Source organism: Macaca nemestrina, chromosome 4 (genome assembly GCF_043159975.1).
Source record: "Macaca nemestrina isolate mMacNem1 chromosome 4, mMacNem.hap1, whole genome shotgun sequence".
Classification (NCBI taxonomy): Eukaryota; Metazoa; Chordata; class Mammalia; order Primates; family Cercopithecidae; genus Macaca; species Macaca nemestrina.
In genome coordinates this window covers 51,243,778-52,354,823 of record NC_092128.1, presented here as the reverse complement: position 1 = coordinate 52,354,823, position 1,111,046 = coordinate 51,243,778, and the positions used below count along the sequence as shown (strand labels likewise).

The 1,111,046-nt window shown below is 39.1% G+C and overlaps 12 protein-coding genes, 5 long non-coding RNA genes, 1 other non-coding gene and 4 pseudogenes across 51 annotated transcripts; 14 read left to right on the top strand and 8 right to left on the bottom strand.

The window, feature by feature from the left end:
* Positions 1-139,885: 139,885 nt before the first annotated feature.
* On the top strand, positions 139,886-254,991 carry LOC105475318 (protein kinase cAMP-dependent type II regulatory subunit beta). The gene is made up of 11 exons (XM_011730461.3): positions 139,886-140,260; positions 163,433-163,468; positions 214,305-214,357; positions 221,029-221,112; positions 233,550-233,656; positions 239,275-239,428; positions 243,962-244,063; positions 246,203-246,277; positions 249,952-250,017; positions 250,154-250,292; positions 252,340-254,991. Exons 1-11 carry the CDS (start codon positions 139,945-139,947, stop codon positions 252,471-252,473), a joined length of 1,266 nt encoding a protein of 421 aa, XP_011728763.1. The 5' UTR covers positions 139,886-139,944; the 3' UTR covers positions 252,474-254,991.
* A 7,231-nt stretch (positions 254,992-262,222) lies between these two features.
* On the top strand, positions 262,223-295,741 carry LOC105475308 (HMG-box transcription factor 1). 9 transcript variants are annotated; one of them, XM_071094691.1, is made up of 13 exons: positions 263,345-263,478; positions 266,274-266,375; positions 267,438-267,735; positions 272,867-273,050; positions 275,396-275,624; positions 278,793-278,934; positions 279,341-279,452; positions 279,538-279,650; positions 282,264-282,420; positions 283,129-283,273; positions 288,758-289,075; positions 293,398-293,539; positions 294,645-294,809. In XM_071094691.1, exons 4-13 carry the CDS (start codon positions 272,882-272,884, stop codon positions 294,660-294,662), a joined length of 1,545 nt encoding a protein of 514 aa, XP_070950792.1. In that variant the 5' UTR covers positions 263,345-263,478; positions 266,274-266,375; positions 267,438-267,735; positions 272,867-272,881; the 3' UTR covers positions 294,663-294,809. The 9 variants fall into 9 exon arrangements, with proteins under 9 accessions (XP_011728737.3, XP_070950794.1, XP_070950789.1 ...); XM_071094690.1 differs by having other exon boundaries at positions 263,346-263,478; positions 266,221-266,375; XM_071094692.1 differs by lacking the exon at positions 266,274-266,375 and having other exon boundaries at positions 263,343-263,478.
* A 22-nt stretch (positions 295,742-295,763) lies between these two features.
* On the bottom strand, positions 295,764-667,788 carry LOC105475313 (component of oligomeric golgi complex 5). The gene is made up of 22 exons (XM_011730439.3): positions 667,544-667,788; positions 662,049-662,188; positions 658,706-658,763; positions 652,736-652,790; positions 652,564-652,633; positions 629,937-630,057; positions 511,925-512,055; positions 462,339-462,504; positions 452,195-452,307; positions 451,919-451,996; positions 413,046-413,127; positions 390,612-390,816; positions 376,269-376,430; positions 373,988-374,087; positions 351,797-351,907; positions 350,272-350,334; positions 341,218-341,321; positions 330,128-330,365; positions 323,525-323,601; positions 304,275-304,401; positions 303,712-303,791; positions 295,764-296,833 (listed from the first exon to the last, which is right to left on the bottom strand). The coding sequence occupies exons 1-22, from the start codon at positions 667,635-667,637 to the stop codon at positions 296,719-296,721; spliced, it is 2,490 nt and encodes an 829-aa protein (XP_011728741.2). The 5' UTR covers positions 667,638-667,788; the 3' UTR covers positions 295,764-296,718.
* Positions 325,710-328,282, top strand: LOC139362765 (uncharacterized). Its single transcript, XR_011622041.1, has 3 exons — positions 325,710-326,106; positions 326,967-327,022; positions 327,489-328,282. It is a non-coding gene; the product is annotated as an uncharacterized lncRNA (long non-coding RNA).
* LOC139362764 (uncharacterized) lies at positions 355,758-373,980 on the bottom strand. The gene is made up of 2 exons (XR_011622040.1): positions 373,768-373,980; positions 355,758-373,449 (listed from the first exon to the last, which is right to left on the bottom strand). It is a non-coding gene; the product is annotated as an uncharacterized lncRNA (long non-coding RNA).
* On the top strand, positions 400,331-401,592 carry LOC105475309 (L-lactate dehydrogenase B chain). The gene has a single exon (XM_071094696.1). The coding sequence runs from the start codon at positions 400,387-400,389 to the stop codon at positions 401,389-401,391; it is 1,005 nt and encodes a 334-aa protein (XP_070950797.1). The 5' UTR covers positions 400,331-400,386; the 3' UTR covers positions 401,392-401,592.
* On the top strand, positions 473,686-476,210 carry LOC139362766 (uncharacterized). The gene is made up of 3 exons (XR_011622042.1): positions 473,686-473,838; positions 475,782-475,860; positions 475,983-476,210. It is a non-coding gene; the product is annotated as an uncharacterized lncRNA (long non-coding RNA).
* Positions 569,784-581,738, top strand: LOC105475310 (G protein-coupled receptor 22). Of its 2 annotated transcripts, XM_011730436.3 has the most exons (3): positions 569,784-570,188; positions 571,114-572,052; positions 573,771-581,737. In XM_011730436.3, exon 3 carries the CDS (start codon positions 573,797-573,799, stop codon positions 575,096-575,098), a length of 1,302 nt encoding a protein of 433 aa, XP_011728738.1. In that variant the 5' UTR covers positions 569,784-570,188; positions 571,114-572,052; positions 573,771-573,796; the 3' UTR covers positions 575,099-581,737. The 2 variants fall into 2 exon arrangements, with proteins under 2 accessions (XP_011728738.1, XP_011728739.1); XM_011730437.3 differs by lacking the exon at positions 569,784-570,188 and having other exon boundaries at positions 571,878-572,149; positions 573,771-581,738.
* A 23-nt stretch (positions 667,789-667,811) lies between the features above and the next one.
* LOC105475314 (dihydrouridine synthase 4 like) lies at positions 667,812-683,281 on the top strand. Of its 10 annotated transcripts, none has more exons than XM_011730451.2 (8): positions 667,823-667,948; positions 668,590-668,659; positions 670,764-670,900; positions 674,906-675,027; positions 677,471-677,588; positions 678,949-679,071; positions 680,142-680,368; positions 681,086-683,281. In XM_011730451.2, the coding sequence occupies exons 3-8, from the start codon at positions 670,785-670,787 to the stop codon at positions 681,331-681,333; spliced, it is 954 nt and encodes a 317-aa protein (XP_011728753.2). In that variant the 5' UTR covers positions 667,823-667,948; positions 668,590-668,659; positions 670,764-670,784; the 3' UTR covers positions 681,334-683,281. The 10 variants fall into 10 exon arrangements, with proteins under 10 accessions (XP_011728747.2, XP_011728753.2, XP_070950802.1 ...); XM_071094701.1 differs by having other exon boundaries at positions 668,590-670,090; XM_011730446.2 differs by having other exon boundaries at positions 667,838-667,948; positions 668,587-668,659.
* A 711-nt stretch (positions 683,282-683,992) lies between these two features.
* On the top strand, positions 683,993-726,795 carry LOC105475317 (B cell receptor associated protein 29). 5 transcript variants are annotated; one of them, XR_011622039.1, is made up of 9 exons: positions 683,993-684,113; positions 684,553-684,659; positions 687,796-687,896; positions 697,884-698,034; positions 699,496-699,631; positions 703,645-703,753; positions 711,419-711,590; positions 716,887-716,987; positions 726,545-726,795. XR_011622039.1 is itself a non-coding variant. In XM_011730458.2 (8 exons), exons 2-8 carry the CDS (start codon positions 684,568-684,570, stop codon positions 726,557-726,559), a joined length of 705 nt encoding a protein of 234 aa, XP_011728760.1. In that variant the 5' UTR covers positions 683,995-684,113; positions 684,553-684,567; the 3' UTR covers positions 726,560-726,795. The 5 variants fall into 5 exon arrangements, 3 of the variants coding, with proteins under 3 accessions (XP_011728760.1, XP_011728756.1, XP_011728758.1); XR_011622038.1 differs by lacking the exon at positions 726,545-726,795 and adding an exon at positions 721,891-721,952; XM_011730458.2 differs by lacking the exon at positions 711,419-711,590 and having other exon boundaries at positions 683,995-684,113.
* LOC112425584 (small nucleolar RNA U109) lies at positions 706,608-706,748 on the top strand. Its single transcript, XR_003016700.2, has one exon. It is a non-coding gene; the product is annotated as a small nucleolar RNA U109 (small nucleolar RNA).
* A 5,137-nt stretch (positions 726,796-731,932) lies between the features above and the next one.
* LOC105475885 (WW domain binding protein 1-like pseudogene) lies at positions 731,933-733,012 on the top strand (annotated as a pseudogene).
* A 13,166-nt stretch (positions 733,013-746,178) lies between these two features.
* On the bottom strand, positions 746,179-746,447 carry LOC112425535 (barrier-to-autointegration factor pseudogene; annotated as a pseudogene).
* A 14,617-nt stretch (positions 746,448-761,064) lies between these two features.
* LOC105475305 (solute carrier family 26 member 4) lies at positions 761,065-816,406 on the top strand. Of its 5 annotated transcripts, XM_011730430.3 has the most exons (21): positions 761,065-761,151; positions 761,883-762,101; positions 763,590-763,729; positions 772,026-772,136; positions 774,046-774,230; positions 774,828-774,992; positions 781,692-781,844; positions 781,945-782,027; positions 787,374-787,521; positions 788,438-788,551; positions 792,657-792,734; positions 792,875-792,970; positions 794,203-794,309; positions 796,318-796,387; positions 798,449-798,541; positions 799,480-799,575; positions 800,204-800,434; positions 802,691-802,745; positions 808,439-808,584; positions 810,931-811,014; positions 813,805-816,405. In XM_011730430.3, exons 2-21 carry the CDS (start codon positions 761,938-761,940, stop codon positions 813,826-813,828), a joined length of 2,343 nt encoding a protein of 780 aa, XP_011728732.2. In that variant the 5' UTR covers positions 761,065-761,151; positions 761,883-761,937; the 3' UTR covers positions 813,829-816,405. The 5 variants fall into 5 exon arrangements, with proteins under 5 accessions (XP_011728732.2, XP_070950788.1, XP_070950786.1 ...); XM_071094687.1 differs by lacking the exons at positions 761,065-761,151; positions 761,883-762,101 and adding an exon at positions 761,562-761,844; XM_071094685.1 differs by lacking the exon at positions 761,065-761,151 and having other exon boundaries at positions 761,562-762,101.
* A 26,550-nt stretch (positions 816,407-842,956) lies between these two features.
* LOC105475302 (uncharacterized) lies at positions 842,957-844,013 on the bottom strand. Its single transcript, XR_983256.2, has 2 exons — positions 843,693-844,013; positions 842,957-843,603 (listed from the first exon to the last, which is right to left on the bottom strand). It is a non-coding gene; the product is annotated as an uncharacterized lncRNA (long non-coding RNA).
* A 32-nt stretch (positions 844,014-844,045) lies between these two features.
* On the top strand, positions 844,046-861,248 carry LOC105475303 (Cbl proto-oncogene like 1). 4 transcript variants are annotated; one of them, XM_011730425.3, is made up of 6 exons: positions 844,046-844,380; positions 849,062-849,229; positions 853,027-853,124; positions 853,509-853,592; positions 855,020-855,093; positions 857,737-861,248. In XM_011730425.3, exons 1-6 carry the CDS (start codon positions 844,368-844,370, stop codon positions 858,770-858,772), a joined length of 1,473 nt encoding a protein of 490 aa, XP_011728727.1. In that variant the 5' UTR covers positions 844,046-844,367; the 3' UTR covers positions 858,773-861,248. The 4 variants fall into 4 exon arrangements, with proteins under 4 accessions (XP_011728727.1, XP_011728726.1, XP_024646707.2 ...); XM_011730424.3 differs by having other exon boundaries at positions 844,049-844,380; positions 853,024-853,124; XM_024790939.2 differs by lacking the exon at positions 844,046-844,380 and adding an exon at positions 844,400-844,643.
* Positions 861,249-865,112: 3,864 nt separating this feature from the next.
* On the bottom strand, positions 865,113-903,091 carry LOC105475884 (solute carrier family 26 member 3). 3 transcript variants are annotated; one of them, XM_071094682.1, is made up of 21 exons: positions 902,978-903,091; positions 894,211-894,429; positions 893,570-893,709; positions 891,660-891,770; positions 890,910-891,079; positions 889,069-889,233; positions 887,153-887,305; positions 886,624-886,706; positions 882,688-882,835; positions 882,462-882,575; positions 882,280-882,357; positions 879,148-879,243; positions 877,652-877,758; positions 876,114-876,183; positions 875,929-876,021; positions 874,258-874,353; positions 873,400-873,633; positions 871,513-871,567; positions 867,433-867,575; positions 867,248-867,313; positions 865,113-865,524 (listed from the first exon to the last, which is right to left on the bottom strand). In XM_071094682.1, exons 2-21 carry the CDS (start codon positions 894,339-894,341, stop codon positions 865,501-865,503), a joined length of 2,277 nt encoding a protein of 758 aa, XP_070950783.1. In that variant the 5' UTR covers positions 894,342-894,429; positions 902,978-903,091; the 3' UTR covers positions 865,113-865,500. The 3 variants fall into 3 exon arrangements, with proteins under 3 accessions (XP_070950783.1, XP_070950784.1, XP_070950785.1); XM_071094683.1 differs by having other exon boundaries at positions 902,989-903,087; XM_071094684.1 differs by lacking the exon at positions 902,978-903,091 and adding an exon at positions 896,612-896,650.
* A 4,366-nt stretch (positions 903,092-907,457) lies between these two features.
* Positions 907,458-909,317, top strand: LOC105475883 (phosphatidylinositol N-acetylglucosaminyltransferase subunit C-like; annotated as a pseudogene).
* An 11,157-nt stretch (positions 909,318-920,474) lies between these two features.
* On the bottom strand, positions 920,475-931,683 carry LOC105475301 (uncharacterized). Its single transcript, XR_983255.3, has 3 exons — positions 931,376-931,683; positions 930,925-931,053; positions 920,475-921,257 (listed from the first exon to the last, which is right to left on the bottom strand). It is a non-coding gene; the product is annotated as an uncharacterized lncRNA (long non-coding RNA).
* Positions 931,684-978,849: 47,166 nt separating this feature from the next.
* Positions 978,850-1,040,219, top strand: LOC105475299 (dihydrolipoamide dehydrogenase). 3 transcript variants are annotated; one of them, XR_011622037.1, is made up of 16 exons: positions 978,850-978,987; positions 980,887-980,965; positions 989,443-989,522; positions 990,032-990,100; positions 991,182-991,251; positions 992,376-992,476; positions 992,773-992,916; positions 993,687-993,788; positions 1,004,570-1,004,760; positions 1,005,861-1,006,031; positions 1,006,343-1,006,532; positions 1,006,992-1,007,129; positions 1,008,077-1,008,166; positions 1,008,261-1,008,448; positions 1,029,384-1,036,975; positions 1,038,905-1,040,219. XR_011622037.1 is itself a non-coding variant. In XM_011730422.2 (14 exons), the coding sequence occupies exons 1-14, from the start codon at positions 978,949-978,951 to the stop codon at positions 1,008,324-1,008,326; spliced, it is 1,530 nt and encodes a 509-aa protein (XP_011728724.1). In that variant the 5' UTR covers positions 978,850-978,948; the 3' UTR covers positions 1,008,327-1,009,028. The 3 variants fall into 3 exon arrangements, 1 of the variants encoding a protein (XP_011728724.1); XR_983254.2 differs by having other exon boundaries at positions 1,029,384-1,040,219; XM_011730422.2 differs by lacking the exons at positions 1,029,384-1,036,975; positions 1,038,905-1,040,219 and having other exon boundaries at positions 1,008,261-1,009,028.
* LOC105475300 (laminin subunit beta 1) lies at positions 1,012,837-1,100,250 on the bottom strand. Its single transcript, XM_011730423.3, has 34 exons — positions 1,100,146-1,100,250; positions 1,099,884-1,100,006; positions 1,098,579-1,098,754; positions 1,095,343-1,095,478; positions 1,091,889-1,091,962; positions 1,083,333-1,083,521; positions 1,083,180-1,083,243; positions 1,077,124-1,077,326; positions 1,074,369-1,074,489; positions 1,072,033-1,072,221; positions 1,071,582-1,071,761; positions 1,071,334-1,071,446; positions 1,062,951-1,063,030; positions 1,054,561-1,054,696; positions 1,052,914-1,053,072; positions 1,051,560-1,051,687; positions 1,050,903-1,051,026; positions 1,050,143-1,050,347; positions 1,049,390-1,049,533; positions 1,048,948-1,049,179; positions 1,045,227-1,045,390; positions 1,043,625-1,043,849; positions 1,042,085-1,042,299; positions 1,041,287-1,041,383; positions 1,029,773-1,030,142; positions 1,026,588-1,026,772; positions 1,024,896-1,025,137; positions 1,021,427-1,021,630; positions 1,020,604-1,020,748; positions 1,018,371-1,018,578; positions 1,018,026-1,018,167; positions 1,015,525-1,015,701; positions 1,013,256-1,013,415; positions 1,012,837-1,013,128 (listed from the first exon to the last, which is right to left on the bottom strand). Exons 2-34 carry the CDS (start codon positions 1,099,918-1,099,920, stop codon positions 1,012,992-1,012,994), a joined length of 5,361 nt encoding a protein of 1,786 aa, XP_011728725.1. The 5' UTR covers positions 1,099,921-1,100,006; positions 1,100,146-1,100,250; the 3' UTR covers positions 1,012,837-1,012,991.
* LOC112425545 (small nucleolar RNA U3) lies at positions 1,096,799-1,096,984 on the bottom strand (annotated as a pseudogene).
* Positions 1,100,251-1,111,046: the final 10,796 nt, after the last annotated feature.

The following is a 1,111,046-nucleotide window of genomic DNA, read 5'->3' as shown; positions in this document are numbered from 1 at the left end:
TTATTGTGCAAGTGTGGGAAGACTTATGGTCAAAAATAGTTGTCAACATTCTTTATAATAACCGAATTTCAAAATAGCCTAGAAGTCCTTCAGTAGGAGACTGAAATTACATTGAAATTACATCCATACAGTGGACTCACAATGAAGACTTTGAAAAGATAAATTAGATCAAAATGTATTGAGATCTACGTAGATAGATCTATGACATACTGAGGAGTGAAAAAGGTGGTTACAGGACTGTATTATGCTATTATATTTGAGTTAAAATGTAGGCTTATATATGCATGAAAAGGCTGGGAGGATGTATTTACACCACACTGTTAATAGTAATTTTTTTTTTGAGATGGAGTCTCACTCTGTCGCCGAGGCTGGAATACAGTGGCACTGTGTAGGCTCACTGCAATCTCCATCTCCTGGGTTCAAGCAATTATCCTGCCTCAGCCTCCCGAGTAGCTGGGGTTACAGGTGCCCACCACCACACTCGGTTAGTTTCTATATTTTTAGTAGAGATGGGGTTTTACCACATCGGCCAGGCTGGTCTTGAACTCCTGACCTCAGGTGATCCACCCGCCTCAGCCTCCCAAAGTGCTGGGATTACAGGCATGAGCCACCGTGTCTGACCAATAGTGATTTTTTTTTTTTACCTCGCATTTTTTTTTAGGAAGTTTTAGGAAACTTGACTTTCTATTATTTGAATTTCTTTATAAGGAGAAAAGGTTACATCTTTTCGTTTTGAAAACAATACAGTCTGTATAATAATTCCATCCTTTAGCTTACATCATAACTCATTTAAAGCTCAGAAAAATTTGTTTCTCAAAGGAAAAAATTATGTGAAGTCAATAGTTATTAAGTAGTGGCATCAAAGCTATTGTCAGAACTTCTTGGTGTAAAAATGTCCATGTAAAAGTTTCCTGCTTTACCAGCCACACCTGGTTGTGATCTGTTGTACTGCTAAGGCCGAACTTGATTTCTCCCATAAAATAGCAACGCTTTTGGAGAAGAAGAGCCTCTAAGGATGTCGTCTATTAATCAGTGAGGGATGCCTTGGCTGGTGCAGCTCTTCTCAGCTCTGCAGACCTCGTGTAGCCAGTTGGCCATGCTGAGCTCTCTAGCTCACATCTGAGGTCCCCCTTGGAGGTGCAAACAGCTTCATTTTCACTTCTCATGAATGTCAGATTCTTTTCTAAGCATTTGCTCATTAGTATGAGTGAGTAAAGCTCATTGCCTGCTCTTTGGATAAGAATTTTCTCTCTGGGGCTGGACTCTGAGTCTGCATCCATAATGCACTTGGCATCTGTCTTGGGGGCTGCAATGGGGCACAGGGATATACCAAGGAACACAGAGTCCATTGCAGCACCTCAGTGGCAATTCTCTGCCTCTCACAGCAGATGGACAGCCATCTGAGAAGTTTTATACTCAGAGAATCAAACTCAGAATCTTTTGATTACACATAAGAGTTAAAATGGGTCCTTACTACCTGGCAGAGAGCCACCCATCATTACCACCACTGTGTGCAAGGTTTGTAGCTACACAGCACCTCCCATCACCAGATGTATATGGTGGCCAAAGCTATGCTGGTCCCAGAACCCTCTACTCTGTACCTCTCCTTTGCATCACTAAGCACCCTGTTCTACAACAACAACAATAACAGAAAGAAAGAGGAAAAAAAAATGCCCTGTTACTACTGAGGGCTTCCTCCGGTCAAATCCCATGGCCACACATCACTGCCAAATCCCTGACCTCTCCCAGCATCTGCTCTCCCCAGTCTATGGTTCAGAGAAGACAGTTCTTCATTTTTGAAGCAACTCCTTGCTCAGGCACTGTCTGCTCAAAGTGGCAGGGCACATTCTGCAGGCTTTCAGCACGTAGATGGATTTGATTACTTTAATCTGTGTAGAATTAAAGATGTATGAGACTCGTGAGATCCTGGAGAAAACGCTCTAGAGTGAGCATATGTGGCTGTGGACACAAGGTGACCTTAAGCCAGCAATTCGGGGATAATCTATTTTAGAGCCTGAGCAAGACACTGCAGAAGCAGTTAATAGGTAAGATAGAAGTAAAGAGTGGTTGAAGTGGCTTTAGCATTAGATCATTCCAAATTCAAGTACCAGTTGTCACTTGAACAAGTTGTCTAAGTTTCAGCCCTCTCCTCTGTAAACTGGGGAGGACAGTACATACCTGCTTTACAGAATTACTGTGCTGATTAATTGAAATAATGAAAGTAAAGCATTAAGTAGAATTCTGGCCAAGAGTTAATGCTCAATAAGTGATCGTTATCATTTCTATATTCTTTTTAAAGAAGGCTAAAAAAAACTCAAGAAATTAAAGCCAAAAGTTCAATGGCATCACCCTTGGAGTGTGACTTTTAGGAGTACTTTGAATGATGAAAATCTTAACAATTTTCTAAGTACAGTATCTTCTCAGTAGGACTTCAAAGGAGAAATAATTTCAATTCTCTGTCAACATCAGATACCAAGGAATCTTCTAAATAGCATCCTTCTCTGATGAGTTATTCTAATCAATGCAAATTAGTTCCTGGGTTCTGGGCTTAAAGAAAATGAGAGAAGCTAGAATCAACTGACAATGCTACCAGCTCCCATTTGCCTTTTGAATCAGCTTTATGGAAGATTGTATGAACAAATTTCACCAATTTTAAATGTAGAATTTGATGAGTTTTAATAAATACATAAACCCATACACTCACCACTATGTTTGAGATAAAGAACAATTCCATCACTCCAGAAAGTTCTCTCATACCTCTTTGCAGTCAATTCTAACCCCTAAGAACCACCGAATTGCTTTGCATTTTCTAGGATTTTATATAAATGGAATCCTACAATATGTAGTCTTTTGTGCCCAGCTTCTTTCACATAGCATAATGCTTTTGAGATTCATCTATGTTGCCTAAATAAAACATAATTTAGGAAGGCTCAGTTTCTGGACAGATTTGCTGCAGTTCATTCTAGAGCCAAATGCCAAGTTTCATTTTTAATTGTCTGCTGTGTATGATTATCCATGCCAGTTGCTCCTGCTCCATTTTAGAGTATTAAGAGACCCCATTATTATTATACTTACTTTGTTGCTATTTATACAAGATATTAATAGTAGATGATAAGAAGTTTTCATTTCAGAGGCTTTATTTTCTTGGGTTTGGTTTGGTATGGTTTGGTTTGAGACGGGGTCTTGCTCCAACCCAGGCTGGAGTGCAGTGGTGTGATCATGGCTCATGGCAGCCTCGACCTCCTGGGCTCAAGCAGTCCTCCCACCTCAGCCTCCCAAGTAGTTGGGAGCAGAAACATGCACCACCACACTCGGCTAATTTTTTTTCTTTTGTTGAGATGAGGTCTCACTATGTTGTCCAGGTTGGTCTCAAACCCCTGGGCTCAACTGATTCTTTCACCTTGGCCTCCCAAAGTGCCGGGATTACAGGCATGAGCCACCATGCCTAGCTCTGCTCTGGTTTTAAAATAGTGTAGGAATAGAACACATTCTTCACTACTGCTAAAAAAAATCCCCTCACGAGGCCAGCAGACAAAAGAGCACAGGAACACTTATAGTCAGCAGAGAACCTTAAAGAGACCTTGTGGAGCAGTTTCTCAAACTTCACCATGCACATGTATTACCTGGGGTTGCAGACTCTGATTCCACAGGTCTAGGGTGGGCCCTGAGATTCTGCATTTCCAACAAGCTCCCAGGTGAAGCCAATGCTGGCAGTCCCCAGGCCACACTTTGCATAGCAAAGCTCTGTAGGATACAGAAGCAGATTCAGTTAGTGAGGAAAATCAAATCAACAAGAGGGTTGAAAATACATACCAATCTGTGCTTGAGCAAAACCACTCAGAGACATGAATTGTCATCATACATGATGAACTACACACATACACGCATCATCAATCTCTTTTTTCAAATGGTGCCTCAATTTTCTCAGCCATAAAAGAGGCATGATAATACCTAGCTCTGTGGGAGGTAGACCTCTAACATGGTCCTCGTGATCTTAGCCTCCTGGTACTTATGCCTTTGTGTGATCCCCTTCCCTTGAGTATGAACTGGATCTGTCAACTTGCTTCTAACAAATAAAACATGGCAAAGGATGTACAATTTCACTTCCAAGATTAGGTTATAAAAAGCCTGTGACTTTCATCTTGCAGGCATTCTCTAGCTCCCTTTTGAATCTGCTCAGCTTGATGGAGGCCCTTGCCATGTAGTGAGATGCTCTGTGGAAAGGTCTATGTGGCAAGGAACCCAGGGAGGTCTCCAGCCAACAGCTTGTGAGGAATAGAATTCTGCCAGCACCCACATCAGTGAGTCAGGGTGGGTATCCTTTCAAGTCAAACCTTAGGAGAGACCCAGAGCTATATCACCCTGCTAAGCCATCCCTGGATTCCTGATCTATGGAAATTATGAGATAATAAATACTGTGGTTTTAGGCCACTAAGTTTGGGGATAATTTGTTATGTGGCAATAGATAACTAATACATTTCAGAGTTGTTATGAAGATTAAAGAAGACAAACAAATTAATATACGTGAAAGAACTTAGCATAGTGCCTAGCACAGGGTAATTACTTGATGATGTCAGTCAAATCTAAAAACAGCCGAGTCACAAACATCACCAGTACTTGTAAAAAGCACCTGCAGTCAGTAAACTAAGGATAATCCATGTATATAAAGTTTGCTAGTTTGCCCTTGTCAGGAAACTTTCAGACTCAAAAGTCTGACTAGTACAAATAAGTACAAAGAAAAAAACTAAATGTCCACACATGTGTTACATATATATAGACAAACCCACTTTTAAAATGTAAGATTGGGCCAGGTGTGGTGGCTCATGCCTGTAATCCCAGCACTTTGGGAGGCCAAGGTGGGTGGATCACCTGAGGTCAGGAGTTTGAGACCAGCCTAGCCAACATGGTGAAACCCCATCTCTACTAAAAAAAAGAAAGAAAGAAAGAAAGAAAGAAAAAATTAGCTGGGCGTGGTGGTGGGTGCCTGTAATCCCAGCTACTCAGGAGGCTGAGGCAGGAGAATTGACTGAACTCGGGAGGCTGAGGCAGGAGAATTGACTGAACCCGGAGGCAGAGGTTGCAGTGAGCCAAGATCATGCCATCACACTGCAGCCTGGGGGACAAGAGCAAGACTTCATCTCAAAAAAATAAATAAATAAAATAAAATGTAAGATTGTTTTATTTTTTTTCTCTAGATCTTAGAGTAGGATCAAGTACCCCAGCAGGTACTCAGGCAATGATGATGATGATGATGATGATGATGATGATGATGTTGGTGGTGGTGGTGGAAGGGGAGCTCCCACTCAGCTGTGTTTTGTAAAATGATGATCCCACTTTTTCTTCTCATTTCCTCTCTCCTAACTTCTAGTTTATTCAAAGAAGCAAGTTCAATCGCAAGCATCAAGCCAAATGGAAACTATCAAAAAACATTTAAGGGAAGTAAGTCCCAGACTTAAAGCTGCTACTCTCTTAACAGCGATAACAGCCATTCATCCTCAGTTAGAAAGAAAGAAAAGGATCAGCATTCAGACAGCTCTTGCAGAAGCCCTCAAAAGGCCTGAATAATTGTTAGCCATGCTTTGGCTTCTGCCTTCATTTAGATTTCAGCAAACACTGCCACAGATCACTCAGAGGTAGCTAAAACTGGCTAGGGTGGCTAATAAGGTGGTGCTGAGGGCTGGAGTGAAGTCACAGATGATAGCATTGAAACCAGTAGTTGAAACTGGCTCAGTACCAACAAAACCTCTATGAAAATGACTGTGAAAGCCTCTAAAACCAAATCCACATTCAGCAGACATTTATTGAGTGTCTATTATGCATGTGGCCCTCACCCATACTAGATCATCCTGTGGAAACAAAAGTAAGTCAGGCACTGTCTGGTGGAGGGAACGGGCTCATGCACACTTGACTATAATAGAAGAAAATTTGTGATAAATCATGATCTACTGATGCCCACTCTGTTCTAGGCTTGAGCAAGGGGGCAGGAATATAAACAAGACCTCTTGAGGAGGAACACAAGACAGATTGTGATGTGTTATATTGAAGGTACAAATAAAGAGCCAAAAAAATTACAAAGGTGGTAAAAGATCTTCCAACTAAGGGACCAGGAAAGGCTGTCTAGAGAAAGTAACATTTGAGGTAGGTCTTGAGGCATGAGTAGGATTTCAACATGGGGGTCAGAGCATTCCAAATGGGGTGAGAGTGAGAGCAGCAAGACAAAGGCAGCAAGGGGCGAACATGCAAGGTGAGTCAAGAAATACCAATAGAGCACTACGACAGGAATGCCAGCTTAGTGTTGAAAAGTGGAAGCAAAGGTTACAAGGGCCTTGCAACTGAGCAGAGGAGGCTGGATTTATTCTGCATGTAATAGAAAGGCATTAATAAACTGTTAAGAACAATAGTGATATGGCCATTCATTAGTAAGAACACTTTAGGTTGCCAGTAACTGAAACCTAATTCAAATTGGCTTAAGCAACAAAGAATGTATTGGTTCATTTAACTGGGAAGTTCAGAGATGCATCTGGCTTCAGGCTCAACTGATGCCAAGGAATAAATGATGTCATCTCTTGGCTCTACTTTCCTCTTCTTGATTTCTTTCTCAAGGGAGTTCTTGCCAAATATGTGGCAAAGATGGCAAATCAAATCAGCTTGAGGCTTATATCCTAACAGCTTAGGCTCCCTTGGGAGAAGAGATTGCTTCTTCCCCAATAGTTTCATCAAGATCCTGGGCTGAGTCTCATGTGACAACTTTGGTCACCCAGTACAAATATGAACACCATGGCCAGGGGGTTACATTGCCCTCCCTTGGAGACAGAGAGTAGGGTCAGCACCATCCAAGCCTCATTCACTCATTTACGGCAGGAGGGGGATGGTACTTAAAGGAAAATCTAAGGGCTATTTTCAAAAGAAGAAATGGTTGCAAATCTGGCAAACGAAACTGTTCATTAAAAAATAGAAAAAAAATAATTCCAGAGGCAATCTGTTGAAGAAAATTGAGAGAGAGGCCAGGTGTGGTGACTCATGCCTGTAATCCCAGCACTTTGGGAGGCCAAAGTGGATGGATCACCTGAGGTCAGGAGTTCGAGACCAGCCTGGCCAACATGGTGAAACCCTGTCGCTACTAAAAATACAGAAATTAGCAAGGCATAGTGGCACGTGCCTATAATCCCAGGTACTGGGGAGGCTGGGGCAGGAGAATCACTTGAACCCAGGAGGCGGAGGTTGCAGTGAGCAAAGATCACGCCACTGCACTCCAGCCTGGGTGATAGAGCAAGACTCTGTCTCAAAAAAAAAAAAAAGAAAAGAAAAGAAAATAGAACGGTATCCCAGAGGCAAGGAAAACTCTACAATAGAGTAGACAAGAGACAAAATGGTGTGAATCAGGACAGGATCATGGGCGTGGCATGGACCAAATAGTTGTTCAGGACCTCACACAGAGTGTCTAGGGATCAAGAGAGAAGTAGATTTGGGAATCGTCTTTGTAATAAATATGATCTCGGGGGGCATATGGTACAAAGTCAAAACTTGGATTTCTTTTATATAGCATGTTTCTACCCATGTTAACTAAGTTCAGGTGACCTTAATGGGTTATCATGGTTTACTGGATATCAGAACAAACACAGCCTAAGACAACTTGGGTTGAAGTCAGGCAAACACTATATACACAGGTCTACTGAAAGAAAAAAAAAAAAACAATTATTATTTCATATTACCTGTGGATTCACATTTCTCTTCAATTTGCTTTAAAAAGAAATGACTTAAATTTCAACATGAGGATTATAAAATCCATAGCCATATATGTGACATAAGAACTCTATTCTATATATTACTACCACAACCCAAAATGGAAGAATGCAGGATTCTCTCTTCATTAAGAAAATACTAGAAGCAGATGGGATGGAAAGAGAATCTGAGACATAGGGAGTCCTGGCTCCACCCTGGGGCAAAACATGCAAGCCTCCTGGGCTTCCTGATTCTTATCTGGACAAAGAAGAAGTAGAGCTGGACTTTGCAAAAGGTCCCTTTCTTGTCTACCCTTTTATGATCCTAAACCCAAAGGTTCCCCAAACCTGGGAGTCTCCCGCACAGGGAAAACTTTGACTCTCCCCAAATCTGTTTCCCTAGCTGACCTGCTCTGTGTCAGTTCTATAAAAAGCCCCATGGTCACTGCCATCAGAAAAATATAATACCACATGGTTGGGAAACAACATTCCTGGATAGGCCACCAGCCACCTCCAGTATGAAGAGCATGGCCACAGTCATGCCACCCACCCCTCAGAGAGCCAGTGCAGGAGGACATTGCCCTTGAAGTCCCATAACATAGAACATGGAGAACAGCACATGGCTTAGTTCAGAAATGGCAGGTCCAACAACCAGCAAGCCCTGCCCATTTGGATAGAAATGCAGTAAAGGACGGTTCTAGCAAAGCTCAGTGTTTTTCTAAGGGGTGTTTTGGTTGGAAATAATGGAAAATCACTCTCATCAAAAACAAAGTTGGGGCACTGGCTTCCAAGATGGCCAAATAGAAAGAGTTCTGGTCTGCAGCTCCCAGCACGATCAACAAAGAAGACAGATGATTTCTGCGTTTCCAGTAGAGGTACCTGTTTCATCTTACTGGGACTGGTTAGACAGTGGGTGCAGCCCACAGAGGGCAAGCTGAAGCAGGGCCAGGCATCGCCTCACCTGGGAAGTGCAAGGGGTCGGGACATTTCCCTCTCCTAGCCAAGGGAAGCTGTGACAAACTGTAACTGGAGAAAGGGTATACTCCTGACCAAATACTGCACTTTTCCCACAGTCTTAGCAACTGGCAGACCAGGAAATACCCTCCCATGCCTAGCTCAGTGGGTCCCACACCCATGGAGCCTTAATCACTGATAGTGCAACAGTCTGAGATCGACCTGGGACGCTGCAGATTGGCAGAGGGAGGGGCGTCCACCATTGCTGAGGCTTGAGTAGCTCACAGTGTAAACAAAGAGGCCAGGAAGCACAAAATGGGCAGAGCCCACCGCAGCTCAGTAAAGGCCTACTGCCTCTATAGAGTCCACCTCTGAAGGCAGGGCATAGTAGAACAAAAGGCAGCAGCTTCTGCAGACTTAAACGTCCCTGTCTGACAGCTCTGAAGAGTGCAGTGGTTCTCTCAGTATAGCGTTTGAGCTCCAAGAACAGACAGACTGCCTCCTCAAGTGGGTCCCTGACCCCATGTAGCCTGACTGGGAAATACCTCCCAGTAGGGGCTGACAGACACCTCAAACAGATGGGTACCCCTCTGGGACAAAACTTCTGGAGGAAGGATCAGGCCACAATATTTGCTGTTCTGCAGCCTCTGCTAGTGATGTCCAGGCAAACAGGGTCTAGAGTGGACCTCCAGCAAATTCCAACATACCTGCAGCTAAGGGTCTGACTGTTAGAAGGAAAACTAACAAACCGAAAAGAATAGCATCAACATCAACAAAAAGGACATCCATACGAAAACCCCATCTATAGGTCACCAACATCAAAGACCAAAGGTAGATAAAACCGCAAAGATGGGGAGAAACCAGAGCAGGAAAGCTGGAAATTCCAAAAAATAGAGCACCTCTTCTCCTCCAAAGGATCACAGCTTCTCACCAGCATGGGAACAAAACTGGACAGAGAATGAGTTTGATGAGTTGACAGAAGTAGGCTTCAGAAGGTTGGTAATAACAAACTTCTCTGAGATAAAGGAGCATGTTCTAACCCATCGCAAGGAAGCTAAAAACCTTGAGAAAAGGTTAGACAAATGGCTAACTAGAATAATAATGTAGAGAAGACCTTAAATGACCTGATGCAGCTAAAAACCATGGCACAAGAACTTCATGATGCACGTACAAGTTTCAATAGCCAATTGGATAAAGTGGAACAAAAGATATCAGTAATTGAAGATCAAATTAATGAAATAAAGTGAGAAGACAAGATTAGAGAAAAAAGAGTGAAAAGAAACGATCAAAGCCTGCAAGAAATATGAGACTATGTGAAAATACCAAATCTACGTTTGATTGGTATACTGGAAAGTGACAGGGAGAATGGAACCAAGTTAGAAAACACTCTTCAGGATATTATCCAGGAGAACTTCCCTAACCTAGCAAAGCAGGCCAACATTCAACTTCAGGAAATACAGAGAACACCACAAAGATACTCCTTGAGAAGAGCAACCACAAGACACATAATTGTTAGATTCACCAAGGTTGAAATGAAGGAAAAAATGTTAAGGGCACCCAGAGAGCAAGGTTGGGTTACCCACAAAGGGAAGCCCATCAGACTAACAGTGAATCTCTCAGCAGAAACCCTGCAAGCCAGAAGAGAGTGGAGGTCAACATTTAACATTCTTAAAGAAAAGAACTTTCATCCCAGAATTTCATATCCAGCCAAACTAAGCTTCATAAGTGAAGGAGAAATAAAATCCTTTACAGACAAGAAAATGCTGAGAGATTTTGTCACTATCAGGCCTGCCTTACAAGAGCTCCTGAAGAAAGCACTAAACATGGAAAGGAACAACCGGTACCAGCCACTGCAAAAACATGCCAAATGGTAAAGACCATTGACACTATGAAGAAACTGCATCAATTAACGGGAAAAATAACCAGCCAACATTGTAATGACAGGATCAAATTTGCAAATAAGAATATTAGCCTTAAATGTAAATGGGTTAAATCCTCCAATTAAAAGACACAGACTGGCAAATTGAATAAAGAGTCAAGACCCATTGGTGTGCTGTATTCAGGAGACCCATCTCACATGCAAAGACACACATAGGCTCAAAATAAAGGGATGGAGGAAGATCTACCAAGAAAATGGAAAGCAAAAAAAAAAAAAAAAAAAAAAAAAAAAAGCAGGGGTTGCAATCCTAGTCTCTGATAAAACAGACTTTAAACCAACAAAGATCAACAGAGACAAAGAAGGCCATTACATAATAGTAAAGGGATCAATTCACCAAGAAGAGCTAACTATCCTAAATATATATGCACCCAATACAGGAGCACCCAGATTCATAAAGCAAGTCCTCAGAGACCTACAAAGAGATTTAGACTCCCACACAATAATAATGGGAGACTTTAACAGCCCACTATCAATATTAGACATATCAATGAGAAAGAAGGTTAACAAGGATATCCAGGACTTGAACTCAGCTCTGGACCAAGTGGACCTAATAGACATCTACAGAACTCTACACCCCAAATCTACAGAATATACATTGTTCTCAGCACCACATTGCACTTATTCTAAAATTGACCACATAATTGGTAGTAAAACACTCCTCAGCAAATGTAAAAGAATAGAAATCACAACAAACTGTCTCTCAGACCACAGTGCAATCAAATTAGAACTCAGGATTAAGAAACTCACTCAAAATGGCACAACTACATGGAAACTGAACAACCTGTTTCTGAATAACTACTGGGTAAATAATGAAATGAAGGCAGAAATAAAGATGTTCTTTGAAACCAATGAGAACAAAGACATAACATACCAGAATCTCTGGGACATATTTAAAGCAGTGTGTAGAGGGAAATTTATAGCACTAAATGCCTACAAGAGAAAGCAGGAAAGATCTAAAATCAACACCCTAACATCACAATTAAAATAACTAGAGAAGCAAGAGAAAACAATTCAAAAGCTAGCAGAAGGCAAGAAATAACTAAGATCAGAGCAGAACTGAAGGAGATAGAGACAAAAAATACCCTTCAAAAAATCAATGAATCCAAGAGCTGATTGTTTGAAAAGATCAACAAAATAGATAGACTACTAGCAAGACTAATAAAGAAGAAAAAGAGAAGAATCAAATAGATGCAATAAAAAATGATAAAGGGGATATCACCGCCAATCCCACAGAAATACAAACTACCATCAGAGAATACTATAAACACCTCTATGCAAATAAACTAGAAAATCTAGAAGAAATGGATAAATTCCTGGACACATACACCCTCCCAAGACTAAACCAGGAAGAAGTTGAATCTCTGAATAGACCAATAACAGGTTGTGAAATTGAGGCAATAATTAATAGCCTACCAACCAAAAAAAGTCCAAGACCAGACGGATTCACAGCCCGAATTCTAGCAGAGGTACAAAGAGGAGCTGATACCATTCCTTCTGAAACTATTTCAATCAATAGAAAAAGAGGGAATCCTCCCTAACTCATTTTATGAGGCTAACATCATCCTGATACCAAAGCATGGTAGAGACACAACAAAAAAAGAGAATTTTAGGCCAATATCCCTGATGAACATTGATGCTAAAAACCCCAATAAAATACTGGCAACCCGAATTCGGGAGCACATCAAAAAGCTTATCCACCACGATCAAGTCAGCTTCATCCCTTGGATGCAAGGCTGGTTCAACATATGCAAATCAATAAATGTAATCCATCACATAAACAGAACCAATGACAAAAACCACATGATTATCTCAATAGATGCAGAAAAGGCCTTCAACAAAATTCAACAGCCCTTCATGCTAAAACTTCTCAATAAACTAGGTATTGATGGAATGTATCTCAAAATAAGAAGAGCTATTTATGACAAACCCACAGCCAGTATCATACTGAATGGGCAGAAATTGGAAGCATTCCCTTTGAAAACTGGCACAAGACAAGGGTGCCGTCTCTCACCACTCCAATTCATCATAGTGTTGGAAGTTCTGGCTAGGGCAATCAGGCAAGAGAAATAAATAAAGCGTATTCAGTTAGGAAAAGAGGAAGACAAATTGTCTCTGTTTGCAGATGACATGATTGTATATTTAGAAAACCCCATTGTCTCAGCCCAAAATCTCCTTAAGTTGATAAGCAACTTCAGCAGAGTTTCAGGACACAAAATCAATGTGCAAAAATCACAAGCATTCATATACACCAATAATAAACAGAGAGCCAAATCGTGAGTGAACTCCCATTCACAGTTGCTACAATGAGAAAGAAATACCTAGGAATCTAACTTACAAGGGATGTGAGGGACCTCTTCAAGGAGAACTACAAACCACTGCTCAGTGAAATAAAAGAGGACATAAACAAATGGAAGAACATTCCATGCTCGTGGATAAGAATAATCAATATCATGAAAATGGCCATACTGCCCAAGGTAATTTACAGATTCAATGCTATCCCCATCAAGCTACTAATGACTTTCTTCACAGAACTGGAAAAAACTACTTTAAAGTTCTTATGGAACCAAAAAAGAGCCTGCATAGCCAAGACAATCCTAAGCAAAAAGAACAAAGCTAGAGGCATCATGCTACCTGACTTCAAACTATACTACAAGGCTACAGTAACCAAAACAGCATGGTTCTGGTACCAAAACAGATATACAGACCAATGGAACAGAACAGAGGCCTCGGAAATAACACCACACATTTACAACCACCTGATCTTTGACAAACGTGACAAAAACAAGCAATGGGGAAAGGATTCCCTATTTAATAAATGGTGCTGGGAAAACTGGCTAGCCATACATACAAAGCTAAAACTGGATCCCTTCCTTACACTGTATACAAAAATTAACTCAAGATGGATTATATACTTAAATGTAAGACCTAACACCATAAAAACCCTAGAAGAAAACCTAGGCAATACCATTCAGGCCATAGGCATGGGCAAAGACTTCATGACTAAAACACAAAAAGCAATGGCAATAAAAGCCAAAATAGACAAATGGGAGCTAATTAAACTAAAGAGCTTCTGCACAGCAAAAGAAACTATCATCAGAGTGAACAGGCAACCTATAGAATATGAGAAAATCTTTGCAATCTACCCCTCTGACAAAGGGCTAATATCCAGAATCTACAAAGAACTTAAACAAATTTACAAGAAAAAAACAAACAACCCCATCAAAAAGTGGGCAAAGGATATGAACAGACACTTCTCAAAAGAAGACATTCATGCAGCCAACAGACATATGAAAAAATGCTCATCATCATTGGTCATCAGAGAAATGCAAATCAAAACCACAATGAGATACTATCTCATGCCAGTTAGAATGGCAATCATTAAAAAGTCAGGAAACAACAGATGCTGGAAAGAATGTGGAGAAATAGGAACGCTTTTACACTGTTGGGGGGGTGTGTAAATTAGTTCAACCATTGTGGAAGACAGTGTGGCGATTCCTCAAAGATCTAGAACTAGAATTACCATTTGACCCAGTGATCCCATTACTGGGTATATATCCAAAGGATTATAAATCATGCTACTATAAAGACACATGCACATGTATGTTTCTTGTGGCACTGTTCACAATAGCAAAGATTTGGAACCAACCCAAATGTCCATCAATGATAGACTGGATCAAGAAAATGTGGCCCATATATACCATGGAATACTATGCAGCCATAAAAAAGGATGAGTTAATGTCCTTTGCAGGGACATGGAGGAAGCTGGAAACATCATTCTAAGCAAACTATCACAAGGACAGAAAACCAAACACCACATGTTCTCACTCATAGGTGGGAGTTGAACAACAAGAACACATGGACACAGGACAGGGAGCATCACACACCGGGGACTGTCAGGGGGTGGGGACCTGGGGGGAGGGATAGCATTAGGAGAAATATCTAATGTAAATGACAAGTTGATGGGTATAGCAAACCAACATGGCACATGTATATCTATGTAAAAATCTGCATATTGTGCACATGTACCCTAGAGCTTAAAGTATAATAAAATAATAATAATAATAATAATAACACTTTAAAAATACCTAGTGAAATCATCAAAAAAAAAAGAATAAAGTTGGATTTATTTTGAGGACGTCAATCTGTCTCATAAATCTTGCAACAGAGTATACCCAGGCTTCCCAGGCAAAGATACAGGAACTAGAAAACCAACACAAGTTCTTCCAATCTCTCTTTTCTCTCTCTCCCTCCCTCTGCCATATCTTTCTCTGTGTGGACTCTAATCTCTTTCTCTCCCTGCATATCAGCTTTCCTTCTTTGAACGAGTAGGTAGTTAAGCATGGATCCCTCTCAGCTCTCCTCTGATTTGATTATCTAGTTTAAATTTCCAGAATCTTTTTGTTCAACTTCAAATGGCATTGGCTGAGCTTTGGTCAGGAGTCCACATCAGGGTCCAGCAGTTATGATCAGGGATGTGGGATCGCATGGTGGAGATGTGGCTGCTGGGATCTATCCCTATGACACTGAAAACATGGCAGATCAAGTATAGTTGACCCTTGAATAACATGGGTTTGAATTGCATGGAGCCACTTATATGCAGCTTTTATTTTCAACAAAACAGTATTCACAAATGCAAAAACCCATACACAGAAGGCTAACTCTTCACGTATCCTATCGGGGGAACCCACCCCCAATAATTCGACATGAGTCCCTTTCTATTTTCCATAAGTGTTGGCCGGTCTAAGAAATAAAGCGATAGAGTACAAAAGAGAGAAGTTTTAAAGCTGGGTGTCCAGGGGAGACATCACATGTTGGCAGGTTCCGTGATGCCACCCAAGCTGCAAAACCAGCAAGTTTTTATTAGTGATTTTTCAGAAAGGGAATCTGCGTATGAATAGGGTGTGGGTCACAGAGATCACATGCTTCACAAGGTAATAAAATATCACAAGGCAAATGGAGGCAGGGCAAGATCACAGGACCAGGGTGAAATTAAAATTGCTAATGAAGTTTTGGGCATGCACCGTCATTGATAACATCTTATCAGGAGACAGGGTTTGAAAGCAGACAACTGGTCTGACCAAAATTTATTAGGCAGGAATTTCCTTATCCTAATAAGTCTGGGAGTGCTACGGGAGGCTGGGGCTTATTTCATCCCTTATCTACAACCATAAAAGACAGACGTCCCCAGAGTGGCCATTTTAGTGGCCTACGTCTAGGCACACATTCTCTTTCTCAGGGCTGTTCCTTGCTGAGAAAAAGAATTCAGCGATATTTCTCCTATTTGCTTTTAAAAGAGAAATATGGCTCTGTTACGCCCGGCTCACAGGCAGCCAGACCTAATGGTTATCTCTCTTGTTTCCTGAACATTGCTGTTATCCTGTTCTTTTTTCAAGGTGCCCAGATTTCATATTGTTTAAACAAGTTGTGCAGTTAACGCAATCATCACAGGGTCCTGAGATGACATTCATCCTCAGCTTATGAAGATGACAGGATTAAGAGATTAAAGTAAAGACAGGCATAGGAAATCACAAGAGTACTGATTGGGGAAATGATCAATGTCACAATTTATGTTCAGAGATTGCAGTGAAGACAGGTGTAAGGAATTATAAAAGTATTAATTTGGGGAACTAATAAATGTCCATGAAATCTTCACAATTTATGTTCTTCTGCCACAGCTTCAGCCGGTCCCTCCATTCAGGGTCCCTGACTTCCTGCAACAGTACCCAGGTTCTGCAAGGTTGATTGTAGAACTTGAATATGTGGAAATTTTGGTTTATGCAGGGGGTCCTGGAACCAAACTCCTGCAGATACCAAGGGAAGACTATATCTCAAATTCTTTGGCCATAAATGCAGATATGTAGATACAGAAATATTTCAGCCTAATTTTCTGTAATTTTCTTATTCAAATATATATTTGCATATTAAAAAATATACATCAGATGGCTCATGCCAGTAATCCCAGTACTTTGGGAGGGAGAGGCAGGTGGATTGCTTGAGCCCAGGAGTTCGAGATCAAACTGGGCAACATAGTAAGACCCTGTCTCTACAAAAAAATTTCTAATAAGTAGCTGATTATGGTGGTGCACAACTGTGGTCCCAGCTACTTAGGAGGCTGAGGTAGGAGGATCACTCATGCCCAGGAGGTTGAGGGTGTCGTAAGCTGTGATCACCACTGTACTCCAGTTTGTGTGACAGAGCAAGGGCCATTAATAAAAAAAAAAAAAAAAAAAAAAAAAGTACATCAAGATATTCTCTGGGCTAGGGGCAGTGGTTCATGCCTATTCCTAGCACTTTGGGAGGTCAAGGCAGGAAGACAGTTTGAGGCCGGGAGTTGAGACCAGCCAGACCCCATCTTTACACACACACAAAAAATAGCATGGTAGCACACTCCTGTATTCCTAGCCACTCAGGTGACTGGGCTTGGAGGATCACTTGAACTCAGGTGTTTGAGGCTGCAGTGAGCTATGATATCACCACTGCACGCCAGCCTGCGTGGCAGAGTGAGATCTTGTCTCCGAATAAATAAACAAAAAGCCCAAAGCAATATACAGATTCAATGCTATTCCTATCAAGCTACCAAGATCATTTTTCACAGAACTGGAAAAAGCTACTCTAAAATTCATATGGAACCAAAAAAGAGCCTGAGTAGCCAAAGCAATTCTAAGCAAAAGAACAAAGCCAGAAGCATCACATCATCCAATTTCAAACTACACTATAAGGCTATGGTAACCAAAACAGCATAGTACTGTTACAAAAACAGACACACAGACCAATGGATCAGAATAGAGAAACCAGAAATAAAGCTGCACATCTACACCCATCTGCTCTTCAACAAAGTCGACAAAACTAAGCAATAGGGAAAAGACTCCCTGTTCAATAAATGGTGCTGGAATAGCTGGCTAGCTGTATGCAAAAGAATGAAGCTGGACTCCACCTTTCACCATATGCAAAAATTAAGTCAAGAAGGATTAAAGATTTAAATGTAAGACCTCAAACTTTAAGAATCCTAGGCCAGGCACAGTGATTCACACCTGTAATCCAGAACTTTGGGAGTCCTATGTGAAGGATTGCTTGAGGCCAGGAGTTAGACACCAGCCTGGCCAATATGGCAAAATCCTGTCTCTACTAAAAATACAAAAAAAAAATTAGCTGGGTGCACTGGCATACAACTGCAGTCCCTGCTACTCAGGAGACTGAGGAATAAGAATCACTTGATCCTGGGAGGCAGAGGTTGCAATGAGCAGAGATCACACCACTGCACTCCAGTCTGGTCAACAGAGGGAAACTCTGTCCCCCCCCCAAAAAAAAAGAATCCTAGAGGAAACACCATTCTAGACATCGGGCTTGGGAAAGAATTTATGACTAAGTCCTCAAAAGCAATTGCAACGGAAACAAAAATTAACAAGTAGGACCTACTAAACTAAAGAGCTTCTGCACAGCAAAAGAAACTATCGAGGCAGGCAGATCACCTGAGGTCAGGAGTTCAAGACCAGCCTGGCCAATGTGACGAAACCCCGTCTCCACTAAAAATACAAAAATTAGTCAGGCGTGGTGGCAGGTGCCTGTAATCCCAGCTACTCAGGAGGCTGAGGTGAGAAAATCATTCGAGCCCGGGAGGCAGAGGTTGAAGTGAGCTGAGATCACGCCATTGCACTCCAGCTTGGGTGACAGAGTGAGACTCCAACTCAAAAAGAAAAAGAAACTACCAACAGAGTAAATACACAACCTACAGAATGGGAGAAGATATTCACAAACTAGACATCTGACAAAGATCTAATATCCAGAATCTAGAAGGAATTTAAACAATTTAACAAGCAAAAAAGAAATAACGTCATTAAAAGGTGGGCAAAAGACATGAAGAGACGGTCTCCAAAGAAGACATATAAGCAACCAACAAACCTGAAAAACCGTTCCTCATCACTAATCATCAGAGAAATGCAAATCAAAACCACAATGAAATACCATCTCACACCAGTCAGAATGGCTGTTACTAAAGACTCAAAAACCAACAGATGCTGGTGAGGAAGAGAAAAGGAAACACTTATACAGTGTTGGTGAGAATGTAAATTAGTTCAGCCACTATGGAAAGCTGTTTGGAGATTTCTCAAAGAACTTAAGCTATAACTACCATTTGATCCAGCAATCCCACGACTAGGTATATATCCAAAAGAAAACAAATTGTTCTACCAAAAAGACTCATGCACTCACCTGGTCATCACAGCACTGTTCACAATTGCAAAGATATGGAATCAACCTAGGTACTTAATAACAATGGATTGGATTTTAAAAATACGGTATATTTACACCATGGAATACTATGCAGCCACAGAAAAGAATGAAATCATGTCCTTTGCAGCAACATGGATGCAGGTGGAGGTTATTATCCTAAGTAAATTACACACAGGTACAGAAAACCAAATACTGCATGTTCTTACTTATAAGTGAGAGCTAAACATTGGGTGCTCATGGACGTAAAGATGGCAACAGTAGAAACTAGGGACTACTAGAGAAGGGAATTGAGGGAGGGTTGAAAAAGTAATTATTGGGTAGTATGCTCAGTACCTGGGTGATGGAATAATTCATATCCCAAACCTTTGCAACATGCAATATACTCAGGGAACAAACCTGCACATGTACCCTCTGAATCTAAAATAAAAGTTGAACAAAAAAACACATTCTCTGGTATTTACGTTTTCTGCATAGCCTAGGTACGTAAGGGTCTCACTGGGAAGACACCACTGTTCAAACTGAACATCACTATCATTCATTAATAGCCATCACAATGGCATGAAAGAAAAGCAATTCATCTAACAGAAGTTAATCCTCCTTTCTTTCACCCCTTAAGTGAACTCAGGTCATTAGTTCTCCCCAGTGGAGTATGCAGCTGACATTTAGTGAAGGAAGCATAAAAATGATTTCTGGGCATGTGGGTGTGTTTCATGCAAACGCTTTTCTTCAGCAGCTTCTGACTTCAAATGAGAACTCCAGGCACTAGCAGGCACGTTTAGTGCTTAATAAATTTCAGAAAAGAAGAATAGAAGTTATATGGTTTCCCCGGAAACCTTTTCTAAAGAGCTTGCACATGCACCTTCTCAAGAAGCAGGTGCTGCAACTTGGGGACTCTTCCCTGCCCTAGGCTATCCACTAAAAGGTCAAGGCCAGGGTTCCTCAGTTGTAGCTCCAGGAACAGTGGTTGGGCTTATTTTGCTTAAGGTTATTTAATGTCAAGTCTCTCTTTAGCAGCTTGTTCAGTGAGAAAAACATGCTCAGGTAGCTTTTGACATCTTCTGAAGCATTTGCAAGTTCTGGCTTATCAAAGAGAAGCAGAGGAGGTCCTATAGTGTGTATCAGAATGGGTGATGAGGATTTCTCAGGGAACAAGAGGAGATAGCTTACTGATTATTAAAAATTATTTGAATCTGAATTATCAATGCAGTCCTATTCAGACCTCATTGCAGATTAGAATAAAAGTAACCTGGAAAAGGGCAGGTCTCTCAGGGCCTTTTCCAATAGCTGTGACCTTACAGAGTCTTGGGTAAGGTAAGAAAGAGAGAGAGACAGGAGGGAGTGAGGGAGGGAGGGAGAGAGAGAGAGAGTGGCAGGGGGGGCGGGGAGGAAGAGAGACAAAGAAAAGAGAAGAAAAGAAAGAAGGCTGGGTGTGGTGGCTCACGCCTGTAATCCCAGCACTTTGGGAGGTCGAGGAGGGCAGATCACTTGAGGTCAGGAGTTCGAGACCAGCCCGGCCAACATAGTGAAACCCTGTCTCTACCAAAAAATACAAAAATTAGCCGGGCTTGGTGGCACGTACCTGTAGTCCCAGCTACTTAGGAGACGGAGGTAGGAGAATTGCTTGAAACTGGGAGGCAGAGGTTGCAGTGAGCCAAGCTTGCACCACTCCACTCCAGCCTAGGTGACAGAGTGAGACCCTGTCTCAAAGAAGGAAGGAGGGAAGGAATGAATAAAGGAAGGAAGGAAAGAAGGAAGGAAGGAAGGAGAGAAGGGAAGAGAAGGGAAGGGAAGGGAAGGGAAGGGAAGGGAAGGGAAGGGAAGGAAAGGAAGAAAGACAGAGAGAGAAAGAGAAAAGAAGAGAAGAGAAAAGAAGAGAAGAGAAAAGAAAAGGAAAGAGAGACAGAGTGAGGGAGGGAGGGAGACAGGGAGGGAGGGGCAAAGAACTATCAGGTTTGCAGAATTTCAGAGATTATTGATTCCTTAATTCCCAAAGTGCCAAGGGAGCTAGGTTGAGAATGATTCTTATCTGGCATAAGGGGATATATTATAGACAACCAGGCTTATATAAGCATCTAAGTCCATTTGGGCTGATATAACAAAACACCATAGACTGTGTAGCTTATAAACAACAGAAATTTATTTCTTACTATTGAAAGGCTGGGAAGTCCAAAAACAAGACACCAGCAGATTCAGTGTCAGGTGAGGGCCTATTTCATAAATGATAAATTCTTGCTGTGTCCTCACATGGCAGAAGGGACAAGGGGTCTCTCTTGGGCCTCCTTTATAAGGGCATTAATTCCATTCATGCGGGCTCCACTCTTACAGCCTAATTATGTCCCAAGGCCTCACCTCCAAAATCATCACATGGGGATTAGGGTTTCAAAATATGAATTTTGGAAAGACATAAACATTTAGATCATAGCATTAAGGACCCCTCCTTCCACTGCAAAATTTTGGTCATCTTCCTGTTTCCTCCTCACTTCCATCTCCTTAACACCCTACGTTTTTATCAGGAAGAAATCAGCCTGCCTCTGTGATCTTAGCCTCTAATTTAAAGATGCGTATCTTGGAAGCTCCCTGTTATTTCTTCCTTGGAAACTCTTGATATTTTAAGACGTGAGTCCTATATCTTGGTATCAAGGTCTTCTCCTATGTCCAACATCAATATAGCAGATGAAAATCACATCGGACAAGAGAGTATCATTCTAAGGTATGGAAGAGACTGCATGACTCCATTTAGTAGATCAGAACAGGCACTACAACTATAACACTGACAACTCTTGAATAGGCAAGGGAAAGAAATAATAGTTCAAGCATTTCTTACTCCAGTTTCCCTTACTAATCAAAGCCTCCAAAACAGCATCCCTCTTTCCACTTGAAACCATCCTCAACACTTAGGATGCCAGGAGGTCAAAGCTGAAAGTACCCAATCTACTTTCAGGATAATGTTCCTTCTCTTTCAGTATGATTTTCAAACATTTCTATGCCAGACACCATGGAATCTCTGGAATTCAGAATTAATAACACACAATTTCTTCAGAGATAGGGTAATTTTATATCTTCTACCTGTATCTTTTCTTGGCTCACTTTTAGGAAAAATTTAATCATGTTCCCTAATTAGTCTAGATGAACTGTTATTTAGGAAAAACTTTCTCATATAAACTTGGCTTTCTAAATTTTTCTAAAACACAAGAGCTCAAGTTCTTCCAATGTTTATCACTGATGAATGATTCTTATCCTTCCTGGCCTTTGCTCTTCTTAGCCCTAAAGTGAAGCCAGCAATCCAAATGAACATAGGATTTGTGTGAGCAAGAACTGCCATCAATTCTCCTGCAAAGATCAGTGAGGGCTTAGCATTCCGTTAGTGGCTCTGCCCTCTAAATTCACTGTTCTATGTCTGCAAATCACAAATTTAAAAATTAAAAATGTGTTGGTTCTCCGTCTCAAAAAAAAAAAAATGTGTTGGTTCATAACTAAAAAAGCTGCATTCTCTTTTTCTTGAAATTTCCAGAATATTCCTAAAATGTTATATTTATGGCAAGACAAATACGTAAGAGATATTTTGAATACTTGGAATATTTTGCCTTTACTAAGTACTTTTTAAAAGGTTTTTTGTTTTGTGTTTTGTTTTTTGTTTGATTTTGAGACAGAGTCTCACTCTGTCACCCAGGCTGGAGTACAGTGGCATGATCTCGGCTCACTGCAAGCTCCGCCTGCCAGGTTCATGTCATTCTCCCGCCTCAGTAGCTGGGACTACAGGCGCCCGCCACCACGCCCCACTAATTTTGTTTTTGTATTTTTAGTAGAGATGGGGTTTTACCTTGTTATCCAGGACGGTCTCGATCTTCTGACCTCATGATCCACCCTCCTCGGCCTCCCAAAGTGCTGGGATTACAGGCGTGAGCCACCGCACCTAGCCAGGTTTATTATTATTATTATTTATTTATTTATTTATTTATGAGACAGATTTTGGCTCTGTTATCCAGGCTGGAGTGCAGTGGCATGATCTTGGCTCACTGCAACCTCTGCCTCTGGGGCTCAAACTATCCTCCCATCTCACCCTCCTGAGTAGCTGGGACACAGGTGTGCGCCACCAGACCTGGCTAATTTTTTTGTATTTTTTTGCAGAGATGGGGTCTCACTCTGTTGCCCAGGGTGGTCTCAAACTCCTGAGCATGAGGATTAGAGGCATGAGCCACCGCACCCAGCTTACTAAGTATTTCAATTGACTTGAGAGTATTTTGAAATTACACAGATTTAGATATAGAAACTATGAAATAGAATGAGAGATTTCTGGGTGTGTTATTAATTGAACTAATCAAATGACTAATATTATTATGGCAATTAGAATTACTAGAATCTAAATGTATGTAGATTTTTAAAAACCTTTCATTAACATCCCTGAGACAACCACAAAGTATAGCATAGACACTTGCAGATCTAACAACCAAGAATCCAACTAGTGAAGAGCAAATCTGAAGGTCTATGGTTAGTACTAACTGATCATTTTTTGTAGGAAACTAACTTTGAACCCAGGCTTTGAGGCTGATGTGAGGGTTGAAGCATTTAGCTAATGAGTGAGTTGGCCCATCATACTCATATCTCTACGACTCCTTTTTTTTTTTTTTTTGAGACGGAGTCTTGCTCTGTTGTCCAGGCTGGAGTGCAGTGGTGCGATCTCGGCTCACTGCAAGCTCCACCTCCCAGGTGTACGCCATTCTCCTGTCTCAGCCTCCTAGATAGCTGGGACTATAGGCACCCGCCACCACGCCTGGCTAATTTTTTGTATTTTTAGTAGAGACAGGGTTTCACCGTGTTAGCCAGGATGGTCTCGATCTCCTGACCTCGTGATCTGCCCACCTGGGCCTCCCAAAGTGCTGGGATTACAGGCATGAGCCACCGCGCCAGGCCCTCATATCGCTACAGTTCTTTAGAGTGTACATCAGTCCTCATGAAGTAATATCTTTTACTTGGGTTTTGTAAAGTTAAAAATTGCCACCTATAGAATATCAAACACTAGTGCTTGAGGTGGGGAGTAAAAAGTAAAGAGGACTTAGGTAGTGATGGTTCTCATCCAAAATTATAGATGTAGATATAAAATTAAATTTAGCATTGGATCAGATATGTGATATGAACGAGTCCATGGCTATATTCAATATTCCACTATTTAAACCTTAATGTGCCAAGGACCTAGCTCTCCCTTGTATTATAGAGGCAAGGTTTTTTTTAGAGGTTTCTAGTTGTAATTCTCAAATGTTTTCAGATTACTTAATGTGATGATGAATGAGTCAAGTAATATGTAAACTTAGGCTGTGATAAATTGATAGGCTCAGTTTAAAAAGAAAAACACAATTGGCTTTTCCAGAGATAATTGCAAAACATCTTTTGGGAAACTTGTAAACTTTGATGTAAGTTGTTACATCAAAAGCAGACACAAGTGTGATGTCAGTATTATTTGTTTATTGCTTTGCTATGTTTGGTAGTTTTCTTTTTATGTTTTTGTAGTTGGAAAATCAATTTATTCACTTGTATAACAAAAAATTTTGTAAGTAATCACTATGTGCCAGTCACTGGGGATTCTGAGGTCAACAAATATAAAAAAACTCCCTGTTCTCATAGAGTTATTTACACTCTGTTGGACAGAGAGAGAGCGACAATAAACAAACAAGATAATTATGCATTGTAATAAGTGTCATTAAAGAAGTAGATGATGTCTTACCAAGTAAATACAGGAAGGCAACCATACATAGGTGAGTCAGGAAAGACCTTCTGGGGAATTGACATCTGAGTTGAGACGTGAAAGGAGAGAATTAGACTGCCAGTAGTTAAATCATTAACTGCTGCTGGTGAAAATTAAGTAAATACAGAAACAGACGATGCTATTCACATATTCTGGGGTACTTGAACATTAAAAGCTATCTATGGGATTGCTATGATACATTTAAATGCCTTTGCATTATGTGTCTGCTTTTTAATTATATATTTTCATCCTTAGGACAAAACAAAGCTACTGTTTATACTATAATATTCTATTTCGTTAGCACAATCTATTTAGAACAAACAGTATTTCTTGCAGCCAGATATTTTCTGTTACCACCTTAATTATTACCTTAAAGCAAAAGTAAATCAAATAACAAAAATCAATTGCATTTCTTTTTTTTTTTTTTTTTCACATAATTAGGAGTTATTTTAATTGCAAGAACCACAGGCCACATTTCTTTGACAATGACAGATAATGGCCTTTAAAAATCTTGCATTGAAAAATCTATTGGTAGGCCGGGCGCGGTGGCTCAAGCCTGTAATCCCAGCACTTTGGGAGGCCGAGACGGGTGGATCACGAGGTCAGGAGATCGCGACCATCCTGGCTAATATGGTGAAACCCCGTCTCTACTAAAAATACAAAAAAACTAGCCGGGCGAGGTGGTGGGCGCCTGTAGTCCCAGCTACTCAGGAGGCTGAGGCAGGAGAATGGCGTGAACCCAGGAGGCAGAGCTTGCAGTGAGCTGAGATCCGGCCACTACACTCCAGCCTGGGCGACAGAGCGAGACTCCGTCTCAAAAAAAAAAAAAAAAAAAAAAAGAAAAATCTATTGGCAAATAACTTTTATTTTTTATTTATTTATTTTTTATTTTTTTTTTCAAATTTATTTATTATTATTATACTTTAAGTTGTAGGGTACATGTGCACAATGTGCAGGTTTGTTACATATGTATACTTGTGCCACAGTTGCATTTCTATAGACTTTGCAATATATAATCTGAAAATGAAATTTTTAAAAAGTGAAATTTTTTAAAAATTTTACTTACAATAACAACCAAAGAATAAAATACTTAATAATAAATTTAACAAAAGACATGCAAAACTTATACTCTGCAAAATACCAAACATTATTGAAATAAAGTAAAGACCTAAATAAATGAAAAGACATTCATTTACATGAATTAGAGACTCAATAAGATTCTACATAATTTACATTTTAAAAATCCCAGCTGAGGCAGAGCTCGCAGTGAGCCAAGATCGCGCCACTGCACTCCAGTCTGGGTGACAGAGTGAGACTCCGTCTCAAAAAAAAAAAAAAAAAAAAAAAATCCCAGCTGGTTTCATTGCAGAAATTGACACGCAGATCCTAATAAGGAAATGCAAGGGACCCAGAATAACTAAAACATATTCAAAAACAAAAAACAAAGTTGGAGGATTCAAACTTCCCAATTCCAAAACTTATTTTAAAAGGTATGGTAATCAAGACCACATGGTCCTGGCATAAGGACAGACACATAGATGAATGGACTAGAATTCAGAGTCCAGAAATAAATGATCACATTTATTTTATTTTATTTTATTTTATTTTTATTTTATTTTACTTTATTTATTTTATTTTATTGAGACTGAGTCTCATTCTGTCTCCCAGTCTGGAGTGCAGTGGCTGGAACTACAGGTGTGTTCCACCATGCCCAGTTAAGTTTTGTACTTCTAGTAGAGACAGGGCTTCACCCTGTTGGCCAGGCTGGTCTTGAACTCCTGGCCTCAGGTGATCCACCCACCTCAGCCTCCCAAAGTGCTGGGATTACAGGCATGAGCCACTGCACCTGGCCAATGCTCACATTTATGTTCAAGTGATTTTCAACAAGGGTCCAAAGACAATTCCATGAGGAAAGAACAGTCTTTTCAACTAATTGTGCTGGGACAACTGGATATCCACAAGCAAAACAGTAAAGCTGGACTCTATCTCATACCATATGTAAAAATTAACTCAAAATGAATCCAAGATCTAAATCTAAGAGCTAAAATCATAAAACTCTTAGAAGGAATCTTAGATATAATCTTCATGACACTGGATTAGGCAATGGGTTTTTGGATATGATACCAAAAGAACAAGCAACAGAAGAAAAAAAAATACATTAAATTTCATCAAAATTAAGAACTTTTGTGCTTCTGAGGATACCATCAAGAACATTTAAAAAACAACACACAGGGCCAGGCACGGTGGCTCACGCCTGTAATCCCAGCACTTTGGGAGGCCGAGACAGGCAGATCATGAGGTCAGGAGATCGAGACCATCCTGACTTACACGGTGAAACCCCGTCTCTACTAAAAATACAAAAAAATTAGCCGGGCTTGGTGGTGGACACCTGTAGTCTCAGCTATTCAGGAAGCTGAGGCAGGAGAATGGCGTGAACCTGGGAGGCAGAGCTTGCAGTGAGCCAAGATTGCGCCACTGCACTCCAGCCTGGGTGACAGAGCGAGATCCATCTCAAAAAAAAAAAAAGAAAAAAAACACAGAATGGAAAAAAATATTTTCAAATTATATATCTGATAAGACACTTGTATCTAGGATAAATAAAAAAGTCTTATAAAACTCAATAATAAAAAATAAAGAAAGAAATAAAGCCAGGCACAGTGGCTCACACCTGTAATCCCAGCACTTTGGGAGACCAAGGCAGGAGGATTGCTTGAGGCCAGGAGTTCAAGACCAGCTTGGGCAACATAGTGAGACCCTCATCTCTACAAAAAATAAATTTTTAAAAAAATTAGCCAGTCATGGTGGCACACACCTGTAGTCCCAGCTACTCAGGAGGCTGAGACGGAGGATTACTTCAGCCCAGGAAGTCAAGGCTGCAGTAAGCCATGATTACGCCACTGCACTCCAGCCTGGGCAACAGAGCAAGACACTATCTCTAAAATTAAAAAAAAAAAAAAAGAAAGAAAGAAAAATAATTCAATTTTTACAAGGGCAAAGGATTTAAATAGACATTTCTCCATAGAAAGTATTAAATACGCACATGAAAGTTTGTTCAACGTTAGCCATAAGGGAAATATAAATCAACCCCTCCATGACATACCACTTCATACCCACTGTGATGGCTATAATCAAACAGAAAACGATGAATGTTGGCAAAGATATATAGAAACTGGAATCCTCATACACTGCTGGTGGGAATGTAAAATGGCACAGCTGCTTTGGAAAACAGACTGGCAGTTTCTCAAAAGATTAAACATCAAGTTATTATGTGACCCAATTATTCCATTCTTAAATATATACCAAGAGAAATGAAAACCTATGTCCACACAAAAACTGGTACAGTAATAGCAGCATTATTCATAATAGACATAAGTTGGAAGCAACCCAAATGTCCAATTGGTAAATAAAATACAATGTAGTCATACAATGAAATATTCATTAATAAAAAGAACGAGGTACTAATACATGCTACAACATGGATGAACCTTGAAAATATATGCTCAGTACGGTCGGGTGCAGTGGCTCACGCCTGTAACCCCAGCACTTTGGGAGGCCGAGACAGGTGGATCACAAGGTCAGGAGATGGAGACCATTCTGGCTAACATGGTGAAACCCCATCTCTACTAAAAATACAAAAAATTAGCCAGGAGTGGTGGCGAGCACCTGTAGTCCCAGCCACTTGGGAGGCTGAGGTGGGAGAATGGTGTGAACCCGGGAGGCAGAGCTTGCAGTGAGCTGAGATCGCATCATTGCACTCCAGCCTGGGCAACAGAGCAAGACTCCGTCTCAAAAAAAAAAAAAAAAAAGAAAAGAAAATATATGCTAAGTAAAAGAAGCCAGTCACAGAAGGCCACATATTGTATGACTCAACTTACATTAAATGTCCAGAATTGGTAAATCTATAGAGACGGAAAGTATATTAGAGCTTGCCTAGGCCTGGGACTGGAGATGATTGAAAAGAAATGGGGAGTGACTGTTAATGGTTATGGGGTTTGTTTTAGGGGTGATACAAATGTTCTAAAATTGATTGTGATGGTTACACAACTCTGTGAATATACTAAAACTCTTCACTTTAAATGAAGAGTGGTATGTGAATTATATCTTAATAAAACTTTTCTACTGAAAGTAAATCAGAGACAATACCAGGAAATACCGATTCTTCTATCATTGAACCCTAAGATCAGAAGACTCACCAAGAATGTAAGTTGACTTATCTATGTTGCTTTTAGCTACAACCTCTGTGTAATAACAGCAGATGAAAATCTGCTCTGTTTGCAGGCCCTTAAGAAAAAGTGAATCCATCAGGTCTTCAATAAACCATTCCAATTCTAACAACTCCCTTAATCAGCCCAGTCTTTCCTAAGACCAACCTCATGTTAGATTTTAAGCTAAGATTAATTGCCCCTGAGGATAAAAGATTACTATAGTAATTACTGTTGCCTATTTTTCTGGGTATTTTTCTTTCTATTCTAAAACTAAGACTCTGGTATTACTATGCCTCCGTTCCCCTGGTCTTATCTTACTGCAAGTATTGATTCAGTCTCACATCTTAATTTAGGACAAAAGTGATGCTATACAAATGAATTAATTTCTTCCTGCTTTCATCTCTCCTTACTGTGATTTCTAAAAGAAATCACCTGATCCTATCAATTTCCTCGGCTACTGTGTGGTAACTACGTTCATATACAAAAAGAAAGGTATTGCTCAATACCAACAGCATGTTTTTCAAAAATGGTATGATAGGCCGGATGGGATGCAGTGGCTCACGCCTGTAATCCCAGCACTTTGAGGGGCCAAGGTGGGTGGATCAACTGACGTCAGGAGTTCAAGACCAGCCTGGCTAACATGGTTAAACCCTGCCTCTACTAAAAATACAAACACTAACCAGGTATGGTGGTACACAACTGTAGTCCCAGCTATTCAGGAGACTGAGATAGGAGAATTGCTTGAACCCAAGAAGTGGAGGTTGCAGTGAGCCAAGATGATGCCACTGCACTCCAGCCTGGATGACAGAGCAGGACTCTATCTCAAAAAAAAAAAAAAAAAAAAAAAAAAAAAAGTATGATATTGATTACTACTTTACAATATTGCCAGACCCAAAAGGTCCTTTTCTTCTGTCCATGGGTGCTTTTATGTGCCTTAATTTGAAGGTATTAATTTCTTTTTGACTGATGCCTTTAGCACTTTGGTACCAGCAGATTTTTAAGTACCATAGCCATTTGTGTGTGTGTGTGTGTGTGTGTGTGTGTGTGTGTGTGTGTGTGAGAGAGAGACAGAGTCTCACTCTGTCGCCAGGCTGGAGTACATTGGCGTGATCTCAGCTCACTGCAAGCTCTGCCTCAAGGGTTCAGGCAATTCTCCTGCCTCAGCCTCCCAAGTAGCTGGGACTACAGGCGCCCACCACCATGCCCAGCTAATTTTCGTATTTTTAGTAGAGATGGGGTTTCATCATGTTGGCCAGGATGGTCTCAATCTCTTGACCTCGTGATCCGTCCGCCTCAGCCTCCCAGAGTGCTGGGATTACAGGCGTGAGCGACTGCACCCAGACTTTAAAAACCACAGCCTTCTAAAAATCTGAAAGCAGTCACTGGAGGTTGTGAAGAAAAGGGCTACAAAGATAACTTTCCCTGGGTAAGAGAAGCTCTCCAAGAAGACAGAAAGAAGAGCAGACTGGAGGAGAAACACTAATATGTGGTTTTAAATTTTTGAATTTAAATTTAGATTGGGGTTCTGTCAGTTTTTCTCTTTTCTACCCAGCATATTTAGACGGTGGCCTGCTCTCAGGCCAAACTTTTTATTAGATTGTCTCAAAAGCTCTTCTAGAAAGTTCTGGCTAAGATATCCCTCAATCTAGAAAAGTTCAATAATGTATAATGGAATAATTGAATTATTTTAATGCAATAAGCTCATCACACTAAGATAGGCTTTCCCCAGCTTGTTATATTTAATTTGTGCTTTTTTTCATATTTCCATGCTGACGGGATTCTAGTTTCCTTAAGATGGTGAAATTTGTGTTTTTAAATGAAATTTCATTTTGGCACAATGATTATTGAATATTATAACTGTGGGGGTTAAGAAGTGAATCTGATACAACTCCCAAGGATCTTAGTCTAATGAGCAGATAAAGGGCACAAATAACTTTGTTTTTTGTTTTTTGGGGGTCTTTTTTGTTTGGTTGATGGGTTGGTTGATTGGGTTGGTTGGTTGTGAGTCTCACTCTGTCACCCAGCCTGGAGTGCCACAGTGCAGTGCTGCGATCATGGCTCACTGCAGCCTTGACCTCCTGGGCTCACGCAATCCTTCCACCTCAGCCTCCCAAGTAGCTGGGACTTCAGGTACACGTCACAGCTAATTTTTTGTACTTTTATAGAAATGGGGTTTCGCCATGTTCTCCAGGTTGGTCTTAAACTACTGGGCTCAAGCCACCTGCCCGCCTCAGTCTCCCAGAGTGCTGGGATTACAGGTGTGAGCTACCGCACCCAGCTACAAATAACTTGGCTATAACAGTCTGTGACAAATATCCATTAGCATCGGTATTTAGTTGATGATTTCCCAAAGCTTTCTTTCATGTTTAATATTCTCAGTAGCTCCTAAGAATTGGAACAAAATGCAATTATCAAGCAATCATCCCTATACAAGGTCTTCTACTCACTGTTACAGATCATTTCCTCCTGCTTGCTGACCCAGTTAAAACAATATTGAAGCCCTCTAATGATTTAGTACTTAAATATCTTTTCAGTGGGAGATTTGTGTCCTCCAAAAGAAAGAACAATGAGAAACCAGAAAAGCAGAGGAAGCTTGGAAAATAAACCAGAGAGTCTGTTGGAAAATTGTTTAATTCTTTATGATCTTAAAACATCCGGGTGTTTTTAGATTCCCTCAGCAGTTGGATTTTTCTTTAGATACCTCTCCCAAAAACACACGTAATACCAATGCCTTAAAATCCACCAATGTTATACATAAACAGTTGAGACACTCACAGATACATGCAAGATTCCAACTTCCTTTCTGCATCACAGAATTAATGAAGTGTTCCCTTAAGGCAAACAATGAGGTTTCTCTGTGACAGTTACAGAAAAACATTTTCTTGTAGAACACAACTGTAAATTATTCTAAATAAATGCCCTAATCCTCTGGCTGTGAATGCCATCTATTTTCAGCAATGTCAGATCCATTATATTTTCCCAGTTTCCTTTAAAGCTTCAGCTACTTACCCTAACATACCCATTTTACTTTTCGTGTGTGTGCGTGTGTGTGTGTGTGTGTGTGTGTGTGTGTGTGTGTGTGTGTGTGAGAGAGAGAGAGACAGAGTCCCGCTGTATTGCCCAGACTGGAATGCAGTGTGGCACAATCACAGTTCACTGCAACTTCAACCTCCTGGCTCAGGAGATCCTCTCACCTTGGCCTCCCAAGTAACTAGAACTACAGGTATGAGCCACTTACACCCAGTTAATTTTTTTTATTTTTTGTAGAGATAGGTTTCATCATGTTGCCCAGGCTGGTCTCAAACTCTTGAGCTCAAGTGATTTGCCCACCTCAGCCTCCCAAATTGCTGGCATTACAGACATGAGCTACTGCATCTGGCCCCTACTTTTTATTAACCCTGAAAGTTTAGTCTTTGATAGACCAACTAGATACAGCTCACTAATAAGTTTGACTGTCCAGAAAATCTAATGACCCTTTTAAATATTTTTTAGTTAGCAAATAGGGAGAAATATTTGCAACACAAATTAAAGTCTAGGAACTAATTTACATAAAATACAAAGAGCAATTAAAAATAGTAAGTGGCTGGCCAGGTGCGGTGGCTCATGCCTGTAATCTCAGCACTTGGGAGGCTGAGGCACATGGATCACAAGGTCAGGAGTTCGAGACCAGCCTGGCTAAGATGGTGAAACCCGTTTCCACCAAAAATACAAAAAATTAGCCGGGCATGGTGGCAGGCAGGTCTGTAATCCCAGCTACTCAGGAAGCTGAGGCATGAGAATCGCTTGAACCCAGGAGGCGGAGGTTGCAGTGAGCCAAGATGGCGCCACTGCACTCCAGCCTGGGCAACAGAGTGAAACTCTGTCTGAAAAAAAAAAAAGTAAGTGGCCAGGGGTGGTGGCTCACACCTCTAATCCCAGCAGTTTGGGAGACTGAGGTGGGTGGATCACCTGAGGTCAGGAGTTCGAGACCAGCCTCGCCAACATGGTAAAACCCTGTCTCTACTAAAAATACAAAAAATTAGCTGGGCATTGTGGTGGTGTGCGCCTGTAATCCCAGCTGCTCAGGAGGCTAAGGCAGGAGAATCTCATGAACCCAGGAGGCAGAGGTTACAGTGAGCCAAAATTGTGCTACTGCACTCCAGCCTGGGCAACAAGACAAGACTCTGTCTGAAAAAAAATACATCAGTAAGAAAAGATTTGACCCTTCAATGAGAAAAATGGACAAAGGTCATATAAATGACTAATAAATATGAGAAATATTCTATTTCTTTACGATTAAACAAATGTAAATTTTAAAGAACAATTGAATATCACTTTGTAACTACCAGATTAACTAAGACTTAAATCGCAACAATCAGTGTTGCTGAGGATATGGGATAAACAGTTTGATTTACTATATGTACTATATGTGGGAACATAGATTGATGCAGTGGTGGCAATTTCATTATATATACAAATCCATATAAATGTGTATGTGTATGTGTATACATGTATATGTGTGTGTGTGTGTATACTTTTTTTTTTTTTTTGAGACAGAGTCTCACTCTGTTGCCAGGCTGGAGTGCAGTGGTGGGATCTCGGTTCACCACAACCTCCGTCTCCTGGGTTCAAGCGATCTCCTGCCTCAGCTTCCCAAGTAGCTGGGACTACAGGTGCATGCGCCACTATGCCCAGCTAATCTTTGTATTTTTAGTAGAGATGGGGTTTCACCATGTTGACCAGGATGGTCTCAATCTCTTGACCTCATGATCCACCCACCTTGGCTTCTCAAAGTGCTAGGATTACAGGTGTGAGCCACCGTGCCCGGCCCACATTTTTTTTTCAGAGACAGGGTCCTACTGTGTCACCCAAGCTATAGGCAGTGATGCAATTATAGCTCATGGTAGGCCCAAACTCCTGGGCTCAAGTGATCCTCCACCTCAGCCAACCAAGTAGCTAGGACTACAGGCACGCACCACCATGCCCAACTAATTTCTAAAAAATTTTTCCTGTAGAGATGAGATCTTGCTGCATTGCTCAGGCTCAGGCTGGTCTAAATTCCTGGCCTCAAGCAATCCTCCTGCCTTGACCTCCCAAAGTGCTGGGATTACAGGTGTGAGCCACCATCATTGGTCTGATCATATATTTTCCATTAGGAAGGTACATTCCCTTTTACCTAACAATTTTATTTCTAGATACTTAGTCAAAAATGCATGACTATGTACAAAGTTGTTTTTTGTTGTTGTTTTGTTTTTCTTTTTTTGAGATGGAGTCTCGCTCTGTTGCCCAGGCTGGAGTGTAGTGACGCGATCTTGGCTCACTGCAGCCTCTGCCTCCTCGGTTCAAGCGATTCTCCTGCCTCAGCCTCCTGAGTAGCTGGGATTACAGGCACCCGTCACCATGCCCAGCTAATTTTTGTATTTTTTGTAGAGGCAGGGTTTCGTCATGTTGGCCAGCCTCAAACTCCTGACCTCAGGTGATCCACCCACTTTGGCCTCCTAAAGTGCTGGGATTACAGGCGTGAGCCACAGCGCCCGGCCTGTGTAAAGTTGTTAACTGGAACATTGTTCATCAAAACAAAATACTGGAAACAGTCTAAATGCCCCTTAATAAGGCACTAGTTAAATAAAATACATACCCTAAAATACTATATAGCCATTAATAAGATTAAGATAGATTCATATATTTACATGTATTGACATGGAAAATGTCCAAGATGTATTTTTAGTGGAAAAAAGAAAGTTACAGAAGAGAATGTTTAATATGAACCTATTTATGTATTTATTTATGTATATAAATATGCCTAATATGACCCTACTTGTATATCCGTATGTACTTTTATATATAAATACATAAATGGGGTCATAGTATACATATATAGATAATAAATTAGTCTTATTATACACAGCAGAGTGTGTGCATATGTGTTGTTTGTATACACTTGAAGAGGGTCAGTGGGGTACCAAACTGCTAACCTGTGGAGAGTGGGATGGGAGGAGAGGTAGTTAGTCTGGAAGGAAGTTGAGAACCTTGATTTTACTGTTGTCTTGAAATTTATGTACTGTTAGAATGTTTTTATGATGAATGTATATTATTTTTATAATTTTAAAAACTCATAAAAATTAGTATCGTCTTAAAAATCCTATTATGGCTCCCTGTGACCAAAAAATAAAGCCCAAACTCCTTAGCCACCAAAGACTGCCATGATTTGTTTCTGATCTACCCCTCCCTTGCAGCCTCACTTCCTGAGTCTCAACTGCCCTGCCCTCCTTCTTTTGCTCCCTTCGTCTACTTGGTGGTAATTTGCTTGTTTGCTCTCACATCCACTCCCTGCCCTTCTCCCTTTGCTCTGTACCCCAGAAACTACACTTCCCAGGCTCCCTTTCCCTCTCTCTAGCTTTGGAGTAGCGTTGGCCAGTGGGTTGGCAGCAGACTGGAAGGCAGGAGTCCAAAACAGGCCGGAATCCTGCCCCTCTCTCTGCTTCAGGTCAGCATCTTTAACACTGACCTCCTCCCCTCACTTGTTCTCAGTTCCCACGGAACATTCTCTTCCTTCATAGACCCCATTCCCTTAAGGAAGGTTTACTGTGATTCCCACTTCTACCAGATGGCCCCAGATCCTGGGCTGTGGTAGCACCACCCTTTTTCCCTCCAGTCCTAGAGGAAGCAGCAGCTCCCTAGTACGGCTGAACTCTGAGCTGCCTCAGTGCCTCTGTTTGACTTCTTACCCCTTCCATCACTTACATACTCTATTCTCTGCATTACATTTCCTCTTCTTGAAATACCTAAAGTGCTGTGAGTTTTCGGGCTAAACTAACAAAGATGCACCATTCCCTCTTCCCACAGTGACAAAAAACTTACACAATAAAAGCATACTTCAATACCTCGAGGTTTCTGTTCAAGTCATTCTCTCAGCTGGGAATGTTATTCTTTCCTTTGTCTATCAAAACCTTATTTGTTCCTATCTTCCCCAGGAATCTTTCTCTAATTCCTACACATATTCACCCCTAGTCTGCATTCCAACCACTTCTAGGGAGCAAATGGACTACCCCAATGCACTTTGTGTCAAGTGTTGAATAAAATACTCCAAGGACAAGCAACATCTTAAGCCAATCAACTAACATCCCGTTGGCCATAGGGTTATCTTTTTTTTTCTATTTTCAAAAGCTGACAATAGTCACCTTATCATAGAGCCTTCCCAGACTACCCTGTATCAAGTTCCCTCCTTTCCCCAACTACCTCACCTCTATCTCTTTCCATCCACATATCCAGCTTGCACATCAAGCATTATAAAAGACAGTAATCAAATCAACGTCCTGGGGTTTACTACAATGTAAGAGCCATATGAGCAGGAATTTGGTCTGTTTGGTTCTCTCTCCTATTCTGAGCAGCTGGAACAGTGCCTACATATTGACAGAATAAATGAATGATTGACAACACACTGTGCTTTGGGTCACAGAAGGTGGAGAGCGAGACTAAAATGATAGGTAAGAAGGTACCAATTCCAGCCTCACCCTACTTTTTCTCCTCTAGCTTACAAAACTCCAGTTAGGTTTTCTCAGATTCTTGGACCCACTGAGATCTTTCCCAACTCAAGCTCCTTTTCATCTTTAAAGCCCAGTTTAAATATTTCCCATTTTTTTCTTTCCCTTGTCTGTTTCCCAAATAATGGCCATCAAAATTTGTAGTCATTATTTTATTCTCTCATTAGAATATTCGTTTCGCTAGGATTAGGACCAGGTATCCCTAGTACCTATGCCTGACACATAATAAGTGCTTTATTTATCTATTTGTTGAGACAGGGTCCTACTCTGTCACCCAGGCTGGAGTGCAGTGGCACAATCCAGGCTCACTTCACCCTCCATCTCCTGGACTCAAGCAATCTTCCCACCTCAGCCTCCTGGGTGTCTGGGACTAAAGGCATGCACTACCACACCTGACTAATTTTTGTATTTTTTCTAGAGTCAGGGTTTCGCCCTGTTGTCCAGGCTGATCTCAAACTCCTAAGCTCAAGTGATCCTCCTGCCTCAGCCTCTCAAAGTGCTGGGATTACAGGCGTAAGCCATCATGCCTGGCCTACGTGCTCATTTAAAAAAAAAAGCTTGAAAGGGTGTTGATGAACGGACCAAGGACAAATTTTGCCTCACAGTTTTGATTAAGATTAACTGGTTTGCCCATCATTTAATTTCTGGGGTCAAACCATAAAGCAACCTTTTCTAGTAGGAATACTCAAAGCCTTCCACTTGGCCACAGTTGTATTAGGACTAGAAAGTTTCCCTACCTCTACCCTATTGCACAAATGAGACCCTACTCATCAAATGCCACTGCATAGAAACAGTTCTACGCTACAGCCAGTTCTTTCCATCAATAGCTGAATAGTTGAAGTAACGGGGAAAGTATTCTTTGAGGATTTTTAGAAGATGCTCTTGAGCAAAATCTCTCTCTCTCTTTCACATGATCTGTATTTTGTGGTGATATTAAAGACCTTCATAAATTTCAACTAACTAGTTTTTTATTTTATTTTGGGGACTTGGCATTAGCAGCAATTCAACTCTCAGTCTTACACAAACCTGAAGATTTAGCTCCCCGAGGGTCTATTCTCCACTATGACGTATTAGGACAAATGATAAAAATACTGAATTCCTTGCAGCCTTAGTCTCATATTCTGAATTTTTTTTATTCTCACACTTATCATGCCTTTTAAAAATAAAATGATAAGTTAAGATTCCTACCTTTACTAATTCCATCTATTACCAATATAAGCTTCTCCAGAGCTAAATGGCGCCATCCTACTCTCTCCGGTTACATGGGCCATGTAACAATACATTTGCATATACCTGGCACATATTTGATGCTTTAAGGAAAGAGGTACTGTAGGGCCGGGTGCAGTGGCTCACACCTGTAATCCCAGCACTTTGGGAGGCCAAGGCGGATGGATCACCTGAGGTCAGGAGTTCTAGACCAGCCTGGCTAACCTGGTGAAACCACATCTCTACTAAGAATACAAAAATTAGCTGGGCATGGTGGCAAGCACCTATAATCCCAGCTACTCAGGAGGCTGAGGCAGGAGAATCAATTGAACCTGGGAGGCAGAAGTTGCAGTGAGCTGAGATCATGCCTTTGCACTCCAGCCTGGGCAACATAGCGAGAATCCATCTCAAAAAAAAAAAAAAGAAAGAAAGAAAGAAAAGAAAAGAAAAGAAAAACAGAAAGAGGTACTGTGATTTACCAGTTTTTGTCTTTATGAAGAAAATTGACAAACAATGACATTTTATGATTTTGTAAATAATGCATCCTTTTCTGGGTAATTATAATTGCCAGTAAATTACGAAGTCCTTTGTTTTGTTTTATTTTTTAAATGAGTTCACTTTTGCATTTAAGTGCCTCTTAATACCACTTTTTCTCTTCAATTTGATAATAAATGGCTCCACATTCTTGCTTCAGTTCAGTGAAGGTTCTTTTTTAAAAGCGGTGCCAGCCAGTTTACAGTCATGCATGTCCTGCCTTAGTGTTGAAGTAGATGCGTTTGCAGAAACCAACCCCCAGGGGTCAGAATTAACCAACTAGAAGGGGCCTTGGGGGTTTTAGTCATTAGCTCAAGAACCCTCAGCTCTATTTCTCTGGAGAGTATCCTCCTACTGTTGTGAGAGAATTGAGATTTTCTCCAAAGAACTTTCTTACTTCTCTTTACCTGAAGATATCAGAGTAGGTCTGGATGACAAAAAGAAAAGGCAATGTCAAAAATCATTGTGAGTAGGCTAATGAACCCTTTGTATATTGCACAAAAATGTTCCTGACTTGACAATTTAGATAACTATTTTAAGTCTTTCCTAATCCTTTAGCAAGAAATAATGTTCTTTGCTGGTTTTCCAACTTAGACCAAATAGCTTCTATTTCACACTGATATAATTCTTCCTCCTTGCCTTGAAACCACTGTATGTGTCTTTTTAGAGAAAATACATTATGTATATATATAAAAATTATTGTTCAAAAAAACTTTTCAGAAAACCATTTTCATGGAAGCACATTTATATCTGACCTCAGTTGTAGAGTATGGCAAAGGCAAAAACTAAGAACTAATGTTTAAAATGTTTATCGTATTAAAATGTCAGGTTAACACTTAATTCAATACTTTTGGAGGATATTCCTATCAGAGTTGCTTCTTATGTTACAGTCAAAATTACTTTCTTGAGAGAAAACAAATATTCCAAAGTTTCTTGCAGCCCAGTTGTTTTCACTTCTGCCCTGTGGAAGGACAAAGAAAAGCAAAGGCCACCACTCATGGGTAATGACCAAGCTTGAGCACCAACATGAACTTAACTTTCTTTCTTTTTTTTTTTTTTTTTTTTTTTTTTGAAACGGAGTCTCGCTTTGTCACCCAGGCTGGAGTGCAGTGGCCGGATCTCAGCTCACTGCAAGCTCCGCCTCCCGGGTTTATGCCATTCTCCTGCCTCAGCCTCCCGAGTAGCTGGGACTGCAGGCGCCCGCCACCTCGCCCGGCTAGTTTTTTGTATTCTTTAGTAGAGACGGGGTTTCACAGGGTTAGCCAGGATGGTCTCGATCTCCTGACCTCGTGATCCGCCCGTCTCGGCCTCCCAAAGTGCTGGGATTACAGGCTTGAGCCACCGCGCCCGGCCTGAACTTAACTTTCATCAGAATTCCAGTAACACCTCCATCATCCTTGAACACAGTTATCATCTATCCCCTTCCCTATTCTGCTCCCAAAAATCCAACTTTCCACTATTTCCTCCTTCATCCTTATTATCATCTGGATTCCCCATTTGGTGGTAAACAAATGTCTTTATTATTCTCAACCTGTTCAAATAAATTCCCTGCTCTCTACTCTCCTGGCACAGAGGGAAGCTCCGCTGTCCCTGTGACAGCACTTTTCTGCAGTCGTCTGGGACTGGGGTAAGAGCTGTTCTGTATTTTCAAGCTCTGTTTGTGTGTATTGCAAGGAAGGTTGCAGAATTCTCCTGTTTCTGCTTCCAAATTATTAATACTTCCTTTAGTCGCTCATTGTCATTCTCATCTCTGACCTCACTGCACATTCAACACAAACTCAGTCAATTGGGTCACTACTTCCACCTGGAGGACTGTAAATCTCCATGCATAGGCCACCTTAGGCTCACAGTACCTTGACTCTCATGACCACAACTTGAGTTTAATTACTTCCCAGAATTGCTCCATCTGGGAAATCTTAGACTCCAATACCACTTCCACCTCCACCACCACATTCTATTCTTCTAGATCATCACAATACAGCCACCATTCAACCAGACTGCCCCCTCCAGTTCTGAATCCCACCCAGAACTGGAGGCAGCAGTTTCCTTTACTCTTTTCCACCCTAGACTCCATGCTCATTTCAATTCCTCGTACTCTACCATCTCCAGTTTCCCACTAGGTGGACTTCTTTTCTCCACCCAGCTCTTCCCTCTCCTGTTTTCATATTACATACTCTCCCTGAGTGACTTCATCTACTCCCACAGCTTCAACTGCTACTAATAAGCTGTTGCTTTCCAAATTTCCATCTCTAGCCAGATCTTTTTCCTAAATTCTGGAGCCACATAACTGAGTATCTATTGGACATTTCTATAAGCACTTCAAACCCAGCTTGTCAAAACTGAGTTACTCATCCCTCCCCCACAGTGGGAGTGGGAAATGTGATCCTCCTCCAATATCCTTCATCTCAGTGAATGGTGCATCATCTACCCAGTCTCATATCTAAAAATCAACAGTCATTTTTGACTCTTCTCTCCCTTGGCCACTTGGCCACATGCATTCTTTCTATCACCAAGTTCAGTCAGTTGTACTTATTCCTAAGTATCTGCGGGATGGACCTATCCCATATGGACTCTATTCATTTCTTCCTTGAATCTTGTATCAGGATTTTTTAGTTGCAAACAATAGAAACTAGTTCTGGAAAATAGATTATAAGAAAAAAAAATACACAAACACACATATACATATCAGAAAGATACTGGGTAGCTGCCCGAAATTGAAGAAAAACTGACTAACTAGACCTCTCCCTGAGTGACTTCATCCTCAGGGAGGATGGAGGAACCAATGGCTTACAGAGGTAAGAAACCTTCTAAGGTCTACCATTAGCTGACTCAGCTCCAATCATCTCATGTGCTTATTTATGTACCTCCTAGCTAATCTTGTCTTAACCACTCCCATACAACCTTAGCAATCCAGTCTACACACAGTAGCCAATAAACTTTCCCTCTTTTTTTTTTTTTTTTTGAGACGGAGTCTCGCTCTGTGGTCCAGGCTGGAGTGTAGTGGCACAATCTCGGCTGACTGCAAGCTCCACCTCCCAGGTTCATGCCATTCTCCTGCCTCAGCCTCATGAGTAGCTGGGACTACAGGCACCTGCCACCACACTCAGCTATTTTTTTTTATTTTTAGTGGAGACAGGGTTTCACCATGTTAGCCAGGATGGTCTCGATCTCCTGACCTCGTGATCTGCCCACCTGGGCCTCCCAAAGTGCTGGGATTACAGGCGTGAACCACGGTGCCCAACCAGCTTTCCTTCTAAAGTAGAAATCTAACCATGTCTCTCTCCTGCTTAAAATCCTTCAATAGCTAATCAGAGCTTTCAGAATAAAAATCTCCAGCCTTGGTGAGTTGGCGTCTTCCAGCCCCATTCCTAACCATTCATCTATCCTCCCTCTACCTCACACCCTATACTTGGGTCCTACTTACTACATTTAGTTCCCTGCATATGCAGAAATTCCTCTTGTTCTGGTGCCTGTATCAATAACAGCAGTCCTGGCAGAAACATAACTCACCTAATGTGGTTCAAATGAAGACACTTGAATGAAAGAGTCACTTTCAGAGGTGTGGGAAGAGTTAAGTGAATCAACAAAAGAAAATGGTGTGCTAATAGATTAGCAATGGTAGGAAACCATCACCACACCAGGAATGAAGAGGCAAGGGGAGGAAATAATATCAGAGCCCAGGGAGAGCTGGAGCCATGGCAAGAAAGAGGGTGTCAAGCATCTGAAAGTGTAATTGTTGGGAGATGCTGCTGCTGCCAGAGGATTAGAACGTCCACACATAAACCCAAGGATTCCCGTGCTATCTTGTATAATGCTCCATCATATAATTTTTTGCACATTTTCTGGCTTTTATATAAGCCTGCAAGCTTCCAGAGGACAAAGACTCCTTGCCTCAGCGTACCCAAAGCATACATAATACAGTGTCTGGCATGGAGAGAGTGCTCAACGAATGTTTGCTGAATTAATGGACAAATAATTGATCCAATTGTTTTCACATTTTTTCAATGTGAAATCTGAAATGAATAGGTTTAAGGTAGTCTAACAGCAGTGAAGTGAATATTTCAGGCAGGGTTTAGAGAAGTGTTTATTGAGGTAAGAGTGTTATCACTGTGTTAGATTCCTTCTGTATCCAAGATTAGTCTCCTCAAAAAAGTGTTATTAAATTAAAATGGAAATAACAGTTTCCTGGGTCTGACTTTTCATGGAAACAATGAGTAAGAACCATATATTAACACAATGCAGAAGGTGAGATATAGCATCTGTCTTCCCTGCCGCAAGAAATGAAGAATCTGTGAATATCAATGAAATTACCAAAATAGGATAATTGGAGCAAAAAGAGGAAAAGTCAACTTAACTGAGAGTAAACAGACCTCTCTTGGCCCTATAAGTGGTACATGGAAGTGACAGTGAGATGTTCCATAAGAAATGGAAGGAAGATGGCTCTCTGAGAGTAAATATAAATTAACACTTAATAGATGAGATTGGAGGTGTAGAAAGTTGCTAGCTCTTAGAACTGCAACATTTGACCATAATATGTTTAACTTATCTGAAAAAATGTGCAACCTTGGAGCTTGGATAGGATGTGTCAGCAACCAATATCTAATCACCTCTGGAACACAGACAGGGCTGAACTGAGCTTGTGAGACTTCAGGTCTGAGAACCAGCCAGCCCTTGGGCCAGAGTGAATTCACTAAGATGAAAATGTGTTAGAAGTCAAGCTGGTATCATAGACTCTGTATCTGAACTTGCATACTCTACTCCAAAACAGTAAGTTTTCTTATGCAAAATTTGGAATCATAATTGAAGGCCAATATTGAAGTTAGATGACCCTTGATGAGCCAGCCAACCCCTATAATCCTGTTTCCTCCTCTGTAAAATGGGGATGATAATTCCCATACTGCCAGCCTCACATCGTTGTCGTCGCTGTTGTGACCATCAAATGCATGAGAACACACTATGCAAACGTGCAACCATCCCACGATCGGGCCCCTGTCTGTCACTTTAACCAAGAAGAGAGCTGCCCATTAAAATATTGGCCCCTAATTTTTTGTTTATTTTCTTTTTAGCAAGAACAAAAAGTTAGTATAATTTTTGGTTGGAATAATTAAATGGGGAAGGGTTCAGAGCAGCAGGAAAATGTCAGGCTGACTTTGCAGGGAAGTCTCAAGTCAGTCCAGGAAAGAAACTTGGAAAATAACTGAGACAGGGAAAGGAAGAGTAAAACAAATGTGCAGCTTAAAGAAGAAGAGCCAAAAAGCCAAAAAAAAACCTTTGGCTTCTCTTCTAAAGGCAAGAGTCTATCCCAAAAGTAAATGCCCCTTCCCAGAGGAAGAGTGAGAGGTTCTTAAAGGATAGCATCTTCTGTGGCTGTGTGGGTGGTGAGAGGGAACCGTCTATTTGAAGTCCAAGGGAAGACAAATCACTTGCATGGAGTGTGGGTAAAAATGAAAGAGACAATAAGCGGAAAAAGGCTAACAGCCTGAACTTGGGCTAAAGTAAATTCCGTCAAACATGATTAAATATACACAATGCATAGAGCAAAAGCAGGAGCTCAAGTTCGCACATTAGCCAAAAACCCGGTCTCTCACCGTGGAGCCAAGACACAGACATGCTCACATTGTGAGCTTGCCCAGAGAGGGGAGGAGGGGATGTCAGATCCGAGGGCCCGGTGACCTGATCTGCCCACCTGCAGAATTGGTAGGGCGAAATCCAAGGCACTGGAGAGAGAAACAAAAACGAAGAATGAGCAAACACCAAACAAGTTAAAGTCAGCATGAGTCCAACTCACAGCACTACCACCTACAAGTCCAGACTCTTAGATGATTCATTTCACCTTTGCAAACCCCAGGTTTCTTCCCTATAAAATGGAATTGCTCATATTGGCTCGACTTCCCTTCCAGACTTCTTGTGAGAATCCAAAGAGTTAAAAGGTAAAGTATTTCTTAAAATGGGAAAGAGGCATACGAATAATTGGGAATTTATCTAGGTATTTTCACAAAGCCCATATCCCCTCGTCCTGAAGCAGTTTTGTGGGGTTCGATAAGAGCTTGTCTGGAGACCTCAGCTCTGGTCACATGAGCACACACACCACTTTCTTCCTGGTGAGCTTGAGCCATGACCCAGCTTTGGCCGTGGTGACAGTGACCAGAATGATGGCCAGGGCTGTGTTTTTCTCTCCTTTCTTCCCTTTTCTCAGAGCCCCGCCCAGCAACAGCAAAATACAAATCCTCTAGACTCCTGCACTCTCCACCCACTTCCTCATGCTCAGATTCCTCATCTCCCTGCTTCCCCATAAATGGCATTACTCGTGAAAAACGGGCCTGCTGCAGGATCTGCTGCACACTCCACCCGCCTCTACCTTTGAGTACAAGGAGAAGACGCCCCTCCTTCCTCCTGCCAGTGGGGAGAAATGTGCTGGCCTCAGCAAGGATGGTAAGGATGGCGGGGGGAGTGGTGATTTTTCTGTGATGGTATAGACAAGCACATCAGGTCCTTAGATAAATTTTGGGGGCCTTCAGGGAGCTCCCTCATGGGCGCAAAAGCAGCTGAGTTGTTGCATGGCATCTCAGAGGAAGCCTAGTCCTGTCTGCATTCTCCCTCCACCCACTCAAGTTGCAGCCCCTTGGCATCCCCATTTCACTTAGTCCCCCATCCTGGGAAGGCTGTCCCTTGTTCCTGGCTCCCATGGGCTCCAGTGCACTGACCTGTCCTTGCATTGACCTCAGCTTTCTCTCAGAGAGTTTCCAGGCTGGGCGCAGTGGCTCACACCTGTAATCCCATCCCTTTGGGAGGTCAAGGCAGGCAGATCACTTGAGGTCAGAAGTTCGAGACCAGCCTGGCCAACATGGTGAAACCCTGTCTCTACTTAAAAAAAAAAAAAGACGGCCAGGTGCAGTGGCTCACACCTATAATCCCAGTACTTTGGGAGGCTGAGGCGGGCAAATCACCTGAGGTGGGGAGTTTGAGACCAGCCTGACCAACACAGAGAAACCCCATCTCTATTAAAAATATAAAAAATTAGCCGGGCGTGGTGGCTCATGCCTGTAATCCCAGCTACTCAGGAGACTGAGGCAGGAGTATCACTTGAACCCCAGAGGCGGAGGTTGCAGTGAGCCGAGATCATACCATTGCACTCCAGCCTGGGCAACAAGAGTGAAACTCTGTCTCAAAAAAAAGACAAAAATCAGCCAGGCGTAGTGGCGGGTGCCTGTTATCCCAGCTACTCAGGAGGATGAGACAGGAAAATTGCTTGAACCTGGGGGGCAGAGGTTGCAGTGAGTGGAGATTGCACCACTGCACTCCAGCCCGGGTGACAAAGCAAGACTCTGTCTAAAAAAAAAAAGTAAGAGAGTTTCGAGCCCTCACAGGAGCTCAGGATTCCATTGAATTCAGTCATGCAGGGCTCACTTTGTTTTCTATCCTTTTATCCCCTTTGTTGGAAAAACAAATTTTCACTCTGTCCTCACCATCCAGTTTGGCAGCATCATATTTTGTAAATATGTTTACAAACAGATTTACTAATCTATAGCTTTGCTCCTGACCCTGCGTTGTTTGAGCCCCGAAACTCCTGGGACAGAGATAGATTCCAATCTACTGGGGAGATATCTAAGCACTCAAAAGAAAAGGAGGACTTGAGGACACTCCATAATAATATGATGAATATTTCTGTTGCACTTCACAATTTACAGTGCCCTTTCATGAATACATTGTTTTATTGGAACCTCATAACAATCATTTAGGAAGGTTGTTGAGATTAGAAATATGGAACTCACAGGCCAGGCGCAGTGGCTCATACCTGTAATTCCAGCATTTTTGGAGGCCAAGGCAGGTGGATCACTTGAGATCAGGAGTTCGAGATCAGCCTGGCCAACAAGTGAAACATCGTCTCTACTAAAAATATAAAAATTAGCCGGGCATGGTGACACATGCCTGTAGTCCAATCTACTTGGGAGGCTGAGGCAGAAGAATCGCTTGAACCTAAGAGGTGGAGGTTGCAGTGAGCCGAGTTCTCACCACTGAACTCCAGTTTGGGTGACAGAGTGAGATTCTGTCTCCAAAAAAAGAAGAAGAAATATGGACCTCACAAATAATCAAATACTGGAGCTGACAGGAGATAGTCCTGAAGCCTTAGCCCACTTTCTATGACTAGTTACCCTGCCCACATCACCTTGCTGTGGTTTCTGCTGCCTTCCCTCTCATGCCTTACAACCTAGACAAGTATTAGTACGGACTACTGCTCCGGAGGAACAGACTCAGCCGGCTCCAGAAGTGGCTGCCCATGGCCACAAAGCCAAACAAGCAATAATGGCAGTGATCAGATCAGTGTGAAGGCTGCTGAATGCCTCTGATGAACTCCTGCTGGATCAGGGATCCCCTCAGCTCTGAAAGCAGGCTACTATGGTCCAAAATTCAGATTTTGAGACCCAACCCCCAAGGTAATGGTATTAGGAGTTAGGGACTTTGGCAAGTGATTAGGTCATGGGATTAACGCCCTTACCAAAAAAAAAAAAAAAAAAGAAAGAAAAAAAAGAAAAAGGTTGAAGAGCGCTCCCTTGTGCCTTCTGCTATATGAGGACTCAGCAGCGAGAAAGTGCCATCTTGGAAGCAGAATGCAAGCCCTTACCAGACACTGAATTTGCTAGCACCTTGATTTTGGACTTCCTAGCCTCTAGAACTGTAAATGATAAATTTCTGCTGTTTATAGATTGCCCAGTCTAAGATTTTTTGCAACAGCAGCATGAATGGACCAAGACACAGTCTTTCTCCAAGACGTACAGAAGACGGCATCTTGCTGGCTCTTGTATGGCAGCCCTTAGAAAGTTTCCTTGGAGGTGAGTGAGAGGTGACTCCAACTCAGTGCTCCTTAACCCTGTGCACATTAGAGTAACCTGGACACCTTTTTTAAACTTTTATTTCAAATTCAGGGGTACATGTGCAGGTTTGTTATATAGTTGAACTTGTGTCATGCGGGTTTATTGTATAGATTATTTCATTACCCAGATACCCGGCTTACCGGGTACCCATTAGTTAGTTATTTTTCCTGATCCTCTTCTTCCTCCCACCCTCCACCGTCCGATATGTCCCAGTGTGTGTTGTTCCCCTCTTTATGTCCATGTGTTCTCATCATTAGCTTCCACTTATAAGTGAGAATATACAATATTTGGTTTTCTGTTCCTATATTAGTTTGCTAAGGCTAATGGCCTCCACCTCCATCCAAATCCCTGCAAACTACATGATCTTATTTCTTTTTATGGTTGCATAGTATTTCATGGTATATATGCACCACATTTTCTTTATCCAGTCTATTATTGATGGGCTAAATTTAGGTTGATTCCATGTCTTTGCTATTGTGAATAATGCTGTAATGAACATATGTGTTCACGTGTGTTTATAATAGAAAAATTTATATTCTTTGGGCATATACCCAGTAATGGGATTGCTGGGTTGAATGGTATTTCTGTTTTTAGGTGTTTGAGGAATCACCACACTGTCTTCCACAATGGTTGAACTAATTTACCCACCCACTAACAGTGTATAAGTGCTCCTTTTTCTCCCCAACCTCACCTGCATCTGTTATTTTTCAACTTTTTATTAATAGTCATTCTGACTGGTGTGAGATGGTATCTCATTGTGGTTTTGATTTGCATTTCTCCAATGATCAGTGACGTTGAGCTTCTTTTATATGATTGTTGACCACATGTATGTCTTCTTTTGAAAAGTTTCTGTTCATGTCCCTTGCCTACTTTTGCAATCACAACTCACTGCAGCCTCAACCTCCCAGGCCTAAGTGATCCCCCAACCTCAGCCTCCCAAGTAGCTGAGACCAAGGGCAGGTACCTCTATGCCAGCTTTTTTTTTTTTAATTTTTGTAGAGATGGGGTCTCCCTATGTTGACTAGGCATGATGGCTCATGCCTGTAATCCTAGCACTTTGAGAGGCCTAGATGGGTGGATCACTTAAACCCAAGAATTCGAGACCATCCTGGGCAACACAGGGAGACCTTCTCTCCACAAAGATTTTTTTTAAAAAGCTGGCATAGTGGCACCTGCCTATGGTCCCAGCTACTTGAGAGGCCGAGGCTGGGGGATCACTGGGGCTCACGAGGTTGAGGCTGCAGTGAGCTGTGTGACAGCACTGCCCTCCAGCCTGGGCAACAAGTGAGACCCTGAAAAGGAAAGAAAAGAAAAGAAAAGAGAGAGAGAAAGAGAGAAAGCAAGAGAGAGAGAGAAAGAGAAAAGGAAAGGAAAGGAAGGGAAGAAGGAAAGAGGGAGGGAGGGAGGAAAGGAAGGAAGGAGAGAAAGAGAGAAAGAGAAAAGGAAAGGAAAGGAAGGGAAGGGAAGGGAAGGGAAGAAGGAAAGAGGGAGGGAGGGAGGGAAGGAAGGAAGAAGAGAGAAAAAGAAAGAAAGAGAGAGGGAGAAAGAGGATTAGGAAGGGAAGGAAAAAAAGAAGGAATACTTATTGCCAGGACCCCACCCCAGTGGAATCAGAATTACTGAGAAAGGCCTAGGAATCTGTATATTTAAAGGTTCCCCAGGTGATTCTGTTACACAGGGATGATTTAGAACTACTGCTCCAAGGCCAGGCGCAGTGGCTTATGCCTGTAATCCCAGCACTTTGGGAGGCCGAGGTGGGCGGATCACGAGGTCAGGAGTTTGAGACCAGCCTTACCAACATGGTGAAACCCCATCTCTACTAAAAATACAAAAATTAGCCAGGCATGGTGGTGCATGTCTGTAATCCCAGCTACTCGGGAGGCTAAGACAGGAGAATCGCTTGAACCTAGGAGACGGAGGTTGCAGTGGGCCAAGATTGCACCACTGCACTCCAGCCTGGGTGACAGAGCAAGACTCCGTCTAAAAAACAAAAGAACTACTGCTCCAAGTGCTCAAATGAGAGAGGCAGACCTGGGATGATAAGAGGGGTGGATCACAGTACAGAGGTACCCCCAAAATCAAACCAGTGTGCTGTTACTTCTTTTCTCCAGTCTTTCCCAAACCATTCCCCTTTTGCCTGAATTTCTGGATCTTTCCAGGGTTCTTCCTAAATGTCCTAAGAAAGGTGTTTTCCTTCTGGTGTTTTCAAGGCCTCACCTTTCTACCATATCCCACTGCCCAGCCTGGATTCTCAGTGCAAGAAGCCTCCCTCTCTGCAGCTCAGGTTAGAGCTACAGAGCCTGCAAGTTGCTTGAGGCTACTTGAAAAACACTCCTCCTATTCCAGAGGGTCACTCACTGATGGTGAGTAGTGGCAAAGAGAAGTGGTGACTGGCTAGGCCAGAGAAGTGAGGCAATAAGATGAGGAACTGGCTGTGCTGGGACACCAGCTAAGACTTAACACTTTTGGCTGGAGACCAAGGGGTCTCATCATGTCAATTACAGTCACTTATCAGCTTTCCTTTCAGGCCTTTATCTAAAAACACTATCCAAGCTCCCCTCCGACGCCCATTGTGTATTGCTCACCCTGGGGCTCAGCAGGTGAAGTGGGTAGACACCTTACACAGAAACCCAGCCACAGGCACCCCCAGGAATTCAGTCAAAACTCATGCCACCCCAGAAAGCCCTGCCCCCAGCCATATCACAGGAACAAGGAGACTAGAACATTCTTCCTGAGTGACTGGAGAGCAAGGCATTTCATGAACTCATAGAGTCCTCTATGAAGCATATACAGTGCAAAGGGGGAGGGTAGATCCTTCTATAAGCTGTTTCATTTGCCCTTTACCATAACACGTAAGATAGCAATTAGTATTTCTCATTTACAGCTCGACAGCGGCCCAATGGGGATACATACCCAGGATCTAGAAGGCAATAAAAGCAAAAGCATTTGTATACTGGCATCGAGCTTAGGGGATGGAGGCATAGACTGCCAATGGATGGCAAATCTGTGTGGAAAGTAGGGTGAAGCCTCATCACAGAGGTCTTACAGAAATTCACTGATTCCTGCTGCTAACTAAATCCAGAGGGACCACCCAGTGCGGTGGTTCACATCTGTAATCCCACACTTCAGGAGGCCAAACTGGGAGGATCACTTGAGCCCAGGAGTTTAAGACCAGCCTGGGCAACATAGCGAGAGCTTGTCTGTACAAAAAATAAGTAAAATTAGCCAGGCGTGGTGGTGCGTGCCTGGAGTCCCAACTACTTGGGAGGCTGGGGCAGGAGGATTGCTTGGGCCTGGGCGGTCGAGGCTGCAATGAGCCATGATCATACCACTGCACTCCAGCCTGAGTGACAGAGAGAGACTGTCTCAAAAACTAAAAATAAAATAAAATAAGATAAATCCAAGGGGAATGTTATTCAGCCATAACAAAGGAAAGAAGTACTAATACATGCTACAATGTGAATGAACCTTGAAAACATTATGAAAAATGAAAGAAATCAGTCACAAAAGAACACATATTCTATGATTCCATTTATATGAAATGTCCAGAATAGGCAAATTCACAAAAAGCAGATTCATAGTTGCTGGTGCTGGGGGCAGGAGCAAATGTGGAGTGATTGCCAATGTATATGAGTTTCTTTCTGGGGTAAATGAAAATGTCCTGGAATTAGATATTAGTGATGGTTGCACAACCTTATGAATGGAAGAACCACTGAATTGTATACTTTAAAATGTTGAATTCTATGGTATGTGAATTATATCTTCAAATATATATATTTGTATATATATGTCCAAAGATGGGGGTTTCAAAATCCACAAGCTGCCCAGGGTTCCCCGAGGCTTCTAGAAGAGCCTGAGAATAACAGACTAACTTTTGCAAGGTCTCTCAGTTAAAAAGTGGCAAAGGTGAAATGTAAAGCAAAGGACCTTGAATATTCTGCTTTTCTACCATCTAAATGCCAAGTTCAGTCAGTCCCGTAACTTATCAGCTTACACAGCATCCCAGCCACGGGCACCTCCAGGAATTCAATCAAAACTCCTGCCACCCCAGAATGCCCTGGGTTGTTAGCTCAGGTTGGTTGCTTTCCTCCTCACCTCTCATTTGAGGTCCTCTGCATTGAGGAGTTGGGGTTGGGACTGAACAAGATAGGACTAGAAGAGGATACAGGCAATTTGGGTCCATGAAGCCTTTTAGGAGGTTGAGGAAGCCAGAGTGGTGCTACAGAGAAGGGTTTCGGGAATCTTGGAGGCAAAGAGAGAAGCAGGTCAGCATCTTTGTATGACCACAGTACCTGGCACAGTGTCCCACTCACAGCCCCCTGAGTCTCAGCTCATAAACCTGCAACACCAGCTCCAGCCTCTAGAATGGCAGCTGCTGTGAGTACCAGTGCAGTGTGCCTTAGGAGCTGCAGCCCCACTTCATCTCAGAGACCCTCAGGACTAGCTCACGGTGCCTTACATCCCTGGTTAGTCACCCCAGAGGTCCAGGTCCCCCAGATACTCATTACCAGAGTCTCATGTCCTACTTTCCGGCCTTTGTACTGGCTGTTCAGTCTGCTTGGACCCTTTTCCCCAGTAACCTGTAAGGCTAAACCCCTCATCTTCAATTTCACTGCTATTATTTGAACGTCCCCTCCAAAACTCATGTTGGAATTTAATTGCCATTGTGACGGTATTAAGAGGTAAAACTATTAAAAGATTATTAGACCATGAGGGCTCCATCCTCATGAGTGGATTAATGACATTATCATAAGAGTGGGTTCATCATCTCAAGATTGTGTTGTTATAAAGACAAGTTTAGCCCTCTCTGTCTCTCACTCTCACCCTCACCCTTCTGCCTTCCACCATGGGACAACATACCACAAATGTCCTTACCAGATGCCAAGACCATGTTCTTAAACTTCCCAGCTTTCTGAACTGTAAGCCAAATAAATTTTTGTTCATTATGTATCATCCAGTCTGTGGTATTCTGCAATAGCAACATAAGATGGACTAAGACACTCACCTTCTGACATGGCCTATGCTGACCACTCTATTTTAAATTACATACACACAAACAAACATACGCACACATTTGTGTGCAGATACCTTTACCCCTGGCACTCCCAATTCCTCCTTACCTTAATTTACCTTGTCTTTTTCTTTTTCATAGCACTTAACACCTTCCAACATTGGACATAATTTAATTTACTTGCATGTTACTTTTGTTAGTTATTTTCTATTTCCTCTAGCTAGAACACAAGCTCCAGAGTGGAAATCTTTGTTTTGTTTGCTAATGTGGTCCAAGCACCCAGAATAGTACATGACCTATTATAATACTCCATAAACTTGTGGAGTGAAAGAATGAATTAATGGATTAGCATTGTGTTCTGTACACACCTGATCTGCCAGGAACCCAAGGACCCACCCCATATACATATATCCCTGAGTCCTCTGGGGTACATGCTCTGAGCCCAGCACCAGCATCATAATCTCAGCCTTTTTCAAAGAACTTTTTACCTCCTCGTCTCAACCCAAGCCTGGCTCATTGTTAAAAACATCACCTTGCCCACAATCACCTCGCAAAGAGGCAGTCTTTTCTCAGCTTAAGGTCCCACTCATAGCAGCCCCTTCCCTGACCACCCAATCCATTGTAGCACCCCAACTCTCTGATCCACTGTTCTCTTCTTTCAGTCCCTTCCTTCTTTCTTTTTATTAAAGTACTTCTTACAAGATAAAATTGCTTCTTTGTCCATTTTCTTGTTTATAATCATTCTCCCTCTAGAATATGAGCTTCTTGAGGACAGGACCACGTTTATCTGCTTCACTGTGTGTCGTTAGCACTTAGCACACAGGTTAGGTAGTCAATGGACATATGAAGAAGGGATGAGGAGATTAAGATGTGAGGGGTTGGAGGCATCAAGCAGAGCTGGATTTTTCCTTGTTTATTCCAAATGCTTCTGCTTTATTCAACTGCACAGGAAGAAATTATTCCATTAAGACATAGAGTCCCCTGACTTCTTTTTAGACAATAAAAAGAGCTTGACAATAAATGGCTAAATGGCAGTTCTTTTTTTTTTTTTTTTTTTTTTTTGAGATGGAGTCTTGCTTTGTTGCCCATGCTGGAGTGCAGTGGCGCCATGTCGGCTCACTACAACCTCCACCTCCCAGGTTCAAGCAATTCTCTGGTGTCAGCCTTCTGAGTAGCTGGGATTACAGGCACGGGCCACCATGCGTGACTAATTTTTTTTTTTTTTTTTTTTTTTGTATTTTTAGTAGAGATGGGTTCTTACCATGTTGGCCAGGCTGGTCTGAACGCCTGGCCTCAAGTGATCCACCTGCCTCAGCCTCCCAAAGTGCTGGGACTACAGGCCTGAGTCACTGTACCTGGCCCTAAATGGCAGTTCTTAATATTGAAGAGGCAAGGCACGAGATCTGATAAAGAGAGCTGATCATGGAACCTGGGTGTGTAGGAAAGGGCATCTTGGTCAGAAGGAAACAGAAATGGCTAGCACCAAATTCAACTCTATTGGCATGCTTGCTCCCACTTGCTTGTTTAAGGGATTCACAGGGGCTGATTCGAGCATCCATCCCATGAATACAAGGTGGCAACCAGAGAGCTAACTCTTCTAGTCCAAATCAGTGATAGCATTGTCTCCCTGATCTTCCAAATAAATCTAGGCATGTCTACTGAGTTATCACTCCATCGAATGCATCAGTCTTTTCTCCATATCCAGAACAGCAAATGTGTACTGGGTCCTCGCTAAGTGCTGGCCCTCCACTAAAGGCACCTTGCATAATTCTCCCCAGCTCTCATTATTCCCATTTTACAGATGAGGGGCCTGTTGAGAATGCAGTACAGCATGGATTAGTACTCAGGCAGCCTGGTTCTCAAACTTGCAGGTTTCCCCATCACGTTTTACTGCTTCTTTTCTCTGCCACTTTAGGCAACTCCATGTTGTACTTCATCTGACGTGGATAATAACTCAGCACCTCTGCAGTCACCCCTAAACTGAGACTTGTTTACAAAGCTGGCCCTGTAGTTATTGATGCAAAGGAGGTTCTAGTTCACAACAATGAGTAGAGGTTAAAAAACAAAAAACAAAAGAAAACAAAGCTGTTGCTAACAATTGCCTACATATTGCAATGGAAACCAGTCATTTTGTTCTCGTTTTGTGAACATGGGAAAAGCCGCCAAGTTACCAGCAATACAAGCAGTCATGGTCAACAGGTACTTGCTGTGATTTGGAGCTCTTCCTGAGTCACCTGCTGTAAAGTTAAGTAATTGAGGATGCTTTCCTATAGAAGGGAGTTTTTACATTGCAAATATCTATCAGTGCATCACTTCTCTTTTCCAAAAATAGGACTTTTATTCCAATCTACTTTGTTCTCCCTCAAAGAGAAACTGCATTTGAATAAAAGCTCAAGTACCACCTGCAGTGCTTTGGCACATGCACGCTGAAGTTATTTCTGAAATGGGGGACTGTGGGGTTGGGGCAGGAGCAAAGTGTACTTAGGATGCTCTGAATTTAAACTTAAGCCACCATGTATGATTCCTGTGTACCTTAAATGCCAACTCTGTGGGAAGGTTTCCTAGATGTACCACAGTCTCTTCCAAGGCCATCCCCGGAGGCAAGTGCCTGCAGTATTCTGTATCTAACAAATACAGTATGATTAAAAGAGGCATCAACACAACCTAGACACTAAAAGAGTGGGGAGAGACTTTATCTTAGAACATCTAAAGCCTAGGAGGCTGAAAAATCGAAAGATGAAGGAAGAGAGATTACTACAGGAGGTCTTCTTCAAGGTGTGGGGCTCACAGCTTTTTCAAGCATTAGCAAGAAAAGGAATCAAAGAGATGCCTTCTTCTCCCTCCCACAGCTTTGAAGCTCCGGCCTTCCTGAAGCCGAAGCCCACGCTGACCTTTATGAGAAAGGTAGAGCATGGTTTAGTACTTGATCTTTGTTTCCCTTGGAAGTAACAGCCCCACCTGCCTGTTTTCTGAAGCTGGCCTGGTCCTGCAATGGGAGTAGTTCCTTGTCTTTTCTATAGAGGAGAAAGCAGATGTTAGATACTGCTCTGAGGGAGCCCTGAAAATGAGTTATAATGATGCGAGCCTCAAAAGCAAATCTAACACTCAGGCCTATCCTAAAGTGACTTTGCCACCTAACTAAAGCCATATGGCCTGAGTATATTGAAACTAGATTCTTTGCCAGAGAAATTCCATGAGATTCAACTGTTCTCTTTAAAATCATGATCTTCTTTAAAATTATGAAGGGGACAGTGTCCAATTCTCTCCTCTTCTGGATTATTTGGAGAGTTTCCAAAATAAGGTGTCCCTGATGTATTGCCTTGGGACCATCTGTAACTGAATAAACTATGGTACCTGTTAAAAATTCAGTCCTCGGCCGGGCGCGGTGGCTCACGCCTGTAATCCCAGCACTTAGGGAGGCCGAGGCGGGCGGATCACGAGGTCAGGAGATCAAGACCATCCTGCCTAACACGGTGAAACCCCGTCTCTACTAAAAATACAAAAAACTAGCTGGGTGGGGTGGCGGGTGCCTGTAGTCCCAGCCACTCGGGAGGCTGAGGCAGGAGAATGGTGTGAACCCGGGAGGCGGAGCTTGCAGTGAACCGAGATCACACCACCGTACTCCAACCTGGGTGAGAAAGTGAAACTCTGTCTCAAAAAAAAAAAAAATCAGTCCTTAACCCCACCTCAAACCTCTCCCCCATCTCAGACCTACTAAGTCAGATTCTCTGGAGGTGGGGCCTGGGAATTTTTGCAAATTTAGAGGATTCTGAGACATGCTAGTGTTTGGGAATTACTGGCTATGAGAATTAAGGACTACCACTTTCTCAGAAAAATTTTGGCCCAGGTGAGATCACAAACATTTTTTTCCAGCACCCTCATGCTATTATGTCAACAAGACACTAGGGAGTTGCAGATCCATTACAGAACAAAAGATCTGAACATAGAGTGGTGGGAACCAGTTTCCTTAAATGCCTCTGCCTTGCTAATAGTGCTGGTTGCTGCTTAATGGTTGTTTGCTATGAACAAAAGGAGCAGAGACTGGATGTGCAGGTGAATCTGCAATTGCCATGGAAACAGCAGCCATTATCACCAGAGAGGATCCCCTCTTAGGCAATCCTGCCATTCCGTTCAAAAACCCCAGCTTCTGCTTACTTTAGATTAGAAATCATGCTTTCTTGAGGCATGCTTCTGAGGGTTTATAAATGTGTATCCAAAAAAGAAGTAAATAGAGAATCATACTGTTTTCTTCTCTTACGTATCTTCCAAAAGCATTCCAGCATAATCCAAACAGGATGGGAATTCTCATCTCTTGGCACAAATCTCATATCATCCCTTACGTGTAGGAGAATAGGAGGGGTTGAGTTTGGGGTTGAAATAATTCATTTGCCTTCCTCCTTCCCCTATTTAATTAGTAGACCTAGTAATAAATGCATCTGCACTAGGATTTTAATTAAGTTAAAATTTTAAAACATTGTTTATACTGAGTTTAGAGGAATTTTTAAAAGTGTGACTGTGATGGAAACAATGCCACACTTTTGTTCTAGAAACCTAGATGTTAATATGGAGCATATCATGCACAGTAAACACTGGATCTTACATTATGCATTGAACATTTTATCTTTGCCTAAAATGGAAAAATAACAGCAACTCAAAGCATATGTGCTTATCACATAGGAAATAAAGTTCAGTAGGCTGTGTCCTCACCAAGAGAACGTTCCACGTTTTCTTCCTTCCAGGCTCAGAAACCCAAGTGCTCTCTGAGTATATGAACCCTCCTCAGGGGCAGACTCGTATTCACTAAGCCCCAAAACGGAATGCCAGATTATTCATTTATAATGAGAAGTACCTCTCCCAGGAACAGGAACACTCATGGATTGTATAACCAGCCTTCCTCCCCAGCTTGGTGGCCCTGCAGGGCAGGCCAAATAATATAGTGGTCAAAATGCCATTTTGTTCTTTTACAGTCAGAAAAAGAAAACTATTGTAAGAAATGGAATACTAAAAGCCCTTGTAACAGATCCATTTCCGTAGGCAAAATGACAGAGGAAGTCAGATAATAATCAAAGATTGCCTGGAGAGCAGGAAATCAGAACAAAGAGAGTTCTCCAGATAAATCCAATGCTAATGGCATCAGGCTGAGATGGCCTGAGGCTTCACCTACGTGATGGGATTGGTCCAGCCAATAGGAGGGGGATTATTTCATCTCCTCTGGACAATGGTTTGGAGGGTCCTGCCCACTGTTCCTTATGATTACATTTTCTATTCCTTATGATTCTAATCTCCAAGCTGACCACCATGCTCCTGATTTTCACATTATTTCTTTAGCTATGCTTAATATTAGTCAGTTTACTCTCTTGCAGGCTGAAGAACATTGTCTTTGTAATGGCTTTGCATATTCCACATTCCGTATTCTATTCTGTACCATTTTGTGTGGAGTTTATAGCTTAATTCTGTGCCACCTCCTTCATTTTAATTTTTTGAGAGCATCCTTTCTAAAGCTCCAGATAGGTGGGCAACATAGCCGCGTACAATGTTATATTCCTTCTGATTTGCAAGTGACCCCAGCAAGTATTTGAAAAGATAGTAATAAGTTCCCACTCTGTCTCTTTCTTAGCATGGATTTGGTTCAGACTGAGCTATGCTGAGCCACCTTCGAATGCCATTGCAAGGATGTCAGTAGTTCCTTGGGAGATGCTGTCTTCCTTATTGTTTGCCTTCTCCAGTTACCGTTCATTCATCATCAGTTACTCATTAGGTGAATGCTTGTATCTTAAACTGAGAGGGCTAGGGGTGAAACAGGAGAGTTCCCTTATCCCCCTCACAGGATGTGCAACAAGGGTGTGGCTCGCTCCTTCTGTAGCCCTGCCGCTCAGACTCCTCGGGGGGCAGGTACAGAGGCAGTAGGGAGCACTTTTGGGCTCCAGCCCCTCAGCAGTGTCTATGAGTGGGTGTCTGCGACTTCCGAAGCCCCAGCAGGTGTGTGTTACAGTGTCCTCTTTCAGCTTAGCCATCTGCAGATGGCTTATGCTAATCAGTTCAATAAACCCTCTGCCTTATCACGAGGGCAGGGGGCCAGTGTGACAGCCTTCTGTATCCCGAGTTCTTGTCCAGTGTATCAGAAGAATTAGATCACATGTGGGCTGGAAGGGTGAGTGCAAGGTTTTATGGAGTGGTAGAGGTGGCTCTCAGCACGATGGATAGAGAGCCAGAAGCAGGGGATGGAGTGGGGAGAGTGGTCTTCCGCTGGAGCTGGGCTGCCCAGTGGTTCACTCTTCTCTGACTGCTCCAGGCTGAACTCCCCTAGGCCTCCAGGCGTCCTTCCGCTTCTCTTTCTCTGCCACGTTGTTCCGTTGTCACTGGTCTGCTGGTTCCAACATTCAGCCACTTGTGTCTATGCCCGCTAAGGTCTCAGGTTTATATGGGCACAGGATGGGGGGGCATGGTGGGCCAAAGTGGTCTTGGAAAATGCAACATTTGGGCGTGAAAACAAGATTACCTGTTCTCACTTAGGTCTGCATGCACAGGCCCAAGTGTGGAGCCCTTCCAGGGATCCCGCCCTTCTCTACCCAGCACTTCCCTGCCTCCCTCCTGTATCCGGGCAGACGGGAATGGGGCAAAGCAGAGCCTGAGCAAGGGAGTGCGGATGGGGACATAGATCTCCAGGATCACAGAAAAGAGGCCGTTAGACAGTTTTTATTTCAATTTGTTTTATTAAAATTTTTTATTTGTTGGACTGAACATCTATTGCATGAATATACCTAATTTTGCACATAATTTATTCATTGTCAGATACATTCTAGTTGTAAAAACGAAAGTAGAGTTTCCTCTTCAAAGACTTTCCTCCCCATTTAATTAGGAATAAATAGTCACATCTCTTAGAAGCAAAATTTATTTGAAGACCTGTGCTAACATTCTTAAATATCTGCTAGCCGTGGTAAAGAAATCAATGTGCTTTATGTTCTTAGCTTCCACAATTTAGCCTAAATATTTGCCCTGGCATGCTTATACTGGTCCAAGCAAGCACTGGGTCATAGCCTGTTCTCTTCCTTATGTGAAGGTGTTTTTACCTTTCTTAGCATTCCACAAGTTACTTCCTCCTTCCTTTGTTCTCCTCTGCCTTTACCTCTTTTAAAAAGTTCTAAGTTACAGGCCGGGCGCGGTGGCTCAAGCCTGTAATCCCAGCACTTTGGGAGGCCGAGACGGGCGGATCACGAGGTCAGGAGATCGAGACCATCCTGGCTAATATGGTGAAACCCCGTCTCTACTAAAAATACAAAAAAAACTAGCCGGGCGAGGTGGTGGGCGCCTGTAGTCCCAACTACTCGGGAGGCTGAGGCAGGAGAATGGCGTGAACCCGGGAGGCGGAGCTTGCAGTGAGCTGAGATCCGGCCACTGCACTCCAGCCTGGGCGACAAAGCGAGACTCCGTCTCAAAAAAAAAAAAAAAAAAAAAAAGTTCTAAGTTACTAGCCAATCGGGACAAATACAGAATGTGAGGTCCCATTCCAGTCAACGGAAACCAGACATAGCAGTAGGGTGGACGCATCCGGTTATAAACGACCCTGTCTCCTTTGTTCAGTGCACTCTCATGGCAAAACTGCTGGCGAGTGTACCCTTTCTGCAGGAAGTAAAAATGGCCTTGCTGAGGAAATTAAATTTATGTTCAAATGCTATTTCTTTATGGCACCGGGGAACAGGCATTTTAAACATTGCAAAACAGAAGGAAGAATACTTCATATGATCCCTGGGGACTGAAGGCTTTTTTTATGTTACTGAGGGAAAGGAGCTTGGGACTTAAGTTCTGAAAGCTTCATCCTGGAATGAAGCTACCTCCCAGAAACGAAGACCAAAAAATAGAAATAAAATAGTAAACAAACAGGGTCGCTCATTCTCTAGATTCCAAAAGATATGTGGGAAATAAGGGGCTTGAAGAAGTAGGAACCTATTTGAGAAGTCCAGACCCCACTCCCCGCTGCCCTTTGACCCTTTCTCTACTTTTAGCATACAAATGAACTTCGCTTTGTGAAGCAGAGCCTGCTAGTTCTTGGCTGCCGGGCCTTCCTTAGGGTTTCTGCAAGGAAAATGTGAGCACAGCATTCAGCATTCACCCTGGGAGGCAGCAGACTTCTGGAGTGGCCATAGCTTTCTCTGTGTAGTATTTGTGGGCCTTGCAGCAATCTAAATGCACAGGAGAATTCCAGCCTGGGCTTCTGCTATCTCCAGAAAATTGGAGGTCCGACTTGAATGAGGATGACAAAGGAGTCTTGGGGTTTTGCTGAAAAAGTCTGGGGTTGTTTAACATTACTCACTGTCTGTCCTGAGAGCTGTTTTGGTCCAGTCTGAACAGGAAGGAAATAACCCCAGAGACTACTCATCAGGTTCCACAGTGACAAGGAAAGGAAAATATATCATGTGCTTCAGGATCTAGCCAGAGTTAAAGCCTACGAATTAAGTAGAGGCAACTCAGATAGGCTAAAAGACAAATCTACCAATTTTAGGTCAAAATATGAAGATCCTGCAGTCTTCGCAATCTAGAAACAAAATGATGCTGAATAGGCTTCAGGATTCACATAATGGATGATAAAAAAGTTGAACTGAGGGCCGGGCATGTGGCTCATGCCTGTAATCCCAGCACTTTGGGAGGCTGAGGCAGGTGGATCATGAGGTCAGGAGATTGAGATCATCCTGGCCAACATGGTAAAACCCCGTTTCTACTAAAATACAAAAAATTAGTCGGGCGTGGTGGTGCATGCCTATAGTCCCAGCTACTCAGGAGGCTGAGGCAGGGGACTCTCTTGAACCCCAGAGTCGGAGGTTGCAGCGAGCCGAGACTGCACCACTGCACTCCAGCCTGGCAACACAGTGAGACTCCGTCTCAAAAAAAAAAAAAAAAGTTCAACTGAATACATATTTTCTGAACAATTATTAAACTTCTATGTAGGAGGGAAGGAGAAAGTAAGAAAAAGTGGAAAGACTGGGGAATATTTTATCATTTGGATGTACCAGAGTACTTTCAATTCTTTTTAACTGAACCATAGAACCACTGGAACTACCAAATCTACACTGACTGATTGGTGGAGATAATATATATACACACACACACACATGCATGCACGCACACACACGTCTGCAAATTTAGAGAATTTATATATAAATATATGCATTCATATTAATAATGTAAATAAAAAATAAATGTATGTGTATATATATATTTAAGTTGAAGGATATAACAAGGCTAGTCTATTAGCATATACCATAAAACAACATCCTAATAAAGACGGAAGGTGGGCTGGGTGCAGTGGCTCACGCTGTAATCCTAGCACTTTGGGAGGCTGAGGCAGGTGGATCACCTGAGGTCAGAAGTTTGAGACCAGTTTGGCCAACATGGCAAAACCCTGTCTCTACTAAAAATACAAAAATTAGCTGGGCATGGTGGTGCACACCTGTAATCCCTGCTACTTGGGAAGCTGAGGCAGGAGAATCACTTGAACCTGGGAGGGAGAGGTTGCAGTGAGCCAAGATTGCACTATTGCACTCCAGCCTGGGTGACAGAGCAAGACTCCCTCTCAAAAAAAAAAAAAAAAAAAAAAAAGTTGGCAGGTGGAAACAACTCCATAATTTGAGTTCAATTGCTTATAAAATGTCTACCTCAATAACAGTAGAAGCCCAATATGTAGATAAATCCTTTCTTTAAATAAATCAGTTATAGTGCTGAATTCATCCCTACATCTACATACTCTACTTGTGAAATAGTTCCTATTGCAAGTAAATTCATATTCAAAATTTAGAGAATGGGCCAGGTGTGGTGGCTAACACCTATAATCCCAGCCTTTTGGGAGGCTGAGGAGGGCAGATCACTTGAGGTCAGGAGTTTGAGACCAGCCTGGGCAACATGATGAAACCCTGTCTCTACTAAAAATACAAAAATTAGCCAGGTGAGGTGGTGGGGGCCTGTAATCCCAGCTACTCAGGAGGCTGAGGCAGGAGAATCGCTTGAACCCAAGAAGCAGAGGTTGCAGTGAGCTGAGATTTCACCACTGCACTCCAGCCTGGATGACAGAGTGAGACTGTCACAAAAACAAAACAAAACAAAATTTAGAGAATGTTTTCAATTCCATTAAAAGAATACAAATAGTGTGTGACTCACTAACTTAAAACAAAGCATCAACACTGGAAAAATTCCAAAGGTATCTACTGTATTTTCAAACTTGATCTGCTTGAATCATCCATCCAACTCCACATGAACTAATTAGCAAAACTAAAGCTTCTAGGGTGGACAATGGTGTCCCTGAATAAAGTCCTTTTCATTCATCTGCTTGGAAGGATACCTAGCCTGATAGCCAACCCTTACCTTGCTCATCTGAGAGCAAAGCCTATCATCCCACAGCCCTGCCGGCTTACCCCTTGCAGAATCTCAATCTGAAGCGTTTACAACAAAAGGAAGACAAAAGAAAGCCACATTAGCTACTCAGGCTCTCCTTCTTACACATGAATAGATAAATTAAGACTGTTCTCTTCATTGGAAGAGACGAAGAGAACCAGCAACAAGAGAGACCAAGATAAATCATCAGAAACACTGAAATAATTTGGGAAACAAAGCAATTGTAATTAAAATACTCAAATGAAATTCATAACCAAGGATAAGTTTCTATTAAAAAGGAGCAATCAGAAAACAGAAGAAACCATTAGAAATTATTAGTTATTGGCATAAAAAACACACTAGAAGAATGGAAAAGTCAAGGAAATTTCTCAGACTTTAGAACAAAAAGACAAAGAGATATGGAGGCAGGGGGCGAGATGTAAGTGAAGAGACAATTTAATGTTTTGTGTATTTTACCACAATATTTAAAACCTAAAAGACCAATTCAGCATTAGTCTAACATTAGACAAATCAAATTTCAAGAAAGGACAGAGATAATGAAGAGGACAAATTTATCAAATAAATAATGAAAATATGTAAAGCTTCTTGTTCATAAATGTTCAGATTGAAAGGATCTACTAAATGCCCAGTTCACAAATTTAAAAACACCTACTGATAGACACATTACTCTGAAATTTCAAGGCACTAAACATATAGCGACTACCTCAAAATCATTCAGAAAGTAAAACCAAGTCAGACACAAAAGAACAAGCCAGACTGGCATCTGATTTCTCATTAGTAACAGTGGGTGCTGAAAAAAGTGGACTTATACTTTCAAAAGTCTAAGGAAAAATAATATTCCACCAGTTGTGGTAGGATTGTATCTCGAAATATTAATCATATGTTTCCTGTGTGTTTCTTTCCCTCTTTACACCCCTAGGTGTAAAATAGATTTACAGATTTAAAGCTAAATAGAGGTGGGAAGACTATTTTTTTTTTCCCCACTTGCACTCCTAGGGTCTTTTTTTTCTTCCATTAAGTTCTACTCAGATAGGAATAAGTCACCCACTTTGGAAGCAGTAACAGAGTCTATAAAATTAAAAGGGTGAGGTGTTCAGCCAAAGGATATGTCTGCATGCTTGCAGAGTTAGTTTTTCCACTCTAAGGACTACATAGGCTGGGCCGGGTGTGGTGGCTCAGACCTGTAATCCCAGCGCTTTGGTGAGGCTGAGGTAGGTGGATGATGAGGTCAGGAGATCGAGACCATCCTGGCTAACATGGTGAAACTCCGTCTCTACTAAAAATACAAAAAATTAGCCAGGCCTGGTGGAGGCCACCTGTAGTCCCAGCTTCTCAGGAGGCTGAGGCAGAAGAATGGCATGAACCTGGGAGGCAGAGCTTGCAATGAGCCGAAATCGCGCCACTGCACTCCAGCCTGGGCCAACAGAGCGAGACTCTGTCTCAAAAAAAAAAAAAAGACTACATAGGCTGGGGGCGGTGGCTCACGTCTGTAATCGCAGCACTTTGGGAGGCCAAGGGAGCAGATCACTTGAGGTCAGGGGTTTGAGACCAACCAGGCCAACATAGTGAAACCCTATCTCTACTAAAAATACAAAACTTAGCTGGGCGTGTTGGCATATGCCTATAACCCCAGCTCCTCAGGAGACAGAGGTGGGAAAATCACTTGAATCTGGGAGGCAGTTCAAGCCATGATGTTTTCTTTATTCCTGTCTCCAAGTAGTCTTGTTACTGGGGGTCTCTGTTCTTAGAGCTCCCAAGATGGTGGTGGGCGGCTCCCAAGATGGCGCAAGCCTCGTGTTCTCTGACCTGGGGTTCTTGGCCTCATGGATTCTAAGGAATGGAACCTTGGGCCATGTGGTGAGTGTTATAGCTCTATTAGAAGCCGTGAGTCACGGAAGATAACGGTGGAACCCAGCGACAAGCATTCAGCTTGATTAGGACGAACCCTGGCACTTAGCCGTGCAGGAACAATGGCGAGTCTTTAGCCTGATCTGGAGCGGCAATGGGCGCCTCGCTGGGTCAGGAGCGCGGCAGACACCCTGCCAGATCTGGAGTGGTGAAAGTCAACAGAGGGTCTGCAATGGCAGCAATCAGCAGTGATAGACGGCAAGCAAAAGCTCAGCCTGAGTCGCAACAAACATGGACCAGAAGGTGTGCAGTTGCAAGATTTAAGAGCGAAAACAGAGCTCCCATACAACGGGAGGGGATCCAAAGGGGGCTGCCCACTCCAGGCTCGAATGCCTGGGGTTTATATCTCAATCATTGTCCTTCCCCCTGTGCTCTCAGGCGATATATGATTTGACTATTTCTTTACCTCCTGCTTTTAGCCTAATTTGTATTTTAGTGAGCCCTCTTTACTACCTGATTGATCTGGTGTGAGCTGAGTTACAAGCCCCTTGTTTAAAGGTGGGCGCGGTCACCCTCCCCAGCTAGGCTTAGGAATTCTTAGTTGGCCTAGGAAATCCGGCTAGTCCTGTCTCTCAGTCTCTCTCCCTTTTTCTTCCCTCTGCAATCCAAATTTTATCTAGTGTTTGTTTGTTTGTTTTTTGAGAGAGGGTCTCACTCTGTCGCCCGGGTTGGAATGCAGTGGCATGATCTTGGCTCACTGCAGTCTCTGCCTCCTGGGTTCAAGCAGGTCTCATGCCTCAGCCTCCTGAAGAGCTGGGATTACAGGTGTGCACCACCATGCCCGGCTGATTTTTTGTGCTTTTAGTAGAAACAGGGTTTCACCATGCTGGCCCGGCTGGTCTCAAACTCCTGGCCTCAAGCGATCTGCCTGCCGTGGCCTCCCAAAGTGCTGAGATTACAGGCGTGAGCCACCCCGCCTGGCCTAAAAAGGTCATATTGATGGAAAAGATGAAATAATCTAATAGATGATATGATAGAAAGGATTTGTTGAAGCCAGGGCTTTAAGAAGAAAACAGAGGCCGGGCACGGTGGCTTATACCTGTAATCTCAGCACTTTGGGAGGCCAAGGTGGGCGGATCACAAGGTCAGGAGATCAAGACCATCCTGGCTAACACAGTGAAACCCCGGCTTTACTAAAAATATTAAAAAATTAGCCAGGTGTGGTGGCGGGTACCTGTAGTCCCAGCTACTTGGGAAGCTGAGGCAGGAGAATGGCGTGAACCTGGGAGGCGGAGCTTGCAGTGAGCCAAGATCGTGCCACTGCACTCCAGCCTGGGCAACAGAGCAAGACTCCGTCTCAAAAAAAGAAAGAAGAAAACAGAGAGGAGTACATTTAGAAACTTTAAAATAAAACTCTACAAGAAAAGGAAATCCAAATATGTAGCAAGCTCAAATGCATAATTATTTTAAGACTTTTTTAATTGTAAGAAAAGAAAATTCATTTGACCTTGAGGAAAAGAAATTGTCTTACTGATCCCGAGTGTATCATCTGGACCAGTAAAGAAGTAAAGTGTTTCTAGCATATAACTTGAGCCAGCATTTGCACAGGCCTAATAACACAAAAGCTGCTTTTTTGGCTTGCAAGGAAGACTAGACTGTGGTAGCAGAGCAGAATACAAATCGGTAATCTCAATCATGCAAAAAGGTAATTGACAAAAAAAAAAGGCCATTGAAGAAGGAGGAAAGCTTGAAAACAGAATGGGAGTACCAACATCTTCTTTTTAAGCTAAGACTCAATAGATAATGCTGAGAGTTGATGGCACAAGAAATAGAGGCATAAATAAATTATTCATACTCACAAAGGTAATCAGTGGAAAAGCTGAAAGGAAAATGTAGCACAAGACAGACATCCAGCATTGAAAGGAGTAAAGGAGAGCATCAAATATGAGAACAGTTACAACAGAAATATTGTTTGAATGTTGATTTAGGCAGTTCAGGCTGCTATAACCAGCTACCACAGACTGGGTGCCTTAAACAACATTTATCTCTCAACAGTTTTGGAGGCTGGGAAGTACAAGACCAAGGTGCTCGTAGATCCCATATCTGGTGACATCCTTCTTCTGGATTTGAAGAGGGCCATCTTCTCATGGCGGAGAGAGAGGGGAAGCAAGCTCTCTCATGTCTCTTCTTGTAAGAGCACAAATCCCATCATGAGAGCTCCACCCCCACAACTTAATCACCTCCCAAAAGCCCCATCTCCAAACAGCATCCCACTGGGGATTAGGGTTTCAACATGTGAATTTTAGAAGAATACAAATATTTGGTCCATACCATTGACTACGGAAAATAGATTTGAGGCTAGACAGAGGCGGGAAGATTTTTTTTTTTTTGAGACAGAGTCTCACTCTGTTGTCCAGGCTGGAGTGCAGTGGTACCATCTCAGCTCATTGCAACCTCCGCCTCATGGGCTCAGGTGATTCTCCTGCCTCAGCCTCCCGAGTAGCTGGGACTACAGACGCCCAGCATGGCACTTGGCTAATTTTTGTATTTTTAGTAGAGACGGGGTTTCACCATGTTGGCTAGGCTGGTCACGAACTCCTGACCTCAGGTGATCCGCCCACCTCGGCCTCCCAAAGTGCTGGGATTATAGGTGTGAGCCACCATGCCTGGCTGAGCAGGGCACTTTCATTTATGCCCTAGTTGTACTTATATCAGATACTATGGACTGAATTTTGTCCCACTCACCGCACCGCCAAATTCGTATGTTGAAGCTCTAATACTCACTTCCATGCGACTGTATTGGAGATGGGGCCTTCGGGGAGCGGGGGATGGATTAAGGTTAAATGAGGGCATAAGGGTAGAGCCCTGATCTGTTAGAACTGGTGTCCTTGTAAGAAGAGGAAGAGACCAGAACTGTCTCTCTACCATGTGAGGACACAGTGAGATGGTGGGTGTCTGCAGGCCAGAAAGAGAGACCTCATCAGAACCTGACAATGTTGGCACCGTGATCTCAGACTTCTCAAAACTCTGAGAAAATTAATTTATTCTATTTAAGAAATGCCCAGTCTATGATATTTTGTTATGGTGGCCTGAGCCAACCAATGCACCAGGTTCTACTGCCATGATTTAATATATCTATCTCACCTTCTAGATTCTAGACTCCTTGAGAACAAAGGCCCATATTAATATTAATAGAACTGCCATATAGTGAGGGCCTACTATGTCAGACACTGCACTAGGCACTCACAACTATCTTGGGTGACAGAGTGAGACTCTGTCACACACACAAAAAAATCCTTACAACTTCTTAATGTCAGAAGTATTATCCTCACTTTACAGGTAAGAAGCTAAGACCATAGAAGGAGGCCTTTTTTTCTTACAGGTAAGGAAAAAAAATAAGGGCCATGGAAGGAGAAGGAAAGCTTTAAAAAAATGGGGGCACCAACATCTTTTTATTAAGCTGAGACTTATAGGTAATGCTGAAAGTTGACGGCAGAAGAAAGAGGCGTAAGTAAGAGGACAAATTATGTGATTTGTCTAAGTTCATTAAAATCTATTTACACCTGGCTCCACACCACCATACTGCCCTCCTTATCATCTGTATTTTCTTGCCTCCTAGCAGTTCACACACAGCTGGTTTTCAGAATTTGTTTGTTAATTTTCTGAATAAGTGGAATCCCTATCTCAGGGAAAAGGAGGCTGTTTCTCTTTACAGTAATGAAATTCCTACACTAACATTTTTGAACACTCTTCACCTCCCACAATAATAAATTTTTAAATCCCTCTTTTAGACAGGCCCAGCTACATAATTTGTGGAGCTCAGTGCAAAATGAAATTGCAGGACTTACTGTTCAAAAATTGTGAAGAATTTCAAGATGGCAGCAACAGTGTTAAACCAAGCCCAGGACCCTCACAGGCACAGGCTGTGTGCCCAAGAAGCCAGCCCTCCCCACCATGACATTTTCCTCCATGTCTTTTGAGGTCAACTCTCAGTCTCTAATCATTACATATGACACTGTTATTTCAGGTGAGATGAGAGACAGTATGGCTGGGAGTGCATCACACACCCATTTTTCCTTTGTTTCTTCGTTTCCTAGAAATGATTCATTAGCCAGATCAAGAACTAACACTTGAGAGAGAATTCTCAACATACACACAGAGTTGTGTTCCTAAACAACAAAAAGCATTCGTAGAATGTGCAAAGGAGGCTGAGTGCCTATGATCCAAGTTTTGCTCCAGAAAGGGAAAACACATAAAATTCCACATAAATGTATCATAAAATGAGGAGATATCGTGATCATAGGAGATTAAAACACTTGGCCCATTGCCTTGCAAACAAAGTAATCTTTGAATACATTCAAGAGTTAGCACCAACATTGCCAACCCTAGTAGAATTGTTCCATAAGGAATGCTGCATTCTCAGCTACTGGCTGTGGAGCTTTAAACCAAGAATTACTAATCCAGTGCCCTTAGGAGGCAGACAGGTACTATGCATGAGTGAGGTCAGACACGTGGGGACGTGGGCAACTGGACAGCACATCTGGCTCTCTAGGTGCAGCTTTTCCTCTAGTCCAGTCCATCTGATTCTTTTTTATTTTTCTTTTTGAGACAGTTTCTCACTCTGTTGCCCAGGCCGGAGTACAGTGGGATGATCAAGTCATCCCCCGACCCCAGCCTCCCAAGTAGTTGGGACTACAGGCATGAACCACCAGGCCTGACTAATTTTATTTTTTGTAGAGATGAGCTTTCACTATGTTGCCCAGGCTGGTCTTGAACTCTTGGACTCAAGTGATCCACCCACCTTGGCCTCCCAAAGTGCTAGGGTTACATGCGTGAGCCACCATGCCCAGCACAGATTCATAGGCGTGTGGGCCCATGTGACTGGATCTTCTGAATTTTCAAGAAAATTTTTAAAATGAATATATCTCAAATTGCAAATGTTGGCAACTAATTTTAATAATGAACAAAATCTGTTCTGGTCAAATAAAAGTCATCTGGGGGTTTGGTAATGGTCATGTGCCCTTAGTTTGATGCAGTCATAAAAAAGGATGAGTTCATGTCCTTTGCAGGGACATGGATGAAGCTGGAAACCATCATTCTCAGCAAACTATCGCAAGGACAGAAAACCAAACACCGCATGTTCTCACTCACAGGTGGGAATTGAACAGTGAGAACACTTGGACACATGACACACCGGGGCCTGTCGTGGGGTGGGGGGAGGTGGGAGGGATAGCATTAGGAATATACATAATGTAGATGACAAGTTAATGGGTGTAGCACACCAACATGGCACATGTATATATATGTAACAAACCTGCACGTTGTGCACATACATGTACCCTAGAACTTAAAGTATAATAAAAAAAAATTTCTTACACCAGATACCCTAAATCATCTCTCTCAGATTTCAAGTTCCACATAACTCTAGGGCAGGGGCAAAAAAAAAAAAAAAAAAAAAATCCTCATTTTATCGTACAGCTTCCTAAGAAAACTAAGTTTGGAGGCCAGGTGCGGTGGCTGATGCCTGTAATCCCAGTACTTTGAGAAGCCGAGGCAGGTGGATCACAAGGTCAGGAGTTTAAGACCAGCATGGCCAACACAGTGAAACCCCGTCTGTACTAAAAGTACAAAAATTAGCCAGGCGCAGGGGCACGCACCTGTAGTCCCAGCTACTCAGGAGACTGAGGCAGGAGAATCATTTGAATCTGGGAAGTGGAGGTTGTGGTGAGCCGAGATCACACCGCTGCCCTCCAGCCTGGGCAACAGAGCGAGACTCTGTTTCAAAAAAAAAGAAAAATCAGTTTGGGACAAGAGCCCCACACATGAATTCATCACAAGAATGCTTGGGTGGCCAGGACATTTGAGTTGGGAAGGACAAAGATTCTAAGGCATTGGTTCTCACATCCACCACTCCAGGAGACATTTTTGGTTGACACAAGTGGGAGGAGGATGAAAATGTTAGTGGCATCTCGTGGGGAGAGGCTAGGGGTGCTGCTAAACATCCTACAATGCAGACAACAGTCCTCACAACAAATATCATCCAACCAAAATGGCAATAGTGCTGAGGTTGAGAAACCCATCTCTAAGGCAATGATTTGTCTTCAGAATATGGTCCTCAGGCCAAAGATTAATGCAGATCCTTGATACCCAACCCAGCCTACTGAATCATATACTCTGTAGGTAACACCAGATGTGTTGCATTTTAGAAAGCTTCCCAGGTGACGTAAATGCATGCTGAAATTTGAGAGCCATTGAACTGAAACACCAGAATCGAAGGAACTCATTTGTATCTAGAGAACGTCCATTGTGTGTTTAGCAAGGATGCATGTTCAATGATAACAGAGAGAACTTTTACTTTTAAGCTGCAAAATACTGCACAGCCAAAGCAATGGTATCAGAATAGTCCGCCCACAGCCACAGCCTGTTCCAAAAAGATAGGGGGAGTTAGAAAGAAGAAAAACTGTCATCACGTCTTTAGCCTCCGAGTACAGAAAGTCATGTCTTAGACTGCTGAAGGCATTTTAAAAAGTTTATCAACATGAAAAACAAAACAGCTATGAAAAAATCACAATTTTAAAGGCAACCTATATTCCTCAATGTTGGAAATCCAGGCATTTGTAATTAGCATATATAAAATTAAACAGAATAAATTATAGATATCCTTACTATGACCTTCAGTACACCTCATAGCAATTGAAATTAGTTTAAGCTATATAAAGCTACCTGTTGTGCCAGTTTGTTTTGTTATTTTTCATTAGCACAAAAATATACATTTTAAAGGGAACACGGCCTGGAGCCCTCCCTGTTTTGTGGAGTATATTAGAAGCTTCTCTTCTCCAGAACTGCTGTTACTCTTGTCTTTCCCTTTGCTGCGTGAAGTCACCACCAGAATGGGCAGACATTACTGACGGAAGTGTCTGACCCCTGGAAAGATCTGAATGCACAGTAGGCCATTGTCCCTAGTGGACATAAATGGAAAACTTACCGCAGAAGCATAAGCTTAGATAAGTGAGATTTTTTTCCCAGAGCTGATGCAATAAGAATTTCCAGGCTGTAAACCCAGACAGAAGGTCTGAGAGATGTAGCTTCCTGAGTAGTAAAATCATAGCCTTGTATGCATGCTAGCGTACGTTTTTTTTTCTGACTTGGAGCATAAAAGGGCTGGCAAGGTCATGGAACTCCAGAAAGGCCTCCCTAAGATAAAAGGGAGGAACGGGGAGCCTTTCCATGCTTCCGTGAACTTACCTTGTTTATAACCTTTTGACTGTTTTTTTGTTTTTGTTTTGTTTTGTTTTGTTTTTGTCACTACGTTAGGAGAAAGCCAAAGTAAAATCAGTTGCGTCTAGGACACATTGTCATGATTGCCTGTGGCCTGGCTCAGAGTGGGGAAAAGTTTGAGAAATATTGCTTAACCTGGGAACTGGGCTCATAGGGACCTCACTCTCGAAGCAGCTTTATTCCCACATGTCCACAGAGGAACTAGAGCGATCAAAGGCCCCAGGCCAGAAGCGACAAACTTCAGGGCCTCTCCCTCCCCTCCCCTCCCAGCATCACCCTTACCTTGTCCTTGGTAATCACAAAGGGTCAGCCAGCCCTGTGTTAGTCCTTGGGACTAGCATATCCCTCATCTCTTCCAAGGCTTTCTGCTTCCCTCCCTAAAGATAGAGATTAAGGGCTCGTTCTGCCCAGCTATTTCAAATAGAGGAGGCTGATAGGATAAAACTCACTAATGTGTAAAGAATGTAATGTGTTCCTTCCGTCCAGAAAGTATTTACATTTTAGAAGATATTAAGAGAGGCAATATTCAATCCAAAGCAATTAATCTCTAAAGGTTAATTTTTGGGGATTTTTTTCTTCCAAATGAAGCAGATCTTAAACCTCTCCAATCATCTTGTGTAGTCAGGATGGGAACCACTGAGAGAGGGGAGGGGAGGCTTATTAGACCTTGCAAATGCAGGTCAGCTGCTGAGTGGCAAGTTCTTCTTTCAGATCCATGAAGAAATGGGTATGCCCTTGCCCTAACTTCTGCTAGAAAACAGAAAAGTTGGATAGCATTCCACCTGGAGCCTGTAGCATAAATTCCATTATCTTCAAAAACAACAATGGCAAATTCCCAAAGAGAGTACACACTGAACTGAAAAAGCACTCATTTTCCATTGCCTTTGCAGGGAATGAGGGGAAGTAGGAGAGACTGTATCTCACTCAGCCTCTTGCTGAATCAACCGGCTCATCAGTAAAGCTGAACAGCCCCCACACAGATATCACAGATATCAGTGGTCTCATTAACTAATTGTACCTCTACTAATAATAACAATGGTTTTAAAGCAGGCTGTTACATAAGGAAGATGGGGTTTTTTTTGTTATAATATATATCAAGTCACAGGTCTGAGAAATGTAGCAAAGTCTTTTCAAAATCACAAAGAGAAGGGACATCAGTGAGAAAAAGCTGATGTCCCTGCAGAGTAGAAGCATGGCTGAAATGGTTCAGCCATGGTTCAGCCTCTCCTGTTCTACCTGGCATTTCCTGCCCTTTGGCTTGCGTAGTTCTAACCAAGATAGGGAAAGGTAGGTTGAACATCCTTAACAGTTGTAGGGGCTCAACAGAGAAGAATCTGGGGTGGCTGGGAGTAGTGAGTCAATGACAAATTTTAATCTTGAGACCGATGACTCAAAAGAAAATTTAGCCATGTGACATGGTTTGGATCTGTGTCCCCATCCAAATCTCATGTTCAATTGTAATCCCCAATGTTGGAAGTGGGACCTGGAGGGAGATGATTTGATCACGGAGGAAGATTTCTCATGAATGGTTTAGCACCTTCCCCTTTGGTACTGTCCTCTCTATAGTGAGCGAGTTCTCCTGATATCTGGTCATTTAAAAGTGGGTAGCACCTCCTCCCTAGCACTCTGTCTTGCTCCTGCTTTTGCCATGTGACACACCTGCTCCCCCTGCGCCTTCCGCCATGATTATAAGTTTCCTGAGGCCTCCCCAAAAGACAAGCAAAGGTTGGCACCATGCTTCCTATAAAGCCTGCAGAACCATGAGCCAATTAAACCTCTTTTCTTCCTCAATTACCCAGCCTCAGGTATTTCGTGTGTGTGTGTGTGTGTGTGTGTGTGTGTGTGTGTTGTTGTTGTTGTTTGAGACAGAGTCTTGCTCTGTCGCCCAGGCTGGAGTGCAGTGGCGTGATCTTGGCCCACTGCAACCTCTGCCTCCCAGGTTCAAATGATTCTCTTGCCTCAGCCTCCCAAGTAGCTGGAAATATAGGTGCATGCCACCATGCCTGGCTAATTTTTTGTATTTTTAGTAGAGACGAGGTTTCACCATGTTAGCCAAGATAGTCTCGATCTCCTAACCTCGTGATCACTGGCCTCAGCCTCCCAAAATGAGGTATTTCTTCAAGCAATGCAAGAACGACCTAGTACACCATGAGATATAGAATGAGTGCTATGTCTGCCATTAAGTAAACAGGTATAGAAAAAGGACTATTTTAGAAATAAAGAGATATAGAGCTGTGTCCCAGCTCTATCACTAATTTGCCACTCTCTGAAAGGTAAGCTCTATGTGAACAGGGATTTTTTTTGTCTCTTTTAACACTGCTATACACCCCGCACCGGAACAATGTGTGGCACATATTAGACACTCAATACATGTTTGCCAAATGAATATGTGAATGGTTGTAGTCTTGGACAAGTCAAATGGCCCTTAGGGACTATTTGTTCATTGATTATTTTCCCACCTGCGTCACAGCATGGCTGCTGTCTTGGAAAGAGTAAACCACTCATGAGTGGCAGGTGTGAAGAAGAGAGGCTGATGGAGTGAACGGTGATGAGGCACGGGAGGCAAGTTGCAAGGTATGAGGCATGGACGGGGAAGGTGGTAGCAGGTGGGCTGGGCAAAAGGTGAAAGATTGTGGAAGCTAACTATTAGCAGAGATATTCAGAAGCTGGAAGAAAAAAAAGAGGGTTGTAAGCACAACAGCAGCAGCAGCTGGCCAGTGGGAGTTTGTTTAAACAGAGCAGAAAAATTATTTAAGCCACACTATTTTCTTCTGGCTTCGGCCAAAGGGGTAATGAGGGTTAGCTGTCAGCTGCAAATGAAACCACTGAAGGAGAGAGTGCAAACGGAATTTGAAGAATTAAGACAGACCGGTAAAAAAAAAAAAAAAAAAAAAAAAAAAAAAGCAAGCTGATACTGGACTAGCCATTTTGCCTTCCATTTGAACGAAGAAAAGAGGGACAGATAGCTCAAATAACAGAAGACAATCTAATCCCCAAATTAGACATCCTGGATTTTCCATGATTATCCCAATTCTGTGTGATTTTATTGTTTTCACCAAAGACATCTTACCCTGGGTTCGCTCAGAAATAGAGCCTTTGGGCCAGGCTCGATGGTTCACACCTGTAATCTCAGCCCTTGCCAAGGCTGAGGCAGGCGGATCACCTGAGATCAGGAGTGTGAGACCAGCCTGGCCAACATGGTGAAACCATGACTCCACTAAAAATACAAAACATAGTTTGGTGGTGCATGCCTGTAATTCTCAGCTACTCGGGAGGCTGAGGCAGGAGAATCTCTTGAACCCAGGAGGCAGAGGTTGCAGTGAGCCGAGATTGTGCCACTGCACTCCAGCCTGGGCGATAGAGCGAGACTTCATCTCAAAAGATAAAAGAAAAAAAGGAGGCTTTGGAACTTGTGAGCAAGTCATTTATTCAGAAATGTGATTCCAGAGCAGTAGTACAGGATAGTGGGAGGAAAATAGAGGAGGGCAAAGCGACACAAGCATGTGTAACTGAGCTGGCCTTTGCCAAGGGCAACTCGTGCTCCATCCTGCCTGGACCTCTCGAAGAACTGATGAAATACACCTCTGAATTTTTTGTTTGTTTTGAGACAGACTCGCTCTGTTGCCCATACTGTTTAACACCATACTGTTTAATGACTACATCTCTATATTTTGAAATCAGAAAGTGTGATGCCTCTAGCTTTGTTCTTGCTCAGGATTGCTTTAGCTATTCATGATCTTCTGTGGTTCCATACAAATTTTAGGATTGTTTATTCTATTTCTGTGAAAAATGATATAGGAATTTTGATAGGGATATCATTGAACCTGTAGATTGCTTTGAGTAACAAATCATACACACAAAAATACAAAAGTTGTTCAGGAATTCTTCTTCACAGGAAAAACATTGGTTATTGACTGGTTACATGGTTGACCTACCAGGTAAGAGTTCTGTTTGGAACTCTATGTGCGAAGCGTGGACGTTGTAACCATATTGATTCTTTTAATCCATGAACACAGGATATATTTTCATTTATTTGTGTCTTCTATAATTTGATAAATCAACGTTTCATAGTTGTCCATGTATGGATCTTACCCCTCTTTGGTTAAATTTATTCATAAGTATATGTATAATATATCCAGGCTGGAATGCAATAGCATGATCTTGGCTCACTGCAACCTCTGCGTCCTGGGTGCAAGTGATTCTCATGCCTCAGCCTCCTGAATAGTTAGAGCATGGAGCACCATTCAGACCTGGCTGCTGTCTGATCTGCCATGTCTTGCCTCTAGGAAATACAGTCTATCACAGAGTTCCCTCAAGGCAATGACTGGCTGCAGTCTTTGCAAGGATTTAATACAAAAGAGTAGTAGGACAAGCCAAAGCTAGTGTCTAGACTATTATTAATATGTAATACTTCCTCCTTTTGCACATTAAAACCACCCATACAGCTTTTATTTTTTATTTTATTTTATTTTATTTTTTTTTTTTTTTTGAGACTGAGTCTGGCTCTGTCACCCAGGCTGGAGTGCAGTGGCCGGATCTCAGCTCACTGCAAGCTCCGCCTCCCGGGTTTACGCCATTCTCCTGCCTCAGCCTCCGGAGTAGCTGGGACCACAGGCGCCCGCCACCTCGCCCGGCTAGTTTTTTGTATTTTTTAGTAGAGACGGGGTTTCACCATGTTAGCCAGGATGGTCTCGATCTCCTGACCTTGTGATCCGCCCGTCTCGGCCTCCCAAAGTGCTGGGATTACAGGCTTGAGCCACCGCGCCCGGCCCATACAGCTTTTAAAAATCCTGATGCCGGCCAAGTGTGGTGGTACATGCCTGTAATCCCAGGGCTTTGGGAGGCCAAGGCAGGCAGATCATGAGATCAAGAGATAGAGACCATCCTGGCCAACATGGTGAAACCGTGTCTGTACTAAAAATACAGAAATTAGCCAGGCATGGTGGCAGGTGCCTGTAATCCCAGCTACTCAGGAGACTGAGGCAGGAGAATCACTTGAACCCGGCAGGCAGAGGTTGCAGTGAGCTGAGATCGCGCCATTGCACTCTAGCCTGGTGATAGAGCGAGACTCCATCTCAAAAAAAAAAAAAAAAAAAAAAAATCCTGATGCCTAGGCTATAACTCAGACAATAAATCAGGGCAGTGATCTAAATGAGAAAATTAACTTCGATAGAATACTACCACCTAATTTACAGACCTTACTCAAATTTCACCACGTGTCCTCTGTCCCTTTCCTGTCTGGGATCCCATTCTGGGTTATATGTATTTTGTTGTCCTGTCTCCCTCATCTCCTTCAGTCTGTAACTGTTGCTCAGTCTTTCTTCACCTTTCATGACCCTGACACTTCTGAAGAGTACTGGTCAATTATTTTTCAGACTGTTCTTCAATTTGGCTTTATCTGATGATTTCTCATGACTAGATTGAGGTTGTACATTTTTGTCAAGAACATCGCAGAAGAGATGTTGTTCACTTCTTCAGGACATCACAGCATGGTTATGTGACACTGATGGGTCTTTGTGGTGATGCTGACCTTGATCACTTCCAGGATTCGTCAGCATAGAGTTACAATTTTCCCTCTTCATAATGAATAAATATCTTGTGGAGAGATTCTTTGAAATTATGCAAATATCCTGTTTCTCATCGGACTTTGTCCACTAATTCTAGCATTCATTAGTGGTTCTTTCTTGCAACAGTTATTACTATGGTGTTTGCCTAATGTTGAATTTTTATATTATTTACTCCTTTTGCATTTATTAATTGGAAGTGCAATTTAAGGAAGAGCTGTGTGGCTTGCCTTTAAATAACAATGAAAATTTAACAGCCCTCCATAAAGGGCCTGGTTTGAGGCTTGAACTGGAGAATAAGTGAGAAATAGAAATGTTGGCATGAAAATTAACAAAATTAAATAATTGCTGTGGTTTTTCATTAGGGATTGATAATTTCACTTGAGATAGGGAGCAGCTGGAGATGAGGCAGCACTAAACCACCAGAGTGAAATGTGTAGCCAGGGCCGGGTGTGGTGGCTCATGCCTGTAATCCCAGCACTTTAGGAGGCTGAGGCGGGCGGATCACTTGTGGTCAAGAGTTCAAAACCAGGTGGCCAACATGGAGAAACCCTGTCTCTACTAAAACTATAAAACTTAGCTGGGTGTGATGGCAGGCACCTGTAACTCCACCAGCCTGGCCAAAATGGAGAAACCCTGTCTCTACTAAAACTACAAAAATTAGCTCGATGTGGTGGCAGGCACCTGTAATCCCAACTACTCAGGAGGCTGAGACCAGAAAATCATTTGAGCCCAGGCTGCAGTGAACTGAGATCACACCACTGTACTCCAGCCTGGGTGACAAGAGTGAGTCTCCATCTCAAAAAAAAAAAAAAAAGGGTAGTCAGGAAGTGTTTTGGATATGAAACATAGCAGAGAAGTGTCTTCTGTATTTAAAAAAAAAAAAGTTGGCAAGATATAAGGGGGCTGGTATGTAACATTCCTGTCAAAAAGAAACACATTTATGCAAATGACTCAAGATTAAGATCTGAAGAAAATAAAGACATAAGGGAACCAGCTGCAGAACAAAGTAAAAACTGAGCTGGATACATCTGCTCAGAGGAAAACATGGAAGTTGATTGAGGTGATTATAAGGGAGAGGGACACTGGAGAGCTGTTGAGGAGACACTTTGGAAGAAATGAGGAAATAAAGATTTTGGGTCACAGTTGGTCAATACAACCAAGGAAACCAGGAATATTAGCTAGAGATGGAAAACTCCTGAACCAAGACAAGAAGAGAGACAGGTCCTGCAGAGGAGTCTGGCAGTCCCAATTCAGACCAAGGCCCTTGTCACACAGGGGCCTGGAAAGAAAGGAGTCCAAGGAAAGGAAGAAAAGGGAAAAGAACAAATTTAGTATAAGGGGCATATTAGTCATGATTCTTCCAGTTACAATGACAATAACTCAACTCAAACTACCTTAAGCACCAAAAGAGACTCTTCCTGCTTCCAAACTGCGAAGTTCTTTGTAAGAGCTGGCTGAGGGTTGCCAGCCCCCAAAACTCAAGAGTCATAAGGCCTCTCCCTCTCCTTCCCACCCTATCCCACAACCTCTCCGTTCTTTCTTTTGTGTTTTGGCCTTACTGCTTCCCATCTCAGATGGGCTTCCTCTTTGCATACAGGGAAGATGACTGCCTTTACCACAAAACTTTCATTATCTCACGTTAGCAGCCCTGGCAGGAAGAACGACGATTTTAGGCCAGCATCTGCCCGTCACCTTCAAAGAATTCTGATTGGCCCTCCTTGGATTCTAGGCCCACACTTTGAAACAGTCACCGCTACTAAAGGAATGAAGAACCACAGGATTGTCCCTGCTTGGGTCAGATGCCCATCTCTATGCCCTGGGACCTGAGTGGGACCAGGACAAACGAAACCATGTAGAATGGTACTTCCCCAGAGTAAGGAAATGTGTTATTGTGTCCGGAATTGGTGGGTTCTTGGTCTCACTGACTTCAAGAATGAAGCTGCGGACGCTCGCGGTGAGTGTTACAGTTCTTAAAGATGGTGTGTCCGGAGTTTGTTCCTGCAGACGTTCAGATGTGTCTGGAGCTTCTTCCTTCTGGTGGGTTCGTGGTCTTGCTGTCAGGAGTGAAGCTGCAGACCTTTGTGGTGAGTGTTACAGCTCTTAAAGGCAGTAGGTCTGGAGTTGTTCGTTCTTCCCGGTGGGTTCGTGGTCTCGCTGGCTTCAGGAGTGAAGCTGCAGACCTTCGTGGTGAGTGTTATAGCTCATAACAGCAGGGTGGACCCAAAGAGTGAGTAGCAGCAAGATTTACTACAAAGAGCAAAAGAACGAAGCTCCCACAGCATGGAAGGGGACCCTAGCGGGTTGCCACTGCTGATTGGGGCAGCCTGCTTTTATTCCCTTATCTGGCACCACCCACATCCTGCTGATGGTCCATTTTACAGAGAGCTGATTGGTCCATTTTACAGAGAGCTGATTGGTCTGATTTGACAGAGTGCTGATGGGTACCTTTACAATCCTTGAGCTAGACACAGAGTCACAGAGTGCTAGTTAGCTAGATACAGAGTTAGCTAGATACAGAGTACCAACTGGTGCCTTTACAAACCTTGAGCTAGACACAGAGTACTGATTGGTGTATTTACAAACCTCGAGCTACACACTGAGTGCTGATTGGTGCATTTACAATCCTTGAGCTAGACACAGAGTCACAAAGTGCTGGTCCTCCAAGCCTCCACTAGGTTAACTAGATACAGAGTACCAACTGGTGTATTCAGAAACCCTGAGCTAGACACAGAGTGCTGATTGGTGTATTTACAAACCCTGAGCTAGACACAGAGTGGTGGTTGGTGCACATACGATCCTCTGGCTAGATATAAAAGTTCTCCAAGTCCCCATCCAGTTAAGGAGCCCAGCTGGCTTCACCCAGTGGATCCTGCACCAGGGCTGCAGGTGAAGCTGCCTGCCAGTCCTGAGCCGCGCCTGCACTCTTCAGCCTTTGGGCTGTCGATGGGACCGGGCGCCAGGCTCAGGCTGCATGGTAGCCCACCGCAGGGGGAGGAGCTCAGACACTGAGGGCTGCAGGTCCCGAGCCCTCCCCTGCCAAGAGACAGCCAAACCCGGCACTGCTGGGGAACCCGGCACAACCGCCGCAGCTGCAAGCCCCTCACTGCCCTGGGCCGGCGCTGCCGGCCGGCCACTCAGTGTGCAGGGCCCGCCGAGCCCGCGCCTGCTGGAACTCATACTGGCCCGCCAGCACAGCGCGCAGCCCCAGTTCCCGCCGGTGCCTCTCCCTCCACACCTCCCGGCAAGCAGAGGGCGGGGGCTCCGGCCTCAGCCAGCCCAGAGAGGGGCTCCTACGGTGCCGTGGCAGACTGAAGGGCACCTCAAGCGCCAGCCAGAGTGGACGCTGAGGCCAAGGAGGCGCTGAGAGTGAGGGCTGCTAGCACTTTGTCACCCATCATTATTACCAGAACAAGGGAGGGTAGGCATGCTATGCACACCAACAGATGCTCACTATTGAAGACTCCTATGAAGAATTTCTGGAAATAATAATAATCAATTTTTCTTTATTTCTTTTTATTTCTTTGGGATGGCGCCTCGTTCTGTTGCTCAGGCAGGAGTGCAGTAGCATGATCTCAGCTTACTGCAAGTTCTACCTCCTGGGTTCACGCCATTCTCCTGCCTCAGCCTCGCGAGTAGGTGGGACTACAGGCACCCGCCGCGACACCCAGCTAATTTTTTTGTATTTTTAGTAGAGACGGGGTTTCACCGTGTTAGCCAGGGTGGTCTCGATCTCCTGACCTCGTGATCCACCCGCCTCCCAAAGTGCTGGGATTACAGGCATGAGCCACTACGTCTGGCCATAGTAGTCAATTTTTCTGTGATAATAGCTAACACTCACTGAGTGCTTACTATGTCACAGGCACTGTCCTAAGCCCTTTACATGTATTAAATAATTTAAACCTCACAACAATCCTAGATACTATTATTATCATCATTGTATTACCAAAATGTCAAGGGTTCTCTCTGGGTCCTGTGGCTTGCCGCATAGAAAGCCAATCACTGAAACAATGAATATTGCCAGGGAAGAAGGCTTGAATCAGGTGCTATAGCTGAGGAGATTGGAGATCAGTTTCAAATCCATCTCCCTGGCCTACTAAAATTAGGGGAGTATATAGCAGGGAAGAAATGTAACCAAGTGTGGGAAAACAGGAATTAGGGAGGGGTAAGAAAGAGGAGTTGGTCAACAGGAGGCAGTTGATTAGCTAGGGCCTAACTGTTAGTCAATCATGACCGTGAAGGGTCTGGCCTGTCTCATTGTCTGGGTGTGGTGACCTAGTAAGTTTCAGTTCCTTGATACTATCTGGGAAGCCTGACTTGGTTTTCTGAGAAAGGAACTCAGGTAAGACAAATGTAACTTTCTCAAGTTTCAAAGCTGAGAGGGTCAACTTCTATGTTTATTCAGAAGAAACCATAAACATGCCTGTAATTCTAGAACTCTAGGAGGGTGAGGCAGGTGGATTGCTTGAGCCTGAGCAAGATGGTGAAACGCTGTCATTACAAAAAAATACAAAAAACTAACCAGGTGTGGTTGCGCAAGCCTGTAGTCCCAGCTACATGGGAGGCTGAGGTGGGAGGATCACCTGAACCCAGGTGGTTGAGGCTACAGTGAGCTGTGATCACATTACTGCATTCAAGCCTGGGCAACAGAGTGAGACCCTGTCAAAAAAAAAAAAAAAAAAAAAAAAAAAAAAAAAAAAAGGAAAGAAAAGAAGAAAGCAAGAGAAAGAAGAAGAGAAAAAGGAAAAAGGACCATAAACATTGGCTCTATGGAACAACTGGACCAGTTTCAGTCATATAGAGGAGAAGGCAGACACAGGTAGGTTAAGTCTTGTGCCCATAGGCCCCAGAAAATAAGCAGAAGAGGAAGAATTCAATCCAGGCAGTCTGAATGGAGAGCCTGTGCCCTCAACCCCTGACACCAGATCTGAGACAGGTAGACACGTGAGAAATAAAGTCAAATGGAAAAGAAGAGAGAGTTAAGGAAGCCACAAAGGAGAAACAGTTAAATGTCCACAAACGGGGTGTAAAATCTTCTCATCTTGGGATATCATAGCACTTACAGGCACTTAGAACTTACATAGCTAAAAACACTGCTTGGAGAAGTCTGAAGGTAAGTTACTAAAAAGGAAAGAAGAGTGGAAAACTTGAGACGGCCATTCTGTTGTGTCCATGGGGATGTCAAATGAAACTATTGAGCTGTTGTTCAGTGGTAGAATAGGGAAGAATTTACAAGATGTTATTGCACTAGAAATAACAATAAGTAGACCTTCAGCCATGTTTTTCCTTGGATTTACTTCACCTTAAATTAATTACAATAGGCCAAGAAAGGAAGGAAACAAAAACACACTAAACCAGAGCACCCTATGACACACGTAGGGGGCTTGGGTGACATGTGTATCTTTATAATCAACCTGAGAGCATGAGACAAGGGAATGATGTCTATCCAAAGCTTTTACAGACAGTTACAATGGTGAAGATGGGCCAAGCATTACCACGCTTCTAGGAAATCAGCTGCTTGAAGACTGCTTCAGAAAGTACAATTCAGGGCCAGGTGCAGTGGCTCATGCCTGTAATCCCAGCACTTTGGGAGGCTGAGGCAGACAGATCACCTGAGGTCAGGAGTTCGAGACCAGCCTGGCCAACATGGTGAAACCCTGTCTCTACTAAAAATACAAAAAAAAAAAAAAATTAGCCAGGCATGAGGGCGGGCGCCTGTAGTCCCAGCTACTCGGGAGGCTGAGGCAGGAGAAATGCTTGAACCTGGGAGGCAGAGGTTGCAGTGAGCTGAGATTGCACCACTGAACTCCGGCCTGGGGCACAGAGCGAGACTCCATTTCAAAAGTAAAAAAAAAAAGTACAATTCAGAAGAGTCAGCCCAGGAGCCTGTCAGCTGGGCAGCAGTGGCCCCAGGAGGTTCTGCCCCAGCTGTCATTCTCTGGACACTGCCCTCTGCCTTTACCACCAGTGGCTTAGAGCCCCATTACTCTTTGCCCCTAGTAGTATGTTGCAAGATAACTCAGACATACACATGCCCTCCATCTCTCCATGCTGTTTCCACAGTTTTGAACTTGCACCCAATTTGCCCTTGCATTTGTCATCTGTAATTTCCCTTGATATTTTCTCTGTCTCCTCTAGCCCCGAGGCCTCTTTGACCTCCTTATGGGCCATTACACTTTCTACAAAGGCCCAGAGGAATGTTTGGGTAGGCACACTACATTCTGCCAAGCATACAGCTCTTCACTTTAGCAATTTGCCCTGAGAAAGACCTTTAAACTTTCATTCAGTCCAGTCTTTTACCCTTTTCTTTTCCAAGTATAGACATTAAGGCTGAGACTGAGCATAACCTGTCCCTTTTCTCAACCTATTTCATTATAAATGAAGAATGTCCTATTTTATGACATCTGGAGGCATTTCTTATATTCAGCTATGTTCAGCAACCCTCAGAGAAAATTCCATTATATTCTCTTCTAATTCCGTATGTTAAAGTGTGTCTGTTATTTATTGAAGCAGAGATTTCTGGCTGCATTCCAGTATCTTTTCTCCCCCTCTTTTATAGTGATAGAACCTTTTTTTGGTAGACATTTGCATGGAGGTTTGGTATAAAGGCTGCATTGTTAGCCAGGTGCAGTGGTGTACACTTGTAGTCCCAGCTACTCAGGAGGCTGAGAAGGGAGGATTGCTTAAGCCCAGGAGTTCAAGCCCAGCCTGAGTAACATAGCAAGATCCCATGTCCAAAAAAAAAAAAAGAAAAAAAAAAAAGATTGCATTGTTCGGCCTCCCTTACAGTTAAGTGTGGCCACATCACTAAGAGCTGGTCAATTGCATGTGATGGGAAGTAAAATGTTTAACTTCTGGGATGTGTCATAATGAAAGGGGTATTCCCATCATGCCACCATTTTCTTTTTCTTTTTTTTTTTTTGAGACAGAGTCTCACTCTGTCACCAGGCTGGAGTGCAGTGGCATGATCTCGGCTCACTGCAACCTCCACCTCCTGGGTTCAAGCGATTCTCCTGCCTCAGCCTCCTAAGTAGCTGGGATTACAGGCATGTGCCACCACGCCTAATTTTTGTATTTTTAGTAGAGATGGGGTTTCACTATGTTGGTCAGGCTGGTCTCGAACTCCTGAGCTTGTGATCTGCCCACCTTGGCCTCCCAAAGTGCTGGGATTACAAGCATGAGCCACCATGCCCCGCCTCATGCCTCCATTTTCTATCCTGCTGCTTGGAACATGGAGATAGATATGATGGTGCACCATATTGGACCATGAAGGTAAGGGCAATATGTTAAGTATTATAGAATAAGAAGAAGACACTTGGATCCCTGAATGACCTCATGAAATAAAACCTCCACACCGTGTCTCTTATCATCTACTTCTTACTGTAACAAAAGAAAGAGTTAAATTTTCATCTTATTTAAAACAGTTATTTGGAGTATCTATTACATGTAGCAGAACCTATATAATACATACATATTTATTTCTGCACCTGAGTTTTATATTTTTTATTAATTATTGTTATTATTATTATTCTTGAGACAGACTCTCACTCTGTTGCCTATGCTGAAGTGCAGTGGCGCTGCTGCGGGATAATTAAGGAAGCAGAGAGACTGAAGGGTTGAGGAGGAATTATTTAATTATTTAGGTGCACCGACCCAGTTGCATTAACATCCAAAGGACTGAGCTCTGAACAAAGAGTCAAGCTACCTTTTAAGCATTTCGTGGGGTGGGGGGAGATCTGTGCAGGGGAAGCATATTACAGAAGCAAGAAACAAAGACAGTTATTCAATTGAGACATGCATTACATTATTTCTTACTTTTTAAGGAACAATATGTTTTATGACTTGAGATTATGTCTAGTGACCTTGCAGCTGCACAGCTAGAGAAACAGAGTCTTCACAATGCCTGGGAAATGGAGAGATAAGGCTCACTAGGCACAGAAAAACAGGCAGTTAATTTTAAAGGACCCCAACTCTTTCTCTTCATCAGGGGGAATTGGATTTTCTTACATACAACTGAGTTTTTGCTTACACATTCTTTAATTTCTTTTAATTCCTGTTTCAGTGCCATCTCAGCTTACTGCAACGTCTACCTCCCGGGTTCAAATGATTCTCGTGCCTCAACCTCCCGAGTAGCTGGGATTACAGGCATGCACCATCATGCCTGGCTAATTTTTGTATTTTTAATAGAGTCAGGGTTTCACCATTTGGCCAGGCTGGTCTTGAACTCCTGACCTCAAGTGATCTGCCCATCTTGGCCTCCCAAAGTGTTGGATTACAGGCGCGAGCCACTGCGCCCGACCCTGAATTTTCTAAGGCCAAATCACATCTATTATTTTGACTTTCTCAAAATAAATCTCTAATTTTCGTTGTCCTTGTGACTTTGCAGTAAACTATCCAGGTACCCTCTATTTTTCTTTTTGGGTGAACCCAACCCCTCAAAATTACAAATTATGATAAAACAATTAGCATCCAAACTACATGCTCTACCCTTTTTCTTTCATTCCTTCCTTCCTTCCTTTTCTTTACTTCTTTTCTTCCTGTCTGTGTGCAACAAATAGTTACCATGCTCCTACTGGATATCAGGCCCTAGGCTGGATATTTTGAGAGGATACTAAGGTATCAATCAGAGTTTTAGTTCACAGAGGCCTACTCTGGTTTACTTGAAAGAAATAGATCATTGGCCGGGCATAGTGGCTCACGCTTGTAACCCAGCACTTTGGGAGGCCGAGGTGGGCAGATCACGAGGTCAGGAGATGGAGACCATCCTGGCTAATGCCGTGAACCCCCGTCTGTACTAAAAATACAAAAAATTAGCCGGGCATGGTGGCAGGCACCTGTAGTCCCAGATACTTGAGAGGCTGAGGCAGGAGAATGGCATGAACCCGAGAGGCAGAGCTTGCAGTGAGCCAAGATCGCGCCACTGCACTCCAGCCTGGGCGATGAGTGACACTCCATCTCAAAAAAAAAAAAGAAAAGAAAAGAAAAGAAATAGATCTTTAAAAGAGAGCACTGGGTATCAGAATCACCAGAATGACTGGACAATTAAGATCAAGGTTATACAACAAGCAAAACCGTTTAAGATCATACTGCAGAACTGGCTTACAGAGGACACCTCTTGACCAGTACCAAACATTGGACACCTGTACTGCTAACACCACTGGCCCTCAGCACTTGGGGCAGCCACCAGTATTACCACCTCTACTGCCCCACTGCCAGAGAGCCTTCCTCACCATCCCCATTGGTGTCCCTAGCTCCCAATCCAAGGTCTGGGCAGGCACGTCTGGTTGTGGTGTCTATATCATGTACCCAAGACACAGCTGTAATGGAAGCTAAGAAGGAATGTATCTTGAATTTTCAGCTTGTCAAATATTAGCAACCTGTACATCACAGTAAAGCACACAGTGAAGATTTCTGTACAAAGTAAAGAATTCTTGTTTGCAGATATAAGAAGGAAGTTCAGAAGCTGGGCTACAAAAACTGAAACAAACATTCACTATTTCTATCCCGACAGACTTAATGTATTCTCCACATATCTAATGGACTATTAAATTTTTTTTTTTTTTTTTACTTTTTTTTTTTTTGAGACGGAGTCTCGCTCTGTCGCCCAGGCTGGAGTGCAGTGGCGCGATCTCGGCTCACTGCAAGCTCCACCTCCCGGGTTCACGCCATTCTCCTGCCTCAGCCTCCCGAGTAGCTGGGACTACAGGCGCCCACAACGGCGCCCGGCTAATTTTTTTTTGTATTTTTAGTAGAGACGGGGTTTCACCGTGGTCTCCATCTCCTGACCTTGTGATCCGCCCGCCTCGGCCTCCCAAAGTGCTGGGATTACAGGCGTGAGCCACCGCACCCGGCCGGACTATTAAATTTTAATGCATCAAGAAGCACATGTTTTTCAGTTCTGTGCCTTTTTAGGAGGTGAAACTCTAAATAAATAGAGATGTTTGCTTCTTCACTTGTAGAATCATATAATGACTTTTAGGAAAAGCTATCTCTTCTCTTCCCACCTCTGGACTGGTAGAGATGATCCTCGGTGTGCCAGATGTGGTAGAAATTTGTAGGGAATTTGAAGGGGCCTTTTCCTATGTTTAGGGGAGTTCCCTATTGTATAGGTCTTTGTGGAAGAGTCCAATCCTTAATTTCAACATCCCTGGAAATTTGGGCTTCGGTGCAAAATCAGCTACTCCTTCCCAGAACTTTAAATCTAGAAAAAAAATGAAGCAAAGAAGCTGCGATGCTCAAGAATTCATCTGTGCCTTATGAAGCCAACAGGGACATCCAGCATTTACTGACAATAACAGGCGTGTCCCATCTTCTGTTCTGTGGCATAATTTGGGCTCTTATTCTCACCTGAGTCTTGAGCCTGGCTTTCCTGGAAATTCTGTGACTTGTCCAAGTTCCTTTCAATAAATTGCTTTTTTGCTTAAATTAGAATTTTTCTTGTTTGCAACTAAGAATGCTGACCCACAGATAAGAGCTACCACTGAATTAAACTGTAGATGGTTTTTCATTTACAATCATTTCACCTTAATAACATATAAACCACTAAAAACTACTGAACGTTTTTCAGCCCTGACTATCATATTCATATGGTTTTTCTTCATCGTCATACTACTTAAAGACGAAGACTAGAAGGAACTCTGGGCTCTATCTAGGCCACTTCCCTCAATGTGGGAAATTGACACTCGAAGAGGTGATTTCTCATTCCAGCAAATGAATCTCATTTCTAAGGATGATTTCTGATAACTTCTCCTACTAAATCTAAACCATTCCAAATTGAGGGCCTTATCTCCTCTCATGCTGAAAATTTATTTTGGAAATGTTATAAGTTACCTTTCTATTCCACTGTGCAAACCACCAAAGGAAGTAAGAATACTGGGCCTAAAACCAATTCTATGCAAACATCACTAGTTTTGTTTGTTATTCCACCCAGGTTTGGCATCTGTTTATCCATTTACTTAATCAAAACCATATTTTCTGAATTTGTTAATGAGCATGTTGATGGGAAGGAAGAAATCAAAAGACTTAAGGAGGCATCTGGTATGAGAGAAGGAAGTAGCTCACACTTCCTTCACAAGCTGGTGCTAAAAATGTTTAAAAATCTCATGAACCAACATTCCTTAAAGCCCCTCCCCACTTCCCCAATATCACTAATGCACATGAATGGAGAATACCCTTCTGAGTGCAAACACATGCCCTGGTGTGTGGATTCAAACAAAAAATTCCTCCCCCCAACCTCAGCCCCCCACATAGCCTTTGGTTTCACTTATATGACAGTGACTGCTGGGAGGGATTGCATGCCAAGTGTACTGGAGATTTGTAGGATATCTGAAGGGGCTTTTTCCTATGTTTATGATATTCCCCCTCATATAGGTCTTAGTGGAAGAGCCTGATCCTTGATTTACCATCCCTGGAAGTTTTGGCTCATGTGTATAACTCAGTCTTGGCCAATCGGATGCTCCTGCCCAAGATTTTAAATCCGGAATGAGTGAAGCAAAAAAGCTGAAATGGTCAAGCAGCATGGGAGACCACAGCAATATAAGTGCCCCTCAGGGCATTCCTATTCGTATGTGTTAAAAACACACATGGTTTTTGAGTTCACCTAAAATTATCTCCAGTTCCTTGGCAAATATGTTAGTCACTCTGACATTTTTTTTTTTTTTTTTTTTGAGATGGAGTCTCGCTCTGTCGCCCAGGCTGGAGTGCAGTGGCACGATCTCAGCTCACTGCAAGCTCTGCTTCCCAGGCTCATGCCATTCTCTTGCCTCAGCCTCCCCAGTAGCTGGGACTACAGGTGCCCACCACCACGCCCAGCTAATTTTTTTTTTTTTGTATTTTTAATAGAGATGGGGTTTCACTGTGTTAGCCAGGATGTTTCTGACCTCTGTCTCCTGACCTCATGATCTGCCCGCCTCACCCTCCCAAAGTGCTGGGATTACAGGCATGAGCCACCATGCCCGGCCAACCTGAAATATTTTTAAGTGGACAAATACATTGAGTTTTCCTCTCTTTCTTTCTTTCTTTCTTTCTTTCTTTCTTTCTTTCTTTCTTTCTTTCTTTCTTTCTTTCTTTCTTTCTCTCTCTCTCTTTCTTTCTTTCTCTTTCTTTCTTTCTTTCTTTCTTTCTTTCTTTCTTTCTTTCTTTCTTTCTTTCTTCTCCTCTTCCTTCCTTCCTTCCTTCTTTCCTTCCTTCCTTCCTTCTCTTTCTCTTACTTTCTTGAGACAGGGTCTCACTTTGCCACCTAGGCTGGAGTGCAGTGGTATGATCGCAGCTCATTGCAACCTCAGCCTCCTGGGTTCAAACGATCCTCCCACCTCAGCCTCCAAGGTAGCTGGGACCACAGACATGCACCACTGTGCTCAGCTAACTTTTTAATTTTTTTTAGAGATGGGGGTCTCAGTATGTTGCCCAGGCTTCCTCTCTTTCTTGAGCTGCTCTAGGATACGTCTTCTCCATAAAGTTATTTCAATTTGTTAATGATTACCTGCTTCCTTGTACTTCTATATCACTGACATGAAGCTGTCATGACAAAGTTGATACTCATATCCCCAATGTATACAGCTCTTCTATGTTACTTAGGATTAGGTTCAACTGTAAGAAACAGAAATTCCCCAAATAACAGTGGTTTAGACCAAAGAGTAAATTTGTTTCCTTCTCACATTTTTAAATGGAGTCCAGAGGCAGCTGCCCAAGGCGGGTATGGCACCTCCATGATCATCAAGACTGAGGCTCCATCTGTATTACTACTCTTCCACCTTAGCATGCTCCCTCAGGTTTCAGAATGGCTGCTTGAGTGCCAGTGATCACATCTGCATGGCATTCAGCAGAAGAGATAAAGAGCTCTTTCTTTAAGAGTACTTCATTTTAAATTTTTTGACATCCTTGAGTCATAAGGGAGATCTTTAAAAGTTACACAGTACTCCTCCTTACATGTCATTGGACAAGGCATGGCCAAACCTCATCAGTAAAACGGAGACTGTGACACCTACTTCATAGTGTTATTATACAGATTAAATGAAATTTTAAAAAATGTATGGCAGATTAAAGTCAACTACAAATTCTTTGAAGTCCCTCCCATTGAGAGGTGAGGACTGTGTCCGTTCCTCCTTGACTCTGAATAAACTCGATGACTGCTTTGACTAGCAGACTACAGCAGAAGTGATGCTGTGGTCCCCACTCAACACTGCTAATGCTGGAGGATAACCCAGTCACCCTTTGTTGAGTGACGTTCTGAGGCTTAGTATTACAACACAAGTTTGAATGATTCTTCCTTTCTTGTAATTTCTTAGACTGAGTTAGAAAAATATCCATATTTATACTCGATTTCCACTCTTGGAACACTTGCTTTTGGAAGCCAGCTGCCATCTAAGAAGTATGACTACCCTGAAACCGCCATACTGTGAGGAACCCAAGCCATGTAGAGATTGTGGCCAAGAAGCACCGAGGTGCCAAACGTGTGAGTGAAGAAACCATCTTGGAACTCCATCATCTAGCAACTGTCTTAGTGGATACTATGCAGATCCTAGACAAATTGCCCAGCTAAGATCTTTCCAAATTCCTGACCCACCAAATTATGAGCAAAATAAAATGGTTGTTTGAAGTCACTGAGTTTGGGGCCAGTTTGTTCTGCAGTAATAGGTGATGGAACATTATACGAAGCGTGTGGTGGGCACCCAGCTGTGGCACTGGCCTGGACTCAGGGTTAGCAGGAGCACTCCCATGAATCTTGGGGAGCTCTGCAGCAGGCAGATGCCTCCTGTGAAAAACAATGGGCATTAATATGGAAACACATCTATTAGCTATCAAAATTTTACATTGTAATTATTTTCATAAAAGTAATTTGATTTAATCGGCTTCCTTTATAACATTGTGTATTTTACTTTATCCAGTTGAAAACCTCATACTGAGATAGCGTCCATAGACTTCACTAAACTTCCAAGAAAATTCATAACAAAAGAAAGGAATCGGAAAAAAAAAAAAAGAAAAAAAAAAAAAAGAAATTAGGAATCCCTGCTGGGAATGTCAGAGCCACTAGATGAAAGGAACCTGGATCCCTGGATAATTGCCTAAAGCAGGGTCCCCTCCCTACAATACTCCCCACCTACTTATAGTGGTCTGTGATAGGAGTTTCTAATACACTTTATTCTATTAAATCACTGAGATTTTGGAGTTATTTAGCCTACTCTTCCTAGTGCAGTGTGTCTAATTATAGAAGAATACATTTATACCCACCCAAAAAAGCCTACCAAAAAGCCGAATATGAGAACAGAAGTTTAGCTGTGTTCATATAAAAAGACAAGAGTGGCTCTGGAGGACAAACTGTAACCTGTCTCATAGACGACTACAGCCTGGGGCCGTGCTGCTCCAGAGTCCCTTCTGGCCCCGGCTGCTCTCTCTCCCCTGACGCAGTCTCTTGGGCTCCTGATCTGTTCCTTGCAGCTGACCCTTTGCCTCTTCTAGGCATCTTCCAGGTTCTCTGAAAGCTACTGCTGCTCAGTGTTGAGCCCTCACTGCCTTCAAGCGCTGGCATCTGCCCCTCTTTGGCTCTGGTTGGTCTCCTTGGCTTCACCCTGAGCCTCATTCTTGGCCATGGCCAAGCTTTCCTGGTCTGGCTCCCATCCAGCACCCAGTGCCTCCTGCCCAACATCACCTGATGCTCGAGCATAACCCAGTCACCTTTGGTTGAATGACCTTCTGAGGGTTAGTAAAATGCTAGTTTGAATTATTTTTCATTTCCCTTAATTTCTTTGAGCAGATTAAGTTAGAAAAATATTCATATGTAGGCCGGGCGTGGTGGCTCACGCCTGTAATCCCAGCACTTTGGGAGGCCGAGGCGGGCGGATCATGAGGTCAGGAGATGAGACCATCCTGGCTAACATGGTGAAACCCCGTCTCTACTAAAAATACCAAAAAAAAAATTAGCCAGGTGTGGTGTTGGGCACCTGTAGTCCCAGCTACTCTGGAGGCTGAGGCAGAAGAATGGCGTGAACCCGAGAGGCGGAGCTTGCAGTGAGCCAAGATCGCTCCACTGCACTCCAGCCTGGGCGACAGTGTGAGACTCCATCTCAAAAAAAAAGAAAAAAAGAAAAATATCCATATATATACTCTCACCTATGCATGTTATCTATCATATATCACATGAAAGGAAAAAATACTAATATTTATAGATACTATAAATATGTAAATATTATAAACGTAGTATCATATATAACTGATACTATAAATACAGTAAGATAGTCAATGTGTTAAACACTTTTTCATTTCATGTAATACCCTTTTGAGGGAGGATTTGTAGTTGCACATTTCCAAAGGAGAAAAAAGCATGAGACTCTGTAAGATTAAGTTATTGCCTAAGGTCACCTACCTACTGAGAAATAGAGCTGGAAGTCTGAAATAGGTTTATCTTACCCAAAGCCCGTTATATTTTTGCTCTGAAACATTGACTCTGACCACCCTAAACTGGGCTATGATTATTCAAATAGGCATATAGAGTTCTAGGTGAGCCTGGGAGAAATACAAAATTTGAACATACAGGATCTGTTCTGAGATCAGAATGTTTAAAATTTCTCTTGACAACTTGAATCATGGAACATACATGTGCTCATCATTTGCCAATGACATTAACTTGAGCAGTGGTCAAAAATAATGATGATAGCATTTAATGACAAAGCTTCTAAAGAAAAAATGCAAATACAAACTTTAGAGGGCTAATTCTAGCAAGCATGGCTAAAAATATTTTCACCTTCATGGTAGGCAGCGGGTTAATTGTGACTCAGTAGAACAGCCCTAATATTACATTCTGATGTGGGTGAGTGTTGAATATTGTGTTCTTGTTTTTTAAAAGTATGAATCCGAGAGTTAGTTGTTAGCAAAAGCATGATATGGGGAAACCATGACATCATCTTTTCATCTTTCCATTCTTTTCAGCCCTGGTCAGGACTTCATCGGATGATGTGGCCAGTTTGGATCCACTCATTGTAAGTAGTATATGAAGATCTCAGGCATAGTCCAGGGCAAAGCAATAAAAATCATTAGCTTGGGGGTGAAGAGCCACAAGAACAAAGCCCAGGGGAGCACATTTATGGAGAAGCAGAAAAGGTAAGTGATGAGGATGAAAAATCAGGAACTTCAGTCCGGTAGCAGTAGTCACATGTGGACCAGAGATCATCTGCATCAACATCACCTGAGATGCATGTGTGACTGTAGAACTGTGAGAAAATCCCACACGTACGAAACCAAATTTCTTTGGGATGGCGGACAGGTGGAGGCAAGCCCCCCAAGGATTATGCACACTGAAATTGAGAACCTTTGTGCCTCAGCTGCACTTTGAAATCACCTGGAAACCCACCTCAGGGACTCTGATTAATTGGTCTGGGATGACCCCAGGGAATCAGACTTTTAAAAGATCCCCCAAGTGATTCTAATCTTCAGCCAACGTTGAGATGCTCTGCTGTGTGCTATTAGCAAGCAGCTATCCAACTTCCATTGAATATTCGAGAAATGGTCTTATTCCATTTGTGAAACACTTTAATTAGATAATTCCCTAGCATTCATAGTAAGTCACCTTTCCAAGATAAATGTATTTTATTTTTGTAACAGTGATTTGTCTGCTCTGGCAATCAGGACCTGAGTCTCAGAGTCATTGTGAACAAAAGTGTTATTATTTTCTCTAGATTCTGGAGACCACACTGTCCCTTTCAGTCTGGCTTTTCTCACAAGGTGGCTGTCAGGGATGACAAAAATAATTATAGAGTGCTTGCAAACAATGGTGTATGTCAGACCTGACCTGTGAATGAATGACCTGAGCCCCTTGGTCATAACTAGGTTTTCATCTTCAGCATCTTCATTCCAGGTGCTAACCTGGTTGTTGGGATTGAAGGCTATGACTGCAAGTTTATTTGAGAAACGTTTGATTAGGCTTAAGAGAACAGATACTTTCCCTGATGGGGAAATGCCCTGGTAGGGCAACTATTCCACAGCACAAGAGGGGAGATTACTGCTGCAGATAGTAGTCATTTGTGCCTTAGGTTAAATTTAAATCCATTACTGGGGATCTTTGCATTCTGAGCCTTTTCTGATTGTGTAACAATATTAACTGGCCCCTGAAGGTATTTGACTGAGTTTCTGGTAGAAGTTCTTCCCCTACACTCTTGAAACTATACTTAAATAGTTGTCTTCTTTCTCTAGGGATGCATGATCTCATACATTAGTCTTTTGTAAATTGTGGTAAAACACACACAAAATTTACTATCTTTACCATTTTTAAGTGTGAAATTCAGTGGTGTTTCGTACATTCACATTGTTTTGCAACCAATCTCCAGGACTGTTTTCATCTTGCAAAACTGAAACCCTATACCCATTAAACAACTCCCCATTTCTCCTCCTCTCAGCTGCACGTCAGCTTTTGATCACAAGACCTATCAGTTTAATTTACTCTTTAGAAAGCTTCCTAAAATTTATTGGCCTACGTAGTTTTACTCTGGTGTTAGCCACCTTTGCCAATCCAATCTTAAAGTATTTTATTTTTTTCCCCACAGGTCCACAAATCACTGTGTTAAGACAACATATATTTCAAAAACAAGTATACTCTGGTTTACTTTAGTTAAAATGTCCATCCATTGGCTGGGCTCATGCCTGTAATCCCCATGTCAGGAGATCAAGATCAGCCTAACACAGTGAAACCCTGTCTCTACTAAAAATACAAAAAATTAGCCGGGTGTGGGGGCAGACGCCCATAGTCCCAGCTTCTTGGGAGGCTGAAGCAGGAGAATGGCGTGAACCTGGAAGGCAGAACTTGCAGTGAGCTGAGATGGGGCCACTGCACTATAGCCTGGCGATAAAGCAAGACTCCGTCTCAAAAAAAAAAAAAAAGTCCATTCATTTAAAAAAAGAATTAAATAAGAGTACTCTAAACTCAAGAGGATTTCTCTTGAGTAAAAATTTAAAATTTGATAATACCTCATCTAGAGAAACCATAACTCTCAAATACTGTTAGTGGGAGACAAAGCTCACTCAATACATTAGATAATATCTATAAAATTTTAAAATGTTGACATTATTTCACGGCTATTCAACTGCTAAGTCTTCACAGATATACTCACAAAAGTTAGAAAAAGCTTAAATGTTAGTCAATAGAGAACTGATTATATATTTATGGCACACTGTGTAATGAACTATTTTACAGCTGTTAAAAATAATCTGGTATAAAAATCGAGTCTTTAAAACTTATGTAATAGCTTTGTGTATGCTGATATAGGAAGATCTGTGAATATATTATTAAATATATAATATTAAATGAAAAAATGAATGTACAATGGAATAGCATATGCTTTGTGAAAAGAAAAATCTTAATTAAACACACACACACACACACACACACACACACACACACACACACCCCAGCATATATCTTAGGGTATGTGCTGGTATCCTGAGACATACTCCCTTTTATGCAAGGATACACAGCATTGTTAACACTTTCTCCTTTGGAGAAATAGGTTGGTCATTAAGGAGGGGTGAAGAGAAGGGAGGGAAGGAACGCATCTTTTTTCATTTACACCTCTCAGAACTTACTAATATTTGAATTTTTAAAATATGTGTTTGTATTACTTCTAATTTTTAAAATGTTGGCCAGGTGCGGTGGCTCACGCCTGTAATCCCAGCACTTTGGAAGGCCGAAGTGGGCAGATCATGAGGTCGGGAGATCGAGACCATCCTGGCTAACAGAGTGAAACCCCGTTTCTACTAAAAATACAAAAAATTAGCTGGGCATGGTGGTGGGCGCCTGTAGTTCCAGCTACTCCGGAGGCTGAGAAAGGAGGATGGTGTGAACCTGGGAGGTGGAGCTTGCAGTGAGACAAGGTGGTACCACTGCACTCCAGCCTGGGCGACAGAGCGAGACTTCGTCTCAAAAAGTAAAAATAAAAATATCAACAGAGTTATCTAGCCAATGGAATTGTGGATCATTTACATTTCACTCTTTATCATTTTCTCTACGTAAAAGGTACATTTTAAAAGAAAATCTCTGTCCATTTGAAAACTTAAACAAAACATAAAATTTTATTTCATGCCTTAGATGTTTGGGCGAATAACTATTCTCATGGCTAGTTTAGGTCACACAGTCTTCTGTGGTCTGTATCTCTACAATAGAAAACCAAACCAACCAAAGAAACTCCCTTTATTTTCTTTTTTGACAAAAGAATAAATGACATTTACTAAAAATCCCCTCCGTTTTCTCCCTGGTGTTCTTTTCTACAGTCTTTGTAGGAGCTTTGTAATTTTATTTCCATGTTTGCTTTAAGCTTTAGTGAAGGATTCATCATTTTCTGAAGATTTTGCTTCAACAGTTTTGCTCAAAGATTCTGTTGTTCCACTGAATAAAATATAACATCTATGAATCCCTCAGGGTCTGAGACACATGAAGGTTCTGTCTTGTAATAAGATTGCCTCTTTTTTTCTTCCAGTCCTGGAAGTTAAGCTTTGCTGCAAGTGAAAATATTCCGCTTTTCTCAGGTTATAGCGACACAGTCTTAATATTCCATATTCGGACACCCCATGCAGTAGAGCAAGAGGTCTTCCCACCTCTGGGAACAAGCTCAAGCTTTCCATATAAATCATGCTCCAAAAGTTAGCTAAGAAAATATTTCCTTTTTTGTGTTCAACAGAAGGACAAGTGATGTTAATTTTCTGGTTATTGTGGTTAATATAATGTTATCTGCTAGTTAGCTCTGTGTATGAACACACATTAAGCGGTTATACAATGCAAAGCTGTGGTATAGTCAACAGATAAGACACACTGCTGTAACAAAGCAGTTCTTAATGACTTTTTTAAAAGTTATTTTTGTCCGAGCGCAGTGGCTCACACCCATAACACCAGCATTTTGGGAGGCCGAGGCGGGCAGATCATTTGAGGTCAGGAGTTTGAGACCAGCCTGACCAGCATGGTGAAACCGCATCTCTACTAAAAATACAAAAAAATTAGCCAGGTGTGGTGGCACATGCCTCTAGTCCCAGCTACTCTGGAAGCTGAGGCAGGAGAATCGCTTGAACCCAGGAGGTGGAGGTTGCAGTGAGATACGATTTGCCACTGCACACCAGCCTGGGGGACAGAGCAAGACTTTGTCTAAAAAATAAATAAATAAAAGATTGTCTTTGTTTAAAATGTATTACTTTGAAAAACAATAAGCAAAACCCTAACTTACTTTTAGTTAGCAGCAGGTTAGACTTAGAAAAAAGTTCAAGCTACATCATATAATTTAAAAACGAATGTTCCTAATTGAACTCACCCCTACCATGTTCCAGTATGAAAATGCAGAATGCACTTATTTAGAACTGAGTAATATTCATTGGAAAATAAATTTCTGGCAAATGTACAAACTATGTGTGGTTCCCATAGAATTAAGCAAAAATAGATCTGGTTCAAAATAACAATAAAAATCCCCTGAGTCTGACTAATAAAAGATGGCTGGCACAATTTAAAATCCATTGCAAAGGCTAAAGTAAAATTTTAAAACCGGATAGAGGCTGAGCCAGGAGGTTCGCTTGAGGCAAGAAGTTTGAGACCAGCCTGGGCAACATGGTGAGACCCCCATTTCTAAAAATACTTTTTACAAAATTAGCTGGGCATGGTGGTGGTCACCTGCCCAATAGTCCTAGCTATTCAAGAGGCTGGGGCAGGAGGATTGCTTGACCCCAGGAGTTTGAGGCTGCAGTTAGTCATGACTGCACCACAGTGCTCCAGCCCTGGCAACAGAGCAAGATCTTGTCTCTCAAAGAAAAAAACAAGCAAACAAACAAAAAAACAAAAAGAAACCAAAAAATTATGGTAGCAAAGTAGAATCATTTCTTATTCTTTGTAGCTATGGCAGCCTTCTTGGAACTGCCCTGGTGACTATGGCTTTGAATAAGAATTTAGGACACTGACCACAATGCAGAAAACAAAGGTTCCTTCTCCTTCTCCTTCTCCTTCTCCTTCTCCTCCTTCTCCTTCTCCTTCTCCTTCTCCTTCTCCTTCTCCTTCCCCTTCCCCTTCCCCTTCCCCTTCCCCTTTTCCCCCTCCCCCTCCCCCTCCCCCTCTGCTCTTCCCTCTCCCTCTCTCCTCCTCCTTCTTCTTCTTCTTCATTTTAGGGTAAAAACCAGCAGTGGGCTGGTCAGATAACACAGTTGTTAGGCATTGTGCTGATCATAGCAGAATCATACTTTATATACAATTTCTTATTTAATTTGTGCTAATGTTTCTAAAATGCCATCACATTGATCAGAAGTTTTTTTCTTGCTATCAGATCCTAAAATAAGAATATAAGAATATATTGTTCTTTAAATTTGTTCACACAAGGATGAAAACGATCCCATTTTAAGGTTTTAAATTTATTTTGTATCCTAAAATACAGCATAGTCCCAAAGTACTTCCACTTTTCCATAATTTTTACTCTTTTTAGTATAAGAATTTGATTTAAAAACCATAGCTAAATGGTTATACAATTTTCATATCTTTGTAAGAATTTTCACATAAAAATCTCAGTAATAAGGAAAAAAATTATTTATTCAGAATGTGTGTCTTAGAAAATATAGTCATTTTAGGCCAGGCGTGGTGACTTACACCTGTAATCCTAGCACTTTGGGAGGCTGAGGCAGGAGGATGGCTTGAGGTCAGGAGTTCAAGACCAGCCTGGGCAATATGGTGAAACCCCATCTCTACTAAAAATACAAAAAATTAGCCAGGCATGGTGGTACATGCCTGTAGTCCCAGCTACTCGAGAGGCTGAGGCACAAGAATTGCTTGAACTCGGGAGGTGGAGGTTGCAGTGAGCCAAGATCATACCACTGCACTCCAGCCTGGATGACAGAGCTAAATTCTGTCTCAAAAAAATAAAAAAATACATATATATATATATATATATGTATAGTCATTTTAAATATAGTAAAGATTCCAATGTGCCTATTTATTCTCAGGGAAGAGTCTCCTAAGAGACATTCAAAGAAAATGGTTCTATTAAAGAAGGCATGAAATGTTAGTAGCTGCTGTGCTCATAAGAATGGTTGGATGGAGTTATTCTCCACTCCCCAACTCTTTCTAAAAGAGACAGAGGGGGAGAGAGAGAGAGAGAGAGAGAGAGAGAAGAGAGAGACAGAGAGAGAGAGAGAGAGAGAGAGAGAGAGAGAGAGAGAGAGAGAAAGCCCTGCTAGCTGCTGGTTCTAGGTCAAGATCCTTGCTTCTGTGGACTTTGAATGGCCACAGAGGTATCACAGAGTCATGGCTGGTGTCAGAGAAATTGTCTCATTAAAAGTATCACAATTGTTTTGATATCACTATAATATGTTTTTAGAACAGCATTGTTGGCTGGGTTTGGTGGCTCACACCTGTAATTTCAGCACTTTGGGAGGCTGAGGGGGGCAGACACGAAGTCAGAAGATCAAGACCAGCCTGGCTAACACAGTGAAACCCTGTCTCTACTAAAAATACAAAAAATTAGCCAGGCATGGTGGTGGGCACCTGTAGTCCTAGCTATTCAAGAGGCTGAGGCAGGAGAATGGCTTGAACCCGGGAGGCGGAGATTGCAGTGAGCTGAGATCACACCACTGCACTCCAGCCTGGGTAACAGAGCAAGACTCCGACTCAGAAACAAAACAAAACAAAATGAACAGCATTGTGCTGAGATACGATGTGGCAGGGTAGAAAGAACACAGCTTTTGATATTAGACAGATCTAAACTCAATACTTGGGGTCCACTTTTTTTTTCCAGCCATATCACCTTGTGCAAGTTATTTTCTCTGTCTAAGCCTCTATTTTTGCATCTGTTAAAAAAAAAAAGAGAGAGAGAGAGAATAATTATTTCATAGAATTTTGGAGGGAAGGGCTTTCCTCAGGCCGCTATAACAAATGCCATAGACTGGCAGTTTGAACAACAAACATTTATGTCTCAGAATTTTGCAGGCTTGGCTGGGTGTGGTGGCTCACGCCTCCGAGCACTTAGTGAGGCCGAGGCAGTTGGATCACCTGGGGTCAGGAGTTTGAGACCAGCCTGGCCAACATGGCAAAACCCCATCTCTACTAAAAGTACAAAAATTAGCCAGGCATGGTGGCAGGCACCTGTAATCCCAGCTACTTGGGAGGCTGAGGCAGGAGAATCACTTGAACCCAGGAGATGGAGATTGCAGTGAGCCAAGATCACACCACTGCACTCCAGCCTGGGCAACAGAGTGAGACTCCATCTCAAAAAAACAAGAATTCTGGAGGCTTGAAAGTCCACAGTCAAGGTGCCAGCAGATTCAACGTCTAGTGAGGGCCCTCTTCCTGGTTTTCTTATAACCACCTTCTGCTGTATCCTCACATGGTGGAGGGAGAGAGATTATCTCTTTTGTGTATTTTACTTATAGGGGCACTAATCCCATTCATGAGGGCTCCACCCTCATGACCTAATTATTTCCCAAAGCCCCTACCTTCAAATACCATCATCACATTGGGAATTAGGGATTCAACATGTACATTTGGAGGGGGAGGGCAATAAGGATTCAGTCCATAGCGGGGAGTACATGTGATAACATTTTTCGTGTATCCTGAATATAGCATACTCTTAAAAAACTGAAGCTGTTACTCTCACTGTTGTTGTTATTGCCGGTACAATTTCCTTCTTTAATCCTCACACCTAGAATTTATATTCTTTCCTTGCCAATTCAATATTTTATTTTTAGGTCTCTTATGACACTAGTATTTTGGTTAAACACCTATTCCTCCTACTAGGTTGGAAGGATCTTGAGGGCAGAGATCTGGCCAGCTTCAACCTTGTATCCCTCCTTCTAACCTGGTTTTCTGTGCTGAACTTGGCTGACTATATCAGAATCTAATAAAGTTATTTGAACCTTTTCAATTCTAAATTACTAAAAATGTGCCAGTATTTCAAAAAGCCAAAATTCACCTCCAAAAAACCTTACGTAACGTATTTCAACACCCATAACCAATGCCAAGACATATTGGCAATGTCAACACACAGAGCAATACCTTTACTGCTGCTCACTACTATTTATCAGGAAACAGATTAGTGCTTCTATGCATTGGTTTTTATTTGAAGTTTTCCTATAAACTTGTGATACACTGGTATCAGCACCCTCATTATACAGGTGAAGCAGGCGAGACAAAGAAGGTTAATAAATGTCTTCCTGAAAGTTCATTATGCAATCAACAGCAACATTGGCAGAGAATTGTCTCCTACCCTCCTCCCCCACTTGAAACGGAACATTTCTATCTCAAAATGAAGGACTAGTGTACATTTGAGGGCTAACTGAATAGCTGAATAGTAGCTACCATTATTATTGTTACTGTCAATATAATTTCCTTCCCCTTAGAGTTGATTATTTCCTTCTTTCCGTTCCAAAAACATTTTATTCAAATGTCTCTAATGCCATTTATTGTAAACCATATTCCCTCAAAAACAATGTGACTTCTAATTCTTCAACCTGAAGCATCCGAAGTGTCAGTTATGGGGTAGGATTAGAACATCAGAAAGAACAGGTGTTCTTGATTGTTAGATTTATCAGGGAAATAGAGAAATGGGTGTGCAGAGATTCTGACACAATGATTCCATGCAATCTGCACACTCCTTTTTGGGGGTTCCCTCTGATGTTAGTTGACAAGCTTCACAAGGATGCAAAGTAAGACAAATTAGTCCATGATATACAAGTAGCGGGGACATTACTATGAAGAAAGTCTTGCATTTTCTGAATAAACAGAAGGAGGGCAGTTTCATACTTAATGTTGCATTAGTATTCCTTACTATAATCTGCGTAATAAAATTTTTTATTTGCTTTCCTTTTTCTTTGAGATGGAGTCTCACTCTGTCCCCTAGGTTGGAGTAGAGTGGCGCTATCTTGGGTCACTGTAACCTCTGCCTCCCAGGTTCAAGCGATTCTCGTGCCTCAGCCTCCCAAGTAGCTGGGACTACAGGCGTGCACTACCACACCCAGCTAATTTTTGCATTTTTAGTAGAGATGGGGTTTTGCCATGTTGACCAGACTGGTCTCGAACTCCTGACCTCAAGTGATCCACCCACATCAGCCTCCCAAAGTGTTGGGATTACAGGCATAAGCCACCGCACCCAGCCCATTTGCTTTCTTTATAGCAATCATCCTGAGGAAAGGCAGAGACCCTCTTCAGCAAGGACCTCTCTCCCAGGTATGATGCCTCCACCCCCTCCAAAGGTAGGCTTCAGCTTGGAAACTGTTGTATAATTGCTGTAAAGTCACATTTGCCCCCAACTCTTAAGAGACAGAGAGGGCATTAGGAAATGCCTCCTCCACTCAGCCATTTATCCTGACACATAACGTAGACATCCAACTGTGATTTCTTTCTTTTTTTCTGAGACGGAGTCTTGCTGTCACCCAGGCTGGAGTGCAGTGGTATGATCTTGGCTCATTGCAACCTCTGCCTCACGGATTCAAGCAATTCTCCGCCTCAGCCTCCTGAGTGGCAGGATTACAGGTGCCTGCCACCAGGCCCAGCTAATTTTTTGTATTTTTAGTGGAGATGGGGTTTCACCATCTTGGCCAGACTGGTCTTGAACTCCTCACCTCGCAATCCACCCACCTCGGCCTCCCAAAGTTTTGGGATTACAGGTGTTAGTCACTGCACCTGGCTGTGATTTCTGAAGGGGCTGTAAGAGAGATGTCTACCATGTTAGCAGGAACCCTTCAGGTCTACCTTGTTAGGAGGGAGAGGGACAGCTGGGCGCGGTGGCTCACGCCTGTAATACCAGCACTTTGGTAAGGCTGAGGTGGGCGAATCACGAGGTCAGGAGATCGAGACCATCCTGGCTAAGGCAGTGAAACCCCATCACTACTAAAAATATTTTTAAAAAATTAGCCGGGCATGGTGGTGGGCGCCTGCAGTCCCAGCTACTCAGGAGGCTGAGGCAGGAGAATGGCGTGAACCTGGGAGGCAGAGCTTGCAGTGAGCCAAGATCGCACCACTGCACTCCAGCCTGGGTGATAGAGTGAGACTTTGTCTCAAAAAATAAAAATAAAAAATGAAAAGAAGGAGAGGGACAATTATGTAGAATGGGCGACGTTTGGCTTGCTGCCCAAATACCTCCCCACTGGGCTAGCTGATGCTTGCAATTCTATACACAGTTCCATTCCTTAGTCCCCTAATGAAAATACCCCTGAGAAAGAAAACATATGGAACCTTGTTCATTATTTGCTCTTTCTGCTTCTTTGGAGAAACGAGTTGATTAAATTATTTCCTGACAACAGTTTAAAAGAGAGTAAGGACTATTGAGTTAGGAGAAAACATAGGAGGGAAAAATCACTAGCTCGCTTCTCTTGAGCCATGTGTTGTAGCTAGGTCCCTCAGCCCTGAAAATGTCCTCATTGAACAGAAGAGCATTCTATAATGACTCCTTCAAAGGAATTCGTGTGTTAGCTACATGTGGAGATAAAAGGTCATTTTCTGCAAGTCCGCCATAACTGAAGGTTAGTAAATGCTTTCCTGAAAGTTCATTATTCAGTCAACTGTCTTTTCCTAAAAGTTCTGACAATGACTCACACCTTAGAGGCTTTGGGCAGATATCCCTATGAGATGTCTTAAATTCTTAGTGTGGTCATTCTACCTGAGATAAGAGTGGAAGCTGTTTTTGCTAGAAACACTGGAGATATGAGACCAGTTCATCTTCCATAACATTGTTCTTAAAAAAGTTTTCTGATAAATCCTTCAGAGCTGCTATTTTTCTCTCCTGCTGGTAGAGCCAGGGCTTTAAGGGCCAGAATCTCAGGCTGGCCTGCTTCCCCTTGTCTTTATCAGTGCGACTGCAGCAGCAGTTACAACAGTGGCAGCTTTGATAGCCTTCCCTATCTCAGTCCCACTTCCCCTACTTCTAAACTTGGATGTGATCACAGCTTTTACTTTCAGAGACAACTATGGGAACATGACAGCTCAGAGTGTTATTTTACTGTAATGCAAAACTCATTCAGTGATACTTCCAGCAGTAAGGAAAAACAGTATTGCAATTGTTCCATTATATTTAAAATTTCCATGCAGCTATGTGAGAAAGGCCACAAAAATGAAGGTGACACTTGCTTTAAAAAAAAAAAATACCTGGCTACTTATACTTTGTTGGGAGTCAAAAAAATAAAAATAAAAAGAGAATTCACTTTGTGTTAGAATCATGGTCCATGTGAGATGTTCTGGGTTATTATCTTTAGCTAAAATATTTTTCTCATTTTGCTCAATATCTGCATGTAAACTAAGTTGACATGGTTCACAGAACATCTGGAATCTTGTGTCTAGTTCTCAGCCATAATCTAGAACTGGCCTCCATTTTCCATGGGAACCAAGGAATGCTATGAATACTATGCAACCTGACAGCTTCATACTGTCATGGGAAGCATGGCAGCTCAGGAAGCCCATGCAACTCCAGTTCACATTTCTCAGGGCTCCTTTCAGGTTCCCCTGCCTTGACTCATTGAGCTCGCTCCTTGAGTCACCCATCTTATTCTACCTTGGCTCTCTAGAAACAGACACTTTCATGTATGACCCAGATATATCTAGATAATCTAAGAACTTTTTTTTTTTTTTTTTTAATTTTAGACAGAGTTTCCCTTTTGTCGCCCAGGCTGCAGTGCAATAGCACAATCTCGGCTCACTGCAAGCTCCGCCTCCCCAGTTCAAGCGATTCTCCTGCCTCATCCTCCCAAGTAGCTGGGATTACAGGAGTGCACCACTACGCCTGGCTAATTTTTTTTGTATTTTTAGTAGCGACGGGGTTTCACCATGTTGGCCAGGCTGGTCTCAAACTCCTGACCTCAGGTAATCTACCTGGCTTGGCCTCCCAAAGTGCTGGGATTACAGGCATGAGCCACAGTGCCTGGCTACTCTAAGAGCTTTATAGACATTTTCTTTCTTTTCTTTTTTTTTTTTTTTTTCTGAGCCACTGCTCCCGGCCCTTTGTAGACATTTTCTTATTCAATCTACAGCACCTCTAATAGACCCGTGGGAAACACAGTTCCATTATTACCACAAAGAAAACTAGGGGCACACAGCCTAAAACATTTGTACACAGCAAGTTTATAAAGCTGCTGAGACAAGGAATCAAAGCCTAATCCATTAAAATATAATTGCCTTTTTATTGAGGACTCAAGACTTTTCTTTGGTGTGCTGTGGCGAAAGTATGGGTAAATGCGGCCGGGTGCGGTGGCTCACACCTGTAATCCCAGCACTCTGGGAGGCCGAGGCCGGTGGTTCACGAGGTCAGGAGATCGAGACCATCCTGGCTAAAACACAGCGAAACCCCAGCTCTACTAAAAATACAAAAAATTAGCCAGGCGTGATGGTGGATGCCTATAGTCCCAGCTACTCAGGAGGCTGAGGCAGAAGAATGGCATGAACCCAGGAGGCGGAGCTTGCAGTGAGCCAAGGTTGTGCCACTGTATTTCGGCCTGGGTGACAAAGTGAGACTCCATTTCAAAAAAAAAAACAAAAACAAAAAAACAACCACCACCAAAAAGTATGGGTAAATGCTACCAAGTGAATGGAAAAAATGACTTTAACCTTTCTAAGAAAATTCAGCAAGGGTTAGATTGTCACAATAAAAATTGGTTGTCTTTTCCAAATTTAGGTGACCTTTTTTAAGTGGAGCAACTGAAATCTAATTAAACACAAAGAAGTTGAGGTTTCACTCAAGAACCAATTTCTAAGTTCAGAGATCATTTCAATGCCAAACTCCTGATTACTTTAAACTGAAAAAATAATTAACAGAGGATTTTTTAAATGTTGGATGTACGTGCTAAAGTGTTTGATACATTCTCATCAAGTGTATCTTCGGTGATTTTATTGGCTACTTTTAGATGTCAAAGAAGTATAAAAACTTGAAAAATAAAGTCATTGATAATGAATGCTGCAATCAATTCTTCCTGGCAGAGCAAGTCATCAGATTATACAGGGAGATAAAAATGTTCAGTGCCAGATTGTACCTTTCATTTATGACAAAAGGAGGGGTGCAGATCAACAACTGGCTTTATAGCCAATGTCAACTCCAAGAACTCCACAGAGAGGATTAGCATAAGAAGATCTGTGAAGGATCCAGCATGTTCTTTTCCCTAGCCTGATAGAAGCAAATGAAAAACACAAAACAAAGCAAAAAACCTCCAGGTCTGGTGTGTCCCTATTTGCCGCAATACCTCACAATAAGGAGGGTTTAGGCATAAAAATAAAAACAATTCTTTAACTTACATGAAGCTTAAAGTGTTTTCAAAGCACTTTCATATCCTTTCATATCCATTCTCATTTTGTCCTCATCCATTCCTATTGACCATTATCTCCATTTTCCAAATGCAAACACAACTCAGTCTCCCTGAAATTCAGACTGCAACTACTCTTCAACACCACGGGATGCCATGTTGAGATACAATCCAGATCTGGGGCAGATGGAAGAAAAACACCCTTGGCCCTAAAAGGACAAGAGTCACCAGCATGACGGGTTTTTTTTTGTTTTTTTGTTTTGTTTTGTTTTGTTTTTGAGACAGATTCTCACTCTGTCGCCTAGGCTGGAGTACAGTGGCGCAATATTGGCTCACTGCAACCTCTACCTCCTGGGTTCAAACGATTCTCCTGTCTCAACCTCCCAAGCAGCTGGGATGACAGGCGTGTGTCATGATGCCCAGCTAATTTTTGTATTTTTAGTAGAGACAAAGTTGCACCATGTTGGTCAGGCTGGTCTCAAGCTCCTGGCCTCAAGTGATCCGGCTGCCTCGGCCTCCCAAAGTGCTGGGATTACAAGCATGAGCACCACACCCAGTCCACCACGAGGCTTTTGTAAGGATGGACAGGCTACTGACTTCTGGGTGGGGATTAAAGACAGGATTCTGTGCCATCCTGCTCCCAAATCCCTCCTCTACAGACTGAGTCACTGTATCCAATTAAGCAGAATGTGCACTGTTGTGAAACAGGTCCCATGAAGGATGCGAACATTCCAGTTTTACACCTCAACTGCCCAAGTGCACACAATCAAAACCACTGTAGAGAATGTTATATGACAATCATCATATATCATAGTGGATCAGTTGCAGTACACAGAATCCATTATGAGGTCTATCATGAGAAACTTTATATTCTGACTTAAAAATGTTCCTTAGTGGGCCGGGTGTGGTTGTTCACACCTGTAATCCCAGCACTTTGGGAGGCCAAGGTGGGTGGATCACGAGGTCAGGAGATTGAGACCATCCTGGCTAACACAGTGAAACCCCATCTCTACTAAAAATACAAAAAAATTAGCTGGGCATGGTGGCGGGCGCCTGTAGTCCCAGCTACTCAGGAGGCTGAGGCAGGAGAATGGTGTGAACCCAGGAGGCGGAGCTTGCAGCGTGAGCGGAGATCGTGTCACTGTACTCCATCCTGGGCGACAGAGCAAGACTCCATCTCAAACAAACAAACAAACAAACAAGCAAACAAAATGTCTCTTAGTGATTAGTTCCTCCCTGACCTCATTAAGTTAAAACGAGACACATTCAACATTTTTCAAGAAATGAAACATGAGTCCATTTTACACAGCAAAGAATGCCAAGATAACTAGGCAGCGGGTTTCAGAGAAATATGCCTCCATTTTGCAATTGAGCCAGAATTCATACCTTATGCTCCTGAAAAAAATTATTTTTACCAAAACTACATGAAGAACTGTTTGCATTTTATTTGGGAAATTCCTAATTTTGTGTTGCAGTGGTTATGTGTGAAACCTAAATGTCTATTGCAAAGAGCAACTTGCTTTATAAACCACGTTGGTGAACCAATATAGTTTATTGTTTTTTCGTTTTGTTTTTGTTTTTGTTTTTTTTGAGACGGAGTCTCCTCTGTCGCCCAGGCTGGAGTGCACTGGCGCTATCTCAGCTCATTGCAACCTCTGCCTCCCGGGTTCAAGCGATTCTCCTGCCTCAGCCTCCCAAGTAGCTGGGACTACAGGCGCCCACCACCACAGCAGGCTAATTTTTGTATTTTTAGTGGAGATAGGGTTTCACCATATTAACCAGGCTGGTCTCAAACTCCTGACCTTGAGATCCTCCCACCTTGGCCTCCCAAAGTGCTGGGATTACAGGTGTGAGCCACTGTGCTTTTGTTTTTTGTTTTGAAGCAGGGTCTTGCTCTCTTGCCCAGGCTGGAGTGCAGTGGTGCTATCACAGCTCACTGCAGCCTTAACCTCCTGGGCTCAAGTGATTCTCCTGCCTCAGCCTCTTGAGTAGCTGGGTCCTGGCTAATTTTATTTTTTAGTTTTTAAAGAGACAACATCTCACCATGTTGTCCAGGCTGGTCTTGAACTCCTGAGCTCCAGTGATCCTCCCTCCTCAGCCTCCCAGAATGTTGGGATTACAGACATGAGCCACGGTGCCTGGCCACCAATTTGTTTAGTACTCATGTTGGGGGCAGCATCATGTCTCCAACATGCCCCAAAGGAAGTATTTTCCTGTTTTATGTACAGGTGTAGATTTCTGCCTATCACTGTAGCATTTTTAATGTTAAAGTTCCAGAACACTTTGATATACTATTTTACAATACATATTGTAAACAATATGTATTGTTTACAAAAAGAGAAACTGAAGCGTAAAAAGATCATACAGTAATTAGAGACAGTTTAGGGCAGCAGTTCTCAAAGTGTGGGCAAGTTATCCCTATGAGTTCCTGAGACTTTTCACGGGGTCTGCAGGTCGATCCTTCTTTTTCCGACCACATATCTATGTGAGGCAAGATTTTCTTCATATGCTCCAACCAGAACGACATATGGAAATAGTGTTGATGCTGAGCAGACAGGAGAATCCTTAAGGCAGGCATTAGGGAGATTTTAAAAGTGTAAAACAATGCCAGCATTCTCACTAAATTTATGTTCCCTTTGTAAAATATAGTTATCTTTCATAAAATGTTTATTTATGTTAAATGTAATAAGTTTCTTACTGTTACTTTTTTTTTGAGATGGGGTCTCACTGTGTTGACCAGGCTCAAGTACAGTGGTGCGATCGTGGCTCACTAAAGACTTGATCTTCTGACCTCAGCAATCCTTCCGCCTTGGCCTCCCAAAGTGCTGGAATTACAAGCATGAGTCGCCATGCCTGGCCTGGTTACTTAAAATATTAAATATTTTTGAAATTTCTCACTTTTAATTTCTAATATGGTAAACAGCAATAGATACAACTCACATAAACAAAAGCTCTTTGGGATCCTCAATAAATTTTTAAAGGGATCTTGGTACTAAACAAGTTTGAGATCTGCTGGGTTAGTTAGGGAATAAAACCCCTGTTAAAAGAGAAAGTCAAAAATAACATTATCAAAAGAGAACGAATTTAGACTTAAAGAGATCAATATTATAGTTAAAGGAAGTAAGAATTCAGGAACAACAAAAAAAATAGTTTTAATAAGATCAAGAAAGAAAACAAAAGGCTGGCCATGGCGGCTCACACCTGTAATCCCAGCACTTTGGGAGGACGAGGCAAATGTGTCACTTGAATCCAGGAGTTCAAGACCAGTCTGGCCAACATAGTGAAACCCCGTCTCTACTAAAAATACAAAAAATTAGCTGGGCGTGGTGACGCATGCCTGTAATCCCAGGTACTTGGGAGGCTGAGGCAGTAGAATCGCTTGAACACGGAGGTGGAGGTTCCAGTGAGCCAAGATCACGCCACTGCACTCCAGCCTGGGCAACAAAGCGAGACTCTGTCTGAAATAAAAATAAATAAATAAATGAAAGAAAAGAAAACAATGTTTTAGGCACAAGATAAAAATACAAGGACCAAAGACAATGGAAAAACAAAATTCAATTAAGAGCCTTTTCCTTTTGGGAATTTGTTTTTGAAGAAAACTTTGGGTGTATTTGACTGATAACAAGAGCCTGGGAAAGAAGAGAGTGCTGTTAGTAACTGAAGTATTATGGATGGATCATGGGTAGGTCTAAAATACATCAAAATACGTCAGCTAAATTAATATGAGGTCTCACACTGATACATGCATTGATTTTCATTAAAAGGCAATTCAGGACACAATCTAATGTTTAATAATTGCAAATTGCTTCAATAAATTGTGACATCCTCTTGATGCTATATTCAGCCAATTATGTTCTGGGAAAATTTTAATGACCTGGAAAACTGCTCACAAATCAAAAAGCAGGCTACAAAACAATATTTGAAAAAATTTAAGTATAGAAAAAAGATGAGAAGGCTATAAACCAAAATGTTGATATTGGTCATTTCTGGATGATGATAATTATTATATTTTTGTTTTTTTGTATATTTAAATTTTCTCCAAATAATAGTAACAATAATATTACAACAAATTCGTTTTTGGTAGCACTGCCTAACATTTCCTGTTTTCTTCAGATGGTTGAAAGTTGGAGCCATCTCTTCCTAGACAAGCCATACCCATTGACTCCTCCTTGGTTTTAAAACATAGTCCCAGGAAGCCATTCTCTTCCTTCCCCTTACACAGGTTATGGAAGCATTCTGTATTGCTTTTGAACTCAGCAGCTCGAGGGTGTGCTAATTGATTTTATTCTGCGAATTTAGAATAGGTGGTTTGGAGCAGAATGATGAACTCTCCTTGAAATAATGAATGCAAATTAATGTGAAAGTATATCCCCAGGATTTCCTGTAAGAATTTTTTATTAACGTGTCAGTTAGGAATTGTTACACGTACTTATAAATAATTTATTGCCTCCAGTGGCATGCTAGATACTTTACATGACTGTTACCATGGGAACATCAATGTTCCTATATGGTGTAATTCTATTCCCAGAAGCTGAAATGAAAGTTGGCATTATCTTAATGTTACAGACGTGAACATTTAGGCATTCAGAAGCTAAGTAGCTGGCCCAAATGCAACAACAAATCAGAGGAAGAGGCACTGGAATTAGTCTGCTGATACCCAAGCCAGGATACTCGTGGCTAGAGCTGCAAGACTCATCAAATCATGTGCAATGTGAGCTTAGTTTGGCACAAACTCCTCTATAATAGGGTGATACCAGGACAGCCTATCACAAGCTCAGGGTGGGCACTGAGAGTCGTGTTACCTGGAAGCAGTTTACAGGAGAAAGAAGAGGGTGCAACTCCTGGGCTCAGAATTACCCTTAGGAGCGAATGTCAACAAGCCAAGCCATTGAGTAAGTTCCTGCTAGCCAATGATCCTTACTGAAAGGAAAATCAGGAAATAATATGGGTGCATGAATGAGAGAAAGTCCTAAGAACCATTTAGACAAATAAAAGGAGGACTGTTGGCCGGTCACGGTGGCTCGCGCCTGTAATCCCAGCAGTTTGGGAGGCCGAGACGGGTGGATCACCTGAGGTCGGGAGTTCAAGACCAGCCTGACCAACATGAAGAAACCTCATCTCTACTAAAAATACAAAAAAGTAATAGGGTGTGGTGGTGTGTGCCTGTAATCCCAGCTACTCAGGAGGCTAAGGCGGGAGAATCACTTGAACCTGGGAGGCAGAGGTTGCATGAGCTGAAATCACACCATTGCCCTCCAGCCTGGGCAACAAGAGGGAAACTCTGTCTTAAAAAAAATAAAAATAATGAATAAAAGGAGGACTGTTTTATTTTAATAAATATGGCACAAAGAAGAACGTAGAGTACATTTAGGAATTTTTAAGTAGTAAAGGCCAAAGGGCATGAGTAATGGCAAATTAACTTCTCTTCTTCTTCCCCCTTATCATAGCTTTTCTGGGTCATCTTCTAATCCTCCATGGTAGGTACAGGAAAAAAGAAATAGAAAAACCCCAGGAAAGTTACATAGAGAAAGTCCATATTGTTTTCTTTTCCTTTTCTTTTTCTTTTTATGAGATGGAATCTCACTCCGTCACCTAGCCTGGAGTGCAGTGGAGTGATCTTGGCTCAGTGCAACCTCTGCCCCCTGGGTTCAAGTGATTCTCGTGCCTCAGCCTCCTGTGTAGCTGGGACTACAGGTGCGCACTGCCACACTTGGCTAATTTTTTGTATTTTAGTAGAGACGGGGTTTTGCTATATTGCCCAGGCTGGTCTCGAACACCTAAGCTTAGTCAATCCGCCCACTCGACTTCCCAAAGTGCCAGGATTACTGGCATGAGCCACTGTGCCGGGCCTGGAAGGTCCATTTTTTTTTTTTTTTTTGAGACGGAGTCTCGCTCCGTCGCCCAAGCTGGAGTGCAGTGGCCGGATCTCAGCTCACTGCAAGCTCCGCCGCCCGAGTTTACAACATTCTCCTGCCTCAGCCTCCCGAGTAGCTGGGACTACAGGCGCCTGCCACCTCGCCCGGCTAGTTTTTTGTATTTTTTTTTTTAGTAGAGACGGGGTTTCACCGTGTTAGCCAGGATGGTCTTGATCTCCTGACCTCGTGATCCGCCCGTCTCGGCCTCCCAAAGTGCTGGGATTACAGGCTTGAGCCACCGCGCCCGGCCGGAAGGTCCATATTTTATGTGGTGGTTATGGTCAAGGAAAACAAGTTATAGTTAAGTGACTTACAAAAGAAATTATTTTCTTACGAAATTGATATAAAAAGTCTACCCTCCCACTGTCAGTCACTTTTTATTCTTCAATATTGTTTAACAATCATAGTCAATAATAATAATGTTTTACATAAATAACAAATTATTAACAAAGGTATTCTAATAGGCATAGGATTAAACCTTTACTGTGGTCTTGATGAATGGCCCAGGTCACTCTAAACCAGGAGTCCACAAATATTTTCTGTAAAGGGCCAATAGTAACTATTTTAGGCTTTGCAGGCTACATAGGATCTCCTTAAAATATAAAATTATCCTTTGCTCAGCTGTACAACATAAGTTTCTACTCCCCACCCTAAACTACAGCACCAAGGATAAGGGCCAAAAAGGGCAGAAGGGTAGGAGGGTAGCATGGAGGAATCATTCATATTTTTCTGGTTCTTCCCACACACTTGGATTGTCTTGTTCACACTGTATCTCCAGCCCCGAGAACACTGTGTGGCATAGATTAGGCCTGAATATATAATTGTGGATTCAGTGAATGATAGCTAGATTCAGATGGCTGGAAAGAGGTCACAATTTACTGAAAGTCTGCGGGTCCTCCCCTCTTCATCCTTGTTGGATAAAAGTGCAAAATAATTTGGTGTTGATTTTTTTCTACGATGAGTCCTTGTGTTGAGAATCCACAGCCACTGGCCTTTGCTGTCTCCTCACCAAAGAGAGTCATATCAATAAAGAAATGACTAAGTATTAACAACTTGTAGCATAATACGTTCTGCATGTATGAGTATCTACATGTATAACAGTATTTAAAGGGAGTTAACATCTTAGTAGAGTCATTTTTAATGTGTAAATCATTATGGATAGAGGAACCTAGGTATTTCCCGGTGGAGTGGAAGGAAACTAACAGTTGCTGAGGAAACTTTGTGCTAATGTGTTCAGTATATTATTTAATATAACCCACATATGTCATTATGAAGTAGAGTATATTCATTTTATGGATAGAAAACTGAGACTCAAGGAGGCTGAATCATTTGCTCAAGTTCCAAAAATTAGTAAGTAACAAATCAAGATTTAAATCCAAGTCTATCCATTTGGGGTCTTCATGTACACCTGACTGTGGTCCAGGTTGTATTTCTAACTCCGTCAGCAATTTGCCTTGTGACCTTTGAGATGATCACTTCATCGCATTCACCAAACTTAAATATCAATAGCTACTTACCTCTCAGGGAGTTGAAAGAATTCATGAATGTTACAAAATATAGCACATCGTACTACCTTGCACAGCAAATAAGTATTTGCTGAATTTGAATTTTATTGTATATCTGAATTGGCTGACACCTATGAGAAAAGAGAGAGGAGTATGTGGAGGAGATGCCTGACTTATCACCCCCAAGTGACTTTTATTTTTTTCTCTCTTGAAGAAAAAAATAAAGTATGAAAGGCAATTAAATGATTGCGTAGTTGGGGATATAAATATGGCCAAAATAGGATGCAAAGCAGGATTTAGAAAGTAGAAGTTGGGTTTCTGGGAGAACTAACATGAGTGTTGTGTCAATGATTTCCAAAAAATTTTGTTTTTGCTTTTGTTAGCAACAGAGAGATCCTTTCTTCAGAAGCCTTATTTTGAAGCCCAGTATGGAAAATAAATTCAGAACTATTCTTAGCCCAGCTTTCTTATTTCCATCGTGGCTCCAAAGGAACTTTTATGGGGCCCCTCAGGCCAGCTCAGACCTTGGCTTGAAACTTCTTACTCTTACATCTGCCTCGTCCCATAACGCCCAGTCAAATATAGTGTTTACATTTTATGAAGGTGGATGTTCTGTTTCTCTTCATAACAGGGATCTGCTCTGTAGAATGCTTTCCTGTTGATGGCTTTCACGTTCAGAGGTTGAGAGTGACTTTAGGCATATTTGATCCATATTTGATTTTAATTTACAGGGTCAGGAGTATTTATTTCTCCATTTCTTGATACTGTGTCCTCCGTGAGAGCTCCATTCATTGTCAAGCAGGCTCTTTCCACATGTGGCAGAGATGACCACCAGCAGTTTCAGATTTACATCATCCTTGGTACCTGCAATTTCAGCAGTGACTTGCTTGGTAGTACAAGTTCCTTAAAGGATTTGATTGGTTCATCATCAGTCATGTGACCATCCTGATGCAATCACTATGGCTGAAGTAATTGCCATTGGCTAGGCCTGGTTATGTGTCCACCTCTAGAGCGGGGTTAAGGCCAGTTCCACCAGAACACATGGACTGAGAATGAAAACTGTGAAGGGTAATGCCCCAAAGTGATACTGATTACACAAAAATATGTCTACTCTAGCAGTCAGAGACATGAAGTAGTAAGTAAGCCCAAGATCGGAAGATTTGAAGACCAGGTTGACTGAAGTAATGGAACAAGAAAAAGGTAAAGAATTCAGGAACAAAAGAAAAAAGGTGTGGACTTGTGCCTCTACAAGGAGAAGGAAAAGACTTAGTCTCTGAAGGAAAGAATAGATTATGAAGCCTTCTGAAGGACTATTTGTCATCAAGATAAGATGAAAGGCAGTCAACAAGTGCTTGCATGAGGATATTGTGTGGGAACCCAGATTAGAAAGTCACTGGGGAAGACTTCAAGAGACATTTTTTGCAGCGATTCCGTTGCCAAGGGTGAAAGAGCAAAAAGAGCATGGCTTAAGCTTTAGGAGTAGTGTAATTTCTTATTTATTTTGGACAAAGTTTCTAGAGAGAAAATTTAGAGCTATTGACTGGACACAAATAGCACTAAGCCAACCAAAGATAAAGACTACTTCCATGGTAGTAAGCATAGTGGTTAGATGCTCTAGTTCGGGAATCAAATAGATCTAGGTTTAAATACGGACTCCTTTACTCTTTGGTGATATGATCTTGACAAGTTACTTATTCTCCCTGGATTTTGACTGACTGACTTTCTTTCTTTCTTTCCTTCTTTCTTTCTTTTTTTTTTTCTTTCAGAGTCTTGCTCTGTCGCCCAGGCTGGAGTGCAGTGGCACAATCTCGGCTCACTCCAACCTCCACGTCCCAGGTTCAAGTGATTCTCCTGCCTCAGCCTCCTGAGTAGCTGGGATTACAGGGGTGCACCATCACGCCTGGCTAATTTTTGTATTTTTAGTAGAAACAGGGTTTCACCATGTTGGTCAGGCTGGTCTCGAACTCCTGACCTCATGATCTGCCCGCCTCGGGCTCCCAAAGTTGACTTTCTTATCTGGAAAATGGAGATAATATAGTTTCCAGCTCATGGGGTTTTGTGATTTAGGATTAACAGAGATAACATCTGCAAAGGACTTTGGACAGTGCCTGGCACATAATAAGTGCTATACTGTTGGTGATTATATTATTTAGAGACCAAATGATTGCTATATAGAATGCAGATATTGATTCAATAATGTTATCAAATCATTATCACCAATGATGATAACCTATATCAACTGAGTGAGAAACTGCAGGGTTTTTTTGTTTTGTTTTGTTTTTGAGACAAAGTCTCACTCTGTCACCAGGCTGGAGTGCAGTGGCACGGTCTCGGCTCACTGCAACCTCCACCTCCCAGGTTCAAGCAATTCTCCTGCCTCAGCTTCCCAAGTAGCTGGGACTACAGGCGCCCACACCACGCCCGGCTAATTTTTGTGTTTTTAGTAGAGACGGGGTTTCACCATGTTGGCCAGGATAGTCTTGATCTCTTGATCTCGTGATCCACCTGCCTCGGCCTCCCAAAGTGCTGGGATTACAGTCATGAGCTACTGTGCCCAGCCAAGAAACTGCATTTCTTCAGAGAAAAAAGTTGGAAATTAGATAAGGGAGAGTAGACCATTGCAGATAAATGACCAGAATAGCTGAATTTTTAAACTTGAAATAGAGATAAGTCTTTGCAGCACATTTTTTTTATTCATTCATTCATTCAACAATGTCTTTGTGAACGGCCATTAAGTGTCAGGCACTGTGTGCAAGGTGCTAGGGATGAAGAAGATAAAACTGCTACCATTAAAGAGCTCATAGTCAAGAAGAAGAGAGAGAAGAAAATTTGTATCAGAACTCCATAGAGATTTGTTCAGAGTGTATGAAGGAAGCAGGCAGTCGAGTCTACCTGGACATTCCATGGTTCAGGAGGGCATCTGATTGTGATCTGCTTCCTACTTGTGGGTTGAAGGCATACAGAGTAGTAGCTTAGTAAGGCAAGAATCTTAGAAGATCACACCTCGAAACTGGCAAATGTTAATCATGGCTGAAACTGACAGAAGTTCTTTCTATTATTCTCCCCACTTGTATTTATCTTTGAAAATTTGCACTATAAAACCTCTTTTTTTAGTAGCATATCAAATTAATTTCTCAGATCCAGGAAAGAGCAGTGAGGCATGAAAGCACTGGCAGCAACCAAAACCAGGAATGTACAGGCTCTTCGACAAAAGGGAAGAATCAGGCCTCACTTGATATGGATGGAGGAGCAAGTCGAAGTAAAGAAGGGAGAAGGGCCTGAGAAACACAATTCAAGACAGCGAGAGCAAGGGGAAAAAGGAATAGAAATGGAAAGAAAATCAAGAGCCAAAAAGGGAAAACGAATAAAACCCAGAAATTCTGAGCACCTAGTTACTACAAAAAAAGGCAGAAAGAATGGAATAAAAAGAGAAAATATGACCAAAGCAGGCCTAGCTAAGAGCATTGTGGGGAAGCGAAATGAAAAAGGCTAAGGCACAAGCGAAAAGTATTGTCAGAGATGAAAACACATTAGGATTTAGCTCCAAATGAGAAATAGTGAAAGATAAAGCAGAAGGATGCTCTATGAGGAAGCCAAATTCAGGGGAGAATAAGAACTCCAAATAAGCCATATAGCAGGATGTTAATTTAAGGTGCTGGAGTTTAAATAAAATTTGCAGAATGATTGTTTCCTATCGGGGGTTAAAAAAATGCAGAATGAGGTTGGGTAACTTTTGGGAAGATATGCAAACATACCTTGACAAGCTCATGTGTTCTTTTATTCACTCATTTCAACAAATAGTTCTTAACATGGTCTTTGTCCTCACAGAGCTTAGAGCCTAGCAATGGAAACAGACACTAAACAAGCAATTATAATAAACCATGACAGGCCGGGCGTGGTGGCGGGCGCCTGTAGTCCCAGCTACTCAGGAGGCTGAGGCAGGAGAATTGCTTGAACCCGGGGGGGCGGGGGGCAGAGGTTGCAGTGAGCCAAGATTGCACCACTGCACTGCGAGAGTCTATCTAAACAAACAAACCATGACAGGTGCCAAGACAGGGAAAGTGTGGGGGTTGGGAAGCACATGGCAGGCACTCACAGGCTGACTTGGATTCCATGCTGGTTGTTCCCTCAATCCAGAGGCTGCCTCTGGGGCTCTGTAGGAGCAGAAATCTGATCTGTTCCCCCATCCATGTACACCTCCTAGGGATGGACACACCTTAGCCAAGCTCACAATGGCACAGCCACCAGAAGACCAATCTATTGACTTATACTGAAAAAAACAATTCTGAAAGATTTGGCTATTTGGATTCTCTGATCAGCACATTCTTACATAATAGACAGATCTAAGTGGGAGCCAGGTTGCCATCAAAGGCTTGTTCAAAGAGGATGGCTCATAAAGGTGGGGGTAAACTACATGATCTTAACGCAGTGTCACCAAGCAGCGATAGCCCAGTGAACCAATCTGCGCTGTGCAACCATTATCTGCCTCAGAGAAGATATCTGTGCTCGCAGCTCAAGGCACTGTCCCTCTGGGCACTGAGAGAGGGGCTATCACAGTTCCTCTTTCTCAATGATCCATTTTATAGACCCCCCTACTTACATTTACATATTTATTTCCAGACTGAGTACGACATAATTAATTAAATACAATTTTTCTTAGGTATAATTACAATTCATCAATCTTGTCCCCTCTAAGGTGTCACACAGACAGATCCTCCAGATTACCTTTGTGTACTCACAACCTATTGGGCCCTCCCTATGTAAGTCTGATTTTATTTATCATGTTTTAATTATTTCTATGTCTATGTTCAAAGTGTACTTTTAACCTTGTTTTGGAGGTGTGCTGCCTATTTTCCATGTACTAGATCTATTTTCTAGGCAGCCAAAGTTGAGTTTGGCCAATCAATGGGATGTCAGAGGTGAAAGGAAAGGAAGAAAATGTCAAGATATTGAATCCCTCAGTTCCCTCCTTATGTGATCACTACAAATAGGTTCCATCTCCAGACCAAAGATTACAGCTTTTGTCATTAGGGCCCTCTTTGTTTCTGAGTTTCAATAATAGTTGTCTTCCTTTTCCAGTTTGGGCCTCAGAGTGGTAATATTTCCTTGGTGTTACAACCTGAAGATATTGCAATGTCCCTTGTTGGTCTCCCTGAACCCTGTCCATATCATTATAAATAGTGTCTTTATTAAACTCTTCTCAATATATACTTTGCTTGGGCCATCTCTTTCCTGTTGGGACCCTGATATAGGTAGGATATTGATTTTAGACTCATATATCACCAATGGGAGGTAAAGCCAAATAAGACTGGAGCACACTATGTGATTAACTGGATTATATAGTGATTAAGAACCAAAGAATTAGAAATTTCATTTCTGGGATTCTGACAGAACAAATTTTAAGTAATACTTCCCTGCAAAGTAAATATAGGAAGTAAAATAGAATTCTGGATTTAAAAAGAATCTTAAAGAGTGTCTAGATCTTAACAATGAATACAATTGAGGCAGATAAGGTGAAGTGGTTTACCCAAAATCACAAAGTTCCTTAACTACAGAATTGAGTGTAAATTTGGCCTTCTGGTTCCTAATTCTCTGCTACTGTGTTTCCTCTGGGGACATTATCTTTATTTCTAGAAGAAGAAAGCAATATGGGTGTTGTCTTACCCCAGTTTTTTTTTTCATCAAACAAAACTCCCATAAAGGGAGGGAAAAGAAGGAAGGTGTGGTGATTTTTTAATGTGTAAACAATTTCTTCAATAATTATTTCTCCAGGCCGGGCACGGTGGCTCAGGCATGAGCCAGCATTTTGGGAGGTGAGCATTTTAGGAAGCCAAGGTGGGCAGATCACGAGGTCAGGAGATCGAGACCATCCTGGCTAACACAGTGAAACATTGTCTCTACTAAAAAATACAAAAAATTAGCCAGGCGTGGTGGCGGGCACCTGTAGTTCCAGCTACTGGGGAGGCTGAGGCTGGAGAATCACTCGAACCCAGGAGGCGGAGCTTGCAGTGAGCTGACATCGCACCACTGCACTCCAGCCTGGGTGACAGTGTGAGACTCCATCTCAAAAAAAAAAAAAAAATTATTTCTCCAGAGGTGGAGCTGGATTCCTCTTCTTTTGAATATAGGCTGGATTTAACAACTTGCTTCTCATAAGCAGTATATGGCAGAAGAGATGGTGTGTCACTTCTTAAATTAGGGGATAAAAGGAAATAAGATTTTCTCCTTGCTCTTTCTCTCTCTCAAACACTTGCTCTGGGGAAAGCCAGCATCCATGTTGTGAGAACACAAAAGTAAAACTCCAAGCAATGCTGTGGAGAGGAACTAAGTAAGGACTGCTACCCACAGCCTTTTGAGTAAGCCATCTTGGAAGCAGATCTTCCAGCCCCTGTCCAGCCTTCAGATGAACACAGCCATGGAAGACGGTTTGACTTTGATTCAGAGCCAGAACAATCTCTCTTATATGTTCCTGAATTCCTAACCCACAGAGACTGTGAGATAATAAATGTTTGTTGTTTTAAATAGCTAAGTTTGAGGGTAATCTGTTATGGAGCAAAAGTTAGTTAAGATGGCAAGGAAGGGAAAGACAGAAAAAAAAAAAAACAGAAAAAGTCATCAGAAAAAAAAATACTGCTTGTAGAACATTCTTGCACACCACTGCCAAAAACTGTTAAGAGAATAACTAGATAACACAAAAGGCTGATGAGTTGAGGAACTGCCAAATCAACATATTTGGAGCACATAATGTCATGGTTTTTGTAAGACTCCAAGAAAAAAATGTTTTACAATTTAAACACTTGCAAAATGCCACTCTGGTCAGATTATGGTCTATAGAAGCCCAATATTCTATTTATGAAGATGGAAAAAATTTTGTGAGAGAACATGGTTACTGTTTATGCCACTGAGCTTTGAAATCAAGAGCCTTCACCATTCCTAATTTCAAGTCACACACACACACACACACACACACACACACACACACAAATTTACAGACTTTAGAAAAAAATGCTGAGTTCTCTATTATCTTCTTTTTTATACTAAAACTGATTCCAAGCTCCAAGAGTTGATCCTTTCATCTAGAATTCTTGTGCCAGTCTTTGCAGGAAGTTCATGGAGCCTAGAGGCTAAAGGAAGCTCTGCTGGTTCAGTGGTAATATTTGGGGTGGAGATGGCTATCAGAGACCAGTAAAGCTCCATAAAATAACCAAAGTTACAGTCACTAACCACCACAACAAAAGTTTTCATTTCAATGAAGAGTAACTGTTCACTTTGTCAAACAATTATTCCTATGGTTTGAGCCTTCATGAAACACACACACACACACACACACACACGCACGCATACACATTGTCCTGCTTGCCAAGTATAGATGTCTCCCTATGAACCCCTCTTTTTGTGGCCTCATGTTATATTTAATACAGGATGAGGGGGTCCTCTGAAGTTTCTGCTGAAAGGCCCCTAGTTGTTCATGCTGCTATTTGGTGGCTATCATTCATTCTAAATGTAGACTTAAAAAAAAATGCTCTTTGATTCCTTTTCCTTTCAGCTTTCATCTTCTCAGTCTCAACAATGAACAAACATTAAAAGAGAAAAGTAAAACTAAAGAAGTATGAATATCATACAAAGTAAGGGATTTTGGGAACAACGTAGTGTGAAAGATAATAGTGAGAGTAGCTGTTCCTTGTGCTTGCAATCAGAAGAGTCATTGAGGAAAATGCCTTAGAGTATGTGAAATTGGTGAGGCATGTCAGATCATGGGATAGAGATGGCAAGGTGGGGGAAGGCAGTCTGGGGAGGGGGCGATCTATGTGCAACACCAAGGGGGCAGCCAAAAGAAGGGGAATGTGTCAGAGGGAAAAAAAATCGCTGAAATTAAAGAAGAAACGGGAAAACACGTTTATGAAAGGTGAAAAATGGCACTGACTCAAGTAAAAGCTTTCTTCAGAGATATACTAAAAGATGTAAATCAGATAAAGGAGAAAATATTTATTTATTTGCATAAATAAATATCAGTTTTTAAAAAAAAAAATATGAGGCTAGTGTGGTAGCTCACACCTGTAATCTCAGCACTTTGGGAGGCTAAAGCAGGAGGATCACTTGAGCTCAGGAGCTTGAGACTAGCCTGGGCAACAAAGTTAAACCCCAAATCTACAAAAAATAAAAAAATTAGCTGAGTATGGTGGTGCATGCCTGTAGTCCTAGCTACTCAGAAGGCTAAGATGGGAGAATCGCTTGAGCCCTGGAGTTGGAGGTTGTAGTGAGCTATGATCGTGCCACTGCACTCCAATCTAGGCTACAGAGAGAGACCCTGTCTCTAAAACAAACAAAAAAACAAAAGATGAGTCAGCAATTTCCATGAGTGACACCAAGACTTCTACAGAATGATGAATGTCCACACAGTCCAGCTCCGCAAGACAGCCTCTTATGATTATGCGAGTAATCTTAAAGCAGGATGAAATAAAATTCCTTCTAATGCTCTGGGATTGTACTGTTTATTTTCCTAATGGGAGACTGGATTTTAAGTGGCAGAGGCAAACAGTTGAGAGTTAGAAAGCATAATAAAGTTCATGAGGAAAAAGAGAGTTCCTGGAACAGATTGGCTTACCACTGCATTTGCAAATAATTTCCCTACTGTTAAAATAAGCCTTTGGCAGATACATCCGGTTTGATTTTGGGAAAAGGGAGATAATAAAATCCATGACTCTCGTGCTTTTTGCTATCTCATTTAAGGAAGCTAACAAAAGAATAGTAGAAATTAGAGGCATTGAACATTTTACAATTCAGACTAAAATTTTTTTCATCATTTAACTGCAAAGACTAGTGGTAGCCAGTGACAGGATAATATCTCAGGCCTAAATTATGTTACAAGAAGATGACAGACAAGAATTTCCAGTATTTTGAAACCAATAACAGAATGACTTAAAAGACCTTGAACTAGTGCTTTTGTCTCAGGAGATAGTAGTCAATACAATCAGGCATAAATCATTTAAAAACAGAGCCAGCATATGGGTTGCCTTCTAACTGTGTGAAATATACAAAAATGCTAGGCAAAATGTGATTAGCATTCCCATACATTATGGATAGAGCTTGAAATAAGGCAAGAATATTCATGCAATCCTCAGCGATATGCATAACAATAGAAACTGAAAATATACTGCATGAGAAAAATGCTAATGAAACATTAATAAGCAAAAATTTCTGTGCATAATCAGTGAAACTAAAGGTTTATTAGAGCTTAGGAATCTATTGTTTATGGAAAAGTGAAGGTATATAAATAAAAAGGGCACAAAATTAAAAATGGTAGAGGCAGTCTATTTTGTGTATCTAAGCATCAGGAGAAAAAAATATATAAAGTATTATTCCAAATTTATTTTTTAAAAATAACAGTTGTTGTCTCTGAATATTGGGACTATGCAAAATTTCTTGTTTTTCAAATAATTCTATGATAAACTTTATTATTTAAAATAATATTTTTAAAAATTGGACTTTGGGTTTAAGGCCAGTAATGTATATAACTAGAAGAAAGAGCACATGTAAGTTGTAGCCTGCAAAAATAATATTATTATAAGGATGACAGGAACAGATGGATTCTGTTTTCATTTTGGTGACAAATATGTAGGTCTAGATTCAATATAAACAACTATAGAGTGATGGAGGCAGGAAAGAGGAAAAAAAATTTTAAAAGAATGAGAAAAGAAACATTAATTTCATTAGAATCTTAATTCTCTAATTTTCTGAAAAGATAAAAATGGTACAAAACAAAAACTGTAAGGGATATTAAAGAGAATATTGAACAAAGTTGACTTCCTGCAGAGTTGAAAATTATGCGTATGTACATTGTATTGAATGTGAGGTATTTCTGTTGAGACATAAATAAAATCATAGAACTCTAAACCAAAAAGGAGTCTTAGATATTATCTGGTATCCAATTCCTTCATTTTACAGAAAAAAACTGAGACCCAGAGAGTCTCAAACCTTGCAAGAGTTTCAGATTTGAACACAAGACTTCAGTGCTCCTTCTGTCTGATTTCACTGTAATTTATGCTGTATGTGAGCATCACAGTCAACTACATATCACAACTTCCCCAAAGGAGAAGGAACATTCATTAGGGCTGTAAGAAGACATAATAAATGCAATATTTTAGGCCAGGCTTAGTGGCTCACACCTATAATCCCAGCACTTTTGGAGGCCAAGGCGGGTGGATCAACTGAGGTCAGGAGTTTGAGACAAGATTGGCCAACATGGTGAAACCCCATCCCTACTAAAAATACAAAAATTGGTGGTGGGCGCCTGTAGTCCCAGTTACTTAGGAGGCTGAGGCATGAGAATTGTTTGAACCCAGAAAGTTGAGGTTGCAGTGAGTGGAGATCATGCCACTGCACTACAGCCTGGGCAACAGAGCAAGACTTCATCCCCCCCCCCCCCCCCAAAAAAAAGCAGTATTTTAAAATGTTATGTTCAATCTTTCTAAAACTGAAAAATGTTGGTTAACTAAAGGGGAAGGAAGAAAACAGGTGAGTTAATTTAAGGTTGAATGGAGGAAATGGGACTTGTAGGGTGGGTACAAGGGCTGTCAACGAACCCAAACACAATTTGGAAGGTATGAGTAAAAGAGATTAGCCAATTGAGACTGATCTTGACTCAAGCGAGGGAAAAGATAGAATGGGATAGCTCTTTGTAGAAAATTCCCTATAGTGATGGTGAATGAAAATAATGAAACTTGAGGTGTTTAGGTCTAAGTTTGTAGAAAGACTACAGACTCAGAAGTGATTTTTTTTTTTAAAGGAAAGCCAAATAACAAAGATTTCTGGAAGTTATGAATAAAGAACAGAGGATTAATAGAGTTCTGTTCAGGAACTGTTACTTAAAAGAAAAAGCAAGAAGTAAGCTGGGTGTTGTGGTACACGCCTATAACCCCAGCTACTCAGGCCAACGAGGGAGGGTATCTGTAGCTCAGGAGTTTGAGACCAGCCTGAGCAACACAGCAAGACTCAGTCTCTGGAAAAAAAAAAGAAAAAGAAGAAGTAGAAAGTAGAGAGAGGGTAGATGCGGCTGGGCGCGGTGGCTCACGCCTGTAATCCCAGCACTTTGGCAGGCCGAGGCGGGAGGATCACGAGGTCAGGAGATTGAGACCATCCTGGCTAACACGGTGAAACCCCGTCTCTACTAAAAATACAAAAAAAAAAAAAAAAAAAAAAATTAGCTGGGCGTGGTGGCGGGCGCCTGTAGTCCCAGCTACTCGGGAGGCTGAGGCAGGAGAATGGCGTGAACCCGGGAGGCGGAGCTTGCAGTGAGCCCAGATCGCGCCACTGCATTCCAATGTGGGTGACAGTGAGACTCCGTCTCAAAAAAAAAAAAGGAGGGTAGATGCAATCAGGAGACAGGAGTGACAGAGAATGTAACACAAGAACACAGAAATATAATTGGATTGTTAAGGAATTATTTGACACAAAATAGTGCAACCAGATTTTAGGAAGAAAACTCTCTAAGGAGTAAAAATAAAAGTTCACAACAAAAAATACATAAAGAGTAGGTTGAGAATATTTATATTTAGATTCCTGTTATATTAACAATAAATGTGAACTATAAAAATGAGTAGAAGCCCATCAATAAATAATGAAAATAGAAGAGATTGGCTTTTAATAAATACTTTGCAAATGTTTCAAGTTTTCTCTTTCATTTATCACCCAGAAAAATTTGTTTTGAACATATTTATGAAGTTTTATGAACAAAGCATTGGCCGCTTAAGAGTAAAACAAAAAAAAAAAAAAAAAAAGAAGATTGTCAAGTACATTTTTCATGACTAATGCTGACCTGTCTGTCCCACTTCTGCTAGAATCAGAGGCTCCTGCAATTATGCAATAAAGCCAGCTGGGAGGATCAGACAGGGCCCTGCACACTGTGGGGAGATAGATGTGTTTTAGGCGAGGCAACCCTATGGAAAATGGCCACGTCTTGCCAACTGCTGTCTCAGGGGCTTTGGCTCTAAACCAAGGATCTGCATAATGGTTTCAGCTGCTCTCCCTGTTGCAGCCCTGCTGATAACATTCTCAGGCTCTATTTAATAGCAAATGATGATGCGCCTATGCCCAATACCAGCAAATCAGTAAAAAGGACGCATTTCCACTCACCTCTGAATTAAGTATCCCAGATTATACTCTCTGAGACCATCCTATATTTCTTCGTAATTACATACTTTGTTTTCTATTTTTGTTTAATGTCAGTTTCTCCAACCAGGATATAAGGTCAGGAACAGTTTGCCTCTATCCTAATTGTCCTTTGGTGTAACCATAACTTCTAGCATGGTGCCTTGCACAGAGTAAGTGCTATAAATAATGTTGAATTCATGGATGAATTCTCTCTCAGAGAGTCACTGGAGCTATTAAAGGACATGTTCCTTAATCTATGTCAAACAGGTAACTTTCCACATTTTTAAATCCTGGAGAATGGTTGCATCTCAAATATCTTCCAAGGCTGATTCTTATTCATTTGCTTACTGCAACTCTCAGTGTTAATGTTTTTGATTCACTGGGATGTGCTCCAAAAATAGAACATCTAATCTAAATACATAAATTGGCCCAGCACTACATCCTGGACATATTATTATTATTGATGATAAACTCAGGTTTCAACTCTCTTCCCAATAGCTTTCCATCCTCCCTGGATTATTTCATGCCAAAAAAGGCATGCTTTTTAGAGCTCTTAGTTCCTTAAGTGGCAGGTTCTATTTAAATACATAGATAAGCGTTGTCAGGCTGTGCTGCTAAGAGTGAACTACTACTGGAAATTAACATTGCAGTAAAAACAATACTGTTGGAAGCTTTTTATATTTTTTCCATCCTTCCTCGTTTTTGGAAAACTTGAGAAGGGCCTGGTTTAAAAGAAATTCCAAAGAAGAATAATTCAAAAAGTAGCAATAGCTAGAAATGTCATTATAACATTAACTTTATCATAAATGCAAGCATATGCAAGCAGTAGATACATTTGATATTATAACTATTGCATGATCTTACTTTAACATAGCCCCTGAGAAATTCTGGGGAATATGATATGCTCAAATCTTCCCTCAGTGCTTGTTTATATTTTAAAGGTTTATGTGACTTTTTTTTTTCTTTTTTCTGTTTTTTTTTTTTTTTTTTTTTTTTTTTGAGATAGAGTCTCTCTCTGTCACCCAGGCTGGAGGGCAGTGGCGCAATGTTGGCTCCCTGTAACCTCTGCCTCCTGGGTTCAAATGATTCTCCTGCCTCAGCCTTCTGAGTAGCGGGAATACAGGTGTGTGCCACCACACCAGGCTAATTTTTGTATTTTTAGTTGAGACAGGGTTTTGCCATGTTGGCCAGGCTCATCTCGAACTCCTGGCCTCAAGCCATCTACCAACCCTCAGCCTCCCGAAGTGTTGGGATAACAGGCATGAGCCACAGTGAAGGCCTGTGAGGTGTTTTTTAAAAAAATTTTTTATTTCTTTATTTTTTAGTTTATGTCCGATCTTTTAAGACAACACCCTTATTCTATTAGGATCCATGATGAATAACACATTTCTTGGGAAAATGAAATTTTTCATAGTTTTGAAGTACCAGCGGTGCCTACAAGAAATGATTTAACAAAATTTAACCTTAGGTGTCCTCACTGAGTTACGATGATTTCTTTCTTAATTTTCCCAGTGGCAGGGTAATGTCTTAGAAAAGAATGAGGTCTCTAAGCTGCTCTACAAACAGATCATTCTAGTTGATATGGTTTATATATATTCTGCTGACTCTGTTTCTGCTATTAAATGGTTGGGAAACCTTGGTGTTGTCATTTTTAAACTCCATCTGGCCTCACTTCTCTCAACTACAAATTGAAAGAATTGAATAAGATCAATGGTTTAGAATATTTAGCAACAAAACTCTTTCTTCAAATGAAATATTTTGTCAAAGCCCAAAGTATGTAATAGAATATGACTCCAATTAATGTAGCTTGAAAATCACTAATCTAAATACTATCTTATGTCATTTGATAATGAAATTTTATCATTCCCATTAATTGATTCATATCATATTCAGTGAGTATTAATAAATACTCACTGAATGCCTGCTAGGGACCTAAGGACTGCTAAGGATCCTGCTGTATTCTGTGTGGAAGCCAGGTATCTTCTAATGCATTATTTCCAAAGGGAGACCAAATGATTCCCCAAAGAAACAAAACAAAAAGTTATAATACAAGCACAAAAGAATGTACAACACAGAGAGCCGTTACTTCTGGCCAAGGGCTGAAGTAAGTCTTCATGAAGGGGTGGCACTTGACCAGAAGGTAGGATTTTTGACTGGGGAGGATGGGTATGGATTTCCAAGTGGGGCAAACATAGTAAGTGAAGGTACAGAGACAGGAAATTGAATGGTATGTTCAGAGAAAGGCAAGTGTTCCCATTTGGTTGTAGTATAAATGGTAAAGATGGAGACTTTGAGCTAAAGCTGGGAAATTAGGTTGGAATCAGATTATGGAAGTCCTCAAATTTCATGATAATGAGGTTTGCTTTTATTCTCCAGGAAATAGAAAGCCATTGGAGTTTTTTTTTGTTTGTTTGTTTGTTTTTTTTTTTTTTAGCAGAAAGTGACATAAACAGAAATGTACCCAGAAAATATTTCTCAAGTAATAATGTATAACTAGAAATGGGAAAGACTGAAGACAGGAGGGTTAATTGGGAGACAACAATCCTGATGAGAATTCATGAAGACCCAGCCTAGGATGGTGCTATGGACTGAATTGTGTCCCTTGCTCCAAATTCATATGTGGAAGTCTTAACCCCCAATGTGACTGCATTTGGAAACAGGGCTTTTAGGGGGTAATTAAGGTTAGATTAAGTCATAAGGGTGGACCTTGTAGGACTGGTGGCCTGGTAAGAAGAGGAAGAGACAACAGAGTCCTCTCTCCATGCACGCACACCAAGAAAAGTCCATGTGAACACACAGTGAGAAGGTAGCCATCTACAAGCTAGGAAGACAGCCGTCACCAGACCTCAACCACGCTGGTGCCCTGATCTTGGACTTCCATCCAAATAAATTTCTGTTGTTTAAGCCACCAACTCTATGGCACTTTGTTATGGCAGCCAGAGCAAACTAAGACAGACAGTGACATTAGAAACAGCAGGGAGAAGACAAACGTCAGCAAGATACCACAGAAGTAGAATTGACAGGACTTGACAACCAATCTACTCTGGGACATGAGAGATGTTGGGGCTCAGAAAACAATACCCTAAAATGAAGGCTTCAGAAACAAAAGTGTTCTCTGACCTCTCCTGTCCTGCTCTCAGTCCCATTGTCTCCCGAGGCTGAGGCTAGCCATAGAAACTAGAATCCCTCTTCTCCAAGGTAGGTCATAGAAACCAGAACCCCTTTTCCCCCAAGACAGGCGTAAAACCTAAAAATATTACTCTAACTTTGACTCTGCCTTTCTGTGTAAAAACTTGCTATAAAGAAAATTATCTGACCTTATTTGACTGTAGGTCCTAAGACCCCCATTCCAGGGAGGGTCCTACCCTCTACCCAGAAGGAAAGAATGCACACTTAGGGGCCAGGGAGAATCTAGACAGTAAGGCCTTGCTGAGGTTCCCCATTCTATCTATTTCCATCAGATCCTAATCTTTTTGTCCAGTCATATTCCAATATGGCTGTCCATACTTTGTTGAATTGAACCTAAGCAGAAAAATTGGCAGTTTCTCCTGTATCTGTGGGTCTTCCTTCTGAAAGCTTCCATGTATACATGTTAAGTAAATTTGTATGTCATTTCTCCTATTAATCTGCCTTTTGTGAGCTGAGTTTTTTCAGTGAACTTTGAGAGGGCCAAGGAGAACTTTCTCCTTTGGCCCCTGCAGAGGAAAAAGTCAACTGTGGCTCTGAGAGTCTAAGATGGTGACTAGAAGGTATTATGACACCATTTACAGAGAGAGAGAATGATAATAGGGAAGAACAATTCTGAGAGCACAGAGTTAGGTTTTTTTTTCCTGACAAGTTTGGTTATTGAATTTGAGGTGTTGGCAATGTACCCATATGCACAGTCTTCCAGGAGATAAATGAAATTGTGGCTTGGTGGTTAAGACGGAAGATTGAACAAAAAATTTCATTTATTTTGAAGTCATCTGTAGAGGGATAACACCAAAGACTTCTCATTGATTAACAAAATCATTAATTAATGCACAATATGCTGCAGATAGAAAAAGATCTATACATCCACTACAAATCATACCCCTCTCTATGTCTGCTAGGTACATAGAGATTTTACAAGTTCTAGAACTCATACAGTAAAAGAATTGGAAAATATAGAATGTCTACCTTTAAAATGGTGAATAAAACATACTTTAAACATCCGAAAGTATTCCCTTGTGCTTTGATACATGTGCGATTTGTTTCTGTTGGCAAGAGAAAGACTAAACAGAATTTAGTAGACCATACAGTTCAACAAACAAAAGATACTATGACCCTGAAGCAGGGTAAATGGTAAACTGTTCTTCAAATAAAGCACACATTTGCTCTAGGAGGACTGAAAGCAAAAATAGAACAGTCTATGCCATAGGGATGCTGATTAGCAAAAGAATTCTACACCTGGGAATCTTGCTTCTTTAATTTCACAAGTGACAATGGAGTAACTAAGTTGGAGAGAGAAAATGAGGATCAAAGAAAAAAATCACAGAAATAGAACAAAACATTATAAAACAAAAACAATAAATAAGAGTATTTAGAGAACACTCTGAAGACTTTTCCCTGTAAAAAGTGGCTCTTTGTCTTAAGAGCCTCTGATTTCTAAAACTCATAAAACTTGAAGATGCAGGTTTGGAATTTCCCACTAAATGTTTAACTCACTAAATAGAAATTGGAAAATATCAGCTATGTGGACCCTTATGCCCAGAAATAAAGGAAAGAGTCGTAAGAAATACTGAGGTGCCTGTAACCTAGTATCTGCTATAGAAATCCATACTCCTCAACTTAATGAAAGTGATGTGTGTGTATCATTCCCATTTCTCAAAGGCACCTTCACTTATGTAAGTGATTTCTCTTGCTATTTAACGACATATTTCTATTTTTTTTTTTTTTTTTGAGATGGAGTCTCGCGCTGTCACTCAGGCTGGAGTGCAGTGGCCGGATCTCAGCTCACTGCAAGCTCCGCCTCCCGGGTTCCCGCCATTCTCCTGCCTCCGCCTCCCGAGTAGCTGGGACTACAGGCGTCCGCCACCTCGGCCGGCTAGTTTTTTGTATTTTTTTAGTAGAGACGGGGTTTCACCGTGTTAACCAGGATGGTCTCGATCTCCTGACCTCGTGATCCGCCCGTCTCGGCCTCCCAAAGTGCTGGGATTACAGGCTTGAGCCACCGCGCCCGGCCTAATGACATATTTCTAAATAATACATATGTTTTTATTTCTTGATTCATTTAGAATTTCCATTGACTTCCTGTTATGGAATATCAGAATTAGTGCTCTTATTCCATGCCCCCACAACATATACACAGATACACACAGAAAAATGCACACAGTCACACAGACGTACGCAATCTTCCCCTTCTCTTTTCTGCTCCTAAGTCATACCACACTTCTTTGGTTGTATAGATATTTGTTTTCATTGTTTTGACTACATAAATATCGCTTATGGCTAAGCCACATAGTGTTCTATGACTTTATTTCCTTTTTTTTCAACTTTTGCTTTCCCTGAAGTAGACTACACTGTTTTCAATTGCCTACTTTTCTTTTTTTTTGAGTCGGAGTCTTGCTCTGTCTCCCAGGCTGGAGTCAGTGGTGCCATCTCAGCTCACCGCAACCTCCGCCTCCCTGGTTCAAGCCATTCTCCTGCCTCAGCCTCCAGAGTAGCTGGGACTACAGGCACCTGCCACCACGCCCGGCTAACTTTTTGTATTTTTAGTGGAGACAGGGTTTCACCGTGTTAGCCAGGATGGTCTCGATCTCCTGACCTCATGATCCACCCTCCTCGGCCTCCCGAAGTGCTAGAATTACAGGCGTGAGCCACCGCGCCCAGCCCTCAATTGCCTAGTTTTCTCTGAACTATCATTTATTTATTCCCCAAAGTCTCTGCCAGAGGTGTAGTTTTTCTCAATATAATCAAACACATGAGATAATTTATGAATTTCTTTCCTTTTTCTTGGGGACTTCCTTCTGCATGTCTTTGATTTCCTCTTCCAGTTGGACCTGGATGATCTCTAGACCTGCAGAACCACAGCTATCCCAGGTCCTTCATCAATTATCCTGAGAATTATCAGTATATAAATAGAATTTAAAGCCACTGGACTTGATGAGATCACCCAGGGAGTGAGTGCAGAGAAAGATGTCTGGAATGCTTCAACACTGAGAGGTCAGGAAGATGAGTCATATTCAGTAAAGAAGATGACAAGATGTGGCCAGGGAGATAGGAGGAGAACTAAGAAAAAGTGGAATAATGAAAGCTAAGTGAAGGAAGTATTTCACACGGGCTTTTTCAACATGGCTGCTTACTTAATCAAACCAGCAAGGAGAATCTCTCCCTTCCTTAAAGGGCTTTCCCCTGATTAAGTCAGGACCTGGATAATCTGTCTTTTGATTAACTAAAAGAAAAAAAACCTGCTTTGGTACTGCAATTCATTTAATTCAATTGCAAAATCCCTTCAACTTTGTCATTTTTTTATTGGCTAGAACAAAGTTACAGGTATCACTCATGCTCAAAAGAGGAGATTGGGGCCAGGCACAGTGGCTCATTCCTGTAATCTCAGCACTTTGGGAGGCCGAGGTGGGTGAATTGCTTGAGGCTAGGAGTTTGAGAACAGCCTGGCCAACATGGTGAAACCCCATCTCTATTAAAACACAAAAATTAGCTGGGCGTGTTGGCAGGCACATGTAATCCCAACTACTAGGGAGGCTGAGGCAGAATTGCTTGAATCCAGGAGGCAGAGGTTGCAGTGAACTGAGATCCCGCCACTGTACTCCAGCCTGGGCAACAGAGCAAGACTCTGTCTCAAAAAAAGAAAGAAAGGGGATTGCACAGGACCTGAATAGCAGGGAGAAAGCAGTCACCTAGGAGTTTGTTTGCCACAGAATGGCTCAATTGAAGAGAAATATTAATGACACAGAAGACAGAGGTGACAACTGCAGGAGCAATTTCCTTGAGTAGGTCAGAGGGAATGAATGGAGTACAGGTAGACAGAACATTAACAGACAGAAGGTGAAGTATGTGGGAACAGGTTCATGTAGGCTACTTGATGTGGTGGTGGGAGCATGTCTCAGTTCCCTTCTGCTTACTGGAGCCTATATATTCTTGTTCCTCAGTTTATCTCCTCGTTTTGGTAAAACTTAGATTCTTGAGAAAGGGAAATGGGAATTTATATTATGTAAAACTGACATGTCTCACAATATCTTCAGTCTACTTTGCTGAATATAGAATTTTGTGTTGAAAATAGTTTTCCCTCAGCATTTTGAGGATATTAGTTCTATTGTTTTCCAGCTTCCAGTGCCATGTTGAGGAGTCCAATGGAGTTCTGATTCCTGAGCTTTCAGATGCGATTTGTTCTGGTTTTGTCTCTTTTTGTCTTGTTTTGTTTTTCCTCTCTCTGAAAGCTTCTATACTCTTCTATTTATGTTAGTGTTCTGAAATTTCAGCATTCTGGACTTAGTGAGGATATTTTTATTTATTGTACCATAAGCCTGTCCATGGGCCCCTCCAATCTAGAAATTCATATCATTTAATTCTAGGAAAAGTAACTGTATGATTTCTTTAATAATTTTCTCCATTTCTCATTGTCTTCTTTCTTGAACTATTATTTCGATGTAAAAATGAAATCTTTTAATTTTCTTATTTTTCTCTGCTATTTTCTAGATTTTTTAAAATTTTGTTCTACTTTCTGGTAATTTCTTCATCTTTATCTTAGACCATTTTATAGATTATATATCTACTGTCATAGTTTTAATTTCTAAAATTCTTTCTTATTTCTTTAAAATATAGCACAGTGGCTCTAGAGCCAGACTGGGTCCCATCCCAGTACCATTTGCTAGCTATGTGATCTTGGGCAAATTATTTAACCTCTCTGTGCCTTGGTTTATCCATCTGTAGTGTAATAATATATCTATCTCTTAGAGTTCTTGTAAAAATTAAATAAGTCAATAGATATAAAGTATTTAGAACAGTGTCTAATAAATAAATGTTAGGAATTATCATTATTGTATGTTAGAGAAAAATGCCTTTTTGAGTTTTTCTTCTGTTCACACTTCAGTCTTTACTTCTTTGAATTTATGTATTTAATTCATTTATCTTGACCCTAGTCTTTCATATGAATAACTTTTCTTGGAAGTCATGATTCTTACATAATTTCATACTTGTAAAGTATGTGGAGGGGTGGTGGTTAATGACCAGTGGACTTCACAATGGAGCTTCACAATAGAAGCTTTCAGAGAGAGGAAAAACACAGAGACCTGAGTTTTTCACTGGGGACCCTCCAATGTCAGCAACTGTTGGTCTTGTCTCTTGGGCTGGTCAGTTCCTTAAAAAGGAACTCTCTAATTTCCTGCCTAAGAGGGTGTAAATCTGTCTGTCCAAAATTTGGGAAGTCCAGAGAGGAAGGAGGCCACCGATAAGCAGTTCACCAATCAGGATCAATCTTCCTCTTTTTAGTATAGAACCTCATCCCCACAATAAGCTGTGTAAACTTCTCTAGAAAATAAATTCCTCAACTTCCCACTGGGAATGAAGAAGAGCAGTGACTTGCCCACATAAGATAGAGAAGGGGCTGGAGGGTGGACAGTATTATTAGCTCTTTCTACAGCTGTTTAATCAATCCTCACCCCTTACCACCCCTCCAGAGACACCCAGTGTCTTCAGACTCCATGCTCTGTAATACAGATGTGATCTTGCTTCTTGTTGGCTTACTCTCACTGACCCTTCACCCAGGCTTAGGTTCCAGCATTCTTCAGCTTGCTGTTATTTCCAAAATTCTAGTAGACAACTCTCATCTGTTCTTGTCCCTTTTCCCGTTCTTTTTTTAAATTAAAAAATTAATTTTTTAAAAAAATTTGTGATAAAATACACATAACATGAAGTTTACTATCGTAATCATTTTAAGTGTACAGGTTAGTAGTGTTACTTATATTCACATTGTTGTGCAACCAATCCCAGAACTTTTTCATCTTGCAAAACCAAAGCTCTTTACCCATTAAACAGCTTCCCATTTTCCCCTCCCCAGTCAGCCACTGGCAACCACCATTCTACTTTCTCTTTCTATAAATTTTGACTTTTCTAGATACTTCATATAAGTGGAATCATACAGTGTATGTCTTTTTGTGACTGACATTTCACTTAGCATAATGTCTTCTAGCATGTGTCAGAAATTCCTTCCTTTTAAGGCTGAATAATAAAAAAAATTAAATTTATTTTTAATTTTTATTGTGATTCTCCTGTTCTTTTTGTCGTTTGAGTTTTCCTGTGTTCCTTAAGCCATTATTTTAGAGGAGTAGATATAAACTTCTGTGTCCAACCTGGTCTTCAACAGAAAACCCATATTCTACTTATGAAATGTGATGTTTAAGGACATATTCTTTGTTGCTTTTTTAGAATCTCTTTAACTTTGCAAGATTCCTTAAAGGAGAATAATAAGTATGCATTTCGTCCTGATTTAGCCAAAGAAAAACTTATGCTTTGATATTAAGCGAAAAAATTTGCTTTAAGCAGCTTCCTATTCAGCATGAATATAAGCTCTTCCTTAGTGAATCTAGCATAGTGGATCTCAAAGTGTGGTCCACAGACCTACAGCCTAAGTATCACCTGAGTATTTGATAGACGTGCAAATTCTTGGGCCCCACCTCAGACTTACTGAATCTGAAACTCTGGGGGTGGGGCCCAGCAACTGTGTTTTAAGTAGCCCTCCAGGTGATTCAGATGCTTGGTAAAATTTCAGAATCACTAGTCTTCTAGCGGCAACGCTTTTGCAAAGTTGCACATAGAGATTAAACATTTTACTTACTCTTAGTCCAAATGTCTGTAAGATTTTCAGGTGATGGGGTGACCATCTTTTAGCAGGCATGTTGTGAAGTATCTGTACCACGTCTACGACATTGGGACTAGTCCCAATATTCAGGATTTTCCGCTGCTGAAGAGGCAGTCCTTATCATGTATTTACACTACTTGACCACTTCCTTATCTGGCACCCTACTGGCTACACTTACTAGACCACCTCAGTCAAGGTCAGGCAATCTACTAGATGGTCAAGACCAACTAACTCGATTCTCTCTTGAGAATATGAATCAGAGACACCAAAACTGTAGTCAGTGTTGAAACGCTGAAGGTATGTAAAATTGAGGCTGATGATCAGTCAGCCTTGGGCAAGAACAGGCCCTGTATCCTCTCAATTGCCTCCTTTTTTTTCTCCTTGAGTCAGTATATATTTCTTGCACCCCAGAGACTTGATCAGGAAACACCTTAACTATTGACAAGAAGTGCTGCATGATTGATTGGTCATAGTTATTATTCTGTACTGCTTGCCCAAGCCATTGACTTTGTTTTTTGGCAGTTACGTATAAGCAAGTTGATGTATCTCTTTAATTTCCCGGTGTGAAAACAAATTTGGTAGCACTCTTTTCATTTCAATGCTGAGCTCTCAGAGTTCTTTTGCCATTGCTTCCAGTCTGATTCTCTGAGAAATTGGTGCAAATTGCTTTGTAAATCCACAACCAAAAAATCAATATCAGTGATGCTCTTTTAAAGAATATGAGATAGATAATTCCCATAAGCCACTGTTCAAAAGGCTCAAAATGAAATGTTCTGAAAATGAAAGCAAAAGAAATCATACAATATTACCAAAAAGGTTATGTGGTAGTGAATAAAAGCCAGAATATGATTTGAGAAGTGAACATTTGTTCTGAGAACAATGCTAATGTAACGGGAATATCAGGACCAAGCTTTACTTTTTCAGGTCATGGTTATTTATTTAAGAACTGATGCAAATGAAAATTACCAGAGAGCTGTTTGCAAGGATGTTCCAAGTCCAATAAGTCTTCTTTTAGTGTTATACTATTGTAAATCTCTCAGGATGAAAGAAACTATATGGGTCATCTAATCCAATTAGGCATTTCATGATTGAATCATTTCTGTATTCTTAAAGAAATGAGAACCACACAACCTTGGCGTTGTGGTTGATGACAGACAGCTGTCTACCATGCTTCATATAATAAATCTACAAAAAGAAATAATTTGGAAACACAAAATGGCATTAACAAGATATGGCTCTTATTAATGTCTGGAAAAGTAGTGCTTTTTTTATTTTGTCATTCCTGGGGAAAAGGTGTTAGACATCATGGCAGAGAGATTGATAATTATCTCCAGACTTTTTTTTTTTTTTTTGAGACAAGGTCTTATTCTATTACTCAGGCTGGAGTGCAGTGGCATGACCACAGCTCACTGCAGCCTTGAGCTCCCTGGGCTCAGGCGCTCATCCCACCTCAGCCTCCCGAACAGTTAGGACCACATGTGTACCACCAAGCCTGGCCAATTTTTGTATTTTTTTTTGTAGAGATGGAGTCTCCTTATGTTGCCCAGGCTGGTCTCGAACTCCTGGGCTCAAGCAATCCACCCTCTTTGGCCCCCCAAAGTGTTGGGATTACAGGAGTGAGCCACTGTGCCCAATCAGACTTGGTTCTTTTTAATCCCCAAATGTTTACTTGGCACATGACTGCTCAAAATAAAGATTACATTTCCAAACTTTCCTAATAGCCATGTGTTTCAGTTGCTATCGCTGTGTAACAGATTATCTCAAAACCTAGGGGCCTACCACAACCTTTTTATTCTGCTCACCGATTCTGTGGAATAAGACTTCAGCCAGGGCATCCAGCACAGGGCTGGCTTCTTCCCTCATGCTGAATTGACTTCAATAATGCTCTATTAGTCAGAGAAATCACCGGCACTTTCAAGGGGGAGGGGAAATAAGACTTCAATTCATTAGTGGGTAGTGGCCACGCCACACTCTAGCAGATATTGTTGTAGTCATCTTTGGAAAATGTAATCTGCCACACCACAGAAGTGGCCATGTTGACTAAGTTCTAGCCAAGAGGATGGAAGAGGAATTGTGTTTAACTTCCTCGAAGTGTCCTTAAAGGGTATGTGATTCAGGGAAAGGAGGGGAGCTTCCACTTCTCTTTTTCACTTTCCTGTTAGCTAAAATACGACTGGCCCTGGAGCAGCCATTTTGGACCACAAACAGGATCACAGAGCAACGAGCTGAGGGAGCCTGGGTCCCTGATGATCATGGAGCACCATACCGACCCTGAACTGCCCACATTTAGATTCCAGAGAAATAAAATTCTATCTTAAGCTATTGTGTTTTGCATTTTCTGCACATGTGAGCAGTGTTAATCATAATTAATACAAATATCACATATTTAGACAGGTGATACACATGCATCTTAGACTATCAGATCCATAAAAATAATAATGCTTACACGGTAAATAGTAGTACTAACATTGTGCTCCAACAAGTGACGTGTGAGGCTCTCACCATATTTTATAAAAGTTTAATTCTCTTTTTTTTTTTTTTTTTGAGACGAAGTCTCACTCTTGTCCCCCAGCCTGGAGTGCAATGGCACGATCTCGGTTCACTGCAACCTCCGCCTCCTGGGTTCAAGCGATTCTCCTGTTTCAGCCTCCCAAGTTGCTGGGATTACAGGCGCCTGCCACTACGCCCGGCTAATTTTTATATTTTTAGTAGAGATGGGGTTTCACCAATTTGGCCAGGCTGGTCTCAAACTCCTGACCTCAGGTGATCCACCCGCCTCGGCCTCCCAAAGTGTTGGGATTACAGGCGTGAGCCACCGCGCCTGGCCAAAAGTTTAATTCTTAAAATGCTTGACACAATCAGAAGCACTTAACTACTGTATATTTAAAAACAACGTAGCATTATTACCATAAAGTTCTTAAGAAATGAAAACAGAGAAATACATTGGCTCATGGAGTGAATACAGGATGCATCATTAACAAAGGGTTAACATCAAGATCCATTTTTACAAGAGACTAGTTTGTTACATCTCTGATTTCTAGTCTTGGAGTTTCCCCAGTCATGTGTTTACTCTTCCGTGGGTGGGAAGATAAATCAGAATAACCAAGTGAGCTTGCTCTTGAACTATTTTATTTACAATGATATGGTAATTGTAGAAAATGAAGTATGCGTATTTAAATAGCATTTAATTGACAAAAGACAATTTTCTCTACTTCAAAATTGTAAACATTTGCAAAGTAAGCCTCATATCAAAGTCAAAGTCATCTACTTTAAAAGCACACATTCGTAATTCTATTTTTCTTTATACTGAAGTATTTCCATTTTTGGAGATACAAGTCAAAATCACTCAAAGCATAAAGAAAAGTTTCAAAATAATAAGCGCCTCATCTTGCACTATCCTATTTGAAGGAGATCAACTAACTTTGATAGGTGCCTCACAATAAATGGCGCCTTTGTCTCAACAAATAGTAAATGCGTGGAGTGCACAACGGAATAGCATCAGTAAGATAAAACATAATAAACAGGATGGATGGGGAAAGGCTAGATAAAACGTGGTGGAAGAAAAAGAAAGACGTCATAAAGATGGGGTAGCATTTCTTTGTCCAAAAGAGAAACAGTACCACCATAAGACTTTAAACAAAGGACATTAACAACACTTATCATGCAAGTAGATTCCAGAAGGAAAATAAAATGCCACTACTAAGGTGGAGGCTGAAGTTTCAGGACAAATCGCTTGGCACCACCTCTGCGGTGGTTCACCATGGCGAATGACGCGTGGGAAGCTGGGCGAGTGGCCAGCCCGCTCCTGGACGCGCGGACAGGTGTACACCAAGACGGCCTCGCTGGGCCTCCCTCCGCCTCACCCAGCCCGGGCGCGCAGCCTGCCAACGAATTCCACCCTGCCGTGGTCTGAGCGGCTGGTGAGCGGCGCCAGCCGGCGGAGGTTGCCATGGTTTCCGAGGGTCACGTGGGCGCGCTCTCCTGCGCCCCCTCCCGCGCACCGCGGCGGGGCGGGGGCGGGGCGCCCGGGCGAGGGAGAGGCGCGGCCGCGGCGGGAGCGGGAGGAGCAGGAGATGCTGCCAGCCCTCCCGGGGCCGCGCTCGCTCAGCCGCCGCCGCCACACGGAGCAGACGCGCGCCAGGAGCCGCGGGCCGGGCCAGCCGGGCCGCCGGGGCCCAGTGCGCCGCGCTCGCAGCCGGTAGCGCCGCCAGCGCCGTCGGCGCTCGCTCGGCAGCCGCGGGGCCCTAGGCCGCGCCGGGGAGGGGGCGAGGGCGGCGCCCAGGCGCCTGCCGCCCCAGAGTCAGGATGAGCATCGAGATCCCGGCGGGACTGACGGAGCTGCTGCAGGGCTTCACCGTGGAGGTGCTGAGGCACCAGCCCGCGGACCTGCTGGAGTTCGCGCTGCAGCACTTCACGCGCCTGCAGCAGGAGAACGAGCGCAAAGGCACCGCGCGCTTCGGCCATGAGGGCAGGACCTGGGGGGACGCGGGCGCCTCTGCCGCCGCTGTCGGGGGTGGCACCCCCAGCAAGGGGGTCAACTTCGCCGAGGAACCCATGCACTCCGACTCCGAGGACGGAGAGGAGGAGGAGGCGGCGCCCGCAGACGCAGGGGCGTTCAATGGTGAGGACCAGACCCCCCGCCCTCGCGCCCCGGGATCCCCTTGCTGCCACGGCTGTCGGATCTTGCCGCTTTGCGCGCCCACCTCTCCCTGCATTCTCCACCTTTCCCTACCTTCCCATCTCGCCCACCCCCTCAGCATCCATTTCTGTCTCTCCCACTCGCCCACCTTCCTACTCCGCTCTCTGTCATACCCTCTTCCCTTCCTCTGGAGGTGGGAGAGCTGGGAGGTTACGCTTCCCTCTGCCCGTCTGCCCCCTCTGCCTGGGCTGGTTGGGGTGGGCATCTGCTAGAAAGACAACTTTCGCTGTGATTGGAGGTATTTCGCTTGGAGGATACCATTGTGCATAAAGAAACTGGCCCACTTGGCGTCTTCTTTCAGCCTTTGTATTTATTAAACGAATGTCAAAAGAGAAAAGGCGAACGATGTTTAATATGATTGTCTTTACTGTTGTTAGGATGGTAGACTCACTAAAAGAAGCATGAAATTGGACTCACTGGGGCAGAACAAAATTTATGGCCAATAGCTCTGACATTCTTGGAAATAAGAGTTATCTGTTATTTTCCAATTTACCAATGCCGTGTTGTGTTATTTTTGGACACGTAACAAAGGATTCTATTTAGTCTGAAACCCACGGGGGTCTTTGGAATGAGGAAACGGGTTAATGGTTTGCTTTTTGTATAAAAGACATATTGAATGATTTGCTGTTTTATTTTTTTTAAGTGTATGAGAAAAACACTGTAGGAAGTTCTGAAAGCTTGTTGGTTGTCTTTAGAATGAAAAGCCAGTGAGTAATTGTAAGGACTGTGCCAGACTGAGCTAGAATAGACTGAGCTAGAAGAATGAATGGGAAAGAAAACGGAATTTTCTCACATAGCTGCTCCTGGCAAGTCCCACCCCTTTTGCTTACAACCCTCTTTCCCTAACACACCCAGACACACACCCTCATTTACAGCCCCCTGTATTACACAACATACCCAAATCCCATTTTTATGGCAACCCAAGCTAAAATACCATGGAGTGCAATGTGCAAGTGTTTTCTCTTTGTGATATAAGGCAAACATGCATGCAGCATTGCACCAGCTTTTATTTATTTACACTGCTTGTGGTTTGTGTGTCCGCAGTGTATTTCATAAAATGAAAACATTTAGAAGTGTCATTTCATTTCCTTGTGTATGCTCCTAGGAAGATGTTTCTTTTCTTTGCACGATTATGTGTTGAAATGGATTATAAAATTAATGTATTTTTAGTTTGTCCAAAACAATCCCAGAAAGCCTGGAAATTAGTGCTTTATGAAGATAAAAGTGAAGCTTGTTACTTACAATTTTAATTTTGGACTTTTAAATGTTTCCTCAAGAGGATAATCATAGTCTTAGTAGTTCTTTTTGCACAAGAATCAAATCAAACGCTTTTCCTTCTAGAAACAAGAGAAAGAGAAAAGAATGCATGTTTTAAATAGGTAAGAAGCAGCAGCCAGTAACGGATGATAGAAAGGGCAGATATCTAATACTTCTTTTATGCTCCTGACGCATGCACACATGTTCATGCACACACACAAAGGGGGAAAAAAGGACTCTTTTCCCAGGTTGGAGAAAACTAGGAACTCAGGGGCTTGGTAAAGACCTTATATGTATTCTGTGTGCTATGTTGTTAGTATAATCAAAATCTTTTGTTTGTATAATGCATTTGTTGAAGTACTTTGCATTGATGATTCCATTTTCTCCTTATAACAATATATTGTGCACAGAAGAGATTCCATTTTCATTTTGTAGTGAAGAAACAAGCCGTTAACTTCAAAACAGCAGGGCTTTATATGACTTTATATTCTCCAAGGCACCTTTGCTGTAAAAATTGCTCAATGTGAGTTAAACAAGTTAAACTTGTAAACAATTGCACTATTTACTCCCCAGCCTCACCTCCAAGGCCTTTAAAACTTTTAGACTGCAACCAAATACAATTTGATCATTATCCAGGAGGCACATACATGTGTCTGATTGAAACTTTGGCAATAATACAGGTACTACCTTCTGTCAGATGCAGTGCTTTTTGATATTTACTATTTGAATTGATTATTTCTCCCTATTTTAAATTGTGTTGAGACCTGCAGTTGAAAAACATTTAATTATAGGCTACAAAGTGGTTGGCAAGCTTTTCTTGTAAAGGGCCAGATAGTAAACGTTTTAGGCTTTGGGCAACATGTGGTCTTGATTACTTTTTTTTTTTTTTTTTAAACACATATGGGATTGTCGAAAATTAGCCGCATATCAAGGCCAAAGCTTGCTGACCCCTGATCAGAAGAAAAAAAAAAAGTCAAAATAGTACCACTGGGGAAAAAAACAGGAGTGAGCCTAAAAAGTATGAGCCTATCGGTTTGACATCTATGTCCAGAAATGTCCCTCATTAGAAAAGAACCCCAGATACGGGGCAATTCCGGCATAGTAAAGAATAAGGATTGGAAAACAAGTCTTAATTTACTATGACACAGCACAAGACCTGCTGGGTCAATAATTCTGAAATTTTCATAGGCATCTCAAGGAAGTTTGATTCAGAAATGACCATTACCCTCTACCATTTTTGAATAGGTTGAGATGGGACATGGTATCCTTTTTTTCCCCCTCAGTAGACATCCCACCCAGGTCGTTATGATAGCAGTAGTTCCATGACTGTACTTTGGAAAACATTAACAGATAGTGATAATATTATCTTAAGAGTTAAAACATAATTGCCATTAGTTGACAATTGCTGTGTGCTGTCTAAATGCTTTAATTTTTTTATCTCAGCTTTATGAGAACGATAAGGCCATCACTTGCCCAGTGTTTCACGTGAGCTGCAGAATCAGGATTGGGACACAGGAATGGACCTGGCTTCATCCCTGTGCTCTTGACTGCCAGATTATATCTCCAGATGGGGCTGGGCTAGCATGACCCGAGTAACCCTTATATGTCAAGCTCTATTTGGGACCCTTAATGTGTTTGAATGTTAAAAGCTCCGAAAAATTAACTTGTCCAGGGTCGCACATAGAACAAGTAAGTAGTGAAGCCTGATTTCTTACCCTTATGTGTCTAACCTTGAAGCCCAGGATCATCAGGGAGTTCTTAAATGGAATTTGTTCTGTGGGCTGACTCACAAGTCAGGTTTTCTTGGTTATTTTTTCAGTGATGGTGATGGATTTGCATCATTGGTTCATATCCTCTCTTGTGAATGTCTTTAATGTAAGTGATGGTATTTATGAGGTTGGAGTTAAAAGGCAAGTTTTTGACCATGAAACTGTGCCCATTGACAAATGTAGGGATCAAGCATATGACCTTGATCTCATAATGTGGTGGTTTAATCAAATAAGCCAGGCACCTGCAGTTAGCTGGAAAAATGTTGTCTGGCCAGGGGTCAGTGATTTTTGAGGGTCAGGTGGTATGGCCGTACGTGGTGCTAGAGCAAACAGTCAGATAGGTGAAGGTGGTCTTCTTTCCTACCTTTCCAAAGGATCCCTTCCTCTTCTAATAGCTTTCCTTTCCCTCTCCTATTCTCTTCCAGTCTCATCAGTTCTAATTGTTACTTTCCATTTGCTAGCAATTTTGGTCAAAAGAGCAAGCTTTAGGTGTTAGAATGATAGTGGCTTATGGTGACCCTTTCTAGGAGAACTCTCAAAGGCCAGAAAGAAGCCATAATGGAAACTTCTTGACGTCTACTCTGTCTCCCTCTTTCCCGTCCTAGAGAAAGCAAATACAGTTTGACATGTCATGTCTGAAAGGGTAACGTCCCAAGGCCTCGAATTTCTTAGAAGGGTTTACAGTAGGCTATAGCATTGCATCAGTACTAGTTTGGACTAAAATCAGTGGTAATTCATGATTTTATATAGGCATCATCAAGAGATCTTGTGTTGCCCAATGATTTCTTCAGTGGAATTGCTGAAACTAAAAATGAAGTTAATACCATTCAGATTACTCTGATAAATGGACAAGTGGTCAGAAACAAATTAACTACACATGGGCACATGCAGAGCAGTCAGCCGAGGAGAAAAAATAACTGCTGTGATAGAAAATAAAGAGCTGATTTTCTATATTATAGAAGAAAAAGATCTAGAGTTCAAAGTAGATACACATACCAAAAATAGAGAATCATACCCCATAAGACAAGCATATCAAAGGTAATAAATTGAAATTTACCATGTAATAACTATGGCTTAATTCTCTTGACTCTGTCCTATGTCCAGTCTTATTGGAATCTTACCTACCTTTTGGTTTTTACAATTCAAAGGGAATTTGGAGAATTTACAAAACATCCTTAAGGTCAAGCAAAATATTGTAAAGTTTATATCATTGATATAAAATCTTACAGAGTAATATACTTTTTTTTTTTTTTTTGCAGAATAGCAATTTCATTGTGTTTTATGGAAATGAATCCAGTATTGCACTTCTTGGCGAGATGAAGTAGGGAATGAGCTTATGCGGCAGTTTTACTTAGGATTTAATGTTACACAGTAATAAAATCCATATCCTTTCAACTCGTAATTTGTAGTTAAGAGCCCCAGGATTTTGTAATTAATGAGACTTTATAGTTTTTGGCTATTAGAGATTTACATGGTGGTTTTAAATCCTCCTGAAATGGATTACATCATTCAAGACAATGGCTAAAATATTGAAGCCATTATTTTAGTTATGAGCATAAAACAATAGTGTCAGAAAAGATAATAAAAATTATTTTCAGTTAGAGATGGTGATTATGATTTTCAAAGCAGAAGTTAACATTCATTTTACTAGTAATAATAAGTGGATTGCTTTAGGGGTTGAAATTGGGAAACCAAAAAACTTGAAATAGTGTCCTTTCTTCTCTTACCCATCTATTGCTTTGGGCTTTGGAAGAAGGGTGGTAAAGGGAGAAAGATGATAAAGTCAGGAGGCAAAAGGGGAGGGAGAGAGCAAGAGAGAAGTAAAACCAGTTATGAAGGCTTGCTTGAGTAACTTATACTTTGTCTGAAGACATACGATGGAAACACCTAAACAGAAATTGAAGCATTAGTACTTTAATTTTTCTACCTATCAAAAACCAAACCATTTAGCTATTATTTTAGATAAGACAGTTACCAGCTTTTTTTTTAATGGTTGCACATAAATTGATGTGCTGTGTCTGGGTAGAACAGGAGTGAATATTGAATGGTTATTTTATTGTTGCAAAATCTCATTCCATGGATTCCAGTAAATTTCCAGCTGTCAAGATTTTGTTAACAGCTATGTTGAAAAACAATTGTATTTCTTTTTCTGTTGTGCAAATACAAGCAGGGGACCTATAAATCCATCAATTTGGTGTTTATTTTTGACCCATTAAGAAAATCGTTTGTCAGGAGTAGTAGTAGTAAAGCCCTACAGTGGAGGTTGGGGATTGATGGAATGTTGTAAGGTGAGAGATTCAGTGAAGAAGACTGAAGTGACTAACTGCAGGGTCTGCCTTAGAAGTGTGGAGAATCACAGAAAGTGCTGAGATCTGGGATGGCCTATTAGAAGGAATGTGTGAAAGTTGGAAGGTAGGATATTGCATTTATTCATTCACTGTACAAATATTTATTGAGAGCCAACTTTTTTCTTATTTTAAGAAAAAAGAAGTGATTAGTCTTACATTTACTCTCTTTAGACTTCATTTTTTCTGTTTTTGTTTGTTTTTTGGTAGAGATGGGTCTTGCTTTCTTGCTCAGGCTGGTCTTGAACTCCTGGCTTCAAGCAGTCCTTCTGCCTCAGCCTCCAAAAATGTTGGAATTAGAGGCGTGAGCCACCACGCTCTGCCTAGACTTAAGACACCATCCTTTTGTCAGAGATGGCCTCATAGATAGTATATGTGATCAATTTTGTTAATAGACGGGGCAGGTAAGATACAGAGAAGTTCCTTATCCAAATTTGGTAGGTTTTGGCCTTACAAATTTGATTTTGTTCATAGAACTGTTGCCAATGTTTTGTGCGCTATTTATATTAACTCACATCATATGAATTGTTTCTGTCTTCCATCAAGTTGATAGATAAGGTTTAAAAGGCTGGGCTAAAGAAAAGTACTTTTGTCTTCAGAATTTCCAGGTTTTTTTGTTCTTTGATTCTTTTTCAATGAAGTGAAATCTAATATTAGACTGTATTTTCATATCACTTGCTTAATAAGAGACAATGGAAAAGAAACAAGAATGCAGTGATTTTTCTGAGTAGAATGGATTGTCACTGTGTTCTTGATCCTGTTCTTGTCCTTCCAGTCTTACCTATGTCATCTAGTTGTGGTTGGGACAGTCACAAAATCCTATAAAAACCTCACTATGATGCTTATCACTATTTTTTGGGAGCGAATTTTGTGCTTTACAAATTCAAAATGACTCAGACTGTTTCATTATGTAATTATTTTATGGAAAGAATTTGAGATAAAATTTTCAGGTCATGGCTTACATGACAACAAAACAATCAAATAAGAAAATCAGAACTATAAACAGTTGGTGTAACATTTATAAATGTTTCAGCAATAGGCTCTGCCATGTGTAGCTTAATATGTTTGGAAACTGAAAAAAAAGTCTTTCCAGTTGCTGCTGTTTAAAATGTTTCTTAATTAAAAAAAAAAAAAAGACAAAAGGTCAAAATGTAAACACATGTTCCACATAAAAGTGAAGCCAAGAAGATATACTATATACAGTTATTTCTGTATCCGTTTGACTAAGGATGACATTGTTTAATTTACATTAGCTGTTCCAAGACAAAATAGTCCATGGGAGTGATATTGAGGGAAATTTGGGGGGTGAAAAAAGAAGGAAAAAAGCCATTTGTTCCATTTGTTCTAATATATTTCAGTTAGACCCAAAAAACATCTTTTTCAAAGGTCATGTTGAATTCAAATATGATTCGGTTGTTTCATTCTAATTATTGTAGAAAACTAATGTTTTTAAAATGGTGTCCTTTTGGGCTGGGCACGGTGGCTCACGCCTATAATTCCCAGCACTCTGGGAGGCCAAGTCGGGCGGATCACCCAAGGTCAGGAGTTTGAGACCAGCCTGGCCAACATGGTGATACCCCATCTCTACTAAAAAATACAAAAACTAGCCAGGCGTGGTGGCAGGCACCTTAATCCCAGCTATTCGTGCGGCTGAGGCAGGAGAATCCCTTGAATCCAGGAGGCGGAGGTTGCAGTGAGCCTAGATTGCGCGACTGCACTCCAGCCTGGGCTACAGAGGTATACTCTGTCTCAAAATAAATAAATAAATAAATAAATAAATAAATAAATAAATAAATAGTGTCCTTTTTATTTAATACTAGTTATTAACATTTTTGACTACTGATGTATCAGATGCAGAACAGTGCTTTACACATTGTCGTCTGAACAGATGCTTTACAAATACGTGATTTAGTCTTCCCCAGAGTAGTTGGTGAAATCAAGGTTTGAACCTGATAATCTGACTTCAGGGTCCTCCTCTTCAGCCACAGTTTATACACTTCATTTCAGTAACTGTTTTAGCAGTAATGTGGTTGAAAATAACCACGTATCAAAAAATTAGCTACCTACTTTTCCATCTAAAAGTTTGCAGGCTAGCCCTGCATCATTGATCTCTCCCTTTTACAATTTGCTTTCTCCGTCTATTCAACTCAAATTAGCATTTCGTGTACTTTAGAAACTCAGTACATTTGTTTATTTTATTTTGTGTTTGAGAGAGTCATGCTCTGTTGCCCAGGCTGGAGTGCAGTGGCGCCATCTTGGCTCACTGCAACCTCTGCCTCTGGATTCAAGTGATTCTCCTGCCTCAGCTTCCTGTGTAGCTGGGATTACAGGTGCGCGCCACCATGTCTGCCTAATTTTTGTATTTTTGGTAGAGACGAGATTTTTCCATGTTGGCAAGGCTGGTCTGGAACTCCTGGCCTCAGGTGATCCACCTGCTTCAGCCTCCCAAACTACTGGGATTATAGGCATGAGCCACCACACCCAGCCTTACATTTATTTATTTTAAAAATAATCACCTCATGTACTGAGCTGCGTAATTCTCTAAATTTGTTTTATTATATACCCTTATTAGCAAAATATATTTGAGTGTACACCCCCAATATATGTTGATAAATTTTATACATGTGGCAATATATTGACTTATATGTATGGTAAAGCTTCCTGCAATATAAATTTTGAAAGGACAAAGTAAAAAGCAATTCTAAGCAAGTTGTAATTTTCTCCTACATCCCAACATGTAGCCTTATACACTGTCTTGGCATACATGAACCCCATTTTGGAGACTACAGCTCTAAACAATACCACTTAAATTGATGCTCTAGTAATGTATAAAGTTGCCATGATCAATTTTGGTTCCCTGATTCAAGCTTCTAGATTATAAAGGGCCTGCAGAGTGTGTGTGTGTGTGTGTGTGTGTCTTTTTTAAAAGACAGTCACTCCATAAGTTAGTTGACTCAACAAGATTTGGCAGAGTACAGAGGAAAACTCTATGTTATAAAAAGGAAATAAAACTACATTACCTGAAGGGGAAAATCCAGGCTTTTTCTTTTAAAACCTGTTACCTTGAATTCCAATTGTAGAGTAGTAATGTTTTTGGTGCAATATTTGTGGATGGGACAAACAGAATCATATTATAGTTTTCTGGTTAGGAATCAGTAAATCATGGAAATAATGGTGAGAATTAGAAGAAAGTCTAAAGTTTAAAATAGTTGAAAAGAAATGCAATTTTGTAGAATATTTTAAGTTACTTGGTTAGGAGAGAGACCGTTCACTATTTGCTTTTTTGTAACTTTTGGAAAAATGTTTAGCATATACTTGGATTACCTGTTAAATAAGTGTAAAAATACATGAAAGAAAGGCAATTCTTTTGTAAATATCCATTAAGTAGTAAATAAAACACAGTAGGCCAGCTGTGGTGGCTCACGCCTGTAATCCCAGCACTTTGGGAGGCCAAGGCGGGCAGATCATGAGGTCAGGAGATCAAGACCATCCTGGCTAACTTGGTGAAACCCCATCTCTACTAAAAATACACACACAAAAATTAGCTGAGCATGGTGGCGAGTGCCTGTAGTCCCAGCTACTCGGGAGGCTGAGGCAGGAGAATGGTGTGAACCCGGAGGAGAATGGTGTGAAGCGCGATCTCAGCTTGCAGTGAGCTGAGATCGCGCCACTGCTTGACAGAGTGAGATTCCCATCTCAAAAAACAAAAAAATAAAAAAACAAAAACCACAGTATATAGCGTCACATGACTTGATTCTAAATTGATATAGCCAAGTATTCTTGTCTTAAGTCATTCTCTTGGTCCTGAATTCCCACTCCCCTCTCCATATCTTTCTGCCAAATCTCACTCTTTTCCCAAAGGTTTAGTTTACATTTCACCCTACCAAAAATCTTTGCAAGTTTCCCTCCTTGATGTTAATAGTATCAATATGGTAGGATGAATGTGGCCTCCATCAGTCAGCTTTGCAGATGTCAAGGGTCAGTATAAGCAGGCAAGAATGTGCGGGAATATACCCTATCTCTCTAAGTCTTTCGTGTTGTGCTTTGCCCACAGTAGGTGTGCAAATGTTTTTTAAAATATTGAGTACTAAGTTGAACACTGTCTAATGGTAAATGTGTATGAATATAAAATGATTGAAAACTTCTTAGGCATGTAAATATTTTAAATAGACTTAATAATAGTTTCTTAGTAATCTTTTGCATTAATGTATTTTAAGGTGTTTTCATAAAATATAAAAGCTTTAGCCTATCTTCAGTTCAGTCTCTTGGATTTGGACTTTGTTATATTAAAAATACAGTATGAGACTTGGACCTGACATGGAACACTATAAAATGCACAGAACGCACTTGCACAGGCTTCTTTTGCCTGTTGGATTTCATATTCTAATTGAGGTGACATTCTGGCCCCCCACAAACCACTAATGATGTATGTCATTGCATCTGCTTATGTGAACCCTGTGCTTAACCTAAAACTGATCTATTGCCCTGAACCTGCTTTGTCCATTTCCATCTCTTTGCCTTTCCTCTTCATTCCTGCCACTTTGCAAGGCAAGCTGCCTTACTCCCTCTATTGCTTGAATCCTGCTGACCCCTCAAGACTCACTCACTCTCTGGAGCCCTCCAGTTTTTCCTCTAGCTCCAGCACAGACCTGTCTCTTTAAAATTGAAATGGACATACCCACCTGCTTACCAAATACCTTTGTTTGCATGTTCTTCAGGCACCTGCAAACAATTTTATCCTAAACTGAATGTATTCTCTCTTTCCTCAGTTCTTCTCTCCTGTACTCTCATGTCATTTTTTTTTTCCCACTCCACTAATTTTCATAAACGTGGTCACTAGAGCTCCTTTTCTTTTGCCTCATACTTTTAAAACCTGGCAATTTGCTTTTATGGAAAAAAGCAAAAATAAACCAGATTGTTTTCAGTTGCCAAAAATTTTTATGTGAAACATATGAAATAGTGGAAGCTTTTTTAAAAGCATGATTTCATTTTTGTACAGACTCTAGATTTGAAGCCTGACTCTACCATTTATAACTTTTGGGACCTTGAATAAGTTATGTATTTTATGATCAGTGCCTCATTTTTCTCATCTATGAAATGGGAATAAAGATAGTACCTACCTCAGAGGGATGCTGTGAGAATTTAATGAATTAACAGTACCTGGTATACACTAAGCATTAATGTGTGTTTGTTAAAAAAACAAAACACAACAAAACCAAAAGGAAGGAAACAAATACAAGTTTTAGAATTCAATGAGAACATGACAGTTTAAAAAAAAATGAAATTTGATTAGAAGTATAAACTAGAGATTGCTCTCAAGACAGTACAGTAATAGTACTTTAAAGAAGTTATTAATGAAAAATATGAAAGTCTTTAAATCTTTTAGTTAAGAGTTTCAAATTTTTAAAAACCTGTACTCCTTTAAATCTCATGTCCTCCTTTAATTCCATTTGAAAATCGAGGTAAATAGTCTGACTTGGGAAAAAAAAGTAAAAAAAAAGATGGGATAAAGCTTTGCTTTGTTTTCATACCATCCTTTCCCCGAGAATCAGTGTTTAACTGATGGAGTAAATAGATGTGTGTTTACACAGTCTCCAAGTTTATGGTCTTAAATTTAAGGTTTAGAAAGTAATTTTTGAACAACTTAGGAATGTGTAGGTAGAAGTATTGAAAATTGTTACTTTATTTAAATGAGGCAGATCTTGTAGAAAAACATAACTATGTGCCTGAAGTACACATTAACTGGAAAACAATTAGTTGGCATTAAATTGACAGCTTGTTTCCTCATGTCATAATATTTATAAAAGTAAGCTCATGGTGGGACAAATTTATACCTCTCCAAGTCTTACATTAGTATGTGTTTTTATTCTGAAAACTTATGATTCTATACTTATTCAACTACAAATTGCTAGTAATTTATTTTTAGAAGAAAATAAAGACAATCTTTTGGGATCTTTGTTTTTACATGGAGTTGTTCATAGGTCTTTGATTTTTTTTTATTTGACTGGTAACAGCAGTTTACCAGCCAAGCAATATTAGGACTTTTGATGCATAATAATTCCTTGAAATACCTTTCTTGTAATTCCTTAAATGGAATCTAAAAGGTATTTTAGTATTTGAATTTTAGCAGAAACCCGTTTGTAAAAAGAATATTTTATGAAAAATATTTTAGGAGCACATTTAGCATTAAAGTACATTTTGAACTAATTTGGCTGGGCAGATAATATCAGAGCATAGTGAGAGCTTTTTATCTGCCAAAACTGAGTAAAGCAGAATTTTTTTTCTCTTTTACTTATTGTGACATCTTTTCAATATACAGAAAGACACAGATAAATAAGGAACACTCATATAAGCAGTCTTCTAGCTCTGACAGATTTTAACATTTTGGCACCCTTCACGGTTTTTTATTTTTATTTTTCTGGCCGGGCATGGTGGCTCACGCCTGTAATTGCAGCCCTTTGGGAGAGACCAAGGTGGGCAGATCACCTGAGGTCAGGAGTTTGAGACCACCCTGGTCAACATGATGAAACCCCATCTCTAGTAAAAATACAAAAATCAGCTGGGTGTAGTGGCACATGCCTGTAATCCCAGCTTCTTGGGAGGCTGAGGCAGGAGAATCACTTGAACCCAGGAGGCCAAGGTTGCAGTGAACTCCAGCCTGGGTGACAGCGTAAGACTCTGTCTCAAAAAAAGAATTAGTTGTTTGTTTGTTTTTTTTTTCTTTTAAAATATACCGCATGTGCAGTAGGAGGAGGCCCTTCGTGTGCTCTGTCCTGTCCCATTCCATCAACTTCTGTTTCCAGAGATAACCACCAATACGATGCATTTATTGTTTATGTTTCTGGTATGTGGTTTTGTACTATTACTGCATAGACATTAGGTTAGAAATTTGTATAAATTTTGCACTTATAAAAGTTTCTTTTATGTAAATTATTATCCATCAACTTGTTTTTGAGAACGGCATTTGAGATGTTACATTGATTCATGTAGTTCTAGTTCTCTAGTTCATTTATTTTAACCTGCTATGTAGTATACTCTTGTATAAATACACACTTTATCCATTCTTGGGTAAATATTTTGGTTGTTCCCAATTTGTTGTTATAGTGCTGTAGTGAGTGTGTGTGTGTGTTAGGCAAATGTAGTTTCTAAAGATAGTTTTCAGTGTGTGGTCTGGATACCTCTGGGGGACCATTTGCCTCCTCTTCCCAGACCTTGCAAGAGTCCATAGAATGAAAATTATAATAATACTTCTAAGATTTTCTTTGCCTTTTTTTCTCTCATGCTCTCAGCATGATAGCTTACGGTAGAGTTTTCCAGAGGGTACATGATGTATGATATTGCTACAGATTGAATGCAGGAGCAAGTAGGAGAACCCAACCATCTTCTATCATACCAGATTTGCAAAAATGTAAAGCAAAGTCATTCTAAATTTTACCAAGTTTTGTTTGTTTTGGAAAATATAGTATTATTTTATCAAAATATGTTATTAGTAACCTGCATGTTGTTCTTTTAAATTCATATTTTAAATATTTATCAGTTTTAATTTGTAATACAGCAAGTATCAATGGATATAACCATATACACACATAATTTTTGAGACTATATAGAGGTTTTGAGATCGAAAAGTTTGTGGACTGCTGCTGTAGGGGATGTACCTAAGTGTGGAAAGGTTGATTGTAGGGGTGCACAGCTTTGACTTCACCTCACATTGTCATATCTGCTTTGTAAAGGTGTTGCACCAGTTTGTACTCTCATCGGCTGTGTAAGAGTTCCTGGTTTTCACATTGAAGCTAACGTTCAATATTGTCAGATTTCAACAAGCTTTGACAGGATGGATGTCAGATAGAATCTTACTGTGAATTGAATTTGTTTTCCTCTTATTGCTAGTGACATTGAACATCTTTTCATGTTCATTGACCGTATTTGTAGTTTATTTTCTTTGAAAATTTGTTGCCATTTTTCCCATCTGGCTGATTGTGTTTTTCTTACTGATTTGTAGAAGGATTTTTCCCCTCCCTCCCTCCCTCCCTCCCTATCTTCCTCCCTCCCTCCTTCTCTTCCTCCCTCCCTTCCTCCGTCCCTTTCTCCCTTCCTTCCTCCCTTCCTCCCTTCCTTTAATGTTCTGGCTACCAACTCTATGTTGGCAATAGTCATTGAAAAAATCTTCCAATCTTAGGTTTGTCTTTTCATTTTGTTTACAATAACTTTGAACATTATTTTTAATTTTAATGTAGGCTAATGTTAATCATTCCTTTTGCTTGTGATTTTTTTGCCTTGTTTAAGGATTTCATCACTAATCCAAATTAAAAAGATAATCTCTTTATTTTCCTGTAAAAATTTGTAAGTCTTGAGTTTCATCTTTAAGACTTTAATTAATCTATAATGTATTTCTTATATACGGTATGAATTAGGGAATCTCATTTCATTATTATGTATTGACTCATTTTTTACCCCCACTGATTTTTAAATGTTAAATTTCCATTTATATGTGAGTATACAAATTTCCACATTCATGTGAATGTACTTCAAGCTTCTGTTCTGTTCTGTTGGGTTTGTCTGTCCTTTCATCAATGTCTCTTTCTCTTAATGTGACTTTAAAATGGTCTTGATATATGGTATGGTAACTCTCACTTTTTTTGTTTTAAAATGATTTAACTATTTGTAGTTATTCCATGAGACTTTTACGATATGCTTCTTCAGTTTTGTAGAAAATCTTTATTGGTAGTTTTATTGGAATTGCTTGAATTTATAAACAAAGTTGGAGATGACAGACATTTTAATGATACTGAGTCTTCCTATCCATGAACATAATATGTCTCCCTTTATTCAGTCTTCCTTTCATATTCATCAATAATGTTTTTAATTTTCTCCATAAGGATTTTCCTGTCTTAGTTTTATTCCTATGTAGTTTATCACAACTAGGATTTTAAAAATTTATGCATTTTAATTTGTTATTGCTGAGGATATATAGCAGGAACTGGTAAAGCTCACTCATAAAAAGACCCTAATCGAACTGAGCAAAGACTTGAACACGTCAATAAAGAAGACCTAACAGTGGCTGGGAGCGGTGGCTCATGCCTGTAATCCCAGCACTTTGGGAGGCCTAGGCAGGCAGATATTTGAGGTCAACAGTCTCAGAGTAGCCTGGCCAACATGATGAAACCCCGTCTCCACTAAAAACAAGAAATTGGTGGTGGCACGTGCCTTTAATCCCAGCTACATGGGAGGCTGAGGGAGAGAATCGCTTGAACTGGGATGGCAAATGTTGCAGTGAACCAAGACTGTGCCACCGCACTCCAGCATGGGCTACAGAGCGAGACTCTGTCTTGGAAAAAAAAACAAGACATAAGAATGGCCAATAAGCACATGGAATGTGCTCAGTATTTTTAGTTATCAGGATAGTGAAAATTAAAACCACTGTAAGACACCATTAAACACACACAAGAATGGCTAAAATAAGACATGCCTTATGTTGGCTGGAACTCATATATGGTCCTTGAGGTCATAAAGTAATATAAACACTTAGGAACACTGTGGGCATATTATAAATTTAAGCATTCACCCACCTATGACCAAGCAATCCTCCTCCTAGGTATTTAAGAGAAATAAATTAACATTTACAAAATGCTTGTAAACATATGCTTTTACTCAACCAAAGTTATTGTAAACAAAATGAAAAGACAGTCACAAAACTGGAAAATTTTTTCAATGAATATTACCAACAAAGAGTTGAATATTTAGAAGAATATTAAAGAATATTTATACAAGCTTTATTCAAAATAGCTCAAACTGGAAACTGAAATGTCCGTCAACAGGAGAATGGATATATACATATATATATATATATATATATATATGATGGTATAGTCATATAAGGGAATACTACTACTTGTTAAAAAAGAACAGCAGGAATTAATCTTATGTTTGCATGAGGTTCAAAGACAGGCAAAGCTAAACTACAGTGGTAGAAATCCTAACAAGTGGTTGCCTATGAGATTGTGGGAATTGTCTGTAAGAGGCCTCATGGAAACTATCCAAGGTGTTGAAAATGTTTTATATCTTGATTGAAGTGTTAGCTGTGGATGTATATGTTTATCAAAACTAATTGAATTGTACATTTTATTGTATGTGAATTTCACCTCTTTTTTTAAATTGGAAATATGGATGCTCTTGAAATCCTTTTTTTTTTTCACATTTTAATTGAGAAATGCCATTGCCTTCTGCTCTGGTTATCTTATGAAATCTTTCATTATTCTTGTTAGAGACTAAAACCAGGTTACATTTTCATAATTGTGGGGCGTAAGTGGTACTGCTTTTAATAATACTACTTGAAAAAAAGCCAAAGACTAGTCAAGCTCTAGTGTTTTGAAGTCTATTTTGTGTTTTTAGCCAATACTATATACTATATTTTAATTTATGGTTTTCGGAAACTTAATACTTGTATACATAACATTTGCTTTTTTTTTTTTTTTGAGACGGTGTCTTGCTCTGTCACCAAGGCTGGAGTGCAGTGGTACGATCTCAGCTCACTGCAACCTCTGCCTCCACATTTGAGCGATTCTCATGCCTCAACCTCCCAAGTAGCTGGGACTACAGGTGTGTACCAGCATGCCTGGCTAATTTTTGTATTTTTAGTAGAGATGGGTTTTACCATGTTGGCCAGGCTGGTCTTGAACTCCTGGTCTCATGTGATCCACCCACTTGGGCCTCCCAAAGTGCCGGGATTATAGGCATGAGCCACCGTGCTTGGCCAAATAATCTTTAGGTGTCAGGGAGCCACCCCTATTATATTATTTTTCATTAGCACTATTTCTTCAGCATTTTTGAACCTAATGTATATTGTAGCCAGCAGTGTTCTAAGCCTTGGGGATATAGTAATGAAGCAGACAAACAAGGAAAGACCCTGCCCTCATGAAGCTTATAATGTAGCAAGGGAGGAGACAGACAATAAACATGAAACGGTAGGCATCTTTAGCCAGCTCTAGAGAAAAGGAAACAGGATGGTACGATTGAAAGGAACAAGAGGGGGCAACTTTAAACTGGGTGTTCAGGGAAAAGCTTCCTGAGAGGGGGTCATTTGAGCTGAGACTGGAATGGCAAGAATATCTTCATTCTGGAAAGTGTATGGGGAAGGCTTCTAATACGGGTATTTTCTATAACTGTACTCTTATTAGTAGGCCAACCTTAGTCACATCCCTGATTGTTCTCTCAGTTGCTCTTCATTTCAAAGCCTCCCCTCCTGCCTTTCCCTTTTGTTTCTCCCAAATTACTGTTCTCTAGAGCTGTTTTGTTGTGACTTTATAGACCTGTAGCAATTTGAACTCTTTGCAGCTTCCAGCTTTTCTGGTATTCTTAGTCTAGCTTGGATTGTTTACTCTTACAAGCAGAACACTGGTCTCCATAGATCTGCTCTTTACGTGAATCTGACCATACAGACTTACAAGAGACAGTTTTGTGTATGGAGAAGCAGAGAGTGAGTTTACATCGTCTTGACAGTGGCTTTTCCCATCCCTTTCTACTTAACTCTGAGCCCACATTTAAAACCCTGAAAGTATTTGGGAAGCTTTTTCTTGACATTGTTACTGCCTCAACTCTGTGTAGCTTTATAAAAACTTAGTCATTTTTAGGACTCTTCTGACTGAACTGTATTTTTCTCTCTTTTCCTAAGGGGGCATTGTTGGTAAAATCCTGATGAATTAAGAAGTGGAGACTCATGTTCATTCACAAGCAAAAATATGTTTTTTTTTTTAATGTAATCATTTTATTTTGTTACCTTCATATTCTAAAATTTCAGTTTTGTTTTGAGGAATTTGGTTAATAAATACAAAGGAAGTCTTTGAAATGGGCACTTTGTAAAAGCATCTATATTTCGTCTTACTCTGCCCCACCTCCAGCCATAATCCATGTGTCTGAGTGGGTTGGACACCTGATCTCTGTATTTCTTGCTGTATAATCAAAAAGGAAGAAGAAAAGTGATCTCCCAAATGCTGGCTTCTCAGACAGCTCCCGTTATGTTTCATAAGAAGTGCCTTGAGGTACATGGTTCATAATCTGTGTCTCGTTGAGACCAAGACCATGAAGCCTTGGAGGGTACCTGCTAATTATTATTCTGTCCTTGTACCTTTGAGCCCCTCCACAGGCTGAATCTCAACAAATTCCTAGACACTATGTATCTAGAAATACATAGTATTTCAAGGGCTTACAAGACAGTGACGAGTAAAATATCTCTGAGTATTAGCAATTGTGGTCAAGGTTCAGCACCTTTTAACAAAAATATAGAAAATAAGTGGTCATTTTCAATACCAGAAATTATGTACGTATTAAAAGTTTGCAAGTTGTGTGTGTTAGGTTAATTAGAAAAATTTTCAAGTTTCGTTGTTTATTTGCCTGTTTGCTGTTGACCTTTTAAAAAAGTTAATTATTCCTCGGCTCAAGGGTGAGCCTTATTTTACTTTAATTTCTGAAGCACAGGCATAAGAGAAATTAATTTATTCTGCACTAAATATTTACTCACTCAAAAATAATTATCTTACATGGTTTTGATTTACACAGTTTCTAGAATATTTTATTTAGACAGTTAACAGATTCAGGAAGTGTTTATTGCTAGAAAAGGTGATTAATGGGAGGATAAGGATGCTAAAATTATTCAGCTGAATCCAAGATTATTGTGTATATTTCACTTAGGGTATATGAACACTTTTCTGCAAAAGGCTAATTTAACTTAACGCAGCTACAGTGTAGATAGAGTAGTTTATAGTTTGTTTTTTATTTTTGTTTGCTCGGTGTGTATATGTGTGTGTGTGTGTGTGTTTATGACTGCAGATCACAGCTCTCAGGGCTCTTGTTTCTTTAACTTGGAGTTTCTCTCCCAGCAGTATGCTCAGAGATGCAAACTGTGTGTACTGCTATAAACTTGACTTTTAGTTTCATAGATTATCTTAGGTTTTTTAGTCTTCTACTGGATTTCTCATTCGCCTACATTTTTCTAAATTAGGTATCTAGTTGCAGGGTATAAGTCTTTGAAGCCATTGTATTTGAAAATACAACTAGACTTAATAAGTTCTTCAAGGGCAGGGACTCTGTTACAATTCCAGTGCCTAGCATCCACACTCAATACAGCAACAAAATTAGTGGGGACAGGGAGACTTGCTCTGCTTCCTTGCAGAGTTTATTGATGCATTCTGCAGCTATTTACTCAGCACCTTTATCTACCAGGCACTGTGATAGGTTTTGGGCATGAAGAGGTGAGCAGATAAGCAGTTCCTGCTGGCCTGGTGCAGAACTCAGTCCAGCAGGTTTGGGAGGCTGTTTTCACTGCTGAGATAGAGAGACTCCTTCAGTTTATCCAAAGTAATGGAGGATTTTGCTTGTAAGGACACTGAAGGATTAAAGAAGACTTGAATCAGTTACACTTCTAGTTCTCTTGGGAGCGTAGGAACTAAACGAATCTAGTGGAATATAGTTTGGCAACTGAAGAGATCTCTGGTTATACAAGCACAAAGATATTCATAGGAACATAGGACTCAGTGTTCCACTGCAGTAGTGTTGGGGAGAAAGTCAAACCTTATATAAATATTTGTGTCTTTTTTCCTTGGGGATTCACTAAGATCTTAGGTTATATTCTCTTAGAAATGCTAGGATTTTACTCTGCTCTTAAATCATATTGTTTATTTCTCCAGGCATGTAATATATTTCCTATTTTTTTCCTTCTATCCTAGTCTCTAGTTTTCTCTCTTTCTGTGTGGGTGTGTGTGTGGGGGGGTGTGTGTGTGTGTCTGTGTGTGTGTGTGTATTCACCGAATATCCGCAGAATAAGAAAATCTAAAGGTAAAAACCAAAAATCCGAGAAAATTTAATTTGACTTGTCACATTTTAAAACACCTTCATCTGTTAACATTTTTTGGAAATTTGTATTGCTGTTTATTTTGTATATTTAAAAAGTGGTAATATTAGTTTACACTAAATAAGCATCAGTCTCTTACATTTGAATAGGAATTTATAATTGACAGGTACCTCCAAAGATGTTTATGTTTTTTTGTTTTTGAGACGGAGTCCTGCTCTGTTGCCCAGGCTGGAGTGCAGTGGTGCGATCTCTACTCACTGCAACTTCCGACTCCTGGGTTCAAGCAATTCTTTTGCCTCAGCCTCCTGAGCAGCTGGGATTACAGGTGCCCACCACTATGCCCGGCTAATTTTTTAAAAAAAGTTTTAGGATAGAGATGGAGTTTCTCCATGTTGGCCCGGCTGGTCTTGAACTCCTGACCTCAGGTGATCTGCCCACCTCGGCGTCCCTAAGTGCTGGGATTACAGGCGTGGGCCACCACGCCTGGCCAGGTTTTTTTCTTCAGAAAAACCCCCTGAAAGAAGGAGGGCAGATCTTGCTTCCATATATCACAAGTTGAAAATTTAAGTCAAGGTTACATGGTTCATCTATGCCATCAGAAGGTGGTGTGGCCAGTATTAGAGCCCAAGGCTCCTGTCTGCCAGTTGGGTGGTCTGTCCATACCCCACGCCTCACCCCCTCCCTGCCAGTGATGTGGAAGGTCGGAATGTTGGCGGTGCCCATGCTCACCTTCCTGCTCACCTTCCCTGACTTAGGTTCCTGAGAGAGAAGACCAGGCATAGCTTGGCCGGATGCACATTTCTTTTTTTCCAGCAAAGCCTCCACCCTGATTCCCAGCCTTCTCTATTTTGGTAATTAGACTAAAAAACTTGGAAAAATGGTGAAGGTGACCGTTAACTTGCTGAAAGTTTGTACAGGAAACATTTGTGTTTCATCCCTGCAAGTGGAAAGGAGGGCTATGGGTATGAGAGATTGGATTTTTGATGATTGTTCTCAAAACCCAGTGTTTACCTTAACTACTGCATACCACTTGCTTGGTGCACCCATTTTCTTAACTGTCCAATCCCATGCCCCATTAACTGTCGGGAAATGAAAATCATAGACCTGTATACCCGCAATTTAGAAATTGACAGAATGTCTAGCAAAAATATCAAGGAGAAATAAAGTAAGATAATTTATAGCAAGTAAAATGTATTTCAGTAGGTATGTGCTTCAACATGTACTCAAGAAGACAATGCAGTTAGATTGTCCCACCTAGATGTAGAGGCTCTATAAAAGCTGCAAACGGAGTCTGATGAAAAAGCATTGTACTAGCAATCCAAATACCATAAGGAGCACTGTAGTAGTCACATGGTTTTCTGAAATGGTGAACATCTATTAGTAAAATTCCAAACAAAGCAAGAAACAAAACACACAAAAAAACCCAAATTTGATTTATGTTGTCATTGTGTTGTAGAAAATTTGATGTATATTAAAGCTGCATAAATGAGTCATGTGTATATAAAGAGCTGTATTAGGATTTAGGCCCAGATGGTTATAAATGGACTTTTTTTTTTTTGCCAATGTGAATGCCCAGTGGGATGTTTTAAAAGTCATGCAGGACAAAAGTTGTAGGATGCAGGACAGTTCTTTGTTGTGCAGGATTGTTGTGGAGTTTGCCTGACAAAAGCCAAGGAAGGGTGTCCTCTGAATTACTGTGACAATCAAAATTGCCCCCACAAATTTAGAAAACATCTTCTAGATAGCGATGCCACCTTTGTGGAAAACCTCTGCCTTAAACACTTCAGAAAGACACAGAAACCTAAGGACACCAGGAAAACAAAGACTTCTCGACCTTTCAAACCAGGAGCCCATAGTCTTGTGGCTTCATCATCTAGAGAGGCTGGAGGGGGCAGGGGGGCAGAGAATGTCTACTGTATTTTTGCCCCAAGGCTAAGAGAAATTTTTAAACCTTTATCTTGCCTGTATCTGCTTGCACTCTCTGTTCTGCATTCCTGTGGTTGCATTTTTTTGCATTTTGTTTCCATTCACTGTCCTTGTAGCTTGCTGGGGAGGCACTCTTTAGACTAACTTTAATCGTTGCAAAAAAGGGGTTTGAAAACTGATGGGCCTTTGTGTATATGTGTAGTAAGATATACATAACACAATTTACCTGATGCAAGTTTTTAATGTATGTAATTTGTGACTGTGCAAATATATGACTAAAGTATTGTGGTATATAAATAGTAAATATTGTATGTCCTTCAGTCACTTTGGAGGATGTAATTTTGTTATAAATGATAATATCTTGATAATTGGGTTTATGAATTTCACAAAGTTAATCTTTAATTGTAATGAAGATCACAAAGGAAGATAGTATTCACCTCTTACTGTATGATTTCAGGAATCTGTATTTTCATTTTCTGTTCTCTCTGAGGCAGCGTTTTGATGCAAGATACTCATAAATTCAGATTCTCCAGCTCTGATGCAGAGTGACTGTGTGATCTAAAACAAATTAATAGATTTCTCTGAGACTTACTGTAAAATGTAGTCATCAGTTGTATGAAGATGCTGATTTTTTTTTTTTTTTTTTTTTGCAACTGAGTTTCATTGTGTCAGCCAGCCTGGAGTGTAGCGATCTCGGCTCACTGCAACCTCTGCCTCCCGGGTTCAAGTGATTCTCCTGCCCCAGCCTCCCAAGTAGCTGGGATTACAGGCACCTGCCACCATGCCGGGCTAATTTTTGTAGTTTTTAGTAGAAATGGAGTTTCCCCATGTTGGCCAGGCTGGTCTCAAACTCCTGACCTCAGGTGATCTGCTCACTTCGACCTCCCAAAGTGTTGGGATTACAGATGTGAGCCACCACACCTGGCCAAAGATGCTGATATTTGATAGCATGATTGTCAGGATTAATGCACTACACATCTGACATAGTTTTATTATAGTACTTGTTCCTGTGCATACATATTTTTCATGCAGTGCAATCATACTGCTGATAAAAATTTTGTCTTTTTTTACTTGACCTAATGTTTCCATAGTGTAAACAAATTTCATAATTACTCTTCTAAAAGTATTGAAGTAGACTTATGACATTCTGTTACCAAAATATACTGCATAGTACATTATGTCCTTCCTTTATATAAAATGAACCAGAAATGTACCTGCTTCTCTTGAGAAAGAAATGTTTTTAAAAACCTCGGTTCTTGAGATAACTATGTCATCAAAACCAAGAAGAAACAGAGCTGAGTTGAGTCGGAGGAGTGGGCAGTTGGTAGGCTTGCCAGCTAAGTGGTGCGCACACCAGCCTGAGACTGCAGCCTTCAGTGGACAGATTTGCGTGTTATGAACATTTGGATTGCACAAAAATCGTCAGAACTATAAATCTGAGACTTTCAAGGATATACTATCCTTCAGCTAAAGATGATTTCAACATACATGAGCAATTTCAGTTGTGTTTTGTAATTTTATCATTTAAAAAATGATGCTGCCGAATAGATTTATTCATACATTGCTCTTTCCTTCACTAGTAGTAGTACTTCAGGTTAAATCTCTAGTAGATTTACCCTATTAAGTGACACAAATCTTTTATAGTACTTGATGTAATTGCCAAATTGTTTTTTAAAGGTATTGTATCTCTTTATATGGTCCCCACGTAAGTAATTTTAGCTCTCTATAACTAGGGATTTTTCTTTTAAAGTGCTAATTTAATAGGTTAAATATTGATTTCAATTTATATTTATTTGATTATTAATGAATTTCAATATTTTTGTATATTTATGGTGTTTCCTCTTATTTATTCATCTTTTTCTTTAGTTAAATTATAAGATCATTTACCAATTTGAGCCTTTTCAGGGAAAATTAGACTTTTATTCTAATCATATTATTCTGCTTTTTCTTTCAGCTCCAGTAATAAACCGATTCACAAGGCGTGCCTCAGGTAAGTCTGATTATATTATAGATTTTGTTTACTAATGGTGACATTTTAAAAAGATAATATTGGACAAGAAGATACAAAGAATAATTGCTGTATAGTAAACCTTTATTTGTCAGTTATTTTCCCCAGAAAACACAACTATCTGGTATAATCACTATCTAGGAAGCAATTGAAAATGCCCTCTGAGTGGCTACACTGAAAGTCACACTGTGTACTAAACTGGTGGGCCTTTTTAAATGGAGACTGTCAGCCTAGGGTGTTATTCTTGCTCTTGATAGAATTACTACCTGCATAATTGTGTGATTTACCAGCCATAATCTAGAAGCAGTGATTTAGCAGATGAGTAAAGGACACCTTAGAAACAGTGATGAGTGTTTGTTTTTTTGTTTGTTGGTTTGTTTTTATAAGAGGGTTTTTAATAAGGGACAGAAGAACTCTTAAAATGCAGATATAAGAACGTGTCATTATGGGGCCATTTAGAATAGGAGCAAATTGCTTCATGTTTGTTTGTGCCCCTGAGGTTATTGCTGGTTTAAATATACCACAGTGCCCTAATGTAGTCAACTTGATAGGCCTTAGCCATTAACAAGGGCTTACATTAGGTTCAGTATACTGTGTACTATTTAAACTGCTGGGGAGGTATGAGACAGAATTAAGACCACTTCTATCCAAAATGGCTTAAGTAAAATGAGTTTGGGCATTGAGATAAACTGTTATTTAGAAAAATCACCATATGGAATATCTTCTCTGAATAAGAGGACAGATGAAGTGAGGGTAATATTTGATTTGAAAAAATTACTCTTTAAGTATACCTGGAAATTTTTTGTTAAACCTAAGATAAACATTTCACACAGATCATCTTTGGAGTTTATATAATACAAATGAGTCATTTATTTCACAATATTACCTTATTTATACCTGTGCTATAATATTAAAGACATTTTAATGTTGAATTTTATTTTTGATTTGTCGGCAGTTACTGGTATAATTTACTCTTGTTATATAGTGAACAGGTCTATAAGGATAATGTGCTACATTGGAATAACATCTGCTTTATCGTTCTGAGTTTTTTGTCATCTCAAGGCATATTTATTTTAAATGTTGAAAACAACTGTAGATTGTAATGCCTTTTGTGGAATGAGAGGTTATGTTTATGTCAGAAAGGCATCAAATTTTATCCCAAAGAAGAACTATCAAGTGTGATCATATTCTAGTGTAGTTGTTCTTTATGAGCAGTGGTGAGAACAAGGGAGGAAGAAGAGAGAGTCAGTATTCTGATGCCTTGTCTTCATGAGGTGAAATTCTTTCAATAGAAACACAGCTAAGAATCATAGAATAAATAATCACCCTTTCTACCTCAAAATAAATGTTTCAAACCTTATGACATGTGACATTTATTTCTGGGCATGTTCCATTAGTATTTGTTGTACAATATACGTATCATTGGCCAGGCGCTGCGACTGACGCCTATAATCCCAGCACTTTGGGAGGCTAAGGAGGGCGGATCACGAGGTCAGGAGATTGAGACCGTCTTGGCTAACATGGTGAAACTCCATGTCTACTAAAAATACAAAACCAAGATTAGCTGGGCGTGGTGGCAGGCTCCTGTACTCCCAGCTACTCAGGAGGCTGAGGCAGGAGAATGGCATGAACCTGGGAGGCAGAGCTTGCAGTGAGCCAAGATCGTGCCACTGCACCCCTACCTGGGCAACAGGGCGAGACTCCGTCTCAAAAAGAAATTAATTGATAGATCAGGGGCTCCAGGGTATAGGTTAGTTTTGAAATGCCATTATTTTATACCCCACCCCCATGTGTGTCCGTGCGTTTTAGCAAGACTTGGCCAGAAATGTAGAGATGATGTAATGCCACAAACAAATACACATTAAAATCAAATGTTGCATTTATTGCCAGAATGACAGGTAACAAGAAATGTCAGTGAAAACAACAGGAAACAATTTGGTATAAATAAGATGATACCAAGTTCCGGAGTCATGCTATATATAGCAGTAAGCCTTAAAAGGAGTAAAATTGTTATCCCAATAATATAATATGCTGGAAGCCATTAGGAGAATGAATCTTGACATTAATTATTAGAAAAGAGAACTAACTTATGGAGTACCAGTGATGGATCAGGCACTTTACTCAGCATTTTATATACAGTTTTAGTCTTTCAGGCAAGGAAAATAAAATTATTTAATACTTTGGATTAAAAAAGCAATGGTATAAGATAAAAGGGAAGAGGATTTATTTAATCATCTACTTGTCTGTATTTTATTTGAGACTTTATGTCTTGTAAAAGTTTGTCTAAAACTTTTTTGGCAAAGAATATAGAAACAGTCTTAAGACATCCTGAGGAGGAAATGCTACAGTTTTTTTGTTAATTTAGTGGCTAATATGAGGTTTAGTAGTAGAGATGCACTTTTTAAAAAAGTAACATTTCCTGAAAATGAAAAAGAAATGAGTATCTTCTCAAAATGCAGTCAATAGTATTTGATAATTCAAAAGATTTCTTATGATACCTTTTCTGACTGAGTTTTATTTCAGAGATACTTTTTCTTTTCATAACCCATAGAACTTTAATGTAAGAATGGTAATTTAGGGGAAGAAAGCAAGTCAGGTAAAATCAACCAGACGTCTGTACGACATAAGAGTTTGTTTCTTATTCATCTATTTTTAAATTAAAGTTACAACAGTAAATGCTATATATATATTACAACAAAAATACCAAATGTGTAGTGCTAGGTGTTCAGTCATTATTGATTCAAAAGAAAAAATTACTATGAATTATAATTAATAATTCATTAACTGACTTTCCTATATCTTTGAGTTTTTGGCTTTTGATATTCATACTGCATTTATCAAACATAAATATTTCAAACCTGAATAATTTAAACAAAACATTTCCCCTTTGTATACCTTTTTCTTTTGTTATGAAGATGAGAGGAATGTTTATGCTTAACAGATACATTCTTTAGGATTATTGTTACACTTTTAAGAACACTATTTGTGCTATAGTCTCTTGTCTTCTTCATGTGTTCAGTGCTGGCCCACAAACCTGTCAGTTTTTATTATTGTAAGTGAAAGGAATCAGTTTCACTCAGTATTTTCAAACAGAATTCCTAGTATCTTAAGAGTTTGTAGAGGCTTCAGGGTTGTATAGGCCAGCATCCTACTTGGTACAGGAGTGCAAGGCATGTAAAGACATGACTAATGGAGAGAAGCATAGATGGGCACTGGAAGAATAGGACCCGACTTTACTGATTAGATTGGGTAAGTTCCACAAAACATGATGAAAAACTGTCAGATTTCTTCTGAATTCCAGATATATCTCTGATATCATCCTGACAGCACCCCATAACCTTATTTTTAAACAGTACCTCATAGTCGCATTTTTAAACAAAAGAAAAAGAAATACTGCTTTTGGTCTCTTAAAATGCTCTTCAGCTCTTAATATCCCTTCTTATCAGTACATCCTTAATACAGAGAGGCCTGTTGTGGTGGCTCACACCTGTAATCCCAGCACTTTGGGAGGCCATGGTGGGCGGATCACTAGAGGTCAGGAGTTCGAGACCAGCCTGGCCAACTTGGTGAAACCCCTTTTTTACCAAAAAATACAAAAATTAGTCGGGTGTGGTGGTGGTTGCCTATAGTCCCAGTTACTTGGGAGGCTGAGGCAGGAGATTCACTTGAAGCCTGGAGGTGGAGGTTACACTGAGCTGAGATTGTGCCACTCCAACCTGGGTGACAGAGTGAGACCCTGTCTCAAAAAATAATATAAAATAACAGAGAAATCATTATCCATAATCCATTTTATTTTATTTGTTTTTGAGATGGAGTCTTGCTCTGTTGCCCAGGCTGGAGTGCAGTGGCATGATCTTGGTTCACTGCAACCTCCGCCCTCCCAAGTTCAAGTGATTCTCTCAAGTAGCTGGGACTACAGGCGTACGCCACCATGCCTGGCTAATTTTTGTATTTTTAATAGGGACAAGGTTTTACCGTGTTGGCCACGCTGGTCTTGAACTCCTGACCTCAGGTGATCCACCTGCCTTGGCCTCCCAAAGTGCTGGGATTGTAGGTGTGAGCCACTGCGCCTGGCCACATAATCCATTTTACAATATGGGCTCTTTGTTTTTTGGAAGATGATTATTTTTGGTGGAAAATTGAAATAATATATCATTTGTTGTTGTGAGTATTAAAAATTAGTGGCGGTGGCTGGGCACTGTGGTTCACACCTGTAATTTTGCCACTTTGGGAGGCTGAGGCAGGTGGATCACCTGAGATTGGGAGTTCCACACCAGCCTGGCCAACATGGTAAAACCCTGTCTCTACTAAAAATACAAAAATTAGCTGGGCTTGGTGGAGGGCGCCTGTAATCCAGCTACTTGCCAAGAATCGCGGTGCGAGATTCGCTTGAACCTGGGAGACAGAGGTTGCAGTGAGCTGAGATTGCGCCACTGTACTCCAGCCTGGATGACAAAGGGGGAGACTCCGTTTAAAGTAAATAAACAAATAAAAATTTAGTGGTGGTAGTAGAAGTAGTAACTCAGTAAATATTTTAAGAGTAAAGCTTTAATCAAGAAATAATCCTGTTGCTTCACTGATCACCTAATATATGGGAAAGATCCTAGGGTTTGAAGTTGTACTGACTAGAGTTTTCCCATTTTCTCTGTGAATTTGCATGTAAGTTGTTTACTTCTTTGAGTTTAATTTTATTTATTTTCATTTCTTTCAGCTTGGGGATCTTAACAGCTATATTCAAACTTGTGAGGGTTTAATTGGATGATTATTATTTTTTAATTTTTAATTTTTTTTTTTTTTTTTTGAAATGGAGTCTCACTCTGTCGCCAGGCTGGAGTGCAATGGCATGATCTTGGCTCACTGTAACCTCTGCCTCCCGTGTTCAAGTGATTCTTCTGCCTCAGTCTCCTGAGTAGCTGGGACTACAGGTGAACACCACCACTCCTGGCTAATGTTTTGTATTTTAGTACAGGCAGGGTTTCACCACGTTGGCCAGAATGATCTCAGCCTCCTGACCTTGTGATCCACCCACCTTGGCCTCCCAAAGTGCTGGGATTACAGGCGTGAGCCACCATACCTCGCAATTTTTTTTATTTTTATTTTTTTAAATTTTTTTTTGAGACGGAGTCTCGCTCTGCCGCCCAGGCTGGAGTGCAGTGGCCGGATCTCAGCTCACTGCAAGCTCCGCCTCCCGGGTTCACGCCATTCTCCTGCCTCAGCCTCTGGAGTAGCTGGGACTACAGGCGCCCGCCACCGCGCCCGGCTAGTTTTTTTTTTGTATTTTTTAGTAGAGACGGGGTTTCACCGTGTTAGCCAGGATGGTCTCGATCTCCTGACCTCGTGATCCACCCATCTCGGCCTCCCACAGTGCTGGGATTACAGGCTTGAGCCACCGCGCCCGGCCAATTTTTTTTTTTTTTTTAGACAGGATTTCACTCTGTCACCCAGGCTGTAGTGCAGTGGCATGATCTTGGCTCACTGCAGCCTCCACCTCCCAGGCTGAAGTGATCCTCCCACCTCAGACTCCCTAGTAACTGGGAGAACAGGTGCGTGCCACGATGCCTAGCTAATTTTTGTGTTTTATAGAGATAGGGTTTCGCCATTTTGCCCAGGCTGGTCTTGAACTCTTGAGCTCAAGTGATCCACCTGCCTCAGCCTCCCAAAGTGCTGTGACTATAGGTGTTGGATGATTTTAATAAAGCCCCCAACAGAGAGTCTAGGCTTTTCAAAAGGTTAGCTGTCAGCCCTCTTCTTATGAACATGGTTTAAAACAAAGCAATAAACCCCTCAGCTTTTTGCCTTAGCCTGTCAGAATAAAGCCTTAGAGAGTCATAACACTGTTTAATAGTAATCCTTTAATATGGGCATCTTTTTTATTGTTTACACATTATAGGTTTTTAAAAAAATTGTAATGGTTTTCCTCTGTGGTTTTTGTCTCTGAACTGGGGAGGGGCTAGAAATGGCCAGTTAATCTTGAGACAATGCCTTGCATCATGAGGTTGGAACTCTGAATTTTTTTTTAATCCTAAGATACTGTTTTGAAAAAGTTACCCTTCTAGAACAGTTTAAAGAGTTCAGTGAGCACCTTTATCTAGGCTCTCCAGTTGCTGATATTTTGCCTCATTTGCATGCTGTCTCCCCTCCATCTTTACATGGGCACGCAGTCTTTTATTTTTTATTGAAACTTTTAGGAATCCTAAATACTTCAGCCTGTATCTCCTAAGAAAAAGGACATTCTTCTAGTTAATATAACACTGAAGAAATTTAACCTTGGATACAATACTATTATCTCATACAGAGTTTAGAGTCAGATTTTCTCTGTTGTCCTATCATGGTTTTTTTTCTCTCTCTTTTAAATTCTAGCTAATTCAAGGATTTTTTTTATTACATTTAATTGTCATGACTCAGTTTTTCTTGCCTTTCATAAATTGACTCCCTGAAGTTTTTGAAATTTGCTTTTTCAGAGTTTTGAAGGTTATTCCTAACCATAAGACAGTACCCTATACCGCCTGTTATGCATTCATAGATGGCATTAGCACAGCTGTTGTTTGGTCTGTATGCCCCACCGACGTCCATGAAATCTTTGCATTGACATTTACTATGCTTTCAAGGACTACTGTTGAGCATTACTTGTTCTAATAAGTAATTATTTCTTATAATAGAAAGATTTTCTTTTCTTATATAATTAACTACTGTTTAATTTTTTGCCATAGTATGAACATTGAATTTTATAGTATATTTTTAACAGAGCTGAAATTTTATAGTTTTTTCTAAACTATGATGTAGAATAATTCACAGGTGAAATTAATCTTTAAATTTCAGTCTCGCCTACTGTATAAAATGTGATATTACAAATCTCAGTGAAATTACCCTGAACAGAAATGATTAGTTCCCAATAAATTAGTGAAATAGCAGAAGTTCAGATCTTGTCTTGAATCTGATTCAAGGAACATATGCTTCCTTGATTCATGGAACATATGCTTCCTTTTGTTTTGTTTGGGAAATATTTTGTAGCCTTGGTGTTCATTGTTTCTACTTTAAGGTTATTTGACGATAACAGCTTTTAACCCCCAAATTATTTTTTTCCAGAGGTCATTTCTATATTGTCAAACCAGTTTTCTGGTATAATTATAGTTACATTCATATTTTGTTTTTTGAAATTAGTTTCCTTTTTAGTAAGCCTGGTAATCACCAATACTTGGGAATGCATATTGGGAGAATACTACTTTAATTAATGTACTAGTTTATTCAGCAGACATTTACCAAGTCCCTCTTGTGTGTCAGGGACAGTGCTGGGGATGCCACAAAGAATAAGATACAGTCCTTACAAAGTGCACAGTCTAGCAGGGAAGCTGATGATGACTCATAGTGTAGTAAATGCCGTAATATCCTCAAAGTGAAAAGGAGAAAACATACAGTTCTTCCAGATCCTGCCTCACAGAAAGGGTACTGTTTGTGCTGTCTTTAAGATTTATAACGTTTTACCAGGACTATAAGGAGAGAGAATATTCTAGGTATTTCTATTCAGTATTACTGTAAAAAGTCCATTTTCACCGTATGTTGCTGTGCAGCTTGCCTCTGCCATCAAGCACCTATGGTATGGAGTGAGCATACCATATGTGCATGCCCATTGGCTATGGACAGCAGGGACTTAAGGCCTTTCATCCTTTAATTTACCATTGCTTCAAATTGTTAATGTCTGCCTTGCCAGGAGAGGCTGTACAGGCTCTGGAATCAGACCAGGGTTGGAATACTAGCTCTGCTACTCACCTATCTACGTATTAAAAGTGTGTGTGTGTGTGTGTGTGTGTGTGTGTGTGTGTGTATCCTTAGTAACCTTTCTAAGGCTTAGTTTCTCTGGGTATGAAATGGGGATAATACCTAACTCACAAGATGATTGTTGTAATGAAACAGTAGATAACCCATGAAAAACAGATTCTTGAGGCTGGGCTCAGGGGCTCATGCCGGTAATCCCAGCACTTTGGGAGGCCGAGGTGGGTGGATCACCTGAGGTCAGGAGTTCAAGACCAGCCTGGCCAACATGACAAAACCTTGTCGCTGTTAAAAATATAAAAATTAGCTGGGCATGGTGGCACTTGCCTGTAGTCTGAGCTACTTGAGAGGCCGAGGTGGAGGAATCGCTTGAACCAGGGAGGCAAAGGTTGCGGTGAGCCAAGATTGCACCACTGTACACTCCAAGCCTGGGCGACACAGTGGTACTCCATGTAAAAAAAAAAAAAAAAAAAAAAAAAAACAGGAAATGGCTTTAGGACTGCAGAGTTTGACATGAAGAGTTAGTCAGAAGGATAACATCCAAGGTGAGGCTGAAATCAAGGGTCAGAAAGACCATTTGACTGAGGCAACAGGATGAAACAATAGGTGTCAGCCCTGGGCAAGGGAGGTGGGAAGACAGGGTGGAGGGTGGGACTGGGACCTAAGGAGGTTCTCTGAGATGCCAGGGCACAGGCCTGGGGACTTTTGTCCAGGCTTGTTCCTTGGGTGGGATGGAAGCCATTTAGGGAGCCTTCAAGTCACTTCATGCATCTGTTATCTCTCAGTGCCCACACTAGTATTATAATAAAATGGGTTCTCCCCTGTGATTCATTATGAATAATCCAAGTGAACAGTGCAAGTGCTGTTCCTGGTTCATCTCCAGCCTCTCTCCCCTCCTGCTCCACACTCTAGCAGTGCTTGTTTGCTGATACTTGTTAAGCAACCTTGGGAATTGGAGCCCAGTGGAATCTGTGGCAGTGTTGAGTCTCAGGTTCTTTTTTGTTAGGCCCTGAAATGCTGATAAGCTACTTCAAGGCTAATGAGAAATTAGATTATCTCTTGAACTTAATTGCATTTTCTCAGAATTCTCTTAGAGCCCTCCAGAGAAAGGAGAAAGGAAGATAGTGAAAGCAGCTGTTCGGGTGGGGGCATGGTGGGAAGGGAGGATCCTTCTGCACCTGTAGTGTCCTCAGACTCTTCACACTGGTGGTTTTGCCAGTAGATGTGGAAGGGCTTGGGAGATAATACATGGGAATTGTGTAACCCACCAAACCCTGTGTGCCTTAATTACAGGAACACTGCCACTGCTGGGGAAAGGGGGTCAGGGAGTTAGATCTATAAAATAGGTATGAGTATCTAGAATAGACATTTAGACATAGTGCAACCATTCTTTAATTACAAGCAGAGTTTAGGTCACTGCTTCACCAACTCTGTGTGAAGGACCAGTTTTTCGTTTTTGTTTTCCCAATGCACTACAGACCAGTACTTTTGAGAAATATAAAACTGCCAGAGCAATATCAAATTGCTATAATTGTATCTAAACACTCTTTTACTCTCTGTACTTACCTTGTTGCAGATTGCCATGGCTTAGGTGATACAACCATGGTGTGCACTATGTGAGATATGAAAGTTCTCACAAAAAGCTTTTATAAAGGAAGATTGCACATTTATCTAAAAGAAGTGATTATTTTTTTAAAAAAAACTAACACACTTACCTTATTTTGCTAACTTGGCATTTTGTCAGGACAACCTGCATGAATGAATAGTGCCCTCAGAGTTGTCGAATGGTGGTGTGTGGCAACCCTGCTCCAGGCCCATGGCGTGCCTGCGTTCTCCCCCAATATATGCCTGCTCATATTTGGAGCATACCATGGGCTCTCTTGTCTAGCCTTGCTGTAGCTCACCACATTCCCTGCCATCCACTCCCTCCCTCCCTTCCTTCCTTCCTTCCTTCCTTCCTATACCGTTGCTATTACACATCGTTTGATGTTGTAGTTGCTTGTTCACATGTCTTTTTCCCTATGCTAAACAGTGAGGTTCATAATTAATGGACTGAGAAACAAGGGCACTCTGGATGAGGTCACAGAAAAAACAGAATGCAAAGTAAGGAAATGAGAATGCAAGGAGGATGGGAAGATTTCGCCAGGCATGTGTGTAGAGCGGTGTGAGATTCCTGAGGTAGCGTGTGCTGGGGTAAGGACCAGTGTGAATATAGTTACAGGGTGCGGCTGCTAAACGGCAGGTTGAATGACATTTTATTTGATTTAAGGAAGCCAAGGTAAGTTGAGGATGGGCTCTCAAATGGGTTGTCAACTTGGACATTGACTGTCTGTGATGATGGTGGCACGTTGGAATGAAATGAAAACTGTGAGCCAGGTACCAGGCAGGAAGTGGCATCTGTTTGCCGTGGCTCTCCAAGGAGCACAGAGGTTTCAGTGGGAGCACTATGGAGTGGTCCAGATGTCAGTGTGGGGAGCCACAGCGTGCCCTCACTATCTTTCAGATCCCACTGTGTGCGGGGAGTGGTGCCCTCTAAGAGAAGGAGTGTTCTTGGAGAAGAACCAAGTTTCAACCAAGGCATAGAAAAGTCAGTAATATTTTATAAAAGAATGTGAGGGTGTGGGGAATGTGTTGGGAAGGAGGGTAGTAGTGGACAGAAGGAAGCCACAGGGCAGCATTTCATTTGAGGAAATATTTACGAGCAGTTACCATTGCCAGGGATTACACCAGGCACAGCAGTACAGATGCTGTGCCCTTGAAGTACTTGCAGTCTAGGGAAGCTTAAGGCGTGGGGAGATGAAATTGGGGAAAAGATGGTGGTCCAGAGGGTCTTACTTCTTGTGGATGACCAAGGGTGACAGAGAAAAGAGGACATAGTTGGATTGATAGTTTTTAGGTTATAATTTATTCACTGTAAATATTTGTTTAACTAAACTTTCCTTAAGGCTAACTCTGACAGCTTCCCAGTGAGAGCACTGTAACCTGATATTTACCTTAGGTACAGAAGGCAATATGATGTAGAAGTAAAGAGGCTGGATTTGGAGCTGTTTTTAAATTTAACAGTCAAATATTCAATGAGGGCGTACAATATGTTGGGCACTGGGCTGGGCCCAGGGAAGGCAGATATAGTTTAGGATCTTAGGTCCATCATTTATGTGTGACCTTGGGCAATTTACCTAAATGACCTTCTGTAAATCCGGGTTGCGGTTGTTCTGGAAGAGAATACACACAAAGCTTTTAGCATAGTGTCTGACACATTTGAGTGCTAAATAAACTTTTATTTATTATTAGACTGGATTTTTCAAATTTTAACTTGATAAAAACACCATAATTTTAGTGTGTCTTCTTTCCTCCTGTAACTTATCACACCTAATGTTAACTGGCCAAAGTGCATAATTTTGTGTATGTCTTACAACTAACTCCCCTACCCCAAATTTGGATTAACTTAACATTGTGTTGTTATTTGTGGGGGAGAGCAAAGATTTCTCTGAAATGTAACATCCTTTAGCTTTTTAGATGAAAACAGAAAAGCAACTTCAGTCTCTCATCATAAACTGTATTTGTAGACTATAGTTTTGAAAACAAATTGATCCACCTTTAAAAAGTCTAAACTGGTATTTTAAACAGGTGTGTGCAAATGCAGTCTCCCCACCCCCACCTCATCAGCATCTTGAACCAGCTACTTCTTCGGAGCTGACTACTAGAGAATGTTACGATCATTGGGTTGTAAGTCTCATCTCTGAGAGCCCAGCAATATGTTTTATACTAGCTAATCATTTGATAATGTTTTATAATATTTTAAAAATTAATACTGTAACTAAAAACCAAAATATATATTCAGGTCTTATCTTCCCTTTACCGATAAGAATCAGGGTGTTCCCCTTCCCTGCCCCTCCCTGAATTACTTTTTCTATTTTATCATGAGTTACTAAAACCAGAGAACACTGATTTTAAGGTTGTTTTACAGAGACAGAACCATAAAATTGACAAAAAATTAAAATATACATTAATGGTACAGTATATGGTTTTCAGAATAGTGGAAAGAAAGGGACTTTCTTTTGAAAGACTGAACAGCTTAAATGATAGTGTTGTTAGACGTGTTTCAAGGAATTACAAAATGTTGTCTTTATTGACCATCAAAAAAGGTAGAGCTGACCTTCTCCTTAGATATTTTAAAACAGAATTCCAAGTTATAGCTCCCCTTTAAAAGCAGGTATAGATACTTTAATATGTGCATTGCCTAACAGAGTACATAGGCTGCAAACACAGCAAATATACATGGCTTTTATGTTGTGAGGGCAATTTTTGAACAACAACTTACCAGATGGGCTGAGTTTTAGCAGGTTGCTGAGTGGTAATCTGCAGTAGAAATGGAAAACTTAAGTTTGCCATAACTACTCTTGTGGCTTTCTAAAAATAAACTGCTACTTTCAAGTTACCTATTTGGTATTTTCACTTTATTTAGATTTTGTGGATCTGACAGTTTTCTTTTTATAAAGTTGATACATTACTGCCTACAATTTACCTCTGAATTCTGTACCATGAAAATAATGTCCTTTATTTTCATGTTACTTTAAAAATGATATTGCTTCTTACTTGCTTATATTTATCATTCTCCCCATTTGTGTCCTTAGAAACATTTGTTTCAATTGCTTTGCTTTTATTAAGTACATTTATATGAAGAGAGCTATTTAATGTATTTTAAATATGCTTCTTAGAATTGAAAGCTTTTCTTAGAATAATGAAGACATTTGTAATTCAGAATTATATTTTATTGACTAAAAAATAAGCATTCGTGTTATATTACATAGACAATTAATTAGAAGTTAAGTGAAATTAAAATTTTCCTTTAGTTAAATTATTTTTATTTTTATTTTTTAGATGGAGTCTTGCTCTGTTGCCCAGGCTGGAGTGCAGCGGTGCAGTTGGCTCACTGCAACCTCTACCTCCCAGGCTCGAGCGATCCTCCCTCTGCAGCCTCTTGAGTAGTTGGGACCACAGATGCATGCCACCAAGCTCAGCTAGTATTTCTTTGTATTTTTGGTAGAGACTGAGTTTGACCACGTTGTCGAGGTTGGTCTTGAACTCCTGAGTTCAAAGAATCCACCCGCCTTGGTCTCCCAAAGTGTTGGGATTACAGCTGTGAGCCACCGTGCCTGGCCTAATGATTCTTTTAGAAGGGATCTTGGTGTTAGACTTTATAGTTGGTGAGACTGAAGTGTCTTAGATGGAGGTTGTACCTGCAGGAGAGTCGCGATGCGTGTCTCATCTATGACAGTGATTCTGAGGCAGAGGTTGTTATAAGTTTTGAAGGTAACCTGCACGATTGACTGTGTGCCAAGTGCCGTTTCTCAACTTTGCTTTCCCCAAGATGACCTTTGAGAATCACTAGTGCAATATTTGAAGGGAGTTTTCTTCTTATCTCCATTTTACAGGTGTGGAAACTGAGGCCCAAATAGTTTACTTTTTATTTTTATTATTATTAATTTATTCCTTAATACTGAGTCAAACCTATTTTTTGTTGTTGTTGTTGTTGTTTTGAGATGGAGTCTCACTCTGTCACCCAGGCTGGAGTGCAGTGGTGTGATCTTGGCTCACTGCAACCTCTGCCTCCTGGGTTCAAGCCACTGTCCTGCCTCAGCGTCCCAAGTAGCTGGGACTACAGGTGCCTGCAACCATGCCTGGCTAATTTTTATATTTTCAGTAGAGATGAAGTTTCACCATATTGGCCAGGCTGGTCTCAAACTCCTGACCTTGTGATCCACTCGTCTCGGCCTCCCAAAGTGCTGGGATTACAGGCATGAGGCACCATGCCTGGCCAAACCTAGTTTTTAACTATTTTATTTAAATGACATTATAGACTAATAGGACTGTCACATTCTTGATTACTGAGACCAAATCATACAAGTGTTTTTGGCTGTTCTGCAGGAAATGAAATCAAACCACTTCTATTTTCTCCTGTTACTCTTTTTATCCTGAGTCTTGAAATTATGTTAAATTTTTTTTTCACTAAATTCCAATAAAGGAGAGAAAAGGCAATTGTTAGGTAATTTGTAGTACCAGCATTGTTTTTCTATACATACTGTTATAGGTGAAGCATTTAAATTATTTTTTTGGTAACAAGTTTTTTACATTTTAAAGTTGTTCTTTATATTTTAATCAATTCATCATTCAAAGTTCTGTGCTCCAAATTACAAAGTAGTTCACATTTTAATGCTTTTAGCAGTCAATTTGAGTGATTCAGATTAGTTTTGATCTAAATTTAAATGTTATCATATTATCTTTTCAGCTAGAAATCTGAAAATATCTTGTCGCCAACCAAATTAGTGGATATATATCTAGAAATATGTAAAGCATAGTATTCATTTATGCAAATAGGAAACTAGTACATTTTTAGGAGTGATTTGCTTACAGTTTAGTCCAGTTTATTATTGCTCTTTGTTTCTCCCTGGATCGGGGGAAAACGCTTAATAAAGGGGAAATCAATTTAAGTCCTATTACAATGACTACCGTCTATATACTTTTCAAATATTTGCCAATCAAACAGAAGATTAATAGTATAGTAAGGGAGATGCTAAGAACTGAGGAAGTCATGTTTGCTTGGTTCGCAGAATTGTGATTATTAAATACCATTCTCCTTTGTAATTATGGATCCTATGAAAAATAAAAGATCTGCTTGTCTCTGTGTAACTCAGAATGGATGAGACCTGCCTTCTCAGCCATCTAAAAGCAACAATGTTAGACACTCTATGATGATTTGGAAGAAGGTGAGGAGAGGGAGGAATGTACAAGGGAGGTGGGCATGGATGGAGCGGTGGGTGGGAGGTGATGATTGTACTAATTTTCTGTGTTTTAATTTGAAATCATCTGCAACTTCCATATATTCAGCAGGAGTAAGTCAAAATACTTTTTTGGCCTTTTTAATGATGAGGTCATGTTTCTCACTGTAAGGTTCAATTATCAAAATTTTTCCAAAATGTAATATTTATGAATCAATCTTTTTTATAGTTGTGATTAGTATATACATATATGTTACATCATTAAACACTTTTATTATAAAATTGATAAATGCTTATAGTAAAAAAGTCAAGTAGTACAGAAGAGTATAAAATGAAAACAAAGGGTTCTGTCTCTGCAATGTTCCCAGTCCCAGTCCTAAAAAATAGCCATATCTGTTAGTTTGTTGTGTATTTTCTTGGGTGTTTTTATGCACATACACATTTAGTTGAAATTAAACTTATGTCCAATGTTTTGAACATTGTCTTTTTCACTTAACAGTGTATTGTGTTCCATTTTCCATGACCTTACTTCTAAAGGTACCTCTTGCTTTTTAATGACTTACAGCCACCTCTTGCTTCTTAATACTTCTTAATGGTGTCCCATTATATGTATGTATTGAAATGTATATAACAAGGGTATTTAGGTTTTAGGTGCAAATAGCTACATAATTTTCTAAGTACATCTACAGGATATATTTTTTAGAAGTGGAATTGCTTAATCAAAGCAGCATGAAATTTGAGCATGTCGGCCGGACACGGTGGCTCACGCCTGTAATCCCAGCACTTTGGGAGGCTGAGGTGGGCGGGATCACGAGGTCAGGAGATTGAGACCATCCTGGCTAACACGGCGAAACCCCATCTTGACTAAAAATACAAAAAATTAGCTGGACGTGGTGGCGGTTGCCTGTAGTCCCAGCTATTCGGGAGGCTGAGGCAGGAGAATGGCGTGAACCCAGGAGGCGGAGCTTGCAGTGAGTCGAGATTGCACCACTGCACTCCAGCCTGGGCAACAGAGCAAGACTCCGTCTGAAAAAAAAAAAATTGAGCATGTGAAATTTGTATAGGCATTGTCAAATTGCCCTCTAAAACAGTATACTGATTCGTATTCCCATCTTAGGTTTAACACAGTGTAAAACACTTGATATTACAGAATTTTGAAATGTCTGTTAATTTGCTAGGTCTGTTATATTTCAGTTGACATTTCCTTATTTATGAGTGAAGCATAGCTCCTTTTAATTATTGTTGACCATTTATATTTTCTTGTGTGAATTTCCTGTTAATTTTTTTTTTCTCTGATTTGTAAGTGTACAGATCTGAGGTTCAATGGCTTTGAGTTCAGATTGGGGCTTTACTACTAACTAGTTGTTTGACCTTAAAAGGGTTATTTAGTCTGAACTTCAGTTCATTATCCATAAAACGTGGTAGTAAGAGTGCCTAGCTCATAAGGTATTGTTAATTAATAAGATAATGAATATAAAATACTTAACCCATTTCCTAAAGTATAGTGAGAATATATGTTTGCTAGTAGCATTACTAACATTTGTAGGGTTTTTTTTAAATAAAAAGTAGAATTTTTCAGAAATGTCTTTTTTTTTTTTTGAGACAAACTCTCATTCTGTTGCTGAGGCTGGAGTAAGTATAGTGGTGTGATCTTGGTTCACCCCTAAGCTCAAGTGATGCTCCCACCTCAGCCTCCCACAAGCTGGGACTACAGGTGTGCGCCACCACGCCTGGGTCATTTTTGCATTTTTTTGTAGATATGGGGCTTTGCCACATTACCCAGGCTGGTCTTGAACTCCTGGGGATCAAGTGATCTGCCAAGCTGGGCCTCCCAGAGTGCTGGGATTACAGGCATGCGCCACCTCACCTGGCCCGAAAATGTCTTTATAGCATCTATATGATCATTTGGTTTACTTTTTAAACATACTGGTAAGGTAAGTTATATTAATAGATTTTCTAATATCGAACTATCCTTATATTCCTGGAATGAACTCTGCTTGGTCATGGCATATTGATTATTAACTCTGTTCTTAAAATATAACTAACATGTAACAACTATTGTTTAGCACAAATTAAAACACGTTTTTAAGATTATATGTACTTCATGGCTTTAGTATAATTTACAGAATAGTTTTATAAAATTTCATTGAAACTTTTTCACACATAGGAAAGTGTTATATGTTCTGTTACGTGCCTTTTAAGAACATATGCCCCTCCTAAATAGTATATTATTTTGACAATCTAAGTCCTGTTACTTAACATTGATTTTAGATTGAGAATCTAGCAGAAAGTGAAATAAATACATAGAGAACATTTATGTAATTCACATTTAATGTTTTTTTTTCCCTAAAAGCATTTTCATCCATCAAATATGGACTTTTTTCTTATGTCCTCCTTTTAAACTTGAAAAGTACTATATTAAGGGCATTAGAAACATGGTTCTGCATAGGATAAAGACATTTCATTTTGAAAAAGAACTTGGGTTCCATTTTGCATACAAACTTTAATATAACTAGAACCTGGAATTCCAGTAAGAACCACTTTACATAATCATAATAGTTTTCATTTATTTAGAGCTTACCATGAGCCAGGAGCTTTTCTAAGTGCTTTATGTGTGTTAAATCGTTTTATTACTTAAGTGCAGCTCTATATGACAGGCACCATTATTGTTCTAATGTTACCAGTAAGGAAACTGATCCGGAGAGGTTAAGTCCTTGCCCAAGCTTACACAATGACTGATGGGCAGAGACAGGATTCAAATTCAGGCATTCTGCCTGTAATCCCAGTACTTTGGGAGGCTGAGGCAGGCAGATCGCATGAGCTCAGGAGTTTGAGAGCAGCCTGGGCAACCTGGTGAAACCCTGTCTCTTTTCCTTACTTTCTATTTATATTGCCACCACTACGGTTATCACACACTTAGATTACTTATAGTGCTGCTAGGTGATCTCTCTTGGATTAATTTTCCTCTTCTTTTCTCACTCACCTGGTACCTCTCTGCCCTAACATCCCACATATGATAAAGTTAATACATTTTAATTTGATATTCAACTCAGAGGCCTCAAGAACCTACAGTCTCAATCACTCTGTTAACCCCATTTTCTATTACACCTGCCACCAACCCTCATATAACCAAGCTGTGGCTGCCTACTGTATACCAAACATTCACTGATTTACAGTATGTCATGTAATTCTCTCATCAGCTTTTAGATACTATTATTATTCCCATTTTAAAGAAATGGAAACTGAGGCTCAGAGAAATTAAGTAACTGGTCGAAGGGACCCACAGTTTATCAGGAGAACAGTCAGAGTTTGATTCCAGTGAGTCACTCGTCAGACGTGGGTTCTTCAGCATGGTCTTTCATAGGGGCAGAAACCTCGTTCAGGTATCCTATACAGTTATTTTGAATCAGAATCTGTGGGGTGATTTATTTCTCTAGTGAGTGACGCCTAGCACCTATTTACATGGTCAGTCAGAGAATGCCTCTCTCAGGAGCTGACATTTCAGCCAAAGCCTGGGAAGCACAGAGTGGAGGGTGAGGGGAGAGGAGAGCATTCCAGGGAAAGGAGATGGTGTGTGCAAAGGTCTGGAGCTTATTCTAACCTCATTCGTCAGCAGTGTGAATGTTTATCTTTTTGACATCATTCTTACGTCTTTTGGCAGCTTAAGCCAAATATATCAATCTATTTTTTGAGGTTTACTCTTCATGTGATTCTCATACAGTTGGCATCTATTTATTTATTTGTGTTATGTTATGTTATGTTACGTTATGTTATGTTATGTTATGTTACTTTAGTTCGAGACAGTCTTGCTCTGTTGCCCAGACTGGAGTGCAGTGGTGCGATCTTGGCTCATTGCAGTCTCCTCTTCTTGGGTTCAGATGATCCTCCTGCCTCAGCCTCCTGAGGAGCTGGGACTACAGGCATGTGTTACCATGCCCAGCTTATTTTTGTAATTTTAGTAGACATGGGTTTTGTCATGTTTGCCAGGTTGGTCTCGAACTCCTGTCCTCAAGTGATCTGCCTGCCTTCGCCTCCCAAAATGCTGGGATTACAGGCATGAGCCACGGCACCCAGCCGGATATAGGTTTTAATAATCATGTTTTGGGAGGCCGAGGTGGATGGATCGCCTAAGGTCAGGAGTGTGAGACTAGCCCGACCAACATGATGAAACCCCGTCTCTACTAAAAATAGAAAAATTTCCTGGGCACGGTGGCCTGTGCTTGTAATCCCAGCTACTCGGGAGGCTGAGGCAGGAGAACTGGTTGAACTTGGGAGGTGGAGGTTTCAGTGAGCTGAGACTGTGCCACCGCACTCCAGCCTGGGCGATGGAGCAAGACTCCATCTCAAAAACAAACAAAAAAATAGTCACATTTTTACACATGAGGAAAATTGAGATGCATAATATTTAGCAGTGTATAGAGGTCATATAATAAGTGGCAGGAAAAAAATGGCAGAGATGGGATTATGCTTCAGTCTCTCTGAATTCTGTGCTCTTTCCTCATACTGTTGATCAGTCATTCTAGATATAACCAAGGATAATAATTTATACTCCTCCCATAACAGATGGATTTATCTCCCTAACAAGGTTCTACATTAGTAGAGTTTAGGGACCCTGTTTAGTACTTGCCTCCCTCATAAACACCAACTACTGCCTTATATATAAATGGTCAGTAAATAAAAGTTGTTTCCATGTACCAGTTTTGCTAAAGCCAGAGGCATTTCAGCATTTCAGACCGTTTTTCATATGATAAAATAAAATTTCGATAGTTAAAAAGTTATTTTCAGGGTACATGCATCATTTTTCTAAAAATGATAAAGCTATTTATAAAGAAATACCAGGCAGTGGTTCTGAAACTCATGGAACATAAAAACTAAATTAAAGATCTAAGGCCAACTTTACTTGTTTTGCAGATTTATTCATTTGCTCAGCAAAATTTGTTGAAAGAGTAATTTCAGTTTTGCAGACTATCATTTACATTCTCTACTAGCACAGATAAGCAGATAAAACAGTCATGGACGCTCCTTTCAGAACCACACATGATTCCCGAGTTATGTATCATCCATTCTGTGGTTATAGTTCTATTGACTAGTCACTAGCATTTGAATCTGTCATCTTGCAAATACTACTTTCTAATCAATGACTGAGCTTTGATTTTATTCTCAGTTACTTTTGGTAACTGGTTTGTCTTGTTTTCTTGTCATGATTTTTTGGAACACATATTCTTCTTAACATCTGAATTCTCTTTGGTTGTAAGTGACTGCGGTGTGCAAACACCTGGAATTCGATCAAGTGAAAAGGGGGTTTATTGAGATGGCAGGGGTGTGGTTCACAGAATCACCAAGTCACAGCAATGGTAGGAGTGCAGTTGGACTTCAGAAGCAACTGGAACCTGGTTTTGAGCCCTGTTAGGAATCTCTCCATCTCTTGCCTCTGATTCTCTCTTGCCATCAGCTACTTTCTCCATATGGTGAGGAGCATTGCCACTGCAGTTCCACATTTTACAGCTGCAGCAAGAAAGAGATGGACCTGACATCCCCTCTCATTCAAGGCTTCCCCAGAATCCCAGGAAAGCATTCTAATTAGCCCAGCCATCCTGGATTGACCTGGAAGTTGTCTCATTTGCCCATATGGGGTCTGCTATGGCACAGGGCTCAGAAACCCTGACCTCACCTGGAGCTAATTTTGACTGACCCATGTCGGCTTATGAGAACCATATCTGCCAGCTGATTTTTAGTTTAGACTGGCTGCCCTGAAGAAGCCCTCTGTCTTTCTTTGCCGAAGGCAGTATCTCTGTTGGCTCACTGAGCTTCCTTTTCAGCCTAAGGGGACATCTGCAGTTTACTCAGCACGTTTGCAAATCTGAGAAAACTGACAATCCCTGAGCTGCTTGTGTGAGGGAAGCTTAAGTCACCTGTTTCACCACCTGCTGTGCAACTGCAGGTGACCCATTTGGATGTGTCTTTTTCTGTTGAGAAACATTGCTGTTTATAAAAGAATAATACTTAACATAGAATGACAAGAAATAACAATACTAGACAAACGTCATTTCTCTTTAGAAAGTGGGACCATTATCTTGCGTATCAGTTCTTCTAGCTACTAAAGGAAAAGGTCCCAAAAAAGAAATAACACTTTACATTTATACCACAAGTTTTTCAGAGATAAACTGGGAGGCTAAAGGTCACTGTCATCTTTCATCTTATGAACTGTGTTTTGATGTTATTTTCTTCAGAACATTAAGAGCAGACAACCACCTGGTTCCCTCATTATGCAAAATTATTGCATTTTAAGATCAGATTGGATGTTATTTCTAGAACTGTAAGCGTTTCTAATTTGTAAGAGCACTTTTTTTTTGGTGCAAAAAGATCGTTTCTGGAATAATTATACTGTAATAACTGTAGAAGAGATAGTTTTATATGTGGTTGGTTGTGCTGTCACTTTAGTTAAATTCAAAGCATTTATAATTATTCACTCTTTGCATGACATTCTTTTGTGCATTCTATGAGATTGCTAAAGGTAAGTAAGGTATAGCTTGTACCCAAGTCCTAAAGGAGCTAAATGGGTATGATGAATCTCCTCCCAGAGGAAAGTGCATCATGACAAATGTCACCTACCCTGATTCTACTAAACATATCCCACAGAGAGCACAAGCACAAAGGAGCTGCATGCACATTCCGCTCAGTGAGTCTGTGCCCTGCAGTAGGTGGACAGTGAGAGCCTGTGAATGTGAATCTGCCGTTCCTGCAGGCTCACTTGGTTCCTGCATGCCTCCCAGAGTGTGAACATTTCTAGGACTTAAGGGTACCCATTTTCCATGTGACATGGCATCTAAATGTGTCAGAAGTAACTTCTAGCGCTTAGAAGGAAAAGGCAATCAGTTTTAATGGTGGAAACACCACTGTTTTGGACATCTTGTGAGACTATGTGACAGTCTCCAGCAGTGGCTTCCTATGGAATTTTCAAGAATAACCTGGACGATAGAAGATTTTTGCCTCATATGTTGTTTAGGCACCCATGTAAGATGAGAGTCTACTGAAACAGAAACATAAATAAGGTGCATTTTGTGTTTCTACGTAGAAGAGAGTATTTAATCCTAACTGGTGTATTTATTTTGGGGAAAAGTGTCAGGGAGGATGTGGCATTTGAGCAGAGATTTGAAGGAAGAGAAGGATTTTTATAGGTGGTAATGGGTAGTGGAAGGAGTAAATTTCCAGCTGAGCAAACCATGCAAGTTAATATGATATTCAGGGAATAGTGAATAGTCTAATAAGGTTTGGAATATGTGGGCTTTGTTATAGGAAGAAGAGAGGCCCTAAATATAGGTTTGGATCAGATTGTGGGGGAGGGTAGCCTTGAAAGCCACTGTCACTGTAAGAGTTTGGATTTTATTTTGTGTGTGGTGGGGAACCATTAAATATGTGTGTGTGTGTGTGTGTGTGTGTGTGTGTGTGTGTGTCAGAGAGTGAAATTAGCAGATATATCATTACTAGAAATGGTCAGGATAGAATCCTGAAGTTTCAAAATAGGTCGTTATAGTCCTCCTTGTTCCTTTCATCGTGATCGTTATCCAGGAAGCAGCTGAAAGGAGATGATTTCTTTCAGGAGATAGCTGCATTTAAAGATTAAACACTCTTATTAAAGTGTGTATGGAGGAAATGAGGGACATAGACTATCAGCCCATTGTGCTGCTATTACCTATATGTTATATATGTTGTAAACCTAACAATTCAGTGATACAGTTGGTGCTTTATGAAATTTGATGTCTTAAGGAAATTAAGAGAAGAGCAAAAATTTATATTTAGTCTTTTCTGTTTACTCACATATTTAAATTTTAAAAAAGTTGTCTATGTATTTTTATTATAATTTTAAACATAACGTAAAATTTACCGTTTTTACCATTCTCAGGTGCATGGTTCTGTGGTATTAAGTACATTCACATTCATAATGCACCCATTATCACCTTCCATCCACAGAACTGTTTAATCTTCACAAGCTGAAACTCTGTACCTGTTAAATACTTAACTCCTCATTCCCTTCTGTTCCCAGCCCTGGCAGCCAACATTCTTTCTGTCTCTTTGAATTTGAGTACTCTAGGTACCTCATAGAAGACGACTCAAACAATATTTATCCTTTGGTGACTGGCTCCTTTCACTTTGTGTAATGTTTTCAAGGTTCATTCATGTTGTAGCATGGGTCAGAATTTCCTTCCTTTTTAAGATGAAATAATTTTCGTTATATGTAGATATCACATTTGTTTATTCATTCATCTGTTGATGGGCACTTGGGTTGCTTCTACCTTTGGCTCTTGTGAATAATGCTGATGTGAATATGGATGTACAAATGTCTATTTGAGTCTCTGCTTTCAGTTCTTTTAGGTATATACCCAGAAGTGAACTTGCTAAGTTATGTGGTGATTCTGTTTATTTTTTTGAGGAACTGCTGTACTGTTTTCCATGGTGGCTGCACCATTTTACAGTCCCACTAACAATGCACAAGGATTCCAGTTTTTCTACATCTTTACCAATACTTGTTATTTTGGTTTTTTGATAATAGCTAACCTAATGGATCTGAAGTATCTTACTGTGATTTTTTACTTGTCTTTTTCTAATGACTTTGTGATGTTGGAGAAATGTCTACTTAAGTCCTGTGCCCACTTTTTTTTTTTTTTTTTTTTTTTTTTTTTTTGAGATGGAGTCTTACTCTGTCAAGCAGGCTGGAGTGCAGTAGGCGCAGTCTCGGCTCACTGCAAGCTCCTCCTCCCAGGTTCACGCCATTCTGCCTCAGCCTCCCGAGTAGCTGGGAGGCGCCCACTACTACACCCGGCTAATTTTTTTGTATTTTTAGTAGAGATGGGGTTTCACAGTGTTAGGCAGGATGGTCTTGATATCCTGACCTCGTGATCCGCCCGCCTCAGCCTCCCAAAGTGCTGGGATTACAGGCGTGAGCCACAGCCCCTGGCCAGTCCTGTGCCCACTTTTAAATTGGGTTACTTTTATTGTTGTTGAGTTGTAGGAGTTCTTTATATAGTCTAGATATTAATCCCTTATCAGATACGTGGTTTATAAATATTTTATATCATTCTGTGGGTCAGATATTTACTTCTTCTGGTGCTCTTTATTTCTTCCTGTTGATTTGAGTTACTATCTAGTACCATTTCCTTTTAGCCTGAAAGAGTTCCTTTAATTTCTTGTTAGGCACATTTGCTGGCTGCAAATACTCCTAGTCAGTGTTGTCTATCTGGACATGAGTTCATTTCACTGTCCTTGTTAAAAGATAGTTTTGCTAGTTAGAGAATTCTTTGGCAATAGTTTTTTTCTGTTAGCACTTTGCATTATCTATCTGGGCATGAGTTTATTTCACTGTCCTTGTTAAAAGATAGTTTGGCTAGATAGAGAATTCTTGGGCAATAGTTTTTTTCAATTAGCACTTAAAAAAATACGCCGTCTCACTACCTTCTGACTTCTATTGTTTCTGACGAGAAGTAAGTAATTGTTTTATTGTTCCCCTGTATGAAATAAATCATTTTTCTCTTACTGCTTTGACAGTTTTCTCTGGTTTTTGACTTTTACAGTTTGACTAAAATGTGTGTAGGTGTGGATTTCATTGTGTTTATTCTATGCTGAGGTTCATTGAACTTCTAGAATCTATACATAAATGTTTTGTAACATTTGGAAAGTTGTTGGCCGTTTTATTCTAACATTTTTCTCTGCTTCTTTCTCTGTTTCCATTTTTTATGGAACTTCTACTATACTTAGGCTAGTATACTTGATGTCTCACAGGTATCTAAGACTGTCCATTTTTATTCATTCTTTTTTTTCTGTTTATCAAATTGAATAATTTATCTTAATCTGTCATCAGCTTCCTGACTCTTTCTTTTGCCAATTCAAATCTCTTGAGCTGACCTAATGAGTTTTTCATCTCAGTTATTGTGCTTTTCAACTCCAGAATTTCCTTTCTTTTTTTTTTTTTAGAATTTCTCTCTTTATTGAGATTCTGTATTTGTTGAGTCATTGTCATTACTCTTTGATTGATTAAACCTGATTTCTTTTAGCGCTTTGAACATGTTTATAATAGCTGCCTTGAAATTGAAATCTTTGCTAAGTCTAACAGTTGGGCCCAATTGTAGACCATTTCTGTTGACTGCTTTTTTCCAGAGTATGTATCACACTTCTGTTTCTCTGGGTGTCTTACAAGTTTGCTGAGGACTGGACATTTTAGATTATATAATGTAGCAGTTCTGGATTCTGATTTCCTCTCTCTCCAGGTTGTTGCTTTTTTTGTTGTTGTTGTTGGTAACTTGTCTGTACTAAATCCGTATGCTCTGTCTTTGCCATGGTATGTGGCTGCTAATGTTTCTGCTTTTTGTTTGTTTTTATTTTTAACCCTGGCCTCTCAGGGTTAGGCCCTGTGTCTTCGTAATGCAGTGACCAGTAATTGGTCAGGTTGTAAGGGTAATGGGACTTGTGCGACTTTGGGGGCATATTCAAATTTTAGACAGTTTTCAAGTATAGTAGCTTTTACTTTCTGCCAGGCTAACTCATATCTTCTCTAAGTGTGCTGTAGCCACCTGGACAGCCTAGAGATATGTAGAGAGCTAGGGCACTGCCCAGTTTCTCCTGCCTACCCACACAGCCTTCCAGGCAGCCATCGATGCTTGGAGAGTTTATCAAGTGCCTCCATCTCTGCCTCATTTTCTGTTAAATTTCTCGTTAGTCTGCTGGTCTGTTCACTGCAGCCAGGACCGAGCGTCAGGCTATCAGAGCTCCTAGCCTTACTGCTTGTCTGTCGGTTTTTTGGTTTTGTTTCGTTTCTGCTTTTCTTGTGTTCTCTCAATCAAGTTAGCCTCTTCCTGCAAAGCTGGTAGAACCACCATGCTGACCAACCTGGCGGGTGAAGGATTTGCAGCCCTAGACAGGAATGCTATGGGTTACCACTGTCCTAACTCAAAATCAGTGGTTATTATTATGAATAAATGTTGAATTTATTGTATGCCTTTGGTTGATTTCCAGAGCCCTGGTTTTTTTTTTTTTTTTAAGTTTTGTTTAGTTTCCTCATTCCCTTTTGAACTGAGGACCGACCATACTCCTCATTCTGCTATATTGTACCACCAAAGATAGTTTTCAAGTAACCAGGGTGAAGCAGGAGATCAACAAGACTTATTTTCACCACTTTCCTGATCAGAACACCATATAGTAAAAAAACAAAAAACAAATAACAAAAAAAAAACCCGGCTAGAACTAGGAATTATAATATATTTGCATAAGACACTGTAACCAGCACCAAGACAGTTTACAAATGATGCCATGGCAATGACCTGGAAGTTACCTTATATGGTTCTGGGAACTCCCCACCCCTTTTCTGGAAAGTTTGTGAATAACCCACCCTTTATTTAGCATATAATTAAGAGTGGGTATAAATACAGCTATCCTTGCAGGCTGCTCTGGGCCACTCTGCCTATGGGATAGCCCTGCTCTGTCTATGGAGCAGCCATTTGGCTGTACATTGTTGTGCTAACGAATTTGGTTTCTTTTGCCGTCAGCTCGCTCTTGAATTGTTTCTTGAGCAAAGCCAAGAGCCCTCCCAGAGTGAGCCCCAATTTTAGGGTTCACCAGCATTACTAGGTTTTCCTTATTTTCATCAAGAATGTATTTATAATCAGGAAGAAAAGTTTTTTTGTTTGTTTGAGACGGAGCCTTGCTCTGTCATCCAGACTGGAGTGCAGTGGCGCCATCTCAGCTCAGTGCATCCTCTGCCTCCGGGGTTCAGGTGATTCTCTGGCCTCAGCCTCCTGACTAGCTGGGATTACAGGCGCCTGCCACCATGCTTAGCTAATTTTTGTATTTTTAGTGGAGACAGGGTTTCACCATGTTGCCCAGGCAGGTCTTGAATTTCTGACCTCAGGTGGATCTGCCCACCTCGGCCTCCCACAAGTGCTGGGATTACAGGCGTGAGCCACCACGGTTGGCTGCAAATAAATATTTTTCAAAATATATTACTACAGAACTCCCTTAAATACTCATATCTCAAAAAAAGAGATAATTATAAAATTCTGTGAAACGTTCACATCTCAAACATAAGGGATTAAAACAAAAATGTTTTCTTGCTAGTAATCAGTCTTTCTTTTAAATGTATCTAATTGCTTTTCAAAATTTTAAAATTTAATACTTTCTGAAAATATACAACTTCTGTAATCAGAATCAAGGCAATAAAATTTCTTGGAAAATAGTTATGAAAAAATCTCTAACAATTTATAGTAAAACTGAGAACTTTATTTCTAATAAAAATTAAAACATTCACTTAAAAAGGAATATTGAGCCAACGTCTACCTCACTCTTGTAATAATATAGTTTCCTCTCTACACCTTTGATGCGGGCAAACCCTTGGGTTCTGCCAGTTTTGCTGCAAGAGGAAGCTGACTTGATTAAGAGAACACAAGAAAAGCACACACATACACACAAATACAACCCCTGCCCAGCAGCACTGTTGGTTACAGTGACCTGGATGACAGACATTCAGGAAGTCTAGAAGCTTATATAGCCTGAGGCTGCGTCCTGGCTACAGCAAACAGACCAGCAAACTAACCAGAAATTTTACAGAAAATGAGACAGTAATGGAGGCACTTGATAAACTCTACAAGCATCCATGACGTCTAATTGTTTTTGCCATGTAATTGTCCCAAGGTAGACTTATTGGCTTTTTCTATCAGTAGAGCTGTGGTGGCCATAGGTTGCAAGCATCCTGGCCACTCAGCTGCCACCTGGTCTAGCTGTTTAAAGAAATAAACCAGTGGTCTAGGATTATTCCTGAATCTTTCAGTTAGAATACCCAAAAGTGTTCCTTGTTTGTCAGCCACATAAAGAGTGCTGGATCAATCCATTAGGAATGGCTGTTGGCAGGTTCTGTCTCAATTTAAAGGCTCCTGATTATTCCCTTTTAGGGCTTCGTAGAGTGGTTTTGCTATGAGCCCAAACTTGAGAATCCACATCTGGCAGAATCCAGCCATTCTCCCAACTTTTTTTTTTTTTTTTTTGAGATGGAGTGTTGCTCTGTTGTCCAGGCTGGAGTGCAGTGGTGCGATCTTGGCTCACTGCAATCTCCGCCTCCTGGGCTCAAGCAATTCTCCTGCCTCAGCCTCCCAAGTAGCTGGCACTACAGGCACGTGCCGCCATGCCTGGCTAATTTTTTTGTATTTTAGTAGAAATGGGGTTTCACCATGTTGCCCAGGCTGGTCTCGAACTCCTGAGCTCAGGCAATTTGCCTGCCTCGGCCCCCCAAAGTGCTGGGATTACAGGCATGAGCCAACATGTGCACCCCACCCCCCCAAAAAAAATTCTTTGTTGTTTCTTAGTCTCATGGGGCTGGAGTGCCAGAATAGTCCTTTTCATTCCTGGGCTGAGTCCTTGTCCCAAGAGTGAGAACGTATGCCATGTATTTAACTTTTTGGACAGAAATTTGGGACTTGTTGAGGGAGTATACTCAATACCCTCATTTCCCTATGAAATTAAGGACTTGTATTTTTATCAGAGTCTTCCCTAGTAAGGCTGAATATATTAATAAGGTCATTCACATGTTGTAGGAGGGATCCATTCATTAGCTGTAGTTACCTTATTTCTTTTGCCAATGCATTTTCAAAGAAATAGGGATTATCCCTAAAACCTTGAGGGAGGACAGTCCAGGTAAACAAATGTAACATGAGTGTCTGCATTAGTGCATTCAAAAGCAAAAATTTAGCATTTTCAGGGGTCAATACTGTGTAAGGATTAGGAGCTATCAGAGCTATTAGGAGCTAGTAGGAGCTCCATTTTCAGGGGTCAATACTGTGTAAGGATTAGGAGCTATCAGAGCTATTAGGAGCTAGTAGGAGTCCTTGTGTAAGGACTGGGAGTACTGCTTCATTAACTGCCCTCAGATCCTAAATTAATCTCTGTTCCCCATTTGATTTACTTATGGGCAAAATGGGGATGTTACATGGGGGCTGACAAGACCAGTCAATACTTTAAAGTCTATACTTTAAAAGCTTTACTGTCAGGGGTTGTGTGCCCCGTTGTGTTTCTGATCTCAAAAATTACTGGTTTTTTTCCATGGTAACCAACATTGAGTTTTAAAGAAACCTGGACTGGGGGTACATTAGCAGCTCTACTGGGAACTTACATGTCTGAAGCGGAGATCTGTTTGAGAAGTGATATGCCGTGGAAGAGAGGTATGTATGAAGGCAAGCACTTAGAGCTAGAAGTAGTGTTCCTGCCTGGCCTATTGCATTTTTATGAGGCTCTCCTAATTGAACTGTGGCCTGTAAGTGGGAACGTTTAAGTCTTTTCCCAGTAAAGGAATAGGACACTTAGGCATAAGCTAGAACCTGTGGAAAAATGTGTGGTCCTGCATGGTACAACCAAAGGAGTGTGTGAATCTCCTAATTTTTGGCTGGTCGTCAATCCCACTTATGGTACAAGATTGGAAAGACAGTATCCCTGAGAAATGGGTCAGTACTGAGAAGACTGCTCCCCTGTCTAGTAAGAACTCAGTATCCTTGCTTGCTACATCAAGGGCTATCTGAGGCTCCTCTGTGGAGATGGTAAGGTGTCGTTGGGAGCTGTGGGAAACCTTGGGGCCTGTCAGTACTCTATTCTCTTGGCTATTACGGGTTTGGGTGGCCTTTGGAGCCTGGGGTAGTCCCTTTTTCAGTGGCCCCCTTGGTGACAGTAGGCACACTGATTCTGGCTGTAGGACCAGCAAGTCAGGGGCTCTTGTCTGGGCATTCCAGACACTAATCTTGCAACACTTCCTTGAGATAGATAACCCTGAGGCAGAAAAGTGCTTAAGGCAGTTGTGAACTATTGTACTTTTTGGCCATTTCTTTTGTTTTTTTTCTGCCTGCTTTGCTTGTCCCTATTTTTGTAAACTCCAAAGTTTTAAGAGTTAACTCATGGGAGGCTGAGGTCCCATTTCTGCCTGTTGTAGCTTCCTCCTAATGTCAGGAGCAGATTGAGTGATAAAATGCATACCAAGGATCGCTCACCCTTTTGGAGAATCTAGGTTTACATTAGTGTATTTCCTGAGTGCCTCAGCCAAACAGCCCTGGAACAGAGAGGGATTTTATTCTTCTCCTGAGTTACTTCTCTAAACCACACACTTTTCCATACCTTCTGTTAAACAAGTTGCTGTGTGATTTCTGCATTTAAGGTCTTGGGAATCCCTCTGATAATCCCACTGAAGGTCCGGATCTGGAACCGCATCTCACCCCACAAGAAAAATGGCATGGCCTTGGTTATGAGTGGCCACTCCATCTGCATATTCATGGACAGTACCCAGAATCCTTTGTTTATCCTCTACCGTACCAATGGACAATAAATTTGCAACCCACGTCAAGTTCAGTCAAAAGACTTGGCCAACTTAATAAACTCCTCTATAAACTTTGGATCCTCCAAAAACTGACCAAATTTCTCCTTGCGTAAAGCCAAATCACACATAGAAAAAGCTACATGTTTGTGAACTGTCCCTCCATCTCCGTCAGCTACCTCCTGCAAGGGATGCAGGTTTGATTTTGGGGGCTGATGTGAGGCCCCACTCCTGGTGGCACTGGTTGGATTCACTTCCTTGGGCAGTGGGGGGTATAGGCTGGGGCTAGCTGTAAAAGCCGGAGGGGCGTCTGGTGACTTTGGGGGTAGAATCTTACACTGGAGAACTGGTAGGACCCCTCTCAGAACCAAGGGACCGAGGGGGCTCCCAGGGGGGAGAATGTGGCCCTTCTAGGTGGAGTGGCCAGAAGGAGATAATCTAGGATATCTGGTGTGGCTTCTTGGTGCCTGGAAGTAACATGAGCTAGACACATCCTACAGTTGTCTGTTAAGTCAGGATCCTGATAAAATACCATAAAAGCCTGTACATAAGGGACTTCTCCACATTTTCCCTCCTTTTTACAGAGTAAGTCCTATTGTAAAATAGTGTCGTAATGTAAAGAACCATTTTTAGGCTGGGTGCGGTGGCTTACGCCTGTAATCCCAGCATTTTGGGAGGCCGAGAGGTGGGTGGGAGGTCAGGAGTTTGAGACCAGCCTGGCCAAAATGGTGAAACCCGGTCTCTACTAAAAATACAAAAATTAGCTGGGCGTGGTAGTGAGCGCCCTGTAGTCCCAGCTACTCAGGAGGCTGAGGGAGGAGAATCGCTTGAACCTGGGAGACGGAGGTTGCAGTGAGCTGAGATGGCGCCATTGCACTTCAGCCTGGGCGACAGAGTGAGACTCCATCTCAAAAAAAAAAAAAGCCACTTGTAGGCCAGATTTCTTGGTTTCCCAGTTTGTACTGGACCCAAGTGGTAGTGCGGTAGAAAATCAGTTCCTTTTTAAGCCATTTAGTTTGAATTTGCTTCAGTTGCCTAAAAAGCACCTTAGCAATGAATCCTGTGGGATGCTTGCCGTTGTCCCCCTAACAGGGATCTCTACTAGACAGTAGTACAAGGGCCATCAATTCCTGAGAGCCTAAGTACAGTTAGGGTGTGATGGAAGTGAATTATGAGGTACAATTGGGTAGTGAAGTGATCACTGCATCCACCAGCAAACAGAATATGACAAAAGCGGTGTTGTTTTGTTATGTTTTGTTTTGTTTTTAGACAGAGTCTCGCTCTGTCACCAGGCTGAGGTGCAGTGGCGCGATCTTGGCTCACTGCAGCCTCTGCCTCCTGGGTTCAAGCAATTCCCTGCCTTAGCCTCCCGAGTACCGCAACTAAGGTGCGCGCCACCACTCCCAGCTAATTTTTGTATTCTTAGTAGAGACGAGGTTTTACCGTGTTGGCCAGGATGGTCTCCATCTCTTGACCTCAGGATCCGCCTGCCTTGGCCTCCCAAAGTGCTGGGATTACAGGTGTGAGCCACTGCACCCGGCAGGAGGTGTTTTAATAAGCAAGGTGTAGAAGGATAGGTAAAATAGGGTGACAGATTCTCATAGTCTGAATTCCGGAAAAAACACAGAAAGAGGAGGCTGAAAATGATCAGTATGACAAAGACCAACAGCCCTAACAGGGTGCCAAATGCTGAAAAACCTGGAACATGAAATGCCAAAAAACCCGGAGCATCCAGGAGTTGGCCAGTCATGAACATGAACCCCAAAGGCATGAGACCTAACACAGTTGGGGCCACTGGACAATGTGACTCTGGCATCGCAAAGTTAGCACAACAGGGGACTTCTGAAAATTACCAAAAGAGGATTCAAAACAGACAAGGAAAGTGTCTCGACTTAAGAAACAATTGCTCACGTAGCCAAAGCAAAGACTACAGATGTGAAAGAAAACAAAATAAACATTAAAGTAAAACACCCATTTATTAGAGACTAAAGAGACAAAAAGACTTGAGAGAAAGGTGACAAGGACATGTCGCAGTGCTCCTATCTGGGGCACCCAAATGATAGGGGATAATGAACTACCAAGCCAGAGGCCTTGTTCCCTCTTCTTAGTTCACCCAAAAAGATCAATGTCAAGGGGGAACGGAGGAGAGACTCACCTGTCCTTGGGAGCCAAATGGTGTTGATTGATCTTAATTTGGCATCTGGGTAAAGGTTTCCCTCAGGTTCCCTTGGCTTATTAGTCACCAGGAATGATGATTGACTGTAAAAAGAGCCTTTCGCTCATGTACAGCTCTACAGCCTTACAGAGTTACAGCTCCATAGTGTTATAGCTCCAGAGTCCCAGTTTTTGCTGAGCCCCTTTGTCATGTTCATCTTGTTCAGTGTTGTTTATTCCTTCGTGGTTGCCAGGCTGATGCAGGCAAACCCCAGAATTGGGGCTCACCCTGGGAGAGTTCTTGGCTTTGCTCAGGAAACAATTCAAGAAAAGCAAGTTTCTTACGGCAACAGTGTCCAGCTGAATGACTGCTCCATAGACAGAGCAGGGCTATCCCAGAGCAGAGTGGGCAGAGTGGCTCAGAGCAGCCCTTGTGGATTGCTGGCTAGCTATATTTATACCCACTTTTAATTGCATGCTAAATAAGGGGTGAGTTATTCATGAACTTTCTAGAAAAAGGGTGAGGAGTTCCCAGAACCGTATAAGGTAACCTCCGGGTCACTGCGTGGCACCATTTGTAAAGTGTTGTGGTGCTGGTGGGAATGTCTTATGCAAATGAATTAGAATTCCTAGTCCTAGCTGGTTTGGACTGGTCTCTTTACTACATCTTAGTTCTTGTTTTCATTTTGTTTTTTTGAGGGACAGGTTTTCACTTTGTTGCCCAGGCTGGTGTGCAGTGACATGATCTTGGCTCACTGCAGCCTTGACCTCCTGGGCTCTAACAATCCTCCTACCTCAGGCTCCCAAGTAGCCGGGACTACAGGCAGGCACCACCACACTCGGCTAATATTTTTTTTATTTTTTTAAGAGGTGAGGTCTCACTATGTTGCCTAGACTGGTCTCAAATACCTGGACTCAAGCAATCCTTCTACCTCAGCTTCCTAAAGTGTGGAACTACAGACTAGAGCCACTGTGCTTGGCCTACATTCTGTTTTGATCAGCAGGGTCGTGAAAACAAGTCCTGTTAATCTCTTGTCTTACTAGGAAGGCGAAGAAATAGAAAAATAAGAATTATCATAATCATACTACCGAGGAGTAGCTACCATACAAACTTTGGTGTCTATACTACCAGAATTTTTTCATGGATATTTTCTGTAGGTTCAAACTATGCCTGTATATTCAAACTCTGTTAAAAAAAATAGTGAAAGTTGGTGAACAATTTCCAATGTCATTAGATAGTCCTGTAAAACATAATTTTTAGGAGGAGCAGAGCAAGATGACTGAATAGAAGCCTCAACCAATTGTTCCTCCCCCACCCCACGCAAGGACATTAATTAAACAACTCTCCAAAAGAAGCACCTTTATAAGAACCAAAATCAGGTGAGCACTCACAATACTTGTTTTAACTCCATAGAACTGCAGTGGGCACTGAGGAGGAGACAGTCTTGGGTTACCACCACCACCCCTCCACCATCCGCCAGCGGTGGCCACATGGTGCAGAGAGATAATCCATGTGCTTGGGGGAGAGAGAGTGTGTAGCAGTGTGAGACATTGTATTGTACTCAGTAATGCCCTGTCACAGCAAAAAGCAAAAGCAAGCTAACTCAGCTGATGCCTGCCCACAGAAGGAGTATTTAAGCCAGCCCTAGCCAGAGGAGAATCACCCATCCCAACAGTTGGAAAGTTCTGGCAAGCCTCACCACCTTGGGCTAAAGTGCTCTGGGGCTGTAAATAAACTTGAAAAGCAGTCTAGGCCACAAAGATTTGAACTCCTAGGCAAATCCTAGTGCTGAACTGGGCTCAGAGCCGCTGAACTGGGCTCAGAGCCATTGAACTGAGACACTGGGGTGGCTAAGGGATGCTGGCATCACCCTTCCCACAACCCCAGGCTGCATAGCTTGCAGCTCCAATTGAGACCCTTTCCTTCTGCTTGAAGAGAGGAGAGGGAAAAGTAAAGAGGACTTTGTCTTGCATCTTTGATACCAGCTCAGCCACAGTAGGATAGGGTACCCATCAGAGCCACGAGGCCCTCTTCCCAGGCCTTCATTGCTGGATGATATTTCTAGACATGCCCAGGGCCAGAAGGGAACCTACTACCTTGGAGGGAAGGACCCAGTCCTGGCAGGACCCATCACCTGCTGACTGAAGAGCCTTGGGCCCTGAATAACCAGCAGTAATATCCAGGTAGTACGCTGTGGGCCTGGGGTGAGTCTTTGAGACTTGCTGGCTTCAGGTGAGACTCTGCACATTACCAGCTGTGATGGCTACAGGAAGAGACCTCCTTTTGCTTGCGAAAAGCAGAGGGAAAAGTAAAGGGGACTTGATCTTGTACCTTAGGTACTAGCTCAGCCACAGAGGGGTAGAGGACTAAGTGGGCTTTTGGGGGTCCCCAGTTCTAGGACTTGACTCATTGATGACATTTCTGGACCTGCCCTAGGCCAGAGGGGAGCCCACTGCCCAAAGGGAGAGTCACAGGCTAGGCACCCTTCATTATAAGCAACTGAAGAGCCCTCCCTAAGGGAACATCAGCAGTAGCCTGGAGTACGCCCCATAGGTCTATAGTGGTGGCCACGGGATGAGGTTCCTCTGCTTATGGAAAGGGGAGGGAAGAATGGGAAGGACTGTCTCATGGGTTAAGTGCCAGCTCAGCCACAGTACAGGAGAACACCAAGTAGACTTCTAAGATTTTTGACTGTAGTCCCTGGCTTGCTGATGGCACCTCTGGATCTTCCCAGGGCTTGGGAGCTCGCCACCATGAAGGGCAGGACACAAGCCTGGCTGGCTTCACTTCCTGCTGATTGTAGAGCCCCCGGGCCTTGAGTGAACATAGGCCATAGCCAGGTGGCAGTCACAGCAGGCCTTGGATGAGATCCCAGTGCCAGCTTCAGGTCTGACCAAGTGCAGTCCCAGTGGTAGTGATCACATCTCCAGGCAGCTCAAAACACAGAGAGAGACTCTGTGTTTGTTTGGGAGAAAATAAAGGAAGATAACAAGAGTCCCTGCCTGGTAATCCAGATAATTCTTCCAGATCTTATCTAAGACATAATTTTTAAATGACTACATAGATATCAGTAGTATGCATGAATATTTATTTTAATTTCTTGTTTGTTTTTGGGAATTTAGATTTCTCTTTTTTGACTGTCATTTATTCAGATCCAATTACTTGATGAGCACTTACGGAATTGGGCATGAAGAATTTCAAGACTTTTAATAATATTTCTAAACTCACCCCTCCGTTCCCACTTCCACCCCCAATTGAGAATTTCACTAGCGGTATGTGAAAAAGTCTATTCTAAACTCTGCATCCTGGCCAGGTGAGGTGGCTTATGCCAGTAATCCTAGCATGTTTGGAGATCAAGGCAGGAGGATTGCTTGAGCCGAGGAATTCATGACCAGTCTAAGCAATATAGCAAAAGCCACCTCTACCCCCCCTCGCCAAAAAAAAAAGCCAGGAACAGTGGTGTGCCCCTGTAGTCCTAGCTACTTGGTAGGCTAAGGCAGGAGGACAGCCTGAGCACAGGAGTTTGAGGCTGCAGTGAGCTGTGATTGCACCATTGCACTCTACCCTGGGTGATAGAGCAAGACTGTGTCTCAAAAAAAAAAAAAAAAACCAAAAACCAAACTAGGCATCCTCTCTAATACTGACTTTTATCAAAAAACAAGTTTGCTAATTTAATAGAGTTAAAATGCTGATTTATTAGTTTCTATTTCTTGTCTGTTATTGTCTTTATATCATATCGTTTTTCTTTTTAAAAGTTCATTTAAATTTATCATTTGTCATCCCACAAATCTTGATTTAAGTCTTGATATGAAGAAATGAAAGTTAAAAAAGAAGAAATCTAAATTTCCAACAAAAAAACCACAATAAATTAAAATAAATATCTATATGTATTACTGATTCCTATGTAGCCACTTAAAAATTGTTTTAGTGGCGTACCTAATAATATAGGAAAATGTTTATCAAATCTTATTTTTATTTTTTTAAAGCAGACTTTATAAGACAAATGTGTACTTTGAACTCACAGAAAATAGTGCATGAAAAAAAGTCTGGTGAGTTCCCCTTTACAAAATGGAAATGGAACTTTTCAAGAAGAAATGCTTATTACATTATTTACATGGGTTTATTTCTTTTGCCTTTAAATAATGAAAAAAACAGTCTGAATTGTATTGTTTTGTAAATATACGTTCTATATTTTGAATATTTGGATATTGATTTGCATTGCTCTATTAAAATTTGCTTATATTTAATAGCATCAAGAATGTTTTTAGATTTCTGATAATCAGTAGAGAGGCTTGATTGAATATGTTCCCCTAAAGCCCATATTTGATAGTTTTATTACTAAATTTAAAAGCCAGTAATTGACTGAACTATTTTCTTATAATTATGGCTATATTTTAGTTTAAATTTCTCATCCTAAAGCCATCAGGTCAAATGATACTTGTTCTGAAAATATATTAATTAATTGGGAGGGATTCTGTAATGTGTCTGTTCCTATAATTCTCTGATACGTGTGTGCTAGGCAGCATTCATCTGAAAAACAGTTAATAAAACTACTCAGAAATTTTAAGTAACTGTAGCTTTACTATATCCGAAAGGTAAAGTTGTATTCTGATAATGTAGCTAGATCATTATCAATTAGTATTTATATTTAGATTAATGTGATTCAGGGTCTCAGGCCAAAATAAATGCCAAGAGATGATCGTATTATCTAAGCAATTAGAGCATTGGCACAAATTCTTGGGAAGCTATTTGTTGACTTTTTAACCAAAGAGTTAGGATTCTCTTTTTATTTCACCTTGGCATTTTAATTTCTTGAAATTCATAATATCAACTGCAATGCTCAGAAATCCTTATCAGACCATTTTCAGCAAAGTACAAATATAGTTTCTATTATAGTTGTGTCCTCTAGTACTAGTTGATCCAGTTACTCTCTGCTGCTTAATAGTTCTAGAGAACAGCATTGAGGAATTCTGATGATTAGTAACAAACAACATTGACTTTAAAAAATGGATAGTTTCCCAAACATATTCTCCTCCGAATTATTTTTCTCTCCCCTTTTTTTTTCTCGCCCTTTTAATTATATCTGTTTATTTTATTCTTGGTCATTTGTGAGGTTCTATTTTTTGTCTTAAAGAAAATTTAAATAGAGAATTTGTAAAATACCATGGATTACATGCATCTGTCTTTTCTTGGGTTAATCTTGTATCCTTATCTAAGGAACACTGGGAGCTAGAGGGGACCACTGTTCCATTGTGAAAGAGAGTGAAGGTTTGTATGGTTTCCTCTATTCTCAGAATCCCACAGGCTACTCATGATGTATGAACAGTATACTTAAGTAGAATATTTGAACCTATCCTCTTCTGGACTCATCCTCTTAGAAACGTTCCATGTTGATAGGATTCCTTTTATAAACCGATTGAATGCTGTGTCCTCTTAATTGTGCCATGCTATAGATAAGTCAGTTATTAAAAAAAAATGGTTGATGTTTTATAGACTGAATGCATACTTGTAGAGCGTGTGGTAGAAATACATTTTATTGAGGATAGTTCCAGCGATTGAGTACACATATTAAAGTTTTTAACACTTTGAAACCCAAGAGTAGAATAAAAAATTATTTACAAAACGTATGTGGGTTCTGACATAGGGTATTGTTTTTCCTTTGGAGGCATTTTTGAAGAAAAAAATTTACACATTAAAAAAACCAGATTAAATATTTTGGCATGTACAGTTGTGTGTTTTTTTTTTTTTTTTTGGAGACGACGTCTCACTCTGTTGCCCAGGCTGGAGTGCAGTGGCGCCATCTTGGCTTACTGCAACCTCCGCTTCCTGAGTTCAAGTGATTCTCATGCCTTATCTTCCTAAGTAGCTGGGATTACAGGCGTGCACCACCATGCCCGGTTAATTTTTGTTTTTGTTTTTTTAGTAGAGATGGGATTTTGCCATATTGGCCAGGCTGGTCTTGAACTCCTGACTTTAGGTGATACACCTGCCTTGGCCTCCTAAAGTGCTGGGATTACAGACATGAGCCACCGTGCCTGGCCAGCATATACAGTTTTAATAAGAGGAAAATAGCAAATGATGAACAAATTTTTATTTGTTTGAAGCTCTCCATTGTTGCTTATTTATGTATTTCAGCAATATCCTTCCCAATAGTGTCCTGAACTTGATGTTTATTTGTGGGGTGTGAATGTTTCTTAATTATACAGTCCCTTAACGAGTAGTGGTATACATGTAAAGGAAAATCGTTTTTAGAAACGTAAAAACATAAAAAGGAATTAGTAAATGTGGAGTTTTATTCTAAATACTACTGTTAAAGGGCTACAAAAAGAATGGGCTTATAATGAATCATGGCAATTTAGTCAAACATTTAAAATATCTAAAATGTTTGTGAGACAGCAGAATATTTTATAGTAGAATTAATAGGAAAAAGTTTTATAGAAATTTTTTTAGGAATAGTAATTACATGTCTGAGATGGTTTAGAACCTACCTAAATAAAGGTCAAAAATACAGTTTTGTAGAGAACTAGAAAGTGGTTTGTGAATGGCTGATTCTTAAAGCTCCATTGATAACCTTGGGGAGAGGCAGAACATCCTAGATTAAATAGAAATTGTATTTCTATTATTTCACCAAGACAGGGTTATACAGTTAAGTATCTTGGCTAAAATCTTTATAGTAAAATTTTGCTGACATGAACATAACTGGTCTGGGAATTAAATATTCACTTAAGTACTATTTCATGCATGGTGCCAAAATTTCTGCCAGAAAGGTAAAAGATATATTGCGTTTTTTGTAGCTGGAATGTAGCTTGTAACCGAGTGGATTATAATAACTTTTAATATTTTGATGCAAGAAGTAGGAAAATATTAAAAATTGAAAGATGGTTTTAAGGAAATTGTAATGGTTCTGTTCAGAGTTTATGAGACAGCCTTATTCTGTGGATTTTTAAATTATGAACTTCCCTGCTATTTTTATGTAAATGGTGATGTCAGTTTCAGCCCTTCCTCCATTTGCCTTAAGCCAGAGAAAGAGAGAGGGAGAGAGAAATAAGAGAGAGACATACCTTGTTTGTGTTGGGGCCATCAAATGGTTTCTTTGATAGTCATCAGTGGTATTCATAAAATTCTGGTTTTCTCACCTTCTGAGGTTGTAGTAACACTTGCACTTCCCCATCTTGTTGAAGTTAGGACTGACCATATAACTTGTCTAATGCAATGTGATATATATTCCTTATTGGCAGAAGAGACATCTGTCACTTCCAGGCAGAAGCTTTAGGGACTGGTGGCCTTCCAATTTGCAGAGTCTCCATTAGCCTGCAGCCTTCAGTAAGGAAGTGGAACCAAGTACCCACTCTCCTGAGATGGGCATACTGTGTGACCAAGAAATACACTTATGTTGTTTTGAGTCACTGAGATTATGGCAGTGTTTGTTACTGTTGTGTAAACCAGTCTAATCTGACATATGCAGTATGCTGTTTCTTTATGCCTGAGGATAAGGAAGAAGATAATAACGTTTCTCATCAACTAAAATCACCATTTATTTATTCAGTCATTTTTGTTAACGTTTACTATGTGCCCACTGTTCTAGGTTCTAAGAAAACAGCAGGGAGCAAAACAAAGCAACCTCTTTTTCCCACTGTTTATTAATTCTTTAGGGAACCTCCTTTGCTGTGAAACCTCCTGCCCTCTGAGCTGCTGGTTGCTCCTTTCTCGTCTCTGTTCCTCCAGCACTTTGTAGATATCGTCATTGTGGCACTGGTGTTATCATGATCATTCTATTTCTGTCTTGATTTCTAGACTGTTTCTATAAACGTTTTAAATATAGTACATATATAATATTGAAAGTAATATAAAATGTATAGGCAAAACAAGTTACACATTATATAAAATGTATAACAAAAGAATATATATACATACACATAGATGCTTTGCATTATCCCTTTATTCCGTTTATGTCATCCCCCACATATTTTTTGAATGAATAAATAAGGCTTCCCTGTGGGCCTTTTGCCTGAATGTGATTTGGGAACAAAATGTAAGCTTCTATATTTTGGACATGTTATTCCAATGCCTTTGCTCTGTGAATTCAAATTTAAGAGCATTACTAATGGATGAGAACAGGTTTGTACCAATTACCTGGGCAGAAATGTGAATGAACAGGGGAGGGGGAAGCCTATTAACTTGTCATTGTGCTTATTCCCTTTACTTAGCTATATATATATATTACTGTTAATAGCCTTTTACCAGTGTTTCTCAATCTTTTTTCTATTATCGTCCCCTACCCCCTAGTCTTTTTAGGCTGTTTCCCCCTAAATGCCCCCAATGAGATTTTACTGCCACAGAAATGCCGTATATTTGTTTATGTATTGAATGTATATCTGTGCTTTATAAAAAAAAAAAATACAGTAAGTCTTTTTGCCCCCTAAGAACCAGTTTTCTTGGTTGATGCATGCCTTCAACTAATACTTGAAAAAGGTAATTTTTTTTCCTTTGTAGGAGGGTGTTTCCACTTCAATAAGCTAAGTTTAACTCAATATTGAGTCACAACTCTGTTAATTAATACACCTGTGCTTTTATAACAGCTTTATTTTAAGCTAATTATTATTTAAATGAGTATGCTAAAATCTTAGTTTATTGAGAACATTGGCAAATTAACTTTTATATATTTTATAGAAGTCAATTTTTCTAGATTAAAGGTCTCTAAACCTCACAGTCATTCTGTGCAAGCTGTATTTGCCTTTTATTCCTTCAGCACATACTTATTGTCTAGTGTGTGCAAGACTCTGCCAGAGCTGAGGACCCAGTGAATCATGGAGTTCAGTCTGCTTCCTTTAACTCCTTGCTAGCCAGGATGAGAATATAGGTCATGTATACTTGTCCAGTGCAGAGTCGTTTTGACTTTACTGATTTTTAAAACATCAATGACAAAATGTTGTGAGCTTTTAGTGAAAAACCCTGGGAGTTGAATAATCCCTCATCTATCATTCTGTATGCATAGCAAATGAAAAGGTTGAGGGCCAGGTCCCACAATATGCGAAGTCAGTATAGTTTGTATTTTCCTGTTCTGTCCTGCAAGTTGTGACCATTGTCTGGCTACACCATTGCACATTACTCTGTCTGCAGTGTGGGAATCTGCTTAAATTCTTGGGCCATTCTGTATGACCAGTGTAATATATACATACACATATGGACAACAAAACAGGGAAACCTCAATATAAGATTCCTTAAAGAATAAGGTTTTGATTCTTACCACTGTTTAATTGCCAAACAAAAAGGATGAAGTATATAGTTTCAAGCTAAATTTCAGATTGCATAGGAGGTATGGGGCAAATATGTTTCAGAAAGAATATGAGGCAGTACAAGTTATCTGGAGGCTTTGGTTTGAGTGCCCATCCAGAGATAGAGCCATTCATTCATTTATTTTTTATTTTTTATTATACTTTAAGTTCTAGGGTCCATGTGAACAACGTGCAGGTTTGTTACATATGTATACATGTGCCATGTTGGTGTGCTGCACCCATTAACTCATCATTTACATTAGGTCTATCTCCTAATGCTATCCCTCCCCTCTCCCCCCCACCACACGACAGGCCCCAATGTGTGATGTGAACACAGTGTCCAAGTGTTCTCATTGTTCAGTTCCCACCTATGAGTGAGAACATGCGGTGTTTGGTTTTCTGTCCTTGAGATAGTTTGCTGAGAATGATGGTTTCCAGCTTCATCCATGTCCCTACAAAGGACATGAACTCATCCTTTTTTATGGCTTTACAGTATTCCATGGTGTATATGGCCACATTTTCTTAATCCATTCTATCATCGATGGGCCTTTGGCTTGGCTCCAAGTCTTTGCTGTTGTGAATAGTGCCGCAGTAAACATACGTGTGCATGTGTCTTTGTAGCAGCACGATTTATAATCCTTTGGGTATATACCCAGTAATGGGATGGCTGGGTCAAATGGTATTTCTAGTTCTAGATCCTTGAGGAATTGCCACACTGTCTTCCACAATGGTTGAACTAGTTTATAGTCCCACCAACAGTGTAAAAGTGTTCCTGTTTCTCCACATCCTCTCCAGCACCTGTTTTAATGATCGCCATTCTAACTGGTGTGAGATGGTATCTCACTGTGGTTTTGATTTGCATTTCTCTGATGGCCAGTGATGATGAGCCTTTTTTCATGTGTCCGTTGGCTGCATAAATGTCTTTTTTTGAGAAGTGTCTGTTCATATCCTTTGCCTACTTTTTGTTGGGGTTGTTTGATTTTTCTTGTAAATTTGATTAAGTTCTTTGTAGATTCTGGATATTACCCTTTGTCAGATGGGCAGAATGCAAAAATTTTCTCTCATTCTGTAGGTTGCCTGTTCACTCTTATGGTAGTTTCTTTTGATGTACAGAAGCTCTTTTGTTTAATTAGATCCCATTTGTCGATTTTGGCTATTGTTGCCATTGTGTTTGGTGTTTTAGACATGAAGTCGTTGCCCGTGCCTATATCCTGAGTGGTATTGCCTAGGTTTTCTTCTAGGGTTTTTATGGTTTTAGATCTAATATTTAAGTCTTTAATCCATCTTGAATTCATTTTTGTATAAGATGTAAGGAAGGGATCCAGTTCCAGCTTTCTACATATATGGCTAGCCAGTTTTCCCAGCACCATTTATTAAATAGGGAATCCTTTCTCCATTTCTTGTTTTTGTCAGGTTTGTCAAATATCAGATGGTTGTAGATGTGTGGTATTATTTCTGAGGGCTCTGTTCTGTTCCATTGGTCTATATTTGTGTTTTGGTACCAGTACCATGCTGTTTTGGTTACTGTATCCTTGTAGTATAGTTTGAAGTCAGGTAGCGTGATGCCTCCAGCTTTGTTCTTTTGACTTATGTCTTGGCAATGCGGGCTCTTTTTCGTTCCATATGAACTTTAAAACAGTTTTTTCCAATTCTGTGAAGAAAGTCATTGGTACCTTAATGGGGATGGCATTGAATCTATAAATTACCTTGGGCAGTATGGCCATTTTCACGATATTGATTCTTCCTATCCATGAGCATGGTATGTTCTTCCATTTGTTTGTGTCCTCTTTTATTTCACTGAGCAGTGGTTTGTAGTTCTCCTTGAAGAGGTCCTTTACACCCCTTGTAAGTTGGATTCCTAGGTATTTTATTCTCTTTGAAGCAATTGTGAACGTAAGTTCATTCATGATTGGGCTCTCTGTTTGTCTGTTACTGGTGTATAAGAATGCTTGTGATTTTTGCACATTAATTTTGTATCCTGAGACTTTGCTGAAGTTGCTTATCAGCTTAAGGAGATTTTGGGCTAAGACGATGGATTTTTCTAAATATACCATCATGTCATCTGCAAACAGGGACAATTTGACTTCTTCTTTTCCTAACTGAATACTGTTCATTTCTTTCTCTTGCCCGATTGCCCTAGCCAGAACTTCCAACACTATGTTGAATAGGAGTGGTGAGAGAGGGCATCCATGTCTTGTGCCAGTTTTCAAAGGGAATGCTTCCAGTTTTTGCCCATTCAGTATGATATTGGCTGTGAGTTTGCCATAAATAGCTCTTATTATTTTGAGATACGTTCCATCAATACCAAATTTATTGAGAGTTTTTAGCATGAAGGGCTGTTGAATTTTGTCAAAGGCCTTTTCTGCATCTATTGAGATAATCATGTGGTTTTTGTCTTTGGTTCTGTTATATATATGGATTACATTTATTGATTTGTGTATATTGATCAATATATACAGCCTTGCATCCCAGGGATGAAGCCAACTTGATCATGGTGGATAAACTTTTTGATATGCTGCTGGATTCGGTTTGCCAGTATTTTATTGAGGATTTTTGCATCAATGTTCATCAGGGATATTGGTCTAAAATTCTCTTTTTTTGTTGTGTCTCTGCCAGGCTTTGGTATCAGGATGATGCTGGCTTCATAAAATGAGGATTCCCTCTTTTTCTATTGATTGAAATAGTTTCAGAAGGAATGGTACCAGCTCCTCTACCTCTGGTAGAATTCGACTGTGAATTCGTCTGGTCCTGGACTTTTTTTGGTTGGTAGGCTATTAATTATTGCCTCAATTTCAGAGCCTGTTACTGGTCTATTCAGGGATTCAGCTTCTTCCTGGTTTAGTCATGGGAGGGTGTATGAGTCCAGGAATTTATTCATTTCTTCCAGATTTTCTAGTTTCTTTGCGTAGAGGTGTTTATAATATTCTCTGATGATAGTTTGTATTTCTGTGGGATCGGTGGTGATAACCCCTTTATCATTTTTTATTGCATCTGTTTGCTTCTTCTCTCTTTTCTTCTGTATTAGTCTTGCTAGCGGTCTATCAATTTTGTTGATCTTTTCAAAAAACCAGCTCCTGGATTCATTGATTTTTTTTTGAAGGGTTTTTTGTGTCTCTATCTCCTTCAGTTCTTCTCTGATCTTAGTTATTTCTTGCCTTCTGCTAGCTTTTGAATGTGTTTCCTCTTGCTTCTCTAGTTCTTTTAATTGTGATGTTAGGGTATTAAGTTTAGATCTTACCTGCTTTCGCTTGTGGGCATTTAGTGCTATCAGTTTCCCTCTACACACTGCTTTAAATGTGTCCCAGAGATTCTGGCATGTTGTGTCTCCGTTCTCATTGGTTTCTAAGAACATCTTTATTTCTGCCTTCATTTCGTTATGTACCCAGTAGTCATTCAGGAGCAGGTTGTTCAGTTCCCATGTAGTTGAGTGCTTTTGAGTGAGTTTCTTGATCCTGAGTTCTAGTTTGATTGAACTGTGGTCTGAGAGACAGTTTGTTATAATTTCTGTTCTTTTACATTTGCTCAGGAGTGATTTACTTCCAACTATGCGGTCGATTTTGGAGTAAGTGTGATGTGGTGCTGACAACAATGTATATTCTATTAATTTGGGATGGAGAGTTCTGTAGATGTCTATTAGGTCCAGTTGGTGCAGAGCTGAGTTCAATTCTTGGACATCCTTGTTAACTTTCTGTCTGGTTGATATGTCTAATATTGACAGTGGGGTGTTGAAGTCTCCCATTATTGTAGGCCTCTAAGGACTTGCTTTATGAATCTGGGTGCTCCTGTATTGGGTGCATATATATTTAGGATAGTTAGCTCTTCTTGTGGAATTGATCCCTTTACCATTATGTAATGGTCTTCTTTGTCTCTTTTGATCTTTGTTGGTTTAAAGTCTCTTTTATCAGAGACTAGGATTGCAACCCCTGGTTTTTTGTTTTGTTTTGTTTTGTTTTCCATTTGCTTGGTAGATCTTCCTCCATCCCTTTATTTTGAGCCTATGTGTGTCTCTGCACGTGAGATGGATCTGTTGAATACAGCACACTGATGGGTCTTGACTCTTTATCCAATTTGCCTGTCTGTGTCTTTTAATTGGGGCATTTAGCCCATTTACATTTAAGGTTAATATTGTTATGTGTGAATTTGATCCTGTCATTGTGATGTTACCCTGTTATTTTGCCTGTTAATTAATTCAGTTTCTTCATAGTGTCGATGGTCTTTACCATTTGGCATGTTTTTGCAGTGGCTGGTACTGGTTTTTCCTTTCCATGTTTACTGCTTCCTTCAGGAGCTCTTCTTGTAAGGGAGGCCTGGTGGTGACAGAATCCCTCAGTATTTGCTTGTCTGTAAAGGATTTTATTTCCCCTTCACTAATGAAGCTTAGTTTGGCTGGATATGAAATTCTGGGTTGAAAACTCTTTTCTTTAAGAATGTTGAATATTGGCCCCCACTCTCTTCTGGCTTGTAGAGTTTTTGCTGAGAGATCTGCTGTTAGTCTGATGGGGTTCCCTTTGTGGGTAACCCGGCCTTTGTCTCTGGCTGCCCTTAACATTTTTTCCTTCCTTTCAACTTTGGTGAATCTGACAATTAGGTGTCTTGGAGTTGCTCTTCTCGAGGAGTATCTTTGTGGCATTCTCTGTATTTCCTGAATTTGAATGCTGACCTGCCTTACTAGGTTGGGGAAGTTCTCCTGGATGATATCCTGAAGAGTGTTTTCCAACTTGGTTCCATTCTCCCCGTCACTTTCAGGTACACCAGTCAGATGTAGATTTGGTCTTTTCACGTAATCCCATATTTCTTGGAGGCTTTGTTCATTTCTTTTTACTCTTTTTTTCTCTAAACTTCTCACTTCATTTAATTCATTTGATCTTCAATCACTGATACCCTTTCCTTCAGTTGATCGAATTGGCTACTGAAGCTTGTGCATGTGTCACGTAGTTCTTGTGCCATGGTTTTCAGCTCTATCAGGTCATTTAAGGACTTTTCTGCATTGGTTATTCTAGTTAGCCATTCGTCTAATCTTTTTTCAAGGTTTTTAGCTTCTTTGCGATGGGTTCAAATATCCTCCTTTATTTAGCTCGGAGAAGTTTGAGTATCTGAAGCCTTCTTCTCTCAACTCGTCAAAGTCATCCTCTGTCCAGCTTTGTTCCATTGCTGGTGAGGAGCTGCGTTCCTTTGGACGAGACGAGGTGCTCTGATTTTTAGGAGTTTCAGCTTTTCTGCTCTGGTTTTTCTCCATCCTTGTGGTTTTGTCTTCCTTTGGTCTTTGATGATGGTGACGTACAGATGGGGTTTTGGTGTAGATGTCCTTTCTGTTTGTTAGTTTTCCTTCTAACAGTCAGGACCCTCAGCTGCAGGTCTGTTGGAGTTTGCTGGAGGTCCACTCCAGACCCTGTTTGCCTGGGTATCACCAGCGGAGGCTGCAGAGCAGTGAATATTGCAGAACAGCAAATGTTGTTGCCTGATTGTTCCTCTGGAAGCTTTGTCTCAGAGGGGCACCTGGCCATATGAGGTGTAATTTGGCCCCTACCGGGAGGTACCTCCCAGTTATGCTACTTGGGTGTCAGGGACCCACTTGAGGAGGCATCTGTCTGTTCTCAGATCTCAAACTCCGTGGTGGGAGAGCTACTACTCTTTTCAAAGCTCAGTTGGAAATGCAGAAATCACCTGTCTTCTGCATTGCTCATGCTGGGAGCTGTAGACTGGAGCTGTTCCTATTTGGCCATCTTGGAACCTCCCTCTTCATTTATTTGTTACAGAAATATTTACTGACCTCCTAATCTTCGTGCCAGGACTTTTGGTGAGTAAGACAAAAGGCTCTCATTTTCACTCAACCTCTCTGTCCCCATTTCTTGGACAAATTGTGTAGGACATTTTAACATTGAGCAAGTATTCATTCATTCATTCATTGTGTAGGACATTTTAACATTGAGCAAGTATTCATTCATTCATTCATTCATTCATTCATCCATCCATCCATCCATCCATTCAATATGTGTTTGAGTGTGTATAATACAAATACATTATTGTGAGATACTTAAAAAAGGACATCTCTGCTCTCAAGGACCTTGCAAGCTTGTTTGTTCACCAACCATTTATTTAAAAAAAAAAAAAAAAAAAAAAAAGTGCCTTGAGCTAGTAGGCAATGTGCCAGGTCAGTGCTAGGGAAATACAGAGATGAACAAGAGCATACAGTCGGTCCCTGGAGGGCTACGCCTCAGCCTGGAGAGGCAAGCAGCTTGTAACATCTTTGGAAGCATGCAGTGTGGTAAATGACAATAATGAGCTCTTCCCACTGTATTGCGAGAGTGCAAAGGATGAGCACAGAAGTGGAGTTTCCAGAATTAGTTCTGTGTGGGTGAAAGGTCAAGATGTGACTCTCCATTTGACCTTTTAGTTGAGTCTGGAGAGAAGGGTTGGCTTGGAAAGGAGATTGGAGGGAGTTCCAATCAGAAGAAACAGTTTAAGTGATGATAAAGAGCTATAAGGCACGATGACAGCTTTACAAAACTGCAGATACTTTATTTTGATTTGGCCATGGAAGGTGGGGATAGATGAATTCTAATGTAGTGAAACAATTGCAACAGGAATGTCAGTAACTAAGTCCTTGTAGTATTGGCACAATATGTAGTTCAATGAAACAGATAGCCCAGATATGGACAAACATACTATGTGATAAAGTGGATATCACAAATCAACAGGGTGGTAAGTAATAATATTGAGACGATTGATAAAGTATTTGGAAAAAAAATAGATTCTTACTCCAGATGATTTTTAGTTAGGGCTTAGGGGCTAGGCATTTAGAAATTTGAGAATTAGGATTGCTTTCTGTGAATTAAAATTTAAGATCAACAATTTAAGATCAACAGTAATTAAAAAATAAGATCAACAGAGGGTGGGTGGGTGTGTATATGTAAAACAAGTTATCTTAACCAAATATCTTGCCTACTGCCTACTGCCACCTCGTTGAATGTGTCAATCCTATGAACACGGCCAGCTTCATGGGCCCTGCACTCACGAGGGCTGTGCATTTGGTTTAATGCTCTGCTCTTGTTGTCCTTTGGAAAGTCTTAATTCCATATATGATTTTTTTGTTTGTTTGTTTTGTTTTGTTTTGCACTAGGCCATACAAATTATGTAGCAGTCCTGCCTGTGAAGTTGGCCATCTCTGGGGACAGAAAGTTAGAGAGCTAAGCTTTAGAAGTAGATGTCCTTGTGCTCTCTAGAGAGTTGCAGCCAACCCAGTTAAAGTATCCTGGACACATTGGCAGGGCCATCCCTATAGAGTGCCTCAGGCTGTCCAGCTTGATGCCATGAAACATTCAATTTATTTAACAAAGTTTCCTGTTTCCCATTTCTTGCTCACCAAGCAATCTTTCAGTAGTGACTTGGCTGCTGCTTTGGTTTTCCAGCAGGGAGAGATCTAGCTAGTTGTGCTGGTCCGATCCTTCATTCAGGAAGGTAGTTAGTAAATTGGCATTCTGATTTCATATGTCAGTGAGATTCTTTAATGTGAGCCTGCTTCTGCATGACTGGTCCATTTCTGTTACATTTCTGAGACTGAAGGCTGATGTCCAGGAATTATGCTGGTAAATTCACCAAAGCAGTCATGTGTAGAATAGTGGTTAAGAGCAAGAGCTTTGGAGTCAAGACAGACAATCCTGGATAAAATATGGGTCCTGTCACTTACTAGGATGTATGATCTTGGCTTTCCTGTGCCCTACTCTTTCATCTGTCAAGTGATGACATTAACATCTACCTTAAGGTTGTTGTGAGGTTGAATGAGATGATGTACTTTCGATCAGGGTTTCTCAGCCTCGGTACTGTTGACATTTTGGGCCAGGTAATTCTTTCTGTTCAGGGCGGAGCGTTTGGTGCATCGTAGGATGTTTCCAGCATCCTTAGCCTGTACCCAGTAGATGCTAGTGGCGTCCCTCTAACCCCCTATAGTTATGACAATTAAAATGTCACAGAGGCGGAATCCCACCTGTGGAGGGCACAATAGGACTTGGTTAAGAGTCACTGGTCCAGGTGTATAGAGTGGTGCCTGGGGGAAAGAAAGTGTTTTATGGTATAATAATGGGAATAGTGGTACCAAAGATGATACTACTTTCGATGCCACCCTGAGGGCCCTAGGAAGACATTTGTCAGCCTTTCATTTATTCTTTGTACTTAAATTTTTTATCTATGCCAGAATAAACTCCATGTAGATTAAATAGTACATGTAAAAAGCTCTACCTTTAAACAACTGAATGAAAAAAGAAGTAAATCTTTAGATTTGCAAATAAGGAAAGGGTTTTCGAGGTCAAAAGAAGTGATACTTCTGTGATGTTTAATGTTGGGTTTAAAGCACATTGGGAAATTTTCTTTCCTCATAGATGTCATGACATTAAAAATAAACATGCATAATCTATAAAAACCTTGTAGTTATAATTGAAAAGCAAATTGGATAAAATGATTGAGTAATATGACAGATAAAGTGGTATGAAAATACTAATTTAAGTCAAAAAGAAAACCAGGTATTTCCTATAGATAAGGACAAAGGAGGAAATACAGTCATCCTATAAACATTTGAAAATAGTTCAAATTTAGTAATTTAAAAAAAATTTTAAATTATTTAAATTGGCAAAGATTTTAAACAATAGCATCCAATTCTGTTGTACAGTTAGGGAAGTGTTATTACATATTTTTTATAGGACAATGGATAGGTACAGCCCTTCTAGAAAGAAACATGGTGATAAATGTGCCCTAAAAATTCTCATACCATTTAGCCCCCCAAAATAAGTTTGGGAATAACGCCTACAGCATAATCTGAAATGTAGACAAATATCGATGCATGAAAGTGTTTATTTCAAAGTTGTTTTAATATAAGCCAGCTAAATGTTCAGTATTGGAGAAGTAGTTATTTACAGCATATGGTAATCTGCAATCCTTAAATGCAGTATTTACACAGTGTTTCCAACGACATGCAAAATTCTTATAGTGTTAAATGAAAAAAGCAGGTTTTTAAGTTGCATATGCAATATAAACTCAAGCCAGAAAAAGACTGGAAGGAAATATCCAAAATGTTAATATTTGTCCCTGAAATACACAAAACGTTAATATTTGTTCTGTAATATTTAGATTATGTATAATTTGTGAAAGTTAGTCACAACTATATGATTAAATTGATCATTTCATGGCAGACAGCCTTTTCTTTTGTTTCTGTTCTTTTAGGTAATGTTTAGATACTATGCCTTGGAAATGAAAATGAAAGGGTTTAGGCTATGTTTCTCTAAATGGGAAAAATCAGAAAGTGTCAATGCCCAAAAATACAGCTTCATTTTTAAGTAAATTATAAATTGCAATATGAAACCAGTTTTGGAGGGTAGACTGCTTCCCCTGGTTGAGGTGAATTAATGGTTTTTTATACCGTGGTACTCTTTTTGTTCATTAGGTGTTAACGATGTACTCATTGCAGTATGGTTTTTGATGAAACAATCTAAGATGTTCATTTCTGTTTTTATAGTATGTGCAGAAGCTTATAATCCTGATGAAGAAGAAGATGATGCAGAGTCCAGGGTATGTAATTTACTGAATGAATGAATTTTAAATTGATGCCCTTGTCATAGCTAAGGAAAATGATCATAGAAAAGATGTTAACAGGCATTCAGGTTAACAGGAGACATAATGGAATTATTTTGACTATTTCTTTTCCTAGTCTCATCTCCAATAGCCTACTCCTGCTGAGTCTTGCAGAATTATTTTTATCCGAAGAGTATAAAGAGATATATTTTATCTCTTTACAAAATATATCCTGGTGAGGAAAAATGTTTTCAGCTGTCTTTCTCATAGTGATAATATTATTTTTCTTAGACAGTGTTTCTAGTAAACAAAAATACTGGGAAAGACCTTCTACTACTCTTAATTTATAACAACAGAAAGTTACTCTGAAACAAACAAATCACAGTAAAATCACATCCAGTGTGTCAGTACAGCAGTTAGGATTATTTTTTAAATCTGTGAGTCTTCATCGTTTGCTCAGCAGCTGACTTCTTGCAGGCCCTAATGTTTTTGTAAGAATTTGTCCCCTGTGATTTCAGCAGTTTTTAAGCTATGTCTTTCAGCTCAGTTCTATTGTTTATTTAGTAAAAAGTAAACTAAGAGATAACTATGCCTGGAAATGGAAAGTAATTAAATTTCTGCACCACCCTCCTCCCCTTTTTTTGAGTACGTATGTTGCAAAAGTGCCTCTTGTTTCTTTGGCCTTAAACAGTATAAACAAAAACTTATTTTTGTAGCTCTGAATAGTACTTAAGTAAGATTGAGGTTTCTTGTGGAGAAGCAGATACTACGTCCCTAAGTCATTACATCATTAAGCTCCTTGAAACATATGTAAAATCCAGTGGTATCAGGAGGCTTACAACATGGAAGATCTTGAAATCCCATTTTATTCCTGGACCCATGGGGATTCCCACTACCAGGGTTGTGGAAGCTCATTTCTCACTATTAGAACTTCAGTTATTTTCATGAAGTTTATAAATCCTAGCCTGGAAATGATGTTTAGGATTAAGGTATTTTTACTAATCTGTGATGTACTGTTACCCCTCTGTATAGTCTGAAAAACTAGACCTTGCCTACCATATACTTTACTATACCCGTATACTGTATCTAGCAGAAACAGTACTGGGTGGCATTGAAGATAACATGCATTCTTTATATGTGTGTATAAATGGATATGATAAAATTTAGTAATTGGGATAAGAGCAATCGAGATGAGCTGGTTTAAATTAATAAAAATCTAAATTAATGAACATTTGCAATACAGTTTAAAAACAATATGCAGTATCTCATTGATTCAAAAGCTGTTAGGCCTTGAATTTTAGCTGCCATTTAACTCATGAGGTAAATAAAGTGTTTTGGCAGGTTCACTCCAGCTAATTTCTAACAGTTTTGTTGGGGAGGCTATACCAGTTAAGATTCATTTGGCTGTGTAAAACCTAACCCTATCAAGACAAAGGTGAAAAAGAAAACACTGGGGAGAGATTATCAGACAAATGCTTGGAGATCATATTGAACTGCAGAAAGCATTCAAAGGCCAAGCTGTAGGCCTGGCAGGCAGGAGCCAGCTCGCCTCTGGGGTCCATCAAGAGCCAGAGTGTAAGACTTAGCATAGTGTCTTTGAAAGGGGCTCAGCTACTCATCTCTGTTACTGTGTCTTTCAGTTCAAAATTCCAACTTCCCAAGAGTTTCTGATGCACCCAGCTTTGGCCCAGGGTAGGGCCAGGGTCAAAAAGTCCAACCTACTTGGGAACCACTTCTATAAATAAGGACAGTTACTAGAGGAGGAGGAATCTTTGTGGTTGGGCCTTTACCGTAAGAGCTGTCCCCTGTAACACTTTTTAAAGTTATTTTTGATAGTTTTTTTTGGTATTTAATGTATTAATTATATGTTTGATTGTAGCAAAGTACCTTAGGTTATCAATTAGGTTGAATATTCTCTCCTCTAAATGTGTTACTAAAAATTGTACTTATTTTGGTCTCAAAAACTATGAGGCATACCACACCACATGCTTGGGAATGATTATTACAGATTTCAAAATTATTTAGATCCAGAAGCATATTGGGAAATATCTATAAGGAAAATGTATACTGTGTTGTGATAAAATTACATTTCATTTGGACATTTTATATTACTTCTGAGACTCACCAAATCCTTAAGTCTGTAGTATAAACAGAAATTTATCCTCTGATACGAATTCAAAGAAAATGTAAATACTTAAGACTCATTTTGGAAAATAACAGATTTTAGTTGGAATGCCTTTAATAAATGAAAATTTAAGGGTTTTCTAAATCTAGCATGTAGAAACTGGTAGAGAACAATTGATAAACTTAAGGGTAGAGTATTTCTATGTTTCTCCATAAAAATTTTTTGGAGTTCCATCTGCATATCTGGTCTGGTGCTAGATGTAAAGTGGTGAGCAAATGGACAAATCTCTGCCCTCTTGGAGCTTACAGTCTAGAGAGAGAAGCAGACAAGTGAATACATTAATGAAAAGTTAAAAAACATGAAATGCTAAGGAAACAGCGAAACACTGTACGGATCCAAACACAAGCCCCAAGCCAGCAGGGGCTCTGATACTCTGGAATGGTTGAAACAAGCATCCTTGAGGTGAGGCTGGAAGGATGGGCAGGCAGAGAGTCTTGCCAGAAGCCCCTTAGGGCATTTTAGATGGAGCTGAGCCTGGCATCGGGGAAGGCAGGTGGAGCTGGGCCAGATGGCTGCAGTGAGGGTAGAGAAGGAAGGAATGGGGATTTAATTCTCACCAAACGTGATGGAGTCCATTGAGGTTTTAAGCTGGAGAAGGGAGTATCCTGATTTAAATTTTTGAAAGATTATTTTCAGCTCCGTGTGGAGAATGGATGGGACAAATACGAAAATATCTTGTATAGATTTCTCTTGCCTAACAACATAGATACAGTGTTTTTGTTTGTTTGTTTGTTTTGTTTTTGTTTTTGTTTTCTGTTTTTTGATTTTTTTTTTTTTTTTTGTTTTGGAGACAGTCTTGCTCTGTCACTCAGGCTGGAGTGCAGTGGTACAATATCAGCTCCCTGCAGCCTCTGCCTCCTGGGTTCAAGCGATTCTCATGCCTCAGCCTCCTGAGTAGCTGGGACTGCAGGTGTGCACCACCACATATCTGTCTAATTTTTGTATTTTTAGTAGAGATGGTGTTTCGCCCTGTTGGCCAGGCTGGTCTTGAACTCCTGGCCTCAGGTGATCCACCCACCTTTGCCTCCCAAAGTTAGGATTACTGGCGTAAGCCACTGTACCCAGTCGATATACAGTGTTCTTTAAAGAAAATGTCTAAGTTTAAACCTTACTTATTAACTGGTTTTCTTTTCTTTTTTTTTTTAATGGAAAGGCAGCAAAAATTTAGAGCAGAAGTTGGCAAACTTTTTTTGGTAAAGTTTTTTTTTTTTTTTAACTGAAAAATGCACTGTTTTCCGAGAGTAAATATTTTAGGTTTTGAGGAGTCAACTACTTTGCAACTACTCAGTTCTGCTGTAGTAGCTTGAAAGCAGCTGTAGGTAATACATCAATGAAAGGCACGTCTGTTGTGTTATATTAAAACTATGACATTTGAATTTGAATTTAATATAGATTTTATATGTCAGGAAATATTATCATTTGTTTGATTTTTTTTTCCCCCAGTCATTAAAAAAATGTAAAATTATTCTTAGCGTAGAAGCCATACATACAAAAACAGCTTTGCTTGCAGGTGTAGTTTGCTGGTCCCTAGTTTAGAGTATAGAATCTGTAGCTGGCCTGGCTGGCATGAATCCTGCTCTGTACCTTATGGACTGGATGACACTGGACAAGTGATTTAGGCAAGTTGATTTCCTTAACTCTAAATTTCTTAACTTGCTTCATGGGATCTATCACTAGGATAAAATGAGTTAATATTAGTAAAGCCTTAAAATAGTACCTGGCATGTATTTATGCTACGTTTGTTTAACAAATAACATTTTTATCTGAAGTCAGGAATGAATTTTAATGAAAACCAAAGTGGCCTCTGGTACACTAAAATCACAGTTTGGGTATATTGCTGAGGCCTCAGTGACCCAGAGACAGATCCCTGAGGTGGGATCACGCCAAGCCCCAGAGGAAAAATGGGGGAGAGCATCTTCAGAGCACGTGGCTACAGTGCAGAGGAGCCGCAGTGTCAGAGACTGCACCTGCTTTCTGACTGTTTACTTTCCCCAGCGAAGAGGGATTTTACTGACGAGGTTAATTACAGAGAGTGGACTCTGGGTGCTGAGGAGTAATGGCAGGGTAAGGGAAAAGGGAAACAGGAGGAGAGCAGTAGACCATAGTGATGGAGGTGGGGCAGAGAAACAAAGACTACTTAGAAATGGTCATTGGTTCGGGCACGGCGGCTCGTGCCTGTAATCTTAGCACTTTGGGAGGCCGAGGTGGGTGGATCACGAGGTCTTTACTAAAAATACAAAAATTAGCTGGGCGCAGTGGCGGGCACCTGTAATCCCAGCTTGGGATTACTTGGGAGACTGAGGCAGGAGAATCGCTTGAACCCAGGAGGCGGAGGTTGCAAGGAGCCGAGATCGCACCACTGCACTTTAGCCTGGGTGACAGAGCAAGACTCTGTCTTAAAAAAAAAAAAAAAAAAAAAAAGAGGCCGGGCGTGGTGGCTCACACCTATAATCCCAGTACTTTGGGAGGCCGAGCCGGACAAATCATGAGGTCAGGAGATTGAGACCATCATGGCTAACACGGTGAAACCCCGTCTCTACTAAAAATACAAAAAAAAATTAGGTGTGGTGGCGGGCACCTGTAGTCCCAGCTACTCGGGAGGCTGAGGCAGGAGAATGACATCAACCCGGGAGGCGGAGGTTGCAGTGAGTCGAGATCGCACCATTGTACTCCAGCGCCTGGGCGACAGAGTGAGACTCTGTCTCAAAAAAAAAAAAAAAAAAAAGGTACAAGTGGTCATTGGTAAGAGAGGTAGCAGGAAGAAGAGAGAAGAGGAAAAAGCTGGATTTCTGTGTGAAGGCGTATAGGAATTGAAAGGGGTGGGGAGAACGACCTGAAATTGATCAGAGCGAAGCGGGCACGTGATACTGATGCACTCTCCCCCCTATCCTTTCTGAGAACAGAGCTTCTCAGCAGGCAGACATCTCAGTTGCTTCGGTTTGAAGTTCTGGATGGATTTTGTGAAGTAAGAAATGATTTTCTGTTTTGTTTTAGTGTGTTAGCCTTCCTTATTTGAAGTAGGAGGAAGTGAAGTTTGGTTGGTGTGATTTGGTTAATACCTAAATTGTAAAGGTTACTTGTGCAGCAGTGGATGAGGAGGCCCCGGGATCTGCTTTGTCTGTGTTTGTGTGTCATCTTAGACTCTAGTTTGAGATGAATATTGGGCAGATAGTAAACAAAGGTTTACATCTACCTTACCTTAGAGGGGAAAGTGCAGTGACCCTTTCTCTCACTAGCTCATAGTTCTTTCACGTAGTCTATACATAATGCAGATAAATGGTCTACATATCAATAGTTTACATATAGATAATGTATCGATACTATAAATTTCCTCAATTCTTTTCAGGCTTATAATTTTCATTATTTTTTAGCCATCTGATATGGTTTGAAATGCGGATTTAAATTCCCCATTGTGACTTTTGATGTTTGTGGCTGTAAACTCCACTGCTGCCTGATTCTGTGAGCTCTGATGGTGGGGCCGGCTGCCTGAAGAGGCAGGGCACCTGCCCATCAGCTCTCGTCGTCACTCTTTGAGTGAGCATTGGAACAGGAAAGGGTGGTGTATAGGTCTTCAGGAAACCAACTCCCTGTCTGCTGCTTTTAGGACTACCCTTGCCCCTCTAACTCATTTCATAGTTACAAACTGCTCATGTTCACAAAAGAGTGGACCTTTTGGTCCAAGTCAGTTGAGCCTCCTGCTCGTGAAAAGAGACTCGAGAGATGGCAAGCCACACTTACACACAAGGCATTCTGCCACTCTTCACCCTCTAGAATACAAGTTTAGTGAGAATATAGCACACTAGTTTCCTTGAGTTCCTTGTAAAATCAGTGCACCAGCCAGCCTCCTTGGACTCTTTTTTTCTCTGGAACACATACTGTCTTGGAGTGGCAGTGCATGATTGCTTACTCCCTTCTAAAAATCACTTGCTTGCTGTGGGGCAGGTACATACCACATGTGTAAAAATATATTTAAATGTATAGTGCCTTATACATTTAAACGTTTTACTTGCTTTCAGGGACCTTATCAAGATTCGAAAGAAAGAACTACATCCTGAAAGAGTGTTAAGCTCAGTAGAAACAGAATGACAGCAGTCCAGATTTTCATTGTAGCTGCTGACACCTGTTGTCCTTTTGTACGGGTCCCCACTGGCTGGGAGCTTTGGGGTCTTCCTAGTCAGTCACAGTTCTGTACATAATGAACTAGCTAACCTAGGGGAAAATATGCTTTTGAAAAACATTTCGGTGCTATATTGATGAATAGATACCAACCTCCCCCCTCCACAAGGTGAATTATGTTCCTCTACTTAGTAGGCTCATAATTACCAGTCACCAAAAGTGAATCTCAGCACCAATCTGAAGTGAACTTGAACACTAACAGTTCTTCTTTCTAACATTGGTTCTGATTTTTGTTAGTTTTTTAAGTCTCTTTGAGTGAGATGGTATTGGCTAATGTCTTTGTTTTTTAAATCTGGTGTCCTTTTAGATTATACATCCAAAAACTGATGATCAAAGAAATAGATTGCAAGAGGCTTGCAAAGACATCCTGCTGTTTAAGAATCTGGATCCGGTAAGATAAATCTTAATAATATAAATGGATATTTTTTCCCGCAGTGACAGTGTCAAGAACTGTGCAGGGTCTTGAGTTTTGCCCTTTTTGTAAGCTGACATCACCCTGGGGTGATGGTAAAGGCCCCCTTGCAGATGCTTGCATGCACAGTAGGTTGAACTGCAGGAGAGGAATATTGAGTTTGGGGGAATATACTGCTGTTGGAGCAAGAAGTAAACAAGCCTGAGGTGTGTGTCCTATGGAAGATGTTATCTCATCTCTCAAGATACTATGGCCCAGGTAAAAAGAGGTTAGGACCTTGCACTCTTTGCACCCAGCAGGGATATGCAGGGATGCTCAGGGCCCACGCAGGATTGTTTCTCTTTACAGCCAGTAATAGTAATTATATTTGAATGTGTATAAACTCTATATTAGATAGATTAAAAGTAACATTAAACTTGACTTTAAGGTGAGGGTTTTTTGTTTGTTTGTTTGTTTGTTCGTTCTTTATAAGGATTTGGAAATCTCTAATCTTTGGGTTTGGTATTTCTAGAATACCCACTCTTGGTATGAGTGTGTGTGCTGTTCAAACTTTGCCTTGCACTGTGATGTACATGTTCTGCTTCCTTCATCTCAGATTATGCTTAGTCATTGCTATATAGTCATGTAGGAGCAAACCTCTGCTGCCATATTCCAAGTGTGAAAATAGAGTCAACTTTTGTGACTTACCTCTGCTTTTTCTTTGGTCAAACTCAGCATCTTTGAGTTTTTGGTGATGTCCTAGAGGAGAAGCATTAACTCAAGACCTGCTCTTTTTAAAATGAGGTCTTCTTAAAAAGGACATTTTTGTAAAGATTCAGGTACGGCATCATACCAGTTCTATACTGTGTCATATTTACACTCAAATATTTTTAAAATCTCCTTTGTTTCTAGTATAATTTATGTTTATATTGTGTCTTCCAGGAACACAGTACATTGTGTGACTTTGGAGATTTATGTTAGGTCCACACATTACAAGTTTGTCTGTCCGTCTCTGAGGCTCCATTACTGGCTTTGACAGACCTGAATTTGACCAGACCCAGGATCCATCAGTCACTTCATCTGTCCATTGTCTGAGGGCAGGAACTGTGTCTTTTGTACCTTTGCTTCACTCTTTACGTAGCAGATGGCTCGCGGCTCTCTACATGCACTAGGCTCTCAAAAGAAAACATGGGACTGAGACAAGAATGCTTTATCCTTTTGTTACTGGAAAGAGGTCCTGATCCAGACCCCAAGAGAGGGTTCTTGGATCTCGCGCAAAAATGAATTCAGGGTGAGTCTGTAAAGTGATTGTTAAAAACAAGCTTATTAAGAAAGTGAAGGAATAAAACAATGGCTGCTCCATAGAGACAGCAGCCCCCAGGGCTGCTGGTTGCCCATTTTTATGGTTCTTTCTTGATGATATGCTAAACAAGGGGTGGATTATTCATGCCTCCCCTTTTTAGATCATATAGGGTAACTTCCTGATGTTACCATGGCGTTTGTAAACTGTCATGGTGCTGGTGGGAGTGTTAACAGTGAGGATGACGAGAGGTCACTCTCGTGGCCATCTTGGTTTTGGTGGGTTTTGGCCGACTTCTTGACTGCAACCTGTTTTATCAGCAAGATCTTTATGACCTGTATCTTGTGCTGACCTTCAGTCTCATCCTGTGACTTAGAATGCCTTAACCATCTGGGAATGTAGCCCAGTTGGTTTCAGCCTTATTTTACCCAGCTCCTATTCAAGATGGAGTTGCTCTGGTTCATGCACCTCTGACACTTTTCTAGTTATCTAAGTATACATATTTAATCCTAAATAATAGTTTCGGATAGATTTGTTATTTGTAATAAAATGATGGTGTTTAAATAATATCTAACTCAAGTCTTGTTAAAAGTTATGCCAGGCCGGGTACGGTGGCTCATGCCTGTAATCCCAGCACTTTGGGAGGCCGAGGTGGGCATATCACGAGGTCAGGAGATCGAGCGCATCCTGGCTAGCACAGTGAAACCCTATCTCTACTAAAAAAATACAAAAAAATTAGGCAGGCATTGGGGCGGGCGCCTGTAATCCTAACTACTTGAGAGGCTGAGGCAGGAGAATGACATGAACCCGGGAGGAGGTGGAGTTTGCAGTGAGCCGAGATCTTGCCACTGTGCTCCAGCCTGGGTGACAGAGCGAGACTCCGTCTCAAAAAAAAAAAAAGAGAAGAAAAAAAAAGTTAAGCCAAACCCTTGAACATAGTTACAGTCTCATGGTATGAATTCATTAGTTCAGAGTGGCCCTCATATATCCTTGTCCATTCAAGTTTCTTTGCTCAGTTCATTCAAGGCATATTTACCGAGTACCATCACTTAGCAGCAGTGGGAGTTAGTGCTGAGGAAGCAAAGACCTGGTTCAGTACCCTGAGCTGGTATCAAAGCTAGCCTGTGGATTACATGATCACATCGCAAATGAAGGACCAATGTAGTATTTAACTCTTTTGCTCCAGAGTCACACAGAAGGCAGTGGTAAAATCAATCCTTAGTTTTACACTTAGAGGTAGGCTTTATTCAAGAATTCTTTATTTTTTGATTAGAACTTTACATGGGAGAATTTCAGAGGTCACCAAGAACAGTGCTCTCAAGCTTTAATATGCTGATGTATCATCAGGGGATCTTGTGAAAATGCAGATTTGGATTCTCATGGTCTGGAGTGGAGCCTGAAAAGTCTGCATTTCTCACAAGTTCCCAGGTAATGTTGATGTTCTTGACCCACAGCATACTTTGAATACCAAGGACTAGAGCTAAATGTGAAAATGTTCAAGTTCAGTATTTGGTTGCTGTTACGTATGTTATGTTTGCATGCTTTCCTATTCAGTGAACCAGTATTTTAATGCTTCAGCGGGGACTAAGTCGTGAACTTCTGATGTCTGTAGGGTTAAGTGATACACAGGCATAAATGAAATCATTGCTAGTTATGCTTTCTTGGGATGTCATTTTTTCTGTTCTGTTTTTTAAATTAAATTGATCTTCCTTGCTATTTCAACTTTAGCTCTTTAAAAGCATTGTGAAAATTTTGGTTGCATTTAAAAGTACTAATATTTAAGAAAGCTTTTGCTAATATAGTCTGGCAAGGAGCATCTTTGCTTAGTGTGATTATTTTGTAAACATAGGAGTGTTCTAGACTTTTTTCACTGCTTTGCTGAAAGTCTTCAATATGTATTTTAAAAACCAGCTCACAGAGGGAAAAAAATTCAGTTTCTGAATTGTCACGATCGAATGTTTTATAGAGAAGAAGCAAATGTATTTACATAGTAGTTTTCAAAAGACCCTTTTTTGAATTTGAGCTCAGACCACCTTGAATTACTCCCTTACTATTTAAATCCTTCCAGAGATGATATAGGATGTAAGTAAGTAAAATTTATTTTTCTCAACAAATTACCACCTGGAATAAGACTTTTAGCCCAAAACATGGCAGATTGGTGGTTTTAGTTTAAGCTCATACTATAAAACAGCTTTCTAGTTTTTTATAATACACATTATTTACAGTAACCCAAAAGTGTTTTAATTGAATTACATATTCAGCTCAGATAATCTGCTTATCATGCAGCTCCTTTCATTTTAATTTCTTGACTACTCACTGTTTCAAGACCTGTTTAAGGTATTGGAGGCCACAGAGATATTTAGAGATGGTTGTTGTCCTTTTGGAATTTATAATTTAATGAGGGTACAAACACATCTGCAAAGCATGTTGGGAAAACATGATACATGCTGTAATATGGTCAGGGCACGGTGAGAAGATGTCTGTCTCTTAGCTTACCTTAATGGTTCAAAAAGCTGGAGAGGTCACTGAGCTGTGCCCCCGAAAATGAGGAGGGAATCACCAGGTGAGGAAAAGTACAGAGTATTATCACTAGAGCCTAAAGTGGCAACCGTCCGGTGATGGATGGCCTCCATCTTGTGATGGGAGTGATGGAGCCAAGATATGGGTGCTGTATCAGGAAGGCCCATTCTTTCTTGAATGCTGTGCTGTGGCACTGGACTACCTTGTAGGCAATGGGCACAGCTGAAGAATTTTAGTCAGAGAAAGTAACTATCAGATTTTTCTAAGGTCACTTTGGTGGTAATGTCGAGGAGGAGTTAAAGAGGGGAGAAAAATGGGGGAAGCAGACAAGAACAAAAGAGTGGAGCCCAGTAGAAAACCAGGTCATGATCTAGGGAAAAGAAATGGGTCTGAACTCCAGGGAAGGGGGAAAGGGACAGACAGAAAAGAATGGTTTCACAAAAAAGGATTAGCAGAATTTGGTACTTGGTGATCGATTTAGTTGGGGACTGAAGGAAAGTGTCTAGCTGGAGTGACTGTGAAGTTGCTACCTTTTCCTGAAATGGGAAAACTTGAAGGAGGAAGGGGAAACTACTAATTAGCAAGAAGAATGATCTTGGCTTTGTGTCTACTATCTCATTTGAATTTCCTGAAGTCATTATTTGTCTTGAAAATCTTGCACTTCCTAGACTTCAGAAAATTTTTCCTTGGAGAGCTGTATATTCATATGTTGAGCACAGCATTTATAATTATTAATCTCTTTGAAGATATTCTTTTCATGAATATTTTAATGCTCCACTCAGTAGGCCATTTTCCTTCTGAAATATTTCTAATTTGAGGCTAACTGAAACAATTTTCTTAGGCTATATGATAGGCTCTTTCATTAATGAAGAGTAAATTGTTATTTCTTAAGTGAGTCAGAGCCCTTTACTGAGCTCAGTCTTGAATTGGCATTCTGTAGGAGAATTAAATGTGGATTTCCTACAGTAGTTGTCAGTCATCATGATAAGCCTCTGCATATTAAATATTTCCTAAGTTCTTTTCACTCTGTGCATAATTATGGGGAAATTACATTTTGATTGACTAGAACAGACACCTGTCTGTATTTTATCAGGAATTGCTTTTTCATATATCCATGTATGAATTCTTCAGTTCTATAATGTTTTCAAATGCAGCTAATTCCAACATCACAAAATAGTTAATGTAGCAATTTATTTCATCTTTTTTCCCCATTTGACATTTAGAGTCAGAACCAATCAATAAAGCTGATGTTCACCCTCTACCTGCCTTAAAAAAGTCAACATATAAATAGCAAGCAAAACAAAATATTAGTAAATCATTTAATCAGCTTTTATAATTTTGATAGGTGACCATATGTTGCCTGAGTTGATGAACTCATTTGGGTAGAGTGGTCGCTGTGGGGCCAATTAGCACTACATCAAGAAAGGTCTGTTTCACTGCTACCTTGGCTTCATCTTCAACCTTGGCTGCTGTTCCGCAAAAAGATGCCAGAACTCACACAGGGACCCGAGAAGGCGATGAAAATCACTTCCTGCAAACCCATCATCATCATTCTTCCGAAAGTTTTTCTTAGCCCGTATGAAGATGTAAAATTATGTTCTCAGTTTAATTAGAGTTTTTTTAGTTAATTGAAAAATATAAATCAGTATACATGTAAAATTGACAAACATTCAAAAAGAACAAAAGAGTAGTCAGTGAAAGGAAATCTCCTTTCCACCTCTGCCTCTCAGAAACCCAGTTTTTTAGGAGCACGTTCTTTTAGTACTATCTTGTATATTTTTCCAGGGTCATGCAATACACATACAAGTATATTCTTTTTCAAATTTTGGTGGCAACAAAATTAACACACTGTTATGCCCTGTTCTCTTTCTCTCTTTCTCTCTTTCTCTCTTTCTCTCTTTCTTTCTCTTTCTCTCTTTCTCTCTTTCTCTCTTTCTTTCTTTTCTTTCTTCCTTTCTTCCTTTCTTCCTTTCTTTCTTCCTTTCCTTTCTTTCCTTTCTTTTCTTTCTTCTTTTTTTTTTTTTTTTGGAGAGTCTTACTCTGTTGCCCAGGCTGGAGTGTAGTGGCATGATCGTGGCTCACTGCAACCTCTGCCTCCTGGGTTCAAGTGATTCTCGTGCCTCAGCCTTCCGAGTAGTTGGACTACAGGTGTGCACCACCATGGCCAGCTAATTTTTGTTTTTTGAGTAGACATGGAGTTTCGCTGTGTTGGCCAGGCTGGTCTGGAACTCCTGACCTCAAGTGATTTGCCCGCCTCAGCCTCCCAAAGTGCTGGGATTGTAGGCGTGAGCCACCGTACCTGGCCTGCCCTGTTCTTTTCAAATTTAACAATATATCAGTATTTATAGAGGTTCTATATTCTTTTTTAAAAATATGTTCATCAGTATTGTTTATACAAGTTTAAACCAGTAGCTTTTATGTATTATAAAGCTAAATCATGATAACACATTAATGTTTTGCTGTTGCCACTATGTTATAATTGTACATATAACAGCAGATTCCAAGTAACCAAAACAATATTTAAAAAGAAGAACAAAGTTGCAGGATTCACATTTCCTAATTTTAAACTTATTGAAAAGCTACAGTAATCAAAACAATATACTGGGCTGGGGTAGACATATAGAACAATTGAATGGAATTGAGAATCTAGAAATAAACATATATACTTATAGCCAATTGATTTTCCCACAAGAGTGTTAAGACCATTCAATAGAAAAAGAATAGTTTATTCTACAAATGGTGCTGAATCACTGGATATCACAGGATATCCACACACAAAAGAAGAAAGCTGGACTCCTTTGCATATACCAGAGTTAATTCAGAAGGGATCAAAGGCCAAAGATATAGGAGCTTAAACTATAAAATTCTTAGAAGAAAACATAGGAGTAAGTCTTTATGGTCTTATATTTAGCATTGGACTCTTAGACACCAAAAGCATAAGAAGAAAAGAAAAAAGAGATAAATAGGACTTCACACAGATGTAACATTTTTGTACCTCAAAGGGCATTATTTTAAAAAGTGAAGACAGTCTGCAGAAGAGAAAATTATTTGCCAATCATATATCTGATAAAGATCTGGTATCCAAAATACATAAGTAACACAACTCAACAGTAAAAAGACAAAATTTCCAATTTAGAAATGGGAAAATACCATTTCATCCCCACCAGGATAGTTACAATTTTAAAAAAGGAAGATAAAGTGATTAATTTTATGTTATGTGAAGTTCACCTCAACAAATTTGTAGTTCCCTCTCACCACTCCTTTTCAACATAGTGCTAAAAGTCTTGGCTAATGCAATAAGACAAGAAAATGTAGTGAAATGTATTGAGAAGGAAGAAATGTACCTGTCTTTTTTCACATATGACATGATTAAGTAGAAAATGGGAAAGGCTTCCAGAGCTAGTAAGTGATTATAACAAGGTTGCAGGATACAAGGTTAATATACAAAAGTTAATCACTTTCCTTTATATCAGCAGTGAACAAGTGGAATTTGAAATTAAAAATACCATACCATACTATCCCCCCAAAATTAAATATTTAGATGTAAATCTAACAAAAATATGTATAAGATCTATGTGAGGAAAACTATAAAATTATGAAGGAAATCAAGGAAGAACTTAATACATGGAGAGATTTCCATGTTCGTGGATAGGAAGACCTAGTATTGTCAAGACGTCAGTTTTTCCCAAGTTGATCTGTAGATTCACTGCAATCCCAATAAACTGATCCTGAAGTTTGGAGAGGCAGAAGACCTAGCAGAGCTAACACAATATTGAAGGAAAAGAACAAAGTTAAAGTACTAATACTAACTGACTTCAAGACTTAGTATAAAGTGACAGTAATCACGACAGTATAGTATTGGCAAAAGAATGTACAAATTGATCAGTGGAACAGGACAGAGAACCCAGTAACAGCCCCACTTAAATGAAGTTAACTGATCTTTGACAAAGAAGCAAAGGCAACACAATGAAGTAAAGATAGTCTTTCTTTTCAACAAATGGTGCTGGAAAAACTCGACTTCTGAAAAATGAATCTAGAAATGGACCTTATATTCTTCACAAAAATTAACTCAAAATAGACCACAGATCTAAATGTAAAATACAAAACTATAAAATTCCTAGGTGATAACATGGGAGAAAATCTAGATGACCTTGGATTTTGTGATAACTTTTTAGATGTAACACCAAAGGCACATCCATGAAAGAAAGAATTGATAAGCTGGACTTCATTAAAATTAAAAATTTCTTTGCTGCAAAAGACACGTCAGCAGAATGAAAAGACGGTCTCAGACTGGGAGGAAATATTTGCAAAAGACACAGCTTGATAAAGGACTGTTATCCAAAATATACAAAGAACTCAACAGTAGTAAACCATCAGATTAAAAAATGGACCAAAGATGTTAACAGATACCTCGCTGAAAAAGATACACAAATGGCGTATGAAAAGATGCTCCACATCACATGTCACCAGGGAAATGCAACTTAAAACAACAATGAGATACTATTGCACATCTATTAGAATGGCCAAAATTCGGAACACTGACAGCACCAAATGCTGGTGAACATAGGTGGTTTAAGAACTCATTGTTGGTGAGAATGCAAAATGGTACAGTCACTTTAGAAGATTGTTTAGTGGTGTCTCTTACAACTAAACATACTCTTACCATCCTCTCCAGCAGTAATGCTCCTTGGTATTTACTCAAAGGAGTTGAAAACTTAGGTCCACACAGAAACCTGTACACAGCTATTTGTAGCAGCTTTATTCAAAATTGCCAGAACTTGGAAGCAACCAAGATGTTGTTCAGTATGTGAATGGATAAATAAACTGTGGTACATCTAGACAGTGGACAAAATGAGTGATCTTGTTATGAAAAGACATGGAAGACATGGAAGAACCTTAAATGCATAATATTAAGTGAAAGAAGCCAATGTGGAAAGGCTGTGTGCTGCATGATTCCAACTATTTAACATTCTGGAAAAGGCAAAATTATTTGCAAGGCAGCCCTTGTCACTGCTAGACAGCTCTCATTCCTGGGCAGGTCTTTACATTGTGCCAAAACCTTCATGAAACTTCCACCCAACAGTCCCAGTTATGGCCTCTAGAACTACTGATGTCATGGTTTGAACAGAAGATAGCTGATGTATTCTCATATAGGTCTTTTTTTCTGTCACCTAAATGCCTTGTTTCCTGAAATTCCCCCATTGCAGGTTTTCACATTTCTTGATTACCCTTCTTTTAGTGTTCTCTCGCTGCCAGTGACTCCTTTGAAAGAAAGGTGTCTGAAAATCCCTATATGCCTACAGCAGCAGGGCTTTTTGGTGAATGAATCTATGACAGTTTATTTATCCAGTGCCCTGTTGATAAACTAGTAGTTTGTTTCCAGTCTTCTGCTATTGTGATGCAAAGAAAAATGGTGATGCATTTTATAAATAGCTATGTAATAACTTCCTAGAAAAGGAACAGTGAGGTAGAAGATTATGCATATCTGAAATTTTATTAAATTTTGACAAATTGCTTTTTTAGAGTTTGTTCCATTTTACCTTCTCACCAGAAGTCTGTGTGAGAATGCCTCTTTTCCCACACGGTCTCCAACACAGTGTGATATTTTAACATTTGTATCTTTTTGAATCTGGCGAGTGAAAAGTGGCGTCTCATTTCGATTTGAATTTGGATTTCTCTTCATTTTGAGAGAAGTTGAGTAACTTTTCATGTTTCTAAGAATCCCCCTTTCTCTTTTCTGGAAGCTTTGCGGATCTTTTATCTTTAGTGTTCTAAAAACACATTCTTTCATCCTAGTGTGGGGATTTATGGTCATTGATTGTGCTGGGTACTTGAGTGTGCCATTTTGGTCTGAAAACCTGTGTCCTTTGGGTCTACAAAATTCATCCTGTATTGTTTATATTTCCTCCTTTTTGTTTTCTCTGTTACTGTCTCTGACACTCCTTTCTTTTCATCTCTTTATTGACTTTTTTTTTGAGGTGTTTGGTGATTTATCTTCTTTCTCTTTTATTTACCTTTAAAGAAATTGTAATGGTGGATACATGTCTTTATACATTTGTCAAACGCATAGAATGTACAACACCAAGAGCAAACCCTAATATAAACTATGGACTTCGAATGATAATGATGTCAGTGTAGATTCATCACTTGTAACAAATTTGCCACTCTGGTGGAGGATGTTTATCATGGGGTAGTCTGTGCCATGTGTGGGGGGCAGAGGATATGTGGAGTATGTCTGTATTTTCTGCTTAGTGTTCCTATGAGCTTAAAACTGCTTTAAAAAAGTCTATTTTATTTTTTACTTTTGAGACAGAGTCTCACTCTGTTGCCCAGGCTGGAGTGCAGTGGAGCAATCACAGCTCACTTGAGCCTCAACCTCCCAGGCTCAAGCAGTCCTCCAATCTCGGCCTCTCCTGAGTGGCTGAGACTGCTCATTTTTTTGAGACAGAGTCTCACTCTGTTGCCCAGGCTGGAACTCAGTGGTGTGATCACAGCTCACTGAAGCCTCAACTTCCCAGACTCAAGCAGTCCTCCGACCTCGGCCTCCCGAGTAGCTGAGACTACAGGTGTGCACCACCGTGCCCAGCTGTTTGTTTTGGTAGAGACAGGGTTTTGCCGTGTCGTCCAGGCTGGTCTCAAACTCCTGGGCTGAAGCAATCTGCCTGCCTTGGCCTCCAAAGTGCTGGGATTGTAGCCATGAGCCACTGCACCCTGCCAAAAAAAAATCTGTTTTAAAGGAAAAAAAAAAAAAAAAAAAAAAAAAAAAGACCATCATATTTTTGATTTCCAAGCTACACATTTTTCTCTGATTTGCTCTTTTCCTAACTATCCTATTTTGTTTTTTGGTCTCATGGGTATATCATCTTAAATGTCTCTGCAAAAGCTCTCTCTGATTCCTGAAATATCTATTTCATGTATTGTCATTTTGCTGTTTATCTTAGTCTTGTGGGCTACCAGGGGAGCAACATAAAGCTGATTTAGAGCTCTGGGTAAGTAGGGCAGGTCTGTCAACCAGTGCACTGTTTAGCTTGAGCTGACAGGGAGCCAGCTGTTACATTGGGGAACCCCTAAGTCCTACCAAGTGAAGGTTTTTGTTCTAGGGCACCAGTGTTCACCGTATCTGTTCTAGTTCTAATTTGTTTAGTTTCTCTCTGATCTTTTGTCTGGGAAGAGTTGAGAGTCCACATTTGGCTGCTAGGCATTCTGTATTAGGGTAGAGGGATTTTGAAGGAAGGTGTCAACTAATCTCTGCAGGACTTTAAATCAGTCCGCTTGTTTTTAGCTTTTTGTCTCAGTCCCACGCCGGCAGAGCCAGGTGTTACCCACTTTTGGGAGCCTCCTGGTGCTCCACAAGGCATATTGGCCCCTCCACACTGCAGTCTCACCTGTGCTACTTGGGGCAGCTCTCTCTGCCACATGTTACTTACCTTCGCCCTGAAACTCTCTCATCCATCGGTTTTCCCTTCCTGTACTCTATACAATTGTAGATTCATATCTTCATATGCCTTGTAACATTTTCATGTGGTCTCAAAAGGAAGAGAATCACATGTGATCTGTTATCCTCTCTATCCAGAATATCTTGTTTCTTCAACCTGTGTTTTCCACTTGCATCTTTTTTCCTCTTTGAATCTATCTTCAACTCCTTAATTTATGTATAATAGTAATTGATTTTGGCATGGGCAGTTAGCATTACACCTTTTGTATACCCATAAGGAGTGACCTGACCAAGGGCTCAGAGCTAATAAGTAGCAGAACAAATAACCTTCTACGTCTTTAGATTTCCATTATATTGTATTATTTCCTCATATCCATTTATTCTGTCTTTTCAAAGTTCTTTGAATTATTCTGGTATTTGTTCTGATTAAAGATTTCTTTCACCTCCTAGTTTATTCTTATTAGTTTGAAGTTTATCCTTGAGCCTTGTCAATCACACTTTGGCAGAATAAACATTTTACATAGTTTAATTAGTTGTTGAATAATATTTTTGATGTTTCTGACAAATCTGCCCTAGTGAGCCCAGTGGTTGCAGCTTGAAGCCAACCTTAGTGACAGTGAATAGTGACATATTATTTGCCACAGTCATTTTTGGTTCGCTTTGTTGTTTTTCTATTTTGTTCTGTTTTTATTTTGGTGCTAAACCAAAAAGAAGATTGGAATCAGGATCTAAATTCACCAAGTATTTAGGTTATCTGTACACAGATTTTAGTGATGACTAAGGAAGTTTTTAAAAATGGGTATCTTTAAAAGAAATTTGAAATAATTCCTTACTAACCTGATCCTTTTAGTTGCTAAGATTATATTTCACAAGGTATGTGGTGGTTTGGTGGTTAAATTTTCATTTTAAAGTGGTGATAGTTGCAAATATTCTGAAACAGACTAATTATAATTACTTTCATTCAAATACTGAATATGAAAGTATATAATCATTTTTATATATTTGTAATATAATTATTTGTATGTGGTAAGAAAGACTACTGTGTGTTTTTCTGACAACATTTAATGGTAGTTATGATATTTCCATTTCTTTGGACTTGTTCACAGAAATATAATTATGGTTACTTAAGAAAACATGTCCTAGATAAACGTAAAGATTATATCCCATCTTTTTTAAAAATAGGAGCAGATGTCTCAAGTATTAGATGCCATGTTTGAAAAATTGGTCAAAGATGGGGAGCATGTAATTGATCAAGGTGACGATGGTGACAACTTTTATGTAATTGATAGGTAAGTTTTGTCCAGCCTTACTATTGAAATTTAAAGAACCTTTTGTGTAAAATCTCAACCATTATTATGGCAACTGACAGGTTAATACAGTATAGTTGTTATTGCCACTACTCTAATTACTACATAGTAGGCACTGTAAACCTGTTGTGAGTACATGCAGTGAAGCCACAGTGGATCATGAAAAGAGGCATAGGTTATAGAGGAACTGATGACTGACTTTTGGTTAGTCTAATCTGTAAATGTCAGTCATTTAACGTGAGCATCTTCATTTGCCAAATTCTAATTGAGAGATGTGTGATGGCATTAGTATGTACTAGATGCCTATTACAGTAAGAACGGCAGTATAATATGGCATCTAAGATGTTAATTCACAGTAGACTTCAATTGGTATTTCTTAAAAGTTTTTTTTTTTAAACTATGTAAAACATGCTCATGGTTTAAAAAGTTCAGAATTGGCTGGGTGCAGTGGCTCACGCCTGTAATCTCAGAACTTTGGGAGGATGAGGCCGGTGGATCACTTGAGGTCAGGAGTTCAAGACTAGCCTGATCAACATGGTGAAACCCCGTCTCTACTAAATATAAGAAAAATTAGCCCGATATGGTGGTACACACCTATAATCCCAGCTACTTGGGAGGCTGAGTGAGGCAGGAGAATTGCTTGAACCCGGGAGGTGGAGGTTGCAGTGAGCCGAGATTGCGCCATTTGCACCTCAGTCTGGGCAACAAGAGTGAAACTCCGTCTCAAATAATAAATAAATAGATAAATAAATAAAAATAGAAAATGCAAATACTTCACAGGGGCATAAGGTGAAAAGTAAGTCTGTCTTCCTGCTGCTTCAACAGCATCCAGTCTGTATAGTAAGTAGTTTGTGCATCCTTCCAAGAATTGTATATTATTATATTTGTCTTAAAAACTCTATAATTATTTAAAGAAATCTTACGTTTATGTTGAAAATCTGTTTTCAAGAAATTTAAGTTGTGCTTTACCTCATCATAGAACAATGTGCCTTATGCAATAGATGAATCCTAAAATCTGACAGCAGAGCAGCCTGAGCTGACTCCTTATTTCTTCACTTTTGTAAAACAGTGATGAGTGTTCGCATCCCTGACCCCTCCCCTTCTGTGTGGAACACAGGTCCTCTCCCAGCCTGACTCACTGGATTATGTTTTCTCTCTGGGTTGAGTTGTGTACACCTCAGAGGTCTTGGTGAAAATGACCTCTTTAGTCTCCTGAAGCCTCATTTCATTATTTTGGCTCTATGGGTGGTATCTTTCATGCATCAGTCGCTCATGCTCTTTAAATCAAGAGTTTTCACTGATTGTCCCATTCCCTCATCCCTAATGCCTGGTGACCTATGACTGAAGCATTAGCCAAGATTTTAGAGTAGAATAAACCAGTTATCTATATGTGAATCAAAATAATGATTTTTATATCATTAATAGCTTTCATCGGTGCAACACCTCAGAAATGCACCTAAGTGTGTTTAATTGTAGAAGTGTATGAGAAACCCTAACCCTCTACAATCTTAATCATTTAGTGGGGATTTTTGACTTTCAAAACTGCCTTACACTTGTATATAGTCTATTCCCTTTTCAGTTAGATCCTAGTCACCCATTTGATAGATGAAAACATGCAGGCGCACAGAAGTAACAGCACTTGGTTCAGATCACCCAAATGACTGGCGTAGAGCCAACTCCACAGCCAGGTCTCTTGCCCTGTTCATTCTCTTTCTGGGGCTCTGCCCTGCCTGAGGCCTCACATTATCAGAGAAGAAATCTGTGTGAAAAAAACAGCCCAAGGTTTTTTTTTTTCTTTTTTGCACAGTCCTGCTCTGTCGCCCAGGCTAGAGTGCAGTGGTGTGACCTCGGCCCACTGCAACCTCTGCTTCCCAGTTTCAAGCGATTCTCATGCCTCAGCCTGCGGAGTAGCTGGGACTACAGGTGCCTGCCACCACACCCAGCTAATTTTTGTATTTTCAGTAGAGACGAGGTATCACCACGTTGGCCGGGCTGGTCTCGAACTCCTGACCTCAGGTGATCTGCCTGTCTTGGCCTCCCAAAGTGGTGGGATTACAGGTGTAAGTCAGTGTGCCCGGCCTAGCCTGCAGTATTTTAACAGACTTTAGACTGATGTGATTTCAACTGTACTGGTAGCTCATTTTACTTTTCCTCAGCACATTTTGCTGTGTTTTACCCTATTCAAAGTAGTGAGTGTAGAGAACAGTTTCAGTGCAAAAGTGTAAATAGTTTAGTAAATTGAGGAGTTTAATCTATAGCATTGCTAGTCTGAAAATCTGAAATGCTCCAAACTCCAAAGCATTTTGAGCGCCAACATGATGGCACAAGTGGAAATTCCACATCTGACCTCATGTGATGGTTCACAGTCAAAATGCAGGCACACAACAGCTTATTCAGCATCCCCGAAGGGGTTAGTGTATGACGTACAGTAACTTTAATCAGAACACAGCATTGTAGGTGGAAGACTGCAGGCCTGCCATTGTTTGTGGTTGCTCTTGTTTGGCAGCCGGTGCAGGTACTCTGGGGATGCTGCTGTGCTGCTTAGTTACCCCAAACACATTATTTTTTATTGTATTAATGGTATGTCATATTTTTTACTGTTGAGTACTTATGTGTGAATACAAGTAAAAAATGATGGCTTATTGGTAGCATATGAATTGGGAGTCAGGAATGGTGGTAATGCTGAACAACCACAGATTGTTCACATGGGTGGCTGAGATAATGACACCTTTGCTTTCTGATGGTTCAGTGTACACAAATTTGGTTTCATGCACAAAATTACTTAAAATATTAAATAAAATTATCCTCAGACTGTATGTACAATATATGAAACATAAATTAATTTTGTATTTAGACTTAGGTCTCATTCCCAAGATAACCTCATTCTGTATATGCAAATATTCTAAAATCTGAAAATGTCTAAAATCTATAACACTTCTGATTCTGAAAATTTTGGATGAGGGAAACTCAACCTGTACTTGAAAAATGATTATCCATGGGACAAATTCTAGTAGTTTCCCTCGAAACAGTCATTCTATCCATGAATTACATTGAAAACCAATTCTTTTCCTTTTTTTTTGAAATGGAATCTGCTCTGTTGCCCAGGCTGAAGTGCAGTGGCGTGGTCTTGGCTCACTGCAACCTCCGCCCTCCTGGGTTCAAGCGATTCTCCTGCCTCAGCCTCCCAGGTAGCTGGGATTACAGGTGGCTGCCACCACGCCCGGCTAGTTTTTTTTGTATTTTTAGTAGAGGTGGGGTTTTACCATGTTGGCCAGGCTGGTCTCAAACTCCAGACCTTGTGATCTGCCCACCTCAGCCTCCCAAAGTGCTGAGATTACAGGCATGAGCCACTGTGGTCTGGCCGTGAAACCAATTATTTTCTTCCTTAGTAATAATATCTATTGTCTATCATGTTTCTGCTCTTACTGCTTCTTTATTATTAATAATCCTTTTCTTTCTTTTTTGGAGGGACAGGGAGAGTGTCTCACTTTCTTGCCTAGGCTGGAGTGTAGTGGTGCAGTCGCAGCTCACTGCAGCCTTGAACTCCTGGGCCTAAGCAATCCTCTTGCCTCAGCCTTCCAAGTAGCTAGGAGTACAGGCATGTGCCACCATGCTTGACTAATTTTTCAGTTTTTTGTAGAGACAGAGTCTTGCTATGTTGCCCAGTCTGGTCTTGAACTCCTGGCTTCAAATGATCCTCCCATCTTGGCCTCCCAAAGCATTGGAATTAGAGGCATGAGGTACCAGGCCTGGGCATAATAATTTTCTAATGTTAAAAGCCACTTTTTTTTTTTTTTTAGCAGCACAGCCCCACCCTTTGTCTTTGTTAGGGTTTAATCAACAGAATATAAGCCAAAGAATTTTTCCTGTCTGGCCTCATAGGTGCAAGCCTTGAAAGCATGTTCTCTCAAAATACAGTATGTGGAAAGTCAGTCATCCACACGAAGAATGCAGTTTACATGAATATAGGGTCTGGGTAATATGAAGTGCAGTGACATGCAAACTGAACCTTATTTGCCTAGAAAAAGAACCCCAGTTAAAAGATAAGCACCAAAAAACTGTGAAAAGACCAGAGTTAGATATCTAGTCTGAATTTCTACTTTTTAACTTTAGAATGGGGGTTGATCTAAAGTAAAGGGCCAGAGAGTAAATACTTTGGCGTTGCAGGCCGCTATGTTCTCTGTTGCAACAACTCAGCTCTGCAGTTGTAGCATAAAACCAGCCATAGATAACACATAAACAAACAAGAGTGTTTATAATTGCAGTGAAACTTTATTTACAAAAGCAGATAGCCAGTTTGTGGGCTATAGTTTGCCAACCTCTGCCATAGATTATAAAGGACACTAGTAAGTTTTGTAGAGTAGTGACTAACCAAATTGCTATAGCTAGATTCTTCTTAAAAAGTTACTTTCGGCCGGGCGCGGTGGCTCAAGCCTGTAATCCCAGCACTTTGGGAGGCCGAGACGGGCGGATCACTAGGTCAGGAGATCGAGACTTTCCTGGCGAACACGGTGAAACCCCGTCTCTACTAAAAAATACAAAAAACTAGCCGGGCGAGGCGGCGGGCGCCTGTAGTCCCAGCTACTCGGGAGGCTGAGGCAGGAGAATGGCGTAAACCCGGGGGGCGGAGCTTGCAGTGAGCTGAGATCCGGCTACTGCACTCCAGCCCGGGCCAGACTCCGTCTCAAAAAAAAAAAAAAAAAAAAAGTTACTTTCTTCTGATCACAAAAATAATAATATGTTCATGTTACAAACAGAAACTCTTAAATAGCCAATGTGCCTAGAATCCTTCACTATTCTTGTGCTCTTAGATAACTATAGTCAGTGGTTTGATAAATGTTTCTTCAGATGATTTTCTTTCATTTTTTAAGGCTAATTTTTTTGTAGAGATCGAATCTTGCGATGTTGCCCAGGCTAGTCTTGAACTCCTGGGCTAAAGTGATCCTCCCACCTTGGAATTCCAAATTGCTGGAATTACAGGTGTAAGTAAGCCATCACACCCAGCCTCTTCAGATGATTTTTTTTTTTTTTTTTTTTTTTTTTTTGAAATGGAGTTTCGCTCTTGACGCCCAGGCTGAAGTGCAGTGGCACAATCTCGGCTCACTGCAACCTCCACCTCCCGGGTTCAAGCGATTCTCCTGCGTCAGCCTCCCGAGTAGCTGGGATTATGGGATCCCACCATCACACCTGGCTAATATTTTGTGTTTTCAGTAGAGACAGGGTTTCACCATGTTGGCCAGGCTGGTCTCAAACTCCTAACCTCAGGTGATCCGCCCGCCTCGGCCTCCCAAAGTGCTGTGATTACAGGCGTGAGGCCTGGCCTCTCCAGGTGGTTTTTTATGCATATACTATTTGGTTATAGTCTTTAGTTATAGTTTTATCATTTGTTATTCCAAATTTTTATTGGTTAGTTCCATTTTTCCCAGCAGGCACATGGTCTGGAACAGATGGCACAGATGGATTCCCCTTTATTACTTGTCATCGGAGGGGATAAACAGGCTGGAAATACGATTTTATTTCACAGGGCTCTTTTCTGAAATAATGTTTTATTTTAATGAGATTTTATTTGAATTAACCTCCAATCTACATATGTCCAACAGAGGCACATATGATATTTATGTGAAATGTGATGGTGTTGGAAGATGTGTTGGTAACTATGATAATCGTGGGAGTTTCGGCGAACTGGCCTTAATGTACAATACACCCAGAGCAGCTACAATCACTGCTACCTCTCCTGGTGCTCTGTGGGGTTTGGTGAGTAAAATATTTATTTGACCTGAATGTTATGATTTGTAGCAATTGCTATGACAGTGTTACACATTGCCGCATGTAGTATTTTAATTTAAAGATCATCGGTCATCAGGTAATTTATTAAGCAGCCACTGAATGCTGAACTGTAGGGCACTAAGACCGCACTCAGATCCTCATGTCATTGCCCCCACTCCTCCAGTCCAGTCAGGATCTTGGGACCTGGTGTCCCAGGAAAGACACTCAGATTCAGAATGCTCCTGTCTTACCCACTCTTAGAAAATAACGAGCCATACAAACACAACCTTCAGTACTTTTTCTCAGATAGCTTTCTGAAGTAAGTATTATAATCTGATAAATTGGTGGCTCCCAGAGTGTGGTCCCGTGAACACTGGCAGCTATATCACTTGGAAACTTTTTAGAAATGCCCATTCTGGGCCGGGCGCGGTGGCTCAAGCCTGTAATCCCAGCACTTTGGGAGGCCGAGACGGGCGGATCACGAGGTCAGGAGATCGAGACCATCCTGGCTAACACAATGAAACCCCGTCTCCACTAAAAATACAAAAAAATTAGCTGGGCGTGGTGGCGGCGCCTGTAGTCCCAGCTACTCGGGAGGCTGAGGCAGGAGAATGGCGGGAACCCGGGAGGCGGAGCTTGCAGTGAGCCAAGATCGCGCCACTGCACTCCAGCCTGGGCGACAGAGCGAGACTCCGCCTCAACAAAAAAAAAAAAAAAAAAAAAAAAATGCCCATTCTGGAGCCCTACCCATTGATTCTGACCTACTGCATCAGAAATTTGGAGTTTGAGAAACCAGTATAAAAGGATGCTCTTGGTGCTATAAATTGATTGGTAACTGCTCTGCATTTAAAAGCGGATGTGTAGGGAAAAAATGCTTGGTCGCTGTGCTGATGTGCCCCACATCAGAATTACCTGGAGTATTTTTTAAAAATCCTTTTACCTAGATCCCACCACAGGCAAATTTATCAGAATCTTCAGCACTGGGACCTGGGCATTAGTACTTTTAAATATATTTCTTAATGTGGTATTCCTGCAAGACTTAAAAGCTGTTTTAAAGATATATTCGGGCAGTATTTTCACATATGATAGGATGCAAATTATTAGGCACTACTAAAGCTGCTTCTGGAAGATTGTATTTAAGGTAGTGATTCTCCAACTTTAATGTGCTTCCAAATCACCTGGGAATCCAGTTAAAATGTGGATTCTGATTCAGTGGTTCTGGGGTGAGGCCTGTGATTTTTGCATTTCTCATCAGCTCCCAGGAGGTGGCAGTACTGCCTGATGTCAGGCCAAACTTTAAACAGCATCGATTTAGGGAAATGTTTACAATATATGTATTTTCTTTTAAAATTGTTGAAAATAGCTCACCCACTAGTTTTGACATGCATTTATTGGGTTATTTCTCTCAAATCCTTTTGTGGAAAGAGAAGAGGTTGAAGTAAATGTGAAGTTTGTTAACAGTCTCATTTCCAAGGATGACTGTATATAGCATTACAGAAGTCACACATTATTTAGTCACAGTTCAGCATTTGACTCTGAAGTCGATTCAGCTGATAAAAATATCTCTTGATCAAAGAGACAAGACATTTTACATTTCTTTTAATTAGAACCAGTTATTATATACTTATTTAAAAATGTGATGAGTCACTTTTTTAAGGTTTAGAAGAAAAGCTGAGTTGTCTCAGGGAGAAGGAAACTCATCATCTGAAGTGTTTTAAGAACTGTCAGCGATTTGAATACCCAGAACCAGCAAAGAAAAAACTCCAAACCAGAACAGTCCTTCACCCACAGAAGTGTTTGTTTGCCTGTCATTAAAGCGGTGGGATAAATCTAGCATCTGCCATGACCTGTTTTATTGAGGAAGGTTTACTTTTCAAATGTAGTCATTCCAGTGGGGTTGCCATTCAGATTCAGATTGTCACACAGTGAGGAAATTGCCTCCTTGCACATCTTCAGAATAAGATCAACAATTTTATAGGTTGGCCTTTTTGAATACTGATAGTTTTTACCCCTTGTAGAAACCTTAATTGGGTATAAAAGACCCAGAATTTCCTAGTCCATGTACTACTTAAGTTCCTAAGAAGGATTAAGCATTTTCAGAGATTTTTAGTTGTCTATACATGTTACTAAATTTTATAAAAGTGGGCAGTTTGTCATGATCCTCCTGATGTATAATAGCTTTCTAAAAATGTTAGGATAATTAACATAATTACTTAGTATTTCAAGCCTGCTTTTTAAGGGCGACTTGACTATAATAACTCCTTCTCAGGGAGAGTCGAGTAGAAAAGAAATTTTTCTTTTAAGGTCAACAGACTGGAGGTCTGCCTTATAAATATAAGTGTAAAGATAAGCAAAAAAAGCCCAAGAGAAAAGTCCATTGCAGTATAGCCTCACTCTGTAAATAATATTTGGTCACTGTTAGCCTTAGGGGTAACATGATCTATGTGACTGTACTGATGATTTGGAAGGGGGATTGTTGAAATGGCTTCAGGATGAAAGTATTTGAAATTCTGGACTTTATATGTCACACTGGGTGTGAAGAGATACGTTACTAATGGTAAATTCTTTCTGAGAGAGATAACTGATTATGATTAGTTTCTAAACCATTAGGCTATTTTGAGTCTTCTCTGTTTTGCAATAAACTCTGTCCATAAAAATGGTGTTATACCTGATTTCCAAACCTGATTATATATCAGAATCACTTTGGGAGCATTTATGAAATACACATTTTTGAGCCCTACATGCAGAGATCTTGAGTCATTCAAGTCTGGTGTCTCAGAAATCTTTTTTAGTACTCTAGCTTATTCTGATGCAGAGCTAGGCTTGGAAATAATTTCAATATTTGTGCTAATTATCGTAAAATTTTCTTTTAAAAGAAGTATTAGGAGTAAAACAAGTCCAAATTACAGCCAATACCAAATTGGGAAACAAGATGTTTAATTTACTAGTGTCCTAGTCCTTTTGGGCCGCTGTGACAAACTGTTACAGAATGGGAGGCTTAAGCAACAAACATTTATTTCTCATCGTCTGGACACTGGGAAGTCCAAGATCAAGGCACCAGAAGATTCGGGTCTGGGGAGGGCTTGTTTTCCTGTTTAACAGACAACGTCCTCTACTTGTGTTCTCACGTGGTGGAAGGGGCAAGGGAGCTCATTAGAATCTCTTTTATAAGGACATTAATCCGATTCATGAATGCTCCACCCTCATGACCTAACCATCTCCCAAAGACTCCACCACCTAATACTATCCTGGGTGATCAGGATTTCAACAGAGGGATTTTAGAATGATAGAAACATTGAGTTGCAGCCCATCGCACCTAGAGACTTTCATCTATACTGGCCTTTTTCTCTATTGCACTAGTTCGTTTAAATTCAGCCTTACTATGGTGGCATAAGAAAGAATGAATAAGACCTAGTATTTGGTAGCACATAATAAAATTGTATATTTTTAAAATAAGTGTAATTGGATTGTTTGTAACTCAAAGGATAAATGCTTGAGGGGTCGGATACCCCATTCTCTATGATGTGCGTATTTCACGTTGCATGCCTGTATCAAAATATCTCATGTACCCCATAAATATACACCTACTATATACCCACAAAAATTAAAAATAAAAGTAAAAAATATTAAATTGTTTGCATAGTAATTTATTAAATAATATATCCCAATTTTTACTTTATTAAAATGGTATAATTGTTTATTAATGAATGCCAAGCTAACATAATTATTGAGGCTTTTATTAAAGAATTAAAATATGAGAGATTATTTAAAATAAAATTTTTAGGAAAATAATTTTTTGAGCTGTATCCTTAAAATTTTTACTAGTTCTTCAACTGAGTTCTGCATTTTTGAGGGCATGTAGTATAAACATAAACAGGAACATTTTAGACTGTGAACATGGTAAACACTGGAATTAGATCTTACTCAAAAACATAGTTGTAATTTCTCTGTGCCTCCACATTAAAAAAATTTTTTTATGGGTACATAGTATGTGTATATATGTACAGGGTACATAAGCTATTTTGATAACAGCATACAATGCATAATGATGACATCAGGGTAAATGGAGTAGCCATCACTTTAAGCATTTATCATTTCTTTGGGCATATCTCCACATTTTTAAAAAGAAAATTTTGACATAATGTGGATATGAAAAAACATAGAGTACATAACACAGAGTAAAAGAACACAGTGCTACTATATATTTTAAAAAATGCTGTGATAGCGCCTCCTTGTGGGCAGAGCCCAACATGTTGGTCAGATTTCTGTTATGTATGAAAGTAAACATACTTCCTTAAAAAAAAAAAAGAAAACAGTATTTTATGGGGTTCTGTATTATATTTTGTGCTTGATGAAATAAAAATATGAAATGAGTTGCATTAAAAATATACTGATGTTAATCTTTTATTTCAGAATCTTCAATCATTGCTTCTTGTAGGGAATAAAATAAAACTATTTGTATAGCTTTTCCCCCATAAAATTTACCTTTTAACTGTCTTTTATTTGATATTCTGCCTTTAGGACAGGGTAACCTTCAGGAGAATAATTGTGAAAAACAATGCCAAAAAGAGAAAAATGTATGAAAGCTTTATTGAGTCACTGCCATTCCTTAAATCTTTGGAGGTAAGTGCATGTTTATACTTTTATTTTATTTTGCTTTAAAAGTTTCTGTTTTGCTAGGAATATTTAGTTCTATAGAAAAATTTCCTTGAATAAAAAAAATTTATCCATGTTTTTATTTGAAGAGATTAAGTGGTAATGCTAGTTTTTATAACTCATTGTTTCTTCTGCTATCTATAATTGCATTTGTTTTGTTATTTGAAAGTTGTTTTGTATAATTGCATTCCTACCCCGCATCTATAGCACATGTATATGTGGTCTTTATCTAATAGCAGACGTCATACAATCACATAGATGTAGGCAAGAGCCACTAGTTGTAACTTTACAGGGAGGCGTTCTCTAGATAGAAGATGTCCTCTCTGGCCTCTTCCTCTCAGTCATCTTTGCTGTTTATTCCTCTTTTCTTCTCCTCTTAAAACTGGCATTCCAGGCCTCTGTCCTTGGCCTCTTCTCTTTTCAGGATACACTTACTCACTTGGTGAACATGTCAGATCCCATGGCCTTAAATACAGATGTCCCTTGACTTACGCTGGGGTTATCTTATGAATAAACCTATTGTGAGTTGAAAATATCATAAATAGAAAATGTATTTAATACACGTAAACTATGGAACATTCTAGCTCAGCCTATGCTTAGGACACTCACATCAGCCTATAGTTGGGAACAGTCACCTGGCAGCACAGTGCACTGGAGAGCATGGGTTCATCTCATTGTGGTGAGGCTGGCTGGGTGTTGTGGCTGTCTGCCTGGCATTGTACTGCATATCACCTGGGAGAAGATTGAAACTCAAAATTAGAAGTATAGTTTCTATCGCTTTCAAACAACTGTAAGGTTGAAAAATAATTAATTGAGCCATTGTAAGTCAGGGACCATCTGTACTGTCCATATATTGATGCTTCTTAAAATTGGTGTCACTGGGCAAGGCCCTTCCCTTGAAGGTCAGACTTACTTATCCAACTGCAAATACAAGATCTCCTCTCAGATGTCTAATAGACCTCTCAGACCTAGTATGTCCCAAATCTACTCCTTTTCTCTCTCCCTGCAGATGGTAACATATCCTTCCAGTGTCTCAGGCCAGAAACCTTCGAGTTAGCACTGACTTATCTGAACCACCATCACCTCTTGCCTGGTTAATTGCAGAATAATCTTCTAAAATCCCTGGTTGTGGCCCTGTTCTGTTTAAGCTCCTCCTCACATGGCCTCTAAGGCTCTGCACAGTCTGTCCCATTCCCCTGCCCATTTTCCCCAACCTCATTTCCTACTGCTCCACATTCATCATCTCTCTGTAGACACATCAGCTTCTTGCCACTTCTCAAACACACCTGTCCCACACCCACTTCAGGGTCTTCATACTTGCTCTCTGTGTGGAAAGCCTTCCTCCACGGCCGCAGGGCTCCTTCATTTCTTAGCCCAGATGTCGTCTCAATGAGACCAGCTCTTAGGTTTTTATCTTTGAAGGTAACGACTTAACGAGAGAGAATAGGTTGTTGTTACTCTAAAAATTCAGCTTCATTTTCCATACTTTATCATTAAATTAAATGCTTTTCTATTTCACTGTCATATTTGAAATATTTTGAGAGTAATTAAAGACAGGCATATATATGTACCCACAACGTCTTGTAAAATGGCAAGTGTCAAAACAGCTGTGCTTCTCCTTTTGAATGTCTCTGTTGGATTATCAGCTTACGCCTGGTAGAAGTTTTGTCCATATCACGTAGTGCGTGGTAGACAGCTGATCTTTTCCAGCAGCATATTTCTTTAAATAAAAGTAGGTCAGGGATTGGAAATCCAGTGCCTTCAAAGCTAGGCAGGTAACACAGAGAAGAAAACCAAGCCAGGAAGGGACTTTGGCAGATTGGAGAACATGTATTTCATTAAAGAAACAGCTGCTATCCCACCATAGTGTTATTGTTGCCATGTGGAAATATGGGTTATGTGATGCTGATTTTTCAAGAGAAGCTGGAGATCCAATTTTTATGAAAAATTTATTTTAAAATGCTGACTGATAATACAACAAACACATAACAACCTACACACTGCTCAATTTATTTGTCCTGTAGGCTACCAGTTTTTTACTTCTTAAATAGATCAGCTTACCCAGTTAATTTGTTTCTATTTAATATTGTCTTTCTTTCTTTGTAGTTTTCTGAACGCCTGAAAGTAGTAGATGTGATAGGCACCAAAGTATACAACGATGGAGAACAAATCATTGCTCAGGTATGATATTTTGAAATCTAATTCAGTTTAGGGTTATTTTCCAAAAGGTTTGTGTAGTTGTAGATCTTGATAAACTTTTCATGTTTCTAAAACTAGTATGCAGTGATGGGTTAAATAAATATTACTTCTACCAAATAACCTGTTAAAAATGGTTTCATTTATAGTTACTATGCTATTGAATATTTTTATGTAATTAACTCTTAATGAATATGTATTAAACCATCAAATGATTTTCTGCATCATTGTAGTCATTTATAAGAGGAAAAAACAGGTGAATCTTCCATGAGGACCCAGAAAGTACACTGGAAAATTCTGTAGAGTTTTGCGTGATCATTTCATGATGAAACTTCCTGAGGCTGCTCCTTGATAAAAGTCACCAAGAAGGGAACACACTGCAACATATAATGTTTTGGCTTCCAAGCACTACATGTGGGTCAACATGCTATATAATCCCTTATACTTTTCTCAGATCCCAACTGGAACCAATAATATTAGATACCTGGGTTGGAGTAGGGCTACTAAAAGTAGAATTTGTGAAGACTGTTCATAGGTGAAGCATGCAGATGATAGTACCTTGTTTCCTAGTTATATTTGTGAAGCACTGAGCAAATGATTAAAATGGATTTTTAATAGATACTGTAATTTTTGTATCACAACCTTATACTATTTTGTGCTCTTTATCTGAAATGCAGTCTCTTCCTTTATATGGGAAACAAGATTCAAGGTCTTTGAGATTGAGAAAAAGATAATTATTTTAGAAGACAAATGCATAAGTAAATCTTTCAATCAGCACCCCTCTCCCATTGCTGCGTGTGTGTGTGTGTTACAGCAGTCAGGGATTGGGAAGAAATGGAGTCAAATAAAGTTAAAGTTCTACTATATAAATTGGTAAATAACAAAGCACAGAGCATATTTTAAATGATTTTTAAAGGTTTTTATTTTAAAATAATTATAGATTCACAGGAAGTCGCAAAAATAGTTTTGAGAGGTCCCGTGTACCAGTTTCACCCAGTTTCTCCTAATACATCTTGCATCACTATTAATAACAATATCAAAACTAGGAAAATGACATTGGCATAATTCACAGACCGTATTCAGTTTTCATCAGTTCTTAGGGCATGCTTTAAAAATAGTTAAAAATTACTCAGCAGTTAATAGACTTATTATGATTCAGAACACTCAAAAACTTAATATGAAGCTTTTATGAAAACCTGATATAAAAATAAGGGAAAGGACATATGCTATACTTAGGGTTTATTAAGGATATTTTTACATATTTGTTGTCTTTTAAGCATTTATAAATATACATATATACACACTATATTCTAAAAATCTAAATTCAACATTTATTTTTGTGATAGAATCAGATGCTAAACTTCTTGAATTTGTATTAAAGAATTTTGAAATATTTTAAATTTCTCCAGAATCACTTTGAGAGTCTTAGAAAAGTCAGTGTCTGTATTATTATCTTCCATATTGTATTGTTTAATTCAGACTGCATCACTGGAGGTCAAGGCAGAGTTCGTTAAGAAACAGAAACAAGAAAGAACAGATATATGGGCAGAAATAGCAACACTTCTCTTTTAGAAGTCCTTCCAGTGCCTTGAAATGGAATGTCAGTAGGCTAGCATGTCAGAGTTTGGTCCTCAGTTGACTGTAGTGAAAATGTCAAGGCCCACATCTGCTGCTTCCGGCTCCATCTGGGTGCTTTCTGCTCTTTGCAAGTTGACGGGTTATCTTGGGTCACCACGCCAATGCTTGCAATGTTAGGATGACGCAGGGTGCACGTCTTGGCACTTCCTAAGGAGCTCAGGATCTGCAGATATGTTTCTGCCAACTAAGGGGATGCTGCTGGCATACACAGCAGTGTTGCCATTTCCAACTATGTATGCTGTTATCTAGGCTGAAATTTGGGTGAAATTCTTACCCCAGTGTTATTTGTCACATTTTCTTGGTTTTTAGCAGAAATACGGTGGTAGAGAATATATTATTTCAGGGCCAAGCACAGTGGCTCATGCCTGTAATCCCGGCACTTTGGGAGGCTGAGGCAGGTGGATCACATTGAGGTCAGGAGTTCGAGACCAACCTGACCAACATGGTGAAACCCCATCTCTAATAAAAATACAAAATAAATAAATAAATACGGGTTCTAGATCCCTGAGGAATTGTCACACTGTCCTGCAAAATGGTTGAACCAATCTGCATTCCCACCAACAGTGCAAAAGCATTCCTATTTCTCCACAGCCTCACCAGCATCTATTGTTGCTTGACTTTTTAATAATTGCCATTCTGACTGGTGTGAGATGGTATCTCATTATGGTTTTGATTTGCATTTCTCTAATGATCAGTGATGTTGAGCTTTTTTTCATATGTTTTTTGGCCACATAAATGTCTTCATTTGAGAAGTGTCTGTTCATATCTTTTGCCCACTTTTTGATGGCAGAAATACCATTTGACCCACAAATCCCATTACTGGGTATATACCCAAAGGAATATAAATCATTGTGCTATAAAGACACATGCGCACGTATGTTTATTGCAGCACTATTTACAATAGCAAAGATACGGAACCAACCCAAATGCCCATCAGTGATAGGCTGGATAAAGAAAATGTGGTACATATACACCATGGAATACTGTGCAGCCATAAAAAGGAATGTGATCCTTTGCAGGGACATGCATGAAAATGGAAGCCATCATTCTCAGGAAACTAACACAGGAATAGAAAACCAAACACTGAATGTTCTCACTCATAGGTGGCAGCTGAGCAATGAGAACACATGGAAACAGGGAGGGGAACATCACACACTGTGGTCTGTCATGGGGTGGGGAGTGAAGGTAGGGAGAGTATTAGGACAGATACCTAATTCATGTGGGGCTGGCCTTAAAACCAAATGACAGGTTGATAGGTACAGCAAACCGCCATGGCACATGTATACCTGTGTAACAGACCTGCATGTTCTGCACATGTATCCTGGAATTTAAAGTCAAATTTTTAAAAAAGGGGAAAAAAATTAGCTGGGTGTGGTAGCACACGCTTGTCATCCCAGCTACTTGGGAGGGTGAGGCAGGAGAGTCACCCGAATCCAGGAGGTGGAGGCTGCAGTGAGCTGAGATTACACCACTGCACTCCAGCCTGGGTGACAGAGCAAGACTCCATCTCGAGGGGAAAAGAGTATTATTTCAAATAATTTTACAAATGAAATCATTACTACATAATTGTCCATCAAAACCTCTTGATTCAGGGCCGGGCGCGGTAGCTCACGCTTGTAATCTCAGCACTTTGGGAGTCCGAGGTGGGCAGATCACGAGGTCAAGAGATTGAGACTATCCTGGCTAACACAGTGAAACCCCGTCTCTACTAAAAATACAAATAAAGTAGCCGAGTGTGGTGGCGGGTGCCTGTAGTCCCAGCTACTCGGGAGGCTGAGGCAGGAGAATGGTGTGAACCCGAGAGATGGAGCTTGCTTCAGCCTGGGCGACAGAGCGAGACTCTGTCTCAAAAAAAAAAAAACCTCTTGATTTAGAAACTGAGATAGCCTGTTCCCATGGGAGTTCACTTTTCAGGTCAATATCTGTACTTTGAGGTTGGATCAATTTTAGGGATATGAAAGGTAACAAGATTGTTGTCAGTTAATTTGCATTTTCACCGTCTATTTTTGTTATTCTGATAGGGAGATTCGGCTGATTCTTTTTTCATTGTAGAATCTGGAGAAGTGAAAATTACTATGAAAAGAAAGGTAAGCATTGTAAGTCCTCAAAGCCTACATACTATTAGCAAGGAACACAACAGATTTACTTTTTGATGTTTAGACTGAGGTTAATTTTATTTTTCATAAGCTGAGGAAAAGCTCATCTTTTTAATTGCCTTGTCAGGGTAAATCAGAAGTGGAAGAGAATGGTGCAGTAGAAATCGCTCGATGTTCGCGGGGACAGTACTTTGGAGAGCTTGCCCTGGTAACTAACAAACCTCGAGCAGCTTCTGCGCACGCCATCGGGACTGTCAAATGTTTAGGTAGGGATTGCAACAGTGGGCGTGCTTCTCCTGGTTGAACTTATGTCTGCATTTTATGTATTCATGTTGAATGAATCATTTTATTGGGTTCACAGGTTTTGTGGTCCCCACAAAAGGTAACAAGATTAGGACTTGTTGCCTTACAAAATTAATTTGTGGAAGCCATTTTTTCTTTGAAATTTTTACATCCAGGTACATTTTGCTCGTTTGTGTATATATGAAATAACATCTCATATTTGTCATTAAAATAAGAATTCCAAGTACCACGTTTTATATGGAATCTCTCAAATAAGCAACATGTGCTATGTTCCTCAAAAGAGAAGGCTAAGGTACTATTTTTATAAAGTCCGTTATTAAGATCTGCGGGGAATGTTGAGATGCTGGGAGAATCCTTACTCATTAGAGTACTGGGAAACAAAGGTTCACGTTTGTCAAAGCACAGTCAAATGTTCTTTGCTGTTCAGTCGTTATTACTATTTTACCAGAGTAGCTTGGCAGAAATGCCGTCTTCAGGTGCAGACATCTCTGTATATCTGAGATTGTATATCTGAGAAATCACTTACTTTGATAAGAAAATATAGTTCAGGAGGTGGCAATATGGTGAATATTTTAAGAAAATTGATCCCACAGTAATTACCCTCTCTGTGCTTTTCATCCATAATTCAATAGAATAAACTTAGTTTTAATGTTTTCAAGATTTGCAAGGATCCTTAGAATTAACTTCTTAGAGAAGTCATTCTTTAAAAGGTTTTAAATAAGTATAATATTAATCAAGTGTTAAATTTGGACGGAAGAGAAGACAATTAGAAACTGACAGGTAATTTCCCTAAGTAGAGCTATTAGAAAGAGTAAAGGTGAGGTGAGTGAAATTCTGTTAATTTTTTTCAATAATAGATTATTACATTCACATCAAAGAAAACCTGAGATACAGAAAATGTAGGAAAAAACATACCACTGCCACTCAGTGATTTCTGCTATTATAATTTCTTCTTGTCCTTTTTATTTGTGTGGGCTTCCAGTTGTTAAACAGTTTTCCAAATAACTTTTAAAGTTCACTATGCTTAGGAATGTTCTTATTCTGTTACACCAAATTTTAAAATTCTTTTAGGTAAATATATACATGATAAATTAATCATTCCTCACTGGTAAATACTTTGAAGGTTTTGGCTCCAACGTTTTGGTGGGGACCAATTTTTTTGTGCATAGAAGGCTTTTCTGTATTATAGGAGTTTTCCTTAGAAATGGTTTTCAGGAGTGGGCTTTTAAAAAATTAACTTTTGACACATATTTGCCAGATTACTTTTATTTGTACTAATTTACATGCTACTAGCAGTGCCATAATGCCCATTCACCCTATTCTTGTCAACATTGCCTTTTTTTATCTTTGCTAATTTAAAAGGCGAAGAAGATATATTTTAATTTGTACTTTTATATGTAGAGTATGTCATATTTTCTATCTATATATTATGAATCCAGTTTTAAGATCCAGGAGACAGGCAAGCAAAGTGATATCTAGGATGTACTTATAGAAGTAAACAGAAGCATTATGTCAGCTGCCATTTTTGGATTGCATAGGGATCCAAATTTGTATGGGGAGCAAAAATTACAAAAGGTAACACCTGGCCTTCACAACATGGCATTTTAAACCCTGAGAAGGGAACACAGGATAGAAAACACTCCTGTGCCATCTTTGAGGAGTACACATTGCTAAGGTGGAGACAGCACATTTATTTTTTAAAATTCTAAGGTCTTTCCATGATAGTCCCTCATTCTTTTCTCAGCTTGGACCAGGAACCTCCCACCAACTGAGCATTGCTCATCATATTGCCAAGGGACTGCAGAGTGTGGCCCTGGCTGCTTCCTTTTTCAAGTGGAACATTTTTATCATTATGCTTTTTCTTGTATTTTATAGTATTTACCTAAAATATCATTGCATTATTGATATATATGGAATGTATTGTATATGACTTAGAAATAATTGTAATGACTTAGAAATTCTGCAGATTTGCAAAGAATGTTATTAAAAAAAAATCTTCTCTTTTCTTAGCAATGGATGTGCAAGCATTTGAAAGGCTTCTGGGACCTTGCATGGAAATTATGAAAAGGAACATCGCTACCTATGAAGAACAATTAGTTGCCCTGTTTGGAACAAACATGGATATTGTTGAACCCACTGCATGAAGCAAAAGTATGGAGCAAGACCTATAGTGACAAAATTACACAGTAGTGGTTAGTCCACTGAGAATGTGTTTGTGTAGATGCCAAGCATTTTCTGTGATTTCAGGTTTTTTCCTTTTTTTACATTTACAACGTATCAATAAACAGTAGTGATTTAATAGTCAATAGGCTTTAACATCACTTCCTAAAGAGTAGTTCAGAAAAAAATCAACATACTGATAAAATGACTTTGTACTCCACAAAATTATGACCGAAAGGTTTATTAAAATGATTGTAATATATAGAAAGTATCTGTGTTTAAGAAGATAATTAAAGGATGTTATCATAGGCTATATGTGTTTTACTTACTCAGACTGAGGTATTAGTGACTATCCCCATGTAAGAGGGCACTTGGCAATTAAACATGCTACACAGCATGGCATCACATTTTTTTTTTTTTATAACTCGTTATACACAGTAACATTTTAATCATTTTTGTTTTAAAGTTTTCTAGCTTGATAAGTTATGTGCTGGCCTTGGCCTATTGGTGAAATGGTATAAAATATCATATGCAATTTTAAAACTTTTATATTTTTGCAATAAAGTACATTTTGATTTCATTGGCATAATGTCAGTAACCTACATATTCCAGTGGGTTTATGGACAGGCAATTTAGTCATTATGATAATAAGGAAAAGAGTCTTTTAGATGAGAGATCATTAACGCATTTTTCCCTCATCAAGCATATATCTGCTTCCTCTTTTTATTTTGCAATTCTCCATATTCTATATCTTTAAAAATTTGGGCCGGGTGCAGTGGCTCACGCCTGTAATCCCAGCACTTTGGGAGGCCGAGGCAGGCGGCTCATGAGGTCAGGAGATCGAGACCATCCTGGCTAACACAGTGAAACCCCGTCTCTACTAAAAATACAAAATAATTAGCCGGGCATGGTGGTGGGCGCTTGTAGTCCCAGCTACTCTGGAGGCTGAGGCAGGAGAATGGCGTGAACCTGGGAGGCGGAGCTTGCAGTGAGCTGAGATCGCGCCACTGTACTCCAGCCTGGGCGACAGAGTGAGACTCCATCTCAAAAAAAAAAAATTTGATCTTGACATTTAATGTCACAAAGTTTTTTTAAAAAAAGTGATTTAAACTTAAGATCCGACATGTTTTATATTCTTTAAGATCTTACACCTAAAAAATCTCTCCTGTCCTAAAAATAATTTGGGATCCTTATCAGCATGCTCACAGTTTCTTTGTTCTTCACTAGGCCTACACATTACAGTCCTTTGTAGACATCTGTTCCCTTGGGTTTCTGTTCTTCCTTAGGATGGTTGCCAACCTACAGTCTCATTGATCAGCAGCCAATATGGTTTGTTTTTTTGTTTTTAATTCTTAGAAACATCCTCTAGAGTAATAGAAACAAATTTTTATGAGCATAACCCTATATAAAGACAAAATGAATATCTGCCCTTACCATATATACCATTAGGCCTTGCCATTGCTTTAATGTACACTCATAGTTGAAATTAGTGCAGGATTAACTCAGATGTACTAGATTTTCATTGTTCATTGATATGCTCAGTATGCTGCCAGATAAGATGAATTTAATTATATTCAACCAAAGCAATATACTCTTACATGATTTCTAGGCCCCATGACCCAGTATCTAGAGACATTAATTCTAACCAGTTGTTTGCTTTTAAATGAGCGATTTCATTTTGGGAAACAGGTTTCAAATGAATATATATACATGGGTAAAATTACTCTGTGCTAGTGTAGTCTTATTAGAGAATGTTTATGGTCCCACTTGTATATGAAAATGTGGTTAGAATGTTAATTGGATAATGTATATATAAGAAGTTAAAGTATGTAAAGTATAACTTCAGCCACATTTTTAGAACACTGTTTAACATTTTTGCAAAACCTTCTTGTAGGAAAAGAGAGCTCTCTACATGAAGACAACTTGTTTTATATTTCAGATTTTATTTTAAAAGCCGTGTCTGTTAAACAAGAAAAAACACAAAAGAACTCCAGATTCCTGGTTCATCATTCTGTATTCTTACTCACTTTTTCAAGTTATCTATTTTGTTGCATAAACTAATTGTTAACTATTCATGGAACAGCAAATGCCTGTTTAATAAAGAACTTTGACCAAGGCTATAAATGCCACTTACATTATTTTCAGTATTGTTGGTTATATTTAAATTTTCCTTATAATAAAGCACACTTTTATAATAAAATACATGAATTATTGTTTTTCATACTTTTTTGCTTCTTTAAACTTTTCTGACTTGCATAATGCATAATTCATTGAAAAGCATGATAGAAATGTGGCATGTGGAAGCTAACCCCCAGGGCATAACGTAGTAAGAAAGTATGGTTCTGTATGGCAATAGGTTTTTAAAATTATTAGCTATTCGTCATGTGTGGGAGAAATAATTGTGGTGTGTTGCAGATTTATTTGGCCACTTAGAATAACCAAATAAATCTGGCTAACTAGGAATTTGTGTAAAATTATCTAATTAAAACAGCTCAAGTTTGACTTGTGGATGTCATTATTTAATTACTAATCAACACTCCTTACTATGTGAGAATTCTCTGTTGACCGTTCAAGGACAGAGCCTCCTGTGTATCATGTGGGGCTAAGGAAAGGGTTGAGGACTTTTTCCCCAAGAGTGACGGTGCTTTCCCTTGTTTTAAATAAAGATGTGTGTGTATGTGTGTGTTGTTTTCTGCATATCCATATGAACTAGGGATTAGTGCAGATATTTTAACATATACATTACCTGTGACACAACTTAGGTGAATGTATATGTGTTACCATTAGGATTAGTATTATAAACTCTGGCTAAATGCCATTTAAAATGCTTAAAGAGGCCGGGCACGGTAGCTCATGCCTGTAATCCCAGCACTTTGGGGAGGCTGAGGCGCGAGGATCATGAGGTCAAGAGATCGAGACCATGCTGGCCAATATAGTGAAACCCCATCTTTACTAAAAATAAAAAAATTAGCTGGGCGTGGTGGCATGTCCCAGCTACTTGGGAGGCTGAGGCAGGAGAATCGCTTGAACCCGGGAGGCGGAAGTTGGAGTGAGCCGAGATTGTGCCGCTGCACTCCAGCCTGGCGACAGAGCGAGACTCCATCTATAAAGCAAACAAACAAACAAGCTTAAAAATTATTCAAGTGAAATGGCATGAAGCAAGGGACTTTGGATTTTATTTTATTGAAACGCAAGATTTAAAAACATGCTGTGTTCTTTCCCTTTCCAAAGCACCTTTAAAGATATTGATAGAATTTTTCCTTTCTCAAAAAATGTAACAAGGATGAGATGACCTTTGGCATTCTCAAGGAAAATTAATACTGTGTAGGCCTCGAGAGGTGAGTCATACATCTGGATTAAGGCAGAGCTTTGTTAAATTGCTGAACAGGGGATTCTATTAAAAAAAATTACTACCTAAGAGAAATAGAGTTTATAAGGAATGCTATCTTCTAAAATTTAGTGTTTGGTACAGCCTGATGCCAGGTATCAGAAAGAATTTTGACAAAAAGGAAAAATTGGAATGAGTTGAGACAATCTTACCTGTTCTAGAATACTTTTAAAGGCAGCAAAACTGGATAGACTGAATAGACTATAGAGTTGTTCAATGTGTATACCTAGGGACAATCAGTGACTTCACTAAAGTCATTTACTTTGTGAGTTGATGGCAGAACTCGTGGAAAATTGAGATCTATTGATTCCTCATCCAATTCATGGCCTCATATATTTTCCCAAATAATGTTAATGAGCCTGGCATATAAATTGGTATATAGTTTCCAATGCAGAGAATAAGATTATTTTGAGAGGAAAACTTTTGATTTGACCGACAGATCTGGGTCTTTCTTTACTTTTTTATGCTCCAAATTTATAAATCTAAAATTGCCTAGAAAATCCTGAAGAAGTATGTATCATATATAGGAAGATGTGGTGATATCTGATAGGGAGGTAATGTCTACATCACAAAAATGAATGCTACCTACCAAAGAGGTGGTTTTCCCAGCTTTTGATTTAACCATAGCCTGAGTCTCATCATTTTTCCAAATATAAAAAATGCTAATACAAAATGTATATACATTAAATCATGTCAATCATTATAATTGATTACAATGAATCAGTTATAATTAATTATAACTGATTCATTATAGCATATAAATGCATTTTTTACTGTCACTGGAAAACAGAAAATGACCTTTTTTTCAGGCACAAGGGAGAGTTTTCTGTGGCTCTTGACTGTAACAACTCAGACAAGAAACCCTAAATATTTTCTATTTAACTTGAAAAAAAAGGTTACAAAGTAGACCCTTGAATGAGTTTATGAACAGGAAATATGACCAGTTAAAATCTTAAGTTGCTATTGATGACTGGTTTTCCATCTTGGTCCTAACTGGAAACCTTCCTAGATCTTGCTGAGGAACAAGAGAATAAACTCTGCATCCCTGAAACTTCATCACCTCTCTTAGGCCAAGGGCTGACATTTAATACAAGTGTACTTCCTTTACATAATGACTACATTCTTGAAGTATATACAAATGACATTTTTTAAAAGCCAAGTAATAGTTTTAAGAAAGGTGCACACTATAAAGGCATCTTTGGCAAATCTATTTTCTCCTAATTGCTCTTTAAAGCTGAACTTAAATATCCTCAACATTTTTATTACTTATATACTGTATAACTTGAAGGAGTTGAAGTGTTAATTAGGTTGGTGCAAAAGTAATTGTGGTTTTTGCCTTTTTTAAAATGGTAAAAATGGCAAATATCACTATTACTTTTGCACCAACCCAATACTTTGTTTGCCTTTCAGTGACTGACACTGTGAGGGAAACAAAAATGAATAATAGTGCTTATCATATAAACATAGCTGGAAGATGGCTCAAATAATAACAATGACTACATTGAGGAAGTGACAGTTAAAGTGCACGCAAGTTATTCAACAAAGTCGAATATTCAGACCAGCATCCTATATATAGTGCTACACTATGCTGTATATGAGAAAATTCATGCTGCTTGTCTCCCCTTTTTTTTTTTTTTTTTTGAGACGGAGTCTCGCTCTGTCGCCCAGGCTGGAGTGCAGTGGCCGGATCTCAGCTCACCACAAGCTCCACCTCCCGGGTTTACGCCATTCTCCTGCCTCAGCCTCCCGAGTAGCTGGGACTACAGGCGCCCGCCACCTCGCCCGGCTAGTTTTTTTTGTGTGTGTGTTTTTTAGTAGAGACGGGGTTTCACCGTGCTAGCCAGGATTGTCTCGATCTCCTGACCTTGTGATCTGCCCGTCTCGGCCTCCCAAAATGCTGGGATTACAGGCGTGAGCCACCGCGCCCGGCCTCCCCTAACTTTTCATGTTTCACAAGTATGTATTTTTTTGATTGCTTATTATGGACCAGACAAAAGCACATGAGATGGGGACTGATAAGGAAAGAGAATGTAAATGTGGAGGGGAGACAAATGTAAGCAATAATATTCAGTTTAGCCCAGTGTGATAAAAAGCGATGTGTGTACTATTCCTACAATTTTTTTTTTTGAGACGGAGTCTGGCTCTGTCAGCCAGGCTGGAGTGCAATGGTGAGATCTCGGTTCACTGAAATCTCCGCCTCCCGGGTTCAAGCGTTTCTCCTACCTCAGCCTCCCGAGTAGCTGGGACTACAGGCGCGTGCCACCACGCCCAGCTAATTTTTGTATTTTTAGTAGAGATGGGGTTTCACCATTTTGGCCAGGATGGTTTCGATCTCTTGACCTTGTGATCTGCCCGCCTCGGCCTCCCAAAGTGCTGGGATTACAGGCGTGAGCCACCGTGCCCGGCCCTATTCCTACAATTTTAGTTGCTCTTTATCCGACTTAATTGTACTTAAAATGAGGTACTTTTTGCTAGCAACTAAACATAGAGAAGGGCCTAGGATACCAAATAAGGAGTAGAAAATATTATGTGAGAATTTGTGTTAAATAGTTCAGATAACAGTAATGATCTCTAGAAAACTTGCAAGACATGAGAATAGTCATTTGAGCTTGATTTTATACATTGAGAGTGAGATGAAATAGAATTGTTGCCTTCTCTAAATACATTTTCATTTATACCAAATTAGACTTGATAAAAACTTTTTGAGAAAAATTAGGATAAAAAAATGAGTAGTCCTCTCTATGTCCTGAGGATACTCAGGTTTATTTCTCTAGACTTGGCCTTCCTAAATGCCAGATGAATATATTCAGCTGCCTAAGGACCTCTAGACTCAGATTTCTTGCCTGCACAGATGCTCATCACCTGAGGCTGAACCTATCCTTTTCCTTCCTCCCAGTCCCCAAATCTGCTATCCTCTCCAGCATTCCCTTAGTCAATAACATCAGCATAACCACCCTTCCCCAACATACTGCAATTACCCAAGCCAGAGACACAATCATTTTGATTCTTCCATCTTATGTTGATTTTTCTTCCTAATGTGGTTATAGTGTTAAGACAGTAGCTTATCAGCCACTGAAGAAAGGTCTTGCTTTCTGGTCATCGGAGCAAAATCTAAACTTGAGTTGTATCAAGAACTACAGGAACAGGAGATGACTCAGTTCTAAAATGGCCATCATCAGCTCCCATGGATTTCATTATAACTTGCCTGAATTACCTGAGTACTTTGAACTAATTAGAAAATTAACTCATTTTAAAGGATAGTAAGGTATATGGAAGGATATTTGTTTGAGTTTAAATTTGCAAGATGCTATCTGAAAACTCTGAGAAGTACTTACTTAGACCATACATGTGTTTCTCTATTAGTACTTGTTCATGTGATTTCATTTGTTTACCTTTTGACAATTCAAAGTGATTATTTTCAATATCAGGCAATGCATGTACTTGAACTTCTATTTAGTTCAACAAAGCAGCCATTGGTGTGTCAAATATGGTGGAATCAGGGAAATACATTATTTCACTCCTAAATAGGATTTATCGGTTTTTTTTCTTCTGTTTGTTTTTTACTATCTCTAACAAATTAGAACTTGATATTTAAGATAACAGAAGTAACTTCACAAACTGCTGGAAAGACATTTTGATTTCACAGTTTCTTGACATATTTTTGCATACATTTTATGTGTGTACATGTGTGTATAGATAATTGTGACTGTACCAATCAAGAAGAGGTGTTATTTAAAGAAACTGATTTTTTAATGTCAATTTTATCATGGAAACATCTGAAGGATAGTTAAAAACTGTGATTATATCTGTTTTAGTCTGAGAGTATAATTTGAACATGTAAAAATTTCCAAGGAGATCTTACTAGTTTTGTACTTTGATCTTTCTTCTGGCTTATAAGTTGGCTAGTTTTATTGGTCACTCAATTAATGATGAGGTCCTTGTTAAATACACATAAGGTACTAATGTGGTCATTTAGCCCCCCAGGGAAGTCAGAAGATTGGACTAATTGTCCACTTAAAGGTGTAGCGAATTCTAATACTAGTATTTAATCAGTTGTGACTAAACTATCTAAATTTAACTCATATTAAAGACTTGGACAAAAATGAGAAAAAGTATGCAAAAAATGTTTTCTGTCTTTTTATTCTCAATAATTGGCACCATGGTAAAAAAATGGAACTAAATGTTTCTGAATGAATGGAAAAGGCTTTATAGAGCTATTAAAGGATAAATTATTATTTGTAATATATTGTACAATATCTGGATCTAAAGTTGAATTTTTTTTTCCCATTTCCAGTGTTCCCCAATAAAAGAATATCACCACTAAGGCTTTTGGTAAAAACTTTAAAATAGTTTAACTTTTAAAAATAAGGTTTAGCTGAAAGCAGATCTCACAGTCTGTGTACTAGAGAGGGTAAAGCAGTATCTCAATCTCTTGCCAGCTTTTTTTTTTTTTTTTTAAGAGAAAAGCTTTTTAGTTTTCTAGAAGGAGTTAGACAAAAATATCTCAAAACAATTTTAAATAATTAGGTGAACTTCACAGATTTTTCTTTTTTGTCAAGAAAAAAGAATTTATATTTTCAATTCTAGTACACGATGACCCTCCATTGTTTAAAAAAAAAAAAAAGGGAAGAAAAGCATACACAAAGTAGCTGAGACATTCATTTCTTTGAGTCACTAATTTCTGAAAGATGGTAAATTCAAATCCTGTCCTTTTTCCTCAGGGAAAGAATTAAGCATTCTGTTGGCTCTCCTCTGAATTATTTTAATAAAAAATAGAATGTTTTATTACTATTTGTGAACATAGAAAGCAAATATTTGATCACATGGGAGGACTACTTTATCCATAATTTCACTTCAGGGATTCAAATGGGGAATCCTCAAGAATTTTAAACTCGATTTCAACATATGGGGGGTTATTTTGGATTTCTTGATTTGTTATGCGGCTTTCAGGTATATTTGAAAATCCAAGAAATGCAGGAGGTTTTAAAGAAATAACTAGCTGTGATTTCTGGCTCTGTCCAAAAGTTTGCTTTTACAGATTTCTTACTACTGTAGGTTTTCCTCATCTTAATTCTAAGCATATATGTGATCTAAAGTTATAAAATCTAAAGCACAATTTAAATGATTAAACGCTAAAGGTTCAAAGGGGGGAAGAGCTTAATAATGTCTTTGTAATGTGAATGGTAAAGACACCAATTATTGACTAGATGCAGCCGACTGAATGGACAGCCATGTTTAAAGTGAAGGTAACTATAAAGCCGGGAAGCGTCTCTGGTGAGTCAGAGAATTCGTAACTTGAGGAACTCCTAGTGGAAATGAAGTGGAAAGACAGTTTCTTTCATCAATGAGAAAACGTCTAGGAGAAGAGGTTTAACAAAACTCACCAGAGAAACTCACTGATAATGATTCACAAATTAAATCAGTTTACGTCATACATTATGCCCCTCTGTATTACGTTAACCAACAAGCATACCAATCAACATGGAAAATACCGCTTTAACTTGCCTCAATTTCGTAAACGCCCGCCCCCGCTCCCACTGCCGCTTTGTAAATTCTCTAGACCCGGAGCTTCTCGCTTCCTCACAGTCCATTCCCCAGCCTCACTCTTCCTGGCTCTTAGCTGGCGCTCAACAAATCTTAGGTGAACTGAACAGAGCTGACAAGGCAATCTCAAGTTGCTGTCCTGGGAGTGGTGAGGCAAGGCACAGGAGAAAGGACTTCTAGTTCTTCCCACTGCCAGTGGAGCCCCCAGCATCACTTTCGGCCCCTTCGTGCCTGGGACCGTGATTTGTGGGTGACCAAGTCCCTCGCAAGCCTGCAGTACTTCCGCTGGTGCAGTCATCTCCTTCCCCTCGCACTAAAACAATACCCTGGCCTCCTGCCAAACTCGTGAGCAGAGAGCAACTCTGGCTGTTTATGGCCCGGATTGGGTACTGCAAGAGGCTTGGGCCGCTGTAAGTGTTAGCAGAGGCCCGGAGGAAGAGAAGAGGCCCAAGCTTTAAAACACTCCCTTCCTCCGCCCCCTCCCTTTTGTCCCAGACACCAAAACAAACGAGCTGATACACGTGTCCCTATGACTCTTGTTTACTATCAAGACTGCGCTGTGCGAGCGCCTCTGGGATATGTAGTTCAGCTCTTCCCCGGCTAGCAGCCTCCCCCAGCCAAGGACCAAGGCTTGAGACTACGAACCCACAATCCATTTCGGGGACAAAGTTTGGCTCGGGTCCCCGGACTCTCGGCAGTAGTCCAATCCAAAGCACTTACTCTTGTGATTGACACGCCATCTTCTCCAGTAAACACAACACAAAAGTCAATACATGCCCGCCCCCCGAGACGGACCACGGTACTACCCAATGGGAAAGGGGAACAACCGAATGGCAGTTCTGCAGTCCAATAAGAGGGCGAAAGAGCTGGGCGGGTGCTCAACCCCTAGGGGGTTGAGGGGAGGGGGAAGACGAAGCTTGAAAGACTTGGTAATGGCGACGGGTTTGGTAAGTAGGAAAGTTTCGGTTGAGGAGTAAGAGCGGCGGCGGGAGCAGTAACCCGCGCGGGGGAGGCCGACGTCGGTCGGAGAGGGGGTACGAGAGCTGCTGGTGGTGTTGTCGTGGCCGGGGCGGCCCGCGCCTGGGCTGCCGGCACTTCGCGGCAGGTTTGTTGTCTTTCAGTTCGGGAAGAGGTGGGGGTGGGGAAGGGAGGGGCAGGAGCGCGGGGGATCGGGCAGCCGGAAGGGCTCGGGTCCTCGTTCCTCCTCCTCGGAGGGTCGCCCTTGGAGTGGGGGCAGTTAACCGTTCGATTGGTGTCCGCGGCGAGCCCACCGGACCAGCGTCTCCCGCGAGCTCACCTCACCTGGGCTTCGGGACTGCGGCGCTAGGGGGTCTCGGGCGGGAGCGGGGAGGAGGCAGCGGGAGGGCGACGTTCGGGGTCGGGTCGCGCGGTGGGTGGCCGGGCCGGGTGTGGAGATGGGGCGGGCCAGGGCGGGGGAAGGGGCCGACGCGGCGCCCGGGCTGCCCAGGAAAGTTTGACTTCAACTCCCCGCTTGTGGGCGGAGGGTCGGAGCTTGGCCAGTGGTGGGGGGCCGGCCTGAGGTGGGGGACCCCAGTGAGGCGACGCCTCCTTCTGGACCGAAGGGGGCTCCTGCCGAGCCGGGGAGCTCGCGGAGCCGCTGGGCCCCGGGGCTCATTGTTACGCAGTTCGAATGAATGGGCTCCCAGGCGCCTGCGCGCTGGGGCAGAGCCGAGGGGAAAAACAAGCCCGGAGTCCGGGCTGCGGTCACATGATGGGGGGAAGGGAGGGGAACGCGATGAATGGCGAAAGAGGGTGGGGGATGGACTTGGCGTGAACCGAGAGGCGCTGCTCTGTGTGACCCAAAGAGGAGGCTTGGCAGGCGATTCCAGCCTCCGCCTTTCAACCTATGCTGCCGCCGCAGGCTGATTGAAACAAAACAAAACAAGCCAGGCGAAGTCAACAGCCAGGTTTTTGTAGCTTTAAATGCTGCGTGCTGTCTAGAGTATTTCACTCTCCGCTGTGCACTCTGCACTCCAGAGTTCATACTTAGGGAGTTACCAGCTGCTGTCGTTTTTAGAAGGAGCACTGACAGCGAGGTAATACTCAAGTTTTCTGTTTGTTCTGTTTCTGGCTCACGTTGCCAGTGATGCCAGGACGAGAGGAGGCTTAGAAAAGGAGTTATACATCCTGGGAAGCGATGGAGTCCTACTAACAGCTCGGATGGAGGCTTTAGATTTATCACTCTAAATAGCCATAACCACTCGTAATAGTGGTTTTGAAATTAAAGGTACTTTTTGAGAATTAGAATAATTTTAACATTTGCAAATACTTTTCTGGTCATTTAACAGTGATCTAAATCTGCAATGTATGTCTTGTAGTTTTTTTTGTTGTTATTTTATCTTGCAAATGAATGGTAGAGTCGGTCTTCTGTTCCGTTTCCTTGGTTAAACTCAGTTATTGCTAGGTAGACAGTAGTTGACAAAGTTTCAAGGAAATTTGAATTACACTGAGAATTAAATCTACTCCTTAAAGTTTTTGGGTTATGTTATACTTTTGAGGAACCATTTAACCACTTTAAAACAAAATATTGTTTGTGCTAACTCGACAGATAAATTATAGAGTGAAGTTTTGATTTCACTTTCTAGTTTCATCTTAGTTTCGTAAACCCACTTAGGTTTTCTGTCTCGAAAACCTTTCCTCTTTCTTCTGAAACTCCTAACTACATACCCTAGTTAAAAGGGTACATTCTTCCAGGATTGCCTACCTATATGTCTCTGCTATCCTGTGTGTTTCACAGGGCATACCTCTCAGACTTCAAATATGATACTGTCACTGTAAGAGTTGTTTCCTTCACACTATATATGTGTATATATAAGAAATATATAATATATACATATATTTTATATATATATATATATATTTTTTTTTTTTTTGAGAGGGAGTCTTTCTCTGTCGCCAGGCTGGAGTGCAGGGGTGCGATCTCAGCTCACTGCAACCTCTGCCTCCTGGGTTCAGGCGGTTCTCTTGCCTCAGCCTTGGGTCTACAGGTGCGCGCCACCACGCCCAACTAATTTTTTTGTATTTTTAATAGAGACGGGGTTTCACCACGTTGGGCAGGGTGGTCTCAGTCTCCTGACCTCGTGATCTGCCCGCCTCAGCCTCCCAAATTGCTCGGATTACAGGTGTGAGCCACCGCGCCTGGCCCATTATATTTTAACTTCCTTGGATTCTTTCCTCACTAATCGAAATGCCCAGTGAAGAAGGCATGCGGCATGATGGCATGGACTTACTAAACTGCTCTGCGCTGAAGGTTCTTCCTGGTGAATTGCAAGCTGGTGTTTTGTATATGTGTTTGAAATAAAAATACTGGTACTCCCCTCTCCACCCCCACGCATACATTATTCGTTAGAAGTTACTGTCCTGGCGCGGTGTCTCACGCCTTTCCCAGCGCTTTGAAAGGCTGAGACGGGTGGATCACCTGAGGTCAGGAGTTCGAGACCAGCCTTGCCAACATGGTGAAATTGTATTAAAAATACAATAGTTAGCTGGGCATGGTGGCGCGCACCTGTAGTCCCAGCTACTTGGGAGGCTGAGACAAGAGAATCGCTTGAACCCGGGAGTCAGAGGTTACAGTGAGACAAGATCAGGCCATTGTACTCCAGCCTGGGCATCAGAACAAGACTTACTCTCAAAAAAAAAAAAAAAAAAAAAAAAGTCAATGCCAGGAATTTTCTGTCTGTTAAGTATGAAACTGAGTATTTACTTGGAATAGAAAAATGAATCACAATGAATTAAAAAAAAAAGCTGTCAGATACCTGCTTACACAAAATTCAGGGAAAAATGGCATACTCTAATATTCTTATTAACTGCCTGATGTCAGTAACATTCACATTTTTCATATACTGATCAGCATTTACTTTGGTGCTTCATAATTTCTACTATCATTTTCTATAGAGAAACTAGAAAAATAATTTTCTCCGTAATGTGGTTCATTGAGTTTTTAAAAGTTATTAAACAGCTTAAAAAAGCCTTTTCCACAAGTTTTTATAGATAATGTAAAAATGTTTAGGAGTACAATCAAGTTTAGGAAAACAAGTTTCATAAGAACTTCTACATGATGTCAAGTTTTATTATATGACTCATCTTAAATACTTATTTGAATTGACAGTACTCCTAAAACAGTTCGTGGATGACTGCTTGTGCTATTAATGGGTTTTCTATTGTCTTGATCAATATAGCATTTCATGTTGAATGAGCATGAAATTACTAAGAATTTGTATAGATGTGGATTGGGCAGTGTCTGTGGGATGTAGTATCTTTTATACCTACAATTCTGATAGGTAGATAGGTACTAGTCCCATTTTTTTTGTTTTTACTTATTTTTAATAACTTTTTAGAGATGGGGTCTTGCTGTGTTGCCCAGGTTAGTCTTGAACTCCGGGCTCAAGTGATCTTCCTGTCTCAGCCTCCCAAAGTGCTGGCATTGCAGGCCTGAGCCATTGAGCCCGGCCATTAGTCTTATTTACGAATAAAAAAACGGGTCCAAAAAAGAAAACAGGCCTAGAGATTTAATTGTTGAGGGCCATGAAAGTGTTAAGTGACCAAAACTAATCCACTAAGGGTTTTTGTTGTTTTGTCTTTTTTCTTAGCCCAGTGGCAAACTAGAGTTGTAGACAAGTATCTGTGAAATCTTTGGTTTGAAGTTTTGTTGAAAATACTTTAAAAGAATAGCATTAAGGCCTCTGAGATGCTTTTGGTATAGAAAGTTGCATTTAATATACTTTGTTATGGAGGGTTGTTTTAGCGTGTAATTATGTAATCCATTTAAAATACCTCAGTTTCAGAGATAGAAATTAATTGCAAATTACCTTTTCTTCACCCACTGTTTGAGAACAGTTTGAGCATACAGTCTGGACTGGGTATGGAAATCCTTCAGGATTAGGGGAGAGCATATAGAAGATCCTGCTGTGAATTCCATAATGATGATGGAAAGGTAAGGATTCAGGGAATAATAGCCACTTGAAAGCAGGAAGTAACCCATGCTGGCCTATACCTTTTGTCTTTTTTTCCTTTCAGCTCTCTCCTTCAAAAAGAAAATGGTCCCATTTAGTCATCATAGTCCTGTTTTCTTCATCCATAATAACACTTTATTTACAGAGTTGTTGTGAGTTTAAAATAAAATTAGATGAAGTACATGGAAGTGCTGTGTAGGTAGGCATTTTGTAAAACCTAGTTTCCTTCTTCATTCATTGAGACTTAGCTTTTTCTAGTTCTCTCTTTCTCTCTTAAGATTTTGTGGATATTTGCTTCTGGAAGTTTGCATACCAAAAGCACTGGGGCCTTCCAAGAAAGTAAAATTTGTAATACTGAACATGACATTTCAGAGTACAACTTCTGGAAAATTTTACTGAGAATCACTGATGTAGTGAAGGGATGACATGTGCAGAGTTAACTAAACTACAAGGCAAGCTGTGTTGAATCTGATACCAAAGCAGTATACAAAAGCATGAATGAACAATAGGGTTAGCTCTACCAGGAGATATTTGAAAGAGGAGCTTGTTTATCAAAATGAGTATGTAATTGGTATAATGTATGTAGGGGAGTAAAAAATGTAAGGACTTTTCTGGTATTCCTTTACTGTATTGGAGACCTTGCTTTCTTTCTCCAAAATAGTTGAGAATAGACAGAAGAGACAGAAAACTTCCATTTGTATATGGTTTTGAATTTTGTTTTCATGTATTGAATTCTCAGAATAGCCCTGTGAGGTAAGTAGAGGGACTGTAAGTCTGAGATTGAGTGACCTGTCCCCGGTTACACAGCTAGTAAGAATGAAACCGAAGTCTGTTGTCTTGAAATGTAGCGTCTCTTACTGTGTGGTACTTTTACAGTAGCAGAACTTCAGTTTTCTCAGGACCAAACTTCTGACAGCCTTGAGCAATGAGAGGTGTGAACACGTAGAACTTATATTCAGTAAATATTTATTTGGTTCCTTTGGTTATTTATAGGTAGCTCTGTTTTGAAATTAAAATAATGTTTTTTTCCAACTTCATTTAAGGAGTTTTGGGATGGTGGTTGATAACTAAGACAAAGTGCTGAAGAAATGATAGAAGTTGCAAAGAGACATTAGTGTACTATACTTGGTGAATGTTGGAAACTGCAGGACCTGCTGTAGGGAAGAAAAATGTTCTAGTTGGGAAGAATGAGGAAACCAAAGAGCTCTGCAGAGGGAGGGGGAAGACAAGACAGACTGCAGCTGTGCTTCTGCGGACCCCAAGAACGGCACTGTTCGTGCACAAAGGATAGCTCTGAAGAGAGAGAAATGTGTAGTGCAACTTCTGAATTTCATAATAAAGGTAAAAGTAGGAAATGTTTTAAGTTCAGATAGGGTTGACTACGTAGCTCACATCTGTATGTGAAGCATCGTACAGATATTCATAAGGATTTTTAGTTATCAAAATAGGTTAAATTATATTCTGTATACTTAAGATGGCAGAAATATTTCTACGGAAAGAGTTAAAATCTCCTATCTAAACTGTTAAATATTAGCTGTTTAAAGAACTCATGTAGTGTGACTAGTTTCTTAAGAGTTACTAAATAAGGAATCTGCACTGATATTATCAATCACCTTTTTGGAGAAACATTGCAAAGGAAGCTGGAGACAGGTGGCTTACATAGACAGAGACTGGGAATGTGAATGCTCGCTCTCTCTCTTTTTTTTTTTTTTTAATACCCTCCTTAAAATGTTATAGGTGTTCCTGCATACTCATACAGTATTTCAGTATGATTTTGTCCATAGACTCAAAGAGACTGTTTTAAAGTATAGTTCTGATCATGTCAGACCTCTGTTAAAAAAAAATCCTCAGTGGTTCTTCATTGTCTGATAATTGCTAATCATAACACTAGCCACTGTACATTGAAGGCTTTGTGTTAGGCACTATTCTGAGCATTTCACATTATCTCACTGAGTTTTTATAACAGCCTGTGAGGTAAGTACTTTTATTTCCATTTTATAAACAAGGCATGAAGATTTTAAGTAAATTATTTAGAGTACATAGCTAATAAGTGGCCAATCTGGTATATAAACTCAGGCACCCTGATTTCAGACCCCTTATTCTTGTCTGTAAATAGTTTTCCTAAACTACAATTGAAGACTCTGATCCTAGACTACCTTGCCGTATAGTAGTAGTAGTATAGCCTCAGTATTCATGATCACATGACACACAAGGCCATCCTACTGTGTGGCAAAACTAGATTCTACATTACTCTGATCTCACTAGGACTTTGCCAGCTATATGAGTTTACTCATGTGAGTTTCTCTCATTGGGAGGCCTCTCTCTCTCCTTTTTTTTTTTTTTTTTGTTGAGATAGAGTCTTGCTCTGTCGCCCAGGCTGGAATGCAGTGGCACCATCTCTGCTCACTGCAAACTCCACCTCCCGGGTTCACGCCATTCTCCTGCCTCAGCCTCCCGAGTAGCTGGGACTACAGGTGTCTACCACCGTGCCCGGTTAATTTTTTGTATTTTTAGTAGAGACGGGGTTTCACTGTGTTAGCCAGGATGGTCTCGATCTCCTGACCTCATGATCCGCCCGCCTGGGCCTCCCAAAGTGCTGGGATTCTAGGCGTAAGCCACCATGCCTGGCTTTTTTTCTTTTTTGGAAACGGAGTCTCGCTCTGTCACCCACGCTCTAGTTCAGTGGCGCGATCTCGGCTCACTGCAACTTCTGCCTCCCGGTTCAAGCGATTCTCCTGCCTCAGCTTGCTAAGTAGGTGGGATTACAGGCACGTGCCACCATGCCTGGCTAATTCTTGTATTTTTAGTAGTGAGGGGATTTCACCATGTTGGTCAGGCTCGTCGGGAACTCCTGACCTCATGATCCACCCTCCTTGGCTTCCCAAAGTGCTGGGATTACAGAGAGTCCAGCCCCTTCTTTTCTTTTAACCCATTCATAGCCAAGTCCTGTTCTGTAGAACTGTGGTCATTTGCTTATATCTTTCCACTAAAGTGTAGATTGAGACTCATGATGAATTTTTGTTAGTGAGGTCCAACATTTCATCTAATACAATGCCCTGTGCGTAGTATTTATTAAATAAATGATTTTTTTAATAAGTAGGAATTTAGCAACCATTTTTAGCCCAATGTGTCTCAATATTCTGCACCTGGAAACAAAAACCAGTGCACAAAGCCATACCCCAGGCCAGATAGATCAGATCCTCTGGGGATGGGGCCTGGGAAACATTTTTTTTAAGCGTGTATATGATTCCGTGTGCCACAGGGTAGAGTTGAGAATCACTGATGAAACTAAATTTGCTCCATTTCCCCCCCGCCCAGGAGCAGGTGGAGGCTCAAAATCATGATTTCATACTTGAGAAATAGATTCGCGTTACACATTTTCTCTAGTTGCTAGTTATGTAAGTGAAATTGTTAAATCCCAGCATATTTGCTGTAACTATATGCTAAGACTGACTGTGATCAGTACATTGTACTAAACTGGAGAAGTGTTAATTTCTTCCAAATTTCATCTTTTAGGGGCCTAAAGTAATGGCATGATACATTATTTTTATTGAGATGTGCTGGATGACTTGTCATAATATCTCCCAGGGAGGAGACTGTTGAAACTGAATAGCTATCTGGTTTCCACCTATTAACTATGTATTTTCAGTAACTGTTCTATTTAGGACATTACAAACCCAAAGTATGTTTAATATTGCCCTATGTCTCGGGATAAAAAAATTTCAAAATGCATCATTTTACACTTTTTTCACTATTTCATTTCATCCTCACAACTACTCTCAGAGGAAAGTAGGGCAAGTATAATTAGCTCTATTTTACAGATGAAGAGAAACTCAGTCACTTAGGTCATATATTTGGTAAGTGATCAAGCTGGAATCACAACCCATTTCCTTACGTCTAACCCAGTGCCCTTTTTGCCACACCATAATACATTGTATAGTCAGTATTGAGCAAGGCTCTCAAGCAGTGCCCAGGATAAGGGTTATTTTTGAGGGGTATAGGCAGATAGCATCCAAAATAGAATATTAGACATATGGTAAGGCAATATGCATGCAATTGGGCTGTGTGTCAAGAACCCTGTATCTAGCCATCTAAAATAATCAGATGTAAGCAAATACTTTTAAAAATAAGAATATAAATTCAGTGTTTAGAAGAGTGAAGAAACTCAGAATAGCATATTTAGCAGTAGAGGGTATAAGTGAATTTCGGTACATCCTTAAGATGTATATGTAACCATTTAAAGCTTTGAAAAAAATGACATAGGAAAATGCTTATGAATTTACATTACACAAAAGTATCAAACTATAATATGAACTATGAAGAAAAACATGATTGAGTGTACATGTACATGAAGAATAAATTGGATTGTAATACATCAAAATGTTAAAAGTAAGTCTGGTTGGTGGGGTTAGAAGTAATCACTATATTCCGTTTTTTCCAAAAATTTTTTTTTCCCATTTTTTTGCACAGCGATTGTATTTTCTAGTCAGGAATACATTTCAAAACCAAAAAGATCATGAAAAAGCCTTTGTAGAAAGAAATTTATCAGTGCCATCAGTGTTTATTGGTAATTAACATCATGGCTTAGAAAGCTTATAAATATTAAGTGATTAACATTTTTTCAGTGCGGTTTTGATCAGCGTGCACTGGGGTAGTACCCCAGTGACTTTCAGTGACTTTTAACAGCAATATATTTTATTGCTTTATTTTGAGGAAAAATATGCTGTTGCAAAAGTCAGGATTTTTTTGTGTATTTCATATTCACTCATTAGAACTTTATTACTCATTAGAACTTTAAGAGATGGAGTCTTGCGACATTGCCCAGGCTGGATTCTAACGCATAGGCTGAAGTGTAGTCCTCCCCCTTCAGTCTACCCCAAGTAGCTGGAACTATAGGCACGAGCTACTGCATCAGGCTGGAACTTTTTTAAAAAATGGAATTTAGACTAGAGCCTGATAAATCAGAAAATCTTACCATTGTTGCTTATGTTAAATAAAGAACTAATTTGATCATTGTCCAAAGGGTGGAATAAAAGGTATAACCACATTTTCCTTTCATAATAATATTTAGTTGTTGGATTTTGCTGAGAAATTATTTAAATATGTTAACCCATATTCTCTTCCTTCTGATAATTTTGTAGGCTTGCAGGTAGATTTACTAGTTGTTTAAATTTCCCGTGATTATTATTCATCTTTCTAGACATAGTATCTTATTCAGAATGACAGGTATCTTTTATCATGGCTAGGTCCCAAATTTTCATTAAGAAAACCTAAGAACAGTTTTATTTTTATGAGAATTGTAATATATGACCATTTTAGGAAACTCTTAAATGTTATTTAGAAAATGTATTTTTTTTGGTTGGGCGCGGTGGTTCATGCCTGTAATCCCAGCACTTTGGGAGGCCGAGGCGGGTGGATCAGCTGAGGTCAGGAGTTCGAGACCAGCCTAGCCAACATGGCAAAACCGTGTCTCTACTGAAAATACAAAAAAGTAGCTGGGCGTGGTGGCATGCACCTGTAATCCCAGCTACTCGGGAGGCTTAGGCAGGAGAATCACTTGAACCCAGGAGGCGGAGGTTGCAGTGAGCCGAGATCATGCCTCTGCCCTCCAGCCTGGGTCACAGAGCGAGACTCCTCCGTCTCAAAAAAAAGAAAAATGTATTTTTTTTTAAGTGTGCTGAAGTAGTTCACTTTGAGAATGAGGAAACAAAATAAACACAGTAAATAGAGACATTAAAATAGAATATTCCTCCAGTCTTTTTAACTTTTATTGAGGAAAGTTTTTAAATTTCCTTTTGAATTTGAAGGTACAAGTGAAAAAAAGAGTCCTATTAGTCTCAGTTTTTGCATCTGAAAGGAAGGTTACTAGGTTAAAGAAATAAAAGTATATATAATGCCATTTTTCTTCAGCAGAAAATACTTTTTTTTTTTATAATTCAAGATATTAATCTTTTGGGATTGAGATGTAATTTAGTGCTGAGTATTCAGTTGTAGGCCAAGATATTAAGGAGTCATCAGAGTCTAAAGGATTTGAGGGAGCTATGAATGGCAGTGTATAATTAAGTTAAAATGTAACATTGTGGCGGGGCATGATGGCTCACGCAGGTAATCCCAGAACTTTGGGAGGCCCAGGATATCTTGAGGTCAGGAGTTTGAGACCAGCCTGGCCAACATGACGAAACCCCATCTCTTCTAAAAATACAAAAATTAGCTGGGCATGGTGGCGCATGCCTGTAATTGTCCTACTTCGGTGGCTGAGGCTGGAGAATTGCTTGAACCCGGGAGGTGGAGTTTGTAGTGAGCTGAGATCATGCCACTGCACTGCAGTCTGGGCGACAGAGTGTGACTATGTCTCAAAAAACCAACAATAACAACAAAAAAAACCAACATTGTCGTGTCTCTGATTTATTTTAGGTTTGTGTAATGCCCAAATTGCGTGGCTTGACATTATTTCTCATGTTTTTATTTTAAGTCAGAGCACCATAACATGGTGTGGGAAGTGAAGACAAATCAGATGCCTAATGCAGTACAGAAACTCCTGTTGGTGATGGACAAGAGAGCCTCAGGAATGAATGACTCATTGGAGTTGCTGCAGTGTAATGAGAATTTGCCATCTTCACCTGGATATAACTCTTGTGATGAGCACATGGAGCTTGGTAAGCAAAATTAAAAGTTACATAGGAATCTCACTAAGATTCAGATAACTTTTCATACTTAGCCCGCTTCTCCACCAACCTTGACTGGCTAGAAAAGGATATGAAGTATTTGTATATTAGAAATTTTCAACATTCTGTTATTGCTTTTAAAATAGTACTTAAAATCAACATGAGTTGGGCTATTTGTGGTTATTGTAGAGACTCGTTTACAGATTATTAAATTAAACTACTTTGTGTATAAAGACTGGACCCCACTTGTGGCTTTTCGAAAGATGCTACTTTTGAAACATACTCGAGAGAGCTCAGTAAAATATGCTGAGCCACTCTTCGTGGCAGATTTGCTGGTATGATGTGGAAATTGCAGTGGACCCTTGAAACTTGAGGATCTGACATTTATGGTTGTCACTATTGCTGAACTACTCCTTGAGATATGTGACCTGTAGAAATGTGTAAGTTTGTTGAGGTATGTTTTTGAATTGTATTGCTTCGAGGCTGGTGTTCAGGAGTACAGAGCTAATGAGTGACCTTGGCTTGCTGCCCAGCTTTTCAGCTTGGCGTTGCCCCTATTTAATATATGGGGGTTTCCCTTCATGTTTATAAAAACGCTGGGGAGAAGATACAGCTGTCTTATTTTTACAAATGATGAAATGGAGGAGATTATGTACTGTGGTAATGTTTGGAAATTTGGAGATTTAAGCTCTTGGGACACATAACCTGCTTGAATGCCAAGGATTTTCTGGGCCCTAGTATGAGTACTGGTTACTTTTGAGCAAGGAGTGCCATTTAAATCAGGTAGTTGATCTTCCTCCATCATGTTTTTGGTTTAAGGAGGAACTCAGAAACTTAGGGCCCAGGGGAGTAAAATAACATGCCCCTTCCACCTATGACTTCGTTTAAAAAGTAGTTAATTTCCTGAACTTCAGAACAAATGAACCCTTTGCAGTAAATGAACGTTGGTCAAAGGCAATGAGGGAAAGGAAATAGCTATACCAGCATGAAAATTGTAGGGTAGAATTATTTTAAATTGGTGTGATGTTCTAGAACTCCTTGGCTCCTTCATGACTCCATGAAAGAAGTCAGTTTTTACCAATGGATATCCTGAGTCAGTACTTCTAATTAAAACATTTTAGTTTGGCTTGGCATGATGGTTCACACTAGTAATCCCAGTACTTTGGGAGGACAAGGATCATTTTGAGACCAGGAGTTCAAGACCAGCCAGGTCAACGTAGCGAGATCTCATCTCTACAAATTTTTTTTTTTTTAATTAGCTGGGCATGGTGGGCACATGCCTGTAGTCCTAGCTACTTGAGAGGCAGAGGCGTGAGGATCACTTGAGCCCAGGGATCCAAGGCTTCAGGGAGCTATAATTGTACCACTGCACTCCAGCCTGGGCAACAGAGTGAGACCCTGTCTCAAAAAAAACAATTTTCTTCTTTTTTTAAAGATTAGGACATTTCAGTTTTAGTAGACTGTTCTGGAATATTTGCCTGAATAGAATTATGCATACATTTATAGTGACATTGAGGAGACTAGAAGTTTTCTTGACTTGTATATTTAAGGGACCCAGTAGGTTTGTGGAGTTTGTAGTATGTGTTTCATGGAGAGTTGTTTTTTTTTAAGCCTTAAAGATGCTTTTTCTTTCCTACTGCATACACACATACATACAAATATATATATATATATATTTTTTAAAAGAATATATATATATATATATTTTAAAAGAATATATATATAATTTTTTTTAAAGAATTCAGTATTTTGGAATTCAGTGTTCCTTATAGTGCTTGGTGTGTACATGAATGGTACTTGGGTAATATTTCTAGTCGTCTTATGGGGAACTGAAAGGGTATTGTGAACTACCTTTTAAGAATGCACTTATAGGAAAAAATAACCAGTAAATATTAACAAGATCAGAATTTATTAGTGAAAAGAAATACTTTAACACAGAGTTGTGTAAGTAGTAGCATAAATATTTATGTGATCTATATTATTATGGAAATTATTGTTTTCATTATAGTCTGTATAACAGGTTATTAAAGTATGTGATTAGTAAGTACATAATGCACACATAAAATGTGCTTTTCTTGATTAACTTGTTAATGTAAAAATGTCTCAATGGCATATGGGTCACTCCTAGGTGAGGTACAAAAACCTAGGGGGAATAAAAAGCAGAAAACACAAACCAGATCATGTTTTTCCAGTCTGTGAACAGAATGTTAAATTTATGCTTTTCCTCTCTCAAAATTAATTAGCTAAAATTGACTTCTCTTTTAACTGCAGTTATAATATTGTTCCTTGTATTAGTAATTTCCTTTTTATGATTTTGAGTGTGCTTATATTTGCAGATGACCTTCCTGAACTTCAGGCAGTACAAAGTGATCCTACCCAATCTGGCATGTACCAGTTGAGTTCAGATGTTTCACATCAAGAATACACAAGACCATCTTGGAACCAAAATACCTCAGACATACCAGAAACTACTTACCGTGAAAATGAGGTGGACTGGCTAACAGAATTGGCAAATATCGCGACCAGTCCACAAAGTCCACTGATGCAGTGCTCATTTTACAATAGGTAGGAGCATTGATTATATTTTTATTTTAAAATTCTATCATTACAAAAAGGTTTTGTTTAAAATTTTTTCTAGTTTAAAAGTAATAATGCTTTAAATTATTAGAATTTAAGTCATTAGAATTAAGCTCCTTATCTAATGATCAAAGACTTATTTCACTTACTACCATGATTTCATATTTTGAGAATTAAAGGTGATAATGAGAACCATAGAGTAAAAAATATTTGTAAATGTTTAAAATAAATTAGACCATGAAATAATTTTACTACATATAGAAATGAAAATTATATTTGTCTAAAGAAGCAGAGTTGTAATCAAGATTATATTTTAAACTTTTATCAAACTTGAGTTGGGTTCCATTTGGTCTAGGTTTATTTCTTCCATAGTTTATGTGGCCTTATGTTATTTGCCTGTTTGCTAATTCTAAAATTTGCTAATATTGAAATCTTAAACTTACAAAAGTGGATTAAAAGTGGGTAACACTGTTTCATATATCCAGACAGAGTTTAAGAAAATGAGTGTGCTATGAAATTATAGAAGCTTCCAGCTAATATGCCTAGGGAGACCTAAGTGGAAAATACTTTATTGTTTATCCCTAAAAAGAAATGGATAAATATGACAGTTTATAAGGGAGAGAAATGCCCATATTTGCACACCTGTGAGTAGGAAATGATAGACCAGAGTTTTATACTAGGTAATGTAGGAATAACTGTAAACTTTGTTAGTGCTCCTGAGTGTAATGCATTGCCAAAGAATAAACTTATTAGGTATGAAATCTCACTTTTCTTGTAATCTATTAAGTTGTGCTGCTTTTCTTGTATTTAGCAGGATATTGATCTTGACTAGAGCAAATTGAATTTAGTTAACTTCAGTTTAATTCCATGTTTGTTTCCATAGGAAAGAAAACTTCCTTTCAGAGTTCCTATTTCCTTTATAGTCCTAGTTTTCATTGTAATCTTAATAGTCAAAAAGCTAAAAATTATTATTTTTTAAAAAAACCCGATTTAACTATCGGATTTGTTTTCTTTCTCTAGAGATAATACTTTTTTTCAGTTTTTACAGCAGAGTCATAGGATTAATAATACAGTTTATGGAAAGTGTGTAAACCCTTCAGAAGAAAATCAGTGTAAATAAAAACATAAGACATAAAGAAAGGAGTATCTCCCTGAGGATGTATTATTCTGTCCAGCATTTTAAGTAATGCTCTGCTCTCTGGCCTGCCTCCTAACACTGTCTGCTCATGCAGCTTCTTGTTGGGTGTTAAACTGTGTTACTGAGCTTTGATATCTGAAGTCTTAACTGTATAGTTAAGGAGTTGAGGACAGGTAAAAATTTATATTACCCCTGCATAGATAGAGAAATGAAGAAATCAATGCTGTGGGTGTTGAGACATGTTTAGCATGTTAATTTTCACAGAGTATTCAGGCCATATGCATTTTAGAATATCACATTGTTCTTCATTTTGATTTATTTTTACTTTTTGTCACTTCCGTTTTAAGTGGTTAAACAGAAGAACTGATAAAACTCACTTTTTAAAATTAGGGAGTCAGGGATGAACAAAAGGAATATTTAGCAGTTTGGCCATTCTCTCATACTTCATTTATATCTAAATGTGTAATAACAGGATGGCCAGTTTTTGGGCAAAAGATGAAACATTTAGCATATAATTTGAAATCAAAACTTGGAGAGTATGCTAAAATGCATGGATATCTGAGGGCCTTTTGATTTAAGGAGTGATATGAACATGAAAGCAAAGTATAGATCCTTATGTAAAAGTAATTTCTGGAAAGGTAAAATGCAAAATGTTAATGAGGATAAAGTAGAAATTGAAGGGCTAATACAATTTCTCAGGAAATAAGGGAAAAATTGGAAAGATGTCCTTTCTCTCTCTCTTTTTTTTTTTTTTGTTTTTGAGACAGAGTCTTGCTCTGTTGCGCAGGCTGGAGTGCAGTGGCGCAATCTCGGCCCACTGCAAGCTCCACCTCCCAGGTTCACGCCATTCTCCTGCCTCAGGCTCCTGAGTAGCTGGGACTGCAGGCGCCCACGACCACGCCTGGCTAGTTTTTTGTATTTTTAGTAGAGATGGGGTTTCACCGTGTTAGCCAGGATGGTCTTGATCTCCTGACCTTGTGATCTGCCCGCCTCGGCCTCCCAAAGTGCTGGGTGGGATTACAGGAGTGAGCCACCACACCTGGCCCTTCCTCTCCTTTTTAAAAGAGTATTAGTATAGATATGCATAAACTTTTTCTATTAAGCACCACATCTCTATTTGGCATCTCAACAATTATCCTGATTTGGGACCTTACCTTCAGATGGTTTTCCCTCCTCCACCTGTCTTCCTCTCTGCTTCCTTTCCAGACTGCTGAGTCCGTACATGTCATTAATCATCCTTTATAAGCTTGTTTCTTTCTGTTACCCCACCCATGAATATCTGGTTTGTTTGTGAGGGAAGGATCTGGGTATGCTCCTGGGAGCTCCATATACTCTAAAGGGAGCATTGTCTGGTAAAAGAGACTTTTGAGGGGAAGAGAAGAGGGAAAGGGATAAAGTTTTTTTTTTAAGGTGATCCTTGGGGAGAAAAAAACAACTAGACCTTATATGTAGTTGCTTTTCAGCAAGTTTGTATTAGAAAACAAGAAATAGTGTCCAGTTACGAGGAGGGTGGATAGGCTGCTCTCTGCTATAAAAAGTTTAAGCATTTTTGCTTAAGGTAGTTGTTATATCTGTCCAGTGATATGTGGTTGGTAGATAAAGAGTTCAGAATTGGTTACGTTAAGCTTAAATGCTGTCTTCATACTGGGAGTTACTGAGTACATCAAAGTAGAAGAAAGAAATGGATAGGACGCCCTGCATAAGTGGATATTAACATTCACGAATGAAATACACACGTATATGTATTGATAGAAAAATGAATGGGATAAATGAAACCGTAGTCGTAATTTAAAATATATTGTCAAATCTGAAAAAATGGTATCTAAAATGTGAGGATAATTTGGATAAGGAGTTAAGGAATATGATTATAAAATGAAATCTTGCTGTCTTTATTCATGTTTACCATAGATGTGTTCAATGTAATAACATTGGCATTTTAAATACGAAGTTATTTCATCAACAGGAAAGATCTACTTTAAGGACCTATGCTTACGGTTAAAACTGTTGCTTTATTTTAGATCATCTCCTGTACACATCATAGCCACTAGCAAAAGTTTACATTCCTATGCACGCCCTCCACCAGTGTCCTCTTCTTCGAAGAGTGAGCCAGCCTTCCCTCATCACCATTGGAAGGAGGAAACACCAGTAAGACATGAAAGGGTAAGTTTATTTATGAGGTTAAACTTTTACAAAGTTTGCACAACAGTTGAAATACATTAACTTTCCCCATAGGAAATAGTCTCATTGTTCTGTTAGTGATCTGGATTTGATTTTATATACAGCTCTACTATGTGTTAGGAAAGTTTATTATTAATGGGAATGTGCATATAACTTAAGCTTGCAAAAACTTTGTTTTGTGTGTGTGTGTGTCTTTTTTTTTTTTTTTTAAGCAAATTCTCCCATAGCCTGACAATCTTCAGTTTTTGAAGGCATTATATTTTCCCTAAGTTTAGAATTATTAAGTTACCCGCCTACAAGCATGGGCCTAAAGACGTGAGATGAAAACAGATATTAAAAGGTATATTTTAAAAACAAATAAAAAAGTTGATAATATTTTTCTCCATAGGCAAATAGTGAGTCAGAATCTGGCATTTTCTGCATGTCCTCCCTGTCAGATGATGATGATTTGGGATGGTGCAATTCCTGGCCTTCAACTGTCTGGCACTGTTTTTTGAAAGGTAAAAAAAAAAACCTTGAATTTTCTACAGCTTACTTGTCTAGTACAGTCACATGTCTAATACTTGTTTTCTACCTAAACCTTAGGCACACGACTGTGCTTTCATAAGGGAAGCAATAAGGAATGGCAAGATGTTGAAGATTTTGCTAGAGCTGAAGGCTGTGATAATGAGGAAGATCTTCAAATGGGCATTCACAAGGTTAATTTAAAAGTCTTAAAAAATTTTTCAAAATCTTTCAAAATGAAACAAGATATGTTGTTAATCTACAGAAATATCCTCCATTCACTTTCATATTTAAATGACATCTTACATTTTAGGTAGAGAACTTTTATGACCACTCATTGCTTAGTCTGATGGGGAGGAGCATTGATTTTAGGTTTGCCTTTCTATCATGCTTTCTTGGATGGGAAATAGTATATTTCTTGGTGCTTCTTTGTGTTTTATACACTTTACATTGGGGAAAACTGATATTACAAATATGTAATGAGGCCGGGCGCGGTGGCTCATGCCTGTAATCCCAGCACTTTGGGCGGCCGAGATGGGCAGATCACGAGGTCAGGAAATGGAGACCATCCTGGCTAACACGGTGAAACCCCGTCTCTACTAAAAATACAAAAATATTAGCCGGGCGAGGTGGTGGGCGCCTGTAGTCCCAGCTATTCAGGAGGCTGAGGCAGGAGAATGGCGTGAACCCGGGAGGTGGAGCTTGCAATGAGCCGAGATTGCGCCACTGCACTCCAGCCTGGGCGACACAGCGGGACTCTGTCTCAAAAAAAAAAAAAAAAAAAAAAAAAGTATGTAATGAATAAATTAACTAACCAAAGCCTTGCCTTAGGTAATCTACAAAGTGATTAATTCCCCTATAGATTATTGACAGTCAATTATTGTAAGGTACTTTATATAAGCTGTTTTATATTAAGTTACTAAAACTAGCATTTTCTAAGTTGATGAGCAAAAGCAGTAGCAAGCAATATTAGGATAAAGTTGACACCTTTCACTTTGAAATTTTTAATTTCTCCATCTCTCCTGTAGGCAAGAAAATGGGCATGTGAGATGTGCTTGTACAAATTCTTTTTTTGATCCTGCTGTGTCTCACTATTAAGTCTCTTGAGAAAAATTGTCCTGTCTTGGCTGCCTTCAGTTTCCTCCCCTTGCTTTACTCTTCACTTTAGTAAAGTTCACAATAGTCTTAACTTTCGCCTCTACTGCTCTACAAAAATTGTCTCAAAGGTTACTAGCTTTATTCTGATTTCTAGGATGAGAGACCTTATTTGTTCTGTTTGACATCTGTACAATATTTGACACATTGGGTTAGTTCCTGACATTGTCTTCCCTTGATTTGTGTAGCATGGCAGCATCCTGATTCTTAGTCTTTTAGGTCTGGTACTTGACTGTCCACAATGCTGAATATTAGACAAGATTCTGCCCCCTTCACTTTCTTCACCAGTTCCTCTCTCCTGATAATGTCAGCAGCGCCTCCATCGTGTCCTGTGGAAAGCACTCTGGACTTGGAGTCAGGAAACCTGGACTCTCTTTATAGCTTCTCCAGCAATTATCTGTGTTACTGATCTTAGGCAGATTGTTAACCCCTCTGAGTATTGGCTGCCTGATCTGAAAAATGGGATTGGATTACTTTTAAGGTCTCCTGCAGCCCTGAGAATTAGAAGATTTTGTAATTTCATTATTTGCCAGTCTGTGTCTATAACCTTCACCTGCACATTTCCAGCTGCATGTTAGACATCTCTACATGAATATCAGTCAATTATTTGAGCTAAGCTTAGTATGACCAAAATTGCCCTCACCTTTTTCTTCATCTTCTTGGCTTACTTTTCTCCTATTCTGTTAAAGTTATTATTATCCTCCTTCTTGATTACCAGATTCAAAACCATGAAGTTAGTCTTTTACTATTCTATTTCTTCCATTTATATTCATTTCATTCTAATTCTGTAAAAATTTTTAAGTCATTCTCTCTTATTCATTACCTTGTTCATGTGTTAGCATAATTATGCTTGGATACTATAGCAAGCTTTTGGCATGTTTGTCTCCTTTGTTTTTCGGTGAATGTAAGGGTAAGGATCATGTTTGTTAGTGTTTGTATTTTCAGATCCTACCATGTGGCATGTGTTAAATGCTCAGTATTCATTGAATTTAAATTTGTCTGCTTCTATTACCATTGCACTTGTCAATTCAGGTCTATAATAGGTGTCTCTCATTATATCCTCAAGTAATTGAATATGAGATCTTTCCTTCTGTAGAGTTTCTTCTTATTTACCATCATCTTAAAAATTGACAGTCATGCTGATGAAAACACTTTGATTGATTTCCCAATACCTTCTAAGCAAAAAGTGTAAGTACTTTGCTTGTCTTTAAGAGGCCTTTACTAACTGGCCTCTCTTTATTAACTTTATTTGCCCCAGATCTGAACTCACCTTGTATTTTTAGCAAATACTCAGCACTCCCCAAAGAAGTTGTTAATTACAGATTTCTTGGTGCAAGGCATGTCCTTCCATCTTTCTAAGTTGCATTCTCAGTTCCAATTGGAATTGAAAATCCTCCTTAATCTCTCTTTTGGAATTAATAACTCTTTATTAAACTGCGTCACCATTATTTATACTTGAGTGCAATTGCTTATTCCAGTCTAGTTACTTACATATGTGTCTTTCTTCACTACTGGGTTTGAAAGCTCTTTAATGGCAGGGATCCTGTCTTGGTTATTTTTACCTTTTCCACAAAGTCTTACATGTAATGGGAACTTCACAGTGTTTTGAATTGAATATTTCCAATTCATTCACGCTATGCATATATTTTCAGGGCTATGGTTCTGATGGTCTAAAGTTGTTATCACATGAAGAAAGTGTATCATTTGGCGAGTCTGTACTGAAGTTGACTTTTGATCCTGGTACAGTAGAAGATGGTTTACTTACCGTAGAGTGTAAGCTGGACCACCCTTTCTATGTTAAAAATAAAGGTAGGGCTTGAATTGCATTTGTAGTAACGTTTTTTAAACAAAGCTTCTTAAATCTGTAATTATGTCTGTAGCTTTGATGATTAAGAAAAAATAATTTGAGGGGAAAACATCTTTCAAACTAAATAAAAAACTACCATAGGGAATGCTTATAATAATACCTAATGGTGCTTAAGTATCTTAGCAGTAGTCAGGTGGAACTCTATTTCCTGTGAGTGTAAGAAATTTTTAGATTCATGTAGCATACTATAATAAACTTTCTGTTATCTTGGTATAGTTTGGGGAATGTAGTGATCTGGTTATCACATTTTCATTAAGAGTTACCAAATATGATATAAACCTGAATCACTCTTCAGAGCCTTATTATAGTAACACCATGTTAAACATAATTTTGTAATTCAGAAACTATTTCATGGTCTCAGTCATCATTTATCACTTATTGTCATTGTAGACTGATGGAAGTGCTGATTGATAGAGGAGCCCTATATATAATAAAATGCTGAATGATAAGCTAGTTTTAGAGGGCTCTTACATTGCTGAAAGGAAATACTTATCTAGTACTTTATTGTAAAGATACATGACTTGTGTTAGAGAATCTCTTGAGATTTAGCAATAACTTTTTATTTTTAAGATATAGAAATGATATGTCTGTTCTGAAGTAGGGTGCTTTCTGTGAGTCCTCATCCTTTATGCAACATTGTTTAACTTTAGGTTGGTCATCATTTTATCCAAGCTTGACTGTGGTACAGCATGGCATTCCATGTTGTGAAGTTCATGTTGGCGATGTATGTCTACCTCCTGGACACCCCGATGCCATTAATTTTGATGATTCAGGTGTTTTTGATACATTTAAAAGGTAATATTGGATTAATTCTTTGTTTTATTTTCCTCTTAAAGTTTGCCCTTCATTTCCCTAATGGTTGTTAAGTAGGATATTTAGGAATTTCAGTCTTTAAAGATTTGAGAATGATGAAATGAAAACTTACTAGGTAATTAAAGTATAATAGTTAACAGAGTTTTGCATATAGTTGTCATATAGGAAAATTGAGTTTATAAAACATTTAGGATTAGATAAGGAAGAATATCACACGTTACATGACCAAGAGTTTAATGGTTCAGCTTTGATAGTTACATTTAAAAAGTTGTGGTATCTGGCCAGTTGTTTTTAAACAGCTTATACATCTCTTGTGTTTTTTGTAGTTAACTGTATTTTTCTTGATATATTAGTTAACTGTATCTTTGTTTAATACTTATTTTGACCAAGGGCATTAGTTGCATGGTTTAACAAACAGTAGAAAATAGGCCAAACTTGACATCTAAAGGCTTAGAGAGGGGAAGTAGTTATTCCTGAGATCACGTTGCTGGTAAGCGGCAGAGTAGGACAAGAACCAACGTGTCCTGACTCCAGAAGGTTGGTCAGCTATCTTCATTTATATGGGCTTTTCCTGGTTTTTGTGCTGAAAGTCCAGCTTTCAGGAAACCCCTCAGTCCTAGACAAACTGGAACAATTGGTCACCTTGCTCCTAGAAGGAACCCAGAGAAAGTCTGCTTGTAGATATCTGGGATTTAAAGATACATTCTTTCTTTAAGATGATTATCAAATCCATAGGCATGTACGGGCACTAATTAGAGAATTCCCAAGAGTCCCTGCTGGCCTGTAGATTTTATTTCATTCAGTTTAATTAATATATTTTATATATCATGAGGATGAAACTATTATTAAAAAAGCAAATCGCATAGGGCCTGACACAAGCCACATGCTCAATAAATGTCTACAAGCTTATACTCTTAATGCTGTTTGATTATATCCCTCATACACACTCTTTTTTGAAAAACTAGAAAAATGAGTCAAAATTTTAATGACTGATACTTAGGATATATAGATTAGTGATAACTCCTATGTTTTGGTGAGACTGTAACCTGATAGAAAAATTTTGGAAGATAATTTGGCTTTATCTTGTAAAGGTATTAGCAATTTCATTCCTCTTTTATATATATCCTAGAGAAGTAAATTCTTGTAATCATGCTCAAGGAGATGTGCAAATAAGTTTGTAGCTGTATTGCTCATGATAGCAAAAATGTGGAAACTGTCAATACTTATTAACTGGAGAGTGACTCCATGAATTCTGTTATAATCATAGTGGAATTAGTGGAAAATGAATGAACCTTAGGTATACACTTTAAGACATGGATCAATTTTTAAGACAATGTTTAGTAAAAATAAGTCTTGGAAATATACAGTATGAGTCTATTTTATGGAATCATGTTCCTTAGAAATAAATAAAATAACCATTATATATGGTATGTAGCACACATTATATAATTATGTCAGGGGTCCCTGAAGACTAGCCCCCAGGTTTGATGATTTGCTCAGAGAATTCACAAGACTCAGCACATAGTTGTGCTCATGGCTGTGACTTATTATGGCAAAAAGATATTAATACAAAGCAAAACTGGGAAAGGGAAAAGATGTGGGGTGAAGTCTGGGGGAAGCAAGGCTTCCAGGGATCCTCTCCCAGTGGGATTAAGGGCATGTTTTATTCCCCCAGCAGTGGGCTGTGACAACATATATGAAATATCTCCTAGGGAAGCTCGTTAGACTCACTCGGGCACCTAGGGGTTTTATTGAGAGCAGTCACGTAGGTTTCTTCTGCCTGGCACATACCAAAATCCAGACTTCCAAAAGGAAAGCAGGCATTCAGAGCAAACTGTTGTTTGTACATCCAGTTTAGGCATAGTAAGCCACTCAGTTGTGGGAATGATGGGACCCCTCAAAATCCAAGTTCTAGAAATTAGTCAAGGGTCAACCTTGTAAGTAGACTTTTGAAAGGATAGCAGTCATTTCTGCATAATGAAACACTGTGTCTTACATATTAAGAAAGATAGTAATATAACTAATGCTACTATAGTATTTATATATTGTATTTATGAGTAATATTTTCATAATAAAATTGAAAAAATAAAGGAATGATAAACATTCAGGAGAGTGGTTATTTCTGGGAGTGGCAAATATGGAACTTTAAGTGATACTAGAAATATTCTTAATTTGAATTGTGGGTTCACTGATTTATTTGTATGCTTCATAACTTACATATATATGTAAATTTTACATATTATTACATAGCACAAAACTTTTTTAAAGCAAAAGGGAAAACTTGCCTGCCTAATTCCTGTTTTTCTGAGATAGCAAATTCTTAACCATTTGATCTCACTGAATAATAATCACTCCCAAGATGACGTTAGTCATTGGTCTCATTTTATTGTTGAGTGACTTCAGTATAACAGCAGGAGCACCCACCTTGCAAAGGAGTGGAAATGGGTAGTATCATCATGGAGAAACCAGGACAAAATTGAAATGCTGAAAGTGACTATATTTTCATTGTGGATTGGATTGGTTAAGGGAGATGATGCCTGGCCTAGGGAGGGCAAGAAGATAAAGAGGTAAGAAGAGGAAAAAGTCCAAGTGGAATTGCTCCAAGCAAACTCTCGGGTCATGATTTACAGAGGACATGTGAGTAGTGTCTAGCTCAGGAAGAATCAGAAGTCAGCAATCAGTTGATGAGTTCTCATACGTAATTCAAGGTTCTGTTGTAAGCAGTCCATTCTGAGACACTTGAGAATTGAGGCCAACCTTCTAGGCCTCGGGCATTTAAAACAGTTTTTTTGACTTTTTGAAGTTGACATTTCTGTTCAAGTAATATGATTTAACAAACTTATTGAGTGCCTACTATGTATATAATGTTAATTTATTTCATATTAATTACCCTATTTGTAGATTATATCCTCATTTTACAGAGAGAAGTAAAGTTGAGAGGGTAAGGAATAAAGCCCAAAATAAAGGCAGTTAGTGTCAGAATTAGGATTCAAGCCCATATCTTGTAAAGATTCCAAATTTTTAGTACTCTAGCTACTCACCTAAGATAATTCTAAGATAATTCTACAATAATAGATACCCCTAATGGCATAATACACTGTGCCAGCTTCTGCCCTGTTTCTTACGTTTATTGTTCTTTTTGGCACCACTGCATAGCATAATTTCACAGATAAGTAAACTGAGGCTATAGGGTTTATTTAACTTGGCCAAGGTCTTATTACTAGCTGGAATTTGAACTCAATTGAAATTTTCCATTATTATTTTCAGAATTGGTTAAAAAATGAGTTAAGAATGGGCATGCCTCTTTGCTTCCAGTCTAGAAAAGGAAATGGATTAGTAAATGTATACAGTAAATGTACATGCTGATTGAGAGGCAGTGTAGCCTGTTAGGAACGTGAGCTCGATCTGGACTGCTTGGATTCAAATCCTGGCTTTGCAATTGATTTGCTATGGAAGCTTGAGTAAATTAATATTTCTATGGCTCCTTTAAAAAAAATCTGTAAAATGGGGATAATATTGGAAGGATTAAATAAGTTAATATCTGTGACATGGTTAATAGGCAGTACATTATTGTGGAGTTTGCCATTAAGACTAGTGATCAGACAGTGAAGTGGGAATGGGCATTCTAAGCTTAGGGAATGGCATGTACACAAAGTAGAGCTGTGAAAGGCACATTTGGGTACGGGTGCTTTAGTGAAGAGAGTGAATGCTTACCTAAGGTAGTATAGCAAAAGATGAAGCTATTTTTAAAGATACTCTATGTCATTACTGCTACAGTAATAGTCATTGAATTTTGTGACTGAATATTTAAAACTGATTTAAGTTGTATCTGTAATGGAAGTAGATGATAGTTATATTTGTGCCACTAGATGGTGGAATTTTCAAATTTTAGTAATTAGCTTACCCAGTATCTTTTGGTATTTTAAGTTGTAATCATTTTCCATCAGTAGAGATGGGTAATTTTGTGTCAGTGCTAAAGTTTGCTATTTTTCTAAATTATGTATGGGAGGGGCTGAAGATACCTTACAAAAACTGCAAACCTAGAAAGCAGACATTGCTTTCCTGACATAATACTGATTGCTAAGCATTCATTAGGTAATTTTGGAGTCATAGTTTAAGTACATTTATTTCATGCAATACTTTCAGAAAAAAGACATCATGTACTTGATAATTGGTAAAAGTCATTTACTGTGTGTAGTCAGTGGCATGGACCACCCTCATTCCTTTGGCTGTTTCCATCTATCTTTAGAATTTTGTAATCTCATGTTTTACCTTTAGGCAGATGGTATTCCTGTAGCTAATGTTAACCTATTTTGATGTATTACCGGAATTTCTGTTTCAGAGAAGCAAGTAGGAGCTAAGTTGAGATTAGAAGCTGAATAAAAGGTTTCCTGCCAAGAAGACAGAAAAGTACTATAGGCAGAAAGAGTTAATGCTGGAACAAGAGAATTCTTTAGCTTATTTCCATGTCTATGTAAACTGAACATACAGAACAAAATGTGGCCTTTCCTGAGAAAGGCGGGTTTTTACAATGAACTTTTTTATGTTATTAGGCTATGTTATAGTTCATGGATGCCCTTTCAGGAGAGTGATGTATGTATGGCTCTCTACCTAAACAAATGACCCAGATTACTGGGCATTTTAAGTTCCTTTAATTATTTATTTGTTTTTGATTTTTTTTTAGACAGAGTCTCACTCTGTTGACCAGGCTGGAGTGCAGTGGCATGATCTGCCTCCCGGGTTCAAGCGATTCTCCTGCCTCGGCCACCTGAATAGCTGGGATTACAGGCATGTGCTGCCGTGCCCAGCTGATTTTTGTATTTTTAGTAGAGATGGGGTTTCACCATGTTGCCCAGGCTGGTCTTAAACTCCTGACCTCAGGTGATCCACCCACCCTAGCCTCCCAAACTGTTGGGATTACAGATGTGAGCCACCAGGCCTGGCCTTAAGTTCTTTTAGCCACATTTAACAGCTTTTCATTGCCCTTTCCCAACCTTTTGTTTTCTGTAGTATTTAGTCCTTAGGCCTGATATGTTGCCTGCCACTCCATTTTAATTTTCTAGGTCTGGGTGCCTATAGGCCAAGAAATTGTATTGTCACATTTATCCAGAAATGAATTTAAAATAAAAATAAGTGGGTTGTGTAGGATTTGGAGGAGTTACTTGCTATGAATAAAGTATGCTGATTATAACATTCCTTTGGGAGGTTCAAAGTCTTTTTTAAGCTTTTGTATTATCTACAGAGGTTTTTTTAAAGAAATTAATTTTAGTTGGCACATACACAGATTTCATTTTATAAGCAACTATCAGTGGCAAAAGTTGTTAGTGTTGGTAACATGATACAGGGGGATATGCACTGAAATTTCCAATCATGTTAAGGGTTTTTTTTTTTTTTTTTAAAACCTGCTTTTTAGAAATCAGAATTCTAAATTGAATTAAAATCTTACTTTTTTTTTTAATTTTATAGCTATGACTTCACACCTATGGATTCTTCCGCAGTTTATGTGTTAAGTAGTATGGCTCGCCAGCGTCGTGCATCTTTGTCTTGTGGAGGACCTGGTGGTCAAGACTTTGCAAGATCTGGATTCAGTAAAAACTGTGGCTCACCTGGATCATCACAGCTCTCTTCCAATTCTTTGTATGCTAAAGCTGTTAAAAACCACAGCTCAGGGACTGTGAGTGCCACTTCTCCTAATAAGTGCAAAAGACCAATGAATGCCTTCATGCTTTTTGCCAAAAAATACAGAGTTGAATATACTCAGATGTATCCAGGGAAAGATAACAGGTAAAAATAGTGATAATTCTGATTATAATAAATGAGTAATACTTCAATATGGTTCATAGTAACTGGAATAGTTAAGTAAACTTATTCTTTAATAGCTTTTATTCAACTCATAGGTTGACTGTTTTTTTTTTTCTTTTTTTTTTGAGATGGAGTCTTGCTCTGTCACCCAGGCCAGAGTGCAGTGGTACAATCTCGGCTCACTGCAGCCTCAGCCTTCCAGGTTCAAGCAATTCTCCTGCCTCAGCCTCCCAAGTAGCTGGGACTACAGGTGCCCACCACCACACCTGGCTAATTTTTTGTATTTTTAGTAGAGACAGGGTTTCACCATGTTGGCCAGGCTGATCTCGAACTCCTGACCTCAGGTGAACCACCCGCCTTGGCCTCCCAAAGTGCTGTGATTACAGGCGTGAGCCACCGTGCCTGGCCAGGTTGACTTTAAGAAGTTACTAAGTGGAATTTTTAGGGTTATATGTAATTATTTTATAATACCTAGACAATTAGGTTACCTACCTTAGTAATAAGGATCTACCTTTTATTATTTGTGCTGTAGCCCAGGCTGGAGTACAGCGGTGTGACTCACTGTAGCCTCTATCTCCCAGGCTCCATTAATCCTCCTACCTCAGCTTCCTGAATGGCTGGGATTACAGGCACATGCCACCACACCCAGCTAATTTTTGTATTTTTTGTAGAGATGGGGTTGTGCCATGTTGCCCAGGCTGTTCTCAAACTCCTGGGTACAAGCGATCTGCCTGCCGCCCAAAGTGCAAGATCTACCTTTTAAAATCATCTTATTTACCTGTTACAGGACACAGTTCTAACAATTGATAGTTGTATCTTTATAGAACAGCGAAACTAAGTCAACTATGGATTGTACGGGGAACTGGCAATTTGTAGCAAGTTGCCAGAGTTGTCAAAAGGCTGAACTTAAGAGCTGTCCTCAGTGGAAGCTGGGAATACAAATCAACTCAAGTCCTTCCTACTCTGTTGCCTGTACCCTTACTCATCTCCAATTCCTGTACTACTGAATCCCTCTCATACCAGTCAGGTTCTCCATATATTAATAAAGCTGTCTTCTTCCAGTCTTTGTATCCTGAGGATCAAAACTACTGTTTCCTTTATCTTGATATCATGAGAAAAGTCAGATGTAACACAGTAATGAATAGCTTTGTCCTAGTTCCTTATTCCTTAAGATACCTAAGTGTGGAATTACGAGTCAAGAATTCTAAGAGCCTTTGTTTGTTTGTTTTGAGGCAGAGTCTCACTGTCATCCAGGCTAGAGTGTAGTGGCAGGATCTTGGTTCACTGCAACCTCTGCCTCGTGGGTTCAAGTGATTCTCCTGCCTCAGGCACCCGAGTAGCTGGGATTATGGGCATGTGCCACTACGCCCAGCTAATTTTTCGCATTTTTAGTAGATACGAGGTTTCACTATGTTGGCCAGGCTGGTCTCGAACTCTTGAGCAAGTGATCCACTCACCTTGGCCTCCTAAAATGCTGGGATTACAGGCATGAGCCACTGGGCCCAGCCCTAAGAGACTTTTTAATACTATTGAAATTTTTTAACTCTTGGATCTGTCATTTGTGTGACTTTTGGCAATTAATCTAAGTTGTAATCCATTTCTTCAGTAAAAAGGGGGGGTTTAACTGTGTTTTCTTAAAAAAATTAGTTTGGAAGTCTACTTCTCTGTGACTTTTAGGCTTTAAGGACATTTTAAGAATAATTTGTACCTTTCCCCTTGTTCAATTTTTGAGAAAATGGCCTCGGATTTAGTGACAGGTACATGCTGCATTTCTCTTTTTGTACATTTCTGGTATTATTAAACATATCCTTTGACTTCTAGAAACGGGATTCACGTCCCTATAAGTCTCTTCCCTGCCAGTAGTTGAGAATGTCAGCTGGGATGCATTCTGTATTTATTTACAATCCTGGGGGACTGGACTATCCTGATGATAAGAAGTGTAAATCTCATTTTATCTTTAGGTGTTTTGTTTTCTGATCTTTTTATAGAATCTCTAAATCAGGTTATATCCTTTATTGCTCATAAATCTTTTTTTTTTTTTTTTTTTTTTTTTTTTTTTTTTTTTTTTTTTTTTTGAGAGGGAATCTTGCTCTGTCACCCAGGCTGTAGTGCAGTGGTGTGATCTCAGCTTATTGCAAACACTGCCTCCCAGGTTCAAATGATTCTCCTGCCTCAGCCTCCCAAGTAGCTTGGACTACAGGCATGCACCACCACACCTGACTAATTTTTTGTAGTTTAGTAGAGATGGGGTTTCATCTTGTTGGCTAGGCTGGTCTCGAACTCCTGACCTCAGGTGATCTGCCCACCTCTGCCTCCCAAAGTGCTGGGATTAAAGATGTGAGCCATCGTGCCCAGCCAAATGTAATATTTTCTTTGCATTTTAGCATTGCTGCCATGTGGTATACTGGTAATCATCTAACACCGAGGGCCATCAGATGTCACCTCTCTCTAAACGGAATAAGTCATACATAATTTTGAAAATGGATTTTTCCCTGTCTCTAATAAAGCTGCCTTAATTCAGTGAATAAATTCTCATTTGGAGGCAAATTCTGAGGGAATGGAGACTAGAATAGGTCAGAGACATGTAGCTCATTTTAAGTTGCTATAAATGTCCATCTGGATGTAACATTCACTGCAGAAATAATCTTTAGATGTGTGTATTTTATAGTTGTTAGGGAATACAGCGTATAGTCTATAGCATTGTGTACATTTCATTACCTGTCATCTTTTAACTTAAAAGAATAAATTTGTTTCCCAGTGCCGGCCCCTTGAAAAACATCTCATATTCTTTCTTACTGTGGATGACTGAGATGGTGTGAATATGTATTGCTTTGTTTAAATGTGTCAACCATTATACGGTACCTTTAACCCAAGACTAAAAGTTTTTTTTAAATGGGTTCTGCAAGTGGAATATACAAATTGATTTTCATTTTATTATTTATTTTTGAGAGAGTCTCGTTCTGTTCCCCAGGCTGGAGTGCAATGGTGGGATCTCGGCTCACTGCAACCTCTGCCTCCTGGGTTCAAGCGATTCTAGTGCCTCAGCCTCCCCAGTAGCTGTGATTACAGGCGTGTGCCATCACACCTGGCAAATAGTAGAGAGGGGTGATGGGGTTTTACCATGTCGGCCAGGCTGGTCTTGAACTCGTGGCCTCAAGTGATCTGCCTGCCTTGGCCTCCAGAAGTGCTGGGATTACAGGCATGAGTCACAACATCCAGCCCAACAATTGGTTTATAATAAAGGAAAATGCAGCACAATGTTTAACTGCATTAACTTATTGGATAAAAAGACAAATACACTTGTAGGAGAGCTTCTGTGGTTTATTACTGTTCGAAGGCACAAATGCCTGTTGCTTTGGCTTCCATATTAGTTAGTATAAAAATCACTTGACGCCTGTAATCCCAGCACTTTGGGAGGCTGAGATGGGCGGATCACGAGGTCATGAGATCGAGACCATCCTGGCTGACATGGTGAAACCTCGTCTCTACTAAAAATACAAAAAAAATTCGCTGGGCGTGGTGGCGGGCGCCTGTAGTCCCAGCTACTGGGGAGGCTGAGGCAGGAGAATGGCAGGAACCTGGGAGGCGGAGCTTGCAGTGAGCCGAGATGGCGCCATTGCACTCCAGCCGGGGCGACAGAGCAAGACTCCGTCTCAAAAAAAAAAAAAAAAATCACTTGATGTGCTTTGTGCAAAATTTCCAGGACCTTATGTCCGTCTTATATGGGTGTCATGAAGTGAATGGTTAAAAGGTCTTTGTAGAAGGAAGGTGGTTTACATCTGTATGCCCTAGTTGAGACTGTTTTAGGTTTCATAGCAGAGTAACAAACAGGAGAAAATAGCTTCTAATTTTAGTCATGATGTATTCTATCAGTTCAACTTCTTACCATTTTGAGTTTATCCAGTTTTCTCAAGTAATAAAATATATTGCCTAAAGGTTTATTTATTTGGTTTTCTCTTGAGAGAAATAGTAAGGCATGCATAGTTAATTCTACACTTACACTATGGTTGTGTGAATGAAAAAAGACCTGTATCAAAACTATTTGATAGGTTACGGGCACAAATAGAGAGTGAGATTAGCTTTTAGTACAAGTTGAGTACTTTATGCTGCTGATACGGCACAATGGACTATTTGACTCGAGATTTTACTGGAAATGAGTATTACGGCCTTGACCTTTTCCCATCTCTATGATAGACAAGATTTTCATTTTTTAACTTCACATTTTTCTCCTGAAGTAGCAGCACTTGACATGAGATTTATGAAAAATGTGTACCTTCAGCATTGTGTAAATATTTATTTTACAGAGCCATAAGTGTGATCCTTGGTGACAGGTGGAAGAAAATGAAGAATGAAGAGAGAAGAATGTACACATTAGAAGCAAAGGCTTTGGCTGAAGAACAGAAACGTTTAAATCCTGACTGTTGGAAGAGGAAAAGAACCAATTCAGTATGTTTCAATAAATAGTGTTTAAAATTATCTTGCCTCGTCCCTGCAGGTGTACTGGCATGTTGGAGCAGTTGTTACAACCTTTAAGAGGTTGTGTTGATGTTATCTCTAGCATTTTTATACTTCAAAACCTAATAATGTTTTCGCATCATCATATAAAGACTGCCTTTCCTCAAGTGTCATTTACTGTCTTAGCATGGAAAGTCGAAATCTCAGGCAAACTTTAAAAAGAATGTTTGTTCTAAACATTGGTTGGAAAAATAATTTTGGAATACAGTATTTCTAGTTGAGTTGAAAGATAAGCATTATTAATCCATTAATATCACAGTAGAAAATTTCTCTAATTTTTGGTATGTCGCAACAGCTTTTCCTTAATTGGTGAGGGACCAATGAGGCTGGAGGCGTTGGGGGAATGTTAGCTACCATTCATGGGGACTTGTGCCATTGGCACAGAATTTCTAGATTGAAAAATTTCGAGGGGGAGAAGAAATAGAAAGGCCCAGGAAGGGTGGCCAATAAGTCTGTATGATAAGCTATCTTGGATAGACTTGTTTCTTACTACTTTTCCATTACTAAACTAGCATCTTTTAGGTTCAGTGTTTTTATATTAATTGCAAGAAAATTGCGTGTGATACAGTGGGGTCAATTTGAAATATCATTAAAAAATGAAGTGAAGATATCAGTAGTTTATAGTAGGAGAGCTGGCCAAAGATACTTTAAATTCACTCTGTGTACTTGTGCCTGTTTCTTAGTAACATGCAGGTCACATCTGTTTAAATTTTTCAAGAATTTCTTTAAAAATAGTGGTCAGTAGTCAGACGAGAGAGGTGACTGAACTGAGTTTTGGAAGTTCTTGGTTAATTTAGAATTTCTTGTGTTAGGACTTCGCCTGTATCCTTTTCTGTTCATCCTAGTCAATGTCTTAAGATTGCATACATTTTCTGGATGCTTGAGCCATCAGATATCAGCTAGCTTTTTAAAATCACCTTTAAGAAGCAGTATTTTCTAATAGTAAATTTATAAACATCTTATACATCTTAGCTTTCATATATAGGGTTACTATGTATTGATTTGTAAACATTCACTGAGTTTTTTATTTCCACAGGGCTCACAACAACATTAAACCAGGATGCTTATGTTCTTAAGTCTATATTTGCATATACATTGACTCTTGATGGAAAGACTTAAGAAGATCAAGGTCTCACCATTTGTCCTCAATTCGTGTGACCATAAGATACTGATAGCATTGAGTCTTGAAATGATTTAATAATATGAGTGAGGATTTGCTTTCTCCATTAGAGCATTAAGCTAAAACTATCAACATTTTAAACCAAATTGCCTTATTTTTCTTCCAAACTTCATATATGTCTATCAGGTAATATAGGCTTGAAAATTGATATCCTGTGGTGCTAAAGTACAGTAGAAAGAGAGGAAAAGTGTATACATGTTTTATTTTAAATTGTACGAAAGGGGAATTTAAAAAATATGTAACTGCTGTTTATACATTGGCTCCTTACTGCTTATTAATCTGTATTGTACACATGATGGAATGAAGCAGAAGCTGGGAGTCGGCCTTTCTTTGAGTAACCACCACATGGCTCAGCATCTGTGCCAAACATAGGCGCTCCTAGTCTGGTCAGTGCCAAGAGGCTACCAGAACATGTGGCAGGTGGCTGGTGTTGGTGTCCCAGCTTCTAAGAGCCACCTGCTGCAGTTACCATGGCATGCTGAGTTGATGCACCAGGTGGCAGCAGCCATCCATTATTTCCAATGGAGACCTAGCCCAGGCCAAGGTAAAGTTAGTTAATAGCATTGGGATATAGTCACTGTAATGGTGCTATTAACAGTCAACACCATTGTATTTTTTAACTTCGTGTTCTATATCTCCTCAGCCATGTATCTTAAATATATTTTGTCATCATAATCTTTATGGTGGGGGCAGACTTTGCACTTATTGCAGTGCAACACTTGCACTTTAATTTCCTCCAACTGTCTAAAATTAGAGCAAATACATTGGCAATACAGCTGCTTTTGCTCTGAGCTACAATCATGGCTTTTCATGTTACTTACCAAGTGGTGTTTCTGGTTAGGAATCACAGCTGTAAAATTGATTTCAGTTCATTACACTTCTTCATGATGTTGCCCCTAAATTTTGCACACTATATTCTTGTATATTATTTCAAATAAATGGAAAAAAAAGTTGCTTATCTCTGACATTTACTGATTAATCTTGGCTGAATTTTATTTATGAGTTCTCAGAATAACAGGTTCAGGAGATGGAAAACATAAGGCAGATTCCTAACACTGCTAATTAGGAGGCTGCTGATGGGATTTTAAAAATTAAAAACAAAAATGTTAATAGCGGAACAAGAGCCATCAGAAAATAAGGACTTAGATTATCTACCAGTTATAGAGAATCTCTATAGAATAAAAATTTTTATTTTTCACATGGTATCTTTGTTACAAGGTTAAACAGCCCAAAGGTCTGCTTTTAATGATGGTATGACAAAGTGTAACAAAAGCCTTGCTTTATTTAAAGATAGAGTATGACATACTTAAACAAGGCCATTTAACCCTGTATCTTAGCTTTGGGATGTGCCAGTGGTTCCTCAACTTTGTTGTCTATTGGAATCATTTTGGGGATTTTTTTTGTTTGTTTTTTTAAATACTGGTGTCAGGCTCCCACTCCCAGACATGTTAATTAGAGTGCAAGTTGGGCATCAGGATTTTTAAAAACTCCTCTGGTGATACGAATGTGCAGCCAAATTTGGAAACCACTGAGCCTACATGCTTATTTAGTGAAGAAGGCAGGGTTGGGGGAAGCAGGGTACGTATTATATAACGTGTTCATATCCTTTTAAAAGAAGTGGGGACTTTGGGTTTATGTACCCATAGGAGGACTCGGTTATGGATGGAAAAGAAATTTTAGCCTTGTACAAAAATCTGAAAGAGGAAAACATCTTTCTGAACAAATCAGGTCCATGGAATTAAAAGGTGATGACTCGACATTTTTATGCTAAAGTATAAGTGCTAAAGAGGTAAATAAAGGTCGACAGGAAGTACAGAACAATCAATTACATTCTTAAAATAGTGGATAGTAGCTGTCTTTTGGAGTATGTGTTAACTGCCAACTATGAATGGGTTAGCACAAAGTGGAGATCAACAAAGCTTTCATATTGTTACTGAAGAGCAGACATAGCCTTCTGAAGCAGCTGAACCATTATGGGATAAACTGGTGCAAATTCTTTGCCTTCTCTACTTCTCACTGATTGAACGTAAGCTTCCAGGGCTCCCCTGAAAACCAAAATGAAAACAATGTCAAAATATGACATAAATCACATAAAACAGATTAGGGGATACCAATATATAAAAATTATTAATAAGCTCATTTCTGGAACTGTTAATGCTCAGTTTCTCAAGCCAAGTGACCAACAGCCTTCACTCATTTACTGGTACTGTTACTACGGTGACTATGTTTAGAGTGAAAAACTATAACCATGTTTTCAGTCTGCATTGTTCTTAGTGGTCTAGTCATGTACTCAGAGCCCTCTGGCTGTGTAAGTATGTTCTCAATTTCCCTCTTCCCTGCTTCCCTACTGAAGACGCCTGCAACGGAATAGGCACTTGTGCCTACTCCCAGAGCTCACAAGGGGCATCCTGTGCCTCTGAAAGGCATGCTCAAGAGTACAGGGGGATGGGGCCCTTTGACACATTCGGTAACACCAGTAGATGCATTATATTCCTGTTATTTGATGAACTATGAACAACCAACAACTAGAATAAATGCTCTTGGACTGTAATTATTGGCAAAATATATGATTGGGAGGCAGTCTGAATTTAATCAAGGGAATGTGGTACCATTCCATTATTTATGATTATGGTGTTCTCATGGATTAGGTTGGGGGTTAGCAAACTGCCTGCAGGCTGAATCTAGCCTGATGCTTATTCATTTATGTATTGTCTGTGGCTGCTTTCACACAATGGCAGAGTTGAATAGTTGAGGCAGAGACCATGTGGCCTGCAAAGTCTGAAATATATCTGACCCTTCTTTTACAGAAAAAGTTCATTAGTCCCTGAACCAGATCATCTGTTTAAGTGGAGCTAAAAAGAATGGCTACAAGATTAATTTTTAATTTTTGGTCTGTTTAAGTACCAGATACACAAACACATTTTTGTCATAATTATATTTTCTTCAAAATTTCACTTTGAGATTGGAGCATTTATGTAAAGATATAAGTTAATACCATTACTCAGTTCACACACAATAGCACTTAATTCTTAAGTGGTTTTCTTTTTGCTCTAATACTGAAAATACTAATCTAATTGGGTTTGTTCAAGATTTTTCATTGAATTATGGGGAATACCCTTCCCCAGAGTCTGGCTATCACTCATCAGTTTGTAGTGCCCTTCCATCCCACCAGCCACTGTCCACGTAAAGGGATTTCAAATCTCTTAAGTTCCAGCCCTGACCTCCCCCTCCTGATCTTTGCTTCTTCCTGTCCTCTGGACAGTTTTATCTGACTTGCTTCCAGGTAGCCCTCAAACTCACTTGTCAAAAAACGGGCAGCATTCAGCCTGCCTTACCTTATTTCAACAAAGGGCACCATCAACTTAAGGTCTCTAAGTTCTTTTCCCCTCCTACACCTAAACAGTTACCAAATCCTATTAATTTGCTACACCCATTTCCACATCCAGTCCCTCCTCTCCCCTTTCCTTCACTTTGAACCCTTGCTATCTTGTGCCCTAATGATTGCTGTAGCCTCTTAGGTGGTGATCATCCTGGTGCTATTTCTCCCTTGTTCTGGTCAGTCTTCCATGTTGTAGCAAGAGGTCTCTCCCTGAAGTATTACAGCACTTGCCATGCCCTATTCTTTATAGGAAATGTGGAAAGGTCTGACTTCTGTATCAACAGTCTTGACTTAGCAGGGTCCAGCATTTTGGAATCCCTGAAGGCTGGCTGCATGCTCTGGTCAGTTCCTAGACTCAACCCAACTGAATACCAGCTTCATCATCAAGCTGCTCCCAGCCCTTTCTATGCTACTGCTGGGTTTTAGATAGCTTGATGTGGCCTAAAATCCCCAAATCATTAATTTCCATTTTTGTGTTACCAAGTAATGTGCAAAGCATGTTTGCCCCATTTGTATAGCCCAACCTGACTGCCCACCTAGGGAAAGATCAAGGGTGTCTGTTCATATATTACACTGAAATAAAGCTGTCTCTGCCTAACAAAGTAGGGTGTGCCAAAGGGCCTGTTTATCTTTGGCCATACTGAATGTTTCAGTTAAAGAGCCACATTCTCTTAGCCCTTTGCACATTATCTTCCTGTCCTTAGAATACCCTTCCTTGCTTGCTTTCTTGTGCAGCTCTTTATCTCTTAGGACTCAGCTTCAAATGCTCCCTTTTAAGAAAAGCCTTTTTTAACTCCAGGGAGCAGTAAAGAATGCAAACCACCTTGGAGTCACAAGGTTTGTGAAACTATCTAACTTCTGTATCAACAGCCTTGACTTAGTAGGATCCGGCATTTTGGAATCCCTGAAGGCTGGCTCCATGCTCTGGTCAGGGCAGGAGTACTTTAAATCAGGTATGTGGAGGGCTGGGCAAGCCCTTACTGAAGAAGTGTAGCTGTTTTAAATAAGATGTAAGTTCATACCATTACTCAGCTCACATTCCCAGTTTTCAAGTCCTAGCTAACATACCACTCTCAACTGGCATGCAAGATGGAATTTAGTGCTCTTAGAGAACAATGTTTTGTGAGATGCCTTAGTTCAACTCAGAGCTGACCCTTAATGGAGATACTTGTCTATGAAAAAAACTTGCTTCTTTTAGTAATATGCTTCTAGTTGGTATGCCATCCTGGAAATTGTCTCCACTCCCTAAATGTAGTCCCTACAGAATCATATACAGTAAAGAAATCCGCAAGAGCTCATCCGTCCCTTTTTTTTTTTTTTTTTTTTTTGAGACGGAGTCTGGCTCTGTCACCCAGGCTGGAGTGCAGTGGCCAGATCTCAGCTCACTGCAAGCTCCGCCTCCCGGGTTCACGCCATTCTCCTGCCTCAGCCTCCTGAGTAGCTGGGACTACAGGCACCCGCCACCTCGCCCGGCTAGTTTTTTGTATTTTTCAGTAGAGACGGGGTTTCACCGGGTTAGCCAGGATGGTCTTGATCTGACCTCGTGATCCGCCCGTCTCGGCCTCCCAAAGTGCTGGGATTACAGGCAAGCTCATCCGTCTTTAAGACAGTGAGATGTATGTATCAGTGTCTAAGAAGTGTTTATATTCACAGGAACTATAATCATTTCACAGTGAATGGGTTAGATATATTTGATGTACAAAAATCAACGTAGTTTCATTGGCATTTAAAAGGATAAGAAATCACATAAATTACACAATATGTAGAAGAAAGATCAGAAATGAGTGGTTAGATTTTTGGGTAGTCATCAAGAACACCATCAGAAGTATGGGGGAAAAAAGATGAAGCTGCCCTCCCACATGAAATTAGAGCAAGATTTTCGAGTACTTATTAAATTACTTCATTTGCTTAAGCAAAACATTAGCTTTCTTGGAAGTCAGGCCAAGCATTATGTAACAGTCTTAACTCTGGTTTGTAACCAAAATAAGTAGATTATTGAGGCTATCCTTATTGGGAAAAAACGAAACACGATTAGTAGAGGAATGGTTTGTGGTAACATGGCAACACTGCTCAATGTGACACAAACTAGCCAAGTGGAGGTTTTCATGGAGAACAACACTGATTTTTGTCAGGCATTTAAATATTCAGTGTGATTAGTAAGTACTGAAATGCGTAAGTGATGTAAAGATACACTACATGCCTCAATAAGCAGTTAAGCTCAGGATTTTCCCTGCTTCTGTCCTCCCTCTTGGTCCTATCTCAGACACTCTGTTCACAGAACTGATAGGTAGCTAGTGACATAGGGGTACCCGGAGGAGAAACATTACCCTCCATCAATGGAGATCTTGGGAGTTCTGCAGAAATACAGAAGAGCTGAGGGAATGGCTTCCAGACTGTGGACCCTGGACCACGGTGAGAAGGCAAGGGATCCAAGGATGCACATGGCACCAAGCATTCTCTGATGGTGTAGATAAAAGTACCACTAGGCTAATAAGGTCTGTGAACATTTTTGCCATCATAAAAGTGTACTTCTACTCAAAGAGGGCCATAAGAAGAAGAGTTGTTCTCCATGGCAAATATCCAGAGTAAATGGATTTGAGGCCAACCCCACCACTGTTACAGAGCTTAAGAAATCTTTGCATCAGAAACTCTATCTTTATTGAAAACACATTCAACAGTTACAGACCCACAGGCGTAAGTCAGGTGGCTGCCTCTGCATCTGAGGGAGCACATGTGTCTGGGGCACCTGCCTGATGCGGGCTGAACACATACAACTGCCCCCACTTATACCACTTGGTCCCATGAGTAAGTCATTACTCTGATTTTCAAATGAACTTGACTAGTATTCATTTAAGCTCCAGAAAGCATCTGGTGTCCGAAGAAAACAGGAAGGCAGGATAGTTGACTATTTGCCATTTGCTCAGCAGCAGTAGTTACACTATCCTCAATTTGCCCTATTTTATGACAACCTAACACATTACGCTGGGAGGAACAGAATGAATATACAACAAGGTTTGCCCCAGAAGCTAAAACAAATTTACTGACATTTAAAGAGCAATACTCACCCTCAGTTTGTCTACAAGGGAAAGAAATTCATCCAGTGGTGCTTCAGTATGCAAGAACAAAATTGTTTTGCAATAATACATAAGAAAGAACATTCTCTAGGACAAAAGTCCCCTCATTGCCAAGAGCTTGGGGTGCAGCAAGAGTATTTTTTTGAATCCCTGAAGGAGAGCTCAATTTTTTGCTAAGGGCATGAAGGTTCTGGAATCAGCCATGTGTGGAGGGATGGGTATGCCTTTTTAAAAAAGCATGACAGTATTTCTGAGCATGATTTTCAGTTGCTAAATATAGGCTTAGCAACAGCACTGCTGATGAAATCACTCAGGAGACATTTTTAAAGAGAAGCAAAAGAAAACAGATTTGTGATGCACCCACAGCAGGACAACTGTTTTGGATGAACTCATTCCAACTTGTTAAGACGACAAAAATGACCAACTTGTTAAGATGAGAAAAATGAACCATGTTCAATTAACTGAATCCTCTTTTTAAGATTACCAAGTGTGCTGCAGCTAAGTGAATCTTTGGGACTCAGGAAAAATAATCCACACAGACATTGCAAATCCGTGTTAGCCCCAGGCCCAAACTCCTCACCCAAATCCAAAGCCTTTCCTGAGGGCAGATTTTACCAGGAGCATTCACGGGGGGCTGGTAACCTCTCCCATTTCTGTGTCAGATGTTCATAGCTGAATAACAGATAAGCAAGGAAAAAGAGCAGAGTCCGAGCTAGTCTTTATCCACATATATGCCCCGAGGGCTAGTGGCTTATGTAGGATGTGGGCACCAAGCTTGAGGGCTCAGGGTCACTTCTGGAAACAAAGCTGACAGGCTGATTTTCCAACTGACCTGTCGCAGCTTCCTCAGCAGTCTTTCATCCTAACTGAAATATGACCTACGCCACTGGCTGCACCCTGGACCTTCTTGAGGAGCTATAAAGAAATCCTGATACCAGGCCTACCCCAGAGATTTTGAGGTAGGCGTGGGTGAGAGGCCTGGGCACTGGGAATTTTGCAAGCTGAGGAAATTACTCTTGTGCACACACGCGGCTTAGAACCGCCTCCTCATGTCAGCCCCACTCTGGCTTTAGGGAACCCAACTCATCACCCGGCACTGAGGCCAACAGAGGGCCACTGGGTGTCCTGGGCCCAGACCGACACCCAGGATCCCCTGGGAGAGTTGAGAATGACTTCAAGAGCATTTAGAGGCACAACAGGAGTGAGTTTGAGGAATAAGGATGACAGAGGAGTTGAATGATGGCGTTAAGGTTTTCCAGCTTGGCTAGTCAGGTGATTGTGACCTCCCAACCAAGACAGGGAGTATAAGAGAACGAGAAGGTTTGAGAGAATAGAATTATTTTGACCATTTTGGGGTTGAGATTTCTGTGGGTGGTTACAGATGAGAGCAAGTTTACTGGGCCAAGGGCCCATCAATAGGCAGCCACAGACCTGGAGGCTCTTAAGTATAGAAGGGGCACTAGAGGCACGGGTCTAGATAAGCTCGCCTGGGAACCAAGGCAGAGGGAGGATGAGAAGAACAAAATATGGGAAATGATAGCATTTTAGGAATGGCTGGAAGAAGATAATTCAGCAAATGATGCAGAAAAAAAAAATGGCTAGAGAAGTTCGAACAGAAACAGATGGCTGTGGTGTAATGCAAGCTCTGAGAGGACAGGGCCATATCTCGGCTTACTTCGTATCCTCAGTTCCTGGCCCAGGGCCTACCATGCTGATAAAATGTGAGCTCAGCATCAGTAAAAATGTGTTGAGTCCCAGCTTATGAGTTTACAGAAGGACATGGTGGTCAACTCTAGCTAAAGCTACAGAGTGGTAAGAATGGGAATGTTTGGTGGCAGAGAGATCTCTGGTGACGGTGAGAGCAATTGCAGGGAAGAGTATTGCTTAATAAGCCATGTATGACAGTTAAAGCACCCCACCCTGGGCATGGTTGGGGTACATGGGGGTGTGTGCACATCTGTTTGAGGGCACATGCATATGTATGTAAATGCACTCATGGGGCACTACTAGAGGGCCATGGTATCCAAGTGGCTGCTGGGTTGTTCTTGTTTCCTCCTCAGAACTCTTTCGCGCTTGGGTATTTTTAAAAGTTCACTCACATCTGTGTTCCACCAATTCAGTAACTGCAGCACATGAAAATGAAGTAAAAGATGTGGAGCTAGGGCAAAACTTTTCCTAGCAGATGATGATTTTCAAAGGTAGAAATGCATGGTCCTTAGGGTTGCATGGGACACAGGATTGCACATCAGGGATATGAAGGTATGGAATGAAAGAAAGCAAAAGATGTTGTGGCCAACATTTCCAACTGCTGGCTGCTCCAGCACCTGTGCCTAGGCAGTGAAGTGGCCTGCCACCGGAAGGTGCAGTCACATGTGCACAACCCCAGGCACTGCTCCTTCATCCTCTCCTGCATCCCCACCCTCCTTGGGCTTCCAGCCCAGATGGGTGCCCCTGGAGCACCTGGCTTTACCTGATGAGGAGGAGCCTGTCCTTTTCAGATGGATGGTCATCCAGCCATTGAGAGAAGCGTGCGTGGGACCACTCTGCCCTCTGCAGGGTTGAAACACAATTAGAGAGTGCATACACATTCTTTAGTAAATGGCAGCAAGTGCTGGTTCAGAAAGCATTCTTAAGGATTCCCAAGGTGAAACTGCCTCGAAACCTGCCCAAGGGAAGTGGGAAGGGGCACAGGCCTTGGTGCACCTTTCTGACTGCCAAGGAGCCTTCTAGATTTGCCAGTTGATGGTGGGTCGGCAAAGAAAAGGGGCTGCCATCAAAAATTCTTTATGAACACAAATGCCTTGTGTCATTATTAAAGGTAAATTCTGGATGCATCAGGTAATTTTTTTGCACTGCTGAGAAAGAAGATGCTGAGCAGTGGGAGTTTTCCTTTACTAATATCTGTTCACTGTCAAAGACAGACAACAACTAAACAAAGCAGCAGAGGGCCAGGAATCATTCAGTGAGTAGGGGCTCAGGATTCACACAGGTAATGGGAAGAGTCACAAAATGGTTCTAGCTTGACTTTATTACCTGGAAAGGAGATTTCAGCTCAGCGGGTGCTCTCGTGAACAAAAACTGAATAATGATGCTGAACGGAATCACATCCCCCAGTGCAGGACTATTGGCTACATGTTCACTTGCCTGGAAGAGCAGAGGTCTAGAGGAGAAAAACATGTTATTTCATACTGTTCAATATTGAAATAGGTGATCTGGTGGGACAATCATTCTCCCTGTAGAATAGTATTTTTCCTGGACTGGCTACTGAAGGAGCCCTCCACTGCTCAACCACCCTATTCAGCATTGAGACACACACGCGCCTCTGCCTCCACACGCCCACATGCTCACAGGCTCATCTATCCTTCAGCTCCTATTCGACCCCCAGCTCATTGGTTTGTGAGTCTGACATCCACTGGACTCAGCAAATGCTCCTCATAAAGTTTATCTAATTACTAGGCTAAAAGCAAATAAAGAACAAAAGTAAAGCCTTCAAGTAGTTGTTATTAACAGATTCTTATCTTCGTCAATCGTTTTAGCTTTCATTTAAAATAGAATCCTTCTTTGAACCATAATCAAATGTGGGCACACTCAAACATTTTCTATACAACTTTTCAAAAAGGCAAATATGTCTTTGTATATACAAAGTTATTACTTTGCTGAACATTCCATCAAAAATTTGTGCTGGCTCCCTTATACTATATACATGTCTGGGTTTCACTGTCCACATTTTAGAGAAGGAGCAGGCAGGCAAATCCATTCCGCTACCAATTACATACCACCTTGTGCAAAAGGCTGGCGGGAATTATTTGAACTGTTACTGGCTTTGAGCTCTTATGGATGAGAGCTGATTAGAAGCGGAGCTGTGGACATTGAATCCCAAGTGGTAAGATGGCAGCAACATCTCTTGACAGATCAGATAATGATTTTGAACCATGTAAAAGAGCACTGTATTCTGGGGTCTTTCTTCACCCCAACTAAATTACTCTAATTATGAATGAAGGCCTGTACAAAATAGAGAAGCGAACTTCTTCCCTACACTAATGATAAGGTCTTATGTCAAGAGTCAGGAGTGTTCTCAATAGAGAGCTGGTTCTCATTAGATACAGAATTATTATTAGTAAAGATGGCTTTAAATTAACTATTCTACAAGTAAAAATCTATCTCTATCAAATAACATTATGTTGTATTTTCTTTAGCTACTGGGGAAGGATTTCAGTCATGTATGTTGTCTATCACCAGAAAGCCATAAAGCTCCAAACCAGACATTCCATGAGAAGATGACTAAGGTCTTCTTATGGCCACACTGAAAATGTGATGTACCTGCCTTGAAAATCTGCAAGGCCCAAATAATTTCACAGTGTTCAGTGCTGCAGAGAAAAACAAAATATGGGAAATGATAGCATTTAAGGAATGGCTAGAAGAAGATAATTCAGCAAATGATGCAGAAAAAAAAATGGCCGGAGAAGTTAGAACAGAAACAGATGGCTGTGGTGTAACGCAAGCTCTGGGAGGACAGGGCCGTATCTCGGCTTACTTCGTATCCTCAGTTCCTGGCCCAGGGCCTACCATGCTGATAAAATGTGAGCTCAGCATCAGTAAAAATGTGTTGAGTCCCAGCTTATGAGTTTACAGAAGGACATGGTGGTCAACTCTAGCTAAAGCTACAGAGTGGTAAGGTAAGAATAGGAATGTTTGGTGGTGGAGAGGTCTCTGGCGGTCAAGGTCACCTTGACCGTATCACTCCTCCCACTCCTCCAAGTCAGCACAAGAGTCACAGGGGGGATTCTCCTAAGCCCATGTTTTCTACAGAGGAAAAGAGAACTGAAAGTAGAGATCTAGCTTCCCCAGCATTTTGAGGTGCTTTGAAGGAAGCCCACTACTGTCTTGCTGCAAAAGGAATACCGGAGTAACTGTAGGGCAAGATCCCCTGGTGTCAAACAAATCAAGAAGGTGGAGTTTGCAGTGACTAGTGTGCAGATCTGGGTGGTAGCTCTGTGTTCCTGCCAGCAGTGGCACCTGATCAGAGAGATCAGTTAATGATCTACCCTATCTGCAAAGCTGAGTCGGCTGCTCCCAGAAGCTGAACAAGAAGTTCAACCTGGCTTGAGTCCCTAGAAAACTAGCCTCTATGCGCAGCCTCAGAGACCACCCCAAGGCCCTACCCAGGAAAAGAGATGCCCACCACAGTGTATTTTTTGCAGAGAACAGGGGCTAGACTTGCCCAAACCCTGAAGTCCAAACAGCAGCTCCAAACAGTTGCTCCACCCAGTGTCAGAGCCCATCCCATGGTCCAGCCTAGGCAAGGACTATGGAGCATAACCTCTGGACCTGTCTGTCTAGAACAGTGATCCATCTAAACCTAGAGCCCAGCCTGCAGACCTGCCCAACTGCATAACCCAAATAGCAATACTCCCCAACAGGGAAATATACTTTGTGACCCTGCCGGATACCAGAAGCAATCACAGTTCCCAGCCAGCAGCTCCACCTGATTGCAGAGGCCAGCCAGTAGTCTTGCTGGAAGGTGAAGTTCAGCCAGCAGCCCCATCCAAACTCAGAACAAAGGCAGAGACCCAGCCAACTAGAGAAACTGACAGCAAGCTCTGCCTCCCTGGGGTTGATATCAGTTGGCTCATCCAGAATCACAGGCTGAAGTAAATAATGAAATTCAATCTATGCTGAAGAACACCTCTAAAGGATGGAAGAGGTGGCTGCCTCCTCAAATGCACAGACATCAATTCAAGGACATGAGGATTATGAAGAATTAGGGGAATAATGATGCCACCAAAAGAAATTAATAAAGCTCTAATAATGGACCCTAAAGAAATGGACATCTATGGAATGACTGACAAAAAATACACAACAATCCTCTTAAGGAAGTTCAGCAAACTACAAGAATATATAAATAAAAAGTTAAATGAGATCTGGAACACAATATATGAACAAAATGAGAAATAGAAACTATAACAAAAACCAAATAGAAATCCTGGAGATGGAGAAAACAACTGAACTGAAAAATTAAATAGCAAGTTTTAACTGTAGACTTGTACAAAAAATTCAACCCAAAGAGAAGTTCACCAAGACACATAATAAACTGGCAAAAATCAAAGACAAAAAAAATTAAGAAAGCAAGAAATAAGAAACTTATCACATACAAGGAACTTGCAATATGGCTAGAGGATTCTCAGCAAAAACCCTGTAGGGCAGGATAAAATTAGATGATATATTTAAAGTGCTCAACCAAAAAAGCTATCCTTCAGAAATGAGAAAAACGTTCCCAAGCAAACGCTAATAAGGTTCATTAGCAGTAGGCCTGCCTATTGAAATTCCTAAATGGAGTTCTCTTAGCTGATATAAAAGGCTGCTAATTAATAAAATATATGAAAACACAAAAATCAATGCTATAAATAATATAGTCATACTCAGAAAAACCTAGAACTGTAATAGTGGTCTATAAAATAATTTTATCTCTAATATGATCTTAAAACTATTAAAATTATAGCTCAAGGCCAGATGCAGTAGCTCATGCCTGTAATCCCAGTACTTTGGGAGGCTGAGGTGGGTGGATCACTTGGGGCCAGAAGTTCCAGACCAGCCTGGCCAACATGGCAAAACCCGGTCTTTACCAAAAATACAAAAATTAGCCAGGCATGGTGGTATACACCTGTGGTCCCAGCTACTCAGGAGGCTGAATCACGAGAATCGCTTGAACTGGGAGGTGGTGGTTGTAGTGAGCCAAGATGGCGCCACTGCACCCCAGCCTGGGTGACGGAACGAGACTCTGTCTCAAAAAAAAAAAAAAAAGAAAGAAAAAAAATTATAGCCCAAATTAGGGATACAAATTGCAAAATGATGTATATTTTGAAAACAAAATATTAAAATGTGTGGGGAAGGGGAACAAAACTGTAGAGTTACTACTGTATGTTATCAAAATTCGGTGTTATCAGCTTGAAATACCCTGTTACTAGTATACGGTTTTTGGAAGCCTCATGGTAAGTACAAAACAACAATCTAGAGTAGAGGCACAAAACATACATAGAAAGAATTCAAAGCATACCACTACAGAAAACAATCAGACCACAAAGGAGGACAGCAAGAGAGGAACAAGGAAACAAAGCATCCACAAAACAATCAGAGAACAAACTACAAACTAGTATTATTGAGTCCTTACCTATTGATAATTATTTCTATTTTAAGAGCAATAAAATCTCCAGTAAAAGACAAAATGGCTGAATGTATTAAAAAGAAGACCCAGCTCTGTGCTGCCTACAAGAGATTCAACTCCTTTTTTTTTTTTTTTTTTTTTTTGAGATGGAGTCTTGCTCTGTCACCCAGGCTAGAGTGCAGTGGCGCGATCTCGGCTCGCTGCAAGCTCTGCCTCCTGGGTTCACGCCATTCTCCTGCCCCAGCCTCCCGAGTAGTTGGGACTACAGGCGCCTGCTACCATGTCCAGCTAATTTTTTGTATTTTTAGTAGAGATGGGGTTTCACCATGTTAGCCAGGATGGTCTCGATCTCCTGACCTCATGATCCACCTGCCTTGGCCTCCCAAAGTGCGGGGATTACAGGCGTGAGCCACCGCACCTGGCCTGAGACTCAACTCACTTCTAAGGACACAAAGAATAAAAATGAAAGTATGAAGAAAGACATTCCATGCAAATGGAAACTGAGAGAGGCAGGGCTAGCTATACCTATCAGACAAAATAGACTTAAGCTCAAAACAATAAAAAAAGGCAAAGAAAGTCATCATGATACAGGTGTCAATTCATCAAGAGGATATAACAACTGTAAATATATCTGTACCCAACATCAGAACACCTAAATAAGTAAAGCAAATATTAAAGAATTTAAAGAGAGAAATAACTTACAATGCAGTAATAGTAGGGGACTTCAATATCTCACTTTCGACAATGGCAGATCATCCAGATAGACAGTTAATAAGGAAACACTAAACTTGAACTACATTTTAGACCAAATGGACCCAACAGACATATACAGCATATTTTATCCAATAGCAAGGGAATACATGTCTTCTCAAGTGCACACATATCTTGCTTCAGGATATGTCATATGTTAGGTCGCAAACCCAAGGCTGAACAAATTTAGGAGAAATGAAATCATATCAAGTATCTTTTCTAATCATAATGGTATGAAACTAGACATCAATAATAGCAGAAATCTTGGAAATGCCACAAATATGTGGAAATTAAACAACATGCCCCTCAACAACCAATGGGTCAAAAGAGAAAACCAAAGATAAATCAAAAAACATCTTGGAACAAATAAAAATGGAAATGTAATATACTGAAACGTATGGGATATAGCAAAAGCAGTTCTAAGAAGGAAATTTATAGCAACAAATACTTAAATAAAAATAAACATCTCAAATAACCTAATAGTACACCTCAAGAAACTACAAGAGAAGAACAAATTTAAGCCCAAAGTTAGCAGAAGAAAAACAATTCAAAGATCAGAGCAGAAATAAATACAGACTAAAAAAACAGGGGGAAAAAAGATCAATAAAGAGTTTTTTGAAAAGTTAAACAAAACTGACAAACCCTTAACTAGACTAAAAAAGAAAAAGAGAAGACTTAAAATTGGAAATGAAAGAGAAGATAATAGAACTGGTACCACTGAAATACAAAGGATAATGAGCGATTACTATGAAAAATTATATGGCCACAAATACAGTAACCTAGAAAAAAATGGATAAAATTGCAAGACACATATAATCTGCTAACACTGAATCAAGAAGAAATAGAAAACAGAAATAGAAGGAACAGAAAATCTGAGCAGACCAATAATGAGTAAAGAGATTGGATCCATAATAAAAAGTCTCTAATCAAAGAAAAGCCCAGGACCTGATGGCTTCACAGGTGAGTTCTATAAAAGATTTAAAGAAGAGCTAATACCAATCCTTCTCAAACTCTTCCAAAAAAATCAAAAGGGAAGGAATACTTCCAAGCTAGTTTTAGGAGGCCCTGATACTAAAGCCACAAAATGACATAAAAGAAGAAAGTTATAGGACAATATCCTTGATGAATATAGATACGAAGATACAAAATCCTCAATAAACTACTAACAAACCCAATTCTACGGGACATTAAAAGGATTATTCACAATGATCAAATGAGATTTCTCCCTGGGAGAAATGCAAGGATGGGTCAACACTGATACATCAATAAATGTGATGCATCATATCAGCAGAACAAAACACAAAAACCATATGATCATTTTATGAGATGCAGAAAAAGCATTTGACAAAATTCAACACCCTTTTATAGAAAAAACTCTCAACAAATTAACGGTCACATACAGTAAGCCTACAGCTAACATTATACTTAATGGTGAAAAGTTGAAAGCTTTTCCTCTAAGATCAGGAACGAGACAAAGATGTCCACTGTCAGCAAGCACTTTTATTCATTATCCTACTGGAGGCCTTTATCAGAGCAATTAGGCAAGAGAAAGAAAGAAAAGGCATTCAAATAGAAAAGAAAGACATGAAGTATTACCTGTTTGCATATGACATTATCTTATACATCCAAAACCAGAAAGATACCACCAAAAGACAGAACTAATAAAAGAATAAGGTCCCAGGATACAAAATTAAGACAAATCTAATCAATAACAATGAATGATCTGAAAAAGAAATCAAGAAAACACCCACATATAATAGCTACAAGAATATAAAATACTTAGGAATAAATGTACTTAGAAATAAATTTAACCAAGGAAGTGAAAGATTTGTACTGTAATGTTTTACAATGTTTTAAAAACTGTAAAACACTGATGAAATAAATTGACAAAGACATAAATAAATGGAAAGCTATTCTGTGTTCATGGACTGAAATAATTAATATTGTTAAATGTCCATACCATCCAAACCAATCTGCAGATTCAATGCAATCCCTATGAAAATTCCAACGTCATTTTTCCCAGAAATAGAAAAAATAATCCAAAAATTCATATGGAACCATAAAAATCCCTGATTAGCGAAGGCAATCAGAAGTAAAAATAACAAAGCTGGAGGTATCACTACCTAATATTAAACTATACTACAGAGCTGTATAGTAATTAGAACAGCATGCTACTGGCATATAAATAGAAACACTAAGGAATAGAACAGAACATAGAGCCCATAAATGAACTCACACATTTACAGTCAATTGATTTTCAACAAAGGTGCCAAGAAAAGACAATGGGAAAAGGACAGCCTCTCCAATAAAGGGTGTTGGGACAACTGGATGTCTACCTAAAGAAGAATAATTTGGACCCTTATGTCATACCATATAAAAAATCAATCGATTTTCAACAAAGGTGCTAAGAAAACACAATGGGAAAAGGACAGCCTCTCCAATAAAGGGTGTTGAGACAACTGGATATCCACCTAAAGAAGATTAATTTGGAGCCTTATGTCATACCATATAAAAAGTCAATTCAAAACAGATAAAAGTCAAGATGCGGTCTTGAAAGGACTTGAAACTAAAAAAACTAGAAGAAAGAAAACATAGGGGGAAACTTCCATGACACTGGTCTGGAAGGTAACTTTTTGGATTTGACCCCAAAAACTGAGACAATAAAATAAAAAATAGACAAATGGGATTAAAGTAAAAAGCTTCTGCAGAGCAAAAGAAATAATAAGAGTAAAAAGACAACTGATAGATTAGAAGAAAGCCATATATCTGATAAGTAGTTAACATTCAAAATCTATAAGGAACACAAAAGTGGCAAGAAAACCACCCAATTTAAAAATGTGCAAAAAACCTGAATAGATGTTTCTCAAAAAAGTCATATAAATGACCAATAGATATATGAAAAAATGCTTAACATCACTAATCATAAGGAAAACCCAAGTTAAAACCACAATGAGATGTCGCCTCATGCCTGTCAGAATGGCTATTATTTAAAAAAATGGAAGACAGTGAAGAGAGTGTGGGGGAAAGGGAACCCTTGTACACTGTTGGTGGGAATGTAAATTAATACAACCATTTTGGAAAACTGTATGGCAGTTCCTCAAAAAACTAAAAATAGAATTACAATATGACTCAGCAATCCCACTTGGGTACATATTCTAAAGACTTGAAATTGGCATGTTGAACAGATAGCACACTTCCATGCTCACTGCAGCATTATTTACGATAGCGAAGCTATGGATCAATCTAAGTGTCTGTCAATGGATGAGTGGATAAAGAAAATATGGCATATATACAAAATAGAATACTATTCAGCCTTCAAAAAGAAGGAAATCCTGTCATTCGACAACATGGATGAGACTGGAGGACATTATGTTAAGTTAAATAAACCAGACACAGAAAGACAAATACCACATGGTCTCACTTATTTGTGGGATCTTAAACAACAGAACTCATAGAGGCAGAGAGCAGAATGGTAGTTACCAGAGGCTAAGCAAGGAGGAAATGGGGAGGTTTTAGTCAAAGGGTACAAAGTTACAGTTAGACAGGAGGAAGATGGTTTTTGAAATCTATTGCACAACGTGATGACTCTAGTTAGTAGGAATGCATAATACATTTCAACATTGCTAACAGAATAAATTTCAAATGTTCTTACCACTAAAAATGCTAAGTGTTTGAGGTGATGTTTTAGTTTGAATTAATCATCCCACACTGTACACATATAATATCACTTTGTACCCCATAAGTGTATACAATAAAGTTAATTCATTTATTCTTCCAAAAATCCTATGAGTTAGGTACTATTACATCCCCATTTTACAGATGGGTAAACACAGGCATAAAGAAATCCAGTAAAAGCTAGAAATGGCAAAGCAAGGATTCAAACCCAGACAGCCTGGCTCTTAATTCTGCAATGCAGCGTCTTTTAGAATACCAACTATAGCAAGTACTCATCCTGTTTCTAGAACAGCTGTACTGATTCACAGCCAGAAACAAAGACCCCTAGAGAAAGTATAATTTTGAACTGTTAACAACTTGTATAGAAAAACCTATCCGAGAAAACTAATGTGCACAGGATCATAATTTGAAGGTCACATAATTATCACCTCTCTGGGTACTCCAAATTCTATCTTTGGGTCAAAATGGACCTCTAGTGACTTACCTACTTGAAGCATATAATCACAGTCTCTTTCGGAATTATTTTCACCAGGTGTGACCTTAAGTTCCTTTGGGGTAATGGGTGGTGTTGTCTTAAAGGCCTCTAGAAGCTGACTCTGGGTTGGAATGGTGATGAGGCTATGCCTCAGCTCTGTTCTCCATAAACTGGTCACTATTTGTCCCCAACAGAAAAAGCTGAAATATCTTGCAGCCCTATGGTCCCTGGATGCTGAGCAGCTGACATTCCCACACAGCTCCCTGAACTCCAAATCCAGCCCATGACTCTAACCTGCTCATTGTGACGAGGCTGCTCTCCTGTTTAAGCTATTGCAGGGAAAAGTGGCATGAGAAGTCCCTCCCCTGGGTCACAAGTTCATATTATAGGTCTGGTATGCCCAGGCCCTGAAAAGGGACTTTGAGGGATGTGAAGGATAGTGGGACTCATGCCTTCACTTCTTTTTTTTTTTTGAGACAGAGTCTAGCTTTGTCACCCAGGCTGGAATGTAGTGGTGCAATCTTGGCTCACTGCAACCTCTGCCTCCCAGGTTCAAGTGATTCTCCTGCCTTAGCTTCCCAAGTAGCTGATGACAGGCACCCGCCATCACGCCCAGCTAATTTTTGTAGTTTTAGTAAAGATGGGGTTTCACTATGTTGGTCAGGCTGGTCTCAAATTCCTGACCTCAAGTGATCCTCCCACCTTGGCCTCCCAAAGTGCTGGGATTACAGGCATGAGCCACTGCGCCTGGCCTCATGCCTTCACTTCTGTCCTGCCGTCCCTGGTTGTCGTGTTCAGCAGTACATTGGACCTGTGAGTTTTCCCTTTCTCCATTAGAGCCCATTCTTTGCTCATGCCATGTGATAGAGCAGGATTCATCTTGAACCCCAGTTTACAATGTGAGAAGACCCGGGGGTGGGGGTGGGGTTCAGTCCTATATGACAGTCCTTGATTGTTAATGAAGAGCAGCCATATGGAATCCTATACTACCTCCACAACAGGAAGGTGATCAAGAATTTTGGTCCTCCCATCTCTCAGTACTTCCTATATGAAGCTCTCTCTATAAAAGTCCTTATAAGTACTTTAGAATTAAGTGCTAAGAAATGCTTAACTTTCTTGGCCAGGTGCGGTGGCTCACACCTGTAATCCCAGCACTTTGGGAGGCCGAGGCAGGCAGATCCTGAGGTCAGGAGATTGAGACCATCCTGGCTAACACAGTGAAACCTTGTCTTTACTAAAAATACAAAAAATTAGCCGGGTGTGGTGGTGGGTGCCTGTAGTCCCAGCTACTCGGGAGGCTCAGGCAGGAGAATGGCATGAACCATGAACCTGGGAGGCGGAGCTTGCAGTGAGCCAAGATCGTGCCACTGCACTCCAGCCTGGGTCACAGAGCGAGACTCTATCTCAAAAAAAAAAAAAGAAAAAAAAGAAATGCTTAACTTTCTCATAGGAATTGATACATTTTCTGCCTTCTGATAATGAGAATCAGATAGCTGATTCTGTTTCTCTCTTATCTTTGGCTTCATGAAGTTTAAAGCCAAGTTTGAAACTTATCTATGGCAATTTAAGTTAGTTTTGTGGTTTGAATATTTATGTTTTTCTTTGTTTTCCTCCAATATATTCTTGATGCAAACTGTAAATGATACAAGAAAGGAAAGAAGGACAGAGGGGGAAGGACAAGGAGGGAGACAGACAAGGAGAGGGAAACAATCTGAACAGTACGTGCGCATAACAGCATGTCTAGCAGCCAGGCCTGGTAAGAACCAGCTCATTTTAAAATGGAATCTTCTGGGTAATCACCTGTCCCTCCCCTCACTTTTTTGTTTTGTTTTGTTTTGTTTTTTTAGATAGGGTCTCGCTCTGTCGCCCAGGCTGGAGTGCAATGGCAGGATCTTGGCTCACTGCAACCTCTGCCTCCTGGGTTCAAGTGATTCTTCTGCCTCAGCCTCCTGAGTAGTTGGGATTACAGGGGCACGCACCACTATGCCCAGCTAATTTTTGTATTTTTAGTAGAGACGGGATTTCACTATGCTGGCCAGGCTGGTCTCAAACTCCTGACCTCGTGATCTGCCCGCCTCGGCCTCCCAAAGTGCTGGGATTACAGGCGTGAGCCACCACGCCCGGCCTCAACTGTCCCTTTTAACAGGACTGTCAAAAAAATCCATGAAAAGCAAAACTAGATTTGATTCTGTATTGTGCATCAGTGTCATAATTACCTGTAAACATCAAACACAGACATTTTGTTTTGGGTGGTTGTTTTAAGAGGCTGAAAGAACACAGCTTGAGCACTCCCTTCTCCCTGACTCCAGGTGGAATTTTAAACACTAGCAAGTTAAAAAATAAATAACCATCTAAAGTGCTTTATGAAACAAAAAGAAATAAGGTGTTATAAAATGCAGATACACCAAATGCCACAATATCATTCTTAGAGGATAATATTCTAAATATAGCAGCACTTTCAAGGTAAACTTTACAGGCAGAAGGTAGTGTTAATTTGTCAACTATTAGGTCTCAAAAAAAAAAAAGCATTTCTACTCAGCAAGATTCACATTTAAACGACTCATAGCTGTGCAGCTGACAGTCTTCTGACAGCTTGTTAAGGCCAATCATGAAGTAAAGTAAGATAAAAATCCTGTTGCTCCTGTGTCCACATCCAACATCAGTGGTATCCTGAGACAGACATAGGTATCATTCTCTTCCATGCCACTTGCCACCACCCTATCTTGACCTCTTGCAGAAGGGCCTGGGAAGGCAGCAAGACCACTAGGTATGTGTACGGAGGTCTGGAACGAGCACAGAAATGAAAGACTGGGAGAAGGAACATGATTCCCTTCGAGGGGCAGGGCACAGGTGGCCATGCTCCCTACACCAGACACAATGAGGGCCTTTGAGAGAGAAGAGAAAGTGTTGGAGGCCTGCAGAAGGCGAGCATTTCTATGGAGATTCTTTAGGGAGGCCTAGTTTGTGGCACAAGGGGCCATGTGGGTCCCAGGAGATAATGAAGCAGGAGGCTGATTTGGGTTCAAAGTAGAGAGGTTAGAAAGGTCCCTAACAGTTTAGATTGTCTATACCAGCATATCAGGTAGGAAAGGAGGCAGGGATTTGGGCAGACATTCTCCAAAAATAAAAGCGTACATTTGGCTGAGTGTTCCATGTGTACTGTCTGGGAGCATGAATGCAGCAGAAGACAGTGAGATGAGGCATTTCAGCAGCAGGAGGTGGCCACTAAAGTGGGGAGTTTAGATTCTCTTTAAAATTTTCTGATTTTCCTATTTTCCTGGATGATACACATAAGCATTGAAATCCTGTTCCAGGACCATTCAGATTGAAAACAAACAGAAACTTCTGGAATAAAATGTGGGGTATGGTGGTTACAAGCACAGGCTTTGGAATCAGACAGCCTGGGTCTAAAATGTGGCTCCCAGATTCTCCCACTTTGCTGCTGTGGGTTTCAATTGCCTCATGGGGATCATACCTAACTTTTAAGTGCTGTGAGGGCCAAATGAGAAAGTATCAGTAAAACACTCAGCACAGGCTTGGTATAAAATAAATAACCAAATAATAGTTGTCAGAAATAATAAAAATGATGATAAACTAAATAGTCAACTCTTCATGTTTACCTGGGTGCTCCTAGCACTGCCAAAGTTGTAGCAAAGAGCAACAAAACAACTAAGTCCACGATGGTGGTTGCCTTCTGGCTGTAACCTGAAATCTGAAACTTAGAATTAAGAATCCAGAAACTTCAGAGAGACAGTTATTTCAAGGGATGGGTTAGGGCCCCAGATTCACAAGCAGAAAGAAAAGACAGAATGCATCTGGAGGGTCTAGTGTTAAAGGTGCTAAAAACGGGAGCTGCAGAGACGGCCTTCTTTCAGTTCTATAAACATTCAGGCACAGAGGTTTGGAATTTCAATCAACAGAGGACCATCAATACAATCTGTACACCCAGAAAACCCTCATCACTCCTACAATTAAAAACAATGGACAGGAACACTACATTCTAGTTATTGACAGTTTTCTTCTTCCGCCGCTCCTCATACTAAAAGATCCATCAGAAAACAGCCCCTATCTCCTGACAGCTTTCATTGCCCTTTCAGTAAGCCTAGATGGAAATGAGCTTCCAGCAGAGCAGACTGTGGACATCATCAGGGACAAGCTGTCCCTTCAGGAGCAAAGGTGGTGAGGCCTGCCTGAAGGCAGGGTCTGTGCCCCTGAGCTGGTGAAGAGCATTTGGTCCCTTTTCTGCCCTTCACCTCACAAAGATCTATACTGACAATGTCAAGGGTCACAGCTTCGTGGCCTCTGGCCAGGAGGAGCTGACGTAACAACCTCACAAACACTACTTAGGGAATAATGCCATGCTGCAGAGAGGCAGACAAAGATGGGGTCTCTACGGCTCTGACATGTGTGTCTTGTGTAGAAATACAAATCACCCAGGGGCAAATCACTAATGTCAACAGCTTTCAGAGGCAGCATTCTCTACTGAGTATGAAAAGATTCCAGCTGCCCGAGAAACTATAATGTAGACAGTAAAATGTAAATACATGCAAGAAGCTTGCCGGCTTACATAAATAGTCCACTAATATCACCATCAAGAAGGAAGTGCCCTGTGGCAGATGGCTGCATGATGGGGGAAGGGAGCACCTACTAAGGCCTGTGTGTGTATGTGTGAGGGTGTGTGCATGTGTGCACACGCTGGGTGGGGTCTGGACTTGAAACTTTCTGGCTGGCACTGTCATCCTCCATTACGAAGGGGCCCCTGAACTGAGCCCGTTACCCTCCCCTGCAGCCACTGCCCCTAATTCGAACTGAGGCCCTCTGTGGCTATTGCAACCTACTGGTTTTTGGCTGTTTGGTTGCCAGTTTTTCTTGTCAACTCACACCTGCTCTTTATTGGGTAATGTTTTAGTACATTTTCTTTTATTACTTTTTAGCTCCATAGTTATTTTTAAGTAGGAAAAACAATGCAAGAGAGATTTAAAAATAGTATTTGACTTTTCCGACTACAAAAATAAAATAAGGCAGAAAATTTAAAAAAATATAAAAACCCTAAAAGAAAAACCGCAAAGTGACAATCTTACTCAAAGATATTTTCATGTTTTTCCTTTTTGTCTTTTATTCTCCACTCAAATACTTTTATTCTTTTATTTTATATTTTGGGACAGGGTCTAACTCTGTCACTCAGGCTGGAGTGTAATGACCAATCACAGCTCACTGCAGCCTTGATCTCCCTGAGCTCAGATCCTCCCAACTTAGCCTACTGTGTAGCTGGGACCACAGGTGTGCACCACCACACCTGGCTAATTTTTCTATCTTTTGTAAAGACAGAGTTTCACCATGTTGCTGAGGCTAGTAAATGTTATTATTTTAAACATAGTAGAGGTCAGCCAGGTGCGGTGGCTCATGCCTGTAATCCCAGCACATTGGGAGGCCGAGGCAGGCAGATCACCTGAGGTCAGGAGTTCGAGACCAGCCTGGTCAACATGGAGAAACCCCATCTCTACTAAAAATACAAAAATTAGCTGGGCGTGGTGGTGGGTGCCTGTAATCCCAGCTACTCAGGAGGCTGAGGCGGGAGAATCACTTGAATCCAGGAAGTGGAGGTTGTAGTGAGCCAAGATCACGCCATTGTACTCCAACCTGGGGGACGAGAGGGAGACACCGTCTCAAAAAAAATAAAAACAAAAAAAGTAGAGATCATACTATATACTGCTTAGTCGCCTGTTTTATTTAGTGATGCACTAGGGAGTAGTTTTCATTTTACCAGATATTAACTAATAACATTACTGTTAATATCTGCATATATTTGATCCTATGAACTTAGCATATTTTATTCAGGCAATCTCCTACTGACTACCATTCAACTGGTTTTGGTTTGATTCAGAGTCTTTGGTGAGGAGACCCATGAACAAGTGCCAAGGTCTAATGTGTGCGTGGTCACTGGATGATGCCTATTCTTTGTCACAGCCCAGAGCACAGATGGAAGAAGTGCACATATTAATAAGAGTAAGCTCTTCACTGCAACTGCTCAGGACTCATTTTGAAGAAGAGACAGATCTCTAACAAGATTTTGTAGGTAGGCAAAACAGAGGGCCTATAATTAGGTTATTAGAATAAAGATGGCTTTGTACTGATTTACTCCTCTCTAGGAAGGAATATGGTAGGACCCGCCACATGGGTAAGCTTTCTCAAGTCAGTTCTCTTCACATGACAACTGCAAAGAAGCTGGCAGGGCCAGGGCTTTCCCAACAATGGTGCGGGGCAGAGGCCGCGGCACATGCTCACGTCTCTCTTCTTCTCAACTGATAGGACTGAAAACATTCTTTGTAGACCAGGGCTGGATTTGAACCCCTTAATATACTTTCATTTGATTTATTGATCCAGTTAATCCTACACTTTTTATAAAATAGTTGTATCAGTTCCATCAAACAACTGAGAAATTAATTAGGATTAATTCAGTAGATTTCTGTAGATTCAATATAACTATAGAAATATATTGGTATATATAAAAATATCTGTTGGAAGTTTTCAATTAACTCAAGTTATGAAGGATACTCCATAGGCAAGAAACAATTATTCTTATGTGCCTGAGGCCTTGGGAGCTAAGGGGTCATCTGCAGGAGGAAGCTCAGAGATGCCAGAATCACAAGAGAAAAGGGCATAAATCTTCAGTTTGTGGAAAGGAAAAACCCTGTCTCCCTGTCACTAGAGCAACTAAAGTTCAAGAGTTAAGGGCCCTGTGAGAAAGTTGAGAAATTGCTGGATGCAAGCCATGAGTGGGTCATTACACTAATTTAGTGAGTTAAAACAATCAAATGAAATAGAAATGTTAGAGGTTATCACATGAAGTAACGGTAATTACTGTTTTATGAACCATATGTATGGGTATCCATGTATATGTATGTAGATTTGAGTGTGTTCACATGTTTGCATGCAAGTATATGCCAAATTACAATAGAAAGTATCTTTTACTGTGGGCCATGGTCAAAAATTTGAAACCTGTTACTCCATGAGAAGCTAGATATAAATAAAAGTAGAACTATTAAAATTATACATTGATCAATCGATTCTTGATTCTATAAATAGGTACTAGAAGATGTCGCTCAAACTTTAAAGTTCCTTTAGAGATTCTTTTTTCTCATGTGAGAATTGGAAAGGGTTGGCAGAAAATTCCCATCTTAAATGGTTTAAAATAGATGTCTTAAGTGAAACTTATCCTCAGACCTTTTACCTCCATACTGTGACACAACTTTAAGAGTACTTACATGAAGGCCATCCTGCCTCAGCAAACAGGACACTTAGCACTACTTTTTTTTGGCAGGGGCAGTGGGTGGTACAGGATCTCACTCTGTCGCCCAGGCTGGAGTGCAGTGGCACAATCTCGGCTCACTGCAACCTCTGCCTCCTGGGTTAAAACGATTCTCCCACCTCAGCCTCCCAAGTAGCGGGACTACAGGCGTGTGCTGCCATGCCTGGCAAATTTTTGTACGTTTTGGTAGAGATGGTGTTTCACCATGTTGGCCAGGCTGAATTAGCATTATTTTATACATGCACATGCAATAAACAACTAAACATGGGAATGGGGCTATAAAAAATAATAGCCTAGGCCAGGTGTGGTGGCTTATACCTGTCACACTTGTAATCCCAGCAGTTTGGGGGGCTGAGGCGGGCAGATAGATTGAGCTCAGAAATTCAAGACCAGGCTGGGCAACTCCTAGTTTTGTAGAAACCCCATTTCTACAAAAAATATAAAAATTAGCTGGGCATGGTGGTGCACACCTGTAGTCCCAGTTACTCAGGAGGCTGAGGTGGGATGATCACTTGGGCATGGAAGGTGGAGGTTGCAGTAAGCTGAGATGGAGATCGCACCACTGCACTCTAGCCTGGGTGACAGAGTGGCACCCTGTCTCAAAAAAAAAAAAAAAAAAAAAAAAAGCCAAATCTTCATACAGCAATGCCAAATCACAGCTTTTCTCATACCTTTTTCAATAACTAGATGGTTAATATCCTCCAGTATGTTAACTGACTCAGCCAGCCAGGGCAACATTTTATTACCCAGCTAGGACTGCTGTGTCACCATCTTACTCAGAGTAAATGACTGTACGGGGGTTTTAGTAAAGTTATGGTACAGACAGATGACCAATGGATTGGCAACCTCAGTACCTCATCATCCTTCAACTCGCCCATGTTTGGTAGTGCAGAACTCCATAGCTTCAACAAAATACTTAAACAGTTTTAAAAAGATCTGAGTTGATTCAAAGAAGGTATCTGAAAGCATTTGCGAACTCACTTTAAGTTTTCCTAAAACCCATATCTGTACAGATGGGCAGTGATCTTTCATTTGAGAAAAAATAAAATCCTGACTCTTGTGTTGCCATTTAAAAAAAAAAAAAAAAAAAAAAAAGGCCTGTGCTAATTACAAACTGTTGAGGTAAAATATAAAGCTCCCCTCTCAATCAACAATATTGGATTCTTATATTTCTTATACTCCACCAGAAGTTTCTACTACCAAAGTTAGATGACATAAGAGAGCAAAGTGATCATTTAAAGGACATACTGTTTATTGATCCTCGAGTTTCCAGTACTGAGTTGGTTTTTAGAAAGCTGCATACCTGTACTCTGTTATCTTATTCTTATAGAGAAATCTTCAACCATTATGCTCTTGGATATTATGGACAGTTTATATAAAGGTCTCCCATCTGGTATGCTATGGTCACAAAATATTATGTTGATCCCCTCAGCTATCAGGGTTGGCCACCTTTTTAAATGAAAATATCTTCTTCGGCCAGACGCAGTGGCTCACGCCTGTAATCCCAGCACTTTAGGAGGCAGAGGCAGATGGATCACGAGGTCAGGAGATCGAGACCATCCTGATGGCCAACATGATGAAACTCCGTCTATACTAAAAATACAAAAATTAGCTGGGTGTGGCGGTGTGTTCCTGTAATCCCTGCTACTCAGGAGGCAGAGACAGGAGAATTGCTTGAACCCGGGAGGTGGAGGTTGCAGTGAGCCGAGATCGTGCCACTGCACTCCAGCCTGGTGACAGAGCAAGACTCCATCTCAAAAAACAAAACAAAAGAAAATATCTTCCTCTGTGTGTGCTATGATGTAAAAAACTTACAAAGTTCTGGTTTATTGAATAAACAGCCATATGAATAACATCTCCTTATCTTTTAAAAATCAGCTAGTAAAGACCCCAGTCATTATTCAATGTTATTAAATGTTTCTTAAAATCTGAGTTGAAAAAAATCTAAGTGTTCAGCACTGACAAGGACTTTTCTTTCTATTATACTGGTATTCTGTTAGATCATGAATATGAATCAACTCTTGTGTATCTTTGTAAAGTGATTTCTCCACCTAATACGAAATTTTGTGCTCTACTGCATTAGGCTAAGTTACCTATTACATTTATAGTTGTTCTCTGCACTTCATCATTGAACTAGATTCTTCTTTTTGTTTTTTTTGGAGACAGAGTCTCGCTCTGTTGCCAGGCTGGGGTGCACTGGCGTGATCTCGGCTCACTGCAACCTCCGACTCCCGGGTTCAAGCGATTCTCCTGCCTCAGTCTCCCCAGTAGCTGGAACTACAGTCGCGCACCACCACATCCAGCTAATTTTTGTATTTTTAGTGGAGACAGAGTTTCACCATGTTGGCCAGGATGGTCTCGATCTCCTGACCTTTGGTGATCCGCCCGCCTCAGCCTCCCAAAGTGCTGGGATTACAGGCATGAGCCACTGTGCTCGGCCATGAACTTGATTCTTTTAATACTTCATTGAAAAGTTTTTATCATATCCATATACTGGAATGTAACTTATGACCTGCTAGAAGTAGACTGGGTTAAAAATGATAAATGAACAAATGAACATTTCAGAAAAAGATGTCTATATAATTATGAATTGCCTAGTATTACCCTTCTGTAAGAATGAGAAGCTAAAAATAAAAAAAAAAAATCCTCTTTTCTTAAAAGCATAATTTACCAGCTTAATCTTGTGAACTGTGACTAAGAAAATACACATACCCTCTAATTTATTAGTCATTGCATAAATTTCTATGTGGGTTTCCGATTTGAATACTTTCTAAGATGAAATCATGAAACTGCCATTGTTGTAGATCAAAAATGGTTGAATACTGGCAATTTTATGACGTTCGACCCGCACAGAAAGAAAGGATTTACTTGCCTGGAGGATATGAATGTATGAACAAAGAATTCGGTCTTACCTGAATGATCTCAGCATTCGATAGGACTTTCCTAAATCAGATACTCGTCTACAGAATGGACCCACAGCCAACTCCATCTGAAATATTAAAAGATACTCCATTGTTTTAATGTTGGAATCATTAGGGGAATATGGGACAGACCTGGATCACAGAAAGTTGTAGCTTGCAGTAAACCTAATTTTATCTGGACTGTAAGGCAAGTTGTGAAAGCCAACTAAATTTATTAAAAGGCAAGCACTTACATAATTTTTGCATTTATTTACTAAGAGAGGGCCCAAGATGAGGCAATTCCTTCATGAAAAAAAAACAAAAAAAACATTTTTGTTATATGAAAAGAAAAAGTTTAGATCATTTATCCATTGAAAAATAAGGAAAAGGAAAATTTTCAAGACTGCACGCCTATACTTCAGGCATTACAAGTCTTTTTACATTCAATATAAACGATGACAATTTTTATCAGTTAGTGTGGCTCAAGTAATTAAAAGGACTAACTCTGGAGCTTTTAGTAGCACATCTATATCAGCATTCCAAATGCTGATACTAGTTACTAGTTTGTGACCCTGGACAAGTTATTTAACCTCTTTAAGTCTCAGGTCTCTCATCTATAAAATGGAGATAATAGTATCTACTTAACAGAATAATGCAAATTAAAAGATAATTCCACAAAGCTTTATGTGCAGAGCATATAAAAAGTGCTGTTAATTGTCAGCAATTATTATCACTGTTTAAAAATTTTTCTCTTTTCAATTATTAATAAATTAATATGCTACCTAACTGGAGAATTTAGCAAATCTTGGTTTCACTTCTCTTTATTTTCCTCCTTTGACTGGAAATTCTGCGTGTCATTAATTAGGCTACCTGTTCTTTTCTACCAAGTGCATATGCAAACTTTTCACATACATGCTACTCAGGTGATAGACTGCTTCTCCACTCTTGCTATAAATAGCACTCTGGTAAAGAATGATTTAGAAAATGGTTGAGAATAGGCTGCTCCCTGGTAGTACAGCACCTTTCTTCAAGAAGCACATATGATGTAAGGCTTCTGTCCTGCTGGCCACCCTTACAAAAAATTGCTTAAATTCTCCTTGCCATGGGTACACTATAGAGACCCAATCGATCATTCATTTGAGAGACACTTTGACTGCCTTAGTGCTAGGTACAAGCTAGGTATGGGGATAAGATGATTAGATGATTAGACTGTCTTGCTATCACTAAATTCTCAAATTTAATGAAGAAGGAGATATTTATTTATTCAAACAATATGATTATCAACAAAATCAAAAGTATTTGTGTATATGTCTACATATACATATATAAACATGTATACATACACACATGATGATTGTTATTAAGCAAAATGATAAATGCTACGTCAAACTTATGACCTTAGTGTCAAGAGAGAGTTGGAGGCAGCTTCCTTGGGATGGTCTTGAGGATGAATAGTAACCAGGTTAATTTCTCTTATAACATACTAAAGACATGGATTGCTTACTGTATGTCCTAGAAGGAAACCTTACATGGTTGGGAAACTCTATAAAATGAAGAATCATAAATAAATATAAAAATAAAAATTTAAGGAAGAAAAAGGATTCTTGCCAACAATGCAAAACAGAACAGTTGTAAGCCAGTGTGCCCAACTCAAAAGATAGTAGGTGATAGGCTGTTCTTTGGAACCTGTTTCATTTCTTCACTGGGTAGGAATTTCTGGTTTCTTTCCATATGTGTCACTTACTTTACACTGAGCACAAAGGAAAAATGTGATTATCACTGTATCTTTGATATAATTCTATTCAAATACCTAACTTTATATATATAATGGTTTCTTACATACTGAAACTATATTTTTCATGAACTGTTTTTGTCAATTTCTCAACTACTCTAGTGGAATCACTGTCTTCAAAGACAACCTTTGCCTTAGCACTTGAGCAGGACCAAATGTTAAAACAAATAAATTGCTAGGAAAAAGTTATGATATGAGAAAATATGACCTCGAATTGCTGTAAAATGTATGATTATGTAAAAGATTTCTATGCCATAGGACAATTTCAAAATGTTAAATGTTTAAAATAAATTTTTTATCCATAAAGGACCTCTAGGATATTGTAAATCGTTTTCTTCTTCCAGAATTCCATTAAACAATAAAGGCCACGTTTTAAAGGGCAAGAGTGTTCAGTTAAGAGGAGGTGACTCTGCCATTAGCAGTGGATACAAAAGTGGCATGTGCAACTGCTTCTCTCCAGCCCCCGTTTGGAGAGAATGAGCGGTCAGCTGCAGGCACGGTGAACTAATTACATAGCTGTTCCTTCCCTACCACAGACATTTGGTTAACCACAGGGCTTCTTTGGATACTCCTAGGGCACTCCTGCCCTGACACTGCTCAGGAGAAGAAAAGACAATAGGAATTAGAACAAAAATTAGAATTTTGATTGTCTTGTTTTCTTTTCTAAATTAATATTTTTAGGCACAAAGTGAAATAGATATAAACATATACTTAAAGGGCACCAGAAGACCTATAAATAGAGACTGCTAGAAGTACCACTAAATAATTTAATACCAACTTCAACAGCCACTCTTTCCTTCAGGTAAGAAAATAAACTGAGGGGTGGAGGGGGAGTATGTGCTTCAGAGGACACTGTGGACAAGACCCCAAGAGATTCAGAATCAGCAGAACCCCAGTGTTGTGGACAGGCTTAGTGATTTTAAAACTGCTGTGTGATCAGCGTGGGCACTGAGACCATGTGGGCACAGCAGGGAATTAATTACCTGTAGGAAACCACCTCATGCCCATGACCTGGATTCCTAAGGGGGCTGGATGTCAGGTACTTCCCTCACCATGATCCCTCCAGATGGCACCCTGCAACTACTTTCTCTTTCCTGCACTGGTGCCAGTGAGGAGAAGTTAGGATTCTTAAAGAAATCCTTAAAATACGTCATTATCTGTCTTTGCAATTGGACTTTATGGCAAATAACCAGTATTCCCAAACCTGGTCTACAGGTCCCTTCTTGAGCTTTCTCTTTTTGTTATTTACACTAGAATTGCAGGCACTTTTATCATAAGAACAGTTTTTAAACCCATGGAATATTTGTGTATTTTTTATTTCAGTGACCTCAATGGCTTTAATTTTGAATATGAATTGATAGAACTTTCAATAATAAGGCAGTTGAAAAGCCCTCTAGTCCCCAGTTGATGCCTGTCATGAATATAAATGTTAGGGTAATGCTATTTAAACGTTTTGACTGACCCCGAAAAACACTTCCAACCAAATGTGATACTGAAAGCTGAGGTACAACACATAATTGCAACTGTGGCAAGAAACCAAACCAAATGAAGTAAAACCTTGAAATTCAAGTTTTAATTTAAAAAGTGGGTGGGGGAGATCATGACATAACAGTAGAACAGTATTTGCCAGATACTGATCACAGATCTGATTAATTATGATAGTGCCTCCGCCTGTCTTTGCTGTACCCATGATCCACAGGACTGGAGCCATCCCCAAGGTGAGTGCCAGGATGTTTTGAAACTGGGACACACTGTACAGGGGTGACCAAAGGAATCTGCTTTTCAATACCACACTGCCTGCCGCAACCTAATGTCACTGCAGGGCTTAACACTGAGTAAATGCTGTGTGTTTTAATGCTTCTTCTATATTTAAAGAACAGAAAACAGAGGCTTTTGAGCATACGTTAGTAATAATGACTGATGGGTTTAATTTACCTTAAGGGAAGGGACCCAGAAAAGTTTGGCTTATTGAACAACATGTCTTAAGAAAAAACGATGCCAAATAACATTTTGAATAATGCAGTTTTTTGGAAGGTGGAAGCTCACCCCTGCCACTGGATGCTATGCATTTTGAGTAGCTGTTAGCCGCAGCAGCAAGGGTTAAAGGACAATACTTTCCATCTTTCAGGACCCATAAGGGAACATATTAAAATAAAAAAACAAAAACAAGCCTCTCTCCTACAGCACTCTCGTTTTGGCCATCTCCTGCTCGGCTGCCACTCTAATTGGACTTGAAGTGCTGCCTCCAGGAAAGTGACTCAAGAACCAGCTGGAGCAGAATGCAAATAAGCTGGTAGGGGAGAGAGTCCAGGGAAAGAAGATGAAACAAAAAGAAAAACAAAATTAAGGAGGAAAGCGGAAGAGGAGAACAGAGACCATCTGAGTATAGTTTACACTTTTTTTTTTAAACAAATAAGAGGAGGTTCTAGTACGTCACCAGATTTTTAACAAATAATCTGAAACTCCAGTAAGGGACAAATAAGACACTATTGACAAATAATTTTCTTTAAGCTAAGTGTATCTGTAAAACAAAGTAAAATGTACGGGTGCCTAAGAATGAAGTTCATAAAATGTAAAAGGTAAAAAGAGCCATATTAATGGTAACATTTAATTTCTGTTTTTATGCTGTGGCTACTACAAGCATATTTTCCAAATGAAGGCTCATTTCTATGGTCTAATGGCCCCAGGAATGTTATCTGGAAATGAAAATGACTAACTGCTGCATCAGTTAATTTGCAATGAACCAGGCTCTTGAAAGTTTAGGTTTGTGTTACCTGTTCCTTTTTTGAAAGTGTATCTGGGTGCTCTTGTATTGGGTGCATATATATTTAGGATAGTTAGCTCTTCCTGTTGAATTGATCCCTTTACCATTATGTAATGGCCTTCTTTGTCTCTTTTGATCTTTGATGGTTTAAAGTCTGTTTTGTCAGAGACTAGTATTGCAACCCCTGCTTTTTTTTTGTTCGTATGTTTATTGCAGCACTATTCACAATAGCAAAGACTTGGAATCAACCCAAATGTCCATCAGTGACAGATTGGATTAAGAAAATGTGGCACATATACACCATGGAATACTATGCAGCCATCAAAAAGGATGAGTTTGTGTCCTTTGTAGGGACATGGATGCAGCTGGAAACCATCATTCTTAGCAATCTATCACAAGAACAGAAAACCAAACACCGCATGTTCTCACTCATAGGTGGGAACTGAACAATGAGATCACTTGGACTCAGGAAGGGGAACATCTCACACAGGGGCCTGTCATGGGGAGGAGGGAGGGGGGAGGGATTGCATTGGGAGTTATACCTGATGTAAATGACAAGTTGATGGGTGCAGCACACCAACATGGCACAAGTATACATATGTAACAAACCTGCACGTTATGCACATGTACCCTACAACTTAAAGTATAATAATAATAAATAAATTAAAAAAAAAAAAAAAAAAAGAAAGTGTATCAAGTCTGCGTGAGCACCTGACAACCACTGACCTGATGCAAGCAGTCTGTCCAAGTCCTTTCCTCCATGCAGAAATAATGAAGCAAGACACACTCCCAGATACACACAAGAATAAATATTGACATTAACATTTATCTTTATAAGCAGGGAGGATCTGGCAAACTGCTATGAAGAATTCATTTCAGTAACTATTTAGACTAGTGAAGCTAATAGCTTTGAAAGGCTTAAAAATGATTTTACCCGGCTGGGCGTGGTGGCTCACATCTGTAATCCCAACACTTGGGAGGCCGAGGCGGGTGGATCACGAGGTCAGGGGTTTGAGACCAGCTTGGCCAATATGGTTAAACCCTGTCGGTACTAAAAATACAAAAATTACCCAGGCGTGGTGGCGCATGCCTGTAGTTCCAGCTACTGAGGAGGCTGAGGCACAGTAATCACTCGAACCCAGGAGGTGGAGGTTGCAGTGAGCCGAGATCGTGCCACTGCACTCCAACCTGGGTGACAGAGCAAGACTCCGTCTCAAAAAATAAATAAATAAAATAAAATAAAAGATTTTACCCTTGGTATGCTATACAAAAATAACAATCATCTTTGTTTCTGAATCTTTTAATGAAAGCGTATTTGGGGTTTTTCTTCATTGCCTCTGATACTACTGAAAGGCTTTAAAAAATCTATCTAAAGGACAAAGAAAATGCTTTCTATAAGTGCTGATAATGTTTTGCTATTTTAATGTCATTCTATCTCTCACACACATCAGATAGCTTGAAATGATTTCAAGGCTAGCCACAGAGAAGAACTGTACTCTACCTGATAGAGAGAGAACAAATAATCAGACTCTGTCTACCTGGCCTACTGTGCATTTAAATGAATGGGAAAACTGCCTTGGAACAGTGACAGGGCAACAAGCGGTCTCTTTTCACCGTTTGAAATATGATTTCATTGCCTACATTATTGGCCAGCAAGATTTGACCTATTGTGACAGTAAAATAGTGAGAAAATCCCATATTAAGTAAAAATGGGAAGTGCTGCTTTCCTGTGGAATGAGTTATTTCACCTTAACCTTGAAACACCAAAGAGAGGGATAATTATTTTGTTAAATACAAAGAAAAATATACCTGGTATAAAAGTATCTTTAAACTTCTCCTTTTTTTTTTTTTAACCATTTATGCTTAAGTGGGCTTACTTTTCTTTGTGCTGCAACTCTTTAAAAACACTGATGAAAACAGTTTTTCATTTAATAGGTATTAAATTTCATTTAATTCATTCATTAAATGAAATGTTAATATTTCATTTAATAGATAATTAATTCATTTAACGGATAATAGGCCAAAATATTTTTTCTTTTGTAGTAATTCATCAATGTACCTGTGCAAAATCAGCAGCAAGTCGCATTTTCCCACCTTCACCAAGAGGTCTTATGAGACTGGCATGGCGGATAAAAAGTTCAATTGCTCTTTGGGCAATAGCCTCGGTGTTGTCAAAGACAAAATCCAAGCATTCGAAGTGTTTAAAATAGTCACTCATAACTCTGGCAATGAAGCCTTGTAGCTCCTTCATGTACAGAGAACAAGGAACATCAGGTTTTCCTGAGCTGGATAATGACCTGTAAAAGAAAAAGCAGCCCTTTTCAACACCGATGCACTAAATTACACTCTTTGATTTTGTACCCCTCTCCCCACCAATGCTGCTATTTCAATCCTTTGTAATTTTTCCCTTTAATGGTATAAAAGACATTATTTTTTGATAAGTGTTAGCAGAAAACAATGTTTAAAAATTACATTTTAAAAAGTGATTTAGATGCCAGGAGGATTACTGAAGGAATTTTAGAATCCATTTACCTAAAGATTATTGAGAATGAAATAGACAACCATCTGTCTTAGATGAATCATACAAGTTCTACTCTCTGGCCTCTCAAGGTCCCTCCCAGTCTCTCAACTCTCCATCCACTCACATGTTTTGCCTGGTAAATGAATGCATCAATAATGGATCCTGAAATAGCATTTTATACTTTGCAATGGCAGAAAATGCTGCTTTTCCTATACAAATTCTTGGCAAAGATCTCTCTGCTCTTGTGCTATTTAATCAGATCAGTCCAACAGAATTCTGACTGTGGAAATGGTTATGTAACAGTACACATGGTATGCAATTTTTCCTCCAGATGATGAGGTTTGGAAAGACTTTAATTTGGATCAACAAATGATACCAGCTGATGCTCCACGAAATACTATTTATAATTTATAAATGTTTATAATTGCTCTTTAAAGAATATATTAAAGGAATGTGAAATATTTATAGGAAAGAGATATGCCAAAACTAGCTAACACCTGATATTTTCTAATAAATGAGATCACTGGCTACATCATGCTGAATCTTTTTCAAAAAGCAAGTTAAGTGTTTCCATATTCTGAGAATGACGTAGAGATATTGGTGATAGTGTATAGAAGAACAACAGATATGACTAAAATGCTTAGAGCAAGAGAATGAGTTGAACTTAATTATCTTCAAATACAGCAGTGGTTGCTATAAATAGGATGCTAACCAGAGGTCCGTCACTTCCAGAAGCAGATAGAGATAGAAAAAGCAGGCCTGTGTTCCAGCAGGAAGGGATTGCATACAGGTATAAGACTGTGCCAACAACAGAAAGGCTGCCAAAGGGTGCATGGTGGAACATTTTTGTTTGCAGTATCATCACATGGTGGAGTGGCGCTTGGGTACAGGGGAGCCTTAGTAAATGATGGCCATCTTCGTGTGGAGTTTGGTTTTGCCAGATTCAGACAACTGCATAGCTAGCTTTACTCTAGGTTTGTCACTCCACAAGGCCAGGCTGCAAAAACAAACAAATAAAAGGAACTCTCCCTCCCCGAAAATGGTGCCAATCTGTTTCATTTTTTAATGTTTACTTTTGATGAATTACAACAATATGTAATAAGGGGATACACAGTAATGTTTTATGTAAAGTGTGGAATGACTGAATCAAGGTAATCAGCAGACCCATCACCTTAAATACTCATCATTTATTTCTCCTAACTGCAACTTTGTACCCTTTGACCAACATCTCTCTATTCCCTCCACCCCGTAGCTGCTGCTAACTACCATTCTACTCTGTTTCTATGTGTTCGATTGTTTTAGACAACAGATATGTGAGGTCATGTGGTATTTGTCTTTCTGTGTCTGGCTTACTTCACTTAGCATAATGTTCTCTAGGTTCATCTATGTTGTTGCAATTAACAGAATTCCTGTCTTTCTGAAGGCTGGATGGTATTCCATTGTGTATGTGTACCATCTTTTCCTTATCCATCTGCCAGTCTAAATGTTGGTGGACATTTAGATTGATTCCATAACTTGGCTATTTTTGTAAGTAATGCTGCAACGAACATGGAAGTGCATATATCTTTTTGACATACTGATTTCAAGTTCTTAGGTTATGTACCCAGAAGTGGGACTGCTGGATCATGTGGTAGTTCTATTTTTAGGTTTTTGAGAAACATCCATACAGTTTTCCATAATGGCTGTCTAATTTACATTCCAACCACAGTATACAAGGGTTCCCTTTTCTGTACATCGTCTTTCACACTCGGTATATTTCATCTTTTTGATAAGTCATTCTGACAGGTGTGAGGTGAAATCTCATTGTGGTTTTAATTTGCATTCCCCTGACGTATAGTGATGTTGAATATTTTTTCACATATCTGTTGGTCATTTGTATGTCTTCTTTTGAGAAATGTCTATTCAGGTCCTTTGCCTATGTTTAAATCAGGTTGTTTTCTTGTTATTGATTTGAGTTCCTTATATATTTTGGATGTTAATCCCCGTATCAGACGTATGGCTTGTAAATATTTTCCCCAATCCAGAGGTTGTCACTCCACTCTTGTTTTCTTTGCTGTTCAGAAGCTTTTTAGATAAATGTAATCACATTTGTCTATTTTTGCTTTGTAGTCTGAGCTCTTGGGATGAAATCCAAAAAAGTTATTCCTCAGATTTTCCTGTTTTCTTTAATTTGTTTTAGTTTCAGGTGTTACATTTAAGTTTTAAATCTATTTTAATTTGATTTTCACATATGGTGTGAGATAAAGGTCCAATTTCATTCTCTGCATGTGGATATCCAGTTTTACTAATACATATTTATTGAAGGAACTGTCCTTATTCCACTATGTGTTCCTGGCATCTCTGTCGAAAATCAACTGACTGTAAATGTGTGAGCTCATTTCTGGGCTCTCTGTTCTGTTTCATTGGTCAATGCCAGTGCACCATGCCATTTTAATCATCATGTAGCTCTGTAATATAGTTTAAAATTAGGTAGTGTGATACCTCTAGCTTTATTTTTGCTCAAGATTGCCTTGGCTATTCAGAGATTTTGGTAGTTCCATATGAATTTTAGGATTTTTTTTTCTATTTCTGTGAAAAATGACATTGGAATTTTGGTAGAGATTGCATTAAATCTGAAGGCTGGTTTGGGTAGTGTGGACCTTTTAATGATATTCTTTCAATTCATGAACACGGAATATCTTTCCATTTATTTGTGTCTTTGTTTCTTTCATTAATGTTTTATTAATGTTTTATAGTTTTCATTGTATAGATCTTTTACTTCCTTGTTTAAACAAAATGCATTTTGTTTCCATTTTCATTTGTCCCAAGATATTTTTGATTTCTCCTTTGATCCATTGGTTGTTCAGGACCATGTTGGTTAAGTTTCACATATTTGCGAAATTTCCAAGATTTCTCCTATTAATGATGTCTAGTTTCAAACCATTGTGATTAGAAAAGATATTTAATTTCAGCTCTCTTTAATTTGTTCAGACTTGGTTTGTGGCCAAATATATATAAATAGAATAATTAAACATATGCATAACTGAGAAGTGAATGGTAATCTTCATGCCATTAATCTTTTGTGTGAGTGCTCTCCCTTCCACAAAGGGGCTCATCTATCACTTCAATGATGTAGAGTTCTTCTTTCACTGCCTTCTCTTCCCTACTCAAAACTGAAATCAGATATGAGTCACTTTACATTGACTGCAACAATTTTAATCAATGTTCTATGTCAATCAGACATTTACATTTTAAACTTTAATCTGGAAAGAAACACATCAGTCTTTTTAAATGAATTTCAAATACCAAGAAACCATGTTGATGATTACCCTTTACTTACTTAATTATTTATTTAATTTATTTGAGACAGGATCTCACTTTGTCGCTCAGGCTAGATGGAATGCAGCGGCTCGATCTCAGCTCACTGCAACCTCCGCCTCCAGGGTTCAAGCGATTCTCCTGGCTCAGTCTCCTGAGTAGCTTGGATTACAGCTGCCTGCCACCACACCGGGCTAATTTTTGTATTTTTAGTAGAGATGGGGTTTCATCATGTTGGCCAGGCTGGTCTCGAACTCCTGACTTCAAGTGATCTGCCTGCCTCCGCCTCTGAAAGTGCTGGGATTATAGTCGTGAGCCACCATGCCCAGCCCATAATTACTCTTTAAATAGCAGGGGAGTCTGTAACCCTACTACATATAAGTTGGACTTGAAGGTAAACTTTATTTATTGCTTTTACATAGGAATAGGTATGGAGGGCTTGAAGGGTCAGGTTTTCACTATTGTTTTTTATCCCTGGGAGCTGGCCCTAAAATAAAGGCAATTCCTGCTTCTTGACTAATCCAACTCCACCGCATATTTCACATAAGCCATTTACATATGAAACAACATGACATTACAGAATTACTAATCACAAGATTCTACAAAGTAGGAAAATTATTGCCATGGGGGCAATAATTTAAATAAAAGCAGCAGTGCTCCATACGCCTGTACTGCTATAGATGGAGAATAATTTTCACTGGAATCTCAACTGACTGCTGTATACATGAATCTCAATTGACTGTTGTATACACTGAGCCAAAATGAAGTCACCAAAGCAACTGGGAAAAAAAAACAAGGACAATGTTAGGCACCTTAAAATAATGCTTCATACTCATGGCAACCTATCAGTTGAAGAAACAGTTTGGCTCACTAGTATTTAAGCAAGTTAGTAAAAACATACCTATCTGGGAACTAACTTTCAGCTATTAATGTCTAATGTGTTATCTATAGGCACTAGTTGCAGCTCACCAATTACATTAAAAGTATGTGACCACTGTTATTATAGAATAAGCCTTCAAAAATCAGCTTGTTTTGGTTCCCTTCTGAGAGGCATTCATGATTGATCTAACTGGGACAGTTCAGATCACTTTTGAACAAAAACCATTTCCTCTTAAATATTGGTAATCAGAAGTTATATAGTCCTATGTCATAGTGAGTTCCAAATACAGTATTTTTTTGGTAGAATTCACTTTACTGTTCTGTGCTTCACATATTTTTAAAAATAGAGACTGGTCTTTCCTTTTCTGAGAAAGGGTCTCACATTGTCATTTAGGCTGGAGTGCAATAGCACGATCACAGCTCACTGCAGCCTCAATTCCTTCAGGCTGAAACCATCCCCTTGCCTTAGCTCCCCAAATAGCTGGAACTACGGATGCACACCACCACATCCAGCTCATTTTTGTATTTTTTGTAGAGACAGGGTTTCACCATGTTGCCTAGGCTGGTCCCCAACTCCTGAGCTCAAGCAGTCTGCCCACCTCAGCCTCCCAAAGGGCTGGAATTACAGGCATAAGCCACTGTGCCCAGCCTAGATTGATCTTTTGACATTTCCCGTATTTCCCATGTGGGAGAAGCCAATATGGCCGATTAGAAGCAGCTAGTGTACGTGGCTCTCATGGAGGGGAACAGAAGAGGTGAGTAAATACAACACCTTCAACTGAAACATCCAGAAACCTAGTCGGATAGGGACCAATCAAGGAAACAACCTGACCGACAGAGAATGAAGAAAAGCAAAACAGGACAACAGCCCACCTGGGAGCAATACAGAGCCAGGGGAAACCCCACTGCCTAGAGAAGTGCTTTCACCGGTGATAACTCCAAACACTGGAAAATGCGAGTCTACTAGGGACTGGAGTGGGCCCCAAGCATACTGCAGCAGCCCTACGGAAAAGTGGCCAGACTGTTACATGGGTACCTGTTCCAATATCTCTTCACCAGGCAGGCCTGGGCCTCTAGCCATCCCCAGCCACAGCTATCAAGCCAGAGGCAACTCGGCAACTCCAAGCACAGAGCCTCCAGCGGCAGCTGAGAGCCTCTTTGCCACTGCCCCTGCAGTGGAACTGCCCTTGTCACCCTTGGATTAATGAAAGAGCAAAGATCCTAAGCACCTTATCCACACCTCCAACAAGCTGCAGTCAACCCAAGAAGAGGAAGCCAGTCTGTCTCCCACAGGTCTCCCTGCCCCTCACCCCACTGCTTGTCACCAAGGGAACCCCTGGCTTGGGCCCACAGCACAGACCCTCCCTGCTAGGCCCACAGCTTAGACCCTCCCCACCTCCGCTGATTGCTCTGAGTGATTGCTAACATGCATCTGTCTGGGGTGGAGCCCCCAGGAGACAAGCAAACGACCTTTGGCCACAACCACTAATATTGACCTCATAACTGGACATAAAACAATCTTCAACAAATGTAAAAGAACCACAATCATACCAAACACACTCTCAGACCACAGTACCATAAAAACAGAAGACCGAAAATCGCTCAAAACCATGCAATTACATGGAAATTAAACAATTTGCTCCTGAATGACTTTTGGGTACATACATGAAATTTAGGCAGAAGTCAAGAAGTTCTTTGGGCTGGGCGTGATGGCTCATGCCTGTAATCCCAGCACTTAGGGAGGCTGAGGCACGTAGATCACTTGAGGTTAGGAGTTGGAGACCAGCCTGGCCAACATGGTGAAACCCTGTCTCTACTAAAAAAAATACAAAGATTAGCTGGGCGTAGGGGTAGTGTGAGCCTGTAATCCCAGCTACTCAGGAGGCTGAGGCAGGAGAATCGCTTGAACCCAGGAGGTGGAGGCAGCAGTCAGCCAAGATCACGCCACTGCACTCCAGCCTGGGTGACACAGCAAGACTCCACCTCAAAAAAAAAAAAAAAAAAAACAGTTCTTTGAAAATAACGAGAACAATGATACAACATATCACAATCTCTGTGACACAGCTAAGGCAGTGTTAAGAGGGAAATTCATAGCACTAAATGCTGACATCAAAAAGCCAAAAAATCTCAAATTAACAACCTAACTTTACAACTTAAAGAATTAGAAAAGCATGAACAAATCAACCACAAAGTTAGCAGAAGATGAGACGTAACAGAAATCAGAGCTGAACTGAGGAAAACAGAGACATGAAAACCATTCAGAAGATCAATGAATCCAGGAGTGGATTTTTTGTAAAAAAATTAATAAAATAGGCCACTAGCTAGACTAATAAAGAAGAAAAGGGAGAAGATCAAATAAACACAACTAGAAACGAAGAAGAAAATGTTACTACTGACTCTACAGGAAAAAAAAAAAATAGAAAAAAAAAATAGAAACTACTATGAACACCTCTATACACAAAAAGTTGAAAACCTAGAAGAGATGGATACATTCCTGGACGCATACACCCTCCCAAGACTGAGCTAGGAAGAAACTGATTCCCTGAACAGACTAGTAATGAGTTCCGAGATTGAATCAGTAATGAATCGCTGACTAACTAAAAAAAGTCTGAGGTCTGATGGATTCACAGTCGAATTTTACCATATGTACAAAGAGCTGGTACCATTCCTACAGAAACTATTCCACAAAATTGAGGAAGAGGGACTCCTCCCCAACCCTCATTCTATGAGGCCAGCATCATCTTGATACCCAAACTTGGCAGAGACACAACAAAAAAAGAAAACTTCAGGCCAATCAAGTAGGCTGCATCCCCGGGACACAAGACTGGTTCAACATATGCAAATCAATAAATGTGATTCATCACAAAAACAGAGCTAAAGGCAGAAACCACATGATTATCTCAAAAGACCCAGAAAAGGCTTCTGATAAAATTTAACACTTTCTCATGTTAAAAATTCTCAATAAATTAGGTATCAAAGGAACATACCTCAAAATAGTAAGAGCCATCCATGACAAATCCACAGCCAACTGTGGGCCAAAACTGGACGCATTCCTTGAAAACCGGCACAAAACAAGTGTGCCCTCTCTCACCACTTCTATTCAACACAGTATTGGAGGTCCTAGCCACAGCAACTAGGCAAGAGGAAGAAATAAAGAACATCTAAATAGGAAGAGAAGAAGTTAAGCTATCTCTGTTTGCAGATGACATGATTCTATATCTAGAAAACCCCATAGTCTTGGCCCAAAAGCTCCTTCAGCTGATACACTTCAGCAAAGTTTCAGGATACAAAATCAATGTACGAAAATCACTAGCATTCCTATGCACCACCAACAGCCAAACTGAAAGCCAAATCAGAAAGGCAATCCCATTCATAATTGCCAATAAAGGAATAAAACATCTAGGAATACATGTAACCAGGGAGGTGAAAGATCTCTACGATAAGAACTACAAAACACTGCTCAAAGAAATCAGAGAAGACACAAACAAAGGGAAGAACATCCCATGCTCATGGATAGGAAGAATCAGTATCATTATAATGGCTATACTGCCCGAAGCAATCTTCAGATTCAGTGCTATTCCTATCAAACTACCAATGACATTCTTCACAGAACTAAAACCAAGCTATTTTAAAATTCATATGGGACCAAAAAAGAGCCTGAATAGCCAAGGCAATCCTAAGCAAAAGGAACAAAGCTGGAGACATCACGTTACCTGACTTCAAACTATACTACAAGGCTACCATAACCAAAACAGCATGGTAATGGTACAAAAACAGGCACACAGACCAATGGAACAGAATAGAAAGCCCAGAAATAAGGTTGCACATCTGTGATCATCTGCTCTTCAATAATGCTGACAAAAGCAAACAGTGGGGAAAAGTTTCCCTATTCAAGAAATGGTGCTGGGCTAACTGGCTAGTCATACACAGAAGATTGAAACTGGACCCCTTCCTTACACCGTACACAAAAATCAACTCAAGATGGATTAAAGACTTACATGTAAAACCCCAAACTAGAAAAACCCTGGAAGACAACGTAGGCAATACTATCCTGGACAAAGGAATAGGCAAAGATTTCATGACAAAGACTCCAGAAGCAATTGCAATAAAAGCCAAAATTGCTAAGTGGGATCTAATTAAACCTAAGAGCTTCTGCACAGCAAAAGAAATTATCAACAGAGTAAACAGACAACCTAGAGAATGGAAGAAAATATTTGCAAACTATGCATCTGACAAAGGTCTAAGATCCAGAATCCATAAGGAACTTAAACAAATTCACAAAACAACCCCATTAAAAAGTGTGCAAAAGACATGAACAGACACTTCTCAAAAGAAGACATACATGCAGCCAGCAATCACATGAAAAAATACTCAACACCACTGATCATTAGAGAAATGCAAATCAAGGCCAGGCATGGTGGCTCACGCCTGTAATCCCAGCACTTTGGGAGGCCGAGGCGGGTGGATCACGAGGTCAGGAGATCGAGATCATCCTGGCTAACAAGGTGAAACTCTGTCTCTACTAAAAACACAAAAATTAGCCGGGTGTGGTGGCGGGCGCCTGTAGTCCCAGCTACTGGGGAGGCTGAGTCGGGAGAATGGTGTGAACCCGGGAGGCGGAGCTTGCAGTGAGTAGAGATCCCACCACTGCACTCCAGCCTGGGTGACAGAGCGAGACTCCGACTCAAAAAAAAAAAAAGAAAAAAATCAAAACCGCAATGAGATACCATTTCACACCAGTCAGAATGGTTATCATTAAAAAGGCAAAAAAATAACAGATGCTGGCGAGGTTGCAGAGAAAAGGGAACACTTATACACTGTTGGTGGGAGTGTAAATTAGTTCAACCATTGTGGAAAGCAGTATGGTGATTCCACAAAGGGCTAAAAGCAGAACTATCATTTGACCCAGCAATCCCATTACTGGGTATATATCCAGAGGAATATAAATCATTCTACCATAAAAACCTATGCATGCGAATGTTCACTGCAGCACTATTCACAATAGCAAAGACACGGAATCAACCTAAATGCCCATCAATGACATAATGGATAAAGAAAATGTGGAACATATACATCATAGAATACTATGCAGCCATAAAAATAACAAGATCATGTTTTTTGCGGGAACATGGGTGGAGCTATAGGCTATTATTCTCAGCAACCTATTGCAGGAACAGAAAACCAAATACCACATGTTCTCACTTATAAGTGGGAGCTAAATAATGAGAACTTATGAATACAAAGAAGGAAACAACAGACACTGGGGTCTACCTGATGGGGGAGGGTGGGAGGGAGAGGAGCAGAAACAATAATGACAGGGTACTGGGCTTAACACCTGGGTGATGAAATAATATGTACAACAAATACCCATGACATGCGTTTACCTGTATAACAAACCTTCACATGTGCCCCCAAACCTAATATAAAAGTTAAAAAAAAAAAAAGAAACTTTGTAAATGAAATAATGAATAATTTGAAAAAGTAGAAGACAGTGAAATAATATTTTTCTATAAATAGCTAAACTAGTAGATGGAAATTTCATAAAACAGATATTCTTTAAAACAACAAGAATGTAAAGAGAAATAGGACTGTTCAAAAATAGTCACTATGGACTTGGGACTATAAAATATATATCTACATATTAATATTTGAGTGTTTAGCTGTAGTGTGATTAAGGTTTTTAAAAATCACAGCAAACATTTGCAAATAACTATCCTAAATGCTCCACAGTTTTCTAATACACTGAACCAAAACCATTTTACTCCATTTTAAAAGATTTCTGTAAACACTGGGTTAGGAACTATGATTATTATTCTCAGGATACCTATGACATGCATGAGCAAGACACATATGAAACAAGTTTGGAATAACACTGTAGTATTTGTGGCTAGGTGTGATGTGATCAGATTAGATTGCCACATAACCTCCGAGGAAGAAAAATTAATCTTGGAAGAGGCTGAGTCAGAGCTTGCCCAGAGCCAAAGCAGGATTTGGATAAGCACAGTGGCAGAGGCAGGGCATTTTATACAAGGAATACCATGCCTATGCCAAGGGGTAACAAAAGGACTGAAGTAGAGGGTATTTGTGAGAAGTAAGGAAAAGGACAAGCTTGGAAAGGGAAGAGGGTACAAACTACCAAAAGTCCTGAAGTACCAGGCTGAGTCCCACAGACTCATTTTATGTTTCAATAAGACAGAAATGTATGTACATGTAATGTGATACTATTCATAAAGAAAAAATTTTTAAAAAGAGAAGTGATGAAAATGAGAACAGAAAAATTTTAATCTGTGAATGGCGCTCACAATGGGTAATGAAGAGGGCTGAAAGCTAATGCCATCACAAAAGGAACAAGGCCTTGGATGGCAGGGCCGCAGCTTAGGGAGTAAGCATAGAGGTGGGAATACAAAACAAAGGCAGTAAAAGTTAGTAAAAATTTGGTTAAAAGTAATTACCCAGAAAAGTCTTCTTGATGCATGGTGATGATTATGGCCTCTATAGCATCTCCCACAGAAGTGAGTAAGGGTTGCACAGCATTTTCCATAAGAGTATGAATAGCCTGAAGAACATAAAAAAGAAAAAGAAAAAGAAAAAGAAGAGGCAAAATTAAAGAAAACAACCCAAAGAAATTTGAGATGTGAGTAACACCGTGACTAACAGTTTTCATATTATATCAAATGCAGACTAAGTTAACAGAAGTCTGTTCCTCTCCCTAACCACTGTCAGTAATGATTTTTAAAGCTTAAAATATGTGGAACACGGCACTAAAAAATTTCATCATCCCCACTCTTCTTATTTTTTTTTTTTTTGAGACGGAGTCTCGCTCTGTCACCCAGGCTGGAGTGCAGTGGCCGGATCTCAGCTCACTGCAAGCTCCGCCTCCCGGGTTCACGCCATTCTCCTGCCTCAGCCTCCAGAGTAGCTGGGACTACAGGCGTCCGCCACCACGCCCGGCTAGTTTTTTGTATTTTTTTTTTTAGTAGAGACGGCGTTTCACCGTGTTAGCCAGGATGGTCTCGATCTCCTGACCTCGTGATCCGCCCGTCTCGGCCTCCCAAAGTGCTGGGATTACAGGCTTGAGCCACCGTGCCCAGCCCACTCTTCTTATTTTTTCCAGAAGGTTCAGTAGTTAAATAAGCCCAGGGAGAAAGGAACGCAGACGCAAGTAGTAGTACCACTAATGAGGTAAAGGTTAAACAAACACATTTAAGTTTCGCAAAAGAGTTACGCAAGACCAAAAGTAATTATTTAAGAATTGGAACAACATCATACGCTTTTAACCAGAGAGAATATAATAAATAGACATTGATTCTTTTTTTTAAACTATTAGGTTCAAGGGTACATGTGCAGATTTATTATATAGGGGTTTGCTGTGTCATGGGGATTTGTTGTACAGATTATTTCATCACCCAGGCACTAAGCCTGGTACCCAATAGTTATTTTCTTCTGCTCCTTCCCCTGTTCCCACCTTCTACCCTTTAAGTAGGTTCCAGTACAATGTTTCTAATAGGCACAACAGTTGGGCATTTCATGAATTAGGTTTCTGTTGAGAGTTCTACAGCAGTGACTCTCAACTGTGGGCAATTTTGCTCCCCAGGAAATATTTGGTATTGCTTAAAGACATTTTTTATTGTCACAGTTGGGGATGGGGGTACAAATTTGTTACTAGCATCTGGTAGGTAAAGAACAAAGATACTGCTAAACATCTTACGGAATACAGAACAGCCCCTATAACAAAGATTTACCCAGCTCAAAATGTTGATAGTGCCATGGTTGGGAAACTGTTCAACAGGGAGGTATAAATCATCAGTTACTTGAAGTAAAATCCTAGGTCTTAGTTATGGCTTTTTAGTGTGAAAATAATGACCGAGGCTCAAAACACATAAAATCAAAAATGTAAATATATTATATACACTTCAAAGATAATTAAATATAATGAAGATAGACAGTTCTGGCTCATACAAATGATCAAAATCAATGAGGAAAGGTAAAATATAGGACCCTTAATCATTAAATTCCTAATCTATAACCCTTAATCTCTGGTAAAAATAAATATACAATGTACAGGATTGTATATGTGTGTGTGTGTGTGTGTGTGTGTGTGTGTACATATAGTTTGCCCTCCATACAGGAGCTCAGAGTCTAGTGAGAATAGTTAAAAAGTTATGCAGGTCGAGTAACCCAAAATCCAAAATCTGAAAAGGTCCAGTGAGCACCTTCCTTTGAGCGTCATGTTGACACTCAAAAAGTTTTGGATTCCCAGGCATAGGAGTTTGGGAAAACTGAGGCACTTGGGAAACCACAAGACATTCAGCGCATATGGAGCATAAATGCCTGGAAGAGACAGAGGCAGCAAGAGGTGTACTTTGTATAGGCTACTAAGAAGTTAGGAATTTATCCTAAAGGAACCAGGAAACCAATGATGGGTGTTAAGCAATACACAAAATGTGGTTAATGATTTGGATTTAGGAAAAAACCATGTTGGAAAGTAAACTGGATAAATTAGACTACAAAAAGGAGTACAACTATAAGGCCACAGCAGTGGTACAGAGCTGCTGCAGAGTGAGAGAGGGAGCTTAAAAAGGACAGAGCCAGAGAAGACTGCCTAATTTTAAGTTTAAACTTGGCACGAGTCTTCAGCTAACTCATTAACAATGCATGTGCAGAGCAAACTAAATGTGGCTTGCAATTGAGGCTTAAAGAAGTGAACTGATTGAGGTGTGGCCAACTGAAGGTATGACAGTACACAGTTTGAGTATAACCAAGTTAATTGCCTGCTAAAGCAAAATTACCAACATGCTTATAAGAAATGTAAAAAAAAAGAAAAAAAAATCCTGTTTCTACACAACATAACATTCACAGTGTTCAGGATTTATTCAAAATTACTAGACATATAAAATTTTATCAATTCTCAAGGGAAAAGACAATCAAGAGATGCTAACCCTGAGATGAACCGGACTCTAGAATTATCAGGCAAGAACCTCAATGAGGCAAGGAAAAATATGCTCACAATAAATAAAATAATAGGAAATCTCAGTAGAGTGAATGAAGATATACATTTTAAAAAGGTAATTTTAAACTAAAATAATATAGTATCTGAAATTGTAAAATTCACTGGATAGGCTTAGTAGAAGAATTATGCATACAGATGACAGAGGAAAGAGTCAATGAACCTTAAGATAGAATTAACAGAAATCTCTCTGGAGGAGAAGAAAAAAAAACACTAAAAAAATAATTAAACCTATGAAACAACTGCAAAATATCTAATATACTGGTCACTGGAGTCCTGTAAGAAGAAAAAATAATGGGGCAGAGAGAGAATGAGGCAGCAAAACTACTTGGGAGGGAAAAAGGCCTCATACTTCCCAAAATAATGAAAAGCACGAATTTACAGATTCAGGAAAATCAGCAGATCACAAACAGGATAATTTTGTGAGAACTATGCACATCATAAACTGCTGAAAAGCAAAGGTAAACAGAAAATCTTGAAACTAGCCAAAAAAAAAAAAAAAAAGATTACATACAAGGGAATTAATTTTAATAAGTAATAACTTCTTATCAGAAAGCATGGAGGCCAGAAAACAGTGGAACATATTTTAAGTGCTGAGAGAAAAATAACTCTCAAACCCGTATTTCTATTTTCTGTATAAATATCTTTCAAAGATGAAGTGAAATACATTTCTGGCAAAAGAAAATTAGCAGTGTTCTTTGCCATCACACTCACATGATAAAATTTAATTTAAACTCATCAGATTTTAAATGATGATTTAAAATAATCATTAAAGATCATCATTTGGCTGCTCTGCCTATGAAGTATCCATTCTTTTGTTTATTTTCTTAATAGACTTGCTTTTGCTTAAAAAAAGGTAAAATCATCAACATTTAATTCTGTTATCAGAATTAAATTAGAAATCAGTAACAAGATATATGCAGAACCCAAAAGTAATTAGAAATTTTAAAAACACATTTCTAAATAATCCATGACTCAAATAAGAAATCACAAAGGAAATTAGAAAAATATTTCAACCTGAATGAAGATACAAGTATTCATAGAAAAATTGCAGTGCTAGTGGAAAATTTACAATGTTAAATGTTTATTTGTGGGGAAAGTGGTCTAAAATTACTGATGTAAAGTCTCAAATAATCTTAAAAAATAGCAAAGAAAACTCATAAATCCAAAGATAAACAGAAAATATTGAAACTAACAAAAAGAAGAAAATAAAAAAAGATAAAAGCAGAAATCTATGAAATAGAAAACAGAGAAAACTAATAAAGCTAAAAGCTGTTTCACTGAAAAGATTAACACAGTTGCTAAACTCCTAGCTAGATTGATCGAGAAAAAAACAGAAGAGAACACAAATCAACAATATCAAAAATGAAAAAGAGGTTATTCTTATACGTCCCAAAGACATCAAAAAGACAGTTAAGTGAGCTCAGCACGCTGGTTTATGACTGTAGTCCCAGCCACTTCAAAGGCTCAGGCAGAAGGATCCCTTGAGCACAGGAGTTCAAGGCTGTAGCACGCCATAATCGTGCCAGTGAATAGCCACTGCACTCCAGCCTGGGCAGCATAGTGGAATCCTGTCTTTAAACAAACCACAAAAGGATAGTAAGTATTACATAGATTTTTCTGACAAATTAGATAACTAAGATGAGTAGATAAATACCTTCAACGTCACAAAATATCAAAGCTCATTCAAAAAGAATAGATACCACAAATAGCCCTTTCTCTATTAAATGAATTAATGTGTAGTTATAAGCCTTTCTACAGAGAAAACTACAGGCCCAGATGGCTTCACTGGTGACTTCTACTAAACACTTGAGGAAAAAATGAAAACAAAAACAAAAACAAATTCTACACAAACTCTTCTAGGAAACAGAAGAGGAGGAAACACTTTCAAACTCATTTAGTGAAGCCAGTACTAACTTGCTACCAAAACCAAATAAAGACAGAAAATTTTATGACAATATTCCTTATGAATATAGATGTAAGTATCCTTAATAAAAATTAAGTAAACCAGTATCCAGGAATACATAAAAAGATACATTAAATATCCAGCCATACATAAAAAGGGTAATACATCATGACTAAGGTTGGTTTGATATTTGAAAATAAATTACTATAATATACTTCATTAGCAGAATAAAAGAGTAGACCTATATGATTATTTCAATAGATGTGGAAAAAGCTATTTAATGAAACTCAACACCATTTATAATAAAAAATAGAAAACTAAGAATAGAAGGGAACTTGTTTAGTCTGACAAAGGTCATCTATCAAAAACCTACAGCTAACATTATTATATCATTAACCGACAGCTAATACTATACTTAAAACAGTAAAATACTGAATGCTTTACCCCCAGGTCAGAAACAAGTAAATGAGGTCCATTCTCACCAGTTCTATTCAACACTGTACTGCAGATCCTGGACAGTGAAACAAGGCATGGAAAAACAGGCATAAAGATCAGAAAGTAAGAAATAAAAATCTCTATTTGCATAAGAAATGGTGGTTTACAGAGAAAACTGTACTGCTGGGTGAGGTTTCCCACTTAGGGAAAATATGAAATAGGAAGAGAAGAGAGCATCTTGGGGAATGCCTTCATTTTAAGGATGGATAGAAACTAACAACTAACAAGGAAACTGAGAAAGGAGATTAGATTATATTTCATATGCTCTTTACAACGCAGGGAAATATGTTATACATTTTAAAAAGATTTACCTAAAATAGTTAAAATTACAAAAATATTGGAGCCTCAGCAATCTGGAATATTCCTTTATATAGAACATCAAACCCACACAAAAAGGGAGAAAGAAGCATTGCCATATATAAATTTGGCAACGTAATCACTATCTGCACAAGACAAATCTCAAAAAAAAATGGATCAGAATTACTGGGCCAAGGGGTTTAAATGGTACTTATATAGCTATGGTGGTTATAATGAAATAACTCTAAATGTATACTCAATATTAATTATGCCATTCATGACATATTAGACAATTTTTAGAATATGTGATGATGGAGACTGCATGTTCTGCTCGCCACCCCAACCCTGCTCTGCTCCCTCTCCAACTTCACTCCTGCTCCTCTGCTCTCACTCACTCTGTTCCAGCCACTCTGGCCTCCTGGCTGTTCCGTGACTATTACAAGCCTGTCCAATTCAGGTCTCTATTCCTGGAACACTTGCCCCAGATGGCTGCTTGGCTCACTCCTTCAGTTCCTTCAGATTTTTGCTAAAATGTCTCTTGATTGGAGAAGCCTATATAAAATAGCACTTTCCTTCCATCCCCATTCTCTATCCTTTACTGTGCTCTATTTTTTATCATAGCACTTGTCACCACTGGGCTCCTCACGACAATAAAAGCTCTACACGGGAAAGGACTTTATTTGCTACTTTCACTGTGTATCACTAATACCTGGCATATGATAGACAATAAATATTTCTGAATAAATGAAAAAAAAGAATATGTAATGATGAACCTCAAGCCTAAAATAACATTTAATTTTGGATAAAATCTCAAGGTAGAGAAGAAAAGACTGTTATAAGTCTATATATTTTTCAGTAAGTTAAAAAGTACGTTTCATATCTTGTCTATCAAATAAAATCAAACAGATTTCTGGTTTGGGCTGCAGGCATTTATACATCATAACTTTCTACCTTGAATTCAAAGTGATTTATTAAATTTCCAACAATTGTATGAAATTTCAACATTCCTTTTTATTCTAAGTCAGGGGTTTTGTTTTTCACTTAATAAGTCATAACAGTTTTTTTATAAGACTTAAAGAGCAAAGTTAAAACTTTCAGTGAGTGTATTAACATGAGCAGTGAAGTCTCCAACTGATGAGGTCACTGCAGGAGGGCCTTGTACTTATTGCTAGTCTTCTGTTATCCAGTTCATAAAGGCAAAATTGGTATATCTTAGTGAAGTACAGACCCAGCTACACACAGCACTGGTCCTGGCAAGCAAACCTTAGAGTGACAGCTACAGCCCAAGATTAGGGCAGTTTTCCCTGCACTGACTCCAGCTCCCTGCCTAAAGTGACTAATATTAAAAGAATAATCTTTGTTGTCTGTTAAAAATAAAGATTCAGAGAAACTACCCTATACTGAAATACAGTCCATGAGTAATTTCTATTTTTAACTCTCCAAGTGATTTTTATCATCAAAGTGAAGGCACTCTGTCTTAATCCAGAGAATGGACTTTCTGAAACTATGGGTTGTGTCGGACCATTAGAGGTCAAAAAAATCAATTCAGTGGTCACTATCGTGATGTTTTAAAGAGTAATACACTAGCATAGAAAATATTAGAATGCACACACAAAATAAGGATAAGTATTATTTTGTGAAACTTCTGTATCAATCATAAATGTGTAGAGAAGTACACTTTATGCAATTACATACGTGTATATATATTTATAAATGCTTATGTATTATGTATGAGGGCACAAAGTAAAATGTACTTATTTTGGGTAGTTATCAAAAAGTGTTTGATAGTTACTGCTAGAAGAAAAAAATATGCAATTATAGAAGAGTATCCATTCCCTGTCTGGAACCAAGAATAAGACTTTAAGGCTTGTTGTATTGACCTGATGTTAAGATCAACGATACGTATGCCAACCTTACTAAAAACAATTATTTTATTATGGAAAAATATTTAAAGCACATTGGGGGAAAAAGGGATATAGAGAAAGCATACAAGTGTACTTTTAATACATTGGGGGAAAATAGACTGTCTCCGTCTCTTACCCTCAATGAATCAATCCATTCATACATGAATTTAATTATATTTTGGTGCCTGTTAAATCCTCATTCCCTGTAAATTCTAAAGCATTTGACTTTAGAAGCTCCCCTCCCCTCTAGGATTTGTGACACAGTATTCTCCTAATTTTCTTCCTTCTTCTGATTGTTCTTTCCTTGTTTCCTCTTTTCTCTAAATATGTGTTTCTCCTTAGGGTTTACTTGTAGACTTTCATCTCAATTTTAAAACTCTCCCTTAGAGATGTAAGTCCAATATAATAGTTGAAATCTATTACCTTTGTGTAGGTTTATTGTACCATTTTATAGATGCAGAAACTAAGGCAATAGAGAGCTTATTTACTTGTTTGAGGTCATTTGAGCTTATTTAACCATATAGCTGGTTAAATAGCTGAGATGGGATTCATATACAGGTAGTTTGGCTCCAGAGTCTATGCTATATGGCCTTAGTTACTTACTTACCAAGTACTGAATAAATATTAGCAAATAAAGGAATGATGGTGGCAAAGTGTAGTAGACATAACTCTTTAGAGTTAATGAGGTCTGCATTTACCAGCGATATGACCTTGAGCAAGATATTATTTCTAAGATGTATAAAGTGGGAATACAAATACATAACTTGAAGGGTTGTAGTAATATTTCAAAATGTACCTCTCTAGTACTGTTGTAAGAATGAATAATTTGCCTGCTTTTAAAAGAGATACTGTCAACTACATATGGCTCTGAATCTCATACCATTATTTTCTATGAAATTTCCTAAATAATAGAAAGGGGGTATACTTATGTTTGTATATAAAAAATGAGAATACATTCTGGTTTTATGCCTCAGTTTAAAGTGGAGTTTCTCAACCTTGGCATTACTGACATTTTGGACTGGAAAATTCTCTTATGAGAGAGGGGTGGGCATTGTCCTATGCATCGCAAAATGTTCAGCAAAATCCTTGGCCTCTACTCACTAGATGTCAGTAGCATCTCCACCTTGTCATGACAATCCAGAATGTCTCCAGATGCTGTCAAATGCCACCTAGGGGATAAAATGATTCTGGTGGAGAACCATTGCTTTACTGGAATAATACTGGGTTGTACTGCCATTAGATAAATACATGTAAGACTCTTGCTTCTAACAACAGGCCCCAGTGTGTGATGTTCCCCTTCCTGTGTCCAAGTGTTCTCATTGTTCAATTCCCACCTATAAGTGAGAACATGCGCTGTTTGGTTTTCTGTTCTTGCAATAGTTTGCTGAGAATGATGGTTTCCATCTGCAACCATGTCCCTACAAAGGACATAAACTCATCCTTTTTTATGGCTGCATAGTATTCCACGGTGTAGGAGGGGGTAGGGATAGCATTAGGAGATATACCTAATGTAAATGACGAGTTAATGGGTGCAGCACACCAACATGGTACATGTATACATATGTAACAAACCTGCATGCTGTGCACATGTACCCTAGAACTTAAAAGTATAATAAAAAATAAAAAAGAAAATATAAACAACAACAAAAAAGACTCTTGCTTCTATATATATAACTGTCATAAGTAGAACACAATCTGTAGACACCAAAAGGGTCTATTTTTAAATTCTAGAAAACATAAACACTCTCGTTATCTACTCTCTTTAGGATAATTATAAACATGCTACTTTTGTATATATACAGGATTCTGAATTATAAAATGTAACATTTCCCACTCAGCAAAACAAATAATCCTAAAACCACTTTGATCTATAGAGTCAAAGATTAAATTCTTTTACCTTTAGAGCTGAAATTATAGTTTGCTCAGCTGCCGGTGGGAATGAGCTCTGACTGGAAACAACCTAGAACAAGGTTTTGATCCAGTTATAGTTTTGCTTAAGTCTATTTCTGTAAATACTAATTTTCATCATAGCATAATAAAGCTGTTTCCACAAACTATATATACAATATTATCATTGCTTTATAGTAATATCTTATACATGATTTTAAAAATCAGTATTTATTAAGATAGGTTGAAAAATAATTTTGTCTATAAAGAAAATATATACTTCAAATAACAATAATAAATACTGAGAGCTAGGTTTCCTTTATTCATGTTACATAGGTTTTAATTATAAAGTTTAAACTGGAAAAGGTCAGAATAAAGCCATATTCACTCATTTCTTTCACTCATGTCTTTAGGCTGACTCTAATTTCCAACAAGTCTTTAAAATAAAAATGTCAGCATTTCAATTTTTACAAATCAATACAAACATCATGAAAATTTTGAAAATATCAATAAAGACATTTAAAGTAGGCTAGATAGAACACAATCTTTCCTTGCTTATGGTGCTTTGGAGTAATGATTAAAGAAAATGGAAAATACATCATTTCTGAGATTTACCTGTTAATAACTCTTTAACATGCCTTTTGTTTAGTGTGTAAAATACACATTTTTAGAAACCCCTAATTGATAAAAGGACTTGTTAAAATCTTTAAATAAGTGAGTAACAGTCACTTAGAATTATTCTAAAACACAATCTAGTATATTAAAGCTTATACTATAAGTCAAGTTTTCAAGAACATCATTTAACCATTAGCTTTCTTCAGGTCTTCTAAATTGTTATCTTCCTATTTATAACATATTTCAAAAATGACCTATAGAGAATAATTAAGCACAAGCTACTCCAAAGTCACAGATGGACTTGGAAGTGTTGCTTTTTTAGTAATTAACAATACAGTTCACCTTAGACATAATATATGGAGGCAAACAAGTTAAGGTTCAGCCATTTCTTTTAAATGCCTAGTAGAAAAACAGCAAAATGAATACACATTATCTATTTGTAAGCATTCATCAGTGATTATATCATAAAAATTCAGTTTTTAATACAGTTCCTCCCTGACTTTTTAACGCAAAGATATTAATAGAACATTTTTGACATGTTGGAGGGCTTCAGCATTCTTATTCTGTCATCAGCTTTGCTATAATTTACTATCATCCACACTATATCAAATTACACATTTCAATAAGTATGAAATATGTATGATTTGTCCTCCAATAATTTGCTCAATAAACTTCATTAACTTGAGGATCTACAGTTCATGTGTTTTAAACTGAATGTACAAACAAAAAGTCATACAAACAATGAAGGCCAGAATCAAAGACTGTTTAAAAGAGTTAACTCCTTAGTTTATGTTATAATCAACATATTTTCATTGTATTCTTTTCCAAAGTATTAAAGAACAATTTGTAAACTGTCCAAATTTGAGGCAAGAAGAAGAATTTAAAACTAAGTAAAAAAAACTTAATAAAATAAAAGTTACCTTTGTTACTGATTGGTGCAACTTATACAATGAATTCACTACTGCCACATTTCTTCTCTGTCCTTCAGTAAGAGGCCCAATCACCTGACTTGCATCTCCTTGTGTGGAGAGCTGTAAGAATTCAACATCGAAAGAATGTGTCAAAATGATAATTCACACACACACACACATACACACACACACACACACACACACATTCTTTAAGGGGGGAGAAGTTCATGCCCCTCTGACAAAGAGAATGTTAACTGGAAATATTCAGGTCAAGTTAAAGCTTTGGACTTGAGGTAAAGCCAGCAATCTGTGTAGAGAAAACAACATGGATGTGGAAGTACAATTGGTCCTGCATGGACGGCTCCGTTAGTACTTCACAGCTGATGAACTCTTGAGGCAGGTGTGACCCAAATGCCCCATGTGTGCTATTATTTTGATATAATAACATAGTAATCCTAAGGAATACCTTCTGGCAACTGCCAACTGGGCTTCTTTCTATTCAAATACTCAGAAATAAGCCCGCAAATAAAGAAGGAGGAAAGGAGAGAAGAGAGAGAGGGGAAAGAGGGAAAAAGGGGATGGTTAGAGAAATAAATAAAAATAAACCTAACTCCCATGTATAATTGACAGCCATCCTAATACACTAATGAAATGAATGGTGCAAAGAGGGTATAACTTTGATTTTTTATAGATTAAAAAAAGCCCCAAATTATACTGTGTATAGATTATCAGTAGACATGGTATTAAAACCTTTCTACACTTGACCTTTAATTTACTTCTAAATTCATGAGTTTTAGGGAAAGGGACATGGAATGCTTTATTATCTCTAACTGTCATGGTTCAAATTTAAGAAAAAATATATCAACCATTCTCATATTGATCAGATTTTAATCCAATCCTCTATAACAATTATTATTTAAAGATAAATTAAACTTGATCAGGACATAGGAAGCATAACCAAGTTAAACAACTCCAATTTATTTTGACTTTCCTCATGGACACAGATAATGACAAACTTGCAAACAAGCTGTGTTCTAAGGTGGTGACCTGAAAATATATTTATTTTCCTGTAGAACTATGTTAAAAAGATAATGCTTAAGCACTTACAAGAGTCCACAAAATCCAACTTAATCAATAATATGGTGAACTAATACTAATAGAAACTGAGCTCCCAAGAGAAAGCAAATGATGGGGTCTGTGCCAAGGTAAGGATGGGGAAAGGCTCCTGAATAAGGCACTCTGAAAGTGTAAGTGGCCATGGTGAGTGGCATCAGTGGGTATGGCAGACTTGGGGTGGGGGGGTCAGATGCTAAATATACATCTGACTATAATGGGCATTTAAATGTTATAAGCTCTAGCTGTACAATTTTAAAAATCCAATCTCTCTTACTTCTCTTGAGAGTCTCTCCAATCAATTTTGAAGAACAAAGATATGGGAAAGGGAAAGAATTTTTATGTTATTTTATTTCAATTTGTTTTGTGTGCTCAGTATTTAATGAGGAGATATGCCTGCTGCTAGATATGTAAGAATTTTTATGTTATTTTATTTCAATTTGCTTTGTGTGTTCAGTATTTAATGAGGAGATATGCTTGCTGCTAGAAAAGGGTAGAGATCTTTTATTATTGAGGACTGATCATATTTTGGGGGTTTAAAAGTATAGACAGGTCCACGTCACACCCTCTTGGATGCTATTATCAGGAAGACAGGTAATAACAAATGCTGGCCAGGATGTAGAAAAACTGAACCCTCATACATTGCTGGTGGGAATGTAAAATTGGAGGAGCTGCTTGGAAACAATCTGGTCTTTCCTCAAAGGTAGATACAGAGTGACTATGTGACACAGCAGCTCAACTCCTAGTGATATATGTAAGAGAAATAAAAACATATGTTCACACAAAAATCTGTACACAAATATTCATAGCAGCATTTATTCATAATAACAAAATAGAAACCCAAATGTCAACCAACTGACAAATAAAATGTAGAATAACCACACAATGGAACATTACTTAGCAACACAAAGGAATAAAGCTCTGATACATACTACAACATAGGTGAATTCTGAAAACATTATTCTATGTGAAAAAAACAACCACAAAAGCCATATATTAAATGGTTACATTTATATGAAATATCCAGATTAGGCAAATCTATATGTGCAAAAGTCGATTGGAAATTGCAGTGGGGCAGTGGTGTATATGAGGAGTGAGTGCTAACTGGTATGAGGTTGCTTATTGGGGTGATGAAATGTTTTAAAATTGACTGTGAATATACTAAAAACCACTGACTTGTACACTTTAATGGGTGAGTTATATGATATGTGAATTATATCTTAATAAAACTGTTTTTTAAAAAAGCATAGAAAGAATCCCAGACTTCCAAGGTTATTGACTGATGCTCTGAGAACCTTGTGAAAATGAAGGTTAAGAGATGACTTAAGTTCAAAAGACCTATAAAGTTATATAAAAAGAATATTATAGTTTTGGGTATAAAACGTTATTGACATAAAACAACTAAAAATGAAACGTCATTATGCCAAAAACAAAGAACAAAATAAAAATATCAAAGTGAAAATGTAAGTTTCCAAAAGACTGGAGATGTAGTAAATAATCTGCTGCTTATCCTGATTTTACTGCACAGAATATAATCAGTCCAAGTCCAACACTTAGCTAAGTGGATGACCGTGTATCTCTCTCCAATACCACTCTTGTCGTAGTTTTTGTTTTTTTGGAAATATAGTCTCCCCTCAGTATACAAGGAGGATTGATTTCAGGACCATAACACCCACCCCCCCACCTAAATCCACACATATTCAAGTCCCACGGTGGGTCCTGAGGAACCTGTGTACAGCAAAAGTTGGCTCTCTATATATACAGGTTTTATATCCCATGAATACGGTACTTTTCATCTGCCTTTGGTTGAAAAAAATCTGTGTATAAGTGGACCCATGCCACTGTAATCTCAAATTTACAGAAAGTTGCAAAAATAAAAACAGTACGAGGAATACTGTATGTTCTCTATCTGGATTTACCGATTGTTACATTTTATCCCGTTTGCTTTATCATTTGTATTCTCTCTCTCTCTCTGTCACATACAGGAATGTGCATAATTTGTTTTCTGAATTATACATACATTATGGCCTTTTATATTTACCCTTAAATATTTCAATGTGTGTATTTCCTAATAAGGATATTTTCTTTTTTTTTTTTTTTTTTTTTTTTTTGAGACGGAGTCTTGCTGTGTCACCCAGGCTGGAGTGCAATGGCCAGATCTCGGCTCACTGCAAGCTCCGCCTCCCGGGTTCACGCCATTCTCCTGCCTCAGCCTCCTGAGTAGCTGGGACTACAGGCACCCGCCACCTCGCCCGGCTAGTTTTTTTTTGTATTTTTTATTAGAGACGGGGTTTCACCGTGTTAGCCAGGATGGTCTCGATCTCCTGACCTCGTGATCCGCCCGTCTCGGCCTCCCAAAGTGCTGGGATTACAGGCTTGAGCCACCGCGCCCGGCCAATAAGGATATTTTCTTACAAAACCAAAGTTGTTATCAATTTCACAGATTTACATTGATGAAATACTTTTATCTGGCATCAGCCATATCTCCAAAGAGTTCTGGTTCCTTTTAGTGGAAAATGGAATTAGAGACCAAGATCTGGGCACTAGGTTTGCTCACTGCTGTTGACCCCTGCTTCTTGATTAAATCAATCTTCAAATAGATGATCCTTCCAATACAATGGGCTCTCAGTTCCTTGTCCTCTTCTCCTTCAACAATCTTACTATTCACTCCAACTCATTTATCTTCTTCCATGGTCACACTCTATAATCTTGCCATTATAATGACTGAACTCTTTCGAATCTGAGTTTAAGTATGCTACTCTCAGGCTGCCATTTCAAATCTTTCCCTTTGATTTTACTTATTTTTAATTTTAATTTCTGTGAGTACACAATAGGTAGATATATATTTACATTTCTCTTTGTTTTTTCTTTTTTTTTTTTTTTAAGACAGGCTCTCTCTCTGTCACCCAAACTGGAGGATAGTGGCATGTTCTTGGCTCACTGCAACCTTCGCCTACTGGGTTCAAGTGATTCTTGTGCCTCAGCCTCCTGAGTAGCTGGGATTACAGGCATATGTCACCATACCTGGCTAATTTTTGTATTTTTAGTAGAGATGGGATTTTGCCATGTTGGCTAGGCTGGTCTTGAACTCCTGGCCTCAAGTGATCCACCTGCCTCAGACTCCCAACATGCTGGGATTACAGGCATGAGCCACTGTACTGGCCATCCCTTTGATTCTAATTCCAATAATTCAGTAACCCCTTTAGACCTCCCAAATGTACCACCTTCTTATTCTATCTCGCAGGAGTCCCTGATACCCATGTCTTTGCTTCCTTCCTTTCTGGATTAGATTATGTTATGTTATTCATTATCATCAATTTCAGCAGTGAGCGACATCTTTTCAGCAGTGAGTGGTATCTTGAGAGGAAATGGGATCCAGTGTACCTGTGGAGATACTGGCTTTAAACTGGGGCCTGGAGAGTTCATTAGTTTTCAGAGAGCAGGCGGGGCAGGGTATTAAGAATACATATATTCATGGTCACTTAGGAAAATTCTAGTCCTGGGCGAAACCAAGTCAATGCCTGAATGTGAGAAGCTGAATGAGCTTCTCACTGGTTGGACTTTAAATCTATGATCACTTAACCAAGGTGGGTTCTTGATGTTGCCTGTCAATACTGTTAAATATCCCATTCATGCTCCTAAGCCCCTAGGAGATTGTTCCTCGCCTTCTCCTCATTTCTCTGATCTCCGACACCTCCTTCCCTCCTCCTTATTCTCAGTTGATGACTCTGCTGTATACTTCCCTGAAAGAACAGAAGCAATCAGAAAACTCATGTTCCCAGAATGTCTGCTGTCCCTACCACTTGCTAGCTGAGTGACGTGTAGCTTCAATTTCTTAATCTGTAACATGGAACTAATAATACAATTTATACCAAAGTATGTTATGTAAACTGTAAAATGCCTTAAAAATGGTAATACCATATATTTCTATCTCCAGACAATTCTATGTCTTATTCGTATTTTCTTTTCACTTTTCCTTTGCTTGGTTCCTTCCCCCAACCTCTAGTCTATCTCAGTACTGGCTAGGGACCAACTGAACAGATTAGCATTTAGGAATGAGAACCAAATGCCAGTGAAGCTGCCTGGAGTTACAGAGTAGGTTTTGCTCCATTTGGGTTGTGGTAACAAAGCATCTTGTACAAAGTAGGCACCTCAACTACTTCATAATCCTCCACTCATCTTCAGCCACTTTAACCTTTACTATCTCAAGCCATTTCCTGCAAGCTCCTTAAAATTGACATCACTAATTCATGTACATGTTCAGCAAGGTGTCTCAAAGTAGAAGATGCTTATTATATATGCTTGTTTTTTCAAAGCCTATCTTATTTGAGATGAATAAAATTGTACCAAGGTGCAAAAATACAGCTTGGCTGTAAAGCACTGAGAATGAGGGAACTAGAAAAGTGGGAGCAATAAGAGATTCAACATTGTAAAATAGGACAAATGTACATACTGATTAATCATGTTACACTATTTCAATACAATCTGGAAAGATGTTAGAAACCAAAAGAGTTGCATTTGAGTTTATTTGTAAAACACACACACACACAGACACACACGCACGTGCACACACAAGCAAGGAATGAGAGGGAATCCAAATGCTAAACAAATCCTTAAATAAAAATTAAAATAATTCTTATATGCAAATGACAAGATACACTTTTTTAAAATTTAATTATCTGAACAAAATATTCTTCAGAAATTCTAATTCTGTACATCTGCTCATTAGGAACAGCATGTGAATTCAATGTGTGAGAAATAACTGATGAGACTAGATAACTGAAACAATAAATTACATAATTATAATAACATGAAGAATGTTTTTATATAACGGTTAATCTGCAGATGAAATGACCAAAATCTCCCTAAACATCATGCCTGAGGACTAAAAGTAAAAGAAATAAAACTGACAATTCAAGGGATGAGTTGGATGACAACTTTAAGTTTCTATTAAGAAAATCCAAGAATTATTTGTGGGGAGTTATAAAGTTGATGACTCCAAAAAATGTCTAAAAAGAACAAAATAATATGTTATAGATTACTTATAAACTACAAAAGGGTAAGTAAGTTACTTTCCAGATATTAAGGAAACACTTCTAGTGGTCTATTTATGCCCACTCCCATGCATACAGAAGACATCAATAATCAACTGTGGCCCTTTTATGGTCTCTCAACATTGCACTCCAGGCAGTGACTACAAATCTCTAAGACTTGACCCAGGGCATAAAATCTATTGGCAATTCCTGATCTATATCATATCAGGTTTTTAGATATACAGTTCAATGATCCTCTAGGTCAAGAGATACTAAGGAGCAATATATTCCAAGAGCCTCAAAATTGCCACACCCTTACATATGTAAGAAAATATTGTAAGAAATATATTGTAAAAAAATTCCAGACAATGGAGCCAGGCATGGTGGCTCACATCTGTAATCCCAGCACTTTGGGACGCTGAGGCAGGAGAATCGCTTGAGCCCAGGAGTTTGAGACCAGCCCAGGCAACATGGCAAAACCCCATCTCTACAAAAAATACAAAAATCAGTTCGGTGTGGTGGTGCGCACCTGTAGGTCCCAGTTACTTGTGAGGTGTGAGGATGGTGTGAGCCCAGGAGGCTGAGGTTGCAGTGAGTCAAAATTGTGCCACTGCACTCCAGTCTGAGTGACAGAGCCAGATCCTGTCTCAAAACAACAACAGAAACCAAAAACGAACCCCAGAAAATGTATCATAAGAAAATAATACAGAAAAGTTTATACACAAAGATTATATTTATAAAACGGAGAAATTGGAAAACCCGACATATCTAAGAACAAGGGAAAGGTTGGGTCTATTAGGCAATTTTGAAAATGTATAGGAAAGGACAAATCTGTAGGTTCACACAGCAATTTGTCACTTTCCCAGCACATCAATCTAACTAAACTTTGAAAATAAAAGAAACTAATTTTCTTGAGTGCTAAAACTATCAGAAAATATTTTCAAGAAAATATTCCCACAGTGTATGTCACACTTTCCTGGTTTCATAAATAAGATACACAGAACATGGACCTGAAGAAGGCAAATTCTACTTAGGTTAACCATTATAAATGTTCACTAGTGTTTGAGCAGTGTGTTTATGCTGTTACATCTCTTCTCTGCTTTTAGTGACTTTATCCGAGCTTAGTAGGGTATATAGAGCTGCATTCCCCTTCATTCATTAAACAAACTTAGATTACTACCTCTTTTGATATTTGGTGTTTCCTATTCTTCTTTAAATTTTAGTGATTTGACGAGTCCTCCCCTTATTCCTAAGGTGTAAACTTTCTCTTTTTTGATCTTTTTTTGATATTCTTCCCTCATCTTGGTCTAATTTGCTTTGAAGTGGGAAACCAGAGGACTAACGATGTTAAAGCCGGGAGACTTTCCTATGAGTTACATGTGTGTACTTTAGTATATGGACACTGTAACATCAATTCTAGCAGTTCAGAGAATGAGTTCATTGCCTTCTTGGTTCTTAGTTATACCCTAGACTGTTAAATTTATCAAATATTTGACAATTTAAAAAAGAGGTTTTTTACTAGCTATTTACAAAATAAAGACAGGTATAATTGAACCATAGAACAGATTCAATGGTAAAGTTGTATCTTAACATCAGACTAAATCTTCACACAAAATCTGTTATTAAAGAGATGATAGCTAGAGATGGGATCCAGTTTGAACAGTTAATATATAACTGAAAAGTGAGAAACAAAATCATGTCTTGTTTATGCATGAGAGATGAACATGAACAACACACAGGAATAAAATACAGCTTTGTAATTCAAAGCTCTGTTGCTCAAACACCACCAATTCCCATTACACAAAGCCCCTTTCTCAACCTAACTTTCTCATTAACCTTCTCTAGATTTTCCATGTTCCTGTCAAAACCTCCACCTGGCAATACAGGGGGTAAGAAATGCAAACACAATTTGCTAAGAATGAATCATTTAATCAAATCTATTATCCTCCCTAAGAGCTTTTATTTTTCTTGAAAGGGTCTTAAGCTTTTGAACAGCAGATAGAATTTCTACCTACTAATGACCTAAACACTGGCCTTGTTAATTAAATTTAGAGTCATAAGTCTGCATATTTCTAATTATTTGAAAAAGAAAGAACTGTTCACTTTCAGGTATGCTGAGATTTTCCCACTTTCCAATAATGAATACTGTAAGTAATTTATTAACAACTTAAAAAATCCTTCATATCTACATGAAATGTAGAGAATAAGGCCTCTTTGATTTACAGTAATTTGATTATAGTACAAACTAAACTTCAAACTACAGAATTTCAAAAAAGAATGACAGTTTATTACTCTGAGGGATACAGAATAACTAAAATCCTAGCTTCCTAGTATTAATGCCTAATTAATCAATACAATTAAAAAAAAAATAACGGGGGTAAGGGCCAGACATGGTGGCTTACACCTGTAATCCCAGCGCTTTGGGAGCTTGAGGTGGGAAGATCGCTTGAGGCCAGGAGTTGGAGACCAGCCTGCACAACATAGTGAGATCCCCACCTCTATTTAAAAAAAATTTTTTTAAAATGTAATTAAATCTGTAATCTTACATGCATTATTACTTTTCGTAGTAAGAAATTCTTTTTTGTTGTTTTTTTGAGATGGAGTCTCACTCTTGTTGCCCAGGCTGAAGTGCAATGGCACGATCTCGGCTCACTGCAACCTCTGCCTCCTGGGTTCAAGCAATTCTCCTACCTCAGTCTTCTTAGTAGCTGAGATTACAGGCATGCACCATCACGCCTGGCTAATTTTGTATTTTTAGTACAGATGGTGTTTCTTCATGTTGGTCAGGCTGGTCTTGAACTCCTGAACTGAGGTGATCCGCCCACCTCAGCCTCCCAAAGTGCAGGGATTACAGGCATGAGTCACCGCGCCCGGCCTAAGAAATTCTTTATATATAGTCCAACAATAATCTTCAGTTCAACTAAAGTCCTAATAATAAAAAAGTGTATTACTGAACTCCAAGTTAATTAGGTTCTTTCTGTATATTGGTTTTAATATTAATGTTTACAATGTAAAACCAGGAAAAAAGGTTCATTACCTGATTGAAAGTAGGAATTCATTTTGTAAAACATGGCACTATTATATTTGTCATTCTATAATTGTGTTTGCCATAAATGGCTATAACAGTTTGAGAAAGTATCTCAAGAGAAGTAGTTTTAAAGGATATAATTCCAATGTGGCTTGACTGACCCTCTTCCCCACCACAGTCTCTCGTTTTGATAGTGGATTTGTCCATTTCCCTCTATAATTCTATCCACTTATGCTTTATTAGTCTGAGGCCGTGTTGTAACGTATATCATAATTCTTTGCCTTCCTAGTAAATTGTTCCTTTTCTCAATATGTGACCTTCACAATCCCTAATAATGCTTTCTGACTTAAAGTCTATTCTGTCTGATGTTAATATCGTTGTCAGCATTCTTCTGATTAGTATTTGCCTGAAATATTTTTTCTCCATTCCTTTACTTTCATCCTTTATCTGTCCTTATATTTTAGGTATGTCACACGAAGCTGAATTCAGCCATTGATTCTATGCAAATCGAAAAATGTCAGTGGCCAGTTTAGTATATTTATATTTATTATGACCAGTGATGCATTTGTTGGAATTATTTTACTACCTTTTTATAAACTTTCTCTTATTTGTCATGATTCAATTTTTGCCTCTTTTGTTTCTGTATATTTTTCAGCCTTTTACTCAGCTGATAGTTTCCTTTTTTACCCTTTTCCATTAACTTAATTCTAAGTTACATATTCTATTTCTATTCTTTCAGTAGTCAATTGTTAATATTATATTCAATTTAAGCCAGGCGCGGTGGCTCATGCCTGTAATCCCAGCACTTTGGGAGGCCGAGGCGGGGGGATCACGAGGTCACAAGAACGAGACCATCCTGGTTAACTTGGTGATACCCTGTCTCTACTAAAAATACAAAAAATTATCTGGGCGTGATGGCGGGTGCCTGTAGTCCCAGCTACTCGGGAGGCTGAGACAGAAGAATGGCGTGAACCCAGGAGGCGGAGCTTGCAGTGAGCCAAGATCATGCCACTGTATTCCAGCCTGGGTGACAGCAAGACTCCATGTCAAAAAAAAAAAAAAATTATATTCAACTTAATCCTGAACAATGACATGCATTTTAAAATGCTTTAATATCCATCACTCTTTCCTCATTTTATACCTTAATGTGGACTTGTATTTTAGTTCCATCTTACTTCTATGTTCCATATTAGTCACTATTCTAATTTTATGCAATTAAAGATTAGATTTACCTACATGTTTATCAATGTTTTGTGCTTATTATTACTTCTTGCATTCTAACCCTTCCTTTTTGCATTAGATTTCCTCCTTCTGCATTCAACCATTAAATAGCTTCCCTCTCATTCTGAGTGAAGGACAAAGCCCTTACTATAGCCTGCTAGAGCTGGCAGGATCTAGGGTTAAGGTTACACAGTTTCAAGGATGTCAGACTGGGTCACAAGGAATTCTGGAAAAGCAAGAGCATTTAATCAGTTTTAAGTCTGTCAGTATTCAAGAGTCCAGGATTATAAGCAAGAGGATCTGGGGTTGAAGGTATCATTTTATGGTGGTATAACCAAAGTCCAGAACACACATTGCTTCAATAATTGCCAGGCTGCTACTGCCTTTTTAGGCACTTGGACTTGCCTCTTCAGTTCCATTCATTGTGATCAGTCCCTCTGAATACTAATCAAATTATTCCTTCTTGTAAAATCTTACATATGGTAAAAATTGAAACAGAACTGAAAGGCATAAACTTTTTCAAAAAGTTTTCTCTCTTGGGTTCTTAGCAAAGATAGTACTCACATATGCTTTTTTTTTTTTTTTTTGAGACGGGACCTCCCTCTATTACTCTTACTGGAGTGCAGTGGCCATGATCTTGGTTCACTACAGCCTCCGCCTTCTGGGCTCGAGTGATCCTCCTGCCTCAGCTTTCCAAGTATCTGGGACATCAGATATGTGACACCACATCCCGCTAATTTTGGTATTTTCAGTAGAGATGGGGTTTCGCATGTCGCCCAAGTTCGTCTTGAACTCCATGGCTCAAGCGATCCACCTGCCTTGGCCTCTCACAGTGCTGGGATTACAGGTGTGAGCCATGTCGCCCAGCCTCACATATGTTTTGAATTACCAAAAGTGAACATAAAAAATCTAGACCCAAGAAAAGAAAGATGTTACACACACACACATACACACACACACACACACACACCTCTTTACTCCTTCATTTTCTCCAAACTTCCAAAATATATACTACATTTAGTTTTGGTAATGTTATTTTAGGCAGTTGATGTTTAAACTGGAGAAAAGTGGCTGTTTGGTAAAATTAATTGTTTAGTGTGAATTTTAATATACTGTGACTGTCTATATGTGGGATTGTTTCTCTCTCAATGTTCCATTTTTCTATACCTGTGATAATACTTTATACTTCATTATCTTAACTAGAACTTTTTTTTTTTTTTTGGTAGAGATGAAATCTCACTCAATTGCCCAGGATGGTCTCAAACTCCTGATCTCAAGTAATTCTCCCTCCTCAGCCTCCCAAAGTGCTGGGATTTACAGGCGTGAGACACCACACCTGGCCTTTACTATAACTTTATGAGTCTTCTTATCTAGTAGAGCAAATCGCTCTGCATTGTTCCTCTTCTTAAAAAAGTGTCTTGATTGCCAAGTGTGGTAACTCATGCCTGAAATCTCAACTACTGGGGAGGCTGAGGCAGAGGATCCCTTAAGCTACAGTGAGCAAGGATCATGACATTGCATCTAGCCTGGGCAACAGAGCAAGACTCCATCTCTTAAAACAAGTGTCTTGGTTATTCTTGACATTTCTGTATTTCTGTAAAAATTTAACAATCAACTGATCAACTTTTTTTAAAGTTAGAATTTTTATTGGAATTACATCAAATCTATAGATCAATTTCAGAAGAATCAACCTCCATATAATACTGAGTCATCTAATACATGAATAGCACATACACCATCATTTAAAAAATTCTTCTTCAATTTCTCTCAATACAACTTATAGTTTTCAGTGTAAAGTCTTGCCCATATTTTGTCAAATTATTCCTAGAATTTGAAAATATCAAATTCTGGAATTTGATATTTTCTGCTGCCATTGTAAATAGCCTTTTATACAGTGAATTCTATTTTCTGTTTGTAGCTGGTAGATAGAAATAGGTGGTTTTCAGTGATACCTTGTATACAATGATTTTACTAAAATCATAATTCTAGAATATGCTTTTGGCTTTAATCATGTTCTCTATTTTTTTTTAACTTGATTGTTTTCTGCTCTCATCTTTATTATTTCCTTCTTATGTGTTATGGTTTAATTTGCTCTTTTTTTCCTCTCTCTCTTTTTAGTTTGTTAACGTAGAAGATTAGATCCTTGATTGAGATCTTTTTTCCTCCCCAATAAAAGTATTTAATGATTTGAACTTTGCTGAGTTAGCTGCATCCTACAAATGCTAATACATTTGTTCTATTTGCATTTTTATTTAGCTCGAAATATTTTTTTAAAATATCCCTCTTTGGCCTATAGATCATTTAAATGTTTGCTGTTTAACTTTCAAATACCTGGGGGATTTTCCAGATAACTTTCAGTTACTTGAGGAGGAAGAATCACAGGCCTCTTTAAAATCTGTTAGAGCATTTTCCCAGGAAAATTCTGTGAAAGGAAAATAAATCTTGGGGCCCCCAAAATCACTAAGCTAAAGGGAAGTCACCCCTCTGCTCACTGAGATAAATGTATATCTGATTGCATCCTTTGGAGAGGCTATTCAGAAACTCAAAAGAATGCAACCATTTATTTCTTATCTACCTACGACCTGGAAGCTCCCTCCCTACTTTGAATTGTCCCGCCTTTCCGGACAGAACCAATGTTCATCTTACATATGTTGATTGATGTCTCATGACTCCCTAAAATGTACAAAATCAAACTGTGTTCTGACCACCTTGGGCACATGTCATCAGGACCTCCGGAGGCTGTGTCTCTGCAAGTCCTCAACCTTGGCAAAATAAACTTTCTAAATTGACTGAGACCTGTCTCAGATATATGGGGTTCACAATTTCAAAAATATTTTGAAAAATACTTCTGTTTTCATAAAACTTGCAAATGGAACTAAGTTTTGTAAGTTTTATAATTTCCTAGGATCCACAAATCCCCTAAACCCATTGCCATTGCTAGATTATCAATTCCTGCCCTACGATACTGAATATGCTAAAAAGATTTTCTAAGAGATAGAGAAAGAGACAGAGGATTTTTCTTAATTCCCATTACAGAGAGAATCTTTCCATGTCACCATTTTTGCTTTTAGATATGTCTCAGAAAATACTCTAAACGGGCACAACCTAATACTAGTGAGTTGAATAAAAGCTGCTCAAAAGTGTGCTACATGTCTGATATAGCAAAGGATAATCAAAGACAATCCATAGCTTCTAAGATTCAAACAAGCTTGCTTATATTCAAATGAAGAGTTTTAGTTTGCATCCTAATTTTTAAAAGGAAGTCTTCCTCATTCTGGGTTTGTGCCTAATACATGTGTTGGGGGAGGGGTAGTTATAGTTGCCCCATTAATCATGCCTCCCTCCATATAATTACTGCAGGTCTCCAATTCAGAACTGTATCTAATGCTGGTAGCTGGTGTCACACTGGGATACTGCAGATGTAGTTCCTAAGCATGTTTTGTCCTTAGTTCCATTTGCAAGGCAATCTTGCTGTCTGTCGCACTAGGTTGATGCCTATAGCGGCCCTGGGCAGTAAACGCAGGTTTTCTTTAAATCTTATTATGAGTACAGCTATAACTTTAATGTGATATGCATTTGTATGTGGGTGTATGCTAGGAAGGAGGGTGCTCTAAGTAAACCACAGCCTAACTTTGACTAAATGTTGACAATTTTATCTCCCAGAAATATACTTTCAAATAGCGTAATTTTTAAGCATACACGAAGGCATTAAATTATAGTTCATACCTTGGAAAAGGGTAGGATTAAAAGCTCTACTTGATCACTAATATGCTTCAACAGATATAAAAGCTCAATAGTGTTAGGACTTCCAATCCCAGTAAAAAATTGACTATGTAATTGACCAATTCTCTCAATGAGAACATCTGGGAAAACTAAACAACATATTTCAAAAATCTTCTTGATGGTATTGAAGTGATAACATGGCAGTAAAAAATTATGGTGCAAGATTCAATTACTCAATTTCTTTTCAAACTTCTAATACTAATATTTTCTAGGGTGGGTATGGAGGATTCCATTTACTCAGATACTAAAAAACTTCATATTCTGGAATGAAGAAAAAAAATTTTAAATGAGAAAGATAAAAAAAAAAGAAAAGGAAAAATGTTTGAATATTATATGCCTGTGGCAATGAAAAGAGGTTTAGGACAATAAAGATTAGAAAATGTGATAAGAGGTCAACATATATAATTTAAAAGTCATATAGAAAAAAGGCTTATGATTTTTATAGTAATATTAACATTAACTGAAATCATTAAGTAAATTACCATAGCAATGAATTTCTCTCTTCTTTGGCAGTGAAGGTGGTATCAAATGACATAAAAATTTAGCAAACACCATTAGGATTCAAGTAGGGAGCGTACATCTTTGGGAATAAAAATAAAAGCTCAGCCAGGTGTGGTGGAGTTGCCTGTGGTCCCAGCTACTTGAGAGGCTGAGGCAGAAGGATTGCTTGAGCCGAGGAGTTTGGGGCTTTAGAGAACACTGGTTGCACCTGCGAATACTCCCTGCATAACAGTCGGGCAATGTAGCGATACCCTGTCTCTAAATATTAAAAATTAAAATTAAAAAGGTTCATGAGCTCTCTTTTTTCATTGTTACATGCTCTCAATTTGGCTTTGTGATAGATGGCATAATTCGTCCCAATTCTTCACCTACTTTGTATGTACATTCTTTGCTACTTAATTTTGTACTGTGGAGGGGTTGTTTTGGTGAGTGAGACTTATGGGAATATTTTCCCTCCTGCACCCTGTCTTCATCATGAGATCAGGCCCAGGATAGCCTGCTGCAGGATTAGAGATACATATAACAGAGCAGAGTTTTAATATGGTTAAGGCCAGCCTAGAACAGCAGCCAGCCAGTCTTGTGAGTAAACCCAGCCAACCTCAGTAAAGCCACCTAGCTAGTCCCCATATGACCTGAGAAGCATGAGCAAAAATGCTTACTGCGTGTCACCCATGTCAACAGCGGTTGTCAGTTACACAGCATTCTTATGACAACAGATAACTAACACAGACTTTGACTTGCTTTAACTAACAATTTCAAATTTTTTACTTTCTCTTGAAAATATTATTTGTCATTGCTCTCTGTCTTCAATATGATCTACTGACTCTTAGTCCTGACAGTTCGTCTAGTATTGATTTGCCACAGCCCCCGGAAAATGAAGCTCTTACAGGTCTGAGAAGCAAGTCAGAAAGCTATCTTTTTTTCTTCTGCTTTTGTAGACACAGGGTCTCACTATGTTGCCCCAGCTAGTCTTGGACTACTGGGCTCAAGCAATCCTTCTGTCTCGAACTCTCAAAGTGCTAGGATTATAGGTATAGCCAGTGTATCAGGCCAGAAAGCTATCTTGAAGAAAGGATGAAGTAATCCCAAAACAGTCCAACATGAGAGGTAACAAAGAGTGGAAGGCTATCTAAAGGATCAAGAGGGCCAGGCGTGGTGGCTCACTTTGGGAGGCTGAGGTGGGAGGTTGCTTGAGGCCAAGAGTTCAAGACCAAGCTGGCCAACACAGTGAGATCCCCTTCTCTTAAAAAAAAAAAAAAAAAAGGATCAAGAGGCTACCCAGGTAACCTAAAGGGATTGGTGTGTTGTGTTTGTATTACAGTGAAAGTGCATTTGGTCAAAAAGACAAAACTGATTTGTTTCACCTGTTTGCACATAATATAAAAACTCTTCCAAGTGATTTCATATTTCCTTTGTGTTTTTTTTTTTTGTATTAACAACATAAGCTATTACCATATAATAATATACGGGGTGACAGCCCATGTAGATGACATTAAAATCTCCATTAAATAATACTTGTATTTATTTATTTATTTTGAGATGCAGTCTCAGTCTGTTGCCCAGGCTTGACTGCAGTGGTGCAAGCTAAGCTCACTGCAACCTCCGCCTCCTGGGTTCATGTGATTCTCCTGGTGCGCACTCACACCTGGCTAATTTTTGTATTTTTAGTAGAGATGAGGTTTCACCATTTTGGTCAGGCTGGTCTTGAACTTCTGACCTCAGGTGATCCGCCCACCTCAGTCTCCCAAAGTGCTGGGATTATAGGCATGAGCCACCAGACCTGGCCAATACTTTTAAAACTAAAAACAAACAAACAAGCAAAAAAAAAAAAAAATTGAACTCATATTTGAGCTCATGTCTCTATATCATTTAAATATCACACATGTATGCTTTTTTCCATCATAGGAATGTCAAGTCTCCAACTTATGAAATTATATGAAGAATAAAGTGCATATTTACAAAGTCTTAAAATAAAACCTTAGTGTCTAGAACTAATGACCTCATACACAGCTACTGATCTGCATTGAAGTTGAGACCTCCCCTTAAATGTCATTCCTATTATTGTTTCAAATGGTCTGCAACCTAATTAAATGCCAATCTCCTTTCTCACAGTTCATAACATTTGCCATTTACACTAAGATTCTAGATGCCATTCCCTGGAACCATCAAATAATGGTTAGTGTCGGAAAATACCCTTCAGTTTTTAAAAGGAATACTTATTAATATATTTGCCTCCAAAATTGGTATCAAAAAACTTTACAAGCCTATATAAATTTTAAAGGTGCCAATAAAATATATACTAATATTTTAGTTTCCTTTTAACACACAGAGGATGAGGAAAATACCAATTAAAACTTGCCATTGTGGCTAGGTACATTGGCTCACACCTGTAACCCCAGTACTTCAGAAGGCCAAGGCTATGGATCATTTGAACCCAGGAGTTCGAGACCAGCCTGAGCAATGTGGCGAGACCCCCATCTCTACAAAAATTAAGAAAATTAGCTAGGCATGCTGGCGTGCCCAGAGGCTGAAGCAGGAGGATACTTTGAGCCTGAGAGGTGGAGGTTGCAATGAGCCATGATCATGCCACTGTACTTCAGCCTGGGTGACAGAGTGAGACCATCTCAAAAACAAACAAAACCCCCCAAACTTTCCACTGTAAGGTCTAGGGACCTTTTCTTCTAAAGGTCACATTTCAGACTATACAAACAAATCCCCAATATATCACCATTAAATAATTTGTTCAGTTCAGTCATAAAATATTGTAATATTACACCTATAGGGTATGTGGATTTGAAACACAAAATTCTACTTAGTTAATTATAAACTCACAATTGCTGTCAAGACAAATAAGAATTTTTAAATGAAAATCTAAAAAACTTTGATCTCACTTTTACAAAAGAGCATCTAGAAAGCTGATATTCACATGACCCATACTAAGTTAAATACATATTGGAGGAACTAAATCCTATTGCTTAGAACTCAGATGTGAAGCCTCAATGCTAAATCCCTACTATTTCAAAATTCAACTATGAAATCATCTAACTATACATTAAGAGCACGGAAGTAAAATAAACTATTCTATACATAAATAAAATATATTATGCATATATTAACATCTTGATATACTGTAAAATGAATGAACAATTCACAAAACAATATGTATAACACAATGTAACTTTTCTTAAATAAAAAAGATGTTATGTTTATATATAAGCTACAGATCAGAAATAAGAAAACATTAAAGGTTGGTGCAGAGGTGAACATGGGAGAGAATACAGTCATGGGTTCTTAGTTTCTGTTTCTGGTTGGGCCAGTAAAGTCCCTTACTCATACTTTTCCGCTTAGCACTAGAGACAGAAACTAAAAATCATGGCTTCAGGCTGCTAAAAGCCTAACAAAACACAAGAGAACAACAACAGTAAAAAATAAGGCGAGTTGAACAAGCTTGTTTTACAGTCTGGTCTGGATTTGAATGCTAGTGCCAACACCTGCTTCCAGGCATTCTAATTTTAGTAGTCGATATTACTCATGCTATTAACTGTTCTCAGCTTCAATTTCTACATTTTGTAGTGGTGGACAGTAATACTTCCATCTAATGGGACTGTTGTGAAATAAATAAAATAATATATATAAATGGCTTGGCACAATTCCCTGATTCACTATAAAGGTTAATGACGGTAGTTATTTTTGTGGCCCAACCTCACTTTAAAAATAAATTCTCTGGTACCGCTTTGGATTCAGAAGGACCGAAGGATTTCTCCTTACAGAGATATAGGTTTGTATAACACATACCTTTGGTGATTAGTAAGAGAAAAGCCCTAGGGAAAAAAATAGGTAATCATAAAAATAATTTCAGATGTATTAAGTATATAATGCACTCTACATATAATTTAATGTTGTAATCTACTATATCCCAGAATATTAAAAATCAGCTTGAAAAAACCTTTTATAAGTCTTTCTCCTGATACGAATTAAAGCTATAATTAAGTATACTAACATGTTTCAGTAGCCAAGAAACTTCTATAACTAATCTTTAGGGAAATAAATTTCAGATTCTGAAAAGCTGCTCAATGTACATTTCAGGCTGTATTTTCAAGTCACTCTTTCTGAAAGCATGCTTAAAATTCTAGCTTTCCTTTATCTCACTGCTTGAACATTCCATTAATTATCTGATTTCCCTCCCTCCCTCATTCCCTCCCTTCCTCCCTTCTCTTCCTTCTTTTCTTTTGTTTTCTTTCCTTTTTTTTAAAATTATACTTTAAGTTCTGAGATACATGTGCAGAACGTGCAGGTTTGTTACACATGTATACACGTGCCATGGTGGTTTGCTGCACCCATCAACCTGTCATCTACATTAGGTATTTCTCCTAATGCTATCCCTCCTCTAGCCTCCCACCCACTGACAGGCCCTGGTGTGTGATGTTCCCCTCTCTGTGTCCATGTGTTCTCATTGGTCAACTCCCACTTATGGGTGAGAATATGCAGTGTTTGGTTTTCTGTTCCTGTGTTAGTTTGCTGAGAATGACGGTTTCCAGCTTCATCCATGTCCCTGCAAAGGACATGAACTCATCCTTTTTAATGGCTGCAGAAATAACGTCACACATCTACAACCATCTGATCTTACACAAACCTGACAAAAACAAGCAATGGGGAAAGGATTCCCTATTTAATAAATGTGAAACTAGACCCCTTCCTTACCCCAATACAAAAATTAACTCAAGATGGATTAAAGACTTAAACATAAGACCTAAAACCATAAAAACTCTAGAAAACCTAGGCAATACCATTCAGGACATAGACATGGGCAAAGACTTCATGACTAAAACACCAAAAGCAATGGCAACAAACGCGAAAATTGACAAATCGGATCTAATTAAACTAAAGAGCTTCTGCACAGCAAAAGAAACTATCATCAGAGTGAACAGGTAACAGAATGGGACAAAATTTTTGCAATCTATCCATCTGACAAAGGGCTAATAGCCAGAATCTACAAAGAACTCAAATTTACAAAACAAACAAACAAACAACCCCATCAAAAAGTCGGCGAAGGATCTGAAGAGACACTTGTCAAAAGAAGACATATATGCAGCCAACGAACATATGAAAAAAAGCTCATCATCACTGGTCATTAGAGAAATGCAAATCAAAACCACAATCTCATGCCAGTCAGAATGGCGATCATTAGAAAGTCAGGAAACAACAGATTCTGTCACTTCTTAATCTTGTAGATTGGAAGCTTAAATTTTTCATCTTTGAAAAGAATCTCCCACTCATTGATTTAGTTTTTGTACCAAATCTCAAGTCAACATTTCCATTTATAGGCAGAGTAGTTATCCAATTCAAAAATCTGTTTCAAGTCTTTCTTCCACTAAAGACTATTTGGCTATTTTCCTCTAAATGTTTTCAGTCAAATTATTCTAAAAGAATAGGAATATTTGTAAAGATTAAAGAACAGGTATAATTTTAAAACATAGAGGAGTAGAAGAGTGTTATTAAATGCCAAGAAATGAACAATCACAGCAAGTTGTTACTTAAGACATTAGTCAATAATGTATTTTAAAAAATAGGGCATATGCTTTTTATAATCTTATTTAATGCTTAAGTTTCCCTTATACACTAAAATGAAAGTTGAAAAATAAAAGTATCTTTAATAAAAAAAGAAATAATCCAATTAAAAATCAAAAAATGTCAATGATTTTCTGTTAGCCTTCAACACTGCAGGTACGTTAGGTAGGCTTAAGTAATTTACAGCCACCAACAATTTGATCAACAGTATCAACTCAGTCAAACATTTGTAGATATATTTTTATTTCATCTAAGCCATTACTATGTTAACTGAAGCACATATTACCATTACCACTGTCCCTCCGTACTCTCAATGCAAGGTACTTTCTATATATATGCTGGATCTTTCTTATGGTGTTAACTTCAGGTCTTGGCATTGTCAGTAATTACACTAAACTCCAGTAGATATAATACTGAATTTTATTTATAGCAATAACCATGCTTTTGAAGCAATGAACATTATAATAAAGCATCTTTAAACACAGATTGAGAGAAAAATTACTAATCTAAATTCATAGTAATTTCCTACCAAGAGCCTCCATATCTCTGTATGGTTAGTTTTCAATAAAGTTCTTAAAAAGATGCTTGTAAGATGATTTTGTCAAGACTACAAGATCAACTGAATGGAAAATAGTTGTACCATATTTGCAAACAAAATCTGGCCATCCATGGGAACTAAAAGTAGGACGCCTCGTAACATGACTGTTACCTCCAAGGATCATTTTATGTAAGTCCTTCAGTATGTCATCAACTTACCCTAAAAATTATCACAGAACAAACTGAAACAACTTGGATATAGGTAAAAGTAGATTATTTTGTTTATTATGATATTTCAATTGGGAACAGTTAGAGAGGATAAACTGAAAATGTAGTTGGCTAACACTCTAAAGATAGTGGAGACAATCAGATTTTGATACACTGTCTAAAATTAGTATATCAATAACAATAAAAAAAATTGAAGTCTTATTTTGTTTGAATTTCAATTAGCATACATACATACTGGTGAAATATGTATGCTTAACTTTAAAACATTAATGTATAGAATTAAGATTATGATTCAGTTATGTACTTATTATTTTAAATGCATGCCTATAGCTATTTCAAATAGAATAATTTTAGGGTTAAACTCCCAGGCTCTGAGGTTGGAATCTTTAAAAAGTAAATAAACATTTTTCTACTAAAATTTTACGTACTTTACTTCCTACAACAGTTTTCTAACAGTTCAAGTCAATTTCACACTAGGTGACCATGCATGAATGACATATGGAATTAGTGGTCACACAAAAGGGAAAATTTGATTGATCATATATAATTATAATTTATGTAAATTATTTAAAATATTTAAATATTTAAAAATACATAATTAGCCCATTAATTGGCACATGCGTTAAAAAAAGAAACCTTATAAAACTTGCCTGTCTGGCCGGGCGCGGTGGCTCAAGCCTGTAATCCCAGCACTTTGGGAGGCCGAGACGGGTGGATCACGAGGTCAGGAGATCGAGACCATCCTGGCTAACACGGTGAAACCCCATCTCTACTAAAAAAAAATACAAAAAACTAGCCGGGCGAGGTGGCGGGCGCCTGTAGTCCCAGCTACTCAGGAGGCTGAGGCAGGAGAATGGCGTAAACCCGGGAGGTGGAGCTTGCAGTGAGCTGAGATCCGGCCACTGCACCCCAGCCTGGGCGACAGAGCAAGACTCCGTCTCAAAAAAAAAAAAAAAAAAAAAACTTGCCTGTCTTCTGAAAGTGTACTGACAATGTGGAGGAGGGCCATTTTTTTGTTAACAGAAATTTTTTTTCTAGTTTAAATTCATCGGGAAGTTATAAACTTTCACTACAGTAAAAATGGAAGTAAATGAATAGTCAATTCAATATTTATGATTAGTCAAGTATTATATAGTTAGTAATTTTAAACAAAATCATTAAAGTTTACAGATAAAGGATATCACTTACAAGCTGCTCTGACTTTACACTGTATAACTGGATGGTCTTTGCCACATTTTTTGACACAGCTAATGTGAGGTTTGTATCAACAGCAGCAACATTTAGTTCACTGGAGAAAATAAAAACAGTTTTTAAATATTAGCACCATCGTTCATCAACAAAGTAAAGAGCAAGATAAAAACTCAAACCCAATAAGCAATATGGTTATTCTTTTTATAGATTTCACTGCTTCCAAGAACTGGTTGCATTGTTTCATTTTACCACCTAAATTCAGCATTAGGAAAATGTGCCTGGAGACAGCTTCCTTAATGACCAGTTTCTCATTAATAAAAGCATGTCATATGTGGGTTCAGTCTGTCATTAAAGGGGTAAATCGTGTACAGATTTTTAGAGTCGCACTCTTGGTAAGACTGACAAAGTGCAATTAGAGGCATTGCATATCACAGACATCTGCAAGGAAATGACAGCTCTTGAATGGAAATGATGACCTGGAACGGACACAGGCTAAAAATATAAATTACACATGATATATACTCAGTTTCTGTAGAAATTATGCCAATTCATGCTAGTTTGAATAGAGTAGCTTTTTAAATAATATAAAAGCATAGCAGGTCTATAATTACAAATTTTTAAAATTCGGATTCTTAAAGTATTTTTTTGTCATGCTTCTTTTCAACTTTAACATTGGATTAACTGGGGCATTTGATCTGACTGCCAAAAAAAAAAAAAAAAAAAAAAAAAAGGTATTTTATAAAGACCATGGAAAGAATACTAGAAATTAAAAATCATATAGAAACCCATATACAGATGAAAAGCAAGAAAAGTAATTATTGTCCCTGAAGTAGTAGAGTAAATCTTACCAGATTCTCTTTCTAAAGAAGTTGAAAGAGTTTGAAGCAATACTAGTGCATACTATGTATAACAAAAATGCACTTTCATATAGTATTGAGACATAATTTTGTTAATGTTCACTTTTAAATTTTATTAAACACTACCATAAGCATGATTCTTCCAGCTGTAGATTATATTTGATTATAGCATTGTCCAGTTGCATAGAGGAATGGGAGAGATTCCTCTTTAATATTTACATAAACAGGTCAAAGAGATCAAGTTACTAGGACCTAGTCAGAACTTTGGAAAATCAAGGCAATTGTGGAGAGATTTAAGACCAAGATGCTGGGCAATCTAGATAATTTGTAGGTACATCTGCAGCAAAAGATATGCTTATGTATATTATTATACATGTGGCTTTTTATTTTTATTTTTTGAGACTCACTCTTGTCAGCCAGACTGGAGTGCAGTGGCATGATCTCGGCTCACTGCGGCCTTCGCCTCTCGGATTCAAGCGATTCTGATGCCTCAGTCTCCTGAGTAGCTGGGGTTACAGGCATGTGCCACCAGGCCCAGCTAATTTTTGAATTTTTACTAGAGATGGGGTTTCACCAGGATAGTCTCGAACTCCTGATCTCAGGTGATCCACCCACCTTCACCTCCCAAAGTGCTGGGATTACAGGCGTGAGCCATCATGCCTGGCCACCTGTGGCTTTTTAGTCTTACTCTTCCATACCTCAGAATCACCATCTTCAAATCTTTAAAAGAATTTAGACCTCGGTCTCATACTATTTTTTATTCCTTAAAATATCCATCTCAAATGTACAGATCTATTATTATGACAACTTGTTAGTCATGACAGAAACAGATAATTTCAACTGCAAATTAGTCTGGACAACTTTTAAATAAGTGTCTAAAGCCAACAGTATATAATTACATTGTCTGCAGGCATTCAGGTGGCACCTCTGCTACGATATCCTCCCTTTTTAGAGTCCTAAAAGCTGTCACATTCACTTAAAAAGCTTAAAATAGCAAACGCAGGCTAATCAAACTTACATTCTTATTTCTGCCATGAAGCACTTTCTGGAGTTTAGGATAAAAAAAATTAACCTGTATGTTTTAGTTTCTCAATTTATAAAATCATTTGTTGTATTTGATTTCTTGTATAATGTAAGAAATTTACTATGGTATAAACAGCTAGGTTTACTTTGCATCCTTGGCAAGATACAGAATAATTATAATAGACTATTTTTAGACTATATTTAAGGTATTTAAATTATTTTATTAATTGGAATCTCAAGTACTTACTATGCGTGCACTCATTTACTGTAAAATTCTTAATTGTGGGCCTAATTACTTGAATAATTTGAAAATAAATTAAAAATGTACTGCTATCATATATCACTAACAAATATGGCAGTCATCTTATATGGCATGCCGCTATATAAAAAATACGTACCTTGCTATAGTTTTAATAATACCATCAAGTTCATCAGAGGAAGGAGGATTACGACCACCAGGGGGAAAAACCAAGTTGATAGGATCGAAGAGTCGAGATAAGGATTTTGATAGATAAGCAGCCTCATAGGGTTGTAGTGAGTCTTTCAAAGCCTTTTCTGGACTGTGGAAACAAAATTTTTTAAAAACTAACTTAAAACTGCACAGAACTAAATGCTATTGTATCAGGCTGTAAATATCTTTTTAAAAAACCTCCCATAAAAATGTAACTCTATATTAAGAAAAAGAAAACAATTTGTTTTACAATGTACATATTTACAAATATATTTCACAATTAAACATTCAGGACTATAGTAACTTTTTTGTTTGTTTGTTTGTTTTGAGACGGAGTCTCACTCTTGCCCCGGCTGAAGTGCAGTGGTGCAATCTTGGCTCACTGCAATCTCCACCTCCTGGGTTCAAGCGATTCTCCTGCCTCAGCCTCCCAAGTAGCTGGGATTACAGCTGTCCGCCACCATGCCCGGCTAATGGATGTATTTTTAGTAGAGACGGGGTTTTGCCATGTTTGTCAGGATGGTCTCAAACTCCTGACTCCAGTGATCCACCTGCTTCAGCCTCCCAAAGTGCTGGGATTACAGATGTGAGCAACTGTGTCTGGCCTATATTAACATTTTAATTTCTACATAAGTCCCCACTATCAATGCACAATAATATGCACCAAACCTACTGTATTATCTGTTTCCTTAAACTAAAGGAGTAACAGTAAAATCCTATTAATGCTAATGGGGGATATGCCTTTACTTGCAAATCCTACTTACGGAGTTATCAAAGCATAGGGAAGAGAGACCAGCCTGCAGAGACCTGCTCCATTAGCTTGGCCCTTTCCATCCACAGCTGCCTCCCTAATAAACCTCACTGTCTGAGAGGGAAGTGTACAGACTTAGGTTTTACGTTTTCCATTTTTGTGTTCCACTTTTGAGTTATTTTGTGAGACAAAATAAAAAGTATTTGTGAAAGTCCTAAAATCATGTAAATATTCCCAAGTAGAGTTCTTTGGTTTATAATATTCTTCACAATATCAAACTTAACCTGAGAAATATTTCTTTCCTGCTTGCACTTCCTGTATCTTTTATCTTCCTGTATCCTGAAATCATGCTGATTTTCATTTAGTAGTCAAACTATTTGATCTTACACTTTTCTTTCAACAATTACTATCAAATGTCTATAACCACTATTTTCATGTTTCCTTACTCCTATAATTAATTCAGTGTCTTCTCACATCATCCCTGTTTACAATCCTTCTACCAGCTTTTGCATTGTCTTTTTTCTTTTATAAAGAACAAATTTCCCTTCATCTAAAAAGTTAACCTTTAAAACATCTGACCTGCTTCTTCATGTATGTGAAACTTGGCTCTTTTTCTCACCCTTCTGGTGAACTGATAAGACCTAGAGATCAGACTGCTCTTGGCTCCAACATCATAATTCCATAGTTATCTCTTAATATTTTCTCATTCGATAAGTATTTCACTCAACACATATTTACTGAGAATACTATGCACCAGGCACTTTGTAAAGTGCTGGGAAGATAGAGATTAAGAGCGCTTTAGAGTTGTGAAGAAATTGGCAGGTAAAATGTTAATTATAATAATTTCTTTAATAGATGAAGATACCAAGACCACGATGGGAGCATGAAATAACTTAGTATCTAAATCTGTCTGAAGCAATCCTCTGTTGAAGTCTGAGCCATCTATTTAAATGTCACTATTTGTACTCATGTCATCTACTGACCTCAGAAGCCTCTTACCACTTCTGCAGAAATTTTGGCACTGAATTATAAGAACACTTTCCCATGCTCCAAATCTGCCATTAAAGATCTTTGGTGACTACAATGTCAAACATCTTTTCTAAAACATGTCCTATATTAAAAGTCTACATTTATAATAACCTTTATTTTGGCTTTACTAGGGGGCTTCCAAATTTGAGTCATCACTTTGAACTGCTCCACTTCTAAGATTTTCAAGCTTAAAGGAAACTTTCTACATGCCCCACCTTCTATCTCTACTTTCCCTTCCACAAATATTAAGTCACTACAGTATTTGCCAAGTATTTCCTAGGTGCAGAACTATAGTAGAGAACTTGGTTTAAAAAAAAATTCCCGGCCGGACCTGGTGACATGGTGGCACGTGCCTGTAATCCCAGCTACTCAGGAGACGGAGACAGGAGAATTGCTTGAACCCAGGAGGAAAGGGTGCAGTGAGCCAAGCCCATGCCACTGCACTCCAGCCTAGGCGACACAGCAAGACTCTGTCAAAAAAAAAAAAAAAAAAAAATTCCCTGTCCTCTTAAAGCTTACATAGTAACAGGAGAGATATACACAAAAATAAAAATTTAAAATAAGTTAAATATGGAATATGATAAGTGCTAAGAGAAAAAAAAAAGCAAGAAAGATAGAGAATAATGTTTAAGTCTTTTTTCCTTTTTCATCCAATTTTAGATAGGATGAGGCAAAGGAAGGCTTACCGAGGGACCCTGAAGGAAAAGAGGTAGCAAATTGTGTAGACTTTCAGGGAAATCGCTTTCTATGAGGAAAGAACAGCAAGTACAAAGGCTCTGAGGAGAGACCATACCTGAGTGTGTTGCCCAGAGGAGCAGATCAAGTAACAGGAGGGTAGTACAAGATAACATCAGAGAAAACAGATGGACTGAGTCATGTCGAGCTTTGTGTATCTATAAGGGTGGTATATTTCACTCTAAAAAACTTGTTATTTGACCTTATTGTAATTTATGCTACGTGACCCCTTCCTGCTTCCAGCCTCCATCAGTCCACCAGGTCTATATCATCCTTTTTCCATAGCCATCATTTCAAGGTGCTCTCATTAGCACCCTGATTTTTCCAATTCACCTTCCTTTCAAAGTTCTAAGAAAATATTACTGAGATGTTCTCTGTATCTGCTGCTAAGCTGGCCAAGTACTGCAGAGAAAAAAATGATTTCTACTGGACATTTATACAAACCTCTTTAATATCGAGAAACCTGAAGGTCAAAGTAATAACCTAAAATTCTACTTTTGCAACTCTTCAATCTTTATAGGTGACTTTTTTCTTGGTTTTACCCTAAGAGCAAAACCACTGGCCATGACCTTTCTCAACTTGGCACTTCTCTCATTTTTTCCCCTCTTACAACTTCATCTATTCTCTGTGACTTTCTTATTATTTCCATGAAAGAGGTAGCTTCATTCCTTTTTTAAAAATAAAAAATTCCCAGAATAATTTAATCTGTCTCTTCTTATCCCATTATCTTTTTACCCAGATCTGATGGCTATACATTACATGTATCATGGCATCACTCTGTACTCCATATGTATAAATATTATGTGTCATTTAAAGAAAAAAGATACGTCAGCATAAAAAAATTATATAAAGATGTATTCTAAGTAAAAAGGTTTTAATGGGAAATAACATACAAGAAGCAGGATTGCTATCTTGAACCTACACACAGAACAGGGTGGCCTCTGGTATGTTTGGAAAACAAAAGAAAGGCTGGGGTTTACTGGGGAAAGAGGAAGTTATACAAGTATACAAGTTGTTTTCTAAAAAAAGTTTATTGGCACTGGCAGCATCTTATATAAGAGCTGGTGAGTTCTGACTGGTGAGTGTCAGTAAATTGCAAGGTAGGACTTGTAATTTTAGTGTTATGGTTAGGCCCTTGCAGTTTGGATTGGGCTTGTGAGACAGTGTGTCAGGCAAATGTTCTTGTGTAAGTGGCTAGCTGTCGCTGTGTGACTTGTGTAGTAAGCTGCAGTTCAGAAAAATTTCTTGTGATAGTTCTTGTTATCAGGCAAATCATGTGTGACAGCTCTCCCTTCATGACCCTCCCCCAGCTCTATTTTGTCAGGATTTGACACAAGTGACTCCATGTTGAATCTGACAACTTTCATATATATAATTTACATAGCATACCACCACTTGAATTCAATCACTGAAAGTATACAGTTTGATGAATTTCGTATATTCAGAGATCTGTGCAATCATCACCATAGTCAATTTTAGAACATTTTATCACCTCAAAAAGAATTCTTGTATCTTTAACAATAACACTCCACCTTCCTCACTCCATCCCCAGCCCCAATCAATCACTAACCTACTTTATGTTTCTATAGATTTTGCTATTCTGGATTTGCATATGAATGGGATAACATACTGTGTGTGTCTGTGTATGTGTGTGTTTTACTGTCTTCTTTCACTTAGTATAATGTTTTCAAGGTTCATCCACATTGCAGGATGTACTTCATTTCTTTTTATGGGTAATATTGTATATGTTTTAATTGTAATATTTCATTGTATGAATATAGCACATGTTGTTTACCCATTTGTCTGTTGACAGACATTTGGTTGTTTCCATCTTTTAGCTATCAGGAATAATGCTGCAATAAACATTTGCATACAAATGTCTATGTGAACATATGTTTTTATTTCCCTTGGGTATACATCTGGAGTGAAATTGCTGGGTCATATGGTAACTATATTAATAGTTTGAAGAGGCCGCACATGGTGGCTCATGCCTGTAATCCCAACACTATGGGAGGTTGAGGCGGGAGGATGCCTTGAGCCCAGGAGTTCAAGACCAGCCTGTGCAACAAAGTGAAACCATGGCGCTACAAAAAAATAAAATAATTAGCCAGGCATGGTGGTGCATGCCTGTAATCCCAGCTAGTGGTGCTTACCTATAATCCCAGCTACTCAAAGGGTAAGGCAGAGGACTGCTTGGGCCTGAGAGTTAGAGGCTGCAGTGAGCTGTGATTGCACCACTGCACTCTAGCCTGGGCTATAGAGTAAGACCCAGTTTCAAGGAAAAAAAAAAAAGTTTGAAGAACTGCCAAACCCTTTTCCAAGGCCCTGCACCACTTTAGATTTCCACCAGCAACATATGAGGACAGTAATTTCTCAACATCCTTGCCAACGCTTGCTACTATTTGTCTTTTTGTTTACAGACATCCGAGGGGGTGTGATGTAGTAGCTCACTGTGGTTCTGATTTGTATTTTCCTGACCATCTTTTTCATGTGCTTATTGGTCATCTATGTTTTTTGGAGATATGTCTGCTCAGATCCCTTGTCCACTTTTTAATGGGGTAATTTGTCTTTTTATTGTTGATTTGAAAGAGTTCTTTATATATTCTGAAACAAGTCAATTGCCAGATATATGAGTCAGAAATACTTTCACTCATTCCTGATGATAATCCTTTGAAGCAGCAAAGTTTTTAATTTTCAGAAAGTCCAATATATCATTTTGCCTTTTGTTGATTGTGATTTTGGTGTCATGTCTAAGAATTATTTACCAAATCCTAATGCATAAAGATTTACCCATATGTTTTCTAACATATATATATATATATATATATATGTAAATTTTTGTATAGATTGATTGGTTGAGATGGGGTCTCCCTATATCCAGGCTGGGTTCAAACTCCTGGGCTCAATTGATTTTCTCACCTCGGCTTCCCAAAGTGCTGGGAATTATAGGCATGAGCCACGGTGCCCAGCCTTGTTTTATATTTTTAATCTAATATTTAGATCTTTGATCTATCTTGAGTTAATTTTTGTATATGGTGTGAAGGGCACCACTTCATTCTTTTGTATGTCACTATCAGCTGTCCCAGCACCATTTGTGTAAAAGATAATTCTTTCTCAATTGAAAGAATGGTCTTTACACTTTTTGAAGATAGCTCACCATAGATTTATGGGTTTCTTTCTGTACTCTCAATTTTATGTTTATCCTTGTGCCAGGCAGTACTATAGCATTGGGATTAAAATTTCTTGTGAGCCCTCCTACATTCTTCTTCTTCTTCAATATTGTTTTAACTATTCTGGGTCCCTTCAAATTCCATATGAATTTTAGAATCACTTGTTACTTTCTACAAAGAAGTCAGCTGAGATTCTGATAGTGATAGTTACGGTACTGAATTGACATATATCAGTTTGGGGCACATTACCATCTTAACAAGGTCAAGTCTTGCAATTCATGAATATGAGGTGTTTTTCTACTTATTTAGATATTTCTTTGAACAATATTTTACAGTTTTCTGAGTATAAATTTGCACTCCTTTTGTTAAAGTTATTCCTAAATATTTTATCTTTGTGGTGTTGTTATACATATTACATCCATTAATGTTAATAAACCCAACAATGAATTGTTATAATTATTACTTTACTATCTGTCACCATTTCCTAGCAAATTTCAGCTTTGTTCCTACCTACCTCCTGTGTGAGGTTATTTGCAAATGTATTAGGCACATATTACATTTCTAAATGTTATAGTCTCAACAATGCTTTTATGAAAGGAAAATTAAATCTTGGGACCCCAAACCTGCTATGCCAAAGATAAAAGTTAAGCTTGGAAATTCAGTTATGCAAAAAAACTTCCTTTCCTTTGTTCCCAAACAGCTGTACGATGGAAGGCCACATCTCTCTCCAGGTGGCCTCCTTCACCCTGATCCTGTAAATTAACAGCTTATCGTCACATATAGGGACAATGACAATATTAGAGATAATTCTACTGCCCACTATGAGACAAATGCAGATTTGCTGAACATGAGACAAATGCATAACTGACTGTTCCTGTACCCTCTCCTTTCACATGTAACATGTGGATTCAGTGAGTGCTAATCAAAGCCTCATAAGAACGTGACCACTTATCTCACTACCTACCCTCCCCACTTTTTTCTTTTCCCCTTCTCTTCCTGCCCACTCTTTCCCCTTTAAATCTTGAAGTCCTCAAAACCCTCTTTGGAAAAAATCTAGGTCACAGATCCTTCAGTGATTAGAGTCTCGTTTTCCCAGGCACATCCTCAACCTGTGCAAAATAAACCTCTAAATTAATAGAGACCTGTCTCAGACACTTTTTGTTTTACACATTCTATACATATTATTTCATATAATTGCTTTTTAGGTCAGTTAAGAGAAGAAAATGTGTGTTTATATTTTCTTTTATAATTTCATAGTTACCTTTACTCTGGGGGATTCAAATTATCTGGGGTCACTTGCTTCAACCTGAAGAACTTTCTTTAGTATTTCTTGTAAGCTGGAATGCTAGCAACACATTCTCTTTTTTAAATCAAGGAAAGTATTTTGCCTTCATTTTTGAAAGGACAGCTTTACTGGATACGGGATTCTTGGCTCATTTTTTTTCCTTTGAGCAATCTGAGCCCGCTACCTTTTGGCATCCTTTGTTTCTGCTGAGAAGTCAGCTGTTAATGTTATTGGGACTCCCTTATAAGTGAAGTGTAGTTGTATTTGGGAAGGGGGTGTGGGGAGTGGGTAAAGACAGGGTCTCACTATGTTGCCCAGGCTAGTCTTGAACTCCTGGCCTCAAGTGATCCTCCTGCCTTGGCCTCCTAAAGCGCTATGATTACAGGCATGAACCACTGCACCCAGCTGATGAACAGTTTTTCCCTTGCTGCCTTCAGGGTTTTGTCCTTGACTTCTGACATTTTTACTATGATGTATCTGTTTGTGGATCTTTTTGCATTAATATTACTTGAGCTTCCTGGATGGATAGGCTATTGTATTTCAATTAATTGGGAAGGTTTCATTCATTATTTCTTCAAGTTTTTTTTCTCCATTACCTCTCTCTTCTCCTTGTGGTATTCCTATAACATAGACGTTGGTATTCTTAACGGTATTCCACATTTCCTTGAGGCTCTGTTTATTTTCTTCATTCTTTTCTCTCTGTGTTTTGACCTGTGTAATCTCTATCAACCTAGCTTCAAGTTGCTGAATTCTTATTTCTGCCAGTTCAAAGCTATTCACAGAAGTAAAGGAAGGCGTGAGTCACCACAACCAGCCAAAACTGGGCATTTTAGATACACTGTTGTAACCCTGGGTACTGGTCCCCCCAGCTCTAGGGCTTGTTATTGTTGTTTGCTTTTTATCTGTTTAGTTATTGGCTGGAATATTTTAATGAAGTCTCTCTCTCCCCTCCAGTCTTAAATCTCTGATGTTCCTCAGCTAGACACAGCTTTGGGTATGCTAATAGTCACCTTGAGATGGCAGTACTAACGGCAGGATTATCTTTGTCATTTTTTTCTGACCACACCTAAACTCCACTAACTGACTGCTCTACATTTGCAACAATGCCTTGAGGCATAAACTCCTCTACAAACGCATCTACAAAGGAGCTAACCGTAGCTCCTTTGATAGAACAGTTTCTGAGGTCATGTTTGATATTTGTTCTGATTCCAGGAGGGGTCCTCCCAGCTGTTTTACTCTCCAGATCTCACCTCAGAGCTAGTTTACCTTCAGCTATCTTCACTAGATCTACAAGTCTCCTCCCATTGCCTTTCACCACACTTCCAGGGTTTTTTTGAGAATACCCTTAGGTTTAAACTTCTCTAGGCTCTGTTGCAAATGAAGTCATTTACTTTGGGAAGAGATTAGGGGCTGTTTTTCTCTTTCTTTCTTCCTTTCTTTTCCTTTCCTTTTTCCTTTCCTCCTCTCCTCTCCTTTCTTTGTTTTTCTTTTTCTATTTCTTTCTTTTAGAAAGGGTGTTGCTCTCTCACCTAAACTGGAGTATATTGGTATGATCACCACTCACTGCTGCCTTGACTTCCCAGGCCCAAGTGATCATCCCACCTCAGCCTCCCAAGTAGCTGGGACTACAGGTGTAGACTACCAAGCCCAGCTAACTTTTTAATTTTTTGTGGACGGAGTCTGTTTTGCCCAGGCTGGTCTCAAATTCCTGGGCTCAAGCCATCTGCCTACCTTGGTCTCCCAAAGTGCTGGGCGACCACCACGCCTGACCCAGGACCTGTCTTATTGCCTGCCTCTACCCAAGTAAAAATTTTTATGCCAGGGCTCTGGACCTGAGGGTGGAGGAAATGGCAAGCTTCTATCTGACTGACACCTTGTAGAAGGTCAGGTCTCACCAATGTAGGCCTCCATAACAACTTTTTGCACTGACTGAATGGTTAAGTTAAATATTCAAAGCTGAGAGAGTCAGTGTCTTTATACAAAGGCTGGGATATAACAAAAGTCCCCCAAGAGTTTTGCTTACATCTTTCCTGGGCCTTAAAGCATGACAAGATAACGAAGGATTTCTTAACAGGACCCATTAAGGATTAAAATAGTTTTATTGGGGATCTGAAGAAACTCTCCAGGCCTCCACAAACAAGTTTATAGGTGGTCTAAAGAACTCCCCAAACCTCCATGATTTTGGAGACAAGATAAGAGTAATCACCCCAGCACCTGGGACCCATTTAGATTAAGTAATTTACTGAGGCTCCAGAGGAAGGTCTTCAAGACTCAGAACTTAGTTATAGATTAAAAGAAGTTAATCATTTATGTCTTTAGATGAATGCACTTACATGTAGACATATAGCTTAGAAGGTATATAAGCTCTGGAAAACTTTGTAATTTTGAGTTGGTGTGGCGATATTTTCCGGGCCTTATCGCTGCAACTGGTTATAGAAATAAAAAACTCTCCTCCTCTCCAGCTAATCTGCATCTTGTTATTGGGCAGCAAGAAATAGCAGTCCAACCCTCAGTTTGGTCTGGGAATAACCTCATTCTAGGAAGTGAGCACTTGGTGGCAGGCAACTGCACGAGGTCCTTTCACTTTATATTTCCTGGCAAAGAATCACTATTTCAAAAGCCCAGGCAAAGGTAATTAGGGCCCCAGTACTTTGAGTCTGCCATGCTCAAGGACCCATTCATTACGTGGGAATTGGGCACAATATGGCAGCTCCCTACTCCTGACCTCACTTACCTGAAAGTCAGCCTCAGCAACTTTCTGCTGAGGGCATTATGAATAATGTTGAGGCCCTGCTCTTCCCAGGAAGAGAGCCTTCCAGCTTGGAGCTAGAAGAGAGGGAGCCCTATGTTCTTGGCTACTGCAATCTAGAGAATAATCTCCATTTCCCTAAGCTGAGGTGGGTAAGACAGGCACAATCTTGGCTCAAATACCATAGGCTCCAGTTTTTCTGACCAAATTTTCATAGACTTTCGTGAATAGATGCTGCTTCCTCTTGCTGTTTGCTCTTAGGACCATTTCCGGACTCCAACTTAAATGAACTCATTCTTTGGGGTTCCACACTGCTTTAAGTTGTCCTCCTATCTCACCATTTTTTCTGTCTTTGTCTCCTTTGTAAGCTGCCACTCCACTGACTAATCTATACACGCTGGTACCTTTCTTGGACCAAGGCTCTCTCTTCTCTCTCTGTATACATCTTCCCTATGTAATCTCTTCCAATTCCATGATTTTAAAAAATGTACATGATGATAGCAGGGTGAGGTGTCTCAGGCCTGTAATCCCACACTTTGGGAGGCTGAGGTGGATGGATCATCTGAGGTCAGGAGTTCAAGACTAGTCTGGCCAAAATGGCGAAACTCTGTCTCTACTAAAAATACAAAAATTAGCCGGGCATGGTGGTATGCGCCCTTAATCCCAGCTGCTCGGGAGGCTGAGGCAGGATAATCACTTGAACCCAGGAGGCAGAGGTTCCAGCCTGGGTGACAGAGCAAAATAAAAAAAAAAAAGAGAAAGAAAGAAAAGTGCATGATGATGACTTCCAAGTATGTATTTCTAGCCCTGACTCATATTTAATTACCTTTTCAACAACTCTATTTGCATTTTCAATTCACTAGTTTCAAAAGAATTAAATACAATGTATTAATTAAATACAATGCTTTGAAAAAATTCTTCCTATCTTAACCACTCAGTCTTCCACCAACTAGTTGTATCCTTGATTCCCCTGTCCTCTCAAATCAATGGCTTGCCCTCTATATATCCTGCTTCAAAAATACATCTTGAATCAATCTGACCAAATTGCCACCTTATCTGCTCATCCTAGTTCAAGTTATTATCATCTCTTATCTGGATAAACAAAATAGCTTCCATCTTCCACTTCCCTAACTCTGTGCTGGCCCCCCTTAGTTGTCTACATAGCAGTCAGAGTGCTAATTTTAAATGTTTATCAGTTCACATCATTCCTCTAAATCAATGGTTTCTCACTTTATTAGGATAAACTCCAAGCCCTTTACCATTGCCTATAAAGCTCTACATGATCTCACATTTCCTTTCCTCTCTGATCCAATCTTAAACACTTCCCTTTTTTGTTCACTATGTTCCAGCTGCACTGGCTTCTTTCTGTTCTTCTGTTCTTCAAACCTCCTCATCTTAATTTTCTTTTCTTTTTTTTGAAACGGAGTCTTGCTTTGTCGTCCAGGCTAGAGCGCAGTGGCGCGATTTCGACTCACTGCAACCTCCACCTCCTGGGTTCATGCAGTTCTCCTGCCTCAGCTTTCTGAGTAGTTGGGATTATAGGCATGTGCCACCATGCTCGGCTAATTTGTGTGTGTGTGTGTGTGTGTGTATATATATATTTTTTGTAGAGACAGGATTTCACCATGTTGGCCAGGCTAGTCTTGAACTCCTCAGCCTCCCAAAGTGCTTAGATTATAGGCGTGAGCCACCGCGCCCAGCCTTAATTTTCCTAAGGCCTCTAAATTTGTTCTTCTGACCGCAAAAACCTTACTCTAAATTTCCCCTGGTTGATTCTTTCACACTATTTAGATCTAAGGTCAAATGTTACCGCCTCATAGAAGCTTTCTCTGACATCCTATATAGTAAGCAACTCTATAGCATTATTTTATTTTCTTCACAGCAATTATCACTACTGAAAATTTGACACGAGTAATGAATCATGAAAAATGATACCCTGGCTATTCATGTTTTGATTCTGTGCTGATTCCTCTAGGGCCTGGTTCCATTTGTTCTCTTTTCTTTCTTACATCTCCCATCTCTTTTTCTCTCCACTGGCAACTTCCATCTATGAAAACTCAACTCTTCCTTGTTTGTGTCCTTGAACCCTCATGATTTTTTGACATCTTGGAATATGGCTCCTATATCTTGTTTTCCTCACCAATCACTTTACTGAATTCATCTCCAAAAAGTGACAATAATATCCTATTAGTGAAAACACAGTGGCTTTTTTCGCTCTAATTTGTTTTCCCTCCATTGAATTTACCGTTTTATTTTATTTTTTGAGTCTTGCATTGTCACCCAGGTTGGAGTGCAGTGGCACAATCTTGGCTCACTGCAACATCCGCCTCTCAGGTTCAAGCCATTCTCTTGCCTCAGCCTCCCAAGTAGCTGGGATTACAGGCGTGCACCATCACGCCTGGCTAATTTTTTTGTATTTTTAGTAGAGGCAGTGTTTCACTATTTTGGCCAGACTGGTCTCGAACTCCTGACCTCAGGTGATCCGACTACGCTGGCCTTCCAAAGTGCCCTTCCTTGTGCCCTTCCTCCCTTCCTCCCTCCCTCTCTTCCTTCCTTCCTTCCCTTCTTCCTTCCTTTCTTCCTTCCTTCCTTCCTTCCCTCCCTCCCTCCCTCCTCTCTTTCCTTTTTTCTCTTTTCCTTTCTTTTCTTTTCTTTCACACAAGTAACATGTACTCCTTTTACATAAAAGCAGAAAATACAAAATTAGGATTCCACCTCCTGGAAATAAACTACTGTTACTGTTTGCTTTGTGTATTTCTAGACCTTTTTTAGTGCATGCACATAGATTTAAAAATAAAACTAAGGCAGAAATAGAATGCTCTATTTGCTATTTTATATATACTTTTTAAAAAATGTGATATATAATTAAATCTTTGTAGGTCAACAGACATAGGTTCTGTTCTCTTTTGCCTTCTCTATTAGGCCTTACTGAATCTGCATATTATAAAAGAGTTATTGAGAAGATAATCTGGTCTCATTTTATGATTCTAACCTATAATGGCCATTTATTTTGCCAGTCAAAACTACTCCTTTTTTTCTTTTTTTTTTTTTTAAAGGGAGACAAGGTCTCACTATGTTGCCCAGGATGGCCTCTAACTCCTAGGCTCAAGAGATCCTCCCAGGTAGCTAGGATTACAAGCATGTGTCACACTGCCCAGCACTTGTCAGAACTTCTACATACTGTATTCTGCTAGTCAGAGCTTCTAACTATACGGGACACAAATTCAACTAGATTTAGGAATAAAATTAAAAGAGAAACAAACAACTGTTTAAACAGCACCCATGAGTCTACCCAACATTTTTCTTACATGGTAGGTGATAAGAAACTGCTACTGCTTTAGCCAGCGTTGACACAATAAATATGATTCTAGTGTTTAAAGAAAGGTGTGAAAGCCAATCACTTGATCTGATGCTCAAATTGAAAGTTTAAAATACTCTTTCAATTTTGGAGGAAAAGCTGGGCAGGCTAAACTTGCTGAGATTGTATATTGGTTTCCAATATGGCTCCTAAATATGGCTATACTACTATATTCATGGGTGACCTAAGAGATTTTCAGGGGTAATTTTGACTATACAGTTGGACCTCCGTTTTTGCAAATTCTATATCCAAGGATTAAACCAACCATGGATTGAAAACCTAGTTACGTCTACAATAGTTGTGGCTATAATGAAACATTTATTCACATTTTTTCTTATAATTCTCTAAGCAATATAGTGTAATAACTCTATGCATAGCATTTACATTGTATTAGGTATTATAGGTAACCTAGAGATGATGTGCATAGGTTACATGCAAATATTATGTCATTTTTACATAAGAAACTTGAACTTCCCAATGGGTCCTGGAACCAATCCCCTACAAATACCTAAGTGATAACTACCCTCTGCTGTTTTTTTTTTTTGAGACAGAGTCTCGTTCCATCACCCAGGCTGGAGTGCAGTGGCGTGATCTCGGCTCACTGCTGCCTCCGTCTCCCAGGTTCAAGGGATTTTCCTGCCTCAGCCTCCCGAATAGCTGGGATTACAGGCGAGCGCCACCATGCCTAGCTAATTTTTGTATTTTTAGTAGACACAGGGTTTTACCATGTTGATCAAGCTGGTCTCGAACTCCAGACCTAGTGATCCACTCCACTTTTTCTTAACACATTGAGAACCTATCCCAGCATAAGATTTATCTCCCCTGTCGTTTCTGAACACCCAAGTTCCTTTTATGACACATTTATGCAAGTGGTCCATCAATAAATGATACCGTCTGAGGTAATTATAGGTATATTATAACATCGATTAAAATACAGTGACCACAACATGATCATCTTCTAGCTTCTCATCATCCTACTTAGTGTTACACTTTAAAATTGACTCCGGCAGGAGCCAGAAGTGTTTAACTAAGGGTGAAAATTGACTTTTTCAGTCAAAAGTCTTGCAAAGTCTTTTAAGGTATACAAATACATTACAAATATTTAGAGACTTTGTGTATACTTAATTTATAATTTAAAATAAAAATAAAAGATAAAATTTAAAATAAATATAAAATTAAGATGCCAACTACAGGTCAAATTAAAGAAACATACTCATAATCTGGCATTTTTGGTATGAATATATCTTGTGCATCATCTTCCATGTGTTGTAGGTCAACATAGAGGTCTGTAGTTCCACTTGCATTAAAATTTCCTTGGATATTCTGACTGTATTGTTGAAGACGCTTCCATAAGTCGTTATAAAGACGTAATAATTTGGGGTATTCTCCTTCAAATGCCTGCTTCAAAAACATAGAAGCTGCCAAGCAAAACAAGAACATGAATTAGATAAATGAAAATAAAATGTGGTAAATAAATGTTTCTTCTGCATATGAAGATATTGTTCCAAATAACCCATACTATAAGGCAAACCAAAGATGTGTTCTAATGAGGTCTTTTATAGTAATGCTAATAATAATAATTTTCCACTTTGACTCACTGCACTTGATATGCAGGCCATATATTTTGAAACACAATCTATATAAAAATAGAAAAACCCACAATTGTAGTTGAAGATTTCAATTCCTTTTTCAAGAATCAAGGAAATAAGTACACAGAAAATCGGGACAGAAAACTCGACAGCGCTAAAACCTAATTGACTTAATTTACATTCATACAATACACGTCATGCAAAACAGCAAATACACATTCTTTTCAAGTGCACATGGAGTATGTACCAAGATCAACAATATTTGGTTCCATTAAACAGGTCTCAATACATCGAAAAGGCTTCAAACCATACAAAGCTTGTTCTCTAACCAAAATAGTTTTAGATTAGAAATTAGTAACAAAAAGATACCTGAAAAGAATCCTCAAATATTTGAAACTACAAAATGCTTCTAAATAACCCATGGATCAAAAAAGAAATCAAAAGGGAAATTAGAAGTATTTTGAACTGAATGAAAATTATAACACAACACATCAAAATTTGTGGGATATCAACAAGGGACTACTTGGGGGAAATTTATGCAAATACTTACATTTGAAAAGAAGAAAAGTTTCAAATCAATTACCTAAACTTCCATTTTAAGAACATGGAAAAAGAAGGGCAAATAAAAACCAAAGTAAACAGAAGAAATAAAATAATAAAGCTCTGAACAGATATAATGAACCAGAAAATGAAAACAAGAAACACTGAAACTAAAAACTGGTTCTCTGAAAAGATAAGTAAAATTGACAAACTTCTAGCCAGATGGATTAGGAAAAAAGAGTAGAAACAAATAATCCATACTAAGAATAACAGAGGTGATCTCATTATATATTACAAAATATTCTGCAGATACTAAAAGGGTAATAAAGGAATTATGAACAACTTTATGTGAATAAATTTGAAAACTTTCATGAAACACACAAATTCCTTGAAAGATACAAACTAACAAAGCTCACTCAAGAAGCAATAGATAGACTGAATAACACTATACTTGTTGATTCTTTTAGTTAAAAATCTTTCCACAAAGAAAAACTTCAGGCTTAGATGACTTTAGTGGTGAATTTTATCAAGCAGTTTAAGAAACAAATAAAAGCAATTCTATACCAATTCCCAATTCATTCTGAGGCAAGCACTGCCCTGACATAAAAACGAGATATTAAAAGAAAAATAAAAACTACACAATATTCCTTATGAAGATAGATGCAAGAATTATAACCAAAATTTCATCAAATCTAGTCAAACAATATATAAAAAGAATAATACATCATGACCAAGGAGATCTATATCAGAAATTCATAGTTGGCATACATATACATAGATATATATACACACACACCTGGAATTACATATATATAATAACATCTATCTATCTATCTATCTATCTATCTATCTATCTATCTATCTAATTATCTATCTATCTAATTATCTATCTATCTATCTATCTATCTATCTATCTATCTATCTATCTATCTAAATAAATGGGATCCCACTATATTGCCCAGGCTGTTCTTTAACTCCTAGGCTCAAACAGTCTTCCTGTCTTGGCCTCCCAAAGTGTTGGGATTACAGACATGACCCAACATACCTGGTCTGCTTAATGTTTTAAAATCAATCAATGTGATGATTCATCTTTTAACAAACTAAAAAGAAAAAGCGTATGCTCTTTTCAATAGATGAAGAAAAAGCATTTGAAAAAAAAATCTAACATTCACTCCTAATAAAACTCTCAGTCAACTAGGAACAGAAAGGAACACATCCTTAAACTAATAAAAGGCATCTATGAAAAACTACAGTTAATATAATACTTAAGAGAATAAGTAATACTTTTGCTCAGAAATCAGCAAGAAGACAACAACGTTAGCTTTCACCACTTCTAATCAACATATCCTAGAGGTTCTGGCCAGTGTACAGAGGCCTAAGTAAATAAGTAAATAAGACATTCAGATTGGAAAGGCACGCAGTCTTTTTAGACAGACAACATACAAGTATCTATATGGAAAATCTGACGGAATCTGTGAGAAAAGCTACTAGAGTTAACATAATAACTGAATTTAGCAAAGTTGCAGGATATAAGATTAATGTGCAAAATTCAGTTGTATGTCTATATACTAGCAATGAACAATCAGAAGTTGAAATTTTAAAAGAATACAATTTGGAATAGCACAAAAAATATGAAATACTTAGATATATCTGACAAAAGGGGAAATAGGTGCACACTGAAAACTGCAAAAACAATGCTGAGATAAAGAAGACCTACATAAATGGAAAGCGATAACATTCATAGTTCAAAGATTCAATATTGTTAAATGTAAATTATTCCTAAATTAATCTATATATTAAATGCAATCTAATTTAAAATCAATGCAGGCTTTCTTTTAGTAGAAATTGAAAAAATGATCCAAAAATCATATGAAAATGCAAAGAACCCACAATAGTCATGGCAACTTTGAAAAACAACAACGTTGGAGTACTAATATGATCTGATTTCAAGACATACAAAACTATAATAATCAATACACTGGTACTGGGGTAAAGACAGACACATAGATTAATGGTGCAGAATAGAGAGTACAAAAATAGACCCACACATATCTGGGAGACTGAATTTTGACGAAGGTGCAGACATAATTTAGTGGACACAGGGTAGAGTTCACCAAATGATACTGTAACAACTGAAGAGCTATATGCAAAAAAATCCTCTTTAACCCACACCCTATACCTTATACAAAAATTAACTTAAAAAAGATTAAATCTTCTAAAAGAAACATCTGAGGGAACTTTTCTGTCCTTGAGTTAGACATGATATGAAACCAAAAGTATGGTCCATAAAAGAAATTTGATAAACTGGACATCTAAATTAAAAGTGTCTGCTCTTCAAAAAAAATACTGCTAAGAAAATGAAAAGACACGCCCCAGAAAGGGAATATCAATTTCACATATATCTGATGAAGCACTTGTATCTGAAACACATAAAGAACTCTCAAGTCTCAATAAGAAAATAGCCTAACTTCAAAAATGGGAACTTTATCAAAGAAGGTATATGAATGGCAAATAAACACATGAAAAAAAATGCTCAACCTCTTTAGTCAATAGGGAAATGTAAATTAAAACCACAAGACACAACTATATAACTGTTCAAGTGACTAAAATTAAAGAGTGACCATATCATGGCCAAACACTGTGGCTTGTGCCTGTAATCCCAGCACTTTGGGAGGCTGAGGTGGATGGATCATCTGAGGTCGGGAATTTGAGACTAGCCTGGCCAGCATGGTGAGACTCCGTCTCCACTAAAAATACAAAAATTAGCCGGGTGTGGTGGTGCACACCTGTAATCCCAGCTATTCGGGAGGCTGAGGCACAAAAACCGCTTGAACCCAGGAGGCGGAGGTTGCAGTGAGCCGAGATTGTGCCACTGCACTCCAGCCTGGGCAACACAGTGAGACTCTGTTACAAAAAAAAAAAAAAAAAAAAAAAATGACCATATCAAATATTGGCAAGGATAAATGAACTAGAACTCTTATATAAATTATGGAGATTAAAAATTGCATACTCATTTTGCAAAAGAATTTAGCATTTCATTAAAATGTTAACTATATACCTAAATATTGTTAAATCATTCTGCTTCTAGATATTTATCAAAAAAAAAATAACAGTATATGTCTACATAAGGAACTGTACCTGAATATTCACAGTATCTTTATTTGTAGTAGCAAAAACTGGAAACAACTCAATGTCCATCAACAGGCCAATGCATAAGCAAACTAATATATCCATGCAATGGAATAATATGCAGCAACAAAAACAAATTACAATATAGTTGAATCTCAATAAAATCATGCTGTGTGAAAGAAGCCAAACAAATAAGAATATATAATATATGCTAAATCATTCAATTTGTACAAAATTCTGGGAGCTACAAACTACCATAGAGTAACAAAAAGCAGATCAGTGTTTGCCTGGGGATGCGGAAGGGAGATAGTGGAGAGAGTAATTACGAAGCTGTACAAGGAAACTTTTGGGAGTGATGAATATGCTCATTGATTGCTTGTTGTGATGATTTCAGGGGTGTACTCATACGTGAAAACATATCAAATTGTATACTTTCAAGATGTGTTGTTTATTGTATGCCAGCTATACCTCAGTAAAGCTGTTTAAGAGAAATTATCTCAGAGAAAACTTCTTTGGCCTCCCTCTTCCCTGATAAAGCAGCAATCCCCCATGGGCCTCAAGTAACCCTGTAAGTTCTTTCAGGGCATGCCAATAATGCGAGGCCCTGGGTTTGCTCTTGTATTTGGCAAGAAATCTTGAGAGACACAGTAACATCATCCTGCAGACAGAGAGCCGACTTGTTTACTATTCACTACAAAAGTGGTAGTTTCTTCAAGCTCAAAGTTCCTTACCTTCCATGCAATCTCTCTGTACACGTACCATCCACACGGGCCCATGTCATATCTCCCTGTAATATTTGGAGGCATGTGAAACTAAAACACAATATGCTAATGCTCATAATTCTTGCTGTGTTGTAATAAAGTTCTTTTTCTCTAACCCAGGAGTCTCATGTCTTCGGACAATATTCATAAAACTATGGCAGTTTAGCCTTTTTAAGAAAGATAAAATCTCAGATCCTTCAGTTTTTGAACTTCCCCAATCAAAATCAAAATATTTCTTCGGTAATTCTCTCACAACAATCTGTTCTTTACTTTTTTTTTTTTGTATTTATCACAATTTCTAAACATATTTGTTTGCAGTATATTTCTCCTACATGGCTGTTCACTCCACAAAGGCAAGGACAATGCCTCTTTTCTTCAAAGCACATTTGGTACCTAGCACAGTTCCTGGAATAGCAGAAGTAAATATTTCTTAAATAATAGAATGAAGTTTTTTTGGTTTATTTTTTCTCTTTTCTTCTTAGAGATGAGGTCTCACTTTGTTGCCCAGGGTGGTCTCAAACTCCTGGGCTCAAACGACCCTCCCACCTCGGCCACCAGAGTGTTGAGATTACAGGTGTGAGCCATCACACCCAAACATGGGTTTTTTTAGGGAACAGTATCACTTTCATAAAACTCTTATCTATACAAGAACACATTACTATTGAGGGTTTAAGCCAAACTTTGTCTATATTATCTCAGCTAATGTGATTGATTAATTGTAAGTTACTTAAGTCAATTATATTTAAAGCTTACAAACCAGTATTATATATTTAAATCTTGAAGCTAAGTTTTTGTTTGTTTGCTTGTTTTTCGTTTTTAGAGACAAGGTCTCGGTCTCTCACCCAGGCTGGAGTACAGTAGCGCAGTCACGGCTCACTGTAGCCTTGACCTCGTGGGCTCAAGCAATCTTCCGACCTCAGCCTCCCAAGTAGCTGTGACCATAAATATGTACCACTATACCCAGGTAATTTTATTTACTTTTTAATTTTTGTAGAGATGGGGTCTCCCTATGTTGCCAAGCTGGTCTCAAACTCCTAGGCTCAAAGAATCCTCCCACCTCAGTCTCCTAAAGCACTGGGATTACAGGCATGAGCTACCACAGCCAGCCAAAGGTAAGTTCTACTTTAGTTTCTTTGATATGTAAAGTGTTCATATTACCCATACAATTTTAATTATTTGAAGAAAATTTACAGTACACCTACTGTACATTCTGATAATCAAATCATTTATAGAAGGAAAATTACAGGTTAATTCCCAGTTACCTGGGAATGTATTATTCAGATTATTGCCTTGTGCAAACTTGGTTTTTTTTTTTTAATTAATCACTAGTGATTACAACACAGGCACAAATGTGGAAATTAAACTCATTAAACAACCTAATTACTATTAAAACAATATTTTATAATATGGAAGATAACTGTATGTATTGTACTCCTACCAAGTAATAATAGGTCTGGGGAAAAACCTCTGATTAAGAAAGTCCACCTTTGATTTTATTCTGCTATCTCTGTCTTCTTGAATTCACTGCAGTAAGAACCCCTACAGCTTCCAAAATGTGTAGGGTGAGACGCATCCCAAACCTTGAGCTAATTCACATGAAGATTCAAGGATATAAATAGTCTATGTGCTCAATTTCTCTCTTCCCATCTTCTCTATTCCACTACCTTCTTTTACTTTCTTCCCTAGCCCTGAACGCTGTAAGAAGTTACTAGTTTGTATTGACTGTCTGTCCTTCCCCTTTAAAATGTGAGTTAAATGAAAGCAGGGTTATTATTTGACTTATTTTCCTCTGTGTTTCTTTACCTAAATTTAACACTTAGCATTCGATTACTGAATGAACAAATGAACTGAAAGTAGAATGAAAAGGGGGTCTAGGTTTGGAGTTATATCATTTCCCCTTGGGAGTTATATCAGTCTTGTCTTAATTTTCTTACTACCCCTAGATTCCTGGTTTAAGGCTTCACAGGACAGCTCTAATATATGTTTCATCTCAGAATTGGAGCAGTCTTAGGTCTTGCCTTAGTCTTGACTAGCTGTGCCCAAACCTCAGCCTGTATGATGCTGCTTCTCCTGCATCTCCCTATAAAAGGACCAAACACCTCATGTCTAGGAAACCAACTGGGGCCAAGAAAAGGCAGTACTCCTTACAACTCTGCCAACCTTCAGATGCCCAAATACTGGACAGTGCCAAATATACCTGGAAGGATTTAAGCATTCATCCATTCAACAAGTATCTGCTGACCACTTACTACATGCCAAGTACTGTTGTAAAAGCTGGATATGCAATGGTAAACAAAATAAGCAAGTTCCTTTCCATATACAGATTATACTCTAGTGAAGAGGTACAATAAACAAGTCATTATGTAACATAATGTCAGGAAGTGCTAAGTGCCTTGAAGAAAAATAAAGCAAAGTTAGAGAAGAGACAGTGATAGGATGTGCTATTTTACATACTTACCTGGAAGGACCTCTCTGAATGAAGCAAGGATACACTCCATCGAGTACCTCTTTCTTAGGTAAACAAAAGTGCACTATACACATATTTATCCACTGATTTTTAACTTAACAATCTTGATGACCTCTCCATAGTCATCAAGGTACGTAAAGATATTCCTCATTCCTTTTTTTCCCCTCATTTCTTTTTATAGCTGCATGTGCCACTCTCCCAAGCTATAGTTATTATCATGTGATTAACTTCCCCACTGATACCAGCTAGACTTGGGATGTTTCCCCAGACAATCCAACTCGAACAAAGAAAAAGCTCATTGTAGAAGCATATCGATATACCAATCACACAATGCTGCTTCATAAACAGCAACAACCACGGCTCACCAGAAGTAGAATAAAAAGCTCATAAACTTTATAAAGATGTTTCACAGAATTTAAGCTGCCCACTTTGTCAGATAAATTAGAGAAGCAATGGCTTGCATTTAAAAAAAAATAGATCAGTTTTATTCTGCTAGTTCTGTAAAAACCATGTAAACACAAGTATTCTATACAACTTGTTGGTGAATTCACATAATGAAAAAAAAAAAATTAGTGCTGCAGTCGCTAATGGCAGATGCTATGGACACCCTTGAAGGAAGAAGAAATGATAAAGAACATATGGACAATGTTCTTGTTCATTCGTTGGAGAAACCAATTTGGACAAATTTCTAAACCAGTTAGAGGACAGTTTCTTAAAAACTGAAAACTCCTCAAAGACAAAAAACAAAAATGAAGCAGCTTCAAAATATACAGAAAAGCTCGACATTAGGGAGCAGGTGCTAACACTAAGACATCCCCAGAGAAGAGGCAAGGGCGTGCACCCAGGACACCCACCCAGGACTGAGACAGCTGGATAACAAAGGCCTGTCAGCAATGGAAAGAGGTGGTATTCCCCTCAGTTCATCTTCAACAAAGATGCTCTATATTTCATTAATCTCACCTGGCAACAATAAAAGTTCTCAGCAAATACGTAAAAAAAAAAAAAAAAAAAAATCCATTCCATTCTATACAATTCTATGGATTCAACATTCCATTCCATGAATTCAGCATAGTTTGTTTAACTAATGCCACAGTAATGAACATTTGGGTTGTTTGCAATTTTTGGTATTCCACATAATCATGCAACAAATAGCCCAGTGAATGTCTCTTTAAATTTTCGCCACTGCATCTAAGGGATCGATCCTTAAAAGTAGAATTTCTGGGTAAATGAGTAGCTGCTTATATAATTTTGTTAAGAACTCACAAACGCCCCTCCATAAGGTTTGTATGCTAATTAATAATGTGTGAGACTGACTTTTCCCCACGGGCTTGCCAATAGAGTATGTTATCAAACTTTTTGATTTTTTCTAATTTGATAGATGAGAAATAATGTCTCTCTGTACATTCTGCATTTCTCTATTTATAGGTGATGTAGAGCATCTTTTACATATACTTAAGAGTATTTACATTTTTTTTTCCTATAGAGTTTTTGGCTTTTTAATTCCCATTTTAGAAGCTTTTTATATAATACAGATACTAACGCCTTACCTTTAGTGTTAATTAAAATTTTTTTTCTATTTTGTTATTTTTTCCTTTCATTTTGCTCAAGGTTTTTTTTCCACGCAAAAAAATTTTTAACGTAATCAAATCACTGAGGTTTTCATCATTGCCTCTGGATATTGAATCAGAAAAATTTTCTCCCATTCCTAGCTTATTCTAGGCTTGAATGGTTTCATATTTCATATGTAATTGTTTGATCCACTTGGAATTTACCCTGATATACAGAGTAAACTGGGGCTTTCTTTTTTCTGTGAACCCATCCTAGCGTCCCATCCTATAATAATCACCACTAATGCTCTTGCAACCATCTTTTCATGTCCCTATTTATCATGTATACATACTGTTTGTTTTCTAAAAGTATTTCATATTAGGGTCTCCTTTAGCTTATAAGTCCGTTTTTAAAAATAAAGATTATTTTGATTTTTACAGTTTGTTTTCTCTTCAGAGTTCCTTCAAATTAATAAAGACTTTAAATATTTAACACTTTAGGGATCCATCTCAACAGAATGTCTGTTATTTATGAGCATTGTGTTCTCTGATAGGACTATAGCATGGAACAGAGGTAGGCAGAAGCTTTTTGCAGAGCCCAGTGGGAGACACAGATAAGCTAGTAGGTGAGACATTATAACGCAGTGGGCTAAGTGCTGAAATTGGGTACATTAAGAATTCTGTGGGAACTGACAGAGGAGGTCTTGCTCGTGTTTGGGTGTGCATGGGAAAAGAGGCATCAGGGAACACTTTATTTCTACCCTGAGACTGAAAAGACAAGTATGAGTTACAGAGATGATGGCGAGGATATAGACATGTGTTTCAGGTATTTGTAAATGCTGAGGAGAAAGAGGGTGATTCAAGAATTCAGGCTTAAGTACACAGATAAAGAAGTAGAGGTGTTCTCCGCACTGCTGTTACTGAGGTCTCCAGCGCCTTCTCCCTCCTGTGTAAAATGGCAACTCTTAAGGAAAAACTCATTGCACCAGTTGCGGAAGAAGAGGCAACAGTCCCAAACAATAAGATCACTGTAGTGGGTGTTGGACAAGTTGGTATGGCGTGTGCTATCAGCATTCTGGGAAAGTCTCTGGCTGATGAACTTGCTCTTGTGGATGTTTTGGAAGATAAGCTTAAAGGAGAAATGATGGATCTGCAGCATGGGAGCTTATTTCTTCAGACGCCTAAAATTGTGGCAGATAAAGATTATTCTGTGACTGCCAATTCCAAGATTGTAGTGGTAACTGCAGGAGTCCGTCAGCAAGAAGGGGAGAGTCGGCTCAATCTGGTGCAGAGAAATGTTAATGTCTTCAAATTCATTATTCCTCAGATCGTCAAGTACAGTCCTGATTGCATCATAATTGTGGTTTCCAACCCAGTGGACATTCTTACATATGTTACCTGGAAACTAAGTGGATTACCCAAACACCGCGTGATTGGAAGTGGATGTAATCTGGATTCTGCTAGATTTCGCTACCTTATGGCTGAAAAACTTGGCATTCATCCCAGCAGCTGCCATGGATGGATTTTGGGGGAACATGGCGACTCAAGTGTGGCTGTGTGGAGTGGCGTGAATGTGGCAGGTGTTTCTCTCCAAGAATTGAATCCAGAAATGGGAACGGACAATGATAGTGAAAATTGGAAGGAAGTGCATAAGATGGTGGTTGAAAGTGCCTATGAAGTCATCAAGCTAAAAGGATATACCAACTGGGCTATTGGATTAAGTGTGGCTGATCTTATTGAATCCATGTTGAAAAATCTATCCAGGATTCATCCCGTGTCAACAATGGTAAAGGGGATGTATGGCATCGAGAATGAAGTCTTCCTGAGCCTTCCATGTATCCTCAATGCCCGAGGATTAACCAGCGTTATCAACCAGAAGCTAAAGGATGATGAAGTTGCTCAGCTCAAGAAAAGTGCGGATACCCTGTGGGACATCCAGAAGGACCTAAAAGACCTGTGACTACTGGGCTCTAGGCTATAGAAATTTTAAAACTACAATGTTATTAACTCTGAGCCTTTAGTTTTCATCTGTGTACATGGATCGCAGTTTGCTTTGATCTTCTTCAATATGTGAATTTGGGCTCATAGAATCAAAGCCTATGCTTGGTTTAATGCTTGCAATATGAGCTCTTGAACAAATAAAATTAACTATTGTAGTGTTAAAAAAAAAAAAAAAAAGAAGTAGAAAGAAAATAATGAGTGCTGAGGAAATAGGAAGGGACCAGAAGAGTTATATTTGAATTGCATTTTGAGAGTAATGGAAGAAGAGTGGTGGCAGACCAGTTCCCTTCTTGTAACAATTAAAGAAGTCTTATATATTCTAAAAAATTCATGCTTGGCAGAAGCAGAGGACCTCAGCGGAAGAAAGGAAAAACTAACAAAGCTTTTAGGGGTTCACAGGACAGGAGTGAAAAATTAGCAACTTAAGGAATCTCAAACTGGATTTCCCATGGAACATTTGCTGAGTTCTGCGATTGTGAGGGAAGCCAGGGAATTAAGCATAAATCTTCAAAAAGTGGAGAAGTTTCTTCCTATTTGTGAGGCTTAAGAAACAAAAGACCAACTGTGGGGAAAGGACATGCCACAAACACAAGCAAGGTCTTATCTTGAAGACATTCAGTAGGTCTAAAGTTTCTTGAGGCAGGAAGTCTGTGAACCTTTGGACAGCAGAGCTAGATCAATTTCAGTATATCAGGACAAAGACTCTCCAACTTCTCAATTAAAAGCCTGGGAGAAGCATGTCAAAGTAAAAGAGGAGAATCAAAGGCAAACTGTTTATTAAAACTGCACGTGCCCCACACCAACCCAATCCTAGAGTGAACTGAAATAATCAGCATCTATATACACAACTGGAATGCCAGAGGAAGAGAATACCGAGCATTAACAAGAATGCGGAAAAATTAGAACTCTCATATACTGCCAAGGGGAGTTTAAATGAGTACAACCACGCTGGAAAACTCTCTGACAGTACCTACTAAAGCTGAGAAAACAACTAATATGTATTATCTTGTGGAGGTCAGAAGTCTGAGATTGGTCTCACTGAGCCAAAATCAAATGTGTCAGCAGTATAGTCATGTTCTTTCTGGAGGTTCTAGGGGGAATTTTGTCCCTGTCTTTTCTACTTGCCTGCATTCCTTGGTTTGTGGCCCTCTCTTCAAGCAATTATACTACTCCTACCTCTGTTTCCATTATCATATCTCCTCCTCTAACTCCTGCCTACCTCTTACTCTTAAAAAGACTATATGATTACATTGGATCCACTCAAATGATCAGAGATTATCTTGATAATCTCTCTACCTTAAGATCCTTAACTCACATCCACAAAATCCCTTTTGCTATGAACGTAACATAGTCATAGATTCTGGAGATTAGGCCATGGAACTCTTTGGAAGGACTATTATTCTGCCTATCAATTTTCAATTTTTGAGTTAATTCCCAAAATTGCACAGAATTGTCATGGTACCACTATTTAAAGTAGCACAAAATGAGAAATCACCCAAATGCTCTTCAATAATATGAGAGATAAATATATTATGGTATATTCACAGGATGGAATATTTTACCATTTTGAGAATGACTTACAAGTACATGCAACAATATGGGGGACTTTTAGAAACATTTTGAGAAGTCAGGAGACACAAGAGTACAAACTAGATGATTTTATCTGTATAAAAGAAAAATAACAATTTTTTTAAATTCCATTAGAAATTAGTGGTTACTCTTGTTGAGAGGGGCTGGTAGAAACTAGAAGGGGACATGAGGGGAACATCTGGACTATAGATAATAATACCGTTTCTTAATCTTGATGCTGTACTTAACCTTAGTTACACAGATATTTTAAAAATTGAAAAACTCATCTAGGTGTGAAATTATGATATGCACACTTTTTCTTAATGAGTATTATGGCTTAATACTTTTTAAAAAGATTAATGGAAGCCAATGCAGGATTTTAATCAGAAAATGACATGATCAAATTTGTTCTGCCAAATAGAATATCAAAACACTTACTTGATAGCTAGATTTACTTTCTTCCAAGGTATATAAACTTTTAGTACTTTCTTAAAAGATTCCTCTTGTCTCATGCCCTTAACACAAATTGCAAGTTTTCTTTTTGTGTTACATGGTGTTAGGATGGTGCTTTATAGGCTCATTAGAACTATGTAACAAAATGTTTCTATTGCAAGGATCAAATTCTAAAAAGTACTTTAAATGAGTATATTAGGTCTATCTCCCTAACTTATAAACATTAATAATAATTAACTTATAAATATTAAGGTAGCCAAGAAATATTCACAATATGATCTCCATTTTTTTGCATACCATTCAACCTTTTTTTTTTAAAGAACATGTAGTTTATCTCCCTAATTCTTGTTAAGATTCAACTCTTTATCACTATATGTTTTAAAAAGGTAAATATAATGAGCTTTAGTATAAAGTAATTCAAGACTTAAAACTTTTAAAATCTGCAAACACATATATCTCAATGTATCTCTTATTCATTCTTGGTTTGGGAAGCCAGGTATTACAGATATATAACTATGTTAGCTCTCTAAATTGTATGAACAACTTCTTTGAGTAGCTTAAGAGTTTTGAGAAACTAACATTGCACTAGGGGTTTTAGACATGTAAAAAGAGATGTACTTGCTAGATTTTTCAAGCATACTTCCAAAAAGAAGTAAATTTACTGTCAAACTCTTGGATTATACCTTCTAATAGAACTTTTTTTAAAACTAAGCATGAACATGTATAATCAGAAAGAACATGTTCCTAACTAGGAACATTTCCCTTTAGATATACTTTGCCAAAATATTACTTACTTTAACAATCTGTTACATTGTGTGTAATCTTCAACTCTGCAGATGGTTGCACTTCCTTAATATTGCCTGTCTATAATTCTAAGAAGTACTACAGTACACTTCAGGGACTGTACGTGCTATAAAAATCGAAGGTACTTTATAAACAACTTACTTTGGAGTTCTCCCAAAGGAAGCTATTAAAGTAATTATGGTATTAGAAGTAGCAGGCTATTCTGAAGGTGAAATATTAATGGGATTTTCTGTCTACATATTATATGTTTCCTCTCATTAGCTTCTTTCACTATACAAGACAGATAGGTCCCATAAGATAAGAACTGAAAACATATACTGGCAATTAAAAAGTAGGTCATTGCTTCCCTTAATGAGAACAATTTCAACAGAATGATGGAAGACAGCCAGATTACACCTAGTTGAGAAATCAACAGTATGAAAATGAAGATCAAAAACTGCAAACTACTCTTTGGAGACATTTACATAAAAAGAGAGTAAATAGCAACTAAAGAGGAACTTTCTAGTTTTGTTTTAGTTTTTATTACATGGGAGCAACTTGAATAGGCTTATAGCTGAGGAAAGGAAATTAAAAGAGAAGTAGAAATCCAACACAGAAAAAGAAGTATAAATGATGATGCTAGGAGAGAGAAACAAACAAAGTAGGTATGGGCACCAGTAAATGGGTGGCCTTGAAGAAGTAAGTTATCTTCTGAGGCTCAAAGGGAGGACATAAGGCTCTTATTTGGAAGCAAGGTACAGGAAAAATATTCTTAATGACATTAATTGTCCTAATGACCCAAGAGATACGGTTGGTTATGGAGGGTGAGCAGAATGGGAAAAAGGAAGATATGTGGAGAATACTGAAGGTTTGTAATGGTTAAGAAAAGAAAAGCAGGCTGGGCGTGGTGGCTCACACCTGTAATCCTGGCACTTTGGGAGGCCGAGGCGGGCAGATCACGAGGTCAGGAGATCGAGACCATCCTGGCTAACATGGTGAAACCCCGTCTCTACTAAAAATACAAAAAAAAAAATTAGCCGGGCATGGTGGCAGGAGTCTGTAGTCCCAGCTACTCAGGAGGTTGAGGCAGGAGAATGGCGTGAAACCCGGGAGACGGAGTTTGCAGTGAGTGGAGATCGCCCCACTGCACTCACTCCAACCTGGGTGACACAGTGAGACTCCGTCCCAGAAGGAAAAAAAAAAAAAGGCAGATGATCACTGACAAGTAAATGACAGCATCACTAAATAAACGTACACACACATTCCCATATAATATTCTGAAATATACTTTTAATAATTATTTAAATTTGAATCATTAAATATTTTAATCACTATTTAAATCATCATGACCATAAGCAAAAGTTTCTCACTGAAGTTTTAATGAAGAACTTTTGCTTATGGTCACCATGATACAATAGGGACCAGATTTATCACCCTGTCTGAAACAACAAAAAACAGACACAATACATGAAATGACAGCTTTCAAGACATTTAACACGCAACATAGGACAGTGATTCCTCAGAGTCAGGAAACAAATGAGATGAACCCTGTGAGTTTCCCAGCTCATTACCTTAAAGGACTTTCTAGGTCATGGCACGGAAAGGGGGAAAAATACCCTTCTTTCTATTCCCTCCCTTCCAGAACAGCCAAACAGAAGCAACTAGAGTTCACAGAACAGAATACCAGAGAGAACAGAGGTGCACAGACAGAGAATTCCAGAGATGTGCAAAGGGTTTATCTTGAGTATTCAGCAAAGCACTGATCAGCATTAAACTTCCAGAGTTTGGGGAAAAACTATGAAAAAGGTTTAGAGGGAACATCCTGTTACATTCACATAAGATTGAGAATAGTCCCTATTCTCTAAAGCCAGGCTGGAAAACCTCATAATTCACAGGGTATTAATTTGAGGGTATTAAGAAGAGTGCTGCCTTATAACTGGGAAATAAATAGCAGATTATTACTGCTTCGAATTCGCTAATAAACCTTAAAGCAAGACTCAAAAGGATCAAACTGTTTTTAAGTAATCTGATAGTATCAGTATTAGAGATGACAAAATTAATCAGCCCCAAACAAGGTTAAGTTCATAAGGTCTAATATCCAATAAAAATTATTAGACATGCAAATAAGTAGAAAAATATCACATCTGATGGAAAGAAAATTCAACCAAACAAGAACCCAGAATTGACATAGATGTTAGAATGAGCGGATGAGGGCATTTCCATCTCAGTCTTATTCTGTAGAGTTCAACTTACTTATTCTTTCTGTGATTTCCTTAGTTTACCTTCTACAATTTCTACTAAAAATGTACTAAAACAATAAATAATAAACAATATTGGAAGATACAATGGTTAAAGACTTGAAATTTTTCAAGTATGCTAATGGCTTTTTTCACTTTTTTTTGAGACAGAGTCTCGCTCTGTCGCTAGGCTGGAGTGCAGTGGGGCCATCTCGGCTCACTGCAACCTCTGCCTCCTAGGTTCAACTGATTCCCCTGTCTCAGCCTCCCAAGCAGCTGGGACTACAGGCGTGCGCCACCACACACAGCTAATTTTTTGTAATTTAGTAAAGACGGGGTTTCACCATGTTGGTCAGGATGGTCTCAATCTCCTGACCTTGTGATCTGCCCACCTTGGCCTCCCAAAGTGCTAGGATTACAGGCATGAGCCACAGCGCCTGTCCGCTAATGGCTTTTTTCTTTGTAGATTCCTGTCATATTGAAAGAAGAAATATTCAAAGTACAAATTAAATGTACTCATTTAAAGAAAGAAAACAAAATGATAGCCACCCCAAGGTTTTAAAAAACTTTTTAGAGTGATAAAGCACATTTTAAATTAATATGTTACAACAGATGCATTACAACTACAGCCATAAATGATTTTTTTGTTTTTGTTGTTTTGGCTTAAACAGCAAAAATTTATTTCTCACAGTTCTGGAGGCTACATACAAGTCTAAGATAAAGGTTCTGGTAGGGCTGAGTTTCTCTTCCTGGCTTGCTGATGGCCTCCCTCTTGCTAAGTGCTCTCATGACCTTTCCTTGTGCCTGTGTAAAGAGAGAGTGAGTAAGCTCTCTGGCATCACTTCTTATAAGGACAGTAATCCTATAAGATCAGGGCCCACCCTTGTGACCTCATTTAACCTTAATTACTTCCATAAAGGCCCTATCTCCATATACAGTTACGCTGGGGTTTAGGACTTCAGTGTATGAATCGGAAGAAGGGGCACATAAACATTTAGTCCATAACAAAAATGTTTTAGATATTTTCAACTATTTTTTTCTAACTTTTTTCTTTTTCCCTTCCTCTCTTGGCTCTGAAACTCCAATTACACATATGTTAGACTGCTTGATGTGTCCCATGGGTCCTAAGACTCTAATACTTTTTAAAGTTTGTTTGTAAATCTTGGTCCTTTATTTTGAATTATGTCTATGGCTATATCTCCTAGCCTCACTGATTTTTTTTTTTTCTCCTCAGGCTTAAATCTGCATGTAGTCCTATCTGGTGAAATAATTTCAGATACTGTATTTCTCATATGTGGAGGTTCCATTTGTTTCTTCTTTATATTGTCCATTTCTCTAATTATGTTTATGCTATGTTTAAAATATTTGAGCACATTTATAACAACTATAAGAAGTGTTTTAAAATTCCTACTCTGCTTATACTACTGATTCTTCAGCTTCTCTGTTTCTACTGGTTATGGTCATTTTCCTGCTTCTTCTCATGTCCACTCATTTTAATTGGAGGCTGAATATGTGATATTACACTGTTAAGTGACAGATTTTGTTGTAATCCTTTAAAGAGTTCTGGACTCAACTTAGTAAGAATGGTAAACTATATATTGATTCCCATTTTTTGCGTGTGTGCAGCTGTCTGGAAATTGCCAGGTAGAAAGTTGGGGTGATTTTAGCGTTCAATTTGTTTTGCTTTATCTGGGATCACAGTTCTATATTGTCTGTTGCCCAATGTCTGAAAACAGGTGTTTCGTAAATTTTACTTACTATTCTAGTTTATAATGGAAGGACATCTAAGGTAGCAGTTACCTTTTCACGTATGGAAGTAAAAGTCAATTAAATGACCTTTTTTCTTTCTTTTCAAAATTTACGTGATTTTGGATCCAACACAACTAATCCCTAATTTATTATGCTGAGTGATAAGAAACTGGTTTTCTCCATTTTCAAAAAACATCACCTGCTGGACATGGTAGTGCTTCCGTAGGCCCAGCTACTCAGGAGGCCATGTCAGGACGGTCACTTGAGGCCTGGAGTTCAAGGCTGCAGTGTGCAATGACTGTGCCTGTGAATAGTCACTGCACTTTGGCCTGGGCAACACAGTGAGACTCCATTTCAAAAACAAACAAACAAACAAACATACAAAAAACCGAAAAGCATAATTTTTCAGAAAAGAGTGAACACTCTGATGTTGTAGAGTGTGACATGTTGGAAAAGATCCACGCAGGCAAGCTTAGGGTTAGACAAATGAGATAAGGAGAATGAGGTGGTAGGATAGCATAGACAAGACAAAAAATTGTGTCAACACTGAAAAATTGGTGCCTCTGTGAAGTTTTGTGATATAAATAGAAGACAGATGTTGATTTTACCTACCTTATGCTGGAATAATTACTTATACTATTTTAAATATTTTTAAAGTATATAACTAAAGGTTAGATTATGTGAGCTATGGCTTAATAGCAACAACAGGGATTTATATATGTTTACATAAAACTTTGCAATAACAATTTTTCTTTAGGAATATCTTTTCTATGCAAAATGCCATAGATGATTCAAATATCCAAAGAAAACTAGCAATGCTCCTGGTTCCCCTCTTAGTGTGAATGGTAGGAAATATAATCTTGTTTTGTTCGACTGAATTTTTATCTAAACATTAGCAACACTAAGAGATCTCAAGATTAAGTAATCAGCACAAGGAAACCCCAACTAGCCTAGGTCATGATGCATATCAAGTGTGTCTTTCTGGTTGTCCAAGTCTAAAACTGGTTGTAGTTGCAGGTTAGGTTGGTCAGTAAAAGAAGATCTATTTCATTGTCTAGTATCTTAAAGGATAAGTATGGAAAGAGAGATCAGAGGGAGGTATAATTAAAGGTATAAATATGGGTCCCCTCTGTCACACTGTAAGATGAGACCCTCTCCATAATTACAGGACTCTTTGAGAGAAAGGAGATGAGAATGTTTAAGAAAAACTTCCCATTGATTTTTTTGGAAGCTCAGTGAACAGAAAACCGTGATTGTTTAAGTACAGTAAACTGAGTCCTTCCCAGTAAACTGAGTCCAAACGAAGTTAAAACAGGACTTCTTCTACACCCCCACTTCCCAGTAATGATTACCATCAGAAGGCACCTCTTTACCCAACTTAGACATCAGGGTTTCAAAGGGCTTCCATAAGTGAGTTTTACATTTGCTTTCTTTTATTCCAAAAACTGAGACTTTCATATTCGTAAGAAATCACCAATAACTACTAGAACTAATAAGTAAGATTGGCAAAGTCAAAGGACACAAAATCAAAATACAAGTATCAATTGCATTTCTCTGTTTTAAAAATCAACAATTATAAAGTAAAATGAAAAAATAACATATAGAATAGCATCAAAATATATAAAACAGTGATAAATTTAATAAAAGATTTGTTAGAACTGCATGCTAAAAACTATAAAGCATTTATAAGAGAAAATGTAAAAGTCCTAAATGAATAGAATGATATAGCATGTGGATCAGAAGACTCAATATTAAACTGTGAATTCATCACATATTGATCTGTAGTTTCAATGCAATCCTCATCAAAATCCCAGGAGTCAATTATTGTAGGAACGAAATTCTGAAATATATATGGAAATGCAAACGACCTATGGTAACCAAAATTACTTTGATAAAGAACAAAATAGGACTTTGAGTACTGTGACGAAAACCCTGTTGTACTGATGTAAACATAGACATTCAGAAAAATGGAACCAAACAGAGTCCAGAAATAGTGTTACTTATAGATAACGAAATGATTTTCAACAAAAGTTCCCAAGAAGTCAATAGGCGGAGAATAATTTTTTGGAGCCATGTGTTCTAAAAGAAATGAACGTTGAGATAACTCACAACATATATGAAAATTAACACAAACCTAGTAAAATTTCTAAAATAAAATGTGAGAGGAAATGCTTCTGACTTTGGGTTAGGCAATAATTTTTAGGTCAAAAAAAGTATAAATTATTTATAACTTTGATACATTGAATTTGATCAGGATTTAAAATTTTTTTCCTTTGGAAGGCGCTGTTAAGAAAACAAAAAGCCAAGCCACATTCTAGGGGAAAATATCTTCAAAACATGCAACTGAGGAAGTACTCAACCCAGAATATGCAAAGATTCCCTGGGACTCAGTAAGAGAACAAGAAATACAATAAAAACAGAGGGCAATCCTTTAGACAAACACAAAACCAAAAAAGTTATACGGATGGCATCTAAGCCTGGGAAAATGTGGTCAGCATCTGCTATGGTCTGAATGGTTTTATCTCCCCAAATACGTATGTTGAAACCTACTCACCAATGTGATGGGGTTAGGAAGTGGGTTCTCTCAGAGGGGTAAGGTCAGGGAAAGAAAGTCCTCATGAATGAGATTAGTGCACTTACAAAAGAGGCTCAGACAGCTTCCCTATCCTTTTCTAACATGTGAGGACACAGTCAGAAGGCACAGTCTATGAACCAGGAAACAGGCCCTCGCCAGATACTGAATCTTCCAGTACCTTGATGTTAGACTTGCCAGCATCCAAAACTGTGAGAAATAAATTTCTGTTGTGTATAAGTTGCCCAGTCTGTGGTATTTTGTAGCGGCCCAAATGAACTAAGAAAGCAACATTAGTCTAGTGGAAGCTAAAACCCCAGTAAAAAAACTAGTACACACCCAACGGAATGACTAAAATTAACCGACAATATCATGGATTGGCAAAAATGTAGAGCAACTGGAACTATCACACATTGTTGATGGAAATGCAAAATGGTATATTCATTTTGGAATATAGCACTGCAGTTTCTGTAAAGTTAAACAACACTTACCAAATAATTGAGCAATTCCACTCTTACATATTTGCACAAGAGAAGGAACACATATGTCTTCAAAAGAGATATATCTATGTAAATAACTGTAACTTTATTCATAATAATCCAACTTGTTTCCCAACTGCGGAATGGATAAAAAATCGTGGTATATATCTACACAATTGAATACAAATTAAGCAATTTAAAAGGAAATGGACTACCGATATATGCAACAACATGGAAGAATCTTAATTACGCTGACAATCAAATAATGCATACTATATAATTCTAGTTGTTGCCAGGACCCAGGGAGTGAAGGTAGCAGATAAACTGCAAAAGTACATATGGAAAAACGGGGATGATGGAAATATTCTATATCTTAATTGTAACGCTGGTCATATGAATGTAAACATTTGTCAAATGTCATAGAATTTTATGTTTAAAATTGGTGACTTTTACTGCATATAAGTTATAGCTCAATAAAGCTGACCAAAAACAAAAACCAAGGAAATATACAATATTTATTCCCTCCCAAAATGAGCAGTGTGATTCACAAGTAAATGGAATAGGCTGGGCGCAGTGGCTCATGCCTGTAATCCCAGCACTTTGGGAAGCTGAGGCGGGCCGATCATTTGAGGTCAGGAGTTCGAGACCAGCCTGACCAACATGGTGAAACCCCGTGTTTACCAAAAATACAAATAAATAAATAAATAAATAAATAAATAAATAAATAAATAAAATAGCCAGGTGTGGTGGCTACTAGTTCCAGCTATTAGGGAGGCTGAGGCAGAAGAATTGCTTGAACCCAGGAGGCGGAGGTGGCAGTGAGCCGAGATCACGCGACTGCGCTCCAGCCTGGGTGACAGAGCGAGACTCCGTCTCAAAAAAACAAAACAAAACACAACACAACAAGTAAATGGGATAAATGGATCCTAATACACCATTAGCTTAAGTTCTGTTTCACTACAAATAAATGAAGACCTCCTTCTGGTTACTGTCTTACTACATACTTCATTAGAAATACGTAGAGAGGCAAGCAGACTAGTTTATTTAACTCTGGGCTGGCGGGGGAGGGGCAGTGACTAAACAATATTTAGCATATAGTAAGCACTTCTAATAAATGCTTGTGAATAAAAATTTAAATAGAAATGAACTAAACACTTTTTTTAAAGGCCTAGGTACATTATATGCTCTTACCTAAAGTATTTAGAGAAACACACGCATAAGATATTAGCTGGTTCGCATATTTCATTGTGTAGACCTACCATGCCATTATTTCACGATATAAAGAAATTAAGAAAAAGTTTTGTGGAACATATTTGAATGACCAACTTTTAATTCATGATGTAGATATTTCATGTTTATTCATTAAATCTTCATTTTTAACAATAAACTATTTGCAAAGTCTCTGTGTTTTTATCTTTCAGTTATAATTCTAAAAGCATGAACTAAATTTTTCCACATTAACTGCTTTATACACTCTACATAGGAAAAATTCAGACAGAGTTCTTCTGATGTCTGAATAATAAGATATTGACATATTCTTCTGGAGAATTTTATTCTAAATATTAATTACAAAAATGTGTAAAAATTTTGTTTACTGATTATAGGTCTAAGAGATTCCAGATTAAACATCTAGACAGAATGACAATTAGCCAGGAATTTTAAAATAGCAATACAAATGTTTTGTAAACTAATACAGCAAAGCTTCTTGACATAAAATGATAAAATAACTAAAAACTTTGAAATTAATTTGCAAAATAAGTAATAAACTTACAGTTTGTCGCCATATGAAATTGAGAAGAAAGTGCCTGAGTAACTGAATTCCAAAATGTGTAGAAAATTTCAGGTTGTCCATCCTGTGAACAACAACAAACAAAAATTTTTAAAACAGAAAAAAACAAAAAACCCTATTTCATTTATTTTAAGAAATCATAATGGGTAACATGTAACCTTGAAAATTTATTTAAAATTTAAATAAAAAATTTAGACATCTAACCATCAAACAATATAATTATTAATTAAATGGAAATACAAAGATGATTCAAATTATGTCTCATGTTCAAGAAGTCAGTCATTATTCTTCTCTGCCATGTAATAGCTGGTATAACCTTGGGCATGTTGCTTAGCCATTCAGGGCCTTTGTTCTTCATATGAAAAATGGTGATAACATTGCAAGATAATTATGAGGATTAAACAAATTAATAAAAGTCTTGGGACAATGCCGCCTGACATATAATAAACTCTCAATGAATGCTATTATTATTACAATTATTACTGTCATCGTCATTTTTTTAAATACAGAGGGCAATTTGTGTGACTATAACAAAATGATAGACAAAAACATGCTTACATCAAGGATAACTTCACGCCTGTAATCCCAGCACTTTGGGAGGCCGAGGCGGGCGGATCACAAGGTCAGGAGATCGAGACCATCCTGGCTAACACTGTGAAACCCCGTCTCTACTAAAAATGCAAAAAATTAGCCGGGCGAGGCGGCGGGCGCCTATAGTCCCAGCTACTCGGGAGGCTGAGGCAGGAGAATGGCGTGAACCCGGGAGGCGGAGCTTGCAGTGAGCCGAGATCGCGCCACTGCACTCCAGCCTGGGCGACTAAGCGAGACTCTGTCTCAAAAAAAAAAAATAAGTAAAAGGATAACTAACAAGAAACAATTCACTATTACAAAGGAGAATGGCTGAAGCCTAGATATAGTTTTTAAAAAAACTCACAGGAATTACTACTACTCAGTTTAGCACGGTACTTTCATTCAACTTGGAATATATGTTTTAAAAAGCAAGCCCTATAAAGAAAAGGCAAATACTAATTAAAGTATCATTTGTTAAAGAAAGACAAAGAACTTTAACACTGTTAAAATAGAATTATACTCTTAGAAATTTTGCCAAATACTTTAAGATACATCTATATGTGTGGTATACAATATAACACTGCCAATATTCTACTATTTTTGCAGCCAAAAATGCCAACTTCATATAGTTCAAAGTAATATTTTAAGGCTGGGCACAGTGGCTCACGCCGGTAATCCCAGCACTTTGGGAGGCCGAGGTGGGTGGATCACCTGAGGTCAGGAGTTTGAGACCAGCCTGGTCAACATGGTGAAACCCTGTCTCTACGAAAAATACAAAAATTAGCCAGGTATGGTGGCTCATGCCTGTACTCCCAGCTACTAGGGAGACTGAGGCAGGAGAATCGCTTAAATCCAGGAGGCTGAGGTTGCAGTGAGCTGAGATTGCGCCACTGCACTTCAGCTTGGGCAATAGAGCAAGACTCGGTCTCAAAAACAAAAACAAAAACAAAGAGTATAAATAAAATAAGTCTAATGTTAAAATATTGCTATAGTCCCAAAAATAAAATTATAATTTTGGACAAGTGAACAAAATAACCAGTGAAAAATACTGATTTGTGACTTTTATTCCTGTGTACACATTCATTTTATTAATTGTTCCTTTTTAAAATGAGTCTTATGATTGTGAATTTACTCAAGAACTGTTTATCATAAACAAGGCAAATCAAATCACCATTGATTTCTTATGCAACGATCAGAAAACACATTCAGATTCCTAAGATTTTATGTATTATGTCTTGCGTATCTTAAAGTAGATGCTTTTCATCATGTTAAAGAAGTATAATATACTACATTAATAGAATGAAGGACTAAAACCACATGGTCGTCTCAATTAATGCAGAAAAAGCATTCAACAAAATTTAACACCATCTGATGATAAAAATACTTAACAAACTAGGACTGGAAGGAAATTACATCAACATAATTTGACCACATAAGAAAAATCTACAGCTAACATCCTACTCCATGGTGCAAAACAGAAAGCTTTCCCTCTAAGATCAGGAACAAGGCCAGGATACCCACTCTTACCACTTCTATACAATATAGTACTAGGAGTCCTGCCAGAAGGACCAAGCAAGAAAAAGAAATAAAAAGCATCCAAATTGGAATGGAAGAAGTAAAATTATATCTGTTTTTAGATGATATGATCTTGTATGTAGATAATCCTAGACTCCTCAAAAAGGCCTGTTAAAATAATAACTGAATTCAGCCAAGTTGTAGGCTACAAAATCAACACATAAAAATTAGTGTATTTCTACAAACTAACAATGAAGTATCCAGAAAAAAATGAAGAAAACTACCCTATTTTTATAAGAGTATCCAAAAGAATACTTAGGAATAAACTTATTCAAGAAGGTAAAAAACTTGTATACTGAAAACCACACAATATTGTTGAAAGAAATTAAAGAAGACACAAGTAAATGGAAAGCATCCTGTGTTATGGATTGCAAGACCTAATATTGTTAAAATGTCCATACTCCCCAAATGATCTGCAGATTCTCAAAATCTCAATGGCATTTTTGCAGAAATAAAAAAAAAAATACTAAAATTTATATAGAATCTCCAGGGATCCCAAATATCCAAATATCTTTCTTGAGGAAAAACAAACAAACAAAGCCAGAGGCCTCAGACTTCCTGACTTCCAAGACATATTACAGAGCCAGGTGCAGTGGAACATACCTGTAGTCTCAGCTACTTGGAGGATGAGGTGGGAGAACTGCTTGCACCTGGGCATTTGCAGCCAGCCTGGGCAACAAAGGCAGATCTTATCTCTAAAAACCAAAATAAAATCCATCCAAATAGAAAAAAAAAACCCATATTACCAAGCTTCAGTAATCAAAACAGTATGGTACCAGCATACAGACAGACATATGGATCAATGGAGTAGAGAGACAAAAAAATAAAATAAAATAAACCATCAAGTATACGGTCATACAATCTTCAACAAGGGTGCCAAGGCTACACAATAGGAAAAGGACAGTCTCTTCAATAAATGCTGCTGGGAAAACTGGATACACACATGCAAAAGAATAAACTTGAACCTTTACCTGATGCCATATATAAAAACTAACTGAAAATGGATTAAGTACCTAAATCTAAGACCTGAAATTATAACTCCTAGAAAAAAACATAGAAGGAAAGCTCTATGACACTGGATTTGGCAATACTTCTTGTATAGGATACCATAAACACAGGTAAAATAGACAAAGTGGAAAAAGCAGAAATAGACAAACTGGACTACAACGTAACTTGAAAATTTCTGTATAGCAAAGGAAACAACCAATAGAGTAAAAAGGCAACCTACAGAATGGGGGAAAACATTTGCTAACCATATATCTAATAAGGAGTTAATATTCAGAATATATAAATGGCTCTGACAATTCAACAATAAAAAAACAAGTATCATGATTAAAAAAGAGGCAAAGGACTTGAGTAGACACTTCTCCAAAGCAAATAAATAAATGGCAGGCCAACAAGCACATGAAAAGATGCTCAGTATCACTAATCATCATGGCAATGCATATCAAAACCATACTGAGATGTCATCTCACATCCATTAGGATGGCTACTATAAAAAACTGGTAAATAAAAAGTGTCAGCGAGGATGTGGAGAAACTGGAAACGTTGTACACCGTTGGTAGAAATGTAAAATAGTGTAGCCACTATGGAAAACATTAGGGAGGTTACTCAAAATTATCGTATGATCCAGCAATTCCACTTCTGGGTATTTAAGTAAAAGAGCTGAAAGCAGGATCTTGAAGATTTATTTGAATACTCATGTTCACTGCAGCATTACTCGTAAGAGCCAAGAGGTGGTAACAACTCAAATGTCTATTAAAGAATGAATGGATAAAGAAAATGTAGTATATTCAATCAGGCATTTCTGAATGATGGGAATGTGCCTGAGAAATGCCTCATTAGGCAATTCTGTCATTGTGCAAAAATCACAGAATGTACTTATACAAACCTAGATGGGATAACCTACTACACACATAGGTGTTATGTGATAGCCTATCACTCCTGGGCTACAAATTTGTACATGTTATTGTAATGAATACTGTAGGTAATTATAACACAATAGTACATTTGTGTATCTAAACATCAAAAAGACAGAGCAAATATACGGTATTACAGTCTTATGAGGCCACAGTTGTATGTGCAGCCTGTCATTGACTGAAATGTCATTACGTGGTGCATGACTGTACTTACAGTAGAACACCATTCAGCCTTAAAAAAAGGAAATCCTATCATATGCTACAACATGAATGAACCTTGAAGATGTTACACTAAGTGAAACAAGCCAGTCACAAAAAGATAAATACTGCAAGATTCTACTTATACGAAGCATCTAAAATGGTCAAACTCTTAGAAGCAGAAAGAATAATGGTAATTGCCAAGAGACTGGGGACAGGGGAAATGGATTAGTTACATCCCTTATTTTAAAAAGTTACTCTAACACATATTTTAGTACAATTATCATAGCCTGAGATTCTTTCCCCCATAAAACTCTTAAGAAATTTCACTAGTTAAAACAATAATAAAAACATTTTTAAGAAAACTTTTTGGAAACAGAAAAAAAAAATTTATTTTATTTTTATTATTTTATTATGTTTCTATTATTATTTTTTTTTATGATGGAGTCTCGCTCTGTCGCCCAGGCTGGAATGCAGTGGTATGATCTTGGTTCACTGCAACCTCCATCTCCCAGGCTCAAGCGATTCTCCTGCCTCAGCCTCCTGATTATCTGGGACTACAGGCATGTGCCACCACTGAAACGCCAGCTTTTTTTAGGTCTGAGCCTGCAGGCCTTTGGACTGGGACTACACCATTGGCTTTCCTGGCTTTCCAGCTTGCCGACTACAGAGCTACAGATCTATAGACTTGTCTCCATAATCCCATTGACCAATTCCTTATTTTCTATATACAAATATATAACATTTCCTGTTGGTTTTTTCTCTGAAGAACCCTGATACCCTAATACAGTTGTTGAATAAATCAATCAATCCCAAGGACTTGTCTAAATTAAGAGCTAGAGGCAGCTACTAAAGATATGTACTAAGAAGGACACGTAGCTGTTGGAACAAGAAAGGATGTGAAAAGTCCTTGGGAGAGATAAAGAGAGATAAAGTAGATTCAGAGGGAATGGGAAAGTATATAGGATAATAATAAAAAAGTGGATTTGGGGCTACGATAGTATGTTAAAGCAATGATTTTCTATATCTGTATACCCATCTGTTTATACAGATACGTATATGCTGTGTGTGTATAATGTATCCCTATATATACACATATAATAGTATATATACATATACTATACCATATAATAGTATATCCTTATCTCCTACAAAATATAAAAAGATAGAATGTTAATTTTAATTATCAAAGGATAGTCAGAAATGTTATTGCCATGTGCAGTGCCTCGTACCTGTAATTCCAACACTTTGGGAGGCCAAGGTGGGAGGATCGCTTGAGGCCAGGAGTTTAAGACCAGCCTGGGCAACATAGCAAGACCCCGTTTCTACACAAAATTTTTAAAAATTAGCTGAGTGTGGGGGCATGTGCCTGTGGTCAAAGCTACTTGGAAGGCTGAGGAAGGAGACTGCTTTAGCCCAGGAGTTCAAGGCTGCAGTGAGCCAGGATCGCACCACTGCACTCCAGTCTGGATTACAGAATAAGACCCTGTCTTTAAGAAAACAAAAACAAAATTTTATTGTCCAAACTGTATCACATAAATATAATTTCCTGCATAAAGAAAATATGAAGCTATATAAAAATCATTTTGCTTGTTTCAAGTAAGCTCAGCCTGTTACATATTTGCTTCTAAACATTTTGAAACAAAATTAATTGAACCACATTTTAAATAATTCAAGTAGATTTGAATTGGAAGGATATTTGACAATGATCTATTTATAACTGACTCCCAGTATGTCTTAAATGGAATCATGTTATCAGATCAATTCAGGGAAACATTTGCAATTTAAAGTATCTTTCTGGCCTTGTTTCTTGGTTATAAATACAAACAGCATAATTCTAACTTTAAGAAACAATGAAATTTGGACTTTTGCCTGAGACCAACATAAGCTGATTTAAAAAAAACCAGACACATATTATTACATATAAATAGAACAAAAGTAAAATATACTAAAATATCAGAACTTTTAAAGATAAATCTATTATTTAGAATTATGGCTTGGCCTTTATTTTAGTCATTGATTTCAACATAATTAAATGTATATAGAGAAACTTAGAATAATTAATACTTAAACAAAATAGCTTTCAAAGCATATAATCTTTAGTTTTTCTCTTTATAACACCAAATTGATCATGGATTTCCTGGCTCAAATATATCTGACAGCTTCTTGCTGCACATAGAATAAGGCCAAACTTTCATGCTAACCTTCTTGCGCTGGGTATAGTGAACAGAGTATGGGCTTTGAAGTCAAATAACCTTGACTTAAATGCAAGGTCTACCACTTCTGCTGTGACTTTGGAAAGGTGACTTCATCTTTCTGAGCTTTTGATTTCCTCATGTAAAGAGCAGGAATAATATTTTCATGGGATTTATTTTTTTATGAAGAATCAGGATCTCTTGAGCTAGATCTTTTTTTGTTCGTTTGTTTGTTTGAGATGGAGTCTTGCTCTGTTGCCCAGGCCAGAGTGCAGTGGCGCGATCTCGGCTCACTGCAACCTCCGCCTTCTGGGTTCCAGCGATTCTCCTGTCCAGGCCTCCCGAGTAGTTGGGACTATAGGTGCGTGCCACCACACCCAGCTAATAGTACACAGAAGTGTGAAAAAGTGTTTTCTATCCTCTGAACAAAATGTGAGCGTTCAGGAAAGAGGGAAGACATAAGAATGGAAAGGAGGACAAGGATCAGATCAAGGTATGTCTACATTCATCATACAGATATGATAGTGAACTGCTTGAGAGTTTTAATAATAGAATACCATGATAAAGCTGTGCTTTAAGAAAATCACTCTGTGCCGGGTGCAATGGCTCATGCCTGTAATCCCAGCACTTTGGGAGGCCGAGGTGGGCAGATCATGAGGTCAGGAGATCGAGACCATCCTGACTAACACGATGAAACCCCGTCTCTACTAAAAATACAAAAAAATTAGCTGGGCATAGTGGCAGGCGCCTGTAGTCCCAGCTACTCGGGAGGCTAAGGCAGGAGAATGGCGTGAACCCGTGAGTCGGAGATGGCAGTGAGCCAAGATCGCGCCACTGCACTCCAACCTGGGTAACAGAGTGAGACACCATCTCAAAAAAAAAAACAAAAAAAAAACAAACAAACAAAAAGAAAATCACTCTGATCACTCTGATAATAATGTGGAAGATGAATAGCGTGTGGGGTGGTATCAAGTCTGCAGGCAATAAAGATCAGTTAGGAATTTACTGAAAAAATCTAGGCAAAAGGGAACTTTCTATGGCCATAGTAGTAGGGTAAGAGTGGGCAGCAGGAAAACTGATACAACTTCATGGGTCAGAAGATGTACTTATGAATAACTAGGACTAAATATATTTATGAAGAACTAGGAGGATGAAGATTATGCAACCATAATAGAATTTAAGAAGGAGCAGCAGGTGGACAAAGAAAGATGTGCTCTTTTAGATTTATGCTTCTGGAACCTGTGGGGCATCCAAGTGGAGATGACCCTGCTTGCCTCTTTTTTTTTGAGATGGAGTCCCACTCCATTACCCAGGCTTGAGTACAGTGGCACGATCTCGGCTCCCTGAAGCTTCCGCCTCCAGGGTTCAAATGACAAATGATTCCCGTGCCTCAGCCTCCTGAGCAGCTAGTATTACAGGTGTCTGCCACCACACCCAGATAATTTTTGTACTTTTAGTAGAGATGGGGTTTCGCCATGTTGGCCAGGATGGTCTTGAACTCCTGACCTCACGTGATCTACCTGCCTAGGCCTCTGAAAGTGCTGAGATTACAGGCAGGAGCCAACGCACCTGGCCACTGACTGCTTTTCAGCAAGATTTATGTTAAAAAAAGAGATTTAACTGTTATCAGCATTTAGAGGTGGTAGAAACTATTAGCCTGTGTGAGCTTTTCCATATATTGCATGTGGCATGGGAAGAAAATAATGTTGAGGGTGGGTCGTAGGGAATAAATCATTTAAAAGTTGGTGGAATGATCATGTGGGCTTCATCCCTGGGAGGCAAGGCTGGTTCAACATACACAAATCAATAAACGTAATCCAGCATATAAACAGAACCAAAGACAAGAACCACATGATTATCTCATTAGATGCAGAAAAGGCCTTTGACAAAATTCAACAGCCCTTCATGCTAAAAACTCTCAATAAATTCGGTATTGATGGAACGTATCTCAAAATAGTAAGACCTATTTATGACAAACCCACAGACAATATCATACTGAATGGGCAAAAACTGGAAAAATTCCCTTTGAAAACTGGCACAAGACATGGATGCCCTCTCTCACCACTCCTATTCAACACAGTGTTGGAAGTTCTGGCTAGGGCAATCAGGCAAGAGAAAGAAATCAAGGGTATTCAGTTAGGAAAAGAAGAAGTCAAATTGTCCTTGTTTGCAGATGACATGATTATATATTTAGAAAACCCCATCATCTCAGCCCAAAATCTCCTTAAGCTGATAAGCAACTTCAGCAAAGTCTCAGGATACAAAATTAATGTGCAAAAATCACAAGCATTCTTATACACCAGTAACAGACAAACAGAGAGCCAAATCATGAATGAACTTCCATTTACAATTGCTTCAAAGAGAATAAAATACCTAGGAATCCAACTTACAAGGGATGTAAAGGATCTCTTCAAGGAGAACTACAAACCACTGCTCAGTGAAATAAAAGAGGACACAAACAAATGGAAGAACATACCATGCTCATGGATAGGAAGAATCAATATCGTGAAAATGGCCATACTGCCCAAGGTAATTTATAGATTCAATGCCATTCCCATTAAGCTACCAATGAGTTTCTTCACAGAATTGGAAAAAACTGCTTTAAAGTTCATATGGAACCAAAAAAGAGCCCACATTGCCAAGACAATCCTAAGTCAAAAGAACAAAGCTGGAGGCATCACGCTACCTGACTTCAACTATACTACAAGGCTACAGTAACCAAAACAGCATGGTACTGGTACCAAAACAGAGATATAGACCAATGAAACAGAGCCCTCAGAAATAATACCACACATCTACAGCCATCTGATCTTTGACAAACCTGACAAAAACAAGAAATGGGGAAAGGATTCCCTATTTAATAAATGGTGCTGGGAAAATTGGCGAGCCATAAGTAGAAAGCTGAAACTGGATCCTTTCCTTACTCCTTATACGAAAATTAATTCAAGATGGATTAGAGGCTTAAATGTTAGACCTAAAACCATAAAAACCCTAGAAGAAAACCTAGCTAATATCATTCAGGACATAGGCATGGGCAAGGACTTCATGACTAAAACACCAAAAGCAACAGCAACAAAAGCCAAAATTGACAAATGGGATCTAATTAAACTAAAGAGCTTCTGCACAGCAAAAGAAACTACCATCAGAGTGAACAGGCAACCTACAGAATGGGAGAAAATTTTTGCAATCTACTCATCTGACAAAGGGCTAATATCCAGAACCTACAAAGAACTCAAACAAATTTATGAGAAAAAAACAACCCCATCAAAAAGTGGGCAAAGGATATGAACAGACATTTCTCAAAAGAAGACATGCATACAGCCAACGGATACATGAAAAAATGCTCGTCATCACTGGCCATCAGAGAAATGCAAATCAAAACCACAATGAGATGCCATCTCACACCAGTTAGAATGGCAATCATTAAAAAGTCAGGAAACAACAGGTGCTGGAGAGGATGTGGAGAAATAGGAACACTTTTACACTATTGGTGGGATTGTAAACTAGTTCAACCATTGTGGAAAACAGTATGGCGATTCCTCAAGGATCTAGAACTAGAAGTACCATACGATCCAGCCATTCCATTACTGGGTATATACCCAAAGGATTATAAATCATGCTGCTATAAAGACACATGCACACGTATGTTTATTGCAGCACTATTCACAATAGTAAAGACTTGGAATCAACCCAAATGTCCATCAGTGACAGACTGGATTAAGAAAATGTGGCACATAAACACCATGGAACACTATGCACCCACAAAAAAAGATGAGTTTGTGTCCTTTGTAGGGACATGGATGCAGCTGGAAACCATCATTCTCAGCAAACTATCGCAAGAACAGAAAACCAAACACCGCATGTTCTCACTCACAGGTGGGAATTGATCAATGAGATCACTCGGACTCTGGAAGGGGAACATCACACACCGGGGCCTATTATGGGGGGGGGGGGAGCGGGGAGGCATGGCATTGGGAGTTATACCTGATGTAAATGATGAGTTGATGGGTGCTGACGAGTTGATGGGTGCAGCACACCAACATGGCGCAAGTATACATATGTAACAAACCTGCACCGTTGTGCACATGTACCCTAGAACTTAAAGTATAATAAAAAAACAAAAAACAAAAAACAAAACAAAAAAAAATAAAAGTTTGTGGAAGAAATGATTCAGAGTAGAGAGAGACGAGTGGGTGGAGATGATTATAAAATAAAGATTGAGCATAAGTTAATAGTCACTGAAACTGGATGGCAGGTACAGAGGGATTCACTGTCCTACACTGTCCTACACTGTTCTATAGTTTGGTATGTGTTTGAAATTTTATAAATATTTTAAAAGGGAGGGGAGGAACAGGAGGAGGAATCAATAAAGGAATTCTGAAGAGTGAGAATACCTGAGGGAGGAGAGATTTAAGAAGTGGTCAATCACCTCAGAGGAGTGAAGTAAACATGGTCTGAGAAGTGGGCAGAAGGATTTGGCAGCTGGGTCACTAAGGTGCACTGAGCAACAACTGTTTCAGTAGAGTGAAACCTTGACATCAAAGGTGTGGGGCAAAAGAGAAGCAGGGAAGTAGAGATACCCGGTAGTTTGCTGAAACCCAAGTATGAGGGAAAAAAAGTGTTTAGAAGAAAATAAAGGACTCAGGTTTTCGTCATTTAAAAAAAAAATTTTTAGATGGTAAAACACTGAAAAGAAGGAAGGAAGAAAGAAGTTGATACTGGAGAAAACCAAGATGGGATGATGTGGAATCAAAAAACAAAAGTTGAAAACTAAGCCTGAAAAAGAAGTAGATACCTTTGAGGCAGAATCGGGGAGGTGAGGATAAGCAATACAATTTTTTTTGGCCCTTGATACATTGTTTCTAAGTCACTGTGCTTATTGAGAGGAGGTCAGAGAGAAGCAGAGGGAGCTAAATTAAGATCAAAGAAAGGAGAGTGTGAAAGACTTAGCAAAAGGTCTGTGCCAGAGATCTCTGTGGATAAATCATGTTGTGAATAAGGAAGCCTGCCAATTTGATCAAAGAAACCAAGTATAAATGAATTTTAAATTAGTTCTTCATCATTTTCTGGATTCAAAGCAGAAGGATCCTGGCAAAGCAAATACAATAAGGCAAAGAAAAATTTCTCTTTGTTGAAAAATAGCCTTCGGGGGAAACATTTTCCTGTCTCATTACAAAGAAGAAAGCTATGGAAATTAAATAGGAACTTCAAGATGAACACCACAGAGCAAAATAAGAAACCCTATATATGTACAACCCTACACATACACTACAGAGCAAAATAAGAAACCCAAAGAATTTCCATTAAAATCAAAATATTAGCTTTTACATGTATATTGTTCATAGAGAAAAAAACCAATATTTACAATGCAATTAACTTTTTGTTTTATAAAATAAGAGCTTAGATTAATGAGGTAGTCAAAGATAGTGAAAAGTAGTCAGATTTTAAATACATTTTGAAGGTAGAACAGATAGCATTTATTAAAATATAACCAGATAAATACAAAGACTTTTACAAAATAGTAACAGATGTTGTCTCTGGATGAAAGGATTAAATATGATGTTTCCATTATTCTTTTCAATTTTTTGGAGGAGTAATACAGATAATCTAAATGTTAATGTTAACTACAACAGTAAATTTTGGATGTAAAAAATTCAATACTAAAATACACAGAGTAAAAAGTAAAAGTTTCTCTTTAAACTCAAATGCCTAATGCCTAATCTCATACTCTTATCTAGAGATCACTTTTAAATAATGGTGTTAAAGGGTTTAAAATCCCTTTCATGTAGTTTACTGTAGTGTGTCTCAACCTCTTTTTTTCACTATCACTCTCCCAAAATAAAAATTATACCATTAACTATACTTATACCTATATAATACAGTATATATATTTTATTTATATTTAATATATAATTATATACTATAATCAGATTAGATTAATAAGATTTAGTTTCTCCCTAATAAGAGACACTAAGAAAGAAAAATCAGAACTATTTTCTCTCTCTTGGGGTCAATATTGCCCCCAGTTGAGAATGCACGGTTTACTAGTATTTTGAAAATTCCTGCAATCCCAGTACTAGGTATATATCCAAAGGAAAGGAAATCAGTATGTCAAAGAGGTATCTTCACTCTCATGTTTACTGCAGCACTAGTCAAGATATGGAATCAACCTATGTATCTACAGAGAAATAGATTAAGAAAACATGGTATATATACACTATAGAATACTATTCAGCCATAAAAAGAATGAAATCCTGTCATTCAAGGTAACATGAATGAGGCTGGAGGACATTATGTTAAGTAAGATAAGCCAGGAACAGAAAGATAAATGCTGCATGTTTCCACTCATAAGCAGTAGCTAAAGAAGTTGATATTACAGAATTATTCCAAGCTTGAAGTTTATAATAAAACTTCCAAAATTTGAGAAAGCTATGAATATTCAGTTACAGGAAGGTCAAAAGAAATCAAACAGATTAGAACCAAATAAAACTACCCCAAGGCATATAATACTTAAAATCTCAAAGGCCAGGACAAAGAGAAGATCCTAAAGCAGCAAAAGAAACAAATACTATATAAAGGAGCACTACAATTGGTCTGGCAACAGACTTCTCAATGGTAACCACACAGGCCAGGAGAGAGTGGGATAACATTTTCAAAGCGAAAAAAAAAAAATGCTATCCAAAATACTGTATCCCTATGCTTCGAAAAGGAAGAAGAAAGAAGTTGAAAGGATTCACCACCATCAGACCTGTCTTACAAGGGATACTAAAGGGAGTTCTTAAAATTCTGAAAGAAAAAAAAAACCCAGTAATATTCACATAAACAAAAACATCTGAAGGTATAAAACTCACTGGTAAAATTAAGAACACTAACAAAACCAGAATACTCTTAATACTGTAACTGTGCTGTGTGATTCACTCGTAACTCTAGCATGACACATCTATGAAAAACAATAATAGCTATAGCAATCTGTAGATATATCATAGTGATATTTAAAGATTGACATGTTTTATATTTAGAGGCAATACAAAAATATGTAAATTGATTCACAGGTGTTTTCTCAGTGAAAAAACGTAAATTGAGAAAACAAAAAGTCAGAATATAGGAGAATGGAGTTAAAATGTAAAGTTTTTAAAGTTTTTCTTTCTTTGTATCTTTTGTCATCTAAGTTGTCATCTTTAAAATAACTTATGTTCAAGACCAACTTGGTCAACATGGTGAAACCCTGTCTCTACTAAAAATACAAAAAACAGCTGGGTGCAGTGGTGTGCACCTGTAATCCCAGCTACTTAGGAGGCTGAGGCAGGAGAATCGCTTGAACCTGGGAGGTGGAGGTTGCGGTGAGCCAATATCACACCACTTGCACTCCAGCCTGGGCTACAGAGCAAGACTTCGTCTGAAAAAGTAATAAAATAAAATAAAATAAAATAATATAAAACAAAACAAAACAAAACAACTTATGTTTTTCACAAGCCTCATAATAATCATGATTCAAAAGTCTATAAAATATTTACTAAAAATAAAACCAATAAATTAAAACATACTATCAGACAAAAATTACTTAAGTGCTAACAAAACACAGTAAGAAAGGGAAAAAGGAAGACAGGAATTACAAAACAACCAGAAACAAACAACAAAATGAGCAGTAGTAAGTTCTTACTTATTAGTAATAACAGTGAATGTAAATGGATTCAATTGTACAATTATAATAAGAGACACAGAGTAGTTGAATGGATCAAGAAACAAGACTCAACTATACACTGCCTGCAAGAAACCTACTTCACCTATAAAGACACACACGAACTGAATGTAAAGGGATGCAAAAACATATTCTATGCAACTAGGAACCAAAAAGAGCAGGAAAAACTATACTTATATCAGATAAAAGAGACTACAAGCCAAAGACTATAAAAAGGACAAAGATCACTATATAATGAGAAAGGGGTCAATTTGACAAGAAGATATATAACAATTATAAATATGTATGCATCCAATATTGAAACATCCAAGTATATAAAGCAAACATTAACATATCTAAAAGGAGAGATAGATGGCAACACAATAATAATAGAGAACTTTAACACCCCACTCTCAGTAATGGACAGATCATCCAAAAGAAAGAAATAAAATATATCAAAAAGATATCTGTACTCCCTTGTTTACTGAAGCACTATTCACAATAGCCAAAGTATGAAATCAACCTAATTGTCCATCAAGGGATAAATAAATAAAATGTGGCATATATACACAGCAGAATATTATTCAGCCATAAAAAGAGTGAAATCCTTTCATTTGCAGCAACATAGCTGAAACTGTATGTAAAGTGAAATACACCAAGCATAGGAACACAAATATTGCATAATCTCACACTATGTGTGAGCTAGAAATGTGGATCTCATGAAGATAGTGAGTAGACTGGTGGTTACCAGATGTTAGAAAAAATCGAGGGGAGAGGGACATGAAGAGAGGCTGATTGATGACTATAAACATACAGTTAGATAAGAAGAAATAAGACCCATAGTTCGATAGATCAGCAGGGTGATGACAGTTAACAATAATGTATTGTACATTTCAAAATGGCTAGAATAATTCAAATTCATAAATAAAATATATACTTAAGGTGACGGATATCCCAATTACCTTGATTTGATCTTTACACATTCCATGAATGTAACAAATTATCACATATACCTGAAAATATGTACATCTATTACAAAATAAAATTTTTTTAATCAATTAATGAGTTCACAACATTCCTCAATTAATGTCACTGAAAGGGTTTTGGAAATTGTAATTTTAAACAAAAGGATGTACAGCAGGTTCTCAAATAACCCAGCCTACCACTACTACTACAGCAATCACTCACTTGCATATGCCACCTGTGGGCTTAGGGAATGACCCAGCAGCTCACTGCAGCCATAGCCAAGACCAGTGCAGATTGCCTGGGAGCCAGTGGGACAAACATCCAGAACATAGAAAGAACTCAATCAATTCAACAGTAAGAAACAAATAATCCCATTAAAAAGTGGAAAAAGAACATGAATAGACATTTCTCAAGAGAAGACATACAAATGGACAACAGGTACATTAAAAAATTGTCAACATCACTAATCATCAGGGAAATACAAATCAAAACCACAATGAGATATAACCTTACCCTAGTTAGAATGACTACTATTAAAAAAACAAAAAATAACATATACTGGTGAGGATGCGAAGAAAAGGGAATACTTATGCATTGTTGGTGGAAAGGTAAATTAGTATAGCCACTATGGAAAATAGTACAGAGATTTCTCTAAAAACTAAAAAGAGAACTACCACACACTTCAGCAATCCCATTACTGGTTATTTATCTAAAGAAAAGGATATAGTGTATCAAAGGGGTTTATGTTTATTGTAGCACTATTTGCAAAAGCGAAGATATGAAATCAACCTAAGTGTACATTGAAGGATGAATGGATAAAGAAAATATGGCATATATACACAATGGACTACTACTTGGCCACAAAAAGAGAATGAAATCTGGTCATTTGCAGCAACACTGATGGAACTGCAAGTCATTCAGTGAAATAGGCCAAGCACAGAAAGACAACATATTGCACATTCTTATATATGGGAACTTAAAATTTTGATCTCATGGAGGGAGAGAGTAGAAGGATAGATATCAAAGAGGCTGGGAAGGGGTGTGTGTTTTGGGTGGGGGAGAAAGTGGTGGTTGGTAAATGGGTAAAAACATACAGTTAGAACAAACAAGTTCTAATGTTCAATAGCAGAGTAGGGTGGCTATAGTTAACAACAATGTATTTTTTATTACAAAATGGCTTGAAGACAGGACTTGAGATGTTCCCATGTGGAAATAGGTACCTGAGGAGATGAATACCCTAAATACCCTAACTTAATCATTATATTCTATGCATGAAAGAAAATATCACCAGTATCCCATGAAATATGTACAGAAATTATGTATCAATTTTTAAAAACAGGATCAAAACCAGTATCAAAATTGAGACGTATTCCACTTCAGCATTAAAGCTGCATGTTACCATGATGCACTGAACAATGGGCTGCCATCAACAAAAACCCTACGTTTTTGTCCAAAACTACATTTTTCTTCAATAAAAGGAAATCAATTTTCATACTGAAGAAATCTCAATGGCATTTTGAGTAGAAATAAGAAAAAAATTCCTAAAATTCATATGAAGTCTCAAGGACCTCAAATATCTTTTCTGAGAAGGGAAAACAAAACTAGTGGTCTCATACATTCTGACTTCAAAATATATTACAAAGCTTCCATAATCAAAACAGTATGGTACCAGTATGAAACACGACATATAGGCCAATAGCACAGAATAGATAGCCCAGAAATAAACCCTCAAGTATATGGCCATATGATCTTTGACAAGTGCACCAAGGCTATAAAATGGGGAAAGAACAGCCCCTTCAATAAATGCTGCTGGGAAAACTAGATATACATACACATGCAAAGGAAAGAAGCTGAATTCTTACCTTATACTATATATAAAAATTAATTTAAAAGATTAGACTTAAATATAAGACCTAAAGCTATAGCTGCTAGACCAAAATAAGGAAAAGCTCCATGACACTGGATTTGGCAATTACTTAGATATGATACCAAAAGCAAAAATAAACAAATTACACTACATCAAACTTGACGATTTCTATGCAGTAGAGGAAACAACAGAGAGTAAAAGCAACCTACAAAATGGGATAAAATATTTGCTAACCATATATTAGACAATAAGTTAATATCTAGAATATATAGTAACAGCCAAAAATAACCTGATTTAAAATAGACAAAGAACTTCAATAGATTTTTCTCTAAAGATGATATTAAAATGGCTAACAAGCATAAGAATAGATACTTAACAAGAGATCCTTAAGGGAGTTCTAACCATGGAAATGAAAGAATGATACCCGTTACCACAAAAACACACACACTGTACAGGGCCAACACACACTATAAATCAACCACACAATAGGAACTACAAAGCAACCAGCTAACAACTTCATAATAAGCTCAAAACCTCAGATATCAATATAAACCTTTAATGTAAATATCCTAAATGCTCCAGGTAAAAGGCACAGAATTGCAAAATGGGTAAAACAAACAAGATTCATTTATTTGCTATCTTCAAGAGACAGATCTCACATGCAGTAACACCCATCAGTTCAAAGTAAAGGGTTGGAGAAAGATGTATCACGCAAATGGAAAATAATAAAGAGCAGAGGTCACTGTTCTTATGTCAGACAAAACAGACTTCAATCCAGCAACAGTAAAAAATGACAAAGAAAGGCATTACATGATGATAAAGTGCTCAATTCAACAAAAAGACTTAACTATCCAAAATATACATGCACCCAACATTGGGGCACACAGATTCATAAAACAAGTTCTCAGAGACCTGCAAAACATATAGACAGCCACAAAATTATAGTGGGGGATTTCAACACCCCGTTGAGAGCATTAGATAGATCATAGAGGTAGAAAAGTAACAAAGAAATTCTGGACTTAAGTTCAACACTTAACCAACTGAACCTAATAGATATCTACAGGATACTCCACCCATCAACCAGAGTATATATGTTCCCATCTGCAACCAGAACAGACTCCAAGATTCACCACATGCTATGCCATAAAGCAAGTCTCAAGAAATTAAAAATAAATTGAAATACCAATCATAATCTTAGACCACAATGGAATAAAATAGAAATCAATACCAAGAATATCTCCCCAAACTCACACAATTGCATGGAAATTAAACAACTTGTCCCTGAATGACTTTTGGGCAAACAATGAAATTGTCAGAAATAAAACAATTATTTGAAAAAAATGAAAAGACATAACATACCAAAATCTCTGTGATGCAGCAAAAGCAGTGTTAAGAGGAAAGTTTTAAGTGCCAAATACCTACCTCAAAAAGTCAGAAAGATCTCTCATTAATCATCGAACATCACACATAGAGGAACTAGAAAAACCAAGAACAAAGAAACTAACAAACTAACCCCAAAGCTAGCAGAAGAAAAGAAATAACTAAAATCAGAGTGGAACTGAACAAAACTGAGGCCCAAAAATCCAGACAAAGAATCAATAAAACTGCCGGGTGCAGTGGCTCACGCCTGTAATCCCAGCACTTTGAGAGGCCAAGGCAGGCAGATCATGAGGTCCGGAGACCGAGACCATCCTGGCTAACATGGTGAAACCCTGTCTCTACTAAAAAATACAAAAAATTAGCTGGGCATGGCGGCGGGCACCTGTAGTCCCAGCTACTCGGGAGGGTTAGGCAGGAGAATGGCATGAACCTGGGAGGCGGAGCTTGCAGTGAGCCAAGATCACGCCACTGCACTCCAGCCTGGGCGACAGAATGAGACTCCACCTCAAAAAAAAAAAAAAAAAAAAAAAAAAAAATTCAATAAAACCAAAAATTGGTTCTTTGAAAGAGTAAACAAGATGAACAGACCACTAGCTAGATTAACAAAGAAAAAAAGAAGATCCAAATGAGCACAATCAGAAATGACAAAGGCAATATTACAACTGATTCCACAAAAATACAAAAGCTCCTCAGAGACTATTAGGAACATCTCTATGCATACTGTCAGGCCCCTGAGCCCAAGCCCAGGTGAAATAAACAGCTATGTTGCTCACACAGAGCCTGTTTGGGGGTCTCTTCACACGAACGCGTGAAACACATACAAACTAGAAAATCTAGAGGAAATGAATAAATTCTTGGAACACACAATCTCCTAAGATCAAATCAGAAAGAAACTAGAACCCTGAACAGACCAATATCAAGTTTCGTAACTGAATCAGTAATAAAATCTACCAAGCAAAAAAAAGTCCTGGGCCAGACTGTTTAACAGCAGAATTCTACCAGACATAAAAAAGAGCTGGCACAAATATTACTGAAACTATTCTCCCCCAACCCCCGCCAAAAAAATTGAGGACTCCTCCCTAACTCATAATATGATGCCAGCATCACCCTGATACCAAAATGTGGCAAAGACAAAATGATAAAAGAAAACCACCCGACAACATTCCTGATCAACATAGATGTAAAAATTCCCAACAAAATACTAGCAAATGGAATCCAGCAGCACATCAAAAAGTTAATTCACCATGATGGAGTTGGCTTCATTCTTGGGATGCAAGGTTGTTTCAACATATGTAAATCAATAAAGGTGATTAAACACATAAACAGAATTAAAAACAAAAACCATATGATCATCTCAATAGATGCAGATAAAAGCTTTCAATGAAACCCAATATCCCTTCATAAAAATCTTCAAGAAACTAGGCATCAAAGGAAAATACCTCGAAATAAGAGGCATCTATGACAAACCTTCAGCCAACATCATACTGAATGGAAAAATACTGGAAGCATTCCCCTTGAGAACGGGAACAGGACAAGGATGCCTACTCTCACAACTCCTATTCAATATAGTAGTTGAAGTGCTAGCCGGAACAATCAGGCAAGAGAAAGAAAAAATAGCACCCAATTTGGAAAAGAGGATGTCAAAATTATGTCTTCTGTGACAATATAATATTATAACTAAAAAATCCTAAAGATTCCACCAAAAGGTCCAGGAACTGACAAGTGACTGTAGCAAAGTTTCAGGAAACAAAACCAATGTACAAAAATCAGTAGCATTTCTATACAACAATAATGTCCAAGCTGAGAGCCAAATGAAGAATGTAATCCCATTTACAATAGCCACACACACAAAATGAAATACCTAGGCATACATCTAACCATGAAAGTGAAAGATCTCTGAAAGATCTCCGTAAGATCTACAAAATGCTGCTGAAAGAAATCACAGATGACACAAACAAATGGAAAATCTTTCCATGTTTATGGATTGAAAGAATCAATATCATTTAAATGGTCATACTGCCCAAAGTAATCTACAGATTCAACACTATTCCTATTAAACTACCAATTTCATTTTCCACAAAATTAGAAAAACTATTCTGAAATTCATATGGAACCAAAAAAAGAGCCTGAATAGCTAAAGCAATCCTAAGCAAAAGAACAAAGCTGAATACATCACATTATTCAACATCAAACTATAATACAAGGCTATGGTAAGCAGATCAGCATGGTACTGGTACAAAAACAAACAGACCAACGGAACAGAATGGAGAACTCAGATATAAAGCCTCACACCTACAGCCATCTGATCTTTGACAAAGTCTACAAAAATAAGCAATAGAGAAAGGACTCCTTATTCAATAAATGGTGCTAGAATAACTGGTTAGCCATAGGCAGAAGAATAAAACTGGATCCCTACCTTCTACTATATGCAAAACTTAACTAAGGTGGATTGAAGATTTAAATGTAGGACCACAAACTATAAAAATTCTAAAAGAAAACCTAGGATATACCATTCTGGACATTCACCTTGGGAAAAAGTTTATGACAAAGTGTTCAAAAGCGATTACAACAAAAACACTGAAAAAGTGAGGCCTAATTAGCCTTAAGAGCTGCTTTGCAAAAGAAGCTATCAAAAGAGTAAACCAACAACCTACACTATGGAAGGAAATATTCACAAACTATGCATCTGACAAAGGTCTAATGTCCAGAATCTGTAAGGAACTTAAACAATTCAAGTCAAAAAACAAATAATCTCATTAAAAAGTGGACAAAAGACATGAACAGATACTTCTCAAAAGAAGACATACAGGGAGCCAACAAACATATGGAAAGATACTCAACATCACTGATCATTAGAGAAATGCAAATCAAAACCACAATGAGATAACAGTCAGAATAGCTATTATAAGAGTCAAAAAAAAAAAAAAAATACCACAAGCTGGGTGTGGTGGCTCATACCTATAATCCCAGCACTTTGGGAGGCTGAGGAAGGCGGATCATCTGAGATCAGGAGTTCGACACAAGCGTGGCCAACCTGGTGAAACCCTGTCTCTACTAAAAATACAAAAATTAGCTGGGCATGGTGGTGGGCACCTGTGATCTCAGCTACTCGGGAGGCTGAGGCAAGAGAATCGCTTGAACCTGGGAGGCGGAGGTTGCAGTGAGCCAAGATCACCCCACTGCGTTCCAACCTGGGCAACTGAGCGAGACTCTGTCTCGAAAACAAAAACAAAAATAAAAAACAAAAAATACCCCCAAAAAACCCACAGATGCTGAAGAGGCTGCAGAAAAAAAGGAATGCTTATACATTGTTGCTGGCAACACAAATTAGTTCAGCCATTACAGAGAGCAATTTGAAGATTTCTCAAAGAACTTAGAACTACTATTCAACCCAGCAATCCCATTATTAGGTATATATTCAAAATAAAATAAATCATTCTACCAAAAAGGTACATGCACGTGTATGTTCATCATAGTGCTATTCACAATAGCAAAGACAGAGAATCAACCTAGGTGTCCATCAATAGTAGAGTAGATAACAAAAATGTGGCATGTAAACACCATAGAATACTACACAGCCAAAGAATGAAATCATGTTTTTTTACAGCAACATGGATGCAGCTGAAGGCCATTATCCTAAGCAAATTAACACAGGAACAGAAAACCCATTACCACATGTTCTCACTTATAAGTGAAAGCTAAATATTAGGTACTCATGGACATGAAGATGGCAACAAGAGACACTGGGGTCTACTAGAGGACAAAAGGAGGGAGGGGGCACAGGTTGAAAAACTATTGGGTTCTACGCTCACTACCTGGGGATGGGATCATTTATACCCCAAATCCCAGCATCATGCAATATGCCACGTAACAAACATGAACTTAAAATCTAAGTAAAAGTCAAAATTAAAGTAACAAAAATTAAAAAGAAATAATAAGGCCAGGCATGTTGGTTCATGCCTGCAATCCCAGAAATTTGGGATGCTGAGGCTGGCAGATTGCTTGAGCTCAGGAGTTTGAGAGCAGCCTGGGCAACAAGGCAAAACCCTATCTCTACAAAAAAATACAAAAATTAGTCGGGTGTGGTGGCTCACGCCTGTAGTCTTGGGAAGCTACTTGGGAAGCTCAGGCTGGAGGATCACTTAAGCCTGGGAGGCAGAGATTGCAGTGAGCTGAGATCGCACCACTGTACTCCCACCTAGGAGACAGAGGGAGACCCTGTCTCAAAACAAAAAAACCAAAAAACAAAAAAACCCCAAAATATATAATAAGACTTGAAAGTCAAAATTATTCCTTAATTATGGGCTGTAGAATGGATGTTATGTTAGCATGCATGAAAACAACATTAGTCTCCTTATACATCTCAATCAGAGTTCTTAGGTGAGTAGGTATATTATCAATGATGAGTAATATTTTGAAAGGATTTTTTTTTCTGAGCAGTAGGTCTTAACAGTAGGCTTAAAATGTTCAGCATACCACACTATAAACAGATGTGCTATCCTCTATGCTTTACTGTTCCATTTATAGAGCACAAGCAGAATAGATTTTGCATCATTCTTAAAGGCCCTAGGATTTGTGGAATGGTAAATTAGCACTGGTTTCTACTTAATGTTACCAGGGGCATTAGACCTAAAAAGAGAATCATACTGTCCTTTGAAGCTTTGAAGCCAGGTATTGACTTCTGCTCTCTAACTATGAAAGTCCTAGTTGGCATCTTCTTCTAAGGCTACTTCATCTACACTGAAAATCTCTGATTTAGTGTAGCTACCTTCATCGACGATTTTAGCCAGATATTCTCAATAACTTGCCATAGTTTCCACATTAGCACTTGCTGCTTCACATTGCACTTTTATGTTATAGGAGTAGATTTTTTTCCTTAAACCTCATGAACTAATCTCTACTATCTTCCAACAAGAAAAGGTGCAGCTTCGTCACCTACCCCAGCCTTCCCAGAACTGAAGAATTCGGATATTGCTCTTGATTGGGCTTTAGATTAAAGGAAGGTTGTGGCTGGCTTGATCTTCTATTCAGACCACTCAAACTTTTGTCATATCAGCAAATAAGATTGTTTTACTTTCTCTCTTTTTTTTTTAGATGGAGTTTCGCTCTTGTTGTCCAGGCTGGAGTGCAATGGTGCAATCTTGGCTCACCACAACCTCCGCCTCCCAGGATCAAGAGATTCTATTGCCTCAGCCTCCCGCATAGGTGGTATTACAGGCATGTGCCACCACGCCCGGCTAATTTTGTATTTTTAGTAGAGATGGGGTTTCTCCATGTTGGTCAGGCTGGTCTTGAACTCCCAACCTCAGCTGATCTGCCCACCTTGGCCTCCCAAAGTGCTGGGATTACAGGCGTGAGTCACCGTGCCCGGCCAATTGTTTTACTTTCTTACCATTCATACAGTCACTGGAATAGTTCTTTTAATTTTTTCAAGAACTTTTCCTTTGCATTTACAACTTGGCTAACTAGTATAAGAAACCTAGTTTTCAGCATTTCTCAGCTTTCAACAAGTCTTCTCCACAAAGCTTACTCATTTCTAGCTTTTGTTTTAAAATGAGAGACATGTGACCGTTTCTGTCACTTGAACACTTAGAGGTCACTGTAGGGTTATTAATTGGCCTAACTTCAATATTGTTGTGTCTCAGGAAATAGGGAAGCCTGAGGAGAGGGCCAGGGTTGGGAGAATGGCCAGTTGGTGGAGCAGTCAGAACACACATACTTAATGATTCAGTTTGCCATCTTATATGGGGGCTGTTCATGGTGCCCCAAGACAATATAATAGTAATATCAAAGATCACTGATCACCTTACCAGATAAAATAACAAAAAAAGTTTAAAATATTGCAACAATACTACCAAAAGTGACATGCAGACACAAATGAGCATATGTTGGAAAAACGGCACCAATAGGTTTGCTTGATGCAGAATTGTCACTAACCTTACATTTGTAAAAAAAAAAAAAAAAAAAAAAAAGAAAGAAAAAATGCAGTTATCTGTGTTGCACAATAGAGGTGAAGCACAATAAAACAAGGTATGCCTATACTGTATTATTCAATTTATATAAGGTATCTAAAGTAGTTGGGCACTTAGAAAGTAGAGTAGTGTTTGCCAGGGGAAAGTAAGGGGTAGGGAAATGGGAGGTGGTGTTCAGTGGATACAGAACTTCAGTTTTGTAAGACGAAAAAGATCCAGAGATATGTTGCACAGCAGAGAGCATCAGAGAGCATATATGTAATACTATTTTTGTACTGTGCACTTAGACTTAAGTTGATAAGTTTTAAGTAATGTAATTCTTAAACTAATTCTTTTATCACAATTAAAAAATAAACACAAAAAATCACATGAATTTAGGTTAGAGTGAAACTATATACCCACCTAAGAGTATGTCAAATTTATATTGGATTACTAAAAACAAACAAACAAACAAACCATATTTCATTTCAGCATTATTTTGCTATTTGAGCAAGCAGCCTAATCTGGCATTACTTTGTAATCATATACTTTGTATCAGATAATCAGAATATACATTATATACAATTTTGTGTAGCTTAAGTACAGTATTCATGCATTAATTATATAACAGAACCAATAATATTTTTCACTTTTACTTAAAAAAAGTAGTTTTAGTATCGGCAAATTCCTTATGTAAACTAACTGATGCTGTATAGAATTCTGAGGAAGTGAAAGAAAAATTCATAACTGATTGCCAGAAAAGCCTATTACTCTGACAGAATCTTCCATTTTTCTACAGTTTCTAAATATCATTTTTCCACACCAAGAACAAACGTATTATGGAAACATTTCTTTAGGCCTTCCCATTATAAGCTTTCTTTCTTCAGATAATTTAATGTTTTACCATTTAAAACTATTGAAGGATATTTTCTGTTAATATTTCCATGGAATATTAAAATAAGACTTGTGAAGGGTTCCCTGAGGGAAACAACTGTGACTGGAAAGGAAACAAGTAGAGAAAGCAGTTTTTGGAAGGCAAGGACTAGGTCACTCTGTTCAACTTTGTGTCCCAGTGCCTAGGCAAAACTTGTTCAAGGCAATTTTGTAAAACATTCACTTCATTATTAGATATTACTTTTCTCTATGAGTCATCCACTGATTTTTTTTTACGTCTATTTAAGCATTCCCTAGGAAATAAAGAGAAAACCCAAAAGGAGAAAATAATTGGAGCCAACTTTAAAGACAATGAACTGTTTACACTTTCATCTAACTTCTACCCATATGTATCTGCTCACTGCAGGTTTTCTACCACCACAAAAACAGGAGGATATTCAGGTTTTCTACCGCCACATAAACAGGAGGATATTAATCCATTTGCGTGAAAAGATAAAACCGTTTAAATATTCAGCAAGGTTCTAACTTTGATTGAGAAAGTGTTCAATTTTGATGAAAAATGATTAGTATATCATAATGTAATTGAATATTCCAGAAATTTTAACATATACTATATACCCAAACAATGATTGCATCAAAGACAGAGAGACAAACAGAAAGTGATTCTGACTATAAATAAGTTGATTCACTCAAGTAAGTAAAGAGTTTGGGGAGAACTTTCTTCCATCCCACCTGACATTCTTTCAAATGTTGTTAAAAAAGGTATTACATATGATCCTAATCAGGAAAAAACTGTTATACTTTGGGTTGTGTTCATGTCCAGGACTTTCTAACTCAAGTATGTGATATACAGGATAAAAAATTTATAGGTAAATAATTACCACTGGGGAGGAGGATGAGAGGGATAGAATGAATCAGTATAAAAGTTAGAAACAAAGCAAGAAGATATCACCCTTAAATAGAATTATAGGCATTCATAGATTATTTTGATTTTACATGTAGCTTTCTGTAGATTTTGATAGGTCTGCAATTTGTTCAAATGTGAAGATAAACAATATAAATGAATTCCTCTCAAATATTTGAACTCTATAACAATAAGTTTCAAATAGCTAGAAGGACAGTGAATGTCCCCAACACAAAGAAATGATAAATGTTTGAGATGGATATGCAAATTACCCTGATCTGATCACTATACATTATATGTATCACATCACTATGTACTCCATAAAATAGTACAATTGTTACGTGTCCATTAAAAAATTTTTAAACTAAAACAATTTTTAACATGTATATTATTTCTTCTTATTCTTTTACTATGCTTGGTCAGTCCTCCAGTACAATGCAGAAAGTAAGCAAGGATAAAGGGCATCCAAGGTCGGGTGCCATGGCTCATGCCTGCAATCCCAGGACTCTGGGAGGCTGAGGAGGGTGGATCACGAGGTCAGGAGATCGAGACCATCCTGGCCAACATGGTAAAACCCCCGTCTCTACTAAAATACAAAAAATTAGCTAGGGGTGGTGGCACATGCCTGTAATCCCAGCTACTCAGGAGGCTGAGGCAGAAGAATCTCTTGAACCTGGGAGGTGGAGGTTGCAGTGAGCCAAGACCACACCACTGAACTCCAGCCTGGGCGACAGAGTGAGACTCCACATCAAAAAAAAAAAAAAAAAAAAAAAAGAATTTTGTCAAATACTCTTTCTACATCTATTTTGATAGTTATATCATTTGTATATACTGCTGCACTTCTGTGGTAATATTGAAAATTTACTGTAATTTTCCTTTCTTGTAACCCTAAACTGGTCTTGTTATAGAGGTCATACTAGTTTCACAGAAAGAGTTGGGCAAGGGGTCTTCTCTAGAAAAACTTAATAATCTGTTCCCTGAAAGTTTGGTAGAATTTTCTTGAAAAACCATATGGGCCTACTAGTTTCTTGATCTGTAGACTAACTACTGATTGAATTTCTTTTAATGGCTACAGGACTGTGGATGGTTTCTAATCCTACTTTAGCAGTTTTGGAAAGTTGTATTTTTCTGGAAATCTGTCAATTTCTACTTGTATTTAAAAATTAGTTAGCATAAAGTTTTTCTTATCGTCTTCTTATTTTCTAATTTCTAATTTGATACAATTTTGAATTTACAGAAAAGATGCAGGAATAGCCCCCCCGAAAACCCATACATTATTTGCATACTCATATTTACCACTTGTTAACATGAGCCACATTTACTTTACCATTCTCATTTTCTCTATCTCTGAACCATCTGAAAGTAAGTTGCACACATCATGGCTCTGTACCACTAAATAATTAACAGATCTCCTAGAAATAAAGACATTTTCCTATGTAACCATAGTACAGTTATCAATATTAGAATTTTTTTTAAAGAGATAGTCTCGCTTTGTTGCCCAAGCTGGAGTGCTGTGATGCCATTATAGCTCGCTGCAGCCTCGAATTCCTGGGCTCAAGTGATCCTCCCGCTTCAGCCTGCTGAGTAGCTGGGATTACACACATGTACCAACATGCCTGGCTCTGGAATTTTTAACATTGTTCAATTCCTGAACAATGGATTGTATGTACATTGCTTATATATAAAAGTACAACTAACTTTTGTGTATTATACTGAATTGTACATATTTTTATACATATATCCTAACTGTACATTACCAATTTATAGAAGTACAGCTGACTTTTATATATTGACTTAGCCCTAATAGCTTTTGTAGGTTCCAATGGATTTTCCATATAGTCAATCATGTAATCTATAAATATAATTTTCTTCTCTTCTAAACTGGAATCCTTTTATTTTCCTTGCCTATTCCACTAGCTAGAACAATGTTAAACAGAAGTAGTGAAAACAAAAAGAAACCCTTTCCCTATTTTAGGGGAGAAGCATTAAGTTTCCACCATTAAATATTATTATTATTATATTATTTTTTGAGACAGAGTCTTGCTCTGTCACCCAGGCTGGAGTGCAGTGGTGCGATCTCTGCTCACTGCAACCCCTGCTTCCTAGGTTCAAGTGACTCTCTCCTGCCTCGGCCTCCCAAGTAGCTGGGACTACACGCACATGCCACCATGCTTGGCTAATTTTTTTTGTATTTTTAGTGGAGACAGGGTTTCACCATGTTGGCCAGGCTATTCTCAAACTCCTGACCTCAACTGACCCAACCCACCTCGGACTCACAAAGTGCTGGGATTACAGGCATGAACCAGTGCACCCAGTCTGATTTCACCTGTTCGTTTTTCTTAGATGCCTTTTATTAGGTTGAGAAAGCTTCCCTCTGTATTTCTAGTTTACTTAGAATTTTTTATCAGACATAGATGTTGGATTCTGTCAAATGCTGTTCCTGCATGTATTGAGAGGATCATACAAATTTTCTTTTATAGTTTCCTGGCTTTCTTTTTCCAATAAGTCTTATATTAAAACTCCATTGGATCCTCCATAATTTTTAAATTTCTCTTTCATATTCTTCATAACCTAGTCTTTATGAGGCATTCTGGATAATTTCAATGATTCTATCTGCCAGACCTCTAATTTGCTCTTTAGCTTTCTGTAATCTTGTGTTTAATGTATCTGCTCTTTTATTTCAACAACTTTATTTTTATTTCTAAATGTTCTATTGGTTCATTTTCAGATCTACCTAGTAATTTTAAAGTCACTTATTTCTCAATTTTTTATTCTATATTTTAAAGTATTTCATTTACAGATACTTTAGATTCTTTATCAGATAATTCTACTATCTGAAATCCATAGCATCCTTGAGAAGTTCTTCAGGAGTCTAAAAGACATTTTGCATTGTTTTTATTTTTTCTGCTTTCATTCACAGGTTCTAGTTTATGAGATTGGCAATTTCTTACTGTGAGCTTATATTTGTCTAACCTTAATATAAGAATTCTGATGGCTAAAACTAAACATGTGTTCCTCTGCAGAGGAACTGCATTTGTTTCTTATGGGAGTGACATGTTGTTACCAATTGAGGATCATGTTAGCCACTGCCCTGGGTCTTGGTGTAATGCAAGACTCTCAAGTTTCTTCTTTCATCTTGCTACATCCCCAAAGCACAGAGTATTGATCCCATCACTGAGGTGGATATTTGACCTCAAGACAACCCCATCTTGCACATTCACTTATTACTCACAAATCCTCACTACAGGTTCAACTATTTTATCTTTACGTGTATCTATATATGTATGAATGCCCCTCAAACATTCTCTTATTTTTTGCAAGCTTAAAAAATCATGTTTTTCTAATTTATGCAGAATTTGTTTGTACTGTAGTGACAGAGCCCTTAAGAATATCTGGTCCCCATATAAGTAAAACAAGAAATCCTCTAACCTGCACAGATAAGAGTATTTATTAATAATATCTGATTTAGAAATCTACCTGATTTATCCCTATTCAATATTTTAATCAAATTGAGATTCCATAGATAAATAAGTTGAACAATTATCTCATAATATTAAGAAGATTTCAAATTTGGATGTCTTAAATTTCAAAAGATTTCAAATTTGGATGTCCTAAATTCTTGAGTTAGAGTCTTTAATGCTATTTTCAAATCATTTGGTATGTCTAAAAGGGCAAAAAAACCCACATTATTTTTCATAGTTATAATTCTCATTAGTACCACAGCAACTGAAAATGTTGAAAGCCCTCCAAATTTAGCTTAATGCATCTTATACACATGATTACAAGATTCTGTTCAACGATAAAAATTGCTGGCTTAGAAAATGAAAGTATCATATCTGTAATCCCCCACACAGCTAAGCTGGCTTAATCCTGCAAATAAGAACATACAGCCTGTTTTCCAATGTGTAGATTCTTAATAATTTGTCAATAATTTGCTACACTCACTTTCAAGCAAAGTATTATATAGTATTGGTGATTAGACAGTGATAATAAAACTCTTAACTGGTTTTAAAGATACCATAATTGAATTTCTTAACGGCTAATAATCAACCTAAAATTCTAATTTAAAAATGAAATAATGCATCCATTCATATAAACCACAGAAAACACAATATAGTAAGAGAAAAAGAATATTAAATGTTAAAAGAATTTTGGCAATTTTGGCAATGTTAAAATGCCAAAATAATATGGATAGGTAATAATATAATAATAATATGGATAGGTATAAATGTATCTTTTCAAATTATCATATAAACTGAAAATAACAGGATAATTTTATAAGCTAGCCAGGGCAATTGTTAATGCAGAAGTAGAATTAGTTATCTCAATTAAAAAAATAGCTTTCAAAAGGCTCTACATTTAAACTAAAATACCACTTAGGTTATGAGCTGAGAGGAATGAAATAATAATAAACTAAAATGTCCCTAAGATTTGTTACACCAGATATAATTGGTCAAGTTTTATTTTATATTCAGACCATTTATGCCCTCTTTATAATCTCATATATCCTTTATACCATTATGGCCATCAACTGTAAAAGCTTCTGAACTAGTAAAGCATTACAGAAACCCACTATCATGTGGGATTTTTTTTCCCTTGAACATTCCTAAGATTACACTTTGAATACTAATACACACAGTTGTCTCTGTCATCTGAAATCAAAATCTTAGCAAAAACCAAGGCAGATTTGGAAGATTATGTTGAAAACTAAGTTTTAAAGTAAACCCAAATGTTTACTTTTTATCTGCTAAAAAAAAAGTATATACTTTAGAATTAATAATTCTCACAAGACTCTGTAGAATGCAACTAAGAAATATCATTTTCAAATTGTTATAGCAACAAAACTACCACACGTTAGGTCGTAACTCACTTTAGTAAAGTGAGACATATGAATTTGATACATTCAGAGGAAATCTTTGACATTGGTTTATTTAAGGAAGCATGATCAATAATTTAAACTTCTGATACTCTACATGAGTTAATGTACAAGCATATCATGTTATTAGAACTATTGAATAAAACTGACTTTCTCACATGGCAAGATTCTTTACTACCTATCATTTGTTCAGTTTATGAACCTACATAAAAGTTCCAGCATTAAAAAAAGACTGAAATAGGGCTGCGTGCGGTGGTTCATGCCTGCAATCCCAGCACTTTGGGAGGCCAAGGCGGGCAGATCACGAGGTCAGGAGTTCGAGACCAGCCCGACCCACATGGTGAAACCCCATCTCTACTAAAAATACAAAAATTAGCCAGCATGGTGGTAGGTGCATGTAATCCCAGCTATTCAGGAAGCTGAGGCAGGAGAATCGCTTGAACCCAGGAGGCAGAGGTTGCAGTGAGCCAAGACCATGCCATTGTACTCTAGGCTGGGCGACAAGAATGAGACTCCGTCTCAAAAAAAAAAAAAACAAAAAACAAAACTGAATTAATAATTATGATAGCAAATTGTCAAGTTAGTCTCTGAAATAAGTCTAAATTATTTCACTTTCTCTCATAATACCTCAGTTCTATGGGCACTATTACTAACCTCATCTGATATTTGAGATTACATGACCTACCCAAGGCTGCACAATCAGTGGTGGTAGCAAATCGTATCTGTCTGATAACAGGTCAAAATTCTTAATCACTACACTGTCCTGCCTTTGACACTACTTGAATTACTGTTAAGAAAGAAGACCTTTAAGATTTGGCTTTCCAAATGCTAAAAGCTATACTTACTCTTATGTAAACCATTTTAGACCACTTTTAACATATTTTAGGGATCTGGGCAGATTGACTATAAAATATAACACATAAAGATTGTTAAATAATGAGCGCAGCAGGACAGTTTCTTTCTTCTACAGACGACGTCTGAGAACGTTAACTAATGAAAATTTTTTTCACAAGCATAGGTTTAAAAAATCTACAGGAAAACACAAATTTAAAAAATGAGTTTCCATGACACACGTATTAGAATAGCTGATTTCCAAAACACTGACAAATCCAAATACTGGCAAGGATGGGGAACAAAAAGAACTCTCTTTCTTTATTAATGGGAATAGAAAATGATACAGCAACTTTCAAAAACAGTTTGGCAGTTTCTTACTAAGCTAAATATAGTCTAACAATACAGTCAGAAAGCGCAACTCTTATGTATTTACCCAAAAGAGATGAAAATGCAAAAGGTTGAGCAAGAGGTGAAAACCACACAATAATGTCTACGGTAGCTTTATTCATAATTGGCAAAAACTGGAAGCAACCAAAACATCTTTCAATAAATGAATAAACTGAGATGTATCTAAGCAATGGAATATTGTTCAGTGATTAGAAGAAATAAACTACTAAACTAAAAAAAGCCATAGAAGGAACCTTAAATGCATATTGCTAAGTGGAAGAAGGCATTCAGAAAAGGCAACTTACTGTATAATTCCAATTACATGACATTTTGAAAAAGGCAAAAACTATGAAGACAGTAAAAAGATCAGTGGTTGCAGAAGTCTAGAAGGGCAGCAGGTAGGAATGAATAGGTAGAACAGAATTTTTAGGGAAGTGAAACTAGTAAAACCATTCTGATACTGAAATGGTGGATGCATGACATACATTTGCATAAAGCATTGTGCATAGTGGTATATTTGTTACAACTGATAAGTCACTATTGTTACATTATCAACTGAAGTCCACAGCTTACACATTAGAGTTTGCTCTTAGCATGGTATAGCTCCATGGTTCTTGCATAATGCATAACATTGTACTTTCAGCTCAATATTTTGTAAATCTAAAGCTGCCCTAAAATAAAAATTAATTTTAAAACAACTCTATATATTAAACTATGACAAAAGGACAATAACTATGAAAATTATTTAACAAAGGAAAATGTAAAATAAAAGATTTTTGGGGTAGAAATAAAACAAGCTGGTAAGAAGAAATACAGAAATTTCATCATAGCTTACAGTGAATTACAAAAGCATTGAAACCAAATGGTTTGAAAACAAAGAAATCTGGAAAATACATTCTTAATTTTCCTACTTGATATGAAATTAATAATGTAACTGTTTATAATCCATTTTCTAAGCCAAAGAAACAATATCTATTAATTTAACTTTCAGTGAATTTCAAATACAGACTACTGCTTGTACAAATTTTAGCCAAGTGTGGTGGTGCAAACCTGTAGTCACAGCTATTTGGGAGGCTGAGGCAGGAGGATCACTTCAGCCCAGGAGTTTGAAACCAGCCTAGGCAATACAGTGAGACCCTGACTCATCATAAATAAAACAAAATAATAAAACAAGTAATTAAAAATTTTACTTTCTCAAAGGCAGCTTTTGAATAAAAAAAGAAAAAAAAATCAGTACTTTTTTTAAAAAATCTGTTATAGACAGATTCCAATGTAGAAAAGATACTTGCTAGTAATGACTGCCCTAAGGAGAAAAAGTATTAATTTCTGAACAAATACTATAAAAAGCATATGACGTAATTCTGATATTGTTTCATCCTGAACTATTTACACTGTTTTACTTCATTTTTAAAATAAATAAAATTTTATTCACAGGTATAAAATGCTAAGCCACTAAATTAGAAAGAAATTTCAATATCAGGATATATCCTTCCTAAATATCTTAAAACTGCAAAAACTTGTAGAGTAAGAACATTCTATTCATAACCTTTTCCTTGAAAAGAGGTTACAAAAAGAGATCTTGGTCCATATATCACTCTTCAGTGACTCAAAAGATATATCATTATCTACTCAAGTTTGAAATTTCCTGAAGAATATAAGGGTTGTTATTTAGGGTCCCCAAATCATTCTAAAAATCTTGAACTTTTTATAAAGGTTCTATTGCCAATGATAATTATCTTAACTAGAAAAATAATGTTCTTACTTGGTAGTTACATCCTTAGCAAAAATATTTGTATTTGTTTACAGCTTTATAATAAAGATATATTTGAAGAAAAAGACTATTCAAAGAAATTGTACTAAATATTGAGAACTTTATGTGCTGTCTTTGCAACATATGACAAATATTTTCTTGTGAGTTTACTTTTCTCTTGCTCTGGAATTCCCAAGTACAGAGGAGGAAACGTCATTTCGGACTTTTCACAAAAGACTGATCTTTTCTATAGACAGGTACACTGAATTCCAAGAGAGACTAAATTTTTTTCATAAATATTGCCCTCAAAAAAATTTCAACTAAACTGGTAATTTCCATTAAAATTTATATATAAATAGTTATGTGTGTGTGGCATATGAATATATCCTTAAATAGCATGCGAATAATCTCTGAAAGAGCAATCTTTAATGGTTTTATTTTAATAATAAGTTTTTTAAGTACATGAAATAGGTGAATAAAAAGCATACATCCCTATTCCTAACAATCCCTTTTAATCAGTAATGATTCATACGCATTTTCTTTCTCTCTTTCTCTCTCTCTCTCTTTCAGAAAGGGTCTCACTTTGTTACTCAGGCTAGAGTACAGTGGTGCAATCTTAACTGACTATAACCTTGAACTCCCAGGCTCAAGCAATCCTCCTGCTTCAGTCTCCTGAATATCTGGAACTACAGGTGTACACTACCATGCCTAGCGAATTGTTTTAGTTTTTGTGGAGATGCTGTCTCCCTATGCTGCCCAGGCTGGTTTTGAACTCATGGCTTCAAAAGATTCTCTCGCCTTGGGATTACAGGCATGAGCCACTGTGCCTAGACTCATATGCATTTAAAATCTGGCCTGCACAAGTTGCCAGTGTTCATTCACCTTAATAACTTATTGTTATCAAGAATTTATATGTGTTTTTATGTAGAAACTCTACCCAATGTAATAATAATACAAACCTAAGCCTCCTAAATAGCAGTATTATTTATTTTTGATATTTTCATTAGATTCTCCTGAGTACATTTGGTTCGTTATAACTGTGCTTATGTTGTTAGTAGAATATTAAATTGTTCAAAAGGAATAAAAATATGCAAAGTATTCGATAATAAAAGCTCGAAATGAGGCCACTGCACATAAACACTAAATAGATTCATTTTTGTAGGAAGACAGCCAAAATCAGAACAAACGAATGAAAACACGGCAAGTATAGGTGTTTGTCTGTAAATATGAAGGCCCAATATTAATTATTCCATCTAGTAATAAATGCAAAACATGAGTGACTATACACCTTGAAAAAAGCATCTCATTGTTTCTTTTACACAATTGAAAGCAAAGTAGAAAGCAGGGTAAAGTAAGCAGGTATGTACTGATATAAGTATATGTGCACAAAAGAGTTAATATAACAGGTCTGAGTAGCTATTGTCAGAAAATCCTGATTGCAAGGTTGGTATTTGGCTAGCATCTAGGAACTTAGATTTTGAGAAGGACCCCATGATTCTCTGTTAAGAGTTGTTCACTGTACCTAAACTGTTTGTGACAAACAATATGGTTTATACTGAACACTTGCTTTTCTACTGGGAGTCTAGAATTTCGGTATTTCTTTAGGCATTAACTAACCCCTGATAAAACTCTGGACTCACAAGCTCAAGCTGAGTTTTCCTGGTAGACAGCACTTTTTGCATGATCTCATAACTTGCTGCTGGAAGAATCAAGGGGCTCATGTCTAACTCCAGTGGGAGAGGACTCTTTGGAAGCTTGCATCTGGTCTCCTCTAGACCTTGCCCCATGCATCTTTTTTCCCTTTGCTGATTTTGCTTCACGTCCTTTAGCTGCCACAAATCATAGCCATGATGAGTACAACTATATGCTGGCGATGGCAGGGGTGATCTGCCTGGAGCAGCCACTGCCATGAGGCTGGCTGCAGTGGAGAGCCAGCAGGAGCCCCACCCACTTCTGAGTTGGAGGGGTGGGAGCCCTGTCCTCCTGGCTGTAGCTGCAGCCGCCCAGCCACAGCTGTGGACCCAGGCATCCCTGTGTTCTTGGGGACCTGGGAAGCTCCCTGCCTCCACAGGCTTGAAAGTGCCTGCTCCCACTGCCTGGCCTCTCCCTGCTCCCAGCATCTACTTTGATTTCACAGCACAATTGAGGCCAAGCCCAGGTGCAGCCACATCTTACCTGGGTGTGTGCATGCTTGGGGCAGCACGCCAGCCCTCTGCCACCTTGGCCCCCTCCAGACTTTGGACACCAACAAGCATGGCAGGAAGGCAGAGGGAGTGTTAAGGGCAGCTCAGTGAGGGCCTGCAGATGTCCCTTGACATGAACAGCCTGCGTGCTGTGGACAACGGGTTGTTGGTGGCAGGAGGCAGAAAGGCTCCTGGGCAGAAATGGGGGAGTCCATGGTGAGGACCTACATTTAAGCCAGCAACCTGAAGCCCAGGGGCTGGACTGCCAGTTCTGCAGACTGGAGTGAGAACTTATGGTGCTTTTTCCAGGCCTGCCCATGGCCAACCATGGACCAATCAGCACATACTTCCTCCCTTTTGAAGCCCATAAAAACCCCCGACTCAGCCAGACTCGGGCAGATGATAGGACTATCTGCCTGTGGATAGGAGCTACCCACTCTGGGTTTCCTCTCTACTGAGGGCTGCACAAATGATGGGATGACCTGCCAGCAGATACAAGCTAACCACTCTGGGTCTCCTCTCTGCTGAGGGCTATACAGATGTCAGGATGACCAGCTTGCAGATAGGTCCTACCCACTCCAGGTCTCCTCTCCACTAAGGACTGTACATACATCAAGATGACCTGCCTGTGGAAAGGACCTACCCATTCTGGGTCTCCTCTCCACTGAGGGCTGCACAGATGACAAGATGACCTACCAGCAGATACAAGCTAACCACTCTAGGTCTCCTCTGTGCTGAGGGCTGCACAGATGACAGGATGACCTGCCCACAGATATAAACTAACCACTCTGGTTCTCCTCTATGCTGAGGACTGTACGGATGTTGGGATGACCAGTCTGTGGATGGGACCTACCCACTTCAGATCTCTACACTGAGGGCTGCACAGACATCAGGATGGTCTGCATGTGGAAGGGAGCTACACACTGCAGGTCTCCTCTCCACTAAGAGCTGGACACTTGTGGAGATGACCTGCTTGCAGAAAGGAGCTGCCCACTTCGGGTCTCCTGACAACTGTTCTGCTACTCAGTGAAGTTCCTCTCTGCCTTGCTCACCTTCCAGTTGTCCACATACCTCATTCTTCTTGGATGTGGGACAAGAACTCAGGACCTGCCAAATGGCTGGACTAAAAAAGTTGTAACACAAACAGGGCTGAAACACGTCCCCACCACTCACCACGTTCTGGGCAACAGGAAGGAGAGAAGAGCTGTGGCCCTTTGGGGAGCCCACACCTAGGAGCTCTCCGAGCCAGGGTTGTGACACTTTCTTTGGGATTCTGCAGTTCCTGGCATCTCTTGAGCTTCCAGGTGTCACGACATTCCCTTCATCTAGATGCGGGTGCCTGCAGCATAAGCCATGTGCAGTACATCTGATCCAGCTGCAGCCTCACATGGAGCTAGCACCTGTGCTGACACCTGGAGCTGCCTGCCCTGCCACAGCAGCCAGTGTGCCTGGCTGTGCGGTGGCCGGACCCCAAGCTTGTCACTCACATACCACTCGCCGCTCTGTGCCTGGCTCGTGTTTGTCAGTTGTGGGGTCTGGGCCGGTAGTACGAGCCAAGTGCAGTCTGCTAGGCCAAGTGGGCAGAACGAGCCCAGCGGGCAAGAGCAATACTCAGGCAGAAGGCACCACTGGTCACAGGAGTTTCTGGCTGGCGAAGTGATACCCTAAGGATCCTGTGACACTGGGTTCTATCGATCCTCCTAATAAATCATCAAACTTGAAGGATAGTCCTGGAGGGTCTCCACACAGTATACAAAATATTTAATATTGTGGACTTACAAAGGAAATTACCTATACCATAACACTGGAAACTCAGGGAACATTTTTCTTTGGGCTATTGGAGGTTAGGATTTAACAATCGGTAGAATCATTATCCTATTAATCATTATCAAAAAAAACATCAATATAATGAATAAAATGTAGAATCAGGCATTCCTATGCATGGAAAGAATTCTTATGGCCCATGAGGCTAGCAGATTGGTGGATGACAGAAAGATCTCAGAATATGGAAAATGAATACAGCAAAGTACTTTATGGGAAAAATCAACAACCTTCAGTAAACACATTATAACGACTTCTATTTAAACGTCTTATTTACCAAAAATTTTCAACTTATTCTCCAGTGGAAATTTTAAAGCACTTATAAGCTGTCATTTATATAACAAAAAATGAGAAATTAGTATATATATTACAGAAATTAATCTATAAATAATACTAAAGATAGCAGCTACTCCATAAACAAACACGATTGCATTTATTTTCGTTTATTTATTTATTTTTGAGACGGAGTTTCACTCTGTCACCCAGGCTGGAGTGCAGGGGTGCGATCTCAGCTTACTGCAACCTCTGCCTCCTGGGTTGAAGCAATTCTCCTGCCTCAGCCTCCCAAGTAGCTGGGACTACAGGTGTACGCTACCACGCCCGGCTAATTTTTGTATTTTTATTAGAGACAGAGTTTCACCGTATTGGCCAGGCTGGTCTTGAACTTCTCACCTCGTGTTCCACCCGCCTTGGCCTCCCAAAGTGCTGGGATTACAGGTGTGAGCCACCGCGCCCAGCCTCACGATTACATTTATATTGCAAGGAACATTTATAGTTGTCAAGAAATACACTTATCTATTGCCATTTCATATGTAGCCACTCTGTAAGGTAGTAACACAAATGATGCTGACTCATATATTCATGTTTTGTACAAGAAAGATATAAAAATGTGTTCATTTAAACATACCTTAACTATTTCTTCAATGAAACAAATATGAGAAACAGGATCTCTCTTCTTGGCCAATACTTTTTGTAGATGTTGTACCTTAAATGAAACAAATGTAAAGCTTAGGCAATAGAAAAAGCAAGAAAAGGGAAATGGTGACCTTTAGGTACATTATAATCAGCTAGTGGAGGTATTTTGAATGCTCATCAATTTAAAAAACCTGCCCAAGGTCACAGAACTTGGAATAACCAGGAGTTAATCCATATTAATGTTCTTTCCACTCCTTCAAATATTTACCTGTCCACAAACAGCATAAATATGATCCATAAGTTTCTCCATATTCGTCCAGAGTGAAGCACGCAAAGCTGCAGTATTTCCTGGGGTTGGCATGGTAGATCGTCCAGGTCCCCCTGGTTACAAGTGAGAAAGTACTATGAAAAATAAAGTTTTCCAAAGGCAAATATATATATACACACACACACATATATATATATGTTATTATGAAAACCATACATAAGCTAAAAAATGAGAAGTTCCTTCTTTAGAAGGAACTAAAATTATTTCCTGTCTCATAGGAAATAATTTCTTATGAGTAAGAATCTTAACCTTTTATGCTTAAGAAAGGGAAGCGACACATATCCAGAAAGGATAAAATGGAAATTGATGAAAATGGTTTCCTACAAGAGGTGTGAGAATGGTGGGAAATGAAATAGGTGAAAGGTACAAGGATGGAGGTGAGTCTTCCTCTGTTTCCTACCGCTCTCATGCCCCTTGCAGAAAACCATCTTCACTAATTTCCCATTTATCCTGTGTATGTACATGTGTGTGTATGTGTGTGTTGTGTCCCCTTTCTTAAAAATAAAAAACTCTAAAACAATAAAAACAAATACAGGAACAAATAAAGTATGTGTGTGTTGTGCCCCCTCTTTCATAAAAAAACAAAAAAACAAAAAAACAAAAACTGAATATAAACAATACCGAAACAAATACAACTAACTATATATCAAATTGAAAACATAACCACGCAGGAGGAAAACAATTTTAATTCATGGAATTTTTACTTATAGAACCCTGACTTCAGTAAGATACATTTACGCACAAAAAATTACAACGAAATATTGAACTTTATTAAATAGATTTTTGCTGGATGTGGTATTGAAGTAGTAATCCTGAAACTAGTTTAGGTATATTTTGGAACAGAGCAAAATAAGGTTCTCAGTGTAAACAGAATAAAGACACAAATATGTAATGGGGATTAGACATATTTCCCAACTCTATCCACTGGAAAGTCAGAGAGACGATGGTTCCTCAAGAGTAGTAAGTATACCTAGTATCCAAATTTTGATTTCTAAGACCATTCTCCAATAAAAACAAAGCAGGATTCAGTGGAAAAAAGAGTGATTTCATATTTGGAGCAGTGAAAATACAAGGTGAATGTGACAGATATTGTGCCAGTGAGCAATAAAGTGTTTGAAGACAAATGAAATTTTTCAAAAGGATACATCAAGTTGACTGGAAGGGGCTTCCACAACACAAATTTCAGATAATTTGGCCATCCAAAATAATACTGATGGTAATAAATTATAAAACAATGATTAAAAAATAATTCATGAGTATATAGTGAAACTCAAATGTTTATAAAGGATGGAAATGCTCTTTATAAAAGAATATCAGCTAATAAACGCAGAAAGAATGACAGAATTAGAAAAAAAATCACCATTTTGCAACTACTAGTTGCAAAATTAATTAAGAGAAAGAGTATCAGTGGATACCAAAACACTAAGTGAAATGTTATTGGCCGGGCATGGTGACTCATGCCTGTAATCCCAGCACTTTGGGAGGCTGAGGTGGGCAGATCACTTGAAGTCAGGATTCGAAACCAGCCTGACCAACATGGAGAAACCCATCTCTACTAAAAATACAGAATTAGCCAGGCATGGTATCACATGCCTGTAATTCTAGCTACTCGGGAGGCTGAGGCAGGGAACTGCTTGAACCCAGGAGGCGGAGGTTGCAGTGAGCCGAGATCATATAATTGCACTCCAGCCTGGGCAACAAGAGCAAAACCCCATCTCAAAAAAAAAATGTTATCGAGAACAAGATACTCATCACATAGTCTCAAAGTATGCACCTATAAATTACTAATTACAAAGAAAAGAGCATAATATTACAAAGACCAATCTGGCATATGCCAATTTAATGGAGTGATCTAATTCAGCATCAGCAGCAATGAAACAAACTGAAATAATTGTGTTGTTTCCTGATATGATATAATAGGAAGTATACAACATCATCTTACCAATGGTATGTTTACCCTGAAGCTAATCATGAAGAAAATACCACATGAATCCAGACAAATTCAGATTACGAGGCTCTCCAAAAAATGTTAATACCATTAAAAAAAAAAAAAAAAAAAGGCAGTGGTGCTGCTTTTTATTAAAGAGACAAGACAGCCAACAGAAAAGCATGATCCCTGATTGGTTTCACTGGTTTCAGTCAGGTGAAACCAACTTACACAAACAACATTTTGGGGAACAATACAATTTTGAGTATGAACTGCACCTTAAATAATATTAATGTATTAATACTAACTTTTTAGAGAGTGAGACTGTCTAAGAATGTTCTTGTATATAACACATACAGGAATCTATATGTAAAGGTTTGAAATGTTTCAACAAAAAAATAGAAATTTTAATCCCAAATTGAAAGGCATACATTTCACTCCAAACTAACGTTAAATATCAGGCAGTAGAAGAGCTCATCATTGGTTAGTCAGTCTATATCTCTGCTTTTATGGAGGACAAGATCAAGAAAACCAGAGGCACTGTGTGTGTAAACTACCCAACTCTAGTTTTTCAACAATTCAGAAAAGAATTGCACGTACCTTTAGCAAACAAACGCAGTTATTTCTTTAGTCTGATAATAGTAGCAAGCAATAAAATAATCTATGAGAAAGATGTTGGCTTAAAAATATAGATAATACCTGTTTGAAATCTGCATCTAATGAAGCTTTAGAATATTTGCAGTGCTATGCAAAGACTATTAAGGGAAGGTATACAGGAAATGGATAATACTGTAACAATCTGCAGCTGTTCTCACATGTTATATAAAGAATGAACTCATAACAGTCAGAAAAGGGTATGTAGTGTCTTTATGAATACTAAAAAATACAGGTCAAATTCCTGGAATATGTATGACTTGGTTTTATGAAACCCTTCAACCTATTATTCTTTTAAATACAAGCAGAAATACAAGATATTGCCATTACCAGTTAGCTTTAATAGACTCAAGAAACAAAATAGTCCCTTAAGTTTTATTTAACTGATAAAAGAAACTAAGAGATCCTCATAGATACAATACTTGAAAAATGATTTCTAGTTAGTGATGATGGAATAAAATCATTTTCTTATTCTCTTCCCTTGAATGCCAATGAAAAGAAAATCAAACAAAAGATTGAAAATGTCAACCTCAAAGAAACAAAACTTCAAACCGGAGATTATGAAGCATGCATGCCAGTTGCTGTAGATAAGTCAAAATGAAGAAGGAACCAGAAAGATGACACCATAGATCATTAGGAAGAGTAAATTGCTCTTAAAATCAATTGTAAGAATTTGCACAAGCTATCTAAGGATTCTTTTGATTACAGCTGAGATCTACAGATATGGACGGGCCAGGGAATGTTCAACATTGCAAAATTTAAAAAAAAAAAAAAAAGCTGAAGGAAAATCACAAGGAATTGATATTTATGTTGTTTAAGAATTAGCCCCTGAGTGTGGGGAGACTACTGGAGGTAAAGTGAGATGAAGAAAAAAAATACTGCAAATGCTAGGATTCAACACAGAAATGGCTTAAACAGCTTTACTGGAAGCCATACTAAGCTTCTTCTGAATGATACAAATTTTGAGAACAGATGTGCTCCCAAGGTAAAAAGAAGTAACAAACTGGTCAATGGGTATTGTAGACAACAAACCTAAATTAAATTGCAGAGTGCTTCAGGTATCTCTCTTCAGCCATGCCTATACCATTCTTCAATGAATAGCTAGCAGTTTTCAATGATGAATAATCATCAGAAACAAAGCAAGAATGGACTTAACATAGACACTGGGGAGGGTGGCAGGAAGGAGGAAGAAAGGAATATAAGCTAAAAGCAATGATAAACATAGATCACCAAAGAAACAACAGAAAGGGGTACTCAGTTTTCCACTGCCTCAAAGTAATTACTGGAATATTCACTGGAAAAATATTATAGAAATTAGGACCATATTAGAAAAAACAAAAAGTTATAATAAATGAGAGTGAAAACACAGTAACACATGTAAAATAGGCAAGAGGAAATAATACAAAATGAAGTAAAATGCAAAGATACTGGAAGCAAAGTGAAAAAACTCCAAGCAAATATTAAGAGAATCAGACTTCCACATCCATGACACTCTCTCTCCCACATTATGCCCAGCACCAAGTGCAAGAAGATACTAGACATGGAAAACAAAGAATATCTGATATATGCATAAAGTTCCTGAAAAGAACAAATGGAACAGAAAAATATTCAATATACAGTGGAAGAAAACTTTTCTATAAAAGGGAACATACTTTAACTTCACACACACACACACACACACACACACACACACACACACACACACAGAAAACATGACACAGAGCATTCAACTCTGAGACACACGCTAAAGAAGTCACTCAACTTCAAAGATAAAGGAAAATCCATTTGGACAGTCAAGAAAAAGCAAGTCAACTAGTGGGCGATAAAAATCTGATTAGTCTCATAATTCTCTAATACAACACTAAAACCCAGCAGTTGGTAAAGCAATGTCTGATGGTAGATGGGACCCTTCATTTTCCTTTCATATGAAGGGACTTCAGCTAAAGCAACTTTCTTACCTTCCTTCCCTACCTCTTATCCAACTCTCTCCATGTGAAGAGGAGTGAGTGAAGAGTGAATCTGAATAAGAAACTGAGCATCATTGGCTCAGTCCCTTCCTTCCTCTGTTGTGGAAGCTTTGTATATATAAAAGGTGCATTCTGACCAACATTCTACCAGTGGTAAGTATAGTGGGAAAGGCTAAATTGGGAAATAAGTTTAATTTTGAGGTGATATATTAAAAAATCCATTTGGTTATAAATCAAAGCCATGCTTTTCGGTGCATTTTTTTCAACAGTAATAAAACTAGCATTGCAATTGTCATGTTTTTGTCTCCTACATTTGTGTCTCATTTTCCAGTTCAGTGGGGGAAGAAAAACATTATTTATTGGGACACAAACAGCTACAAAATTCCAAGGGAAAGTGTAAATAAAAATTTATACCTGGCCAAATCATTTAAGCATAAAAGCAAAACACACCACCAACTATGTAAGGACTCAAGAGAGCACAGTACCTGTGAAACATTTTTGAAAAATCAACTAGATTACGATATCCAGCCAAGGGAGAGATAAGTATAGAAATGGAGAGGTCTAGTACAACCTCTATGGAAAATAGTATGGAGATTTCTCAAAGACCTAAAGTACATCTACCATTCGATCCAGCAGTCCCACTACTGGGTATCTACCCAAGGGAAAATAAGTCATATATCAAAAAGACAACTACATGTGTATGTTTATCACAACGTAACTCACAATTGCAAAGATAGGGAACCAATCTAAGTGTTCATAAAACAATGAGTGGGTAAAGAAACTGTCATATATATATACACACACACTCACACACACATATATATACACACACACATACACACACACACACACACACATATATATACACACATACCATGGAATACTACGTAGCCATAAAAAAGGATGAAATAATATATTTTGCAGCAACTTGGATGGAACAAGTAGCCATTATTCTAAGTGAAGTAACTCAGGAGTGGAAAACTGAATACCATATGTTCTCACTTACAAGTGGGAGCTAAGCTATGGGTACAAAAAGGGTGCTATAAGGGACATTGGAGACTCAGAATGGGAGAGTGGGAGGGATGTGAGGGCTAAAAAACAACATATTGGTACAATGTACATGACTTGGGTGACCATGCACTAAAATCTTAGACTTCACCACTATACAATTCATCCATGTAACCAAAACCCACTTGTACTCCTAAAGCTATTGAAAAAAAGAGAAAAGAAATGCAGAGGTCATATTAAAACAACCAGAGATTAAAATCATTTAAAAATAGAAGAACATGTAAAAAACATTAATCATTCAAAAATAACATAACAAACAACAGGCAAATGAGGATGGGGGGGTAGGGAAAAGTTTAAGTATGCCTATCTCCCACATTTAGTAGTAAAGACTCAACAGACTTAGTAACAAATGATTTCAACTTCTTAATTTTTTTTGTAATCTTTCATTCATTACTTTTAAATTTAGAGGTATCAATTAGGATCTAGTATTTCCTATGAAGAAGCATTAATTGGAAATTCACTAAGTCCTTGATGCCACATAAATTTCTAATTATTTTGTTGAACGAAAATAAAATATTTTATTTTAAAAAGTATACTTCTAAAACTGGTAAGGCTAAACTATGGTGCTTAAGTTCACACACATGAATGATAAAACTATAAAGAGAAAAACACAGGAAGTTATCAATATAAAAGTGAGGATAATGGTTACATACGGGAGAGAGAGGGGTTGGTTGTGATTGGTAAAGAGGTTTCTGGATGGCTGGTTTAGCCTAGGAAGTGTTCACCTTATAATAATTCATTAAGCTACATGTTTCATTTACGGTTTTTTTTGTGTAAGTTTTACTTTATAATAAAAAGATATTTTTAAAAAGCATGTATCTTAAAATTCCATTTATGCCTCTCCATTTATCCTTCTATAACATAAAATGCACAGATAAATGTATGGACTACTGTTCACTGTATAGTAACAACCACAGTATCTATCTGGGTGATGAAATTTGGATATACTGTGTTGTCTACTTTGCTTCATTATCATCTTTTTTCATTGTTTGACTTTCTTAACATTTATGTTTTATTGTTAAATATTTCAGGCATACAAAAAAGCATATAGAATAATGTTATGAACACTAACCACCAAACTTTAAGAAATACAACATTAAATAAAGTGAAGTTTCCTTGTCCTCTCCTTTGCTAGTCTCATTTCCCTTGCTCTCTCATCAGATGTAATGGTATTGGGTTTTGTAGTTTGTTTTTAAGAGATAGAGTCTTGCTATGTTGCTCAGGCTGGATTCGAACTCCTGGGCTCAAGTGATCCTTCCGCCTCAGCATCCCAAGTAGCTGGGATTACAGACATGTGCCACCATGCCCAGCATTGGTATCTTAAAATTGTTGATCATTGTTCCAATGCACGTGTTTACACTGTTAGTACATATGTGCACATGCAAAAACAATTTAATATAGTCTGTCATGTTCTTAGGCTTTAAATCGGTATCATGCTGTATATATGTTTCTGTAACTTTTTCATGTACTGTTTTTGACCATTATCTATATCGGGAAATTTGTTAATTTAAACGCTGTGTATTAATCCCCTTAAAACTAGTTTATCCATTGCTTGTACTTTTTCACTATTTGTAAACAATGAGGTAACTAAAATTCTTTTTTTTTTTTTTTTTTTTTTTTAGATGGAGTCTTGCTCTGTTGCCCAGGCTTGAGTGCAGTGGCACTATCTCGGCTCACTGCAACCTCTGCCTCCTGGGTTCAAGCGATTCTCCTGCTTCAGCCTCCTGAGTAGCTGGGATTACAGGCATGTGCCACCATGCCCAGCTAATTTTTCTGTATTTTTAGTAGAGAGGGGGTTTTACCATGTTGGCCAGGCTGGTCTCAAACTCTTGACCTCAAGTTGATCCACCCACTTTGGCCTCCCAAAGTGCTGGGATTACAGGCATGAGCCACCATGCCAGCCAGGTAACAAAAATTCTTATATATACGTGCCAGAGTTTCTTGCAGTATATTCTTAGAAAGTATAATATAAGGTGAACACATTTTCCACCTTAGAGATAAAATTGAGTAAAGTGGATTTTATTCTCCTTGCATAGTTTACAACAGTTTCTGCTCTTGTCCAGAACTTAGTTCTTAGATTTTGCCAATCTGATGATTAATTTGTATTTCCTTAATAACTGTTTCATCCTGCAAAAAGAGGCTGAGCATCTTCTCACATGTTTATTGAATGTGTTCTTCTGTGACCTGCCTATTCATATTCTTGATCCATTTTTTTCTCTTGGGTTGTTTACCTTTTTCTTATTGAGTTACAGGCTTTTTATTTTTTATCCTTAAAATTGTATTATTTATATTCACGTGTGTGTGTGTGTGTATTTTTTTTCTCTTCTTAGGAAGTCTCAGATTGAAAATGAGATCATGCACCATCACACTCATGAATGCCACTGTCAATTTCCTGTGTAGTGGTTCTGTTAGATCCTCATCAGCTGTGAGCCATTCACTCTCAGAAACATACACTGACAGAATCCTATTATGTATTTTTAAAATTTTGAAATAATCTTACATTTATAAAAAATTTGTAAGTATTGTAAAAAAAATTTTCCGTGAACAACTTGTAAGTTACTGACACGATGCCCATCATTCTTGAATATTTTAATGTGTATTTCCAACAAACAAGGACATTCTCCTACATAACTTCAATATAAACAAGATCAGGAAACTAACATTAATACTGTCTATAAAACATTTTAAAATATAAAATAATTGATTACTCTTTTAAAGAAAATAATAAAGAATTGATGCTTAAGGTTTCTGTGTTAAACCATGGTATCCACTTGTCAAGGCATAGTAATAAGGCAGCTTTAAAACTCTTTATTCTTTCAACAAAAGAGGCATACATTAGGATTGACAGCATGTGAATAACTGCTTTCATTTTTTTCCCCATTCTTGACAACACAAGGGGGAATGAGATTAAACTGCTCCTGGAAATTTAAACATTATATCAAACTTTCTGAGAATAACTGCTGGGAAAAGCTAAGAGTAAAATCTCCTTTGGCAAGTTCTTTTCAAAGATATCCTTCCAGAATAGTTTCAATACAAACCGATTCAGAGGCTAGGGCTAACCTTTAAAAATCTCTTTAAGACCTAAGATTCTTTTATCTCTTTTTGTTTAGTACAACTTAAAAGTTATATATATTCAGTATTAAGGTCACATATATATAGCAAATATAAAAATAATAATAGGCCAGGCATGGTGGCTCATGCCTGTAATCCCAATACTTTGGGAGGCCAAGGAAAGGAGGACTGCTTGAGGCCAGGAGTTCAAGACCAACTGGGGCAACATAGCAAAACTCCATCTATATTTTTTTAATAAAAAATTAAAAATCTAAAAAAAAAAAATTAATAAATAGCCACTGTTTTTTACTATTAACTATGGATCCAGAACTCTTATTAATTCAATATGAGTTATTCCATCAACCCTGTGATAGATCAGAGTGCCTTCAACAGAAAAATGGAAGGAGAAAAACCAGAAACATTAACTACAGATAACATTTCGGGGAATTTTCCTGAAGACTGAAGAAATAAAATGCAGGTAGTAGAGCTGAAGAAATACATTAAGATATATTTAATTGATTTTAAGCAAAAGGAGATACAATAACACAACTGTATGTGAAGGGAAAGAGATGCAAAGAAAGAAATATTGTCAATCTGGTGGAAAGAAGGCATCTGCTAAAGCAATACCTTGCAGCGATGAGATCTAATACAACTGCAAGTGCTTGGTCTTTGCTGAGAGAAAGCATAGTTCATTCCTACCAACAGAAACGAAGAATGAATATAAGGGGAGAAATGGAGACACGGAGTAGCAGCAAGTAAGAGAGGGTGGATATAATCTGTGGTCTTTTCTATCTTCTTTTATGGAGAAGGGTATGTATATGTAAGTATCACCAGCTATGTCAGCTATGTGTTGGTAGGAAAAGGTTTACAGACTCCTAATGAAGCGCTACTCCTCTCTACCGTGAATTTACCATCCTTTAACAGTTTTCTTTAGACTTTAATATAGTTGTAATGTTCCCAAGGATTTTATCAGTTTCTATCTCCACAGTTAGTCATTATTTTTCCTGGGTACCAGAATTATCATAAAGAAAAGTCCAGAAAGCTAAAGTAGAGATGGCATTCCTTAAAAAACATTTTCTGTCTCAATAAGAAGCACATGGAAGGATAAGGATTTTAGAAGAAAAATGTGTTCCTTGCCCTTTTTTTTTTTTTTTTGCATCTGTTTCCTCTCAACTAAATGATGCTACAGTTTATAGATCTTTATCTAGAAGTTCTGAATATACCAATTGGCCAGTTCAAATCACTGATTAGACAAAAACGATATAAATAAATTCTGAAACATAATTTCTTCTCTCATTTTCTGTCTACTAAAAAATGAGTCATTAGATTGCTTTGAAACATGAGTGTTTCACATACTTTTCAAAGGACTTCTCAGTTATAAATAAATAAAGAAGCTAAATATAAACCACATCCATACCTCTCACAGCTGACTGGGAAGGCTGAGTCAAAACTTTTATGTCTAATGCACTGTTGATATTTTCTTCTAAAGTAGCACAATATCCATCCACAACGCTGGTAATAGTATCCTTCAAAGTTCCAAGATTATAGAAAACCTGAAGAGCTGTTCCGACTTGAGTTGGATTCTTAAAAAAGGTGGGGTGGGGTGGAAACAGATATAAATAGGAAAACAAACAAAACCAATACATATATACAATTTTAAGTGGTACTTGAGCAGTCCTATCATATTTAAATACTACCATATTTTAAAATTATCAAAGACAAGAAAAAACACAATTTGAAGTGCAGATTATTTTTAATCATTATTTATTTCATACAAAACAAAGCTAAATATGATGTATATTATTTTCCCCCTTACCATTTTTGTCCTCCTTTAAAAAATAACAAGAAGTTCGAAAGTCTGTTGTATAATATTCAAGCTTATTTAAAATCTACCACCAATCCCTATAAAAATCATACTAGAAATAACATTTGTTATTTCTACATGTGTTTAAACAATAAGTGAATTCTGTGGAGTTGATTGAGAGCTGAACCATGCAGACTTATTCATTATATTTCATTGATCCATTCAATCATTCTAACTACAAATATTTACACATGCCTACTGTGTATCTGAAATAGCTCTGAGTGCTGGAAAAACAGTAGTGAAACAAAACCAATTAAGTTCCTGTCTTCATGGAACTTATATTTATTGAAAAATGTACAAAACATAAATAAAACAGAACAACAGGTAGATTTGGCTTAAAGAAAATAACAGGAAACATGGCTGGCGAATAACAATACTCATTTGAGGTTTTTTTTTAATTAAACAAGAAAAAGAACCAAATGGATATTATTTCAAATTAAAATGTTCTAATAAAAAAGCTTAATTTAATATGGTCATAATAGTACTTAATTCTATGGTGTAAATTCTCTTTTAATGTATGCCAACAAAAAAAATAAGCTATTTCATAAAAAATTATTAACTGAAAACAAGGGGCATAGCATTTGCTTTTACTGTTATTTCCATTTTTTTCCCTTTCTCCCAAGACTGTTTTATCTTTAAACTTTTTAGTAGAGACCAAAAATCAAAATGAGGCAGCTGTAAAGAAATTTCCCATGTCATTATTTAAGTGTATGTATAACCAAGAAAGCACTGCTGGAGCAATATCAAAGAACACTTTCACCTCATAAAACTAGAATACAGATATACTTTAAAACTATATTTATTGCCTTTACTATTATCAGAGGATCTGAAAAGCATAGCTTCTCCACACACAGTACAGTTTCAGTGTTATCAGCTGAATGTACATTGTAAGATGCATACAACAACTAAAAAACACTTAAATTTTTCACTTAAAACACCCAGCTAAAATAAACCACTCTTCAAAATTCTCCACTCCAAAAATTACTAACTTCCAACTTCTGAAAATATGTGTGAAAAGGTTACTTCTAAAAACTATTGGTGTTATTTTAATGTAATAGTATATTATATTACATATATAGCTCATCATTAAAGAAGTATATATTATAGCACTATTTATAATACTTATAATTTACAATATTTATAATAATTCTAGAACTAATTTTAAAGTTGTCAATTAACATGATCACTTTTTCAATTAATGGTACTCATATTTATAGCTTAATACATAGATTATGCTAGTTACAAAACTGCAATTATCTGAACTAAAATTCTTTAAGTAACATACATACAGAGGAGTCTGCTAATTATGTAAGCACAGCTTTATTATCACAAAGTGAACACATTATCACCTAGATCATGAAACTAAATATTATCAGCACCTGTGGATCTTGTGTAGCTCCCCAAACTGCACTGTTCCAAATATTATCCCTATCATTACTTCTAACACCAAAAATTTATTTTGTTTTTGAATTTCAAATAAATGGAATTATACAGTATGTGTTATCTTGTGGCTTGTCCCTGTCTTGTGGCTTGTCCCTTTTACTCTATACATTTTTTGTGAAATTCGTCCATGTGGTTGGATGTAGCAGTAGTTGATTCATTTCTTACTGCTGTGCAGCATTCCACTGTAGTAATTTGCTTTAGTTTATCCATCCTACTGTTGATAAATAATTGGCTTACTTCTACTTTTAGGTATTTTAACATATGCTGCCATGAACATTCTGTACACCTCTATTAGTGAACATATATACATATGCATTTTTGCAGGCAAGAGTAGAATTGCTAAATCATATTAGTATACTTAGAGTTTGTAGATACTGCCAATTTTACAAAGCCATTGCAGCAATTTACACTCCCACCAGCGATATATGAAAATTGTGGATGCCCCACAAATTTGCCAAAAATTCAAATGATCATTCCTTTAATTTTGGCTATTATTTGGAGTGAGTACTATGATTTTAATTTGTATTTCTATGATGACTAAAAAACTTAATACTTCTTACATGGTAATTATCCATTTGGATATCTTCTTTTGTGAAGAGCTTATTCATATCTTTTACCCATTTTTTTAACTAGTTGTTTTTTGTCATTTACATATAAAGTTGTTGATATATTTTGGATACAACCACTTTGATAATTATATGTACTGCAAATATGTTCTCCCATTCTTAATGAAGTATTTTAAGGGAGACAAATTCCTAATTTGAATATAGCCCATTTTATCAATCTTGATCTCTATGGTTTAGCACTTTTGGTATTGAAAAGTGGTCCCCACCCCACATTCATAAAGATATCTTTCATTCATAAAGTTATTCTCCTGAAACTCTATTGGTTTATCTTTCATGCTCAGAAATACAATCCGCCTGGAATTAATTTCTATATAATGTGAAATAGGAGTCAAGATTAGTGTTTTTCCACATGAATACCCAATTGATCAAAAAAAGAGCAAATAAAAATAACCTGCACTCCCCAAAAGCCACCTTTGCAATAAACCAAGTTTCTAAATATGTGTGTGAGTTTCTGGACTTACAAATCTCTACCATTTCTCTACCCTTACAATTCACCTATCTAAATTATTGTAGCTTTAAATATCAGATTTGGCAATCCTCTGCCTCTGTTCTTCAATTTGATATAGGCTCTTCTTGATATATGACACTTCCATATAAATTTCAAAATTGGCTTAACAAATGTCCTTTTTTAAAAAAAGTTTGGAGGTATTGTCTGATATTGCATTAACTCTATAGATAGAAATAACGGATATCTTTGTAACACTGAGCTACTCTCAATACCATGAATATGGTATCTCTTTTTTTTTTTTTTTTTTTTTTTTTGAGACGGAGTCTTGCTCTGTAGCCCGGGCTGGAGTGCAGTGGCCGGATCTCAGCTCACTGCAAGCTCTGCCTCCCGGGTTTAGGCCATTCTCCTGCCTCAGCCTCCGGAGTAGCTGGGACTACAGGCGCCCGCCACCTCGCCCGGCTAGTTTTTTGTATTTTTAGTAGAGACGGGGTTTCACGGTGTTAGCCAGGATGGTCTCGATCTCCTGACCTCGTGATCCGTCCGTCTCGGCCTCCCAAAGTGCTGGGATTACAGGCTTGAGCCACCGCGCCCGGCCGAATATGGTATCTCTTTTCATTTACTTAGGTCTTTAACTTCTCTTAATGTTTTATAGATAGTGTTCTGTGAAAACGTCTTATATATCTTCAGTTTAAATTATTTACATTATTTTTTATATAACTGGTATGTTTTTAAATTTTTTGTAAACAATCTGTAAATTGTTTTGATTTTTCTATCTATATAACCAAGGTATTTCTGAATAACTTTTATTTCTCCCTTCCCATTCTCCTCTATCTCATCGCTTTTCTTATTACTTTGGCTAAGATATGCAGCATTGCACTGAGTAGTAAGACTGGTATTTTTGCATGATCCCCAATATCAAATGGAAAGCCTTGAATATTTCACCATCAAGATTTTTAGAAATGCCCTTTATCAGATTAAAGATACTGGCTTGCTAAGAGTATTTTTATTCATGAATTGATTTTGAATGTTATTAACTATGTATTGAGATAATAATTTTCCTCCTTTACTGGAGAAATTATATTTCTGGAATAAAGCCATCTTGGTCATAATACACTATCAGTTTTAGATCTCTGTGGCTTATATTTACTAACTCTTTGCTTAGTATTTTTGTAGAGATTTTAAAGGAAGACAGCTAGTAATTTTACTTCCTTACAATATTCTCATTTCGATATTAACGTTATCCTGGCCTCATAAAATGAGCAAGTAAATACGTTTGGTCCCTCTTTCTTAATTCTTGGATACAGTTGATGTAACACTGGTTTATTTATTCCTTAAATGTTTGGAAGAATCGCCCCAGTGAAGCTGTCTGGCTTTGGAGTTTTCTCCAAGGAAAGGTTTAATAATAAATTCAATTTTGTTAATAGACAAAGAACTAGATAGATTTTACAATTTTCCTGGTGTTATTTTTGATAAGTCGTTTTCCAGAAATTTGTCAATTTCATCTAAATTTTCAAATCAATTGGTGTAAACTCATACTTTTGTCTTAACATCTTTTTAGTTTTTGTTGGGTCTGTTATTAGATCACCTTTTTCATTCTTGATAGTGGTAATTTGTACCTCTTTTTCCCGTCTCCTCATCAGTCTTCTTGGTACTTATCAATTTAGTTTGTTAATCTTGTTAAGTAACTAAATTTTGGCTTCTATTGGATTCTGTATTGCATTACCAGTTTTTTGTTATTCTTATTTCACAGACTTTGGAGCCAGCCCTAAATCAGGATCCAAACTCTACCACTTAGCAGTCAAACACAACAAAAAAAGAAAATTTCAGGCCAATATCCCTGATGAACATTGATGTGAAAATCCTCAATAAAATACTGGCAAACCGAATCCAGCAGCACATGAAAAAGCTTATCCACCATGATCAAGTTGGCTTCATCCCTGGGATATAAGGCTGGTTCCACATACATAAATCAATAAACGTAATCCATCACATAAATAGAACCAATGACAAAAACCACGTTATCTCAATAGACGCAGAAAAGGCCTTCAACAAAATTAAATACCCCTTCATGCTAAAAATACTCAATAAATTAGGTACTTATGAAACATCTCAAAATAATAAGAGCTATTTATGACAAACCCACAGACAGCCAATTATCATGGCAAAAGCTGAAAACATTCCCCTTGAAAATCAGCACAAGATAAGGATGCCCTCTCTCATCACTCCTATTCAACATAGTATTGGAAGTTCTGGCCAGGGCAATCAGGCAAGAGAAAGAAATAACAGGTATTCAAATAGGAAGACAGGAAGTCAAATTGTCTCTGTTTGTAGATGACATGATTACGTATTTAGAAAACCCCATCGTCTCAGCCCAAAATCTCCTTAAGCTGATAAGCAACTTCAGCAAAGTCTCAGGATACAAAATCTACGTGCAAAAATCACAAGCATTCCTATACACCAATAATAGAGAGCCAAATCATGAATGAACTCCCATTCACAATTGCTACAAAGAAATACCTAGGAATCCAACTTACAAGGGAGGTGAAGGACTTCTTCAAGGGGAACTACAAACCAATGCTCAACGAAATAAGAGAGGACACAAACAAATGGAAGAACATTTCATGCTCATGGATAGGAAGAATCAATATCATGAAAATGGTCATACTGCCCAAAGTAATTTATATATTCAATGCTATCCCCATTAAGCTACCATTTACCTTCTTCACAGAATTAGAAAAAAACTACTTTAAATTTCATATGGAACCAAAACAGAGCCCATATAGCCAAGATAATCTTAAGCAAAAAGAATAAAGCTGGAGGCATCACACTACCTGACTTCAACCTATACTACAAGGCTACAGTAACCAAAACAGCATGGTACTGGTACCAAAACAGATATATAGACTAATGGAACAGAACAGAGGACTCAGAAATAATGCCACACATCTACAGCCATCTGCTCTTTGACAAACCTGACAAAAACAAGCAATGGGGAAAGGATTCCCTATTTAATAAATGGTGCTGGGAAAACTAGTTACCCATATGCAGAAAACTGAAACTGGACCCCTTACTTACACCTTATACAAAAGTTAACTCAAGATGGATTAAAGACTTAAATGTAAGACCTAACACCATAAAAACCCTAGAAGAAAACGTAGGCAATACCATTCAGGACCTAGGCATGGGCAAAGACTTCACAACTCAAACACCAAAAGCAATGGCCACAAAAGCCAAAATTGACAAATGGGATCTAATTAAACTATGGAGCTTCTGCACAGCAAAAGAAACTATCATCGGAGTGAACAGGCAACCAACAGAATAGGAGAACATTTTTGCCATCTATCCAGGGCTGACAAAGGGCTAATATCCAGAATCTACAAAGAACTTAAACAAATTTACAAGAAAAAAACGAATAACTCCATCAAAAAGTGGGCAAAGGACATGAACAGATACTTCTCAAAAGAAGACGTTTATGTGGCCAACAAACATATGAGAAAAAGTTCATCATCACTGATCATTAGAAAAATGCAAATCAAAACCACAGTGACATACCATCTCATGCTTGTTAGGACAGCGATCATTAAAAAGTCAGGAAACAACAGATGCTGGAGAAGATGTGGAGAAATAGGAACACTTTTACACTGTTGGTGGGAGTGTAAATCAGTTCAACTATTGTGGAAGACAATGTGGTGATTCCTCAAGGATCTAGAACCAGAAACATCATTTGACCCAGCAATCTCATTACTGGGTATATACCCAAAGGGTTATACATCATTCTACTATAAAGGCACATGCATACACATGTTTACTGTAACACTGTTCACAATAGCAAAGACTTGGAACCAACCCAAATGCCCATTAATGATAGACTGGATAAAGAAAATGGGGCACACATACACATGGAATACTATACAGCCACAAAAAGGATGAGTTCATGTCCTCCGCAGGAACACGGATGAAACTGGAAACCATCATTCTCAGCAAACTAACACAGGAACAGAAAACCAAACACCACATGTCCTCACTCATAAGTGGGAAGTGAACAATGAGAACACATGGACACAGAGAGAGGAATATCACACACCAGGGCCTGTCGAGGGTCAGGGGCTAGGGGAGGGATGCCATTAGGAGAAATACCTAATGTAGATGACAGGTTGATGGGTGCAGCAAACCACCATGGCAGGTGTATACCTATGTAACAAACCTGCACATTATGCATATGTATCCCAGAAATTAAAGTATAATAAAAAAAGAAATTAAAAGTAAAATTAAAGTTAAGATAAAACATTTGCATATAAAAACACCCATAATTGTAGCATCAATAACATATTAAGGTAAATATTTATAGCAAATATCAAAGAATGGTATGAACATATATGCATCTTTGATAAAGAGTTTACCAGAATGTATCAGTAAAAATTCTGACTCCAGTAGATTAAGAATTCAAGGATACAAGCAATTGACAAATCTTATGGAGTGGGTTCTATGTGCCAGACATTGTGCAAGGAACAGGGAGCACAAAGAGAAGTAACTTTCCCTGACTTCAGGGAACTTTCAGACCAATAAACATAAACAGAGAATTAACCAAGGTTTTTTTTATTTTCATCACTCAATAGAATCATACAAATTTGAAAATTAATTACACATCCAAAAATGCAGGACCTAGTTACATAAACTCTGGTATGACCAAATGCTTGATATTATTTAGAGAATAGTGCTATGTTTTGGAAAAGCTTGGACGATATAAGATATCTCCATGTAATAATAATAAGGATAAAAATAATACAAAGTGAACTCATAGTTTGATTTACTAGTGAAACTGACTTATTTTTTTCCCTAGCCTTAGTCCCTCATGAATACAGACTACAGAAGAGAAGCAGGAACAATGAGTTTCTTTGACTACATGTTTTCTTCCTGTAGTCAGGGGCAGATAAAATTTTATTTCAAGCCTGATTCCAAAGCATTTTTCACAAAGATTTTATGAAGTTTATTTTCAGTGAAACAATATGTTTTGCCCTTTTTATGACCTAATAATCTGTATTCTATCGACAAAGAATGGAAGCATAAAAAACAAAAATAATATAATCTTTAGCATTAGAAGATAGGAGAAGAGGCCCCAAACATTAGTTCTTTTACCTTGATCCATTAGCATCATGCTGTAGTGGAAAGAACATGGGCTTTAAAAATTATTCTTGGGATGAAAACCCAGCTCTCCTAAAGATAAGCTGTGTGACTCTGGGCAAATTACTTTATCATTCATTGAACTGTATTTATGTATATAATTAACGTTTGCCTCCTCATCAAATTTTACAATCTGTGTGGGAAGATTCCACATTTGTTTTGTTCACTGCTATACTCCTTGCATCCAGCGTACGTCCTAGATATGTGTTCAAGAAGTGTCAGTTGAGTAAGTGAACAGTGTGTAAATTTCTATGATTTGCTTTGCTAATAAATTGTGAGACAGTTGCAAAGACTATTGAGACAACACATTTACATTATCTGATATTCAGTATAGATATAATAAAAAATATTGGTTCTGACACCATTTATTAATATTTTAAAACTTTTAAGAATGTTAAGAATTCGCTTTGCTCCAATTCCAAAGGAATTCTTATCATGCTACTTTACTTATTAAAATAAAGTTACCCAATAGACACCATTTGGGTAGCCCTGAGGAAGTCAGCTCTTTCCTCTGTGTCTTAATTTCATAAGACATTAAAACGATGAGGCAAGATGAAAGGAGGGATTCCAAAAGCTGGCTGAAGATCTTTTTTAGAAAAAGACAGACAACAAAATTTTGATTCACTTGGATCAGATTGAGGCCTGGTTATTTATATTTTTCAAAGCTCTTCAGCTGATTCTGATACCATCAGCAGCTACCTGAGAACCAGCATTTGGGAACCAACAGACTAAATGATTTTGCTGGACTTTAAACGATGTCTGGTGAACAGACTACTGGCTGGAATACTGTGTACATGAAAAAAATGTTAATTATGTTGCATTTACATAGTTGTCAATTAATTATTTATATAAACATGGATGAGTCTAAGGTGCCCATGGGGCATTCTTTGCTGGAAATGTGAACACTTTTGAAATGGATCATCGCAGGAATCTAGTCTAGGAAGCAAACTAAATTGAAGTAATAAATAATGAAAATAGAAAACTGTTAGACACCTGTAATCCCAGCACTTTGGGAGGCTGAGGCAGGTGGATCACCTGAGGTCAGGAGTTGAAGACCACCCTGGCCAACATGGCGAAACCCTGTCTCTATTAAAAATACAAAAATTAGCTGGGTGTGGTGGCATGTGCTTGTAGCCCCAGCTACCTGGAACACTGAGGCAGGTGAATCACTTGAGCCTGGGAGGCAGAGGTTGCAGGGGGCGGAACCCACTGTGGAGGCGAGGGGAGGGGAGGGGAGGGGAGGGAGGGGAGGGGACGGGACGGGATTAGAATTGAGAAATTACAAAGGAGATATGAGAGAACACAAATGGAATGCTAGAATAATCTAGTCAGAGCCAGAACTGGAACATTACAAAAATTAGAAATGAAATAATTTTGTGTAGCTATGATTCAAGTGAAGAACATCTAGTGATACTGAACATTAGTGTTTTTTCCCCACTATTCTGCTTCATTACAAATACCATTGGTTTTGACCACTGGCTCTTATTGGACCCTTATTAATAATAAACTTCAGGCTTTTAGTTCACTCATCTGTAAAATAAGGGGACGGGACTAGATGAACTCTAATATCCTTTAAATACTAAAACATAATGATTTTAACATCATTCAATGTATATCATCCACTATGTGCTCACACTGTGTGAGGTACTGTAGATTAAAAAAATGAAGCAGACACTGCACTGTCTGACCTTTCAATATTTATGGTCTGATGGGAGATAAAGGCAAGTAAATCAACAATTAGTATGTACTATGACAAATGAGGGGGAAAATGGAGGGATTAATGAAAACACATAGGAGGGGCAATTACTTAGACTTGGGAGAAAAGAGGGATAGAGGAGTGAGGTGACATTCCTTAAAGGAAGTAGTTTCAGCTATGATCTGAACTGAAGTAGCTATAGGAAGTGGTCAGAAGTGGCAGTAAGAAGGTATGGACGATTTAGAGGAGTGGGAAAGCAAAAGGAAAAATGGTTCCAAGCAGAGATACAATATATACAAAAGCCTGTGAATGACAGCACATTGGTGGAACCCAAATCCATTAACAATAACACCTGACAGATAAGAGATCCACACTAATACCTACTACAAATCCAGCTACCTACATAAGTGGCTCTCAAACTCTGGTATAAGAATTACATGAGGGAAGCTTATTAAATGAGAATGAACATGCAGAACACTTTGGGAATGCTGGAAAGGTGCTTTTTTTTTTTTTTTTTTTTAAATCAGAGTGCTTGTTATACATGTTTGTTTACTTTGTGAAAAATTCATTAAGTGGCACCCTGATGGTGCATGCATTTTCCTATTAATTACATTTTAATTTAAAAATTCTAAAATAAATAATAGGAAGTGTTTAACCAACTAAAACAACACTAATGATTTATCATTTATTTTAGGGGAAAGAAATTAGATAAAGTAAAACAATACACGAATGCCTAAATTATTAAACATAAATCTTATGGCTTTTTTTCTTTTCTTGAGACGGGGTTTTGCTCTGTCACCCAGGCTGGAGTGCAGTGGCGCAATCTTGGCTCATTGCAAGCTCCGCCTCCCGGGTTCATGCCATTCTCCCGCCTCAGCCTCCTGAGTAGCTGGGACTACAGGCGCCCGCCGCCACGCCTGGCTTATTTTTTGTACTTTTAGTAGAGACGAGGTTTCACTGTGTTAGCCAGGATGGTCTGGATCCCCTGACCTCGTGATCCGCCCGCCTCGGCCTCCCAAAGTACTGGGATTATAGGCGTGAGCCACCATGCCCAGCCTATCTTATGTATTTGTTAAAAGCCAATATAAGCAAGATTTATGCTTGTGTGTATACATAATTAAAAGTGTATGTCATTGTTTTTAAAAATCATTGACTTCCAAAATATTGCCTAACCTGAAATTTGTGTCTTGCTTTTGAATGTTGTTATAGATCGAATGTCTGCGTCCCCTAAAACTCACATATTGAAGCCCTAACCTGCAATGTATTGGTATTTAGAGATGGGGCCTTCGGGAAACAGTTAAGGTTGAATGATGTTGAGACAGCCAGGTGGGAGCGGGTCCCTGGAGAATCTCCGACCCGCCTGCCCACTGAGGTGGAGCCTTGGGAAGCTCATAACCTTTGCAGCAGGGAGGAGCCTGGCCCCTCCTCTTCCTCTGTGGAACCTGGGATTCCAACTGCCTTGAGGGAAGCGCTCTAGCAGGGACTCTGGCCTATGAGAGTCCATTTTCCCGGTTTTTCCCTTTCACCCAGTAAACCCCTGCTTCACTCACCCTTCAAACTGCAAGCCTAAATTTTCATGGCCGTGGGACCCCATCTTGAGCTCAACTAAGGAAAAGTCCTCCAACAGTTTTTGCATGCAACGTGGAACCTCCAGAAGAGGTGAGTAAAATGGGGACTCAAAACCTCTCACTGTTGCTCCTGAGCCTATTCATCCTCGGACTTCTAAGGGTGAGGGAAACCATGACCCCCCACTCCCACCCTCCTGCAATCACTCCTGGTCCTTTTCATGGGCTTTTCCTTCCCTTTTTGGGATGCACCAGCGAGCAGCAGCTCCCCCAGGCACTTCCCTCTGTGCCAAGGGTGCCCGCACAGCAGGCTGGCTTGTTCCCAGCCAGGCACCACTGCAGCAGCTTTCCCCTTCCCTGGCCAAAGGGTTCAGCTCCAGCTCCATGGGACAGTAATTAAACTTTTCTCCCTGCTGGAGGAACAACTTGCATAAGAGTAAGACGTTCTTCCCAGGCATTTAAACTGTTTTTTTTTTTTCTTTACCCCTTCTCTACCTGATCAGCAAGTTAACTTCTAAATTTTTTTTTCTTCTAGAAGACGTTTTACCAGACCAGCCCCCCACTGCCCTCGCCCCGCCACTATCACTATTCATACGCTCTGGAAAGTTTTAATTGTGAAAAAGGATTTGTGTGGCTAGTCTTGGGTTGTGGCCAGTCTGGTGTGCTTTGCGCATCTGCGTAGTTTGTGCTGCAAGCCTTGTTTCACATCTTGGGGCATGGCAGGTAACTGCTTGGCAAGGCTTTGCTTAGCAATCCTGCCTTAGAGGATGAGTGCTCTCTAGTTCCACATCAGCATCTTTTCCTAGCCCTCTCTTAAAAGGCTCCACCCAGCAACTGGGTTTTATTCCGCCTGTGTGTATACTGTGTGTGATATCTGTAAAAGGGGCTCTAATTACTTTGACCTAAAGAAAAACAAGAGATTGGATCAACTATTTCTTTAAGGGAAGTTAAAAGCTGTGATACCTTTCAGTTCATGTGACTTTAATCTTTGAGAAATAAAAGCAGGCTTAAAGACTATTGGTAAAATGCAGGTGTCATAAAAATGTAACTAGGTGAACTAAACTATGCAAGTCAGTTGGAAGGTTTACTAAATGTTTTAAGGTTATAAATTGCTTTTTGGGCTTGGAAACTGCCGCCAGCTTCACAATTTGTAAGGCCTGGGGACATATGGAGCTAACCACGCCCTTAATTACGGTGAAGTAAAACCTTAGTGGCACTTAGCACACAAAGTTTTACCTTAAAGTTAAAAATTACTAGGAATTACCACTATAACATGTAATTGAGACTACTGGAAATAGATTTACATGCAAGGGGTGTAAGAACAGTAAAATGTGGTTTTTCGCTGTAATATGTTAAAAGAAGCATGGAGATACACATTTTTACCTAGGGTTAAAGGATTGTTTTAAATTAGGTAAGGGAAAGCTGAAGGTTCAAACAAGTGGTGGAAAATTGTGGAAATTAATCTTGTATAAGAGGTTCTCTGTGTGAACATATTAACTTAATTCAAAAGGTTTATAAAAGGTTTTTGCTTCTTTAAAATTTCTGAGTCATTTTGACAAAATAAAATTGTTTATGGTAATCTGGAATTCTATTTCATAAAATCAAGTACTTTAAAAACATTAAAAAGGCTTCCCAAAATCAAACTTCAATTTCAGAATTGTCTTTCCTGACACCTGGCTTTTCAGATAGTCCAGAGGGCCCCTGGAATGTCCAGAAAAGAGAGGTAAACAGGATTATTTGACATGCTTAGCTACATGGGATTGCCAAAATGATGTTCAGTCTTCTTTAGGTTATATTTTTGTAAATATTGCTAACATATATTCCAAATTGTATGGGATTTCTAAAATTGTAATGCCTAAGTATATGCTACTAATCATAATTAAGGTTAAGTTATTGGAAACCTTGGAGATAACCAAACTTCTTTGTCAATTGTATCTCCAACTGTAACTACCCTGGACATTTTGCAATTCACAGACAATTGTTGTCTTGTTTTTATCCTTTTCAAAAGATGGTTTATAATCTACAGAACTTTGACAGGTGCTCTCAAATACAGGCTTCTCGTAACTTTGGAGATTGTGACACTGGAATAAAGGAAATGTGCAAGACTCATGAAGAGGTAAAATGTTCACGCATATCAAACAAAACAATATTTAACTAAATAACTACTGAACTCAGAAAGCTGAAACAACCTTTTTGACTTTTGGTTGGAATATTGTTGATCCTTGTTTTGTTTTTCAGAGTCAAGGAAACTTATTTTAAACATTTATGGCCTTTAGTAGTTTGGCAAGGTATATCCCCTGTGATCAAGAGTTGGAGCATGTTTGTTTCTATCTAGTTCCTCTAAAATTTGGAAACTATCTGTGAGTATTCTTATGGCAATATAGTTGTTTGCATCAGCGCAGTAAGAATTCAATTTTCTTTTGCAACATAACACAATTGAGAAAACTGGTAATTTTACCAAGGCTTTGACTGGAAGGGTATGCTTCTCTTTAAGGAGTCAATCGTGACTTGCAGAGCCAATAAAAGTCCAGTGGCGAAACTGGCCTCAAACCCTCATCAGTTCAGTCCCTGTAAAGTGTTCCTGACCTATGGTCAGTAAAGAATGTCAGTTTCTAACAGGTCCAGGAGCTCCAAGTTTATCTTGGGACCTTAAGAGGAGAGGATCACCCAAATCACAGGTATTTGAGGATATAAACCCACGGTTGGGCTTGGCTTTAAAAGGTCTTATCTGAGATTCCTTGTAGAACAGAATTCCATCAAAGCCAATCAAAAAGGCCTATGTAGAAATAATTATTATTGCTGCACTTTATGCAAATAATCAGGCCAAGTATAAAACTAAAGTCTATTTTTCTTTTTTTGAGAGGTAGTTTCACTCTTGTTGCCTAGGCTGGAGTGCAATGGTGCGATCTCAACTCACTGCAATCTCCGCTTCCTGGGTTCAAGCGATTCTCCTCTGCCTCAGCCTCCTGAGTAGCTGGGAATACAGGTGCCCACCATCACGCCCAGCTAATTTTTTGTATTTTTAGTAGAGATGGGGTTTCACCATGTTGGCCAGGCTGGTCTTGAACTCCTGACCTCAAGTGATCCAACCGCCTCAGCCTCCCAAAGTGCTGAGATTACAGGCATGAGCCATTGCACCCAGCCTAAAGTCTATTTTTCAAAGAACTCAGTCCTGTGATGAATTTTTAACAAACATGAGGACTGGAGAGAGAGAGAAATTACGTTTCAAAACTCATCATATATTTGTCATTAAAGTCTAAATTCACTAGTTGTTTTTAAATTTTCACCTACATTTTAGACTAACCCTGCTTGTTCCTGTAAATCAAACAGCAATCTCCAGCTGCAACTCAGAAAGAACAAGAGGGATGGGTAACGTAAAAATCTGGATCAGTTTTCTAGTTCTGAGCTAAAAACCTGCAAATCCTGCCAGGTGATGGGAATAAATAAGATGCCCATCACTCAGAGGTTTCCTTTTGGGAAAGTAAGATCAAGGGAGCTAACCAAAGCCAAGCACCATGCACCCAAATCCTAGAAAGCATGACTATAGCTACTAGTTATCTGGGTGTGTCACAAGACATCATTTTCTCTCCCTTGTTGGAGGAGGACTCAATTATACAGTTTCACCTTAGCATTCAGCTTATGATAAGAAGTCCATGCAACCCCTCCAAGACACATTTTTGTCCCAGGCTCAATTCCAAGCTTTGGGTCAAAGCCCTAGGAAAGAAAACTGGATGTGAGGGATCCAGAGGCAAATGACAACAGAGGTTAAAAGGCACAGCACAGGTGAGCGTGGCTCATTCCTGACAATTCAGCCAACCCCAACCTTCCTGTTTCATGGATAAAGGCCAGGTTAATATCCATGGCATAAATGAGGTCTAGGGAACTCCAAGGTTACTGACAGTAGGTGCTAGAGAGACATAGGTAAGAGTGGATAATTCCTATTCTCTAGGCCCCCCACCTCAAGGTTGCAAGCTGCTTTGGCACTCATGGCGGTGCCTGTCAAGGTTGCCAGAACTTGGAGGTGCAAGGACAGAAGAGGGAAAGAGGATACTCTTCCCTCTCTCCCTCACGTACCCCAGGTATCTGGTAGGAAGAGAAGGGAACCAGGGATGCCTGTTCCCCTCTTTCTAAATGGGCAGCCATTCATCTTCAGTCTGTACCCGTTTCTAATGCATCCTGAACCCCTGGGATGCCATTAAAAGATGGCTTCTTTTATCCCTTCTTCTTATCTGTCCTCTCTTCACTGATAGGTAATTGTGTCTCCGTACTACGGGACACTCCTTTTAGGTGCATCCTCCAAACTGGAAAGAATTAATTATTCAAACTCGTTGGCTTAGGATTAGGCTCGGGGAAGAGAACCCAAAAGCCCAACATACCAGCAAAAGGGTAAAGTTTTTTTTTTTGCCAGTCAGGGTTTTGGCTTCCCTCTCCCTGTGCAAACTGGTAGAAGGCCTTGGAATTTTTGAGCTGTCCTTACCCCTCCCCTTGTTTCATTTTGATACATGTCTTCTAATAAGATGGTTTGTCTGTTCTTGCCTTCAAGCTATCAGGCTCCAAATGGTCACACAACCGGAGCCTCTGACGATGGCTCCTTCTGCTGGGAACCCTTAAATTGGCCTCTAGGGAGCTCTGACTGCCATTTCCCCCAAAATAGCGCCCCCTGTCAGCAGGAAGCAGTTAAGATCAGTCTTCATCTTTACCCTTCATCTAATGGCAGTTAGATGTACTTCTTTAGAGGGGGGAATGAGACAGCCAGGTGGGAGGGGGTCCCTGGAGAAACTCCAACCTGCCTGCCCACTGAGGTGGAGCCTTGGGAAGTTCTCTGCCTTTGCAGCAGGGAGGAGCCTGGCCCTTCCTCTTCCTGTGTGGAACCTGGGATTTGAACTGCCAGGCACGAAGCACTGTAGCAGGGACTCTGGCTTTGCGAAAGGCCCTGTTTTCCCCCTTTTTCCTTTTTCACCCAATAAAACCATGCTTCACTCACCCTTCAAACCATATGCAAGCCTAAATTTTCATGGCCATGGGATGAACAAGGACCCCATCATTAGCTGAACTAAGGAAAATCCTGCAACAATGTCATGACAAGGGGTTGGGAGGGTTGGTCTCATGGGATTAGTGCCCTAAGAAGAAGAGATACCAGAAAGCTTGCTTACTCTCTCTGCCATGGCAAGACCCACAAGAAGGTGGCTGTAAGCAAGAAGCAGAGCCTTCACCAGAAACTGAATCCTGCTAGACCTTTGTCTTGGACTTTCCAATCTCTAGAACTGTGAGGAAATAAATTTCTGCTGTTTAAACCATCCAGTCTATGATATTCTGTTATGGTAGTCAGAGTTAATATACATCTTTATATGCTTAGCAAATGAATTAAATTGTAGAAGGCATAGTGATTGAACAGTGTCCTTCCAAAAATCATGTCCAACCAAACCTCAGAATGTGACCTTATTTGAAGACAGCATCTTTGCAGATGTAATTAGTTGAGATAAAGTCATAACTGAATTATAGTAGGCCTTTAAGCCAATGACTGATGCCCTTTTAAAAGAAGAGCAGAGACACACAGCATAAAAGTGTATGTGACAACAGAGACAGAGACTGGAATGATACAATTACAAAGCGAGGAACACCCAGGATTGATGGGAGCCACTAGAACCTCACAAGAGGCTAAGAATTCTTCAAGAATTCAAGGTGTGCCGGGCGCGGTGGCTCAAGCCTGTAATCCCAGCACTTTGGGAGGCCGAGACAGGCGGATCACAAGGTCACGGGATCGAGACCATCCTGGCTAACCCGGGGAAAGCCCATCTCTACTAAAAAATACAAAAAACTAGCCGGGCAAGGTGGCAGGCACCTGTAGTCCCAGCTACTCGGGAGGCTGAGGCAGGAGAATGGCATGAACCCAAAAGGCGGAGCTTGCAGTGAGCTGAGATCCGGCTACTGCACTCCAGCCTGGGTGACAGAGTGAGACTCCGTCTCAAAAAAAAAAAAAAAAAAAAAAAAGAATTCAAGGTGTTTTGCCAACACCTTGATTTGACTTCCAGCTTCCAAAACTGTGAGAAAATACATTTCTATTGTTTTAAGTCACCCCAGTTGTGGCAATTTTTTCTCCTTAAATTCTTTTTTAGCCTTGTGTAAATTTTTAATGACAGCCCCAGGAAACCAATACATAAGGGTAACAGAAAACAATACATATGCTTGCAAATCAAGTGTCCACTGATGGATGAATGGATAAACAAAATATAGTATACATACACAATGAAATATTATTCAGCCTTTAAAAGGCAGGAAATTATGATGTACATTACAACACGGATAAACCTTGAGGACATTTTGCTAAGTGAAATAAGCCAGTCAAAAAAAGACAAATAATGTACGATTCCAGTTAACATGAGGTACCTGTAGTGGTCGAATTCATAAAGACACGAAGTAAAATGGAGGTTTCCAGAGGTTAGGAGAAGAGGGTAATGGGGAGTTATTTAGTTAGAGTATAGAGTTATCAACAACAGTGCAGAAAGATTCCAACTTCTCAACATCCTCACCAATACTTATTATTTTCTTCCTTTTTTTTTTTTTGATGGACATCTTAATGGGTGGAGGTAATATCCCATTGTGATTTTAATTTGCATTTCCCTTATGATTAATGATGGTAAGCATCTTTTCATATGATTGCTGGCCATTTGTATATCTTCTTTGGAGAAATGTCTAAGTAGTTTGCCCAGTTTTAAATCAGGTTGTGTGTGTGTGTGTGTGTGTGTGTGTGTGTGTGTGTGTGTATGTTTGAGTTCTGTTAGGGTTCAGTCAGGATGGTCAGAAAAACTGTAAAATAAACCTTCTTAGAAGGCCAGAAGGTTTTTGCAAAAGCCTCAGGATAGAGTTATGGTTGAAGGCAATCTAATCCTCTTTGAGCTATAGCAAGGGTAATTAACATAGGAATATAGAGGAGTCTGTCTAAATAGCTTCTTTAAAGACTAAACTTTGACCGTCCGTGGGTGCATGATTGCTCTCTACTGGGGATGGGGGATGGGGGTGGTTGGCAACGCATCAGGGCAGGGGTTGCAACTGTTTATGGCACTCTCCCAGGAGTCTATAGGCATCCTGGACTCTCAGCCGCACTGACAAGCATAATATCTGTGTCAGTGTACGTTATTTACCTGTCGTTGGGTCAGGGTCTGCCGGACAGACCCCCACAGCTGGTGCCCTGTGTGAGGAATGCTGCAAAGGAAGCATGACGGACCCCCAAAAACAAGTGAAAAAGACTGTGCAGTCAGTGAGTAATCAGTAAGTCATTGGTGCCCACTCAGGATCTCTAAGTTCAGGCTGAGGTTTCATGATGGGACAACAGTTATCAGCTCAACAGAAACAGTATATAAAAATATTTAAGCAGCTGCTTGAAGCTAGTGGAACCTCGGTTTCGCAGGCTTAATTAAGGGACATAATGCAAACTGTTGTAACCCAAAGCCCATGGTTCCTGGAAAAAGGCATAAAGCTCTGGGAACAAGTAGGGGGAAATCTTAAACAACATTATGCACAAGGGTAGCAGGTCCCAGCATCATCTTTAACGCTGTGGGCTTTAATTAAGGCAGCCCTGGCTTCGTTATACACAAAAGAGCCTAAAAAGGGGAAGGAGGAGGAAAGTCACCTGCCTTACTTCCTCCTTTTCCCTCAGCCCCACTATCACAGGGCCAAAATAACAAAGAGGAAACAGAGGTATTGCCTGAGCCCCCTACTCCAATAAACAGGAAAAAAGACAAGAGATAAGCTGCAGCTATGAGACCCTGTCTTAAGCAAGCAGCATTCTAGAAGGGGAGTTCTTAGCCTGCCCAGTAATGCAAGATCGACGAGGCAATCGGGTATTTCTTTTAACGCTTATAAAAAGATAAAGCATTAGAAGCCGGAGCCACGTGGTCAAGCAGAAGGTAAATTAAAAGAGAGGCTCTGCGGTGGGTAAGCTCGCAAACCCAAACCCAGAGCCAGCAAATGCTCCTGGGAACTCAGCCCGAGCAGCGGGAGGCAGCAACAGGAAGCCAGGCCCAGCACGCCAGAGCTGGCCTGCTCAGGAGGGGCAGGAGGCGCAAACGGGAAGGTCCTCCCAGCCGGCAACAGAAAAGCAGCAGTGCCTAAGCAAGCGCAAAGTGGCTGCCACCCTGGGGCCCACCTGCTCAGCTCCCCAGCTCCACAGGTAGCTCAGGGCAAAATTTCGTGTGTTCCTTGCATACAAGCAACATCTCAGATTATAATTCACTGCTAAAATTTAAGTAAAATTTAAGAATTTGATAGACCTATTTCTGATGATGGCCACTGTTACCTCTCTCTTACCCCTAAAGTGACTCTCTCCAAATACAATTTAAGTAAACAGTAACTTCTGAAGGGAAATTAACAAACAGCCCATAAGTTAGTTAAGGAGCAGTTAAAAGCCAGATGGTAAACATGGAAAAGCAGCAGTCTGGTGGAGACCACATAATTCAATCACTCAGTCTGGGTTTACTAGCACTCAGAGAGCTGAGATGGGGCTCTGATATTGGCCTTGGAAACTTTTTCCGCTTAGCCCATAAATATTGTAAGCGACTCAGCTTACTCTGTTTATTTGTTGCAGAACCTTGAAACAGCCTTAATTAGGTGCATTCTTGAACCCACCCTGTGTGCTCTTTTTCTTCGACTTCAGCAATTGCTAGATTAACATACACAACCTATTTTTATCACACACATTCAAGCCCATGGCTCTCTGCCTGGCCCATTGGCTTATGATAATAATCAAGCAGACCTTCAGGTTATGACATCACTGCTTGACCAAGCCACCCAATCACATCAATTTTTCCACCAAAATTGGAGAAACTTATCTAAACAATTTCAACTTACCCAGAAACTGGCTAAACAAATTATCCTACAATGCCCAGATTGCCAGCTCACAGGCAGTCCCCTCCTTCCACAGGTGTTAACCCTAGAGGATTAGAACCTGATCAGTTATGGCAAACAGATGTTACACACAACCCTGAATTTGGAAAACTTAGATAGGTACACGTATCCATTGACACCAATTCTCAATTAGTGCCCATGCTTTGCCTGGAGAATCAACCCAATATGTCATTAAACATCTTCTTTTAACTTTTGCGTTTATGAGGCGGCCCACAAAAATTAAAGCTGATAACGGTCCAGCTTATGCCAGCTCACAATTTCAACAATTTGTCACGCATGGAACATCCGACATTCCACAGGCATCCCATATAACCCCCAAGAACAAGCCATAGTAAAACGTGCCCACTCCACCCTTAAAAATATGCTCAGAAAACAGAAAACGGAGAGTATGGACACTATTGGCACAAGCCTTATTTACCCTTAAGTTTTTAAATTTAGATGACAAATTTCAATCAGCTGTAGAAAAGCACTTTGCTAAAACCTCTCAAGGTATAAAACCTGCAGTTTTATGGAAAGATGTGAACAGTAATGTATGGTGTGGTCCAAGTGAATTAGTAATGTGGGTAAGAGGACATGCTTGTGTTCACACCCCCTTAGGTCCTCTTTGTGTTCCAGCATGGCACATCAAACCATACCATGGCGTGCCTAGGACCCAACCTGGTACCAGAGATGAAGGAACTGACCCTACAGGACCCGCAGCCCCAGACAATGCGGCTTCCATGGACGACACAAGCCTCAGACATTACCTGATGCTGAAGAGGATAACTCAGAAGGCTGAACGAATTCTACTCCGGACACAGACACCATTTACTCCAAATAATTTGTTCCTTGCTATGCTTTCTGTTGCACATTGCAACTCATATAGGGTATTGATCCTTTATATGCTCTCGCTTTGTCTGCAACCTGTACCTGCTACACTCTGTTGGGCTCATATTTTAGATCCGCCTTTCTTTCGCCCTGTCACCTGGGCAGACACCCGCTTCCCAGCCTATAATAACGTGACTGCTTGGCTAGGAGGGATAGATTTACCCCCAGTGGGGTCCCTCAATAATGGCACACATTGGACTAAGGTGCCAGATAACTACATATCACTCCACTATTCTCCCACTGTGTGTAAGTTATAAAGGTTCTAACCCTTACCGTGTATCTGCCCAAACACAATAATGGCTAAATCATGGCAAAGAAAATGCCTTAACAGCCTTAGCTGCAAATACCTCAAACCAGGTAATACAATCAATGCCGCTTTCCCAAACATTCCTTCCTGTGCTAAAGGACAAAGCGGGGAAAGTAATGGATTTCACTTTAGCTGGGAGGTCTGTCACAGGGGACAAGCCCGTGGCCTCCAGTTAGGCAATTATAACATCTTAGACTGCAGCCCCCATGGCCATTTGCAGGGCAGCCTTACTAATCTCCTCACCTGTCATGGCTCAATCAGCATTTCATAGCCACGTCCCTTTCCCCTAGGATTTGGGCCGATGGGGGGATGGGATATCCCAGACCCCAAGTAAAGTCCATGCCACCCCAAGAAACTTTATGGCACCTGGGACATCTTGGCATCTCCCTAACACCTGGCATAGGACATATCATAATTCCAGTAATGACTATATTATAACCTTTATTCACAATCACACTCATCAGTGCCTAATTTGCACTATCCATCCATACATTTTCCTTAAGGGAACCAATATTTCTATTTCACCCCAAAACTCCACGTTTGTGACCCAGGCGCAAGATCAGGCTTGGTTCACCTCATGTATCACTAATTACAATATATCTTATCTAAATATTACTAGCGTCCTGGTATTAACGAGACAATCTGAGGCATTCCTACCAGTCAATTTGACACATGATTGGCAAGGTTCCTCTGCCCTTGCTACCTTAAAATGTGCCCTATCAGACACAAAAGATTCAGAGTTAAACTTGTGGCCTTTATAGTCTCAGCCATAATCATCCTGGCAACTGCTTGCGTTGCTGTGGCATCTATTACTGAATCAGTACAAAAAGCTGCTTTTGTAGATAATCTGGCCAAAAATGTGTCTAATGAACCTCTCCTACAGCAAGGTATAGATAAAAAAAATTCTTGCACATCTGCAAGCCCTCGAGACTGCTTTGGAATATGTGGGGGAGCAACAAGAGGCACTAACATTCTGACAGCAATTAAACGGAGACTAGTAGCATAAACATATCTGTGTCACTTCTCTACCAAGGAATCAATCAATCCATAGTTGGGACGAGGTGAAACACCACCTCTGGGGAACCTTTCATGACAATTTAACAGCAGATGTAAAGCAACTTAAAATTAAAATTTTAGAATCCCTTCACACTATAGATCTGCACACCCAACAAACAGCCATATGGAAAGGTATGCAAGATCATCTCCTGGTTAGACCCCCGCTCCTGGGGGTTCACTCTTTGATTGGAAAAGCATGTTGCTAATTATACTCATGATTGTCTTATGTTATTTACTAATTCTAGGATGCAAAGCTGAAATAAGAGCAACGGCTGCCACACCTGACAAATCTCTTGCTGCATATATCTGTGCTCTCCAATCAATAAGGCCTGATGCAGAAAACAGAAAAGGGGGAGAGGTAGGGGTTCAGTCAGGATGGTGGGAAAAATTGTTAAATAAACCTTTGTGGAGGGCCAGGTTTTTGCAGAAGCCTCAGGATAGAGTTATGGCTGAAGGCAGCCTAATCCTCTTTGAGCTAACGGGGAATTACCATGGGAATGTAGGAGTCTATCTAAATAGCTTGTCTACTCACGTGGTCCTAAGACTAACCTTTGACCATCCGTGGGTGCATGACTGCTGTCTACTTGGGTTGGGGGGCGGGGCGCGGTCGGCAACCATAATTACCTTCCGGTAGTGTTTACTTGAAACTTTTGTCATTTAATGTGTGCTGAATAAATGCCTGGAAGGCCAGCGAGGGGGACCCGGGTTGCAACTGTTTATGGCACTCTCCTGAGAGTCTGTAAGCTGACTGGACCCTCAGCCAGGCTGATAAGCATAATATCTGTATTGGTGTACGTTATTTATCTGTCACTGGGTCAGGGTCTGCAGGAGGGACCCCCACAGAGTTCTAAGCATCCTTTGTGTATTTTAGATATTAACCTCTTCTCAGATACATGGTTTGCAAATATTTCAACCTGTTCTATAGGTTGCCTTTTCACTCTGTTGAATATTTCCTCTGCTGTGCAAACGTTTGCAAGTTTGATGTAGTCCCATTTGTCTATTTTTGCTTTTGTTACCTGTGCTTTTGGTGTCATATCTAAGAAATCACTGCCAAATCCAATGTCATGACACTTCCCCCTATGTTTTCTTCTTAAAGTTGTATAGTTTCAAGTCTTCCACTTAGGTCTTTAATCCATTTGGAGTTAATATTTGTATATGGTGCAAGGTAAGGGTATAACTTCATTCCTTTGCATGTGGGAGGAATCTGCATTTTTTTAAAAGCAGTATCCCAAGTGACATTTACACACCAAAGTTTGAAAACCACTATTTACATCATCCCTGAAAGCCAAATTAATAAACATTATTAGTCAGGCACAGGTGGCTCACGCCTGTAATTTCAGCACTTTGGGAGACCGAGAAGGGCAGATCACAAGGTCAGGAGTTCGAGACCAGCCTGGCCAACATGTTGAAACCCCATCTCTACCAAAAATTCAAAAATTAGCTGGGCATGGTGGCAGGCACCTATAGTCCCAGCTACTTGGGAGGCTGAGACAGGATAAATGCTCGAACCTGGGAGGCAGAGGTTGCAGTGAGCTGAGATCGCACAACTGCACTCCAGCCTGGGCAACAGAGCGAGACTTAGTCCCCCCTTCAAAAAAAAACATTATTTTCCTCAGCAATACCACTTTGAACACTTTCCTCCAGAGGTTTACCTGGTTCTCTAACGCCCAGGTGTTCCTTGCACAGAGTATAAAAATATATGATCCTTATTCCAAGAACAGAAAACCCAGTTTACTAAAGATGAAAATTATGGTCTTATAACAATAGTTTATCTACTGCAATCATCTAGTGAGCTCCTATTACGAACCAGGCATTATTTTAGGTGTTTTACGTATATGATGTCTACTTTTCCCCCAAAAAAATGTTCAACGTAGTTGCTATCATTTCCTAAAGACAGGGAAACTGAAGTATAGAGAAGTTAAGAGACAAGGAATAGACGGCAGAGTAGGTTTCAAGTCTGATTTTAAAGTTGATGCTTTTTCCAAATAACAATGCTTATTTGCAAATAATCATTCATGCCAATTAAAGAAAGGCATATTTTTAGAAAAATTGGTAAAATAAAGCTTAAAAGGAGGTAGAATGACCAATTAATATTTCCATTTCACTAAGAATATTAAAAAACAACTCACTATCTACTGTCATTCATGAAGGAAAGAATATTTAAATATCAAAAAAATTAGGAGAAAAATCCTCAGAATCAGAGCTATTTTTATATAGCATTAACACTGCTTTATGAAAAAGTCACTACCATGTCCTTTTTTTAATTGTAGAGGGGACTGATGAAACCTTGGCATGATTGCCACCAATCTGCAGGTCACTGTTTGGAAACCATTACCTATGTTATTTTTCTGTACAAATACACAGGTTAGCTCAAACCTGCTAAAAGGCACCTGCATACCACATGTATTCATCAACTTTAAATTCTCTATAAAAACTGTACATGGAAAAAATTCTTCTTAGTATTCTAGGTCACTGTGTTCTCTGGGGAATTTGATGGTTTTAAGCAAGCAGAGAACAGTTAATCAACTTCTTGCTTTGCATACCAGACTCCCCATACTCTGCTACAAATTACAACTTTATTACAGTTTAGGTCAATAACATCATAAGTTGTCCCTAATGAATTCCTCTTTCTCACTGCATAAGAAATCTTGACAAATACTATGTGAGTACTTCAATTCACTGCTCATCTTGGAACTGCCTGCTTTTATGTACCTATTTTTTCAGTGTTCCAGGATCAGCTCTAGGAATTCTACTCTGTTTCCTTACATGCCCTACCAAACTCCCTCTTTACAAAACTACTCCCATTCTTGGTACCCTGTGCCCCTGGGTGGTGCACATTCACTGCAGTACCCAGTCATGACCTGTAGAAAACAGTACACTCCAAGGAGTCACTTTCTCCCCGTGATCAATAACAGCTTATGAGTAAATATTGCTTCTAGCTATTTAAAAGGCCTTTACACCTACTAATTTTATTTTGTCATCACAAGATAGGCATGATAAGTATTATAATGCTAATTTTATAGTTAAGGAAACTAAGCTACCCAACTGGGTGGGCCCACAGCTGCTCGGTGGCAGGCCAGGCTCAGGTCTTGGGTCTTTCACTCCCATTCTGTATTCTGTCCAACAGGTTATCCTATCAACCCTTGACTTTACAAGATCTCCAGTTGTACCCATTTTGCAGGTGAGATATATTCTCTGGCAATTGTAAGAGATCTCAAAACAGACCAAAACCATTTTTAAAATACTACACTAGAAAAAGATAAATTGTACCGCAAAAGTTGTGCTATATTCTAGCCAATGTCTTCTCTCTGGATAATCAATATTCTAAGAATAACTTTTCTATGAATTGTCACTGTAAGTTTCAACAAATCAATCTTCTATGAAATTTCCCAAGGTCATAGATTATAATATAAAATGTGATAAAAGACTATGTAACAGGGTAGAAAAGATATTTATTATTAATATTATTATTATTTTGAGATGGAGTCTTGCTCTGTTGCCCAGGCTGGAGTACAGTGGCACGATCTTGGCTAACTACAAGCTCCACCTCCTGGGTTCATGCCATTCTCCTGACTCAGCCTCCCGAGTAGCGGACTACAGGTGCCCACCACCATGCCCCGCTAATTTTTTTTGTATTTTTAGCAGAGATGGGGTTTCACTGTGTTAGCCAGGATGGTCTTGATCTCCTGACCTTGTGATCCACCTGCCTCGGCCTCCCAAGGTGCTGGGATTACAGGCGTGAACCACCACGCCTGGCCAGAACAGATATTTTTTAAGTGAAAAAGATACTTAAAAAGAAAAAGACAGACTTCCTCATCCTCAAACGCATTTCAGAATATGGCACAATCATTTTCTTTACAAAACCAAAATATTTTCCCTGCTTTAGAAATAAATATGATGTGATTTTTTTCTTTCTTTCTCAACATCTCTGTAGCATTACATGGGAGGAAAATAAAATTCCACAATAGTCAGAAAAGAAGCATAATTGTTTAAGATACCCAAGCTTGCCAAAACAGGAACACTGTAACCAAAGCAACTGCTGGCACAGCTAATAGAACAGAGATATAGCAAGACTGCTATAAAGATTGTTTCACGAAATAGCAAGCAATATTTTAGTTTACAAAGCCATGGGCTAATGTGAGATAACCTTTGTGAGCATAAATACAGCATTAAATCAAGTGTGACAGGATTTTTAAAGCTTTATATAATTGAAATTAGTAATAAAAGTGACAGAATTTGATGAGAAAATGCAAAAATGACATAAATATGCAAGTCCAGGAGCCCACAGTGGATAATACCATTAACACTGAAACTCTGAAAGGAAATCCTTGTATCATGAAGACTAACAATCACATTTTACTTTTTCCTCTAATAAAATATTCTTTAGAAGTTAAATTCTTTTTTTAAGTGTTTCGTCTATAAAAGAAGGGCAACAAACTGAGGGAAGGAAAAGGACAAATACAGAATACAAATTTAGCTCATATTACTCTGCTGTTATAGTCATGAAATTCTGCAAAGTGACTCAGTTCACAAAACTTTGACTTATGATAAAGTCTTAGTTGAGTCCAACTGATTTTAACTGGAAAACCACAAAGATTTAAAAATTTTACTTCCAAAATAATTTATTAGTAAGAATGTTTCAAAACTAAAATATTTCTTCAAAGTTTATTAAGTGCACCATTTCACACTCAAAATAAAATGAAAAATAAGAAACCCCAGAATCATATTAAAAAGACGGGGAAAGTGTGGGGTGGAAAGAAAAGTGGGGAGAAAGAGAGAGAGAGAATGAAGATAGGGAGGGAGAAGTAAAAGGTGGTGGGAAGTAGAAAGAAAGAAAGAAATGATCAACATGTTCCCAACTCACTGTGTTTCCCCAGCGACAGAGGTTATAGTCCGAAAGATGCCAAGTCAAGTCAAGCAAAAATTCAAAGTAGCTATCTTTCACTGTATAGACAATTCTTACTGCTAAAAAGCTATACAGCTTTTTAAAATAGCATGTAAAGGATACAAGTCAAATCATCTTCACCATGAGACAGATCTTTTTTTTTTTTTTTTTTTGAGAAGGAGTTTTGCTCTTGTTGTCCAGGCTGGAGTGCAGTGGCAAGATCTCGGCTTACCGCAACCTTCACCTCCTGGTTTCAAGCGATTCTCCTGCCTTAGCCTCCCAAGTAGCTGGGATTACAGGCATGTGCCACCACACCTGGCTAATTTTTGTATTTTTAATAGTATGGGTTTCTCCATGTTGGTCAGGCTGGTCTCGAACTCCCAACCTCAGGTGATCCACCCACCTTGGCCTCCCAAAGTGCTGGGATTACAGGCGTGAGCCACTGTGCATGGCCGAAGCAGATAATTCTTTAAACCACTTCCCCTGGGTAGAATATGTATTTAATAAAATTAGGCTGATTTTCAGGTAAATTTAAGACAATAAAAAGAACAGTACCTTAATCATGCACAATCACTGAGAAATTATAAAAGCCTAATATTTATGAAGAACACTTAAATCCACAACACTATACATGTGACAACTATATAAGAGGACAAAATATTTAAGGCAGCTTATAATATCTGTATGCATATGCTCTATTATGTTACACACACATTAACACTTTTTCTGGATATAACACAGGTCTAGAACACTAAAAACTTAATGGAGCTCCATGGGAAATTATAAGAATTAAAGGAAAAGAGAATCATATTAAATACCATAATTTAAAAGCAAGAATTATATTAGCTACCTTGGTTGTGATTCAGAGCTTAGCAGTAGCTTTGCTGATTCAGTAACATGCAACCCATTAATGCTTGATGTGTACTTCTCAGCTAACCTAATATAATTATTTCTGAACCTGTTAACAATCAACAGTCAACAGTACATAATGCAAATAAAATTAAGATACTAAAAAGGAAATTTAATAGTACAATATGATCTCATACACCAGAAACTTTATTCCAGCCTTTATTTTGAAGAGAGGCAGAAAAAGAAAGAGGATCTATACAGAAAGGCCGGAGGGGTGAGAGGTGGGGTGGGGGTGGGAAATGAGAGAAGAAAGACAAAGAAGAGGTAGAAAGAATGAAGATGAAAATGAATTAGAAGAGGAAAGTTCTACAGAAAGTGATACACCGAGTGCCTAAAAAAATGAGGAAGACAGTATAGAAATGATCAATGTGGAGAAGAAGGGCTATTTTAATTTCTCAATTTTTAACAAAATATCTGAAGAAGACATTCTAACAAGTCACAGTTTGGCATTAAAAGTTTTTAGGCCAGGCGCGGTGGCTCACGCCTGTAATCCCAGCACTTTGGGAGGCCGAGGCGGGCGGATCACAAGGTCAGGAGATCGAGACCACGGTGAAACCCCGTCTCTACTAAAAATACAAAAAAATTAGCCGGGCGCGGTTGTGGGCGCCTGTAGTCCCAGCTACTCGGGAGGCTGAGGCAGGAGAATGGCGTGAACCCGGGAGGCGGAGCTTGCAGTGAGCCGAGATCGCGCCACTGCACTCCAGCCTGGGCGACAGAGCGAGACTCCGTCACAAAAAAAAAAAATAAATAAAATAAATAAATAAATAAATAAATAAATAAATAAATAAATAAAAGTTTTTAAATGATGTCAATACACAGAATAACATATTCCAAGTCATATTAGATAATAGTAATTAATATTAAAAGGAAACTATTGAAAATGTTTATTCAACAATAAAATGAATTTTATAGGAAAATGGAAGTAATCATGACAAATTAGTGTGGCAAGCCATAAACACAAGGCTTATTTTTAAATATAATAAAATGTAAAGTCATTCTGTGCTTTACCAAAGATATTTACGGCAAGCATTATGTATTAGCTATTGCCCAAAACTCCTTTCTTCCTTCTTTTTTCTTGATAAAAACCTAATTTTCTCAGGCAATGGCTGATAAGAGTAGCCTGAGCCAATGTTGACAATTCTGTTCCTCTTTGCCAGATACTTGCTTTCACAATCTTCTTGACAGCTAGGCTGAGCAAGTGACTCAAATCTGGCCAGTGAGACATAAGGACATGTTGGCTTACGCAATTTGGGGAAGGATATTATAACACCACCTTTTGACTCACAACTGGCTCTGCCCCACCTCTGTACCTTGAACACAGACACAATGGCTAGCAGCATGACAGCTATCTTGTGACCATGATGGGACAAGCAAAAGCACACTAAGGATGATGGAATGGAAAAATAAAGGCCTGAATCCTTGTTGAACAGTTGAAACAATGTTAGCACCACCTACACCCAGTCAAATTTGTTGGTTTAAGCCATTATTAATCTAGCTTGCTGTTAATAGTTCATGCAGCCTCATCCAGCACCAAACTGACTGAAAGACATTATATTAAAAAAAAAAATGGGCCCATAATAATAATTTTTAACAGATGAAAAACAAAAGAATAAAATCACATCTCATCTGCTACCTTTGGTGGTGACTACTGTATCAACTCATTACTCTATAAAGTGGTAATGACAGTTAAATTTCTAAATATTTATATATAATTTTCAAAAGAAACTGCAATTCAGGGTAACCAAATATGCATAGTTGATGAGTTAAAGTTCTTTACAAAATAATCAGAGCTAGTAAACACAAGGAATAACAAAAATAGTAAATCATCCTTTCATAATCCCTGACTAAAAAAGTAATTTAAGAAAAAGATTTAGGCAGAAATCATTAATAGATATTAAAACCATTAGGGGAAAGATTGACAGAAAATTAAAATGCAAAGGTATCCATTAAATAAAAGAAAAAAAAGTTTTCAACAAAAGGTGCTCAAGAAACTAAATTCCTGGCCGGGCGCGGTGGCTCACGCCTGTAATCCCAGCACTTTGGGAGGCCGAGGCGGGCGGATCACAAGGTCAGGAGATCGAGACCACGGTGAAACCCCGTCTCTACTAAAAATACAAAAAAAAATTAGCCGGGCGCGGTTGTGGGCGCCTGTAGTCCCAGCTACTCGGGAGGCTGAGGCAGGAGAATGGCGTGAACCCGGGAGGCGGAGCTTGCAGTGAGCTGAGATCGCGCCACTGCACTCCAGCCTGGGCGACAGAGCAAGACTCCGTCTCAAAAAAAAAAAAAAAAAAAAAAAAAAAAAAAAAAAAAAAAAAAAAAAAAGAAACTAAATTCCTCTATGGAAAAAATTAATTTTCCACTGTACATAAAAATTAAATAAAATGTAAAATAGTAAAACCTCTAAAAGAAAACATAAGACAAAAACCTTGTAACCTTAGGGTAGGCAAAAATTTCTTTCATAATACACAAAAGAAAACATGGAAAAACTAGACTTTATCAAAACTAAAAAAAATTTGCTTTTCAAAAAGACAATATCAAGGGAGGAAAAGACAGCATTATTCATAATAGACAAAAGCAGTCTACCAACTTATCAAGACACAAGCAAAATGCATATATCCATAGAACTGAATATTACTCATCAATGAAAAAGAATGGACTACTTATACATACAACCAGGAGTTCCCAATGCCCCTGGGCTGCTGACCGGTATGGGTCCCTGGCCTGTTAGGAACTGGGCCACACAGCAGGAGGTGAGCGGCAGGGGAGCGAGCATTATCACCTCATCTCTGCCTCCTGTCAGATCAGCAGCAGCATTCGATTCTCATAGGAGTGCGAACCCTATTGTTAACTGCGCACGCTAGGGACATACGTTGTGTGCTCCTTATGAGAATCTAATGCTGATGATCTAAGGCGGAACAGTTCATCCTAAAACCACCACCTCTGCTCCTACATGTGTGAAAAAATTGTCTTCCATGAAACCAGTCCCTGGTGTCAAAAAGGTTGGGGAACACTGCATACAACAAAATGAATCATTCTAAATAAAACACTGTGCTAAGTCAAGAAGCTAGATATACAAGATTATCTGTCATATGACTGTATTTATATAAAAATTTTTAGAAAAAAAACTATGAAGACAGAAATTATAATCTATCAAGATTAGTAATTGCCTGGGTTTGGGGCTAGGAGGAGGAACTGACTACAAACAAGCATGAAGGAACTTTTGTATGATGATGGCAATATTCCAAAACTGGTTATGAGATGGTTGCACAGTTGTATAAATTTACTACAACTTGGCTGGGCGAGGTGGCTCACACCTGTAATCCCAGCACTTAGGGAGGCTGAGGCAGGCAGATCACCTGAGGTCAGGAGTTCAAGACCAGCCTGGCCAACATAGTAAAACCACGTCTCTACTAAAAATATAAAAATTAGCTAGTTGTGGTGGCATGTGCCTGTACCCCAGCTACTTGGAAGTCTGAGGCAGGAAAATTGCTTGATTCCAGGAGATGGAGATTGCAGTGAGCCAAGATCGCGCCACTGCACTCCAACCTGGGTGACAGAGTGAGACTCTGTCTGAAAAAATTAAAAAAATTAAAATAAATAAATAAGTGTACTAAAACTCATCAAACTACACACAAAAAGTGCATGATAACAGGAAAAAAGGAAAGACATAGAAGAAAATATTTATGATATGGTTTGGCAGTGTCCCTACCCAAATCTCATCTTGAATTGTAATCCTCATAATCCCCATGTGTAGAGGGAGGAACCTGGTGGGAGGTGACTGGATCATGGGGGTGGTTTTCCCACTTGCTGTTCTCAGGATAGTGAGTGAGTTCTCACAAGACTTAATGGTTTTATAATGGGCTCTTTCCCCTTAGCTCCACACACACTCCTCTCTCTTGCCTGCCACCATGTAAGATATGCCTCATCCCCTTCTGCCATGATTATACATTTCCTGAGGCCTTCCCAGTTTTGTGGAAATGTGAGTCAATTAAACCTCTTTTCTTTACAAATTACCCAGTCGTAGGTATGTCTTTATAGCAGTGTGAAAGCCAACTAATACAATTTACAGTACAAAATTTGATAAAAGGCTTACATCCAGAATGTAATAAAAATTCTTAAACTCAATAATGAGAAGACAACAAAGCCTTTAAAAATTGAACAAACACCTTCACTATTAAGTGGTTAAAATGTTTGTCACATCAGTAGTTATTAAGAAAATGCACATGAGAAGCACAATGAGAACCTCCTACATACCCACTAAAATGGCTAAAATTAAAAAGACTGCCAACATCAAATGTTTGCAACAATCTGGAGGAACCAGAACCCTAAACAACTGATGTGGAAATATAAACTAATAGAACCACTTTGGAAAAATGGTATTCTCTTTAAAAGGTAAACATAATAGTCTTTGCAAAAATCCAACCTTTTTTTTTGCCTCAGGTATTAACCTAATAGAAATGAAAATATACGCTGACACTAAGACTTGTACTTGAGTGTTCATGCAGCTTTATTTACAGTAGTCCTAAAGTAGAAATAACCTAAATGCTCATCAATAGGTGAATGGATAAAGATACTTCCATAAGTAATGACATAATAAAAGAGGAACAAATTATCAATGTACATAACATGCATGAATCTCAAAATGATTATGTTGAATGTATGAAGCCAGATACGAGAAAGAGTACACTGTGTAACTTCAATTATATAAAACCATGGAATTGCAAATTAATCTATAATGACAAAAAGTGGCTGCCTGTAATTTTTCTCAATTACAAAATAAAATTCTACTATTTACTACTATAATAACACTCCACCACAAGATTGTTTAAGTAAAATCATATAGATTTATACAAGTACAAACACAGTTTAGAGAAATTTTTGAGAAGCAGAAAGCAATTACATATAGACTAGAGTGAACACCAAATTTTAATCAAACAGCAGTGACAGAATTCTATATGAAATACAATAAAAATTTAGTCCGTTATTGAAAAATTATTCACATGGATAACTGAAATGAAATGCATTCAGTGAACTGGAAAACTATGGGAAGTAATAACACCAAAATACCCTAAGTCTAAAAGCAGTTAATTAGATGTAAGTCCACACTGCAAGATGGCAATAAAATAATAAAGCAGCCAAAGTTATTGTGGATTGTTCATAACAAGAGAATTTGTCAAAGAATATGAAAATGACATGACTGCATAAGATAGAAACTAGAATAAAAGTAATACTTTACATTTGGTGTAAAACAAAAGCATACAGAAATACCATATGGTAATTGATACATTGTAAAAAAGAAAGGGTAGGCAGAGAGAAGAGTAGGAGAAAAGAAAAGTTGAAAGTATCTGCCAAGAAAATCAATTAATAAAAGCAGGGATCAGCATATTTTTTCTTTAAAGTGCAATATGTAAATAGTCTAGGCTCTGCACACTATATATGTTGCTTGTTTTTTGTTTTTTCCCAACCATTTTAAAATATGAAAATAATTCTTAGCACTGGGGGAATATAAAAAACAGGCCACGGGCTGTAGTTTACCAACCCATGATTTTGGGTGTTATGTAAGAGTTCAAATTAATTTCCATTCAAATTTAAGGATAAAATAAAAAGGACATGTTACACAACTAACATTAAGCTTTAGAGAAAAAAAATTAAATGATTAGTTTTAAAATACCCTTTTAAATTATAAAACACTATGACGTACATATTATATAACTATTATTAATAACAATATATAACGTTATCTTTAAAGAGAAATTGTCGAAGCGTAACTTTTAAATTTATTATTTATACATGTCATAAAGTTTATCTAACTGATACCAATGTACTCTCCATTAAATCTAATGAAAGCTACAGTGATGGGAACAAACAGGCAAATATTTGGGGAAACAACAGCAAATTACCATTTGAAGGTCATAAAGGAAATATGAGAGCTCTTACTACATTCATTCTTTCAAGTTGTTTACTGTGTGCCAAGGAACAAGTTTTGAACAAGAGGAGAAAAATTACTGAAATTCTAGTTAGTGGTAAAAACAATACAGGGACCAAATATACAAAGGAGTTTACACAGGCCCAAATGATGAGATCTGTTATATAATCCATGAGACAAGTCAGAAAAACTCCTAACAGCTAAATATATAAAAGCTGTACCTTTTAAAGCTAGGCAAATGGTGTTTGTTGGGTCATAAGGGAAGGAAAACATCCCAAAAGAAGTGCTTGCTGCCTGTAGAACTACTCTCGTTAACTACAAAAGGAATCAGTGTGTTCAACTTTACGAGGACCTTTTTGAAGCTTACGATAATGCCTAACTTCCATAGAGCCTACTGAACACAATGCATTTGAACTGGTATCCTTGCTATACCAGAAATAATTCAGAATTTTTAACTGCAAAAGTGAAAAGAGATCATAATATCATAATTTCTTACTACATACTATATAGATATTTATCTACTGAACTTCAATTCTACATTATTTTCTTAGAGAAGCTAGGTCTAGGTCTAGGTCTAGGTTCTCTAGAGCTAGCTCCTCTAAGGTTGTCATGGTACTTTTGGCTAACAGTTGATAAGCACCAAGACCCTAGGCTTGACCAAGAAGGTCTTCTGCCTTAGGGAAAAGGCAAGTTCATGAATACTTAGTTACTATCACTAGCAACAACTACCACAGGGTCGGGATTATAGACAGGTACTAAGCTCCAAAAGAAGTGAACACAGAAATCTTCTTTCCTGATGACCTCTAAAGATAAGTAAAAACATTATCTTGCTCCACCTTGAACCCCCAGAAAATCTCATATTTGTTTACTGGGAAAGCTTCTAATTCACAACATAAAGTCATCTTCCTAATTAAAATGTCATCATTTTACTGTGGGGGACTGGTATCTATGGTGATGCAGGAACTGATCCAGATCACAATTTCTACCACCTATTTTTGAAAGCTAGTTAAAGCCTGAGGTAATGGAGTCTGTTGTAATCCTGAAAAAATAAATAAATAAATAAGGTTCTCTCCCTTTCTTTGTGTGACTTCTGTCAGTGAAAGACTCTGTGGTGAGTAGAAAAGAGAGAAATGGGAATCAGGAAGAGCTGCAGGTGGATGGTACATCCAGTCGCATGCTGTGACAGACTGCTTATAGAGGTGAAAAATGTTTTTTCTAACATGATCATATTCTGTGCATCCCCAGAAGATGTGCCCTAAGTCACGAGTCCTTCCAAATTTTTCCAGTGGAAGTGATAGTGATATCACTATAAATCTTTCCCATCCAGAAATAATAAGGCTTTTGTAAGGTCAGAAGTTTATTTATGTATTTTTCGTGTAGAAAGAAACAATAGCTTCTCCATATCTAAACAGTCATTTAGTTTATAAATTTGAAAACAGACATTTTGCAATATGATAGTATTTTATAATACTACAAAGCTATTTAAAACATACAAATAAATACAAAACACTTAGGCAATTAACTGGAAAAAACAGTAGTGATGAAAAAGGTTATCCACATTTACTAAAACAATTTTGGTTTGGAAAGGAATGCTAAAAAAAGAAATTGCACTAACTTTCTTCAAACAAATAGTTGTTTCAGATAACAAAGGAATAGCTATTATATTAGTCTGTTCTGTCTGCTATAATAAAATACCATAGACTGGGCTTATAAACAAGAGAAATTTATTTCTTGCAGTTCTGGAGACTGGGAAATCCAAGTTCAAGGTGTCAGCAGTTTGGGTATCTGATAAGGGCTCATCTTCCTAGTTCACACAAAGACACCATTTTTTTTTAAAATTATACTTTAAGTTCTGGGATACATGTGTAGAATGTGCAGGTTTGTTACATAGGTATACACGTGCCATGGTGGTTTGCTGCACCCATCAACCCGTCATCTGCATTACGTATTTCTCCTAATGGTATCCCTCCCTTAGCCCTACAACCCCGACAGGCCCCAGTGTGTGATGTTCCCTTCCCTGACAAGGACACCTTTTTAATGTAATCTCACATGGCAAAAGGATAAGCAGCTCTCTCAGGCTCTGAGTAAAATGAGGGGTAGAAGGAGAGGGGAAGGTACATAGAAAATGCAAAAAGTCTTTTATAATGGCACTAATCCCATTCATGAGGGTCCCTCCTTCATGACCTGTTTACCTCCCAAAGGCCAACATCCAAATAACATAATCTTGGGGGTTAGGATTTCAACATAAGGAGAATTTGAGGAGGATGCATTCAGAACACAGCAGCCATAAAAATGAAGTGACAACTTATCTGCAAATTACAGTTAGGTGACTCTATTATTATTATTATTATTACTATTTTTATGATTTTAGTAAGGGCAGAATTCAATGAATAGAAATATCATCAATTTCTTTAACATGATTCAACAGAAAGTAATAATTTAGTTTTTAACAAAAGATCTCATTGAATTATCAGTCAATAACCAAAAATATAAAAATCACTGAAGACAATGAAGATGGAGAATTTTTAGTGTTATTAAATACTACAATTTCACAACTGGTAAAGATAGCACTAAAGACTCATGCTATATTAAGCTTTACAATGAACTGACATTGAAAATGATGGGCATCAACTACATACTCAGTAAGAGAGGATCATCAACACTTTTGAGGAATCAAATTAATATCAGAAATTATTAAATGTTACTGATAATATGATGTAACTTTTCAAAAGTTCCTTGTTTACTGTACATCTATTCAGGCTAAGAGCCTATAAACTAAGTGTGTAATCATTCATGAATGCAATAGTACTTCACAGTTAAAATACTGTAATTCTTTTAGTCCATATTTATAAGAAACATTGTACATTTAACTATTTTAATAATCTCTGATACATGCAAGAATATAATTTGAGGATAAAATACATATAAGCTGCAGCATCTGTTCTAACAGGGAGTGTGAAGCGTATTCCAGGCATAAAAAGAGTACCAAGGCCCTAAAGAAGAAAGGAAAATGGGATGTGAACGACTAATAGAAAGCTTATCAGACTGAAAAGCAGAGATACACATGGAGAGTAGCATAAAATGTGCATGTTTAAATGCTGATGAGGAAACAGTATAAGGGAAATGAGGGATGGAAATGTCAACAAGATAAGGTTCTAAGAAAATAGAAAATAGGATCTAGAGCAGAGGTGGTGTGAGAGGACTCTCAGTGAAGCAGGAATTAAGGACATCTGCTCACAGTAAAATGGGGGTATGGCAAGAGAAGATGGTTGATGGAAAGTAAAGACAGTGTAGAAGAATAATTTCAGAAGATGAAAAAAAAAAACAGTTGGCCAGAAAACAAAAATTCTGAGGAACACTGAAGGACCAGTTTAGATTAGTCATCAAATGGAGACTTCCTAAAAATACAAATACAATACAAATTGCTTCACAAATTGTCAAATAATTTTCAATATAATTATTTAATAAGATTAGAACAAACTGCTTGGTCTTACTAAAGAAGTGCGGAAGCAGGAGCTCCAGATCATGATTCTATTACTTGCCAGCTATGTAATCTTCAGTTAATTTCCTAACCTTTCCATCTCTTTGTTTCCTTAACCATACAGAAAGTGGATAATTGTATCTTCTTCACAGATCTGTTATTGCAATTGAGATAACAAATGTAAAGTGACTAACACAGAGCCTGACAAAGAACAGAGACTGAACAATGGTTCGTTTCATTCTTAATTCCTAAACTGCCTGCTGACACAGCTGGATGACACCTCCTGTCTTGTTGCTGTCTGAGAAGAAAAGGCACTAGCTCCAAAACACAGGCTCTTACAGCCTGCTTCCCAAGAAGCCTTATCTCAGTGACATGATTATTAAGAGTTTAATCCTCTCAGCTCCACAAAACTCGAAACCTAACTTTGTGAGAAACCCAGGTCTGAGGAAGACAGACACAAACAACTAAGCTCAGAAAGATGTTACAAACACAAATATCAATTTATACATAAGAAATACAGTAAATTTCATGCACTGAACCAGAATGTTAATATTGGCAGATAATACATTTTCTCCCTTTAGGAAAATTGTACAGCACGCTGCAATAGTCTGAATGTTTGTGTCTTTCCTCCTCAATTCATATGTTGAAATCCTAACTGCCAAGGTGATAGTATTAGAAGGTGTGGCCTTTGGGAGGTGATTATGTCATGAAGGCAGGGCACCCATGAATGGGATTCGTGCCCTTATAAAAGAGGCTTGAGAGCGCCTTTGCTCCTTCTACCACATAAGGACACATCGAGAGGGCATCATTTGTGAATCAGATCGTTGGCCCTCAGTAGATACCCAATCTGCTGGCACCTCCAGCCTTCAGACTTCCCCAGCCTCCAGAACTGTGAAAAATAAATTTCTGTTGTTTATAAGCCACCCAGTTTATGGTGTTTTGTGACAGCAGTCCAAATGGACTAACAGAGGAGCCAAATTATACTCAGAAGGTTACTTTATACATCTAAATAAGACAAATGAATTGGATAACATTAAAGGATAATGTCAATAAACTATGATAATATGATCCATATGGCCTTACAGGGAGAAAATATTCCCCCTCCACTGAGCAGAATCTATCCTCCTATGAAGCATGCTGAGACATACAACAAAATTATAGTTCCCTAACTCCTATTTTTCTAAGATCTATGCAGATCATTCTACCTCTACCCACGCAGACACACATTACTTTTATACTTTTGTCTTTTTAATCCGATTTATTAGAAATAGGCCACTGGTTAAATAACAACAGTCATCTACTTTGATAAATCTTTTGAATAAATTTATATAGTCTGAACAGATAACAAAACTATCAATATTTAAGGAAGACTTCCTAAAAGTTTGTCAGTCTCTTAATTTTTAATATGAATTTAAAAACCAAAGAAAAGTCAAACTTGACAACTGGTAAAAAAGTGCACAAGACAATAAAATATCTAATATATATTTACTAAGAAACTACTATGCTAAAAAATACTTTCTTACTTTAAATATAAGACAATTCAATTAAAAAACAAAAAGCCTTTAACAGTAACCATTCCGTTTTGACATGTTAAATTTATCCATCCCTATTGAAGATAATATTTTGGTTTTAAAAATGTTGGTACTGTTTCCTTTCTAGAATTACTTGGTTTGAGTCCCATGACTCTAAAATATAGTAAAATTTTAAGAACTGCATAAAGATATATAAAAATGTGTATATCAAAAACATTTCATAGATACAAAATTTTAAGTAGTATATATACATAAGGTTTCCCATTAGATTAATACAAAAGGCTTGTGACATTGCACTCCCTGAAATATAAATTGCCATCTTTCTCACAACTAAACAAACTATGCTAATATCAATTTTCTGTAGAAATATTCATATTTATTCAAGGTTGACTTGGAATTCCTTCAATATTTCTTTGAGAAGTAATTATCAAAGAATTTGATAATTTGAGCAATCATCCTTCAAAAGAAACATTAGGGCCAGGCACGCGATGGCTCATGCCTGTAATCCCAGCACTTTGGGAGGCACAGGCGGGTGGATCATCGGAGGTCAGGAGTTTGAGACCAGTCTGGCCAACATGGTGAAACCCTGTCTCTACTAAAAATACAAAAATTAGCTGGGTGTGGTGGCATGTGCCTGTAATCCCAGCTACTCGGGGGACTGAGGCGGGAGAATCACCTGAACCCGGGAGTCGGAGGTTGCAGTGAGCTGAGATCGCACCGCTGTACTCCAACCCAGGCAACAAGTGCAAAACTAAGTCTCAAAAAAAAGAAAAAGAAAAAGAAACATTAAGACCATCATCCAGTGTTTCATCCAATTATTTAATACTTAATAAATACTTATTGAGCAATACAAAGAATGGGAAAACAGAGATAAAAGATACAGTACTAGGTCTTAATGAATGTCAATCCAGTGAGTACATCAAAACATATATATAACACAGTGTGATAAATAAAATGCTCAAATATAATAAATAACATTATTAAGCATCTTCTTCTTCTTCTTTTCAAAGGTGTATTATAACCCTAAATAGAGGTTCTAAAACCACCCACGAGAATCAGGAAAGGATATTTGGGGAACTTAAGGAGGAAAAAGTTGGGTAAAGAATGAATACAAAACAAATAGCCACGTAAATTCAACCAGTAACTGTGTTCAAAGAATATTTAACATTAAATGCAAGCCACAGAGGCTGAACAAACCTGCTATATTCAGGGAAACAAGGGACAGCCATAAGTGTCACTTGGGGATGTAGCAAGATGGCAAGAAGCAAATGGGGTTACAGTTTGAGATTTACAAAGAACAAAGTGGTTGAAGAATTTTAAGTACTAAATGGATACGACTAGATATATCTAACATTAAGATCACTGTAGAAGCAGTATGAATATTAAATGGAAATCAGACACTAATAGAAGACTAATATAGTAATCAGGATGAGAAAGCTAAGGGTATGAAACAAGAATACAGAAACAATCAGATTAGAACAGGAGTCAACAAACTATGCTCATGGGACAAATCTGGTTCATGCTTGTTTTTGCTAATAAAGTGTTAATGGAATACAACCAAGCTCATTTATTTACATATTGTCTCTGGCTGTTTTCCTGCTACAACAGCAGAGTTCAGTAGTTATAACTGAAACTAAAGGGCCTACAAAATCTAAACTAATTTACTATCTGTCTCTTCACGAAAAGTTTGCTCGTCCTTAGATGAGCTGATTTCCAAGTTTCCCAGTTGAATAGTGGTGCTCCACAGCAGCTAACAAACACAGGAGAAGATATATTTGACAACTCTGTTTTTTAATATTCTGAGTTACAGAGTCATTAGGAGGGTCTCATGGAATAATGTGGATGATACTAAGAATGAGCTTGCTCAATATACATTCCAGCTTCCTTTTAGTATGTGTTTGCTGTAAAAGGGTCCAGATATGACTAATATTCCGTCAACTATAAGAACTTGTTTGACATTTAGATGGCAGAGGCTGTACTTTTCCTACTTCTGTTGTTTTCCCTGCCAAGCTTGGTCATAGAGGTGTTTGGATTTCTCCTATTGGCTCTAATGGGGCCTGGTGTATAGTCCCTAGCATTACGAGTACCAAAAGGCAGAACAGAGGACATCCATTTCGCTGATCTACATCCTGTCAGAGGAAATATGGCTCTGAAGCTATCAGATGCAATGAAGGTTATATAAAACACCAGTAGGCAGTTTCCTGACATGGAGGAAGCAATATCTACCCAACTTGTCCAATTCTGCACAGTTCAGTAGTTCTGAGAAGTTCAGATCTTCTTCTTGAGCCCTCCCAACCATATCCTATAATAAATCCCTATCTACTAAAACTTGCTAAAGTAAATTCTGTTTTCTATAAGCAAATTTTAACCAATACAACCATCCTGCAGGCAGGGCAGGCAGCTATAAAGATTTGGTGTTTACGAAAGAGATCTTGGATGCAGAGTGAGATTTTAAAGTTATCAGCAAATGGGAATGTACGAGATCATCAAGGAAAAGCACTTAAAATAAAAAGTGGTCACAAAGAAAGAGAGAATACAAAGATTAAGGAAGTAAGCAGAAATTATTACAACTATGAAGAAACCAAAAAGCAATGTCAAGAGAAGGAAAAAAAAAAAAAAAGAAAGAAAACAGGAGAGATTGAGATAAGGAAACTAAGAGAAGAAAGGCTGTCAAGAAGTTGAAATGGCTACCAATGTCAAAATTTGAGAAACAAAAAAAAAGTCCTTTGGGAAACTGGGAGGTCACCCCAGTAATCTACTGGGGTATAGACTTCAATAAATCTACTGAAAGTGTGTTAGAAGCCACAATAGTGTAGACTGGGGACTATATGAGAAGTCAAGAAAAGGAGACAGTAAGAGCAGCTTATTCTTCCAAACAGTTTGACTATGAAGTAAACAGACTAGGAAATAGTTACATAATAAGATATAACTAAGTAAACAGTTAAACTTGAAGAATCCTTTTTCCTTTTAAGTGGGAGAAATTTTAGTATCTTTGTTTACTGCTAAAAAAAAGGAAAAGGTTGAAGATTCAGACAAGCTAAGGAGCAAAGTAAAGAAGCAGGGCAGAAAGGATGGTGTGGAATTCGCCTTAAATAGGAAGGTTAGAGATCTGATGGAGTTGTATCCTTAAGAATGAACTAGGCATGAAGTCAAAACCATGCATGCCTTGTGATCTTGATTTTCTTTGTAAGGAGTGTGACAAGATCATCTCATGACAATGAGAAGACAAGACACTGGAGGTTTACAGTGAATAAAAAAAATTTGAAACAACCATCTGTGAAATGGAAGAGGGAATTGGACATAATAAAAAAGTAATTGAGGCCAGGTACAGGGGGGTGGTTCCAAGATGGCCAAATAGGAACAGCTCCAAGCTACAGCTCCCAGTGCGAGCGACACAGAAGACGGGTGACTTCTGCATTTCCAACTAAGGTACCGGGTTCATCTCAATGGGGCATGTCAGAAAGTGGGTGCAGGACAGTGGGTGCAGTCCACCGAGTAAGAGGCGAAGCAGGGCGAGGCATCACCTCACCTGGGAAGTGCAAGGAGTAAGGGAATTCCCTTTCGTAGCCAAGGGAAATCCTGACACACAGCACCTGGAAAATCGGGTCACTCCCACTGTAATACTGCACTTTTCCAAAGGTCTTAGCAAACAGCACACCAGAAGATTATATCCCGAGACTGGCTCAGAGGGTCCCACACCCACGGGGCCTCCCTCATTGCTAGCACAGCAATCTGAGATCTAACTGTAAGGTGGCAGTGAGGCTGGAGGAGGGGTGCCCGCCATTGCTGAGGCTTGAGTAGGTAAACAAAGCAGCCAGGAAGCTCGAACTGGGTGGAGCCCACCACAGCTCAAGGAGGCCTGCCTGCCTCTGTAGACTCCACCTCTAGGGACAGGGCATAGCTAAACAAAAAGCAGCAGAAACCTCTGCAGATGTAAACATCCCTGTCTGACAGCTTTGAAGAGACTAGTAGTTCTCCCAGCATGCAGTTTGAGATCTGAGAACAGACACACTGCCTCCTCAAGTGGGTTCCTGACCCCCAAGTGGCCTAAGTGGGAGGCACCCCCAAGTAGGGGCAGACTGACACTTCACACAGCTGGGAATGCCCCTGAGACCAAGCTTCCAAAGGAATGATCAGGCAGCAAAATTTACTGTTCTGCAATATTCACTCTTCTGCAGCCTCTGCTGCTGATACCCAGGCAAACAGGGTCTAGAGTGGACCTTGAGCAAACTCCAACAGACCTGCAGTTGAGGGTCCTGTTAGAAGGAAACTTAACAAACAGAAAGGACATCCACACCAAAACTCCATCTGTACGTCACCATCATCAAAGACCAAAGGCAGATAAAACCACAAAGATGGGGAAAAAACAGAGCAGAAAAGCTGAAAATTTTAAAAATCAGAGTGCCTCTCCCCCTCCAAAGGAACGCAGTTCCTCGCCAGCAATGGAACAAAGCTGGACGGAGAATGACTTTGATGAATTACGAGAAGAAGGCATCAGATGATCAAACTTCTCCAAGCTAAAGGAGGAAGTCTGAACCCATCGCAAAGAAGCTAAAAACCTTGAAAAAAGATTAGATGCATGACTAACTAGAATAACCAACGTAGAGAAGTCCTTAAATGACCTGATAGTGCTGAAAACCATGGCACAAGAACTACATGACAAATGCACAAGCTTTAGTAACTGATTTGATCAACTGGAAGAAAGGGTATCAGTGATTGAAGATCAAATGAATGAAATGAAGTGAGAAGAGAAGTTTAGAGAAAAAAGAGAAAAAAGAAATGAACAAAGCCTCCAAGAAATACAGGACTATGTGAAAAGACCAAATCTACGTCTGATTGGTGTACTTGAAAGCGACAGGGAGAATGGAATGAAGTTGGAAAACACTCTTCAGGATATTATCCAGGAGAACTTCCCCAACCTAGCAAGGCAGGCCAGCATTCAAATTCAGGAAATACAGACAACACCACAAAGATACTCCTCGAGAAAAGCAACTCCAAGACACATAATTGTCAGATTCGCCAAAGTTGAAATAAAGGAAAAATGTTGGGGCAGCCAGAGAGAAAGGTCGGGTTACTCACAAACGGAGGCCCATCAGACTAGCAGCGGATCTCTCGGCAGAAACTCTACAAGCCAGAAGACAGTGGGGACCATTATTCAACATTCTTAAAGAAAAGAATTTTCAACTCAGAATTTCATATCAAGTCAAACTAAGTTTCATAAGTGAAGAAGAAATAAAATCCTTTACAAACAAGCAAATGCTGAGAGATTTTGTCACCACCAGACCTGCCCAACAAGAGCTCCAGAAGGAAGCACTAAACATGGAAAGGAACAACCGGTACCAGCCACTTGCAAAAACAGGCCAAAATGTAAAGACCATTGATAGTAGGAAGAAACTGCATCAACTAACAAGCAAAATAACCAGCTAACATCATAATGACAGGATCACATTTACACATAACAATATTAACCTTAAATGTAAATGGGCTAAATGCTCCAATTAAAAGACACAGACTGGCAAATTGGATAAAGAGTCAAGACCCATCAGTGTGCTGTATTCAGGAGACCCATCTCATGAGCAGAGACACACATAGGCTCAAAATAAAGGAGTGGAGGAAGATCTACCAAGCAAATGGAAAATAAAAAAAGGAAGGGGTTCCAATCCTAGTCTCTGATAAAACAGACTTTAAACCATCAAAGATCAAAAGAGACAAAGAAGGCCATTACATAATGGTAAAGGGATCAATTCAACAAGAAGAGCTAACTATCCTAAATATATATGCACCCAATACAGGAGCACCCAGATTCATAAAGCAAGTCATTAGAGACTTACAAAGAGACTTAGACTCCCACACAACAATAATGGGAGACTTTAACACCCCACTATCAACATCAGAGAGATCAACGAGACAGAAAGTTAACAAGGATATCCAGGAATTGAACTCATCTCTGCAGCAAGCAGACCTAATAGACATCTATAGAACTCTCCACCCCAAATCAACAGAATATACATTCTTCTCAGCACCACATCGTACTTACTCCAAAATCGACCACGTAATTGGAAGTAAAGCACTCCTCAGCAAATGTACAAGAACAGAAATTATAACAAACTGTCTCTCAGACCACAGTGCAATCAAACTAGAACTCAGGACTAAGAAACTCAATCAAAACTGCTCAACTACATGGAAACTGAACAACCTGCTCCTGAATGACTACTGGGTACATAACGAAATGAAGGCAGAAATAAAGATGTTCTTTGAAACCAATGAGAACAAAGATACAACATACCAGAATCTCTGGGACACATTTAAAGCAGTGTGTAGAGGGAAATTTATAGCACTAAATGCCCACAGGAGAAAGCAGGAAAGATCTAAAATTGACACCCTAACATCACAATTAAAAGAACTAGAGAAGCAACAGGAAACATATTCAAAAGCTAGCAGAAGGAAACAAATAACTAAGATCAGAGCGGAACTGAAGGAGACAGAGACACAAAAAACCCTTCAAGAAAATCAATGAATCCAGGAGTTGGTTTTTTGAAAAGATCAACAAAATTGAAAGGCTGCTAGCAAGACTAATAAAGAAGAAAAGAGAGAAGAATCAAATAGATGCAATAAAAAACGATAAAGGGGTTATCATCACCGATCCCACAGAAATACAAACTACCATCAGAGAATACTATAAACACCTCTACGCAAATAAACTAGAAAACCTAGAAGAAATGGATAAATTCCTGGACATATACACTCTCCTAAGACTAAATCAGGAAGAAGTTGAATCCCTGAACAGACCAATAACAGGCTCTGAAATTGAGGCAATAATTAATAGTCTACCAACCAAAAAGAGTCCAGGACCAGGGATTCACAGCTAAATTCCACCAGAGGTACAAGGAGGAGCTAGTACCATTCCTTCTGAAACTATTCCAATCAATAGAAAAAGAGGGAATCCTCCCTAACTCACTTTATGAGGCCAGCTTCATCCTGATACCAAGCCTGGAAGAGATACAACAAAAAAAACAGAATTTTAGACCAATATCCCTGATGAACATCGATGCAAAAATCCTCAATAAAATACTGGCAAACTGAATCCAGCAGCACATCAAAAAGCTTATTCACCATGATCAAGTGGGCTTCATCCCTCAGATGCAACACTGGTTCAACATATGCAAATCAATAAATGTAATCCAGCATATAAACAGAACCAAAGACAAACACCACATGATCATCTCAATAGATGCAGAAAAGGCCTTTGACAAAATTCCACAGCCCTTCATGCTAAAAACTCTCAATAAATTCGGTATTGATGGAACATATCTCAAAATAGTAAGACCTATTTGTGACAAACCCACAGCCAATATCATACTGAATGGGCAAAAACTGGAAAAATTCCCTTTGAAAACTGGCACAAGACATGGATGAACATACCATGGATGCAGCTGGAAACTATCATTCTCAGCAAACTATCACAAGAACAGAAAACCAAACACCACATATTCTCACTCATAGGTGGGAACTGAACAATGAGAACACTTGGACACAGGAAGGGGAACATCACACACTGGGGCCTGTCGTGGGGTGGGGGGAGGGGCGATGGGGTAGCATTAGGAGATATACCTAATGTAAATGACCAGTTAATGGGCGCAGCACACCAACATGGCACATATATACATATGTAACAAACCTGCACGTTGTGCGCATGTACCCTAGAACTTAAAGTATAATAAAAAATTAAAGCAATAAAGATGTAATAACTTAAAAAAAAAAGTAATTGAAACCCAGCTGCATCTCAGAATCGTAAATTTTGGTTACATCAATCTTACAGTTGTCTGTGTTTTGTGTTGTTTTGTTTTTGTTTTTTAAGAGCAATGACAAGCCTAGGCATAGAAGTAAAATAGGGATAAATGTTGCATGGTCCACAGATGGCATTTTGCTGTGCAGGAGTAGTAGAAAGGCAAAGGTGAGAGAATTTGAGGGTATCATCAAGAGCAATGGCTCTTGGTACCAGATCTACTGAATCAGAAATTCTGGGTGTTGGGCTCAGCTGTCTGTGTTTAACCAGTCCTCCCATCAATTCTGATGCGTGGTGAAGTTTGAGAATTATTAGTTAGGTGAATAGTTGAAGAGACTCATCTTTGATCAATTTAATACAAAAAAATAAGTAGAGCCAGAGAAGGGGACAGATATGAGGTTGACAGAGTAGAAAACCATCGAGTAGTAAAGGCATTTATGCTATAGATGACTTAACAGACTGATGGTTTTGTTTTGTTTTGTTTTGTTTTTGAGATGGAGTTTTGCTCTTGTTGCGCAGGCTGGAGGGCAATGGCAAGATCTCGGCTCACCACAACCTCCGGCTTCCAGATTTAAGCAATTCTCCTGCCTCAGCCTCCCGAGTAGCTGGGATTACAGGAGTGCACCACAACGCCTGGCTAATTTTGTATTTTTAGTAGAGATGGGGCTTCTACATGTTGGTTAGGCTGGTCTCGAACTCCCAACCTTAGGTGATCTGCCTGCCTCGGCCTCCCAAAGTGCTGGGATTACAGATGTGAGCCACTGTGCCCGGCCAAGAGACTGAAGTTTTAGGTTAATAAAAGAATTATGAGTTATAACAGGAACAAGGGAGTGGGAGGGCAGAAAAAATAGGAATTTACAGTCAAAGGAAGAGACACTGAAGACTTAGACCAAATGCTAATGACAATATTCAACATTAATAAGGAGGGAAAGATACTGAAATAGGATGGAAGGGAAGGGCATTAGACTCAAGTTTGGGCTAGTAGATGTCAAACTACTGTGAGCCCAACATATAAGAATAACCACCTCCATAGGTATTGGTAACATCCACGATGATGGGATTTAGAATGGAGAGAAAACAGTACTGCTGAAGTCCTAGAGATGGCAGACACAAAAGGATTAGAAGATAAAAGCAACCATATGAGGAAGAGGACAATATGTTATAGAAAATAAATCCCCTGTATAAAATCCCAAAAAAAGGCATAATTCTTATAGGATGGAGGGCTACAAAGTCAAACCCAGACGCCACTTCTTTAGGAAGGCAACTGCCCTTTCTTGTTTTGAAATTCAGGGCAAAATGTTTGATTAATAGAGTTATCTTTTCCTTCTCTTTTGAGGATCTAAAAAAGGTATCTTCTCTTATTTAATGTAGAGAAATACTCTATTTTTTTTTTTTAAACAGTGTAAGAGTTCCATCCTTATACGGAGACCTAGAGTTAAAACATAATTGACCAAACAACTAAAAGTAATCTCTAATGTTAGAAGTTAGAATAATAATTATTTTTGGGGAAGACAGAAGAGAGTAAAAATTGCGAGAGAGGGCAAAGAAACTCTAGGAGTACTGGTAATGTCCCATTTCTGACCTGGGTTTTGATTTCACGGGTATGTTCACACTGTGGTATTCATTCTATATGAAAGTTTATGATTTGTCCACTTTTCATTTTGCATATAATATTCAATTTTAAAAGAATAACTACCTGATTCAGTTATATTTTAAAAATTACAACTATTTAGGAATCAGAAGTCAAGTACCTTCCTGATTTAGAGGCTACTTAAAGAACAGCACATTAATAACATTATTTCTGCCTAATATAAATGCACAAAATGAAATTCCTGGTTTAGAGGATATGAAAAAACTCTAAGGATTAATAATTATTTTGGAGCCCAATACGAATGGAGAAAATACCTGGGTATAATACAAGGGTAGATTTAAGATCTAATTCTAAGTTGTTGAATCTAATACATCAATACCTTTGAATTTCTTCTAATTCAGAAAATTAAGCATCAGGAAAATGATACCCTAGGAGAAATGTCAAGTCAAAAATTTTTAAAATTATGGCATAATGATTAAGATTGAAAAGTTCTGGGACTCGAGTGATTAAAATTTGAATCCAAACTAATTTACTAGCTATGTGATTTTCAACAACTTATTTAAGTTCTGTTTCTTCAACTGTAAAATACAATTAACAATAATACCAATCTTACTGGGTTGTTGAAAGGCTTAAATGAGGAACCACGCTTTAGACAAAGCATGCATGGTCAGCTATCTATCTATATATGCACATCATAAAAAATACATTTCATGTTATATACATTATACATTAGAAACATTAGGTCTATTTTTAAATTAAATATACTGAACATATATTAAAATTTCCCTTAACTATGACCTATTCTCTGATTTAAATTGTAGACATACTTTCTCAGTGATAAAATGAAGACATATATTACTTATTTGAACTCAAAGTCAAATGTTCACCTGTATTATGAGACATTTTTTCACATTAAAAAAGTCTTATTTTTATTACCTGAGTCTCCAAACCCTGCTCTAGTAGGCGCTTAGCTTGATTTTCCACTTCAAGTCGGGCTCTTGCAATAAAAAGTAGGTCATTTTCTATCACTTCTATTCCAGAAAGATCTATTCCTTGAGAAAGATAATCTGTTTAAAACAAAAACACACACATTCAAATATTTCAATACTGAATAAATATCAAGGTATTAAAAGACGTATAACTTCTCAAAAAAAAGGCTATTAAAGAGGATTGCCTTTCAAAATCCATATTTTAAAAAATACAGTTTCCCAAATATTTTCTATTTAATAAGTAATTTATGCTGGAGTTAAATGCTCCAAATAAGACAGATTTGGTAAGACAAGAATAGAAACGATGATTATTACAAGTTTAAGGAAATGTCAAGAGATCACATTTAAAAGTGTCAAATTTAGTATTTTTAAGTAAATAAATATTCTCATATTTTCAGAAAATTCTCAAGATGCAACTACAGTTTTTTTTGCTGCTGCTGTTGTTGTTTTTAAGAGATGGAGGAGTCTCAATATACTGCCCAGGCTGGAGTGTAGTGGACTCTCACACATGTGATTATATTTCACTATAGTCTCAAAGCTCCTGGGCTCTAGCAGTCCTCCCACCTTAGCCTCCCAAGTAGCTGGTACTACCAGTACCTGGCATCACGCCCAACTATTTTCTTTTTTTTTTTTTTTTTAAGAGACAGGGTCTCTCTATGTTGTTCAGGCTGGTCTCAAACTCCCGGCCTCAAGTGATCCTCCCATCTTGACCTCTTGAGTAGCTGGGCCCCAGTATTTTTAAAAGCAAAAAAGAGGCCTTCATCACATTGTAAAACCACCACCAGCTCCCACCTCCCCAGTTATCCAAACCACATTTACAATCACTCACCTTAAGAAGTAACCAAACAACATGCTAGATTTGCAGTGCAAAGGGCTCTAACAGCTCGGAGGGAGAAAGGTCTATATTATTTTAGTTACTAATTATTCCACAAACCTACTTTTCAGTAAGAGACATGTAGCAACAGAGGAAAAAAAAAAAGAAAAGAAATGTAGTAACAACCCCCAGCATCTGCCCCTCACCACAGAAGAACAGAGGGATTATGATACTAAATTTTCCCTTCCCACTTATCTGATGCATACAATCACTATCAGTGGTACAAGTTTTTATACGTCTGCTCTTTGTTAAGCACATCTAAAGACCGGAGCCAAGAACAAAATGATGATGATGATTCTAATAACAATGACTAGCATTTTTAAAGATGTAGCATGTATAATACATTAAGCTAGATACAAGGTATATATTACTTTAATGCCTCTGTTATTTGTAATTTTCTAAACAATCTTGCTAGAATTATCATCATACCTAGATGAAGATACTAAAACCCAAAGAATTTAAGTAATCTGAACAAATTCACTTGGCTAGTAACTGGTAAAGCAGAATTTAAATCCTGGTTTTTCTGACACAGTCTTTTCAGTAGATAATCCCAGGCCAATCTGAAGAGCCTTGAAAGAAAAGAGCTTATATTCAAAGAGTGAGTATTCCTCCAATATTCTTCCAATTTGCTCAGTGAAAGGGTAAAGATGTAAAAATCATAACAGATATAACTCTTCATAAAATTTGCCCAGGTTAGAACAACGAAAGTATTAAATAACTAGTTTAACTTCTAAAAATATGTGAATTTTAAAAAATATATATAATGCCAAACTTTGAAATATGGCAGCATTACTCACATCATGACAATTAAACCTTAATAAATGTGGAGTGCACAGCCAAAATTAACTTACTAGCCACTTAATACAAATACCTGTTGGATCCCTTCATATACCACAACAATGAAGCAGGAAATGAAATTGATCTATTTGAATTTAATGTATTTATCATCTCCTTAGGAGAAAACTATGAGACTACTGCTTTTAGTGGAAAATAAATGATATTAATTATCTCTTGGTGTACTTAACATGAGAAATATTTAATCTACTAGATTAGATAAAAGGCAGTTCAAGCACATCAGTCATTTCACTAGGCTTTCAATATTCTAGTCAATAGTACACATGGCTACCAGAATAAACATTCTGGTATATTCTAGTTTATTATAGTCGTCCTTCCATTCATGAACCTCTGGCTTCACGCTGACTAACATGTTCTCCTATTTTGCAATAGAAAATGTCTTTATTGATTCCAAAATCCTCACTGTCCCCTCTTTTTCTTTTTTTTTTCTTTTTTTTTTTTTTTTTTGAGACTCAGTCTTGCTCTGTTGCCAGGCTGGAATACAGTGGCACAATCTCAGCAAACTGCAACCTCTGCCCCCTGGGTTCAAAGTGATTCCCCTGCCTCAGCCTCCCGGGTAGCTGGGACTACAAGTGTGCGCCACCATGCCTGGCTAATTTTTTGTATTTTACTAGAGATGGGGTTTCACCATTTTGGCCAGGATGGTCTTGATCTCCTGACCTCGTGATCCACCCGCCTCGGCCTCCTAAAGTGCTGGGATTACAGGCGTGAGCCACCGCGCCTAGCCCGCTGTCCCTTCTTTTACTAGCCTCCTCCTTTGTTTAAAAGAAAACAAAAAGAAGTACAACTATAGTTTGCTAAAGAATTCAGCTATGCACTTATGTTTCACAACAATGTTAGCACTAAATTATTTATTTAGAAGAAACCAGATGAATGAGAAAAGCACGTTATGAAATGGGGTTGGTGCTGGAAGTTGAAAGAAATGAGGAGGGTAAATCTTCACGCTCCATAATGGGGAGTCAAAGAAGTTAAAAATTAAAAAGTATAAATATAAGCAGATTATTTACAGATATGGAGGCAAATACTAAAATAATTAGCTGAAAAAGACTGAAAAGTTTGCCTCTGAGAAAGAGTAAATGAGGCCAGGAAGAGGGCAGAGCATTGCCATTTTTAAAAAACCTTGTAGCTATTTGAGTATATTACACATGTATAACTTTCATAATAAATAAAACTAAATTTTAAAAAGTAAATAGAAGTTAAGAAAAATAATACCAAAAATTAAAATAAGGTGGCTAGCCTACTAGAAAAAAAAAAAATCACATCCTCTGAATCAATGATTCTGCTTCTGGGAATAAATAATAATTTTTAAAAAGAAGAAAAAGGTGAATATATTTGAGCAGGAAGGCACTTATTACAGTGTTCATTGCAACAGTAACACACACACATAGGGATATATGTACATGTGCACAAATGTATATATGTGCATGTATATATACACACACGTATGTATATATAAATAGCAACATTGTAAGTTAGTAAAAACCAGTTTGGAAAACAATATGGGACTATCTGATAAGGTTTCATATATGTATCCCCCATGACCAAAATATTCCATTCCTAGGCACATACCACAGAGATGTTTTTATATACGTGTATCAGAAGACATGTACAAGATGTTCATAGTAGCACTTTTAAAAACAAAGCTGAAAACCCAAATAACCATCAACAAAAGAAAAAAAAATGTGTAATATATTCATCCCAAGTACTACTATAGAGGAGTAAAAGTAAACAAATGACAGGTATATACATATGGTATAAATATCAATAACAATGAATCTCAGTAACACAATGTTAAGGAACAAGAACAAGTTTTAGAAAACACACACAGCAACAAGTAATTCATACTGAGAAATATAAGACTAAATGATATATTATTTGGGATACACAGAAACACTAACAACATTTGGAAAAATTAGCAGAAGTAGCAGATACTATGTTACTTTAATACACTAATTCTTAAATTTAATGGGCAGTATTATAACTTATATATGTTAAAAATGTGTTTTTGCATTTGTGTATTTTCCCATTAAATGCTAAGTATGAACCAATGGCACAGAGTATAACACTTTTAGACAAGGACTTCACAACATTTACTGTAAGTGTATTTGATATGTTCCCCCATCAAAATAGACTGACCATGTCAAATAGACATGGATAATAAAGTAAGACAAGTCAGTTAAAATGTATAATGTCTGGATGGGATTAACAGCAGATGGGACATTATAGGAAAAGCAGAACATATTACCTCAGGGTGAAGAGTTTAATGCAAAGATTATTAACTGGTAACTGGAAAAAAGCTTTTAAGATAAGACCATGTTCATTAAAGATATTTTAGAAGTCAGAGAAATGTTAGAAAGAGGGGAAATTATATAACCCTATAACACAGAGGCAACTACTGGCCAGCGGAGCATTGGAATTTGCACAGCAGTATCTCAGAAATTTATGAATCTCCAAATTCTCAAGTAACAGAACAACAGCATATATCCTCCTCCTGGATATTTATGTGAGAAAGTGCAGAGAAAGGAAAAACTGATGTACAGGGTCTGGGCAGCTGGCTACAGTCACCAACAAAAGTGGCTCCCTCCTACACACCAACTTTATAAAGAGCACCATACAAATATATGTCTCAGAAGCAACCTTCAGATGTTTCTAAAATACTTAAAACCTTGATTGAGCTTAAAAGTAAATGTCCACTATATTCTTTTTAAATCCATCCTTTTAAAATTTTACCCATGAATTGTTTTGCTCTTATTATTTGTAGTTATACTCATTTACAATGTCTCCTTTATTAACTTAATGTTACATACATTTACCTACCCTAAAACAGTCCTTATAAAAATATCAATTTTTGACAGCTCCCAATATTTATCAAACTAATGACCAAAATTTACTTAACCTTCAGTTTAAGACGGAATATTTGTTATCACAAATGACTACTTTAAATATCTTTATAAAGATTTTCAATATCCAGAATTATTTTCTTGGGAGAGAATCAAAGACAATTATTGGATCAAAGTAACACTTTAGCTTCTTGATACAAATTATCAAACTACTTTTCAAAATGGCTATACTACTTTATATGCTTTTTCCAATAATCTATGGGTATAATTGAACCACAGATAGCACTGGATATTACCACTGTTTTTGAATATTATATATGCTTCTATAAGAAATATGTTTTTATTGATAGTCTAATCTGATTTTTTAAGTTATGAAGCTGAATACTATTTACTAACTATATTTCCTCTTGAGAATTTCTACATAATTTTTGCTCCCTTTTTGTCTTAAATAACTTTGTATTGATTATATGATAATATTCCCTGTTTGCCTATAATATTTGCTATGAGTATTTTCCCAGTTTGTTGATTTTTATTCGTTTACATATTATTTGAGGCCATTCTCAGAACACAATCATAAAATTATCTAAAAAGCTCCACACACTTGATTCTTCATCACATCCCTGCCTGATTAAGAAATTCAGACTAAAGTCTGTCTTTTACAAAAGCAAATATCAAAATATAAAACTGTGGTTTATAGAGGGTTATCTAGAAGACTGATGAACAGTAATCTGGAAAGATGCTTTTTTCTGATCCGTTCAACAAATTTTGTATCTTTGAAATTAAAATACATTATATTGCAAAGATTAAGATTTATCACAACAACCACATTTGAACTGTTTCTGAAGCATCAATCTTCTTGGCTACAATCATTTCAGATATTCTACAAAGAACATAGCTACTAGAGAATACTGAGATAAATAACAAATTTAAATTAAGACAAAACAAAACAAACAACCATTAAATAACACCAAACAACGTGAATGTTGTAGGGTTATAATATTGACAGAAGTAATTTATCCAATCAAAAATGAGATTTGCGCTTTCCACATAATAATGTTCCAGAAGTCACTTAAATCTAAGGTAGTCCAGTTTTTAAAAATTGCTTTAAAGATACATCCACACACAGACACATAAACATACACAGAGTCATGGCTTTTTTTTTTTTTTTTTAAGTTTCATTAAAGAAACCTTAGAGAACACAGAAGTTAGAGAAAAAGTCATCCAAAATTCCAAGGACAACTACATATACATTTGATTTTCAGTTCATTACTCTAGAAGCAAATAGTGTTTTATTTTTATATTTGTATTTTTAGTTTTGCTTTGTTTTGTCTGAAATGGAGTCTTGCTCTGATCACTCCAGGATGGAGTACAGTGGCACAATCTCTGCTCACTGCAACCTCCGTCTCCAGGGTTCAAGCGAATCTGCTGCCTCAGCCTCCTGAGTAGCTGGGATTACAGATCATGCCACCATGTGCAGCTTACTGTATTTTTAGTAGAGACAGGGTTTCACCATGTTGGCCAGGGTGGTCTTAAACTCCTGAACTCAGGTGATCTGCCTGCCTATATTTGGAATACTTTAATCATATTTAGGTAGATATCTTAAATCTGATGATAAAACATGTCTTTGAAGAAAAATATTTTAAAGACAATTTTTCACATATAAATGCAGAGTATTGCTAATAATGTGTAATATAACTGAAAACACAATAAAATAAAATTATAAGACAAAAATTTTAAAGTCGTATTTGCACAAAAACACAAATGGCTTATAGAGAACAGAGAACATAATAATGTGGGCTTAAGATGTGTAAGATTTTAAAATGTGATAGCCTAAATTAGACGAACAGAAAAATTATAAATAAAAGCTTTTCACAATATATAAAACCAATAATTGAAAAAATTTAACGAATATAATGCTTATTCCAACTAAAAATAATTTCTTAACCTTTAAAAAATGAATTACAAAAAATATTTTGCCACCGATTTTTTTTTCTAATAGTAAAAATAAAATCAAAAGAAAAAGAGAATGGAGAAAGTATGCATATCAAATGAAATAGAGAAAGGCATATCATCAAAAACACATAAAGAATTTATTTATTTATTTATTTTTGTGAGATGGAGTTTCACTCTTGTCGCCCAGGCTGGAGTGCAAAGGCGTACTCACAGCTCACTGCAACCTCCACCTCCCAGGTTCAAGCGATTCTCCTGGCTCAGCCTCCCGAGGAGCTAGGATTACAGGCATCTACCACCATGACCAGCTAATTTTTGTATTTTTTGTAGAGACGGGGTTTCACCTTGTTGACCATGGCTAGTCTCGAACTCCTGACCTCATGTGATCCGCCCGCCTCGGACTCCCAAAGTGCTGGGATTACAGGTGTGAGCCACTGTGCCTGACCAAGAGTTTATAGTTTTAAATGGGAAGATAACCAAAGGCTATTAAATAACAAGTTCATATAACAGGATAACCGTAAGTCTGTATTTGAAAACCTATTAAACCTTTTTAATAATCTTTGAAATTAATCTTTCCATAAAATGAAATAGTAAATATTCACTGAAACATCTTCAAAATATGTAAAAATACATTTTAATTGAGTTATTTCTTACAAAAATTTTACAGAAAACAGGTACATCTTTTCAGAGACCAAGTATTATGTGATAGAAAGAATACAGAACTAGAAATGAGAACACCTGTGCTTTAATTATGTTCAATTCTATTACCTGAGAAAAATCACTAAACTTTTCTGAGACTCAAACAGTGAAGATTAAAAAACCTATGTTGCTAACCAAGTAGGGTTATGCGCATCAAGTAAGACAATATGCATGAAGCATGTTTTGTAAACCATAAACAACTACATGTAAGTTATTATTAGTTATTATTTTCATAATAGGATATTATTCTTTTGATGGGGATAGGGAGAAAGAAGACCCAGAAGAACATGTAGAGATAATCTTAAGGAGTTCAGGTATTACAGAAAACAAACACAGGTTAAAATTTGTTTGTTTTTTTTTGAGACGGAGTCTTGCTCCGTCGCTCAGGCTGGAGTGCAGTGGCGCGATCTCGGCTCACTGCAACCTCCACCTTCCGGGTTCAAGCGATTCTTCTGCCTCAGCCTCCCAAGTAGCTGGAACTACAGGTGTGTGCAACCACACCTGCCTAATTTTTTTGTATTTTTAGTAGAGATGGGGTTTCACCATGTTAGTCAGGATGGTCTCGATCTCCAGGATGATCTCGTGATCCGCCTGTCTCGGCATCCCAAAGTGCTGGGATTACAGACGTTAGCCACCGCGCCCAGCCTAAACTTTGTATTTTTCTAACTAGTATTAATTGATACCATCACATAAACTATGCACAGAATAGCCTCAGGCTTAAGTAAACCCCTTTAGCCTAATCTTTATATTTCAAGTCTAAAGCACTTCTCAGGGCATGTTCATCTTTCTTGCTCTTCAAAGTTTCATGGAAATTTAGAATCAAAAGTCTTACTTCTTTTTTGTGTCTCTCACAAAAGGGGGAAGGAAAATATCTTACTATTAAAAATGAGAATTAATTTTCCTTTCCTAAGTATCACTCTGTCTGTTTTTGCTACCACAAAAAAATTGCTCAGAGCCAATGGAAAGAAAATACATTGTCTATCTGTTCCTCTGGGCACCATTTTTCCTTTTTTCCTGACTTTCTAACTATGGTACTGTTGATATGACATTATAGCTTAGAAACATGAAACCTCGTCCCCGCATCGTCAACAGAAAGATATTTCAGGTCCTTTATTTAATGCCTACCTTCCAATCAGTACCTAGCTAGAAATAACTGCCAATATCTCTCCTTAGATGCCCTAGTTTACGTAAATTCAGCAGGGATATATAAACAATGACCACCACCATAAACTAAGGGTCTAATTGACATCTACAGAGCACTCCCCCAAGCAAAAACAGAATACAAATTCTGTTCAACTACACATGGAACATTATCCAATACAGACCACGTTCTGGGTCACAAAGCAAACTTTATAAATGTAAAAGAACTGAAATAATACAAAGTATGTTCTTTGGCCAGGCACAGTGGCTCATGCCTGTAATCCCAGCACCTTGGGAGGCCAAGGCAGGTCAATCACTTGAGGTCAGGAGTTCAAGACCAGACTGGCCAACGTGGTGAAACCCCATCTCTACAAAAATACAAAAAATAAGCCACACGTAGTGGCAGGTGAAGCGGAAGCAGGAGAATCGCTTGAACCAGAGGGCGGGGGATGGGAAGGTTGCAGTGAGCTGAGACTGTGCCACTGCACTCCAGACTAGGAGACAGAAGGAAACTCCGTCTCAAAAAAAAAAAAAAAAAAAAAAAAATTGTTCTTTGATCATAATGGAATCAAATTAGGAAATTTTCTAAATCTTGAAAATTAGTACATTTTTAAACAATCAAAGGATCACAAAGGATCTCTGAGAAATTTTAATTTTGAATTGAGTGAAAATGAAAATACAAAATCAAAATCTGTAAGATGCAACCAACGCAGCAGTTCAGAAGGAATTTAATAATATTGTGTGTTTTTAGAAGAAAAAAATTTGTTATTAGAAAAAGGTCTCAAATCAATAATACAAACTCCTGCCTCAAAAAACTAGAAAAAAGGTAAAATAAACCCAAAGTTAGAACAGAATAAAGAAGAAGAAATCAATGAAATTGAAAACAGGAAAAGAGAGAAAAATCAAACCAAAAGTTGACTCTTTGAGAACATCAATAAAATTTGTAATCTCCTAGTAACACCAACAAAGAGGAAAAGGAGGAAAACAAATTACTAATTATATAATAATATTCACTGTTTGCCTAACATATTTGCTATTTTTCCCAGTTGGTTGATTTTTAAGTTATTTGTTTACATATTATTTCTTGAGGCCAACATGGTGAAACCCTGTCTCTACTACTAAAACTACAAAAATTAGCCAGACATGGTGGCATGCACCTGTAATCCTAGCTACTCAGGAGGCTGAGGCAGCAGAATCGCTTGAACTCTGGAGCAGAGGTTGCAGTGGGCTGAGATTGTGCCACTGTACTTCAGCCTGGGGTGACCAGAGCAAGACTCCATTTCAGACAAAGTGAAACAAAACTAAAAATACAAATAAATAAAAATAAAACACTATTTGCATCTAGAATAATGAACTGAAAGTCAAATGTATATGTAGTTGTCCTTGGAGTTTTCGATGACCTTTTCTTCTCTAACTTCTGTGTTCTCTAAGGTTTCTTTAATGAAACTTAAAAAAAAAAATAAAAAAAAAAAAGCCATGACTCTGTGTATGTTTTTGTGTCTGTGTGTGGATGTATCTTTAAAGCAATTTTTTAAAAACTGGACTACCTTAGATTTAAGTGACTTCTGGAACATTGTTCTCTTTGACTTCCGGAACATTATTCAGTATGCGGAAAGCCCAAATCTCGTTTTTGATTGGATAAATTACTTCTGTCAATATTATAACTCTTATAACCCTACAACATTCATGTTGTTCGGTGTCATTTGATGGTTGTTTGTTTTGTTTTGTCTTAATTTAAATTTGTTATTTATCTCAGTATTCTCTAGTAGCTATGTTCTTTGTAGAATATCTGATATGATTGTAGCCAAGAAGATTGATGCTTCAGAAACAGTTCAAATGTGGTTGTTGTGATAAGTCTTAATCTCTGCAATACAATTTATTTTAATTTCAAAGATACAAAATTTGTTGAACGGACCAAAAAAAGGCATCTTTCCTCTCCAGATTACTGTTCATCAGTCTTCTAGATAACCCTCTATAAAACCACAGTTTTATATTTTGATATTTGCTTTTGTAAAAGACAGACTTTAGTCTGAATTTCTCAATCAGGCAGGGATGTGATGAAGAATCAAGTGTATGAGTAACAGGAATTAAAAAAAGGATATCACTATGGACCTCATAGGCATATCATAGTGGAAAACTATAAATAGTTGAACAACTTAGAGAAACGACCAGAGCTAATACAAGATTATCTGACTCGATCTATAACATTAAGGGAACTGAATTTGTAGTTTAAAACATGCTGAATAAGAAATCGACAGGCCCAGATGTTTTCATTATCACTGAAAAAAAGAAATCAATTCTATACAATAAGAGAGGGAACACTTCCCAAAACTAGGGAAAAAAAGAATGCAACAGAACATTATCTCTCAAGAGATATACACGAAAATCTTCAAAACACTAGAAAATCTGATTACCGTAATACAAAAACCAAAGACGTTACAAAAAATAAATTAAAAAAAATTAAAACCTACAAAATAATCTCCTCACAAGCAGAAATGCAAAAATACCAAGAAAATGTTAGCAAACAGAATCTTGCAACACATGAAAAGAATTATATGCCATGACCATGAGGAATTTCTTCTGGGAATGCAAGGAAGATATACACTGATAATTTAGAGATGTTTACTATGAACCCTATAACAACAAACTAAGAGTTTATAGCTAACAAGTCAACAAATGAGGTAAAATTTAAAAATAATGAAAAGAATGCGAGAAACAATGAACAGATGACACAGATAGCAAAATACTTCTAGAAAATGCAAGGTAGAATGTAGGTTAGTGAGACTGAGCGTGGTGGCTCACGCCCGTAATGCTGACACTTCTGGAGGCTGAGGCTGGCGGACTGCCTGAGCTCACGAGTTTGAGACTAGCCTGGGCAACATCATGAAACCCCGTCTCTACTTAAATACAAAAAATTAGCCGGGTGTGGTGGTGCGTGCCTGTAGTACCAGCTACTCGGGAGGCTGAGATGCGAGAATCACTTGAACCCAGGAGACAGAGGTTGCAGTGAGCTGAGATCATGTCACTGCACTCCAGCCTGGGCAACAGAGTGAGACTTTGTCTCCAAATAAAAAATAAATAAATAAAAAATGTAGGTTAGTGGTTCCCTGGGGAGTAGAAGGGTTTTCAGAGAAGGGTGGAAGGGAGGTTTCACATGGAAACTTTTGGGAGTGATAAATACGTTTATTATATTGATTATGTTGATGCTTTCTCAGGCCTATAAATAAATAAAAATGTATAAAGTTATATACTTTAAACAAGTGCAGGTTATCGATACCAATTATACCTGAACAAAGCCGTTTTTGTTTTTTTTTTTTGAAAAAAAGAAAAACTGCAAAAGAAATATATCAAACAGAGCTATGGGGTTTATCCAACCCCTGAAAAAAGCATTTTCCCTCTTCACTATACTTATGAAAGACATCAAAAAGGATTTTCTGTTTCAAACAGCCATTAAATGCCTATATGCTAAGCACTGTATAAAGATGGAAATAGGTATCAATCCTACATTTACATTATACCTTTTCTGACAGACCAGAAAACAGAATTATAAACTAGTCTGTCCCCTATCCCAAATCCTGAATAATACCCTTACATACATTAAAGTGTTTTGTTCCCAAAGAGCTAAAGATGATCACATAATTCTTAATTATGGATACTAGAGGGTCTGCTTCACTCAGGTCCAGGCACTCCAAAAAATTAAAAGCTTAGTGGACACTGACTTTGCAATGTATAGGGAATCCTAGGGTAAACACAAAATTAAGTAGGTACTTTACCATAGCACTCCTCAAAACCATTACTGTGCACAATGAACACCCGAAAGAAGAATATAATATATAACATTTCCCACATCTATTTATCCACAGGATACCATCCATCCCCCACTTTTTTCCCTTCAGATTTTTCAAAAGATCCAGTAAGACTAAAGCCCATGGAACACACTTAGAAAAACACAGTGACTACTTCATACTGGTTTAGATGCAATACTAAAAGAAATAAAATCCATATAAATCCAATGAAGCCCTTTGTTTACTCCTTTAAAAATCAGGTCAACAAGGGATCTTATTAAAATAGTATAAAGCACTTACAAGCAGTAATACAGGGGTGAGACTCTGTCTCAAAAAAAAATGAAGAAGAAGATACACATCTATTTATATCCAACTCTCCTATGAAGAGTTCCCATTATATAAAAATTAATGACCACAGAATCTTCACCTACATGATACCATAGTAACTTCTAGACAAATTTTTTATTCTATATCTGAATTTTACTTAAAAAAAAAACAAGAAATATTATATAGGTATTATGAGAGTCACATATCCACAGTCAGAAGTCCTTACTATGAAGAAATAACTTGAAGATTATTAATGGTAATTACTAAGGTGTGCAAATTTTTTAAAGTTAACTCAGAATATCTACTCTCTAATCCACACATTACAAACGCAACACACTGATGCAAAAGGTTAGAAGAACTACATGGGGTGATAACACAGTAAGTCATCAGAAGTAACAATAATAATAAACATTCATATAATGCTTACTATGTGTTATGTGTTGAACTGTGTCTCCCTAAAATTCATATGTTGAAGTCCTAATTCCCAGTACCTCAAAATGTGACTTTATTTAAACATAGGGTTGTTGCCCCTAATTCAGCATGACTAGCATCCTTATATTATAAAAGGAGGAAAGCTGGACAACAATACCCACACAGGCAGAATGCCATGTGAAGACAAGGGCAGAGACAGGGGTAAAGTTTCCACAAGCCAAAGAACTCCCAAGACTGTCAGCAAACCAGAAGCTAGGGAAGAGGCATGGAACAGCTTCTCCCTTATGCACCTCACAAGGAAGCAAACTTACTGACATCCTGATTTTGGACCTTAGTCTCCAGAATTGTAAGACAACACATTTCTGGTATTTAAGCCACCCAGTTTGTGGTACTTTGTTAGAGCAGCTCAAGCACTACAGACCCTATGTGTCCAGACATTGTTACAAGAGCCTGTATATTACTCATTTAATACAACTCATTTAATACATTTATCTGCTCCACTTTACAGATGATCAAACTGAGGCACACAGCAATTAATTAACTTGCCCAAGTTCGTAATTACTAAGGCAGCATTTGGAAAGTGACGCAAATGGTTTTTGTCTTAGTTCAGGCTGCTATAACAAGGTACCATAAACTGGGTGGCTTCTAAACAACTGAAACTTATTTCTCACAATTCTAGAAGCTGGAAGTTCAACATCAGGGTACCAACGTGGTCAGCTTCTGGTAAGGGCTCTCTTCTAGGCTGTAGGCTTGCATCCTCACATGGCAGAAGAGAGCAAGAGGGCTCTCTGGGATCCCTTTTTCAAGGATACTAATAGCATTCATAAGGGCTCTATCATCATGACCTAGTAACTTCTCAAAAGCCCTTCCTCCTAATATCATCACAATAGGGAGGTTAGGATTTCAACATATGAATTTGGGGGAGACATAAACATTCTGTCCATTGCAGTGTTGTTGCTAGAATAGCCCCATAGTGTAGCTGTGTGTTTCAACTGTCTGGGGCATTCAGATCAAAGTTTGATTCTCCGGACCTGTAAAACTTTGTTCTCTTTATACATTCTAAAATCTTATAATAAATCTTTTCTACTTAAATAAGGTATAGTAGATTCAGTTGATCTCAACTAGGAACCCTAACTCCAGTAAGGAATTGGAGTTCTGAGAAAGATGAAGTACTTAAAGAAACTGACAGTGGTTGCAGCCCCAGAAAAATATCCGAGTAATCTCTGACTACTATTCAATATACGGGTTTCAAGGTTTGTACGACAGCAGTGAAGGGCCAATCTGACAAACCTGGCCACAAAAATCAGTTCCTCTGGTCTTGTTCATCTATCTGATCATAAACACTTTATTGACCTCTCTCCAAAAGTAAGCCTATAGATAGACCACACTGGAGTCCAGCTGAGGATGGAGGTCATGAGGTAAGGAAAATAATGGAGGGTTCCAAACTACCATGGACTTCAAGAGAGGTGACTAGAGATTAGCAACTGAGATTTGGCTTTTCCTATACGTCAAAATTTACATGGCCCAAACTTGATAATTTCTTCTCTTATTCACTGTTCTTCACTAAATTCCCTTCATGTTAGCTCCCTGTGAAAACACTGCACACACAAATTATTTCACAACTTGAGAGTTAAATACATTTTAGGACAAAAATATACTACTCTTCTATTATGGATTGAATTGTACTACGCAAAAAAAGATGTACTGAAGTCTTAACCACCAGTACCTCTAAATGTGACTTTACTTGGAAACAGGGTTTTCCCAGGTGTAATACAGTTGACACTGGATTTTCCTCGGTGACTTTTGCCAGCTGGACCACCTCCAGCTGGTGACGCCTCCACTGAAGTCTCGCTCAGCCCCAGGCCTGCCGCAGGAGACACCCTGCCCACTCAGTCCACTAGGCTGTGCCTTGCTTGTGCACCAGCTCAGCCTGTGGCTGGGCTGGGACTGCCCCAGCCCACCCATGTTACAGCTCATACCCATGTTCAGCAGTTCCCAAGTTCTTGTCCTGCATCCAAGAATAATGAGATTACACTGACCATCAAGGGGTGAGAAGGGTAGAGAAAAGTGTTACTAAGCAACAGGACAGCTCTCAGCAGAGACGGGATGTGAGGGTGGTCCCCCACTCGAAGTCGGGTGTCTCTCCTTCAGTGTGGCTGGGTCCGAAGCTTTTATGGGCTCAGAATGGGAAGTGCGTGCTGACTGGTTTGTGAGTAAGCAAAAAAGACTAAAACAAAGGCACCACTCAAAGGTGGGCTCGACAGCATAAAAATCCAATTAGGAAAGTGTAAGTATATGTAAAACAGGTGAAGGGTAGGGATCAATCAGAGGAAAGCACACCAAACAGGAAGAGAGGTTCTCAATCCAGTATATGGATTTATCCAAGAATTGTAGCTTGGCTTTCAGGCTTTAAATTGTCTTTGGTTTGAAGATGGAGTTTTACCGGGGACCTGCCCCTGTCTGCTAAGGATTTGTCTGCCTCCTGCTACTATCCTAGTTAAAATAAAGGTAAACTGGATTAGGGTGGCCCCTAATCCAATGACTGGTGCCCTTATAAGACATCTTATAAGGAACATTTGGACACAGCCACAGAGAGGAGAATGCCATGTAAAGACACAGGGACCTAGGAGAAGGCCACGTGAAGATAGAGGCAGAGATTGGAATGACACATTTATAAGTCAAGGAACAACAAGAACTGCCACAATCACCAAAAGCTACAGGAGGCACAGAAGGATTCCTCCCCTAGAGCCTTCAGAGAGAGTATGAAGGCTCTGTTAACACCTTTACTTCAAACTTCTAGCCTCCAGAACTGTGTAAGAATAATTGTTGTTTTAAGGCACTCAGTTTGTAGTAATGTGCTGCAGTAGCCCTAGGAAACTAAAACATCTTCTCTCTGTTATATTCATTTTTTTCTATCTTCAGTGAACCCCCAATTTAGGCCTGAAGCTATAGACCAAATGAGTTAACTGAGAATTGAAGTCAATGAAGGTTCCACATGCAGAGCAGCTGCAGGATAAGCTCTTTAATCTTCTACACAACATTCACTGGCATATTACCAGAAAGTTCTCATATTTTCTTAGCTTAAGAGCTCTTGAGCTACTAAATACAATTTTCATAATGAATGAATATGCTTATAAAGAGGAGTTAGGACGGTAGAACAAAAACTATACGGGCTTGAAGCATGGGCATCAGATATTTTGCTAAATAAAATGGAGGTCACCATGTCAATTCCACATGAGCATTTCCTGTCAGTCTGCTGTTCAGAAAAGCCAAGAATGAGTGTGTGACAATCCTATTGTACAATGAAAGATACTAAGTAACAGAATATTACTAAGAGTACCACTTAAAACTTAATCTAAAATATTTTAGCTGCCCTGTACTACAGGGAATCTTTATGGAACAACCATATTTTACTTAATCCTTCAAAGGAACTAAATAAAATATCATCTTGGAAGAGTAGCATAACATGGATTTGACAGCTCAGAGGGAGTAGAATGTTACCATATGTCTTTTTAATTTTAGCCATTCTTGGGGGTGTAAAGTGGTATATCATTCTGGTTTGATTTGCATTTTCCTAATGACTAATGATAATGACCACCTTTTCATGTGCTCATTGGCCATTTGCACATCTTCTCTGGAGAAACGCCTATTCAAGTCCTTGCCCAGTATTTTTTTTTTTTTAAGAGATGGTGTCTTGCTGTGTTGCCCAGGCTGATCTGAAACTCCGGGAGCTCAAGCAATCCTACTGTTTCAACCTCCAGAGTAGCAGGGTCTACAGGACTGTGTCTGGCTTTTGCTCAGTTTTCAGTTGGTGATGTGGTTTGGCTGTGTCCCTACCCAAATCTTATCTTGAACTGTAGCTCCCAAAATTCCCACATGTTGTGAGAGGGATCTGGTGGGAGTTAATTGAATTACGGAGATGGGTTTTTCCTGTGATAGAAAATAAATCTCATGAGATCTCATGGTTTTATAAAGGGGAGTTTCCCTGCACAAGTTCTCTTCTCTCATCTGCTGCCATGTGAGACATGCCTTTCACCTTTCACCATGATTATGAGGCCTCCCTAGCCACATGGAACTGCGAGTCCATTAAACCTCTTACTTTTGTAGATTGCTTATTCTTGGGTATGTCTTTATCAACATCATGAAAATGGACTAATACAGTTGGGTTATTCATCTTTCTTGAGTTGTAAGGGTTCTTTATATATTTTGTATGCAAATACCTAGTGTCAGATACATGATTTACAAACACCTTTTCTGATTCTGTGGATTGTCTTTTCACTTTCTTGATAGTGCCCTTTAATGTGCAAAAGTTTTAAATTTTGATAAAGTGTAATTTATCTCACTTCCTTTTGTCACTTGTGCTTTTGTTGTTGTATCTCAGAAACCAAGGTCACAATAATTTCCTCATGTTTTTATTTAAGAAATTGTATGGTTTTAGATCTTTAGGTATGTGATACATTTTTAGTTGCTTTGTTGCATGGTATGAGGAAGTGATATATATTCATTCTTTTGCATGTAGATACCAGTTGTCCTAGGACAATTTTTTGAAAAGACTATTCATTACCAATTACATTGTCTTCACATTCTTGTTAAAAATTAATTAACTATAAATGTCAGAGTTTATTTCTGGACTCTCAATTCTATGCCACTGATCTACATATCTATCTTTATGCCATTACCAGACTGTATGAATTACTGTAGCTCTGTACTAAGTTTTAAAATCAGTACATGTAAGTCCTCCAGCTGTGTTCTTTCTCAAGTTGATTTTGGCTATTCTTTTTAGAATTTGTTTTAGCTCTTCTGGGTTGCTTGCATTCCAGTATGAATTTTAGGATCATTTTACAATTTCTGCAGCAAACACCAACTTGGATTCTGATAAGGACTGCACTGAATCTCTAGAAAAATTTGGGAAGTGCTGCCATCTGTGCTAGGCAGATTAATGTACTCTAAGGATATCCAACATCCTAATCCTCAGAATTTGTGAAATGCTACCTTACATGCTAAAAGGAACAGTGCGGATATGCTATGGTTCTTGAGATGGGGAGGTTATCCTGGATTACCTGGATAGGCCCTAACAAAATCACGAGTGATTTTATAAAATGAGGCATTGGGAGATCTGATGACAGAAGGCGGCACTGGAGAATGGAAACAGGAGGAGAAAAGGTGATATGATGCAGGGCCATGAACCAAGGGAAGTGGACAACCTCCAAAAAGCAAATCAAAACAAAACACAACAAAAACAAACAAAAAACTATCTTAGAGCCTTCAGAAGGAAGCAGCTCTGCTGACAATTTGATTTTAGTCCCTTAAAACTCATTTCACACTTCTAATCTCCAGACTTGTGAAAGAATAAATTTGTGTTGTTTTAGGCCACCAAATTTATGGTAATTTGTTACAGCATCCCTAATAAACTAATATACCCCATACATCCTCAGTGTGTCTGCACATAACAACAGAGCTTGATATAAATGTAGCAAAAATAAAAATGACTGAAATTTGAAAATCTACAATTATGTCCAATAGTTTTATATCCTTTAATAAATAATTGATAAAACAGGTAGACAAAAAATTAGTAAAGATATCTGCAGAGGGACATAACAGAAACATGGCAAAAGTTTTACACCTGGTAAATCTAGGTTATGGGTAAGGGGTGTTTATTTTACTATTCTTTTGACTTTCTCTAATTTAAAACATTTTAAAATAAAAAGATGGGGAAAAAATCACTGAAGTATAGAGAATATATGAAAGATAATCTATTTTTTATCTGGGGCATCATCAAACTCTATCATCTCACCATTCGATTTTATTATTTACTAGAAAAATCCTATTTGCCACATTGATTTTTTTAAAAAAATTTTAAGACAGGGTCTCGTTCTGTCACCCAGGCTGGAATGCAATGGCACAAACACAGCTCGTTGTAGTCTCAACTTCCCAGGCTCAAGCCTCAGGATACTGAGGCTCAACTTCCTCTCACATCAGCCTCCAATGTAGCTGGGACCACAGGCATGCACCACCACACCTAGCTAATTTTTTTTATTTGTTGTAGAGACAAGGTCTCACTTTGTTGCCTAGGCTGGTCTAGAACTCCTGGGTTCAAACAATCAGCCTGTCTCAGCCTCCCAAAGTGCTAAGATTAAAGGTACGAACCTGCCCAATAAACAGTGACTTTTAAATAAAGGTCGGCCTGCAAATATAGAGTCTAAAGAACTGCTATTTTAAACAGGAAGAGTGTGTGTGTGTGTGTATATGTGTGTGTGTGTGTGTGTGTGTGTAACATTTTATTGTAAAAATATTATGAAAGAAGAAAGAATGGTCCCTTGTACCCATTACTGAGTTTCAACAATTATCATCATTTTGCCATTCTTATTTTGTCCATATCTATCTCATGTGTTTCAATGCTTTGGCATAAGCATTAAGTCTTAAGTACAAAAAGAATAACTGAAAAGAATATGTCAAGTGAAAATCGAAAAGAACATTTCAAGTAAAAAGACCACAATGTTCTATAAAAATAACTGCTCTATAGTAAACTAAAGTTGAAAAATTAAACACAGAGAGGTCAGACTAAACATTGCTGGGTTAAAATAAAATTCAAACTGATAAAATAGGCTGCAAAATATTTTCGCAATTCAAGAGTAACTGATATACAAAAGAGAGGGGAGTGGAAGTTAACAAGATAGTACCACCTAATCCTCTAAGGACATGAAATTAGGATACTGAAATAAGAACGTGACATAAGTACAGACCAGAGGAAAATACAATAATGCTTAAAAACTCAAACGCAGTCATTTCCGTGTAAGAATATCAGTTAACCAAAAATTACCATTAATATCAAACTGGCCTTATAAAAAAGCTGCCTCTACATGAAAATAAAGTCTTTTCTACTTAAAAAATTCTAAGTAGGAAGAAAAATGGGGATTTCTGAAGTCATATTCTATTTATAGTACATACATTCTACCATGTACTATAAAAAGTCCAGGGATGTACCCATTTTCACACACAAAAAAAAAAATCTACAAAAAATTTTCTATTTTTTTCTATTCATCATAGTACTGGAAGTCCTATCCAGAACAATTAGGCAAGAAAAGAAATAAAAGGCATCCAAATTGGAAAGGAAGAAGTAAAATTATCTCTGTTCACAGATGACATAATCTTAGATATGACAAACCTTATAGATTCCACATCATAAAAAACTGTAAAAATAAATGAATTTAGCAAAGTTGTAGGATACTAAATCAACACACCACAATCAGTTGCATTTCAGTACACTAACAATGAACAATCCAAAAAGGAAATTAAGAAAATAATCCCATTTACAATTTTAGCATTAAAAAGAATAAGACAAGAATAAACTTAGAGAAAATAAAAAGGCAAAAGACATGTATTCTGAACACTACAAAGTATGGCTGAAAGAAATTAAAGACAACACAAAGAAATGGAAGATAGCCCATGAAAGGCTTAATACTGTTAAGATGTCAATACTACCCAAATTTATCTACAGATTTAATGCAATCCCTATTGAAATCTCAATGGCATTTTGTGTGCGTGTATGCAGAAATAGAAAAAGGCATCCTAAAATTCATATGGAATCTCAAGGGACCCCAAACAGCCAAAACAAAAGATGGAAGTTTCATAGCTGCTGGCTTCAAAATATATTACAAAGCTACAATAATAACACTTGTCTGGTACTGGCATAAAGACAGACATATAGACCAGTGGAACAGAGGGCCCAGAAATAAACCTTCACATGTAAGGTCAAATGATTTTTGACAATGGTGCCAACACAATTCAACAGGAAAAGGACAGTCTTATCAACAAATGGTGGTGGGAAAACTGTATATCCATATGCAAAACAATAAAATGGTACCATTACCTTAGCTATATACAAAATTTAACTCAAAATGGATCAAAGACCTAAACTAAGAGCTAAAGCTATAAAACTCTTAGAAGAGGCATAAAGGAAAAATTTCATGGCATTGAATCTGGCAATTTCTCGCATACTGACACCAAATCACAGGCAAAAAAAAAAGTAACTATAAATTGGACTACATCAAAACGTAAAACTTCCATGTAAATACCACAATTCACAGAGTGAAAAGGCAACCTACAGAATGGGAGAAAATATTTGCAAATAATATTTCTAATAAAGGGTTAGAATATATAAAGAAATCCTACAATTAAGAAACAAAAAAGCAAATAACCTGATTTTTAAATGGGCAAAGAATATAAACAGGCATTTCTCTAAAAATGAGAGCTAGGTGGGCGACAAGCACATGAAAAGATGTTCAACATCACTAATCATTAGAAAAAGGCAAATCAAAATCACAATGAGATATCACCTCACACCAGTTAGAACGGCCACTATTAAAAAAAATACACAAAACAGAAAATAACAACTGTTGCAAGGATGTAGAAAAATTGGAACCCTTGTGTATTGTGTCTAGAAATGTAAAATGGTGCAGCTGTTATGGAAAATGATATAGACCTTCCTGAAAAAACTTAAAATTAGAATCATCGTATGATACAATAATCCCATTTTGGGGCATACATCCAAAAAAATGGAAAACAAGATCTCAAGGGAATATCTGCATATCCATACTCACTGCAGCTATTATTCAAAATAGCCAAGAGGTAAAAGTAACCCAAAAGTCCACTGCCAAGATAAATGCATAAAGAAAATGTGGTATATACACTGAGTACAACGTGTACACTGCTCGGGTGATGGATGCACCAAAATCTCAGAAATCACCACTAAAGAACTTATTTGTGTAACCAAACATCACCTGTTCCCAAAAACCTATTGAAATAAAAAATAAATTGAGATAAATGTTTTAAAAAAGATAAAAAGAAAAAGAAAATGTGGCATATAAACCCAATGGAATATTAGCCTTAAAAATGAACAAAATCAGTCAGGTGCGGTGGCTCACGCCTGTAATTCCAGCACTTTGAGAGGCCAAGATGGGCAGATCATGAGGTCAGGAGATCAAGACCATCCTGGCTAACACAGTGAAACCCCGTCCTACTAAAAATACAAAAAATTAGTTGGATGTGGTGGCACACGCCTGTAGTCCCAGCTATGGTGGCACATGCCTGTAGTCACAGCTACTCAGGGGGCTGAGGAAGGAGAATCGCTTGAACCCAGGAAGTGGAGGTTGCATCGAGCCGAGATCACGCCAGTGCACTCCAGCCTGGATGACAGAGCGAGACTCCGTCTCAAAAAAAAAAAAAAAACAAAAACAAAATCTTGTCACACACTGCAACACAGATTATGAGCACATTATGTTAAATGAAATAAGTCAGTCACAAATAGACACTGTCTGATTCCACTTTTATGGGGTATCTAAAGTAGTCAAACTCATAGAAACAGAAAGTAGAATGGTGGTTGCCAGCAGGTGGGGGAGAGGAAAATTAAGACCTGTTCGATAGGTGTAGAATTTCCATTTTACAAGGCGAAAAAATTCTGGGCATCTGTTCAACAACAATATAAACATAGTACCAAACTGCACAGTTAAAAATGACTAAGATGGGAAATTACATGGTATTTGTTTTTTGCCACAATTAAAAAAGAAAAACAGAAAATAACAATTGTTGAGGAGAACACAGAAAAACTGAAATCCGGCCAGGTACGGTGGTTCACGCCTCTAATCCCAGCACTTTGGGAGGCCCAGGTAGGTGGATCACTTGAGGTCAGGAGTTTGAGACCAGCCTGACCAACATGGTGAAACCTAGTCTCTACTAAAAATACAAAAATTAGCTGGGCGTGGTGGTGGGCATCTGTAATCCTAGCTACTCGGGAGGCTAAGACACGAGAATTGCTTGAACCCAGGAGGTGGGGGTTGCAGTGAGCCGAGATCGTGCCACTGTACTCCAGCCTGGGCAATAGAGACTTTGTCCCAGAAAAAAAGAAAGAAAGAAAAGAAAAAAAGAAAAACTGAAATCCTCATATATCACTGGCAGACATGTAAAATGATGCAGTTTCTGTGGAAAATGGTATGGTTGTTTCTTAAAAGACTAAACATAGAATTACCATATGGTCCACCAATTCTATTTCTAGATATATCAAAAGATATTTAACAGGGATTTGAATAGGTATTTGTAAGCCCATATTCATAGCAGCAATATTCACAGTAGCCATGAGGTGGAAGCAACTCAAATGTACATCGATGAATGAAAGATAAAGAAAATGTGGTACACATACACAATGGAATACTATTCTGCCATAAAAAAGAATGAAATCACATCATTTGTGGCAACATGGATGAACCTGGAGGATATGATATTAAGTGAAATATGCACAGAAAGAGAAACACTACATGTTCTCGCTCATATGTAGGAGCTAATTAAGTTGATCTCATAGAGGTAGAGAATAGAATGGTGATAACCAGACAGAAGTTGAGAAGGATGGGGAGAGGGAAGGATGAAGACAGGTTGGTTATTCACAGTAGCCAAGACACTGAAGCAACTTAAATGTCCATGGACAGATGAATAAGCAAAATGTAGTATATACAATGAATTATTCAGCCTTTAAAAGGAAGGAAAATTTGACACATGCTATATAACATAGAGGAAACTTGAAGACATTATGCTAAATGAAATTAGCTAGTCAGCAAACAAACAAATACATAATCCCTCTGATGTGAGGTACCTGGAGTAGTTAAAATCATAGACACAAAAAGAATGGTGGTTGTCAAGGGCTGAGGGTGGGGGAGAATGGGCAGTTAGTGTTTAATGAGTACAGAGTTTCAGGTTGATACAGATTAAAAAGTTCTGGAGATAGGTGGTGGTGATGGTTGCACAACTATGTGGATGTACTTAATGCCATAAAACTACATACTTAAAATTCGTTAAAATAGCAAATTTTGTTATGCATATTTTATGACAAAAAAGTCCTCTTTTATATGCAGCATTCATTTTAAACTTTTATTGTAAATAAAAATTCATGAAATGTTAATTTTTGCTTTCAACTGACAGAAAGAAAACTAAAATTAACTTAAAAGGGGGAATAAAGGAATATAATACAAAATCTAAAGCAATAGATAATTAAAGCAGAGTTGGATCATGAGTGTTCAGCAACTGTCATCAAGACACAGTGTGCCCTGTTTAAATAAAAAGTGTAGTATTTAATAATAATTGCAAATAGTATGATGTATTTATAAAGCAAATATAACCCTGATTTGTCTTTTCAAAAAAGTCAATGTTCATTTACAGTAATACTTGAATTAAGTAAGACATTTCAATGACACTGTTTGTGGTCAAACAGCATGTATTGACCAAGTCAAAAATCAGAGATCTAATTTCAACTTCACCATTCGCAGGCCATGCAAACCTAGACAGGGAATTTAATGAGCCTCAGTTTATTCATTCATTAAACTGGGATCTCCTCTCTGAATCAGTATGAGTTTCAAATGAGATATTTACCAAATCATTTAAAAACTATGAATTTAGGATCTCCTCTCTGAATCAGTATAAGTTTCAAATGAGGTAAATACCAAATCATTTAAAAACCATGAATTTTTAAATCAATGTAAGGCATTATAACACATTGTCATATGATTTCTTTCTGACTACGTCACCAAGTGCCCTTTCCTCTGCCTACTCTACTCCAAAAATGGTGAGTATCTAGCCCCAGTGCATTCTGCTTGGTATTAATCTATTATGTTAGGATAGCATAGCCCTTTGGCATCATTTTAAAACAAGCCAAAACCTGAGGTTTAGGCATCTTAGGTTAAGAACCATAGTAACTTCTTTCTTGTTTCTGCTAAAAATATAGAATGCTGGTGCTTGGAAGAAAGTGAATGTGTCTTGCCTTTTACCAGACGACCATTATCGAATAGCCACTGTGTGACAGGTGCTCTTTCAGACACTTAAAGTCCTTCCACTGGACAACTATTGTTAAATAGCTACTCTGTGACAGTTGCTCTCTTAAGATACTTCAGAAAGGAAGTATATTATTTTAATATACACTTATGATTTTAATATACATTTCACATGCCTATTTTTAATTTATATACATTTAGATACACATATTAATGTGCATCTTAATATGCATTTTTAAACCATAATAAAATCAGACATTCTTCATAGAAACTGAAATTTTTGCTTTCCTACAACAGTAGTATGCTAAGTATTTTTTCATTACAGTACCTGAAAGTTTCTAAACCAATATCCACTTTCCCCTTGATCATAACTAACCAAACTATAATTGTGTTCATGGTAGTAAGGTGCCCGGCTAAACAAATTTCTGTTTCTAGCAAAATTTGTACATGAGAAACAGTTAACATGCAAGAAATGACCAATTAGATATATGTCCCAATCTGTCAAAGACTCATGGGAAAGTTTTACTTTCTCAGGTAGTCAATACGTCTTCATTCTTTTCCTACCTGGAAACTAGATTCAATGCCTGAAGATAAAGCAATCTTGCTGAGGCCCTATGGATGAAAATAAGCATGGTGCACCAGAAAAAGAGAAGAAACTTAGTTTCTATCATCCCAAAATATGACTCTTTGACATAAATATTTTTGAGCTAAAGGCAATTAAGAAGCAGCAAATGGAGTAAGGGCTCTTTCTATCCTCCACTCTTTTCTACCAAGACAGGATATAAATTCTCCTTTACTGGAGACAAGTCTTATCAGCTCAGAGGCAGCACCAGAGAAATCTGCAAACAAATCTTACTCCATTAGTTTATTCCCATAAATTTACTTTCCCACAGTTTCCCGCCTCTGGAAGCCTAAAACTGCTTTTCTTTGTCTTGTCACTTCTCTAAAAAGTATTGTACTTTGTTAAAGACATTATACAAGCCAGAGTTTTAAGCCACTGCTTTATCTTTCGTTGAGGTTTCTCCTGAGTGAAGTGCACTGCACACATTAGCAAACTTGCTTGTTTTTCTCTTCTTACTCTGTCTCTTGTTATAGGACTCTCTCCCAACTACAAACTTAGGAGGACTGAGAAGTTATATTTTCTGCCCTACAATACCCCTGGACAATCATATGAGAAAGATGCATCTGTTACTGTTAAGCTACTGTATGGGAGACTTCATACTATTTACAACAAAACAAATGGTACTTACAAAGAAGTAATTATAAACTAGAGGCAATTTAAGTGCTTGAAAAGACCATGAAAAGGAATATCATTTAGATCAGAGAGAAACAGGCTTTATGAAGAAAATAAATCCATACCTTCTTGTTCTAACAGAAACTTGGCTCTCCTTCTACAATCTTTTAAGCAGGCAATGTTTTCTCCTTTACCCCTTCTACCACATGGCCTGGAGGTTAGGTTGCTGTCCACTTTGCTTCTTACTGACACTTCCAGACTCTTCTCCCTCCATCCTCTTCAAGAACTCCAGCTTTGAATCTCGTATCATCAAACCATGCCATTCATCACCACTTCCTGACCTCTTCTCTTCTAATGATCCTATATTCAACCCAATTTCTGCTACCCAATCCCACGTTCATTACCAACCCCTCCATTATGTACACTAGGTTCTATGCCCTCCTGCCTCATCAAGGACATTCTTCCAGGAATGCTCCCCTCTCTCCTACATCATCAATTTTTCCCTTCTCTATGGAATCATTCCCATCGGACATAACTATGATGTAATTCCTACAGCTTATTAAAAAAAAAAAAAACCTTTGAAATTTATATCCTTTTCCAGTTACTACTAGTTTCTCTGCTGTACTTTACAGGAAAATTCCTCAGGTAAGTTATCTATATTCTATCTGGAATTGTTCTCCCCGTTTTCTTGAGCCCATTGCAAATAGGCTTTTGTTCCTACCACCACCAAACCTGCTCTTTTCTAGTGCTTAGAGTAATATTTAGGACATAGGAGAACTTCAATATGTACTTGTTTGAACGAATTAATTACCAGAAGATTATTCTGTTCTTAATTCTCAACTCTTCAGCAGAAATCAGTAAAATAACTAAAACTTTCAGCAGCTATAGGACAGTTTACTTTTGGTTGTTTTTCTTGGTTAAAAAAAAAAGCTGAGAGGGATGTTGTAATATAACAAAAAATAAATATTTCATCTTTGTCCCAAATACTGTACCAGGTTCCTGGCACAGTTCCTAAAACCCTTGGAATGTCTGGACTAACAAGACTGCCTTTTGTATGCTAATAGAATGACAGTGGCCACTAGTCACCAGAAAGATCAATGCATGATTAGAGGATTGGAATTTTCAATCCCACCCCACACCAACTTCTGGGGAGGGCAGAGAGGCTGAAAACTGAGTCAATCACCAATGACTAATTATTTAATCAATCATGGTTATGTAATAAAACCTCCAAAAAGCCCCTAACCACATGGTTCAGAGAAATTCTGAGTTGATGAACACATCAAGGTGCTGAGAGGTCAACCCATGGGAGAGGGAAGTGAAGCTTTGTGCCCCTTCCCCCATATTATGCTCTATATATCTTTTCTATTGTCTGTTCCTGAGTTGTATCCTTTATTTAAAAACAACAACAACAACGAACAGTAATAATAAGTTAAGTACTTTGCTGAGCTCTGTGAGTTGTTCTAAAGAATTACCAATCCTAGGCTGGGCACGGTGGCTCACACCTGTAATCCCGCCACTTTGGGAGGCTGAGGCGGGTGGATCATGAGGTCAGGAGATCGAGACCATCCTGTCTAACATGGTGAAACCCCGTCTCTACTAAAAATACAAAACAAATTAGCTGGGCATGAGCCTGTAATCCCAGCTACTCGGGAGGCTGAGGCAGGAGAATGGCTTGAACCACAGGGAGCGAGGGTTGCGGTGAGCCGAGATCGCACCACTGCACTCCAGCCTAGGAAACAGAGTGAGACTCTGTCTCAAAAAAAAAAAAAAAGAATTACCAATCCTGAGGCGGGAGTTGTGGGAAACCCCTTGATCTACAGCAGGTAAATGAGAAATACTACTGACAACCTGGGACTTATAACTGGCATCTGAAGTGGGAACAATCTTAGGGGACTGAGTCCTTGTCTCCATTCTTTGTCCTTGTTGTTTATGCCTTTTTAGCCCTTCACCGTCATTTTAGTGAACATAAAGGAAAAAGTAGAAATAAAGGTGTGCATTCAATCCAATGTTTGACCCGTAATCCAGAGCTTACGTTTTAGTCAAACTAGAAGATTATTCCCCTGACTCCAAGTGTGTACACCTTCCCAGTCTCCAAATAGCCCAATAAAATCTTATCTTTCAATACTCAGTTCAAGTGCCAACTCCACATAACATATTTTCTAACCTTCCAAACTGTAAATAATTTATCCATCTTCTGAATTTTCACAGCACATTACTTGTATCTCTTCTGGCATTTACTTAGACCATATGTGCTATATTTTAATGACTAATGCTCAAAAATCTCCTCCACTGCTCAAAGTTATTCACTTCACTAAAACAGTTTAAATTCTATCAATCAGGGATGTAGTTAATAAGACACATTTTAAAATATAAATATTCTTCAAAATAATAAACCTATTGGTATGCATTAGTTTAGCAATGCTCTTTTCCTTCTACCCAAACTATGATCTATGAACTGAGCAAATATGTTATCTAAAAGGTAAGGAAAGGTATCTTACACAATTTCAAGAATCAAGCATCTGGTGATATGGTTTGGCTCTGTGGTCCCACCCAAATCTCATATCGAATTGTCATCCTCAATGTTGGAGGAGGGGCCTGGTGGGAGGTAGCTGGATCATGGTGGCGGACTTCCCCCCTCTGTTCTTGTGATAGTGAGTGAGTTCTCAAGAGATGTGGCTGTTTTAAAAGTGTGCAGCACTTCCCCCTTGGGCTTGCTGTCTTCCTTTTGTCAGCCATGTAAGACGTGCTTGCTTCCCTTTTGCCTTCTGCCATGATTATAAGTCTCCTGAGGCTTCCCTAGAAGCAGAAGAATGTACAGCCTGCAGAACCATTAGATAATTAAACCTCTTTATCAATTACCCATTCTCAGGGAGTTCTTTATATTAATAATAATGTGAGAACAGACTAATACGTCTGGCCTTGACAAAAGAGAAAGCTGGATATGGCTGTATGTGTCATGAGTAACCCGCAGGGTTTTTTTGTTTTTGGTTTTTTTTAATACTTATGCGCTAAAGGTAAACATCAGCCCAACAGTATGTCAACCATCTTCCCTCCCTACTTTCACATATATGCCTCTGGCTACATTTTACCTTCTAGAAATACAGTCTCATCTGAGGTTTAAATCAATTTCACCTAAAAAAAAAAAAAAAGTCTATAACAAAAGAGAAACTTATAGAATGTAATCTGTCACTGAGAGAGATAATTTAGGGTTGCAGACTCTTTGGGTAGATGGCAGACCCAATAATATGCTATAACAGGTGTGTTTCAGAGAATACAAATACAAGATTTTAAAAGCTGGAAAAAGAAACATCAGTAAGAAAGAACAGAATGTAGAGATACAGTCTGAAATCCACTGTAATAAAACAGCTGACCTTGCAGTATAACTCTCCAGTTCCTTAATTTATACATCCTAATCTCTTTTCAAGCTTGAGAGGAGTCTATAATAATCTTTAAAAGATGCAACATCAAGGGCTTTCCCTTGCTGCAGGTCCATGAAAATAGGATGTTACATCTCTCAAACTGTATCACCTTTAAACTAAAATAAAATTACTTCAGAAAAGACAATCCACAGAAAAAGAGAAAACATTTGCAGAACCCAAATGTCTGTCAGCTGATGAACAGAAAAACAAAAGGTGGTATATCCATACATGGTATATTATCTGGCAGTTACAAAGAATGAAGTAGTGACACCTGCTACAATGTGACAGAACCTTGAAAATATATACTAAGTGAAAGAGCCAGGCATAAAAGATCATATATTATATTATTCCATTTATATGAAATATCCACAATAGTCAAACCTATGAAACAGAATATTGGTTCTAGAATATGAGTTGCCTAGGACTGCATGGTTTGGGGAGGAAAGGAGAGCGACTGTTAATAGGTATGAAGTGGTTTCAGGGAATAATAAAAATCTACTAAAATTAGTTTATGGCTCCAATTGCACAACTCTCTGGATATACTAAAAGCTACTGAATTGCACAAGTTATAATGGGTGAATTACATGGTATGTTAATTATATCTTAATAAAGCTGTTAAAAAAATACCTCAGGCCAAAAGAATATCTCTAATGTAATGAAGTGTTATGATCGAGGAGAGACTTTAAATTATGCTGCTAATAAAAACTAAAAATGTAAATGACTTAGCTGACAGCCCAGAAATATTTTTTTTGTTAAAATCCCAGTCTTAATCTGTGGTGGACTCGATCTCTTCCTCTATCAGCATAGTTAGAATTTCTCCTCATATTTGTGTGCCATGAAGAACTTATGCCAATTGGCATACTTATGTTGCTATCCATCCCACTCATAGTCTCTCCTACAGCCAAATTGATATTATATATTTCATATATTCTTTACCATCTTCTAGGTGAGCTATAAATGAGATCTCTAGTAAGAGGCACAGAAAGCAGGGAAAGTAATGGACTGATTTGTTTGTAGGAGTCTACAGATTCTGCACAAATTAAATATTTCAGATTCAGTTATCTTAACAAAAATGAATTAGACACCTACCTCAAATAGTCCTAACGGACTCACTGTTGCAAGACATAGACTTACACAGGAACAGTTCTATCAGAGTAAATCTGTGTAGAAAACTGGGCACTTACCTCTTTGTTGTTTCTTAATCTTCAAAATGGGGATGATGAATTAACTGATCTCTGCGTCCCTCTCAGTTCTGTAAGTCTGTATATTCTGTATCATCCTCTAGTCTAGCTAACACTACCACAATTCTCCTATCCTCAGTAAACTGGCTGGTTGCAGGATAGAGCAGCAAATTAATCATATAATTTATTTTTAAAATAGGGTCTAAATTATTCAGTATTATTTTTATAGAGTTTAAATTATTTGAGTCCATCTTATCATCACTCAGAGCAATAATTAAAAGTAAAAAGTTCGCCATGAAAAGTGGCACAGGCCAAATGGTTCAGAATTTTATAAGCTGAAAGATACCTGCAGTTTTCTTACACGGTTTTCGCCACTCCGACCCTGCTTTTCAGAATTATACCTGTTCTTTCACCCCCCTACCTTATTTAATGAACCTTGTTCTGATTCTTCAAACCACATGGTTTCTTTTGACTCTTCGTAGCACACTGTTAATATCTCTTTTTGAATACTGATCATATTAAAGTCATTTTTATGCTTCTCTTAGTTTTACACATCCTAAATCATCAAATACTATATCATAAACTCTAAAGAGCAAGGACTATGCCTCTCCTGTAATAAAAGAATCGCAATTTTCACATAAGAAACATATCAAAATTGAATTGAAGTTGAGTAACACAACTCTTTTGGATGACCAAAAATACAATTTTAAAAAGTACCAGTCTTAAAGAGTACTTCTTTTTAGATTGTGACACACATACGATGATAATTTCTTATAACTGAAACTAATAAGTAGAAAAGTAGGGCAATCGTAGTGGCTCATGCCTGTAATCCTAGCACTTTGGGAGGCCGAGGTGGGGGATTGTTTGAACTCAGGAGTTTGAGACCTCCCTGGGCAATACAGCAAAACCCTATCTCTACAAAAAACACAACTGGTGGTGGGCACTGGTAGTCCCAGCAACTCGGAAAGCTGAGGTAGGAGAATCTCAGGAGCCCAGGAGTTCGAAGCTGCAGTGAGCCGTGATTAGGCCACTGCACTCCAGCCTGGGCAACACAGCAAGACCCTGTCTCCCCCCAAAAAAAGTAGTGGAAATGTAGCTAATAAATATTAGTGGAGTTACAAAAACACAGTCTTCCTAGGTCTTTGTTAAACTCTTGCTTAAAAAATATACATTTCCAAAGGTTAACTAAGAGAGAATAGCATAATTCCTTAAGATACAATATCCTCAACTAAAATATTCCTGAAAAGATTCCTCAACTAAAATATCTTGCATACTACCCATAAAATACTTAAGATTATTAAACTTTTCTACACTTATGATGAGGATACACAAACTGAAAGCAATTCTTCAGCACACAAGAGACTGCTATTTACAAACAGGTTTACTGTTAATCCATTTTGGACTTATATAATGAAAGATGAATTGGAAAATTGCCTTAATCTATCAGAAACTAGCTAGCAAGTACTTATCCCCTCATTTATTCCACTATACAAACTGTTCTATTTCATTCTTTAGTGTAAATAGAACCTTCTTGGTATCACAATATAAAATGTAAATAAAAAATATTATGATGACTAAAAGAATGGTATATGATGAAAAGCATTTCAGTAGTTGAATAGTGATATTGCCCCATCACCCATTCACTCATGCACTCATCCATGCTTTTAACAAATATTTATTGGGTAATCATGCGCTAGTCACTATGCTACAAGACACACCAACAGACACTTATACCTATGGACATAAGTCCTAAAACTGCCAAAAGTACATAAATACAGGGTCACTGTGTACAGATACACAGACTGCCCACTGTACAACTTGATAAGTGCCACTCATAAAGACCTCATTGAGAACAGTGCCCCTTGCAATAATGGCACCACTCAGCAGTTCCTCTAGGAACAATCCATGTCTTTTTGTTTTTGTTTTTGTTTTGTTTGTTTTTTTTGGGAGGGGGGACGGAGTCTCGCTCTGTCACCCAGACTGGAGTGCAGAGGCGCAATCTCGGTTCACTGCAAGCTCCGCTTCCTGGGTTCACGCCATTCTCCTGCCACAGCCTCCCGAGTAGCTGGGACTACTGGCGCCCGCCAGCACACCCGGCTAATTTTTTGTATTTTTAGTAGAGACGGGGTTTCACCGTGTTAGCCAGGGTGGTCTCAATCTTCTGACCTCGTGATCCTCCCGCCTCGGCCTCCCAAAGTGCTGGGATTACAGGCTTGAGCCACTGCGCCCGGCCTACAATCCATGTCATTACAGAGGGAGCAGCCATGTTCATATGATACGACAAACTTGACCAGTTCAAGAATAATCTGAGCCAAGGTAAATCAGTGACAGTCTTCTATCTTCAACCATTCCTTTAGCTTATTAAAAATATCTCAAGATCCTTAATCTTCAAATCGCATATTCAAAAGTAAGTGCTGGGACCTTTAAGAAACACCTTATTTGCTTAAAGTAGCTAAGTTGACACATAAAACTAATTTCAACTAATTTCAATTTTGAATGAATAACTTGAACTTTAGAGAGGCTGAATAACTTGCTTAAATTTACACTGCAGGGGCCAGGTGCAGTGGCTCATGCCTGTAATCCCAGCACTTTGGGAGGCCAAGGCGGGTGGATCATGAGGTCAGGAGATCGAGACCATTCCAGCTAACGTGGTGAAATCCCCTCTTTACTAAAAATAAAAAAAAAAAATAGCCAGGCGTGGTGGTGGGTACCTGTAGTCCCAGCTACTCAGGAGGCTGAGGCAGGAGAATGGCGTGAACCTGGGAGGCGGAGCTTGCAGTGAGCTGGGATGAGGCCACTGCACTACAGCCTGGGCAACAGAGCAAGACTCTGTCTCAAAAAATAAAAATAAAAAAAATTACACTGCAGAGCTGGGATTATATATGGCTAATGATGTAATACAGAACTGACAGTTTGTCATCTTAGGCACACATACTTGCAGTAACCAGCCTTCAGCATGATCCCCCAATGATCCCTGCGTCCTGGTAATCACATTCCTCTGTAATGTAATTATTATCCCAGGGTTGGTCCTTGTGAACAACAGAATACAGCAAACATAATGATACGTCATATTAGAGACTTGACTACAAAAAACATTATGGATTCTATACTGTGTACCCACAAGCTCTCACTGTCTCTCTCTCTCCACTCACACTGGGAAGTCAGCTGCCACATCATGCACAGCCCTAGAAAGAGGCCCTCATGGTGAGGAATGGAGGCCTACCAACAACCATGTGAGTCAGCTTGAGAGTATATCCTTCCACCCCAGTCACGCCCTGGCTGACAACTTCACTACAACCTCGTGAGAGGCCCTAAGCCAGAACCACTCAGCTAAGCCACTTCTGGATTCCTATCTCTTTGCATTAGTTAACTATTGCTGCCATGACAAATTACAACAAAATTAGTGGCTCTACACAATACAATTTACTATCTCAGTTCTGTAGGTTAGAAGTCCAGTGGGCTCAGTCGGCTTTTTCTGCTCTGGGTGTCGCAAACCTGAAATCAAGGTATTGGCTGTCCATGTTACTTACTGGAGACTCTGGGAAAGAACTGCTGCCAGATTCAGTAAAGTTTTTGACAATGTTCAGTTCCATGTAGTTACAGGACTTTCTGGTTTCCTTGCTGCCTGTCAGCTGGGGGATATTCTCAGCTTCTGGAGGCCACCCACATTCCTTGGCTTATAGCTCCCTACTTCCATCTCACGCTTTGAATCTCTCTGAACACCCTTCTGCCTCACCTCTCTGACTCATCTCTTCCAACATCAGCTGGGGAAAGTTCTCTACTTTTAAGGTCTCATGTATTAGACTAAGCCCATATCTAGGTCCATAATTGTAATCGTATTTTCAAAGTCTCTTTCACCACATAATGTAAAGTATTTGCAGGTTTTAGGAAACAGGACATGGACATCTTTAGGCGGCTATTATTCTTCAGAAATGATGTAATTTCATAAATGTTTGTTGTTTTAAACTTTCACTTTGTCACACGATAATAAACATACGAAGAGGAAAACTGCCATGAAGTTATTAACCAGTATATATAGTTATAAATAAGGTGTTCAGTATATCACATATTTACATACAAACACACACACTTGACAGGTATTATATTAGAGGCTATAGGCATTATAGCATTTTTCATATAGTATCTCATAATATTCTGTCAATAACCATATATTATCTATAAGATGAAACTCCAAATCATTGGTAGTTTAGATTAAATCCCAGTTATTTCAAATTCAAGCTATATTATGACATCTTTTTTTCTTTTACAATCTAAAGTTTCAGGTTATACCATTTCATAAATCAGGCTTTTATTTTTATTCGGATTATAAAGTCTTCAAAAATAATTTCCCACAATTTTATTTTATTCTTACTGACAGTCGGGCACAGTGGCTCACGCCTGTAATCCCAGCACTTTGGGAGGCTGAGGTGGGTGGATAACCTGCTCACGAGTTCGAGACCAGCCTGGCCAACATGGTGAAACCCCATCTCTACTAAAAATACAAAAATTAGTTGGGCGTGGTGGCACACACTTGTAATCCCAGCTATGTGGGAGGCTGAGGCAGGAGAATCCCTTGAACTTGGGAGGTGGAGGTTGCAGTAAGCCAAGATCATGCCATGCACTCCAGCCTGGACGACAGTGAGACTCTGTCTCAAAAAAAAAAAAAAATAATAATAATAATAATAATATTATTCTTACTGACACCCTCCTTGCCCAAATATGGAATGTTATATTGTTGAACAGCTGAAATTACTTCTTCATTGAAAGAGGCATATGAAAAATGAGCTCACACTAATGTTCACCTTGATCTCAATACTTGTGTAATTACCATATTCCTGATGCTGTCTTGCAGAGGTCACCAATCATGTTTTTTTCTTTCTTTCTTTTTTTGGCTAAATCCTACGGCTACTCTTCAACTCTCATCTACAATGTTGATATTTCATCCTTAAAACACCGTGCTTTCTTAGATTCCATTATCTTATACCATCCCACCTCTCTAGCTAATGCCTGTTAGTCTCCTTTTGGTCTACTCTTCCTACACTCACCCCTTACGTATTAAAATTCCTCAGGATATCTGTACTATTTCTACTCCCTTTGGGGAATACAACTCCATACTTCTCACATATTCACTTACCCTCTCTTTGTGACAACTTTCAAATCTATGTCTTCTGCCCCTTTCTTTCTCCAGGACTTCAAATCCACATATACAGTTTCCTATTAGCTGTCTACACTTGGATGTCTAATAAGCACCTCAAATTCAACATGGCCCAGAGTACACTTGATTCTTGAATAGGTTTGAAATGTGTAGGTCCACATATACACAGATTTTTTTCCCAATAAATATATTGGAAATTTTTTTGGAGATGTGATGCAACAATTTGAAAAAACTTGCAGATGAACCATACAGCCTAGAAATATCAAAAAAATTAAGAAAAAGGTATGTCCTGAATATATAAAATATATGTAGATACTAGTCTATTTCATCACTACCATAAAATATACACAAATATATTATAAAAATTAAAATTTATCAAAACTTATGAAAACCCTTGCAGACCATACATGGCACCATTCACAGTTGACAAAAATGTAAACAAACATAAAGATGTGGTATTAAATCACAACTGTACAAAATTAACTATAGTACGAAAACCAAACGCCACATGTTCTCACTTATAAGTGGGAGTTGAACAATAAGAACACATGGACACAGGAAGGGGAGCATTACACACCAGGGCCTGCCAAGGGATGGAGAGCAAGGGGAGGGAGAGAATTAGGATGAGTACCTAATGCACGCAGGACTTAAAACCTAGATGATGGGTTGATAGATGCAGCAAACCACTACGGCACATGCACACCTGCACATTCTGCACATGTATCCAAACCTGCACGTTCTACACATGTATCCAAGAACTTAAAGTAAAAGAAAAAAGAAAAAGAAATTAACTATAGTACATACTGTACTACTGTAATAATTTGGTAGCCACATCCTACTGCTATTGCTGTGATCTCAAGTGTTACAATTATCCCCTTAAACGTTAAGTGATGCTAACATCTTTGCTTGAGCAGTTTGTCTCTCTCCAGTAAATTGTGTTATCACAATAGAAAGTGATCTCTTGCAGTTCTCACTTATTTTTCATAGTTTTTAATGCAATACCATAAACCTTGAATAACTTCAGAGGACCCATATGAAGTGTCTTTAGTGGTGTTGTTGGAAGTGTTTTCAAGAAGCAGAGAAAAGACAAGACATTACAAGAAAAAGAATTGCTTGATATGTGCTGAATTTTGAGACTTGCAGCTATGGTTGCCCACCATCTCAAGACAAACGAATCCGGCACAAGGACCACTGTAAAAAAAGAAAAGAAGAGAAAAATTGTGAAGCCACTGCTGCAACTACAGCAGCACTTTCTGCAAAATATCTTTTTATCTCGTATTGAAAATGTAGCTTTTATGTGGGTGCATGATTGCTATAAAAAAGGCACACCTATATGATTCAAGAAATAGTGAAGTCATATGACAACTTAAAGCAAAAGGAAGGCAAAGAATCTAAAGCTGGAGAATTTAATCCCAGCAAAGGATGGTTTAATAATTTTAGAAAGGGGTATGGCTTTAAAAATATCAAGATAGTCCTCTCTGGGCTTGTGCCTAGTTCACAGCTACACTGCTAAAACTCACCAAGTAGGTTGAAATCATTGGTAAATATGGGATTGCTATGGTACCTCCCTCTGGAAAACACTGAAGAAAACAGAAATCAGCCATCCTGCCAAGTACACTTGCTCCTTCTGTGGCTAAACCAAGATGAAGAAACAAGCAGTGGGGATCTTACACTGTGGTTCCTACATGAAAACAGTAGCTGATGGTGCCTGGATCTACAATTCCACTTTCACCAACATGGCAAAGTTGGCCATCAAAAGACTGAAGAAATTGAAAGGCCAGTAGAAGCTCTATCATTTGAGGCATCACTAGCCTAGAAGAAAGGGTTAATTTATGTAACAAGAACAAAAAAATCAAGGTAACAGGAGAAGCAGCTTCTGCTGCTCAAGAGGAAGCAGATGAGTTTCCAGGTGCTATTAAGAAAATCACTGAGGAGGCCGGGCGCGGTGGCTCAAGCCTGTAATCCCAGCACTTTGGGAGGCCGAGGCGGGCGGATCACGAGGTCAGGAGATCGAGACCATCTGGCTAACACGGTGAAACCCCGTCTCTACTAAAAATACAAAAAACTAGCCGGGCGCGGTGGCGGGCGCCTGTAGTCCCAGCTACTCGGGAGGCTGAGGCAGGAGAATGGCGTAAACCCGGGAGGCGGAGCTTGCAGTGAGCTGAGATCCGGCCACTGCACTCCAGCCTGGGTGACAGAGCAAGACTCCGTCTCAAAAAAAAAAAGAAAATCACTGAGGAGAAAGGATATCTGCCTGAACAGGTTTTTAATGTGGACAAAAGTACCCTATTCTGGAAAAACATGTCATAAAGGTCATTTGTTACTAAGGAAGAAAAGTAATCACCAGGATTTAAGGCAGTAAGAGATGGGCTAACTCCATTGTATTGTGCAAATGCAGCTAGGTTTATGATCAGGAGGATTGCCCTTATCTATTAAAGCTACTAACCCCAAGATTTAAAGGAAAAAGATAAACACCACTGCCCATCTTTTGGTTGTTCAACAGGAAGGCATGGACAATGAGAACACCTTTTCTTGATTGCTTCCATTGTTGGTTTGTCCCTGAAGTCAGTACCTTGCCTTAAAGTTATTCTGATATCAGACAATGCCCCTGGCCACCCAGAACTCCATGAGGTTCAACATCCAGGGCATCAAAGTAGACTACTTGCCCCAAACCACAACAACTCTAATTCAACACCTAGATTTGGTGTCATAAGGACTTTTGAGGCTCATTAGACATGGTGTTCTATGGAAAGGGCTGTCAAGGCTATGGAAGAGAACTCCAATAGAGAGAACATAATTTAAATCTGGAAGGATTACCCCATTGAACATGCCATCGCTGTTATAGAAAAAGCCATGAAAACCATCAAGCCTGAAACAATAAATTACTGCCAAAGAAATCTGGATCCAGACGTTGTGCATGACTTCACAGGATTTACCACAGAGCCGATCAAAGAAACCATGAAAGAGATCGTAGATATGAGAAAAAGATGGCAAGGGTGAAGGATTTCAGTAGAGTTTCCAAACCAGTGCCAGAAGATGAGGAAGAAGATGTAGAAGAAGCAGTGCCAGAAAACAAACTGACATTAGACAATCCAGCAGAAGGGTTCCAATTATTCAAGACTACTTTTGACTTCTTTTATAACATGGACCCTTCTACGTTACAGGCACTGAAACTAAAGCAAATGATGAAAGGATTGGTACCATACGGAAACATTTTTAGAGAAATGAAAAAGCAAAAAAGTCAGACAGAAATTGCCATGTATTTCTGTCAAGTTACACCGAGTGTGCCTGCCTTTCCTGCCTACTCTTCTACCTCCTCCATCTCTTCTGCCTCTGCCACCCTAAGACAAAACCAACCCTTCTTCTTCCTCCTACTCCTCAGCCGACTCAACATGACCACGATGTGAATGAAAATTTTTGATGATCCACTTCCAATTAATGAACATTAAATATATTTTCTCTTTCTTATGATTTTCTTAATAACATTTTCTTTTCTCTAGCTTATTTTACTGTAAGAATGCAGTATATAATACAAATAACATATAAAATATGTGTTAATCAACTATTTATGTTATTGGTAAGGCTTCCAGTCAACAATTGGCTATCAGCAGTTAAGTTTCTGGGCAGTCAAAAGTTATGATTGCATGGGGAGTCAGCACCCCAGCCCCCACATTGTTCAAGGGTTAACTATGTACATATAATCATTCCTCACAAAACCATTCCTCCTAAGAATGGTTCAGTGAGTAGACCTACTATCCATTTAATTTTGCAAGTCAGCCCTACTTCTTTAATCACACCTCACAGCTTCTGTATCTCCTTAAAATAGATCCCACTACTTTGTTCCATCCTCAATGCTACTCCCTTAATTCTTATCACCATGATACTCTTGCCTGGCATACTGGACTTCCCTATCTCTAATTATGCTCCCAATATTCCAATCCATTTGACATTGTTGTCAGAGTGATCTTTCTAAAATGCAAGTCTGTTACATTACTCCCTTGGAGTCATCAATGCTCTCCTGTAAAAGTTGAAATTCCCTAATATGGCTTGGATGGCCATATAATATTTGGCCCTATCTCTCAATGCTTCCCTGTCTAATATGGTTTGACTGCATCCCCACCCAAATCTCACCTTGAATTGTAACTCCCACAATTCCCACCTGTCATGAGAGGAACCCAGTGGGAGGTAATTGAATCGTGGCAGCAGGTCTTTCCCATGCTATTCTCTTGATAGTGAATAAGTCTCACAAGATCTGATGGTTTTGAAAATAGGAGTTTCTGATGGTTTTAAAAATGAGAGTTTCCTTGCACAAGCGCTCTCTTTGCCCCCTACCATCCATGTAAGACATGACTTTCTCTTCCTTGCCTTTCCCCACGATTGTGAGGCCTCCCCAGCCACGTGGAACTGTAAGTCCATTAAACCATTTTTAATTCCCAGTCTCAGGTATGTCTTTATCAACAGTGTGAAAATGGACTAATACACTGTCCTTTTCTTGTATTCCCCATCTTTAATTTCTTCTAGGAAAGGCTGTCTCTTTGTATGATATACCTTCACCAATCTGAACAAGCACCCATCGCCTTGATCTGGCAAATACTTGAGTATTCTTCATATCTAGTTTATCCACTTCCTCTAGAGAGCTTTCCATGACCATTTCCCTGCAGACTAGTGTCTGTCTTATGTGATTGCATAGCACCTTATACTTAATCTTTAGTACTGCACTTACTGTATACTATCATAGTGTATTCATCTGCATCTTTTACTAAACTACAAATGCATAGTCACTGTTCCCTTAGCACCTTATACCCTATTGGACACAAAGAATGTAATGAATATTTGTTAAATGTTTAACCAAGCAATCAGACCTTCCTACGGTGATTCTGAAAATAATCTGAACAATAGTCAGGTGTCTACAAAATAAAAGTGAGTAAGCATTACAGCTGAAAGTACAGAAGTTAAATCTCTCATATTAATATAGTACATTCCATACATATAAATAATAGGAATTTCAAGATTTTCCCAGTTTTTAAATGTGAGTCTTGAGAGTTGCTGCATATGGTATCAATAATGAGAATCTTAGGAATATACAGAGAATTAACAAGGACGAAATTGGGAAAGTAAGCAAGGCTAAGCTCATACATTAGCTAAATGACTCTCTTCCCGAACATCAACAAAACCAAATGTATTTTATACTCTTGTCTCAGCAAATAAACAAATTACTATAAATTAAGAATCTTCTATAACAAGGAAGAAACAGTCAAAATCTCAAATGTAAAATCACCTAATGTTTTCACCGAGCAATTTCCTCCAGATTACATCAGTCAAATAACACTTTTACTGGTCTCCTTTCTAAAGCTAGCAAAACAATTGTATTTTTAACTTATCTGAAATATCTTCATTACATCACATGTTCAAAAAGAGAGCACAATATGGCACAGATTTTGATTCTACTAGTATAAGAGTTCATCTGTGATTCAAAAAATTCAAATACTTAACACAGCTATTATAATACCGATAAATTGTCTTTATTCTAGGCTAAATGTTTCCAAATCCAAGTGCAATGTCAAACATGAATTTAAAAATATTAAATTATTGTATTACTGATCCTTCAGATCATTCATATCACATTTCTTCAATTTTGAATAATTCTGAGTTATGCTTGTATATGTGAAATATCCAAATCAAAACAAATAAGAAATTTACTCAAATAGATTAAAAAATTCATTAATGATACTATTTTAAGTTCATCAAAAAAGGAAATATTCAACAGTAAAAGAATATTTCAAAACTAATTCAATATGACAAAAGCAAGCAATTAAAATTTAAGACACAAGCAGCTGCATAGTGTATATAATTGAAAAATAATAAAATTATGCTTAATAAAATAAACACAAAATACAGTATGATGAAACCACTTAAAAGAACAACATGAATACAATCCTTGAAAGCTTAAAATGATTTTAAATTTCAATTTTGAGAAAATGACATGAAATCTGAAAAGTAAAATCTACAGATGGAAGTCTAGTACTGTGTGTTTTACCTCTGGGAGTTGCAGGCTGCACCATGATTCTATTCTTACATTACAAATCTGTTGTGTGGGGAGCGGGGGAGGAATAACTGTGTTACAGGGAAAAAAGAATAGAACAAATTGTTGTAAGAACATGTAGTTTTTAAATGTGTCTTTATTCTTTACAAGTAATTTTATTCTTTAAAGTATGTTTTATATGAAAACGGACTTATCTATATTTAAAACACCAATGCCCTTTGTGTTTCTTAGTATAAGGATGATCCTGAAGAAGCCACTGCTACTTAACTCACATTATAGTTTTTTAAAACCCATAGTATCACAAGAAAAATGAAAAAGAGATTCTTTTGTATTTTTCCTTCCCCAACATAAACCAAAACACCAATGCAAACCACTATCAAGGAGAGGAAAGGAGAGCTGCTGGTTAGGACAGCAGCTGTGTTGAAGCTCAGAAAAGACATGCGTTGGCAGATTTGTGAGGTGACGCCTGCAACACAATGTGCCTAGATCTAGTCTGATTCCTAAAATTAAAAAGAAAAAAAAATCTGTACTTGATACTTTGCCTTTTAGAGAGTATTTCCTTCCCCATCACAGAAGATTTTTGCTTGAGATGTTCTAATATGTTTTAATATGTTGTCACTGGAGGAAAAAAAAAGCTGTTAATTTATGAAATAAAGAAAATGTGGCCAAGATTGACTCAGAAATGAATATGTAAAACACCTTATACCTAAGTAGTTTATTACAGTTTAAAGACCATTATTTTTTCCATTTGCAATTTAAACTCAACTAAAAGTACATAATAAGATAAGCTGTAGTGGTGGATGGCATGAATACAAAATTTAAAGCAGCAGGAATAAAGTGAGAACAGAGCAAATTTGCACATGTTAACCGAGTACAGCTGGAAGAGTCAGGGAAGATAATACATAGGAGTGCAAACTGGAACAATGTGTGAATGAATTTGGAAGGGGAATCCACAAAGTGGGTTTAGGCTTAAACGAAAGGACATGCATCTATCTTCCCTCAACACAAGAATGAAAGATGGACAAATAATTGAAGGTCTAGATACGCTTTGAGATAAGATGCACAGGAAGCAAAAAGTTGATAAAATGTATTTGTTTTTGCAATAAAGTAAGAGGTAAGGTCTTCTGGTAAAAATGAAAGGGGAAGGTTATGTGAACAAAGTGGTGGTGGTCTCAGCCCTCAAGCTGAGAATGTTTTTACATTTTTAAAAGGTCAAAAAAGAAAACAAAGAATATGTGACACAGACTGATTATAGTGCAGAAAGCCTACAATATTTATTATCTGGCCTTTTGCAGAAAAAGTTTGCTAACTGCTGGTATGGATAATAACACATGTGAGGGAGAGAGAGGAAAATGACTAGAGATCATAAGGCATAAATTTGTATAGCTTATGATTTTTTTCTCCAGCACATAATCTTTTCCTCTAACAACAAAAAAAATATGGAAGCATTTATGAAAGAAAACTGTCCAGAGCAGATCTGTTGTTTGTTTCTTTTGTTTTTGAGACAGAGACTCACTCCATCACCTAGGCTGGAGTGCGGTGGTGCTCTCTCTGCTCACTGCAACCTCTGCCTCCCACGTTCAAGTGATTCTTGTGCCTCAGCCTCCCAAGCAGCTGGGACTACAGACACACACCACCACACCTGGCTAATTTTCTTTTTATTTTTAGTAGAGACACGGTTTCACCATGTTGGCCAGGCTGGTCTCAAACTCCTGACGCCAAGTGATCTGCCCGTCTTGGCCTCCCAAAGTGCTGAGATTACAGGCATGAGCCACTGTGCCTGGCCCAGAGCAGATATTTTAAGCACCAAGAATCAGACTTGCATGATTCAGAATATTACTAACCTATTGGCTCTAACATAAGAAACAAGGAGTAAAAAGTAAAACAACCACCAAAGATTTTCAATAACTTTAAGACATAACTGTAAGACAGCAGTAAAAGAGATGCCTCAAGGTAGTTCATAATTGCTAAAAGAAGTGCCATGACAATTAAGTTTTAAAAACAGATTTAAAACTTCTACTTCCAACCTAACAGAATAATTGGTATAGGATTTACCCTAGCAACTAGAATATGGGACAGAATTTATGCAACTACTGTTTTCAGATATTAGACAACAGGCAAAGCAGGACTGTGACCCCTAAAAAACACATGATTGAGCCCTGTGATTACTCTGGCTTTCTGCTAAATATACTTTCCCCTATAATGTAAGGGGAACATCTCAGTAAACACAATGAACTCAATGAGTTGAAGGGACAAATTTGAGTTAAGGAAGGCTGAGAAACCTGGAATTTTCAGGTCAGAATAACAGAAAAAAGGTAGGCTAAGCAGAGAAACAGTACCAGAAAATTCTATACAGGGACTCTTGAATCTTCAAAGAAATACTAAGTTATAAATGTATATAGTGAGACTCAAAAAGGCCAGGCAAAGAACCACTACCAGAAAATCTGCAAAACTGATCAAGTCTCAAACTCACAGGATACTGCAAAATATTCTAGGTTGGAATGCTAAAATGGGAGATACCATTAAATAACAGGAGCATTCAATATGGCTCTATGAAGGAGTATGCCTTAACAGTAGGGCTAAACTAGCCTTAGAATAAATGTTCCTCTAAAGCTGCCCTAATATAGCTTAAAAACAAGTGTGAAAGGATCAAGTTGACCCACAAGTAACTTAACTGCCTGATAGAACAAAGTACAACATTCACTATTGGATAACAAAATCCATTCATAGTATTCAAACACCATGACCAGCACCCAATAAAAAAATATTAGAAATACCAGGATGCAAAAAAGATGACAAAATTATAAGACAGATATTAAAATATCTATTAAAAACAGATTTAAAGAAATACATGAACACAACAGAGATAAATTGTAACTATAGAAATTAATCAAATAAAACTTTCCAGAGCTGAAAAACACAATATTTGAACTGAAAAGTTCGTTAGAGGGCCTTAACAACAAATCAGACACTACAAAAGATAAAAAGAGTGATGAAACAGGAACCAGAGCAATCAAAACTACCCAAACAAATTAAAGCTATGGGGGGGGGGGGGGAGGAAGAACAAAGCCTCAATGACATGTGGAAAAATACCAAGTCTAAATTATGAGTTTTTGTTTGTTACTTTGTTTTTTCATTTTGAGAAAGAGTCTTGCTCTGTTGCCCAGGCTGGAGAGTAGTTGCGCAATCAGCTCACTGCAAGTGCTGCCTCTCGGGTTCATGCCTTTCTCCTGCCTTAGCCGCCCAAGTAACTGGGACTACAGGTGCCCACCACCACACCCAGCTAATTTTTTTGTGTTTTTAGTAGAGACGGGGTTTCACCGTGTTAGCCAGGATGGTCTCAATCTCCTGACGTCGTGATCCCCCCAGCCTCGGCCTCCCAAAGTGCTGGGATTACAGGTGCGAGCCACCACGCCCGGCCTAAAACAGGAGTTTCTGAAGTCTAAGAAAGAGAATAATGTTCTAAGAAAAAAAGTATTTGAAGAAACAATGAAATAATTTTTTCAAATTTGATGAAAAAACAAAAACAACAAATAACAATAGCAGCAACAACCACAACAAAAACAGTGATCCACGAATATGAGTGAACCCCAAGCAAGGAAGGAGAGCACACACAAAAAATTACACCAAGGTACATCACAATGAAAATTATAAAAACAATGAAATAAAGAGGAACTCTTAAAGCTAGAGGAAAGAAGATACATCACAGAACTGAGGAACAAAGATAAGAATGATCACAGACTTCTCATCAGAAACCAAGCATGCCATAAAACAACAAAATATTTTTTGAATGATGGAAGAATAAAGTGTCTGTATAGAGCTATATATTGAGTGAAAGTCAAAAATGAAGACAAAAGGAACATATTTTGACAAGAAAAACAGAAATAATTTGTTGCAAACAACTCTGCACTACAAAAACTGTCACAGTAAGTTCTTTAGGCTGACGGAAAATATACCAGAAGGTTTCCCTGATGTACAAAAAGGAATGAACAATGCCACTGTAAATATGTGGATAAATATAAACTTTTTGAAAAACTGAAAGATAACTGGCTATTTAAAACAAAAATAGTGACACTGTATTATGAAGTAAAAAACAGCAGAAAAGATGGAAGGGGCCAACAGAAATTATATTGTATTAATAGTAAGGTTCTAACATTATACATGATGTGCTATTACTTGAAAGTAGACTGTAATAAGTTAAGCACGTGTATCATAAAACCTAAAACCACCATTAAAACAAGAAAGCTTAAAAGATATAGCTGAGCCAGGTGCGGTGGCTCACATCTGTAATCCCAACACATTGGAAAGCCAATACAGAAGGATGACATGAGGCCAGGAGTTCAAGACCCCAGCCTTAGGCAACATAGCAAGATTCCATCTATACAAAAATACACAAAAATTAGCCAGGTGGTCAACCTGGGTGAGTGCTTGTAGTTCCAGCTACTCAGCAGGCTGAGGCAGGAAGATCTCTTGAGCCTTGGAGGTCAAAGCTGCAGTGAGCAAAGATGGTTCCACGGCATTCCAGCCTGGGCAACAGAGTGAGACTTTGTCTAAAAAAAAAATACATATACACACACACACGCAAAATATATTTTTATATATACATATATAATAGATACATATATAACATGCATATATCATATGCATAATTTATGTATATAAATTATGTATTTATGTTATATATGTATTATATATACATATATACACACATTTATATTATTTTATATATACAGCTAATAAGTCAGCAGAGAAGGTAAAATGGAATTGTAAAAATCCAAAAAAGGGTAGGAAAGAGAATAAATGAACAAGGAACCATATGAAAATTAGATTAAATACAAATACTCTGTACTCCAATTAAAAGACAAAAATCAAATTGGATTTAAAAAGCAAAAACAAACCATTACTATCAACAGAAAATAAACCTCAAAAACACACAAGTTGAAAGTGAAGGTTAAAAAATAATCTATATATACGATGCAAACTATATAGAATGAACCTGGAATAGCTATACTGATAGGAGAAAAGGATTATCATTGAGCACAAAGCCATGTATTTCATAGCAATCCTAAATGTGCATGCACCCGATAAAAACACATGAAACAAAAACCAGATGAAGTCAAAAAACTAAAACTGACAAATCCGCAATTATAGATGGGGATTTCACAACTCTTTTTTTCAGTAAAAAAAAAATTAACTTATCTTTATTTTAAATGCTAATAGAACAGGGCCAGGTGTGGTGGCTCACGACTGTAATTCCAGCACCTATGGAGGCCAGGGCAGGAGGATCCTTGAGCCCAGCAGTTTAAGACCAGCCTGAGCAACATAAGGAGACTCCCATATCTACTGGAAAGAAAAAAAAAAAAAAAAAAGGCCAGGTACAGTGGAACACACCTGTGGTCCCAGCTACCTGGGAGGCAGAGGCAGGAGGACTGCCTGAGCCCAGGAGGTTGAGGCTGCAGTGAGCTGTGATAGCACCACTGTTCTCCTGCCTGGGTGATGCAGCAAGACTGGCTCAGGGAGAAAAAAAAAAAAAAAGTTAATAAAACAGTAAAAACATCAGTAAGGCTAGAGAAGATTTTACAATACTATCATTAACTTGACCTATTTGACATTTATAGAACACTACTCCGAACAATGAGAGAAAGCACATTATTTTCAAAAGTACACAGCACAATCACCAAGATAGATTACATACTGAGCCATTAAACTAACCTAAACAAATTTAAAAGAACAGAAATCATACAAATCAAGTTCTCTGACCATAATGAAATTGAATTAGCAACCAATAACAAAAAACTTTGAAAAATCACCAAGTATTTAAAAATTAGAAAATACACTTTTGTCCAAGCATGGTGGCTCATGCCTGTAATCCCAACACTGTTGGAGGATGAGGTGGGAGGATTGCTTGAGTCCAGGAGTTTAAGACCAGCCCAGGTAACACAGTAGACTCTGTCTCTACAAAAAATACAAAAATTAGCTGGGCGTGGTAGCACATGCCTGTAATGCCACCTACTTGGACCAGTGAGGTGGGAGAATCTCTTGAGTCCAGGAGGTCAAGGCTACAGTGAGCAGTAATCGTACCACCCTGGGTGAGAGAGCAAAACTCTGCCTCAAAAAGAAAAAAAAACACAACATACTTTGAAATAACCTATATAACAGCAAAGAGATACCTCAGGAAAATTAGAAAGCATACTGAAGTAAGTGATATAAAATAAGGCATCCAAAGTTGTGGAATGTTGGTAAAACAATACTGAACCACGTATCAGAAAAAAAATTAAAATTGATGAAAGAAACGTTTACCAAAGTAGAGAAGAAAGGAAACACTAAAGAGTAGAAATCAATAAAACAAAAAAAGAACATAACAACATTGTTCATTAAGAACAAAGAAATCAAAAGCTAGTTATTTCTGAAGATTGAAAAAACTGGTAAACTTGTAGGCAAACTCAAAAAGAAAAAAAAGATGACACAAATTGTCAAATATCAGTAATGAAAGGGAAGATATCTGTACAGATCCTACAGATAATTAAAATACAATGAGGAAATATTAAAAACAAGTTGATGATGTTAATAAATTTAGCAACTTTTAAATGTAAACTGATTATTCAAAAGATACATATATCATCAAAACAGACACAGAAGAAATAGAAAATATGAATCTATTATCTATTAAATAATTTGAATTTGTAATTTAAAACTTTAAACAACATAAAACCTCTTGGTTCAAATGTCTTCTCTAGGGAATTTTATTAAACATTTAAGAAAGGACTAACTCTGATCTTACAAAAACATTTTCAAAATTAGAGAAAAAGAACATCTTTCAACTCATTTGAGTCCAGCATTGCCCTGATTCCAAAACCAGATCAAAACATTACAATAAAAGAAAATGACAGACCAATAGGCCTTATGAATATATAGGCAAAAGATTTTTAAAAAATAATTGTCGATACAATCATGCAATATCTAAAAAGGTAGTACTATCAAATAGGTTTATGTCAAAAATGGAAGGTTGGCTTAACATTAAAAAAAATCCACGTAATTTATCATGTTACTAGATTAAATGAGAAAAACCATATGAGCTCTCATTAAATGGAAAAAATCTTAAATAATGTAATATGCATTCCTGATAAACATTCTCAACAAACTAAGAAGGAAACTTTATCAACCTGAAAAATGATATCCATAAAAACCCTACACCTGGCATCAAATCTAATAATGAAAGATTGAATACTTTCCCCCTGAAGACACGGAAAAAAGCAATTATGTCTGCTCTCACCATTTCTACTCAATATTACTTGTGGTCTTGGCTACGGCAATAAGGCAAGACCAAAACAGATTTAAGATTGAAAACTATGGCATAAACTTTTGTTTATTCAAGTATAATTCTCTAAGAAGGAAATCGTAAGGAATTAAGAAAAGAATAAATAAATGAGTTTGGCAAAATCATACGGCTTAAGTTCAACATTCAAAATTCAATAATATTTCTTTATATAAACAAAATCAAAATTTTAAAATATTATTTATAATAGTATCAAAAATGTTATGAGTCTAGCACTACCCAACTTGACAAAATATGTGAGACCTCTACACTTAAAATTACAAAATATTACTGAGAGAAATTAAAGACAACCTAAGTAAATTGAGAAATATACCATGTTTAAAGATCAGAGGACTCAATACAAAGACGTGAATGTTCCCTAACAGAATGGACAGGTTCACTGTGATATCAATTAAAATCCCAGAAGGTATTCTTCAGCTTCCATGAGATGAACAAAGCTGGATACAACATAGCTCACATTGTAACTACAAAAAAGAACAAGGGAAAAACAAATCATCTACAAACAGAAACTTCTTGAACTCATCAGAGTGCTGTGGTTACTGGGAAACCAACCAATCCAAATTTTAATGAAAGGCAGGACACATGGGACATGAGTACTTGAGTACCTGGGGAAGACAATATTGGACACCAGTAAGAATAATTCAGTCAAAACTGTGTATTAGCAAGAAAATATAGAAGCCAGGGAATCTACAGACACAAAAGGAATTCATACCCATTCACGGACTTTTGCAAAGATCTCACCAGATGTTCACAGGCATACGCAAAAAGACTTGAGTGTATGGTGAAAAGCCTGAGAAAGCATTTGTCGTGGTGCAGGCTTGGGGGAAGCATGAAGCCATTGAGGGAAAGCATGAAGTCCAGGCTGGATCCTTTCTACCATCTTTAACATGGTGAGTAAGGGGTTAGAGGGGAGCCTTAAACCCCAGAGGTAAGAGCAACAACCCCATTATGCTTTGAGCACTGTTGAAAACGCATTAGAACTAGGAGAAGAAAAATGCCTAAAAAAAAAAAAAAAAAAAAATTGTAGCCATGCAGGAGGAAAAGGAGTTCATCCTACAAATGGAAGCAGGGATGGGATACCAATTGAAGTCCCTATTCCCCAAAACCAGGACACAATGATTGCCCAGACTATTATGATGGATTTATTACCATATCTGATACAATAACGAATTCAGGCAGAAATGATGGCAATCTAGGAGGTACAGGTTTGAGTAAGCCAGACTGTCTGACTGGCAGCTATAATTTGTTTTCACAGTTCACAGTACCAAAGAAAAGTTGTTTTTAATCTGTCAGCCTTCTAACAGCTGACCTGAAGGTTAGGCGATCGCAACAGGCCAGGAGCCAGTAAAAATATAACAAGGTTAATCAAGGGGCATACTGGTCAAAGCTATAAGAATGGAGTGATGCAATCCACTCACTTCTCTGTACCTGGGACCGACCCTGAACAACTGCATCAGTTTTTAATTGGGCTGAACCATAAGTGAAACAGACTCAGTTTTTTACAAGAAATTCCTTAAATCCAGCGGCATAATAAGTCAACTGCTTTGCTTCAGGTGGCAAAGTGAGAAATAAGCTTTTCCCCAAAAGGGGTAGGTTCTACTTCATGGAAAGCCAAAATGATATGAAGGCCAGGCCAGCTGCATCCCTTTTCAAAGCTGCATCTGCCTTTTCAAAAGAGGTGCACTTGGTAGCTGGGTCAGGCAGGTGGCACTGCTGTACTGGGAAATGGTCTGAATTCTCCAGCAGTCATGGAGCCTTTAACCAAAGTTGTGATTTTCTTTTCTTCCCTCCTGGGATGATACACTATTTTTGCTGAATCACCTAGGGAGCGGACAGCGGAACACCTCTCTACATGCAGCAGCCCATGAATAGGAGAATCTCCCCTGAATCTGTAAGTATTCATAGTGTAAGAACACAAAATTATCAATACCAGTTATACATTTAGCAGAGGAACCCAAAACAATAGTACACTGAATAGGCCCAGAGGCTCCAGCTACATTTCAGCTTTTTAAAATTTGAGTATTTTACCCCCTGTAGGAACACAGACCAAGGAATTTAACATATGCACAAAAGGGACTACAGCCATAGCTGCCAGGAGACTACATTACTTCCTAACCAGGAGCATGGGGAAGACAAGGTAGCGGGGGAATCTACCCTGCAGAGGACTGTGGTGGTGGGAAGGCTTTTCTTCTGCTTTGGTTTCTCACTCCAGGGTGACGCTGTGCTCCCGGAAGTGCTTGGGCCTAGGGGTCTCTAATTTGCCCTGTGCATGCTGCTGGAACTCCACCCTGCAGTCCTCAGAGCCTTCAGCCTACCTTGACATCTACCGTGCTTTTTCCCCACGGGACCACGTAGGATGGCGAATTGAGCATCTCTATTCAACATAGCTAAAAAAAATCTGAGGCCGGGCGCGGTGGCTCAAGCCTGTAATCCCAGCACTTTGGGAGGCCGAGACGGGCGGATCACGAGGTCAGGAGATCGAGACCATCCTGGCTAACACGGTGAAACCCTGTCTCTACTAAAAATACAAAAAACTAGCCGGGCGAGGTGGCGGCGCCTGTAGTCCCAGGTACTCGGGAGGCTGAGACAGGAGAATGGCGTAAACCCGGGAGGCGGAGCTTGCAGTGAGCTAAGATCCGGCCACTACACTCCAGCGCGGGCAACAGAGCCAGACTCCGTCTCAAAAAAAAAAAAAAAAAAAAAAAATCTGAATTCCTCTCCCTCCCTGAGGTTCCCTACCGTATTTGGCTTTTATCTTAAGCAGGCGAGGTTAGAATAGAGTGGAGAGAGAAAAATGAGAGTCCACAAAGTGAAAGAGCAGCTACGTACCAGTCAGCAAGACTGCATTTACATTCAATTGCAAGTGGCTGCCCACTCAGACTCCACAAATGAACTTATAATATACTTAGTCTACCCAAAGCTCCACATCCTCGTTGCTGATATCTTTTATGTTAGCTCTCAGAAGCCCTTGATTCAGCAGCTACAGCCATACTGCCTTTTGCCTTAGGGCTCTGAGGCTTGTTGTTTTGTTGATATAATAATAGTTTTTCCTCCTCCAGGCCTAGAGAGTGAGCAATAACCAAGGCACTATTTGAGCAGTTTCATTTAATTCCACCCCTCACTGCTTAGCCTCAAAAAATTCATTAACAGGTAGGTCGTTAGGAGACTCTTACTCTGTACTACTACCCAACCACTTAAACAAAAGCATTTGCTACTGGTCTCATATCCTCTAAATCAGCCCACAAGAGCCCTGTCATTTCTCTTACAGGAAACCCTATCTCTGTCAACATCATATGCTTGTAGCCAAAAATGTCAAAAATTGTTTAGGGTCTAGGATTCTATCCTATTTATAAGCTGTGAATCTAGCCTGTTACTGTTTCATGGATGCTAACATAAGATGTAAGATGCCTGGGTCCAAATCAAAGAACTGTATTACCCATGATACAGTAAGCAGTATGAGCATGATACCAGTGACAATTCACCTTGCCCTCCAAGTCCCTGGTGAAGGGACTGTGGATCCTCTGTGTACTATGGGTTTTTTCACAGCTGAAGAGCACTGAGGTTGGGAAAGTTGCCATTTTTATCACAAAGAAAAGCAAGTCCGCTTGTATTCTATTTGTCTAGGGAGTCATTACTTCATTCCTCAAGGTTGCTAGCTACAACCCCTTCCTGAGAAATGGATGGGGTAAAGGGTAGTTCTGTTAGGGCTTTGCATTCTCAGCATATCCAGCAAGAAGGTTCAGGGATATTCAGGGGTTTCAACCTAATACCAGAGGTCCTAGGCAGTACAAGAAGGCAAGAATACAAGTAAGTCACACATGTTTCAGGAAAAAGTAAACTATCTCTATTTGCAGACAACATTAATTGTCTATATAGAAAATACCACAGAATTCACACAAAAAAACTCGCAAGACTAATACATGAATTTAGTAAAGTTGCAGGATATGAGTTCAATATGATCCTAATTACATACACTAGCAATAAACAATTGGATTTGTTTAAAATTAGGTGCTACTTCAATAGCACTAAAGAAATAATTAAATACAAATCTAACAAAATATGTGCAGGATCTGTAGGCCAAGAACTACAAAATATTGACAAAATAAATTTTAAAAGCCCTAAAAATAGCAGAGATACTGTGTTTATAAGTTAGAAGACTCAATACTGTTAAGATGTCAGTTCTTTCCAAAATGATCCACAGATTCTCTGCAATACCAATCAAAATAACAACAGGACTTTTTATAGATATTGCAGCCCTAAACAGAGATCAGAAGGTAGCAGTAACTGAAGATACACTGCTGAATATACCTGGCAGAAAGACACCAGTGATTACAGTCTTTAGGAATTATTAACTAAACTCTTAAAATGCATTCATTTTCCCAAATGGATGACTGAAGTAGTATAGTGGATGTTACTGAGTCTATAGTAGAACTATAGCCTACAGTAAAACTCTGCCATTCTCAGGCTCTATATATAAAGAATGGCAGTCTTTTTACAAAAATGATATGTATCTAACTAGTATCAATAACTAGTATCAAGCACTAGATTGTAGACAGTCAGCTGTGTTCCCTAGCAGAGCATAAGAGTCATAACAGCACAAAAGAGGGGACTTGACATAGCTTTGTTAAATATGTAATCTAGTTGATCAATGGACTTGGCCTCAGGACACAAAATTAACTTGATTCTGCATAACTCAGAGGAAGAGAATTATGCAAAGAAAAAAGGGAAGCAACAGAAAAGAGAAAACAATGGAGTGATGGGGCACAAACATGGCTATTTGTGTAGTTCTTCGATAAAAATATAAGAGAAAAACATCAATAAAATCCATAATATTTAGGAAGGCAAAGAAGAATAGTAAGCAGTCAAAACAGTAAACCAGAAAACTGGACATGAAGGTAATAATTCGGACAAAGCCCCAAAGTAGACATGCCAACGGTTGTACAACAGAGGGAGGATAAACTGTAGTAAAGTCACAGGATCCAAAGTGTAGGTATGGATGGAAAAATGGCAAGAAATGTCATGTGTTTATTTTTATAATGTAAGTGATACTGGCAAATGACTTACAAACACAGTGTGAAAAATAAAAATGAAAAAAAAATGTAAATGCCCAATTTAGGTGAAGTAGGGAAGGATGGGAAAGAATGGCTTGTGGATTTTCTATCTGTTAAGTGTACGCAATTCTGATGCATGTGCTTTATCAAATATAATCAGTTTTCAATTATTCTCATATAGAAAATGAATCACCAATGTTGTTGATTCTCTACGACTTCGGCTACTCCCCACTAGATGGAAGTTCAGCAGATGGTCCACTCCTATTTTTTTGATAAAATATTTGTTGTGAAAGAAATGCAAAGTTGAGAAGCCAAATGAAATTTCTGAATTGGTGTTAAAGCAAAATAACCCTTTTTTCTATGGGCTCCAGTATCAGAGAGAGTTCAAGGTTAACTACGCTAAGTATCCATTGAAAAAGGACCCTTGTCGCAATACAGCTTAAAACTGATTTTCAGCAATTAAAAATTATTTGTACATAGATACCTTAAGATTGTTTCAAAGTACTTTCAGTTATGGTGAATTCCAATATTTCACAAAGCTGAGTTGTTATTTACAAACTCAGAGAATCTTCAAAACTGTGCCATCAGAACTAGCCACAAGCTGGGTAAGAACGATTTAATATTAATGGTACAACATAAATATACAATAAATTACTCTGTCATAGTCACGGTTGTCCAAATTTAAGAAGACAAATACATAAAATTAAATATCAGAGACTCCCCATAGGAGGAATTTTTTAGGAATTAAAACAGATATGTAATTAAAATATTTATAACGAAAAAGAAAAGCACGACTTTTAAAAAAGGATTTTAATTAAGCTGTATTTTGGGGTTAGAATCGTATCTAGTGCTTAGCTATCATTAGGAAGTCAAACTGTTCTCCTAGGTTAGTATACAGAGGTTATATTCATTGCACAAAATATATTAAATGTACAATTTTGAGAGTTACTATGGAAACAAGGATCTTCATAAATTGACAATCTGATATATATATATATATATTTTTTGAGACCTACTCTCACCATGTTACCCAGGCTGGAGGGTAGCAGTGCAATCTCAGCTCACTGCAATCTCTGCCACCCAGGTTCAAGCGATTCTCATGCCTCAACCTCCCGAGGAGCTAGACTAGAAGCTTGTGCCACCACGCCTAATTTTTGTATTTTTTGAAGAGACAGGGTTTCACCATGTTGGCCAGATTGGTCTCGAACACCTGATCTCAAGTGATCCACCTGCCTCAGTCTCCCAAAATGCTAGGATTATAGGCGCGAGCCACTGCACCCGGTCTGTTATTAATTCTTTTCATGAAAATAATATAATGATTCTCAATCAGTGGTTGAGATATTTGCATATTTGTTAAAAACAGGGGAAGTTGGAATTACCTTGTTAAGATTTCAGCATACCTTATAATCACCAATTTGTGGTTTTTATAAAGGAAATAAAATTATACTAAGCATTGTACACAATTTTTTAAAAGTTTGTATTATCTTATTTATCCTTGGAGACAAGTTACTTGTACACTAAATAAAGAGCACTGTCCATGCTTGAGCTACCATTATGGCTCAGAAACCCCAGATTTTGTTTTTTAGAAATAATCTGAATATAATTTGAAAACACTGTCTCACAAATAGTTAAACAAAGCACAAAAATATACTTCAACAAAAAGAATCAAAGTTGACCCAAAGGAAGTTTCACTTGCCAAAAGTTATACAGGTAATAAATAGCAACTAAATTTAGATTATCCAATTCCAAGTCCCAAGACCTTCATAATTTTCCAAAGAGAGAAGGCCAACCGCCTAGTAGAGTATGGTTTGCAGTTTTAACATTGACTCTGCTGCTAACTTACCTAGACCCTTTCAAGTCAGTAAATTTCTCTGTACCTTGGTTTCTTCTACTTCGTGCGGATTATTCTGATGATAAATATAAGCAACTACTTGAACTCTGGCAGAAAAGCACTCCGCTGTGTTAATAATCTCCTCATCCCCATCACATATTTCCACTGATGCCATGTTTTCTCTGGTCTTAGTTTTAAGCTTAAATGAATGTGTGTGGTGTGGTGTGTGTGTGTGTGTGTGTGTGTGTGTGTGTGTCAGTTATCTTTATTAATGGCTGGCATTCTAGCAAGATACTTTTCCCCAACTTTCAAAATGCACGAACAGCAGCACAACATTTTCATTTTTAGTATTACCAAAGCCTTGCCACCCAAAGCTATGCAGAAGATTTTTGAAATTCACAACAAAATTTTCCCCACATTACTCTCAACTTCTATAGAAATGCAACTCACAACTCACATTGGTCAGCTATTCCCCTATAAAGCTTCAACACGACAAGCGGAAGATTATAAAAATGCATGTTGCTTTTCAAAATAATAAGAAAACAGTTCCAATTGCAAATAAAAAACAGTACACGTTTTGAAAAATGAAGGTCACTAAATATTCCTAAAATAATGGAAATAGGTGATAATTAACATTCTAACAGTTTAGCCACATGTAATGTCTTCTATTTTGTCAACAGAGTCCAGCTGTTTTATCTACTCAAATCTAAAAGAAATTTATCCTCACTATTAAAAACAGAAACTTATTTATAGGTAACTAAAATTAATAGAAATTTAATTTTAAATATTTTAATTTTATTTTTAATATTAAATTTAATCTAAATTTTAATATTTAAATATTTAATTTTAAATATTCAGTACTTGTACCATTATTTTCATTTTGAAAATGTATCTACCTTATAATGATTTGCCTTTATAACTTACAAAGACATGTAACTAACTTACTTTATCCTTTAAAATAATATTTTACTAACAACATTCGCATGTAGTTACATGTAATATTTAAGAAATAGCAACCTACTAAGAAATGTGCGCAGGTCAAAAATAGAATAAGCCAACTGAAATAAAACATTATAGCAAATGATCAGTATACACTTACCAAATAAAAGGGTTATCAAAGGTGAAGACCAAGTAGTAACCTCCAAAAGTAATACAATGATTACTGATTAAAGTTTTATACCCTGAGACTAAGCTACTACAATGAAATGTTTAAAAAATATTTTAGGGTATTATCACCTTAGGTCAATCTGATTATTATTTTGAATGAATGAATGAATGAATGAATGAATGAATGAAATGAATACCCAAATGAATGAATACTGAAGTGAAGTCATGACAATGTTTAACACCTTGAGATGCTCACAACAATTTGGAATACCCAGAGAAAATGACTTGAATACAAACAAACTAGTTGAAATTCAATGTGGTTCACAGTAAAGACACAGTGGGTTTCTATTTGTAGAACAAAGAATCTCAACCAAAAACATATATATGACTAAAATATTCTCAAATGCAATTATCAAGGCTTTAAAAAGAATATATACTTTTTACTATGTAAATCTTTCCTGTTCTCCCACCTCCCTGCATTTTTTTTAATGTTTGGCATAAGTGACCAACAAACCAGAATAGAATACACATTTTTAAAATACTAATTTACACATATTCTATTTAAGAACAACATACAACCACTCACAAATTTAGCCTTTTAAAAAAAATGTCCTTATATAAAACAGTGGGGAGCGGGGGAAATCCCTGCTATACATATGAAGCACAGTTTAAGCCCAATACAACTGACCAATCAAAATTAGTGAATGCACTGCATCTCTCTGCAGTGGAGAGAAGCGACAAGGTAGGCTGTCATTCTGCAAAAGCTGCCCAGAACAGGCTTTCTTCTGAAAAGCAGTGCCGTTCCTTTTTAGAAAGACTGAATCTAAATGTTGTCTCTGGAGACAAGAAGCCTTCAGTATGTTAAATTACTTTCATTATGTATTTTCAGATGCTTATTGATTCCACAGTAGGAAGAGTGAGAGACTGCAGCAGCCTCTAAGCAGCACTACATGTTCCATACATTAGCAGTACTGCTGAAACAATGGCACACTACAGACACATATTTTCATTAAGGTCATTTTCGAAGAGATGTTTATGACCCTCTTCCCCCAGTCCTCTACTAACAAGTGAACAAAATGAATCAATCCAAACTGGAAATGCTGCAACTACATCAAGAATGTATCAAATCTTTAGCAGAGGTAAGATGTGTTCCTTATTATAGTATACAGCTGCTTTTGAACCGGCATAGTGGGGTAAAAATTACTTTGAAAAATTTTAGTCTAAATTTTAAGAGTTTGTTTAATTCTACTTAATGCTAGACATGTATTTTAAGATCTATTTCTTTTAAGACATGCTACATTTTAAATGTAATTTTTTAGGATGCATTGTTAAATACAAATATTCTTTGTAAATTCACTATGAAGACAGCTTTTAAATCACTTCAGATATACTAAATATTCTTAACGTAATCAGTACAGTTTTTCTCCAGTGTTCCAAAAATGCTTATGTTTCTTAAAACAACTAGATTTACTATTTTGCTGTTACTTATTACTTAATTTTATGTTAAGTGTAATATTGGGCATGTTCATTGAAAATTAATTTGCAGTTACAATTTTTATTACCTTTTATATTTCAACCACATGAACAATTCATCAATGGAAATTTATAGTATCTTCTGAAATCTGTTTTAATGAGTTAAAATTCAAATCATGTGCTAATAATTAAGCAACTTACAATATTTTTACAGCAAAAAAGTTGTTAAATTTATTACAAAGAAGAAATAACAGTATGTTTAATGTATACTAATTGTTCATCATCTCTGAAAATACAGGTTAGCTTCTAAAATGAGAGCAGAAATTAATTTTTAAAAATATAGGTTTTCTCCCACAATTGTATTTGAAATGTGAACTCTACTATTAAATAACATAATATATACAATCTTTATTAGGAAAAAAGAATATTTTATTTAAAGAAACTCAATTTTAAGCATATACTGTGGCTCTACTAATACAGTTTGGTTATTTTGATAACAAATACCGGATAATTTTTAAACAAAACTAACTTTCAATTAATTGTAAATTATTAAAAACCCTATTTCTTAACCAATTTTCTTCTTTTCACAAGGGCCGATAGCAGCTAATTCAGTATTTACAACTGACAATATGAAGAATGCAATTGACTGAGCATCTCCCTAGCTGTCTGAACTACGAAATGCAAGATGTTCTTGTAACACGACTTTAAGACATTAAGGAGTTAAAACCAGAGAATAGGTCTACATTACTGATGGAATATAAAAAATCAACTGTATCCTAAGAAGATGCTACATAAAATAACCACAAAAAGAAAAACAATGTAACTGTAAAAGCCTGAAAAGAATCGGTGAGCATTTTAAAAGGGGAAGCTTATACTTTAATATACCAGAATTGTGGAAGCTACTGATTCTGGAAGACATAATGAAACATGAATTTCCAAAAAGAAAATAAAATACTTTACCAGCAAACAAAAGGAAGATTTAGCAAGTGTTTTCTGCACTAAATATTCAGATATTCATATCAATTGATATGACTAATGGATTTTTCTATCTGACTTTTATGACCAATTATGTATTCTCTTCTAATGAAAACAAACCAAATTAAATAGCAGATGGTTTTTATCAAATGGACACAGCCTGGATTTATAATATAAAGCAAGTTATGTGATCAAGAAATCATTTCAAAATAGTGAGCACTGCTATAAAAACAGATTTACAATGGTAACAAAAGGATGTCTAAATATATTTTAGAAGCTACAAACCTTATGTTTCCTTTTTTGTTTTCACATATTCTGGAAAATAAAGAAACACTATCATGTACTCCATCAAAGGGAAACATAATTCCTATCATCTGAGGAAATTTCTCTTGGCTGTGACTTTTTAAAGCAAAACAAATACAAATATTATGTACTGTTCTTTAGAAATCCATCAACCAACTAAATCTCATAATGCATGCAGTTGAAGTATTGGAGAGCAAACGAAAGAATTCCTACAAGACATGAAATAAAACACAGCTACTTCACTGTTGTCAGGTAAAAATTCATGTCAAAATCTGTCAATGATATCATGTATCAATTTGTCAAAAACTGCCATAGTGAACCAAAAGGCCCATAAGGCAACAGCAAACAGGTAGGTCAGAAGATGCATGCACCCCACCACACTGCTTAACATTTACAAAAGAACAGAATCTTGCTCTAGAGAAAATGTATTTTTCTTAATCATCATTTAAATTGACATTTCTGCTTTATTTAATTATAAATCTAACTGATGTGACAAAGACCTGATGTTTAACCTGTCAGTTCAGAAAATTTGGCACACTTAAAATTTTCCATTTTCATAGGATTTCAATGTTAGCTAAGACCTTAACTTACTGGAATAAATATGCCTCTAGTAATACTTTATACTAACTCAGAAGAAATAATATTACCATTTGTGTTTCTGCAATATTATTCCCCAAAAACACGCAAAAATAAAACTGTATTCTAAAACTTGTCAAATATAACATCAAGTGAAAGTTAACATGAATTTTGAAAATTATTAGCTTTTATAATTTATGTTTGAATATGATTTTGCAGTTGAAATGCTGTATTTGAAATGTGAAATACAGTTGGTTGTATGAGTTCATATTTTAAACTGAATATACTGATTGACATTTTAGCCCAGAACATTAGACATTATTTTTTACAAATTAATCTAAACCCCTATATATTAAAATATAGATTTGCATGAATTAGCAAAAGTTTGTTTTTTTTTTAAATTTTTCTTCAAAATTAGACAATGGGTGATATATACACAGGTATTGTGTAACTTTAAAAGCTTCCTCAAAAAACGGGCTTCACATACTCCTTTTCCCTAAAATTTCATCTTTTACTTTAAATACTCAGTTTAAATAATGTCAACTGATATATTCCTTTAAACTACTTCAAAAATGGCTACTTCTTAATGTGATATTAAATTTCAATTTTGTTTCCACAAGATACAAGAGGGTGTGGTCACAAAATAAATCATTCATAGGAGTGATTAATGCTCTTTTACCAAGCTTTGTAGCTTTTTACTTTAGCATGATGTCCCATTGCTTCCAATTTTTAAGTTTGCCAATTGCAAAGTTCAGTGAGCATTGTAACTGTGATATATAAAATATTTATCATTGGCCTATTTCTGTGGGAAATAATTCCAAATATCCCCAAGCACATTGCTGACTTCTGAATAAGAATTCAATCAACATGGATAAAGCATCTTAAAACAAACTAGTGCCCTGTACCATTTGTCATTTTAAATGAACACTTGTCCTGTTCATTTGAAATCTCACAGGAATAATTACACCTACACTCATTATGCTAGAGCACATTAAAATAGCATTTATTTGCTACCTACTCACAACATTTAAATGAAATTTTAAGACATTGGGCCAAAATTAATTTTGTATGCTAGATAGTTTTATCATACAAAAATACACTTTATCTCAAATAATAAGCTGGAAATACTCAAATGAGAAAAACCCTTTAGTATATTAAGTAACTTTGCACTACAGAGGAACAATTTCCACAGTTATTTCTTCAAAAGGAAAACACAATTTTCTATCAAAACAATGCAACCTTGATGTTTCTTAATTCTACATTTTCTATTAATAGTTTACAAACTTAAAAATTAAACTAAGTACACAATTAAAAGATTTTTTTCTTAAAAAGAACACGTTATACGTCATTTAAATTGCCAAATATCAAATAGTTTATTCTATTTCACTTTCTAGGGGAAAAAATCAACTGCTCCAAAAGAATGTGTTTTTCTCCCATTCTGGAAATCAACATGCAGTCTGAATCTAACATTACAGTGCGAGATGACATTGATGACATCAACACCAATATGTACCAACCACTATCATATCCGTTAAGCTTTCAAGTGTCTCTCACTGGATTTCTTATGTTAGAAATTGTATTGGGACTTGGCAGCAACCTCACCGTATTGGTACTTTACTGCATGAAATCCAACTTAATCAACTCTGTCAGTAACATTATTACAATGAACCTTCATGTACTTGATGTAATAATTTGTGTGGGATGTATTCCTCTAACTATAGTTATCCTTCTGCTTTCACTGGAGAGTAACACTGCTCTCATCTGCTGTTTCCATGAGGCTTGTGTATCTTTTGCAAGTGTCTCAACAGCAATCAACGTTTTTGCTATCACTTTGGACAGATATGACATCTCTGTGAAACCTGCAAACCGAATTCTGACAATGGGCAGAGCTGTAATGTTAATGATATCCATTTGGATTTTTTCTTTTTTCTCTTTCCTGATTCCTTTTATTGAGGTAAATTTTTTCAGTCTTCAAAGTGGAAATACATGGGAAAACAAGACACTTTTATGTGTCAGTACAAATGAATACTACACTGAACTGGGAATGTATTATCACTTGTTAGTACAGATCCCAATATTCTTTTTCACTGTTGTAGTAATGTTAATCACATACACCAAAATACTTCAGGCTCTTAATATTCGAATAGGCACAAGATTTTCAACAGGGCAGAAGAAGAAAGCAAGAAAGAAAAAGACAATTTCTCTAACCACACAACATGAGGCTACAGACATGTCACAAAGCAGTGGTGGGAGAAATGTAGTCTTTGGTGTAAGAACTTCAGTTTCTGTAATAATTGCCCTCCGGCGAGCTGTGAAACGACACCGTGAACGACGAGAAAGACAAAAGAGAGTCTTCAGGATGTCTTTATTGATTATTTCTACATTTCTTCTCTGCTGGACACCAATTTCTGTTTTAAATACCACTATTTTATGTTTAGGCCCAAGTGACCTTTTAGTAAAATTAAGATTGTGTTTTTTAGTCATGGCTTATGGAACAACTATATTTCACCCTCTATTATATGCATTCACTAGACAAAAATTTCAAAAGGTCTTGAAAAGTAAAATGAAAAAGCGAGTTGTTTCCATAGTGGAAGCTGATCCCCTGCCTAATAATGCTGTAATACACAACTCTTGGATAGATCCTAAAAGAAACAAAAAAATTACCTTTGAAGATAGTGAAATAAGAGAAAAATGTTTAGTACCTCAGGTTGTCACAGACTAGAGAAAAGTCTAAGTTTCACCAAATCCACATTCAAATGAGTTTTAAATTGTAAAAACTGATATTACTGCCAAATATAAGAAAAAATATTTTAAGTATTGGTTATGTTGTAAATTTTCAATGTGAATGTCAACTAGATAGGTCATATATATTCAATTTCTTCATTACTTAATGTATTTGTTGCATGGCAGTTTGTTAAAGTACTATCATGTGTATATTTTGTCAATATTATGTCCAACAGAAAATATTCATGTAAGTCATATTTTCTAAAGAATAAATACATAGCCTTAAAACAGCGTATAACTTTAAAATGTAACTGACATAGGTATCCTTGCTTTTTTTTTTAAGTTAAAATGCATTGTTTCTAAGCCACAAACTATAGATATATTTAGATTACAACTAGAGTAGCATTTTAATCTAAAAACCAAAATTATGGGCTCAAAACAATCCAGTATTTTCCATACCACTATGCTATGTTTCCTGGTATAGTGTATTTGCTATATTTGATGCATCAAAAATAATTAAGTACGTATGAAGTTTTATTGTTTTAAATGTAAAAAATCATAGAATTTATCAAAATTTTAAAATTAATGAACCAAAAAAACCTCTATATGCACACCAAGACAGAGAAACTTTAAAATTCATGTTTACTATGAAAAAAAGATTGATTTTCTAAGTTCAAGGATAGTATGCCTATAACATATAAATGAAATGAAAATAAAGGGAAGGAAGAATACTAAAGCACCAGCCTCTTTCTTCCCTCCTCACTTTGCTTAAATCTAAGCCAAATGCTCTGGATTAATATAGTATACTGATTTAAAAAAAAAAAAAAAGTACATTAAAATAAACTAACTTCCTAACTTTATTCAACTCAGCCCTTTCGTATAACAGAAAGTTAAATACCCAAATCTGAATACCAGGAATGAAAAAGAAAAGACTTTAAATCATTATAGAAAAGTCTAACAAAGCCTCTAATTTTAGATACATACAACTTTAGAGTAATACAGTTTATACAGTGTTCCTACCAAATCATAGCTCCCAAGTATTTAAAAATGTAGTTGTTTTATTTCCACACTGAAAATCACTAAGGTAACAATAAGTCTTGTCACTTTTCTACTGTACTATCACTTAATTTAACTTCAGGTATTTTTCTCTCTAACCCTCAATTCATGTGGGAAAATCATGAAATTACTAACCTTAACTATGGATTACAAGGATTGGGAATCTCATATCAAACAAACATTTTCCAGTTGTTATAACGTAATAATCTATCAATAAGTGCCAATATCACTATCAGAAAATTTGCCATAAGTTATTTAAAATAGGAAAATACTTACTGCATTGTAATTGGTTAGCTGAACTTTTATTCTATTTTCTGAAACTGTATCCACTAAACCAAGTAGCAATTCATTTTTAAAGAAAATATTAAATGTCTCAAAAATCAATAGTATATCACTTTTATACAAATAAATGAGATTTATCTAGTCTAGTTTACTGAATACCCTAATCCTTGGAGAAATGAATACCATGCAATAGCTTGAACTCACTAAGGTTACATGGCAAATTAAATAGTAATTTACTTCTGATAATAATGTTAACATAATGTCAAATCTTGGCAAAAGCCCAGTTTCCTTCTGCCTTATTTTCTACTGTTTCTTTGGAATTAAAAAAAAAAATGCTTCAATTTAACAAAATGTAGCATAAGCAAGTGAGACATTTTTTGAAACGCCAAAAAGAAATTAACACTTCAGGCACAAAAGGATTAAGAAAATTTTCATTTGGTAAATACATTTGGCACTGACTAGCTCCTAATCTTCTTTTATTTTATTTTTTACCCCAGGAAATAAAACAAACTCATTAATATCTTCATTTAAAAATTTTAAAAATGAATTTTATAATTGGACTCCCAAGCATAAATTTTTAATATCTAGTTTTATAATCTTAATAAAAATTAGACTATTTTTAGAACCTTCATATTAAGAAAAACTCCCTTGTTTTAAATATTTTTATTCTTCAGGTTTATAACTATGCCAAAGAACTCAGTATAAAAACAGAGATTTCTATTATATTTGTCTAAACTGCTTTCATGCCTTCTTGTCCTCTGTAATAAGAAATTAAATAAGAAATAAATGGTAAATATTACAACATTGCCCTTTAAACTGCTATCATTTCTATACTTGACACTGAAGCAGACATTTAACAAGCATTTCTGACCATCTGTAATGATCTTTCAGGTATATAAAAGTGCATCAACTGATTTACGACAATACCTATCAGAAAACTTCTAATAGCTTTTTAATGTGCTAAGTAGTACATAACATGTAAATCAAAATAATATTTATGTGTTAAAAATTTAGCTTCAAAAACAAGTCACAACTATGTTTCCAACTACTGACCTCAGCTTAAATGTGAGAATGAGAAACTTAGACAACTTTTTGTATTAAATATCTGTTCTATGAAAAGAAAATATTTCTACTTTCTTTACATTGGTCTTCATTACAATGTGTGAATTTTTCACTTTATTTCAAATAATTTTGCTCAAAAAAGCATTAAGGCTAATTCTTCCTGTTAGAATGAAAAATTTAAAATGCAAAAGCAATAGAGGCAACAATAAATTCAATATGGGATCCTTCTTAAAACTACATTTTTCTATCCATATATTATAAATCATAGGCATAGACATCAATTTCTACATAGTTAACTGGGCCAGTTCTTCCAAAGGATAAAAAGCCCTTAGTAGCCCTTAGTAGGGCTTATTCCACATAGTATTTTAAATACCAACCAAAGATAAGCTCAACAAGATATGGTAAATTTTATTTGCTTTGTTTTGTGTGTTAATTTAAGGGAGTTGTTACTCTACCAACTACTACTGAACAAATGTTCAAAGTTATTGTGAAGGTAGAATTATTTACAATTATACATCTTTAAAATGCTATTCATAATCATTCTGTACTTCTGACCCAAGTCAATTTTTAGGTGTATGTTCTATTCTTTCATCCTTTAACTAAAGTAACAGTAGTCTCCCCTTATCTGTGGTTTTACCTGCTGCAGCTTCAGTTACCCATGGTCAGTCAGCATGGTCAACTCTGTGGTCCAAAAATATTAAATGGAAAATTCCAGAAATAAACAATTTATAAGTTTTAAATTGTTATATTTAAACTTATTTATAAATTTATGTATAATTGTACTACTTTATTATTACTTGTTGTTAATATCCTACTGTGCCTAACATATGATTTAAACTTTATCATAGGTATGTATGTATAGGAAAAAAACATAGTACATGTTATACTATATATAGGGTTCGATACTATCCATGGTTTCAGGCATTCTCTGGCAGTCTTGGGATGTATCCCTGACGATAAGCGGGGACGAATGTGTAGCAAAATCTCAGTTCCCTGGGCATTAAAAACTAGATTCCTCATTGAACTGAAATTAGACTTAAGGGTTAAAAAAATATAACATTATTAGAAAACAGGAACTTAGTAGGGCTTATTTCACATAGTATTTCAAGGCTACTTCCCAAAGTCAATAAAACTTTTAATTTTATTGCATTTCATGATTATACAATTAAGTACTAGCTTTGTGATTCAATTAGCATTTAAAATCTTACAGAAAAGAGGCATTTTGGCAGATAGTTTGAATTATATGATAGTCATTACTCTCAAGAGCTTATAATCTAGGTATTAAAAAGTATGACAATACCTAAAAACAGAGGCAGATGTGGTAAATACTATAAAAGAAGAATAAAGTTCTTAATAGACTTAAGAAGAAAGGGATCATGTTGAATTTAAGAAGAAAGGCTTCTATCTTATGCTAGAAGAGATATCTGAGCAGGGGAATACAAGGTGAAAAAATGAGCTTCAAAAAAACAAATAAAACAGCAATACATAGACAGAATTGATGAGGTAAGACACAGAAAATAGGAAGCTGCTGCCATCACCTTCATAGCTAGTGAAAAGCCTGGCAAAAAGTGATGGCACTAGCTTGACAAGGGAGTATACAGATGTGACAGGTAATGTGAAGGCAGAATCAATATTTTCTAACTAGCTAGGCAAGAAAGCTGGCATAAGAGACTGAAGAATTAAAAATGATGACCATAAGGAAGACCATAAGAAACAGATTACCCGCAATAATCAAATAACTATTTAATTATGCTTTGTGTAAATTACACTGATAACACAGGCAAAAACAAAAAGAATATTTGGCAAGGCAGAACACTCAATGAAGTAAAATAACATTAAATAATGTTCTAGTTATTAGAAGCTATTCAGAATGAAAATTTCTAATTGATGTTTTAAATTATCTACCTTATATATATTTCAATTGGTTTATTCCATTTTTTCATTAAACACATATTTTCTAATAACTATTTTAACTATAAAACACACGGTGAGAAAATACCAACGTACATGAAGTAAAACACACAAATGTCATCCTTTGCTATTTTCCCTGAATCACAGGCATCCATCCAACTCCTTATATACGTATTGTCCTCATTCTTTGTTAATGGCTACATACAAATAGTTTTTAATTAAATTTTTTTAAAATAGCAAGATTTCTAAAGGATAATAGTAATGAAAGGGCAAATAAAGCTTTTTCTATTCCATTTAAGTGGCTTCAAACTGTATTTGAAAATCATGTTAGAAAATTTACATTTTCAGTTTCAATTAAAAATTAAAATGTTCAGTTGCCAAAGGTAACTTGGCCACTGAGAAGGTTATATTTCAGAATGAAGGCAAGAAGCAATGGGAAAACCATAAAATAATGTATTTCTTTTATCCTTTTCACCAAATAAGATGAGAAATAAGAATACTAAAGTAAACTTTTAGCAAATATTTTCTTTATATCTCAGATGAGCACCTGTATATACTCCTGAATGTAAGCCCCCGACTCAGGGACTGCAGTGAACTCTAAGAAAGTTAAAAATGAGTTGACCAATAATAAATGTTAGAAATTTTAAAAGTTCAGATCACATCATAAAAGAGAAAGTAAGGAGATAAAAGAACCCAGATGAGGCTGGAAAAAGACCTAAAATACTCAAAGATGTTAAGCTGTTAGAGAAATACGAATAGAATACAGAATCGTAGGTTAGAGTTCACAAAAGAAAACTAATTTGAAGATTGACTTTTTTCTAAAAAGCATTCAAAAAAGCAAAAGATACCCCTATTGACAGGCTGCACATACTAGAAATATAACAACAAACACTGCATCATAACAAGTGAAATAAATATTAAATATTACAATTTATAGATATTTAGAACAAAATGGCATTGAAATGTGGAAACAAATGGAAAAGTGGGCTTATCACTAATACAAAAGCCATCACCTTTTAAGAAATACTCATTTTTTCAGGACAAAAAGAGCCAAGCAAACGTAATCACAATAATCTTTCCTCCCTTGCTCATATTAAAACAACATGTGAAAATAATCCTAAGTGTCTCTCCCATTCTATTCACACATTTTCTACAGGCCTCCATAAGCTGTATCCATGGCTTTCAAATATGACAGCTTTGTACTTGCACCAGCAAGTGGTAAAATGTGCTGTCATTCCTGTCACTGACACCAATATCAACTCCCTGCCGCTATCAAACCCTGAGGCATCAAGTAAGATAAGGGAGGTGAGCTAAGTCTGTCTGGGATTGAGGTCATTTTCGTCACCCTGCTTCTGTGAGAGCAATATGTCATATTTTTCTGAGAGGTATTAAGCAAAGGCAGACTACCAAAGCACATCAACCAATTTCTCAGGATGAAGAGAGAAAGTGGCTAGCAAGGATGACAAGGTTATGGGGAAACTGCTTTTCCCTCAGACAGCTGTGGACACATAATACGAGATTTGAAAAATTAAATGTTTTAAACGTAATATAAAATTTTAAAATGTTAATGCTAACAAATGACAGCACTGGCCATATTAAACATAGGCTGCAGGAGTGGGAAATACATATGGGACTGTAGTGAGGTAATCATTATATATTAATAAATTTATATTTCAATCAGCCAGTAATATTATACACAATCCCATATGTCATATACTACAAACTGAGTACACTGATTGGGTATACTGCATACTGATTGAGTAAAGAAGAATCAAAGATATATATTTCAATCAAAATATTGCTAATGACTTAGGATAGGTTGAAATATAAAATATCAAATGTACATACTCTGTACTTTAAAAGTCTTACTCTCAATTCTTAAGAAACTTTGTCTTTTCTTTTGCTGTTAAATTTTTTCCAACTATCACTTCTTACAAACAACAAAATGCTAGCAAACTGTAGTTACCTAACAACTTTGTAAAAACTGTCTTAAATGCACACAATACAGTAACAGTTGGTAATACTAATGTACTTTCGCACTACTTTTATAACACCTTTATACTGCTTTTATAATGCCTCCCAAAAAAGTACCTGATACATACCAACTGATCAGTAAATATTAGTGGAATTGAAAACGAACAAATTTTAAACCTCAGACCCTACTGTTTTATCTTGTTTAGAAGGTTGTTTCTCAAAATGTAGTCCACCTATATCAGAGATTCTGCAGTACTTTTTAAAATGCCAATTCCTGGGCCCCATATCTGACACTCTGACTTACTGAATCAGAATCTCTGAGGTTGCAGTCCTGAAAAAAAAATTTTTTTTTTTTTTTTTTTTTTTAGAGACAGAGACTTGTTCTCTCACCCAGGTTGAGATGCAGTGGTACAATCATGGCTCACTGCAGCCTCAAACTCTGAGGTGCAAGTGATTCTCTCACCTCAGCCTCCCAAGTAGCCGAGACTACAGGCATGCACCACCATGACGAGCTAATTTTTAAAAATATGTCTGTAGAGACGGGGTCTCATTATGTCGCCCAGGCTGGTCTCAAACTCCTGGTCTCAAGCAATCCTCCCGCCTTGGCCTCCCAAAGTTCTGGGATTACAGGTGTGAGCCACCACACCCAACCAATATATGTTTTAGTAAGTACTCTCAGGTGCCTTGTGTGCTGACATTTAAGAATTACTACTTTAGATTTCAGAACACAGACTATGTATCAAGGCGACATTCAATAAATGAAAAGGTACAGAAGCAGCTCTTAATTCAGACTGTACTGCCGTCTTGAAAAAAATTCCTCCATTTACTTCATTTTAACTGATTAAATTTTAGTTGGATTATATATACTATAATCCAGTACTACATTAGCTTTCTAAGAAATAAAATGTTGTTTCTTTAAACAAGGTTATCTAGACAAAAGTTTCCTTTAAGAACCACATACTCTCAGAAGATAAAATGCTACCAAACACATTCACCATAAACTGTTACGTACTTCACTCAACCAAACTACTCAATTAATTATAAAATTGCATGGCTACTATTTTTCATAAAATTCATACTCAAACCAGAAGTACTATTCTTGCACATTTTTGCTCATTTCACTATAAAACTTCCACTAAAACATAATTGACATAAAAGAATTACTTCTAAAAGAAACTTGCAGTGAAAATACTTACAAATCATATTTTGTATATGTTTTGAACAAATGCCATTCAGGTTATGTAGAGGTCTGAATCAAATATTTTTCCTTTGCTATTATTATTTACTTTGTACCATTAATGCAACTTAGTAAACAGTAACCTAATCTTTGATAATTTTATGACATCCTTTAATTTAAATTCCTATGCTGTTTTATAATAGTTTAAGTAATACTGATACTTGATAAATGCCACAAATGGTATTACAGAAACACTACTCTAGGAACATTTCTTATTAACCCTTTCACTAGGAATTTTTTCCAACCACACTGATATTATCTTTTGTTGTTACTTTTGGTTTTTAGTATTTTCATTGATTTAATCATGAAACTAACCTATCACAACTTATTATTGAAAATGAGCATTATTGAAAATCAGCTGCTAGCAAATACAACTTAAAGATACAAAGACAAGGCCGGGAGTGGTGGCTCACACCTGTAATCCCAGCACTTTAGGAGGCTTAGGTGGGTGGATCACCTGAGGTCGGGAGTTTGAGACCAGCCTGACCAACATGGAGAAACCCATCTCTACTAAAAATACAAAATTAGCCAGGTGTGGTGGTGCATGCCTGTAATCCCAGCTACTTGGGAGGCTGAGGCAGGAGAATCGCTTGAACCTGGGAGGCAAAGGTTGTGGTGAGCCGAGATCGCACCATTGCACTCCAGACTGGGGGGGCAACGAGAACGAAACTCCGTCTCAAAAAAAAAAAAGAAAAAAAAAAAAGATACAAAGACAATAATTCAATAATTCAGGTGACTGGATATGGCCACATTATAGAAAAATATTTGCCAAATAATATACTCCAGATAAACAATGGCTTTAGTATAGGGTTTCCCAGGATCTCATAAAGTACCCTAAATCAGATGCAAAATGCCATGGGTGTGGTTATGCACTTTTTTTTTCCTAGAACAAAGATTCAAATTCAGGAAGATCCTCTAAAGAGTATGTAACCCAAAATTAAAATAAAAATCATCGTCAGTGTTAGGAAGAAAGCAGGGAAGCAAAATTGGTAAATGTTAGATATAATTTTATTTATGTATATCCTCCCTTATCCTAAAGATAATATAAAATAACGTTAGCATTTTCTTTTTCTGTTTTGAGACAGGGTCTCACTAGTTTGCCCAGGTTGGCCTCGTACTCCTGGGTTCAAGCAATCCTCCCTGCTCAGCATCTCAAGTGGCTGGGGAGACAGGCGCACATCATTGCACACAGCAAGATGACTTTAAAAGGCATAGAATTTTAGATACAACTGAACTAAACAAAAAAATAATAAAATCAGAGCAAAGAGCATGAAAAGGACGAAAAAATACTTGTATCATTAAGTCCTGTATTCTGGCAAGAGGTGAGCCACAAATTGTTCCTTATGATTTCTTTTTAATTTTTATTTTAGGCTCTTTCCTTGAATTCTATGTACTTTCTACTAGGTCATTTAAACAGGGAAAAGGAGCTGATTACATGTCTCAGCATTGGTAAGATTAAAAACTCCCTAGATGTACAAGTACAACTATTGATACTAAGACCAGAGAGCCGTGACTCTCATGGGCCTTCCCATGTCTCTCATGGGTCTTCTCAATGTTTTCCACAACTATAACGATATCTGAAGTCTCACGTGGTTTTTTCTTATATCCCTCAATGTATAACATTGGCCACAACAACCTTGTAGAAAAGGCGACAAGAAGTCTCACATAGCTAATGATTATAATTACCCTCAATGTACAATAATAACATCAAACTAAAGTGAAATTTAGTAAAAAGAATTAGATGGGAATGGTTGTCTAGGTATAAAACCCTCTGCAACTCTGGTTTAATCCAGGAATAGATTCTAGAACGTTAAAACAGTGGATTTGAATCATTTCATAACACAACTAAGAGGTCAATCAGACTGGGTAGAAAGGGAAGGGTAGTACCTCCAACTGAAAAGAAGACAAGTGTTCTTAAAAACAAAAATGGCCTCTAGGTTTTCTAATACAGTTACTTTCTCCTTCCCTTACCCCACAACCTTCAGAGATTCACTAAGAGAAATGGAGCATGGACTGATAATCTTCAGAAATACCTTCCACAAATATTCTCTCTCAACAAAATTATGGAAAATAATTGACAGGGAAATTATAAAGTACAGAACACAAACTTGAATAGCCACCAGAGCTGAAAAGACTAAAATCTCAAGAACGCCACTCTGTTTTGTACAGAGGTTGCTGTTACCAAATTCTGAAATAAGCTAAAGAACTGAATTTTCATTAACTAATTTTAAGAAAAGTCTACTTTGTCTGAAATTTCTGGTTCTCAAAACTGATGATTTGATTCAAAGATACAGTTAGAACAGATACAATAACAGCTAAAAGAACTGTGTTCTGAATTACATGACAAAGGATACCCTACAAATGCTTTATCACCATTGTCAAACACAAGAAATAAGATACTGTTAAATACAGTATTCTTCTATCGGTACTATTTATATTAACACATATGCTTACCGATTTTACAATGTAACTGGCTTCTCAAACTAAATAAATGTTTCTAAAAACTTGGTGAATAACATGTCACAGAATCTAGTGACACAAATACACCCAGACTAAATTGTCTGACAACAATAATCATAAATCCTAGTTACTATAGTATACAAGTCTGTTATATTTTAAGCACTGAAAAAAATTATAAAAGCACTTTTAAAGGGTCCATTATGATAGAACTTAGCCCTCACTTAATGCCAAATTTGAACATTTCATAAAACATTGGGGTTGTATTTGCTTACAGAAGCAGAGGAGATAAGATAAATATGCCAACATCAATGTCACAAGGCAAAATATAGTAAGACTATAAGTAAAGAGCAATTGGGCTCAAAGGAAAAGGAGGCACATGTACCTGGAAAAGGTGTAGAAAGCAAATGGCACTTGAAATGAACTCTGAATGAAGGATGAGACTGGCTGATGGCATCAGGGCAAGGACAGCACATTAGGCAGAGGCACAAACTTGGGCAATTGTACAGAAGCAAGAAAAGCAAGTCTCCAGGAAACAATTCACTTTGGTAGACTCCACACTCTATGAATGTAGAAGCAGACGGAGATAAAGCTGGAAAATAGGTTACATTCATGTTCGCCGGGCCAAAAAAAAATTATAATTTAATCCCAAAGCCTAGAGAAAGTCTTTCTAGACTTAACAGTATGGAAGCATATGTTGAAAAACATACATTTTTCACTTTCTATTTCCATCATCATAGTTTATGCCCTCAATACCCTATACCCCTGTAAGGTGAAGATATCAAGTCAGAGGCTAGCAATCTCTCACAATTTCCATTTCCATTTACCTAAAATACAATTCTGCTCATTTTCAATCCTAATCACAAATCTTCAACCAGATACTCATCACTGAGACTTAAAATACAACATAATATATAACAGAAAATAATTCAAATCCAAATATTGCAGTAATGTCTTCATATTTTTCAAATGTAGAATTAAGACGCCATACAAATTACTCAAAGACACAGTCTTGGAAAAAAAATGCCAGTGGAAAATGCATATGTCCAATTCTGTTTTCCTATTAAAAACTATAAAAAAGAAAACAGTAAAAAATCTAGCTGTAAATAGTAATAAGTGAAAAATAACTAAAATGCAACAAAAACCATAATCCTAAGATTTAAAAAGGAAAATAATACACAAACAACTGAACTGCAACAGAAAGTCCATACAAGACTTAAGCAAATATAAGAATTTATATGAAAAATAACATATTCCAAATCTGTGAAGTGATGGATTATTAATTAAGTTGTGTTGGAGAAGTAACTAAACAATGGAAAAACAGGGCTTAATGCTTAACCATTCCCAGAGTCAGTGAGTTGTACAACTCCAGAAAGCACAGTTTACATTATATTCTATGTGACAGTAAATAGTACTGCCTAGAGTTGTGAGATGTGGTTGCTATGTGCGTAAGTTACACCAAAATAAACAGCAGACAGGTAAAAGTAAAATCATAAAAAACATCCAATAATATGGAGGTGAATATTTTTGTAATATTGTGGTGAGGAACCAAATAAATCCATTACTAAGTAAAAGATTAACAAGTATAATTATAAAACTTCTAAAATTAAACCTAAAACATCAAAGAATAAACTGGGAAACATACTTACAACTTATGTAGTAAAGCAAATTTACCTCTATTCTATAAAGAATAGTTACAAACCAACATGGCAAAAGGAAAACAGGCACAGAATACAAACAGGTAACTCACCAATGAAAAAGAATGACAAACACAAAACTCTTCAACTACATACAGCAAAAACAAATCCAAATTAGAATAAATTTTAAAACAAATTAATATACCAATGTTTACATGTGCTTAGCAAACAATTTCAATTTTTTTTCTTTTTTTTTAGAGATGGGGGTCTCACTATGTTGCCCAGGCTGATCTCAAACAATCCTCTCACCTGGCCTCCCAAAGTATCAGGATTATAGGTGTGAGGCACCGTGCCTGGCTAGAAAATAATTTTTAAATGCTTATGACTAACAATTTTGATAAACCTATGAGTATTTTTCACGTTACTACACAAAATATATTTTGTTTTGAAATATTAAGCAAAAACCTCAAACGCGACCTTTGATCAAGAAATTCAACTTCTAAAACGTATCATAAGGAAACAATTGAACAACTGTGCAAAGATGTATGTTTAAGGATGATCAAAACAGTGTTTATACCAGTAAAAAAAAGTTTGACTAAAATAATTAACAATAGATTATTTACATAAAGTATTGGATAGTTTTTAAATATTATCCAGCCACTAAAATTATGACATGGATTTATGTTTCTTAACATGGTATTATGTCCATAATGTAATCTTAGGTACAAAATAGTATGTCTAATCAATACAGTAATGCATAGGCAAACAGTTGAGAGGTTAGTTTCTGAAAATGCTGATAATGAATCTCAAGATTATATCTGTAGTTTTTAGTTTTCAGCAATCAACATATGCCTCAATTTTCTAGTTTTCACAATGAACATATATTGTTAATATAACTTTACAAATTAAAAATATTTATAAGAAATATTGTTTTATTAAACCATTGAAAGTATGACAGTAGTATTTCATTTTAAAAATATACAAAATTGAGCTGATCATTCCAAGCCCATTTATTTAAAAAAATGTAAAAATATAGCACATGGCAGGCCTTTACAAAAATTCCTTCCTCTGCTACATTTTGGGTCCGTACTGATAGTTACCAAACATAAGTGTAAAATTATATTATTAAAAAATATATACATATGAAAAATTGAGCCTGTGAAAATCAAATAAATTGGTCATCTGGATATAATACTTAGAAAAGACATTTTCTCACAAAGTACTGTCCAGATTGAGACTAAGTTGTTGACTAAGACATCCAGATCTTGTTTCTCTTGTGTTTTGTTTTCTGCTATCTTTTATTCATGAGCATACGATACAATATGCTCATTCCCTTGTAATATTTTGAAGAAATTGAAAAAGATGAAAACATATCATTATTATCAATTATTTGGTTTAAGCCAAAATAATAATAGGCTGGGTGCGGTAGCTCACGCCTGTAATCCCAGCACTTTGGGAGGCCAAGGAAGGTAGATCACTTGAGGCCAGGAATTCAAGAGCAGCCTGGGCAACATAGTAAAACCCCATCCCTCCACAAAAAATACAAAAATTAGTTGGGCATGGTGGTGCACGCCTGCAATACCAGCTTCTCAAGAGCCTAGATCCTTCTCAAGAGAGGATCACCTGAGCCCAGGAGGCAGAGGTTGCAGTGAGCCAAGATTGTACCACTGCACTCGAACCTGGGCAACAGAATAAGACCCTGCCTCAAAATATTAATAAAAAAATTTTTTAAAGAATAACAGCATTTTTCTCATTTCTTCCTCCTGCTTTCAAACTATGCATTTCCCCAAAGTTATAATGTTACATATATGAAACCTGCCATTTTCCATTTTTAGAGACCTGAGCAACCAAACACAGTACATTGTGATTTTTCCAACCTTTGGAATGTTCCTTGAGTAAGTTTTCCTCTGTTTTCTTGTATCTGTAATTAGGCCAGGCTATGAAAACTATAGAGGCGAAAATTAATTAAGTTGTACATTTACAGTATATGCACTTTTTTCCATACTTCACTAAAATGTTAAAACTGTAGGGACCATTTAAATGATGCCTGTTTAATGTCCTTAAATGTTCTCTAAAACACATTTAAGTAAATAGAAGCAAAATATAAACTCTTCACTAAAATGTGTTCTTATTTTCTTGGAATATTAAAAATGAATACATTTAAATCTCAAACCAATTTCATATCTCAGCTGAGATAAATGATGGTTTAAAAGAAAATGCAGACTGCATCAATGGAAGAGGCACCATCTATCACATTAAATTTAAAAAGGAAAGCTGTATAGTTAATTCAGCTTCCGGTGACAAATAATATTGTTATAACCCTACCCAAATTTACTAAAGTTCTAAGTTCACATATACTTTTGTCTTACAGAAGTCTGGTCCCCATTACCACCTCTACCAGAGTATAACTTGAAGAAATAAAAGAGAAAGTCCAAGAAAACAAGTTCACCCAGTGTTAAAAAAGAAAAAAATCTATGTTTAGTGAGGAAGAAAACTCACACTGTAACCTCAAATTCTTACTTCACAATGACTATACATGTTAAGTATGTAACCTAATAACTACTTACAAAGGAATGACCCCCAAAGAAAGCCTCCCAGTCATATCAAAAACTTTAAGGGCACGTGTATTCAACACCTAATTTGCAACACAGCAAATAATTGCCCAGGAGATTTTTTTTAAAAAGAGAAAGAAATCCAACTCTTCTTCCTACTAGCCGTGTGATCCAGGAATGCTACTCATCTGATTCTCTTTGCCCATCTGTAAAATGATAGCATCTACCTCACAGAGTTGTGAAGCTTCAGTGAGATAAGCACAAACAATGTTCAGCATCGTACCTGCCATACAGCAATCAATGGAAACTTTTATCATTATTATTTTTAAATTTTATTTTAAAAACAACTAACAAATACATTTTTAATTCAATTATGTGATGTAGCTATTTTTTAAAGGAATAAATTATTTTTAAAAGGAATGATTATGATTTCTTACCTCAGTAGAAATTTCAGAGACTTGATTTTCACTTTTCTTAAATGTTTCTACTCTCTTCCAGTACTGTCCCCCATCCCACCTCTCTGAGATAGGGTCCTGTTATATTGCCCAGGATAACCTCAAACCCTTGAGCTCAAGAGATCCTCCCACCTTAGCCTCTCAAGTAGTTGGGATTACAGGCACATGCCACGGTGTCTTGCCAGTGTCCATCTTTAACACAGAAATCTTTACAGTAATACTCCAATATCTTGTTCCTAGAAAAATATGCATGAGAAATGTGTGTACAAAATACCATCTTTTTCTTTTTTTTTTTTTTTTTTCAAGAAAAGCATTACATGATGTAATGGGAGATGGGGAACAGTATTTTTGAGCACACAGAAGTAGAACACACAATCACAAATTATGATGTATGCTCCAAATGATCATCAAAATATCACATGAATTTGTTCTTTAGTTATATTTCTAAAGAAAGAAAACAGAAGGAAAGCAATATTTTGAAGACCTACTATATACTGGGCAGGGTCAAAGGAAATCTACTCTGGCTTGTTACTACTTCCTAACAGTCCTCCGAAACCTGAGTGAGAAGTTAACTTCTGGTAATTCACAGTTAGAAACAGGGATGGAAATGGGATTTAAACCAAGATCTAAATGGTTTCAAAGCCTATTCTTTCTTGTCTCTTAATCACAAATTATATAGCAGAAATGATTATAATAGTTTATGGTATCACTTTATGATGTTATAAAGCCTCTAAAGTATTAATAAAGTATTATTTTGATGGAAAAAAGTTTATGAATACAGTGTTGTTCTCATTATTATGTTAAAATAACTAGTCTCCATATGCCCATTCAACAAGATTTATTCAAAATCATTTATCCTCAGTAGAAGTCTTCCTAACTAATCCTTTGCAGTTTTTAATGTTGTTGCTACCATTTAACTCACTTTAAAATATCAATTTCGTACTTAGTTTTAGGTAGAAAGTCTCCAAATCAATTAATTAGGTGGTTATTCTTCAATATCCTCAAACTTCATCAAAAACAACAGCATACAAACAAAATACCTTCTCTCTATCCTCTACCTTCTGTCCTGCAATTATCACAACTTGGCATTAATGGAAAAGACCAAGCAGAGATTACTTTGCTTCTTTATCTTCCAAAGAGATCAATATCCTGGGTACTCTTCCATCCCTGAAGAGTAACTAGACAAAGCTGGAGGATGTGGGTTATCATACAGCACATCCCAATAAAACACCATTTTATCCCCCTCACTCTCTTACTCCACATAGACTGTTGATACATATGTTAACCATTCATGCTCTCCATTTTGTCCTAAGATGCCATTCTTCCTCAAGTCTTTTCCCAAGTGAAGGCTCATACCCTACAGCTGCCAATGAATGTTCTATTACTTCTCCCAGGAAAAAATATGGCTTCCATTTTCAAAGTCCTTTTAGCAAAAGAACTTTTTTCTTTTCCAAATAAAATAGTTTACAAAACTCATATTTATAAACAAGATAAGAGCAAACCACTCTCAATGAAGCAAAATTAGGAGACCAAAGTGAAACAGCTCAACATTCCTTTCATCCAAATCACAAGGATTCCTCACAACACAATGCAAAACAAACATGATTTTGAAGAACTAGCCTCAATAGAAAATTCCATGAGAAATCTCCTGCTCACTGTACTAAAATCTTGACTAAATATATTCTTCTGTTAGAAATTAAATAACTACGACTCATAAATAGACTCACCCTACACCTGTAGTCAGATCTGTGATAATATCCTGTAAGCATCCCAAAGACTAAGAATGAAATTCATTAATCTGCATAATTCTAAAACAGGCACATAAACAGATGGACACATATAAAAGATATTTTATAAGCAATATCCAATTATAGCTGTTTATTTTAAATCATCAGTTAATATTTTGTACCTGTGTATAAAAAAATATCTAGTTTCTCCCAAAACAAAGTCTTATAATTCTGACACTTTTCTGTCAGGACAGTCAGGACATAGTAAAAAAAAAAACAACAGTAATAGATAGTGTGTGTGTGCGCATGTGTGTGTGTGCGTGTGTGCGTGTGTGTGTGCGTGTGTGTGTGTAGTTTACTTCACTTTAACTCTAATGTCTTTCTAGAGAATAACTTCAAAGATCATTCTTCTTCCTCCAAAACAAACAGTCCTCTTTCCATGTAACTGACATAGTACAAACGCTGCATGTATTAGTTTCTTATTGCTACTGTAAAAAATTACCACAAACCCAGAGGCTTAAAAAGCACAAATTTATTATCTTATAGCTTTGAAGGTAAAGTTCAAAACAGGTCACAATAGGCTAAAACCAAGATGTTTGCATCGCTGTAATCCCTTCCGGAGGCCATTGGGGAGAATCTGTTTCCCTGGTCCTTTAGGTTGCTGGCAGAATTGAAGTCCTTATGGTTGTGGGACTGAGGACCCCGTTTCCTTGCAGGCTATCAACTAAGGACAGTTCCCAGCTTCTAGAAGACATCTACATACCTTGGCTTATGATCTCCTTCTTTCATCTTCAAAGCCAACGATGGCAAATCAAGTACTTCTCATGCTTCAAATCTTTCCTGTCTCTTCTTCCATCATCCCACCCACTCTTCTGCCTTCGTCTTCCAATCCAGAATAATCTCCCCCTCTCAAAGCCTATAATCTTAATCATATCTGCCAAGACCCTTTTGCAATGTAAGGTAACATATTCACAGGCTCCAAGGATTAAAACATGGACTCTTTGGAGGACCATTATTCTGCCTATAGTGCCATACTTGTTGAGCTGCACTGATTTGAAGTCAGAAAAAACACCACAGAACATGTCATGATCTGCTGTGGTCTGAATGTGTCCCCCAAAATTCATATGCTGGAAGTTTAATCCCCAATGCAACAGTGTTGGGAGGTGGGGCCTTTTGGGAGATGTTTAGCTCATATAGGCTCCACCTTATGTACACATATAGCAATGCTGCTATAAAAAGGGTTTGCAGGAGTGGGTTCTCTCACTTCTGCTCTTATCCCACATAGGAACACAGAGTTCATCTCTCTTGCCCTTGTACCTTCCGCCACATGAGGATGCAGCATGAAGGCCCACATCGAATGGCAACAACTTGATCTCGGACTTTCCTGCCTCCAGAACTGTGAGATACAACATTTTTGTTCTTTAAAAATTACTCAATCTGTAGTATTCTGTTACAGCAGTACAAAACAGAGTAAGATACTATCCTTTAGCCTCAAAAGCTGTTAGGATCAAAAGCATTAGAGTTCAAAATACTGAGCAATTGCATCATTAAATATTACCACTATGAGTAAATCCATCAATTAGAATAGCTATTATCACTAAGCCCTTACTTCTCTTGAAATCAAAGAATATCTAAATATGTGAACATAACCTATGGCTGAATAAATTAAATTTCTTATTGTAAAATAGAACTTATTTATAATTTTAGACTCCTCTCTCTTTGCTTACCTGCCTCTGTGTCCCACAAATCTCAATCCCTAAATAATGTTACCACAAGGCTAAAGTCACATTGGAAGACACAGGCTTAGATGGTATCTTCTAGAAAGCACAATATTGTTCTTGTCATAGAAGCAACACCAAACTTAAATCAGTGACAAGACCCATGAGTTCAACACATGCAACATCTAGAATCTCTTAGAATCCCTATATTAAATATATTCAAAGACTATGAAAAAGGTGTTGCTACTTCGAATTAGTTTTGGCAAAAAGAAAGAACAACTTCTATTGGCATAGTTTTTCTGCTGTTCTTCTAAATAAGGCAGAGATGTGCCTTAGAAAATAAACTGTTAAATAGCTAGAAAAACAATAACATGTAACTAATTTGAGTATTTATTAAAAATTTCCACAAGATGTATCATCTTTTCAAAAAACAAGTAATTTAATAGCAATAGACCCCAAAAACCAAAGTAAAGATACTTGACAACATTATTATATCCATTTGTTCTTTGGGAATACAGAAATTTTATATACATAAAATTTAAGTTTATATTTAATATTACCTCTTATTTCAAACTAAAAATAACGCATAAGCTCTCAACCTACATAGACTGTTATCAAAGTGATTTAAATTTACAATGCATATCCAATTTTACAGTCTTTGAGTGCCTATGAGAAACAGGAAAATACAAATTAGTTTCATCTAGCTTCCACTAATGGCAGAGTGAACTGGTCATGCATAGTTTCCAGCAGATAAGCTCTAAATCTACATAAAGCATTTTTAAAAACACACCATAGTCATGTGCCACATAATGATGCTTTAGTTAGTGGTCTCATAAGATTATAATGGAGCTGAAAATTTCCTATTGCCTATGATGTCACAGCCATAGTAACTAGCACAATATATTACCTTCTCTATGTTCAGATATGTTTAAGTACACAAGTACCACTGTGTTACAACTGCCTATAATATTCAATACATCAACATGCTGTCCAGGTTTGTAGCCTGGAAGCAATAGGATATACCATATAGCCTAGGTGTGTAGTAGGCTACATCATCTAGGTTTGTGTAAGTACACAAAGATGAATCGCCTAAAGACACATTTCTCAGAACATATCCCCATCATTAAACGATGAATACTGCACTTGAAGGTGACAGAAATAACTAAAGGCAGAAATATACCAAAGAAAGATTTACTTTTAATTATAGAAATTGCAATGGGTAAGAATTGCAAGTCTGGTCATTTTTGCCTAATGGCACTCACTACCACAACTCCCATTCCAAATCCCATAGATACAGACTTACATTCTGGAGACGGCAGAGAATAGGAATCAGGGCAGGCAGAGTAGTTATTTAATATAAAGCTGGGGACAAGAGGTTGAGGGGTGGAATCCTGAAAGCCACAGGAGCAAGATCAAATCCCTGCCTTACCATTAAATTACATATGCGTGGGAGAGATCCAATGGGGATTTGGAGAAAAAAGCAATCTAAAGTCAGAGAGGAATCTACCCTTAAAAGATGTGTGAGATGAGTGAGTTTGCTGCTTTTTCAGACTGATAGCATTCCCCAAACAGTGCACAGCTATAATGGCAGAAAGCTGGGGCCTTACTAACTTGCAATGTCAAAGGACTGAGCTCATGGCTAGCAGAGCAACTGAAAGGACAGGGAAGAAACACACAAAGGAAAAAGAGGTAAGGGCCATAATTTTAGTACGAACTTTGCCAGAATCCTTGGTGATGGCTAACTACAAAGGTACAGGGAAAACCATAGGGTACTACATTCTCAAAGTGGCAGCTGTAAGATTAAAGAACTGAGCGAAACCAGCAACTACACAATACAGGGAAAAATAATGTACAGTATAAGACCAGACAAGTTAAATTTGTTCTACAGGCTAGAACAAAAACATCATGAGCGATACTCAGAGAACATAACAGGATCTAGAATCAATAAAATGTACTATCCATAATGTCTCGTTTTCAACCAAAATTTATTTCACATGCAAATAAATGAGGTAAGATGATCCATAAGCATGAAAAGGAAAAAAAAAAGTCAATAGAAATTGACTCAGAGTGGGCTAATATGTGGGACTTAGCAAAGACTTCAAAGCAGCTACTATTTCACCTGAAGTAATTCAACACTAAGTAGACTGTAGTAATTAAAGATGCATGTTGCAATCCCCAGTGTAATTCTTAGAAAAATAGTACAAGTATATAGCTAAAAAGTACACAAACAAAATAAAATAGAAGACACAAAAGTATCTGATTAACATAAAAGAAAGCAGAAAATTCCAAGAAAGGAAATCCCAGACCAGATAACTTCACTGGTGAGTTTGGCCAAGTACTTTATTTCATTTTTAAATTTATTTTTGTTCTTTTTTTCATTCATTTATTCATTTTTTTTTTTAAGAGACAAGGTCTCGCTATTTTGCCCAGGCTGATCTCAAACTCCTGAGCTCAAATGATCCTCCCACCTTAGCCTCCTGAGTAGCTGAGATTATTACAGTCACATGTCACCACACCCAGCTGGACCAAATATTTAAAGAGTAAATATCAATACTTCTACAACTCTTTCCAAAATTTAAAGAGAAGGGAATGCTTCCTAACTCAGTCATGAGTTAGGGCCAGCATTTGCCTGACACCAAAGTCAAAGACACTACAAGAAAACAACAGTCCAATATCCTGTATAAATACAGATTAAAAAATCCTCAACAATATACTAGCAAACCAAATTCAGCTGCGTATTAAAGGGATCATACATCATGAACAACCAGGATCTATCTCTGGAATACAAGAGTAGTTCAACATACAAAAATTAATCAACAGACTGGGCACGGTGGCTCACGCCTGTAATCCCAGCACTTTCGGAGGCTAAGGCGGGTAGATCACTTGAGGTCAGGAGTTGGAGGCCAGCCCAGCCAACACGGAGAAACCCCATCTCTACTAAAAACACAAAAATTAGCTGGGTATGATGGCATGCACCTATAATCCCAGCTACTTGGGAGGCTGAGGCATGAGAACTCCTTGAACCCAGGAGGTGGAGGTTGCAGTAAGCTGAGATCATGTTACTGAATTCCAGCCTGGGCAATAGAGCCAGACTCTGTCTCAAAAAAAAAAAAAAAAATCAATCAATATAATACACCACATTAATAGGATGAAAGGAAAAAAACACATGACCATTTCAACCGATGCAGAAAAAGCATTTGACCAAACTCAATACCATTTCATGATAAAAACATTTAATAAATTAGAAATAAAAGAAAAACTTCCTCAACACAATAAAGGTCATATATGAAGAACACACAACTAACAAAATACTCAGTTGTGAAAGACTGAAAGCTTTTTCCCTAAGATCAAAAAGACAAGGCCAGACACAGTGGCTCACACTTATAATGCCAGCACTTCTGGAGGTAAATGCAGGAGAATCACTTGAGCCTAGGAGTTCAAGACCAGCCTGGACAACACAGCAAGACTACATCTCCACCAAATAAAAATTAAAAATTAGCCAGGCATGGTGGCATGCCTGTGTCCCAGCCATTCAAGAGGCTAAGGCAAGAGGCTCACTTGAGCCCAGGAGTTTGAGGTTATAATGAGATATGACTGCACCACTGCCACTGCACTCCAGCCTGAATGGCAAAGCAAGGCCCTGTCTCTACAAAACAAAAGACAAACAAGTATTAGCCTGCACCTGCTCCACCAACACTTCTATAGTGTTGGAAATCCTAGCCAGAGCAATTAACTAAGAAAAAGAAATAAAAGACATTCAAATCAAAAGGAAAGTAGTAAAACTGTCCCTGTTTGCAGATAACATGATCTAATATTTACAGAAATGCAGAAAGACCCCACCAAAAAACTATTAACATAAAAAAATTCAATGAAGTTGCAGAATACAAAATCAACATACAAAAATCAGTTTCATTCCTATGTACCAATAACAATCTATATGAAAAAGATATTAAGAAAACAATCTCATTTACAATTGCATCCAAAGAATAAAATACTAGGAATAGACTTAACTAAGAAAGTGAAAGACCTGCATATTCAAAACTACAAAACACTGATAAAAGAAACTAAAGAACTAAAGAAGACAAACAAATGGAAATACTTCTAATGTTCATAGATTAGACGACTGAATACCGTTAAAATTTCCCTACTAATCAAAGTGGGCTATAGATTCAATGCAATCCCTATCTAAAACCCAATGGCATTTTTTAGAGAAATAGGAAAAAAATCTAAAATTCATATGGAACCACAGAAGACCCTGAATAGTCAAAAGAATTCTGAGAAACAATAACATAACTAGAATCATCATACTTCTTTTTATATATATATATATAGATATAGATATAGATATACACACACACACACACACACACAGTTATAATAATTAAATAGTATGGTACTGGCAAAAAGAAAGACAAACTGATGCAACAGAGTCCAGAAATAAATTCATGCATGTATGATAAACCAATGTGTAACAAGGGTGCCATGAATACACAAGGAGGTAATGACAGTCTCTTCAACAAATACAAAGAAAACCAGATATACAAATGCAAGGGAATGAAACTGGACCCTTATCTTACACCATACACAAAAATCAACTCAGAATGCATTAACGACTTACCTGTTAGACCTGAAACTGTAAAACTCCTAGAACGACACGTGAGGAAAAACTCTGTACCACTGGTCTTGGCAATGATTTCACAGATGTGACCAAAAACACAGACACCAAATGCAAAAAACAGACAACTGGCACTACATGAAACTAAAGAGGTTCTGCACAGCAAAGGAAACAAGAAGATGGGAGAAAATATTCACAAACCATGTATCTGATAAAGGGTTAATTTCCAAAATGTATAAGGGACTTTACAACTCAATAGCAAAAATAAAAACCCAATTAAAAATGAGCTAAGGACTTGAATAGACGTTTCTCCAAAGAATACATACAAACAGCCAACAAGTATATAAAAAGATCATTAATATCACCAGTCATTAGAGTAATGCAAATCGAAACCACAGTGAGATACCACCCCACATCCATTAGAATGGTTATTATAAAAACAAACAAACAAACAAGCAAAAACAACAAAAAACAAGACACGTGCTGGTGAGGTTACGGAGAAATTGGAATCCTTTCATACTGTTAGTGGGAATGCAAAATTGTACAACCCCTATAGAAAACAGTATGGTGATTCCTCAAAGAAATTGAAAATAGAATTACTACATGATCCAGGAGTCTCACACTTCTGGGTTTTTATCCAAAATAACTGAAATAGGATCCTGAAGAGGTATCTGTGCTCTCATGTTCACAGCAGCACTATTTACAACAGCCAAAATACAGAAATAACCTAAATGTCCACCAGCTGATGACTGGATTTTTTAAATGTGATAGAACAGAATATTATTCTGACTTAAACAAGAAAGAAATCCTGCAATATGCAACAATGTGGATGAACCTTATGGCTATTATGCTTAGTAAAATAAGCCAGTCACAGAAGGACAAATACTGCATGATTCCACTGGCATAAGCTGTCTAAAATAGACAAATGCATAGAAGCAAATAATGGAATTGTGGCTGCCAGGGGCTGGGGGAGAGGAAGAAATGAGGAGTTGTTAATCAATGGGCATAAAATTTTAGTAAAGCAAGATAAGTAAGTTCTAGAGATCTGCTGTTCAACACCGTGCTATAGATAACAATACCATATTATACATTTAAAAATCTGTTAAGAGGGTAGATCTCACGTTAAGTGTTCTTACCATTCTAAAATTTAAAAAATAAAATACCACACTAACGTAAAGTATTCCTATTAACCTATCCAGAAAACTTTAAAAAACAAAGGGAAGAGGAGTAAAATTTCTTTTTTTTTGAAACGGAGTCTCGCTCTGTTGTCCAGGCTGGAGTGCAGTGGCGCAGTCTTGGCTCACTACAACCTCCGCCTCCCAGGGTCACTCCATTCTCCTGCCTCAGCCTCCTGAGAAGCTAGGATTACAGGTGTGTGTCACTATGTCCAGCTAATTTTTTTGTATTTTCAGTAGAGATGGGGTTTCATCATGTTGGCCAGGCTGGTCTCGAACTCCTGACCTCAAGTGATCAGGCTGCCTCGGGCCTCCCGAAGTGCTGGGTGGTGTGAGCTACCATGCCTAGCCTGAAATTTTTTAAATGAGATGACAGAATGGAATGTTAAAGAGGGAACTGGAGTCTGTTCATTCAGTGCAAATAGGCGAAGAGTGTATCTCTATTTCAAAGTTTAGAAGTAGGGATAGTATCTAATCTCCAGCTCTAATTCCTCCTTTGCATCTACTTTTTTTTGCAAAGAAAACCTTTCTAAAATATCCCGCAGCTCACTTCTTCTCAAGCCTCCTGAGCCCAGATGAGGTCTCATGTCCATGTTTAAACCATTACGTAAAGGAATGAAACTATCATGACCAATCAGGATTTAAACACTGGAGAAATTAAGTGGTCCCTTCCTTGAGCCCAAAGATATTATTAGGAAGAAGAGTACTCAACCAAACTGAGACCCTGCCAAAAAGAAAGAATGGAAAGAAAGGAACTGGGAAGTTAATCAGTAATGTATGCTACACTAAATATAGATCCACGTGCTTTGGAAACCAATTTAAGATGTAAGAGTTGGCATCCTGTTTTGAAAAATAAGATTCTATCCAATTGTTCTTTCCTGGAACATGTAAAGGAGGTCTTCAGGAACTTTTGCTGACAAATTCTGCATTCTCCTCAAGAAGCAACTCTGGATAAACTTGAGAAGTAAACAACTAAACTTCCAGAGACCCAGACCATATAAATTAGATACAGATTTTTTTTTTCAAAGCAGTTGTTACTAATCTCTGTAACTGCTATAGAAACAATTTCATAAATCTCTGTGTACTACCTCATTCTGAGGATCATGCCTTCTTGATGTGCCCACGAAAATAAATTCACCATAAGATATATCCCTAGATATCTAATTTTTTAGTTACATAGTATAAACTGATGGGATTTTAGAGAATGGTTTACCAGATATAATAATTTCAGGATTTTTTTCAACAGTGAAATAACTTTAGTTTTAATATAATTAATATGGAAACAATATAGATTATCACCACTGGCAACAGGATATATTCCTAGTTATAATAATAAAACTGTCAGCATTATCTTCCTTTTGGATACGATATTAAAAGAAGGGCACATTTCTGATTCATCAAAAGAGATTTCAAGTCTCTAACACAGAAGTTAAAACAAATGAATAGGCTGGGCGCAATGGTTCACGCCTGTAATCCCAGCACTTTGGGAGGCCGAGGCAGGCTGATCACGAGGTCAGGAGATCGAGACCATCCTGGCTAACACGGTGAAACCCCATCTCCACTAAAAATACAAAACATTAGCCGGGCATGGTGGCGGGTGCCTGTAGCCCCAGCTACTCGGGAGGCTGAGGCAGGAGAATGGCATGAACCCAGGAGGCAGAGCTTGCAGTGAGCCGAGATCGCACCACTGCACTCCAACCTAGGCGATAGAGTGAGACTCCATCTCAAAAAAAAAAAAAAAAAAAAAAAAAAAAAAAGAAAGAAAGAAAGAATAAAACCGCAAGCTATTTTACTGAATATGTTTCTCAGAAGATCATGCCTCCCTGCCCTATTGTTTATACAATATGAAAGTATAAAATTCTACAGGTACACCTACAATCATAAATTTACATTCAACCCTTCTAACAGCCTTTAGCAATCTTAATTTACCGTATTTACTAAAACAAAGACTGATAAAAACTGTTTCACATTGTTACTGGCTTTTCTATATATAAAGGAATACATTATCTTGGCAATGAAAAGTAGAACAACCCACCTAACTTTCCTGTACAATATTAAACTTAGAGACCCAAAGCTGTCATTCATTAAGAAGAAAGCAAGCATAATTTTAAAGGAACAGTCAACAACAGAATAAGCCTGTAGTTCTGAGGCACTTTGTTTAGATTAAGACACATTTTTTTTGAATTAACATTATTAGTAATATATACTAGAAGGGAAAAGAACTTGAGAACTCTGGGCGTAAGCATCCAAATGAAAAAGAAAATCCCTTAGAATCAAGAAATAAAAAACTTTGATACTTTACTAATTTGAAGTACCTTAAGCTAAATAAATTGTTCTCAAACTGTTAGAAGTGTTCCAGCAAGGGGTGATAGTAAGGTAAAATACAGAGCTTCCATGAACATTATTAAACAACCATATGAAACAGAACACATACCTAGAAATCCTTGCAACTTTGAAATGTATGAAAAACATACTAATGTTTACAGTAAAAGAGCTCCTTGTTTTTGTCTAGATGTTACCCTAAAGGATTTACACTGTATGATAAAAGAACTAATAGACTCATAAATATGGTATGGGTATTATCTGTTAAATATAAATTTTAGCAACATCAATTAGTTCAAAAAAAGGTTTGTATGCATGTGTGTATAATTTCTATATGCTTATCTCTACCACATACAAACCCGTATGTATAAGCATAAGCCTTTCTGGCCATTTGGATTTGAGCACAACATTACCCCCATCTGGTGGTGGCTGAACCCAGTCACATATGTAAGCAATTTAGAGACCATTTAAATCAAATGTACAAACTGAAAATGTTTATAATCTGTCATTACACTGTAGATATATACACATACATTACATTAACTATGAAGAAGTTGTCACAAAAAAAATTTCAATGCATTTAAGAAACAAGTCACTTCAGACTTACAATAAAGGGAAACCTAATCGAAAACTAGAAACAGTTTAATGGTATTTTTTTCTTTTGATTTTTATTTCAATAGCTTTTGGAGTACAAGGGGTTTTGATTACATAAATTATATAGTGATGAATTCTGAGATTTTAGTACACCTATCACCCAAGTAGTGTACTTTGTATCTAATATGCAGTTTTTTATCCCATACCCTCAATACCCTTCCTCTTCTGAATCTCCAAATTCCATTTTATCACTAACTCTTTGCGTATACTTAGATTAGCTCCCACTTCCAATGAGAACACTTGACATTTAGTTCTCCATTCCTGAGGTATCTCACTTAGAATAACGGCCTCCAGCTTAATCCATATTACTGCAAAACACATTACTTCATTCCTTTTTATGGCTGAGTAGTACTACATGGTGTGTGTGTGTGTGTGTATGTGTGGATATATATATATATACCATGTTATCTTTATTCACTCATTGGTCAATGGGCATTTAGGTGGGTTCCATATCTTTGCAATTGTGAACTGGTCTGCAATAAAGATACGTGGGCATGTGTCTTTTTCATATAATGACTTCTTTTCCTTTGGATAGATACCCAGTAGTGGGACTGCTGGATTGAATGGTAGATCTACTTTTAGTTCTTTAAGGAATCTCCATACTGTTTTCCATAGAGGTTGTATTAATTTATATTCCCACCAGCAGCATATAAGCATTCCCCTTTTACCACATCCACACCAGCAGCTATTGGTTTTTGACTTTCTAATAATGGCCATTCTAGCAGGAGTAGGCTGGTATCTCATTGTGATTTTAATTTGCATTGTCCTAACGATTAGGGATGTTGAACATTTTTTCACGTTTCTCGGTCATTTGTGCATCTTCTTTTGAGAAATGTCTATTCATGTCATTTGCCTACTTTTTAGTGGGATTATTTATTTTTCTTGCTGATTTGAGTTCCTTGTAGATTCTGTTAGTTCTTTGTCAGATGCACAGTTTACAAATATTTTCTCCCATTCTGTGGATTGTCTGTTTATTTTGATGATTATTTCTTTTGCTGTAGAGAAGTTATTTAACCAGGTCCCATTTATTTATTTTTGTTGCATTTGCTTTTGGGATTTTAGTCATGAATTTTTTGTCTAGGCCAACGTCTAGAAGAGTTTTTCCTAGATTTTCTTCTAGGATTTGTATGGCTTTGGGTCTTAGATTTAAGTCTTTGATCCATCTTGAGTTGATTTTTGTATAAAGTGAGAGGGATACAGTTTCATTCTTCTACATGTGGCTAGCCAGTTTTCTCAGCACCTTTTAATAGGGTGTCCTTTCCCCAATTTATTATTTTGTATGCTTTGTTGAAGATCACTTGCTTCTAAGTATTTGGCTTTATTTCTGAGTTCTCTATTCTGTTTCATTGGTTCTATGTACCTACTTTTATACCAGAACCATGCTGTTTCGGTAACTATAGCCTTGTGGTACAACTAAGAGTCCAGTAAGATGAAGCTTCCAGATGTGTTCTTTTTGCTAAGGATTGCTTTGGTTATTTGGGCTCTTTTTGGTTCCACATGAATTTTAGGATTTTTTTTTTTTCCCATTTGGTGAAAAACAATGTTGGTATTTTGATGGGGAATTGCACTAATTATGTATATTGCTTTGGGCAGTATGGTTATTTTCACAATATTGATTCTTCCAATCTATGAACATGGGATGTGTTTCCATTTGTTTGTAGTTCACCTTGTAGAGATCTTTCACCCCCTTGGTTAAGTATATTCCTAGTATTTTATCTTTTTTGCAGATGCAAAAGGGGCTAAGTTCTTGATTTGATTCTCAGCTTGGTCGTTGTTGGTGTGCAGCAGTGCTGCTGATTTGTGTACATTTTGTAACCTGAGACTTTACTTATCAAATCTAGGAGTCTTCTGGAGCAGTATTTAGGGTTTTTTACATATACAATGATATCATCAGTGAACAGTGATAGTTTCACTTCCTTTTCCAATTTGGATGCCCTTTACTTCTTTCTCTTGCCTGACTGCTCTGACTAGGACTAGCACTTCCAGTAGTATGTTGAATAGAAGTGATCAAAGTGGGCATCCTTGTCTTGTTCCAGTTCTCAGGGGGAAGGCTTTCAACTTTTCCCATTCAGTATGATGTCAGCTGTGGGTTTGTCATATATGGCTTTTATTAATTTGAGGGAAATCCCCTCTATGCCTAGTTTGTTGAGGGTTTTTATCATAAAAGGTTGCTGGATTTTACCAGATGCTTTTTCTGCATCTATTGAGATGATCATGTAGTTTTCATTTATAATTCTGTTTAAGTGATATATCACATTTATTGACTTGCATATGTTAAATCACCCCTGAATCCCTGGAATAAAACCCACTCGATCACCATGCATTATCTTTTTGATGTGATGTTGGATTTGGTTAGCTAGTATTTTGTTGAAATTTTTTGCATCTATGTTCATTAGGGATATTACTCTATACTTTTCCTTTTTTGTTATGTCCTTTCTGAGTTTTGGTATCAGGGTGATACTGGCTTCATAGAACGATTCCGGGAAGATTCCCTCTCTCTCAATCTTTTGGAATAGTTGCAGTAGGATTGGTACCAGTTCATCTTTGAATATCCGGTAGAATTCAGCTGTGAATCTATGTAGCCCTGGGCTTTTTCTTTGTTGGCAATTTTTTTTTTATTACTGATTCAATCTTGCTGCTTGTTATTGGTCTGCTCAGGGTTTCTATTTCTTCCTGATTTAATCTAGGAGGGTTGTATGTTTCCAGGAATTTATCCATTTCCTCAAGGTTTTCTAGTTGATACGCATAGAGGTGTTAACAGTAGCTTCAAATGATCTATTGCGTTCTGTGGCACTGGTTGTAATGTCTCCACTTTCATTTCTAATCTATCTTATTTGAATCTTCTTTTTTTTTTTTTTTTTTTTGGTTCATCTAGCTAATGCTCTATCCATTTTGTTTCTCTCTCAAAGAACCAGCTTTTTGTTTCATTTACCTTTTGCATGGTTTCTGTTTGTTTCAATCGCATTTAGTTCTGCTCTCATCTTTGTTCTTTCTTTTTATTGTGCTAGCTTTGGGTTCAGTTTGTTCTTGTTTCTCTACTTTTAGTTTCTCTGTTTGTTCTTGTTTCACTAGTTTCTAGTGACATTAGATTGTCAATATGTGATCTTTCAGACTTTTTGATGTAGGCAGTTAGTGCTATAAACTTACCTCATCGCACTGCTTTGGTTGTATCCCAAAGGTTTTGATAACTTGTGTCACTATTAGTTATGAGTTTTCAAATTTCTATCTTGATTTCATTGTTAACCCAAAATCTTTCAGGAGCAGATTGTTTAACTTCCATGTATTTTTATAGTTTGGGGGGGTTCCTTTTGTAGTTGATCTCTAGTTTAATTCCACTGTGGTCTGAAAGGATATCTGATATGATTCTGATATTTTTTTAATTTATTGAGACTTGTTTTGTGGCCTATCATATAGGCAGAATGTTCCTTATGCTGATGAGAAGAATGTATATTCTGCAGTTCTTGGGCACAATGCTCTGTAAATATCTATTAGGTCTATTAGTGTAGTTTAAGTTGTTTCTTTGTCGATTTTCTCTCTCAATGATCTGTCTAGTGCTGTCAGTGGAGTAATAAAGTCCCCCACTATTACTGTGTTGCTGTCTGTCTTATTTCTTAGATCAAGTAGTAATTGTTTTTATGAATCTGGGGAGCTGCAGTGTTAGTTGCATATAAACGTAGGATTGTAGTATCTTCTTGTTGGATTGATCCTTTTATCATTATAAAACAACACTGTCTTTTTTTTTTAATGTTGTTGCTTTAAAGTCTGTTTGATATAAGAATAGCTACTCCTGCTTACTTTTGGTTTCCATTTGTGTGCAATATTTTTTCCACCCCTTTGCCTTGAGTATTATGTTAGGCAGGTCTCTTGAAGACAGTAAATATTTGGTTTGTGATTTTTTTTTTTAATCCATTCTGCCAATCTGTATCTTTTAAGTGGAGCATTTAGGCCATTTACATTCAACGTTAATATTGAGATGTGAGGTACTGTTCCATTCATCATGTTAATTGTTACCCAGGTAATTTTTTATTTTTTATTTTTTTTTTATTTTTTGAGACAGAGTCTCACTCTGTCACCAGGCTGGAATGCAGCAGCACAATCTCAGCTCACTGCAACCTCCACCTCCTGGGTTCAAGCAATTCTACTGCCTCAGCCTCCCGAGTAACTGAAATTATAGGCACATACCAACATGCCCAGCTAATTTTTGTGTTTTTAGTAGAGACGGGGTTTCACCCTGTTGGCCAGGATGGTCTCGATCTCTTGAACTCGTGATCCACCTGCTTCGGCCTCCCAAAGTGCTGGGATTACAAGTGTGAGCCACCGTGCCCGGCTGATATTTTGGGGTTTTTTTGGCAGTGTTCATTTTAGGCCCTGCGAGGGCCTATATGCTTTCAAGGGGTTTTAATTGGGCGCATATCAAGCTCCTGTTTCAAGATTTAGAACTCATTTTAACATTTCTTGTATGGCTGGTCTGGCAGTAACAAATTCCCTCAATATTTACTTGTCTGAAAATATTTTATTTCTCCCTCATTTATGAAATTTAGTTTTGTTAGATACAAAACTCTTGGCTGACAGTTATTCTGTTTAAGGAGGCTAAAGATAGGACTCCCAATTCCTTTTGGCTTGTAAGGCTTCCGCCAAGGAGTCTGCTATTAGTCTGATAGGTTTTCCTTTATAGGTTACCTGATGCTTTTGTTTCATTGCTCTTAGAATTCTTTCCCTCATTTTGACTTTGGATGGGCTGATGACTATATGCCTTGGTGATGACCTTTTTACAATGACTTTGACAGGATTTCTCTGAGCTTCCCATATTTGGATATCTAAATCTCTAGCAAAATCAGGAAAGTTTTCCTCAATTATTCCCTCAAATAAATTTCCTAGACTTTTTGCTTTCTCTTCTCCCTCAGTAATACCAATTATTCTTAGGTTTGGCGGTTTTACATAATCCCATATTTCTTGGAGACTCTGCTCATTTCTTTTGACTCTTCTTTGTTTTTGACTGATTGGGCTAATTCAAAAACCTTATTATTCGAGCTCTGAAATTCTTTCTTCTACTTGTTCCAGTACATTGTTGAAACCTTCCACTGTATTTTGTAATGCCTTAAGAGAGCCTTTCATTTCCAGAAGTTCTGATAGCTTCTGACAGGTTTTTTGCTGCTGTTGTTATTTCAATTTCATTTAGTTCTGCTCTGATCGTTGTCATTTCCTTTTCTTCTGCTATCTTTGGGTTCAGTTTGTTCTTGTTTCTTTAGTTCCTTCAGGTGTGACACTAGGCTGTCAATTTGTGTTCTTTCAGACTTTTTGACGTAGGCATTTAGTGCTATACACTTTCCCCATAGCACTGCTTTAGTTGTATCTCAGAGGTTTTCATAACTTGTGTCACTATTAATTATGAATTTTTAAATTTTCATCTTGATTTCATTGTTAACTGTTATCATTGCTGACATCTATCTCTTTAGAAAATTCTACATTTACATCCTGAATTTTTTTTTAAACTTCTCTATGTTGGTTTTCACCTTTCTCTAGTATCTCTTGGAGTAGCTTAATAATCAATATTTTGAATTCATTATCCGGTATTTCAAAGAGTTCATCTTAGTTTGGATTCATTGTTGGAGGGCTAGTGTGATCTTCTGGGGGTGTTACAGAATCCTGTTTTATCATATTACCAGAATTACCTTTCTGGTTCCTTCTCATTTGGATAGACTATTTCTTCTGATTATTCTTGAATTTTATTTTTGATTTGACTATGCTTTTTAAATTTCTTTTTTCCCCCCATAAGGATGTGATTTTAATGTTTATAGCTTATTGTAGCCAAATTCAGTTCTTAGGGGGATAAACTCTTAGTTCCTTGGTTATAAAGAGTCTTTGTATGATAGCTTTCTCTGCTGCTGGTTGTAGTAGCAATATATTGGTCATGTGAGCAAGCTGACTGTCTCTTATAGGGTTGAAATGGTAGAAGTCTCTTGATGCTTAATCTCATTCCCCTGTGATGTGTGCTTTTTTATTTATTTTTTCCCCAGCATTTTACTTACTAGATTGAATATTTTAGGCTTCAGAACAAAACAGGAGATGTCCACAGGTAAAAACCACCTATGGCTAAAGCAGGTGGATAAATGCAGTACCCAATGGTGGGCAAAGGTCCCAGCCTTGACAGAAGTGGCTGAGGAAGCTCTCAGTGAAACACACTGAGGTCTTATCAGAGGGAAGGACTGGAGCCACCTTAGCTCCCTTATCAGGCCGGCAGAAAATTCATCTGCAGGAATGTTGATGTTCCAAGTGGAGAGGAATTGTGACTCTGCCTCTCATGCAGTCCTACACTTGGAGAGTGCTCCTCCTGTGGGGATGCAGTCACCCTGAAGTGTTTCAGAGAGGTTGTCTATAGGTACACCTATGGCAAGCTCCCATGGGAAAAGCTCCATCTGTGTCTGCAGTGGTGAATGAGGGGGAAAGGAAGTCCTCTTCTCTAAGACTATTCACAAGCACCAGGGCTGCCTGACTGTTGGGGCAGAGCTGCAGACTTTCCTTGCTGAGCCCAGCACGGCAACTATATCTCTTCTGAAAGAAACTTCCCACCAGTGGAAAGATCTGGGACTCAAGGCCTGCAGCCTGGGTTCTTTTGTGCCATGGGTGGTCCCCTGATGTCCCCTTCCCCTAGGAGCAGGTGTCCCTAAGGACCAGACCGCTGTGAATGCTGCTTTTCCTCTGGGTCTAGATGCGCAGTGTGGCTGCCATACTCCACGCTGGTGCTGGGAATGCCTGCAAGGAATCTAGAGATATGGCCTGTCCTCAAGTCTCCCAGCAGTGGATACCAGCACCAGCTCTGATGGGGGTGGCAGGAAAGTGACACAGACTGAGACTCCTTGATTATGGATAGTCTTAATGTGTTGGCTTTCTCAAATGATGGTTGTAGTCATAATGCAAAGGTTATGTGGACAGATTGAGGACCTCCTAGTTAGCCAGGGTAGTACGGGCAATGGTGATAGCTGAGGTCATGCACAAGTTTTCTCCTTCCTGGGTGCAGTGTTATTCTACCTGGAGATGATGTAATGGACTGTGTTAGTTGGCCTCCAGTCAGGAAATGACGTGTGCAAAAGAGCACCAGCTGCAGTAGTAGCAGTGGTATTGTGTTGGCCTTATGTTACCCAGGGGCGGTGCTCTGGTTTCTCAGGGATGGGCAGGGCCATAAAGCTCCCAAAAGTTTCTGTCCTTTGTGTTAAACTACCAGGGTGGCTGGAGGGGTAAAGCCTGGTGGGGGCTAGGTCAGCCAAGTCCCTGCTCTGACTCTCCACAAGTGGGGCAAGCAGCAGCCCCTGGGCAGGAGTTCCAGGGAGGTTTCTCTGGGAGTTCGAGGGAGGTTTCTCTGGGCACTGGGGTAATGTTCCAGAGAGGTGTATTAACTGCCTCTGCTGCACAGAGAATTTTATGTAGGGAGTGGGAAGTAACAGGTGATAGTAAACCCCACCCAGCTCCCTGCATACTTGGCAAGGCAGATCTCACACCCACAGTTCCCCAGTGGCAGCATCCAGCTAAGTTCCAGACCTTGTACACAAAACTGCCCCAAGCCATATGCCTTCCCTGTGGGGAAACAGGAACCACAGGTTTCAGATCACACCCCTCCCAGTTGGCTCACACAGCTGGGGCACCCAGCTCACGAGCTTGTGGCTACAGGATACTTGCCCTTTGCCCTCTGGTTCTGGTCAAGGACATTCTTCCTCATTTAAGGTTATCACGAAATTCAGTTGGGAGCTTCTTTCAACCTGTGACTGCCTCCTAAATTAGCTGGCGGACTTCCATGAAATACACTGTGAAATAAAACTTTTTTTTTTTTTTTGAGATGGAGTCTTGCTCTGTCACCCAGGCTGGAGGGCAGTGGCACAATCTCGGCTCACTGCAGGCTCTGCCTCCCCAGTTCACACCATTCTCCTGCCTCAGCCTCCTGAGTAGCTGGGACTACAGGCACCCGCCACCACGCCCGGCTAACTTTTTGCATTTTTTTTTTAGTAGAGATGGGGTTTCACCGTATTAGCCAGGATGGTCTTGAACTCCTGACCTCGTGATCCGCCCGCCTCGGCCTCCCAGAGTGCTGGGATTACAGGCATGAGCCACCACGCCGGCCGAAATAAAACTTTCTAAAATCTTCACCAACTACAACATATTATAGACATCTCAAAAAAATATTAATTACTTCAGTAATTAATGGGTCCCTATTATATGGAATGATTATATAAATCATACTTTCATCTATACATAAGCCAAAAATGTTTGCCTATAAGTATTGTTTTAACAGATTAGGAAATATCATAGCTACAATAAGAACAACAGTGGATGAAACAAGTTTAAACTACCTCTCCCTTCCACAATAAATATATCATAATGTTTCTATGACATGTTTGGTTTTAAGAATATTCTCTCATGACACATGGTGTTAATATATTGCAGCTTAGCAATAAAAAAGTAAAACTCAGAAAACAGACCAGAAGCAATTAAAATTAGTAAAGGAAATATTTTCTATCATATCCAATTGTTTGATTATACTTTTAAAAAATGATTAAAGCTTTAAAATAGAATATTAAGTTACTAGCAACACTCAACCCACAATTCCAACATAAAATACATTTTCTACATAAACATGGCCTATTTTATACACACACACACACACACACACACACACATTTTATATTTTGGTTTTATTATGAGGTAATAGCTCAATCAGAAGTCATTTTCTCATGTTCACTGAATTATGATATACATTTAAACCTATTTTTATATAAGGTATTCTTAGAAAGTACAATACAAATGTATTTTTTTTTTAAAAAAAAGGACACTGGGAGACCTACCAATAGCAGCAATCCCTTTTATGAAGCCATTAAATGCTGCTACAGAGTTTAAGAAAAGAGTACAGCATTGGTGGTTTAAGAGCTCAGGCTTTGGAATCAGATTTTTATAGATACACCAGATGTGTATCCTTAGGACCCACTGGAATATAAATTCTACAAAGGGTAGGAGGTTTCTGTTTTGTTCAGTGTATTATATTTTCAGTGTCTAGAATAGCATACAGCGTATTCTGTTTCTGTTTTCACAAGTATTCTGTTTTCACAAGTGGGATATCACATAGTAGATATTCAATAAACAATGGCTGAATAAGTAAATGAATTTTTGCAAGTTTTATGATAAAAGAATGATGAAAGTTTTTTTATTGTTACTTCATGGAAAGTGCAGATGAGCCCAAATAGGAAGACTAGGCAGAGACTGGTTTACCCCATGGATATCATCATCATCACCATCATCAGTATACTGTTGCTTTATGCTGAGTTTATAGATAAGGACAGATCTTCCATTTCTCAAACACAGAAACTGCATTTTACTCACTCTGTAGGAGATTCTAACAAGCTACAGGGCTTATGTATATTGAAACCTAATTGACTGATAAATAAATTAAATGAATTATAAACCATGATTTTCATAAACAGACTAAAGAGTACTCATGAAGGTATGGTCTGGTTACTTTTTACGGGAAATTTTTCCTCCTTCAATCTCTATTTGTAGGATAAGTCGAAAATAGATTAGATAATACTAAAAAGCTATTCAGAATTAATGTTATCATGAGACTCAATATGCAGGATATAAATATATTATTGATCAAAACTAAAAATCTTGCTAGATATATAAAACGAAGAGATTGATTCAGTAAAGCATCAATATTTTAAAAAGATACAACGTTTATCATAGTAACCTACACATTTGAACCATAAATATAATAACAATTCTGTTTTCACAAGTGGGATTAGTAGAGAATCATTCTAACATTTGAGAGACTAAATGCATTAATATATAGAACTGGGAAAATTTCAGAAGCATGAGTTGTCATTATGGTGTGTAAGAGATACAGTCATCCTCACCCTACTGTGAATCCCATATTCCATTTCCCCTCAAAAGTACAGTATCCATCAATGGGAGGTGGAGAGGAGAATGATGAATCCTTACTGCTTCAACTGAGGACTTTAATGTAAAAGCTGGGCTGTCAAAGAAACACCCTACTAATCATACTTCTCTTACTTTTGTTGCTAGTCTCTTTTTCATTATCTTTTGATTTACTGTTAGTCAAATTAAGGCCCTCTTTAGAACAAGTCAGGCAATAAAATATCCATAAAAATTATTAAATCAATTCTCAGCATAGCAAAATAAAGTTTCTAAGTCAGAAAAAGTAAAAAAGAGAACAGATCCTGGATTGTGACAAACTGACCCAGGTAAATACTGTCCCTTGGCAGCCATGAATGTGTAGTAAGTACATTACCTTACCCATGCTTAAATAACATCACCACTTTGTAGTAAAGCCCATCTAAATTTTCATCTAGTCCCAAGACTCTTCTTAAAGAAAAATCCTGAATCTATGTGATATAACTTAATCATTCAATCCATGCTGTGTAGTTTTATTTTTTAAACTATTACATAATAACCTGCATTAAAAAGTACAATAAGAGGGCGGGGCAAGATGGCCGAATAGGAACAGCTCCAGTCTCCAACTCCCAGCGCCAGCGACACAGAAGACCGGTGATTTCTGCATTTTCAACTGAGGTACTGGGTTCATCTCACTGGGGAGTGCCTGACGATCGGTGCTGGTCAGCTGCTGCAGCCCGACCAGCGAGAGCTGAAGCAGGGCGAGGCATTGCCTCACCTGGGAAGCGCAAGGGGGAAGGGAATCCCTTTTCCTAGCCGGGGGAACTGAGACACACAACACCTGGAAAATCGGGTAACTCCCACCCCAATACTGCCCTTTAAGCAAACAGGCACACCAGGAGATCATATCCCACACCTGGCCGGGAGGGTCCCACACCCACGGAGCCTCCCTCATTGCTAGCACAGCAGTCTGTGATCTACCGGCAAGGCAGCAGCGAGGCTGGGGGAGGGGCGCCCGCCATTGCTGAGGCTTAAGTAGGTAAACAAAGCTGCTGGGAAGCTCGAACTGGGTGGAGCTCATAGCAGCTCAAGGAAACCTGCCTGTCTCTGTAGACTCCACCTCTGGGGACAGGGCAATAACAAACACAGCCGAAACCTCTGCAGACGCAAACGACTCTGTCTGACAGCTTTGAAGAGAGCAGTGGATCTCCCAACACGGAGGTTGAGATCTGAGAAGGGACAGACTCCCTGCTCAAGTGGGTCCCTGACCCCTGAGTAGCCTAACTGGGAGACATCCCCCACTAGGGGCAGTCTGACACGCCACACCTCACAGGGTGGAGTACACCCCTGAGAGGAAGCTTCCAAAGCAAGAATCAGACAGGTACACTCACTGTTCAGAAATATTCTATCTTCTGCAGCCTCTGCTGTTGATACCCAGGCAAACAGGGTCTGGAGTGGACCTCAAGCAATCTCCAACAGACCTACAGCTGAGGGTCCTGACTGTTAGAAGGAAAACTATCAAACAGGAAGGACACCTATACCAAAACCCCATCAGTACATCACCATCATCAAAGACCAGAGGCAGATAAAACCACAAAGATGGGGAAAAAGCAGGGCAGAAAAGCTGGAAATTCCAAAAATAAGAGCGCATCTCCCCCGGCAAAGGAGCGCAGCTCATCGCCAGCAACGGATCAAAGCTGGACGGAGAATGACTTTGACGAGATGAGAGAAGAAGGCTTCAGTCCATCAAATTTCTCAGAGCTAAAGGAGGAATTACGTACCCAGCGCAAAGAAACTAAAAATCTTGAAAAAAAAGTGGAAGAATTGATGGCTAGAGTAATTAATGCAGAGAAGGTCATAAACGAAATGAAAGAGATGAAAACCATGACACGAGAAATACGTGACAAATGCACAAGCTTCAGTAACCGACTCGATCAACTGGAAGAAAGAGTATCTGCGATTGAGGATCAAATGAATGAAATGAAGCGAGAAGAGAAACCAAAAGAAAAAAGAAGAAAAAGAAATGAACAAAGCCTGCAAGAAGTATGGGATTATGTAAAAAGACCAAATCTACGTCTGATTGAGGTGCCTGAAAGTGAGGGGGAAAATGGAACCAAGTTGGAAAACACTCTTCAGGATATCATCCAGGAGAACTTCCCCAACCTAGTAGGGCAGGCCAACATTCACATCCAGGAAATACAGAGAACGCCACAAAGATACTCCTCGAGAAGAGCAACTCCAAGACACATAATTGCCAGATTCACCAAAGTTGAAATGAAGGAAAAAACGTTCAGGGCAGCCAGAGAGAAAGGTTGGGTTACCCACAAAGGGAAGCCCATCAGACTAACAGCAGATCTCTTGGCAGAAACTCTCCAAGCCAGAAGAGAGTGGGGGCCAATATTCAACATTCTTAAAGAAAAGAATTTTAAACCCAGAATTTCATATCCAGCCAAACTAAGTTTCATAAGTGAAGGAGAAATAAAATCCTTTACAGATAAGCAAATGCTTAGAGATTTTGTCACCACTAGGCCTGCCTTACAAGAGACCCTGAAGGAAGCACTAAACATGGAAAGGAACAACCGGTACCAGCCATTGCAAAAACATGCCAAAATGTAAAGACCATCGAGGCTAGGAAGAAACTGCATCAACTAACGAGCAAAATAACCAGTGAATATCATAATGGCAGGATCAAGTTCACACATAACAATCTTAACCTTAAATGTAAATGGACTAAATGCTCCAATTAAAAGACACAGACTGGCAAACTGGATAAAGAGTCAAGACCCATCAGTCTGCTGTATTCAGGAGACCCATCTCACACGCAGAGACATACATAGGCTCAAAATAAAGGGATGGAGGAAGATTTACCAAGCAAATGGAGAACAAAAAAAAGCGGGGGTTGCAATACTAGTCTCTGATAAAACAGACTTTAAACCATCAAAGATCAAAAGAGACAAAGAAGGCCATTACACAATGGTAAAGGGATCAATTCAACAGGAAGAGCTAACTATCCTAAATATATATGCACCCAATACAGGAGCACCCAGATTCATCAAGCAAGTCCTTAGAGACTTACAAAGAGACTTAGACTCCCATACAATAATAATGGGAGACTTCAACACTCCACTGTCAACATTAGACAGATCAACGAGACAGAAAGTTAACAAGGATATCCAGGAATTGAACTCATCTCTGCAGCAAGCAGACCTAATAGACATCTATAGAACTCTCCACCCCAAATCAACAGAATATACATTCTTCTCAGCACCACATCGTACTTACTCCAAAATCGACCACGTAATTGGAAGTAAAGCACTCCTCAGCAAATGTACAAGAACAGAAATTATAACAAACTGTCTCTCAGACCACAGTGCAATCAAACTAGAACTCAGGACTAAGAAACTCAATAAAAACCGCTCAACTACATGGAAACTGAACAACCTGCTCCTGAATGACTACTGGGTACATAACGAAATGAAGGCAGAAATAAAGATGTTCTTTGAAACCAATGAGAACAAAGATACAACATACCAGAATCTCTGGGACACATTTAAAGCAGTGTGTAGAGGGAAATTTATAGCACTAAATGCCCACAAGAGAAAGCAGGAAAGATCTAAAATTGACACTCTAACATCACAATTAAAAGAACTAGAGAAGCAAGAGCAAACACATTCGAAAGCTAGCAGAAGGCTAGAAATAACTAAGATCAGAGCAGAACTGAAGGAGATAGAGACACAAAAAACTCTCCAAAAAATCAATGAATCCAGGAGTTGGTTTTTTGAAAAGATCAACAAAATTGACAGACCACTAGCAAGACTAATAAAGAAGAAAAGAGAGAAGAATCAAATCGACGCAATTAAAAATGATAAAGGGGATATCACCACCGACCCCACAGAAATACAAACTACCATCAGAGAATACTATAAACACCTCTACGCAAATAAACTGGAAAATCTAGAAGAAATGGATAATTTCCTGGACACTTACACTCTTCCAAGACTAAACCAGGAAGAAGTTGAATCCCTGAATAGACCAATAGCAGGCTCTGAAATTGAGGCAATAATTAATAGCCTACCAACCAAAAAAAGTCCAGGACCAGATGGATTCACAGCCGAATTCTACCAGAGGTACAAGGAGGAGTTGGTACCATTCCTTCTGAAACTATTCCAATCAATAGAAAAAGAGGGAATCCTCCCTAACTCATTTTATGAGGCCAACATCATCCTGATACCAAAGCCTGGCAGAGACACAACAAAAAAAGAGAATTTTAGACCAATATCCCTAATGAACATCGATGCAAAAATCCTCAATAAAATACTGGCAAACCGGATTCAGCAACACATCAAAAAGCTTATCCACCATGATCAAGTGGGCTTCATCCCTGGGATGCAAGGCTGGTTCAACATTCGCAAATCAATAAACATAATCCAGCATATAAACAGAACCAAAGACAAGAACCACATGATTATCTCAATAGATGCAGAAAAGGCTTTTGACAAAATTCAACAGCCCTTCATGCTAAAAACGCTCAATAAATTCGGTATTGATGGAACGTACCTCAAAATAATAACAGCTATTTATGACAAACCCACAGCCAATATCATACTGAATGGGCAAAAACTGGAAAAATTCCCTTTGAAAACTGGCACAAGACAGGGATGCCCTCTCTCACCACTCCTATTCAACACAGTGTTGGAAGTTCTGGCTAGGGCAATTAGGCAAGAGAAAGAAATCAAGGGTATTCAGTTAGGAAAAGAAGAAGTCAAACTGTCCCTGTTTGCAGATGACATGATTGTATATTTAGAAAACCCCACTGTATCAGCCCAAAATCTCCTTAAGCTGATAAGCAACTTCAGCAAAGTCTCAGGATACAAAATTAATGTGCAAAAATCACAAGCATTCTTATACACCAGTAACAGACAAACAGAGAGCCAAATCAGGAATGAACTTCCATTCACAATTGCTTCAAAGAGAATAAAATACCTAGGAATCCAACTTACAAGGGATGTAAAGGACCTCTTCAAGGAGAACTACAAACCACTGCTCAGTGAAATCAAAGAGGACACAAACAAATGGAAGAACATACCATGCTCATGGATAGGAAGAATCAATATCGTGAAAATGGCCATACTGCCCAAGGTAATTTATAGATTCAATGCCATCCCCATCAAGCTACCAATGAGTTTCTTCATAGAACTGGAAAAAACTGCTTTAAAGTTCATATGGAACCAAAAAAGAGCCCGCATCTCCAAGACAATCCTAAGTCAAAAGAACAAAGCTGGAGGCATCACGCTACCTGACTTCAAACTATACTACAAGGCTACAGTAACCAAAACAGCATGGTACTGGTACCAAAACAGAGATATAGACCAATGGAACAGAACAGAGTCCTCAGAAATAATACCACACATCTACAGCCATCTGATCTTTGACAAACCTGAGAGAAACAAGAAATGGGGAAAGGATTCCCTATTTAATAAATGGTGCTGGGAAAATTGGCTAGCCATAAGTAGAAAGCTGAAACTGGATCCTTTCCTTACTCCTTATACGAAAATTAATTCAAGATGGATTAGAGACTTAAATGTTAGACCTAATACCATAAAAATCCTAGAGGAAAACCTAGGTAGTACCATTCAGGACATAGGCATGGGCAAAGACTTCATGTCTAAAACACCAAAAGCAACGGCAGCAAAAGCCAAAATTGACAAATGGGATCTCATTAAATTAACGAGCTTCTGCACAGCAAAAGAAACTACCATCAGAGTGAACAGGCAACCTACAGAATGGGAGAAAATTTTTGCAATCTACTCATCTGACAAAGGGCTAATATCCAGAACCTACAAAGAACTCCAACAAATTTACAAGAAAAAAACAAACAACCCCATCAAAAAGTGGGCAAAGGATATGAACAGACATTTCTCAAAAGAAGACATTCATACAGCCAACAGACACATGAAAAAATGCTCATCATCACTGGCCATCAGAGAAATGCAAATCAAAACCACAATGAGATACCATCTCACACCAGTTAGAATGGCGATCATTAAAAAGTCAGGAAACAACAGGTGCTGGAGAGGATGTGGAGAAATAGGAACACTTTTACACTGTTGGTGGGATTGTAAACTAGTTCAACCACTATGGAAAACAGTATGGCGATTCCTCAAGGATCTAGAACTAGATGTACCATATGACCCAGCCATCCCATTACTGGGTATATACCCAAAGGATTATAAATTATGCTGCTATAAAGACACATGCACACGTATGTTTATTGCAGCACTATTCATAATAGCAAAGACTTGGAATCAACCCAAATGTCCATCAGTGACAGATTGGATTAAGAAAATGTGGCACATATACACCATGGAATACTATGCAGCCATCAAAAAGGATGAGTTTGCGTCCTTTGTAGGGACATGGATGCAGCTGGAAACCATCATTCTTAGCAAACTATCACAAGAACAGAAAACCAAACACCCCATGTTCTCACTCATAGGTGGGAATTGAACAATGAGATCACTTGGACTCAGGAAGGGGAACATCACACACAGGGGCCTATCATGGGGAGGGGGGAGGGGGGAGGGATTGCATTGGGAGTTATACCTGATGTAAATGATGAGTTGATGGGTGCAGCACACCAACATGGCACAAGTATACATATGTAACAAACCTGCACGTTATGCACATGTACACAACTTAAAGTATAATAATAATAAATAAATTTTTAAAAAAAAGTACAATAAACATGTCTGCACTAAAATAATTCTGCTTATTCTCTGACAATAAAAACATACTTTTCATTTTCATTTCCCTAATGCCTGACGATGTTGGGCATATTTACAGATGCATATTTGTCATCACCTTGGGTGAAGTATCTGTTCAACTCTTTTTCCTATTTTTTAAGTGGGTTGTTGGAGTTCCTATTAAGTTTTGAGTCTTTTGATATGTCTGGATACAAGTCCTCTAACAAATACATACTTTGCAAATATTTTCTCCTTGTCCACAGTTTGTCTTTTTATTCTCGTAACAGTATCATTTGAAGAATGTCTTCAATTTTGATGAAATCTAACTTACCAACTTTCTTCTATTGTGAATTGTGCTTTGGGTAACACCTAAGAATCACTGTCTAATTCAAAGTCACAAAAATCTTCTATGTCTCTGGGAGAGACCTCCCAACAGGAAATGATAGACACCTCATACAGGAGAGCTCCAGCTGGCATCAGGCCAGTGCCCCTCTGGAACAAAGCTTCCAGAGGAAGGAGCAGGCAGCAATCTTTTCTGTTCTGCATCCTCCACTGGTGATACCCAGGCAAACAGGGTCTGCAGTGGACCCCCAGCAAACTGCAGCAGACCTGCAGAAGAGGGGCCTGTTGGAAGAAAACCTAACAAACAGAAAGCAACAACAACAACAACAACAAAAAGACCCCCACGCAAAACCCACATCCAAAGGTCATCAGCCTCAAAGATCAAAGGTAGATAAATCCACAAAGATGAGGAAAATCCAGTGAAAAAAACGTTGAAAATTCCAATAACCAGAATGCCTCTTCTGCTCCAAATGATCGCAACAGCTCTCCAGCAAGGGCGCAGAACTACACAGAGGATGAGATGAACTGACAGAAGTAGACTTCAGAAGGTGGCTAATTACAAACTCTGCTGAGCTAAATGAGCACATTCTAACCCAATGCAAAGAAGCTAAGAACCTTGATAAAAGGTTACAGGAGCTGCTAACTAGAATAACCAGTTTAGAGGGAAACATTAACGACCTGATGCAGCTGAAAAACTTCGTGAAGCATACACAAGTATCAACAGCCGAATAGATCAAGTGGAAGAAAGGATATCAGAGTTTGAAGATCACCTTGCTGAAATAAGGCCTACAGACAAGATTAGAGAAAAAAGAATGAAAAAAAAATGAACAAAACCTTGGAGAAATACGGGACTACGTAAAAATACAGAACCTATGATTGATTGGAGTACCTGAAAAAGATGCGGTGAATGGAATCAAGTTGGAAAACACGCTTCAGGATATTAGCCAAGAGAACTTCCCCAACCTAGCAAGACAGGCCAACATTCAAATTCAGGAAACACAGAGAACACCACTAAGATATTCCACGAGAAGATCAACCCCAAGACATATAATCATACATTCTTCAAGGTTGAATTGAAGGAAAAAATGTTAAGGGCAGCCAGATAAAAAGGTCAGGTCACCTAGAAAACGGAAGCCCATCAGACTAACAGCAGATACCTCTCAGCAGAAACCCTACAAGCCAGGAGAGAGTGGGGGGCCAATATTCAACATTCCGTTTTTTTTTTCCTTTTTTTTTTTTTTCTTGAGACGGAGTCTCACTGTCAACCAGGCTAGAGTACAGTGGCACAATCTTGGCTCACCACAACTTCCACCTCCCAAGTTCAAGCGATTCTCCTGCCTCAGCCTCCTGAGTAGCTGGGATTACAGGCACACACCACCACACCCAGCTAATTTTTCTATTTTTAGTAGAGAAGGGGTTTCACTATGTTGGTCAGGCTGGTCTCGAACTCCTGACCTCAAGATCTGCCCGCCTTGGCCTCCCAAAGTGCTGGGATTACAGGCATGAGCCACCGCGCCCAGCCTCAGCATTCTTAAAGAAAAGAATTTTCAACCCAGAATTTCATATCCAGCCAAACTAAGCTTCATAAACGAAGCAGAAAAAAGAAAGGAAATCCCTTCTAGACAAGCAAATGCTAAGGGATGTCATCACCACCAGGCCTGCCTTGCAAGAGCTCCCGAAGTAAGCACTAAATATGGAAAGGAAAAACCAGTACCAGCCATTGCAAAAACAAGCCAAAATGAAAACACCAATGACACTATGAAGAAACTGCATCAACTAGTGTGCAAAATAACGAGGTAGCATCATGAACGACAGGATCAAATTCATACATAACAATTTTAACCTTAAACGTAAATGGGCTAAATGCCCCAATTAAAAAGGTACAGACTGGCAAACTGAATAAAGAGTCAAGACCCATCGATGAGCCATATTTAGGAGAATCATCTCATGTGCAAAGATACACATAGGCTGAAAATAAAGGGATAGATGAAAATTTACCAAGCAAATGGGAAACAAAAAAAGGCAGGGGTTACAATCCTAGTCTCTGATAAAAGAGACTTTAAACCAACAAAGATCAAAAAAGACAAAGAAGGGCATTATATGATGGTAAACGGATCAATACAACAAGAAAAGCTAACTATCCTAAACATATATGCACTCAATAGAGGAGCACCAAGATTCATAAAACAAGTTCTTAGAGACCTACAAAGAGACTCAGACTCCCACACAGCAATAGTGGGAGACTTTAACAACCCACTGTCAACATTAGACAGATCAACAGGACAGAAAATTAATGAGGATATTCAGGACTTGAACTCACTCTGGATCAAGTAAACCTAACAGACATCTACAGAACTCTCCAATCCAAATCAGCAGAATATACCTTCTTCTCAGTGCCACACAGCAGTTATTCTAAAATCAACCACATAAGTAAACATTCCTCAGCAAATGCAAAAGAATGGAAATCATAACAAACAGTCCACAATGCAATCAAAGTAGAACTCGGGATTAAGAAACTCACTCAAAACCAAACAACTACATGGAAATTGAACAACCTGCTCCTAAATGACTCCTGGGTAAATAACGAAATTAAAGGACGAAATCAAGAATTTCTTTAAAACCAACTAGAACAAAGAGACAACATACCAGAACCACTGGGACACAGCTAAAGCAGTGTTTAGAGGGAAATTTATAGCACTAAATGCCCACAGGAGAAAGCGGGAAAGATCTAAAATCGACACCTTAACATCACAATTAAAAGAACTAGAGAAGCAAGAGCAAACAAGCCCAAAAGCTAGCAGAAGACAAGAAATGACTAAGATCAGAGCAGAACTGAAGGAGACAGAGACATGAAAAGTCCTTCAAGGGCCGGGTGCGGTGGCTCACGCCTGTAATCCCAGCACTTTGGGAGGCCGAGACGGGCGGATCACAAGGTCAGGAGATCGAGACCATCCTGGCTAACACGGTGAAACCCCGTCTCTACTAAAAGTACAAAAAAAACTAGCCGGGCGAGGTGGCGGGCGCCTGTAGTCCCAGCTACTCGGGAGGCTGAGGTTGGAGAATGGCGTAAACCCAGGAGGCGGAGCTTGTAGTGAGCCGAGTTCGCGCCACTGCACCCCAGCCTGGGTGACAGAGCAAAGACTCCGTCTCAAAAAAAAAAAAAAAAAAAAAAAAAAGAAAAGTCCTTCAAAAAATTCATGAATCCAACAGATGGTTTTTTGAAAAAATTAACAAAATAGAGCATTAGCTAGACTAATAAAGAGAGAAGAATCAAGTAGACACAATAAAAAAAATGATAAAGGGGATGTCACCACTGACCCCAAAGAAATACAAACTACCATCAAGAGAATACTATAAACACCTCTATACAAATAAACTAGAAAATCTAGAAGAAATGGAAAAATACTTGGACACATACACACTCCCGAGACTAAGCCAGGAAGAAGTCAAATCTCTGAATAGACCAGTAACAAATCCTGAAATTGAGGCACTAATTAATAGCCTATCAACCAAAAAAGCCCAGGACCAGACAGATTCACACCAAATTCTACCAGAGGTACAAACAGGAGCTGGTACCACTCCTTCTGAAGCTATTCCAAACAACTAAAAAGGAGGGACTCCTCTCTAACTCATTTTATGAGGCCAGCATCATCCTGATAACCAAAACCTGGCAGAGACAACAAAAAAAGAAAACTTCAGGCCAATATCCCTGATGGACATTGATGTGAAAATCCTCAATATAATACTGACAAACCAAATCCAGCAGCACATTAAAAAGCTTATCCACCACGATCAACTCAGCTTCATCCCTGGGATGTAAGGCTGGTTCAACATATGCAAATCAATAAACGTAACCCATCACATAAACAGAACCAACGACAAAAAACACAAGATTACCTCAACAGATGCAGAAAAGGGCTCTGATAAAATTCAACAGAGCTTCATGTTAAAAACTCTCAATAAAGTAGGTACTGATGGAATATATCTCAAAATAATAAGAGCTATTTGTCACAAACCCATAGCCAATATCATACTGAATGGGCAAAAGTTGGAAGCATTCCCTGTGAAAACTGGCACAAGACAAGGATGTCCTCTCTCATCTCTCCTATTCAACACAGTATTGGAAGTTCTGGTCAGGGCAATCAGGCAAGATAAAGAAATAAAAGTATTCGAATAGGAAGAAAGGAAGTCAAATTGTCTGTTTGCAGATGACATGACTGTATATTTAGAAAACCCCATCGTCTCAGCCCAAAAACTCCTTAAGCTAATAAGCAACGTCAGTGAAGTCTCAGGATACAAAATTAATGTGCAAAAATCACAAGCATTCCTATACACCAACAATAGACAAGCAGAGAACCCAATCATGAATGAACTCCCACTCACCAATACTATGAAGAGAACAAAATATCTAGAAATACAGCTAATAAGGGCAGTGGAGCACCTCTTCAAGGAGAACTATAAACCACGGCTCAAGGAAATAAGAGAAGACACAAACTAATGAGAAAACATTCCATGCTCATGAATGGGAAGAATCATTATTGTGAAAATGGCCATACTGCCCAAAGTAATTTATAGATTTAATGCTATTCCTATCAAACTACCATTGACATTCTTCGCAGAGTTAGAAAAAACTACTTTAAATTTCATATGGAACCAAAAAAGAGCCCATAGAGCCAAGACAATCCTAACCAAAAGGAACAAAACTGGAGGCATCATGCGATCTGACTTCAAACTATACTACAAGGCTACAGTAACCAAAACAGCATGGATATGTAACCAATGAAACTGAACAGAGACCTCAGAAATAACACTGTACAACCAGCTGATCTTCAACAAATCAGACAAAAAGAAGCAATGGGGAAAGGATTCCCTATTTAATAAATAGTGTTGGGAAAACTGGCTAGCTGTGTGCAGAAAACTGAAACTGGACCCCTTCCTTATACCTTATACAAAAATTAACTCAAGATAAATTAAAGACTTAAATGTAAAACCCAAAACTATAAAAACCCTAGAAGAAAACCTAGGCAATACCATTCAGGGCATGGGCATGGGCAAAGATTTCATGATGAAAACGCCAAAAGCAATTGTAACAAAAACAAAAACTGATAAATGGTATCTAAACTAAAGAACTTCTGCACAGCAAAAGAAACTATCATCAGACCGAACAGGCAACCTACAGGATGGGAGAAAAATTTTGCAATCTATCCATCTGACAAAGGTCTAATATCCAGCATCTACAAGGAAGTTACACAAATTTACAAGGAAACAAACAAACAAACAATCACAAAGTGGGCAAAGGATATGAATACACACTTCTCAAAAGATGATATTTAAGCAGTCAACAAACATTTTAAAAAGCTCAACATCACTGATCATTAGAAAAATGCAAATCAAAACCATAATGAGATGCCACCTCATGCCAATCAGAATGGCAATTATTAAAAAGTCAAGAAACAACAGATGCTGGCAAGGCTGTGGAGAAATAGGAATGCTTTTACACTGTTGGTGGGAATGTAAATTAGTTCAACAGTTGTGGAAGAGAGTGTGGTGATTCCTCAAGTATCTAGAACCATTTGACCCAGCAATCCCATTACTGGGGATACACCCAAAGGAAAATAAAACATTCCACTGTAAAGATACATGCACATGTATGTTTATTGCAGCACTATTTACAATAGGAAAGACATGAAACCAACCCAAACATCCATCAATGATAGGCTGCATAAAGAAAACGTGATACACATACTATACAGACATAAAAAAGAATAAGATCATGTCCTTTTCGGGGACATGGATGAAGCTGGAAGCCATCATCCTCAGCAAACTAGCACAGGAATAGAAAACCAAACACCGCATGTTCTCACTCACAAATGGGAGTTGAACAATGAGAACACTTGGACACAGGGAGGGGAACAACACACATCAGGGACTGGCAGGGGGCAGGGGGCAGGGGGCAGGGGAGAGAGAGCATTAGGACAAATACCTAATGAATGTGAGGCTTAAAACCTAGGCCAGGTGTAGTGGCTCACACCTGTAATCCCAGCACTTTGGGAGGCCAAGGCGAGCAGATCATCTGAGGTCAGGAGTTCAAGACTAGTCTGACCAACATAGAGAAGCCCTGTCTCTACTAAAAACACAAAATTAGCCACACACGTCGGCGCATGCCTGTAATCCCGGCTACTTGGGAGGCTGAGGCAAGAGAGTCACTTGAACCCACGAGGCGGAGGTTGTAGTGAGCGGAGATCGCGCCATTGCACTCCAGCCTGTGCAACAAGAGCGAAACTCCGTCTCAAAAACAAACAAACAAACAAACACCTAGATGACAGGTTGATAGGTGCAGCAAACCACCATGGCGCATGAACTATGTAACAAACCTGCATGTTCTGCACATGTATCCAGGAACTTAAAGTAAAATTAAAAATTTTTAAAAAGAAGAAAAGAAAAAAATAAAAATGAAAATAAAAAAATCTTCTGAGTTGCCTACTTTAAGTTCTGTAGTTTTATACTTTACATTAGGACACGAATTCATTCGGAGTTAATATTTTTACATGAAGTGAAGTATGGAAACAAGTTCAGTGTTTTGCATATTGAGATCCAATTGTTCCTGTACCATCTGATGAAAAGACTATTTTTTTCTCCACTAAATGGGTCAAAAATCAGTTGTTCATATATATATGTGGGTCTTCCACTGATCTTTACGCCTTGATTACTTTAAAGAGTCTTTGTACTAAGTCTTCAAATCAGGTAGGGTTATTCTTCCAACTCTGTTTTCTCTTGAAAGTTATTCTAGCTATTCTAGATCCTCTGAATTTCCATATGAATTTTAAAATCAGCTTGTCAATTTCTAAAAGCCTCCTGGAATTTAAACTGAAATTCTGTTGAATTCATAGATCAAGTTGGGAAGAATATACATCTTAATAAACAATATTAAGTCTTCCAACTGATGAACAACATTGACTGATTGATTTATGTCTTCTTTGTTCTCAACAATATTTTGTAGTTTTCAGTGTACAGGTTTTGCACACCTTTTGTTAGACTTATCCCTAAGTCTGCCATATTTTTATGCTGTTATAAGTGGTATTTTTGAATTTCAATTTCCAATTGCTTGTTGCTAACAGAGTATATAGAAATACAATTAATTTTTTGTATATTTATCTAGTATATTGAAATCTTACTCAACTCTTTTATTAGTTATAGCTTTTTTTGAAAACTCAAAACAAGATATCACGACATAGCTATTAGAATGACTAAAATTAAGAAGACTGAGTGTAACATGTGTTGGCAAGGTTGTAGGGGGAAGTAGAACTTTCAAATACTACTGGTAAGAATGTAAACATTGGCTGGGCGTGGTGGTTCACACCTGTAATCCCAGCACTTTGGGACTCAGAGGAGGGTGATTCACCTGAGGTCAGAAGTTCAAGACCAGCCTGGTCAACATGGTGAAACCCCGTCTCTACTAAACATACAAAAACTAGCCAGGCATGGTGATGGGTGCCTGTAATTCCAGCTACTCGGGAGGCTGAGGCAGGAGAATCACTTGAACCCAGGAGGCAGAGGTTGCAGTGAGCTGAGATCGCGCCATTGTGCTCCAGCCTGGGCAACAACAGCAAAACTTCGTCTCAAAAAAAAAAAAATGTAAACATTAGAACTACTTTGAAAAATAGCCTTGGCAATTTCTTAAAATAAGCTAAACATATACCTACCATATGATCTAGACATTCCAATCCTAGGTATTTATCCAAGAGAAATGAAAGGATATGTTCATACAAAGATTTGTACATGAATGTTCATAGCAGCTTAATTTATAATACTAAAATATTAGAGACAACCCAACTCTCCATCAGCATGTAAATGGATAAACCAACTGTGATATATCAGTGGAATACTAGTCCATAATAAAAAGGCAAAGGTATTAATACACACAACAACACTGAAGAATTTCAAATTTACATAACATAAAACTCTCCCTTTCAAAGTGTACAATGCAGTGGTTTTTAGTATACTGACAAGGTGGCACAAAAGTCACCATTATCTAATTCCAGAATGTGTTCATCACCCTAAAAACAAATCTGCATCCACTAGTAGTCACCCCACACCCCAGTCTCATAGAATATACTTAATTTCCAGATGACAATGTGTTTCATCTGGGTGTCCCAAATCAAGCCTCAAAACCTTTCAAGTTTGAAAGACTGCTTTTAAGTTAATTTCAAGGGTCTATGGTATAAACACTGTTACTCTTCATCATTTCACTCTTTCTAATGAAAAACAGAACCATATTGATAAAGACACTGACAATTTTAGAGATGTTCCAATCACAGAAGTGTCATTTAGTGTACATGTGTAATTGTAACAGTGATCGCAAAATTATTACTTTTATTCAAATATTAATTCCAAAGGTAGCAACTTATTTTTCCTTGGCTTCTCCTTATTAGTTATAAATGCCAGGACTGGTCAAGACTGAACTATAGTGGTGAATAAAAAAGACATGATGTCTTTGCAAGTATTAAATCACACATCATCTGCAAAGCTTTTAAAAATTAGATTAATACAATCCACTTTGTGATCATTCCACCATGAACTATATTTTCTCAAAAACTTTTTAACAATCTTTATAAAAACTTTAGGTAAAGCCAACAGCACATTGGAAGGATAATGGTTTTACCCTCTGCATTATACTCAGAACATTATGATCAATACTTGTGCCTTTTTTGTGTTTTGTTTGTTTTGGTTTTTTTGACAGAGTCTCGCTCTGTTACCAGGTTGGGGTGCAGTGGCACGATCTTGGCTCACTGCAACCTCTGCCTCCCGAGTTCAAGTGATTCTCCTACCTCAGCCTCCTGAGTAGCTGGAATTATAGGCACGCACCACCACACCCAGCTAATTTTTGTATTTTTAGTAGAGACGGGGTTTCACCATGTTGGCCAGGATGGTCTTGATCTCTTGACCTCACGATCCGCCCACCTCAGCCTCCCAAAGTGATGATATTACAGGCGTGAGCCACTGTGCCTAGCTATGCCTGTTTTGTTTTATTTTTTTCAAAGACATCACCATTTGTATTACAGAATCTGTCAATTCTAGAAGAAATTATAATCATAATCCAATCAAAATTTAGCACTTTTTTAATATTGAAGGAGTGTCAGTGATGACAAACATCCATAATAAGCCTTGGAATAATATGCATCTATGTTTAATGACTCCATAATCCTACCAACTATTGTTGGTGCACAGATATTAAATGTGAAAAGAGCAAAACAGTGGCTGATACTTGGATTTTTACCCTTCTATGTTTAGATAATACTGTGAAAACAACACACAAGCATTACTCACTGTTTAAAGTTAACTTTTTTTGTTAAGAGGCAAGATCTTGCTGTGTCACCCAGGCTGGAGAGCAGTGGTGCAATAACAGCTCACTGCAACCTCTAACTTGTGGGCTCGAGTGATCTGCCCATCTCCGTTTCCCAAGTAGCTGAGACTGCAGACACATGCTACAATGCTCAACTTTTATTTTAATTTTCTTTACTTCTCAATTTTTATTTTTTACAGCAAGAGGAGATCAGTTCTGTTCACCTAGGCTAGTCTCAAACTCCTGGCCTCAAGCAATTCTGCCTACCTCTACCTCCCGATTAACTGGGCCTCCAGGTACCAGCCACCATACCCAGCTTAAAAGTTTAACTTTTCATATGACATTTTCCAAGCCTACTAAATCACAAGTTAGAGATATTCCCAATGATTTTCCTAAGCAAAACCTGTATTTCAGCAGTACAAAATCGTAATGCTGTTGAAGCATTATTTGTGAAGGATAGATTTCCTTGATTAATAAAAAATATGGAATAAGCATTACAGCATAGCATGACTATATAATCAAAAAATCAAAGACAGGAAAATTCAGAAAGAACACATAATGCACATTTCTCTGATACTATTTTGGCATAACTGCTTTCAAAGCACAATACCAAGAGTAAGCAGACTCTTGATATCTGAAATGGATACAATTAAAGACTTCTGAGCCTATAAAGTACAAATACCACTACATATATCCACTTCAGAAAAATTAGTGGGTACCCAGTGAAAAGAAGAAAACTACCAACCCTCATTAAAACACAGAGTTGGGCAGTTCTATGTGCACTCACTAGCTATTCAAATTTTGCCTGAAAAATTATGAATTGCTGCATCATGGACTTTGCAGCTGGTTAATAGTCAAAACCATGAACATTAAACCCTTGACTGTCAAGGTCCTGCAATAAATGTCTAAGAAAAGAATGAACAAAGAAATAAATTTTTAAAATCTTCTAGGCATAGTATCAGCATGGGAGTTGTCATCTTAAAAGCAGCATTTCTCTAGAATATTTCCTAGAGAAAAGAAAACTTCACATAAAGACCTGTACACTTATTCATAATCACCAAAAACTGGAAACAACACAAATGTCCTTCAATCAGTGAATCAATAAACAAACTGCAGGCTACCCATGCAATGGTACTCAATCAAACACAAAGTAACAAACTATTAGTACATTCCAAAACTTGAATAAATCTCAAAGGTATTATTTTAAGTACAAGAAGACAGCCTCAAAAGGTCACCTACTTTGTAATTCCATTTACGTGTCATTCTCAAAAAGACAAAACTACAATGATGAAGAAAAGATCAGTGGTTGCCAGGATTAGCGGAAGCGGGTGGGCATCATCTTGAAGGAATAAGGAGAGAATCTGGGGGAGTGATGGAATTGTTCTGTATCATGACTGTAATGGTGCTTACATGAATCTATGTATGTGTTAAAATTCACAGACCTGTATATGAAAAAGGCCAATTTTACTATACAATTAAAATAAACAGCATTTCAGTGAAATCAACTAATTGTACTTACTCATTCTGAGAAGTGTTAATATTGTATACAGCCAATTATTTAAAAATTTGTTTAACAGTACTTGCTAATGGTGATAACAAAAGTCAATCAAGTGACTTAAAAATATTTAAATCTCTACTTTTTAATTAAAACAAACAAACAAACAAAAAAAAAACACTTACCAAGTTCATTGAGACTCTGAGCAGCTTTTGATATCTCTCTACTTCCCCCTTGCAGTTGTCCTTGGAGTCTCTTACTGAGATTCAAGATACGAATAATTCTCCGAAGCAAATCACAGGCAACCTGTGCAAACATCACAATGTTAAGTTAGTTGATCCATGAAGCTTTATTACTATTAATAAACAGTAATAACAAGCATAGGTGCAGCAAACCACCATGGCACATGTTTATCTATGTAACAAACCTGCACATGTATCCTGGGACTTAAATTACATTTAAAAAAAAAAAAGCACAGTGGCTCACACTGTACTTAATATGTGAATCTACCCATTCTTTCCAGATGCTAAAGATTCACTCATGCGTTTTTTGTTTCCCACCAACCACAAACCTAAATAATCACAAGTCTTAAAAAGCATCAAATGTCCTAGGGAACACACAAAAGTGCTATATTTACATTTTATAATAAACTCCAATTCATCCCAAGTGGAGAGAACTTGGAATTGAGGCATCGTGAGAGCCAAGGATTCTTTCAGTCCTAAACCAGTTTTCTTCTCTAGGCCAGTGGGTATCAGTCTTGACTACTAATTCAAGTGGGTAGACTGAAAATGTTCCAATGCCCAGGCCACAGCCCTGACCAATTAAATCAGCATCTCTATGGGTGAAAACCAAGCATGAGTTATGTTTTTATGTTTTTAATATTCCCAGGTGGTACCAATGTGCAGTCAAAATTGACAATCACTAAGCTAGGCTGCTCAGCTTCCTACTACTGCCTCCTGTTATTTACAATCCCAGCTTCTCTTTCCTATATCCTGCAGGAGTAGTCTTAAAACTTCTCTCAATTTCATGATATTCCTTTTTTTTTTTTTTTTTTTTTTGGAGAACAGGGTCACACTCTGTTGCTCCAACTGGAGTGCAGTGGCATGATCGCATCTCACTGCAACCTCTACCTCCTGGGCTAAAGCGATCCTTCTGCCTCAGCCTCCCAAGTAGCTGGGACTACAGGTGCGTGCCATCTGGCTAATTGTATTTTTTGCGGAGATGAGGTTTTGCCATGTTTCCCAGGCTGCTCTCAAACTACGGGGCTCAGGTGAACCTCCTGCCTCAGACTCCCAAAGTACTAGGATTACAGGTGTGAGCCACCGTGCATGGTGGTTTTTAATCCCTAATAAATTATAAAAGAGAGAATACGTAAACAACAAAACAAAACTACTTCACACACTTCCTATTCCTTTTTCCAGATCTAATACTGGGTCTTTACCTATCAAAAGGCTGAGGTAAGAAATAAAAGTTCATGTATTTTAGGACACTTTATTACAGAAGCTGGATTCACAGCAGTTGCATGAGGGAGAGTGCAGTAGAGGGTGACATACTGAATAACCAATATGTAGTGATCTTCAGCCTCAGTAGTGATTACAAAGGAAAGAGAGACATTCCATACTACTGCATCACAACCATTTCTGAATGGCCCCGAGGTTAACTGAGAAGCAAGGACATCTCCCCTGTTTAAGGAGAAAAATCCTACATGGTGGCAATAAGAATTAAAAGCTCTGAGAAGCCAGGGTCCCAGAGCCTCCAGGTATAAACATTCTTTTATGGGTGAAATAAATACATATCGGGGAACCCACCCCCAATAGTTAACATGGGTTCTTTTCTATTTCCCTAAGTGTCTCTGCTGGTTTGAGAAATAAAGTACAAAATAGAGAAATTTTAAAGCTGGGTGTCCAGGGGAGACATCACATGTCGGCAGGTTCCGTGATGCTCCCTGAGCCATAAAACCAGCAAGTTTTTACTAGCGATTTTCAAAAGGGGAGGGAGTGCATGAATAGGGTGTGGGTCACAGAGATCACATGCTTCACAAGGTAATAGAATATCACAAAGCAAGTGGAGGCAGGGCCAGATCACAGGACCACAGGATGTGGCGAAATTAAAATTGCTAATGAAGTTTCGGGCACACATTGTCATTTATAACATCTTATCAGGAGACAGTTTGAGGGCAGACAACCTGTCTGATCAAAATTTATTAGGCAGGAATTTCCTTGTCCTAATAAGCCTGGGAGCGCTACAGGAGACCGGGTCTTATTTCATCCCTTCGGCTTCGACCATAAAAGACAGCCACCTCCAAGGGGGCAGTTTATAGACCTACCCTTAGAGCGCATTCTCTTTCTCAGGGATATTCCTTGCTGAGAAAAAGAATTCAGTGATATGTCTCCTATTTGCTTTTGAAAGAAGAGAAATATGGCTCTGTTCCATCTGGCTCACCAGCAGTCAGAGTTTAAAGTCTTATCTCCCTTGTTCCCTGAACATTGCTGTTATACTGTTCTTTTCTCAAGGTGCCCAGATTTCATATTGTTCAGGCACACATGCTCTACAAACAACTTGTGCAGTTAATGCAATCATCACAGGGTCCCGAGGCGACATACATCCTCCTCAGCTTACGAAGATTACGGGATTAAGAGATTAAAGTAAAAACAGGCAAAATCACAAGGGTATTGATTGGGGAAGTGGTAAATGTCCATGAAATCTTTACAATTTATGTTCAGAGACTGCAGTAAAGACAGGCGTAAGAAATTATAAAAGTATTAATTTGGGGAACTAACAAATGTCCATAAAATCTTCACAATTTATGTTCTTCTGCCATGGTTTCAGCCAGCCCCTCCATTCAGGGTCCCTGACTTCCCACAACAAATACATACACCAGAGCCACACACAGCCACACCCATGTATTCACAAGCAATACACCATATGTATGCATATACCATACTCAAACATAAAGCAAACATATATTTACAAACACATGTAAGTCAAAGTCAATCAACTATTAAACATGTTTACCTGACTGCTTTTCAGACAAACTAGTCTGAAATATTTAAATTAAAAAAAAAAAAAAAAGGACAATTTTTCCCATGGAGATTGACAATTGGGGCATCTCTATCTTTTAATTAAATATTATTCATTTTCTGAACAGGTAATACAAGCACATGATTCAAAATTCAAGAAATAAAAGGAAATAACACTGAAAAGTCACCCTCGTATCTCTGTCCCGACTATGTACTTAACAAAAACAATTACTGCTATTGTTGCAGGTAGTTAGACAATCAAGAGTGGGGCAGGAGAGGGCTACTGCCCCACCCACTAGGAATGTCAGTTGATGGTTTGGAAGTTATCACATTGCCTCTCTGAAACTGATAAACTGGCAGCCAGTGCCAGGGAGAAGACATTTCCTGATGGTCCACACTTGGTGCATTGAAGTGTTAATTCAATGCAAAGGCCAGGGAGAAGCAACTTCCAGGGCATGTGCTTTAAGACACAAAATGGTGAGTCTGACCTTCCGGGGGCACTCCACCTGAAAAAGGAACAAAGCCTCAGGTAGGCATGCATACAAATTTCTAAACACAATGCGTGTGCTCACCTCTTAAGGGTAAGGAGGGCACTGGACATGCAGGTAGCCCATCCTAAGGGAAGAATTATGGGAAAGGAGCCAGGCTCTTAAGTTCTGGCATCAAGGTTAAACACTGCACTTGACCTCAGTGCCCTCCTGGGACTCTTCCAAGCATACTTTCCTTTCTTTCTTTCCTGTTCTAAAGCCTTTTTAAACAAACTTCCACTCCTGCTCTGAAATGTGCCTTGGTCTCTTTTTCTGCCTTATGCCCCTCAATCAAATTCTTTCTTCTAAGGAGGCAAAAATTGAGGTTGCTGCAGAACCATACAGATTCGACACCAGTAAGCTGGATATCTTACACTGGAAACATTATCAGTGTCTTCCCTGTTAGAACTGACATTTTTAGATAAACAATTTGGAACGTTGAATCCCTAGCAACCATTCCTCTGAGATTTTAAATACATCGTAAGAAGAAATTAAGCTCTTACTCTATGATTGTCATCCAGAATTCCCTAATCCCACCCAACAAAGTGATATGCTCTCAAAACATGCAATCTTTATTTCTACTGTTTTTATTTTTAGCAACCATACTTAATCTGTCACCAAGTCTTACCAACTATCCTACTGCATAAAATAAGAGTTGTTATTTTACCTCTATTCCTACAAGCACCACCCTAATCCAAATCTTTATCACCATTACCTTAACATAGTGGTTTCTTGGCTAGCTTTCAAGTCTCTCACTGAAATCCACCCAGCCAGATTTATCTTCTTAAAAACGCAGTTTTTGGGCCAGGTACAGTGGCTCACGCCTACAATCCCATCACTGGGAGGCCAAGGAGGGCAGATCACCTGAGGTCGGGAGTTCGAGACCAGCCTGACCAACATGAAGAAACCCCGCTTCTACTAAAAACACAAAATTAGCCGGGTGTGGTGGCATATGCCTGTAATCCCAACTACTTGGGAGGCCGAGGCAGAAGAATTGCTAAACCCGGGAGGCGGAGGTTGCGATGAGCCGAGATCATAATATTGCACTCCAGCCTGGGCAACAAAGAGCGAAATTCTATCTCAAAAAAAAAAAAAAAAAACAAAAAAAAAAAAAAAACACAGTTTTCAGCACTCCAACCCCCTTTTTAGTAAACTTTAATGGCTCTCCACTTACAGATTATGTTGAATCTTCTGAGAATAGCATTTAATAAAATTCTTAGTTAATAAGTCTAAGCTATTATAAATTAATCTATAAGGCATCAATTCTCACCAATTTCCCAATATAGCTGCCTCCCCTCCAATCAATTTCCTTTCCCTCGTTTTTTTATTTGACTTTTACTATTAAATATAACACAAACATGGAAAACCAAACTCAGAGATACACAGCTAAATGAACTTAGAAGCAACACATAGATCAGGAGACAGGACCATGTGAGTCACCACAGAAGCCTTCATGTACTCCCTCCCAATGCCATTACCCTCATGCCAACCAACAGAAACCACTACTCTTTTACATTAATCACTTCCTTACTTTTATTTTTTTTTTATTACTGAAGTATAAATACCTAAGTGCTATGGTTTAACTTTTCCTGTTTTTAATCTGTTGGTTCTCTCACCATCTCTTTTTTCCATTGCAATTTGTTGAATATATTGGATCACCTATCCTAAAGTTTCCCACAGACTGGGTTTTGTTGACTGTATTCCCTTGATGCAGTTTAACAAGTTCCTCTATCTTCTATATTACCTGTAAATTAGTAGTTGGATGTGGGCAGCTTCATTAGATTCAAGTTTAGTATTTTTGGCAATATTAAACATTAGAAGGTGGTATATTTTAAGAGATGTATGATTTTCTCTCTTTTTGTGTTTAGTAGCAGCCACTGATACGCAACGTCAAAATCCATTGAAACATAAGTGACTGCAAAATAGTAATAATCCAATTCTGTCGTTTTGTCTTTATTTACAAGCATATGAAATTTCTCTATAAAAATAAACTTTACCTTACTATTTGTTTACCTAGCAGTATTGTTCATAAAGAAAACTAAATACTTAATCTTTCCCTTATTAGTTTTCAAAATGAAGGAATAATTCCCTAATATTCACCAATAATGAAAAATTAGTCGGTGGTGGGGAGGTATTCTGGGGTTTTGCTTTTTTTTTTTTTGATATCATTATGAAATGGATTTAAACACAAGAAGGAATGCCCAATCCGTCATGGCTCTTACCCTTATTGATGCTCAAAGAGTTCCATTTTGGCCAGCAGAAGCCTCTGAGAGTGATTAACTGTACCACTTTGCCTGAGACTGAGAATTTTCCCAAGTTTTAGGACTTTCAGTAGTAAAACTAAAATAGCTGGTCACCCAAAGCCTCTTAAGTCAGTTCCTGAGTTCCTTTGTCATGAACCTAGCAGTCGCTGACAGCCTCCTTGATACCTGGTATAAAAATGTTCCAAGATCATTTTACACATTTCATGGCCCAGACCTGGAATCAAAAATTTCTCAAAGAAGCCCTGGTTTCTTTTAGTAAAAAACAGCATTATTCTTTTTTTTTTTTTTTTTTTTTTTTTTTGAGATAGAGTTTCGCTCTTGTCGTCCAAGCTGGAGTACAATGGCGCAACCTTGGCTTATTGCAACCTCCCCCTCCAGGGTTCAAGCGATTCTCCTGCCTCAGCCTCCTGAGCAGATGGGATTACAGGCATCTGCCACATGCCTGGCTAATTTTTGTATTTTTAGTAGAGATGGGGTTTCACACGTTGGCCCAGCTGATCTCGAACTCCTGACGTCAGGTGATCCACCTGCTTTGGCCTCCCAAAGTGCTGGGATTATAGGAATGGGCCACTGCCCCCAGCCAAAAAAACAGCATTTCAAGACCACATTCATGGAACTAGGTTTGTTCATTTCTGGGACTTTTCCATAGACATAGCTAGGAAATGTCAGCACTAAAATATCACATAAATATTTATTTGATTTATTCCACAATACACACAAAACATTCTCAGATTAACATACATATACATATGTACAAATATATATATACACACAAATATAAGGTATATACTATTTTTAAATAACATTAAAGTATCTCAAGTTCATACTGATACTTCTAATTAAAAATCAGAAGTAGAGGATTTAGCCTTCTTACATCTATATGAATCTATAAATAGTATACAATTTCTTACACATTGAGATTCCTAGGTCTCAATGACACAAGAGATAACAAAATTAAAATAATGTATAATTCTTCATTTGCTTTGCTGCACAATACACAGAAAATATCTGATCAACAAAACCAACACTACAGTCAAAAGTATGATGGCAGAAAATAGTTTTTAAAATTTTTTGCATATGCTCTTCCCACTGTTTTTTACAGCTGAATTATATTTCCTTGCCAAAACATATAGTCATTACATACTATTCTTTATAACCTTCATTTAATCCCGGTTCTCATGCTTAACACTAGTCTCACAGTGATTTTTTTCTAGTCAGTCTTTGCTGTTCTGCAGCCTCCACTGGTGACACCCAAGGAAACAGGGTCAGGAGTGGACCTGCAGCAAACTCCAGCAGACCTGCAGCAGACGCACCTGTTAGAAGAAAAACTAACAAACAGAAAGCAATAGCATCAACATCAACAAAAAGGACAACCATGCAAAAACTCCATCCAAAGGTCACCAACAGCAAAGACCAAAGGTAGATAAATTCACGAAGATGAAAAAAAAACAGCGCAAAAAGGCTGAAAATTCCAAAAACCAGAATGTCTCTTCTCCTCCAAAGGATCATAACACCTCAACAGAAAGGTAACAAAACTGGACGGAGAATGAGTTTGACAAATTGACAGAAGTAGGCTTCAGAAGGTGTGTAATAATGAACTCCTCCAAGCTAAAGGAGCATGTTCTTTCAGAGCACAAGACTTCTTCCCAATGCAAGGAAGCTAAGAACTTTGAAAAAAAGGTTAGCGGAATTGCTAACTAGAATAACTAGTTTAGAGAAGAACATAAATGACCTGATTAAGCTGAAAAACGCAGCAGGAGAACTTCGTGAAGCATACACAAGAATCAATAGCCTAATAGATCAAGTGGAATAAAGGATATCAAAGATTGAAGATCAACTTAATGAAACAAAGTGTGAAGAAAAGATCAGAGAAAAAAGAATGAAAAAGAATGAACAAAGCCTCCAAGAAATATACAACTATGTGAAAAGACCAAACCTACATTTGATTGCTGTACCTGAAAGTGATGGGGAGAATGGAACCAAGTTGAAAACACTCTTCAGGATATTATCCAGGAGAACTTCCCCACCCTAGCAAGACAGGCCAACATTCAAATTCAGGAAATACAGAGAACACCACTAAGATACTTCTCAAGAAGAGCAACCCCAAGACACATAACCGTCAGATTCACCAAGGTTGAAATGAAGTAAAAAATGTTAAGGGCAGCCAGAGAGAAAGGTCGGGCTACCCACAAAGGGAAGCCCATCAGACTAACAGCGGATCTCTCTGTAGAAATCTTACAAGCCAGAAGAGAGTAGGAGCCAATATTCAACATTCTTAAAGAAAAGAATTTTCAGCCCAGAATTTCATATCCAGCCAAACTAAGCTTCATAAGGGAAGTAGAAATAAAATCCTTTACAGATAAGCAAATGCTGAGAGATTTTATCACCACCAGACTTGCCTTATAAGAGCTCCTGAAGGAAGCACTAAATATCGAAAGAAAAAACTGGTACCAGCCACTGCAAAAACAAACCAAAAGGTAAAGATCATCAATACTATGAAGAATCTGCATCAACTAATGAGCAAAATAACAAGCTAGCATCATAATGACAGAATAAAATTCACACATAACAATATTAATGTTAAATCTAAATGGGTTAAATGCTCCAATTAAAAGGCACAGACCGGCAAATTGGATAAAGAGTTAAGACCCATTCGTGTGATGTATTCAGGAGACCCATCTCACATGCAAAGACACACACAGGCTCAAAATAAAGGGATGGAAGAATATTTACCAAGCAAATGGAAAGCAAAAAAAAAAAAAAAAAAAAAGTGGGGGTTGCAATCCTAGTCTCTGATAAAACAGACTTTAAACCAACAATGAGTTCATGTCCTTTGTAGGGACATGGATGCAGCTGGAAACCATCATTCTCAGCAAACTATCACAAGAACAGAAAACCAAACACCACATGTTCTCACTCATAGGTGGGAACTGAACAATGAGAACACCTGGACACAGGGTGGGGAATAGGACACAGCGGGGCCTGTTGTGGGGTGGGGAGAGGGGGGAGGGATAGCATTAGGAGATACACCTAATGTAAATGACGAGTTAATGGGTACAGCATACCAACATGGCACATGTATACATATGTAACAAACCTGCACGTTGTGCACATGTACCCTAGAAATTAAAGTATAATTTAAAAAAAGAAAAAAAAAAAAGAAACCAACAAAGATCAAAAAAGACAAAGAGGAGCATTATATAATGGTAAAGGTATCAATGCAACAAGAAGAGCTAACTATCCTGAATATGTATGCACCCAATACAGGACTACCCAGATTCATAACCAAGTTCTTAGAGACCTACAAAGAGATTTAAACTCCCAGACAGTAACAATGGGAGATATTAACACCCCAATGTCAGTATTTGACAGATCAACGAGACAGAAAATTAACAAGGATATTCAGACTTGAACTCAGCTCTGGACCAAGAAGCCCTAATAGACATCTACAGAACTCTCCACTCCAAATCAACAGAATACAGATTCTTCACAGTACCACACAGCACTCATCCTAAAATTGACCACATAATTGGACGTAAAATACCCCTCACCAAATGTAAAAGAATGGAAATCATAACAAACAGTCTCTCAGACCACAGTGCAACCAAACTAAAACTCAGGATTAAGAAATTCACCCAAATCCGCACAACTATATGGAAACTGAACAACCTGATCCTGAATGACTACTGGATAAATAACGAAATTAAGGCAGAAATAAATGAGTTCTTTGAAACCAATGAGAACAAAGACACGACATACCAGAATCTCTGGGACACAGCTAAAGCAGTGTTTAGAGGGAAATTTATAGCACTAAATGCCCACAGGAGAAAGTGAGAAAGATCTAAAATTGATACCCTAACACCACAATTAAAAGAACTAGAGAAGCAAGAGCAAACAAATTCAAATTCTAGCAGAAGACAAGAAATAACTAAGATCAGAGCAGAACTGAAGGAGATAGAGACACGAAAAACCCTTCAAAAAAAAAAAATCAATGAATCCAGGAGCTAGTTTTTTGAAAAGATTAACAAAATAGACCACTAGCCAGACTAATCCAGAAGAAAAAAGAAGAATCAAATAGACACAATAAAAAATGCTAAAGAGGATATCACTGATCCCACAGAAATACAAACTACCATCACAGAATACTATAAACACCTCTGTGCAAATAAACTAGAAAATCTAGAAGAAATGGATACATTCCTGGACATATATGCCCTCCCAAGACTAAACCAGAAAGAAGTTGAATCCCTGAATAGACCAATAAGTCCTGAAAGTGAGGCACTAATAGTCTACCAACCAAAAAAAATAAAGCCCAGGAACAGACAGATTAACAGCCGAATTCTACCAGAGGTGTTACAAAGAGAAGCTAGTACCATTCCTTCTAGAACTATTTCTAGAATTATTCCAAACAACAGAAAAAGAGGGACTTCTCACTAACTCATTTTATGAGGTCAGCATCATCCTGATACCAAAATCTGGCAGAAACACAATAAAAAAAATTTCAGGCCAATATCCCTGATGGACATCGATGTGAAAATCCTCAATAAAATAATGGCAAACCAAATCCGGCAGCACATTAAAAAGCTTATCCACCACGATCAACTCGGCTTCATCCCTGGGATGCAAGACTGGTTCAACATATGCAAATCAATAAACATAATTCATCACATAAACAGAACCAATGACAAAACCACATGATTATCTCAGTAGATGCAGAAAAGGCCTTTGACAAAATTCAACAGCCCTTCATGCTAAGAACACTCAATAAACTAGGTACTGATGGAACATATCTCAAAATAATAAGAGCTATTTATGACAAACCCATAGCCAACAGCATACTGAATAGGCAAAAGCTGGAAGCATTCCCTTTAAAAACCAGCAGAAGACAAGGATGCCCTTTCTCACCACCCCTATTCAACATATTATTGGAAGTTCCGGTCAGGGCAATCAGGCAAGAGAAAGAAATAAAGCGTATTCAAATAGGAAGACAGGAAATCAAATTATCTCTGTTTGCAAATGACATGATTGTATATATAGAAAACCCCATTATCTCAGCCCAAAAACTCCTTAAACTGATAAGCAACTTCAGTGAAGTCTCAGGATACAAAATCAATGTGCAAATATCACAAGCATTCCTATACATCAATAACAGACAGAGAGCCAAATCATGAGCAAACTCCCATTCACAACTGCTACAAAAAGAGAATAAAAATACCTAGGAATACAATTTACAAGACATGTGAAGGTCCTCTTCAAGGAGAACTACAAACCACTGCTCAAGAAAATAAGATAGGACCCAAACAAATGGAAAAACATTCCATGCTCATGGACAGGAAGAATCAATATCATGAAAATGGCCATACTGCCCAAAGTAATTTATAGATTCAATACTATTTCCATCAAGCTACCACTGACATTCTTCACAGAATTAGAAAAAACTACTTTTAATTTCATATGGAACCAAAAAAGATTCCATATAGCCAAGACAATCCTAAGCAAAAAGAACAATGCTAGAGGCATCACACTACCTGACTTCAAACTATACTACAAGGCTACAGTAACCAAAACAGCATGGTAATGATACCAAAACAGATATATAGATCAATGGAACAGAAATACAGACCAATGGAACAGGCCTCAGAAATAACATAACACATTTAGAACCATCTGATCTTCAACAAACCAGACAAAAACAAGCAATGGGGAAAGGATTCCCTATTTAATAAATGGTGCTGGGAAAACTGGCTAGCTGCATGCAGAAAACTGAAACTGGACCCCTTCCTTATAGACTTTACACTGTTGGTGGGAGTGTAAATTAGTTCAACCATTACGTGGCTATTTCTCAAGCATCTAGAACTAAAAATACCATTTGACCAGCAATCCCATTACTGGGTATATACCCAAAGGATTATAAATCATTCTACTATAAAGACACATGCACACTTATGTTTACTGCAGCACTGTTCACAATAGCAAAGACTTGGAACCAACCCAGATGTCCATCAATGTTAGACTGGATAAAGAAAATGTGGCACATATACACCATGGAATACTACAGCCATAAAAAAGAATGAGTTCATGTCCATTGCAGGGACAAGGATGAAGCTGGAAACCATCATTCTCAGCAAACTAACACAGGAACCAAAAACCGAACATCACATATTCTCATTCATCAGCGGGAGTTGAACAATGAGAATACACGGACACAGGGAGGGCAACATCACACACCGGGGCCTGTTAGGGGGTGGAGCCAAGGGGGAGGGATAGTATATTTCTTCTAAGAAATATCTAACGTAGATAATGGGTTGATGGGTGCAGCAAACCACCACGGCACATGTATACCTATGTAACAAACCTGCATGTTCTGCAAATGTATCCCAGAACTTAAAGTATAATTAAAAAAAATAAAGAAAGAAAAAAAGCAAAGGATTTGAATAGACATGTCACCAAGGAAGACAGATAATAGCCAAAAGGCACCACAGAAGATGCTCAATATCATTAGCCATTAGGAAAATGCAAATCAAAATGATAATGAGATACTACTTCATACCCAATAATGATACAGGAGACAGAAATTATTTAGGCAGATAATAATGGCAACAGAGTACTTGGCAGAATTTCCTTTTAAATGAAAAGCAGCCCCCAAATTATTTCTTTTCTAACAAAGAGCAGCCTGAAAAATCGAGCTGCAGACATAGATATGCAAGCTGGAAATTGAACAGGTGAATGCCAGCAGCTGTGTCAATAGAAAAGGGCTACCTGGAAGCCACGTATGTTCAACATGAAGGCTCCATCTTTGGTTTTCTTTGTCACCACATGTAAAGATGCAGGCAACATGGCACCAGCCAGCCAGAGAACCCATCTGCATAATAAAAGATTAGGGTGGGGTGGCCAGCTTTTTCACATGCTATACAAGTGGCACACCCAGCCCTAACTAGTTTTTCGCACCTTATGCAAATAGCACACCTGGTCCAACCAATCTTTCATGCCCTATGTAAATCAGACACTGCCTCCTCAAGCTCATCTATAAAACCCACTGCATTTCACCATAAAAGTGGCAACCCAGTTCTCCAGGAACCCTCTCTCTGCAGCAGAGAGAGCTCTTCTCTTTCTTTCACCTATTAAACTTCCACTCTGAATCTCACTATTTGTGTGTCTGCGTCCTAGTTTTCTGTGGCTGTAAGACAACGAATCTCGGGTATTTACTCAACACAATGATGCCACTTCAATAAGATGGCAATATTCTTAAAAAGTAGAGAAATTAGAATCTTCATACATTGTTGGTAACAATGGAAAACAGTACAGTTGCCTTGGAAATCGTTTGGCAATCCTCAAAATGTTAAACATAGAGTTAGCATATAACCTAGCATAATATGTTCTAGGTGTATACCCAAGAATTGAAAAAAAAAGTCCACATAAGTATTATTTATGCAACGTTTGTTCTTAGCAGTCTATTCAAAATAGTTAAAAAGTAGAAACAACCTAAATATTCATCAACTGATTAAAGGATAAACAAACTGAATGAACAAAAATGTGATATATTCATGTAATGATATATTATTTGACCATAAAAAGGAATGAAGTACCTAAGTCCTCATTAAACATCATCAACTGGCTCTTTTGACTTTAAGTGAAAACAATGGACCAGGGTGGCTCACTCCTGTAATCCCAGCACTTTGGGAGGCTGAGGAAGATGAATCACTTGAGTCCAGAAGTTTGAGACCAGCCTGGGCAACACAGTGAGAGACACTGTCTAAAAAAAATTTAAATTTAAAAAAAAATTAGCTGGGCATGGTGGTACGTGCCTGTAGTCTCAGCTATTCAAGAGGCTGCACTCCAGCCTGGATGACAGAGCAAGACCCTGTCTCAAAAAAACAACAACAACAAAGCAACGTATAATAAGACCCATTTTCTACCTCCTCAGTTTATAACGAAATGACATGGACCTGCTGTATGTTCTTTATTAAAGTTGAAGTTTCTAAGAACCTATCAATGACATTAAATAAGAACTTACTGTACTGACACATGCTACAATATGGATGAACCTTGAAAATATTACATTAAGAAGCCAAAAGCTACATAATGAATGATCCATTTCTATGAAATGTTCTGAATAGGGAAATCCAAAAAGGAAGACTGCAGATTAGTGGTTGAGAGCTTGGCGTAGGGAAGTGGACAGAGGGAATAACTGCTAATGGGCATAGAGTTTCTTTTTTGGGTAATGAAAATATTCTGGCATTAGATAATATTATAGTATAATTAGATATTATATTCACAAGACACAATCTTGTGAATATAGTAAAAACTCCTAAACTGTACATGTTAAAGTGATTATTTTATGGTACATAACTTATAACTCAATTTTTAATAATGAGTGTGACTTCTAACAATGATGGAATAGGGTCAGACTTACCTTTCCATTTTAAACAACTAGAAAACTGAACAAAATACACGAAATAATTTTAGGACAACAGGAATGAATAATTGGACAATAATTCCATAACAGAAAACGCAGGTCTGTGATCTTTGAGAGAAACAAGAAAATGAGCTTAACAATTGTCTCAGATTACCAATGGGAGACAATTTTCAGGCCACGGCAAAGGGAAAGGAAGGGAAGGGAAACAGAGCATGACAGTCTCTCTGAAGTTGGGAAGCAGAGATTACACTTCAAGAAAGCCAAAAAAGCTAGTGTTTGTGGGCAGAGAATTGGAGAAAAAGAAGCTGCAAAAAGAGACGTTGTGGAGATAAGCAGAAAAATAGCTGCAAGTCTTCTGAGTACCAATCTGTGCATGTGTGAGAGGAAGCACAGGAAAAGAAACACTGAAACAACTCACAGAGCTCACACATGTTCTCACCAACCACAGTAGAAAGACCTAATAGTAAACAGGGCTAAACTAGCCCTAGGTTAAAGGCTGTTCTGGACCTGTACTAACAAAGATTTAAAACTAAATCTCAAAAAGATTAATGGTGGCTCACACCTGTAATCCCAGCATTTTGGGCGGCCAGGTAGGAGTATCACTTGAGGCCAGGAGTTTGAGACCAGCCTAGGCAACATGGTGAGACTCCCATCTCTACAATAAATTAAAAAAAAAAAAAATTAGCTGGGCATGGTAGTATGTGCCTGTAGTCCCAGGCACTTGGGAGGCTAGAGCAGGAGGATTGCTTGAGACCAGCAGTTGGAGGTTGTAGTGAGTCAAGACTGCCCCCACTATACTCTAGCCCAAGTGACGGAGCAAGGCCCTGTCTCAAATAAAAAATTAATTAATTAATTAATTAAGAAAAAAAGATCAAACTGATTCCAAGTAACTTAAGTGTGAACCAGAAAAAAGTCCAACACTATTTAAAAGAAATTTTAAATAATCTAGGAACTCTAAACACAAAATATACATTTCTAATATCCAATAAAAAATTACCAGGTATGTAAAGAAGCAAAACACATAAAACCCATAACAAGAAGAAAAGCCAATCAACAAAAATAAACCTAGAAATAATAAAGAATTAAATGTTAATTTATTTTATAGGCTGGGCACAGTGGCTCACGCCTATAATCCCAGCACTTTGGGAGGCTGAGGCAGGCGGATCACCTGAGGTCAGGAGTTCAAGAACAGCCAGGCCAACATGGTGAAACCCCATCTCTACTCAAAATACAAAAATCAGCCAGGTGTGGTGGCACTTGCCTATAATCCCAGATACTTAGGAGGCTTCTTAGGCAGGAGAATCACTTGAACCCAGGAGGCGGAGGGTACAGCGAGCCACGATCATGCCACTACACCCCAGCCTGGACGACAGAGCAGGATTGTGTCTTGGAAAAAAAAAAAAAAATTATAAACATGTATATCTTCAAGAAGGTAAATGAAAACATAAATGTCGGATGGACACAGTGGCTCATGCTTGTCATCCCAGCACTTTGGGAGGCCAATGTAGGTGGAATGCTTGACCTCAGGAGTTCAAGACCAGCCTGGGCAGCATGACAGACCTGGTCTCTACAAAAAATACAAAAATTAGCGGAGTGTGGTGGTGCGTGCCTATAGTCTCAGCTACTCAGGAGGCTGAAGTGGGAGGATAGCTTGGGCCTGGGAGGCGAAGATTGCAATGGGTTGAGATCTTACCACTGCACTGCAGCCTGGGCAACAGAGTGAGACCCTGTCTTAAACAAACAAACAAACAAACAAACAAGCATACATATATGTGTGTGTGTGTGTGTGTGTGTATGTATGTATATAAATGAAATTGAAATATAAATGTCATAACAGAAAGAGAACATATAAAAAGACACAAAAACAAATACTAGAGATGAAAACTATAGGCCGGGCATGGTGGCTCACACCTGTAATCCCAGCACTTTGGGAGGCTGTCAGGAGTTCGAGACCAGCCTGGCCAATATGTTAAAACCCCGTCTCTACTAAAAATACAAAAATTAGCTGAGCATGGTGGTATGCGCCCATACTCCCAGCAATTCAGGAGGCTGAGGCAGAAGAATCGCTTGAACCCAGGAGGCGGGGTTGCAGTGAGCCGAGATCATGCCACTGCACTCCAGCCTAGGCAACACAGCAAGACTTCATCTCAAAAAAAAAAAAAAAAAAAAAAATACAAAGAAAACTATATTAGGCAACATTTTAAAACACACAGGATGGGATTAACAGCAGATTAGATACTTAATAAAAAAGGTTAGTAAATGTACAAGCAATTTCAGGTAGATTATAGATCTAAACATATGAGGCAAAACAATACATGTTTTTGAAGACATTATACAATATCTTCATAACTTCAGAGTACAGACCGTTATCTTGTGAGAATTTTTCATAAAAGAGAACTAACCATAAAAGAAAAACTGGATAAATTTAATTTCTCTCCAACAACACAGAAGAGCGAGAAGAAAAAAACGGGTAGGCAACAGGGATATCTCAAACACACGTAATAGATGACTCACAAGAGGTTCAATCTCCTTAGTAATTAGTTCCTAGAAAAACAAAACCACAACAAGACACCACCACATACCTAAAATATTAGCAAAAACTAACAAGTCTGACAATACTAAGTGTTGACAAGGATACAAACTAAAAGGAACTCTCATATACTGATAGCATATGTGTTATAACCATTTGGTAAAATAGTTTGGCATTATCTAATGAAGTTGAAAATCAGAAACCCTATAACCCAGAAATCTCATTCCCAGGATATAACTTATACAAAGGGGTATTACATGAGCCAACATATATTTGTGAAAAAGTTTTCACAGCCATATTATTCATAATGGTCCCAATCTGGAAACAATCCAAAGTCCATAAGCAGAATATTCATATAATGACATATTCTACAGCAATAAAAATGAAACAAAACAATAAGCAAGACCAGGCATGGTGGCTCATGCCTGTAATCCCAGTACTTTGGGAGGCCGAGGCAGGTGGAACACTTGAGGTCAGGAGTTCGAGACCAGCTTGGCCAACATGGTGAACCCTGTCTCTACTAAAAACACGACAACAAAAATAGCCAAATGTGGTAGCGGGTGCCTGTAATCCCAGCTACTTGGGAAGCTAAGGCAGGAGAATCCTTGAACCTGGGAGGTGGAGGCTGCAGTGAGCCAAGATCACTCCACGGCACTCCAGCCTAGGCAACAGAGCACAACTCTGTCTAGAAAAAAAAAAAAAAAAGCAATATAGATGAATCTGAAAAAGGATACTTTCCAAAAAACAGGGTATTAAAGCATAATTTTTAGTTACAAAAATCAATGTGATATGTTTATGAGTGACATTAGTAAGATGGTAGAGGAAGACTTTCCAGGACTCCAGCTTGCAGACACATTAACTTGAACCACTATCCAAATTATCTTCACAAAAGTTAAACCAGGTGAGACATTATAGCACCTGAATATAGCACAGAAATAAAAAGAGACACACTAAAGAGAGTAGGAAGGACAGTGTCACATTACCTGTATCCCCCAATACAAGCCAGCTAGCAAGGAGACAGATGCTCGTTGAGCAGAGAAAAGAGAAGGAATTGAGCACTGGACTTTGCCTCAGTCCCCAACACTAGGCCTGCCCCATTAAAATCGTGTTGGGCAGGTTGCCCCTGCCCGACTCCAGGCCAGTACTTCCAGACTACACCACTACCAGGCTGGTCCCAGTGACCCCAGGTCCCAGACCAGCCCTCGGCTTCAGGCTAATCCCAACTCAGGCTCCAGGCCCAACCCAGCACCAGGCAACCCTGCATAGCCCAAGATGTCAGGCTAGCCCTAGTGCCAGGTTAGCACACAGACTTCCAGCACCAGGTCAGCCACTAAAGCCTCATGCTCCAGAGCAGCCCACGTGGCCCCAAACACCAGATCTGCCCCAGCATCAGGTTGGCACCTGTGGCCTCAGACACCAGGCCAGCACCCACGGACACAGGCTCCAAGCCTGCCCTACGAGTCCACATTCCAAGTCAGCCCCTGCGGCCCCACACTCCAACAGACACAAAGTCCAGGCTCTTCGGGCAGGCCCAGGGTCCAGATCCATCCCAGCAGAACCCAGCCTCCTCTGGCAAACCCAGGGTCCAGGCTCATCGCAGAACCCAGTGCCAGGCCAGCTCCCAAGACCAGATGACTCACACCTGTCTCAGTGGCCCAGTCTCCAGGCAAGCCCTTGAAGACCCAGCCTCCAGGCCAGCACTCACTCACCCAGCCTCTAGACAGACCCTCATGGCTCTAGGCACAAAGCAAGCATCCACAGACCCCAGCCTTCAGTGGATGCAGAGCCCAGGCTTACTTCAGCAGACCAAGGCTCCAGGACCACCCTCGCAAACCCAAGCTCCAGGCTAACCCTGGTAAACCCAGGACCCAGGCCTGACTCACAGGCTCCAAGCCCACCCCCATGGTCCCAGGAGACAGTGAAAGCCAGGCATTGTGGACTCAGGTTCCAGGCCCATTCCCACGGTCCCAGGTGCCAGGCCCATTCCAGCAACTGGTTGGCTCCTGCAGATTCAAGCTCAAGGCCAGTCCCAGTGCCAGGTCAGCTCCCAAGGGACTAGGCTTCAGACCAGCTCCTGTGGAGTAGGCCCCGAATAGGTCCATTCCACAGGGGGCCAGCTTGGCACTGTGAACCCTGGATCTAAGTCTGCTCCAGCAAACTCATGACCCACATTTTCCCCGGTAAATATAGTCTGCAGACCAAACCTCATGGACCCAAGCACCAGACCTGTGCACCTGCTAACCTAGGTACCACAACAGCCTGCCTGAAGACACCAGCAGTAAGCCTGCTCACAGACCACACCAGAAAGCTTGCCTAGAATCTCTGGTCAGGCTAATTGGTGAAGAACTTTCCCAGCCAAAGCCAGTCTGCAAAGAGTGGAGTAGTTCCTACTTCTACAAATGTGCAGGCACCAATACAAGGCAACAAGAATCACAATCAGGGAAACATAATACCACCAAAGGAACAAACATTAAAGAAATTGAGGTTTATGAACTGCCTGACAAATAATTCAAAATAACCATCTTTTAAAAACTCCATGAACTACAAGAGAATACAACTAGACAAGTACACAAAATCAGGAAAACAATAAACAAACAAAATGGGAAGTTCAACAAAGACACAGAAACCACAAAAATGAACCAAACTGAAATTCTGGAGCTAAAGAACACAATGACTGAACTAAAAAAATTCCAAAGAAAGCTTCAACAATAGATTCAATCACACAAAAGAATCAGTGTGCTTGAAAAGGGGTTATTCGAAATGATCCAGCCTGAGGAACAAAAAGAAAAAAGAAAAAGAGTAAGGAAAGCCTTTGAGAATTACGAGATGCCATCAAGCAATCCAATTTACATATTATGTGTGTCCCAGAAGGAGCAGAGAGAGAAGAAAGTTTATTTTAAAAAATAACAACAGGCCGGGTGCGGTGGCTCATGCCTGTAATCCCAACACTTTGGGAGGCCGAGGCGGGCAGATCACAGGGTCAGGAGATTGAGACCACGGTGCAACCCCGTCTCTACTAAAAATACAAAAAATTAGCCAGGCGCGGTGGTGGGCGCCTGTAGTCCCAGCTACTCAGGAGAAAGGCATGAACCCGGAAAGAGGAGCTTGCAGTGAGCCGAGATCGCACCACTGCACTCCAGCCTGGGCTACAGACCGAGACTCCGTCTCAAATTAATAATAATAATAACAAAAACTCCCCAAATCTGTGGAAAGATAAAAAATATCCAGGTATAGGAAGCTCAAAGACCTCCAATCAGATTCAGTGTAAACAAGACTACCCCAAGATATATTACAATCAAATTGTAAAAAATCAAAAACAGAGAGGATCTTGAAAGCAGCAAGAGAAAAGAAGCACATCACATACAAAGGAATCCCAAGATGGCTATGAACAGATTTCTCAGTAGAAATCTTATAAGCCAGGAGAGACAGGGATGATCTATTCAAAGTGCTGAAAGAAAATAGGCCAGGCGCAGTGGCTCACACTTGTAATCCTAGCACATGGGGAGGCCAAGGCAGGCAGATCACCCAAGGTCAGGAGTTCGAGACCAGCCTGGCCAACACAGTGAAATGCCATCTCTACTAAAAATACAAAAATTAGCCAGGTGTGGTGGTGGGCACCTGTAATCCCAGCTACTCGGGAGGCTGAGGCAGGAGAATGGCTTGAACCTGTGAGGCGGAGGCTGCAGTGAGCAGAGATCAGGCCACTGCACTCCAGGTTGGGTGACACAGTGAGACTCCATCTCAAAAAAAAAGAAAGAAAAAACCAACAAATCAATATCAAAACAACAGACTTTAACTACACTCTAGACCAAACAAACTGAACAGACAAATACAGAACATTGCATCCAATAGTGGCAGAATACATGTTCTTCTTAAATGCACATGAAACTTTTTTCAGGATAGATCATATGTTAGACCAGAAAATAAGGCTTAACAAACTTAAGAAGACTGTGATCATATCAAATATCTTTTCCAACCACAATGGTATTAAACTAGAAATCAATAAAGGATGGATTTTGAAAAATTCACCAAAAAAATTCTCAAAAAAAAAAAAAAAAAAAAAAAACATGCTTATGAGCAACCAATGGATTAAAAAAGAAATTAAAAGATAAATTTTAAAATATCTTGAGACAAATGACACAATATACCAAAAGTTATGGGATGCAGCAAAAGCAGTACTAAGAAGAAAGTTTATAGCAATAAATGTCTACATCAAAAAAGATTTCAAATAAATAACCTAACATTAAACTTCAAGAACTAGCAAAAGAACAAACAAAGCCCAAAGTTAGTAGAAGGAAGAAAATAATAAAGATCAGGGCAGAAATAAATTAAATATAGACTAGGAAACAATAAAGATTAATAAAACCAAGAGTTGTGTTTTGGGTTTTTTTTTTTTTTTGAGACAAGGTCTTGCTCTGTTGCCCAGGCTCCAGTACAATGGTGCAATCTCGGCTCACTGCAACTTCTACCTCCCAGGCTCAAGCAGTTCTCCCATCTCAGGCTCCCGAGTAGCTGGGACTACAGAAATGTCACCATGCCTTGCTATAAGAGTTGGTGTTTTGAAAAGATAAATAAAATCAATAAAACCTTAGCTAGACTAAGAAAAAAAAGAAGTCTCAAATAAAGCCAGAAATGAAAAAGAAAACATTATAATTGATATTACAAAAATATAAAGAATTATAAGAAACTACCATGAACAATTATATGACAACAAATCAGATAACTTAGAAGAAACTGATACATTTCTAGACATATACAACTTACCAAAATTGAATCATAAAGAAATAAAATCTTAACAGATCAATAGAGAGTACACAGATTAAATCAGTAATAAAAAGTCTCCTAACAAAGAAAAGCCCAGGACTTGATGGTTTTACTGTTGAATTCTACCAACCATTTAAAGAAAAACTAATACCAATCCTTCTAAAACTCTCCCCAAAAAACCAAAGATGGAAACATATTTCTAAACTCATTTTATCAGGCCAATATTACCCTTCTGTCAACGCCAAAGACACTACAGGAAAAGAAAATTACAGGTCAGTATTCCTGATCAACACAGATGCAAAATCCTCAACAAAATACTAGCCAATCGAATTCAGTAGCACATTAGAATAATCATGCCCCATGATCAAGTGAGGTTTATCTCTGGGGAGCAGAGATGGTTCAACATGTGCAAATCAATAAATGATATACCACATTAACAGAATGAAAGGCAAAAACCATACCATTTTGATAGATGCAGAAAAGGCACTTGGTAAAATTCAACAACACATCATGTTAAAAACTCAAAAAAAATTGTTATAGAAGGAATGTACCTCAACACAATAGAGGCCATATACGACAAGCCCACAACTAACATCATAATCAACAGTGAAAAGTTGAAAGCTTTTCCTCTAAGATCAGGAACAAGACAAGCATGCGCACTCTCACTACTACTCATCAACATAGCCACTGGAAGTCCTGGCCAGCGTCATTAGGCAAGAGAGAAATAAAAGGCACCCAAACCTGAAGGGAAGTAAAATTGTCCCTGTTTGCAGACAGCATGATCCTTTAGATAGAAAAGTAGATAAAGGACCCTAAAAACTCCATCAAAAGAGTGCTAGAAAAAATGCATACAGTAAAGTCAGAGGATACAAAATTAACATACAAAAATCAGTAGCATTTCTATACACTAACAACGAACTATCCAAAGAAATAATCAGAAAAACAATCCCATTTCCCATTTACAAGAGCTACAAAAAAAAAAAAGTTAGAAATAAATTTAACCAAGGAGGTGAAGCATCTATACACTGAAAGGTAAAAAACATTGATGAAAGAAATTGAAGAAGATATAAGTTAATAAACAATTATATACTGCAATGACAGTGAAAATAATTCACTTTAGATTTGTATTTTTTGAGCTAGACATCTTAAGGCTTTTTAGTATTGTTTTCTCCTTTTCTCTTACCTTCTGTTCCCATTCTCTTACTTCTTCCAAACTCATACTCTTCAATTTTGTCCACTTATGAAAACAAAATGAATAATAAAGTCTAAAGAAACAAAAGTAAGAAACTACCTGAAGTCTTGCTAGTTGTGCAGTACGGGCAACTATCTTATTGTATGGTTCAACAATTTTTGCTTTTATCCTAAAGAAAAAGAAAAGAGAGGAGTCAGAATAAAATCATTTTCAAAATATCAATGGATAAAAATATTCCCATTTCATTTATTTATAAAATTAAGAACAGTACCTATCAACAGCTCCCTGTAAAGCCCCAATTCTCGTCTGCATCATCTGAAGAACACCTAGGAAAACATAAGCTTACATTGGCTTTACAAATTTACAGGGCATCCAACTGGGTAAAAAGTTTAATTAAAAGAAAATACATGCATATATAATTTTAACTTTTTCTGTCACCATCCTAATCCAAGCAACCAATATCTTTTACCCACACTGCTGTAAAAGCCTGTAACTGGTCTCCCCCTCCAATCTTTGCCTCACAAAAGAAGCCTGACAGGGAATGGAAACTGACTGCTTAATGGATGTGGGGTTTCCATTTGGGGTGATGGAAAAGTTCTGGACCTAGATAGTGAGGATGGTCGCACAACACTGTAAATGTACTTAACGCCACTGAATTGTATGCTTTAAAATGCTAAAAACGATAAATTTTATGTTACGTATATTTTAATACATTACCAAAAAAGTATGACTGATCCTCCATGATATCCCCTTTGCCCCATCACTCCTATATTAAAACTATAGCCCACAGCTTAATCTACAACTCTCTAGGCTTACAACAGGAGGAAATTTTCACAAAATTGGAAAAATATTTTCAGGAAGATCAAGCTTAAATTTTATTATTTAGGCTTTCAATTAGTACAGATATTTAATTATTTTGAAGGCCATTCTTTAAAATTCAGTTTCTATATCCAACTGGCATAGTTGTTTTGAAAGCATAGTAATAGCTAAATTTAAGTATAGACATGTCGTCATATTTTAAGTGAAGTAATGTTAGAACAAATAAACATTCCTATCAGCATACAAGTATAATAACACAGTTTAGTCCAACAGAATCCTCTCTGAACCAAAGATTCCCACTTTTGTGCTGGTTTTGTGGTGTATTCACCACAAACTGCCAAGAATAAACTGCCGTTACTTATAACCATTTTCTTACATCATATTCTCTCCACAACCCAGTCTCAATGGGTTTCCACCCATACTCCACCAAAACAGATCTTATCAAGGTCACCAGAAATCTACGAGTTGCCAAATTCTACTGTTGGTTCTGTCTTAACCTTGTTCAAGCTCTCAGAAATTCACAGCAGTTGACTACTCCCTTTCTGAAACATTTTTTTGTCTAGGCTTTCAAATCAACACACTTCCTGGGTCTCCTATTATCTCATTAGTTGTTCCCACTTCTCCTCTGGCAGACCTCTACATGTGCTGGAGTACCCCAAGATGTGATCCTCAGCCATCTGCTCTTCTCCATCTACAATCTTTCAGGAATTTCATTCAACTCCAAAGTTTTAAATAGTATCTGTTCAATAAAATACTGATTTTATACACACACACATATACAGACGTATACACATATATCTATGTAAAAAGATTTTCTTTATATATCTGCCTATGTTCTCATTCCCTATCTCTCTGCCCTCTTTCTCTCTCTTCCTACTGTTACATCAAATTTAAGATACCCAAGATAGTTTATGCCCTACCTTGCAACCCATCAAAAATCATACTTCTCTCCAGGCTATGACATCTCCATTACTCATACCATCATCTATCTATCCAATTTTTGAGACCAAAATCCTAGGAATAACTCATGGTGACTTTTTTCCATCAGCTCTTTCATCTGCCATCAACAAATCCTATCAGCTTTGCCTACATTTTACTCCATCTGCCACCCCTCTAATCCAAGGCATCATCAACTTAAACTATTCTAATATCAGGGACACTAGTTTGGAAGCTTCCACCATTGCCTTTTTCTATAGAGCTATCAGAGTAAACTATTCAGAGTATTAATCTCATCATACAATAACCTGATTAAACTCTTCCAATGGTTGGCCAGGTGCGGTGGCTCAAGACTGTAATCCCAGCACTTTGGGAGGCCGAGACGGGCGGATCACGAGGTCAGGAGATCGAGACCATCCTGGCTAACATGATGAAACCCCGTCTCTACTAAAAATACGAAAAAGTAGCCGGGCGAGGTGGCGGGCACCTGTAGTCCCAGCTACTCAGGAGGCTGAGGCAGGAGAATGGCGTGAACCCGGGAGGCGGAGCTTGCAGGAGCCGAGATCTGGCCACTGTACTCCAGCCTGGGAGACAGAGCAAGACTCCGTCTCAAAACAAAAAAAAAAACAAAAACAAAAACCAAAAAACTCTTCCAATGGTTTACCACTGCATTTAGAATTAAATCCAAATTCCTTCCCAAGAACCTCATCTACGATTCTCTCCCTCCTTCACTATTCTGGGCTACTTTCTGCCCCTCAAACATGCCAAGTTAATTCCTGCTTTCCCATTTATTGTTCAGTCTTCTCTCCAAATCTTCCCGTGATGGCTCCTCCTTATCTTAGATCTTGACTCAAATGTCATCTTCTCAAAAAGGCCTTCCCTCGCCTTCATCCATCCCCATCACCTGTTTCACTTCTCTGCAGAATTTACAAATAAAATTTTTCTTTCTGTTTTCTGAGATACAGTCTAATTCTATTGCCCATGCTGGGGTGCAGTGGCATGATCTCAGCTCACTGCAACCTCTGCCTCCCAGGTTCAAGCAATTCTCATGCCTCAGCATACAAGTAGCTGGGATTACAGGCATGATCCACCATGCCCAGCCCTGTTTTCTATCTGTACTTTTTTTTTCAATCTACCTCCAGGACCAGAACATAGTTCTAAAAGGACAGTGACTTTGTCTATCGTTCACATGTGCCTAGTACTTAACAAGTTCTTAATTACTATTTGATGGCCTGAATGAAAAAATAAATGAATGAGGCTACTTTTTTTTTTTTCTGAGACGGAGTCTCGCTCTGTTGCCCAGGTTGGAGTGCAGTGGCGTGATCTCAGCTCACTGCAAGCTCCGCCTCCCAAGTTCACGCCATTCTCCTGCCTCAACTTCCCAAGTAGCTGGGACTATAGGCGCCCACCACCACGCCCAGCTAATTATTTGTATTTTTAATAGAGACGGGGTTTCACCATGTTAGCCAGGATGGGAGGCTACCTCTTTTTATATTATAAGCTTAATAAATATTTCTCAAAATTCCATGAAAACAAAAACTCTATTGCTATAGCTTTCTGAAACCTAGCAAATTCTCAAAGTAATATTTGGAAGAATATTTTAAAAAAGGACATTTTTAAATAAAATAGGCTTAAACATACCTCCAAACTACTTACATGGTAAAAAATTTTACATATTTAGGAGAATAAAGCAGATGAAGTAGATGCTAAAATAATATTCAATTTTTCTAATACGTATATACACCACACTTATTTTTCAGCATCTCAAAATAACATTCTAGTAAATACTTAGACACATCATGCTAAAATGAATACTAAGCAATTCACACTTAAAAGTTTTTTATTTTATTTATTTTCTGAGACAGGGTCTAGGGTCTTGCTCTGTCACCCAGCCTGGAGGGCAGGGACACAATCACAGCTCACTGCAGCCTCAACCTCCTTGGCTCAAGCAATCCTCCTACATCAGCCTCCCAAGTAGCTGGGACTAGAAGCATGCACCACCATGCCAACCTAATGTTTTATTTTTTATAGAGATAGAGTCTCATTATGTTGCGCAGGCTGCTCTTGAATTCCAGGATCAAGTGAACCTCCCACCCTGGCCTCCCAGAGTGCTGGGATTACAGGCGTGAGCCACTGCACCCTGGCCTACACTTCAATATTTTATGTTCAAATAATCTAGTGAATATTCTGAGATAATCATAGGAATAAAGTAGCCAACCTTTGTACTCTACACACTTGTACAAGACATAATCATTCTAATTCAGTCTAGCAGTGTATTTCAAATATTTTAATCTTTGAAGAACGTCCTGGGAAAAACAAGCACATTAAAGAACTAGAACACATATTTAAAAGCCACAGTGAGAAATATTTCTGTTGTGGTGATTCATCTAGACCTATATACACTCAATGTACTACCATGCCATCCTTATAAATAAAAAACTAGTATGTTTTAAAAATTGCCATTAAAGTATTACTTGCTCTCAGAAACGTATAAAAATATTATGAGATTTAAACACATAATTAAAACTAGTGAGCTTCTGCACAACCAAAAAAACTATCAATAGAATAAACAGGCAACCTACAGAACAGGTGAAAATGTTTGCAAACTATGCATCTGACAAAGGTCAAATATTCAGAATTTATAAGAAACTTAATTCAACAATCAAAAACACAACTCCATTAAAAAGTGGGCAAAAGACAAAAAGAGACATTTCTCAAAAGAAGGCATACATGCAGGCAACACACACATAAAAAAAATGCTCAACATCACCAATCCTCAGAGAAATCAAAACCACAATGAGATACCATCTCACACCATTCAGAATGACTATTATTAAAAAGTCAAAAAACAACAGATGATGGTGAGGCTGCTGAGAAAAAGGAATGCTTATACGCTCTTGGTGGGAAGGTACAGCCACCGCGGAAAGAAGTTTGACAATTTCTCAAATAACTCAGAACTACTATTCGACCCAGCAATCCTGTTACTGAATATACATTCAAAAGAAAATAAATTGTTCCACCATAAAGACACATGCACTCATATGTTCATCGCAGCACTATTCACAATAACAAAGACATAGAATCAACCTAGGTGCCCATCCACAGTGAATTAGATTTTAAAAACATGGTACATATATACCATGGATACCACACAGTCATAAAAAAAGAATGAAATCATGTCCTATACAGTAATATGGATAGAACTGAAGGTCATTATCCTAAGCAAATTAAGGCAGGAAGAGAAAAATCAAATACCACACAGTCTCACTTATTAGTGGGAGCTAAACATTGGGTACTCATAGACTTGAAGATGACAACAATAGACAATAGGGACTACTAGAGGAGGGAGTACCTAACTGTTGCGTACTATGCACACTACCTGGGTGACAGGATCATTTGTATCCCAAACCTCAGCATTATACAATATTCTCAGGTACAAACCTACACATATCCCCTTGGATCTAAAATAAAAGTTGAAATGACTAAAAATAATAATTAATTTCCAGTACTAAGTCAATCAGTACTTAGAGCTTCTTAATTTTCCTAAGAACCTAGTCAGATATGTATTCCAGATTTCAAACAACTATTTCCAAAAATATTAAGTTCTTCATCAGGGTATCTTAGAAATACTGTACATGCTGAGAATAAGTTAATATCTTTTGGTACATAAGAAATACTGGGGGAAGCATTACAGAATATTACATCACAGGAAACAATATCCTCTCTCAAGAATTTGATCAACATAGGGAAAAACCACTTATCTTTATTTTGATGTACAATGATTAAAAATAGTAATCACAATAATGTAAAACACAATAGTAACAATTCATATTTATGAGATGTAGTTTAATTTAATCAAGAGGGAATGAAAAATTCATAAAATATTTAGTCAAACAAAAATAAGCAGATTTGTAAAAATAAAAATCCAATTATTATTCGACTATACTTTCACTAAAAAGAGTTGCAGAAAAGGCTCCAAGAAAGGCAAAAATAAGAAAAAAATTCCAGCCTCCTTCCAGTACTACCCACTCTGGTATTGTTGATGTTTTTATTGTTTTAATTAACACAGGTGCACTAAATATGTGCAGGCATTGTTCTAAGTATCTTGCTAATTCATTTAATCCTCAGAATAATGCTATGTTAGTACATATTATACTCTTTTACAAATAGGAAAACTGAGGCAGAGAAGGGTTAACTAACTTGCCCAAAGTCAAACACCTAGTAAGTAGTAAAACAAGGATTTGAACCCAGATCATGTAGCTCAGGGGCCAGCAAAGTTTTACTAAAGTTTTACTGAAACATAGCCACACACATTCGTTTTCATATTATCTGGCTACTTTCACTCTACAATGGCAGAGTTTAGTAGTTGCAACAGAGACTATGTGGCTGGCAAAGTCTAAAATACTTCCCATCCAAAGTAGCTTGCCAAAGCTTGCCAATCCCTGGTCTAGTCCTACATAATCTCTAGCAGTTAATAGAAATATACCTTCCAACGACTCAATCCCAGTTGCTTGTGCCAGTAAATCTTCATGTCTTGCAACAACCTGAAAATCAAAAACAAATGATTAGCTTTTGCTCTGTTAGATATTTTTCCTTGTAACCACAATGTAGAATGGAAGGTCTCGCTTGGAGTAGAAATGAGGCAAATACAAATACAAAAGAAAAAAACACAGGTTTTTAAGGTGTGTCTGAGATGAGTTATAAGCAGGAACACACATACATTTACAGTTCAACACAGAGCAAGAGGAGTTAAAGCCTTTTCTTAGCCCTGTCTTAGTCTGTTTGGACTACAAACACAAAATACCTTAGACTGGGTAATTTACAAACAGAAGAAATTTTTATTGCTCACAGTTCTAGGGGTTGGGAAGTCCAACAACAAGGCACTGGCAAATTCAGCATCTGATGAGAACCCATTCCTCATAGATGGTACCTTGTATCTATCTTCACATGGTGGAAGGGGCAAACAAGCTTCCTCGGGCCTCTCTTAGAAGGGCACTAATCACCTCCCAGAGTCCCTAGCTTTTAATACTATCATATTGGAGATTAAGTTTCAACATATGAATGTTAGGGGAACACAAACATTCAGGTAAGCCCCTTGCTATCTTAATGAAATGCACAAGTGGAGTTGTGCCAAAAAATGTACAAAACCAGCTCATTGTTGCCACACCATTACTATGTTTTCCCTTTAAAGAATATTTTCAAACATCAGGTTCTCTTTGTTCTTGAATTTGATTCAGCACCACCAAGGCCACATCCTACTCTGGAAAGATACAGCACTCAGTGCTCACCTAAACCTGAACATCTCTCTGCTTCCAGTTTCCCAGTGTCACACACCCACAGCAAATCCTTTTCCCTATAGATGTTTGATACTTTTATGAAAATTAGGGCACTGCAGATGGCCAGAACAAAAAAACCAAGAAGGTTACAAGTTAAGGGCCACATGCAAGAGATTCCCAGAAACATCAAGAAATCATTCAAATCTTTAGAATAATGCAGGAATCCTTATTATTGTGTGCCTTTTATTCCAACGAATATGAAGTTTCATGTCTAGTTTGCTGACTGAAGTTCTTAATCACCAAAGATTAATTCACTGGAACCCCTAAATCCTCCACTTTGTCCTGTTACAGATATCACTGTCATTCTGTCAAGTATCTTTCTCTCATATCTACTCAAAGTATTACCCTTGGTCATCTCAGTCTGTTACTTGTAAGGTTCCCAGAAGATGTCCAAATTTTTCCCAGTCTACGGATACGGTCCTCAATATGTCCATCTTAACAAGACAAACTTTCTTAAAATTATCTATTCTCTTTTATCACTAGTAATACTTTGGTAAGGTTAAAAAGCCTGAAACTATAGTTTCATAGACTCCCTTGCAACCAATTAAATGATTTTTCCAAGAGTTGTGGAAGACAAGAGAGAGGAAAGCTAGGCCAGGCACGGTGGCTCACACCTGTAATCCCAGCACTTTGGGAGGCCGAGGTGGGTGACTCATTTGAGGTCAGGAGTTTGAGACCAGCCTGGCCAACATGGTGAAATCCTGTCTCTACTAAAAATACAAAAAAATTAGCCACGTGTGGTGGTGCACGCATGTAGTCCCGGCTACTTGTGAGGCTGAGGCACAAGAATCACTTGAACCCGGGAGACAGAGGTTGCAGTGAGCTGAGATTGCGCCACTGTACTCCAGCCTGGGTGACAGAGCAAGACTCTGTCTCAAAAAAAAAAAGAGAAAGAGAGAGAGGAAAGCTTACTGTTTCAGCTAGTAATAAAGGTTCTGAGACCTGAGAATTTAGACACAGTTAAGAGAACCACATTGACCACTCCAGTATTTAGTCATCAGGTATCTAGTAGCAGAATTTTAGCACTGGCATGGAAGGTAAGAGCAGGTACTTCCAGGCCTCTGTATTGTATCTGTGGTAGTTCCTTCAACTCAGTCCACTAGCTATTCACCCAACAATTTTATAAGTATCCAAACTCTCTGTATGAAGTGTCTTTCTTAGAGTGATTTCTAGTTCCTGCACTAAACCCTAATAGTAAATATTTTACAGTTTTAGACATCTCACTGATATAGACTACTGAGACTCCCAGACTTCCTCTACTTCACATCCTAGGCTACTATAACTTCTCTCTCTCTCTCTTTTTTGAGACAGAGTCTTGCTGTTGTTGCCCAGGCTTGAGTGCAACGGCACGATCTCGGCTCACTGCAAGCTCCACCTCCCAGGTTGAAGTGATTCTCCTGCCTCAGCCTCCCAAGTAGCTGGGATTACAGGCACCCGCCACCACGCCCAGTTAATTTTTGTATTTTTAGTAGAAATGGGGTAGTGCCTGTTGGCCAGGCTGGTCTGGAACTCCTGACCTCGTGATCCTCCCACCTTGGCCTCCCAAAGTGCTGGGGTTACAGGCATGAGCCACTACGCCTGGCCTAAACGTGTTTTCTAAGTATCTGCCAATAAAGATTGAAATCAAATTATATATAATCAGACTTTTAGAGTTAAAATGACCTTAGAAGTCATCCCAGTCCTATCTAAGCCACTCAAAGAAACAAAGACACACAAAAAATCAAGTGGATATGTCTCAGGTTATACCAAATCTATGTTTCCTGGTAAACGATTGATGTTTCATACATACGTTCATTCATTTAAATATGTATTAAATACCTACTCTATCAAAGGCAACACTAGAAATTATACCATAAAATCTCCCTATAAAAATTACACAATTTTAGGACAGGAAGGAATCTTCAAAGTTATCTACTACAGTCTCCTCTTCCTCTTGCTTATTCCAACCCATCTGATAGATTAAAAAACAAACAAAAAAGCTAGACTTAAAGACATTAAGTGAGATTAAAGTCAGTTAACAGCATAGCTAAAAGTAGGACCCGTCTCCTAACTTCTCATATTGTATCCTACTCAGAATAACATTTATCAACTTTCTGTAATTTCAGCAAATGCTACATTTTGTGCTTATAAAGTATGAATTGCCAATGTAACATCCCAATTTTTTCTTATTCACATTGTTTTACTTCCAAAATTCCATTTTCTATTATCTTTATCGAACACATCCTATTTTTTGCCCACTAAATTCGTTGCACAGCAGTTAAGGTGGTGAACAGGAAGTATGAATGAAAGGCTTTAGTGAGGTGGTATATTAGTTTTTTAACAAACAAAAAGTGGTTTACAGAAAATTTCAAAAATTTACTTTGAAAAATAAGTCACACTGGTTAAGTATGCACTTCTTCATGTAAATATGCATTTGTATTTAATAAGATTACAAAAATGCTAAATTATCACTTTAGGCTAAATATCCATAGGGACCCTGAAAATCAGAATTACCTGTAAGTGTAGTTCTTTGTCCAACTGACTGATTCCTTGGGCAAGTTTTGCTAGTTGTTCAGCAATTACAGCTTGATGAATAGATTGAGAAGTGTAAGTCTTTACATCAAAGTCTTCGTTTAAAAAGTCACTATAACACTCTGGATTGGGGAAAAATAAGGAAAAGTCCTTAATTACCCTGTACTAAACCAGTTATTAAACAACAGAACAATGATAATCATAATTAACATATTTTGATCCCATACTCTGAACCACTCCACTACACTGCTTAATGCTTACTTTTATCATGACCCAAAAAGAAGTATAACATTGAGAAAGAGATTAAAAACATAACTACTGGCCAGGCGCAGTGGCTCACGCCTGTAATCCCAGCACTTTGGGAGGCTGAGGCGGGTGGATCACCTGAGGTCAGGTGTTCAAGACCAGCCTGTCCAACATGGTGAAACCCCGTCTCTACAAAAATACAAAAATTAGCTGGGCATGATGGCAGGTGCCTGTAATCCCAGCTACTCGGCAGGCTGAAGCAGAAGAATAGCTTGAACTCGAGAGACAGGTTGCAGTGAGCCGAGATTGTGCCATTGCACTCCAGCCTGGGTAACAGAGCGAGACTCCATCTCAAAAAAAACCAAAAAACAAAAAAAATAACTACTAGCTATAACTATTAATGCAACACAACAAGATCATTGTCAGTGAAAAGACAACAGGAAAACTGGCTATATATATAAAATATTTATGGCCTCAGATATCTCTAGATCAATACACAAATACTGTTATAGCAAAGTGAATCTGGAATTGTAGTAACAATATGAAATATAAATTTATAGGTGTTACTGAAATTTAGGATTTATGAGTGAAATATGTTAACGGAAAGAAAAGTTGTTTAAAATAGGCCCCTAATAGACAGAAAACAGAAGTAATTCTAGATGTTAAAAAGATATCCCTCAATATAGAAATCCACAAATCTATGGATGAAAGAAAAATTAAGAGAATTGAAAGTTAAAAATAGATACCCAGAAGGGAGCTCATGGTAACCATGTACCAAATCTCCTAATGATATAGTAGATACAATTAAAGCTGCCTTCGGAGAGATGATGAAACAAGCAAAATAGAGTACATATAAGAAAACCTAAATTGTCTACATCTGCTATAATGTATGTTCCAAGAGGGAAAGAAGGTCTTTGTTTTGTTTGCTAACTCATCTTCAGTGTCTGAACAATACCAGACACATGGCACGTTCCATGAATTAACAAATCTATACATCAGCTGATAGTATCATTCTGGTAACAACAACAACAAAAATAAAGTCTCATACTCTTGATTACTCTTAAAATGTAGTGGAATGAAAGAAGGAAACTGCTACTTGGCTACTTTTAAGTCTGAAAACCACATTTCCTTCTAATTTGCCAAGTGCTTCTCAGAACTAAGAATCCTGTCAGCCAGACAAATGAAAAAAGCCCTTCCAAGCAAAGGGAAGGCTCAGCAGTGGCAAATGCCATGGCATATTTTGAGAAATAAGGGGAATACTGATTTCAGTGTGTCTAGATCGTAGCACGTGTATATTGGGCAGAAATGGTAAAGAATGACAGATGTGGTTCCAAAGGTTGGAGGGCAGTTTGAAAAGAGGTTTGTAAGACATTCAAAATGTTTAACCATATCTCGTTTAAGCCAAGAAACTGCACTATCAGCTTTATGTTCCAAAACAATAATCCTGGCAGCTGTATAGAGGATGATGGAAAAAGGATTAGTCACACAGCAATGTGCTGAAGTTGCCTCTTCCGGCTCTTGAGCACTGACTGTTACATTTTCAGGAATTCTGTGAGCCAGTTGACCTTTCACACAGATATCTTAAAATCTACGATGGTGAGAGTATTTACACCATGGCAATCAGCAAACACTACAAAATCAGGGCTTTTTCTATTTTCCCACAAAGCCAATTAACAATATACCCAAGAAATACAACCACAGAGGCCAGTAAAGTACTATGTTAACAGCCTAAGTGACATAATGAAGGCCTGAATAAGACCTGAATAAGTGGCACTAAGAACGTCAAAAGTGACAAATTTGACAAATATTCACACTGCATAGGATGTAGGACTTACTGACAAGCTGAAAATGGGTGATCAGGTAAAACAAACAAGGATGATTCCCAAATTTCTTGATTAAGTAACTGATATAGGAAATTTAGTTTTACACTAAGTTAGACCACTAGACACTGAACACACAAAGACGAACATAAACCTCTGCCTCCAAAGAATTCATAATTTACAAGGGGAACAAGCACACATTTACCTAACAACACAGTAAACACAGATACAGAGACTACCAGAGGAAAAGATTAGGCGAGAATAGAAAAAGTGATTCCATTTCATTTTTTCACATGTAAAACTTGTACTATTTGTTCATATGTAGGTTTTCATGTGTATTATAGAACTGGCACTACTTGTTTACTATCAAAATAGAAATGTCCATACAGGTTATGGAACGGCATATCATAATAAAATTAAGATAGAAATGTCCAGTAGGCAGTTAAAAATATAGTTTTATAATTCAGAAGACAGGTAAAGATCATACTGAAACCACAGAAAAGACCAGATGATTTAGGAAAAAAAGTTTTAGAATGCACAGAAAGGCAGAAAAATGAGGAAGATAGGAAAGTTGGGGGTGGAGAGAGAAAATGAAAGCAATCAAAGAGACTAAAGAGTGCTCAGGGAGAAAGAAAGAGAAACAAAAAAGAATGGCAAAAGCCAAAAGAAGGGATAAAGAAAGTTAGTAGTAGTAGTATCACAGGGCTTACAAAGATCAAACACAACAGGATGTGGCATTTGAGGGCTTACAGCCTTTAAAGAGATGAATTATATAATGCTTCTCTTTTATAGTTTCCTCATTCCCATAGGAGGCATATCATAAACACCTCACCAATTTTCATCCTATGCATCTGTGCTCACCAAGCCTATCAATTCGATACTGTCATTAGCCAAATCTCTAATACAGTGAATCAAAGTTTCTGCTGGAAATGCTTACTTCCTCAGGAATGTTGGGGGTGGGAGGGGTAACAGAGACAGCTTAATTCAGAACAAACTGAACTGACAAGTATCTACAGGAACCTGGAAAAGAGCACTTAGAGAATTAAGAATTTTTTAAAAGCACAGCACCCATAAACCACATGAGAAAAGTATTTCAAGAAAGGAATTAAATGCTATTACAAGTTAAAGGAAAGGACCAAAAAAGTGTCCATTTGTCGTATGTGCAAGAAAATCATTGGAAACCTTGCAAAGTTATTTCAATGGCATAGATTGAGGGTGATTGAGTCCCTAGGAAACAGGAAGAAAAAATCCAGAGCAAAGTAGGAGGGACTATCCTTAGAAAGGAGCAGAGACTCGGCTGGGCATGGTGGCTCATGCCTGTAATCCCAGCACTTCGGGAGGCCAAGGTCGGCAGATCACGAGGTCAGGAGTTCGAGACCATCCTGACTTAATACGGTGAAACTCCGTCTCTACTAAAAAATACAAAAAAATTAGCTGGGCATGGTGGCGGGCGCCTGTAACACAGCTATTCGGGAGGCTGAGGCAGGAGAATGGCGTGAACCCGGGAGGCGGAGCTTACAGTGAGCCGAGATCGCGCCACTGCGCTCTAGCCTGGGCGACAGAGCCAGACTCCGTCTCAAAAAAAAAAAAAAAAGAAGAAAGAAAGGAGCAGAGACTCCACTTCTGTTGCAATTGAAAAGGCAAGGGGAAAAAGGTGCAACAGATGGTTATAGGTTGAAGTTAAATTTATCGCTTTGATGGGCAAGAAATGGAGAAAGTTCACATCTGATGGCTCCTTTTTTTCTCCCCAGGGAAGCTGAAAGTCATTTGTTGAGCTTGAAGGAAAAGGTTTGAAAAGGATAAAGAAGATTTAAATAATCACTGTGGAGAACAGCAGAGAACCAAGGAGGAAAATATAGAAGGCAGAACTGAAGACTATTTACCCTCCAAGAACTGATTACAATTCCTGAAATACACCCTACTGAAACATATATCCAGTGTTTGGACTGTATTGTCCCTTCCACTGTTCACCTGGGGAAGTCCTATCTACAGTTTAAAACGTCTCCACCTAGAAAGCCTTTTCTGACATTTCCTAACCAGTTCCCAACCCCCAGTTATCATTCTCCTCTATATTAATGCTCTACTTTATACACAATCCAATTGCTATCTTACATCACTGTATTACAGCACCTACCTTAATAGTCCTACAAGATTATTTCCTCTACTAGATGGTGAACTGCTTGAGGGCAAGAATTGCACATATATCAGGAGCAATTGCAAATATATCAGGGTCTCTGCCTTGTATCTTAATTTACATTCAGTTTAATCAAGTTTTAGACAGAGACCCTGACCTAGTTTCCAACACAAAATAGTTCAGAAAACATCATTGCTTTTGACAAAAGTACATACATTATCATGAGAAAGCATGTAATTCAGGATGACAATAAAATATTCAACAGTCAGAGAAAATAAACAACAATTTAGAACTTTATTTCATTTATTACCCACTTTGGTCTTCAAATGTGTTCATGTGCTTCTAACTGCGACGATCACTTTAAAAAACATTCTGCACCTACTGTATGCAAGATACTGCTATTCACATTGTGGGATATTAAAAAAAAAGTTCGCCATACAGAAGAGATTTTAAAAAGTATACAAATGATTTAAGTACAAGGTAGAATGCGATGGCCACTAGAGAAAAAATTAAAAACAGGTGAGAAGGGCTTTATTCTTATGCTTATAAATTTGAACTTTAAATTCTGAAGGATAAGAGATTCGGGCATGGTAACTGGATTGACACAACTGAATATGCTTTTCAGGTATATCTAACTTTTCTTATTTTGGGCAACTTCTCTCCAAACTGACTAGCAATAAATCTGACTGCTAGATTCTGTACAAATGGTTAATCCCAACCTGAACGAATGCCTCAAACCTTCTCCCACGTCTCACTGTGGATAACTGCCTCATAAAGGAGTGGGGAAAAAAAAAACCGGCTGCGAGAGGGGTGACCTGTATAGTCCATTTGTTAAAGGAGTAGGCGTTTCCAGTTCTACTTTAAAACAAGGCCCTACTTCATCATGCGTCTGCCGTCTGTTCTAGATCTTACACTTTTGAAGAGCTCGAACGCTACACCCGTTCAAGAACTGCGGCAGCAGCCCGTGGCTGCCAACGCGGGCCACAGGGTTTGGTCTCCCTAAACTTCAGGGAAGCTGGAGGCATGGGGGGGGTCGAGTTGAAATGAGGAGCAAACAGAAACCAGGTGTCCCCAAGACACCGGAAAAGAGGGAGCTAGTCCCATAGGAAACAGGTTGGCTAGAACAGTACCCAAGCCAGGGGGCCGGGCGGAGGGGAGTGGTCACGTCCAGACTGGAAAACTTTCTGCAAAGCAACGGGTTGGGTCCACCTCGCTGTCCAGGTGCGGCGCAGCATAGACCCCCAAACCCAAGACCTGGTCAGACCCCGTCTCCTTACCGTCCTGCAGAAGTTCCCGGACTGTCGCTGCAGCAGCTCCAGAACCTCGAGCCCCAAGGCCAGCCACAACGACGCTGCCGTCGCCACCTTCCATGTTGGCAGGTGCCGGGTTGATGTCGTCAGCGGCAGAACGGCCCCGCCCAGGTGGTGACGCAGAATCTCGGCGCCGCCCGACCAACCATCCCGTGGCTCCAGGCCGGCCTGGCGAACTGACTTACCCCGCAGCTGGGCTAAGCCTGGCTAGGAGCCGGGTGGTTACTCAAGCAGTGGGCGCCCGGGGTCCGAGTGCTCTGCGCCCAGCGCACCGAGGGAGCCAAGGCCGTCCGGCCGGCGCTTTCCGCTGTCTTTAGCAGCAGCTCTGGGCCGCGCCTCCTGGGCTGGCGTCGTGCCCGGGCCAAGGAGAAGGTGGGCACCGGAACGTGGCCTCAGCGCCTATCTGTGAAGCAAGTATTAAACCTCAGAACAGGGGCCGTGCGGCGTAAGGCAGGAGAGCAGAGCGGAGGTTTCAGGGAGCTTGATTTGCCCTCCACACTCACAAGAGTCAGTCGTTAGTTGCTACACAGCTGTATCTGTCCCACCCCTTGACTGGCACTCCTGGGGTAATAAAAGCCCGCAGGAAATGCTTGGGAAGAAAAATTGCTGGGGATGAAGAGTGAAGAGAATTAGGGAGACTCGATGAAGAAGGAAGACTGAACCATAAAAGGACAAATAAAACTCACTGTCTCTACCCTCCTTCCTTCCCTGAGACCTTTGACCTTTTGCCTTTTCTACCTCTTCCTCACTTTCAGCCACATGTCAGACTTTTTCTTAATTACAAACTGATAAATTGTCTGTATCTCAACTAACGGTATTGAGGCTGTAAGAGCATCAGGTTGGTTCCCATTGTATCTTCTCAGCTAATACGTTCGCATTTTTGACCTAGATTTCTTTCTTCTAAGATAAATACTGATAAATTAACAGGGTCAATCAACCACAAGTATGCAAGAAAGTCTTAAGCTTCTTCGCAAAAAGAAACTGTAATATGACTTTTTCATTTTCTACAGTAGGTATGTATCCAGGAAACCAATTTTGTCCAGTTCCAGAGCTACATGGTTTTCTACATTCTGTTTCAAAAAGGTGCTACTGCTTATCCTGTGCTTATCGCTGTTCTAAGTATTTTATAAATCTAAATGCATTTCATACTCATAACACCTCAGGTAAGCAAGTCTTAATGCTACACTGCATTATGCTCTCTTTGTCTCAGAGGATTTTCCCTAGTATGTAAGATCTTAGTCATGATGGGAATAGGAGTGATTCGTTCATTACTTGTGAATTAGGAATTATTTTTCCTTCCTTGACTTTATTCCCCACAGTGGAAGATTTTAGAACAGTGAATAATACTCACTCATAGAGTGAAAGTTTTGACCCCTCTACTCTGCATGCTCTCATGAGTTTACAAACATAAGACTCAATCCATATCCTAAAAGGAGCTAATAGGTAAGGCAGGAACCCATTTAAACAAACAATTGTACCAGGTGCTTTGGAATCTTTGGATTTACTTATTCCAGTAATTCCAAGCTTAGCTGCACATTGAAATCACCTGAAGAGCTTTAATAAAAACACTGATGCCTGCATTCTGAGCCCAGACATTTGGATTTAATTGGTTTAGGGTATGGCTTGGGCATCCTAACTCTTAAAAGCTCCCCAGTTCATTATAGTATACAACTAAAGTTGAAAGCTACTGATTGTTTTGTTTTGTTTTCTTTTGTTGAGTTGGGATCTAGCTCTGTCACCCAGGCTGGAGTGCAGTGGCAGGATCATGGCTCACTGCAGCCTCAACCTTCTGGGCTCAAGGGATCCTCCTGCCTAAGCTTCTAGAGTAGCTGAAACCACAGGTGCTTGCTGCTACGCCCAGCTAATTTTTATAATTTTTTTAGAGATGGGAATCTCACTATATTGCCCAAGCTGGTCTGGAACTCGTGCCTTGGCCTCCCAAAATGCTGAGTTTACAGGTGTGAGCCCAGCCCCCTGAAAGCTACTGATTTATTCTTTAAGCAAATAAATATTGAGGCCTTCTTCTGTATGCCATTTACTATGACCGCAGGAGTGGATAAAAATGAAATAATTCTTGCTAAAATAACTAATAACCTTGTTGGCATTGCACCCTTTATTTTTGCCTTACTTTGATGTTTAAGATACCTATCCCCTCCTTCCTTCATAATGGTCTCTCTCTTGGTTTCTGAGTATCACTCTTTAGGTTTATTCCTCCCAGCTCCAAAGTTCATCTTCAGTCTTTGTTGCTCTCCCCTTTTCCTCTGTTACTTAAATATTGGTGCTTCCAGCAGTTTCTTGCAAGATCCTGACATCCTTAAGTACCTTGGCTATTTTTAATTTCAACTCTTTGCCTAAAGGTTAAAGACTCTAAAGTTTGAGCAATTAGACTGTTCTAAAGTTGGCCCATATCCGATTTTTTTTTTTTTTCTGTTTCATTTTTCCTTCATACATACCTGTTTCTAAATTACTAAGGCCAAAAACTGGAATATGAAAAGTAACCAACACTGTGAAATGGTAAGATTTTAAGTATAGCAAATATAAAACATTTATAAACGCCATAATTTCATCACTTGTACCTGTACCTCTTGGGGTATAAAAGTGATTTAGAATGTAATTGTAGAATTATAATTGAAATTTTCACTAGATAATATCACATTAAAATTTTTAAAAATAATTAACGTTTGTTTATCTTCTGATTCGCAGACAACAGGATTCAAGAATTACAATAAAAGCACCAGGATATCTTTTGAAACACTGACTACTTAGAGTTGCTCTATTAATGACATTTAACTTTCCTGAATAAAACAAGATATTTCCAAATGCTAGTCGAGTATTATATATAAAATAAACCAAATTTCTTGGCTCACCAATCCCAACAAAGTAGCATGTAAAAAATTGTTTAAATAACCTGAAAACTTACAACATGGTAAACTAGGGAAAAATATCGTTTTCTACATCTTGTTTTTCCACAACTATCTTGGGTAGTTTTCCACATCTATTTATCTTACAAATAGAGGCAGCATTCTATAGTATCATATTGGATACTGTGAAAAGAAGCTATTAATAAAAAAATTTCTGAGCCCACAAGCCTGATAAAAAATATACATTGTTGGCAATTGAAATTGTTAGAATGGAATTAATATAGTGAAAGCATATTTTCTCTATACAAGCTTACTGTCTTTTTCAGATTTGAAACAAATCTGTATTAATGAAGAGTGACTGCATGCAGACCACAATATGTCAAGAAAGAAGAAAAGATCCCATAGAAATGTTTCATTCTGGACAGCTGGTAAAAGTCTGTGCCCCAATGGTTCGATATTCAAAGTAAGTGTTGCTAAATGGTTAATGAACTAAGATGAAATTTCCCTTTTATGCTCTGACTTTTTAAAAGTACTATAAGACTACCAGCGTATGGGAACTTCAAACTCCTACCTTTGGAATCATGATTTAGAATTGAGTCATGATGCTAACGCTTGCCTAGTATATATGTGATCCTGAGTAAACAACCTCTCTGAGCTGCACTTGTTATATCTATAAAAATGGTGGTGGTTGTAACTCCTACCTATAAGTATACAGTGTATATTAAATAGATACAAGTATTGATGTGTAGATTTTTATGTGAACTTAAGTCTTGGGACAAATAGTGCAATTACTGGGTCCTGAGGTAGTGGTGTGTTCAGTTTTCGAAGAAATATTTCTTGGTATCTTTTGCTCATCTTCTAATTGGATTGTTTGCTCTTTTACTATTGAGTTGTTTTTTTAAAAAAGTTTGTTATAAAATATACGTAACATAAAATTTACCTCTCATTTTTAAGAATACAGTTCAGTAGTGTTAATTACATTCACATTGTTGTGCATCTGATCTCTAAAACTCTTTTCATCTTAGAAGATGGAAATTCTATACACATTAAACTATAACTCCCCATTCCACTGTTCCCTACAGCAGCCCCTGGCAACCATTATTCTACTTTCTCCCTCTATGAATTTCACTACTCTAGGTACCTCATATAAGTCTTATACGTATTTGTTCAAAACTGGTTTTGCTAATATTTTATGCAGCATAACATCCTCAAGGTTCATTCATGTTGTAGCATATATCAGACTATTGTTCCTTTTAAGGCTGAATAATGTTCCATTTTATGTATATTTTGTTTATCCATTCATCTGTTGATATGCATTCATATATTAATAGAACACAAGATAACTTCCACCTTTTGGCTATCGCAAACAATACTTTCATGAACTATGGGTGTACAAATACCCATATACAAATACCCATGGTTCATAACAGGTCTCTGAAACCCTGCTTTCAATTCTTTTTTGACTATGTACCCAGAAGTAGAATTGCTGGATCATATGGTGATTCTATGTTTAATTTTTTGAGCAGCTACTATACTGCTTTCCATAGCAGCTGCACCGTGTTACCTTACCAGCAGCAGTGAACAAGAGTTTTAATTTATCCACATCCTCATCAACACTTGTTATATTCTGGGAGTTTTGTTTTTTTATTATTATAATCATCCTAATGGGTATGAAGTGGTATTTCATTGCAGTTTTAATTTGCATTTCCCTAATGATTAATGATGCTGAACATCTTTTTGTGTGTTTATTGGCCATTTGTATGTTGTCTTTGTATAAGTATCTATTCAAGTGCTTTTATCCATGTTTTCTTGTTTTCTATTGAGTGCTGAGAGTTATTTATATACTCTAGATATATATTCTGCTTTGTCAGATATGTGATTTGCACATATTTTCTCCCTGTATATGGCTTGTCTTTTCATGCTCTTAACAGGATCTTTTGCAGAACAAAAGTTTCATTTTAATGAAGTCTAACTTATCAATTTTTTCTTTTGTAAATTGTGCTTTTGATGTCAAGTATAAGAAACCTTTATGTAGCTCCAGATCCTGAATATTTTCTCCTCAGTTTTTTTCCCTAAAAGTTTTATAGTTTTATGTTTTGCATTTAAGTCCACGATTAATTTTGCATTAACTTTTATGTAAGTGTGAGGCTTAGGTTAGGTTGCCTATGGGTATCCAATTACTCCAGCACCATTTTTGAAAGGCTGTGGGCCAGGCATGGTGGCTCACGCCATCAAATCCTAATTCCAGCACTTTGGGAGGCTGAGGTGGGCAGATCATTTGAGGTCAGGAGTTCTAGACCAGCCTGTCCAACATGGTGAAACTCCATCTCTACTAAATACAAAAATTAGTCAGCATGGTGGTGCATGCCAATAGTCCCAGCTGCTGGGAGGCTGAAACAGGAAAATCGCTTGAGCCTGGGAGGTGAAGGTTGCAGTGAGCCAAGATCGCGCCACTGCACTCCAGCCTGGGCAACAAGAGTAAAACTCCGTCTCAAAAAAAATAATAAAAAAAGAAAGGCTGTCTCTCCTCTATTTAATTATTTGCTTCTTTATGAGAAATCAGCATTTTCTATTTTGTTCCATTGATCTTGTATCTTTTTCCCTGCCAATACCACAGTTGTATTATATAGCTCTATAATATGTCTTGAAATCAGGTAGACTGGTTCTTCCCAATTTATTTACTTTTTCAAAATTGTTTTAGCTATTCTAGTTCCCTTGCTTTACAAATAAATTTTAGAATGACCTTGTCTATCTCTGCAAAAAACCTTGCTGGAATTTTCATAAGAACTGTGTGAAACCTATACCTCAACTTGGGAAGAATTGACTTTCTTACTGGGTTGAGTCTCCCAATCCATGAACACAATATGTCTTTCCATTGATTGAGATTTTCTTTGATTTCTATCATCAGTTTTGTGTAGTTTTCAGGTTACAAGTTCTGTACATGTTTTATAAGACACCTGGGTTTGTTTTGAGCATGTTTGTAAATAGAATTTTTAATTTTTGGTGTTCACATGTTTATTGCTAGGACATAGAAATAGATTTTTGTATGTTGATCTTATATCCTGACAACTTGCTAAACTCACTTGTTGGTTCTAGTTTTTTTGTAAATTCCTTCAGAGTCTATAAACAACCATGTCATCTGCAAATAAGGACAGTTGGATTTCTTCCTTTTGATCATGTGCCTTTTGTTCTTTATCATGCCTTCTTGCACTGACTAAAAGTTTCAGTGCTGTGTTGAATAAGGGTGATAAGAGCAGATTTCCTTACCTTGTTTCTGTCTAAGGTAAAAGTGTTCTGTAGGAATTTTATGGATGTACTTTATGAAACTGAGGAAGGTTCCCTCTACTTCTGGTTTTCTGAGAGTTAGCTTTTTTTTTTTTTTTTTTTTTTTTTTTTTTTTACTATGTATGGGTATTTTGTCAAATGCCTTTTCTGCATCTACATGATCATGTGCTTTTTATTATTTAGCCTGTTAATATGATGGATTAGATTAATTGATTTTGACTATTGAACATTCTGTTTTAACTGGCTTTTTCTGACAACACTCCAGCAGGGAATGATTAGGGGAGTGATGCCACCTCATTACTATCTGATAGAAGTCCAAGTTCTTCACTTGGCCTCCTTCAGCATCTGGTGGGTGAGGAGCTCCTCATTACTGCTGGACAGGGATGAGAGTTACAGTTCCCCATGGTGAGGGTAGCCTCATATATGCTGGGCAATAATGAAAGTCCTGGCTCTCCACTATGCCTCCTCTGAAACCACACCAAGCAGTGAGGAAGAGGAGTGCTTCATTACTGCTGGCAGGCATGGAAGTCCAGGCTCCCCTTGTGGCCTCCACTGATACCACTGGGCTGGGAGTGACCTCACTGGCCACCAGAGATGAAAGTTTCAAATCCTTACCTGGCCTTCTCGGACATCATCTCAGTAGAATGTTGGAGCACCTTGTTAACAGCCTTTAGAGGGTAGAAGTCTAGGATTCCCACTTGGCCTTTGCTAATGGAGATAAAGCCATAGCTTTTTCTACAGTATTTGGCTGGAGTAGAACTGTCTAAAAGATTTCTGTCTTACTAGGTCAGAAAGAATATTTTCCTGGTCCCTTGGTTAGAGAAGGCTTTTGTTGGGGCTGTTTTTTTTTCTGCATCCATTGTTGTTTCCAGTTGGCCAGCTTCTTCAAGTCTAGGATATTTGAGACAAAAATAAAATCCAGAGAACTCACCACCCTGTCATTCCTCAGGTCCTGAGGTCACTAGCCTGTCTGGCCATCTTTTCTTCACCTTTCAAAATTTTCTTGTGTTTGTTTTATATATAATATCCAGGGTTTTTAGTAATACTTAGCAGGAATAGTAGGGAAAAGTAAATATCCTCCATCTCCCCATAGGTAGAACTTTCTCTGATAAATATTTAACAATGCACTAAAATATGTTTGTGGTGTTTCTAAATGCATAATTAAGGTTTTATATGCTCACAGGTTGGCTTTTAGGACACTAGTAAGAAAATACAGTTGTGATCTGTGTTATACACCAATGATAGTTGCCGCTGATTTTGTCAAATCTATAAAAGCCAGAGACAGTGAATTTACCACAAACCAAGGTATGTGAAACCGAGTGTACTGACTTTGTAAAACTTTTTAAATTTGTTTACAAACTCCATTATCTTGTCTAATCAGAAACAACACAATTTAGAGATTTTATGTGAAAAAGTTTTAGTTCTTTAGTGTTTTTAATAAGTATTTTTTTACCTGTTATTACTGAATGCCTTGTAAACTATCAGTGTATATACCAAAGCGTAAGGCCACTTTGAAACCCTCTCCTCTCACTAGGGCTATTAGAGTAGATGCCTGTCACACTGCCTCTAGTCTTGTACCATTCCAAACTATCCTCCAAGTGACCTACTGAAAATGTAAATTTTCCTCATTGTTCACAAGGTGGGATCCCCAGACCAGCAGCATTATTATTATCTGGAAACTTGTTAGAAAGGGAGATTTACAGGTATACTAAATTAGAAATTCTGGATATGTAGTCCAGCAATCTGTGTTCTGAAAAGCTTTCCAGGTAATTCTGAGCTTGTTAAAGGTTGAGAACTACTGGCTTAAAGACTAAAATTTTAGCACCTGAGGATAATATACAGTTTTTCATAATCTGACCTCCAAATATATCTTCTGCAGCCTTATCTTCCTTCAGTTTCTCCCCACGCCCACTGACTTTATCCTTCAAAATTCCTAAGTTATTTTAAGTCCTTGAACCAATACCCTGTCTTCTCACACCAGACCCCTTTCTCTCTCTTGCAAACTGTAGTTTATGTTTCTTCATTCAGCTCTCAATATTTGTAGCCATGAATCTTTTTTTTTTTTTTTATCATCCTCTACTCACATCCTCCCTGCTCAGCACAGGCTCTTATGTTGCACTTAATTCTACTGCATTATGATTTCCTCTTTATATGCCTGTTTCTCCCATTAGGTTCGGCCTCCTTGAGGGCTGTAGCTATAGAAATAGCTTGATTTGTATCCTTAGCATCTAGTACAGTGTTGGAAATATATTAGACCAATAAATGGTTGTTAAATTGAAATTCTGTAACTCTCTTGAGCTACAAAAGAGAAAGCACCTTACATCTCCATAAAGAATAAAGCAAATTCTCCTAAACTATCATAATCCTATAAATCAGTGGATTGCCATAGGAATCTTGAATCAATGCAACTAGGATGATGCCAAGAAATCTGCATTTTTATAAACATCCAATGATTCTCGTACAAGTATTCCTCAAAAGAAATGTTGAAATACATCTAAAAAGAGTTCATAACACTGACCCAAGGATAAGAAAAATATGTTCTTTAAAACATAGGAAGCTTTAATACATTTGGCTGTATTAAAATTTAAACCTTTGGGCCAGACGCGGTGGCTCATTCTTGTAATCTTAGCGCTTTGGGAGGCCAAGGTGGGTGGATCACCTGAGGTCAGGAGTTCAAGACCAGCCTGACCAACATGGCAAAACCCTGTCTCTACTAAAAATAAAAAAATTGGCTGGCTTTGGTGGCAGGCGCCTGTACTCCTAGCTACTTGGGAGGCTGAGCCAGAGAATCACTTGAACCTGGGACACAGAGGTTGCAGTGAGCTGAGATTGTGCCACTGCACTCCAGCCTGGGTGACAGAGAGAGACGCTGTCTCAAAAAAAAAAAAAAAAAAATTTAAACCTTTATATGTAAGAGCACAAATATGCTCAAAGACAAAAAACTGAGGAGAATATTTATAACACATGATAGATAGCAATACTAATTGTTTTATAAAAAAATTACAAATAAGGAATAAGGAATGACTAATTATATATAGAAAAATGCAAAGAATATGAAAAGAGCTCACTAATTAGAATATTTAAATGTTGGATATACACTGTATGATAAGTTGTGAGGAAACAAGAACTTTTATCCATATTGGTGTATGTATATATTGGTAAACTCTTGGATGATAATTCTGTAATATCTATCACAATGTTGTATGCTAAATGCCTATTAACAATTCTACTCCTAAGAATTTACCCTATGAATATACTCAGAGCATGTGAAACAGTCTAAAAATACACTGTATGGTCCATCCATACAGCGGAATATCCCACTATAAAGAAGAAAATAGGACTGAGTACATCTCCCAGATATATCAGGAAAGAAAGGAACAGTAGGCATAGTGGTATTTATAGAATGTTCACACTTGTTTAAATTTTACAGGTATACAAAAAAATTGTTCTGGAATGCAGGTAAACTAATTCTCACCTTTGGGAAGAGGGTCTATTTTGTCAAAAGTGTTAGAATTGTTTTCATTTATCAAATTTTGTACTGTTTGAATTTTTTACTGAGTGTAAATTGCTTTTAATTTAAAATATTTTAAATTGTTTAATGTTATATTATTTGAACAGATGCTTCTTAGGCTAAAAATCGTTATTGCTCTTTTATCCTGTGCAAACATTAAAGTTTGGTGTGTGTGTGTGTGTGTGTGTGCAGGGTTTTTTCCTGTGAATTTTAACGTTGAGCTATTCATTTTGTCAGGTGATTGCCCATTGATTGTTCAGTTTGCTGCTAACGATGCAAGACTTTTATCTGATGCTGCTCGTATAGTCTGTCCTTATGCGAATGGAATAGACATTAACTGTGGTTGCCCTCAGAGGTAAAGCTCAAAGAAGTTGGAAGAATTTTCCAAGAGATTACAAAAAAAACTATGTGTGAACATGGTAAAATATCTTTCTAGTTTTCCAAAACTTAAAAAGAAAATAGAGTTACAGCCCCGGGACTCAAAACAAGAAGGAAGAAAATATAGGGAAATATAATTTAGGAACATAAATTCAAAGGTCTTTTCTGATGACTGAAACGATGTATAGACAGGTGTTTTGTCTCCCTTCACCAATAGAATTTTTATGTGGCTGTGCCTTGAATCTCATCCATAAGTAGTTATATGAGAATCTAATATTTACGGCAATCCCTAAAATGTATTTTTACTGTCATGTCAGATATGCTTGCTCTGAAAACAGATTGACTTAGGAAATCACCATATATTTCCTCCTAATTAATTCTCCTTATAAAAATACCTTATTATAATCACCTTTTCTTTCTATACCACAGTTATTTGGTTGGGTTTAAGTAACTGCGTGTTGATAGGATGTACTTAATTTGACAATAATATTTCTTTTTTTTTTTTTTTTTTTTTGAGACGGAGTTTCCCAAATCGGAGTGCAGTGGTGCCGTCTGGGCTCACCACAACCACCGCCTCCGAGTTTCAAGCAATTCTCCTGCCTCAGCCTCCCGAGTAGCTGGGATTACAGGCATGCACCACCATGCCCGGCTAATTTTGTATTTTTGGTAGAGACGGGGTTTCTCTGTGTTGGTCAGGCTGGTCGCGAACTCCCAACCTCAGGTGATCTACCCGCTTCGGCCTCCCAAAGTCCTGGGATTACAGACCTGAGCCACCGCACCTGTCCTGACAACAATAGTTCTACTGTACTGGCACTGTAGTAGATTATCAGTAATTCAAAATGTGTCCACAGAATAAAAGCAAAGTTGTTAAGTATAGCGTAATCTAAATCAGATGAGACATATTTGTATACTCATTAGGAGAGTTAAATAAGCTGTTTAGTGGTATTGGAATGCTGTAGGCCAAAACTATCTTTCTACTATTGAGACTAATAAAACCTCATTATGTACAATAAACATCAAATTTGGAATTTTTGAAATCTGAAGTCATTGCAATTAATTACTTGAAATATTTAAACCTGTTTTGGTTGAATGACTTTTAACTTAATATTCTCACTTGCCAATGAAAACCATTTCTCCTGAGTACTTTTTGATCTGGGAACATGTTTTCCTAATCTCATATTGATCCACTTAGAAATGTTGAACCTATGAATTTTTTAAATCTGCTTCTATTCTAGATCACTAGAGAAATGGATGCACTTATATTTCATTGCTTTCAGAATTTTGTCTTCTCTTCCAGTTATTTATAATTCACTTGTTCATATGTTTGCTTTACAAAGGTGGGCAATGGCAGAAGGTTATGGGGCTTGCTTAATAAACAAGCCAGAGCTTGTTCGAGATATGGTGAAACAAGTAAGAAATCAAGTGGAAACCCCTGGATTTTCAGTTTCTATTAAAATAAGGTAAAGACAATATTTCAATCTATTGATACGATCATCCGTTACTCAGGAAATAAAAGATTATTCCTTTTGTCTGATGCTGTTAGGAGTGTCTATCCTAAATAAATTGGTAGCTGGTGTATGGTGTTGAAAATAATTAAGTGTTGAAAATAAGACATTTAGTAAAAGAATATATACCATAATTTTCATGTATAGTCCTGAAAAACTTCCTCTTGTACTTTTAACGAAAGTTAAAGCCTCCCTTTATTGTAAGTCTCACCAAACTTTCAACTTTAGCTATGTAGTATTTAATGTTAAGAAACATTACTGGTGCCAAGTATAGAAAACAGGAAAAATATTTGCACTAAAATTTCACAATGAAAAGAAAATAAACCAGGAATCAGTTTTTCCGTGACAGGTTGAAAACATACTTCTTTTTTTAAGACAGTGTCTCACCCTGTTGCCCAGGCTGGAGTGTAATGGCACGATCTTGGCTCACTGCAACCCCTGCCTCCCAGGTTCAAGCAATTCTCATGCCTCAGCCTCTCAAGTAGTTGGGATTACAGGCGTGTGTCACCACACCTCGCTAATTTTTGTATTTTTTAGTAGTGACGAGGTTTCCCCATGTTGGCCAGGCCAGTCTGGAGCTCCTGGCCTCAAGTGATCCGCCTGCCTCAGCCTCTTAAAGTGCTGGGATTACAGGAGTGAGTCACCGTGCCCAGCCTGAAAACATATTTCAAGATAAAGTATTATGTTCTCCCACTTGGCGATGGGGGCATGCACAGCAAATATTAAGGTTTAAATTCATCTGTGACAGTACTTTCATGGCTCTTTGATTTATCAAAGCCAAAGCATAGAAGCACTAGGTCTAAGATAAAACTTTTTTGTCCTTTGTTGTCAGTAGTGAAATAGCTAAATTTGAGGTCTTGAGTAGGAACTGATCCCTGAAGAAAACCTTGCTGATAATGACATATAGTAATAATATGATATAGCAAATCTAACTAATTTAGTAGATGAAATATCATTTTAGTCAGTTAATGTTAGCATTAAGATTTGTGTGCTGTGAACAGATAAATATAATTTTGAAATTGTAGGATCCATGATGACCTTAAAAGAACGGTAGATCTTTGTCGAAAGGCTGAAGCAACAGGAGTTTCATGGATTACAGTCCATGGAAGAACTGCTGAAGAAAGACATCAGCCAGTGCACTACGATTCCATTAAAATAATTAAGGAAAATATGTCTATACCTGTGATTGCTAATGGAGACATCAGAAGCTTAAAGGAAGCAGAAAATGTGTGGCAGATTACTGGGACAGATGGTAAGAAATAAATACTTGGGTTCTTTTAATTGGGAAGAAATGAGAGTGGGGAAGTAATGTTAATTTGATTTTCATTTGTTTTGTTTAACATTAAGCCATATTTTCCCATTGTACTGTTTTAAGCTAAGCAATTTATTAAAATGATGTTAAGTTTTCTACCTGGAAAAACATGGATTATCTTAACTGGGATAAATTAATTCAGTTACTTTTCTGACGCCATCATATCTAGTGACCAGTGAAGAATTTTCTAGATAGCCTACTAGTAAAATAAAGCACCTAGAAATGAGAGTACGTGAACTCGAGAATGATAAGAGCTAAAAGAACCCCAGAACTGCTGTGCAGTTTCATTATTTCCTTAAATTATTGGCATGCCAAGCCCTGTGATTGCTAGATGGGAGAATATAGATAAACTGAACTTTAAGCAGCCCAATTTATGACAGTCTAGATTTACCCTAAAGAAAAACTAAAGACTAACTGTTTAATGTAAAAATCTTTAAAAAATAAAGATTTCTATAAGTACATTTAAACTTTCCTGGTTTACAAAAGGTACCAAAATTAATTCTTTTGTAATTGAATTAAACATACTAATGTAATAAAGGTATCACAAAACCTTGGTGATAATACTTTTTAAAAAAAATTCTGTTTGCTTCATTGAGCTTGAACTAATAACCAGGGGTTCTTAATGTATGGACAAATATGGTGTGCTTTAATTTGTAGGTGTGATGGTTGCAAGAGGACTCTTAGCAAACCCGGCCATGTTTGCTGGATATGAGGAAACCCCACTGAAATGCATCTGGGACTGGGTTGATATTGCTCTTGAACTCGGGACTCCTTACATGTGTTTCCATCAACATTTAATGTACATGATGGAAAAGATAACTTCAAGGCAGGAAAAAAGGGTATTTAATGCTCTGTCAAGCACGTCAGCAATCATAGATTACCTTACAGACCATTATGGCATTTGACTAGACTTCCCAAATAATTTTAATATATACTTTTAGACCCACAGTGAAACCACAGGTCATATTTTGTACCTTAAACTAGTAGCTCCCAAGTTTTAGTATAAAAACAATCCCTGGGAGCATTTTTTAACAATCAGTCATAGACCCCACCCTCAGAGATTCTGATTCGGTAGATCTGGGGTAGACCCAGAAATGTGCAGTTTAAAGAAAACTCCCGGTAGTTCAGACATCCTCATCATCCTAGGCAAACACTGACAAATACTGCTCTTAGTACTGTTATATAGATATTAGGGGGATGGGTAGAGTGGGAATTTTTTCCTAAAGGAATCATGTTTTATCATGTTTTTAACATTTTAAAATAAAATTTATTTCAATACTAAGAAAGTATGGCTCATGGTATCTATAAGGTAACAAGAAGTATGCAGGTGCAAAAAAGTGGTGGAACAAATACCAACATCCATCCAAAATGAAAAAGAACAGGAAATTCTGAATAGAATTGCACTCAGAACTTATCTTAAAAATTCCAATTGGTTAATGACATTAAATTTGGTACATTTCAAAACTTCTAGCTCCTCCAAAGATTGAAAGCTTAATAAATAATACCTGCTACCTAAAAAGATAAAATTAACTGCAATCTACCATATCTTAAGTATAGGAAATTTGATAGCCAAGCTGGAGATGATTATATATTTGAAATATTTCCTAGAGAATAGTAACCAGGTTTTGTTTTTAATTTTAAAACCTAATTTTCATACTCTCTGTTTAATGATATTACTTTTATGCCTCTCAGCAGTTGATTGTAACTTTAAAGTCCCATGGTTTGGGAGTGTTATTAATAGATTTTGTTACCGGTGGGCATGCACTGCAAGAATTAAGTATCTCAGACTGAAATAAAACAGTTCGTAATTAAAGTATTATTTATTTTGCCAACATGAAAACTGTTATAAGGAAATAATTATGTAAAACTGTTTAATTCGCGTTTGGGAATATTGAATGAATCCATTTTAACGTAAGCACCGTGGTGCCATCTTTTTTCTCAGTACATTCTGTTTTCACTTTTCAGTTAATGTATTTTTTTTTAAAGATAACTGACTTTTTCATTTTCTATGAATACTGTACAAAATAGGGAGGTATGGTCAGAACTCTGAATTGAATTACCCTAGTGTTGTGAGCACAGCATCATCACTAGAGTAATGTGCTCGGTGTTTGGAAGGAACCAGTGTGGAAGTTCTAACACTTTTGATTAAAAGTAACTTCCTGGCCGGGCGCGGTGGCTCACGCCTGTAATCCCAGCACTTTGGGAGGCCAAGGCTGGCAGATCACGAGGTCAGGAGATGGAGACCATCCTAGATAACATGGTGAAACCCCATCTCTACTAAAAATATAAAAAAATTAGCTGGGCGTGGTGGCGGGCACCTGTAGTCCCAGCTACTCGGGAGACTGAGGCAGGAGAATGGTGTGAACCTGGGAGGTGAAGCTTGCAGTGAGCCAAGATTGCACCACTGCACTCCAGCCTGGGCGACAGAGCAAGATTCGTCTCAAAAAAAAAAAAAAAGTTACTTCCTGGCTGGGCGCAGTGGCTCACACCTGTAATCCCAACAGTTTGGGAGGCCAAGGCAGACAGATCACCTGAGTCCAGGAGTTCGAGACCAGCCTGGCTAAAATGGTGAAACCCTGTCTCTACTAAAAATACAACAATTAGCTAGACATGGTGGCAGGCGCCTGTAATCCCAGCCACTCAGGAGACTGGGGCCAGAGAATCGCTTGAACCTGGGAGGCAGAGGCTACAGTGAGCCGAGATCGCACCGCCACAATACAACCTGGGTGACAGACAGAGGGAGACTCCATCTCAAAAAAAAAAAGAAAAAAAATCTTCCTTACAGTTATGTTCAAAGTCTGTGTTTTCTATTTTTCTGTTACACGTGATCCAGATTATTGGTGATAAATTCAGAAAAAGAACAAACTTAAATGTGTTTTTGAATGTTTTATATTCTATCATTATCCATTTTCAGCATTTGTTTACTATTCCCCAAGTAATTGTAACCAGGATAGTACTTTTATTAAATTCCTGATACGTTGTCAATATTGAAAAAACTCTTCAACAATTTAAATGTACATGCACAGTTTGAAAAGCTGGAAAATAGTAATTAAAAGAATATCCCCATACCCACCTTTCGTACCAGTCCCCAAACATCACGCTAAAGTTGACTGCCTCTTGCCAGCCCATGGACGGGAATGGGAACGCCTACGGAATATGTTGTGATACTACAGTTGATCCTACCTTCTCCAGAACAAAATGCTGCACGACCACCTCATCCTGGCCCCTTATCAAATGATAGCTTAATTCTGGACACAAACAGTTCCCACTATAAAAAGAGAGGAGGTGACCGGAAAGGAGTGCGTCTTAAGCGCGTTCGCTGAATTTGCATCACCCAATCCAGCCCCGGCGCCCGGCCCGGCTCCCTAGACCTGCACCCCGCGCGCCCTCCAGCTGGGGCTGTACTTAGTCTGCCGTCCTAAAGAAGTTGCGCTCCGATCCCCAGGCATCAGGTCAAAAGTCTAATTCATGCTCAGACTCCTCCGCCAATTAGAAAACAATTGTTGCCCATATACGTGGTCGCGCCGCCTGTGACTTCAGACGGGACGGGCCCGCGGGCGGGAAGCCTGCGGGGCGGGAGGCTGGGTGGGGCCCTGGCTCCCCTCCCCCGCCCGGCCGCGGCGTCTGACGTCCCGCGCGTCGGCTGCCGCGGAGCAGCGCGGGGAGCCAGGCGGGCAGCCGGCGGGTAAGGGCGACCGCGACCCGGGGACCCGTGGGGCGCTAGGCCGCGGAGGGAGAGCGCCGCTCCATGGTCTGCAGAACCCCGCGGGGCTGGCCCTGCCCGGTCCGCGGAGCGGTGGTCGAGGGCCCGCGGCGCCTTCTGGGAGCGGGAGGGCCGGGAAGCCGGGCGTTGGTGGAGGGTGGCGTTGGGCTTCTGTCGCCGCGAAGCTGGCGGAAAAGACAGTGGCCAGCGGGCCGCCTCGCCAGGTCCCACGACTCCCAGGGAGGTAGCCACCCGCTTCCCGGGCCACCCTTTCCCCCTTCCTGACCGGGGTCCGTGCCGGCCCCCCAGGTGCGGGAAGGTGGGACACGGTCCTTCCCCCGGACAAAAACGCTGCGCCTCGGGGCATTGAACGGTTTTGTTTGAAAGGAAGCAAGATAAAAATAAGCGTTTCTCCATTTAGGTGTGAAGAAAAAAAATGACACTCCAGTGGGCGGCAGTGGCAACCTTTCTTTATGCCGAAATAGGACTCATTTTAATCTTCTGCCTACCTTTTATTCCTCCTCAGAGGTAGGAAATCTTCAAATCGTTAACTATGATAAATATTGGATCGCTCCTAATGTAAAATGAAAAAAGTTTTCTGAGCATTAAAAAGTTTAGAAAGTCTTTGAAAATACACACACCTAACGAATTAGGTAGTATATAATGGCAATATTAAAATAACATTTTATATAAAACTCTGTTACGTGTACAGGTGAAATAACTTTTTCTTCCCTTCTAAAAGGAAAGGGGCCTATGCTTTTGATTCTGTTGATTACAGATATAATAAAGCAACAGTTATACTTTTAACACCTGCCCTGCCTTGTCTCAGGTTTCACCTTTGTTTTATTGCCCTGAATTGGAGCCATGAACTAAATAAATGTAAGTGGATAAATCATGTTTGCAGTACAGCATAGGTGTAAAAGTGTTTCATTGAGGCACTGGAACAGCAATTTAGAAACCAAAGCCAATAAATTATTCTTAGTTTTGGCCTATGTAACCGATAAATAGTTTCATTAATGTTTAATGACAATTTTACTACTTTTGGGTTCACATAAAATTAACGAATGTCTATTAAAAGTGCTGAATGTAAAAAGTATCACAACCATGTATTAGCTTTAGTTCTTTAGTGACGGATCTAAATAGTCCCAGCTACTCGGGAGGCTGAAGCAGGAGAATGGCGTGAACCCGGGGGGTCGGAGCTTGCAGTGAGCGGAGATCGCGCCACTGCACTCCAGCTTGGGCGACAGAGCAAGACTCCGTCTCAAAAAAAAAAAAAAAGAACCAAGTACAGTGTTTCAAGCCAAGCACTGGCTCATTTTACCCTTGAAATAATCTACTTTTTAGTCGTTTAGTTTTAGATCCAGAAATTTGATAGTATGAATGGGGAAATGCACACGTAATAAAAATGTTGCAAGACATTTGTTCATATTCCTGGCATAAAAGAAAATCTTTCGTAAATGAGATCCTAGAGATAACTCACTAAAGTGTAGTAAAATCCCAGGAGGACTGGGAGAAACTTCAAGAAGTTTTACCTTAGCTCAGCGTCCAAATAGTCTTTCACAACTCCTAACTTGCTCCTTACCTGCCTGGATTTCTGCTCTCTTCTGTCCTTCTCTATCAGCTAAGCTAAGCTCAGTACGTTGTTTCTTACTAAAGAAAAAAAATTGAATCATCCTGTAGGGTCTTTGATCTTATTTGATCCATCCCACCTATGTTCTATAGATCGCATACTGCAACCCAGGAGGGCAAGTAGCCTAAGGTTACCTAGCTGGTAAGTGACAGGTTCTAGATAAAAATCTGGCTTTTAGTCCAGTGTTCTTTCTACTCCGTCATGCTGCCTCTCATCCTGTAGGTTTTGTTTCAAACTCAGTAACACCCTGTTTTGCTTTTTAGTAGTATTTGCAATGATAGAATCCTATATATTCAAGAGAAAGAAAGATCTTGTGTGTAAACATCTAATTTATAGATAAGACTTAAGGGTTTGCAAAGAAGAAAAAATTGTAAGTTGATCTTTTCTCCATCAGAGTGATCTGTAAGTTATGGATCAATATTTTTCTTCCTGCCAAATAAAAATTTTACCCATCCTGATCAAGTGGCTGTTAGGTAGATGTGTGTATATTTGCACATGATATATAAATGTATTCTCACGTACAAATATAAAGAAAATACGGTATGTATGCACGCAGATCATTTATAATGTGCCCTAACTATGTGTGTATCCACATCTTTTTATTTTATATGTGTATCACCATAATCTTTAAGAAAATATTTCATCATTTAGTCTCTATTATTTTCTTACATAACCCAGTGGTTAAAGGCACATGCTCAGAAATCAGGTCACCTATAACTGCATGATACTAACCTTGGGCATGCTCTTGATCCTCTCTGATCTGTTTCCCCATCTGTAAAATGGAGATAGTACTAGTGTCTACCTCATATGGTAGTTGTTGTAATTAAATGAGATAAAACATGTAAAAATACTTAGAACCATAATATAGTGAGAACATAATATGTTGTAACTCTGATAAGGTGCTCAAATGCTAGTTGTTCCCTATGGGAGGTCTCTTATGTTCCCTTTTACACCACACCAGACCTTGAAGAAATAAATAAATTTCCATTTGGACCTAGATCAAGATATTACCACTTATGTTATCTTAAAAATATAAAATTTTATATTGCATAATTTAAATATTGGCTATATAAAATGCTTGGAATTGGAAGCAGAGACAAAAGGAACCGATTCATCTGTATGAATCTCCCTCACCCCACCAATTTCAAGTAAAGTTGTCCTAATCTTAAATCTTAAATTTGTCCTAATCTTAAAGTGAAACTTTTTTTTTCAACTTGTAAGTGCTTGAAGCGTAAGTGCTTACTACATTTTTCTGCCTCCTTTTGACTAAAGTGTTACTCATTTAAATTGCCCATGTACAATTGCATGATGGATTATTTTGTCACTCTGCCATTTACAACCCATGCTTTCTTACCACTGTCTTTGCTTATACTGTTCAATCCATCTAGACTACTTCCCCATCTCATTTCCTCTATGTTCACATCTTTATCTGTAGTAATTACATGGCTTTTTATATATATATAGTGTGTGTGTGTGTGTGAAAATTATCGTTACATAATTAAGATTTTTTCAATTTATGTATATAATACCTGGGTAATTTTTATAATTCCCTCATTGTTAAAGTAGAGAAACTTTTACTTGGAGGATATGTTAAAAGTGTACTATATAAAAATCAGTGTGTAGAGTTAGACCCCACTCCTGAAATGTTGCCAATTGTTAGAACAATATATCTTTGTTATTTCTAAGTCATTGCTCTGACCATGAAAAAGATACAGAGTAATAGCTTCTATCAACAATATAATATTTTACTACTGCAAGAATTCCTTTTTAAGGTTTTGCTCATGTGTGGTTTACTTTTAGAATATTTAAGCCACCAGACAGAGGATAATCAGATATCAGATTATTATTAAATTTGAAAGAGTTGTTTTTTAATTCATGAGATATTCTGTCTTGTCAGAATTAATAAATTTTAAAATTAAATTTCTGTAATTCTTTTTACTTGCTACACAATTACAAAAATGTTACTTCAGTATTTAGAAAGTATTTCAAAACTTTTAGTTTTTTTATACCTGATATAATTGTATTGCTTTACAGATGGCAGAAGATTTTTTCATTTAATGTCTGGGGTAAAATTGCAACTTTTTGGAATAAGGCTTTCCTTACCATTATCATCCTATTGATTGTTCTATTTCTAGGTAAGTACTAGATTCCTTCTTTGAATAAATATAACTCTCTTGTTTGTTAAATGAATTTCTTTTTAATTAATAGAGTTGATGTTACAATTTGTGTACAGTTGACTTTATATAGTATATTGATACTACATAGAGTGGATACTGATATATTGATACACAGTTGATAGATCCTACCATTCTATATGTTCAAACTTAAGTTTCAACAGGGCACTGTGATTCTTAACTCCTTTTAGGTTATTTTAAGATTTAAATGCTGTATATTTATGCATACCTTGCTGTTCAGAGTCACCAGACTTTATTTTTCATGGTGTTGTCTCTCCTTTGTTACTGTGATGTCCTAGGCACCCAGGAGCTTAGCTGTTAGAAAGGCAAATAAAAGAATAGAATCGTCAGGCTCTCCAAGGACGTCTTAGATGCAGGGTGTGGATTTGGACTGGATTAAAAAATAAACATGGCCGGGCGCGGTGCCTCATACCTGTAATCCTAGCACTTTGAGAGGCCAAGGCGGGAGGATTGCCCAAGTTCAGGAGTTTGAGACTAGCCTGGGCAACATAGCAAAACCTTATCTTTACAAAAAATGTAAAAATTAGCCAGGTGTGGTGATGTGCACTTGTAGTCCCAGCTACTCTGGAGGCTGAGAGACTGGAGGATTGCTTGAGCCCAGAAGTTTAAGGTTGCAGTGAGCTATTGCACTCCAGCCTGAGCAATAGAGCAAGACCCTTCATTTAAAAAAAAAAAAAAAAAAAAAAACTGCAACATAGATTTGGGGACTACTGCAAAAATTTGAATATGGAGTGATTATATAATATTAGGGAATTTTTGTTAACTTTAGTTGTGATAACAGCATTGTTACATAACAGGGTCAGCAACCTATACAGCCTGTGGGCCAAATGCTTATTTTTGTAAATAAAGTTTTATTGGGAAATGACCATGCCCATTTGTTTATATAACGTCTATACTCGTTTTTCAGCATGTTTTAAATTTTCATGATAACTATATTTTAAAAATTAAAAGTAGACCTTTAGGTTCTTGTCAAACCAGAAGTTCTATGAGTCTTAATTATCACCATGTTTTTCTAGTTGTTGTTACTGAGCTCAGAGAGATTAAGTGACTTGTCTAAGATTACCCAGCTGCTTCTTGAAATGCCCCTTCTTGCACAGAGTATGTTTTCCCTCAGAATTCCCTCAGAGTTGTTGTGTTGTTGGTGAAATAGGATTTAGAGAGGCAAACTTGGGCCCCTAACCGCCATCTTTGACACTGTTTTGTGAGAAAATGTCTTCTATGTTCCAAACCACCAACCTCTCAAATAGAATCCTCTTTATAAAACTAAGAACATCTGGCATGAGAAGGGATGGTATTGTCAAAAACAGAAAGGTATGAATGGTTTGTGCCTCTTTTCAAAATGTAAATATTTGTCTCGTGGTACATTATTAATGTTATGGATTGAATCTCTAGCCATATAACTAGTCACAACAAATCAGTAAAGAACAATAAGGAAAACCAGTTCCAGTTCTGCCACCAGCTAACTAAATGACCTTTGAAATGGCTTTTATTTTTCTGGGTTTGATTTATTCATCTTGTGAAATGAAGGGAGAGATGGAAATAATCTCTGCAGCTCCTAATTTTGTGATCTTCTAACTCTAAAATTATCACAAAAATTTGTACTGAAAACTGTCACTTATGTAAGGGAGGAGAGTTGTAGTGTAAGTTCTTTTGGTTACATTAGAAACAAACTTGGCTGGGCACGGTGGCTCGCCTCTGTAATCCCAGCACTTCAGAAGACCAAGGCGGGCAGATCAACCTGAGGTCGGGAATTCCAGACCAGCTTGGCCAATGTGGTGAAACCCCATCTCTACCAAATATACAAAAGTTAGCCGGACATGGGGGTGCATGCCTGTAATCCCAGCTACTCAGGAGACTGAGGCAGGAGAATTGTTTGAACCCGAGAGGCAGAGGTTGCAGTGAGCCGAGATTGCGCCATTGCACTCCAGCCTGGGCAACAAGAGTGAAACTCCGTCTCAGAAAAAGAGAAATCAACTTGAACTCACTTGACCAAAAAAGGAAAAATTTGTAATAAAATTTGGGATTGTTGCAGAGTAGCCCAAGGAAGGAAGGAAGCCAAATTCCAGGGAAGGATTAGTACTTGGAACTGAAGTGTCCTTTTCTTGGCCATATGTTTTCCCTATATATACTTCATTCTTTTTTATTATGGACTCTGATATTCTGTCTATCGCCAAGGCAGTAAATGGGTACAGCACAGCTGCCAGGTGTTACCATTCCAGACATATGCAAGGATTAATTCATCGTCTCTGAATCCCAATTCCAAATCAAAGGAAAAAAATTGGACCAGCTAGCACCAGGTATCTACTCCTCATCTCCTATAACCAGGAGAGTCACCAGGGAGAATCATGACTGCTGGCTGAAGCCTGCATCTTTGAGTAAACAGGGTAATTAATTCCCAGAGAACAAGGACATCATGGATAGTTCAGGCAGCCAGATAGGTGCTTATCCTCTAGGTCTCCATCCAAAATGGAGTAATGACACCTACTTTCATGTTTTAAGATTTAAATGCAGTAACATATGTAAAGTGCAGACTCTGATGTTCCATTGCACAACAATGATGTAAATAATGCAAAACCAGTGGATTACTCGTGCTTAATTTATATTTTACTTTGAAATTTATTTCCTTTTTCTTGGTTATCTCTCTAAGTAAGGTAACTATTTTTTATACATTTTCTTTTTATTTGTATTTATTTATTTATTTATTTTTTGAGATGGGGTCTCACTCTGTCACCCAGGCTGAAATGCAGTGGTGTGATCTCGGCTTACTGCAACCTCCACTTCCCGGGCTCCAGTAATTCTCCAGCTGCAGCCTCCCAAGTAGCTGGGACTATAGGGGAGAGCCACCAACCCCTGGCTAATTTTTGGGGTTTTTTGTGGAGACAGGGTTTTGTCATGTTGCCCAGGCTGGTCCCAAACTCCTAAGCTCAAAGCCATCCATCTACCTTGGCCTCCCAAAGTGCTGGGATTACAGGCATGAGCCACTACACCCAGCCAAATAAGGCAGCTATTAAGAAGTATTTATAGTCTTAGAGCCAACACTAACTGAGTGTGTGCATACAAGTGTGTGTACATGTGTGTGTATTTTAGTTGCTGGTAAGAGACAGAATGGAAGTGGGAATTTCAAGAGTATGTTCAGTGTTAACAGAAATGCATCCCAGGAATTTGAAAATTTCCACAACTGATGTAAAATTGGATCATCTTCAGATGGTTTATAGAAAATTGACTATATGTCACATCCTTCCCTTATTGTTGACTCCATTCCATCTTTCAGACATAGTTACCTTGCTAGTATACAGGTGATATATTCTACAGGTAGGTTTACATGACCATTTACATTAATAAACCTTTTTAATATTATTGGTTAATCTTCAGCTTTTCTGCATAGTGGATCCAGGAGTATTAGTCCCATTTAATTACCAAGGATGATGCATCACAAAGAAGCATAACGATCCTTCATAGTACTCACTATCTGCCTACTCAAAATAAGTAGTAAATATATATTATCTTTGTTTATTGGTTTTTTTGTAGAGGTTGGCATCTTACTACATTATTGAGGCAATCTGAGAAATGACAAAGGGGAAATAGCCATTAAGATACAGGAAATTTTCTAAAGATCATTTAAGTGACTACTTTATATAACTATGCAAATAAATTGGAAAACCTAGATAAAATGTATAATTTTGTAGAAAAATATAATTTACCAAATGAACACCAATAGATATAGAAAATTTAAGCTGACTAATTTATATAGAAAAATTATAGAAAGTTATCAAAAAGGACCCCTATTTCAAAAAAAAAGCAAAAAACCAGATAGTTTTATAAGAAACCCTACTGCTTTCAGAAAACAGATATTACTACTGCTTCTTAAACTATTCTAGAATTTAAAGAAAGAAAACTTCAAATTTTACAGAGCTAGAAAAAAGCAAGCTCTAGAAGTGAAAATAAGTCAGAACAAATGAACTGAATAGTATATCAGATTGATATATACAACACAGAGAAAATAATTACTCTTGAACATAGTACTCTTAACTTTTTACCTCCCTGGTAGGGTACATTTTAAGAACCAAGAGGATTACAATGAAATCTGAAACTTTATAATAGTTTTGTTGTTGGTAATTTAAAAGCTGTTTTATGTATAGTGTAGCATCAAGCAAATTAGTACGTTCATGGTATTGGAAACTAAGACTTTCAGGAATAGATATGGCATACAAATATAAAGTCAAAAATTAAGAATTTTTTAAGTTTTAGAGTGATTTATTTGGGTTTTATTTTGGAGTATGGAAATGTGGAACTAGACAGAGGTGATAGTTGCACAGCATTGTGAATATACTAAGCACAACTGAATTGCTCACTTTAAAGTGTTTGCTTTTATGTGATATGAATTTCACCTCAATAAGTTAAAACATAATTTTGTTAAAGACATAGGAGTCTGGCTTTGGTCATAGCAAAACGGATTGTATTAGACTATCCTTTGTTAAAAATTATGAACCCTCAATAAAATACGAAAAAAGGTATTTGAAGGCCTGGTAGAGCAACCAAAAGCAGGCAGAAACTAGAGGGAAGTCAACCCTTAAAAGAAGGGAATCATACTGGTTGTGATCACATTTATATAGCCTTTCTTCCAACCGCTTTCCAGTCATGTGTCATAGACAACTGTATAGAACTCAAAGCAAAAAGACACTCTTACTGACAGAGGTCAGATAGATTAGAAAATAAAAGGGGTGTCTAAGAAAGGAGAGAACCCAAAAAGGGAACCCCAGAATCCACATGTAAACTCTTCTCAAATTCTTGGTTGACTCTTGAACCATGGATGTATAGAAAAGATTCCAAGGAGCTCAATGGAAAAGGAACAGCCAGTGGAAAGCAGCAAGGCTGAGAAGAAATTTTGGCTGCTGGCCACCAAGGAGAGACAGTTTGGAGTATGAGCCTCATCACGTTAGAGGGGCTTGGTAAAGACCTTGAACCTTTCCACTAAAATCACAGAAGGGCTGCTCCTTAGGAATAGAGACTATATCCCAGGAACTAGAAATTTACTATAACTAAGACCTAAAGCAAAACAGACTTATGCTAAAAAAGGATAAAAATCAAACCTCTCCAAACAGCTGTAAACTGTACATCAGCAGTCCCCAGCCTTTTTGGCACCAGGGACCAGCTTACAGGTTTTCCATATGCAGGAGCAGGGGATGGTTTCAGGATGATTCAAGCACATTAAATTTGTTATGCACTTCATTTCTATTAATATTACATTGTAATATATAATGAAATAATTATGCAACTCACCATAATGTAGAATCACTGGGAGCCCTGAGGTTGTTTCCTGCAACTGGACATTCTTTTCTGGGGATGATGGGAGATGGTGGCAGATCATCAGGCATTAGATTTTCATAAGGAGCGTGCAACCTAGATTCCCTACATGCGCAGTTCACAGTAGGGCTTGCACTCCTATGAGAATCTAATGCCACCACTGATCTGATAGCTCGGGCAGTAATGTGAGAGATAAGGAGTGGCTGTAAATACAGATGAAGCTTTGCTCACTGGCCTGCCAATCACTTCCTGCTGTGCAGCCCAGTTCCTGACAGGCCATGGAGCAGTACAGGTGCATGGCTCTGGGGGTTGGGGACCCCTGCTGTACGTGATCTTTGCAAGGGCACATGAATATACTAAACTCTGTTCACCAAGATACACTATATTCTGGGCCATAAAACAAGTCTCAGTAAATACAAAGGATTGAAATCCTACCAAGGATTGGAATCATATAGAGTATGGGGGTTTTGTTTTTGTTGTTTTATAGAGACAGACTTTTGCTTTGTTGCCCAGGCTGGTCTCAAACTCCTGGCCTCAAGTGATCCTCCTGTTCTCAAAATGCTGGTATTACAGATGAGAGCCACTGTGCCCAGCCCCTACAGAGTATGAAAATAGAAATCAGTAACAGAAATCTGGAAAACCTATACATGTTTGAAAAATTAAACAACACTTGTTAGTAATCCTTGGGTCAAAGAACTCACAAAGGAAATTAGAAAATATTTTAACTGAACAATAATGAAAATACAATATATTAAAGTTTGTAAGATGCCATAAAGCACTGCTTAAAGGAAAAATTGTAGGTTTAAATATTTATTTTTTAAAAAGGTTTAAAATCAGTGATTTTAGTTTCCACCTTAATAATATCTACTCATTATATTGAATATTGACAGGGAAAAAAATAATATTCACTCAGTTTTTTAAAAAAGGTTAGCAGATTAGGGTTTAGAAGGAAACTTTCTCATTCTGATGAAGTTCTACTAAAATCCTCAAGCTAGCATCATACTTAAATATCAAAGGCTTCCCCCATAAGATTGGAAACAAGGCAAGGATATTCACCCTCTGTTTATTCATTTAAGTAATAGATGTCTTAGCCAGGATAATAATAAGTCATGAAAGAAATAGAAGGCATAAAGATTGCAAAGAAAGAAGTAAAACATCCTTATTTGCAGATGACACGATTATTTATATAGAAAATCCTGGCCTGGCACAGTGGCTCACTCCTGTAATTCCACCACTTTGGGAGGCTGAGGTGGGCAGATTGCTCAAGCTCAGGAGTTCCAGACCAGCCTGAGCAACATGGCAAAACCCCGTTTATACCGGGAAGTAGAAAAATTAGCCATGCATGGTGGCTCATGTTTATAGTCCCAGCTATTCAGAAGGCTGAGATGGGAGAGTTGCTTGAGCCTAAGAGGTCGAGGCTGCAGTGAGACGTGATCACACCACTGCACTCCAGCCTGGGTGACGAAGTGAGACCCTGTCTCAGAAAAAAAAAAGAAAGAAAAAGAAAGAAATAACCCTAAAGTATCTATAATAAAGCTATTATGTCAAAGAAATTAATATAGTGGGGTCACAAAATACAGGTGGGTCAGCGCACAAAAATTCAGTATATCAGTAATTGTATTTCTATACTGTAAGCAGTAAACAATAGGCAAATGACATTTTTAAAAATTCCTTTTCTAAGTACACCAAGAAGCCTAAAAACCTTAGAAATAACTTTATAAAAGAGGCACAACAGCTCTATACAGAAAAGTACAAAAACATTGCTGAAAGAAGTTAAAGAACATCAAAACAAATGGGGATTTTTTATCAGTTGGAATACTCAATATTATTAAAATGTTTGTTCTTCCAAAATTCCGTGGACTTAACACAGTCCCAGAAACCCAACAGGCATTTTTGTAGCAGTTGATCAGTTGCTTCTAAAATTTATGCAGACATGCAAAGAACTCTCATAACAGCCAAGAAATCTTTACAAATAACAAAATTGAGAGACTCACTACCAGATTTCAACAGTAAAGGGGAAAATAAAAACAGGTTAGTGGGCTTTATCTAATCAGTTGAAAGCCTTAATAGAACAAAGATTGACCTCCTCTGAGCAAAAAGAAATTTTGCCAGCAGATTGCCTTTGGACTCAAACTGTATTTCTTCCCTGAATCTCCAGACTGCCAGTCTACCCTGCAGATTTTAAACTTAACAAGCCTCTACAAGCATGTGAGCCAGTTCCTTAAAATAAATCTCAAGCTCGTTCTCTCTCTCTGTCTGCCCCCTGTACCACTCTTCCCCATACACACACACACACACACATACACACACACACACACACACCCTCTATTGGTTCTTTTTCCTTGGAGAACCCTTACTAATACACCATCTTAACTAAGTAATCAAATTTAGCATCAAAAAAGTATGAGACAAAGTAACATTACACAGCATAAACTATGAGGGATTCTTGGCAAAAGTATTAAACCTTGTCCAATCAAGTATTTGTTTTATTTTATTTTTACTTTCTGAGGCCTGGCAGAACCAATCAAGTCTGAGTTCTAGTTTTCTAAAAATACAGGAATTAGAGAAAGAAATTGGACTACACTTCAGACAAATTCAGAATGTGAGAACTTTCTTTGTGCTGATTTATTTATTTTTTAATATTTAAAAAAAGAGACAGGGTCTTACCATGTTGCCCGTGCTGGTGTCAATCTTCTGGCCTCATGCTATCCTTCTGCCTCTGCCACCCAAAGTGCTGGGATTACAGGTGTGAGCCACCACACCCAGCCAGAATGTAAGAACTTTCTAGAAAACAGTTGGCCTGGCACCTTTTTAAAAAAGTATTGTGTGTCAAGAGACTACAGAAACATAACTATATGTAATGAGTATCCATTATAAAGTTCTCAGTTTGAAAAAAATTCTATGAAAGACATTTGGGAGACAAATAAAGCAAATAATCCAATTTAAAAATGGGTAAAGGATCTGAATAGATATTTTTCCAAAGATGATACACAAATGATCAACAAGCACATGAAAAGATGTTCAACAGCATTAGCCATCGGAGAAATGCCAATCAAAACCACAAAGAAATGCCACTTCACACCCACTAGGATGACTATAATCAAAAAGATAATAACAAGTGTTGCCGAGGATATGGAGAAATTGAAACCAACATACACTGCTTGTGGGAATGTAAAATAGTAAAGCTGCTTTGGAATACAGTTTGACAGTTCCTCAAAAATTAAACATAGAGTTACCATATGGCCCAGCAGTTCATCTCTTAGGTATATACCAAGAGAAATTAAAACATATGTCGATATAAAACTTGCACATGAATGTTCATAGCAGCATTATTCGTAATAGCCAGAAAGTGGAAACAGCTCAATACCATCAACCAATGAATGGATAAACCAAATGTTACCACATTCATACAATGGAATATTATTCAGCCATAAAAGTAATGAAGTACTGACACATACTACAGTGCAGATGAACCTTGAAAACATTATGCTAAGTGAAGGAAGCCAGACTCAAAAGAGCAGATAGTGTATGATTCAATTTATATGAAATGTCTAAAACAAGTAGTTCTGTAGAGACAGAAAGCAGATTGGTGGTGACCAGGAGGTGAGGGATGTGTATAGATTTTCTTTGTGGGGTGATGGAAATGTTCTGAAATTAGATAGTGGTAATGGTTGCACAACTTTGTGAATATACTAAAAACTACTGAATTACACATTTTAAAGAGGTAAATTTTTATGGCATGTGAATTTTATCTCAATAAAGCTGCTAAAAATAAAATAGTAGTCAAAATGGCCCCAATTTTGTAACTGGAGTCTCCTTGTGTGGCAATAACTCTTACCCAAGACTTCTGTTGGTCACATGAAAGGGGAGCATTCAAACTTGTTCATACTTCCAGTGGCTTTTGAGACATCTAAGGCAGATGCCTTCCCTAGTACATACAAGAATCCAAGAACTAAGAATGCACTAAATGTAGACCCTTATAAGCTGTTTTCTATTTTCCACTTGAAAGACGTAGTTTCCCGGCATCTGAGACTTCCCAGAACTTCAGCATCAAAGGAGCAGCTATATGAACATTTCCAGTAGCAGCTGCCATCCACTAGTCGGGAGGAGTGTATGCCACCACAGATCAAATCCCACTTTAGCAAACCTGTGCCAGTGGAAATTTCACTGTAACCAAATATTTTGAAGATCTCAATCATTTAAAGTAATAATATGTAATAAAATGCTAGTATAGTAAGAGAAATGGGATAGTCTCTTAGAATTGACTGTAGTGGGATATGACATCTGTCATTGTCAATAGGCTGAATTTTAGTCATCTTAGAGACAAAGTGTAAAGGATAATAGTTTGCAGTGTAGTTAGAGATGAGAAACAATAAAATGATATTAAGTACTAGATTAATGATTTAAAAAATGCTATAGTAATTCAAAATTTGCTACTAGTGTCCATTTATAGAGCACCTACTTTGAGCATGAAAACTTCCTGTGTACTGGAGATGGAATGACAAAAAGATGGCCTCTATGTAAAGTCTGTTATTTAAAAGTTTGGTCAGGTATTCTGAAATGTTAATAACAAGTTTATATACTTAAAAGCCAAAAGTAATCTTTTATTTTCTTCTGTAATAGATGCTGTGAGAGAAGTGAGGAAATATTCCTCAGTTCATACCATTGAGAGGAGCTCCACCAGCAGACCTGATGCCTATGAACACACACAGATGAAACTTTTTAGGTCTCAAAGAAATCTTTACATTTCTGGATTTTCACTATTTTTTTGGCTGTAAGTAAAAAAAAAAAAAAAAAAAGTAGAAGCACAGTTTAAAAACACGATTTATGCTTCTCTTTCTCGTTTTGTCCACCTTTACTGTAGGTTTTTTTTTTTTTTTTTTTTAAAGAGAGACAGCCTTTTGCTCTGTTGCCCAGGCTGCAGTGCAGTGGTGCCTTCATAGCTCACTGTAACTTTAAACTCCTGGGTTCAAGTGATCCTCTCTCTTCAACCTGTCGTTTCTAGGACTACAGGTACACACCACCATATAGGGCTAATTTTTAAATTTTTTGTAGAGATGGGGTCTCACTATGTTGCCTGGACTGGTCTCAAACTCCTGGCCTCAAGTGATCCTCCCACCTTGGCCTCCCAAAGTACTGAAATTATAGGCACAAGTCACTGTACCCAGCCTACTTGTAGATTTTTTTATAACATCTTTGTAAAAGAATTCAGATGATATACCCAAATAACAAACAGTAGTTAGCAGCTTGTAGGTTTGCAAAGTCCATAAGGCCCTGAATGATCAGGCCCCTACCTCTCTGTGGAGGCTTGTCTCATACATGTCTCTGACATGTACAATATATTCCACCTTTACTGACCTTCACCATTTATTCATTCATTCCATCTTGCAACAAATATTGATTGAGTTCTGTAGTGTACCTAACTCTTTCCCGTTTTAGGGTCTTTATACAACCTATTCCTTTTGCCAGAACACTCTTTTCTTTCCTCATTTCCTGGCTAACTCTTACTCATCCGTTAGCCTCTTTCTCAAAGCCTTCTGTGGCCATCACTACCCACAAACTAGGTAGGTCTTCTCTTACAGATGCTCAAAGAATGTATATATACTTCATTTTCTAGTGTCATTCCTGGTTGTAATTAAATACTGTTTAAACTTTTGCTTACCCAACTAGGAGCTAAACCCCCGAGGGCATGGACTTTGCTGTTTTCTGCTGCATCTGCAGTGCCTAGCAGAGTGTCTCAACACTTAGCAGTTCCTGAGTAAAGGAATGTCTGCTGAATGAATAATTGAAGATAGTAGTCACTACTTCTAACAATGGCAGTTACCCATAAACAGATGTGAGCGAGCTGTTCTTCAGCTTGATTGACCTTACACAATGTTCCTTAAATAGCAGAATTTGAACTGGGCCAAAAAAAGAATTCTCTTCCTGGCCCTGCCACACTAGATGAAATTTTCCTGTTTCTACTCCTCCAAGCTAAAGCCTTCTACAGGAAAACAAATAAGTACCACTGAACCTGTATTCTAAGTGCTGGTCTTCTAACAAAGATTCCAAGGAATGAGACATGGTCCTGTTTTTACTAAAAGACTTGAATTTAAAAAAATAATGGGTTTTGCCTAAACATTATCTGCCACCACCACACCTATACCTAATGGGGAGTAATTTGGCAATGACTGTTTTAAAATAAGTTTCTGATGATTGGCCAGTAACACATTATTCTGATTTTTTTTTTTCTTAGAGTGTTGAGACGTCTGGTTACGCTTATTACTCAACTGGCGAAAGAACTGTCAAACAAAAGTGTACTTAAAACTCAAGCAGAAAATACTAACAAGGCTGCCAAAAAATTTATGGAAGAAAATGAAAAACTAAAACGGGTATTTAATTTTCTTTGTAAAAATTAAATGTTGTTAGTGTTCCCAAGGAGTAATATATTTGTTTTCAGCATCTAATATATTTGTTTTCAGCATCAAAAAGAGCATTTTTATATTGTATAAGCAGAAAATGACCATAATTAACAATATTTTATGTAATGATTGTTTCAAGAATAGTTTTACTATTCTTTAGAAATGCTTGTTCCCACTAATATTTTCACTATTGTTTGGATTTGCTCTTTCTCCATAGTGGATTAATACCATTGGACCTATTTTCTGTGATTTAAGGCAAAAATAGTATTCTGGGAATATGAATTTTAATTCCTTCATTACCCTTAAGTTTACTTTGTAATCTAAAGTCTTTATAACTCCGTTTCCATTTCTTCTTCAGTTAAAGTATTTTTAAGCCTAGATTTTAGTTTTCTTTTAAATGATTGGTTTATAGAAAGCAGAGAAACGTCATTGATGCTAGATTGATAATTTCACATAATATTCGAAATATTTAATGTTATTCCTTTATTTTCTATCCTTTGATCTCATTTCACAGTGGTAAAAATAAAAACACAGTCATCAAAGCTTTGATTGATACGTGATAACTAAACTCGAAAGCACATAAGCCTTGTATTTATGGAACAACTGATCATGTACATATCTTAATTTAAAATTATACACATCATTTTGGAGTAATGATTTGTAACCATCAGAACACTGCTTTTTTTCCTCTTCAGTTGTTTTTCTCTTATTCCTTAGCTCTAAGAAAATGGAAAGTGTTATTTTTCCCATACATACTATAGTTAATACACTTAAATTAGTCTTGCCCTTTTTTTTAAAAAAAAAAAAAAAGCACCCTCCTCAAAATACTTTTGCAACTTTTCTCTTGGAATTGTTTTCAGAACCATTTACCCATGCAAGGAAACTTATGTCATGATTACCAGTTCCTTGACCCTGCATGATTTATTCTTTCTGTTTGTTTGTTTTCCTCTCCTTTGGTACCATGCTATTCTGATTCACTGCTTCCTGCATAGCTGTGACCCAATCAGTGGCGGCACAGATATGCTGGGCTAAAGCCAGTACACAGTGGGGAGAAAGTCTGTGAGCGGGACATAAAAGCAGTTGTCAGTGCCCAAAATATAACTAATTGACCAATAAAGTGACCAATAAAGGCCATAAGTGAGAATGTAGAAGATGACATCTATTTCAAGGTGCTTCATGTAGGTTTTGAAAAATAAGCTAAGGAAAGATAAGCTTGTGAAGACACCCCCTTTGTAATGTCCTTTCTTCCTTCCCTCCCTTTCCTCTCCTTCCCTCCCTTCCTTCCCTTCCTTCCCAGACTGATCTCAAACTTTTGGCCTGAAACAATCTTCCCACCTTGGCCTCCAAAAGTGCTGGGATTAATAGGCAAGAGTCACCACGCCCAGCCATACCTCATCATTCTCATCATTCTCTATCAGAGACACATTTTCCATTGGAAACTGCATTACCCTGACATCCAAGAGACTTAGGTGCTAGTTCCAATGTGTGACATAGCACAAATCACCTATGTTAATGGGCCTCCAAGTTCCTTAGCTATAAATAATAGTTAACATTGTGCCAGGTATTGCTTCAAGTGCTTCACAGTAAGGTTTTTAACTGTTAATTTTCACAAAAGCCCCATGAATTTGGTATTGTTATTACCTGCATTTTATAGACGAGGAAATGGAGGCACAGAAAGGTTAAGTGACTTGCAAAAATCATTCAGCTGATATGTGACAGAACTAAAATTTGAACCTAAGCAGCCTGACTCTAGAATCCACATTCATAACCACATTATTTTGTGCCCTCAACTCCTATGTTATCCGATAGAACAATTTCCACGTGGTACCTGTGACCCCTTTCTGTTCTGATATTCAGTTAAAGAAATGAAATAATTATGAAAAACCAATTAACTTTTAATTTTGCTACTTCAACGTGATAGAGCTTTACTGTGCTCTGATTTTTTTTTTCCAGCCACGTAACTTACCAAGGTGGGATAATTTGGATGAGACAGTGAACACCTGTGTTGTTGTAGCTGGTGGTCATTAAATTTCAGATTTCAGGGTTCTTGGTCTTTCTCCAGCGTCAAGTTACACATCATAAATTTAGGCAAGTTTACAGGTGCAGTAGTGAAAGCTTATTTACAAGACTTACACAAATCCAACTTTTCCAAGTCAATGGCATGAAAATTCAAGCAGTCAGCGAAAACATTCCTGCAACTCAATGATTCTCTTCTAATTTGGGTAATCACTGGAGATTTTATGAACTGAATTCAGTGAAGTATTAGCTGGAGTTGTTTTCAGCTTGAAGTAGGCAACAAATTAAAAGGGATTTGGAGAATTTTTTTCTTGTGCTGCTCTTTACAAAAAAAAACTTTTTTTATTAATTTGAGAAGATATGAGGCTCCTTTAGTTTCAGAATGTACTTCAGTCCTCCTGTCTCCAAAAAATAGTCCTTGGGATTATATAATATATGCATTAGAGCTTTAATTCCTCCTTCTGAGCTGCCTAATCTCTATATAGCACAGTAGTACTGTATTTGGTCTTGTGCTACAGTTTTTATGCTCGTCTCATCCTTTCTACTAGATTGAAGTTACTCGAAAGTCGAGACCATGTTTCTCTTACATTTTTATCTCTTACAGCACCTTGCATTGTAAAATATTTGCATGTAGTCATTGCTCAGTAGAACTTTGTGTTTTGTTGAATATATGGGCTTACATTAGAAAATGAATCACCCTGCAGTAGAAATTCCTCTCTTATGTCAGTCTGTTTAAAATTATCCTGTGTTCCTTTTTTACCTGACAATAGAACCTGTCAGTATCAAGTTGCTGCCACTGGCCAGGTACAGTGACTCATGCCTGTCATCTCAGCACTTTGGGAGGCTGAGGTGAGACGATTGCTTGAGGCCAGGAATTCACGACCAGTCTGGGCAATATAGCAAGATCTCTGTCTCTACAAAATATATATATTTATATGTTTATATATAATTTTTTTTAATTAGCCTGCGGTGGTGGCACATGCCTGTAGTCTCAGATACTCAGGAGGCTGAGATGGGAGGATCACTTAAGCCCGGAAGGTCAAGGCTGAAGTGGCTATGGGTTGCACCACTGTACTCCAGCCTGGGTGACAGAGTGAGATCCTGTTTCTTAAAAAAAAAAAAAAAAAAAGAAGTTTCTGTCTCTTTATTTAGTCTACTGACGTACAACAGTATACATATTAGGTTTTTCAAACATTTACTTTGTCTTTCTTGGTAATTTAAATTCTTTGTCATTTCTTTAAGTCAGCTTCTTAGTTCTGATGATAATTATAGTTTCTGTTCACAATACAGATTATGAAATTTTTACTCCATGATAATTTTATTTTGATCAGTTGTTTTACTATTTGGATCTTAATTGTTCTTGCCTAGAAAAGATAAGCTGCAAACACTAACATTTTTAAAACCAGAATCAATTTTAAAATACAAAGAGCTTTATAAAGGATTAATGGAATAAATGTAATTTGGTAACTATTCAGTGAAAATTAGAATTTTCCAGCTGTAGAAATGGCCATCATTTCCCACTTACCCATCTCCACTCTGACATATTCTTCTCTTACAAATTTGTCTGTATAAAAATAGGCTGAGTAGATCGCTCTACAATCAGAACATAATGGTTTTCTAATTAATATCATCTTCAGAACTGTTTTTTTCCCCTTAGATTTACATTTCTCATTAATTGATGGAGAAAGACTGACATTATTTACCTAAATACTTTTGAGAATATTATTTTAAATTCTTATGTTCACTTTAGAGATTTCAGCCATAATAAGAAATCTTTTTTGTGTGTTTGCCAAATATTAAGTTTCTGTTAGCAAAAGTACATTGTAGAAAACTATAAAATTCTGAAAAGGACAAAGAATAAATTATAAACCAGTAATTTTAGATAGGCTACTCAGCTCATTTTCTGTAAGAACGTCTGGCTATTGCAATTTAAGCTTAATTCTTCCTATATCTCCCTTTTGCAATAGATTTTGAAAAGCCATGGTAAAGATGAAGAATGTGTTTTGGAAGCAGAAAATAAAAAACTAGTACAAGACCAGGAGAAACTGAAAACTGAATTAAGGAAGACTTCAGATGGTAACTTTGTGTACATGTGAAAAAGTAAAAAGACTAGCAGGATACTTTATGCTGTACACTTCACTGTTTTTCCTAAAACAAAACTAATGACTAAATGTTCTTCTAAGATACCAAGAATGACCTATTTATAAATTCTTGTTCAAATATGAAGATAAAACATTGTGTCAGCCAAGAGAAACATGCTCTGTTATACAGAAAAACATGTAGGTGTTTAAGATCTGTGTTGTAAATACAGATGTTCTTGCCTTAGCAAAAGAGCTGTGTTCCTAAAAAGTTGTTTATAAATGTGTTTTTATAAAATGAATCACATTTTTCCATCATCGTATATTCCTCCTCTCAGAGAAGCAATTGCAGGGGAACAGTTTTCTTACAAGAAAATGTATTGTTTATTTCAAGCACTAATATATTCTACCTGTTAGACATAAGGAAAGCGTTCCTTGAGAGAGACAGGTAGGCACAGAGTAGGCAACAGTATCTGGGATGTCAGCTAAGAATTTGAGTGTCTCCTTCCAACATAACATTGCAGTGTAGGCTTGAAGTGGAGCATCCCAACTCCATTTCCCTGAAGGCAGCGATTTCTTCTACATTAAAAAAAAAAAAAAAAAAAAGTTTTGCTACTGTTTTTTTCTTAGTCAAAGAACAAATTATTTTTGTTGCATCTGCATAGCACAGAAAAGTAGATACCCCAAATTCAATGTCATCCCAGAAAACTCTGAGTGTAAGTTTGTGGCTTGACGCTTTGCAACATTTCTGCATACAACAGATAGGTTTTTATGTTGGCCAGACACTGAGAAACCTCACCATCAATTGGTGTTAAGGTACATTGTTTGGAAAGGGTTTACTTCAGTCAGGATGTATTTGAATTTGAGATGGAAAACATAAAAATAAAAGCTAATTCTGTAAATAGAACAAAAATCCACCGGAGAATATTTATGTGATACAAAATGCTTTAGTCACGTTCCTACTTTTTACTTCAAGTGAAAAAAAGAAGACAGTTCAGAAGCAATAAGTTAAAAAATAAATTACCCTTATAGACAAAGTGGTATATTATGTAGTTGGCATAGTGTAGCCCAAAATTCAAGAATCTTTTAGTTGGTACTGTTGCCTTTTCTGTAATTCCAAAAGATTTAGAACATGATCTACAAATGTTATTGTTTATATGAAAATGAATTTAAGTTACCTACCATTTACAACAGACATTTCAGAAGAGAAACTAGTGTTCTTTTTTTAACCCTGCATAAAATATAGCTACTAATTCTTTTGAAGAATGAAACCATCTATTTCCAAAACACAAAAATATTGCTTCAAAATCCTGCTTTTTTCTGTATCCACCAAGAATCTCTTTTCTTATGTTATAAGCAGGGTGGTACAAAACTAAAAGAGATGAGTGTATGTGTACTATACTTTTCTTAACCCTGCTCAATTTAGTTTCTCTTTTCATCTTTCAAAAATTCCAGCTCTGAGATATTTTGAGCTTTAACTCTTTAAATCTGGCATAAAACTTAACTTAGTATTATATGAGCATTTCTTTAAAAGACAAAATCAGATTTTAGAGAAAATGAACTCTTTGACAATGTAAGCATTGTGTTTACAATCTGATAACAAGTGATAGCAGCTTCTGTGTTTGAAGTATAGACTGCAGAGATACTTTTGAAGTGAATTAGTGTTCAGGTAGAGGCAGATTTTACCTGTTTGAGTGTGTCCTGTTTGGTTCTGGCAAGATATATAATATTTTATGAACACGTTTTATTTGCTCTATGTTTTTTTAAAAACTAACATTTGTAATGACCTTGAGAAGATCAAAGTTCCATTTCTAAAGAGAGTGTTTCCTTGGTCATGTTCTGTTGACCTAAACCAGTTAAATTCAGTAAGGTAAGAACTAAGAAAATATATCAATTAATAGTGCATGATTTGGATGAATTCAGTGGTACAATACTTTGTGCACAGTACCACTCAAAAATATTCACTGATTTCTAAATATTGAGGGTGTTAAGGTGACAAGGCTTAAGAAAGATTTAGAAAGAGATCTTATATTTGAAAATTGAGTAAAAAAGCAGTGTTTTCTTTTTTTACAGGAAAATAGAGTGTTTTCCATGTGAATTTTCTTATCCTTCATGTTACTTAAATCTAAGTGAAACATTTTCTCCCAAGTGTATTAGTGGAAACAAAACGTAAATACAAATATTTATTTAAGCTAGTTAGCCCAAATTTTTAAAGTGGCATTCTGTAGGCAGCTACTAAGAACACTCTATCAGTTGTGGCAAACACCTTCAGGTTTTAACCTCCAACTCCTATTTTGACCAGAGTTTGTAAACTATTAGCGGTGCTTCCGTGCAGTAATATCACCCTAGCACAGACACTGTATTTAGTGGAAAAACCTTCTGATTTCCAAGGAGATTGGCTTTAAAGGTCTCTTCCAGGAAAACTACTTATTTTCATAAATGAATACCTTCCTTTATTCTTTTTTTTTTTTTTTTTTGAGATGGAATCTCACTCTGTCGCCCAGGCCGGAGGGCAGTGGTGTGATCTGACTCACTGCAAGCTCCGCCTCCCAGGTTCACACCATTCTCCTGGCTTAGCCTCCCGAGTAGCTGGGACTACAGACGCCCGCCACCACGCCCATCTAATTTTTTTGTATTTTTAGTAGAGACGGGGTTTCACCATATTAGCCGGGATGGTCTCCTTCTCCTGACCTCTTGATCTGCCCGCCTTGGCCTCCGAAAGTGCTGGGGATTACCGGTGTGAGCCACTGTACCCAGCCTCCTTTATTCTTGTAACTAGAAATATGTAGCATTCAGTCATTGCATGCATCCAAGCAATGATAAAAGTAAATATGGTTTAAAAAGTGATTGAGCTGCATGCAATGTCTGTTCTTCATTCTTTTAGGAGCAGGAATACATATAGATATAAAAAACATGCCATATTTTACAAGGAATTCTTAGGGCTGCCGATCTTGTAATAAAGGTTGAATTAGCAGTGTATGTCTCCTACATAAAGGAAAAGAGAAAACAGTAATTGGGGGAAATTTCTTGATGATGCATTTCTTCTCTTTGTTTCCTGCTTTCCTTTGTTCCTTCTTTGTTTCATCAGCAATTTTTTTTGTTTGTTTGTTTTTTTGAGACAGAGTCTCACTGTTGCCCAGGTTGGAGTGCAGTCATGTCTTACTGCAACCTCAAACTCCTGGGCTCATGCGATCCTCCCACCTCAGCCTCCTGAGTAGCTGGGACTACATACGTGCACCACCATGCCTGCCTAATTTTTTAAATTTTTTGTAGACACAGGGTCTCGCTTTGCTACTTCATCTGGTCTTGAACTTTGGCTTCAAGCCCTTCCTCCTCAGCCTCCAAAAATGCTGGGATTACAGGCCTGAAGTGCTGTGCCTGGGCCTCATCTATTTTTAAAAGAACTTTTCAAGTAATTCATTTATTGTAAAGTCATTTAATGTGGAGCATAATTAACACTTTCCTTAAAAAGTATGCCTCTTGAGGATAAAGCAAACTTTAAATAAATTTCTTAAAGTATATACTAACAAATCAGAAACTGAGTGTAAAGACCTATTATGGGTCTCTAAGTATTAGCAGCATACAATTGACGTACTAGATTTGGACCAGGAAATAGAACCCCCCTAGTCCTCTACTTAAAATAATGATAATTAAACTCTCTTCCTGGATAAATGCTTTCATATCACCTTGACTTAACCTTGAAAAAAACTAAAATTACCTTTTACAGACCAACTTTAATACCCTTGAAGAAGTTAAGTTTTTTTTACCTTTTATTGCCAGTTAACATGAGGACCAGATAGTGAAAAGTAGCTGAAGTGCTTTTCAAGAGAAATTGGAGATCAAGACAAGATAGAAAATTACAGGGGAATTGCTGTTCTGTATACCCAAAACCCTAAATTCCTGCCTCTTGAGTGTTAAGAATAAGACATAAGCTTTGTATACAAGTTTAAAACAATAGGATTTCCAGTTTCGTACAAATGAACCACATATTCATCTAAAAATAAATTCTAAAAGTTTACCCTAAGCATGTTTTACAGTGGTAAATTTTTATGGACATGAACTCGGTTATCTTTTACCTACAGTTATATCAAAGCCACCAGCTTATTTTAAAATTATTAATGCTTAAAAACAGTTTGCTATTTTTGGTCATATGGTTTTTTTTGTTTTTTGTTTTTTGCTTTGTTGCCTTTTAATGCACTTTTGTGATTTAAATAAGAAAAAAACATACTGTTTCTTATTTGTTTTCATGTCTGGAAGTTTCTGCTTCATTGACATCTTTTTCCCTTCTTGTATCAACTGAAAAAAAAAAAAAAACTCCGCATTAAGAAATAATAGTATAGTTTATTTGATGGTTGCGCCAATAGGCAATATATAATTAATAGTATTTTAATTACTTAAAGCAAATAAAACTCATGACCAGCCCTTTTATTTAGGTAAATAAAGGATTTACTAGTATTTATTAGTTCACCTCTGTGTTATTTTCACGTACTGATGTTATTGTCAAAACAGAAAAAAGGGTTTGCTCGCTATCACACTACTTTTCTTGGACTAATATGTAATGGTGATATTTCATCCTTTTTGGTTCCCTGTTACATTCCCATTTAGTTGTGACGTTTCCCTTTCCTGTGAGTTTCTTATCTGTTATCAAGGCCTATACTCGTAAAATAAACTATATGTCTTTCAGTAACCAGGAGGAATAGCTATAAGGAAGATATTAAGACAGAAATTCAAAGATACCTTATATATTATTCACAGTACTAGCAAACATAGCGATGTCTACCCTGAGGAAAAGCTTTTATAATCTCTACAGAGGGACATTAAAGCAAGAGAAAACAGTTTCTTCTCAGAAGAGCTTGTAGTCCAGATGGTGAACCAAACATATGTACATAAAGGGATTCACTTCCTCCCCAGTGTGAAACATGGGCTAGTCTACCAAAAACATGAGTGGAGAGTGCTAAATGCATACTGAATCAAGGAATGTTCCAGGTGATAAAGATGTAATCAAGCACAATTCTCTAAATGTGTTGATGGACATGGAGTGGCAGAAAAATGAGTGAAATGATACTACTGTTCTGAGTGAGAAGAGCAAAGCAAAAAGCAGAGTGGTCTGTTAGAAGTCGATGTGTCACACTAGATGCAGTGAATAATAATGCTGTATGGTTAAGGGGTCCATTGATGTAGCTCCTAAGAGATCAAAGGAGATGATTACTTTGAATGCCTTGGTGTTCTTTTCTACTGTCTTATTCCATACCTACATATGCATGTTTACTACAATCCTTAATGGTAAATACTTTTCTAATGATAACAGCTTATGGCAAGTTCATGTTTATTGCCAAGTGAGATACAAAAATTAAACTGGACAACTCTAGTTTTAAAACACTTTCAATTAGGAAAAAACACTAAACTATTAATAGTGGTTTTCCTTAGCATGTACAACAAATGACTTTTTCCTGGAGTTTAAATTATTTTCTACAATGAATTTATTTTGCTTAATAAAAAAGATAGCTTTTTATTGTAAAAAAGAATTTAAAATTTAAAAAAAAAAAAAAAAAAAAACCTCTTCCAAATACCCAGGTAATCTAGGGCGGTAGTTTTTTGGCTTGAATTGTCTAATTAATTGGCCATATTCCAACTTTACTTTGTGAGTAGACCCCAAATATTACAAGCTGTTCATATAGTTTTTGCTAAGTTATATGAATTACGTTGCAAAATCTGAGGATACACTGGGTAATCTTGGTTAAGTCATTGACTGTTTTTAGGCCATAGTTTTCTCCTTTGTAAAATGAGAGACTGGACTAGTTAAACTTTAATGTCTATTATATATCTCCAAATAATGTAATTAAGCAAAACTGACCATCAAGAACTGTTTTCATTGTTGGCTTTTTGACCCTTAAAATTATATTTGTTTTTCATGAGAAAAATATTTTCATAGTAACTTCCCTTTCTCCAAACTTAGAAAGTTCAGCAGGTGATAAATTAAGCCATATTCATCATTTTTGAAGAATGTTTCATGCAATCTTAGGATCTTTAGGACAGGATCTGGCAGGTTTTATGCATCTGTTAGCTCACAACACAAGTGTGCTGTGTGAAATGAGGCCACAAGTCTTAAATATAGGGCATTGGGAGAAGAGAGGATAAGCCAGTAAGTAGAACCAATTCTCATTAGTGTTAGAGCATGGCTGTTTAGAACATTTATTAGAACCATTGATATCCATTGATACGGAATAATAAAACTTTGCAGGAGAAGAGAAATGATTTGAATAAAGAAATTAGCATGTTCTTTTCATTATAATTATGTTAGGGAAATAAAAAATGGTACTAGATCTCTAGAGGTCTTCCCAGCTCTGAGAGCCTTTGTTATAAAAGGGAGTATTTATCTGGAGCACCTTTTACTTTTTTTTATTTTATCAAAGTTTTACATATATATATATTTTTAAAGCAAAATAGTAACACAAGGCTTATAATGAAAAAGAGCAGTCTCCTGAGGCGCTGTCCCCAGAAGCAACTACATTCAACTCCTTTAGAAATGTCCTCTGAGGCCAGGCACACGGTGGCTCATGCCTGTAATCCCAGCACTTTGGGAGGCCGAGGCAGGTGGATCATTTGAAGTCAGGAGTTTGAGACCAGCCTGACCAAATATGGTAAAATCCCGTCTCTACTAAAAATACAAAAATTAGCCAGATGACAGTGGCACACGCCTGTAATCCCCACTACCCGGGAGGCTGAGGCAGAAGAATCGCTTGAGCCTGGGAGGCAGAGGTTGCGGTGATCCACGATTGTGCCACTGCGCTCTAGTCTGGGCAACAAAGTAAGACCCTGTCTCAAAAAAAAAATGTCCTCTGATATGTGCCTCCAGGTTTCTAAATGCAATGTTTAGGTAGCTTTTTCTTGATCTTTCAATATAGGATATTATCTTTGACTTTGTTATAGGGAAGACGAGGACTTAGATCTCTTTATCTCACGCAGTTACCCTCCTGGCTCCTCATACTTCCCATCTCCCTCCATCCTTTCAATTTAAATATATCATAACTTTTACTATATCATATTATTACAACTGTATATTCATCATCATTATGAGGATTTCCTTTGCCTCTTTCCTGTATTGATACCCTCTTTCCTGGATTCCATGTTTTCTTTTTCTTCTTTTTTTTTTTCTGAGACAGTCTCCCTTTGTAGCCCAGTCTGGAGTGCAGTGGCGTGATCTTGACTCACTGCAACCTCTGCCCCCCCAGGTCCCGGTTCCAGCAATTCTCCTGCCTCAGCCTCCCCAGCTGGGATTACAGGCACACACCACCATGCCCAGCTAATTTTTGTATTTTTAGTAGAGACAGGGTTTCACCATGTTGGCCAGGCTGGTCTTGAACTCCTGACCTCGTGATCCACCTGCCTCGGCCTCCCAAAGTGCTGGAATTACAAGTATAAGCCACTGTGCCTGGCCTGGGTTCCATGTTTTCTACTTTTGTATAGGTTTTGAAAGTCACAGAGGTGATGTGCCAGCTTTCATCACATTATATCAAGAGTACATATTATTAACATAACTTGTCAGTTTTGATGTTGACCTTGATCACCTAGCTAAAATAGTGCTTGTCTAGTTTCTGGGCTGTAAAATTACTCTTTTCCCTCCTTTTTCCATACTGTAATCTTTTTGAATCACTGTTCACAGCCCACACTTCAGATCAGTGTGCAAATGAGTGGATTAAAAAAAGAAAAAAAGAAGAAGAAAGGGAAGTTATGCTCAACCTCCTTGACAGTACAGTATCTGTGTAAATTGTTTGGAATTCTTCTGCACAGATTTGTCAGTTCTCTACCATTTGTTTGTCAGTATGGACTAATAGGTATTTATTTTATAATTTGGGTTATAATTTAATACTACTTTAGTTTAGTTTATTGTTCAGGTTGTCCAGCTTTCGCCATTGGCAGCTCTTTCATTTGGCTTCTGTGTCCCTTTGACGTATTTCCATTTTTGATTTTTTTTTTTCATTTTTGGAGCACTTGCTTACTTTCTGGCATTATAAGATACTCCAGCCTTATCTTGCACATTTCCTGCCCCATTCTTAGAATCAGTGTACAGGGATTTTTTTTAATTGAGCTGGATTCTGTGGTACTATTTATTTATATTTTATTTTTGATTCTGAAGTAGTATGAGATATTTGTAACATGAGTATATTTTCATCGAAATATTTCAAGAATGGTCTGTTTGCTTTGTTACAGCTATCCTGAGTATTTTGGTTTTAGATTGAAGGTGTTTTTATCTTGTTTCAACCAAGATTCCTATCAGGTGACTAAAGTAACACTTTGTGTTGTTCACCTGACATTTATCATTTCCAAGTGAACTGTTTACACACAAGTGAATTTTTCAAATGCTTAAAGCTTACATGTTTCATTTATTCATTGTTTCATTCCTTCAAGGAGCATATTTCAAGCACTTACCAATACTAGGCAATATGCTAAGTACTCAGACAGACAGATAAGACACAGCTCTGTTTTTTGAGTAGTCCATAGTCTAGTAAGGGCATAGTTGCCCTTCAATTCAGTACATGCTGTGGTGAAACTTGAGTTGTAGTAGAAGGCAACACTGGAGATCAAGGACACTTTCTTGACATTTTAAAGGATGACATTAATTAGCCAGATGAAATAGGAGGAGATGGACAAGATGTTATAACAAAAATGAGCAGGTTGTTACCAAAGGAATATGGCACTTTTGAGGTACTACAAGGAGCTCAAGGCAACTGGAGTGTAAAATAAAATGGAACCAGTGGAGAGAGTTGAGCAGTAGGCCTAGAAGCCATCATGAAGGCCCTCATATGCCATGTTTGTGTGTTTTCAGGGCACTCTTAGAGGGTTTTTAGGCATGAGAGCAATCACTTTGACAGCATTATAGACAATGGATTAAAGTAGCTGGGCAACTGTGTGAGAAATCCACTTAATCTAATCTGGAAATGAGGACAGTGGTCACAGAGCTGGAGTGGAATGTATGAATTGGAGAGCTATAAAGGAAGTGAATCAACAAACTTTATCAACAGATGGGTATGAGGTTAAAAGAGATTAGGTGTTGATTGAAGTGATGAATAAAACATAAACCTTTACCTACACAGACCTGACAATATAGGCATATACAAAAAAATGATAATATAATTAAGCCACAATTTATGTCCTTACTGAGCAGAAGTTTGTGTGTCTACTTGCCAAGTGTCTTGGAAGCATTACTGTAGATTAACAATCCAATAAGTGATCATTGGCAAAGGAATAGTACATGTGAGGATTAAATACTAAATAGCTCCAGTGTATCACACTCTTGAATTCTCAAAAAGAGAACCAAATAAATTGGAAAGAAACCAATACTAGACGTTTGGAAATTTTTCAAACAAAGTATGTTTTCCTCTGGCTCAATCCTTACAGCTATTGTGCAACAGCCCAACTTTAGCTGTCATGCCAATGCCTCTAAAAACTTCCATTTCCTGGCAGAGCTTAACTGGCAGTGTTTGTTATCTCTGGTCGAAATCACAGTGATACAATACATTTACACGGTGCATTAGTCTCACTGGCTCCTCCCACTGTGCAAATAGCTCCATAAGTGAACATTTAACACTTGGAAGGGCAACAAATATTTTTGCTTATTATGTGTCACTGTAACATAGTTGAAGTTATTTTCCATATTAACAAATGATTCACGTGCCTTTAAAAATATCTAATGGACCATAACCTAGGACATAACAGTCTCTTATTGAATCTAGCCAATATTCTTATGAAATAGCTCAGTATTTCCATAAAGCCACTGGCAAGTGATAGCAGCCCATTTTTGCAGTTAAGAAAAGTGAAATAGCGACTTAGATGTATCATCTAAAGCCTCCTTGTCCAATAATATTTTTCTTATATATGCTGTTTCCAAAATAATATGGCTCAAAATAAAACAAGCATATTCACATGTCAGATAACAAGTTTATGTAATCCTTTAGTTACAGATGCAGTTGCAAAAGGAGGTGGAAGGCATCCAAAACACAATATTATAATTTTTTTTTTTTTTTTTTTTTGAGACGGAGTCTTGCTCTGTCGCCCAGGCTGGAGTGCAGTGGCGGGATCTCGGCTCACTGCAAGCTCCGCCTCCCGGGTTCACGCCATTCTCCTGCCTCAGCCTCCCGAGTAGCTGGGACTACAGGCGCCTGCCACCTCGCCCGGCTAGTTTTTTTTTATTTTTTTAGTAGAGACGGGGTTTCACCGTGTTAGCCAGGATGGTCTCGATCTGCTGACCTCGTGATCCGCCCGTCTCGGCCTCCCAAAGTGCTGGGATTACAGGCTTGAGCCACCGCGCCCGGCCTAATATTATAATTTTTATAAAATGAGATATAGGACTGGGAAACAGTCCAAGATGCGTCTAGACAATAATATCCTCCCCTAATTGGAGTGATAGTATTCATTAGATTTATTAATATCCACTGAAATACAAAATGAAATAAGAAACACAGTTCATACCTTGGCTTAATAAGCAGCAGAAAAACAGTATTTGTCTGCATTTGTTCCGTTAATAGCTTTATACTGGTAGTAACCAGAAGAAACTCCTAGATAGGCTGTACAAGTGGTTTTCTAGCTTCTTTTAAAAAGGAACTACTGGGTAGATACCTAAGATATATTAAATTTATTAAATAATTTATTAATGTCAGAAATTCAAGTATAAATCATTTTTAACATTAAGACCAACTCCTGTTCATTACAAGGGCCTGACCAACTGTCTTAGTAGAAAGTACTATAGGCTCAGTAGCTTATAAACAACATAAGTTTATTTCTCACAGTTCTGGTGACTGGGAAGTCTGAGATCAAGGCCCCAATGAATTAGGCCTCTGGTGAGGGCCTGTTTCCTGATTTATAGATGGTACCATCTTGCTATGTCCTCACCTAATGAAAAGGGAAAGGCAGCTCTCTAGGGCCTCTTTTTATTAGGGCATGAATCCCATTAATGAGGGCCCCACCCTCATGACCTAATCACTCCCCAGCCACCCCTCCCAATACCATCACATTGGTAATTAGGTTTCAACATATGAATTTTATGGAGAGACAAGCATTCGGACCATAACAACAACATTCCTAAAACTACCATTGTAGGCCAGGGGCAGTGGCTCACACCTGTAATCCTAGCACTTTGGGAGCCTGAGGTGAGAGAATTGCTTGAGGCCAGGAGTTCAAGACCTGCCTGGGCAACATAGTGAGACCTCATCTCTACAAAAAATTTAAAAATTGACGGGTGGTAGAGCAAGACATTGTCTAAAAAAACAAAAACAAAAACAGAAAACACACCGTTGCAGGCTAGTCAGCCATTATTAGGTTGTGGAATCTACTGTGCGTTTTATGTACCAGAAATCCAGGGTCTTAAACTTTTTGCTGAGTTCTGAAGATAATACCACCGTGCATCCTATTTTTCAAGTAACCTGTAGGAAATGCCTTGTAAAACCCAAACTGAAAACTAATATATAACTCTTTATGTTGTGAAGGTGGTCCTAATGAAATCTAACGATCCCCAAAAGTATCTTCCATGCCTGTCTCATACCTTTAGCAAGTGACATCACATTAAATTTGTCAAAATCAATCTTTAATACCTTATTTAGAATTATGCAGCTATAGAAGGAACATGGAAGAAATTACAGAGCTGTGCTGCCCAATATGGCTAGCTACTAGCTACATGTGGCTGTTTAAATTTAATTGAACTTAAATTGAAAATATAGGTCCTCACTTAAACTAGCCACATTTAAAGTTCACAATAGCCACATTTAAGTAGTGGCTACCATGTTGACAACACAGATGTAGAACTATGTAGAACATTGGACAATACTGTCTAGAAAGTACTGATACAAAAAGCATTTTAGTTGATAATGGCTTATATATTTATATAAAAATGCCTATATGATGACTTCTCAAGAGAAAAGAAACTAGATCCTATAATTTTATTTCATTGTGCCAGGAAAGTAGCTTTTAAATTTATAAATTCTGCTTTTTTCCCTTAAACTCCTACCCTAAAAGACTTCCAAATGTAGAACTTCTGAAGGCTGCATATGATATAGAGCTACTTCAGGATTCCCAGAGTTTGGAAAAATGATTTCTGAAAGCACTATATGAGATAAAATTTTCAAGTATGACAACTTTACTTTTTCTGACCCATCTTGTGCTGCTCTTCTACATATTTTGCTCATTAGTACCTTCTTCACAATGTATTGTTTTATATATATATTTATTTATTTATTTATTTATTTATTTATTCATTTATTTTACTTCTAAGGATGTGAATCTGCTGACATATGACTTGTAGCTCCTTGGTAGGCAAAGGTCAATGTGTAGTAATTCTTGTGTGCCATTATCTTGAGGAGCAGGATGCTTGCATAGACTAAATTGTCTTCCTATATATTGCTTCTTTAGTTACAGAGGTTAAAACTGTAAGTATAAAATGAAAAAACCAGTGAGGGACAGAGAAACTTTGGATGTGATGGGCCTCTGGATGCCCTGAGAAGCATTTAATATCACTTATATTCATATGTAAGTGGATGTATGACCTGACTTTAATCATGAGGAAACATCAGACAAAAACAAAGTGAAGAACATTCTATCTGAAAGTGGCCTGTGTTCTTTAAAATGTCAATGTCATGAAAGATGGGGAGAAGAGGGCTGTGATAATGGTGGGGAATTAGTCCAGATTAAAAGAAATTAAAGAGACATGATAACTAAATGCAATATGTGATCTAGCACTGTATCCTGGACTGGCAGTGGAAAAAATGCTAAAAAGACATTGGGACAGTTCCAAAAATTGGCATATGGATGGTAAATTAGATTTATAGTATTGTATTCATATTAAGTTTCCTAAGTTTGGTGACTATACTATGGTTATGTTAGATAATATTTTGTTTCTGGGAAGTACATTCCCAGAAATGTGTTAAAGAGTAGAGGGGCATGATACCTGCACCTTATTCTCAAGAGAGTCAAGAAAATAATAGTGTGTGTGAAGAGAGAATATGATAACAAATGTAGCACAATGTTAACAGTGGATTTGAGTAAAGACTATACAGGAGTTCTCTATTTAAGTCTTGTAACTTTTCTATAAATTTGAAATTATTTTGAAATAAAAATAAAACTCTATTCGATGTTTTCTAGCCCTTTCTAAGGCACAAAATGATGTGATGGAAATGAAGATGCAGTCAGAGAGACTTTCGAAAGAATATGATCAACTCCTGAAAGAACACTCTGAACTTCAGGTGGGTGTGACATGCACTTTATGAGCCTAAATGTTTTGAAATAGTAATTACCTAAGTAAATTATTTGGGTTATTTGTCCCTAACTAATCAAGATGATGTACTTAATCCTGGCTTTGTTAAATGATTTAAATAAGCCAGATTTTTACCTAGAGGGTAAAGATTAGTACATTGCAGGAAAATACAAGATAATTATAAGGAATTGCTGACGTGCATATTTACAGCATTCCAGTTTTGGTGAACTTTTAAGCAAAAGAATTAAGCCACAAAAATGGCAGCACTGGAAAACAGACGGGTTCTAGAAAAGATGAGTTTTGCTGTTTGGGATGTTTGCCATATTCATGCCAAAATGAGGCCAGAATTTCAAGTTCCACATCACACTACTCTTGTCTCAGTGTTTTGGACATATCAGGCCAAAGACTTTAGCATTCAAATTTATTATTTACCTCCAAATGTTGATTTGAAAGATGGAAATGGGGAAAAAAATGTTTCATTGTTAAAGCCACAAAGTCAGATCTGGGCCATAGGTTTTCTTTCTCTTTCTCTCTAATCCAAGAAAAGAAACGTTCATCCCTGTTAGGCTTGTCTTTCCTCCCTCCCTTCTGCTACCAGCCCGTAACCTGAGTTGATTTCCCAGCCACACTTTGATCAATTGGGAAAGAGACCATTCCAGAGGCAGCCCTGGCCTTGCTTCCCAGTTTCTCCCAAGACAGACTGGTTGGGCTTGTCTTCAAAATTTGGCAGCTTTTGTGGCTTTCAGTCAGGACTTTTTACAAATGATAGCTTTTTATTTCACTGTACACATTTCCCTGCATCTTAATGGTCATGGTATCTCCAAGGCTCAGCACTGTTCCTGGCACAAGGCAAGCAGGCACTATACTCATGGACTTTGGAGTCAGACATACCTGGAATACCTACCTATTCCTGGCCGCATGCTAGGTTTTTTATCTTAGGCAGGTTATAGCATCCCTTTGGGGCTCACTTCTTTCATCTATAAAATTGGAACAATAATGATGCCTGGCTCACTGGATTGTTAAGAGAACTAAATAAAATGTGTAGGTTTTTTAGCACTATGCCTTCCTGACAGTAAACACTCAAGAAATGATAGCTATTATCATCATCATCTGTATTACTTCATCTGTAGGAATTTTGCTGAAAGAATGACTTATTCTCAACCAAGCACTTTGGCCTTGGTTTAGAGCCAGTCATGAAGTAATCTAAAGCACATGTTTGTAATCTGATAGTTCCGCTTGGTTTGCATCTTTGTTTTAACTAGCCTACTTTGACAATAGCAGAAGACAAAGTAGCCAGAGAAGGGTGAATACCCTGTATGCTCCAATCCCAGGAACACTAAGGGCTCAGTTCACATGGCCCGGAGCAGATAGGTAGATTGTCAGCAAGACCACCCCTTCCCCAGCTAGAAAATAGAGATCCTAAAATTGCTGACCTATTCAGGGCATGATAATTATTCCATGGTATCTTTCAAGATCCACATTGGAAAGTAAAGAAGTCACTTCAGAGACCTCTTGCCTAGAAATACAACATTTTCCCCCTATTTGTGAGATTAAGGTTTACTCGACCAGGTTAACTATCGACATTAGTGGTCTTTGCTGCGATGTCAGACATACTTAGATCCTTGAATGGAGAAAGGAAAACCAGAAGTATGCCCTCAATTTCTTATGGCCAGTATCCATTGTTGAATGTCTCCATTGTGATAACAGCCATTGGTTCTCTTAATTCTGAAGAATATATGTAACAGTGAGATTTCCTCAACCCATTTCCTCCCCACAAAAAAGCCACAGTCAGCCTGGAGCTGCTGCATTCTTGGTAAAGGATGTAGAAAGCTTTTAAGAGTGATTCCTGACTGGGCATGGTGGCTCATATCTTTCTTTAATCCCAGCACTTTGGAAGGCCGAGGCAGATCACGGGGTCAGATCAAAACCATCCAGGCTAACACACTAAAACCCTGTCTCTACTAAAAATATGAAAAATTAGCCAGGCGTGGTGGCAAGTGCCTGTAATCCCAGCTACTCAGGAGGCTGAGACAGGAGAATCACTTGAACCTGGGAGGTGGAGGTTGTAGTGAGCCGAGATCGCACCACTGCACTCCAGCCTGGGTGACAGAGCGAGACTCCATCTCAAAAAAAGTGATTCCTTCCCAAGAAAATAGTTGTTATACCTGTTTCTGTGGAAAAGACCTGGTCCCAGATTATGCCAGACACCATGCCAACAGTAGGGCCTTGTTTGATAGCACATTTAGGACTTGATCTAATTTCTGCTTGTATCCAGTTTTTGAAATATTTAATAGATGACATTTGTTGAGAGTATACTCTGGACTAAGCACTTGGCTAAGGGCTTCATATATGTTGTTTTGTTTACTCTCCGTGACAGCTCAGTAATTGAAACTATTTTAATATCCCTATTTTGTGAATGAGGAAACTGAGACCCAGAGATGTTACATAATTTACCCAAAGTTACTAGAAAGTGATAGCATTCAAAGTCAGAGAATCTTTCTCCAGAACCTCCGTCATTAACCACTATGTTCTTTGGCCTTTGCTGGTCATTGGATTGTGTTCTTAGATCCATTCTCCTCTCACCACTGCTTTACTCTGTATCTCTGGGAGGTCTGTTTCCAAAGCTTCCTTGCTGTCTGACTCAGTCTGGGCAGGTTTAGCCAGTAGCAGGCACTAGAAGACTGAAGGCAGGAGGAAGGGGAAAGCCAGGGATTTGTTCTCCGCTGTAGGGGCCTTCTCCTTTTTGACTCCAGTTCCTTCCCTCCATGGGCTCAGGTCCCACTGGGCAGCTTCTACTTACTGGCCTTCACACCTGGGCTTCATAACCCTCATCCCTCCAGCCCAAGAAGTGGTGGTGGCTTTTATACTATTGATAATCCCAGAGGTGCCTTACCACCCTGTTTGATGTGTATACTTTTTCATCACCTATAAAACCAATTTCCCATAATATCTCTGTTTGAAGGAAAACAAAATCTCAGCTCCATAGTATACCACTTCTGTAACCCACAGGTGATTCATTTGACATCTATGCTCCTCAGGTACTTTAATACTTAAATAAAGATTATAATACCTTATGAAAATTAAAGCAGATCCTGTATAAGAAAGCACTTTATATATTTCTAATCAAGAATGCTATTTATTATGTCCTGATTGGTTACATTTTTTTTCCTTCACCTACCCACCCCCCACCATTGTCCAATATGAGACCCTGTATAAGTTTCTCAGATTTAGATATCATCGAGTGCCCTGTTTGTTTGTTTTGTTCTGTTTTTTTTTTTGTTCGTTTGTTTTGTTTTGTTTCGTTTTGTTTTTTGAGACAGTGTTTCACTCTGTCACCCAGGCTGGAGTTCAGTGGCACAATCTCAGTTCACTGCAACCTCCACCTCACCAATTCAAGCGATTCTTGTGCCTCAACCTTCTGAGTCACTGGTACTACAAGCGCATGCCACCACGTACAGCTAAGTTTGGTATTTTTAGTAGAGACAGGGTTTCGCCATGTTGGCCAGACTGGTCTCGAACTCCTGACCTCAAGCAATCCGCCCACCCAGGCCTTCCAAAGTGCTGGGATCATGGGCGCAAGCCCCCATGCCCAGCCGAGAACCCTTTTCTTTAACTCTTGAGTGTCAGTGTTCACCATCTGAGCCCTGCTTGAGAAACAAAAGATAGTTAGACCCTCTATGGTAAAAAGCTCTATCAAATTGTCCTCATGAATTTTACTTCTGTTGTCAAACTAATCTTAGATATTGAATTATATCCTAAGGCTCTTTGGAACTAACTTTCTGAATTTTACATAGTTGACATACTTTCAGTGGAACAATCATAAAACAAAGGATTATTAAAATCTTAAGGAAACAAAGGTTAAAGAGGGAAATGCTGATTTCTTTACTGTAAACAGATCCCAATTTGCATATTTTACATCCTTTTGGATTTCCCCATCTGATCTCTTCCCTGTTATAGGCACTAAATAAATATTAGAAAACCGTCCCTTCAAAACATGAAGTCTTTACCTTTCCTTATTTGCCCTGCCTCTCTTCTAAAAAAAGAAAAACAGAACTAACTAGAGATTTTTGGCTGCACAAAAGCATCAGCACCTGCCAGTTTTTCAATTTCATTTTGGAAAATCAGCCATCACTTAAGGGACTTGTCCATAATAGCTTCATTAAAGCTTTGATTTTTATCAAAAGGGGCCACACCTGTAAACCTGTGAAAGCAGTATGTTTACCTCCTGTACTGTTGTCGTCTTATTTGATTGCAAAAGTTAATGTTACTAAAGTTGCTATGGAAGCATTAATGTTCAGCCTGAACAAGAACTTGACAAACTTCTTTATACAAGCAATAACACTCTGCAACTCCATTTTATGAGATCTTTTTCTTGACGTAGACATTTACTTTCTTAGCACAAGTGATCTCTTAAGATTAATTTCTATTCCATTTTCCTTCAGTTTTAAATGATGTATTATAGTCATCTTTATAACATGATCAGCCAAGTATAATTTGAGAAGTCAGTTCTGTTGGCAAATATCTGAAGGACAAAATCAAAGCCACCCTAGCTGGGATTTTTGTCCCTTCCTTCTTTTCGTTTGCCAAAAAGCTTAATTGGGTTAACAGTAGGGGAATTTTAGAAATCATGTTTTCCTGGTGTAACCTGTGAAACAAAAGCAAAATAGATTAAGGCAAGGGGAAAAATGAACTTACCAAGAGCGTTCTTTTTCCTAAGTAAAAACCACAAATTTTATAGTTTTTAAAATTTTAGACTTTCTCAATCCTTTTTTTCACATTTAATTATTCTCATAAGTATACATAGAAGAGAGAATGTTTTTTAAAAGTCCTTGTCATGTCTATGAATTGTTTCTCTTTGCTGTACTACATAAATCATATTTTTTTCCTTACAGGATCGTTTAGAAAGAGGCAACAAGAAAAGACTGTGAACTTTATAAAAGACGCTTGCAATATACTGTGTCAAAATGATAATTTTGTTATGTTAGCCTCTAGGAAATTTAAGTTCAGAAAAATGCACTATGACCAGTTCATAATTTTTTTTAATGTCACACATAGGTTATATTGTAATGGCATTATCAAAATAGTTGATGATGTTTCAGAAATATTGTGAAGTCTGTATTCCAGCTCTTAAGAAAAATACAAGCATGTTAAATACTGTATTTACATATTGATAATGTCACTGATATATGGTGGCTGTTTACCAATAAAAGGAAAAAATTCCTTGGCCGGTTACTTCCAAAATTAGAAGTTTTAAGTTGCACGAAACCATTAATAGCCTTGAAAGCTTTGATGAGTTTTCAGTAATGATCACCTATTTAATCACATGATGATGTGTTTGAAAATAGTGTTCAATATCAGCAAATTTGTACACAGGGAATGTAAATAAGGATAACTGATCAGAGTTATCCACCGTATTTATAAAGAAGAGTCAGAAAAAACAATGACCTTAGTTTTTTTTAAGCCTGATGATACTATGGTTTACTCTAATAAGATAGCTATATTGATAATTATATTTTTGTTATTATGCCGCTGCACATTTTGGTCTGTTTTTTGTTGATATTTTTGTTAATAACACATAATTAGTAACCACTCTACTGTTTCAAGTTAATCTAGTAATAGAGTTTACACATATTTGTATAACTGCTATACCACTGAACTGCATTTATTTTACAACAGTGTAGAATTCTTGACAAGTTAACATAGAACATATCCAGAAAGCAGTATTTGTTTCCCTTGGTTGTGAGAGTAACTAGCTATATAAATATTACCTCAAAAATACGTACACTGGTATCACACAGTCTTCCAACAATGTTTCTATATTCTGAAAGTTAAATATTAAATGCTATTTTTCCATTCAAATATTCATTTAGAATTTCCTTTAGAAGATGGCAGTGATTATAATATTAATATGATTTCAGTTGTTCCAGTGTTTAGAAATGAAATCATCTTCCTTGTCTCATAAAAACCTAAATATTTAAAAAAAGGAAAATAATTACTGGAGTTTTTATTTCTCTTGTCTTTGTTTCGTTCTCTGTTTATTATAATTTTAGTACCAACTTCACACCTAGCTAATTTTTTTCATCATAAAGTGGATGAAATGAGCAAGTACATAAAAATTTTATTTCAAATAAAAGTCAGGAGTTACTGCTAAAAAACAGACATGTAGGAGACATTCAACAGGAGTAAGAAATGGGAGTTAGACCATATGGGCTGACAACACCATAAATAACAAGAAAAGGGAGTGCTGAAATAGGAGAGAACTGAACAAATGTTAGCTCAAAGTATAGACTTAGAAATTTCAAAGTAAGAGCTATCTGGGTAAATATATAGCTATTGAGTGCTTGGAATCCTAGCCTACTATGTGAAAATTAAGTCTAATATCAGAATAACATACAGAAAAGTAGGAAATGCACAGTTTTAAAATGGGCAGAGTTAAAATCTAATCCCAGCTTTATCGCTTATTTAGCCATGCTAGCCTAGGCCTCTATTTCCTTGTCTCCAAAATGGGAATAATAAAATTTAGATCAGGACTACTATATAAACAAAGATAATACAGTGATTCTCAAAGTTGTTCAGACTGTATAGTAAGGAGAAAGTCTGGGTGCACTTTGAAAAGCTTGAAGATTTGAAAGATTCCAAAAAAGCATTTTAAAGTTTACATTTAAGGGACCTAGGACCTCATCCCTCTCAAGTTTACAGGTCTGAAACTTTAGACCTCAAAAGTTTGAGCAGTTTTTCCAAGGCAACATTGATAGTTAGATTCAGGGCCAGGATGTAAGTCTAGAATTTAGGTATCTTGATCCCCCAGATATCGCTCTTCTGTTTATACACAGACCAGCTATAATTTGCTAAACAAAATATTGCAATGTATTAGTCAGTTGTGGCTCCAGAGCCTGTGCCCTTTACCACCGTACCCAACTGTTTCACATGCTATGTTTGTTAGTTTTTCCTAGTACTCTCCTTAATAATGGTGGTGTTTAGAAAATTGTATTATATAAGTAAATATTTATTTCATGGATTTAATTATGTTGCATGTTAAATTACTTTCCTTCCCATTGTCAATAATGACTTATTTATGTTGTATGTCTTAGGCTGTATTATAAATTCAAACACAGGAATGTTATTCTTGCCTTTTTCCATCAGAATTACATAAAGTATTATTAGACTTTCCTCCTACTTGCAAATCTGCCTGGAGGTACTGGTCTTTAGGAAGTAGCACTTAGCAAGTTCTGGATAAGCACTCCAGAACTTGGGATGAGTTATCCTTGTTGTTTGTCCAGCTCTATCTTGGACCCCAGTGCTGCTAATTAGATTCATGCCTTGTTCTTTAGGGCCTAAGTTCCTCTCTTGGCTATTTATCCTAGTATGCTGAGAACTAGGATTCCCTTTCAGTGACAGAGTCCTGACCTGGAACCCCAATCAAGAGCCTAAAGTTTAACCACTTTCTGAGATATTAGCCTGATGCCAGCAGCCTGCCTGGATCTCTAAATATTACCCTTTCTTGGAGTTATTCGTGATCTCTGCTTTCCTGCATGTCACTCCTGCTTCATCATTGGACCTGCTAGCCACAGCTACTTAGATGTACCTGAACCTGTTGTCTTGCCCTACCTCTGTGGGCTGGTTCAGTTCTGCATTCCCATTCCAGTGTCCACTGCCTTCTCGCTGTCCCTCCTATCTTAATGCCCAGCCCTACTAACATGACAGACCATTGTGCATTTAAGTGCCCACTATACAATGTGTGACTATAACCATGCTTTTAAGCATTGACTTTAATGTCTCGGATGATCTGTCTAAAGTCCATGGAACCCTCCTGTGTTTTTTCATCTCTTTCTTAGTAATCTTGAAAATCCACTTATAAAATTCTTTTCCTTTTTTTAACATTACTGAATGGCATTTTTAAAATTACTTTCACAGTGTTTCTTTCCACTTTGATCGCTACACAAACATGACCTTATTAGTTGCACCAGAAATGATTTCAAACACTTTAGGAACTGTGGTAGGCTTAATTATGACCTCCCAAAAGATATCCCTATACCAATCCCTGGAACCTGGAAGTGTTCTCTTCTATAGCAAAAGGTATGATTAAGTTGAAGTCTTGAGATGGAGAGATTATCCTGGATAATCTGGGTGTGCCCTAAATGCAGCTACATCTATGCTTAGATAGAAGCAAAGGGAGATATTACCACATAGCAGAGGAGAAAGCACAGTGACCACAGAGGCAGAGATTGGAATGATGGAGCTGCAGCGAAGGAATGCTGACAGTCACCAGAAGCCGGAGGAGGCATGGAACAGATTCCTCCCCAGAGTCTCTAGATACCCATAAAACTGATATGGGACTTCCTGGCCTCCAGAACTATGGGAATAAATTTATTGTTTCAAGCCGTCAAGTTTGTGATTGTTTGTTACTGCTGCCATAGTAAATTAATACAGGAGCATACAGGACAGATCTGTAAGGCCTGAACTGAATTTCAAGGGGTGTGGAAAACAATTACCCTTTAACACCACTCCGTCTTCCCCATTAGTCATTTGGATAAGTCAAAGATAGCCTTAACCATCTCCTATCTTAGTTACTTTTCTTCTTCAATAGTATTTCTCCATTGCCATTGCCATTGCCACTGCCTAATTGCAAGCCATCATCATCTCTCACATGGACTATGACAACCTCCTCATCTCCCTGTATCTTCTCTAATGCTTCTCTCATATACATGCCCTCAGCAGCCACCTGGTTTAAAAGAAAAACAAAAAAAACACTGATCATGTCATTCCCTGCTTGTCTTCCAATTCTTTCCCACTGCAGTAAAGATCAAACCACCAAGATCAAACACCAAGACCTCACCAGGCTCCCATCTACTCTCCAGCCTCAACTCAGTCCACCTGCTCTGCCAGTCACACCTGTATTCTGTTTGTTGTTGTTCTTTCCCTAGGATACAGATCCTGACATGTCTGCATTCTGATTCTTCTTGCAACAAGCCAAATTCTTTCCCTGTCAGGACGTTTGCATGTAGTAAATGTTGCATCCCAGGCCTGTCTGCCTTCTTATCCTGTTTTATTTTCATCATGGCACTTATTGCCATGTGAAATGATCTCATTTATGGTTTGTCTCTTCAGTGATTAACACAGTTTCTGCAGACAGTAAATCAGTAGTTCTCAACAGGAAGTGGAGAGGTCATCCTGAGGGGAACATTTAGCAATACCTAGAGACATTTCTGGTTGTCGTAACCTAGTGGATAGAAGCCAGGGATGCTGTTAAAGCATTCCACAATGCACCGGACTGGAACAAAGAATGATCTCACCCAGAATGTCAGTGTTGCCAAGGTGGAGACATCCTGCAATAGATGCTTATGGCAGAGGGTACTGGTTGTCCCCCAATATCCATTCTTTCATTCACATGTGTTAATACACGCTCCAGCTTTTGTTGTTTTATAAACAGCTGCCAAACATAAAGACAACATTTTCCATCTCCTTGTATGTAAGTGGAAATAGGTAGGACTGTCATGTGGGGCCAGTTTCTTTTTCTCTTCCTCTGACCTGCTGCTTGAAACATAGATGCTGCTATCTTAGATCATGAAGTTGAGGCCATGCAAAGTGGAGCAACAAGAAGGAGGCTGTGTCCCTGACGCCATAAGCACCACACCTGTCCTGAATTGCTGTGAATGACACCAGATAACTGCAATGCATTGTCTCAATGTCCTGGACATAAATAAAAAGCCATAAATGTTTGTCCTATGCAGCACAAAACCTTTGTATCTTTGCCTTTTATGTTGGGATCTTAATTAAAAATTATATCCTCTACTGTCTGCATGCTCAACTTTTTATATTTGACTTAACCATTATTAATCAGCATCACGCATTGCACCTTCACAATAACTGCATTTCACATCATGAAAGTTTACAAATCTCTTCTCCCTCTTTGTCTTTAGTATGGTGTACACTACCACAACAACAATGTCCTCAAGGACATTCAGGCACATTATATATACAAAGATAGCACATAACAGCTTGATGTGTAAACAAGTTAGGAAAAAGTTTCCAACTTCTTGGTGATCAGCTCTTTTCCTAAATTTGAGCAAAAAATGTGTTTGAAGTGTTGGCTTTGCCCCCTAAACCAGGTGTCTTCCTGGTTAGCCAGGCTTCTCTGAAGTCTGTTTCCTTCAGAAATCGTCGTTCTCCCTGAAGCACCACCCATGGTAAAGAATTTCGGTCTTTCCCAAGGGCTATCAATTTCCTGGAGCACCAAAGACTCCTAGAGCACCACTTCTCAGCCAAGGGCTTCCTGGAATAACCCTCCATAGAGGTTTACTTGCTGAAACTTTCTTTAAGTTTGTTGATTTTTTTCCCCTTGAAAAAAAATTAATACATAGTAAATGTAGAAATGAAAGAAAAAAATAGCTGTTTGTCTAATTTTCATTATATATACACACACACAAATATTTACAAAAATAAGATCACACCTGTTTTTATGCATACTTTTTTGTGACCTGCTTTCTGTCCCCCTACATCAATAAATATCCTTCCGCAACAGAATTCTACAACCAACTTCTCATAGGTCACATACACATCACCTATGGGGGTGGGTTTGTTCAAAGTGCAGGGATTCATATGCCCTGTTTACCACTACCACCAGTGAGAATTCCTGCCCCAGGCAACCAGTGTTAGTAATGAGGCTGCCAAAACCATCCAGTATGAGAGAGCAGAAAAGGTGGATGAGACCCATCATCCTATGACAAGATATTTACCTTACCCCTGTTGGTGACATTTCATGAGAATCTTTATTGGCAGAAAATGCTCTGGAATCAGTAGAACATAGTGGTTACATACGTAGATAACCTGTGTTAAAATCTCATCTGCTTTATTTATTACCCATTCTGCATCTCAGTTTTTTCATCTTTAAGGTGATTTAGACTCTACCTCAAAGTCTTGCTGACAGGATTAAACGAGTTGATACACGTGAAGAACTTTTAACAGTTTCTCATGGTAAGCTATTCTGAACATTATACAAAGACTGATGCCCAGTCATAAATTTCCTCATCTAAAAACAAAAATCTGATGGAATTTTAAAATGTATTAAAAGTAAAAAGTGTACTGGAGATGGATGGTGGTGATGGTTACACAACGATATGAATGTAGTTAATACCACTGAACTATACATTTAAAAGTTATTGGTTAGCATAACCTCTTTTGTATTAACTACTTGTATTAACCACTTTTAAGTGTATAGTTAGGTGGTATTAAATACATATTATAGTATTAACCATATTAACCACTTGTAAGTGCATTTTACATCATTAAAAACATTGGGAAACAAAAGATGGACCACCTAGTTCTCTGGAATGAAAATGCAGTGTTGAAACTGGTGGATAGTTAAGGTTGCCTTTTTTTTTTTTTTTCTTGAGACAGAGTTTTGCTCTTGTTGCCCAGGCTAGAGTACAATGGCACAATCTCGGCTCACTGCAACCTCCATCTCCCGGGTTCAAGCAATTCTTCTGCCTCAGCCTCCCAAGTAGCTGGGATTACAGGCACCCACCACCACGCCTGGCTAATTTTTGTATTTTTAGTAGACACCGAGTTTTACTATGTTGGCTAGGCTGGTCTCAAACTCCTGACCTCAGGTGACCCACCCGCCTCACCCTCCCAAAGTGCTGGGATTACAGGCGTGAGCCACCGCGCCTGGCCTGAGGATACCTATTCTTAACAACTGTAATCAGTCATTCCCCTGCCACCCCTCTTCTCCCACCTCAGAGAAAGCACAGAGCCCCATTTGCTCAGGTATGCAACTAATGTTTGCTTATCTGAATTGAATTCAGTTCAATTCTAGTGTGTCAAATTCTCTTCAGATGACTCTTGCCATTCCCCGTCTTTAGAGTGTGTCCTGTTGTCTTAAGATTGTGATAGGTTCAGACACAATTTTGACAAACATTCTTAAAATACATCCAGACACGGATGTATTTCACTTCAAATCCCATTGGCAGATTTGATATTATAAAAGGGCCTGGGTTTGGGGTGTTTTGTTAGTCACTTGAACCTTAACTGCAACTTTTTTTTTCCTTTCTCAATGATTAAAATAATTATGTATGTATATATGCATGTATATTATGATTTTTACGTCTTTTTTTTTTTTTTTTTTGAAATGGGGTCTCGTTCTGTTGCCCAGGCTGGAATGCAGTGGCACAATCACGGCTCACTGCAGCCTCGGCCTCCCAGACTCAAGTGATCCTCCCGCATCAGCCTCCTGAGTAGCTGAGACTACAGGCATGCGCCACCAAGACTCTTTAATTTTTCTCATTTTTTGTAGAGATTGGGGAGTCTCACTTTGTTGCCCAGGCTAGCCTCGAACTCCTGGGCTCAAGTGATCCTCCCACCTCAGCCTCCCAAAGTGCTGGAGTTACAATGTGAGCCACCAGACTGGCCTACATCTATTTAAAAAAGAAAAATGCAGCTAGGCACAGTAGCTCACGCCTGTAATCCCAGCACTTTGGGAGGCCAAGTCAGGTGGACCACTTAAGCTCGGGAGTTCGAAACCAGCCTGGGCAACATGGTGAAGCCCCATCTCCACCAAAAATACCAAAAATTACATGGTATGATTATTACACATTGCATGCCTGTTTCAAAACAAAAATACCAGATGTGGTGGCGCATGCCTGTAGTTCCAGCTACTCAGAAGGCTGAGGTGGGAGGATTGCTTGAGCTTGGGAGGCAGAGGCTGCAGTGAGCCGTGATTGTGCCACTGCACTCCAGCCTGGGTAAAGGGGTAAGACCCCATCTCAATAAAAAAATTAAACAAATAATAAGAAAAAGGCAAGGGCAGAGTGGATCTCAGTGTTTGGGGCCTAGAGCAGATACAACTTGGGGAGTTCTCTATAAGAAAAACAATACAAAACTACCAAAACAAAATTAGGTATGGATTTATTCAGAATAGGAACAGAAATCACAACAAATAACTGGAGTTTTGGAGATTCAGAAACCTTTCTCCTAAGATCTCTTGGGACAATTCACCTAGCTTCTCCTTTCTACCTAGGACACGCTACAACTTCAAGATTCTTGATACCTGTGTACCAAAAGTCCTGAAGCTTCACTGTCATTACTTCCATATAATCTTCCTCTAGACAAGGAATCGGAGGGCAGAGTTAATGTAATCAATCTGTTGAAAACCTCAAACATTTTTTGGAGTTCTTTATTTAATTTTTTTTTAGTTTTTAATTTTTTGTGGGTACATGGTAGGTATAGATATTTATGGGGATACATGTGATGTTTTGAAACAGGTATGCAATGTGTAATAATCATACCATGTAAAATGGGATATCCATTCCCTCAAGCATTGATCCTTTGTACAAATAATTCAGTTATACTTAGTTATTTTAAAATAAACAAATTATTTTTACTATAGTCACCTTGTTGTGCTATCAAATACTATGCTCTATTCATTATTTCTTTTTTTTTTGTACTCATTAATCATCTCCACCTCCCCTCTACCAACCCCTACTATCCTTCCCAGCCTCTAGTAACCATCCTTCTACTCTCTATCCCTATGTGCTTGTTTTGGTTTTTACATCTCACAAATAAGTGAGAACATGTAACATTTGTCTTTCTGCGCTTGGCTTATTTTCACTTAACATAATGACCTCCAGTTTCATCCATGTTGTTGCAAATGGCAGGATCTAATTCTTTTTTATGGTTGCATAGTACTCCATTGTGTATATGTACCACATTTTTTTATCCATTCATCTGTCGATGGACACTTAGGTTGCTTCCAAGTCTTGGCTATTGTGAACAGTGCTGCAACAAACATGGGAGTGTAGATAGCTCTTTGATACGCTGATTTCCCTTTTGGGGGGTTATATACCCAGCAGCATGATTGCTGGATCATATGGTAGCTCTATTTTTAGTTTTTTGAAGAACCTCTAAACTGTTCTCCACAGTGGTTGTACTAATTTGCATTCCCACCAACAGTGTCCAAAGGGTTTGCTTTTCTCTACATCCTCTCCATAGGTTATTGCCTTTTGGATATAAGCCATTTTAACTGGGGTGAGATGATATCTCATTGTAAGTTTGATTTGCATTTCTTTTATGATCAATGATGTTGAACACCTTTTCATATGCCTGTTTGCCATTTGTATGTCTTCTTTTGAGAAATATCAGTTCAAATCTTTCTCCTATTTTATAATTGGATTATTAGATTTTTTCCTACAGAGTTGTTTGAATACCTTATATATACTATTAATCACTTGTCAGGTGGATAGTTTGCAGATATTTTCTCCCATTCTGTGGGTTATGTCTTCACTTGCTGATTGTTTCTTTTGCTGTGCAGAAGCTTTTTAACTTGACATAATCTCATTTGTCCATTTTTGCTTTGGTAGCCTATGCTTGTGGGGTATTACTCAAGAAATCTTTGCCCAGTCCAATGTCCTGGAGAGTTTCTCCAATTTTTTCTTGTAGTAGTTACATAGTTTGAAGCCTTAGATTTAAGTCTTTAATTCATTTTTATTTCATTTTTGTATATGGCAAGAGATAGGGACCTAGTTTCATTCTTCTGCATATGGCACCCAGTTCTCCCAGCACCATTGATTGAAGAGACTGCCCATTCTCCAATGTATGTTCTTGGCACCTTTGTGGAAAATGAGTTCACTGTAGGTGCATGGATTTGTTTCTGGGTTCTCAGATTTTAAGGTACTGTGAATCATACTTTATTTTTTAAATTTATAGTGAGTGTATTCATTTCCTATAGGTGCTTTCACATATTACCATGAACTTAGTGACTTGAAACAACACAAATTTATTATCTTACAGTTCTAGCAGTCAGAAGTCCGAAATTAGCCTTACTGGGCTGAAGTCAAATTGTCAGCAGAAAAAAAGAAGGAACAAGGAAGAAGAGGGTAGAGGAGGAGAGGGAGGAGGGAGGTGGCAGCACCATGGCAGAGGGGCAGGAGCAGGAGGGGGATGGAGAGGAGAAGGCTCCTGGGTGGCATGGTGCTCCTGCTCCTCCTGGTGCTGCCCAGCCCCCTGTCAGCCAGGGCTGAACCCCCACAGGATAAGGAAGCCTGCATGGATACCAATAATCAAAGCTACATCTGTGACACAGGACACTGCTGTGGACAGTCTCAGTGCTACAACTACTACTAGGAACTCTAGTAGCTCTGGCTGGTGTGGACCATCATCATCATCCTTAGCTGCTGCTGCAATGGCCACCACCGCCAAGCCAAGCACCGCCTTCAGGCCCAGCATCGGCAACATGAAATCAACCTGATCCCCTGCCGAGAAGCCTTCAATCACTCAGTGCTGCCTTTTTATTTCAGATTTTTGCTAAACTACTTACCTCCTCCTTATGAGGAAGTGGTGAGCCAGCCTCCAACTCCTCCCCCAGCATACAGTGCCTTCCAGCTATGCAGCAGCAGCAGCTCCTGCCTGCACAGTGCGGCCCGGCAGATGGCAGTCCCCCGGCGCCAATCCCACCAGGGGATCCAAGGGAATCCCCTTGTCTGAGCCCAGCAGAAGCATCACAAGACCCCCAAGCATCGCTGATCCTGAGCCCTCTGACCTACCAAAGACCTGGAGATGCAGCCCAGTGGCTCTGTAGCCAGCCTGGGAGAGCTGGACCCAAGGACCTTCCTGGACAAGGATGCAGAAGATAAGGAGGAGCTGCTGAAAGATGACAGCTCTGAACATGGCAGCGCACCGCCCAACAGCAAAGAGAAGATGCTCAGGAGACATTGCCACTTCACTGGTGACTCGGGCATTGAAGTGTGTATGCCAGGGCCACCATGATCATGGCCTGAAAGAGTTCAACATGCTCATCGCTGATGCACTGGATGGGCCCCTGGACTTCCACAACAGCTACCATGTGCTGTCTTGTGTAAAGGAGATGTCTTGTGTGAAGGCTAGAGTGGAGGCTGTCTCTGAAACCTCCGTGAGCAGGTGGCCCTAAGCCATGGTAGTGGATAGATGTGCAGCTTTCTGCATGTGCCCCTTGGTCTGTGCCCACAGGTGGTCAGCATCAGCCTCCAGCCCGAGCACGTGCCCCGCGGGTCTTTATGTCTCACTGTTCCTCACACATAGGAGGAAAGAGATAGGAGACTGAAGAAGGGATAGACACTGAGAAAGGGCCCCTCCAGCCTGGCCGTCACACCGTATTTTGTCTTTGATTCTGAATAAATTTTTTTTTGGTGTGGTTTCTTTTGGGTTTTTTTCGGGGATGGATGGCTGGTCATTGTCTGTTTTAAACTGACCACTTGGAAGAAACACCTTGGTTATCTGTGGCTCTCATGTCCTGTCCCTGCCCCTGTCCCTACTCCTTTTGAGTGGGGTGACTCATTTTCTGTGTAAAGAGTCTCTCAGGTAGGAGGTGAACACAGCCATCTGGAAGACCCACAGGATCCTTGCGCCTGTTGCTTAGCTTTGGGTCACCAGCTGAGCTGTGATAGGAATAATCTGAATGGAGGTGGCAAACAGCTGAAATGAACATTCCTCAAGCAGCCCTGTTCATACGAAGAGTCTGGTTTTCCCCCCACTCTTGAACAATGATGATATGATGATATTCAGACAAGGCACTGATATTATGGTAAGAAAATATATAGATATAAATATATAGATAGATAGATAGATAGATAGATAGATAGATAGATAGATAGATAGATAGATACATAGATAGATCGATCCCCAAACAGACAAATCCAAGGCTGTGAAGTAAATGAGTGCATCTGGATTCCACAAAACCAAATCCATGTTGAGCAGAGTGAAGTCCGTACACCGTAACTTTTTGGGTGAACCCTGCATGCCTGTCCATTGTGTGTGAGCCCAAGCCCTGTTTCCCTGTGAAGATACCTTGAGTGGCAGCCATTCTCCTCATGCAAACCACATGTCTGGAGCACAGACGGCCCTCTCTAAGTAACTGATGTTACACATTTACTGTTTACGGGGCAAATGTCTGACTGTGTACTCAGGTGTATTCCACAGCATTGTGGACTGACTGCAGGCCCCTGTGTTTGCCAGAGATAACTGTGCTCAACATAGAGGTTTTACTCTACTCACCACTGCAACTTACACATTGCTCCGTGGACACACAGGGGCCTGTGTTCTGTTCCCTGTAAATGGAAATGTGCTCTGAGCCTGTCTGCTTCCCTTGGCCATGCCTGGTCCTCCGTACAAGCCCCCAGGGGTGTCCACAACCACCTGGGACAGAAGAAGATGGAATTTCAGACAGAAGCTTGATTGGATCTTCAAAGACAGTCTTGGACTAGCTGTGGCCCAGACGTCAGCCCTGCCCAGAATTGCCAGGAGGAGGCTTTGAGGGTACTGGGGGTACTGCAGGGCCTGCCTCCCTCTGACGAGTCCAGTGGGCACAAGCAAGCTGACATGTGGCCAGAAGTGGCTGGATTGTGTCATAGCCCTCAGATGCCTTTTCTTCCACTTTTTAAAGAATCCCAAGTAACTCACTGAAGTATCTCAAAGGCAAACAAGTTCTACCAAAGTGAATCCTTTTTCAGTGAACGAATCAAATAGATGAATTCTGACTCTCTCACGTTCCTTTCCCCAGTTAGAGTGGGGAAGTGGTGGAGTGCTAACTGTGGGATTCCTTGCAGTGTCCTACCCTAAAGGCACAAGAAGATGGAAATGCAACCTGTGGAGCCAGGCTTGATTCCCAAGTCACAGTCTGGCCCCCGCTACAGGAGGCAACCCGCTTAGGGAGAGATTTAACAAGGAATTGGTTCTGGGGATGGGGAGATGTGATTGAGACTGGTTTCCAGGTGAATGAGATAGAAGGAGTTGGTGGAGGGTTTAGTGCTATAGCCAGTTGAGAGATTTGCAAATGAGAACACATTCCTGCGTGAGGCACATTATTGTTTGTCAGTTATTGTGAATATGTGTGTTTTAAGCAGTAAGGTGCTACTGGTCAGACTTTTCTAGGCAGTCTCAGTGATGCATTTCCTGTGCTGAGATTGTTCTGAAGAGTGACTCTAACCACTGCGAGAAGCCCACATAAAAATCGATCCCCCTCTCCCTGACAAAAAAAAAAAGCTCTGTGAGCAGAGCTGGTTCCTTCAGGAGCTTCCAGGGGAGAATCTGTGTCCTTTCCTGGTGCAGTGTCTAGAGGCTATCCGCATTCTTTGGCTCATGTTCCCCTTCCATCTTCAAAGCCAGGAAGAGATGGTCAAGTCTTTCTAACATCATATAACTTTGACAATAACTCTTCTGTCTCCCTCATCCACAATTAAGGACCCTTGTGACTACATTAGGCCAAGCAGATGACCCAGGATAATCTCCCTATTTTAAAGTCAGCTGACTAGCTACCTTAATTCCACCTGCTACTTTAATCCCCCTTTGACATGTAATTTGACATACAGGTTCTGGGAATTAGAATGTGAACATCCTTGGGAGACCATTGTTCTATCTCAGTGGGTAAGTTATTTGAATGCTAATTGCTTTTGAAAATGCTTGCTGCAATCAGAGTCCCATAACTGTTTCTCGATTCTTGATTTGGAGGTTTTTATTTTTAATTGGACTGTCTGCGAGGGAAGCAGAGGCATACTTCTAAATTTAAGAACTGAAATGGAGCAAGTAGCCCCAGTTCAGCATGCCCAGAGTCTGCTGCCTTTGGTTTTCTCAAAAGAAGGCAACTGCAAAAAAATCTCTAAACACGGCCGGGCGCGGTGGCTCACGCCTGTAATCCCAGCACTTTGGGGGACCAAGGCGGGCGGATCACGAGGTCAGGAGTTGGAGACCATCCTGGCTAACACGGTGAAACCCTGTCTCCACTAAAAATAGAAAACAATTAGCCGGTCGTGGTGGTGGGTGCCCGTAATCCCAACTACTCGGGAGGGTTAGGCAGGAGAATGGCGTGAACCCGGGAGGCAGAGCTTGCAGTGAGCCGAGATGGAGCCACTGCACTCCCGCCTGGGCGACACAGCAGTGTCTCAAAAAAAAAAAAAAAAAAAAAAAAAAAAAATTAAAAAAAAATCTCTAAACATACCATAAAAAATGCAGAATTGCAAAAGAATGGCTGGCTAATTGAACACACACTTTCACTCTCTCCTAAACTGCACTGCAACTATGGTATGGTAAAAGGTTTTGTTTTGTTTTTTAAGCATAAACCTATAAGGATACAGTGAACATGACAAGAAATAGCACCAACTTTTTGAAAGCTACAAAACAGATAACAGGTGGTATGGACTTGGTAAAACTGATGAAAATTTGAACTCTTTTTCCTCCTGGGGAAATCCAAGAACCAAGTCAATTTAAACTACCAAATAATCAAGGCTCAGGCATTGAAGGCACAACTACTCCTAGAAAAGAAGGGCAGGGCTGTGATGGAAGAAAGAACGTTGGTTGAAAGCTGTTTGAAAAGCAGTTATATCCCTAGATGCCCCTTTCTTCCTCCAAATGCTGGGTGATTTCCTTCCCTCACCCCACCAGAAGACAGTCTTCCTCTTTGAAGAGGGTAAAGCAGAGAGTGTGTTTTAATAAACAAAACACAGGAGGGTTAAGTAAATGATGTATGCCTACTAAATGCAAAACTTCCTCCTCATCTCAGAATGATGGCAGCAGTTATTTACTTTCATGCAGAACACCAAATAAGTCTTTTGTAGGTGGGAATCTATCAGACCCAAGAAGAAAGATCCAAATACACTCACATGGATGTTGACATCGGGGCTTCCCCAACAAAGGGCCCAGGCAGCTCACCCTACAGGAAATCTCACCATGATCAAGCCTCACCCACTTACTCAGAGTTTCCAGGCAGCTCTTGAAGCCTCCACTTTTAAATATGAGCAAGTAATCAAGCATGAAAGATTCAAGAAACACCTGAACAGAAACAAATATATATAGTGAAAACAGAAAGTGTGTAGGAAGAGCAACAAAACTCTCAATGTCTTCAGAAAGGTCATGAATTTTTATTACAATGAACTCATGAAATCAGAATTGAAAAATATAAAAAAAATTTTCAGTTCACACCTATAATTCCAGCATTTTGGGAGACTGAGACAGGAGGATCTTCTGAGTCCAGGAGTTCGAGACCAGCCTGGGCAACAGAATGAGCCCCCATCTCTAAAAAAATAATACTAATAATAATAAATTAGCCAGATGTAGTGGCACACGCCTGTGGTCCCAGCTACCCAGGATGCTGAGGCACTTGAGCCCAGAAGGTTGAGACCACAGTGAGCCAAGATCACACTACTATACTACATCCTAGGCAACAGAGCAAGACCTGGTCTCATAATAAAAATGAAAAAAAAAAAAAATGAGAAAGTGAAAAAGAGCCCTCAGGAAAAAATAGAAGGTCTCACTAAATCCTCAGCCCAACACCCAAAAATAAACTGTCTTATTTTGTTTGTGCTGCTATAAAAACATTCCTGAGACTGGGTAATTTACAAAGAACAGAAATTTATTTTCTCTTGGTACTGGAGGCTGAGGAGGCATCCAAGATCAAGGCACTGGCAGGTTTGGTATCTAGTGAGGGCTGCAAAAAAGGACAGACTTCCTCCATCAAGCCCCATTTTCAGTGTACCTAATCCCATTCACAAGGGGATGGGCCCTCATCACCTAATCATCTCTTAAGGGCCCCATCTCTTAACACCATCACCTTGATCATTAAGTTTCAACACCTGAATGTTGGAAGGGACATATTCAAACCATAGCATAAACCCATACTGATGAATAATGCACAAAGAGAAAATTCTACACATTTCCAGAAAACACAACACGCAAAGGTTGAGGCATCTGAATAAGTTCAGATTTCCCAAAAGGAACTCTGGAAGATAGAAGACAGTAAAACAATGTGATATGGTTTGGCTCTGTCCCTACCCAAATCTAATCTTGAATAGTAGCTCCAATAATTCCCACGTGTTGTGGGAGGGACCTGATGGGAGATAATTGAATCATGGACGCTGTCCCTCCCATACTGTTCTCATGGTAGTGAATAAGTCTCATGAGATCTGATGGTTTTATAAGGCGTTTCCCCTTTCACGTGACTTTCATTCTCTCTTGCCTGCCATCATGTAATACATGCTTTTCACCTTCCGCCATGATTGTGAGGCCTCCCCAGTCACGTGGATCTGTGAGTCCATTAAACCTTTTTTTCTTTATAAATTACCCAGTCTTGGGTATGTCTTTATGAGCAATGTGAGAACAGACTAATACACCATGCTTTCAGAATTATTTCCAACCTAGTATTCTATGGGCCAGTCAAGTTGCAAATCAACTATGAGTGAAGAAACATACTTCAGGCTTGCAGGTTCTCAAAAGCTTTACTTCCCACATACTCTTTCTTGGGAAGCTAGTGGATAGAGGATGTACTCCACCAAAAGGATAGGAAAATATTTGAGAAAGGACATCTACACAGGGAGAGGCAGAGGTCTACAGGATGTTGGTAAAGGGAGATTGTTAGCTATAAAACAACTCAGACAACTTTGGGTAGGGTTTTTTTCTAGAACATGAAGTTGATGTCTGATACCTGATGTGAATCAACGTACTGAAAGACGTAGGGATAAGCTGGAGAACTGGGGTTGAATAGTGATAGATATTACTGGTCTCAGAAAAGAAAGCAAATAATGCAAGATGAAAAAACAAAAAACAAGACAAATACACCTCAAGAGAACACCCCCTCATCCCCCAAAATGTCTAGCAAATAAAAAGTAATAGTGGTTTACCACATACCTTCATTCTTTTTTTTTTTTTTACCTTTTTTTTTAAGCAATAGAGACAAGGGTCTCACTGTGTTGCCAGGGCTGGTCTTGAACTCCTGAGCTCAAGTGATCTTCCCTCCTCAGCCTCCCACTGTGCTGGGATTACAGGCATGAGGCACCACACCCAGCCCCTCCATTTTGAATATAAAATATATTATAATAATGCAAATACCGTTACTACCATAATTTGATCTGACCAAAATTGTGACCCTGTATTAAGGAGGATGGAGAAATGGGGAGTGTGCAGAGGTTTGGTAGTAGTGGGCACACAAGAAAGAGAGCTAAATCCTCATCGCGAAAAGTGAGAAAAAATAAACAGAAATGCAGGAGTATTATTTATAGTTACAGAGATACCTGTCAAAGAATCAGCTAAAGCATTTGAGAGCAGTTGCCTTTGGGAAAAGAAGACAGGGAGAAGTGGCTGGGGACTGTGATTTCTCTTATTCATCCTCTATAGAACTAGTTGATTTCTTATAATAAAAGACTGACAATTTTTTTAAAACAATTTTAAGCAATATGACTCAATTAAGTACCTTATCTCACTTTTCTAGAAACACTGAACAGATTAATGAGATGTTTATAATACATTCTGAGCTCTTTGGAAAAAAAAAAAAAGCCTTATTTTGACTTCTTTCTATTTATTTATTTATTTGTTATTTTTGCCTCATTGCAATCAGTGTGCACAGGCTTCTTTATTTTATTTCATTTCATTCATTTATTTATTTATGTATTTATTTGAGATGGAGACTTGCTCTGTCACCCAGGCTGGAGTGCAGTGGTGCAATCTTGGCTCATTGCAACCTCTGGCTCCAGGGTTCAAGCGCTTCTGCCTCAGCCTCCTGAGTAGCTGGGATTACAGGCACACACCACCATGCCTGGCTAATTTCTGTAATTTTAGTAGAGATGAGGTTTCACCATGTTGGCCAGGCTGGTCTCGGACTCCTGACCTCCAGTGATCCTCCCGCCTCCACCTACCAAAGTGCTGAGATTACAGGTGGGAGCCACTGCCCTGGCCCGCAGCTTCTCTATATAGGTCCTCAGCCTGTATTCACATTTCCATCCATTTCTAATGTAATTACCTTAACATTACTTTAGCATATGACTTTGCCTTTTCCAGAACTCTAATTAAGATTTTAAATAAGATGTATGCCACTGGGAATCTCTCATTCACCCTTGTTAAACACCTTTCCTGTGTGATTATAATTTCACTTGGTAATTGTTTCTGATTTTGGTTTTCCAAACTTTTCCTTCTTATGACTTAAACACAATTTGAACTGGTGCAGCAGATCATTTACAATCCAGGTGTAAGATAGATTGGCAAAATAAATAGAAAAGAAGACAGTCATTGGGTAGCGAACAGTGACCAAGTTTACCTCAGTCAATCCGTTTATTAAAAGAACTCATACTGCTGGGCATGGTTGCATATGCCTGTAATCAAAGCTACACAAGAGGCTGAGGCAGAAGGATCACTTGAATCCAGGAGATTAGCCTGGGCAACATAGCAAGACCCCATCTCAAAAATATAAATACGTAAAAATAAATAAAAGGACTTGTACTTTTAAATAAGCACTCACCATGTGCTAGGTTCTGATTACTTTATCTACTTCTATGCCATAAACTTTTTTCAAATTTATTTTATGTATTTTTAGATGCCTACTATACACCGATCCTTGTGATAAGAGCAGCCAGTGTTCCTTGAGCACTCACCATGTGCTAGAGTCTAATTGCTTTATCTCCTCTTTGTCATTTAAATATTGCAGCAAGCCCATGAAGCAAGTAGTAGTATTACTTGCTTTTCTTTTCAGATAAGAAAAATGAGGCATAGAGAATATGAAAATAAATAAAATTTAAAAGCTCTGGGAACCCCAGAAAACACATTAAGTCTTGAGAGATATGACTGTGATCTCAGCCATGGAGCATGGAGTTGTAACTTCCGCTGCTTAGATTATAGATTAACTCTCTTCTTCAGTGTTCTTCTGTAAATGATGAGGAGAAACAAGAGACCAGACCTCCTTCTAATCACTGATCTTTGTGATAGATTAACTGCCTCCTTCTTTGTACCTGTATTAGTCTGTTTTCCCCAATTATAAACAACTGCCTGAGACTGGGTAATTTATAAAAAGAGGTTTAATTGACTCACAATTCCACATGGCTGGGGAGGCCTCAGGAAACTTACAATCATGGTAGAAGAGAAGCAGGCACATCTTACATGGTGGCAGGCAAGAAAGAGAGAGTGTGTGTGTGAAAGGTAAAGAGCCCCTTATAAAATCATCAGATCTCATGAGAACTCACTCACTATCACAAGAACATCATGGGGGACACTGCTCCCATGATCCAATCACTTCCCACTAGGTCCCTCCCTTGATATGTGGGGATTATGGGGATTATAATTCACTATGAGATTTGGGTGAGGACACAGAACCAAACCCTATCAGTACCTAACTCAGTTAAGGTAACACTAATTACCTCCTGAATTTTATATCTTCCGTGTGGAATGTTAAATAGACCTTTCCTGAAAAGAAAAAAATTACCTTGTCTAATTGGATTACTATAACTATACATTCAGCCAAATACAGAAAAATATTGAAATTCTGTTAAGCTTTCTAAACCTTATCTATGTAAGTGACCTCAAACTTCTACACTTCAAAATGCTGACTTCCATTCTTTGGAATATGTGTCTCCCAGGAGGCCATCTTCAAACTTTGTACTTGAATAAACTCTCTTCAAAATTCAAAATAAACTCTCTTCAAATCAAAGTAGATTCTGACGCTTATTTCAAGTTGACATTTTGGCAACTATGGAAGGACCTAAAGCAAGCCTCTATTGATTCCCCACTGCATTGCCCACAGCTAGGATTTTGGTACCAGCATGAACAGTTTTCATTCACCTGACTTCACTGGAGCCAGCAGAGGGTCTCCAGTGAGGACCCTCTCAGGTTTTGAATCTCCCTGATTTGGACTGAAAATCAGACTTTACTCAAGTGACCCGATTCCACACTTGACGGAGCTGGAATTGAAGCTCTGCTTTAAGGTAAGAGTCTTTGTTTGTTCTCTAGATATTCTCCTGTTCACAAATTTGTGGTTTTCACTTTTCTCTAAGGTTAAATGTTATTTGTAACTGCTCATTAATGTTTGTACAGCTTTTTCTCTTATTTGAATTTTGGTCAGGGAAAGAAAGCTTCTCTCTCTGAAAAGAGGAAGTGAATGTGGCTTAAGCAAAATTTGCATTAAAAATAAAACCTGGCTAAACTCTGAAGCTTGGTTCATTTGACATATCTGAAGTTGTTTTGTTTGTTTTTGAGTGACCAAAAAGAAAAGCTTTCTATAAGGATGGCCAGATGCAGTGGCTCAGGCTTGTAAACCCAGCTCTTTGGGAGGCCGAGACAGGCAGATCACTTAAGGTCAGGCGTTCAAGACTAGCCTGGTCAACATGATGAGACTCTGTCTTTATCAAAAAATACAAAATATTAGCCAGGTGTGGTGACACGTGCCTGTAATCCCAGCTAGTCAAGAGGCTGAGGCAGGAGAATCACTTGAACTTGGGGAAACGGAGGTTGCAGTGAGCTGAGATCACACCATTGCACTCTGGGAGACAGCCTGGGAGACAGAGTGAGACTTTGCCAAAAAAAAAAAAAAAGAAAGAAAGAAAGAAGGAAGGAAGGAAGGAAAGAGAGAGAGAGAGAGAAAGAAAGAAGAAGGAAGAAAGGAAGGAAGGAAGGAAGGAAGGAAGGAAGGAAGGAAGGAAGGAAGGAAGGAAGGAAGGAAGGAAAGAGAGAGAGAGGAAGGAAGGAAGGAAGGAAGGAAGGAAGGAAGGAAGGAAGGAAGGAAGGAAGGAAGGAAGGAAGGAAGGAAAGCTTTCTATGAGGATGAAGATAAGTATCAAAGACAAGGGACACTGTTTCTCCTGGCCAAAAGATATCTTAGGCTAATAAGGTCTTGTGGGAGTGTCTGAACTCATCACTTATAACATGCAATAGTCCTGTAGGGAATTCTCAGAGAAGAACATACAGGAAATCTTGCTTAACCTAGTGGGCACATATGAAGAGCTGATCTTCTAGTGCCTTAAGTGCCCAGGATTCCTGGCTTTCACCAAGACAGGTAAGAAGAGAAAAGTGATTCCCCGGTGTCACCTCAAGGAATAATCCCCATTAAGCAACATACCAGATCAAAAACATCTTTCCCATTTCATCTTTGATGACTTAAAAAGAGAATCCAAATTATGGGCAATCATCCATCTAAAAGTGAGTCTTCCTTTTTAAGGAGAGATCCACCTTTAGAAATTCCAGCTGGGTTCCTGTAAAATACTTGTGGTGCAACCTCCTGTCCATATCTAGAAAAATTGTCTTTCTTAACCCATGAAGACCCCAAACAATAATGACCAAAATGGGTTATCTTTGAAATACCTAAATTAGCTTATTTATGTGCACAATTAGAAAAAGCTATTTCTAAAATTAAACAAAATAATTGAGGGAGTTACTTCTAACGGTACTTAGAAGCATCTGAACAGCACTCTCACAAAGTTCTTTCTCTACTGGAAGGAAATGTAAAGCCCTCTAAAACCATTTATAAGTTAAAAACAACAACAACAAAACCGCCAAATCTTTTTTTACTCCTTCTTCTGCTTCCCCATCTCTTTATTACCCATCTCTTCCTCATCTGAACTACACTGTCCAGCCTTTCCTTCTTTTCTTCCCTTTCCCCTTCTTCCCACTCTTGTTGTTTTAGCTCCATTTTGTGAATGACTGGTATCTGGTAGAGGAGAACCTGCCTTAACTTATCAACCATGATCAAAGGTAGACGTTAAAGGCATAATTAAGGAATTTCCACATCCCCACCAGGACCCTATTGGTTTTGTCAGGAAATTTGAACTAAATATTCAAGTTTACAACCCTGGTTTTTCCAATTTGTATTAAGTATTTCACATGTTAGTATCAGAAAGTTAAGCTAAAGATTGGAAGAGCTAAGGCAAATTGGAGGAACCACGTGGAGGACTTTCATACATTTTCAGAAGACCACAAATGTGACCATGAGGTTTCAAAGGCTTTGCTCAAGCCGTCCCTTCAGTTGACCTTTCAAAGAATGGTCTACTGGAATAAAATACAACAATGTCAACAAAATTCAGATGAGTCAGAAATGACATATTTTGAGAGATTCGAAAAAATATTTAAACCATATTCAGGATCATCTGAAGAGAATTAGGCTAATCATCAAAATGATACTCTCCTCAATTTCGATTTCATAAATGGGTTACTTAGATGAAGAATTAGGACAAACAGTAGAAGAACAACACCGTAGTTGGACAATTGCTCACATTCATGATTTGGGTAATTTTGCTAATCAGTTATCTCATGCCTTAACTAAAGAAGAGAAAAAGAAGCCAAACAAAAGAATAAGGCTAATAATATTAGGAATTTATAACTAAAACAATTATCTACCCAGTCCGAACCTCCAAAACATACCCCAAAAACCTCAGAATGAATTTAACCCTCTGTTTTGTCATTATTGCAAAAACACCCTGGTCACCTTAAGAAAGATTGCTGAAAACTAAAATAGAGGCAACAACAACAGGCAAAGGAAGAAAAGAAAAGGAACTTAAAGAGACCTTGCCTTTCCTCCTTATTAATATTCTGGGAGAAATAGAAAGTATCTGAAATTGAGAACAAACATAAACTCTTACTGACACTGAGCTGCATTATCTGTAGTATATCTCACCTTATTATAAGGTCCCATTCCTTAAAGTAAACCGTTTAAATGGTGGGTGTCACTAATATTCCTGTATTGGCACATAAATCTTACCCTATAGCTTTTCAAGTAGGCCCTTTACAAGATACTTGTATTTTTCTCTTCATTCTCTAAGCCACTATCCATTTGATAGGAAGAAATTTCTTAGAACTATATAATACCCATATTTCTTTTTCCCAAAAGGGTAAAATGTTTTTAGAATTAGAAGACAAAGTTGAATTACTAGACACCATGAATTTTTCAGAATCTGATCCTTTTAAATTAACAAGCTACAATTTATATTGCCATAGAAGACACCGAATTATTGACCGGTAAACAATTACAAAAAGTGTTAAAGGTGATACCTGATTCGTTGTGGTCAAAGTCTTTCACTGATACTGGAAAAATTATCTTGACTTCCCCAATCAAAATTTAAATAAACCCATCAAAACCTCTTCCAAACCTTAAACAGTACTCTTTGTTTTTTTTAAGTAAATATATTTTTTTAATTATACTTTAAGTTCTAGGGTACATGTGCACAACATGCAGGTTTGTTACATAGGTATACATGTGCCATGTTGCTGTGTGGCACCCATCAATTCGTCATGTACATTAGGTATATCTCCTAATGCTATCCCTTCCCACTGTCCCCACCCCATGACAGGCCCCAGTGTGTGATGTTCCCCTTCCTTAAACAGTACTCTTTAAAGCCAAAGGCTTTAGAAGGAATACAACCTATAGTTCTAGACTATATAAAAAGAGGTCTGATTATTCCCTGTAGAAGCCTATGTAACACTCTAATCCTTCCTGTAAAAAAACCCAAATGACAGAGGATGGAGGTTTGTAAAGGATCTGAGAGCAATTAACAACATAGTTATTCCTTGCCATCTGCTAGTGTCAAACCGCCATATGTTGTTGACTACCATCTCCGCTGAAGGTGAGTTTTTTACTGTGATAGATTTATGCAGTGCATGTTTTAGTATTCCTGTGGATAAAGACAGTCAATTTCTCTTTGCCTTCACTTGGGAGAGCAGACAGTACAATGGACAGTCATGCCTCAGGGATACACTGAGAGCTCAACTTACTTTTCACATATATTTGTGATATCTGAGATCTCCCAGATATTGACTTCCTTAAGAAATCCAATCCCGCCTTAGTATGGAACATAACATCCTAGTAATGAGTCCTCCTAGTGACGGGACATGAAACTCCAGAACATAAAAGAAGTCAAAACTATTGAGATCATCTGCAGTGCTTTCTTTGAAAGATCTTGATGAAAAGGCAGAAATGTGAAGATAAATAAAAGTTAAAACGCTGTTCAAACCCCATAAAACACTTTAAGCTTTGGGTGAGATGTGACTGTGGTCTGAGTCATGTAGCTTGTGATTGTAACTTCTGATTTTTTTTTTTTTTTGTAGCCACTGACTTTATTGATCTAAAAACCTTCACAAGGACAATGACTGTTCTGTGAAGAAAAGGAGCCAAATGGCCTGAAACACTAGAAGTGAAGGTAAGGGTGAAGGACAGGGCCAGAAATCCATCAGGAAAGTTGGTGTCACCAGGGAACTGGCAGAGGAAAAGGAAGGGAGGTGCATGCAAGAGTTAGAATTGCAAAAAAGTTGAAATGATTAGGGGAGAAAACTCCCGAAACACCCCTGGAGTCCACTGGATACAAGCACAACAACAGCAATCATTTCCTTTGTAGAGGACAGAGGAGGAGTCCCCTACTCGGCTGCAAACTCTGGAGATGCAATGCTGGGGCTGGGCATTGAGGGCTCCCCAGAAAGCATCACAGGAAGGTGTCACACCACTCTTGAAGGTATCCAAAGCAGTCCTGGGGCTGCTTGGCTTTGGTGCTACATGTGTCCTTCAGCCATACCTGGGCAAGGTCTTCCTCTTTCTTTAGCAGCAGAAACTGACCAAGGACAACACAGGCCTTGTCAAAGCCCCTTTCCTCCAGCTTCTTCCCCAGCACTTCACCAATACCAGCCAGGCTCTCTACCGGTTTTCCCCCATAGGCTCTGCCGTGAAGCCTCAGTGCTTTCGGGAGGTTGTCATCTTAATCAAGCTTAATCAGCAGCTCCAGTTCCCATAAAGGTACCTTCTACACCAGGCCTCTCCGGCCAATCTGCTTTTTACACTATGGATTAACTTTGTTCCTCGTTGTTTGTGTTCTGTAAATGACTAGGAGAGACCAGAGACCAGACCCTCTCTCCTTGCAATCACTAATCTTTGTTACAGATTATCATCCTCTTTTATTGTCCTGTACCTAATTCAGGCCAGATGGTACAAAAGATTCCATGACTGTTACATCTTCAGTGTAGAATGTAAAATTACCTTTCCTGAAAAGAAAAAGACTGCCATAACTAATAAGGTTATTGTACCTATACATAAAGCCTTATATAGAAAGGGTTGAAATTCTGTGAAGCTCCCCAAACTTATCTATGTAAATGAGCCCAAACTTCTACACTTTCAAACACTGACTTTCGTTTTTTGGAATCTGTGCTTCCCAAGTGGCCATCCTCAACCTTGTGCTTGAATAAACTCTCTTTAAACTAGATTCTAACCCTTTTGATTATTCGATGTTGACAAGAGACTGAGTATGCTTCCTAAATTCCTTAGGGAGTGGCTAAGCTGAGAATCAAACTCCAGCCCATATTCTCAATCAGTGCTCTGTATCGCCTCTCACTGGATGTCAGTGGGCACCACGGAGAAAATCACAAAACAATGGAAAATAGGGAAAGGATTTAACTTTATTGAGCACATTACTATGGTCTGGAAAGTTCTATCATTGTATTTCATTATTATGACAATGTAATGAATGACTATTACTTACTAATACTTGTAAGAAAGGTTAGAAAACTTGCCCAAGGTCACAGACAAGGATTAGCCCTCAAGAAACTTATTTCTGCTGGGAATTAACATAAACCCAGAAGAAACTGGCATAACTACAAGATAATGTCAAATCTGTAGTAGAAATAAAAACATAGTAAAATCTCTGAGGAAAGAGTGTTCAGTCCAAGGGAGATGCTGGTGATACATCCTGGAGAAAAAGGAGGTTGTGATCTAAGGCTTGATGAACAGATTTGGATAAATAGAAAGAAGGAATAAACAGCATTGTTCCTGACTTTTGTTCTTTTCTATACTTGTAATTTTTTAAAACATTTTATTGTTTTACAAGATATGGGCTTTAGGGTTAACAAAAGGTCATTTCCTGATTTACATCATTTTATAGGAACTTCTAAGCAGGGACAGATGCCTAAACTTAGAAAACCATAGGATATGTAAGGGGAAATCAAGAGCAAAGAGGTTATTCTCTTAAGGTTAGAGTAAGGGGGCAAGAAGTAGACGTTGAGAATGAAAAGAAAGAAAAGTTTAGAGAAGAAAAGTGAAACGTAAGGAAGAAAAGTGAAACTCCCGTAAGGAAGTCTATTTTGAAACATGGCTTGGGTTCAAAACTTTCATGGCCCAAGCCACTGACCTGTATGGTCTTAGAGAACCTTTCATAATTAAGATGTTGCATTGTGTGTGTGTGTGCGCGCGCGCGCGCACGCATGTGCATGCACGCACGTTCATTTTTAAAGAATTTTAGAGATACAGAAGAGAACAAAGGTTTTCTCAGCCAAGACTTTTGCCAGCCTTCTCAAATCAGTAACACGTTGTCTCAATCCGGGGAAGTATTGCTACTGCTTAGCATTTGGGGTGAAGCCAACTGCGATATTCAGCAAATATGAGTTTCATCCTCTTGAAAATAATTGCTTTTACATCTTGTGACATCTTTCATGGACTCTGCAATGAAAATAAATTATAATTTCTTTGGGTGGGAGAAACTAAATTAGAAAGAAAAATGATTAGAAACAGAAGGCAGCTTGACGCTTGTGATGCCAGATTTGTTCAACATGTGATTCGAAAGCTGTGGATAAGTTTTTCTGGCCGTTCTCCCAATTAACAACCTTTAGCTTACTTAAAAGCCAAAATCCGTGACTCAAAAGAGTGTGCTAGGAAGAAATTTTTGACAGATAAAATTAGCTATTCCTGGCAACATCAAATAGCATATACATATACTCATGTACCTTTTTTTTTGGAACGAAGCTCGAAATATATCAAGATCTAACTTAAACCGCTCCCAGGGCTCCAGACCTCAATTATAATAGTTAACATTCATCAAGTACTTACTATGTGCCAGGCATTGCAACTATTTTTTACACCAACATTATGAGATAGGTACTATTCTCACATAATCTTATTTTAAAGATGATAAAATTGAGTCAAGGGAAGCTAAATAACTTGCTCAAGGTCACTCAGGTAGAAAATGGTAGAGCTAGGACTGAAACTGAGAAAACATTTCTCCACTATATTCTTTAAAAAGTCCTTACCAGCTGAGGGTGGTGGCTTATGTCTATAATGCCAGCACTTTGGGAGGCTGAGGTGGGAAGATTGCTTGATTCCAAGAGTTCAAGACCAGCTTGGGCAACATAGCAAGACCTCATCTCTAAACATATGTTTTATGTCAAAAACATAAAAATTAGCCGGGCACAGTGGCATGTGCCTGTAGTCCCAGCTACTCAGAAGGCCAAGGCAGGAGGATGGCTTGAGCATAGGAGGGCGAGGCTCCAGTGAGCTAGGATCACACCACTGCACTCTAGCCTGGGCAACAGAGCAAGACCCTGTCTCTGTAAAAACAAACAAACTCCTTACCTTCAGGAAGTTTATAGTGTAATACTGGATTTAGACAAGTACCCTTCAGTGTGGTAAGTACACACATAGTTAAGAGTGCTGAGGATATATGTAAGAAGGTAATCTAACCTTGCCTTTGGTTATTAGGGAAGTAACTTTCAAAGGGACAGCTAAACTAAGAAGTTGTGAATGGAGAAAGGGGGAAAGAGTTCGAGGCAGAGGAATAAGCAAGTCACCAGGTCCAGAGATAAAAGAGAGCTCACTGCCATGGGTGCATAGAAAAACAGGGCTAATAGCAATGGAGAGCCTTTGAAAGATTTTAAACTAAGGAGGAACCTGACCTGATTTGCATTTCTTAGACTTTTGGAGGCTACTTTGGAGAATAATTTGTGAGTAGAACAAGAGGAGAGGCAAAGAGACCTATTAGGAGGCTATTGCTTTGGGGTAATGCTAAGCTGACCCCAGGCAGTAGTGGTGGAAAGGGACAGAAGCAGACAGAACTTCAGAGCTATTCAAAATGTGGACTTGACCATAGATGACATGAAAGATAACAGAGAAGAAGGAATTGAAGTGGCTGCTACATTTCTGGCATGGGCAATGGGATGGATAGGATGCTATTCACCAAGATGGGAAAGCCAAGAAGAGGAGTAGGTTAAAAAATGGGGTTGGAAGAAGGTAATTAATTCATTTTTTACCATGTTGAGGTGTCATGCAACATACGAAAGCATGTGGTGATCATGATCATTCTTTTTCATCCTTTTTTTGTTTGAGACAGGGTCTCGCTCTGTCACTCAGGCTGGAGTGCAGTGGTGCAATCACAGCTCACCACAGCCTCGAACTCCCAGGCTCAAGTGATCCTCCCACCTTAGCCTCTCAGGTAGCAAGGACTACAGATGTGCCCCACCATGTCTGGCTTATTTATTTATTTTTTTATTTAGGGATGAGGTCTCACTATGTTGCCTAGGCTGGTCTCGAACTTCTGGTCTCAAGTAATCCTCCTTCTGAGCCTCCCAAAATGCTAGGATTATAGGCATGAGTCACTGGGCCTGGCCTCATTCTTTATTTAATAAAAGAATAACTCATGTGAGTTATCTTAATCATCCAATTCTCCTAACATACTTAAAGAAGTTTGATTCACAAAATTTTTATACAGGGGCCAAGCGCAGTAGCTCACGCCTGTAAACCCCAGAACTTTGGGAGGCCAAGGCGGAAGGGTCACTTGAGACCAGGAATTCAAGACCAGCCTAGGCAATATGGTGAGACCCCATCTCTACAAAAAATTAAAAACTAGCCAGGTATGGTGGTGCATGACTGTAATCCCAGCAATTTGGAAGGCTGAGGTGGAAGGATCACTTGAGCCCAGGAGATCGAGTCTGCAGTGAGCTATCATCACACCACTGCACTCCTGCCTGAGTAACAGAGTGTGACCCTGTCTCTAAAACAAACAAACAAACAACACCAATAGACCATTTTTTTTTTTGCATCTAGTAATCCACAACTATCAAGACATACATATATATAATTTATCTTATCACTAGGGCATTTCAAACATAATATAATTTCTTTTAAAATGACTGAGAAACTAACAAATTGACCTATTTAAAAATCACCTCAAATAGTACAAAATATTATAAAATAAAAATATCTCTTAATTAGTATGAACCTATGTTTAATTTAATAGAGATATAGATGATTAGATATAGAACTATTATTGATGTGTGTATATGCCTTGGTTAATATACACACATATTTCTTGGCTCTGTCAGCTGAAAGGGCCTAGAGCAACAATTCCCCTGCAGCAAGAAACACTCTATCACCCAGATCTTGGTTGCTGATACCATTCACCAATAAAAGGAACCAGTGTTCCTTTGAGAAATGGCTGATTTTACGACAGGAAATACACAAGATCAGCCTGGAGCATCTTACAGTGCCAAAAAGTACTAAAGCGCTCCAAAACCAAAAGACAAAACCACCCTACATTGGTGGGGCTATGCCAAAGGGCACAGAAGCCAACTGAAGGAGCTCCTAATGGCCAAGCCTGGAACAATTTGATTTCTTAAAAAGTACTATTGGTTTATAATGCAACATATAAAATAAATATTCATGATTTTATGACATAAAGAAATGATTGAATAAATGAATAAATGGAGGAAAAGAGACAAATCTGTCTTGCAGAAGAATTCCAAATAATTTATTTAGGTATTCCGCCCTCAAGGATGTGGAATTCCACTCCCCACTCCTCAGTAGGCTGCGTATAGTGACTTCCTTCTGAAGATTGCAGAATGGGCTGGACAAGGTGGCTCACGCCTATAATCCCAGCACTTTGGGAGGCTGAGGTGGGAAGATCGCTTGAGCCTGGGAGATCGAGACTGCAATGAGCCATGAAGGTGCCACTGCATTCACCCTGGGCAACAGAATGAGATCGTGTCAAAAAAAAAAAAAAAAAAAAAGAAGTTAGAGAGATTATAGAAGAATGGAAAAGGGGAGAGGTAAGGGAAGTTGCTTTATTGTGGAGAAACCTAATAAACACTACCTCTCAGGTGGTCAAGGTTAATATCAACAATAAGTCATGTTGACTATGTACCCTTGATAATATATGATGTAAATGGCACTTTGTATGGGTTTTCTCCTGTAAAACACTAGTCTAATATGAGAAAGACCAGGCAAATTCCAAAAGAGGACCATCCTATAAAGTACTTGGCCAGTACTTCTCAAACTGTCAAGTTTATGAAAAGCAAGAGAAGCCTGAGAAACTATCACAGCCAAGTGGAGCCAAAGGAAACAGGACAACCCAATGTAATGTGGTGACCTGGATGAGATCTTGGAACAAAAATATGACATTAGGTAAAATCTTCGGGAATCTGAACAAATAATGGACTTTAATAATAATGTAGTAATGTTGGTTTTTTAGTTGTGACAAACGTACCATGCACATTTAAACTGTTAATAGTAGGGGTAGCTGGGTGTGGTGGCTCATGCTTGTAGTCCCAGCACTTCGGGAGGCCAAGACGGGCGGATCGCTTGAGGCCAGGAGTTCGAGACCAGCCTGGCCAACATGGTGAAACCCTGTTTCTACTAAAAATACAAAAACTAGCCGAGTGTAGTGGCCCACGTTTGTAACCCCAGCCACTTGGGAGGCTGAGGCACAAGAATTGCTTGAACCTGGGAGGCAGAGGTTGTAATGAGCCAAGACTGTGCCAGTGCACTCTAGCCTGTGTGACAGAGCGAGAGTCTGTCTCAAAACTAAATAACAAAAACAAAAGAAGATGTTAATCGTAGTGTAAACTATGTATGGAGTATATGATAGCTCTCTGTACTATCTTCTGAAGTTTTACATAAATCTAAAGCTGTTCCAAAAAATAAAGAATATACATTTAAAAGTCTGATTTCCATCAGAAACTAGTTTCTTGTGAATATTCCCAGAACTAGCTTACGCTAATATAGGGGTATTCTCTATTCACCTCTCCCTATCCTCACTCCACCTTTCTCTGCTCTGTGCCCAGGAGGCTGCCTTATGGTCAATGTCAACAGCCTCCTTAGCCCTCTCACTTCTTCCAGTAGGATTTGGGCAACAGAGAAATGGAGGGATGGGGAAGCACCAGCCTGAAATCAGCAGTACAGAGGGAAGAAGTTGGGGGATTTATTTCTCCAGCTTCGTCCTCGTTGAGTGTGGAATTCGCAATGTTTCTATTCCTCCATTGAAGGCTACAGCTCCTGTTGGGCAGCCCTCTTCAACACTGTATTTTCTGGTAACAGTTCCTTCCTCCTGTCCCCCCTGGCTAGAATTGCTGACAACTCCTTTCTATGATGCAACAGATGACAGCTCCCTTCAGCTAGCCCTGAAGCTCTCCAACATGCCTTTTTGGTTTTCCTTGACCCTGCCCACACATTTGTAGGCAGTTCCCTTATTAACACCATCTGAGTGTGCCATCTTTTTCTTGCTCAGACTCTGACTCATCTAATATACAAATAAATATATAGATAGATATATTTGTATATTAGATTAGTCGGGGTCTAAGCCAATATATATAATGCTTGTTTGTTTGAGACGGAGTCTCACTCTGTCACCCAGGCTGGAGCACAGTGGCGTGATCATGGCTCACTGCAGCCTCAGCCTTCTAGGCTCAAGCAATCCTTCCATCTCAGCCTCCCAAGTAGCTGGGACTACAGGGGTGAGCCACCACGCCTGGCTAATTTTTGATATTTTGTGGAGATGGGATTTCACCATGTTGCCCAGGCTGGTCCTGAACTCCTGAGCTCAAGGGGTCCACCCACTTCAGCTTCCAAAGTGCTGGGGTTACAGATGTCAGCCACTGCATCCAGCCAAAATATATATTCCTTTCATTTACTGAAAAATAAACATACTATACACACTTTTTGTACTTTGCCTTTTTCTCATCTCAACATAGTTGGGTTTCTTTCCATGTCCATATATATATATAGACCTACCTTATTAACATCCCATAGTATCCCGTAGTATCCTATTGTCTGTGTATACCATACTTTTAAATATTATATTTAAAGATGAGAATTAAAAGCTGAAATTTAGCCAAGGGACTTTGGAGACTGGGATGAGATAATACAAGAGGGCTGAAAGTTCTATGATATAATGGAACCCTGTGTAGTTTTGCAGTAGTTAAGAGAGTGAGCTTTGGCCTCAAACTGCTTGGGTTCATATTTCAGCTTAGCCATGCTGTATGACCTTGGGCAAATAATTTAGCTTTTCTGTGTATAGTTCCTCATCTGTAAAAATGGGGATAACATTACCCACCTCAAAGTAATACTTATGCTCAAAAGCAGTTTAGTTTTCAAGTCAACTTTCAAGTTAGACTGCATCAGGCCACATGGCACGAATACTGCCATGAACCTTCCTCCTGGTCTCCGGTTCTTTCTCTTCAGCCTTCTGCAGCTTCGTCCTTCTTTCATTCTTCTGCTGCTCATTGCACCTCTCTGTCCCTTTATATGTCCCTTTACAGGATTTCTCCCTGTTGATATTTAAGACTCATTTTAAATGAAGAATTAGACAGTAGATTCTGGCTGGGTGCGGTGGCTCACGCCTGTAATCGCAGCACCTTGGAAAGCCAGGGCAGAAGGATCGCTTGAGCTCAGGGGTTTGAGATCAGCCTGGGTAACAGAGTGGGACCTTGTCTCTACAAAATTTTTTTCTAAAAAAATAGCCAGGCATGGTGATACAAGCTTGAAGTCTCAGCTACTTAGGAGGCTGAAGCGGGAGGATCACTTGAGCCTGGGAGATTGAAGCTGCAGTGAGCTATGATCGCACCACCGCATACCATCCTGAGTGACGAAGGGATACCCTGTCTCAACAAATTCTAGGGTTGTGTTGTTACTAATGTATAGTTCAATACAAGAGATATTAATACATTTTAAAAGCATTCTTTATAAAGCCAAATAGCTGTCAGCCGCCCCCCAATCCCCCTTAAAAAGGAAGGATGAACTGCCTTGGATGATAAGCTGTTGTTTTCTACCAAAAGTCGTTAGTATGATTGCTTAGATTAGCTTCTGCTCCAGTAGTCAAGGAGTCCTTCACTACTGAGGAGGACTTAGTATAAGGTTCCACCATTACCAAAAAGGTAAAGTGATTAATTACACATGCAATAATGCAGGACACAGCCAGGCATGGTGGTGGCTCATGCCTCTAATCCCAGCACTTTTGGAAGCCAAGGCAGGTGGATCACTGGAGGCCAGGCCTGACCAACCATGGTCAGGTTCGAGACCAGCCTGACCAACATGGAGAAACCCCATCTCTTCTAAAAATACAAAAATTAGCCAGGCGTGGTGGCTCATGACTGTAATCCCAGCTATTGGGGAGGCTGAGGCAGGAGAATCACTTGAACCCAGAGGCAGACGTTGCAGTGAACCAAGATTGTGCCACTGAGGCAGGAGAATCTCTTGAACCCAGCAGGTAGACATTGCAGTGAGCCGAGATTGCACCACTGTACTCCAGCCTGCGCAACTTTGTTTCAGGAAAAAAAAAAAAAAAAAAAAAGGAAGGGCAAGTTTCAAATGTTCAGATTTTTTTTTTTTTTCCTTTACAAGTGTCATTAAAAGATACAGGTACCAAAGAAATTTTGTTGAGAGAAATATCTCCAAGAAGTTCAAAATATTTTAGAGGTGTTTTTTTCCTCACCACCTGAGTTCAAGGATTCTCAGCGTTTTACAGAAGAGGCCCCTCCTCTCTTCCTATAAATGACCTCTAAATGTTGGACTGTCTGAGGGCTTGGTGCTGGTCTTTTATCTGCCTCTCTCCTCATCCTGAATGCCTGGTTTCAATTGCCACATACACACTGGGGATGTCCAGTTTTCTGTCCTCGGGTCTGACTTTTGTGGATTTCAGTTGTGCCGGCCTTCTTTTTGTTTCTTAAGTGCATCAAGTTCTTTCCTAACTCAGAGTTTTTGCATTTGCTGTTTCCTCTTCCAGGAAGGCTGTCTCTTTCTCATCCTTCAGTGTCTCTTCAAATGTCATTTCCTCTGAAAGAGAAAGGCCTTCCGTGAACACCCCTTCTAAAGTGGTCCTTCCCCTCCCCTTGCTGTGTGTTGCTTCATCAATAATTCCACAAGACATCTTTCTGTTTCTTTCTCCAATAGCTTTTTATCACAACAGAATGTTGTCTAATTTATTTTTTTGCTGATAGTCACTGTCCCCCATCAGAATATAAGTACTTTGAAGGCAGGAACTTTGACAAACTTGTTCACTGCTGTATCCCCAACACTTAGATAGTGTTTGATACAAGTCAAGCGCTCACTAAATACTCATGATATAAGTAAATAAATGTATGAATCAATGAATGAATAATTAAACGAATGAATGGAATACTTAAACATCCAACTCGTGGTAACACAGCACATCAATGTTCACTTGAAACAATTCTCAAGCTTCCCTTTTCTCCCTCCATTAACAAACCACAGGTTTCATGAGATAAGATAGGCAAGGATAACTTTAAAAGTGCAATACACTTAAATAATAAGAAACTGGGAAGGGTCCTCAAATTATTCTTTGCTTAAATTATTCTATGCCATTAGTGGCTCGACATAGTGTCACAGGCCTGTAATCCCAGCTACTTCAAGGGCTGAGGTGAGACCCCCATCTCTAAAAAAGAAAAAGAAAGAAAACATCCAGGCTAAGTGTGGTTGGCTCATGCCTGTAATCTCATTTTATAATCAGCATTTTGGAAGGCTGAGGTGGAAGGATTGTTTGAGCCCAGGAGTTTGAGACCAACCTGGGTAACAAACCGAGACCCCATCTCTTGAAAAAAAAAATTCATCATTACAACAAACATTAAAAGAAACCCGGCTGGGTGTAGTGGCTCACACATGTAATCCCAGCACCCTAGGAGGACAAAGCAGGTGGATTGCTTGAGCACAGGAGTTCGAGACCAGCCTGAGCAAGATGGCAAAACCCTGTCTCTACAAAAAATACGAACATTAGCTGGGTGTGGTTGCATATGCCTGTAGTCTCAACTACTTGGGAGGCTGAGGTGGAGAATGGCTTGAGCTTTGGAGGTGAAGGTTGCAGTGAGCTGAGATAGTGTCTCTGCACTTCAGCCTGGGTGACAGAGCCAGACCCTGTTTAAAACAAACACACACAGAAAACCCCTCAAAACCCATAACTATGCCATTATTTCATTCTAGCAATTTACTAAACCACATATCCAGTTTACATTCATATTAAAGAAGAGGCAGATGGACTCTACTGCCTGAGAAATTTATTGAGTTATAGTTTTATTGACACTGTAAGTTGTTTAAAATTGAATGGATTGCCACATAATATTTATAAATAATTCATTTTTTGATGTTTTAAGGGTTGGATTCTCTTCTTTTAAAACTAGTTTTATTTCTACCCAATGGTTTCTCAAAATTCCATTGTTAAACAATCAATTGATCAATAATTTAACAAGTCTGGTACCTATTATTTTGTCATAATTTGTCAAGGTATTGTGTAGGGAAATAAAGAGACTACCATTATAATCTTACTTAATAAAAATGTATACCTATGTCTGCATAGAAAGAATAAATAAAAAAGAAATAAGCAAAACACTTAATGATTATGTGGATAATGAGATAAAACGTGATTACTATTTTATACATTAATGTAGTTTCCAAATTATTTACTATAGGCACATCTTATTTTTGTAATACCATAAAATATATATATTATTTATACCTTTAGGGAACATATCTTATAACTGGAGAAGAAAATAAAGTAGCATACAGTAAACAAATAGAAAACAATTGAGTGCAAAATAAAAATAACAAAAAAACAAGAAAACAATTGAGTGCAGAACTGTATGATTACTGAGAATAAGCCCAATAAGTTGTTCAGAGAAGAAAAGATCAGAAGTCTTGAATGAAAGTTCAGTTCAGTTCTCTTTTTATATAAGTATGGCAGAAATTTAGCATCTGCTATCTTGAGAAAATTAACATGCATAATGAAATAAAAGCTCAGGATTAGGCCTGACTCAAGTGATCCTCCCGTCTCAGCTTCCCAAAGTGTTTGTATTACCCTGTGAGCCACAGCGCCCAGCCAACATGTTTGCATTCTTTTGCAATTCTTCTGATGAGAGAACATTTTAAATTGTTAAAAAAGAAAGAAAGAAAGAAAAAATTTATACCACAGTATTTGCTCTCAGACAAAAGTAATACAGCAAGATTGACTGCTCTTAAATAAACGAAGGACTCAATTAAATCATTCTTGTAGCACACATAGTCACTCAAAAGCATAGAGACTCTGCCAGGTGTGGTGCTGTGCGCCTGTAGTCCCAGTTATTCTGGTTATTCTGAAGGTTGGGAGTTCAAGTCCAGCCTGGGCAAAATAGCAACATCTCATCTCTAAAAAAGAAAAAAAAGGCATAGATATACTATACATTTATGTAAATATCTATATTTTATTAATTATAGAATGCTATTAATTATAAAACTCATATTTTATGAATCACAAAATATGTTATTAAACTATAATAAATAGCAGATCATTAATTATAACATGAACCCTGATAAAATGTGAAAAATCTGTATTTTATAATCAGTGAAATAATATACACTTTTTGTGACCGTTTGGTGAATGTCTACTGCACCCCTAAATATGAGGCCATGGTACAAGCTTTTGTTCATCATTGTACCCACAGCCAGCGCAAATAATTTCCAAATAAATCCAATGAATGAATGAACAGGTGAATGCATAATCCAATGAATGAATGAACAAGTGAATGCATAATCAAACAAGGGAGTTTGTCTTACACTGCAAATGCCTAAATGATAAATAAGAAAATGCCTTTTAAAAAAGTATTTGCTGCTAAATAAGTACTGTAGAGTAACAATAATATTGTCTGACATTTATTTTTAAGTGATGCATCTATTTCTTTGGAAACAGGTCCTGAACGTGATTACAATCTGATAAATAAGAACCACCCACCTCTGTGTGAAACAGGTGAAGGTTGCCTTGTAAAGCCCAAGTGAGTAATCTAAGGTGTTTAATATCACAATTAAATAGGGTGGGGAGAGCAAGCTGTTATTTCCTCCTACTCTTCTGTTTTCAAAACAGCCAAATTCAAACGGTCTGCCTTTTACCTATGAGAAAAGCAGTTCTATACCCTTATAGAATCCTGTAACAGAGATACCATTCTGTTCTACCCCAGGTATTTCTGCTATAGAAAAGCATTTAACAGAAAGAAGTAATTATCTTCATCCAGACACATGCAGGACTTATTACAGTGTGATTATTGAACCAAACTCTTATACAGAGAGATGCATTTCAAATAAGAATTCTATTAGCCAAGGGCAGTTACTCTTTTGCCTCCTGTCGTTATTCAAGTATTTTCTCCTCTGTCCGCCAGCGTTACCCCACTCTTCAGTCCTCTGATCCAATAAACCATTGCCAAGTTCTGGTGCAAAGTGGTTTACAGGCCTGACTGGACCAGACTAAAAGTGTTCAAAATAGCAAGCAACAAGGAGCAGAAATCCATATTAGAATGGGTTATGGACTATATTTATATTTGTACAGAATGCCTTCTAATTAATTCAATAAAGAGTTGTGAGTTATGTAGGTGAGTTGCCATGGAGCTACGAATATGAGTTGATATTCTGAAATCCTAATCAGCCATCTCCAAGGTTAAGAAAAATCCTTATGTGCTCACTTGCAAAGATAATCCATAGCATACTCTTAATTGAGAAAAACAAAGCCATAGATCAAATATGTAAAGTAATTTGTAGTTTTTTACAAAGATATGTTTGGGCTGTAGATAAATTTGTTCAAAAAACATGAGAGAAGATAATAATGGTTGAAAGGAGACACAGCGCTTGCCCTCAAGAAGTTTTTGTCTAGTGAGGGAGATAGGACTTGTATGTAAATAAAATTGTGTTTCTAAGGTAGATAGTGAGAGGTAACTTAAGAGAGGATCAGATAAGGTATGAAGAGAATCCAGAAAAGGGACTGGATTAATTCTGAACGACAGCATCAAAGAATGTTCATGCAAGAGACAGTGTTTTCACCATATCTTGAAGGTATGGGTGAGGGTATACAGAGTGAGTATATTCAGAATCTACTTTAAAACAAATACTTTCCTCTATTTTAGTGGAGTTGAGCTATACATCCAACAATAAAGAAAAAATACACACATATATACATATATGGAGAGAGATACATATTTTAGTACATGTAGCAATTTATTAATAAATGTACAGTTTAAGTCGCATGCAACACCTTAGAGTGATAGCAAACTTCGTTTTAAGATGTTTAGCAGCGTCCCTGGCCTCTACTCACTGAATCCCAGTAGCATCCCCCTAGGTGTGACAACCAAAAAATGGCTCCAGGCATTGACCTCTGGGGGCAAAAAAGCCCTTTATTAAGAACCACTGGTATACCTAAGTGAAACATACACAAGAGATTCCTCCCCTCTTCTCTGTATGTGAATAAAAATTGCAAAGTTCATGACCTGGATTTTCTTTTTAGGTTTCTTCTTCAGTGGTTCTTAACTTCATTGGATCAAGTAACCCTTTGAAGATCTGTTGAAAGCTGTTGACTCATTCACTTCTCAGGAAAATACACATACTGACTACCATTTCAGAGAATTTGCATCAGGGTTCTCTGGAGACGAGTTCTGAGTTCTGTTTCCAGGAGCTCGCAGAATTGTCATGGTCTGTATATTAAGGTAGGTGGGTAACCGAAGAGGTTCTGTATTTACTTCAGAACACTGATAATCAGGCGAGAATGTTCTGGTTTATCGAACCCTTCCTTCTGCCCTTCATCTTAACCATGCATTAGTTTTAGCAAAGTTTATCCCAACAGAAGACAAAGCACTGGTGAGGTAGGATAGCTCCGGCTCTTACTCCCTCTCTTCTAGTCTTGATTTCCATGTAGTCCAGTTTATTCCTTCCCTGATTGTCCAGCAGAATGAGAAAAAAGAAAAAAACAGAGTCTAGCGGGTAAGAAAGGTCCACCTGGACGCTTGATTTGGATTGTGAAATAAAACACACACACAGGCACGCGTAGAATAGGTAGCTAAAATCTGAGTTGATCGTAAACTCTCTATATCCTCCACCCACTGAATACTCCTAAAAGACTTTCTAGAAATCCAAGGGCTTATAAATATAGAAACCTGGCCACTGCTCCTCTTCCCCATGTGGTATGAGAGCACCTGTGGCAGGCTGTGGAGTTCGCTGAATAACATAACCTAGGAGTGAAGGTCAGCACTCCCAGAGACCGAGGACCTCTTCCTCTAGGCGGGCTCTGCTCTCCTGTAAGGAGTCCCACAAGGCCCGGCCCGCCCCTGACCTTGCAGCCCGCAAGATTAGTAAATGGGGAAGAGTGAGGATCCGGGTGGCCCCTGCGTGGCAGCCAGAAAGAGTCTCAACCTTCCCGGTTCGGGAAAGGGAAGCAATGCAGAAGGGGTAGGATTTCTTTCCTGATGAGATCGGTTGGGAAAGACCGCAGCCTGTGTGTGTCTTTCCCTTCGACCAAGGTGTCTCTGTTGCTCCATAAATAAAACGTCCCACTGCCGTCTGAGAGCGCTATAAAGGCAGCGGAAGGGGCGTCCCCGGGGCATTCCGGGCGGGGCGCAAGCAGAGACAGGTGAGTTCTCCCTGAAGATGCCCACACCGCCCGGCCCGGGCTCCCCTCCCCGGGAGGCCTCGAGGGTTGCGGATGGGACTCGTGAGGGGGCACGGAGCAGGCGGACAGGGGGCAGTACAGCCTTCTTTCTGAGACTCCAAGAGCGAACAGGCGGCTCGGAAAACAGGACGGGGGGAGAGAGTTGTTCAATAAACTGAAAGTTCTGCCGCCGGGAGGGCTGCGACAGCTGCTGGAATGTGCCTGCAGCGCCCGCCTCCTGGGGACCCGCGGAGCGCGCCCTGAGGGTTCCACGCCTGGCCCGGGGGCCTGCACCTCTCCTCCAGTGCGCGCCTGGAGCTGCGTCCGGGGTCAGGTGCGGGGAGGGAGGAACTCTCAGGGTCCCTTCCAGCCTTGCACGCGCCCTTGGTCCCTTGGTTTAAGGGAGATTTCAGGACGCGGACAGCGCCCTAGCTGCCGGCGGGAGGGGACTGGATGGAGCTTGGGAAGCCCCCAAAGCAGGGCTCACTCTCTTCAAGTTTGGGGAACCTCGCTCAGCTGCTGCAGGCCACGGGATCCAAAGGTTCTCAGGTGCCCACTTGCAGGCTGGTCGTGCGCGCGGTGGGGCGCTTGTCGCGAGCGCCGAGGGCTGCAGGACGCGGACCAGACTCGCTGTGTTCGACTGAAGTTGGCGGGGGGCCGGGCGACAGCTAACAGGTGATCCCCTTCTTTCTGTTCCTCGCTCTTCACCTCAGATAGTCCTCCCGCACCGTATCTCCTTCCTCCTCGCTGTCCTCTGGCTAGCAGGTCATGGCAGCGCCGGGCGGCAGGTCGGAGCCGCCGCAGCTCCCCGAATACAGCTGCAGTTATGTGGTATCACGGCCGGTCTACAGCGAGCTCGCTTTCCAGCAACAGCACGAGCGGCGCCTGCAGGAGCGCAAGACGCTGCGGGAGAGCCTGGCCAAGTGCTGCAGGTAGCGGCCGCGCGGGCCCGCTTGGGGAGAAGCGGAGCCGGACGTCCACGATTTGGCGTCGGGGGAGGGCGTCCCCTGCGGGCGAGCGTGGGGTGCGGGCGGCGGAGCTCCTGCGCGCCAGCTGCTTCTCCCAGAGGCCCAACTTTGGGTCTCCAGTCCTCCACGCAGCCCTTCTGGTCGGAGGGTGACTCCATCAGTCTCGGGCCCGAATTGAACTTATCTGGGAAACTCGCCTTTGGGAAGAGTGGGTACTGGGAGCCCCATCTCTCTTTTTCCTCTCTGAAGGAAACTTGGAGTGCCCCTTGGGGTATAGTGGATCCCTGTTGCCTTCATGGGAGCTCGTTTAAATGAAATGAATAGGGAAACCCAGCTCTTGACCAGGAGGAGTCCTTGAAACCCTCAAGCTAAGTAGGCGAGCTACCATTCAGTTAGAGACCAGAATGCAAGCTAGAACCTAGGGGAGCGCGGGGTGTGCCAAGTACTTCACCAGCAGGCGGTGGGACCCCTACAGAGAGCCGCCCTCAGTCTCTAAACCCAAATGTGCTGTAACTAGATGTCACGAACATCAAGAAATTAGTTTCTAAAACCTTTCATTATAGAACATTTCAAATATGTGCATAAGTAGACGTAATAGTATAATGAACTCCCCACCCCCACCGTTTCTACCCATCACTCAGCCTCAACAGTGATCAACTCCAAGTTAATCTTGTTTCTTATATCGACACCTACTTGCTCCCCCCATTATTATTTTTAAGCAAATCCCATATAGCATACTGTCTTTATGTATTTTACTGAGTATCTTTAAAGACTCTTAAAAAATATAACCACATTTCATGATCACACCTTAATATCTAAAAATAACTCCTTAATATCAAAAAATGAGTCATTGTTAAAGTGTCCAATAGTTCCATAAATACCATAATTTTAAAAAAACAATTTATTCAAATCAGGAGTTACATAATACCACCTACTTTTGATATTTTTCTTTTATCATTGAATTTAAAAACTACTAAGTAGCAAGCTTTAAGGTATACATTCCTCATGCTAAGATTTTTGTAAAAACTAGCTCCAGGCTTGTATTGCCAAATACACTCAGTGTGTTTATTTTCTTTAAAGAAAATAATAATAATAAGGCACCTGGATTAGGAGTCTGAAAATTAATCTCCATTTAGAGACTCCACATCCATCAGTCTCAGGCTGGACCAGAAAATAGGTTTTTGTGTAGGAATATTTTCTCAGAGGATTAAAAAGGTGAGCAAGGGGTGGGACACTTAATCCTGTGTTTTCTAGAAGAATGCATTTAAAAGGATAGATACGGTTCTTGGCAAAAGCATGGTAAGCACTTCAGGGTTATTATTTTCCATGAAATTCTTATTCTTTTTCTAAATAGCTACAAACATCAGCAGAATTCAGCTCACAGCTTTGTGATTTGCAAATTGATTGTGACTGAGATTGGATTGAAAACCCAGTTTTCTTGCTTTTTGACAGTTGTTCAAGAAAGAGAGCCTTTGGTGTGCTAAAGACTCTCCTGCCCATCTTGGAGTGGCTGCCCAAATACCGAGTCAAGGAATGGCTGCTTAGTGACATAGTTTCGGGAGTTAGTACTGGGCTAGTGGCCACGCTGCAAGGTAAGATGTTGGTGGATTGAGAGTTCTGGTCTCCAGAAGGAGTTTAACACTTCTCCCCAGCTACCATAGGTCTGTGACAGATGTTTGCTTACCCTTCAAGGCCTTTATCTTTCCTGTAGAGCCCCTTAGTGGAGAGAGTCACCTCTTTTCTCCTCTTCCTTAGAGTTCTCTTCCTGGGAAACTGCAGCCACACTAGGTACAGAGCTCCAATTTAGAGGCATATATTAGGCAGTGGCTTCTCAATTTTTATTGACCACAATTCACAGTAAGAAATGTGTAAAGAGTTTCAAGTCAAGGTTAAAAAAAAAAAAAAAGAAATATGTGTTACATCATGATATGTACATGTATATCTAAAGTTCCTGTAAAATACTTATTACAATATGCTAATTTTTCACTTTGTTCTGTTGTGCTTAGGTTTTTAAAATGATGATTGAAGCACATTATTTTATATCCACACATGGATTTTTTTCATTTGTTTGTTTTGTTTTTGTTTTGCTTTATAGAGACAGAGTCTTGCTCTGTCACCCAGGCTGGTGTGCAATGGTGCAATCTTGGCTCATTTGCAACCTTGGCCTGTCGGGTTCAAGTGATTCTCATGCCTCAGCCTTCTGAGTAGCTGGGACTACAGACATATGCCACCATGTCCAGCTAATTTTTGTGTTTTTAGTAGAGACGGGGTTTCACCATGTTGGCCAGGGTGGTCTGGAACTCCTAACCTCAAGTGATCCACCCGCCTTGGTATCCCAAAGTACTGAGATTACAGGTGTGAGCTACCATGTTCAGCCTCCCAAACATGGATCTTGAGGTGCAGTTTGAAACTGGCTTAAGGAAAAATAAAGGAAGCTTCCTAGCCTGGACTCCACACGAATGTTTTGTCTGCCTCTCATCCTTTTTTTTTAAAAAAATCATCCTCTTATTTTAGTCTGTGGGAAAATGTGCCAACGTAGGTGGTTATTTATTGTTTTATAAACTGAGTTCATACCATAATATTCCCATAAGCATCTTAGAAATCTGGTGTATAGTCAGTGCCTAGCAGTATGGCATTCTCATCTGTCCCCCATCCTCACCATTTCGTTTCTGCCCCACCCCCAACACCCTGACCAATTTCCCAAAGACCCTGAATCATGAAAACAGAAATGTTATTATTTATTATAATTTGTGAAACACCTAATATGTTCCAGGCATTAGATATGCTGACATGAATAAGATGCATCCTCTGCTTCCAAGGAACTCATAGTCCAATGGAGAAAGAGATAATTCAATGTGATAAAGGGCTCCGGCAGGGGAGTGCAAATTACTTGCTAAGGGAGTGCAAATGAGGGTCGCTCAAAGCGGTCTTAGGGGATCTTGAATGGCTTCCTGGAAGTTGAATGTCAAAACTGAGTCTCCCTGATGGCTAAGTCTGAGTTTGCCAAGTGATGGGAAGTAGGGTGGTTGGGGATGGCTTGAAAATAGACTATTTCAGAAGCTAGTAATGAATGTTGAGCAATATCGTGAGCTAAAATTTGGCTATGGAGCTTTCAAGATTGCTCAGATCAGGCCAGGTAGATGCCCTCAGAGAAGGAGGATGGCCTATGAACCCAGGGTGGAGCCTCAGCCTGATCAAGCATGTTCTTAATCACAAAGGTGGATGGGAGAGAGACTAGGATGGGCTGCGCGGTCCATAAGTTAGACAACGCCAAGTATTCTACACTGTGCTCTAAGGGCTGTGACATGGCGACACCCTGTGACTCCTGGGGGACAGGAACCATGCCTAATTCATGTTTGTTCAGCAGGTGCCTAGCACAGAGACAGGCACGTAGGAGATGTTATATTTAGTGAAAAAGATTGAATTGCATTCCTGATAATGAATCCTCTTTACATATGAAAAATGATGTTTCATGCTCCATGTCTCCCCAGTTTTCATAGGCAAGTATCTTATAAGAATTCATTTTGTTTATAAGCATGAGACACTATGCTAAGTAAGAATGTTGCCAGTTATCTCATTTAATCCTCATAACAATCCTGCTAGGTAGGTCTATTATTATTTCATTTTCAGTAGGTGAGAAATCTATTAAATCTTGCCCAGGGTCATGAAGCTGATAAGTGGTACAGCTGGGATTTTAATCCGGTGTCTATTGTGTAGTTCCTTACTTTATGGGTAACATGTTTTTCTAGAAACATTATCTCTATAAAGTTATCTGCATACGGTGAATTTCTGGGAGGTTAATCTGGCTTACTTATACATTCATTTATCATTCATTCACTTAATAAATATTTATAAACGAATTCTGTAGGCCAGGTATCCAGTCATGTGGATTCAGTGGTTCATTAACAGGCACAGGTGCTGACCTCATGGAGCTTTGTAAAATTATTTTGAGGGGTAGGGATGGGAATTAAATAAGTAGATAAATACGAAAATAATTATAGATTGCAATATATATTGTGGTGGATTAAATATACTGTAATAGGGATTCATTTGAAAGGTAGATCTTTATTTTTATATTTTTTTGAGATAGGGTCTTGCCCTGTTGCCCAGGCTGGAGTGCAGTGGTGAGATCACAGCAGCCTTGGCCTCCTAGGCCCAGGTGATCCTCCCATCTCAGCCTCCCCAGTAGCTGGAACTACAGGCATGTGCCACCATGCTTGGCTAATTTTTGTATTTTTTGTAGAGACAGGGTTTCACCATGTTGCCCAGGCTGGTCTGGAACTCCTAGGCTCAAGTGATCTGCCTGCCTCAGCCTCCCAAACTGCTGGGATTACAGGGTGTGAGCCCCTGCACCTAGCCAGAAAGGGAGGTCTATTTTAGACACAATGATCAAGGAAGACCTTACTGAGAAGGTGAAATTTAGTCAAAGACAAGAGAATGAGAAGAAGACAGCCATGTGATAAGCAGAAAAAAGAGTGTACCAGGTAAAGGTGCAAAGGCCCTGAGGCCAGAAAACTTAGTATTTTCCAGGGAGGAAGAGGAAGAATTGTAGTGTGGGTGAGTGCCTCTTTAAATATTGTGCCCTAGGCACCTCATTTGCCTCATCTATTCCTGGCCCTGTGGGGATATTGCTGTGAATTAAAGGGAGAATAGGTGTGTCAGCTTGAACCGGATGAGGCAGGCTATGAAGAGAGCTGCAAGATCTGGAATATATTGTGCAGTAAGAATTCACTGATGCATACTGATAAGTGTGGATGAAAATCACAGATGCCTCCGACGTTGTTGGCTTGAGCAACCGGGTAGATCATTACATCATTTATCTAAATGGCAAAGACAGGCTGAGGAGCAGGTTTGGGATAGGAAATCAAGTTTCCTTTTGGATATGCTAAGTTTGAGATGCAGGGGTGAGACCTCCAAGTGGAGATGCCACATAGAGAAGTGGGAGCTACTGCAAGTGTGAAGGTCAGAGGGGAGGTCTAGGCTAGACATAAAAATCAGGAAAGCATCGCTAAAGAGGTGATATTTACAAGAGTGGGAATGCCTGTGATTACCTAGGAAGAAAGGGCAGGTGTAGAAGAAAAGAGAGTCAGAGTACTTAGAGGTTAGGAAGGCAAGGAGAGGGGCAGCCAAGAACCTGAGAAAGCTGGGCTCAGGAAGTTGAAGACAAAGAACAACCAAAGGAATGTGGAATCAAAAGCCAAAAGAGAAGGTTAAAAAAAAAAAAAAAAAAAAAAAGCATAGAGGGGATGAGAGTGTTGAATATGCCTGAGGGGTGGGGTATGATGAAGGATTACAGACTGCTTTTAGGAAGTTTTGCCATGAATCAGAGGGAGATAAGAGATAAAGACAGAGTGAAGGGAGAATTTGTTTTTCTCAGTATGGGAGATACTAGAACATATTTGTGAACCGATAGGAATGACCTAGTAGAAAGAGATCTGTGGTGCAAGAAGTACAGGAGAAATAACTAGAAGCAAAGTAGCAAAAAGGGGCAAGTGTGGAGGGGTTTGAGAACAGAATTAGGAGAATTACTCCTTAAAGGCAGGAGACATTTCTTCCATTTTCAAAGGAAGATAGCCCAAATGGTGCAGATGAAGACAGGTTTGAAATTTTGATGAAAAGCAACTTGGGAGCATCTCATGGATTCTGTGTTTTCGATTAAAAGCAGAATATGTCTCTTAACTTTGAGTCTGGTGGAGAAGGGTTTGGGCAGATCGAGGTAAGTAGGGGAGGTTTGAACAGTTGTCTCAAAGAAAGGAAAGGCACACCCCCTGAGGAAATGTAATTGGGTCCCCAGGCAGTGTTGAGTGCCCATCTGGCACTTGTGGTCACACATTTTACATGAAATTGGTTAGCCCAGATGTAGATGCCTTCAGTTTAGTTTACCTAGCTGCTTGAAGGCTGTCATGGAAAAGGTGGATGTTTGAGGTCAGCCAAATTGGGGTTTTGCCAGACAAGAAAAGGAAGGAAGGAGAGAGTGAAAAAAGGGAGTTAAGAATATTTGCAAAATTCCATGGCATCTATGTGGGCAAAGGTGGAAGTGAAGACAGGAAGGTGCGGAGGATAGGGAGACAGTGGATCGGTTAATTGATTAGAAGCCTCATGAGCACAAATAAATGTTGCAATAAGGATTCTGCGGTAGGTGAGCTGGAAGGCTTGGTGGCTATAGCTTGAGAGAGGCTCAAAATTCAGATTTTGGAGGTGGTGGTGTGGTTTCCAGTGATGACAATGTCCATGATGTAACCACTGGCTGAGCAGCTGAGTAGTAGAACAACTCCGAGAAGACCAGCTCAGGTTACTGGGAAGCCAGGAAGTTGCTAAGGATGATGGGGTCTTTCTGATTTTTGTTACTAAAAAAATTCCCATCAGACAGCAAAAGATCGATGCAACCCTTGTAGGGCTATCTTTATTCACAGCTTTAAGGAGTCTGCTGTCTGCTTTCTCCTTTTGACTTTTATTTCTTTGTTTGTGTAAGCAACAGGAATTTATTTCTGCAATATGAAGGTGCCTGCAGATTCAGTTTCTGGTGACAGCCTCTCTCCTTGCTGCGTCCTCACATGGTAGAAGGCTTTACCTTTAGATGAAATTTAAATTAAATATAAATTTCAAATGTTTATTAGCACCTGCTTCGTCAGTATATGTCACCATCCTATACATCATAACTACCAACACAGAGATTCTATCATTTAAATCAATGACTCAGATTTCTTTTAATTTTTTTTTTTTTTCAGACAGAGTCTCTCTGGCACGCAGGCTGGAGTGTAGTGGTATAATCTTGGCTCACTGCAACCACCGCCTCCTGGATTCAAGATATTCTTGTGCCTGAGCCTCCCGAGTAGCTGTAATTACAGGCGTGTACCACCCCACCCCCAGCTACTTTTTGTATTTTTAGTAGAGTTGAGGTTTCACTATGTTGGCCAGGCTGGTCTCGAACTCCTGGCTTCAGTGATCTACCCACCTCAGCCTCCCAAAATGCTAGGATTACAGGCATGAGCCACCACACCTGGCTCCAGATTTCTTTACAAATTGTATAATTTTAAAACTGTTGTACCAAGTTTCTTTATAATTAAGATGATTACAATATATTTGAGTAGTAGTAGTCCCTCAATGGGACACTCTATATGAAAACTAAAAAGTTCCCCTTTTCCAGGCATATTAAGAACTGCAGAGCCCAGTTTAGGGAAATGGAAGTTTGAGAAAGACTTGAAAACTGTCCATATGAAATAGAGAAGTTGTGCTTTCATCCCCTGCTCCTTCTTTTCTTGTCTTCCTTCTGTGGAGTCACCTTCCTATTCTATTCCATGCTCTTGGGACTACTGACTATTGCAACTCCTGTTTGTAATTTATATATTAAAACAATTGCACTAATAGATATATTTTTCTAGAATACAAACTCCACAAGGGCATAGACTCTGTTTTAACAGTGTCTGACACATGGTAGGTGCACAATCAACTGTTGTTGAATGAATGAATGCTCATTGTAGAAAACTAGAAAATACACATAAGGAACATGAAAAAACACCTCCACCACAAACTAGAAGTCTCCTCTGATCCTACCATACAGATAACCCATCAATATTTTAGTAAATATCTTTCTAGACACATAAATACATATCTATATAAAAGTATAATGAAATATCTGGAAATAATAAGCACCAAATTCAGGATAATTGTTGCCTTCTGAGGGTGGAGGGAGGAAAGAGGATGTGATTGAGGAAGAATATACTGAGAGTTTCCACTGCATTGGCAGTAATTTATTTCGTAAGCTAGATTATGGATACATGAAAGTTTATTGTATTATTCATTGGGTATTGTGTTTCTTGTATATCTGAATTCCTTCGTATTACATTCAAAATACCTCCAGATTTTTTTTTTCTTGTTTTTGAGATGGAGTCTTGCTCTGTTGCCCAGACTGGAGTGCAGTGGAGCGATCTCGGCTTACTGCAACCTCTGCTTCCTGGGTTCAGGGAATTCTCTGCCTTACCCTCCTGAGTAGCTGGGATTACAGGTGCCTGTCACTATACCTGGCTAATTTTTGTATTTTTAGTAGAGGCAGGGTTTCACCATCTTGGCCATGGTGGTCTTGAGCTCCTGACCTCGTGATGCACCCACCTCGGCCTCCCAAAGTGCTGGGATTATAGGTGTGACCCACCGCGCCCGGCCCCTCCCGATTTTTTAATGCATACACTCCCACAGGCTGGAATGGGAGTGTATTTTTTACAAAAGTGGGAGCGTACATACCTATCAGTTTTGAATCTTGATTTTACTCACTTTTTTCCTTTTTACTTCATATCTCTCCATGTTAGTGAATGTACTTCTGAGCATCACATCAATTTTATTTCATAGAATTACGGAGTATGAAGCATAACTTAGTTAACCACTTCCCCGCTTGGGGACATTCCTCTGATAAGTAATACTGAGTGTGTGGGGGCCAGCATATTCAGGCTGTTGCCATTTTTAATAAACTACTATAAACATAATTCCTTATTAATGACTCAAGGGTCAAAAGGCTTGATTTTCTCTCATTGTGAGTGAGTGAAGGGTGAGGAGGTAAAACGGAGCAAGATATGCTGACTATCTAAGTATTTAACCAAGGAAAAGAATGTCATTATCCTCTTCTAACCCTCATGTAAACTAGAATGTTGATTTCTCTATAGCCAGAAATTCATGGGTCTGGGGGCTGCTGGCATTGCCTAGTGGAGGCGTTGGTCAACTTCATTAGGGTAGCGTTGTCTTGTCTGCTGCTGTGTATAATTATCATATTTTTTTCTTTAGATCTAACTTTTCTTCCCCCACCGAGAAAGGAGAAAGGGCAGGGTAACAATGACTGTGTCCCTCAGAACGCAGAGAAACACTGAGCTCAGACACAACTGCCTCTGTGCAAAACTGGTCTGAGCCTTTGGACTGAATCGACCAATTTTTTTTTCCTTTTTTAGACACAAGGTGTTGCTGTGTTGCCCAGGCTGGAGTGCAGTGGCACGATCATAGCTCGCTGTAACCTCAAATCCTGGGCTCAAGCAATCCTCCCACCTCAGCCTCCTTAATAACTAGGTCTAGAGGCATGAACCAGTATGCCGGGCTCATTCATTTTATTGTAGAGATGGAGTCTTGCTATGTTTTCCAGGCTGGTCTCAAACTCCTGGGCTCAACTGATGCTCCTGCCTATGGCTTCCCAAAGCACTGGGATTATAGGTGTGGAACACCGGGCCTGACCAAGTTTTTAATCAACAATGGACTTGATGTTTTTTCCCACTGATCTGATTAGTGGACGACTGAATTACTGATCAATTGAGTCTATTCATCTGAGCAGGTGATGTTTGTAGATGCAATCATTGTTCCAGGTGATTTGGATCCTGTTCTGCATCCTAGCATAGCAAGTCTGTATGCAAAATAAGGAGACCAACTCAGAACAGGCTGATCTGTTGAAACTGTAAATTGAGAGTATCTGTGTAAAGGCCCTTCTTTGTGCAGTAGAAAGACAGATGCTCCTCTGCTTATCATGAGTTATGTCCTAATAAACCCATTGCAAGTTGAACATATTTTAAGTCAAAAATGCACTTAATACACCTAACCTATGGAACATCATCGCTTAGGCTATCTTACCTGAAATGTGCTCAGAACACTTATAATAACCTACAGTTGGGCAAAATAATCTAACACAAGCCTATTTTATAATAAAATACTGAATATCTCATGTAATTTACTGAATAATGTACTGAAAGTGAAAAAGAGAATAGTTGTATGGTTACTTAAAGTATGGCTTCTACTGAATGCATATTGCTTTTGCACCATCATAAAGTCAAAGTCATAAGTGGAACCATTGTAAGTTGAGGACTTTCTGCATACCTTAACTTTGGTTTGTGAATGTAATCACTTTGGATGTGCTTGCAGGGATGGCATATGCCCTACTAGCTGCAGTTCCTGTTGGATATGGTCTCTACTCTGCTTTTTTCCCTATCCTGACATACTTTATCTTTGGAACATCAAGACATATCTCAGTTGGTAATTATAAGCATATTTTACAATTATATTTGCTCATGCTTAAAGTGTTTTGGCTATATTAAGTGCATTATGCCTCTATTATGTTGGAGCAAAAGTAATTGTGCTTTTCACCGTTATACTTTTAATTGTGAAAACCACAATTACATTTGCACCAACCTAATATATCTTTGTTAATGTTCTCAGGGAAATGGGATTTTAGTGTTTTGCCTACTTTTTCTATTCAATGATGTTAGGTAACTTTTTTTAATGAAGAGGAAAAATTGAAAAACTGAAAATGACAGCCTACCTTAACATTTTAGCATGTTTTGGTTTTTAAAAATGTGATAAATTTGACTCCATTTTTGGAGTCAAAATGACAGGGTAAAAATGACACAAGGTCTTTGAACCTACCATTTTACTGGATTAACTTAGAAATTACTAAGTATGTTCATCAAATACATATTCATGATTTAATTGAAGAGCATACTTATTTTAAATCACTAATATTAGAAGACTGGCAAAATCTTACCAAAACAGTTTAGAAGCTAAGCTTGGCCTTCTTTCTTGGTATGGCTTATAATAAGTTTTACTGCTCTTCCTAAAATTTGAATTCTCATTTGTTAGAATGTCCTAGTAAATGAGTGTTTTAATGCTATTTTGTGACTTTGACATTTATACTAGAGAAAATTTTGCTCCTACATCCATCTGCTGGCTAGACATGTCTACCTCAATGATCCTCTTGAAATAAATGCAACCATCTACTTTATCCCCAACCCATGTTTTTGTCCTTAGTTGTATTTCCTGAGAATGAGATCAGAAAGAGGTTACTGATTGAAAGAACTTCCTCACCTTGGAGAATCAATTAGTGTTGGATACTTGGATGAGGAACATGGAAGCTGATTTTTCTCTTTGGTATTCTATACATTGAGATATTCCAGGTGATTGGGGCTGGGTTTTGGGACCTCAAAACCATAAAGGCTTCCATGATGAAAGGGTAGAATCATCATCATCATCATGGATAAAAATAACAGTAGTAAACGGAGCAGTTGCTGGAAAAAAATAATATTTTTAAAAATATAAGATCTTACAGATTGACATTTGATATGAAAAAATGTTTTGTCTTACTAAAAGAGAAACTTCATACTCCTTTGCTATTTTTTTAAATCCTAACTTGGACCCTGTGATATTGATCAAGATACTCAGATCCACAGAGATTAGGACATTGGACACTTAGGAAATTAATGAGATTATATGAAACAAAAGTTGAGTAGAATAAGTAAACACTCAATGTATGTGCCACCTTTGCCAGAAAGCCTTTCCTGACAACTCTCATCCCCGTCCCCATGACCCATACACATGAGGATCACACATAGACAGGTTAGACAACCTTTTGATATACTCACAAAGCATCCTGAATGTTGTGTCATGATAATCTACCTACATGTCTCTCTCGCCTGTTTCTGGGTCGTGAATGCCTCAAGATATCTGCTTTTTTAGTTTCTTTTTGTTGTTGTTGTTGAGACAGGATCTGGCTCTGTCACCTAGGCTGGAGTGTGGTGGCGTGATCTCAGCTCACTGCAGCCTCCACCTCCCTAGCTCAAGCAATCCCCACACCTCAGCCTCCCAAGTAGTTGAGACCATAGGCGCGCACCACCAGCTAATTTTTGTCTTATTTTGGTAGAGATGGGGTTTTACTATGTTGCTTAGGCTGGTCTGGAACTCCCGGGCTCAAGCAATCTTTCCACCTCAGTCTCCCAAAGTGCTAGGATTACAGATGTGAGTCACTGGGTCCGACTTAGCTTCTTTCATGAACAAACAATATTTTCCTAGTCACAGCTAAATCTTTTATACATCTTTTAAATCCTATGTAGACACATTGAACATTTGTGATTAATAACTGATTAATTGTTAGAGACTTTTCTTTCCCCAGGACCTTTTCCAGTGGTGAGTTTAATGGTGGGATCTGTTGTTCTGAGTATGGCCCCCGACGAACACTTTCTCGTATCCAGCAGCAATGGAACTGTGTTAAATACTACCATGATAGACACTGCAACTAGAGATACAGCTAGAGTCCTGATTGCCAGTGCCCTGACTCTGCTGGTTGGAATCATACAGGTAATGAACTTACAAGTAAAATATAGATTGGTGTAATTTTTATTTGAAGTTAACTTTAAAGCATATAGACTTAAAGATTCTTCTAAAAACAAAACAAAGTAATTTTCTGGAACCCAAAATTATTTTATAAATTACGTTGTTTTAGGTCAGATGCTAAAATAGTCAGCAAGTCTCCACTTATTAAGACTCACTTATCGTCAAAGTCAGAGACAGAAAAAAGCACAGAAGAACATGTGTGATTCAATTGAGGATGAGAGAAGGGAAGTATATGGGAATCCATAAATGAGAAAAAAGTGTTCTGGTGAGCAGAGACACAAGACTGAAAGCCATAGAAATAAGCTATGGATTTTTGCTTTTCTGAGTACATGTATAGAAATACTTCAAGGTTTTTATTACGCATCGTTTTCAAAGTTTAGAGTGGTGGAGGTAGGGGAGTGATAAGGCATTAAGAAATTATTATTTTTTTCTACAAGTATTTTTGTGCTATAGGTAGGCTACTAGTGTTTTCATTGGTATTAAGCTTGATTTAATATTTCCAGAGAGTTGGTTTCTATCTCAGGCAAACGTTTAATTTTTCTTTCCTTTTTCTTATCCTAGTTGATATTTGGAGGCTTGCAGATTGGATTCATAGTGAGGTACTTGGCAGATCCTTTGGTTGGTGGCTTCACAACAGCTGCTGCCTTCCAAGTGCTGGTCTCACAGCTAAAGATTGTCCTCAATGTTTCAACCAAAAACTATAATGGAGTTCTCTCCATTATCTATGTAAGTGTTGCTTCTTGCTCCAGGCATGGGTCACTATTCATTCCAGAAACAACTGTATTCATTCTCTCTTTGAGTCTGGGCTGGGCGTGGTAGCTTGCACCTGTAATCCCAGCACTTTGGAAGGCTGAGGTGGGCAGATCACTTGAGTCCAGGAGTTTGAGACCAGCCTGGGCAATATGGTGAGACGTCATCGCTAAAGAAAAAAAAAAAAAATCCCCAAATCCAAAAATTTTCTGGGTGTAGTGGTGTACACTTGTAGTCTCAGCTACTTGGGAGGTTGAGGTGGGAAGATCTCCTGAGCCCCGGAGGTTGAGGCTGCAGTGATTTGTGATTGCCCCACTGCACTCCACCCTGGGTAACAGAGCAAGAACCTGTTTCAAACAAAACCAAAACCAAAACAAAACAAAACTTGATTCTGGAGACCCCACATTTCTCTATGAATACTTTGGGAGCCATTGAAAACATTTGGTTACTTCTCTAGAAATACTATTGTACTTAAAAACATTAATGAAAACAAAGTGGTCTAATGAATTAAAGGCTGCTCTGGAATATAACAGACTTGATTTCTAGCCTCAGCTTTGTCTCTAACAGGTAAGTGACCCTGGACACATCATGTAGGGTTAGGGTGCTAATTGAAAGCTCAGGTTTAAAACTGGATGGACTTTGATTCAAATTCTGGCTCTACTGTCTACTAGCCATGTGAGCAAATCACCATGCCTCAGTTTCCTTCTCTGCAAAATTGGGTTAGTAATAGTATATACCTCATTGGATTGTTAAATAAGAATAGATAAGCACTTGGCCCAGGGGCTGGTACATAACAAGTACTCTAAATAAAGGAGTTATTTGAAATGATTATTTCAAGGCATCTTTTTTATTGGTGAAATGAAATGATTGGAGATGTATCTCTAAAAGCTTTTTCTAACCATGAGAGTCCATAAAATGCATAATGTAAACGTCTCAACAATTATAGATGAAAAGGAACATTAAATTCAGAGATGATTCACCATGCAAAAGAAATGCAAAAGCAGGATGTAGATCACACTAATTAGATTTGAAAAAGGTTTTGGATCTAAAAATGTGTTCTATATAAAGCATGTTATTGATGCTTGAAAAATGGTGATAATAGTAACATGATGTCATCCTAGCTTGGGGGAATGATATCATACAAAAACAATGTGTCAACATTAAGAATGGAGTTTGAGTCTTTAAAGTCCCACCTATTGGCTTCTAAAACAATGTAAGGCCATGTACAGTGAGGTTGTCAGGAATTGCTCAATTTCATAACAGTGCCATAATCCCATACTATTACACTCCATCCATTCAACAAATATTACCAAGTGCTTACTGCAGGTCAGGTACCACTCTAAGCAATGAGAATAGACACAGGAGGCAGAATCACATAGTGATGAAGATCATGAGGCCAGATGTGGTGAGTCATGCCTGTGATTCCAGCAGTTTGGGAGGCTGACACATGTGGATCACTTGAGCCCATGAGTTGGAGATCAGCTTGGGCAGCGTGACAAAACTTTGTCCCTACTAAAAATACAAAAAAATTAGCCATGCATGGTGGCACGCACCTGTAGTCCCAGCTACTTGGGAGGCTGAGGTGAGAGGATCACCTGAGCTCAGGAAGTTGAGACTGCAGTGAGCCGAGATCATGCCACTGCCTTCCAGCCTGGGTGATGGGAGTGAGACCCCATCTCAAACAACAATAACAGCAACAACAAACAAAAAACCAAAAACAAACAAAAAAGATCACGGACTTTGAACTTCAACAGACTTGAGTTGGCATCTTGGTTCTCCACCCACTACCTGTGATATTTATACTCAACTTCCCTAAGCCTCAGTGTCCTCAGTTGTAAAATGGGAGTCGTAATAGTAACTACCTCTTAGAGCTGTGAGGATTGAGAAAGAAAATATGTGCAAGGCACTTAGCACAATATCTGGCACATAGTAAGAAATGAGTTTATTATTATTATTATCACAGATGAATAGACCCCATGAAGTTCGCCGTTCATTTCCTCGGGACCCAGCCTATTAGAAGACATTAGCAAAAGTTTTTGATTCAGCATTATATGGGTCATTCTTGGTATATTTTTCCTATCAAATCCACAGTTTTCTATTTAAAAAAAATTTTTTTTTTTTTTTTTGAAACAGGGTCTTGCCCCATTGCCCGGGCTGGAGTACAGTAGCACAGTCATAGCTCACTGCAACCTCCATCTCCCTGTGTCAAGCAATTCTTCCACTCAGCCTCTGGAGTAGCTGGAACTACAGGCATGCACTACCACACCTGGCTAATTTTCTTTTTCTTTATTGAATTTTAGTAGAGGCAATATCTCGCTATGTTGCCCAGGTTAGTCTCAAACTCCTGAGCTCAAGTGATCCTCTCACCTTGGCCTCCCAAAGTTCCAGGATTACAGGAGTGAGCCACCATGTACAGCCCATATTTTAAAATTAAAATTAAAAATTTTAAGATTTTATTTTGGTAGAGACAGGGGTTTTGCAATGTCGCCCAGGCTGGTCTTGAACCCCTGGCCTCAAGCAATCCTCTTACTGCAGCTTCCTAATGTGTTGGGATTATAGGTGTGAGCCACTGCACCTGGCCAATCCTTAGTTCTTTTTGAGACCTCTGACTGCCTTATTTGGACAGGCTCTGTAACTTTTGCAGCCCCGGCACATCTTGCTTTTTACTTACTTTTACATTTTCTTCATCAAATGTTCATTCATTTATTCCTTCATTCTCATTCATTCAGTTTATCTATTCAATACACATATATTGAATACTTACCATGTGCCAGGCACTGTTCACTCCCTATACAAACCCAGTGACTCCTTAACCTACCAAGACATCTCTTACTGAGTATACCCACCTCATTAGGCAAACATTGCTAGGCCTTCATCTACACAGATCACAGGAGTCCAAACTAATCGTTGACCTGGGTCCATGGCCATTGTAGGACCCTTGCAGAACAGGAGAAATAGTTCTTCTGCTCTCATAGGATTATGTTTAAGAAGAAACTTTCTGCAAATGATTTCACTTTGACAGGGACAAAAATGACCATGAACCACTAGACCAAGATCAAAAATAGTTTTTAAACCAAGTGCAGTCATTATGTAACTTATTTCCTGTTGCATATTTTTATTGAAGTCTCAGTTTAGCATACAGCATAGAATTTTGCAAGAAACTCCTTACAGGCCAGCCAAGTTGGAGAAGGTATTTCAATCATCCCTATGTGGTGGTGAATATAAGTTTACTCTTCTGAAAAAAAAAAAAAAAAAAAGATTCAGCACGTCTGAAAATGATTGCATAGGGTTGAGTGAGCGGCTTAGTCCCTGAACAGAGAATTTTGCTTATGATATTACCATTGCAATTATACATGAAAGAATCCTTCAATAAATGCAGAGTAGTAGAGGACTCTCGCAGGAAAGACTGTAAGATTGTTGTAAAATACTTTACCTGAAATGTTAACTAATCTTTGTTCTAAGGTTGCACTTTGGTTTGTCCTGCCCTCTCCCCCAAAGAGGCACTGACAACTAGAAATAACGAATGAAAAGAAATAGAGGAGGAAATATTAGGAGAAAAAGAAGTAAGTTAATTTACAAATGCCAGAGATACTGGATGTAGGAGGTAGAAGGGAGAATGACAGGGTATTGGCAGCAATTTAGAATTAGTTAATATCCTTGATACTACTATGCAGCTACTCAGTTATCTAAGTAAATCCCAGTCCACTTAGGGGTTGATTTCCCACCATTCAGTTTGAATGGTTTGTCTCAGTAGACAAGGGTGAGAGCTTTGAAAGCCACCACTAAGCTTGATTAGATTTGTTGCTTTGTACCTATTTCAGTACGTAAAATTTATACCATTATATTAAAGTAACACTTTAAGGATTGATCTATACATGTATACACAAAAGATATGGAAGGAAACGCCTGACAGCAAAAGGTGGTTGTGAAGGGTTTGTGATATTCTTGGAGATAAAATAAACAAAAATAAATTCAACTCCAATAGTAAACAGATCAATCTTCTCATACATATTATTGGGCATAATTTTTTTCTTATGGCTTCATAAACTCAGGTAATCCTGGGCAAGAACAAAGAAGTTAGCTAAATGAAATTGTCCTAAAATTGTCCAAACACAGCAGGAAATACAGTAAAATATTATCTATTACCAAAAAGTTCATTATCATAATTTGAATTATTTGGAATACTAAGCTAAAACACAGAATCACATGGGTATCCATACTATTAACATATTTATGGTATTTTAACAGTAAACTAAATTAGAAGTACTGTTCAGTGTTTTTGTAGAGTCTAATTTCTATGTTAAGTATAATCTGACTATTTCAGTTTACATGGTGAGTTTTATTTCTACACAGATTAAACTTCCTATCATAGAGCTTGTCTTAAAAGATTCTGAATGATTACTTAATATGTAGGCAACTTATTTATATACTCAGATGCCTTGCATGATGCAATTGTGTAATATAAACTGATTTTGGTTTTTGAACCTCATGTTATACTTTTAATCCACCAGACATACTTTTTATTCAAAGGTCTAAGTGATTCTCATGGATTAAACTGGAATCCTGTAGTGATTATTTTTGTAAGGTAAAAATGTTTGTGTGATTTGGATAGTGATTCCAAATATTTTGTTTTTCAAGTTTCAATTTTTGCATCTTCAGTTGAAAAGTACACTTTTAATGAATAGACAATTCATCAAAATGTGATGCCTAGCTCATGAATTAATCAGGGTCATCCATCAGAAATCTGATTATGTAAAGGACCAAACCGCAATGATAACTTTCAAGCCTCTGGGGTAGGTGGGGCTGTTTGCTCCTGTGTTAAATGCCCTAAGTTCTTGTTATTGTGTCTGCTGGTGGTAGTTATCCCATTTTCTTTTTCACTCTGCTGTCCCCTGCATCATCTTGTTTCTGTCAGTGTATCTGCCTTTAGCAATTTTCAGTGACTCTGAAAAGCAGACAGGGTGAATTTGTTAGTACCGGGTTTCAAGTGAGAGCAAAAGTACCCTTGGAGTGAAAGTTCAAGAGTCTTCCTACAAGTTAAATGCCCAGACTCTAGTCCAAGGGCATGGTGGGAGGTATTCTGCTTGCATAATAACTTCTCCCCCATTCCCTTACTCTTCTTGATTGTGTTCCAGAGAGTTGAGGTTGCTGGCAAAGTGACTCCTAGATTACTTAAGGTTCATTAAGTACTTAAAGTTCATTCAGTTCATACATAATTGTCATCAAATTATCATTATAATTATTTTAAAAGTAGTTTATCTGTGAAAATAAGTAAAATACATGTGATAAACTATAAGATGCTCCATTCTTTTATCTTCCTATAAAATATGTCTATAAAAAAGCTCATTTAAAGAAAAGTTTTCTTCACTGGGAGACTGTCTCAAAGAACTGTCTCAAAGATACCCTCTTTAATAATGCCTTCTATAGGACTGAGGTTAATATAACAAAGATATTAGTGTCCTTCCCTGGGATTCTTGCTTGCTAATTTCCTTGAAAACACCCTCGATTCCCAGAAGTCTCCTATTTACAAAACAAAACTAGTTTTTCTTGAATTGATTCATCTGTCTACTTAAAGATTTTTTTTTTTGGCCAGCTGTGGTAGCTCATGCCTGTAACCCCAACACTTTGAGAGGTTGGGCAGGAGGATTTCTTAAGGCCAGGAGTTCGAGACCAGTCTGGGCAACAAAGTGAGATACCGCCCACCCACCCCCGCCCCCCACCCAGATCTCTACGAAAATAAAATGGCCTATTTATTGTAGTCTCTACAATAAAGAAAATAAATATAGATGCCTGCCTGTAGCCCCAGCTACTCTGGAGGGTGACGTGGAAGGTTGCTTGAGCTCAGGAGTTCGAGGCCACTGTACTCCAGCCTGGGCAACAGAGCTCAAAAAAAATTTTAGTGTTATCTTAGTTCAAGTTTGATACATAAAATTAAGTACCAAATTTATTTCCAAAAATTTATGCTTGGCCTGTATGTCAATTCAATAGCTTTTCTTTGCCATAAAGAATGAATCAGTCTACCTGTATCCACATATGAAGTATTTTAGGATTTTTTGTTATTTTTGGTTATTATCTGTATCATTCAGGTTTAGGAAAGAACTTTACCTAAAATACTGGCTAACTGTGACAAAAGGAAGATAGAAAGAAAGAAAACACACACACATGCATACACACACACAAACCAACCAACGGATCAACTGGGAGTTTCAGGTTTATCAGCCTTTAGTTTCAATGCTATATCACCATAGTAAAAATCAGTCTACTTGATAGCACCTAGAAGCCCATTTTAAGATACAAACTTGTAAAGCTTTTCTGCAAGTAAAAGGTAATATGTTTATAATGACATGTTTTTCTTGTAAGACATCTTTATTATTATCATAAAAAATACACAGAAGCAAAAATAAGAATGTAGAAATCATCCAGTTTTTCCTTCCCAAGTAAACGATCATAAAAAACTTGGTGTATATATATATTGCAGCAATTATATGTATGTAATGGTCTCCGTATCAACCAACACATTTTTATCATTTTACTGAAACTTTTGAGTGTTGTTTGACTCTGATATCATGGTTTTTCGTGTGGGAAGATTCATATGAAAATTGGTTGTGTGTGTGTGTGTGTGTGTGTGTGTGTGTGTAGCAGCAGGAAGTATATAAAATTATTTTCTTTTTATAGACGCTGGTTGAAATTTTTCAAAATATTGGTGATACCAATCTTGCTGATTTCATTGCTGGATTACTCACCATTGTCGTCTGTATGGCAGTTAAGGAATTAAACGATCGGTTTAGACACAAAATCCCAGTCCCTATTCCTATAGAAGTAATTGTGGTAAGTAGAATATGTAGTTAGAAAGTTCAGCATTATTTGGTTGACAAGCAAGGAATTATTAAAACCAATTGAGTTTTTAACATCTTTTGTTTTATTTTAGACGATAATTGCTACTGCCATTTCATATGGAGCCAACCTGGAAAAAAATTACAATGCTGGCATTGTTAAATCCATCCCAAGGGGGTGAGTGTGATGTTCCTCTTAGATAGTACTAATACATTAAGTCAGTAAGTCAGTCCTTTTTATTTAAATGAAACCTTTTATTACAAGCTTCATTCCACTGATGCTCCTTCAATAGTCCTATTTGTGTGTGACCTTGAAGAAACAACCATAAGACAAACAGTATGTTTGTAGATAAACATTAAGCCATTTGTTTAAAAGCAGCCCCATATGCCCTTTTTTCTTCATTTTCTTAAAACATGGCAAACATGTACAGTTAACACCAGACTCCTGATTTAAACTTATACATAACATTATAATATAATATAAATAGAATCATTTCTTAGTAACATCTATTGCACTGTGAACAATCTGCTTAAGGAATCAGGGACATCTGGCCTAAACTCTCTACCATTTAGTTTAATCAATTTTAGATAATAATTATATCCCTCCTACCTATAAGTAAATGCATTATCTTCAAGGGAAGTTTTAGAAACGTTTGGCAGTTTGGTGAATTAGAAGAGTAAAAGACCAGGGTCCTTCATTCATCTTTGTCACCTTCCAGTTTTGTGACTTGAGGAGATTCTCCTATGTAAGACAAGGATAATGAAAACAGCTGAAGCCTCAACTCGTTGTAAAACACCAGTGAGATCTCTCATGAGACAAAGAGTAGACAAGATCCCCTATACCATAATTTTCTTATATGGGGTTACAAAGGAAGCCTAGATGTTTATTATATTTGTAACATTCACTCATAACATTTAAGACTAGACTTGCTGTTAATCAAGAAGTACTAGTTTTCCCTAAGACTAGAAGAGTTTGGTACCAGTGTTTCTACCAGGAAAGGGAGTGGAGGGAAGGGAAGGGCACGGAGCCACTGTTTGGTACCAGTGTTTGTTTTCCATTCTCTTAGTAGAAACTTCCTCAGGCAAGCTTATTCCCAGAGCTTATTCTACAGGGAACTGCTGTATTCCCATTTGATGAATCTTATAATTTCTTCTAATACCTGTTCCAAACTATTTGAAAAAGCACAGGCTACATGGGACTTAATTTACATGCTATCCATTATAGTGTTTCTCAAACTTACCTTTTTGTAAGAATCACATGGGATCCTTTTTCACACAGATTCCTGGTTCCCACCCGAAACCTATTGAATCAGGCTTTCCAGAGGATGGGCTCAGGAATTAATATTTTTCAAAAGTGCCTCAAGTGATTCTTGCCCTCAAGGAAACTGGAGAAACTCTTTAAGAGAGGATCAACAAATCTGATCTAACAGTTAGATGATTTCATTAGTTAGAAACAATTACAGAAAAAGATACTTTACAGATCTCTTTTGTCAGGCTTCCTAGGATGTATCAAGTTATAGGTGGTCCACAGAGCAGGCCCTGTCCCATCCATCTGTGTTCCATTAGTTGGTTTGGGGAACTCATTTCTTCTGCCCTAAATTATCCCTCCAGGTCCTCTGCAGAGCCTTCCTGTGCGCTCCTCCTGAGAACAGATTTCTAGCCTCTTGCCCTTGAGTTTAATGAAGCTGAATCCTTTGACAGACCGCCTGGTCAGCTTGGTCAGCTAATCTAACCTGCCTGGCCCCAGGGACTTTAAGCTCCTCCACGAGGGCAGTGACCCCATTTGTGTTGTTCAGCTCTGTCCCAGAGCACAGAGCTCATCTCACAGTAAGCTCTCAGAAAACACTCGTTGAAGGAATAAAATACCCAAGCCTATGTCATTATAAACAAGCCCCAACAAAGGCCTTGGTTATCTGATCTCACTTGGTAGCACAGAAGCAATTCTGACAATATTAACAAACCTGAAAAGGAAAGGGTGGGGTGGAGAGATTGGAAAAGAGCAAGCAGAGTATTAAAGTGGCCCTGAGGTGAGCACAGTGAAAGGAAGAGGGACAGAGAGATTGTGATATGCCCCCTTTTGATCTCCTCCCTGCTTCAATCCTCCATTAAGGCTGCTGCTGGTAGCTCCCTTTATCCTATTGAGGGTCGGGACCATATGTTAGGATCACTCTGTCCCCAATAACAATGCCCCATTGGACAGCCAAAAACAGTGGCTCCATGCCCTTCCCTCCACTCCCTTTCCTGGTAGAAACACACAACTTTTCCTTGTCCAGTTGGCATCTAAGCGTCCCTCTAGGATTCACTCATTCTCTCATCCTGGGTGCTTTCTTAACCAGCAGACACTATGAGGGCCAGTCATGTGCCTCTCTTCTCATGCAACTGGTCCTTATCTGCAACTCGTAATCTGTCCAGTTCCTTACTCATCCTACCCTAGGCTTCTCTTTTACCTCTTCTGTTATAGTGTTGTGTGTGTGTGTGTGTGTGCGCGCATGTGTGTATATGTGTAAACCCATAACAAGATTCTGTCCTCTAAATTTTAATCCCTATTCACTCTCTTGCCTCCTGTCCTTGCCAGTTCCAGAGGTCCCCTTGTAGTCATGTTTGTTACTCTCTTTTTTCTTTTCTTTAACAGAGTCTCACTCTGTCACCCAGCCTGGAATGCAGTGGCATGATCTCTGTGGGGTGTGTGTGTGTGTGTGTGTGTGTGTAAATCCATAACAAGTTTGATGACTCTGTCCTCTAAATTTTAGTCCCTATTCACTATCTTGCCTCCTGTCCTCGTCAGTTCCAGAGGTCCTCTTGTTGTCGTGTTTATTACTCTTTCTTTCTTTCATTCCCTTCCTTCCCTCCCTTCCCTTCACTTCCTTTCCCTTCCCTTCCCTTTCCTTTCTTTCTTCCTTCCTTCCTCTTTCTTTCTCTCTCCTTTCTTCCTTTCTTGCTTTCTTTCTTTCTCTTCCTTTCCTGAAACAGAGTCTCACTCTGTCACCCAGCATGGTATGCAGTGGCATGGTCTCAGCTCACTGCAACCTCTGCCTCCCAGGTTCAAGTGATTCTCCTGCCTCAGCCTCCTGAGTAGCTGGGACTACAGGTGCACACTACCATGCCTGGCTAATTTTTAGTAGAGACGGGGTTTCACCATGTTGGCCAGGCTGGTCTCAAACTCCTGACCTCAGGTGATCCACCTGCCTCGGCCTCCCAAAGTGGTGGGATTACAGGCACTGTTACAGATCCCTTTTGTCAGGTTTCTTATCATGTATCAGGTTATAGGTGGCCCACAGAACGTGCCCTGTCCCATCAATCTGGGTCCCATTAGTTGATTTGGGGAACTCAGGCCTACTGTTGCTTTTAAAGTATGTGCTTTGCAGTTGTACTTGAAAGCGTAGCGCAGGGGCAAAGTCAACAAAACCACAGGGGTTTCTTCCTGGCTGCTTTCTGAGGGCTACTCTTCTCCTCTAGCTGGAGTTGTGGTGCATTTGCTAAGTGTTCAGACCCAGTCTGAAGTATTGTGGTATTCTGTTTGGTATTCTGTTTAGGACACTGGCCTGTTTGTGGAATTTTGGGCCCTTCAGGGTTCACTTCTCCTAGTCTTCATATTTTCAGATAAGTGTGTGTTCACATGCTCACTCTCCTTGGGCTCTTGGTAGTGATATCTCATGATCAGGTCTGACATGCTTGGCTGGGGCCAAACAGGCCCACTGAGCAAAAAATTTGGAGAGTTATGTCCACAGAAGGAGGGCAAGGGCAAGGAAAAATGGTTTACTTACAGGTCATTATAAGATATCCAGACGGGACTTCAATTGGTTTGGGGGCAAATTGGTTTGGGACTTCAATTGGTTTGGGGCAAATAATTGGCACACTTAGGGTTCAGCAAGACAGCAGACATGAGTGGCAGGAGTATGACAGACTTAGGTTCTCTCAATATATACCGAGAACCTACTATATGTGTAGACACTAATTACTTACACAGGTGATTCCTCATTGAATCTTATGAGAAGAGTATACAGTCCCCGTTTGGCAGCTGAGGAAACTGGGACGTGGTGGGTTAAATAACATGCCCAAAGTCATTTGAGAGTGATTCTGGTCCTTTGACTTAAGTCTTTGCACTTTACACTTTGCAACCCTGGATAATCAAGGATCAGGTTATATTTGGAGAACTAGGCAGCCAGGCAGGCAGTGTGCATTAGGCTGCTATCAAAACTAAACTGTATGTGAAACTGGAAAGTTACTCTGACAAGTCCAAGTGACCTGAAGTAGGGTTGACTGGGTCTCAGGAGCAAGTCATGAGCCTGTTTTGAGAAGTGTGGTCCCAAGTCACATCCCAACTAGCAGGTGATGTGATGCTGAGTCACCCAACTGTTAGATCAGGGTTTCCAACATCCTGTCTGTCTATAGATGGGGTTCATTCCAGAGTCTCCTTGTGGGGTAGGATGGGATATAAGGAGAAAAGGAGTCTGAAAATTGACCTCACTGGTAGGGAGAGTAAGGCTGCAAGGGCAGAGAACCACACAGATCTTATTAGGTAGGAAATCATCTAATATCTAACATTTAGACCTGGACCCACTAACTGACCTCAAGCAAATCACTTCACGTTTCCAAGTCTAAGTTCCTTTATCAACAAAACAAGAGAGGTGGATTCAACAATACCTAGGATGCTTGCTAGGTTTAACTTTCTCTATGGTTTTCTCTAAGAACTTTATTTCTATTTTATTTTTACCACTCTTCTCTAATTATACGGGAAAATGTAGTGTCCTTATTAAAGAAACTTTAGGCATAAGTGAGGTAGGTCGGGGAGACATTTCATGACTGGGGGCCTCTGGAATTACACCATATGGAGAGTCATCAAGACATAGGTCCATGTCCCAAATTTTCATATTTGAGACAACCTCATGATGTAACCTGCAGGTTAATTTTTTTTTATATGGTTTGTAGGGTAGCTCTGGTTTTGTCAAACAATAGTCATTGGACTCCACAATCATTGAGATATTTTAGTCACTGTGGAGCATTGTGATAATTACATTAATTTAATCTTTTTTGCCTTAAGAAGATTTTAAATGTCATAGCTCTCAAAAAAAGATTTTCCACTGAGCTCTTTTAGCATCATACATTCTTTGTTTCTTTAACAGACCTGATACCTCTTCATACACAGTAAATCTCATATTATGGCTAAAATATCTTTTAAATTCAAAGACCTTTAAGATGGAATTGTGGAAGGAGACATGGATGGGGCTGTATGATATTAAAGAATCAGTAACAGCAGATTTATTCATGTGAGAGATATAGAAGAGGCAGCATGGGTAGGCTCGAAAATAGAGGACAGAGAAATCAGCCAGTGAGATAACACCAACTTCTGATTAAACATTATAAAAGCTGCTACTATCATGTATGCATTTCAAGTGCTTTTTGTTCTTTTGGATCAAGTACTTTCATATCTAATATGTGACTGAGTGGATATAGCATTTGATGAGATGGGGAAAAAGAATAGTGGTCAAATCTTCACAGCATTTTTCATTTAAAAACTCACTAGGTTTTTGCCTCCTGCACTTCCACCTGTGAGCCTGTTCTCGGAGATGCTGGCTGCATCATTTTCCATCGCTGTGGTGGCTTATGCTATCGCAGTGTCAGTAGGAAAAGTATATGCCACCAAGTATGATTACGCCATCGATGGGAACCAGGTATGGGTGCCCTTTTGCTGAACTGGTTTTATAGGGCTGGAAACAGGAAAAAAACATAAATGGAAAAGATTTTGCTGTCAGTTAAAGACGGGGTTGGATTTTTTCACCAGACCTTATTGGGTTGGTTTTCCTCTCGTGTTTGCTAATTAGAAATTATTTTGGAATAGACACACTGCATCACTTTGCTTTTTAAAGAAATAAGTTGAAATAACACTGATTTTAAAAGAGCTAATTCAGTCAGGTCATAAATAACATTCAAAATGAACATATTAGGTCAGAAAGAGAATTCTTCATGTAACCCAGTACCTCTTGGCAATTATTTTTAATGGCAGTTATAATGTGACAAAGTAGTGCAACAAACATTAATAATAGTTGTGACCACTTTAAATTGAGGTGGTTCACTGTGCAGTTAATATATACAGGCAATTTTTGTAGGTATGTGAAACATTGCCAGGTAAGCTGATTTCACACTGCTTGCAAATTTGCAAGTTCTGTATCTATACGTTTCTGGAGATACAGTATAGCAATGACAGCAGTTAAATGGTTAGTAATCAAGCAGAATAACAGCACTGCTAGTCGTAATATGCTTCATAGCGAATATTCAGCCACAGAAAAACACTTATGTGAGAGCTGCAGACATTCCATTCACTAGGCAGTGAAAAAGCTTAGCAAACGATCACATGCTATTTCTTGTCAACTTTAAAAATTATCGAGAGCACCGCTCTTGGATGGTATGGAGTCCAAACTCCTGATGTCGTACAAGGACCTCAAGTACCTATCATGGTAAAAATTAAACTGGACCACCAGGCAGGGTGGGCATGGGAGTTTTCGTTCTTAATGTACTTCCTGAAATACTCAGCGAAGGTCTTGCAAAGATTCAATTTGTAGGATCGTTGTCATCCAGTCTCTCCCTTAGGAATTCATTGCCTTTGGGATCAGCAACATCTTCTCAGGATTCTTCTCTTGTTTTGTGGCCACCACTGCTCTGTCCCGCACGGCCGTCCAGGAGAGCACTGGAGGAAAGACACAGGTAGGAGCAACAGCCTTGTGATATCCATCTCAGAAAACAAGCCGAGTCATGGCAACCGAGGAAGGCTGGCACAGAGCTTAGCAGGACAATTCACCTTTCAGACTTGTACTTCCTAATCAGATTCACCTCAGGCCTATTCCTTTTGTTCCACTCCCTCACCTAAAATCTCTTAACAAAACGACATGTATGGTTTTCTGATACAGCGATTCTCAAATCTATTTGTGTCAGTGCTCACCGGGCTTGTAGCTACACTTACCTGCTTCTCCATGGTCAATAACAACTGACAAGGAATCAGTAATGAAGGATGCTGATTTTTGTTAATTTGTTACCTGGGGAGACAGATGGCCTAGTAAAAATGCTTCCTGGCTTTAGGAGTTACTCTATTTTCAGGAAAGTGAAAAGCTCTATTCACATTTCCTTTACAAGGATCAGGAACTTCCTCCAGGGCTCTTGGTCCAACAGAACAACAGCTTGCTAGCCAAGAATATTTTTGTTGTAACATTTTTGGCATTTCTTCCTGAGTAAGATTCATGTTCTTGAAGTTCTGCATGTGGGTTTAATCTTATCTTTTAAATGTGGTTTGCAGTTGTTGCCTTTACAAGGTGGCCAAAAAGCCAGCATCCTAGTTAATCTCTGGATAATCCCTCCTTCAGCATTCAGAAAGCTCAGGAGCCATGCTCAAAGGCCACTCTTTCCAGCAGGACACAATTGAAGAGACCACACCAAGCAGATGGCCACAAGGGACAGACTCAGGAATTGTGCTTCTGTCTCTTGTGCCTTGAGGGCCTTATCTTCCCAACACAAAAGAACTATTATTTAGGAGTAAGAAGTACATTGAGACTACAAAGAACAACAAACAAACTACATAGTGCAATAAACACACACACACACACACACACACACACACACACGCACACACACAGTCTTCAAATGGGTTTTATTAAGGCAGGGACGCTTAAAAAATAAATGTAAGTCGGGCACCGTGGCTCATGCTTGTAATCCCAGCACTCTGGGAGGCTGAGGTGGGCGGATCCATTGAGGTCAGGAGTTTGAGACTAACCTGGCCACATGGTGAAACCCCTTCTCTACTAAAAATGCAAAAAGTAGCCAGGTGTGGTGGGGATGCCTGTAATCCCAGTTACTTGGGAAGCTGAGGCAGGAAAATTGCTTGAACCCAGGAGGTGGAGGTTGCAGTAAGCTGAGATCGTGCCATTGCTCTCCAGCCTGGATGACAAGAGCGAGACTCTGTGTCAAATATATACATATATATATATATATATATGAGAATAACTGAAAAAACGAATGACTCTAACAGTGACTTGCCCAGGGAGAGCTTTAATTGTCCCCAATATACATGTGATGCTCCTTTCCTATTTATAATGGATCTTGTGACAGACTTGGAAGAATTGGCCTCTTCCAGTTTTGGGGCTGCTTTTCAACAAAAATTTTTATTTTCAGAACTTTTCTTAATTTGTTTTTTGTTGCAAATATTTCCAGCTCTGAGGGAGCAGGTAAAATAATACAGCTCATATCCGGAGGCATAGCCAGAGATCTGTGGTCAAGGGGAAGAGGTCAGAGCCAATTTCCAAAGCTGTGCCCATTTCAGGCTGCAGCTGTCAGCAGTAGGAGCTTCTGCTGCTTTCATTTGAGACGGAGCATTGCCAAGCTCTCCAGAGCACATGGTCTTCAGCGGGTGCAGGCACATCTCAAACTGCTGATGTCCATTCTCCTGATGTTACCTCCAGGCTCAAATGAGGCCTGGGCTGGCAGTCCCAGTAAGAACGCCCATGTAAAGTTACCTCCTTGGCAGAGGGTTTGGGGGATAATGGTGTTCTGGTAAGCTAATACCCCCTGCCACATACTGGCATGTATTATATTTAGGAATGAAGGATGCCAGGATTTCAGCATTGAAGAATGAAACGAGTGAAGAAATGGCTTGATATTTAATTATTGAAATGTATACTAAATTCTGGGGTTAAAAGTCTAAGTGCCTGAACTGAAATCCAGGGACTGATGGACAAATAAACTGGCAGGGCTTCTCTTATGTGGCTTCTTGTGTTTTCTCTTATATTGGAACTTTGGTTTCAGCATCTACAAAATGGAAATGAGAATTGCATCCCTCTCATAGGGATAGTGTGAGGATTAACTAAGAAAATGTAAAGTCTTAGCACATACTTGTAAATGCTCATTGTTTCACTCCTTTAGGTAAGAATAGCATCTTAGCATCTATGATACATATATTGTGCCTGGCACATAAGAAGCACCTGGCATATATTTGCTGAATGAATGAATGGAAGAATGAGTATTGGTGGACATGAACTGTTTTTAGCACATCTACAGATTGTAGAAGAATTAAACATTGGAACCTTTTCTTTCCCTCACCCCCATCTGACTTCTTCTGACTCATGGAAAAGTAATTCTGATTACAAGCCACTCTTTAGCTCTGATTACCCCCACCCTTAACAGAATAATTTTTTAGTAACTGAATCTGCTTGTAGATATAAAGTCTACAGAGTTTCTCACAAACAAGCCTTATCAAGTAAGTACAAATAATTGATCACTCACCGATTTTAATATAGTGGCCAAAATTAGCCTTGGCCTCCCATCACTGGTGACTAATTATGACATATACTTGGCAAGTAGGTGGTCACCCTCCTGACATGAGTTTGGCAGCTGACTGTGGTCCTTGTCCCCAGATCTCCATGTCTTTCTCCAGTTTACAGAGCTCCACATCCACAGTGAGACGCAAGTGGCTCAGTAAATACTGGTTGAGTAATTGCATGCAAGGAAGGAAGGGAGGAATAAGGGAAGGAAGGAAAGAAGAAAATGGAAGGAAGGAGAAGGGAGAGGAAGGGAAGGGATATGAAGGAAAGCGAAGAGAAGGGAGGGAAGGAGCATATCAGCTTCTCTGCTTAGGAGAAGGGGAAGAGCACCAGGGAACTGGGAATCTAGGGTGGGGATAGGAAGAGCATAGAAAAGGCAGCCGGACATATGAAGCACACTTTTTAGTACCTTGTACACATCATATTGCCTCAGGCTGACCCAACTATAATCTAAATATGTTTAGATTAATTTTCCAGATCAATTTGCCAGGTGGAGCGAATGCTTTCTAATTTTCTGTTTATATTTGCTGTGTCTGTCTCCTGTAACTCAGACCTCTTGCACTAGGCAGTACTTGTGCTCAACACAATCTTCCCTGTTGCTTCCCCTCTGATTGCTTTGCTTGTAGTTCTCTGCCTCCTTTTCTTCTTTGTTTCAGAGCTTCTAATCTTCACCTCGGCTCTGCCCCAGCTGTCTCAACAGACAATTCATGGGTCATCTAATCAAACGAGAGAGTAGTTCCCACCCCCTCAGTCTCTCTCCTATTTATGGATCTTAGGAGAGCTATTTTTGCCAGCGAAGGTAAAGTTTCTGAAGCTTCCTTTTACCCCTGCTATTGCCCTGTCACTCCATAGCCACTGTTTCAGGCTGCCTTGGGGCAAAGCTCTGAGCCTGCCTCCATTCAACTGTGCCAGGAAGCAGGAGACACAATCCCATCTCTCAATGTGCCAATGTGGCATTTTGAATTTGCAACAGGATGAGTAAATTTATTTTCTCTGAGACTTTAATGAGACCATGTGCTACAAGTACGAAGTGTTATCAGAGTTGCTATTATAGCTGCAGCTTCAATAATGCAGAAGAATCAGCTATGTGCCATGAGAATTTATTTCCCAAGATATGACAATGATCTCTGTTGTTAGGAAAGGGGGGTTGGTCCATGTTTCCTGCCATGGCAAATAACTAGAAGGTTGGCCTGAATAAACGCCGAAACTGCAGCTGTGTACTATCTCTAAATAAAATCCCTGTCAAACTGGCTTTAATTTCACGGGATCAGCTTCCATATTTTCTTTAACTTCTCTGCCATAGCATATATAGATAGCATTTTTGTTCAGTTTTGTAGTTTGAGCAAATAACTCTCACTTTTCTCTCCAGTATTGAGCAGAAGGGGGAGGCAGGGAAGTATGAAGTGTGTCTGTGAACAGGCTGTCTCATACACACATTCAGTGAGCTGGAAGACACAAGGGAGAAGAACGAATCCTTTTCATGGGAGGTGTGTGTCTTCCAGGTTGCTGGCATCATCTCTGCTGGGATTGTGATGATCGCTATTCTTGCCCTGGGGAAGCTTCTGGAACCCTTGCAGAAGGTATAACCCTGCTTCTCGGCATACCGATTGCGTAATTTCCCTTCACTACTCTGCTACCAGATAAATAAGAGGAGATTTAACAATCATCACATGGAAAACCATTCCCTGAATAACACAGCCTTCTCTGTCTCTCTTGGCAGTCGGTCTTAGCAGCTGTTGTGATTGCCAACCTGAAAGGGATGTTTATGCAGGTGTGTGACATTCCTCGTCTGTGGAGGCAGAATAAGATTGATGCTGTAAGTCACCTACCATCCCTTTTTATCTGAAATAAGATTTGGTTCTTATATGCTTCCTGCCATATCACTATATTCCCCCTATCCCCTAAGTCTCACTCGCACTTTGGGAACTCCAGAGGAGAAATTAGAATTGTGTGGATAAATCAAAGCCATGAAGTCTTCCATGTGAACTGCACTTTGTGAAGATCCTGTATCTCTGGGAAGGTCAATTTCCAGCAAGAATCCCATATGAGGCTCATTCATACACCTTTGGCCTTCTAAACGCAAAAAGCAAAAAAAAAAAAAAAAAAAAAAAATGTTTAAATGCCCTAGTTTAGAAGGACAAACAACATATAAAACAATGCAAAAACAAAATACGAAATGTAAAAACCCATGCTGACTTTAACTCTGACTAACATAACCTTCACAACTATTCTGAGAAACTAAAAATCAGAAGTTAAATCCTTCAGAGTTCCTCTCTAATTTAAACCATAAAAAGAATGAGAAGACTTCCTACATACTGATATGGAAAATTTTCCAAGACAAATCGTTAAGTGAAAAAGAGACCAGAATAGAAATGCTGGGGAAAAGCACAGACACAGGCAGAAATAAAAGTGGATACAAGGAGGGAGGGAAGTTGGGAATGGGTGGAGAAGGGGGAGGGTTGTGAGCGAGAGTTTTCCCCTTTTTAATAATTCCCTTCTGAACCATGCAAATATATTAGCTATTCAAAAGGTTAGAAATAAATAAAATGGGACAGTTGGTCTTAATTGAGAAGCCCAGTTTCTACAGCCACTTAAATATAAAATGAATGAAGTCACAATATTTTTAAAAAGCTGTGATTTGGGCAGGCACAGTGGCTCACGCCTGTAATCCCGGCACTTTGGTAGGCAGAAGGGTCACTTGAGCTCAGGAATTTGAGACCAGCCTGGGTAACACAGTGAGACCTTGTCTCTACTACAAATAAAAAATTAAAAGTTAGCCAGGTGTGGTGGTATGTAGCTGTGGGTAGTCCCAGCTACTTGGGAGGGTGAGGCAGGAGGATCACTTGAGCCCAGAAGATGGAGGCTGCAGTGAGCTATGATGGTGACATTGTACTCTAGCCTGGGCAACAGAGTGTGACCCTGTCTCAAAAGAAAAAAAAAACAACTGTAATTTGTTTGTGGATAATTGATCTTATTTTTATAGGTAGTTATCACATGATGGTACCTGATACATTAATATAATTATTTTCATTTCTATTTTTTCCATAGGTTATCTGGGTGTTTACGTGTATAGTGTCCATCATTCTGGGGCTGGATCTTGGTTTACTAGCTGGCCTTGTATTTGGACTATTGACTGTGGTCCTGAGAGTTCAGTTGTGAGTAACGTAAAACCCAGATTTCCTATAAACAGAAAAACACACTCTGAGCTTTCTTATACCATTTTGATAAATGTAGTGAAGCCACTTTCTTTCATTATAGTTACTGTATATTGAGTACTTCTATGCATTAAGCACACAGTGTTTTACAGACATACTTAATCTTCAAAAATAGCCTCTGAATAGGTTTGATTAGTCTCGTCTCATTCTACAGGTGAGAAAAGAGAAATTCAGAAAGGCTAAGAAGCATCCCTAAGATCACACAGCTAGTAGGTGGCAGAGCTAAGATTTGAACCTATGTGCCTAGTCATGTCCTCCACTGCTGTGCTCTCCATTTAGTTGTGGTAAGAGTGAAAGGTACATAGTTTAGCCGAAGGCTGAGGTGGCTTTGTATTACTTCTTTAAATGAGATGAGGAATGCAAGGCGCTGGGCACAGGCTTGGGACAAGACAGCTGCTATATATTATAGTTCATTTTCTTTTTTTAAAGCTAGTAACCAAAAGTTACATAACCCAGAACAGGAGGACTTTAAAATAGCTGATGACAGCCAAAATTCAATCAACCCTGTCGTATAACCAATAAGGCATATAACCAATAAACCGCACGATTATGTGAAGGAAACAATTAGCTCATATGCAGAGTGAAGGCAGCAAAGACATGATTTAAATAATGGAAAACATCCTGTGAGGGAAGGTGAGGAGCCTGTAGGTGGTTTTTTGGTTGGTTTTGTTTTTATTCTAGAGAGGCATTAGTTAAGTGCTCTCCTGGGCCTAGAGGGGAACAGAGTCTCTCTCTCCCTCCTCAAGGTGTCCATCATCTTTTCAGACTTCTGGCCCCTGCTCTGCCTATGCTTGGGCCATGAAAGAAGAAGACACCTGGAAAAACATCAGGATAGGTGTCTTCAGCTTAGCATCAGCTCACCTCTCCTGTTCCACCAGCCAGTTCTCCTTCCTGCCCTCCTTCCCTACCTTGGCGTATTGGTGCCTACCCAAAAGGCTTGTGTTTTCTACCTCAGCACCCTAAATGATTGCCCAAGGGCCCGAGAAGGTTTGCAGGCTCCCAAAGTGCCCAATTTGCTGCGAGGACACGTCTCAGAAACTCTCCTTAGAAGATGCTGTCTCTCATGCTGTATACGCCTCAGTATCTATTTTTTCTTGGGTGGATGTGGTTGGAAAAGAAGGGTTTTACAGAGAGAGATTAGCTTACGAACTTTTAAGTTAAAAATCAGCACAACCCTGCAAGCCAAGGTAAAACTGGTGGCACATTTTAGCTGCTAGTTTGGTATCTAGGCTTTTAGCCAACAAAAAGCAGTATCCTCCACAGTATTTAATTTCCAGTAATTATCATGCTGATCCAGAGAGCACAATGCTGAAAGTACACTAAACAGATACTCTTTCTTCAGGAATTGTATTGAGCATGTCTCTAGTCACACATGAAGAATCACGGAATTTATCTGATTGCATCAGGAACAGGAAATCAATAGTCTGGTTGACTGGAAGGACTTATTTCTGGTCTTCCCAGTCTCCTATTTCTATAAAAAATGACTAAGTCACAAAGAAGTGCCAGGCACTGCAAGACCAAGGGGTTAAAGACAGAGACTCTGCTGCCCTTTGCCTCCAGGCCTTTTCTTACTTCTCTTAAGAAGTTTACTTAACAATAAAAATCAGGATAATACTGATGACCTTTCAGGGTTATGGCAGGGCTTAAATAAGATTTCACATGTGTGAAAGCTCTTTGCTTATCCTATAACGTGTTGTGCACGTGCAAGTATGATGCTCATTATTTCTCTCAGCCATCAGAAGAGAGGCACAGTTTCTCCCCTCCCCTGCCGATTCCACACAAACACCAGCTGTTCATTTCAGAGTTAGCTACAGGAAAATGTCATCTGCAATAAAGACAGAGTCCAAAACACCAGAATGATGGGCTCTTTAGTAGCTGTTGTTTTTAACTTTTTATTCCAAAATATGGCTGTTCCAAAAAATCTTGACCTTGATATTTTTTCTTCTAGTCCTTCTTGGAATGGCCTTGGAAGCATTCCCAGCACAGATATCTACAAAAGTACCAAGAATTACAAAAACGTAAGTACCATTGTGAGACATTTGCTGGACTTGGATTTACTAGCCTGAAATTTCAGCAGCTCTGTTTTATGTACAAGGTAGCCAAAGGGAGAAATACCTATTGGGAAAGTCCGTTAGTCCACAGGGGGTGCCATGAAAACTTTTGATCCAATGCACCTTCTGACACCCATGTCATATGAATTTTATCCATGCTAGCTGAATGTCTTTTTTTTTTCTTTTTCTTTTTAGATGGAGTCTCTTCACCCAGGCTGTAGTGCAGCAGCATGATCTCAGCTCACTGCACTCTCTGCCTCCTGGGTTCAAGTGATTCTCTTGTCTCAGCCTCCCTAGTGACTGGGATTACAGGCAGGTGCCACCATGCCTGGCTAATTTTTGTATTTTTAGTAGAGACAGGGTTTCACCATGTTGCCCAGGCTGGTCTCAAACTCCTGAACTCAAGTGATTTGCTGGTCTTGGCCTCCCAAAGTGTTGGGATTACAGGCGTGAGCCACCGCGCCTGGCCAGCTGAATGTCATTTTAATATAAAACCATTGTAAGAGGAATTTAAAAATAATAGGCAATTTCTAGACGTTCATCCAAAATTGTATTTATCTGGTATATAATTCTTATCTTCTGTAAGATTTTCTTTATTCAGTTCTAACAAGAGATTATCAAGTTCTCTATGACCAAGACCTTATTATTTGATACTTTGCTTTATCTCTGGAATTAGAAGAAATAATATATGACACAAGAAATGAAAAACAAAGAAATTAAACATCCCATTGATTGACTTGTGTCAGCTGCAAATAAAATTGCTTAGTGATGACTAGAGGAAACAAAGATAAAAAAGCAGAGAAAGTAAATTAAGAAAATACAAATTTAGCAAATAATAATAATAATAATGTGAACCCTGCGAAGTTGTAGTCTAATTTTACCTTAACATTAAAAAAATGTTGGACATTGAACCTGGGATTTCAGTAGCTGCTACTTAATTTATTTCCGCGATCTTTACGTTATGTTGAGCCAAATGCCATTAAGAGTTAAAATGATTTAGAGATGTTTTTGGCTTTGGGGCAGGGAGCTCTAAGCTGAGTTAGGGAATTCTGACTTCTAGGCTCCATCTTGGTGAGACTTTGCCCAAGTCATTCAGCGTCTCAGGACCTCAGTTTTCTCATCTGAAGTTGCTAGACTAAAATTGCTGATTCCTGAAGACCAGAAAGTCTATGATTCTATGATTCATGGGTTATATTTTGGGTGTGGCCATTGTATGTCAGGATGAGAACAGCAGATGATATCATAGGCCTCAGTTCCACAAATCCCCTTGATTTTGCTTTTTTTTCTTTGCTGCTTTTAAAGAACGTTAGCAAAATCAGGAGAGTCAGTGGTATGAACTTCAGGCAAATCATGGCAGTGTTCTAAGCCTCAGTTTCTTCATCTGGAAATCAAAGGGTTGAATAAATTGCTTTCTAAGGCCCTTTCTAACTTTGACCTTTTATGAGACTGTAGAAGTCCAAAAGTTTTTGTAACCTGCTGCCTCCTAGGTTGCCTCCCTATTCAGGAAAAGTTGAAGAGGCCTTGCACAGTGGCTCACTCCTGTAATCCCAGCACTTTGGGAGGCTGAGGCGGGCAAATCACTTGAGGTCAGGAGTTTGAGACCAGCCTGGCCAATGTGGTGAAACTCTGTCTCTACTAAAAATGGAAAAATTAGGGGGGCGTGGTGGCAGCACCTGTAATCCCAACTACTCAGGAGGCTGAGGCAGGAGAATCACTTGAACCCAGGAGGTGGAGGTTGCAGTGAGCCGAGATTGTGCCACTGTACATCAGCCTGGGCAACAAAGCGAAACTCCATCTCAAAAACAAACAGAAAGAAAGAAAGAAAGAAAGAAAGAAAGAAAGAAAGAAAGAAAGAAAGAAAGAAAGAAAGAAAGAAAGAAAGAAAGAAAGAAAGAAAAGAAAAGTTGAGTGCTGCTACCCAGCTCCTCTGAGCAACTGTGACCTGGCTCCTTGCTAAATAGCCAGAAATGTAATTAAATACTTGAGGCTTGAAATTATTTAACCTCAGACAATTTCTTTTAATGCCAGATTGAAGAACCTCAAGGAGTGAAGATTCTTAGATTTTCCAGTCCTATTTTCTATGGCAATGTTGATGGTTTTAAAAAATGTATCAAGTCCACAGTAAGTATTTTATCACTAGAAATTTGTTTTCTAACCTCTTTTGAGACTTCATTCATTCTACAAGTATTTATAGGGCTCCAACCAGGAATAGGCCCTAGACCCTCTTGCCTTTGTGTAGGGCAATAAGAATTAAAATATAACATCCTTGCCTTCAAATAATGTAGAGTCTATTTGGGGATTAAAAAATACATATGTTAAAATCCAGGTAGTAATAACTATGCCAGACAAAAACATTAGAGATGTTTCTAGGCAGAATTTGAGTAAGTTCCAAATAAGTAGTATAGACAGTTGAGAGTTCATGGAAGGAAGAGATCCAGGTTAGTTGGACTAACAGGCTTTGTGCAGCAGTTGGCGGAAGGAAAGAAATCATGTCAATTGTTTGAGAACTATGTGAGCTGAGAGACAGTGGAAACAGATATCGGAGGTAGGGTTGCCCTGTTGCAGCAAAAAGTAAAAAATACTATTGGAATAAATAAGTAGAAAATTCTGGTACTGAATGCCATGCTATGCTTTGAACTTGGAGTTTGCCTCTAAATCAGTGTTTTTCTAAGTGAGTTCCAGGGCAAACTGATTCAGAGGAATGTTCACAGATTTTGCAATAACAAAAGGGCTCTGTGATACCAAGGGAATTTGGAAAACCCAGACTTATAGCTAAAGAGGGCATTTGGTGGGGATTTTTTTTTTTTTTCCCTGTTTTGTCTTTTACTGTCTTGGTGCCTTTAATATACTACTGTCTTCCCTGAGCTTCTGGGTAGGAGTAGGGTAGCCTGGGAGTAGACAGAGATCTACTCCACCAGACCTTACAATTTCTGTTTTGGCAGGATATCTCAAGGAATTATACCCTTTGAGAAATAGCCTTTCCAGATAACAGATAACAGTGGCCATTAACAAGCTTTAGGTGCCAGGCATTTTAAGTAACTTGACATTTATTTCCAAAGGTTGGATTTGATGCCATTAGAGTATATAATAAGAGGCTGAAAGCACTGAGGAAAATACAGAAACTCATAAAAAATGGACAATTAAGAGCAACAAAGGTGAGACAACATCTTTCTTTTCCCCCTTAAATTCTTTCCTTTCCCTGATGAGAGCAGTTAGATGGTCTAAAATTAAATATATCCCCTTTAGTATCCAGATGTGAACGAACAAATGACATGTATGTGTCAAAGAACAACTGAGCTATTCTTATAGGCAAGAGGGAGTAGAAGGGAATGAAATAAAATCAGCAGCGCTGCCTGGAAACACAGGATGCGATTTTTTTCCCCCACCATGAAGAACGTCTGCATTATTTTTTATACTTTATTTTTACTGAAAGGAACAAAATAAGTGCAAATTCAGTGCCAGAAAACTACCCACCAGAGAAGGCAGTAAGTCCATAGACTTTTGGAGCTATTAACTTTTACTCAGACTCTCTGGCCAGTGTATTTCTTGGCAAAGTTCCACAGTCTTCCAGAAAACAAGTTTCTTGGCTCCTCTGTTCTCCCAGTTTTCTTCCTAGACAACATCAAAGTTTGGGCTGAGGTGAAACTCATCCTTAAGAATTCATCTCCTTGATGTTTTGCTTACCAAGGAACAGTGTGTAGGAGTTTTGGATAATTTGATATGAATGGTTGAAAGACATTTCAAATCTTTCACAATTAAGTTGACAGTGTTTTCTTTGTTTAGAATGGCATCATAAGTGATGCTGGTTCAACAAATAATGCTTTTGAGCCTGATGAAGATATTGAAGATCCGGAGGAACTTGATACCCCAACCAAAGAAATAGAGATTCAAGTGGATTGGAACTCTGAGCTTCCAGTCAAAGTGAACGTTCCCAAAGTGCCCATCCATAGCCTCGTGCTTGACTGTGGAGCTATATCTTTCCTGGACGTTGTTGGAGTGAGGTCACTGAGGGTGGTAAGGTTCTGGTTTCCTGAATTATACATTCGGAGCTTTGGCAATAGTAAAATGATGTGGGTTGTCCAGTATTGCAACAGGGCAAATACATGGGCTTTGTAGTTTTTCTAGGTGAATGCTTTTGTAAAAAAGTGTAATATTTTAAAGCATAGCCTCTGGAACCAGACTACCTGGGGTAGATACTGGCTTCACCACTTACTAGCAGTACGACCCTGGGCAAGTTGCTTAATCTGTCTATATCTCAGTTTCTTCATCTGTAATATGGAGGTAATGATGGTATCTACCTTCATAAGTTGTTACAAGGATTAAATACGCTAATAGATATAAGGTGTTTAGAAGAGTATCTGATTCAGGCCGGGCGTGGTGGCTCACGCCTGTAACCTAGCACTTCGGGAGGCTGAGGCAGGTTGATCATGAGGTCAGGAGTTCGAGACCAGCCTGGCCAATATCGTGAAACCCCGTCTCTACCAAAAATACAAAGTCCCAGCTGCTAGGAGGCTGTGGCAGGAGAATCGCTTGAACCCGGGAGGCAGAGGTTGCAACTAAGATTGTGCCACTGCACTCCAGCCTAGGTGACAGTGAGACTCGTTTCAAAATATATATATATATATATATATATATATATATATATATATATATATATCTGATTCAAAGATACTCCCCAGCAAATTAATTCACATTTATTATGTTTTATCTTTCTGAGAATGTACAGCACATGGAATATGAAAAGAAGAAAAAATGGCAAAAGTTTGTTAAGTATTACATTTCTATTTGTTATGTTAACAGCAACAGGATAAGGAATACCAGGTATATGGTAGGACTGGAAAAACCAGGCATTATTAAGAGGTTAGAGTAGGAAGCAAGCAGGTCAGGCATCTCGAAAGTCAAAGAGTTGAGAAGTATGCAGGATAGAAACAATAATGATATCAGAAACCAGTTATGCAAGCTGAAGATCATTAATTCTTTCAACAAATAGATGTGAAATGCCTAATGTGTGCTAAGCACTCTGCCAGGCACAAGAGACTAGTGATGAAGTAGACACAGTTTCTACCTACGTGGGACTTAGCAGTCTGGAGGAGAAGGCAAACATTAAGTCATCTTCTAAATAACAACTGTAGTAAGTGCTCCAAGGAAGATGAATAGAACATCACCCGAAGCATCAAGTTTAGGTGAAGCTTCAGGTAGGTATCAAGAGGGTCAGGCAGAAAAGTAAGCAGGTCAAGACACCAACGATCAGATGTAATAATATGAAGCTGACTCCTAACTGAGGTTCAGCTTAGCTAGGGCTTCTATGCTACCTCTGTAAGGGGAGGAAATGATTCCAGGATGTGTGTACTAGGTAGGTAAGGTAGAGAAGTGATTGTGCTTGGCAAAAGAGTATGAGAATATGCTGACAGATTCTGTTCTAGTTCTCTTAGCAGATTTTGTTATTAGCTCATTTGAAAACACTCTTGTTCTTTGTTGTACATTTCACTCTAAGCATTGGCTGAGATCCATTGTAGATTGTATTGGCCAGAGAGTTTAATGAATTACTTTTGGGGAGAGTCTTAACATATTTAATGCCAGAATATTTCCCACACAACAAATATTTACTTTCAAATATTATGATAGCTAAAGAAGACTCCAAACTTTATACTTGAACAGAGGTCTTAATTTGTGTTCCTCCATAATTCTCAAATTCTCTTTTGTTATTGACCAAGGGTCTTGTGTCTTGACTTTTTAAAATTAAATGTTTATTTTAACATAATTGTAAATTCACATGTAGTTTTAAGGAATAATATTTAGATCCTATGTACCCCTTACCCAGTTTCTCCCAATGAGTAACACCTTGTAAAGCTGTAGCATGAAATCACAGTCAGGTCACTGACATTCAAAGTAGAGGCCTTGACTTTTAGGTCAATTGTAACATTTTGAACCCGATGAGCATAGCCACACCCATATCTCTTCTCCAATCAGCAGGGCCTATATTACGAAGCCTCCTGTACTCTCTTCTTTCCACAAATATTTATTTAGCACCTCCATGCTATCAGGTGCTGTGCTATTGAGTGCTGGATGTTGCCATCTCTTGAGATCTAATCCTAATTATACCATTACTGTAGGTTGAAAACCTCCATGGTTTTGCAATAATAACCTTTCCTTAAAGTCCTGATTAACCATGGAAGTAATGATGTTTCTCCTGAGCAAGTAACTGAATGCTACTGAATTATGGGCAGATAAGGTTATTAATTGTTACAAACTCTCCTTTTTTATTTTTAGATTGTCAAAGAATTCCAAAGAATTGATGTGAATGTGTATTTTGCATCACTTCAAGGTAAATACATATATCTACATATCTACCTGTAAGACTTTCCCCTAAGCCCTTTCTCCTACCTGGGACTGTGGGCACATTATGTCTAAAGGCCCTTTTTTTTTTCTTTTAAAGATCTCAATTGCATTTATTTGCAATTCTAGAATCTGGCAATGCTTCATTCCATATTCTGGAACACAGAATAAGTGTTCCAAGGAACTAAGCGGAAGAGGTCGGTTTCATAGACAGAAAAGGCCAAAGACAGCAAAAGCAAACGACAAAGAGTATATTAGTCCATTCAAAGTTACTTTTCTTGCAAGTCAGAGACAGTGAGACAGAACAATAGGAAAATAATGGATTAGTTAACATGAGGTCATGGCAGGATACTTTTTTGTATGAGGTTTATTGCAGAGAAAGCTTTATTATGCCAACTGGAAATTTAAACTGGCTGTTTTGGGAAATTTGCTCTTACCCCTCTCTCCTGATTTCTTCAAAGGTCAGATAACAATTTAGTTTAGGTTGCATAACTTGAAACTTTAGCATGAGTGACTCCATTTTGATTTTTAGTCTTGTCTGTTGGGGCCTAGTGCAGGAGCTTAGTCTAAAACAATGGCCTTTTATTTTTATTTTTTATTTTACTATGTGCCTGTGTCTTGCATGACTGCAGGATGGGCACAGCTGCTTGAGCCACCGAAGGCTGCTCTACTCCTTCATTCTGGCTACTAGAAGCTGCAAAGCTCTGGGAGGGCAAAACTCAAGGGGACTAAGACAACGGCCTTCACCATTTTTATTTGATGATTTCCCCCCGTTTGATCAGGTTCTCACCTAGGTAAGAGTGAACAAAATGCAGGAGATCAGTGCTACCCTGTTACCATTATTTTGGGTTTCTGGTCTCAGGAGGTCATGTATAGCTTATGGTGCCCTCCTCATTATCATGCATTTCTCTGAGTTTTTGTTGTTTCAGAGGGAAACCATTTGATGTCTGACAGGTGGCTATGTGGAAACATTTAAAACTTTGAGAGGGTATAACGTACCTGCTATTATGACTATTGGGATGATAACACCAAGGGTTTATAGTATGCTCCTTAGCCAGGGTTCCCATGAACCAAACCAACTAAAATTGAATAGCCTGACAAGGAGTCTACCTGTTTTAACCAAGTTACCTGATGTATTTATATATGTGCAACAAGAAGTGTCACCAACTGCACAGATGCTTCCTTGTTGAGTTAGCAGGTAATCTAGCATTCCATGACTGGTTTAAATTAAAGCAGAAAGTGTAAGTTACCCAAAGAAGCTACTGATTGTGAAATTTTAACTACAGCACTATCCTGCCAAGTGAAAGAGGTAGGCAAAAGTAAGGGAAAATTAAAAGGGATAAGAATCTTATGATAGGGAGTCTTGTTCTGACAGTCTTGGAGCTGTCTACAGCATGAAGTTGGCGACTTCTCGTTTTGGTTTGTAGTTTTATTGTCTCTAGTTGTGGCATCCAGCATTCTGGTGAACTCTCTCTGTGGCCCACAGTGTAAGCATGAGAGTCACCTCTTGAAATGTATGCTGAGTTGTTCAGCTTCAACTTACAGAGCTTCAGGAATTGAGTACTTCTTGGTCTTCATTGGAGTGTTATAGCCAGATATTAGTGAAAGCTAAAAGAATTAAGAATCCAGTTCAGTCTACAGGTAGACAATAAACACTCATAAACATTGAACAGGGCTACAGTCTAAGAACAGTTTTACTATGCTTTTCTTTTGAACCATATGTTTTTCTTTCTATAGTCACCTCCATTTCTATCAAAGACAATCATGGTAGACCAATTTGTTTACAAAATAAGTTTAGTCTCAAACTTGGTCTGATTGATTATTTACACAGTGCAGCAAGAATAACTACATAGGTGACTCATTTTAAATTTACTTTGCCAAGCCAGGTGAGGTGTTGCATGCCTGCAATCCCAGCTATTTGAGAGTCTGAGGTGAGAGGATTGCCTGAGCCCAGGAATTCAAGGCTTCAGTGCACTATGATTGTGCCTGTGAATAGCCACTGCACTATAGCCTGGGCAACACAGTGAGACCACGTCTCCAAAAAATAATTGCTTTGCCGGAAATTTTGACAAGGAATCTCAGATTGGACTTTTTAAAACTTCTTGATGCTATGAAGTTAAACCAAGGCAGACATTAGACTTTGCCTGATGTATCTAATATCTTGAAGTTCCTGGGCCTCCCAGGAAGCAACAACTTTTTATTCACTCACTGTAAGGCTAGGAGCCCTTGAAGCCAGGAATTCTGTGCACATTTTCAAATATGATATTCTAGTCAAAGCCTTGATAATATAACCAATGTTTTCCAATTGTATTCTATTTAAAAGAACAGATTCTTATTGAACTTTTATGTAAATAATCATATTGCCAGAAAAATAAGAATACTCACAAAGAGTTTCCAAATTCTGGAAGGATCAGGTAGAGAGGAAAAGCAAATGTTTCAATTTTTGTTTATGAAAGTATGCTTAACTAGGCTGGGTGCTGTGGCTCACATCTGTAATCCCAGCACTTTGGGAGGAAAAGGTGGGTGATTGCCTTGAGCTCAGAGTTCGAGACCAGCCTGGCAACATGGCAAAACCCCGTTACTACAAAAAATACAAAAAATTAGCTGGGCATGGAGGCTGAGGCTGAGAATCACTTGAGCTGGGGAAGCGGTGGTTGCAGTGAGCCCAGATGATGTCACTGCACTCCAACCTGGGTGACAGAGTGAGACCCTGTCTCAAAAAAAAAAAAAAAAAAAAAAAAAAGTATGCTTAACCAAGTGGCTTTAAACTACAGATAGCTTTAAAGAAAAATTTTCTTTAAATCTTGAAAACAAATATTAAAAAAACCAGCAATGTTTCAAATAAAAAAAGCTATAAAACCCGTAATTCTTCTTCATCAGTTCATTCAGTCTCATGTAATTAATTCTTGCTCTGTTTGATCTTGGCTGGCAGTTTAATTCCATCGAATGGTATGAATTCAAAGTTATTAGAAACTTGTATTTGTCAGAGTCCTTTTCATTCTTCCCATATGACTCTTTGAAGTCACAGCATTTTAGAATTACAATGGCTTACAAAGAGCTTTCAGAAAAAGTATCAGAACAAAACAATTAACTGTGGACAACAAGACTGAAAGTGGCTATATTTAAAGATCTGAGTTACCCAGTGAGTTACCCAGTTGACAAGGATATTTGGTTATTTCTGTGGCACACAACAATTTAAAATAACCAAAATTATGACTGGTAGCATTTATACCAAGACATATCACATTTCTAGGAATGTTATATAATTTTGGAACATATTAATACTATATCTATATAAATACAGCTCAAAGAAGGTTAAACATCATTTCTTATTTTAACAGTGCTTCTCATATAATTTAACATAAGGCCACTTGGTTTAACATCTCTCCTTTACAGATTCTTTAAGAAATTCCAGGGTCCTCTGGAACATCCCAAAGTTAGTTCAAGGTCAAAAAAACTTAATTTTGATTTTTGAGAAGTTTGTCAAACACCGAAGGTTTAAAACATTTGATCAAAATAGGATCATAGGTCACTATGAAATAAAACCAAAGTGACAAAAGAGTTCAAAGGCACAAAGCACAAGAAGAGTTATCTTGATGAAACATGAAATCCCTGTTTTCTAGGCCAGTTACCTAGAAGATAAAGAAAATCCTCTCACAATTTTCTATTAAGAGCAAACCAATCCTCTGAGAAAACTCTATTGTTCCAACACATGGGCCAAAACTTTAGCCTTCCATCAGTGTACTTTAATATTAATGCTCAATTTTTATTGAGCTTATAAAACTTATAAATGATTCCCTTCTAATTTTAGCTAACTCAATCACATAAAATTTTTCATGATATTTATCTACTACAAACCTTCTACAACTTGCTTAAACCTTCATTTTGTCCTATACTTCCTTTTTTAAAATTGGCATTGTACCTTAGGACAAAGATTTACTTTTCTTTTCTCCTTATCATTTTGACCATATAAGGTTCTCTCCTATACAAAAGAAAAAATTACTCTCTTTTCAATTTTCTTTGTATCTTCATACTTGTAAATTTTTTCCCACATCTTTCCTATCTACTGGTTCCTTTCTGCCTTGTTTTGATTTCCTTCCTAAGTCCATATTTAGAAACAACCTTTAAATAACCTCCGATTGCCAAGCTAGAGTTAAGATTTAAATAAATAAATAGGCCGGGCATGGCGGCTCACATCTGTAATCCCAGCACTTTGGGAGGCAAAGGTCAGAGGATCACTTCAGGCCAGGAGTTTGAGACCAGCCTGAGCAACATGGTAAGACCCCATCTTTATTATTATTTAAAAAACAAAAACAAAAATAAAACAAAAAGCATAAAAACTCTGAGAACATTTTTAAACCCAGAAAGATACTACTTCCAATTTGTGCCATAGAGCTGGTAATGTATGGAAATGTGTGTCTTGACAGTGGGTGGGGGTGGGGTGGATATTGACAATGGGGGGATATTGTTATGAGGAGAGCAAAGGTGGGGATTACTTAGATTCCTTGCAACAGGAGGACTCTCAAGGGTGTGAGTCTCTGTGTCTGTCTCTTTATGAATGTATGTGTGTAGGAAAGTGCTAACGCTTAGGTTGAATTCTCCAGCAGCAGAGCCCAAGATGGGGATTCTTGCACAAATGATTTATTGAGAGCACACCTGAGGAAATTTATGAAGCAGTGAGGGAAGCAGGATAGGGAAGGGGAAGAAGCTGGTGAAAGACATGGTTTCTGAAGTCCAGCATAGATTCCTGATTTCACAGGGAGCACCACCACAGGAAGAGTACCAGAAGGTTATGCCTCCTTGAGACAAGGGGACCTGCTTTCTCCCCCAATATCAATCAGTCAGTGGCTGCAGGCCAGCCATGTGTGGGGATGAAACCTCCCAATTCTCTTTATTTACTTATTTATTTGAGACAGGGTCTTGCTCTGTCACCCAGGTTGGAGTGCAGTGGTGCAATCGTGGCTCACTGCAGCCTCAAACTCCTGGGCTCAAGTGATCCTGCCATCTCAGCCTCCTGAGTAGCTGAGACTATAGGTGCATATACACCTGGCTAGTTTTTGTATTTTTTTTTTTTTTGTAGAGCTGGGGTTTCACCATATTGCCCAGAATGCCTGGGTTCAAAGTGATCCACCCTCCTCAGCCTCTCAAAGCGCTGGAATTACAGGCCCAGTCCTCTTTAGATGACACAGCTCCCAATGGGCAAGAGAAAGTCTCCAGAGAAGGGCACAGCTGTGAAACGTTAGCAACCTGGCCCACAGCAGTAGGAGGATGGATACACTGGCTTGGCCAAAGTGACATGATCGTGCACCAAGGTTGACTATGACCAGTTATGGAATAACCATTCTATATGCTACTGGAAAAGAAACTGTCATTTCAAAGCTGGGTCACATTTTGGATACGAGAAAAATAAATAAATAAAAGGAAGAGCTACAGAAACTTAGTATAGGTTGATGCTTAAAAGTTTCTTTTCTTAGCTGGGCATGATGTGATGTGCCTGTAGTCCTAGCTACTTGGGAGGGTGAGGTGGGGGGAATCACTTGAGCTTGGGAGGTGGGGGTTGCAGTGAGCAATGATTGTGCCACTGCACTCCAGCCTGGGCAATAGAATGAGACTCTGTCTCAAAAACAAACAAAAGATTTCTTTTCCTAGGAACTAACAAAACATCGTGTCTTTCTTTTGAAGATTATGTGATAGAAAAGCTGGAGCAATGTGGGTTCTTTGACGACAACATTAGAAAGGACACATTCTTTTTGACAGTCCATGATGCTATACTCTATCTACAGAACCAGGTGAAATCCCAAGAGGGTCAAGATTCCATTTTAGAAACGGTAAATATTCAACCTTTCTACAGATGTATCTTTTCTAAACTATCATGATTTCTATAAATGGCGAACATTACACAAATCTAGTCTAGCTGTTGAATTTTAAGCTATCTACATAACTTCTTGGAGCCTCAGTTTTTTCATCAGTAAAATGGAAGTAAAAACATTAACTTTGCTAGGTAGATATGAAGACTAAATAATATAGTTTATAGGAAATTACCTGGTAGTATCCAGTACTTAATAGTTCTACAATGTGTAGTTTTATTAATAAAAGTGGGCATTAGCTATAATGCCTTTTTAGAATATTGAATCTTTGATCTTCTGTGATCTGTGATTTGTGCACATAAATTCCACTTAAATTTTCAGCAATCTGGAAAACCTTGAATTATAAATGCCTTTAAACAGGATCCATCAGGCCATAAGCGATCTTTGCAAAAGCAATTAAAAAATCAAGCCACAAATAAGCCCAGGGTTTTTTCCCTACAAAATAGAATAGGCCCTGATGGGAGGCCTCGTGGCACAACAGTAGTGCGTCTGGCTCCAGAATATGCCCTGATTTCCTATGGATATTATTTTGTTAGTTTTTCTGTCAAATACCCAGAAGAGGTGAGCATTCTGGTCTGGTTCGTTGGGCTTGGCCTAATGGTGCGCCTGGTGGTACATGAATCTCATTTCTCATGGTGAACTTAGGAAACTAAAGCAAATACCTATCAAGATATAATAACGATAATGATTCCAGTGTCATAGTGGATATTTTAAATTGCTTCCCATTTTTCTAAAAATAGAATAAGTACATCCTTATTGTAGATTGGCAGTTGATTGAAGAAAACCAACTTAGGAAACGATATTGTATTATTCTTTTTAGGCACTGGCAGTGGAGAGATTGTTCTATTTAGTGTTCCTTGGTAAAATACTAGTCCTGACTACCAAGCTGTGGATCTTAAAAACAAAAATGGAAAAAAAAAAAGAGTAAAGCTACAAATCTAAAGAAAAAAAACTGTTTAACATTGAAAATTCATAAACCTTTTTCTATCCAACTTAAAATTCTCTAACCCATAGGTGATAAGAAAGCAGGATCATATGAAGTATCTTTAAGAGACCCAAATTAAAAGTAAAATGAAACCAAGGTATCAAGTTCTTTCTCAACATGAAAACAGTTATTTTATTTGTTTATACCCATTCTTACTAAGATGTTAGGTCATGAATGTCATAAAAACCACTAACCAAGAATGTACCTACTAGGTTAGACTCAATTTTGTTTGCAATCCGGGAGGCATTGTGAGTGACTGGGATGGATTTTTTTTGACCCTGAACAAATAGACTAAGCATAATGGAATGCTTGTATTATATACTTACTGGTCCACTAAACAGTGGGTTGGACATTCCTGGTGGCCTGTGAGATCAAGAGGCTCATATTTCTGTGTCTTCTCAGAGTCTAGCACAAAGCTTTACATGTGATAAGTAGGTGAATGACGATAAACCTCACCTGTGGTACTTTCCTTCAAGAAGAGTCCCTCTGTATCACAGATACTGTGACTGCAATGGCACAACCCTCTTCCTATCTCTTTATTTTACCATCACAGGACTATCTCAGGACACAACTTGTAGTTAGACTTAGCCTCCACCTTTCCCATTATGTCATACCATTTGCACAGGAACTTAACCCTCTAATTCATTCTCATACTAGCAAAGAGAATTGGGCTACTTGTGAGTTGAAAAGTAGCTAAGTAGCATTTCAAAATGTCATTTTAGCCTGGATATATATTTGGAGTTGCTTTGAAAATGTCCTTTTCCATGCAAAACACAAAGCCAAAATTGTAGGTTTCCTCTGTGTAGAAGATTAAATTACATGCACCTCTAAAAAGTAGAACTTTTCTGAATAACCAAATTAGTCCATAGACATTGGTTTTCATCTCCAATAGAATTAATTTCCATCCAATTCCATTTGTGACTGTTCATTGTCATCAGTCACAAGCTCTTCAATGGGCATTCATTGCACACTCAATGCTGTGCTAAGTGCTCTTAGCTTAGCCATTGAGAGATGCACTGTTGACTGCTGAATCATTTAGGCAGAGGGGGTGACTTGTTAAGAGGCATACACTCGAGAGGTTAGGGAAGACAGCTGAAAAGGAGTTTAGACAATGGAGAACTATACCAGTTCACCTATGAATGTGCAAAAAAATGATATACAAAAATCTTTAGTTGGGAAATATAAAAGAACAAGACAGCTGAAGAGGATTCTGAAGTATGTAAAGATAGATGAGAAGCCCCAGGAAAGCTTCAAATCATTTTCAGTGGAGCATCAGGTGGGTTGATGCTATTCTATTTCCACCCTATGTTCTCTTTTTCAAGATCACCCTCATTCAAGACTGTAAAGATACCCTTGAATTAATTGAAACAGAGCTGACTGAAGAAGAACTTGATGTCCAGGATGAGGTATGATCATTTTCTTCTGAAGAAAATATTTGGATTACATTTTGAATAATTAGAGTAATACAAATAGTGAATATATCTGATTAAGAGCTGTCAGGGAACATAATTCTCCCAAATGTAAAAAAGATGGCTTGATAGCAGGGAAGAAGAGAAAATAAGAATTCTCCCTTGAAGATGTTAAGTTCTTGGGGAGCTTTTGTCCCAGGTATTTGGGGATGATCAGCAACCGGCAAGAGCCAACACACTGCTCCTGATTTGCTGCCTACAGCTCCGCATCCTGCTCTTCCAGAGATGGAAGGCCATGCGATAGGAAAATAATGAATAGAGGAAAATTCTACGCCAGGAATTTTATAAGCCTCAGGAATAGTATGTGAGGAACATAAACCCTATGACCTTCCTTCATATGACTGATAACAGCTTTAAAAACATACTCTCCCCACCTTAGACTGATTCTGTATATTTCAGATGCTCTTGTGACACCAGACTATTCCTAGGAAACTTGCCTGAACTTGTAGCATCTGAGTAAAATTTGCAGCTTCACCACTGGGTAAGAGGTGAACACTGAAGGAAGATCACAGAATTGTAAAAAGTTGAAAGATTTCTGAGAATCAAGTAGTCTAACATTCTAGCCCATGCAGAAATCCTTCTTACACCATCCTTGATGAATGTTCATTCAGCTTTTAGGTGAGCATTTCCAGACATTGGCCACTAGTGGCTTCTCAAGGGAGTTTGTTACATGGTTGGAAGTCTCTAAAGGTTACTTGTGCTTACAAAACTGAATTTGGCCTTTCTGTAGTAACCACCTAATGAATTGAGATCTACCTTCCTTAGCAATACAAACCTTCCCACTGAACAGCCCTTCAAATATTTGAGAATAGTTCTCATGTCTCCAGCAGACTGTCTTCCAGTTGAGACTCCTCTTGTTTCTTCTATTCCTTGCAAACATGCAGTCAATGCTTCTGTGGTCACGATGGGGACACAAAACCCTAAATGTGGTCAGGCCAGCATGGAGATTTTTCAACCATGACCTACCTTGATCTCATCAAGATATTCTATTACTATAGCTTAAAAATGTGTTTCCTTTCATAATAGCAACATCAGAATTTTGGCTTCTATTGAGCCGGGTCCAACTAAAGACTGGGGCATTTTCATACAAACTATGGTCTAGTAGAGTTCCCTACTTATATTTATTTAATTGAGTTTTGACCCTAATACAGAACTACACCTATTTCTGCTAGATTGCATCTTGTTGGTTCTTGTTTACTGACATAATTTTGTATTATTATTATTATTATTATTTGTGACTGAGTATTACTCTGTCACCTGGGCTGGAGTGCAGTGGTACAATCTCAGCTCACTGCAACCTCTCCCTTCTGGGTTTGAGAGATTCTCACGTGTGCCTCATCTTCCCAAGTAGCTGGAATTACAGGCGCTCGCCACCATGCCCAGCTAATTTTTTTTTTTTAATTATTTTTAGTAGAGACAGGGTTTTGCCATGTTGTCCAGGCTGGTCTTGAACTCCTGACTTCAAGTAATCCACCCACCTTGGCCTCCCAGATTGCTGGGATTACAGGCATGAGCCACCGCATTGGCCAGTTTCGTGTTTTAAATCTATCATCCAGGATATTGTCTACCCTACTATCCCCTACCTGGTGTCATAATCAAATCTGATAAGCCTGCCTTCTCTGGCTTTTTCTCGGTCTTGAAAAAATGTTGCAAAGAAAAACATCCAACCCCCTTTAGTGAAATCAGGCAGTAAGGATGACAGGCAGAGATTTTTGTGGAGGAAATACATTGCTGCAGTGAAAATCACAGTACCTGCATGTTGGCCCACTAGTTTAGTGAGCCCAGGAAAGTCATTATTGACCTGAGAAGTCCTTTTAGCTCTTGTAGTTTATGACTCTATGGATATAGGGCAGCCTTAGTTTGAGTAAAAACTCGTCAAACTTAGAACTTAAGACTGCTTTATTTAGGATATTTATTGGTTACCACATAAAAGAATAATTCAAGGAGGGTTTCTATTGATGGTGAAACAATATAGCACAATGGTTTCAAGGGCATGGACTTTAGAACCAGACAGACCCGGGTGCTAGTCCTCATTCTGCTACTTACTAGCTGTGCACCCCAGGACAAATTACTTATCCTGTCTTCATATTAGTATCTTCATGGAAAGTAGTAATAATACCACAGAGTTGTGAAAATTAAAGGATACATGTAAAGTAACAAGAGCAGTGCCTTGTACATAGTAAGTGCTCAATAAACAGTAATCATTGCTCTTAATTAAATCCAATTAAAGTATGAGGAATACAGGCCAGGCTCAGTGGCTCAATCCTGTAATCCCAACACTTTGGGAGGCCAAGGCAGATGGATCACTTGAGGTCAGGAGTTTGAGACCAGCCTGACCAACATGGTAACCCCACCACCATCTCTACTAAAAAAAAAAAAAAAAAATTAGCTGGGCGTGGTGGTGGGCACCTGTAATCCCAGCTACTTGGGAGGCTGAGGCAGTAGAATTGCTTGAACCTGGGAGGTGGAGGTTGCAGTGAGCTGAGATCGCGCCACAGCACTCCAGCCTGGGCAACAGTGAGTGAGAGTCAGTCTCAAAAAAAAAAAAAAAAAAAAGTATAATGAATACAAAACTAAGTTTTTACCCTATTTCTATTGTGATGCTATACACCTAAGATGAGTAACAGTAAGCAACCAATACTATAAAAACATATTTATAAAAAAGATAATGCAGACTTAAGGAGAATTCAGTTGTATCAACACTTTGTTTTCCCCTTGCTTCCACAGGCTATGCGTACACTTGCATCCTGAAAGTGGGCTCAGGAGGTCTCTATGAGCAAGGAACACAAGACAAAACTTCCTCACTAACGTCCTCCTATGCAAACATTTTCTGCATTGACTATTTCTTCAGACTCGAAACACTCATTCTTTTTTCTATTAAGCCATTGAAAGAGAAGCACTAAGACTGTTTCTAGGATTTATTTATAAAATAAACACCTTACCCCTAACATGTGCAAAATGGTGAGAATTATTCAGACGATTTGGCAGCGTCCAGGATAAGCTGGTGTTATGATACGCTGCTGATCCATGTCACAGATTTGCTAATAATGTTCACATGGGTACTGGCATATCTCTGTTCAGTCAGAGTGAGGGCTGACCCAACAGCTTCTGTGGTCAGGTGAGTCATGAATGATTAATCATAAAGAAAAATCAATTTTTGACTAACCTGGATATCCATGCGCTGCACTGATCACCATGTAAGGTCACATTTAGTAAATGCTGAAATAAAATTATTAATGCATTTATCAATAAAAGCCTTTGAAAATAACTTTGGATAATAAGCTGGAGTTTTAAAAATGCAAATTTGCTTAGTACCTAATAATGAAGTGTTATTACATGTAACCAGAATTGAGGATCTCTTTGATCCTGGAAATGGTTTAACTAAAAGCTACAGAACCAGGCCAATGTATTTTGAAACATTGATGCAGACAAATGAAATAATAAAGACATTTTCATGGTTTATAAAAGTCATTTTTTGATATGATAATAATCATGGATCACAACTGAGATCAAAGAAAAATATATGACAGATTATTTTGTTTAAAAATTCAGTTTTAATTATCTTAGTCTATAGAAATGATCATTGCATGGAGGCATATATAGGTATGATCTACATAAAATCTGACAAAAAAGTGTTATTTTGAGTGAAAAATTTTTTGATGTGCTTATATAATAATGATTATTAAAATGAGTTTATATTTTTTTCTCAAAAATTCTAGCAGTATGTAAAGTAAGTAATATTTAACTGAACTCTGACCACTTAAAAAAAAACTCTAAAAATTGAACTGTCTATAGTAGTCTATGTTTAAAGTGCATTTTTAAAGACAAAGCATTCTAAATGAACTCAATATAAAAACATTCGTTTGGAATGTACATACTGGAAAATACAGGTTTTTTTGACCAAAAGTTTTTATATATTTTCTTTTTATTTATTTATTTTTTCCTGAGTGCCAACAATTTTCTAGGTATTATATATAACACAAGCTTTGGTCCTGGGGACTTTTCCATATATATCACACTGGAGTGAATGAACTTGTACTTCATTTCTAGAGAAAAGTAATACCCAGGTCCCCAATTGAGAATGTCTTGCTTGATTGAAAACTACATCATCCCTTGGTATAATCCAGGGATTGGTTCCAGGACCCCTGCATTTACCAAAATTTATACACACTCAAGTCCTGTAGTCACCCTTGCCCAAAGGTAGAATGGCTTCTCTGTTTTTCTTCTGAAATATAACCAGAAACAATGTGTCTATTTCTGAAAGAATATGATTAATGATCATACAAATTGGTTGATCCTGAATTCTGGTTGTAAATCTGGTTACAGCATAACTAGGATTATAATGCTGTCTCATTTTCAAGCACTACCTGCTTATATTGACAACAAATCATCTCTCTAAAGAGTGAGTGGAGGCCGGGCGCGGTGGCTCACGTCTGTAATCCCAGCACTTTGGGAGGCCGAGGCAGGTGGATCACGAGGTCAGGAGATCAAGAGCATCCTGGCTAACACGGTAAAACCCCGTCTCTACTAAAAATACAAAAAAAGAAATTAGCCGGGCGTGGTGGTGGGCGCCTGTAGTCCCAGTTACTCGGGAGGCTGAGGCAGGAGAATGGCGTGAACCTGGGAGGCGGAGCTTGCAGTGAGCCGAGATCATGCCACTGCACTCCAGCCTGGGCAACAGAGTGAGACACTGTGTCAAAAAAAAAAATAAAATAAAATAAAAAATAAAAGAGTGAATGTAATAGTCTTACAGAAAATGAATGAATACCTTTGTGCAATAAAGGAAATACGCACTGCTCACTTTTTTGAAGGAAATACCAAAGTTAGGTTTTACAACAAGGCTAGAGGTTGTAAATTCTGGGTTCACTTGTGATGACGTAAGTCCACAGTGTGACTTGTTTCCCAAGCAAACTGTGGGAATATTGTCTCTTCTATGTATTTTGTGAATAGTAAGCATACTTTTAGTTTTGTATTATCAATGGAAATTTCACTTGAAATTAAAGTTGCCTTTTGTTATATTTTTAACCTATAGGGTAAGATTTCAGTATTGTATATGAGTTTTAATAAATTACAACATCAAATCATGCACACTTGAAAATATTTGCACACATTTAAAAATAAATGTAAAGTTGTCTTTTAAACTACTTGGACGTCTCCTTTCTGAACAAAACTATTAAATATAATAAAGAATGTGCCAGGAGCAGTGGCACATGCCCTTGTAGTCTCAGCTACTTGGAAGCCTGAGGCGGAAGGATCCCTTGAGCCAAGGAGTTAGAGTCTCAGCCTGGGCAACACAGCAAGACCCTGTCTCTAAATATAAATAAATAAATAAATAAATAAATAAATAAATAAATAAAATATAATAAAATACTTCATTCTAAGTTTGTCATTGCTCTTATCAGTCATCATTATGAGGTATTCTTTATAGCACCACTTCCATTTGTCTGTAATTTCTTTTCGTAGATTTATCAGTGCAATAAACAACATTACTCACAAATATCACAGTTAAACCTTGTAATTCTTATCCAAATATTTCCAGTTTATTTTGTGCAATGGTTATTATTATTTTAGCAAACTTTTCATTCTGGCACCACATATGTTAAAAAGGATACAAATCACAGTGTAGTGCTTGAAGAATTTTCACAAAACAAGCACACCAGAGTGGCCTGTGCCCAGATCAACAAGCAGAATGCCACCAGCACTGCATAAGCTCTCTCATGCTCCCTCTTAGTTGGTTGCCCCAGAGGGCAATTACTGTCCTGACTTCTAAAACCTGTTTTTTTGAATTGCATAGCAATGGAATCAAAGATTATTTCTTTTTTCCCCCTTTCTTTTGTGTCTGTCCTCTTTCACTCAACATTATAATCATGAGATTCATCCATCTTATTCAATATAGCAATCATTCATTCGTTCTCCCTGCTGTATTCATTCCATTGTAAATTTGCCACCACTTATTTATTCATCCTACTGTTTGTGGATATTTGTGTCGTTTCCAGTTTTGGGCTTTCATGAATAGTCTGCTATGAACATTCTTGTGAGGCATCCTTGCATATTCCAGAAATATTTGCGGGAAGGGTTCCTCTATCTGGGGCTTAGATCTATAAGGTGAGAATCAATGAAATTAGGGTTATTTTCTGTTTGCATCAGGTTAGGTATCTGAAGAAAGTTTGGTTTCAGTTAGAGTAGCATTTGTCATGTAAACAATTTAACAGGGTAACAAAAGCCACACAAACTTTAGTTAAATCACACGAAGTTCAGTTCCATAAGAAAGCCACATAATGACAAATAGCTAGAAAAAGAATAGGAGAGAGAAAAAATAGAAACAAGGAGGGGAGAAGGAAAGGAAGGTCACAGGGGGACGTAAGGGAGAAAAAGGTAAGAGAACCACAGAGAAAAAGAATGACAATTAGGGAAGGAAGAGAAATAAGAAAGGGAAAATTAATGGAAGAAAGATAAAGAGGAAGGTAAAATAAAAGGTGGAGGGAAGAGAAAGACTAAGAAGAAGAAAGGAATGGTGGGGTAGAGAATTTCATAATGGGAAAATAAAATCCAAATAGAGGATTGATTTCAGTACAATCATATCCTTTAAGAACTCAGAGAAGTGAACAACACTCCCTCCCCGACATGCCATGCCATCTCCTGAATTCTTGGTCCCCCTTACCCATCTCTTTTCATTAATATCAGCTTCTAGTATGCTCTGTAATTCACTTACTACTGTTTCTCTTCCTGCCTCCTCCCTTATACTAGAACATAAGCTCTAGCAAGGCAGGATTCTTTATTTTGTTCCTGGACATATCCTAAGTATTCAGAAGAGTAAAGAGTGCCAGACACACAGTAGAGGTGCAATAAATATTGTCGGATGAATGCATTAAGCTAAAGTCAGTGATGCTGAGTAAGGTTAACATAATTAGAGAATGGCAGTCATTAAGTACATAAGACATTCAGAGTTTCCTGAGCTTTTAGGCCTATTCCAAAGACTTACTGTGACAGCTCACCTGCTTGCCTGTCTGCCTTACCTATTGGTCTCCAGAAAAGGGGCTCGGAATTCGCTTGTATGTTAACAGAGCTTCAGGGAATTAAAGGCCCTCTTAACGTCTATACACATTTTGAATATGCCAACCAAGTCAGCCCACTTCATCCTTTTCTTCAGGAACATTTTTGGGCGTGAACATTGAGGTACTGTTTTTGCACAAGGTCTTCTAGTTTCAAGGTGATTCCCAAAGCATTGTTTTAGATCAAGTGCTCCAATGCGCTGAGTCCCCTTCCAGCTCCTTTAAAACTTTTTATTTTGAAATAATTATAGATTCACAGGAATTTGCAAAGAAATATATGGCAAGATTCCCATGCACCCCTCACCCAGGCTTCCACAACGTTAACATCTTGCACAGCTACAGTACAATTTAAAAAAACAACAGGAAATTGACATTGGTATAAACCATAGACCTTATTCACATTTCACCAGTTATACATGGACTCGTGTGTGTGTGTGTGTGTGTGTGTGTGTGTGTGTGTGTGTGTGTGTGTCGGGGCACTCTGTGCAATTTTGTCCCATGTATAGCTTTGTGTAAACACCACCACAATCAAGAAGCTTAACTATGCCATCAGCACAAGAATTCTTCTGGGGACCCTTTTAAAAATGCACTCCAAATGCAGATATACCTCTCCTTCTGACACCATTCCCAGACTTATGGCTGAACAAAGACATTCTGAAATGGAGGAATAGCTCTGATATTAGACTTCCTATAGTCAGGGTAAGTTGAACACTGAATATTCTGTTGTAGAATTCATTTGCAATGACTTCTGGTGAGTCTCCCATGAGGACATACTCTTTCTCTGCAATTTCATTTTTGCCCACAGCCTCCTCAGTCATGAAGGAGCTCTAGGCAATACTGGGGAGCATGTAAAGGTCATCTTTTAGACGTTAAGGAATTTTACAAGTCCTCGGCCAGCCAGTACTGCAAGTTGGGAGAGGCTCTTCACAAGAAAGACCAGGTATGAGTCTCGTCAAGGCATTTGTAAACTAGTGGCACTGCCCAAAACTTGAGGATGGTTCTTATTTCTGCATGTTGACCAAAGTAGTCAAGCCTACTCTCTCCAGTTGCGTTCACTTCCTAGCTCATCGATTTGTAATAAACCAGCACAGCAGGATCATTTAACCCATTCCTTCAAGCCTATGCCATATACAAAAGAAGGACGTCTGGACATCTTTCTATTCCCTGACCCAGAAGTATTTGGTTGAGTAAGAGAGGGTAAGACCTTTAGAACACACACAGGAGCCCATGACCTTTCTCCGGTAAGTTCCCTGTTAAGTGGGTAAGGGAAGAAGGGGTAAGAAATGAGGCTGCAAGGTGTCCTGGGGCCAGCAAATGAGAACCCTTATATACTACATAAAGGAGCCTGGGTTTTATCCTCCAGTGTGGTAAGAGATAAAGACAAATGGCTGGGTTACATTACCTCGCTAATCCAATCAGGTGATCTAGGTATCCAGAAATAAATTCAGAAGGTGAAATTAAAGTGAAGATGAATGAGGCTTTTGTTTTTTAGTTTCCAAAGAGAGTAAGAGATGAAAGCAGACATACTAGCTTTTGTGATTTAGAAATAAAAGGCTTGTTCCACAGATGTGATTTTTATTTTCATAGCCTATCCATTTAAGATAATTTTAGTATTCTATTATTTATAATTATATGAATCACTACTTTTATGAGTAGAAAAAGAAATATGTGCTATTTAAAAACATATAGGTAGAAGTAGATATTGATTTGAGATTGTAGAGTTAACGTTTCCTTATAAACATGTTACCGTTTCTATGTGGAAGTCATTGTTTCTTCTGATTTTACTTGCTGGTAATAAAGAAAGTTTTGGTCCCTAAAACAAAGCAAGGAGTGATTGCTCAATATTTCTGTTTAAACCAGTTATTAAATGTTTACAACAAAATACAAGCTGTGGCAAATGAGCATTCTGTGCTCACTGCCACCTTCTCCAAAAGAATTAAAGGGCTTGAAAGTGTGGGACTGATGCTCAGCTCTTCTTTCTCCCCAGCCCTTCTTCTGCATAATAAGTGGCTGGCCTAACCAGAGGCAGAGCCAGCCACATGGTGTAAGGAGGCATGGGATAAAAACCTATACTTAGGGGAGAAACAATATGGAGGCCAAATTTGCCTGCTTAAATAGTTGAGGCTAGTTTCTCTTTTTAGTTTCATCTTCCTCTGCCCATCTGCATTCCTACCCCAAAGTATTAGATTTTCCATTAGTTCCTCATTCATACATTCATTCATCAAATATTTAATGTGCACCTACTTTGTAATAGACACAGAACTAGGGGCTGGGTATCAGGGAATGGTTAAAAAAAAAAAAAGACAGTTTCTATTCTCATGGAACTTATAGTCTAACGTGGGAGATGATCAATAAAGAAGCAAACATACCAATAAATATATAATGACTTCTTACATAGCTATAGCCAATATAAGGAAGTAGAGACTGAAGGTGACAAATGGAGGGCAATAGTAGAGAATGACAAGAATAGCATGCTCTCTAAAGAGGTAACATTTAAGGAAGGAATTGGCATGTCCAGATCTGTGGAAAAAGTTTTCAGGCAGAGGGAACAGTACAGGTAAACACCCTGAGTCAGGAAAGAACTCAGCGGGAAGGGGGCTTGTCTCAGAAGTGAAAGAGCAACAGGACTGCAGGGTGGTAAGAGGGAGGAAAGGCAAGGAGGTCACCAAAGCAGGATGCTAAACAATAGAAAGTTTATAATGGGAAAGCACTGAAAGGCTTCAAAACTGGGAAAATATGGTCAGATTTGTATTTTTAAAAGATTATTCTGGCCAGGCACGGTGGCTCACACCTGTAATCCCAGCACTTTGGAAGGCCGAGGCAGGCAGATCACCTGAGGCCAGGAGTTCGAGACCAGCCTGGTCAACATGTTGGGACCCCGTTTCTTCTAAAAACGCAAAAATTAGCAGGGCCTGGTGGCACGCACCTGTAATCCCAGCTACTTGAGAGGGTGAGGCAGGGAAATCGCTTGAACCCAGGAGACGGAGGTTGCAGTGAGCTGAGATTGTGCCACTGCACTCCAGAACAAGACTCCATCTCAAAAAAAAAAAAAAAAAAAGATTATTCTGAGAGAAGTGTAGACTGTTTGTTTCCATGTGCGGAGCGTATCTCAAAGGATACAAAAGGAACTGGTCTTTTCGGTTGCCTACGGGAAGGAACTGGGTACCGGGGACAGGGCTGCAAGGCAGAATTTTTACTGTAGACCCTTTATTAACTTCTGATTTTGTACCACAAGAAGGTATATATATATTTATATTATCCCAAGACTGGAAGTAGGAAGAGGAAGAAGGCCATTGCAGATGCTCAGGATCTATTTGAGACACACTTAGGAAAACTTAGTGATCAGACTGTGAGGGGAGGAAGAGGGAAGAATTAAGATAATCCCTGTTTTTGAATTCTGGATTGAGCAACTAAGTGGATGGCGATGATAATTACTGAAATATGGGAGAACTGAAGAGGGACAGTTTACAAGCATTGGCAGTTCCATAATTTCTGTTTAGGGAGGCTTATGGGTGGCCAGCTAGTTGGAAGTGGGGGTTAAAATAGATTTATTCAAAATATATGTTTGCATAGCATTTAAGTTAGCCAGGATAGGTTTAATTATACTGCAGTAACCTAACACATTCACACCTCAGAACTAAAAAAAGCAAAAACTTTAGTGACTTATAAAGAAAAGTTTGGGGTGTTTTTTTTTTTTTTTTTTTTTTTTTGAGACGGAGTCTCGCTTTGTTGCCCAGGCTGGAGTGCAGTGGCCGGATCTCAGCTCACTGCAAGCTCCGCCTCCCGGGTTCCCGCCATTCTCCTGCCTCAGCCTCCCGAGTAGCTGGGACCACAGGCGCCGCCACCTCGCCCGGCTAATTTTTTGTGTGTTTTTAGTAGAGACGGGGTTTCGCCGTGTTAGCCAGGATGGTCTCGATCTCCTGACCTTGTGATCCGCCCGTCTCGGCCTCCCAAAGTGCTGGGATTACAGGCTTGAGCCACCGCGCCCGGCCTTGGGGTGTTTTTTTCTTGCTGAACATTTGCTGTAGGTCAAGGCAATTTTTTTTCCATGTGATGACTTAGCATGCTAGGCTGCTTTGATCTTAGACATCTATTATCTCAACACAGGATCACCTTTCTTGAAGGCAAGGAAGAACAAAACGAGACAATAGAGAAAGCAAGAATTGTGAACCTGCTTCAGATATTTCTACCCAGAAGCAACATGTAACGTTCACTCACATTTCCAAATGGCCATTTTACTCTCCATGGCCAAAGTAAAAGAAGTGGGCAAATATAATACTTCCAAACGTCTAAGGAGGGAAGGAGAACTAAAAATATTGGTGACTACTGATACTTTTTTCTTTTTTGAGATAGGATCTCCCTCTATTGCCCAGGCTGGAGTGCAGTAGCACAAACACAGCTCACTGCAGCCTTGACATCTCGGGCTCAAGCAAACCTACCGCTCAGCTTCCTGAGTAGCTGGGATCACAGACTTGCCACACTATGGGATAATTTTTGTATTTTTTGTTTTATAGAGACAGGGTCTTGCCCTGACTGGTCTCAAACTCCTGGTGCTCAAGGGATCCTCCCACACACATACATATTTAGAGAGTAGAACTAGTAATGAAAAAAGAATTGAAAATGTACAAGAGGGAATAGATAACTGATGGTGTGTGGACAAGAGACAAGAGGGGATCTAACTTGTATAGGACGAATACTCCCCTTTCTCTGGGATGAAAGGAAGTAAGGATGGGGTGGGAGTCGGGGGTCAGGAAGTGGAAGGAATAGTTCTGCCACAGGCCTCTCTTCTATTTCTTTCTAAGACAGAAAGGCCAGGACAGATCGACTTCCCAAAATGCTCTTTTCAACTTCTACCCAATTTAATTATGTTCCAATTTGCTTACATCTCCTCTTCACTTTTACCCTTTTATGCATTTTTTCTGTCAACTTCTCCCTGTCTGTGATCCATCTCCAGCCCCTAGGTCTTCAGTTGATTTAGAGTATTACCATGGCCAGTCTTCTGGGATCACCTTGCCCTTTGACATGCAAATGACAAAACAGTCCCTCCTATGTAGGAATTCCAGGCTTTTATTTAATTTCTCTATTAATGAGTGCATTCACATTTTAAAAAGTGTATCATCTTAATTCTATAACTCAGTTTCAACTGGTATAATAATACATCTCAAAGATGGACACAGCCTTACTTCCCTTAAACGTAACTAGGATATGTTTAGTAAGATTTTGCTTGAAGGCTTAGGGATAACAGAAAGCAGTTAAGACAGAAAAGTAAAAAAGTGTTATAACTCAAATGTCCAGCCCATTTTGTTCTTGCTTTACTAAGAGTTTCTCAGATATCAGAAAAACATCCAATTACAAAAGGATTGCTGATATTTACTTGTCAAGTAGAAAAACTTCCTAAAAACCTTATTTGTACTCTTGCTCTTCCAACCAAGTTCTTGTCCCTATGTCAGCTGTCTACTCCCCTCCCTACTGCCCACAGAGTTTCCTTCCACAGAATGTTAGGTACAAAATCTCTGATCTTCAACAGGGTTCTTCTCCAAATCACAACCTGCTACAACATAAGTAGGAGGAACATATTTCTGCAAAACAAAAGTTCCAGTTGTTAGCCAAACCTGACCCTAATTACACTCTTGAGATGGTGAGGTTTAGTATCACACCATCACACCCAGATACAGAATAGGAGAGTTTCTCAAAGTTTGTCTGCCGGCTGGGCGTGGTGGCTCACACCTGTAATCCCAGCACTTTAGGAGGCTGAGGCGGGCGGTCACGAGGTCAGGAGATCGAGACCATCCTGGCTAACATGGTGAAACCCTGTCTCTATTAAAAATACAAAAAATAAGCCGGGCGTGGCGGCGAGCGCCTGTAGTCCCAGCTACTCGGGAGGCTGAGGCAGGAGAATGGTGTGAACCCGGGAGGCAGAGCTTGCAGTGAGCAGAGATCATGCCACTGCACTCCAGCCTGGGCGACAGAGTGAGACTCCATCTCAAAAAAGAAAAAAAAAAAAAAATGTTTGTCTGCTGACGCCTGCATCAGAATCTCCTGGGGCCTGGGCATCACAAACCAGAACATGTTTGCTTGTAAGACATCCATTAGGTAATTATTTCGGAGGAAATATCTAGTTTTGGGGCCACAATATATTTATATATCTCTGTGTATATATATTGCATTATTGCCATTGCAATATATTTTACATCTCTTCATGACTGAAATTTTGGTGAAACATACGTGGCAGACTTTATTTACCTGTGGCTGGTGCCACCTAGTGGACACCTAAAACAGTTTCGGTCTAGATTTTTATCTAGCTGTCAAATTTGAGGATGATGAAGACAAAGATGACGATGGCTCACAGTCATTATGTGCTTATTATTTGTTAGGCATTGTGAAAGTTGTGATGCTAGTTATTTAAATTCATTGGCTAATTTATTTTTTATTTACTTACTTATTTTTATTATTTTTAGAGTCAGGATCTTGCTCTGTTGCCCAGGCAGTGGGCAATCACAGTTCACAGCAGGCTCAAACTCCTGGGCTCCAGCAACTGTCCCACCACAGCATCCCAAAGCGTTGGGATTACGGGTGTGAGCCACCACACCTGGCCTCATTGGCTACTTTAATTTCCACAAAAACACTACAGGTGGGAACAAGTATCCCCATTTTACAGATAATGGAAATTGAGAAAAAAAAAGGTTAAGTGAATTGCCTAAGGAAGTCCACTCCGGAAGTAAATAGCCGAGCTAAAATTCCAGAGCCCAAGTCCTTTAACTACTATTCTAAAACACCGAGTCAATTCTACAATTAAAGACATCAGCACAATTTCTTTTGGTAAGTGAATGTTGATGGTGTGGTGTAACACCCTAGAAACAGCTGAAAGAGATTTAAATGCTAACAAGGTCCAAGGAAGCAGGTAGGTTGTTCCCTGGGGCATTAAGAAAGGGCCAAAGAAATGTCCTGAATTGGACACTGGGCAGACAAGATTCATTCTGAATTCTTCTGGTGCTCTAGGTAAAAGGTTAAGAAGAACTAGGCTATCATTTGTATTGCCTCTCATTGCAAACAGTAACAATAAATAGAATAGCTAAAGTTAGGTGAAGACTGACACTCCCCTCCCCCTATAGCAAATTAGAGAGCTCACACTCTGTTCCAACAATCTGGAGTGTTTATTCCTAACAAAGAAAGAGTATATGATTCTTGAGCCTCTCAATGAGAGATTCACTGCAATTAAGTACCAATCTTTCCTCTTTCTAGTATATTTTATCTTCATGGTACTATAAAGGATTTTCTGTGCAACTCAGGGAAATTAAGTCATTCCCAGGTATATTAGTCAGCTTGGGCTGCCATAACAAAATGCCATAGACTGGGTGGTGTAAACAACAGAAATTTATTTTCTCATAGTTCTGGAGGCTGGAAGTCAGATCAGGGTGCTGGCATGACTGGGTTTCGGTGAGAGCTCCCTCCTTGGCTTACAGACAGCAGCCTTCTTGCAGTGTGGCTCACAAGACCTTTCCTCAGGGCAGGCATGTGCAAGCTCTCTGGTGTTTCTTCCTATAGGGAAACTAATCCCATCATGAGGGCCCAACCTTCATGACCTCATCTAATGCTAATTATCTCCCAAAGGCCCCATACCCAAATATCATCACTGAGGGTTACAGCATCCACATGAATTTGGGAGAGGATACACTCCATAATATTCTGACCCCTGGTCCCCCAAAATTCATGTCTTTATTGCATGCAAAATACATTTATTTCATCCCAACAATCCCCAAAAGTCTTATTCCAGGATCAGTTCTGAAATCTAAAGTCAAGTCTCATTTAAATATCTAAACCAGGTACAGATAAGATTTGAGGTATGATTCATCCTGAGGCAAAATTCCTCTCCAGCTATGAACTTGTGAAACCAGACAAGTTATGTGCTTCCAAAATAAAATAGTGAGACAGGCATAGAATAGACATCCCCATTCAAAAATAAAGAAATAGGAAAGAAGGAAGAGTGTGGGTCCCAAACAAGTCCCAAACTTAGTAAGGCAAATTCCATTATATCTTAAGGCTCGAGGAAATTCCTCTTTGGCTCAATGCTTGGCCTTCCAGACTCATTGAGGTAGTAGCATCACCCCCACTGCTAATGTGCGGCCACAAACGTGCAGCTTTGCTGGGCAGAGACCTTTGAAAACAAGGTGGATGCAGTCTTGCCCTACGCCGTCCCCCTGGGCCCATGCACTCTTAGCCTGCGGTGGGAGTGGCAGTCCTGATGATCTCTCAATTGCCTTTGGGGTCTGTTTTTCCTTTTCTTGAAGAGTAGCTCACTTTCACAGCTGAATAGCTCTGTGGTCCTGTCCTGTAAAATCCAAGAAGTCAGTCATACCTCCCACTCCCCTCCCATCTCCTCTCCTCTCCTTTCCTTTCCTTGACAGGATCTCCTCTCCTCTCCTCTCCTCTCCTCTCTTCTCCCCTCTCTTCTCTTCTCCTCTCCCTCCCCTCCCCTCCCCTCCTCTCCCACCCCTTTCCTCTCCTCTGCCTCCCCTTCCCTCCCTTCCCTTCCCCTCCCCTCCCCTCTCCTCTCTTTTCCTTTCCTTGACAGGATCTCCTCTCCTCTCCTCTCCTCTCCTCTCCTCTCCTCTCCTCTCCTCTCCTCTCCTCCCCTCTCCTTACCTCTCCTCCTCTCCCCTGCCCCCTCTCCTCCCCTTTCCTTTCCTTGACAGGGTCTCCTCCCCTCCCCTTCCTTCCCCTCTCCTCTCCTTTCCTTTCCTTCACAGGATTTCCTTTCGTCCCTTCCCCTCCTCTCTCCTCCCCTCCCGCCTCCTCTCCTCTCCTCTCCTCTCCTCTCCTCTCCTCCCCCCTCTCCTCTCCTTTCCTCTCCTCCCCTCCCTTCCTTTCCCCTCCCCTCCCCTCCTCTTTCCTTGGCAAGATCTGGCTCTGCTGCCCAGGTTGCAGTGCAGTGGCATGATCATGGCTCACTGCAGTCTCAACTTTCCGGGTTCATGCAATCCTCCTGCCTCAGCTCCCCCAAGTAGCTGGGACTACAGGTGCATGCCACCATGCCTGGCAATTTTTTTTTTTTTTTGAATTTTTGGTAGAGACAGGGTTTCATCATGTCTGGTCTCAAACTCCTGAGCTCAAGTGATCCACCTGCCTCAGCCTCTCAAAGTACTGGGATTACAGGTGTGAGCCACTGCACTGGGCCCTCTCTTTCTTTGTCCCCTTTAGTTCAAACAGGTGGTGTCTCTGCTGATATAATCCCATTTCTATGCCTGCTTTCTGTTGAAATGGCTGATTGTGTCCATGAACCACACTCATGATCTTTTTATCAAATGGATGTTCATCCACATCCTTAGTATTCTTTTCAGGACGAGTTTTCTCATTTTTTGCAATATGGATAGGCTGATAATTTTCCCAAATCTTCAAGCTCTGGTTCCCTTTTGCTTAATTCCTTCTTCAATTCACCTCTTTCATTTCACATTTTACTATAAGCAGTCAGGAGGAACCAAGCTGCTCCTCTGACACTTTGCTTAGTAAAATATCCAATTCAGCCTCACAAGTTCTACCTTCCACAAAATACTAGAACACAGTCCAGCTAAATTCCTTGCTACTTTATATCAAGGATCACCTTTCCTCCAATTAATATATTCTTCCAATGACATGCTCTTCATTTCTGTCTGAGACCTCATCAGAATTGCCCTTAATATTCATATTTCTAGCATGCATCTCAAAACTCTCCCAGTCTCTCATTATCCAGTTTTCAAAGCTGCTTCCACATATTTAGGTATTGGTAACACAGCACCCCGTTTCTTGGTACCAAAATCTATATTTGTCAGCTTGGGCTGCCATAACAAAATACCATAGACTGGGTGATGTAAACAAAAGAAACTTATTTTCTCACAGTTCTGAAGGCTGGAAGTCTGAGATGAGGGTGCCAGCATGGCTGGGTTCTGGTGAGACCTCTCTTGCTAGCTTGCAGACAGCTATCTTCTCACTGTGTGTTCACATGGCCTTTCCTAAGCACATGTGTGTGGAGAGAGACAGAGAGAGGAGAGCTCTTCAGTGTCTCTTCTTATAAGGGCACTGAGCCCACTATGAAGCCCCACCCTTATGACCATCGAATCCTAATTATCATCCAAAGTTCCATCTCCAAACACCACAAACACTGGGGGTTAGGGCTTTAACATGTGGATTTGGGAGGATACAAATATTCCATTTATAGCACCAGATATCCTTTATTTTAATTTCTTTTGTTTACATTTATTTTTGTTACAAATGAATCTGTCTAGAGTTTTTTCCCCAGCTTTTAATTATACAGTATTTTCAACACCAGAAATGTTGAAAGGATACAATAGTACACGCCACCCCCCACCAAGATTCGCCAATTGTTAACATTTTGCCATCCTTGCCTTATCTATATGCCTATCTACCTATATATATTTTGAAAGTAACTTACACATCATGATATGCTACCTCCTACCGAGTCAGCCTTCATCTCCTAACCAAAATACCATTATTATACTCAAGAAAATAATTCTCTTATATCGTCTTCTTGTGCTGTAACCAGTCACAATTTCTTTATCAAGAGTTACCATTAGGCCGGGTGCGGTGGCTCACACCTGTAATCCCAGCACTTTGGGAGGCCAAGGTGGGTGGATCACAAGGTCAGGAGATCAAGACTATCCTGGCTAACATGGTGAAACCCCGTCTCTACTAAAAATACAAAAACTTAGCTGGGTGTGGTGGTGGGCATCTGTAGTCCCAGCTACTAGGGAGGCTGAGGCAGGAGAATGGTGTGAACCCGGGAGGCGGAGCTTGCAGAGATCGCCCCATTGCACTCCAGCCTGGGCCACAGAGCAAGACTCTGTCTAAAAAAAAAAAAAAGAGAGACTAAGAGACTCCAGTGAGCCGCCTTCCCCCTTCCACCATGCGAGGGCACAACTAGAAAACCTTCTATGAGCCAGGAAAAGGGCCCTCACCAGAAACTGAATCTGCCTACACCTTGATCTTAGACTGTTCAGCCTTGAGAATTGTGGGAAAGGCATTTTTGTTGTTGTAAGCCACCCAGTCTATGATATTTTGTTATAGCAACCTGAATGGATGAAGACAACTATCACTGACAGGTGAAGAGCACACCCAACTATGTCTCTGTATAGCTATATATACAGAGAGATATCTGTATATCTACATATATATGTATCTATATATATGTAGATAGTAACAAAACTTCTAAAGTACTACAGTACTGTATATTCAACCCAAGGCCTATATGCCCGTTCCTTGCCCTGCCTCTGCTCTATCAGTACTGCAAGGGGTTTCATCTCTGCAGGCTGCTTTTCCCAGGCTCCTGTGTGTCAGCTGACATCTGTCTGGAATCAGTCAATGAAAGACTCTTGGAAACTGGAGGGTGCGAGAAAAGGAGAAGCCAGGGGTATAGTCTTCATATGAGCTGTGCTTTCTCTCTCTCTCTTTTTTTTTTTTTTTTTTTGAGATGGAGTCTCGCTCTGTCACCCAGGCTGGAGTGCAGTGGCGCGATCTCGGTTCACTGCAAGCTCTGCCTGCCCAGTTCACGCCATTCTCCTGCCTCAGCCTCCCGAGTAGCTGGGACTACAGGCGTCCACCATCAAGCCCGGCTAAATTTTTTTGTGTGTGTTTTTAGTAGAGACGGGGTTTCACCATGTTAGCCAGGATGGTCTTGATCTCCTGATCTCGTGATCCACCCGCCTCAGCCTCCCAAAGTGCCGGGATTACAGGCGTGAGCCACCGCGCCTGGTCGAGCTGCGCTTTCTTTGGGCCCCCGTGGTTCAGGTGAACACTGCTTTCTCGCTTTGTCCTTTCAGTCCGAAAACGGAGTGGCTTCTGGCTCTTACTAATCACCACATTAACTTACTATCATGTTTTGGGTTTTTTGTTGTTGTTGTTTGTTTGTTTTTTAGACAGGGTCTTGCTGTGTTGCCCAGGCTGGTCTCAAACACCTGGGCACAAGTGATCCTCCCATCTCATTCTCCCAGGTAACAGGGATTACAGGTGTGTGCTACCACGCCTGCTACTATCATGTTTGATTTAGCTCTTCCATTACCTGAATAACTAATTCCATGTATTAAATTCCCTCATTTAAAATACTTGAAGCAGTTTCTAGTTAGACGCTGACTGCTCTACAATACATGCTCTTTAAAAGTTCTAATTTTAATTACTTTTATTTAAATTTGATACAACAAAAGGACACGAAGTTAAAAAAAAAAAATTCACGCTGGGTGCAGTGGCTCACACCTGTAATCCCTAGCACTTTGGGAGGTTGAGGCGGGCAGATCACTCAAGGTCAAGAGTTTGAGACCAGCCTGGCCAACATGGCAAAACCCCGTCTCTACTAAAACTACAAAAAAAAATAGCCGGGCATGGTGGCGCATGCCTGTAGTCCCAGCTACTCGGGAGACTGAGGCAGGAGAATCACTTGAACCTGGGAGATGGAGGTTGTAGTGAGCCAAGATCATGCCACCGCACTTCAGCCTGGGCAACAGAGCAACTCCATCTCAAAAACATTTTTTTTCTTTCACATGGGAGGTATTTTTGCCAAAGGCTCTTTCTAGGTTAAGAAATTATGAAAACCTCCAAGAGGCTGAATTTTTTATTCTTGATATTATTCTTAATAGTCATGCATCACTTAATGATGGAGATATGTTCTGAGAAATGTGTTAGGTGACTTCATCGTTGTGCAAACTTCATACAGTGAACTTACAGAAACCTAGATGGTACAGCTTACTACACATCTAGGTTATATGATACAGTTTATTGCTCCTAAGCTACAACCCTATACAGAATGTTACTGTACTGAATACTGTAGGCAACTATAGCACAATGGTATCTGTATATCTGAACATAGAAAAGGTACAGTAGAAATATGGCATAAAAGATAAAAAATGGTACACTTGTACAGGGCACTTACTATATATGGAAAGCCTAGGACATTACCGTATGCTACTGTAGACTTTATAAACACTGTACACTTAGGCTAACTTAAAATTATAAAAAATTTCTTTCGTCAATAATTAAGTTTACTGTAATTTTTTAACTTTATAAACTTTTTAATTTTTAACTCTGACTCTTTTGGTAATAACACAGCTTAAAAACACGAACACATTGTACAACTGTTTGTGTTTTTGTTGTGCAGGATATTTTTTCTTTATATCCTTATTCTGTAAGTTTTTTCTATTAAAAAAATGTTTTTCACTTTAAAACCTTTTGTTAAAAACTAAGACAAAGATGCACGTCAGCACAGCCCTACTCAGGTTCAGGATCATCAGTATCACTGTCTCCCACCTCCACATCTTGTCCCACTGGAAGGTCATCAGGGATAATAACATGCTTAGATCTGTAATCTCCCATGATAACAATGTCTTTTTCTGGATACCTCCTGAAGGACCTGTCTGAGACTTACAGCTGACATTTTTAAAAAACAAGGAGTAGTATACTCTAAAATAATAATTAAAAAGGCCGGGTGCGGTGGCTCATGCCTGTAATCCCAGCACTTTGGGAGGATGAGGCTGGCAGATTATGAAGTCAGGAGTTCGAGACCAGCCTGACCAATATGGTGAAACCCCGTCTCTACTAAAAATACAAAAATTATCTAGGCATGGTGTTGCACGCCTGTAGTCCCAGATACTCGGAAGGCTGAGGCAGAAGAATTGCTTGAACCCAGGAGGTGGGGGTTGCAGTGAGCCGAGATCACGCCTCTGCACTCCAGCCTGGGCGACAGAGCAAGACTCCATCTCAAAAATAATAATAATAATAATAAAAATTACAGTAATACATAAACTAGTATAATAATTTATCATCAAGTATTGTGTATTGTATATAATTTTATGTGCTACACTTTTATATGACTGGTAGCACCAGTTTGTTTATGCCACACCACAAATGTGTGAGTAATGAGTTGCACTATTATGTTAGGTTGGCTATGATGTCACTAGGTGCTAAGAATTTTTCAACTTCATTATAATCTTATGGGGCTACCTTTGCATGTGCAGTTGACCAAAACATCATTATGTAGCATATAACTATATTTTAAACTGCTTTTCAATTTTGAACAGTAAAAGTAGACACTTTGTGAAAAATTAGTACCTACTAGCTTTGTCTCCTCTCTCCTCAACAATTTTTCAGTTACATGATATTTATTTTATCCAGGTTTGAAATATTTTCTTTTTATTCTGTAATCATAATTTCCATAGTTGTTTAGTATTAGTAAAGTTACATGTTTAAACCAGCTATACTTTATTAAAATGTAAGTTTCATGCAGGCAGGATGAGTTATTTGCTTTGTTCACTGACGTATCTGAAGTGTCTAGAAGAATGTCTGGCACATAGTAGGCACTAATAAATACTTGTTGTTCAATAAATCATTTTCTCAATTTTTTACGTCCTGAGTTTAAAATTTTCTCTAATTGTATTTGATTGTTGCATGTAGGTGTATAAATAAACATACACATATACACAGATATTTCCCTCCTGTCCCAAGAAAAACTCAGGCATGTTGTGTTGCTTGAGTTCCTTCATGTTTGAAAATGACTGTCTTTTGCCTGTATGCTTGTGATGGTTAATACTGAGTGTCAACTTGATCGGACTGAAGGATGCAAAATATTAATCCTAGTTGTGTCTGTGAGGGTATTGCCAAAAGAGATTAATATGTGAGTCAGTGGGCTGGGGAAGCCAGACCCACCATCAATTTGGATGAGCGCCATCTAATCAGCTGCCAGCAAATATAAAGCAGGCAGAAAAACGTGAAAATGTTAGACTGGCCTAGCCTCCCAGCCCACATCTTTCTCCCCCGCTGGATGCCTTGTGCCCTCGAACATCGGACTCCAAGCTCTTCAGTTTTGGAACTCGGACTGGCTCTCCTTGCTCCTCAGCCTGCAGATGGCCTATTGTGTGACCTTGTAATAGTGTGAGTTAATACTGAATAAACTCATATATATATATATATATATATGTGGAATATATATATATGGAATATATATATGTGGAATATATATATATGGAATATATATATATGGAATATATATATATGGAATATATATATGGAATATATATATATGGAATATATATGGAATATATATATATATATATATATATATATATATATTCCATTAATTCTGTCCCTATAGAGAACACTGACTAATACAGATTTTGGTACCAGAAGTGTGGTTCCAGAGGAACAGAATATTAAGGATGAAGTAGTTAGGTTAGTTTTGGGGGTTTCTGGAGGTGGCTGCTTAGTATGATTAGACCCAAAAATGCTAAGGACTACTTCTAATAGTATGGAGAACAGTGATAGTCCTTGGTGTGAACTGTTTAGGGAGTTATGCAAAATAAATGCGTTTGACACTCCTGATTCATTGCTCATGGGAGGCAAGGAATTTAGTGACTCTATACAAAATACCTCTGACCATATGTGGAGAACCAAGGAACATAATGAAACTGGTTGGTTGCTCCTAAGTTCAGTGGACAAAATGATGAAAGAAAATAATTAACTCAGGGATTCTATCTCTCAGCTTCAGAAACAGACACTGAGTCTCAAATCTGTGAGATTGCCCTGAGTGAGAGTCTTATCTCCTGTAAAGAAAGAGCTGAAATTGTGGAAAAACAGACACAAGCTCTTATCACATGAGTGGCTGACCTGCAATGAAAGGTGCATGCACAGCCTTGCCAGGTGTCTACTGTTAAAATGAAGGCATTGTATGGAAAAGAAAGGGACCCTGAAACTTGGAATGGGGACATGTGGGAGAACCCTGACGAAGCTGGGGACACTGAGCTTGTAAGCTCTGATGAACATTCTTTTGCCAGAAGGAACAGCTTCCCCATCCGCAGTAGTAGCAACATCCCCTCCCTGACCCATGCTGCTATCAGTCTTTCCACCTTTGTCTGAGGAGACACCTGTGATGCCTGAGGCAACAGTGATGGCCTCTCCTCAGGTAGTTGCCAGGCAAAATAATGTTGATTCTCCTCAGGAGCCACCCCCAACACCTCTCTTTGCTTCTAGACCTATAACTAGACTAAAGTCCCAGCAGATGCCTAGAGGTGAGGTTGAGTGTGACCCATAAGGAGGTGCATTACACTCAAAAAGAACTGCTTGAGTTTTCTGATTTATATAAACAGAAATCTGGAGAACAGGCATGGGAATGGATATTAAGGGTGTGGGATAATGGTGGGAGGAACACAGAATTGGATCAGGCTGAATTTATTGATTGGGCCCATTAAGTAGGGACACCATTTAATGTTGCAGCTCAGGGAGTTAAAAAGGTTCTAATAGTTTATTTTCTTGGTTAGCTAAAACATGGATTAAAAGATGGCCCACTGTGAGTAAGCTGAAAATGCCTGATCTCTCTTGGTTTAATGTAGAGGAAGGAATCCAAAGGCTTAGGAAGACTGGAATGGTGGAGTGGATTAGTCACTTTAGACCTTCCCATCCCACCTGAGAGAGTCCAGAAGATATATCCTTGACCAATGCCTTGCAAAATAGATTTGGGAGGGCAGCACCTGCATCTTTGAAGAGCCCTGTAATTGCTCTTCTCTGTATGACAGATCTAACAGTGGGAACCACAGTCACTCAACTACAAAATTTAAATACTATGAGAATAATTGGATCCCAAGGTAGCAAGGGCAAAGCGGCAGCACTCAACTGTAAAAGCAAGGTGGGGGTAGCTACTGTAATGGACAGCAGAGGCAAAGTGGCAATCAGAATAGTCTGATTCATGTAGCGCTCTGGCATTGGCTAATTAATCACAGTGTTCCTAGAAGTGGCATTGATAGGAAGCCTACTGCATTCCTACTTAATTTACATAAGCAGAAAACTTCTATGTCAAATGGATAAATACTAATTTAAATTATAAAAACAGAGACTCATGCCCCTTCAATCAATTTCCAGACATGAGCCAGTTTACAGACCCAGAACCCCTTAAATGAAGAGGAGGCTGTGTCCCCCTGATGAAGGACCCCACTACATTACCGACAGTATTGTTCTCCCATCCTTCCCCAAGGAGACTTCTGGCCTTTTACCATGGGAACTGTATCCTGGGGAAAGGGAAATGATCAGACATTTCAGGGACTACTGGACACTGGCTCTGAGCTGACATTGATTCCAAGGGACTGAAAACGTCATTGTGGTCCTCCAGTTAAAGTAGGGGCTTATGGAGGTCAGGTAGTTAATGGAGTTTTAGCTTGGGTCCAACTTACAGTGGTTCCAGTGGGTCCCCAAACTCATCTTGTGGTTATTTCCCCAGGGCCAGAATGCATAATTGGCATAGACATACTTAGCAGCTGGCAGAACCCCCACATTGGCTCCCTGACTGGTAGGGTGAGGGCCATTATGGTGGGAAAGGCCAAAAGGAAGCCATTAGAGCTGCTTTTACCTAGAAAAATAGTAAATAAAAAACAATATTGCATCCCTGGAGGGATTGCTGAGATTAGTGCCACCATCAAGGACATGAAAGATGGGGTGGTGATTCCCGCCACATCCCTGTTCAACTCTCCTATTTGGCCTGTGCAGAAGAAAGATGGATCTTGGAGGATGGCAGTGGATTATCACAAGTTTAACCCAGTGGTGACTCCAACTGGAGCTGCTGTACCAGGTTTCATTGCTTGAGCAAATTAGCACATCTCCTGGTACCTGGTATGCAGCCATTGACTTGGGCAAATGCCTTTTTCTCCATTCTTGTCCATAAGGTCCACCAGAAGCAATTTGCTTTCAGCTGGCAAGGCCAGCAATATACCTTTACTGTCCTACTTCAGGGGTGTATCAACTGTCCGGCTTTGTGTCATAATCTTATTCAGAGAGACCTTGATCGCTTTTCACTTCTGCAAGATATCACGCTGGTCCATTACATTAATGACATTATGCTGATTGAATCCAGTGAGTGATAAGTAGCAAACACACTGGACTTACTGGTGAGATATTTGCAGGCCAGAGGACCAGAAGTAAATCTGATTAAAATTCAGGAAACTTCTACCTCAGTAAAATTTCTAGGGGTCCAGTGGTGTGGGGCCTGTCAAGATATTCCTTCTAAGGTGAAGGATAAGTTGCTGCATTTGGTCCCTCCTACAACCAAGAAAGAGGTACAATGCCTAGTGGGCCTATTTGGATTTTGGAGGCAACACATTCCTCATTTGGGTGTGTTACTCCAGCCTGTTTATTGAGTGACCTAAAAGGCTGCCAGTTTTGAGTAGGGTCCAGAACAGGAGAAGGCTCTGCAACAGGTCCAGGCTGCTATGCAAGCTACTCTTCCACTTGGGCCATATGACCCAGCAGATCCAATGGTGCTTGAGGTGTCAGTAGCAGATAGGGATGCTGTTTGGGGCCCTTGGCAGGCCCCCATAGGTGAATCACAGCAGAGGCCTCTAGGATTTTTGAGCAAGGCCCTGCCATCTTCTGCAGATAACTACTCTCCTTTTGAGAGACAGATCTTGGCCTGTTACGGGGCTTTGGTGGAAACTGAATGTTTGACTATGGGTCATCAAGTCACCATGCAACCTGAACTGCCTATCATGAACTGGGTGATTTCTGACCCATGTAGCCATAAAGTGGGTCATGCAGAGCAGCATTCCATCAGCAAATGGAAGTGTTATATACGTGATTGGGCTTGAGCAGGTCCTGAAGGCACAAGTAAGTTACACAAGAAAGTGCCTCAAATGCCCATGGTCTCCACTCCTGCCACCCTGCCTTCTCTCCTCCAGCTTGCACCTATGGCCTCATGGGGAATTCCCTATGATCAGTTGACAGAGGAAGAGAAGACTAGGGCCTGGGTCACAGATGGTTCTGCGTGATAGGCAGGCACCACCCGAAAGTGGACAGCTGCAACACTACCACCCCTTTCTAGGACATCCCTGAAGGACAGTGGTGAAGGGAAACCTTCCTTGAAGGCAGAACTTTGAGCAATGCACCCGGCTGTGCACTTTGCATGGAAGGAAAAATGGCCAGATGTGTGATTATACACTGATTCATGGTCTGTAGCCAAAGGTTTGGCTGGATGGTCAGGGACTTGAAAGAAGCATGATTGGAAAATTGGTGACAAATTTGGGGAAGAGGTATGTGGATCGACCTCTCTGAGGGATACAAAACTGTGAAGATATTTGTAACCCATGTGAGGGCTCACCAGTGGGTGACCTTGGCAGAGGAGAATTTTAGTAGTTAAGTAGATAGGATGACCCACTTGTTCTGTGGACACCACTCAGCGTCTTTCCCTAGCCACCCCTGCCATCGCCCAATGGGCCCATGAACAAAGTGGCCATGGTGGCAGAGATGGAGGTTATGCATGGACTCAGCAACATGGACTTCCACTCACCAACGCTAACCTGGCTACGGCCACTGCTGAGTGCCCAATTTGCCAGCAGCAGAGACCAACACTGAGCCCTCGATATGGCACCAGTCCTTGGGGTGATCAATCAGCTACCTGGTGGAAGGTTGATCATACTGGACCTCTTCCATCATGGAAAGAACAGAGGTTTGTCCTCACTGGAATAGACACTTACTCTGGATATGAGTTCGCCTAACCTGCATGCAACATTTCTGCCAAGACAACCATCTGTGGACTCATGGCATGCCTTATCCACCATCATGGTATTCCACACAGCATTGCCTCTGACCAAGGCACTCACTTTACAGCTAAAGAAGTGTGGCAGTGGGCTCATGCTCATGGAATTCACTCGTCTTATCATGTTCCCCATTACCCTGAAGCAGCTGGATTGACAGAATGGTGGAATGGCCTTTTGAAGTCACAACGCCAACTAGATGACAGTACTTTGCACAGCTGGGGCTAAGTCCTCCAGAAAGCTGTGGATGCTCTGAAGCAGCGTCCAATATATGGTACTCTTTCTCCCATAGCCAGGATTCACAGGTCCAGGAATCAATCGGTGGAAATGGAAGTGGCACCACTCACCATCACCCCTAGTGATCCACTGGCAAAATTTTTGCTTCCTGTTCCTGTGACATTACATTCTGCTGGCCTAGAGGTCTTAGTTCCAGAGGGAGGAATACTGCCACCAGGAGACACGATTCCATTAAACTGGAAGTTAAGATGGCTACCTGGACACTTTGGGTTCCTACTACCTTTAAGTCAATAGGCTAAGAAGGGAGGTACAGTGTTGCCTGGGGTGATTGACCCTGACCATCAAGACAAAATCAGTCTACTACTCCACAATAGAGGTAGGGAAGAGTACACGTGGAATATGGGAGATCCATTAGGGCGTCTTAGTATTACCATGCCCTGTGATTAAGATTAATGGGAAACTACAACAGCGCAATCCAGGCGGGACTACAAATGGCCCAGACACTTCAGGAATGAAGGTTTGAGTCACTCCACCAGGAAAAAAACCACGACCTGCTGAGGTGCTTGCTGAAGGCAAATGGAATACAGAACAGATAGTAGAAGAAGGTAGTCATCAATAACAGCTACGACCACTTGACCAGCTGCAGACACGAGAACTGTAACTGTCGTATTTCTTCCTTCTTTTGTTAAAAACATGTTTGTGCATGTATACACTTGTACTAAGAAAATACCTTCATTCAATTTCCTTTTTCTGTTATCATGTGACATAAGATTTATTGACTTCACAGCAGCATTTAAGTATTGTCAACTTTATGTAATAGTATTTGGGTTGGGGATTGGTGCGTTTTCGTTTGTATGAAGGATGGTTGTATTACGTTAGAGGTAATTATGACCTTATTGTCTTTATTTGAAGATTATGTATGATCTCAGGAGATGTGTATGGGTTCAAGCTGACAAGAAGTAGACTTATGATGGTTAGTACTGAGGGTCGACTTGACTGAAGGATGCAAAATATTGATCCTGGGTGTATCTGTGAGGGTGTTGCCAAAGGAGATTAACATTTGAGTCAGTGGGCTGAGAAAGGCAGGCCCACCCTTAATCTGGGTGGGCACCATCTGATCAGCTGCCAGGGCAGCTAGAATATAAAGCAGGCAGAAAAATGTGAAAAGACAAGACTGGCCTAGCCTCCCAGCCTACATCTTTCTCCTGTGCTGGATGCTTCCTACCCTCAAACATCTGACTCCAAGTTCTTCAGTTTTGGGGCTTGGACTGGTTCTCCCTCCTCCTCAGCTTGCAGATGGCCTATTGTGAGACCTTCTGATTGTGTGAGTTAATATTTAAAGTCCCCTTTAATAATAATAGGATATTTAATAATTTAATAGTAATAGGATTTATCTCTCCTATTAGTTCTGTCCCTCTAGAGGACCCTGACCAATACAAGAAGCTCTTCAAAACATCATGGGAGATATAAAGCAGTGGTTTTCAAACTTGAATTATAACCAATTAGTGTACTTTGACATTATTTTAGTGTATTATAACCAACATATTTTTAAAAAGGGACAGAATAAAAACAGCAGAGAGCACTGCATATAGAAAGGGTAAGTATAGTTTCATGACACTTAAATATATGCTTAGGTGTTGTGAGTTTATGTACTGGACTATGATGTAGAATGTATTTCTGACAGAAACGTTTATTTAACAGTAACAGGATCTATTTACAAACCAAGTGGACCAGGTGTTTTAGTCTGTTTGTACCACTGTAACAAAATACCTGAGACTGGGTAATTTATAAACAATAAAAATTTATTTCTCACAGTTCTGGAGGCTGGGAAGTCCATGATCAAGGTGTCAGCAGATTTAGTTTCCCGTGAGGGCTCTCTGCTTCCGAGATGAGCACCTTGTCGCTCATATAGTGGAAGGGATGAACGCTGTGTCCTCACATGGCTCACAGGCAGCTCTCTGCAGACTCTAAGGGCAATACCACTCATGACAGCAAAGCCCTCATGGCTAAATCCCTTCCCAAAAGGCCCAATCTCTTAATATCACCACCTTGGGGTTTAAGTTCCAACATACGAACTTTGGAGGAATATCTTCATTCAAAAAGCATAACGCCAAGGAAGGCTGAAAGCCTTTTTCAACTGGCATGGAGTGGCAGCCAAGGTTAGGGTCAGGGGCCCTTGAACAAAAGCCTTAAGTTTAGGAAACAATACACAGACTAGTTGCTTACTATAGAGCAGTTTAATACCCTAAGCATTCTTTTAGGAGTGAGCTGGAGGCAATTATCTTAGCAAAGAAGCTGTAGGGAGAGCGAGGGGCAGGTCTACCCAGCTCAAAGGATATCCACCGCAAAATTTTCCTTCTCAGAAAAGGAAGGCTGCAGGATCCCTCTAGATCAAAACGTTCCTTTTCAAATTGAGTACATATATTGCCAGGACTCAACAAGAATATAATCTCCTTCAAGACGGGAATGGGACAATGCTTTCAATCAGCAACATTCTGCTTTTACAGTCTATTTCCCTCTTATTCTCTGAATCTGTCTCTTGCCCAGTTTTTGATGGTGTTTGAAAAGCTGGCTGCCATAGCTTGATAAGGCATATATCTAACCAGGATATTTTACTGCCTTTTCCATTTCTGCTTATCAAACGTGTTAACATATAGTGGACACTATCTGGATCTTTTTTTTTTTTTACTAACCACTCATACTTCATGGCATTTTGGCCATCATAGGTATCTCTGGCTTCTTGGTCAATTGTTCTTGGTCTAGGTGTAATACTATTACACCTTAATTCTGATTGATTGTTCATCGACTGATTCATCTCCCCACCCCAAGTTAAGATTTGCTCATTGTTTTTGAATATATCTTGCTGGATTATATTGTTTATATGAATATATTATGCTAGGTTTTGTTAAATGCTCTATTTCTTAACTGTTACTCTGAAATCTTACTTTTTCAAGGTGCTTCATAATAACTTATTTTTTTAGAACTCCCAAACATGGATCAAGAGTACAAGTAAAGCTCTTCACTGTCCTCTATATAAACCATACAATTCTCACATCTGTACCCTTGCTCTTCTGTTTGATATGCCTTTTATTGCTCTCCTCCTCTCCAAATTTTATCCGTTCATCAAGGTTCAGCTTAAATCCCTCCATAAAGCCAACCTAACTACCCTCAGTCCCACTACTTTATCTAAATGCAGGTAGCACTGTATTTCCTCTCAACACTTAGAACTAAATTATATAGATCTTCACATATTTCTATAAATTATATCCTGTAGGATCCCTGAATTAGGAGTCATTATTTATATAGCTTTTGCCTTATGTAGTCCTAGGCACTCAGTGGGATACAGTTGAATGAACGTCAAGAGATGAAGGTTTTTGTCTTTATTTGGCACTCAGGAGTCTGTAACAGGCTATTGGGGAAGACAAGCTCTCTGATACCCCTCTTACTTTTCTCATAGTATAAACAGTAACTATGTAAATGGGAGGCTATCAAAACATCTTGGAGACCACTACCTTATAATTCACAGGTAGGAGATGGTCTTGCCAGTAAGGTAAAAAGGTGCACCCCAGTGCTTCAGACTGCCCATTACAATAAGTTTTCACTTTTATAAACCTTAGGTCAGTACCTAAGCTATATATAGCTTATGTATAAGCAATATAAACCTTATGCTACACAAATAAATATTAACGGCAACTTTTTTATTTTAATTTTTTTTGAGATGGAGTCTCGCTCTGTCGCCCAGGCTGGAGTACAGTGGCGTGATCTCAGCTCACTGCAAGCTCTGCCTCCCGGGTTCACGCCATTCTCCTGCCTCAGCCTCCTGAGTAGCTGGGACTACAGGCGCCCGCCACCACACCTAGCTAATTTTTTGTATTTTTAGTAGAGACGGGGGTTCACCGCGTTAGCCAGGATGGTCTTGATCTCCTGAGCTCGTGATCCGCCCGCCTCGGCCTCCCAAAGTGCTGGGATTACAGACGTGAGCCACCGCACCCGGCCTAATGGCAACTCTTGATAAAGAAATTGTGACTGGTTACAGCACGCTGGTCACTGAAAAGAGATACTAGAGGGCAGTAATAAAATGTAAGTAAAGAAATTAATTTATCACACTGCTACTTCATTGGTAATTCAAGGCAACCACAATTAAGGGGGTAAATACAGACCACAGATACTAAAGCAATGCCTGAAAGTAACAGATGCCAAATCAAATCAAACAAATGTTTAACATTTTATCAGATCTAAAATAAGTACATCTTCTCTCAGTGAATTTTCATAACTCGATGCACCATAAAATGCCAACAAAACTTCTGACGTACAGGATAAATTATATAAAATACAATAGGAACGCTCTTAATTCTAATTATTTAAATATTAGCATCAGCAGACATTAATACTACTATTCTGAACCTGGATCTGCATGAATCTGAACGTTAGCCGTTAGCTGATAGGCTAAGTATGATAGAACAAAAAAAAATATCAAAGCCAGTGGTGGTGATGAGCATCTGTAGTCCCAGCTACTCCGCAGGCTGAGGCATAAGGATCCCTTGAGCCCAGGAGTCCAAGGATGCAGTGAGCTATGATTGTGCCATTGTACTCCAGTTTGGGCCGCCCCATCTCTAAAAAAATTTTTTTGGTATGAAAAAGATGTACTTTCTAGGTGAAAACTTTAAAAAAAGAAAAACAAAAAACCCAAATTGGTGAAAAAAGCCCGACTATATCAGCACTGTATTTAGAAAAATAGGGAGGTATCGGAAAAAGGTTAAGCAAGCCCCAATGTCCAAAACAATAATCCCAGAAACTGAAAGCATCTTGAAAACCACTTAGGAATACAGAACTTTACATTTAAAAAAAAGCAGGAATAATTTTGATTCACAAATGTCCTTAGTTGTGAATGTACCTAAAAACTTGTTTATAAAGCTGCATATATTTAGTGGAACAATCTTTTACAAGATCTCAGGAAAATAATCACCAAATAACATGGTGCACTTAAATCGCAGTGATCACCACAGTATGATTCACAGGTAACACCGTACAACTACAAAGATATAACACATTGCTACACATACTTTATTTGCAATTCAGTACCATGAAAACATTTCTCTAAGAGGTCAATGTAATAATCTTTTATTGATACAGGAACTCTGGCACTGAAAGCTTGAATAACCCAAGGTAATGATGTCGTCACCAAGGGACAACGAGAATAGAACCCAAATCCCTTGACTCCCAAGCTTGTGTTTTCCCTTAATTGTGCTCCTTTCTATTCATCCAAGAGCATCAAGTGTAAAACGTGGGAGAAAGGAGTGGACACAAATGAGCCAAGTCCGCGAGGTGGAGACTGCACTGAAAGTCCTAGGAATCGCCCCTTGGCACTTTCCTTTTGTTTTGGCTGAAGATGAAAGCAGCAGCAACCACAAACTCCTGGGACCAAGAACTGGAACTAGGTACTGCCTGTTGCGGTAACTCTCTTCCTCATTTTAGGCCTTTCCTTTTTAACCTCTCCTTCCGGCCAAGCCTTCGCGCGCTCTTCCCCTCTCTCGGTTTCTATCTGCTCCCTTTAGCTCCACTCTGCATATTCCTGCTAGGTGTCCCCGTGAGAGGAGGCAGCTGCGCCGCACTGGCTCTCCACCCTCCATCAGGCCCTGGCGCCCAGTCCTCAGGTGTTCAAGAGGTTCGTAGCGTCACAAGCGCTCTCCCTAGAAAGTGAGTGGCAGTCAAGCATTATAAATGTGTTTCAACTGTTAAGAGACTTAAGAGATGGGAACCGGGGCATATACCAAGTCACCTCTGCGTGGGTTTAGGTAGCTGGTCACGACAAAGCAAAATTTAGACAATAAGCGTTGAGACTTTCCTTTTAGCTGCGAGTTTCACAGCTCCGCCATCCCCTGAGCAACCTCCCACTGGAGGACGCCTGCCGAAGCGCATGTGTTTACACTTTTCCTACACCAGGCGGAGGACCCAAGCGCTCGCCGACCCCGGGGGATTCCAAACCGTTACTCCGCCCGCCGGGGTGGGGCCAGCGCAACGGCCGAGCCTGCGCAGCCGGCCGGCTCCGGGGCCCCCGCGCACTACAAGTCCCAGAAGGCAGCTCTCCGCGGGGGCGGGCAGTCGGTTTATCTGCCTCACACTCATTTTTACCACTGCTCTCCCCTTCCCCGGTCCTCCTGGTGTCCTTTCCATAGTTAAAGGCTACTTTCTCTTGAAGCACATGAGGAGAAGCCTTAGCAACCTCGATACCGAAGTTCTTCGCGCGCTCGCTCTTTCTGCCTCTGCTCGAACTATGCCTGAGTCCCTCACAGGAGTTGGGTAGTGCAGGCGAGAGAAGGAAGTCTTTGCAGGCCAAAACTAGGACAACCTGCTCGGACTTCCGCCTCCTGGCCTCCGGAAGGCAGTGCGCACGCGCTCGCTGCGACTCCGGCGCGGTTGACTTCCGCTCCCACTGTGCTCTGCGAGCCGAATCATGGATCACACTGGTAAGGAGGCGGAGGCAGTGGGGGTCCCGGTTCCATGCCCCCTTGGCCGGCCTGGGGCTGGTTGCCCAGCAGGCAAAAGGGATTACGCTCGCCCCACAACACTAGGGTGTGGCAGTGAGAAGAAATCTCACATATGCCTTCCTGTGCCTGGCAGGGGCCTGCCGTTTCCTGGCCTACCCTCTGGTGTGGTACCTACCTCCTCCGTGCCGGCAACAACCGCTCCTTCTCTCGTTCTGAGCTCCGAACCCGGACCGGTGGGCAATGTAGGCCTTTGGGAAGGGAGAGCGCCGGCTGTGTTTTATTCAGCCCAGCTGCTCTGGCCTACGTTATGGAGACTGGCGGGTAGATTGCGGTCTCCGAATCGCGGAATCCTCTTTACACTGGGAGTGGACGGGCGAGAGTGGGTTGGAGACTTCCTGCTGTCTCAGTCAGCTTTGGGCGGGTGCTGCAGTGGTCACCTCCTGTCGTCTCTCAGATCCTTTATGGACTAGAGAGGTGAAAGAAGGGCGTCTGATAGAGTTTTTGGAATCCAACTCGTAGCTTTTACCTAAACCAAAAGCATGCCCCGCGCTTCGACTGAGGTCCGTACTCATCATTTGAGGGTATTTACAAAGAGGAGCTTAAAATCAAGGCATTCTCATACTTTTCTCCAAGTAAGAGTAGCTCCACCCTTTGTTATGTATTTTCTGCCTTTGGCTTCTTTGTGGTTCTCAGATATTGAATGCGTGCTCTTGGAGTTAACAGGTGCCCCATACATTTACAGCGACCATATCACAAATGGAGAAAAAAAGGCTTTGTCTTGAGTATTGAGTTGTCCTCATCAGATATCTGCTTGATTATGTAATTAGGTGTGTATGTTTATGTAGTGTATATTTATGCCAGATACAGATATCTGTAGGTCGGGAGATGGAAGATGGAATGGTAAACGAGACGGACCAGGTCCGTGATAGAACTTCTATTTCACGGAGGAACACAGACAATATCTTCTTTTTTAAAAAATTTTTTGTTTTTTAAATGTTTGCGAATTATAAGTGTTTTGAAGAAAATAAACCAGTGCTGTGGAGAGATTCATGGGGGAAATTTCAGAGAGAGTTGTTAGGAATGGTCTTTGTGGAAGCTAAGATCTGATGGGTGAGAAGATCCCAGCCCTGGGAAAAAAGCAAGAGGAAAAGCATTTCCAGCAAGTGCAAAGGCACTGAGGTAGGAAGATGTAGTGAAATCAGCTGCAGCCTAGTAATAACCAGAGTGTAAGAGTCCTGAAGTGAGATTGGAAAGGAGGGCAGCAGGCACATTATTCAGGTCATTGAAAGCCATGGTAAACGTTTGATTTTTAAGTGAATATGAAGCCACTGAACAGAAGTAGAGGAGGAACACAATCTCTTTAAAAAAATATAATAGGCTGTTCTATCGAGAATGGTGTAAGAGAGGGAGGTAAGAATGATGGAAAATAGCTGATTGCAGTAGACGGGAAGGGAAGGTTGGTTTGGTGAAAATGAAGGAGAATGGGCAACATCTGTAAATACTTTGGTGGTGTTTGAACGAATGTGAGAGAAAGGAGAAATACCTAGGTTTTTGGTTTGAGCAACTAGGTAGTGTCCATTATTGAATTGAGGAAAACTTGGAGCAGAAAAGAGTCTTTTTTTATAGAGGTGAGATGGGAATTTGGGAACAAGTGTTTGGTCTTGGACTACTGGTGTGAGATAACTATTGAGACAGGAGAGATGCCAAGTGGAGATGAAAGGAAAGATCTGCACTGAAAATACGTATTTGGAAGTTAGTACCTTTATTTATAGCTGGTATTTTAAAGCATGAGGACAGATGAGACCACTTAAGAAGTGTGTGTTCAGAGGAGAAGCCGGCCTAGCACCAGGCTGTAAAGAATTCCAGTGTTTGGGAATTTATATAGAGTTGAAACTGCGATTTTGATGGTAGAATAGCAAACATTCGACTTTTGGAAAATAATTCTTATTTGAGCCCACTACTGGAATTGTGAGTCAAGTTCCTGCCATAGTTTAGAGGCTATTATGTTAGGAAGTCATAATAGGGGTGGGTGTAAAGCGTGTTTATTATCTTAATTCTTGAAGTTTAGACATTGCCTAAGGAAGTAAAACTCATCCTAACATGAAAATACGAATGAGCCAACCACTTAAAAAATTAGTTCCCGCTCAGATGTCCCTTCTGCTTAATACTAAATTCTTACCTATTTTATTTTTTTAATGAATCAGTCTCTTTGATGCTTAGTATCAGAAGATAGTATCAAATACTATGCATTGATTGTGAAATAAAATTAAAAACCTTGCAGAAGATTCTGGTTTTCATGAAATTCATAAATACGAATTTGATAATTGTTTAAATCACAAAGCCTTTGACAAATGAGGAAATGCCACTTAGCTAGATAATTGAAGAATCATGACAGAATAGGCATCTCAAAAGAATAATTTCAATATTAAAGGATTAAGAGTTCCTTGGGGAAATTGATGAAACCCTTGAACATTATGCAAAAATGACCCATTTTATGATCATACTGACATTCAAATGTAAAAATGAAGGTGTTCTAATAGAATCTTGCCAGAAAAATTACTCCAAGAGGCTCCCAATTAACACTAGATTTATTCTTTGGTCATTCTAAGAATTAGCACTTCTGTAACTGTATCCCAGATTTTGTAAAATATCCCAGATTTTGTAAAATATTTGTTGGTTCCTTTTATTCAGGATAAAAATCCCCAATCTTTTAAAAACTATATAATATGGAAGTGTTGTGCCTTTTTAAAGTGAATTTATCTTAAGTGGCCGGTAGTCCTTAGTCATTTTCTATGTAATATCTAAGAAATTTTTGTTGTTAAGAACTTTATAATTTGTTACTGTATTCAAAAGGAAATAGTGCTTTATGTTCTGATTCTTAATTTAAAAACAACAAAAAGCAAAAAAGTCGCAAAAAACCCCAGAACATTACCACTATTAAATGCTGTACCTCATGAACTTCAATCTGTGAAGCAAAGTGAGAAGGGCCAGCCAGCTCTTGAAAGTGGTAGACTGTGCAAGCAACAATAGAGACCTCAAATGTTCAGGATGGTGTGAAAAGGACTTGTGATGAAGTGTTGGTATTTTCATTATTCACAAAGGTAAAACGATTCAACCATTTTGATATTTGAATGTTTAGTATTTGAGGGACAGCATTGAACTGATTATATGTGTACAACAACTTGCTTTTTAGTTGATTGGAATGTCAGGAATACTTTTTGAGCAAGAAAAAAAGTCATTCATGTTTCTTCTGGCCAGTGCATTGCTTGTAATTACTTTTACGTACATAAGCAACTACAATGAAAGCAGATCAAATACATTAATCAGCTCGTGAGTCTATTTAGTGAAGCGTTGAAAGCTAATCAAGTTGGGTTTACCCGAATTCAAGATTCTAGCTAACCATGTAATTCTGCCCTCCCCTTGTTTGAGGATTAGCTGTTATGAGAGTAGTAAGTAGACTGAAAGATACTTAAAATAATCGTTAAGGACCCATTTTTAATTTTGTTTGATATATTGTTCAGAAAAAGTGCAAATGAATGTGAACTTGGTGTGTGTCTGTAATCCTAGTAGCCTTGGAGGCCATTAGTACTAGCTTACTACTTCCAAATTTGGCTTTGCTGAATTTAATGTGAACGGTTTGGCTATCTATCTGGACTGTAATATTTCCTGCAGGGGCAGTTATACAACCTTGTTCAATAACTTGTCATGTTTAAAACACAATAAATTAAAAATATGTTATTTGTATTTCCTATTTTAAGCATTTTCCTTTTTGTCTTTAGTAGGTCAAGTTAAGTATTTTCTGTATTATATCTTTTCATCTATTTGAAAAAAGGTGACTGTTAAGCTTTAGATGGGGTCAGTTCTATGAAATAATACTCCTGTTACTCATGGGACAAGAATTAATTCTATAGACAATAACAAGCAAAGACTCCAGGAACTAGAAGGTGACAGTTGTTTAGACCTAGTTGTAGTACAGGAACTTTGCATCCTCTTCAATTATAATTTTCCATTACAGGGCCGACTACGAACTCAGTCATATGTTATAGCCCAATACATTATTGCATGTTTTTACTACTAAATGGTGTAATGACTTTTACTGTAATTCTAAATGATTTTTAGAATAACTCTCTTACACTTAAGGAATAATCACATTTCTTAACTTCATTTTCAAATGCATTATTTAATTTTGCCTTCATCAGTGTTAGTAAGTTCAGTTTACTAAGTTTATTATCTGCATGCTTGATGATCAGACATGGGGATAGGGATGGTTTTCTTTCTTTTTCTCCCTAGTCTTTTTCTTTAAAAAAAAAATCTCTTGTAGTTCAAGACAATGGTTCTTGGGTTCATGAATGGTTTCATGTTTCTGTAAACTTCTCTTGAATTATATGAAAAATTTTATTCACTTTTCTAGGGAGAGGTCCTGTAACTTTTATCAGTTTCTTAAAGGATTCCATATCTCAAAAAGGGTTAAAAAGCATTGCCTTAAGTGTTGATCCAAAATAAATAAAATTAGCAGTTAAACTTAATGTAATATTGAAAATCAGAACCCAGATCTTTAATAAACTTGATAATGTTAGGTATGTTGTTTTAATACCTGTGGCAGAATAATCTTTAAAAAGAAAAACTAAAAGAAGTTACAACTTTTTTTTCCCTGACATAGACAATGAGTTACAAGGCACTAATAGTTCTGGATCCTTGGGTGGTCTTGATGTTCGCAGACGAATTCCTATAAAGCTCATCTCCAAACAAGCAAACAAAGCAAAACCTGCACAGCGAACTCAAAGGACTATAAACAGGATGCCTGCAAAGGCTCCACCTGGTGATGAAGGTAATTTGTTTAACTAATAGGTCCAACACTCTTTCTGTTTTATCTGATTGCTCCAGATAGTCTGTGTGATCTTATAGCTACCTCTTTTTTATCTTACATATCATATTTATTCTTTAACCTTTTTGTTTGACTTCTCATTGTAGCACATTGTATTTTTATTTCCCTTTATAAATATTTTTGATTTGATTCCTTTTGTTGTTGAAAGCAATGCTGCCCATTGTTTAATAATCTCAACAGTATTGCAGAAAGCATAACATTAAAAGTAAAATCCTTCTATCCAAAGATAATCCCTGTTGACTTTTTTATACAAAAGTACTGATTTTTTATGTGTAGTTGCCATTTTTTCATGTAATACGCATTTAAGATTTTTTCTTATCAGTACATGCAGATATACCTCATTAAAAAAAACAGGTTTGGGTATTTTTAGATATACCATAATTTAACAGTTTTTCCAGTTTTTTTCTGTTACAAAAAATGTTGCACCAAATATTCTTGGACATAGTGTTTTGTAGAATTTGTACTTTGCACAGATTTGGCCTTTTTTTTTTTTTTAAATTCCAAAGACTTTAAAACTACAAATTTGGATATTTTAAAACTTGATAGATACTGTGGATTTTAGAGTTTGACAAGTACTGTCAAATTGCAGTAAAAAAGGTATGTTAGTTTTTACTCCCATACACCAATAGTGAGTACTAGAAATCTTTTAAAATTTTTGTTTTGATGTAAATTTCTTTTAATTATGAAAGAGCGAATATTTTTTCATAGTATTGGTCCTTCTTGTTTAGATCCTTTCTTCTGAGTTTTTTGTAAATTAATAGGATTTTTGTTATATGTTATGTATGTATGTGTGTGTGTATATACATATATATATATATATATATATTTTTTTTTTTTTTTTTTTTTTTTTTTTTTTGAAATTGGGTCTTACTCTCTTGCCTGGACTGGAGTGCAGTGGTGGGATCATGACTCGATATTCCAGGCTCAAGTGATCTTTCCACCTCAGTCTCCTGAGTAGCTGGGACTACAGGTGTGCCCCACCTGCTTGGCTAATTTTTTGTATTTAGTTTTTGTAGTGATGGGTCTTGCTGTGTTGCCCAGGCTGGTTTCGAACTCCTGGGCTCAACGTTCCTCTCACCTTAGCCTCCCAAGGTGCTGGGATTACAGGCATGAGCCACTGCGCCTGGCCTATATTGTATATATTCTTCACTTGTCTTTTAATTTTGTATACAAAATATTTATTGCAGAGAATCTTGAAGATTCTATGTAGTCAGGTATCCAGTCTTTGCTTTTATGACTTCTGGGTTTTGTGACATTTTTTGAAAGGCCTTCCCCTATTTCACCAGTATAAAAGAGTTTTTCCATCTTACCCTTGATTACAGGTTAGCAAACTATGTCTGTGGGCCAAATGTAACCCTGTTTTTATAAACAATTTTATTGGAACACAGCTATGCTCATTCATTTAAGTATTATCTATGGGGGCTTTCACACTATAATGGTAGAGTGGAGTTAATTGTGATTGAGACCATATGGTCCACAAAGCCTAAATATTTACTATTTAGCCTTTCACAGAAAAAGTTCACTGATACTGCTTGAGAACATTTATGGATATGTATTTGGTTATTAAGGGGAAAAAAGGTGGCGTCTGGCTTTTTTTTCCCCCAAAACATTGTCCCAACTCTTTTCCTTGCTGAATAGGAATTTTATTGTTATCATATGTATGTTAAAACAGCAGTCCCCAATCTTCTTGGCACAAGGACTGGTTTCATGGAAGACAGTTTTTCCACAGATGGAGAGTGATGGCAGGGTGCGGGGAGTGATTTCGGGATGCAACTGTTGCGTTAGTTAGATTCTTGTAAGGAGCACCAACCTAGATCCCTCTCTTGCACAGTTCACAATAGGGTTTGTGTTCCTATGAGAATCTAATGCAGTTGCTGATTTGACGGGAGGCGGAGGCAGAGGTCAAGTGGTAATGCTCCCTAGCCCTCCACTCACCTCCTGCTGTGTGGCCGCGTTCCTAACAAGCCAAGGGTACTGGTCCAAGGTCTGGGAGTTGGGGACCCCTGTATTAAAAGTATTTTTTTGTATTTCTAGACTTCCTATTCTATTCCAGCAATTTGTCTGTATTTATTTTGTAGGATCAAGCTGCTTTAGTTAAAACATACATTATGGTTTCTTTTATTGTAGGGTTTCTCTCTCATCTAAACAAGTATATTTGAAGTCAAATTGTTACAAATTGTGTTAGTAATAACCTAGGGCTGCTGTTGCACTACCTCTAATTTACGGTCACTCCTGCTTTGGCTTTTTTTAAAAAACTAATTTTTTAAAACAACATGGTAGTGTACAAATGCATTCTTTAATAGTTCAAACAATGCAGAAAAGCCAAAATCCTTTTCCCCCTTTCCCTCTCGGAATTTGGAGTAAAAGAAATTTTTTTTTTGATTGTTGTTTTCCTAGGCATCAATCAAAATGTGGAGTTTGGGGTGTCAGTGTGGTATCTCTACAAATATATATAGTTTAATGATGGGAGTACAGGTGGAACTACTCTGAAAAATGATAATGTGCTCCTGATTTCCTTGGCTATTATCCCAATCATTTTCTGGGTTTGAAAAACTTGAGTTTCCTTATTTTGAATTTTAGATCACACCAGCTTTTCTAAGGTGTAAATAGGTGATATAGGAGCCTAGGAACTCTCAGGTGTGGCTTATCAGAGCGCCCTGACTTTGGATTATACATTCGTATTGGCAGTAATTAAATAGCAGTACACTGAAGTGTCTATCAGCTTCAAAAAATTCTTGCATCACTATTTGTATGTTAATGTGAGTGTGTGTCTGTGTCTGTGTGTGTCTGTGTCTGTGTATAGGTGCTGTAATTTAGTCATGTGGGTAAAGTTAAAACTTGTGTGCTTGGCTACTCTGTTTACCAGTTCTAGGGCCAAAAGAGTCGTGAGAAGCCTGGCTCCTTGGAGGGATATATTTGTCTGCTCAGCTTTACTTTAGGTAATTGGATTCTACCTGGAATTCCCATCAGACTGTTGATTGGTTTTTTGTTCTTTTGTAGGAGATGAGAAGATTGCCATCAACTTTTTAATTAGGCCAGAGAAATTGAGCCCATTTGATCTTCATATATCTTAAGTTTATTGATATTGATAAATGCATTGTAGGAAAGGATACATAAGATATGATATGGCTGCTGTTTGGGTAATTAATCAGGGAGTGGTTTTAATCGACAGGATGAAATATGAATATGTTAAGGTGTCTAAATTACTCATTTTAGGGCAAAGAAGAAGATAACTTGTTTGCTAATAAAATGCATAGAATGCTTTATGTTTTCATTATACTCTTGGCAATAAAATCAGTCTCATGGCATACCATTTTTGTAGCTAGACTAGAATAAATGGTGATCAGTATCTTAAAAATTTGTGCAACAAGCATGATAATCAGTAGTCAGTAACATTTTACATTAGAAATAGTTTCATGAATTGATAAGAGCCTTTGAATGGGAGTCAAGAGATCTGAGGTCTGTTCCTGGCTTTGCCACTTTTCTATATGTTGAGTTGTTATGAGTCTCCATATAGTAATATTCTCAATAATGAAGTGAAAGAGTTGGACTAGATCACCAAGATCACTTCTAACTGATGTTTTAAACTAATCTTGATTGTCTTATTCTTAGAAAAGCTTTGAAAGGCATCAGATGGGCTTTTTAGTGAAAAGATCTATTTTGCCATGTATATGTACTTCCAAAATGAAATTTGAGATGTGGAAAGTTAATGGGCAGTACTTTTTTTTTTTTCTCAGAAGGATTTGATTATAATGAAGAAGAACGGTATGACTGTAAAGGTGGTGAGCTGTTTGGAAATCAGCGAAGGTTTCCTGGACACCTTTTTTGGGACTTTCAGGTATAATTAAAAATGAAAAATTGTATTAGAACAATAAAATATTTTAAGTATTAAATAGTTAAAATGTTTTATTAGAGTAATGCACAATACATAAAGAATGTTATGAACTTGTTATAACTGATTTTCAGTACATACAAATCATTTGTTAATACTCTATTTTCAAGAATAATTTGAAGTACTTTTCAGTAAAATCAGTAACTATTAACACTAAGAAGAAAAACTAATGGTATCACAGCTAATGGTGGGGAATACATGGAGATTATACCAAGAAGCTTTTATTTCTAATTGTTTTAACAACTTTTATAAAACACTGACCAATTCATTGTGTAGATACAATCTTTAGAATTGTGTGAGAAGATAATTTTAATTATATCATTTCAACAGATAAACATCTTAGGTGAAAAGGATGATACACCAGTTCATTTCTGTGACAAGTGTGGATTGCCTATTAAAATCTATGGGCGAATGGTAAGTATAATTAAATACTGTTTTTGTCAGTAAGCGTTTGCATAGAGGTCGGGTTCTGAAATTTAGATAGGTTTATCATTGTTTCATGACTAAGTTTGCGACATTTTAAATAAGTATGAAATAATTAAGGGAAGTATTGGAATACTATGAATTTAATATTATCTTGACAAATTGTTGAATTCTTGTAAAATATTAAATAAAACTGAAAATTAAAATAATTTCTGAAAACTAATTTCTTTAGAGTGTTTGATACCAGTTAGTTTACAGTTATTCTAGTTTATTAAGGAAAAATTTTTTTCTTAATAAATAGAACAAAACTACTTATGTTTGAAGGCCACAATTTTTTTTACATAAAACTGCATTAATAATATTTATAATTTCTTTTTTTCCTGAGGCTCAGAGAGGCTTGATATTTCTGAAAATTGAATTCTAATCGTTAAAAAAATTTTACAATCCTAACTAATTTTATAGTAATTTTCACATTTCTTCCCTCCAAAAAAGATAGTTTTGCGTTTGCGTTTAGAAAAAAAATCGAATTCAAGAACGTACCTGTGATGGTAGATGGCGTGGATTATGCACTGTTGCTTTCCTGTACATGATAGTAAAGAAATAGTAACAGGCTGTGAATTTAAAAATGTGGTTCTAACATCATTTTACTGTATCCTTCTGATTGATTTTTAGATTTTTATTAGTTGATTAACTTAAAACGACCAGAGGAAGATGCTGCTTTTATTAAACATAGGACATACTTGTTATTTTTACTGCATTCAAATAGTTTCAGGAGAAACAAGATTTAAAAAAAAACCATGTAATTAAAGTGTTCTTCAGGAGGTTTTGACCTGCAGAGGGCTGGGTGTGGTGGCTCACACCTATAATCCCACAGCTTCGGGAGGCTGAGGTGTGAGGATTGCCAGAGGCCAGGAGTTTGGTACCAGCCTGGACAACTTAGCGAGACCTCGTCTCTACAATAAAATAAAATAATTAGCCTGGTGTGGTGGCACACACCTATGTTCCTAGCTATTCTGGAGGCTGAGGTGGGAACATCAGCCAGGAGTTCGAGGTTACAGTGAGCTGTGATCACACCAGTGGACTCCATCCTGGGCAACAGAGCAAGATCTGTTTCTTAAAAAAAAAGGAAAAAACGTCTGGGTACCATGGGTGAAATTCATAGAGTTTACACCTCCAGAAAGTGTAAGCAAATACATATGTGTATATTTATTGGGAAAGGGGCCATAGTTTTTGTGATGTTCTCAAAAGGCTTTGTGATTGAAAAAGGTTATTGTAATTAGTACTTAATAAATATTCATTTTAACAGGTATTCTCAAGTATCTTCTAAGCCGCCTTATGTATAGGTCACTATATGTATGTTTTTTTAAGAAATATTTTAAGTTCTAATATGCTTAACTGTAATATGTCTTTGTTTACAGATTCCATGCAAGCATGTTTTTTGCTATGACTGTGCTATTTTACATGAAAAAAAGGGAGATAAGATGTGTCCAGGGTAAGATAAGATTATCATTACCTTTTTTAAATAATAAAGTTTTAGTGCAATGATTTGTAAGTTGGATTAAAGGTTAGGGAGTGATACAAATCAGGCAGGAGATCAAACATACAGACATGGCTAATCTTTTTCTGTGAGCCCAGCTTGCCTAGCGTTTCTCTTTAATATAGGGCAAGGTAAACACTGTCAGTCAACTCAAATTGGTCAGAATGAAATCTGTTTGCCATTATAGAAGTATTATTATAAACCAAAAACAGTTACTTTTTTGATGAGACATTAAAGAAGTATTAAGATATATTGAGAGCAAAGACTCCAGAATTAGAATTCCTGGGTTTGAATCCTTATTCTGCTATTTATTAGCTGTTTTACTGTCATAGACTATTCTTTATTGATAAAATGAGGCTGATAATAGTACCTACCTCCTTGTGGTATTTTTAGGATTAAATGAGGTTTTATATATATAACATATGTACACACGTACGTATATATAGTAGCTGGCATATAGTAAGCACTATATATATATATATATATAAGCTCTTGCTACTTTCAAATCTGATTATTGTATCTGGAGTATATCTTAGAACACCATCATTACATAGTCTCAAATTATAAAAAGCTAGATCCGTTTTGGGATAGTCTTGAAGAAAACAGAATAAGAATTTTTATATCAGTTCAGAACTCTTGATAAGGAAGGCTTAAGAAAGAATGAGAGATACTTGCTTGGAATAGCCATAGGCTTCTTAGATCACTTATAACCTGTGCTTAAAGCTACACCAAGATTTGTGGTATTGATTGATAACAAAGCTGTGGACACTTGTCAGCAATGATTCCGTTTTATGGTGTAGGAAAATTTAACGTCAGCAGGAGAGAGGGGTGATTTATTGACAGCTCAGTGACAACTAATTCTCTTGGCATGTTTTTATTCGCATTTTAAAGTAACAGATTATAACATTTTTCTATGAGTTTAAAACATTTCGTTTATAGAATTATAATTCAGAAGAGTTAAAACACTAGAAATATATATCATTTGTTTTTTTGGGTGTTTTCTCAGGCCTAAGTTTTCAACATGGTATACCTTCATTTTAAGTTACATAGTAAATTTGATTGCTTCATTGGGATAAAGGATTTCAGATGTGATAAAACATTATTTAGAGGACTTTTAAAGGTTTCCTCTTATTTATTAAAAGGAAATTAAAAGGTACTTCTTGTTTAAAGAAATTAGTTCTCAAGGTACTAAATGTAACTAATGTACTGAATATACTAATGTACTAACCTTACTAATGGACTAAATATAACAAAGTACTAAGTGTCACATCTCACTTATGTGGTCCTTAGTAGCAATTTTCGGACAGAAGCCTATCTGTATTAACAGACCCAGATCAGGAAGTGAAGAAATGACAATCAGAGTTAAACAGTATGTATTACTGTTTTTAAGCACCACCCAAGAGAAAGTGCCTCTCATCTTGTTAAGGTCGAGATAGTTCAGAGTTTACAGTGAACTAGAAGCAAAAAACAAGTGTGCCAGATGGCCACTAAAGGGAAGCATAATAACATCAATAAGGAGTGCCAGCCTTATAGAAAGGATGGAAAGATAGACAAAATCAGGAGTATAGAGCCATTTAGTTTAGTGCCAAATGACCTGACACATATATTCAATGATAATTGCTTATATATATACACACATATATTTTTATATAGTGCTTAATTGGGGATTAAATACTGTCACTTTCGTTGTTTGATATTAAATATATTCTTTGAAGTAATATGAAATAGATGTAAGAACATTGTGAAGTAGGTAGATACTTTAACTTCCTTGTACAAATGAAGAAACAAACTCAAAAATGGTTCAGTGACTTCAAATTACTGAGCCAATACCAGATCCAGGATCTTCAGATTCCTATTTCAGTCCTCTTTCCCCACTGTGTCAAGAAAGCTGTAATGGCAAGTATGGATTAAATATGGTAAATGAAAAATAGTTACAATTTTGACCCTGAGTTTTTAAGAAAATGTTAAGTTAAATTTAGTGCTCACAAATTAGAAAGTTAGGAAAGTGTAAATTTGCCTGACAATTCAGAAAAAACCCTTCCTTAAAGGACTTTTAATAGTCCAGGCTTAGATTGAAATAGTTTATGTTTAATGTTAAGAACCCTAATGATGAGGCTGGTGTTACTTCTTGTAGTCCTTGCAGTGTCTTCTACTTACTGTTTTCTACTTACTGTTTTCCACTGTTTGCTCAACAAACAGTTATCCCTCAATAATACCATACAAGTTTGAATTCCATGATTGTAAGTAATCAACCCGTTGGTTTTTTTCTTGCTGGGTTTTTTGGCAAATGGATGCAAAACGTAGAATTGTTTGAGAAAATTAGCTAAATTCTAGGCCTTGGGAAGAATGAGGTCTCTTCTTGAAACATATTGTTTGATATTAGGAGTTCTGAAGATGACAGAAATGCCTATGCTTAATGGCTAATAGACAACAAAGTAGGGAAGATTAAAGGTTCATGTAGAATAACTGTAACTTCTAATTGTGGACTTTTGCTATGTTTTATGTAACAGTCAAATTTTTAAGAGGCATATTTTTGAAAATTACATAATTTTTTATATTCTCTTTTAGTAAATCACATTTTTTCCCCTTCTGATTTAGCTGTAGTGATCCTGTGCAGCGAATTGAGCAGTGTACACGAGGTTCTCTCTTCATGTGTAGCATTGTTCAAGGGTGCAAGAGAACGTATTTGTCTCAGAGAGACTTACAGGCTCATATCAACCATCGCCATATGAGAGCTGGAAAACCTGTTACCCGTGCTTCACTTGAAAATGTTCATCCTCCTATTGCCCCACCACCAACTGAAATCCCTGAGCGTTTTATAATGCCACCAGACAAGCACCATATGAGCCATATTCCGCCAAAGCAGCACATCATGATGCCACCACCTCCTTTGCAACATGTGCCGCATGAGCACTATAATCAGCCACATGAGGATATTCGTGCTCCTCCAGCAGAATTGTCCATGGCTCCACCTCCACCTCGATCGGTCAGTCAGGAAACCTTTCGTATTTCAACAAGAAAACACAGCAATTTAATAACCGTCCCTATTCAGGATGACTCAAATTCAGGTGCTAGAGAACCACCACCTCCTGCCCCAGCACCTGCTCACCATCATCCTGAATATCAGGGTCAACCAGTGGTATCGCACCCTCATCATATTATGCCTCCACAGCAACATTATGCACCACCCCCACCTCCTCCACCACCAATAAGCCATCCAATGCCACATCCTCCCCAGGCTGCAGGTACTCCTCACTTGGTATATAGCCAAGCTCCACCTCCACCAATGACCTCTGCTCCACCACCAATAACCCCTCCCCCTGGACATATTATTGCCCAGATGCCACCTTATATGAATCATCCTCCTCCAGGACCTCCCCCACCTCAACATGGTGGTCCACCTGTAACTGCACCCCCTCCTCACCATTATAATCCTAACTCATTACCCCAATTCACTGAAGATCAAGGAACTCTGAGCCCTCCATTTACACAACCAGGGGGAATGAGTCCTGGTATATGGCCTGCACCAAGAGGGCCACCTCCTCCTCCACGATTGCAGGGTCCGCCTTCTCAAACCCCACTTCCTGGACCACATCATCCAGATCAGACGAGATATAGACCGTATTACCAATGATAATAGTATTTTGAACTGAAGATATGAGGAGGAAAAAAACTATGTATAGTCAATCTTTTAATTAAGCTTTGACTGTTTTGGGAAGGAAGAGTACCTCTTACCGAGGTAGTATAAAACACATAGGGTCTTGTTTCTTAAAATGGTTTTAAATCTTGACCTTAAGATTGATTTCAAGTACCATACTGTAGTACAGATAAGTGGCTCAGTTGAGCACAGCTATATTTTAACATCTTTATTCCCCTAATTTAGTAAATTGACCCAGAGGTGACCATTTGTAAAAAATTTGAAAAAATTTTTCATTGTTTTACTTCAAAAGTATTGTTTTGTTAAACCCAACGTTTAGTTTTTCTTGTGATACATTTTGTTAACCTGTGTAAAAGGATTAAATTTCAATAAGATTGTAAAAATGCTATTTTTATGTGAATTTAAGTGCAGCCACATACTGTTTTTTAAACCATATGTTTTACCACTAATTTCCCAAAGTTATAATAAAATCCTAAAAGCAAAAATCTAGAATTTGCTGTAAGGCAGACTGTTAAATGATAGAGAGTTATTTCACATTTTAGGCACTGAAATGTTGAGGTTTCGAGGTATAGTAAGTATACAATGCACTTCACTTGGATGCCTTTTCATTTTTAGGCAGCCTCAGGAGCACCAAAATACATTGGAATTCTAGTACTAAGATATATTTGTTTGTAATGTTAAAAGGCATTACTAATTATTTGGAAAGAGATGGCCAAAGTAATCAACTCTACAGGCTTCAAGCTGGTGGGGAATGCTGTTACTCATTAATGCTTTTTTACTGAATGGTCGGAATCACATATGCACCACACATACTGATCTTAAGTAACATTATTTTATAGAACTGTTTAAATGGTGTTATTTAGATGAAATGTGTTCTGTTTTGTTCATTGTCTTAAACTGAATAGGGCTGAATAGGCTTTATGTAATTCTTCATTTCGTGGTAGAGTTTGATGCTGTGTTTAAGTGGGTTCTTGTTTATAGGATTTTCAACTGCAGTTTGAATGCCATGGAGGAATTTGAATAATGTATTAATGAAGGACATATTCTTGTAATCACAAATTTGCATTTGCTCAGGTTTCATTGCTGTGTGATAGAATTTTTCCTCTAACTTGAAATTTAAAAACTTTTATTTCCTATTCCTTTTGTTGGTAAAGCAGTCTGAATTTGGAACATTTTAGCTTGGAGTCAACAGTGAAGACTACCAGATAATTTTGTATTGGAGAAGAGGAAAGTAACAGCTAAATTGTGGATTTCAGTGCTTTACATGGTGCCTTTAGAGTCAGCTTTTACATTATAGGGGCTTGTTATAGTTCAGCTAAGATGACCACTTAACAGTTTATACAGAACTCATGTGTATAAATCAACGTTCTTAGGATATTATTTATATCCTTTGAATAAATCCCTGTGAAGTTTTTCCTCCCCACTAAAATGGTGCATAATAAAACATGAAATGTGTAGTATGCAGATATCATTTATTAGATAGTTTGTAGTATATACATTTAGAACATACTTCTTTTGACAAAGGGTGAACTGATTGCTAATTTACCATTTTATTCTGTCAGGTACAGGTGAAACAAATTCTCATCTTGAATGATCAGATGCAAAATCATTTCTGAACCCTAGGAGCAGAAGTTAGAAATAACAAAATGGCCATTTCAACCTTGACTGGCCAAAAATAACTAATAAACTTTTTTGTTTTAAGTCAGGCAAGTGATTTTCTACACTTCACAGTTTGAAAGTCCAGTGTTAATGCAATATTTCTAGTGAGAAATGCTTGTTATTAAAAGCATGGGAGTGAAATAGTGTGAAATGTTGGTGGTGAGTGCTTCTATCATGTTACTGTAGGTACTTGGACTGGTGCAAACTTGATTCCTTTTCATGCCCCTGTTTAGGAGCTATTAAAATGTTACTGTTAAAAATCCAAACCATTTCTTTGTTCCATGTAATAAGAAAATAGCCAAAATCACTTTAGAGCTTCTCAGCTATTTATGAAGAGCTGTCCTGCTTTTATTGAAAGTCACTAGAGTTGAATGTGGTAAGCAACCACTTAGCCTATGTATTGGACGAGAAAAATCAGTATCATAAAATTTTGAACTAAGAACTCTTGTAGAGTTTTAAAAAAATGATTTATTTTCAATTAGGTTTAAGAAATCTATGTTATGCAGGGAGGCATATCAGATGAATGTTGTAGTAGACAAAAGTTTTAAATCGTGTTAGACTTGAATTCATCAATTGTTTGAGGGTGGGTGGGTAGAAGGATAACAAAATTACTGTTAGTGCTTCTTTCCTTACGGAAAAAGATGTGAATCCCAGCCTTATTTCAGGGAAGCCTTTGAAGCTATGATGGACATAAGTCTAAATTAAATGTATGTATGTTTCATTATATTGCTCTTAAGACTACTGAGGTGGCAGTTTAATTCTTAAAAACAATAAAATGGAAGCATAAATACTATTTTGCCTAGATGAATTTTTATGTATTGGCACATTTGGAAGAATGCAGAATTTTCCATGTTTATGTTGATAACTTTCTCCAGTATAATTAAGTTCACTTCTAAAAGATTAAAACCATCAAGTTGAATGTTACATTTCTTCAGTGGCATGTTTATTCAGAATATACAGTATTTGGGGAAATATCTGTTGCAAAGACTATAAGAAACTATCTTCATTTTGCCCTGTAAAAACTACTTGCTCAAAATTATCGTGTAAATACTAATTAAATACCACTGAAATGTAAATGGAAGAGATATTTGAACATATCTTTTAAACTCAATAAGAGGCTGTATGAAGTATACAGAACTGCTGAAGGCTTTGTTCTGACTAATATATTGGAAGAGTATCTTTTGTAATCTTTTTTGGAAAACTCTACAGTTCCGTCTTTCATAAAGTTTTTGAAAATGAGTACATTATGAGTACATGAAAAAAGTGCATGAGTACTCAGATATTTCTTCATTAGATTACCCATCAAATTAGTATGTTGATGTTAAACATGTGTAAACACTATATTCCGATTAAAGTGGACTTACTCTTCATACTAATATAAACATACTGTATTCTGATTGAAGTGGACTAACTCTTCATACTAATATAAACATACTATATTCTGATTGAAGTGGACTTACTCTTCATACTAATATAAACGTATTCTGATTGAAGTGGACGTACTCTTCTTCACTGGTTTGTAATTTGCTAAATTATGGCCTAGAAACCAATCAGTTTACTTAATATGGCGTATGTGCAATCAAAGCAATATCAGATATACTAGGCTTAACGAGAAGTGGAGATAAACCAGGGAACATACTTGGCAGTGATGCTAATAAAACCTAATTTGGATTTTTAAACGTCTTGTTTTGATTCATGTCCCTTCAGTTTTCCATCACTGAGGGAAGAAGTTTTAAGGCAGAATTCTTAACACTTTAGTGCTTAATTTTCCCACATCCCCATCTTTAAAATTTTTGAATTTTTTGGCACCGTAGAAGCACCGGATTGAAACAATAAGTCATGGGTTTAGTTCTCACAATTGGGTAGGACCTCTTTAAAAAAAATCTATTCACTTAATGTTAAAACTTTTTTTTTTTTTTTTTTTTTTTTTTTTTGGTAAAAGGATTATTCTGGCTGTGTGATAAGACCAAGTAGGCTAAGATGGAAGCAGAGGGACCAGTCAGAAGGGTGTTTTAATAATTTACACAAGAGATGATGGTGGTAACATTACAGGTATCAAGAATTGGGAAGTGGGTGACTTGTGGAAGGATATACGTAAAGATATATTTATATGAATTATTGATTTATAAAGTTAAACACCACTTATGTATGTTAGATGTGGGTGTATGATAATGAACAAAATAGATGGTCTCTGCCCTTTAGGAGCTTACATTCTAACTTACCTAGGAATTATTCTTGATAGTCCTTATATTTTCTTCAAAAATTTTCCTTATATTCAAAGTATTGTGGCCAGGAAATAAATCTTAATGTTTAAAATACATTACTGAAATACATGCAAAACCATGAGAGAGAAATGTATTTAATTCTGAACATTAGTATTTCCTACCTGCTTTTCTGGTTATAATTGTACAATGCTAAATTAGTGACTTTGGAACAAATCTGTGGAATGCACCTATAATTATTCCTGAGTTTAGTCCTTATCTTGTAATCAGTTTTTAGTTAGGTCTTAATTTCTTTTGGGAGGTGATGTTTTCTAATAATTAAAAGCCTGAGTTGTATAGGGTTAGACTATCCAGACAGATTTCTGGCTTTACCACCTGTGACTATCTAATTTAGACTAGTTACTTGCTTTTGAGTCTTCATTTACTTTTTTTTTAAAAAGTAGGGGAAATCATAATACCGACATTATTGGGGCTATTTTGAGAGTTAAATGACTATATTTTAAAAGGAGAGTCAATAGGATTTCCTGGTGGATTTTTAGGCTTGATCAGCTTAAGAAAAATGGAGTTGTCATTAACTGAGGTAGAAAAGATGCTGGTAGAGAGACTAGGGGAAGATGAACAGGTCAGCCGTGACCTATTGAAATCCAGATGAAGATGCTAGAAACGTGAATTAAATATCCCTCTTTTATATTCTTGTTCATGCAGTGTAGGGTCAACCATTTAAAATATTTCATTTACATTTCTAAGTGGTAAGTTCTGTGTTTAGATAAAAATATGTATCAAATGCTTAAATAACTTACACAATAATTTTAAAGATAAACTGCTCAACATGTATTACTTTCACCCTTTCTGAATTTCTGTAATGTGTTTGTCTCTTCACAAGTTGTTCTGTCTCCCAGTTGCATCCTTTCCCTTCCAATCTTGCTCTGGTTTACATAAGTTTATTTTTATGTTCCAACATGGTCTCTTGACCTCTTCCTAAATTAGGGATCAGATTTTGGTACTAGTCAATTTCCAATATGTGCTCTGAGGCAGGCAAGTAGAAGCTCAGCCCCATGTATTCCCATTACTAGAAGTATACCCAACCTTAGTGGCCTACAAGAAAAAAACATTTAACGATAAGGATAAGTAAACCTCTAAGGTGTTAAGGTTGAATGTACTGTGATGTGGGCACAAGAATTGGAGTGCTTGTGCTTGTTTCTTGAGTTTTTGTTGTTGTTGTTGTTTGGTTTGGTTTGGTTGGCAAGAAGAATGCAGAGGGCACCTTTGCTTGGGAAGATGGAGACCTCAACGACAATCCTATATATAAGGCATTTGCCTCAACTTCAAACCAAATGATTGAGTAAATAGGCTCCTGTTTTCAATTTCGACTTCCTGCCCTCTTTAGAGGAGAAGTTCTTAACCCAAGATTTGTGGGGCATTTTATATGTAAATTTTGTGTGTGTGTGTGTGTTCCCCCCTCCCCCAAAGTCCATAGGGTGTATGAGACTCTATAAGGTGTCGACTCAAAAAGTTAAACACTTAATAAAGAGTGCTGTGGCTGGGCACAATGGCTCACATCTGTAATCCCAACACTTTGGGAGTCCGAAGCAGGAGGATTGCTTGAGGCCAGGAGTTTGAGACAGCCTGGGCATCATAGATCCTGTCTCTACAAAAAATGGGAAAATAAGAGAGTGCTGATATTCTACTTTTAAGATTGGCTATGTAAATAACCTGTATCTTACCTTTGTGTATGTAGTTTTAAGTCCAATAGATAAGCCCTCTCAACGACACTAACAGAGTGGAAAGGTACCTTGACAACAATGTTCAGAGGTAAGATCTAAAACAATTGGGACAGCTTTTCCCATTGACAGAGTGGTTTGATGTTTAATAAAGGGCATTGAATATTTTTCTCTTGGTGCTGATATTTCTAACTATTACATAAATACAAATTTTCACCAAGAGCCATACCAGTGGAAAAGGAGAAGCAGGTGTACTGAATCTCCTCCTCCAGATAAATTGAACTCTAGAGCTGTTATTCTGCCCTGTGAGTTACAAATAATAACCAGCAGTGAAAAAGAAGAGTCGTACTACTTCTCTGCCATCTGTTTTCCTTGTTCCCACTGAGACCAGGAAGAATTGGCTACCCATCTTTTCTTTTCACCTTCCTTTTAGTTTTTTTAGAAAGCTAAAAAAGCTTTCTCATTTTTTAGCTTGTATAGTTTTCATACTAAATCTATGTAGTTACAGATATTACATTAGAGGATTGTGTTTAAAATCTGGATAGGAGGTTGGATGCTTTAAAAAACTGATAATCATAAAATCTGAGCAAAGAAGCCTGATTACAGGGGTTCTGTTAGAAGATTCTCATGTAGCAGGTTTCCAGCCAGACCACTATATTACGGGACCCACAGCAAGCATGTTTCAGAAAGCTAACAAATTTAACAAGACACATCCACTGTACAACTGATTTTTTTAATGGAAATATATTAGTGTGACCTGTATAAATTATGACATTCAAAACAGTGGCGTCAATACACTGCTAAACATATGCATGAAGGTAGTGACTAGGATGGAAATCTGTCAGTGCTACAAAAATACATACGAACAAAATAATTTTTGTCCTTTGATAAATCTACAAGATATAAAATTAAGAATATTTACATAATTTCATACTAGATATGTGAAGAATATGCCATACTAGAACAATCTTGTTCCAAAGTTTGAAACATATTCTGTCAAAAATACTCTTTATACAATATATGAACTTATCAATAACTTTCTGGGTATAAAGTTGTTTTTTATGTCATGGTCAGATGAAGATCCCTCTGAATTATATGTTGATTAGAATTTTGTTTCACCTGGTACCTGGAAGAAGACAGAAAGTTACTGTTTTAAAACACTTGTCAAGTTCTGTTACAATGATCACATCTTAGGAGCTAGAATTTACCAAAGTTATCAGTTTTTTTGTCTTGAATTTTAATGATCAAATATCTTCCATCACTACTTGTTTAACATAGATTCATGTGATACCACATTGTAATTCAAAGGCCTAATTTAACTTAAAGTAATGGTACAGTGTGTTGTAGCAATATCTTTCTTCACATTTGTTCCAAAGAACTCTGTGTTGGCCTGGTACATTCAGCTTTTACCCCAGTCACCACTGGTGGCCTATCCACAGCTGATGATTTACCTTCCTAGAGGCTGGACAAAGAGCTGGTGTTAAATGTTTCTTTTTTTTAATACGGGGAAGCCAAGGTCCACCAATGTGCTAGCTACATTTGTTAGACAATGGGTTCTAGTGTTTGGGTCAGACATGAAGTTTAAATGCTGTTCCTACCCTTTATCCTCCAATACTTGGTGACAGTTGTGAATGCAGTTACTGAGGAGAGGATTTCTGGTGCGAGGCTCTTCTTATAAGGTACTCAGGCAAGGTGCCAGTTTTATTGGGGTTCTCTGGAATCTAGTCCTGGGAGACAGAATCATGGTGCTTATCTACGTTCACCTCTTACCTCAGGTCTATCCAATTTTCTGGAATGGCCTTTTCATCTGACCTTTGCTACTTGATACCACTCTTAATAATGTTCCAGATTTATCTTATGCTATACATTTCTTTTTCATTTTGACTAGAAATTCCTTTTTTGAGACCTTTCAGCTAAGAGAAATACCACTGGCTGCCTGCCATGCTTGAAGACAATCATTAAATTCTTTCTCTGGTCCCTCAATCCGTTAGTTTTTCACCAGAGGATAGAGATGGTGTACTATAGTGAACAGAAGACAGGTCTTGTCATCAGAAAGATCTTAGTGCAATCCTGTTGGGGTCACTTGGTGTGTGACCTCAAGCAAATTAAGCTCTCTGAGCCTGTTTCCTGTTTTTTTGTCATTTGGAAAATGAAGATATCTCCTTTGTATATTGTTATAAGGATTGAGATACTGAATGTAATACACCTGCCATCTACCTGGCCTACAGCAGAAACCCATTTTAATTTGTGATTCTACTTTTCCCAAACTAGAAACATTGCTTTAAAGGACTGGATGTTCTAGAAATGAACATCTGCAATGAAATGGGACTCTCCAGTTAAATGCTGAATTGGCAACTCACTCCAGTAAGGAAGGATAGAAACTTGTTTCATTGCTTGACTGGACACTGTGCTAGGGACTTCTCAAGCATCTGACTATTGGGAGGTGTGTATTAGCTTATTTTCATCGCTTATTCACCTGTAAATGGAAATAGCAATACCTTCCCTGCTACGTGGATTATTACAGGGCCAGAATAAGAGCATTGTTGTAAGTGGTTTGAAAAATAAAGGAAGATATGCTCAATATTGCATTAACGGAGATCTGTTATCACTATTTTTTCATCCTTTTTTTGTACGGGTCTGAGTTTCTTTTCCCAAAAACTCCCTGTGAGATTGGTTAGCATTGCTTCAGTTCTCTAGGGGTGAGGCACAGAGGCTCAAGCAAGTGCTGGACTTTCTGCCACATGCAGGAAGTGGCCTCACTACTTTGAAGGTGTTTTTTTTTTGTTGTTTTTTGTTTTTTTTTTTTGCTGTGATGTCTAGGTGAAGATAAACCTGTTGAAGAATCTTACCTGATATTCCCGATTACGTAATCCTCCATTTGTATTTATGGTAAAATCAATTTTTCCATCTTTTTCCTGAGAAAAAGAGAATGGAAATAGGGATTAGGGGCTGGTTTTTTTTAATGTTGAAAAATAATGAGAAATTTAAGGAGTGGCTGCTTATGCAATTGTGAAAGTCATCAAAGAGCTGGTACCTGACTGGGTTTAAACTTTGAAGTACTGTAATCTTTCTTCATCGAAATATGCAAAACAGCATCATGGATTGTTAAGAAAAGTATTGAGGTTTTCACTTCACCATCAAAAAATTCATACCGGTTAAGCTTCTCAATGAAGTCATCTGAAGAGAGAAAAACAGTAACTTTTAGGAAAAAAACAATTGTTTGACCACCAGTTTTTCCTTGAGGCTAGTAATTTCACCTTCCATTTGCAAATGTGCGTTTCATTGACATTTGGTTGTTTGTAGGTTGCAGTGGTATAATACTGGTCTATCTTTAGTACAATGTCTTTTGGAACTAACAAATACCTTTGTAATAAAAAAAAATTAATGCCCTAATGTAAAACGGAGGAAGGCAAAGGAGCAAATGAAAAACAGTAGTTCCTAGAAGAAAACTCATTTAGGCAGGAGCCTAGTGAATTGATCTCCCTGCTTAATGATTGGAGTATCAAGTGTGGCTTCTTATTAAAATTTAGGATTCTGCCAAAATGGAACATATGTTTATGGACCAGTGATATGCTGTGGTTCTTTATTGTAGCCCATTTTCGCAAAGCTGCTGGGTTTTATGAGAAAACATCTTCCTTACCACTTACCTCTAATCATCTTTGAGAAATCCCATTTTTGTAGGCACTAAACAGCATTCATTTACATGGATTACTCAACCAACTATTACCTTATGTCTGCCATGTGCAAAACTCTGGCTGAGTAATAAGAAAGATCAAAAGATAAATTAGACCTGAATCTTGCCCTCAAGGAAGATAGAACATTTATTTATATATTCCTGTAGTACTGACAGAAAACGTGTTGTATAATAATGAGGGCAAGGAGCAATCTAGTTTTTTTCCTTGTTTTCTTAGTTTTAGAATAATTCCCAACACATAGTATGTCTTCATATTTTTTGTTGAATATATATAAGGGAGATATAGATCAAGTACTATGAAAATTCTGAGAAAGTTACCTCTTGGTGGGTATCTGGGAAAACTTGAGCAGGTACCATCTAAAAGTGCCTAGGATTTGGAAAAAAGTGGAGGAAGAGAAGGTACACAATCATGGAGATGGATTCTTCTGTTCACAGACAAGCTTTCAGTGATAGAGGGAGAGGGAGCATGGAGGGCATTGTGGCCACCAGGATCTGGGATGGAGAGGGTGGTGTGCAATGACAAGGAAGGTGATAATCTTTGATAAAGACTGAAAAGAATGCCAGGCAGTAGAGACAGCAGGAACAGATACTTTCCAAGATATCTGGGATGATGGAAAAGGGTAAAATTGTTAGTAAATTAAAGGTTCCTGGGATCAAGGGGATATTTTTAATTATAAGGAAGCCTTGACAATGGTTGAACTAATTTTCAGTCCCACCAACAGTGTATAAGCACAGTGTAGCGATTCCTCAGAGGGCTAAAGACAAAAATACCATTTGACCCAGCAATTCCATTACTGGGTATATACCCAAAGGAATATAAATCATTCTGTTATAAAGATGCATGCATGCGTATGTTGATTGCTGCACTATTCACAATAGCAAAGACATGGACTCAACATAAATGCCCATCAATGATAGACTGGATAAAGAAAATGTGGTACATATACACCATGGAATACTATATAGTCATAAAAAAACCAAGATAATATCCTTTGCAGGTACATGGAGTTGGAGGCCATTATCCTTTAGCAAACTAATGCAAACAGAAAACCAAATACTGCATATTCTCACTTATAAGTGGGAGCTAAATGATGAGGACACATGGACACATGGAGGGGAACAATAAACACTGGGGCCTATCAGAGGGTGAAGGGTGGGAGGAGGGAGAGGATCAGGAAAAATAACTTATGGGTACTAGGCTTAATATCTGGATGATGAAATAATCTGTACAACAAACCCCCATGACATGAGTTTACCTATGTAACAAACCTGCATGTGTACCCCTGAACTTAAAAGTTTTTTTTTTAAAGTCTTGAAACTGGAATACGTCTGTATATTTTAGGGACAGGATCCAGTAGAAAGGAAGAGATTAAGGATGCCAATTTTATACCTTTCGAAGGACCTGCGTACCACTTGTCTCTTCTCCCTAAAAAGCTCCCCCTAAGTACTGTCAAGGTTGACTGCCTCACTTCATTCTAGTCTCTACTAAAAATGTCATTTGCTGGACATCCCTGATCAGCAGTCCTTCCCTCCCTCCCTCCCTCCCTCCCTTCCTTCCTTCCTTCCTTCCTTCCTTCTCTCTCTTTCCTCTCTCTCTCTCTCTTTTCTTTTTTTTTAATTTGAGACAGTCTTGCTCTGTCACCCAGGCTGGTGTGCAGTGGCATGATCACAGCTCACCGCAGCCTCGACCTCCCAGGCTCAAGTGATCCTTCCATCCTTCCACCTCAATCTCCTGGGTAGCTGGGACTACAGGCACATACCACCACACCCAGCTAATTTTTTTTTTTTTTTTTAGAGATGAGGATTCACCATATTGCTCAGGCTAATCTCAAACTCTGGGGCTTAAGTGATCTGCCTGCCTCAGCTTTCTAGAGTGCTAGGATTACAGGCATGAGCCACCACGCCCAGCCTCTGTTTCTTAACCCTGCTTTTTTCTTAGCACTTATCACTACCTGAAATATGCTTTTATTTGTTTATTATATGGCTTTCCGATGCGACTATAAGCTTCATGAGGACAGGGGCTTGTCAGATTCACTGCTGTATTCCCAGCACCCAGAACAGTGCCTGATAAATAGTAGGTATTCAGTAAGTCTTTACTGAATGCCTATGATGTCCTAGGATCTAGGGAAGAGACAGGAAATAAGAAGGTAAGCAAGAACAATACCTGTCCTGGAAGAGATATAGTCTAGTAGGGACACAAACTGAACTGCAAAGTTATTTGATATGTGTGTATTCTGTGGATGCAAACAGTCTGAAGACCCAGTGCCCTGCCTGGGGAAGCAAGAATGTTTTCAGTTATTGTCGGAAAACTGCCTGAAGAAGCTTTCTTCAGAAAATAGGATGGGAGAGCATTATAGGGATGGACAAGGATATTAGTTAGAAAGTCCTTCTAGAAGGCTTAGTTGAGAAATGAGAAGAGTCTAGATTAAAGTTCTGGAAATGGATAGGAAGAGACTGATTTAAGAGGAAATATTTATAGGACCTGGTGACTCACTGACTAGAGGGAAGGAGAGGAGAAATTGGTGATGGTTTCAGGGTTTCTATCTGGAAAACTAGGTAAGCAGTGATGCGGTGATTGTGATAGGAAAGAAGTATTTTTGGGAGGGGGAATCATATACGTAGTTTATTAAAAATATGTATTTGAGGTGCCTGGGGGATATCCGGACAGTCGAGTCCATTGGTCTGCAGCTCAGAAGAAAGGTCTGGGCTGGAGGTATAGTTTGGGGATTCATTAACAAGTAGATATACATGAAATCATAAACATGTAGGAAATTGACTAGAAAGAGTCTGTGGAATTAGAACCATAGTATCGAGTGTAAGTTTGAAGCTTGGGGAAGACTGAAAGAGTGGGAGTTGAACCAATGTCTGACCCTGAGGAGATGTTTGAGAGGTAGGAGGTGAATCAGAAATGTCTTGCCAGAGTCAGGAAGGGAGAGAGTTTCAAAGACAAATGCTAGAGAGAGCGCCTGATGCTTAAGTACGCTGCTGCAGAGGGACCTGAGACGAAGGCAGTTAATCCTGACAATCTGGACATTGCTGATAACCTTGGCAAGGATGGTCTCATCAGCAGGTGAAGCTAAACCAAATTATTATGGGCTGGAGAGTGCAAGGGAAGGGAGGAAGAGAGACAGAAAACAAGGCTACTTTTTCAGGAAATTTAGAGTAAAAAATAGTTAATATATTCCTCCTTTGTTGCCTATGAAATCAGGATTCAAATTGTAGAATTTATTTAATTACATATCAACACAACTAAAATGCAAAGATGCTGTTTCCATAGGGATTTTTATTGGGTTGGCTGCAAATTAGATTTTCATCTTGTTTATATAAAATACTCATTCTTTGGAGAGGCTGTCTAGATTGAGAGTTGGCATTGAGCCTGAAGTGATTGTCAGAACATAAAGCAAAAATAAAGCCACTTACCATCAACTCCAACAATATACACATCTACCTTGATCCTGATAAATTCTTGCAAAATCTGTTAAAAAGAAAGTATATCTTCCTTAGGGAACAGTTTCACTTGTCAGAAATATAAAGAAAACAATCAGAATTATACCTTACGGGTGATGTATTGCTTTCAGAAGCTTTAACATTTTGAAAAGAGATAATAGTGTCAAAAGATACTAAAGTTAAAACCAAGGCTCTATGACAGAAATAAACCCAAATAAAGGAGCCCTTCTCCTCAGTAAGAAGTTAAAAATGATCATTCTTGAAGGGAGTATTGTGGGAAAATGTTCTGTCTCAAACTCATAAGAACAACTCTGATTTAATTTTAAAATAGTGTCTTCTTTGGGATGATCTCAACTAGAGCTTTCTTGCTGCATAAAAGTTTAAAAAAAGAACCTACGGACCATGAGTTGCTAATTATTCTTGTCCACAATGAATGGATATATCTAGCACCAATGAATCTTTATACATTTTTCTGGTCTCTAGGCTAAGAACAAATACCAGTAGTGATATGAGTAAGATCATGGAAGGTAAGAAAAGTAGCTTATATTGTTGATCAGGTTAGATGATCATTAATATCATTAATATCATTGCCGTCATTAGTAAACACTTTCAGAACCTCTTCTAGGCACTTAACTAAGAATTAGAGCCCTTGTCCTTTGTGTTATACTGCTAGAACCAAAAAATAAATACGTGTGTGTGTGGGGGGGGGGTGGGTGGGTGTGTGTGTGAAAATGCAGAAACAGTAAGCTAAAGTAATCAAAAGCTAAAATAAGCAAAAACTGAAACCAAAAAAAGAAAAGAAAACGCAAGTAGACTTAAGAGTTACATGATGTTAACATTAAAAAAAAATTCTTTCATTTTCTAATTTTGTATCCAGTTCACATGTATCCAGTTCATGCTTAATAGGTCTTATCTTAGGTCAGCTCTCACTTGGGTAGATTTTTGTGAAAACCCAAGAAAAAGAGAAAGATGTAGAAATTCTTAAATTTTCTTTTTATGTTTCTGCATTTCTGTTAGAAACTAATTTATTTTAGAAATGTGATAAATCTGTGGAAAGAAAACAGGCTGCAATCTGATTGTCAGTCGTGTTTTGAAATCACATGTGACATTTATTCTTTCATATATCTATTTGGGTTTTAGCCATGTGAAAAGCAGCTTATGGTGAATGAGGATAAAACAAAAGGATCCACTCTTACATTTTTTCCCAGGACCTTTCCAGATCTTCTCTGATTTCAGAATAATTTAGATACTATGCCCACAAAGATTTGAAAACACCACAGAATTGAAATTTGAAAGGAATGTGAGCACAGTTGTCCACCAGCAGATTCATCATACATTATTATTATAGATTTGATTCCCTTCAATATAGTACCCAGTCTCATGGAAAATGCCCTTCTCAAGAGTCCACTGAACACCACCTTTCCCTCCATGGAATACTCTAAGATTATAATTTGCTTCTAATTAAATGCATGTTACCTAAAGGAGCATCCTTCCACAAATACAATTATTATTATTATTTTTTGAGACAGAGTCTCCCTCTGTTGCTGGAGTGCAGTGGTGCAATTTTGGCTTACTGCAATTTCCACCTCCCAGGTTCAAGCCATTCTCCTGCCTCAGCCTCCCAAGTAGCTGGGATTACAGGTGCATGCCACCACGCCCAGCTGTATTTCTAGTAGAGACGGGGCTTCACCATGTTGGCCAAGCTGATCTCAAACTCCTGACCTCAGGTGATCCACCCACCTCAGCCTCCCAAAGAGCTGGGATTACAGGCATGAGCCACTATGCCCAGCCCACAAATACAATTTTTTTTTTCACCTTCAGTCATTGATTGGTTGTTTCCATTAAGAACAAAGAAATTACCGATTTAAGTCCCCTCATTGAAGAAACATCAAGAAAGGACACTGCTGAAAAGTCGAGAATGAGGCTGTGGAGGCTGATTTTGGGGACCTCAATGTTGAGAGGAAGCTGATCATTCCAGTCAATCTGGAAGGGCAGGTCTGTGGTATCGATTGGCTCGTCCAGTACTTGTATCTGATTGTTGTCCAGCTCTTCGTCGGAATCTTTTATGGTGTCAACAGTACATATAAATCCTTTCTGCAGGAGAGGATAACAAGCGTAAAAACTGTGACCAAGAAAAATATTGTGTATGTCAGAGATAGTCAGTGAGTTTCAGAAGCACTGATTCAGAGTTGAGCCAAACAATGGAATTGGACTACATGTGGTGGCTAATGCCTGTAATCCCAGCACTTTAGGAAACCGAGGTGGGAGGATCACTTGAGCCCAGGAGTTTGAGACCAGCAAGGGCAACATGGTGAGACCCCATCTCTGCAAAAAATTAAAAAATTAGCCAGGCGTGGTGGCACATGTGCTTGTAGTTTCAGCTACTTGCAGGCTGAGGTGGCAGGGTCGCTTGAGTCTGGGAGGTCAAGGCTGCAATGAGCTGTGATCGCACCACTGCACTCCAGCCTAGGCCACAGAGCGAGACACTGTCTCAAAACAACAACAAGATTGTAGACACTTGTGTTTGGTGCTTTTCCCAGGAGAATAAAAATTTTAGGGAGACCCTCAAAAGGATGTCATTTTAAAATATAACACTCATTGACACCTGAAATCCCTCGTTTATCTTGCATTTCACTTAAAGGAATGGAACTAACCCCTTGAATCATCCTTTACTAAGCTTTTAGCTATAATGCATAGAAATGTGGTCAAGGAACTTACTGGTGTTACTTGCAGCAGGCCTTGCTTCTGCAGTTTTCGGATTTTCCTCAAAGCTTTGTTGCGCTTGCGTAGAATTCGAAGTGGACTGAAGCCAACCTGAGAAACCCATTGCTATGTTACAAGAGTACTCAATATTCTGTTATGTATATAGCATAATTCTAACAACTTTAACTGGAGTGATTTGAGGGATTGGGACAGATAATAAAAATATTTGTGACAAAATTTAAACGTGGTTTAAACAACATCAGCAACAACATTGTGTCAGACCCATGGTCTACTCCACCTGTATGCAGTTACCAACAGTCAAAAGTTTTTGTATAACACAGTCCAGGATTCATCCATAAATTATCCATGAATGGACATAAACTCTGTTTGAATCTGTTTGTGTTTAGAACCTACACAACTCTTAGGGGGTTTTATTTTATTTATTTTCTATTTATTGAGTATGAGTGGCACCTACATAAGTATTCTGCTTGTATGTAATTTTTATCATTAAAATTTATATAATTGTATGTTATTTATTATTATATAATTTTATTTTATAATTTTAGTATTATATTTGAGGGTAATCTTTTTTTTTGACACTAATGAATTCTTATTGCTGTAATATTTAGTTCCAGATAAATAAGAGAGGAGGATCAAATTATGTAATAAATCCTTGGCCAGGCGTGGTGGCTCACACCTCTAATCCTAAGACTTTGGGAGGCCGAGGTGGGAGGATTGCATGAGGCCATGAGTTCAAGGGTAGCCTGGGCAACAAAGCAAGCACTTGTCTCTACAAAAAATTTAAAACTTAGTGGGGTATAGTGGCACATGCCTGGAGTCTCATCTGCTTGGGGGGCTGAGGCAGGGGGATTGCTTGAACCCCAGAGTTTGAGGTTGCAGTGAGCTGTGATCGTGCCAGCCTGGGTGACAAAGCAAGACCTTGTCTCAAAACAAAACAAAACAAAACAAATCCTTGACAAAAAATATAGTTAGATGGAGTTTACTAGAGTAATTGAAAAGGGCAGTACAGAAAACCAAATATACAATATAATCTCATTTTGCAAACAACAACAAAAAAGTGGGTAGAAAAATATCTGATGCGTATCAAACTAATAATAATAGTTAAGGTTTAAGGCAGAGGCTCTATGCAAGGTACAGAGAGACCAAAGGCATATTTCAAGAGGGAGGACTGAGTTTTTTTTGTTAACTGTCAAGATTGCTTCCTTGTCATCATCTCTTCAGTTTGCCAGGGACACTCAGTATTTATTGTTATTCAGTATTAACTATTCATTTACAACTGCTATACTGAATCTCTTGATGATGCAGTCAAATATTAAATGCTCCTTCATTGTTTCTGAAGTTGATACCCAAAGAAAATCTGTAGGATGACACCTACTAAAAGCCAGCAGCCCAAAATGTGGTAAATTTTTTTTACTCTACAGCAGAATTTGAGAAAAGGATTCTTCTATATTAGATGTCAGCTGAAAAGGCTTATTTCCCAACCTGTTAACAAACTCCCATAAGGTAGTTTCATCTGCTCTGGGACATGGGACAAAAAACACTGACACAACCCCACCTCAACATATGTGACATAACCCAGCCTCAACAATGACCTTACAGAATAATGACATTCCCAGATATTCAGTAAGATTACAAGGAAAAACATTAAATAACCCCAAACCTTACAGCATCGATAAGTTTCTGCCTAAAGAAACCAATGTTTGCAAAGTAGATAGGAGATGGACATCTGAAAATTTTCACTCCTTTCAGCTCATACATCTATAAGGCAGAGAAGCATTGTTAGATGGTGCCCATTAGATCCATACTTAATATCATTTAGCAAGTCAAAGAAAAAAATGAATCTCCCTTACATCGTAATAATCTTTTTTATTCTTATAGATGTTGCTTCTTCCAATATTAGCCAGTGTGCTGCATTTTGGACTGTCGGGAGAAAAACACCAAGTAAATCATTCATGTATGTTTGTTAAGCCTATAAGGCTAACACTGATTTTTTTTCCTCAGCATACCAAAGCAGGCTCACTTTTCAAAATGTAAAAGGTTGGGGAATCATCATGCTATCAGACACTCTGGAAGGTGAACACCTTGTTTTACTTATCTTTGTGTCCTCTCACAGCACCTAAAAGGTGCCTCCCATTTGTCATGTTACAGTTTATAAAGCACTCCATATGCTTTTGCCATTTTGTTTCTGAATATCACAGTTATTCCATGAGGTAAGGCAGATATGATTACCCAGTTGTATGGATGAGGACATGGAAAAGTAAAATGACTTGCTTATGACCATTTAGTTTGTCTCTATGTTTGATGGGTTCCCAGTAAATAATGGAATGAAATATAAATAAATGAAAGAGTGCAGGAGTATTTCAATATCAATGTATTCCATCAGTCAGGGATTGACTTTGTGATAACAACTTCTGTTCTAGAACTCCTTAGTTCCCAAGGAAGCCTCTTTCTCTGTCACACCATGTAATTCAAAATAGGCTCAGCAACCACATGGTAGTGATGTTACATGGCAAAGATTTTTAAAAATCAAGGCTGGGTGCCATGGCTAATGACTGTATTCCCAGTACTTTGGCAGGCTGAGGTGGGCAGATCACCCTAGGTCAGGAGTTCATGAACCAGTCTGGCCAACATGGTGAAACCCCACCTCTAGTAAAAATACAAAAATTAGCCAGGCGCAGTGGCAGGCACCTATAGTCCCAGCTACTTGGGAGGCTGAGGCAGGAGAATTGCTTGAACCCAGGAGGCAGAGGTTGCAGTGAACCAAGATTGCACCATTGCACTCCAGCCTAGGCGACGAGCGAAACTCTGTCTCAAAAAATAATAAATAAATAAATAATAACAAAAAAGATGCTTGGACTGAATTATTATTAAAAATCAAGAATTCCAAACGGCTTTTGTAGAATTTTAAGGTAAGAGGGGCCTTTGAAAAGTTCTCTAATCCAGCTCCATATTTTAAAGGTATGAGTGCAATCTAACAACCTATAAAAGAAATCCATCCACTAGATGGAAAGAATCTCAGTCTCAGTAACACATTTCCATGTTTAACAAGTACAAGGCAAAGACATTAAACCTGCTTGGAATAGAATTACTTTTGGTTTATAGCTGGGAGAACAGACTCAGAGATTTATATGATTTATTTGAACTGGAGTCAAAGCCAGGAGCAGACCAACAGCAGGTCTCCTCCCTGGGCTGATACTCTAAAGCCGGGCCATGCTATTGCCCTTCAGGCCTTGAAATGAGCAACTGGAGGGAGGATAAACTACCCCATCCTGATAGAAATGCACACCTATCAACCAACTACTGTTCTCTTAGCCAGTGACATTTTTTTTTCTCTTCTGATTTGGGCACGTCCAAGCATGCTTGGATGCAGAGCACTTTGAGCACTCACAATTGGGTCCTGAACACGATGGTTAGCAGTTGAAATGCCACACTAGCTGCCAGGCCTAGCCCGAGTCCCAGGACAATGGTGAAGATGCAGGTCGTGACCCAAATTAACTGTGAAAAGAAAGCAACATATACACTACAATTTACTTTGATTAAAGTACAATGTGGAGACGGGGTCTTTAAAAAAACTTTTTTTCTTTTTTTGTAGAGACAGTGAGACCTTGTCTCTAAAAAAAAAAACAAAAATTAAAAACTTTGCCAGACGTGGTGGAAGTTGGAAGTTGTCATCTTGGGCAAGGGAGCAAAGTGCACAGAAGACACTTGTCTCAAGAGGTCATTTCTGCTGGCTCAGGTTCTGGGCCACAAAAACACAAGCAAACATAAGAGGATTCAAAGAAAGTGTATTCATTTCTAATCCCATTTCCAACCCATTTAGGAAATGGAATTGTCTGTCACAGTGATAATTATAATTGCAAAAACCGCAATTATTTTTGCACCAACCTAATATAACCAGCTGCTGTTCATTAAAATCAGCAAATTAGACTAGGCATGAAGGCTCACATCTGTAATGCCAGCACTTTGGGAGACTGAGGTGGGAGGATCACTTGAGGCCAGGAGTTGGGCAACATAGTGAGAATCTGTTTCTACAAAAAATTTTTAAAAATTAACTGAGGATGGTGGTGTGCAGCTGTAGTCATAGCACTCAGGAGGCTGGGGCAGGGGGATCGCCTGAGCCCAGGAGTTTGAGGTTATAGTGAGCTAGGATGGCACCATTGCACTCCAACCTGGCTGACAGAGGGAGATCCTATCTCTTAAAAAAAAAAAAAAAAAAAAAAATCAACAAATTAACTGGTAGAGCTTATACTAATGTTTTACTCTTGGTCTGTGGATTTAATCGATGGTTGCTATCTTTATAAGAATTTTAGCATGCCAAAAGGGTGTTAAAATGCCCCACAAAAGTAAATCAACTGTAGTTTACTAGTTATGATCTTTAAATACCTAAGGGTATGTTAACAAGCATTTTTATACCACAGACTTTGACCCTGTTAAAATAGCAAAGCATGTGAGAGCAAGGGGGAGCCTTTCCAAATGAGAGTATTTCCAAAAGGAATGTTCGGAAATTAAGTTCTTCACAGATTCGTGGAAACAAACACATTATGTAATGAAAAACAGAAGCCATGCATACCCTAAAATTCCAAGAGTTTCTGTAGTATTTCGGATTACTGCAAGAACTTTTAGAATAGGCCTAAGGAAGTTCCAGACTAGTGTTTCATGGAGCCCCTTCTTTTAAATTAAAAGTAGCCCATTTTTTTAAAGTCCCAGAAAACGATCATTAGAGTATGCAATTTAAAAATAACAAATAAAACAAACTAATGTTATTTTGAACAGATATATAGAAACAAAATTTCACTTAATTTACAATATAAACATGCATTTCACATTAACATTAAAATGCTATTGTGATTTATCTCTCTTTCAAATACTATTGCCTCTACTTACACAATCATATTTATCCTTTCGCCACAATCTGCGTATTTCAGCAAACTGCATCAGCATTCCCTTTAAGTTTCCCAGTGCTAAAGCTGCCAGGACGGACTGTGAAAAACATAAACATCAGATGTACTTTAAGTTAATGAAATAAATCATATGGAAGCAAAGGTGAAGGCTGTAGATAAGTGTGTGCTTTAAAGGGCCTCAAAGCAAATCAAAGCATACACCCTTTTCCGGTGTGCGATGCCATGCAGGACACACCAGAACTGGGACTCTGACCTGTTCCTATGAATGACTTTGTCCCCACCACAGTGACAAGGCCTAGACTGCTCTTGTGATTATGAGATAGATGATCTGATGGCATTTAGTAGCCTGCACCTTGGGACAGAGAAAGGCAGACCTTCAGACATATGACAGATAAACACTTGGAATAAATTCTTCCCAAGCAGAGACAGTCTAATGTGTGTTTGTTTATTGGAGTCAAGGAGAAGGGGGTTGCTCTTTGTTAAAAAATAATAATAATAATAGCTTGGGGAGCTTGAGGTCCTGGAATGAGATGTCTTGAGGTGGGCTTTCTGAGACAGCATGAAACATATCCATCTAGTTCCTGCTGTATCCCCAGAACCTACTATGTTAAATGCATATAGGAGGGGCTTTAAAATTAGTCAGTGAATGAGTGGCTGAGCCAACGAATGAGTATTTCCCAGGCCAGTACTAATCCCTACAGCCACACTTCAGGCTTCCAATTCTTCCACTGCCAGAATGTGATCTTTTGTCTTGCAGGTATTGTGACAGTTAGGGTGAAAAATGCTAAATAGCTAAGTACATTCTCTTTGTTCTTTGGATTTTAACATAATTGTAGGAACATGCCCCTCACGCTCCCATTCCCCTTGCCAATTTACGTTGTTTTATTCTGAATAGAGTATGGAATTTGTATACTGCTATACCATGAAAACACAATGTACAAAGAAAAGCCATACGCAGTTTTTATTTTTATATCTTGAGGACGGTAGAACTGATCTGCCTATTTCTAATTTTCACAGGTAATCCTTATAATATAATATCTAAGCAATTAATTTTACTAACTGTGAGAATAGAGGTCACAACTTAGAAGAAATATGGTCTTAAGTGACTTTTAAAAAATTTGGTACACAAGTGAATGGCAGTTAAAAAATGCTGAAAATTGAATAAAGTCTGTAATCTACTTAACATACTATACTAATGTATAGTACTGATATTGTACTACAGCTATGTAAGATGTCACCTTTTGGTAGCTAGGTGAAGAATTCAGAGGACTGTACAACAGGCCTCTCCACTTTGCGGGACTTTAAATTCTCTAAGTATAAACTATGTCAAGAGACACCTGGCGAAGAGACTTCTTTTTTTTTATTGGGCATTATTTCCCAACTAGTCAGTATTCTACGGAAAAACAATTTGAAATAATTTACAGTGACATACATATATAACAGAGTACTTTTAAAGTAAAGATTACAGAGCATTAAGAAATCATAGAAAGGAAAGGGGGATAATTCCCGCAGGAACCTGGTATCCATACTGCATTTGATATAAAGGATTAAATGAAGATAAAATGCTTAGAGCTCTGCTGACACGCAGTGAGAACTCAACAAATACCTATTATGAGCTTTTACTATGGGTTATTTTGCCTTCATATGATAAAAAGAAGCAAAATAGTTATTCAGGTGAATGAAACAAAGACATTCCTGACCACAATGATCTAAAAAGAACATATCACAGGACCCTTTTTAAAAAGGGCTTTGATTAAATCTTGGACGAGATTTGGTAATTATTTCTTTAGTGTCTCCAAATTGATGTGGGCTAGGTAGAACCCAAGTTTATACCCAGGGAGAAGTATGAGAGGGTGGAGTTCTCTCTGTAGGGGTGAGTGTGTGTGTGTGTTTATTTTTATTGAGATACGTTCTGTTTCTTTAGTGGTGACTTTTTCATTCCTTTTATGCCACTTATTTTGAAATCAGAAGGATAGCCTATGGAGAATGCATATTTTTAGCAAATTGTTCTCTGCCCTGCTTGAAGATGGATTTGGCCAGTGAGCTTTTTGAGATGACCACATTGGGAGTCTAGAAACCTGGGACCAAAGTCACCGTTCGGCTACCAACCAACAAGGAAAAAAGGCCTAGGTAACAGCCAATAGACATTGGTGGGCTGTATCATATCTCTATGTCCTTTGTAGCCAGAAGTGTAATGCAATGTAGAATAATAACAATGTTAACAATAATGACCATCATTTATCAAGTGTTTATCATATGCCAAACCCTCAGCTAAGTAGTTCACATTCATGCTCTTTTTATTTTTATAGTCACTCTCTATAGTGGGTATTATTTCTCTTTCTATTTTACAAATGCGCTTGAGGTTCAGCAAGGTTTAGTAATTTGCCCAAAATCACATAGATGATAAGTGGCAGAGCCAGGATTAGAAGGAGGTCAGCAGGGCTCCATGTACCACCTCAAAATTATATTAAAACCACAGGAACAATGTATTTACTGTCATCTTGTCTCCTAGAGAGCCTTTGCTTTCCAGGGTCTGATGGTATGTTTTACATCTGAGTGCTGCAACAGTTTACAAAGCATTAAACTAAACCCTCAAGCTTACAGGCAGAGGAGCATGAGAGTAGGGCTGGGAGGTCTGTGCTGGCTATTCACTCCCATCCCATAATCCAACAGTGTTGGTCTTGGAGTTAAACCAAAGTTCTAGGAGCTTCAGAGTGTGTTCCTAAGAACGAGTTGTGTGGCTGGTAGCGCCATTCTCTGAATTACAGAGAGGGCCTGATTACCTTAACCTTTAACAAAACCTCGACTCAGTCCATGCATATTGAAGGTGTGGTGCCAGGTGCCCTCCTATTTCAACATTAATTCTGTTTGGGGCTATGCACATGCAAAGTGTAGAGGAGATAAGGCAGGTTGGGCATCTGTGTTCCTAACATTCAGAACACGTTGCCAGGGGAAAAGAAATATTTTTGGCTCACACAGAGTATTGGCTAAGAAAAGTACTTGAGAGTTTGTCATTACCTCCTTTCCCCTAGTTTAGTTTGTGCTTTCAGAATTTAAGAACCAGGGTCCTTGATTTACCACCAAAAGGAGAGATGCTGTCCAAAGACAGTGTTACCCTTTGTAGAGGCTCCAGGAGAAATCCAATGGCTAGAATGACAATCAGCACGACGATGGCACTAATAAGCCCAGCAATCTGTGAGGATAAAAAATTATTATCACCAACTCAACTTTTCCCCTGGCTTGAATTTCCTAGTTACTAATGCTAGGACGGTACTTGCAGCAAATATCTTGACATACCTGTGTTTTGCCTCCTGTGCTCTCCTGAACTGCTGATCTGGAGAGGGCAGTACTCCCAGCAAATCCTCTGAATGCTCCACAGACTATGTTACTCAATCCCAAGGCTATTAACTCCTGACAGGAAAACAAGAAGGAACCTTTTTCAGAAGTGGCACCATTGATATTATGTGTGCAAAATATTATTTAAAGTTGCCCATTGAGACCCCAGTGTAGTTTGTATACTTACCTGATTGCCATCAAGTGGGTAATCGTGTTTGAGGGAATAGACGCTGGCAACTGAAAAGGCCACTGCAAATCCAACCATTGCGATGGCAAAGCAATCTCCTATGGTTTCTTGGAAAACCGTCACATTAGGTGCATTAGGGGGCTCAAATCTAAAATCAAAATTAAGCAAGTCTGAATGTCACCAACCAATTTATAAACTGATATGATCATTGGACAAATCTATGAATGAATGCAATCTAGGCTGAGTTGTGTCTCACTTTGGAGTATGATTAACGAGAATTTAGCTCCACTGACAACTTTGCAATCTGCTTTCTTACTGCTGAAAAGCAACACTGCCTGAATTTGGTAAAAAATTGCAAATTCAATCCAAGGATAGTGGTAAATGAGATATGATTTTGCTAGTAGAACCACGTTATAATGTGCATATGTATTCCTATAAGCTTCCTGCAAAATGTCTTCTATTCCACTCGTATTGTTATGCTGGGTTGCAAAGTATTACTCAAAATGCTCCCGATAGTTATCCATAGATGAAGGCCCTTTGAGCAAACACAATTGTGAGACAAGGAAAGCAAAAAAGTCTTCTTTCCATTGATAATAATAACCTTTCATGGAATACTCCTGGTAAACAGATGGGCCTTGGACTGCCCTACACTACACAGAAATGCTAGAGCCAACCATGACCCTAATGGAGAGTGGGTTTCTCTTTAAGGTGATATATGTCAGAGAAACCTTCAACTCACAGGGCATACTTCTGTATTTATGCCTCATGAATGTAGATCAGTTCAATTATATTTACAACTTGTATTATAAAAGGTGCATGTATCTCAAACTCAGCATCAATTTACTAAAATGTTCCACTCCTGTAAATGTCTATTTCTGACATCAGACTTATTGGAAGTGGGTTAATTAGGTCTAATCAACTCTTTCTGAATGGCTCTTCCACATTTTGTGAATGTCTATGGTACTACATTTTTAGCTCTAATTTTGAAGAAGTACTATTATACCATATTCTGATGCCATTATAAATCCAAAGGTTAGCTTGGAATGTTGCTTTGTTTTTTTAATAACCAGGACTTTATTATTCTTTTGTTCTGGTCTCTGAACACCGTAGACAGAATGGTGTGATGAAGATTTACAGTCTAAAGACTTGGGTTCATTTCCTGGCTCTGCCACTTGCCCTTCCCGAGTCACAATTTCCTCATTTGTAGAGCGAGGATAGTAACACTTGTTCTCTGATTTTTGAGACGGGGGTCTCCTGTTTCCCAGGCTGGAGTGCACAGCTCACTGCAACCTCCACCTTCCAGGCTCAAGAGACCCCCCCGCCTCAGCCTCCCAAGTAGCTGGGACTACAGGCACCCGCCACCATGCCCGGCTAATTTTTGTATTTTTAGTAGAGACGGGGTTTCACCATGTTGGCCAGGATGGTTTCAAACTCCTATCCTCAAGTGATCCACGTGCCTTGGCCTCCCAAAGTGCTAAGATTACAGGCGTCAGCCATGGTTCCCAGCCTTGTTCTCTTTTCTTCGCAGTTTAGTGGGAGGGTCAAATAATAAATGCAAATACTATTTACACACTGTAAAACACAAAGTACCTGTTAGTTATTATTACAGGATCCCTCTGGAATCTGAATATACCCCTTATGTTTCCTTTACTGTTTCAATGAGCACTTTTCTTCAGCCAAATTATTTGTATTTAGTGTATGAGACTTTGCAAAATAACTAAGGTGGAATACTCATGAACAGCAGGTTAGCAATAATTAATAATCACTACCTTCCAGTTATATTCTATTTGCAATCAACAAAAACCTAAAATACCTACTCAATTATCACCCAGAAAAAAAAAAATGGAACATAAAAAGCTCAAGCGCTTGCTACCTAATTTAGGTGTTAAACTAGTAACAATAGTAGTGTAATTTGAACATTTATTGTAAGTCAGGCACTTAAATATGTTACATGTATTAACTCACTTAACTCTTAAAAGAATCCTACTTGATAGCTAGTATTTTTAGCCTCATTTCTACAGCCAAGGACATTGAGGCACAGAGTTTTTGGTAATGTGCTCAAGCTCAAAAAGTGAGTCAGAATCAAATCTTAGGCACTCTGTCTCTAGAACACTTCAGCTTACCTACTAGGTTACACTGCCTCTCTGTTGAATGCAATGGTTACCCGTTCCCATACCCCACACACTGTGGAAAGAGGTACACTGACATTGAAAATATACTCACTAAATAAGACTGTTGTTGAGGTGTTTAAGGTGTAACTCAGTGATCTTAAGTTTATCTTTTATTTTCCAAACCCTTCTGACAAGATCCTGTTTGATTTTACATTTATTTATTTATTTATTCTATTTGGTTTATGTCTCCCAAGACGCTTAAGTGAAATCACTTGAAAGTGGCAGAATAGGCCGGGCGCGGTGGCTCAAGCCTGTAATCCCAGCACTTTGGGAGGCCGAGACGGGTGGATCACGAGGTCAGGAGATCGAGACCATCCTGGCTAACACGGTGAAACCCCGACTCTACTAAGAAATACAGAAAACTAGCTGGGCGAGGTGGCGGGCGCCTGTAGTCCCAGCTACTCGGGAGGCTGAGGCCGGAGAATGGCGTGAACCCGGGAGGCGGAGCTTGCAGTGAGCTGAGATCCGGCCACTGCACTCCAGCCTGGGCTACAGAGCGAGACTCCGTCTCAAAAAAAAAAAAAAAAAAAAAAAAAAAAAAGAAAGTGGCAGAATAGAAGGAAACCCTAGAAATAGTCTTTCAGTTTCAGCCTAATTTCCACTTTAAAACTTTAAAAATTAAAAGTGACGTTTGAGATTCATGAAGTGTAACACATGAAGATCTGGTAATAAATTTTTTTTTCTTTAAAAAAATAAAAAATACATATATTTGCCTTTAAAAGAATTTGGCTGTTTTAAAGTAAAAAAAAAATACATATAAATGTTGATTTCTGGAATTCTCAAATACTTGTTAAGCATAGAGAGGGAGAGAAGTCTTTTTTTAAAAAATAAAACAGGAAAACCTTTCATTGGTAAGTTGGAAGAAACTGATGCTATGGTTAGAAGAAACAGCACAAAATGATCTTCCTTCTCAATCCACGAAATGTAATGAAGTACATTTAAAATTCTTGTACAAACCGGGCTTCTCATCCTTTGGCAGTGGGAAAAGTTGCCCTACCCTTGTTTTGAATCTGATCGCGAGAAAGGACAGAGTGTGCCTATCTGGACTGCTCACGTGGCGTGCCTGTGTTCCTTCAGTGTCTCTTTTGAACTTTCAGAACTTGGCTTCAGTAACTTCAAACAAAGCATTACATATTGTTTATAGTAATTTATGGACAAGGAAATCTGATTTCACTTGGTGTTTCTTTATAAGGAGAAGCCATTTACTTTGCCTATTTTTCTTTATTGTATTATTTATATATATATATATATATATATATTTTTTTTTTTTTTTTAAAACAAAAAACAAGAGATGGGGGTCTTACTGTGTTGCCCAGACTGGTCTTGAACTCCTGGGCTCAAGTGATCCTCTCACCTAGGCCTCTCAAATTGCTGGGATTTCAGGCATGAGCCACCGCGTCTGGCCTTACTTTGCCTATTTGTATACTTTCACTAGTTTGCTAACGTTTACTTTCAAGTGAGTTTCTGCTGGTCTGCGTTCCTGCTTGTCTTGTTTGTGAGTTCTTCCACAAGTAGAAAATTTCTGGTATTAAGAACTGCATTCATTGTGGGGAGGCTGAAAAAAAAGGAACTGCAGACCCTGCTTTTCTTTGTAGCTCCTTCCTAGAAGGAAAGCAGTGAGCCTTCGTTAGGGATGCAGGGTGCAGGGAGGATTCTGATGAGAGTTACCTGCAGGGTGACCTGCAGTTCGGATTGTACCTTGCCTGTCACTACTGCTAACTCTCTGCTTCATGCATGGTGATGCCATCATGGAAGACACACTTACCCAGGATTCATTTTCCCAACCACAGCCACGTTAAACCTTCTGTGAAAGTCAAAGCCATAGGATACACCTGTTGCGATCACGGTCTGCAAAGTTGCAAATGGCCCAGGTTAGAAATGTGAGATGCAAGTAAGAGTTTTGCTTTGAAAAAAATAAATTGCCAAAACCCACTTCTGTACCTGTTAAATAAGAACTCCAGCCCCAGCTTTGTTACTTTTTAAGAAATTCGGAGGCAATTCTAACATGCCGCCAGGATTGAGAACCACAGCTTTAATTCAAATGGCTCTACCACGACATTTTGTCAAAGGTCGTGCTCTCTGCACTCTCCTTGTCTCACATGGAAAAAAATTAACTCAAAATCATAAGAGGAAGTTATTAAATTCTGAATGAGAAGAAAACCATGCGAAACATTATGCCCAGAAACTGCAGAGATGACCTGCCCCACTAAAACCTCCTGAGCTACAGATGGTGAAGGATTTACAACATAAAAACAGTAGAGTAACTATGACAAAGTCTGAAAATTATCAATTACCACAATAAATTCGATTGGAATAGGCACTGGAAGTTTGTCTTTGAAGCGCTGATTTATTTCTTTAAAAATGGATACAACCAAAAGGACAATCAGAGCTGTCACCAGGTCTGCAATATTAGTCTTCTCTATTTGTGAGAATACAGAGTATAGTACCTACAATTAGAAAAACAAAAACCACCAAAGCCCTATATTAATGCATAATTTGGATACAACACATCTCCAAACGAATAAAAATAAACATGGAAGCAAAAAGACTGATAGAGACTGATAGCGATTTCCTGTTCTGCTCCTGTTTAATTGTGAATGTGAAACTGTAGAGAGTAGAGATGGAGATATGAGAAGAGTAAATTAGCATAGTGTAGGCGGCACACTAGTTTAAGAATGCTTCTGGCATTTTTGCTGGGAATCTCTTTGGCTAGTGTCACATTTTGTTGGATACTTTTCACGTTTTTACCACTGGTCTCCTGCCATTATTAGGTCTCTTTGGTCATCATTTTTTATTTCACAGCCATCACTACTCTGTCCAGGGAATAACTTCTGATCTTTGATAGTTTTGCTTAGTATGCTCAATTCCTGGCCCTTTTTGGGGGTTTAGATACCCTCACATTTCTTAGTTGACTCTCTATGTCACTTTTGGAAAACAGTTTTCTGGCTAACTGTGCACTATGCATGGTCTTACTTCTTGAAACTAGTTGGGTTCCATATCCACGTGCCCCAAAAAGCTCAAGCGGGCCAAAACTGGATCCCAAATTGCTTCTAGAACACTCCACTTCTGGAATACCTCTGGATGGAAGTGAGAGAGTGTTGGTTCCAATTTGGAGCAAGTTCTATCTCAACTCCCAAAAACTGTTGGGAGTTGTTAAAAATCAAACACATCTACCATCGAGCTAACGTTAACAAAAAAAATTAAGTAACACTTCTCTTATATTTGACTCAAGTATATTTCCAAAAAACAAAATCTATGTTATTAAAAGCTTTACCATTTTGTCCCAAGTTGTAAAACTAAGAACACTATCTGTTCTATTTTGCATCCTCTGGAGGAAGGGAGAACTGCTGCCTTATCTACATATTGGTAAATTGTCTTTTGTTTTCTAAATAGGATGCAAAAAGGACCCAAGAACTTCAATTCTAAAAGAATGAGACCTGCTTTTCAAGAAATAGGAAAACTCGTAACTCAATTAGCAAATTTCTTTCAAAATAAGATTTTTAGAAACATTTTAAAAGTTGGGACAAAATGGTAAAGCTTTAAAAACATACATATGTATGTGTGTGTGTAAATATATATAAAATATATAAATATAAAATATTTTATATATATAAATAAATATAAATATAAATATATATATTTTTTCCTTTTGGAAAATACTTAAGTCAAATGTAAGTGTTACTTAATTTTGTTGTTCACATTAGCTGTATGGTAGATATGGTTGACTTTCAGTATTGCTCTCTTGCTACCTTTTCTTTTCTTTTTTCTTTTTTTTTTTCTTTTTTGAAACTGTGTCTTGCTCTGTTGCCCAGGCTGGAGTGCAGTGGCGCCATCACAGCTCACTGCTGCCTCTAACTCTCGGGCTCAAGCGATCCTCTGCCTCAGTCTCCCAAAAAGGTAGGACTACAGATGTGTACCACCATGCCCAGGTAATTATTTTATTGTTTGTAAAGGTGAGGTTTCACTTTGTTGCATAGGCTGGTCTTGAACTCCAGGGCTCAAGGGATCCTCCTGCCTCAGGCTCCCAAAGTGCTGGGATTACAGGTATGAGCCATCATGCCTGGATTTACTTTTTTTTTTTTTTTAAATATGAATACATTTTACAACCTGTAGGTAAACCCCATGGCAAAGGCATTAAAGGAAAGCTCTCTAAGAATACAGCAGTGAGTTTCATGTATTTCAGTATTTTTTAAGTGAAAGAAATACTTACTTTGAAAATTGAACATGGATCCTCGTGTGATGGGACTGTCAGCTGAAAAATGAATTTGAGTTGGGAAACCAAAACATGAACAGCAGCAGCAGTAGTGAAGCCACTGATGAGGGACTCAGATAGGTATATCACTACAAATCCAATCCGCAGAATCCCCAGAGCCAACTGGAAAGAGAACAAAAACCTTTGTCAGCATAGATTAGGAGTACGCCTCAGCAAACTCAAGGATCCGCAACTGAAATAATATTACACAAAATGTAAAGGCTCAACCTGTATGTATATGCCTTGAGGAAGCAAATGTCCCTGCCTCCAGGGACACCTCCCATCCAGGCTCCTTCCTCTCCTTCCCTTCCACCCCATCCTTCAGGTGGAACGTTACATGGTATTCACATAGGATATAAGTCTAGTTTGCCCCCAAGAAGTAACAGGCTTATTCGCCCACCCTTATTTTTAAGTGTCATAGGAAGACTCATAGGCCTTTTCTAGCAGAATCTTACCTAGCATCAGCCCTCATAAATTTGCTGATGTAATTTTAAGTTATACTTTCTTTTTTTTTTTTTTTTTTTTTTTGAGACGGAGTCTCGCTCTGTCGCCCAGGCTGGAGTGCAGTGGCCAGATCTCAGCTCACTGCAAGCTCCGCCTCCCGGGTTCACGCCATTCTCCTGCCTCAGCCTCCCGAGTAGCTGGGACTACAGGCACTCACCACCTCGCCCAGCTAGTTTTTTGTATTTTTTTTTTTTTAGTAGAGACGGGGTTTCACCGTGTTAGCCAGGATGGTCTCGATCTCCTGACCTCGCGATCCGCCCGTCTCGGCCTCCCAAAGTGCTGGGATTACAGGCTTGAGCCACCGCGCCTGGCCTTAAGTTATACTTTCTAGCTGCTGGAGCATGCATTAGTGAGTGTCTACTGATATTTCCTCAAAGTTGCTCAATTTGCTTAAGAAATACATAACTGCATATTGGACATCAGAGGTAACTGGTTCTAGCTGGGGGAAAAAGATGGTTAATTCCCCCCTAAAGCATCATTGTTTTGCAATAAGGTAAATTGGGTGGATGGATTCTCCTTCCCTTGGATGCTTGACCTGTCTTTCTGCTCATGTCTCCAAACTGCAGCCAGAGCTGTGGCTGCCCAAAGCCCAGCTGGGTTCCATTTCTATACTAGGTTCAGAAATGTATTAGAAATAACTAACCAAATTGTCAATAAGACACATGCTTATGTCCTTGTAGAAACTAACTTTTTCTTTCTTTAAGAAATGGTCTTAACCAATAATATCATTATCCATAAACTTAGGCAACATCTCAAAAAGTCCACGACATTTTCACTATTCAGTAGGGGTGTCAGCATATGGCTTGGGAGTGAGACTCTACCATAATCCTTTTCAGTTTTCCCTAAAATTGACATGAGCAGTTCAAAGCCCCCATCCCTTCCAACTAGATTATAGTTGCTGAAGATTTAAAGAAAAAAATTCTAAAGCCACCAGTATGACGATTTCTTGCATACGGTTGTTTCTTGACTCTATCAATTCCCGATATGCTGTTTCTTGAGTCTATCAATTCCCAGATATATGTTGAAGCATTTCACTTGTCACTATTCGTGCCTCTCCATTCCCCTTCTTCCTTCTGTCTAGACCCATATTCATTCATTTTTATACTGTTGACCCACTCTTCTCCCTCTGGTTGTGATGAGTGACCCTTCTTACAGTATTTCTTATGGGCCACGAGGGAGAGACATAAACTAAAGGGAATACGGGGAGGAGTGGCAGTGGCGAGGAAAAACAGAGAGATGTGTACCAGTCAAGGCAAACAGATTGAGGTGGGCAAGTTACATGAGAAGGTGCTCACCTGGATTACTCCAGAAAGCACTGTGACTGATGCCGCCACCATCACCTTGTAGTCATCTAGTGATGAAGAATTACTCGTTGAGTTGTTGGACGATCCTGTATTTCCAGGTAAATTTTGAGCTAATCTTACAGTTGCTGCTCCCACCATCATACTCAGAATCGGAAACGGACCTAATTAACAGTGGGTGAATCTTGGTCAGTATATGCCTCCCTAAAGCATATTGTCTTTCAACCACAGAATAAGAGCATATAAAATGACTGGCGATGCCAGGTGTGATGGCTCACGCCTGTAATCCCAGCACTTTGGGAGGCCGAGGCGGGTGGATCATCTGAGATTGGGAGTTCAAGACCAGCCTGACCAACATGGAGAAACCCCGTCTCTACTAAAAATACAAAAAATTAGCCGGGCGTGGTGGCGCACACCTGTATTCCCAGCTACTTGAGAGGCTGAGGCAGGAGAATCGCTTGAACCTGGGAGGCAGAGGTTGCAGTGAGTGAGATCACACCATCACACTCCAAGGACCTGGGCAATAAGAGCAAAACTCCATCTCAAAAAATAAAATAAATAAATAAATAAAATGACTGCCATCTGTGACCCTGCCCTCCTTCTCAATCCCTGGTCCTGATTTTCACAAGAGAACATGACTCTTCTCCTGGATTATGTGCAATTTGGAATTGATACAATGTATGGCTAATAAAATTCATAAAGAAAAAACAATGTGAGCATTAATCGGCTCAGTAACTGACTTACCTGCAGATATGTGTTTGGAAGTGCCAAAGAAAAGGTAGATTATGGTTGAGAAAAAGGCTGCATACAACCCATAGCCTGGGGGGATGGTGACCAGCAGAGCAAATGCTAAACCTGTAAACACACAAGCAGCAGAGTCCTTATTTTGTACAAGAGGAATCAAAGACTTTCTCATTTGGTTCTTAGGGTATTTAGGATTGGACCCTAAAAATAAGTTACCTCATTAATTCAAAATATATTAAAGATATAAATGTAAGAACTAAAACTATAAAACTCTTAGAAGAAAGCATAGGTATAAATCTTTATGACCTTGGATTCATCAATGGTTTCTTAGAAATGACATCTATGGCATAAGCCAGCGGTCCCCAACTTTTTGGCACCAGGGACTGGTTTTATGGAAGATAATTTTTCCGCTGACTAGGGAAGGGGAGATGGTTTTGGGATGACTCAAGTGTATTACATTTTTTGTGCACTTTATGTCTATTATTATTATATTGTAATATATAATGAAATAATTATACAATTCACCATAATGTAGAATCAGTGGGAGCCCTGAGCTTGTTTTCCTGCAACTAGATGGTCCTATCTGGGGGTGATGGGAGACTGTGACAGATCATCAGGCATTAGATTCTCATAAGGAGCATGCAACCTAGATCCCTTGCATGCACAGTTCACAATAGGGTTTGCACTCCTGTGAGAATATGATGTTGCTGCTGATCTAACAGGAGGTAGAGCTCAGGAGGTAATGAGAGCAATGAGGAGCGGCTGTAAATACAGTTGAAGCTTCACTTGCTCATGTGCCACTCACCTCCTGCTGTGTGACCTGGTTCCTAACGGGCTACGGACCTGAACCAGTCTGTGGCCCGGGGATTGGGGACCCCTGGCATAAGCAACCAGTGAAAAAACAGATACATTGGACTTAATCACTATTTAAAAATGTGTACTTCAAAGGATACTATGAAGAAAGTTAACCAATAATTCACAGAATGAAAAAGTTATTTGCAAATTGTGTATCTGACAAGGGTCTGGTATCCAGAATATAGAAACAACCCTTGCAACTCCACAACAAAAAGACAAATAACCCAATTTAAAAATGGGTAAAAAATTTGAATAGACCTTTTTCAAAAGATATACAAATTGCCAATAAACACATGAAAAAATATTCAATATTGTTAGTCATTAGAGAAATGCAAATGAAAACCACAATGAGATGCCACTTCATACTTACTGGGATAGCTAAAAGAAAAAAGATGGACAATAACAAGTGCTGATGATATGGAGAAATTTGAACCCTCATACACTGCTAGTGGAAAGGTAAAACGGCATAGCTACTTTAGAAAATAAGTTAGCAATTCCACAAATGATTAAATGTAGAGTTACCATATGATCCAGCAATTACACTCCTAGTGACATACCCAAGAAAATTGAAGCATGTTCACACAAAAATTTGTACACAAATGTCCAAAATAGCATTACTCATAACTCATAATAGCCCCCAAGTGGAAACAACTGAAATGTTCACCAACCAATGAGTAGATTAAAAAATTGTGATATGTCCATACAATAGAATACTTATTTGTCCACAAAATGGAATGGAGTACCAATACATGCTACAATATGGATCAACCTTGAAAACATTACAGTGAGTGAAAGAAACTAGACACAAAGTGCCATGTATGGTATTATTTCTTTCACATGAAATATCCAGAATAGGCAAATCCATAAAGAAAGGGTAGAGGGGGATGTGAAGTTAATGGGTAAGTGATTTTTAGGGGTTGTTGGTGGTGAAAATGTTCCAGAATTGGATAGTGGTGACAGATGCACAACCTAGTGAATATATGAAAAGCCCCTGAGCTGTACACATTCAAAGGATGAATTTTATGGTATATAAATTATACATTTAAAAAATGTACCTTGTAGTACGGACACAATCCCTGTGCTGATACCAGAAACAATATCACTGAGCAACCATTCCTTGAGCCGATATGCTGGCAACCAAGATGCTATGGGGAACAAAGAGAGGACAATTCTCTTGGCCTTTTGTGGGGAACAGCTGAAAACATGGAAAGCCACAGGTCAGTCAATTAATATTGAATTTTAAGTTTAGTACCTAACTGTCGGTGGGAAATTGGTAAAGATGGTAATTTGCTAAAGATTAAACTAGTAATTTCACTCCCAGTAACATTCTTTACCCATAATCAGCTGCCCTCTGGTCACCAACAAAGAATTTTTTAAAATGCTTGCTTTTCTTTAACCATAATAGATCTATTTGTCATCCTCAGCTTGAATCATGTAATATTTCAAATGAGCATTTTCCTCTGTTCCCATCTGTTTGTTGTCTGATTTGGAAAGACTGTGTTGATAAGCCAAGATGGGGTTCATTTTAAACACTACCTTTCCAACTCTGGCAGGGAGTAGGAGGTTTGGAAACCAAAGAGGAAAGGACTGTAGGCTGTGGATTAGAGCCAGAAAGGAGAGTTGGAAAGTTAGAAAATGTAGGTGAAAGTGCTTCAAAAATATATTCCTAATGCCTATACCTTAAAAAAGATCTTACCTAAAACACACTCTGAGATGATCCAGAAGTGTCTTATGATGTCTGTCTCTCTTTTTATGATTTTCCTCAAAAGCATTTGTAGAATACACCGGCCTGGCCACAATATACTGATTCCCAAAGGGTTCAATCATTTTGATTTTTCTGTTGGCTGTGGCAAGTTGAAGACCTTTCGAACTATGTGGTGAACACTTCTTCTTGCCTTTAGCAGGTTAAAAATGCCTGAAACCAAACAGAGCTTGCTTCTTAAATAACTCAGAGATAATGTGATGCAATTTACAGATGAGTGAGCTCCGAACTGAATGTTACCACCTTTTAAGATCAAAAAAGGCAGGATTAAGGGACCTAGATTGTGTTTTGCGACAGCGATAGTTTATTCCAGTGAGCTGGACATGGCTCTTTTAGGTAAGTAAACAAGAAGCTTTTGTTTTATTTTTTAATTTGCCAAAAAGTAACAAAATCGACTCAGTTTATGAATCATTTAGTCAATTTTTTACTTACAAGGCAAGATACTTTATCAACTTTTTTTCCCCAGAAATATTTCCAAAGTTAAGGCATTGAAGTGCTGGGACAGATTAGATTTAAAGTTTATTTATTGCCTCTAACTCCAGTCCAGGCTGTTCCAATTTACCCATCAGAATTTTAAAATTTGATTTTTTTACCTTGTAAAATTTTAAAAAATTGTGAAATTCAAAGGTATTGCCTATTTCAGTTATTTCCTTATTGTTTCTAGGAGTTAGAGTTTTACAATTTATAGTTAAGAAAACTATGAAACAAACTAAATATTATTTGGTTACTTCATTTGTGAGTAATAAGATCTTTTTAAAGGAATGATCCTGGGCAAGTTCCTTAACCTCTCTGAGTCTTCCCTGTATAATGGGGATAAAGATATTCAAGTTTCAGGTGATTGTAAAGAGTAAATAAGGTTTCCGAAGCATCTAGCTTACATATAACACACTATAGGCATTTACTACATGGTAGCTATTATTTTAATTATTAGCATTTTCTACACAAGATGTTTAAGTTTTTTATTCTTATCTCAATCCTGTTTCTATTATACTTAAAAGATCAATTTTACAACATGTTTAAATGCACATTACCAAGTTAGCCTTCACAATTCTTTGAGGCAGTTACTCTTATTATTTTGTTATTATTATTTTATTCTTACAAATGATAAAGTGATCACACACACCCCAAACCCACACTAAAATGGAAATACTTTTTCTTGGGACATACAGCTTATAAAATGGCAGAAACAGTACCTGCATTTTCAGACTTCTTTGCTATCTTTTCTATGTCATACAGCTTCTCTATTGTTTGATATGAACATCATTGAAGAACATTGCAACTAACTGCTAGCATTTTTCCCTCTAATCTTGTTCTGTATTACTACTCATAATGCCCAAGTTTTGTTCCTCAACTTCAATCACTGTGATTAATTGAATTATCTCACACTAGATAGTATATTGTTACACCGTGCCCTCATATACCTTAAGGGATTTTCAGTATGTTTGCAGAGCTCAAGTTTCAACCAGGAATCAGATGCTGGCCTCTACTGCTGGCCCCACTTGACCTCTCTTTGATCACCCATTTTTCTCTCCCACCCCATTTTCTAGTTTCCTCTAAAGTCCTCTGTGCTCACTTCTGACCACAATGTACTGCTTCTGCCTCAAATCTCTGGCTTGACCCCCAGCATTTGAGTTCCTTTGAGCTCAGTTATGACTCCCTTATTATTATTATTATTATTAGAGACAGGATCTCACTGTCACTTGGGGTAGAGTGCAGTGGTGTAATCACAGTTCACTATGGCCTCTTAACGCCTAGACTCAAGCAGTCCTCCTGTCTCCTGAGTAGCTGGGACCTCAGGTGTGGGCCACTATGCCCTGCTAATTTTTAAAATATTTCATTAGAGGCAAGGATCTTTCATATGTTGCCCAGGCTGGCCTCAAACTCCTGGGCTTAAGCAATCCTTCAGCCTCAGCCTCCCAAGTAGCTAACAGGTGCACCACCAGGACCTCAGTTATGACATTTAGATCCTCCTTTGCTATTCTTTCTGGGCCTCTCCTCCCCTGCCACTCCCAAGTGCTTGTTTTCTCTTTTGTTTCCATTCCCTCTTCCATCTCTCCACCCACACTTCAGGGGTCAAATCCCACTAACTAGATAGTACTTCCCATTGTCAGAAGAACTTGCTCACGAAGTGGAGGTGACTTGTGTATTGCTGTGCAGAACATGGATTTTTGTCTTTTTTTTTTTTTTTTTTTTTTTGCTGATTGCCAACAACATGGTTGGAGCATTAATAAATAAGATCGAATCCATGGTCATTCACTTCTGACATCTTGGATTTCTCACAACGCATATGTGGAATATCTTATAAGAACAGCCTTAACCCTTTGAAGGAACAAACCTTAGGATGAAGAAGACTTCAGCACCGTGTATTTGTACTTCTGTCAGATGCTGTTACAGGGGACAGAAAAAAAAAAAGATTCTTCTTTGCTTGCTTTACTCATGCTTTCCTCAAGGAGTTCACAGAAATTTATTAGTTACCTTCCCTAAAAAAGATCTTGAAGGTACTTATATTCTTTTGGCTGTCGTATTTTTTTATTTTTTATTTTAATTTTTTTTGCCGATGACAGTGATGTGAGAAATACAACTTCATTTCTAATCAGCTTCCTTCTCTGAGGATGGCTATGGCTGTCTCTTTAGTGGGCTTTCTTATACCTCCAGCTGGATCAAGAGTCTGAACTCTGGCTGTCCTGCCAGTAAAAGCCTCCTCCTCACACCCAAGCACTGCCTGCAAGAGGACTGCTCAGGGCAGGAATCAGGGGAGCTTAAGAAATCTTTCTGGCCAGGCGTGGTGGCTCACGCCTGTAATCTCAGCACTTTGGGAGGCTGAGGCGGGAGGATCACTTGAGGTCAGGGATTCAAGACCAGCCTGGCCAATACAATGAAACCTTGTCTCTACTAAAAATACAAAAATTAGCCAGGCGCGTTGGCAGGCACCTGTAATCCCAGCTACTCAGGAGGCTGAGACAGGAGAATTGCTCGAACCCGGGAGGCTGGTTGCAGTGAGCTGAGATCATGCCCCTGCACTCCAGCCTGGACGACAGAGCAAGACTCCATCTCAAAAAAAAAAAAAAAAAAAAAGAAAAGAAAAAAAAAAATATTTCCAGACTTTAGAGAGAAATCTTGAGGGCCACATTCCAGCTTTTCTGTTTTCCCCTTGCACCCATCCCTGCTTCCAAAAGGTATGCCTCCAGGTGTAACATACTATGTGGGCCTCTGAACCAATGGTGCCTCTGCTGAAGAGATGTTCCAGATAGTCATAAATTAATGACTTTCTCCATGTCATCGTTTCTGAGATTCTTGAGCATGATCTTTTTTTTTTTTTTGAGACAGAGTCTTCCTCTGTTGCCCAGGCTGGAGTGCAGTGACGCGATCTTGGCTCATCTTTAATTAGGAATTCAAAAGAGATTTTTTTTAACTTTTTTTTCACCCGAACAAGTTATGTTTTTGCCAGAAATTCTTGGAAAACACTTTTTTCTGGTTCCTAGAATCACAATTCCAATTTCAAATATTACGCCCATATTAATGTAAGCCTTTTCATGTTCTGTCTTCATGGATCTCTGGGTCCTTAGGGTGTCAGTGGATTTGGGGATTGAAACTAATTCTCAGGGTCCCTTCCTCTTACTAACTGTAGAATCCCAAGCCTTATTCGTATATATTTCCACGTTTATTTGCTTCCCTATGATTTGCTTTTTATTTATTTTTTTTGCCTTTATTTTATGTATATATATCACACATAGACACACACGTAGACATTCATATACCTACATATCTTGGTGCTGTGGCTTAGTCATACATATTGTTGTTCTCTGCTTTTTTTTTTTTTTTTCTTTTTGAGCAGAAATTTAATACTGGGATTAATTTCTGAAGTTCAGTTTCTTAGTTTAACTATTCCCATGTATTAACAACTTTTTGATGTTTCTAGGGATTGTCATGTATATACCTCCCCACCCCTCCAAGTTCCACCCATTTCCAACCTGCAGCCTGGCCTCCAGTTACAAGAACCTCCACTCTGCCTGCCCTACTCTGCTGAGAAGTGTCTTAAGACCCTGACCTTTTCACTCAGTGTTTATCTATTCTGGGTTTTAGTCTTTCAGAGGTCTGTCCTTTTGCTAGGAAACAGCTAATTTGAACCAAGATGCTGATGAGCAGTGCTAGGATTTGCCTTTAATTAGCGGTCATTTGAAATCAGCAGACAAGCAAGTGTGCAGAACACTTCCAGCCCCTCCGCAGTCACATTAGATGCCTCCACTCTTGGACAAGGCAGCTCCTAGTAGCATCACCCCTCCCTAGCTGTTCAAGCTGAGGAAGGCCTTCATGGAGACATCACTGAAAATCCCATACTGTGCCTGAAATCTGCTGAAAACACGACTCACCTCAGGGATCTCAAAATATCTCTGAGCCAGTCAGTGCAAAACCAGAGGTAAGCCAGCCTTGTTTCGTGAATTAGTCCTTGGACAATGGGAAATACAGCAGTGTCCTGATAACTGTACTTGGGGGAACGGGTGAGAGACAGGAGAACAAGCAGAATAATTGCTCCAGTGAACACCTTCAGAGGGATCTCCATCAGCAGCCAGAGGAATCAGAAATCAAGTGCACAAGAAGCTCCACATTCTGGTTAGTACAAGACTGGATGGAAACACGGAGATGATGGCATCAGAATGGGAGAGAGCCAGAGTGGTGATTGGAGGGAAGGGGTCTCAGCAATGAGGTTGGTTAAGAGAGCTCAGGAGGGGTCAGAGGCTGAAGTGAGCAATAACTGTTACTATTATTTTTCATCAATTCTATTACTACATTGCCCAAGATGCTGAAGAAGGAAGTCAAACGTAATTTAATTAGGAGGTACAACCGAAAAGAGTCAGACTTTGGTAACTAAGCAGACCAGGTTTCAAATCCTTGCCTTGCCATATCTTAACTATGTTTGCTATGAGCCAGTGATTCAAGCCATCAATTTTTCTTTTCTTCTCTTTCTTTCTCTTTTTTTTTTTTTCTTTGAGACAGAGTCTTGCTCTGTAACCCAGGCTGGAGGCTGGAGTGCAGTGGCGCGGTTTCGGCTCACTACAACCTCCGCCTCCCGAGTTCAAGTGATTCTCCAGCTTCAGCCTCCCGAGTAGCTGGGACTACAGGCACCCGTTACCACACCTAGATAATTTTTTGTATTTTTAGTAGAGATGGAGTTTTGCCATGTTGGCCAGGCTGGTCTCGAATTCCTGGCCTCAAGTGATCTGCCTGCCTTGGCCTCCCAAAATGCTGGGATTATAGGTATGAGCACCTGGTCCAAGCCTTCAATTTTCTAATAGCAAAAGGAGACCATTATTTTCCTTCTAGGACTGTTCTCAAAACTGAAAGCAGGGTATACAAAGGGAGACTTCTTAGCCTTATGTTCATAGGTAGCAGTCTCAGGAGTGAGTTTAATATTGACTGTTTAGACTGAATTTACAACTGGTCCACATGACAAAAGTCAGCTGGAACCTGTTGGAAAATGCTAGTGCTGCCAACTTTTCTATGACTTTATGTTTACTCTGAGCTTATCTTTAGAAGTAGCAGTTTTCAATTTTTATCCCAGTTTGTTTTAACATAGTTTTAAAATAATCTATCTATCTGAGCTTCCTAGAATGGCATACAAGGCCCTTCATGTTTTGGCTCTGGTCTATCTCACAAGCTTCTTCACTCCTCCTTAACAATTGCAGCAGGTTCCTAATACACTATAATATTTAACAGTTCCGTGTCTTTGTACACATGACGTCCTTTGTGTTCTTCTTCTCTAATACCTGGTAGATTTCAAATTCATTCTTAAAAATACTCAGCACAGCTGGGTGCAGTGGCTCATGCCTGTAATCTTGGCACGTTGGGAGGCTGAGGTGGGAAGACTGCTTGAGGCCAGGAGTTCAAGACCAGCCTGGCCAATATAAAGAGACCCTGTCTCTAAAAACAAAACAAAACAACTCAGCTGACCATTGATTCATTTCTTCATTCCTTCAACAAACATGTATTAGCCTATTATTTGTCAGGAACTCAGTTCCCAACACAGTTGTAGAAGATAAGAAAATGATGTAAAGCCTTCATGGAATCCCTGGATATAGTGAATCATTTCGTTCTTGTAAGTACCTTGTATATGTGTCTATTCCATGTCATACAGTATGGTCATTATTTGTTTATGTTTCTCTTCCCTTTAAGACTGAGTTTTTCAAGGGCAAGGCCCAAATCTTAACCATTTTTTCCCCTTTTGCATAGGTCCTATGACACAGTAAGTATACAAGAAAGTTTGTTGAAATAAACTGAACTATTAGCAAAAGATATATAAATGATGTAGTCCTAAACACCAAAGTTCACATATACAGGAGACGTGCCCACAATAATTGGTGCAGATAATAAATTGGAAGAAGGGATGTAAATGTGGGTTGGAGTTAGGAAAGGTTTTGTGAAGGAACTCTGAGTCTTGGGTTAGACTTTAAAGAACAGATAGGTTTGGCAAGGGTGATGACAAAGCAGTGGGGAGTAAGCAAATCATGTCAAAGAATAGTGAGAATTCCAAACACTGAAACAGAAGGCTTTGTTGGCCCATAGGCTAAACCATTAGAGAAAAGCTGGGATGCACCATAGCAAGGGGTTTCACACCCAGGAGGCTCACAGAAGGCAAAAGAGAATCCCTGGCCATTTCTATAAGGCGTTGATATTTTCTGAGCACTTTCACTTTTCTTCCTGGAGTGTTACTGTGTGATGGAGGCAGAGAAGATAGGCTGTATTATCGCTAATTTACAGTTGAAGAAATTGAGATGAAAGAAGATAAATGACTTTCTCAACTTTCCAGAGCCAGGATGAGAAGCCACATCTTGTGAATAACTGACTGTCTCCACTACATGTTCTTCTCTGCTACATATTGAATGTCAGGGGGCATAGCCCCTATCCCCAAGAGAGACAAGGCAAAAGAACAAGGTGAGGCACCTTCAAGGTCCTTGCTTTTGAGCACGAAAGCCTCACACTCCTATACTCAATATCCACAATACAAAACATGAGCCTGGTGGCCTGGGGCCCAATCTCCTTGAGGTGACTTGCTTTATTCTCCCCCTTGCTTCTCAACAAAGTGTCACAGAGGCTAGAGGAGGCTCTTTGTTTCTCCTTGGAGAATCAAGACCTTTATTGTAGAGAAGAGCTAGAATGTGTTATTACATATTTATTCTTGTAATTGAAAAATGTTCATTCTCATTTTCTGAATGATTTTGTTTCTTAGTCTAATATGAGCTGTTTAGGAGGTATTAAACATTTGTTCATTTCTTTATATACTTACTTATTCCCTTATCCAGAGGGAGAAGGCAAAGTATGTATTGTGTTACCACATTTTACTTGTTTCTGAAATCAAATTAGTTGCTTCCTAATTTTTCATTAGGAATAATCCTTGGTCAGACGGGGTGGCACGTGCCTGTAATCCCAGCACTTTGGGAGACTGAGGTGGGCGGATCACCTGAGGTCAGGAGTTCGAGATTAGCCTGGCCAACATGGCGAAACCCTGTCTCTACTAAAAATACAAAAAAAAAAAAAAAAAAAAATTCAGCCAGGCACAGTGGAGTGTGCCTGTAGTATCAGCTACTTGGGAGGCTGAGGCAGGAGAATTACTTGAACCTGGGAGGCGGAGGCTGCAGTGAGCAGAGATTGTGCCACTGCACTCCAGCCTGGGTGACAGAGTGAGAATCCGTCTCAGAAAAAGAAAAAAAGGAATGATGTTTATGCAGTAAAATTTCATGACACAATTTTTACAAATGACTTTCTTCAGAAAAGAGAATTATTTAGTCCAATAATTTGATAAATTGTTCCTCACTTGCATATGTAAAGAAAGTTGTATAATCTTTTCCTGACATTTTAAAGAATAAAATAGATTTTACCTTGGTAGAGTTAGTAATGTATGGGATAAGTACCCATATATTACTAAGTATATTATATTATATTATATTATACTACTTGTGGCATAGGGCACTCTGCTACTTTCCAGTAACCATTTTCTCCCCATCTCTCTTCTCTTTCCATTCTCTATCCTTACTCTCGTTGCCTTTTCTTCTCTCCCTGTTTCCCTTAGTCTTGGACTTTCTAGGATATCTAGATAAATTTCTCACTTCTAGAACAGATGTCCCCCCACCCTTTTTTTTTTTTTTTTTTAAGAGACAAGGTGTTGCCATGTTGCCTACGCTAACCTCGAACTCTTGGGCTAAGCTATTCTCCTGCCTTAGCCTCTTGAGTAGCTAGGACTATAGGTACATGCTCCTATGCCTGGCTGGGACCAGATGGCCTTTCTGAATCCTTTCTAGTAGGTGATTCTGTCTCCTGGAGAAACTATTTCCTTAAAGCTTGCTTTTTTTTCCCCCAACCCTCAGAGCAGATAATCTATCTATAAAGTCAGATTTGAGTGGAGAATTAAAGGAATTATCTGAATAATTAAAACAAGAACACTAATATCTTTGAAAAGACTGTTTAAAACTTAATGATGCTTACAACCATTTACTTGTTAAATTAAAGTCTACTTAAATATTTATTCCACATTGCTAGCGCTCCAGACATACATGCATAGCTTATTAGTGGATTCATTCAAAATATTCACACACATGGAATAAACTCAAGAACATAATAACTCCTAAATAGGCTTGATCAGAAAAAATACCATTCTCAAGGAACAGAAAACCAGTTTGAATATAACAATCATAAATTTGGTTCCTACCTGACACCTACTCAGTGAGGAGCTTCAGCAACAGTGATATATTTTCAAGATAAAGTTCTAGTTCTAAGAGGCAGTGTCCATCCACTCAGGTCTACAGGCTCTGCGTGCATCCATATGCATAGGGATGTCTATATATAGGTTATGTAAGACAGAGGACAAGTTACCTTTCTGTCAGCTTTAATAATTAACTTTCATTAACTTTTACAACAATGAAAAGACTGCAATGTGGTCTTGACCTTTGAGACTTTGATCAGCAGAAGTGATGATGAAAATTGCTTCCTCAAGTTCCTTGTGAGATTAAACCACCCATTGCACTTGTGTGTATGTAATTTCATTGGTTTGCAGAGATTTGCACAGTGATGCACACGTGGACTTAAAAAAAAAAAAAAAAAAAAAAAAAAAGAATCTTCTCAAGGGTTATCTCCTTGACATTTTACCAACCTGTTTCGAAGAGAGCTTAGTGGTGGTGTTCTTTGTCTGGATGACTCCATGCAATCTGTCATGGGCTACAAAAGTGTGGTGTATAGGTTAACTCCTGGTAGGATAAAGGCCCTCATTAGGAACACTCACCCAACTCCCAGCCACAGGCCATATTTGCATTCCAATTTCTGCCCCCACTACAGCTCTTCCTAAGAGCAATACACCCTATGTTGCTAAACACAATGAATACTTCCAACTCTCATCTTACTTAAAAGCATTTGGCCCTGCTGACTACTCTTTCATGAACTCCTCTTCTTATTTAAAAAATTATTTAACTAATTAATTCATTTTAGAGATGAGTATTGCTGTGTTGCCCAGGCTGGTCTCAAACTCATGGCCTGAAGTGATTCTCCTGCTTTAATCTCCTGAGTAGCCGGAATTACAGGCCTCAGCCATCATGCCAGGCTAAAATCTTCTTTTCTTAAAATGCTAAAAAAAGTTTTAACACACTTGTTTTTCACCTCATCCTTTTTGCCAATTTCTCCTCTAACTCTTTCTTTGGCATTTCCTAAGATTCTGTTCTGAATTTCCTTCTCCTCTCTTGCTACCCTCTTACCCTAAATAAGAGTCCATGGCTCCCAGCAACATTCAGATTTCTAACCCCAGCCCTCTAGGTCCACGTATTTAACTGCCTACTCCACATCTTTGCTTGGATGCCTCGTAGGCATCTCAAACACAACACATACTGAGATTAAGACCTCTTGATCTTTCCTCCCAAATGTGCTCCATCTCTAGTCTTCCCCATTTCAGTAAAGAATATTCCCCTTTACTCACATCAGAGACCCGGGAACCATCTCTGACACTTCCTCTTGCAGACCTTCTCCCCACCCGCAGCCATTCCATCCTTCAGCCCTATTGAGTATGCCTCCAAAATACATCCCAAAGCCATCACTTTTCTTTATCTTAATTCTTACCTTTTGCTGCATTTCTTGCTTCCTCTTGCAGCCCTCCCTATCTCTTTACCACTCATTAATCAGAATGATCTTTTCACACTAGTCCTCTTTGTGGGGCTGATGATTATATGGAGGAAAACAGGCTTCCAAAGTCTTTGCATGATCTCCCCCTGCACAACTCTCCACCTCATCCGATCTTGCTCTTACTTTTGTTTTCTCCACTCCCACCATGGTGGCCTCTTGTAGTCGCAAATTTGCCCAATCTTTGCAGACATCATTTCCTCTGCTTAAATGCGCTTCTCTCTCCCTCTCAGTTTGACTGTTTCTTAGCTTCAACATCACTTTCTCAAAGAGAACCACTTTGACTTCCTAATCTTAATTAGCCCCTCTTGTGGTATTCTCTCAGAGTATTTTTTCAGTCCCTTGGTTAATTTGCATGTACTTTTTAAAACATAGCATCATAATTTTAAAATACACAATTATTTACTTGGCTAATGTTTGGCTTTCTCATTGGAATAAAAGCCCCACGCATGCAAGGACTTTGGTGAATTCACTACTGTATGCGCAGTACCTAGAATGAATCTAACACAGAACGATGACTCAATAAATAGTGGTTCAATGACAGCTCAAGCAATGAAATATGTTTGATATAAGACAATTCCAAAAGAATGTGGACAGGTCACTAGCGTTTGTTAGAAATTAATCTAACTTGTGTTTTCAAATCTGGCTCACACCTGTGCTAACTGCATAATTAAATGAGCTGTGGTGCCACTTATCATGCTTTTATCAATATTAGCTAACTGTAATTAGTGTTTACTATGGGCTAGGAACTTTGCAATGTATTTTATTGGGTTTATCCCATTTAATCCTCATAACAACCATAGATAGCTTAGTATTTTTGTTCCTACTTTACAAATGAATAGATTGAGATTTCATTTGTGGTGAAATCTCAAGTTTTTATTTTTATTGGCTTTTATTGAAGCCAGCTAGAATCCAGAAAGCCTAACTTTGTCATGTCTTTAACTACTGTATAATACTGCTTTTTATTATTTTAACAGATGTACAGCACATTTATTCAGAACCACTATACACTGATTAAATTTTGTATTTAGGTTTGGCTGATGAAAGAACTGGAAAATATTGCACTTAAAGGTAGAGACTCAGAATTATTGATCAGCATAAAAATGATTAATTTTACAACAAATAAGAGAGTTTTGCAAGATTGATGGATACAAGCTGAACAAAGGTAAATTATTACATTATATATATATTACATAGTATATAGCCTTCCTATATACTAATAATAACCATGTGATAAATGTAATAAAAAGAAAGATATCATTGGTAATAGCAACAAAAACTACAAAGATAAGTAGAAATAAATTCTTTTTGTTTTTTATTTTTAAGAGACAAGGTCTGGCTCTGTTACTGAGGCTGGAATATAGTGGCTCAATCATAGCTCCCTGAAACCTTGAACTCCTGGGCTCAAGTGATCCTCCTGCCTCAGCCTCCCAAGTAGCTTGGACTACAGGCACATGCCACCACACCTGGCTAATTTTATTTATTTATTTGTTTTGAGATGGAATCTCACTCTGTCGCCCAGGCTGGGGTGCAGTGGTGCTGTCTCAGCTCACTGCAACCTCTGCCTCCTGGGTTCAAGCGATTCTCCTGCCTCAGCCTCCTGAGTAGCTGGGATTACAGGTGCGCACCACCACACCCAGCTAATTTTTGTATTTTTAGTAGAGACAGGATTTCACCATGTTGGTCAGGCTGGTCTCGAGCTCTTGACCTCGTGATCTGCCCGCCTCGGCCTCCCAAAGTGCTGGGATTACAGGAGTAAATTTTTTAATTTTAATTTTATTTTATAGAGATGGGTTCTTTCTGTGTTGTCTAGACTGGTCTCCAACTCCTGGCCTCAAGCTATCCTGCTACCTGGACCTCCCAAAGTGCTGGGATTACAGGCACAAGCCACTGTGCCTGGCTGGAGTAAATCTTATCTAAAGATACATAATGATGAACTTTATAGAGAGAATTACAAAACATTGTAAAGGACAAAAACAAAACCTAAGAAAAATATAAAGCCATAAATCTTCATGAATGTGAAAGTTCAATATCATATAGATTTTTCTTCAAATTAATATATTACATAAATGCTATTACAATGAAAAAACTTTTCTTTCTTTTTTTTTTCATAGAACTGGACAGACTTGTCCTAAAACTTGTATGGAAGCACAAAGGGCCAAGAAAAGTCAAGACAATTTTTGAAATTGATGCATAATAGTTGTACATATTGGTGGGGTATATGTGATATTTTGGTATATGCATACAATGTGTGATGATCAAATCAGGGTAATAATGATATCTATCACCTCAAACATTTATCATTTCTGTGTTGGGAACATTCCAAATTTTCTCTTCTAGCTATTTTGAACTATACAATAATTTATTGTTAACTATAGCCACCCTACCGTGTTATCAAGCACTAGAACTTACTCATTCTATCTAACTGTACGTTTGTACTCATTAATCAACAGCTCTCCATCCCCCCTCCCTGCTACTTTTCCCAGCCTGTGGGTAGCCATCATTCTACTTTCTCTCTCCATGAGATCCGCGTTTTTGGCTCCCACCTATTAGTGAGAACATGCAACATTTGTTGACAACTTTGAAGAAGAAAAAATGGGGAAACTTATTTTGCAGATATAAAGACTTATTATCAAGCTATAGTAACTATGGCAGTTACATGTTCGTGCTGTGGGAAATAAACATACCAATGGAACAGGACAGAAGGCCTAGAAACATGTATTGAAACTTGATATATAATAGAGATTACATGGCATTAGAGAAAAGATGGACTATTCAATAAATGGTGCTGAGACAAATGGCTATCCATGTGGAATGAAAAAAAATTAGATCTCTCTCTCGCAGCAATTGCACACACATTTTTTCAATTGACCAAAGGCCTAAATAGAAAAGGTAAAATTTTAAACTTTTAGAAGAAAAAGTATGCTGTTATAACCCTGGAATAAAAGTATTTCTTCAACAAGTCACATAAATGTGCATATCATAAAGGAAAAGGTTAATAAATCCAACTTTATAAAAATTAAAACATGGAAGACACTACAACAAAAGTGAAGACAAGCTATACACTGAACAAGGTATTTGCCCAGTTAAGTCTTAAAAAAGATTAATATCCAGAAGATATCAAGAACTCCTACAAATCAATAAACAAAAGGCAAAATTCACAGAAAACTTGAAGTGCCAATTAACATATGAAAGTATGTTCAAGTTCACTAGTAATCAGGGAAAAGTAAGTACAACCATATACATTTCGCATCCATCATTAGCAGGGCTGTAACTAGCTTCAGTAGAGCATGAAGATTATGCAATTTGTGGATCTTGTTTTAAGAAACAGATTACAAAACTTCCCATATAAAATTAACTACAGGGCCTTTGAAGGGGCCCATGCAAATGAAAGGTCCTGAAGCCTAAACCTCATTTGCTTTACAGTAAATCTGCTTTTGTTTATCAGATGGTAAAAATGAAATGCCTGAAAATACCAAGTGTCACAGAGGCTGTGGAGCAATAGGAACCCTTATACTATCGTTGTGAGTTGTAAATTGGGGCAGTCATTTCTGATAGCAGCGTGTCACTGTCTTGTCAAATTGAAGATATATATCTTCTAAGACCTGGCAATTCCACTAGTATGTATTCTTAACAAACATTGACTCATGTTAATGAATATTTCTAGAATATATAAATATGCAATATTTATAATAGCAAAAAAAAAAAAGAAAATAAATATCCTCAATCCACTAGATAGTCTGGTTGATAGTCTACTGACCTTATAAATAGCCTAATACCCTTTATCTGCTATCTACTCTCCTTAATAGGACAGTAGACAGTGCATAAAGAAATCATGCCAACCTGTAACTAACACTAAGGAGGCCAAGTGGCAGAAGGCCTTATGTGAGTGACAGCCCTTCCTTGATAACTATGTGGACCTGAAAGAACTGCAGAAAAACATCTATGCTCAGAAATACCAATATTGGACTGGGGTATTTGAGTTGAGTGTGGTGATCCATCAGCTGCATGGTGTCTATGTTTTTGTGGTTATCTGGTGTTACATGGTCAAAGGGTTTCTGGTCTCCTACTGGCCTTGTGAGACTGGCCTGGCTTCTTCACTGACTGCATATGTTTTATTTGATCTTGAATAGAGGTGAAGGGTGGAAGTAGAGTGGGCATGTCCGGTGGGCTGACTTGAAGAGCCTGTAGTCTTCATTACTTTTGTCTATGGCTGTTTGCTAGTGTCGAAGACCCTGACAGTGTCAGCACTGACACCATCTGTGCTGTGTCAGTCTTCACGCTGTTAGACCACCTCATCTTTCACTGTGGCACCAATGCTGCCATTGTATCCATCATATTGTCCTTGAACACGGCCGTCGTTGCTTCTGTCTGCCTGTCCTCATGCCTTCCCTGGTCCCTGTATGCCTTCATCATGGTGACATTTGCCGTCCACATTTTTGCCCCATGGCCCATGTTACAGGAGAAACTGAAGGCATGTGCTCTCCGCAGCTGTGTGGGTGTCACACTGCTCTTTGAGTTTTCAGCCTTGAGAGGCCTGTGGTCCTATAGTGTGTGGGAGTCATCCTCTTCATCCTTCTCTAGTTTCCATCTCATGTCTCTGTCCTTTCTACCTCATTCACCTGCAGCTTTTTAAAGAAACCAGTCATGGGCCTTAGAATGAAGTTGAAATCAAATTCTTGTCCAGGTGCCTCAACTAAGTTAGGGACCTCCATTATATTATGAAGGCAAGTTGATGGACCAGCATCTTAGCTCGTGTAACAGTTGAAGGCAAAGTTCCATTTTGGAAGCAGCATGCTGATGTGGGTGAGAGAACAGGGATCAAAGGAAAAAATTAACCAAAGGCTCGGGTGGTAGAGGTGCTTATTTTAATAATCTGTTATTTTGTGGGAAGAGAAAGTTTTTTGGGGCCCTTTTGAATTATTATGTCTCATTTATTATTTGCTGTAACAAATGAAGTGATGTGGTTTCTATTAAAAAATAACAGTACAGGCCAGGTGTGGTGGCTCACACCTGTAATCCCAGCACTTTGGGAGGCCAAGGCGGGTGGATTGCTTGAGCACAGGAGTTTAAGACCGGCCTGGGCTGATCCAGTTTGAGACCCCATCTCTATAAAACATTTTAAAAATTAGCTGGGCATAGTGGCACATGCCTGTCGTCCCTACTCAGGAGGCTGAGGTGGGAGGACAGCTTGAGCCCAGGAGATGGAGGTTGCAGTAAGCTGAGATTATGCCACTGCACTCCAGCCTGGGTGACAGACTGAGACCTGGTCTCAAAAAAGCAGAACAAAATAAAAACAAACCAATACATTAAAACAAAAACAAAACAAAGGTTGAATTCATAAAAACAGAGAATAAAGTGGTGGTTTCCAGAGGCTGGGTGTATAAACCTTCAGTTATAAGATGAATGAATTGTTGTGATCTGTTGTATAGCACAGTGACTGCAGTTAATTATACTGTATTGTATACTTGAAATTTGCTGAGACAGTAGCCCGTAAGTGTTCTCACCATACATGTACACAGAAAAGGTAACTGTGAGGTGATAGAGGTGTTCATTAGCTTCACTGTGGTAGTCATTTCATAATGTGTATGCATATCAAATCATTGTACCACACACTTATCAAAAAAAAAGAAAGAAATGAGGAGTTTCTATTTTTGTTCCAATAAATGAAAAAATAAAAACATGCAAAAATGCTTGATTCGTAGATATGTAGTAAATGTATAAAAATAAGCAATGGAATGATAGATAAGAAATTAAGGATACTGGTTACCTCTATGGAGAGAGGGAAGAAGTTTACTGGGAGGACTATGAAAGGGGCTTCAACTGTATCTGTACTATTTTATTTCTTTTTGTTACTCCAGATTTAAACAAACTTTTGAGATATATATTAATTTCCTAGGGTTGCCATAACAAAGTGTCACAAACTGGGTGACTTCAAACAATAGATATTTATTCTATAGTTTCAGAGACTAGAACTCCAAAATCAAGGTGTCAGCAAGGCCATGCCCCCAGCAGACACTGAGTGGTATCCCTGCTTGGCTCTTTCTAGTTCCTGGTGATCACTTCTTAGCATTCCTCATCTTGCAGCTGCGTCACTTGAGTCTCTGCCCCTGTCACTGCATGGCATTCTCACGGTATATCTTTGTCTTTCCCCTTCTTATAAGGACATTAGTCATTTTGGGTTAAGGGCCTATCCCACTCTCTAGTATAACCTTGTCTTTACTAATTATATCTGCAATGACCCTATTTCCAAATGAAGGCTTTCTGAGGTACTGGGGATTACAACTTCATCGTATCTTTTTGGGGAACACAGTTCAATCCATAACAAGGTATAATTTACATGCAGCGATATATATAGATCTTGAATGTACCTTTTGATGAGTTTTGACAGATGCATATACCTATGTGTGTTAGTTCTCTATCGATCCTGTAACAAATCTTCACAAATGTAATAACTTAAAACAACACAAATTTATTATCTTACACTTCTGTAGGTCAGAAGCTTGACATGAATCTCACTGGACTAAAATCAAGGTGTTGACAGGGCTGTGTTCCTTTCTGGGGGCTCTGAAGGAGAATCTATTTGCTGGTCTCTTCTCATTTCTAGAGACCACCCACATTCCTTGACTCATGACCCCTTCCTGCATCTTCAACACCAGCAATATTATATCTTTCTTCCCTTTTTGTCTGATACCATTATCTCTGCCCACAGCCAGGGAAAAGTCTCTACTTTTAAGGGCTCATATGGTTAGATTAGACCCATGCAGATAATCTCCCATTCTCAAACTCCTTAACTATTTTTTTCTTTTTTTTTAGACAGAGTCTCACTCTGTCGCCCAGGCTGCAGTGCAGTAGCATGATCTCGGCTCACTGCAACTCTGCCTCCCGGATTCAAGCAATTCTTCTGCCTCAGCCTCCCAAGTAGCTGGGACTACAGGCTTGCACCACCATGCCTGACTAACTTTTGTATTTTTAGTAGAGACAGAGTTTCACCATATTGGCCAGGCTGGTCTCGAACTCCTGACCTTGTGATCCACCCCAGCTCCACCTCCCAAAGTGCTGGGATTACAGGTGTGAGTCACTGTGCCCGGCAAAGTCCTTAACTTTTATCACATCTGCAAAGTCCTTTTTGCCATATAAGATAGCATAGTCTCAGGTTTGGAGTATTAGGATGTAGGCATCTTTGGGAGCCATTATTCTGCCTACCACATCATGTAACACTCACCCTCCCAACGTGGAGAATGTTCCTCTCTCTGAAAATTCCTTCATGTTTCTTCTCAGTTCATCACAGCCAACTCACAGAGGCAACTTCTGTTCTGATTTCTGTCATCTTTCATTAGTTTGGCCTGTTCTAAAACTTCATACAAATGGGACACACAGTACGTTCTCTTCGTGCCTGGCTGCTATCTCACAACACAATACTTTTGAGGTTCATCTATATTGTTATGTGTATGAGTTGTCCATTCTTTTTATTGTTGAATAGTATTCCATTAGTATGAATATGACAAACTCTGTTTATACAATCTCTTGTTAATGAACATTTGGATTGTTTCCAATTTGGAGCTGTTATAAACTTTCTTATAAAAGTCTTTTGTAAACATATTTTTATTTCTCTTGGGTCCTGGGAGGATTGCTGAGTCATGGAATAGAAATATATTCAACTTTATATGAAAATGCCAAATAATTTTCGAAAAGTGGTTTTACCGATTTAAATTCCTACACTCAACATATGAGAGTTCCAGTTGCTCCTATCCTTGCCACCATTTAGCACTATCAGTCTTTTCAGTTTTAGCCATTATGGTCAGTGTTCATTTTATTTCTTAAAAAACAAACAAACAAACAAAAAACAGCAAAAACTTTTCCTCGAACACCAAAATAAGGAATATCCTTTAAAAGTTTAGCCCAAGTTTCATGGAGTTAAAGCTTTGGTAGTATATGTTACTAAACTATATTTAAAGCCATTGTATGATTATAACTTAGAAGCACACTTAATAATTTAATATTTAAGGCTTAATGCAACAAATGTATTGACTTACCTCTATATCCTAGAAAACAGTTCTTTTTCTAGCTTGTCACACTTTATCACTGTAATTGACATTATGCCTTGCATTAAATACTGCTCTTGGTTTCTCACCATTCTCCCACTTCTTGGAGATGGACTGTGTGTATTTATTTATCTTTCTGTTCCACGTGCCTAGCACAGTGCTGGGCAAGTAGCCAGTGCTCAATGAGGTTGTTGAGTCAATAAACAAGTAAGCAAGCATATTAATTTAAAGCATAAATATGATAGACTAGAATCACCATTCTTTCTTTTAAAAGAAAAAACAGTTTCAAATTTTATACTGAAATCTTAATGTGACCCCATTTACAAATTAGGATTGAGGTAAAAATCCTGTTTCATTCTGTTCTTCATTTATGGTGGAAGGAAGTGTACTTAATTTTTTCTTTTTTTTTTTCTTTTTTTTGAGACTGAGTCTTGCTCTGTCACTCAGGCTGGAGTGCAGTGGTATGATCTCGGCTCACTGCAACCTCTGCCTGCATGGTTCAAGCAATTCGACTGCTTCAGCATCCCCAAGTAGCTAGGATTACAGGCATGTGCCACCATGCCTGGATAATTTTTTGTATTTTCAGTAGAGACAGAGTTTCACCATGTTGGTCAGGCTGGTCTCGAACTCCTGACCTCAGATGATCCTGGTCCTCCTGCCTCGGCCTCCCAAAGTAATGGGATTACAGGTGTAAGCCACTGCTCCTGGGCTAATTTTCGTATTTTTAGTAGAGATAGGATATTGCCGTGTTGACCAGGCTGGTCTTGAACTCCTGACCTCAGGTAATCTGCCTGCCCGGGCCTCCCAAAGTGCTGGGATTACAGGCATGAGCCACTGTGACTGACCTGCATGTGTACTCAATTTAAGAAGCACTTGTTTAAAAAAGGGGATTTTGGAGGTCCATCCATGTTCTCCCAAGCCAACAGGGTTGTTCCAGATGCGATAGCACATTACTCATATCACTTTTGAGAGGGGTATTTTTATATTTAGTAGTGTGGTATCACCCTACTCTATAGCCTGAAAGGCATGGCCTCTTGGCTGTGCTGAATTCTACTAGAAGAATCTCTGGATAAAATTTTCCTGACTCAAACTCATTTAAAGGTAACAGAAGTGCCTATCTGGGCACCCCCAGGGATATGTGGTTAGAATTCAGGGAATCTATTAAAGCTCTACAAAAGACATGTGTGTGCATGTTTGTGTGTCAGAGGGTGGGGTGGGTACGCAAATATGAATTTTTCAGGGGAAAGTGCCCATGGTTTTCATCAGACTTGTGTATGTGAAGAAATATGAAAAGTTACAGAGTAAAGTTAAGAGACTTAATATTGTGGCTAGACTGACTGGCCAATTATGACAATTTGTGTGTAACAATTAGTGGACTCAATTAAATAATGAACTTGTTTTTCCTTCTCCTGAGTTGACCAGTGTTTGACTGCAGGTGCATCCCCAAACATCATTGACAAAATTGGCAGAAATTACACTGGGAGGCAAATCTCTTGGTCATGGAGGGAGCAAAACTTCACCTCCCCTAGACTTACTATTATGCCTTGACTTCAAATCATACTGATTTTTTTAAAATCAGTATGACTCCAGGCTTCATTTTCAAGGACCCAGTGTGTCCATTCAGAGCATCTCTTTTGTTTCCCTGAGAAGTTAGAAGTGAGACAGTTGTTCTTTTGTTTGTTTGTTTGTTTTTGTTTTGAGACAGAGTCCTGCTCTGTCGCCCAGGCTGGAGTGCAATGGAGCCATCTCGGCTCCCTGCAACCTCCAACTCCTGGGTTCAAGTGATTCTCTTGCCTCAGCCTCTCGAGTAGCTGGGATTACAGGTGACTGGCATCACGCCCAGCTAATTTTTTTTGTATTTTTAGTAGAAATGAGGTTTTGCCATGCTGGCCAGGCTGGTCTCGAACTCCCGATCTCAGGTGATCCACCTGCCTCAGCTTCCCAGAGTGCTGGGATTATAGGTGTGAGCCACTGCACCCAGCCAAGACAGTTATTATTATGTACTTCATAAAGATTGACCCCAAAAGGAGTCTAACCCACCAAATATATAATTCCTAAATTTAATATGAATTTCTACTAATCCCTCTCAGTGTAAAGATGAGTCCAGAGCCAGCCACTGTGGTGTGTACCTGTAGTCCCAACTGTTTGGAAGGCTGAGGCGGGAGGATCACTTGAGCGCAGAGGGTTTGAGGATGTAGTGTTCTATAATTGCATCTTTGAATAGCCACCTCACTCCAGCCTGGGCATCATAGCAAGACCCTGTCTCTTAAAAAACTAAAACAGCAGCAGCAACACCACCACCACCACACAGATGAGTCCAGAGACATCAGATAAAAACTCATATTTCAGAATAGAGAGCAAAAAGTAAAATCAGTGAGTAATCACCAGTCAGAAACAAATTACATTTTCTGATGTCTTTTATCTTGGTCAAACCTGAGTCTTGAGAGTACAAAAGGAAGACAAGAAATAACCCTGTAGAATAAAATTATAAGGCATTCTTCTTCCATTGGAAGAGCTTGGATTAGAGTGGCATAGTAGAGTTGAAGTCATCTTCAGATATATATGGAGGGTGTGGGTGGCTGAGGAAGGGAGTGGGAGGCGATGCTAAGACACTGGCAGAAAGTACACTTTGCACAGTCTTGACATCATTTACCTAGGGTTCATGATTCTCATTCCAAGAATAAGTCATGATTTTTTTATTGCTTCTTATTTCAGTTCATTTTATTATGTGTAGTAGTGTGAATAGACTTCTTATAGCAGTATTGGAATAAAGATTAAATTGTATACATTTAGATATAACACGATAACCTTTTATTTTCAACCTTTCAGCCCTCTTCCATTGCTAGAGTCTTCATTTAAGACGTGCAACTGCTAGTAAAACAATGGGTGTGCAGGGTACATTGGGATGGGATGGTGAGAATGGTCATTTCAAAACTATTCTCCATTTTATTGCCAGCATTATTTAACATTCTGGAAATGGGCCAACTTCATCTCTGGAAAAATTTGAAGAGTTGGCTGGGTTTCTCATCAGTCATGTTATGGTGGAATTTTCTAATAAATAGTAAAGGTTTCAACCATTGATGTGGCTTACATGAGTTCCCACATATGGATAATAAAACTGAATAAACCTGTTTTCATTTATCTGACAAAGCAAATAACTTCTTTTTTGGCTATTTTCCTGGTTCTTGATGCAACATGTGACACGTCTCACTTCCTATACTCTCCTCCTTTGCCTTCTGTAATCTTAAATTTCTCTGAATTTTCCTAGGCCTTATAGTTTCCTTATTGCTTATTCATCTTCCTCTTTCTGTCATCACTTCTCATCCCCAGAGTTTAGTTTTGTTCCTCTGCTCTTTTAACTGTACACTTACTTTTTTAGAACACTTTAGTTTTTCGTGGGCATGATTCCAAAATCAACATCTATACTCCTCCTTGTTCATTCAAATGTAGATCCTATACTTCTAGCTACCTACAAGAATGCTCTTTGTAAGTGACCTTACAGCTCCTCAAACTCGAAAAACATTTCATGCAGCAACTTAAAACCATATAGTAACATTATTCATGTGTCAGTTTGGCAAGATGAATTAGTTTGAAAATACACAGTCTGGCTGGACGCTGTGGCTCACACCTATAATCCCAGCACTTTGGGAGGCCAAGGCGGGAAGATCACCTGAGGTCAGATCACCTGAGGTCAGAAGTTCGAGACCAGCCTGGTCAACATGGCGAAACTCTGTCTGTACTAAAAATACAAAAATTAGCTGAGTGTGGTGGCAGGCGCCTGTAATCCCAGCTACTTGGGAGGCTAAGGCAAGAGAATCACTTGAATCTATGAGGCAGAAGTTGCAGCGAGCTGAAATCACAACACTGCACTCCAGCCTAGGTGACACAGTGAGACTCCATTTCCAAAAAAAAAAAATTTTATATATATACACACACACACACACACACACACATATATATATACACACACACACACATATATATATTCTAATAAAAGTGTGGAGAATCAGGCCCTCCTGTGTTCTGTAGGTACGACTGTTTGTTAGTATGTTTATTTGGTAGTATTTATCAACATTTAAAAGACATTTATTAAAATTTAAAAGAAATTATTTGACCTAGCTCTTCCATTTCTTTTCTTTTCCCTTTTTCTTTTCTTTTCTTTTTTTTTGTTTCAGATGGAGTTTCACTCTTGTTGCCCAGGCTGAAGTGCAGTGGTGCAATCTCGGCTCACTACAACCTCCACCTCCCAGGTTCAAACAATTCTCCTGCCTCAACCTCCCAAGTAGCTGGGACTACAGGCGCCTGCCACCACACCTGGCTAATTTTTGTATTTTTAGTAGAGACGAGGTTTCACTATGTTGGCCATGCTGCTAGTCTCGAACTCCTGACCTTGGGGATCCGCCCGCCTCGGCCTCCCAAAGTGCTGGGATTACAGGCATGAACCACTGCACCCAGCCAGCTCTGCCATTTCAATGAATTTCTCTTAGAAATACATGTTCATAGGCTGGGCACAGTGGCTCCTGCCTGTAATCCCAGCACTTTGGGAAACTGAGGAGGGCAGATCATGAGATCAGGAGTTCAAGACCAGTCTGGTCAATATAGTGAAACCCTGTCTCTACTAAAAATACAAAAAATTAGCCGGGTGTGGTGGTGTGCATCTGTAATCCCAGCTATTTGGGAGACTGAGGCAGGAGAATCATGTGAACCCGTAAGGCGGAGGTTGCAGTAAACCAAGATCACACCATTGCACTCCAGCCCGGGGGACAGTGCGAATGAGATTTTGTCTCAAAAAAAAAAAAAAAAAAAAAGAGAGAGAGAGAAATACATGTTCATAAATATGTTTTAAAATTGCATACAATACTACCCAAATAAATTGACAGATTCAGTGCAATCCTGATGAAAATATCAATGACATTCTTCACAGAAATAGAAAAAAAAATCTTAAAATTTGTATAGAACCCCAAAAGATCCCAAACAGCCAAAGAAACCCTGAGGAAAAAAAGAGCAAATCTGAGGGCATCACACTACTAGACTTCAAAATATACTACAAACCTATAGTAACCAAAACAGCACGGTACTGGCATAAAAACAGACACATAGTCCCATGGAACAGAGTCGAGAACCTATAAGTGAATCCATACAGCCAACTGATTTTTGATAAAGGCACCAAGAACACTCATTGGAGGAAAGGACAGTCTCTTCAATAAATGATGCTAGGAAAACTGGATATTCATATGCAGAAGAATGAAACCAGGCCCACATCTCTCATCATATACAAAAATCAACTAAAAAGGGATCAAATACCTAAACGTAAGACCCAAAGCCATAAAAAATACTAGGAGAAAATACAGGGGACATGCCTGAGGATATTGGTTTGGGAAAAGATTTTATGAATAAGACCTCAAAAGCACAGGCAACAAAAGCAAAAATAAACAAATGGATTATATAAAACTAAAAAGCATCTGCACAGCAAAGGAAATAATCAACAGAGTAAAAAGACAACCAACAGAATAAGAGAAAATATTTGCAAACTATTCATCAAACATGGGATTAATATCCCAAATATACAAGGAGCTCAAACTTCTCAACAGCAAAAAACCCAAACATTCTGATTTTTAAATGGTCAAATGATCTGAATGGACATTTCTCAAAAGAAGACATATAAATGGCCAACAAATATATGAAAAAATGCTCAATATCACTAATCATCAGAATCAAAACCACAGTGAAGTATAATCTCACTCCATTTAGGATGACCATTATCAAAAAGACAAAAAATAAATCCTGGTGAGGTTGCAGAGAAATGAGAACACATACATTGTTGATGGGAACGTAAATTAGTACAGCCACTATGGAGAACAGTATGGAGCTTCTGGAAAAAACTACAAAGAGAACTACCTAACGATCCAGCAGTCCCACTATTGGGTGTTTATTTAAAGGAAAGGAAACCGGTATATCAAAGAGCCATCTGCACCCCCAAGTTTGTTGCAACACTGTTCAGAACAGCCAAGATATGAAATCAACATAGGTGGCCTAAAACAGATGAATGAACCATAAAGAGCCATAAAGAAAATGTTTACATAAACAGTTGAATATTTTTCAGCCATAAAAAGAAATCCTGTCATTTGCAGGAACGTGGATGGGACTAGAGGTCATTATGTTAAGTGAAATAAGGCAGGAACAGAAAGGAAAACACTGCATGTTCTCACTCATACGTAGAAGTCAAAAAACAGTTGATCTCATAGAAGTAAAAAGTAGAACAGGAGATACTAGAGGCTGTGAAAGGTAGAAGGAAGAGGGGTGTAGGGAGAGATTTGCTAAAGGATACAAAATTACAGCTAGATAGAATAAATAAGTTCTTGTGTTCTATACCACTGTAGAATGACTAGAGTTAACAATAATATACAGTTTCAAACAACTAGAAGGAGGATATTGAATGTTCCCAACACAAAGAAATGATAAATGTTCAAGATGATAGATATATTAATTACCCTGATCTGATCACTTTACATTATTATTATGTAACCCACCAATATGTAAAATTGCTATATGTCAGTTAAAAATGAAGCACATACATGAAGTCCCAGTACTCAGGAAGCTGAGAAGGGAGGATTGCTGGGACCCAGGAGTTTGAGGCTGTAGGGCACTATAATTGTGACTGAATAGCCACTGCACTCCAACCTGGCAACATAAGGAGGAACCATCTCAAAAATAAAAATTAAAATTAAAAAAAGAAAAAAATTTCATACAAGAATTTGCATTGCAGCAATATTTTGTAGTTGCAAGCAGTAATAGTGGCAAAAACAACACCATAAACAATCTTACTAAACACAGCCAAAATACTTATCAATACAGAATTGGTTAAGTATAAGTGAGTACCGAATTGGTTAAGGATAAGTGAGTACAGTGAAAAACTATGCAGCTTTTAAAAAGAATGAGGCATACCTGGAAAGCTCCAGTTTAAAAATACACTATTAATGGTAGTGTATGATCATTATTTGTGTAAAAGTAACTTTTAAGGAAGGATACACAAGAAGCAGTAAATAGTCACTAAGATTTGGGAGTGGGAATGGGAAAAGGAAGAAGATTTTTACTTTTCAATATATATCATATTGTATTGCTGAATTTTAAAAAAATACTTACAGTTTTATTGTTAACATTTTTTAAAAAAACACTCCTTTCCTACAAATTTATCTCCTGGTTTGCCCAATTTCATTCGCATTACTCTTTTAACACCATGGCTTAGGAGTTTGAAATCAGCCTTGATTCCTCTTTCATTTTCAACTTTCTTGTGGAGTCACCAAATCCCCTTCCTCCTCCACAGCATCTCTTAGCTTCATCCTTCCATCTCCATTAAGGCTGCCTCTGCCCTGATTCTGAACTTATCTGCAGTGAGAACATGGGTAAGCCATTTAATTACCCTTTAATTTGCTCATATGTAAAATAGGAATAATAACTTCTACAGAGTGAAGAGAGGTTATTTTAGGATTAAATTATGTAAGAAAATCAAATTTGTGGCATAGAGTGTGTGCCCAATAAACACTATTTTCTACTTTCCCTCTAGGGTTTTTTTTCCTATTGCTACTATATCCTCTAGTTCATACTACATGCTGCTATCAAGTTAATTTTCTGAAATGCTGTTTTCATCATTGAATTCCTTTGTTAACTCCCTTTTGTGCTATGGCCCTACTCTGGAATCACAGATTGACAAGATTGGCATCATGACAGCTGGTGAGATGATGAGGCTCTTGGAGAATTTCTTCTGAAGGAGAAGAGATGGTTGTTGCTGTTACCATGGATCTGGACTAGCAGAGTTAGGGGCTACCCCTGGAACAAGTTTTCCCCACAGTCAAACCCCTTAACTCTCATCCTTGAGATCCTTTTGTAAACTCTCTTTGCTCTAATTTGAGTAGAAAGTAACCAGTAAGCAGGGGAAGCCTCAGCTGCTGTACTCAATACCCAAGATCTTGCATCAATCAGCTTTACCGTATCTATGTTATTTTCCACTTTTCCTTAATTTGATTCAAGTCAATCCATTTCTTTACAGTCTTTCCCATGCTCATTTTTAAAATAGAAAACTTTTTTTTTTTGGTGCAAAAGTTACATAAGATCATTGTAAAAAAAAAAATCTTTTTTTCAGGGTAAAATGGAAAGTTCCCTTCTATCATGCCAATTTTACTTGTTAACAAAAAAGCTAACCAAGAATTATTTAAGGTAGAAATTTTGGTAGTGTTAGTAGGCTTAGATGAGAAGAAAAACTGTAATTGTTCACCTTTTGTACCTGTTTCAATAGCACTGATCTTTTTTTTTTTTTTTAAGGTTTTGGTAAATGTGAGGCAAAAATGCCATTCTCTAGATGTGCTCACAGGACAGATTAAATGCTACTATTCCTATTGCTGAACAGAGGAACTAGAAACAAAGAACATCTAAAATGAGCAAAACAGATAAACTTTGTGTAGGAGATCCCCAGGGCCAACCAAAGCTTGGGTAAAAGGAGATACTACCTGGCCCTGCTAGGCATTCAATATTTAAGTCCTCAGACTCTCTCCTCTCTGCTGATAGACCACCCTCAGGTTCTCCCAACTGAAGTGTGTAAGAATGGACTGGGGCCTACCTTGCCTCCATTGGTCTTGAACCTTCAGGGCCCCGGTTTCTTCTGTATGGAGATCATTTCCTAGGAACTGCTCCGCTTTCTGAGTCCCAGATACAGTATTTCTTGGGATGATCAACCGTTCTTACAGATCAGCACTGCTCCTGCCACCAAAATTCTCCATAGGCTCCCTTAAATAAATATAATTCTTACACTTGGTTATGGAACTGAATTGGTCATTGGTTTACATACACATTAAAAAGTGTATTACTGTGTGGCATATAATTTAGAATTGATTAAATATGATGATGCGGTCATTTAAAAAAATGTATGGCATCAGACATTTGGTTACAAACATAACCCTGTTATTGCAGCATTGTTCCTATGAGAAAATCACAATATTTTAATTTATTAATTATTATAATTATAATAGTATATATTATTATACCTCTTTGATTAATGCAACCCATTGTAAGTTTAAGTACTTCTTGTCCTAGTGTTACTATTTATAATCATTGAAAGTCTCTTTAATTCACTATGAAGAGATTCAACATGCAAATATTGCCAACTTTAATGTATTCTTTGTTGGGTAATCAAAATTTTAAAAACAGAGAGAGGCCACGTGCAGTGGCTTACGCCTTTAATCCCAGCACTTTGGGAGGCCGAGGTGGGCGATCACGAGGTCAGGAGATCAAGACCAGCTGGGCCAATATGGTGAAACCCTGTCTCTACTAAAAAATACAAAAATTAGCCGGGCTTGGCGGCGGGCGCTCCTAGTCCCAGCTACTGAGGAGGCTGAGGCAGGAAAATTGCTTGAACCTGGAAGGCGGAAGTTGCAGTGAGCTGACATCGCGCCACTGCACTAAGGCCTGGGCGACAGAGTGAGACTCCATCTCAAACAAAACAAAACAAAAAAACAAAAAAACAGAGAGGGAGGAACACACACATTATGGACGTAGGGTATGAAGAGGAAGGAAAAATAACTTCCTTTATTGAAAAGAAATTTTTCTTGACCATATTAATTAATACTAATTAATAATTGACTTTGATGTATTTGCAGTCAGTACTACAATGCCCTGTTTTAAAAAATAGAAAACAGAATTCCCAATGGCTTTTCTCTTTTGTTCTGTAACATTAAAAATATTTTACTTTGACACCCTGCTGATCCAATCTAATCCAGCAAGGAAAGGCAGACAAAGTCAGAGGACAGACCGTTGTGAATTCTATATCCCTTTCTAGACACACAACTGTAAGCTCAAAAATTCATTCTCTTATACATTTTACTTGAATTAGTATTCAACTCCAAATTTCATATTCCACCTCTGCATATTTATAGAGCCCTTAAAAGTCTTCAAAACAGGGTCAGTCCTATTGGCTTGTCCTTTCATTTTCCAACACTACGTTGTCACATACAAAGGTCTGACTATACAGTGTGTCTTCCAGAGCATATTATTAAGATGCTAAGTGATACTGGGCTCAGCAGTGAAGGCTAAGACCACTTTGGTAACCCTTTCCTGATGGCAAATATTCCCTTTTGTCTTTCCTGTTTGTTTGAAAAAACTCATTTCCTTATATTCAAGTTTTTAGACACTTTTTCTCTGAGACTGTAAGTAAAATTCTTGATAGCAGAAAATATGAATTGAACATTCTCATATCTATTGTGAGTTTGGGGGTACCAACTCAAGATCTCTGGTTTATGTAACAGAAATAAGCATCTCTTTTGATGCAATTTTCTTAGCAAGTTTTCTGTAATCGGTCTTTTATCATCCATTCATTCAACATCAATTGATGACCTAAAATGCACCTTTACTTCAACATTTTCCTAAATCCTATGATAATTTGGTGTTTTGTTTTATTTTACTGCTTTGGGAATAAAACGTTGTTTTAAAATTTCAAATAAATTATGTAAATGATAACCCTTATTTATGTTCTTTTTTTGGTAAAACCTAAAGGATTATTGATAGATAATTTCTGTCCATAAAAATTTATACATACTCCTCAGAGGGCCTTGGAATGACCTTCCTTTCACTTTTCCTGCTGACGAGACTTCAGATGTGCTGGTGAGCTATTTGAGATCATATGCACACACGTAACCACTCTAAGGGGATATAGAACAAGATGGAAGGAGCCAGAGTCCATGAGTCATGAAGACCCCATATTAGCCCCAATAAGATATTCTTAGTTTTGTGTTGAATGATACTACCTTCTATTGTAGCCTTACAACTTGCACAGTAAAGAAGTTGGACTCATTAATCCATGGTATTCAAGACTTCGCAAAAAAATTATGGTTGAATTTTTAGCTAATGAGGAGTGTGAATCAATATTAAAACTACACAGTGACTGTTTTTTCCCCCAAATGTTCTGGGTGGTTCCAACTTTAAATAATTTATGATGTTGTCCCTGTACTGCATATAAACTGGTAAGCCCCTGTAAGATGTTTTGATTGAAAAGTACTACACAGTTACTGAAGCAGATAGTTTCAGTTGCAAATAACTGAAACTGCAAATCAAATAGATTTTTTTGTTTGTTTGTTTGTGTTTTTTTGAGACAGAGTTTCACTCTTGTTGCCCAGGCTGGAGTACAGTGGCATGATCTTGGCTCACCGCAGCCTCCACCTCTTGGGTTCAAGTGATTCTCCTGCCTCAGCCTCCTGAGTAGCTGGGATGACAGGCATGTCCCACCACGCCCAGCTAATTTTGTATTTTTAGTAGAGACGGGGTTTCTCCATGTTGGTCAGCCTGGTCTCGAACTCCCAACCTCAGGTGATCCACCCACCTCGTCCTCCCAAAGTCCTGGGATTACAGGCGTGAGCCACCACACCCGGCTCAAATAGGTTTAAAAATAAAGAAAGTGTTAAGTCTCAGGCAACTGAAAAGTTCAGAGGTGGGCTTCAGGGAAGGCTTGGTCTGGCTTCATTTCTTTGAGAAATGTCTTGGCTCTGCTATTCTCAGTAATCTCCACTATCAGGTTAGATTTTCCTCATGAGAACCAAGGTAGGGACTTCTATTGCTTCCAGTAGAATTTTTAGCTAGATCCATGATTGCCCTCTTTTCACCATTTTCCTCCTTCTCATTGGATAGAATTTAACCGTGGGTAATGCGTCACCTTGAATCATACAGGGTTATATGGTAATTCTATGTTTAGCCTTTTCAGGAACTGCCAACTTGTTTTGTATAGTAGCTGGACCATTTACATTGTATAGTAGCTGGACAATTTTACAACGCACAAGAATTGTAATTTCTCCATATCCTCATCAGCACCTGTTATTTTCCATTTTTTTTATTACAGCCATTCTAGTGGGTATGAAGTGTTATGTCATTGTGGTTTTGATTTACCTTTCCCTAATGACTAATGATGTTAATCTTTTCTTTTCATATGCTTTTTTGGCCATTTGTATATCCTCTTTGGAGAAATATCTATTCAAGTCATTTATCCTTTTTTAAAAAACTGAGTTGCCTTTTGTTATTGAATTATAATAGTTCTTTATATATTTTGTATACTAAGTCCTTACCAGATAAGCTTTCTCCCATTGTGTGGGTTCCCTTTTAACTTATTAATGGTATCCTTTGATACACAGAAGTTTTTAATCTTGACGAAGTCCAACTTATCTAAATTTTTTGCTGTTTATGCCTTCTATTTTTAAGAATCCATTGCCAAATCCAAGGTTATAAAGATTTACCCTTATGTTTTCTCCCAAGAGTTTTATGGTTTTATCTCTTCAATTTCAGATAGTTGACACATTTTCAGTAAATGTTTGTATATGATGTAAGGTAGGGGTCCAGCTTCATTCTCTTGCCTGTGGATATCTAGTTGTCCCAGCACCATTTGTTGAAAATACTATTCTTTCCCCATTGGATGGCCTTGATACTCTTGTCAAAAATCAAATAACTATAGGTATCTACTCCACTGACTTTTGCACTTTCTCTACCCAGACCAGACCAGACCAGATGGACATGTGAACTTAATATATTTTTAAAGGCATTTCTGATTTAGCATGTGGAACCTATCCATTCTACTTCCCAAATATATCTCATATGTGCACTTTTCCCTATATTAAATGCTACCACTCCAGTCCAAGTCTCCATCAACTCTTATCTGGACTCCTGTATTGACCTTCCACTAGGTCTCCCCTTTCCTGTCTTTACCATTCCAATTAGTACTCAAATGAGCAGCCAGAGATATAATGTAAAATTAAAATCTCATAATGTCATGTCACTCACTGGTCTTAAATCCTGCATGTTTCCAGAATAAAATTCAAAATCTGTAATAATCCCAAGGCTGCATGATTTGCCCTGACAGCACTTCTTCATTTCTAGTTTAGAAAAATTATACTCCAGCCTCTCCAGACTTCTTTCTATTTCTTGGATTCACCAAGCTCTTTATTGCCTTACAGCCTGGAGTAATGATCTCTGCCTGGAATATGTACTTCTTTCCACTCTTCACTTAGCAATAATGCATGCTTTAGCTCTTGGCTTACAAAGTTACTTCCATGAAGAGGCTTTTGCTGACTTCCATACCTTTATTCTCTCTCATTGATCTTTGCACTTTTATTTCCTAACCCTTATTATATCATATACTTATATATTTGTTTGTGTGTGCTCCTTTTAAATGTCTGGTTTCCCCACTAGAATGTAGGCTCCCTGAAGGCAGAGCTATGTGTGTTTTATGTTGTTACTGTATGTTCTATGCCTAGGACAGTGTCTGGTACATTAAAAAAATGATCAATAAATGACTATTGAACAAATTCATAGTCAATACCTGCAAAATAAGAGTGTTTAGTTTATTTGTTCTCCAACTCTTCATTAAACATTTGTTGAATCCCTATTAGTCCTAAATGCTGGGAATAAAATTATGAGAAGAACCCTGTCCCTGCCCTTTAGGAGGTCCCAGTTTATTGGGACAGTGTAGTGGACTGAATGGTGGGCAAAATATCAGACCCTAATCCTCCCTAGAACCTGTAAATGTTACCATATATGGAAAATGGGTCTTTGCAGATATGATTGAAGATCTTGAGTTGGAGAGATTATCCCTGATTATCCAGGTGGGCCCTAAATGCCAATCCTTATAAGAAGGAGATGGAAGGAGATTTTACACACACACACACACACACACACACACACACACACACACGAGAGAGAGAAAGAGAGAGAGAGAAGATCATGTGAAGATGGAGACGGAGATTAGACTGATGCAGCCACAAGTCAAGGAATGCCAGCAGCCACCAAAGGCTAAAAGAGACAAGGAACTATTTCTACCCTTGAGTTTCTGGACTCTGGAGGGAGTATGGCCCTGTTGATACCTTGATTTTAACACACTAATATTGATTTCAGACTTCTGGCCTCCAGGACTGCAAGAGAATAAGTTCCTGTTCTTTTAACTCACCCAGACTCCAATAATTTATTACAGCAGCCGTAGGAATTGAATGCAGACAGTGATGCAAGTAAATAAATCCTTCCAGAACAACATTAAATATGGAGATAAGAATCAAGGTGGTGGATGGTTGCAGAGGAAGGAACTGTCTGGAAGGTGTCTGTGAGGAGCCCCAGAGGCAAAGACACTGGGCTGGTTTTCAAAAGGTAAAGCCATCATTTTCCAGGCAGTGTTGGGGTCAGTGCACAAGGAGGTGATTCCTGGCAGGTGCCGCAGCATGTGTAAAGTCATGAGGACACATAGAGCATGGCCTCTTCAGAGAAATGGAACATATGGCTTCAGTTGGAGAGTTAGGAAGATAAAGTATTAGGCTGTTTTCACATTGCTATAGATAAATACCTGAGACTGGGTAATTTATTTAAAAAGAAAGAAAGAAAGAAAGAAAGAAAAAGAAAGAAAGAAAGAAAGAAAGAAAGAAAGAAAGAAAGAAAGAAAGAAAGGAAGGAAGGAAGGAAGGAAGGAAGGAAGGAAGGAAGGAAGGAAGGAAGGAAGGAAGGAAGGAAAAGAAAGAAAGAAAGAAAGAAAGGAAAGAAAGAAAGAAAGGTTAAATTGGCTCATGGTTCTGCAGGCTGTACAGAAAGTATGATGCCAGCATCTGCTTGGCTTCTGTGGAGGCCTCAGGAAACTTACAATCATGACAGAAGGCAAAGGGGAGAAGGCATCTGACATGGCAGGAGTGGGAGCAAGAGCGAGAGCGACGGGGGAAATGCAGCACACTTTTAAACAACCAGATCTCGCTAGAACTCTGTCACAAGAACAGAACAAAGAGGATGGTACTAAGCCATTCATGAAGGATCCACCCACATGATCCAATTACCTCCCACCATGCTCCACCTCCAACACTAGGGTTTACAATTGGACCTGAAATTTGGGTGGAGACACAGATCCAAACCATATCAGAGAAGAATGGTGGGAAATAAGGAGGGAGATAATTAAGTTGTGACCACACTGTGAAGGGCCTTGTATGCCATGGCAATGTGGTTAACCTTTCTTCTGTAAGTAATAGGAAACTGATGGAAATAAAGGGATGACTGATTTGTAGAAAGCGAAGCTCTGCAGCAATATAAATAGTGGACTAAAGTGAGGTGAGCGCATCTCCATTCTGCTAGGAATTAGATAAATAAGATAAATAAGACATAGTTCTTGCCTTTAAGTAACTTAGAGACTGTGAAGGAAAACAAATAAGGAAGCAAACACATATTCTATCCCAGATACTCATTTTAAGCCTGCGGCAATCATCTCATAAGAGATGAGAGACTAAGGCAATCATAGTAGGGATAGAGAAATGAAGGTATTTAGAAGTCATCTCCATGGTATAAACTAACAGAACTTGGAGACCTACTGAATATGGGGTGTAGGAGAAGGAGAACTCAAGGACGAATCAGAGTTTAGCTTATGGGGCTGAAAAATACCATTAACAGAATTATATGGGGAAAGGTCGAGGAACGCTGGTTGAATTTAGGATGCCTGAGGGATAGCCAAGTGGAGGCTTCAGAAAGATTGTTAGAAACATCAGCTGAGAGTCCAGTCATCAACAAGAGAAAAGGGAATGAATAGGCAGACATATAAAAGAAAAAGATCTGGGTCAGAGTCCCGGACAGCACTAGAACTTGAATAGAAAATGTATAGATGGTATCATGTACCAAAAGAATTGTACACATGAATGAATGTTCAGGAGTTGTTGAGGTATTGATGACTTTTTGTTGTTGTTGTTTTTGGAGACATGTTCTTGCTCTGTCACCCAACCTGGAGTGAAGTGGTGTAATCATGGATCACTGCAGCCTCAAACTCCTGGGCTCCAGTGATCCTCCCACCTCAGCCTCCAGAGTTCCTGGGACTACGAGCGTGCACCACCATGCCCAGCTAATTTTTAAATTTTTTTTATTTCGTACAGATGGGCTCTCGCTGTGTTGCTCGGGCTGGTCTCAACTCATGGCCTCAAGCAATCCTCCCATCTCGACCTCCCAAAGCACTGGAATTACAGGCAGGAGCCACCATGCCCAACAACATTGACGACTTAATCCCTTTATTTGAAAAAATGGGGGGTCTCTTATAAACCCATATTGTCCCCCGGTCAATAAACTGGGAAGTTTCTTGGCAGGCTATACTTTTGTGCCTGCTGGCCTCTCTAGGACCCAGCTAAGGGTAAGGTTATGTAATTTGGTGAACCTGAACATTTACGTCAATAACCAAACCCTTGATCAAATTATTAAACAATTAATCCAGTGAGCACTTAATGATCCGATCTAATTGGTCAATAGGCTGACCATAATGAAAATCGAAATGCACCTGTCACAACAATTGGACCAATTCATCATGTCAGTGTTTGTTGAGATAAGCATTCACTGTTTCAGTTGTTAACGGGCTTTCGGCAAGATTGGCAGTTACTCTGCTTAAATTAACGAGTGCCAGAACTCATTAACCTTTTCAGCCCTCATTGCCCACTCTGGGTGTCACTGGCCGACTTAAGACATGAGCAAGGGAGGGAAAAAGAAGGAAGTGAAACAAGGAAAAGAAAGAAGATAGGAGAAGAGGAAGAGAAATGGAGACAGGAAAGAATGAACGGGAGAATTAAGGAGAGAGGAGAAAACAGAGAATCAGAAAAGGAAAAGATTTATCTGAATTTGTTCCTAAAGGGTAGGATGAAATAGTTCAGCCACTGCAAGAGGAAGGCAGTAGTGAAATACAGTGGGAAGAAAGACTTTTTTTTTTTTTTTTTTTTTTTTTTTTTTTGAGACAGGATCTACCCCTGTTGCCTAGGCTGGAGTGCAATGGCATGATCACAGCTCACTGTAGCCTTGAGCTCTCCAGCTCAAGCAATCTTCCTGCCTCAGCCTCCTGAGTAGATGGGACCATACACAGCTGCACACCACAACTCCCAGCTAATTTTTAAAATTTTTTTGTAGAGACAATATCTCCCTCTGTTGCACAGACTGATCTCAAACTCCTGGGCTCAAGCAATCCTCCTGCTTTGGTCTCTCAAAGTGCTGGGATTATAGGTGTGAGCTACTGCACCTGGTTGAAAGCAAGAATTTTGATGTCAGACAAAGCAAGGCTCTGAGCCCTGGCTCTGTGCACTCTAGTTGTGTGACCTTGGACCAGATAACCTCTCTGCGTCTCATTTTCCTCCTCCTGAGAGGTTGTATGGTGCAGAGGTAGAGGTCAGTGTTTATGGAGTTGGGCTTAAATCTTGATTCTGCCACATACCAGCTGCATGACCTTGGACAAATTATTCTTAACCTCTCTATGACCCAGTTTCTTCATGTATTAAAGAGGGGATAATAAATAGAATCTGCTTTACGCAGTTGTGACTCTTAAATGAATTAATACTTGTAAATCACATAGCACATTGTGCCTGATAATGTTAGCTATCAACTATAAAATGGAAACAATTAGACTGTAAAATATTTGTGAAAGCTCCTAGCACAGTGCCTGGACTATGGAAGGTGCCCATAAATTGTGAATCCCCTTCCCTTTTCTCAATTTCTCACATGCCCCAGATGGAGCTGATGGTAGAAGAATGATTGTTCTTTAACTCTTCTTTCCTCATCAGGTACGTCTGAGCCCACTTGGAACAGGCTATTCTGACCCCCATCTGTGTTCCGGTCTCACTTAGCTCTGGGCCAACCAGAGCACAAACAGGAGAAGGGTTATATAATAGGTTGCTTTTTTCTAAAGCAATCTTAAGAGTAATTACAAATGGTCTGATAAGTTCCTAGTTAACTTTGCAGCAGCTTGAAAAGCTCAAGACTTTTCAGACAGTAAACTTGGTATATGCGTGGAATGTTGAATAACACGATAACCCAGCTGAGAGATCTAACAAGACAGAAATTAAAGTCAATACTGGTAAAACTCAGTAACTAGAAAATCACTGCAATGTTCATCCCTTTGTGTGTGATTTTATAGAGAGCAGAATGTGGAGTAAAAGAGTGAAGCAAATATTTGTGACCCTCTGCTTACTAATTTTTTTTTGAGACGGGATCTACCCCTGTTGCCTAGGCTGGAGTGCAGTGGCATGATCACAGCTCACTGGGAAGTTTGTTGGCAGCCTATGCTTTTGTTCCATACTCACTAATGGAAGTAAACACCTTTACAGTGTGCACACACACACACACACACACTTCCTTTTCACACAATTCATTAGCTATGTGAAACCAAACTGTCTGATTTTTTTAAAAAGTCCTTGTTTTCATATTTAGCACAATCTTTTCATCCAAAACCTGGGCAGGTATAATAAATCCTAAAGAGACACATCCATGAATGAGTATGGAGAAGTGTGCATGGCGATTTTACTCCCACAATGAGGGGAGCGCAGAAACCACTCTCTCCACATCCCCTGGCCTCCAGATCACATCTAGTCTCCAGTGGTTTCCGTTTACTTTCTTTTCCAAAAAATGTGATTGACACATAATAATTGTACATACTTACGGGATACAGCGCAATAGTTCCATATATGTATACAACGTGTAATGATCAAATCAGGGTTATTAGCATATCCGTCGCCTCTCACCTTTATCATTTTTTTGAACTGGGAATGTACAAAATTGTATCTTCTATCTATTTGAAAATATAGAATAAATTATTAATGATAATCACTCTACAATGCTAAAGAACACTAGAACTTATTCTCCAGTTTAGCTATAATTTTACCCTGATCAGGGGACTATAAGAAACCATGATACCTGACAGGTCCCCTGTGGTGCCAGCAAATATAGACAATCCTAAATAGTTTAAAGGGGTATCTGGAGTCAAACTACCTGAGTTGGATTCCCACCTCTACCACTTATTAGGGGTATAAATTGTCCAAATTTCATACCACCTTCTTGTCTATTTTTCCCCATCTCTAAAACAGAGATTTTTCCCCATCTCTAGTACCTACCTCATACACTGCTGTGGAGACTACAGAGATGAGTAAACTCAATAAATGGTTAGCCCAGGCTCTGCCTCATGATAAGCAGTCAAAAAACAGTTGCTATTCTTTTCAATAGCTCAGGAGGAAGCCCAAATACCAGGCGGACTGTGGAGAAAGTCTTTTGCCCGTTGGCAACAGATGAACTCTTTTCCCAATGTGCGGGAGATATTGAGTTAGTCATAAATGCAGCAATGTGTTGATCATGTTGACGTTATCAGGATGTGGCTATCTTTTTAAGTGTTTGCTGTATGCTAGGTTATCTGTCATGAACTGCTGTCAAGGTCACATGTCAGTTGGCTTGGAACTACTGATAAATGTTCTTATGAAGTATCTGCTTCTTCCATATACTGTGTGGAAGCCTGAGCAGCCTAAGGCATGTGAGGCAACCTGACAAATATTTTCTGGAGAGAAACTTCAGGGAGAAGGATTGTTAACACTTACCAAGCTCAAATTACGGTGTGGGCAATGGCGGAGCCATTATGCAGTCGCTCCTACATTTCTGCCACCCAGGTGGTCTCTGAAGGATTTAGCTAGGGGAGCATCTCCTCTTTCTTAAATTTGGCCTCTGCTTCTCACCTGGTGATATCCTTCAGCTAGGTCAGCTAGAAGGGGAATAAGGATTTTCATGTATTCAGGGCTGACCTCAGCAGGGCCCACCAACTTTTACATGGCACGGCATTTAGAGATAAGATAGAGTTAGTGAGGAGAAAAAAAAAAAAGATATTTGTTGAGAGTGTGGAAAGAGCCTGCGGGTGCAGAAAGGGGGAAATTCAGTTAATGGGTAGTGGCAACAGGGCAGATCACTAGTTCCCTGGAGCCAGCAGGGTTTTTTGTTGGTTTGTTTTGTCTAAACAGGTTTAAATTGGTTTTGACTGGAATTGAAGTGATGCTTCAACTTTATAAATCAAACATGCCTCTTGCGCATTTCCCATCATTCTGCACTCCTTCTTTGTCCTTACCAAATTAATAAGTCAACATGGGAACTTCATTTGCAGGGAAAAGATCAACATTGCCCAAAAGAAACCAGGTTGGGGCAGAGCTCAGTGTCCCGCCATACTCTCCATCCCCTAAAGGTGCTGGGGGGACATCAGTTGGCTTGGGAGGAACTTTGGGGAGTCTGCCTACATCCTTGCCTGATCCCACCTCTCCCTGTCCAGCCAGGACTCTACCCCTCTGCTCCACTTCCAGGGCTTCAGTCTCACTGGCCCCCACTCCCATCCTAGAGCCCTTCATAACAAGACTCCAAGTCTGAAGCTTAACACCTGTTCCCTTCACCTAGGTGACTCCACCTACTCTTCCCCTGAGGCGTTTTCTTGTTCCTTGTCCCCAACTTTAAATGAGCTCCTCCTGTATTTATTTTTCACTCCCCCATGCTTTCCCCCTTCTCAGCACTTAACATAATTTAGGTTTGTTTGTTTGTTTTCTTTATTTATTGCCAGACTCCTGCACTGAAAGTTCCTGGAGGGCAGGTACCATGTCTGTCTTAGTCACTCTTTTATCTTCAGGTGCATAGGAAGACTTCAATTAATTTTTGTTGAAAGAATGAAAATCTTGGGTTTTGAGACTCTATGTATCAAGATTACACTTTGTTGGTACTAGTCAGAAAGTCTGGATGGAGGATGAGGTTCAAAAATTTTTTTTAAAAAAAATTCTTTTTTCCCATACTCAAAGTCTTAAAGGCCCAGAGAGGAGATAATACATTTTTTCCCCTAAACCTTTCTCTCAGGGGAAGTCTTAGAAGACTTTGGCCCTAACTAGTCTGTGAAAGATTAATAAAGGACAAAGATGCACATCACAGACCCACATCAGATATGTTCCTTATGAAGCACAGACTGAACTGGCCAAGAATGCAATAAGCCCAGCCCCAAACCCAAACACCACACACAGTCTATGAGTGGGTTTTTTTTATTATTATTTTTTAAAGAGGCAGGGTCTTTCTATGTTGCCCAGGCTGGAGTGCAGTGGCTATTCACAGGCTCCATCACAGCACACTACAGCCTTGAACTCCTGGGCTCAAATGATCCTCCTGCCTCAGACTCCCAAATAACTAGGACTACAGGTATGTGCCACTATGCCTAGCTGATTCTATGAGATTTTAACAGACATGCGGTTTGACAATGTATAATGAGTTTAACTGCACCCACCACCGCCACACCATACTCCTCCCAGTATAAGTCAACTGCCAACCTAGATATAAACATGAGGGAAGGAGAAAAATAGCCAAAAAGAAAGGGGAATCTGGTATGACACAAAGGACAGGAATGCGGAAGCTAGTAGGTAAATTTTAACCTAAGTATTTTCAGATGTTTAAGGACAGTAGTAGTGTTCCTTGGGGTTGGAGACAGGATGGCTATCATTCTAGAACAAGCTTGTGTGGCTGCATGCAGACCAGGATGGCTTTGAATGCAGCCCAGCACAAATTTCTAAATTTTCTTAAAACATTATCAAATTTTTTTGCCTTTTTTTTTTTTTTTTTTTTTTTTTAGCTCATCAGCTATCATTAGTGTTAGTGTATTTTATGTGTGGGCCAAGACCATTCTTCTTCTTCTAATGTGGCCCAGGGAAGTCAAAAGATTGCACATCCCTGATCTAGAGACAACACTGAGGGTTTGTTGAGGAGGGGTGGAGGGGTTCCTCTCCTAGGTGCCTTGTGTTTTGCTACTTTGTAGCAAGACAATGATCCAAGTGGCACATCAGAGAACATGCACATGTAGCTGATGTAAGGTAACTGGCTGGAGCCACCAGTTCACTGAGTACCAGGTACATAGCAGGTACTCAGGACATTTCCTGAATTGCAAAATCCGATCAATAATTCTCCAGAGCCTGTAGCTATTTTTCCCTGGATCAGTCTGAAGTCCTATTTAGTGCATGCCGAAAGGAACATCACCCCCTAAACAATGAACTGCCACCTCCATACTCTGCTCCATACTCTGGCTGAAATTCTTACCTTCATAGTTTATCTGAAATTGTTCTTTCAAACTAAGTTCAAGAGCTCCCTAAAATCTCCAATAAGTTTTTTAAAATCCACATACATTAACCCATTAATACCCATTAGCTCTGGTGAGTTGATCAGACTTCTGCAACAGAGTAGGACCCAGAGAGTAGGGTAAGCAGTGTGTGATAGGGAAGTGGGGAAAGATTTCTCATTTTACCCACGCTTTAGCCTGATAAGGGAGGGAGGGCAAGTACTGGCCTCCATTTTACAGTTGAGGCAATTGAGGCTCAGAGAGCTAAGTGACTGGGCTGACACCACAGAGATACCGAGTCCTGGAGCCCAGGACAGTGGTGTTTCCATCATGTTGCCTCCACCTGATACTTGCTTGGTTTGTGCTGAGAATTTCAGAGAAATACTTAGTGATTGTCCATAGTTCAAGAGCACCCAAGAAATGTTAGTTCCCCCTGAAACCCTTGCAGCTCCTGAGCTCTGAATGGCCACTTGCCAACAACAGATAACAAATTTGCCAACAAATGAATATTGTCCAGGCGGGATCGGACACAGGATATGATAATTGCCATTAATTTTGTATTAAGTGACTGATAAAATAAATTGCATCAATCTGTTAAATATTCATCCAGCACATATTTAGTGATCTCCTACTGTGTGCCAGGCACTGTTCTAGGCCCTAGCGATATAATAGTAAATAAAAGAGTTTTAAAAAAAATCTTTGATCTCCTTAAGTTTGTATTCCAGTGAGAGCAGACATCAAGTAAACAAAACAAATGAGTTACATTTACAAATGGCAGATGGAGATAAGTGCGAGGGATACAAATGAAGCAGGAGAGAGGAACGCAGAGTACAGGGAGGGGAGGATGATGGATGTGATTTTATACTGCGTGATCAGCGATGGGCCATTAATATGGTGATCTTTGAACTAAGTCTGGTGGGAAGTGAAGGAGTAAGCCACGAGGAGACGGGGGAAGGGTGTCCCAGGCAGAGGAAATAGGAGCTACAAAGACTGCATTCCAAAAAAATTAATGACATATGTTTAAGAGAATCCTGAGTAAGAAATGTTCAGTTTAGTGGTTCCTATGGATGTAGTTTTTGATGAAGAGGGAAAAAAATACTTAGTTAACAGATAAGACTACAATTTAAACATTTGGCCTATAATTACCAGAGAAGAAATCAATATTTGAGTCTTGGACTATGATTTAAATAGGAAATTATATTTTTATATCACATTTTTATTAGGAAAAGCTTTCACTTATTAATTAATAATTTACTGACTGAGAAGGTGTTGCGTAATGTATTGATCAAACCAATTCTTTCATATTTTAGAGGTGTTTGCATTCATCCTGTAGTATTAAACAGGGCAAAGGTATTGTGAACATACACAGATCACGATTATGTCTCAGTGTGTAATGGACACGATTTGGTTCAGGGTCAGACTAAGACAGATGAGTAGCACAGCCCAGGAGACTGGAATTTGATTGCTCAGGTCCTGCATAAGTACCTGTAATTGGAGAGCAGATCTTGGCAGCTTGAGGACTCAGCTATGCTGTTTGGGAGTCTCTAGGGTGACAATTGTGTGGCTTTAAATATACATCTTGAATGGTTGTGCACTGAAATGTCCTTGTGGGGAACTAGCTCCTAAACTGTGTATCTGGAGTTGCCATCCAGTTTGAGGTGCCCTACTGATCACATGAACTGGATTATGGCTCAACCTACCCTTCACTTTATGCTACATAAACTAGCCTCCCTAGGTAGGGTGGAATTTATTGGATACAATAGACATCAAATCACCATGACATGTCTAAGGGACTAAGTGACATAGTGGTATCTGGGTCATATTATCTGAATCACAAATAAGGAAATGTGATTTGACAAATGATTTTGAGGGACTCTGTGTATTTTATTACAATGTTTATTCACTTACCATTTTGAGGAAACACTTGAATTTCTAGGACATTGTGGTGACTTTTTGAAAACAAAGAGACAATATTTTAAATCAGCAAGACAGTTCTGGAAAATCTAAGATGTATGCTTGTCCTACAGGACAGGCCTAGAGCCACTTGTCCTACTACCTTTATGGCAATGGTAGGGCTAGAGGAAATACACAAAGCTCTGGGGTAAACTGGATTAACCAAAGTTATGGTCATTGTCAACATATAGGCTTTGGAGTCACAGGAACTTGGATCCCAGTCTTGGTTCTGCCCATCTCTACTAGTCATGTTGGGTAATTTTCTTTACTTTTAAGGCTCAGTTTATTCAAGGAAGTTAATGTGAGGATATAATGTGACAAGAGTTGTAGTACTTAGTACAGTGCATGGTAAAAGCAAGAGCTCAGTTAATGATAGCTATGATAATGATTTTTTTCCTTCTGTAGATATTACACCCCCAAGTAATTCTATGAGTTTTGACAGTCATATACAGCAGTGTAGTTACCACCACAATCAAGATACAGAATGGTTCTATCACCTGGAACAATTCCACTTTGTAGTTGCAAACTTTCTCCTTCACCCCCAGCTTCTGGCAACCACTGATCTGTTTTCTGTCCCTAGAGCTTTTGCCTTTTCCAAGAATCTGTAGATATAGAGAGAAGGGAATATGAAACTTAAAACTGGCTGATTTAGAGGATAAGGATGCAGACGATTTCTTCTTTTGGACCATTAAAATCTTTTATATTTTCCACTTGTTCCTCCTATTTTACAGCTGAAGATATTTGGAATGCCATTACTGAAATTGCTAGGTGTATTAATTTTCTTTCTGAAGTATGAATTACCACAAACTAGTGGTTTAAAACAACACAGATATATTATCTTACAGCTTTGTATGTCAGAATTTTGACATAGTTCTCACTAGGCTAAAATCAAGGTGCTGACATGGCTATGTGCCTCTCTGAAGGCTCTAGGGAACAATCTGTTTCCTTCCCCTTTTCAACTTCTAGAAGCTGCCCACATTTCTTGATTTGTGGTCTTTTCCTTCATCTTCAAGGCCAACCAAGGCAGATCAGGTCCTTCTCACATTGCCTCTCTCTGGCCTACTTTTTTCTGTTTTCTACTTTAAAGAACTCATGTAATTAAATTGGGCTAGCCTAGGTAATCCAAGATAATCTCCTCATCTCAAGGTCCTTAACCCTAATCACGTCGGAAAGTCCTTTTGCAATGTATGGTTACGTGTATGCAGATACATTATATATACCTATGTATTAATCAAAAAATGAGAATGATACCCAAGTAACCATAAATAACTGACATTTTTTAACTCAACAACTCTTATTAAAGAAATTTCAAATAAAAGTGATTTTATTATGTTTCCCATTTAAATAACCCAATCATTGAAACACTTAAATAGCCACTTTAAATTATGCTTGAAAGACAAACTAATGGACCACTCAAATCAAACTACACTAAGCTCAAAAATTCATTGTCTTGGAGTTCAAGATCAGCCTGGGCAACATGGCGAGACCCCATCTCTACAAAAAAATACAAAATTTAGCCAGGCGTGGTGGTGTGCTCCTGTAGTCCCAGCTACTTGTGGGACAGGGGTGGGAAGATGGCTTGAACCTGGGAGGTCGAGGCTGCGGTGAGCTGAGATTGTGCCACTGTACTCCAGCCTGGGCAACCAGAGTGAGACCCTGTTTCAAACACACACACGAAACTGCTCACTCATGTGTACAACTTCTGCACACATCTCTCACTGTACATATACTTGTGCTATTTTTCAAAACTGTGAAAAGAAGAGTGGGCTGTTCCCTTGGTGTTGCACTTGAGGAGTCTCGTTCAACTGCAGTTGGAGAGCATAATCCTCCAGTTGATAGAACTGGAGAAGGCTCAGTTGGAGTTGTTGAGGAGGTATAAACAACACTTTTTAGTTTAATTTAATTTTATTATTTTTTGAGATAGGGTATTGCTCTGTCACCCACGCTGGAGAGCAGTGGTGTGATCTCAGCTCACTACAGCCTTGACTTCCTGGGCTCAAGCCATCCTTCCATCTGAGCCTCCCAAGTAGTTGAGACTATAGGCACACACCACCATGCCCAGTTAATTTTTTAATTTTCTGTAGAGGCTGGGGTTTTGCCATGTTGCCCAGGCTGGTCTTGAACTCCTGGACTCAAGGGATCTACTTGCTTCAGCCTCCCGCTGGGATCACAGGTGTGAGCCACCGCACCTGGTCTACTTTTATTTTTGAATATTAGACTGCTTTTCTCTCTTCAGCTACTTTATCAAAACTTCAAAGGAGTTCCCACTTCTTTTGATAGTCACAGCAATCTGATTCATGGAGAAAACAAGATTAAGGGAGGTGAAGTGGTGGTTAAGGGAAGGGGCACATGTGAATAAACTTATTGAGTAATCCCACTTCTTAGGACAAAATCATCCAAAACATATTCTTTTCCTTGTGTGCCATTCTTTACTATGCTAATAAATATATAAATAAATAAATAAACAAATGTGTTGTCAACTACTTTCTCTACTCTGCATCTTGAATAGTTTTTCCAAGACAGATGCATTTGAACTCATATCTTTCCCAATACTCCATGTGTCACAGAACCTGTATTTGTATCATGGCTGGCCAGAGGGGATTTGTAGTCTACAGCTGAAGAACGGAGTAAAGATTACAGGTAAATTAAATGAGGTCAAGTAAAGCCCCTATGTTAGAAAAAGGTATACCATAATAAATATAAGTTATTTTGCAGCTGGTTGCGGTGGCTCACGCCTGTAATCCTAGCACTCTGGGAGGCCAAGATGGGCAGATTGCCTGAGCTCAGACTGCCTGAGCTCAGCCTGGGCAACACGGCGAAACCCCGTCTCTACTAAAAATACAAAAAAATTAGCCGGGCGTGGCAGCATGTGCCTGTATCCCAGCTACTTGGGAGGCTGAGATAGGAGAATTGCTTGAACCTGGGAGGCAGAGGTTGCAGTGAGCTGAGATCGTGCCACTGCACTCCAGCCTGGGTGACAGAGCAAGACTCCATCTCCAAATACATATATATGTGTGTGTGTGTGTGTGTGGGTGTATACATATATATGTGTGTGTATATATGTATGTGTTATTTTACAATCCTGTTGCTCACCATTTATCACCCATGGCAGATCAGATCTGTCTTTGGCCTTACATAGGGTGCTTGGGGATTGTAGTCGTTGGATTAATAGCTGCTGGCGGTAGATAAATGCAACTTTCTTCCATTAACATCTGAAGGGCTAGACCTGGGCTCACTTGACACAAACATTTTCCAGTAACATAGAGGCTTTTGGATCACCCCAGGTCTTCCACAGCCAGAGCCCAGATCTTGGGTGCATCTGTGGGCAGTGGAGCCCTGTGCTTGAAAATGTAATGCTCTGGGGGATGTGACGTGTCAGCGTCGAATACATCATTGCTGTGAGAGCAGAAGTTGGAATGGAGACCAGTTCAGCTGGCTCCCGGTTTTTCCTACTGTATTTTTCCTTCCTGGGCCTATCACATCCAGAAGTGAGCCTTACTCTAGCTGATGACTGTAATAAAATGTAACTATGCAGGAAAACTTGCCATTTCATCATTCCACTCTGGAATCTTTCCATGAGGCCCCAAGGACTGGGATGTTTGACTTTTTCACCTTTCAAATCACTTCTCCCTCTCTAAAATCCCAACCTCTCCAGTATGGGTAGGGCAGTATGGTGGGTGTGGGCCAAATGAACTTTAACATGGGTGAGGTCCGAGTCTGGAAGCTTAGTATTACTCACTTAAATGATGTTAAACTGGAATTAGGGCTGAGAAAATTGAAAGGTGAGGATGAGGAGGAGAGAGTATAATGATGCATATTTATACTCAAGAAAACAGAGGCATAGTCCTGAGTTTTTGCACTGGACGTCAATAAGGTCAGTTTATAGAGAACATGCACTGATGCTCTAAGTGTCAGTCATTCAATAACTATTTATTGGGCAGTGACTTAGGTTCAGACTGTTCTACGTACTAGGGAATAAAACAGATGGAACTTTTTAGTTTACATTCCAGTGAGGGGCGCCGATAAAGCGTAAATAAGTTATGAACAGAGTAAAGTGATTCAGACTGGAGAAAGAGAAACTCAAACTGACATCTGCCTGTTAAGAAGGAGCCAATTATGTTAAGTGCTGGTAAAGAGTATTCCAGGAAGAGAGAAGAGCAAGCAAAGGCCCTGGAATAAGAGAAAGCCAGGTGGTCTTCAGCAAACTGGAAACCTTTACACTTGAGACTCTGTTTTGTTTTGTTTTTAAATTGTGGTAAAATACACATAAGATTTACCGTTTTAGGCTGGGTGCGGTGGCTTATGCCTGTAATCCTAGCGCTTCGGGAGGCTGAGTCGGGCAGATCAGCTCAGGTCGGGAGTTGGAGACCAGCCTGGCTAACATGGTGAAACCCCATCTCTACTAAAAATACAAAAAAAAAAAAAAAAAAAAAAATTAGCCAGGCATGGTGGTGGGCGCCTGTAATCTCAGCTACTTGGGAGGCTGAGGCACAAGAATTGCTTGAACCTGGGAGGCAGAGGTTGCAGTGAGCCAAGGATCATGCCACTGCACTTCAGCCTGGGTGACAGAGCAAGACTGTTTCAAACAAAACAAAACAACTACAACAAAAAGATTTACCACTTTAATCATGTTTAAGTATATATTAATTATACATTTTCAGTGGCATTAAATACATTCACATCATTGTGAACCACTATCTGTCTCCAGAACTTTTCTATCATCCTAAACGAAAACCACCCGTTAAATGGTAACTCTCCAGTCTTCCCTCTCCCCAGCTCCCGGCAAACACTATTCTACTTTCTGGCTCTGTGAATTTGACTACTCAAGGTAGGTGGAATCATACAAATTTGTCCTTTTGTGTCTTGTTTATTTTATTTAGCATAATGTTTTCAAGGTTCAACCATGTTGTAGCATGCGTCAGAACTGGATTCCTTTTTAAGGCGGAATAATGTTTCATTGTATGTTTATTCCACATTTAACTTATCCATTAATGGACATCTGGGTAGTTCCTACTTTTTGGTTTTGTGAATAATGCTGCCATGAACATTAGTGTTGAGACTCAGGTTTACATTGTTAGAATTAGAAGTCTCATTTAACTCTTGCAACGGATGTATATGGAATTGAAACACAGGTGAATCATATTTTTAAAAAACCAAGTGGAGCCCGGAATGGTGGCTCACGCCTATAATCCCAGCACTTTGGGAGGTCGAGGCAGAAGGATTGCTTGAGGTCAGGACCAGTCTGGACAACATATTGAGACCCTGTCTCTACCAAAGTAAATAAATAAGTGACTTGAGCGTATGTTCCCCATCACTAAAAACATTACATAGTTCTTTGACTTATTTTGTTAGTTGACTTAGTATCTCTGTGCATTTCTATATATTGACTGGATGTAATTATAAAGAATATTCATTAAGTCTAGGGATTGCATTTTGAAATCATTGTAATTATTTTCTTTCTTGAAGTGTTCAATGTAAAGCATATAATTTCAAAATAAACATTTAAAAAATTGCCTAATGTGGAGAAGTGCCAGGAATGTCTTGGTCTCTAAACTGACCCAGAGCACATCACTCAAGCTCAGCCAGAATACTCAAGCGTAAGAGGGTGAAAATACGGCTCTTACTGTAAGGGGACAAAAAAAACCAATGAGTTCTATTCATGTGACGGTGCTTGTATCTACAAAACTGTGACTGAGATGAGTAAATATGCTGTTGACCATGTTTTCCCCAAAGTCGTTGTACTGTGTTTTGACAGTGGGGCTGAAATTTTCATAAACCCCACTTTACCCCACACCCAGGATGAGGAGCAGAGATGCCCATTTCACCATTCGCATATGGGTGGTTTTCCAAGGCACTCCTCAAGAAGTACATATAAGTCCAATCTGATATTTATATAATGAATAATGTGGTTTACATAAGGAACCAAGTGATTTACTCCCTGGCTCCCCCAAAATGCTTTTTCTTTTCTTTTCTTTTTTTTCTTTCTTTCTTTCTTTTTTTTCTTTTGAGACAGAGTCTCGCTCTTTTACCCAGGCTGGAGTGCAGTGGCAGCTCTCGGCTCACTGCAACCTCCCGCTTCCGGACTCATGCAATCCTTCCATCTCACCTTCCTGAGTAGCTGGGATTACAGATGCATGCCCATTACACCTGGCTAACTTTTGTATTTTTTGTAGAGACGGGGTTTCGCCATCTTGCCCAGGTTGGTCTTGGACTCCTGAGCTCAAGTGATCCACCCACCTCGGCCTCCCAAAGTGCTAGGATTACAGGCATGAGCCACTGTGACTGGCCTAAAAAATACTTTTTGAAATCTCAGCTAAATTCATTGGCTAACAAGGTGATTCTGTCAGAGCTGAAGCTATTAATGCAGGGAAGATTCTACTATTTTTAAATCCTAGTTTAAATTTTTTAAAAATCCTTTAAAATTCATAAGTTCCAAATCTGCATAGAAACATGTACAGATATAGCTATCCAAAGCATTTTCACTGTAAACTTTTGTGAGACCTCAGAACGAAATTATAGAGTTTTCTAGACTCAAAATCATGAAACGTCTGGCATCTTTTGCTGTCAAGGACTGTGCAAGAATCACCCTCACTTATTGGGATGCTGTTATCTGTTCCAACCAAGGAATTCCAGACATTAACAAACTCAACAAAGGACCTGGGAAGCAGAGGCAGCTGGGGTGGGGCTCACTGAAAAGATGTCATAGGGTTTGGGGGTGTTCCTAGCCTTGTGCTCATCAATCATGTACCCCTGAACAGCACGTCTTCCTGAACTAGGGGGCTGGGGATGATTTTACAGAGATTGCTGCAACGGTTCATTCTGTGGGCAGGTGTGATTGGGCAGGAAGGGGAGAGATGGTGAATTGGAAGGACATGTTGAACTGAGTCTGAATTAGTTTCTTTCTTTTACCCCTATAAAGATGGAAATGGATTTCCTCTTTGCCTTTTGACACAAATGCTGCAGACAGCAATGTCTGTGATTGCACCAACTCCCGGTGCCTCCCCCAGATGTTATTCATCTTCGTGTTTTCTCCTGGCCTGAAAGCCAGACAGCTTTGACTCTCCAGGTGATGGGAAACTAGTTTTCTACTAAATTCCCATGCTAGCCTACAAATTCCATCAGAACAACAGCCCCCAACTAACTGGATTGTTGTCACGCCTCCACTTTACGCTGTGACACCTGCAGACATCTCTATATTGTACTTTTTCCCGATGAATTAGGATCACAAGAGGATATCTGCTTTTCACAATTTGTCTCTGTGTCTTAGTGCAGTGTTTATGCTATTGTGAAAATATAGCTGTAGCTGAGCGTTTAACTGTGTTGGCTCTAAACAAATACAGTTCTTGCAATCCTGGCCAGTTTCTACCTGTGTCTACATATCCCTCAAATATAAGAACAATGCACAGTGCAAAATCAGCCTGTGTGATAGACGCAATCTGGGGAAGGTGAAACTAACTTATGACACAAAAAGGCAGAATGGAAAGCCATGGTTGGCAAGATGATGACAAAAGCTAAATAAATGTCCTTGACCTAGAACTACAGAGAATATGTTCTCTGGGAAGACCTGTGAGTGCACATCTCAAATTTCAAAACTCTGATCTTCCTTGCCAATCCCTACCCCACCTCTATTCCCCTCCAAAGCCCTAAATGTAAATCCTTATTATATCTTCATTCACAAAATAAAGACCAAACTCCTTGTCAGGCACAGAATATACAGGCTTTTCTTTAGTCTAGACTCTCTACCTTTCCAGCTTCCTCTTCGGTTATCTCGCTCCCATACTCCGTGCTCCCGTCAAAGTGAGTTATTGTCCTCATCCTGCAAATGCACTATGCTGTGTCTTACCCCCAACACCCTCAGGTCATGTTCCCTCTCCACTAGGCTCTTTCCTCCCTGCTTCACCTGGTGGAGAGTGGTTGGCACGTGTTGACTCATGGCCTCTGAATCCTCTCCAAATGTGTGAGGACCTTCCTCACTTGTGAGTCTTGTTGGGAGACAGTGCTTGTCTTCCTTTACAGAAGTTGAGAAGACCCAGCACTCAATCTGCCAGCTACCTTGGCAGCTAAGATGTGGGGAGGTAGCCTTGGCTTAGTCCATCAGCTGTACCTATTAGCAATATTGAATCTGGAAGTAATGATACAAACAAGAAGGGCAAGGAAGACTCCCTTTGTACATGGTGGTTGGCAGGAGTGAGGGGGCAGCAGCATGTGATTTCCAGTAGCCAGTCTGTGATGCCACACCACCAATGGCATCCTGACCTCACTGGCACCACTTTCCCAAATCTTGTTCTCCAACTTTCCTAGAAATTGTGTGATGATCTGATAGCCTCTCTATACATTCTCGGCTTAAAATGTCCAGTCTTTCTGTCACTTGCAATGAAGACTCTGACTGGCTGGGCACAGTGGCTCATGCCTGTAATCCCAGCACCTTTGGAAGGCCAAGGTGGGAGGATCACTTGAGGCCAGGAATTCAAGATCAGCCTGGGCAACACAACAGATCCTATCTCTACCAGAAAACAGCTGGGCATGATGGTGCATGCCTGTAGTCACAGCTACTAGGGAGGCTGAGGCAGGAGGATCACTTGAGCCCAGGAGTTTGAGGCTGTGGAACAAGACCTTGTTTCTTATTTAAAAAAAAAAAAAAAAGGCTCTGTTATACCTGGCCAGTTTCTATTTGTCTTCTGAGACTCCTCTCAGTGACTATTTTCTTGGAAAGCAGTGCTCATCCCTGCCCCCCTCCCTAGCCAGTGTTTCTCCTGTAGACTCCAATAAAAGTCTGGTCCACTCTGGCTCAGCATTTATGCTGACATTAATAGCATTAGTCACATTATTAATGCTGACATTAATCACAGCATTTATTAACACTGTGTCAGGACCTGTTACTAACTCACCTGTCCCTCTTCTGGGCTGTAAGTTCTTGAGGACACAGACTAGGTTTTGCCCCTCTCTATTCCTAGAACCCAGAATGGTATGTTAACATGGCATGCAGTAGTAATATTACAGCAACAGTACTAATACCAGTAATAACAATAACTTTTATTGAGCACCTATTATGTGCCAGAGGCTACTTTATCTTATTTGTCAGGTGCAAAAAAATGCTTATTTGAGAAATAAATGAATGTATACTGAAAGTTGCTCACAGAGTATTTTTGAATACTTTTGTATTCACAGAATGTTTTTGTATTTTGAATACAGGCAACCCTGAGGAAAAATTGGTACATCCCACTTCACCAATTCATTCCCTTTTCATTCTCTCTCTCTTTTCTCCTTCTGGAATGTCTCTTGTGTTCTACTCTTGCCCTCAACTAGATGTTATTTAATACCTAGAAAGATGAATAGCAGTGGCTACAATGTTAATTGCTAGTGACTGTGCTTGCTTTCAGAAGAAGCTTCTCACAGTGTGAAAAGTTTTCAGAAGGAATGAGGTCTGTATTGTGGAATGCCTTACAGTAGGCCATACTTGTTTTTATGGCCTGGGGGCAGGACGTGGGGATAGAGGGAGGATGCCTATGTACAAGTGTGCGCCAAGCAGAGGGAGAAGCTGCTCTCACCCCGCTCCTGACTTCTCATCTGCTCTCTTCTCAGCAAAGTCCTCTTCTGGGGTCTTCCTAGGCCTCACAAAGCTGCCCCCCAGGCCTTGCCCAACCACCTTCCCTGGAGTAGGCTCACGGTGAGAAAAGCTCATGGAGAGAAGAGGCTAGGAGTCCATGGCCACTCCTGTTTACTTTCCCATTCCCATCCTGCATGTTCCTGCCTCCTGCCTGAGTGAACACAGATTGACATGCCCTCCGTGAATGGCTGCAGACACTTGTTCCAGTTCAACTCTGTCCAGCACCTGTCATATGTATTATCTGAAAGAAAAACCTGAGATGAGCAGAAGATCCTCAGAGCAGACAAAAATTTTTCTTAAAAACAACAAGACAAGTGAAAAACAGGACAAGGGTGGGGACAGGACAATAGCAGGCTGCACCCAGAGAGCGCACCCAGGTCATCGGCTGTTCTTCATTTCTGACTTCCTGCTGGCTGTTCTGTGAGGTTGAGGTTATGTGGTTAGAGAAGGCCGGTTACTTGTTTCAAAACAAACAAGGCCCTCAAATCCTTTGAACAGCTAAAGGAATAGAGCACTCCTTGAATATGTATTCTTTCATATCCTCTGAACAGATCTTTATTTACAAGGAAGGCTGGTCTTGGCTGGAAAAATGGTAGTCAGATGTAGATCAAAATGATAATCTCAGAACACAGCACCAAGTGTCTTTTGCATGGGCCGTGGGCCTTAATGTCTTGATAGAACAGAGGATGCCAAGGAGAAAAAAAAACTGAAGGCCACAAGAAAATGTGAATTTTTAAATAGTTGACTCTGGTTGGAGGTTTGCCATATTCCTGACTCAACTTTATAATGTTTCCCATTTCTAAGCCAAATGGCTCAGAAGTGTGGCTGGGGTGTGACCTTAACCAGGTACAACCATGGCAATGAGTCTGTATTCTTTTTACTTTGGAATCCAACCAACACATTAAAGCTCTTTGAATGTGGGTGTCATGTGAGTCAGTGCATGTGTGCTCATTGCCTGCTGTCCTCATAACACAAAGTGGAGTGGGGGCTGTGGGGGATACTGGCTTATTTCCATCAGTGCATACAGCAAAACTAAATGAATCCCCTGAGTTTAGGCTTTTTGACCTCGAGTATCAAGACTAGCTTACCTGCATTGTGCAAATTAGTCCCCAACCCACTTTGTATTATAGAGAGTTTTAAACTTTTGTGTATTTCTCCAGATTTACATTAATGAGATTTTTAAAGTCAGCTTTTAAAATAAATACTAAAATGTAACTGCTTTTGGGATTCTTTTTCTTTCTCTTTTTCCACCATACCACGAAAGTAGTAAGTTCCAACACTTCTCAGCATTTGCAGTGACACGGTCTGGTTCAAGTCACCGTCAGCTCCCCCTTCAACACTGAGGAAGCCTCCAGGCCCATCTCCCTGCTTCCAGTCTTATCCCACCCTCCTCCCTGTCAAGCACAGTCCATCCAACATGCAGTAGGCAGAGGTATCTTTACCAAGTGTAACTCAGGTTACATAACTCTCTGGTTTAAAACTCTCCAAGGCTTCCTCTTACAACCAGAACAAAACTTACCCTCCAGCCTTGGCCTACCAAACCCCCTGATCAGGCTCCTTCCTGGCTCTCCCAAGTGACCCACGACTCGCTTCCTGGTCCTCGGCACTGCAGTCCCTTCGGCTTTCTGTCTCTTGAACGAATGCACCAAGCTCAGCCCTGCTCTGGGCGTTTGCACTTGTTTCTTCCTTCTGCTGCGTGCCTCTTGCCTAGATCTTTGTACTGCTGTCCCCTTCTCATTATCTGGGTCTCAATTCACATCCCCTCGTTAGGGAGTTCTCAACAAACCACTCTAGATAAATCAGCATTCTCTGCCCACCGTTTTTTTTTTTTTTTTTTTTTGAGATGGAGTCTTGCTTGTCACCCGGGCTGGAGTGCAGTGGCACAATCTCAGCTCACTGCAATCTCCGCCTCCCGGGGTTCAAGCGATTCTCCTGCCCCAGCCTCCCGAGTAGCTGGGACTACAGGCGCACACCACCATGTCCAGCTAATTTTTTGTGTTTTTAGTAGAGACGGGGTTTCACCGTGTTAGCCAGGATGCTCTTGATCTCCTGACCTCATGATCTGCCCGCCTCGGCCTTCCAAAGTGCTGGGATTACAGGCATGACCCACTGTGCCCGGCCTCTCTGCCCATTTCTACCACTCTCTTATTATCCTATTAAAGCCGCTTCTGGCACTTAGCAGGACTTGAAATTAAATTATTTTAAAAGCCCTGTTTATGTGTTTTTTGCTTGTTTTCCCCCAACCTACAACCCAGTCCAATATGAGAACATAAGCTCATTGAAGGCAGGAACTCAGATCCTTGCAGTCCCTGCTGTTCCCAGTCCTGTCCCCCCATACCTGGAGCAGTACCTAGTCTAATACATATTTATTGACTGATAACTTAACAAATTTAACATTCAGTAAACTTTACCCGACAAATGAACTAATGATCAGGGAACCACATGCATGACTCTCAACTACATAGTGCAAAATTCTACCTACATGGCATTCTGGAAAAGACAAAACCATAGGGATAAAAAACAGATCAGCGGTTACCAGAAATTGGGGTTTGGGATGTTAGGGGCTGACTATAAAGGGACACATGGGAACTTTTTTGGATGATGGAACCCTTCTATATTTTGTTTTTGGTGGCGGTTTCATGTTAAAAATCGTAGAATTGGTTGGCTAAATAGGATAAATTGTGTGTACGCAAGTTATACCTCAACAAACTGGATCTTATTTAATTGCCTGACAGATTTTTCACTTACCCTGGAATAAGCATCAAATGATTTGTAGAAAGGCTCTCATATTGGCCCTTTGTGAACAATCTCCATGTACACATATTCTGAGTGCAGAAACCCTGGGAGCAGCACGGTGAGTAGAAAAGTATGAACTGGGTATTAGATGGGGTGGGGTTTGAGTTTTGGCTTTGCTGCTTGTGTACTTCAGTTAGAATTTCTTGTTGCAAGCAGCCCAAAACAGCTCTGGGCAGCCTCACCATGCCTTGAGTATAATAAAAGCCATAAAGAGGAGTAGCACAGCTCCTCGATGCTTGTTGGCAGCAGGTACCTGGAATTATGCTCCCACCAAGACTGCATGCATGGGAGGGATGGGATTCCCCCAAAGAAAACCAAGGTGCTCTTAGGATGCTAGGCAACCCAAACCAACAAGCATTCAATGTATTGTGTGACCTTACATAACCTCTCTGAACCTCAATTTCCTTATATTTAATACCTACCTCTCAGAGTTGTAAGAATTTAACAAGATAACTATGTAGAAGGCCTAGAATGTAAATGTTGCTTTATAAATGTTATTTCTCTTTTCTTCTTCCTTTTGGTCTACATGTCTGAAATGTCCACCTCTAAGCACTCCTAAATTCAGTTAAAAGCTTAGTAATTTACCTACCTCTCCAAGCTAGAAGTCAGGAGTGAGTGTCAGTCACTTTTCTCATTGTTTTCACCTCCGAAATATAGCATATCCATCTCTCCTGGACTATTACATAGGTTTTACAACTGATCCACCTGCCTCTCCTCTCTAACTCTGACGCTCTCCCTGAGGCAGCATAATATAATGACAAAGTGCATGGACCCTGGAGCCAAACCACCTGCATCTAAATCTTGGCTTTGCTCCTTAACTACCATACAACCTCAATCAAGTTGCACAATCTCAGTGTGCCTGTTTCCTCATGTGTAAATTGGGGATAATCGTTCCTACCTCAAAGAGTTGTTCAGGGATCAAATGATTTACTGTATGTAGGCACTTAGAACAGTCTTGGGTCATGGCGAGCGCTATCCATGCATTTGTTCAGTAAATCCACCTTTTCACTGCTTCCAGAATTACCTTGCTAAAATGTAAATGTGAACCTTCTGCAAAGAGAAGCCATGTTCTCCTGTCTAACCCCTTTTACTTTTTCCAGCAGCCTTCTCCAACTGCCTGCCCCAAGTTGGCACTGGGTCCTTATCTGTGCACTTTGTGCTAAACCCTTTTATTGCACCCGGCTCATTGTGTTGTGACTATTTCTATCAGTTTTCTTCACTATCTGTGAATTCTTGGAAACATAGATATGTATCTGATTTATCTATGTATGGCCAGTACCTATCTTTCCAAAGCAGGTGTTTAGTAAATGATTGCTGATTGAATAAAATGAGCGAAATAGTTGATACTGTCCACTGAGCAAAATACAAGCTATTGATTTCAAATATAGTTTTACTTAAAATTGGAGGACTGGTATTTCTGTGACTACTCCTTTTATACTAACTCACTGTAAAAATCCAAAGTCATAATACTAAAGGTTACCATTGCAGTGACATAAAAATAGAATCTAAAGTACTAGCACAGGTGTGGCACTATCTGGCTAGCTCCATGCAGAGGGATGGAGCATATGGAATTGAGCCAAGAGGATGATTCTCGTGGACCTTGAAATTTGATTATGATTTCAATCAGATTTTATTTGGCACTGAAGAGCAGAGAGTTCCAGGCTGTGTTCCTTAGCAGGCCCTGAAATGTAGAAATTCTGTTATTAATTGAAAATAGACTCATCTGGTTTAAATTCCAGGCATGCCAGTGGGTTAAGTTTTTACCTTGTTGTGAAATATAGAGACCTGAATTCTTGCCTAGATCTGGAGTCTTCTCTCATCATACAGAGGGCACAACAGGAAGCCAGAGGCAGTGCTGGTGTATTATAAAGAGGATCTCTGGAATTGGCTCAAATGTCTGAGCAAGTTCTCAGCTGGAGGCCCAGAGTTCAGCATCACTGAGCGTGGGAGAGATGGTGCTGGCCAAGACCACTGAGGGCCATGAAAGTACTTTGATAAGGAGGGAGGGGGGATAATGTTGCTTCAGGGAGTAACTGCGTCCCATAGACCAAAAACAAGTTGGTTGCCTAATGCAGCTCCAGACAGTTTGAATTTATTAATATTGCATCGCCTGCAGAGTCTGAAAAAATATCAATCTCCAGGTGCCAGCTCAGACAATCTGACTCAAAAAATCTCTGTGGGTTGGGCCCATGCATCAATATATTTCTTTAGAAGCCTCTCTAGGTGATTTTAATGTGCATACAGGACTGAGAACCCTTGGTGAGGAGGGAAGAAAGAGGATCCTTTCCTATTTGTTGTGGCAGGAGTGTATCTATCCAGTTCATCAAAAAGCTCCATCAGGTTACTTAGACTAACATGAGAGAGGAGAACCCTGGAACCCCCTACTTCCATTTTATATCATTAGGATTGAAATTCAATCTGTCTAGAGTTCACTCTTGCTACTCTGATACTAGCAGGGCTGTGGTAAAACTCACCAGAAGTAGCAATTGTCTGGGATCAATATCAGGATCATGCACCTCAGCTCACAGAAAGTTCCTGCCAACAAAATCAAAAGTCGATAACAGATCAATACATACCAGAGAGGAAAAAGGTCTTAAATTACCCATAGTTTATCTAATAAAACAGAGGATAGCATAAATTAAAAATAGAATAACCTTTATTCAAGATGTTCAATGGATGCAAGAAACCGCAATGTAATAATAGTGTTTTAAAGGGATAGCCAACACTCCAATAACATGTTTACAATAATTGCCATACACTCCAATAGTCTATATAATATACATAACATATGTATGTAATCTGAAGTTAAGGTAGAAAGTTGTCATTTCGGAAATGATTTGGTGAGCAGAAGAGCAGTTGGGTTTAGAGGGAAGACCACCATCTGATGTTCATAGACCTCTCATAAGCCCTGAATCCACAATTTACAGTTTACCTTGAAGGTGTTTCTTCCTTTATGAAATGTGGTTACTCGGCCAGGTGTGGTGGCTCACACTTGTAATCCCAGAACTTTGGGAGGACGTGGTGGGTGGATCACCTAAGGTCAGTAGTTCAAGACCAGCCTGGCCAACATGGTGAAACCCCATGTCTACTAAAAAAAAACCAAAAAATTAGCCAGGAGTGCTGGTAGGTGCCTCTAATCCCAGCTACTCAGGAGGCTGAGGCAGGAGAATTGCTTGAACCTGGGAGGCGGAGGTTGCAGTGAGCCGAGATTGTGCCATTGCCTGGGCAACAAGAGCAAAACTCCATCTCAAAATAAATAAAATAAAATAAAATGTGGTTACCACTACTACTAACATATTCATCACTAGGTTGTAATGAGATAATATACATGGAGGTGCTTTGGAAATGAAAAAGCACTATGCTAATGTTAATTATTTTAATTCATCATGAGGGAATAACACCTGTGTTAATTACTCTAGCTTCCTAAGAACTGAAGTCTATAATCTATAAGGGGATACTTAAAGGGGCATTTATTAGCTTAATAAATTAACTAGTTTTTTTAAAATAAGTAACACATGGCTGATGGCAAAGAAAGTTAAATAACATGAGAGAATATTTATTAAAATGTAGATTTCCCTTACAGTCTCCATCTTCTTCCCTGAGAAGCAATCATTAATAGGTCATGAGTACACTGAAATTTTCTATACATATATATAAACACAACTTTTACATTATAGGAATAGGAACACAATCTACTACACTTCTTCACTTTGTTGTTTTCATTTAGTAGCATGGTTTGGTGGCCATCAGATTAGCAGAGTGCTTATAACATAGCACCAAATAGTGCCTAGGATGGACAAGACCAATGCAAGTGTCTTCCCAGCAATAAGTGGTGGTGGTGCCCTCCACTTTCTGCCCTTCCCTCCATCTTTCTAGTTCAGTCTCCATTACCATCTGTCTAGATTCTTGCCATGGTCTCATAATTGGTCTCCTATATTTTATTTTAATTCAGCAATATCTATGGAATATTCACTGTGTGCCAGGGATGGTGCTAGGCTCTGGGCTTGGAAGTGTTGATCACAAGATAGATTTGTCACCCACACAGAGTTTGCAGTCTCCTGGGGTGAGGTGGGGGTGGGGTGCAGAGAAGTAAGCAGGTATTTCTTCATTCATCCATTCAACACATATTTAATGAGTGCTTTCTAAATGCCAGGCCCCCTGCTAGGAGTTAGAGACAAAAAGATAAACGAGATAGTCAAGGTCCTCAACTTCCTGGGGCTTACAATTTAGTGAGCAAGACAAAGATAAAATAAGAAACCCATAAATAACATAATTACAAATGGTCACAGATGTTACAAAGGAAACAAGTTGCTGAGATAGGATGTAATGGGTCATCATGCTTTTAAAAGGGTGGTCAGGAAAGGCTCCTTGAGAAAGTGCCAGTTAGGCCAACATTGAAGATGAGAAGGAGCCAGCCATTGGAATAGTGGCGGGAAAAATAGTTCCAAGTAGAGGGCTCAGCCTGTGCAAAGGTCCTGGACTGGAATGATCTTGGCATGCTGAGAAAGTGAAGAGCTGGGGAGTAAATAATAGACAGGCTTGAATTAAGTTTGGGGAGTTGGTGGTACCATAATTCAGGATCATAGTAAATAGTTTGACGTTGACTTTATTCTAAGAAGAGTAAGAAGCCAGGGAAGGATTTTGACGCAGAGAAATAACCTGCTCTAATTTGTGTTTGAAGAAAGTCACTCTTGGTGCTGGAGAGGGGCATAGAATAGAATGAAAGCAGAGAGAGCATTTAGGAAGCTTTTACATTACAGCTGGTAAGAGGTGAGGGGGTATGGCCTGAGCGGGGGCTGGCAAAGGGGAGAAGTGGGTGAATTTGAGATACAGTTGGAGCAAGATTTACCAGTGCTTTCTGAAGGACTGAAAGTAGAGGGGAAATGAGGGAACAAGAATGTCTTCGGGTGTTGGGCTCAAGCAATCTTGGAAGGCTGGTATTGCCATTTTCTGAGATGAGTGAGATTTGCAGGCGGAGCTGGAGGGCCAAGGTGAAGAAGAAGGTGTATAAGTTATATTTGAGACATTTTTGGAACACATTGTTGGAGCTGCTAAGTACCTATATTTTGAAGTTAAATATATTTTAAAGGGACGATGGTAGATACACTTTGAGACTTGCTTAGCCTTTGTTTTTTTAATGTGTTTTTTAATGTGTAGAAATATTCAACAGGCAATGAAGGATCTGAGCTGGGAGCTTGGGAGAGAGGCCAGAGCGACAGATGATGCCAGGCACGTGAAAATTTCAACAGAAGGGCATGAGGAGTTCCCTTGATCAGCTATACCTCTGCATAGCTCATGCTGACCACAACCAACAATGAATCTCCTCTTTTCCTCCCCATATCACAGTGTGCAGCCCGTGTTGACAGGTCTTCTAAATCTCTCCAAAAGTCTTAACTCTCAGTGTTAAAGTTGAATATGGTATTAATCCTGTCATTTAGAAAATGCCTTCAAGTTGCTCAGCAGGATGGTGACACATGAAGTTTCAGAGTGAAATGCAGAGTTTTCCTGAGACATGGTATATTTGCCATTGTAAAGTTTCCTTATGCTGATTCCCCAATTCAAGGTAGCAATGCTACCAATACGCTTATCTGAAATGATAGGGTAAGCTCTTTTTTTTTTTTTTTTTTTGAGGAAATTGAGCCTCAGAAACATAAGATGGAGTCTTGCTCTGTCACCCAGGCTGGAGTGTGCAGTGGCGTGATCTTGGCGCACTGCAACCTCTGTCTCCAGAGTTCAAGCAATCCTCCCACCTCTGCTTCCCTTGTAGCTAGGATTACAGGCGTGCACCACCATGCCTCACTCATTTTTTTTTTTTTTTAAATTTTTAGTAGAGATGGGGTTTCACCATGTTGGCCAGGCTGGTCTCAAACTCCTGACCTCAAGTGATCTGCCCACCTCAGCCTCCCAAAGTGCTGGGATTACAGGCGTGAGCCACTGCACCAGGCCTAGGGTAAGTTCTTTAACTGACTCTGTAATTCACTGGCTATAAGATCTCATACGCAAGCCACTTTATGTTTCTGAGGCTCAATTTCCTCAATTGTAAAAGAAATAGAACATATTAAACCACCTATAAAGGCTCTTACCACCTATAATATTCCATGATTCAATTATTCCACCCATTTACCATGGGCCCCAAACACTCACACTGAATCATTGTTTACATCCTTTTCCAAGACAGAGCAACAGGAAAAAGAGAGTTCAGATTTCCACTGAGGACCAGGCAGTAAACAGGCAGAGGTCTAAGACCCCAGGGGCCACAAATACCACTTTCAGGGTCACTCATCACCAGTCCCACTTTGTAAAAAAGCAGATTATCCAAACATCTTAGGACAGCTGTGGCTCCCAAAGAAGTGAGACAAAACGTAAGGGGAGGGCTTAATGTTCTTTTGTGTGATTTTATTTGAAATCTGTTTTACGGGATTTGCTCTAAAGGCTTTTCTGTGATCATAGTGAATCCCACTTACAGAGCTGAGAATACCTGTGTCTTCAGAATCAACTAATTCAGCAAAGACATGGGCTGTAACTCATTCGTCCACTCATTTAGTAAAGACATGGGGCAAAGGTACACATTTATTGATTATGAAAAGAGTTTTACCATAATAATGAAACCCACCCAGGGTGAATCTACTGTATATCACTGCAAATATTTTGTGGTCATATTTGAGATGCTTTGGGGATATTTCATTGGAGTTGTTAAATAGGTAGTTAAATATATAATTTCAAGACTGAATTATACCCTAAACCATAATACTTTTAGTACTTTGTAAACAGGATTAACCTAAAGAATTACTAAAGAATGCTGTAGGATATTTTCTTCCATTTGATAAACATTTCTACTCATCCACAGCTTATTTTGTTTTAGGTTAAATCTATCAGAGTTTAAATTCTTTACTTACTGGTCTAATTTCTTCACCTTCATTATATAATAAAGTTTTTTTATTTATTTGAATATCCATAATGCAAACTCAAACAACTGTCAACTTAAGAATATGACTAGAAGAATTTTAGGCAAGAATTATATTTATGGGCCGGGCGCGGTGGCTCAAGCCTGTAATCCCAGCACTTTGGGAGGCTGAGACGGGTGGATCACGAGGTCAGGAGATCGAGACCATCCTGGCTAACACGGTGAAACCCCATCTCTACTAAAAAAAATACAAAAAAATTAGCCGGGCGAGATGGCGGGCGCCTGTAGTCCCAGCTACTCAAGAGGCTGAGGCAGGAGAATGGCGTGAACCCAGGAGGCGGAGCTTGCAGTGAGCCGAGATGGTGCCACTGCACTCCAGCCTGGGCGACAGAGCGAGACTCCGTCAAAAAAAGAAAAAAAAAAGAATTATATTTATGGGCTAGGGAAGAAGCAGTGGGATTAATAGGAAAAGCACAGAGGATTTGGATTTGTAGGGTAATGAAAATAATTTGTATGATACTATCATGATGGATAGTATATATATTTTTTAAGACAGAGTATTGCTCTGTCACCCAGGTTGGAGTGCAGTGGCACAATCTTGGCTCACTGCAGCCTCGACCTCCCAGCTTCAAGCAATTCCCCCACCTCGGCCTCCTGAATGGCTGGGACCACAGGCATGTGCCACCATACCCAGCTAATTTTTTTTTTTTTTGAGATGAATTTTCGCTCTTGTTGCCAGGCTGGAGTGCAGTGGTGCCATCTCAGCTCACTGCAACCTCTGCCTTCCAGGTTCAAGCTATTCTCCTGACTCAGCCTCCTGATAGCTGGAATTAAGGCATGTGCCACTATGGCCGGCGAATTTTTTTGTATTTTTAGTAGAGACAGGGTTTCACCATGTTAGCCAGGCTGGTCTCGAACTCCTGATCTCAGGTGATCCACCCACCTCAGCCTCCCAAAGTGCTGGGATTGCAGGCGTGAGCCACCAACCCGGCATCATTATACATTTGTTCAAGCCCATAGAATGTACAACTCCAATAGTGAACCCTAATGTAAACTATTGACTTAGGGTGATAATAATGTCAATGTAGGTTCACCAATTGTAAAACATGTACCACTCTGGTGGGGGATGTTGATAATGGGAGAGGCTGTGCATGCATGGGGGCAGGAGGTATATGGAAAATATCTATACCTTCGTCTCAATTTTACTGCAAACCTGAAACTCCTCTAAAAAAAATAAAGCCTTAAAAAACACAATATGGTGCTGACCAATCAGAATGATCATTGAGCTTAAGCAAGAGATGCGGTTGCACCACTGTGTATGGGCCGAATAGCGGCCTGACTTCAGTATGGTATTAAATTAATACATTTTTATTTCTGTTTTAAGATAGCTACCTCAAACTTGAAAACTTACAGAGACCAAGCAAGTGATGTACACAAGGAAAAGAAGCTAGGGGTCAGCAAAATACAGATGATTGAGATTGGGTCCGAGATTAAAGCTCGGCAACTGTCAGGACTTAATGAGCTCCAGCTGGTTGTTGCTTTTGGCAATGTAGATTGAAAATGATTTTTCAAAACAATTTCGAATTTGAATTTTTGGCAAAACAACTGTATGGGCTGGGACTGACCCAAAGAATACCTGTTTGCTCACCTGTATTCTAAGCCAAGCCCATTCCTTAGCTTTTGCTGGACAAAGTACAGAAATTTCTAACTTGTTTTGAATACTCTTTGCCCCGATTGACTCAGAAGAAGTCAATAAATTCAGAACTCTTGCTTCTTTTGAAAACATAATTGCATTTCTATAATAAGTGTTTGTTTATTTAAGTGTGTAATAAGCAAATTACTTTTTTGGATGAATGTTTATCAATCCTATTTTAAGGAAATAAACTCTTCAATAAACATAAACCTGCATTATACTATACCTTATATACTTTTTAATCTTTGGCCTTTTCCTGACCCTCAACTTTTGTTCTCTTTCTGCAGAATTTGAATTTTTTTACTAATTAAATAAAAGGCAAATGTAGATGTAAAGGGGTACAAGTCATCCTGAATGTCACCTGCATGCATTTTCTTCTGCATTCCAGCTGGAACCATTCCCAATTAATTAGATTTAATTTTTTTTTCCACAAAAGTAGAAGAGGAAGAAATGGAGAAGGGAGGAAAGTGGAAGGAAGCAGTGAAATTAGGGAAGAGTCTGCAATATATAAAAGCTAAAAAGGTATTTCTGGAAAAAACCAGAGATGCAAGATATTTAACTCTTATCTCTCATTGTCTTTTTATTCAATAAATATTTATCAAGTATCTACTCTTTGACAGGTACTGTTCTCGGCTCTGGAAGTAGAACAGACCAGGTCCCTGCTTTCTTAAAGCTTCCATTCTAGTGAAACTGATAAAGGAGAAATAAAAATAAATAAGCAAGAGCCTGGCATGGTGGTGCCCATGTGTAGTCCCAGCTGCTTGGGAGGCTGAGGTGGCAGGATCGCTTGGACCAGGGAGGTCAAGGCTACAGTGAGCTGTGATTGCACCACTGCACTCCAGCCTGGGCGACAGAGTGAGATCCTGTCTCTAACAACAACAAAAAAAAGTTTCCTAGTTTTACATTTGCCTTTCAATGTTGTTTACGATATTTATCCAATACAGAAATTTCAAAGGTTTATGTATTTGATCTATTCCTGTGATTTTAGTTGTTTAATCTTATAAGGCATAAGAATACCTTTACATATGTACACCTATATTTTATCTAATGCTTTTTACATTTATGTTATCCAAATCTTTGCTTCAAATAGTATTTTTAAAAGAGACAAGGTCTTGCTCTGTCACCAAGACTGGAGTGCAAAGGTGTAATCGAAGCTCACTGCGGCCTCAAACTCCTGGGCTCAAGCAATCCTTCCACTTCAGCCTCCAAGTAGCTAGGAATATTGTCATGACACCACCATGCTTGGCTATTTTGTTTTTAAGTTTTTGTAGAGATTAGGTCATGTTATGTTGCCCAGAGTGGTCTCTGACTCTTGGCCTCAAGCAATCTGTCCACACTGGTCTCCCACAGTGCAAGGATTATATGTGTGAGCCACTGCGCCAGGCCCCAAATGATACTTTTTTAATAGGAGCACTTTGATAAATAACCTTTCAAATATCTTTTTTTTTTTTTTTTTTTTTTGAGACGGAGTCTGGCTCTGTCGTCCAGGCTGGAGTACAGTGGCCGGATCTCAGCTCACTGCAAGCTCCGCCTCCCGGGTTTACGCCATTCTCCTGCCTCAGCCTCCCGAGTAGCTGGGACTACAGGCGCCCGCCACCTCGCCCGGCTAGTTTTTGTATATTTTAGTAGAGACGGGGTTTCACTGTGTTAGCCAGGATGGTCTCGATCTCCTGACCTCGTGATTCGCCCGTCTCGGCCTCCCAAAGTGCTGGGATTACAGGCTTGAGCCACCGCGCCCGGCCTCAAATATCTTTTGATGCATATATATACTTATAAATATATGTTTATACTTTTATACAAATGAGATCATAGTATGCATGATTTTATGTATCATTTAGTGATACCATAAACATATTTTCATGTACATAAATATAAATCTATTCCTCATCTTAATGTTTCCATAAAATTGTATCTTTATTCCCTAATTTACTTATTAATTGATGGACACTTAGTTTATCTTCCCAATTTTCCTATTTTGTTACAATGAATATCCTTATTTATAAATCTTTTCACACCTGCAAAAATAACTTGTTAGTATAAATGACTGGAAATTCAATTGCTGGATAATTTACGTGATGATAAGCATGTTGAAAAACTCTTCTCCAGAAAGGTCATATCAATTTAACCACACCAACAGTGTAAGAAAATGGAGTAGTGCCATTTTTCAAAGATTTTATCAGCCTTTTAAATCTTTGGTAATCTTACACATGAAAAAAAAAGTCATAATTGTTTTATTTGCATTTTTGTGAATATTAGTGAACTAAAATATTTCTTCATATGTAGGTTCACTGACTCAAACAGGGTCGGCCATGAAATTAGACAAGCCTCCTAAACTGGAGACACACTAGAAGGGTAGAGCCAGGGAACAAAAGCTGGTATTCACAGAGAGCCAAAACCTCACGATCTGGGGGCTGTTGACAAGTAATGGGTCACTGAGAACAGGGTAAGCTTCAAGAAGACACAACAAATGATAACTGGATAGGTTAGAGACTATATGTGACAAATTAAAGCAGTGAGTTAAGGTACAGTAAATATTTGAAAACTCAGGGAGGAATGGAAACAAGGGTAATCATTTCAACTGCTGGGCTGGAGTTCAGAAGCAACAGTGCCTCCAATAAGGCTTGTCAAGAACAGATGATCAGCTGGGTACGGTGACTCAAACCTGTAATCCCAGAACTTTGGGAGGCCGAGGTGGGTGGATCACTTGAGTTCACGCGTTTGAATCAGCTTAGGCAACACAGGGAGGCCCCCGTCTCTACAAAAAACACAACAATTAGCTCTACAAAACAGCAGGTGTCGTGGCACATACCTGTGGTCCCAGCTGCTCAGGAAGCTGAGGTGGGAGGATCACGTGAGCCTAGGAGTTCAAGGCTGCAGTGAACTATGATTGCACCATTGCACTCCAGCCTGGGTGACAAAATAAGACCCTGTCTCAAAAAACAAAACAAAAAACAGATTACTAACACAGAGACAGAAAATGCGGGAGGACAGTAGGATGCAATGGACATTGTGCTATACACTCAGATACCCCTTCAAAATTAACATACTAATTCCTCCAGCTGCCAGGGCTGCCAGCCTTCTCCAGAAATTGCCCTAGACTGAAGACAGCTGCCATGCCCAAGGTCATTGCCTGTATCCAATGACTGGTCACTGTGGAGGTATAAAAAATTTGCAAAGTAATTTAATAAGGTAACTAATAAAGATAATAGAAAGGGAAAGGCAAAGGCCAGTCCAGATAGAAGTAATTATATGTCCAAAGACACATGTAATGAAGCAGCATGGTGTTCAAAAAATAGAAATGTAAATTGATTTTGCCGGAGGATGGCAGTTTAAAGATAGCCACAATTCTTTTTCATTCTTCCCATCCAGCCTTGGGATATTGACTCTGGGCTGGTCATGTGACTTGACTTATTAGTAGAATGAAATGGAAGTAATCTTGTGAAATTTCCAAGGCTGGGAAATTTAGTCATCACCTTTGTAGAAGCCAGTTGCCATGTAAAGTACTTGGGTCAGACTATTGACCAATGAAAGACTATGTGGAGAGAAAGGCCATGTGCAGAAGCACCAAGACATCAGAGTTGTCTACAACCAAGACCCAGATATGTGAATGAGGCCATCTTAGACATTTCAGCTGCAGCTAAGCTTCCAGATGAATGAAGCTATGTGCAAAACTGTACACCTATGTGAATAACCACATGGCACACATAAGCCACCTAGCTGAGTCCAATCAACCCCCAGAATCATGAGATATCATCATTGTTGTTGCAAGTCAGTGTGTTTTGGGGCAGCCTACTATGTAGCAATAGAAAAGGGGTGCTCAGAAGACAGAGTGGGAAGGGCAAAGACAAGTAGATCCAATTGCCTCAAGATCCTTATAAGCTGTGCGAAGGATCTTGGGATTTGTGCCTTCTTCTGATCTTTAAACATGATGAGACATTTTCCCCCTTGGGGTTTTTGCCTTGTTGGTCCTTCTGCCCGGAATCTTCTTTCCCCAGCTCCACCAGGTTTGCCTCACTCATTCCTTCTAGCACTCTGGTGATTGGAACCCCAGCAAAAAAACAAAAAAGCTCTGATTCCCAGCGTTCTGAAGAAAACCACTAAAAAATATGGTAAGATTCTTTCCCCAGGTCATACGTAGAAGTAGCCATAAACAGCCCTACTGCCATCTACTACCTCCCCTCCACTACTTGCCCTCTAAATAAGGAGAGGTCTGGGGAAGGGGATGTGATTTGTGGTGGAGTAGAAGTTGAGAGTTCTTGAGCTGTCATCCACCGAGAAGTGTCTTCCCCATCCCACTCCCATGCAATGTGCTGTGGGTCTCTGAGGGAATCACTCACAAAGACCGGTGGTCCTACAAGAAGGGAAGACTGGCTTCTTGATTCCAGGCTGGATACTAGCTGGGCAGCCAAATGTGCGGCTGTGGGTGGAAAGTTAGCTGAGCATATTTAGGAGAGACTGATGAGTGTCCCCGAGGGTGACGGATTTTCTATATCCATGAAGACTGCTGTCCAGTTCTTGTCTGGAGATCTGTAGAGAGTGAGGGTTTCTTGGAGTAGCCCTTCGAATAACGAAAAATGAAAGAAAAGGTTAGGGGGCATCCTTAGGCCACTTCCAGTGGCCCTGGGAGAGCACAGAGATGAACTGGCATGTATAAAAAAACACACCCCGCACCTCCATCATACCTGCTCCTGCACCTGTACTCCATTGTAGGTGAAAGGCATCACCAGAAACCAAGTATCCTAAGTCAGGAAACTGAGGGCCATTCTAGTCTTTCTCTTTCTCTCTCTCTTTCTTTTTTGAGACAGGGTCTTGTTCTGTCAACCAGGCTGGAGTGCAGTGGTATGATCATAGCTCACTACAGCCTCGGCTTCCTGGCCTCCATCTGTCCTCCCATTTCAGCCTCCTGAGTAGCTGAGATCACAGGCATCCATCACTACACCCAGCTAATTTTTTAAAAAAAATATTTTGTAGAGATGGGTGCAGTGGGGTGGGGGTGGGGGTCTCCCTATGTTGCCCAGACTGGTCTTGAACACCTGGGTTCAAGTGATCCTCCTCCCTTGGCCTCCAAGAGTGCTGGAATTACAGGCATGAGCCACTGTGCCCAGCCATCTTTCTCTTTTTTATCCCCTACATCTAGTAAACCACTAGTTTTTAATTATGCATTCTTCACTTCCTCCTCAATTTCTTTTCTTCCCTCCACCTCTATGAACATAATTCAGGAATGTATCACTTGTTGCTTGGGTTACTTCAAGAAGTCTCTCTTCTAAGATAAGGAAAGCCTAGACTTTAATGCTACACTTTTGAGTGGGTGATGAGAAGACATTCCTTGTTTCTTTTTGACCCCAACCCAGGGAAAACTAGGCAATGAGGATATTCCAGATCACCCCAAACCAACAAACAGAAAACCTGCTTCCCTTGAACCAATCCTCCTTTGAGCAGACTCTGACTTATCTATCTTTTTTTTTTTTTTTAGACAGAGTCTCACTCTGTTGCCCAGGCTGGAGTGCAATGGCACAATCTCAGCTCACTGCAAGTTCCACCTCCTGGGTTCAAGTCATTCTCCTGCCTCAGGCTCCTGAGTAGCTGGGACTACAGGTGCATACCACCACATCTGGCTAATTTTTGTATTTTTGGTAGAGACAGGAGTCACCATGTTGGTCAGGCTGGGCTTGAACTCCTGACCTCAAGATCCACCCACCTGGGCCTCCCAAAGTGCTGGGATTACAGGTGTGAGCCACTGTGCCCGGCCTGTCTTTCCTTTTACCACCAAACATCATGTTTACATTTTCTGCCTATATTTGCTTATCACTCTGTTTTCAATCCCTTAAATTGTGGCTTCTTTTTAACTGAAATTTGTTCACAAAACTCACTCACTAATGCCAAAGTGTACTGATTTAGGCATCTTTCTGTTACAGGCAATAGAAATTCTAACCAAAATTAGATTAAGCAAAAAGGAGAATGTATCAGCTCATACAACTGGGGAGTCCAGAATAGAAATAAGGACAGGCACAGCTTCATCTAGGACTCAGTATCACTGTGATGCCATTTCTCTTCTTGATTACCTCTAATTCTTTAGAGTTTGCTCCATCATAGGTTCACGCATAGGGGCAAGACAGTTGCAATGGCTTGTTTCTATATCCACTCAGATGGACATCTCAGAGGAACAAGGGTGTGTTTCATTCTTTCTTATTCTGTCCTAAGTCCCTAAACCAATTCCTGTGGCCAAGGGAATGTGTTACTCTGATTGGCCAGGCTTGAGTCACATACTCTATCTCTACAGGGCAGAGATGTCCAATAGAAACATAAGGGGAGCCATAAATGTGAGACAGATATAAGCCACATATGTAATCTTACATTTTCTGGTAGCCACACTTCAAAAAGTGGAAAAAAAAAAAAAAGGTGAAATTAAATATAATGATACATTCTATTTAACCTAGTGTATCCAAAATATTATTCTTTTAGCATGTAATCAACATAAATGATGATTAAAATGTTTCATATTATTTCTTGTACCAAGTCATCAAAACCCATCATTTTAACAAGGCTTCCAACTGATGATAATGTGTGTGGGGGTGGAGGGCGTATGAGACATACTCTGAGAAACACTAATCTACAGGCGCACTTTTACTTTTTCTGTGTTCCCAAAATTACCTTTAGAGTGCTCAGAGTCCTGAGACATCTGCTGAAATATGTTGGAGCAATCCAGAGTGAAGCAGGGTTGTTACTGGATAGAGCAAGATAGGATCAGAGACGTTTAATATCGCTGCCATGTTGCCGCCATCTATTGGTTGTGTCACATATTACAGCTTCATGACCAAAAAAATGAAGCTGGCCATTTGTGGGACCCTTTATATTTCTGGCAAGAACCTCCTCAACTGCATCTTGAAATGACTTTTCTTTAGAATTCGTATTTATTACAGAATACACAAAAATCTTAATAGTTGTGCATTATGGATAATCAGGCCTATGTCTACCAGAATGTTGTTGTTGCTGTTGTTATTTTGTCAGTACAGAAGAGATAGATTTCCTTTAAACATAACCCTATTATTCTAAGTCAGCAATCCACTGTAAGTGACCCTGGTTTCTGTTTCTGCGGGTTTTCTTCACCTTCTGAAGGCATTGAGCAGAGAAAATTTCTTAACGTCTCCGAGTCTTAGTTCCTTCAGCTATAAAATGTAGGATAATAATGTTACCTTCTTCATAGCGTTATTGCAAAGATTAAATTGCGTAGTGTTTATAAATTCTTTGTCACAGTGCCTGATGTATATAAAGAACCCTGTCAATGTTATTGTTAAGAATAACAAGTCTTAATGGAAATTTGAACAGTGCCTGGACATTTGATAACATTATGGAATTAAATTTTATTTTGTTCTTTTAAATCCTTATATTTAAAAAATCTTTATCCTTTGCAGATATATATTGAACTAGTTGTAGGTGAAATTATATGACTACTTGGACTTGTCTCAAAATAAAATGGAAGGGAAGTGAGCAGTAGAGCGATACTGGCCATAATCTGATCATGGTTGAAACTGAGTGATGGATTCATGCAGATTTATTATGCTACTTTGTCTGTTTTGTGCATGTTTGAAATTTTCCATAAAATTTAAACAAACAAAATGGCCTGGTGTGGTGGCTCACGCCTGTAATCCCAGCACTTTGGGAGGCCGAGGAGGGCGGATTGCCTGAGGTCAGGAGTTCAAGACCAGCCTGGCCAACATAGTGAAACCCCGTCTCTACTAAAAATACAAAAATTAGCCGGGCGTGGTGGTGTGTGCCTGCCTGTAGTCCCAGCTACCTGGGAGGCTGAGGCAGGAAACTGCTTAAACCCAGGAGGTGGAAGTTGCAGTGAGTGGAGATTGTATCACTGCACTCCAGCCTGGGTGACAGAGCAAGACTCCACCTCAGAAAAAAAAAAAATAAATAAACAAAAAAAGAACAATACGTTTTTACATTCTTCACAACAGCATGTATAGTGCTGGACATCCTGTGGGTACTACATGTTGATTTGTTGATTAATTGCTACCATGGGATAGAATTTTGTCATCTTGGGGAGAAGAACTGGAAAGATGAACTTAAAAGAATAGATTTCACATGCCTCCAGAAAAAAAATTAGATGGGAACATGTTTTAGCTTAACATGCTAAAGGTGATTTTGTCAGAAAAATCATGATAAAGTGTATCATTGTTGGCATAGCAAAAATTTGCAATTCTCTAAGAGATGCAGAAATGAGGAATTATAGAGATTATGTCTTTGAACATCTCTCTTCTTGACTCAAGTAAATAAATAAGAAATACTTCATTTGTGGGTAGGAATCAAAGAAATATCTAATCTGTGGCAGATAATAACTATGTTCTTTGTTATAGCACATCAGAGAACCCACCTGTAATAGTATTGGTAGGGATAGCTATATTTCTACAGTAGTTACAGCTCTTACATCCAAACTTCATCTAATCTCATTATATCTAGTTGATTTTTTTTTTTTTTTTGAGAAGGAGTCTTGTTCTGTCACCCAGGCTGGAGTACAGTGGCGCAGTCACAGCTCACTGCAAGCTCCGCCTCCTAGATTCAAGCAATTCTCCTTTCTTAGCCTCCCAAGTAGCTGGGATTACAGGTACACACCACCACACCCAGCTAATTTTTGTATTCTTAGTAGAGACAGCGTTTCACCAGGTTGGCCTGGCTGGTCTTGAATTCCTGACTTTGTGATCCACCCGCCTCGGCCTCCCAAAGTGCTGGAATTACAAGCGTGAGCCACTGTGCCTGGCCACTTCTAGTTCATTCTTAAACTCGCCTGTATGAACCTCTTTATACCCTGTCATGTGAAGAGCAAACTCCAGTTCCTCTCTTTCTAATAGATTTTCTAACACCCAACCACAATTTTCTGCTACATTATTTCATGCTCTATTAATCCTTGGATATAGCAATAACTTTTCCACTTCATTGTGGATTTATTCACAGATCTTAAGTGTTTGGGTCATTTAAATTGTTGTTTTGTTTGTTTCTTAATTTTTTCTTAACTGGAAATATTAAATGAAATATGTTGAATGAGATAGCTATTTTCCCTCAAGTACCATTTCCACCTGAAGGGGTTTAAATTCTGTGAGAACAAAGAACATGAAGAGGAAATCTTTCAGAAGCTGGCAGAAAGTGGCCTTTAAGAGATATACTCCAGTTCTCCCATTCCTCTTATCTCATTCTCAGTTAGAGAGAGAAAGGAAGCGAGAAGGCAGCTATGGGTTTCAGAGGCATTTAGATTTTTTTCAATTGACTGAACAGATCAACAGTATAATTGTGTGGTTCAAATCCCATAAAAATGGTTAGAGGCAGGGAGTCATTTTATAAAAGAGTGAGGGACTTAGGATCAGAAATTGTGAATATGAGTTCCATCTTAATCACTTGTCAGATTTGTAAGCTTCGACCAGCAACTCAATCATATAAAGGCAGTAGTTTCATACTTTATTATCAGAAGTAATGATAATAATAATATCAATGTCAGGATAACGACTATGTAGACCAGTACTGGTAATGTCTGTGACAGAATTCTATACAATGTAAAGTGCAAGTCAATACTTACTCTTAGAGCTCATTAAAGACTCATATTTCATGATAACTATCTTAATCCATTTTATGGAAGATTCACTATAGAATACCTGCAGAGACTCAAGTTAAGTGACTCAAAATGTACTCTGAAAGTGACTTCCTTTGGGACGCAGAGGCAGGCAGATAGCTTGAGTCCAGGAGTTTGAGACCAACCAGGGCAACATGGTGAAACCCAGTCTGTACTAAAAATACAAAAAATTAGCCTGGCACGGTGGTGCATACTCTTTAGTCCCAGCTGCCAGCTACTTGAGAGGCTGAGGTGGGAAAATCACCTAGACCTGGGAAATCAAGGCTTCAGTGAGCTGTGATCACACCACTGTACTTCAGGCTGGGCAAAGGGAGTGAGAACGGGCTCAAAATAAAATATAAAAACTAAAATTAATTCAACAAACCTGCTTGATAAGTGTTCAGTGTATTATAGCAGTATAATAATTTACCTTTTTAAGGACATACTGTGAAACAGGTGGATTATTTACAAGTTTTCTCTAATTCTCCTAATGGTCTTTGATGAAAATATTATCTCAGTTTCACAGATGAGGAAATAATTGAGAGGTCAGCAAAGTTGTCCAAGGGCACAAAGGAATTGCAGAATGGGATTCAAACCCCTAGGCATTACCCTAAAGCCCGTACCCTTTTCCCTCTACCACTTGGTAAATTGTTATGCCTTTGTCCTTTATTCCTCTTTGCCCAGATGTCTCTAAGCCTCAGGAATCACATTCTCCCTGACTTTTCATCTCCCTCTATCAAAATCCTACTCACCTTTCAAAATCCAATTTAAGTAATTACCTCTTGCACAAAGACATCCTCCAGGTCCCCGGCCCCTTACCATCTCCCCACCTCCAAATTCCTGCAGCACTTATCTTTCCTACTGACTTTCATTCACTGAACATTTTTTTTCAGTGCCTATTACATGCAAAGCATTATTCCAGGCCCCGGGGATGTATCTGAACAAAACAGATGGAAATCCTAGTACTCACGGAGCTTAGCTTCTAGTGGCGGGAGAAAACGTTATAAAATAAACACAACAAAGTAATTATATAGAATGTTAGAAGATGATAAATGCTGTAGGAGGGGAAAAAGCCAGGTCAGGGAGAATGACAGTGCACGTCAGAGATGGGTTGTGTTGTGATTTTCATTAGAGTGGTAAGGACAGATTTCGCTGAGAAAGTAACTTTTAAATAAGGACTTCAAGGAGGCAAAGGAGTAAGTCATATGCCTACTGCTGGTTTGAGGAGGAAGGTGGAGAGCGGTGTGTGTGAACAACAATCCAACCCAGAGCCCAGGATGGCATGTTGTCTGATATTTGTCTGATATTTCTTTTCTTTTTTCTTTTTTCTTTTTTTTTTTTTTTGAGACCGAGTCTCACTCTGTCACCCAGACTGGAGTGCAGTGGCATGATCTCGGCTCACTGCAACCTCTGCCTCCTGGGTTCAAGCGATTCTCCTGTCTCAGCCTCCTGAGTAGCTGGGATTACAGGCCCATGCCACCTTGCCTGGCTAATTTTTGGATTTTTAATAGAGATGGGGTTTCACCATGTTAGGCTGATCTTGAACCCCTGACGTCGTGATCCACCCGCCTTGGCCTCCCAAAGTGCTGAGATTACAGGCGTGAGCCACCGTGCCCGGCTGATATTTCTTTACTGCTTGCATAGATGCCTGATCTCCTCAACTAAATCATGAGCTTTATAAAATCAGGGAGATGTGCTGATAACATTTTTGTGTTACCTTCAGTGTCCTGTGCAATATTTTCTATCCAGTAAATGCTCAGCAAACACTTGGTAATTGTTGATTTATTGATTATGGCACATCATGGCCTAATACTTTTGTATTTAGAATCATTTTGAAGCATTAACGGTAAATCCTTCAGTTCCTATCACAGTATACACAGTTCCTTTTTAGAGTTCCCAGCTTTCGTGGATAGCATAATGAGAGAACATTGCCCTCTTCTGGGCAGATGGTGCTGGTGTCTTTTGACTCTATCACTTAGATCCTCAGATACCGTTAACAACACTATGACTCGTTATTATCTACTCAATCAACCACAATTGCTTAGATTAGCATTTTGATACAATTTTGTTGTTGTTTAAGCACCATCTAAGAAAATGAAATTTCTCAGGAAAAAGATGATTAGCAAGTGAATTACAGTTATTCCCTAAACAAAACCCACAAAACACCCAAAGCAGTGAGTTGCATGGCAATAACTCTGAAATCCATTTGGGCTGATTTCTTCCATAATGAAGGGGAGAATTCAACTCCAGGAAACCTGGGTTAAATAATCAGGACAGGGTAATGCCAGGGATGAAGTCTTCCACAATAAGAATATGAAGTAGTAAAAAGGAAGAGTCAGGGACACTATTCTCTGCCAATTAGTACTGTGTCTGGTGATGTAGTATACAACTGAGGAAAGATTGGGGCGGATGAAGTGGAGTTGGTCACCTTTTGGCTACGTGATCTTAGATATGCTATTTTAACTCTCTGAGCTTCTGTTTCCTTGCCTATAAAATAGGCTTAATCATACCGGTTTTGCAGTGTTATGAGACTTCTAATAACACTTCACTTAAAGTGTCTGGTGTGTGGTGGCTTTTCAATAAATGGTAGTGTACCAGTCAGAATTCTGGGTTGCAAATAGCCTGAGAAAAATTTCTTGTTCACTTATGCAGAGAAGGAACTTATTGGCAGGTTATCCAATATCAACAGAATCAACATGAAGTTTTGAGAAATGAGCTTGGCAAATTGGCAGAAAGCTAGATGGCCCCGGCTGAGATTTTCCACAGGAAGGGTCTGAATAGGACACTACCTTGCCACCATTGGGCACTGACACTAGAGTCACTGCTGCTGCCAGTAGGGTGCATTCTAAGTTGTCACGGTTTCTTCGTGCCGCCCATTTTGATTCGGGTCCCGGTGAATGCATCTGATTGGCAGAGCTTAGGTTGCGTCCCTCCTCCAGCTGCTAGAGGCCAGGAGAGCTAGGGATGACCAGTTGGGCTTGCTAATGGAGTCTGGTCTCAGACTGTAGTGGATTCCTCAAACATGGTAAGGGAGTTCCCGTAAAGCAGCGGTTCCCAAACTTTTCAGGACCAGGGACTGGTTTCTTGAAAAAGGGGGATGGTTTCGGGATGAAACTTCTACCTCAGATCATCAGGCATTTAGCTAGATTCTCATAAGGAGCAGGCAACCTAGATCCCTTGCATCCACACACAGTAGGGTTCACGCTCCTATGAGAATCTAATGCCTTGGCTGATGTGACAGGAGGCGGAACTCAGGCGGTAATGTTCGCTCACCCTCCACTCACTTCCTGTGTGCCGCCCAGTTCCTAACAGGCCAAGGACCAGTACCGGGGTGTGTGTGGGGGGGAGGGGTGGGGGGGAGGGGTAAGAGCACTTAAGATTTACTCTCGGCCGGGCGCGGTGGCTCACGCCTGTAATCCCAGCACTTTGGGACGCCGAGGCGGGCGGATCACGAGGTCAGGAGATCAAGACCATCTTGGCTAAGATGGTGAAACCTCGTCTCTACTAAAAATACAAAAAACTAGCCGGGCGCGGTGGCGGGCGCCTGTAGTCCCAGCTACACGGGAGGCTGAGGCAGGAGAATGGCGTGAACCTGGGAGATGGAGCTTGCAGTGAGCCGAGATCGCGCCACCGCACTCCAGCCTGGGCGACAGAACAAAGACTCCGTCTCAAAAAAAAAAATTTATTCTCTTAACAAATTTCAAGTATATAATACAGTATTATTAATTATAGCCACACTGCTGAACATTAGATCCCCAGAACTTATTCATCCTATAACTAAAAGTTTGTTCCTTCTGACCAACATCTCACCGTTTCCCCAACCCCACCCTCTAGCCCCTGGCAATCACCACTCTCTTCTCTGCTTCTATGAATTTGACTTGTTTAGATTCCACATATAAGTAAGATCATGTACTATTTAGCTTTCTGTGTCTGTCTTATTTCACTTAGCATAATGTCATCCAGGTTCATCCAGGTTGTTACAAATGACAGGATTTCCTTCTTTTTAAATTATTGTTATTATTATTTATTAATGTTATTAATGATATAATATATAATTTAATACATATGTACACATATAAAATAGAATATTGGCCTGGTGCGGTGGCTCAAGCCTGTAATCCCAGCACTTTGGGAGGCCGAGACGGGTGGATCACGAGGTCAGGAGATCCAGACCATCCTGGCTAACATGGTGAAACCCCGTCTCTACTAAAAAATACAAAAAACTAGCTGGGCGAGATGGCGGGCACCTGTAGTCCCAGCTACACAGGAGGCTGAGGCAGGAGAATGGCGCAAACCCAGGAGGCGGAGCTTGCAGTGAGCTGAGATCCCGCCACTGCACTCCAGCCTGGGCGACAGAGTGAGACTCCGTCTCAAAAACAAAAACAAAACAAAACAAAACAAAAGAATATTATCCCTTCATCTGTTAATGGACATTTAGTTGTTTATATATTGACTACTGTGAATAAGGCTGTGACGTGGGAGTGCAGCTATCTCTTAAGATACTTATTTCACTTCCTTTGTGTATATACCCAGAGGAAGGATTGCTGGTTCATATGGTAGTTCTATTTTTAATGTTTTTGTTGGGGTCCGCGTGTTTCCTAAACAAAGGAATGAACACACAAGACAACACTAGACAAGACAAACATGGCGGCTGCCTCGAATGGCGCGCTCTGCTTTATTTTATACAGTCGTTTGTGGAATGTTACCAAGTCACAAGACACATTGTTGTTTTTCTGACCTTTCCCTGACTTTCTGGATTTTCAAGATGTTTACACATAAACAAGCCCCCAGGATCTGCTGTTAGCAGCTGGCTCCTTAGTCCTCCCTGTAAACAGGGAAGGAATGCCCTGCTTCGTTTGCAAGAGCAGGACTTATGGGGAAGGCCCTGCTTCGTTTGCAAGAGCAGGACTTATCGGGAACACCCTGTTTGTGAGCACGTAGTCCTCTACAGTTTTGAGAAAGCTCTATACTGTTTTCCATAATGGCTATACTGATTTTCATTTCCACCAATAGTGTGCAAGAGTTCCTTCTTCTCCATAACCTTGCCAACACTTGTTATCTCTTGTCTTTTTGATAATTAGCCATCCTAACAGATGTGAGGCTACTATGACCATTATGTAGTTCTTCATAAGCCAGCTCTTTGCAGCTCAGTTAAATGGGACTGTAGGCTTTATAACTAGAAGGGACCTTGGAGCCCCTCAATTTAAGGTTTGGGAAGCCAAGAGATGAATGCTGCATCTGTGTAATGCAGGTAATAAATAAAATAAAACAAAATGAAATAAAATAAAATAAAAAGAAGAGCTGACCTATGCTAGATTACAAACACTGAAAGTAAAGGAGCAGTTAGGTCTAGAACTTGAGTCTCCTGATTGTCAGTCCGGTTCTCCCTACAACATTCTTTCCCATTTGTAAAATGAGTATGTTGATAATGTTTATTGCCTGGGACACTCATTCCATCCTCCCTGCTCAGATAATTTGTCATTGTTTGGATATTAGCTGAAACATCACTCCCTCAGAGGAGACTTTTCTGCTCTTCTGTCTTGCCCAACTAGTTCAAATCCCTCCTGGATCTCCATGCTCTTTCATAGTGCTTATCATAATTGCACTTTTCTATTTCATATGGCAGTAGTTGTGAACCTAGTTACACCGTCAGGATGTAAACTCCATGAGGTCAGGGACTGGCTCTGGTTTAGCTCTCTGTTACTTTCCTGGTTTTTAGCACAATGTCAAGCACATAGTGGGCCCTCAGTGATTACTGGACCTGTGAGAGAATGAATGGATAAAGAGACCTTGCAAGCTATAAAGAAAATTCAGATTATTAAAGTTGTTAATACTATTACTGCAGTAGTTAGCACTCATACTCAAGACAAGACAGCACTTTTACTAAGCCTGGTGTCTTTGACTTCTCATCAATGTTTGCTCCTCTTTTCTTTCAGCTTCTGTCCTTCACTTGCTACCTACTTGCCACTCACTCTGCTCCCCTCCCCCTGCCCCAAGTCTGTCCAACTGGGAAAGGATCTTATCCTCCATGACAATTACTTCATCCACTTGACAGTCTTAGTTCCTTGGCTAACCATCCACAAGAAAATCTACAGGCAAACCACTTCACAGGGCTGGAGTGATGATTAAATGGAGAAATGACATAAAGCTTCACACAGGGTTTAGAATAATCCTCTTACCCTCTTTTCCCCAAGGGAAGAATCATATTTAAATCTAGCAACTGTTAGCTTGTTGGAATAGAGAATGTTTGGAAATGGAGCAATAAGAATAAATCTCTTAACAGGAAACTTTCAGGCCAGGAGTTAGGGTAGTGGTTAGATGGAATAGAACAATTTGGGGGGCAACGGGGGCCGATTAATGACCTCTCAGGTCCCATTGTGTGGGTTTCACCAATTCTGTTCTTGCCTGAGGCAATTTGGAGGAGAGTGGCACTATATGAGAGATTCTCCTGTGCAACAACCTCTTCTAGAAGACCACAGAGCCCAGTTAAAAATAATATAACAAATAATGATTTTGTGTGGGTGTGTGTTGCTTTTTTCCTTTTTTTTTCCTTAAAGGGGTGAGGGCATGGAAAATATACATCAGACCAATGAAACAAAATGTCAAAAACACAAAAAAACAGAAAATGGAAAAATGTATTTACAAGCAGTACGTTACTATGATGAGAAAGCACAAAGCAGCCTGCTGCTGTAATACATGCATTGGCTCAAGAAGAAACTACTAAACACCACGTGAGTGAGAAGCCTATACTCACGGCACTGCGCTCCAGCCTGGACTGGCCCCACGACCTACACTGTATCAGACATACCATTTTCAGCTCCCGTTCACGCTCCCTCATAACGTTTTTTTTTTTAAAAAACATGCTATCCTTAATGAATTCATCTATTCCCATATGTGTCGACATGCCAGCAAATTTCCAAGTCCACATCTGGAGTTTGTAAGCTCTAAAATTGTGCTCCAGTAACTTTTCTTCGCTCAGATGTCCAGCTGGTATCTCAGATTCAAAAAAACATAACTCATTATCTTTCTCCAAGGCTGCTCCTTCTCCTATGTTGCCTATTTCTGCATTGGTTTCACTCTCTACCAGCTGTCTAAGCTAGCAACTCTGGAGCCATCTCAATGATTCCTTCACTCTCATTCTCACATTCAGAATTGATAGGACTTGGTGATTATCGCAGATCTTGTGGGTGTCTCCCCTGTAAACTCTTAGCATTCACTTCTCCTCTGCATTCAAAGCATTTCTGCACTCAAAGCATTTCTACTGCAAGCATCAGAAACTCTTCGCCTGGGAGATTTCTCTGGCTGCTGGTACTAACTCTGTGTACTTACGGGGCAGGTGAGAATTGTAGAGAGTTAAGTCCCTGGAATCAGTTCTCACTCAAGGACTGACGGAAGTTGATGGATATAGATTGGGTAGGGCAACTCTGAAGCATGCTCTATGCTGTCTCCCAGAGGCCTCCAGTGAGTCTGAGCCCCAATTGCCCACAGTAATAGTCTACTAATTAATGTATCTGAGATAGTTTCCATCCCTTTTCCATCTCCAACTGGTGCTTCCTTGCATCATTTATCAAATAAACTCCTTACATTCAAATCCTTGTTTCTGGGTCTGCTTCTAGGAGAATCTAACTAAAGCAATGGCCAGTTAGACACTGGAATAAAGAGAAGAGTTGAGAAGGGCTACAAAATCTTTCATATGGATGATAGGCGTTTTAGAGGTATCATTAATCATAATGAAAAACATGTATTTTATATTAAGATGTTAGATAATTGAAACTGAGATAACCGTTAGACATATTCGGTAGACTGTTGAAAATATGAGGTTGAGGCCAGGTGCGGTGGCTCACATCTGTAATCCTAGCACATTGGGAGGACAAGGTGAAAGGATTGCTTGAGCTCAGGAGTTCAAGACCAACCTGGGTAACATAGTGAGACCTTGCCTCTACCAAAATAAATTTTAAAATTCGCTGGGTATGGGGTGTGCACTTGTAGTCCCAGCTACATAGGAGGCTGAGTCAGGAGGACTACTTGAGCCCAGGAGGTTGATGCTGCAGGGAGCTGAGATCATTCCACTGCACTCCTGATTGGGCAACAGAGTGAAACCCTGTCACACACATTAAAAAAAAAAGAAGAAAAAGAAAAAAAAAAGAAGAAGAAAAGAAAAACAGAGAAAATATGCAATCGGAGATCAGGAGAGAAGTAAAGACTGAAGATAAGGGCTAGGCGCAGTGCCTTGTGCCTGTAATTCCAGCACTTTGGGAAACTGAGGCAACAAAATGAGACCCTGTTTCTACAAAAAAAAAAAAATTCTAAAAAGACTGGAGATAAGGATTTAGAAGTTATGTATTAGTGTATGTAGGCAGGTGCTAAAGCCATGGAAATGGATAAGGTGGCCAAAATACAAATGTACAGTGAAAAGACCAGAAAGTTAAGGAGTTAAGGATAGGTTTTTTTGAGATGGAGTCTTGCTCTATTGCCCAGGCTGGAGTGTAGTGGTGCAATCTTGGCTCACTGAAGCCTCTGCCTCCCAGATTCCAGCAATTCTCCTGCCTCAGCCTTCTGGGTAGCTGGGATTACAGGCGCATGCCACCACACCCTGCTAATTTTTGTATTTTTAGTAGAGATGGGGTTTTGCCATGTTGGCCAAACTGGTCTCGAACTCCTGACCTCAGGTGATTTTCAATCATGACATTGAAAAATTGGTAATGGCTTACATATCTAATAATAAAATATAGTTAAATGGGTATGTCCCAAAATACTTAGTAGTCATTAGTGTTTTGTTTCTCTATTACTACTATTAATAGATGCAAAGACTAAATATCAATAAAAGGCCAAAACGAGCGAAGAAAGTGGCAGCCTTTTATTTGCAAATATGCTTACACTCTTGGGCGAGGTTCTCTGGTCCTCAGGTGTGGGGGGCCAGGGAAGTCACACCGATGCTCTCGGGTGAGGTTCTCCGGTCCACAAACATGGGGGCCGAAGAAGTCACACTGGCTCCTGCCAGTGGCAGAATTTTATGCATTGGTACTGGAAGGGGGAGGGCAGTGGGCAGGATAAGGGCATGATAGGGGCATCTCCATAGGCGTGGCCGGGTAAGTTTCGATCTCTTCGGATTGACGTCATCTGTCGCATGCTCGGTTGATCTGCATCTTTCCGGGGCCGGCTGCATTTTCCCGCGCACAGGAATGTTGATGAGGAAGAACCCGGAAGTAACATGGATTGTGCCTTCTTGTTCACCTTCCTCCATCTTGTCCTTTCTCCCTCACCCAAACAATTAGAACTAATGTTGTAGGCCAATATGAACGTGGAAAGTTGCTCGTGAGAGTTTTAAGTGAAAAAAATCAAGTTAGCAAAATAAGTATGTTTCAATTTCTGGTTATATTCCTTAGCTGGAATACAAACACTGCAAGTGTGGGCTGTCCATTGTTGACATCTCTCCCTCCACCCCCAGCGTGTTTGCATTGATTTATATGCATTGTGGCTTTTGTTCTAGCTGAGAGGAGAAGAGGTATAATTGGTAGAAGAGATGAGGAGGAATGTGGAGGAATATGGTGAGTGCAGTAACGAATCTATTTCCTGCCTCAATTCTCATACTAGGTTGAGCTCCTAGGCTTTGTGAATGACAGCTGGAAGGGATGGAAATGTTTCATCTTTAAAAAATAAAAATATGATATTGTAATTTTGGACAAGGGAGTAGGGGACAAAGCCCCAGAAAGTTCAGGAAAGAACTGTGAGATTTGGTGCATATGGAACAATAACTCCTAGACCAGATGTCAAAAACTGCCATGAAGCTGGAGAGGAGACAATTCTCCCCATCTGTGTGGTAGAGGCTACTCACTGTCCCCCAATATCTCTTCATCTCATCTTGCTTATTAATACAATTTTAGGTAGGCACTCAGGTGACAAGACTATATTTCGCAGATCCCCTTGCAGCTAGGTGTGGTTTTGTTATCAGATGGAATGAGGGGATATGATTGTAGAAACTCCAGCAGCCATCTTGAATGAAGGATGCAAGGCAAGTTCTGATGAGTCACGAGATAAAAGGAGCCGGGGACCCTGTCACAGGACAGAGCTGCCAGCAATGCCGTCTCTATAACAAACACTAAATATTACTCATATCTAAACCTGAACATAGATAGGCAGTAATTTCTAACCAGTGTTTAGACCAGCACAAGGCCTGGGTGGTAGACTTTCTTTTTTTTTTTTTTTTTTTTTTTGAGACGGAGTCTGGCTCTGTCACCCAGGCTGGAGTGCAGTGGCCGGATCTCAGCTCACTGCAAGCTCCGCCTCCCGGGTTCACGCCATTCTCCGGCCTCAGCCTCCCGAGTAGCTGGGACTACAGGCGCCTGCCACCTCGCCCGGCTAAGTTTTTGTATTTTTAGTAGAGACGGGGTTTCTTTTTTTTTTTTTTTTTTTTTTTTTTTTGAGACGGAGTCTGGCTCTGTCGCCCGGGCTGGAGTGCAGTGGCCGGATCTCAGCTCACTGCAAGCTTCGCCCCCCGGGTTTATGCCATTCTCCTGCCTCAGCCTCCCAAGTAGCTGGGACTACAGGCGCCCGCCGCCTCGCCCGGCTAGTTTTTTGTATTTTTTAGTAGAGACAGGGTTTCACCGTGTTCGCCAGGATGGTCTCGATCTCCTGACCTAGTGATCCGCCCGTCTCGGCCTCCCAAAGTGCTGGGATTACAGGCTTGAGCCACCGCGCCTGGCATAGAGACGGGGTTTCACTGTGTTAGCCAGGATGGTCTCGATTTCCTGACCTCGTGATCCGCCCGTCTCGGCCTCCCAAAGTGCTGGGATTACAGGCTTGAGCCACCGTGCCCGGCCTGGTAGACTTTCAATAAATGTAGAATTAAGTTTATTCACACTATTTAGAGTTATGGAAGGCAAGAATCAGACCTTAGACTTTCATGCTCAATCTTGAAGACAGTGTTTTTCTTTTCTTTTTTTTTTTTTTTTTTTTTTTTGAGACGGAGTCTCGCTCTGTCACCCAGGCTGGAGTGCAGTGGCCGGATCTCAGCTCACTGCAAGCTCCGCCTCCCGGGTTCACGCCATTCTCCGGCCTCAGCCTCCCGAGTAGCTGGGACTACAGGTGCCTGCCACCTCGCCCGGCTAGTTTTTTTTGTATTTCTTAATAGAGACGGGGTTTCACCGTGTTAGCCAGGATGGTCTCGATCTCCTGACCTCGTGATCCGCCCGTCTCGGCCTCCCAAAGTGCTGGGATTACAGGCTTGAGCCACCGCGCCCGGCCGAAGACAGTGTTTTTCAACCCTTTCAACTGATTATCTCTCAAAACCTAAAATCTCATCCACCATCCCACTCTGTTTTACCGGGCAGATGTGTTTCTCAACCAAAGAAATAGAAGATAGTGTGTTTTCTACCTATTGTCAGTTAGCTAATTAGAGCAGGATGCTGGCGATGCCAAAATCTGTAGCCCCATCCCTTATATGGCACTTGAGGGGAGCGAGTATAAAGCAGTAGTTAAGACCAAAGGTTTTGGCCTTGGGGCTGCAGTTATCTCTCCTTTTCAAGACCTTGGGGTCAATGTTTAACCTCTCTGGGCCTCATCCAAGAAATGGAAATACTAGCAATACTCCATATGGTTGTTGCAAGGATGAAATCTCTGTAGAAAGTGCGGAGGAATGCCTAGCACAACCAAGAGCTTGTCAAACTTGTCACGCTTTACTGTCTGTAGCGTGCATTAGGCAAACGATAGTTTTATTTGTTTATTTCATCTTCCAAGTATAAGAATACATTGTAGCTCGACATTTTGACACCGGCCCCTAAGTCTTTCCCACCACCACCCCCGCTGCGACAAAGCACTACGCTCCTTACGACAGCGTACGACGCCTAGCCTGACAGGAACACCTCTTATGGTAGAACCGCGCGGGCCAATCGCGCTGCTCTCGGGCGAAAACGTAACTGCGCCTGTGCATGCGCAGGGCGGGGAGACCTTGGTGTGGCGGCGGAGGCGCCCAGCGGAGGTGAAAGCATTGGCGGAAGGGAAGATACAGCGGAAAAATGCAGAGCTGGAGTCGTGTGTACTGCTCCTTGGCCAAGGTGAGGGCCGAGTAGGTGGGGTCGTGCTGAGCCAGAGGCACGGAAGGTCTCGCTCTGTGGGTCCGGGACGCGGCCTAAGCCCGTTGGCCTGGCGGAGCCCAGGCGCCTGTCCCGCACCACCCCTGGCCCCGCCTCTGCACCGGCTCAGCCCGGCCCTAGGCTCCGAGGTAGCAGCTTCTCCTGCGGCGGCAGCAGGCGAGGGACGGGCCTGGGCCCAGGCTGTGGCGAGTCCTTTCAGGTTGTGTGACGGCCGGCGGTTACACATGCCACACCCCCAAGCCTGGGCCGAGGGCCATCCCGGTCACACAGAGGCCTCTACCTTGGAGGAAGTGTAAGCCACCCACGTCCCGTATAGTCTGGCTCTTTATACCCTCTGCCTTTTTCTCATCCTAATTCTGACCCCTGAGTGGCCTCATTTTATGCAGTGAGCAGGTAACCCTGGGGTCACTTCTTGAATGGTTCAGACCCAGTCAGCTCCAACAGAAAGCCCTCGGAATTCCCCTAAGGTCTTGTCAGTGTTGGCAGCTTTCAGCTGGTGTTCATTGCCCTCTCTCAGGTCTTTCTGGATATTTAAATCTTTAATTGCAGTAGGTTATCAGAACAACTTTCCTTTTTAACCTGCCTGCCAGACACAGCCAAATTGTGTGTATGTGGGACCGTGGCCGGGTACTATATTGGTGGAGACCTCAAAAATAATATAGCGATCAAACCCCTTTGTTTCAGAGATGAGGAACCTGCGTTCCCAAAAATTAATGTAACATTCTATAAGTCATGCTTTTAGGGAGCGGCGGAGGTGGGACTAAAACTCTAAGATTGACAATCGGCTGCTCTTTGGGTTTGCTGTCCTGACCTCAAGTGTTAAGAGTTGCCTTGGAGTAGTTTTGTCACTGCCGCCCATTTGCCTACTGTGATAGAAGCAGGGACTGTTTGCTTGCTTTCTTTCTGCCTCATTGCCCTTAGGAAATGGTAGCCATCCATATATAGAGATTAGGGAGATGATGAGTTTTATCAAACTGTCGTAGCTCCAGAACGTAAGTACACTACTTTGCATTTTCCTAAGTTACCTTGTCTAATTTGCTATTCCTAGTTGATGGCTCAGGAACATCTTCATAGATGGTTCTAAGTAAATATGGACTATATATACATGCTGGCTTAAAGTTAGGAAACAAAAATTACAGGTAAAAGGATTATCATGTATAGATTATTCAAGTATTTAAGTTAGAACTTCCAGAGCTTTATTCATTTATTTATTTTGAGACGGAGTCTCACTCTGACGTCCAGGCTAGAGTGCAATGGCGCGATCTCGGCTTACTGCATCCTCCGCCTCCCGGGTTCAAGCGATTCTCCTGCCTCAGCCTCCCGAGTAGCTGGGATTACAGGCGCCCGCCTCTATACCTGGCAAATTCTCTTGTATTTTTAGTAGAGACGGGGCTTCACCATGTTGGCCAGGCTGGTCTGGAACTCCTGACCTCAGGTGATCCGCCCACTTCAGCCTCCCAAAGTGTTGAGATTACAGGCGTGAGCCACCACGGCTGGCTCAGAGCTTTATGACATTAAAATGATCCCTGGCACTAATAATTAGCCATGTTTTCTGAAAATTGAATAAAAATACCATTGAATACATTTTTAAAATTAAGTATGAGATGGTTTGTTGACTATTCATAATAAAAAGATGGGTGTGGCAAGCTGAGACTGAAAAGTTCAAATGATTAGTTATCGTCAAAGAGTTATCGTCAAAGAGGGAAAATTGATCTGTAACTTCCGTGTGGCAATGGAAGAAGATACACTAATAATCCTTGCTTGATACATTTGCCAAAAATTGTTCTGTTTTCATCAGCCTTAAGTAGTTCTATGTTTTGAATTCATATCTTACATAGTAGGAACATTTTCTTTTTCTAGAGGGGCCATTTCAATCGAATATCTCATGGCCTACAGGGACTTTCTGCAGTGCCTCTGAGAACTTACGCAGATCAGCTGAGTAAGTACTTAAGTAAAACATTTTTTTCATCACGTTAGTTGACAGTTCGTTTTTGTTTCTATGTAAAAGTAAGTGACTATTGGAATAACTTATGTTAAGTGTCTTATAGTTCATTTGTTTATGTATTTATTCGTTTGAATGTGTGTTGAGCTAGTGTGTTCCAGGCGGTGAACAAGGTAAAACCCTGCTCTTGTGAAACTTGTAATTTGGTGATAAAAGACAGACAATATATAAGTAACGGATAAATATTTTGGGAAGTAACTGACAATTAAAGCAGGTGATAGGGAGAAAGAGAGATAATTTTAGATACAGTGTCAGGAAAGGCCTTTTTGAGGAGATGATGTCTGGGCAGGATCCTGAGTGAAGTGAAGGATTGAGGTTACTTCAAGCAGAGGGAAACAACACTGAGAAAGGTCTGAGGTGGAACTTAGCTTGTGAAGTTTAAGGAATAGCAAGAAGGCTGATGGGGCTGGAACAGAAACCCATAGAATGTAAAATCAGAGAGGTAGGCAGGAGACAGATCATGGAGTGCCTTATAAGCCAGGCCTAGTAGTTTGGATCGTACTCCAAGTATGATGGGAAATAGGTTTTGAGCAGGGCAGCAATTTCATATGTTTACATTTAAAAAGTTAATTTTGTCCATTGAGTGAGGTTGTGTTGGTTATTTTAATACTGTTTAGAATGATGAGATGACTTTCTTGACATCCTGAATGAAAGTCTTCATGGGTTTATCAAAAGCATGTTTTAAAGATTAGCAGGATGTACCTTAAAAGGAAGCTATGGATCATGGAATTTTCTCCTGTATACTTTTTTTATATTTTTGAAGTTCCTGTAAAGGATATGCGTTTTATTTTTTTTAAGTATTTAAAACAGAAAATCAATAGGATTATATTGAAGTATTTTGACCTGTCAGTACCAAGGATATTGATTATTTGAAATGAACTGTTTTGACATTTACTGAATTCACCCATATGGATTATAAGTAAAATCGAATGTCTTAAAGCTTCAATTATAGAAATCATTATCTGGGGGAACTGTGACTGTCAGTCTCCCTGCATTCTGTGAAGTAATTTAATCCTGTATCCTCAACTGTTATCCAGCCATTATCACTTTGGATATTTTATTTCTAGAGGAAGGGGGAGGATTCTAGTCACCCATGACCAACAGTGAGTGAGTGATTTATCCTAGCTTTCAAGAAATCCTTTTTTAAAAAAAGCTAATATGATGATGAGGGGAAAAGTTGGACCTCTTATACACTTTGTCTCTTTTTAAATGGGAATCTCATTTTCTCAACTCACATAACAGGAGAGATGTTAGATTTTCATTTCTAAAGGATGTTTTTTATACCTTTGGAATCAGTCAACAAAGATTATTCAGTGCCTTCTATTTGCCAGGCAGCTCCTGAGCCAGAACTTGGATTTTAGTGGAATGAGGCTGAGCGTTCCACAATCAGTTTGGGGATCCCTTGACATTGAGTAAATCATGAATCACTTAGTACCCGTGTAGGTAAAGTGTGTAAAAGCTTTGAGTGGATGCAGTAACAAACATTTTACACACATACTTGTGTTTGTCTGAGGTATGTGCTTACTGTCTTTTCCTCAGGAATGCAGACTTCATCAGGGCAGGAACTGTGTGTGACTGACTGACTTGTTTTGTACCTAAAGTGATACAGTAGGTAATAAGTACGTATTTATTGAATGAATGAACCCTGGGCCAGGTCTGTTTTAGTTACTGCTCTATGGCAAAGCATCTGGTATGGTGTCTTGTACAAAGTAAGTATCCAGCTACAACAATAATAATATTAACTGATGCACTAAGGGCTTAACTCTTGTCTTGGGCACAGATTTAACCCTCATGGCCTTTCTACTACCTATGTGCTGCTGTTCTCCCCATTTTATAGATGGAAGAGTTAGGTTTTTCAACTAGGAAATGACAGAGCTGGGAGAATCCTTTTGACTTCAGAGCCTGCACTGTTAATGTTTTATTCAGTTTTCTTCCTTACATGAGTATTGATTGACTCTCCTGAGAAGTTCAAATCTTACTATGATACAGTCTCGGTTACAACATCTGAGAGATGTCTGAATAGCCTTATGAACAAGGTTCATCAGAATTTGCAAAGTTGTGTGTGTTGCTGTTGATGTGACCTTTTATTTCATGACAGCACTTAATCAAACTTGTAGCACTTATATCACTCATGTTCACTCATTCATTCATTCTTTTATTTATTATTTCGACAGATACTAATATCTACTATGTGTTAGTCACTGGGCTAACTACTGGAATACAGCAGTGAGCAAGACGGACAAGACCCAGCTTTTATAGAGCTTACAATTTAGTTGGGGGAGACAAACATCCAACACATAATTGTGACAGGGGTCCACAGACTAAGCATAGGGAGTAATGACATCTATATATATATGGATTGGGAATGGTCACGTAATTCTTTCCTTAGGAATTATGTTGATAGCTGAAAAGGTTGAGAGTAACTCTGGTTACAGGTTGGACCTTTTACTGTAATTCTTTTTTTTTTTTTCTATTTAGACTATAAGAACTAGGGCTTTGTCATTTATGTATACACACAAACGACACAGCATGTGCAGGCACACCCCCCCAAGAGCTTAAAGTAGTGTTTGTAATGTGAAATGCGTGCTGTTAGTGTTTATTTCTAGGTAGATGGAACAGATCGTACATAGGTAGATGAGCATAATTCTATGCATGTAGGCTAAGAGTAGTAATTCACTGTTACTGAGGCTTAAACTGCATGGTATTGGTGAGTAAACAGAACGTGGTAGGAGATGAGGCTGGAGAAATAGTTACTGAAGGAATTTGGATGTTGTACTTAGGAACACGGGGTTTATCTGACAAGAGATTGGGGAACCAATAGAGCATAACAACAAAGAGAATAACATCTGAGTTGGGTTTAACTCTGTGGTAGCACTGTGTAGACTAAAATGGAGGATGTGAATGAGACTGGAGGCTGCCGGACTGAAGTTTGGAGGTGGATCTGAGAAGGGTAGTAACACTGAGTAACCAGTACGCACCTGGCACCTTCTTAGGATCTTAACATGCGTACTCTCTGAGGCTGCAGGTGTCATCCTTACTATTTTCCCCATGTTATCAAAGCCCAGAGAGATTGAGTAATTGGCCCAAGAACTTAGCCGGGGTAGAGTTTGGAACCCAGGTTTGTTTTACTTCAGATTATTTCTTTTTTTACTGGATTTCTTCTTTAGGGACCAGGAGGTTATGACCAGAAAGTGGAGTGTTGATTTCAGAGGCTGAACAGTTTTGGGTGATAACAAGTATAGAGTGTTCACTATAGGAGGAGGTTACTGAAAAAGACTGGAGAATAAGGGCATTGACAATGTAAAAACAACTTCCCTTACCCCTCAACAAAATGTCAGGAAATAAACCTTACCAAGTAGCTCTTATATTCAGTACATTTGGTAATTAATGATTATTGCCTTATGACATCTCTTTTCCTGTTTGATTTTTCTTTTTAAAAATCTGGGTTTTTTTTTTTTTTTTTTTCTTTCTAAGACGAGGTCTTGCTCTTGTCTCCTAGACTGGAGTGCAATGGCACAATCTTGGCTCACTATAACCTCCGCCTCCCAGGTTCAAGCAATTCTCCTGCCTCAGCCTCCCGAGTAGCTGGGATTACAGGCACCTGCCACCATGCCCGGCTAATTTTTGTATTTTTAGTAGAGACGGGGTTTCACCATGTTGGCCAGGCCGGTCTTGAAGTCCTGACCTCAGGTGATCTACCTGCCTTGGCCTCCCAAAGTACTGGTATTACAGGTGTGAGCCCCCACGCCCAGCCAAAAATCTGGTTTTATCTTCATTTTGACATGTACCTCTTTTTCCTCACTGTATTGTAAGGTTATTGAAGGTACTGATGAGTCATAACTATTTGATTTTGTTCTGATAGTAAAGCATATTCTTGTCATTTTAGTTGAAGTTCTTGATTGTCCAGGAGATTATGGGATCATCTGAGTGTTTTGGCAGGCGATAGAACATAATGGTATGTGGGAGCATACATGTCAGAATCTAGAGGACCTTGTTTGAATCCTGGCTAGACTACTTACTAGTTGTGTAGTCTTATGCAAGTTATTTAGTTGTTTTCAACCTTTTCTTCCTCTGTTAATGGTAGTAATAACTATGTCATAGAAATGTAATGAGGCTTACATAAGACAGTACACGTGACTGGCTCACTAACTGGCACATTGTACACTACCCAAGTGTTAGGTATTGTAGACTGACTTTTTTTTTGAAACAGGGTCTCACTCTGTCATGCAAGCTGGGGTGCAATGGTGCGATCTTGGTTCACTGCAACTTCTGCCTCGCAGGTTCGGGAGATTCTCATGCGTCAGCCTCCTGAGTAGCTGGGACTACAGGCATGCACCACTATGCCCAGCTAATTTTTGTATTTTTAGTAGAGATAGGGTTTCACCATGTTGGCCTGCCTTGTCTTGAAGTCCTGACCTCAAGTGATCCACCCACATTGGCCTCCCAGAGTGCTGGGATTACACAGACTGACTTCTTGAGATACATCTTATAATTATATTCATGATTAAAATTGATTTGTAACACAACACCTTTATTTCAGTGGTAGCCTGGATAATGTGGTGCCTTATTTTCCTTATAATGATCTAATATGTAACACTTGGAGAATTTGTAGAGTACTTTTCTTGCCTTTTTTCTTTGAGTTAATTTTAATAACATTAATTGCCTTGTTCAAGTCAGTCACTTCTTATTGTACTCCAGTATTTTTAAAGTATCAACCTGATACTTTAAACCTGATAGGAGCACACATTTCAGAATCTAAAGGACCATGTTTGAATCAGCTGATACTTCACTGACACTTGAAACACAGATTGCTATTCAGCTGTCATTTGCCATTTTTCCATCAGGCTTGCCTTAAATAAATGTATTTCATTTAACTACTTTTCTGTATCCTTTTTTTTTTTTTCTGAGATAGAGTTTCGCTCTTGTTACCCAGACTGGAGTAGTGCAGTGACACTGTTTTGGTTCACTGCAACATCCACCTCCCGGGTTCAAGTGATTTTCCTGCCTCAGCCTCCCGAGTAGCTGATTACAGGCTCTCACAACCACGCCTGGCTACTATTTTGTATTTTTGGTAGAGATGGGGTTTCGCCATGTGAGGCTGGTCTCAAACTCCTGACCTCGGGTGACCACCTGCCTCGGCCTTCCAAAGTGCTGGGATTACAGGCATGAGCTACCATGCTGGCCTGTATTCTGATTTTTTAACTTTATGTATGGGACCTAACCTGTAAAATTCTTCTTGACAAGGAGAGGGTGAGTCAGAATCGTTTGTTGTCAGCTTTCATTTGTATGCATCCTTTGGTACAGGTGAGAGTTAGATTATTTTTCTGACATTTTATTATGAAAAATTACAAACATTTAGAAAATTGTAAGAATTTTACATTGAACACCCATAATTTTCTTCCATTAACATTTTCTGTGCTTACAGTACCACATATGTGCTCATCAGTTTATCCATCAGTCCATCTTATTTTTTGATACATTTCAAAGTATATTGTAGATGTGTGTATACTTCCCCTAAATACTGGTTTGTTTTTGAAAGTTTGTTCCTGGCTTATACCCTCCTGTATTCTCAGTTGACAGATCTTTACATAAAGAGTCTGCTTTTTTCTCATTTTTGTGCATCTTAGCACTTTAGTGGTATTGTGATGGAATATTACATCTAGTATCTATAGTGAGAGAGGAACTCTTGAATTTTTGGTATTTTCTGAAGTTTAAAAAAAAAAAAACCCTATGATTACGTAGTGAATAGGGAAATGAAACCCAAGGGTTTTGGCTATTATCTTTTATCTCTTGTTTACTTCGCCTGACCTTACTAAAACAGTTCTTTTCCAAACCAAATTTATTTTTCATTTTAGTACCATGGACCTACTATAAGAATTGTTACATATCAGTGATTAAAGATACATGCTCAAAAATACATATACTCAAAATTTTAAATATTTAATTTAGTTTTATTGTCATTAAAAGGGTTTTTGGAGAATCATAGCAATAATATGTTATAAATATATATGCTCGTGTAAGAATGAGAAAAGAATATAAAATATGGCAAAAATTGAATTTTATAAAAACTTTCCTAGAGGAAAGATTGGGAGGTCCTATAAACAGTTTTCTCTGGGTTGTATGGCAATGTGGATGGGTTTTTTTTTTTTTTGATTTAGTGTATTTAAATTTATTCAGTAAACTTGTATTTTTAATCAGAAAAGACATTAAAAATTCAGCAAAGAAACCTGTTTTGTAGCTTGTATTTACATTACTCTGAAATTAAAAATTAGAACCCATTTGAGGGATGTTGTGTAGATTATCACTTGGTTCAAGATTTGAAAATAAAAATACATTTTGTTAGATACTTAATTCTGAACCTGAGTCTGAACCACGCAGGGTGGCTAAAAAGCACAGATAGATCAGTAAAAATTGAAGCAATTTTTCATATATTGAAATGACTGTACATATTTTTCATGTATTATCTCAGTTATCATCTGCTATAACCAAAGAAAATCTCGTACTTACATTTATTCAGCAGGAGGGATTCTTAGATTTTTGTGGATAATTGGGCTGAATAACTTAGTTATCCACCAACACAGAGGTTCTATGATTCTATTCAGGCCAGCAAAGGTTTTTGAATGATATTACTCTAGGGATGTGTGTTTTTGGGGAGAGGCGGTGATGCAAATTAGAATAGTATTCTTTGTAGGTCAGAATATACCTACTATGTATAGAATACTTACTATGTGTGCTAGAGGTACTATGCTAAATTATTACATACATTATTTTATTCTATGAAGTAGATTTTTTTGTGGTCTTTCTTTTGCCAGGTATGGAAACAAAGATGAGGCAGGTTAAATTACTCACCTAAGGTCACTTAGGTAGTGATTATAAAGCTTGATTATTGCTCTCTGGGATTTTAGTTTATGATGGTTAAAACTGAGGAATGGAATAGTATTGAATAAGGGAAAGACTACTGGAAGTAGAGTCAAAAAGCTTAGTTTGTCTCTGCAGTTCACTTGCCAGTTAACCTTAGACAAGTTAATTGACCTCTCTTGAACTTCTTGTTTCTTCTGTGAAATGTCTTATTTATGACATCTTTATCTTCCTCATAGGAAATTCTGAGACTCAAACATGATAATATATGTGAATATGTGTTACGAATTGCTAAATGCTAGACTAGTTGTGGTTGTCAGGACAGTGGAAGGGGAAGAAAAGGGAGACTGTTTCCTAACTCTTAAAAGTCATTGTTACTTTATTTGAAGTTGGATTGAGAAGAATGGGAGTAATTGAACTTATTTGCACATTAGTATTACGATTGTTACACTCATAAGGATACTGATCAAAATTAATTTTCTTTTTTTTTTTCTTTCTTTTTTTTTTTTTTTTTGAGACAGAGTCTCGCTGTGTCACCCAGGCTGGAGTGCAGTGGCGCGATCTCGGCTCACTGCAAGCTCCGCCTCCCGGGTTTATGCCATTCTCCTGCCTCAGCCTCCGAGTAGCTGGGACTACAGGCGCCCGCCACCACGCCCGGCTAGTTTTTTGTATTTTTAGTAGAGACGGGGTTTCACCATGTTAGCCAGGATGGTCTCGATCTCCTGACTTCGTAATCCACCCGCCTCGGCCTCCCAAAGTACTGGGATTACAGGCTTGAGCCACCGTGCCCGGCCTCAAAATTAATTTTCAATTTTTTATCTTTATTTGAAAAATAGCCACAGTAGTTAATTGAATATTCTGGTTAGCCTATTATCTTAAAGTATACAAAAAATATCAATATGCAAGTTCAAAACATATTTGTTAAATATTACGTGGAAGCTGTTTTTTCCCTCATATTTCGGAAGTTAAGGACCTGAAAAAGGTAATAGGTCTTAAATTTATTGGAAATATTAAAGCATTATATAAAATTATCTTATTTAATTCTAACATCAATCATTGAAGGCAGTGTTTTCATCCCCATATTACAGAAAGGTTAAGTCATTTGGTCAAGTTCACACAACTAATCATTGGCAGCACTGAGATTTGAAGCCCAGAATGTCAGATTCCAAAGCTCAGGCTCTTTGCTTCATACATACTTGTCTTCCAGTATCACTAAATTCCTGTCATTTATTAAATCAATAGAATTTAGGAAGGTCAGTGGATACAATGTTAGTATTACAGAACTCAGTTGTGTTTCTGCATGTTGTAATGAATAGAAAATAATAGAAAATGAAATTTAAGATAACAGAAAATGAAATTTGAATATTTATGCCATTTTTCAGTAGCATCAAAGAGCATCAAGTAGTAGTAATAAAATAGTGCAGAAACTATGTAGAAAATGCTGATTTGTACTCTAAGAGATTTAAGTATTGGGTTATTTGTTTGCTCTTCCAAAGAGCTCTTTTTGGTAACTATTAAGCAATTTACTATTTTATATCAATTTGCTTTTATTGTAGTTGATGCTGATGTAACAGTTATAGGTTCTGGTCCTGGAGGATATGTTGCTGCTATTAAAGCTGCCCAGTTAGGCTTCAAGGTAAGGTTTGAACTCCAACTAAGTATTGATTTATTTTAATTTGGGAAGGGTTGATCATGTGTATAAAATACTTTGCAGGCAAAAACATGGTAAATACTTTCTTAACTCTATAAATAACTTGTAAGCCTGAGACTAATAAAGATTAGGTTCATTTGGTTATAGTATTCTCTTGGAATGGAAAGTGAAATCTATTAGTTTTCTTCTCTTCCCAGTACTTTTCATTTTGACTTCTAATCACACTTTGGAAGATACGGTGATGGAACTAAAAGCGTATATTTGGTAATGTTAAGCACACAAAAATATCTTTTAGAATAATTCACTTTTGGGTTAGCCCAAAAGAGTTTATTATTATTCAAATGGTAAATTATAAAGGACTACATATTTTAGTCTCTGTGAAAACACAGCTCAAATAGCTTGTTTTGTAGACAAATTAAGACATATATTTGGAATTTTAGTGATCTGAAACATTGGGGTTATGTGCAGTTAAATAATATTTTCTTTGGTTGTAGACAGTCTGCGTTGAGAAAAATGAAACACTTGGTGGAACGTGCTTGAATGTTGGTTGTATTCCTTCTAAGGTGAGCATATGTTTTGTACAGTGCAGAGATTGTTTTTGGCTAGCAACCAACTAGAAGGATGGATTGAGACTAGATTAGACAAATACACTTGTTAAAAAACAATCCAAGTTGTGGCACATTTCACACAGAGAAAAAAAAGAATGATAAAAAACACACTTCTCTTTTGTAAAACTTAAAGAGTGCTGTCACTATTCTGCCGCTCATTCCTGAAATAGCTTCCTTGTCTCAGAATGCCTAGCTTTCCATTCAGACAGACTCTGATGTTCTAGTTTTTTCTCTTTATCTTTCCTTTACCAATGTAACAGATAATAGATAGTAAGTAAATTGTTCTTTTAGGTCCTTTATGTATGTAAATATGACTGCCTTTTTCACCTGCCACCCTGAAGTGTGTACTTATGCCTTTACTTTTAAAGAAAGTAAAAGTCTTTTTCATTCTTGTTTGTTGAATGTTTTTCACATCATTATTGTCTGTCTTTGATTAATAAGAGAAACTGAATGGGTGTAGTCCCATATACTATTCCATGTAGAGAATGCCATGTCTTTTTTTTTAACTTCTTTTTAAATTTTTATTGTAAAGTGATAGATTACAATTGTATATATTTATGGCATACAAAGTGGTGTTATGATTTATGACTATAATGTGGAATAATTTGGTCAAGCTAATTAACATATTCATTACCTACCATTTTTGTGGTGAGAACATTTGAAAGAGAATATCGGCTGGGCGCGGTGGCTCACGCCTGTAATCCCAGCACTTTGGGAGGCCGAGGCGGGCAGATCACCTGAGGTCAGGAGTTCAAGACCAGCCTGACCAACATGGAGAAACCCCATCTCTACTAAAAATACAAAATTAGCCAGGTGTGGTGGCGCATGCCTGTAGTCTGAGGGAGAATTGCTTGAGCCCGGGAGGCGGAGGTTGTGGTGAGCCAAGATCGCACTATTGCACTCCAGCTTGGGCAAAAAGAGCGAAACTCCGTCTCAAAAAATAAAAAGAAAGAGACTATCATTTCATAAGTGCTTTTTGATTATTTGAAGTCTATGTATGAATATTTGATAATTTAATCTTTTTAATTTCCTTTAGGCTTTATTGAACAACTCTCATTATTACCATATGGCCCATGGAAAAGATTTTGCATCTAGAGGAATTGAAAGTAAGTATACTTTTCATACTTAATGACATAGCCAGACTGCTTGACTTGGCTCTTCTGTCTAAAGACTTAAATGTGTCTAATGTATGTATGATAGATGTTTAGTGAAGGAAGAGTAAAATAAAGAATCTCAAAAATTTGGAGAGATTTACTTAAAAAGGAAGGCCTAAGTCCAGATTTCTCCCAGCCAAGTATAACCAAGCCTAACTCTGCAAATCCAGATTTCTACCATTATATCTTCTGTTCCTTTGCCAACTTTTTCCTGAGGTTTGCCTTTATGTGTTTTTGAAGAGTCAGTTTTCATTTCCTGAAACCTGGAGATCACTGAGAAGGCTGGATTCCTGAGTACTATGGGGAGATAGAGGAAGGAAGGAAGGCCCACTTAAGCTTTTGGTAGTAGAAAAATTAGAAAGAGTGAGGCATAGCGGAAAAGGAAAAGGACATTTCATAACATATCTTGTCTCCTGACATACTTTTTGAGCTGTTTTAATCTTTTGTCTCCACTTATTGTTGTTGGTAGGTACTTCCAGAAAGGTAGTCTCTTCTGGGCAGGACCTAGTCATAACCTTGGGTTGTTACTTTTCCTTCATTTGTTTCTTTACAGAGGTATGTTTGAGGGGCTACTTACAGGCAGTCCATTGGATATAGAGATGATGTGTATGCACTAAATCATATAGAATATCATACTAGATGAAAAATGGAATGATGTAAAGAAAGAAGAGCTAGGGGTAGTCGGGAGACCTGCATTGTAGGCAAGGCTTTTACATCCTAGCTCTGTGACCCTGGGTAAATCAGAAATCTTTCAGTCTCTTTTTCCTTATCTCTAAGATATGTGTTGGTTGTTATGTGAGGTACTTTCTAAGATACCCTTCTTACCTCTAAAGTTTAATTGAGTTGAGCATTTTTATCCAATACTGTTGCTTCAGAGTTCTCTTCTGAGTTGAATGAGTGATTAAAACCTAGGTGATTAAACTTTGTCAGGCATAATTATAAGTTATTACATTTTGAAACTTTAATACTGGATTTTATGAGCATTAGGTTGAAATTTTCCAGTTGGTGAGTGGAAAACACTGCACAGTGCTTCAAGAATTTAACTAAGGACTAAAGATTAATTTAACAAATTACAGTGTCCGAAGTTCGCTTGAATTTAGACAAGATGATGGAGCAGAAGAGTACTGCAGTAAAAGCTTTAACAGGTGGAATTGCCCACTTATTCAAACAGAATAAGGTCAGTGTTTAATATTCAGATTTCTGCTTTACTTTGAATACACATTAAACTTTGCATTATGGAGTGATGATATTTGAACTTGGTTACAGGGGAATATTTATTTAATTTAAAATAGCTTGCTAACCTGAAATAGATTTCCCTGACATGTATCACATGTTTTGCTGCATGGTGTAGCATTACTGAGTAAGGAAGCATTTTGTTTTAGATAAATTATTTACAGAGTAATTTTTCCTTGGAATGATTCATCAAACAAATTACTTTAAACTTTGCGAATTTATAAACATTATTTCATAAAGGTTATTCATGTCAATGGATATGGAAAGATAACTGGCAAAAATCAAGTCACTGCTACGAAAGTTGATGGCGGCACTCAGGTTGTTGATACAAAGAACATTCTTATAGCTACGGGTTCAGAAGTTACTCCTTTTCCTGGAATCACGGTATTTATGCTTCGTAATTTACAACCATTACAACTTTTCTTTAGAAATATGTTTTATAAATTATTTATGCTATTTGTGAACTTTGAATGAGAGATTTCTGACTGAAATACTATATTTTGATGGTCATTCAGCTTTGGGAAGTTACCTGTCTTTATTCTGCAGTGATTTTGACCAGCTATAGAACACTTTATATTAAGATATGTTTGAGTACAGTATGAAGTTAAAATTGACCATTGCGTTTGGAATATTGGAGGATAAAATTTAAAGTCAGCATTTTTAATGGGATTTGATGAAATTAGGTATATAGATACCTCAAAACAAATAAATGACATAGGATTTTTAGTGATTCTGCTGAGATCACAGTTTATAAATACATTTATCTCTTCATATCCTTCGTGGATTGGTTCCAGGACCCCCCCTTGGATACCAAAACCCACAGATGCTCAAGTGCCTTACATAAAATGACATAGTATTTGCATATAATCTGCATACTTCCTCCTGTATACTTTAAGTCATCTCTAGGTTACTTATAATACCTAATACACTGTAAATGCTATGCAAGTAGTTCTTACACCGTATTGTTTAGGGAATAATGACAAAAAAAACCCATCTGTACATGTTTGGTACAGATGCAGCCATCAATTTTTTTTCTGAATATTTTTCAGTGCATGGTTGGTTAAATCTGCAAATTCAGAACCCATGGATATGGAGGGTCGACTGTACTAGGTTTTTTCAGATTATTTTGATTATATCTTTTGTTTTTCTTACAGATTGATGAAGATACAATAGTGTCATCTACAGGTGCTTTATCTTTAAAAAAAGTTCCAGAAAAGATGGTTGTTATTGGTGCAGGAGTAATAGGTGTAGAATTGGTAAGTGTTATCTTTCTGCTTCTTATTACCTCCTTGGAGTTGGAAGGGACTTAAAGGTCACCTTTTTGATTCTTTGTATAACATTATAGGCTGATCAGCATTGAGTTTTGCTTGAACACTTCTAGTAAAAAAGAGTTTACTTTTGTTTTTTTCAAGACAGCCTATTTATTTACTCATTTAGAATGTTCTTCTTTATTTTAGTCTGTTTCCTTGTACCTTCCACCCTCCTATTTCCTAGAACTGGTCTAATTCTTTTTTAATATGACAGCCATTCAGATATTTGAGGACAGCTTTTATCCTGAGCAAATTGCATTCCAGATAAAGAGTATTCTCTTTACCACGACATACATGATTTGGCTCTTCCCTTCTCGGTCCTCATCTTTATGCCTCTTAGATTTTAGAAATGTCAAACTACTTGCATTTCTCTGAACACCATGTTATTTTAGACCTTCTGTCTGCCTTGTTCTCCCTTCTTGTCCATTTGGCAGCTTTCCACACAATTCCAATGACCTCCCTCCATTTTAGAGCCACTGTGCCTTGTAATCACCAGGAATTGCTCTACTTCTGAAATATTACATTCAGATGTTTTATTATCTAACCATGACCTCCTTTCCTCTTTTACTCAGTTATTCCTAGTGTACTTTGTACCCTTTTTTAGGTTTTCTAGTCCATGGATCTACTTTCTTGCGATCTGCCCTTTCTAGTCTTGACTGCGTTCCTGATCAGCTTAGATGCCATAGTCCATCACTTTAACCACACTCTTACAGGTGTCCTTGAGTTGCTTGCCTCACTGTTCTGTCATATCTGCTTGGCAAAACTCTAGTTCTGGTTGAATGCAGCAGTCTGCCCTTTTTATGCTATTTCCAGGCTATTGACTGCACCTGGAGAAAAACACACTCTACACATTGGTACTTGTATTAATTCTTGGCACAAACCTAAACAAGAACCTCAGCCTTGCTGACAGTTTATTATTTCCTAAGATGGTACACTGCCCTGGTCTCTGCAATGACCATTTTCATTTTCTACTCTTCTCAAATCTCTGCTTGTATACTGTCTTCTCTGCCTGTGGATGACCTTGTCTTTTAAATATTACATAAAAGAGAAATCATCAGATGAGAACTCCCTCAAGTTGATGTCCTAAATTTGAAAATGCTTTTACCTGTTATTACACCTACCCTTTTGATTATCTCTCCTCTTACTATGGAAATGCCATTTTCCCTAAGACAATCCCTTTACTTATGCTTGGTAGCGCATCATCTGCCTTTTCAGAGACTTGTTTTGTGATTTTTATTCTTGTATTTTTCAGTCTTCAGACTCTTTCCTTCTCATTTACAGTTTCATGTGCTGCTATGTGTGCACCTGTGTACCATACACATGCTCAGATGCATTTGCAGTCATTAACACAGATTTGTGTGCACATAAATACTCCTTCTCTTGGTCCCATGTCCTTCTTGAGTTACCAATTTTGTTCGCACTTTTCCTTCAAAACCCAGCTTCTCAAAAGAGTTGTCCATGCTTTATTTCATCAACTTCCACTCACTCCTCAGTCTATGGCTTGTGCCAGTCAATTGCTCTTGGGGCATGAATCCATTTATTGCTCAGTCTGGTGGAATAATTTCTTCACTGCTTTATTTGGCAGTAATTAGCATTGCTGATTTTCTTGCCTTTGAAACTCTTTCCCTAACTTCTGCGATTTCATAGTCTTCCATTTTTACATCTGCTCTTTGAGCTGAATTCTCCATATTATGCAAGTCCCCTTTCTTAGGCTTCCCTTTAATTGTTAGTAGTTTTCTTTTTTTCTTTCTTTTTTTTTTGAGTCCAGTTCTTGCTCTGTCACCCAGGCTGGAGTGCAGCGGCACCATCTCGGCTCACTGCAACTTCCGCCTCCCAAGTTCAAGCGATTCTCCTGCCTCAGCCTCCCTAGTAGCTGAGACTACAGGCGCCCACCACCATGTCAGGCTAATTTTTGTACTTTTAGTAGAGACAGGATTTCACCACATTGGCCAAGCTGGTCTCGAACTCCTGACCTTGTGATCTGCCCGCCTCGGCCTCCTACTAAAGTGCTAGGATTACAGGTGTGAGCCACCATGCCTGGCCAATTGTTAATGGTTCTGTCCTAGACCTTTTTTTGCCTTTCTACAGAATATTCTCTTCACTCTCACCTCAGTTGCCTAAGGACTACAGATGTCTGCAGCCTGATCCTTTCTCTTTGCCTCTAGACTTTTATATCTGAATGTCTATTTGTGAGTCTCACAGGCACTCTATTTATTCACTAAATGTATAACTTAACCTTTCTTTCCCCATCCTACTCCCACTCCCCACCTCAAACAAACAAAACCAAACCTAATTCTCTTCTGGCATTTCCCACCTCAGTGAGTGGTACTGCTGTTTAAAGTCCTAAGCAAGAAGTTTGGGACTTACATATGATTTTTCCTGTGCCCTCCCCCCGTATCACTCAGTCACTGGGTACACACACACACACACACACAGAGTATATTTACTTCTCTTTATTCATCTACCTAGATAGATTAGTTCAGGCCAGTGTCATGTCTTGCGCTAGGTCTTCCTGGCTTCTTTCATCTTTTTCTAATCCTCCTCATTGTGGCTGGAGTGATTTTTTTGTAACACAGATTTAACCATGTTCCTTCTCTGCTTAACACCCTTCAACAGCTTACTATTACTATTAGGATAAATTCAAACTCTTTGCTGTTTAAAGACCAGCATGATGTGGCACCAGCTTATATCTCTAGCCTTTTTTCTAGCTCCCCCCCGCTCTCAAACTCTGTACTAGTATATTGAAATATTAGTTCCTGAACAAGCCAAGTTCCTTGGTCTTATCTTTAGACCTTCCTCTGTTAGGAACATTTCCCTCTACCAGTCCCTGCACTCTTGTGAGCCCCTCCCTGACTACCCTAAATGTCTTTAGGTGTTCTTGTCGAGTGTTCCATTGTGCTGCATACTTCTGTTTCTTACAGTATTTATCTTACTTTCTTGGTATTACAGGTTGAACGTCCCAAATCTGAAAAACAAAAATCCAAAATGCTCCAAAATCTGAAACTTTCTGACTGTCAACATGACACTCAAAGGAAGTGCTCACTGGAACATTTCAGGTTCAAACTTTCAAATTGGGAATGCTCAACTGAGCAAGTATATAATGCAGATATTCCAATAACTGGAAAAATATCCAGAATTTGAAACACTGTGGTCCCAAGCATTTTGGATAAGAGATATTCAACCTGTACTTGTTCTCTTCTCTCTCTTTCATTGAAACATAAACTCCATGAGGGCAGAGATCATAGCTGTTTGATTCACTGTCTTTAGCATGTAGCACAGTAGCTGATATATGTAATAAGTACTTACATATTAGCTTTTATTATTGTTGCCAATTTTTGATAGGATAAATACCTTTCAAAAATCAGCTTAGGCTGGGCATGGTGGCTTATGCCTGTAATCCCAGCACTTTGGGAGGCTGGGGCAGGCAGATTGCTTAAGCCCAGGAGTTTGAGACCAGCCTGGGCAACAATGTGAGACCTTATCTTTACAAAAAATATAAAAAATGAGCTGGGCACGGTGGTGTGTGCCTGTAGTCCCAGCTACTCAGGAGGCTGAGATGGGAGAATCACTTGAACCTGGGAGTTTGAGGCTGTAGTGAGCTGGGATCATGCCACTGCACTCCATCCTGGGCAAAAGAGCGAGACCCTGTCTCAAAAAAAAACCCCAAAAACAAAAATCAGCTTTTAAGTTACCTTTTTAGTGAAGAATTCTTTCTTCTAAGAAAGCTCAAGTCTTTCATTGTTTGAGTCCTTAGTATAATGTATCTACATTTCCATAGTACCCACTAATAATTGCATTTATTTGTCCATGGCTGACTTTCCTGTAAGACCAAAGCTCCTTGAAGGCAGGACTGAATTTTTAATTCCTATTTAAATCTCCATTGGTTTTCTTAAGGTTTAGTACTTAGGTCTCATGGATAATAGGTCTGTTATTTTGTCATCAACCTTTGGATCCTGTCCAGTCCGTCAAGAAAACTTGTAATCTGACCGGGCGCGGTGGCTTACGCCTGTAATCCCAGCACTTTGGGAGGCCGAGGCGGGCGGATCACGAGGTCAAGAGGTCGAGACCATCCTGGCTAACACAGTGAAACCCCGTCTCTACTAAAAATACAAAAAATTAGCTGGGTGTGGTGGCGGGAGCCTGTAGTCCCAGCTACTTGGGAGGCTGAGGCAGGAGAATGGCGTGAACCCGAGAGGTGGAGCTTGCAGTGAGCCAAGATCACGCCACTGCACTTCAGCCTGGGGAACAAAGCAAGACTCCATCTCAAAAAGAAAAAGAAAGCTTGTAATCTAAACATGTTCAGGGTTGTAGAGAGTACTTCTTTTGATATGTGTAGTGTACTTCTTATAATGTAATCCTTTAAAATCAGTTTAGTTGTTTTTATAAAGCAGACATTGAGCTTATGTTCAGATAAAAACCACATTCTTTGCATTTGGAATTCTGATTTTCTAAACCTAAGTGACTTTGAACCTTTATTCTTGCTTTAATTTAATCTTGTTCACTCGCACTCATTATTTCAATCTATATCTTAGTCTTGATTCTGTCATTCTTGTACTTAACTGCTTTTACTTTTCATAGTTCATAAATTTTGGAAGTATGACAATTAAGGCACGCAGTCCCATCATCTGGTCCGATCTTGGTTAAGCAAACTTCCGTTGTCATTCACGTCATTAGTACAAATTTTTGACCAGGATGAAATATTGAAAGCCATCTGACAGTACAGTCTTTCATCAGTTATAAACACCTTTGATGTTTATTCGTCTTCATTTCTCCATCAAATCTACAAGGATATCATGAGATTTTCTTAAATTTTTTTTTAACACCTTGCTGATACCAAAATATACTACATTAACCAGTCCAGAAACCCTTCAGAAAGTAAGAGTGGTTAACGTGACCTGTTTGGAACACTTGTGGTAGTGTCTAATGATTGTGAAACCAGCTGATTAATAATGTCTTCTAGTGTTTAGCAGAATCTCTTCTTTTCCATTTTTGAAAATTTAGGCATATTTGCCTGTCTGCCACCTTTTGGCAGTTCCCTTGTGCTAAGTTCCCAGAGTTCACTGAGTGCCTGTATTGTCAATGTTTTTTTTTTTTTTTGAGACGGAGTCTCGCTCCGTAGCCCAGGCTGGAATACAGTGGCATATGATCTCAGCTCACTGCAACCTCCACCTCCCAGGTCCCAGTTCAAGCATTTCTCCTGCCTCAGCCACCTGAGAAGCTGGGATTACAGGCACGCGCCACCAACCCAGCTAATTTTTCTTCGTATTTTTAGTAGAGACGGGGTTTCACCATGTTGGCCAGGCTGGTCTTGAACTCCTGACCTCATGATCCTCCTGCCTCGGCCTCCCAAAGTGCTGGGATTACAGGCGTGAGCCACCATGCCCAGCCGGGAATTAACTCTTTAAAAATGACCAGTTGTTCTTAATCTTGGGCTTTGCCTCTTGGTTAACAATATTTCTTCTGTTCATTCTACTTTGTTCTCATAGTTGGATAAAAGAAGAAAAAAGGAATAACATTTACTTTCTTTTATTGGTCATAATAATAATATCTGCAAGCAATAATTCTGTTCATCTCAGCAGTTTTGCTTTAGGTTTTGTATAAGCCTTGAGTCTTTTGACACAATGATTTAGATATCTGTGACTGTATTGAATTAGTTTTTACATGTCTTTTTAAAAACTTAAACTTATTAGAGAATTTACTGTGTAGTCATAATGTTTATTTTCTCATAAAGATTATTCACATGACTGTATTTTTATTTTTTATATTTTACCTTTCTTCTTCCATTCCAGTTTAGTGTAGTATTAAAGAACAAATGTTTTGGAATTGAACAGATTTAAATTTGAATTTCAACTCTGCCTCTTACTGACTTATGTTTTTGTTAAGTTAATGAGCCACTCTGAACCAGTTGGTTTGTCATCAAAAAGGGGATAAAAATAACTAACTTAAAGGACTATTGCTGAGATTTAATACATTTAAAACACTTAATGCAGTGACTGGCATTTAGTAAGCTCTAAATAAGTGGTAGATGCTGTTGAGTTTTCGTGTCTGTAAGTATTTTAAAATCAGTTTTCCTAAAGAGTAGGGCGCTTGTCTATGCTCATCACTCCCTACTTTGAATTAGACTCCAAGATGATGTTTCTTATCATTTCTTACACTCCCATTATTTCCCCTCTATTTACTCCTATCCCAGTTTCCAAGAATGGTCCTTTTTTTTTGTTTGCTTTTTAAACAGCTTTATCGAGATATAATTCACATACCAGTTCACCCATTTAAAATGTACAATTCAAAGGTTTTTAGTATATTCATAGAGTTGTACAACTGTTACCACTGTCTAACTCTAGAACATTTTCATCACCCTAAAAGAAACTTGGTACCCATTAGCAGTCATTCTCCATTTCTCCCTTTGCTCAGCCCCTGGAAACCACTAATTATACTGTGTCTATGAATTTGCCTATTCTGGGGATTTCATATAAATGGAATCATACAATATGTATTATTTTGTGTCTGCTCTCTTTACATAGCATAATGTTCTTATGGTTCATCCAAGTTGTAGCATGTATCTATACTTCATTTCTTTATATGGCTAAATATCTCATTCTCTGGATATGGCACATTTTGTTTATCCATTCATCAGGGGTGGACATTTGGGTTGTTTCTACTTTCAGACTATTATGAATGACACTGCTGTGTCTATTTGTGTACAAGTTTTTGTGTGGATATCTGTTTTCATTTCTCTTGGGTATATAACTAGATGTGTAATTGTTGGGTCATATGGTAATTATTTTAACTTCAAGGAACACCGTTACACTGTTTTCCGTACAATCCCACCAGCAATGTAAATTTCTGTTTGCTCCACTTTTCCACTGGTACTTGGTATTGTCATTTTTTAAAAAAATTTGAGCTGTTCTAGTGGTTGTGTAGTAGTAACTCATTGTGGGTTTTTTTTTTCCTATTTTTATTTTTTAAATTGCTACATAATAGATGTACTTTTTTCAAGGTACATGTGATAATTTGATACATTCGTATAATTAAATCAGGGTAATTAGGCTATCCATCACCTCAAACTCTTTTTTTATGATAGGAACATTGAATTATTCTCTTCTAGCTATTTTGAAATGTATAATTGATTGTTACCTATAGTCAACCCTGCATTAACACCAGCTCTTATTTCTTCTAATTGTATATTTGCACTGATTAATCAACCTCTCTTCATTCCTCTTCTCCCCCTAGCCTTCCTAGCCTCTGGTAACCATCATTCTGCTATCTCCATGAGTTCAGTTTTGTTTTTTTTTTTAACTCCCACATATTAGAACATGCGATATTTGTCTTTCTATGCCTAGCTTATTTCGCTGAACATACTGTCCTTTGGTTCCATCTGTTTTGTTGCAAATGACAGAATTTCATTCTTTTTTTATGGCGGAATAATATTCCATTGTATATGTGTACCACATTTTCTTTATTTGTCTGCTGATGGACACTTGAGTTAATTCTATATCTTGGCTATTGTGAATAGTGCTGCAGTAAACATGGAGTGCAGATATTTCTTCAATATATTGATTTCCTTTCTTTCAGGTATATACCCAGTAGTGGAATTGCTGGCTCATATTGTAGTTTTATTTTTAGTTTTTTGAGGAACTTTCATACTGTTTTCCGTAGTGGCTTTACTAACTTACTTCCCACTAACAGTGTATGAGGGTTCTCCTTTCTCCACTTCCTTGTCAGCATTGCCATCTTTTTGATAAAAGCCATTTTAACTGGGGTGAGATGATAGCTCATTGTGATTTTGATTTGTATTTCTCAATTAATGATGTTGAACATTTTTTCATACATGTGTTGGCCATTTGAATGTCATCTTTTGAGAAATGTCTATTCAGATCTGGTGCTCATTTTAAAACTGGATTTTTTTTTTGAGCTCCTTATATATTCTGATTATTAATCTCTTGTCAGATGGATAGTTTGCAAATATTTTCTTCCATTCTGTGGGTTGTCTCTTTGTGAATTGTTTCCTTGGCTGTGCGAAAGTTTTTTAACTTAATGTAATCCCATTTTTCTGTTTTTGCTTTATTGCCTATACTTTTGAGGTCTTACACAATGAGTCTTTGCCCAGACCAGTGTTCTGGAGCATTTCTCCAATGTATTCTTTCAGTAATTCTATAGTTTCAGATTTTAGATTCAAGTCTTTAATCCATTTTGATTTGACTTTTGTATATGGTAAGAGGTAGGGGTCTAGTCTCATTCTTCTGCATACGGTTATCCAGTTTTCCTAGCACCATTTATCGATGAGACTGCCTTTTCCTCATTGTGTTTGTGATACCTTTGTTGAAAATGAGTTAGTGGAAAATGTGTGGATTTATATTTGGGTTTTTTATTCTGTTCCATTGGTCTATGTGTCTTTTTATGACAGTATTATGTTATGCTATTTTGGTTACTACAGCTTTTTAGTAAATTTTGAAGCTGGGTAATATGATTCTTCCAGGTTTTTTTTTTTTGTTGTTCAGGATTACTTTGGCAGTTGAAGAATGTCATTGGTAGTTTGATAGGGATTGCATTGAATCTGTAAATTACTTTGGGTAGTATTGTCATTTTAACGATATTAATTTTTCCAGTCCATGCTATTTTTTGTGTCCTCTTCAATTTGTTTTATCAGTGTTTTTTAGTTTTTTATGTATAGACCTTTCACATCTTTGGCTAAATTGATTCTTAGGTGTTTTATATTCTCTGTAGCTATTGCAAATGGGATTGCTTTTTTTTTTCTTTTTTAGATTGTCCACTATTGGTGTATATAAATGCTACTGATTTTTGTATGTTGATTTTGTATCCTGCAACTTTACTGAATTAGTTTGTAAGTTTAATAGTTTTTTGGTGGAGTCTTTAGGTTTTTCTAAATATAAGATCATATAGTCTGCACAAAAGATTAATTTGACTTCTTCCTTTCCAATTTGATTGCCCTTTGTTTCTTTCTCCTCTATAATTGCTGAGGCCAGGACTTCCAGTATTATGTTGAGAAAAGTGGTGAAAAATGAGCATTCTTATATTGTTCCAGATCTTAGAGGAAAGGCTTTCAATTTATCCCCGTTCAGTATGATGTTGGCCGTGAGTTTGTCTTACTATTTTGAGGTGTGTCCCTTCTATATCCAGTTTTTTGAGGGTTTTTATCATGAAGGGATGTTGAATTTTTATTAAAGGCTTTTTCAGCATCTGTTGAAATGATCATATGGTTTTTGTTCTTGGTTCTGTTAATGTGACGAATCATGTTTATTGGTTTATGTATGTTGAATCATCCTTGCATCTCTGGGATGAATCCTGCTTGATCATGGTGAATGATCTTTTTAATGTGTTGTTGAATTCAGTTCATTGTGGTTTTAACTTAGATTTCTGTAATGACTTACAGGGTTGAGCATTTTTTAATGTACTTATTTGCCATCTCTGTATCTTCCCTCTTCAGACATTTGTCCATTTTTTATTGAATTTTTCTTACTGAGTTTGGAGAATTCTTTATATATTCTGGATATAAATCCCTTATCAGATAGAAGTTTTGTAATTTTTTTCCCCAGTCTGTGGCTTCTGTTTTTGTGTTCTCAATGTTATCTAAAACTTTCTAATTTTGATGAGGTCCAATTTATCATTTTTCTTTTATGGATTGTGCTTTTGGTGTTACATCAAAGAAATCTTTGCCTAACTCAAGGTCAGTTCTAGGATTTCCTCTCCTAGGTGTTCTTCTAGAAGTTTCATAGTATTGGGTTTTACATTTAGGTCCATGATCCATTTTGAGTTAACTTTTATATGTACATAGTGTTAGATTTTTAGTGTCACTGTATTGCCTCTAGTTAACTCAGTCTTCATACCAGAAATTCATGAGATTTTTTAAATGAATGCCCACACCTAATTTAGGGAAGGTAAACTTGTATAGTTCATTTGAATTACCAGATGGTTTTAGTAAACATTCTTGCAAAGGATATGTTCATGGTTTTTCATATTTAATGCTGTGAAATTATGTTTATCTTGCCAGTTATGTATTGTTTAATATATAATTGTTTAGAAGTTATGCTAATTTTCAAAATGTTAAAGTAAACTGGCATTCAGTTTAAATTATAATTTGAATGAAAAAGTAAAAATTTGTCCTTTGTTGAGAAAAGAAAATAGGAAGCCAGTTTAATATTCTGCAAACATCAGTGATTCGTAGCCTACTTCCTTTTCCTCAAGACCTTTGCACTTGCTGTTTCCCTCTGCCTAGAACAACACTTTTACCCCAGTTAACTAGATAGTTCATTGCCTCATTCTTTCAAGTTTTGTGCAAATGTCACTCCCAGTGAGGCTTTCCCCAACCGGGCTATTCAAAATTGTAATCCCGGTAATCAGTAGTCCCAGTTCTACTTCCTGTTTTATTTTTCTTGTAGCACTTTATTCTCTGTTATGAACTTTACGTATTTGTCTATGTCCCCTGCCAGAATATAAGATCCTTGAGAACAGAGATTTTAGCTTTGTTCACTAATGTATGCCTAGAAGCTAAAATATTGCCTAGCATGTAGTATTCAACAGATATTGAATGAATAAGTTAATAAATGTATGAAGTTATACATATTTAACACAGGGTTAATTTTAAACCTCAGAGCTTCTCATAGGAACATACTAGTGAAAGAAGAAAATATTTTACAATAAATTATTAAGATGATTTCATAAACATTTGCTATAGAAACTTTTATGATTATTGGGGTTTTTATTTGCAGGGTTCAGTTTGGCAAAGACTTGGTGCAGATGTGACAGCAGTTGAATTTTTAGGTCATGTAGGTGGAGTTGGAATTGATATGGAGATATCTAAAAACTTTCAACGCATCCTTCAAAAACAGGGGTTTAAATTTAAATTGAATACAAAGGTTACTGGTGCTACCAAGAAGTCGGATGGAAAAATTGATGTTTCGTAAGTATACATCATTTGTTTTTGATGTAGCATCCCTGTCTTGTTTCTTGAAGCAAAACACTCAAGTTTCAAAATCAGCTTAGCAAATACAGGTTTTTTTCTAACGTAAGGTCATTTTATTACTTAATATCACTCAGTTGCTTATCAAATTATTGCATTAGCACATTGAAATTTATGATTAGGTTAATGCTAGAAAGATTAATCCAATATTCTCATTGTTGTACCTTCTTATAGTGTATTCAGAAAAATTTAAATTCCCAATATTCAATAAAATTGAACCAATATTTTTTGGCAGATATATGGGGAAATCAGTAATAAAAGATTGTTTACTATACGTCTGGTACTCTACTGATTAAATAGCGGCATTTCACATATTTAATGAATTAGTTCTTAAATAAATATTTAAATTAAATAGTTAATAGTATTTAAATAGTTTAATAACTAACTTTTACTCAAAGATAAGAAGCTGAATTCATTGACTTAATTAATGACTAACTTGCCACACAGCTAGTGAGTGGCAGTCAGTAGTTGAATTTGGATTTTTGTGACCCAGAGACGGTATTCTTAACTGCTGTTTTATTATACTGTGGTTTTTGTGAGATTTTAATAATGGACCTCTAGATTTTAATGATAAATCTCTTTCATTGTCTGAGTCTTATGTTTGCATTCAAATAACTTATATTGTTAAAAATGTCATCAGTGCTGGCTGGGTGTGGTGGCTCACACCTGTAATCCCAGCACTTTGGGAGATCGAGGTGGGTGGATCATGAGATCAGGAGATCAAGACTAGCTTGGCCAACGTGGTAAAACCCCATCTCTACTAAAAATATAAAAATTAGCTGGATGTGGTGGCGTGCACCTGTAGTCCCAGCTACTCAGGAGGCTGAGGTACGAGAATCTCTGAAACCTGGGAGGTGGAGGTTGCTGTGAGCTGAGATTGCACCACTGTACTCCAGTCTGGCGACAGAGCAAGACTCCATCTCAGAAACAAAACAAAACAAAAATGTCATCAACAGTTGAGAAATAACTGGCCTTAAATTTCTAAGCCTATCAATTTATGCAGATGTGTATTTAACATTTATATACTGTTTGTTATCTAGTATTGAAGCTGCTTCTGGTGGTAAAGCTGAAGTTATCACTTGTGATGTACTCTTGGTTTGCATTGGCCGACGACCCTTTACTAAGAATTTGGGACTAGAAGAGCTGGGAATTGAACTAGATCCCAGAGGTAGAATTCCAGTTAATACCAGATTTCAAACTAAAATTCCAAAGTAAGTTGGATAATTGTCTGCATTTTCAGTAATTTTAAAATTCATTTCAAACAGTATTTTGAAAAGTAAGATTTTTATGCTTAGAATATGTATTGGCTTTGGGGAAGAACAGTAAACTTATAAAATGTAAAATAAAAAAGAACTGAATTTTACTCAGAGATAAGACGCCGAATTCATAGATTTTTGAAGAGCTGCATTTGATACATTTTTTGGTGACTTATTTACTGGAAACTTCTGTTACCATGATGTAACTGAAGATAAGTAGCTGTGCTTTCAGAAATTCATTGTGTTTCTTTTGATTTCTGTGGTAGTATCTATGCCATTGGTGATGTAGTTGCTGGTCCAATGCTGGCTCACAAAGCAGAGGATGAAGGCATTATCTGTGTGGAAGGAATGGCTGGTGGTGCTGTGCACATTGACTACAATTGTGTGCCATCAGTGATTTACACACACCCTGAAGTTGCTTGGGTTGGCAAATCAGAAGAGCAGTTGAAAGAAGAGGTAAGTCTGAACATGGGTGGTTTTACGCCAATGTGTGAGTTGTGCCAATGACACTGGTGGTTGAGAAACAGCATTTTATCATTAGGCTAATGTATTTAACAGCTGTGAAATATAGTTTAGCTTATATATTTTTTCCCTTGTTAGCATTATAAAGAGATCATTCACAGATTTATCAGCAGTAATTGAGAGGAGGAGAAGTTGCTTATATTAAAAAACTAGTAATTCCAGATTTTTTATATTTGGCTTTGAAATATAACCAGATGGACAGACATTTGTATTTGCTTGCATTTGTGCCCAAGATATATTTCATTAACCAGTCTTTTGGTCTTTCCTTCTATGTGCTTTGCGAACAATTGCCTTCTTGGGATTTATTTTCTGAACAAATGGTAGATGATGTTACTAATTGGAATGAACTTTTCTGGCACTTACGTAGATTCTTTTTTTCTGACTGTCACACAGGGTATTGAGTACAAAGTTGGGAAATTCCCATTTGCTGCTAACAGCAGAGCTAAGACAAATGCTGACACAGATGGCATGGTGAAGATCCTTGGGCAGAAATCGACAGACAGAGTACTGGGAGCACATATTCTTGGACCAGTGAGTATTATAAAACCAGAGAAATCCCATTAAGATTTCTAGAAAGCATCACTGTTTATTAATTATAAACCGCCTGGTGTTACTCTGAGGTTGCTCATTTCCAGCAAAACTTTGAATATGGCTCTCTCTACATCATTTCTAGAAGAATACCAGCAGCACTCTCACAGTCTTGCTCACTGTATCATCTACTTTCTGTCCTGCAGCCAAGATTCTCTCTTTAAAACATATACCAGATTATGCCCCTGAAAGTCTTCCAGTGGTGCTTTTCAACTTCAGATTGTTACATCCAGGGCCTCACTGAATCTGTTTGTGCCTACTTTTCTGACCTCTTCTTTTTCTGCTCTCCTTTACTCATTAATTCCATGTCACATGGGCCTTCTCTCATTTTCACAACAGGCCAAATGTTTGCATTTTAGGGCCTTTGTGCTTAAGGTACCCTCTGCTTAAACTGTTCTGCCTCCAGATCTTTGAATGGCTGGCTCCTATTGTTCAGGTCTCAGCTCAAATGTTACCTCCTAAGGGAAGCCTTTCCTACCACTGAGCCTAAAGTATATATCTTTCTTATAGATATCTCTTGTATCTGATGTAACAATAATGAGAATAGAATATTTGAGTGCTGTGTCACTTTAGTATACATTTTGTTATTTTTACATAAGCTTTGTGAGATAGGTGCTGTTATTTTTGAGGTGAAGAAACTGAATGAAGCACACAGAACCAATGAATGGTTAAGGTAGTAAATGGTAGATATGAATTGAAGGCCCTTTGGCTTCAGAGCCCAAGCTCTTCAGTGTCGCCTTTTCTGTTAAGCTTTTCCTGACTTTTCTTCAACTGATAGACAGATTTAAGGCGTTTTTAAGATCTAAAAGCTTCCTCTGTTAACCATTGCTATCCTATTAGCATGTAGTTTTTACCATGGTAGCAAATTTACTTGGCTTGTTATTTTAAAGGGTGCTGGAGAAATGGTAAATGAAGCTGCTCTTGCTTTGGAATATGGAGCATCCTGTGAAGATATAGCTAGAGTCTGTCATGCACATCCGGTAATTATTAACAACATATAGAATTGATGGTTGCCTAAATTTTCTTCTGGCCCACAAATATTTGTTTTTTAATTCTAAATTTCTTCCCTTGCAGACCTTATCAGAAGCTTTTAGAGAAGCAAATCTTGCTGCATCATTTGGCAAATCAATCAACTTTTGAATTAGAAGATTATATTTTTTTTTCTGAAATTTCCTGGGAGCTTTTGTAGAAGTCACATTCCTGAACAGGATATTCTCACAGCTCCAAGAATTTCTAGGACTGAATTATGAAACTTTTGGAAGGTATTTAATAGGTTTGGACAGAATGGAATACTCTTATATCTATATTTTACATAAATTTAGTATTTTGTTTCAGTGCACTAATATGTAAGACAAAAAGCTACTTATTGTAGCATCCTGGAATATCTCCGTCAACTCATATTTTCATGCTGTTCATGAAAGATTCAATGCCACTGAATTTAAATAGCTTTTTTCTCTGATACAGAAAAGTTGAATTTTACATAGATGGAGTTAGAATTTGATATGTGAACAGTTGTGTTTGAAGCAAAGTGATCAAGTTATTTTTAATTTGGTTTTCACATTAGAAACAAGTCAGTCATTCAAATAAGATTCAAATGTCTATAAACCAAACTGATGTAAGTAAGTGGCTTCTTGTTTTATTTAACCCCTGAATTCTTTTAGTTTAGGGGTAGAATTTATGTGTTTAAGAGGTTTTTAAGGTTCCATTGTTGTCTACAACTCTGAAGGGTAATTACATAGTTATCCAAATTAAGAGAGTCTATTTACGGAACTCAAATACGTGGGGATTCAAATGTATTACAGTGGGGAATGAAGATACTGAAATAAACATCTTAAATATTCATTTACTGGTTATTATGAGTACGTGTTGAGATGGTCGTAGTTTTTTTTACGACTACCTCTAGTGTATATTCTTATTTAGTAGGCCTGAATGCATCTTTATTTTCATGTTATAGGACAATATTAAGGCATTTTAAAGGTCATTATCCTTTCATCTATTTTAGAGACACCTACTAAATGTTTAATATATACTTTTGGAGAAGTATAACATAAGGGAGTCTTTAATCTGTGTTTTCCTTGGCTGGGTAAATGACTATTTAAAGAGTGGTATAAAATTGGATGTGTGGTGTTTAAAATGACCATGTCCTAAGGAAACTTAAGTAACAAAGTACTAAATGCTAAGTAGGCTTTTGTATATTGTAACAAATTACTAAATGCTAAGTAGGCTTTTGCATATTATAACTAAATTTAAGAATAATTCAGATTAAGTAGTTCTGAAATTTGGTATAGATAGCATAGATTGTCTCATGCTCATTATGGGTGACATAACGACCCTGGATTCTGTTACATACTTCTAAAGAAAATTGATAGTTGTCTAACTTGGCTGAACACCAACTCCAAACTCTGTCTTCTTTGTAGGTGGCAGCAGCTGAAATCTCTTCTCAGTTGTTTTAGCTTTACCTATGCTGCTGGAAGTCTTTCCCATGCAAGTGTGTAGTTCAGGGGTCAACCAGAGTTTGGGCAGAAGTCTGCCCCTTCTGTGCCTCCTGTTTTTTTGGGGTTTCCCCTTCATGTTGCAGCTGTTGTGGTTGCCCCATATTCTGCCCTCTGATCCTTAACCAATAAAACTTGGCTTCTGTTTCCCCCTCAAGTGAGAACCTATTAAAAATGAGACATTTAGCCAGTGCTGTTCACTTTTTAAGTGCCAGCTCCCCTCTACTTTCCACCTGTTTGTAGTTGTTTCCAGTGCCTTTAGTTTTTCCTAAAATATGTTTGTTCAGAGTTTGCAGTTGCGATCAGCAGGAGGGTTGGTCTGGTATCTGTGTGCTACTTTGGCATTATTGGAAGTGAACTCTGCATCTTTTTAAAAATTTGAAATCCCAGTATCATGTGAAGTGCTGTTAATGTAAATACCAACATATCCCTTACTCAGGGGAAAAAAAGTTTTTAGTTAGGGAATAGTGAAATATAATTTAATATGGAATCCTAGCTGTAGAGACACAAAACAGTTAAATCCATCTTTAAGTGTTTACATTCAGTATGAGAATGCAAATCTGGGTGGGGAATAAAGTCCTAAGAATAAAACAAGTTTTTTCAGTTACTGTTATCTACTAAGCTCTCAATATTTTCATAGCTTGTGAAGAGTGAGATTAATTGTCCACTTCATTGAACTGATTAAAATAAATTCAACCGGCTGGGAGCAGTGGCTCACTCCTGTAATCCCAGCACTTTGGGAGGCCAAGGTGGGCGGATCACCTGTGGTTAGGAGTTTGAGACCAACCTGGCCAACGTGGTAAAACCCCATCTCTACTAATTAAATATAAAAATTAGCCAGGTGTGGTGGCAGGCCCCTGTAATCCCAGATACTAAGGAGGCTGAGGCAGGAGAATCACTTGAACCCAAGAGGCGGAGGTTGCAGTGAACTGAGATCATGCCACTGCACTCTAGCCTGGCGACAGAGCAAGACTGTGTCTCAAAAAAAAAAAAGTAATTTCAAAGTGAGATCTTTAATTGTTTAGCTGAAAAGGAATGGAGAGTTTCTACTGTGTTAAGTAAAATACTTATATAATTGCTCTAGTAGATGATGAGATATGACAATTTTGCTAGTTATTAGGATTTTTTTTTTAAGTTCTGGGGTACATGTGCAGAACATGCAGATTACATAGGTATACATGTGCCATGGTGGTTTGCTGCACCCATCAACCCATCATCTACACTAGGTATTTCTCCTAATGGTCTCCCTCCCCCACCCCCATCCCTGTGTCCATGTATTTTCATTGTTCAGCTCCCACTTACAAGTGAGAACATGTGGTGTTTGGTTTTCTATTTTTGTGTTAGTTTGCTTAGAATGATGGTTTCCAGCTTCATCCATGTCCCTGCAAAGGACGTGAACTCATCCTTTATTATGGCTGCATAGTATTCCATGGTGTATATGTGCCACATTTTCTTTATCCAGTCTGTCATTGATGGCATTTGGGTTGGTTCCAAGTCTTTGTTATTTTGAACAGTGCCTCGATACACATATGTGTGCATGGGTCTTTATAGTAGAATGATTTATAATCCTTCGGGTATATACCCAGTAATAGCATTGGTGTGTCAAATGGTATTTCTAGTTCTAGATCCTTGAGGAATTGCCACACTGTCTTCCACAATGGTTGAGCTAATTTACACTCTCACCAACAGTGTAAAAGCATTCCTATTTCTCCACAGCCTCTCCAGCATCTGCTTGCTGACTTTTTAATGATCGTCATTCTGACTGGCATGAGATGGTATCTTATTGTGGTTTTGATTTGCATTTATCTAATAACTGGTGATGATGAACTTTTTTTCATGTTTGTTGACTGCATAAATGTCTTCTTTTGAGAAGTGTCTGTTCATACCCTTCGCCAGTTTTTTGTGGGGTTGAAGTTCTTTGCAAAAATGTTCTCCCATTCTGTAGGTTGCCTGTTCACTCTGATGATAGTTTCTTTTGCTGTGCAGAAGCTCTTTAATTAGATCCCACTTGTCAATTTTGGCTTTTGTTGCCATTGCTTTTGGTGTTTTAGTCATGAAGTCTTTGCCCATGCCTGTGTCCTGAATGGTGTTGCCTAGATTTTATTCTAGGGTTTTCATGGTTTTAGGTCTTAGGTTTAAGTCTTTAATCCATCTCGAGTTAATTTTGTATAAGGTATAAGGAAGGGATCCAGTTTCAGCTTTCTGCATATGGCTAGCCAGTTTTCCCAACACCGTTTATTAAATAGGGAATCCTTTCCCCATTGCTTGTGTCAGGTTTGTCAAAGATCAGATGGTTGTAGATGTGTGGTATTATTTCTGAGACCTCTGTTCTGTTCCAGTGGTCTGTATATCTGTTTTGGTACCAGTACCATAAAAGTGACAAGTTAATTGCTTTGGGCCAGAGGAAAGTTACTGACTTACAGCTGTTTACATAACTTTTGTCCAGGCCCAGCTTCAGATGCAGCTGTGTTGGATGTGTGGGTGGTTGTTAAGCAGTCCACAGAATAGTCTTGCTCTAAGAGTGTGTAAAAAAAAACACATAGGGGCTGGCCTTTTAATACAGCTAGTTAGGCAATAAAGTTGACATGGGCCTGGCAATTACTTCCTTAGATTAGTTGCAAAATCACACAAAATACAATACAAAAGCTGAGAAATTAGGGCATCATTCTGTGCTCTGTAGTAGCATTGCTCAATTGGCAAGAGCAGTATCCATAAATTCTGGCCTGATTTAATTGAAACCTGCCCCTCAGTAACCCTGGTCCTTTTCTAGGCAGTAATGATTATAAGCCCTAGTTCATCCTGCTGATTTTCTCATTCCTCGAGCAAGGAATACTTAGAGGAGTTTTGATGGTTGGAGCAACTCAGCAACCATTGAAACAGTGATGGTAGCATAGATATTTGTCCTCCTTAACCTCAACCTGGGAATCCCACTGGGGGAATCCCACTGGGAAGGTGACTGGGGGGAGGGGAGTCAAGGGTGTGGAGTTTTGGAGGATGTTTACCTGTCAGATAAATATAATAGCTTGTTCATAGACAACATAAATTAGGGTCTTCATGGAGGCAGTAAACTTGTTTATAAATCCAAGTTTACCGTGAAAAAAACATTCTTTGCTAAAGGGATTCATCAACAATCAGTAAAAGTAACAAGTACACCAAAATATATATACAAAAGCACTGTACTTTATTTAACTCCATACAAAATGTGATTAAAAAATTAAATAGGTGATGAGTTTTATTTTGAAGATCATTAAGTCAGTTTTTAAAATGTAGCTGTTTTACCATGGTCACCTCAGCCGTTTTATATTCTCCTTTGTTACAAGCACGTGCTATAAACAGCAACTTTCTGGCTTATATCCTTAAGGAGTGAACGGACTTCTCCTTCCAGTCTTGCTAATTCTTGAGCTTTATCTTCTAAGTATTTTTGATTGTCTTCATATTTTCTTTCTAAATCTGGGGATATATATATAAAGTCTGAGCAATTTATACTATGATGATCTCAAGACAAAGTGAATAGATTTTTCACTTTGAAATAAACTATCGATGCCTTAAATTTAAAATAATTAAAAACAAGACCCACCTTTGAGCAGTTGCAGCTTGCTGTTTGCTTGAGCTAAAAGAGTTTTTGCTTCATTTTGTAGCATTTCAGCTTTCCTTCTGGCATCAGCTGACTCCTCAGTTTTTTTGGCAATTAAATTTTCTACTTTTTTATATTTTTCATCAAGTTCACCATCTAAAGTCTGTAGTTCCACATTTAGACAGAAAGAAGTGGTAATGTTAGTGTCAGTTTAAGAGCAATAGTATAATCATGGCATGCATTCTGGATATTCAGGCTTCATTAAGTTATTCACTGGTAATTTAAAATTTTATCTTCAAACAGTGGAATTGAATGCAAAATAGACATGATTTTAAAGAACATTTCAAAAAATTCCGGAGTTGCAGCAGGTCCTTAGGGCTAAGTCCTCATTTTCTTGATTATTACTTTTCTATAGAAAATTGTAGCATAATTGTATTGTGAATTAGAGAAGTGCAGATTTTTCAAAAGTAAATTAGATATTAGAGAAGCCCATATTGAAATGGAGGCCCTTTGGATCTTGACTAAATTAGGGTTTGTGAAGACTTGCTTATAAGGAAATCAGAGGAAAAAAATTAAAAGATATAGGAAGGAAAGGTGAGATTGTAGCACATGCAAGGAGTGAGTGAGGAAAAGAGAAATGGGGTGTGGGGTTGGAATGCAAATTATTCTTTTTAGAAACTGTTCAAATAACCATTTATGGAAATTTCATTTCAAGAGGTTTTGTTTCTTTCTATTGTGATAAAATGTTATTAAGCAAAATGTCCTGAAGCAGAGTACTTGAGAAATTTGTGCCCTCTACCGCAGGAAACCACACAAACCACAATAGAAAAGACAGCTGTCTGATACTGTGGCAGTGAACTTTTCTCATTGTTTTGTTCTCTTCCCCAACCTAGAGAGAGGTAGTGAGGTTACTCTTATGTAATGCCTGAAAAGCTACAGTAACTTCCAGGAAAATTTTTGAATAGTAGGGAGTTATATACTGAAATTAGGTCCGTAAATGCAGGCGTCCCCAGCCCCCAGGCCTACGGACCAGTTAGGAACTGGGTGGGCAGGCAAGTGTTATTGCCTGAGCTCCAGCTTTTGTTATCAGTGGTGACATCAGATTCTCATAGGAGTACGAACCCTATTGGGAACTGTGCATGCAAGGGATCTGGGTTGCGCACTCCTTATGAAATCTAATGCCTGATCTGAGCTGGAACAGTTTCATCCTGAAACCATCCCCACCCCGCCGGGCGCGGTGGCTCACGCCTGTAATCCCAGCACTTTGGGAGGCCGAGGCGGGCGGATCACAAGGTCAGGAGATCCAGACCACGGTGAAACCCGGTCTCTACTAAAAATACAAAAAGTTAGCCGGGCGCGGTTGTGGGCGCCTGTAGTCCCAGCTACTCGGGAGGCTGAGGCAGGAGAATGGCGTGAACCAGGGAGGCGGAGCTTGCAGTGAGCCGAGATCGCGCCACTGCACTCCAGCCTGGGCGACAGAGCGAGACTCCGTCTCAAAAAAAAAAAAAAAAAAAAAAAAAAAAAAGAAACCATCCCCACCCCACAGTCTGTGGAAAAATGGCCTTCCAGGAAACTGGTCCTTGGTGCCAAAAAAGTTGGGGCCTAGTCATTTAATGGTTTTAAGCCCCACCCCGCCACCACCAAGTTTTTAAAGCATTATTTAGAAACTAAACATGTGTTTCAGTTATTACATGGCTTCTGATTAAACATTTGGGTTGTGTGAGTTTTTCTCTGCAAAATACAGTGCCTTCCAATGAGAGGTGAGAGGTTAATTTAAAATGTGTCTCAAAGAGATAAGATTTGGTTTCCTACTACCTGTTCTCTGTTCCAACCTGCTTTTAAAATATTCTCAAATGGCCTGGTAATTACTCTGCCATGAAGAATTTAATTGACTACAGCAGAGAAATACAAGTTCCAATATGCCTGGTTTTTTTGTCAGTATAGTTGTTTTTTTTGTTTTGTTTTGTTTTTTTTTGTTTTTTTTTAAATAAAGCCTGTTTTAAGACTTCTACTCCTAAGTTAATTGCATTCTTCTAAACTCTTGTCCAAGTTTGGATTTGAGGGCATAAGTCATACTTATTAGATACTTCCATATTCATTCCCATTCTTTTCCATCCACACATCTAAAGACTGCTGTTGCAAAACAGGTCATTTGATGTTTCTGATGAATTCTGTTTCTGTTAGGTCCATGTCCCTTACTCTTAAGGCAGGCAAGGAGGAGACTGGTGGCTCCTTTAACAGCATAGCCCTGAAATTACAAAGATTTACGTACCTTCTTAACATCTTCTGCGCTTTGCTTCACAGTATATACTACTTTTTCAATATATTCTGCCTCCCCAGAGTTTTGGGCAACTTTCCGCTTAAGTTCCTCCACATTCCTCTCTAACTCGCTGATGCGCTGGGACGCGTTGAACAAGGTTTCCTCAGAAGCTGCAGTTTCAGACTCAATCTAAAAGTATGTCAGTTTTCCAGCAAGCCATTAGCTTAAGAAATTGAATTACTATGAGTACAAGTTTGGAGGAAGATTTAAGTCTGCTGTGCCATTTTGCTCTAGACCAAAAGAAGTAATTACTAAAAAGAATATTTCAGGAAAAGTTACATGAAGTGTCTAACTTTAGTCTTTGCTACATTTCATATATTCACTTCATTCTTTTGGTACTTCTGATGATCTGAGATGGATGGAAAGTTTTTTCTGACAGTAAAAAACAAAAAAGAAACCCACCCCCCCAAGGAGCATGATGTGTTGAGAAAGCATTTTAAGGACAACTGCAGACTTTGGCTAAAGAACATTCACAAATAAGCAGCTGTGCGAAGAGGGGTTTCCATATATAAATTTCCAGCTTACTGTGAGTGGGAAAATAAATCTTAAACTCTAGTAGTGGAGATTTCAGCTAATTACTGAAGAAATGGAGACTAGGGATGTTCTTTGAATTTCTATAGAATTGTGAGACGATGTATGGTCTGGGGACATTACAGCTGTAAACTCTAAATACTCAGTTATTTAGGGAAAAAAAAAAATTTGGGCAACTGGTGAGGATCCACATCTGATCTCCTTTCAAAGTAGAATCAATAAACATTGACTTTTAAAAGCTAGCCAAAGTAAGCAGGTGAGCCCACGACAAAAGAATCAATTTCACTGAGCACTCAATTTTTCTTTAAAATGATCTTCAAGGATGGGTCTAATTACATAGAATTAACTGAATAACAATACTGTCATAATGAAGTTAATGGGATCAGTATAGACATAGGCTAAAATTTGTAAATATTTCAAACCTAAGGACCCTTTAATTAGAATAACATTCTTTGAGTGAATTGCTTCTGATAAGCTTTCATGAACATAGTTCAGTTAGAGGTTCTCTATTTCTTATTGTTACAAACCTAAAACATTTCCTGCCCTCCAGGGCCCCTGAAAAACAGAACCCCAGTTATTAACTTGCATCATCAAGCCACATATCTCACCTATAATTCAATATTTTCTAATTTGCTTTTCAGAGCAGTTTTTTTTCAAGAAACAAGGTCTTGCTCTACTTCCCAGGCTGGAGTGCAGTGACTGTTTGTTTACAGGCATGATCATAGTGCACTATAGTCTCAAACTCATGGCCTTAAGTGATCCTCTCACCTCTGCCTTCCAAGTGGCTGGGACTACAGGCACACACCACTGCACCTGGCTTTCAAAACAATAATTTCTGTAGTCACTGACATAATATTCACTAAAATATTAACGGCAAACTGAGAAAGTGGAAAAACCTAGAGATCGAAAACATCAAAATATTTATAAGTCTGGTGGGAAAACATAATTTTTCTAAACTTGAACCAATAGCCTGAAGAAAAAGCCTTATTGATACTCAAAATTTAAGGAGGAAAATGGGCAGAATTATTGACCTTTATTTAACTGACAGCAATACAATAGGGGAAGACAGGTTTTTACCAACTAATGGTAAGAAAAGCATGTTGAAAATTCATCTTCCCAGGTTTTAAACACATGGAGGATTGGTCTGAGAAGGCTGACAGTGCTGGGTATGGGAGCATTTAATTTCAAAGTATATTCTGAGAACATGTATACGGATTAGATAACTCATCAATTTTCTTCATTTTTTAAAAACTCGTAAAGTTGGAAGGAAAAAATTAACTTTTTGAGAAACAAAAGAATTTAATGGAATTATGTTTGCATTACTTCTTTTAAGAGATAGAGGATTTTTAGAGCAAAGTGCTAGATCCCTATGAAAAAGTATTCCTTATAAAAAAAAAATTAAGTTTTCCATGCATTCTGAATAGAATAGATATAGATTGTTTAGCTATAAGCACTCTATTAGGTTCCTCTAGAATTGGGTATTGAAAGCAGACTCACTGTTCTCCAGTAGTTTCTAAAACTGCTATATAGTAAAATGTTTGATCACCAAAATCTTGAGACATTGGCTTTAACCATATAAGCTGCTTTATAACATCAGGACAGTTTTCTAAAACTATTATACTTCATACTACTGAACAGAGTACATGCTGTTTCCTCAATGAATAGGAGTGTTTTTATTTTTTTGAGACAGAGTCTCTGTTGCCCCGACTGGAGTGTAGTGGTGTGATCTCAGCTCAAATGAAAACCTATCTCCACTTATTTTTAGCATCCATGCTAACGGAGTAGTTCAGATTTATTACAATTAAAGGAATCCCTTAATGTTGAGTTGTAAGAATTTTTGTTCATAGATAACAAATGTACTTTTCTGGTAAAAGTGTGTATGTAGCTGTTTTCCCATACATGTAATGATTGTGTATGCTTACCGAAGTTAGCAGGTTCTGGGTTCCTTGAATGTCTTCATCTGCTTGTTGAATTGCCTTCTCTGCTGCGACCTGGGCCTTTTCTGCTTCTTCCAGAGCTTCCTTTACCATATCTGCAGTGACTTTAACATCTGTTGCACTTTTGCTGGTAAAATAATGAGACAGTATATTGTTATTGAACTTGAAAAAAGTCCTCTCAGTGTTCTTTTCTTTAAAGAATAGCCTTCCTGAAATGACCCAGAGAGACTCGCATAGGTCCTTCTTAGAAGTTTCACTGGTTAAAGAGATACTTTTTACTCCATGATAGATACACAAAATAAGCCCCTTAGATGCCATGTCTTTAGATACCTTGCTTTTTTAGCTTCTTCTAACAACATCTCAGCTCTGGCAATGTCAGCAGCACTCTGCTGTAGAATAACCTCTACTTGAGAAAGGCTTTCAACTCGTTCACGTATATCTTCTGTCAAGTTCTGTAATTGCTGTGGGGTGCTAGGCATTTCCATTTTCAGTACTTCATTAGCAACTGCTTCAATGCTGTCCAAATCAGCACTATCCTCTGTGAAAAGCAAAGATGTCCCCAAAAAGAGGTGAAAAGAATAGATGGTTCATTCATTCAACCACTTACTGGTCATCTATGGACTAGCACGGTGGGGTTACCAAGAGACACTAACTTTCTGTTTAAGAGTTTATAATCTGTCTGGGGTTTTGGGGGAAGATGAGACCTACACACACAAAAAAGTAACTGCAGACAATTGAGTACTACTAGAATTTGTTTTAGGCTGGGTAGTGAGGGAAACCTTCGTGGTAGATGAGGAGCTGATTAGATTTTAAGGGCTAATAGAATTTGAAAGAAGAAAGGATAGTTCTAGGTGTGGAGACAGGAAGGGCAGAGCATGTTACGGGAAAGTCTAGCAGAGTGAATCTGAAGATTGTGGAAAACCATAGAGGGCCAGGGCTTAAAGCTGGGACTTAAAGGCAATGATATCTTTTAATTGAGGGTGGACAAATAGCTCAGAAACTTGTGAATGCAGATATAGAGATTCGATATTTCTTACAAATTATCTAGATTCAGGAAATTATAGAAAGGGAGAAAATTGGCCGGGCGCGGTGGCTCAAGCCTGTAATCCCAGCACTTTGGGAGGCCGAGACGGGCGGATCACGAGGTCAGGAGATCGAGACCATCCTGGCTGACACTGTGAAACCCCATCTCTACTAAAAACTACAAAAAACTAGCCGGGCGAGGTGGCGGGCGCCTGTAGTCCCAGCTACTCAGGAGGCTGAGGCAGGAGAATGGCGTGAACCCGGGAGGCGGAGCTTGCAGTGAGCTGAGATCCGGCCACTGCACTCCAGCCTGGGTGGCAGAGCGAGACTCCGTCTCAAAAAAAAAAAAAAAAAGAAGAAAGGGAGAAAATTATAGACGGAAGAGAACTGGGATAGTGGGTTGTCAATGAAGCCAAGGAGTTTCAAATGTGAAATGTGGAAAATGGTGAAAAAAAAAGTTTATGAAGTTAAGCTTCAAATATGTCAGATCCTCATTTACTTTCGAGCTTTATGTTTTAAACTACTGAACATAAAAATGGACCCTAGAGGATTTATTCAAATAAAATATGTACTCGAATGATGGCTTCCATGGAATATTACCAAAATATCCTTAGCAAATACTGTTGACTTCTTATTAGCCATGTCTTTTTTCTTGCTAACAGAATACTGATTTTCTTCAGGCACCTGCCTCTAAGGTAAAATTATCAACCCAGCATTAAGTCTTTATTAGTTTGCCAATTACTGTAATCACATTTCCATTTTCCAGTGACATTTATGCATTGGCATGTGACTTATTTCTGGCCAGTGAGGTTTATAAGGATGACTGCTTAAAGGCTTCTAGGGAAGACTTCCTTTTAAAAAGATACAAGGAATAGGTGGTCTTTTCTTCCATTATTATTGTTTATCTTTATATGATGTCTGGAACTTTGGCAGCTACCTTGTAACCATGAGGAGCTAGAGGCAAAGCCGATATGCTTAAGATGGTAGAGGAGAAAGATGAAAAGTATGTGGGTCGCAGACCCAAGAAGCTATCTTGCTACTGGATATCTTATTAAGATGGGAGATAATAAACATCCTTTTTGATTAAGTCCCTTTCACTTGAGTTTTCTGTAATTTGTAGCCAAAACCATCTTTACTGGTAACGCTTGAACTGTAACTAGCAACACTCTTAACTATAGGTATAATATCCTGTAAATAATAGAATTACAAAGCTTTGGGGGCAATGCCAAAATAACAAACTCTACTTCTTTAAGGTTAGAGATTACTATACATAATCTCTAACAAATTCCAAATTCAATTTTCACTGTAAATATTTGACTTTTAATTGGCTGAGTATCCCATCAGGTGTGTCTGTATCTGCATAACATTGGAGAAAGTTATTTGATACACATATATAAGTTTAAGAAGTGGAAACATTTAATACATGGACATTTTTCTTATTTGGAAATGTCAGTACACTGACAGAAATTGATTTTATCTAAAATGTAAACAGAATCACACAGAAACAAATGTCTAAAAGTAAAATGAAAAAATTTCTTACGGGTCAAAAAGTTTCTGATTTGCTTGATTAGATTTCTCAGATCCTCATTGCTCTTGTCCATTTTTTCTTTGGTAGCATTTGTCTTCAACAGAATGTCTTCAGCACTCTGTTTTGCCTCATCTGCCCTCAGTTTTGCTTCAGAGACCTAAATGTGAAGAATAAATTACCCATGGAAGACTTTCATTCTTTCTGAAGGAGACCAGAATATTGGAAATGGCCCAGAAATGATGTTGAAAAACTATGTTACTTGGAATCATGTGTCTGGGAAACAACTTTCTCCCATTCAACAAAGTATTGTGTTGTTACAGACTGCAAGTATTCAGTATAGAGATTCCTAAACAGTGTTCTTATATAAATACAACTAGCATTTAAAATTTTTCAAGTTGTTTTTAACTCCTGGCCTATAAAATAGTCCTGAGTCTTGTTCTCAGGTACCCACATAAATACTTAAGTTTGTGTGTCACTTTAGAAGAATAAAGCTCAGTTGCTTAGTATAGAATTTTTGTCGTACAGCTGGATGTATTTATAACCCTGGAGTCAGATAGGTAAGATGGCTATCTCAAATTATCCAGTATAAGATTTAAACATCTTGCACTAAAGCATGTGTTATTCTCCTCTGAGTAAGGAAAAAGCAAATTATCTGTAAAGAAAATCTCCTCATCTCTTTCTCTGACCTCACAGAAACATGAACTTTCATATTTGATTATGATATGCCCTTTTCATTTCAGTTAGCATTTAGAACTGATTTCTCCCTTTCAGATCCTCTAGTACACAGCTGAAAGCAAACATACATGACAAAAACTGAGGACATCCACTAAATTACCATCTTGGAGAGCTGTTCCACTTCAGACAGGGCACTCAGGACATCTTGGTCCAAGTCCATGGCTTTCTGCCAGGCGTTGTGTGCAACAGTAACCAGACCACCACAGCCAGGCCCCCCACACTTCTTCTCTCCTTCATCAGTTCTGCAGTTTGGCCCGCCACATTCAGTCTCGGAACAGGAGGCCCCTGGGGGTGTTCCACAGGTCTGCAACAAGCCAAGGATCAGGCACAATATTTCAGATAGTGAATATGCTGCAGCAAAACAGCTGTGCAGGGCCTGGGTGGCCCCAGAGAATGTGTAGGTGGTTCTCAGTAAGGGTGCTTGAAAACAGTGTTTGGAAGACAGAATGGAGAGGGGAGCAAAGAGTTTAGGAATAAACTAACCTGCTTGTTTCCAAGGAAACAATAGAAGTTTACAACTCATCAGTATCTTCTGCCCAAATGAGTTAAAATACTATATGAGCTCTGCCCAGGATGCAGACATCTGCTATATCAAGTTGAATTCTGCCAATGCAAGGGCCAAGGAATGCCTTCCTTTTTTTCTAACCAGTTAGATTAAAAGAAAAAGCCATTGTGAACCATCTCTGGGGCCAGCACCAGCATCATGTTAACTCCTCCGGTAAATATGGTGACATAAAAGACCTATTACCTAGCCTTTTAGTAACTTCCCATCTTGTTAGGACTGGATCATTCCACATAAAATAGCCAAGAATAGGTCAGATGCAGTCATTATTGAAAGAAAGTAGACAAAGGAGAGACTGCAGAGGAATGCTGTAGTTGTAGCTGAAGAAGGATTTGTTGGCTGGTGGGATTTGAGCAGGGGAAGTGGGAAAACATTCCACATGTTAAAGAAAACAGTACAAAGGAACAAAGGTAGATGAAGCGTTTCCAAATTACCACCCCCCACAGCCATCACACATGCATAGAGTCCTCCTTTCTTACCTACCAGAACCTCTCAAAGATCACCACTTGGTCATGGCATACAAATGCAAAGTGATAAATTATAATACAAGTGTGCTATATGATAGAAAAGGCTGAGCAGGAAGCCTGTAATCCCAGCACTTTGGGAGGCCGAGACGGGCGGATCACGAGGTCAGGAGATCGAGACCATCCTGGCTAACACGGTGAAACCCTGTCTCTACTAAAAATACAAAAAAAAAAAACTTAGCCGGGCGAGGTGGCGGGCGCCTGTAGTCCCAGCTACTCGGGAGGCTGAGGCAGGAGAATGGCGTGAACCCGGGAGGCGGAGCTTGCAGTGAGCTGAGATCCAGCCTGGGTGACAGAGCGAGACTCCGTCTCAAAAAAAAAAAAAAAAAAAAAAAAGAAAAGAAAATTGCATTTAGAGCTGTTTTGTAGAAATGCTCATACTGAAAAGAAGCCAAAGATTTACTGCAGTGAAAAGCAGTTAACAGAATATTCCCAAACAAGACAAGGAAAATATTGTTTTAAAGTACAAAAAAGCAGTTTTTAAATAAATACAATCAACTCTTTAGCCTAATAATTTTGAGATAATTATAATCCCATTATATCTCAAATTACAACTAAAATAAATCATTTATCTGGCTTACAAAAACACAAAAAGCTTCAGAACATAAAGTGTATTCTGCATGCTATAGAACATGAGTCTTAAGAACAGAAGTGTTTCTTTTTAAAAACCGTCTGACAGCACACGTAGAAGATCTGTTTTGTTTCAACTGACGGGGCAGACATGGGGGATGGGGGTGGGAAACCAGCATGGCTCTAGCTAAATATCCACAAAGATACAGAACTAGAAGTACCTGAAAAACAAAAGGACAAAAGTCTCTCGACACAAGGAAATGGCAGTAAAGAACTTACAGAAAGAATTCTCACAGGATCATTAACAAAGACAAAAACACAGTAAGAGACCTGAAGAAGCTGCTAATCCCTAGGTAGTTTACCAGGTGGAAAAGCAAGCATAGGGAAGGGCACGCATTTGAAAGGCCAGAGGAACTCCGAACCCCACCCACCGCCCATGCACCTCCCTGTTGCCCACGGAGATGCCTCCAGTTCAAGACAAAAATCCTTTAGCATGCTTAGCTGCTTCTTGTAGGTCACAGAGAACTTGTTTGTGATGACTGATTTTTTGTTTTTAAAGGAATCAATGCTGCAAGGAAAGACTGAGAGAACTGGCATTTTATGCTTAATAACTTTGTCTCCTGTTAGCTGCAATTTACACATTGCTCTAGGCCTTCATTTTTCTTTTTTCTTCATCTTTTATTTTTCCATTTAATAAATGACAGATTATTTGCTCCCTGTTTGCTATAAAGTTTCAGAAGATAATGAGTATGAAACCTAGCAGGCATCAATAAACACTGTCTTATATTGTGACTAATACTGTCTATTTCAGAGAAAGTGAGGATGAGAGGAGGGAGGAACCACTAAGACAAAGCTGTAATGAAGTTTGAACTCTTCTGTGCCTATGTACCTTCCATCTTTAACTTTCTCTGTGTCTCTGGGCTAAGAGAACACAAACCTTTATCTATAAGAAATACCCTCCAAATTATCTCAGATAGGTATCCTTCCTTGAAAAAACAGGAAGGAAGAGGAAGAAACAGGCTCAGTTAGGCTTTTTGGGGGCCTTCTGCCTGATTTTCATTAAACTCACAACTCAATTTCATTTGGCTCCAGAGTTACTTTTTAAAACTTTCTGGGAAATGAATCTACTTTCTAGGCTGGTTTCAGGGTTAATCTTCACCAGGTAAAGTTACTGGAACAAAGGAACATAATAGCTAATACCCTTGAAAAAATTCTTTTGCTCCCTTTAATTTTTAACGGAAGCCCCTTCTAGAATGATTCTGATTTCCTACACTGAGATGGGTTTTATATTTCAAATCAGAACAAACTAAAAAAGGAGTGTCCAAGCTGGGTATGGTGACACATGCCTGTCATCACAGCTTCTCAGGAGGGTGAGGTGGGAGGATTGCTTCAGCCTAGGAGTTTGAGGTCAGCCTGGGCAACATAGCGAGAATCCATCTCTTAAAAAAAAAAGCGGGGGTGGGGGTGGGCAGGGGTGTTAGCCTGTAATCCCAGCACTTTGGGAGGCTGAGGTGGGAGAAGGATTGCTGGAGACCAGGAGTTCAAGACTAACCTGAGCAATGTCGTGAGACCCTATCTCTACTTAGGAAAAAAAAAAATTAAAGAAATGTTCACAGTGTAAAAAGGATCAAGTTTCAGTGCGATGTCACTGAGTAGCTAAAACAGAATGAGAGACCAGTCACGATTCATTCTTTAGTTGAGGACCAGAGAAACAGAAGAGGGGAGGGCTGGAAACCCATATGCTGCTGTTTTTAATCTTTCTTGGTTACAGATAGCCCATTCCAGGATCCAGAGACCTCAGCCTAGGAGTTTCACTCCTGCTGATTCATTTGCAAACTATTATAATAAAGACAAAGGATAGTGTTTTTTTTTCCTCAGCACCATAGCAGTAAGGCCACACCCCCAAACCTTACCATTTCGGCAGCAGCTGAAAGGTCTAGGCTTTGCAGCTTGCCTGCCAGTTCATCAAGGAGGCGAGCCTGCTCCTCTTGTTTTTCCTTGAACTGGGATTCTCGCTCCATCATCACATCTTCTACTCTGTCTCTCATGAGGGCTGACTGTTCCACAGTACTGTTGGGTTCTGCGGTGGAGGCATTCACCCTCTCCTCTGCCTCGAGAGACATCTGGAAATACTTGGTAATGCTATCCAAGGCACCTACGGTAGGAAATGAAATTGCCCCCAGTTAACCTCATCATACTAGGCTTCCTCCCCAAGCAGTGTCTATATTTGATGTCTTCAGGTCCTACATTTACTGTAAGGTTTTAAAATTCAAGAAAAAATATTTATGAAATACAGTTTTCAGGAGCAATGAATATGTTTTGTCCCATTAGCACCTACTCCAGCTCTGGAGTATGGCAAACATCTGGGTGAAAAATGAAAAATTAAGAAAATCATGCAATCTTGTTTCCATTCACAAGCAAACATCCAGTTCTTTATAAATAGCTGGTGTCAGGCAGCCTGAAGATTATATGACCAGATGACTTTTCTCAATCTTTTATTCAGATCCACTCTAATGACTAATATAGTAGCCCTCCATATTTGTAGATTCCACATAATGTGGATTCAACCAACTGTGGATAGAAAGCATTTGGAAAAAATGGTTGTACCTGTACTGAATGTGTACAGACTTTTTCTTGCCATTATTTCCTAAACAATAACGTATAACAACTATTTACATAGCATTTACATTCTATTAGGTATTGTAAGTAATCTAGAGATTATTTTAAAGTATACTGGAGGGGAAAAAAAAAAGTAAAGCTGGGTATGGTGGTTCACCTCTATAATCTCAGCTATTCAGAAGTCTGAGACGGGAGGATCACTTGAGTCCAGGAGTTCAAGATCAGCCTGAGCAGCATAGCAAGAGCCCATTTCTTAAAGAAAGAAAGAAAGAGAGAGAGAGAGAGAGAGAAAAAGAAAGAAAAGTATATAGGAGGATATGCATGGGTTATATGCAAATACTATGCCATTTTATATAACGGACTTGACCATCTGTGGATTTTGATTTCCGCAGTGGGTCCTGGAACCAATCCTCATGGATCCCAAGGGATGACGGTATTATATATAACAGCATGATGTGTTTTAGCTTTAGTCCAAAAGCAATCATGCATAAAACAGTATGGGTAGTTGGATAGTATGATGTAACATATTTCTACATTCTTTCACTTTTTGCTGAGGATCCTATATGGTCTAAGATATAAATAATGATTTGCAAAAAATTTTTTCTGACCAAGCAGCATTCTTGAATATGAAAGGATTTGCAGAAGTATTAATACCTTAAGTATTAAAAGAACCCCCTTCCAAGAAAAGGCCAGGGGATTAAACTACTAACTGGAGGGAAAAAAAAATCAGGAAATGGATACCATTCTGATACAACTATTGCCATTCACTCTGTGAGACCTTTGCTGTGTCCCTTAGATTCTCTGTGCCCAAGTCCCACATTTGTAAAATGGGGACTTTGATCCTCATTTGTGCCAGAAACTGGATGAGCAAAGTTTTAAAATTTATTAGAAAACAATTTTTTTTTCCAAAATTGCTATATTAAAAGGTTAGACATATTGTTAAATTCATCGTCTGGGACTGAGTATTTGCACCAAAAAATGCTCACCCCGAATATCTGAGTTTTTGATAAATTCCAGTTGTTCAGCAAGTTCTTTCACAGTGTTGTCTAGGCTTTCCGCTTCTGTCTGTAGAGAATCCAGTTCTTTGGCTGTGCTGTTGCTTTGGGAAGTTGTGTCAGATAATTTCACTTCTACTTGAGCCATCATTTCTGTAACATCTTTAATCAGTTTCCTGTAAAGAGAAAGTTAAGCTTACATAAACCCAAGGGAGGACTTTTACATTTCATATTTTCTACTAGTACTGTATCCATTACTAATTTCAAACCAATTCAGTAATTTGTAACATTTCATCTCTTTCTAAGTGCTAGTTTTATTTTCCTTATAAAAGATTGTATTAAATCTGACAGTTTTTCTTTGTTCAGACTTAAGAAACACAGAAATACCACTCAGCTGAGTTGTGGCAGACAAGCCATTTAAGGGATTCCAAATTTCCGCTGTAACATGAGCACAGGTCAGAGTATGGAGTTGCGGCTCCATTCGCAGGCAGCTTCAAGCCCTTACAGTCGTAAAAACTCAAGACATAAATGACTCTGGTATACAGTTAGGCCTCCCAGCCACCAGCCCAAAACATTCTTCCCTAAGCCTGTCTCCTTCAAGAGGGAACATGCAGAGAGGAAGCCCTATAGCCCACCACAAAGACAACAGGAGCCAGCTGTATCAGCTTTCATACACTCCTCTCTTCCATCAGAGGAGCCTCCTCCTTCTACCAACAGCCTTTTTATTTTTTAAAAGAAAATAGCATCTACCAAGAATGAAATAAGAACATTTAGCTGGCCGGGCGCGGTGGCTCAAGCCTGTAATCCCAGCACTTTGGGAGGCCGAGACGGGTGGATCACGAGGTCAGGAGATTGATACCATCCTGGCTAACACGGTGAAACCCCGTCTCTACTAAAAAATACAAAAAACTAGCCGGGCGAGGTGGTGGGCGCCTGTAGTCCCAGCCACTCGGGAGGCTGAGGCAGGAGAATGGCGTAAACCCGGGAGGCGGAGCTTGCAGTGAGCTGAGATCCGACCACTGCACTCCAGCCTGGGCGACAGAGCGAGACTCCATCTCACAAAAAAAAAAAGAACATTTAGCTTTCACGGTATTTAATTTGGAATCTAAACTGCATTTTGTTCTGTACTTTCAAACCTACAAGGCCGTACTTTTGACATCTATTTGTATATTACTGTGTACATAGTGTGTATGTGGGCATGTGTGTGCATGTGGGAGTGTGCTCCAGGTGGGTGTGGGTGGGGTTGTTTGTGTATCGTAAATAAAGTAATATTTGAGCAGACTTTACCTCTGGGTATTATTGGTTCACCTAATTGAATATAATTGTCTTCTTGGGGATATAATAGTATAAAAAAACCAGGAAAATGTAAAGATGCTGAAAGGTTGGGAGCCATTAGAAAAATGACATGTAAGGCTGAGATAAAACCATAACCCAACTCAAAAAGTAATTAAAGGGATCGTTTGAAATGGTAGATTAAATTACATTTCAATGCCTTTTCCCTGAGGATAATGTACATAGTTTCTTTTTTCAGTGCTTTGCTTTTATTATTTGACTCACAGAAGGCTTTCATTTCTTCTCAGTTCTCATAAAATGATACAATTTTTTAAAACAAGCAAATCTAACATGTTTTAAAATAAGGCCACTTTGGTTCCTAAAACATGTATCGTTGGATAGTATGTTGAAAAAAGAGTAATGGAACTAGTTTCCCTGTGATTATTACAATCTGTCTAGTTAAATGAATAGTGAGGGTAGAAACAGAGCTGTTTTGGGAATGTAATCTCTCTTCTGGCAGGCTCTCAAAGGACACCAGATTTTTTCTTCCTCCCAGAGGTGCGTAAGACCCAGGCCAAGAATCATTTCCTAAATGGGCTTGCATTCGGACCATGGCCTGCCAAAACTGTGATCTCTGCACATTAGGAGGCTTAGTCTTTTCAGTGAGGTAAAATGCCTCATTAAATGCATTGTCGCCCTGCATCAGACATTTCCTAACACTCTGGCCAGCCACATGGTCTTGGGCAAAAAACCCGAGGCTTGACATCAAGGTCCAATTACTTTAAATCTAGGTCTAGGAAGGACTTCCTTCAAGTTGCTGTCTTCTGCTACTCATGTATGGTATGAGATGAAAAGTCCCTCTGGCTTCTTAGAGATGCTGATTAAAGTCTCATCACACACACAAAATGTTACTGTCATTTTGTAATATAAACACCTCAGTGTGCAGGATTTAACTATGAAGTGGTCCCCTCAGGCCTAGATGGTGAGTCTGCAGTGAAACCATAGCATCTAGGGAAGCACAGATGCCTCATACCCTTTCCTGTTTTTGTCCTTTAGCACTTAGGTTTTATTGTGCTGTTTTGGGGGTTCCTTTTTGGCAAAAAATAATTTGGCAAAAGGAATTGGGATGTTTAGGGGCAAGAGAGGGGAGGCTGGGAGAAAGGGTAGAAAAATGATCCTTGAGAAGTTCAGCATCACTCAGCTCAATTCTTTAGGCTTCCACTAACAAACACTGTCCAATCAGAGGGAAAATTACCCAGAGAAGGGGTGGGATGAGGACTTTCAGTGTAGAGCGGCTGTTATAACTAGATGAATGAAGCACTGGTCTGGTGGACTAATGGCAGAGAAGCAGAAAAAACTTGAAGTAAGGAGTCTTACTTGAGGTAATGGAATTTCCCCCATAGTAGCAATACTTAACAATTTATAGATTTTTGCAATCCTGTTGTCATTTTATATATCAATCCTTTCATTACTGCATAAGGTAATGGCATATATTATCCTACCCCTTCTCCACAGGAGAGAAAATACAGGCTCAGGAACTGAGTCAACCAAGTTCACAAGCCTAGCATCAGAGCCAAGACTCAGTTATGGATCTTTGTCTTCTAAATCCAGCATGCCTCCCATTTTACTGACTTAGAACATGATTTGCAAGGAGGAGCACTGAGTATAATGCTTGCATGTTCTGTACTGCAGCCTCCAGAAGGCTGGTCCCCATGGATGTGCCAACATTCACTCACCCAAATGCCCAGTCAAGACTGCTGGAAAATAAATGGCTCAGAATCTGTTTTCACCCACAGGACTAACCAAACCTCCTGATGGAAGCACCATGCCAGGAAATCTTTGCTGTTTATTCATAAAGCTGAAAAAATATTGTGAGTTATTCCTCTGGCTCATTAACTACTTACTCTGCCTCCTCAAAGAGATTCCCAATGTTTTTCAGTGGCTCTGCTGCGGGGCTCTGCGCCAGGATGTCTTTTATCTCGCTGATTTTCCTCTCCACCGAGTCCACAGTCTCACGGTAAGGCCCGATCACACCACTGATCTTCAAGGCCTTGGCTTTCTCCAGGAATCTGTGTGTCCTGTTGGTCAGCTCAGCAATGATCACGTCCCAGAGAGCAAAGCACTGGTGGCAGGGTGTGCAGTCAGGGAAGACCCCCGAGTACCCTCGCGTGCACTTGTCACAGCGTGAACCCTCAACACCCTCCACGCAGACACACTGGCCCGTGGACTGGTCACACTGTGGCGTCTCAATGCCCCTGGGGTCACAGTCACAGGCTAGAAGGGAAGAAGCAATGCTAGCTGATCTACTTGATCATGAACCTCAGTGACAAGATGTGCCATTTAGAATCCTCATTTCACTGTGAAAATGGGAAGGTGTCAACCATCGATGACAACTGACCAGCAGCTCAGGTAGAGACTGTAGCAGCTTCTTGTAGCACATGCGTGACTTCAATGGTTGCTAACCCCTTAGCAGTAATAATACTTTAAACAGAAATGTTTTACATGAATGACCCCATTTAACTCTCACAATAACCCCATGGGATAGGTGTTATGATAATCACTATTTCCCAGATGTGGGAACTGAGAGATTAGAGAGATTACGTAACATGCCTCAAGTCTCACTGCAAGGGAAAGGCCACGCCAGGACTCTGATTCAGTTCTTTGCAACTCTGGAGTCTGTACTCATCACCTCCGTTCTGCCTTTGCCTCCCCCTTACTAGGATTTCCCTACATACCATGTCTGTACAAACAATCTAGGTTACATCCTGCTAACATGCCACCTGGCATCGAATACATCACAAATGAGCAGCTCCTAACATACCTGACTCTATTTCGCAACAAAACATACTTGATGAAATGCAGTAAACGTGATCAAAACAAAACAAAACAAAACCCAAAGGAATTCTAAGTATCCAGTTTAAAGGCTTTTAACTAAGTATAATCTAACTTGGGGGTGTCTGCCATTGTGATGACCACTGCCAGTACTACAAGCAGAGATCTTGAGAGCCGTGCAGTCTCAGCCTCTCACAGACCCAATAGGGTTGGCACCTTATGCAAAGCCAAATGGCATAGGGTAAAATCACATGCCATACAGGACAAAATCTGTTCTTGGCCAGTAGCTGTGGCCGAGATTACTTAGCACAATGGCTGTGCCCTTGAACCCTGGCTTAGATCCCCAAATTTCAGGTGACCAAATCCTTTTTATGTCAACATCTGACATTTAAAAGTATTTATATAAGGTTTAAGTAACAAAAGGCCTTATACTAACATCTTATCACTGGGCTTCCACCCATTCTGGCAAAAGGTAGGAATACATAAAGTAATATACTATCTTATTTCTCTGACTGGATTGTGGACTCCAAGGGCAGGGGCACATCTTAAACGATTTTTCCTTTTTCAGCATCATGCAATCAGAATCCAGACGTCTTTGCCAAATGAAGCCCTAACCTTATTTTAGTCTAGGCTTGCAAGGACACTTACATACCTTTATAACAGAAAATAATCCTCCTGAAGTGCAATGTCAAGTGTGGCAAAGCACAACAGATTCATGCTTTCTCAGATTTTTTTTTTTTTTTTTTGAGACGGAGTTTTGGTCTTGTTGCCCAGGCTGGAGTGCAATGGCACAATCTCAGCTCACTGCAACCTCCGCCTCCCAGGTTCAAGCAATTCTCCTGCCTCAGCCTCCCGAGTAGCTGGGATTACAGGCATGCGCCACCACACCCAGCTAATTTTGTTTTTTGTTGTTTTTTTTTTTTAAATTAGAGACGGGGTTCCTCCATGTTGGTTAAGCTGGTGTGGAACTCCCGACCTCAGGTGATCTGCCCACCTCGGCCTCCCAAAGTGCTGGGATTACAGGCATGAGCCACTGCCTGCGGCCTTTTCTCAGATATCTGTATAAAATCTTGGGCCAATAGCTGTGATTTGGCTCTGAAAAACTTCCTTTTTTGGGGGAACAGAGTCTTGCTGTGTTGCCCAGGCTAGAATGCAATGGCACGATCTCGGCTGACTCCAACCTCCACTTCCCGGGTTCAGGCTATTCTCCTGCCTCCACCTCCTGAGTAGCTGGGACTACAGGCATGCGCCACCACACCCAGCTAATTTTTGTATTTTAAATAGAGACAGGGTTTCACCATGTTGGCCAGGATGGTCTCGATCTCTTGACCTCGTGATATGCCCACCTTGGCCTCCCGAAGTGCTGGGATTACAGGCGTGAGCCACTGCACCCAGCCTTCCTCTGAAAAACTTTCTAACGGAACATCTCCCAGAGCCAGTTATACTGAGGGTCCTGAGATCTGCTATGACATGACCATCCTTTCAACCCAGAGACATGTGTTTGTGGCCCACTCATTTGGCCCTCACCACATCCTGCCTTGTATTGCTAGTTTATCTTTTTATTGCCTTTGTTCTCCCCCTACATTCCAAGCTCTCGAGTGGCAGGTTTGAGAAGGACAGCATTGTGGTTAAGAGCATGAACTGTAGACTGAGGTTGTAAATCCTGCCTTCTCCACACCTGTTATGTGACTGTGGGTAATTAGGAAAACTGAGTCACGTCTTCCACATCTGTAAGAAGAGGTAATGATTATAACTACAGGACGGCTTTCGAGATAAAATAATTACAAAGTGCTTAGAAGAGCATCTGGTCTATAGCAAGCATTCAATAAATAAATCATTTTTATTACCGCTTTTTGTGTCCCTACAAGTGTCTGGTAGTCTTCTGCTAAGAGTGATGCTCGGTCATATTTCCATTGGATAAAGGGGAAAAACATATGTTCTGGCCATATGTTTATATGTATTTGCCAAAAAACATGATTATTCCAAAATCTGAAGTTTAGAATATTAATTCTTCAACCTTTAGGATTTTAAAACATGTAATTTCCTTAGTGCCTGGGGTTTTCGAAACCAAGACCTTAGGATTTAAAAAGTAAAACTTGGGTGTATGTTTTTCAAAAAACAGATCCTTTCCAGGCACATAAGGTATGTTTCATTTTTCTTGTTTGGGGAATATTCTCATAATGAATCAGGAAGCTGCTCAAACCGTGGATAACTTTAATAATGATCCATAGACCATCAGTTCTATAGGTGTTCCTTGAGAAAAGTATCCCATTATGAGAAATTCTGTATCCTTATCTTGAAGATTAAAAACAAGTGTCAGCATATTATAGACTCAGAAGAGTTCTGCAGGAAAAACTTGTTTTACATTGTTTTTATCCAGTTGTATGCCAAAGTCATTTGACCGTGAGATCTTTTCTTAGTGGAAGTCAATGCCAGTGACACCAAGAGAAATAATGAGAAAGGCTTGGGAAAACCACTACATTAATCAATTTCTGAGATTAGGAAGAACTTAGATAACTTACAAATAACTTAAAGAACTTACTACCTTAAGAGTTTATGTTGTTTAGATTTTAGAAATAGATTTCCATTATCATTTGGTAAAATTTAGTCATCTTCCAGAAAGCTAAAAGTTACCCGAGTCACCTGGGTCCTCAGCTCTCAAACTTGGGTAGGTATCAGAATCACCTGGAAGGTTCATTAAAAAACAGATTGCTTCTCCACTCTCCTCCCATCCCCCCGTTCTGATTTAGTAGGTCTGGGTGGGGCCCAGAATTATTTTTGTTTCTAAGTTCCCAGGAGATACTGATGTTTAGAGTCATGAGACCCTGTTTTGTGGAGCACTGACTGTTACTTTCCCAGCTGTTTCTGCCCGCCTTCTGTAAGAGAGAAAAAGAGCATGTGCGTGTGTGTATGTATGTGTGTCTGTGTGTGTGGAGAAAGAGATACCTTCAAAGGGTGGCGCTGGAGCAGAATCATGACTTTGGAAGTTCACCAATGTAGGCTGATGCACAAATCTCAGGACTTACATAACAGAGGAAGAAGTGATGCCATTTGTAATAAAACTACGTTGTCTGCCCTTGCCCTGCAGGGCCCAGCCAGTGGTCAGGGGGAGGCAGCCCTCTGGGGCCTACTCACCCTTATCTCCCTTAGGCTTCACACAATTGAGGCAGAGCTGCATGCTGCTTGTAGTTTGCTTAGACAATTATTTATTTCCCATAGATGATGCAAAGGTACACCTTTGTTCAGTCCTAAATATTAGGTTTTTGGTGGATTCATGCTTGGGGCAAGGGATGCCTGCATATATTGATTTATTTTTAATTTCTCTGATCATTTTTCATTTATTTCATTGCTAAAGGCATGTCTCGCTCCCATTCTGTCACAGGCATCTTTAAGGGGAAAACAGCCCAACCCTGAAAGACTTTAAAGGCAGATAAGGCTTCCCTCTTTATCTGGCCAAGGGAAATTAGCCTGGGCAAGAGTTCCAATGAGTCAGCAGAGCTTCGGCTCTCTCCAGAAGTCAACCACCAGTTCAGCCCAGCTGACCAACATTCCTTTCTCCCAACTGAAAAGTAAACCATCAAATCTCACAGATGACTGGATTGCAGTCTCATTATTGAAAAAGTTGGTCCTGACTCTCCGGGAAGGGCACCAAATAACTAGTCTCAAATGCACCTGGTTTTGATTTCAAGCTGAAGCCCCTGGTCATGTGCTTCCCTCCCTGGCTATTGAATTTCCAGAATTGCTTCTCTTGGGATCACCTAAGAGGCAGGCACCAGAAGGCCCACATTTTACAACCTTGTAAAAAGACCCCCTCCACTTCAAGAATATTTTCAGTGAAACTCCCACACTCAGGTGGCTGAAGCGGAAAGGTCAGTTCACACTTGACAAATTAGTAAAACTTCATAGACTAATGTATGGAGGAGATTCTCCCATCATCTCACACACCCACCAGGATCTGAAAAACTGTGAACTGACTATTCAGGCTGCCGTTGACGAGGTCCAGTGGGGTTTCTTCTCTCTTAAGAGAAAGGAGTCAGAATCCAAATGACCTGGATAAAGCACAGCCTTATTTTAAGAAATAGGATTACTTGGCAGAGAATCAGAAACTTTCTCTTGGAAAGGAGAGCATATATAGCAAAAGTTGTTGCCTAATCTTTAAGATGAACAAATAATAAAAATAGTATTTTTTAAATATTCATTTTAACAAGCTGTAATAATTCGACTTTCATCTGTGAATACACTCTCTGTTCTGTGGTCAGTAGGCTTCCTCTATTTTTAGTAAGTTTTCTTATCATTTCAAACATAATTTTTAAGAGGTAGGTAAATGAAAGCTATTGTACTGATTTTTCAAGATATGAAGGCCCAGAGGAGAACACTAGCAAGTCAATGCCAGAATGGGAAATAGTCTATGTACGCATTTATCACATAGACTTATATTGCCTGCTTCCTTTACATCCTTCCCTCTGCTCCTCAAGACCTTCCTGTGCCCACTGAATGAAGTCTACCCTCAATGGCCTGGCACTGAAGGCTTCGCACAGTCTGGTGAAACCAAATCTCTCCGTGACTCTCCAGCTGAGACTGTTTCCTGAGGGCACCTCCCAGAGCTGTATTGTCCTTTAGCTAGGATGACAATTTCCTCTCAATATCAACTGTCAACGAGTAGCCCCTAGGCTTGTGGAAAGAGCTGGGACAGGAGGCCACATAGGCCTGGCTTCAGATCCCAGTTCTTTCCTCACTCGGGATAAGCCTTTGGGCAAGTCCGTTAACCTCTCTGAGTCTGAGATTAGACAATTGTGAAATGGGGATGATACCCCCATAGGTTGTTTGTTGCAAGGATAAAATTAAGAATACTTACATAATATGCCTAAAAGTGCTTGGCACTCAGCACATTCTCTGTAGATGGCCACTAGAGCTAATCTTTTCTGCAAACCCTTCTCTAATGACTCCAGTTACTACTGATCTTCTTCTGACAATTGGAAGTTTGTACCACTTACTTTCTGCTATCTTTTTACTTCATTTTATGTACCTCATGTCCCCAAATAGCCTGCAAGTGGCAGAACAGTATCAGCTGCTCTCTCTGTGTCCACTCCCCACTCCACACCATTGGTCACTCAGTGTTAGGCTTATTAGCCTCCTTTCTGTTGGAAACTTAAATTTGCCTTGGGACAGAGAAAGTGCTACACCCTAAGATTCAGGTAATGGGGTTCTCTTCTGCCATGGACCTTGCCTCAAAGCAACATGGGACTCCAGGATCTGCTGCAATGCCAAGAAGTTTACTTATACTTTAGGCATTTCTATTTACTAAAAGCAAGGGCAATTTAAATAATTTTTATCTCTTACATGGGATTTTCTTTTTTCTGACATTCTCTTCTATCCTTTTCCCTTTTTGGCCCCAGTAATATAACTTCAATTTTGGAATGAAAGTTGGGGGATGAATATAATTTCATCTGCAGAAATGAGCTGCCTGTCTAGCACAGAGGTCATCAAGTTTTAATGTAAAAGTTGAAATAGTAGATCTTTCCAGCTTTCAGGCCATTCTGTCTCTGTCATGATGACTTGACTCTGGCATTGCTGTCCACAAGCAGCCAGGGAAAATACATAAACAAGTGGGTGTAAAACTTTATTAACCACTATGGGCAGGGGGCTGGATTTGGCCTCTGCCTGTGGTCTGCCCAGTTCTGGTCTAGCCTACCACTTCTGAGGACACATTCTGCAATTAGGATTATGTAAGACAAGACTTCACTCTACTTTGACAGTATTTATAGTTCTCCAAAGAATCGAATGAAGTCTGATTTTGTGAGTCATAATGGAAATATTAAGGTGGGTGGTTGTGAAAGAAATCCCAACATTAGAAAATACAGGCATTCTAAAGATTAATGTCTGGGCAAAAGAACACACTGTGTTTTTCTACTAAAAAACACGAAATGAGAAACAAGCATGGTGGGGAAGTGGCCACTACCCAAAGCTTCTTGAGTATGCCCCACATTTACAGTTTGCCTGGGTTTAGAGACACTGCCCTTTTCCAAGAGCCAGAGGCCCCAAATGGAAACTTTACCCTTCCTTTTTGCTGTCTATGAATCAACAGAAAGATTCCTCCTGTGACCCTTGGACTCCTGAGGAGGACAATGCAGCGCTCCAGGCTGTTTTCTCCAGCACGTTCATGGTGGGTGGATGAGATTCCCTCTCCATCCCAGCACAGTGGTGGGCTTGTTCAGGCTTGGCACGATGGGCCAACAGCCCCAACCCGCCTGGACAATAGGAACATTCAACAATCTGTAAGTTGGAGGCTCAACTCATTTGTCTTTTATATAACTACATTCTTTTTTTCCATAAGGGGAATACTTAGCTAGGACTTAAATCTTTCTATAAGTGTATTGTTAGCTAGTTGGCACCAGAAAGTCTAAATTTATGCCCTCTAACAAACCAATTCAACTGAAAACATATTTGTCAAGCAATTACATAATTGGAGAAAAGAGCTGATGTTCTTTTTGCATAGTTCCATCTAATTTTGAATGACACCTCTTCTTGCCCCTGCTGATTTCTGGGCCCATCCCTTCAGAAAGCCCCTGTCCTCCTGTTTCTATTCGTGAATGCATTCCAGCACAAACAGAACCATAAGCCTTGTCTGCCTCTGCATCTTGGCCCCTACCTTCACAGGCCACACTGGTCCTACTCCTGTTGCCACCCTATATGTACCAGGCCCCTAGATGGCCATGAATCAATCCCCCATTGTCCACTCAAATCAATTCTCACCCTCTCTGGGTACTTTGTAGGTTATGAGCAAAAAGAGTGCCAAAAGCATTGAGGATCCAACGCTTTCTCTGTCTGACAGACTGCCTTAAGCACTGTGGGACATTTATTATCCTTGGCTCCTGCATACCTAGTGCCTGTAGCAACGACCCCATTATGGTGATGACCCAAAATACTCCCCTCCTCCCAAATTTCCAGATGTCCCCACCCCAGCTCAGCCACTGTGGGCACAAAGGAGGGATAATGTCTACTTTAACACCCCAAAGAAAGATGCCCTAACATTTTATATCTTTTTTTTTTTTTTTTTTTTTTTTGAGACAGAGCCTTGCTCTGTCACCCAGGCTGGAGTATAATGGCACGATCTCTGCTCACTGCAACCTCTGCCTCCTGGGTTCAAGTGATTCTCATGCCTCAGCCTCCCGAGTAGCCAGGATTATAGGTGTGCACCACCACGCCTGATTAATTTTTGTATTTTTAGTAGAGATGGGGTTTCACCATGTTGGTCAGGCTGGTCTCGAACTCCTGACCTTCAGTGATCCTCCTGCCTTGGCCTCCCAAAGTGCTGGGATTACAGGTGTCAGCCACCGTGCCCAGCTAACATTTTATAACTTTCAATTGCCAAAGTTTGCAATGAGGTCAGCTGCCTTCACCCCATATTTTAACACTTTGGGGAAAGAGGATTTCTGGTCTTCCATGAAAAAAAAAAAACAACCTAAAGATAAGGTTGGAGAGATGACAATGTAGTGGGAAGACAAGGGGAAAAGGGAACACCTAGATCTAGAACCTGGAAGTATCTCTTAGGGTGTTTTCACTTGTGCTCACCTGGAGCTTCTAATACTTCCGGAGGGCTTGAAACCAACTTTTTCTTGCTGGTGTGAGCTGACTGGGTGTCAATACTAGGGTCACAAATATGAATGATACATACATATAAATGCAGAGAGGATTGGAAAGATTCCTACCAAGCTGAGTAAAAAGAGGAGTATACTGGGTGGGGGAGATGAGAAGAGACTTTGTTTTCTTCTAATACAGGAGGTACCAATTGCTTGAAGTGAATGCAGGCAGCCTGGCTCCAGGACCTATACTCTTTGCTATGGGATCTCTTCATCTGTCTGCATCCCTGCTGCCCTTATGCCACTGGGATCAGCCAACACAATGGGCAAACCATAAAGCCAGGTGATCTTTGTAGTTCCTCCATTAACTATGATTATCTATGATTATCTTACAGAAAAAAAGGAAATGCCAAAGGGAAAAGCAAAAAGGAACAGACATATCCAGTTTCAATACATTCTCTTTAAACAAACCAGGTTTATTTGCAGAATACTGTGTTTCTGTTTTTTATTGCTTGTTTGCTTTTCCTGATGAAAAGTTTCTTACCTAACGAGCTGACCTTTCTTCTGGATAAAATGAACAAAGAAGTTGGCGAACAATGATGCCATGAATCTTACTCTTTGCAGAGTTTCTAAAACAGGATCTAACTTTCGACCCAAACAAGTTGACAAGGTTCCTATAAGCCACAATTTCTCCGGCAGATTTAGAGGCGAAAGTTTAAAGAGAAGATAAAAGGGTAAGGAGTAAAGTTCTAAGGACCACATGCACAACTCTCCGATTGACTCTGACTCTGGGTAGCAGGCCTTGCCTGCTAACAAAGCTAAGATGGAGCCAAAGGTCAGAAAGCTTTGGCAGAGAAAGCTATTTTGCCAATGACACATGCTGACAGAATCAGGGTATGAGCAACGATAGAGGCATTATCTGGAAAAAATCAAGCTTTGGGGCATTACAAGTTTGAGGAATTTAACAGAGTAGTGATTACAGCCCTGGAAAAACCAGATTTTAAGCAGAGTTTTACTTTCAAGAGACATCTTGGAGAAACTGGTCCACTGGATTTCAATACCTTCTTATGGAAGTGGGGATGTCAGATCTCATTAAGAACCAAATTTGGAGAATGATGAAAGAAAAGTACTTGTTTATTGACATAGCAAACATCATCCCCACTGTGAAACAAACATTAATCTAAGAGGTCCATACAAACCCTTCTGGCTAAGCATCGACTTAAAACTCAAATCCTATCTAATTTGTTCTGATCTTGCCCACTGACCTTTCTCTGCTGTTAAGGAACAGATGGGTTTGCACCCTGAAGGAACACAGTTTCTAGGTTCCTGACCTTCTATACTGAATGAGTTGCCAACTTGAAGATCTGTATTATTTCTTGCTGTAGTTGTGTCCAAAAAAATAAAACAGTCATTTAAAAAATTTAAGAGTCCTGGCCGGGCACAGTGGCTCATGCCTGTAATTCCAGCACTTTGGGAGGCCAAAGCAGGAGGATCATAAGGTTAGGAGTTCGAGACCAGCCTAACATGGTGAAACCCTATCTCTACTAAAAATACAAAAATTAGCCAGGCATGGTGGTGTGTGCCTGTAATCCTAGCTATTTCGGAGGCTGAGGCAGGAGAATCGCTTGAACCCGGGAGGCAGAGGTTGCAGTGAGCTGAGATTGTGCCACTGCGCTCCAGCCTGGGTGACAGAGCGAGACTTCGTCTCAAAAAATAAAAAATAAAAAAATTTAAGAGTCCAACAGAGACCTATAATTTCAGATGTGCAACAAATATATACCAAAGAGTACATAAGAAACTACAGAAAATATTTATCCATAATGATCAATTAAAAACAGGGAAGAAAATCAAGTAGGAAAGAAAGAATATAAAAACAGAATTGCAACAGCCTGTTCAATCCTTTCCATAAATACTTTAAGATCTGAAAAATGATTTTCCAGGTCAAAAAAATTGCAATGCCATAAAAATCAAGCAGTCCTTATGATTCACTTAATTTTAACAAGTTTTTGCTCGTAAGAAAATGTCAGGTTTTTTTGGTTTGTTTTTTTAACATAAGCCTAGATGAAAATCTGGGCTTTATTCACATGTAACTGACTTGGAGCCCCTACCGTACATACCTTTGTTGTGCACGAAGTCTCTATGACATTGCCCTCCAGTCTTCACTAGTGGGGATGTTATCTTACGCACATACGCCAAGAGCTTAAACTGTCAGCAAAGTCTAGTTGATCCAATGAATCCAGTGATCTTTTTTTTTTTTTTTTTTTTTTGAGACGGAGTCTCGCTCTGTCGCCCAGACTGGAGTGCAGTGGCCGGATCTCAGCTCACTGCAAGCTCCACCTCCCGGGTTCCCGCCATTCTCCTGCCTCAGCCTCCCGAGTAGCTGGGACTACAGGCACCCGCCACCTCGCCCGGCTAGTTTTTTTGTATTTTTAGTAGAGACGGGGTTTCACCATGTTAGCCAGGATGGTATCAATCTCCTGACCCCGTGATCCGCCCATCTCGGTCTCCCAAAGTGCTGGGATTACAGGCTTGAGCCACCACGGCCGGCCTTCAGTGATCTTACTAGGATAACCATTTACCTCTTGTGCCATCAAGGAAGTTGGCCACAAAATACTGTTCAGAGGGGGTAAAAAGTCACTTTGCCAAACATGGTTCATATGGTCCCACTTTGGTTAAAAGTATTCTAAAAAGCAGCTGTGTATTTATGGTGTGTGTGTGTGTGCGTGTGTGTGTGCTTGCTTACAGACACACAGAAACAAACTTTATCCCAGGGTATGGGGCCGGGAGAGTATGCACATCCACTCTTGATTACCTATACTTATGGGCAGGGCTAGATTTGTTAGATTGTTTTTTAAACAATCAGTGTTAATTTATTTTTGCAATTAAATACAGGTTCTTATCGACACATTAATTTGTACTGTGTTTTATAATTTACAGAAGGCTCTTGCAGAAACCCTGTTCCCTCCACTCTCTGATGAAGTCAACGCGAGAACGCCCGCACCTCACCTCGGCACTCCACGTCAGGGTCTCCCCAGAAGAGTTCCTGGCACTCGCTGCAGGTGCGGCCTCCAAACCCAGGCATGCACTGGCACTGCCCTGTGAACTGTGGCCAGAACACAGACCTTAGTCAAGCAGGCTTCAGGCCAGAAGCCAGTTGTCATCTTTTTTTTCTAGCTGCCAGTTAGAAGTAGGAATGAACTGTTCACCGGAGAAGGTCTCCATTGACTAGGAAAAGGGACTTCTGCTTCGATCGTAGGTGTCGAGAGCCCCATGCCAGCATCTAAGTGCTCTTTTGCAGCGGGGCTTGGAAAGGTCTGTGGCATATTATTGTTTATTTACCTGTTCCCTCACTTTTATCCTCACAGATCAGCCACAATCCTGGGCCACCTTTGACTCGCCTGACTTAGGGAGTATGTCCTCCTTAGTATGTGTCAGGAAACAACAGCACTTTTTACAATGCTGGGTATGGCTAATTGGTTCCTTTCAAGTTGAGAAGCTAAGAAAAAAGTCTGCTTCAGCGGCCAGCTACTGAAGAGAAGAAGAGAAATAGCACACCCTTGTCTATTCTTATGTGAGTCTGCATCTGCAGCTGGGACCCTCTATTGAAATGCTATGGGTGTGTCTGATGGGGAGTCTGTGCACAGTTATGTAGACCCAGCCAAGGGGTACAAATGAGGGCTGAGATCCAGGCCACGCTGTGTTTGCCAAGCCATGTGCCCTGGGGCCTCGCTGTAACTGGGGCAAAGTCACCATAAGCTGACCCCTGGGCTCCTAAAGGCATCATCCCCAGCAGCAGTCCCTCACCTCATTGCAAGATGGCCCGAAGGAATGAGCAGCGTTGCAGTTGCATGGGTCACAGCCAGTGCCACTGGCCAGCTGCCAGGTATTAGGTGCACAGCGGTCACAGTTCTGCCCGATCACATTAGGAAGACACAAGCACTGACCAGTGGCTTTGTCGCACTGGCAGTCAGAGCCGTTACAGTGCTCTTCCACGGTGCCCAGGTAATTACAGACACACTCTGAAAAAGAATATCACATTTACTTATTGTCACACTCCCAAATACACAGGCATGCAGAGACGTTAGCCACATCTAAACTCTAAGATGTTCCCACTTCAGATCCTGACCTTGAAATGCAAAGAAGGAAAGAAATGGAGGTGATTCAAAAAGAAAGCTAAAATTATTGTTGTTTAGAAGTTCTCATGATATCTTACACAGTTCTGACATTTCCCAGATACACACAATGATACATTTCACCTAAAAGTATGTTCAAAATACACAGATTTGACAAGATGCTGGTGAGTCATTTTAAAATTGAAGGTTTAACTGGAAATAATAAAAAAAAAATGCCAGTGGGAATTGAGATATCTAATAATTTCAAACTCTTGGCAGGGAACAGCAGTAATAAACGTGTCGGACATAGCAGGTAAAAGCCCTTTAAGCTACTAAGGCTTTAAGGAATCCAGTCCTGCTGGTCGCTAGCATTCCACACATGTTTGTATAAACAAAGCCAGGAGCCTGGGGGCTGTGCAGCTGCAGCAGGAGGAAATGCTAGTTGATCTCTTGATAAGAGAGAAACAAAGAGTTCCAAAAGAGAAATGTTAGAGATGCTACTTCTTTCTCTTCCTTAAGCTGGAAGGCTCTATTCCATCAATGCAACTAGAAAAGGTGGGACCACAGTGGGTATTTAGGATTTCAAAGTCCATCCAACCAGCAAGTTCATGGGCAAAGCATACCATCAGTACCCTCTACTGGATGCCATTTATCATGGGGACAGCTACATGGTTTTTCTTTCCTGTTATCTCTCCCAGGCACCAAGTCACATCTTGAGACCTCAGTCCTGCTAGAAAGTGTGGATATAAAGAAAAAAATAAACATGGCCTGGCGCAATGCCTCACGCCTGTAATCCCAGCACTTTGGAAGGCTGAGGTGGGTAGATCACCTGAGGTCAGGAGTTTGAGTCCAACATGACCAACATGGTGAAACCTCGTCTCTATTAAAAATACAAAAATTAGCTGGGCATGGCGGCAGGTGCCTGTAATCCCAGCTACTTGAGAGGCAGAGGTTGTAGTAAGCTGAGATCATGCCGTTGCACTCCAGCCTGGGCGACACAGTGAGACTCTGTCTCAAAAAAAAAAAAAGAAAAAATGGAAAGAAAAGAAAAAGTGAAAGAGAAAAAAAATTTGGTCTCATCTTTCCTTAGTTGAAAGTGAAATTTTACCTCTCTGAACAAATGTTTTCCCACGTGAAATAAATACAGGAAGAATAAAATCTGCTGGTAATAATAATAATAATAAAAGGTGGGAGTCATTGTAAGGAGCAGGCAGAATAAATGTGCATCTTACTTCGACAGTCCTGCCGGAGGGCGTCACCATAGTATCCAAACCGGCAGAACTGACAGTGTTCCCCTTCGGTGTGGTACAGGCACTTGAGGCACCTCCCGGTCTCCTTGTCACAGGCTTCTGGGTCTGTCGTGTCAATGTTGTTGTGACACTGGCAAGGCTGACACAACCCCCCAACTTCCGATGGATTGCCAAAGAATCCTGAGGCACAGTCGTCACATCTGGAACCTGTCACCCAATAAAACCAAGCACAAGATGTTTAGCTTATTGACCAAAAGCTCCCCAGTGCACAGACACTCATGCCTAGAGACAGCTGACTGTGGCAGTGCTTCATCTCCACTGCGCGATTTACAGAGCCCAGGGTGATCGCATCCGAAGGGGAAAGAATAGGCTTGAATTGTGAGGGGGAGGCAGTATTACTTTCAGTGGCAAAGACCACAGTCACTTTTGCGCCAATCTAATATTTTGTAGCCTCTAACAGTGCTGCAGCTGCCTCAGAGGCCACAGCGGGTATGGACAGTTATGAGAAGGGTCCTAGCACATGGGACTTTAGCTTCTGAGCACACAGGGTGGAAGCAAACTAACAAACAATGTGAAGTGTAGCTTCATGTTAAAATCCTAATCCAAGGATTACATTTTTTTAAGAGATGGGGCCTTTCTTTATCACCCAGGCTGGAATGCAGTGACATGATAATAGCTCACTGCAGCCTTGAATTCCTGGGTTCTAGGAATTCTCCCGCCTCAGCTTTCCCAGCAGCTGGGACTACAGGTTTGCAGCACTACACCTGACTAATTTTGTAAATTTTTTTTTTTTTTTTTTTGGAGAGATGGTGTCTTACCATCTTGCCCACGCTGGTCTGTAACTCCTGGGCTCAAGCAATCCGCCTGCCTCAGCCTCCCAAAGTGCTGCAACTACAGGCATGAGCCACCACATATGGCCTAATTCAAGAATTACAGAGACTGAAAAGTTACCACTCCTCTGTGAGCAACCTGAAAAATGAGATCTTTAATGATGACCAATTTCCCTAAGAAATGCTGAAAGTATATGCAAAAAACATTTACTGAGCTACATATAAGCATAAGTAGTATTTGTAACAGTGGCTTCAAGGATGAAATAAAAGGGAGTTTTTTACAACCCAGCTAGAGTCATTGAATCTTGGTAGATAATGTGAGTATCATAACAGTGAAGAATATATTCAGCCATCTGGTGATTCCCTGGATGATATTCTTTTCTTTCTTCTGACCACTATTTGGTCACACAGCTTTGAGATACTTTTGCTAGGAGTTGGATAAAGAAAGGCAGTAGTAAAATGTAAGTTAATCTTTCTAATGTTTAATAACAGAAAAGTATTCCACAGGGTTTCCAGATTTTCACGAGCTTGCTCTCCTGCTTTGTGTTATAACATTCTTATCAGAGGCTCATGAATTGACTCTACCCTATGTGTCAAATAGGAAAAGAGCATCTCTTCTAACTTTAATTTTAAATTAAAGATTATAAAAGTGGACTTAATTGGTTCACTTTGCATCTTTTTTTCTCATTAACAATAAACTCATAAAGACATCTTTTCCTCCCTCTTTGCTTCCCAAAGTCTGCACACGACTTACCAATGTATCCAGGATCACAAACACAGGCAAGCTGTAAAGTAACAGGATCTTGGTAGCAGCTCCTGGCAAACTGGCGTCCACTGTCGGGACCATCGGGGCAAGGGCAAGGGCGGCAGTGATCTCCTGACCCAATGATGGGGTCGCCATAGTAACCAGCCAAGCACCTGCATCAGTCACAGAAGAGAGCAGGCCATGATCCCACAGTTCTAAGAAACCTGTTCCAAGGAAAGTCTTGAAAACTGTCCTGTTTGGGCACACTCTTCTCCACTCACTTTTTCTTTTTCTTTTTTTGAGTCAAAGTCTTGCTCTGTCACACAGGCTGGAGTGGCGCTATATCAGCTCAATGCAACCTGTTTTCCGGGTTCAAGTGATTCTCCTGCCTCAGCCTCCCAAGTAGCTGGGACTACAGGCACATGCCACCACACCCGGCTAAATTTTTTTTGTTTTTTAGATGGAATCTCGCTCTGTTGCCAGGCTGGAGTGCAGTGGCACGATCTCAGCACAGTGCAACCTCCACCTCCCGGTTCAAGCGATTCTCCTGCCTCAGCCTCCCGAGTAGCTGGGATTACAGGCACCCGCCACCATACCTGGCTAATTTTTGTATTTTTAGTAGAGACAGGGTTTCACCATGTTGGCCAGGCTGGTCTTGAACTCCTGATCTCAGGTGATCTACCTGCCTCAGCCTCCCAAAGTGCTGGAATTACAGGAGTGAGCCACCACACCCAGCCTAATTTTTGTATTTTTAGTAGAGACGGGGTTTTACCATGTTGGTCAAGCTGGTCTCAAACTCCTGACCTCAGGTGATCTGCCCACCTCTCTTTATGTTTTCATGTGGAAGATTTACTATGGGAACCATGGTTCTCAAACTTTAGCTTCAATCAGAATCACCTGAAACAGATGACTGGGCTCCTCCCACCGACTTTCTGATTCAGTAGGTCCCCATGATACTGATGCTGCTGATCCAGGGATCCTACTTGCAGGACCACTGCGTTTGAGTGACACCCATGGCCTCACCTGGCCCCTCACTCACTGTTCCCCAGAGGATGAGCCACCTCTCCCCATGTGCACTTGATTGTTCCATCAGCTGTCTGCCTGTCCTGACCATTCAGTTCTGCTCCCTCCTTGTGTTACGGGGTCTGTCCTCCTAGGGGTGGCTTATACCTGTCGGCCTCTGCCTATGCCTGGGAGGGGTGATGTGTTGGCAAGCCCACGGTGGCCACAGGTCTAAAGCCATGTCCTACAACCCAGCTTTTCCCAGTACTGGAGCTGAGGGGGTGACAGGGGTGCTGTCCAGCTGTGTAGCCCCTGTGTTTGTCTCTCAGGTGGTTCCAAACTCAGGCAGGGATGGGGCATGTTACTTATTAGTTCCCACATCCAACACGTCCATCCCACTCTTTAAAGATAACAAATACATGGAGGTCAAAGGATCCTCAAAGTTTATACAACTAGTTAAATAATGAGCTAGAAGTTGAACTCGGTGTCCTTTTAGCAATACATTCTTTTACTATGTTAGCCTGCTTGTCAAGATGAATGGTAATTAGGTTACTTTTTAATTTCCTTCAACATAACATCTTGAAGGAACTTTGGAGACAATCTAATCCAACCTAGCTATTCTACTTATGAAAAGCTGGATATTCCGGCCAGGTGCAGTGGCTTACCCCTGTAAAATGGCTCATCCCAGCACTTTGGGAGGCTGAGGTGGGTGGATCACCTGAGATTGGGAGTTCGAGACCAGCCTGGCCAACATGGTGAAACCCTATCTCTCTTAAAAATACAAAAAATTAGCCAGGCATAGTGGCACGTGCCTGTAATCCCAGCTACTCGGGAGGCTGAGGCAGGAGAATCGCTTGAACCCGGGAGATGGAGGTTGCAGTGAGCTGAAATTGCACCATTGCACTCCAGCCTGAGTGACAGAATGAGATTCCATCTTAAAACAAACAACAACAAAAAGCCTGTAGTCCCAGCTACTTGGGAGGCTGAGGCAGAAGAATTGCTTGAACCTGGGAGGCGGAGGTTGTGGTGAGTCAAGATTGTGCCATTGAACTCCAGCCTGGGCAACAAGAGTGAAACTCTGTCTCAAAAAAAATGTTTTAAAGCTGGATATCCTAATTCACCCAAGGTTAGAAAGCAAGATAGAAGCAGAATTGGGCCAGGAACTGAGGTCCAAGGATTTCCAATTCAATTTGTTTCTCAAGTCTTTTGGAGGCAATCCAAATACATCATGATAGAAATTGTTCATTTCTTGCCTCCCCTTGGGAACAATCTAAGTGTAGAGTTTCTTTATAAATTCACAGGATTGAAACTGTGGTTATCTTGGAATGAGAAAAAAGAATGATGAGAAACTGGCTCAAACTAGATAGTAAAATTCCAAATACTTAAAATCAAGTGTTTGCCACCCAAACCTAAAATTAAAAATCTTCCTTCTCCCACACCCTTTCTTATTCTCAAAACCCTTTACAAATAAAATCCAAAGCTGGTCACAGATCAACTATGCCATTCTGACATGATGTTTGTTCAAATGCATTCCACAGTGTGAACGCTGATTGTGAATCAGCATTGTGGCAGCCCCCTTTGCTGTTTACCTCTGTTACCCCTCCTCTCTCTGCTCCCGGTTAATCTGGTTTTCTCCTGTCTTTCTCTCGTATTCTCCAGCTCTCTTTGAAAACACAATAATGGAAAACAGGGCAGAAAAGAAAAAGATGACCCCAGTATATTAATTTCCTCCTTTCACTCTTGTATAACTGTGTCCTTGCTATCTTTTTACAACACAATTTTAAGGTTGGAAGGGATAATTTTTGTTCTTGAATACCGTTCTAGCATTGAGCCGAGAGCCACATGTTTGCCTCCATGAACATCTTCATGCCAAAAGTTAATCACATACTCAGTGTTTCACTAACAATTTCTCTTCCATCTCATGAGTAACTTCACCACTGACTGAAGCACTTGCTGCAGTGTTTCACGAGTAACTTTTAAAAACAAATATCTTCTATAGGGCGAATGGATGTTGGAAGAGAGAAAATTTATCACAGTGAAAAGGTGCGGACTATTACCCCCAAAAAGCCATTTCTAACAGTACTGTCTGCATTTCTTAATTAGTAATGATAAGTATAAGTCAGCAGGTAATTTTTTCTTATGGACTATTTTTTATCTATTGAGCTATCCTATTAATGTTATGGAGGCACATTCTCTCTCGTTTTCTTACTATATATCTAGCACATCCATAAAGATTATTCAACTGACATTTGCTAACTGGAGAACAGATCTACTTAGGCATGTTTTATAGAGTCTCCCGGAAACTGTGGTTGCATAAAGTGTTCTGAAAAACAAAGCTATTTAAAATGACTAATCCCATTTGGATTAGTTTCTCCTTTCGCCTAAATTAGGCAGGAGCATTTCACAACTCTCATCCTCGGTCAGAATCTGCTGAGACAGACAATTTCTATACAGCCCTATGGTAAGCTCTAGGGTGACTCTCCAAGAGGACAGATTTGTGTCAGTTTTGTTCTCTGCGGTATCTCCAGCACCAGAACGGTGCCTGGCACATAGAGGATGTAAACTCAATACATAGTAGATAAATAAACAAGATCCTAAAAAATAATGAGGTGGTTAGAAGTGAATGAGTGAGCTGAAACCTGGTGGAGATGAATTCTGTGGCTGGTCTAAGATGCTGTCTGCTCAGCCAGAGATCATTGCATTCTCCTTACTTTCAGCGTCTGCATACCTCTCACAGTTATGACCCATGGTGTAGTCCTGGCAGTTCAAGCACTCCCCCGTCACTGGGTCGCAGTCATCGGCATGGCCATTGCACTGGCAGGGCTGGCAACTTGGAAATCCCCAGTGCCCAGGTAAGCACCGATCACACTGCCGAGCATACACTCCCTGGAAACAGTGGCACTGGCCAGTGACAGGATTGCAGAAGGCATTGACAGATCCTTGCAGATGGCACTCACAAGCTAAAGAAACAGGCAAACAAGGAACTGCCTTGAGAAACTCATTCAATGGAAACATCCCCCTTTTATAAGCACCCTGTTCCCAATTCAGAATGCTCATGGGTTGGTGTGATCAACTTCAGGAGGGAGGCATCGGCTCTGCAGCCATGGAACCCTGCCACAATGGCTGAGTTAATCTGAATGAATGCATAACAATGCTTTTGAGGAACCTACGTTTGCATCCACTGGGGCCAAAGCCAAAAGTTCCAGGTGCACATCTGTTGCAGGTTCTTCCAACCACGTTGGGCCGGCACTGGCACTGGCCTCCGTTGGGATCACACACAGAACTCAATGAACCCTGAGGGTCGCATTCACACGCTGTGGGTAAAGAGAGGTCAGAACCCATGAAACGGAGCAGTATATCAACAGGCTCTCCCTGATCCTTTCTCCTTTACTACTTTGGTTTATTCAGAGTTCTGGTTTAAAACAGTATCATCCCTATGATGAGCGGAAGGGAAGAAAAGGGAGGCAGAGTTGGCAGATCAAAGCAGTTTTTCTAGGCAGGAGGTCATTAACGTTTTCTCCCCTTGCCTTCAAAGCTCAAATATCACAGGACATTAGACCAAAGCCCAGTGACCTTCAGAGGATGGTCTGACCTTTCAAAGAGAAAAACACACATTTCAGTCATTTGATGCTTCTCTGATTCCATTCCCCACTCACTACCCTGCTTATGGAAATGCTTTATCCTCATGGACTTTTCCCCTGATCACCTGTTATTTGCATATTTCTTGAATATCGATTCCATCTTCAGTGGTGCTCTATCGCTAAAATATTACTTAAAAAGATAAAGACACACAGTAACTAAGATACTATTTCCCTTGTGCTGCCTAACACAGGGCTACGGGGCGGGCACTCCACTGCACTTCGTGTGCCAGGTATACTCAGAGCCAGAAACAGCAGCTGCTGCAGCTGCCAAGCAATACCTACCCAGGCCTGTCTGGTGTAACAGGGCAGAAATGCTAAAGATGATGTTTCTGCAAACATCTGTCATCGGCGTTTTCACAACGCTTCTGCTGTTCTCTAGACATCGGTATCTCTGAAAGGTTTCCCAGGCACTGTTGGTGACCACCCCATCTCCTGAACCTCCCACGGTGAAGATGTCCAGTGATTTACAGTATGGCATGAGAACAAGCTGTGAAGAAATGAGAACAGCCAAACATCCTTACAGTGGTGCCCCATGGCATGGGTTTAAGCAAGCAAACGTGGAAAAAACCCAAATGCTTCTTTGACCCTTGAACAGAAATCATTAGACTCATTAAATAAAGCATAAACCTCCCTATTCCTAAATACTCTTGGCAGGAAATTTTAGATATATTTTACACAGCTTGATGGCTTTTGAAATGCTATTTTTATTTTAGAGATGGGGTCTTGCTTTGTTGCCGAGGCTGGTCTTGAACTCCTGGCCTCAAACGATCCTCCTGTCTCAGCATCACAAAGTGTTGGGATTACAGGTGTGAGTCACTAGGCCCAGTGAAATACTATTTTTTTTAAAAGACATTTTATATTTTTAGAAGGAATAAATCCTTTCCACGGGGTGGAGTATAAGCAAAGTGACCTCAGAGGCAAGAAAGAATGATTCTGCTTAAGCGCTGGCCTCAGCATTACGCCTCAACACAACACCCTGGGAGCAGCTGGGCACTTTCCGCCCAGGCTTTCCTGCATATGCCAGAAGCGATCTCACACTTACAGAATCGATCAGCGTGTAGGGGCTCTCCACGTCGCTATCAGAGGAAGTGTACTGAGGCAGCTCCAACCTCACCGTGTAGTTCGTTCCCTTCTCAAAGCACACCGGCCGAGGAAGGACGACATATCTGCCCCCGAACAAAAAAGAAAGACAACAACGAAAGTCAACCTTCATGCATCCAAAAAATAAAAATTAAGAACAGGCCGGGCGCGGTGGCTCAAGCCTGTAATCCCAGCACTTTGGGAGGCCAAGACGGGTGGATCACTAGGTCAGGAGATCGAGACCATCCTGGCTAACACGGTGACACCCCGTCTCTACTAAAAAATACAAAAAACTAGCCGGGCAAGGTGGCGGGCGCCTGTAGTCCCAGCTACTCAGGAGGCTGAGACAGGAGAATGGCCCGAACCCGGGAGGCGGAGCTTGCAGTGAGCTGAGATCCGGCCACTGCACTCCAGCCTGGGCGACAGAGCGAGACTCTGTCTCAAAAAAAAAAAAAAAAAAAAAAATTAAGAACAAAGCTCTGCATCAATAATTCCAAAGGAAAAAAGTCAGCAGTCAACGTCTGGCTCTGAAATGGTGACTTGAAAACTCACAAAATATTAGAAAAATACTAATTTGCATATGAAGTCTGTTGAGCTGCCAAACCACTGTCACACTGACCTTGAGCCTGGTGATAATGACACCACCTGGTTGTCATCATCAGGGATGGTATTACCACATCGGCTGCTGGGTGGAATCTTTCCAGGTCGCTGCACTGTGATGACAGCTTTTTCCCAGTGGTCGGGTAGCTAGAATAAGAAACAAACAATGAAAAGATGGTTAGTCCACCACTGCCTGTTTATAAAAAGACCTCTCCAAATCAATCAATTGCCAAGTTGAAATGGAAAACAAACAGTTGCCTTTCCCTTTCCTCTTTACTACTACGTCTGCTACTCCCCTGGTTCCAGCCTAAATCCCTTCTACCCTGGATGCTGAAACACCTCTCAACTGTTCTCTGCCTCTTCCCAATGTCCGTTTCAGTCCACTTTAAAGCATCTCAGATAATGACAATCCCCTGCTTGAAATGCTTCAATAGCTTCCTGTGAATATTATAGTCCAAATTCCTTTACTAATCCAAGTATTTTTGCCAACAGCATCTCCAACCATATCTCTCATCAAGCTATGTGGAATGATTCTCAATAAAAACAAAACCCTCCCTTCTCTTTTCCACTCACACTATTTCTTACTTTTGTGCCAGCTTTCCACAATTCCATTCACACTTTAAGGCCTCGCTCTGATTCTCTAGGAAAACATTTTGGTAGCCCTGGCTCAGGCTGGCTGGTGCATGCCCATCTTCTAGGACCATGCATCTCTCTGCTGTTGCACCGTCACCTTTAGTCTTTCATTACAATTCGGGGCTTCAGTCTGTCACTGGACAGCCAGGCTGTGAGGGAAGGAGAGGATCTCATACATCCTCATCACCACCTCAGTCCTCAGCAAGGTTGAGTGCCTCACAAAAGATCACTATGTTTGAGAAACTGGATTCAAGAAAATGGTACATTTTGGCTGGGTGTGGTAGCTCACGCCTGTAATCCCAGCACTTTGGGAGGCTGAGGCAGGCGAATCACCTGAGGTCAGGAGTTCAAGATCAGCCTGGCCAACATGGCGAAACCCCATCTCTATTAAAAATACAAAAATTAGCCGGGCATGGTGGCACATGCCTGTAATCCCAGCTACTCAGGAGGCTGAGGCGGAGAATTGCTTGAACCTGGGAGGCGGAGACTGCAGTGAGCCGAGATTGCACCACTGCACTCCAGGCTGGGCAACACAGTGAGACTCAATAATAATAATAATAATAATAATAAAAAAGAAAGGTACATTTTAACTTCCATGGAGGAGGTGAGACTGTCAGAATCTCACCTGTTCTGATGCAACCTCCATATTTCACAACTATATATAATACCCATTAGAAGTACTATTTTTCTACTGATTTCTCCCCTCCCTCCTCCACCAGTCCACTGAGTGATTTCTTTACCTGTGGCTCATAGCGAATTAGGATGTCATACTCCATGGAATATGGTATGTCGTCAATGAAAAACTCCAAATAAGCCCCTTCAGGCACTCGGACGAAGCCGGCTCCAGTCCAGGAGGGAATCCGGTCCTGGATGTACTGCCGCTCCACTATGCTAACCCCCTGAGGACATGGCAAAAAATGGTTATTCTTTATTTGAAATGGAATTCAATAACTTTCAATAGTCAAAGAAACCCGAAGTCACCCAAAGATTCAAAAACGGTTGCTACCTTATGTCTATTTTTTATAGTCAAATCTCCCCTAATAGATTGTAAAAAGTTTTTGATATCCAAACAGGAAACTGGTTCCTTTTTAGTTTTGTGGTTGGAGTAGTCTTGGGACACTGGAGATGGCACTCAAAGGCTTGGGATATACCTTATTTGATACGACCAGGAGAATAAGCATAAAGGAAAAAAGAGAACATCACACCTGCCATTATAAGCAAGTCTAGGAATCATAAGGTGTTTCCCAGATTCTCCACAAGGTTAATCCAATATCTAGTGAATTTTTGTCTCTCATATTGGCATTAGTTTTAGGCTCCATTTTCAAGTAAAGAAACTTGATATGATAATGAATGTTCACAACTGATGAGTTAATTCTGATTAACTGTTTACAGGGTTATTTTTTTAATACCTGTTGTTAGTCATATCCAAAAATGGCTGTGATCAACTCTTTCATTCCCTGTATGTATCCATGTGTGGCCTTACCCAGCAAGAGGTACAAACTATGTTATCCTTTCCATGAATCTGGGCTGTCCTTGTGACTTGTGACCAACAGAACATGAGGAACTTTCTAGGACTTCTGAGTCCAAGCTTTAAGAGACCTGACAGCTTGTTTCTTCTTTTTGGAAGCCAGAAGCCATCTAAGAAATCTCACTATCGCCAGGCATGGTGGCTCACGCCTGTAATCCCAGCACTTTGGGAGGCCAAAGTGGGCAGATCACCTGAGGTCGGGAGTTCGAGACCAGCCTGACCAACATGGTGAAACCCTGTCTCTACTAAAAATACAAAATTAGCCGGGCGTGGTGGTGCATGCCTGTAATCCCAGCTACTCGGGAAGCTGAGGCAGGAGAATCGCTTGAACCCAAGAGGCGGAGGTTGTAGTGAGTCAAGATGGCGCCACTGCACTCCAGCCTGGGCAACAAGAGCAAAACTCCATCTCAAAAGAAAGAAAGAAAGAAAGGTCGTATGGAGAGAAATGCCCAGCCAGCCTCCAGCTGTTTCAGCCCACCCCAACTCATGAACCAGGCATACATTTAAAGTCATTAAATTTGGGGATGAATAGATTAAACAATATCCTTGCCTCAGTATTTACCATGTTAGGTTGATAACTTTGGAGCATAAGTAGGGAGAAGAAAAGTTTCTTGGAAAGACAAATTTCTTCAACCAACCAAAAGCCTTTTCAGTGACTGCTCCAAAGCCAATTTGTGAGTTATAGATTTACTTAGCTTTAAATATGACTGTTCTCACGAAGGCACGGTCCTGATCCTTATTTTGTGCTCACTGACAAAGCTATAAAAATGCTTCTGAAATGGACTCTTTACAAAGCATGTATGTTCCACTACACCCCAAAACACTGCTTTACCGACCTGCCACGCACTCCCCTACTCACGGGCCCCAAGTTGGCTTCCTCTGCTTCATAGAGGTAGTGATCCAGGGTGGCAAAGTAGTAACCAGGTTCCACTTCATTGCACTGACGTCCAATCATGTGAGGCCGACATGAGCACTGGCCTGACTCTGCAGAGCAACTGGAAGGGAGGAGGAGCCAGGTCAACTGAGTTAATGGTCACCCGAGTCAACCCGCCAGAAGCAGCCCTACAGCTGCCATTACTCAGTACACCGGGCCAAATACATAGCATGTTCTTGTTTTCTTCAGAAAATACGTATGTGGAAAAAAATAGTGCCTATGGATTAATCCCAAACTCCAAAAGCATGGCCGAGAACCTGGTCTTCTCTGTTTTACCTCCCTTGCCCTCTCTTGACTGACACTCCATCACATCACATGGAGGTTTTCGACATCCCAAACTTTCTTGCTTTGGCATCTTAAATTTTTTGCTTATTTCCTGAGATTTAGGCTCAAATATCCAGCTCCCTGAAGAACATCTCCAGCTTGGCTGTCCCAGAGGCATCCTGAACCAATGGATCTAAAACAGAAGCCCTCAGTCCCTCCCATGGTCTCTATCAGGGTGAAGGCACTACCACCTGCTGAGTCAACCAAGTCAGAAATTAGTTGTTCTCCAGATTCTTTCTTCACCCTCCATTAGGAATCAAATTCTGTGATTTTTACTTCTGCATCTCGTGTCTCTCTTCCCCCTTTCCATTGGCTATGCTATGCTAAATATAAGAAATGCAGCCGGGCGCGGTTGCTCATGCCTGTAATCTCAGCACTTTGGGAGGCCAAGGCAGGCGGATCACCTGAGGTCAGGAGTTCAAGACCAGCCTCACCAACATGGAGAAACCCCGTCTCTACTAAAAATACAAAATTAGCCAGGCATGGTGGCACATGCCTGTAATCCCGGCTACTCGGGAGGCTGAGGCAGGAGAATCGCTTGAACCGGGAGGTGGAGGTTGAGGCGAGCTGAGATCACCCCATTGCACTCCAGCCTGGGCAACTAGAGTGAAACTTCTGTTCTCAGCTTATGTCCTTTTTATTAGTATCATAATTTTGTATACAAAATAAAACTCAAATTACATGTATCCATTTTTACTTCACTTAAAGATGAGCTGTGGTTTGGAATTGTTACTTTAACCCCTTCTCAAGATTCTTTTTTTCCCATCCCAAAGTTTTAAATAAGGTACCTACGGCAAGTTGCAACTCACAGGAAGACTTTGCACTCACAGGCTTATTAAAAATGTCCCAAGGCTGGGTGTGCAGTGGCTCACGTCTGTAATCCCACACTTTGGGAGGCCAAGGCGGGTGGATCACCTGAGGTCAGGAGTTTGAGACCAGCCTGGCCAACATGGTGAAATCCCGTCTCTACTTAAAATACAAAAAATTAGCCAGGTGTAGGGGCACACACCTGTAATCTCAGCTACTTGGGAGGCTGAGACAAAAGAATCACTTGAACTCGGGAGATGGGAGTTGCAGTGAGCCGAGATCATGCCATTGCACTCCAGACAGAGCAAGACTTCATCTCAAAATAAATAAATATATAAAATAAAATCCTAAACGGCCCTGCCACAGCATAGCTGAAGTCCTCTTTCTGTGTATCATATTGTTATACTACAGGAATAGGAATTATTTTTTTGTTTGTTTGTTTTTACTTTTGAGACGGAGTCTCGCTCTGTCGCCCAGGCTGGAGTACAGTGGAAGGATCTCGGTTCACTGCAACCTCCACCTCTTGGGTTCAAGCTATTCTCCCACCTCAGCCTCCAGAGTAGCTGGGACTATAGGCGCCCGCCACTACACCCGGCTAATTTTTGTATTTTTAGTAGAGACTGGGTTTTACCATATTGGCCAGGCCGGTCTCGATTTCCTGACCTCATGATCTGCCCGCCTCAGCTTCCCAAAGTGTTGGGATTACAGGCGTGAGCCACTGCGCCCAGCCAGGAATAGGAATTCTTAACGTCCCATAGCCAATTCCCAGGAGAGGAAAGCTTGTTCCAATTAGGACCTAGCCCTCTTTTGGCACAGTCCATGAACAAAAGCTATTTTAAGAAACTCAGGCATCAGACATTACATCATATGGACAAAAGAAAATTATTTCCTCCCCAAATGTTTACTGAGAGAACAAATATCCAAAACGTGAACCACCAAAGAAGAAAACAACTAGACCTTCATGCGCAACCATTAGAGAACCAGCAAATGAAGGTGAGGACAAAGGCACCAGCAGTCTCCCAGTGTTGCCTCTATCTGCAGCACAATTCTAAACAAGGAATGGCTCCAAGAGAGCCAATCATGTGAAAGGAATTCCCTTAACAGCGGCCCTGCCAATCACAAGTCTCTGTCCACAGGCTTGAATTGTCATCACAGATAGGCATGGCTCCAATTTCAAGACTGGCTCCTTCAGTGAACTCATTCTCATGGCTTTGCTATGCAGATGGCCCTCACCCTCCAGCTCTCAGGATCCAGCAGCTGGCTGTCCTCTGCTTCTCTATTCTCAGTCATCCATGGGACATTTTCATGGACTGGCCAGCTGTCATCTCTAATTCATCTCGTCCCAAAAAGATCATCACCTCCCACACTGATTTCTTATCTTCAGCTCTGCTGTTTCTGCCACTAGATTTAAAATTCTTCTCATGGTATAGAGACATCACCTTCTCTTACCTTTATCCCAATATTCAAGTTTTACTTCAAAGTGTTTCTCAACTTAGCAGCTTCCTCTCACTGTCATTGCCACTGCCTCCATCCAGGATGGCATCACCCCATACCTGTTACTCTAACAGTCTCCTAAACTGACCTCTCAAACTCTTCTTCTTCTGCTTAGTCCATTCTGTCTACCATGGGCTAACCAATCTTCCCACAGCACTGCTTGCATTATTTCACAAAAACCCACAATTGTTTCTTATGATACCAAGTGATGATGCCCTCTGCCTGGCTTTCTGCAGCCTCCATAACCCATCCTCTGAAAACGGCTTCTCTTTCTAGTGCCGACTCTTTGCTTTCCAATGAGCCACACTCCTCATACTCTTCAGCAAATATTTACTGAGCAAATATTGGCCCTAGCAGCCTTGCTTCCCAGTGCAGGTACCCTCACATTTTAGTCCATTGTGAACTTTGTTCTGAATGAATCCTTATTCCTCAGTAAGTCTATTATTTCTGGCTAAATGATATACAGAAAGAGAAATAGAAAAAAAAAAAGTCCCTGTCCTAAAGAACTTACAGTCTAATTGGGGATAAACAATAAAGAAATTAACCAATGCAACAAATCAAAATGCAGTAAGGACCTATGCATTGATAGAGTTACAAGCAAAGCACTATGGGAGAAGAAGGTAAGATTCATCTGATTGAGGAGACTGAGGGAGGCGTCATGAAAGAGGTGTCCTTAAAGCCTGGAGAGGACTTGACAGGGAGAGAGAGGACAGGAATAACAAGAGCAAAGAGGGTGATGGGGGAATGTGAGCAGAGATGGTCACAGGCCAGATCTCGACCTTGCTACAGTCATTCCCATCTCTATGCCTTTACCCATCTTTTCCCTCCCAGCTAGGAGGCCCTCCCCTGCTTACCATTTGCACCTTTCAAATCTCAGCTTTCAAAACTCAAGCTTAAATCCTAGCTTCTTCACTGTGATACCAATGATTTATTCCATGTAATTACTGTCTCCTGTGTTCAAGTAAAAATCACATCTGATAGAAATGGTACAGTTTAAAGTTTTATGTATTCTCTACAAATTTCTCTGTAAACTAGAGATTCAATTCATTAAATCAGTAAGGGACAATAAGGACATAAAATAAGTAAGGCCCTGTGTGAGGCAGAATAATGGACCCCAAAGATGTCCACATCCTCATCCCTGTTATCTGTGGGATGGTACCTCACATGGCAAAAGGGACTTTGCAGATGTGATTAAGGGAAGGATCTTGAGATGGAGAGACTATTGGATGATCTGGGTGGGCCCAATCTAATCACACAAATTCTTAAAAGTTGGAGAGGCAGGCACAGAAGTAACTGAGTGGGAGAGCTGTGCCATGAGAAGGATTTAACCTAGTGGTGGCTTTGAAGATGGAGAGAGGGGACCATGAGTCGAGGAATGTGGGTAGCTCTAGAGGCCAAGAATAGCCCTTAGATGACAGCCAGCAAAAGAAGGGGAACCTGAGCCTATGACTGCAAGGAGCAGAATGCTGCCAACAACCCAAATGAGCTGGAAACAGATTCTCCTTTAGAGCCTTCAGAAAACATTGCAGCCCTACCAACATGGAGATTTTGGTCCACTGAGACTGTATTTGACACATAGAACTGGAAAATAATAAACATATTGTTTTAAACAACCAAATTGTGGTCATTTGTTATGGCAGCAACAGAAAACTAATATAGGCCCTATGTCTTCTCAGTGGGTGAAGGCCAAGATTATTTCTTAAAAAAACAGATTTATGGCTGCGTGTGGTGGCTCATGCCTGTAATCCCAGCACTTTGGGAGGCCAAGGCAGGCAGATCATGAGGTCAGGAGATCGAGACCATTCTGGCTAACACGGTGAAACCCCGTCTCTACTAAAAATATAAAAAATTATCCTGGTGTGGTGGCAGATACCTGTAGTCCCAGCTACTTGGGAGCCTGAGGCAGGAGAATGGCATGAACCCAGGAGGCGGAGCTTGCAGTGAGCCGAGATGGTGCCACTGCACTCCAGCCTGGGCAACAGAGCGAGACTCCATCTCAAAAAAACAAAAAAACACAAAACAGATTTATCATAAATATAGAAATTGACAACATTTAAAAATTCCATTTCATTTAAATGGTGATGAATAGGGAAAATGGAATTTTAACCTTTCTCTATTACTAAGGAATTAGGCAGAAAAATATTAAAGCATAAAAAGCATCATTCATAATAACCAACCACAGTGTTCAGTCAGCACCATTCATTTTCTCAGGGTGGCATTCCTCCCCACCCCCAACTAGGACACTTCCTTTTCGGTAGGACCTATGTTCTATAATCCTGTTCTATCACGGTATAGTCATGTGTCACTTAATGATGGGGATATGTTCTGAGAAATGTGTTGTTAGACAATGTTGTTGTTGTGTGACCATCATAGAGTGTACCTACACAAACCTAGATGATATAGCTTACTACACACCCAGGCTGTATAGCATAGCCTATTGCTCCTAAGGTACAAACCTGTACAGCATATTACTGTATTGAATACCACAGGCAATTGTAACACAACGGCATGGATTTGTGTATTCAACCATATCAAAATGTAGAAAAGCTACAGTTAAAATACAGTATCTTATGGGACCACCATTGTATGTGTGGTCCATCCTTGACCGAAATGTTATTATGCAGTACATGATTATAATTAACAAAGGGTTAGCTATACCATAGTCATTCAATACAATGATAAAAATATCTACTAACTTCTGTTCTGGACTTGAAGCACAATAAATTTTAGTCCCTTATTTATTGAGCACCTTCCAGGTCCACCGTGCTGGGTGCCAAGTGAGATGCAAAAACAAAGACGACATTAATCCCTGTCCAAAGAGACCTTTTTAATACAACTGTAAGAGCAACATAAATGTTAAAAGAGATGCAGAAGTAATGCATCAAGGGAGGGTTCGGGGCTTCAGCATGGTAAGTTCAAAAAAGAGGTGGAGTCAGGCATAGTGGCTCAAGCCTATAATCCCAGTACTTCGGGAGGTTGAGACAGGCAGATCACTTGAGGTCAGGAGTTCAAGACTAGCCTGACCAACATGGTGAAACGCCATCTCTACTAAAAATACAAAAATTAGCTGAGTGTTGTAGCTGGCACCTGTAGACCCAGCTACTCGGGAGGCTGAGGTGGGAAAACTGCTTGAACCCAGAAGGCGGAGGTTGTAGTCAGCTGAGATCACGCCACTGCACCCCAGTCTAGGTGACAAAGTGAGACTCTGCCTCAAAAAAAAAAAAAGGGGGGATGGGCTTCAAGTCAGATATGAAAACTCTACATTGCATTGTTAAAATAATTTTGAAGGATGCTGTAAAAATGTTTATATTTTTCAATGTTATTAAACATTTACAAGTAGCATTTACCTAGCAACCACTGCCAATTCTTTTTCATTAAAACAGGTAATCTACCAGGCAAAACTTCATTAACTTGGCTTCCGTTACATTATTTAAATTAATTAGGTCTTACTTTTTTGTTTTGAGATAGAGTCTTACTCTGTCGCCCAGGCTGGAGTACAATTGTGTGATCTCGGCTCACTGCAACCTCTGTTTTCCAGATTCAGGCGATTCTCCCTGCCTCAGCCTCCTGAGTAGCTGAGATTACAGGCAGGTGCCACCACACCTGGCTAATTTTTGTATTTTTAGTAGAGACGGGGTTTCACCATGTTGGCCAGGCTGGTCTCGAACTCCTGACCTCAGGTGATCTGGCCGCCTTGGCCTCCCAAAGTGCTAGGATTACAGGCGTGAGCCAACATGCCTGGCCACTTCTTTAGTTATTCCAAAGTTCAGGTTAGTTGTCAATGTAATAGACATGGATTATTAAACTTTTGTCATACTGCCAAAAATCCATTCGGCTCACTGTATGACACATCTTAAAGCTTTTACCACTTCCAATGATTTTTATGCTTAATTCTGTCCCTCACCAAAGTAACTCAGGAGTGTCTGGGATCACATTTAGAGATTGCCTCTCCTAACGAATACATATCTAGTTTTTAACATCTTAGAAATATTTTATTTTTCAATTCTTCTACTCAATCAGCATTTATTCAGTACCTACTGTGTATCCAAGGCAAAGCAAAGAAATATTATCAGGTAAAAGGTTTTGATGAGTGATTGCAACAAACCAATCATCCAGCAAATATTTCCCCAGTGGCATGTGTGCAGATCTCCCAGCAGAATCAGTGCTTCAGTTGCCTAAGGGGCTCCTTGGGGAAATTCCTCTTGAGGGAAAACAACTTTGAAAAGGATCACCATAAAGCACTCTGGAGTCACCAGACTAGAAGGCATGTTTAAATGTTCTTTTTTGCCCCTCCACCAATGATTCTTAAAGATAGGGCATCCCATCAATCATGCTGGAAAGATCAGATGATTACCTGCTTTAAAGATCTTTACTAGATAATTTTGCTTCCCAAACTCTGTGGTTGAATACATTCTGGTTTTTATACATTTTTGCAGGCGAGATTAGAGAGCAGGCTAGGGCCTGTGCGTGGGTGGAGACAGACAGGAAGTGTGTGTGGAATAGAGAAAAAGAGGAAGGGAGTGTAGGAACAAAAATTACTTAGGGTTAAGAACCATAGGACATTCCTGAGTTTATGACATAATTTGGGGAACTGCATATGCCACTTTCATCTCATCAAGAAGGACTTTAGGAGTGATGACAGCTTTGAATTGAGGAGTCATTTACGAAAGGATTCAACATGTGTTCTGGGAGTCACAAAGGAAAGTCAGAAAAGTGATTCCACAAGCAGACAGCATTCTGTCTTCTTCCCTGCTTTTATGGAATTATCCTAGCTTCCTCGTCTCTGGAGGTTTTCTAAGAACAGAAATTCACACTGGATTTCAGAGGCTACATGCTGTACTGAGTCTATGGCACGACCTCGAACAGAACAAACCCAAATAAAGAGGACAAACACAACATGTTCTTGCTGCTGACAACCTCATTCCTTCCCAGCAGACTACTATGGTGTTGGGAAATAATTGGGAAAGAAAGTCCGTTTTTGAGTACATGAAGCTTGCTCAATGAATTCAGAGTGTTCTCTCTGGGAAGACTCAAGGTCACAGGGAAACATCTGTCAATTCTCTCAGCAGTCACTTACACTATCTGTTCCAGATGTTCTGACTCTGAGCCAGGAACAGAGACCAACATTCTCTTTGACTCGAAGGTGGTTAAACTCCCACAGATTTAACATCTTGCCAAATGTGTGTTCTGATAGCTTCTGGTGGAGCTTTATGCTTCATTTATTCAAGGAATACTAGCGTATTTAAGGAGCTAAACATTATTTTATGTAATTTTCATTAATGGGTTTGGAAGTTGCAAAAAAAAAGAAAATGAAAAGATTCTCTACACAAATTAAAACAGGAGTCCATTTTCCATGTTTTTAGACTGTTGAAAAATAAAATGGTTGATGATAACAACTGTTGCTGGGGATGGGGGAGAAGGTACTTTTGTAACTGATAGGAAAACAGACTAGTTCAATATGTCTGGAACAATCTAACATTCTCTATTAAAATTAACAATACATATGTACTTTGACTTAGCAGTTCCATCACTGGGAATCTAGTCTATAGAGGTACCTACACACATTTATCAAGACATATAAAAATATATTTTGCATATCTTTTTGAGAAACAATTGAATGTCACTCATTCCTAGAAGTCACGACTTTCCTGGAAGGCTGAGGACAAGAGCATAGGTGGAGCTCCACTTACCTATTGTTTAACGCTCCCCCAAGGTCACAGTCACATGGTCGACATCCATCCAAATCATTGCTTAAGCCCCAGTGCTCTGGCTGCAGAACAGAACATGAAACATGTAACAGTAGGTTTCTGTAATTATACAATAGATTCAGCAAGGAGCAAGTTACATCGTGTTTCGGCTGTTCCATCAAATGCTCATTTTCATCATTAAAGCAGAAAGCCAACAAAAGGCAGCAGTATTCTGAAATGAAGAAACCTGAGCTGCAGGCACTGGAGTCAGAGAGCCGTCCACAATCACGTGATCATGCCAGGTCACAGCCTAGCTGCTTTGCCCTACAGATAACCTCCATTCGACAACTAATGAGAGCAAGCAGTAAAGATACCAACTTTCCTCATTAGAATTACTCTGGCTGTAAGAGAAGTATGCCAAGTGTTTGGCAGGCCTTTAAATTTGCCCTCAGTTCAGTCTGTCATAAATCCCATACAGAAAGCCCTCCAAGAATTTATGTGGAAATATAGCATACAGCTACAACTATTCTCACAACTGAGCGGTGAGGAAATCAAGTCTTTAGAGCACTAGAGATGGAAATAAAGAGAAATGGAACAGTATCTATATAGGGAAGAGGAGCTCTGTGCACTTCAAAAAGAGTATATAAAAACAGGTTCACCAATTTACTTTTCTTTATTTTTTTGAGACCAAGTCTTGCTCTGTCACCCAGGCTGGAGTACAGTGGTGTGATCCCAGCTCACTACAACCTCTACCTCCTGGTTTCAAGCAATTTTCCTGCCTCAGCCTCCCGAGTAGCTGGGATTACAGGCATGTGCCACCACACCCAGCTAATTTTTGTATTTTTTTTAGTAGAGATAGGGTTTCACCATGTTGGCCAGGCTAGTCTCGAACTCCTGACCACAAGTGATCCACCTGTGTCAGCCTCCCAAAGTGCTGGGATTACAGGCATGAGCCACTGTGCCTGGCCTATTTTATTTATGATTTTTAAAAATTTTAGAGATGGGCTCTTGCCATGTTGCCCAGGCTGGTCTCAAACTCCTGACCTCAAGCACTCCCCCTGCCTCGGCTACCCAAAGCACTGGGATTACAAGTATGAGCCACCACACCCGACCAGGCTCATCAATTTAAATTAGACTTCCAGAAATCTCCTTTAAGAATGTATTAGGATTATATATAAATATACATATTTAATGGTCATAATAATTTGGGGCTAGTGAATCCTCCCTAAATGAGAAAGTATAACAATGTTATTAAAAATACAGATTTCTAAAAACTTATCTCATAATTTTCCTACTCAGAATTATTACAGTGAACTTTTTGGTGTATTTCCTTCCAGATTTTGTTTTCCTTGATGAATTTTATTTCCTACATAATCAAGACACTATTCACATCTGTGTTTTTTTGTTTTTAAATATAGCAAGCAGCATGAGCATTTCCTGATGTTATTGTCATTTTCAGTGGCAACCAAATATTACATTGTATAGAAGTCCCCACTATCAGAACACACATTTGGCAAGATGTTAAATCTGTGGGAGTTTAACCACCTTCGAGTCAAAGAGAATGTTGGTCTCTGTTCCTGGCTCAGAGTCTTCTGGTGAATAAATCTTTGTCCAATTTTCTGATTATTTCATTAGAATAAAGTGGGATTACTGGGTCAAAGGGTACGCACATTTCTATAAGCTACTGATACATATCTCCAAAATGCTTTTCACACAAGTACAAACCAATGTGGATTCCCATCAGCAGCCAAGAAGTACCAGTACCTCATGATGTCCTAATAGTAAGCATTCCCATTTTTAAAAACTTGTGTTAATTGTGTCTATAAAAGCGGTATTTTATTGTGGCTTTACTTTACACTTCTAACAGTGACGGTGAACATCTTGTCAAATTATCCATTAGTAATTCCTATTGTGTGAATTGTCTACTCATGTCTTTTAACATGTACATGTGAGGGTGATGGTAGACTCTACAATGGCAAAAAGCCTTCTCTATTAAAACATGTCATCCTCGAAGATCTGGTTCCAAGATGGCCGAATAGGAACAGTTCCAGTCTACAACTCCCAGCGTGAGCAATGCAGAGACGGGTGATTTCTGCATATCCAACTGAGGTACTGGGTTCATATCACTGGGGCTTGTTGGACAGTGGGTGCAGCCCACAGAGTATGAGCCGAAGCAGGGCGGGGCATCTTCTCACCTGGGAAGCACAAGGGGTTGGGGAATTCCCTTTCCTAGCCAAGGGAAGCCGTGACAGAGGGTACCTGGAAAATCGGGACACTCCCACCTTAATACTGTGCTTTTCCAACGGTCTTAGCAAATGGCACACCAGGAGATTATATCCGGCACCTGGCTTGGAGAGTCCCACGCCCATGGAGCCTTGCTCACTGCTAGCATAGCAGTCTGAGATAGAACTGCAAGGCGGCAGCAAGGCTGGGGGAGGGGTGTCCGCCATTGCTGAGGCTTGAGTAGGTAAGCAAAGCCCACCGCAGCTCAAGGAGGTCTGCCTGCCTCTGTAGACTCCACCTCTGGGGGCAGGGCGTAGCTGAACAAAAGGCAGCAGAAATCTGCAGACTTAAACATCCTTGTCTGACAGCTTTGAAGAGAATAGTGGTTCTCCCAGCATGGAGTTTGAGATCTGAGAATGGACAGACTGTCTCCTCAAGTGGGTCCCTGACCCCTGAGTAGCCTAACTGGGAGACACCTCCCAGTAGGGGCTGACTGATACCTCATACAGCCGGGTGCCCCTCTGAGACAAAGCTTCCAGGGAAATCTTCAGGCAGCAACATTTGCTATTCTGCAGCCTCCGCTGGTGATACCCAGGCAAACAGGGTCTGAAGTGGACCTCCAGCAAACTCCAGCAGACCTGCAGCTGAGGGTCCTGACTGTTAAAAGGAAAACTAATGAACAGAAAGGACATCCACACCAAAACCTCATCTGTATGTCACCATCATCAAAGACGAAAGGTAGATAAAAAAATGGGGAGAAACCAGAGCAGAAAAGCTGAAAATTCTAAAAATCAGAGTGCCTCTTCTTCTCTAAAGGAACGCAGCTCCTTGCCAGCAACGGAACAAAGCTGGACAGAGAATGACTTTGACAAGTTGACAGAAGTAGGCCTCAGAAGGTCGGTAATAACAAACTTCTCCGAGCTAAAGGAGGATGTTTGAATCCATCGCAAAGAAGCTAAAAACCTTGAGAAAAGATTAGATGAATGGTTAACTAGAATAAACAGCGCAGAGAAGACCTTAAATGACATGATGGAGCTGAAAACCATGGCACGAGAACTACGTGACGCATGCACAAGCTTCAGCAGTTGATTCGATTCGATCAAGTGGAAGAAAGGATATCAGTGACTGAAGATCAAATGAATGAAATGAAGCGATCAAATGAGGAAAAAGAGTAAAAAGAAATGAACAAAGCCTCCAAGAAATATGGGACTATGTGAAAAGACCAAATCTACATTTGATTGGTGTACCTGAAAGTGATGGGGAGAATGGAACCAAGTTGGAAAACACTCTTCAGGATTTATCCAGGAGAACTTCCCCAACCTAGTAAGGCAGGCCAACATTCAAATTCAGGAAATACAGACAACACCACAGAGATACTCCTCGAGAAAAGCAACTCCAAGACACATAATTGTCAGATTCACCAAAGTTGAAATGAAGGAAAAAACATTCAGGGCAGCCAGAGAGAAAGGTTGGGTTACCCACAAAGGGAACCCCATCAGACTAACAGCAGATCTCTCGGCAGAACTCTACAAGCCAGAAGAGAGTGGGTGTCAATATTCAACATTCTTAAAGAAAAGAATTTTAAACCCAGAATTTCATATCCAGCGAAACTAAGCTTCACAGGTGAAGGAGAAATAAAATCCTTTACAGACAAGCAAATGCTGAGAGATTATGTCACCACTAGGCCTGCCTTACAAGAGCTCCTGAAGGAGGCACTAAACATGGAAAGGAACAACCGGTACCAGCCACTGAGAAAACATGACAAATTGTAAAGGCCATTGATGCTAGGAACAAACTGCATCAACTAACAAGCAAAATAACCAGCTAACATCATAATGACAGGATCAAATTCACACATAACAATATTAACCTTAAATGTAAATGGGCTAAATGTTCCAGTTAAAAGACACAGACTGGCAAATTGGATAAAGTCAGGACCCATCAGTGTGCTGTATTCAGGAGACCCATCTCATGTGCAGAGATACACATAGGTTCAAAATAAAGGGATGGAAGAAGATCTACCAAGCAAATGGAAAACAAACAAACAAAAAAAAAAGCAGGGGTTGCAATCCTAGTCTCTGATAAAACAGACTTTAAACTAACAAAGATCAAAAGAGACAAAGAAGGCCATTACATAATGGTAAAGGGATCATTTCACCAAGAAAAGTTAACTATGCTAAATATATATGCACCCAATACAGGAGCACCCAGATTCATAAAGCAAGTCCTTAGAGACCTACAAAGAGACTTAGACTCCCACCAAATAATAATGGGAGATTTTAACACCCCACTGTCAACATTAGACAGATCAACTAGACAGAAAGTTAACAAGGATATCCAGGAATTGAACTCAGCTCTGCATCAAGCAGCCCTAATAGACATCTACAGAACTCTCCACCCCAAATCAACAGAATATACATTCTTCTCAGCACCACATCGCACTTATTCCAAAATTGAACACATAGTTGGAAGTACAGCACTCCTCAGCAAATGTAAAAGAACAGAAATTATAACAAACTGTCTCTCAGACCACAGTGCAATCAAACTAGAACTCGGGACTAAGAAACTCAATCAAAACCGCTCAACTACATGGAAACTGAACAACCTGCTCCTGAATGACTACTGTGTAAATAACCAAATGAAGGCAGAAATAAAGATATTCTTTGAAACCAATGAGAACAAAGACAGAACATACCAGAATCTCTGGGACACATGTAAAGCAGTGTATAGAGGGAAACTTATAACACTAAATGCCCACAAGAGAAAGCAGGAAAGATCTAAAATCGACACCCAAACATCACAATTGAAAGAACTAGAGAAGCAAGAGCAAACACATTCAAAAGCTAGCAGAAGGCAAGAAACAACTAAGATAATCAGAGCAGAACTGAAGAAGATACAGACACCAAAAAACCCTTCAAAAAATCAATGAATCCAGGAGCTGGTTTTTTGAAAAGATCAACAAAATTGATAGACTGCTAGCAAGACTAATAAAGAAGAAAAGAGAAAAGAATGAAATAGATGCAATAAAAAATGATAAAGGGGATATCACCACCGACCCCACAGAAATACAAACTACCATCAGAGAATACTATAAACACCTCTACGCACATAAACTAGAAAATCTAGAAGAAATGGATAAATTCCTGGACACATACACTCTCCCAAGACTAAACCAGGAAGGAGTTGAATCCCTGAATAGACCAATAGCAGGCTCTGAAATTGAGGCAATAATTAATAGCCTACCAACGAAAAAATCCAGGACCAGATGGATTCACAGCCGAATTCTACCAGAGGTACAAAGAGGAGCTGGTACCATTCCTTCTGAAACTATTCCAATCAATAGAAAAAGAGGGAATCCTCCCTAACTCATTTTATGAGGCCAGCATCATCCTGATACAAAAGCCTGACAGACACACAACAAAAAAAAGAGAATTTTAGACCAATATCCCTGATGAACATTGATGCGAGAATCCTCAATAAAATACTGGCAAACTGAATTCAACAGCATATCAAAAAGCAAATCAATAAACGTAATCCATCGTACAAACAGAACCAAAGACAAACACCACATGATTATCTCAATAGATGCAGAAAAGGCCTTTGACAAAATTCAACAGCCCCTCATGCTAAAAACTCTCAATAAACTAGATATTGATGGGATGTTTCTCAAAATAATAAGAGCGATTTATGACAAACCCACAGCCAATATCATACTGAACGGGCAAAAACTGGAAGCATTCCCTTTGAAAACTGGCACAAGACAGGGATGCCTTCTCTCACCACTCCTATTCAATGCAGTGTTGGAAGTTTTGGCCAGGGCAATCAGGCAGGAGAAAGAAATAAAAGGTATTCAATTAGGAAAAGAAGAAGTCAAATTGTCCCTGTTTGCAGATGACATGATTGTATATTTAGAAAACCCCATCGTCCCAACCCAAAATCTCCTTAAGCTGATAAGCAACTTCAGCAAAGTCTCCGTATACAAAAATCAATGTGCAAAAATCACAAACATTCCTATACACCAGTAACAGACAAACAGAGGCAAAATCGTGAGTGAACTCCCATTCACTATTGCTTCAAAGAGAATAAAATACCTAGGAATCCAACTTACAAAGGATGTGAAGGACCTCTTCAAGGAGAACTACAAACCACTGCTCAACAAAATAAGAGGACACAAACAAATGGCAGAACATTCCATGCCCAAGGTAATTTATAGATTCAATGCCATCCCCATCAAGCTACCAATGACTTTCTTCACAGAATTGGAAAAAACTACTTTAAAGTTCATATGGAACCAAAAAAGAGCCCACATTGCCAAGACAATCCTAAGCCAAAAGAACAAAGCTGGAGGCATCATGCTGCCTGACTTCAAACTATACAAGGCTACAGTAACCAAAACAGCATAGTACTGGTACCAAAACCGAAATATAGACCAATGGAACAGAACAGAACCCTCAGAAATACCACACATCTACAAGCATCTGATCTTTGACAAACCTGACAAAAACAAGAAATGGAGAACGGATTCCCTATTTAATAAATGGTGCTGGGAAAACTGGCTAGCCATAAGTAGAAAGCTGAAACTGGATCCCTTCCTTACACCTTATATAAAAATTAATTCAAGATGGATTAAAGACTTAAATGTAAGACCTAAATCCATAAAAACCCTGGAAGAAAACCTAGGCAATACCACTGAGGACATAGGCATAGGCAAGGACTTCATGACTAAAACACCAAAAGCAATGCCAACAAAAGCCAAAATTGACAAATGGGATCTAATTAAACTAAAGAGATTCTGCACAACAAAAGAAACTACCATCAGAGTGAGCAGGCAAACTACAGAATGGGAGAAAATTTTTGAAATCTACCCATCTGACAAAGGGCTAATATCCAGAATCTACAAAAAACAAACAAATTTACAAGAAAAAAAACAACAACAACCCCATCAAAAAGTGGGCAAAGGACACGAACACTTCTCAAAAGAAGACATTTATGCAGCCAACAGACACATGAAAAAATGCTCATCATCACTGGCCATCAGAGAAATGCAAATCAAAACCACAATGGGATTCCATCTCACACCAGTTAGAATGGCAATCATTAAAAAGTCAGGAAACAACAGGTGCTGGAGAGGATGTGGAGAAATAGCACTTTTACACTGTTGGTGGGAGTGTAAATTAGTTCAACCATTGTGGAAGACAATGTGGTGATTCCTCAAGGATCTAGAACTAGAAATACCATTTGACCCAGCCATCCCATTACTGGGTATATACCCAAAGGATTATAAATCATGCTGCTATAAAGACACATGCACACGTATGTTTATTGTGGCACTATTCACAATAGCAAAGACTTGGAGCCAAACCAAATGTCCATCAATGACAGACTGGATTAAGAAAATGTGGCACATATACACCATGTAATTCTATGCAGCCATAAAAAAGGATGAGTTCATGTCCTTTGTAGGGACATGGATGAAGCTGGAAATCATCATTCTGAGCAAACTATCCCAAGGACAGAAAACCAAACACTGCACGTTCTCACTCCTAGGTGGGAATTGAACAATGAGAACACTTGGACACAGGGTGGGGAACATCACACACCGGGGTCTGTCGTGGGGTGGGGGGAGTGGGAGGGATAGCATTAGGAGAAATACCTAATGTAAATGACGAGTTAATGGGTGCAGCACACCAACATGGCACATGTATACCTATGTAACAAACCTGCATGTTGTGTACATGTACCCTAGAAGTTAAAGTATATTAAAAATAAAAATAAGGGCCGGGCGCGGTGGCTCACGCCTGTAATCCCAGCACTTTGGGAGGCCGAGACGGGCGGATCACGAGGTCAGGAGATCGAGACCATCCTGGCTAACACGGTGAAACCCCGTCTCTACTAAAAAATACAAAAAACTAGCCAGGCGAGGTGGCGGGCGCCTATAGTCCCAGCTACTCGGGAGGCTGAAGCAGGAGAATGGCGTGAACCCGGGAGGCGGAGCTTGCAGTGAGCTGAGATCCGGCCACCGCACTCCAGCCTGGGTGACAGAGCGAGACTCCGTCTCAAAAAATAAAAAATAAAAAATAAATAAAAAAATAAAAATAAAAATAAAAAATAAAACATGTCATTCTCACAAACTACCCATCCCATGTAATGAGGATTTACTTACCAGGCACTGGTCACAATGCTGTCCTGTCACCAGACGCTTGCAGTAGCAGTGACCTGTCTCGGAATCACAAGGATTCCCTCCAGGAATCGTTCCCAGAGGATTGCAAGCACAAGCTGTATTAAAACAAAATGAAGTGGAGAAACACAGACCACATGAGTTTCAAATAATAATCTGGCTTTAGAATTACAAAGTAAAATGGGAATCTCAAAGACAAGAAAACTCCCAAACTTTTTAGCAAAGAGACTTACATTTACAACCAAATGGATCTTCACCACTTAAATCATAGAAGCCTTCTTTGCAAACATCACAATGTTCTCCTTCCACATGTAATTTGCACCGACACTGGCCAGCAATGAGACCAGTAGAAAAATCAGTATAGCTGTCACAAATTCCCTCATTTTGAGAGCCAGCTGGGTCACATGTACATCCTGAGAAGAATGCAAAGCACCAGGTTAAAATCAGAAGGAAACTCAATGTATCTTTGTATAAATACATAGATTCCCTTCAAACCTCTAAACCTCACAAAAGTCGACTAAAAGCAGCACAACTACCAAGTGAATTCTACTCCCAGCATCTTCGACTGCAACTACAATAACAATGTTGGTTTTGCTGCTCATACTATGAGCTCTGAGACTACAGACTATTCAATTTGGAAGGCAATCTGAAGTAGGTCCCACATAGTGACATTTCCCAACATACGTTCACAGAAATTAGGATCTCGGATGTCCCTCTCTGGGTGCTGGTAGTAAAACGGCTTGCATTGCTCACAGTTGCGCCCCATGGTGTTGTGCTGACAGTCATCACACACGCCTCCGCTGACGTTCCCCGTGGCCAGGTAAACAGCCATGTCAAAGTGACATGAGCTGGAATGTTCATTGCAGTTACATTCTGTGTGACAAGAGCAACATCAAGAAAAGCCTTTTAAATCTATGGACCAATGGAGGATGGGGGTGGCAGGAAGGAATATCATTTAGGAAACCAGGGACTAAGTTCAGACAAAATGGCAGTCAACAGGCAGGACTCCTGGGGAAAAAGGACGCATCCACTGATGACACTGTTTAAACCCTAAAGTAGATGAGAAACCTCAAAAATGTGAGCTTTATGAAATAAACAGTTGTCTGACCTCTGTGGAAGAGAATGGGCTATGAAAAATGTAAACCTCTAAGGGAAAGTCCCTTTGGACGTGTATGACAGAGGATGGCTGCCGTCCCACTGAGGGCGCATTCTGGTCCACTCGGGTTGGGACTGGATGGAAGGACACTGCAGCAAGGGACTTTCCAGATGCTGTGCTGCTAGGAAAGCCTGTCCACGGGCTCCATGCTTCGAGGACCGTGAGGCCTGAGGATGGAGTCCCTCCTCTGTATTCCCATATTCCCACCACCACCACACCAGGCCAGAACACAGTGAGAAGGAAGGTCTATTTAACAGCCAGCTAGCTGGCCTCCCTGGGTGCAGCACTGCCCTCTGTGAGCCCATTCGGGAGTCATCTTGGCACCACCCAGCTTTAATCATCTTGCTTTCAGGTTTAACAATCCCATTCTTGTCTTTGCACAGGGAAGCTTGACTCAGCCTGGCCCTCCTGGGGCTCTGCACTCCAGCCTCCCACCTTGCCTGTCTCCCCCTGCAACACAACAGCCTGCAGAAGAGGGACTGTGTCTTATCTACTCACATCCTTGGTACCCAACAGAGTACTGCTCTCAATACACTGGTTGAACTAAACCTTGGAGTAATCCTTCCCAGCATAGACTCTGTGATGGTTTCAAGAATGTCCTTGCGACCTTGTGCTTCATGTTGTTGTTCTCACCTGAACTCCCTTCCACCTGCCTTCTTCTTTTTTCCTTTTCTTTCCTCTCCTTCCTCCCCTCCCCCTCCCCCCTCTTCCTTCCTCTCTTCCCTCCCTCCTCCCTCCCTCCCTTCCTTCCTTCTTTTCTTTCTTCCTTCTCCAAGTTAAGTATCCATCAAGGGCCATCTGGGTTTTACCTACAAAGCCTTGACCACTCCAGCTCTCACTGGTTGCTGAACTTCTCAAATAGTCCTTCTCAGTGGGGGCAAAGGCAGATCTGCTCTTCAAGGGGAGGACATGTATCAGAATCACTGTGTGTGGAGTAGGGAGGGGCAGTGGTGTTGCTGGCTACACCTCCACCCAGATAAAACCCCTGAGATGGATGAAGGGAGGTATGCCAGAGGTCGCAGCTGGGCTGGCACAGAAACAGGGTCGAAAACACTACTCCATATCTCTTAGACCTTCATCAGCTACCATGCCATATTTTTCTTTCATTTTCTCTCGTGGTCATCTTGTCTTAAAAACAGGTACAAATGAAGTCCTGGTGTGGTGGCTCACACTTGTAATCCCAGCATTTGGGAGGCCGAGGTGGGTGGATCATTTGAGGTCAGGAGTTCAAGACCGGCCTGACCAACATGATGAAACCCCTTCTCTACTAAAAATACAAAACAAATTAGCAGGGCATGGTGGCACGCGCCTGTAATCTCAGCTCCTCCAGGAGACTCGCTTGAACCCGGGAGGCAGAGGTTGCAGTGAGCCGACCGTGCCACTGCACTCCAGCCTAGGCAACAAAAACAAACAAACAAACGAAAAAAAACAAAAACAAAAAAACCAGGTACAATGTCAAGGACAGCACCTCAGTTTTCTACTGTAGCTGCCAAACTACTCAGGTCAGTGTCAAACACGTAGGGGCTGCTTAGTAAATATTAATTATTTAACTGAATGCATATTGTTGGTTGTCTAGGAGTATCAGGGTGAAGCTGGAAAAAAGACAGTAACTTTTCTTCCCTCTGTATTAGTATACTGTTACAGTACCTCTAATTAGGAAATGGATACTAGAGACTGAATAGATTTAAAATGTCCCATCACACCCGTAGTCCTAGCTACTTGGGAGGTTGAGGCAGGAAAATAGCATGAACCCGGAAGAGGGAGCTTGCAGTGAGCGGAGATAGTGCCACTGCACTCCAGCCAGGGCGACAGAGAGAGACTCCGTCTTAAAGAAAAAAAAAATGTTCCTTCATCAGAGACTTACTTTTACAGGCGTTGCTATTTCGGCCTTCAGCAGGTCTCCAAGGTAAATCATGGTAGAAATCCATGCAGAGTTCACAATTTAAGCCCTTAGTGTTATGCCTGCACATGCAGTGTCCATGAACCTTGAAAGTTATAAAAACAGGAGAGAGCAAAGGAAGAGATGTATGAATAGCCACATTTCTCCATAATCAATTGAAAGTTTAAAACCCTTTTTCGTACTAATCTCTAGCTCACCACAGAAAAGGGTTGTTTTTATTTTCTCCCTCCCTGCAGTGAGTTGTCTGTCTTGTTGATGGCTACATGCCCCATTTCTAGAATGTTCCTATTACATAGTGGATGCACAAGAAGTATTTTATTATCTATGAAAAGAACCCAGATGAACAAAATTAGTTACTTAAGATCAAAAAAAAGAAAAAAAGAAAAAAAGTAGTTACTTAAGAGGTTTTTTAAAAAAAACCTATTGTCATAGAAATCTACAAAAGTTATAATGTAGAGCTAAATGCATACATACTACCTGGAAACCAATTTATATTACTGCACGATTTACCAATAAGCCAAATAACCATTTATTTTAAAAGGTTTTTATTAGCTAGCTTATTTTAGTTTCTTTTACTTCAGGCATAGCACTTAAATTTTTCTTTGAATGACAGTAAAATTTAAAAAAGTAATCATTTATCACACTTATATTTATTTTTTCCTTTTTCCTTTTTACGTAAGGAGATATAAGATCTTGAAAAAGAAATATATTAATTTGCTTGATGAAGGGCCCATGATATACGATTTTGCCTGTGTCACTGTAAGGCATACTTACCACCCTTGAGGCATATAAATGATAAATGAATTATGGCTTTTTGGTTCACTAAATATGCATGTATATGGGCATCTCACCTTCACAAGAGTTTCTACAGAATGGAATTCAGGAACAGGACAGACAGGTCCCTCCTGGACCCACCTTGGTGGGAATGCAGTTAGCAGAAGACTAAAGTCCTGTTATTACCATGTAGTTTTACATAAACTGAAAACCAGTTCCAAAGCACATACCATAAGACCCTATTGTGTCTGAATCAACAGCACATGTTGTGAGACCCATGACAGTAACAGGACATTAGCTACACAGCTGATTTGTTATGCTGTAAAGGGAGTATAATCTACCTAGCAGTCTCTGAAAGATAGACCAATAAGATTAGAGAAATACCTCCCTCCCCTTCAGGCTCTGTCAAAAATTCAACTTTTGTTATGCAACAAAAGTTCTAACTGGAGTAAAGGGAAGGCAGAAGTTTTTAAAGGGCTGAATACACTCAATCCTGTACCTTCTCTGAAAAGGACTAACAATCTTTGAAAAGGCAACAGCAGGTAAGCATAGCCTTCATGAGGCGAGGCCACAGCTTAGTGAAAGGAACCCTGGGGCACAGTGAGGAGAGGCTTGAGCTCCCACCTGCTGCTCATTTACTTAGGGCTCTCTAGTAAATTACTTAATCCTCGGGCTCCTCTATCACCAATAGTTGGTCTAGGTGATCTCATAAATCCCATCTGGCTTTAAAATCCTCTAGGTCTATAAGAATTCTTCTAGATACTAGTAGAATACTTTAAACACATCTATCCATTTGGCAAATCACCCGAATCCCAAATTTCAAAATGTATGTAAGTTGCAAACGTGGCATAAAAGTGGGAAAAGAATGGAATTAAGAGGAAAAGAGAGAAAGAAATCAACTCCATTTGATCCCTAAAATGATATCCCATGGGTGTGGGTTAAAATTTTCCAGCTGTAGGCAGGGCACATTGGCTCACGTCTGTAATCCCAGCACTTTGGGAGGCCGAGGTGGGTGGATCACCTGAGGTCGGGAGTTTGAGACCAGCCTGACCAACATGGAGAAGCCCTGTCTCTACTAAAAATACAAAATTAACCAGGCATGGTGGCGCATGCCTGTAATCCCAGCTACTTGGGACACTGAGGCAGGAGAATTGCTTGAACCTGGGAGGCGGAGGTTGCGGGTGAGATCACACCATTGCACTCCAGCCTGGGCAACAAGAGCAAAACGTCATCTCAAAAAAAAAAAAAAAAAAAAATCCAGTTTTGGCCCAGCGCAGTGGCTGACGCCTATAATCCCAGAACTTTGGGAGGCTGAGGTGTGCGGATCACTTGAGGCCAGGAGTTTGAGATCAGCCTAGCCAACATGGTGAAACCGCATCTCTACTAAAAACACAAAAATTAGCCAGGCGTGGTGGTGTGGGCCTGTAATTCCAGGTACTCGGGAGGCTGAGGCACGAGAACTGCTTGAACCCAGGAGGTGGAGGTTGCAGTGCACCACTGCACTCCAGTCTGAGTGACAGAACAAGACTCTGTCTCAAAAAAAAAAAAAAAAAAAAAAAAATCCGTTTCTTTGGGTTGAGATCAATTTATGCCTTCTAGCATAATTGTGGTTTTTAATCTTCCCTAATGTAAAGGCAGACTCAATTGTTATTTAGACAACTTTTTAATCCTTGTTGACTAAAATATCTACTTTAGCAATAGCCTGAAGCAACAAATTCCAAAAATTCATCGTCTATGAAATGAGTAGTCTATACATTCTCCGTGTCCAAGAAACTCTTCAAAGAGAAAATCAACAATCAACAACCTGTATGGTGCAAAGGGCTAAATGTAACTCTGTAAAACTAAACCCCCCGGAAAATGTAAAAGGCTTAAGGTAAGACTAGCTTGACTTTGCATTTTAGAACCAGCCATATAAAGGAGAAAGGTGCACAGAGGGCTTACTTACCATTCCTTCCACTTCTTCATTGAATCCATCCACAGGGGCACATTCACTGGCATGACCATAGCAGAAGCAATTTCCTCGAACCACCATATCATAAACTGCATAATAATACTTTTCTCTGATTTCCATTCTGGAATCCAGAAGGTTATCTCCCAAAGTATGCAGTTTCACAAACTTGATTCTCAAGTTGGTAATTTTTAATAAATCTAAGAAGGTCATCAAGAAGATGAAAAGTCCGATCAGACAAGCAAGAAGTTTTTTTGTTTTTTTGTTTTTTGCATCATTTCTTTTTAGAGAAAGGCATGATACACGAAAATAGCTTAAGTTCCCCATCTTGCATTATCTAGATGACTCCAATAATGAAGCCTAACATAACATGACTGGAAAGAGGAAAGCTTGCTGCCCTCTCATCAGTTTCATAAGAATGTCGGCTGGGCATGGTGGCTTACACCTGTAATCACAGCACTTTGGGAGGCCAAGGCGGGTGGATCACTTGAGGTCAGGAGTTTGAGACCAGCCTGGCCAACGTGGCAAAACCCCATCTCTACAAAAATACAAAAATTAGGCCGGGCATGGTGGCTCACACCTGTAATCCCAGCATTTTGGGAGGCCAAGGTGGGCGGATCACCTGAGGTCAGAAGTTCAAAACCAGCCTTGATCAACATGGTGAAACCCCGTCTCTACTAAAAATACAAAAATTAGCTGGGCCTCATGGCATCTGCCTGAAATTCCAACTACTAGGGAGACTGAGGCTTGAACCTGGGAGGCGGAGGTTGCAGTGAGCCGAGATCATGCCATTGCACTCCAGCCCGGGCAACAAGAGCAAAACTCTGTCTCCAAAAAAAAAAATTAGCCAGGTGTGGTGGCTAATTGTAATCTGTAATCCCAGTTACTCTGGAGGTTGAGGCAGGAGAATTGCCTGAACAACAACAAAAAAGAGTATCTATTTTGTGATGGGTCTGTTTGCAGAGCAACTGTTCAGGAAGAAGTGTGAAAGTGGATAAATTGTAAGAATACAGCTGCATGACTGCTGGAACCTGCGGGCAGACAGTAATTTGAAGTAGCACAATGCCCTCCGCTTCCCACAGCAATTAGTGTCAGTTTCAACATCAGAAAATTCCATTCAAGTGGGAAAAGATTTATCAAAGCACTCCAATTCTCATTGTTATTATAAGATAGTTAGAAATATTTTTGTTTCTATTTTTGGAAGGGAAAATACTATTTGAAATTTCCCACCACTTAAATGACATTCAAGTTACCAAAATAGTGTTACTGCTATAGAATAACTATAACCCAAGGAGAGAATATTTCAAGTTTTTAAGCAACATTTCGGTCCACAACTTTTTTTGTCCCAGTTTCACAAAGCATTTCCACATTTTTCAATATTATATAGTGACATAAGCATAAAGAAGCTTAGTATTAGGATGTGGGGCAAATTATTTTTTCTCAAATACAAGTTACTTGTAAATCAATTTTATCTTTCCGTCTTCTTCCTAGGTCTGCAGACTTATGCTTATTATAAGCGCTGGGCTACCAACTACATTCTATAGTAACTAGACAAACCAAGAGCCGTTCAACCTTCTCCACAGGGTTTTCATGAGTTACTAAGTTCTTCAGGCTGAACTGGATCCCCAGAGTTTGATTCATCTGTCTGCACTCTCAAGTTCTGTAGCCTGAAATGGCTCTTTACTGTCAGGTATGTCTATGCATTCTTTTTTTTTTTTTTTTTTTTTTTTGAGATGGAGTCTCGCTCTGTCGCCCAGGCTGGAGTGCAGTGGCCAGATCTCAGCTCACTGCAAGCTCCGCCTCCCGGGTTCCCGCCATTCTCCTGCCTCAGCCTCCCGAGTAGCTGGGACCACAGGCGCCGCCACCTCGCCCGGCTAATTTTTTGTGTTTTTAGTAGAGACAGGGTTTCGCCGTGTTAGCCAGGATGGTCTCGATCTCCTGACCTTGTGATCCGCCCGTCTCGGCCTCCCAAAGTGCTGGGATTACAGGCTTGAGCCACTGCGCCCGGCCTATGCATTCTTATAATTTACAACATAAGACAACATGGTAGTGGCCCAGTGCATCAGATACTTTCAAAGCCCAAATACAATTTCAAATGCTTTTAATATATGCATAGCTTACAATGAAGCTACAGAAATGGCTGCGGGTAGAAAGGGAAAGTCCATGTGTTAAACTTAGGTTCTTTGTAAACTCAAAAACTAAACAGAGAAACCGTGGTACTCCCCAAATGAATGGCAGTTATGAACGCCAACACTTCCTCCTGCGCAAATCCTCCTGCACAAAATGAGCACAAGCACCTATTGACAAGAGGCCAAACAATAAACTTGAAGAGCAGCTGGAGTATTTAGAAACCCTTGAACTGACCTCTGTGGAAACCTCAGTAGAGCAAATACGCTCTCCCCACTCTCTCCTGCCATATTTAACAAGCGAGCCTCATCTTGACTGCTATTCTAAGAGGCAAATCACAGGCCGGGCGCGGTGGCTCAAGCCTGTAATCCCAGCACTTTGGGAGGCCGAGACGGGCAGATCACGAGGTCAGAAGATCGAGACCATCCTGGCTGACACTGTGAAACCCCGTCTCTACTAAAAAATACAAAAAACTAGCCGGGCGAGGTGGCGGGCGCCTGTAGTCCCAGCTACTCGGGAGGCTGAGGCAGGAGAATGGCGTGAACCCAGGAGGCGGAGCTTGCAGTGAGTTGAGATCCGGCCACTGCACTCCAACCTGGGTGGCAGAGCGAGACTCCGTCTCAAAAAAAAAAAAAAAAAAAAAAAAAGAGGCAAATCACTTTTGAAGTGAGTCTCAGAGGTCTCAACAATACACAACTAAAGAGATTTTGCTCCTTTGATTACAAATTAAATCAAAAGCATGATCAGCTAACATGCATGCTTCCATAACATAGAAAAAGATTCTCCGATCCATTTAACAACAAAAGACAAAAGAATCAAAATAATAAAGACAACACATCCCCCAAGTCCCATAAATTTCACCTTACAAGGGGGCAGATGGTTGAGTCCTTTTAGGGACTTAGGGGGTATCTGTCCCAGAGCCCATGTGGACATTTTTCACAACTGCATTTTGAGACATGGAGGAAAGCCCTCATGGCTCACTCAGAAATTGGTACAGAGCTGGACACATCTATTAAATATTTGTTTTACAACAGAATGAATGAGTAAATTACAGACCAGAGACAGCCTGGGTCACATGTAACATTAATTTCAATGGGGAAGCAGTATTTTTCTGGCAATATTCCCTGGACTTCTTCCACTCTACTCTTCCATGCTTCAAGTTTGGAAGTTCCTTGGGGCCTTGGTTAAAAATAGGGCCTTGTGCAGCTGGGAGAGATCAGCAAGAATCAGCCCCGCCTCTACTCAACTGGTTGCACCTTAGTAGCAGGAGAGGCAGTCTCATCTTTCATTCCAACATTTGGGACTAGTCCTGTGCAAAACCCAAACCAGAGCCGATGGCGACAGCAACATCAACAGCAATAACTGTAGCAACAGCTTTGATTTACTGAACACATTTATGATTTATGAACACATTTAAATCCAGGACTTTGTGACTCCAAAGCCCATTCTTTTTTCCTTTTTTTTTTTTTTTTTTGGAGACAGAGTCTTGCTCTGTCACCCAGGCTGGAGTGCAATGGCGTGATCTCGGCTCACTGTAACCTCCACCTCCCGGGTTCAAGTGACAGGTGTGCACCACCACACCCAGCTAACTTATCTGTTTTTAGTAGAGACAGGGTTTCACCATGTTGCTCAGGCTGGTCTCAAACTCCTGACCTCGTGATCCACTCGCCTCGGCCTCCCAAAGTGCTGGGATTACAGGCGTGAGCCACCACACCCGGTGAGCCCATTCTTTTAATTACCATACATGCCTCCCAAGAAGATTAAAATGTAATTGTGTAATAAGAGCAGTTGTTGAATGTGGTAAAGAGCTCTGAACTGAGCACCATAACATATGGATTCAAGATCTGACTGCCATTTAATAGCCATATCACCTTATGTAATAACATCCAACTCTATAAGCTTCAGCTTATTCTTCTGTTAAATGGAAACGCAACCCTCATTTTATTGAATATACTGAGTATGGCAGAGACTTCTGATTTCTCTTCAGTATTCTTTCTTCCCTTCTTCCTTTGATAGTAACAGCCCTCACCAAGAGTGTTAGTAGAGCACATGACCACCTAGAGATGTTTCCCAGTGTCTCCTGCAGTACAGCCATGTGACTAATTCTGGCCAATGAGATGTGAGCAGAAGTGACATGTACAACTTCCACATCTCATTTTTTTGTTTTTTGAGACAGAGTCTTGCTCTGTCACCCAGGCTGGAGTGCAGTGGCACGATGTTGGCTCACTGCAACCTCCGCCTCCTGGGTTCAAGCAATTCTCCTGCCTCAGCCTCCTGAGTAGCTGGGATTACAGGCATGCGCCACCACACCCAGCTAATTTTTGTATTTTTAGTAGAGACAGAGTTTCACCATGTTGGCCAGGCTAGTCTCAAATTCCTGACCTCAAGTGATCCGCCCACCTTGGCCTCCCAAAGTGGTGGGATTACAGGAGTGAGCCTCTGCACCTGGCCTACGTCTCCTCTTTAAATGGAATTTGCTTGCCTCATCTTCCCTCTTCTCCTGAGTTGAGATGAGGACATGGTGGTGGTGGTCTAACTCTGACCATGTGAATAAACCTGGAAACATGGGTGGCCTTATAACTAGGGTTGCCAGATTTAACAATAAATAGTTAAATATAAACAACACTCAGTTCAACTTGAATTGCAGATAAACAATCATTTTTTAGGATAAAGTGTGTCTCAAATATCACATGGGACATAGTTATACCAACCACAAATATTGCACAGGAAACACTTGTACTAAACACAAATATTACATGGGGTATATGGGATATAGTTATGCTTAAAAAAAGAATGATTTATCTGCAAATGTAACTGGGCATCATCCTGTATTTTTATCTGGTAAGTTTAATTATGGCAATTGAGCTACATTTCTTCCCTAGAAAACTCTTTGATGGGTTTCATAAGAGAGAAAGAAACTTTCACCTTATTTGAACAACTAGATTTGTGGGGACACTTTGATACAAAAGCCCAATATATACCCTAATTAATGTACTGAGCAATAAAATAAGGTATTATGATCAATATAATTACTTGATAACTTCTAAATCTTATATTGGATGTATTGTATTTACATCTTATATCAGATGTAAATGTATTCTCTATCAGTGGAGAGTAATTATTGCTAATTTCAAGACCCTCTGGTCAGATAATGCAGAGAAAGAAGGAAAATGAAGAAGGTAGATTTAGCACCAAATATTTAGATTCCGAGTAAGACTTATTCCACGGTTGCTGTTTACCATCAAAACTTTTATTTGGGCCAGGCGCGTTGGCTCACGCCTGTAATCCTAGCACTTTGGGAGGCCAAGGTGGGTGGATCACCTGAGGTCAGGAGTCCGAGACCAGCCTGGCCAACATGGTGAAACCCCGTCACTACTTAAAATACAAAAAAACTAGCTGGGCGTGGTGGTGGGCACCTGTAATCCCAGCTACTCGGGAGACTGAGGCACAGGAGAATTGCTTGAACCTGGGAGATGGAGGTTGCAGTGAGCCGAGATTACGCCATTGTACTCCAGTGTGGGCAATAACAGTGAAACTCTGTCTCAAAAAACAAAACAAAACAAAAACTTTTATTTCAGCCAGGTGCAGTGGCTCAAGCCTCTAATCCCAGCACTTTGGGAGGCCGAGGTGGGCGGATCACCTGAGGTTGGGAGTTCAAGACCAGCCTGACCAACATGGAGAAACCCCATCTCTACTAAAAATATAAAGTTAGCTGGGCGTGGTGGCTCATGCCTGTAATCCCAGCTACTTGGGAGGCTGAGGTAGGAGAATCACTTGAACCCAGAAGGGGGAGGTTGCAATGAGCCAAGATCGCGCCATTACACTCTAGCCTGGGCAACAAGAGCAAAACTCCATCTCAAACAAAACAAAACAAAACAAAACAAAACAACAAACAAAAACAAACTTTTATTTGAAAGTGAACTTACTCTGTATCCTCGGGCTATAAGGATCTTCTATTTTGAAAGCAGGATCTAAAGCACGAAATATCACCTAAAAATGAAAACAAGAGTAACTGGTATTTTTGCAATAATCAAAAAGTAGATTTGCAAGTAGAATGTAAAACACAGAAGCAAACAAACCTCTCCTTCAGTTGAGGGTTCAATGTCAGAATATCGGGAATCACAAATTATGTCATCGACTTTTTTCATGGGGCCAGTTGAAATGCCTGGAAACGAGGCCTCACAGTCATAGGCGAAGTATCTGTACACGCCCCAGGTTTTCCCAAAGTCGGACGATCGTTCTATCAGCATGGCAGCTGGACGGAATGTCTAAAGGCAGGAGCAAAAATCTCATTTGATGTTTTTTATTGGTAGCCCTTTTTAATCTCAGGTAAAAATGTCACTCAACTGCATGCCACAAACTTGAACTGCATGTGGTTTGTATTTCAGACTGTGGCTGGATTTCAAATAATTGAAGCTGTTCCACGGAGCCTCTTCTCGCAAGGAAAGTGTCTAGCCTCTAAAATGGGCACTTTTCCCCACACTACTGGATAAGTAAACTGTTTCTCTTTAGAAGCTTATTATAAACAGGCACTTTCGTGTATTTAGTCACCATGTACACTGTAATATGAGTGGCAAGTTTGAGTGCTTGTTCCTTCATTCGTTCATTTAATTATTCAGTAAATGTATGACTACCTCCTTAGTAGCAACCAGTGGCCTATATGCTGTCTATATGCTATACACAGTCCGATGAGGTACAGATATGGGTGTCAATAAGTTGCAATATGCTATGTCAAACACCATAGTAGGGTCGCATGCAATGTGCTTCGGAAAAGGAAGAGGAAGAAATTAGTAACTCAAGAAGCTGGAAAATCCAGCAATTCCACCTTATTAGGTATATACCCAGAAGAATTGAAAACAGGAACCCCAACAGACACTTGTATATGAATGTTTACCACAGCAGTATTTTTCACAATAGCCAGAAGGCGGAAACAACCCATGTACCCATCAACTGATGAAGATAAACAAAATGTGATATATACATACTGTGAAATATTACTCAGCCACCAAAAGGAACGAAATGCCAATACATGCTACAACATGGATGAACCTTGAACGCATTATGCTAAGCAAAATAAGCCACACAAAAGGACAAATATTACATGATTCCACTTGTATGAAATACCTAGAATTGGTTAAGTAGACAGAGACACAAAGTTGATTAGCAGTTACCAGGGGCTGGACAGAGGGGCAATAGCCACAGAATTTCTGTTTGGGGTGATGAAAAAGTTCTGGAAATAGACAGTCTTAGTGGTTGCTCAACATTGTGAATATACATGACACCACTGAATTATACATTTAAAAATGGTTAAAATGGTAACCTTTCTGTTATGGATATTTTACTGCCAAGAAAAAAAAAAAAAAGCTAGGAATACTTCACAGAGAAGAAGGCATAAAATTGGATCTTTTTTTGAGACAGAGTCTTGATGTCGCCCAGGCTGGAGTTCAGTGGCATGATCTCAGTTCAAGGCAACCTCTGCCTCCTGGGTTCAAACAGTTCTCCTGTCTCAGCCTCCCGAGTAGCTGGGATTACAGGCATGTGCCACCACGCCCAGCTAATTTTTGTATTTTTAGTAGAGATGGGGTTTCACTATGTTGGCCAGGCTGGTTTAGAACTCCTAACCTCAGGTGATCCACCCACCTTGGCCTCCCAAAGTGAGGGGATTCCAAGTGTGAGCCACCGCACCCGGACCAAACTGGATCTTAGAAGGGCAACAAGGTATTTTCCAGGCAGTGGGTGGAGGTGGCTACACGTGGCAGAAGAGGTTGGTCAGGCCTGGATAAGGAGTTGCCATGCTAAGGGACTTATCTTTTTGCAATGAAAAGGGAACACTAAAAAATTTAAGTGGATGAATGAAATGATCATATTGCGCTTTAGAAAAATAACTCTTGTGGTAGAGTTACTGGACATGGACAACACAAAGCACAGGAAAACGAAGTGAAAGAAAAAAGATGAAGGTTTTAACTTGAGAAGTTACAATGTCGATAGAAAGGGATGGAACTGACCACTCTGAAAATTTAGTGACAGAAGACTATATTGAATTACACTTGGTGATCAATGAGACTGCAGCGGAAAAGGCAGAGTGAGGAAAGAAATGCGGGCACCTGCACTTGGGTAGCTAGGTAGATGTGTTGCCAATGACAACAATAGGGAAGAGGCGTGAAAGCATTTGGTTGTAGGCAAATTAGTCACATGTGCAATGTCCACGTGGAGACACCCATCAGACACTTGGAAAAAGTGGTCTGGCACTCAGCTGCAAGAAGGGAGCTTGAAACATTAATTTGGGAGTCACTGCACACACATAATATTTGAAACCTCCAAGTATATGATGTCTCAAAAAAAAAAAAAAAAAGAAAAAGAAAAGAAAAAGGAATGGACAAGATAAAGAGAGTCTAAGTCTGTGCTCCAGAAAAACGTATCAACCAGGGGCTAGACAAGGAAAACCGAGTGGTGCCAGTACCACTCATTACATTATTTACTTTAGCCCTCTATAATTTGGGCTTATTTGTGTTTCTGCAAAAGTCATATATTGAAGACATAACTCCATACTTCAGGTCACTGTGTGTGGAGATGTGCTCTTTAAAAAGGTAATGAAGGTTAAATGAGGTCATGAGGGTGGGCTCTCATCATATATGACTGGTGTCCTTGTAAGAAGAGATGAGAACACACACATGCACAGAGGGATGACGGTGTGAAGACACCGGGAGAAGACAGACATCCCAAACCAAGGAGAGAGGCCTCAGCAGAAACCAACCCTGCCAACACCTTACCCTGAGATTCCTAGCCTATGGAACTGTGAGAATATACATTTCTGTTGTTTAAGCCACCCAGTCTTGTGACACTGTGTTATGGCATCCCTAGGAAACCAATGCACCCTCACAACACATTTGTCTGACAAATGAGAAAACTGAGGCTCGGAGATATTGATTTGCTAGTTACAGGCAGAGCTTAGATTCAAATCCATGCCTATCTTTCTCCCTCGCTGGCTAAAGGCATAGAAGACTGGAAAATGAGTGTCAGAGAGGAAAGAGAAAAAAGACAGTCTTCTGAAACCAAGGCAGGAGGGAGATTTAGGAGGGTGTGGTGAACAGAGAAAACTGGAAGTAAAAGATGAAGCAGAAAGAGCACTGAAAACAGGCAATCAGGCAAAGGCTTTGACACTGACCAACACAGTGATGCATTTTGGGAATTGGAAGTCACATTACAAGGGAGGAAGATCAAAGGAAAGTTCAGTTGACCTAGAAAACAGAACCTAAATAAAAACACTTACTTCTGAATTAAAACCAATGCTTGACAGAAATTTGGGTGAGAGTTAATGCTGAAAACTACATGCTTAGGCTTTCTTTAGCCCTCCTTAATAATCCTGCTGGGCTTTTTCTCTGATAAAAGATGTCAAGGATAAGAAAATGGACAATTACATTTTGACAGACTCTTTGACTTATTCACTCACTAGCTGCTCAGGTTTTTTTTTCACCTACTCAGGAATATAAGAAAATGATACCATATTCAACTCAAGACAGTATTAGCCTAAGAATTTTAAAATAAGAGAGAAAAATTCCTAAGGACTAACTGAACCATGTGTGCCACGTACCATGGCAAACTCCCCGTGAGAACCCGGCTGGGAGGCTTGGGGAGAGTCAGAGAGGGGAAGGTCTGAAAAACTGTGAAAGCCATTTCTGGCTGTGCTTCCTTCTCCCTCTCTTTTGGAAACTTTCAAGTCCCAAAGGACCATTGACGAGTCATCCAATTTCCTGTGGAGTTAAGAAGTTGCTGGAAACCAGAGCAACACATTTTACCTAAAGAATAGAATCCTTTCCATGCTCTCTGCTTAGTTATCAACCTTCTCAGGCCTGCCGTTGCTGCACAGTTGCCTCCGAATTTATAATAAACAAAAGACCTATGAGTTTTTTGTGTCTTTTAAAGATAGAGTCTCAGGCCGGGCGCGGTGGCTCAAGCCTGTAATCCCAGCACTTTGGGAGGCCGAGGCGGGCGGATCACAAGGTCAGGAGATCGAGACCACAGTGAAACCCCGTCTCTACTAAAAATACAAAAAATTAGCCGGGCGCGGTGGCGGGCGCCTGTAGTCCTAGCTACTCAGGAGGCTGAGGCAGGAGGATGGCGTGAACCCAGGAAGCGGAGCTTGCAGTGAGCTGAGATCGCGCCACTGCACTCCAGCCTGGGCAACAGCGTGAGACTCCGTCTAAAAAAAAAAAAAAAAAAAAAAAAAAAAAAAAGATAGAGTCTCGCTCTGTTGCCCAGGCTGGAGTGCACTAGCACAATCATAGTTCACTGCAGCCTTGACCTCCTGGGCTCAAGCGATCCTCCAACCTCAGCTTCCTGAGTAGCTGGGACTACAAGTGTGTGCCACCATGTCTGGCTAATTTTTAAACTTTTTGCAGAGACAGGGTCTTGCTATGCTGCCCAGGCTGGTCTTGAACTCCTGAAGCTCAAGCAATCCTCCCACCTCAGCCCCTCAAGTGTTGGGATTACAGGGATGAGCCACCATGCCCGGCCAAGAGTTATGAGTTTTGAAACATCTAGCAATATAGAAAAACATACTGTGTACATGCTAAATGAGCTTTTGCTAGTCTAAATCTACTTAGCAATTAGCCGTCTCTACGGCAAACTTGGGGAAAAAAATCAACAACCTCAGTTTTCTTCCTGATTTCACTACTGTTAGTAGCTTCACCATCTTCCTAGTTATTTCACTTGACTTTCTAAGTAATTTTTTTTTTAAGTGAAAGCAAGTTTATTAAGAAAGTAAAGGAAGAAAAGAACGGCTACTCCATAGGCAGAGCAGCCCTAAGTAATTTTTGATTCAGCCCTTTCCTTCCACTGTTCTGCTTCTCATATTTCTCTACTTCATGGTTCAGCTTTTGATTTTAAAGGATCCAAATGACTGCCCTTAGAAAACAGGGGCTCCTCATCTTGGAAACGATCCTCAAAGGCAGTAACAGCAGAGAGTATCAGAGTATGGCAGTGAGTGGACACATGGGATTTGAAAAAGCTTTCTAAGATACAGGACTCCTGGGTTGCAGGAAGAGGCTCCCTCCTACTTGAGAATCACAGCCAGTTTTTGCATTAGCACCAACCCTCCATTAATGTTTCATCAATGCTGACATCAATAGAGCATCCCAACGTGCCCTTTATTTTTGCCATCCCAGTCCTTGCTTTGTATTTCCTCTTGGGCTACCTTCCTGAAACACAGGTCTCCTTTTCTTGTCAATGGTTTCCAATTTTTTTTTTTTTTTGGTGTTCATTTTTTTTTTTTAAATTAAAGATCCAGAAATCTGGATCTTTAAGACTGGCATAAACAAAAATAAAGCACAAAATAGCAAGATAGCTGCAGTTACTAACTGCAAGAATATAGTAAAAAAGAGTCATACTAAATGTTAATGTTTTTGCAACAGAATTATCCCAATCACCTCAGAGTAGAAAATTTTGGCAAGAAATGATCATTCATTATTAAAAATATGAAAAGAGGCTGGGCGCAGTGGCTCACACCTGTAATCCCAGCATTTTGGGAGGCAGAGGCAGGTGGATCACTTGAGGTCAGGAGTTCGAGACCAGCCTGACTAACATGGTGAAGCCCTGTCTCTACTAAAAATAAAAAATTAGCCGGGTGTGGTGGCGCATGCCCATAATCCCAGCTACTCGGGAGGCTGAGGCAGAAGAATTGCTTGAACCTGGGAGGCGGAGGTTGCAGTGAGCCGAGATCGCACCACTGCAATCTAGCCTGGGCAACAGAGTGAGACTCCGTCTCAAAAAAAAAAAAAAAGAATTTCTAAGATTGATCAGTTGTAACGGCTCCCTTTTTCTTATAAAGTTCACACTCCCTAGCAAGGAGTCAATGCCCTTTGTGTCTAATCTGCTTTTCTACTTTTACTTTACTTTCCTTCTCTCACTACCCCAAACTCGAGGCAAATCTACATAGCACTTGCTGAGCAAACCCTGACCCACTGTCCCACCACCAGTGCCTTGCTCTCAGACTGTTTCCCTCTGGCCATGAATGGCCTTTCTTCCATCTCCTCCCACTGACATCCTGCTCTCCTTTCCTGGCCCAGGTCAAGTGCAGTCCCAGTCCTAGGTTTCTTCTTTATTGCAGGCTAAAATTAATCTCACCCTCCTCCGGGCTAACATACATTGTCTGAACTTCTGCTGTAGTCATTAGCACCTTCTGTCATGTACTGTAAGTTATCTGCAAGTATATCTTTCTCCCCTGGAAGACTGGAAGCTCCTGGAGGGCAGTCACTATGCTATCTTTACAATTTCCCGTAAGGCTTAAAGTAGGGTAGTTTCTTACAAACAGAAGATGGTTGAATTCATTTATCCACTTATTCTTTCATTCAGTAAACATTTGTAGAGCAATTACTATATGCCAAGCATCTGCATTTATAAAGACTTTCAGGTTCCCACTATATGCCAGGCCAGCAAGATTATCCGAATTCCTAGAACAGAAGGGAACAGGCCAGGTGCAGTGGCCACGCCTGTAATCCCAGCACTTTGGGAGGCCAAGATGGGCAGATTGCCTGAGGTCAGGAGTTCCAGACCAGCCTGGCCAACATGGTGAAACCTGTCTCTACCAAAATACAAAAATTAGCCAGGTGTGGTGGCATGTGCCTATAGTCCCAGCTACTCAGGAGCCTGAGGCAGGAGAATTGCTTAAAACCAGGAGGTGGAGGGTGCAGTGAGCTAAGATTGCACCACTGCACTCCAGCCTGGGCAACAGAGCGAGACTCAGTATTTAAAATACAAAAAACAAAAAACAGAGGGGAACAGGAGACCATCACCATTCTGTCTTATGTCCTATGATGTCGGTATTATTCCTCTTCCCATTTACCAATGAGGAAGTCACAGCTCTGGCCACACATGCCAAGAAGGAGCAGACAGGGATTCACACCCCATGTACCCAACCCCATAAATGTTGCTTTTCTCACTGGAGCTAGGACCCAAAGGATGAGTTGTTTTCTCATAAACCAGTGTGATAACTTGTACCTATTCTTTTTCTTGAGACAGGGTCTCACCCTGTCGCCCAGGCTGGAGTGCAGTGGCATGATCTTGGCTCACTGCAACATTTGCCTGCAGGGTTCAAACAATTCTCCTGCCTCAGGCTCCCAAGTAGCTGGGACTACAGGCACGTGCCACCACGCCTGGCTAATTTTTGTATTTTTAATAGAGCCGGGGTTTCACCATATTGGCCAGGCTGGTCTTGAACTCCTGACCTCAAGTGGTCTGCCTGCCTTGGCGTCCCAAAGTGCTGGGATTATAGGTGTGAGCCACCACACCTGGCCCCAGCTTATAGCCATTCTGCGTGTCTCAGTTCAATCACTGCCCCCGTTTTACCTTCTGCACCTACATGAGTAAATTCATCTTTCTCCCACTGTATTCACCTGAGTGAGTATTCAACTACAAAACATGTGCCCAAAGGACTTTTGGATCTAGATGAACTCAGAACTATCCATGTATATGAACAGATGCCCTCTGCAAAGGAAAAGATAGGATCATAAACATTAATAAAGATGATTTTGAGTATTCTTAGGTGTCACATAACTTAAAGGTAACATCCTTATATGCCGATGAGCACCAGTTTAATCACCAGATTGATTATGTGGTCAATGAAGGGACAAGCGGTTAGTGACAAGGAGTAGTTGACGATTTATTTAGTGAAACCTTCCCTACCACTCTCAATACCAGGTGTCACAGTCACAGTGCCCACCTTCCTGCTCCAGCAGGAACAGCAGGCTGCTGGGGAGTGGGCACGGGGATGAAGGCTCAGGCCTGGGAACTGCACAGCCCAACGTCCCTCCTAGTTGCATTCTGACCCCCCGCCCACCCTAGCTCCTTGGCCTCCCACTTTGGTGGCAGAGACAGTGAGATTTTCATGGCTACCTGCCCACATGGTAAATCTATCCTTGGCACCTTTTCCTTTCCTGAGAGGGTGTAGATAAGGTTCCCAACTCCAAATGAAAACTATTCAAAAGTGATTTTTAATCTGAGAAGCAATAAGTAAATTATGGGTTTTCTGTGCGCCAATGTGTACTTTAAGCCATGTGAAGTCTGTCATTTCCAGGCAGCTGCTTAAGAAGAAACAAAGGGACTTTGTACAGAGACATTCCCTAGTTCTGGAGTCATTTTACATCTCTCAAAGAAAAATGATGAGAAAATCCACATTTAGGAAGGCATTACACATTTCTTAAGGAACTGTAAAACTGTTCCCACAAATTTTGCAAAACTTTGAAAACCAAAGAGAATACACTTCCTTTCCAGTTACCAAAGTCAGTATTAAAGCATAAACACAAGGGACCAGGGATTTACTCTCCAGATGTTTTACTGCGGTTTGGAAGAGGGTCAACACTGCCTTACTCTATGGAAAAATAAAAAGATACCTAATTAAAAGTTTACAGTTGAATTACCTTAGAATAGAGGCTCTTTCTACTTATTGTCATGAAAATAGAGTATTTGTTAAATGTAGTTATTCATGCTAATGTTTTAAAAACTGCTCAATTACCCCAATTTATGGCAACAATAATATTTAAGTTCCCATTTAGGTCAACTCACATCTGACATCCATTGTGAAAGGGGACATTACACAGTACTCTCATGTGTCATTTGTGAGAAAGTTATGGATTTCTTACCTTGAAAGTCATTATGAGATGAGTAAAATGGAATTCTGCTTCCAAATCCAGTTGGATAGTTACATTTTCCATACCTACGGGAGATTAAAAAAAAACAAAAAACAAAAAACAAATGAAACTGTAAACAGAAACATCTGTGAATAGCTGAGACTATGTTTTAAAATTATTTTTATGTTCCCCATAGAAAGTATCCTTGCATTCTACCTTAAGCTGAAGCTGAAACTAAATAATAATCCCATGGTAAAGCACAAGTCCAATGATTCTTTAGTTTTCCACAAATCATTCTGGAGTTCAACAGATTGAATCTGCTCACTGGAACAAGACATCTGGCAGAGTGCCTCTAGCTGCTGTCAAGAAAGACATCCTTTGCCTAGCCAGAAGTGAAACATCTTCCCAACCCTCTAAGCCAAGCTGCTCTCAAAGGAAAAACGGGAGGGCACTTCCTGTGCACAGTAGGGGGTCAGCTTGCAGTCTGATGCACAAGGACACAATCCTCCTCCAGTAGAAACACAAATATTCCTTTTTCTCTATGCAGCAGCAAAGAAAATAAATAAGAGTCTACCACATATGTTAGTTATACTACAACTTAGAAAAACCTATCCCTGATGGGGAAACCTTTGGATGCATTTCCACAATGAAAAACAATGCCAGAGGAAAAAAGAGTCGGTCAAATAAACTGGCTCAGAACAAATACTAACATCTTCTCTTTCAGGGGAAAGCCTGAACAAACAAATGAGCCTTTGCACCCTTGCCCCGAGGGTCAATCAGTCTCACTTAAACACATTAAAAAGGCCACTGGAATTCCAGAGATGGAAAGCACCTCCTCCCCAGTCCCTAGAGCTCTCATGCCTGCCTGTTCAGCAAGGGAGACTTTCCATGCTTCTTGTGTTTGAGAGAGCTTTTGGGGTCCATCTTCCAGAGCAAGAGAGTCTTAAATGCGGGAAGACAGGAATGTGTCAGAATGAATCATGTCACAGGCTGGTGTATTTTCAGGAAATCAGGAGGACCTTTTGAAATAAACTCTCTTGCTGGAAAAATGCCAAGTCAATTGGGGAGGTGGAGGCGTGGAAAGTGGTCACTAGAACGGATATGAGTTAGCTGGAATGTTAAAAGAAAAACATTATAATCATACTAACTAATCTTATCTAACTTATTAAAAAGAACCATATTACAGAACTACAATGGGCATTTATTTTTGAGTGAAATGTTAGGCAACTGTACGTCTCTCCTCTTCCAGACTTTTAAAAACCTACAATATTTGTTCAAAATTAAGAGATAACAAAATAATGTAAAGTGCGAAGCAAGGCTAGTGCCATTTCTGTAACCTAAGAACATATGCTGCAACGTGTGCACCAAAAGCACATTCCATTTAGATTTATAACCTGATAAAGCACTTCAGGCTTTTTTTATATGGGAAGAAAAATCCAGAAAAGAGAAACAAGGTCATTCTTCTATAGTATATTGGATTTCTGTCAGACCGAGGAATAGATCATCATGATGGGTAAAAATAGTTGTACATTCCAAGCTCGTTTCTGTGCCTGGACACTGATAATTTAACCCCGCCATGTATAAGCACATCTTTGCAAAACACACAGAAAATAGATAAAATCATGTTCATAAAGTCTTCAATTGTGATCAAACACAGAGATGATAGGGTATAGTAACAATCAGTCTGACTTTCTAAAGACTAAGTTCCATCAGTCTAATCTCATCTAATTTCTTGTGACAGAGTGACAGAGAACTCAAGCCCCTCTACTGGAAAATCTCTTCTTTCTGGCATCTGGTCTCTTTTGTCCCACAGATTCAAAGTTGTAGAAGTTGATTAACTCGACATAACCAAGACAAATCTTCCTCTAGAACTACAGCACATGATAAACTGTTTCACTGTCTGTTGACTAAAATGGGGACAGTCTCGATCCTAATGTTGAGACATCTTCTTCAAACTGTCTTTCACTGGAAGAATGTGGGAGATCAGGAAATGCTCCTAGTCTTTGTCATAAGCTTGCTGCTGTTTCAGAAGTCTTCGGGATGCATTGCAGATTTACAGAAACTTCTCTTTCACACTGAAGTATCAACCAAAATATGCCCCCATAAGAATGAACATGGCTCTAAATGATACATGCTTTCTGATGACCCAGTGAAGTTTGTAACCAGTGAATTGCCAAGGCCAACCAATGAACAAATCAACTCTCCCTAGAAACCAATAGTCTAGAAAATATTGCAATTTAACGGTCAATGATAACTGGGCGTGGTGGTTCACGTCTGTAATCCCAGCACTTTGGGAGGCCAAGGCAGGTGGATCACGAGGTCAGGAGATCAAGATCATCCTGGCTAACACGGTGACACCCCGTCTCTGCTAAAAAATACAAAAAAAATTGGCCGGGCGTGGTAACATGTGCCTGTAATCCCAGCTACTCAGGAGGCTGAGGCGGGAGAATCACTTGAACCCGGGAGGTGGAGGTTGTAGTAAGCTGAGATTGCACCATCGCATTCCAGCCTGGGCGACAGACAGAGTGAGACTCTGCCTCAAAAATACACAAACAAACAGTCAATGACAAAGAAATCTATTAAGGGTGTTTGTCTTTACAGAATGATAGATGGCTGCAACAGCATCCAAAGTCTCCCCAGGTGTAGGGCATAGAATAAAGAAATCTAGTAGTCTCCAGGCTTTTTAACGACCAGGGTTATGTTCACTTCTTTGAGGATACTTTCACATTTTTTTTAAAAGAAGATCTAATGGTACGTTGTTGATTAACAAAAACACTAACTCTACCTTTATTCCCCAAATTTCAGCATCCGAGTTTGAAATAAATGTGAAACTCATCTGGGCTTCATGGCACAGCAACAGTAAAATCATATTTGATGAATGTATTAAACAAAATCCCAAATAGCAAAGACAGGAAAAAGGGTGTAATTCATGCAATCACTGGAGGAACCATTTGACTTGGGGTCATATCCATGTTGACAGAGTCTTTGAAAAATTACATCTTGCTGCTTATTCACAGTGCTATTATTACTATCAAGAAATTTTCTGTAGATGAAGGAAGGCGGTGAGGGGAGGAGTGGGGGCTGTGATTCTGCCCCTTCCTTTGGGATTGATCAAAGTGAAAGATGTTATGTTTTGTGGAAGAATAGGGGCCTGAGACAGTACCCATACCCTCCCCACACAGCCCCCCGGCACACAAGCACTCTCTCCAAAAGCCCCTCGGAATGAGAACTATGAAATGCTCCTTTGGTCTAGCATGAAAGACTGCTTTCTTATAGGAAATACATGCTTCAGGAAGAAGGATAAGATTTTACCAAGAGAAGTTAGTGCTCCAGGCAGTCAATCTGTCAGAGGCCATACTTACAGGACAGAGAAGCAAATCATAATTACAAACACCCAGGAACCTGTAAGCTCCACCCAAGTTATCAATCACACTCAATGGAACTTGTCCCCACACCAACCACATACCATTTTCAGATTGCCACCAAATCTTAAGGCGGTTTGGCGCAAAGGTAGTGACCACATTTTCAATGAGATGGCTGTCAGGATTCAGGGTCTCATGATAAGGATCTTGGGAATTGCATATGAAGCATTTTTTGTCCTCCTGAAAACAAAGTTGAGTTCATCAGTCTAGAAGCAACCTCATTAAAAACATTTTTAATTAAAAAAACCCCATCAAGCCCATAATACAAAAATCAACCTATTAGCTTCAAGAAAAATGAATGTGTGAAAATTGCTTAGGTGATTTGTATCACATCTTTCACTTTTAACTTGCTGAGTCTAAAATACTCTTGAAAATAATTTCCTCCTTCCTTGCAAATTCAAGGTCTAAAGTAAAAGACGGCATTGTTTCCTCAAGCTATTAATCTAACCAAAATCAAATTTCTAGGCTTAAACCTTAATCTCAATAAACAGAGAAGCTTACTCTACAGTAAAATGTAGAGGAGATATTAGAGAATTTTTGCTGACAGAAAGCAAACTAAAAATGAAAGAAAAAAAATACAATTCGCTTGGCCTGATTTTCTAAAGCCTAAATGAAGCAGAAACCAAGTATTAGGCAGAAGTATTTAGAGAAGCTTTGGGAACCACAGAACAAGACTTCTTCATTTCCACCCTGCCTGGGCAGTGAATCAACAGTGGGGCCATGCAGGCTAACCTGCAAATTGCTCAGAATATCTGGGGAAGGGAGGGCCAGACTGTTGGAAGGACCAGACCATGTTGGGACCACTATAATCTGGGGCCAGTTCAAAGAACCCCAACATGGTCATGAACTAGGATGAAGATAGACTGTAAGTTTTAGGGTAGCGTTGAATTTCTCTCACTTTCTTTTTCCTAAAATGGAAGCCAGAGCCACCCGGGCAGTTGGGTTAGGAGAGTTATCTACTTTCTGTGCATTCCGTCAAGGCAAATCATAAACAACAGAGCTTAATAGCTCCCTTTCTACATAGAGCTTTGCTCTGTACCTACATTTTCTGAAATGCAGATTATTCTTAAGTCTGAAAATGAGACTAAGACTGAAATATACAAGAGACCCACATGTATGTTACAAACAGCATTTGATTAAGCATAATATTCTTATAAGGACACAATTAACTGACTGTACTTTTACACTGTATTTCACATTGTATTTATTTAGTTATTATCTTCTTCTCAAAAGGATTTGGAGACTGGCAAGGTGTACTGTCTAAAAAACAGAGACCAAAAGCCAGGGATGCATTGGGAGCCTGGATAAAACAAGCTTCCTCTATCTTGATGCCCACTAGATGTTTGAGAAAAGCACGTATCCAGTCCCGTTTTTAGGCCCTGCTGTCTGTGAAAAGCACTTCACAAATGCATGGCTAATCATATATACCAGAGAGCCTGGCTCCAGTTGCTTATTTATTTATTTATTTATTTATTTATTTATTTATTTATTTTAGGGGAAACTACTAAGACTGCATCCTCTTCCTCTTCCAAAGGAAGAGAAGAACCAAGAAGCAACACCAAGAGCCAGCTTCACACTCAGGAGAGACCGCTGCGCCTCTTTCTTGTGGTTTCTGATGCTCTCTACACATTCAGAGAAACTTCTCCAGGAACGAACTATAGAAATAATCTCTGAGAGGACAGTCTTCCTTCCCAGTTGCTTTTAATACAAACAGTCTGATTCTCATTTTGGTCAAAGTTGATTTCATAATCTGGTGATTCATTTACAGGATGTCCTGGCCTCTCAAGAAAATGTTAGCATAATATTGTAGGTAAAATGTAAATGCTAATATTAGAAAAGTAACATCAACTGCCTTCAATAACTTGTAGTCAAGGAAACTAGTACTGGAGAACAATCACCAGAACTCCAAAAAAAAAAAAAAAAAGTTTAAAAGAGTTTAATTACAGCCTCCCTTCTAATCAGGAGGAAGCAGTCTAGACATCTCTGTATAAACCTGGAAGCAAGTGAACGAAATCCACTTTACCACATTCCTTTGGTCTAATTTATCAGGTCTCCAGAATGGGCTTTCTGCTTTGTAAAAGTGACTCCATTTTAAGGGATCCGCTGTGCAAACCACACACAATACTCTGTCCTCCTTCTGAAGGGCAACTATACCGGTGGGTGGGCTGACCACATTCTGGGCAATTAGCTTGGAACTTGCCCTGAATGTGAGACTGATACTTTCCGCTTTTGTTAGAGGCCAGAAATATCAGCCTTTTTTTATTTAAAAATTTTTTCGAGACAGGGTCTCCCTTTGTTATCAAGCTGGAATGCAGTGGCCTGATTATCACTTACTGCAGCCTCGACCTAATGGGCTCAAGTAATCCTCCCACCTCAGCCTCCTAGATAGCTGGAACCACAGGTGTGGACTACCACGCCCAGCTAAGTTTTTAAAAATTTTTTTGTAGAGACAGAGTCTATGTTGTCTAGGCTGGTCTTGAACTCTTGGGCTCTAGTGATCCTCCCACCTCAGCCTCCCTAAGTGCTAGGATTACAGGCGTGAGTCATTTTGCACCCGGCCAACTTCGTTTTTAAAAATGAAGGAAAAGTGTTCTGATTCTGGATATTTTATACTTTGTGTCTTCTTTTAAAATTACTTTTGAGTTTGTATAAATATGACCCCTGAAATCTAAAATTTGGGCCCTCTTTTAGAAACAGGTAACACCCTGAAATTTCACTGTGGTCTTTCTTTATCAGGGTATCACGGCAACCAGGGCATTTCGTGAAAGCAAGCATCTGATCCTGATATCTAGTTGGGAACAGCACCAAGTGAGGAGAGGAAAACGGGTTCGTTCCGTGATTGGAATCACCTTGCAAGACGCCTGTCAGTGCTGGAATCCTCTTTACTCAAGTGAAGATGCGGTTGGGGGCGGGGGCGGAACCCAAGATCACTGGGTTTTAAAAAGAGGATAAATCACCTTTAATGCACACTTCCAAAACTAAAGATTAAAACACACACACACACAATCAGGCCTTTGGAGGCCCTGGGTTGGGGCAGCCAGGACTGTCGGCAGTCCTTCCTTTCCATACTGACCGCGCCAGCAGGAAATGTGTGGCGGATGCAACTGTGCAAACTGAGATGGGGCAAAAGGGTAAGCTACCAGCCTAATCCCGGGACTCCCCGGCTGGCTGCGCTTCCTATCTGGATTGCTGGAAGGATGCGGAGTCCCCAGGGCCTGCCCCTTAGCTCTGGACGGGAGGAGGCGCTAGAAGAGCCTCATACCCGGCTCTCAGCCCTCACCTGCAAGTGGCTGACGATACAGTAGGGTTCGGGCTTGTGCAGCCCGCACGTCGAGGTCACAGAAAGCCTCTGTGCTCGGCCGATGAGAAGGTCGCCCGTGGCGGGGTAGCAACTGCCTTCGGCGCAGCCGTAGCTGAACTCGGGTTCTTGAGCGCGCACTCGGGCTCCGCACAGGGCTGCGGGAAGGACAGGCGACAGGGTTGGGGGCACACAAGCAGGGAGTAGAGTCCGAACAAAACGAAAAAGCGGGGCGGGGGAGTGGGTGCGGAGAGAGGGCAGTCCATTCGGAAGAAAGCAAAATGCACAGAAAGGACAATGGAGAGATGAGCGCAGGAGAGGCTGGGAAGGCAGGGACTCAGAAAGGAGGAGGACACGGAAAGAAACCCACACACGTCATCAGGTCTGTCCAGCAGCGAGAGCCTCCCTCCTGGGAAACCCACCGACGCTCGCGCCCACCCTGATCAGCCCCGGGGAGCACCTCCTCCAACAAAGGGTGGATGTATAGACCCTCCACTTAGACGTGCCTGGAGCCCGCCGCAGGGAGGCTGACCCCCCAAGCGCCACACACCCACGCACGTGAACCCGCGTGCACGCGGCAGCCCGCGCATCCTCGGTGTGAGTGTGCGCGTGGAAATCTGTGAGCACGGGGCGCGAGAGTGCGTGTGCGTGCACGCGCGAGGGTCACCGGCGCTTCGCTGGGGGCGAGGCGCCGGGTCTCGCGGTGGACGCCGCTTTCCGGAGGTAGGGGAGCCCATGGACAGTCCCTGGGGCTCTGGAGTGGTTTCAAGGCTTCGCCATTCCAGGGAAGCGCCAGGTCCAGCTGTTTCTGGTGCCATCCGGAGACAAACAGAGATGGTTAATTAAAGCCACATGGCCCCCATCTGTTCCCAGAATGAAGCCTCCGCTCAGCTCAGGCACTTTCCTGGGCAATGGATTTTTGGAGAGCCCTCCTCAGTCACTACCGCCAACCCCAGGGAACCTGCCCTCCGCGGTGGGGAAACCCAGGGTGAACCGGCCGAGGGTGCAAAACCCTGAGCGGGGGCCGCGGGAGCCCGCAGGGGCCGGGGCTTGGGCGCAGAGCCCGGGGGATGCGAGCCCGGGGGATGCGGGTCCGCGGCACTCCGCGTGCGCCGTCTCCAGCCACCACCAAAGCAAGGGCGTTGGCGTTTAATCCTAGGGGCGTCATTTCCATCCAGTCCCTCTCCCAAGCCCCCAGTCTCCCTCGAAGGTGAGCAAACAGCTTTTGGGTTTTCCTTCCCCATGCCCAAGTCCATCCGCCTCCCCGCACCGTTTCCACGGAATTACCTAAGAAACTGAAAGCTAACACCTGGAGAAGCCCCATGCTGGCTCCCTGCAGCCACGGGGACCCGGCAGAGGAGTGGAGAAGACGCCCGCCGAGCGGCCTGCCCTTTCTTCCCGTCTTCCTTTCTATAGAGGTGAAAAGGAGGGGAAAAAAGGCAAATGTTCAAAGAGAGTAGAGGCGCCCTTCCATTTCCTGTCGCTCCCACGGAAGCTGGGGGTGGGCTGGAAAGGGGGAAAAATCGCGCAGCCACTTTGTTCTCCTCACCCGGCGACGCTAGCGCTCGCCCTGCTCCTGGCAGCCCCCGATCCCAAAGAAGGGAATTAGAAAGTTTAGCCTTGGGAGGAACAGAGGGAGGCGCCTCTGCTCATGCGCACACGGAGAGCCGGGGCTGAAGGGGCGGGCGGCAGCAACTCTGCGAGGACCGGGTGAGGTCCCGGTCCCACCCCCCGGGGCGCCTCTTTTGTTTGAAAGCTGTGTCTGCGATGGCTGCGAGGCTGGGGCGCTTCCCAGTCCCAGCGCGGGTCCGCCCCGGGGTGCGCGTCCCAGAAGGGCGCGCGGCGTGGCCGTCCACCGAGGGGGGCGGATGCATGGGGGCGTCTCCGAGGTGGGTGTTCAAGTCGCCCAGCCAGGGGGCCGGCGGGACCTACGGCGGACTCGCGCATTTACGTTCGCAAGAAGTGAATCACCAAACGTGCCCACGGCTAAAACTGTCGTGCCGTGCGCTCGGGGAAAGCGGGTTAACTCTTTAGAAACAGGGTCGACCTGTCGTATTTGTTCTTTAGAAAGTGACACTTCCTTTCCGCCCCCAGTATCCAAGAGCTTGGGATGGGCGAGACTTCTACAGTGTCTTCCTAGGAAGGAGGAGAAGCGCTGTGCGCCCTGCAATTCTTTGCGCACACATTTATTCAGGACCTCTCTGTAGTCCCTGTTACCCAGGTGGTCACGGCATTGAATTGAACGGCTAGTTCTGTTTTTAAAAAATCTACTTCCAACATGGTGAAACCCCCTCTCTGCTAAAACTACAAAAATTAGCTGGGCGTGGTGGCGGGTGCCTGTAATCCCAGCTACTCGGGAGGCTGAAGCAGGAAAATCGCTTGAACCTGGGAGAAGGAGGTTGCAGTGAGCCGAGGTCGCGCCATTGCACTCCAGCCTGGGCGACAAGAGCAAAACTACGTCTCAAAAAATAAAAATAAATAAAATAAAATCTTCCTGCCTGTATCCAGATGATGGTTTTAACTCAGGTAATTCCTCAAATGACACCATTATTGTTACTCCCTTTCCCATCTCGCCGTGGAAGAGTTGACGCAGCCAGGAAGTGGAAATCTTTCATGAGAGGAACTTCCCCACAACGCATCTCAACGATCCTCCACGGTGTGCAAATGGTGAGGTCGGGTGAAGGCCTCTAAAGAAGGGTCTCTAACAACACAGTGTAACCTGCCTGGTGAAATTAGGGGTACATAGAAGCTCACCATCTTCTAGGGGTTGGAGAGGGAAAAGAGATTGGTGACGGGACACCACCACCCATTCTGCAACCCTTAGCAATGGACACAGTCAAAACTTGGAGTCCTGCTCTGGGCAAATGTGGCTGGAATTCAGGGAGTATAGTTAGTTGTTAGTCCAGTCAGGAGACTTGGCATGTTTTCTAGTCATCTCAGGGAGAAGAGTTTAAGCGGCTAGCTGGTCAGTTTTTAACTTAACTGCCACGAAATAAGGCCCAGAGAAGTTTAATCATTAGACCATAGAGTCAGCTGCTTTACGAGTTTGTAAGCCTGCACGAGTCTGAGGCAGGCAGGAGCCTGGGGGTCTAGGTGAGTGAGGCATTAATTATTCACCAAATCAGCACTTGCCCTGCTACAGCCTGGGGAGGTTTTGCCTCTGCTGACGCTTAGGATCCTCTGCACCGGCTGCGTAGCCTGAGAACACTGAGAGCCCTTGCTGTTGGGAGGCTGTAGAATTGCAATGGAGGGTCTTCAGGGCTTAATTAAAAGAAAAATATTAAAAGGCAAATGTCTTTTCTTCCTGTTGAGCTTTTAATACCCCGGGCAGAATTTCATATTTTCATGTGCACGCACTGCAAGCATCTTTCAGTTCCTTTTCTTTCTTGAGCCTAGCCTCTGCTCTCACAGCAGCCGAGCCCTCCTTGCTACCTGTCCCTGGTCAGCGTCCTCTCCCATTGCAAAAGGTCATTTACCTTCAGTATGTTCAGAAGCCTGCTTGCTCTCCCGATCACCTCACTTGCAGTAGTAAACTGAACACTACTGAGAGAATTCGGTTTTTAAAAATTTGCCTGTATACGTGCAGGGGGAGGAGTGTGTAACACTCAGCTTCTGACCACTTCATCTGTGAATCTGTCTACCTCCCTTTCCACCTTTAGTGCTTCTCTCCTAGAAGTATGCCCTCCTCTCATCTACGAAGTTCAGTGCTCTCATATACTTGCTCAGTCTCCTCCTGTTTTAGGTAAAAACAACACAAACGCTGCATTGCATGGAATCAAAGCTTGAGCTCTGGAGATTTGCTCATGGAATCAAAGATTGAGCTAAGGAGAAAAGAGTTTCAAGAGGGAGATCTGAAGCATAAGCCACAGAGATCAAATAAGATCACAGTGGGAAAATGTCCATTGCATTCAGCAGTTAGAAAGTCAAGGGCGGCAGGCACGGTGGCTGGTGCCTGTAAGGGGTGTGAGGCGGCTGGATCACGAGGTCAGGAGTTCAAGACCAGTCTGTCCAACATAGTGAAACCTGTCTCTACTAAAAATACAAAAATTAGCCAGGCATGGTGGCAGGGCCTGTAGTCCCAGCTACTCAGGAGCTGAGGCAGGAGAATCGCTTGAAACTGGGAGGCGGAGATTGCAGTGAGCCAAGATTGCACCATTGCACTCCAGCAGTGGAGATGGAAGCCACACTGCCATGGAATGGAGGAGGAACTTGGGGAAAGCAGAGAACAAGAGCAAACTGTACTTTCAAGAACCTGAGTTATGAAGCCAAAGGAAGGATTGAGCAAATCTCAGGGTTTGCTCAATCAAAGCTTGAGCTTTGATTCCATGCTCCTGCTCTAGGCAAATGTGGCTGGAATGAGGGATAAATACTCTACACTCCCTCTCCTTCCTTTGGCTTCATAGCTCAGGTTCTTGAAATTATAGTTCGCTCTTATTCTCTGCTTTCCCCAAGTTCCTCCTCCATTCCATGGCAGTGTGGCTTCCATCCCCACCACTGTTCTTGGTAAGTGCCCTTGACTTTCTAATTGCTGGATGCAATGGACATTTTCCCACCGTGATCTTATTTGATCTCTTTGTGGCTTATGCTTCAGATGATCACACCCTCCTTCTTGAGACTCCTTTCTCCTTAGCTCCCAGGACATAATTCCAGAATTTTCCCACAAGGCTTTGACCCCTCCTCTCCCATTTATCTTGCCCTTCTCTGATCCCTTAAACACTGGTGCTACCAAAGGTTCTGTCCTCTTTTCTGCTCCCTCTACTCATCCACATCCAGGGGGCACCACTTGGACTCTCCGCAACCTCCAATTCCCATCTCTCTAGCTTGTACCTCACTTGGAATTTACATACCATTTCTAACAAGCCATTGAATATCTCTACTTCAATGATCCATAGGTACATGAAATTCAACTGTGGCAAAACTGAAATCTCTCCACCCAGCTCTCCTAGAACAAAATGTCTTCTTTCTTCTGTTTCCCATTTCAATTATTGGCACCATAATCCACCCCTTAGCTCAAGACGGAGACTTGGGAACAGGACTGGCTGCATGATTAGCAGGGCACAAATGTGGAGCCCCTCTATTGTTATTAAGGTAAAGACAGTGAAAGAGCATTAAACGTAGCGTGGGACTCTCCTGAGTGGGGCGGTGGTGGGGAGGGGCTGTGCAATTGCACAAATTACACACCCCTGAAGCCAGCCTAGCCTGGGAATCTTGGACATCTCCCACTCCTTCATTCCCTCCCCTCCCCATCACCAGGTCCTGTCATTTCTACTTGCCTAGCAGCTAGCCAGCATGTCCCCTTGCTCCAACCTCATTGCCCTCCCTTAGAGTTCAGTCTGAATGCCTGCCAGAGCCCTCTGACAGGTGTTCCTACTTCCAGATTCTTCCTCTCTTCAGTCTAAACCTTCCTAATACCTGCAGAAGGATTTTTTTTCAGAGTCAAAACCTTGATCATGTAGTTCCCTTATTCAAAAGCCTTCAATGGCTCTCCTTTGCTCCTTCCCTGTACATGACATAATTTATTCCTTCATGACTTTCACTACATGGGTCCTCCTTGACCTTTTCAACTTAGTGAACTACTGCACACCTTTGAAGACTCCTCTTAAACATGACTTTCTCCATGAGCCTCTCTCTCCTCCTTGTAAAAGCCTGTTACAGCATATGTAACATAATGCTGTAACTATTTGTTTATGCCCTTATCTCCCCCAATAGACAGCAAGACAAGGACAAGTATTGTGTAACATTCGTTTTTGCATTAATGTTGCCTTGCATGAGATGAGGCACATTACAGGTGCTCGATAGGTGTTTCTCGAATGAAAGTAAATGAAGACTAGTCTCCATGTTTTAAAACCTTCCTTAAATCTTAAATGTCCACTTTTTTCTACCTTGATATGAATTTCTAGCCAAAGAGAAAAAGAAATATCACCGCTTGACTTAATTTTAGGAATACTTCCAAGTTTCACTCACAAATTCTTCTCGTCTATTATATTTCATACAATTTCCCCTGATTTCTGAAGATGTTACAAATTGAGGAAGAATGAATCTCTTCTGTTAGCCTGTCCAGGGCTTCGCTCTGGCTGTCAACACAGCCGTCTCTTGTCTGTCATTTGTACTAACCTGGCACTACCTGCTTTAACATAAAGCAGTCTTTATGTTAAGAATTCTCGCCGGGCGCGGTGGCTCACGCCTGTAATCCCAGCACTTTGGGAGGCCGAGGCGGGCGGATCACAAGGTCAGGAGATCGAGACCATGGTGAAACCCCGTCTCTACTAAAAATACAAAAAATTAGCCGGGCGCGGTCGTGGGCGCCTGTAGTCCCAGCTACTCGGGAGGCTGAGGCAGGAGAATGGCGTGAACCCGGGAGGCGGAGCTTGCAGTGAGCCGAGATCGCGCCACTGCACTCCAGCCTGGGCGACAGAGCGAGACTCCGTCTCAAAAAAAAAAAAAAAAAAAAAAAAAAAAAAAAGAATTCTCTTTAGAATTTACAGAGAATTCTGCAGCAGTTTAAATGGCAGATGGTACTGCAAATTGCTGGCTGTTCTGTCTCAAAGAATGTGTGACAGTTATGTCCCTGCAGCATTTATTATTTTCGTTTGAAAACAAAACAAGAACTGCTTTCAAGGTCACCTTCACTTTCACACAGTCTTAGAACACCAGGTGTATGTCTCCTTTGAAATCCTGATTGACAGTAAAACAAGGATGCTACATTCTAGACTTCGATCTTTGGGTCCTGAAATGTGGCTATTTAAATAATATTGTTCTCATGAAAAATATTAGATTTTTCCTTTTTGAAAATTAGATTTAAGTGCATTTTGTGAGATTCAGAATTGATCTAGAAAAGTAAGTTCAATGACCAACAAGTTTCAGGTCAAATGTCATGCTATACTTTATATGTATATATATGTCTTTTATAATATGTAGAACAGTAATTTGTAGTTTTGTTTTATTGTCCTTGTTCCCAGAAGTTCTTTGAAGGCAGAGACTTTCTTTTATTAGACTTTGGATTCCCATCAGGTGGCAGAGTTTCTAGTGTATTATAGACACTCAATATCTGCTTGTTGGATAAATAAAATTGAGTAACCTTCTTTACAATTGTTAAGGGAACACACAGGGGACGTTATTACTACCCTCTGTAATAGGAAAACCATCCGCGCCTGAAACCAGGCAGGGAGTCACAGCATTTTAAGCCTCGGACCATATAATACAAACAGTAGTTTGGGCTTGCATTAACATTCGTCCTCCCTTCATCTGGTAACATTACCTGGATTTTCCTTGAGGGACTAGTCCTCTCCCATTTTCAGCTTACTTGATTTGGATGGGGCTAATCCCCCCATGAGCTCCAGGCTATTCAGTGCATTTCCATCTTCTTCTTTCTAGTGAGTGGTTCAGAGATGGATATGAAACTCACATATTCTAGTTAAGGTGACTCTGGGATTTTTGTTGGAATTCCTGGGAAAAAACAAACAAAACAAAATAAAAAACAAAAAAAACAAAAAGCACCTATTTTCCCCCCTGGACTTGGAGTTATGTGGATGTCAGCCTGGAACTGGTGGAGGCTGCTTGAGACTGGAGCCAACACAAAGGAAAGAAGAACGGAGGGAACCAGAGGGTGGGTCCCTAAAGAACACTGTGGAGTATCTTGATCCGGCTATACCTGAAACCAGTACACTTTACCTTAGTCAATACATTTTTCTAGACATGTAGCATGAGACAGACCTAAACTTTTGTTGTTTTCAGCCTGAAATTTAGGAGGCTTTTAAAAAACTGCAGCATAGCTGGGCGCAGTGGCTTAAGCCTGTAATCCCAGCACTTTGGGAGGCCGAGACGGGCGGATCACGAGGTCAGGAGATCGAGACCATCCTGGCTAACACGGTGAAAACCCATCTCTACTAAAAAAAATACAAAAAACTAGCCGGGCGAGGTGGCGGGCGCCTGTAGTCCCAGCTACTCAGGAGGCTGAGGCAGGAGAATGGCGTAAACCCGGGAGGTGGAGCTTGCAGTGAGCTGAGATCCGGCCACTGCACTCCAGCCTGGGTGACAGAGTGAGACTCCGTCTCAAAAAAAAGAAAAACAAAAAAAAACAAAAAACAAAACTGCAGCATATTGACTGGTGCAGGCAGGACTTTATCAACACTGTCTTAAAAATGATAATTTGTTGGCTGGGCGCGATGACTCACACCTGTAATCCCAGCACTTTGGGAGACTGAGGCAGGCGGATTGCCTGAGCTCAGGAGTTCGAGACCACCCTGGGCAGCATAGTGAAATCCTGTCACTACTAAAATACAAAAAATTAGTCGGGCATGGTGGCGTGCACCTGTAGTCCCAGCTACTCGGGAGGCTGAGGCACGAGGAGAATCACTTGAGCCCCGGAGGTGGAGACTGCAGTGAGCTGAGATCACACTGCTGCATTTCAGCTTGGGCTACAGAGCGAGACTCCATCTCAATAAAATAAAATAAAATAAAATAAAGTAAAAAAAAATGGTCATTTGTCTATTCTTAAATATCTCAAAAGAGATCACAAACGAGAGCACTCAAATCTATATTTGTTTGAGGACAGTCACTAAAATAGGTGCAAGAAAGCCTCATTCAAGCTCTTTACAGGCTTTCTGCAAGGCTGCATACCCACTGCATTTCACCTCCCAAGAAGGTGGCAGGATCCGATGGAAGAAAGGGTACCACTTTATTTCTACCCATCTATGCCCATAAATTCCAAACCTTTTTTTAAAAAAGTTTGAATCTATATTTAACAGGAATGCCTAAATGGGACAAGTTGTTCTCAGTTCACTCTTGTATATGAATTTTGGCACCTGGTTGCTAATCTGGCACCTTAAAAATGAGTAGGAGAGAGATTAATGTCTGAGTTAGTGCTAGAGGGCCATAGGAAAGCTCTTTTAAAGAAAGTTTTGTCAGATCCATAACGAGAGTAACTTAAATGTAGTCAAGTAAATGCCTTAAGACTTGAATACTAGTCATGAACCCAAGCTTTGTTTTTCTGGCACATTCATTTTTACCTCCATCCTTGAGTGAATCACTATGTTTATTGAAAAACACTGATGCCAAATTGAGTAGACAGCTAACACTCAGTGGGAGATATTTATACCATATCAGAAAAACTTTTCCTAATTAAAACTCAGTTCATCTCTTACAGGAATCCACCTGAAATTGTATTTTAAAGATTACTTGGAAATTTTTATTACAGCTGATGGTACTTTCCCCAGCTTTTAAGGATGCTGAAATTCAGTAAAATCTAGAGGAAAAAACAAAAAGACTGTTTTCCAAATATTTCAATTTTTTAGTGTTCCTTTACTCTGCTTTTTATCTAGGCTCTGTCATTCTCTCTTTGAAAGGTCAAGTTCTGCTTTCAGTGAGTCCCTGAAATCCCCACCGCACCTCCCTGTGAGTTCCTAATCCTGTGCCTGGCACACAGTCAGTACTCAGGAAATGCTTTCTAAATGAAAAAGTGCTGCTTATTTCACCTATATTTCACCTATATTCTCATACAGGCAATATCTCTGTATGAGAGGATCAGAGTGATAGGTTTGTAGCAATAGAGTAGACTATCTCTTAGTTCTGGGTTGTTAATTATTACCTAGGGTGATCTAGGAAACAATTCAATTAGCAAGTTAAACACTCTACTACTATTCATGGCTTGGACAAAAAGTGAATCCTAATTTTAAATCCAGTATTTTTACCCTGGGAAGATGGGGAAGATGGATCTTTGCTATGAGCACATTTCAGAAGTGATAAAAATGCTGGTAAAAGCCATCTCCTCTCTCAAATAGAAGTGGTCTTGCCTCCTCTCTCCAACCATAATGCCCTTGGCCTTCTAGATTAATTAGCTCTACAGTTGCAGTTCCTCTAAAAGGAAAAGCCTGCTCTTCTGGAAAGAGAGCATTTATTTCATCATAGCTGCTACGCTTGCTGCTACTAAGGCTGCTAATCAGATTTATGAAGGCCAGCCCACCCAGAGCTGAGTGCTGCGTTTTTATCACATCAGAAACAAGTCAGCACTCAGTCTCACTCCAGGATTAGGTTCTATTTCAAATATTGGGCTGTTTGCCAGGCAAAGAGGCTGTAGGATGTGTTTGTTCTCTACAGCATGGCTAATGAAATGCCAGTGTTAGCCTCCAGTCTAGTAAGGATCTGGGAGTAAATTATTTCTCAGTGATCCTATTTGGAAATCATGAACTGTGGGGCTGACAATCCAGCCATCTATGCAGAGGACTTCTTAATCCTGTTGGTGATAGACGGGTTATTTGGTTGACCTTTGACTTTGCGAGCTCCACCCATCTTCCTAATTAGTACCTTTTGAAAGCCTTATCAGCGACATAACTCTCATTCTTTTTTTTTTTTTTTTTGAGACAACTCTCGCTCTTGTCCCCCAGGCTGATGTGCAATGGCGTGATCTCAGCTCACTGCAATCTCCGCCTCCCAGGTTCAAGCGATTCTCCTGTCTCAGCCTTCCAAATAGCTGGGATTACAGGTATCCGCCACCACGCCTGGCTAATTTTTGTATTTTTAGTAGAGACGGGGTTTCACCATGTTGGCCAGGCTAGTCTTGAACTCCTGACCTCAGGTGATCCGCCTGCCTCAGCCTCCCAAAGTGCTTGGATTACAGGCGTGAGCCATCGCACTCGGCCCACTCTCATTCTTTAGCAAGCAATTCTGAGACCTATTATGGGCCAAGCACTGCTGCACACTAATCATATACTAATCATACACAATGATTAGTGTATGATTATAATTTACCAATAGCAATGTATATGCTATTGGTAAAATAAGGGTTAAAAAACATAATTTCTAATTTTCTATTTCTATAAACATATAAACATATATTTATATAAACACATATGAATAAGTTCTAGGAGGCATAGCAAATAATTTCTAATTTTCTATTTCTATAAACAAAATATAAACACATTTATATAAACACATATGAATAAAGTTCTAGAAGGAAGCATAGCAAATGTTAACATAATTTCTAATTTTCTATTTCCATAAACAAAATATAAACACATATTTCTTTTTCTTTTTCTTTTTTTTTTTTTTTTTTTGAGACAGCATCTCACTCTGTTGCCTGGGCTGGAGTGCAGTGGCGCGATCTCGACTCACTGCAAGCTCCACCTCCCAGGTTCACACCATTCTCCTGCCTCAGCCTCCCGAGTAGCTGAGACTACAGGCGCCGGCCACCACACCCAGCTAATTTTTTGTATTTTTAGTAGACACAGGGTTTCACCGTGTTAGCTAGGATGGTCTTGATCTCCTGATGTAGTGATCTGCCTGCCTCGGCCTCCCAAAGTGCTGGGACTACCGGCGTGAGCCACCGCGCCCAGGCAAATATAAACACATATTTCTAAAACACAAATGAATAAAGTTCTAGAAGGAGGCATAGCAAATGATAACATAATTTCTAATTTTCTATAAACAAAATATAAACACATACTTATACAAACACATGAATAAAGTTCTAGAAGGAGACTAGCAAATTATAATAATTTCTAATTTTCTATTTCTATAAACAAAATATAAACACAAAACCACATATGACTAAAGTTCTAGAAGGAGGCATAGCAAATGATAACGGGGGTACTTTATGGGATACATGGACTGTATTTGGGATGGGGGTTAAAGGGTACTCTTGCCTTATCTGTATTTTTTTAAACGAGGAAAATGTATTTGTCTATACTTGGTAATAATTAAACACAAACAAAAATTCTAACAAAGATCTGTTTTGAAGTATAAATGTTTGTTATACCTTGAAGAAAGTAGACTATAAATGTTGATTAAGTCTGGGTTGTTTCTTTGAAATACAAATGTAAAGGTCTATAGAATTAAAACTCACCGTTTATTCAGTCACTAATGAATTTATTGAACGACAAGGCAAGCTCTTAAATTGGGATCATAGTGAGTTACATCACATCTGTGTGCTTCAGCTTCCTTATCTGTGAAACAAGTACAAAGTTCACATGCCTTTAGTCAGCATATAGGCTCTTAGTCAGCAATCTGGCCCTTATATAATCTCTCTTTTGTCTCCACATTCTCAGTTTATCAGCCTCCCCTCCCACTCTAAATATACTCACCATTTGCAAAAACTGAATCCAATTTTTTGGCTCCTACAGCTCCTTCTATCTGGAATGCTTTCTCCTTCTCTGCCAAGCCGGTGTTTATGGATGTTCACAGCCCAGCTCTGATGGCACTTCACATGTGGAGCCCTTTCAGCCTCACTGCCCAGGCACAATATTTGGACACATGCTTATTGGAGAGGATCTTTCTAGATTATTCTAGAACAGATGTGCCATGAGGCCAGGCACCCCACTCGCACTCATTGCTGTGTCCCCAGCACTAGCACATCCTAGAGCACATTGTAGGTGTGTGAAGATTATTCATCAAGTAAGTGGTTAGTGTATGAATATAATTTTCTTATGTGCCAAATTGCAAGTGCCTTGACAGCAT

Excerpts from the sequence above, each read along its gene's own strand:
- LOC105475300 (XM_011730423.3), bottom strand. The coding sequence starts at position 1,099,920 with ATGGGGCTTCTCCAGGTGTTAGCTTTCAGTTTCTTAG. Across the intron at positions 1,041,384-1,042,084 it reads TCGGGCCATCTTGCAATGAG|TTCACAGGGCAGTGCCAGTG; the intron begins GTGAGGGACTGC and ends TTCTGGCCACAG. Across the intron at positions 1,020,749-1,021,426 it reads TGGAACAGCTCTCCAAGATG|GTCTCTGAAGCAAAACTGAG; the intron begins GTAATTTAGTGG and ends CTTCACATTTAG.
- LOC105475317 (XM_011730454.2), top strand. The coding sequence starts at position 684,568 with ATGACACTCCAGTGGGCGGCAGTGGCAACCTTTCTTTATGCCGAAATA. Across the intron at positions 698,035-699,495 it reads TTTTCACTATTTTTTTGGCT|AGTGTTGAGACGTCTGGTTA; the intron begins GTAAGTAAAAAA and ends TTTTTTTCTTAG. Across the intron at positions 703,754-716,886 it reads ATTAAGGAAGACTTCAGATG|CCCTTTCTAAGGCACAAAAT; the intron begins GTAACTTTGTGT and ends GATGTTTTCTAG.
- LOC105475305 (XM_011730430.3), top strand. The coding sequence starts at position 761,938 with ATGGCAGCGCCGGGCGGCAGGTCGGAGCCGCCGCAGCTCCCCGAATAC. Across the intron at positions 763,730-772,025 it reads GCTAGTGGCCACGCTGCAAG|GGATGGCATATGCCCTACTA; the intron begins GTAAGATGTTGG and ends ATGTGCTTGCAG. Across the intron at positions 800,435-802,690 it reads GAGTGAGGTCACTGAGGGTG|ATTGTCAAAGAATTCCAAAG; the intron begins GTAAGGTTCTGG and ends TTTTATTTTTAG.
- LOC105475309 (XM_071094696.1), top strand. The coding sequence starts at position 400,387 with ATGGCAACTCTTAAGGAAAAACTCATTGCACCAGTTGCGGAAGAAGAG.
- LOC105475314 (XM_011730445.2), top strand. The coding sequence starts at position 670,785 with ATGAAGAGTGACTGCATGCAGACCACAATATGTCAAGAAAGAAGAAAA. Across the intron at positions 677,589-678,948 it reads AACTGTGGTTGCCCTCAGAG|GTGGGCAATGGCAGAAGGTT; the intron begins GTAAAGCTCAAA and ends TGCTTTACAAAG. Across the intron at positions 679,072-680,141 it reads TCAGTTTCTATTAAAATAAG|GATCCATGATGACCTTAAAA; the intron begins GTAAAGACAATA and ends TTGAAATTGTAG.
- LOC105475313 (XM_011730439.3), bottom strand. The coding sequence starts at position 667,637 with ATGGAAGGTGGCGACGGCAGCGTCGTTGTGGCTGGCCTTGGGGCTCGA. Across the intron at positions 630,058-652,563 it reads CACAACTAGCAAGACTTCAG|GTTGCCTGTGATTTGCTTCG; the intron begins GTAGTTTCTTAC and ends ATGTTTGCACAG. Across the intron at positions 376,431-390,611 it reads CCAAAAATGCCAGATTATGA|TCCAGAAAAGGCTTTGAAAG; the intron begins GTATGTTTCTTT and ends TTGTTTCCACAG.
- LOC105475318 (XM_011730461.3), top strand. The coding sequence starts at position 139,945 with ATGAGCATCGAGATCCCGGCGGGACTGACGGAGCTGCTGCAGGGCTTC. Across the intron at positions 140,261-163,432 it reads AGACGCAGGGGCGTTCAATG|CTCCAGTAATAAACCGATTC; the intron begins GTGAGGACCAGA and ends TTTTTCTTTCAG. Across the intron at positions 221,113-233,549 it reads TGTTTAAGAATCTGGATCCG|GAGCAGATGTCTCAAGTATT; the intron begins GTAAGATAAATC and ends TTTTAAAAATAG.
- LOC105475308 (XM_071094688.1), top strand. The coding sequence starts at position 263,182 with ATGGCGAAAGAGGGTGGGGGATGGACTTGGCGTGAACCGAGAGGCGCT. Across the intron at positions 275,625-278,792 it reads CAGTGCTCATTTTACAATAG|ATCATCTCCTGTACACATCA; the intron begins GTAGGAGCATTG and ends GCTTTATTTTAG. Across the intron at positions 278,935-279,340 it reads CACCAGTAAGACATGAAAGG|GCAAATAGTGAGTCAGAATC; the intron begins GTAAGTTTATTT and ends TTTTCTCCATAG.
- LOC105475884 (XM_071094682.1), bottom strand. The coding sequence starts at position 894,341 with ATGATTGAACCCTTTGGGAATCAGTATATTGTGGCCAGGCCGGTGTAT. Across the intron at positions 876,022-876,113 it reads ATAAAAAAGATTATTACGAT|ATGTATGAGCTGAAAGGAGT; the intron begins GTAAGGGAGATT and ends TCTGCCTTATAG. Across the intron at positions 867,576-871,512 it reads GTATATTGTTGGAGTTGATG|ATGACTTCATTGAGAAGCTT; the intron begins GTAAGTGGCTTT and ends TTCTCTCTTCAG.
- LOC105475310 (XM_011730437.3), top strand. The coding sequence starts at position 573,797 with ATGTGTTTTTCTCCCATTCTGGAAATCAACATGCAGTCTGAATCTAAC.
- LOC105475299 (XM_011730422.2), top strand. The coding sequence starts at position 978,949 with ATGCAGAGCTGGAGTCGTGTGTACTGCTCCTTGGCCAAG. Across the intron at positions 990,101-991,181 it reads TTGGTTGTATTCCTTCTAAG|GCTTTATTGAACAACTCTCA; the intron begins GTGAGCATATGT and ends AATTTCCTTTAG. Across the intron at positions 1,006,533-1,006,991 it reads AAGAGCAGTTGAAAGAAGAG|GGTATTGAGTACAAAGTTGG; the intron begins GTAAGTCTGAAC and ends ACTGTCACACAG.
- LOC105475303 (XM_024790938.2), top strand. The coding sequence starts at position 844,514 with ATGCCTTCCTGTGCCTGGCAGGGGCCTGCCGTTTCCTGGCCTACCCTC. Across the intron at positions 844,644-849,061 it reads AACCCGGACCGGTGGGCAAT|ACAATGAGTTACAAGGCACT; the intron begins GTAGGCCTTTGG and ends TCCCTGACATAG. Across the intron at positions 853,593-855,019 it reads TTAAAATCTATGGGCGAATG|ATTCCATGCAAGCATGTTTT; the intron begins GTAAGTATAATT and ends CTTTGTTTACAG.